Source organism: Manis javanica, chromosome 12, assembly GCF_040802235.1.
Source record: "Manis javanica isolate MJ-LG chromosome 12, MJ_LKY, whole genome shotgun sequence".
Taxonomy (NCBI): domain Eukaryota; kingdom Metazoa; phylum Chordata; class Mammalia; order Pholidota; family Manidae; genus Manis; species Manis javanica.
In genome coordinates, this window is record NC_133167.1 from 94,727,204 (window position 1) to 95,811,533 (window position 1,084,330).

At 35.9% G+C, this 1,084,330-nt stretch overlaps 1 protein-coding gene, 1 long non-coding RNA gene and 1 other non-coding gene across 6 annotated transcripts; 2 read left to right on the forward strand and 1 right to left on the reverse strand.

Annotated features, from left to right (window-relative positions):
- The first annotated feature begins 35,929 nt into the window (after positions 1–35,929).
- LOC140844818 (uncharacterized) lies at positions 35,930–39,460 on the forward strand. The gene is made up of 3 exons (XR_012123315.1): positions 35,930–36,206; positions 38,115–38,234; positions 39,302–39,460. It is a non-coding gene; the product is annotated as an uncharacterized lncRNA (long non-coding RNA).
- A 47,891-nt stretch (positions 39,461–87,351) lies between these two features.
- SGCZ (sarcoglycan zeta) lies at positions 87,352–937,326 on the reverse strand. 4 transcript variants are annotated; one of them, XM_073219082.1, is made up of 11 exons: positions 937,015–937,326; positions 936,877–936,918; positions 933,492–933,599; positions 669,320–669,413; positions 406,242–406,436; positions 225,547–225,648; positions 168,210–168,297; positions 133,940–134,062; positions 106,147–106,219; positions 93,481–93,604; positions 87,352–87,547 (listed from the first exon to the last, which is right to left on the reverse strand). In XM_073219082.1, exons 5-11 carry the CDS (start codon positions 406,434–406,436, stop codon positions 87,353–87,355), a joined length of 900 nt encoding a protein of 299 aa, XP_073075183.1. In that variant the 5' UTR covers positions 669,320–669,413; positions 933,492–933,599; positions 936,877–936,918; positions 937,015–937,326; the 3' UTR covers position 87,352. The 4 variants fall into 4 exon arrangements, with proteins under 4 accessions (XP_073075183.1, XP_073075184.1, XP_036853181.1 ...); XM_073219083.1 differs by lacking the exon at positions 225,547–225,648; XM_036997286.2 differs by lacking the exons at positions 933,492–933,599; positions 936,877–936,918; positions 937,015–937,326 and adding an exon at positions 916,289–916,392.
- On the forward strand, positions 89,670–89,860 carry LOC118968226 (U2 spliceosomal RNA). Its single transcript, XR_005055785.2, has one exon. It is a non-coding gene; the product is annotated as a U2 spliceosomal RNA (small nuclear RNA).
- Positions 937,327–1,084,330: the final 147,004 nt, after the last annotated feature.

The window sequence follows — 1,084,330 nt, forward strand, 5'->3', positions numbered from 1 at the left end:
AACCAGTAGCATGAAAGAAAATCACTAGCAAGAAAAATCCCACAAACAGAAACACCAATGAACTTTAACATAAATATTATCCTTGGAGAAATGAAAAGACACCACAATCCCAAATCACATAAGTGCTTCAGAAGCATCAAGGGACTTAACGTGTGGAAATGAAAGTGAACAAGAAGCAGATGACATGAAGACTAACAGAAATGAGTATAAAAACAGACTAAATAAGGAGCTGGAAGGAATTCTGAGTTTTCCTGAGTTGAAGCAGGACTTGAATCAACGGCCAAATCTTCCACCAATTGCCTCAGAGGAAAACAAACCTGGCCTAAACTGGACTGTGGCCACGTCATGAGAGGAAGATAATGACGAGAACTAGGAGAGCTCCTAAGAACTAGAGTCAAAGTCGTATGCAGCTTTTGTGTCTAACAGGCCTATTCTGCGTGTGTCTGGGAGGAGTTTTTGTAAAGAAGCCCCTCTGTTCCCCAGGGAGGCCAGGTATCTAAGCCACTGAGGGCCCGAGCGGAACGACAAGACTGAGTAAGGGGGAGTCCGCTCCCCGCCTGACTTTGGGCCGGGCCGTCGGTATTGTGCTTTTACCCTCAGACTGGCATGGACATCCCTGCTTCTCCTCATTCCCAGGACTTCAGGCTGGGACTGAAATCATTCCATTGGCTCTTCCAGGTTTCCAGCTTGCTGACCACAAATCCTGGGCCTTCTTCATCTACACAATTTTCTGAGCCAATGCCTAATGATAAATCTCCTTATGCATATGAATATATCTTCACGTAGAATTAAAAAAAATGTTAGGGAAAAATTATTTTAATACCTAGTCTTAAATAGGCCAATCTATATTCAACTTTGAGGGCAAAATATTTTTAGACATCCCAAAGGGCAGAACATTTACAAGGCAAATAGCTTTCTTCTGTCTTTCCTACAAGTACTTCAGACAAGATTAAAGCCTGAACATACTTCATCAGTGTTCGTGAGGTGCTGCTCACGGCCGACATTCCCTGGCACGCCCTATGCAGGACCCCCATCTTGGCTGTTGATTTACCGTCCTGATCTGTTCTGGATTTATGGATATTCTTTGCTGTCTCCCTTTCTGTATCTCAACTCAATGACTCATAGGACACCTGATGTCACAAGAGGACTGATGTCACCGGCGAGATTTCCAGCGAACCCAGTTCCAGCATAATCTCCACCCCGTGGCGTGTCCTGGTGGGTCAGCCTGCCAGTATGCACGCAGAGCAATGTTACTCTCAAGCGCCCACGTAGCACCCTTCCAGTGGGAGACAGAACGCCGAATGCACTTTGTTGCTCATTCTGGAGTTTAGGCAAGTGTCCTCGGTCAGAAATTATCTGACCACATGCCAGTCAGATCATTATTTTGGTGTCTCTGTACGTCTGTTTCCCCATCAGTAAACTTGGCTGACCACCCTGCGCTCCCTATTTCATGAAGTCTTTTGACAACTATAGAATTCACAAATAGGAATGTTCTCTGTAAACAGTTGTAAAAATGAAAGAAGTTTTTACTTGTTTGATAAAATATTGGCAATCAAAGAATGTAGAATAATTTAGTGAACTCCAAATGATTAATAAAATTAGATTTTAAGTGCAATGCAACCACTAACCAAGGTTAATACAGAACTGCAGCAGTCGCCATCACTGCTGGGGATGCTTTCACCGTCCATGTTTTTAAAGCATAATATTAATTCCCCTGGAGGAAATGAACCTGAGATAAACAATTACATGTTGTTTGTCAACTACTTCAAAAGGTACAGTAAAATTATAACACATCTTTCAATATAAGTTACTATAACATCTAAACACAGCCACAGAATTAAGGTATAAAAACTGAGATAGCATCTCCCTGCAGCATTCTACTTATCATGCAGTACCCTGATCTCATGAGAATTTAGGAAAAGCCCTTGCTGAGGCTTTGCTATAGTTCATGCTTTGACTTCAACACTTAATATGTTGTCCACCAAGATCCAGATTTCCTAAAAAACAAATCTGCTCTGGCCGTTGCCCATAAACCTTCTAATATCCTGTGCTTCATTTGACCTAAGACCTTAGATTTCCCGGTACCTGTTCAGCTCTCCTGCTTGAGAGAGAGAAGACTTTTGTGATGACACAGCCATACCTTTATTCTGCCCTGGGGTGGCCTGGTAGCGTTCCAGAGATTATTGGTTATCTTTCCTTCTCTGTATCTTCTATGTCCTCACAGGGCCTAGAATATAAAATGGAAGGAGCATTCCCTAAATATAAGGTCCCTTATGTTCATTTTGAATAGGAGACTTAGTTATAAAAAAAAGTTCTTTTCCTAAAAATAAATAACTTGTGAGCATTAATTATAAAGTGACTTTATTTTTAAAATTTTAAACCATCAAATAAATGTAAATTATAACCACTTTGTATAGACAAGCGTTCTGGTAATGGATTAATAAGGAGTCATAAAACGATAAAGATTTCTAACTTCTATGTGTGTGCTTCTTACACATCTGGCTTTGCCCCCACAGGAACGGATCTAGAGCCTTGAGGAACATTCGCATTTCCTTACTTCTTTGCTCCTGAGCTGGCATCAGTAAATCAAATTCCAAGTAAAGAAATTTAAAATCTCATTTTGGTATTTTTATTACATTTTAATGGCATGATTTTCCACGAAACGAATGAAGCATCAACTCTAGGGGCCCTCAGAGCCACAGAACCCTTTCCGAGTTGGCAGCGGCCTAAATGTATTCCTAAAGTCATATGCGCCCGAAAATTTGAAAAATTAAAATAATTTACAGCAATTCGTAGAAGTTGTGCGTGCTCTGTGCTGCTTTCCTGCCAGTACCATTGGAGGGGCCACGGGCACTTCCTGATAACCAGGCAGGAGGAAGTTAGCTGGGCATCTTCCCGCTTGGGTTCAGTGGGATACAGTGACGGGCTTCACAGTCATCTCCATGTGTACAGTTCAGTTGTTTTTAGCTGTTTCAGCACAGAAATCACTACCAAAGGGTGTGTTTCCCACTGTGCCAACTCACCTAGCATTGTGACAAAAAGGGGCAGAATCATGCACTATTTTGTGACTTAAATGTGTCCTAAGGTATGAATCACTGCAAGTGTGTGGATATGGAAGGAAAAATGACTAGAGTACATGGAGCTGGAAACTAGTCTATGGAAAATCTCCTGACCCTATTATAGGTACAACTGAATGTGGAGGATGTGGGTGTCATGGACACCTAATCAAAACAGAAGGTATCTCCCAATGGCGTATACTAAATAATATAGTGTATGCAATTAAAAATATGCCCTAAAAATAGAACTTCCAAGAAGGCTTTTATGTGTATGGTACAAATCTGTAGTAATACTACAAATAGTATTGTAAGCCTCAGGCATCTCAGCTTTCAATGAAAATAAACCAATTTAGATCAGACATACTAAATGAAACACTGATTCTCTAACTCATCCCATAGAGAATGAAATTATTGCCATATGAATAAATGAACATTACATTGCCCTAATACCAAAATACTGAACTTGCCTCACTTTCATGCCCAGTGACCCCACTTCAGTGGGAACTTGAGCTCTGTAAGGTCATTTGTTCTTGCCAGCTACGCTCGCCCTAAGTCGAGGGGGTTTACACATGACTGAGCCTACCTGCTGGAATGTTACAGAGGGTCTCTTTCTTCTCATTTGCTGTAAAGAATCCAACACAAAAGTGTCAGCTCACCCAAATTTCAAAATGAGGAGCTAAAGCATTATAAATGCTACAGAAGAAGCTCTAAAAATCAATTTTTGACACCTCTAGTTGACCATCTTCAGACAATATAAGGAAATGTTAAGAATTCAGCCATGGAGTTCAGAAATTAAGAAGAAACGCCTCTAACAATGCTACTAGAGCACTGTGGCACTTTCCCAACCCACCCTCTAGGAGAGTAGGAAGGGAATTCTTCTCCCTCACCTCTGTTCAAGCCAGAGAGTTTTGAATGGATAACACAAAAGGTATGCATGGATCCCAGAAGTTTGCGAAGCCCTGATTTCTCTTAGAGCCCATACCTATAAAATTTTAAAACACTGTGACTAGTATTGCGTATTTGGTGGAGAGCAAAGTAATAGTGGAATTTACTGGGAATATACAGGAAAAATTAAGACCCTGGTCAATTGATTCTGGCAAATGTAAGCACAATATTATTCCAATGGAAATTAGGAGACACCAGGGTTACAAAATGGATCACCTGTTAGCAACAATGCATGCTAATGCATATGTATCTTCTAACAACTATCATATACAATTAAGTTTATTACTGTCTCTTTAGGCCACTACAGCCCTCTAACATAATCCCAAGGAAAGGGTAACTGCAGGCAGCATTACTGAGGGGGAGGTGAGGAAATACGTATATATGTGTATATATATATACACACACAGAGGTATACATACACATATATGCCCCCATCTCTCTCCAAAAGCCACTCAGCATAAATGCTTAAGGTTGTGGCTATAGATACAAAGAAATGCTTAAGTTTTCTTTAGATCAGAGTTATAGGCGTATTCCTCACAACGGGTGAAGGGTCAGAGTCCACATAGCCATTAGCTTTTTCGGACTCTATTGCCAAGAGAAAGAATTACCTCTAGCCCGAAAAGCATTAAGGCAGGTTAGTTATTGGGGGAAAGACAAAACACATTCTGATTACATACAACTGGCAACAGGATGGTATATATTTTATTAGAGCTTTATAATTTTACATATGAAATACGGTGAGAAAATAAATAATTGGTCTCTTACTATCAGTCAGATTATTAAAGGTTATTTTTATGTGCTGTGGAGTTCAATCCATTACTGGCTCATGAAGTCAATTTCATGGTTAATTATCAATATTTTCCTAAATACTCATTTAAATGGTTAAGTATACTTTTGTGAAACATATTAATTTTATATATGTCTATGTTTTCTGTGTGTACTGGCTTGTGACAAATCAAAGTACTTTGTACCATGAGTAGCAGTCAGAAATCTTAAAAGTCAACGACCTAAGCTACTCAAAGACCAAAATTGTCTATTGAATTTCTGTAAGTAGTATTTTAATTTTTTCTTATAAAAGGCCTAGCCCAAGAAGCTAAAAGACCACAAAGGCTATTAACTCCAATTGATTCACGGGTCAGAGGGTAGACTTTGTAAGAAAAATATGAATAAATCACTAGCTTGATTCACGGGTCAGAGGGTAGACTTTGTAAGAAAAATATGAATAAATCACTAGCTCAAGAGTGGGAAAAGACGTTTATTACTTCACCTGTTTGGGGAAAATTAAGTGAAAAGCCACAGAATACTTCAAATTCAGTTCCTCAGTAATACCTGTAGATACCTGGGCAAATTTTCATTTAAGAGTATTAATTTGTGTCTTTTTCATTTAACTGCTGTCATGAAATTCAAATACTGTGTTTTAAGAAACTTTTAGGTTGCTTTCACTACCATACTTTTGAAGGCCACAAACCTCTTCTTAAAGTGATGGGGAGGTGGGTATTTCCACTGAAGTGTCTATAAAATACATAGCTGTAAGAGCTAGGGATTCAGAGAGGGGCATTCCCATTCTCCAAATCCTCTTGTTCTAATACACATATGTATATGTGAACACAGACACTTTCAATATTACGTGCTAAGCATCCCACAATAATAAGCACAAGCTGTCATATTTTGGCTCGTAAAGGAGTGTGTCCAGCAAAGACCCAAAAGGTGACATGTAGTTCTGTATGAAGGAAGCAAGTATAAAATTATTAACAAAGCAAGAAGCAGAGAAAAGAAGGATCGGCGTTTGGCAATGCTTGGAAGAAGGGCTTGGACCAGGTCCTCTAGGATATCAGACACTGTTTTAATATGTTTGAACTCCATTCCCAAAGCAAATGGGGAGAAAGTAAGGTCTTTAAACAGAGGCCTTTAAGGCCAATAAGGTCTTTTAAAGAATGATTTAATTAAATTTTATTTCACAAAGTCCATGTTGGCTACAAATTGAAGAATGGAGTCAAGGGGCTATGCCTAGCATTGGGGACATCTACTGGTTACCACTGCAGAAACTGCAGCACAATAATACAATTATCAGCAGTGACACTGACAATGGTAATGGGAAATTGATGAATAAATCCACACATTTTGAGGAGGGCATATGGACCAATCTTCATGACTAACTTGATGCTAGTTATTAGGGACATTTAAAAAAATATAAATTTCTAATTATTTTGGCTTGGATGACTGTGATCATGGTGGTTCTAACTATTAAGGATAAAGAAAAACGTAGGTTTCAGGTTGGAATAAAAACAATCAATTTAACTTTTTGACATTTTGAGGTGAAAGGTAGGATTGCACAATAGTCAGTTTACAAAATGGAGTTTAGGGAAAAAAAATATGTCCTAGGCAGAAAAGATGAGTTGCCAGTGCACTGGACAGCTCTCAGATAAAAGGAAGAATAGAAGTTCAGGAACAGGACAATGTGGAATATTTACATTAAAAAGTTATTGGAAGAAGAGTTCAAACTAGAGAATGTTAAAAGTGCTCAGAGAAATGCTTCCTTATGAAGGAAAAATCAGGGGAGCGTGGTATCACGGCTGTCAGTCCCTTCAAGAGTTTCAAAACTACAGGTTAATTTTTACCTCCAAGATCCCCGGAAAGAAAGCCAACAGTCCTTAAAAAGAGATACACCCAAAAAGTACAGTAACTCTTTCGTCCTTAAATTCATACAAAGAATATAAATCCTAGAGAAGAATTCTATTATCAGTCACAGGGAACATGGAAGAGAGAAGCAAGATCAGTGACCGCTAACATTTGATGGTTTATTTTTTAATTTATTTTTGCATCTGCATATTTGCAAGTATTTCATTAGTGCTGTAATTTTCATGTTGGGTCCCTCTTTTGTTTAGTCAAACTGTTTGCTATATTCACGTTTAACAACATTCTAACTCGGCTGACATAAGAAGGTAGGTCAGCATTGAGCTGCTTAGAGCCTTATTTTTTATCCAATGTGCCCCATACTTTGGGGCATTCGTATAATCATTCCCTGTTTTCAGTACTTTTAAACAATTCAGTCATGAGCTTCATCAGAGTAGACAAGCATGAAATGAATGTTCTATCGTGGTTTATCAATGCCAGGAGGGCTCAGAGCGCAGTGATGCTAGAAGGCACTGGTGCCTGCTGCTTCACTTTCCCTTTTATTTAAGCAGGCAAATCCCTTCAAGCACTATTTTGAAATCCCAAGGACAGTGGTTGTCCTAATTTTGGAATAATATATTTACTCTTAATAGCTGACTCTCCTATGTAGTGGTCTTTTCTATTAGAAATTTTAAACATGGGTTTTATGATTAGACTTAGCTTTATGCCATTTAGATTTATCTCAATAGTACATTGTTTAATTCAGTACCAATTTTGAAAACTATTTCATCATTTAATATTTGTAATACTGGTTAGATAACTAATGTAAAGGGTAATGCATCATTACATTGTTAATTTAAGAATATTAAAACAAGTTTCTTTATTAAAAAATCAAATATAGCAAGCAGATAAATATCTATAAACATTTTTCATTCTATTACACTTGCAAAAAAGTGTACCTGAATATGTAACTGGCCTACATCTCTCAAGTACTAACGTATAATAAGATTGTCAGATTGTATATCCTCAGAAGTTACACCCTTCTACATCTTTTACATTTATACACTCCCATTAAATATTCATGACTATTACTTACTGACTCAGGGATTTAAATTCAAATGATTTCTGGTAAATAGCTACAAAGAAAACAAATTTTGGTTTTAGTCCTCATTTTGATTTTTCAAGGACACTTGGGAAAATTTTGGGGCCTTGAAGGTGAAAAACATTCCTTTCTCAGGTCGCGGTAAGGGAGGGCAGACTGGGCACTGGGCATGATTATCTGAAGTGGGCTTACAAGTCTACTTCCTGCTCTAACTGGTCTGAGGGGTTGCAAAATGGACAGCAATAATAGAACTAGAAGTATATGCTCAGGAATTTTCTGTTATGGTTCAACATAGGCCCCTTCCCCACATGCAGCACTTTCCTTGGTGGCTTGAAGACAAAGATAATTGCTGCCAAGTCTGCAGAAGGGCAGCAAATTTTCTGTCTATCCAATTAAACTGCTCCTTCCTGGTAGGAAAAACGTTGTGCAGAGAAAAACCAAAGAGTTTAAGGTACATCTTCTGCCGAAGGGTTCTGTAGATGAAGCTGGAACCCGCCCTGTTGTTTCCTCAGCCTCCTGCAGCAACACGCTGCTACCCCAGGGCATCTGCTTCTTTTCCATTGCTTCTTACTCATCTGTCATGTTTCTAAAACAAGATATTGAAATCCACGGAGGATCACATCGTCTTATTTTGTGTCTACTCTGATTCTAGAGCAAAAAGTATGTGTGACAGAGGAGTCTTATGTGGAGAGTGATTATGCTGGTAGTCAGGTAAAATTCTCCCATTCTGTAGTTTAAACATTCTGCAGTTAGAATCCTTTTTTTGTACTTTTGAAAGGCGTATGTGTAGAAGCACTTGACACGGTCTCTCCTGACTTCCTAAGATGAAAACCAATGCCACAGTGCAAAACTAGGACAGAGAAATTTGAGGAGGGATTGGCAGAGAGTGCTTAGATAATTACTTGGGAAACAATGTTCAATGGAAGAAAATCAGTATCATTTTCCCTCAGGATATCCAGATTTTCTTCATGAAAGAGAAACCACTAGAAAAAATAAAATATGAAAGATGGAAAGGTACTGAATCTTTCTCAGGCCTCAGAAACTAGAGCTGACAGGAATTGGAATGCTTAACCTGTGTAACCCGTTTTTTGTGGTTTCCAAAGTAGTGATCTTTTTGTTCTTTCGCCCACCATCACCTTTGCAGAAACTGCCAGCAAACAACTACAATGGATATTGTGTGTACACAAGTATTGGCTGGGGCGGGGTGGATAGAAAGGGCCCTTTTTGGCTTCCTGAGAGATAATACCACCAAGAGTCAGAGCAGGGAGAAGAATCCTGGGAGCAGTGTATATCTGGAAGGGTTGGTTTTGTGAGATTTGTAAAATTAGACTATCACCAAAGGAGGTCAGAGGCTGTTATGGACTAAATTGTTTCTACCCCCATTTATGTGTTAAGGTCCTGACTTCCAATGTGACCGTACATGGAGATTGGGCCTTCACGGTAATTGAGGTTAAATGAAGCCATTAGAGGGTAGCCCTAATCTGACAGGACTAGTGTTCTTGTAAGAAGAAAGACACCAGAGATGTTTTCCACCAGTGTTTACACACAGAGCAAAGGCGATGGGACAACATGGACGTGTTCGCCTACAAGACATCTGCCCACTCTGCTGGCAGCTTGATCCTGGATTTTTAACCTCCAGAACTGTAAGAAAATAAATTTACGTTGTTGAAGCCACCCAGTCTGTGGTATATTTTTTTTAAATTTTATTTTGGTATCATTAATCTACAATTAGATGAAGGACATTATGTTTACTAGGCTCCCCCTTCACCAAGTCTCCCCCCATCCCCATTCACAGTCACTGCCCATCAACATAGTAAGATGCTGTAAAATCACTACTTGTCTTCTCTGTGTTGCACAGCCCTCCCCATGTGCCCCATGCACTATACATGCTAATCATAATGCCCTCTTTCTTTTTTTCCCACCCTATCCCTCACTTCCCACCCATCCTCCCCAGTCCCTTTCCCTTTGGTAACTGTTAGTCCATTCTTGGGTTCTGTGCTTCTGCTGCTGTTTTGTTCCTTCAGTTTTCTTTTGTTCTTATACTCCACATATGAGTGAAATCATTTGGTACTTGTCTTTCTCCGCCTGGCTTATTTCACTGAGCATAATACCCTCTAGTTTCATCCATGTTGTTGCAAATGGTAGGATCTGATTTTTTCTTATAGCTGAGTAATATACCATTGTGTATATGTACCACATCCTCTTTATCCATTCATCTACTGATGGACATTTAGGTTGCTTCCATATCTTGACTACTGTAAATAGTGCAGTGATAAACACAGGGGTGCATCTGTCTTTTTCAAACTGGAGTGATGCATTCGTGGGGTAAATTCCTAGAAGTGGAATTCCTGGGTCAAATGGTATTTCTATTTTGAGCATTTTGAGGAATCTCCATACTGCTTTCCACAATGGTTGAACTAATTTACGTTCCCACCAGTAGTGTAGGAGGGTTCCCCTTTCTCCACAACCTCACCAACATTTGTTGTTGTTTGTCTTTTGGATAGTAGCCATCTTTACTGGTGTGAGATGATATCTCATTGTGGTTCTAATTTGCATTTTTCTGATACAAGTGATGTGGAGCATCTTTTCATGTGTCTGTTGGCCACCTGAATTTCTTCTTTAGAGAACTGTCTATTCAGCTCCTCTGCCCATTTTTTAATTGGGTTATTTGTTTTTGTTTGTTGAGGTGTGTGAGCTCTTTATATATTTTGGATGTCAACCCTTTATCGCATCTCCCATTTACAAATATATTCTCCCATACTGTAGGATACCTTTTTGTTCTATTGATGGTGTCCTTTCCTGTACAGAAGCTTTTCAGCTTGATATAGTCCCTTTTGTTCATTTTTGCATTTGTTTCCCTTGCCCAGGGAGATATGTTCAAGAGGTCACTCATGTTTATGTCTAAGAAATTTTTGACCATGTTTTTTTCTAAGAGTTTTATGGTTTCATGACTTACATTCAAGTCTTGATCCATTTCGAATTTACTTTTGTGTATGGGGTTAGACAGTGATCCAGTTTCATTCTCTTACATGTAGCTGTCCAGTTTTGCCAGCACCATCTGTTGAAGAGACTGTCATTTCCCCATTGTATGTCCATGGCCCTTTTATCGAATATTAGTTGACCATATATGTTTGGGTTAATGTTTGGAGTCTCTATTGTGTTCCATTGGTCTGTGGCTCTGTTATTGTGCCAGTACCAAATTGTCTTGATTACTGTGGCTTTGTAGTAGAGCTTGAAGTTGGGGAGTGAGATCGCCCCCACTTCATTCTTCCTTCTCAGGATTGCTTTAGCTATTCAGAGCCTTTGGTGTTTCCATATGAATTTTTGAACTATTTGTTCCAGTTCATTGAAGAATGCTGTTGGTAGTTTGATAGGGATTGCATTGAATCCGTACATTGATTTGGGCAGGATGGCCATTTTGACGATATTAATTCTTCCTAGCCAGGAGGATGGGATGAGTTTCCATTTGTTAGTGACCTCTTTAATTTCTCTTAATGGTGTCTTGTAGTTTTCAGGGTATAGGTCTTTCACTTCCTTGGTTAGATTTATTCCTAGGTATTTAATTCTTTTGATGCTATTGTGAATGAAATTGTCTTCCTGATTTCTCTTTCTATTAGTTTATTGTTAGTGTATAGGAAAGCCACAGATTTCTGTGTGTTAATTTTGTATTCTGCAACTTTGCTGAATTCCAATATTAGCTCTACTAGTTTCAGAGTGGAGTCTTTAGGGTTTTTTATGTACAATATCATGTCATCTGCAAATAGTGACAGTTTGACTTCTTCTTTACCAATCCGGAGTCCTTGTATTTCTTTGTTTTGTCTAATTGCCATGGCTAGGACTTCCAGTACTATGTTGAATAAGACTGGGGAGAGTGGGCATCCCTGTCTTGTTCCCAATCGCAGAGGAAAACCTTTCAGCTTCTCGCTGTTCAGTATGATGTTGGCTGTGGGTTTATCATATATGGCCTTTATTATGTTGAGGTACTTGCCCTCTATACCCATTTTGTTGAGAGTTTTTATCATGAATGGATGTTGAATTTTGTTGAATGCTTTTTCAGCATCTATGGAGATGATCATGTGGTTTTTGTCTTTCTTTTTGTTGATGTGGTGGATGATGTTGATGGATTTTCGAATGTTGTACCATCCTTGCATCCCTGGGATGAATCCCACTTGGTCATGGTGTATGAACCTTTTGATGTATTTTTGAATTCAGTTTGCTAACATTTTGTTGAGTGTTTTTGCATCTACGTTCATCAGGGATATTGGTCTGTAATTTTCTTTTTTGGTGGGGTCTTTGCCTGGTTTTGGTATTAGGGTGATATTGGCTTCATAGAATGAGTTTGGGAGTATTCCCTCCTCTACTTTTTTTTGGAACACTTTAAGGAGAATGGGTATTATGTCTTCTCTGTGTGTCTGATAAAATTCCGAGGTAAATCCATCTGGCCCGGGGGTTTTGTTCTTCGATAGTTTTTTGATTATCGCTTCAATTTCGTTGTTGGTCGTTGGTCTGTTTAGATTTTCTGTTTCTTTCTGGGAGAGTCTTGGAAGGTTGTATTTTTCTAGGAAGTTGTCCATTTCTTCTAGGTTTTCTTCTAGGTTTCCCAGCTTGTTAGCATATAGGTTTTCATAGTACTCTCTAATAATTCTTTGTATTTCTGTGGGGTCTGTCGTGATTTTTCCTTTCTTATTTCTGATTCTGTTGATTTCTGTTGACTCTTTTACTCTTAATAAGTCTGGCTAGAGGCTTATCTATTTTGTTTATTTTGTCGAAGAACCAGCTCTTGGTTTCATTGATTTTTGCTATTGTTTTATTTTTCTCAATTTTATTTATTTCTTCTCTGACCTTTATTATGTCCCTCCTTCTGCTGACCTTAGGCCTCATTTGTTCTTCTTTTTTGAATTTTGATAATTGTTACATTAGACCATTCATTTGAGATTGTTCCTCCTTCTTTAAATATGCCTGGGTTGCTATATACTTTCCTCTTAAGACTGCTTTTGCTGTATCCCACAGTAGTTGGGGTTTTGTGTTGTTGTTGTCATTTGTTTCCATATATTGCTGGATCTCCATTTTGATTGGTCATTGATCCTTTGATTATTTAGGAGCATGTTGTTAGGCCTCCACGTGTTTGTGAGCCTTTTTGCTTTCTTTGTACAACTTATTTCTAGTTTTATGCCTTTGTCGTCTGAAAAATTGGTTGGTAGGATTTCAATCTTTTGGAATTTACTGAGGCTCTTTTTGTGGCCTAGTATGTGGTCTATTCTGGAGAATGTTCCATGTGCACTTGAGAAGAATGTGTATCCTATTGCTTTTGGATGTAGAGTTCTGTAGATGTCTATTAGGTCCATCTGTTCCAGTGTGTTGTTCAGTGCCTCTGTGTCCTTACTTATTTTCTGTCTGGTGGATCTGTCCTTTGGAGTGAGTGGTGTGTTGAAGTCTCCCAGAATGAATGCATTGCATTCTATTTCCTCCTTTAATTCTGTTAGTATTTGTTTCAGATATGTTGGTGCTCCTGTATTGGGTGCATATATATTTAGAATGGTTATATCCTCTTGTTGGACTGAGTCCTTTATCATTATGTAATGTCCTTCTTTATCTTTTGTTACTTTCTTTATTTTGAACTCTATTTTGTCTGATACTAGTATTGCAACACCTGATTTTTTCTCTCTGTTGTTTGCATGAAATATCTTTTTCCATCCCTTGACTTTAAGTCTGTGCATGTCTTTGGGTTTGAGGTGAGTCTCTTGTAAGCAGCATATGGATGGGTCTTGCTTTTTTATCCATTCTATTACTCTGTGTCTTTTGATTGGTGCATTCAGACCAATACATTTAGGGTGATTATTGAAAGGTATGTACTTACTGCCATTGCAGGCTTTAAGTTTGTGGTTACCAAGGTTCAAGGTTAACTTCCTCACTATCTTACTGTCTAACTTAACTCGCTTATTGAGCTATTATAAACACAGTCTGATGATTCTTTATTTCTCTCCCTTCTTATTCCTCCTCCTTCCTTCTTCATATGTTGGGCATTTTGTTCTGTACTCTTTTTAGGAGTGCTCCCATCTAGAGCAGTCCCTGTAGGATGCCCTGTAGAGGTGGTTTGTGGGAGGCAAATTCCCTCAACTTTTGCTTGTCTGGGAATTGTTTAATCCCTCCTTCATATTTAAGTGATATTCGTGTTGGATACAGTATCCTTGGTTCTAGGCCCTTCTGTTTCATTGCATTAAGTATATCATGCCATTCTCTTCTGGCCTGTAGGGTTTCTGTTGAGAAGTCTGATGTTAGCCTGATGGGTTTTCCTTTGTAGGTGACCTTTTTTTCTCTCTGGCTGCCTTTAATACTTTGTCCTTGTCTTTGATCTTTGCCATTTTAATTATTATGTGTCTTGGTGTTTTCCTCCTTGGATCCCTTGTCATGGGAGTTCTGTGTACCTCTGTGGTCTGAGAGGCCATTTTCTCCCCTAGTTTGGGGAAGTTTTCCACAATTATTTCTTCAAAGACACTTTCTATTCCTTTTTCTCTCTATTCTTCTTCTGGTGCCCCTATAATGTGGATATTGTTCCGTTTCGATTGGTCACACAATTCTCTTAAAATTCTTTCATTCCTGGAGATCCTTTTATCTCTCTCTGCCTCAGCTTCTCAGTATTCCTGTTCTCTGTTTTCTAGTCCATTAATGGTCTCTTGCATCTTGTCCATTCTGTTTTGAAGTCCTTCCAGAGCTTGTTTTACTTCTGTATTCTCCCTCCTTAGTTCTTGCATATTTCTCTGCAAGTCCATCAGCATGGTTATGACTTTTGTTTTGAATTCTTTTTCAGGAAGACTGGCTAAATCTGTCTCCCCAGGTTCCTTCTCAGGGGAAGATGTAGAAGATGTTGAATCTGTCTGGGTTAGTCTTGTCTGGATCAAATTTTTTTGCCTTTTCATGTTGATAGGTGCAGTGGAGTGCTATTGACACATCTATCAGCTGGAAGAGTCAAGCGTCTTTCCACTTCGCTCCTGGCCTTTCTTTACTGGGATAAGTGCGACCCCTACTGGCTTGTGTTGGGCAATCGCGTGTAGACTGGGTCTTTGTATCTTGCCGAGCCTGTATGGAGGAGGCTCCCTTGCTGAGAATGTGGCCAGCTTCAGGCCGCTGCTCTGCTATGGCGGGGCCCTGGAGGGGTAATGGACGGGGGGCTGTTTGGCTGTTTACCTCCGTGAGGGGTCTCAGAGCTGTTGCCCAGGGGGTTAGTGTGCCCAGAATTCCCTGGAATTTCCAGCTGCTCGACTGTGACCTGGGATGCTTCTGTCCAGCTATGGGGTCCCTGTCTCTTTAAGACTTTCAAAAAGCACTTGCTTTTCTTTGTCACATGGGCGCTGGCTTCGGGACCCACTCACAGGTCCTGCTTATGTAGTTTCCAGCACCCCATGCATGCACTGTGTCTGTGCTCTGGTGTGGATGGCTGGGGCTGGCTGTTTAGCAGTCCTGGGCTCCCTCTCCCTCTCCGCTCCGACTCCTCTCCTCCCACTGGGAGCTTGGATGAGGGGCCTTGGGTCCCACCAGGCTGTGGCTTGGATCTTACCCCTTTCACCAGGCACTGGGTTCTTGCAGGTGTGGATGTAGTCTGGCTGTTGTCCTGTGTCTTCTGGTCTCTCTTTTAGGATTAGTTGTATTTCTTGTATTTTCAAAAATATATATGTTTTTGGGAGGAGATTCCCATTGTCCTACTCATGCCGCCATCTTGGCTCCGCCCCCTGTAGTCTGTTGTATTTTTTATGGCAACTTCAACGACTAATGCAGAGGATAAAAGAAGATACTTCCTTATTCAAGAAGAATCACACTGTGGGTAAAATTGCAGTATCTCCAGATTCTCTCACCTGGCCTTAGTGCATCTCCGTATCAGTAGGTGTTTCCAAAGGGTGGAGAGAAGTTGTCCATCTCCATATTAATAGGTACACGGGGTGGGGGACAAGAGCATATCTAGACTTGAGAGGTTGGGTGGGGTCCCTATTTGCAGCCAGGTCATTAGAGACATGGGCGAGCACAAGGGGACAACTGCTTGTAAGCAAAAAATGATGAGTCCCACTTTATTTTTCCCTTTCAGTTATTAAGGTTTCAAAGGTAATTTGCCCTGCACTGGGAAATTATTCCCCCGCCCCCCAACCTCAGAATTACACACACTCTTTGAGAGGTTCCCACCTGCTGAGAACTAGCCGTGCACTGAATTCCCATTTTAGATTATAAGAGGAAATTTAAAGATGTCACCAGGAGACAGAGTGTGGGCAAGTGGAATCCCACCATGGTATCCACTGGCAAGTACTATATTTGGCTCATAATGCCTCATTTAAATTAAGATGGAAAAATCAACATGATTTATTAAAACATTTATAATAAAAGGATTTAAACATTATCTTGAACTTAAAATACACCTCTTCAAGTAAGTGCAACAGCATTTAAAAGAAAATGTCGAGTACCTATAGAATCCTTAACAATGTTAATACAAGGATCCACCATGAAAACATGAGCACAATGAAATTATGTAATAAAGAAACAGATGGAATGATGAAGAACTACAAATACATGTAATGTTCAATGCCAGAAATAGTCAACGATCGAAGTTCTTCATATTGTAGAAAACTGAATTAATGTTATAGATGACAAATGACAAATTTAAGAAGTTATTTCAGAGGAAGAGTTAAGAAACAATTATCTAAATAGAATTAAAATGAAAAGAACAACTACAAAGGACAAAGAATTTAGATTAGTATATAGATTAAAAGCAGATAAGAAGTTAGGGCCTAACTAAATGAAACAGATTTTTTTTTCAGTCACTTGAAAATGTCATAGATGATGTGAAATCAATGGAACGGGTGAGCCATATTACAGAGTCATAACTAGTTTAACTAAAACCAAGTTAATTCAACTATTATAGACATAACAAAGAGTATTGGTATAATTCCAATTGTAGAAACCAACAGGAGACTTTCACTCCCAGAAATATAAACTAAAAGAATACTTTCACATTTTCCTTCTAAAGACAAAAATCGTACACATTATATATGAAGTAAGCATAAAAAACCTCCGACAGATGGAGGAAAGGCAGCAGATTGGCTAGGAATCTCAGGTTTTCTTTAGCCTCCTTTATTAGAGAAGCCAGCAACCCAGAAACATCATCAGGCTAAAACAAAGAAACTCCAAGAACAGCCTCCTCCATCCCAAAGATGAGGCAAAAGTCAACCCAACTGATTTTAGACAATATCCACTCTAACGTAGCCACACACAGAAAAATAATTGCCTTACTCCCACCCCTGCCAACAGGTCATTGTAGACACTGGACTTCCACCCTTGCCAGGCTTTAATGAGGCACCAACTCCTTTCTGGAATGCTCTCAGAGAGGGTGGAGTAGAAATCGGCAAAAACTGGAAATAGCCAAATTATTGTAACTCAAAACTAGAATAACATACATATAAATGTTTAAACAAACAGTAGTACATCTGTACCATGGAATAGAACAGAGCAGTGAAAAGGAATGGATTATTAATACAGTAACTCAGATGGACCTTAAGGTCATTAGACTGAGTTCTTTAATTTTTTTTACAAAACCTTAAACAATGTCACCTACTGTGGGATTCCATTTATATAACACTCTCAAAATGACAAAACAATAGAGATGGAGAACGACTTAGTGGTTGTCAGGAATTATGGGTAGTCAAGGGGAGAAAGGTGAGTGTGCTTATAACGGGAGCATGAGGGAGGTCAGTGATGGGTGAAGAGGGATGCAGTAATTCAGTCTTAGCTGCAGCTGGCAGTTAGTTATATAGATATAAAATATAAAATGGCATAGAACCATATTCACCCATTATGCAAAAGAAAAAAAACAGCACAAAAACTTAAGCACTGTAAAATATTTTTCCATTATACACAACTTCATTTTTTGGTATGGCCACATTTTATTACAACTGTTGAAAATTTAACATCTCCATTAAGTTTTCCAATACAGTATTAAAATTAAGACTGTAAACTAAGCCCCTCTACCCCCAAAAAACTGAATGTGAATATGAGTACAAATTTTTCCTTGAGATAGAAACTATATGATGCCACTGTAACAATTTAAATCTCTAAGTCATTCATCAACTCAGATATATACATATATATATATAAACACATATCTACACATACCATATATATACAGATATATATACACATGTATATACAGATAGAGAGCCTGGAAAGGTAGCATATAACTGTTTTCATTGTTTTCTCCTTAGGTCTCCTCATTTATTCAATAAATATTAATTACTATTGAAATTAGAAAAAAACTTAGTGGAATGGGAAATTTGATTTTTTTGAAAATTTTACTAAGCATATAATAAAGTGAGTACATTATAGAATTTTGGCATATTTTCTTCTGTTCATGTATCACAAACATGTAAATATGTAAACTATAGTAAGAAATAATAGGGAGTAAATTTTTAGGTTCTTTCTTAAAAATTAAATACAGTCCAAGGAAGAGTTACATATTTTTGCACTGTATATTTAGCCTCAGGGAAATAATTTTACTTTCATACTAAAATTTTTGGTAGTAATTTACCTACTTATTTTAATAATGCAAGGGCATCGTTTTAAGAACACATAATATATATAAGAATATATATATTGGGGAATCAATTCAGCTTTATTTTAATTCACATGAAATTATATAAAACACAAAGATATCAAGAAACAGTTCCTTTCCTGAGAGCTTAGAATTTATGTATCAGGAGGAAATCATGATTGTTCATGCTTCTCATTAAAACTAGGGTCGTGGCACCTCCTTGCAGAGTCTTTAATTTTTGGAATGAAATTTGAGATTTTGAATCTGGGCCATCTTTTACCAGCTTTGATATGACATGACACCATGCTATTAAAATTTTTCTTTGTAGATTGCCTTTCCTTTTGCCAGGATAAATAGCATTACATACAAATAATTTGCTTTCATTTTTAAACTCAAGTTCTGCACATTTCTTTTTATTCTAAGTCCCAGGACTGCCTGCTAATGCCTTGAATGTATATATACAAATACTAGTCTAGTAGGCCACATCAGTAATAAGAAGAGTTATAGTATTTTAAAATATTAGTTCTATAATAAATATGTTTCTAGATCTATAAGAAGATACAAAAAAATATTGAACCAAACTAAACCAGAAACAAGACAGGAAGGAGTTTTGACATAAAAATGGAAATATTATAGAGTTTCCTTTCTGATACTGTGGAGCAACACTGTGGAGTTATCTAGTAAAGTACACTTACTATGGTTGGTTCAGTGTATTTCAATTTATTTGGCACAGAAACTCACTTTAAATTAGAAAATTGCAGCCTCAATAAAAAATATATTAGAAGGATATGGTCTAAAAGAATTATGATTATTTTCTAGGCATTGAAACTCTGATTGGTTTGCCTTCTTTTTGCGTATCTACATTTTAGCATATTCTGAGTATTCCTGAAGTTCTCTTGGGCTTGTATTAATGGAAAGTATCACAACTAAAAACAAGAAACAAAAAAATCAAATGTCTGCTAAGGAAAGCCAGTGCTGTGAACTGGTGTGTAGTCAATTATCGCAGATGGCGTTGGGATGTTTGAGTACTTGTGGATGTGGAGATTGGACGCTGTTTTCGTGCTAGCCCAGAGTAAGAGCTGTGAGAGGGAACTCGGCAACGTGGCTGGGTGGCAGGAGACAGCTTTGGAAGATAAGATGGAAAAATCTAGAGGTTCTCAAAAACTTGCATTTGCCACTAGGATGATTTAGTTCATTGCATATTCTTGAGATGAGGATTAATTAGGTGAAACTGATTTTTGAAGTAGGGCAGTGGAATTCACATGTGAGTAAGGAAATACACAATTTTACCTTGTTTATGCTTAAGACTGCCAGAGACTTGGTGTAAAAAAAAGATGAACAAATTAAATGTGATACATGCATTTTCTATATTCTTTCTGCCGGGGCATTAATTAGTCTCTTACTTACATATTGCTCTAATTCTATAAGACCAATGTAATTTGTACAAGTAAAATATTAAGTAAAAAGATGCCTTTTCTGATTAATTTAAAAATTTGCATGTCATTTTTAAATGTGTGCATTTTTGCTTTTTAATCCTTCTTTCTTGTTCTTGCATAGTATAGATTTATTTTGCACAAGTATGCAGTATGTAGTTTTATCAATGCTAAAGTCAAAAGAGGGACATTAATTAAAATGCCTTACCCAAGACTGTAATTCCTTGGATTGAAATTTTAGCATATTTAGGTTTGATTTCTATATTTCATATTCCACACCATATCTCACTTTAAAAGATTTCTACTGCTAAAAATTATAATTATGTTCAACAAAGGCTACTACTGTGAGATCTATAAGATAATTCATAAGCTCTGCACACATTAGTGCATACTCTAACATGACATATCTATGTATTAGCATGTACATTTACCATGAGGGTTCAGTTTTCCTGGGATCCCTTGATAAATTTAAATGTACTTAGATTTTTTTCCTCAGCATTTGCATTTATGTCCTTTTCTCCATTATTTCCCTATCTTCTCCTCTCTGTCTGCCTCTGGTTTTCACCATCACATGTTTTTTATACGTGCCTAATCTAACTGGTCAAAGAGCAAGCTAGCATGAATTTCTCTGGAAATGCATCTCCTAAATGTTACAAGAATGCTCAGTGGCTTCAATACTGGAAATGCCAGCAAATATCTATGTTCATCACAAACAAAGATGTAATAAGTCTTTTGCCAAACGCTATCGTCACTATCTTGACGTTTATAATTATTATAGTGTCCATCATTCTTTAGCAGCATGAAGTTATCCTGAACATCTCATACAATATAAAAAAATCAACATTTTATTTCATTTGATGCTTTAAAGGCTATCAGTTTAATTCTGTTTGTGACTATCAAAAAACAGGATGATTACTCTGTGTAAGTTTAGATAATACTTTTCAGAGGCCATTTGTTAAGTTTCACCTAAAAACAGGGATGCTCTCATGGCTTTGTCATAGTTACCTGAGATTTATGTAGTATTTTACATCTTGAGAAATAAACATTTTGTTCTTATAAGAAGCTAAAAGGGGTTGAAAATGTAAGCTTAATTCACATTAATGATCAGAAATATGTTTCTAAACAAAAACATATCTAGTGATAGAATTGAGATAAGATTTTTTCATTGGAGTTAGAATGCATTAAAAGAGTGTATGATGCCATTGAATCTCAAGGACCCTCTAAAATGATCAATTCTTATGAATATGACTTAAATATTGAATATATTTATGATGATATGCATATACAGATATCAATAGGCAAATGGTGGATTTCCTTTTGGCATATTAGAGTGAAAAGAATAATGTTAAATAAAAACAGAATACAAAGTGTTTCAAGAATAATAAATAATAAGTAAACAATAAGTAATATTCATGCTAGTGTTCCAAACTCAAATTTCTCCATATCTTTATTTTTAACTACAGATCATTGTCCATCATAGTTGAGATCAAAACCAGACTCTTACCATGGCTTTTAAAGGTTTTCAAAATGAGGTAGAATGACCAGTACTTAATTCTCACTCTAAATCACTTCCCAAAAGAGCTTCAGGCCAAATGGTAACGTTGGAAAGGCAGCACATGCTCATTGAAAAGCTGCTGTGCTCTGACCAAGTATTTCCTTCCACACACTTTATTCTGAATGTCTACATATATGTGCCCACTGTTTCACTTCTGTATTGATGCCTAAATTTTGACCAGAGAACAAAATGACTCATCCTTGTGGCTTCCTTCTCTTTTAATTTTATTCAGTTCTGTAACTTATTTACTTCTCTATTTTGGTTCATTAATTACATATTCAAGCAATTCACTGCACACACACAAGGTAAGTTTGTTTTTGAATAGGTAATATATGCACTTAGTAGAAAGATCAAAGTATGCCCCTCCTTTCATCTGCCATCTAAGGCCCAACTTCTTAAGGGATCTTTCATCGATTATTCCTACAAATCTACAGGCTTCTAGTATGTGCTCTGATCCCCCTGCTATACTGCAAAGCATGCCTATAACTCCTAGACTGCTTCATGTGTGTTAAAACCCAAATAAAATAAGAATCTTTTCTACATGATTTATATGTCTGAGTACAAAGAGTTCTCTGTAAGAAACACATTCATGTAGGAAAAAACCTAACAAAATACAGCAGTGGCTGACATCTTTAAAAATACTGACATACATACTCCCATGACTGAACTGCTTACTTAGCCATGTCTGTGCCTCATGTATTTCCTGTATTCCTGATGGTGACAGTTGATTAGTATCATGTGTACCTGGATAGCTTATAATATAAGCCCACTATAATTTTAAAAATTCTACAGGAAGGGAATGCAAATTTAGTATCTGTACGTGTTATGACAAATTAGGCCAAAAGAATAGAGAGAAATTCCTGCTAATGATGTCTATCCTTCTGGAGCCTTAAGCCTTCAAAATAACTAAGCCAAGAAAGATCTGGTTTTATTACTGCTGCGTGCTCAGCAGGGATCCATAAGGCCAAGGAGCAGAGTCCGGAATGCGGTTCTGGGTGCACGGGGGCCAGCCCAGCATCCAGCGGGCTAAAGCCTCCCAGCCCTTGCATTCCTTCTTTCCTGTCTAACCTGTCTGTCAGATGACAGGCTTTCCATGCAAGCCAAGCCGAGAGAAATGTATATAAGGCGCAAGACAAGACTGAAAGCAGGAAGAATGAACAGGGTGGCGGCAAACACAGGGTATATAAAGAAGACGGCAGCACGGCAACCGGTCTGAGCACATCATGGCGCAGGGCTGCGAGAGGGCGGCAGGCTTCACAGCAGTTCTGGCCTCTGAGAGGCACAGAGTTACTTTCACATCAGTATTCTTGATGAACAGCTTGGGGTACTTTTCTTCGCTGTGCTTTACACTGACTGTGATTTAAAAAAGCACTATATGTGATAATACATGTAAGATGCTTGGAATAGTGCATGGTATAAACCAAGCTTTCTGGGCATGTAACCTACTAGCAAGCATATAAATGCTAAAGGTATGGTGGGTAACATGGTTCAACAACTCCAGGGAAGAGAGATTCACTCCACAAAACAGTGCAGTGCTTCCCCCACCCCTTTCACCTCAGAGTGTGTGCATGTGTGCGCAAACACACACATATACAAATGATACCACTCTGCAGATACCACTCTACAGATACCTCTGCAGAGGCTCAGGGCTGCGGGCACGGTTGCTGGCGGATGCAAATAAATGACTGGTAGGTTCTGGCTGTGCCGAGCCTTGCATGGATGCCCTGAGGCCGAGGGGGTCGCTGTGAACACCCGCGAGCCGGGCACATGGTTTAGGCAGCTCCGCGGTAGCGGGCACGCTGACAAATGGAGCCGTTCAGCTTTCTGCTACCTGGAAGGGCATACAACTACCAGTTATAAAAACCCTTCGGCAGTACGGACTCCAGGGTGGGCAGTCCAGGTCCTGTCTGGCAGCTCAACGATGTCCTCAGACGCCTTCTTTCCCAGGAGTCCCAGCTCTCCTCGGCACTCACAGCCCTGCCATCCTGTCTCCAGTCACCATGGACGCCAGTGTGGATTTTTTCTGTCTCCGCCGGCTTCTCTCTGTGCCGCCCTTATCTCCCTATGGTCTGCGTCTACCAGCAGCCAGGCTGATCATTTTAAAACCAAGTCAGATCCTGTGCCCAAGTCTTTCTGGCCAAGAGGAACAGAGGCGTGCACGGTTAGCCCCTCTCAGAACTTATCCCCACCAGTGTGTTCCCAGCACAGGACACTGACCCTTCCTCCCTTTGGCTTGACTGCTTTTCCCCTGGAAAACCACATCTTCATCCAGAGGTCTAATTAGGGGCTTGGCACATTTTCTTATTTACAGTTTGTGATGGTTAGTTTTGTGTTAACCTGGCTGGGTGATGATGTCCAGTTGTTTGATCAAATAGAAGTCTAGATGCTGTGAAGGGACTTTTTAGATGTGAGCAACATTGAAATCAGCTGACTGAGGAAAGCCAATTATCTTCCTTCAGGTGGGTGGGCCTCACCCGATCAGTTGAGGGCCTTAAGGGAAAAGACTGGAGTCCCCCAAAGAGGAAGGGATTCTGCCTCAAAACTGTCTTGGGACTCAGGGCTGCTACATCAGCTTGTGCTGACATTTCCTGACTGCTGGTCTGCCATGCAAATGTCTGACTTGCCAGCTCCTTAGAGTAAAGCTCTCCCTCTCTGTCCCCACATACACACAGCCTGCTGCCTCTCTGGAGGACTTCAGCACACCTTTATTCTACATACCACTGGCGTACTCTCTCCCATTCTCTATTTTATTTTTCCCTGTATTTATTATTTGTCTTCTCCCACTAGAATGCAAGCCACATTCTGGTGAGATTTTCTCCCCTACAGCTTTAGAATAGTGCCTGGCACAGGGTATGTGTGTTGTAGAAAAATAAAAATAAATCATGATGTTCTTTCACTCCAAACCCTTCAATACTTTCCCCAAGTAAGGTAATTGAGAAGAATGAGATCGACAACGAAAAAACAGAAAGGAAAATGAGAGAAATCCAAGGAATGTACAGATGCAGAAACACCATTTAGGGGTAGGCAGGGGGTGAGCAGCCATTAGACTGAAAGAAAAAGGAGAATTTTCACATGTGACTTGGGAAGCAGGTGTTTGAGAAATGAAGGAAAAGAAAGGAATGTAAAGAAAATAAGAATGCTCAGTTGTAGAAGCTTTTCAGCAAATCCAGCAGAAAAATGATTAAAAATGGAGAAATTGCTTTGGAATTCGAAGAATGAATTTTTTTTTTGAGAGGAGTTTCATTTAAAAATGAAAAAGGATGTCTCTAGAAATAGCCTGAAAAAGCATGACTTTGAGAATACATAAACTGACGTGGCGAGAAGTTTTGTTAAGTATAAAACTAGGAGACCTGCTTCTGAGTTGTGTGAACAAACACAGTGCATCTGGCGTTTCAGTATTCCCCTCAGCTCCCAGAGGACAAGGAGGATCGTACTTTACTCCCTAGCATGCTTGCCCCCCCAAGACTGACTCAGATGACAGATATGAAAATCATGAAAAATCAAACTACAAGTTATTATTATAAGGATGATTACAAAAATAATGACAGGATGATGATTTTGACAGGGTATGCTTTATAAAACTCTTAAGTGTAAAATAACCAAAAAATAAAAATGAAAATATAAGTTGTCAAAGTAAAAGGTCAACATAGTGATGAAGTGGTAGAATATCGATATTGGCGCTTTTGTGCAGCATTTAATTTCTGGGAGAAAAACAGACAGAGAACTTTATTTGTGCCAAGCGTTTGGAGGAATTGATATTCTCTAGCACTCTGGAGAAGATTGGAAAGAAAACTACAGGTCTTTTCTTTTTCCTTTGTTCTTTCTGGTTCATATGAAAGTACAGTATTTAAGGTCATTGTGCAGCTGTTTCCCTAGAGAGGTGTTTAAAGTAAACCCAGTTTATCTTACATATTATCTTACATGTATTATTCTCTTTCCACAATTCTTGTGGTAAACTGGACCTGTAGGAGACTGTCCAGCATAGTATTATTATTCTCCTAAAAAAGCTAAATTATTCTTTACTTTTAAAGAATGAATATCGAAAATTTGACAAACTGCACACAATTTATAACTTGTTATTGAGTATAAACTCCATCATTCTTTTGTCCCCACAGATTTTATATAAGGGATTCAAAAGCATCAACAAATGTTAAAAATCACAGTAAGTGTCTGAAAGAAAAATACTGATCATTAAAATAGACAAAATAAGGGAGAGCACACACCTTGCTTATGGTTTTGAAGAAAAATGTATGTTGGTTTCAAGACAACATAAAATTCAGACTTTATTTCAGTTTGGTGTTTAAATAAACTAGTGACTAGTGACCATTAGCCAATTTGTTAGTAATGATTTTGCAAGTCAAATCTGCTCATCTATTTAGTATCAGCAACCTACACCTTAACTATAATTCAGAAACCTATCAGATATCATAAAATATCAAAGCTATCAATAAATACTACATTTTTCTTGTGTATTTAGAACTCCTAAAGATATTTGGTAAGCATATTACTATTATGGAGGTGAACTCATTTTATACAAATAAGCTTGGTCTGTCATGATGAAGTGCTTGTCCTAAATAGATGCACAATACAGTTGTAAGTGTAAGAGAATGTGAACCTGGGAATGAGTCCTATTTTACCCCACCTCCACCAGGACTGAGATCAAGTGAGGCTGTGTGTTTACACTGAAATTTGTGCCTTTGTGAGTCAAGGTCACTACAGTGACTGCAAATTTGGTTCAGAGCAGAATATTCCATTCATAGAATGCTTATGTTTGGGAAGGAAACTCGAAAGACAGAACAGGACTGGAACTTAGAAAATGCTTCTACATCTGTGATTAGACACTGGCATATGTACTGAAGAGGCCCGAAGTAACTCAGGAAGTTGGATTTTTACATTCACAATAGAAGAATAGACAACAGAAATGAAAGTATACAGTTGAGTAGGCATTTGCATTTAAAAATATATATTATATATATAAATGTATGTATGTATATATTTATTTTAATAATAACTCCTGTGATAGGATGATTTGGAAAGCGAATTTTTATGCCTGTCTTCCATTCTTCATGAGAACAGAATATTTAGATAGTGTTTAGAAAGTCCTTCCTGTAATACTGTATCCCAAATATCTGGAAGGATGCTAACCTCCGAAAATTGTATCATTAAAGGGAAGGCTGCCCCAAGGTTATGTTCATGGACAAAAGTACTCTAGGTGATTAAACTTGGGACTGAAAGAACAGAGCCACTGGGGAGAAGAGCAGGTGAAACAGATTGGATTTGGGGGAATGAAACTTGTGTGTAGACAGAACGGTAACCATTTAGGAGAGCAGCATATACAAGAGAGGAAAGGTCCAGCTCTTAGAGATAATTTTGTGGCTAAATTTGGCGGGGGAAGGGCCACATTTGGGAACAAAGTTTTAGGAAAGCCTCCCAGAGTATAAGAATTCACGAAGGGAACAATCATGGAAGATTCAGAGAGGACAGAGAATGTACTAGTTGGGTGTGTGAATATTTTCCCACTGGCGGGCTCAAAGGCAAGACTAAAGATGATTATTTTTTAATTAACTGCTGACTATATATATATGCACAAAAATTGTCAGTGTATGCATTTTTTATATTGTCACTGCATATATTTCTGCTTAAGAGAAAAAGCTAGTTTTAGAATGAGAGCTCTCTTAACTTCACTGGAGAGAGCATCCCCAGAGAGCCGTGACAGGTTTTCCCGCATGTTAGGAGTCTCTTGTGCTGCCCAGACCGCAGCCCTGTGCATTCAGAAGGGGATTACGTGGAACTGTAATTTCAGATCCAATGTGATGTTTAATTTCAGCACTGATGTCACAGTTCTCAAATACCTGGCCATCAGGGCCCTAAGGCTGCAGCGGCACCCTTAAAATGCTGCTGATTTTCTTCCTTTCCGTCAGGCTTCTGTGGAAACGTCTTTCAAGTGCGTTGGGTCAAACGTGATGAGGACGGCTGACCCCTGAGAACCAAACCAACACTGCAGTGAGCCCCAAAGACACAGAAGATATTTTTTAAGCTCTCTTAAGATGGCCTTAACATGTGATGGAACAAATACAGAATAAGGTCTAGAGCCATCGTGTAACTACTTTTGGAAAAATAGAACAGTGTTGGTTTTTATATTTTCAAGGGCAAAGGGAAGAAAAAATAGCCAGAATACATGATGAGTCATACTTAAAAATATGGCATCTGGGCTCAATTCATTATAGGAGACTTTTACTAAAGATTTTTCTGGAACTTCGGTTAGCTCACAGACCAACCTGAGTTTTGAAATGTGATTAAGTCTTATTACAGTAAGACTCAGACATCTGGTTTTCACAGAGAAGAAGAAATTTGGGTGCACATCCCGGGCATTGAATGTTTAAAATGAGAACAATGTAATCATGGCAGAAAGGGCCGCTGTGCCAACTCCCAAGCCCTCTTCCTTGGGACAGTGTTGTTGCTGAGCGATGGCTTCTCAACCAACGACTGAACATCCAGGTCTCCTCTGACAGAAGGTGTATTTGTCATTTGGTGTGATTCTAGCCTCGAGTGGTGACAAATTATATACTAGCCTTTTCCCTTTTACTTCTTGCCTAAGGGTGAACATGAGGTTTGGAGATTCAACAGCCACCTTAATGTTTATGAGGAAACTGTTGGGGAAGAAAGTTGGGTTTCATTGGCACAGAGTAGGGAGTTCAGTGACGAGTGGGTGAGGCCATCCCGGAGGGCGCACAGAAGGAAGGTAACAGAGGATCAGGGAGAGACTCGTGAGGCACAGGCGTGTGAGGAGTAACGGCGGTGTAAGGGCACCCACATAATTTACAAATAAATGGCAAAAGCTCTTCACAGAGAAAAGCTGGCCAGAGACCTGGAGAGAATGTGGCAGCGACAAGGTGGGTTTTGAGGGGACGATGAACCTTTTACGATGAGCACAAACCAATGTTATGTGGGCAAACATACACCTATTCATTTTGATACTCTGCAATGTTGGCAATGACTTGGGGAGAACACCTTCCAGTGGGCAGTGAGGGTAAAATCCTGACTGTATTTTCTGAATAAGAAAGAGAAGCAGGGAAGTGAACCATCACAAAGGAGACAGCTCTCGGGAAGGTGGGGTGGACAGGCAGAAGTGGGGCTTCTTTAGGTGGAAATACTGGGACAAAGGAGGGGCACATCCATCGATTAAGGAATGAATTCAGTAGAGGGAGCAAAACAGCAGGAATACAGGGCATCGGGCAGCTCTGCCTGGCCCTGGAGACAGGAGGAGGTGGGACCGAGAATGCTGCTGGAGGAACTGGATTTAAACCAATTTGTGTTTAAACACATTTAAATTTAAAACAAACACATTTGCATCCTGGGATGAAAGGAATGAAGGATGATTTTCCTTTAGAAAGAGTCATACGCTGAAGCATGTTCACACAGTCCTCCCCCAGCCGTACAATAAAAGGTGTGAGAGGCTGAGCACAGCGGAGGGCGTGCTGCTTGCATCAACTCTGGCCAATCATTTAATCACCTGTAACTCATCGACAAATATTAATCTAGCATTTACTATGTTATAGGAACTTCGAGGAATATAGTAGGAAATAAAACACATCTGTCAGTCTTCTCTCTCTTTATAGAGATTGTCAGTCATATAGTAGAAAATCTTACTAACTCTCAGTTGATTAAAATCAATTTCTTTAGACACTAAGATAGCAGGGGTTAATGGGGTTTCTCAGATTGTTTCTTACTAAATTGTTAAACAAATAGGAAAGATCTAACACCAGCAAGTGAGTAGAATAGTTTATAGTTTGTGGTTTATATTTATCATTATTTACTTCAAATTGACAGTAAACCTGAAAATTGATATGCCTGACAGAAGCAGCAATACTAGGACTTTGTTTATAATCACTGAAGTACACATTGTCAGGAATAAATATAATTGATGTACTCAGATGTTTCATAGAAGAATTGATACCAAGTAGAAGATCAATACTAAATGTCTTTTGGAACTTTTAAAGTGTGATAAAAATAAGAGTTCTTTTATTGTTCCGATAAAGTCAAATTTTCATTTGCATTCTCTCTCTCTCTCTCTCTCTCTCTCTCTCACTAGTCTATGGATCTAAATACATATTTACATATTCTTTGGCTATGTCAGAGAGGGTAAATTTGCTGCCTTAAATACAGTATTTATTCAACTGTCCCTACTTCAGAAATAAATTATCTAGAAGTGTCTCCATGTATCTGCCAGCTAATTTCTAGAAAATCTTAACTCTTTCTTTATACTCAAAGTAACATAACTTGGAAGGTGTTGAAAAATACACAGTATAAAGTTAGAATACCTTCTGATCATACTTTCCACTTTCCATTAGAGACATTCAATTACTACAAACACGGGAAAGAGTTAATTTTAACCACTTTCACAATCATTACACAAAATCTGTTTTATAGGACAAAATCTCACAAGCCAGTAAATGAAGATAATTATTGGATAAGAATCTCCCTCTCAGTGAAGGGTATTTTTGGCTTAGTTGGTGCTATAGGTGTGAGAAATGTTAATTCTAAAATGAGAATCATTCTGGCAGTAGTGTTCATGGCAGGATAGATGGAGCTCTTAATGTACCTTCTTTCCATGATCAAAATAACATTCATCTGGAATATTCACTTCTCTTGCAAATACTACAGCTGTCTGCTGAGTCCTTTAAGACCCATCCTTAACCAATTTGAAGATAGGTAATACAATCAGGTGTATGTTCCCAAGTGTCATTTGTAAGCTATTTTCTGTTTGTCCTGTCTTCCCCTAGAAGAGTGTTCTTTCATGGCAGAAAGTATGTCACCTAGTCCATTTTCCTCTTCTACAATGCCTGGCAGAAAATATGGGGTATTATTGTATATATTATGATATATTATATATGATATATACATGTATACATAAGTAAATATTTGTTTTTGAGTATGTCAAAGATTATGTCAAATAATCTGAGAGATTCATTCTAGAAAATCACTTTAGTGTTATTTTGATAATGATTTCAGTATATTTCTAATCATTGCTAAAATTGACTTATCACTGAATAATCATAATATTCATAGTATTTTATATTTGGTATAATTATATACTGGAATAATGATAATATTTCTGGTGTTTTTCTAATTTATTTTTCTAAATTGCTTCCCACCTTTATATGATGCAGTTAGACAAACTAAATATTACTGAATATCTCATTCTTAACAAGAAAAATGAAATACAGGTGGTAGTCACTTACATTATATATGACATCTAGGTGTCAATGTTTTCCAAGTTCAGAAGAGAGTTAGTTAGAATAATTAATATTATTTATAGAATGCTTTACAGTTTACAAAAATACTTTAATAAACTTAAAACATTCAAACTTAGTTTTGTTTATAGACAGGAGTTGCTAAACACCCAAGGATGCTTTTGATTCAGTGCAAGAGATATTCTGATAATACAACTCTGCTGCCCCAAATTTGCATTGACCAAAACACAAGCCAAGCTTTGCAGAAGATAGTCAGTGGTCTGATGCCTCTAAAAACAGGCTTACAGAGGAAGAATCTAGAGGGAGGGCTGGGGACTCTAGAGAAGGGAGTCTTCACTGATTTCAGGAGAATTAGAATCGAGCTATGATGGTCCTACAACAGAAACTGACTATTGAAAGCCTTTTATAAGTCAAAGACTTCCTGATAGCTAATGTTTTAATTACATTGTGATCATTTCAAAGAAAGAAAGAGTGAGTAACATCCCAAAATCTCCTTAAAAAATAATTGCTGATTTTTTCCTGATGTGTATATGAAAAACACTGAAAAATTTTAAATCACAGTGGAAGTTGAAGTTTTTATTATAGTATTCAGAGCTTGAGTAACCTAGTTAAACTTAAATGATATAATTACTGCAATTAAGTGTGGGACAGGCAGGACATGTCCTGCATGTCATGTGTCATATAGACAAATTAATAATCACCCAAGAAGCTGAAATGCTATATGTGTTGAATTTTAACTTATTTGAAATTGATGTCTAATGGGCTCATCAGCATTAAATCCTACCAAGTATAGTACAAATGGATACAATGGCTTTTCAAAAAAGAACCTCCAACCAGATCTAATGGGTAAAACAACTGGGAGAAGTGTTAAAAACATATAAAATCTGATGTAAAAAACGTGTATGACAATAATTGTTTTCTAAAGTCGGAAGAAAAAATTGCCTGCATTGTATTTCATAAAGGACATTGCCAAAGGTTTCTGTGTTCCAAAATTCCTTGACCACTGATTTAGAAATTTCTTTTATCCAAGGTTAAATTTGTCTCAATGAGTCTTGTGTTAAGGTACAAATAACCATTAAGAAGAGGTATTCAGTGTATGGAAGGCCTGGGAGGAAAAGGTAACCCAGGATACAAGGAAAGAAAAACTGGTTTTGGTGAGATGGTGGGAGTGGGGAGGAAGTGCTGCAAGTTTCTGTTTTGTTTTTCGAGATTTCTTTTCCTCTTAACAGTGAGCAAATTGGAATTTCTGGTTCATAGTCCATACCTGGAAAAGAATGCTCACTGCCCCTGTTAGGCAGGAAATTAGATAAAATCACGGTGGAAAGAGAATAAAGCCAGTAAAGCCCACTAGAAGGTACTCAAAGAGTTAACCAGTTAAAAATAGAAAGCTCAGAAGGCCAGGATCAACTTGACCTAGAATGCTGAATACTCCCCAGATAAAGAAAAGTATCTCAGCGTAGCCTATGTTTTCACTGTGTCAATTATGACATAACATTTTAAGATTTACTTAAGCCTGTTCAAAGGCCTAGCTTATTCAGCAAGAATTCTCTTAAAGCTAAGATAGCATTTTAATCAAATGTCAGAGAGAAGCTGGGAAAGGAATCAAAGCAGAAAATTTCTTGTGTTAAGTTAAAAGAAGAAACAATGTCTTATCAAACATGAACATTCTAGGACCCCTTTGTCATTTTCCCAAAAATCGTCAACTGCCTATAAAACCCCAGACCCTAAGCCTTTAGGTGCCCCTCTCTCTGAGGTCGCCCACACTTTCTAAGTGCGTGACATTAATAAAACTTTCCCAACCTGTCAGTGCTTCTTCTACAAGGTAGCTCACACTCCCCTTTCTCTGAGTGTGCATTTTCTCTATTTAAATAGAACTTAAACCTTTCAGGGTGACTCTCCTCCCTGAGGTCACCCACACTTTTTCTCTCTTTAAGTACATAACTGTAAATAAAATTTTACTCTCTTTCACTACTGTGTTTTTTGTCATGGTGGGGACAAAAACTAAGGAAAATACATAATGCTCCCCCAATATATTTGGTGCGTGACTCGGATAGATTTCACTACGGTATCTTTGCCCTTCAATTCTTTGTTGCGGTGGTGACAAGAACCAAGGAAAATACACAATGCTCCCCTAACACCCCTGAAAAAATCAGATCCTGTGGTTTTCCCACAGTCCAGTTGCTAACAAAACCCAGAGTCTTAATAAACAATGCCTCGCTGTCAAAGAGCATAACGAGAACATTGGTAAAATGACTAGAATCAGAACTGAAATCTATTAATAAAGGTGTTGCCTAAAAATTGTCACCATTTACTATCTTTATATGTAGAACAGGCAGGATGGTGTATTAAAAAGAGCAAAGATATTATTGTCAGAAGTTAGATTACGTCCCGACTGTATAACTTCCTAGTATGATTCAAAATAGTGAGTGTGTAATCTCACACTTGCCCAGAATTGCCTCCTCCGTGGCCCTCACATGGTCACCAGTTGTGTACCTGGCCCTGCCCTACAGTGGTGATTAGAACCAAACCGCTGCCTCCCTGAGTGGTCCAAGTGGACCTATTGGTCCTTCCTGGGATGGTTGCATAGGGTTTGAGGAAAGAGTAGTTGTCTTTGTAAGCTGAGAAGATAAGATGTTGGTAGCAATTTTGTCTCTTTGAGGAATAAAGCCAGGCAATAACAAGCAGAGCCGAGGAGCACCACAGAGGAGCCCTAAAGCAAGGATGAAACCTGGCAGGACTGAGAGAGGGGGAGAGGGGGAGGGGGAGATGGAGAGAGGGAAAGGGAGAAGGGGCAGAAGGGAAGGGGGGTGGAAGAGAGGGAGATGGGGAGAGGGAGGAGAGGGGGTAAAAGGGGGAGATGGGGAAGGGGAGAGGGGGAGGCAGAGAGGGCCACAATAAAGCCATTCATGCAATGCTAAGTCCAAAAGTGTGGGGTTTTCTAACACTAATAGTCAGGTCCAAGACAGCCCTGGATTTTGCCCCTTGTCCCTATTATTATAGCAGCGTGCCACCCACTCTCAAACATCACCTGGGTTTGGGATAATTTTCCCCAGTCATACAGCTTGGTATCTGTATCTTACCAATTGCAAAAATATTATTTTTTCTGCCCCTTTTGGGTTAAGCTTGAAGTAAATGACAACCAAAAAAATTATTAGGAAACTTACAGAAAGCACTGAGTGGTGTGAAGTCCGGGGTTCTCATTTAGAGTCATTCCTTTCCAAGTATTCAGCAGGGGGAAGCCAGTATAAACTGAGTAGAAACATTCTTTCAGTTTTTACACTTCCGAGCAGAATTAAGAAGAGAGAGAATATACCTAACATGTCCCAAACAAGGAGATAAATTGCACCCTTGATAGCCTCATGCAAATACCATCAGGTTTTAAGGGATGTGAGAAGCACTGCAAGTTGTTTCTGATAGTATTTAATATGCTGACATTTTCAAAGTACTTGCTTAAAAGTAAATTATGTACATTGTTGTGCTTAAAACAATGGCACCCTTCCTTCCCTGTGTGCTGGCCAGAGTAGGAAGGACTTGCTTACTTCAGAACCGCGTCTGGGAAGGGCACATCTGAATGCTGCAGCCCTGGGGGTTGCCTGGAAGAGTGTTAAAAACAACTCTCAATAAGTACCCTAAAAAGCCATCTTCCCGATAGAAAATTCACATTGGTTTTTCTATTTGTAGCTAAGTTCTACATATATTTTGGACTCCGACAATGGTAAATGAAGTGATATTTTATGTAAATGGTGTGGTTTTATAGGTGTAGATTATTGGAGGAGGGAAAATACATACTTTAATCTGGTCCTTCAAGAGATGACCGACCGCCTTATAAGGGTCAATCCAGCTGAGTAAGTGTACCCGCCGGCCTCAGCGAGTAAGCGCACTGGCTGCTCTTGAACCGCACAGCCACAGCCTCTGTGTGAGAGCATTTCAGAGGATATGTCTTCCAGACCAGGTTGGCCACTTCAAGTTTGGGGTGTTCTCCCTGCAGTTACAAAACTCAGCGACTGACAGGCCTCCCGGTATAACTAGCCAGCTTTCTTTTGAGGGTGACAATCTCTTCTGCTTCTTTTGCGGCCTTCCATCGCATGGCGCAAATACGCAGTGATCTTGCTTTAAGCAGAACCTTCTGTGGCAAATCTTCCTTGAAAATGAAGCTTAAAAATTCAAAGCAGAAAGCCAGACTTATCAGACTTATGCTCTGAGGCTTATTTGTCAGACACTTGGTCTCTGGCTTCCTGGTGCAGACGAACGAGGGTAAATGGCCCTGTCACACACTTCACTAGAGGCTGTCTCAGCTATGTTTGCATCAGTGTGTGACAGAGAAGGACACAAATCACAGGGCAATAAACATGAGTCGTTACGCCCATACTGGTCATATAAAAGCCACTGCCAGGCAGTGCACAGAGGGACAGATCATATGCCCCTGATTTCCTGTGACTCGTCTCCCTGTGTTATTGCTGTTCTCCTTACACAATTATCCAGCTATTTAGATGGTTGGCAATGAGATAAGTTAGCTATGAATTGAATATATTTAATTACTTTTTTTCTGTCATTGGAAAAACTGATTTCCATTAGGGGAAATCAGACTTTCAAGAGCAATAAAGGAGAAAGGAATGGAATGGCCTTCTTCAGAGTTTTCCTAAATAAACTTCTGAAAAATTGTCCTTGCTGTTACATAAATGTTAAATATTAAAAACCTTGGAGGTAGGATCATTATCTTTTAATTAAAGAAATTGCTGTATTAGTGTGTTTGACAGATGGTGTATTGAATTGACACGTGAGGCAATCTTACCCTCTAGCAGAGGTATGCACAATACATCCTGGGTTTTGACAGGCTTATTCCTAATCCTCATTTAATATGAGTCCCAGTGCACTCATTTCAGTACAAAGAACTCCCCTTGCTCTGACAAAACGTCACTGCAAACTATTTAATCTGCTCATTTCCCATATCCAAGTCAGTTTTCCAATCAGTAATACTTGACGATAGAGCAGGATGTGTTATGCTACCATACTGGCCGTCTCAGAATGATTTGGCAAGTTGGAAAAACAATTCAACCAAATAGACCTATCATTTTAATGAAAAAATTAACTGCAAGCAAATGAGAAGCACACCTATTTCACTCAGTGTTAGCTTTGATTTGCACTGAGATATGCACGGACGGAAAGGCTGACTGCACTCCCTCCCTCATGGAAGGTGGGACATACTCCCAAGTTAATAAATAGTGATCGTATACATTTCCTCCATGGTTAAATCCTGCACACATCTGCAAAGAGATACAACTGAGAAGTCTTAAATGCTGTTAAAAGATAAAGGAGGCATGTTAAAGATTTTATGAGCTTAGTTGAGCAAAAATCTATTGGAATCAGGCAGTGCCAAATGGAAAGTGGTTAGGGGCGCTCCACCAATAGGAGCCGGGAGACTGTTACGGAGAAAAGGCAGAGCACGGCGAGGACGTTATTTATTGGCTGTCGTTTAAAGCCCAGTTGCCTGGGACTGGGTGTCCTTAGCATTTTGATTTCACAACATTGAGGCATTTACAGGCTCTGGTTTACTTACGCAGGCTGCCCAGGGCATTACGGCCACCTCACTTTAAGGACATCCTCTCTTAATTAGTTTAACACAGCAAAGCTCAACTCAGCCATGCCTGCTAAGGGCCTTTCTGGAAAGTACTTTGAATCCTGTAAGTGGGTTATTTCCTTGGCAAGAAATACCTGTTCTGGGTTTCAGTCCACTCCCTTTCCAAGATCTGTGTCTAGGAGATAAGGCCTATCAGTAGGGCAGGGGGTGGGGGGTGTCTGTTTTGTTCCACTGTTCAGCTCTTTCTGCTTCATTTCTCATTCACTGCTTTCTTGGGAGGATTTTCTATTCCAGGTGGTGACTTTGAAAGGAACACCTCATCACACAGAGCCACCCTGGCCTTCCCTTCTTTCTCAGGGTGAGCTGTCCTCACAGAGAATGCATTAACCCGGGGGCCCCCCAGGGACTGGTGTGCAACTGGAAGGGTAAAGTCGCTGACATTGGCACCTACAGTACTGGCTGCCGGGTCTAGGCAGACTGTATTAGGAAGCCCAGCTCTCTGCAAATATAAACACTTTAATAGCTGCTTTGTCATAAGTTAAAGTGGTATTTTGGCTCCTCTGTATTTATGCCTTGAGTAGGAAATCAGGATATTATTTTCTGGGTGTGTCTTAAGATGCTGAATAAGGGCTATTGCATAGGCTCGAGCTTCTTTCCCTTCTGAGGGTAGTCAAATCATGTAGTTCCTCTTGCTAAAATAACAGACACAGAGGCCAGGGTTTGGGGCCAACAAGGGGCAGCTTGATTTGTCCCATTCTGGCTGACATCTATGTAAATACTGATTTTTTATTTTTTTAAATTTTTTGCTGATTCCCCTTGACTCAGCCCACCACAGAGAAAGAAGTCAGTTGCCACAGTCTCCAGTCCCATCCTGGGCAGCCAGCACCAGGTCTACATTTGTTCACTCATTCACATCCCAAGGTCTCACTGGACGGGTTGGATTTATTGAAAGAAAAGAATATTTACCTAACCTCCAAATGCCCAAGCTCATAATTTTCTCTATATTTTCATGATAAGTAGCTTTATCATCAGTGACAGTTCTGTGAGGGGACTTCCCTTCCCACATTTACTAACCCTTCATCCTAACACTCCTACACAAAAACCTATCTGCCCATAGCTTCTGTCCCTGTCGTAACAAGTCACATGCTGTTGCAATATTTTCAGGTCCACGTGACATGAATAGGTTTTCATGGCAGACTGGGAGTACCCAGACTTTAATAGCTTTTGTCTCTACATATAGGTTTTACTTAACTGTAATATATATAGGACAAAAAGATGTCCTTCCACAGAAATCAAATATTAGAGGCTCCGGTATCCTATAATGTCTAGCACTAGGTTCTGGAGCTCTCACTGCTTGAATCATTTGGTCCCCATCTTCCAGAATCTTGTATCCCTGTCACTGACAGGGTGGTTTCATTTCTGAAAAGGAGTAACTTAGCCAATGGTTAGAAAGCCTTGTAATCAAAGTCCTAGTATAAGCGCCCTACCCCTGGGAGATATGGTCTCCGAAGCATAGAACTGATATTGCCTTCTTCTTGCCTATAGAAAGGATTCTAATTTTATAAGAAACTGTATTCCCATGGAGGGGAAAAGAAAAATTGAATTCCACTTTATAATTTCAGGAAGGAATTTTGGTAAACTTTCAGAAGTTTGAAGAATCTAATTCTCAAGTTAAGTGTGTCTGCAGGATGTTTCTTTAACTTGGCTCTTGATTTCTGAAAATCATAATGGCTCTGATCTGATGTTCTTTTGTGCTCAACCTTTTATTCTTTCATGGTATTTTGGTATTTCATCCTCTAGTACTTATTATTTTAAATCATGCACCTAGTTTATGGTGATGTGATTAATGCTTGATCTTCCACTAGAGTTTCATGAAGTCTGGAAAGATCTGTTTCTTGGTTTTTCCTAATTCAGTGTATACCAAGTGCCTTGTATAGGGTATGGTTATATCATTTACTTGGCATATGTTCATTGTATAAATGTAGGTGTGAACATTTAACAATTGGTACAGGACATGCATCAACCAGCAAAGGGTAATGGAGCTCTCCTGCCACGCAAGACACTGACCTGTTGAAATGTGGGGAAGTTTGAGAGGCCTGAGAGATTGGCCAACACCTGTGGTAGCATGAAGGTGAGAACTTCTGTGACGGGATGGGCATTTAACAACCAGTAAAGAAATGAGTCCATATTTAAACCCCAAAAGAGCTATCCATACACAAGTTGAGTATCAGGACTAAAAGATGGATAAAGTGACTTCTTTCTTCATAGTTTATGATAACAAAGTTGAACAGATTCAACCATTCATGTCATGTCCAAATAAGCCTGAAGACAAAGTGCAAGACCAACTCTGTCTGAATTTAGATTCATTTTTACCATTCAATTGAAAAGAAATCCTGTTTTTTCACCAAAATATTGATCTTTACACCAGTGTAGATATCATATGTATGTAAATAACTTAATCTTGTTTAGAAAAACACATGATTTAAATATGTTTTATGCTTTTAATATTTCAGAATGGTGCCTGTTTCTGGCTCTTGAACTGTTTCAAAAATTCATATTGTTTTAAAAATATGATTCAAATAAAGCATCCTAAAATCTTTTATGATTATTGGAAACTTTTTTCTGTGCAAGACACCAGCTGTGGCCACATTCTTTGCCTATTCCTATAATGAGCAATGCCAATAGTTGTATATCGAATCAAGAACCTGGACATACACCAAAATAAGGGAAGGTAAAATTTTAGAAAAGTTTTCATAGACAAAGAACCCTACACATGTATTTCTCAAAATTTTTGGATACATTTTAATGTTTTGATAGTATTAAATAGCTTAATCTAATACTATAGCTTTGAAAAATTTGAGTAGTGTTCTTTGTCATACAGTTGCAACCTCTATTTTGTGACATTTGTGTCACTTTCCATTCTGGTAAAAGAAATCACTTTCGAGACTGATTATCTACCATTCTCTCCTTGCAAACAAATACTGCTCCAATTGCCATGAAGGCATCATATAATCTCTGCCTAGTATGTTTTGCTTGGAGTTATTTTTTAAGAATTTGTTTATATTTATCTTGTTAAACATTTCTGATTTCCCCAAGATAGTCATTTATCCTCTGGGTTCCAGGATCACAGTGAACTATTTTTTATCTTTGTATTTTTAAGTTCATAGGGTAACTGTTTTACATCTCTACCTTCTCTAGTAAACTGTGGATGCCTAAGGGTTGGATCTATTATTTAATCAACCACACAATCCCAGGGACCAACTTGTGCCTGAAATCTAGTGGATGTTGCAATGAAAATGTGTGGAAATGAAGTCTTCTAATTCCCTCATCACTACTCTTCGTTTGTCCTACAGATACCAAAGGTACATCATTTTTAAGACATAAATTGCCTTCTCTTAGACACACCTAGACTTTTTGTTATTGTTTCCTAATTGTCATTAGAGCCTTTTAAGTTCCCCTATTGTTCATTTTTCCTTGTCTGTTTTGAAATTCCCTTGCTTCTAGCTGAATGACAGAGAGGTAAAATGCAATTCAAGAAACAGCCTGGTTAGTAAATACACTGTCATAAACTTGTCACCTGGCACATTTGTTCTGTTTACCTTTATGCTGAGCATTATGATGCATTATTTATAATGCTTTTTCTAGCTCATCTATTAAAGGCAATTAAAACAAATGGAGGAATAATGTTCTGCAGCTGCTTTCACCCCTCGGACCTTCTAGGAAAAGGAACAAGATGAGCTTCGGTATTTATGAAGTTTGTTGCCTGGTAGGCCTCTTAACTGAGGCTAACACAACCTTTCACACAATCTGAATTAGATTTGATGTTTTATTTGTCTTCATTAGGAGGCAAATTAATTTTTAATTAAAAAAGAAAAGATTACTGCATCACTAGATTATTAAAAAACAACTTTCCATTCCTTAATTCTATAAGCAAGACATAATTATAAAGGACTAATGCTTCAGGGCAATAATCTAACTCATTAAGTAACTTTACTTCTGTGGGGACAAAGGAAAAAACACTCAAATAGCTTTCACTGAGATATTTTCTAGTTTTAGTTTCATGAATATTTTGTGTTAAAAACTACAACTCTTTAAAGAATTCTTAAAAGTGCAGGAAGCCTAGATTTCCTATTAGCACCTTCTAAAACAACTGGATTTAACTCACAAAGTATTTAGTAACATTGTGAATTTCTGGGAGTATTTTCTTTCCTTTTTTCACAATGACAACACTGCAGACATAGATATAAAAGAACTCTATTATAAGTAAACTATAAAATGACATGTTCAAGATATATAATGAATGCAAACACTGAAGCTTAATCTAGTAGCTCTGGGAAACTAGTAGCTCCCGCCTCAAAGCTGTATCACCCAACGCCTAAGGGAATGAGAGTGTTTATATTGGTTAAGAGCTGATCCTGAGACACATTCATTCTCTCATGAAACTGGCCTTTCAGGAACTGGAGCACCAGAAAAAGCCCTCAAGCAGAAAAATGCAGGACATAACAGCTGGCAGTATGGAAGACATATATACTGAGACACTAAGGGGGAGTGTGCGTGGGACACGGCATCTCCCAACCAACAAATTCCTCATATATATGAATGTGTGTTTGGTTTGTCACTGGTATTGACTGAGACAATTAAACTCTTGTCGTCATAGTTCTAAATCTTACCAAATATATTTAATATTTATAATGTTTCTGTGTCTTGAGTTCACTTAAGACACAGCTGAATGATTTCTGAGCCACAATTCATCCTGGCTTTGCTGAAGAACCTCAAATTAAATTTGTTTTATAAAAGCTACAAGACAGTATAATATTAGCCCTGTTATGATAAAGCAACTAAGTACATTTGATTATATTTTGATTGACTAATATTTCAAAAGAATAAAAGGTATTATATAGGAGTAAATACTTTACTAATGTTATTTATAGTAACCAGTAGCTTTCAGGATACAGAAAGTATGCTTGAAAATAAACTCCATTAATAAGTCTGAGTATTTCACAAGTTTTGATTTGTAATATTTAAAATAGGTAAGCAGATTCTAGTATTGTTATGTCCACAAAGAAATATGGGCCATTCTTAGAGTAAATACAAGCAGCATAAATGGCATATATTGAATATGGAGATATGTATTAACTAATTAAAATGTGTATGTGTGTGTTTGTATATATAAAAATACATACACATATCTTAATTACTTGAGCAATCTAACTATTGACCTATTTCTTATGATTTTATTTAATGAAAAAATACATTTGAAAGTGCTGGAGGGCAAAAATTAGAACTATGACCTTTTTATATTTCTGATTATCTTCCCTAATCAATATATTACTAACACTATTTAACTATAGACTTATAAACCAGTGTATTATCCATCAATATTATTACATACATTCTGTTACTTACACCTTTACCAAACATGCATAAAGAAGAAACATACTAGTATAGGAACGAATTCATAAACATTTCAAAATATACTTGTCCTGAGAGAAGCAGAAAAACTGGATTTTGAGCCAGTGATTATAATAGAATAGATCTTTGAAACCAAAAGCTGTCACTTCTATGTAGAATAAAAAAAAAAATTTGTAAACCTCTAGTTGCAGAGATTGAGAGAGAAAAGGCACAAACCACCAATATCAGGAATGACAGCGTTGACATCATTAGCTAACAAACAGATAGTTAAAGGATAATGGTGTAACTTTATGACCAACAATAGGCTAATCAATTTGACCATACAAATGCAAAGTATCAAAGTTTACCCAGGAAGAAATAAAAAGCCTGATAGCACCAAATCTATTGAGTAAAATTTATTTTTAAATTCTTTCCTACAGATAAAACTCCAACCTTGGTTGTTCACTATCAGAATTCCATCAAAAATTTAAGAACAATAACAAAAGATAGAACCAATTCTACACAATCTCTTGCAGGAGAGGAGGGAATACATCCCAACTAACTCTATGAGAGCACTATTACTGAGTCCAGAACCAAAGACATGCAAGAAAACTATAGATCAGTATCCCTTGTGAACACATAAAAACACTCTAAAAAATTTTGTCAAATTGAATATATTAAAAGCTAATGCATCAAGACCAAATAGGATTATCCCAGGAATGCAAAATTGGTTTACCTTCTTAATCAATGGACTTTACCACAATGACACAATAAAATTAAACATTAAAAAAAACATTACAGAGATTTGTAACCACAGATAAATCTTTGACAATATTCAATACTGACTTATGATAAAATACCTCAGCAAACTAGGATTATTACTAAATCTTTCAACCTGGTAAAAGTCTACAGTGAAATTTATAGCAAATGTAGTTAATGGTGGAAGATCAAGCATTTTCCCCTTAAGAGTAGGAACATGGTAAGGATGTCGATTTTCCACTTTTTTATTAAACACTGAACTGGAGATTCTAGCTAGTGGAGCAAGTCACAAGCAAGAAATGCCTAAAAGGTGCAGTGATGGGTACTCCATATATTTTCTGAACATTATTATAATCACAAAGTCTTCTAATATAAAAAACTACCAAAACCCCAAGACACGTTGCCTTCCAATCATCTCTCTCAGACAACTGAAAGTACATGTCACAGTGCTTGTATCTCTCCCATAATTAAAAGCTAATAATAATTAACAGCTGTATGAGATATAAGCATATTTGGACAGACAGTAAAGCAAATAAATGGCAGAAAGAAAGGAAGATAATGAAACAGTCTTTGCAGATGGCATGAAATGTTGGCTTCCTTGTATGGCAGATAATGTTCTCCCTGTGTTTTCACATCTTCATTCTTCTGTATATGTATATCTTTTTATAAGGATACCAGTTATATTGGAATTGGGCTCCCCTACACCTGTATGACATCTTTTAAACTTAACTAAATACATTTTCAATGATCCTATTTCCAAAAAAATTCACATTCTGAGGTAGGGGTTAGGAATTCAACATATGAATTTAATGGTGGTGATTATATAAAAACAAGTGTTTATATAATGGAATACTACTCAGCAATAAAAAGCTGCACTAAACTAATGATACATGCAACATAACAGATGAATCTCAAAATAATTTAGTGAGTGGAAAAAGCCAGAAAAAATATATTCATACCATATGATTCCATATAGAAAATTCTAAAAAATACAAACTAATCTACAGTGACATAAAGAAGATTATTTTACCTATAGATGGGGAGGGAGTCTTGTGCAGTTCAAAGAAGGTGTAGAGGGAGAAATTATAAGGGGCAGGAGGAAATTGTGGTGTGTAACGGATATGAATACCTTCTTTTTTTTGTAATGGTTTTACACGTATACATAGGTCAATTCTGATCACATTACAGAATTTAAATACATTCAGATTAATAGTATATGATTCTACATCAAAGGCTTTTCTAAAAATGTAAATATTTCTTTTCCAAAACCATCTTTTCAAAAGAAGTTTAAAAACTGACTGAATGAGGTGGCGAAAGACAAATACCAAATGATTTCGCTCATTTGTGGAATATAAAAACAAAGTAAAATGGAACAAAATAGCAGTAGACTCATAGACACTGAGAAGGGACTAGTAGTTACCAAAGGGGACGGGTTGAGGAGGGTAGGTGGGGAGGGAGGGAGAAGGGGACTAAGGGGCATTATAATTCTCACTCACAATATAGGTAAGTCACGGGGAAGGCAGTATAGCACGGAGTAGACAAGTGATGACTGTAGCATCTTACGACGCTGATGGACAGTGACCGCAATGGGGGTGGGGGTTGAGGACTTGATAATATGGGTGAATGTTGAACCATTGTGTTGTTCATGTGAAACCTTCATAAGATTGTATATAAATGATACTTTAATAAGAAAAATTGACTAAATGATAATAAATCTTGAAATCAAAAACTGCTATTTCTGGCAAAAAAAAAGAAGAAGAAAACAATATTGGTTACCAATGAGATTGACAAATGGTAAATAGTCAAAACAGATCAAAATTAGTTTTTAAATGTTTACTGACAAAAATTTGAAATAGTTTTAAATATGCATCATAGAGTCATAAAGACCTCATCCCTTGTTTTCTTCCAGATGACCTAAAAAAATGGGTAATTTATCAACTGACTTTTATTAAATAGAGAATGTTAACAGCATACTAAGTCTACCCAAATTAATTTTATAAATACGAAGAAATAAAATGAAAAAAAAAAAAGAAAGCCAAGAAATGAAAGCAACCTAAGTGTCCATCAGTAGATGAATGGGTAAAGAAGATGTGGTACATATACACAATGGAATACTATTCAGCCATAAGAAAAAAACAGATCCTACCATTTGCCACAACATGGATGGAGCTAGAGGGTATTATGCTCAGTGAAATAAGCCAGGTGGAGAAAGACATGTACCAAATGATTTCACTCATATGTGGAGAATAAGAACAAAGGAAAACTGAAGGAACAAAACAGCAGCAGAATCACAGAACCCAAGAATGGACTAACAGTTACCAAAGGGAAAGGGACTGGGGAGGATGGGTGGGAAGGGGGGGATAAGGGTGGGAAAAAAGAAAGGGGGCATTACAATTAGCATGTATAATGTGGGGGGGGCATGGGGAGGGCTGTGCAACACAGAGAAGACAAGCTGTGAGTCTACAACAGCTTGTTGTACATCACTATGCTGATGAACAGTGACGGTAATGGAGTTTTTGGGGGGTTCTTGGTGAATGGGGGAGCCTAGTAAACATAATGTTCTGCATGTAATTGTAGATTAATGATAACAAAATAAAAAAAAAGAAAGCCATTTTGACTATTCATCTAACCTAAGGCTTAGAATTTTTGCTGCAGGGTTCATAACCTCTAGACTCTACCAAGTCTGGTCACCATGTTAAAATGATAATTGAGAACAAAAAGACACCCTTTATAATAGATAAAGATTTGCTTTTCCACAGCACCATTTTTCAAGGTCAGTTCACAATCTATCTGGACCAGACATTTAACAGATAAAACCCTAAATTCCGAAGCTACTTTAGCAAGATGCTTTATTCACATAGTCATAAATATGGGTGGACTCTCAGAGAAACCCAGTCTGGATTCTTATTATCAGAGATGGACAAATTGGCACCTGGAAATAGTAAATGGCTTTCCTAGTGCCATCTGGCCATTTTCCAGTTTAGTCAGGATTAAGCCTGTGATCTCTTAATTTCTAGTAGAAATTCTTTATGCTATCACACTGCTACTTAGTTATTTTTGAGAAAAGTGACAAAGAATGGCTTCTATAAACTTCACTGCTATAATTCATGCAAAATTTAATCATTACCATTAAGAAAATATTAAACCAACCCCTTTGAGACTGAATTAATCATTGTTTATTATGAATGACTAATGAAATAATTATAGACATTTTGAATACAAATAGTTAAGTTCTAAAACATGAGATTCAATGTTTTAAATGTTTTATGTTTTAAACATGGAGTTCTGACTGCCTGCACTGGGGACACTGATAAATTAGCAATGGCTCCTGCCCTTGTAACCATAATCAGTAAATTTTTTCATCCATGTAGAGATTATGGCCATGAGACTAGTAACAAGAATGTGCGTTGAATAAATAAATGTGTGTTATGTGTTTATTATAGTTATGAATTCTCATGGTGTGATGAGGTGACATGGGGAAAAAATGAAGTGTGTAAGGGACTTAGCATTCACTGTAATCAGTGCTGCTGAACAGAGTTAATGAAGGTGTGAGCACCGCTACATCTTCAATGTAAAATGATGTCTAAGCATAGTGGGGTAGCTTATTCTCCAATGTCAAAATCTGGGGACGATTTACCTAATAAAAGGAGAGGCTGTTTTGCCCCACAGAAAAGAAGGGAAACAAGGCATTGAAATAAATCTCTTTGTAAACCTTAATTTTTTATGCATGAAATTGAAAATTAATTAGCTTTGTAACAGAATGTTAAACCTTTTTTTGATTGAGACTTTAAAAAGACACTTTACACTAAAAAGCATGGCTTTCTGTGGGGGAAAAGTGCTTTTATGGGCAATTTGTAAAATGATAAAAAGCAAAAACCAAACAACAGCCACCTTGGAGAACAGAAAGTCACTGTAGTTAGTGGATTCAGATACTTGTTAATGTTTCTACCAACTCAGTCCTATACCAAGTGACAGTAATAACAACATTATTATCTCAAAATCCTGTAAGTTTCTGTTTTGATATTGAAGTTCCACTAGGCGTGGCTGGTTTCTATGCTCTTATTCACAAGAAGCTGGACTTCAGGTTTCCGTCTGCCAGGAAAGAGACTGCTCATATTGGTTGTGCCCTCACTGGCTGTCGGGTGGAGCTCATTCTTCTAGAGGCTTCTAGAGGCTTCCTGCATATCCTGGCTCACTGTTGCCATAATCCTGAAAGCTAGCCGTTCTCCCGTTTTGAATCCCTCTGATCTGGTCACTGCCTCATTGCCCCACGTTTCCTTCTGCTATTCTGACCCCAGCAGGAGGAAGTTCTTGACTTTTAAGTGCTATTATGATTTGATTAGGCCCACTGGGATAATCTAAGATTATCTATTTTAAGGTCTGTAACCTTAATTACATTTGCCATGTAACCCAGGAATTAGAACCCAGGGATTTTTGGAGAAGGGAGGATTCTGTATAGCACATGTTTAAGAGGAGTTCCTTTTAAGTCTAACTTAGCCGAAAGCAGTCTGCACTCCATGAACTCAGCAATGAACTTTATTTCAAACTATTGCTAAATAGCTTATGCACAAATTGAGAAGTAACACAGCAACCCACTAGTATGGTTTTTACTTACATGAGGGCATATTGCTTCTTTAAATTTTCTTTACATCATCCATTAATTACCAACTACATGACTGTATTTGTATAATTAATCCTTTTAAGTACTATCATGCTAGCAGACTATTCAAGATTTCTCTGGCAAAATTTAGAATTTTAAGACTATATGAGACTAATGATGATACACTTGATTAAAAAATGACAATAGAACAGTATAACTAGAAAACACCTGGCTTTAAAAGCTCAGACAAAATATAATTCTGTGGAAAAATAATTGGCTTCAGTGTTTTTTAATTAACAACAGTAATAATTTTAAACTATGGTCTGAAATGCTGTAAGTGGCTTCTTATCTGCTGTGGAGCAGTGGTCTATTCAACACTGAAGAATGTAAACAGTATAACAAATGTAGTCCTGCCTGTGTAATATAATCCATCTTTCTAGAATGAATTCTTCACTGGGAGAACAAGTAGTGTACCTCTAGTGCAGAGGTCTTCACTGATGACAGAGTGGGATACAAATTATTTAATCCAACACTTATATCAAAATTTGTATTTACTCTCTGTGTCAGTCAGGATAGGGGAAAGAGACCTAGGTTAACAAATGGTAAAAGTGAGGATTAGACCAGTTCTGTCATTCCTTTGTTCGTGGAACATATTTTCTTAATGGTGAGTATAATTTATCCTCAGTGCACTGGAAGGCAGGAAAGAATAAAACACATGAAAATACAAGATTCCACTCAAATGCATGGAATTATGACATAAAATCATAATCACTGTGTAAAAAATGGATATTCTATTAAAACAGGCATTTGGTTTTGGAATTTGAAGGGAAAAATCTCTCTTATTTGGATAAGAAGAACTAAAACTTCTCAACAGTTTACTTTTGTCCTTTTATCAAGTCCACTATCAATAACGAAATAAACATTTATTGTTTTGGGCCAAATTGAAAACATCTCCAAGTAATAAAGAGTCTAGTGGTTTCTTAAAAATCTAAATATGCATTTAGCAACAATTCTACTCCTAGACATTTAGCCAAGAGATGTGAAAATATATGTCCATGCAAAGATAAGTGCACTCAAGTTCATAGTGACCTCTGAAAAGCCAAACAGTCTATAACATCAGCAGATGAAGTGAAGAATAAATTGTGGCAAATTGTGGTATATCTATATAATAAGAGAATTCTTCCGCAATTTAGAGGAACTACTGACACCCATAAGAACATGGATGAATCTCAAAAACATTATGTTGAATGAGAGAGGCCACATGCCCCAGAGTACATACTGTGTGATTCAATTTATTTGAAATCTTTAAACAAGCAAAAGCATAGTAAAAGATAGCACATCAGATGCCAACTAGGCCATGTTAGTGGAGAGGTAAATATTCTATAAAGTAACATAAGAGAATTTGGGGGATGATGAAAAAGTTCTATGTATTAATTTTCATGGTGGTTATGCAGTTCTATGTATTTGTAAAACTCCAAAATTTTAGACTTACAGTGGGTACGTCTCACTGTATGCATATTATACCTCAATACAGTTTAATTTTTTAAAAATATCAATGTCAGGGTTGATGACATGTTAAACAAGACAGTAGCTCACAGCAATGGAACAGATTAAAGAGACTAGAGCATCAAATGACTTAATCATTGCAACTCAAAACTGGATATGTTAGCATTTTAGACAGATACTTCTTAAACTCATTTGATAGTTTGTATGTAATAGTAGGCAAAATCGAGTGAATATTTATTAATATTTTTGAGGGCTCACAAAAACCTCAGGAAGGTTGGTTCTCTTACTGTCTATTTTATGAATGAAGAATCTGAGGGTTTAGAGAGATTAAAAATTGCAAAGCTAGCAAGTGACTGAGGCTCAACAACCAACTCGCATCTGCCTTTTACGGACACGTGAAGGAGACCTGGAAACACTGTGATTAAGGAAGCTTACTTCCTAGGGCAGATCTCTTCTTGACAGAGAACAAATGTTAGGTCTTTTTTATTATTTATTTAATTTTTAATTAAAGAAGACTGTACTGTGTCTTGCTAATCTTTGCATTGACCCAGGTGTCTCCATAGAGAATTGATGCCACTAATAACATGAATAAAGGAAATCACTAACATTTATAGATTGTTACAAGGTGCCAGCCTCTGTTCTAAAAGCTTTCCTTTCTAATTCATTTAAATCTCACACCAGCACAGGAGGAGGCACTATTATTACCCTTGTTTCACACATGAGTGAACTGAGGGGAAACAAGGGCATACCACCAGGTGATGAACACAGGGCTGAAAGTGAGAGTTTGGCTGCAGAATCTATAGCTTTAGACACCACACCAGGCAGGCAGCCCTGTTTGCACGGCACCATGTCCACAGATTCTCTCTACAGAGGGGAATCATCTGAGTGAGGCACTATCTCATAGGTTCATATTTCTGTTACTACCGTCCTGTGCAAAGTGAAGGGATTCTGTCTTTCTTAGGGAAAATTTGAAGAAGATAAACAATTTCAGTAGGATTCTACACTGGCTGTAACCCGTAGCATTTATTATCTTGCTGTATGTTATCTAGGGAAGTAATTCATTATAATAAATGTATTGGTATTTCCATTTTCAGCAGACATATTTTGATGCATATTCATTACCCATAAAAATGGGTTAGATATCCTTTAAATTACCTTATTCTTGAATTTGTAATTAAATTTTTCCTTATATAATTTTCAAAGTATTGTCTAATAACAGTTACATGGATTATACACAGTAGGACAATATTATCTATATTTAAAAGGAGAGGGATTTTGTAAGAGCTCTTTGGAAGGGAAAAATAGTTATATGTCAGAACACTTTAGTCTGGTCAGGTATTAAAATGAGTCACCCAGAGCAGAGAAAAGTCAGACATATTTTCTTTTGATTAAGTGAAATGCTGAAGACAGATATGATTAAAAACATACAGACAAGCTAGCAGGCTTCAATTACCCTCTATTTATAAGAGAAAATCCCTATATCTGAGGACAGTGGGGCTTAGATAATTAAATAAATCATTCAAGGGCTATCATTAGCGAGTGGCTGGGGTGAAATTTGAACCCAGATCTATCCCCGAAGCTCATTCTCCTTCCAGCAGGCCAACCTGTTTTATGCAGGCCACAGTTGTTGGCATGTTTGTTAATTGTGCTTCTCTAAATGTACTTTGTCAAGATTGGACAAAGCTATTGGATTTATCTCCAGTATGTGCTGGCTGTTTAATTGGGAGGATGTATTTTTTAAATTAACTGAGCTGAAGTTAACTAGATGCAGTGAACTCCACTCTCCAAATACTGAAGAGGAAAACGTTGTTTCAGTTCAGCTGTAAAAGTCTCCCTTCACAGTATTCTCAAGGACTGCTGTCCTTTCCACCATCTATTGAGACTATCCAAGCAACATGAAAGGCAAATTAGAAAAACATTATAAACTGACATACATTTCGAAGTCATATTGCAGAGTTTATGATATTTACTTGGTACTATCTTGTGATTCATTCATATAACAAACATCTGTTGAACACTTACAATGTGCCAGATTCTGAGCTAGGAATCAACGATACAACACATGAGAAAACGGAGACCGGTGCCCACGAACCTTCCATCCTAATGGGGGAAAACCAATTAATAAACAACTAAAGAAATGGATGTAACTGAGTAGGGAGTGCTGTGGAGAGCAGAGTATCCCATGCAAGGGAACAGGTGTGGGGTCGGAGAGCGTTAGCTCTGAGACTTAATGTTCTCGAAAGCAAAAAACCCCTGAGCAGAATCATGAGGAAGCAAGTGAGGAGGACATTGCAGGAAGAATACCCTGAAGCCATAAAGGTTCTACGGCAGAAGAACGCACGCGCTGGTTACCAGCAGGCAGGGAGGCGAGTGTGGCTGGGGCGCCAAGGGGCGGAGGGGAGAGGCTAGGGGGTGAGGCAGGGACGCAGCCAGGGCCCGGCCAGGCCGGGGTGCGTGGGCAGGCTTGCCTCTCCTGCAGCAGCCAGAGGGCTGCGGGGAGCTGACTCGGTCACGGGAGGCTCTGCGGGGCTTGGCCGCGGGGCAGTCCTGGGCGAAGGGGCAGGGGCCTGCTGGGTGGTCACGGGAATGGCCTGGGCTGGAGGTGTGTCCGGCTCTGCTCTGGGGGAATCCCTGGAGGGGAGGACACTGGGCACATGTGGGGACATCCTAAGTCCGTGATGCCGCTCATCATCCAAGGGGAGCAGGTCGGACCTTTCAGGGTGGGCTTCAGAGGGGACAGACATATAGAGATTGAAGGTGTGAGACTGGATGAGTTTCCCTACAGAAAACGAGGAGCCAGGGAGAGAGAGAGACGGGCCTCAGAAGGCAAGCACATAAGGTGGCTCAGGAGTGGAAAGAATGAGCAGCTGGGGGGCGGGCGGAGAAGACGAGGGCGGCAGCGGCCCGGCAGCCCAGGCCTAGAGGTGGCTGCGGGGGCGGGACCAGCTCCAGACGCCGCCCTTTTCAGCGAGGACTGCAAACGGCCCCATTATCAACGTGCAGGTCCAGTGGCCTTGAAAAGAAGTGCGGCTACGTGTTTGGAATGAAAGTGACTGAAATCAGCTCAGGCCTGAATGGGCAGAGAGGGGCAGGCGAACCCCCAAGTGGGCCGCTGCCAGTGGAAGCAGAGAAACGGCGTGACTGGCAGGCTGGGGCCGGGGCTCAACAGAGCTGGTGCCCACGAGCTTTTCCTTTTTTAATTGAAGACAGCAGAAGTAACATGTTTGAATGCTAAGGAAAAAGTTGGTAATTGAGAGGGTTGGGGGTGGGCCTTGCCAGCGTCCTGTCTTTGAGGCCTGCCAACCTGTGTGCCTTTGGGGAGGCGCTCGGACAGCTGGGTCACAGCGACAAGGGGCCCTGCAAAGCCAGGGCTGTGGCTGCCAGCAGGTTGCTGAGCACATGGGAGTGGTCCTTTCCCCACTTTTCCCTTATAATATAAATATAAATATAAATAAAATATAATATGAATAAATAATATTTATAATATAATATAAAAATATTTTATAATATAAATAAATATAATATAAATATAACATAATATAATTATATTTAATACAATATAAATAAAAATATGATATAATTTTTATTTATATTATAAATAATATAATATATAATATAATATAATATGTATAATATAATGTAAATAAATATATATTTATATAAATAAAAATAATATAAATAAAAAGCTCAGTGTAAAAGAATGATACTAGTATCTCCCAACTGGCACAGATGGCATTTTACTATCATGAATTAATTAAATGATTGCCAGGTATGATTAATGCATTGGAACTGGAAAGAGCTTTGAGATCTTCAAGTAAAATCCATTTAATTTATAAATGATAAACTGAGACCAAGAAATTTGCTAATCATCTTAAATCTGCTAATGGACTTAAATAAAATACACTTTACAATTAGCCTGGTGCCCCATCTACACATCATAGTCTAGTTCTTTACATCTTCAATTCTTCTCTTCCTCTTCAATTATATAGCAAATTATCCAATCATACAATTGCTCATATTTTTCAATTATGAATTCATATATTAAATCAATATGGGTCTAGTAGAGTCCTTTGTTCTATGGATGTTACTGTATGTGGTGGGTTAAATATATTGTGTGTCCCCAAAATTCATGTCCACCTAGAGCCTCAGAATATAACTTTAGTTGGAAATAGGATTTTTACTGCACGATTAAGGAAAGGATGAAGACAAGCTCATACTGGATTAGGGTGAGCCCTGAATCCACTGGGAGTATCTTTTTGAGAGACAGAGATAAAACCAAAATAAGGACACCCAGGCATCCAGAGAAGAAAGCAAGGGGCTGGCGGACACGGAGATTGGAAGGATATGTCTACAAATGCCAAAAGCTGCCAGCGACCACGGGAAACTGGGAGAAAGCCGTGGGACTTCCTCAGGGAATCCACAAGGGACTCACCTTGATGACGCCTTGAATTCGGACTTCCAACCCCTGGTGAGATGGTAATTCCGGCTGTCAGCCACCCAGTGCATGGTGACGTGTCACAGCACTTTCAGGAAACAGACCCATTGGGGGAAATACCCAAACCACGACCTGAGAAGCTGTAAATAAAAGGAAACAGAAAAACCAAGTCATCTGCTTATGACCATGACGGTATCACTCTGAAGCCTCCCTACTCAGTTGACTGTCATGCCCCCCTTGTAACTGAGCTGAAAAATTAGGTGTTTTTCATAATTTATAAAAGGACCACAATCTACATGACAAAGACTATGGATGCAGTGGATACCATGCCAAGCCCTCCAGAATTCAGCACAGTTACTTTTTTTCATGCCAATACTAGAGAATACTACTTTTCTCCTGTTTATTGTATACTGCTGGGAGACAGTAACATAAAATGATGTAAGAGCAATTACCTCATATGCAGCTGCTCTGCATTGGTCTCTGTACAGAGCCTTTCTGGGACACAGCTCCCTCAGTTAGCAGGCATCAGCCTTAGGTTTTCGTTTGCTCTATAAACAAGTCACCACAAGCTTAGTGGCTTAAAACAACACACACTGATTATCTCATTTCCACGGGTCAGGAGTCTGGGCCTGGCTTTGCCAGGTCCCCCACTCAGGGTCTGAAAGCTGCAGTCAGGGTGGTGTCCGGGCAGTTCTTATCTGAGGCTGGGGGATGCTTTCAAGCCCCTTCAGGCTGTTGGTGGCATTGAGTTCTCTGCAGCTGTAGAATCCATACCCTTGTGTTGCTTTTTGTTCTGGTCTGCCTGGCTGCTCCGTGAGGGTCACCCTCAGCCACCACAGGTCCCTCCTGGGCACCTGGCTCCCTCCAAACGCTGCTCACAAGATGGTGGCTTGTCTCCCTCCAGCCCAGCAGGAAAGCTTGTCTGTCTCTCTCATTTCAAGCTTCTGGCTGTATGGCCTCTGCCCCAGGTGTAAAGGGTTCCTGAGATTAGATCACGTCTAGTTAAAAGGCAACTACAATTGCATCTTTCCAGTAGGTGCATCCAATTGTGGGAATGAAACCCCATTAGGCCTATGGCCTGCTCACACTCTAGGGGCAGGCAGGGGGTGGGCAGGAAACAGGGAATGTGCTCCAGCGTCTGGGACCTTTGGGGACCCATTTGGAATTGTCTGCCGCAGTACCAGTACTAGTGAACACTTACTGATTCCTGGCACCTGCTTTCACAAATACTTCTAATTTTGGAACAGTAGTACCAGCAGGGGTCTCGGAACTCATCAGCCTAATGTGCTGTCTTCCCCCCTGCACCTCCTCCTTCCTTTGGTATTCCTCCTTATTTAAAGTGCTTTCAGAATTATAAACTTGCCAAAGGCGCCAGGGTCCTCACATCTTCTGTTCCCGCTGATCTGTAGTAGAGGTGGCTCTTTCTTCCTCAGCTTTCACACGAGAGCAGCGATAGTTAGAATAAAATGGAAGCTACTGTCTTGCCAGTGGGTCTCAGCCCCAGACAAGTATACTATGGACTCAATGTGACCAAAGAAATGACAGTAGAACGTTCTTGGGGTGAAAGGGTTTATACCCAACTTTATTTCCACGGTGGCAGGTCAATCACTAGAATTCCATCCACTCAGAGCGAGCCTGCGTGCAGCAAGCCGGTCTCTGCCTCTGGGCCTCTCTGCCCCCGCAGCTGTCTCAGTTCTGTCCTCAGCACTGCCACCACTCCAGTGTCGTCTCTGCTTTTGCAGCCCTGCCACCATGTTGTCCAGAGCACTGGGAGGAGCTCTTTATATACAGTCAATAACAATGTACTGCCTACACGTGCGCAGTGACCTAGCCGACCAGGGGCAGGTGAGAATCCTGGCCACAGGAACCTTCACTTTATCCACAGTTATATACATTATGAATGAAATGAAACAGTCAGAGTGGGGTAGTATGTTTTAGAGTTCTGGCAATATATGCACTTTTATCATTTTTTTTAAAAGGAGTTTGCTTAGTAGTTCCTAATATGACCTTTCATATCTACCTACTGAAATAGCTCCGGAACATTAAAGAATACAAATAAAAAGATCAAAATTCACAGCAATACTGGGACCGAGGCCTAGAATCAACCCAAGGGAGAGAGTGCACTCTGCAGGGCTGATGGGCCTGACGGGATTAGCAGATTCAGTCATTCATAAACTCCCTCCTCTTCTCTGAAATGCACAGTCTTGGCCACCTGAAGTATATGCATTTACAAAAGCAGCCCGTCTCTTTCCTACTGTTTGTTGTTTGACCTTTGTTTCAGCAATGCGATCTTGTCTGAAGATAAAAACTATGTGACTACCAATTTTTGTGTCACTCAGAGAGCTGTTTACTAACCATATCTCCAAAGGCAGTTTATCAAAGTATAGGAAAAAGTGGAAAGGGAGGGAATGAGGAATGGGTGGCAAGCAGGGGGAAGGGTGTGTGTGTGTGTGTGTGTGTGTGTGTGGCAAGCAGGGGGAAGGGTGTGTGTGTGTGTGTGTGTGTGTGTGTGTCTACGCACACACACAAGGAGGGCTGGTGGATGCAAGTCTCATCCTGGGAACATAATCCCCAGAAATCAAACATCACCCGCTATTAGGTGTGATGGATTCCAGCTGAGGCCTGGTCTACAACGCACAGCAAAAGAATGCAGAATCATAAACATGATAGTGGGCTAGAAATCGTACTTGATTTGTTCAGCAGAGCCACGTGTGAGATAGAATCCCAGCGTATCAAACTGCCACTGTTCAGAGTATCACATCAGAACTCAAGTGCTTGGAGAATGGGGTCAAGGACAATTCACACACTCTGCTTTTACTTTCAGTAAATAGTAGGAAGGAAATGATTTTCCGTCATCATCTAAACTGCAGCAACAAGATGAAAATCAACATGGAGCTTGTGAAAAGTCTTCCAGAAAAAAAAAAGTAAAGGCTTTGGGATCATTATTCAGAAACATGGAACCTTAGTTGGGGAATAAAATAAACAGCTAACAGATGTCAAAAGCAAAATCAACAGACAAACTAGATTGGAACCATTCTTAATACAGATAATGGGGGTCTAATACTTATTGTATATAAAGAATTGATCTACTAGATATTGATCAACCACACTTGTGGAAATAAGAACACAAAATTGACAAAAATGGGATAAACAGTGAACTTACAAGGCAACTTCCAGAAGAGGAAATCCTACTAACAGACTGATAAAAAATATGCTCACCTCACTGGCAAAGAAATTTAAATCCAAATGACAATCTATGATGACTTTACATCTATCAGGATGGCAGAGCGTACAGACAGGAGTCACACAATTGCTGGTACTGACGCACAGTCAAGGTGCATTACTGGCAAAATGGAAAAAGCTTAATCCTTTCTGAAAAGATACTGTTGAATGAAAAACACAAAATTCACAATAGACATGTCATCTGATAACCGAAAAAAAAGAAAAATAACTATACTTAAAGATGAAAATGAGTTCATACATATTATATCTGCATGGTTAGATGTGCACAGAGAGAAATATGCAGTAACTACTAAGTTTTTTTTCATTGTTTGCAAAGGGAAGAGGATGGAGAGAAGCGGATGTGGGAGGTGATTTGGCTAAACAGTGAAAGAAGCGAGGAGAAATGCAGTCTCTAGAAAAGGAAAGAAAAAAGAAAAAAATGAAATATCTTGGCTTCACTTTTTATTTGGTTATGACAACACAATGCCTTTGATGTCCCTTGCCAAACTTTTAAAAAATATCATTTTATATCTAGGACTAAGCATTTTCATGTAGCTATGCTGAAAGAGCAATAGAGGGCAAGGAAATATTCCCAAATCTTCAAAGTTGTTCTCTTTTGAGGGTGAAATTCAGAGTAGTTTTCATTTTCTTTTTGTACATTACACATTACATTTCTGTAGTCTCAATTTTTTTATAATGAGATTTTTATTAGAAAGGATGGACGTAACTAGTTCACTTGGTTTTATATGTAACACTACTAAAATTAGGTGAAACTTTTTTTCTAAAAATCCCATATTTTGTTTCAGGAAGTAAAGTCAACTTATTTAATATCAAGCAATGAATACTTAATACTGCTTTAGCAGTTAGGCAGAAAAATTCAAATGAGTGAATTGGGATTCCATTAAAATGAAGATGTTTTGTCTATTTTTAAACCTGTTTTATGTTCTTATTTTAATGATGGTTAGATTTCTCCAGCTGAAAGTTAATAATATCACTAGCTAAAAGAGACCCAAACTTTTGGGATTATTTGGAAATGTTTTCAGTTGAAACCCTAGAGACTGATCAACCACACTTGTGGAAATAAGAACACAAAAATGGCAAATTGATCACTTACCTCTCCATGCATGCCTGAAGAAATAAAGGGGATTAGCTACTAGTCACAAGTGGGAGACTACCGTGCCTTACTCCTTAGGACACTTGGCTTCCCCACCCACTCATTTTCAGAAATTGCTTTAGTATCCAAAGAAGCCACAGGACGCTTTTGACGATAGCAGCTATGAGAGACTGACAACTGAAGTTTTTTTAAAATAATATATGTATATATATTTAGAACAGGGCCAGGAAGAGTAAAGGAAGCAAAATAAGCATCTTAAATGATATTTAGATTAGACATGAAAAGAACAGTCCCAGTATTATCTGAGCAGGGCAGAAGGGAGTATAATATTGAGGGAAGAAACATAGAGGGTATTTTATGTTAACTGAAATTTTCACTCTTAGCATTTGTGGCATTTCTCTGGCATGTAGGTGAGATAACGTCGTGATTACTGCTTGGCCTGTATTGAGGGCACAGACTATCAAAGAGGTGCTTTTATAAAACACAGGCTTAACCTACAACCAGTCAAGTGTTTGCTCTGTTCTGTCATTTGTTTGGTCTGTTGGCATCTGAACCGTGTCCCTTCGGTTGGTCTTGAAGGTGTAACCTGGCCCCAGGACATCCAGTTGACTATGATTTTCATTACCCAAATCACCACTGTGCTTTATCTCAGAGCAAATTTATTTTTGGCGTATCGATTGGAAATGATGCAGAATAAGTCCTCTGCTGTATTTAAAATAAATTCCAAACACAGTTAAGATTCTCCAGTGAATTTATGTGCTAAGCATTATGATTGTGTTTACTGGATTAGCAGAATGGTCTTCCCTTTATAAACAGCTACAGACACAACAGCTACAGGACTATCACCACACTTCAAATGAAAACACTGAACTCTGCAGCAGTCTACACACACACACACACACACACACACACACACACACACACACGCAGAAATGAACAGAATGCAGAATTAAGACATCTGTTATGTAATTTTGATTAGTTCAGTGAACTGGAGAATTTATAATAAATTTTTGGGTTACAATCAAGAAAGATTAGAAGGCATTTCAGAACTGGGGGCTGGGGATAAAGCTGAGAGGCACTATTACTAGCCAAATTTGGGGGTTTCCTAATTTTATTTTGTTTGCTTTTTAAATAATTGACGATTAGTGATTTCTTATGGCTGTTTCTTGAGCTGGCTATGTAGGATATTAGTGTGTATTGTGGCTTTCTCTTCATTACCTAGACTTCATGTTTCTGTCCCCTTCACTTATTTTCTTCAGAGAACCCCATTTCTGAAATTTATCTTTTGCCAACTACAACCAAATATTTCATTACAAAATTGATTTTATTTTCTCCTCCATGGACACATCCCATAGATACTACCCACCCAGCATGACACCTGTTAAATAGTTCTATAAATCATTCTCCTATTCAGTTGCCTTGCCACAATTCAAGAGAAACCTGGGGTAATTGATCCTGATGCAGTCTTTCCAGAAGATCTATTTCACCAACCAACACGGACTTACAACTGTCCTATTAAATTCTCCCAACAGTTTTCAAGTGATATATGGTAACTTATGCTTTTCCAAGGGGAAAAATATTTTTGACAGTTTTAACTTCAGAAGAAAGAAATCTGTAACAAAGTAGCTGTAGCCTCTTCGGTTCTTCTCTTAAGTCCATCTCTGCAGCTCTTCAGCATCACTGATTTCTCTGTGAGCTCCCTGAAGAGGTTTTCATATTCTCTTGCCAGTCATTGATGATCTCCCAGTGCTTCATCAGGCCACTAACTGATCTCCCTCGGGTCTGGCTTTGGGAGTCTAGTCATAGAGGCAAGCACGTCATTTCATGGCTGTGCTAAAAATAATATTAGGCACATCTTCAGTTTTTTGTTTCTTTTTAACTTGAAAGCAAAATTGGTACCATTGACTTAGGGTCTGAGCTGTGGGATTCTCAATAAGCTCTTACATCGCTGACAACCAGATATAAGACTGGGAACATAATCCAGATGCTAAGAAAGGAGTGGCTGAGAGCTGCTAAACTCTGTGTTATCTGCTCTAATGCTCTGGTGGAAGATCATAAATACACTTGAGATCTTAGAACCTCAGAAAAGGTAAATCCTTATTATTCATCAAGCAGCAGCATAACTAGGGCACTTATTCATCCAGTCTGCTAATGTGTTCATTTTCATCTTGTAAATTGTGACATAAACCTAAAATTCTTAAGCATCCTTTCAAAAAAACCCACCCCTATCAGCATGCTATGTGAGAAACAAATCAAAGTCAGATCCTGGGGTTAAGAAAACAGTGTTAAAAGGCTTCTTAAGAATCTCTAATTGCCTCACTGATATCATACTGCTCTTTTAAAACAATTGAAGTAAACTAAGAATAATGATTAGAAACTTAAGCATTACGTTTTCCTAATGAAAAATAATTTTTAAAATAAAAGGCTTTCTTAGGGATAGATCCCAAAGTTAATTTCATCTAGGAGCTGAACATAAAATATATTTGGATTTTGAACTCTTTAATCTGAACTGTATAACGTATCACTTTAGGGGATCAAAACTTCTGGGTCTTCACAATGGAAACCTTAAGAATCTTTTTGAGTTGGATGATTTCTGCAGCCCTCGTTCAACAAATACCTGAGTTATCCTCAGCTTTAAGAGGATTTTCTTCAATCAGCAGTATATAATTGTATAATTAGAGCCACAGAAATTTATTTGAATATTTTGGTATTTTTACAAGCTAATAAAAGACAATTTGCTTTGAGTGTAGTATGAGTTTTGCTTATATGTCTAAATTTTGCATTATTATAGTGCAGGAGTTTTAAAACATATCTAGCAAATGCCATGAAATCATGATTTGATCTCCAAAGCATAGTCCTCTCTGCTGAGAAGATAACAGAGCTGAGTTCATTTCAGGCAAAGGGTACGTGTAAGAAATACTCTTCCTACACTGAGACGTGTTCTGTCCTCTGTGTAGAACTGTTAGGAAAATCTTGGTGCAGATGTAATGCAGTAACAAACAGGATCCAGGTCCCTTGAATGCAAGTGCTTTTAGAGCAAACGACAGCCCATGGGCCAAATCTGGTGCCATCTGTTTCCATATGGCTGAGAATATTGTTTACAGATGAACATTTGTAATGGATTTGATGTTTAAACCTCAATTAAATGGAATTGTTATCATCCTGCCACAAGTAAGGCTGTTTCTTCTCATCAACAGACCTGTATTATACAAGTTCTTATTTTAATTATATTTTGAATTTCATCAACACACATGTGTGAATATTATTTTATCTTTTGTTATAAGCAACTACATAATAGTTTCAATTTTGCTTGCTGGTCCCAAACTTAAAATATTTACTATCTAGCTTTTTACAGATACGGTACATCTACTTCTGTTTTAGAACAATATGAAAATCTATAGAGATGAAAAGGAAAGTTTGCAAAGTGCCTAAGAAGAGCAACTTTACATTCAGAGAGGGCTTGAGTCCAGAAATAGCCATTCGTTAGGTCTATGAGTCTGCACCAGTCGCCTGCACTCACAGAAGTTCAGGTAATTCATCTATAAACATGATGCACTGTGATGTTATAGTGGGGTTACTAATAAATGTCCCTATTTCATACAGTGGCTACAAAGATGAGCTTGCCAGGTTCATAGAAAGATCTAAATAATCATCCATTGCAGACAAACAAATATTCAGATTCTCAACCTGGTTTCATTTCGAAGTTCAACCCTTGGCAACCCCCATGAGCTCCGAAAACACATGAGTGACAATGTGCTTGGAGAAGGCAGACTAACCCCTGGATAGTTCAAGGAAATATCAGAAGAGTGAGCCTTCCCTGGTGAGAGTTTTCTTGTGCTTGTCTGTTTTGCTTTGCCCATGTTAAGAACTAGAGCTTAGACTGTGCAGGCCGTTATGGTCAATGACATTCTGTGATAAGCTGCAAATCTTGATGGCTGGGAACCTACCAAGCAAGAGGCTTACTGGAAGGGACCCCACGGGGCTTTTGGACCTGATTTTGAGCAACTGTTCTAGAAGCTTGCTCTCTTTACCCCACATACACAAGAAGTACCCGGTTTGCCCACTGGAGTAGGCCCAAAGTTCCAGGTGCTCAGTTAGAATGATCATAGTCCTCATTAGAATCCATGTGAAATGACCAAGAATCCTCCTCTCCTGTCTGCTGGACTGACCTGCTGTGGATCTTCCAGTCTGCATGACACAGGGTTTATGACACAGGGAAGTAACCGTGCACTGGGGCTGAATGGGGCAGCCTGCCCCGCAGGAGAGGCGCCCGGCCTTGTGCTACGAACTGACAAACACCATTCACAGCTACCTGGTGCGGATTCTTCTCCCACATGCCAAAGGACACGTTATGCCCACGGGGGCTGCTGGGGCCCTGAGAACTAGAAGGAGGACAGCCAGGGCTGAGGCCTGGTGTCCGAAGTAGCCCACTGGGTAGCCGCAGCTCCGGGAAACGGGAATGCTTCCTCGCACTTCAGAGTGCCAGGGGGTAGAAACAAGCGGCTTTCTCTCTTTGGCGCTGTCCAGTCGTGTACCCTGCAGCCCGGAGCGAGGATTTCTAAGCATCATATGCTTGGTCACAGAAAGAAGAAAATGGAGTATGTTACATAATAAACACTTCAGCCTTACGATTTGTTAGCGCCTAGGGACTCTCTCAGTCATAACACCTCTTGGAGAAAAGTTTCCATTTGTAATTGAACAACTTTGTTTCCTGTGGAATATAAAGTGAACTAAACAGCATAAATTATCTGTAGTATTTCACATCAGCCTTCTCTAACGTCACGAGGTACTGCACCTTCTTCAACATAAAGAAGATTGAAGATGGTTGATATGCTTTATGGTGCCTGTAGTTTCCTCAGATGAATAACCTGTCTTTTATGAATATTCCACAAGCAAATGAGAGATTTATTTGCATACCTCATTAATGATCTCTTTTTAGCAAGAGCATGTTCCAAATTTTTTATATCCATAAACATGTCTTCATCATCTGAATGAAAAATAATGTATTTTCTTCAGAATTTATACTTAGATACTATTGTTTGAAAAACACAAATTATGCTAAAGATTTTGATATTGGACAAGAAAAAATTGTAACAGTGATATTACCTGCAGTGTGTTCGTACTAGATTGAACTGTTATATTCTTGTCTGGGTCTTTACATTTCCATTGATTTGCTCACCATCCTCTTTTTAGCTTCATGTTACTCTTGCTTTCCCATGTGAATACAGGAAAAATGTGATGCTAAGAATTAATGTTTAATTTTCAGACATTTGAAAAAACCTTATTTTCTTCATAAATATATTTTACACTCATGGATAAAGTTTATCTTATAAGTGTTTTTCCTTACATACACTTTTCATTTTTATGATATAACATGTCACAATTGAGCAAAACCAAGACATACTAATTTGATTTTTGAGCTACTATCTCTGACTCACACACTTCTACTCAGAAAGACAGAATAGTAACTGCAAGTATTAGCAGACTTAGATGACATGTCATTCTGTTTCCAAAATAAGACTAATATAAGTTGCATGAAGAGAATGGGTCTGACTTCACTTTTCTCTATACATTCATTCAAAGGATATTTATTGAATGGTCACTGTGTGTTAGCAACTCTGCCAGGCACCAAAGATACAGATACAAATGTGGTAGCTCAAGCCTCCTGGATTCAAATGAGAGAAATTCAGTAACCAGGGGAATCGTAAGGTGTTACCTCAGAGTTAATGCAGGTTGGAGTATGGGAATACACAGAGGACCAATGAGCTCATGATCAAGGAAGGCTTCTCAGAAGAGGTGTCCTATGAAGTAGGCTTCCTCCTGTAAGCATGATTTAGCAGAAGAGAAGAGGAATGTCATTTCCTAAGCAGCATGTGTGGAAATATAGATAGCAAGACTACATTCGGGACTTCGTATGTTGAATAGCAATGAATCTGAAAGTGCAGACTGGAAACTAGAGTCTCCAGTATTTATCTTGGTATTCAGGAGAATTTTGAAGAAGTTTAACAAGGGAATGACTATAGTGAGATTTGTTTCAATTTCATATCCTCACTATTCTTTTATTCATTCTGGATATGTTTATAGAGTTCAATGTGTACAAGCTCCCCTGTCCCTGTTTTTCAAAAAATGACAATTGGGGATGTGGAATTATGTGATTAACCCATAGATCACCATTTGAGGTGGTTAATCAGCACTAGAAGCCAGGACTTTTCATTTTTTAGGTAAGTGTTCAGTGCAATTAAACATGAGATCTTCTATTGGACTACCTTTCAATTTCTAAGATAATTGTGAATAGTTTAATAAGATACTTGAATAAATTATCACGGTTACAAAATGCACATGTCCTAATTGGAATGATTAAGATATAATTGTGTTAAACATGTAGTCTAGGCCAAAAAAACACATTTTGTTTCAACTGCTCACAAAGAGCCCATGGACTCATTACAGGTGATCATCAATCAGACGATACGTCTGTTCCAAGTAGCAGCTATTCCTGTCTGGAGTGCAGAAAATCGCCACGAAAATGCCCTGTGGACCAGCGATCTCATTTGGCTGTGCTGTCAGGAGACATATTGTGAGTTTTCTTTAAGAATCTGTAATTTTAGATGCTGCTCAATAGCTACAATTTTTAATCGTTACAGATTCAGCAGACATTTTCTATCAGATAAATATAATGTCATTGAAGGAACGGATACTGAATACTGAGTCAATGCAATTAATTCTAATGTACAAAAATGCTTAGGTCCATATTTACTTACTAACAATTTGTGAAGTAGAATATTAAGCTGATTTTAAAACACTCTGCTCAACACTTAGCAATACACAAATGTATTATATTACTTTGGAAAAAAGAATCATAATACTGGACCACTGAGATATTTTTTGAGGGATAAAGACAAGCAACGTACATTATTCTGTTAATCTTAACTGGAGAAATTTAGTGACATTGAAGGGAAGGGGAATGGCATTTGTCTTCATTTACATCTTTTCAAGACCACTTCCCTGCCCTTCATTTCTTACTCTTTCTTTTGATGTTAGATTTTTTTGCATACTGAATTGAAGTATTACCGATAACCTCCAAGTCCCAGCCCTCCTGCTGCTTTTCCTTCTCTCCCACTCCTGACCCCCATCCTGAAGTTGATGTGTGTCTTTGGCATGTACTTCCTGTATGTGCTTTCACAACACATGCACATATCCAGAAAATGCATGTGCATTTATACCAATAAACCTATTACTGTTATGTGGACCCCTATTGTCCATACCATTTATGTCCATAAATGGTATGATGCTGTTTTATTATTCTGCATTTTTGTTTTTAACTCAACATTTAAAAAAATTGTTGTTGCCTAATAAAGAATTTGATTATACACACACAGACACACACACATACACAAACACACACACATGCACTAGGGAAAACTGAGCTTAGTCATTCTTTTCCTTACTGATGGACAGTGTGTAACTTACACATTTTTGTTATTAGTCATGTTGTTATGGTGGCTATGTTGTATCTGCCTTCTTGTGCACATGTGACAGTTTCTGCAGGGGGAAATCAGAGCTGGCGCTAGCTCATGGGACACTTTTGTGGAAATTAATAGGCATCCAACCTGGGGACATGGAGCCCCCCAGCAGGATGTATGACTTGGTGCACACAGCAAAAGGTGAGCTTTGCCCTCCACATTACTCCTTAGCTAAGCCATCTGATCCAGGACGCAATTTGATGGTTCTGGTAGAGCCTAGAAATAAAACCACTTGGTCATAGAGAATGAAATCTACAACTTTACTTGGTATTATTAAATTTCTCTCTCACGTGTTTCAATGAGTTGCACTCTCCTTGGTAGGGTTCAATAGTTCGTGATTTCTCACATTCTTTCCAAACCTTTGTATTGTCAGATGTTTTCCTTTCAGTCTATTTGGTAGATGTGAAGTGATATGTTATTCTTGCTGTAATAAATCACTTCCAAGACACCTGTGAAGGTGAGAATCTGTCCGTGTATATGCCCATGCTTTGGCTTGTCTTTTCTTTTTAATGGGAATTTGTTTCTCCCATATAGAACTTTTAAATTTTAGCATAGAAATGTTTTTCTGAACTTTTATTTATAGTTTATCCTGATTATATAGACTACCTGTCATAATCACTTGCTGCCTGGACAATGTAATAATTCTGGGAGTCTGCCTAAGAGTAATATCTACCTAGGAGTTGCTACATCATGTTAGTCACCAGTTTCAAGGCTGGTCTCTCACTGAAATTGTATGGAGTTCATATGAGTGTTATAGTCATGATAATGTTTATGGTATTCATTTTTGGTTGAAAATGACTGCATCAATAACACACCTCACTAGCTGCTCATGGAAAAATATAAACTAACCACGGCAAACCAAAGATAAGTAAGGGATGAATCAAATTTTAAATGTAAAATTTCAATCTTGAAGATGATAGAGGAAAATACAGGTGAATATTTGCATAATCTTCAGGGTTCAGAAAATTTTTAAATCAAATTTTATAGGTACCTTGGAGATCATAAGTAAACAATATTTAGATTTGAATTTATAAGCAAAACCTTTCATATGGTACAGCACCATAAAAATAAAAAAAAAACTAAAGAAAAAATGATACATTTTTGAGACAAATATGTCAAAGCATTTTTTCATTACATAAAAATATTTACAACTGAAATAAAATACTGTATCAATAGAAATATTAATAATGCATATGAACAAGCTGTTATTAGAGATGTATACAAGTTGTTGATATCCATTTACCTACTGTTCTTGAAATTCAAATAAAAGCTGAGGCATTAATGTTTTGCTTACCATATTAGAAAAAAATAAGGATTAACAAGACTGATTGTATAAGGTATAAAATTAACAAGGCAGCTTTACAGAGCTTTTAACACAATTCACAAGGTAAAGTGACACTTAATTTGCATTTGTTATTTACTGATAATGCTGGTTGAGGATATGGAGGAAATAGTACTCACATCCAATCCTGATGGGGATTTAAACTGGTATAATTTATGTTTTAAAAATATACTCTGACTGCTATATAGGATGGATTGTTAGGATTATGTATAAGGTGGAACATACTAACAACTTTCATCAAGCTAATGCTTATGCTAGCCCCAAAATGGAAAGAACTCAAATAGTTATGAATAGAGAATGCAGTTAAATTAATTGTTGTATGTCAAGATAATGGGATACTATGAGCCATTAGAAATGGTACTATATATAGCCAAGTTCTCCCCAATGCGTTTTGAGTGGGAAACACTGTTTATTGAAGAGTATGGGCTGTAACATACCATTTATAAAATAATTTAATAAAATTAAGTATTATTTAAACATTTTATAATTAATATATGTTTGTACATATGTTTTATATAATTCATATTAAATATAAAAACAAATTAAAATAAAATTATATCTCTATACATATAAAATTTTTGTCATTGAATTAGCTTAATGTAGTAAAATGCAAAAAAGAAAAATGTTGTTTTCCTCAGACTACTGCTTCAATCACAGTAATTTATATGGACATTCAATGTTTGGATGATATTTTTGCCAGATCCCATATGCAACGGTCTCGGTCACACCAGGAAACAGATGGACATGCAGCATTGAAATAAAAAGGAGCTTAATTAGGTGGTATTACAGAGATAAGGTAAGAGTAAGGAACTTGAGAGGGTGAAGCACTCAAGGACTCCCAGCAGTGGACACTAATGGAAGCTCTGTGCCTTCACAGGTAAGCTCAAGGCACTGTTACCTGAGCCCCTGAAGTGTGGAACTGTAGACATGGGGATGCCAGGAGTTATCACCCTGGGTAAGAAACATAGACATTTCTCAGCCATACCCAGTACAGAGGGTTAATTGAAATAAATACCTTCAATTCCCTTTCCTTCCTCTCTCTGAAGTCCTGCTGGTTTCCAATTGGGTAGATTCAGTCAGAAGCCAAAGGTCATAGGGGACAGGAAATGCAAAGTGCACGATCAGCCTCCTGGGCAAGGAGCAGAGCAGAAAAGAGCAAAGGATGGATCAGAAACAGAGTAACCAGCTTAACAGAGCTTCTGGTAAGTTTAGGGCAAAAAAAAAAAGCATGATTTTCAAGTTAAAAAAGTTAGTCCAGTTTCTACAAAAACTTGTATCTCCCATTTAATTTAAAGCTTCTTGATGGATAAATGCTCTTCATCATGGCAAGCATTCAAATTAATTATTAATCTATGGGCTATTCACAGAACAGTTGGGAACCTTCCCATCATGACCTGTGCCCTTTTGCCTGGACCCTGCACTTCTCTGCTGCTGTGTTGAGAAGCCCGTCAGCTGCTGCCCTTTGGTGCTGCCCTTCAGGAGCCCTCTACATAGGTCACTCATCTGCGTTATCTTTTCCTCTATTTTACAACTGCGAGTTGTAGCCAATTGATAGTAAGGCAAATGATTCATGTCCATAGAAATGGAAATTATGTCCAGTGAAATGTAGCTGGTTATTGTCTTGTGGACTGGTGCCAACTTTGCATCTATTAAGCCAATTAATTTCAACGTTCCTGATGGGCTTATATATTTGTCTGTTCTTTGGAATTTATTTTAAAAACCAGTTGTGACCACTTACTGACTCCCTCAAGGGCAAACGAGCTAACATCTTTGATGCATGTTTATTTTATATGAAAGTCATGATTGCACCTTTCTTTCTTTCAATATTGCTTAGCATGACACAGTCTTCACTTCCTAGGGTCTACTTGCTGCAGCAGGAAGCCCTTTGGGGAGAGGTCCTTTCCAGATAACTTCCGTAGCCACTTCTGACAGCTTCCGGCCCATGGGACTTCACACCCCTTGACCCACAAAAATGCGCAAGTACAGCAACCAGCACTGCTCCCATTCTGCTGTTCAGAAGGGCTACACACAGGTGTGAGGAGGAGGAAACGTTACTCCTGGGCTTTCCTTGAAGGCACACGCACTTTCCCAAGCTCTTTAGTCTGTTACCTTTTGTCCAGATTCCCTACTTTGGGCCCTTCTTGCTTGTCTTAAGGATATTAGGAAAAGAATGCTGCTTTCTTCTTGCATGGAGAGCAAACAGAGATACTGCAGTACTGTTTATACCTTAGAAATTCCTACACTGCCACCTCTGTCCCCTGTCCCAATCGTTTAGTCTTCCCTTTGACTGCTTTTCAGGAGTGGTTTGCAATGGTGGCAGACTGCATTCCCTGGGAAGCAGGCTCTGATAGGGAGAGCAACGTACATTTATTGGGGTTGCTTCCAACAGTGTCAGTGTAAAGGAAGCAGAATTTGGGACAGACAGAGGTTTAGCTATGATGCAATCACAGCCAAGGTCTCAATAGATCCTATTTAGAGTTCCAGTCTGAGGCTGGGAAGGCCACCTAGACGTGTCTCAATTTTATGCAAGAAGGTAGATCCTTTCAAATCCTTCATGGAGCAGTAATTGGATGTAGGTTGCCTCTGGGAAGGAGGAAGCAGCAGCTCTGTTTAGCCAAGAACAAGTCACGGACAGTCACTCAAGCTGCTGAAACAGAATTTGGGGGAATGAGCATTTTGGCCCTGGAATGGGGATCTGGTCCTGGAGTGGGGGATCATACCTTCTGATTAACCACATGCCTATAGGCTGGACACCTTGTTATGGGTTACAAGTAGTTTGGAGGCACTCGTTAGCTTTTGTTTTCAGCATGATTGTGACTTCGCCCCAGATGTAGAAGCTAACAGGGTCTGTTCTCTTTGAACACACAACTATGAGTAGTGTGCACACAGGGTTGTGGACATGTACAACATTTCAACTCACATGGGGATATTTTAAAAGATGGTCACTAAAATATTAAAGTGTGTGTAGGTGGTGGAATTTTAGGAGGGTTCTTTTTCTGCATTTTTTTTTTTTACATATTCTTGTGTTTCTCTAATTTTTCAAAATAAAATAATTCAGGAAATAAAGGCTATGAATTAAAAAACAAGCAAGTAGATGACCACACAAATAGGAAAAATAAACCCCGAGTCCACATTACTTTACAATGGAACTTATGAAAGGATATTCAATAGTTCTTGGCTTTAGCAAAGGCTTGCCCCTCACTGCTTCAGGGTGAGGACACCAGAGATTGCATTGCTGCCCCTGAGCACCGCTGTCATGACTTCTGTTAAAGACAGTATGTCTCCGCAGTCACGCTTACCTGAAAATGGATTCTACGTGGAAGCAAGCTTGCAAAGCAGTTCTGCATGGGTGTGTTTGATCCACGATGTTTTTTAGGTGTTCACTGTCAGAAAGCAGGATCTACAAGGTAGAGAAGTCTCCAAAATAGAACTTGAGACCAATGTAAGATTATATACCAACACGACTATCTTTCAAAGAAAAAAAGTTTAAAAAAAGATGCTTAGGAGCACAAATGACCATCATCATGTATACTTACAATATAACTAGAAAAAATTAAACAACCTTTCATTAGAAAAGACAAGTTATTAACATACATTTCTAGACTCCTAACTTCTACCTGTTTCTAAAGTGACTGTTTAAATTTGAAATATGATTAATAATACCAGCTCATGTTTACAGTTCTGCTTCTTGTTCTATGGCTGATTTTCTCGTATTTATAAAACAGGAGCAATGATATCTATTGTGAAACGTTGTTTGTATTCCAGAAAATGATTCTGAATTAGCTGGCATGTAGTAGTGATTGGAAAGCAAGTAACTGAGTATCACTAGTATTACTAGTGTCATTATTATCACTGTTCGGTTAGTATGAAGAGGGTGGGCATGGCGAGTTGTCAGGTTGATTCTCCTGGGAGTGTTTAATACAGAGGAAGAGAGTTGACGATCTTCCTATAGGTAACTAACTAGGTCTTCCTATCCTTGAGACACCGCCTACAGAATATATCCTGCTGTTCTCATACAGCACCCTGTTCTTTGCTTCTTGAGAACTGCTGTCACCTATATACATTGTCTCTGGCCTGGGCTCTTCTGTCCTTTGTTCGCCATGCACTTACTCAGTTATCCGTGTAGTTGCTGCAGGCTTTTTTTCCCTGAACAATAAGATCTCAATCACCAAGCACTTAGTTAACAGTTAGAAAGACGATGATGCACTTGAGCAAAATTTCCCTTCTAATTAAATATCATTGGTTTAAAGTCTTAGGACTAAAATTTCTGAAGCTCATATACTGCTAAAATATTCTAGGGTAGCTTTTGCAGGACAGAGTATTCCTCTATTACATTCGTAAAACATGTCTTAACCATGTTTCATTCAGAAATCCATATTCATAAGGTAATATTATAGCAATGATGACATATTTGAGATACATCTTTACCTAAAATCATTTATATTTAATTAATGCACATTTTGGCAGTAGTTAAAATGGAGAAAAGGGGGGGTTAAAAATTAGGAACTACATCTTGCTTTTCTTCTTTTGTGATTTAATACACTGTAATATAACCATGTGATTATTACTCTCTCTTCACTGTGCTGTAAGCTTCCGGAGGCCTAGTGCCTGCTCGCAGCTTACCCCAGTCTCCTACCACAGTTAAGAGCATATACTCGACTTTAAAGAGTGTTTGAAATGCTGCATTGGATTTGAAATTAATTATTTTTCAAGTCCATGGGAATACAAGCATTTTCAAATATTTCTTCACTCTCAGGCTCTAACGATCCTTTCTCAGCTGTAATTTGTGTCCAGATGGTAAAGAGGTATTGAAAGTACAGGTAAGGTGCTATTTTATGGATATTTTCTTCTTTGTTCTTCCCATTTCTTTGGGAATGTTGCATTATTCTCAGTGACAGCAAGTCACATTAGGATACCTCCGTGGGAAAATGAGCTCTGTTTTTTCCCAGGCTGGAGAATTTCCTTCTGTGTAATGAGACCACCAGGAGGTGGAATTAGTCAGTATGGGATCAAAACACATGGTTTACTTTCACTGCCTAAAACAGCAAAAGCAGAACATACAACAGGTTTACAATATGCCAAGAAGTATAATTTGCTGTCTTAGGATCAGCATGATTTATGTTTTGAGTTGGAGGCGATTCAAATATATACCTACGACATACTGAAATATTTTCCTTTTACTATGTTTAATTGAGTGGAAATAAAATGGGTAGAATTTCAGTTGGTACATAAGAAATTGAGCATATACCTGGGTTTGCCTTTCTTGTGTGTCATTTTGGGGAGCATGATGAATTCTGTGTCCTGGGGAAAAAACACTAACTCAAAATATCAGATGATAAGCAATATTTCCTCCACCATATCTTGCAAGAGTTTTAGCTAGGCAGTGGATGGCAACCTGATCAAAGCTGCATTTTCTGGAAAGAATTCTTATATTATGGGTTACTCATAACAGGAGTATCTATAATGTTTTAAATATTACAATAAATGTAGCAATATTAAAATTTTACTTTGAATATCAATCTTGACATATTTTACCCCTGATCAGAAGGACATGCCATACGTGCATTCATATAATGAAGGATACATGCCAGGATATGCTTGATAAGTCTATCTTTAATGAGGTTTTACCTCAGACTTGGTCATAACCACGGGAAATATCTTAATGAGGTCTTACCTCATAATTGGTCATAACCATAGGAAAGGCAACATTCCTTCACATAAACACACAGCAGCTAAACTGAAGCCTTCTCATATTAGAAAGACTCTAGCAAATGTCATGCTTAACACTAACGGATTATAACTTGGAAAAACAAAGCAAAACAAACTCTAATTTTACATGGTGCAAAAAAATGTGATAGTAAACATCACACTCTGTGATACTCAGACTATGCAAACTTGTGTTTTATCAATGGAAGAATGAACACAGTGCAATATGTGACAAATATATAGGGAAGTTTCAGTTATTAAACACTCAACCTGTTTTAAAGCTTATATACTGGAAGTAATTTTGGGTAATGTTTGTACTTTATTTATTTATTTATTTATTTTTTACTTGCTGTAATTGCAGCAATTCTTGAATACATTTACAGGACCCTACTGGCATTCAGCTGACAGAAGAAAAATCAGGAAAAACAAATCTCCTACAATGGTACCTTGCAGGAGACGTGAACCCATGAGCTGACTGACACGTGGGTGCGCTGCCAGAGTGGGTGCCCGGTGCACTGCAGTTACAGAGATGACTAAAGCTTGGGCTTTCTGTCATCTTCTGTTTGCTGTTTTTAAAGGTGATAAGGATTGAATCAGTGATACATTTTTTAAAAATTCCTTACCAATATTCTTTATTTTCCTAAAAATTAGGATTGCCTCTTTTTCAAATCCTGCTGTATCATTTTGTATCCTTTGATTGTCTCACTTACCTATTGATGTCTCAGTACTGATTTAGTGCTACATATTTTCTTCCAAAACACTGCACATGACAGCAAGTTTCTTGAGATCTCATAGTATGTTTTATCCCCATCACAAAGTGCAGTATCTGTTTTATGAGTGAGTGGTTGAAAACTTATAATTACTTAATATATTCATATGATCTAAATTTAATTATTTATAAAGTATTAATTACCTTTCTTGTCATTCATGCATTATATCATTTTACATTTATATAATCTGTCATCAAATTATTTATAATTATCATCATTTTAAAATATTTTAGATTTTACATAATTTATTTCAGTGAGTTCTCTACAAAAATTTAAGTTAATATAAGAGGAAAATTCACAATGCAACAGTTACATAGAACTCTTGATCTCTTAAAGGAAATTGATTAAAAATGAATTCTCTTGATTGGGTTGAACCACTGAAGAGCAACTTTGCACATGAGGTCATGTGACTGATGAGGGACCACAGAGAATTCAGGTGAAGGAGAAGCCGACTGCTGGGTTTTCTTCCGGGCGTCAGTGTTTGGGCCCAGGGTCATGGCCATCCAAGGCAGTAAGACACAAAGACTGTGATCAAAAAGTGCCTTGAAGTTATCTAGGCATAAGAGAAGACCAAAGATTTCATCTGTTCACTTTCAGTAAATGGGTTTTCTACATACCAGTGATTATTGAGTCTTCAAGAATATTTCAGATAGAGGTTTTTCAAGGCCTTCATCTATGATTGAACCCTCCACAAAAAAAAACGGGAAATACATTTGGCATGAAAGATCAGGGAAGAGGAATTAAGGAGAGCTCTAAAAGGAGAAAACATTAGTATCTGTACAGAAGAGGATATTCTGGAGGGGAATTTAGATCTCCACTGGGACATTGCTATCTATCAGCTGAACTAAGTTGCTTTGAAAGATTCTGTATTATGCAGATGGTTTTTTTACAAAGATAATCTACTTTTACATATTTCTGACTACAGCAGAAACGTATTTTTGACATCAGATACACAGTCTTCGGTTTTTGCCTACCGAACTAGTTCCTGTAGTAATAGTAAGATAATCCTGCTCTAGTTACACGTGTTGGAAGGACTTCGATACCTCTAACTTTAAATCAATCCATAATATATTACTGATTTGGTGTTATTTATAATACAGATTTTAAAATTCTTTCTCATCTATATTGCTCTATTTCCTACCAATATATATGGTAATGTGTTCACATATATATTGACAATATATCTTAGCTCTTTCTTGTATTAATGTAATTTGAAGGAGTATATATTTATAATAGTTTACAAAAATGAAGAATGAGAAAATTATTTAATAGGTACACTATATGAGCATGCTGGCTTCTCACAGTCTGGAAATATGGCTTTTCTTTGTGCATCTTTCCTTTAAAAATAGTACTTCTTGGATGTCATAATAATGAAAAAATTTGTTTTAAAGAATATTGGATAGTCTTTGTAAAATAAAACTGATATTGGTATCCTTTGCAAAGGCATCAGGCATTTCAGTTCATTAGGCATAGTATATTGTTATTAATTATATTATTAATACTTGCAAATAATGAAAAAAAGGAGACAATAGATTTGAAACAGTGAATAACAGATTATCTGACTCCGGGCTTTTCTTATCTTCAAAGTAGGGTTCATCTTCATTTACCTTTCAATAAGAGAGGATCTTTCTCAAAGACTGCATTTTTATTCTCATAAGTCTTTACAAAAGTCTTTAAAAAACCTAAATTAAAAATAAAATAAAACGTGCTTTGGGAACAGATTTTTAAAAAAGATACCATACAAAGAAAGTTTTATGAAATAACAATAGGATTATAGCCTTGTTAGTTCCATATGTCATTACTAAACATAGAAGAGTGCACCCTTCTCCAGATTCTCCCGTTCTGTATGTAGCCTTAGCCCAGGTGCAATCTGAACCCTTGGAAAAAGAGAAATGGCGATCCAAGTCTAAACCAATTTTTATGTAATATATGATTTTATACAGTTGTCATAAATTTCATGTCTGTCAAATATTTAGCAGCAGACATAAAAGCCTTCCTGATTATAAAATGTCAGCAAGGTGAAAGAATCAGAATTCGAGCTGGCAGGATAAGCATAACACATGGGAAATTCCGAGGGTGAATTAGAAAGCTTTCTATTTAAACAATATGAAGTTATCTAAGTACGCTATGGACAGGTGGCTGGAGAGCGTTTCTTTGCAGGACGTGGGTGATTTATGTAAGTGAAACCTCCGTCATCAGGATACTACCGGGGCTGAAAGCCTAGGGCAGTGTTTCCAAAGCTGTGCTTCAGTGTGAGAGGCCGGTAAAACAGGGTTCTCTGCGTAAATTACTGGGAGGCATTGCAAAATGCATCTCCATTCCTCAAGTTATTCAGTAGATACTAAAGACTGTAACAAGAGCAAATATTTACAGGACTCTAACTGAAGAATCTTCCCACGGTTTTTGTTGTTACTGCTTTTCAGTTTTTGTTGTTGTTCTGGTTGTTCACACAACTTTTTTTTTTCACATGCTTACTTATATTTTGGGGAACTAGTTGTTAATGAAACATACATGTAAATACTGATTCACTGTAATAAAAATCCGCATTAAGAGACTTGTATCCCAGTGTGGTTACAGGTGAATACTGCTTTCTTTTGCAGACTGGTCCTTCACAGAAAAATTAATTGAAGAAAATGCCTATTGGCAGAACATCCTCACTTATGAAAGGCATTTTATCAGAGAAAAAATAAAAGACCAGTTTGCCTTCTGAATGGCTAGTTTACTCTGGCATTCACTTTGGTAGATGTTTAGAGCCATTATTATTTATTTATCAAAAGCTCAGGGTATGTTTTTCTTCCTAAAATAAATGATGGCATGAAATGGCAAAAGTCTTGTGTCTGAGAGACATGATAATTTGTACTAAATTATTTTATTTATATTTTCTTGAAAAAATCTAATGTAATGTGCATTTAAAGTTTTTACAACTTACTACATTTATATTTTTTCTAATAAGCCCAATAAAAATGTATTTCTAAAAGGATATAATATACTACTTAGAAATTTTATTGGAATGTAAATACTTTAGTATAAAAATTTAACTAAAGTAACTTGTTGAAAATAAATGACAGTATTTTTTGGAGGAAGATATGCTTGTATATCTTAAAATTATATAAGGACATTAACCAAGCTGATATTTATTGTCACAGCAAGTGATTTGGTCAAAACTCATTTTTCTTTGTCATTCAACATACATGGCAATTATTTTTTATTTAGATTTTATAAAAATTTCAGCCCCTTACAAAGCATAAAATGTAGTCTATATGTGGAAAAAATTATAAATTCATCATGTTTAAAAGAACATGTAAAGTTTTGAAATAGGAAGTAAAAAACAAAGTTAAATAACTGAGAAAAAAATATGACATGATTCCTGCACTCTTATAGGGAATGTGTTTTCTTCAGACAAGGCTTTTAAACATGAAAAAATGTGGATTTCCACTGATCTTTGTGAAGAGTTAACATAAGCTCCTAGATTTCTCAAATGAAACTAAGGTCTTGTGTATTAGACTATATAAATTTTGGGTTAACAATTATATTCTAAAGAGTTTCCTATACATATTGAATAATTATAGTTATTTCTGTGAAAAGCCATATATTTGAGTTCTTTATCAGTTTAAGAATAAAAATAGAACGTCTTTATCAGTATAAGATGAAAATAAGATGCAACAAATTGAATATAGTATACTTAAGCAATTATTAAAGGAATTCTATTTAACATTTATTCCAAAAATGCTTTTATGATAGGAATAGTCAATGTTTTATTTTAGAAAGCAGCTTTGTCTTGTTGTAGTTGTTAGTGATTGTAAATAATAAATTTGGGTGTTTTTGGTCAAGATCATTATGTTGGATTCTCTGGGTAAAGAAAAGTGCCCACTTCTACCTTAATCTACTTGGTAAATGAATTTGAGGAAGAGTGGAGAGAATTAAATGAAAACTTTTAGGTACTAGATTATTAGGTTAAATAACGTCTTCTGATTTGGAAATGCCAACTTACTCAAACAGAGAATAATTAATACTTGTAATTATTTAAAGCCATGCACTTTTTCTTCTGTATGACTTTTGAGATGATTTCTTCTTTTCTGAGGTCATGAAAAACCAAACGCAAGCAGATGCCATGGACTGAGAAGCTCTGCAGCAATTGTGTCACTCGGAAGGTGTCATCTGCTGTTATTTCCTCTCTCTCTATAGTATTAAATTGGTTGAAGCCATCTTGAAAGAGATTATGTTTGCAAATAATGGCTTTGAATTTAAAGTATATTATGCATTTTAATGAGAAAAATTGCCTTTAATCTTTGACTATTTTTTGGCTGTTCATTTCCCTTTAATTTTCAAAATATAACATAGTTCCTATAATTTATTCCCATTTTTGAATACTGGTTGTGTCTTAACGGCAGTGATCACTGTTCTGAGGTAAGCCGACATCTGAATTCCTTGGCTATCCATTTACACACCACTACAGAACATACAGTCCTGGTAGGACAAAAGCTAAAATAATTCCTGGTAATTTCGGATCAAGTCTTGACTGTCACACAAAACAGACTAAATATATTTTCCCACCATAGCAGAACAATTTAATACAATGTTGCAGATAAAATGTTCTTTTTTTTTTTATATTTTCAGCGCATCATCTTAAATTAGAAAATACGTGACTAAACTACATAAAAAGAACTATACACTTTAGATAAAGTAGCCACTGTGTCCAATATGGCTCTAACTTTTCCCACATAGAGTTTTTTAGAGTTATTTCAACAACTTATATGTGGAAAAATTTTAACAGTTTTTGCATTTATCACATTAACTCAACTAGTTCAACCTTACTTCAACTCTTTAGAATATGAAAAGCAGAGCATAATCACATATAGGCATTTGCTAAATGTGGGCCAAGATTTTGATAATAAATCACACAAAACAAAAACAGAGAGTGAAAGATAAAGTTGAAGTAGAATAGGTCCAATTAGTTTCCATTCTTTGATGTTCAATAAGATACGTGATCTTGCAACCTCTGTGGTCATAATTTGAATATGGACAGGTGACTATCCTGGGCCTCCATTAACAAATAACTTTAACTTAAAACAAACTATTAAATAACACTTATGTATTGCTTTTTAGAAGAAATGTGTGTTTTTTGAAAGTCTGGAGGATATGTGTTGTTTATTTGGTTGTACCCATTCAGGGATGGTAAAAATATGGTAGGACAATTATTTTTAAAGCTGATGGATCAGTCAGAGCCTGGGAATCCACCTCTCATGCCACCGTTGACAAAAGGTGTAGCTCCAAACGGAACTGATTCATCTTTGAAAACCAGAGTATTCTTGTAATGCAAATAGTTCTTACCTCTAAGTTGCTATATTAGCAACATGTCCTCTGATTCAATTGTTTTTCTCTATTTTAATTATTCCAATTAACAAGTATTTATCACCAGACATTTTTCCATGGCAACTATGCTAAAATAACCATGCAGTAAAACACACTGTATTCAAGGAAATGACCTGGTCTGTGCACTTGTTAAAAAAAAAACCCCAAATCAAAAGTTTCTGAATTGGAAAATTATCTGGTCCAAATTTCTCCATATAAATTGTTGAATAATGTGAAAGTTGAATATTGGAGCTTCTAAATACTATCGCATTTTTAGGCTAATCAACACAGTTGGCCATGAAGATTTATCAGACTATAATACAGATTTATCAAATTATACCTTAACAGTACAAAACATTAGGATGCTCAATCTTAAAAGAATAATTTACCCAAAAACCTTCTTCACTTGTAAAAAAGATTCCACTTTCCCTTAGGGGCATATGACCAAGGTGTAATATAGTATATTCAATGAGAAATATTTTTTAAATGCCTTCAGAGCAATTCAAGATATTAAGACTGATAATGTTATGATTCAATCATTATAGAATTGCAAGGATAGAAAGAATTTTATTGAACCATCAGGAACATCTTGCAAATTAATGTTAGAATGACACCTAAAATGTTCCAGAATGTTGTAGGAATGCTGGATTCACCAGTTTCGTCCCAGAGGGAGACAAAACTGCTTTACCTTAGGATATATTTTGTGAAATAATACTCAGGTCAGTGTTACAGCTAACTTATTCTGACAGACACATCAAGAAGAAAAGCAGCTAATAATGGCATTTGCAATAACATGAGCTATACTGAGGTTTCAAGAATTTTCTAAGAGTCAGAATCCAGAGTAAATATGTCCTCCTTATAGAAGGTGCTTGGGCTATGAATTACGTCTTCTTTTCAGGACAGCAAGGCTCATATTATCTTACCATTAGAAGATCACGCTGAGATTTGCTTTCATGGGGAAGAGGTATATGTAATAAAAACTTTTTGCTAACAGTGGGCAAAGTATCACCCTCACACACAAAGCAACACAAGTTCCTGCAAGAAGCCACGAGGTAATATCCATAGGAACAATAGTCTGTGTTAAAACAAAGTGTGCCTGAGGCCAAAACGTGACCTGTGCAACCTCACAGGAGACTGTGACGGAAACAATGCTAAACAGTGCTATCAGTTTGACTTAGAATTCAACCGCAGATTTAAAGCTTGCAGTGAATGTTTATTCTTGCTTTGTATTTCTCAAGTTACAGCATTATGGGTATGTGTGTATGTGTGTGTGTGTGTGTATGTATCTATATACATATGAATTTTAATACAGTTTTCCTAGTTACTTCTCTCATGATTACTTTCCTAATTGATACCCTGGTATCCAAGTGGTTGGGTTGGCCTACATTCTACTGCATGACACCGGAAAATGGACTAAGGAAAACCTTTGCGACTTGAAAGTACAAGGTTCCTCTAAAAGTGCTCATTACAGTGACTGAGACTCACCTTACCACTATCTCCTTGCTTGTTTCCTTCATAGAACTTTTCACATTATATTACCTTGTTTATTTGTACCTTATTTGTGGTCTGCATTTCCCTGCCCGCCCTGAAGCTCCATGAGAGTCACGGCCTTCTCTATCTCTGGTTCACAACTGTGTACCTAAAATAGTAAAGCAGTGCCTGACATAAGGAGGTACTTGTTACCTTCTATTAAATATATGAGCAAAGGAATGCCTTCAAATATTTTTAAAAAATTATAACAGGTGATTTACTGAACCTCTCCGAAACAAAGCTTTCTTATCTATAAAACTGGGAGTAACTAAATTTAATCCAAAAGAGAGCTGAGATTATAATTAAAGAGGTAACATAAATTAAGTATCTTAATTCAGTGTAGAATAAATAATATATATATATACTTAACCCATTTAGCTCATTTGCTATCTTTGAACAGTAGACCATCATGTAAAATTATTATCCAGAACTCAGATAATTTACCTAACCCAGATAATTTCATGTGTACTTTGAATTACATAATGACTACCATTTATTAATGTTTGACAGTTTGCTGCCTCTATTCCTAATCTTTTTATTTCAGTACATTTCAGTATGTAACATCTATATACTTCCACATTAGAGTAAAAGTAAATCCTACATAATACATATTTAAACCCTTTAAAACTGTAAAGGATATTAAGGTAACAATGATGCATTTGAAAATATTTTATATTTAACCACCTTACTTTACAATTCAGGAAGCTGAGGCCTAATGTTGAGTTGAAAGACCTTGAGATCATCACATTGCTAAAAAAGAACAGATATACTGTAATTAATCAATCATTCCAGAGCTCTTTAAATTATGAATAGTCATACCACTCTTCTTGGAGAGATTGAACTTGGTTCTAGAATCATTCTGAACACAATGTTGCACATTGATGGCCCTTTTCAAGTGGACAGAGTCGGCATGCAAGGCAAAATGCACGTGTCATCAAAATGAAGTTCAAACCTCTTACCTAGATTAGGTTTATGCACATCATTCAGTGACATTCAAAGCAACAGAAGAATTAGAATTTCATTCTTTGACTTGTAGTTGGTTTAACAATGCCCCTTTTAAAAAATCAAATCCATTTACTCATAAGAATGGTTATGTTTCAATATGGATACTGGGTCATATTTATTAAAATAATAATTTATATACACAAAAGATGTAATAGAAAAGGAAATTTATATTAGTTCTCTCAATATTTAACTTTGAAATTTCAATTATAGTTAAAGAATTTAAATTTTTTATATTAGTGCCCTGCTTTGAAGCTATAACTTATTCTTATTAAGTTTATTTTTTCTGGATTTCCACACCATCTTTAAACAGTGACTTCTTATAATGTGCCATGCATTCAAAATATACTGGGATGTCATTAAGTCAACTATAAATTCAAAATGATCTTTCACATCTAACTGGGTAATGAGATTGGCCCAATGAAACAATGTATTATATCTTTCTGGAATTTTGACTATGTCTTTGTCTTGGGCTTTACATTTCCCTAATTAATTTTGAAAACGATAGACTTCTTTAGTGACATGCCAGTGCTCTCAAAACATTAATACAGTATGGCACTGGAATTACTGGCTTAATGAGCATCTCATGCTTCTACTCCCTAAGGACCCCGCTTAATAAAAGGAAAGGGTTTACCAAAACCCAGGCATTACAATGATTGTATGTGGTCTGAGAATCTGCTGAAAATACATATGGAAATGCCTGGTTGCTTACTAAATTTTGTTGGAGATTAAATAAAGTCATAGAATACATATGATTCCCCAAACTAAAAGCAGTCATTTATTTTTAGTTAGAATTAAAGGTTTTGTGAGAAGTGTAAAAGATTCTTTTTTTTTTTTCCCGTAATATCTGGACCAGTGTATAGAGATACTTAAGCAGCAAAGAAAAAAGCAAATAGTGACTTAAAAAAACTTTCAATGGAAATTGTTGCTTTTTTGGAAACTATGAGGCATAATGTCATTCTTAAAGCATGTAAGGTATTTGACTGGGATATAACTCTAAAAAGTAATAAAGTCCAGATTACTGTCTTGAACTGTGCTGGTTCTTGGTATTTTGAATGTAACAAGGAACTGAAGAAACACGACATCAAGTAACTAAATGCCAATTAATATGTGTTTATATTCATTACTGCACGTGTATGTGTATTTGTGTGTGGCGATATATGTCTGTGTAGGGGTGTGTGTTTGAGCAAAATAGCAATCTGTTTTGTCTTATCCCTAAAGCAGAATCATAGAGGTTCCAGAGTGGATAAACTATTAGCTAATCATCTCGTAAAATATAGCAACCATGACTTTCAAATCAATGCCATTTCTTGAATTTCATTAGTCATATGTTTAAGAGGAACAGTATAAGTTTTTCGTAAGAGATGCATCTTTATCAAGTATAAATATACACATTAAACTGCATTTTTAAAAGCGTGTATCTTAACAGAGTTGGTATTTAAAACACATAATTGAGAGGCTCTCCATTCACTACTAAAATCATATCCCTCCTTTTCGAACTAGTTTTCTCAAAGAATGAAATAATAGCATATACCTTTTCATCCTCTTTGATTTGACTATCACATTTAATCATGGTTACACAGTAGCACCAAAATGAGGACAAAATACAAGAATTACAGGAAAGATCTTAAATTATAGGAGCTAATTGCATGCTTCAAAGGTCTCATCTGTGGGGAAAAAAACATTTCCAACTGCCAAACTACGGCTTTTTTTTTCCCCAAAAGAAAAATAACCCAAATCACCCCAAATTAACCAAAAGATACAACAGACTGCTTTGGGGATAGATCTGTTATCTACAGTTTATGGGACAGATAGTCCATCTAAATAGAAAAAGACTGGTTTTACATAAAGCAAGATAGAGTACAAAAGCACAGCTTTTGTCATTTTGGTAATATTGCAATTTTACAAACATATTGCATAGTATGTGTAAGAAAATAGTTTCATTTTTTTCATATATCTCTATATACAAGAAAACATTTACATGAAAGTTACAAAACAAAATAAACGAGTAGTGGACCTGGTTTAAAGAATTGTATAAATAACGAGACACGCTAACTTGAAATTACATTACCTCCATTGTTCATGAATGTCCTTGCACAGCTTTAACCCTGTTTGGCTTTTATTTATCAATATTCAAACAAATGAGATACCGAGATGGCAAAAAACAAAAGAGTAGCAGTTCATTATACCTCATTTCCTTTAATGTATTTCCTTGACTTTCTCAAAGAGAGGAACTTTCTCAATCAGTACTTAAAAAATAGCCCTCTGTTTCTAGAAGTATCTTAGGTTAATGATGTTCTCCCAAGAATTTTTAGCAAGCAATGAAAGTTTAAACCTAGTTGAGTAAGTCCATCCTGGGCCCATTTTGGGATATAGTCTTTATATACCGGTTTCATGAATGTCAAGGAGTTTATTTGGCATGTATAAAAGGTGAGTGGCCTACACTAACAAAATTTTCCTTCTAAAACCAATTAATTAATGATCTACAGCTCAGAATCCTGCATGCAGGATGTTTACTGCCTCATGTTATAATTATTCAGCCCTCCTATTTGTTTGAATAAATGAGGAGAAGCAGCGGTATTGTAGAGTTAAATACAATAAAAATCCCAGTCTTTGGTCTTTGACATTTAAATTAAATGAACTGCAGTATGAAACAATATGAATAACAGTGTTCAATGAAATCATTCATTTACGATTGTTTTAAAAGAATAACAATATTATTTTACTTTGTGATAATGATATTTTGCAGTATTCATTACTATAATATACACCAGTACAAAGAGAAAAGAATTTCTCCAGGTGTCTTTAAATAGGGTCACATGAGGAATTCTAACTAGACCAAAGCTACAAGGAAGTGACAAACCCCACTCCTATGAAACTCAAATGTGAATTTAGCTTTGATGGCTATACAGAGAATTTGTCCATTAGATATCTTCAACTATTTTTATACTTTAACATTATGATATTGACGTTGTTACAAAATAGAGCACTTAAATGCATTAAACACTCTCCTGCTCTCTATCTATTGCTGCCTCAAACAGCAATACCAAGTTTGGAATGACACAGTTTTGTAGGAGTTATACTGTATCAAAATGCAAGTTTTATAAAATGAGGCACTGTCCAATTGAGTAATTTGGATAGCAGAATATGTAGGAATTTTGAATGGAACCTGTTATAAAAAATTCAGCTATTGGCCTTTGTGATCAAATGACCTTTTCTTCAAAAGACCAGTGCTTTTTAGTTTGATGGAGATAAGTAATAGAATGAGAAGCAGAGACTTAATATTTGGTAAATATTTCTATTAATTTCCTCAATAGTCCCTTTTAGTAAGACCCAAATACATTCTTTTCCTTTTTATTGTCAACCATATTACTAGAGCCTGTTTATGAAGTGTGATTTCCTGAAAGGGACATTAATGTTCAAATGGTAAGAGCAAGAAAGGAGGTATAGAAAAAGGAGCAGGGGGCAGGATGCTGGAAAGATCTGCATTTCAACACTTAGAAGCAACAGGTTAAGGTAAAGGAGATCAATAATGTTGGTTCAGACTAGGCTACAGAACTCAAGACTGTTCTTTTCTTAAGTGAATTAGCAAAATTTAAAGATGAAAGTAACCAATGAAAACCTCTAGCTCTGATGTAACCCTCTCACAGGTAAGTGAACTGTGACCAAGATAATTAAATATATTCCTTAGGGTCACATACAGGTGGGGATGGAACTAGAACCGGAACTCCCGGCTCCCTTTACAGAGATTTGGGGTATCGAAATCTCAGATCTCCTGGTTAATGTAAAATTTGAAGCATACAAATATCTTAGATGCATAATTATGTACAGATTGTAAAGCTATGGTTTGTATTAAAAAAGGGAAAAAATCAGATGAAGAGGTACATGTTAGAAATTTTGGAGATGTTGAACAAATGAAGTTTTTTTTTAGGTGTCTTCCTGAAATATTCTGAAAGAAAAAGGAATAATGAAGCCTCTTTGCATCTCTCCTTTTGACCTCAAAATACTGAACTCAAATACTTCTCAGATTCTTCATTCTCAGCTAAGAATTTAAATGCCAGGAATACTGTCATTCCCTCCTCCCTTCTAATTCTCCCTGCCGTCTCCTTTCTTTCCTTTGTGCCTTCTCCAGCTAAACTGAATACAAATGTAGGGTCTACATAGCACCCTTTAAAGGAATCATTTTTCTGATTTCGATTTAGGAAAAATGAAATTTGCATCTAAGTAAATTATATTTATATATGTTGTAACAGAAAAATGCTTCTGGAGAAAAACAGATACTAAAACGGTTTGAGTAGTCTGCAATTAAGAGAACTTTGTATTAATAGAGAACTAGTCTTTTATGAGGAAATTAAGCACTTTCAGGAGCAATCTTCTGTGCCTACAATAGAAGCTCGAAATCTGAGGCTGAGTCTGTCCTTAAGGTCCTGAGGAACTAAAACAGCCAGTCAAGTAATTTAAACCAACTCTTTAGTGTCGGATCAGAAAGCCATCTGTATCAATATTTTTCCCTACTACACTGAGCAGATATTTTATAGCATCTAATCTAGTCTAAATCTTATAACATAAATATATGTTATGAAGTGTTTCTATAACAATTCAGAATTTGAATTCAAAATTTGACAGCCTCTGTGCTGGAACTAGTTTTTACATGTGTTTGTCTCATCCTTTTTTTTCATCATTTCTCCTCATATATAATTTCAATTTCCGGTGGCCCCTTCCACCTCCGACAATATTTGCTCTTGGAACAAGAACACGGTACAGCTGGAAGGCACCTCAAGAGACCATTCGATTCAATACTCGTGCTGTGAAGGTGAGTGAACCGAAGTCTGGACATATTCCCAGAGCGTCTAAATGAGCTCGCTCGTTAGTGGAAGACAGAGCTGAGATTAGAAAATCGGGCTAATTACTATAACAATAAAAAGAATTGTTCCTGTTTGACGAAGACGATTTTAAATTGTTTTAATATAGGGATGTTTATAATTTGAATATGTCTCAAATTAATACATGTTTTCCTGAAAAGTCCACAAGACAGTGATTAGGACCCATAATTCCTCAGAATTTCTTGTTTTACATTTTGTGTATTTTAATGTGAGTTTTTTTATATTAAATTTTAATGTTTTACTTAAATAAATTGAACTCTTGTGTTATGGCATGCCTTTTTAAGCAACTGCATATCTTAATTCTTACTCCAATGTTGATTTCAAGTTTTACAGAATAATCCCAAGCACAAATTCTGATTTAAAAGGAATAAAACTGCACCAGCTTTCTGACTTTTCTGCTGAATACAGAATGCATTTAGTGAAATGGAGCTTTTCCAAGTATTCGATATATTAAGTTACCTAAACAAGATAATTCTAGCCATTGGCTCATTTGTTGCTGCGTTACCCAATTTTCCTACTTTCACTAAGCAACTTACTTCAACAAGTTGCAATTTCCCACTTCCCCCTGTGCTATAGGGGTCTGAACACCAAAGGTTCTATGGTCATGGACCCCCAAAATGAAGCCTCCATACACCTTAATGGTGTGCATGGGGGAAAAAGACTGACTGACATGTGAAAATTAAGGACTCACCTTAGTGCAACCAAGTCATCTTCCCATAATAGGAAATATTAAATTGAATTTTACATTCTTGGATTCTGTAAGTTTCAAGAATTCAAGTTAAGGAGCATTGTGATAAATGAACCTACAGTATTCTGCAGTTATTTATTAGGAGCTAATGTACAAAAATAAGCAGTGGGGAATGCAAGGAATGGCGATATCTAATGTTGGAGTAGCTTAACAGTCTAATAAAAGTAACTAAATGTTAAGAGCTGAAAGTAAGTGTGACTAAATTCCTTTAAATAGCAATCTAATGGAGTGAATACATTTTCAGTGTTTGTTAACAGTTGTGTTTTTACTGTTTAAGCAGGGATTTTTTTATTTAATTTCTACCATCCTTAAATCTTAACCTCTAATAAAAATACATAGATATAATTCTGAAGATGATATTCCAATGGAAAGTGAATCCATTCTGAGCATTAGGCATCACATTAGCATTTATTTATTTAGAGGATGTTTGAATTTTAGCAGAGTCAAGTATAAAGTGAGTGGAGCAAACAAAAATTGCACTCTCAGAACCTAGGTGTAAAGGATAGCCTGTGAATTAAAAACAAAAAAATCTATGGATTCCACACCATCCGTATGTCCCTCTTAATCCTATCTTATATTGTAATAAATTAGATGTTTTGTTAAAAGCAAATACGTCACATGCAATAGCCAAGTAAATACTATATAAGGCCATTCAGATCCAACAAATGACAGTATAATGGCGTTTTGTTAATTCTGTAAAGATTATATTGCTGAGTGCTTTCAAAATTATCTAACGTACAAAATTCTAGAGTTAGTAGACAAAGAGTAACAACACATAGAATTTAAAGAAACAAATAAAACTCAGGGTGGGATTCTGTCTTGTTTTGCTTTGTTTTGTTAAAAACTATGTATTGAATTTGATATTTAGTAAAGCAAGCATTACATAATGCTTTAAAATTTTAAAATTCGGGGACAAAAGTTTACATCCAAAAAGATGAATGGAAAATTGTGCTTTCAGACTGTAGAATTAGTTTTCTTACAGGGCTAACCATTTCATCTTGCCATTTGATACTGGGAATTTCATCTATGTAATGTATACATGTGCAGTTCACATCCAGGTCCTGCAAAAACCTAAAACTGTGTGCTTCACTTCACGTAGCAAAGGCACCTATGTTATTCTCCCTTTGAGCAAAAGTTATGATCCAGGTTTCCTGCTGAAGATGTTTCTACCGTTCCGCCACTCACTCTGTGTTGAGCAGGGCAGTGAGTCACCAGAGAAGGGGGCGGCCGTCCCTGCTTACACGGGAAGAAGTTGCTCTATGGACCATTTGAAGAAGCTCCGGACCGATCACAAGGGAAACCGAGCAGAACTGTGAAGCAGACGGACAGGAACAGAAGGCTATTCTGGTGTGAGGAGGATTCAGTCACTTCAGCTCCATAGGCAGATGGTGCTACTGGACTGACAAGTGGAACCTACTCCTGCTGGAGAAAGGTAAAGTTTACCACTGGGACAGACACACAGTTCGTACACTGTCTGTCGGGAATTTGAGGAGCTGGGTGATGAAGATGCAAAAGAGCCGGTCGGTAGATTTCCCAGCCGGATTGTATCCGCATTCAAAAATATCTACCGGGAGAAGAAATTGCATTTTAATTCATTTTAGCATTCTTCATTCCTCAGAGCTTACAACTTGGTCTAATAAGAAAGACCACACCACAAACGATTCCATTGGTTTAGCTGCTATGCTTTGTTGAACAAACAAACTACACTCCCCTGGTACAGCCTGAAAGCTCGGCAGCTCCGTTCCCCTTGGAGACCTGGTGCATTCGGACAGAAAGCCCTCCATCCGAGGAGCAACATCTTACAGTCTGCTCCAGGGGCCAACCCAGTTCCTCAAACAGCATGGAAAATTAATGATTTTAGCAGAGTCTCTCAGTTTAACTTCTTAATCATTGCCAGTCTAAAGACAGAGAAAGAAATAAGAATGGTCACGGATTCACTTAAAAAAACACTCTCCAGCCTAAATTTTAAAAATATTCATAAGATGTTGACAGATAGTCTAAAGGATATGCCGTGTAAATAATCTGTAACCCTAACAGTTAATTATATTAAATATAATCAGGTCTGAAGTCTCCATGAAACGAATACCCAGTTTGCTGTATCTTCTAACTTGGAAAACTTCTCTGCTGATTCTACCTCATGGACCTCACACTGTCGGGGACAGGCTCATGTGGTTTTGACAAGCGTGGGTAAAGTTCCAAAGAAAGAAAAATTGGATTGTGAATTTGAATGAGCAAAGAAATAACTCTCTGGCTGTTTCTTCATTTTATTGTTGTGTACCTAATTACTGCCTAAAGGCACCTGTAACCCGACAGGAGACTCAGACAATACTCCGGTTTCTGCAGATTTGCCCTCATCCAAGTCCTATTCATTTCATGCTAGGACCTCTGCAGTAGTTCCTAACTGGCCTCCCAGCCTCATTCTTGGCCTCTTATGGTCTAGTTGACATCCTACTACTGTGGACTTTAAAGAAATGCAAATCAAATCATGCCATCTCAGTGCTCAAACCTTTCTAACGGCCTCCCATGACACTTAAAGGTGAATCTTGACTCCTTTCCATGGCCCACAGCCCTATATGATCTGGCTTATCCCTCTAACACCATTTCCTATAATTCTTCTCCTCCAGCTTTTGCATTTTCTCAAATATATAAAAAGAACTTTGGCTTCAGGGCTTCTTTTACTCCCACTTCCTTAGCCTGAAATACTTTTCTCCAGATATTTCCAAGTTGGGGGAATATATTAACTGGGTGGTTAGAGAATAGGGAGAGGAGCCAGATTTCCACTGTTGGCCTTTTCATACATTTTTCTGAAACATAGGAATCTATTGCATACTACAAATGAGACGGGAAAAGAATCCATATATCGTAGACATGTATATTTTAGATTTATTCAGACATGAGTGTATTTGTTCAGATCTCTACTAAAAGATCACCTTCTAACAAAGTACTTCACTAACCACCTTGTTAAAATAACACTAATCCATTAACCTCTTTGAAAAATCTTACTTGTCTCTATAGTAACAATCCCTTCCTAACATTAAGGGTGTATTTTTCATTCATTGTTTCTCGTACTTGCAAGTACAGCCTGTGATGACAGGGCCCGTCTTTGGTTAGAATTGTGCCAGTGCACGCTGGGTGAAATAATACTCTTCCTTCACCTGGGACATGTCTCTCCCCTCCAGGCCACAAAAATGTCACCCTTTAGAGAAGCCTGGCTCGTCTGCTTCCTCCTCCATGGATGGTTCCCTGATGCTCCAAGATGGAGAGACTCTTACTTGGTTCTCCCACTGAAATTTACTATTACTAGTATTTTAGTTTGCTGATCATTTTATATATTATTTTGTAGTCCGATTTATATCTTCCTTTCTCTACTAAATTATGTCCTCCTTGGATGTAGAATCATGCCTGAATTTTTTACAAATTCACAGTGTTTGTCCCTGAACAGACAGCCTTCATATAATACAAAGAGTGATCAAATAAATAGATTGTAGAGCAAATGAATGATTGGATTAACCAAAGTTCAGAAAGTAAGATTAAAGTTTTTGTTTGTAGATGTCAAGTGTTGGAATTTATTATCCCATAATTATTTCTGGGTTAAGAGACAGGAGAATAAAGAGAAAGGGCTTTTGTTCCAATTTTCTCAAGAAGATTCTTTTTTCTGAGGTTAAAGTTTAAAATGCACAAAAACTATCACCTTTTGGCCTTTTGGTTAAGATCAAGTACAATATTTGTTCTTATTAGTTTACTATCTGATACATTGTCTATCCCAGGACACTATAGTAAGTGGGTTTTTGGAGGCAGAACATACAATAGGAGCTTGTGCCGTCCATTCCACCCATCAAACTGGTATCCCAGTACCAGCAGGAATAGGGCATAGGGTACCCCCCGGAGGAGGAAAATAACTAAATCAAAGTGCACAAAACTAAGCAAAAGAAAATGACAGTGCATTTTTGGGGCTATATGCTGGTCCTCATTTCTTCCAGCTCTATTTCCATGTGGAGGGACATCAGTGAGTGTAACTCATAATTATCACACACTTTGGGCTCTTTCACTCGCTCCTCCACAGGGGAGGAAGGGTGAGGGCTCCTACCAGTTGAGTGTAAGAGAGGAACTGGGTTTGCAGAGCTCATCCTCCTTTCTTTATGTCTTTTTATGAGCTAGCATGCTTGCAGAGAGCAGACATTCTCAGGCTTCCCAAATGCCAGCTGTATTTCAGGGGCCCACTCTGGGGCTGTGGGGGTTGGGTCTGCACATCTGGATGTGAGTTCACTGTGAAATGTTAGGTTCCAGCCAAGAACCTTTGAAACATAGGTAATAAAGAATGGCAACATGGACAGCTAAGATCACGTAGGCTAGGAGGCTCCTGTGGGACTGATCAGATGACTGCAAGATGTTATGAATGGTTCATTTACCAGTACGTTCAGAAATAAGTGATAAGTGTTACTGGCTAGCTTTGGTGACTGGCAGAGGTTTGCTGACACCTTGCCACACTGCTGGTTTTGATATCTGTGGAACTACTTTCTTTCCACTGGTGTGGCCTGAGTGGATAGCTGTGGAGAGTAGGTATTTTTATACAGGTAGGATGTGCGGGTGGAGGCCCTGGGAACCAAGCATAGCTGTGGAGCCCTCATTGGAGTTACCGCAGAGGACGTAGCCTCATGGCGTGTGGCCTGTTCAGCTTAGCAGAGCCTCTAGCTCTCCTTTTAGGGACTATTCTAGATACCGTTGAGCTGTGTGATAATACTTAACTCCATAAACTGAGATCCAAACTGTAGCCTCATCCATATAAGGGAAGTAGATTTCATGAATAGGTAAATTAAAATGAATGGGGCCTTTAAAAAAAGAACATGATGTTTTCTTGGCTTCAAAGAGAAAAATAAGTCATGAGGTAAAAAGTGGTATTCTATCTATACTGACCCTTTCCAACCCAGCACGGCTCAGATTCTCTAGGTTTCTGCGCATCTCTCTTTTGGTCCTGCCAAGGCAGTTGCTACAATACTGCTCACTTTCCAACCCTAAAATTGATACCTCTGTTGTACACAGTCCTATAAACTATGTAATCCATTTGTTCTGAAACTCTTCCTGGTACTTAGAATTATAACCTTGAGTTTTCAGTCACGGCCCATTGTCTTCTCCCCACCAAGAATTCGTTTATTCTGTTCTTACCTGTTGAAATCAGGCCTGTCGCTGTTGCAGAATATCTTTATCAATTTGCAAAATAAAAATGGTTTCCTCCTTCCTCTGTGAACTTGTACCATATATGTTATTACATTATTGCACTGCATATACTATTATAACACTTTCAAGGTTCTACCTACAGTTATGATGCACGCCTTCTTCAGAGCTGAATTTGAAACCTTTTGCAGCACAATGACTGGATCTTCAGCAGTGCAGAATTTTGTGTGCAATTTCATTCATAACACATTTCGTATGTTATTTTGGTTACCTTAACGTGTCTATTCTAATTTGAAGTAATCAGAAATTGAGCTAAGGGTAGGAGATTACAGCTTGCTATATTGTTTAGTAAATGATCAGTCTGCCTTTTTATAGAATAATTAGTGAAGCACAGACAGAGATTTTCTATCATCTGCCACTGCTTCCTAGGAAAATTACAATCTTTTATCCTAATAAAATTCTATGCTTTTATGTATCTTTATTTTATTAATGTAAGCAAATGACCACACAGGAAAACTTCTGGCTATAATTTATTTATAGCATAATACTCAGTTCATAATTTAATGCTAACCTGTAACTGAATCCAAGGATTCTGCTGATATATAGAATAAAAGAACATAAATAAAGTGCATAAATAGGAAGAGAACAGAGATTAATAACCACTAACATTTATTATGGGATGATTCACTATGAATAATTTGAAATTATTAGCATGATAAAAGCAACCCTTTAAAATGGATGGAAGATATTTAAGAAATATTTCTATTTTGCTGTGGAAAACAAATTATAGTAGTCTTTACTTGTGGTAAAAAAGATTTTGAAAGGTAATATTGATAATTTGAAAAGATACTATGAAGCATATTTTCTAGATAATTTAAGTTATAATATCCAGTAAGATGCTCTTATGATCTTTCCAGTAAGCTTGCTTATAAAAAAGAAGCAAATACATAATTAAAACTTATCTTGAGTCAAACAGCTGAGAAAAATAGCATAAAGGTAAGAAAGAAACATGCTCTTTTGATTCTAGGAATTTAGGCCCTCATCTTTACATCTGAAGAGGTATGATGCTCAGAACATTCTCTCAAATGACCCTTTATTCTCACCTTGATCTTTGTAAGCTCATAATAAAAAAATAAATAAGCATAAGAGGGAAGAAGACACTAAGGAACTCAAATGGTAAAACAGCAACACAACAGATTTAGCCTTTCAAGGGCTTTGGATATTGCTGTAAAAATATATAGAATAGGATATGTATCATGTATAGGGATTTGAAATAGTTAAGGTAGAATGAAAAACAAACAAGGAAACAAAATAGCAACTAAACAGATGTCCAGCGGAGTTGCAAAAACAACAAATGAGAATTCTAGAAGTGAACAACATAATTATGAAAATTAGAAGCTAAATGAAGGGATTAAAAGAGGTATTCGATACTGAAGAGGAATCTCTTCAGTGCAGATCTGAATAAATGTACAGAGTGAGGCCCTGGAGGACAAATAAATAGAAACTGGGAAGGAGAGGCTAAAAGATCTGGACTGAGGAGTATGACACGGTATTTCTTCACAATTTCAGGAAAAGTCCATAGAGAAAACAGGAGAGGAAATGCTGAAGACAGAACGCTGAGGAATATCCAGAAGTGACCAAAATATGATTCTGCAGACGCAGCAATCACACGGCATATAGCAAATATGGTGAGTGAAATAAATGTGTGTCTGTTGCGCTACAGTGACGAGGTAGAAGACAGAAGACAAAGGGTTCTTAGACCAGGGAGTGAGAAAAAGCGAGTGATCTTTAAAGGGATGACAACTGACTTACAGGAGATCCTTGAGGGAAACAGTCACATGGTAGAAAACTACCAGCTTGTGTCTCTTATCTAGGAACTGCAATTGGGCTATTTTAGTGAAATAAACTTTGTTTTGTGTTTCTTTTACAATAAATATAGGTACTATTTCTACAGAAACAAAGAAACATCCAAGGTACTTTTTGGAAGAACTCTTTCAAGACCAAAACAGAATAAAGAACACAGGCTGCCTTCATTTCTGATGCTCTCTTGATACTCACGATGCTTAGGGCCAGTTTTGAAACTACAGAAATTTAGATGCACCACTTTTAACTGATTTATGAATGAGTATCTTCAGTAAAAATAAGTGAGGCTTTGACTTAAGAAAATAACTTAGGTTAATCAAATTTCATATCAAGAAGTATTAATATTTTCATCGTGTAAGCTCTCAGCAGCGGTACTTCCGGTTTCATGTAGAGCCGTGGGCGTATCATTTAAGAGGTAGCACCCTCAGAAGCAACGGGCCTGCAGTGTCTCCCAGGACTCACCTCCCCCTCAGTAGACTGCAAATGGAGCTCCTTCCTGCAGGTGGCCCTGAAGTCGCCTGCAGCCGCACTCACCTGGACCCCTCGAGGGGCTCCCATGATCAAGGACCTGGTTGGTGATTCAAGCCTGAGGGAAGAGCAAAACAATCCTTAGTAGTAAAAAGAAAAATAACATAGGATAGACAGAAACATAACATTAGTCAACTAAAAACAAATGGGCAGGCATAAATAAAACTCCTTGCCATTTTCAAGAAAGCCAAAATGAGTTTTAGAATGATTTTTTGACTGCCTTATCTATTTTTTGATTCTTTATGAAACTCCTCATTTATTAACATCAATTATTTACTCTCATTTGTGTAATGATTTAGTAACAATCTCTTATGCTGTTTCCCTTCACATGCACATGAAAAGTAGCTTGTGAGTTTGTTCATTGAAATCTTTTTCTATATTTTCAGTATTAATGATGGAGTGCTGATGAATAAATTTCTACAAACTTAGCATGTAAGTATTCCTCAGTAACGAGTCTTGCAAAGAGGAGAGAGCTTTAATGTATATTGCTCATATTGTAAACGCTCAAGCATACTCAGGCAAAATTTTATAAATGTGAAAATTTTCAAACTGCTTATTACAATTGTAAAAATGCAGTAAAATGAAGAAATAAGACATTTCCTACATTGACGGGATATACTGGCCCAGGAAAATGGCCACATCATGAATGACATTAGCTTGAGAAAGAAAAATTAAACAAGTGGTGATACACAAGGAGAAATGTGATTAAAGATTGACTACATAAATTTTGAGGAGAAAAACAATTGTTTTAGATAGTTGTGACTACACAAAAGATCGCTAGAAGGCAGTTTCAAATTATGTCCAAATATAAAACTGGAGGAAAGAGCACATGAAGGCAGAAGCTCCGAAAACAGAAAACAGTCATAAAACGCACTTGGGTGAGACTGTGAGGCAAGATATAAGTGGGTGAAGGGAAAGTAAGGTCAGTGAAGCCACTATAAGGGACCCAAAGAGTTAACAAGGTAAAACCAGAGAGACAGAAAGGGCTCAAAGAGTTAATGAGTTAATTAGTCGAAGTTTCAAAGGCCAGGAGAGACTTGGAATGTCCAGATATTCCCCATATACAGAAAAGTATCAGAGCACAGCCCATGTCTTCATTGTACCAATTAGATCAAGCCATTGTAAAATCTATTTAGCCTGCGAAAAAGCACCCAGTTTATTCTTTAACTTAATCTACATGCTGTTCTTCCTCGTCTTCCAATCCCTTAATCAAGTAAGTATATAACCAGGGCAGGAGACAGACCTCCGAAGTGTAAATAACCTATGTAGCCAAAGGATGCTGAAGTGTGGAGCAACACAGTCACCTAGATAATCCTATTCTTAAGACAAAACTTCAAAGGAACAATGAATCACCTGCATACATCATGCCTTATGTTGATCCCTATCCAAAAAGCTGTATAAAACCCCAAACCCTAAATCCTTAGGGGTGCCTCCTGAGGTTGCCTGCACTCCTCTTTCTTCAAATGTGCACCTTTTTGCCTTAAATAAAGACCTCTCACTGCTCAACTTACTATGTTTTATCTTAGCACTCTTCCAGGGGTGTCTTTGTAATTTTGCTATTTCATTCTGTTCTCCAGACTTAAGCACACGTCTTCACTCTGTCTCTGTCCTACTTCAGATAAATAGGGAGGGGCTGCTGAGAGCTCTGATTTGGGCTTATACATTCCTGTCGCCTGGGTGGCCTGCACAGGACTGCAGCTGTACGACAGTGCTGTTTGGTAGCCTGCTTGAAAATCTATTTTTGCTTTGGGAAGTTCCCAGAACATAATCTCACTGCATCCAGTGCTCTGCAGCTCCCCCAAATCCTGGGGTGGTAGGGACGTAGTTCCCACGCCAAGCAGATTCACGCAGACCCTGGATGCCAGATGACCCTGCCTACAGGAGTTGGCAAGGAATTTTCCCTGTGCTGAGCAGGCGTTCAATGAGCTTCCCTTTCCTCCCTCTGTTCTTCCTCACCCTCTACTGCATGCAAGGCAGCTGTCATTCCCTGCTACTCTTGCTTTAATGAATTCCTTCCTCACCTTGTACTCTGACTTCCCTGTGTCCCAGAACTGAATTCCTCCCCAACAAGATGAGGTCACGCCCTGAGCTGGGCTTTTTGGATAAGCACTCGGCTCTGGGCTGCAGTGGGCCTGAGTTCCCCTTGACTGCAGGACTTTGGACGGAAGTGCCCCCTGGCTCACATTCACCATCATGCAGAAGCAACCCAAAAACAGAGCTGTTTTGCAGGGAGAACCACATCAAATAGTTTGATCTCTGAAGATCAGCTTGCTTTTAATAGTGAACTTGGACTTAAAGACTTGAAAGGGATACAGGAGGAGACCCAGCATTTAGAAGAAGTGATTTCCCAACACTTGCAATTTTTTTTTCACTCATCAAAGCCAACTCTGAAACTCTCATCTCTAAGGGCCACTTGGACATCTTCATAAAATTCCTAGATGGTTCAGGTTTTGAATATACATATTTTAAAAATAAATATCTATATTCTTTTTGTTTCTTTAAAAACAAAAATCACATTTTCAGAGAACATTTGAAAACTTGAAAAAAAACCACTCTAAATTACAAAATCTGAATGTTACAATGCATACTTTGTAATTGATTTCCCTTGATAAACCCCCATACATACACCATCTTGAGTAGTATATTTGTGACCAACGACTATTTCCATTTATTTTCCAAAATATTAGTTTTAATAATATAAGCTTGGATATGACTGAACCATTCACACAGAAGTCAGATAAGAACCTAATTAAAATGATTATTCTAAAACAGATTATGAATCTCACATTCAAGAAAACTCAGTAAAGTTATAAGGAGGAAAAACACATTTTTATCAAATAATTGACATGGCTTGATTTGTTTCCAAATATAAGGGGCTAGGATTATTACTGACATATTTCATAGTGAAATATCCACATTAAATATGTGCTATGTTTATACCCTGTTTGACATTTGGTACTAGAACATCAAAATAAGTTAAGTATTTCTGGGTTTTTGAGCTTCTCCACTCTCATCTGTATTAATTATTTAATCAGAAGTTAGGTATTATGTTCATCTTCATTTTGCACATCTGATAAAGCTATACAGCAGAAGGAGGTCCAGATGGACACTGAGCTCAGCAAAGCGAGACAGCAGCAGTAAGCCTCAGATGCATCTTCTCTAAATTGAAAATTATAAGGTTTCTTAAGGAATTATAAGAAACACAGTAAGAGAATTAAGGGTGATCAGTACGTTGTGGCCCAACAGCATTTTGAGATGTTAATGGCATTTCCTCCCTGTCTCATGGCCTTGCCCTGCTGAGCACCCCCACTCACTAAGAAGTGTCCTGTGCACCAGTGGTGGACCACAGAGCAGAGATGCCGACAAAGATCTTCTGAGTTTTCTAACCTTATAGACATTTTGAGTTGAAAGATAACCCTAGCCTTCTAGTGTGTTGAAATGATTCAGCACATAAACAAAAACATCAGAAGAAAACCAAAATCAGGAAGAGCTTGTTTACTCCCATCTGTTGGAGAATTGTTTTCTTGCCTCACAGGATGAAGATTTGGAGGAAAATCATCAGAAACTCAAGTGGTCCTTAGTGTTCTGCTACCTGAAGCCAGTTCCTAGGTGGTGGGCATTTGTGCTTTAGATGGTAGAGGTTTGGGGAGGGTGACGATGTCTCAGGATAACTGAGGATGACAAACCGAACTAGCCTCAAAGGAGAGAGGAACAGCAAGCTGTGGGGACACTAAGTGGACACGAATGAGAGCCTCCGCAGTGCCAGCTCGGATCTGAGGCTCCCCGGTGCCCAAACATCATGCCCAAATGCTTTGGCACAATTAAGCAATCCCAGGAAAAAAAGAACAGATTTTGCTGGGACTTCACTTCTGATATTCAGTGCAATGGAGGCTGAACATATAGGTAAAGTTTTATAAGAATAATTCCCATTTCTTGTGCAGATAATTTGGTGGTTTAAAACAACATATACCTGCATTACACAGGACTGTAATATATATTACATATCAAATGATAAATATAATCATTCCAAAAGGGAGAGCAAGTTCACAGTATTGCTAAATCCTTCAAATGCTGAGTGATTAGACTTCAAATTAAATAGGTTTTAATTATATACTTTACTAGTTCTGATGAAATTAAATGTAGTGATCATTAAGAAATAATATAAATCTTATCAAAGAAGGACTGTTTTGAATAGCATCCAATATTTGGATGAATAATATATACTAGGAATTTAAAATTAATTATGCAAAGTGTATGCAGTTAAAGAAAATGCAATAAAACTTTAGTAGCATATATGGAGGATTTCATAAATCTATTTTCAAATGCACATGCTGTACTAGTCAAATATTTCTTATGGCCATGAAAATTGAAGTAAACTTATGAACTAGTTTCTATAAGATTGGTGACTATTTAGCATAGCCAAATAAATTAACTCTTGTGGGCAAAAACTCATAAGAGGATGACAATATATATGGAGATCTTAAAAACTTAGGTCTGGGAAATGGAGGTATAAACTTACTGAAACTTAATTACTATGCTTGAGAGTTACATCACCTAATGACAGAATTAAACATAGGACTTTGAATAAGAAGCTCACAGGTTCCACATAAGTTCAACTTCAAATATTAAATCCAGCTAATCTCTCCAGGGTTCAGTTGCCTAATAAAATTAGAGTCACCATGCACTTTGAAAGTAGAATATTGTAGACATAACAGAACATCATCCCATGTGCCCATCTTTATTAGTGAGTTAGCCATATAATTATGATAATATAATAAAAACTAATGTTCCTAGTAGGAGCTTATTTCATACATAAAACTTCATATGGGTTATCTCTTAAACCCATCAGTACTGAAAAGTGGCACTCTATCCATATCTACTTTTTACCTAAGGAGATACTTGAACTGGGTATGAGGGGCATGAGGGAACTTTCTTGGGTGATAATGATGTTTTTTTATATCTTGAAAGGAATTTGGGCACATATATGTATGCATTTGTTAAAATTCAATAAATGCACACTTAAGCTTTGTGAATGACACTGCATAATTATTTTACAACTACAGAAAAGAAACTCTAAATCATCTTTGACACTATAATGATATACACACTGAAATGCTCAGAGTAAGTGTACAAATTTATACTATCTGTGGTCTCAGGAAGAAAGAGTCTCAGATTTTATAGGATTATCCAATTTTTCCTGCAAAATTTATAAAACATTTATGATATGGAAATCTAAAAAGGAAAACTGTTAATACGAATATGTGACAGTCATGGACTGTATTAAGATACAATAAATAATATTAATGACCTATAATGATTCCTGGTTCTAAATTACTATAGTAAGATAAGTGCTATATCACAATTATTTCAGGAAGAGGGATATCTAGAAAACTGATACTGTTTACCTGAAAACTAAGAATTTGAGATACTCCTCTCCTGGGTAAAAAGAAACTCATATTTATTTCCATATCACAAATTTCCACTGTTTCAAAAAATAATAAAATATGTAATGAAAGCCCAACAAGAATATTAATAGAGTCTCTTGAAACTTAAAACATTACATTAAAATATTTTGGGGAGAATAGTATGTGCCACCATTATCATATATTTTAAATGATAATAGTGGGAGATTTTCCTTTGAAAATTAGAAGTTAATATAAAGTTATTTTAATTAGAAAATGTCATTGGAATTAGAAATAGATATTTGGTCAATGCAACACAATACAATCTAAAATAAATTCAAAGTATTTATGAGAAATTAACATCTGACATATGTAGCAATCATTTTGGGGTGGAAAACACAAGGTTATTTAATAAGTGAGGCTTAATAAATTAACTATCCATACTGAGGAAAATAACATTAGATCCATAAAATGCTCGGCAAGAATTTCCAGCTTTATATATTCAAAATACACAATTAAGAAATAAATTACCTAGCGTACAAAATAAATAATTGAAAACTAGAAGAAAATACGGAAATATCGAAGACTTGTCAAATCTGCCTAGAATCCCTTTAGAATATCCTGGGCTCAGATCTTACAACTGAAATCAGACTCATTCTGGATTTCCTCTAGAACTATTTAATAAGGAGACCCTTGCTAGCATTTGATCAAGAGGTAAGTGAAGTCCTCCTTCTCTCCTACATAGAAATTGTCAAGCCTCCACTGAGGAGGGTTTACAAAATAGCAGTTTTACTTAAACTATTCATTTCATTACAGAACATATCCTAAAAGGGGCAGTTGAAAAATAAAACCCACATTTATTGGCAAAACTTGCAAATGTCTATGGAATTATTCACTGGCATTAGTGAAGTACAAAGGTGTTAATTTGAGAGCATTACTGCAATTTCAGCAATGGATTTCAGACTGGTTCTCACAGTGAGCACTCAGGGGCTCGAGCAGAGAGAACGACTGTTGAACTCAAGCCACTCGGCTGTCTGGTTTTTTCAAGCAATTTTGTTTCTATGGTGTTTACATACCAAAGATGCAAACAAGATAAGTGTTTTTAAGGTGTTGTCCAATTCTCTAATTTGCAAATGAGTGGACTATGTCTCTAGAGGAATTCTCAACACTCTGAGAAAAGAATTCAGACTTCTTTTAAGATAAGTTGCAGGATGCAATTGCTAAAATAAAACATAAAAACTTAAAGAGAATTTGAATATCATGTACCTTGGTCTTGATAGATACTTAACACAGTGCCAGCGACATAATAGGCTCTCATGAATTATTTGCAGTTTTAATTGTGCAAAGAATGGACAGTTGAACAGAAAAATGTTTTAAGGAAAAAAAAATCGATCTGTGATCCAAACAGACAGTAAATTTTATTGTCTTATTACTTCAGGACATGGTGAACTTCCTTCCACAGCAAATCACATTGTTGTTTTTTGTTTGTTTTCCATCACATTATTTTTGTTTCCTCCATGTTTACTGTTTTCTGCCTACTTGTACCTCCCATTTTGCCTACTTATTTAATTCATTTTACTGATTCCAAGTCCAGATTCTTTTCTTATTTTTGGAACACTTAATGGAACTCAGATCCAAACAATCTTTGGGCAATGGCCATTATGTAACGGATTTCATCACTTCTCACCAGAAAGTGCAGACTGCAATAATTTAGCTATATGTTAATTATAGAAATAAAAAAGGAAGGACATTCACACTTGGGCTATTCCAGGCAAATATACTAGTATGTCCTTAATGACTATTCCATATATAGTTTTTAGCCTTTTAACACATAGGTCTCAACTGAAAAAGTGTCACCTTACATAATAGCTCAAAGAAAATCTTTACATGTAGATTCAAAATGCACATGAAAACTAGAACAGAATCTGTCACATATGTAAGTATTCATCAAACATCTGTTGAATAAAGAAATTATAGAAATCTACTGCAAATGAAAATATTACCTGTATTCTATCATAAAATCTTTGAAATGTTCCTTTCCAAAAATCTTTTGTTCTTGACAAAAACAAAATTAGAGACAACATGGCTAATTACTCCCCAAATTACCATTTTATTTACCAGGCCAATCAATTTCACCTTGTTGATTAGAATTATTTGTCGACTAAGAATACTTCTTATTGCCCTGAAAGAAAAAAATGTCAGCAAGACTTGTAAAGATCTTCTCAGACACCCTGCTTTTAATCTTCAGAACCCAAATGAATAATTGAATAACCCCATAATTTCTGCACTTTGCTTCCATTTCTGTTCTGGAATTTAGATCACTAACATTCATCCTGGGGGTTGCCACTCTGCTTTTAATGCTAGCAGATTAGCTGAGCTTAGTACGTTTTAAAAATTGATACATAATTAGAAAATAAAAACCAGGACCACTATGTACAAATTATAATTTAATTCACATTCACACTTAGGAATTTTGAGACATGTTGCAAGGTAATTAAAATAGCAGTTAGTTCTTACTCCTCTTTTGGCAATAGACGTTCCATAATGAAAACTGTAAATGAGTACATAATCATTCAAATAGTAGAGGTAAAAAATTGTTTTTCTTGAAGTTAGTAATTTTTAAAAACACTATAGAATGAATCACTAAACTCTGGTATCTGCATTCAACTTCAGAAACGATTGGAATTAATGTTAGTCCCATGTGTCTCAGTAATACAGTAGCAGCTGCTGGCATGGTCCTCGTATTACATGTATTCAGTCACTGTCCTGATTATTCAATTTTGCTAAGTTTCAGTAATTCAAATAAACAACTATTTGTCAGACACTATTGCATGTGAGATACAGTGCTGGTCACTGCAGCATAAAGGCAAGCAGGGAAGTTGCAGATCCTGGCCTTATGGAACATGCAACCTTGTTACACGGAGAGGAATAAAACAATCACACAAAATGTTGAATTCCTAAATGAGAAAAGAGTCATGAATCAAGACTATCACACACTATAAGAAACTGTTTGTACATGTTCTTTAACTCTTCTAAGGCCTGGTGGCTTCAGCACAAAGGCAAAAAATTATTGTTTATGTTTTATAAAAAAATTCATTGACCACATGAAGAGGACCAACTTCTCCTGTTATTGTTAAGTAGCTTGTTTGAATCTGAGGTACTCACCCAACAAGAAACCGAGTTTCTCAGGAAACTATCATAGAACTATGAAGCTCTGCAAAATTTACTACTGTGGAAGTCCGGCTTTTGTTTGTTTGGCATTAAAATTTTTCAACTTAATTTTTCTATTTTTATTTATGCATTTTTCCACTCATCCAAATGGGAAGGGCTGAACCTGATCTTTATGAAATAAAATGTATTTTTTCTTAATATTTTTATTGTGTTTACCAAGACAAAGACTCTATCAGGTTCATACTTTGATTCAACTTTAAAAACGATTTTTAATAAGTGATTTTTTTTTGTTAATATTGCTATTCTTGGTTTTTAAAAATACCATAGCAAATGGATTTTGGAATGTCATTTACCTGTCAAGAAATTAAAATATAAAACACCTTATTTTACTGACATATAACACTGCATAGCTTAAGGTGTACAACATAATGATTTGATATATATATATGCATTGTTAAAGGATTGCCAAAATAAATCACATAAAAGACCTTTAATTCTTAAAGCTTAACTTATTTGTTGAATTAAATAGCCACTGATCAATTATCACACGTTAGTATTTCAACTTTTATCAAAAGTTGCCACGTTTATCCAGGAAAATTCCCTATCAGGTCATCTCATGACCTTCTGGGGAGTGAGGGCTTTAATATGAACTGTACCTCTTATGAACAAACACGGTGTCAGGAAGCAGCTTATTCCACTGGGAATATTAGACTGTGGAACAGATCGCATGTAATTAAGACCTGCCTTTCTTTGATTACTATTTACATCTGCTTCGGTATTTTCCTCTTTATTCTTCCTGAGCATTTACGGCTTCCTCTGCCTCTTTGCCTCCCCTTTCTTCATGCCTATGCACACCATATATATATTTACTTCAGTTTTTTCTTTGTTCTTATACCCCACATATGAGTGAAATCATTTGGTATTTGTCTTTCTCTGCCTGGCTTATTTCACTGAGCATAATACTCTGTAGCTCCATCCATGTTGTTGCAAACGGTAGGATTTGTTTTCTTCTTATGGCTGAGTAATATTCCATTGTGTATATGTACCACCAGTAAATGTATCCATTCATTTACTGATGGATGCTTAGGTTGTTTCCAATTCCTGGCTATTGTAAATAGTGCTGCATACGTCTTTCTCAAACTGGGCTGCTGCATTCTTAGGGTAAATTCCTAGGAGTGGAATTCCTGGGTCAAATGGTATTTCTATAAGTTTTTTGAGGAACCTCCATACTGCTTTCCACAATGGTTGAACTAGTTTCAACCACTGGTGGGAATGGTTGAACATCCCACCAGCAGTATAGGAGGGTTCCCCTTTCTCCACATCCTCACCAACATTTGTTGTTGTTTGTCTTTTGGATGTTGGCCATCTTAACTGGTGTGAGGTGATATTTCATTGTGGTTTTAATTTGCATTTCTCTGATGACAAGCGATGTGGAGCATCTTTTCATGTGTCTGTTGGCCACCTGAATTTCTTCTTTAGAGAACTGTCTATTCAGCTCCTCTGCCCATTTTTTAATTGGGTTATTTGTTTTTGTTTGTTGAGGTGTGTGAGCTCTTTATATATTTTGGATGTCAACCCTTTATCGGATCTCCCATTTACGAATATATTCTCCCATACTGTAGGATACCTTTTTGTTCTATTGATGGTGTCCTTTGCTGTACAGAAGCTTTTGCAGCTTCATATAGTCCCATTTGTTCATTTTTGCATTTGTTTCCCTTGCCCAGGGAGATATGTTCAGGAAGAGGTCACTCATGTTTATGTCTAAGAGATTTTTGCCTATGTTTTTTTCTAAGAGTTTTATGGTTTCATGACTTACATTCAAGTCCTGATCCATTTTGAGTTTACTTTTGTGTATGGGGTTAGAAAATAATTCAGCTTCATTCTCTTACATGTAGCTGTCCAGTTTTGCCAACACCATCTGTTGAAGAGGCTGTCATTTCCCATTGTATATCCATGGCTCCTTTATCATCTATTAATTGACCATATATGCTTAGGTTTCTATCTGGGCTGTCTATTCTCTTCCACTGGTCTATGGGTTTGTTCTTGTGCCAGTACCAAACTGTCTTGATTACTGTGGCTTTGTAGTAGAGCTTGAAGTCAGGGAGCGTAAATGCCCTGCTTTATTCGTCCTTCTCAGGATTGCTTTGGCTATTTGGGGTCTTTTGTTGTTCCATATGAATTTTAGGACTATTTTCTCTAGTTTATTGAAGAATGCTGTTGGTATTTTGATAGAGATTGCATTGAATCTGTAGATTGCTTTAGGCAGGATGACCATTTTGACAATATTAATTCTTCCTATTCATGAGCACGGGATGTGTTTCCATTTATTGGTTTCTTCTTTAATTTCTCTCAAGTGTGTCTTGTAGTTTTCAGGGTATAGGTCTTTCACTTCCTTGGTTAGGTTTATTCCTAGGTATTTTATTCTTTTTTATGCAGTTGTGAATGGAATTGTTTCCCTGATTTCTATTTCTGCTAGTTCTTTATTAGTGTATAGGAAAGCAACAGATTTCTGTGTATTAATTTTGTATCCCGCAACTTTGCTGAATTCAGATATTAGATATAGTAGTTTTGGAGTGGATTCTTTAGGGTTTTTTATGTACAATATCATGTCATCTGCAAACAGGGACGGTTTGACTCCTTCCTAGCCAATCTGGATGCCTTTTACTTCTTTGTGTTGTCTGATTGCTGTGGCTAGGACCTCCAGAACTATGTTGAATCAAAGTGGGGAGAGTGGGCATCCTTGTCTTGCTCCCGATCTTAAAGGAAAAGCTTTCAGCTTCTTGTTGTTAAATATAATGTTTGCTGTGGTTTTCTCACATATGGCCTTTATTATGTTGAGGTACTTGCCCTCTATACCCATTTTCTTGAGAGTTTTTATCATGAATGGATGTTGAATATTGTAGAATGCTTTTTCAGCATCTATGGAGATGATTATGTGGTTTTTGTCCTTCTTTCTGTTGATGTAGTGGATGATGTTGATGGATTTTCAAATGTTGCACCATCCTTGCATCCCTGGGATGAATCCCACTTGATCATGATGGATGATCTTTTTGATGTATTTTTGAATTCAGTTTGCTAATATTTTGTAGAGTATTTTTGCATCTATGTTCATCAGGGATATTGGTCTGTAATATTCTTTTTTTGTGGTCTCTTTGCTTGGTTTTGGTATTAGAGTGACGTTGGCCTCATAGAATGAATTTGGGAGAATTCCCTCCTCTTTTACTTTTTGGAAAACTTTAAGGAAGATGGGTATCAGGTCTTCACTAAATGTCTGATAAAATTCAGTAGTGAAACCATTTGGTCCAGGGATTTATTCCTCGGGAGTTTTTTGATTACAAGTTCAATTTCTTTGCCTATCATTTGTCTATTGAGGTTTTCTGTTTCTTCCTGGATCAGCCTTGAAAGGTTGTATTTTTCTAGAAAGTTGTCCATTTCTTCTAGGTTATCCATTTTGTTACCAAATAATTTTTCATAGTATTCTCTCATAATTCTTTGTATTTCTGTGGTGTTTGTAGTGATTTTTCCTTTCTCATTTCTGATTCTGTTTATGTGTGTAGACTCTCTTTTTTTCTTGATAAGTCTGGCTAGGGGTTTACCTATTTTGTTTATTTTCTTGAAGAATCAGCTCCTGCTTTCATTGATTCTTTCAATTGTTTTATTCTTTAATCTTTATTATGCATGTGATATATTTTACTGTCTATGCCAGATTTTCCTGGAATCCCTATTTTTATCAGTCTCCCTAAAAGTTGCTATAGATGTCTATTTTTTTTGTCCATACTTCTCCTGCCTGATACATTTTTGTTTATATTCAATGCATGTTCATTACAGGAAAAATACAGAAAGTTAGAATAACTCAGATTTGTTGCCCTCAACCAAAAATTTCTCTATTTGTTGATCATGTTGGCAGGGAATATCAATTATTTATTCAAGTATGTAGCCCATTTTCTCTTCTAGCTCTTTATATGTTAAGGACTATCATTTGTGATTAAAACTATGCCACAGCACAGGTTTAAGAGCCAGGACTTACCTGAGGTCTTGGGAAGGCTCTGCTCTGATGTGAGGTGTCTCCACAGAGTGCCCGAATACTGCTCCTTCAGTACCTGCAGGCAACATGAATCCAGTAATCAGTATAAGCAAGTGTACAGATATATCGGCATTCACTTCTGTTCTTATACATCATAAATTCTTCCCAAAATGGGACAACTGAAAACAGGAGTACAGAAAATGAGAGAGAAAAATTGGAAAATAAGTTTAAGTTAGTGAAAGGCCAGGAAGGGTAAATCTAATTGTCACTATGTTGATGCTTCTAAGGTGACTTTATTTATAAAAGTTGAGATTGAGTGAGAATTGTCACTCTCTGGTCAAAGAACAAAAATCCATCTCCTTTCTCCTTCTTATGTCTCAGATAAGTGAATCTGAGGGAGGGTAAATTATAATATTTAGTTCTGTCTTTCTAAAACAGTGAGCATGAATGAAAATGTGGAGAGTGAGCAACGCTGTAGTATATTTTTATTAATTATTTTGAGACATAGGTCTCATAGGGCATTTAGCAATTCTCCACATATAGCTCCAACTTTGATTAGAGTGATCACTTAATGGCAGAGAACAGCACACCTTCCATTGACCTTTTTGGATTTCAGGCTTTACCTAAAACTATGAACTGCTGGAATGTATCTCATTAGACTTGACTCCATCTGGGGTCCTAGTTATTTGAAGAGGTCATGCATTTGAACACTTTCCTCAGGCAGGTAAACGATTCTCTATTGACACTTTCACTCATTGACTCCATTTGATTTTCAAGGTTTTCCATAATTTAGTTGAGCAAAATGGAGTCATTTGCCTTTTCAAAAATCAAATGCAAAAAACATTTTTAAAGATGATGAGGACAAAGCCCCTTTTTCTCTTGTGTAATTTCACATGTGTTTTAGTTCATTCCCCTTGGAATAAACTTCATTTCCTTTTGGTTTAATCTTCTTCAAACATCTTAGTGTAAGAATGTCATGCCTGCTTCATCAATGGCCTCAACATTAGCTTAACAGTACAATGCAAATAAAAAGATAACAAATTTTGATCCTACAAAATGAGCTGCTTCTGCTTATTGTGAAGAACAACATGAAATATATTAATTCAATAAGCAATGAAGAAATTGCCACTAGGTAATTAGAGCTAATATTTATTCCTTTACAAAATATGTGGTTATATAAGGAAATACACTAAAATCACCAGACAGCCACTTTATATAAAACAGCAATGCAGACCTTGATCTTAAATCAGAGAGGAAGAAGTTTTTTCAGACTATGACATGGTTTCATCCATATTATGTTTCTAAGAGCCAATTTATAAGATTCTACTGTAGGAAATTCCGAAGATTACACATTATGATTTATAAACTAAAAGCTACTGGCCATTTGTTGACTGTTTATTGGGTTTTCATAGTTGTTGATAGTTTGTGTGTGAGTGTGAGCATGTGTGTGTGTGTGGGTGTGTGTGAGCATGTGTGTGTGTGTGTGTGAGTTGTGAGCATGTGTGTGTGTGTGTTTCTGAAGAGGCTCTGTATGGCACGTAGTATTATATGGGCAGATTAGAGCAATTATTTATTTAAGGAGTTTGCTGTTTTGATACTTTGTAAGATACTTAATTTCTGCCAGTGGAAAATTCTTGGAGATAGGTCTTTGAAAGCAAAGTATCAGTTTTAGATAAAACTCCAATTTTGGGTGGCATTTAAAACAACATTCCGAAGTGTAAATGTTCATATTCCAGTGAGAGAGCCCTTTGGAATTTTAAAAGCAGATACAACTTCCAGAAAGAATAGTTACCCATGTGTAAAGTTCAGAAATTAATTTCCACTATTCTCTGATTTGAAAACTTTCCAGACAAGATGATAGAAATATAATTAAACAGTAAGCAATATTTATTTGCAAACGCAGAGCGGCACACCTCATAGTTTCACACAGAATATATCGACAGAATATATGCAAGTTGAATGTTATTCAGAGTTTGATTCTCCAGTGAGGATTAAAAACTGGTAGAGGTCTCCATTCTAAACAGCAATATAGAAAATCATTGATCGATGATTTAGAAAAAAGTTCTTGGAGAAACCAATGTAATATTACACTACATAAGGGGCTAAATTGAAAACTGAATGAAATAGCATAAATAATTAACTAACTGCAGGCCTCCAGATAATAAGAAAACTACTCTCATCCTCTCCATTTTTGTCCCGGAATGGGTCAAAGGAGCAACAATAAGCAACAATAATCATAAAAGGAAATCAGTGAGGGAGGATGAAAGCCCTCTGAGCCAGGTTCATACTCTACAGTCTAAAAATCACAAGTAAAATTTGTATTTCCTGTGAGTTGGGAACTTTTACAAATGTCAGAACCATTAGTATGGTTTCCAGGCTTAGCAACTAAAAATACAGGATACTGACTTAATTTTGAATTTCATGTAAACATGAAATCATTCTTTAATACATGTATACAGTGTTTGTAGGAGATGTGCTGATATTAAAATTGATGTGCTGTTTATCTTAGACTCAAAATTACCTGGGCATCATGTATTTTGCCTGGTAACTGACCACTGGTCAACACTTATTTGGTAAAAAGAATAAGATCTGATTTATCCTCACTTCAGGAAAAGAAAGAAGTGCAATGAATTCTCACATTGAAAGCTTTAGGAACCATGGAACCTTTCTGTCCATGAAAGAGGACCAAAAGGAACATATCATAGACTTTTATTCATATATCTACTTAAATTTGTTGACAAAATAAGCATTTATTCATTGCTATTGTATGGGACTGTTCAAAGGGTATAGAATACTCAATTCTGCTTGATCGAATAGGTGTCAAAGGACATTTCACATAACTGAAAGTGATAATGTTGTGAGACATAAGGAAGCCATAGACTGGTGACTATTGTAATGGTCAGAAAAGATGAGGCAAATTAACTTCAGGGTAAAAAAATACCGGATCCCATTCATATGATCATTTCTGTTTTTCAAACAAAATAATAGGATGGTATATTCTGGTGTGTTGGAAAAAAGAGTACATATGAACTGTGGTCCTATTTTATATTTAAGGGTAGTTTAAGGCATAAGCTAGGATGCTACTCTTTACAAATGCCTAATATAAAATGTCACCTGCCAAGAAAATGAAAAAAAATCATTAAAATGAAATTTCCACATTCTTCCTCATGGGGCTATCAATACTGTACAAGCCATTTACCCTAGAAGAGGCAGGGCAAGAAATGGAAGCCAAAAACCTCTCATATTTCCAGGTTCTTACTCAACTTTACAGTAACCAAAAAAATTCTATGAAATATAGTATCTCTTCAGCCACCAGCTTCATAGACTCCACTGCAGTTAATTTCAGGTAAAATTTTTTGGGGTTACTGACTGTGTGTGGAAGGACTTGTGATTAGTAAGACACAAAAGGTAAAACAAAGATGCCTATATACTTTGAAATAATTAGTTTTATATAAATTATGTCATTTTTTTCTCACAATTTTATTATAAGTAGATAATATATTATTTACAGCTGAAAAATTAGAACACTCTAATCAGAGAAATTAAAGACCTCATTGATGAGGCTAAAATCTTCATCTTCAGGTTTTCTTATATATACATTATGTACTTTGAAGTTAGCAGACAGGAAGCAACCCCAGCTCATTCTTACCTAAGTGACCTTGAGTGAGTTATTTACCTTCTCCAAACTTTAATTTCCATAGATAGAAATAAAAAAAGGAATTTCAACCTTATAGTTTGGGTTAGGTTTCTCTTAAATAGGGCATAAATATACCTGTTTCATTGCAAGAATTCAGTATTCCTCAATTCCCTCTCTTCATCACTTTTCTTTGTGAAAATAAGCCACAGAAGATATATACATTGTGTCTGTAGCATAAATGGCCCAACATGGGTCTATTCATGAACTCATGAAATGTCTACTCCCAAAATGTCATAGCTTCAACTAACATAGTAATATGCTAATTTTTTAAATCTGAAATTTAGACACTGTAAAGATATTCTTAAATGTGAAATAGTAAATACATTTATTACCCAGAACTCTATTTAGTAAATCAAGGAATTTCCCAATGCTTCTGCTTGGGTACCAGATAAGACCCATCAGTGCTCAAAAAAACTCTGAGAAGGAAGTTTCTTTTAAATAAAAAAATTATGTCCAGCATGATCTCAGTTTTAATTGAATTTCATCCTAACTTAAGCATTATCCTAACATTTAAAAATCTGAGGAAAAATTAAAACAAAAATGCCTAGTAGACCCTTTACTAACTAAAATGGATGGCTGTGTATCTTCTGTGTTTATATTTATTAGATCTTTGTGCAGGATAAAATATCAATGTATCATTTGAGTAACTGAAGTAGGCAAAATAATCCTTAACTTTACAAGGGTTTTAGTTTCCTTTTAAAAACCAAAGGAAAAGTTAAGGAAAGAGTAATACAGGACACCATACCTTAGACTATTTCTCCTTATAATGTGAAATATTAGTCATTGAATTGGTAAGAATTTCCACCTAGCAATTAGCTCTGATAACTTAATGGGGAGGAATTTAAGTAATGACAGCCACACCACCTCTCCTATCCAATCCATGAGATTGTGAGGAGGCTTAAATAATCAAACACTTTAATTAACCTTAAACAGACAGAATTTTAAGTTTCTACACAGGATATAATATTGGACAACCTAGAGGAAAAGGAAAAAATTCCTAGAAAAATATAATCTTCCAAGATATACCCAGGAGGAGAAATAAATCTGAACAGACCAATTATCAGTAACAAAATTGAACTGATAATCAAAAAACTCCTAAAAAACAGAATTCCAGAACCAGATGGCTTCATAGCTGAATTCTATGAAACATTTAAAGGAGAGTTAATACCCATCCTTCTTAAAGTATTCCAAAAGGTAGAAGAGGAGGGAATACTTCCAAACTCATTCTATGAAACATCAATTTAATATCAAAACTAGACAAAACACTACAAAAAATTAAATTATAGATCATATCTCTGATGAACATAGAGGCAAAAATCCTCAATAAAATATTAGCAAACCAAATTCAAAAATACATCAAAAAGATCATCCATCACAACCAAGTGGGATTATTCCAGGAATGCAGGGAAGGTACAATATTCATAAGTCAATCAATGTCCTACACAACATTAACAAAAAGAAGGATAAAAACAATGATCATCTCAATAGAAGCTGTAAAAGGTTTTGACAAAATTCAACATCCATTCATAATAAAAACTCTCAACAAAATGGATAGAGAGGTTATTTACCTTAACATCTTAAAAGCCATATACAATAAACCCACAGCTAACATCATACTCAATGGTGAAAATCTGAAACCTTTTCCTCTAAGATCAGGAACAAGACAAGGATCCACTCTCCACTTTTATTCAACATAGTACTAGAGGTCTTAACCACAGAAGTCAGACAAGATAAAGAGATATAAAGCCTTCAAACTGGAAAGGAAGAAGTTAAACTATCACTATTTACAGATGACATACACAGAAAACCCTAAAGACTCCACCAAAAAACTATTAGAACTAATAACTGGATTAAGGAAAAGTTGCAGGATACAAAATTAATGCATAGAAATCTGTTGCACTCCTATATACTAACAACAAAGTAGCAGAAAGAGAAATCAGGAAAACAATTCCACTACAACTGCATCAAAAAGAACAAAATGCCAGGATTAAACCTACAAAGGAGGTGAAAGACCTGTACCCTGAAAACTGTTGAGACACTGATGAGAGAGATTAGAGAAGACACAAATAAATGGAAATCTATCCCATGCTCATGGAGAGGAAGAATAACATTGTCAAAATGGCCATCCTGCCCAAAGCAATTTACAGACTCAATGCAATCCCTATCAAAATACCAAAAGCATTTTTCAATGAACTTGTGCAAAAAATCCTAAAATTCCTATGGAAGAGCCTGAATATCCAAAACAATCCTGAGAAAGAACAAAGTTGGGGTATTATGCTCCCTGACTTCAAACTATACTACAAAGCAATAGTGCTCAGAACAGTATGTTACTGTTACTAGAACAGACCTATAAATCAATGGAACAGAATAGAGAGCCCAGATATAAACTCTCATATATATGGTCAATTAATATATGATAAAGGAGTCATGAATATACAGTGGAGAAAAGACAGACTTTTCAATAACTGGTGTTGGGAAAACTGGACAGCTACATGCAAGAGAATGAAACTGGAGTACTGTCTAACTCAATACGCAAAAGTAAATTTGAAATGGACTAAATACCTGAATGTAAGACATGGAACCATAAAGCTCTTGGAAGAAAACATAGGCAAAAATCCTTTGAACATAAGTATGAGCAGTTCTTTCCTGGCCACATCTCCTCAGACAAAGGAAACAAAATAAAAATTGATCAAGTGGGACTACATCAAACTAAAAAGATTCATTACAGCAAAAGACACCATCAGCAGAATATATTCATAATTGATTTATCCAATAAGAGGTTAACTTCTAAAATATATACAGAACTCATATGCCTCTACACCAAAATGTCAAATAATCCCTTTAAGAAATGGGTGGTGGTCCTGAACAGACATTTTTCCAAAGAAGAAATACAAATGGCCAACAGGTACACAAACAAATGATCCATATTGCTGATCAACAGGGAAATGCAAATCAAAATGACAATGAGATATTACCTCACACCAGTCAAGAGTGGCCACTATCCAGAAGACATCTTCGAAGTTCTATGCATTTTATACTTCAGTGATAATGTAACTCTTGCTGATTTTGAAATGTTTCTGGACTGTCATGAGTTCTACTTCTTCCCAACACATCCCTTTGATGGTATCTCTACAAATTCTTCAGCATCTGATTCTAGATTATTTTCTCTGTGAAACATTTTCTTTACTTTTATTGCTTTTTGTCTCTCTGCTCAGCTTCTCTAGATCCTTGTGAAAATTACTGGTAGAGCTATTATCAAACTGCTTTTCAATTTGTTTTAAACTCCTACCCAGTAACTTATGAGTTCTTTTAACTCAAAGACTTTGTTTAAATCAATTTTGTATTCTTAATACTGATCTTGGCTTCTGATATATAATGGAGACTAAGTATATGAAATAACGAATGGGAATGAAAGAATTAATAAAAGCATGAATAAATTAAAAATTATTCTATTTTATAATCGATATGCAAAACACACTAAGCTTGTTTCACAGCATATTTCTTTGTTTAATACTTCAGCACAAATCAGGTTATTAATATCCTGAGGTGATGATCTGAATTTATTGACAGTGTTACTATGGAGCTTAGCTAATGTTAATTTTTCTAGTAAAAAACAGGGAAACAATATTGTTAAATTGTCTTTCTTGTGGAAAGGAAAAAAACACCATGCTGTTGACTGGAAACTGGAGAATAAGCTGCCAAGATTTTTGAAATGTTTGAAATTATTTCAAAATCTGTTTTAACTTTCCAGTCAGCATTTTGTGTAATTAAAAAAATGAACATCTCAAGGCATTTACTCTGATACCAAGCTGTGTGTTTTCTTCCACCTCTAGAGGTTTTCAGAATCTAAAGAGACATTGGAAAAGATGCTTGGCGAGCAGGTGGAAAACACATTAGAATAAAACTATTTTCTTCAGGTTGAAGTATATTTCAAAAGTAATTGATTTGTCACTAATAAAGAACATTAGACATAAATATATCAGGACTAGAAATAATGCAGAGACCCTTTTGGTTCATATTTTATAACCTTTAAGTAGCTTGCACTTTACCAGCATTTATTTCTCTGATTATTTAGGGGGAGAAAACCTCCTCACTTCGTAGTTCTCTACAGTCCTTTTCATGAAACAGAAATAATTGAAATTTATAAGTGAATAGAACAGAGAAGAAAATAAATTATTTTCAAATTGGATAAATATGTGGTTTGATGGAAACTACATCTTGGAAAAAGATAGAGAAACAACCCCCTTTTCAAATTACCACCTCTAAAAAACAATATTAAAGTGGTCAAGCAGAGCTCTCCTCATTCATTCTTGGGACACATATTTTCAGGAAATAATAATTCCAAAATCTGTAATTACTAAGGTTGTCATCTTGCCCTTTATTTTAATAGTCTTTAAAGGAATGAGACATAATACACAGCTGAGGCCTAGATGAAAAAGTGTCACCAAGAATATATCTTTAGCAAACATAGTCATAAGATTCTATTGTTATGGATTTATTAGAATGTGGCAATGTATGAATTGATTTAACCTTATGCTGTAAATATTTTAGCAGAAATTGAAATATAAAAATGTGAAGTGACTTGATAACAAATGAACTATCTATATTGTTTATTCTTTCTTTACAGAAGATTTCATGAAAGATTAATTCATGATGAGATTTAGAAAATTAATGAGCCCAGATCTCTAGGTGAATCATCTTTTTGCCACATTTTAAAAGTGTTTGTATGCTTCGAAACACTTAATCTAGGAGGATATTCTGAGTGGCAGTTTGGGCATTTTACTGAATATTCAGATAGTATAGCTAATGCTACTTGGACTTCTTTAAGGTCACATTCATTTTTATGCATGGACACTTTGTGTATAACTGTTTCCTTTGAAACTTTATCACTATTCAATCCAAATTCAATTTAAGCTTTTCTGATCCTTGCAGAAATTCACTTATCTTAAAACGTACTGTCAGTTGTACCATAAATTCAGTTTCTTTGGGGGGGAAAAGTGACTACTTAAATACTATCTTTTTGTTTTATTTTATTCTTCAGTTCTTCACCCCTATTTAGATTACTTTCTGAAGAGAAGAGAGATGGGCTGCCTACCATGATTAGTCACAGGCAGTGATGGTGGGTCTAACTGGTACACTGTGCTGACCTTCGCCAGGTGGAATGCCCGAGAATAGACTCATTATCTCAGCAGCATTGTTATTTCTGAATGCTTACCCCCACCTTCCCTAGGGCTTTTGATACGTGGCCATTGAATGAATACAGGTCCACTGCTTTCTATGGAAAATAAAAATCGGTAGGGAAGCTTGTCCAATAGTACCTGATGGTCTTTAGTGGCTTCACACATTACATTTGCTTACACATTTATTTGAAACTTCCTATGATCACTTTTCATTCTGGAAAAAAAAATCTTGTATATTTAAAAGATGCTAATTCTGGAAGTAGCTTTATGGGACTGAACTACACAGTTAATCTATACAAACTGACAAGTGAAGGTAGTGAAGCATTTTAACATATCTCATTAAAAGCGAAAGTAGCTAGGCAAATTTTAACATATCTCATTAAAAGCCATTTACTTAGACTCTCCTTATTTCAAGATATTTAAATGATTCTAAAATACCAAAGTTTGGTCATCACTTTCTGAATGTCTCTGTGGATGCAGATAAAGACAGAATCTGGAGTCTCTGTGGAGGCAGCTTGCCTTCATATGTTTTCACTCATTTAGCACTAACTGAGTTTTACAAAAGTTTAGGTGGAAAGTGAGAGTCTCTAAAACCTGTTCTCTAATAACAGGATGGTGTGGTATATACAGATAGAGCCCAAATGGGAAATAGCAGGGTACACAGACATCACAAAGCACCTGTTAATACCAAAATGAATTCCCTTCATCCTTTAGTTTCTATGAGGTGTTTTTCCTTGACCTTTCATTGGTTCCGATTACTCCTGTGAATTTTGTTATCACATGCCATGTAATTCATCGTGTGCCAGTGGTGAACAAAGAGAGCTCCACTTATTTATGTTTGTTTTTTACCCACAAGAGGATTGGCAGTGTTACTTTTAATTCATGTAAAGAAATGGCAGCTTTTTCACCACAACTAACCCCATTTTCCTCTATAATGAAGTTTCTTCACCACAAACACTCATCACTGTTCCAGCTGGGATTGCCATGAACATTTTGCATTATCTTTAGAGCAATTTCAAGCAGATCCAGCCATTAAAGCTTCATGCAAATCACAACCAGTTTAAGTATCCACAGTTTTCAGGCAAATCCAGGGATCTTTAAATACTTGTGCTATCATGTCACCCTGTATTTTATGGGTGTGGTCTGTTTAGGTGTCACACCAAGTATCTTTAAAGATGACTGGCCTTCTGAGCTCCAAAAACAATGTGTTAGAGTTTGGCAGCCATCTTTTGATATCTGTTCTGGTAAATCAGAGAGAATTAACAACAGAATAACCTAGAATTGTGATTTTATATTTCTAGAAGCCCCTGATATACTCATCAAATATCTCACCATGAAATGTTTAAGCAAGCATGAATTTTTTCAGTATGAAATGCTTATTTTTTTTCTAGAAAGCATAAGTTGTGACAAAACACATATATCTGTGTGTGTGTGTGTGTGTGAGAAAATTGTGAATGTAGAACACAGAATCTTACTGGAAAGTACCACAGCCAGAGCCAGATATTTTTGTCTGTGACACCTGACAATATTCTGCAAAAAGAACTCCAATCTAATAGAAATTTTCTAGAAAATTGGAAAAGAGGAAAGATGACACCCTAATATATCTAGGATATATTCAATACCAAATCCACATGATGACTACACAGGAAATTTAAAGGTTCACTTTTGTTCATGAACATAGATAGCAAAATCCTACAGAAACTGTTATCATGCTAAACCAACAGTAACACAGGAAACATCGGGATCATTTCCTTAGTGTTTATAACAGGAATATAAACTTGGTTTAACAGTAGAAAATCAAGTAATAAAGCTCTCCATAGTAACTTTTAGATGGAGAACATTATATAAACATATCAAAAGATACAGACATATTCAACAAGTTCAACATTCTTTCATGATTAACAAGAGCAGCAGCAGTAATTACCACTTTTTAGGAAAACAGGAACGGAAGTGACCTTCGCCTACAGATTAGAGGCATCTAAAAAATCCTACAGCAACCTCAAACTTACGGTGACGTGGTAAAATATTTCACTTAAAACAGCAGCAGTACAAAGGTACACTGGGGTTTTTACCTTTTGGCTAGAATCACTACTTTCACTCTGTACTCCAGTTATTGTGTTACTACATGACAGTAAGGGAAGAAATGCAGATATGAAAAGCATATTGTTTGGGCAAATGGTAACCAAAACTCTCATTCTTTACATATAATATGACTTTCTACATAGAAAACCTAATAGAATGTACAGAAAATTTAATAAAATTAGTAAGCAAATTGCTTTGACTTAACATTTAATAAAAGTTCTATGAGGTTTGTATAGAATGAATTATTAAATTTAATCAAAATATATTAAAGCAGTTTTAAATATAAGGAGAGTATAATGTGATCATACATGAGGAGATCTTAACCTAAAATTGTTTATTTTCCCCAAAAGCTTGAGTAGATTTCATGCAGTCTCAGATAATCAGCAACGGTATCATGGACTGGACATGAAAACTGATTCTAAATCTATGTAGAAGAGTATTGGACCAGGAATAAGGTAATTCTGATTCACTCCAAAAAATCCAACTGGGCAGATTTTCCCTACCAGATAAGAAGACATACTGTAAAGACCTAGTTACTAAGTCAGCATGGCTGTCGGAGAGATAGAAACAAGACCAATGGAGTAAAAGAAGGCCCCAGAAACCGGCCAACAGATTCTTATCTATAGGGAATTTGATTTATGACAGTCAGTATTGAATATAAGTGGGGAAATCAGTAACTATTCAATAAATAATCCTAGGATGCTTGTTGACACATACAGGAAAATCGAATTGCATTTATTGCCAAATGCAAAAATGCATTAGAGCTGGATTAAAAAATAAGATGGGTAAAATTATTAAAAGTGTAGAAGACAAAAAAGGAGAATATATATTTTTACTTCAGATTAGAAAATTTCTCAGAATGAAAAAAAGTGATAAATTTGGTATACTGACATCAAGAATTTCTGCTTGACAAAGGACACCACCATAAAAAACTAAAAGGCAGAAACTGACCTTGGAACAAATACCTGCAATACATACAATTGACAAATATTGATTTCCACATATATAAAGAACTGAAACATCATAAAAATGATTTTAAAAGCCAATAAAAAATGACTAAGAACTTGGAGCGACACCTCATATAAGAAGGATCATGAATATCCAATAACCATCTGGAAAAAAAAGAACTCAACTTATTGGTAATCAAAATAAAGCAAATTAAAACTGCAATGTGGAATCAAGTTGAGCCCTCTGGTCTTGAAGAAACTTTGAAGTCAAAGCATACTTCTTATAGGAGGGCAACGTTAGATTCTTAAGACAATAAAACATACAAAACATAAAGAAAACAATTGATAAATTTGACTACATTAATATAAATTTTTTCTTGATAAAAATAAGTTTCTAAAAATAGTTTCTAAACACTATAAGAAAAGTTAAGGACAAAAAATAAATACAGATATCTACAGTACTATAACTGACAATTACCATACAGAAAATGTAAAAAGCTCCTGCACAGCAATAGGAAAACAATAAACTTAAAAAAAAAGATAAAAAATATGAATGGGAAATTCATATAAAAAGAAACCCAAACAGTTAAAACACTAGGAGAAAAAAACCCTCCACATTACTACTCATCAGGACATTATAAATGAAAACAGAAAAAAAGAGATGTAATTTTATTTGAATCTTTTCTAGTGACCAGGATATTAGAAAAGTTGTGGGTCATGCTGGTTTGTATTGCCGTCATGGCTGAGATAAACTGCTGTCCACTGTTTTTCACTTCAGGCTGACAGAGAACGGATGCCATTATGTCGGTGTTTGGAAAGTAATTTAAAGCTAGCTTATAGAAAAGGCGTGTTCCACTGAAAATAAGGCCTTTCTGTTTGAAGTAGGCAACTGTTCATTTCAGATAGCTGTTTTAAAATAACACATTGTGTATGTCTTACCAAATTTCCATGCTTGTTTCAAATTGCAAAGGTTTTGTTTTTTACTGCTGATAAAGAGACTAAAATCCTACATGACATAAGAAAATAGAAGTCAGTCTCAAAGTTAGGTTTACATTTTCTGTTCAGTTAGATTCTTGTGTGGCAATATTTATTTTGTCAGTTCACTCCACAAAGTATCAGAAAGTGTTTTGTTTTGCTTCTGGAGTAACATTGATCAGGGCCCATGATATAATAGGAAACTGAGTTTACTGTCAATTTGTTGTGTCACTAGTACAATGTGACAGTGAGTAAGTCATTTAAGTATTTGAAATCTTACTTTTCTTATATATAAAATAAAAACTCTGTGTCCTCTCTACCTCACAGTACTCTGCATATCACTTGAGATTAATAGCTCATGTCCAGAGCCATGATCAAAACCTATGTGTCTTGTTCTCTGGACAAAATGGTTAAGTGGCTCACATCTGATTTCAGCCACAGTCGCAGAGGACTGTCCCAGGCACGCCAGATGCACGCTCACTGCATCCCACACCCCAAGCATGTGCTGAGTGTCTCTCTGCCGCCCTGGACCCCACGAAGCTCAGCTGCCAGGCGGTCATACTCTGGGGGCAGCCTCTCCACTAATGTGGGGGACAGTAGCTGACTGGACCCACCCCTTTTGGGTCTTTCAGCTGGACAATTATGAGAGGCATGTTAGAAATTCTTTTCAGTTTAGCCTCATTTTGAAGAAGAAGATACTCTGACCTAATTTCAATAATTTCAAGTCATTTGGATAGCGTTTCCTCATACGTACTATTATTGGCCCTAGATTAGCCTTATGAAATCAGACATTAATAGATGAAGAAACTGATAACACTCCACTACTACCACCACCACGTGACTACCACCACCACTGCTTCTACTACTAGTGTTACTACTACTGCTACCAGCAATATGGATGACCATGGGTAGCAGTTATTGAACATTCAAACTACTTTGGTCATGTGCTAAGCACTGAACAAATATTAAGTCAAATAAAAGAATCCTTACAATAAAAATCTGAGATAAATTTTTAAAGTAATATCCTCATTTTACATCTGAAGAATTGAAGGCACTGAGAGGCTCAATAACTTGCCCAAAGGCATACAGCATTTAGTTGACTCAAAGTTAGAAAAAGTACAAACTAATTACTGCCTGAGCACAGATATGCTCATTCCTGGTTCAGTACATTTTTTTCATTACCAAGTCTGCATTTAAGGAAGCAAAAACCTATACCTATCATTCAGGAACTCTCTATTTAGTGAGTAAAAATATTGTTTGATGAAATAGATCAGTTATCAATTAGTGTGACAGCAGAATAATCCTCTTCCTGCCTCCTTCCCAAAGGGCCACATCCTATTCCCTGACACCTGTGAATATGTTACCTTAAAAGCAAAGGGGAACTTAGATGTCAGTGAAATTGAGAATTGCTTATCTGGTCACTTTAAAATAGGGAAATTATCTTGGATTATCGAGGAGGGTCCAAAATAGGTGTCTTTGTGTTGTCACAAAGATCACTAGAAAGGAAAGAGGTAATGAAATAAATGAATAAATGAATGAAATGAAATAGGTGAAGGGAAAAACAACTATTGAGAATGTTTGATATCTTGATCGAGGCAATGGTCATGTGAGTATATACACATGTCAAAATCCATCCAGCTGTATACTGAGATTTGTGCATTTCAATGTATGTACCTCAATATAAGATTAAAAAAAAGAAGAAGTTGTAGAAGGTCAGTCAGAGACATGGCAGCATGAAGACTTGGTCTGCTACTACTGGTTGTGAAGATGGAGGAAGGGGCCCAGAGCCAAGGAACGTCAAGGGCATCCAGTAGCTAGACAAGAAAAGGAAAGGGATTCTCCCAGAAAGGAGCACAGCCAGGCAAACACCTTGATTTTAGCCCAGTGAAGACCATTTCAGACTTCCAACATGCATAGATGAAGACAATAAATTTGCATTGTTTTAAGACACTAAGTGTGTGTAATTATTACAGCTGCAACAGGAATTCAATGCAACTAGTTAGTAATTGAAAAATGTAGGCAAACCATTCAAGCTCGTAACGTCTTTTTTCTTCCTCCTTCTCTCTGTCCCTTCTTCACTCTCTACATTTATAGTGAAATGAAAGATTTTTGTCTTGGTTATTACTTATATAAACATGGATATTTTATCCACTTATGCAAAGCACAGCAACACAAAACTTCACCGGTGAAATTAGGAATACAATTTATTTTGACACACTCTAGCAAGTTCCTTTTGAAGATAAAAGTCAGTCTGATTAATGAACATGTAGTTGACTTAAAACTAAAGTCAGTTTTCTCAAATCGCAATAGAACTTTCAAATTGCAGACCAGGATTATATTACTGTTTTTCCAAAGTAATTATAACATCAATCATTTATCTCAATCTCTTCCTTTGACATTGTTTGGCATATCCTAAGCTTTCAATTTACAGAGCTCCACAAAGATAGGGAGGTTATCCCAGGAGCTCTCAGTGATTTAGTTGAGAAAGTCAGATATATAGTATCTAAGTATGTTCATTCCTCCTCACCTCTATTGCCAGCCTATTAAATAAATCTGCTTGAAATAATGACCTAGCTATTAAATAAATCATATCCTAGAAGTTCTTCGTCTTGTTATAGGTGTTCTTATTTAGGAACTGAAGATATTATATACATTTGCACATATGGACATAGATAAAATCAAGTAGGAATGAGACTGGACTACAGTGAAGAAAAACAGATCTACCCCCTGGTTGGTCATTAATGGCTGTGTTTATTTTGTGCAAATCATGTAATCTGAGACTCAGTTTGTAGAATCAGGGTAATACACATCTCCCTAAATACTGAGGAGTAAATGAGTTAATGCAAATGATGATACTTTGTTAATACAAAGGTTATGCTAATGTTATTAATTTCATTATTTTGATTAGTTGTGATACTTTATTTACTTTGTTTTTAAATAAACATGTACATTAAATATAATAATACATTTCCTATATTTATTTTTCATTTTACTTTTCCTTCTTGGTGATCTCACATCATTTTCACTTAAATACCTCTGAAAGGCCTACTAAATCACTTTTATTACATTGAATTGAATATTGCTAGTATTACATAAAATGGTCAATACTACTCTGTGTGTACGAGAGAGATGAATGGTAAACAATTAAATTTAGAATATCTTTATAATAAATTCTACAAGAAGAAGAGTCTCATTTTATTAATACATAATTCTACAGGAATGCCATCATGTCTGTTACAATAACAATAATAATTGCTTACATTCATTAACTTACTATGTGTCAGGCATCATGCTTTACAGGGATCAGCTCATGTTAATTCAATGAAAATCCAATGAGGTATTATTATTTATTATCTTCATATTTTATAGATGAGGAACTGGTGACTTTGAAACCTACTAACTAAATTGCCCATGATTACTCTTCTAGAAAGCAGAATGTTAACACTAGAGGCAATGCTCTTAATTATTACACCTTAAATCCCTCAGTACTTCCTTCCTGCACTGTTCCTCTCTGACCCCTACTCCTCCTTCCCCTTCTGACCCTTCAAAACAGCTACATTATTATAAAACTGAATATATTTGTATTCAGTGACAGGTTATCATTGTCTATAACTTATTTTGTAGAATAAATCCCTGATAGCTAGTTTTTAGTAGGCCAAAGTTATAATTTTCTTTTAGTGTTTTCCATCACAACAGTAACAAAAAAATGACTAACAGTCATTGTCAAATTGTGGATGGAATCTGCAATAATGAAATAGTATTGGGATATAATTTACTTATTTGGCTTAGAATTTCAGTGTGTACAGTTTCCTCTATTTTTTAAAATTATTTTTTGAAATTATTTTTTAAACAGTTTGTGATTTAAAGAAAGGCACTTAGTAACATCATATCTGTAAGGTACAACCATTTTTATCACTTTGGACTAATAGTTTGTGTTCTTTCTTATATGAATTTTTATTTGATTCATGATGAGCAATGTAAGTATGGACTTATGTTCTGTAGAATGCTCATGATTTTGAAGACTGTCATATGGCTATCCAATCAGAAAACACATGTGATATAAGTAATGTTAAAAATTATTTACAAGAAGAATATATGCAATTTAATCTTGGGATAGACTGGTCAAGTCTCATAGACTCTGAGCATCTTCTTCTATATTTCTTTTTTTCAAACCAGTTGTTTGAGAAACAACTCTTTACACCATTGCAGTATTTGTATTCAAATCATAGTGGGATTTGCAGCCAATATAATGGGGCAAGAAAAAGAAATAAGGGGCACACAGACTAAAAAGGAAGAAATAAAACTATCTACAGACAACATGACTATCTATGTAGAAAATCCCCCAAATCTGAAAAAGTTCCCTGTAACTAGTGAGTTTATAAAGTCATGATGCAAGGACATAAGTGCAATACATGAAAATCAATGAAATTTTATGTATTAATAATAAATGTACAGAAACTAAAATTAAAAATGCTATGTAAATCAATTACTTTAAAGAAAATTTAGAAAGTTAACAAAATATGTACAGTATGTATATGCTGAAAAAAAACGATGTTCTTGAAAAATATCAATGAAAACCAAAATAAATGGAAAGACATAACATTTTCATGGACTGGGAGACTCAATATCATAAAGATGTCAATTCTCTTAAAATCTCTGTATAAGTTTAATGCAATTCCTATCAAAATATAAGCAAGTTTTTTTAGACATAGAAATACATATTTTGAAATTTATATGTAAAAGTATAAGCCCTAGTATAGCAAAAACAGTCCTGAATATGATGAATACATTTGGAGGATTCTCTTTACCATATTAAAGCCTCCTTTATAACTACAGTCATCAGGATAGTGTGATATTGTCAGAGGGATAGACACCCACTCAATGTAGCAGAATAGAGAATTTAGAAATAGACACACGTATACCCAAGTGATATTTAACAAAGCTGCAAAAGGAATTCAATAGAGGAAGGGAATGCACTGGAGTAATTGGAAATTCATAGGCAAAAAGAAATCCACACACACACACACAAAAACACCAGAAAGATAACTGACCTAAAATTAATATCTTACTCAAAAGTCAAATAAAAATATCACAGACTTAAATGTAAAATGAAAAAGTATGTAATTTTCAGGAAAAAAGTAGATAAAGTCTTTGGGATATAGAGTAAGGGAAAACGTTCTTAGTATTGATATCAACAGCATGATCCATGAAAGAAAAAAAAATTGATGGCACCTTATCAAAATTTAAAAATTTGTGTTATGAAAGACCCTGTAAAGAGAATGAAAAGAAAAGCTCCAGAGATGGAGAAATATTTGCAAATTGTATATCCAAAAAGGGACTAGCATCTAAAATACATAAAGAACTTTCAAAATAACAGTAAACAATCCAATTATAAAACAGACAACAGATTCCGTGTAGACATTTTACTGAAGTGGATATATGGCCGGAAAATAAACCCATGAAAATATGTTCAACATCATTAGGCACTTGGGAAACATAAATTAAAAGTATAGTGAAATAATTACTGCACAACTATCACTACATCACGAGACAGTTTTAGACTTAAAAAAAAATGACAGTACCAAAGCTGTAGATGACGCAGAATAACTGAATTACTCAACATTGCTGGAAAGACTCTAAAATGTTACAGCTTCTCTGTGAAACAGGTTGGCAGTTTCTTATGAAACAAAACAGACATCTGCCATATCACCCAGTAATCACACTCTTGGGACATTTTTCCAGATAAATGAAACTTGCATTTTAAATGTTCATAGTAGCTCCCTTCATAATAGCCAAAATCTAAACAATCCAGATGTTCTTTTGAATGGTTAAATAAACTGTGGTACGGTCATACCATGGAATACTACTCAGTCATGAAAAGGAATCAGCTACCAATATGTTCAACAACTTGAATGAATCTCCAGGGAATTATGCTGAATGGGGGGAAAAAAGTCCCCAGAGATCACCACTGAATGATTCTGCATGCAACATTCTTAATATGAGAAACTTCTAGAATTGCGGAACAGTAAGTGATTGCCAGGGTTTATTATGTTATTCAAACTTATACTTTTTTATTTGAAATGATTTTAAGCCTAAAGAAAAGTCAAGAGTATAACTTTAAAAACTCTTGTATATCATTTGCCAAGGGCCCCTTCAAGTTTTGCTAAATGTGACGGGCTTTAAAACATGCCTGAAAATTCTTTACTACTCCATTCATAAAATAGTGGAGGCTGTTTTAGAAAATTGAATAGTATCGTCCTGACCCTCTCTCTCATTCTCTGAGGGCTTACCCTTCAAACCCATGCATCATGAAGTGAGGAAACTGAGGTACGCGGGAGGGTCCCATGAAGGCGTTCTGGCAGGCAGCCCATCTCAGGTTTCGGATGGCAGCTATTACCAACGTCCAGGCGTGTGCGTGAGCGAGCATTCAGAGGACACCAGTTTGCAGCCTGAGCCACCTTCACTGCTGCCAGGTGGAGGGGCCAGAGTGGTTCTCACCAAGCCCTGCCCAAACCACAGGTCGGGAGCCAAGCATTTGCAATTGTTGTTTGAAAGCCATTGAGTTCTGGGGTAGATTTTTACACAAAATTAGATAGCTAGGACACCAGTTCATATTCGATAACTAGAACACCAAGTGTACCATATCTTGTAGACAAAGGACCCAATGTAGAGTCGCACAGTACACTGAGTAAGCAAATACCTCATTTCCTTCAAGAGGTCCTCAATATTTTATGACCTTAATATCTTGTAGAGTGCCTTTCAATCACTATATACCTTCTCATGATTCCTCTTGGGTGACATGCTTTTGTTTGGAGTAATACAGAAGAGGTCTTCCCTCTCTCCTTACTGCAGCCTGTCTAGGTATTACATTATGTCTATTTGTCCCATGACTAGTGATGTTAGCTTTTGCTATTCAGTAAGATGGTGACAGAGTACACTGTTGTAGAGTCATTTTTTCCATTTTAAAATTAATGTTTTTGTTCTAAATGTGCATGGCAGCTATCTAAAATTCAAGCTTCATCTCACTTTCTCCCACTAGTTTTACTATCCATTGATATTTTTTATTGGAAATAATGATAATTCCAATGGCTTTCAAATGGTGCTTTTCTAATCCCATAAGTGCTTCCACATTTTTAGTTGGCATTCCACTGTGAAGAAGACATTTATCCTTTCCTACTTATTTATTAATTCAATATGGGTTCACAGATTTCTATTTTATTCACTAAGGCAGATTTCTTATTTTATTAAAGGTATTGATGATCAAACTGTCTTCGGGATTCCCTTTATAATGGCTTCTTTTTGACATGTTTCCATCCTTAACTGAGCATTTCTTTACTTTTGGCACAAGAAAGGCACAGCTCACTTTATTTGCTTCTTGCTCCAGCTTTAGTATCAGGCATTTTTTTCAATAAGTCCTTAATTCTTTTTACTGGGGAATGGTATTTCTAAATAAAACCTGACAACTAGTTGTTTTAATGCTACTGGAGTCACTAACCCCCAATCATTCCTGTAGACAGTGCTAGGAAATGCATGTCTATATATGTAATGAATACATATTCACTCACATTTTTGTCTGTGTTTATTTCTCTACTTACCCTTATGTATTGAAAATCATGAGTTCACACCAGCACTTCCAATCCGACACCTCCCAGTTAATTCTAGTTTACCTTTTCCATATCTGTACCACCCCTCTTCATGAGTGAGAAACCTCTCTCTTCTAGATAAGAAGACATCAATATTTAATTACTGGCTCAAGCCACACACGGAGCCCATCTTATAAGCTGACAGGCCCTCCCCACCTCTGATGCCCTCCTCACTTGGGCTCATGTCCCCATCCCACTTCCTTCCCAAGCTACACTGACACCATTCTTGCATTACTGACAATGCCACTGGCCTGTCTTTTCGGCCTCCACCTGCTGGTTCCTGCTTCCACTGGCCTGTTTTGCTCTTGGCTGACTGCCTTCCAGGAGGAAAGGAGGGAGGGAAGAAAAGAAGCATCTGTTCTTCTACTATCAGCCTCTTGGGTCTTCTGTCTACATCTATAACTATAGGCCTTCGACATATAAATGGAGATGCAAATAGTCAAGTGTTTTCTACCCTGAATATCATGTAACACAATTACTTAATTTTAACTTATTTTCATACCGACTTTGTCTCTACCAGCTCTGAAATGTTGTTTCATTCTCCAAATTCACCTCAGCCTTTAATTTTCTGGACTTGATGTTTGTTTGGGATTTCTCCGGTATTTCAGTGTCAAATGCCTATATTAATTTTGGCTCGACTCCTTTCATTCAGCTATGGACATTCTAAGTTGCCCAAAAGTAAAATTTTCCAGTTTAACTCTCCGGAACTCGGTCCTTGACTTCAAGTATCTGGAGATGCAAAGGGATGAACAATTGAGTAAGCTGACTGATCGAACTCGTGTATGTTGCAAACAACTAAGACAAATGCCACGTTAAAGTTATTAAGAACCTTCTTAAGTGAAGTTTTCGTTTGATGAAGATGGTAACAGAGAGTGAAGATATGGTCGTGACTTACTGAATTACATGAATAGCAATGACTTTTAGAAAACAAGTATGCCAGAAATAAATGCATAGGAGTCCTCTGCAATAGGTGAGATGGAATAATGAGATTCTGTGGAGTATAAATTTAAGAAGAGTGTAAATTTAAGGTGTTGATATTGTCTAACAGACAATATATTAAAACTATGCCTTTTTTCTTTCTTTCCCACCAAAATGATATATTAGTATTCTATATTATTAAAACACTGCCTGTTGCAGAAATGGTTCATTTTCTCACTTAATCTGTTCTTTTATTAATAGGAGTCCCAACTCTAAGTTTTAACAAAGAACACAGCCACTCTTTAGAGCTAGCACTACTCAGTGAACCCTGTCAATTAGACAAAAGCACATGTCTACATTTTGGCCAATATATAAGTGATGAGTGTTATATTGAGGTTGTGATAGTCCAAGAACAAACGTTTTTTTCCCCCATCCCTCCTATTTTTCTGACTTCTCCCATGCTGGAATGTGAAGATGGTGATAGGGACAGCCTCAGATTTGTGGAGAAGGGTGACACCCTGGCCCAGAAGGTTTCAGGTTCGTAAGGTTAAGCGACCCAGGTCACTGGGTGCCTCACGGAGCCTGCCTATGTCTGCACTGTCAAACAAAAGGAAAATAAAACTCATACTGTTTGAGTTACTGTACTTGGGGGATATCACTAGTATTACTTATCCATTTTCTTCTCTCCTTTTTACATTTTCTCAAGAAGTCTTCAGATATCTCTAAATATCTCATAAAATGTACAATTTTTCATTTCTAACATTAAATATACAATTTCCACTTCATGTCATTTCAACTCTTGTGTTTTCTTCCTTCATCCACTATCCAATGTTTTTTAGTCTCCTTTACAAGCATATATTTTAAAAATATCAAGCAAGTTAGGAAAACAGTAAGGGCATTTTAGAAATCATTATATAAAAGTATTTATCAAATGCCAAATTTGTGCCAGGATTGGTCCTAAGTGATTTTCATATCTATCTTTTCCCTTCACCAAAATCATATGTGGTAGGTGTTTCTTATAATTGCCTTTTAAAGAAAACACAAATAGGCTTAGAGGGACTCAGTAATTTATACAGAATGGCTGGCAGAATGCTGACTCCCCTTACCAAGGTGCCCACGCCCTAAATCCTGTAGACTGTGGATATGTTACATGGCAGAAGGGGTTTTACAGCAATTAGAATTACTAATCAAGTGACCCTAAAATAGGGAGATTACCCTAGATTATCCAGATAGCTGGACAGTGAAATAAGGCAATGTAATCATATGAGCTATTAAAAGCAGGTAACCCTTTTCCAGCTGTTGGCAGAAAAGGAAATAAGTGAGAGGCAGCGGGAGGTGAATCTGGAGAGACATGAATCTTGAGAGGGGGCCTCAACCCTGTGTTCTTGGAGGCAAGACACCTGGGAAGCATGACGAGGAATATGGGGGGCCCGTAGGAGCAAAAGCCAGCTCCTGGCTGAGAGCCAGCAGGGAAACAAGGACTGCAAGCAATCCTAGCAGGCCTTATTCCATAAGGGATGCACTTCTTGAGTTTCCTTGATATATAAGAAAGTCATGATATAGAAGAAAGCAGACTATTCACTTACACAACGGCAGGATAAATTATATCTCTGAAATACTTCATGGATGTATGGCCCATAGCTATACAAAAATTTAAACATCAGTGGAAAATTTTAAAACCAATATACAGAGATGTTGATGCAACCTCATCCCCCCTTTTTAAAGGAGCTGTCTTCTTTTGCAAATTTCTCTACTTTTCTATTACACAATCATATTTTTGGGAAGTGTTAACAAAAGTAGGAAACATTTAAATGAGAGCTTGGAAAAATAACGTAAGTTACAGAGAGGACTGTTGGTAAGGTGCTCAGAGGAAACAGCGTATTTTTTGTAGATGGTATAGTTCCTTATTTACACATTTTGAAACCTGCAATCAGTGTTTCTCTGGATATTTGGCAGGAAGGTGGTATAGTTTCAAACTCTAGTATCTCTAAAAGCCTTATGGTCAGTAACTTTAGAAAACAACTAGGGAACGGAGTTGAGTGACTCCTCTGTATACAAACCTAAAATGCCACACCAGAGAAAATTAAGTGATTGAGCATGACTTTTTTAATCACACTTCTTCAAGTGCTATTCAGACCCAGCAGCTCTGCTCTGCTGGCTGAACACTGCCCCCGGGGCATTTGGACAGCTCAGAGGGGTAATGTCCGACCTCCTAGTTTGATTCCAAGGTTGACCCTGTTGCAGTGTACCCTTTTAACAAAGAACAAGGGTATAGAAGAATAGCTAATAAAAACAATCCAGAAAATATTGATTTCAGTCCAGAAGTATATTGTTTAATTTCAAAGACGGATTTTCAGAGAATCCTTTCTTCTGTTCTCAACCAAGCATAGGAACTTGCCTGTCTTTCCAATCATTCAGTTAGAAAAGAGACAAAGAGTGATACTGTTGGCCTCCAAGGAAACCCATGGGCAGTGCATGCATGCACAGCTGGGATCCACTGTTTTTTTCAGATTGCCAATTTTAATTTCTACTGCCTGAAACAAAGAGGTATCTTTCCGCCTCATACATTGAGCTATTTTATCTTTTCTCTCCTAGGTCAAACAGAGGTTTAAGTCCAACTAATTGCTTTTAATTTAACAAGAAGGTATTCTACAGGACTAAAGTCTTTCACTTCATAAAGTCAAGTGTCTTATACTTGCTCTTTGTTTTCTGAGTTAATATACTACTTGGAGCACAAATGAAAGAACAAATTGCAGCTCATGGATTCTGCCCCAAAACACTAAGTTTAAGAGTTGTCTGAGGGTCAAGGTTCATAGCTTTTATATGTTTACCTGGTCTCAAAAGATAATTGCACTGAGTAATTTCATTGGCCAATATTAGGAAATACAACATGAAAATAACATTTTCAAGGATGCATATGTAAGCTAACATGTAAACCTCCCAAATAGCCAGAGATACAGAGGGGGTATGGTAAAGTCAAATAAGCATATTCAAATTAACATTTAAACAAACTATCACTGAACAAATCAAATAATGTCAAGGGTAAAAAATTTTTAATTGTAAGCACATGATTGCTTAACACAGTGATGGGGTGCTGAGGGGTGGTGATGTTCAGGCAACTGCTTGCCATTTTGCTTCCACTGAACCCAAGGAGTATTTAAATGCAGGTAAATTCCTGCTACTTTCTAGGCAGAGTAAATATAAATATTCAGAGGTACACTAGATCTATGAATGATTTTAGTCATAAATGATTTTGCCTCAGGTGATTCTATACAGACACATTGTCTACATAAATTAACCCACCTCTGTCACCTTCAAAGAGAAATCCATGTACAAAATGCCATTCCTCATAAAGTATAATTTTAATTCCTATATATATATTGCTTAAATAGAAAAATTCTGTGCCACAAATTAAAAATTCTAGGATAAACTTCATAAAGATCTCTTGTCCATGTAACTTTGAAGTGTTGTCAGCACAGCTGCCTAATTTATAAGACGCACCCTGCAGTCAGTGTCTCTTTGTAGTGTTATTTGTCAAATGATTCAAGCACTGCTTTAAAGTATATATGTGAGGCTACTCATCAATCCCAGTGCCCTTAAACTGCATACTATGCTATGCACAATTTTCTCCTCTAAGCATGTGAAATTCTAAATTATATTTGCCTTTGATATATTTATTTTCCTTTATTTTAGAAGTATTGCAGGAAGGAATAAAGCTACTATAAAGTTAAAATATGCAATAGTCTTGTAAAGGAGTAAGGACCTAGTAGGAATTTAAGAGTGCATGCACAAGTGTGTGTGTGTGTGTTTAGGTATGTATGTGTCTGTGTGTGTCTATGTGTGGGGGGGGCTCTTCTGTGAGAAAAGGAAATGTGACTGGGCACTGAGGGGATTCTAGTCCAATTAAAATATTCCAGAAGAAAGCACTTATTTATTAACAATGTGGAACCTCTTATATAACCACATCAGGTTAAAATCAGGGTTATTTGTTATAGGCACTTCCTTCTTTCATCCTAACCAACCAGCAACTCAAATGTTAGTACCAAGTACTAAGTGTTATGGTTCAATCCCTCACAAAAATCTGCCAGGGTTCTGCAATTAGGGCCCCAATGTTGTATTATTTTATCATTTAAAATATTCTGGAAGCATATGATAAGTTTGATTAATTTTCTGAGATAACTGGAAAATATAAATCAATTCACAGCATTTTGAAGAACAAACTCACAGCTATGTGCATATGCTTGAGACAGAGCAAGAAATGGAAAAAGAGAGTCAGTATGAGACGTCTGTACTTGTCCCTCTATACAAACCTACACACCACGTGTACATCACACACCCAACCCACACTCACACACAGGGGCCGGCAGAATGCGTAGGTCAGCAGAGATGACTGCCTGAAGGCAGTTCATTAAAGAGCAGGACAATTTAAATTTTCAGGGAATACTTTCTCCCCTGATTAAACAGTTCATTGGCAGAAAATGAGGAAAATAAAGGTAAGTAGCCACCTATCTTAAAGTCAAACCTAAAAACTAGCTTATGGGTTTTTTTTGTGAGGACAGCATTTCACTGCAACCATTATGTGGCGAGTCAAGGTCATATGAAGGCCAGAGGAAGGTAGAATTCCATGAAGTCATTAAAGCTACCAAGAGCTCTTGAATTTCCTGTCACTTATGAAGACAAAGTACCCAGTGGGAATATCTGAAAATGGGTGAAATAATTTTTGGATAAGTGTATAATATTCTAAAAGCCATCTCAGGATTATATTGATATCAAAGCTGATAACCAGTAGGCATTACTAAGGTTCAAAGGGTATTAACAACTGAACTCCCATCTGGCCGGCTCCCTGAGTGCATTTCCACCTGGGTCCCCCACTTTCCTACCAACCAGCAACTCAAGTGTTAGTACCAAGTCAACTGGCATGCCATACCAACCAACGATCCCATTGTTTTTGTTTTGGCCCCTGTCCTCAAACTTAGAACCCAGAAAGGTCCGTTTTTGTCCTATGTGCCTGCTTCCTGTCCTGACCTTTCCAGGGAGTCTTCAGGGGGACAGGGAGAGGAGGCAGATGTACAGTCACAAGGACTGCCCCCACGCCCCACCTGTTGGCACAGGACGCCACGGAGGACAGTCCAGATGGTGGCAGTGGGCTGTGACTCAGCCCAGGGAGTCCAGGGTAGACCTGCAGTTACCAATCCCTGTTGAGTTTCATGGCCATTTAGCAGCACCCCTCTCCTGAAATCCACACAGGCCCTCTGGCCAGGGGGACGAGTAATAGTCATAGTATTTTTACTAATAAAAATAAAGAGCTAACCTTTATGATGTCTTCATTATGAACCAAAACCTTTCTAAACAACACACACGTGTGTAATTTGAGCACTGAAGTTATCATCTCACTGAAGTTATTGTTACTGTTTCAATTACTGAGATGAAGGAAAATCAGATGCATAGAGTTTATTAAACCACTGAGCGGTAGGGTCAAGCTTCCCCGTAACAGTACCAAGAGCAGAGGCGGAAACCACACTCACTGCTTTCCCACGGGCCACGGGACCCAGGGTGACTTAGCAGACATGGTAGACATTCCATGAGCTGTTCCACACATTTGGGAAACGCTAAATCAAACATGTTTGTTATGTGTTGTTTTGTTTTTAACATAGGCCTCTGGGTATTTTTAAAGTATTTTATTAAAATAATATTCATTATGGTTGTAAATCAAGTAATTCAAAAGAAATCGTATTTAAAATGGTCTTCAAAAAGTTCTTCCTCACTTCCATCCCTGCTTTTAACTTTGCTTTTTAATTTCAATTGGCAATTGGCTTTAATAGCCCTAAAGTTAGAATGAACACTTTAAGAAATAATATGCAATTGGCCCTGTATCTTGATTTATATACTTTTGAGGATAATATGAGCCCTAAAGAATGAGAATTTAGTTTACTTATATTTTAACCTATCCCTTGCTTCATTCTAAAGTTGATATTTACATTTTAGTTCTTTTACATATCTTTTAGCTCTCAAATAACACCTGGGGATTTTATTCGTCTCTCACCTTGGCTAGCTTCACTCAGTGTCTGCGCTCCCCTTTCTCGCCTGCCATCCACACCACTGTGCCCCACCTGCCCCTGCCTGAGACTCTGAGCTTCACCTTCCCATCACTAAGCACAGTATTTACATCTTCTTCCACAGCCGCAACCAGTACCTCCTATTTGAAGGCTATTGGAAAATCAAATGGTGTGATATCACAATACTACGTGAACTCAATTTTAGCCATGGGCTTCATACATCTTATAAAGCAGCTTCTCGTTCAGTTGCATATTCGTGAAAGAAGTACACGGTGTTCCGAGCCTCAATCTACAGTACCTGTAACTTTCAGCTTTTCGGCCCCAATGGTAATCTCATCTTCATCTGCCGAAAACAGCACCCTGCCATCTTCACTCGCTCTCACTTCAAATCTCTTACACTGAGCTTCCACAGCATCAGCTCCTAAGGTCAGAGGAAAGGTTTACAAATGAAACTGGTGTGCAGAAACCATTAACATGTATTTTCTTTAGTAAAAGAAGAGAAATCCATATATTATTTAATTTATCTCTGCAGTATGTTTTATACCCGAATTAATATTTATTTACTGTTATCCTTTTTAGGAGGCTGTCTAATTTGGTAGAAAATTTGCTGGGCAAAGATGGTTGGGAATATATCTAACCTCTAAATCCCTGACACGGTTTGTGCGTTTAGCCCGTTAAAAAAATCCTTGCATATATACAAGGAGCAATGATGTCTGCTGGGTTCTTAGTTGCAGCCTGAAGACTTGGAGTTACACCTGGCATGTGCCGGGTGCTCAGGAAGTACTTGTAGACTGAATGACTCTCCTGTCTTCTCTCTGCAAGCAGACAACAGCATTCATACTTGCTACATCGCAAGGTATTTGTAAAGCATCATTCAGTTATGAGCCTATAGTTACTATTTCATGTATTCTAATGTTGAAATCTATTCACCCTTTACTATCACTGAATTTGATAGTCAGTTTGGTAAATATGCATCTAATCTTGAAAATATTTCTATACCTGTATATGCTTGGTTTTTCAGAGCACTCCCATGTATCTTATAATCAATAGATATCTTGATTTATTAAAATATAGTATTAAATATAATTACATCATAGAATTGGAAATCTATTGCCAACTTATTAGACAATGTTGCATATTAGTCCATCCATCAACCACAAAGTCAGCTCTCATATTTGGAAAATATAATTAATTTGAAAGAAGGGCTTCAACAAGAACAAGAAATTAGTCAGGGGATGAGAATTTGCTATTTCCATAATATCAGTTTATTTCTTTTGGTATAACACATTTGTCATATAGATCTCTATCTTCACCTCTTGTTAAGATTTAGGACATCCCCCCAGATGTCATCTCTATCAGAAACTCTTGTCAGGTACAATTCAGTCCAGTCAGGAACCTGGGCATACCACACTTTGTGCACAGTTCTTTTCATTTTTCATTACATACGCTATGGACTGAAATATGTGTGTTCATGGAAATTCTTGTGTTGAAATCCTGACTCGCCCTGTGATGCTATTAGGAAGTCTGGCCTTGGGTGGTACTTGGGGAGTGATGGTGGAGCCCTCCTGAGTGGAGTTGGTGCCCTTCTTAGGAAGACACGGGTGAGTTTGTGCTTTCTCTCTCTCTGCCATCTGCAAGACACAGAGAGAAACTGGCTGGCTGCAAGCCGGGAAGCAGCCTCTCCCCAGACACTGGATATCTTGGTGTCTTGATGTTGGGCTTCCCAGACTCTAGAACTGGGAACAGTAACTGTGTGCTGTTTAAGCCACCTAGTGAATGGGATTTTGTTACAGCAGTGCAAACAGACTAAGAAAACTTACTACCATTATTTGTTAGATATATGACTCCCCCAACCCCCTGGAATTCAAAACAGGAGATCTTTCTATCTCAAAATATCCTCTAAATTTAGAATAGTGTCTGGTTTCTAGCAGGCACTAGGTAGAAGAAAGCTTAAGAGCTGAATGAATACTAGACATAAGCGTCCTTTTCCTTTCTTTGGTCCCCACCTCAGTCCTGCTCCTAATTCCAGCCCAAGGGCTTTTAATGTCTTACACCTTCTCACCATCATATAGCTTCTGAAGAGCACTTAACAAGATAAAAACATTGATTCCAAACCCTTGATAATATGTGGGATAATTTCTCTAAAAAGAAGATGTATATTTTCTTAGATTCTGAAACTACATAAATGTTTTCAGGGTCAATGTAGAAAATTTGAAAAGCTTTGAGTAGGACAGGGCTAAGTAATATAAAACTGATCTTAACCTTTCAGGGTGTCAGTTTCAAAACCTGAAAGTGAATTGTACTTTAGAGTCTGTTATCTTTATTTTTAAGCAAAGAACCTTCCTTATGGAAATTATTGACAGTATTGAAGAAATCATGGAAGACCTACAGTCCTTGGTCACAGTCATTGCATTTGATCTTGCAAACATTCCAGCAACCTCTATTCGGTCCAGCATGTTTTCCCCTAATCATAATCATTGTCTAACCTTCTTATATTGTGTTTTTAATCTTTGGACTATAGTAACCCAACTGAGTGATGTTCAAAAGCCATGCTTGAGCTGGATGTGTTGATAAATGTGATTTTTGAGTTTTGAGGCCTTTATGCTCCAATCTATATCTTCAAGGCACTCAGACATACATTACATCTGAACTGCCTGAAATACATTATGGATATTCTACACATAAAATCTTAATATGTACACTATGTTGCTTCCTTCAAATATACTTAATTGTTGGGTGAACTGAGCCACAAAATATATCACTGACTTTAATGACAGTAAAGTGCATTATATATAATGTATATGTGTAAGATATACACATATATACTACCAGGATTTTTCTTGGTGTAACACTTAGTATCATTATATGGGAGATACTTTAATAACATAAAATGCTCTATTATATGTCACACACACTATTAGAAATATAAGTATGGTCTCTGGAAATAGCAAAGTGAGTTGAAATTTTAATTCACTAAATTGACTGAGCAAAAGCAGAAAGTAAATAAGAAAATATTTATGTACCTGGGAAAGACGAAATGCATCTAGGCCATAAATGAATGCATGCAGACTTACCCAATTGAAAAATACATATATAAATTAATGCTGCAGACTACACTTTAACACATTAGTAAAATTTTAGAAGGCAAACTTACAATTAGCAATGAATTAATAATAAATATATTAAATCTGAAACCCAATTTGAATATATTGTGCTTTTCTGTTGTGCTTTTCTTTTCTGCAGGTGGAAGACAGTAACTATATGTAATTGGACATATATTGTATTGTGAATATTTAAATGTTTCAAGTAAATTTGTTATGTCTTACTTTAAATGTATAAAGTAAATGTTTACATTAAATGTTTAAAGTAAATATGTTAGGCTATATAAAACTGAACTTTTAATATCCAAACATACTTTATGTTGTTTTATTCTGTTTTTCCTGTTCCTGCAATCACATATTTTCTTGGCCAACTCAGGATCCAGTTCTTTAAAAGGGTAGTAATGCCCAGTTCTATTTGATCTCAAATAATGATGCTTCCAGAGTTGCAGGAAAGCAACATGCCTGAATGACTCAGGGTAGTGAGCTTCGATGCCTCAGCAAATGGATTATGGGAGGCAGGCTAGCCAGGCAGTTCTCTATTTTATTAGTCATCCTAAACTCCAGCTTGCTAACCGAAGTATCAAGACTAAATGCTTTCTTAGGAATATCTCTGAAGAAGTTCATGTCAGCAACTTCAAAATTAAACAAAGAACAGCCAGGGATATAACAAGCGAAGAGAACTGGCAGGAAAAAGAGAAATTATATGAGCAAAATAACAGGTTCCATAAAAGGACTGTGGTGTTCAGTACATATAGGAATACTTAAAGTTCATTTAATGCTCTGTATGTCTTCTTTAAAAGCAAAAACACACCACCACCAGCAAAGCTAGTTTCTAGCTCCCTTCAGACGTGGTTCTATTGCCTTTTGGAACATTCCCATTGCTTCTGTCACAGCCAGTCGTCAGAGGCGCGCTTTGTGGACAGACAGAGGCTCCAGCAGTGGATCGGCTATCTTTGCATTTTCTACATTAAATCAGTCAAACATGAATTGGAAAATTTCCTTCAATAATAATCTCTAAAGAGGCTCAAATGGTATATTTCCTCAGAGACTCCTGGTACTATTTATCCCTGATTTAAATAAAACAAGGCAAATTAAATTTCTATTTAGGCAATTTCAAAACTAGCCTTAATGATATAAATATAATCTTTTCCACTTATACTTTTGGATCTTTTGATGATTCTTAATAACAAATGTTATGTATGTTATTATAGTGTAAATATAATATATATGTATATTATAGTATACTATAAATATATAATATATAATAGATAATAAATAAAATACTACATATTACTATATAGTGTATTATTTTAATATGTATTATATATGATTATTTCATGTAATGTATATACAAACATATAATATATAATATACTATACTTCTATGCTTATATATTATACTTACAGCATATGTTAATATATAGTATATATTAAAGTATAGTATTATATATCTATATATTGTCATAAATAATATGTAATATAATAATTATTATTTAATATGTAATATTTAGGAATAATAACTATTATTATACTTGTATGACTACCTAGGCCACCCTTTCATAAGCTCCCATGGTGTATTCTCTTGGCCTTGGCCTTCATGACTCTTGGGAGGCTCAGGTAATATCTGTCCCTTAATCCCACTTCTATTGACCATGTTGTCTAAGAGAAGTGAGAACAGACATTGTTGACTTACTATTTTGTTTAAGGGGCCAATTGAACAATGTAAGTATAAAAATATCTGTGCTTTTGAGAGTCTATAAACATAGAAGTACAGCGTCTCAAAATTGTCAATGGGACATGGATGGTGGGTGAGATATTCTCTTAAGTTTTTTTATACTTTAGGCTGATTCATAGTCTTTCAATTCATAAAGGAAAAATAGAAAAAAAACTGCATATCACAGGCAGTGAAAAACTACTGACAGAATTATTAGGTAAGAGTAGAATAAATGGATGCTTAAGTAAAGGGAAGAGATTGCTTACGACTGCATTTTGCTAAGTGCTTTTCCTAGAGAGGAAAAAGAAGAAAATGCTTAGTGTCCTCTGGTAATTTCTCATTCCCTACCTTCTCAGCAGACACTGACATTTCAAGTGGTGCCATCTACATTGCGGGAGGTGTGGGGGAAGAGCACGAGAGTTGAAAACCCATTTCTTGATAACATTCAACTATAATTTTTCCATTGCAGCCTATTACCTCTACGTGTTTCATAAAGAGGAAAAAATGAGTAACTCTTCAGAGATTTTCTCTACTTCTTATTTATCAGCTTGCCTAGGTCTTCTGCTATATTCTGCTACATCATTCTAGGAACTTTTTAAAATAAGTCAATACATCTTTTCTGTAGGTACAATTAACATGTGTATCTGTGTTATGAATTAAACATAGGCATAAAAAATGGGTTAGTGCAGTTTGGTAATATATCCTTATGCAAATTTCTTATAAACATATGCAATATACTTCTTCAGTTGTGGTAGTATAATTTTGCACATGTATTCTACTAATAATGCATTCTCATGGTACCAATTACATGTTCCAAGCCAGATTTCAATATTTTTAATTTTTCTAAAACATACTATTTTGACAATTATCAGCTATGTATCATAGTGAAAGTTATCTTAATAGTACATGTGTCTACTTTTCTAACGTAAGAGAACTTGTACAGAAACCATTCTGGACAGAGAACTGCATTCTTGAAAATGTTATGAGAAAGCGACTATCTTCTTTACAGAGTAACTCCTAGCGTATTTATTTATATGACCCTTTCTACTTTTTAGTATGGATATTTGAGGTGTGCTTATGGACATTTAGTTTTTACATAAAAGTGTTTCATGGTTACTCTTAATATTAGTCAGCTTTAAAATCTTACCTCTGAGTTTCATGTAATGGGAACAAGTTTTTACTGTTACAAATCAAAATAATATAAACAAGAATAAACTTCAGGATAAACAATTAAGAAATCCTAGTATAAAGTATAGCATTTGAAAAACCAGGGAGTTAGGAAGTAAGATTCCTAACATATTTTATGGTAATCAGTTTATCATATTTTATGGTATCAATTTATTATTGGTAATAAATTGATAAAATGTGATATTGTCAGGCAACTATGTATTAGTTTTGAATTATAGCTAATGCTTATTTTTATGATTACATGAATTTCTTAGAATTGCTTACTTTGAAAAGCATATTTCTGATTCCCAAAGAAGCATCAAATAAACTTGTTTCTGGGAAAATGACCCAATAGGATACTGGGATCAAAGTTCTTATGTCAGAAAGGATGATCTAGTTCATGATGCAGTATATCAGTCCCTCAAATTAGAGCAGCTAAGCCCAGCCAAGGTTTGTTTCTCATTCACTCGTTCATGCTCATTTCCAGAATGACTCAGTAGGGTGCTCTGATCACAGTAACCACTCAGGACCCAAATGATAATGGTCCTTCTCAACACGTGGGTTCAGGGTTGTGGCAACAATGAAAAGAGATATGAACACTACCTTTTATCTTTCATTTAGAAATAACACCTCACCTCCATTACATCTCATTGGCTAGAACTCAGGCTCACCGAGCTGCACGGGAGGAATGTAGTTTTGAGCTAAGTAGTTACATGCCCAGCTAAAACTTGTGACTGTATTACTAAAAAAGGAGGGAATGAATGGCTACAGACAGGGGACAAGTAATAGTATCTGTAACATCATACAAGTGTTTATACTTCAGAAATTAATCTTGATCATTCCTCAGACTTCCAAAAATCTGAGTCAATGTTTACATGCATCTTTTTACTGTTCTTTTACTAGCAACGCCTTGATTCCACACACCATAGGATTCCTTATGTTAATTACAATTCTGCTTTTTTTAATCCAACATAATACTGACCTCTTTGTCTACAAATGAAGTAAAGAACGGCTAACAGAAGCACACACCACTTAGGTTTGAGTTATGCTTTATAAAAACACAGCATTCTGTAAACAAAAATAGTTTTATGACCTATAGAAAAATGTCATATAGTCACTGATTTTTAAAACACATCACATATATAAGAGGGTACTTGCTAAAAGCATCCTTATTCAGTAAAAATATTTCTTTTGAAATTCTAATTGGGTAGTGCTTAACAGTAGAACCGAAAAGAGATAATCTTATTGTTTTTACTTAGCAAATCATTATTTTGTCATTTAGTAAATGTTTGCATTTAAAGGAAGATCAATAATAAGGAGGAAAAGAATACTGCTGTATCTTTCCCAAATTGTGTTCTGCTTGATAATTATCACCAAATATTATTATCCAATCTGAACTTCTTCCTTAATAACATATAATTTGCATATTTTAAGCACTATTTTGTATAACTAAATCTCTAATATTTCTTTACATAATAGATATGTTTTGGCAAAGTAATCTTACAATCAGATATTAAAATGTTTGGTTATCTCTAAGCATTCTTTAATAAAAATTACCAGTAAAATAACTAAGAATAAATTATAGCTGATGTTTGAGCTTTTATTCCAGAATTCTACCTAAGCTTCTGTTTAACACTATTAGTTATTTCACCTGATTGCGCATTTCTTTTTCTTCCAAGACTTAATCTTCACTAATTAGATAAGAATGAACTTGATAGCAATAGTTTCCAATATTTTCTTTATCTTGCACAAAGTTAGCTATTGTTAAGATTTAAACTACTGTAAGGAAGAGTGGTAGATAGACTTCATGGAATACACATTTTAATTTAGAAAACAACTTTCATTTTTAAAGTTGAATTATGGAGAGCAACCTGGAAGGATTTAATACATATGAAAGAATCAATGATGTATTCCATTCAAGACTAATATATATATGATGGATATATATGTGTGTGTATGTGTATATATATGATGGACCTGTGTACCTGCATATACTGAAAGGAAAGATAATACTTAAAAACTGCCACAGTTACATATATGATGAGATAGCTTTTTAAATATACATAATTTGTGGTTACATTGGCAGAAGGAACACCTCTTTTCAAAGATCTCTCAATGGAAACTATACCCTATAGACTGTCAAAATATTTTATTCCACATTATTCTTCATAAATGAGATTTTCTTTTTTGACAAGGTAATGCATTTACACGATTCATAACTTAATGCATAAGGCACAGCAGAGTTCTCATTTCTACCCATGCCCTATAAAACCTTTTCCACCATTTCCTTTCAATAGAACAATTTTTGTTGTTTCTTGTGATGTTTTCATTTTTAGTAAATAGAAACACAGATAATTATATCTCTTTCCTAAATAAATGTAGATATTTTTACATTTGTCCATTGCTTTCTATCTAACAACTCTGCTCCACTTTTAAGTTTCTTTTCAATTGATGACAATCTAAATCAATGAGAGGATATAATAATACAGACATCCAAAGTTGTCTAGTTTTTGTCTGACTGAACATGTGCTTATTTTATATATGCACAAAATTATTCTGATACATTGTAACTGCTTGAAGCTTAATAAGAAAACTCCTATCTGAACATGTTTATTATCATTTTGATGAATACATTGCCATGTTAATTAGATTTTCACATGAATCCTTCCATTGAAACTGGATGGATGATTACATAACACAAGGAGAATTTCAAAGGATCTTGACAAGTTGGCCTGATGGGACAATACCTTTTTTTATACAATTTCTTTTTTATTTCTTTTATTTTTTTAAATTTTGTTATCATTAATCTACAATTACATGAAGAACATTATGTTTACTAGGCTCTCTCCTACCCCAAGTCCCCCTGACAAACCCCATTACCATCACTGTCCATCAGCATAGTAAGATGTTGTAGAATCACTACTTGTCTTCTCTGTGTTGCACAGCCCTCCCTTTTCCCCCACCACCCACATTATACATGCTAATCATAGTAACCCCTTTCTTCTTCCCTGACCTTATCCTTCCCTACCCTCCCATTCTCCCCAGTCTCTTTCCCTTTGGTAACTGTTAGTCCATTCTTGGGTTCTGTGATTCTGCTGCTGTTTTGTTCCTTCAGTTTTTCCTTTGTTCTTATACTCCACAGATGAGTGAAATCATTTGGTACTTGTCTGTCTCTGCTTGGCTTCTTTCACTGAGCATAATACCCTCTAGCTCCATCCATGTTGTTGCAAATGGTAGGATTTGTTTTCTTTTTATGGCTGAATAATATTCCATTGTGTATATGTACTACATCTTCTTTATCCATTCATCTACTGATGGACACTTAGGTTCCACTGGTCTGTGGCTCTGTTCTTGTGCCAGTACCAAATTGTCTTGATTACTATGGCTTTGTAGTAGAGCTTGAAGTTGGGGAGTGAGATCCCCCCCCCCACTTTATTCTTCTTTCTCAGGATTGCTTTGGCAATTCGGGTTCTTTGGTGTTTCCATATGAATTTTTGAACTATTTGTTCCAGTTCGTTGAAGAATGTTGTTGGTAATTTGATAGGGATTGCATTAAATCTGTATATTGCTTTGGGCAGGATGGCCATTTTGACTATATTAATTCTTCCTAGTCAAGAGTATGGGATGAGTTTCCATTTGTTAGTGTCCTCTTTAATTTCTCTTAAGAGTGTCTTATAGTTTTCAGGGTATAAGTCTTTCACTTCCTTGGTTAGGTTTATTCCTAGGTATTTTATTCTTTTTGATGCAATTGTGAATGGAATTATTTTCCTAATTTCTCTTTCTATTGGTTCATTGTTAGTATATAGGAAAGCCACAGATTTCTGTGTGTTAATTTTGTATTCTGCAACTTTGCTGTATCCCGATATCAGTTCTGGTAGTTTTGGAGTTGAGTCTTTAAGGTTTTTTATGTACAATATCATGTCATCTGCAAATAGTGACAGTTTAACTTCTTCTTTACCAATCTGGATTCCTTGTATTTCTTTGTTTTGTCTGATTGCCGTGGCTAGGACCTCCAGTACTATGTTAAATAACAGTAGGGAGAGTGGGCATCCCTGTCTAGTTACCGATCTCAGAGGAAAAGCTTTCAGCTTCTCGCTGTTCAGTATGATTTTGGCTGTGGGTTTATCATTTATTGCCTTTATTATGTTGAGGTACTTGCCCTCTATTCCCATTTTGCTGAGAGTTTTTATCATGAATGGATGTTGAATTTTGTCAAATGCTTTTTCAGCATCTATGGAGATGATCGTGTGGTTTTTGTCTTTCTTTTTGTTGATGTGGTGGATGATGTTGATGGATTTTCGAATGTTGTACCATCCTTGCATCCCTGGGATGAATCCCACTTGGTTGTGGTGTATGATCCTTTTGATATATTTTTGAATTCGCTTTGCTAATATTTTATTGAGTATTTTTGCATCTACATTCATCAGGGATATTGGTCTGTAATTTTCTCTTTTGGTGGGGTCTTTGCCTGGTTTTGGTATTAGGGTGATGTTGGCTTCATAGAATGAGTTTGGGAGTATTCCCTCCTCTTCTATTTTTTGGAAAACTTTAAGGAGAATGGGTATTATATCTTCTCTGTATGTCTGATAAAATTCTGAGGTAAATCCTTCTGGCCCGGGTTTTTTTTTCTTGGGTAGTTTTTGATTACTGCTTCAATTTCATTGCTGTTAATTGGTTTGTTTAGGTTTTGGTTTCTTCCTTGGTCAGTCTTGGAAGGTTGTATTTTTCTAGGAAGTTGTCCATTTCTTCTAGGTTTTCCAGCTTCTTAGCATATAGGTTTTCATAGTAGTCTCTAATAATTCTTTGTATTTCTCTTGGGTCCGTCCTGATGTTTCCTTTCTCGTTTCTGATTCTGTTGATGTGTGTTGATTCTCTTTTTCTCTTAATAAGTCTGGCTAGAGGCTTATCTATTTTGTTTATTTTCTTGAAGAACCAGCTCTTGGTTTCATTGATTTTTGCTATTGTTTTATTCTTCTCAATTTTATTTATTTCTTCTCTGATCTTTATTATGTCCCTCCTTCTGCTGACTTTAGGCCTCCTTTCTTCTTCTTTTTCCAATTTTGATAATTGTGATGTTAGACTATTTATTTGAGTTTGTTCTTCCTTCTTTAAATATGCCTGGATTGCTATATATTTTCCTCTTAAGACTGCTTTCGCTGCATCCCATAGAAGTTGGGGCTTTGTGTTGTTGTTGTCATTAATTTCCATATATGGCTAGATCTCCATTTTAATTTGGTCGTTGATCCATTGACTATTTAAAAGCATGTTGTTAAGCCTCCACGTGTTTGTGAGCCTTTTTGCTTTCTTTGTACCATTTATTTCTAGTTTTATACCTTTGTTGTCTGAAAAGTTGGTTGGTAGAATTTCAGTGTTTTTGAATTTACTGAGGCTCTTTTTGTGGCCTAGTATGTGGTCTATTCTGGAAATGTTCTATTTGCACTTGAGAACAATGTGTATCCTGTTGCTTTTGGGTGTAGAGTTCTATAGATGTCTATTAGATTATTAGATCCATCTGTTCTAGTGTGTTGTTCAGTACCTCTGTGACCTTACTTATTTTCTGTCTGGTGGATCTGTACTTTGGAGTAAATGGTGTGTTGAAGTCTCCTGAAATGAATGCATTGCACTCTATTTCCTCCTTTAATTCTGTTAGTATTTGTTTCACATATGCTGGTGCTCCTGTATTGGGTGCATATATATTTATATTGGTTATATCCTCTTGTTGGACTGAGCCCTTTATCATTATGTAGTGTCCTTCTTTACCTCTTGTTACTTTCTTTGTTTTGAAGTCTATTTTGTCTGATACTAGTACTGTAACACCTGCTTTTTTCTCTCTATCGTTTGCATGAAATATCTTTTTCCATCCCTTGACTTTTAGTCTGTGCATGTCTTTGGGTTTGAGGTGAGTCTCTTGTAAGCAGCATATAGATGGGTCTTGTTTTTTTATCCATTCAGTGACTCTATTATGTCTTTTGATTGGTGCATTCAGTCCATTTACATTTAGGGTGATTATCGATAGGTATGTACTTATTGCCATTTCAGGCTTTAGATTTGTGGTTATCAAAGGGTCCAGGTTACTTTCCTTACTATCTAACAGTATAACTTAACTCACCTAGTATGCTGTTACAAACACAATCTAAAGGTTCTTTTCTATTTCTCCTTTTTCTTCCTCCTTCATTCTTTATATATTAGGTATCAGATTCTATACCTTTCCTCTATCTCTTGATTGGCTTTGGGGATAGTCAATTTAATTTTGCATTTGCCTCACAATCAGCTGCTCCACCCTCCCTACCATGATTTTACTACCTCTGGTGACAGCTGTCCAACCCTCGGAACACTTCCATCTATAGCAGTCCCTCCAAAATAGACTGCAGAGATGGTTTGTGGGAGGTAAACTCTGTCAGCTTTTGCTTATCTGGAAATTGTTTAATCCCTCCTTCAAATTTAAATGATAATCTTGTTGGATAAAATAATCTTGGTTCCAGGCCCTTCTGCTTCATGGCATTTAATACATCATGCCACTCCCTTCTGGCCTGTAAGGTTTCTGCTGAGAAGTCTGATGTTAGTCTGATGGGCTTTCCTTTGTATGTGATCTTATTTCTGCCTCTGGCTGCTTTTAACAGTCTGTCCTTATCCTTGATCTTTCCCATTTTAATTACTATGTGTCTTGGTGTTGTCTTCCTTGGGTCCCTTGTGTAGGGGGATCTGTGGATCTCCATGGCCTGAGAGACTATCTCCTTCCCCAGATTGGGGAAGTTTTCAGCAACTACCTCCTCAAAGACACTTTCTATTCCTTTTTCTCTCTCTCTTCTTCTGGTATCCCTATAATGCAAATATTGTTTCACTTGGTTTGGTCACACAGTTCTCTCAATATTCTTTCATTTTTAGAGATTCTTTTTTCTCTCTGTGCCTCAGCTTTTTTGTATTCCTCTTCTCTAGTTTCTATTTCATTTATTGTCTCCTCCACCGTATCCAACCTGCTTTTAATACCCTCCATCATTCTCTTCAATGATTGGATCTCTGACCCGAATTCATTCCTGAGTTCTTGGATGTCTTTCCGTACCTCCATTAGGATGTTGATGATTTTTATTTTGAACTCCCTTTCAGGAAGAGTCACGAGGTCCATATCATTTAAATCTTTCTTGGGAGTTGTATTAATAATTTTACTCTGGACAAGGTTCCTTTGGTGTTTCATGTTTGTATATGGCACCCTCTAGTGTCCAGAAGCTCTATTCTGGAGCTGCTCAGCCCCTGAAGCAATGTCTGGGGTCATAGGGGAGCAGTACTGGTACCTGGGGGTAGGAAAGAGCTGTTCCCCACCTCCTGGCTGCTGTGCCTGTCTCCACTGCCTGAGCCAGTGGGCGGGTCACACAGGTATATTTCTGTCCCAGAGCAGCTGGATTTGCATCCCTGCTTTCCACAATAGGCTGGAATCCCAGTCTCCCCAGGAACTCTGCCTGTATTAACTTTCCAACCTGGTAATCATGTGAGTCTCACGAAAGCACCATGAAATGTAAGTTTGTGCTTCCAGCGCAGATCTCCGGAGCTAGGTATTCAGTAGTCCCAAGCCTCCCCTCCCTTCCTGCTCCGTTTCTCTTCCTCCTGACAGTGAGCTGGAGTGGGGGAGGGGCTTGGGTCTCACAGAGCCAGCTCTGGTATGTTACCCGGTTCGGTGAGGTCTGCTCTTTTCTCCAGGTGTGTGCAGTCTGATGCTGTCTTCTTTCCTGTTGCTCTCTTGGGATTGGTTGTGCCAATTAAATTTTCTAATTATATCCAGTTTTAGGAGGAAGCCTCTGTCTCTCCTCTCACACCACCATCTTTATTCCAATCTCCCAGGACAATAGCTTTTTAATAAATATTTAGAAAAATAAATATAGTTTGCATGAGACTAAAGAGACATCCTGTTGAGGTCGGGCAGGGACATGGGACAAGTATCATGACTAGTTTTTCCTGCCTATGATATAAATAGTATAGTAAGAACAGGAGGGACTCCATCTTAAGGCTAAGATTCCATTTGAAAAACCAAGGAGTTAGGAGGTAAGATTCCTAACATATTTTATGGTAATCATCCAATAATCTACCCTATCTTAAGGCAGGGCAAATAGTCTTAAATGATAATGTCCACTTGAGGGTAACCACTATTTTGGAGAAGAAAAGGATCAAAAAACTCCTTATGTTAAGTTTATCTTACAGAATAACTAGAGGACTGACTGTGGATAGTGATATAATGTTTCTCACTGGAGAGAGATGTCATGAGACCACATGTCAAGCCTACACCCCTCACCCCCACCTTTTGCCCGATTTCTGAAAGCCTTAAAAAACAGAATCCTAAATCCTTAAATGCACCCCTCTCTGAGGTTGCCTGCACTCCCCTTTCTTCAAGTGCGTACTTTTGCCTTAAATAAAGCCTCCAACTGCTCGACTTACTGTTGTGTCTCTGTGCTCTCCCAGTGGTAAGCACCCTTGTCACTTTGCTTTTTCATTCAGTTTTCTAGACTTAAGCACAAGTCTTCCCTCTTTCTGTCCTACTTCAGACAAGTAGGGAACGGGATACTGAGATCTCCGATTTGGGCTTTTAAGTTCCTGTCACCTGGGTAACAGGAACAGGACACATGCTCCTTAGTTGCCTTCCTGAAAATGTCTTTTCTTTGCCTTTGGGAAGTTCTCAGAACACAGTCTCATCCTATCTAGTGCTCTGTGGCTCCCCCATGTGATGGTAGGGGCTTAGTTCCCATTCCTTCAGATTCAAGCAGACACTGGATGCCAGGTGGCCCTGGATTCAGGAGTTGGAAGGGATGTGTCCTGTGCCAAGCAGGAGTTCAATGAGCTTCCCTTCCTCCCGTTGTTTTCCTTGCTCTCTGCTGCTTGCATGCCTGCTGACATTTGCTTCTACTCTTGCTTTACTAAATTCCTTCCTCACCTACACTAGTCTGAAGTGCTAGAGAACTGTTTCTCAGTCAGAGTAAAGAACCCTCCCCTATCCAGGTTGAGGTTTCACCTAGCACACAGGGAGAGACCTCCCCAGACACAATTGCCTGACAACACTTTGGAAAACCACACAAACACAGGATATGAGGGAGGAAAATTATCAACATTTGAGGGAAAAATATATCTTAATTGTGAGACAACTATGTCACATGGGTTTAAAGAGTAAATATTATCTTAGACTATATAAATAAAAATGTGATGCTGATAAGGAAGAAAAAGATCATGCTAAACTCGGGTTGATTAAGTCATATTTGTTTGGATTAATGGATTTTATTATAGGTATTCTTTGATGGCTGATTATTGACATAAATTACAAATGTGACCAGAGTAAGAGCTCCCCTGTCAGTGAGGTAATATGAAACAGAATAGTGAAACTGCTATCTGAAGTCTAGTGTAATCTTAGTTTGAATAAGTAAGGTGTCAAAATAGCAGAGAATCAATGTATCACACATGTTGGTCACACTTCACTGGAGTGTTCAGCTATGTTTTGAGATCTAAAATTTAAGAATGATGTTGATATATCTGGAAGGAAGGAATAATGGAAATCATAAAAATATAAATATATCTATTAACTAATGAATGAATAAACAAAATGTGGTGAAGTCATGCAATAGAATATATTCAGAAATAAAAGGATATTTATGTTCAAAGCCAGAAGAAAGGATGTTCCTTTTATTGCTCCTATGGGACATTATACAAGAGGTCCTAACCAGAACAATTAAAACAAGAAAAAGAAATAGCATGTAGTTTGGAAAAGAAGAAATGAAAGATTTCTATTTGCAGATGACTTGATTCTTGATATAGGAAATCTAAAAAAATTTAACTAAAACTACTCAAAATAATGTGATTTTAGCAAATATTCTACAATAGTCAAAATTACTTTTAAGAAGAACAATGTTGTACAACTCACACTAATTCAATTGTGTACTATAAAGAATCATGTAGAATGCTACAAGAATTACGGCAGAGTGGTATTTATGAAAGGATAGACCCAACTACCAATGGAACAAATAGAGAGCCCAGACATAGACCCTCACAAATGACTGTTGACATTGATTTCAGTGCTATTTATGACAGGGAAGACAGACTTTCCAACTCTTGGTACTGGAACATTTGGACCTTCATTAAAATAAAAAAAAACTACTATCCTTGATCCCTACCTCACAACATAAGTGAAAATGTTTTATAAACTATAAATTTTTTGAGTAGAACATAGAGGAAAATTTTTGTGACCATGGTAAGTCAATGATATTTTTTAGATAAGACTTTCAAAGTATTATCCACTTCTAAAAATGGAGGTATTCAAATCATCAAAATTAAAAGCATCTGTTCTTTCAAATACACTGTTAAGGAATGAAAACACAAGCCAAAGACTAGAAGAAAATATTTAAGAAATGCTCATCTGAAATAAACTTATATTCTTATATTCAACATACATAAAGAACTCTCAAGATTACAGAACTCAAGAAAACAACCCACAAAGAAAATGTGTAAAACATTTCAACAGACATTTCACCAAAGAAGATATACAAATGGAAAATAAGCACATGAGAAGAAAATCAGTATTATTAGGCATTAGGTAGTTAAAAATTAAAACCATTACATACACATTAGAAAGGCTAGAATCAAAAAACAAAACAAGGGTGGGTATGGATATGGAGCAAGTGGAAATGTCATATAGACAGATGGAAATGCAAAATGGTACTGCCACTGTGGGAAACAGTTTGAAATGTGTTTATAAAGTAAACCTACACTTGAGCATGAGCTTACAATCCCTCTCTTAGGTATTTACCCACCTTGAATAAAAATTTTACATTCATATAAAAACCTGTAAGTATATGCTTACCATGGCTTTACATTGACAATTAACAAAACTGGAAAAGATGTAAATCTTTAAATTTGAGTGGATAAACAAACTGTGGCACATCCAGACAGTGAAATACTTCTCAGCAATAAAAAAGGGCTGTGCCCCCTGAGCCCCCTGTAACTCATCCATTATAGCTCACACCCTTCTACCCCTGCCTGTGGTTCCCGCAGAGCTCTCAGCTCCTGGAGAAGTTCCATGAAGTTGTGCTTCTCTGTAACTGCCTTTCAGTCTCTCCAGTTTTGGGTGCAGCTGTCTGCCCTGTGATTTCCCTTCTCTTAGAGATCTAAGAAGAGTTGTTGCCTTTTCACTTTGTTTAGCTATTTGCTCATTGTGAGGGCAGAGTGGTGATGTTCCAAGCTTCTTATCTTCTCATTTGGTCTCTAGTTTTTTCATTCGTGTGTTTTTGTTTTGTTTTTAAATTTTAAAGTACGTTGTCTAGCACACTGCAAATACCTAGTATGTTCTCAGTATGTGTTGTCTGCTATCGACACATTTTTTTCTTCCATTATTTTCTGAGAATTCTCCCTTTACACACTTCTAAATCTGCATAACTGAAGTATGATTAAACCCTTTCAATTCACCAGGTTGAAACTCTAATGAAGAACACTGAAAGGCAATGTCATCTAATAAATTTTCAGAGAGGAAATGAGGGTTAAGGACCATCTGTTTATAAGCGTGTTAGCAGAGATGGGATTGAACATAATTTTGGTGACTGAGTCTCCAATTTACCATAAATACATCATTCCCTTATGTGAGCTAACATCTCCCTTTCCATAATTTAATTTAGATGGAATTTTTTCATATTTTTCAGACTTTAAATATTTTTCCAGCAAATAAAACTAGCTTTATATCTAAAATTCTTTCTCAATGCACCAGGACAAACTAATGATTTTCTCACCACAGAAAATTTCTTAAATGTTCATCCAAGTACATTTGTTTTGTTTCTTGCAATTTATTTTTTCCATTTATTAACATTTTTAAAAATGCTCAAGAGATTTTCCTTGCTGACTCATGTATTCAAGAAATATGTCTATGGAAATGAGGATCTTAAAGTCATCTGAAGTATGACCAGTGAGACCTTGTGAAAAGAAATAGTTAGGCCTGTTTTTTGAAAAAGGAATATTTTTCTCAGCATCAAAATACAAGTAATACACTGTGATGACCCCAACTGTTGTAGGCAGCATAATGTCACCCCAAACACATTCTTATCCTAATCTTCAGAAATTGTAGTTATATAACAACGAATTAAGGTTGTAGATGGAAGGAAGGTTACTCACCACTTGACCTTAAAATAGGAAGAATATCCTAGACGATCCTAATGGAGACGAACCAATGCTACAGCGATAGGATGTGAGAAAGCCTCAAGCGGCCATTGCGGGCTCCGAAGATGGGAAAGGCAATAGAATGCGTCTCTCTCGGGCCTGCAGGGTGGAGCCCCGCCCTGCCGACAGGTCCGCCCCGGCGCACAGAGATCCATTTTGGATTCTGCCCCCAAGAACTGCGCGGTAACAACTCAGTGCTGGTTTAAGCCTCTAATTTTGTGCTACTTTGTTGCAGCAGCCATAGGTAACTATCACTCTGGCCGATTTCTTACTGGGTTTCACAAAGGAAAAGAAAAATGAGAAAAAAAAGCCATACTAGGATAATCTTTTAATACCCTACAATGATGAAAGGCAGATGGATTTAAATTTTCTTCTAACATCATGTTGATGTGAGAATAAACGCAAATATTTGATTAAAGATTTTCAATGTTATCTCCTTGTAAGATATTTTGTGGAGGCTTGAAATACCCCTTGGGAATTTTGTAGCACCAATCTAGTACAGGAGTTACACGAGTGCCTTCTTTGTGTATATAAACCCATCTTACTCCTTCCCAGAGCTTACGGTTGTTTAGTGTTCTTCCCAATGATTTAATCATCTTCTCGAACACATTTTAAAAGAGAAGAAAAATGTATTTCTTTGAAGTCTTCATATTTGCATTGATATATTTATGTCTATTTGGCTTTTTATTAAAATCCAATCAGCAAATTGTATTAAATAGATACTATTTAACATAAAGCAAATTGGTAGATACTGTAAGAACAGAGAGTTGAGGGTAACTGCTTCTTCTTCCCACCACCCTGTTACCTGGACATGACTCTTGCTTTTCAGGCTCTTATTTCATTCTGAGGTGTTCTTTTTTTTTTTTTTTTTTGGTCTGTTACCTATATCTCCACTTGACACCAAATGCCAGTATCACTCAGAACGTGAAATTGTACATTCTGTCTACTGCCTTATTTAAAAGCCAGGCTATCTGAGAAGCTCAGATCTACCTTGGGTGAATCTGAGTTCTTCCTAAGCCTCTTCAACCCAGTGTTGACCTGCTCTGCAGCACTTCAGGTAGGAAAGTGATTTTTTTTTCATGTTTCACTATCTGGGCTCTAGTCATACAAATCCATTTGAAAAATCACATGTATCAGCCTTTAATCAACCATGTATAAAAGTAGCATCCTAGGAACTTTTTAAAGAGAATCACTCTATAAGCAGACTATAAAATGACACTTGTCAAAGATTCACTCAAGGCATCAATTGAAATAGACACCCCCTCAAGCATGCTAACTAGTCATTAGACAATGTTCTCTAGGCTGTTTTTTTTTTCTTTTTTGTATTGTCAAACCTTCAGAAATCAATGTACCCGAATCATATTTTCCTAGCAACCTGCTAAAATGCTTCTTAGAGTTAAAATGTAATGCTGTTCCTTGATTTTTATGCAGATGTTATATAAGAAATGCTCAACTGATGTTTAAGCACCCCCCTTGCCCCCACCCCCCTGAAAAAAGCTCAAAACGTGGCCCATAATATTATTTAGCCGACACCATAAAGATATGTCTTCTGATATTAAAGTCACAAATGGGAGTAAAAGACTCATTTGGTCTATCTAATACCAAAAAGAAAATTGGATTTCAAGGGGCAGCATAGGAAAGGAAACCCATAAAACAGAGATGGTAGGAGACTTGAAGGGAAAAAAGCATCAAAAAATGGAAATGTAAATCTCTTCTACAGACTCAAAATGTACAAAGTGTATAAACAATGTTTTGTGTACATGTGATGTGTGTGTGTGCGTAAAACCCAGAAAAGAGAATTCAGTCAACTTCTAGAAAAATGGTAGTTCTGAACCAGGAAAGTATACGCTGGAAGATAATCTATAATAAATGCTTTCTTTGTATTTATCATGTACCTACAAGTAGATGTGATGAAACCTGTAATTCCCACTAGAGTCAACTATGGCTGTTGCACACCACTGCATCTCCATTCCTGACATGGTGCCTGATACATGGTGACACCCAATAAACCCTTGTTAAATTAATAAAAACAGAGGACCACTGCAGTAAATAAAAATAACAGCAATAGCTAGCAGAGTGGTTTCTCCTTAGGAGGCATTGTGCATTACACATATTGATTGATTAAATTTGTATGACAGTTACGTAGATGTAGTCCTACAGTTAGTGTATCCAGTGTGGAATCCAATCAGAAATGGCAATGGGGACTCAAAACCAGAAGAAACTGGGGAATATGTACGCTGACAGCAGGAATCCTCAAAGACTGAGAGTGCTGACACCACTTACTGGAAGTCCGCTTTAGAAACTCAAACAAGAAGGTACTTCTGCTGGTACCTGCATTACTTCAGTTTTTGTTGATGGGAGTATTGGTCCTCAAAAGAATTTTAACAGTCAAGTATGTAAATTAATAAATCTTTTCTTGTGCAACTTCTGATGTAGAGGGTACGTTAGAAGACCTTCTCCATGCAAGATTGGATAGCTCTTCTAATATATTTTTCCACTATTTTAAGTTTAAAATAAAACCTTTACTCCATGATAAATTCATTGTTTTATTGTATAAAGACATAGAGATTTAGCTTTTGCCTCTAAACTGCCAACCTCATTTATTTGGTAATTCCCCCTCTCATATCCTCATTGATTTGAAATGAAACTTTTATCTTACAATGAATTATTGTAGTTACACAGCATCTTTCTTGGTTTTATATCATATTCTGTTCTTGATCTTTCTAATCCCAAGCTATGTTAATTGTGCTTATACTAGTAAATGTACACATAATAAAATTCTCTCAGCTTTTCATTTAAATGATACTATTTTGGAAATATTTCATCAAGTTGTAAAATATCCATCAGTGTTTCCATGTTTGAATTGCTTTAGATTTGTTAGTTAATTTTGGGGACAATTGATAATTTAAAAAATTAAGATATATATTATAGAGTTCAATTGTTTTTAATGTATATATGCCATAAATATTCATGTGAAATAATGCAATTAATAGAAGGCATTAAATTCACTATGCATTTTTTATGTTCATCTAAAACATTCACATCTGGAATAATATACTTTTACCAGAATTAATGAGCTGTTGGAATTTTAGAAAAGTAAGAGGAACAAATATAAAGCCCTAATGTCCTGACAGTGTCTGGTTAAAGGGCCAGATGCTATAATTTCACTGTGCACATCTCCCAAGCAGTGGTCTCATGAATGTCATGACTCATGCAAGCACCTGCCTACACCAATAAATCAAGTGATGACACTTAGTAAACTTAAGATGCTAGAATTAAATGTTACCTTGAGTGATCATCCACACCACCCAACATAAATTAGGGTAATTCTGAGTAAAGACCATGTGCTGCTTGCTCTCCCATTAAGAAATTACTACTACAAATCACTAAAAATGATAGCAGCTCACACTTCTATACATAATGCTTAAACTGTGCTAAGAACTTTATTTACATCAACTCAGTCATCACAATGACCCCAGGAGGCCAGGATTATCATTATGCCAGTTAAACAGTTAGGAAACAGGCGCAGAGAGGTTAACTAATTTGTAAACGGAAGCATGAGATTTAAACCAGGTAGTCTGGCTCCAGAGCCCATGCTCTTCACTTTGACGCCTTTCTGCTTCCAGAACTTTGAATAGATACTGAACTCCTGGGGGCACCAGGGTTCCCGCGATCCCCCTCTGGGTTCAGCCGAGGCCTCCACGGCAGGGCATTACGGGTCGGCCTCGCCCACACTGTCTGCCTGCCTTCCTCATTCTCGCGCAGGAGTCCACCTGGCAGGCCCTGGGCAGACACTTTCTGCACCCAACTGGCCATCCTCTTCCAGGAAGCCCAAATTAACACACATGTTAAATATACTTTCATCCTCTAGACACACTCTTCTTGTGCTTAGTCATCTGTTTGTTTGTTTTTTCTGGTTTACATTACAAAGCATACCTTTAATATTATTGTGCCACTCTGAACTCAAACTTTTAGAATGACTCTTCAAACAAATGCTACCTGGGGCTTTGGAACTTACATTGAAAATGATACAAATGGACCTAACTCGTTTTTCCACTTTAAACATAGGTCTTCCACAGGCAAACTACTTATCCTGACAAAGTAGGTCATTGCTTGTTACTTTAATACACCCAGACATAGAGTTTCTAGGGAGTGTCAATACCAAAGACAGAACAGACCACCGGTAACACGGCAATACATTCTAGTATTCTTGTCAGCAGAGAAGACAGCGCTGGGCACTGTGGGGGCAGATGCAGATCTCCAGCTCTGCGGGCAGAAGGATGCAGGCACAGTGAGTCAGAAGACGATTTAAACTTCCTGATTGTGCCTTCCATGGCTTTGGGCCAAAACCCAGCATCACTATTTAGCATATGTTGTGCAGCTTTGTGCTTCTTGAAATATAGCGACATGGGAAAGCTCAATTATGCTAAAATAACCCTCTTAAAATTTTGATTACTTTATGTTTGCTACACAGAAAGAAAGAAAAATATAAATTCAGGCAACACACAGTTCTTTGTTCTACATAGAAAAGGATTCATTACGTTACTATAAAAATTATAAAATGACTGGGGATGATAAGGAAAATGGAAGGAGGCCAGAAAGTCCATTTAAGATCAAAGTCATCATTAAATATTTCTAATGTCATATATTCTTTCTTTAAAACACTTAGCAGATTCTCTTTCAAAACTATTTATTCCTGTTTCTTACACTGTGGCCCTGCCAATATTTCCCTCAATCCGTTAAATATTTTGCATTTAAAGAAAATTCTTTGCTGTATTTCATAAAGGCACATTTGGTGTTCATCATTTTCTATGCTCAGTCACTGATCTCCTGAACTTCTATTTGACACAAAATCAGCTTTGCAGCATCTCTTCTTTTATATTCTAAACACAATTTCTACTGAAACTCCTTACTCCTAAGAACCATAACTTTATTCAGTGGAGGATGTTTAATTTTCAGTAGTTTTACATTGTTTGCATTCATCTTATTTCCTTTGTTATCACTGTGATTTCAACAAATGAATACCACACATCATTTCCGTTTTCACTGGGCATTGAGAAGGTTTTCCAAAAGCAGAGGTAACCTATCTAGTGTCACACTCAAAAAAGTTCTGGGCTACTTTTAAGTGAGTTGATTATGGGTGAGATTACAGAAACCAGAGCTGATTTTTGAAGAAAGCTGATTAGTTAGTTTCATTAAGTAAAAAAACTAAAGAACCTTTAGAAATGTAGAATATTAGAGTTGGAAGGAAACTTAGCTACCACTATCATTTAAATCAAACACCTCAGCAGATAGAGTTAATTTGTTAGCTTTTTGAGATCACCCTGTGGTAAATTCACATTTGAGCTGGAGATCAGCATAGTCAGCAGGGAGACAAGTTTATATTTGAGTCAGAGACGGGTATGCTGGCCGGCGGAAGCAACACAGTTCTTTGGATTCTAGTGCTTGAGAAAAAGAGGACAAGTTAAAGGGAGAGATTTGGGATTTACATACGTCTGGATATGTTAAAGGAACTTATCACACAGTCAGATAAAGGATATAGTTGACATTAAAACAGATGGGGCAAGCTTTAGTGAGGGTGGTACCAGATAAAACTTGTTTACAAATTCTTTTATCAATCTTAACTGAAAGGAAATGAGACTACTAAACTCACTCTTAATCAATAAGGACTCAGTTGTTTCAATAAAATTACTAAGGATGTTGGCAGCAATGACCATTACACATTTTGTGATACATGAGAAATAAATGTTAGATTATATACCAAAGGCTTCCTGAAGTGATTTAATAAGATCTGTGTGATCATTTGTAGGAAAGAGGCAGACTTTTTCAGAGAGGCTGTATTTTTTTGCATTTTCAAGAGCAGCAATGAATGACAGTTCAGTCCCTCTGCATTCATTCTAGCATTTAGTATGGTGTATACCTTTTATTTTAATAATTGTAATGTTTTGGTTGATGATTTCTCAGAGCTTTTAGTGTAAAAGTATGTATGATTAATATCTTAGTGCCTAATATGGAGGCTTTATTCCCAAGGTATATTTACCCATAATTTACCAGTGCGGTCTAAGATGTTGATACATTTATTGATTTAAAAGTGGCTTACAAATTGGGTGACTAATTGTAACTCTGGGGGGGTTGGGGGGGGGAATCCCAGGGCAAAATACCTCTAAAGCCAAAAACAATCAAAGGGAGAAATAAAGTTAAGAAACCCTTCTATTTTTTACAAGCAGTTGTCCCTGTCTCTCTCTTGACTCAACTGCAGCAGAAGAGAGCTCCACCCAACCTCTCTGGTCCAGGTAAACCCTTGTAATTACCTATTGATATGTAAATAGACCACCCTCTCCACCCCTTGAGACACCTATTGATATACAGAGGCACTAAAGCCAGGGGAGAGATTCTGGGAGTACTGCAGTTTTACCCACACTAATGAGCCTGTAGGTGAGGAGAATAAGGGGATGCAATCATGAGGACTCAAGAAGACAGTATGAGGAAGAAAGCTTATTCTTTTAGAACCATCTGCCCCATTCCATTTCCACCCCCCAAAATTTGCATGACTGGTCTGTGAATTATTTTCAGTAATCTTTGTAGATTGATACAGAATGGAAAAAGCAATGTTAAGATTAGAAATGAGAGATTTTTCTTCTAAATATCATGACATGAGAGAAGATGGGTCCCCCAAATTGAGTTATTAATGTTTTAATTCCTTGGGTATGGGGGAAAAGGGACATAGACTACTCAATACACCTTAGACTGATGTGTTTGTGAGCATTTAGAACACAAAGCAGCAGTTAATGTGACCTCACATGAAGATTCAAAATAAGCCACGCCAAAATTGGATAGATACATAAAGGGGACGGATAGGGTTATATATTCTTGATTTCAGACAAATATATGACAAAATATCTAAAGATAATACTGTGGAAAAATATTCAAGTAGATTCAGAGCTGAGGAAGTACTTTAACCAGAGAATGCTGATTAATGGATTGATGGCAAAATTAAGGTAGTCTTAAGAGATTTTGATAGTATTATTTGCTCATTATGAGGAGTATATTGTCAGGAGTCCAATAAATACTTGGAAACAAAAGAACTGCTCTGGCTCATTTTTCCTTCTTCCTCTACTCAATTTTCTATTCCCACTGTGCTTTATTTTTCTCACGTACGCATTATCTGACTTGGAACTTCTCCAAAACTGTGCAGGAGAACAGGCACATAATCCAAAGTGAAACTTACAAGCAAAAAAGCTAAAGTAGCTACTAGACCCGGGTCATCATAAGTAATCCCCCCCACACCTCCCCGCTCCGCTCCGCCACACCAGTTAATCTCCCCCTTTTCCATGAACAGCAGTTAGTGGTGTTCTCAGCAGTCTGGGCTTGGCTATGACTTCATCTAGGGCCCCTAACACTGAAGTAAATGATTGTATGTATACACAAGGATCCTAAATTTTATTTAGCTTCCTATTGCCAGATGTTTTGGGATAATTACCATAACCCTACATTTGTGAACAGTATGCCCCATTAACCAAATTTCCAAAGACAAGTTTCTTCTTATTAAGGCCAACACAAAACTGCATGTTCAATAAGTCAGTTATGTATGAAACTCAATGCACCTGCAGTTGAGGTCCCATAAACAGAGCCTCATTAAAACTAAAGCTGGGTTCAGTATATAAACTACAGACTCATTAATTTCAGATAAATCATATAGATATAGCACTAATTAAGTATCTAAAATATAGTCAGAAACCATTCTTTTGCTCTTTTGTTTATTCTATTTATCCTTTAATGAGCCCTGTAATATATCATTTTTATTTCATTTATATATTCTTAATACTGAATTGAAACAGGGAGCTGTAGTCATAGCATACTTTGAATAACTTTATGTAATCATAGAATTCATTAAATGGTTATTTATCTCCTTCCTGCTTTCCTCAGAATCATACAGTTGGTAATACTTAACAAGTTCTTGCATTATACTTACTGAGAAAAAGAATATGATCTCATTTCATTGCCCTATAAGGAGATGGACCAGCCAAGGTAGTGCTAAGATGGAGGAGTGCTGTTTCTTTTACAATATGTCTTAACAGAACCACCACTTCTCACTTTATCCTACTACCCTTTTTCATACACAAGACTAGATTTATTCCTTTGACAACTAAAGGCATAAATCTTGAAACATATATCTTGCATGGAAGGAGAGATGGTTCAAAGACGTTTTTCCATTGATGAAAGCATTTGTATCCACTGACAACTATAGCAGATTTGCTGTGCATGGTCTTGAGAAGCAGAGGCCAACACCTTGCAGGGATGGTCTTTAGGACCATGACACAGCGCGCTGTTCGGTGGAGCCGGCCTCCTAGAACTGCTTTGGTTAATCCAACTAGGGCAGGGACTACAGGGAAAGAGATGGTGAGCAGAGGCCACCAAAGGTTGGAAATGTCTAGCCAACCGTCTATTTCAGAATTTGGTCTAGCTCCTCAATGGAAAAATCTTTGTATTCCTTGGTTTTGACTCCTAATTCTACAAATACTTGAGAATTTAATACTTGAGACAATGTACTCTCTGTTTTTAAAGAAGAACAAACAGTAATTTATACCAAAAAGGTACTGTAATGATTCAGGATGTTAAAACAATGATATAAAATACCCTTGTGATATAACTTTCAAAACATGCATATCATTGTCTTTAGACATTGTAATTGTTGTTATACCTGAGTATGGTCCTAATTTCTAAGAGTGCCATACTGTTCCTAATAGCACAAATATCTGCTTCAACGTACTATTTTCCCAAGTTGATTAATTAAAATTAAACTAATGCATATCAGTTTAAGTAATATTAATTAATATCAACAACGAACTCTTAAAAATCAACAATATATTTAATCATTTAAAATATATGCATAATATTAAACCTAAGTGGTCTGTTGATCTGGTCTCCAAGATTTGCACAGACTACTTCACATAAAATATTCATTCTTATTAAGTTGTCCCAGACTATTACAGCAGTCTCTAAGTTAACAAAAAAAGGAGTCAATGACAAAAAACATAAATTTGCTACGTGGGAATAATTTGTAGCCTACTTTTTATATGTCCTACACCATCTGCAGTCAATTAAGCGATTCCCAGGTGTTCACAGTAATTGCTTTAATGCAAGATTACATGTTACTTTAGGGGTCTTTAAATATTTATTTTAAAACCCTCATCTACATTTTTTTCCATTCATTTAGGGACAAAACATGCTGATGCTTAGTAATGACAAAAATAAGCCGATTAGACTTGAATTATTTTGTAGATTAAATTTCAATAAAAAATTTTTATAAGCAAAAATTCAATGAAAAACAATGAGACCGATTTAGTTGTGCTTATTTATCTTCATCGTAAATGAAAAATGTGTACTTATAGTTTGTGTCTAAGATGTCAAAAAATCAAAGCAGATGCCATTTTGTCAGGACTACTGCAGAAAGGGGGAATTTAATGGACCAGAGGATTCATCAACTATATTCCTTCTCTAAAGGTAAAAAAATAGTTCTTCACTTTTATTTAGCCTTGGAACAGGAAAGCACCATGGAGACAATCTAGCATAAAACTCATTTCATAGATAAGGAGAGTAAGTCCCAGAGGCTTGGTCAAACGCACAGATTTACACAGACATCTAATAAAAATTACAATTACTAACATATGAATAATGCATACTGTACTCCAGGAAGTGTTCCAAATAATTCACCTCTGTTCACTTATTTAATCCTCACATCTCCTATATGAGATGATGGCGATACTCCTCATCCCCATGGGATCCGTGCATAAGGCCACCCAGCTGGGAAGCAACGAATCTAGGATTTCTTTGGCTCTGGAATCCATGGTATTAACTATTAAAGCATAAGCCCTTCCTAACCTTAGTTTCTCAGGAAATTATGATTTCTAGGTGAATACACTCTTTTAGCACAGTTTGAATTATTACATAAATCATATGATTATCTTCATATTACAGATAAGAGTAAAAAAATCCACATATTCCTAAATTTTAAAAATGATTTTCACTAGACTTAGGTTCTGATGTTTTTGGTTTTTCATAACATCTCTGAATAATTAGCCAGAATCAAAGTGCTTTTCTTGCACTCAGGATTTATGACTGATGTGAAATTTTCAGATATATGGATTAATTTAAATTTAGGGAACATTAACTTAAATTTGGGGAACATTAAACAATGCTCCATGGTTTAAACAATGTAATAAGCATTGCTGTATGCTAAATTCAATAATAACGTGCTTACTATTAATGTTATATGATTACTTAAATGATGAATCTGTACAACTATGTGATTTTACTCACTGTTTGCATACTGAGTTTTTACTTTTCCATGATGGATGACTAGTAAATATTTTTGCACAAGCTTCCAGACTCAAATTATCTTGCAGCAATTGCGTGGAATAAAATACTGATGTCTCAGTCAATCCTGCTGTGCAGTAGTAGACTCAGAAATATTTCTTTAAAATTGTGTTGGCTTAGCTTCTCAGTACTCTCCTTACACCCATTCTGTGGGGAATCCTGTGTGCTCTGTGTGTGTATGCACATATGTGTACATGTGCATGTGTGCATGTGTCTGTGCTGTCTGTCTTGGATGTTGGGGATGTATTTAAGTGGACAGAGGGGCACTGACACATTTAGAAGTCTTACTTAGGGTGTTTAGTATTTACTAAAGGTTATAAATTTTATTATGTATTCACTTTATTTCTAAAATGAAAAGATCCAGCTACACTCACTAAAGTTTTAGGTATTCACTTCATCTGACCAATGATAAATCTAGGTGAAAGTATGAATCGTTTAAGGAATATTCCAAATACATGTCATCTTTTACCCTGCAGAGAAGTCTAGATTTTTATCCCTGAATTAAGGTGAACTGGTAAACATGCTATTTTATGTTATATAAATACTTTACAACATGATTATTTTATCTAACTGCACTTTGTTGCTGTTTTAGTGTTCATTAATGCATTACGGCATGGTATTAGCAGACCCAATGCTTCTTTAAGTAGAGTTGCTAAAAATAGTATACACTACATCAGCCAGTTTTCCTTCTCTTACACAGTGGGTACATTTTTTTCAGTGTATGTAAGAAAAAAACTTTTCCACTAGAACTTCATGCTTTCTCTTTAAGTATAGTGGGCTCATGTCATAACACTTCTTTGTATACCTTTACTACCAGGAAGGTCAATGTAGTTTAATTAATCATTAAAGGATACAAATAGCTTTCATATTAGTAAACAATATACTAATTTTTATGTAATTTTGTACAATCGTACTTTTTTATCTCCTTATAAATGTACTATATTTTAAAACTGTTCTATCAAATGGGTTATGTGATTAGTGTATGTTGACTCAAAATTGTAAGAAAGCAAATCAAAGATAAATATTTTCATTACAGGATCCTAATGCCTAATTTTTCTTATCAAGGACATTTTCTCTGGTCATAAATAAAGAAAATTGTATTTTTATGCATACGGCTGATTGGCAGCCCCTAGGAGAGGTAAAGAACCAGGATTACATCTTCTTCATTCTGGCATATCGGCTGCTCATCACCCCACTCCCGCATGACCCCTGGGAACTGGCCAGCTCCCCAACAAGCCTTGGAAAATAAAGGCAAGCACCTCAGACCTCAGAGGAAATCAAAGAGTCAGCTCTGTGGCAGAAGCTGTGTGTAATTTTCATTATTATATGGTGTTTAATCTTCAAAATATGAAATATGAGAAGAAAACCGGTACTAAATACAAATATCACTTTGTTCAATTTCTCAAAAAGGACATTCTTCCTAATTATCATATAGTCAGACTTATATAAGGTAGCCATGACTCTAAGCATTGGAGAATTACTGAAGGAAGACAAAAAAAATGAGGAATTATAATTGAGATTGTAATTAAGGTTTTTATATAATTTGGTTATGTCACTGATTTTTGATAAATGGAAATGAGAATGTCAAAGATGAGTAAATGATTCTGACAATAATAGCTAGCATTTCCTAGGAGTTAATTCATACTCCCCAAATTGGGCATTAAACAAGAATTATGATGAAAAATGAGATTGTGATTATAAGCATATTTTCAAAGGACATTTCAGAGCAGTGACATCCCAATTATTTGATAGCCACTTAGCCTTAAGGCTTTCTGGGTAATGGTATAGACGTGGCATCAAGGAACAGCGCATCATGTCTGTAACACAGGCCTGCATAGCACCATTCTGGGTTTTTCAAAAGTCACTGTGACTAAAACTTAAGAGAGGGAAGCTGCTAAATATGATAATCAAAAACAAAACTCGCTCTACCAATTAATATTATACCTTGTTCACCTTTTGAGCTTAGCCCCCTCCTATTTTTATCCTCCAGCTATAGACTGATGACAAAAGGGTATGAGAGAGAAACAATCTTATTCCCATTTGGCCATTGCTTTATCAAAGGTAAAGTTCAATGTAACGTAAAGAAAAGCAACATATAAGTTAATATCTTAATCCAAGTGTGCTAAGAGCTACTGAAGATCAATCATTTTGCTGAAATCAGTATTTCTTTTTTTTTAACCTACTTATAAAAGTATTCTAAATCTCTTCTATTTAGATCAATGTAGTGCTGTGGTGAATAAAAGATAACTAATTATCTCCATGTGCTGGGGGAAAGGTCATGACATTTTTACAAACCCAATTACTACAACCTTAATTATTTCTATTTTCGCTGTTATGAGCAAAGTCTACATCAAAACTACATGACAATATTTCATTTACACTGTCCTAAAGAAATGATTTTTATTCTATAGATCATATTATAGAAGTCTTCTAAGAGAATATGATAAATTTCACAAAAGTGATGTATGACTGACATCTTTTATCCACATTACTTGATGGAAATGTCCTGAAAATTGCAAAACATCATGCTATCAACACAAATGAACATATAACACTTAAAGTCACACACCAGTCTTGTCACTTATGTAAAAAAAAGGAATGTTCTGCTACCATACTAATTATAGATTGAAAAATAGAAACTTTGACCTGGAGAATGGTTCTGAGACTTGTTTAAGAAAATTCTTGCTTTTTCTTCAAGGAGTCTGACCTCTTGGGATCTTGTACTTCTTTAACCACTTCCCAACTACAATATCTCTCCTCTCTTTCAGCTTTATTCTAAGAAGAGAAATTTGGAGGAAGAAATCTTGAGTTCATTAACTCCTCCTGTGTTATGATCACGAAATAGAGTCTTAGACTTCATGGGGAGATTCTGATATTAACAGAAATGTAACAAAATGCCTGGCACTTTATAAGTACCCCAAAATATTTGTTAAATTGATTTTTTTTTATCCTAAGTCTAGAAGTGTTTAGATTTAGTTTGGACTACATCTAAGTTGCATATCTATATAATATTTTCTTTGTACTTTTTAGGATTGGAAATAACCTGTTCCATATTCTTAGAATAAGTCTGGATTAGAATTAACACACCTGTCTGCCTTAGCCTTAGATTACACATATCTCTACAAATTCAATTGGAAGGAAGGTAGACTTGTAAAAAATAAATTTAAAAAAATGGAAGGGCAGAAATACAAAGGGTACAGATATTTGCTTTGCTGAACACTCTTACAGATAATTTTGGGCAAAAATGATAGACATAGTAGCTACTGATTAGGTAGACATTCTTTTCCCAATAAAATGTGGAAAAAAATTCAAAGTCTGTCACATTCGTAAATATTAACTGTAATTTTCTACAGTAATTTATAGATTTGGGGTAGAAACTAGAATTGTACTTGGAAAGTGAAGAATAACTGAATTTGTTTTTCATAAATATTAGTTCATTTTTCTGGTAGTATATTTTAAATAAGGCAAAATTTCTATATCTATACTATAATCAACACCATGCCCTTAAATAAAAACTGAAAGACAAAACAGAAACAGGAAAAGAGGGTTACACAGTTTTTAAACTGTTTGTCAGTTTTAAACTTACTTTATGTCAATACAATTAAAATTGAAGTCTTTAAATGTTAATGTTGATGGAATGCATTGCTTTAATTCATCTTATTATCTCTTTAAATTCAGCCTAAAGATAATTTTGTCTTGACATGATTCAAAAAGTTTTCACACATCAGATAACTTCCTATGATGTCGTCGCATCTTTGCAACACTATGGCCTTTGCAACAGTATTATAATCCAACATACATTCCTCAACTACACAAAAATACACTGGATAGAAAAACATCATGAGGTCTCACACAATAGCAATGTATTTGTAACTTAAGTGATACCAATAATCACAATTACCATCTAAAAATAGTAAATGATTCAAAATACAGTCGTCTACCACTTTCAGACACTGACATTGCCCTGATTCTTATAATTCAAAATTGGTGTCCTTGATTTTAGAGATGAGAAAACTGAGTCTTCAAGGGATTATTTTTTAGAATCTCACAGGGTTTCACTACAAATGTCAGTGCGTCATTCCCATCTACTCCGTTTTATACACGTCTTCCTGTGGTCTCAGATGTCTACCGAAAAATATGAAACAGTGAAAAGTTGGAGGTCACCAACATTACACCCAGAGAACAGCGATATTAAGCAGTTTTTAGTTTAAACTTCATTGGAATGAGTGCATTTTCATCCACAGAAATAAGCTGCTACATTAACTTATTGATTTGCTTCATTTAAAACTAAGTTTTCTCGTCCATCTCCCGCCTTTTCTTTCTTCCTCTTCATTCTTCTCTCTCTCTCTTCTCCCTCAGTTGGCAAATACTGATACTGCACCAAAACCAGTTTGGAACAGTGGGTGAAAATACAAATATAATACTATTATTCTTCATATTTTCTGTAGGAAACCGTGCAGCAAAATGAAAACGGTATTTGATTGCACTCCATGTAATCAAACAGCTGCTTTGTTCTACAGCACTAGTTACGCAGCTATTGTGTTACCGTGGACATTGGTATGTAGTCTCTGTGGGTTTAATTTACAGTATGGGATTCCCCCTAAGGACCCTAATTAATTTTTTTAAATCGAGAACAGAATGCAAAAGAAAGATCTACGTAGCTATAGAGTTCTCAATATTAAAAAAATTCTGGTATGGAAAATCTGCCCAGTGTAGGCCTCTTTCTGCAATTTTAACATAACCATAAAGATTGCCATGAAGATTTAACTTGAACCACTGTTGCTTCTGAGACAGTTCTATATCCATAGACAATTTCTTTTCTCTAATTTTTAATTCATTGGCATATAAGTTTCCTTCATAAATGATATATTTGGACATATAAAATTTGATAAATTTATATATATCTGTATAATCAGATAATACTATCCAATTATAGCAATTAACAGATATATGCTGACTAACTTTTATGATGCACAGATTATATGAAATAAAATTTAGTTATTATAAATAAAACAAACTATATTTTTTGAAAACACATATATGCCAAAATATAAGTTTTGCTTTTGGTTTCATTAAAGCAAATAGCATATCAAAAGGTGTTTCATTTCCTACAAAGGAAGTGAATAGAATCAAATTTATGGTTATAAATCTCACATTTTAAATGTCATATTCTTCTGAAATTTAATTAGAAAAACTGGAGCCAAGCTGGCATTAAAATGCTGCTTAATTTTTCATTGAGATAAGAGCACCTCAGTCCTCAAAACTGTAATTTACTATTTATAATATAATTCTACACACACACACAATATCAGTATTAGGCAATTTTCCCACAGGAAAATAGAGTATGCTAAAAATATTTTAGCCATTACACACAAATCAAATTTGTTTCATTATTTTACATAATTACAACAGACCTTTTATTTGCCTTTCATCTTATAAAAATTATCAAATAATATCACATAATACAAAACTCTAAACTTTTTGGACAATATGAGAAAACACTAATATTTTATCATTAACTTAATTATAACTTCTAAAGCCTATAAACCATAAAATATAGATAATTTCAACATCAAATTTATAAACAATGCATGTTAAGACTTGTCATATTCAATTATGTCATTTCTGATTTGCATAAGGCAGAAAATAATATTATTTGAAAATTATTGACCTAAAACAAAGGATTCATTGACCACAAGATGCTGTATCTCACATATTTAAGTCTGTAACGTAATTTAACATATACTTTGGAGATATTTGTTAGGAAAACGAGGTATTTCATAATTCAAGGATAATAGCAAAAATATGTAATTCAGTCTCATAGTGATACATTGGCAAGCATAATAACTACAAATACAGGAAACTATAATTAGACTTAGGACAAATCAAATCACGTGAAAGATAACTGAGTGGCAATAGGGTGTCTAGTTAGATCAGAGAAACAATATACTTTTGCTTACCCCAGTGTAAACAGTCAGTTGTAAGATGTGGGGTGGAGTAAGATGGTATAAGCAATCTTTACCCCAAAACACTCACCTACTGTCAGCTGTCCAGTTAACTGCCCCATGTGATTTCTTGCATTCACAGTTACATTCCTGTCAGACTGCAAGACCAGTGGACTATCCTGGGAAACACGTATAAAATAAAGAAATCAAATAAAAAATAGAAATATAGTCAAAACTTATTATATAAAATTATACTGCATTTGTTTGGATATTATCAAATTACATTTCTGTGTTTTATATTTAGCAGTTATTTTTAACAACCCAAATATTAGGTGAACAATAAAAATGTATATAGATGCCTCATAATAATGACTTGACAGAGTAGGAATGTTTCCACTTTGGTAAATGGCATTGACTATTTGATATAAGCATTTCCAACTCTACTGATTGTTTTACATCAAAGGTATGGCAACCCCTCTCCTGGTCATCTCTCAAAGGTATATATGAGAACCTGTGGAGATATTTTAGACCCTACCCAAATGAGGAAGTCCCCTTTTAAGTTGAACTTACAACTTTCAGTTCTCAGCTTAAATGTTATCTCCTCAAAATTGTCTCTCCTGATCATGTAACTACAGATTAATTCATTCCCCAAATTCCCAGTCTCCAATTATTTTGTTCAAAGTTCTTACTGAAAGACAAATTCATGTTGCTTTAATATGTGTTTAGTTGTCTTTTCTGTTTCTGTCATAAAGGCAGCCTCCATTGGACGGTGGCCATGGTAGTCATGGGTACACAATTCTATCTTTGCTACTTAGCATATTGCTGAAGGAAAGCATTTACTAAGTATTTATTAAGTGGGTAAATTAAACTCCATAATCAATTGGTATTACCTTTATCAATTACTTCATGTGGAAATGCTTTGTAAATCATAGAGTAGTTTATGTAAGGAGGTAATACTAGAATATAAGATGTTTCCCTGGAAATTCTCTTTTAGTATATAAGACATTGGTTTAATGTATATTTTTATCATCAATCTAGCATTTAACAGCAAAATAATTTATTAAAGGATAATATGACTGCCTTAGGAACCTGAATATTAGGTTTTTGTCACCACTGGCCTCAAACAAGTAACTTACAAGTGCTTACATTTTTATTTTTATGACCTAAAATTTAAACAGGATGATCACCTAAAAACTGTGTATTCATTCATTCAACATTTATTTATTAGTGCTCATTATGTATGATATGATATTCTAGAGGATTAGGACTTCAGTGACCAAGACATAGAATAAAATCTGCCCTCATGGAGCTTTTAATGTAGGTATTGAAATTCTGTAAAAATCTTTCCCAATACTATACTATCTAAATGATGCATGTGCCACTTCTATGTCAATGTAAATATGCAAGTACTTTCATATATAAGCCAAATCAAAACTCTTTTGATATTAGGATTTGAAATTTGTGATTTGGATATACATACAAGGGTTTTATAGGCTTTTTCCTAAAGCTATTTTGTGCCCCTTCTGATAAGATTCAAAGCTTTGAGCAAAGGTATACACATAAAGATAGACCACACACAGGAGTGCACACTAGTACACATATACACTGCATGCACACAAACACACACACAGTTTCTTTTAAAAGTGGGTTTTGCCATTGTGTCTAAGATTTGATTTTTAAAAACAGTTTTTTACATTTTGAAGAATGCATTTATTCTATAAAGTAAGAATTAGATGCACAAAAAGCATGTAGTTTTTATTCTCTGCCTGTCTCTTATCACAACTCGTACATTTGTGGTAAAAATCAAAGTGTTATTTCAGTACAAAAAAAAAAACTATTTCTGTAGGTATTTCTATGCTGCAGTCATTTATCTATGAAAATATCTGAGGTATTTTAAACTAACATCATCATTCTCTTTGATCGATATGTTCAAATTCTACTTACAATATAGGTTGTGGACTAAGGACTGTTTGCAAACAATTGCACCCCATAAGGATCTTGCACAAAAAGGATGGCTCATAAAAGCACACATACACATACACATGATTCTATTTCATGGTGGCAGAATTAAATACATGCAACCAGTGTATTTTAAAAACGATCTTTGAACTAAATACATAAGAAATAGCAGAAGCCTATAAAGCACCTTGCAGTTCAAAATATTATAAAAATACATTGATTAATTTTTCACTCACATTTGTTCAATACTTTATGATATAACATGATTGTTGAAATTTTAAAGAATTGATCACATAATATGCTTTCACTTGCATTACTGAACCTAAATTTCTGGTAGCTATAGCATCAAAAAAGCATAACCATTAGTATATATAATATAAGGACTATTACACACTAATTTGATTATAAGTATATTAAAATAATATTTTAGTATATTCTTTTAGTAAGTTTATTAAAAGAATTATTGCTTTATTAAATTTTTAAAGATGGGATAAAAGTCCATTTTAAAAGTCAGTAAGAATTTCTTCTGATTTAATAGAGAAACAGACAGGTTAGAATAGAAAGTTTATTATTTGTCCTTGTTTACAATATATCAATTAACTTTTCTCTTACTTTAACCATAGAGATCCTGTTGAGGTTCTCTCCTTGGCATTCTTCCCTTCTCTTCACATGATTTCACTAAACTTCCCCTGAGAATTAAATGTTTAGGTCTAGATTAAAATTATACTCTGATAAAAATGCAATCTTTTTACTGACTAAAACTATAAACATATTGCTATCAGAGGTAATGAACAATTCTCTATTCTGTATCCATATGGACATCAAATATTATTTATACTGATTTGTTAAAAATATGATTAGGTGAACTGAATAAAAACAAGAAACCAAATTTGGCAGACCAAATGTAATGGTTGTAAGAGCACTATTTTCATTGACGAATCACACTATCATTCCTGCATTATGTATCAGCTCGGTGACATCTTTCGGGGTTAGAACCATAGCTTACACATCGTGTGTTCAACACGTGACAACACAATATCCACTCTGTGCTAATAAATACATGTATGTGATAAAATTGATAACTCCTTCAATCATCCAAAGAGGACACAATCTGAAGCAATTTATAAATCTGATACCAATCACATTTTTAGGTGAAAACTCAGTATCAAGAAACTGCCTCTTACTGAAAGAGACTGAAATTTAAGAAGGTTTTATATTCTCCTTCCTGCGTTAATTTCTCCAAAAAATCTCTACATAAGAAAATAACCTCTTCTGATAGATCACTGCTTTCCTCCCTTCGTTTGTATATGCCCCTTTCTGGTTCCTTGGTATTATATTCTTGTGTTCCCAAACTTAGAAAGCTAGGTCTAATTTCACATATTAAAATAGACATAGCAGTGGTCTTCTATAGCTTATTCTTGCTGAGACTCTAAAAGGGAGGAAACTATTTGGTGGCATCATCTCATGGAGTAGGAATGAGACAAGTTTTGTAAGGGAAAGTAAGAAGGTGGCATATTATTCTGCATCATATACTAGTATAAATAGCTTTTCTCTTTTGGAGGAAGAAAAATCTCATCTTTGGACTCAAATATTTTTCCCCCCAAATCAAGAAATCTCCCCTTGCAGGTATTTCACAGCTGTCTGCAGCTGACCTGTATCCTCGCTGTAACCTTAGAAAACATATCTGCCTTCTTGCGCTATTCTTGAAACAAAGGAGGGAGGCGATCTGGGAGGAAGGCAAAGAAAGGTTAAGTGGGTCCCAAAGCTCCGGCTTATGAGTCTTCTGCACACACATTCTTTAAGGCTGTCTGCAACCTTGCTAGTGGTTATAGAAAAACTGTGCGGTATGTTCGTTTTCGATACTTCAGTGATTGGCAGTGTGAGTAACTCAGGCAAAGAAATGATGATTCCTTTCTTCTTACTTGTATTGTTTTTACCTTTGTTTATCATCAGTATTCACTGATTTCACTGATTATCTATTATGTGTCCAGCTCTTTGCTAGTCAATCTAGTAAGTGGGTATAGGACAGAAACAAGGGAGACAAACTTTCTTCTCTTAACGGAGTAGTTAATCTAGTAAGCCAGACAGACAATACACCAGAGTAAAAATAAAAGTGAAAAACCAAACTAGTAACAGGCTGCCATGGTGGAGACTTTCCTCATACAGTATTCACACTAGTGAGAAGTGTGCGGCGTGCATGTGTTTGCACATGCATGTGTGAGGCACTTCCACTTCAGATAGTCCTTCTCGCACGCTTAACCGGTAAGTTGTAGTAGAAACAGCAGCGGCAGGGGGCAGCAGCTATTTTTACCGGCACCTGGTCACTGGCAGATTCTAAGGTCTTTACATGTATGAGCTCATCCACTCATACAGCTGACAATACAGTCACCCATGGGAGAATCAAGTTGTAAGAATCAAGTTATAACACAGTTGTAAGACAGACAGTGGCCCACGGCTGTTTGAGTTCAAATAGTGAGTCTACCAAACACTTCTGCTTGACTGGGCGAGTCACTAAACCTCTCTGTTTCCATGATTTCATCTGTAAATAATACATACTATTACATGGTTTCACCTGTAAATAACACAATTTGTGGACATTTATATGCAATTAATGAGACAATATATACAAAATGCTTAGATTGGTGTTTAGCCTTTGCTGAGGACACTATTAGTGTTTTCTTTTATTATTCATTCCTTACTACAATTACAACATTCTCCTAATAATAGGACTGGTTACACTTCCTATACACAGGAAGAAACTTCAGCAAAGAGAGTACAAGTCACTGTTCTAAATCACACAGCTAATAAATGACAGAAGCAGTCCTTGAGCAGAGCAGTTTGGGTCTGGAATCTTCCTTGTCAACCACTATGAAGTCCTCTGGTGGATGACTGAATTCTAGCCTTTCTGAAATGTCAAATCAATGTCTGAAAATAAATTTAAATGTTAATTTAACAAAAGGTAATTTAAAATTATACATTCTAGTCTCTAGAAGAAATGCCTGACACAGAGTCTGTCAGAGAGTGTGACATACGGCCTCCCCATTGCCATCGGCCGAGTCTCAGGGACGGTCTGGTGCAATCCGGTTCATTTTGCTTTTTCAGATTCTAGAGAAGAGTGCACACTCCTGAACTGCCCTCCGCACACACATTTTAGAATGTGTCACCCACGAGAGGCTCCCTACTATCCTGAAAGATGATAATTATGATCTACATTGTTAAACAGAGATGGCATAAATTTGATGTCACTTCTTGAATTTATAGTTTTGCCTGAGTTTTACCAAGTATGTTTTCTTAACCTGACAGAAATTACATATTCTTGCAATGAAGTTACATTATTCCTAAATCCTGGATTTTCCTTTTCCTCAATATCCAATCAGAAATGTCTTTTAACTATACTTTTTCCTGTCTTTCCTGTGACTACGCCTATAATAGAATCGTAGCTTATATCGGGATAACCACTTCCTCCTTACACTGACTTTTCATAACCAGGGCTATTTTTCTAAAATACTACAAAAAGTATTGGTGTGCCTGAATTAAAACAAAACAAAGTATCTATTGATTTCTCATTCCCAGCTTGGAAAAAATTCACATTCATTATTTAAAAGGTACTTACTTATAATGCAATCCTAATCCTATTCGACTATGTCACACCATTTCGCAATACAAGAATTACCCAAATTCCTCATGTTTCTGGAAATTATGCCACTTCTGTGCATTCCCTACACCTGACATTCTTAACCACTTCTCTAAAACTGGTAAAATTATAGACATTTTTCAAGCTCCAGCTCACAGTTACGTCCTCTGTTATGCTTCTCCACTTCTCCAGAGTTCAGTTTCACCCACCCCCCTTCAGTTCTTCTTCAGTCAACCTTGATGTCTATCACAGCATTCGTAGCAGGATTTTTGCTTTGCTTTGTTTTGGTCATTCCTTTGTTTAAATCCCCCATTAGACTAGGTATCCTGAGAGCACAGTGCATTGTCATTTTCTTTCACACATACAGACTTTTCAAAGTATAGTTTGTGGCATGCTCGGCTCCTAGTTCACGTTCAGTCCGTATCTGTTGAGATAATGAATGGTACTGACAACGCTTACAACATAAAGCGCTCTGGCTACATAGTTTCACCTAGATTTGTGTTCAGGTCACACAGAACCTACCAAGCTCTTGCTACATTTTTAGTGTTTGGCCCAGAGCAAGGTTTCTAAAAAGCTTTTTAAGTGGAAAAAGTCATATCACATTATGATTTGTCTTATATTTATCTCTGCACAAGGCAGCCACTTCATTCCTTTCCTTAAGCATTTGACTCACTTATGCTGCAAAATAAGTAACTTTTTTATTCCTCGGTCGATAAAACAATTATATGAAATTTCATTTCCTTCAGAATGTAAATCATTTAATTATTGAAACTTGAATTTTAAAGACAGAAAACACTGATCATGAATAGGAATAAATCTAGGGCTGTTAAAGGGACTTCCTCAAATTTTCAGCATTTACATTTTAATTTGAATGTGGAGTAGTGCAGGGCAGGGAGAGCATTTACTCACTAATCAGACTGTGGGAGAATTCTCCACTTTTAGTAAGAATTCTCCACTTTTATTAATTTTCTATTATAGATTACCTAGTCATGGACGTTACTACAAGGAATATCTTCTGAGACGGTTCTGTGACATCGGCCGGCCCTTCTGCACCCCCACCCCCGCCTCTTTAAAGCTACCTAGCACAAAGAGCTACACACATTCCTCAGAGGTCCTCCTTATACCAGTTACTGATGAAAGTGTCTCCAGAAAAATGCTACAGGGAGCAGTTTAGCACATGACGGTCCATTTACAGGGAATCTCTTGTGATCTCCCACTTCCTGTGTCATTCAAAAGGCTCCAAATGAATCTTTTGCCGTGAACAGGCTTAGGAAATAAATGCTTCTTGAATTAGTATCCTAAAATGGAAAAATACTCTCTCTCTCTAAAGCAACCAAGGTCTGGATCAATAGAAGACTACTGCTGTGTCAATCAGATGACATTTCATTCCCAGAGAATAGTAAATAACTTGAAGTTAGAGAACAAATTAGTACCTGGAAATATATTATCCCGGTTCTTTTAAAAAATAAGTGTGTGTGCATGTGTGTGTGTGTGTGTGTGTGTGTGTGTGTGTGTGTGTGTGTGTGGAGGAGGGATGTTTGCAAATTCAGCCTTTTTAGTAAGTTGTCAGATCACAGGTGAAGTCATTAACGATTATGATACATTGCTATATGAAAATAGCATATCACTTACTTAGTTTGGTTACTGGTTAGTCAATCCTTCAAAATAGATTTTAATTATATTTCCTAGAAAGACTAGTGAATTTCATAGATGAATAATATAATCTTTATTTCTATTTCAAAACTGATCCATTATTCAAAAAAGTTTTTTTTAACCACAGAGAAAGTTAAAGTTGTTTTGCAAAATATGCTATCTATATTAAGACAGTAGAAACAGCTAGAAATTTCCAAAGGTCATGAAGTAATCAACTTAATATTAGTAAATATTTGATTTAAAAGAAATTTTCTATTAATGCACTGAAATAGTGATATATGAGAAATCAGCAAACCCTAGCTGAGACATTATCATAGGACCTTTGTTAAGTCTTTTCTTAACTGCTTTGTTTTCCATAAAAAATGAAAGACAGATGCCATCTGAAGAGCAAACACAACAGAGGAAGAAAACTTACAACATGCTTTTATTAAAATGGTACTTCTTCCTAAAAGATATAAAGTGTGTTATAAACTTAAACAAATGTTAAATTGGTCACTAAATTCTGAAGAACTAAGGGACTTTCAAACTATGAGAAATAAATGTGTCCAGACATGTATGTTGTTGCTCCGTGCAATGAGCTTGTTGCTAGAACTGAACCCCAAATCTTTTACTTTTCTATCAGTTAAGGCAAAATAAAAATGTATGTTATAAAATTTTCACTGCCTGATAAAAGCAAGCAAAGAAATATCAGGGAGAAATATTTTCTCCTAATAGTAGCATTTAATCTTCACTCTCTGAGAAGTTTAAATATGCTCACTTAAAGCATTTGTTTCCATATTCAGGCAATGTGCTGTCTGCCCCGAGGCCTGCCGGAAAATAATGCTATTGGGAACTAGATGTTGAATTCTAAGGAAGGTGTCAGAATTTCTACTTCTGTTAAAAAATAACTGAAGCAGTAAAAATGAATGAATGAATGAGTAGTGTTGAAAAAACAGCTTTGAAAAATTGAATATAACTATTAGGTTTCATTTCATCTTATTTATGTAAAAATAATATATTACTTTGGTACTCATTAGTGATTTACATTAACACAAGATAAAATTTTTCTATTTCATCCTTTCTGCAGAGCACACTTAGAATTTGAATGAGTGTGTACACTTACTGTTTTAGAAAGTGAAAGATAAAATTTAATCTTTAAATCTATAGGAAGAATTTGTAATGCTTGAAATTCATTATTTTAAATATGAGTAATTGATTTAATAAAGCTGTAAGCAGTGTAGGGAACTCATCTATATTCATATATATTCACCTTTTGCATTGCAAAATTCTTCACAATTAAGTAACTACGAATTTGCCGTTACAAATAACTTCCTCATCTATGAAGTGAAATACTGAACTAGAAAATGTCATGAGAACAATCATATATTGAGTTCCTGTTCTCTCTCCAATTATAGCTGGTTTTGCTCCCTCTTCCAAAGCGCATGGAAACGGACGAGGTGGTCTTACGTGTCTCGGAGCTGGGTCCAGAGAAGTCTGCCTTCCGATTCCCGCCTCGGTAATTTTTGAACCTTACATCATCACACTACATAATCCACACCCTTATTTGCCCTCATTCCTGGAAGATTTCATTCTGGGCTCACTCACTGTTATGCTCTCCAAGATTATTAGGGGTTTCAGTTACCACACAGAAGATTTTCTGATATTCTGAACCCTTGGATTCTTGCTCTATCTAGCTGTGATCCTGCCATACACCCTTCATCAGCCTCCCTCAAGGTCATACTAAGATTTTGTCATTACAAATAACTACCTCATCCATTAACTATACTTCAGCATACCACACCTGCCTTTTTGGTTTACTTTTTCTAGTACCTCACACCAGATCCAAAATAAAAATTCTTCTGGAGTGTGGTAAATTAAAATCAGTATTAATTGATAAAAAGACAGTTATAACTGTGCTTTATTACCATCAAATAGAAAAAAGTACAAATTTATCAGAAATGCTTACTGCAATTAAAAATTTAAAGAGATACTACAAAACCACGGCAAAAAATGATGAGAAGCTTCCCAGAAATGTTTCTCTTGAGGATTTAGATAGTTTTTCTGTCCCCACCTAGTTCACATCACTGTCGATGAATGTAACTTATTGCTTGAATGGAAAATGGTTCAGCATGAGATATATTCTGTCTTTCCTGTATAATGAATGGGTTGAGAAACTTGCTCACTTAAGTAGGAAGAGATCCAGTATATAAACGTTACTCTTTTAAAAAGACATTCTGAAGTATATCTGAAGACGTTACATCATACAGACTTATCAACAACATTATCATTCATAATGGTTCAATTAGGTACAACTTCAATTTTGCAGTAAGGAACTAATCAGAAACCAAGCAGCTTGCAAAATACTCTGTAAGAGAAGAGTTACTACAGTTCTCTTTTTAGGGAGCATGCCTAAAAAGCCATTCTAAAACTAACTAAATGCTTTTTATTTTATGTTTTACTCTTTCTTTAAGAGTTGCTCTAACCCTATATTGTTTAGAATGTGTTGGGGAAGTTGATGGATGGTTGAAGCATGTGATACAGAAGATACCTTTATTTTATCACATGCTTCACTTATGTTTTTACTATAACCCTGGAGCTAAAGATTTGCTTTACTCTATTCATGGAAATGTCTACCATATGCCCTACTTGTAAGAAAAAAAAAAGAGAGATACATAGATGAGACATGGATTTTTCCATGCAATCATTGGCTATATTAAACAAGAAGCCATAAATATTTCTTACTGTGACTCCCTTCACTTTTCTGTTATAGACTCTCCTTTAAAAGGATGCATTTGATAAAACTAGTCATGGGGTAGAAAACATTAAGATCCATAAATGGAACTTGTTAGCACTCCTGCCACACTATTCTATAAGATAACTGAACTCAGAATCTCTCTGCTTTCAAAATAACTCACTTCTGCCTAATATAACATGCCTCACATATCTGTTAAGTCCTACCATAAGTTTTTGATACCCAGTTTGTGAATCACTCTCTCTGTCTCTCTTTCATTTTTTACTGGAAATTTTTAAATCCTAAAACAATGCACTTTAGATAAAGATAAAATCCATACTTTTATACCAGGAAGACCTGGCTTTGCCTGCACCAATACCTCTCAAACTTGCCATCAGATAAGAACCCCCTAAATTTTCACACTATCATGTTAACACTGCATTCTGTCTGTCTCATTTCTTCATCATATGCACCCACCTACAGCAAGCGAATCTTAATGACCATCTTTCTAGGCTTACCTCAGAAGCTATGTCATCAGACTGTCTAATATTTACTCCTATTACAATCTCAGATGAGAGAAGTATTTATAGAAGATGTTTGAAATATATGTTCAATATATACATTCTTCTGGCTGCTTTAATTGTAGAGTTAAGACATATATAGATGTTCCTTTGTTAATCCCTCTTCAAAAACAATTTTATTTAACTCTATTTTAAAAGGATTCTCACAATTCAAAACCATATTAAACATGTTAATAATACAAAACCATAATAAACATGTTTCTGATTTTTTCTCTTAAACTATTTTCACAACACTATTTACTATTTGGCTCCATGATCACCTTATGAAATTCTATACAGCACATTTATTTGGCACTTTCTGCTAAGAGATTTGTTTTCTTTAATTAATTAACTGGTTATGTTCCTTTACTTCAGGAACTAAAATCATGTAACCATGTTTCTTTTCCCTTCTATTCTTCAAGTCAAAACTGAAGCTAAAGGCTAAAAGTTATACAAAGATGGGGTTTTATTTTTTTCTGATCTTGCCCTACTTTTATTCTAAGTTCTTTTCAGCCCAGGCTTTCCTAGTGTTCTTGTTTATGTTTTGCTACATTTTTTGTGCATTTCTGTTATTATAGTTTCTGGAGTAAGGTATAAATAGAAAACTAATGCATAATAGCATAAATTATGTTACTATGCCTATGCACATATTTCATATGAAATAATATTGTGACAATTTAAACTGATAACTAGTAATGCTTAGTCTAGATATAAATACAGATAAAGATATATAGATATATCTACCAAACAATTCAAGATTAATAAAAGGATGATTTGCTTTCATTTCTCTTAAACAATGAAATGGCAAGGGAATTTGGTAGTTGGTTGAAGTAAGAACCTTGTAGATATTCTGGCTGAAGCTAGACTTCTAATTATAAAACAACCAAAGTAGTGAGGTTGTATTATTCAAAAGAAGTACCATTAGTTACTAGATCACTTTATATTTTTGGAAAGATTATCTTATTTACTAGCAGAGATATGATATTACTCATTTGTACATCTTCAGATAATTTAAGTAAAGTACTGTTTTCTCATATGAAGATTAAAATGGAAATGACTGAAAAATAGATGTGCCATTGTGAAGGAGAAAAGGACTTTTATTCTTTCGATTCAGAATTTCTTTGGAAAACTTGATTGGCAAATTTCACTAAAAATATGGAATAGTGTACTAGTTGTATATACACTGAAAACTTTCACACATGCCCTAAGCAACACTAATCTACTGGGAATCTTCTAAATATGCATTAGAACGAAGTCAAAATTACACTGAAAAGACATCTCAGAATCTTAGGTTAGTTCTAGGAATCCACTTGACGTCCTGAATGAGCCCAGGTTACAGGCTCACAGGCTATAGGCACAGTAAGTTAATGGACAGAATAGAAAGAAATACAGCAGAAGATGTACAACTTCTCTAAATAAGTACTGAGATTATATCAACTAAAAAAAAAAGCATTTGAAATTCACCTGGATATTGTGATAGCTCTTATAGAGTACATTGGATATAACAGGTTATAATATAAAAATTTCACTGGATCAATGTGATATTCTTGTAATTAGTTTATCTGCAAACACAGAAAACAAGGATTAAACTACAGTTTCTACATCTTAAGGTATTTTTGACAAACTTTTATGATCAAGTGTGAGTATGTGCAGAGTGATAGAAATAAACAAGACATAGTTCAACATGTCCTTGCCTGTTTCATGTTGGCAACCTAACTGCCCAAATCCTCAGACATTCTCAGTAATGCGGCACAGCACAAGGCAGAGCGCAGGCCTTTAACCTTACAGATTTCTCGGTAAGCAGCTTAACCATTGGCAGTCCAGATACTTGGTCACGTTTGATCCCAGAGTGTGCTAAAACCCTACCTTCTATAGTTTAGCCATTTATGTTATGAAGAGACATTGGCCTACTAACCTCCCGATGTGGATTTGAAATACTGGATCATACAATACAAATGCAATTTTTAATTAGTCATGGGGTGTTCCAATTATACTATATATAAAATGTATACTGGGTTTATGAAAAAGGACACATGAATAGAACTGACCACACAGAAATGCTTAAGAAAAAGGCAAATTATATTCTTTAGGAAACAAAAACACACTTCACGATATGAAATATCACTACATACTTAAACTATCAGCCCCCAGATATCTGGCCCAAGGAAAATTATATTCCCTCACTCCACTGTAACACATAGACAACTGAGCTGGTATGGGAAACCAGTAGAATTATGCTTGCTAAATCTATAAAGATGTCCCTTCTCTAAATACCTATATCCAATATGTTTTAAGGCATAGAACTATTTTGAGAGCTTATACTCTTGTCATTGAAGAGTGGCTTTACTGTAAATATTTTTTAGGAGTTTTTGTCTAACTGAAGGTTTACAATGAGTTTGTTCCCTTAAGAGGTTTTACCAAACATGACATTTTAACAGTCTCTGTAGAAAAAACAATGTAAAGCCAAGCTGCCCAACTGGATCAATGTCAAGTGTAAGCTGACTGAGCTGACTAACTAGATGTTTTATAGTTATTCCTAAATTTATTTGTCAATATATTGACTAAAGTGTAATGCTGAGAATACCAATCTGGCAATTTAAGGCTGAAAAAAAATGATTAAAACATTGTCAGGTTGAGTATTCACTCTGAGACAGAGTAAGTCTCCACAAATTGTCCAATAAATTATTCTGTTTCATGGGGGTAAAGACTCTCTTTAGGGCATGCCAATGTTATATTAAAAATTAGCTGGGAATTTTAAGACAGTCAGAGGACCTATACCCCACAAGGATAGCACAAGTAGTATAAAAAAATAACTGAATTTTCAAGGTAAAAATATTCCCTAAAGATATGGCAATGTCAAACACATTGCAGGAAAAAGGAACAAATTAATTGTTACTTATTTCTTAATTAATTTAACCATGATGAAGGAGGCACTTAGAGGAGAGGACATATTTCTGAAAGTATTCAATCTCTGCATTAATCCTTGAATGATCTTATGGTTATCAACTAGTAAAAGACTGCACTAAATTCCATTTAATCAACCTTGAATTGAATGAACCTCAATTCTCTTGATAAAATCATTAATTAAAAAAATAGAGTAATAGGCTTAAAACTGAGAGCTTTATTATTAAGCTCATGTTATAAAAAGATACATGGTTTAATAGGTAAACAGCTTTGTTTCCTAACTGTTTGAGCTGCCTTACATAGTGAGAAAAGCTTACATGGTTTAGTACAGTATCCTCTAGCCATGGGTATCTATTTAGCACTTGAAATGAGGAATTAATTTTCAAAGTTTATTTAATATTAATTAGTTTAAAATCTCATATCCACATTTGGCTAGTAGCTATAGTACTAGAAAGAATAGGGATGATTAGAACTATCCAGTCCCCTCAAAGTACCCTCTATAAAAATTCATTCCCTCCAATTAATATATTTAACTTTAAAAAGATATATATATATATATTATCATTTTATATTGCTTAAAATAATTTCTTACATTCAGATTTTAAAACAAGAATCTTAAATAACATTATCATTAAAGACATATCATGATATATAACAATAAAACCTAACATTAAAAAGAAAATAGCACAAAACCCAATCAAAAAAAGTTTCAAATAATGCTTCAGAAACACCACCACACACTAACACATGCACATGGCTTTTTAAATTAATAAAATTTAGGTGAGAGAAGCACAACCCTATGTTCATAAGTACCTGCTGTGCAGATTAAACAAAACCGCAATTGAGAAATCCTTTATCAACTTTTTTTTACACTAACTTATCTGCAATTTTTTTACATCAATTTCTTTTTTTCCCCTTACATTGTAAACTAAATAAGCTTTTCCTGAAGAATAAAAAGATTTATTTTGGAATTGCTTCACATTAAAACACGAATACTTTTTTTGCTTTAGTTTTATTTTCACTGTTTGTTTTGTGTTCAGCGGAGGTAGTGGTGATCCTAAACACTACGTAGGAAAAATGAACATTTTGAAACTTTCCTTCAACCAACTGTAGAACACAAATAAAAGTATAGTAGTTCATGAGAGAAAAAACAAACAGAAGGGATGGTACTATGTTTCAAGCCTATGAAAAGACTTAAAAATCATTGAATTTTTTAAAAGTGGCATTGGTTCTTATCATCCTAAGCAAATAGAAAGAGTTGCTGAAACCCTTCCAGTTGTCTATGGTCAAAACAACTCAGAATGAAATCCATGCTGTCTGAGTAGATGAGGTAAAAATAAAATGAATCATGAGGAAACACCAGAAACATAGTTCTGACGTAGACTGGTCATCATGAAGAGCACACGGGGACCAGGGTTCCAAAGCCGCACAACGTGGAGGCAGGGGACACAGAGTGACACGTAGAGTGTGAGGAACTAGATGGGCTTTTGTTACTGAACATCTATACAACTTGTGCGCAGAGGGACAGCAAAAAAGAAGGAATTTGAGTTCTTAAAGCTTCAAGGCTTATGGGACATATCATTGTATGTTTAACTATGCCTGTTTTGTCTTACAGTATTTTTGTTTTCTTACTTAATTTGGAATTTAATGAATATATTAGATAATAATCCTTTATCTTTTCCCGCTTTTCAGGTAATTTTGGTATTTGTTAGTATATTATGGACCTAAGTGATACCTTCTACAATATGCATATTTGAGTACAAGTATCTGTCAAGTGACAGTCCCAGTGCTGAGCAAGCATTACATTTCCTAAGATGATAAAGGGCCTCAAAATGAATATAAGATCAGTGAGCAAGAACCCCATGGGAAAAGAGCATTAAACATGAGCAGTGTTACCATCTACATTCTATTTATTCAATCTGTTTAAAATTGCTACTGTTGTAGTTTGTAGGATGTGTGCTATGAGAATTATTTTTTTTTACTGAAGTATCCTTGATATACAATCTTATGTTGGTTTCAAATATATAACACAGTGATTCAACAGATACCCATATTATTAAATCCTCACCCCCTCTAGTGCGGTTACTATCTCTCAACACAGTAAGATGTAACAGAAGCTATGAGATTTTGATAGGAAAGGTAGATAATGAACAGGAAACATGATGTGCTAGACAGAGTTTAAGCTATATAAGCCAATTCCATTGTTTATTGCCCGAGCTTGTCCATTATTGGAATCAGCTTATCCTCATGATGCTGTGATGCATGATGTAGTTAACTTCTTCGGTATGTGTTGCTATGACAGATTCTTAGTGTCACTCTTTAACTCCTGCAGCTTCAAGGAGGCCATGATGATTAATGAGAATGATGGAATTATAAAGATAGAATATTTGTAAAAGTCCTTTATGGCCTCAGTTTACTCCTCTGTGAGTAAGGAGTTTGGGTTTATTGATCTAAAATGTTTCCAGGTTAATTGTTGCATACGCTTGACAGTCCCTCACAGCTTTTACTTACATATTTGTTCCATATTTATACTGTATTCTCTGCTCAAAAGGTTAAGTTTTCTCTTCATTTTTCTTATAACTATTGCTTAGGAAAACCAAATTTAGTCTACAATTAATTTATTGTTCTTATTTCTGCAGATGTACTAATTCCAGTGGTAGTATCTACTATGATGCTTTGAAAATTTTAGTGATGAAATACAATTACAAAAACAGAAACACTGAAAGTACAATACTGGGCTTGGCGTGGACAATACATGCAGAAATGAACTACATATAGTTCTACACTGCCTTTAACTTTGCTATGTATGCACCAGTGTTTTACTTGATTTTCCAGATTTCAAGTTAAAATGTGCTGGCTTCTGTGATCCAGTACAAAGTTAGTACATTCACTAACAACTTGTAGATTGTCTTTCATGAAGTATTTTTGACCTAAGAATCAAAGACAGGAATAGTGTTTTAAGAAGTACTGGTTATAGGGTATTTACAAAACTCATAAATGTTATCAATTATAACACAAATAAATGCATTTTTCTTTATGTTGGTATATGTGTGTCCTGAGAATATGAGGAAATTGTAAGAATAAAGATTATTAGATTAATACTGATACACATTTACATTTGTTACTCTTGTTCATTCATTACTCAGTAGTTCTGTAATTATCTTCAACACACTAAACATCCTTATTTAAATGCTTGAAGTATATTAAATAATGCATTAGAATGCAACATTTGACTACAACCTAATAAGAATGTGCATAATCAACTCATATATATGTCTATTTCAAATTATTAAGTATATATCTTATGTATAATTATAGGTTGCATAACTTACGCACTGTAAATAGAAAATAGGAAGGAAAGGGTAATAGAAAAGGGTATTAAAAACAATACAATATAGTTCAACTCTATATAATTAAACACAACTCTGAATATTTGATGCTTGTATATTTTCCATGAATATATGGGCAAAGATTTTGTGATTTCTTTTCTTAAATGGCATTAATCTATATTAGAAATAAGTTCAAGGTTTCACCATAGCATTACAAGTACTTTCACATTTCAGTTATTAGTTGAAAATATGATTTTAATAGCTCAAAAATATTTTATATGTTAATTTATTCAGTAATTCTACTGTTGATGGAAATTAAAGGGCTTCCACTTTTTGCTACTAGAAGTACTGGTATAAATATTCTTAAGCTGTGATTATTTGTAAATCTGTTTCTTTAGGATAAATTTCCAGCGGTAGAACCATAGTGGTTTACTTGTCTTCATACTATTTTTGGTTATTTTTAAATTACGTATTCCAGTACAAATATATGTGCATGTCAGAAGATAATCTGGAGCTACTATATATTCACATAGTTCACACGGCAATTCCGATAAACCTGAGCATAACTACACGTTCAGCTTCAACTTTCATATGATCTCCATTATGCAGATTCCCTTAGGGGCACTGATCTTCCTGACAGAGAAATTTCTGATGATACTGTAGAAAGTTCTTTAAATTCTTCAAGGAGGATAAGGCATTACAATCTGATGTTGTGCACTTCACTATCCCCAGTGAATGCACAGGTCAGGTCTAACAAGCAGGAGGTCATTTGACTGGGACAGTGCCCTGGAGTCAGTCAAGGTTTTACTAGGCCAGCAATCCTCAAACATTTTTGCTTGGGTATCCATTAAACAATTTTGAGAAAAAAACGTGCTGTTTCCTCAATTTAGCTGACATTTAAATATTTAATTGTATTTGAATAAGTCATCTTTGTTAATAGTAAATATTTTATAAGGTAAAATAAAATGAGGATTGGTTTGTAAATGGAATAAATATTTGATGATGTTTTCATAAAAGTCTTTTTCATTGAAATAAAAACTAAATCTGAAAGATAATGTAGAATTTTTATGAGTGGGTTTTTTCAATGTATCTTGAGAAATATGATAGTCTTGAGACATATTCCAGTTACACTTTAAACGTAACCTATATGTTTCAGATTTTTTGAATTTGGTATACCCCAACAGGGGCCAAGCTTCAGGCTAAATAGAAATAAGTACAAAAGAAAAGGCAGAAAGCCAAATGGATTTAAGGTGTCTCAGTTAACTAAAAATGTTTCTTAAAAACAGACATCCCTTGTAAGTCCCTAGGAGTGGGCTCTTGCACACTACTGTAGTAGTAGAACACCCTTTCAAACTTACTGATATCCTGGATAAAGAATAGATTACATTCATCCTAATTTTAAGATACTGGTTATTTCTGAAGCACTAGGAGAACTCTAATTATTTCCAAGTATCAGTATTTCATCCATAATATTGGTGAACAGCTTGTTATAACCTCAGCTTTGACCTGTATCTGACAGAAGAAACTGTGATAGAAATCCAATTTTACATTGCCTTATAACCTAAGGTCATATGCGGAAATTTTTCTTTCAGAAATCATTTGGATTAACTCTTAAAATGGAGAGGATGATGATATCCCTCTCCACATCAATTCAAATATATCAGTGCAAATGTGAAATTAAAAATAAATGAAGTTTACATTTAAGTAAAATAGATATATAAAACTTTCTAATTTATTTGTGCGTGTTTCCATCATATGACCAAGTCTCATAATGAAGAGACTTTCCTCAATGATAATAATTCACTAAAGTCTTCATTTTAAAAAGAGAAAAAATATTCATAAAGAAATTAGTAATAATTAAAATAAAAAATAGAAAATGGTTCCTTTTTTGTGTTATTTTTAGTTGTTTAGTCCTAGGTTTAGTGCTTATATTTTAATTACAACAAATTACATTGAACCTTGAAAATGACTTAATGTTTCCTTCCTTCATATTCCAGTAAAATGTCTCTGGTTTTGGACTGAGTCCGTTCTCTTACCTGGCCTGAAGTGACGTTCATACAGCACATGCCTGTCCCACACTAGGAGCCCTGACAAGGCACCCAGTTCAAGTCCTCAGACTTCCCCAGGGCCTTCCAGGAAATTTGTGTTCCTCTAATCTGGTGAGCTTCCCCAGTCCTTGTAAAGACTTAAAGTAAATTTTTTATATTTTCAATCAAAATGTGGAACTACACTACTACACTATTCCTAATCCTTATGTTTAAAGATTCAGAATATTTAGATATTCTTGCATCTTTAACCAATAAATTCCAAAATCATGGGGTAACATACATCATAGCTTATTACTATGTGTGTTGGGTAAATTATTTCAGTCTTGTCTTAACAAAGAAAAGAAACACAGGCAATATCAAATGCGATCTGCATACTAAGCGTAGACCTAATGAGCATTGTAATAGCCTCTCAAGGGGCATATAACAAAATATTCTATTTACTATTTTATCTCAGCTCAAAAATGTAGCAACTTCACTACCCTCTATCTTAGAAATCTGAAATTTGTTAAATTCTTTTTGTTGTTTTACAGGAGAGATGGGATTATTTTTAGCAAACATACCTGCAAGTTTCTAACAAATAAACACTCAGACAGACGGCCTTTCTCTCTCTTTATGCTCTTTGTTAGAAACAGGCTTCAGGGGAAAATCTTCAGGGTACCTTTCTTTCATTAAATCACCTCCAAAAATAATTTTAATATTTGATTTTCTTGAGACTATATTTGCATACATTGATACAGAATTTTTAGCACACAATTTCTTATACTACTGTTGTTTTAAACTGCAGTCAAGTAAATCTTATTCTAAACATTTGACAGAAAAAAAAGTTGAAATTAATACAAAGAGGAATTCACTAAAATTTCAAGTGAAAGCAACACCTTACTATCTCTTAGCATTCTTAAAGTTTATGATTAATTGTGCACAAGAAGGAAACAGTTTATATAACTATTTCATCTTACTAAATTATGCAGAAGCTATTTGTTTCACCTTCTGATGGGCTTTAACTAGAAACATTTGAAGAAACCAAACAGAAATTGATTTTAGAGGGCAAGCGTAAGTTACAAAAAAGTAAAACTTCTGTGCATTACTGCTGTTATTTTTTTTACTAGTGTTACTAAGATTTAATGTAGGTTTCTCTTGTGTTTCCAAATATGCTATTATATATAACGATCTCCTGCAAAATGTATTCTAAATACAATTGTATTTTAAGTGATTTGCAGACTTCCTGAAATATTTATTTCAACATCAAATATGTCTTTTCTCTCTTTTTTCACAAAAAAATACACTGCTTATATTTTTGTATTCATGCTTCCTTTCTTTTTACCCACAAAAACCACTATTTGTACTTTCGTATTCATGCTTCTTAGGCGTTCAAATAAGACAGACACTATTATATGAACTGGAATACTATAACAACAACAATAATAACACTGAAAATTGTGTAAATCACAGAATGTGACTCCAAATTCATTTGTTCCCTAGAATTTTGACAGACCTTTATCCTTATTTCAGGTTTTCCCATTCATCACCATCTTTTAGACAAGTGAAATACATCAGAGAAATATTATTTGTGTGAACTTGGAGTTCTAGAATTGAATATGAGACATCACAGAGATCAATTAGTTTAACTCCTTAATATACATACGTGAACACAGAACAGGGGGTGCTGTGAGCATACGTCCACAGTGACCTAGGTCAGAGCTAATACCTAAGTTTCCTGACTGAAGTCAAATTTCAGTTGACTAACTAAGGTAAAATATTCCGATATTATTAAACTGTAAGCTTTCTAATCATCATGGAAACCAAATCTAAGCCCACAGACTGGAATAATAACTTGGTCTTCCCGCATTGCCTAATCTAATCCCCTCAGCATGGCCACTTCTTCCCTGCCCATTTGGATGAAGTTTAGTCAAAGACCAGTGAGCTTTTTGCGTACTCTCAGAAATTAAAAGTCCTTTCTGTAATAAGGAATGTATTTAATACGCTATATTATTCAACAGCTCTGCCTTCACACTTAAAGGGGAAATACTATTTTTTCCTCTTTTTGACCATTCATATTTCTATTCTTTCTCCTTAGTACCAGAGCATGTGACAGGTGGAGGAAGAAATAAAGGGAAAGGAACATTCTCACCTCACTAACACCGCCCTGGGCTCAAGTCGGCACCTTATGCCCGCAGTGCCTAAGTGCACCTGTCTCTAATCCGTTTGAACCTCTGTTTCCTGGTTTCAGTGGAGACGCCCCCCAACTGCTGGGGATCCCTCCCCTGCAGGATTTTTTAGGAGGTGGAATGCTACTCCTCTACTGGTAGTTTAAGAGTGTTTCCTTATCCCTGAGGATGCTGGAGCCTCTCTACAAGCTACCTTGTCCCTGCTGACAGCCTGCTTCCATGAAGACAGCCCCAGGCCAGGCCCCACTCACAGAGTCCGACATCTGGTTCGGGGGTGTGTGTAGATGCTCCTGATCAACTACTCATAGTTACTGAGCAACTTACATCAGTTTTACCTCTTAAACGAGGATGGAAGATTGTGAAATAGCAATAGCAGAATCTTAGAGCTTTCTGAATTCTCTAGTTTACTATTTTCCAGGCAGCATGTTTTCTGCCAATGAGTTAGGTATCCAGATGTATAATTTTGTAGGTATAAAGCTAAACCTCCTTCTAAATACCAGACCAAATCTTTGGGTTATGAACAGTGGCAACATTCTGCCAAGGCATCTGAATAAAGAGGCTGGATGTTCTACTATGATCTACCCCCACATGGGACTTTATGATGTGTTCAAAATATGCCCGAAGCCCCTGAGAAATATCTTTAATAATCCACAAGGTAGTTTTAAATTCTCAGCTCACAAAAGCATGGCGATTGCTATCATAACCTCCTAGAATTCCATGCTGATTCTTTTTATTTTTTATACAATTTTTTATTAAGGTATTATTTATATACACTCTTAGGCTGTTTTAAGGAAGTGGTCCTGGTTCTCAGTCTAGGCATTTAATGGGGACATGTCTGTTTAAAAAGAAATAGTAGGGAGGTGTTGCTCCACTTTTGTTCTGGCTGTATAACTTAATCTTACTCACCCATCTTCAGTTGAATTCCTAGAAGTCAGAGCCTGAGGTAAAACCTTATATGCTAGCATTTGTTTTTTAAAGGAATTCCATCAGTTCCTGGGGAGAGAAGTTACCCAGGCAGCATGGATATCCATCCACTGTCAGAGAGGCCTTAGGAACAGTGATATCCGAGGACAATCATCTGTGGGAGGCAGTGATCACCCGGTTCCCCAGCCCCTACTGATCAAGGGCTTTGTCACAGTGTCTTGACTCCACTCCTGGGTTGTGACACCAGGTTTCTTAAGGCGGCTGTTAAGGAAGCCAGAAAACTCCCTTGGAAATTGGTGGGTTCAGCTCACAGCAATCTTTTCTCAGTCGATATCAAGCATGGGGCATCATGATTTCTTGTAGGAAAGGCTGCAGCAGCAGGGGTAGGGACTGGGTTTTACAACTGGAGACGCGCACCAGCAGCTGATGGTGTCTGTCCAGCCCGCAGCAAGAAAAATACATGCAGTCAGGGTGAAGCATTAAACAGAGCCCCCTGTGCCCCCTATATCTCATGCTTTTGCATGACACCAATATACTAAAGCTAGTGTTGCCTGAAGTCAATCTAACTACCTTACATCACTGGTTTAGCTACTGTTTTTGTTTGTTTGCATTTGAGGATTCAAATGTTCATCATCTTTAGTTGACCAATTGAGAGTAAGCCAGTGATCAGCTTCCAGTGTTACAAAAAAACTCTAGAAATTATTCAAACAAAGAAACAAGAAAAAGTAGTCACTAGAGTAAGAGATCATATGCAGGCATGCCGTCGTTCCCTCAGAACACTGGCTCTGAGGCACCTTTCTGACTCCAGGCGTGGATGGATTAGACTAACAGCGGCATGGCAGTAATGGCCAAAGGCGAATGGTGCAAAGCAGACTATGCTAACCTGATAAACCACTTCAGAATGACACCATGTTTCCTTATGTATTCACCTGCTACTAGTGACTTTTTAGTCAAAATAATAAATTTTCCTTTTTTAGTGATGAACAGTTGTGATTTGTAAGCATTTGCTTTTTGGAATAGAATCATAACTAGTATTTGTAGTGACCCACCTCGCATCCTGCTTGGTGATGTTTGGTTGGGAAGGGTGGTGATGTTGAAGATGTCACATTAGGGGTCACTAATGGAACTGAGACAGGGCAGAGAAATGGGACAAGGGTCATGCCACTGTAAAATCTACTTAGCCTGAGAAATAGGCCCAGTTTATTCTTTGACTTAATCTACATGCTATTTTTTTCTTTTCTTCCAGCCCCTTAATCAATTAAGTAACTTTATAAGCAGGACAAGAGATGGACCTCCCGAGTGTAAATGGACCTATGTGTATAAAGAATGCTGTGATCCAGACAAGCATAGTCACCTAAATCACATTATTCTTAAGATAAAACTTCAAAGAAATTATGAATCACTTGTATACATCATGCCTTATGCTGACCCCTACCCAAAAGGCCCTAAAAACCCCAAACTCTAAACCTTTAAGCACGCCTCCTCTCTGAGGTCACCTGGACTCCCATCTGAATGTGTATTGTCTTATCAAAAACACTTTCTTGCTGCATAAGCTGACTGCATCTGTCCCTGAACTCTTTTCCGGGATAAAGACAAGAACTCGCCGCCCTCCACCTCTGGTGGTAAACGTCTCTGTTTTGCATTTCATTCAGCTTTCTAGTCTTAACACAATCCTTTTCTCTTTCCCTGTTTTATTTCAGACCAGTAGGGAAGTGGAAGTTCTCAGAACATAGACTCACTCCATCCAGTGCTCTCCAGCTCCCCCGAATCCAGGGTGGTGGGTGCTCAGTTTCCATGCCACGCAGACTGGATGCCAGGTGACCCTGGCTTTAGCAGTTGGCAGGGATTTGCCCTATGCCAAGCAGGAGTTCAATGAACTTCACTTTCCTCCCTCTTCTCTTTCTTGCTCTCTACTGCAAGGAAGTCAATTTGCTTCTACTCTCACTTTAATGAATTCCTTCCTTACCCACACTAGTCCAACCTGGTCGAGAATTCTTGATCAGAGTCAAGAATGCTCCCTATCCAGGTTGAGATTTCGCCTGGTGCACAGAGGGAGACCTCCCAGATGCAATTGCCCAACAACAGAACTGTGAAATTTTCAGTATTCTGAGGTGTTAATCTGAAGAGGTACTTATATAGAGGTTACCACTAATTAAGCGGTAACACAATGTGTTTCTAGCTTCTGAGAGTCAAATCATAGCTACTCAATTCATTTTTGAAAATACAAATTCAAGGACCTGACTGTTTATAGAGTTTAAGAGAAAGAAAAAGATAATAGATAAAAAGAAATAAATAGAGATAAAAGAAGAAAAGCAGATGTGGGCATGTTGTATCCTTTAAAATGTATCACAGATGAGTCCTACATTATTGACACACTTTCGGGTTCGTGTTAGCAACTGCAAAGGAAACTCATAGCCTCATTAACATCCATTGTAATATTTAATAACTATGAAATTTCAGAAAATTCTGTTATTTCTAATCTAAATCTTCATGTGTCATACTCCATTTTTTTCTAAGTTATTATGCCCTAGAGAGAATAAATATCAATCAGTCCCCTGTGGAAATTCACTCTTTAACTCACTCTATTAAATAACATCTTTGATCTTGGTCTAAATGACCTGAATTCAAATATGAAATTAATTAGCTTTGGGGCTTTGCTCAGTTCCTTTTCATTCTTTTGATGCCTACCGAAATTGTGGAAGTAAAATATGGACTTCTTTTTGAGCCATATGATTTGAGATTTTGTTCAAATGGGATTAAACTTGAATTAGGAAGAAACTAATCTAATCTACCAGGCAAAACACCATATACCCAATGTTCCAACATGGTCAGTTATAATGGTGTAATGCCACAGGTGATAACTAGGATTGTTCTATTTTAAAGACTTTACAAATCCATATAAACAAATGGTCTGCGTGTTCTGGTATAACAAGAGATGGAGCGCCTTGTATTAGCAATCACACTTCCAAAAATAGTTAGGAATATAAACCTGCTTAGTGCACATATATATTACATATAGTACAATATATATTACAGAACAATAAGGGAGAATCAGGATGATTAAATGTTTCTGTGACCTCAAGGTAGGATTTTATTCTTTGATCTAACACTACTAAATTCTTCTCTTTAAAAGTAAGTAATATTGCTATCACTTCATTTTCTAAGGAAGTACACCAACTTCAATTTCATCATTAATATTATATTCATATAAAACATAACTCTAAGAAAAATATTGTTCTGACTTCTTTTAGTACTACTATTTCTGAGCCCTTAAATCTCAAATCTCTGATGGTGGTTTAATGACATTTAGATTAATTTAGATCATATATTGTTTTCTTAAATATCAGGAAAAATACCACCAAATGATGATTATTATTGTTGATTCTTTTGGGGTTGAAAATAAAATTTATGTGAAATTGACTTGGAACAGCTAACAAAGAAATTACATTCTCAGGCATCTGTTGCTATTAATTTGACTTTTTTTTCAGTACTGTTAATCCAAACATTTTGGCTCCCCTACCAAGCTTGTATCAGAGATGATTTGCTTGGTCAGTTGTCATACATATGGAGGCAGGAATGGGAAAATGAGACAGTGAGCAAGCATATAAGAAAGCCAATGACATCAATTAACACAGAATAAAAGTAGTCCTTATATTTTGATAATGATATCCCTCCTTAAATGAGGTTGATGCTATCCCAGATGAGACAAAGCTTTTTTTCCTCTGCTATTAAGTATTTTATCATAACTATAAATTTTGAGACCTTATATGGCTTTCTTTAATGGGACAAAAGATTCTGAAGTCATATTCTTGGGATAGAGTCCTAGCTTTATCATTGGATAAAATAGATACACATTAGATAGGGTTTTAAAGATGCCATGAGACTTAGTTTTCTACTTAGTATAATATGTACAGACATACATACCTCACTAGTTATTATAATTAAATAAATTTATATAATATTAATAAGAATTTATTTCATGAGTTCTTAGGCATCAGACCACACATCAGAGTACCTTACACATATTATATAAATTATCTAATATGCAATCTACCACTATTAGTTCCAGTCTCCCCCACTGTTATTATTTAATTTTTATTAAATAATACCTTTTTATTAATAAAAGTTCTGTTACTTTTAAGTTTATGTAATATTTTTATTCAATAAGGTAGATTTTTGACTGTTTATATCACAAATCATTGAGAATTAGATGAAAAGTATTGCTTCACTACCCAAAAAATTCAACTGAATTTTTAAAAGTGGAGACTCAAATGTATAGACCACTTAGAGACCCACAAAATCTAAACTAGGTGAATGGAAACAAGATAGCCGTGCTGAATTCTCTTAATGAAAATGCATGTTAAAAAGGCTCTCTTTTTAAATTGAAAATATAGAATCTGACAGAGAACCAAGGAATGTTGATGTCAATTCAAAACAAATAGAAGGGTCATGATACGACACTTTAATAAAAATTAAAGTACTTTCAACAAGTACATGTATTTATTTGGGAATCTTACACTCACACACACATTAAAGAAGCCTGTCCTCTGAACTATAAAATGATGTTCGTATCTCAAATTGAACGTGTCCTAAAACATATTTATTTTCTCGGCACTCTGTTTTGTATTTCTGAATGTCATCCACATCCACCTGCGAACACTAGACATTATTACATGTATTCAGCCTAGTCTCTGTCAAGTCAGCCTTCAAGCCGTGTTGGCTCTGGTTACAGGGAGTAAACTTAGCCTCCCTTTTATTCCTTCCATACTACCAAAGCAAAAACTTCAGTAAATGGTTATTGTGTATCAACTACATCAAAGATTAAAGAATTCTCATATGCCCTGAATACTATCCAGAGGATTTTTCTCTTTGTTTGCCTTAATGGAATTCTGATTAGCCCCTAAGGAACCGAGGCCCTGCATTCCTCTCTAATTTTCAGTCAGAAGGTTTGTTACCTATCTTCACTCCACATTTAGATTATCATTTCTCCTTCTCCTAAAAGTCCATATATTTTTGAGAATTCCGTCATCAATTTATTCCATTCCCTTTCTGTCCTCATTTATGCTATTTACCATCTCTTGATCATTCCTGCTGTGCCTTACACACACACACACACACACACACACACACACACACACACACACACATGCACACAAACACACACTCGCTAATTTTTATAAAACAGCTTTGTGTTAAATACTTGAGTGTGTATTTAAAACAACAGCATTCTCTCACATAATTATGATATAATCACCGAATTCAGGATTTTTAACTTTGCTGAGATACGATTTATCTAACACAAGTATCACAAACATTATTTGAAAGGGGCAGACAGTGGATGTTCAGGATCCGTTGGCCGCGGTCTCTGTCTCACCAGTTGGCTCTACCGCAGTAGCACAGAAGAAGCCACAGGAACGCTAAACCCACGGGCACCACTGCGCCCCTCCAGCCTTACATGCAAAACAGGTGGCAGGCCCTGAAATAAACTACAGGTCGGATTCCAAAATTATCAAAGACTTTAATAGAACTTTTTGTTGTTTATAACTTAGTGTTTTGCTTGTTTGAAGTTTTCCTTTTCTTTCTTTCAACTTCTGCTTTACACAATTGAAGCGTTATTAGACGTACATAAATTAAGGATTGTTGTATCTTCCTCTTGAATTGACAATTTTATCATTAAGACATGCCCTGCCTTATTTCTTGTGATACTATTCTTATGCTAAAGTGGACTTTGTCTGGCTGTAATACAGATACACTGATTGCTTCTAGTTATTATGCACATGACTTATCTTTTCCCTCTTTTTGCTTTCAAATTTTCCAAGTCTTAGATACAAAGTGTTTGTCCTATAAACATTTGGGCTTTTCTTCATTCTAACAGTTTCTGTCTTCCACTTGGAATTTATCCCATTTAAATTTAACGTTGGTGTTGATATAGTTGAATCTAAACCTATATTCTTACTACTTGATTTCAATTTATCCCATATTCTTTGATTTTCAATCTCAGTAAGATTGATCCTGTCAATTACTGAATCAATTTTTCTATTCAAAGCAAAATAATACTTTTTCATAATTTTGAATATTAAAATTTTTTCCTTCTGAATTTTTCAATGTATATTTGGTGCTAATTTTCTATTGAAATTTGTGTATGCATCTTCTCCTTTATTTTTCATTGACCTAACATTCATAATTTTATTAACAACCTTTTCTGCTTATTCTTATGTTGGAATCATCTATATGTCTTATCCTGCTATTTTTCTATTTTTTTGTTATTCCTGCCTCTTTGCATGTCCAGCAATATTTAATTCTATGCTGAGCATACTATACAAGGTATAGGAAAGGTACCTCCAGATGGTATCTTGCACCAGAAAAGATTTTCCCTTTTTTATATTAGACAGATGGAGTGAGAGACTTACTTCCTTTAAGAGGTTCATCTGGGCCAAGGCTGGGCTTCAGGCTTCCTACACCTCAAGTCTCCCTGGCTTATATCACTTTCTTGGTCATGGACCTCTTAGGTTTTTTATTGAGAGCCTGATAAATCTCTTGTTCTTACACAGAAAGTATATATGACATTCCACTCTTCCTTTTGGTGGCTTCTGAGCTTGGCTTTATCTTGTACCCTCCAAGGTGGAAAATTTGCCAGTTGTCTTAAGGAGGAAACAACCTGTGTGCTTATGACTCGCCACCACCTTCTAAAGGAATGTTGTATACTAATTGCCCAGAAAGGACTGGAGCATTTCCTCCATCTTTCAGATGCACTCATCCTAACATCTGAGCCCTCCCAACCTAGCTTCCTAGAAATCGGCAGATCTCCTGCAAGAGGATACTGTCCTCCATTTGGAATCAATATAGTCCCATCCATTCATGTCAGACCTGTGACACAAACAAACCTCAGTAGTTGATTGTTCTCCAGGGAAAGCCCGTCTGTGTGGGAGAAGCCCAACCCTTAGTTCATGCCTAGAATTTTCAGTATCTCCAAGGAAGAAGAAGGCTTGGGACCACCAGTCTACCTCTTACACCTTCCCTTGTGTAGAGCTCCAATTTACTTAGTCCTTTGTGCTTATAAAGCTCTTCTGTCTTTAACCATTTTGTTTGTTCATTTAATTAATCTATCCTGTTCTTTAGCTGGCTGAGGCCTCCTGTCTCTTTTAAAAGATGTTGAACATCACCACTTTTTATTATTTAATTAAAGAACAGAGGAATGCTATAAATGCATTATAATATCTGGCAGATGTTTGAGTAGCATGACAGTGTTTGCATGAGAGTGAGGTTTGAGCTGATAATAGTAAAGTGAGTCACTGTATTTTAGATACCATATTTAATATTCATACAATAACTTTAATGTCAACTTTAAGGGGGATTTCTCAAGGTATAACAAAAAGAGTTGCATTTTTAAAACTAAATTAAAATATAAATAAAGCAATGCATCCCAGTGACAAAAATTATGTATAGCAAATGGGAAAGACTTTGATTATCAGTACTGATGCAAAGATCTGAGTGTGTAATTGTCTGCAAGTAAATATGAACCAAGATTGTTGTGTCAAAAAATAAAACAATAATAGCCACATTAACAGAAACATATTGTTTGGAAATAGAGGCCATGTTCTACCTGTGGCTGTATCAGTATTACAAAATCTGAAGTACTGAGTCTAGCTGGAGAATTGTTTAGGTTTCTCCTACAGAATGAAGTTAGCCCAGATAAGAGCAAGCCCAGATATGTTAAAAACAAACTTGTCAAATGGAGAATAATTTAATGAAGTGGGTAAATTTAGCCTAAGATTACTACAGTCAGAATGTTGATAGAATATCAATTAGATCTATTCTGATGAACTTTTGAGAAAAAAACTCAACCACTTTAGTTATATGAGGAAGCTGTAATAACAGCAAAATTACCCAGAAAGGCTCTGGGAAGGCTGCCTTAGGGTGAAGGCTGCTCTATGACAGTGCAAATTTGGGCTCCATCACCTCTCAGGAACATTGGACAGAAGATTAAACCCTGAGTTTCTGAGGCCACATTTCATAGACTCACAATACTTACGGAAAACATCCACCTCCACATGCAGGGCTTGATATTAAGGTGTATTAAGAAGAAAAAGAAATGATTCTTGCCATTGAAGAGAAAACTAGAGAAACTTATATTTGGAAAAATAAAAAGGAGAAGCGGCCTGACAGTCCCACAGCGCTGGAAGGTGGTTTCTATGTCTCTGCACTTAAGGGCTCTAGATAGGTGATTTGCTAAGGCACAGGTTCTCTACCAATATAGATCTATAGGCAGAGATCAGAAAGAGGTTCACGCTGCAACTTTCAGGGGTTTATATTAGATACAGGTAAGAACTCCTACCATTGTTGATAATTTTATATAAAAAGGGAGACTGTCTTTCCACAACCAGATACAGCACCCTACTGAGGATGGTTCAGCTTATAAGTTTTCAACTTTACAAAGGTGTGAAAGTGATACACCTTCAGTAGAAACCATGCATCAAATTTTGCATTTTGATCTCTTCCCGGGCTAATGACACCTGCTAGGACCTGGTTTCCTAGTGAGGCAGGCAGCCGCAGCCATGTGGTCACAGGGTAAACAAACAACCAATGCATTTACAACCCTCGGCACCCCGACAACCATTCTGTTTTCACTTTCTGCAAAGTATTCAATAAATTACATGGATACCCAACACTTTGTTTTAAAATAGGTTTTGTGTTAGATGACTTTGCCCAACTATAGGCTAATAGAAGTGTTCTGAGTACCTGAGTAAGGTAAGCTAGGCTAAGCTGGGACGTTTGATAGGTTACATGTATTAAATGCATTTTTGACTTATCATATTTTCAATTTATGATGGGTTTATTAGCATGTAACCCCACTGTAAATCAAGGAAGATCTGAAGATGAAAACACTGCCTGTAGGAAAAACATACGATTTTTTAAATTTGTTTTTGCAAAGATCATTTATTACTTTATTGAAAAGGAAGATTGTGAGGATGGATTATTAGTAATAGAAATATTTATTCATTTATTTATTTAGCATTTGAGGTTTGGTTTTGTGCTAATGGAGTTAGTATATTTGGGGCTTTTTCTCTAGAGGCCTCAAATGGACCTCCTGTGTTAAAGCTTCTATGTAAGTGTTTAATTTTCTATGATGGGCACTCTACTTCCTTGCATGGTAGTCTCTCTACAGGACACCAAATGCCCTGTTAATTCTCAGAAATGGCCTTATCCCTAGCATACTGTCCCACTCACTTATCTACCTATTATAATTTTACCCATTTGGCCAGAACCCAATTAAAATTGCCTCTTTCAGGAAGTTTGATCCAACCAGGTTAGTTACAAAGGAATTCATCATTCTCTGATGTCCAATAATAGTTATAACTAGCAAACCTGTGCAGAGCGATGGACAATCAGGAAACAGGTTTCCTTATTTGACCGCCCTCATCTAAGCTGTGTTGATATTTAGAAGTGCACCCAAGTTTAACTGTCAGTAGTACTGTATGTGTACTGACATCACACCAGGCATTACAGAGTATTTCTACTTGGTATACCATGAGTGGTGTCCCACACTATTAGAATTTATCTCATCACTTCATCTTTAATGGAAGCACTAATATTATCTTACTGTAAGTTATTTGCAAATTTTGCATAGTATAATAATTATTCACTGTACTCAGAATATATTTCCAGACTAAATGCAGTCTTGGAATATTTTTAAAGCTGTTAAAGCATAGACAGACTTGCTCCCAGAAATCCTGAAGCATTTATATTACCATTAGCACTTCGTGAGTACCTGAATCACGATGATGACAAAGCATCCCTTCAATATTTCACTTGAAAAGTAAATTAATTTATATAATTACAGTTTTAAAATATGTATTTTCTTGACTACTACTGAGTTTAGGTTTTTCCTTGTATGTATTAGCCATGGTTTTGTTAACTTTTTTTTTTGAGAATATAGTATCAGTTTACTATCACTGGCAAAAAAGATTTATTAAAGTAGATACCAAACACTCATTTGCTCAAGTTTTAATACTGCTTTACATATTGCTTGTGAAACAATTCCTATTATAATACGTTTATACCAAAAATTTCAACTGATTGTAGGCTTTTCACTTGCCAAACACACAGTCGACAATCTTGAGAGGAAAACAGATCAAACGCACATATACACAGTTACAGAAGTTCTTATTAGACCTATGATTTCTTTGTAAATTTTTTAATTCCTCTAATAGAATATTTATGCTTTCCTTCAAATACATAGGTATTACATCAGAAGTGTGTAAACTTTTTTAGACAAAAAGCTCATAAAATTTTTGAAAAGTATGTAAGATTTTTTAGTTGCCACAAATTATTTCTCATTTGCCAACTGTCTTTATTTTTAATTACTTAATGTTTTTCAATGTGTTTGCAGATATTATACAGTGTTTAAAAATATTTAAATTGGGCAATAAGGCAAAAAGGTAGGCATCAGGTCCTTTCAATGTCATAGTGTCAGGCTTATGTGACAGGCTTAACCCAACATTATTTAATTATCTAGGGGAATTTACCTCTATTTGACTTTGCTATTTACTAGTAATTAAGGGCTTAAGAGTCTGTGAAGATACATATGAAATTGCAGATCTCTGCCCAGTAGCATAAAATAGCTCAAAAGGTTACAGTTTCATTGCTCTGTAAGATATTAATGGGTTTGGTCTCTAAGTCAGCAAAGTAATTTCAAAATATCTTTCTTCGTGCATTATTAAAAAGCCTGTTTTACAAAATGCTCTTTGAACTAGCATTGCCACCTAAATGGTCATAGTACTAATGAGATAATACATCTTTGACATGTTTATTTTTGTATTTGCATGAGTCATGTTTTTAAATGTTTTCTACTTTGAAAAGTTTCCTAGGTTCTACCAATATTCTCAATTAGATTCAGCTATCAGAGTCCTTTAGGCGACAATGCCCGAGAGCCCATTTCACTCAAGCAGGTCTGCTGGTTTGTGAGGCGATTCCTCCGAACACTACAGCTTTCCTTTGCCATCTCTTCCTTTGCAGTGATTGGGAATCTGGTCTTTTCATGGTCTGAGAATTTGGTGGTATCTTTTAAAGGGATGATTCTCTCTTTGGTGAATGGTAACTGGAAGTCTATTTTGTTAGTTTTTGTTGCTTTTTCTGCTACTTGTGAGAAGAAAATTTATATGCCCCTTGGAAAGCAGAACAACTCATTGAGATAAGTACTGAGTTTCTGTGTATTTGTGCACTTTTGGCCTAAGAAGGAGGTTGACAAATTGGAGATGCAGGATCTTTCTGTGTATATACGTGTGAAAATCCTTTTCCTCTCGTTATGTGAGTATGAAATGTTTTGTTATACCTGGAATTATTAAATTTAATTATAAACTCGAAGTAGCTCTATATTGGCTGACTTATATTCTTTGTGGTAAAATACACATAAAATTTACCCTCCTAAAAATGTTTAAATGTACATTTAAGTGCCATTTAGTACATCAACAATGTATGCAACCATCCTCATTATCCAGTTCCAGAATTTTCTCATCACCCTAAAAAGGGAATCCTGTACTTGTTAATCAGTCACTCCTGTTTCTCCCTACCCCTTGCCCCTGGTAACCTCTAATTTGCTTTAGGTCTCTATGGATTTGCCTATTTTGAATATGACATACAAATGGAATCATACAATATATGACATTTTGTGTCTAGCTTCTTCCACTTTTAGCATAATATTTTCAAGGTTATCCACTCTAGCATGTAGAATTTTATTTCTTATTACAGATGAATAGTGTCCCATTGTCTGGATTTAGCATATTTCATCCACTCATGCACTGATGGACATTTGGGTTGTTTTCCACATTTTGGTAATTATCAATTGTGCTAGTATGATCATTCATGTGCACGTTTTTGTTTGAGCGACTGTTTTCAACTCCTTAGGCATATACCTGGGAGTGGAATTGCTGGGTATATTCTGACTCTTTTTAACTTTTTGAGGAACTGCCGCACTGTTTTCCACAGTGGTTATATCATGTCATATTCCTGTCAGCAATGTAAGTGCTCCAATTTCTTTACAATCTCACCAAAGCTTCCTTTTGGCATCTGTCTTTTGATTATAGCCATTCTGGGGCTATGTGAAATATGAAATGGTATCACACTGTGGTTTTGTTTCACATTTCCCTGATGGCTAATAATTTTGAGCATCTCTTCATGTGATTATTAATTCTTATATCTTCTTTGGAGAAATGTCCATTCATGTCCTTTGTTCATTTTTTTATGTGGATTGTTGAATTTTTGTTGTTAAGTTGTAGGGATTCTTTATATATTCTTAATATCAGAGACTTAACAGATATATGATTTATAAATATTTGTCCTTTAGTGTGGAATTTTTATGAATTTTTAGTAGTGTCCTTTGGTACACTATTTATAAAAATTTTGATGAAGTCTCATGTATCTATTTTTTTCTTTTGTTGCTTTTTCTTTAAATTTCATAATAAGAAACCATTGCCAAAGCCAAGGTCATGACAATTTACATGTATGTTTTCTTTTAATAATTTGATAGTTTTAGCTCTTGTATTTAGGTTTCTATTCCTTTATGAGTTAAGCGTTGTATATGGTAGGGGTAAGGGTCCAAGTTAATCTGTTTGCATGCAGATATCCAGTTATCCCAGCCCCTTTTTGTTGAAAAGACTATCCTTTCTCCATTGAATGGTCTTGGCATTTGTGTCAAAATTTAACTGATCACAGATTTACAGGTTTAGTTCTGGACTTTCAGTTCAGTTCCATAGATCTGTGTGTCTTTCTGGGCCAGTACTGTACCCTCAGTTACTATAGCTTTGCAGTAAAATGTGAAATTGCAAATGTGAGTCATTCAAGTTGGGTCATCTTTTACAAGATAGTTTTCACTATTTGAGGTATTAATTAATTTGCTAATAAATTAGATTAAAATATCTATTCAACTGTAGGATATACAAAAACTAAACAAAAAGTTTTTGTCCAGGTTCTGAAAATAGTCTTTTATACTCAACATGCCTCTAACATAGATAACTGCGATATCGCCCTTTCTGTGAAATTCCAAAATGACTCAGTCTGAGTTTCCCCAATTCCTGCTCTATAAGATCAAAGAAACTTGGCTACATGAGAATTATTTATCTCAGGAATTTTCCTAAGAAAAAACTGAGTCAGCCCTATCTTTGCTAGGCTTTCCCCAAATACCAAGAATAGGAATTCTACTGTGTAATCTAGGCTCTCATTTTCTATGGAAAGGCCCCAACAACTTATCATATTCAAGCAGAAGAAAATATATAATATTAAGCTTTACCAATATTTTGTCAATTATCTTAAGAGAGAATGTATCATTTTTGTGGGCAATTCAATAGGTAAAAGAAGATTTTTAAGCTACAGGACTTATGATTTAGCAATAGATAAGACTTCCCAATTTCAGGTTTTATTTTGTGCAGCACCATTAACTGATGTATTAATTTTACAAAAATTCCAAGTGTAAAAGATAAATAAAAGTGATTATGGATTTTTCTTTAATTTTCCTACTCAGGAAATGGTAAAACAGGCAAACAATGATCACACATAACACAAATGTCATAAAGATTTGCATACACCTACAGGGGACAGACAGGCTGGCACCTCCAAGATCATGGACATGGGAAGCAGCTAAGGACGGTCTGCTGAAGGAACTAGCTTCTGAACTGATTAGTAATATAACAAATAATGATCGGTCAGGTGAAATTTAAGAGCATCAGGGGAAAAGAAGCAACAGATGCAAAGGCATTGATTCAAGAGACTAGGGCTCAACAGGGAACTGGGCAAAAGCTGAAGATAAACATCATAGCTGGCGAGAAGACATGCTTTTGTTGATGGAAGAGGACACTTTATGTGTGTTTGCTCCTAAAACATTGTGGGTTCATATGTTATCCCTACAACAATGTGACAAACTGATTTGTAATATGTCACTGGAGGCTATTGGGATTATAGATCACCTCTGTCTACCTGATCAAATCCCACCTCTTCCACTTATTTGGTATGTGGCTTTAGACAAGTTTCTTGTTTTCAGCCATACGAATTATATGAAACAGTTTTTAAATGTATGTATCATATTATATTATACACAGCAATTACCAAATAAATCTTAGGAGTCATTATTAGGATTTTGCTATTGCTATTATTTCCAGCATTAGGACCCAGGCACAAATAAATTAGAATGTATTAACATGTAAGATCTAAAAGAAATTCAAAAGCTTTTTCATGATTCTTTAGGTTTTACGGCATGAATAGAACAGAATTTTATGGCATGAAAATAACATCTCATGACATGATATTGAAATACTTCTGTGAAGATACTGGCTCTTGGGTATTTGAAATTTTTCTTTGACGTGATCAGTCATATTATCATGACTCACCCAGCAGGTGTATGGATTTCCTATTTATCATATCAGGTATATTTTACCCGCCTGGTATTTTTTTCAGAGACACCTCTATTATATACATAGTCTGGTGCATTTAATATATATATTTTTGTTTAAAACCTTAATTTTCCTATTTCTCTAATCACGGTTCCATACGGACATCTTTCTCCTCCCGCGAAAACATCTTTCCCCAAGCTCTGACCTGTGCCTGGTGTTTCTGTGTCTCTCCACTTTGACTCTGAGAGAGCCGCGCTCACCGCGTCATGGGCTGGCTCGGCTCCTGTATCTGTGTCTCCGGCTGTTTTACTGAACTAGTGATTTCCAAAGGCCTACTGCATTTTTCTAACAAGATTTCTCTCTGGGAACTTAAGATTCACCTGCCTCAAAGTAATGCCACTTTTTTGTAAACAATGCACCGAATGAACAAAACAGCAGTAGACTCACAGACCTGAGAAGTGATGGGTGTTACCATGGGGGAGGGGTTGGCTGGGGTGGTGGTGGTGGGTGATGGGGAGGGGGAGGGGGATAAAGGAGCACAAAATTCTGAATCAGAATATAAGTTGGTCACGGGGATAGTAGGACAGCATAGAGAATACAGTCAATGATTCTGTAACATCTTTCTGTGTTGGCAGTAACCACAGTAGTGGGCGTGAGGATTTAATAATATGAGTAACTGTTGAGCCACTGTGTTGTATGTTTGAAACCAGTAGAAGATTGTTCAATTAAACAATAGTTCAATTAAAAAAAAAAGGATGTGATGAAACACTGACCTTAATATTTCTCCCCCTGCCTCAAATTCACTGTATATAACTACCAGAATCCTATTCCTACTTAAAACTGACTTAGACTTAAATGCTTGAAAAGGCTATTTTTCAGTGAATAAAATCTAAATTCTTGATTCAAGTTCATAGGACAACTAACATGAACCCAAACTTTCTTTCCAGTTCCAGGCAGGTTTGTACTTTCTTGACTACTTGCTCAAGCTCTCCCTGTGATTGACATGCCCCTTCTACCTCTCATCTTACCAGACCCACATGACAGGCCTTAATCCTATGAGGTATTCGATGGCCAGTTTGTCTGAGATAATCTGGGAAATGAAAATATCTTACATAAAAAGTAAAACAAAACTATTTAAACCTCCACACATTTTGGAACCAGTTTCCATAAGGAATAATATACCTCAATGTCTTCTCAAATTAGTGAGAAAGCAAAGCCATCATAAGAAGCATTATATAAGTGAAACTGACCCTAGTTATAACATATATGAGAGGAATAGCATAAATAGTGAAGGCAGAGTTTTAAAATAATATACAACTTTTCACTTTTCCTGCAAAAAAGTGAAATAGCAAGATTAGAAATGCTAAATATTACAAAGGACATGGATTTGTTTAGAACTGTTATTACACACACATACACCCACACACACACTCAATATTTGGATGTTCATAGACTGCAGGTCCACTGATGATAAATTCTATATACTTGTATAGAAAACCAAACATACCTTCAGTGAGTAAGTCAGTGGATTCTTGGAGTGCCAAACTAAAATTATGTGCTCCAAATATATATTTTTGTTACAACTGTATGACTGAAAAGTTATCAGTGGAGCATAATACATCAACAATGCCAGCCTGAAACATCAGTCTTCTTGACTGTCAGTGGAAATAATGGATAACCAAATACATTAAGTAGGAAAATACAAATCAATATAATATTTTGTATTCTAAAAATGAAAAGTATTGCTTCATGTTCATTTCATTATTCGACTGAGTCAACTCTTTTTTAGTAATTATAATTAAGAGTCTTCAGTTTTTTATGACTGGAATAATAAATTGGTGTTGTGTTATAGCTCCATAGGTTTGATAGAAATTATTCCCTCAGTTGGCCAAAGACCTTTATAAAATAAATATATTTTCAAGACAGCAAAACCTCATTTCCACTTCAGTTGTCACTTATTCTCCTCCTAACTTATTCTTAGTATTTCTCTGAAATGCTATAATGAAAATGGCAGATCATGTAGTCCACTATAGTTTTAACATAGTTTTACATTTGTGAAAAATGGGATAATAAAAGAATAAGTTAATAGCAAATGATGCCACAATATCATCTTTTAATGAAATTAATGAGGGTATTTTTCTATCAGAAAATAATAACTTGCATCTATCTCATAATTATGTATCTCTATATCTCATTGCTATGGTAATACATGATGTTTCTTGGGATTTATTTCATTGCCATAAAAAGTAACTAAAATATTTAATAATTTTCACTATAGCTACAAGTTTAAGCTTTAAGGCTATTTTATGTAAAATGAAAATTGTATTTCTATTTCTGTGAAAAATGCCATTGTATTTTGATAGGAATTGCACTGAATCTATAGATTACCTTGAGTAATACAAACATTTAACAGTATTAATTCTTCCAGTTCATGAGCATGGAATATCTTCCCATTTATTTGTGTCATCTTCAATTTTATTCATCAGTGTCTTATAGTTTTCAGTGTGCAGGTCTTTCACCTCCTTGGTTAAATTTATTCTTAGGTATTTTTTTTCTTTATGATGTAATTGGAAAGGGGATTGTTTTCTTAGATTCTGACAGTTTATTGTTAGTATATAAAAACTATAGTCAATGACATTGTATTGTAACTTTTGAAGTTGCTAAGAAAGTAAATCTTAACAATTTCACATCACAAGAAAAAAATGTTCTAAGCTTTGTATGTGACAGATGGTAAACAGACTTAATGTGGTGATCATTCACACAGTATATACAAATGTCTAATCATTATGTTGTACACTTGAAACTAATGTAATGCTGTACGTCAATTAGACTTCAAAACTTAAAGGATGGAAAATTTAGCCATTCAATTATAATTCCAGAATACAACAGCTATGTCACACTAACTATAGATATAACTTGGTTATATTATAGCAGTTAACACATTGATATAGAAATGTAAGATAATCAGTTTCATGGGTTTGTAGCTTTAGTGAAAGTATCAAGTAATAACAATTTAGGGAAGACAAGCTGTGGTGATTCATCAAAACCTGCAATATTCCTTACACCAAGTATTGAGACAAGCACCAAATAGTAGGCATTATGATGAGGGTCACAGGTTAAATGCTTTATCACGTAAGGGTTCTGGATAAAACAGGCTGCCAAAATCTTCTCTTTGCTGGTGTTATTTTTTAATATAACATAAAGCCAAGCTACTAATCTTCATAGGGAAACCAATGTCAACAACTAATCTACCAATATTACTATTATAAGATCAACAGAATCACATAAGTTCAGCAAGATGAGTAACGATTAGCAGGCTAAATGCCATCTAAATCATAGTAATGCCACATAAATCACATTTGTTGATGTGATCACAACATCCAACACTTCTAATATTTACATTGCTTGTTTAAAAACAGTGGGGAAGATTCCATGTCCTAAAACCAAGAGTTTGAAAACAACTTGATAAACAAGTTTTCCATAACTTCTTTGAATGCCATTGAAATTTCCACCAACAGCCAAAAAATATAGGAACTGCATCTGATTTTAACTGAAAAAAAAATGCAATTTATTAAGTTTAATTTAAAATGCTCACTTTTTAAACAAATGCATAAGTACCTAACTCAGTCTTTCATAGAAAGAGTTACTGGTAAACTACAAAATAAAAGCATGCTATAAAATTATTAGAACTAGAAATAATGATAGCCTTTTGGATATCTTGCAAAGTAGCCACAAATTGTTCCCGTTGGTGTATGCCCTTTGTAAAGTAAGTTTACTGTTCTACTATCAGGACATAGAGTTAATTTCTCCACCCCTTGAATTTGGCTCAGTCTTGTGCCTTCTGTTGGATAGTAAGGTATGAACATACTCTCACAAACGGAGGTTTAAGAAGCATTTGTACATTGGGGCTGTCTTCTGTTACTGCTGGAAACCTTTTTGTCAACGTGATCAAGTTGGTATAAACTTCCTACACGAGGAAGACAGCATGGAATGCCCTCTCAGCCATTTTAGCCAACCAAGGAAATCCTATAAGGATGTCTAAATTATCCAGTGGTGGGCCAGTTAGCACAAAGTAGAAAACCTACCTGGCTAATGCACAAACCTGAGATGAATAACAAATACAGTTTTAAGCTTAAGCTTTGACAAAAGCTTTTTTTTTTCTTTTGCCAGGAAAACCTAGCTGAATCAGTCTTATATATTGCTTTTAGGCAATTAAACTATTTTTCATAACTGTCATAACAATGAAAATAGTCTACAAAACAACATGATTAAAGCAAAACAATTAAGTTGAATGTGATAACATTATAACATGATACAAAAGTCTTAAAATTCAAAAATAGTTTATATACTTTACCATTAAAACTATGTACCTGTCCATTCATTTCATGAATTTTGAAATAACATACAAAGCTAGATATCTGATTGTCTATTTAGCTAATTAAACATTTCAAATAAAATTTACAGTACCTGGGAGTATTAGAATTAATTTCTCTGCAAAACACTTTTACTATATTAGATGATCTCTGAAGTGCTCTCTTTGATAAATACTATTGCCTGGCATGATCAGGAATATTTAGATTTTATCTTTCTGATTTAATGGTTGATGTCAAAAGAAAAAGACAATATAGAGAAAGTGTAGTAAGTTAAGTGAAACACAACCTGAAGTGCTGATTGAAAATTACAGAAAGATGAAGAGGGCAACAAGGACATGGTGTTACATAGGCACTGTTTTTTTTTAAGCAGTAAATTCAGGTATTTACATAAAATATGCTAAATTTCTCTTTCCCTTTTTCAGGAAACAATGAAAATAATATGTAAAAATGGTAAAAATATAATTTTACTAATACCTCCTAGCAAGAAATGAAATGGTAGACAGTTACTAATTATACCTAAAATTTATTGAAATGTTTTATGCACTAATTTACATTTCAAGAAATAAGAAAAAGATAGAGGAAGAAAATGAATTTAACTTAAATATTGTATCAGGAGAAAAGGACAATGCTAAAGAAACTTTTATTAACTAATCATAATTGGAACAAAGGTAGGAATGAAGCAATATATATTGGACATACAAGAGGTATGACACATAATGAACTATTCCTCTTATTGTCTCCTTATTTCCCAGTCATTCAAATTTCTAAATTAATACTTTTATAAACTAGTTAAAGACTAGAACTATGTAATTCAGCTTCAGAGTGGTGTCAGGGTCAAAGAAACAGTTCAGCAACACACAAAGTAAATTTTAACAGTTCAGAACCTTAATTTGCATATCTTAAAGTTCATGAAAAGAATCTGAACACAATGATTTTTCTGCCCCATCCACATTTATAGAAGCTGACAAATGCTTCCAGTACTTCATAGCTTTTCTCTTCCTCTCTCCACCCTTTTTCTCCTTTCCTGAATTATGTAGGTTGAACTAGTCTTTAGCAAAAAAATGACTCTTTCTTCAGGTTTTTGAATAAGGAGCAAAAGAGGAAGTTACAAAATTCTCTTCAGTGTTTCCTTGAGGGACAAAATGGTGAAACTAGGGAGTGAACTTAACGTTTTTGTCCTGTGATAAATGGTTATAAAATTTAAAAACACCAAAATGTCTAAATTGAAAGTGTTTTCCATTCTCATATTTGATTCCATTATCTGACATAAATTCTCCAACAAATTGGTAGGCATTCTTCTATCATATTTTCCTTTTTTTAAATAAACAATATACAAAAATGTATTCACCCAGAAAAGAATTTTGTGGTTGTCCTTGAAAGGGGAGAAAGAAAAAAAGAGGATAGACAGAAGACCAAGTGTGATTCAGCGATATGGTGAAATGATTTTAAATAATAAGATGTCTAGGATTTCATTTAAAATTGTTTTCTGCAAATACTCCATCTCCTTAAAACTTCAATGGGGTCTTTATAGAACAAAAAAGTCGTATGTGTGCACTTTAGGGAGTTAAGAACACAGAGAAATCCAAGATGTGGCAGAGATCCATATTTGGGTAGATGTCACGGCAGACGTAAGAACTTTCATACGATTTAGGCGGAAAAAGCATTCAAGGGTGACAGACAAGTGGAGCCAGAGGACCTAAGTCCCTTGGAAATCCACAGAAATCTTGTGGACATAGTTGGATAATCCATAGTTTATAAAACAAGAGTTGAAGCTATGACCAGAAAATCCTAAAGACTCAACCAAAAAACTGTTGAAACTAATAAAAAAATTCAGTATAGTTGCAGGATATAAATTTCTTAAGTTTCTAAAAAGCAGGGTAATAAAAGGCAACATGGATATTTAAAAAATAAAAACATTACACTTAGCATTAATAAAATTAATAAAACCAAAATTACATCAAATTAAATTTTTCCTTACTTTTCTTAATCCCTGGAAATTTCAGGATCTTGATATGTCTTAGTAAATTTGTAATAAAGATTACTTATTTTGTCACAGATGTGCTTATTGAAAGCAAGCTCTGATATATAGAAAGTAGCTTATTACTACAAAAGAGATTTCAATTGCTATGGAGCTACAAAATTAAAAAAGAAGAGATTACACTTTAAATCTCAATTATTTTATTAATGCAAATCACAAGAAAATCAGAGAAATCTGGGGGAGTTATGTAAAAAGGCAAAATTATGAGTACAATAAATTATAAGTCTTTACAGTGATGAAGAAACACTATGATAAAATATAGGTAAAAAAGTAGTTAGTGTTTGTAATTGGATTTTACTTTGATACCTCTACTGAGTACAATGAGAAAAATGTGGGATGACACTAGAGCTATTGGTCAAAATTAGTGTTTTCCTCCCTATAATGTCAGAACATCTAAGGTCCAACCGAGTTCTACCATGGATGGGGCATATTTCTGTATGTTTGCTTTATCCTGCTTATGGTTTTTTATAATATTTTATTTGAAGGAATAATCTCACATCTAAAAATTGTTTATAAGTCATCAATCCTGTAAAAAACAAAATTTTAGTTTGTAAGAATTAAGAGTAATGGATTTTCATATTTAGATATGCTATTTCTAATTTTTAAAAGCTTATTTCTTTCTGGCTCAGTATAGTGCCTTTAATGAAATATCCAACAAACTATGTCTTAGAAATATTAAAAAGCATGATTATCTAACTCATTAAAATACAGTAATCCAAAATAATAGGTAAGGATGAAGAGCTTTTTGTTAATGAAATGTCCATTTATTTTTAAAGAAATGCATTTTATTTATTTGTAATATAGTAAACTAGGCAAATACTGGATTTTTAAAATATTTTTTACTATATTTGTAATATAGTAAACTAGGCAAATATTGATACTCTAAACACTTTAGAGTATCAATGCCTTGAGGATAAACTCCATATTCCTTAGACACTGAATGCTGCGTATAAGAAGCCCTGAGCTACATTCCAAACCAGTATTTCTTTTCCTTTCTATATGGGTTCATCGTGTATTTTTCTGTTCACTAATTACCTAAAATACATTTTTTTAACTACGTCCCCTCAAATATTTTTAAGTTGCTATCCGAAATATTTTTGGCTTCAAAATTTTAATGTTTGCAAGGGGTAAGCTATATGACGCCATGCACTGCACAGGAATTTGAAATGCATTTTCCGGAATGCTTCAGTTTTGTGGAGCTCTGCACTGAGCTTGTCTAAATGATGGAACATATCTGCCACATGACATAAATCTTCAGTAAACCAGCCTTACTTTCAATCGCCCAAAATTTTATTTGACTGTTTCATTTCAAGTAAATGTAGGAATATTTTCCCATGATAACTAATGTATTTTTATTTATGATTCTAAGAGAAAAAGACTTTGCCATGAATTTATGACCTGGATACATGTATATGCTGCCCCTTCAGTAGCTCTTACCTGGCACTGGTCCTTCCCGGTCTCTGCTATTTCACATTTATCTACTTATCAATGTATCTGTCTGTTTACTTAACTTTTTACTTTTTTTCAGGAGCAGTGTATCCTCAAGTTCCCTTTTTATTTCACCAACCCTTTCTCTTCCACTCTAAATGTCTTATGTTTTGAGCTATGTTTTTGAAATTGTAAAAAAAAGACTGACACAGTTACCCCTTTACTTTTGTAAAATAAGGGAAGGGTGGTAGTGGTAGAGTTAGAACAAGAGACGTAGCAACTACAGGGTCATTCTCAGGCGGTCACATTTAGGAAAGAACGCGTATGGAACCTGAGAGTCTGGAAATGAATATCCACAGCTCAGAACCCCCTGGGAAGTGTTCGAACACCCTTAGGGGTACGCTTGCCTGGGTTTGAGACTGTTGCCTTATAGGATTCCTGAAATTGAACCAACCTGTTCTAACCACTGTTTCCTAAACAATGTATTTTATCAATCATTTTCTTGCTCAGAAAATTATCTCATTTGGAATTCAAATTCCACTCTTCAAAGCCCAGCAGAAATTCCTTCATATGGAAGCATACCAGCTTGATCCATGGTTAATTATTTAGTACGGAAAACATAATTTAAAATAAAAATGCTTTTAATAATTGCTCCATGCCTGACTTTAAGGATAAAGAACTAATAAAATGAATAAATAAAAAGAAAATGTAAAATGTAAAAAAAAAAAATTAATCAAGCAACATCATAGTGATAAGAAACATCAGGTGGATCATTCTGTGGCTCATGTACCACTCTGGATTGCCCAGTCGGGGTTACTTTTTGTCCCTGAGTGACACGGGATGGACGTGGTAAGCCAATCACATTTATATAGGCAGGATCATACTAAATCCATAAATCTCTGAAAATTCTAAAAAGCTGGTTTGTTCAATTCTTCTTAGAGAACACAGGTGAGAACCACTGTGTCTATACCTATGAAATTAATGTGACACTATTTCTTATGCAATACAAGACCATTGTAGGCTCTTATTCATCAAATGTGTTTATATTGGTCAAAATTGTGAATACAAAATTGTGAATGCAAATACAAAAGATCAAGTGTAACAGGATCACCTATTCCATTTGCCTAATATGAATATGACTGAGAAATTTCATGTGTATATTTTTAATTTGTATTTTTAAAATATACTGACCAGTGAATCTCCCAATAAAGTAAACATTCACTGAGATATGTGTATTTTTCTGTATGTATGTATACTTTAATAAAAAGGTTTTAGAATTTCACTGGGCATTTAACCTATCAATCACAACTGTAGGAAGTGGTCCAAACATATGACAGCTTATTTCATGGAATACCTTTTAGGCTTTTTCTTAGAAATTCAAAGAAAGTGTTCCCAAATAAAGTATATTCCTCACTGCAGAATCTATTACATCTGTTACACCTGAGAGTAAAGAAAATATCTTGCTATATGTTTATTGAATATGTTACTTAAGTAGCTAATACCTAGGGCAGTGTTTTTCAAATCACACACATTACAGAGTCATTAAATCTATTTAGTGGGTTGCAGGAAAAGCTACATATATGAGGATATTTTCATTAAGTCCCTCTCTTCATCGTGACTAAGATGGTCCTAGATGGCCAGTCAGCCCACACACTCTCATGTAGACATGTAACTTGGTACAGTGAAGAAATCCACTAGTTCTACAATAATTTATTTTAATTCCATTATAAGAATGATGCTTATTTCTCATTAAATCATTCACTAGAGAGTGGCATTCAATAGAATGAGGGTCCATTTTTATTTCATGTGAGAAAAATTCTTAAAGAGCTTTAGTACCTATTTAAAAACTAATTTTATAGCATGGATTTCAGAAAAACTATTTCATCATAAGTACAGGATGTTTCATAGAACATGCATAGTAAGAGAATTCTGAAGACATTACTTCTCCCTTCTTCCAGACGGGACTTTGCTCATTTCATTCACTGACGTAGAGATTTCACAGTAGTTAAGGGCATGTGTGCAAGGGTCTGACAGAGGGGACTTGATCCCCACACTTTTATGCAGTGATACTTGGTAAGTTATGTAACTTTGAGCCACAGGCTTTTTCTCATGTGTAATATGAACATAATAATGTCCATTTTATATGGGTGCTGTGAGAATCAGAGAAGCACACACATCAGGCCCTTCACATAGCGGTTCACATTTGGAAAGCATATAATACTTGGCAGCAGGAGCTATTCAAGATGAATTAATGGGGTACCTGAGAATTATTTTTGCAGGGTAGATAATTTCTAACACTGAACTGTAGTTACATCTTATTGTAAGGCATTAAAATATGTGCAATATTTACTAGCATCCCAATTTTACTCTACATTTACTATATACTTCATAACCTAGGTTCATGGTAAGAGACTGCCAAAAAAATATTCTGATACTTTACAGAACAGCAACCCAAGCTAATGGATGCTTCCCTTTTGTTCTAGGTTTGCTGTCTCATTAACTCACATGTTTTCTGGGAAAGGAATAAGTGCAGGGCTGTGTGTGTGTGTGTGTGTGTGTGTGTGTGTGTGTGTGTGTGTGTGTGTGTGTGTGTGTTGGTAGAGAAAGAGAAAACTACAGGCCACTTGTTTTCACGTTTGCTTTTAAAGGCAATTAAATGTGAGGTAATGAGGGAATCTTCACTTGTCTGTAAGACTTCACTGGTGTCTGAGAAACACCACCAGGAATAGGACAATATATAATCTCTAGAAAAAATACACAGTAAGTAGAACTCTTTTAAAGACTCCCTGCATTTTTTGTTTGTTTTTAAGTCCATGGAATATTACACCTCTGCAAATAAATTTACTTACAGTATTTATTTAGCGACTTCAAACCGTTCCCTAGTTTCATGAGGATTTCCTACCATGGTATTTTTTTCCCTCTCATTCCTGAACAAGGTCCACTAAGCTCACACTAACCCCATACTTTCAACTCTGGGTCCAGCCCAGCATGCCACACACATAAATAGAAATATGATTTCCTAGAGTGCATGTAAAAAAGATTAATTTGGAGAGTCTGATGAATTGTTAAAAAACAGTGTAGGAAGATAAAGATTCTAGTCATAGTATTAAGATTTTTCAGTTGCATGATTTAAAGCAGCAGAAATGCCATATCAAATGAAGACACTATCTCCTCACGTGCAGCAGTGTGGATTAAGGAAGGCAGCATGTGTTACAGTGCTTTTCAGAGTGCAAATCTTTATGTTCAGGCTTGTTAAACTATGATCAGTAGTTACACAGGTGGCTTCAGTGTCTTCATCAGCGAACACTAGGTTGGTTCAGGGCCTCTGTAAACCATTTAAAAGAGCATATAACTATTTACTCAAGTTTCTTTTCACACATTTTCTTCAGCCTTGAATGGATACAACCAAAGATAAAGTTTACAAATACTGAAAAGCACTTTGTTGTGTAAATGAGTCCTATCTTATTTGTGTTCACTATTAATGTCCCTTAACCAGCAATGTACATGTCTACACATGATTATAGTGAATTATTTGTTGATGTTTGATAAATATAAAAAAGGAGGCCTAAGTTCATCAAAACTGAAAAACTGAAAGTCTGTTATTTCTAATGCTGTCAGAAAGAATGAAAATATTTACTATGGATTAATTAGAAGAGCTGGTCTCTAATTTTTAGGGTGGCACTTCAACACTTTTGGAAAGACAAAGTGGGTAGAGAGAGGAGCAGTAATTTGCGATGTGAGTTCTGCTTCACCTTTGAGCCCTGAGAATTTGGACACAATCTTGAAGTAACTCATCTGCAAAATGGCAATAAAATTATCTACATTCCCATACTAGTTTGTACTGAGAGTCAAATTAAATATCTTCGAATTAAAGCTTACTAAATCACATTATATAGAAATCATTAAGAACAACAAATACCAGTTTTTGATTTTCTGCTATAAGTTAGCTGCTACCTAAGAGTTTGGTGACTAAAACAGTTAAGGTTTCGGGGCTCATGGAACTTATGGTTATTTCTGTAGTTCAGTAATGATTGTCAAACGACAAACTAATGTTATTAAAAATGGTGAAGGGGGGTATGTGTGTGTGCAATTTAATTAGTAGTTTAAAACCTATACATGCTTAAGTTACTCTACAAGAAGGTATGTCAAAGAAATAATCAATCTTCCCATGTTTTCTTCCATCTGCTACCCCTATAGCTTTTCTTCTTCCTTCCTAATTACAACCCTTAAATAGAATTCGTGCCTCATACCGAATTCACGGAGTATCATAACTCCTCCAAGTGGTAAAGATACCTCAAGACAAATGCTGGGCATAGAAGCCACAGGGCATAAATCTGCAAAGAAGTAAAAAGCTAACCTTTTCAAACAATAATGCTTCTCTCTCACTTACCAACTTTACATTTCCCTGTATGGCCCCGGAAGATGACTGGTTAGCCAGAGATGGGTAAGATTCCTCAAGGGAGGAACAACCTAAGAGAGGCACAGTCGCAGGGGGCCATCAGGTGAGAAATTGGGGATCAACAGAAATGAGGCTTAGAACCTCACCCCCCCTGTTTTGAGAGAAATCTTCTGCATACGTGGATGTATTATTGCCCTTGTCTAGCTTGGATTAATACATAGTCTACAGGCACACACCTGATCATCTACATTTGCTCTCTTACAACACTAAACTATGTTTTCTACCTTTATCTTGCATCTACCTACCACTTCAGCATTTTATTAAAAAAAATAATAATAATAATAAAGGGAGAAATGTGGGATTCACATATAAATCAAGTATAAAAATCAAACGAATATTCATATTTGACCTGATTGTTTATAGTTCATAATGAGTGATCAAAATCGAAAGTTTCTGTGATGACTGCCCTTGTACTGTTCACCATGTAAGAACTTATTCACTATGTAAGAATTTGTTCACCATGTAAGAACTTGTTTGTTATGCTTCAGAAGATTGGAGACTGACGAGAATTAGGCTGGGGGTGGATTAATGATTGTGCATTGAGCATTGACTCCCCTATACAGAATTTTATTGTTGTTAACAACCATTTGATCAATAAATATGAGAGATGCCCTCTCAAAAAAAAAATAATGGTGAAGGGTGTTATTAACTGTGAAGTTAATGAAGAGTGTATGTACTGGCATAAGGTACATATACAAAGTAAAAATGTAATACTCCATACAAAATTTAAATAGTAAACTCTTTTGAGCAACTTTTGAATAAGAAATTCAAAATGAAAATTAGAAATTATATATAACTGAAAAATTTAGAGTGTATTACCAGACACCTGAGGTGTGGCTCAAACAGCTGATATCAATTTCATTGCCTTAAATGGATTCATTAAAAACAGAAAATATTGACTATAAGTAAATTGGGCATTCAATTCAATAAAACATGAAAATAATAACAGGTACTTATTTATTTTTTCAAGTAGAGAAAGGAATTTTAAAAGTAGAATAGAAATTGATAAAGATTTAATTAATTAAGCTCAGAAATTGTGCTAAGTGAAAAGTAGTAGGAAAATAATTTGCCATTCAGAATATTTAAGTAAAAAAGAAGGAAAAACACAAAGAAGTTATGTTAGAAATAAAAGGATATGAGTCTGTAAAAATGTAGAACTTGATATGAAAAATATAGTGTGTGTCATGTTGAGGTACATTGAGACCAATCTTTATAGAAATAATAGAAAATTAGTCCAAGATTTTGCCTCAGAAGATTCACAGTGACTCAACAGTTTCATGGTGGAAATCAGCTATGCCTTTAAGAACACAAAATCCTATGCTATTAAAATTGATACTGTGCATAGAAAAAAAATAGAGTTTTCCAATGGATTCTATGACTGTTAAAATATTAAAGTAAAATAGCACAGTAAACAAAATAAAATAAAATGTAGAAACAGTAAAATTGAACATTTCAAGTATATAAAATATCAGTAAACTTAACTCACTAGTTTATTAAAAGAAGACTAACTCATGAACAAGGAAAGATTGTCCATGTAGTTAAAAAAATGCTTTTATATTTGGATATTTTTTCATGTAATTTACTCAAAATATTAAGTAAGAAAAAAATATAAAAGTCATATTGGTAAATATCTAACAATGTGGAAAAAACACAATATTTATTTCTGACTAAAGTATAATCGAGATAATAATAGCAGGATGAAATTCCAGTCTCCACAGTACCTGTCCTACAGAAACAGTCCTTGCTCTGTGCACCTGGAAACACTTTATCCTCCCTGTACCCAGGACGCTGCGTTCTGTGGTTTTCTTCCTACCTCACTCACCCTTCCTTCGCCTCGTGGTTGGTTCTTACACTTCTTCCAAACTCTTCAACACTGCAGTACCAAAGGAGGCATTCAGTAGACTTCCTTATCCTTTCTACCCACACTCACTTATGTGATATTTTTGTTAAACCTTATATTTTTAAATTAGATAGATTATAGTTATATAGATAGATAATGTCTCTCATTTATGCCTCTGACTTGCACTTCCAACATAAAGTCCAGACTCATAGATCCACCTGCTGGATTTGAAATCTGTGCTTTGCTTTTCTTACAGACAAAATTAACAGTTCCAAAAATGTGCTCATAATCTTACCCTACTCCATGCTTTCCCCCATATTGGTTAATGCCAACTACTTAGATTAAAAAAACCTTGATACCATATCAGTTTCTTTTATTCTCACATCCTATTTATAATAAGTCAGCAAATCCTTAAACTCTATTTTCAAAATATAGTGTCTTGACAATAATATACATCACATAGTGAGGATTAAATGAACCAAAATATGCAAAGAATTTAGTATACTGTTTGGCTTTTATTAAAAATAATAAGCAATAATATTTCTTGGATTGCATACCACGGTAAGAATTTTAATTCTTTAATCTCATCTAACAACAATGATGTAAGTGCAGTCCTTAAAGTATTAAAGTCTTTGTTTTGCATATGATGAAATTAAGGCACACAGAGTTTTAGAAAGTTAGGTAGTTGCCACTGCTAACTGACAGCACCAGGATTTGAAACCAGAATTGCACTCTAGATACTAGTAAGCAAAATGTTAGCTATTATTATAAAAACTCATATCTGAACAGCCACAAAAATGATTTGAAATATAATAGAGGAATAACATTTCAAGAAAATGGTCAGATTATATTCACAACACCAAAAGGAACAGCTCTTCTACACAAGAATAAAGGCCAATGAGAAAAGTGAATGGAAAAACCATTCCCATATGCAATTGTATGATTGACAAAAATTGTGTAATGTTTATATGAAGATGAATGTTAAGAAATATTCCTGAGCAATGCAAAGGAAATTCTCAAAAAAAAAAAATCAAAAGAAAGAAGCCATGTTCCTAGATGGAAAACTCAACACTATAAAGATGTCCGCTCTCCACGGAATAAATGTAACCATAATTAAGTTTCCAACAGGAATTTTTGTGAGACTTGACAGCTGATTATTAAGTTCATTTGGAAGAGAAAGTTCACAGTAGGCAAAAAGCTTTTGAGAAAAAGCAATAAAAAAAGAACTTGCTCTAACAGTTATAAAATATATTCCTTAAAGTTTGGTTTCAGTCCAAACATGAATAGAACAGAATAGAGAGACTAGCAATAAATCTATGCACATTTAAGATGCAGTATGTAAGAAAAATCATATTTCATATCAGTGATGGGAAAACGGACTATTCAAAATATAGTATTGAGGGCTATTGGCAAAAGGAAGAGAGCTAGGAAGGAAGAACTACTTAATATTACACAGAAAAATAGAAAAGTTTTCAAAAATTGCTTCTGCATATTAAAAAAAATTAAACCACAATTCTTCTTTCAAAAATTGAAGCTTTCTTGGGAGAATCAACAATTTCTTGGTATAAGCTTATGCTCTAAACTTGAAAAAGTGGAAGCCAAGAAAAGGAAGAGGTTATTCACAGCAGCCTATGGTGTGTACCCCCTACCCTACTTTCACCCATATCCCCAAAGGAAAAAAAGGAGACTTAATGTAGGAGAAGCCAAAGCCAAACAAACAAATCTGCATAGAGGAAAACAGGGTGGTTAAGTAGATGGCAAAATCTACCAAGAATGGATGACAGTATATGCCGCGGGAAGAACTCTACACAGGCAGACAGGGCCACTGAGACCCATGGAATTAAAACAGTCCATACTTGGGTGGCATAAATCATTTATTAACACCTCAGGGGAAAACAAACATCACCACCTTCCCATCAACAATCTCTCCAGGGAAACAGTAGCTAGACAGTGATTCCCCCACTTGAAATTGTGATTCATTAGAGATAATTCAAACCAGGTAAGGCAAGTGCTTTAAAGTTTATAATAAAAAATTTAATTTTAATAAAAGTATAGCTCATAGACAATAAAACAACCTAAGATTTAACAGGAAACTGTCAACCTAAGGAACAATTATTATGTCTGAAACACTGTAATATATAAAACAGCACTGTAATATATAAAATGCATGGGTTACGAGAATAAGAGCAAAATTCGTATGGAGAGAAAAATAAACTAATGGCATTGAAGAGTCTAGATAATGAGTTACATGTATTAAGAGTGAAAGATACAGTTTTAAATAATTAAAAAAATTATGATGGCTGGGTAAGGCAAAGATGATCCAACATAAGAATGACTGCTTTCTCTGAACAAAAGATTTCAACATGAAACTGAAAGATACTGAATGAGGTAATAGAAAAAATGTCCCTGAAATGAAAGAAGGGAAATGGCAAAAATATATCCGGGATTCAGGCGGATCACTCATGTCATCAAAAGAGAAAAGCGCCGGCCTGCTGTCAGAAGTGTCCTGGCAATAGTCAAGCGACAGTCCATCAGAGCAATGAGCTACACAGGGAAGGTGGGGATGAGCCGTGAACGATACTCCCAGGAAAGAAAAAGGGCGACAATAGTCAGACACCTTTGCCATGAGATAGTTCAAGGATTAACAAATGAAATGAATTAGCAATGAAATACAATGAAGGAAAGACTCGGTGAATAATAAACCGAGTCACAGAGAATCCATAATACAGGGAGGAGTTTTTAAATGGTGAGTATTGCAGACATCTATATGTAGAATTAAGACCAAAATGCCAAAACAATTAAAGTTCCAATACAGAATGTAAATACTATGAGTTCTGACAAAGTTAAAATAATAAAATTATCAAAAAAAAAAGAAAGTGAAGAGGATGAAAACAAATTGGAGAGGAGCTAATCATCTCGAATTGCACTGCAGGGAGTTAACAAACATTGTGTGAAATTAAAATACGGAGCTAATGCATCTAGCTTAACGGTATTCGTGATCTTTTATTGTTAACCTTAAAGACACTTACAAAAGTTCTTGTGGTGAAGAAATATGTAAGCTCAACAATTCTATTTATTTCAGATCATTTTTCTTCTATTAAGTTACGTATAATGTATTAGTTATAAATAGCAGAATATGTCTCTATGCTTATCCTTCCATTTGTACAGATGTATAATTATATAATTGTGATTATGTTCATCATATGTTAATTTTTTCTGAGTGTAAAGAGTCAGGGATGATCTGTTTTTTAAACTTGAATAAGACAGTACAGTAACATAAATTTCACCTGAATTAACCATTAAATGTAAAATCATAATGATAATAATGATAATAAAGTGCTTATAGAAGCCTATCAATATGTTTGTATGAACTGGTTTGCATGGGATGAAGAAACCTGCATAACGGATATTTGTATAACCAGGAAAGAGGTTTCCTGTATTTGCTTGGCCCCATGGTTTTGTGTCTGACCTCTATAAAGAATTAAACACCCAAGGTCAAAAACTGGCAATAACCAAGAACTGAGCTAGTATCACAGCTTTGAAGCAAAGTGGAATAACCAGGCATGAAGGGGAAAGCAGAGCCTGACTCCCAGCTCTGCTAAACACAGGAGTCCTAAGAACTCAAGTACCTTTGCTTTGCAGTAGAATTATTGGAATTGGAATTGGGATTAATCTGGAAGCAGTTCTCCTGACACAGCTATCGGTCTGTCATGCAGAATGCTGGAATCAGAGACAGGGGTGAGGTACCACCCTCACTAAGGATCCCTGAATGGGAAAAAATGAACAAGAGAGCTGTTCTGCTAATATCAGATGAAGTCAGGTAATACTTAAAGTCCAGAGAACTGCATGATGCAAATATTCCTGTTAAGAATCAGGGAAATGTAGCTAATTTAACTACTTCAGGATTTTGGACTCAAGAAACTTTGGGAAACATATTCTAATTAATTTTAAAAAGCCTGATGATTATGTCCTAATTTCCTGATATTTCAAAAATTTTGACCTAATACTACAGCATGTACATTGTGGATCAATTCAGAATGTCAGCAATGCTATCATTTATGTAAAGGTAGTCCAAGTCCCATATACTTCATGTTTCCCCTCGAAAAAAACTATATATACTTAACCACACAAATGTTAGGTGAGTACTTATTCCCTGAAGATAATGTTGATGTTGAGGCATGCATTGCATTTTAAAATAATTCAAACATAGGATACAATGTTTTTCTGTGTACAGATAAGATGAACTACTTAGATTTTTTTTAAAGCATGAAGAAGAGAGTAAACTGTGCAGAATAATAATAGAACTTTAAAAATCTGTATTTAAATTTTATTTTAAATTTGCAAAAATGTGTGACGGAAGGGAATCAGTTAGCTTGTAGAACAGGAGCAGTCCATGGTTTATTAGGTTAGGAGACTAGATGTGTGTGTCTGTGGGCAACTGAATTTTTTGATCAACAGAAATCTATTACCCTTTCATGTGTAGGAATAATTACCTATGTAACCAGAGAATAACTTTAAGAAAATGCTGTATTTCAGAAGGAAATAACGGTTAAGTATAAAGAGGAAAATCCACTGGCACTAATGCAGGAAAACACACACACACACACACACACATCAAAATTGCAAGAAGAAAAATGAGCACAAGTATAAATTGCTGTACAGAGTAGTAGTATTTTTTTCAGCTTAATTGAGTCTTAAGAAATAACTTTGAATTTAATGGATTTCCTTATCTTAGACCTGTAGGAATTTCAATATTTTATTATGAAAATATTTGAACACAGGAAAATGTGTGGAAACATTGAAATGTATGACAGAATTTTTTAGATGTAATTTTTACTAGTATTACCAAAAAATTGTATTCTTTCTTAACTTAAGAATGAAGTATTTTGATAAATTTCTTACCAAATTCACTTTATTAATGAGAAAACTAAGGTTCAGGAAAACTGTGGCTGGGTTTTAAACCATGACTAGATTTATGACAGAGAGAAACAACTGCATGCCTTCATGAATAAAAGAATTCTAATGTGGGAACTACTTATAAAAGATAAATTTTTCTCTATTTTGAAAATTTATTGTAGTAGTATATGTGTAAAGAAATTTTTAAGGAATAAATGAATCTCCTTTTTCTCTCCTCAAACCAAGCCACCTGTCTAATTGCAGATGGAAATGCTCCATCTGCCTGTGCGGTCTCGTGCTCCACAGTTACTGGGACGTAAGTGCAAATGAGAGGAGAAGCGGCAAGGACAAGCAGCGGGACTGGGATGCAAACAGAACACATGGATTTCAATGGCTACAGTGTGTTTCGGAAATGCTGTGAACTTGAGGTTGCAGACCTTCCCAGGGGTAAGGGTTAGGAAGCCTGACTGCCACCACTTCATTAATGCTATAAAATCAGTGGACTCTTCATTATTTTGTCCATACATACATGGAATGAACATACACCCCAGTGGACATACATTCCAATTGCCCAGGAAAACCCTAGTTTATGCCTGTTGCTATAGTCTCAGAAATGTTCCAGCTGGAAGGTAAATTCTATGACTCACTTTCTAGCAAAGGACTTGGTCTCTCTTTAAGTTGTGTTTCCGGGCACCCACTCCAAATTCATCTAAGTGGCACAGAAGATAAATGACACTTGCCATCCTGGACTTAGTGATAGGATGTATTTTCCAAGAAGTTCCTGCCTATGATTATTTTCATCTTCTTCCTATGTTAAGTAATTTCTTGATTTCCACATATAAGTTTTCATTTCTTTAAATATTAAACTGCTTAATAAAGCCATACACAAGAACAAGTAAGTAAATGAGTGGTAGTGACTTCCACTCAGAGGGAAGACACTAATTTGTGTGTGTATGTTATTTTTTCAGTTTTCATAAACTTAGAAACATCAAACTTTTTATTTTAAGTTTAATCAGTGTTTATAGTTTAATCATGTCAACTCAGGTGTTCATGCATGTATCTATTATGTTATTCATCTGACCAAAATTCAGAAAATAATTTCTATATAAAATTTCTAGGACTAAAAAGAAACAGTCAATTTAGTATGTATTAGTGAAGCTCAGTAGGTCTAACAGAATAAAATTTAAAGTTAATGTAATGTAGCCTAACTAGAAGTTTTATGAAAAGGAATCCTCTTTCTGTTTTCACTCTGATATATAAGAGAAAAAATACCTTTGAAGCACGTTATCAAATTATGATTTATTAGGCAACCCATTCACTTATACATTGGTAATACTAAAAATGATTCTTCTCTAAAATAGAGTTACATGTTTATAAAATAAGGTTAACAATCTTTCCACATATTATATAGTAACAAACTTTGCATTCTTTCAATCTCAATAAATGTACTTCCACACATACACACATATCCCAGGAAAATACCTAACAGATTTGAAAGATTCTAGTTAGATTTTGATGTGCCTAAGAACTTAAGTGTGTTACTTAAGCCAAAATGAACCATGTCTAAGCTATACTCTTTACTTTTAGCATACTGATAAGTCGTAAAACACACATAGCACACACACATTTAAAAGGATAAATACTCTTAGTTATTTTAAATATCGTATATCCAGAAATAAATTTAACTTCTATACTAAGATGCTTTGTCAACTCTTATAGAAAGTGCATGTCCATTAAAGCTAAAAAGATTTATATTAAATTCAAATAATTTATTCAAATCACTGCTTCCTACAAAAATTACCCAAGATGTACCAAATGCCCCTTTTGGAATTACTATATGTATCTTTAACTTGATTGAAAGCAGAGAGGCACATTTTACAGACTAACACAAACAGCACTGCAGTTTAATTCTAAATAGTTCTCTAATGCATCAGTTTAAAACTAACCTCCTCCACCAGTTTTTCAAGTGTTTCAATTTTTTTCCCCTTTGGTTTCTTTACATAAGTCTTTATCGTAAGGAAACTGAATGCATATTGAAGAGGTAAGGGGCTTCTATCCCCCTAGTTCAAGCTAAAACATACCCTCTCGATTATCTTTCACAGTAAAGCCAAAGCCGGTATCACATACCTTTCGGGAATGAATTTCTTTCACATACAATGGAAGTAGAAACTCAGATATACCTTCAAGTCGGATTCCCTTCTTGGTGACTCTCAGATTTCCCATACCATCCTACAAGCAATGAAATATAGTTCACTTTTAGGTTAATTAAGGAATGAAAAATTGGCCATAATTTTCTAAGGCCTAACTTGAGAAAACAGTGAGTTAAAAGCAGTGATGATTTAAGGGAAATGGGAGATTGGATTTACTTAATGATTCACTGCAGCAGTTTGCATGCATATAGAGGGCTCTTTTTAAAATGAACAGGAAAAGAGGTGTGTAAAGGACCTCGTATCTTTTCTCAGCACTATCAGAGACTAGGATTTATCTCTGAATAAATCCTGTACTTCATGCATCAGCTGGCTGAACTATTTATTAGGTATAATGATACTTGCTACCTGACTTGTGATAGGAAGTTTTTTTGCAGAGATATAATAATATTTTTACATTACAGATATATGCATATTTCTACAATATTCAAATAGTCCCACTTGTACATTAATTCTAACAAGTACTTAATGATTGGCTATACAAGTAAGCATGGTGTTTCAGTATTCAAACCATGAGCAAACCTTATGTTCTCTCATTTAGAAAACAACCCTCTTTAAGGAGGGTAAATCAAGTTAAGTACACAAATAATGTTTATGAGACAGAATAAAACAAATAAAAAGGTAAGAGTATTAATGAGAATTAAAGAAAGATTTCAAATCTGGTAAGAGAGTAAACCATTTCTCATGGAAGAGATGGACTCTTACATAGGCCTAAAGAATACCAAGTTTCAACAGGACGTGTCCATAGAGGGAGCAACAAAATGAACATTCTGATAACACAGGGAGATGGCATGCCATCTAATCTGGCTAACAGAATATTGAGAGAGAGAAAAAGGGAGTATTTTGAGGCTAGGAAAAAGAAAGCTGTGAGTGCAGAATTATGGATCCTGTATTTAGGTAAACCTCCAAGAGAGCTCCATGAAAGTTCTTGAAGAGTTCAATGACTTGAAACGATCACAGTTAAAGATTAATATGGCAGACATTCCATGACAAGAATCTCAGTAATAATGGACAACATAGCAGTAAGTGTGAAGATAGTGAAAAGAGGGGCATTTACAATTAATCCAAGGTTTCACAACTATAACTAATAAGGAAATACAGTTATTTCTTATACTGGGATAGAGAAACTTGTAGGCTTGATGGCACCAATAAGTTCAGCTTTGGACTTTCTAACTTTGAGGTATCAATGATACTTTCAGACATTGATCTAACAACCAGCAAGTCTGTTGAAAGTGGTTTGAGCAGTGACAATTGCTTAAGGTAAGCTTGAATCTATCATGGTGGATGAGCAAGTCCTCTGCTAGGTATCTAAATAACTATCTAAAATAAATATCTAAAACCATGGAGAAACTCTTACATAACGATTAGGTCTGTGTTGGAAATAAGCATTTCATATGTTCTAGGAAGCTGTAATCAGTATGAGGAAAGCCAAGAAATTATGATGGCCTCAGCCTCTATCCCTGCCCTTCGAACCCATAAAGAAAGCCAACAGGGCAGTACAACCATAAACAGAATTCTGAGTATGAATTGAAGATCTTTTTTTTTCATGTCAGATAGAGAAAATGACTACTACTACAAGAGAGAAAGATTTTGAGGGGGTGAGGTCTCACTCTTCTTATGGAAAGAGAAAGTTACGGATTCTGGTTGATTAAATTTAGGATGAGATGAAGAAATTCAATTTGTGAGGCTCAGACTTAAAGCTGACCCCAGGCATGTTATATAGGAAATAAACTGAAATTAAAAAAATAAATATGAGAATTTCAAGCATCACTGAAAACTTACTCTCATGAGAAAATAGCTCTACTTTGTTGGGATGGTGACACACCATGGTTGTTTCCTTGATTTACAACAGTTTTATAATGCTCTCTTTCATTTGCAGAAGTGAAAAGTGTCTCTCATTTAGACATTCGTTATATGGGCACCCATCTACTGGCTCTAATCAATATGGTTTTGCAACATTATATCTAGGAACAGAAACAGGCAGACTTATCAGTGAAAGAGCCTCAAACGAGGATTTGCTAGGCAGGAATGGCAGAAGTCATGATGACGGGTTATTCAAAAGCAACAAAAGATGACGGGCCTCAAATGGCTTGCCACTATTTTTCTCATTGGGTAGAGACAAGTGAAACCATAACAGTAATGTGGGGCTGTAAAAATAGCCTCGAGTCAAAGAATGACAATTGATAATAAATTCATGATCAAGTTTACTGTAAGTTAAGAAACATGAGAAATATTACAACAGGCATTTTATCAGAAGATGGAACTTCCAATTTTGAGACCTCGAAGGTGAGAAAAATCTCAGACATGGTAAGGCCTGAAGAATAGCCAGGCAGCGTGCGAGAAGTAGCTCGGAGACTGAACTCCCTATGAAGAAAGCCAGGGTATTAGAACATGTAAAGTGACACGGGGCTTTAAAATATGGTTTTGTCTTAGAGGGATGTTCTTGACTAATTCTCACAGTGACTGCCCATATATATTCTCGAATGCCAGGGAAGGAAGAATTCTGATGTGTTCCCCCTGGAGTTGCTATGGAAACAGCTAATGCAACTGTTAGACTTAACTTAGTGCAATAGAAACTAATTCCATCACAGATGCAATTTCCAGTTCAATAGTAATCTTGAAGAATTTTTTCGTGAGATAAATTTAGAAATGAAAGAACTGCATATAGCTAAAGTTAAATATGCAAATTTAATTTTGGAAAGTTTTGATTCTTAAGCTTAGTTCTCTGCTTATATTTTCTATATGACACATACTTTGGGGCATATAAATAATTACATTTCATTTAAATTAGATGAAACAGAATCACCCTGTATTTTATACAGGGCTGTTATTACAGTACTATGTTTTGAATCTGACCTTTTTGTACCATGTCCATTTGATCCTTGTTTTATTTCTATTTTGTATTAAAAAATAAAATTGTAAGTTGTTCTATATTATCTACATGCAGTTAAAAAATACCTAAAGCATATATTCAACCTGATCCTCACATTCATGTACCAAGTCCACTAATAATTTATTAGATAATGAAATAATCTGGTTTCCCTTCTGCAAAAGCATTAAAAAGAGAATCTATTTCTACTGTCACTATACTTGCCTGATTTCACTCTACTCTTGTTCCTTTCAACATCTAAAAGGGGGAAAATAATTTCTGGATTTTCTGTTATGGATCACGTGGCCCAAACACGAAGAGAGTGACACAAACTAACCTGTCTGTGGTCCAGGCCCCCGTCTTGGCTCTGCCACCTTCTTTCTTGGACCACATAACAAATCTCTTTGTGTTTTAATTTTGTCATTTGTAAAAAGAGTAACAGGACTTACATATTTATTGAAATGATTACATGAGGCTGTAAAGAGCTTAAAATAATGCCTCACATGCAGAGTCCTCGACAGTTTCAAGCATTAACATTTTATTTAAAATAATTTAAAATTTTGTCTAATATTATTATAAAAATTCATTGTTTATTTTTGGAGGGATTGGCATTGCACTTCAGTAAACTCTACATCAAGCTCCATTATCATTACAGTTATGAAGCTTTTCATCAACTAGCAATCTCACAAATCTTTTACCTACTTTTGATGTCCAGCACATTGTCGTTTTAGAAGGGAATGTGGAGCCAGATAGCTTGGATTTGAAACTTGACTATTTACTAACTGTTGACTGTCACATCTTTCATTGATCTAAATCTAAACTCATTTTCTATGGACATTAGAAAATTATAGCATTCCTCAGAGGGATGTTGTAGTAACTTAATGACATAGTGAATGAATTTTTTTTTACCGAATCTGGCACATTTTTGGTAATTATTACTTGACTTGTACTTAAAATCAATACTTAAATATCAAATACAATTAATGTTTAATCAACACACATTTTTAAATCAAGCTCTCCCATTTTCATTCATCCTTTCCATTCCTAATGGATCTGTTGAAGTTCAAGACCCACTTCATCTCTAACTTGGCAAATTCTTCCTGTTCTTAGAGTATAAATTCATGTTTACAGTTACTTTACTGAATTACTGTTTATATTTGCTCAAAACCCCACAAACTCGGCCCTTGGATTATAGATTTATGTCATTTACTTTCAATATTTAGTGTGCTTTCTAAATTATCCATTATGAACATTATCATTTTCATGTTGACAAGAAATACAAGTCTTCTACTATAGCCCCACCTTCTTTAGAATGATTTACAAGACCCTGTAAGCATCCTCAAGCAATCCTTCGTTTTTCATATTTTTGCTCTTTTCTCATCACTCCACTTCATTTTCACTAAACTGCATTGCTAGCATTTCTCAGAAAACTTCTCTGTTTTACCATTTAAAATTATTGAGTCACATATTTTATCTGTACGAACTCATCTTCACACCCATGTCTCCTCAATACTCTTATTCATCATTCAAAGCCTAGTCTAAAAAAAGCCATAGTTGGTATCTCAGAAACAACATTTCTCTCTACTCTGTATTTCCCAAATGCTCTATTTGTATATTTCTATCTCATCTTAATAGTATCTGATCTTATTATCTATGCACTTATTCCCTCTTCTGACATAAGTCTTCCAACAGTGGTTTTTACAAAGTATGTAGTATTTAAGTGCCTGATTATTTAATTGGTCAGTAGAATTTAGGTCTTTACTTGATAAAAAATGAAGCAAAAAATTAAATTGAGACCCTTGGAAAAATCATGCTATCAACAAAATTTACAGAATTTGCCTTCAGAAACTGCAACAATCTCTGATCTTGGCTTACTCTGTCCTCACTGACAAGGTTCTTCATTATCTCTAGCTTTCTGGTATTAGAAGAGCTATTCAGATGGTGGCTACCCTCAGGATTTCAATTACCCCTTAACAGACAAATGTAATTGCGAAAGTAATGAGCATGTTGACATGGAACTGAAGACATATTTTAAATTTGATTTGCTTATTAGGTAATATAGAAAATCTGGTGCATGATTAATTACTACTGAAAATTAAAAGGAAATTGAAAGACTCCAGAAGCAAGAAGATACCGATTTCAGACATATTTTCTAGTTAAATTAAAACCAAAAATAAATTTCTTTCAAATTACCAGCATTATAGATTTCAAAAGAAATTGATCAGGAAGAAAAGTAAATACATATTTTTTATGGCTTTGATTATCTGATATTCATTCTATACTTTGATTTGCATGAGGAAATGACCTTAAAGAGGAAATTTAGAGAGAAATTGGAGCCTAGTAGGGTGGTATTTGAGAGACCTTGGGAATTAAATAAACATATTGGGAAATTGAAGTACCAGGTTTTTTAATTATACAATTAAAAATCACATTTTAAATGTCTTTGCTACATATTCTTTACTGTATACTAAAAGAATAAAAAATCCATTTAAATTTTCAACTCCTAATTGAAGAAGAGATAATTCTCTTTAAAATATCTACAGATTTTCTTTTTCTTATCTGTTTTATGCTTATGTTATTTATAACTTATAATGAACTGTTTTTCCCCAAGCATAAGAAAAAGAACAAACAAAACATAAGTTGACAGCCTGGTTTATATGTGTGCTTTTTACTACGTTGTTTGCTGTAAGTGTCTATTTTATTTTCATTTTTATTGGCCTTCCTTATTCCTGCTATTATTAGAAAATAAACTCTACCATGATAAAAATCAATAGACCTAGGAATTTGAACTCTAATTCAACTTGTATAGAAAAATATTTTGAGATTGTTGCTAATAGCTTTATCATCTGAAGCATGATTTGTTACCTTTGTTCTTAGCTACTGACTGTTTAAAGTTTCATAATTTATAGATCACTGATGGTCTGAGTTGTAAAAAGGTTTTAAATGTATTCATATATAAAATAAGACAATACATATTGCATTTTGTATCTCTCATTTGTATTTGTGTTCTTTTAACTATGTGAATGAGTTTTTAAAAGCATAATAAAATAAAATACAATTTGTTTTCAAAAATTTCCCTACTGATAATGCATTTACTTGACAAATATTTCCTTGTTTGTCTAACCATCCATACATTACTAGCCTCATAGAACAGAACATGTTTATGCTTAGTAACAAAATAATCAGAATGAAAATATGTTGAAACAAAATAAATCCAAAATATGTTAATCTGACATGGAGGATATGATGACAATCATCCATTAAGTAGAGGAAAAAAATGGATGTGTTTTATACATCCAGTAAGACCATATATATAAGGGACCATCAATACATTTTTAATAGATATATAAACACTTAAAACAATGGAGACTAGATTATAGTTATATTTACATGGAGAACAGATCATAGTAGGGACATTTGGGTCACATAAGGATCTTATGTTCAATATGCTTGACAAAAAATTGTTTTCCCATAGAACATCATCTATTTGAAACACTATTGGTGTGTCTCAATCAAATAATCTAATACTGATTGTATAACACAATTTAAAAAGTGCGTGGAAGCGCCAGCGTTGTTACACCTTAACTTGAAATTAAGGTTATGCCCTGATGGGATTGGCCGCTGTGGCTGGAGACAGATTGCTAGTGACGAATGCTGCTAGAAAACCAAGAGTGCTACTAAAAACAGATATTTCTCAGTGGTAAGTGGAGACAACTGCAAAGAACTTCTGGCATCTGACTGAAGGAACTTAATAAATAATGAACTAATAGTAATGTTATGTACCCTAGAGATTGTCATCTGTAGACAGGACACTGAGAAACGTCTATATTTTAATCTTTGTAACAAGGGTATAAAGCCTAAAGGTTCATTATTAGCATGCCTGCCTTTCCCAAACAGACTTAATAGAATACCAGAATTATAATAAACCCAGTGAAAAAATAATTCAGTTTTCAAATAGAATTAGGAAAGTGTTGCATGATATATTCCCATTCAGAGATTTATAATACATATTAACATACTAAACACTCTGAGACGTCTGGGGTAAAGAAACATTTTTATTTTGTTCAATACAGAATTCCCTAAACATTTTGTTCAGTGGGTCCCCCACTCACTCACTCACATTTTGGAATAGGTGGAATATGTTCCTTTGAACACACTTTGGAGATAGTGATCTAATCACATATATTTTATGAACTCTGAATGAAGAGCTATTAAAAATAAGGTGCCTTTTTAAGCATGAAGACTCAAAAAGAACTGATTGAAGAATTAAAACCTACTATGTCTCCATAAATATTTACTGAGAGCCTACGTACAGCACCACTAAATTCAGTTTATAATTCAACATCTCTGTTATTATTAAATACTAGAGAGAATATGCTGAACAGTCTAGGCGCCTGGTCTGCCTCACAGATGTTAACTTCTTATTGTTAATAAGACGTGAGAAAGAGAGGGAATATACACCTCTGGCTTGTACATTTATTTGTCAGCCACTTCTAAGCATAATGTAGTTCCTGAAAGGAAGATCACTTCTTGCCTGGAACAAAATCACAATTCTGAACCTGTAAATTAAGGATAAGGCTTTAGAGTATGGTAGCTCTGCACAGGTAGTCCTCATGGTAATGTCTTAGCTAAGAATTCCTTCCATATCCCAAGACAATGCCTTTATTTTCCAAGTTAATTATGAAATTAACCATAATAGCTTAGTTCAGAGAGCATTTTAGCAGACACTGAGTCAATACCATAACCATAACAACCCTGTAAAGTAGACACATTATTGTTCTCATTTTATTTCACACACACACACACACACACACACATGCACACAATGAAGTTAAGTGGGTTCTATGCAGCTAGTAAGTTAGCCTGAAGACTAGTCCTCTCACTTTTAATCAATTTAGGCAACTTATAGGGGTAGAAAATGTAAGTTAAATGTATTTTATTATGTAACTCCTGTAGAGATGTCCTAATATTTTTTCCCCATTATTTCTTCACTTAATTTGTATCTCTTCTTTCTTAAATTGTTTGCCATTTTTAGTTTTTAAGTTTCCTTTTCTAACCGACTTCATATACCAGCAAACATGTCTCTGACTCAGACATGCATCAAGGTATTCTGAAAAAGGAGCTCTGGTTCGACAAAGATCTAGTTTCAAATGATTGTAAAGTTCACCTTGAAAATGGAGCCCTTTGAACAAGTTGTTAATATCTGTACAGTCATTGGACGTCTTACACAACACTTCCTATAAATAAAAATTCACCATTTCACTTCTCTCCTAAGAACTTCTTTGTAATTACCCTTGTCCTATAAAACTAAGTTGTGTGTATGCAAAGATTCGTGTGTGTATTTTGAAGAGGAGAGTTGCATAGGAGGAGTAGGTAAAATTAATTTGTTGAACGTGTAGTTGTAGATATCCTACTCACACGAAACTGAGAGAATCTCAGACAGATATGAGTAGAGACAGGACAGAGGCCCCATGGAGACACAGATGAGCAAAGTGACTCTCTCCATGGCACTAGGCAGTGATACTCCTGAAGAGTTTTCTGATTTTGGATTACTCTATTGTTCGCACATCTTCTAATCCCCATGGCAGTCTGGCATACACAATATTGAGTTTGTAGAGCTATAGCATTTGGCCTCTTAAATTAAGGAAGTCTCTTAGGTTTTTAATACATGAAGATTCTTTTCACCATAAAGGAGAATCCTTCATGCAGAAATGCAATGGGTCATCTCAGCCAAATCTTAAAAGACTCTCTAAGCTTTCTTGAAGGACAATGTAGATTTCCATCTATTTCACCACTGAATTTTGAGGATGGGTCTTTTTTTCTAAAACATGTAGTCTAGGATCATATCTTTAATGTAAATTCCATTGTAGATACTAATAACAACCATCCACTTGGAAAATACTTACTGTGAATTCTTTTTTCTACATTTTACCTATTACATTTTATTATATATAGTTCCAAATGGCATCTTTTCCAAGTTGTTTTTGTCATATCACAGACAAGTGTCAGCCTGTAATAGAATCCTTCCCATGAAACTGCGTCCATTCCCCTTTACCAACCCCTACCCAAAAACTATTCCCACAGAAACTGTCATTTCCTTAATGGGTTCTGTAGAGAAAGCCAGAATAAGCCTAGGTTAAGAGAGGGCAGACAGCATGAGGGGGGCTAACTCCACTTGGCAAACACAGCCCTGCTTCTAGTTGTTCCTGAGACCCAGAAACATAATATGCTCCCCAGACTCTGGTGGTATTTTTCTGACACCTCCTTCAGTAGCATGATACCATAAAATCTCTTTCCCTTTCTCTCTCTCCTTTTGCTCCCTGTTTCTCTCTCTCCCCTTCTCTCCCTCCCCATCCCCAGCTCTCTCAGTTGCTTACTAGTTCAGCAAGAGAACAATTAAATCCCCTGCAACAGATTGCCTGCTCTGCACATGCACACTCCTTCTTGGTGGTCACATCTACTTCAGCAAAAATTCTTTTAGTTAAATCAAGCTTCAGCCCCTGAAATTTTGGATGTACTGTTACCTCTCCCAGTCCCTCTCTCCCCTCCATTTGGTTATATCTCTGTCTACTGTGTACAGCAGTTCAAACTTACTGTAGGTAATGGTTTTACTATCCATCCTCTTTCTACTTTTTAATACAAAATTCAGAGCCATGAATATTTCCTTTTTCTTGCACACAATGAATTGGTTGCCTTATGCCACTTTCATTGCCTTATGCCAATATGTTGGGGAATAGGCTTATGAAGCGTCCTTGAGCATGTGTGCATTTTGTGTATACATGTGTGTGGGAGACGGTGTTGGCATGAGGATAAAACCTAAGCATCCATCCCTGGAAATGCGGATGACTAAATAGAGTGCATACACACCACGTAGAATCTTGTGGCCATGTGTGGCAAATGAGTCAATGTACAACTAGCACCAGTACTTGGAAAATAAAAGAGTAAGAAATAGAAGAATATTTATATCAATTAAAAATGTGTACATAACCCAGATGAAATCTATATGTCAGAATGCATAGGAATAAAACAATCACTAAGAACAGAATGACTGACTACAAAGAGAGGGCAAGTGCTGACAATGGTGGTGGGAATGGAGATAAAAATCAAAGGAGTGAAAGAATAAGTAAGTGAATAAACAATAAATAGAAACTGCAAGTGAGAGATCTTACAGGGGCCAAAGATGTACTGATGACAATGTTCCATAAATTAATGGGCATAAGTATCTCAATCTTCTACACCTAAATTTAAAAACAAAATAAAATACACTAGACTGGTCACTTCTACCTATTCTCTGTCCGTCTTCACTAACATTCATTAACTTTTGTTTTTTTACTTTCTGCCTATACTGTGATAACTTTCATAAATGTTCTCATTGCCATTAACGCATCCAATTACAATTCTTTTTCATATTGTTGAGGCTCTTATCCTCTTATAAAGATAACCTTATTTTATAAGTGTCCAAGTATAAACTTAACCTGAAAATAGCTTTTATATTCTGAAATAAATTATAGTCCAATAACAGCTTTATTGTCTCACAAACATTACCATAATATATCCTATTTTTTCTTGTTTCTGTAGTAACTATTCTTTTATTCAAGTATTTATTGCAATACAGTATAATTCATTGTTTACTGGAAACTCTGAAACAGTTCAAAAGTATGTTTGCCATTTGAAATATAATAAGCATCTGCATGATTATCCATTCCCAGTATATTTTTCTCAGGTGTCCTAAGGAATCTGGGAAATCTGCTTTATCCTAAATATTGTTGAATAATGACATACAAATTCCACTGTAGCAAAAAGTCTCTCTGACAAGGTTACATACTATATGATTCCAACTATGTAACATTATTGAAAACACAAAACCGTGAAGACAGTAAAAAGATCAGTGGTGGCCGGGATTTCAGGGAAGGAAGGAAGGGGTGAGTATTTGCATCATGGAGATTTTTAGGGCACTAGAACTACCATGGGGAACACTGTAAATGGTGGATACATATTATACATTTGTCAGTACTCAGAATGCACAACACAAAGAGTTAACTAGGACTTTAGTTCATAATAATGTATTATTTTTCTCATCATTTGTAACAAGTGTACCAACTAATGCAAGATGTTAATAACAGGGCAAGCAGGGAGTAATTCCCTACCTAAAACTCCTTGAAAATTCAAACTATTAAAAAAATCCACTCTAGTATTTAATACATTTGACAGTGAAAAGAAAAATTAGCTTAGGAAATAAGGGTCCTACATATTTTTAAAAATTACTCATTTTGTGTTCTTTTACATTGGTTATTTATTGCAATACAGATTTGGTAAATTCTGAGTTAACACTGTAAAAAATTATGTTGAAAGAATTGACATTCATCAAAATTAAAAATTTATGCTCTGTGAAAGACATTGTCAAAAGAATGAGGAGACAGACTGGGAAAACATACTTGCAAAATATCTGCTACAGAACTCTGAAAACTCAACAGTAAAAAAAAACTAATTAAAAAATGGGCTAAAGACCTTAGCAGACACTTCACCTAAGAAGATATACAGATAATAAATAAGCATACCAAAAGATGCTCCACATCATATGACATTAGGGAAACAAATTAAAACAGTACTGAGTTAGCACTACATACCTGCAGAACGGGCAAATTCCAGAAGGCTATTAAACACCAAATGCTGGTGAAGATGCGAAGCAAAAGAACCCTCATTCATTACTTTTGGGAATGGAAAATACTACAACCAGTCCGGAAGACGGTTTAGCAGTGTCTTATAAAATGAGACCTATTCTAACCATAAGATCCAGCAATCATGATTCTTGGTATTTACCCAAAAGATGGACATTTATTTCTAAAACAAAAACTGCACACTGATGTTTACAGCAGCTTTATTTATAACTGCCAAAACTTGGAAGCAACCAGGATGTCCTTTAGTAGGTGAACATATTACAAAAAACTACGACATAAACACATAGTGAAATATTATTCATTAATAAAAAGAAATGAGCTATAAAGCCATTAAAAGATATGAAGGAACCTTAAATGCATATTACTAAGAAGTATCAGAAGTAAATCTGAAAAGGCTGCATCCTGTGTGATTCCAACTGTATGACGTTCTAGAAAAGGCAAAACTATAACAATAGTTAAATGACCAGTGGTTGCCAAGGGTTGGGTGAGTGAGATGAATAGGCAAAGCAGGGATTTTCAGGATTGTGAAGCCATTCTGTATACTATAATGATGGATATATGCTATCATACATTTTTCCAAATCCATAGAATGTACAACATTAAGAGTGAGCCTTAATGTAAACTGTGGACTTTGGGTGATAATGATGCCAATATGGGTTCTTTGATTTTAGCAAATACCATTTAGCAAGTACCATTCAGGAAGATGTTGATAACGGAGGAGACCACGTATGTGCTGGGACAGAGGATATATGGGGTTATCTCAGTACTATCTACTCAAATTTACTGTGAACCTACAAGTGCTTTTTAAAAGTAAAGTCCATTAAACAAAAGAAATATATGGAAGTAAAAAATGAAATTAGGCTATTAAAGGAGACTGGTCAGGTGAATACACTGATTATTTTAAGCCATTGAGTTATATCATTTATTTTGCATGAAATATTTTTTTAAATAGGCGTATGTCAAATGCATTAAATAATAAATCTGTCATTTATCTCAATATGAAGCATTATATTAGTACATGGGATATTATACAACTAAAAACAAGCTATTACAGATTACAAGGTAGGATTAATTTGAGTTTATAAAAAAAATATAAGGAACTGAGCACACTTTCACATGTTTAGTAATTTTTGTGCATAATGGTCTAGAGAAAATATTCTATTTTATTCTCATCTGCAATATATACATATGTATGTGTGTGTAATTTTTTTAAAACTAAGAATAAAGGTTAGGTTGTTTCCCTTTTTTCTTCCATTCTGTGAAAATTCTAATTAAAAGATATTGCTTAATACAGCAGTTTTTGATAATACCTCTGTAAATATGTCTTCTATTAAGTTTACTCCCTAAATTTTCATAAAATGTGTTAATTTCAACACCTGCTAAAGAAAATTAATGCATCTGTCCTTAATTGGCCATAGAGGATATTAACCCTACGTACTTGCTGGAGGCTGTAATTTCTCATCAGAATTCCAGCTGAGAGATACTACCTTATTTTAAAGAACATAGAAGAAAGGAAAAACTACTCATTTTTAATAGAAATCTACATTCCAGCATTTGATAGAGTCTGGCAGCAGAAAGATGCCATATTGGGAAAATGTGAGTGTAGCCACTGGCAGAATTCCTCTTCTGAAGTGAACTTGAATGCAATGTCTTGAATTTTTGTTGAGGATTCCTAAAATAACCAGCCTCTTGAATTCCACTTCTTAAATTGCCCTTAAACTTTATCCAGAGTGTTTTCCATTCTATCATTCATTGTTTTTCATATGTAAGAAGTTCCCTTGGGAATGTAATAATAGGAGACAAAATTATGTTTCTTAAGAAAATGGTGCACTGCTTCTTTTCTAATACTTGAGGTGTCACATTTTCCTCATCTTTAAGTTAACCACATTTAGGTTTTACGTTTAGTCATAAAAATTAGCATCTTCCTCATATCTCTTCCCTATGAATTTTACTTCTTATTTTACTAATCCAAATACAGATTCTTTATAAAATAAGACATTGTCAATTATTTTGCAAAAGAGAAAAAGGATACATACATGTAAGTGTAAATTTCAGGATTAAATGAAATCATTTTCATCAAATTGGTAAAGTATATTTCTAGATTTAAGATGTCTTCTATATGTCATACACGGAAATCTCTCTGTGGACTCATGGGAGAGCATGTCAATGCGAAAGCCAGTGACTATTATCCTCTTGAGTAGCTAACACTTAGGACAAGTTTTCACCAAATTTTCTTCGGAAAATAATTTACTCAGAGGTGGATTCTAGAGGGAAGGCAAAAATATCAATAAACCCTGACTCACAGGATTATATAAGTATTATTTAAAGTTTCTTTAGCTTTTAAATTACTTGGTCACAGGTAAGTAATATAGTGTCATCTTGAATTACTACCAATAACTTTATTTGAAGGACAATGGTAAAATAGATTCCAGACTATCTAATCTCTTTCAACATTTGAACTTATTAATATGTTGGAAATAATAGGAAATATGTCATAACCAACATGCATAGCCAAGTTCTAATGGGAAAATTAATTCACATTACCAAATGGGTTGCCTGGGCCTGTCTTTCCCAGATTTCAGAGAGGGAGAAGGCACTCCTCTCTCCCTCAGGTCCCTTCTCCTCACTCTCCAGGATACACTATGCAGTAGGATAAGAAACTCCTTTAACTCGGTGCAGAAGTGGGTGGTTACCCATCAAAATGTCTTGCCCTCCTTTTCATTATGTATGGCATGGCTTGGACACAGTCACCCAGATGGGGACTAGATTGCCCTAGGGCTTTCCTGTACATCAAAGTGTGATCTGGGGACTGGTTCTCACCAGGCATGTGAGCAGAAAAGTTTTGTGACAATCTCAGGATTTTATGAGGCAGATTTGCCTTTGTTACTTTCCTCCTTCTTCTAATATCTAGAAGTAAAGGACTCAGATCCTGGTGGGTGACAGTACCAAGGTGGAAAGAGCCTGCAACCCTGATTCACCATGTGGAAGGCAGCCACCCGCCAAATGGCAGCACATGCCCAGGACTTGTGAATGACTGAGCAATAAACATTGCTGTGTTAAACCTCTGCAATTGTAAGACTTGAACCTATGAATAGCTAATATGACTCTAATTCACCTAGTTTTTCTTAAAGTGTATCTTCTGGAATAATACTCCAATTGGATATGCCATAAAAAGTTCTTTAACCACTTATGTTGGAAATAATATATCTCTCCTAAATGTAAATTGGTATATGGGTATTATTGAAAACTGCAAAATTGTAACTTAAAAAAAGCTTGACTATGTTTAACTTAGCAATTCCCAAACTTACTGGTAAATTTATCTTATGGCAGCAGTAATATCATTGCCGTATATAAATACTATTAGTCAGAAAAAACTTTAGAAACTCTTTCTTAGCTTTAGACATTGACAAAGTTTCCTATAAGCTGGGAAAGAACTTTAAACAGAGCACTGGAATCTGATTGTTGGGCAAAGTCATCAGGGTAGAGGTGAAGGGTTGGGTGCATGGATTTAGTTACGAAGGAACTAGGGATTCTGAGAGGGAGATGGGATGCATAGGTAGTTGTTTCTGAGAAACTGATGTGGAGACAGAAACTTGGGTAGCCTCAAAGCAGAGAAAAGAGTGACAAGGCATCAAATGGGCAGGTGAGAGGAGAGGAGCAGTTCACCCAACAGACAGTACATGCGTGAATGAATACTTACAAGACCAATGAGAACTTCCTGCATGGTGCCCATTTATTCAAACTACATGCTCACTTTCCATGGGTGATACATATACTGTTGCCTGGCTCCACACAGTCCCTTCTAAGGATATTTCCTTGTCATAACCCCAGAAGGGGCGTTTCTGCACAGGGCGTGACAAAGTCTTCTGCTCCCCCTATCACCGTGGCTGACTGATCAGGGTACACAACAGAGCACAAGGATCCAAGCCACGGGGTGATCAGAAGTCTTTCAGATACTCTATCAAGATAGTTACCTGCATGAAGTAAAGACAAAGAGAGAGGAAGGGGTGGTGGGGAAGGGGGACAGGAGTGCTGGGGAGGGTGAGGGGTCGTGTGGCATGCGTGGAGAAAGGCAGTTGTTGTGGGTGCCGGGTAAGGTGAGGAAGTAAGTCAGGAGAGACACGCAGACGAGAGATTAGGTAACCCCTGGGTGTAGCTCAGTTTCTTGCACAAAGAAGTCTGGAAAAAGGATCTACCTCATAAATTAATAAATCAGGATATTTTGGCTATAGTTAAAGTTTGCAAAAAACATTTTGAAATGGTACACTTCAAACTGAAAATTTTCTTAATAAAACATTAGAAAATAATAAGTTTTATTGGACTTAGAAGTATTTAAATGATCATGAAGGTATGTTATGTTACAAAGAAATAGTCGTGGTGAGATCTGATCTCTGTTCATTTAGTAATAGACTTTGCATTTTTAATAATGTGTTAACACTAAGCCCTAAAAGCTTAATGTAAGCTTCTTACACTCAGATCAGTCCATTGTCCTCAAGTGTATCCATCTAATTAGGGTGCTTCTGTTTTATCACCATAAGGTACCAAGCAATATAGGGAAAAAATAAAAAGATAAGGCGCTGGTCCTATATCTAAGCAGCTGGAAATCTGAATGCAATTATAAAATCAGTATATTTGAAGTATTTAGCAAGCTAGTGTATAAAGGAATCATTAGAGTAGAGAATAATGGAGTTAAATTTTTATCAAATTGGCTAGAAGAGACCAAAGACATATAAATCTTTTTTTTTTTAACTATTTAAAAATACATTTTATAAATTTGTATTTTAGGTTTTGTTTTATAAATTTTTTTTGGTGTGTGAATCTTTATGAAAAAAAGTTTAAAGTTTGTGGCATCCTAAGATTGCCAATAAATTGTTTATAAACTTTACCTTTTCTCATTAAACCTTACAAGATCAACTAAAAAATAATCATTTTGCCCTGCCTTTGATGAGCATCACAAGCAACAGATAAAAGTAGGGTAAGTGGCAGGGAAAAAGAAAGGGGGCATTACGATTAGCATGTAAAATGTGGGGGGGGGTGGGTATGGGGAGGGCTGTGCAACACAGAGAAGACAAGTAGTGATTCTACAGCATCTTCCTACGCTGATGGACCGTGACTGTGAAGGGGTATGTGGGGGGGACTTGGTGAAGGGGGGAGCCTAGTAAACATAATGTTCTTCATGTAATTGTAGATTAATGATAACAACAACAACAAAAAAAGTAGGGTAAGTGGATTATTTTTGGTTGAATGATTTAAATTCCTGAACTAACGTGAAAAAGGGAAACTGGATAAAAAAATAAATATTACTACATAATAAAGGAGTTGAATTCAATAATGAAATTAAAACAATTTTCTACATACAAATGTACATTTCTGAAATCTCAAAATTTTTGGTCTGCCACTTTGGAAAATTCAGTTAATATCAAAGAAGAACAATCACTTGAAACCCAGCTAGAGCGCACTATTGCCATTATATTTCAAAATGGAAGGACCAGATAAGAAGGTTCATCACATTTAAGTGAGATAATTTCTTTCTGACTTTTCATAACCTTGAAGTAGAAGCACCAATTAAAAAGAAAACATTCTTTTGCACTGTGTGGAATTAACAGAAAAACAACCACCACCACAGCACAAAACCCCAGCAGAACTCCTGGGGGGCAGACCAGAATACTGGACGCCTGTAACAGCGTCGGGGGACATCTCTGTCAAGTGTAGGTGTCCCAGGGCCTCTCATTGAGATTAAAACTGCAGTTTGTATAGGGGAAGATAGCAATGACACTGATACACCAAAGGAAACAAATTATAAGAGAATCACTTAGGATTTTCGTTTCTAACCTTTGAAACAGGATCAGCAGATGATGATCTTCTGATACTGGCTACACAGTGGGCAGAGTTTACATCCACGCCCACCACAGCAGATAATGAATGCACGGGTTTGCCAGGTAGGTACGGAAGAGCCAAAAAAATACATTCTTTACTTCCAAAGAGAGACAAATGTGTGTGTTAAAAATGGAGGGACTCTAACAGAGAGGAGTTAGGCTGACTGACCTGGTCTTGGGTGGATGAGCAATAAACAGCAGACCCAATACAGCCCTATAGCTAATGACTACAGTGGGATTCCAGCCCCAGCACAGGAGATGCCGCCTGGTCCAGGGTGAGGCAGGGAGATGGAAGCGAGGACTCTAAATTCAGCTGGATCCCTGGAAACCATCCCTGTGAAAACAGCGCTAACAGATGAAATCACACCAGGCCCAGGGGAAGCTACAGGGAACTTTGTCTCCTGGGTGTGATTATATGCATATGTTTGGGGCAGGGAGTGCTTCTAAATGGAATCCCCAAATCCCAGGTAGTCCCTGGGTTTCCTATTATTATCTTATCCTTTTCTTTATCAAGGCAGATACACAGCACTTTTTCTTGTTATGAACTTGAAATGGTTAGATTTCTTTTTCCTACTCCAGGTTTTTTCACAAAGAAATGTAGCCCTCCAAGCACTCAGCCTGCACGGATGTCAGCTCCAACCTCCAGTGCTTGGAGACCCAAAGCCTCTTCTCCAGTTATCTGATGAGCATGAAAATGCCACCAAGGCAGCCCATGGGCTTTGACTCTGGTTTACGGTTTCCTCTTCTCTTCACTGAGGATTTCCATTCCTCACTTATGACTTAAAGATGCACTGAATGCTTAATTCTTTCCATATTATCCAACATCACCAGATGTTAAAAACAGAAGAATTTTTTCATCTTATTTTTATCTTGTTATCTTTCCAAAACTGAAATTCAGACACAAAATTTCCTTTATATCTTTTTATGAGGATGCTACTTTCAGTTGGCAGGAATACATATTCCTTCTCCTTGTCCATCAGTAGGGATTGAATACAAATATAACAGTTAATTTACCAAATAACAATGTAAAGACCATGAACCATAGATAGCATAAGAGCTCAACTCAGATTATGAATGCTAATAACCACAAGAAGAAATGCAGAGGATTATTTTAAATAAAAGCCATAACTTTTAGCTTATGGACAATAATCTTAGGTAGTATTTTTTTCTCAGACATGCTTTGTCAACCATTTTAGTTCTGAGTTGTGGTAAATACTGTGGAATGCCACCTTAATCATTCCTTTCAAACTGAAGCATTCATTTCCCATGCTGTTCAGAGGGTTGGTGGCTGGTGACGCTGAGATGAGTCCTTCTCCAGGAACTGCCCAAGCAGAAGCTGTGACAGAGCATCCCGTTGGAGAGTCTGGCGCTGTAGCCACTGGGAGGGCCACTCTGCAGGAGTCACCCAGCTCCAGGGCTCCCTCTGGAAGAGCTGAGGCCTTTGTGACAACTGCAGGGCACTTCTGTCCACTGCTACTTCCTTCTCTCTCCTGCAGGTATTGTGTTGAGTGCGCCATGTAATAATCCTCCAGTTCAGAAAAATTCATCTCAGAATCCATTTCCCAGGGTTGATGACTTTAGGTAAAATTATACCAGGAATTTTTATTATTAACTGCCACATACTTTAAAGGTCCTTTGTTGAGATTATTAATGACTAAGTAAGGTCATTTGGATATAGATGAGTTAAAAATATTCACTGCTAATATTTTAGGGAATTTATCTATGATGAATAAAACCCGAGGTTTTCATGGCTCATTTCTGTGTGCACGTAGTAGGGTTAGTCCCCTCAATTACCATTTGGTGTGAGTCTTGACTCTGCCTATTGACACTGTCATAATACTTCTGCAGTGGCCCTTTATTTAGGTATGTATCACTTTCTTTCTCCTAACTTTCACTAGTGGCTATTTCTCTGAAACCCTGCAAGTCTGACTATCAAAGTAAAAAGTTCTTTCCACCAGCTCTACAAAATAACTACATTCTTATTACAGGTATTGGAAATCAGGCCTTGCTGTCATTTCATAGTTACACAGATTCTGAGCAATTGGTTGATTTTACCTCATGGACATTGTGCTAAATGTAAAGGATCATGTTTCATTCTTTCCACTGGCTATCAGAAATCTAATGACAAATTCTTTGGCCTAGTCTAACCTGCATAGGAAATTTTTCCATATAGTTTAGCTATTAGGCTTAGTCTTGTCTTTATTTTCTCTATGTACTCTCATTTTCTCTCTCCAAATTAATTGCTTCACTATCAATTTTAAATGTTGTTTTATCTTGCTATATCATTTCACGTGGTGCTAGGACACCTTTCTGGAAAAAGGTGGCTTATAATCCATGTATGATTATGTAGGAAATGATAAAAAAAACCTCTCAACAATGTTTTATTTTATCAACCACCAGGCAGATACAAAAATAGAAAGATGACCACACAAGGATTTTAGATTATTTTTACATTGAGAAAGTCAGAAATTCCATGGAATACCAATGATTCATTTCTCCGTATCATTCTTTTAAATTCAACTGAATCACTTGTTCAAATATCTTCTTGATTGTGGGCCAAATAGATATCCTTTCTATTTTTGTTTTATTTTGAGAATATGTTTAAAAGTTAAGTATTTGGATTTCTAAGTAGATGCAGCGGGGATGAAATCCCAAACCCACTCATTACTTTGTGTATAACCTTAAGCAAGTGGATCAGCTTCATTTTTCACAAATACAAAATATGGTTAATGCCTTCAATGCACACTTACTGTTACTGTTATTTGAATACCATGAATATACTGCATTGCATGATGCCTGATTTCTGGTAAGATAGCTATAAACAGCATTGTGTATTTTTTAATGAAAGTTACTATTTTTTCATGGAAATTTATAAAACTTACATTTTTTCTTAACTTTTCTTTTTCTTTTTTTCTTAACTTTTTTTGAGTAGTTATAATTTTTCTAAGTGTCTGGATATATTCTGCTAGAGAATAAACAGAAATCTTCCTGTCTTTTCTAATGACAAGCAGCAAACCATTCAGGGAGGACCCAAAGCCTCTCATGCCATTTCCCTTGCTGGGTAAAGACATGATGTTTAGGAGAATGCTGGTTTTAAATAGCATTTAAAAAATATCAGAACTAAATTGTTTTTTATTTCCAATAAAATATTTACATGGCACCACTATCTGGAAAATCAGTCATAATGCCAGATGAGAGATTCTTTGTCTATATATTCTTAGTAAAGAACCTATTACTTGAAAAAAAGTTTCTGTAAGGAAACATCTAATGCTGTTGTTCATGATGCTCTAATTAACCTCTCGCTATATATAAACATATCCACCTACCTACCTATCTATACATCAATCTATATGCATTCAAACTTTCAATCTGCAGGTTTTGTTCTGCCAATAGGCAGCTGAGTTCATCTGGAATTCTGAAGAGTGCCTTTGGGAAAGTGGGTAGGTAATGCTTCTCTAGGATATAAGGTTTTGCTATGCAAACCTAAATTCACTTGCTTAATTAGAAAGCCGAGTCCAGGTAACTGTATTCGGTCTCCTTCTGTTTCTCTGGAATAAACTATTTTCAATCTCTTTGTTGACACTAAAATTTACTTATAAATTTGTTCTTAATTACATGTTACAGAGCGATATAGGAATGGTATTAAAATATTAATTAAAAATATGTTACTTTCTGAAAATACAAGTATAAATGAGCTAAAATTGAATTTGTTTTTTTATCTGAAATTCACTGTTACTTAAAGGCAGTCATCTTGAATTGTAACATTTATAACTTTTTTAAAGACATGATTTAAAAAATCTGTATATGCTACATACTTAATTAAACCTACAGAATTCTAACTACATGGGGGAGAGAAGGTGAGAGAGAAAAGGAGAGAGCTTTTTAAGAACTAGCTTGTAAAATTTATTTCTGGTAAGCATATTTACAATGTATTTTATTACATACATAATATATTCATATATTTAATGAATAAATGTCTATTAAAATTTTCCTCTAAAGTTCTCATTTTTATATCAAAGGTGAGCAAATAACTCTGATGCTTCCTAGTGAATCTTTCAACCAACTTAGAAAGTTATTCATGACTGACTTATACATATGGAATGAGAAAGAAAAGTGAAGCTTGAAATACATTTGAATTATTGTTATAAAAGGGATGGGTCTGCCTTTTATCTTTTGAACAGATATGGTGTAAACCAATAGTAATAACTTTAAGGCCACACTGGTTGACTTATTACAAATAACTTTTAAATTATCTTACAATATTTACTCTGTGGGTTCACTGATTCTGTAACACATTTATACTCTGCTTATGATTCTACCTGAAGTTGACCTACAAGAACAAAGAACAAAACAATATACTCTGAAACTTTGTGAAATGCAGATCCTTCAAAGAATTATGTTTCCATCTCTGCTATAGTAGGCTGTGCAGTACAGTGACAGAGGTGGAAGTGGGTAAAAATAATAATAAAGCCAAACAAGAAGAACATGAACAGAAATTCAAAGAAGCAGAAATATAAATGGCCAGCCAACTTAAAGACATACCATGCCTTTATTATTGAGGAAATGAACATATTTAATATAATAAATTAAAAAACCTTCTTATCTACTGGATTGGTGAACAGTTTAAAGGCCTTTTAGCATGAAGTGAGCTAGCAGTGCTGTGCTAGTGATTGCAGGGGGTAGCTCCTCATACATTTCTGATAACATGCATGTGGAATGGCTAGCTTGGAAAGCAAGTTGATGGCATCTATCAATAGGGAAAATGAGCCTACTCTATTTCAGGGAAATTCTAAAAATACTTAGAGAAACTATCACACAGTTACACAAGTAGATGTATTCAAGAATGTGTTTGAAAAGATGATTTATAATTGGGAAAAATTACAAACAACCCGACATACAGCAGTAAGGGAATGGATACCTCATATGTGGTATATGTGAAAACAGAATTTTAAGCTATGGTAAAATTCATAAAATTTATCTTTTTATCAACATAGTTAAAAGATAATATTAAATTAATAAAGCAGGTTGTAAAAAGGTAAACATAAGATATAATTCATACAAAAACACACATACTTAGAATTCTATGGTTAATGTAGCTTTAAAAGAGTTGGGGAGGCTGTCCACCACACTCACTACAACAATTCCACTTTGATTAGAAGGAGTAAAAAGCACAGGTTCACCAAGACCAAGATATAAACTGCCAAATTACTGTAGGCATGAATAAATGAGAAACTGGATTTGAGCTGATGTAGCAGAGATGGATAAAAACCAGACTTGAGATCTGCAAATGGATAGAGAATGAAGAGAAGTTATAGCTAGGCTAGCTGCTACAAAACTGAAGGGATGGCAAGTGAGGTATTGTGTTTATCTTCTCAAAGTTTGTAGAAATTTAGTAGAAGGAGGAGAGAATAGGGTACAAAAGGGAGGAGTATAAACGAAAATAATTTTACACACATTAAAGTTTTAGGGATAAAAATTAAACGTAAATTTGAAAGAAAATAGTCAAGAGGACTCAGGAATGAAGACCCAACTAAAAACAAGTTTGGGAACTTCCAGTGCAGAGCTAATTGTTTGATCTAGGAATCAGTATTGCTACTGGGTAAGGGATGTGCAGCAGAAGAGAAGAGCAGTGGTATACGAGGAAGGGGGGCACAGGATGATAAAAACTGGAGGGACAGTCTTATACTGGGGGGCAAGGAAGACAAGAGAGGTGATATTGGAAAAACAGAGAAAGGAAGGAAGACATAATGTTTGTGTGATGATACCAATGCCAAGAAAATCTGAAATAAGCAGAGATATCAAGAGACAGACCCAGAGTTCCCAGATACTCGTCTGTCCCAACTGACATCAAATTGAGTATTACCGGATGTTTAGTGCTCCTGGAAGCAATGGCGCCAATGAGCAAGAGGACAGATGTGAGGCTTCAGTATCTTCCGGCCAAGATGACAAATGGATCAAGCTTCAGAAACCAGGACATTTTCTTAATTAGGGCTAATTCTAAAAAACTTGGATTGCCACTCTCTCCTTGTCCCCATAAGAGCACCTCCACTATTTGCCCATAATCTCTTCCCATTTATTCCTCAGCCCTATCTGGCTTCCTTCCTTTAAATTATGCATGCTGTGCAATTTAATTTTAATACATTGGATAACTCAGCTCCTTACCCTAGTTGATCTCTGCATATAATTTGGCATTTGATCGTACCACCTTTTGAAATACTAGCTTCTATACCAAAACATTCTCTTGCTTTTCACATAACTTTTCTGGACTACTATCTGGGCATTCTGACCACTATGGACCCTCCACATTTAGTAAAGAATATAGTATTTAAGACTCACCTCTGCAGCTATATTGCCTGAGTTTGAAATATTATAATTAATACTTTTACTTCTGAGGAGATGAATAAACTACTCAGTTTCTCTGTGACTCAGTTTATCTGCAAAGTGCTACTAAACATATTTTTCATTTCATGGAATTGGTGAAAAGCTTGTATTATTATAATCAAACAATGTGGAAAATGTACTGACAGATAGATGCTCATATGTAAATAATAGCTAGTATTATTCTATTTCATGCCATCCTTAAAATGCATATTCCCGTGTGATTCTATTGTTGGCCCTATTCTCTGTGAATCCCATATACCTACTTAATGATTTTATCTTGGCCCATGACTTTATTTAAAAATGCTCTAAATCAGGGGGTGGAGCCAAGATGTCGGCATGAGTAGAACAGTGGAAATCTCCTCCCAAAACCACATTTATCTATGAAAATATAACAAAGACAACTCTTCCTAGAATAAAGACCAGAGGACACAGGACAACATCCAGACCACGTCCACACCTGCGAGAACCCAGAGACTCACAAAGGGGGAGAGGAAGGCCACAAGCCAACAAGAAGGGAAATTATTCCAGCCATCACTAGTCCCAGCTCTACAAACTATTCCTATCACCATGAAAAGACAAAATTAGAGGCAAACCAAGATCACAGAGACACCAGAGAAGGAGACAGACCTAACCAGTCTTCCTGAAAAAGAATTCAAAATAAAAATCATAAACATGCTGATGGAGATGCAGAGAAATATGCAAGAGAAATGGGAGGAAGTCTGGAGGGAGATCACAGATGCCAGAAAGGAGATCACAGAAATAAAACAAACTCTGGAAGGATTTATAAGCAGAATGGATAAGATGCAACAGGTCATTGATGGAATTGAAACCAGACAACAGGAATGCATAGAAGCTGACATAGAGAGAGATAAAAGGATCTCCAGGAATGAAACACTATTAAGAGAACTGTGTGATCAATCCAAAAGGAACAATATCCGTATTATAGGGGTACCAGAAGAAGAAGAGAGAGGAAAAGGGATGGAAAGTGTCTTTGACGAAATAATTGTTGAAAATTCCCCAAACTGGGGGAGGAAATAATCAAACAGACCACGGAAATACACAGAACACCCAACAGAAAGGATCCAAGGAGGACAACACCAAGACATATAATAATTAAAATGGCAAAGATCAATGACAAGGAAAGAGTTTTAAAGGCAGCTAGAGAGAAAAAGGTCACATATAAAGGAAAACCCATCAGGCTAACATCAGACTTATCAACAGAAACCCTACAGGCCAGAAGAGAATGGCATGATATATTTAATGCAATGAAACAGAAGGGCCTTGAACCAAGGATACTGTATCCAGCACGACTATCATTTAAATATGATGGTGGGATTAAACAATTCCCAGAGAAGCAAAAGCTGAGGGAATTTGCTTCCCACAAACCACCTCTACAGGGCATCTTACAGGGACGGCTCTAGATGGGAGCACTCCTGGAAAGAGCAAAGAAAAAAACACCCAACATATGAAGAATGGAGGAGGAGGAATAAGAAGGGAGAGAAGAAAAGAATCTCCAGACATTGTATATAACAGCTCAATAAGTGAGCTAACTTAGGAAGTAAGATACTAATGAGTCTAACTTTGAACTTTTGGTAACCATGAATTTAAACCTGCAATGGCAATAAGTACATACCTTTCAATAGTCACCCTAAATGCAAATGGACTTAATGCACCAATCAAAAGACACAGAGTAAAAGAACGGATAAAAAAGCAACACCCATTTATATGCTGCTTACAAGAAACTCACCTTAAACCCAAAGACAAGCACAGACTAAAAGTCAAAGGATGGAAAAACATATTTCAGGCAAACAACAGTGAGAAGAAAGCAGGGGTTGCAGTACTAATATCAGACAAAATAGACTTCAAAACAAAGAAAGTAACAAGAGATAAAGAAGGACACTACATAATGATAAGGGCACAGTCCAACAAGAGGATATAGCCATTCTAAATATATATGTGCCCAACACAGGAGCACCAGCATATGTGAAACAAACAGTAACAGAACTACAGGGGAAAATAGACTGCAATGCATTCATTTAAGGAGACTTCAACACACCACTCACCCCACATGATAGATCCACCGGGGAGAAAATAAGTAAGGACACGCAGGCACTGAACAACACAGTAGAACAGATGGACCTAATAGATATCTATAGAACTCTACATCCAAAAGCAACAGGATATACATTCTTCTCAAGTGCACATGGAACATTCTCCATAATAGACCACATACGAGCCCAAAAAAAGAGCCTCAGAAAAATTCAAAATATTCAAATTCTACAAAACAATTTTTCAGACCACAAAGGTATAAAACAAGAAATAAATTCTACAAAGAAAACAAAAAGGCTCACAAACACATGGAGGATTAACAACATGCTCCTAAATAATCAATGAATCAATGAACAAATTAAAATAGAGATCAAGGAATATATGGAAACAAATGACAACAACAACACAAAGCCCCAACTCTGTGGGACGCAGCAAAAGCAGTCCTAAGAGGAAAGTATATAGCGATCCAGGCACACTTGAAGAAGGAAGAACAATACCAAATGAATAGTCTAACATAACAATTATCGAAATTGGAAAAAGAAGAACAAATGAGGCCGAAAGTCAGCAGAAGGAGGAACATAATAAAGATCAGAGAAGAAATAAACAAAATTGAGAAGAAATAAAACAATAGCAAAAATCAACGAAACCAAGAGCTGGTTCTTTGATAACTAGCCAGACTTATTAAGAGAAAAAGAGAATCAACACACATCAACAAAATCAGAAACGAGAAAGGAAACATCAGGACGGACCCAAGAGAAATACAAAGAATTATTAGAGAGTACTATGAAAACCTATATGCTAAGAAGCAGGAAAACCTAGAAGAAATGGACAACTTCCTAGAAAAATACAACCTTCCAAGACTGACCAAGGAAGAAACACAAAAGTTAAACAAACCAATTAACAGCAATGAAATTGAAGCAGTAATCAAAAACTACCCAAGAAAAAAAACCCCGGGCCAGAAGGATTTACCTCAGAATTTTATCAGACATACAGAGAAGATATAATAACCATTCTCCTTAAAGTTTTCCAAAAAATAGAAGAGGAGGGAATACTCCCAAACTCATTCTATGAAGCCAACATCACCCTAATACCAAAACCAGGCGAAGACCCCACCAAGAAAGAAAATTACAGACCAATATCCCTGATGAATGTAGATGCAAAAATACTGAACAAAATATTAGCAAACCAAATTCAAAAGTATATGAAAAGGATCATACACCATGGCCAAGTGAGATTCATCCCAGGGATGCAAGGATGGTACAACATTCAAAAGTCCATCAATATCATCCACCACATCAACAAAAAGAAAGACAAAAACCACACGATCATCTCCATAGATGCTGAAAAAGCATTTGACAAAATTCAACATCCATTCATGATAAAAACTCTCAGCAAAATGCGAGCAGAGGGCAAGTACCTCAACATAATAAAGGCCATACATCATAAACCCACAGCCAACATTATACTGAACAGCGAGAAGCTGAAAGCTTTTCCTCTGAGATCGGGAACCAGACAGGGATGCCCACTCTCCCCACTGTTATTTAACATAGTACTGGAGGACCTAGCCATGGCAATCAGACAAAACAAAGAAATACAAGGAATCCAGATTGGGAAAGAAGAAGTTAAACTGTCACTATTTGCAGATGACATGATATTGTACATAAAAAACCCTAAAGACTCCACCCCAAAGCTACTAGAACTGATAGTGGAATACAGCAAAGTTGCAGGATACAAAATTAGCACACAGAAATCTGTAGCTTTCCTATACACTAACAATGAACTAATAGAAAGAGAAATCAGGAAAACAATTCCATTCACAGTTGCATCAAAAAGAATAAAATACCTAGGAATAAACCTAACCAAAGAAGTGAAAGACTTATACTCTGAAAACTACAAGTCACTCTTAAGAGAAACTAAAGGGGACACTAACAAATGGAAACTCATCCCCTGCTCATGGCTAGGAAGAATTAATATCGCCAAAATGGCCATCCTGCCTAAAGCAATATACAGATTTGATGCAATCCCTCTCAAATTACCAGCAACATTCTTCAATGAATTGGAACAAATAATTCAAAAATTCATATGGAAACACCAACGACCCCAAATAGCCAAAGCAATCCTGAAAAAGAAGAATAAAGTAGGGGGGATCTCGCTCCCCAACTTCAAGCTCTACTACAAAGCCATAGTAATCAAGACAATTTGGTACTGGCACAAGAACAGAGCCACAGACCAGTGGAACAGATTAGAGACCCCAGAAATTAACCCAAACATATATGGTCAATTAATATTTGATAAAGGAGCCATGGACATACAATGGCAAAATGACAGTCTCTTCAACAGATGGTGCTGGCAAAACTGGACAGCTACATGTAGGAGAATGAAACTGGACCTTTGTCTAACCCCATATACAAAGGTAAACTCAAAATGGATCAGAGACCTGAATGTAAGTCATGAAACCATTAAACTCTTGGAAAAAAACATAGGCAAAAACCTCTTAGACATAAATATGAGTGACCTCTTCTTGAACATATCTCCCTGGGCAAGGAAAACAACAGCAAAAATGTGCAAGTGGTACTATATTAAGCTGAAAACCTTCTGTACAGCAAAAGACACCATCAATAGAACAAAAAAGAAACCCTACAGTATGGGAGAATATATTTGTAAATGACAGATCCAATAAAGGCTTGATGTCCAAAATATATAAAGAGCTCACACACCTCAACAAACAAAAATCAAATAATCCAGTTAAAAAATGGGCAGAGGAACTGAACAGACAGTTCTCCAAAAAAGAAATACAGATGGCCAACAGACACATGAAAAGATGCTCCACATCACTAATCATCAGAGAAATGCATATTAAAACTACAATGAGGTATACCTCACACCAGTAAGGATGGCTGCCATCCGAAAGACAAACAACAACAAATGTCGGCGAGGCTGTGGAGAAAGGGGAACCCTCCTACACTGCTGGTGGGAATGTAAATTAGTTCAACCATTGTGGAAAGCAGTATGGAGGTTCATCAAAATGCTCAAAACAGACTTACCATTTGACCCAGGAATTCCACTCCTAGGAATTTACCCTAAGAATACAGTAATCAAGTTTGAGAAAGACAGATGCACCCCTATGTTTATCGCAGCACTATTTACAATAGCCAAGAATTGGAAGAACCTAAATGTCCATCGGTAGATGAATGGATAAAGAAGATGTGGTACATATACACAATGGAATACTACTCAGCCATAAGAAGAGGGCAAATCCTACCATTTGCAGCAACATGGATGGAGATGGAGGGTATTATTCTCAGTGAAATAAGCCAAGTGGAGAAAGAGAAGTACCAAATGATTTCAATCATCTGTGGAGTATAAGAACAAAGGAAAAACTGAAGGAACAAAACAGCAGCGGAATCACAGAACCCAAGAATGGACTAACAGGTACCAAAGGGAAAGGGACTGGGGAGGATGGGTGGGAAGGGAGGGATAAGTGGGGAGGGAAGAAGAAGGGGGGTATTAATATTAGTGTGCATGGGTGGGTGGGAGAAAGGGGAAGGCTGTACAACACAGAGAAGGCAAGTAGTAATTCTACAACATTTTGCTATGCTAATGGACAGTGACTGTAAAGGGGTTTATAGGGCGGACCTGGTATAGTGGAGAGCCTACTAAACATAATTTTCTTCATGTAAGTGTAGATTAAAGATAACAAAAAAAAAGAAAAAAAAGAAAGAGGAGGGCGATTACTCCCTGATAGGATGAAACTAACTGTAAGTCAATGATTAATGCATGCTTTAAATGTCCTTAATTTTGATCACTTAAAGGGTGTCAGATGATCGGCTATGGAGGTACACTTTTCTGATAATATTTCTTTCTCTTTAAAAAAAGAAAAGAGCAGTTCCTGTGTGGTGACCTCCAAGGAGTTCTACACAATGGTATGAAGGGCATATCAAAGTGTGGGTAAAGGGTCTGTTTGTATTTATACAGAGGATCAAAGCCGAATTTGGCTACCCAGAAAATGAACTAAGAACCTCCAACATCAGCACTCTCTGGAAGAGTCACACCAGAAGATGATCATCAAAAAACCTCAACAAAAATGTAGGCAATGTTGCAGTTGTAGCTGCATTCATCTCACCGGTTCCTGGACTTGCCATTGGAATGAATAAGGAGATATCTAAGCTGCCCTGTGCATACAGTAAAACAACAAATTTGACTGGATCTATACTGTTGGAACTCAACCAAGAGTTAGGAGAAGTGCAAGTTGTAGCGCTCCAAAATCTTACAACTACAGATGATCTACTGTTAAAAGAACATATGGGATGTGAACAGTTCTCAGGAATGGGTTGTTTTAATTTGTCTGATTTCTCTCAGACTCTTCAAGTACAGTTGGACCATATCCATTATATCAGAGACAAATGTTCTCAAATGCGTAGGGTCCCTAACTGCTTTTCTTGGCTTCACTGGAGATGGCTGGTAATTATAGATCTGCTTTGGTTATGTAAAAAAAAAAAAATGCTCTAAATGTTCTCTAAGCCCATCATTTCAGCAGGCATTTCTTTGGCTTCCCACGTCATAGTTTTGGGTCTCATCCTTAGCATCCCCCTTTCACCGCAGAGCTGTTCCTCTTGTGTTCTTAGTATCTGAATGTGTCTTTTTCTGCCCTAACTTTAAAAATCTTTTCTCACTGGAAGAGTCAGCAATAGCCTCTTAACTGGTTTCCCTGTGTCCCTTTTTATGAAATGTATTCTGTAACATTCAGTCAGAATTTTTTTCTTTTTATTGGAAGTCTGTTCATTGTTACCAGCCTGTTGAAAATCTTTCATTTAAAATTTAATATTGTGTTTGAAAATCTTTAGATTCAAATGTTCTCTAGTGACTTAATGATAACAAATACAATTTTTAAGATGAAAATAATCAACTCACTTTGATTTTTGTTTTTATTTCTAGCTTTTTTGAAAAAAAAATTAGACTTCTCCCTAGAATGTAATCATATTTCCATTCTTTGGGTTACCTTTTTGGACTAGTTAGACATTACTTGAAGCAGTCAGTCTTTTACCTGAATTACATTCTCATAAATACACTCTGAATAAAGTCACTTGCTGAACAATTTTATTATTTTTTAGCATATTCAGTTATTGGCTACCTCTACTAAATCTCCTTCTGTAATTTTAGGCAGAATAGCATAGTATTCTGCATCTGCTCACAAAATTCCATCTCTCTCAATGCATTTTAATTACTTTTTGTTTATATTTCCCCCAATAAACAAGTCAAACTTGTATCTTAATGCCTGTCAGTCCCTAGAGTAATGGAAATGATTAATATTTGTTGGATAACTCACTACACACTGTTGATTTTAAAAAAATAATTTGAACTTAATGTTATTTGAAAATTATTTTTATTTTTGCTATGAAAGTAATGTGTTAACCATAAAATATGGAAAATGTGGGAAGGCATTAAAAAGAAAATAATTCTTATAATGCCACCATTCATATGTGAACACAGTAAGATTCTTTTCTATTGGAAATTCGGTAAAATGTAACAAAAATGAGTGTGTCTTGCAAATTAAGAATAATAAAATCTTATTTTAGGAAAAAGATAATATTTAGACACAGTATTCTAATATTTATATTATGCTAATATTATAACACATTAAGGAGACATAAAGATACTATAGGAGTCAGGACAAAATATAAACCAAATGAGTAAAACATAATATTATAGTGTCTGTGTAGTATCAAATTCCCAAGCATATAAGCATTGTCATTAAATAAGTATGTACATATGTATTACATCATTTATATATCCCAAAGCACATATGCATAGCATATAAAATCTTATATTGATTTTTTAAAGTTTCTAAAAAAATTTATCATGAACTTCTGAAGCTAAATAATGCAATTTTAAATTTTCATGTAACTTCTATTTACTGAACAATTCTTAACACATGTTCAAATATTTTGGTAGCAAAGCAACATAAATACTATACAAAGTTATATCCAAATGTAAACTTCATTTTCTCAAAGGTTGATATGATTGAGCTGTAAGCATCTGGATTTATTTCTAAGCAATTTTCTGTAGTACAACTTTTATAACAAAAGTATTTGCTGAATATTTTCAAAGATTACAGGTATATTTCAATTTTAGTTTGGCAAGCTAGTACTCCGCTGCTACAAATAAGGCATTTTTCCTAACACTGTCCTTGAATCCAAATATGTTATTATATCTAACTTATGATGTCAATCTCTTCAATCTTTACTGCACATTTTATTCATTCCCAAAGTGTTTGTGTACTTTTGTTGGTTTATAAGCTACAAGCAGATGTTTTGCTATATAACCATGTCAGGAATGCAAGGTAATTTATATATTTGATCAGCAGTAAAACAGGACAATTTTTTATTCATACTAAAAAACTCAGAGTTTATTTTCTCTGTTTTCCTTTTCCAAATACATTTATAATGTAATTGCTAATCATGACAAGGTTAGTTGCCAGACATATTTCTCTTATTTGTGAAGGTAAAGTTCACAAACCTAACAAAACATTTATTTAATTTATTGTTCAACAAAAATGGAAATTTATTTGATTTATATGCAGATGCCTGAATCTGTAGATGCAGCATTTTAAGATTACGGTATTCATTTAACCTGAGGGTTAATTTATTGATTTATAAAATTAAATGGTCATATATGCCATTTCTACCAGACACATTTGATTAAAAAATAAAATCAGATAGTAAATCAAAGATCTCTGGAAACAACTGAACCCTGTAAAGGCTTGTGAAAATAATAAAATCACTAACAAGAGTTGTTAATTAAACACTTCCTTTGGAAGTTCTGGGCCAAACAGCCCATGTCCTCCACAGTCAGTGGAACCGGTTGAGGGAGTGTCCAGGGAGAGATGCATGCTAAATCTCAGGGTAAGAAACAGGAAACTGCTGACCCCAGGGTCAGATCTTCTCTATTTTGACACTTAAGAGAGGTGCCATGAAATGTGTACATCAGTTCTGCCAAATCCTCTAAAAGCTACTGGTATTTGTCAACAAAGGTATTTAAAAATATGAATGAGCTACCACCAAATTCCTAGCTAGATACTGCAGGAAAGCTGGCAGACTAAAAAGAAAGATCAAGATGAACAAATGGAAATACTGTACATTAAAGTAAAATAAATAATATAAGGAAGAGACAGTAAAATCAGAGGGCTAATTGCAAAGTCTTCAAGGAGAAATAGAATTTAACAAAATTCATGACACAAAAATCTGGATGTTCCTGATAATGACATTTGTTTTTTTTTTGGTTTTTTTTTTTTTTTTTTGCTCATGAGAACGAATATAATCTGTGACAAAAAAATAAACCTGGATAAAGAGATACAAACTTCCCAGGCACCTGAGACTGGCGCCTGAGAACAAAGAAAATCACGCATTTTTCCCTTTCTTTTTGGCGAGTGCTTCTTGGAAGCCTTGAAGGGACAGGGACCCCAATACCAGGGAAACAGGGCAGCAAGACCTGTGAGCGGGTGCCTGAGACCGGCACCTGAGGACAAAGAAAATCGCGCATTTTTCCCTTTTCTTTTTTCGACAAGTGCTTTTTGGAAGCCTTAAAGGGACAGGGACCCCAATACTAGGGAAACAGGGCAGCAAGACCGGTGAGTGGATACCTGAGACCGGCGCCTGAGGACAAAGAAAATCGTGTGTTTTTCCCTTTTTTTTTGGCGAGTGCTTTTTGGAAGCCTTAAAGGGGCAGAGACCCCACTAATAGGAAAACAGGGCAGCAAGACTGGGGAGTGGGTGCCTGAGACCAGTGCCTGAGGACAAAGAAAATCACGCATTTTTCCCTTTTTTTTTTTTGGCCATTGCTTTTTGGAAGCCTTCAAGGGACAGGGAAGCGAATACTAGAGAAACAAGGCAGCAAGACCAGTGAGCGGGTGCCTGAGACCAGCGCCTGAGAACAAAGAAAATCGCGCATTTTTTCCTTTCTTTTTTTTCCTCTTTCCTTGTTGCTGTTGTTGTTTTGGTTTGGAGAGTGCTTTCCGGAAGTCTTAAAGGGGCAGGACAGGACACTTAGCCCAGAGGCAGGGAATCTGGGGAACTCTGGGCACTCTAACCCCCAGGGCAACAGGGAGCACAGAGGCCCATTACGGAGATAAATAGCCTCCTGACCACTCCCCCTCCAACCGGGCTCCACCATTTTGGAGGAGGAGCCACAGCCAGGCCATGCCCACAGCAACAGCAGAGATAAACTCCATAGCAACCAGGCCAGTAGCAGACTCCCTGTCTGCACACAGCTGCCAAGCATAAGCCACTAGAGGTCGCTATTCTCCCAGGAGAAGGACACAAACCAACGAGAAGGAAAGCTCTTCCAGCTGTCACTCGTACCAGCTCTGCAAACTATCTCTATCACCATGAAAAAGCAAAACTACAGGCAGACAAAGACAACAGAGACAACACCTGAGAAGGAGACAGACCTAACTAGTCCTCCTGAAAAAGAATTCACAATAAAAATCATGAACATGCTGACAGAGATGCAGAGAAAAATGCAAGAGCAATGGAAGTCAGGAGGGAGATCACAGCTGTCAGGAAGGAAGCTGTGAAACAATCCCTGGATGGATTTAAAAGCAGAATGGATAAGATGCAAGAGGCCATTGAAGGAATTGAAACCAGAGAACAGGAACGTATAGAAGCTGACATAGAGAGAGATAAAAAGATCTACAGGAAAGAAACAAAACTAAGAGAACTATGTGACCAATCCAAAAGGAATAATATTCGTATTATAGGGGTACCAGAAGAAGAAGAAAAAGGAAAAGGGATAGAAAGTCTCTTTGAAGAAATAATTGCTGAAAACTTCCCCAAACTGGGGGAGGAAATAATCGAACAGATGATGGAAATACACAGAACCCCCAATAGAAAGGACCCAAGGAGGACAACACCAAGACACATAATAATTAAAATGGCAAGGATCAAGGACAAGGAAGAGCGTTAAAGGCAGTTAGAGAGAAAAAGGTCACCTATAAAGGAAAACCCATCAGACTAACATCAGACCACTCGACAAAAACCCTACAGGCCAGAAGAGAATGGCATGATATATTTAATGCAATGAAACAGAAGGGCCTTGAACCAAGGATACTATATCCAGCATGACTATCATTTAAATATGATGGCGGGATTAAACAATTCTCAGAGAAGCAAAAGCTGAGGGAATTTGCTTCCCACAAACCACCTCTACAGGGCATCTTACAGGGACTGCTCTAGATGGCAGCACTCCTAAAAAGAGCACAGAACAAAACACCCAACATATGAATAATGGAGGAGGAGGAATAAGAAGGGAGAGAAGAAAAGAATCTCCAGACAGTGTATATAACAGCTCAATAAGCGAGCTAAGTTAGGCAGTAAGATACTAAAGAAGCTAACCTTGAATCTTTGATAACCACGAATCTAAAGCCTGCAATGGCAATAAGTACATATCTCTCAATAGTCACCCTAAATGTAAATGGACTTAATACACCAATCAAAAGACACAGAGTAATAGAATGGATAAAAAAGCAAGACCCATCTATATGTTGCTTACAAGAAACTCACCTCAAACCCAAAGACAAGCACAAACTAAAAGTCAAAGGATAGAAAAACATATTTCAGGCAAACAACAGTGAGAAGAAAGCAGGGGTTGCAGTACTAATATCAAACAAAATAGACTTCAAAACAAAGAAAGTAACAAGAGATAAAGAAGGACACTACATAATGATAAAGGGCTCAGTCCAACAAGAGGATATAACCATTCTAAATATATATGCACTCAACACAGGAGCACCAGCTTTTGTGAAACAAATACTAACAGAACTAAAGAGGGAAATAGACTGCAATGCATTCATTTTAGGAGACTTCAACACACAACTCACCCCAAAGGATAGATCCACAGGGCAGAAAATAAGTAAGGACACGCAGGCACTGAACAACACAGTAGAACAGATGGACCTAATAGACATCTATAGAACTCTACATCCAAAAGCAACAGGATATACAGTCTTCTCAAGTGCACATGGAACATTCTCCAGAATACACCACATACTAGTTCACAAAAAGAGCCTCAGTAAATTCCAAAATATTGAAATTCTACCAACCAATTTTTCAGACCACAAAGGTATAAAACTAGAAATAAATTCTACAAAGAAAACAAAAAGGCTCACAAACACATGGAGGCTTAACAACATGCTTCTAAATAATCAATGAATCAACGAACAAATCAAAATAGAGATCAAGGAATATATAGAAACAAATGACAACAACAACACAAAGCCCCAACTTCTGTGGGATGCAGCGAAAGCAGTCTTAAGAGGAAGGTATATAGCAATCCAGGCACACCTGAAGAAGGAAGAAAAATCCCAAATGAATAGTCTAACTTCACAACTATCGAAATTGGAAAAAGAAGAACAAATAGGGACTAAAGTCAGCAGAAGGAGGGACATAATAAAGATCATAGAAGAAATAACAAAATTGAGAAGAATAAAACAATAGCAAAAATCAACGAAACCAAGAGTTGGTTCTTTGATAAAATAAACAAAATAGATAAGCTTCTGGCCAAACTTATTAAGAGAAAAAGAGAATCAACACAAATCAACAGAATCAGAAACGATAAAGGAAAAATCACGATGGGCCCCACAGAAATACAAAGAATTATTAAAGACTACTATGAAATCCTATATGCCAACAAGCTGCAAAATCTAGAAGAAATGGACAACTTCCTAGAAAAATACAACCTCCCAAGACTGACCAAGGAAGAAACACAAAAGTTAAACAAACCAAGTACGAGCAAAGAAATTGAAATGGTAATCAAAAAACTACCCATGAACAAAACCCTGGGGTGGGATGTATTTACCTCGGAATTTTATCAGACACACAGAGAAGGTATAATACCCATTCTCCTTAAAGTGTTCCAAAAAATAGAAGAGGAGGGAATACTCCCAAACTCATTCTATGAAGCCAACATCACCCTAATACCAAAACCAGGCGAAGACCCCACCAAGAAAGAAAATTAAAGACTAATATCCCTGATGAATGTAGATGCAAAAATACTGAACAAAATATTAGCAAACCAAATTCAAAAGTATATGAAAAGGATCATACACCATGGCCAAGTGAGATTCATCCCAGGGATGCAAGGATGGTACAACATTCGAAAATCCATCAATATCATCCACCACATCAACAAAAAGAAAGACAAAACCACACAATCATCTCCATAGATGCTGAAAAAGCATTTGACAAAATTCAACATCCATTCATGATAAAAACTCTCAGCAAAATGGGAGCAGAGGGCAAGTACCTCAACATAATAAAGGCCATACATCATAAACCCACAGCCAACATTATACTGAACAGCGAGAAGCTGAAAGCATTTCCTCTGAGATCGGGAACCAGACAGGGATGCCCACTCTCCCCACTGTTATTTAATATAGTACTGGAGGTTCTAGCCACGGCAATCAGACAAAACAAAGAAATACAAGGAATCCAGATTGGGAAAGAAGAAGTTAAAACTGTCACTATTTACAGATGATATGATACTGTACATAAAAAACCCTAAAGACTCCACTCCAAAACTACTACAACTGATATTGGAATACAGCAAAGTTGCAGGATACAAAATTAACACACAGAAATCTGTAGCTTTTCTATACACTAATAATGAACTAATAGAAAGAGAAATCAGGAAAACAATTCCATTCACAATTGCATCAAAAAGAATAAGATACCTAGGAATAAACTTAACCAAAGAAGTGAAAGACTTATACTCTGAAAACTACAAGTCACTCTTAAGAGAAACTAAAGGGGACACTAACAAATGGAAACTCATCCCCTGCTCATGGCTAGGAAGAATTAATATCGCCAAAATGGCCATCCTGCCTAAAGCAATATACAGATTTGATGCAATCCCTCTCAAATTACCAGCAACATTCTTCAATGAATTGGAACAAATAATTCAAAAATTCATATGGAAACACCAACGACCCCAAATAGCCAAAGCAATCCTGAAAAAGAAGAATGAAGTAGGGGGGATCTCACTCCCAAACTTCAAGCTCTACTACAAAGCCATAGTAATCAAGAAATTTGGTACTGGCACAAGAACAGAGCCACAGATCAGTGGAACAGATTAGAGACTCCAGAAATTAACCCAGACATATATGGTCAATTAATATTTGATAAAGGAACCATGGACATACAATGGCAAAATGACAGTCTCTTCAACAGATGGTGCTGGCAAAACTGGACAGCTACATGTAGGAGAATGAAACTGGACCTTTGTCTAACCCCACATACAAAGGTAAACGCAAAATGGATCAGAGACCTGAATGTAAATCATGAAACCATTAAACTCTTGGAAAAAAACATAGGCAAAAACCTCTTAGACATAAACATGAGTGACCTCTTCTTGAACATATCTCCCTGGGCAAGGAAAACAACAGCAAAAATGTACAAGTGGGACTACATTAAGCTGAAAACCTTCTGTACAGCGAAAGACACCATCAATAGAACAAAAGGGAACCCTACAGTATGGGAGAATATATTTGAAAATGACAGATCCAATAAAGGCTTGACATCCAGAATATATAAAGAGCTCACACGCCTCAACAAACAAAAAACAAATAACCCAATTAAAAAATGGGCAGAGGAACTGAACAGACAGTTCTCCAAAAAGGAAATACAGATGGCCAACAGACCCATGAAAAATGCTCCACATCGCTAATTATCAGAGAAATGCAAATTAAAACTACAATGAGGTATCACCTCACACCAGTAAGGATGGCTGCCATCCAAAAGACAAACAACAACAAGTGTTGGGGAGGCTGTGGAGAAAGGGGAACCCTCCTACACTGCTGGTGGGAATGTAAATTAGTTCAACCATTGTGGAAAGCAGTATGGAGGTGCATCAAAATGCTCAAAGCAGACCTACCATTTGCCCCAGGAATTCCACTCCTAGGAATTTACCCTAAGAATGCAGCAATCAAGTTTGAGAAAGACAGATGCACCCCTATGTTTATTGCAGCACTATTTATAATAGCCAAGAATTGGAAGAACCTAAATGTCCATCGGTAGATGAATGGATAAAGAAGATGTGGTACATATACACATGGAATACTACTCAGCCATAAGAAGAGGAAAAACCCTACCATTTGCAGGAACATGGATGGAGCTGGAGAGTATTATGCTCAGTGAAATAAGCCAAGCAGAGAAAGAGAAATACGAAATGATTTCACTCATCTGAGGAGTATAAGAGCAAAGGAAAAACTTAATGAACAAAACAGCAGCGGAATTACAGAACGCAAAAATGGACTAACAGGTACCGAAGGGAGAGGAACAGGGGAGGATGTGTGGGCAGGGAGGGATAATGTGGGGGAAGAAGAAGGGGGGTATTAAGATTAGCATACATAGCGGGGGTAGGGAGAAAGGGGAGGGTGGGCTGCACAACACAGAGAGGACAAGTAGTGATTCTATATTTTGCTAAGCTGATGGACAGTGACTGTAATGTGGTTTTTAGGGGGGACCTGATATAGGGGAGAGCATAGTAAACATAGTATTCTTCATGTAAGTGTAGATTAAAGATTAAAAAAAAAGAAAGAATAAAAAGGGGGATTACTCCTTGATAGGATAAAACAATTGGTAAATCAAAGATTAATGCATGCTTTAAATATCCTTAATGTTGATTACTTAAAGGGTGTCAGATGATCAGCTATGGAGGTACTCTTTTCTGATAATATTCCTTTCTCTTAATAAAAAAAAAAAGGCAGTTCCTGTGTGCTGACCTCCAATGAGTTCTACACAGTGGTATAGAGGGCATGTTAAAGTGTGGGCAAAGGGTCTATTTGTTTCTATGCAGAAGATCAAAGCCTAGCTTGGCTACCGAGGAAATGAACTAAGATACGATATGAGGAGGAGCTTCCGGCATCAGCACTCTCTGGAGGACTCGTGCCGGGGGATGAGCATCAAAAAGCCTCCACAGGGATCCGGGCGATGCTGCAGTTGTGGCTGCGTCCACCCCACCATTTCCTGGACTTGCCATAGGAATGAGGAGGGAGATGTCTAGGCTGGCATGTGCATACAGTGAGACAACGAATTTGACCGGATCTGCACTGTTGGAACTCAGTCAGGAGTTGGGAGGGGTCCAAGTTGTAGCGCTCTAAAATCTTATGACTATAGACTATCTACGGTTAAAAGAACATATGGGATGTGAACAGATCCCAGAAATGGGCTGCTTTAATTTGTCTGATTTCTCTCAGACTGATCAAGTACAGTTGGACAATATCCATCATATCATAGACAAATTTTCACAAATGCCTAGGGTGCCTAAATGGTTTTCTTGGCTTCACTGGAGATGGCTGGTAATTATAGATTTGCTTTGTTTATGTCACCGTATTCCTATTATGTTAATATGTGTGCGCAAGTTAGTTAGTAGTTTAAAACCTATACATACTTAAGGTACTCTACAAGAAGATATGTCAAAGAAATAATCAATCCTCCCATGTTTTCTTCCATATGCTACCTCTATAGCTTTTCTTCTTCCTTCCTAATTACAACCCTTAAATAGAATTCATGCCTCATATCGAATTTACCGAGTATCATAATTCCTCCAGGTGGTAAAGATACCTCGAGACAAGTGCCAGGCATAGAAGCCACAGGGCATAAATCTGCAAAGAGGTAAAAAGCTAACCTTTTCAAACAATATGGCTTCTCTCTCACTTACCAACTTTACATTTCCCTGTATGGCCCCGGAAGATGACTGGTTAGCCAGAGACGGGTAAGATTCCTCAAGGGAGGAACAACCTAAGACAGGCACAGTCACAGGGGGGCCATCAGGTGAGAAATCGGGGAACAACAGTGGTGAAGCTTAGAACCTCACGACCCCGTGTTGAGAGAAAGCTTCTGCATCCATGGAAGTTTTATTGCCCTTGTCTAGCTCGGATTAGCACATAGGCTACAGGCACACACCTGATCATCTACAATTCCTCTCTTACAGCACTAAACTATGTTTTCTACCTTTATCTTGCATCTACCTACCACTTCAGCAGTTTATTAAAAATAAAAATAATAATAATATTAGAGGGAGAAATGTGGGATCCACATATAAATCAAGTATAAAAATCAAACGAATATTCATATTTGACCTGATTGGTTATAGTTCATAATGCGTGATCAAAACCGAAAGTTTCTGTGATGAATGCCCTTGTACTGTTCACCATGTAAGAACTTATTCACTATGTAAGAATTTGTTCTCCATGTAAGAACTTGTTCGTTATGCTTCAGAAGATTGGAGACTGACGAGAACTAGGCTTGAGATGGATTAATGATTGTGCATTGAGCATTGACCCCCCTATACAGAATTTTATTGTTGTTCACAACCATTTGATCAATAAATATGAGAGATGCCCTCTCAAAAAAAAAAAAGAGATACAAACTTCCAATTATAAAATACATTAATCATGGGGATGCAAAGTACAGCATAGGAAATACAGTCAATATTGTAATATCTTGGTATGGGGACAGATGGTAACTACACTTATTGTGGTGAGCATTCCATAATGTATATAATTGTCAAATCACTAACTATGTGGTACACCTGAAACCTATATAAAATTGTATATAAAAAAATGTGTATCAACTGTACTTCAGAAAAAGAAAGGAAGATGATGAAAGTAAGAGTTTATAAAGTCATTAACTATAAATTAGTGTAATCACAGAGCCAACATAACCTAGCTTTCTCAAATCACTAGGGGTTTTGGATTTCTTCCACAAAGCCAGCTGGTTTTTGAAATAGCTGTATTTAAAATTTAAGAAATTTAGTAAGTAGCTCTTATTTCATGTGTTAGAGTGCTAGAGCATGTTTAATCATCACTTTCCATGCTACACTAATTTGTAAATTGATCAGAATAAGTTTATTCTATGACAAAATTGAATGGCTATACTAGCAATACCATTTAATAAATTTAACCAAGTAATCTCTATACTTGCAAAAATAGGAATATTCTAAATTAAAATTAACATAGTTTTGTATCATACTTGGGGACAGTGGCTTACCACTATTTTTTTCTCCTCAGTCTAAGAGTGATACTGATAGAAAGCAATAATAATAATGGATGTTTATGGCAATTCATATGAACCCGGACCCTATTACAAACTGTATTAACATGCATAACTTAATTTAATACTTGAAAGAAGCTTGAAAGTTAAATAAAGGCTCAGATACGTAAATAAAATTGCCTAAATAATAAAGCTAAACATTGTATAGGTAACATCTTAATCCTAGTCTGGTCTGAATACACAATCTGTGCTATGAACTATTATGCTGTATCGTATGAGGAAAAGTTATAAAAACAAAGATTAAATTCACAGGCAACTATCAGTTTGAATTAATCAAGAGCTCATTATTTCTTAAATTTATTGTGTTAGATTGTCTACATTAGGCATTTGAGAAACAAAAGGAGGATTTTACATATACAAACACTCTTATAAAAACACACACACACGGATATATCTATAGTCTTCTTTATTTAAGGGGAAAGTTAACATGAATAAGAAAGTGTTGGAAGACAGAGGATGGATTTTGTGCTTACATTGGACATAACGCTCTGAGAAAACTTCATAGCCATGGACCCCTTTGTACAAGTTGCCAAGGCAGTTCCTTACAAGTGATTCCATAGGAGGCATCATGTTCTCTTGCTATAATAGTTCGGTCAGAATAAACCAGGGATTTAACAGACTTAATGATAGAAATACATGGTTTTCCAGAGCCTGGTAGGTTAAACTGGCATAAAAACACTATTCACTAGTGGTAATTGATTTTTAATGATGATATGTTAATGCAGTAAAATAATTTCTAACGGGCAGTTAAAATGTAACGTATAAAGAGAGTTAACAGAAAATTAGACTGTAAAAGCAGAAAAACATGGAGACAGATGATAGGAAACTGAAACAACCTGGATTCCAAGAGGGACCTTGCATTTTGCTGATTCTGAGAGCTGGTTCAAGGGCCAAATTAAAGATTTTCCATCTACCTTCTCTAATCATTGCAACTAAAGATAACACCACACAGCTACAGACATTATTTCATTGACCCATTCTTTCTCAGCAAGAATTAACATTGTGTGCAACGAGTGTATTTCCTACCTTTATTATTTTGAATATCCCTGTCTGGACCTGCCCCTCATTCAGCTGAACTGTTCTTTATTTTGCCAAATCTCTGTTTTATTTCTATAGTTTATGTCCCTTTGCGGAAAACCTTTTGAGATCTAACCTTTTCTCCCATTGAATATTTGTTTACATTCTCTTATTTTAAAAAATAACAAGGGACATACACAGTTTATTAAATACACAAACACAAAATTTTATCCATGCATGTATACGAATTAATAATATTAAGAAAAATTTTGCTATAACTCAACATGGCAAAATAGGAGCTTTTGAGATGATTTTACGGTTCTTTGAATACATTTCTTACACAGATCAATATGTGGATGTTAATTTTACTTAGTATTTTCAAGGCCACTTACAAGGTAACAGTCTAGAGAAAGGAGACGATGTGATAAAATGTTCCTAATCTGGAGACTAAACACAAAAACATTGTTTATTACTTTTCTATCTCCATAGCACTGAAGATATGTAAAAACAGCAATGTGATTGACAGCTGACATATTATTCCTTTGATGTAGAGGTTCTTTTCTGACAATATGAAATACACGAGACCTCTTATACCACACAATTTTTCTCTCATTCTTTACTCACTGGCAGTCATACACACTGTGAGGGTTCATAGCCAGGCAATAATAAGGGAAAAATACTGACTTTCAGGCTGAGACTAAACTCCTATAGTTACAATCTAGAGATGACATGTTTCACATCCAGAAGCTATACTACAGCATTATTTAATTTTGGATTGATTGCAAGCAGTGCTTGGCATTTTGTTTCATACCCACAGGTAATGAGCACAAGCCAGGCAGTTAGAACAGAGGGTATTTGTGGCCTGATGCCATCATTCTTTTGCTTTTCTTCTTTTCTCCAATTAACAGTTTAGTTTCAACAGAAAAGAAGAGCTGATACGCTGATGCTTTTGCCAAATTTCACCTTACCAACTTGCTAACAATAGATAGAAAGCACTCTTCAGTTGAGAATTATTGCACAGTTGCTTCGTGGCCGCTGCTAGCCCAGACACTGAGGCCGCACAAGCCTCGTTTGCAAACGGCACCACCGACACTGCTCATTCTCCTCCTTGCAGCGTTCCCTGCCGGAAGACATTTCCGTGTGTCTGGCATTCTAATTTCACTCATGTCATTCTTACTGGACAGATACACTTCCTCTTTAATTATTGTGTATTTAGACGATGCTCATCTGTTTTCCATGTCACAATTCCTTTATTTGCCTTTTATTTTCCTGTTTTGGAATTCAGTGCAGAATCGAGATAACCCCACTCCTAAATTCATGGGGTACTATCATCAGCAATCATTATTTCCCCTTTTCTCTATTATTCCCAGTTATTTTTCTCTCTACCTCTATTTTCTTTAGGTCCTTTCAAAAATACAGTGTAGACTCTTGGGTTAATATGTTTTATATTTATAGACATTCCATTTTTCACATTTGCCTTGAAGATCATTCAACATATAACATCACAGTTTTGTGCACAAGTAACTTTGTGCTTTTAATGTTATATACATACTGCGATAAAAACCTAGCTCATTTTCTTTACATATTCCCCCAATGATGGGCTCTTAGGTTGTTTCTCACTGCCTCTAACACGGAAAATACTGAGTGCTTTGATGCATATCCTTCTGCAGTTTTTATCTGGCCTGTATACAAGAAGGGGTTATGGGTAGATGGCTGGAAATTCACGCATACTGTCTCACTGACTATGCTCTGCAGGATAGCTCTGCTGTTTTTAATTCGTAGGAGCAAAGTCTAAGGATTTTTTTACACTTTATCACCCTTCACTGATCCCCAATATAATTTTTTCTTTCTGTTTTTTGCCAAACTAAGTATGTAAATAGTCATCTCATTGCTTTTATTTAGCGATCTCTGACTACTTGATAGTTTGTATAACTCATCATGTTCCATTAGACTTTTAGGCATTCTTTATCTAAACAATTCTATCATTTGCCTATTATTCTATTAGATTTCCTTTTCTTGACACAAAGGAGTTATCTGCGTATTTCAGATTCTTATCCCTTGTCAGTTTTGATGTTTTTCCCTCTTCTCAACCATCTGTTAAATATCTCTGTGGTATTCCTCATGAAGAATGAAGAATAAAATTCATATGGGCAAACCTAACATACAAAACATGTGGCTTTTGGAATCTTGTTTAAGTTCTTCCCCACCCTAACTTTTCCTACATTTTCTTCTGTTAGCCCTGAGTTTTCATCTTTCAAATTTGTCTTATATCTATTTGAACTTCATCACTTTATAATGTAAAAAGCAGAGGTGTAATTAAATTCTTTTTTGTACTAAGCAATCTTCCTACCTTTATCTTCTTAATAACATACATGTCCTTTCTACTTTTATTTATAATATGTTATTATAATGTTGTTTCATACTCTAAATAACAGCATGCACACCTTCTGGAATTCTTATTTCAAGTGGTCTTAACCACACATAGATATTATACTGCCATATACATTTCAGAATTGCACTGAGTTTCTCAAAATCATGTGTTCCCTAAGATCCTTCTGTTCCATTTTGAGACACTTAACTAAAAATTTATTTTGTGAAATAATTTTATTGATATGCTTGGAATATGTAAACACTGGAATGATATAAGTGGTTATTTACTTGAAACAACTAAACCTCAAAGTCCATTATGGATGTTAATTCAAGGTACAAATAGTACACTAGAATTGTCTTTATAAACAAATATTTCTTGGAAAGATATAGATACTTATTATCTATAAATAGTAGACATTTTAAAAGTGAAGCTAAAATGATTTTCAAGACCTTTCAGAATGTACTTAATTAATTTTCTTCTTGTCACTAAGGCCAAAGCTGTTCTTCTTGAACAAGTTAATAAGTTATGGGATTTACCTTTTTATTTTCTTTTACTCCCTTAGCACATTGTTCACATTTCCATATACTTAGTATTTCTATTTTTCTCTGACTTTTATTATAATAAATTGTTTACCTGACTTAGTTCCTCACTGCTCAATTATACTGTGGAGAAGGAAACAATAAGCTAATTCTCATTATATTTTATATTTTCTAAGGTATAACAGACATTTATATTTGGTATTGAATCAATTTTGGTTGAGTTAAACTAAATTACACCTGATCGTCCACTTGACCTAAAGGATTTTGAACTGTTATGTCTATTGACAAGCTGTTACTTCTTATTTTTAAAGCTTAATTTGGAAATATTTACAGACTCAAAGAAAAATTGCAGGAATATCAAAGAACTCCCACATAACCCTCCACGCAAAATCTCTCAATTGTAAATATTTTAGTACATTTGCTTTATCACTTATTCTCTAGAGACTTATATGATTTTTTTTCTGAAAATAAGTTGATGACTATCCTTACTTAGTGTGTGCTTCCAAAAATAGCAGCATTTTCTTACTAAGTATAGTGCAATTATGAAAATTAGGAATTAATACTAACACAGCATTATTAGAAAATCTGCAAACCTCATTCATATTTCATCAACTGTCACACTAACGTCCTCTGTAACAAAAGCAAAAACAAAACCGGGTCCAAGATCCAATCCAACATAGGCTCACACATTGCATTAATTGTTATGTTTCTCTTTAGACTCTCAATATGAAATAGTTCTTCATTCTGTTTTGTCTTCATGACCTTGACATTTTTAAAGAGTAGAGATGAATTCTTCTACACAATGTTCTTTGAGTTTCTCTCATTTTATTTTGTTTAGTTCGTTCATTTTATTTTTCTTATGGTGTAAGTATGGGAGTGGTAACTTCCAAGCTCTTTACACATCAGAGCTGAACCAGAAGTATCTCCCCTCTGTTTTTAAGTAGGTTTTAGAAAATTTATATGTTCGTGTTACTAGTCCTTTAACTGTGATATCACAAATATTTTTATCATTTGTCTCATGAATGTTTTGTCTGATATTTTACAATGGTAGTCTGGTCATGTAATTTTTTTTAAAGTTAATCAAATTGATCAGTCTATCCTTTTATTCCATCTGGACTTTGTGTCACAGAAAATCTTTCTCTATATGAAGACTATATAAACATTTATGCAGTTTTTCTTGAACCTATGTATTTAAACATTTTTACAATTAGATTCCTTTTTCTTCTATCCATTTGAAATTTATCCTTGTGAAAGTCTTGAGCTATGGATCTAAATTTACCATTTTCAAAATTGCTATTCCTGTAATATTAATTAGCATCATTTATTATAGAAATCCTAATTTTCCCCAGAGATTTGATATGCTACTTCCATCCTATACTGAATTTTCATATATACTTATGTCTATGTCTCAACTTTCTATGTTATTCTACTGGTATATCTATCTATTCATACATCATTACTATAGATGAATGCTACATTTTAATATCGTGTAAGGAAATTCCCCTTGTAGACTTAGTTTTTCAATAAATTCTGAAGTGTTCTTACATGGTTATTATTACAAATTAACTTGAGTCTAAGTTTGTTCAGATCTATAGGAATGCCTGTTGGAATTTTTGTTTGGATTCCATTAAATTTATAATTTCAATCAGGGGGGTTATGCTATTCTATTGAAGAACAAGAACTGTCTTCCTACTAGTTCAAGTCTACTCCTTTGTCTTGAAGAAACATTTAAAATGTTTTCATGTAAATTTTGTGTATATCCTTTTTATTCCTAAGGACTGCATCTTTGTATAAATGGCGTTCATTCGTTTGTTAAAAGATGGCTACACCATCCCAATAGTCTTCCTACAGGAAGATGTTGATACTCCTTCACTGAGGGGGAGGGTTTGTGTTCTCTCCCTCTGAATCTAGATGTACCTATAACTATGTCAGAACTGAAGCCAAGTGTCTTCAATGATACAGATTCTGCCAGACACTCTCAGAACACAGAAATTTAGAGGACGGCACCGCTACATATCAGAAGTGCACTGGTTCTGATGGTACCGTGCTGGTCACTGAGAAATAGAGGAGCACTGGCTGTCTCACCCTTAGCGGTTTATGCCCTGCTATTAGGGCAAATACCTCTCTTATTGCCATACTGAATGATATGCTGGCTTTCGAATAAGCTATGTAGATAGAGATAAGACTTTGAGATAGAGAAAGATAAAATATATTCAGTCAACAACCATCTAATACCCATTTTGAGAAGATTTTTTTTCCTGACATCATTATATAATACGGCCAAATGTTTCATAGCCTCTTGAATATGGTATGTTAACAGCTTTCCCAGCAGTCAACCAGACCTGCACTCGTAGAAAAAGCTCTTCTTGATCATGGTGCGTTTTTTCTGTATGTGTTTTAGGAAACTGATTGCTAATATTTTTTGTCTTAATATTCATAACAACATACATCTGTACTTTTCAAAACTATTCTACTACCCTTAAAAGTATTTTGTAAACTATTATACTATATCTAGTATGGCTTGATTGCTTTTAAATATTAAAATTCTTTATCTTAGATAGTATAAGGTTCAGTGTTACTTAAATATGTATAACTCCAATGGATTGTAAAGCATAAAAACAAAGACATATCTTATCAAGTGGCTATTAAATATAAGAAACTGTCAGTTTGGCTATCTGATTTTCCTCACTGTAAAGCACCTGTAGCATATTACTTTAATTGGCTTTATTAATTTTTCATAAATATAATGACTATCAAAAATAAAAAATTCAGACAAGCACAGTGCAATAATTCATTTAAGTTCTTGAAATGAATAGGTTATATGGAATTGACTAAATTCTAAATGGGAAGAATAAAAACTTATGAGAATTTATATTATTTAATTAAGATAACATAGCTAGTAAGCAGATTTGAATAAATTTGAATACTTTTATTAAGTTCTCTTTTTATCACTACTATAAAGTATCTTCTACCTATATTCCTATTGAAAAAATGAGTGTTCATTTATTAAATTTATATGATTAATAAAGAGCATCTTGGAAATTTTTAGGCATACTAATTATAAAATAGCTTGATTTTTTCTGCTCAAGTAACAAATATCTACCTTGAGGATTTTCATACACAATCCACCGAGTAAGCATATATAAAATGGCTGCATTAATGAATAAAACTCATATGCATTAGTAGAAATTTAAATTAGCTAATAAAGTATGGTTTGCATTTGTCTTACTAGGCATGTAATACAAATGTTATATGGAAGCCCCACAGAATGAGGAATTTTTGAGTGCATGTCTTAGCATTTTGTCACTTGCCAGCATTAATATCTTTTCCACAGAGGTTATAAATGAAACATGTGGATGAATACCTTAGCACTGAAAAGGAGATGTATGACTTTTACACTGTGAAAGCCAGTAAAACTACTCTTATTGTTTTTCTGTTTCATATGAAACTGTTTGGAATATTCAAAGAAATATTAAGATTCCTCCCAGATGGTAAGCACCTTCAGGAAATCTCTGCCATTTATCAAACTTGGAATTTGAAGTAAACTCTGCCTTCAAAGAATCCAGATGTCCACAAAAGAGTATAATTCACTGTGACATATTCATGCGATAATTAGCCACTAAGTTACTAAGATATAGATCCTGAATAAGAGATCAGAACAAGTAATATTAGAATCATTCTACAATCATACATTCTACCCTTGGCCCAATCAATCAATCACTTAGTCAGTAGGCAGTCAGGAAATCAGTAACCTGTAAGTCACACAGTGCCAACTATATACCCATCAGAATGATAGATGTAAGTGATACGTAAAAATTATGAAAAGTCTTACCCTTATAGTCACCTGTGTAAATTAGGTTACATATAGATAAAAGAACAAAAGGTAAATTGATATGATAATCTTTACTTGCCTTTACTTTCAAAGGGAATAGAGATCAATATGGGCTGTAATATGTGGAAAACTAATGGAGGGGAAATTCAGTCCTTAAAAGGATTTTAGTATACATAACAACAAAAGGAATGAGACCTAATGAGCAGGGTAGAGACCCTAGAGACAGTATTTGTGTAAATACAAAGTAAATAGTTCAAGGATGAATATTAAGAATTTTATGAAGACTTTGAAATGTAAGAGTTTCAGTAATAACCTTGCTTTAAGTTGAAGATTATGTGGTGAATATATATATCACATCTATATGAATCTTAGATACCAGAAAACTAATTTCCTTATTTATCCTTTTGTTAAACAAATATTTACTGTCTATTCTGTGCGAGACAATCTTCTATGTCTTAGGAATAAAGGAGTGGACAAGACAGAAAACTGAGGCTTCACAGAGCTTTCACATTGGTGAGGTAAGACAGAAAACTCATAAAACAAGTTATATTTCCCAATGGCTGGTGAAAAGTGCTGTGTAGCAACATAACAAATGGAAGAGGACAGGAAGTCCCTGTGAGTTGAATGCCATTTTGAGCAGCTTGGCAGGAACAGCCTCACTGAATAAGTAGCATTTTGAGCAAATACCTGAAGGAGACTAAGGAGTGAGTGACTCTTATAAAATTTTGGGGACTAATGGGGGAAAAAAACAAAAACAAAAAACGTGGGTGCAGAGAGATGAGTCAAGAGGCTATTGCAGAATCTAGAGAAAAGAGAATAATGGCTTGTAAAAGGTGGTGGCAGTGGATTTGATAAGATATCACATTCTAGGGTTCTGTACCTTTTTGATATATTGCAAAAGGTAAAGAAGAAATAGAGGGATGACTCCTGGATTTTTAGCCTAAGCAACTGGAAAGACAGAGTTGGCATTTGCTACAATGGGTAGGATTTACTGGAACATGGAAGAAAGATTATGAGTTCCATTTGGGACATATTAAATTTGAAATTTATATGTGGCTACTAAGTGGTTATTTTGAGTCCAAGCTGAATATATAATTCCAGAATTCAGGAGAGTGGTCTGGGTTAGAGATTTCTGAGTATTCAAATTACATGAGAGTACTCAGCATATACATGGCATTTCAAGCACTCAGCCCCATGATATTCAGAGCAGCCTCAGGACTCTGCCTCAGGAGGTCACATCATTAGACCCAGTGAAGTAGAACCAACTACGGAAAACTGGACATAGACATAAGGCAAAAGAAAGGTGGTATTTTGGAAATCTAAGGAATGAACACTTTTCAAGGAAGGGATGAGTAATTCAAGACTAAAAACTGACTACTGAATTTTGCATAGTCCCTAAATGATTTGAAGGGACAAATTTTAGTGGAATGATATGGCTTAACTATAGAATGAATGAAAGGCATCAAAAAAGTGAGCTGAGAAGAATTATAAAAAGTGGGTTTAGACAACTCTCTCAAGGAGTTTTCATGTAAATGATAGCAGAGGACTGTATAGAAGTTGGAGGGGGCATTTGAAGATAGACAAATTGAGGACGCATAAGACAGGGTAGCGAATGCTAGGTTGAAGTTGTCAAGTAAGACAAGAAAGATGGGATTTAGTGCACGAGTGGGTCTCCTTTAGTGATCAGAGGAAGGCACAGAAACACATGTTCATCTATCTGGTAGGAAGAATTTTAATGAAATTCTTATTTAATGGCATTTATTATTTTTTTCACTGAAAACAGAATGGATATCTGCTGTGAGTGAGAATAAGAACAGATAAAAGATAGATGAGTAAAGAAGGAAAAGTATAAAACAATCATTGAGTTGAGAAGAAAATAAACTCACTGTACTGTTGGTACTAAGTGTAAATTTAGGATTAATGACCATCAATTGGATCAATGGAGAGACCAGACCACATATGGCTATGTGTTTCTTCAGACAAACTTATCTGTTTGGGAATAGAGATGCAGGAGCCAGAAAGTCAGAGGTCATACACAGGAGGACAAAGACGTGAGAGAAAAATCAAATCACTGAGGGTATGAATGGTTCCTGGAAGTTAAGCTGGAAAAGGATTGTAGACAAACATTATGGGTAATAGAAATTGGCAAGCTGGTGTCATAACTGGACCATAAATCCTAGTGAGGTCAACATATTGTGCGAGTTTTGGAACGAGAGAGAATGAGCACAACAGGAGGGGTAGGAATCAAAAAGGCGATCTGTAATGGAGATGGTGACACATTCCAGTTTTTGGCAATGACAATTCTAGACATGTTCATGAAAGTGACTTATTGAGGCTGGGCTGAAAAGAATAATCACTGGAGAAGAAAAAATAGAGGAATTGAGAGACCAAGAAAGGGAGACAATAATGTACATGGCTGCTTGGCATGGATTATGATAGGATTAAACAGAAGGATATTTAGTGCTAAAAGTTACAAATCACAATGTAGTTATAACAGTTGTACACAGAATAACACCGCAGACCCTTTGTAAAACAGGTAACTAGGATATAAAAGAGAAATAGGTGGAAACACACTACTTAGATATTTTAACACACCACTCTCAGCATAAGAAAGGTTAAGTAATCCAAAATGTAAGTGAGGGTAAAGAAGACTTACACCTCATAATGAATAACAACCATTGTTAAGGAGATTGTATTTATCTTTCTATCTATTGACCTACCTATCTGTATCTATATCAGTTTTCAAGAGGTTTTTTATAATACATCACTAGAAAGCATGAGTGTCATAAAGTAGAATTATTAAAAATTCAATATTGAGAAAGAAATTCAAATAAAAATTTGAATTTTTTGCATGTTCCTTCAACGTGGAAATGAAAAAAATAACTGCCTATTAATACCTGGGCTTCTGGCTGAAAGGGGTAGAAGGGGAATATAAACTAAATTTACAGTTGTGTAAATAATAACAATAAAAAGACATCATACCCAAACATATGGAAATATTTAAAGCAGTGATCAAGGGAATATTCATAGTCTTAATGTGTTTAGTAATTAAAAAGAATATAAATGAATAAACTAGGTTCCCAGCTGAAAATCAGACAGAAAATTAAAGAAGCCAGCAAAAACCAGAAGAAAGGAAATAACAAAGAAAAAAGGAGAAGTAAATGACATAGAGAACAGAAATACGAGAGCTTCAACTGTCATTTCAAAAATGTGGTCTTTCGTAAAGCTAAAACTATATACTAACCTCTACCTAATGTAATTAAGGGGGGGGGAAGCATAAATCATCACAAAGATACAAAATAACAAGAGACAGGGAAACATAACTATTGCAAAAACAACAAAATTATGAAGGAGCATATTTCCAAGATTTCTTCATAAATAAACTTGAAAAATTAGATGAAATGTAGTGTCCTATGAAAGCAGTTTAGAAATTTAATTCCCCCAGAGATAGACAAACAAGACCAATTTTCACAGAAGAAATAAAGATAAAATGTACCAGATCAAGACTATTTTACAAGGAATCTACCCAGCCTTCAAAACAAACAGTCCCTTATGCTACATATATTGTTCCAAACATGGGAATTGAGAAAAAAAAACAACAATCCAAATTGTTTTTAGTAAAAAAGTATGAATAACTAGAAAATGATATGTCACAAAAAATGAAAACTGCAAACCACTATTACCTATGAATATCAAGGTAAATATCCTAAGTACAATTTTAGCAAGCAGAACTCAGTATCACATTAAGAAAATAATAATTCATAACCATGTAGGAATTATTTAAGGAATATAATATTGGTTAAATATTGGAAAGCCCAGATATATTTTAATAAACCTAATAAACAAATGATTATTTTTAGTTTTTAAAAGCATTTGAAAAATCCATTCATTTCCTTAAAAAACACTTAAAAATAAGAGTTGATGGATGGTTTGTTAAGTTACATATTTACCTTGATCTTAAACCAGCACCTCAGTTAATGAAGAATAACTAAAGACCTTCCACTAATATAAAGAAAAAGGCAAGTATACTCACTATCTTCATTACCATTTAAAATTCTTTTGAAAGTATCAGCAAATGCAAGCAGAAAAACAATCAATAAGAATCTTAAGAACTGGAAAAGAAATACTAAACCTATTTCTATTTGCCAAAGATATGCCTGAAAAACCCTGGAGAATCAATTTTTTTTAAATCACCATTTTAAGTTAACAATAAAAGAATTTGGTAAGGTAGCAAAAGGTAAAATTACCTTAGAGAAATCAATAGCCTTCACAGATTACACAAACAGTACCTCGATAGGGAGTATGATATAGAACACCCCATGTGCAATAGCGACACACAAGATCAAATACTTAGCAATAAACTTAACACTTGTCAAAATCCTATAGTAGGAAGAAAGCTTTAAAGTACTTTTCTAAGTCACAAGCATAATCTTGAGCAAATGGAAAGACATTTCCTGTCTCAGAGAGGATAACTAAATACCATAAAGATGTCAAATTGTCTTACAATAATTTATAAAATTCATAAAATCCCAATAAAATATTAATACACTATTTTTGGAGCTACTCAATTTGATGCTAAGTTTATATGTAACAAATATGCATGGAATAATAGTTAGGCAAACACTGTAGGAGAAAAGCTGCAAGGGGAGGGGTGTCTTGCCCTACTAGATATTAAAATACTAAAAAGTTGTTTTAATTTTCACTTCTAATAATGAATACTTCTAATCTTAACAGCCATTTGCATTTTCTCTCCTGTAACTGTGTCACACTCTTTAATTGGGGCATGAAATTTTTTCCTTATTGATACATGCAAGCTTTATATATATATGTTAACATTTCATGTTTTTATTTATTTAATAAATAAATGCCAATTTACTGTGAATATTTTTCCCAGCTTGTGGTTGCAATTATTATGTTACTGAAATTGTCAAATACATTTGACCTTTATTTTCTTCCATTGCTTTAATGTTTTGTTAAAAGGCTTTCTTCAATATTAGATAATCACCTATATTTTTCTATGACATTTATATATCATAGTTTTAGCTTTAACTCTAGGTTTTTCTAGCTTTAACTCTAAAAGTTTTAGCTTTAACTATCTAGAGTTTATTTTGGAATATAATATGATGAACTATTATCAAAATATATTTTCCAAGTAGCTAGATAATTTTTCCAATTCACTGTATTAAATAATATGTAAACTATTTATTGACTTTGCTTGCACTTTACTTTAGGTAATACAGCTCTCAGAGTCCAAACAATAAAGATTGTATAATGTAAATGTCAACTACACTGCATGTTCTCAATCTCAGTCCCCATAGGTAACGATTTTAAACATTTTAGGGTATATTCCCCATGATTCTTGATACATTTTTTTCTTGCACATATGTTTCTTTCTTCTAATAACTGGAGTCAGTTTCTGATTCACATTATTTTTTTATCTGACCTGATGATGGTAAAAAGAGGTAAAAAATACACATCTTGTAATATATGATAAAAATATGAACTGGCATGAAGATTCCTAGGATTTAGATATATGAATGGCTGTGTTAATTATTAATAGGTATCAATTCTTTTTGGTCAGAGGCCATTACAAACCTTCTTGGCCTAATATGTAATTCAATCCTCAGAAAAAACTATAAAGATTCAGAGAGAGGAGACTTAGGAAGAGGTTCTGAGTCTAAAAATATGTGATCTTCTACATCAGAAATTGTTTAGGCTTAGGCTCCCTGACAGCGCTGATGGAGTCACGTTATGAAGAATAGCCCGTATTTCACCCCCATCTTGTTTCCTTGTTCCCACATGACTCCCTGTCCTCTAAGAGTGCTTCCTAAACATACTGAGGCTGCAGAGTTTACCCACACAAATGTGATGGCGCTACTAGTCAGTCATTTGCTGAAAGATGCTTCTGCCTCTCTGCTAAGTATTCAGTTTCTACTGACACTTCACTAGCCTTCTCAGCCCCTGGGAAGAACTGTTCTTATTCCTTCTTCGCACATCTGCTCACCGTACAGCTTTTCTAACCATGCTAACTCCTGGAGAAAAGTATCATCAAGTGTATTGAGTAAAAGTGACAGGAAAAATGAATACTCCCTCCAACCTTTCTTAGTACACACTGTTGAAAGGGACCACAGGGGATGTTTTGTTTGTGCAACAGATTTTTCCTGCTAAACCAGAGCTGAGCTTTTGCTAAACTGACAATGGCATCACTACCCCCTTGAGGTCTTTTATGTAGTTGGAGCAGAAAGTATCCTAACTTAACATCTGTCTTTTCATTCCAGAAGTTTCTGTCTGTACCAATATTGGTTATTTGCATGAAGACCAAGACCTGTAGAAAAGAACTAGACTCAAGACACAGGGCTCAGAAATATGAGACCTGTCTGACAGTGACCTGCTAAAGAGAAATACTGTGATGTCATAGCACGTAGACCATTGTCTGGCATAGGGCAGATAGAAGCTGAATGTGAGATGATTACACATGAGTCAGGTGCTCCTTCCGCTGGGACTCCTAATGCTCACAACAGCTCACGTAGGACCCTTAGAGCAATGAGAAATGTGTGACACAGACAATCATTATCAGGGCTGCTCAAGATAGTTTCTTGGAGGCCCCAGGAAAAAAAAAATCAAAGTTTTTGCTATGTGAAAAGATATATAGGCTCAAAGCACCAAGATTTATCAATGTGATATGTTAGTACTTAGCTGTGGGCAAAGTATTGAATACTTAAATGAGTTAAATGAACCGGATTTGTAATGTTTACTCACAGTGCTCTCATTTCTTGGAGCACACAAGAGTGTCCAGGGGTTTTTGTCAGAGACAAATTCTAATCAACCGGCTAGAACCCTGTACAAGAAAGTACTTCTGTCCCAATGACTGCTGTTTGATGCTGGGTATAACTCCTCATGCCTCGGCTCCTTCTTGTCTTAGGATCACGTCTCTCCCACAGAGCTGTTCGGTCCCCTGTGAGGAGACTTACATGGAATCATTCTTCCATTTTGTGTACCAGCTTACAGTCCAGCAGAGGTACAGCTGATGTTTAATACCCAAAATTTTCCCGACCTTATGAAGAATGATATCTAATGGATCTGGCCCAATCATCCTCCTAATATAAACCCTGCAGTATCAGAAGTCTGTAAATCAAGGTGAAATCTGTTATGTATGAAAAACTTCAAATCTAGTTTTATAAACCCAATGTGAGGAATTAATTACAATGTCAAAAGTAATTTTTAAAAAAAGCACTAATTTTGAAGAAAATTGGTATAATACGTGGCTTTTTTAAAAATCATCATTCAGTAAATATGTATGGACTCTCTATTCATTGATTTTGTCACAGTTTAAAGCAGGTTATGATCATGGGAAAGAGGCCTAAAGACAGAGTGACTGTCTGCCTTAATTTGCCCTGTACAGTGCCAGGTTACACAGAATGTTCTAGGCTAATTAGTATGAGCTGTCCCTTTTACCTTCAAACGGCCTCAAGATAATAAATTATGTGGTGTCGCCAGATAAAAAATATGTACATGAACCATACTATCAAGGGTAGATGTTAAACACCATAAAAAGGGGAATTATCTATGATGGGAATTCCTAGAGGGGAAGATCACTTCATGCTAACACATTAATTACCACTGGAACTCAATGCTCAGAGGTCAAGCATTGCCGTCAGAGAGACTGATAAGAACAAGCACTTCACTGGGAAAGAAAAAAGCACATTCTGGGAAAAATGGATTCTCTAGTATTAGAAATAATTTGGGGAGTTAGGCCCAGTACAGTTGGACTTGGGCCTGACCATTGAGGACTTTCAAAGCCAGGCTAGGAAGTTTGAAAATTATTTGGAAGGAAGAGTGGAGAGCTTAAAGAATTCAGAGGCATCATGTGATATGTGATGAATGTGTACTGAGCAATTTAAGTTGCAAGAAGGTTTTAGAATAGAATGGAAGATTACCAGATGTTATGGGGAAATATCTCATTTTAAAAATAACCTTTCAGACATGTCCAACTATTTGTATTATTTTTTATTTGGAATTCCTATTTATAAGTCCCAGTTGAACAAAATTAATTAAACTAGCTAATCATACCCTAGAATATCTTATGCAAGAGGACCTGTGCTAGAGAAGACACAATAAAGACTCCTGGGTCTTGCCAGGGGAGTGAAGAGGGCAAGAACAATGACATCCCTTAGGTCTCATGATGCAGAAACAATATGGTGTTAAAGTCAGCAGTGTGCTGATAATGGTTACCAATTGTCTGTCAGGCTGGGGAAACCCTAGGTGCATCATTTGCCAAATTCCATGTAAATAATTCCATCACAGACAATTTCAAGCTATCTGCATGGATTCACTGAATACATAATTGGAAGAGGTGAGCAGGACTAGACTCATGAACCAGTATGAGCCACCCGTAGCTCACCAGAGCAGAAATCCACTTAAGTGTATCAAGCATGCTCTGTCTGGCAATTTCTAGATGCAAGTTCTAAGCCTCTTTAGGAACGCACAGAGTGTGCGTGGATAAACCACAATGCTCTAGGACACATGTTGCTTGGTTCAACTAATTAAAACCATTCTTTTATGGGTAGTAGTGGGAAAAGTATATGACACTGTTGCCCTAGCTAGCCACTTGGCATATCAGATGTTTGGGCCATGGTCCACCTCACAGCCTTTAAGATGCACAGAGCTGCCAGGCCATCAGTGGAGGAGAAGTAGAAAATACCAGACATAAATACATGAGGGAAATGAAAGCTGAGTTGTCCTGATTGAGGATATAGAATAGTCTGGGTTCTTGCTAAGTGGTCTGTCACTTGAACCATGGAGTATATCAACTTTTTTCTTTTTTTGGTACATTATTCATTCTTCTGCAATAGGCTCTATAGAAGCAATATGATAAAAATGTGTTGGGGTGAAGAAAACCTAAAATACATGTTTAATGACAAATTAAGTGCTATGTTTCCATTTCTCAAGAAAGCAATGGAACTTTTATTGAAAATTAAACAGCTGATATAATCACAAGTTCTACTTCATTTTGGTTAAAAGCTTCTATATTAAAGATGAAAATATTTTTACTCCATCGTGCCGAAAAACAATATTCATATCAATTGTGAAACATGTGAAAGAGTAATGCACACAGAATTGGTATGGTCACACAAAATTAATGCCATTACTATTAAATAAAAATTCCATTCCCATCTATTTATTTAGGATTTAGGTAACACTTACAACAATAAAAACAAATTATGGTATAAGATTAAAATCTATTTTATCCTAGCAATAAAAATCATTAATCCTTGCATATATGGCACATTTGAGGGGCAATAATAAATCTCACTAAAATTTGTTTCTAATGGAATATTTTAATAATTAAAAATATATATGTTCTACATTTATATGCTTTTTGCAATTATTTTAATTATAATTGTAATAATAAATTAATCAAGAAGAAAATAATGTTTAGATTCTGATGGTAAAAAAGTACTGAAAATTTTTAAAGTAAATTTATTTTTGCAGAGATATATGAGACTTTTAAGCCTAATTATAGTATGCTAGAATAAAATTCCATGATGTAAATTAAAATACAAGTTCAAAGAGAATAAGAAACATTGAAAAAATTCTGACTGCTAAAAATCTTTATTTTTAAAATAGATAATGGAAAGCAATAAATCAGTATAGTATGTAGATTCCATTATATATATATATATATAAAATAGGTTTGTAGTCATTTTATGTTTACATAAAAATTTTGAAGCTATTTCAAATTATGTGAAAACATTTACTATGCCAGAAATATAATTGTTTAACAATTCACTTAGCAGTATATTGGCAAGAATTGCTGAACACTATTCTAAAGAGTCAATAGTTTTCTAGAAGATATATTCATTAACTAAATTTGTTAATGGTAACTATTAATAAAATAATGAAGAATCTAACTTCCAAACCACTAGTGAGAAATTAGAAGCATTAAGTGAATGTACTCAATACAGAGGGAAGAAAGGGCAGGGGGAATAAGCAGTGAAAGAGTTTGACAAGTAAGATCAACTTCTTACCTGCTTCCAGATGCACAGAACTAAATAAATCATTAAGTGTCTCCTATCTACAACACTGCTCAGTAACAAGTCTCCAGGGCTAGGAAACCCAAGTATATATGCCCTTAATTGAGGCTCTTGGGATAATGGGAATACGGACTGATATAATGCCTGGTTTGAGATTGGAAACCATAAGACTGACCAAACAAAATGATTTGTCCTCATTACTGGAAACATGTTTTCTCTAAGGTGGTCAGCCTCCTATTAGAGGATATATTTTTTTGTCTTTTTTTAAATTTAAACTTTTTTTCTTCTTATAAAAAATAGCATGCAGTAATTGCAGATATAAATCAATAACAAAAAGATAAAAATTCATGTATAACCCTGTAGAAAAACTCATTGTTAGACTTTGGTCTATGTCCTACACATATACACTAAGAGATTCCACATGTATCCACAAAGATTAATGTTGTATGCCAGATTTGTATTAGAGCCTATGAGGAAATACTGACATATTTCAAGCAGGGAGTGGCAATACTGGGAAGGGCGGATGGGGAAGAAGCCAGCCTACTGGACAAGGACCAGCTAGGAGACACTCTAGTTCTGCAGAGAGATGGGTAAGAATTAGTGCAGTAAGAGGCAGAGTGAACAATACTTGCTCATTCATTGCCTTTAAGACTATAGTAAGGAATAAGGGAGGGAAAGAAATTTTAAATGATTCCCAGTTTTCTGGCATTACTTAATCTCCTACATTTAATATTTTAGATAAATCACCAAACACAATTATCAGTTATTTTAATATAATAACACCTATTATTTAATGCATCATTTCTTGTGACTGATACTTCATTCTCTTGCTCATATAAGAGCCAATTTTCTATTCAGAGTTTACTTAGAATCTCTAATTCTAGCTTAACTAAAATAGCTAGCCTTCTAGCTTTCAGATGGTATGAAGAATTGATTTTCTAATCTAGTAAGATTCTCTTGATAGCCAACCAAGTTTTCATGACAACTGAACTATGAAAGTAGATGGTAATCACAATGATGTGGATTAAGTTAAGATCTGTTACTGCCAAAGTGGGGTAAGAGTAGAAATCAGATGTCTGCTGATTTGAACAACTGGAATGCCCAGAGTGCCCAAAGCAAAGTGGATTGTACTTATTTCAGATCTAAGAGTTCATGTTCTGAGAGTTAGATTTCAGTTCTAAGACTTTAGATTTTAGTTAATTTCAGTTCTAAGAGTTAGATTAATCTAAGAGTTAGGTATCAGATCTGTTTTATTAGTTTACTAACACAGGTAAACAGCATATGATTAACTAAATTACATAAAGAAATAAGAACTGTGAACATGTATTATTCTGAATCTAGGAAATTATAGTATAGTATATGTAACAGTATCATACATATTAATAATCAATTACTTTTTAGTAATGTATACATATTTATACATGCAGTCTTTAAAAAATCAAACTACAATACAAAAATGTTTGAGATTTATACATGCACTCTACGTTTGTAGATTATTTTCATGATTTAATTTAAATAAAAGGTTTCAGCTAGTACTTCTGCCCTTTAAATTAGAAAATTTACTTATTACTATATTTTTGATTATATATTATGGGCAATTGGTACAAATGAGCTCCCTGGGAGCAAATCTTCATTAACAAAGGCAAGAATTACCAGTTAGGCCTCAGACTTGGGAATATTTCTCAGTCTATTCCCTCAGCCTACCAACATAGTCACGTTTATTCATCCATTCAATATTCAGTGCATTCCTATTGAGAACTTCCTTTTTACTGGGATCTTTTCTTGGTACTAGGGTTATTGAAGAGGTCAGGATAGATGAGGCCCCCATTCTCAGGAGATATCCATCAATGGTAGTTGATAGCTAATATAATGACTGACATATACATCCTCTTTTCAAATCCCTTAGGGTTTTTCATGATCAGTGTGCTCAGAAGCTTATTTTTGAGATCAGGAAAGTGGAGTTACAAGATGGTGAGCGTTAGATTGTCTCTGATCATAAGGTCTTTTCCCTTTTGCTCGAGATAAATCACAACCTCTGAGGAACATCTGGAAGGGATTAAACAGCACAGTATGCTATTTGAAGGAAGCCAGAAGAGGAGACTGGTGCATTGCAAAGAGCTCATGCGTTAACCGAGATAAATTTGCTTTCTAAAGCAGTTCTTATTTGTAACATGGTCCCATGTGTGCCCTTTATCAGGTTGTTGAGAATTAATGACAAAATATGGAAGGGCCCAACAAAGTTAAATATATATATTAACAATGTGCTTTGAACTTTCTAAGACTCAATTTTCTCATCTTTAAAAATGAGAATAATGTTACCTATGCCTAGATTAAATCTCTGGGCTTTGGTGTTTTCTACTAATAGGAGATACAAAATTTTGACTGATTTCTCATGTCGCCCAAGAGATGTTTATTCCTCACTTCCTATTAAGATATATTATAGATGTAGGAGGCTATAATTTTTTTAGTTGGTAATAGTAGCTAGTAATATTAGAATATAATAACATTTCCTGTGAAACAGTAAGCATGAGAACCAAAAATAAAATTTATAATTAGGTCAAACTGTATAAATCACTTTCTGTATCTTATGTTTTATCCCCAATTAACTATTACTGCTTCTAATAGGCATTCAACATTGTAAGTGGTGGAAGTAATTGCTTGCAGAAATAATTTTTTTTCTTTTTTTTTTTCATTAACAAACAATTCTTCTAATCAAGCTGTGGTAGTACCTACCTTACACTTTATATAAAGAATGGACATAACTCCCTGTTTCATAGCATTCAAAAGCCTGCAGTATTATTGTGTATAATAAATATTATAGCAACATTATAAAATTCCAACATATAAAACATAACATTAATGCTATGATTCAGGTAGTCAGAGATAAGCATAACCCCATCTTTACTAAAAACGCTCATCTTCTTCCTGTGATTAAATATGGAGGATACACAAAATCATTTGGTATCCAAAGAAATCCTTCAAACATCTCAGGAGCATACCAGTGACCCCTTTCACCATCTGTCTGCAGCATTTTCAAATGAAATTCTGGCCTATCAAACGTCTTTCCCTGGGGTCCTTCATTTACAGTTGGCCGTCCCACCCCGACCCCAGCACTGCTTCCGACACTTCATTTCTCCTTCTTTTCCTCTGAACACCCTCCTTTGCATCTCATTCCCTGGAACCCTATTCTCTGACTACTGCAGACAACCTGATAAATTCTCTTGATCTATAAAATTCTCTCCTTCTAGGAATGTCTATTTAGGTTAATGGTTCAGACCATCATCGTAGGTGCGAGCTTCCTGTGACGCTCGATGGACATGGAGCAGTCAGGGTGTTTTCCAACTGGAGTAGTGTAGTCAGACAGAACTGCCTCTCGTGGCTGTGTGAAGGTGTGCAGGTCATTTGAAAGTTCTGAGACTCAAATCCTCATCGTTGAAATGAGAATAACATTAACTATCCTTCAGGATAGCATTCTGGATTACACAGCGTTCAATCTCTAAAGTGCCCTGATTGTTGATACTTCTCTGTCACCTCTTTTCCTTTTAGATGTGAATCTCATCCTTTTCACTCTTACCACCAAAGGTCTAGTTTAGGACCATTTAGTATATGCGGGCCTCTGGCCATCAGTTATGGAACTTCATTTCAACAAGTGTAAATGCTTATTGACATAACACATTTGATTAGTATATGTGAATATTTATTTCTATAAAACTTAAGTGTTTACTTGTTAGTATTAACTCCTTCTTCTAAAAGGAAAATCTTTTTTTCCAAGTTCCAAACCTCCAAGATTTGTTGGGTTCAGAAATTGGATTTGATCATTATTGTTTTGAGATATGGGAAGAATGTGGCACTCTCATTGCTTTTGGTACTTCAGAATTGAACATTTTGTTGACTATTAATGTTTCATTATATTATTTTCTAGTTATATGTCAGACTTCTTTATGTGCCTTTTGTTGAGACTTTCATATAATAGTTTATTAACAATGATCTGTGAATATAATTGCTTAGATGATTGGTAAATCACATTCCCTACCAGTTTTTTACTTAAGCGGTAGAATTCCATAAATCTGGGCCTCCACCTGCTTTTTAACAGTGCCTGCACTGTATTTGTCCAGTGATGATCCATCAAACTTAACAGGCTAGATACTTTTTTAACATCTCTCTCATGGGTTGGTTCATTTATGTTCTGGATATATGGGTTCTTTCCCACTTAACAGATGATTTACTCATATGAAGAAAAAATTTACTCTTTCTAAAAGGTTAGAATAACCTTTTAGAGAGAAACTTTTCAAAATGTTTTCCAGTACTTTCAGAATTCAAAATTACATATCTTTATTTCAACTGTATAATGAGCTACTGGAATGTAAGAGCATCTTAGTTGTATTTAACCTCTTCAAAAACCCATCACCATTCTTTGAGCTTAATCAATACTTTTCAATTAGTTGGTGATATGTTTTACATTTCTCAATCAGGCTATTTGAAGTACTAAAACCTAATAGCTGATAACAGTCATTTACAATTTAATTTTAACAGCTTTGCTGAGCTATAATTCTTAGGCCATAAAATTTACCTCTTGAAAGTATTCAATACTTTTCAGTATAATTAAAAAATTATACAACTGTCAACATAATCTGATTTTAGAACACTTCCATCACCCCAAAGAGAAACTCTCTGCCCATCAGCTAGTTTCCTTGTGCTTCCCAGATCCCTTCAACCAATCAGCCTTAAACAATCACTAATCTAGTTTCTGTCTCCATATATTCACCTATTCTGGACATTTCCTATAAACGGCATCCTATAATACTTGGTCATTTGTGACTAGCTTCTATCACTTAGCACCATGTTTAAGAGACATCAAATCCATGTAAAGGCTAGACTGTCAGTGACTATCTTTTAAAAGAAACCTATACATTTCCAGTTATTTAAAAAAAAAAACCTTTTCAGTGATCAATTGTGATCGTGATTTATTTATCTAGGTTCCTGTAGAAACACTTAGTTTTATAAGTCAGTGTTTCTTGAACTGGTATGCTTTTTTCCTTAAAAGAGGCCTGTGCATTACTCAAGTTTAAGAAAAATATATACACACAATATTCATATAAACTCTATGTTTAAAGACTGTTTTAGCTGGAGCTAAAAACCTATTAAACCTATTAATTAGAGACTTTTTAATCTTAAAAGCTTTTAAAATAATTAAGCATATCAGGATAGTCTAGGTTTCAGCTGGGAGAAGTATTTTGATAACATTTGAAGGAAGAGAAATGAGTATTCTGGCAACTCACTTATGAATGGATGTGTGCAAAGAGGAAAACACAAAAGGAGACAGAAAATGGATGGAGAGACTAATAAACTGTATGCCTGAGTACCATCAAGGAGAGAGAAGAGACAAGATGAGATCAGAGGCGGGATGATGCCAGATGCAGAGATGCATTACTCTGAGTTCAATTGTCACTTCCGTTCTCGTGTTATGACAATCACATATTTAGAGCTAGATGTAAACATCCATCTATCTAGTGCAATTTTTTTTCTTCATCATATACAACTTTCTTACTGCTCAGTGTATGTAAAACTATGTTAGAAAATCTCTGACAGTATACTATGCTACATAAATTACCTAGTAAGTGCTAAGAAAACACCCATTTTTATGAAAAATGAGCATCACTGTAGTAACAGCACATCCTCTGAAAGGAGACTTGTAACTACAGAGTACGTGGGTGTTTATGAACATTGGAAAAGTTCAGGGGGGTAGAGGGAGATTCAGATAATCTTAAAAGTTCTTTCATATTCAGAATTAATGATAAAGGACTAAAATGATATTTAGGTTTTCAAATTAAGTGAGGAAATTCAGATCTCAGGTTGGCATTTCAAAGTTAGACGTGCTATTTTTCTTTAATCATTAGAAAAGGTCTTTTCTGATTCAGTACTGCTGAGAATTCATGAGGTTCTCTGATTTTGATAAAGAAGAAAGTACAAATTTTCTGGTTAGTTATGTTCTGATCCTGCACTAAAGTCCTTACAATTGACATACACACCAGTCATTTATTGTCCTGTTTGCTCTCAGACCCACACCTTACATTTACCTTGTTCTGCTCATATCTCAAGGAGCTGAACCCTGGAAATGAGACAGCCTAGGTTTCTCTGTCCACAGCGTTTCGAGTTAGTTTTGGCCAAGGGGAGGCTCTGACGTGAGACTAGAGGGCAAGAGGGAAGGGATGTATTTGCTCCTTCTTCCACAGGGCCATACTGGCACTTCTGGCAGAGACTTTAAATCTCACAGGTGAGACTTTTATCTGGCCAGGTGGTCTCTTCTTCATGATTTAAGGCCAGCTTAATCATGTCTGGGTCCAGCTGCCAACACCGTCAGGTGTCCCCTTCCCCCTTTTTTCCCTGGATGGCACTGGCTCCTGCATGCTGGCCCTACCTTCTCTGTTCCTTCTCCCAGCTCTAGATTTAAAAAGGGCTGCTTGCAAGTCCCAACTCAGAGTGGCCTCATCTTCCCCTTACTCTGCAATTAGTTCCCCCGGCTAAATGCCCTCCATTGAAATACATTACAAGGTATATGTTTTCTGGCTGGAGGCTGACAGCTAAAATGCAGTTTGGCTGAATGTCTAAGCTTAATGTTATTTCACTATTTTAAGGCTAGGATGTGAGTTATTATCACTTTACGCATCCACCCCATGAAACTATTATTTTCTCAAACATATTCCATTAAGATTTAAACTAAAATGCACACATAAAATTCAATACCATCAAATAAAATATTTATTTTTGACTTGTAAACTGTTTTTGTCTGCCTCAAACTGAACATAATTCATTGGTTATTTAACTAATAGACTGTCTTCCACAGAATATCAAGTCTGCTAGGCAGACCAATTTGCTTTCCATATACCCTTAGGTTCATAATCATGCTGGCCTATGTTATGGCTGATTTGCACATTTAAAAATCAGATAAAGCATAGAATTAAATGGGATGGAAATATTGTAGTAATTCTGCTTTAAGGCTTTGTACGTGACCATAGCAAAGTCTTAAAATCACTGATTTTCAAGTCTGTGATTTCCAATATATTGTACCACACAGCTGTGATGTATTGAGTAATTTGCTGTTCTTAATGGCTAAGTTTTAAAGTTGGCAAATAATTTGCTTTTCGTACATTGGGACATTTTTGGTATTATTTTAAGAACAGTATCTCGGTCACCATCATTTCAGTAAGGCTTTCTCTTCAATGGGAGCTAAGGATATAACACTGAATAAGGGCACAAGCAAGTCTGCATTGTAAGCAGCCTATATTGTAAATCATTGCTTGGTTCAATTAAAATAATGCAGTTACTGGGTCAACCAATGGGTTTTGGTTTTTGCTTCTTCACATTTATTTTTTGAATTAGAAGTATTTTACTTAGAATATTTATTATGAGAGTATAAATATTTTACCCTTAGAAAAAGCTCTGTAATTCTTAAAAAGCATGAAGGACTCATTCTTAAAACATTCTATATTCTCTTAAAAAACTAAAAACTTAAAAATGTTGCATAAACATTGATATAGAAACCATTATTTTTAGCCATTAATGTTTAAAATACATTAGCATTCTGTTATTTAGGGAAATTCTTAAATTCATGTTCATTTCAATTTAAAAAACTGGTTCACTGCACACAATGCCTACTTATGCTGAAACCAATATCAAGACTCTAACCAAGGGAAGATGGAGAATGTAGTACTTCACTTTCTGCCTACAGTATATAAAGTACAAGCTAACATAAGAGTAATTATATATTTCTTAAATTAATTTCCTTGGACTCTAAACTTTCTGAAGGTAGGGGCCATATCTACTATTGTAAACAATTGACAATCCACCATCTAATACAATGTCTAGCACAAAGTTAATCTTTCTTCAATAGTTGTCTCACAAATAAATAGTATTTTAAAAGTAGTATTCTTGAATTACATGACCAAATATAAAAACACCTATTTTTAGTTATCAATGAGACACATTCATTCATCAGAGTCATGGAAGTGTGATCTCGTTCCCGTAGAAACACTCCCAAGCACTCGCATGTGACTTCAGAGGGGTGCCAGCAAGTACTGCCTCAATCAGCAGGGCTGAAGGAAAGCTGACCGAGGCCGACAGGGAGGCGCACCCATGGGAAGAGAATGAAGAGTGAGGGTACAGTGCCCTCCCCACAAAGGCAGGGGCATGCATCTCTGCCCACACCCACATTCACCTCTGTGCCACCAGGCTGGTGGTGAAGTTAGACTGACATTCACAGATCAGTTTGCAGCAAAGGACCTTGTATATTACATGGTATTAACAAATTCTAATTTACACTGAGGGCTAGTAAGGAAAGAATACATTGGGCTGCGGTCTTACAGACTTGGACTCAAATCCCAACACTTAATACTCAAAAACCGAACCTCAGTTTCCTCTTCTGTAAAATTCAAATAATTGCTCAGAGCCCCAGGCACGATTTTAGGGTTAAAGGCTGTATGTAAAGCAGCTAGTAGACAGTCTGGCCCATCATTTGTATCTAATAAACACCATCTATTATAATTATGTGTTTTTCCCTTTGGATCACTGCATATGTGTACAGATGAATGTCTAATTCATATGGATGCAAAACTGTGGTAAAATATTCAAATGAATTGTATTTCCAATTTAAATAGATAATCTCAGCATAAATGCTCCTGAGCCTTGCCTTTTGCAGCTGTTCCTTTAAATAATTTACCTAGTCATTAGGTAAAACCACACACTCTGCATTGACTTTAAAGAAATGAACAACAGTGAGCATCTTAATGAGTAACCTAACCTTTACTCAGCCGCATTTTCTTGAGCTATTCATTTTAATCAAATATTACAGCCAACCATGGTGGAATCCTTCACAGGGGCTAATGCATTCAATACACACCTGTGGTGAGTATCAAAAAGTGCAGTAAGAAAGCACATGATGGGGCAGCGAAATACTGGGCCCCAACTATAGGGATGGCATAATTTTAATTAATAGTTGAAGAGTATTTGAATAGTTGAAGAGTATTTGACATTCAGAAACTTGATGGACATTGACAACAAATAAGAAAATGTATTTTTTATTATGTGAGTATGATTTGGGTACCATCTAATGAGGCACATCATGTGAGAAAAGGAAACCAATAACAAATAAATAGCATTTACAACCTGTACATTAAGCTGTACTAGAAACTGTAAAGACAAACCTTACATCGGAATTTTAAGATGATTTTAGAATTATTATACTTTGCAAAAATCATTACATTAAAAAGGAACCCAATTCTTACTACTAATATTACATTCTTGCTGTTAATTACTTACTATTTTAAATTTAGCATTCTCATCAATAACCTTCCTTGAGATGATCAATAGCAGAGAAACAATAAGGTGAAACTGTGCTTCTATGATATTGCTGTGACAATCTCTTACATATTATTATTTCATAACAATCAAAGGGTGAATAATTCAAAGGAAGTCCCAAATACATTTTGCGTAGGTAAAGGGTAGCTCAACTCTTATATCTCAAACATACTCTTACTTTTTAATCTTAATGAGATATATTAGTTATCTATTCACTAAGTTCAAAAAATTTGTTGCTTTTATCTTTTCCTGCTATCTTTGTAAAAAAAAAAGAGAGAGAGAGTTATTCCCTATTATCTTTTAAAATCCCATCATAAGTGAATTGTCCTAATGGATCCTGTTGAATACAATAATCTTCTTCAAGCTAAAAGGCTACTTTGAGAGGAACTAAAATGTGTTAGATCTCTGGATACCATTATATTATGATTCTAGGTTAAGTATCTTTATAATTCATGCTAATAATGCTGATTCCCTAGATTTCATTGAGTTTTTAAATTTCTGAATGTCTAAAGATAATGCTCATCACACCTCTCTGCCCAATTCCTTTTTTTTACACAACACTAAAGTCACAATTCCTCTGTGACCACCTGCTTAATTGTCCTCTGCAACCCTATATAACAGTCCCCTGCTTATTAAACACAGGCTCTGCTTAGAAATCTACTTATATATATATCTTTTAGATAGATCATAAGCCCTTAGTCTTTGGTCTATTTTGTTCTCTGATGTATTTGGACTAACAAAACTTTGTAAATTTACAGTGAAAGTCTATTAAATAAGTGAACACATCATCTACTCTTCTCTAGAAAGACTATTGTTCTTTAGATACTTAATCTATTCTTTTCTTCTCGATTTATAGTTGTTAGGAATTAACATGATTTTAATTTACATGTTTAACAACAGTTGTCTCCCTAAGATAATTATTTTTCAATATCAGATAAGTGCAATCTTAGATATTTAAAGGAACTTGTACATGAATTTAAAGAGATTAAAAAGGAAGGGTTAGTAAAGCCAAAACACAGCATAGCACACAGAAATGAACACGCACACACACACAGACACACACAGAAATCTTTCAAACCAAAAATTGATTTTATATTCCTAACCTATTATAAGCTTCTTATTTTGCTATTATTATTATTATTATTATTATTATTATTTTTGAAAGGGCATGTCTCCTTTTTATTGATCAAATGGTTGTTAACAACAATAAAATTCTGTATAGGGGACTCAATGCACAATCATTAATCAACCCCAAGCCTAATTCTCAACAGCCTCCAATTTTGAAGCATAACGAACAAGTTCTTACATGGTGAACAAATTCTTACATAGTGAATAAGTTCTTACATGGTGAACAGTGCAAGGGCGGTCATCACAGAAACTTATGGTTTTGATCACGCATTATGAGCTATAAACAATCAGGTCAAATATGATTATTCATTTGATTTTTATACTTGATTTATATGTGGATACCACATTGCTCCCTTATAATTATAATTATTATTTTTTTTTAAATAAAATGCTGAAGTGGTAGGTAGATGCAAGATAAAGGTAGAAAACATAGTTTAGTGTTGTAAGAGAGCAAATGTAGATGATCAGGTGTGTGCCTATAGACTAAGTATTAATCCAAGCTAGACAAGGGCAACAAAACATCCACGAATGCAGAAGATTTCTCTCAAAACAGGGGCAGTGAGGTTCTAAGCCTCACCTCTGTTGATCCCCAATTTCTCACCTGATGGCCCCCCTGCGACTGTGCCTGTCTTAGGTTGTTCCTCCCTTGAGGAATCTTACCCATCTCTAGCTAACCAGTCATCTTCCGGGACCATACAGGGAAATGTAAAGTTGGTAAGTGAAAGGGAAGCAATATTGTTTGAAAAGGTTAGCTTTTTTCCTTCTTTGCAGATTTATGCCCTGTGGCTTCTATGCCCAGCACTTGTCTTGAGGTATCTTTACCACTTGGAAGAATTATGATACTCGGTAATTTCGATATGAGGCACAAATTCTACTTAAGGGTTGTAATTAGGAAGGAAGAAGGAAAGCTATACAAGTAGCAGATGGAAGAAAACATGAGAGGATTGATTATTTCTTTGACATATCTTCCTGTAGATAACATAAGCATGTATAGGTTTTAAACTATTAATTAAATTGTGTACACACATTAACATAATAGGAATACAGCTACATAATCAAAGCAGACCAACAATTACCAGCCATCTCCAGTGAAACCAAGAAAACCAGTTAGGTACGCTAGGCATTTGTGAAAACTTATCAATGATATGATGGATATTGTCTAACTGAATTTGAATAGTTTGAGAAAAATCAGACAAATTAAAACAACACATTCCTACACATTCCTGGGAACTGTTCACATCCCATATGTTCTTTTAACAGTAGATAGTTAGTAGTCGCAAGATTTTGGAGTGCTGCAACTTGCACTTCTCCTAATTCTTGGTTGAGTTCCAACAGTATAGATCCAGTCAAATTTGTTGTTTTACTGTATGCACAGGCCAGCTTAGATATCTCCTTCTTCATTCTAATGGTAAGTCCAGGAACTGGTGGGATGAATGCAGCTACAACTGCAACAGCACCAGGATCTTTGTTGAAGTTTTTTGATGATCGTCTTCTGGAATGACACTTCCAAAGAATGTTGATGTTGGAAGTTCTTCTTCATATCGTATCTCAGTTCATTTTCTGGGTAGCCAAATTAGGCTTTGATCCTCTGTTAGTCCATTCTTGGGTTCTGTGATTCTGCTGCTGTTTTGTTCCTTCAGTTTTTCCTTTGTTCGTATACTCCACAGAAGAGTGAAATCATTTGGTATTTCTCTTTCTCCGCTTGGCTTATTTCACTGAGCATAATACCCTCTAGCTCCATCCATGTTGTTGCAAATGGTAGGATTTGTTTTCTTCTTATGGCTGAGTAATATTACATTGGGTGTATGTACCACATCTTCTTTATCCATGCATCTACTGATGGACACTTAGGTTGCTTCCAATTCATGGCTATTGAAAATAGTGCTGCGATAAACATAGGGGTGCATCTGTCTTTTTCAAACTGGAGTGCTGCATCCTTAGGGTAAATTCCCAGAAGTGGAATTCCTGGGTCAAATGGTAAATCTGTTTTGAGCATTTTGAGGAACCTCCATAGTGCTTTCCACAATGGTTGAACTAATTTACATTCCCACCAGCAGTGTAGGAGGGTTCCCCTTTCTTCACAGCCTCGCCAACATTTGTTGTTGTTTGTCTTTTGGATGGCAGCTATCCTTACTGGTGTGAGGTGATACCTCATTGTAGTTTTAATTTGCATTTCTCTGATAATTAGCGATGTGGAGCATTTTTCATGGGTCTGTTGGCCATCTGTATTTCTTTTTTAGAGAACTGTCTGTTCAGTTCCTCTGCCCATTTTTTAATTGGGTTATTTGTTTTTTGTTTGTTGAGGCGTGTGAGCTCTTTATATATTTGGGACATCAAGCCTTTATCAGATCTGTCATTTTCAAATATATTCTCCCATATTGTAGGATTCCCTTTTGTTCTATGGATGGTGTCTTTCGCTGTACAGAAGCTTTTCAGCTTAATGTAGTCCCACTTGCCAATTTTTGCTGTTGTTTTCCTTGCCCGAGGAGATATGTTCAAGAAGAGGTCACTCATGTTTATGTCTAAGAGGTTTTTGCCTATGTTTTTTTCCAAGAGATTAATGGTTTCATAACTTACATTCAGGTCTCTGATCCATTTTGAGTTTACCTTTGTATATGGGGTTAGACAAAGGTCCAGTGTCATTCTCCTACATGTAGCTGTCCAGTTTTGCCAGCACCATCTGTTGAAGAGACTGTCATTTCGCCATTGTATGTCCATGGATCCTTTATCAAATATTAATTGACCATATATGTCTGGGACAATGTCTGGAGTCTCTAACCTGTTTCACTGGTCTGTGGCTCTGTTCTTGTGCCAGTACCAAATTGTCTTGATTACTATGGCTTTGTAGTAGAGCTTGAAGTTGGGGAGTGAGATCCCCGCCACTTCATTCTTCTTTCTCAGGATTCCTTTGGCTATTTGGGGTCTTTGGTGTTTCCATATGAATTTTTTAACTATTTGTTCCAGTTTGCTGAAGAATATTGCTGGTAATTTGATAGGGATTGCATCAAATCTGTATATTGCTTTGGGCAGGATGGCCATTTTGATGATATTAATTCTTCCTAGCCACGAGCATGGGATGAGATTCCATTTGTTACTGTCCCCTTTAATTTCTCTTAAGAGTGACTTGTAGTTTACAGAGTATAGGTCTTCCACTTCTTTGGTTAGGTTTATTCCTAGGTATTTTATTCTTTTTGATGCAATTGTGAATGGAGTTGTTTTCCTGATTTCTCTTTCTATTGGTTCATTGATAGTATATAGGAAAGCCACAGATTTCTGAGTGTTAATTTTGTATCCTGCAACTTTGCTGTATTCCGATATCAGTTCTAGTAGTTTTGGAGTGGAGTCTTTAGGTTTTTTTATGTACAATATCATATCATCTGCAAATAGTGACAGTTTGACTTCTTCTTTACCAATCTGGATTCCTTGTATTTCTTTGTTTTGTCTGATTGCCGTGGCTAGGACCTCCAGTACTATGTTAAATAACAGTGGGGAGAGTGGGCATCCCTGTTCTGTTCCTTATCTCAGAGGAAATGCTTTCAGCTTCTCGCTGTTCAGTATAATGTTGGCTGTGGGTTTATCATATATGGCCTTTATTATGTTGAGGTACTTGCCCTCTATACCCATTTTGCTGAGAGTTTTTATCATGAATGGATGTTGAATTTTGTCAAATGCTTTTTCAGCATCTATGGTGATGATCATGTGGTTTTTGTCTTTCTTTTTGTTGATGTGGTGGATGATGCTGATGGATTTTCGAATGTTGTACCATCCTTGCATCCCTAGGATGAATCCCATTTGGTCATGGTGTATGATCCTTTTTATATATTTTTGAATTCAGTTTGCTAATATTTTATTGAGTATTTTTGCATCTACATTTATCAGGGATATTGGTCTGTAATTTTCTTTTTTAGTGAGGTCTTTGCCTGGTTTTGGTATTAGCGTGATGTTGGCTTCATAGAATGAGTTTGGGAGTATTCCCTCCTCTTCTATTTTTTGGAACACTTTAAGGAGAATGGGTATTATGTGTTCTCTGTGTGTCTGATAAAATTCCGAGGTAAATCCGTCCAGGCCCGGGGTTTTGTTCTTGGGTAGTTTTTTGATTACCGTTTCAATTTCTTTGCTCGTAATTGGTTTGTTTAACTTTTGTGTTTCTTCTTTGGTCAGTCTTGGAAGGTTGTATTTTTCTAGGAAGTTGTCCATTTCTTTTAGGTTTTCCAGCTTGTTGGTATATAGGTTTTCATAGTATTCTCTAATAATTCTTTGTATTTCTGTGGGGTCCATCGTGATTTTTCCTTTATCGTTTCTGATTCTGTTGATTTGTGTTGATTCTCTTTTTCTCTTAATAATTTTGGCCAGAGGCATATCTATTTTGTTTATTTTCTCAAAGTACCAGCTCTTGGTTTCATTGATTTTTGCTATTTTTTATTCTTCTCAATTTTTTTTATTTCTTCTCTGATCTTTAGTATGTCCCTCCTTCTGCTGACTTTAGGCCTCCTTTGTTCTTCTTTTTCCAGTTTCGATAGTTGTGATGTTAGGCTATTCATTTGGGATTGTTCTTCCTTCTTCAGGTGTACCTGGGTCACTATATACTTTCCTCTTAAGACTGCTTTTGCTGTGTCCCACAGAAGTTGGGGCTTTGTGTTGTTGTTGTCATTTGTTTACATACATTCCTTGATCTCTATTTTAATTTGTTTGTTGATCCATTGATTATTTGGAGCATGTTGTTAAGCCTCCATGTGTTTGTGAGCCTTTTTGTTTTCTTTGTAGACTTTATTTCTACTTTTATACCTTTGTGGTCTGAAAAGTTGGTTGGTAGAATTTCAATATTTTGGAATTTACTGAGGCTCTTTTTGTGGCCTAGTATGTGGTCTATTCTGGAGAATGTTCCATGTGCACTTGAGAAGAATGTATATCCTGTTGCTTTTGGATGTAGAGTTCTATAGATGTCTATTAGGTCCATCTGTTCTACTGTGTTGTTCCATGCCTCCATGTCCTTACTTATTTTCTGCCCAGTGGATCTATCTTTTGGGGTGAGTGGTTTGTTGAAGTCTCATAAAATGAATGCATTGCAGTCTATTTCCCTCTTTAGTTCTGTTAGTATTTGTTTCACATATGCTGGTGCTCCTGTGTTGGGTGCATATATATTTAGAATGGTTATATCCTCTTGTTGGACTGAGCCCTTTATCTTTATGTAGTGTCCTTCTTTATCTCTTATTACTTTCTTTGTTTTGAAGTCTATTTTGTCTGATATTAGTACTGCAACACCTGCTTTCTTCTCTCTGTTGTTTGCCTGAATATGTTTTTCCATCCCTTGAGTTTTAGTCTGTGCATGTCTTTGGGTTTGAAGTGAGTTTCTTGTAAGCAGCATATAGATGGGTCTTGCTTTTTTATCCAATCTATTACTCTGTGTCTTTTGATTGGTGCATTAAGTCCATTTACATTTAGGGTGACTATGAAATGATATGTACTTATTGCCATTGCAGACTTTAAGTTTGTGGTTACCAAAGGTTCAGGGTTAGCTACTTTACTATCTTACTGTCTAACTTAACTCGCTTGTGGAGCTATTATAAATATGGTCTGATGATTCTTTATTTCTCTCCATTCTTATTCCTCCTACTCCCTTCATATGTTGCGTGTTTTGTTCTGTGCTCTTTTTAGGAGTGCTCCCATCTAGAGCAGTCCCTGTTAGATGCCCTGTAGAGGTGGCTTGTGGGAGGCAAATTCCATCAACTTTCACTTGTCTGGGAATTGTTTAATCCCTCCTTCATATTTAAATGATAATCGTGCTAGATACAGTAGTCTTGGTTCAAGGCCCTTCTGTTTCATTGCATTAAGTATATCATGCCATTCTCTTCTGGCCTGTAAGGTTTCTGTTGAGAAGTCTGTTGATAGCCTGATGGGTTTTCCTTTATAGGTGACCTTTTTCTCTCTAGCTGCCTTTAAAACTCTTTCCTTGTCCTTGATCTTTGCCATTTTAATTAGTATGTGTCTTGGTGTTGTCCTTGGGTCCTTTCTGTTGGGAGTTATGTGTATTTCTGTGGTCTGTTCGATTAATTGCTCCCACAGTTTGGGGAAATTTTCATCAATTATTTCTTCAAAGACACTTTCTATCTCTTTTTCTCTCTCTTCTTCTGGTACCCCTATAATATGGATATTGTTCCTTTTGGATTGGTCACACAGTTCTCTTAATAGTGTTTCATTCCTGGAGATCCTTTTATCTCTGTGTCAGCTTCTTTGCATTCCTGTTCTTTGGTTTCTATTCCATCAATGGCCTCTTGCATCTTATCTATTCTGATTATAAATCCTTCCAGAGTTTGTTTCACTGCTGTAATCTCCTTCCTGGCATCTTTGATCTCCCTCCAGACTTCAACCCTTCACTCTTGCATATTTCTCTGCATCTCCGTCAGCATGTTTATGATTTTTGTTTTGAATTATTTTTCAGGAAGACTGGTTAGGTCTGTCTCCTTCTCTGGTGTTGTCTCTGTGATGTTGGTTTGCCTGTTATTTTGCCTTTTCATGGTGATAGAAATAGTTTGCAGAGCTGGAACGAATAACAGCTGGAAGAAGTTCCCTTCTCATTGGTTTGTGGCCTTCCTCTACTGGGAGAACAGCGACCTCTAGTGGCTTGTGCTGGGCAGCTGCATGCAGACAGGGTTTCTGATTCCTGCCTGGCTGCTATGGAGTTTGTCTCTGCTTTTGTTGTGGGCATGAACTGCCTCGGGTTGCTGCTCCAAAATTGTGGAGCCGCATTGGAGGGGGAGCAGCCGGGAATCTATTTATCTCTGTGAGGGGGCTCTGTGCTCTCTGCTGCCCAGGGGGTTAGAGTGCCCAGAGATCCCCAGATTCCCTGCCTCTGGACTAAGTGTCCCGGGATGCTTCCATCTGGTTTTGGGGTCCCTGTCCCTTTAAGACTTCCAAAAAGCACCCCTTCGCAGGGTGGTGGGTTCTCACAGGTGTGGATGTGGTCTGGATATTGTCCTGTGTCCTCTGGTCTCTATTCTAGGAAGAGTTGTGTTTGTGATATTTTCATAAATATATGTGGTTTTGGGAGGAGATTTCCGCTGCTCTATTCATGCCACCATCTTGGCTCCACCTCCCTTATTTTGCTATTATTTAATTTAGATATGCCAGATATTTGTGACATTCTGGTTCTGATAACTTTTAATAAGTGCTTCTCACATTTAGTATCCCTAAGAAGTCCCTAGACTGCTCAAATTGGAATCATGGTTCCCATGCTCAGAGATTCTCTTGTAAGCCTGGGGTGGGGCCTTAGGTTTTTTTCAGTGTTATGCTTTGAAATTTGTCTGAGATAAATTTAGGAAAATTAAAAGGTCACCATAACTTCATATATTATATGATAAACTTATAAACCATCTCAAGTGTATTAATGAGTTATGGAATTCACAAAGGATTTAGTTTAAGAACAGCAGGAAAAAATGGGTGTATGCCACCTCAACCCAACATTATAGTCACAAGCATGAATCATAATTAATCTACTATAATAGCATAATGAAAAGTTTGGCTGATCACGTTCAAAGTTTTGTGTTAATAGGCATATTTTGGAAATGAAGGGAATGACTTCTAGCTAACATGTGAAGAGATAAGTAAATAAATACATACGTTAGAACTTGAAATACTTGCGAACAACTATTATAATAAAACTCTTATGAAACTGTGATCATAAAATTTGAATTGGAAGATATAATATGATAACTTACTTTGAAATTATTGTTTTGGGAAATGCTGATTAAAGTAGACACTTAAAATTAGGAACACACTTCAAGAAAATCACTGTTATTCATTTCTTAGCTCATTTAATAATATTTTGCAAAATTGTGTTTAATAAGGTGCTTGAAGATTTTACAAAATTATCCTACTACTTACATCACTTTTTTATTAATAGGAATGTTTTATCAATGCCTGAACTAGAAATTTTCTATAATTTCAGTGAATTTTAAAGACATATCACTTGATTCATTGGGTCCTTTGATATTAATCAAAAGGGGAACATTAAATAATGCTTCACAAGTGTTCATGATTCATTGAAATATAAATACAACTTTTTAACCATATAAGTATCAAAATTATGTTATAATGGATATGTCTTTAAATTAAAAAAAAGTATTAGAACAGAATATGAGTGTTTAAAAAAATAACATGAGTGTATTATACTTTCTAACTATAAAAAACATACAGGAATATTACTGAGAATAGGAATGGGTCAAGGAAGTAACTGTTTTCAAAATGAAATACTTTTGAATGCATATTTAATACAAAACTATACTTTCAAAACTTCTGAAACTAGCCAAAATTAGATAAAGCATTAGTGAGGCCAGAAAATGTTCATGTCATCATAGAAATCATAGTCCTCTACTGAACAAGAAAAGTAGTGTAAATAAATTACTTGATATCTACCATGGAATTTACTTCCTTCGATTCAGATCAAGGCTTAACACTTTTTTAAATAGTTCCTTAAGAAGTAAGTGCAGTTATTTAAGATGTATTTTGTTTGTTGAGATCCTGGGGAGAGTGTGTAAGAGCGTGTCGTGCAATTTAAACAAAGGCTCAGATAAACAACTTGCGATTTTTGACAGAAATGAAAGAGTGCATGAATTTGCTCACACTGCATTGCAAAGAGAATCTGATTTGCACAGACAGTGTGGACTGAATGAATAAAAACTGCCTGAGTGTGGCTCACAAGATTTGGAACTGCTTTGGTTGCCAAAAAAATGATACCCTTTCCCGACTTGCTGCAATATGAGAAAACCTGATCATTATAATAATTTCTTTGTAATAATTGCAACAGGCTCACTTATTTTGCAGTTTGCAAAGAACTTTCCAACATGCTATTTAATTTTATCACCAGGAAAGCCTGTGAGTTAGGGAAGGTAATTTCTGTTAATATTCTAATATTATTTGGGGAGATTACATAGCCTGTCTATATGGTAGTATAGATGCTGGCTTGAGACCAGATCTTCTAATTAAAACACGATCTTATACCAAAATGAGGAAACATTATTTCCATAAGTTCTTTTATGATGGATTACCTCCTATGAGAATTAACATATGTAGGAGTTGGATTAGAGATGAATGTATTTATGATTGAGCAATTCTTGTCCTATACAGAAAAATTATCTTTAGCTTCTATTTAGTGTTTCATTTCAACATAGAATTTCCATACTCTGAATAAATAACCTCATTATATCAGGAAGATAAACAAGAATATAGTAAAGACATGTCCTGGAGAATGGTCAGGTCTTGACATTGTCTAGAGCACAGAGTGGTACCCATGAAGCTGCCTTTGTGGTGAATCTGAGTAGCCTGGAGGCAGGGTGAAGGTTCCAGATGAAGGCAGAGAGAGAGGTTGAGACAAAAAGTAAAATTTCACTTCTGTAAAATTTGCCCATGGGTATTGGTCAAAAATGGTGGAATATTAAATGAATATTAATGACAATTGAAATGACACTATTTCAATTACACTACTGAAAATATAAAAAATGTACTTAACGTTAAGTCAGGTGCACTGGGATATACTTTTCTTTATTATTTCAGGGTCAATATTCCTAGTCCACTTAAAGGGAAAAGTTCCTAGCATTAAGACCAATCATTTTTTGTATTTTTTTAATGGCATCATTAATCTACAATCACATGAGCAACACTATGGTTACTAGATTCCCCCCATTATCAAGTCCCCACTACATACCCCATTACAGTCACTGACATTTTGTCTATTTATATAAGTCAAATAATTACTTAAAATTATGTCCCATTTTTTATTGTTCAGACCTGAACCACAAGTTTTAGCTTTTCTTAGAATTTTGAAATGGCATTTATAGTTTTATTTTTAGGTGTTTAGAATTTTATCACAGATTCAAATTTTTCTATCATACATTTAATATTGCTTATTGAATAAATGTATTTTCCTCCTAATCCTGTCAGGGTGTCCCCTGAGTCCCATCCTTTTGAACCAGTTGTCTTGTGGGCTACCCCTGCCACATGCTAGACACTTTTCTAGGTAGTGAGGGTTCAAGGGTGACTAAGAACACACATCCTGCCTTCATTGGACTTTTACTGCAGGGAAGGAAGGAATATAAATATTGAGAAAAGCAGTTTAAGGGGATGCATGTGGTTAAGGCATTTGCCATTATATTAAAAGTATTCAATCATGATTTGGAATATAAGGAGTCCTTCCTAATGGTCAGAGAACTGAGACTTAAGGTTTGACAATTGTGGTGAATAGAAAATTGGCTGGATCTAAGGAGTTGATTATGGAAGCACTAGTCCTGAGAGATCAAAGTTATGCAACAAAGGGACTCTTCATACATACCCAGAAAGTAGGATTACCCTGAGAAAGTCAGTGACTTCTTATCATGATTACATTAATCCTACCATCAGGAGGCATTCACACCTTCCTTCAAAAAGAGCTTTTGCAGAAAGGAAATTATTTTTATCACTTTTTGTTTATGAAGTGGTTTGCCTTACTGTTTTACCTAGTAGTACTCAAGTGTGGCTCAGTTTTCAAAGTCTGCAAACTATTAGTTAATGACAACAAGATAAATATATAGACATTAAGATAAAATAATTAGAATTTTTTTTTTTGGAAATTTGCCTCACCACAACCAAATCATTGCATTTTATAAAAGTGTTGATCTATATGGATTTGGAAATAAAAATTTAAGAAAACAATAAAAAGCATCATTCTCCACAGGTAGTTCAGGAAGCAGACCCACCTGCTGTATCTAACCAAGAACCTATTGAGATTGGACATGATACAATAAAAAGTTTTGTGGGTTCAAAACACTGTAAAAAGAAATCAGGAAGATACCTCCTGGATGTCTCAATTGCAGGTTTGAAATAAAGTCACCTGTATCTTAATGCTGACTATCTAATGGTACTTTTGATTCAACTGCATGGAAATGTCATCTGTATATTAATATTAAGTAGCTACTGGCATGTTTGCTTTCAACCACATGGCAGCCTGAGAAGCCCAGAACCAGACCAAATACTTCAAAGTTTGAGAAAAGTATAATAGAATTATTTAATATACTGTCAAGCTCATAAAAAGGATGATCTAAACTTTACTTAAATTAATTCAGAAGCTAAAAGGAAATGGAAAACCAGAAGTCTCAATGAGTAAGGTAAAGTGGCAATATCCACATGAGTTCTTAGACACAGAAAAATACCCTAATTCCTGGACAGTATGAAGTATGTAACTCATTTTATTCCACTTATAGCTTTGACTGCTAATAAATAATAAATATTCGGTTAAGTCCTCCCTCATTTAGAATAGTTGATATAATTTTCTCTCCACTTATCAATTTAAAAAAATTTATACCATATGAGTTTTTGGTCTTATGATGCTTTTGCTAAGCTCTTTCATCACCCTTATGAACCTAGTCAGCAAAAAAAAATAACATTTTCAATTTTTAATTCTCTTCCTTAAGTGATACAGAAATTGTCTATTTTTAATTATTTCTTTATATGATGGCAGCTCTAGTGCTTGATAAAAACAAAATCCGAAGCACTCATTTTTATATTACTCCAGTTTGCAACAAATAAGGTACACATGAGTAATGTGTGCTTAATTTCCACTTCAATTAAACTTCCAATTTAGACTTAATTATTATGTGCTATTACAAATTTATTAGAATTAAGAATATGGGATACTGAATTTACTGAATTCAAGGTCTAACTGTCGTGCTGAAATGACTAGCATTTGTTTCCATAGTGATAGAAAATGTGTACCTTTCTCAGCCTCAATATGATCACTGAACAATGGTTTATTTTTTGCTTCACAATTCATAAGACTGAGCATCAAATGTGGTTTTTTGGAAGTACATTTTCCTCATTTGCTATTGACAATCCTTTTTAGTATCACTACTGTACAGATCATATAAATGTTATTATATTTATTGCATTCACATTCTACATTATAATTCAGCCTATTAAACTCATTGAATAGTTTAAGATTTTGAACCTGTCATAATTCTATTTTTATCCTGTATTATCTACTAATTTGACTCTCTAATTTTCTCAGTCTTTATATTTGTGTTTTCAGAGTTCTCAAGGATGGCTAAATAATACAAAAGAAAAGAAAAATAAATCTTCATAGTGACATATCTGAGCACAAAATGACTAGTAACCATTATTAATTATAACTATCCACAATTACCCAATGTTATTTACAACAAAAACCTTTGCTTATATTGCAACTCTTATTATTTCAGCTTTATGTGTTGGTGTTTATTCATTTTTCTTATTTTGACTTTCTTTCTGCAGTTCAGTTTTGGATTCTATATTTACTATTTTTTAGGAGCTCTTTTTTGAAGATTTTTCATATCTTCCTGAATGTATTCCTTTTTCTTCCTTCAGCTGATGACAGATACCAACAAAACGAACAGCCCTTAAGTTCTGACCCAAGAAACCTGTTTGCCCAAGACAGGGCGGTCAGGCCCCAGTTGGCAGAAGAACCACAGAAAACACCCGTGACCGCACCGCCCACAGCAACAAGGGCAGAGTCCTGCCCAAGGCCTGCACCGGAGCATGTCTGTGCAGGGCCATTAAAGTTCCACCCCTTCCCCAGTGAACAAGCTTCTTTATTCTTCTCTGTGTTACAATATTTTGACCATTTTATTGTAACTCTATTGGAAAAAAGGACCAGTTGCTTTATATATGCAGTTCTTTCCAGATTTAATGAAGTGAACTGTAGATGCTACAGATAAGTTTTTTTACTTATAGTGTATCTTTTAGAGAATGATCATACTATTTCAAAAGATATTATATAGAACTTTGAAGTCTTTGTTAAAAAGATGCTTTAAAATTAATAAGATGACTTTGTTCTCAATTATTCTGAATTGTGGTTTTCTTTTCCATTCTTGCCTCATTAAGTGAATGAAAGACACAGCTTTAAAAAATGTGAGAGAATTTTGTCAGAACTCTTTCAGCAGACTAATCTAACTTTCTCATATTTGACATTGTATCATATATTCCGGAAGGCTGAGAAATCCTGATCTCGCTCTTCCTGTCTCCTGTCACACTGCTTCAGGTCGGCATTACATCACACACTCTTTTTAAATGATAATACTCTTCATTCTGTCTTCCTCCCTTTTTCCCTACAGAACAATACCAGGCAATTTGTAACATTTTATAAAATTTTCAAATTATCATATCAGAAGAGTCGCTGTTTTTTCTAAAGAATATGATTGATTCACTGAATCAAAGATGCAGACAGACCTGGTTTGGGGATCCCAGAACAAATACAACCATGCAGCCTCAGTGCCAACTTCAAGACATTTCTATTCTAATACCCAGATTTGAAATTCCTGGGTTTGTCATAGCCACCTAAGTCATCTACATGTTATCAGACAAGGATATAATGGATCTGTGATGGAATACCCAAAGAAATACAAAGTTTGGTCAAACAAGACCACAGATTTATTCTACTCTCCTCCAGTTACAAAATAAAGACTCCTAGAAGGGTTCCAGTAAAAGATGGTGACACAGGAGGAGCCTGAAATCACCTCCTAATGTGGACACACTGAGTCTACAGCTACAAAAGGAGCAATTCCCTCCAGAAAGATATCCATTTCAGGTGAATGAAAATATATCCACATTGAAGTAGGTTGGAAAGGCTAAGACACACTCTCAGCATAAATCCTCCTCTAGCACAGAAACACTCAACTGAGAGGTTACCAACAACTCCCACTTTATCCCTTAGGAAAGAAGGGTTGGGACCCAACATCTAGCACGCTAACTTTAAGACTTCCATCTGAGGGATGAGACCCCCAAAAATCTAGCTCTGAAAACATAAACTATAGTAAACAAAGAAACAGTTTTTAATGGGCTCCCAAAGACTGGCTCTGGCTATTTTCCCAAGGCTCAGCAAAGAGAGAGCAGACAGAAACGCACATCTCCTAGTTTTTCCTTGAAAGAAGCTTATTTGCCTACTCTAAAAGCTGCAGTTTGAGAGTCAAGCTTCTAATGTAGCATGCAGCTGGGGGCTGACAGTGACCCTTCCCTGAGAATGGGGAGGCAGGTGGGCACTGTCTCCACACTCTCCCTCTAGCCTGCTCAAGGTTGTCAGGGCCTCCTTCCTGCTGAAGAAGCTCCTGCACACATCTGGAGCCGTGGATTTTGTGGCTACCACCCAGGGGGCACACCCCTTGATCACGTGGCTCTGGTGGCCAGCAGGGCTTGTGCTTGTGAATCTTACAGGAGTTTAGCAAACACAGAAAGAATTCTTAATGGGCTATCCACTAGAGTGCAGCACAGAGGGGATAGACAAGAACAGGTGCCTCACAGTCTTTTCCTGAGACAGGTTTATTTACATACTTTAAAAACTGCTATCTGAGGGTTCAACTTCTAGTCAGCCTACAACTAGATGTTGACAGAGATCCTTCTCTTTGGGACATTGGTAGGTTGTGGAGTACAATTAACTGAGAGCCATTAGGAAAACAGCAGCTTAGACAGCCATGAAGGTTTGAGAAACAACAGAGAGCTTGGGCTGGGCTGAATGGTTAGTTTCTTCTCCCAGGAGATCACTCCATCAAGGCTGAAAGAGGTGGCTGTTGTATCTAAAGTGCAAAAACCAAGACAGAAGAGTCAAGGAAAATGAAGAAACAGTAGAATATGTGCCAAAAAAAGATAATATAAAAGAAACAGACATTAATGAAACAGATAGAAGTGATTTACCTGATACACAGAGATTATAAAATATGCTACTGAACAACCAATAGATCAAAGAAGAAATGAAAAAAGAAATCAAAAAATATCTTGGGACAAATGAAAATGGAAAGATAACACTAAATTTTGGGATGCAGCAGAAGGAAGTTCCTAGTGATACACGTACCTTAAGGAAAGAGAAGTGTCTTAAATAAACGACCTAATGTTACGTCTAAAGGAACTAGGAAAAGAAGAGCAAACTAAGCAGGAAGTTAGTAAAAAGAAGAGAATCACAAAGATCAGAGTGAAAATAAATGAAATAGAGTCTTAAAAGGCAACAGAAAAGATTAGTGAAAGAGTTGATTTTTTAAAAAAATTAACAAAATAAGTAAGTGTTTACCTGGACCTGTCTAGAAAAAATGAAAAAGGGCTAAAATAAATAAAACTAGAAATGAGGAGGAAGCATTTCAACTGATACCACACAAGTACAAAGAATCATGAGTTATACAGTAACAAATTACATGACCTAGTAGAAGTGGATAAATTCCTAGAAACACATGATCTACCAAGACTGAATCATGAAGAAACAGAAAAATCTTAACAGAACAATTACCCAAAGAAAAATGAATCAATAATTAAAAGCATCCCAACAAAGAAAATTCTAGGAAAAGATTGTTTCACTGGTGAATTCTACCAGAACTTTAAATAATTAATATTGAACCTTATCAAACTCTTTAAAAAAATAGAACAAGATGGAACACTTCCAATCTCATTTTTCAAGGACAGCAAGACTGACACAAAAGCCAGAAAAGGGTCCTACAAGAAAAGAAAATTACAGGCCAAGATCCCTGATAAATATAGATGCAGAAATCCTCAACAAAATATTAGCAAACCAAATTCAACAATACACTAAAAATATAAATTCAGCAATACATTACGATTCAACAATACATCAAGTGGGACTTATTCCATGAATGCAGGAATGATTCAACATCAACAAGTCAATGTAATTATTGCATTAACAACATAAAGGATAAAATTCATATGGTCATCTCAGAGGCACACAAAACCTTGGACAAAATTCAGCTTATCATAAATTCAACTTATCATAAAAACTCTCAACAAACTGGGTATAGAGGGAACATGTCTCAATATGATAAAGGTCATATATAACAAGCCTATAACTAACACCATAGGATCAGAAATTAGACAAGATGGCCACTTTCACAACTTCTATTCAACATAGTACTAGAAGTCCTGGTCAAAGCATTTAGGAAAGGAAAAGAATTACAAAGATATGTGTATGTACATATAAACACACACACACACGCACATATATTTAAACTCACTAAAACTTCGTTGATATACATAGAGCTACAGAGACTTAAAACCAACACAATTTTAATTGTAAGTTAATTTAAAATTTCAAAAAATATAAATCATGAATCTTTCTGAAATCTATCATTAGGAAATAATCCAAAGTATGGGAGAGTTACATGAGATTTATTTTTCATCTACAAATGCCAGATTAAATGAAACAAATATACATGAATTAAGTATTTAAACTCCAGCAATAAGATCAGTTTGTTTTTTTGTTTGATAATGAAATCTCTTAGACTATTTTTATGCTGATTATATATGCTAAACAAAAATATATAACATATGTATATATACTCTGTTGTCGATTTAACAGGCAAGGCTCATCTAGGCTATGTTACTTCCCTTAATGAAAATTGTCTTACAGGCAATTTCAGACTACTTAAACACTGAAAATCTCATTTCAAGTATCAGTTTCAAGGTGTCATAGATGCCTCAGGCACTCACTGGTGCAAAGCAAAGTGAAATACTTTAATTGAAAACTATAAGGAAAACTCACATTTATGTTGCTACTTTACTGTAAAATGGAAAATATTACTTATATAAAAAGAATGGTTTAAGAAAAGGAACACAGACTTACTGGATTTGCTCAATAGGAAAAGCCTGTGGTGAGATGTAGATGAGCTAGTATAGTTTCCTAGACCTGCAGACACAAACTCAGAAGCACATAGGATTGCTTTCCTAGTTCTTAAAACATAGAATCTTTCCAAATTCTTAGACTACTAATTTTCACCATTTGAGTTAGAAATCATCAATTTTTGTTTAGCATATTTAAACTCTTTCTTCTTGGCAGTCATCATGTGCTCCAGAATTTTTCTAGCTACAAATCGATCTTCCTGAATTTTCAAGAGATGCTGTTAATTTAAAAATGGTATTTCCGATAAATACATTGCTACATATAATATTCCAATTTGCTTCTCTTACCCTTCTTTCAGTCCTTCCTTCTCTCACTTCCTCTCTTCTCTCCCTTCCTTCCTGCTAAATATTAGATATATTCATAGTCAGGTAATTCATGAATAATTAAGGCATTAAAAATGCAAAATAGGTAACTTTAGATAATAAGAAGACAGTAAATACTATGAGTTAGTGTTGGTTTACAGAAGTAAAGGAACACATCAAGGGGAGAGATGTGAAACAATGCAACACATATATCTCTCAGAAAACTCCATATTCTAGAGTGTAAGTAGAGAAGAGGCTAATTAAAAGAGGGGAAGATAATATCATGAGCAGGTTTCTATACAATATTAGATATTAAAGTTTGTTTTTCTCATTATAATGAAGGACATACTTGTAATATCTTCAAACATTATGGTTTAAGAGAGATAATATATTCATAGCTTTTAAAGAGCTGATTGACACTCAGTAACACTCAGTAAATATTGGGTACTCTGACTATATGCTAATGAGAAAATGAAATTTCTTTCTAAAGAACTTCATCCTCCTAACCTCATTATAAAAACAGGTGGGTCTATGTTCTTCAGCACATTTCTGAATTGGGAAAAAAAGGCAGAGAATGAATAATTAATACAAAGTAGACTCTGGATGAAATGTGAGAAGATAGGATAAAGAGCATTATCCTCTACCAGGAGGAAACCAGAGATAATGAAATGTGTATGTGTAGAAAAGGGAGCAAGGTGATATCCTAAAATAAATAGAGTGGTAAAGATTAGGAATATATCCTAAAGAGAATGAATGCAGATGTGGAGAAAGGAAAAATTCTCTAAAAAATAAAGGAAGTTTCCAGTTGTCTTTAACACTGCATTTCATAATTATTCTTTCCTACTAAAGAAAATATTTTTTTATTCATAGTGGAAACAATGACTTAGTATGGTCTATTAACAGCCAGGCAATATTAAAATGAATGAATTAATGAATGAACCACAGTGTAATGTGCTCATTTAAGTAGAAGTCATGTGCACACTAAATCCTTTTTGCCAGTGACATTTTTCTAATGTAGTAATGGTCAGGTTTCTATCATGAGTGAAGATATTTTGGAACAGGTAAGTTATTTTAATACTTCACATTACATCACAGAGATTTTTCTCTTCTTCCTCAAGGATGTTAAGGTGTTTCCTGCTCTCCATCCATTGCCATGAGAAACCTCTTCCACCTTCTCCAGGAAGGTATTATGATTACCACCTTACTTGATTACGCACTTCCATCTCAAAAGGTCCCTCTTTCTCTGCCATCACTATTAGGGCTTCTTAGGTGCAAGGCAGTAATTTGTTGTTGCAGTTAGCTAGATAGACATCTGCTTTAAACTCTTTCTATTAGGAGAAAGACATCATAAGGTCTAGAATAAAGGGTAAATTCAAATAAGGCTGAATCTGAGCATAAATAAATAAATAAAATAGAGAATAATCAAACAATAGAAAATAATCAAAGAAATCAGGGGCTGGTCTTTGAGAAGATAAACAAAACAGACAAATCCTTATCCAGACTTATCAAGAAAAAAAGAGAGAAGATACAAACAGAATCAGAAATGAAAAAGGTTAAGTTACAAATGACACCACAGAAATACAAAAAATTATAAAAGAATTCTATAAGAAATTACACCAATAAATTGCAAAACCAAGAAGAAATGGACAAATTTTTAGAAAATTAAAACTTTTAAAGACATACTCAGGAAGAAACAAAAATCTGAATAGATCAATTACAAGAAAGAAAATTGAGTTGGTAATCAAATGACTCCCAACAAGCCAAAGTCTGGGAACAGATAGCTTCACAGTTGAATTCTACCAAACATTTAAAGAGCTAATACTCATCCTTCTTAAAGTATTCCAAAAAATAGAAGAGGAAGGAATACTCCCAAACTCATTCTATGAGGCCCACATCACCCTAATACAAAAATCAAAGACAATACAAAAAAATTAGACCAATATCCCTATGAACATAGAGGCAAAATTCTCAACAAAGTGTTAATAAACTGAATTTAAAAATTCATTAAAAGGATCATCCACTATGACCCACTTGGATTTATCCCAGGGATTCAAGAATGTACACTATTTGCAAATCAATCAGTGTGATACACATTAGGAAAAGGGATGATAAAAACCATATGATGATCTCAATAGATGCTGAAAAGGCATCTGACAAAATTCAATATCAATTCATGACAAAAACTCTCAACAACATGGGGACAGAGGGAACAGACCTCAACATAATAAAGGCCATATATGATAAACCCACAGCTAACATCATGCTCAATGGCAAAAAACCTTAAAACTTTTCCTCTAAGATCAGGAAGAAAACAAAGATGCCCACTCTCACCTCTTTTATTTAACATAGTACTGGAAAACCTTGCCATGACAATTAGACAAGAAAAAGTGATAAAAGGCATCCAATTTGGCAAGGAAGAAATAAAACTGTCACTATTTTCAAATGACATGATAACATATATAGAAAACACTAAATACTCCACTAAAAATATTAGAACTAGTAACTGGATTCAGCAAAGTTGCAGGATACAAAATTAATGCACAGAAATCTATTTTGTTCCTATATACTAACAAAAAGTAGCAGAAAGAGAAATCAGGGAAACAATTCTACTTACAATTGCATCACAAAGAATAAAATACCTAGGACTAAACCTAACCAAGGAGGTGAAAGAACTGTACTCTGAAAACTGTAAGACACTGATGAGAGAAATTAACAAAGACACAAATAAATGGAAATCTATCCCCTGCTCAAGGATAAGAAGAATTAAAATTGTCAAAATGGCTGTCCTGCTCAAAGCAATTTACACATTCAATGCATCCCTATCAAAATATCATCAGCATTTTTCAATGAACTAGAACAAATAGTTCTAAAATTCATATGGAACCACAAAATACCCCAAATAGCTAAAGCAATCCTGAGAAAGAAGAACAAAGCTGAGGGTATCACATGCCCTTACTTTTAGCTTTACCACAAAGCTACAGTAATCAAACAGTATGGTATGAGCACAAGAATAGACCCACATATCAATGGAACAGAATAGAAAGAGTTCAGAAATAAACCCATGAATATATCATCAATTAATATATGACCAAATAGCCATGAATATACAATGGCAAAAAGACAGTCTCTTCAATAAATGGTATTGGGAAAAATGGACAGCTTCAAGGCAAGAGAATGAAAATGAATTACTGTCTAACACCATACACAAAAGTAAACTTGAAATGGATTAAAAAGCTAAATATGAGATATGATACTATAGAACCCTTACAAGAGAATAGGCAAAAATCTCTTGAACATAAGCATGAGCAATTCTTTTCTGATCATGTCTCCCCAGGCTAGGGAAACAAAATAAAAAACAAACAAGTGGGACTACATGAAACTAAAAAGTTTCTGTACAGCAAAGGATACCAACAACAAAACAAAAATCCAACCTACACTATGGAACAATATATTCATAAATGATTTAGCCAGTTACAGGGTTAACATCCAAAATATATAAAGAACCCATGTGCTTCAACACCAAGAAAACAAATAACCTGATTTAAAAAATGGTCAGAACCCCGGAATCCCACTCCTTGGAATATACCCAAAGAATACAAATTCACAGATACAAAAAGACATATGCACCCCTATGTTCATCGCAGCACTTTTTACAATAGCCAGGATATGGAAGCAACCCAAGTGTCCATCTGTAGATGAATGGATAAGGAAGATGTGGTACATATATACAATGGAATACTATTCAGCCATAAGAAAGAAACAAATCCTACCATTTGCAACAACATGGATGGAGCTGGAGGACATTATGCTCAGTGAAATAAGCCAGGCAGAGAAAGACAAATGCCAAATGATTTCCCTCATTTGTGGAGTATAACAATGAGGCAAAACTGAAGGAACAAAATGGCAGCAGACTCAGAGACTCCAAGAAGGAACTAATGGTTACCAAAGGGGAGGGGTGGGGAAGGGTGGGTGGGGAGGGAGGGAGAAGAGGACTGAGGGGTATTATGTTTAGTACACATGGTGTGGGGGATCACGGGGAGAACAGTGTATCACAGAGAAGGGTCATAGTGGATCTCTGGCATCTTGCTGCACTGATGACAGTGACTGCATTGGGATATGGGTAGGGACTTGATAATAAGGGTGAATGTAGTAACCACAGTGTTTTTTCATGTGAAACCTTTATAAGAGTGTATATCAATCATACCTTAATAAAAAAATTTTTAAAAAATGGTCAGAAGACCTGAAGAGCCATTTTTCCAAAGAAGACATTCAGATGGCCAACAGTCACATGAAAAGATGCTCCATATTGCTAATCATCAGGGAAACACAAATCAAAATCACAATGAGATATCATCTCACACCAGTTAGAATAGCCACTATCACATTTTTCTCCCTCTTTAGTCATACAAAGGAGCAAAATATGCAGTATTTATCTTGGTGCATACTTTGGTAGTAGGTGATTCTTACATGTAGAAGGAATTGACCATACAATATGGTTTTGTGTGTTCTATCTGCAGTTAAAGAGTTTTATGTATGAAACTTAAATTTACAAAGCATTAGTTAAAACCATTATATCATTAGAAATTTGTTTAAAATGAGTTTCTTCTAATCTCTGATAATTTACTTTGTACTTTAGAAAACAGATTCCAAATGAAATCATGTATTCAGCTTTGAAATTGAACAAAAATAGAATAAGCTATTTGCACTACAATGATTTATGAAGATGAATGGTTGTTGTGTGCTTTATGTGGCTCTAGTAATTCAAAAATAGGAGAAATACTATTATGAAGTGACATGCAATGCTTTCACTTGTTGATTTTCTGCACTTAGAGATCAATTTACATCAAAATTTAAATATTCTACATTTTGTTTTAAAATAATTTGTTTAAGTTTACAACATATTTTCATAGTTTCAATAAATTATTTGTGAATTGGTGTAGAAAAACAACTTTTGTTTTATTTTTGGTTGGGAAATCAGCTTACAGAGGATGTATTTTATTTACAAAATAAAGATCCACTTATTTCACTATCAGCAATGAAAAAAAAAGCTTAGAACTGCTGTTCTCTTATGATAAACAAACTATTAGCCCATTACTGAATACTTAACTATGGATAAGGCACAAATTATTCAAGGTGCTGTGAACAAGTATAGGCAACAAATTGGACAATTTAGAAGAAATTGATAAATTCCTAGAATCATACAACCTACTAAGACAAAATCATGAAGAAATTAAAAGCCAGAACTAACCAATAATGAGTAAGAATACTGAACCAGTAATCAAAAACTTCCCAACAAAGAAAATCCCAGTACCAATCACATGGTTTCACTGGTGAATTCTATCAAACATTTAAAGAGGAATTAATATGAACACTTCTCAAACTCTTCCAAAACAGCAAAGAGAAAAGAAGACTTCCAAGCTCATTTTATAAGACCAGCATTACACTGATTCCAAAGCCAGATAAGGATGCTACAAGAAAAGAAAATTACAGGCCAATATCCCTGATGAAAACAGATGTATATATCTTCAATAACAGCAAACTAAATTTTATAGTACATTAAAAGGATCATATACCATGATCAAGTGGGATCCATCCCTGGGCTATAAGGAGGGTCCAACAAAGAAAAATGAGGAAGTGTGATACAGCATATTAATGGAATAGAGGATAAAAAATCACATGATTATCTCAATAGATGCAGAAAACCACTTGACAGAATTCAACATCCTTTCATGAAAAAATCTCAGAAATGAGGTATATAAGGAATGTTCCTCAACATGATAAAGGCCTCACATGACAAGCCCAGACTAACATTATACTCAATGGTGAAAAGCTGAAAGCTTTTATTCTAAGATCAGGAGAAAGACAAGGGTGTCCATTCCTACAACTTCTATTCAACATAATATTGGAAGTCCTAGCGAGAACAATTAGGAATGAGAAAGAAATCGAAGACATCCAAATCAGAAAGGAAGAAGGAAATTGTCTGTTTGCAGATTACATAGTATTATATATATAGAAAACTCTAAATACTACACCAAAAAAACCATCAGAACTAAAAAATTCAACAAAGTTCAGGAAACAAAAGAAACATGAAACAGTCAGTTTGCTACACACTAAGGATGAAATATCTCAAAAAAAGAAAAAAATCCCATTTACAATAGCATGAAAAAGGAATAAATTAAATAAATTTAAATAATAAAGATTTATTCATCAAATAATAAGTTTAAATCTTTGTTTTAATTTAATTTGTTAAATTTATCCAAGGAGGTGAAATATTTATACACTTTTCAGTATAATTTTCACTATAAAACATCAATGAGAGAAGTAAACAAATAAGTGGACAAATTTTCCATGTTTATTAATCAGAAGAATAAATACTATGAAAATGTCCATACCTCCCAAAGTCATGTATAGATTAAATATAATCCCTATTACAATGACAATGGCAACTCCACAGAAATAGAAAAAAAATCATAAAATTCAAGTGGAACAACAAGAAGTCCTGAATAGCCAAAGCAATCCTGAGAAAGAAGAACAAAGCTGGAGGCATCATGCTTCCTGATGTCAAATTATGTTCTGAAGCTATCATAATTAAAAGAGTTTGGTATTGAAATAAAAACAGACATGTAGACCAATGGAACAGAACTGAGGCCCAGAAATAGACCCATGTATATATGGTTAATTAATATTTGACAAAGGTGCCAAGAATGGGAGAAACAGTTTCCTCCAAGAATGGTGCTGGGAAAACTGGATATGCATATGCCTGTAAGTGAGACTCCTATCTCATACCACTTATAGAAATTAACTCAAAGTGGATTAAAGACTACATGTAAGATCTCAAAACATACAACTCCTAGAAGAAAACATCAGAAAAAAGCTCCTTTACATTGACCTTGGTAATAATTTTTGGATATGACAGCAAAGCCTGAACAACAAAAGAAAAATAAACAAGAAGGGCTGTATCAAACTAAAAACCTTCTGCACACTGAAGGAAGCAATCAAAATGAAAAGGCAACTTATGGAATGGGAGAAAATATTCTCAAACTTTATACCTGATAAGGGGTTAATGTCCATGTATTAAGGAACTCATACAATTCAATAACCAAAAAAAAATATATGGACAAATGACTTGAATAGCAATTTTCCCAAAGATGACATAAAAATGACCAATAGGTATATGTAAATGTGCTCAATATCACTAATTATCAAGGAAATACAAACCAAAACCATTAGCTGTCACCTCACACCTGCTACAGTGACTATCATCAAAAGGACAGGAGGTAACAAGTGCTGGCACAGATGCGGAAAGAAAAACCTATGCACTGTTGATGAGATTGCAAGTTGGGACAACAATTATGGGAAAGGGTATACAGGTTCCTCAAAAATATTAAAAAAACTAACTATCCCACTTCTCAGTATATATTAGAAGGAAATGAAACCCCAATTTTTAAAGAGATACCTGCATCCACTGGTCACTGCAGCATAATTTACAATAGTGAAGATGTGGAAACAGCCTATGTGTCTGTTGACAGATGAAGGGATAAATGTGATTACACACACACACACACACACACACACACACACACACACACACACACATATATATATATATATATATATATATATATATATAATAATGCTATTCAGTCATAAGAAAGAATAAAATCCTGCCATTTGCAATAGGGGTGAACCTAAGGGCATTATACTAAGATAAATCATTAAGAGGAAGGCAAATACTATATAATCTCACACATGGTAACAAAAAATATCAAATTCAGAAACAGTAGAGTGGTGGTTGTCAGGGGTTGTGGGGTTTGGGGTAAAGTGGAGATGCTGGTCAAGTGTACAGACTTTCAGTTATAAGATGAATAACTTCTGGAATCTAATGTATAAAATTTGACTATAATTAATAATACTGTATTGAAGACTTGAGATTTGCCAAGAAAGTTGAGTTAAATGTTCTCACCACACACAGACACAAAAGGTAACTATGTGAGATGATGGATGCATTAATTAACTTTATTGTGGCAATCATTTTACAGTATATAAAATCATCACATTGTGTGTCTTACATTTATACAACTGTATTTGTCAGTTATACCTTTAGAATTATAAAACTCTAGAAAAAATATAAACCATTATTCCATCAGAAATTTAAAAAGATTGAAATAAAACTTTTCATCAATACTTAATTTTATAAAAGTTAAAGAAATTCCTCTGAAATATACCCTAGAATATCACTGTAATACTAAATGAATAATTAGGAAACCATGATAACTTTCATTATACCTTAACACGGTATTCTCCATCATAAAACTCTGCCTATCATTTGTTAGAAAAGAAACTTTTATGACAGAGATGGTATTATAATGAGCTTCCAAAAGAGGTACTCCCTTTTCCTTCTTATATATCTTTATAATCCAAAGAGAATTTTTGTAAATCTCAGGAAACAAGAGATAATTAAGATAGAGGACCTATTACAAAGCATCCTCTGCAGAGGTTTATAGATGCCAAGGATTAACCCTGCCTAATGGAAGGACGAGCTGCTTGGTGACATCAAGGATGAAGGGATTTGAATTCTCCCTCCTCCCCATCACCAGAGACTATGGTTCTGAAAATTATATATTTATGAAAGGGAACAATTCTTCTTAATAAGAAGATGTATTTGAAAAATAATGACAAGAATTTTTATAAGCTCTCTCAGAGTTTCAGCCTGATATGATTGCTGTGAATTCATATATATATATATATATGTGTGTGTGTGTGTGTGTGTGTGTGTGTGTGTGTGTGTGTGTCTGTGTGTGTGTGTAGTGTATGTAATTTGTAACTCACATTATACATAGTTTTACATATGCAAGTTTTTAAATTATAAAATTATTACAATTTAGCAGACAAATTGATTTGCTGCTGTTAAAGGAATAGGTGTAGGAGTATTCTCTTTCACTGGTGTGTTGACAATTGCCATGTAAATCAAGAGGTGTCTCTAATTTAAAAATTATGGAACACATGGAGGAACTGTATGGGTCTACTTGGGTCTAGGTGAAATTGTTAGCTGGTTTACAGGAGAATTGCTGAAAATTACAAATGCTGCCTGAAATCCTGTAATAACATTTTGTAAAAGCATGAATCAAAGGGATAAAGCTGACCTTTAACATTGTAAGCTGACCATTCTATTCCCAATGACCTTGTGATTGCAAAGCTCTTCATTTTAAAATCCAAGACATTGCTTTAATATAAAATGTAGTACTTTCAAATATCACTAGTATAAACACTATCTTACCTCAAATATTCATTTTCCAGATCTTTCTAGTTCTTTAAAAATATTTCAATATTACTTGACTTTTCATATCTATGATATATATACAAACAATAGCTGCAGAACAAATAAAAAGTTCCCACAAAAGCTTCTTCTATATCCAAAGGGCCAGGAAAGGGACAGCCTAGCAAGATAGAAAACTTAGTCAATAATCTCTCTACTCTAGTCAGAACCACAAGAAACAAATAAATACTGTGGCACCCCTGACAACAAAGGCCAAATGGGAAGACCAAACTTCCACCCTTACCAGACAGTAACGACACAAATACCACCTCCTCCCATCCCTGCTGGGTGGTGTCAGAAAGGCCAACTAGAGAGCCAGGGCTCACCATAAGCAGAACAAGTCCCCATTGCCCATTCTCTCCCCTACCAAAACAGAATGTGCAGAGACTGTAGGGAGTGTAGACTTCCATCCCTATATAACAGTAATGAGGCCCATCCCTCCCCAGTGAGGCTGTATCAAAGAAGACTTAGGGTGAGTCATGACTTACACCATTACCCAGTAATAAGGTCACCCTTCAGGTGACCTTAGAGAGCTGAGTAAGGACCTTGGACATCTATTCCTAGTGGGAGATAGCAAATGGGCTCCCCATTCTTTCTCTGACAGGATGGTGTCAAAGAAGATAGCTAAAAAGAGAAAGTTTGAATAAGATCCACAGTTTTATAATGTTATTACCCTAAATTTCCAGGATTCAGCAGAAAGTATGCATCTCACCAAGAAAAAAAAAGATGTTAAATTGAATGAAAAACAACCATGCCAACACTGAGACGACAGAGATGTAAGCATTATATGGCACATATTTTAAAGGAGCAATCACAAAAGTGCTCAAAGGGCATATATGAACATGCTTGAAAGTTACCTTGGCAAGAGAAAATATTTTAGGCAATAACCCAGGAACATCAAAAAGAAGAAAAATAACAAGCAAAAGCATAGGTAAATATATACAATAGACTTTCTCCTTTCCAGGTTTCCAAATCATGTTTGACTGTTGAAGTAAAAATTATAATGCCATCTAACATAGTTTTAATATAAAGAGAGGAAATATTTAAGGCAGTTACATTATAAATGGGGGAAGCTAAAAGGAAGCAAAGAGAAGCAATGTTTCTATATTTTACTCTAATTGGTAAGACAATAACACAAGTATACTGTAACACCTAAAGTTTATATAATGTATTACCAAGTAAAATCCCTACTAAAATGTGCTACTCAGATATAGTCAGATATTACAGATAAATAAATGTGGAATTATAAAATAAATATTCAAGTAGCTCACAAATATGTATGAAGAAGAAAATAGGGAAACAAAGAGAACAAATAAATGTTAAATACACAGATGTAAGCACTAACATGTTCCTAATTACATTAAATATAAATTGGTTAAATATACCTTTTAAAAGACAAGAGATTACTTGAATAGATTAAAAACATTTAGTTAATTGTATGCTGTCTACAAGGAAGTCACTGAAATTACAATATGGGCTGTTTGAAAAAAAGGATGGAAAGACATGTCATACAAACATTACTCAGGAGAAAGCAGGGATGAGTATATTCATAAGAGCTAAAGTAAACTTAAAAGAAAATTACCAGAGGTAAGGGGAGAACTACATAATGATGAATGGGTCAACACAACCAAAAGACCATGCGATCTGAAATGTGTATGCAGAAAACAACAAAGAGGCAAAATATATGAAAATAAAACGGGGACCATTGAGAAGAGAAGTAGACAAATCCACAATTAATCTTGGAGACTTAATATCTTTCTCTCAACAACTGATAGAATAAACAGAAAATCAGCCAATATATAGAATTCAACACCACCACAAACCAAAGGGATCTATTTGACATTTATATGACACACCATCTCAAAACAACAAAATACATATTCTTTTCAAGTGCCCACAGAACTGATGCCCAATTAAACTATATTCTGGAACATAACACAAATTTTATTGAATTTAAAGGGATTGTGCTCTTATAAATACTGTTTTTCTAATACAGTCTGTGTTTTCTAATAATGGAATCTAATAGAAATCAATAGGTGAAAGATTATAGGAAAATTCTTAAATACTTGGAAGCAAAATAAACGATTTAAATAAACCACGGATCAAGGGGAATTCCCAAGGGAAATGTAAAAATGCATTGAGCCTAATAAAAATGAAAATATATCAAAATCTGTGGAACACCGCTAAACCAGGGCTGAAAGGGAATTTTGTAAGACTAAGTGCATCTATTAGGAAAGAGAAAAAATATCCAATCACAAGTTCCTAACTCAAGGACCTACACAAAGAAGAACAAAATAAATCTCATGAAACACAACAGAAATAATAAAGATGGGAGGAAATGAAGTTGAAAGTAGAAAAACAAAGAAGAAATCAACTGAAAAACATTTATTCTTTGAAAATATTCATACAATTGATAATCTTCTAGAAAAACTGATAGAGAAATAGAAAAGAGAAGATGCTAATAACTAATGCCAAGAATGAGAGAACATGTTGTAACTATCCTGACAGATATCAAAAGGGTAAGAAGACGCTACTATGAGTAACTTAATCATATTATAATATGATATGCTCTCACACACAATTATGAAAACTTAGTTAAAATGGACACCCACTGCATAGCTAACATGATGTGGATAGATAATTTGAATAGTGTTATAGTTATTAAGGAAATTGAATTCATGATTTAAAAATTCTCAAAAATATATTTAGGCCCAGTAGGTTCACTGGTAAATTTTACTAAACACATAAAGAAGAATTAACATAAATTTTACATAATTTCTATCATAAAAGAGAAGAGCAAACACGTCCCCATTTATTTCATGACTTTAATTTTTTCTTTTGCACTGTGCTGAGTTAGGCAGCATTTCAGTCAGCCTACCGATTGGTATAAATTAAGAGCTCATAAAAATTTATTGTAAAAACCAATACAAGTATGGGCCATTATAATATTATTTTCCCAAAAGCATAAAGAGAACAATATTTTAAAATATAACAAGAGATTAGAACAAATCAATCTTCATACATATAGCCCCAAGTGGAACAGAGTTTACTATTAGTTTAAAAGCAGTTCATGTCCAAAAGATCAAACAATTTTCATGCAAAAACTTTAGATCTTTGAAAGCAATGGAATTAAAGATAAAAATAGGAAAAAACATGCATAATTCACTGCAGCAATTTCCAAGAAATATTCCACATTTTTTCAGGAAATATATACTTCCAAAAAGTGAGCTCTCTTTAGGATATTAGAACATGACCTTAATCTTGCACAATAAGCGAAATACCATGAAAGTGCCCCCACATCGCAGCCAGGCTAAGGAGCAAAAACTGAGGCTAAGACATTTAAGTGACTTATTTTGGTTCAACATGTAACAGTTGAGGAAGCTTGCAGTCAAAAACAAGGTTCCCTGCCACTAAAATTATTGGGCTTTTATTATGCTTAAGGTATAGTTGTTTGGGATTCATAAGAGCAAAAGTACAAATCTTCAGTTGTTTTCATGTCTTCTGGGTAAAAATAGAATATAATATTTTCAAGTATCTAATGAAATCCCAGATACAGTAATTTGTTAAGATATAAAGTAAAATTTTAAGAGAAAATAAGTCACTAACAATGAAATGGGTTGATTTTTTCTAACTGCCACATGTAAAAGTAATCATTACAACTCTTAGGATGTCCTTTTAAATGTCCCAGAACCTAAACACATTCATCCATTTATTTATTCATCATTTATTCACTCACATGACCCTCAATGAAAGATGAGCTACAACATGCAAAGGGATTAATTAAAGGACTATCCTTGTACAGCATCAACAAGAAAAAAAGTATCTGGTAGAGTTACAAACTCCACCAGGCCTTATCTTAAGAACGTTTTGAAGCACATGTAATGAAAGAGTTTGCACTACTTCTTAATCACTGACAGCCACTTCTTTGAGAATCATCATTGACAAGGCCCATCATACAAAGTCATGTCAGGAAAGGTTAATTAGCTTATGTAACACATACAGAGGATGCACTTGTACGGACTTGCAGCATCTCAAGTTCCAGAAACTGTACATGCTCATAGAGGGGACTCTTCTTTTTGATGTTAGAACAGTTGCAAGCGGGGTGTAAAAAATGAAAAAGTAGCGGTAGCCTACAAATAACAATAATGCACATTCCGAATGAAAGTTAGAATCTCTGTGGAAACAGCAGCGGTTACAATGGGAGACAAGAGATGGAATATAGATGCTAAGAAGATGACAATGAGAACACAAGACTCCAGATGCTCTTGCTACTAAAAAGCAGATTCAAGGTTCACCATCTGTAGTACTCTGCTGCCAGTGACATCTTGTATATGGCCACTTGTACTGACGAAAATGGGAATCCATATTAAGAAAGCATCACAAAAGACCACATGGCAGACACTTTCAGGACAGTTAAACTCCACATATCTATAAGGTGCCAGTTTCCTTTGGAATAAAACTATGGCACTGGACCTCATGCATCAGTTAGTGAATTCAAGCCACCTTTTAGTTACTGCATAATCCACCTTAAAAGACTGGACCATGGAGACCTGGCTTTGCAGAACTGAGAGCAGAAATGTAATAAATAGGATAGTAATATTACTTTTGTCCATGGGAATTACTGAGGCTAATAACAGAAAAGAAAAAAAAAACATTTGGGAAAAATCAACTTTGATATCTAGGCACATAGCCAACTATGAATGAAGCAGTAACAGCTCAAACACTCTCAGCCCACAGAGGGTCTCAGAACTTTTTCTTAGTGTCTTTCTGGGTCAGAGACATTGCCACTAATGCCTCTAATCTTTCCTAGGATCTCTCTGCATTCTGCCTCTCTCACTCACTGCCAGCTCAGTCACTGCCACTGCCGAGTCACTGCTGGTCCACCAGCCTCAGCACTGGCCTGGTAAGAAGTCTGGTCTCCCCAGTGTCAGAGGTGACTCCCTGATCCCGGCTGATGAAGCAGCGCACCCCACGGTCTGTCTGACCCCCACTTCTTCCCTGTGCCACTACGTAAGCACTTGAGATCTAAGCTGACAGAGCTGAGCACTCTTCTTACTGATGAGAATATCTGCACCCCCTGAATCTCAGCCAGAACAAGAAGGTGAATCTGAATTCAATGATCAATTGCTTTTTATTTAAGGCTGATTTAATTTGCCTTGCTAGCAAACACACATTATATTCCAGGCTAACAGACACAAACAAGTGGACACATCCCCTGAGGCCTCCTTAGTTCTTCACAGGATGCAAAAAAATAGTCCCGCCTGCAGGTCGGTGCCATCCTAGCAGAGCCAGCCAGAGGCTGCAGGGAGGAAGAAGGCTGTGCAAAGGATTTACTGTCTTTATCCCACCAAGCAGCACTCAAGGACCTGCTTTCCACTGTGTAAGCAGATTCCATGCCATGACAGGGCCATGGGAAGGAACTGTCTTGTTCTATTTCTAGTCAAAATTTGAGGCTTAGTTGCAACTCTGTACAAGGTTTCTCATTTCAGTCCTATTTACTTCCCCAGCTTAGTCTCTTGAGAGTACAACCTGAAAGAGGGTGTGCAACACCGTGGTGGCCCTGCAACATCCCTTTTCTACATTCAGATGGCTTGTGTCCCAGTGTTTTATACATTTGTTATCTTTTGATGAAACCATTCTTTCCATTCTTACTTGTACCCTTCACCCCCAGCCCATTGCTGCACACTCAATGCCATATTTAAGTGACCACTTTGCCCTCAGAATCATGATTCCAAGCTAAAGAGAGAAGGCATAGTGTCTAGGTCAACTCATTGTGTCTTTGTCTCTCCCTGTACTACTTTCATAGGAAATACCCTCCTCAGGGGGTGTGTCAGTGGCCCTACAAACAGACCCGGCTCAAGTTTCCACCCAGGAAGCTCTTCATGAAAGTCAATTTGTTCTATTTTGGCAGTTGACCAAGTGCTAACTGCAGACATAGTCTAGCTTAAACTGACATCATCTCTACACTTTCAGGTTTGGAAAGCAGGTGCCACGTGTTAAGGTCTAACAAATGCAAAGGTAGGAAGAATTTAAGTTGCATTCTGCCTCTACCATTTACTACATGTGTTACCTTTGACAAATTTCTTAGCATTTCTTGAGTCATATTTTCCAAATCTGTAAAATGGGAACCATAGCTATCTCACAGGTGGATTTTGTTTGTTTTAGGATTTAATCGTACTTGTAGACAAAATGTCCAGCACAATAGCTGGCCTCTACTATATGTTCAATAAATCTCACTTGCTGCCACATCACCTTCGCTGCTATTTTACAACTATTTCTACTTATAATCTGATTAACGTTTTTCATGTATCACTGCAGATGCTATCATACTAGAAAGATTTTATCATTCCTTTGATGTCATTACTAGATGAGGATGAAATAACTTAAGAGGTCCTTTTATCCAAACATCAGCTTCTAGAGAAGGAAAGAAAAAAATGCACTCTTAGCTGATGGGGCTTATAAATTTAGGGTAAATTTCATACTCAGATTATAAACCTTTTGATGAAGGTTGAAATGTATCCTTCAAAAAGCGTGTTGAAATCCCAACTCCCAGTACCTCTTCATGTGACCTTATTTGGAAATAAAGTCTTTGGAGATGATCAAGACAAGATAAGGTCATTGCCTCAATCCAATATAACTGGAATCCTTATGAAAGGGGAAATTTGGACGGAGGGGCACATGTGCACAAAGGGAAGATGGTGTGAAGACACAGAACCACATTAGAAGGAACTCCAGAAGGAGAGAGGCATGGAGCAAGATTTCACAGCCTTTAGAAGGAACCATTTCTGCTAACATCTTGATTTCAGACTTTCAGCCTCCAAAGCCTGAGACACTGTGTTGCTCTTGTTTAAGCCACACTGTTGGTGGCACTTTGTCACAGCAATGTCGGTCAACTGACAGTCCCTTTTCTTGCCACTCTCCTTCCTCTCCCAGGTACCCACAGATGAGAACTCTTCTCTGAAAATATTTTGCTTAAGAAGATTTTACCAAATAGTTCTTTATGAAATTATTTTAAGGGAGCTTGCAATATCAATGCAGTCAATATATAAAATATAACCTAATTAGATTATCTGTGTTATTTTAGTGTCACAATGACAGAATACTCTGGCATTTATAAAATCTGTGGAAAAGAAAATACTGCCACATTTTCTCTAGGACTTTTCCACAAGAATAGGGATTTCATTCAAGATAATATTTCTGAATATATTATTCATATAGATTCATTTCTAAAATGGACAAAAAAAACTGCTAAAGCCAACATTTAAGATTCCCTTTGCTCTATTTTAGAGCATCAATAGCCTTTTTGCAAGTTGATGTCTCATCGACAGGGGGAAAAAAATTCATAAAAATATCTGTGTCATGTAGAAAAATGATTCCAGGAATAATCTATTTTATCCCAGAAAGACTTAAATTTTAACTTAAAAACCAACATCATTCTTAGTTTCTCAGACTCTTGAGCTTGCACAGTTAACTCCCCAGGGCTCAGTTCCTTCTGCAGAGACTGAGACAGTAACTTCAATGGACACTTAACAGTGAGGATCATAATCTGGACCTGGGATGGAAAACTCCTGAATTCACCCTGTGGTCCTTTCCTCATTATAGCACATAAAGCAAAAGTTTACAATATTCTGTACAAAAATGAACAGCACAATGTGAACACTGCAACATTATATATATTCTACAATGGTATATATAGATATAGCATAAATAACATAATAATATAGTCTAGGACTCCTTAGAGCAAAAAGATGAGAACGTGCAAGTGCAAAATGAAACTACATGTTCAATGTGTGCAGCAATGAAGCAGAAAGGAAACAAGAATTGCCAGGTATTGTGGGTATAGGTGCCACTGTGAATATGCAGTAAAACCATGGTTATGTGATGAAGCCAAAACACACAGAGCCTGGATCCCCAAGGATCTTTATTAACAACCTAATATGCTGTCATTGAGAGCAGTTCACAAGTGCCATCTATGGAGGCACTCTCAAAGATTCCTTAGCTTGCAAGTTATGTGGGCTATGCTTGTTTAATTACAGTCTCCACAGGGGAATAAAAATCAGGAAATGTAGAAATAGGCTTGAGAGTCAGCATAACCTGACATAAAGGGTCAGAAGGGTAATGAGCAGTATTGAATTACTTGAAAGCATAGTAGAAAATGTCTGTGTTGAAATATAATCACCTGCCTTATCAGGAGTGTCCTGGTATCTTTGGTAGTAATCTGAAAGCTGCTATAATTTTAGCTAAATATATCATCAGGAAATCGTAACCTCCAGTGACCAACGTACTTTAGAGAATCAGACCAGTTCTTTTCGTATGTGAGGGAGTGTGCCAGTCAGTAGAACTGTACCATGATGACCACTCAGATTTTAATTTAACCTATTTTCAGGTTCTCAGAAAGTTTAAACCTCTCATCTCTGTCATTACAATGGATTTCTGTGCCATTGCTATGGGGCAAAATCATTTGGAGGAGAGCTCTGAAGTACAGGCTAAGGACAGAATTACCTGGGCTCCAGCTCTCTTTTATCCTGATGTGTGTGTTCTCTTCAAGGATACTACAGAAGTGATATTTCAAATACCTCCAGTAGCATCCACTGGAATCATCTTGGGGCAGGCAGAATATGGTAGCTTTATGAATATTCATAGCAGCACATGGCCCATTATGATTCAGTGTGCTGTGCAAAATACAGCTGCTTTGCTCCAAGCCCACTAGGAGAGCAGAGGATACTTGTTTTAAGTGGTCCCCAAGGTCAAAAACTAGTTAGCAATTTCATAGTTAGAAAATTATCCATCTTGCTATAAATGGGTAAAAGCAGTCTCTTTTAAAGCATTCAGGGATCTATAAACCAGATTCTCTTTTTGCTACTAAAAGTGAACTATCTGAAGACTGATAAAAACAAAAATAGACTCTAGGAAATTCAGCTCCCTTCATCTTTGTTTTTCTGTTCTATGCTTATTTTAGATGAATATTTATATGATGACAGGTTCAGTGATTTTAGACTAGAGAAGATGCAATCTGTTAGGTATCTATTGTGAACAGTGAAATCCAATAATGTATCAGTACACAATGTGACCTAGAGGAAACATCACTGAACTAAGAAACAGATGGTTTCCCTGAGACAGTTTACCTTTTTGTTTATATTTGAGAAAGTTACTTACCACTTTTAATATGAGATGCAAAAATAATTACTCACAGCGAACTTTTAAAAAGAAACAGGATTCACAAAATGAGAAGATGAGCCATGGACTGCAAGAATATTTGGAAAAGGCATTTGATAAAGGACTGCTATCCAAAATAAACAAAGAAATCTGAAAACTCAACAGTAAGAAACCAACCTGCTTTTACTAAGCATAAAAAGCCAATCTATAAAGGCTACACACTGTGTGACTCCTACTACATGATATTCTGGAAAAGGCAAAACTGTGGAGACAATAAAAAGATCAGTGGTCACAGGAGTTGAGGGCAGGGGGTATCAACAGGTGGTGAACAGAGGATTTTTAGGGCAGTGGAACTGTTCCATATGATGCTACAATGGCAGGTATTTGTCAGTACACATTTATTAAAACCCACAGAATGTATGGCCCTAGAAAGGAACCCTAATGTAAGCCACGAACTTCAGGTGATAATAATGAGTCATTGCAGGTCCACCCACTGTAACATAACAAGGGTATAACTGTGCTGTACTATGTCTGTAGTCGGGGAGGTTGTGCACGTGTGGGAACAGAAGGGGGATGCAAACTCTACTTTCTGCACAATTTTGCTGTGAACCTTAAACTGCTCTAAAGATATAAAGTGTATTAAAAAAGAAGAAATAGGAGGTATGAAACATCCTGTAAATCTGAATATTTATATATTTTTTGTAAGTGATTTTCTCTTTAAAAGGGCTTATAAAAATGAAAGCAAATGAGATTCATAGAAGAACGGATGAGTGAATTCTTTGAGCTTGGTATGAAAAGTCTTCTTATGGACAATTCAAATTCTGATGCAATCAAAGAAAAGATTGGTATATTTGATTGCACAATTTTTTATACATGTATGCCAAAAAAAAATACCACAAGCAAAATCAAAATACAACTGAAAAACAGGGTAAGTATTTGTAGCCTAAACCATGTTCAAGGAGCTAAAATGCCCATTATTTATGGAATTCCTATAAAATAAAGAACAGTAATAAAATGCAGATAGAAAAACAGAAAAAATAAATGAACAATTCGTAAGTAAATATTTTAAAGTGGTCCTCATTCTAACTTGACCATAATTAGAGCAATGTAATTTAAAACAAGAAGATACCATTTTTTTATCTATAGACAGAAAAAAGTGAAAAGTGTGTCATTGGTGAATCTGAAGAAAAGTCTGTCTTATATATTGCGATAGAAAATGATCATCAGCCCTGAAAGTTTTGGAGAGGAGTTTGCCAATACCTACTGAAAAAAAAAAGCACACGTACACACACACTCACACTCTCACTCTCTCTCTCTCTCTCTCTCTCTCTCACCAGAAATTGCACTTCCAGAAATCTACTCTGAAGGAACACCTCCAACAAAATGAAAATTATACATATGGAAGATTACTTGCATATTATTTGTAATTGCAAAATTCGGGAAACAACCTACTTGCTCATACTTAGAAGAGCGACTAAACAAATGATGAAACATCCAAAGATTGGAGAGTGGGGATAAACTCAACAGGATATGCTAGGAAGTGAAAAAGCAAAGTGCATGGAAAGATTTATGGTATGGAACCTTTCAGGTAAGAGAGAAGAGGATCACATATGATATGATTCCATTTATGTGAAGTGTCCAAACCAGTTAATTATAAAAACAAAGAGTAGATAGGCAGTTGCCTACAGCTGGGGTGGAATAGATGCGGAGTGACTGCTAATGGGCACAAGGGGTCATTTGCAGGTGAGGGAAATATTCTTAAGTTAGATCATGGTAATGATTGCACATCTGTGTAAATACTCCAAAATCTACAGCAGTGTTCCCTTTGCAGACATAAACTTCATGACATGCAAATCATGTACCAATAGAGCTATTACATTTTTGAAAAAGAAGGAAAAGTACCCAAGAAGATGTATATCTGATTATCTATTTAAAAGAAACACAGGGAGGATAAGAGTTGTCTATGGGGGGACAGTTGCATTAGAAAGGGGAATAGAAACGGCGTCCTGGGAAACAGAAGGAAGTCACACTGTTCTGAATGTCTATTTGTATAGTTTTCAGTTTTTGAACTATAGTGATGGTTCATACACCCAAAAAGTGAATAAATAATTAAAGTCAATCACGATGAGTAGGCAACCCAAAATTAAATAAGGGCAGTAATAAGTTACCCAGTGTTACAAAGGAAAAGCATAACCACACTGAAAAATTTGGAGGAAGAATGAACTTCAGAAAGCAGTATTTTGACTTGCTACTGTAATGTTAAAGACAAAAAATTATTTTACATATATTTTGTACTCTATTGTTAATTTATACCTCATAGGGCTATGAACAGGCAATTCTGAAACTATTTGAATGTTATGATTAAACAAATACATAAAAATGTTTTAGACAATGAGAGCTAAGTATTTTACTAGTAAAGAAAGAAGTCACAAATAAAGAGGGACACATAGAAGAACCCCAGTACTGGTGGGCTGGAATCAGAAGTATCCGGATGAATTCTTTGTTTTTAAATATACAGATATGTGTATATAGAGAGGGATAAAAATATAATTGAGTAGCTATGTGTATATTAGTATCTGTACATACATTTCTTAGCTCCTCCCCAGGAACAATGAGCACATATGACATACAGATCTTAGTTTCTAAATATCATTCTCTGGTTAAAAAAATAAAAAGAAAGAACCAGGCTTCCAGGCTCCTTGGAGAAGTGGTGGATCTGGAGCTGCAGCAGAGGAAATACAAGACAAGCCTGGAACATCTTGTGCCAGAAATTAAGGAAATGCTCAGAAACGGGTGATGGAATGTCAAGAGGACACAAGGTCCAACCTGTCCCAAAGTGGAGAGGACACAGGAGACACAACTAAGTGCTACATGGGTTGTTGATTTATATCCTTGAGCAGAAAAAGACCTCAGTGAAAAACATGGTAAAATTCAAATAATGGTATATTGAGTAGGCTTAGTTTAATAGTATTATGCAAATATTAATTTCTTATATGGGTAAATATACCAAAGCTTATGTAAATTGTGAACATTACGAGAAAGAGCAAAGAGTATAGATGGACTCTTTGCAACTTTTCTGTATGTCTAAAATTGTCTCAATATAATACATTAAAAATAATATGAAACACTTGTTTATCCACATTAAAGATTTGGAAATTGAGCAAGGAAAGCTAATACAAATTGCCTAACATCAAATAGTCATGCATGCACAATTCAAAACCTAGAACTCTGAGTTGTGAAAAGTATGTTTTAAAACATCCATGCAATATTTAGACTATTATAGACTATCAATCAGTAGAAATAATCATAAATTAAAGAAGCATAAGCTACATAGACCTTCTGTACTAATAAATTACAGAATGGTTTTCAGTGTGCATCAGTGAGCACTCAGAGGGAAATCTGGGTGGCAGCAACATCTGTAGTTGCCCCCACATTACTGACTGTTAGTGAGAGGGGGCCAGGGATGCCAACAGCTCTGCAGTTTGTGTAGTTCTGCACAGTCACAACTGACCTTGGCTGTGGGATTCCCTGTCAGCTTGTATTCCCAGAAGTTCTCCTATTCTTTGTAGATGATTCTCTCAATGGTGGTACCTTGTCTCGGCAGCAGTACTCAACAGCTGTCCCTTAGGAAGTATCTTCTCCAATCTAATGACTTTTATTCAGAGCACCTCTGAGTTTTAGCATTCTGTCCTTTCTAGAGGAACATAGTTTTCTTTGGCCATCACTCATGGCAGCATTTGTAATATCCCCAGTGACTGTCCCCAGCTTACATGTGTCTGGTTCCCTCAGAGCTTGTTAGAAATGCAGAATCTCAGGCCCTCATCATATCTCCTGAATTAGAAGCTGCATTTTAAAAAGATCCCCAGGTGATTCATTTAGCATTAAAGCTGAAGATGTATTGACCTGGATACGTCAGGGTGGCAGTTTCAGTACCATATTTAAAGGACAACTCACACCAGGGCCCCTGAAGAATTTTCCATGACAGCTTCCTCAGAACTGATCCAGAAACTACATAAAGGCTTTGCAGTTGCTAGATATTCGATGTAAAGTTCTAATAAGCAAAGCCTATCTATGTCTTTTTCTAAATTGTTGAGGCTATTTTGAAAATATCTATGATTTTTTTCTCTTGAGAAAAATTTCTGAAAGATGCCCTAACAAAACATATCTTCTTCCACTAGATAATAAGTTCTTTCAGGGTCCATACATAGAAGTTACTGAGATAGATGATGGATTGTATTCCTTTGTATTTTTAACAATATCCTTGTATTTTGACTCTGAAAGAGCATTTGCAAGACTTTTCCATTTATTTCACCAAATTATCTATTATTTCACTTGTATAATACATTTATTTCAAGTTAGCCATAAGTTTACAAACTCTAAAAGATATTTTGATTTTTCCAGAACAATTCTCTCCCTTCTAAAGACATATTTTAAATACTTAACAGTATGACATTCATTTAAATTCTATCCAATTAGAGTAACACTTAGTGTTTGACCTCAAGGAATGTGCACATCTGTGAAGAAGAATTAAATAACTATACTAAACTGGAAAAAAAAAGAAGATACATATGTAATTAAGTAACCATGTTAAATGGAGAAAAAAAGAAGTGAGACCAAGACAATAGACAACAGTGCAGCTATAAAAATCCCCATGTGCTTTTTAATATGTAAACTCCTAGAGCAACTTAGATGATATAGTAAAAATATTTAAATGGACTTCTGATAACAATGACAACCCCTAAGTCAGATCCTATTGATGCAGTTATTCTCTGACTGAGCACATACTGGAGAAACACAATTTCCTTTTCCTGGACAATGGGAAGCACATTTAAATACTAGGTAAAAACTAGTTTAATATTGTCTATTTGGATCAAATTAATTTATCAATCTTAAACTAAAACCTATGGCAAAAAAACAAGCAGCTGAATTTGTGTAGTACCTCACACAAGAGTTCTGGTTTCAAGCCAACCTGCATAATTGTTGTGCTTTTGTGACTTTTGAGCCGTTACATTTCATGCATTTAATATATTTTTGCTTCAGTTCATCTGTACATTGAACACAGTATATTATGTATCTTAGAAGATTATAAAACTTAAATGAAGTATTTTATATAAGGTCCTTAGCCTAGAACTTGAACATAGGAGATACTAAATAAATGGCATTAGAAGCTGCTCTGCAGCCCTTGTTGCTGGTGGTCCCCTATACTGGTTTATAGGCATCAGAAGCAATCTGCATGATTCACCAGATCCTTGAAATACATTGAATAAAAAACACACTAAACTCACCACCCTTGTCTTTAAAACATAAAGCTTAGAGGAGCTAGAGGGTATTACGCCCAGTGAAGTAAGCCAAGTGGAGAAAGACAAGTACCAAATGATTTCACTCATCTGTGGAGTATAACAACAAAGCAAAAACTGTAGAAACAAAACAGCAGCAGACTCACAGAACCCAAGAGTGGACTGACAGTTACCAAAGGGAAAGGGACTGGGGAGGGTGGGGGGAAGGGAGGGATAGGGGATTAAGGGGAATTATAATTAGCACATATAGGGGGGGCACAGGGAAGGCAGTACAGCACAGAGAAGTCAAGTAGTGACTCTATAGCATCTTACTATGCCGATGGACAGTGACTGTAATGGGGTGTGGGGGGGACTTGATAATAAGGAGGAATGTAATAACCACAATGTTACATGTGAAACCTGAGCATAAGATTGTATATCAATGATACCTTAATAAAAATAAAAATAAAGTTATAAAAAAAAGCGTTAGGATGCAAAAAAAGCCCATAAAGCTTAAGGAAGTCAACTTACATGATGCATTTAATTATAGTTTATTTTATATCTTGCTCCAATAATAAGTAGATGTCACCTTTCAGAATTTTTTTATTCAATGTAACTTTCTAAAATTGACTGTAATTATTTTCATACATGTCTGATCTCACTTTCAAATTTATTATTCTTGTAAATAAAGGCAGTATCTCATCTAACCGCAATGTTGAGTGTGAAACAAATATCTGATTTAATGTCATTGAATTAAGCTAAATTAAAGTTTAAATAAGTACTTCACTGTTTTAATGCCATTGATAAATGAATTCTAGGCTATTAGAGCTTAAGTGATTTTTTCAAGTCCCTGCAGATCTTTAGAGAAAAATATAAAAATCAGGTCTTTCTAGATTTTCAATAACTTTCCATAAAATCAGTCTGTGTTCAAAATAAATTATTGTATGAATCTATAATTACCTCAATAAAATTAAGGTTTCCATCATACAACAATGTAGGAAGATGAAATAATAATTAATGTACTTAACACATGTTTAGACTATGTTTATGCACTGGCTTTGTATGCAACCCACTGCCACCCTAACCAAGTCTACCATTATCCGGGGTTGACTTCATTGCAAAAACCTACTCATGGGCTCCCTACATCTCTACAGCCCACCTTCTCCCATTTGGTTATCCCCAGCACAACCAGAGATCACTTCAACATGTTAACCTCATCAAGTCACCACCACTTTCCCTAACCCCTCCGTCTTTTTCTTAAAACCTGTCTGTCATTCCTAGGGAAAGATGCAGCTCTTTGTGCTGGCTCACAAAGCCCATCGCCTTGGCGTACCTACAGCAGGGTTTCACACCCTCAGCACTGCCCACACGCTGGACTGGACACCTCTTTCTTGTTGGAGGTTGTTGCCTTGCAGGATATTTAGCGGCATCCCCAGCACCTATCCATAAGAGGTCAATAACACAGAGCTGTGCCAGCTGAAAATGGCAGCCCACATCCCCACATACCCCATAGCAGGCACGACTGCCCCTGACTGAGAGCCACTGGCCAAGGTGATTTGTAGAGGGATTACATGTGAAGGTTTTGGAATTCAAATACTAAAGTTCAAATTTTCACTCCCTCCACCAACCATTGCTTTTTTTACTCTGCCATGTAATTCTTTCTTCTCCATTCGTCTGATGGATCGTGTCTTCCAGCATTTTCCTATTTACCTTTCACTCATTCTTCAGATCTGAGCTGAAGCACCGCTAACTCAGGAGTTCTTGTAGTTGAACTTCTCTCCAGTCTCTCTCCTTTAGTCATGGAAAATAACAGGAACCTGTCCTTCACAGCATTTATCACAACTGCAAGCCTATCTTTGCTTATGTGATTATTTGATGCATTACTATTTTCCTATAGTTTAGTTCATTGTTTCTTTTTGTCTTTCATTCACTAATTTATAAACTCCAGTGTTCAGCCAAGTAGATAGCACATAGTAAGTGCTCAGTTAATACATGTTGAGGGAATTAAGGGGTATAATTAATTTTTTCTGTGAGATAGATATTATTAATAATTTCACTTTAAATATAAGGGAACAAAGTCTTATATAGGTTATGGAAACTTGAAAAGTCACATCTGAAAAGTGCCAGAGCAAAAATTAGACTCATGCAATTCCAGATCCAACACTATTAGCTTCTGTTTTTTAGAGAATCACTTGGATAAACACTTTTAGAATCCTACTTCTGATACATTCATTTTCTTTATTTTCTGTCTGAGTGTATTTCTAAGCACATAATAAAGAATAAATATATGATGATTGGGGATAATCAGTAATTAAACTGAGAACCTTTCTGACACAGAAGAGAGATGAGCACATAAAGGTGTAAATGAAAAGGGACAGGGAGAAAAATCATCCCCTTTGAAAGAATTCAAAAGAAAGTCATTTAGACCAGTGCACGGAGAAGAGACGGGCTTTCTGTCGTACTCCGCTGATACCAGTCCTCCAGTGTATTTAGATGGTTGCACTAAACAGCATTAAGTAGTCTTAACAATTCCACTCATTTGCTGGATTTTTAGTGATGTAGTTTCAGGCACAGTGACAACTGCCAGCAAGAGAAACCACCCCAGGCTTTCTGATGAAGTACCTTCAGAAAAGACCTGCTTTCATTTCTTCAAATCCTTTGTAAAAATTATTCCCAGGCAGACACATGCATATATTTTAATTATTTTGTTTTTCTAAACCTTCTTTAAAGAAAACACATACATCTTATTTTAATGGAATACTCACTACCTTTAAGAATTCTATAAGCCTTTTATAATGTGTTTTCTTCAAAGACATAGTAGGCTAAAGTATGACAGATTAATATTTCCCAAAAAGATAAAATGATTCAAAATAAAGACTATCTGTGACATGTAGAATGCCATTACACTCAACTCATTTAGTGTACTTAGTATCACAGAATAGTGAATAATTTTCAGTGCTGATAAATATAGTAATTAGCATGTGTTCATGAATCATACTTTCAGCATAGAGGCTATATTATTAAAGATGCTTATCAAAACCTATTAAGATGTATGCTATTCTTCTGGCAGTAGCCACACATATCAGTCTGATCTAATATGAAATATTAAATACAATCTTCAATTATTTTGATGGCATATACAAGAAGGAACTAATTCCTGGACTGAGTATCTCAATAGCGATAATACTTCCCATACAAATTCCCTTGAATGAAGATCTCTTTTGCTAATAAATTATTCAACATGTCCTATAATTATCAACAACTCACTTGAAAATTTACTATGTCACATCAGCTATATAAGTTTGAAAGTCAATTTAAAATTTACTAAAATATAAAATAAGCTATTAAGTGAATAATAATAACCACCTCAGCGCCCATTTAACAGTGCCAAATTCAATACATTGTTCCACATATTAATTTAAGGATCAGAGAAAGACCTGTCAATAACTGGTGTTATGAAAACTCCAAATAAATGAATAATTTTACTTAATAGGTAAATAAATTTACAAAGGGCTCAAATGAATCATATTCATGTCAAAACTAATCATTTTTAATAAATACATCAGTATTTATTAATACCCATAAGTTTTCCCAAATAAAAGCTAACTCTCCATATGTGATGATTATTTACCTATTTGTGCTGAAGTTAAGAAAAACATACTGATATTCTTAATCACTGTAATGTATCAGGAATTCATTTGTATTAAGAATGCATAAAAGAGAGAAAGTAAAATGGGTATAGCCTTTGGAAGAATCTTGTACTAAATTTGAGTTATAGCAGTTCTCATAAATCATAGCAGTTATGCTCTCTAAAATGTCACTATGACACTGAATTTGCAAACACAGAAGCACAGTTCCTATGGGAAACTCAGAGTTACGTTCCTGAAAGCTTCTGGTCACATTTTCACTCATCTCACCACATAACCTTGTTTTACACATTTTTCTTTTTAACACACCGTATCTAACATGTATTTCCAATTCACTGACATTGAACCCATGACCAGCAGTGCTATAACTCATTCCTGACCCCAGCTCATGTAACACACACCTACTGAATCCATAAGGCACATCAACTGCCCACTGTCCTTAGGAACACTGGACAGCATCTCAGCATGAGGCCATTTAAACAGCTTCATCACCAACAAAAAGCACAGAAATTCAAGAACTCTGACACTAAAGAGATCATGAAAGGGATGTTTATTCACAGTATGAGAGCTGCAACACCAAGGCAGAGAGTCCCCTTGTTTGTTCCCAGCTAGGAGCATAACCATAGAGAGACTCAATCTTCACCATTCTGCACATGTCTACAAATGACTGCCAAGCACTGGGAATGTTGATTTGGGGGCTATAAATGATTTTTGCAAATAGACAAATTCACAGATATGGAATCTAAACAACAATGTAGATCGCCTATTCATTATTTGAGATTTGCAAAAAATTAACTATCTTTCCTTTTAATGACCCTATGCTTTCTCGGAGGGCCTACGATGATTCAGACTGAACTGAGAAGAGTGATCTTTTGCAATCCATTAAAGCAGAATGGAAACAATATGGAAGGAGGATCATCTGGATACTAGATTAACCTTGAATTCAGATATTTCAAGTAATTTTTACCAAACTAATGATTTTAAATTAAAATAATTATAGATCATTCCTTTTGAATGTAAACTCTTTGAGAAGAGAAGTTACCACATCTTTCACTTTTAATAGACCTAATCAATAACTTCTTTGGAAGTGCTCTCAATCATATGTGATAATAAAAATACAGTATAAACATTTATATTTGGTTTTAAATGTGTTACAGTTTATATTTAATTATTACACCAATTGCTCTATAATTCTAAGCACCTTCCACTTTCCTGTATATGTTTGGTCTTATTGTTTAGGAGTAGTCACAGTAGTGTTCCTTTAACTCCAAATAACTTAAAAATATCTACATAATTTATTATTATAAAGTTATAAAAAAGTATTGATAAGCTCCTGGGTAAATAAATATTCATTAAAACTGTGTTTAGTCTCAAACTAAAAAATAATCCTTATGCATGCAAAGTTTTCAAGTAAAATTTCAAGTGAAATTTTCAAGTAAAATTAGAAGACCATCTATGTAAGTACTTAATAAACATTTACATTATAAAAGAATAATAAGGATATGTTGAGCATATAGCATCTGAGGTTCAAAACTATAGGATCAACAACTACATTGATAAAGAGAAATATTCATAATTTTCTCATGTATTAGCATGTAGGTACACATAAACTTCACATTTTTAATCATAAAGACTACTGGATATCATCAACAATATAAAATAGATGAGAATAAAATCTACATAATATAAGATTTCTTGTTACCTAAAAATTATAACACTAATAGACTTGATAAACTATAAATGTACAATACTAACATTAAAAAATTGATTTATATAATGACTATGGCAGAAAAAGAAACAATAATTCATAATAGTGAAATAGTGATAACAAAAATTCACATGAAAATGTATTAGATTTGGTAAGAATGTTGATAAGAACAAAATAGTCTTAACAATTTTGATACAAACAAAAATTCTGTATATGAATATATTGCAGAATAATTCATATACAAGAATTAACCATGCTTTTTAAAAATGCCAGTATAAAACATGTAAACATGTTAATTGACAGGACATTATGAAAAATAATCAGGAAATCAAGATCTTAGTGGAATTTACTCTGAAAAACATTTTCTGGATGAACAAGTATTGGTATTAATATAAAGCCAATGGAAAATTTTTTGGTTCCATGAACACAAATCAAACTATAGTGAAGAAGATCAAAGTCAAACTATTAGATCAAAGCATCATTGTTAAAATATTCCTATAATTTTTACCTAACTTTTTAAAATTGCACTCTGAGTCAGGAAAGGTCAGTGTTTATTTCCCAAACTCATGTCATTTTTGTAATTTCCTAACTAACAGACTGGGTCATATAAAGGATACTATTTTTCACTCAAAACCTAACAGTAAGCTAATATTTAAATTTTACTAGACAGGGACCATGAACCTTCCCAAAAGGTACCTTGTTTTTCCAAAGATAACATAGTAGTAGAGTAGAATATAAAATCACCTTGGTTAAAAATCATTTGTCTTTGGGCTTCAAAGTACGTTTTTCCATGATCATATCATCAATCTCAAAATGAATTATAACCTAAAGTATGGTAAACAGTGTCAGTAATTCTGATATAAACACCAAGAAATCACAGAATTAAGTAGGTTTGTAAAAACTCTTGGTGTCATGTATCTTTTTCTGGAACGCTACCATAATTTTGCCCTTTCTGTAAGTAAAGTATTTCCCTTCATTTTTATCCATCTATACCTGTTTTGACCATATTTCTAATGTAAAAATACATCAAGTTTAGGTATCATTCACTGTAAATTTTAATTTTTAAGCATTTTTCCCTTGTTCACTGATAAGGACGACTTTATTATTTTCCCTTCTATTGATGGGCAAGGCTTTTTCCCAAACAGCATTTCTTGAATAATGAGAAAGTTGTCTTCCCAGCTTTTCAAAAAACCGTTTTCATTATGTGATCACAGGTATTAGAGTAATTCTAGGAGTTCCAATGGCAAGCAAACATACTGAACTTAGTTGGTGTATGGAGCTTCACTGTAGGTACAATTTCCACTAGGCTTTTTGAAATACTAGAAAAAAATACTATGAATTTCCACTAATATCTTAATTTAGTAAATCTGCTTGATCATGATTTAAATTGGGTTAAAAGCCAAATATAGAGATGTGCCCAATCACCAGTCCTCTCAGAGCCCTAAAGCATCACTGTCTCAGAGCTGCAGATATTTTATAGAATTCATATAATTGATGAGTTGAACTCAAGACCCAACAAATCACATATTCCCTTTGTAATTAGTCTGCCAAATCTAGGCTACATACAGAATAATCCAAACTTGTTTCATCATAATTGTTCCATCTACACACTAGGCTGTCATTTAATGATGAGAAAACTCAATAATCAGAATGTGGCAATACATATTTCTCCATATTAAAAGGATTCTCTTCCCTTATACTAATCTCATGATAAAATTACTATTGAACTAGGATAAAGTATATGTCAATTTGTAAATACTGTTCCTATACAAATTAAAATATTCTTCCTTTAAAAATATATCTTTGTGTTACAATTTAAAAACTACTATTGTTTCTGTAAATACATTTACAATAAAAACATATTTTTCATTTAAAATACAAAATAAAAGGTGATAACATCAATGCTAAATAATAACCCCTAAGGAAAATTTAGCAAATGGCTCACTCTAAACCACAAAAGTGTCCCATATTCCTATGGATTTTCAAGAACTATAAGACCCAGTTTTTGTTAACTGATGATGAAGTGGTAATCAATGAGTCTTTATAAAAAATAAACAGTATGTGTATTTCATGAATTGTACTAATTCTGAATGATAATCTAAGAGAACTTCTCAGTTAAATGACTAGGTAGTCACTGAACATTAAGGAGGTAATTTAGAATGAACTGAAATCTATAATAAAATTCACACCTGCTTCCATACATATTAAAATATATTACAATGGTTTATGAAGTACTCCCTTTATGTCTTATTACAGAAACAAAGTTCTATTTCAGTAAGATAATAGCTTAAAATTATAACTGTTTTCAAATTACATATTTATGTACAAGATAATTAAAAATGAAAAATCTTTCTCCTAATCTGCTATTGCCCTAATGTTAAACTACAGTTCTTTAATTGTATTATCACATTATACATATGAGATAACATCATTAAACACAACACTAATTTACTACTGCCAAATCTGAAATAAAGATTAGGAAAGGAACTATATAAAACTTGAAAATAATGAATTCATTATGTTAACAAATGCTTTTACCAAAAAATATTAATTTTCCACCAGTATTTCCAACTTCTTAAGTGTTAGTGAAAACACTTGATGGAAATTCATAAGTGAATAGAATTCACTATTCTCACTATATTCTTACTGGGATAAAAATAGCTTCTATGAAAAATAGTATCTTTAAGTTATTTCCCCATCTGTAATAGTATTCATTGCCAAATTATGAGTAAATTACTGTGTGGGGGAAAATTTATGGATGAAATAAAAATCCCTACAAAAATGGCAGAGGACATCCACTGCTGGGCAGTGTGACTTGTAACAGTGTAAGCTAACATTGCATAAATAAACCTACTTTGCACTCAAAACAGAAGTATTAAAAAAGATTCTTTGTAAAATTCATGAGTTAGATACTCAAATTCTTTTCAATTGAATCATTATAATCCTTAACCTACCTTCTGTACATGTACATATTCAAAGTTCCAAACTGTATGTTAAGACTTACAAATTTAGTATAAATGATTAAGATGTTCTTTTTCCTATGTGATCCTAAATCTACAGGCACACACATATACATGAATACACATATAAACTCATTTGTTCACATGAAAAGAGATGCTAGAAATTAGTTCTTAAACCAATTTGACTTCTATCGGATATACATCTTGGAGTAATAGTCATCATAATTCCTTTCCAATGTTTAGGCATATTTTTACAGAGACCTCTGTGAATTAATTTCAAAATGGAAAAGACAAATCATATTAGGTAGGCCTTCCTGTAAAATTAAAAAGTATCTGTCCTTTAGAAAAAAAAAACACTTTTCTAAATTATGTATTGCAGACATTCTCCTCCAAAGAACTTTGAAAGTATATACAGAGGATAAAATAGTTAAATTTACTGTTACATTTTGGTTCACACTGAAAAATCAATTACTTGCCCTTGATAAAACCTTTTATTGTATCCAAATGATTTTAGCCACCAAAGAGATATTGAATTTTTTTTTAATGTCACAGACAGCTTTCATATTGCAAGTGCATCGTTCCAAAACATGTGAGATAAATTTGAAAAGGCCAAATCTGCTATAATGAAAGTCTTTCTTTGGACCTCTTTACAGTTGGAGCTGCCAAAAATCTATGCTGAATGCCAGAAGAGTTAAATATTCAGATATATGTTCTTTCCTCACCGATCTGACACCATAATGTGGACTTCCTCAAGGAGTTATGTTGTTTCAGAAAATAGAATATGGAATATTCCATATCATCCAAGAACACTGTGGTATAGCTCTGTATTTTATATTACAAACTGCACATATTTAAACTTAATTTTGTGGTATTAATGAACAAAGGAATAATATTTTACTGTGATGCTAATGAAAATACATAGAATTATCTTCTTTTAAATTCTATACACATATCAATGTCTAAGCATTATTCTCTCTATTAATGGTATATTTTCTGATTCATGGTAAAATAATTGTTGGATTAGTTCCAGAGTATAATTAAGAAACAGATAGTAATTGCAAAAATAATAGAACTAAAATATAAGGTTAAAAATAGTAGCTGGGATTTCTAAATTAAAATTAAAAAAATAGAAATCCCCTTCTGTTGTCATTTGAACAGCAGCTGACATCTCTGTCAATCATTTCACATTAATAACAAGGATTGTTATTAAAATAGAAGAAAACACATCTGATTGAAAATGTATTACGATTAAAGTTTCATTGTTGGCTCACAATTAAGCTGATTTTTTAACTTATTTCACATCCTCATTGGTGGTTTCTATTTAGAAGAAAACTTCCTGCTAGAAATTGTTGGTACTACAATAAAACCGAAATCTCTATCCCAACCTTCAAGAATCTTACCGCCTTGAAATCAAGGTCTTACAGAGGATAAAGTAATTAGAAATAATTCCAATTTGAGGCATTAAATGACAAATTCCATATGGGTGATATATACACAATAAATATATAAGTTTAAATGGGAAAATATTGGATATATATATATATATCTATATGTATGTCTGTATCATAGTTTATTGAAATAAAAAATAACTTACTCTCTTAAATGAATGATTAAAAAAAAAGCCCACATGATACCAAATCTCTCATTCTAGTTTTTAAAGAATTTCCATTTATCTAGGTCAATGGTCAATCAGAGTTGTTAATAACTTTTAAGTGTTTTATGCTACCATTTATTATTTTCTATATTCCAAACCTTATACAAGTTCCATTACAAGATTCTTACAGCTTGGTGAAATAGGTATTAATATGCCCACTTTCAGATGATATGATGGAGTTGTAACACACTAAGTTACTTGCCAGAGTCTTGTACAGTTAAATGGCCAAGCCAGAATTAAAATCTAGTCCTGTTTGACTCCTACATTCATACCCTCTGTTTTGCGCCTCAATGTCTTAGAGAATCAGTCTCTAATCTCCATTACGAACTTCCAGAAAGAGGCAGAAAACACATCTACTTGCTAACCAATTATTATATCCCTCAGTTGTGCTTTACAAAATTTATACACACAGACTGTGACCGTACCTGAGAAGACACCCGTTCTGTTCCCCTCGGGAAACCCCTAGAAGCACTGCTACTGGTGGGCAGATGCTCTTCCTCTAGTTTATGATTTGGCTGTATTCACTTTATTCTACTTCACATAACTTCTCCTTCCTTCCAAGCTTACCCTTTCTTTCTTTTCATATCTGTAAATAATTTACAGTAATGAATTATAAACTTATTATTAATATTTAATGTCATAAAATGTCTCTCCATAAGATCGCTTGTATTACCATCTATGGGTGTCCTGCTTCTGCATTTCATGAATAAGAAAAGCCTAAACCTGCTGGTAAAAAAACCTTTAAAACAAAGTGAAATACTAAAGTACTTTGGTTTTAAGCATTTGATTTTATGAGCTTATTAATGAATGTTAATATTCTTCATTGAAATTTACTACCTATCTTTTTGTGCTTCTTTAGCTCCATGAGTTGTTTTACATACTGGTGATTTTTATTACCTTATTAGTATTCTAAATTGAGTTTGGGTAGTAGAAATGATACAATTATCTTATTTTTATTAGATACTTCCTTATAGTAGTTTTACACTATTTTATTTTTCTTTGTAGTTTATCATCTACTAAACATGTCTAAAACAATATGTACAATAAATAAATGGTTCTGTTTTGTTAAATCTATTGTGGCTTAATAACCATGAAGATGTTAGGTCTACATTTCCTAAATTTTTAAACATCATCAGCCATTTCTGAAGTGCTTTGATTTTCATCACAACACATAATGTTCCAGACTATCTTAAATTTAAAAAAGTAAAGGAGAAGAAAATGTAGAATATATATAATAAAATACCATTTTTCAGTTCTTGGAACATGCTAATGAAGTGCGAAATCATCACAGATTTAGTGCCATCCCCTAGCTTAACACAGGGTTAACACTTTGTTCTGTTTTTTTTTTTTTTTTCCTGGAGTATCTCCTTGGATTTCAAGAAACTAACTCGAGGTTGTTCATGAAAGAAGGTGAGGGGATGGGTTGAAGACATTCATTTTAAGAATATGTGTGGAGATACATATTGATGAAAATAAAGGGTAGGAAACATCAAATGCTGACCAGGATGTGGAGCAACAGAAATGATCGTCCATTGCTGCTGGGAATGCAAAATGGTACAGCCGCCTTGGGAGACAGCCTGAAAGTTTCTTACAAAACTAAACTAAACAATCCACCAGTCATTCCTGGGTATTTATGCAAAGGAGTTGAAAACTTATGTCCATACAAAAACCTGCACACATATGTTTATAGCAACCTTTTTTATAATTGCTAAAAATCAGAAGTAACTGAGAAGTCCTTCAGTGGAGAATGAATACATAAAATGTGGTACATTTAGATTATGGAATATTATTCATTGCTAAAAAGAAATGAGCATCAAGCCATGAAAAGATAGAGAGGAACCTTAAATGTATATTACTAAGGGAAAGAAGTCAATCTGAACAAGCTATGACTCTACCGGTATGACCTCTAGTAAAGGAAAACGGGAGAAAATGAAAAGACTAATGCTTGCCAGAAGTTATGGAAGAAGAAAGAATGAACAGGCAGTGCACAAAGCATTTTTAGGTCGGTGAAACTGTTTATGATAACAGCAGGTACATGTCACTATTCATTTATCCAAACAAATAGACCCTATGTAACACGAAGAGTGAAGCCCATTGTAAGCTATGGACTTGGAATGATGATGATGAGTCAATGTAGGTTTGCTGGTTGGTAACAAATGTGGGGCAGCTGGGCATGTGTGGGGGTTGAGGATACAGGCACGCCAGAGATATTGTGGGTTTGGCTCTGGACCACAGTAAAGTGAACAGCACAAGAAAGCAAGTCAAATGAAAATTCTGATTTCCCAGTGTCAATAAGCATTACAGTCTAATAAGTGTGCAATAGCATTATATCTAAAAGAACAATGTACAAACCATACTTTACTTTAAAAATACTTTGTTGCTAAAAAATGCTACCCATCATCTGAGTTGTCAGACATCGTTATCTTCTTTCTGGTGGAATCTTGCCTTGAAGTTGACAGTTACTACTGATCAGGGTGGTGGACATAGTGGCTGTGGCAACTTCTTAAAGACAGCAACAATAAAGTTTGCTGCATTGATTGACTCCCCCTTTCATGAATTATTTCTCTGCAGCATGCAATTTTGTTTGATAGCATTTACCCCACAGAACTTTTTTCAAAACTGGAGTCAGTTCTCTCAAAATGTGCCTCTTTAGCTATGAAAGTCCCAGGTGGCATCTTTTTCCAATATGAGGCTGTTTCATCTACATTGAAAATCTCCTGTTTCCGGGAGCCATCTTCATTAGTTCTGTCAGCTGGATCTTCTGACTAACTTGCTACAGCTTCTACATCAGCACTTGCTGCTTCACCTTGCACTTCTGTTACGGAGATGGTTTCTTTCCTTAGGAGTCAGGAGCCAACCTCTGCTCGCTTCCAGCTTCTTCCTCACCTCTCTCAGCCTTCACAGAACGGGAGAGTTAAGGGCTTGCTCTGGATAAGGCTTTGGCTGGTTTGATCCTCCAATCAGGCCATTATATCTTCCTTCATATCGGCAATAAGGCTGTTTCTCTTTCATCATCACTCATGTATTCTCTAGAGCAGCACTTTTAATTTCCTTCAAGAACTTTTCCTCTGCATTCCCAACTTGGCTACCTGTGCAGTGCAAGAGACCCAGCCTTCGGCCTGACTTGGCTCTCGACACGCCTTCCTCACTCAGCTTCATCATTCCTAGTTTTTAACATAAAGTGAGAGACATGAACTCTTCCTCTCACTTGAACATTTAGAGACCACTGTAGGGTTATTATTTGGCCTTATTTCAATATTATTGTGTTTCAGGGTATAGGAAGGCCCAAGGAGAGACAGAGAGATGGGTAACAGCCGGTCAGCAGAACAGACAGAACACAAACGACATTTATCTGTAAGTTCACCATCTCATATAGGCATAGTCTGTGGGGCTCCAAAATAATTACAAGAGTAACACCAAAGATCACTGATCACAGATCACCATAACAAATGTAATAATAATGAAAAAAATTAAAATATTGCGAGAATTACCAAAATGTGACACAAAGATACTATGTGAGCAAATGCTGCAGGAAAAATGGCACCAATAGACTTGCTCGATGCAGGGTTGCACAAACGTTCAATTCATAAAATATAAATATTTTTCACAATATCTGTGAAGCACAATAATGCAAAGCAAAATAAAAAGAGGTTGCCCTGCATCCAGAATTATTCACTTGAAATGTAAAAGTAACTCTGTTTTTGTAGCACGGTTGCAGGGAATTGAATCAATCATACTCTTTAGTTCGGGAGACGTCATCATCATCGCTTCCTGCAACTTGCCTTCTGGTTTTATTTATTTATTTCCGTTTATGCCCTATCTCCTGCTGTAGTGCCCGAACACTATTTATATCTGTCCTTGAATCTATTAGAATTTTACAAAATATGAAAAGTTGTTTTCTGAGCTAGTATGAACATAAACATGAGTATATGCATCTTTTTCATAAACATTGTAATAGAAACTTAATTCGATTTAATTTTTTTTTACCCACACAGCCTAGTGTTCTTAATATATTACCACATTGCTGTACATTATTTTAGGTTTATTTTTCCTCTCTTTAACTGTTGCATAGTTTCAAATAAAATAAATCCACACTTTACTTATCCAATCCCATAATATATTTGACACTAATACCCTTCTACCAAAAGATCTACTTACATAAAAAGCATCATTGTAAGTATATCTTTTTGATCAAGTGTCAGAATTGGGGATATAAATAATACACATATAAGTACAGAGTGAAATAGCTAGGTTGTTGTATGTATATATAACATTTTTAAATAAGTCCTATTAGACTATTCTCCACAATGTCTATAACCATTTAATTTTCCATCCACTCCATAAGTACTGGTTTTCTTTTTCTTTTTTCTTTAAGAATTATGTTTAGTACATATTACCTCAGCAATATTTGTGAATGACCAACCAATGCTGGAAAATCATGTATATTCTCTATAAATTTGGTGGTTATTTTCTATATTACAATGCCAATTATTTTAAGCTTAATTATTGTGATCTTCTATCAAATGATTTTAATTAATATGCACATCTTCTGCTATTTGCTTACATTGCTTGATGTATCAGTGCCTAAAATACGTCAAAATCTAATTTTAGTTGGTTGTCCTACTTGTGCTCAGAACTCCTTTAAATTTTACTTTGTAAACGTGAGTTTTAATTGTGAGTTAGGTACATTTCTATTCAAAATGATTGTATATTCTTCAAATATTAATCCTATGTATATTAATATACATATCTTCAGTTCTATTTTAACTGCAACAAGTTTCTTTTGCATCCTATGTGCTCATATTATTTTTTTCTCATTTCTTTTAGTTTTTCAGTTCTCATCATTTTATTGCTTATATGCAACATACTGCTGAATCTTACTTGTTGCTATATAATATGATCATCTCTTCTTGGCATTAATTAATGTACTTATTTGCATTTATTGTGATTAATATTACTGCAAGCTTAATTTGCTGCATTTATAGGTTATGATGCTCTTGTCCTTTCACTGCCTTCATTTAATAGGACAGAGCTTCTTCTGTTAGTTAATTTCATACTGTCTTCAATTTTTTAAATTCTGTATTTACATTTTACTAAAATTTTCAATGCCTGTATCTCCTCCTTATCAGTTTTATATTAATAGATAAAAACTGTCTTTCTTTGGCATTGCCTATCTATCCCTCTCCAAATTACTTTACAGCACCAAACACATATATTCAAGAACAGGTCTCTTTAAATAGGAGTATGCATACCTTTGGGAGATACATAAATATTTATCAAGGGGAATTTGGACATCTGTTTCCAAATCCTCGAATTGTATTTGTATTCCTTCCTCATACTCTTTGCCAACTACTGTTTTACAAAAGCCCTTTTAAAACAAAGGCACTTCTGTTTCTCCTTAACCTTCCTATTGCCTCTATTTTAAAACCCTTCAAAGCACCCAATAAAGGGACATGAATACAATTCTGTGTGGACACATCCTTTAATGTTCATCAGCATGCATTAAACATAGGAAGGTAGAACTGCTTGAGTTTACCTGTTTTATATATTAGAAAATATAAGTATAAAGAATCACTTTAGATGTGATATATCTTGACCTTTGTTGGAAGGTTCTGAAATCAGAAATAATGTAGAGTTTGGACATATTGAGTATCTCAGTTTTCTCTTGTAATCTCAGTTCTTTCATCAGTGACCATTGTTAGAATGCTCTTGAGGAAGAATCTGAGAGTGTGATGAGAGCAAAGCAAATAAGTAACAATGAGACCTTAAAAGGACTTTTTTCTCAAATGTAAAAGTGCTTCTTTCCAGCTATTATTCACTATTCATTCAAGGATGTCTCATTAGCAGTGAAAAAATATTTTCAATAGCCAATGCTATTCTGGAAATATCAAATATTTCAATATATTCTGGATGAAAGGAATAGAGTATCTTTGTGATATTTTTTGGTTTAGATTTGGTTATATCTTATTTAATAGGGTAAATGAGATTAAAAAAAAAAACAAAAATGTGTATCCTATTATTGTCAATTCTTATTTTATTTGGTATTATTAAATATATGTACTTATTTTCCCATGTAAAACATTTACTATTAGCTACCCAGAATTGAATTTTACTAATATATGCCTTTTTTACATTAAGTATATAGGAATTTTGATAACTAAATCCAACAAATATGTGAAGTTTTCCTGATTTTTATACATGGTTATTTTATCTTCTCAGAGACAAACACAATAGGTCAAGAAAAAAGTACACATAAAAAAATAAAAATAAATAGAAAACTATAGAAGCAAAAAGCCCCGCCCCCAAAAAAGTACACATATTTAACAAAAAGAAAACCATAGCTTTGACTGTTCACTTGTAATAGTTCACTATTGCAGCTGTAACAAATTACAACAAACTTAACGGCTTAAAACAATGCAGATTTATGTCACTTTTGAGATGAGAAGTCCAAAGAGGGTTTCTTTGGCCTAAATTCAAGGTGTTGGCAAGGCTGCATTCCTTCAGAAGGCTCTGCGGGAGAGTTGGTTTCTCTGCCTTTCCAGCTTCCAGAGGCTGCCTACATCCAATTGGCACATGGCCCTTTCCCCTGACTTCAAGGCCAGAAGTCTAGCAATTCCGTCTTAACCCTGTCTCTTCCACTTCCCTCTTCTGCTTATGGGATCCATGTAATTACATCAGGCCTTTCTGGATAATCTAGGAAAATCTCATCTTAAAACCAGTTGATTAGCAGCCTTCATTCTATGGTAACTTTAATTATCCTTTGTCATATATTCTAACATATTCATAGCTTCAGGGCACAGAGATTACGATTTTGCCTCCAACACCACATCTTCATAAATAACAAAATTTTAATGCCCATTAAATTTCCAGGAATTAAAATTAAATTAAATTTCCATAATTACAAACATTGAGGTATGCCATATGAATCCATTTTATATTTTATAGTTTACAAAAAAGGTGAATTAATCATATGAGAGATCTATATTATTTTCAACTTGATTGCTTTTAGTTTTGTAATCTGTTATTTTATAATCTATAAGGGTCATGGGGCTTTTTCACAATAGCTTTTTTATGTTGCTCAAAACAAATAACAGCATGTATCAGACACTTAGAAGAAATAAGATCTCTGTTGGATGTCAGAAATGTCTGGCTTTACTATTTTGGTTATACAGCAGAGATTTATTTTTAGACGAATGCTCTAAATTCAACTCCAAAATTTTGACCAAAATATACTTAAAATATGACCTTAAATAATACTTAAAATATACTTAATACTTAAAATACTTAAAATATATAACAGGGTAATATATTTTTATCAAAAGATTTTTTTGGCAAATGCGTGTTGAAATAAGATATGTTGAATTTTGGATTAAAAAAACATGCTTGTAGGTGAAAGTGAAAGATAACAGTATAATCAATAATTTTATTTGATTAGTTTTGGAACAGTTTTGTTAATAGTAACTAGAAACTGAGAAAGTGAATTAACTACTCTAATAAAGGGGTAATAAATTCTTTAGCTGGTGAGAGGGTTTACAGTTCTTTGCCTTCTACAGAATTGACAGAGAGAATCTATTAGAATTGTTAGCAAGTAAATCATTAACGATTATTTTTCATGATGGTGTCTTGTAATTCTTGTGATGTATTTCAGAAGAAATTAAAATAACTCAGGGACATTGCTATAAAAAAAAGACTTCCATTTCATTTCACTTACTCTTGAGACTAAGGTTTTCCTGAGCTTACATCCATAAAAATGAAAAATAGGAATATAATTGTTGCTGTATACCCTCTCACACTCATTAGTAAGTAATATTTATTCACGTGCACTTGAATTAGGATTATTTCCTTATCAAAAAGGAAAAACTCCATCAGCCCATTTGGGGTTGTATCTACAATATATTTTTACTTTTGTTACTCCCTTTTCAGAGTTTGGAATACAAGCAGTATGTTTATGTTTTTATGAACAATAACAATTTTAAAGTGTACTACCAGTAAGGGTAATAATTCAGAATAATTTTGTAAGATGTGTTCTTACTGGCAATTTTAAAATACAGTTATTTCATTTGCATATGTGTTTGAAGAGATTTATAACTCTTGACAATTCCACCTGTATGTCAAGGCACCTCAGAGTGAACACACCAACAACGAAACTTCCCTACCCACAAATTGTCTTTCCAATTGCTCAAGACCAAAACTGTGCATCCATCCTCGACTCCTCTCTTTCACCACATCTCACCAGCAAATCAAGTCAGCTCTGAATCCACAGCATGTCTAGTATGTGGTCCCTTCTCACCACCTCCACTGCGGCCAACCTGATGAAAGCCACTATCTCTCTTACGTCACTTTAGCTTTTTCCATGCACAGCATTCAAATATCTATGCAGAGAGTACAGTATTAAGGAAACTACCTTTACAGTTAAGTCCTACTCATTTGTCTCTTTATTTTCTCCTTTGTTCACTACAGCTCATTTAGGATAAAATAGTCACAGTGATTCCATGAAAACGTTACCCGTCTTCAAAAAATTCTCCAATGTCATTCCTGCTCAGTCAAAATAAAAGTGAAGATCCTTACAAAGGTTGAACGTGATCCGGCCCCTTTTGGTTCGCTGAGCCGGCACCTTAACCTTTACCATTCTTTCACTGTTTCGCCAGTACTTGCATCCATGTCCCTAGAACTGAGGTCCTTGCTAACGCTCCTTCTTCAGGGCATGCAGCTCCCATGCTTTCCCTAAGGCTCGGCCTTCAGCTCTCTTAGCTCTTAATTCATATGCTACTTTCTAGTGATAATTGTTCTTCAAACTGCAATCCATTCTCGTCTTCATTTTCCTAAGACCTTAGCAATACCTAGCATGCTACATATTTACATATTTCTCTTTTTACCTCTCTCTATTACTGAGTTTTTGAAGACCAAAGATACTTGATTCCTTTGCTTACTGCTTTGTCTCTAGCATGCAGAGCAGTGTCTGGCATATATTAGGGCCCACAAGGTGTTTGTTGAATGAATGGATGAATGAAAAAGAAAGTTTTTAATAAGAACTTTTAAAAATGATGAGTGACTAAAGCCATGTGAAACTGTCTTTTTAACAGAAATAATTTTAAAGCCAAAGAAGAGGAACCATCCACCCACCATCACTAAGGTCCCAAATACAGAACACAGGGAGCCTTCAGCATGCTAATCTTGTTTTTCATTCTACTACTTGAAGTATTCACACTGATTTTTATAAGAGCTATGAATTAATTCCTCCACATCTTTAGGAAAAATTTAAATTCCAGGGATATGCCATGGAGGGCCCACAGCTTTTCCCCTCGGTGACCCTCTATTGAATATCTGTTCGAGAAGAATGGCACTCAGCAAAGTATCTTTCTAGTTAAAACAAGTCATACTGAATGCCAGCCAAGTTGATTGTCAAGTGTTATTTTAAGTTCGTTTTAATAGTATCACTCTATTACAAAGTTATTTGAAGAATATTCCTTAGTTACTTTAAGAATACAATGAAAATGGGTTCATGTACAGTTTGAATAAATACATTTTTGCATGCTTAAAAGAATTAGGATTAACAAAATTAATATAAAACTACTGGATGTTTTAATTTGTCTCATGGAAATAAACTGTATAACATTTATTACAAAATGCCCCATTTAAATCCACATCTAAAGTATTTTACATGTGTTAATATAGGTTTTAATATAGCACATTCAAAACCTTGTGCACTATCACTAGGTTCTGAGATTAACATCACTGACAAAGACACATGGATTAATATATAGTAAAAAAAACTATACAGTAAATATGAATAGTCAACTGTTTCTTTTATACTTTTCTGAGTTTTCTTAAAGCTTTGAAGTTAATAGAATGATATGGAACTTATTATTTCCAATGATTAGTTTCATCACAATGTGAAACACACAATCAGATGAAATTGCTTGAGAGAATAAACATTACACTCAGAACATGAGGTATTTTAGATATACATATTAATAAATTTAAAATATCAATATGTAAAATAAAACAAAGAAACACAAATTACTTTCCTTTTGGCTAATAATCAAAATTAAATTCAGAGGAAAATAAGCCTCAAAGGGATAGCCATTTGGTTTCTAGCTTTTATTATCAATAGTGTTTATATGCTCTGATAGGTACTTTAGTGAATTATTTTTAAAGTAAATGAAACTTTGCTACATTCAGAAGATGTAAATGGGGAACTTTTAATCCAGTGAAGAGATGTTATAGCAACTGAGTAAAACAGGATATGAATTTTATATATTTTATGTCATAGATATAAACTGTAACAAGAGTAGAGACTTTAAAGTAATGGCAGTGCCAAATATGTCACCACTATTCAAAGGAGCTATGTCAACATTATCCTAAATCTGATGCTTTCTTATTTAATCAAAAATTTAGGCAATGCAAAAGAAACTAAATGAACAACTACAGAAAGAAAGCTATTATATAAGTGTGTCTAAAACTTCACATTTAAAACTTGGTATTAACTTGTATAGAAGAGGAGACATGTATCTTACTAGGGGCAATGTGTACTTATATTCTATGACTGCAATATTACAACTGTTCCTAAATAAGTAGATAAAAATTGTAACTTTCCAAGATACCAGATAACATTTTAACAGTTGTGACTAAATTATTTATTTCCACTTTGATATATTTATCAAATAAAATAGTTCCCAAAACAACCCTCCTACAATGCTGGTGGGAATGTAAATTAGTTCAACCATTGTGGAAAGCAGTATGGAGGTTCATCAAAATGCTCAAAACAGACCTACCATTTGACCCAGGAATTCCACTCCTAGGAATTTACCCTAAGAATGCAGCAATCAAGTCTGAGAAAGACAGATGCACCCCTATGTTTATCACAGCACTATTTACAATAGCCAAGAATTGGAAGAACCTAAATGTCCATTGATAGATGAATGGATAAAGGAGATGTGGTACATATACACAATGGAATACTACTCAGCCATAAGAAGAGGGCAAATCCTACCATTTGCAGCAACATGGATGGAGCTGGAGGGTATTATGCTCAGTGAAACAAGCCAAGCGGAGAAAGAGAAATACCAAATGATCTCACTCATCTGTGGAGTATAAGAACAAAGGAAAAACTGAAGGAACAAAACAGCAGCGGAATTACAGAACCCAAGAATGGACTAACAGGTACCAAAGGGAAAGGGACTGGGAAGGGTGGGTGGGTAGGGAGGGATAAGTGGGGGAGGAAGAAGAAGGAGGGTATTAAGATTAGCGTGCATGTGGGGGGGTGGGAGAAAGGGGAGGGTGGGCTGCACAACACAGAGAAGACAAGTAGTGATTCTACAACATTTTGCTATGCTGATGGACAGTGACTGTAAAGGGGTTTATAGGGGGGACCTGGTATAGGGGAGAGCCTAGTAAACATAATATTCTTCATGTAAGTGTAGATTAAAGATAATAAAAAAAAAGAAAGAAAAAGGGGATTACTCCCTGATAGGATAAACTAACTGTAAATCAACGATTAATGCATGCTTTAAATATCCTTAATTTTGATCACTTAAAGGGTGTCAGATGATCAGATATGGAGGTACACTTTTCTGATAATATTCCTTTCTCTTAAAAAAAAAAAAAGCAGTTCCTGTGTGGTGACCTCCAAGGAGTTCTACACAATGGTATGAAGGGCATATCAAAGTGTGGGCAAAGGGTCTGTTTGTGTTTATACAGAGGATCAAAGCCTAATTTGGCTACCCAGAAAATGAACTAAGATATGATATGAACAAGAACTTCCAACATCAGCACTCTCTGGAAGAGTCATACCAGAAGATGATCATCAAAAAACCTCAACAAAGATCCAGGTGATGCTGCATCCCACCGGTTCCTGGAATTGCCATTGGAATGAAGAAGGAGATATCTAAGCTGGCCTGTGCTTTCAGTAAAACAACAAATTTGACTGGATCTATACTGTTGGAACTCAACCAAGAATTAGGAGAAGTGCAAGTTGTAGTGCTCCAAAATCTTACAACTACAGACTATCTACTATTAAAAGAACATATGGGATGTGAACAGTTCCCAGAAATGGGTGGTTTCAATTTGTCTGATATCTCTCAGACTGTTCAAGTACAGTTGGACAATATCCATCATATCATAGACAAATTTTCACAAATGCCTAGAGTGCCTAACTGGTTTTCTTGGCTTCACTGGAGATGGCGGGTAATTATAGATCTGCTTTGGTTATGTAACTGTATTCCTATTATGCTAATGTGTGTGTGCATTTAATTAGTAGTTTAAAACCTATGCATGCTTAAGTTACTCTACAAGAAGATATGTCAAAGAAATAATCAATTTTCCCATGTTTTCTTCTGTCTGCTACCTCTATAGCTTTTCTTCTTCCTTTCTAATTACAACCCTTAAATAGAATTCGTGCTGCATATCGAATTTACCGAGTATCATAATTCCTCCAAGTGGTAAAGATTCCTCAAGATAAATGCTGGGCATAGAAGCCACAGGGCATAAATCTGCAAAGAGGTAAAAAGCTAACCTTTTCAAACAATATGGCTTCTCTCTCACTTACCAACTTTACATCTCCCTGTATGGCCCCGGAAGATGACTGGTTAGCCAGAGACGGGTAAGATTCCTCAAGAGAGGAACAACCTAAGACAGGCACAGTCGCAGGGGGGCCATCAGGTGAGAAATTGGGGATTAACAGAGGTGAGGCTTAGAACCTACCCCCCCCCTGTTTTGAGAGAAATCTTCTGTATCCATGGATGTTTTGTTGCCCTTGTCTAGCTTGGATTAACACTTAGTCTACAGGCACATACCTGATCATCTACATTTGCTCTCTTACAGCACTAAACTATGTTTTCTACCTTTATCTTGCATCTGCCTACCACTTCAGCGTTTTATTAAAAATAATAACAACAATAATAATAAAGGGAGAAATGTGGGATCCACATATAAATCAAGTATAAAAATCAAACAAATATTCATATTTGACCTGATTGTTTATAGTTCATAATGCATGATCAAAACCGAAAGTTTCTGTGATGAATGCCCTTGTACTGTTCACCATGTAAGAACTTATTCACTATGTAAGAATTTGTACACCATGTAAGAACTTGTTCGTTATGCTTTAGAAGATTGGAGACTGACAAGAATTAGGCTTGGGGTGGATTATTGATTGTGTATTGAGCATTGAGTCCCCTATACAGAATTTTATTGTTGTTAACAACCATTTGATCAATAAATATGAGAGAAGCCCTCTCAAAAAAAATAAAAATAAAAATAAAAAATTTCACAATGCAGTTAAGAATATAGGCCAAAGAATTTCAGACAGAGAAATTCCATTTGGACCACTTAAAAATATTATTTATATTTACAAAAGACTTATTAAGTTTTGAGATAACCATCATAAATATCTTCCTTTATATAAAACTATACTTCTATTATAGTAAAATAAGAGGCAGAAAGGTATAGTGACAAGTGAATTGATAATTAAAAGACAAATTCTCAAAAAAATAAGAATTGCAAATGTGCTAATCTATAAGGAAACCCAACAATTTTAATATTTACATGTTACTTTTTGTATGTGTGTATATAGAGCCACTACTTACAGAATGCACTTAGTACACATGGAATGAAAACTGTCCTGTAGATGAAAAAGCTTATTAACTAAGGTTTTGTTTTAACACAGCAAATATTAAAATATGATACAGTAGCAGATTACAGAATTTGGAAATTTCAGTGAATACCTTGTTACTTATTGTGGAATAAAACACAACTATTTCTAAAATTTCTCATTGTGTTCAAACTGAAACACCACCTCACCCAGAAATTCACAAAGCATTTATTTTTCAACATGGGCTTCCCTTTGGAATCTCAGTCATGTGGCACATGTAAGAAAGTAGAATTGTGGGATTAGGTACAATTATTTGCAGTGAAGCGAAAGAAATGCTGACTCACTCTTCAACTCATAATTATATAGTAATATGTTAGTTTTTTCCTCATTATTTTAGTTCTTATAATTAACTAGATTAAATGAGCCCCAAAGTGAAAACATTTTTTAAATTACCTAAGTATTCATAGAATGTTTTTTGATTCTTGTTGTTCAGGAAGTTTTTCTTTATTCTTAAACCTGATAACCATTACCTACTAGTTGCCAGAGTTATGCTGTAGTAACAAAATGGATCTCTTTCTTAGATCTATTTTCAGCACAGCAGAAGGTGCAAAACAGATGGCATAGCAGAAACCAAAATAAAACTTCATGATTAAAAAAACATGGAAAGGTTTTCTTAGTGTGAATAAAATCAAATAATAAAATGAGTCATTAATATATTTCTAATTAGTCTTATAATAGGGTAAACTATCATCCAATGTATATTATGAAAATCAAGAGTCTATATATATATTGTAATTCTCATGTTAGAAAGTATTTTATGTTATATTTTAATACACATTAATTTTCTGTTAAAACTTATCTATGCTATTAGAGAATACTGGTGACTACTATGCTAAGAATCAGTGAAGAACCAAAGAACACCTCTGCATTACCTTCATGCATTTTTGTATATTGAAAATTCAGGTTTTGTCGTTCCTACCTAAGCAATAATCTCTCTTCCACACTTCTACTCATTTTTCAAGACTTGCCTTAGAATATATTGGTTTTAATTTTGATTACTATTAGCATAGCCACATTTCATTAACTATGCTTAAAATGTTTTAGACTATGCCATACTATTGATGTTTTGTGCTTACACTAAACTTATATAAACTTGTTGTATTTATTTATAATATATAAGTACTGTGTATATATACTATATAAATTACACATTATTATAATATATAAGCACTACAGATATATACTTACATAGGTACTTGTATATAGTATGTAAAATATATAATTTTTACACTCAGATTATTATATATTTTTATAATATATATTTAATTTTATAATAAATACTACCTAATAAAATAAAATATATAATATATATTTAAACTGTATTCAAAATACTATATTTTCAATACATAAATTTTATGTCTTGTACCCCTAATTGTTAGCTTCTTATACAGTAAATATATACATTATATATAGTATATATATAGTTGTTATATATTTTTAATAAATAAATAGATATAGATATACATACTTATTTTATGTTTCTTGAACCCTTAAACATTAGCTTCTTGTGTTTTCTTGTGTAGTGGTTACATCTTAGTATGATCAACATACATCACAGTGTTTAAAGTAATGCATTCAGTCAAGAACTGCTGACTGACAATGTTGAATTTGTCTTTTAAGAAACTATAAAACAAAGGATTGATGAGAAATTTATCATGAGGAAGAATATGTCCTAACAAATATTTAAATAACAATAATTGCGCAATGACAAGTTACACCCAATGAGGTGTATAGTACAAGCTGCAAAATTCTTTAAGGGATATTAGCAAGGCATAACTTGGCTCACATTATTTAATAATGCATTGGAAGTACAAAAATAATGTATGACTTCATCTCAGTGACTACACAACATTGGGAAACTGACATACTGAAGTCCTCCCTGGCAGTCATATGGTTTCTAGGGACAGTCTCCCTGCAGGGATCTTCTACTCATGAAAGTAGGTATTGCTATTCACAGTTGTAGCTCATGCACGCTCAGCGAAACTTGAAAATGTGATCAATGGCAATTGAAACTGATAATAAGAGTAAAATTTAAAATGGACCAAGGTGTCAGACACCATGGCTTTAGATATATTTCTTGGCACATTGCTCGCACATACTAAACACCCAAGTATGTTAATAAGTGAATGCTTAATCATGTAAATAACTCAGCAAGGAAACTAGTATGAAACACATCAATTTCCTCCCTAGATGTAATAGTACTGAAACAAAACTTGTCATGTAACAGTCACCTAAGAGAATGAATCAATCAGGGATGAGGACATAATACACATCTATGTGAAAATGAAATAGAGTAGACAAGTGATTAAAAAGAATTGGGATCATGCAAAATATATATTAAAATGAATTCTTTTCAGTCTGGCATTCAAAAGGAATCTTATGCTAATTTTAACCTTCTTCAGACCTTATCATTTACTGTATTTTAAAATATTATAAATTCTCATTCTCTTGCTCTCATTCTCCCTGTCTCTGTCTCCGTTTTTCTCTCCTTATAATAACAGCATACATTTTCAGGTTCTACTTTTCTAAAATCTGTATTATGCAATAAGCATGTTTGCATTTGCTATAAACATAACTTAGTGACAGTAAGCATGAAATCAAGAAGATATTCTCTCTAGCACATAATTAACTTACTTAAAATTTTGAGGTAAATGTAGATTCACATGCAGTTTGTACAAAACAATAGAGTTGCTGTGTACACTATACTCAGCTTGCCCCAATGATAACATCTTACAAAGCCATAAAAAAAATCATAACCAGGATGAATGGTAAATATGCAAAACACTTCCATCATATTTATACTGTGTATGTTTACCTACTGAACTCCTTCCCCGTCATCATCCATAGTAAGCATATTTTAAGCATTTCTACAATTTGTCAATTCAGGAATCTTATATAACCAGAATCATGAAGAATTCAAATTTGGGGAGTTGTCTTTATTTCATTCAGCATAATTTTCTGGAATTTTTCCAGGTTTTGTGTGTGTCAGTAATTTATTCCTTATATTGCTGAGTATTATTTCACAGAATGGCTGTACCCTGGTTTCTCTAATCACTGAAAGATATTTAGGCTGCTTCCAAAATTTGGCCATTATAAATGAAACTACTTAAATCTTTATGTAAGGTTTTGTGTAAGTATATGTCTTCATTTCTCAAGGATACATGCCCAGGAGTGCAACCACTGAGCTTTTAGGTAATAAGATGCCTAGTTTAATTCAGAAAATTATTAGATTAATAATCCAGAATAACTGTCCCATTTTACATTCACAGCAACAATGTATGAGTGATCCACCTTCACTATATCTTGTAAATATTTGGTAGTGACTCTATTTTTTTATATTAGCCATTCTGATAGGTACGTAGTGATACCTAACTGCAGATTTACTTTACATTTCTCCTTGATAGCTAATAATATTGAACATCTTTTCCTGTGTTGTACAAAACAATACAGAGAGTTGCTGTGTACACTGTACTCAGCTTTCCCCAGTGATAACATCTTATAAAGCCATAATAAAATAATCATAACCAGGATGAATGGTACATATATACAATAGAATACTATTCAGCCACAAAAAGAAAAGAAATATTGCCATTTGCAAAAACTTGGGTGGATCTAGAGGGTACTATGCTAGGCGAAAAAAGTCACACAGAGAAAGATAAATACTGTATGATTTCACTTATTTTTAACATAAAAACAAAGCAAAACAGCTGTAACAATACAGCAGTAGATGCATAGACACTGAGAAGGGACCAGTGGTTACCATGGGGGAGGAGTTGGTGTAGGTGGGAGCGAAGAGTGAGGGGAATAAAGGGGCACAAAAATTCTCATTCAGAATATAGGTTGGGTACAGGGAGAGTAGGACAGCATGGAGAACACAGTTAATGAATCTAGAATATCTTTCTATGTTGGCAGAGGGAGGCTGTACTGGTGGGGTGAATATTTGGTAATATGGGTGGCTGTTGAACCACTGTGTTGTATACTTGAAACTAAAATAAGACTGTATTTAAATTTTAAAAAACTAAGAGAAAAAAGAATCCTACAAAAATAAAAACTATTATCAGAGGGAGACAATTTAGGGGAGCACTCCAAAATGTGGTAGTCAATAAACGAAAGCATCTATTATTGAAGAGTGTAAAAATATTCTGCAAGTTCCTGATAGTTTACATGTGATAGTATTTTTTGAGTTCACCTGCTTCACTAAACTTTTGACTTCATGAACAAAAAAATAAAATAAAAGATTATGCTATTAGTGGCACGTCTAAAAACTACTTGCCTAGCCCTTAAATCTTCAATGTTCTCTCCTTTTTCTTTTTTTAGAGTTTTATAGTTCTATGTCCTATATTCAAGACTGTGGTATGTTTGAGTTCATTTTTATAAGGTTTCAGTCAAGGTTCTTTTTTTTTTTTTATCTATGACTGTCCAATTACACCAGTTATCTATTGTATATTGACTTGCCTTTTACATTCTTGTCAAAATAATTTGGATGTGTTTGTGGAGGTCTATTTATGGGTTCTTTTTATCATTCTTTTGATCTATATATCTATCTCTATGCAAATACCACCCAGACCTGATTATTGTAGCTACATAAGTCTTGAAATTGGGTAGACTAAGTCCTCTCACTTTTCTTTCTTTGAAAATATTGTAGCTATTCTAGTTCCTTTGTTTTCTATATAAAATTTAGAAGAATATTAACTACATCTTCAAAAATCTTTGAGATCTTGACAGCAATTTTGTTAAAATATATATTAATTTGTGGAGAATTGACATATTAATATGTTGAATATTCCAGTACATGCACAAGGCACATCTCTTTATTTAGATATCTTTAATTTCTTTCATTATCACTGTATTTGTGGAATATAAAAACAAAACAGAATGAACAAAGCAGTAGTAAACTCACAGACACTGAGAAGTGACTAGTGGTTACCATGGAGGAGGGGTTGGGTAGGTTGGTGGGGAAGGTGAGGGGGATAAAGAGACACAAAAATTCTCAATCATAATATAAGTTGGTCACAGGGATGGTAGACAGCATGGAGCATATAGCCAATGATTCTGTAACACCTTCCTATGCTGACAGATAGTAACCTGCACTAGCGAGGATGAGGATTTAATAATATGGGTAACTGTTGAGCCACTGTTTTGCTTTGAAAGCAATATAAGATTGTATATCAGCAATACTTCACTAAAAAATGAGTATTAAAAAATGCTGTACAAAAATATGTATACCTAGTTATTTCATTTTTGAACCATTATAACTGATATTATACCTTAAGTTTTGGTGTAAATATGCCCACTGCTGGCTTACAAAAACTACCGATTTACAGTGTTTATCAAAAATGGGGTAGTTTTATGACTTCTTTTGCAATCTGTACCTTTTATTTCTTTTTCTTGCCTAATTGTACCAGCTAAAACTTTTTACACTGTGTTAGATCAGACTGTTAAGATATAAATTATTGCCGTGTTCCTGACTTTAGGGAGAAAGCATTAAGTTGCAGCATGAAGTACAGCATTAGCTATGCTTTCTTACAGAGGCTCTATAGGTTGAGGAGCCTCCTCACTACTACTATCTTTCTGAGAGGTTTAATCATGCAAATGTGTTGAATTTGTCTCAAATGTTTTTATCAAGCTTTCTCCTCAGTTAGTTTAAGAAACCAATTATTACTGTGAGTTTATGTTTTATACACCATCATTCAGCCTGGAGTTTTTAATCCTTTTTTTTCCCTCTTAACAGATGGAAGGATAGATTGATCTAACTCCCCATTTCCTGTCTGTTTCATGATTCTTGAGGTAGTTGTTCCTGTCATTTTGCATCCCTGAATTACATGGACTAAAATTAATGTCCTCTTCTGGAAAAGATCGTAGTCTCCCTCTGTCTTACTAAAAACTGAGTCCAAGATTTCCGAAGTTTGACTAGGAACATTTTCTATTAAAAAGGTATCCCTATTTTGTACTTGTTTTCATCTTTCTAGCTCACTCATACTATATAACTATTTACTGAGCAGAATAAAAGTAATTTTGCTAACATGTAATTACCATGTTTTATGCAAAAGACTATATATTTCTTTAAATTGTTTTAGGTCCATTCTCTATAATTTTATTTGCACATAACTCCATTCATATATGTTTATTTATATGCTTACCTGGTTACTAACACAAGGAAAAAACATTCACAAATACATTAAAAATGTAAATTTAACCCAAATTAATGGACCTTAGCAAGGAAAAAAGTAGTGTTCCTTAATTATGAATCCTAAATTGTTCAATCACTGGTGATTAACAATCAACTGTAAGAAAGGTACAAGTTTACCCACAAGCAGACAGGCACTAAGTGTAGAACAGTATGAAGTACCCCAGAAATCCTGGACATCTAGGTCTGGGACATTATTTTACATAGAAGGAAAACAGGATGCAGAGTATTTCACTAGTCTCTAACTCTTAGTATACTAAATAGAAATGTGCCAAAGTTAGAGGAGGCCAGCTAAAGTCTAAGGAGGCCAACCCACAAAACATTATTATTAGAGTTTTATGATGTTTAATTAAAAATTTGTTGTGGGATATTTTTCCTGAACATATTAAAGAACAAATACATGACAGAGAAACTTTGATGGGAGAGTACCATGAGATAATGCTTCTTATGCTATAAAACTTAGATGCATTAGTTGTTTTTGATGTGTGTAAAACTGACTATTCTGATTTCTCAGGCCTAGAACTAATATCACACAAGTATGTTAATATTTAGTAGTAATTTTATCAGAAATCTTAAAGTTTTCATATAATCTTGAGATGTTTTGTCTCTTTATTTCTAGATCTCTTCGTATATATATATATGGTAAAATTTTAGTAGTACAGGTAACAATAGTTGAAATTATTTTCTCTTTGTGAAAATGTGTCATAAAATTCAGAACTGTAGAATAAAGAAACTAATAAACCTACTGTTGCAAAGAGCTCAGGTACATGAAAAAAAGTATAAACCTTAATTTTAAAATATCATTTATACCGATGATACTTTTGAATTACAGAATTTGCAGACTTCAAACACATATTGACTCTTCTTTGTCAGATTATAGTTATTTCCACACAATTTATAAATTATTTTCTTTTGAGTAAAAGATACATATCTATTTTTTTAAGCTAGTTACTGCCTGTCTTGATGTATTACATCTTTTTGTTACCCAGGGAATGCTTTAGTGAAGGTGTTGACTGTTCCTGGTAGTTTTGCTGTTCTGATCTTGTGAAATGCATATCACACCAATTCCTAGCCTATGAACTCTTTCTTCTCAAGAGATTTATATTCTCTCTCCTTAGAGAAAATTTCTCTCTGACAGATTCATACCACATACTGAACTTCTTAGCAACTTCGATTATGTGTGATCATCTTTAACTTGAAAGATGTTTTGGGGCTACAGGAACTTTTGTGAAGATTGTGAACCAATTATTTGCTGAGCACTGATTGTCAACCAATTAATTGTTAACCAATTATTGTTAACTACAGCCAAATGCCCACTTGCACCCATGAATATCTTTTAACTTTGTTACTTTTTCTGATGCATTTTATCGTTGCCTTCTTAATATGAAATGGTCATTGTACTCACTATTGTGTGTATAAATTTCACATGAAACTAGAAGTTACTGAAATTCTTGGTATATACTTTCTAGGTAGTTAGCCTTTCTTTTCGCAGAATATGCAACTTTGGATTAGAAAAGAAAGTAAATTAGTATGAAGCAGGGTTTGGTAAACACGGAATTGTTAATAGGTCTTTTGGATGTATATTTTCCATGATGCATATTCTGTTTTAAGCATTTAAATTACCCACCTGCTTTAATATCAACAGGCCTTAATAATGATATATCATTATCTATAATGATGCTGTCAGACCGAGTAGCCACAGTCACACGTGGTTATTTAAGCTTAAAGTTTCATGAAATAAAATCAAATAAGAATTAAAAAATTCAGTTACTCCATACTCCAAGTGTTCAAGAGACAGAGTGCTCGTGAGCACTGCAATTCACGGCAAAAGATGGAGCAGGTCCATCATTTCAGGAAGTCTTACTGTGTGGCCCATATCTATACCAGTTTTAGGCTATTAAAATACATTTATATTGCCAAAGTGATCCTTGTTGAGATTCTTATAAAAAAGACTCTATGAATTGGTAAATTGGAAAAAAGAAAAAAGGGAGAAGCCACTCAAAAAATATGCTATGAGCATCAACACTCACAAGGCTACTGATCACATTTGTGAACTTACATATTTCAAAAATGACAAAGTATAGATGAAAGGGGACTCCTCACTCATCTCATAAATTAAGAGAAAGCAGAGTGGAAGACAGGCCTTCAGTGACAATGTTCCGCTAAGATAACAGTGTGTGTGTGTGTTAACTCCACTCCAAACTCTGCCTTCTCTTAAGTCACGATCAAGCAACATATACCAAATTAATACAAACTCTCAATTTGTTATCATCTAGGTTTGCGGCAGTCATTCTGGCCCTTAATTTCCTCTTATTTAAAACAAACTCTCCATGGTTTTCAGTTTTATTTTCCCAACCCCACACTCTGACACAACCAAACTGCATAATAGACTTCCATTAGGAACTATATGAGAAAACTGGCATTTGTAGTGGAAAGAAGCTGAGGACACCTTCCTTCTCCGGCTCATATTCTCTTTTAATGCTCACTCCTTCCTACAAGTTCATAAGCACTATGTTAATTGTACCCCATCATATGTAACAACACAGCAACCAGCAAACAAAGAAACAAACAAAAATAATAAAAAACAAAAACTAATAAACTACAATGTTGAGACCTATACTACAGGCAGGTTTTTCATCTGTGGGAAGGATCTTACGTATCATCCAGCCTAACCTAAGTATATAGATGAATAAATTGAAACCGAAAAACCACAACCATCTGAACCCATGATGGCTCATAATCATAATTGAATTATTTGCCCTCAACATGTTTTCCTGTTTTATACTGATGTATCTTCATGAATGATCATCAGATTTTTAAAGATACATTAAAATAAAGTGCATCATATGTTTAGTCTAACATGTATGTATATTTCATATTCAACATGTACAAAGTCCTAACTGGTTACATTATTTGGACTGAATTGTTTGAGCACAGCCACATGCTGAAGGACAAGTCAGACCCACCTGGAGGAAGCCCACATCTAACTCATTTCAGCACACCTGCTTGGCTCCTTCTACTTACACACCCTGTATTCCTGCTGCCTGCAATTTTACTAATCCTCTGACCTCATAAAGACTGCCAGGGGCTGGCATGCGTGAGCAGCATGAAATCAAATGTGCCATATTGTTTAGCATCTGTTCCTAACTCCCCATGAAGGTTTCTTTGCAAACAGCACAGGCTGTCAGCTTCAATCAGCTCCGTAGAGAACTCCACTAAGATGCATTAGCCTTCATATAGGACTGCTCTTTGCATGATTAGACCTACACATGAGGCACTTAGGTACACAATGGAGAGGTTTAATGTTAACATACCCATCTCACCAAAAGAGAAATTTCCTAGCTTTTCCCTAATATTTCTGTGTTTCATGAGATCTGAATGTTAAGTATATCTCCTGGAACAAACAGCACAATTTTAGCAAATATTGTACGTCCACCTTTCTTCTTGAGATGCTTTGCTGGACACTTTGATAAACTCTTTTGACTAACTCCTCAAGCACTCCCTTAATCTCATCTTCATTGCAGACAGTAATAAAATTTAAATGTATTTTGCCTCTTTGTAGGAACACATTTCTAGAGTTTGTAATGCACTTTGAAATTGGACCTATTTGGGTGTCCTATTAGGAATGGTAATTAAAGAAAAATTCTTTTTTAAATTAGGAATCACAAGAGTAAGGCATGATAAGCAACGCCTGATTTCAGGCTTTCTATGCATAAACACATTTAAATATTTAAACACCCTTAATCTGCCAAAAGATTAATCTGAAAGAAACTCAATAAATATCTGCACATTTCCCACTATTCAAAAACATTCATTTGTATATTACGCTATTATAGATAATCATCTGAATTCCATAAAAATTGCATGGGGGTTCTTACAATATCTAATGAAAAAATAATTGTGAAGATAAAATGTTCTAATAACTTAAAACACAGTGATACCTTTTCTTCCTCTAATCAGTCCCAACATATCAATAGTCTAATATGTACTGTTTATTTAAAACTATGACTTATTCACAAACATTCAACAAATGAATTGTAACAATATTATTTCTAATTAAAAGTTTCATCTATTCTCTTTTTATTAAGAAGAATCATCTGTTTTGGCCATGTTTTTATTAATAGTTTAAGTAGAAGTGATCAAACATTTTCTGGGCATTCATAATAACATTTCAAAGCATTCTTGCATGTCTGGCATTTAGTAGTAACTTAAGCATATCAAATAAAGTGCTCTTCTGACTTCCTTGAAGGGACATTGAGTTTGACATATAACTCTAATACTGTATGGTTCACACTGAATATTTAATAATGAAAATGTATCATCAAAAAGTAACTACTTTGAAACTCTGTAAGTTAAAATATTTTTACCAAAAATGATTTTTAATTAGCCTTGAGTGGTCACAACACTATTAAGAAAATTCATTTATGTGGGAAAATCAGTTGCTTGACCTTAAAGGGTAAGTTCTACTACACGTGTATAGCTGAGACCTGAAATTCCACAATAGCTGACAGTCTAGAGCACCTGAGATTACAAGAACCCTGAAATAATCCCAGTAGTTATTAAGGGGATGCCACTGGGCATAAAGATAATGAGAACAAATCTAATGTATGTCAGTTAAAAGATTCTCCTCTTTTTGTTCTACTTCCCAATCCCAAATAGTCTCCTTTCCTGCTAGTTTATTTTCTCTCCTACTTAACTCTAGTCAGACCAAAATCTTCTAAAAACCATAACTTATAGCTACTAGATAATAATTTCATTAATGCAATTGACATTATTGTATGTGAAGAAGCTAATGTAAAATAATCTTAAGAGATATCTGGATCCTTATGAAAGAACTTGGCCCTATGAAACCAGTCTTAAGTGAGTAAATATCACAATTAAAACACAATTAAAATCTCAGATATAAAACTTGATTTAAAACAGATGGAATTTTATTACATAAACAAATACAGAAGCAATTACTTTAAGGATTTCAACAGAGAATCTTCTTCCTCTAGCAAACAGTGTATGTTACAAATCTTGCTAGGTAATTGTTTTAGTCAAAATTTAAATAATACATTGAAACTATTGTGGAAATATCTGAATGGCATAGTCCTGATTCACTAGCAATAATTTGAACAATATGTCTCTCCTTCTTTAGCCTTAGCTTACCTGAAATATCAGATTATATCATTTCATAAATAGTTCAATTTACAATTTTCAAGGTTTGCCATTCCCAGAGCAATAGCCCAAATAATTTTTTCTTCATATGATAAAGCTGCAAAATAGTATTTGTGTATGTACAATATATTCTTGTAAAATTTGAGATCCAAATGATTAATACTACATTTTTGTTATTAACCACACTCAAAAGTGAGTCATACTTATTCTGGATTAATTGAAATATGTAGACCCAGTGAGGATTTTTCTTAAAGAGTTTATTAAATAACACAGAAGCTTGCTATTTATTATTGATTCAGATTGATCAATGAATTTTTTTTAAATTTCTGTACTACTAGTTAATGGGGAGGAGAAATTTACACTTAAAAAATCCTCAGATAACCAATAGCTTGTTTAGAAATATGGAATGAATTTAGTTACTTCTGTAGAGAAACTCATGATGAGATATTTGTATCACTAACTGCAAAAATTAAAGGAATATGTGTAGAGAGGATTCCCATGTAGGGGTCAATCAAACTCATTTCAGGTATGTAAGTGTATTGTTTTATTGAACAACACATTGTTTCTCACTTTACATTATAATTTTTATATTTCATAACAGATAGTTTTAGCACATAAATCAAAACCAGCTATATCTTCTCTATGGATAATTAATTGAATTGATTTGAATAGGTCTCAGAAAATTTCAAGAAGAATTTCTGCATAAGATATGGCTGCATTACCCTTGATTTTCATGTTCTCATGGTGACTGAATGCCATCAAAAGGGTAGCATGTTAGCAAAGTTCATGAAAACAAAAATAGTAGCAAGTACAAAGGAGAAAATGCAGCTGAAAAATAAGAGGACTTTAATGGTATAAACAAGGCTGGTGAGATGACATTCACTCCATCAGGGGTAGGTATTCAACAAAGACAGGCAACCTGTGAACACTGCAGTAGCAGACGGAGTCACACAGAAAAATAAATGCGAGGGGCTACACAGCCCCAAACGTATGATGTACGAATCAATCCCCTTAAGGTTGGGAGCTGCACCTGAGATGCTGAGACCAGAGAAATCTTGATGTGCCAGGTGAAAGCTAAAGTTAACAGGTGGCAGATACTATGAAAAAGCAGAAAAAGACTGTTGTAGGAACCAGATGCATAGATGAGAAGCAGGGCTATTCGAGACCCATGAAAAAGATGGGAGAAGCTATTTTCTAGAGCTGTTTCATTCCTGACAGCCTGAGTGCTCTTGAATTTTTAATATTTTAGATGAGTGACATTTTTTACTTTCATTTAAAATTTCTAAGTAGAGCAACCATGCATTCAGTTGTCATCTTGAATTATTTGCCTTCCATCCTTCCTTGGTCCAGTCAGTAACTAAATATGTACTGATCGTCTCATATATGAAGGCCACTTTGCAGTAATGGGGGAATAAAAAGTTTGATTTCTGGGGTGCTCATTCTTTTAGTACAGGAGACTGCTAAGCAAAGAGCTTATAACCTCACATGAGACGTTAGAAATGTTAATCTAAAACTGACCACCTGCCTTAGTGGTAGGGGAGAGGGCATAGGGTCAATGTATGCAATTCTGGTGTTTTCAAACTTGAGTATAAGCTCACTGAAAGAAAGTACAACTTTGATGTCTTTTCCAGTATCTGGTACATATCCCAAAACATTAAATATGTTAGGCTGATAGTACGGGCAGTCACTGTAATTTTGAAATGTTTTTCTCTGGCTATCTACTACTGTCCTCTCTTATGAATAAACATAGGGAAGGAATTTAGCTTCTAAATCAAAATAACTATTTTGTTATTTTACATTAAAAGGTAAATCAATAAAGTGAGAACAGCATATTTCTTCATTAAAGTCTCTGTAAAAAACCAGATTAGCTCAGCAATAATCTGTGATTTCTGTTAGCATCTAGAATCTAAACTTCATTTAATAATTTTAAATGAAGAAGGAATAATTTTATTTATAGCTCTTGGTAGATGGAATAATTCCATCTGACCTTAGGCATCTCTAGGTATTAACTGTGATGTTGGTGACTATAAACTGAAAGAACTGATCGCCACCCAAACATTATAAAACAACTTGTTTAAGGCTCAAGTGATACCATTAAAATAATAGATTACTAAACTGGTCACTTAAGTTTTGTTACGATTTACTATGATACATTTCAAACAAAGAGGAAACTAATGTATTTAAATTTTTCAATTTTAAGCAATCTATGTGGGTTGAAAGTTTAATTTACTTCAATGAGTAAAAAAATATATTTCCTTTCTCCTAAAAAATAACATGTAATTAAGTTCACATATATTTAATAATCATTTTAGTAAGTTAATACAGTAGGTCATAATAGACAAAAATAATACATCTGGTAGAAAATCAGATCATGGTTATCAGTTGATTGGCAATAGCACTCTCTACTATATTCCCTCTCCACAAGAGCTATAAATAAAAGTATTCCATCTACCAAAAAATAGTACTTAAACATGAAGGAATGATATCCTGCCATAAAAAAGCTATTTTTGCAATTTTAAGTAATAATCATTTATTTTTTCTGAATAAGGAAATACAATCTATTAGAGTTATATAACTATTTTTTCATTTATAACTATCATTGGACCATTCAGTACTTTTAGATTGTTCTACATTCTTTAAAATGAGTCTACAGTGACAATGAAATTTCAAGATACTCTGGGGACATTTTAGGGAAGGGTCTAGGGATATAAGAAACTTAATGTAATAGATTAGATAACATTATAATAATCTAGGGGAGAGAAAAATTCATACTAAGATTAAGCAGTAAGGTGGTTATGAAATATTATCTTTGGGGGAAGGTGTATGAACAGCATATGGGGATTCTGTATATTAATTTTTACACATTTTTGAGAGTCATACTAGTTCAACATAAAAAAGTTATAAGATTTGAACTGACGATTCTTTTCTTTGGGTAAACTATTATTATGGGAAATAGAAGCATTTAAACATCATTGTTTTGACCCTAGTTTACATTCAAAGCATTGTGTTTGTGTGTGTGTGTGTGTGTGTGTGTGTGTGTAGAAGACCATATGAACATTTTAACAAATCAAGGACTTTCAGTACTTTTTCCTTTCTATCTTAATTTCATTGTGGGTTTATATATAGATACAAATGACACAAGAAAATAGGATCAACCCTTTTTACTGCTCCTCAGTGATCATCACAGAGCAGAGTAGTAACTCTTAAAAAGCATTTCAGTTATTGGGAAGCTATAAAAAAATTATGTAGGTCATAAGACAAAATCCTATAAAAGGAGTTTCAAAATATCCCTTTACAACTGTGAAGGTGAGCAATGACCTTCCTAAAACAGTAGAAGCATTAATTGGGAAATGGTTAAAAATTTTCCTATGTGTCTATTCACTAGGTATCCATAACTACAGCTTATTGGGCCTCTGCTATTTGCCAAACCCTTTCAAGCAATAGTTCATGGAGTATCCACAATTTTATTAGGTGGTTATAATTGCTTGCATTTAACAAAAGAGGTAACTGGCACTCACGAAGGCTAACCAGGTTAGAGCTACATTTATAATTTGCTATCAAAATAAAATTTGAACTCAGGTCTCTTTCTTACAGGCCCAAACTCTAAAGCAGTTACCAAGTAAAACATCTGGAAGTAGAGGGTGCCTTAAAGAAGATATCCTGGCCAAACTATTATACTATTATATCTGAAAACCAAAAATGCTCATATTCATCATCTAAACATTATGAGAATTTATATTGTTGAGAGTGTGGAAAATTTCAGCTCTCAGGTTGTAGGTAAAACTCTGTCATTACTCTAAGAGTCTTCCTTCTTTAGTATTTGGTTACTGGCTTTCTTTTTTAATCACCCATTTCGCTACAAAATGCTATACCCTGAGAGTATGCCCATTGCTTATCTACTCACTAAAAATGGAAAAAATATACACATTTAAAGAAAGGGAAGAAGTGAATGAAAAAGTTACAGAAGAGCAGGAGACCATTCATTCAATACACATATATTCCAGCTTCTACTATGATTAGCCTAAATAAAATAGTTTTACTTAACAGCAATCCACTCTCACTGATTATTAAAAATAAATGCTCTTTGTTTCATACACTTGGTCAAGAATTGAATATTTACTTATGTTTTTAAAAAAGAATGAAACCCATGCAACTATGAAATAAAAAAATGTGCAAATACTCACAAAATGGAGAGTATTTTTTAAGCATGATTCCATAGAAAATATTTTTTTGAAATGATCTATATATATATGTACAAAATTTTAGTAATTTGCTACTTATTGTGGTTTAATAAGAGTAATATTTTGTATCTTCTAGACAATTGGTTTAATTGACTTTTAAGTTGATCTTTATCACAGTAATGTTGATAGTTCATTTGTCATCAAAATTTGCTTTCCCTGGGCTGCCCTTTGGATTGTCCACAATCTACTAATAAATTAAGGAGTATAAAAACCAATTGGAAACAATTTGAGAGATTCAAGATGGCCAGTGAGAGGTTAGACAGAGAACTCCTCCCAAAACCACAGATTGTGCAAAAATACAGTTAATACAACTAACCCTAAAACAGCAACAGGAAAGAGGCTGCACCACCTGCACACAGACCTCATGAACAGGCAGACCTCACGAAACAGGGTAATGTACCAAAGCCTTGATCCAGCGGGACCCAGGACCTTCCCCCACCCCAGCTTATGAGCAGGAGGAAGAGAAATGGAGCAGGGAGCAGGTGAAAGCCTGGGATTGCTGAACACCCAGCCCTGGAGATCTTCATTGTGAGCAGAAACGTATATTGTGTAGTGCTCTGGACGTTTGGAGAGCTCAGACAGGCGGAGTGCTTGAGAAACAGATTGCGGCCGTTTGTGGAGGGCGAGATCCACACCCGGCTGCTCTGGGACAAGGTAAAGGCAGGCAATCTGAGAAGCTTCCTAGCAGTGAGAGGGCTGCTTAAGGGGCAGGGTTTGCACAGAGCTTGCTGCACGGGAGAATGGAGAGGTAGACAAGGTTGTCTGGGCACGCCCTGCCCAGCAGATTGGGAACTTTGAGGAGTTTCAGGTGCTCCATCCCCCTGGCTGGCTGCTCAGCTCTGAGGGCCCCCACTGTGACACTCAGCCTGCCGAGCCTTCCACCTGGCTTGATGGCACTGGCTCTCAAGCCAGCAGTCACTGCACTGGCATCAGGCCAGTCAGAGGGAGGCCCCGCCTACAATAGCTAGAGATACAAAGCACAGAGGCCTATACCTGTGTGCTTGGCCCATTAGCTCTGACATGGGAGGCAGGCAATGCAGGCGGGAATCGGGAAACAGATCTTTCTTCCCCCCAGGCACCAGCTCCACTTCCCTACAACACCCAACCTCACACTAGGACCTGAGCAGCTCCAGAGACTGGAGCTTCTGTGCACTAGAGGGCACAACACAGAAATAGAAACATCAAAAGAACATGGTCCAGACCAAAATCTCACAAACCCCAGAAAAAGGGGCAAATGAAACTGAACTCACTACTTCTTGAAAGAGAGTTCAAAATAAAACTCATAAACCTGCTTATGGAGGTACAGAAAACTATTCAAGAACTCAGGAATGACTTTGAGTCAGAGATTCAATCATTAAGAAATTTCATATCTGAAATGAAACATATAATGGTGGGATTTAAAAACAGATTAGATGTAGCAGAAGAGATGGTAAATGGAATAGAAATTAGAGAAGAGGAATACAAAGAAGCTAAGGCACAGAGAATGAAAGAATATTGAGAGAACTGTGTGACTAATCCAAACAGAACAATATTTGCATAATAGGGGTACCAGAAGAAGACAAGAGAGAAAAAGGGATAGAAAGTAACATTGAGGAGGTAATTGCTGAAAACTTCCCCAATCTCTCAAGCCATGTAGATGCACAGATCTCCCAACACAAGGGACCCAAGGAAGACAACATCAAGACATATAATATTGAAATGACAAAGATCAAGGATAAAGATAGACTTTTAAAAGCAGCTAGAGAGAGGAAAAAGATCACATAGAATGGAAAACCCAAGAGGCTATCATCAGACTTCTCAACAGAAACCTTACAGGCCAGAAGGGAGTGACATGATATATTTAAAGCAATGAAGCAGAGGGGCCTTGAACCAAGAATACTTAACAGGCAAGGTTATCATTTAAATTTGAATGAGGGATTAAACAATTTTCAGATAAGCAAAAGTTGAGAGAATTTACCTCCCACAAACCACCTCTACAGTGCATTTTGGAGAGACTCTTACAGATGGAAGTATTCCTAAGACTAAATAGCTGTCACCCAAGGGACAGACAAAGAGTACAGAATATGATTCATAACATACAAAGAATGGAGGAGGAAGAAAAAGGAGGGAAAAAAAAGAATCTTTAGGTTGTGTTTGTAATAGCATACAAAGTGAGTTAAATTAGACTGTTAGATCGTAAGGGAATTGCCCTTGAAACTTTGGTAACCATGAATCTAAAGCCTGCAATGGCAATAAAGGCATACCTATTGATAATCACCCTAAATGTAAGTGGTCTGAATGCACCAATCAAAAGACGCAGAGTCATTGAATGGATATAAAAAACAAGACCCATCTATATGCTGCCTATAGGAGACTCACTTCAAACCCAAAGACATACAGACACTGAAAGTAAAGGGATGGAAAAAGATATTTCATGTAACTCAGGGAGAAAAAAGCAGGAGTTGCAGTACTTGTATTAGACAAAATAGATTTCAAAACAAAGAAAGTAACAAGAGACAAAGAAGGACATTACAAAATGATTAAGGGGTCAGTCCAAAAAGAGGAAATAACTATTATAAATATCTATGCACCCAATACAGGATCACCTACATATGTGAAACAAATACTAACAGAATTAAAGGGGGAAATAGAATGCAATGCATTCACTTTAGAAGACTTCAACACACCACTCACTCCAAAGAACAGACCAACCAGACAGAAAATAAGTAAAGAGACAGACGCACTGAACAACATATTATAACAGATGGACCTAATGGACATCTACAGCAAACTCCATCCAAAAGCAACAGGATAAACATTCTTCTCCAGTGCACATGGAACATTATCAAGAATAAGTAATATACTAGGCCACAAGAAGAAACTCAGTAAATTCAAAAAGATTGAAATTGTACCAACCAGCTTATCAGATTACAAAGATATGAAACTAGAAATAAATTACACAAAGAAAATAAAAAAGGCCACAAACACATGGAGGCTTCACAACATGCTCCTAAATGACCAGTGGATCAATGACCAAATAAAAACAGAGATCAAGCAATATATGGAGACAAATGACAACAATAATTCAACATACAAAATCTGTGGGACACAGAGAAGGCCGTGCTGAGGGAAACATTGCAATACAGGCCTACCTGAGGAAAGAAGAAGAATCCCAAATGAACAGTCTAAACTCACAATTAATGAAACTAGAAAAGGAAGAACAAATCAGGCCCACAGTTAGTAGAAGGAGGGACATAATAAAGATTAAAGGAGAAATAAATAAAATTGAGAAGAACAAAACAATAGAAAGGATCAATGAAAGCAGGAGTTGGTTCTTTGAGAAAATAAACAAAATAGATAAACCCCTAGGCAGACTTATCAAGAAAAAAAGAGAGTCTACACACATAAACAGAATTAGAAATGAGAAAGGAAAAATCACTACATACACCACAGAAATACAAAGAATTATGAGAAAATACTAAGAAAAATTATATGCTAACAAACTGGATAACCTAGAAGAAATGGACAACTTTGTAGAAAAATAGAACCTTCCAAGGCTGACCAAGGAAGAAACAGAAAATCTGAATAGACCAATTACCAGCAAAGAAATTGAATTGGTAATCAAAAAACTACCTAAGAACAAAACTCCTGGGTGACATGGTTTCACTGCTGAATTTTATAAAACATTTAGTGAAGACTTAATACGCATCCTCCCTAAGGTTTTCCAAAAAGTAGAAGAGGAGGGAATACTCCAAAACTCATTCTATGAGGCCAACATAACACTAATACCAAAACCAGGCAAAGACACCACAAAGAAAAGAAAATTACAGACCAATATCCCTGATGAACATGGATACAAAAATACTCAACAAAATACTAGCAAACTGAATTAAAAAATGCATCAAAAAGATCATTCATCATGATCAAGTGGGATTCATTCCAGGGATGCAAGGATGGTACAACATTTGAAAATCCATCATCATCATCTACTACATCAACAAAAAAAAGGATAAAAACCACACAATCATCTCCATAGATGCTGAAAAATCATTCAACAAAATCCAACAACATCCATTCATGATAAAAATTCTCAACAAAATGGCTATAGAGGGCACATACCTCAACATAATAAAGGCCATGTATGACAAACCCACAGCCTACATTATACCTAACAGTGAAAAGCTGAAAGCTTTTCCTTTAAGATCGGGGACAAGACAAGAATATCCACTCTCCCCACTTTTACTCAACATAGTTCTAGAGGTCCTAGCCGAGGCAATCAGACAACACAAAGAAATAAAAGCATCCAGATTGGGAAGGAAGTCAAACTGTCCCTGTTTGCAGATGACATGATATTGTACATAAAAAAAACTAAAGAATCCACTCTAAAACTACTAAATCCAATATCTGAATTCGGTAAAGTTGTAGGACACAAAATTATTACACAGAACACTGTTGCATTCCTATACTCTAACCATGAACAAGCAGAAAGAGAAATCAGGAAAACAATTCTATTCACAATTGCATCAAAAAGAATAAAATACCTAGCAATAAACCTAACCAAGGAAGTAAAAGACTTATACTCTGAAAACTACAAGACACTCATGAGAGAAATTAAAGAAGAAACCAATAAATGGAAACACATCCCATGCTCATGGATAGGAAGAATTAATATTGTCAAAATGGCCATCCTCCTAAAGCAATCTAGATTCGATGCAATCCCTACCAAAATACCAACAGCATTCTTCAGTGAACTAGAGCAAATAGTTCTAAAATTCATATGGAACCACAAAAGACCCTGAACAGCCAAAGCAATCCTGAGAAGGAAGAATAAGGTGGGGGGAATTACACTTTCTGACTTCAAGCTATACTACAAAGACACAGTCAGTAATCAAGACAATTTGGTACTGGCACAAGAACAGACCCATAGACCAATGGAGCAGACTAGAGAGCCCAGATATAAACCCAAGCATATATTGTCAAGTAATATATGATAAAGGAGCCATGGATATACAATGGGGAAATGACAGCCTCTTCAACAGCTGGTGTTGGCAAAACTGGACAGCTACATGTAGGAGAATGAAACTGAAACTGGATTATTGTCTAACCCCATACACAAAAGTAAACTCAAAATGGATCAAAGACCTGAATGTAAGTCATGAAACCATAAAACTCTTAGAAAAAAATATAGGCAAAAATCTCTTGGACATACACATGAGCAACTTTTTCATGAACTTATCTCCCTGGGCAAGCGAAACAAAAGCAAAAATGAACAAGTGGGACTATGTCAAACTAAAAAGCTTCTGTACAGCAAAGGACACCATCAGTAGAACAAAAAAGACATCCTACAGTATGGGAGATATATTCATAAACGACATATCTGATAAGGGGTTGACATCCAAATTATATAAAGAACACACATCACAACAAACAAAAAGCAAATAATCCAATTAAAACATGGGCAGAGGAGCTAAAAAGGCACTTCTCCAAAGAAGAAATCCAGATGGCCAACAGGCACATGGAAAGATGCTCCACATCATTAATCATCAGAGAAATGAAAATTAAAACCACAATGAGATATCACCTCACACTTGTTAGAATGGCCAACATCCAAAAGACAAACAACAACACATGTTGGCAAGGATGTGGAGAAAGGGGAACCCTCCTACACTGCTGGTAGGCATGTAAATTAGTTCAACCATTGTGGAAAGCAGTATGGAGGGTTCCTCAAAAAACTAAAAATAGAAATACCATTTGACCCACGAATTCCACTCCTACAAATTTACCCTAAAAATGCAGGAGCCCAATTTGAAAAAGACATATGCACACCTATGTTCATTGCAGCACTATTTACAATAGCTGAGAAATGGAAGCAACCTAAGTGTCCATCAGTAGATGAATGGATAAAGAAGATGTGGTACATATACACAATGGAATATTATTCAGCCATAAGGAGAAAACAAATTCTACCATTTGCAACAACATGGATGGAGCTGGAGGGTATTATCCTCAGTGAAATAAGGCAGGAGGATAAAGACTAGTACCAAATGATTTCACTCACCTGTGGAGTATAAGAACAAAGAAAAAACTGAAGGAAGGAAACAGCAGTACACTCACAGAACCCAAGAATGGACTAACAGTTACCAAAGGGAAATGGACTGGAGAAGATGGGTGGGAAGGAAGGGATGAGGGGCAAAAGCAGTATTGCAATTAGCACACATAATGTAGTGGGGTGGGGATACTGGAAAGGCGGTATAACACAGAGAAGACAAGTAGTGATTCTATAGCATCTTACTACATTACTCTTGAAGGATCAGATATATTTCAAAAGTTACTCCTATTGTTCCTCTACCCCAGATTTGGGCCATTTTTGATGAAGTATATCGACGGGTATTTTTGAGATTGATGCATGTGTGTGCACACATGTGGCTGCACTTTATTGCAGCTTAATATGCAAAAAACAATGATTCAAAATGTTATGTGAGGCCATTTAATGGAATGTTAGTTTACTTCAAATTAAAAACACAATACTATGTTTTTTAAAATATTAATAATAATATTTTATTACAGATCAACACTTCGATTGGTCTTTATGGATGTTCTTTCCTGTGATGATGTATATGAACATTATCATGTTCATAAACTCTGATTTTTGTAAATACTGAGAAACTGGATAATGGGGTAGAAATGATTATTGGTATAAATGCTAAAACATCTTTATTTGTAATTATGAAAACTTTAATTCAAAATACAGCAATATTTTAAATTATAATTATAAATGAATATATTGATCTTACATATAATATATAATAGTATCTACTCATTGTATACATACAGGTATATACATTAGTGTTTGTATTCATTCTTGGGAAGCATAAAAACAATCCTTAGGAAAATATTTGCCACTCATTTTTGGCAAAGGAGGCACTGATACAATCTAAACCACTAAAAAAATATCAGAAGTGCATAAAGCTTAAATAGTTTGTCACAAACCCTCCATGTAGATAATGTAGCTACATATGTGCACAACTACTTAGAGATTTATTAAAAGCAAAATATTTGGGTTTACCATCAAAGACATATATATTCTAAACAAGTTCTATTGTTACCTATCTATTGATCTAACTATCTAAAATTGTTAAGTGGCTTTCGAAAGAGGTAACAGTTTTTCAGGAAAGGTTTAGTAATAATCTATGTAAGACAATGTACTATTTTTCTTGCAGTCCTTTTTTAGAATCATAGAAATATTAGAGACACTTTCTTTGATTTGGGTGAAGGAGTGGATAGTAATTTAGTGACCCCAAATTCTTTCACTGCAGTGAAGTCCTTTGATAAATGTATCCTGCTCCCTGCTCCCTAGAGCATTTGCCTCTAGCCACTTAATACTGCTGGTATTGTTAGCATCTCAGTTTACAGGAAATGAAACTGACTCAAAGATTTAGTATTGTTTCAGATATCTGAGAAATGTCAAGGCCACTTAATGACTCTGCACATCTGACTCCAAAACTGCTGCTTTCAGCCAGTTGGCAGTACTGCCCAGAGAAATTTCTAGGCATTCGAAATTAACAAATTACCAGATTAAACATATTAATTTATTTAAAAGAAGACTGGGTCATTCAGACACTACTGTGCCCTGCTATGGAAACACAGAGAAAAGAAAGCCCAAAGGTAACTGTTGGCAGGGCCAATCCACTTGGGGGAGCATTAGCCTTGGTCAGCACAGCTTTCAGGTAATTACCCCGGATGATCTTAAGCAGTAAATTAACTATACCCTCCTAGAGCTCTGTGGTCATTATATAACTTTCTGAGCATGATTTATATATTTGCCTACTGGACAAAAATAATAGCAGACATTCAGTGTTCTGTACCAAAGACAATTATATTTCTCATCCATTAAAAAGTTTGCATTCTAAGTTTCGGGGTCCTAAGATAGAGAATGTGCTTTTAATATTGAGTAATGAAGCTCCCCTGGGTGTGATAATAAAATCAGTTTTCTAAGCTTGCAAGGCTGAAGCCTATAGTTGAGACTAAATTCAAAAAATAAAAAATACTATTTTGTATAACACACACACACACAAACACAGACAGACATCAAACTTACAAAGGATATAAATGACATAGGGCAGAGACAGGAGACAAGCACCATGATTAGTTTTCAAAAAAAGCTGGGATACAAATAGCATAGTAAGAGCAGAAAAGATTCCATCTTAAGGTTAAGATTCCATTTTAAAAGCCAGGAAGTTAGGAAGTAAGATTCCTAACAACATATTCTTTAGCAAACAGACAATAACAACCCACTTTGAGAGCAGAGTGGGTGGTCTTGATTGATATGTTCCTACAGGGAAGCCACTATCCTGGGGAGGAACTGGATCAGTAAATTTCTTGTGTTATTTATTCTGCAGAATTAGCTGGAGGACTGATAATAAAGGAGAGAAGACATGGTGTCTCCCACCAGATATAAGCATCTTGAGACCACTTGACAAGCCTACACCCCCTGGCCCTTTGTCACTTTCCTGAAAAATACTTAAAAGACAGAAACCCCAACCTTTTAGTGTACTTCTCTAAGGACACCTGCACTTTTTCTCTCTGTAAATGCATACGCTTAAATAAAGCTTTCTCACTGCTCAACTGAATGAGTTTTGTCTTTTTGCTATTTCATTCTATTTCTAAGTCTCCATTCCCCGCCCCCCCCATAAGTAGGGAGGGGCTGCTAAAAGCTCTGATTTGGGTCTGCAAGCTCCTGTCCCCTGGGTAACCCTAGGAAGCCAGCTTCCTCTCCCTCCCTCTGCACCTCTGCAGTTGCCTGCTCTTGCTGCCCCAGAAGGCCACTGCCATTCATTTCTACTCTCGCTTTAATGAATTCCTTCCTTACCTACTACACTCATCCAACCTGCTCAGGAATTCTTTCTTGTTCAGAGTCAAGAACCCTCTGCCATCCAGTTTGAGGTTTCGCCTGGTGTGCAGGGAGAGACCTCCCCAGATGCAGCTGTCTGGCAAAATACAGAGGTCTGGGATATTTTTCCACATAAATGTTCTACTGCAGTAATGCACAGAGCCTAGTGCCTCAGCACCTGTGTTTATAATCAATGCTAATAGTTAAATGCATATTTGCAGGCAATGTCCAAATAATAAAAGACATATACTGCAGCAATTCATAAGTTAAATGTTTTTCAAAACCTCTAAACTCATGAACTTCACATCAAAATACATAACAATCTGTCACTTTTAGCTGGAAAAATCAGATTTCTTAGTTAAAAAGTGATTTAAATGTTACATTATTGTTATTAATTTTACATTATTAAGTGTAATGTTATTTGATGTCTACACAATTTGCCAACAAAGTATACATGAGAGCAATTATAATAATACAGTGTTAGTGTTATCAATAAGCAGTAATAAATGCTCTTCATTGTCACCCTCAGTTCATTTTGGGACAGATATTATAATCAACAAGCATTATATTTAGTATCAAGAGAGTTGGTTTTCTTATCAACTCTAAGGAAAACATGGTCTCTGAATTCATGTTGAAAAGGACCCATTTAAGATACCTTAAGGAAAAAAAAACATTTACCAAAGTTGCCTTGGTAATACATTAAAAGTGATTTAAATGTTACATTATTGTTATTAATTTTACATTATTAAGTGTAATGTTACACTGAAGTATTAAAATATGTTATAATGAGAAAAGTTATGCATATAAATTGCCTTTCCAGTTAAATATGATCATTACTAATTACCTCCCTATTCTGCTACTCTTTTTTTTTTTTTGGACCTTCAGCTTATGTTTTCTAAATTGAGAGATTTTGATTATGTGGCACCTCATTAATTATATAGGTTGTATATCAAATATGAACCACTTGCAACCTTCAGGCTTCTTTATATTTCTGAATAAACTTTGTGGCTTATTTTATCTAAAAGGACTATAAACCTAGTAAAATTCATTAAAGTACAGAGATGATATTGGAATTTCAGTTTATGAAAGGGAATATATCTAAAAACAATATTAGAATCTGCAAAGTTAAACATTGAAAAAATTTTCCAATTACTTAATTTGAAACTTTCTTTTCCACCAACAATTTGAAAGTGTATCTTGTCCCTCCCGCCTACAAATAGCCTTAGGAGTGTGTGTCAAACACCTCAGACACTGAATGGTTCTGAGTGAAGAGTGGCTAAGCAGAATTATTCCATAACTACTGATCTTTCACATAGAAATGTAAATGTAGGCATGGATATACGCTTCTTATTCGTGCAGTCTGTTTTCTGTTTGTTTTTTTTAAATAATCATAAAAATGTGCAAGTGCCTCTATTTCTCAGAGCATTGTAATCAGACATCATTCAAATTAATACACTCTTCCAATGCATTTGAGCCATTAAGCAGTGAGAAAGTCACATGCCAGTTTGTAAACTGATACCTTACTGATTCATTAAATATAATTTACCATACTTGCTTTTTGTGAGGAACTATCACAAAAGTCTAGACTTTCTCTGGTTTTTGGTTTTAGATTTGGGTTTATGTATTTAAGAGATAGCTCTTTCTCTACACCTGCCTTCTACACAAAGTATGTGTTGCGGACATTACAGTGTGTGAAGTGGGAAAAAAACTGAAAAGGAGCAGAGCAGTCTGGAGAATGGCCCATCCTTTTGTTTTCTAAAAAAAAAAAATTCCTTTACAACAAAAAAGCTTTGTGAAGCTGTAGACACAGGATAGTTTATATGAATACATTTTTGGAAATGCAAATTTAAAATATGTATCCAAGTATGCATTAAAATGATTGAAAATAATAAAAACAATGGATAAATGGTAATGGACCAAATAAGGGTGTGTGTATGTGTATGAAAGAGAAAAAGAGAGTTTGAAAGGAAGGAGATGCTTTGTGAAAGGACAGATAATTATAGATAAAAATAGCAGAACATCACCAAATAAATGAAGAGAACAAATGTGGAATACATACCCTTGTCTGAGGTCTGATTGTTTAAATATTCTGGATATGGAATAAGAGAAACAGAACAAACAACTCAGAGTTTCAACTTCAACTTGCCTGCATCTCATTCCAAAGACATTTTTTAAGTGTAACAGCATAAAAAATGTAGACATTAAAATGTAGGTATGAAAAAAATGTTTTCTGTACTTTCCATAACCAGCTGAAACTTCTTTATAAGTGACAATTTCTACTGATGACACTAACATGGCAGATGCTGAGAAAGGGCAAATAACCGGTATTTTTCAAAGTAAGTTATTTCAGTTTTCCAGTTTAAACAGTCTAATGAGATTAGGACAATATTCAGCCAATTCGTAGCTCAGCTTTATACCAGGGCCCTTTCTTGTAGTGCCGTGTAGGCTTAAGTGGCCACACAGTTTGGGATGGGGGCCTGTCATGCACATGTTTATCATTTCATTACCTTTTAGACCCGTTCTGGCCCACCATGATTACAGCCACTGTCCTGCCATGTTTCTGCACATCCTGATGGCGTCAGGTACCATATTTCACTGTTGGTGAATTGTGTGATCTGTGATCTTGGCACAAGGCAGGACACGTGGCTACTCCTGCTGCTGACACAGTCCTGTCATGCTTTTGCAGAACTGAGTCCCCAGCAATATTCATCATCTACCTCCTGGCCAAGGATGTTGACTCTGAAAGCTCTGCAGTAGGGTTACTTCACCCAGTGCCCCAGAAGTCCGGTGGGAGGCATGCGGACTCTCATCACACTAATTTCCATTCTTTTGCAAGCTTATAAGAATCACTGGATTTCTTCAGTATCACAGTTGTTGAGTGGGATTCAGGACAGCATCTTTAAATATCCCTGCCTAAACATGCCAGTCACATTTTCACTCTGGTTAGGCTTTCCAAGGCACTTTGCAACCAAAGATCCAAACAAGAGGTAGAAAAGTATCACTGGTTATAAGCTATTTCCTCCATCTAGATGGGGTTTCAGAAGTCTGTGCTCCTCATCCAGTGTATTGACCCAAAGATGAAGGTCAGGAAAGAGAATCTTTTTTTTTTTGAGAGTTTAAGTTCTAAATCTCATCTACTTATCACTTTAAAAAACCCAGTTTAATCAGGTTATTTGTTTTTTGGGTGTTGAGACATGTGAGCTCTTTATGTATTTTGGCTGTTAACCCCTTGTCAGATGAGTCGTTTATGAAAATATTCTCCCATACTGTAGGATGCTTTTTGTTCTGCTGATGGTGTCCTTTGCTGTACAGAGCTTTTTAGTTTGAGTAGTTCCATTTGTTCATTTTTGCTTTTTTTCCCTTGCCTGAGGAGATGTGTTCTGGAAAAAGTTGCTCATGTTTATATTTTTGCCTATGTTTACATCTAAGAGTTTAATGGATTCATGACATTCATTCAGGTCTTTGATCCATTTTGACTTTACTTTTGTGTATGGGGTTAGACAGTAATCCAGTTTCATTCTCTTATATGTAGCTGTCCAGTTTTGCCAACACCAGTTTTGTTGAAGAGGCTGTCATTTACCCATTGTATATCCATGGCACATTTATTGTATATTAATTGACCATATATGTGTGGGTTTAAAAAATGGGTGGAGGATCAGAACAGACACTTCTCCAAAGAAGAAATTCAGATGGCAATAGGCACATGAAAAGATGCTCCACATGGCTAATTATCAGGGAAATGCAAATTAAAACCACAATCGGATATCATCTCATATCACTTAGGATGGCTAACATCCAAAAGACAAACAACAACAAATGCTGGTGAGAATGTGGAGGAAGGGGAACCCTCCTACATTCCTGGTGGGAATGTAAATTAGTTCAACCATTGTGGAAAGCAATATGGAGGTTCCTCAAAAAACTCAAAATGGAAATACCATTTTCCCTAGGAATTCCACTCCTAGGAATTTACCCAAAGAAAACAACCTCTCAGATTCAAAAATACATATGTACCCCTATGTTTATTGCAGCACTATTTATAATAGCCAAGAAATGGAAGCAACCTAAGTGCCCATCAGTAGATGAATGGATAAAGAAGATGTGGTACATATACACAATGGAATATTATTCAGCCATAAGAAGAAAACAAATCCTACCATTTGCAACAACATGGATGCTGCTAGAGGGTTATACCCAGTGAAGTAAGCCTTGTGGAGAAAGACAAGTACCAAATGATTTCACTAATTTGTGGAGTATAACAACAAAGCAAAACTGAAGAAACGAAACAGCAGCAGACTCACAACCTCTAAGAAGGGACTAGCATTTACCAAAGGAAAGGGGTTGGGGAGGCAGGGGGATGGGGATTAAGGGGCATTATGATTAGCACACATAATGTAGGTGGCCCACAGGGAAGGCAGTATAGCACAGAGAAGACAAGTAGTGACTCTATAGCATCTTACTGCACTGATGGACAGTGACTGCAATGGGGTGTGTGGTGGGGATTTGATAATATGGTTGAATGTAGTAACCACAATGTTGCTCACATGAAATCTTCATAAGATTGTACAACAGTGATACCTTCAAAAAAAAAGAAGAAAACAAAAACTCAGTTTAAGTTAAAGCAAAATAAAATGTTTAGAATTTTGCTTGGGCCAGTAAGTGTTGGTGCAAATAGTCATGTGTATTTGTATAGGAAGGTGAAAAGAACACTTGCTAAAGAGGAAGTCAAATTGGATCTGTGGATATTTGAAACTCAAGCTATCTGGGTCCTTTTTCTTATTTTTTAATGAATAAAACAATAGCTGCTTTAGGAAAATTTAGAGTTTTTATCCATTGTCGTATCAAATTCATTCATCTGGAAAAGAGATGAAACAGTGTTTGTATACAAACTTAAGTCCAAAAACGGAGTTCTTACATATCATGCTATTTTGACTGGTATTGCTTTAACATGTGTATTCTGCCTATAGATTTTATCTTAAAACATTTGTGATATATCACAATTATTCTGGATTAAAAATAAAATTTCCTTAGTATTGCCTGTAGTCCTATACTTACTCTGATAAGACATTTTGCTTTGTTTGATACTTGCAATATTCAAACTCTTAGAAATTTGTTCAGATACTCTTCCTAATCTTTTCTTTTTCTTAATTTATTTCGGTATCATTAATCTATAATTACATCAGTAACATTATGTTTACTAGACTCCCCTCATCATCAAGTCCCCCCCACATACCCCATTACAGTCATTGTCCATCAGCATAGTAAGGTGCTATAGAATCACTAACTTGTCTTCTGCGTTGTACAACCCTCCCCATACCCACCCCTACATTATGTCTGCTAATCGTAATGCCCCTTTTTTTCCCCCTTATCCCTCCCTGCCAACACATCCCCACCAGGTCCCTTTTCCTTTGGTAACTGTTAGTCCATTCTAGGGTTCTGTGAGTCTGCTGCTATTTTGTTCCTTCATTTTTTTTCTTTGTTCTTATACTTCATGGGTGAGTGAAATCATTTGATACTTGTCTTTTATGACTATCAAATTGTGATCCAGATAATTTCAGTCTATACATTCTTAGTACCTATTTGCTTCTGCTGAGTTCTTAAAATGTACTCCATCCTCCACTAAAGTAATTACTTAATGAAAAGAGTAAAATAGGGTCTATATCATTATCCTGGAAACATAATTAAAAATAGTTTACATTCAAGCTGGAACAGCATGAAAAGTATTGTGTAATGACACCAAATCTACATCTCCACTTGTCCTTGTTGTGATAGCCTCTTAATATAAATTCCTCAAGGACATCTTTAGGTTTGATCATGACACTACTCACTGGCAGTAAGTGAGGAATCACAGAACATATTTAGCCTTTTATCTAGGAATATACTAAGATGCAAAGTCCAAAATAATTCAGAAATTATGAAAATATGGTAAATCATTCTCTCATCATCTATTTTTTCAATTTATACTAGAAATCAATGCTCAAAAAATGTATATCATATCAACTAGCATGATCCTTTTCTGTAATTATCTTTTATTAATATCCATCATTTTTCTACAAGTTCTGTGTTCTCTAATATTCCCCAACATTCCATTTAAATGCTTTATTATTTAATTCTTTCATAAACCTGTGGCCACAATGTCTCCCAGTTACCATGTCATTGTATATGCCTCATGCCCTCCTTTTTGGCCCATGTCTAAGAGGGCCTGTTCCCAGTAGCTGTGCATAGTTGGCAAATAAGATTTCTGTTTATCTCTAAAGGCAGCTGTCCATTTATATTCAGTCTTTAAATGCTATATTATTCATAAATAGGTAAATCATTTTAATCAAATCGATGTAATATTGTTATACTAAATATTTCCACAGTATATATCATAATGACAATTTTTAACCTATTCACTACTGATCCTATTAAAAAAACTCAAAAAGACACATTCTCTGTTATGTGTTTAGAGAACTATATTCTTCAGCAATTAGGATTTCAAAAGTCTAATTATTTGTAAGTAGTGTATGTTGCACTCTTGTAAGCAAGGTTAAAATATCATTCAAGCACAGAATCTTAAGGAGGAGATTATTGTAAACAGAATTAAATCTTTAGCTTAATCACTGAGATAGAAATAATACATTTTAAATCAGGAGGCTTGGATAATTTCCCAGATTATTTCTGTGGGAAATATGATTAGTTTTACATCTAAATTAATAAGAAGTGTCAACTAATAAGTGAAGTTATAACTTCATTACATAAAGAAAGAAGATATCATTTCATATTTGATTTTCAAGATACCTTATATTTTCAAATTTAATTTAATGATCTTTAGGAAATATGTTAGTGTCATTATTATAATTCAACTTTTCCATTAATTTTGCAGATTCAGAAAAATCTGCCATAAATAACTTTAATGTTGTTTACAAAAAATTTAAATTATCAATACATGACTACATCAGATTCATGAAATATCAGATATTTCCTTGATTATTGATTATTAATATTTAATGATATAAAAATTTATCTTTATATAGTATTATTTCCATTGATTTTAGGTAGATTCATTTTTGCTATTGAATTAATGAATCCATGGGTAGGAATGGAATGAAATGAAAATGAATTTTTAAAATAGAATTGTATGAAGACAGAGGCCACAAAAAGTAAATATCTTTAAAATATTAACTATAAATGTAAAATAACAATGGCACTTTCCATTCCCAATTCTGCTAATTGAATGGATATGTTTTGCATTCAACACTTATCTGACCTAATTTTATTAACACTCAGCTTTAACTGAGGCCTGATTCTTCATTCAGGTTTGACTTACATAGAATATGCAGAAAAAGCAATAAAATTTGGCAAAGATTTAAGGCACCTAGAGTTTAGAATGCATTCATTATGTACTAATATTTCTCTTCCTTCCTCCTGAGCACAAACACTGGCTAATTAGTTCCTGTGTTTTGTTTGAGAGACCAAATAAGAACAAAGGTCAGGAGAAGTCCTGATTGCTGACACTTAAATTTTGCTTGGAGTTTCAGAATTTAGACTAAGTTTACATTTGGAATCTAGCAAGACTGCCTGAAAACCTTAATTTTACATCAAATTGGGAGTTGTTTTTCCTGCCTTTATGTATTTATTTAGGTCTGTAAGTGTGACTGAGTACTGCTGTGTACTATCCGGAAGCCCCCACAACTGTGTTGGAGTTCAAGGATAGATAATTTACAATTACAGTTTTGCTGCCCACATACCAAAACCTTCTGTGATAAAATGAGTATTCTGAAACTAAAGTTTGATATATCATCACCAATACTCTGCAGAAGTGCTGAAAAGACTCCAAGTTTTAGATTTGATTTCCATGTTTGCTTATACTTTCTTTAATACAACAAGCTTTATAAAACAAAGTTTATCAACAAAGCTTTTAAAACAAATTATTAAGATAAAATGACCTTGATACAATACCCTATTAGATATCCACTAAATTATACGACTTCTTTGAGAATCTACAACAATCTAAACAACTAAAAACCTCAAAGCCTTGTGCAGATAAGCTAGTATGGTTGACCCTAAGATAATTAGAGTGCCAGCAGCTGTTGGGGGAACGTCGCAATGAAAGCAGTTATTTTGATTCTAGGAAAAGCAAAGCAAAATGAGTGTTAGCATACTGGCTACAGGGAAAAAAAAAAGACAACTTAAATGAATCACAAATTAATTTCTTTTGATAGGCCACAGGGTCAGCAAAATTTAGGGCCACATTATTACAGTTTATATCTCAAAGTAGTCCTCTACATGTAGAGACTTATATCACAAAAACTTGAACTAGAAGGGGCAGAGGAAAGTTTGGGGGACAATATTCAATATGGAGAATGATGACAAATATAGATTTAACTTTTTCATTATCATTTGTTTAAGGTGGCCTCCCAATATCTAAACTGTCATAGATCACTAGAAAATACTCAGAATACATTTTCTTTAATTAAAGAACAGAGAGTTTAGCCAGTTACACTCTACATCATCTCCAAGAAACAATACAAATAGTTGCATTGAATTGAAATGAATAATATTAATGTCCTTGGAAAAACTCAAGACTCATAATTTAAAGAACAAATCAAGAGAACTTATTTATTCTTTACTGCAGATGTGACTAAGCAAGACATTCTGCACTGGATGTTCTCAAAAGAAGCCAGAACTCTCTTATGCAGAGGTATTTGATTTTAGTATATTATAGATATAGATATTTAAATACAATTATATACACATACACACATAAATGTAAAATGTTAAAAGACTTAATTTTCATAGAAATTTTAGGTTCACAGTAAAACTTAATGTAAGGTACAGAAAGTTCCATCCATATACACCAGCCCCACACATACACACCCTTCCCATTATCAACATCCCAACCTGGAGTGGCACATTTATTAAAATTGATGAACTGACATTAACATATCATTATCACCTAAAGTCCATATTTGGTTGATTTTTTGATACAAAATTGTAAGAAATGAGCACTTTTTGTCTGCCTCCAACTTCAGAATTTCTCCTTTTGGGGTACACTTAGAAATATTAGACCAAATTATTATGGAACTACAAAAGTATTATGAGAATTAGCAGTAGGAAATTTTATAGACCTTGAGATACATGTTACCCAGGAAGAATTCTTATGCCACAATTTTAACGAAATATACCACAGCTGTTTATTTTTTTAGAAGGAAGAAAATCCAAATAAAAGTTCTTAGTTAATGAATAATTTATCTTTCACTAATTTTACTATTTCAGTGTAATAGTACATTGCATTTGCTACTTTAAATATGATCTTTAGGAAGAAATGAACTGAATATATATTAATCAGCCTCATGAAGATAGCTCTTCAGGCAGAACACAGATTCACAGACTGAATTCTAAATAGGAATCTTGACTGGGTAGAATACACCAGAAAAGGAACGGAAGGAGGTAGGTACTTATAGTGGTTGCGGCAGAACTACATGAGTTTTGCTATTTTATGAAATTTATAAATAGTCACAAGAAAATCAAGTCAAGTTAATAAAATGAAACTACCAATTGAGAAAGTGATGCCCTGTTTTAAAATATCGGTGCTATCACTGTAGGTACAGGAATTAGCCCTGGTTAATCAAAGGGAGAGTCAAGTACTTTAAGCATGAAGAAAACATAACCAGGGTAGTCAAGTTTGGCTTCTTCCCATCCAGTGGGAAAATAGAGGTCATAAGTCTCTAATGACTAAGCTTAGCTTGTTTCCTAGGGACTACATTCACTTTAACATAAAACTCATTGCTAAGGAAAACTAAAATATTCATTGATCTAATATTGATCTAATATTCAGTGGCTCATAACTAAAGATTAGATTCCCATATAGGTTCTTCCAGGTTAGTTAAGGTTTTTCTGATGCATTTGGTATTATTTTTAGCTAGTATACATCACAACATGACTGTATTGCTGATCTAAGATCAAGTGTGTCTTTTGTAAAACATGGATTCATCCCATCTTGGCTGGCTTGAAAGTCTCATGTCATCCTAAAGCAAATATCCGTTGGCTTTGAAAATTGAATATTTATTTCTGCACTTTCTTAAGTAAAACAGAACACTGGCATAGTTCTATTTTAAGTACTCATTAAGTATTATTTCATCAGGTATTTAAACATTTAAATTTTTACTGATAACTGATATTTTTCTATTCAATTCCAGAAAAACAATCAGTCATTTTATACTGAGGGCAGTGAATTCACATAGATTTCCGCTGATTATAAAGTGCATACTCAATGAATGAAGATTCAAAAAAGTACGGGAAGATAATTTAAAAAAAACATAAGAGCACTACTGAAAGAAAATCACTATTTAATATTTTGCTTTTTCACTTGCTCTATTTTCCTATAAAATTCTTTTTAGAGACTTGATATAACATTGTATACATTATTTTAAATGTACCTTTTTCACTTGATGCTGTATGATAGACACATTCAAAATCATTAATGTTTTTTGAAAAATTAATTTTAATGCTTAATAATATGCAATAAATACATTATCATAGCATTAATTGCTCTTATTTAGGTCATTATGTTGCTGCATATGAACAGAATGCATATTTTTTTTGGACATAAAGTTTTCTCCACAGTTTTGGGTTTTTTTTATGTATTTGTTTTTTAGGATACATGCCTAATTTAAAATTACTCTAAAAGACTTAGATTCTAGGCAATGATAAAATTTCAAATTATTCTTTAGAAAGGAAAGGAAAATCTATTTGTATTGAAAAGTATGCCTACACAATAATTTTATGTTGTCATTACTTTTAACAAAATTTTAGAATAGTTATCTTTAAGTGGAAGGATATCAGGTGATTAAAGAAGCAAGCATACTATATATATGTGTTTGAGTATAAATACATACACATGCATGTGTATACATATATACACATATATTTAGGATAGATATATTGCACTGTTTATTAATTATGTAATGAAAACTAGTATTAAAGGAGAAAGGAGAAATTACATGCTAATTTGGTAGGTTTAAAAATGTTATTTAAGACAATGACAACACCAAATGCTTGTGAATTGTTAACAACAAGAAGTCTCATTCATTGCTGGTGTGGATATAAAATGGCACAGCCTCTTTGGAAAACCATTTGGCAGTTTCTTACAAAGCTCAACATACTTTTACCATATGATTTTGCAATCATGTTCCTTAGTATTTACCCAAAGGTACTGAAAACTTATATCCACAGAAAAACCTCCCATGGATACTTACAGCAGCTTTATTCATGATTGCCAAATCCTGAAAGCAATCAAGATGCCCTTCAGTATGTGAATGTAAAAATGAATCATCTTTTAACCAGACACCACTAAAAAGAAATGAGCTATGAAGCCATGAAAATACATGGAGGAACTTTACGTGTAATTCTAACTATATCACATTCTAGAAAAGGCAAAACTCTGGTGAGAGTAAAAGAATCAGGTTTTGCCAGGTGTTGTGGGGAAAGGGAATGAATAAGTGGAGCACAGAGGATTTCTATGGCAGTCAAAGTGCCCTTCATGACAGTGTGATGGTGGATACATGCCATCATACATTTGTTCAAAACCACAGAAGGTACAGCACCAAGGGTGGATCCTAATGTAAACTACGAACTTTGGATGACAGTGATATGTGAGTGCAGGCTTATCAATTATAACAAATGTGCCACAAGAGGCAACGTGGATGGTGAAGCATATGCATGTGCATGCACAGGAGGTTATGGGAATTCTGTACTTGTGGTGAACCTAAAACTGCTCTAAAATATAAAGCCTATTTAAAATCCTAAAAGAAAAGTATTATACTGTTATTTTAATTGCATTTCTTAACATACTAGTGAAGTAGAGTCTATTCATCCTATGAATCTTGACAGCACTTGTCATTTTCTTTGGCTAATAGAATGCTCTGATGAGAGAGAAGATGGCCAACCAGTTTTGAGTCTTAGGCGTCTAGAGGTCTTGCGTATGTCTACTCTCTCCCTTGGAAATTCTAACCTGTTTAACAATGCTAGCATACTGGAGGGTGAAAGACATGTGATCCAGTCACCCCAGCCCACAATGACATGACTGCCAAATACGGGAATGAGGCATGCTAAACCAGCCAGCTACACGATGCTTAGACAGCTGCCTGCAGGTCTGTGAGGAGCCCTGCCAACATCAGGATATGGGGCTGCCCAGTCAATCCAGGGATTCCTGAGGTAATGTGCATTTCTTAAACTCAGAAATACAGAACATTCCTGTGGCACTCATATATTTTACCTGTTTAAAATGTGTGTTTGTCTGTAAAAAGTTGAGCATGTCCATAATTTCTTAAAAGAGACCACTTTTTATTGAACAAATGACAAAGTTATAGGAAGTACCATTATTCTATAGTTTTGTTATAATTCATATGTTAGGAATACGTAATCGAAAGAAAAAAATACCAGCAGAAAAAAAATTAACAGACATTTCACTAGAAACCTCACCCCATTTCAAAATTAAGTAGAAAATATTCAATTCTATGCTGCTCTTATAAAAATATCTGAGGATTTATATGTGAATTTACTGAATTATTATCAAATAATAGAATATTGCCCAGGTAGAAAAATTATCCTTTTGCTAGACTGATTTGTGAATAATATCAAGAGAATGATTTCTAAGTAGATGGAGCTAATTTGTCCTGCTGTGTCAAGTAAACAAGTATTCAAATACAAACTTAATCACTATTTAACTATATGAAATTGAACATTTTATTTTAAAAATAGAGGTAGTATGTATTACATATGAATGTCATATTACAAATAAAATAAAATATGTAACATACTTAAACTACTATTGAATGAATTCTTATTTCCTTTTCCTTCTAACATCAATTTCTATGTTTAAGTACATAAGTATTCATGAATGCTTTAAATAAATTAGTAAGAGCTTTTCTAGTGTAAATCTGGTTATTTTGTGTTTCTTGTGCATTTTTTCAGCTTACTGAAAAATGAAGCAAATAAGAAAAAAATAAACAAGGCTACTTGAAAAACAGAATTCAACTTATACAACTGCTATTTACCATGAGCTAGAGTAAAGTGATTATAATGATATATAGAGATATATACATGTTTAAACATTTAAAAACTTGAATTGCCTTGTAATAGTCACATATTTTGGACACTGATAAACACTGAAAATAAATACATCTTTTAGTTATGCACATACACACAGACACACACACACACACACACACACATATATGTTGATGACATTTGTATTTAGATTTTATACTTCATTCCTCTAACAAAAACTATCATCATGAGATAAACTTGGTCACTTTATATGAATATATGAATTTTAACAAATGCCCAATGCCTTTATAATTTAAATCAAATCTTAGATCAAGAAGTAATAAAAGGAATATCAGAGCTAACAGGGCTTAGCATATTTCAAAATTTCTTAAACTCAGAAATACAGAACATGTTGGATAGAAAATCATGTGAATTGAAAGAAAACAGGTTTATAATTTGTAGTAACATTACTCAGTTACCAAATTCATAAGCCGGGGTGAAGTACAAATGAACACTCTTGGAGATGTGCTGTGGGCCATCGACCATGCTTCCGGAGGGCAGTGGTTGGCTACCTCTTCGCTGATAGGAATCAGCTCATAGAAATAGCTCCTAACACAAAATTATTGGCAAGGGTGATTTAATGTTGGATTTCCAGAAATATTTAAAACCAAATATTAAACTATTTAGCACACTAAATCTGTTTATAATTAATAATATAATATGTTATATTGGTACTTTTAATTTATGGAGCAGATATATATTTGGTCAGGGGATAAATTTACAAACTAACAAGATCTATTGTGATATTATTTAAATTGGACAATTAATATGAATTTCTGCCCAATACAATGATTTTTATTAAGATAATATTATCTTTTCTTCGAAACATCAAAATGGACTTTCAATGATGCTTCTGAAGAGCAATGGTTACTTTTTTTTAAATAGGAAAATGTAACCCTTAATGATAATTACCATTATTGCATTTTAAAACTTACAATACCCTCCAAATTTCATACTAAAATAGTCATTATGTAAGACATACATTATGTTATTATTTGTGAGAATAAGCATTTATGAACATATTACCTTAACTTCAATATGACCTAACATATGGGTGAGGAATTTTATCTTTCTGGACTTTTATCTTTCTCTATGTACAAGGATGGCCTTGAATTAACATCCTTTCCAGCTCTCTGTGTTACCATTTCTCTAACATATGCACTAATAAGTCTACACTTTGATTTTTTATTTTTATTTTTTATATGGTTTATGGTTTATTAAGTAAAATTCTTTACAAAAGATACAGGAAATTGTGTTTTCTCTTTTAAGGTCATTTATGCCAAAGTGGACTCAACTAGGTGTGATCAAAACTCATGGCTCTTTGGTGAGGCCTGTTTGGTGGCTTCCTGTGCAAGAAAAGAACCAGTGTTCACTGTTCAGTTTCCCCTAGGAAGGGATCTGCATTCCAAGGCCTGAGACCCAAACTGGCACCTGTACTTACAGTATTAGCAAGAGACCAGAAATTACATCAGTGGGAGAGTGAACTAAATTTTTATTCCAACAGGTTGATGTTCTATCATGGTTGGGGTAGAATAAGATTGCAAAATAACATTTCACAATATTTCTACTTAGAATTTCAAGAAACACTCACTCAAAAGAAATTAAATTTGAAAGACTTCAAATTTAATTATAGTTTAACATATTAAAAATTATGAGTATATACTTTTTTATTTTGGTATCATTAATATAAAATCACATGGGCAACACTGTAGTTACTAGATTCCCCCCATTATCGTTCCCACCACAGACCCCATTACAGTCACTGTCTATCAGCGTAGTAAGATATTATAGAGTCACTGTCTTCTCTGTGCTATACTGCCTTCCCCGTGCCCCCCACTCCCACGTTTTGTGTGCTAATTGTAATGCCCCTTATTCCCCTTATCCCTCCCTTCCCACCCATCCTCCCCAGTCCCTTTCCCTTTGGCAACTGTTAGTCCATTCTTGGGTTCTGTGAGTCTGCTGTTGTTTTGTTCCTTCAGTTTTTGCTTTGTTCTTATGCTCCACAGATGAGTGAAATCATTTGGTACTTGCCTTTCTCTGCCTGGCTTATTTCACAGAGCCTAATACCCTCTAGCTCAATCCATATTGTTGCAAATGGTAGGATTTATTTTCTTCTTAAGGATGAATACTATTCTATTGTGTATATGTACCACATCTTCTTTATCCATTCATATACTGATGGACACTTAGGTTGTAATAAGTCTACACTTTGTATAACTTTTTATTCAATGGCTAGTTTTCTTAATCCTTCATTTCTTCTGAAAAATACAGTTCTCTAATGTACTTCCCTGTGCACATGCTATGTACAGTTCATGATTTATGTTATGCCACCACTTCTGTAGTTTAGTTCAGTAAAAAGAACTACTGCTTGGTACTTGTTTGAACTTGTATAAAAATGACTAAATTTTTCTTTATAAAGACAAGGCAAGGAAATGTACTGCTGGGCTAAGACTAAGCATGAAAGATTTCATCTAAGAGGGACAATTTGTCAGAAAATTATAAGGAGGTACAAACAGAGGGTTATAATGGAAGCAGTCTTGCAACATTAACTATACCATCAACTCTCATAAGTTCTGTAATAAATCCATATGCACCACACTGAGGGGCGGTGCAGGCTGGATGGTTCTCCAGCAGAAGGTAGTGTCCCACCTCAGCTAAGGTTGGGTGTCATGATTCATTCACTGAGGAATTAATTGGAAAAATGGAAATGGAAGGCCAGAAAGGTGGACAAAAACTACGATCCTAAATCACCTTCAGAGTGGACTCTATTATGGTCAATTAGTTACTCCTCAGCAAAACTTTGTTGAACCTGGGCAAAGACTAGATTGGAGTCATGGGGATAAAATAGCCTTTATGAAAACCACTGCCCCTTTTATAAAGGTGCCATTAATAAGCACCATTGCTCTATCCAGAAATTAAATTTAATACCAGCTCTGCAGAACTCAAAAGTGTAGTCATGTTTGGAACTTATGGAAGAGTTTTCACTATTCAAATTACTCATTGACTGTGAGAGTTAACATAACATTTCTTGATTAAACTAACAATAGTTGAGAGGATTGAGGACTCTTTTGTATAACAAACTCGAAAAATGTAATAGCAGTGATGTCATAGTTATATTTTTAATGCTGTTGTGTGAACACACTGAGGTAGGGATGCAAATCCCTTAATGAAGAATATTGAACTAATTTCATTTTAATTTTCACAACATTAATGCAATGAAATGTGGAGGAAAGGGCATGAACTTTAAAAGTGTAGAGTGCATGCTTCTAAAGTTGCTCTTCAGCGTGCCCTTGGGAAGTTGGCTTCATTTCCCTAAGCCTCTGTGTCTTCACCTCCTGAAGGGGATATGTATTTACTTTTCAGTGTTGTTGTGAAATTCAATAAAGTCCATTCTACAAAATACATAATCTCTAGTGGAGGAGGAGATTTCAGCTAAACACAAAAAAGGCCACAACATAAAAACAGCAATGACTAGAATCTGAACCAGTTCTACAGTGAAAATGAGTGCAAAAATTAAGACATTAAGTTTTAGACTCTCTACTGAAAGTGAACTCAGACCTTTAAAAATTATATGTAGTCCACCAAAAATAATGCAACACCTACTATATGCTTGGTCAAAACACTAAGATGAATAAGATGATAAGACCACTTTATGCTCCTTGAGGAATCTGCACATTAATGGAACTGGGGGAAAATTGTGGAGAAGAATATATATTTAGATGAACCATAAATATACATCTAATATAACAGAGTGAGTCCTATCACAGAGATAAGATATATGAATAAAAATATATTAGGGATGTATCTGTCAGAAAGGGACACCTAAATAAACAAACAAACCAATAAATAAGGAGAATCTTCAGGAGATAGCTATAAGCAGACTGCTATCTTAAAAGGGTGAACAGTCTTGTAAACATATAAATGTAACTATGCATCATAGATGATAAGTGAAATGAAGAAATGCAACTGACAACTGAAGAAACCAAAGTAACTGTATAAGAATCCCTTACATATTTTGATTTTTAGACATTAAAAGAAAATATGACCAATGGTACATATCTATTATGAAAATTAATTAAGGGAAACTTCACTGACTTGACATCAGGAGGTCTGCATGGAAAACAGTCCTCATAAACCTCAGATCTTGTTGGAAGGGATGGTTGTCTTAACTGTTTGAGCTGTTTTGCCATCCATCAATCCAGCAGGAAGAAGGCTTCACCTTCCTTCTGCCCCCCACTACAGCCCAGCCACTGAGAGACTGTCACAACGCAGCCAGTGAGAAGCCATGGCACGTGGGACTCCCAGTTTACTCCCGTGGACTTTTTGCTTGACCAGCCTCCTAACTCTGCCTCTTCCTGTACAAAAGAGTGTTTCTTTCCTTCATTCTCATGACTTGCCTATGGTTATGCTGTAGCTTGCATGTCCCAGATTGTAATTCTCTGCTATTCCTGAATAAACCTGTTAATTTTGGTAAAATAACCATTTTAATTTTAAAGTTAACATTACATATATAGAACCTTGACGTGTATATATGTATATGTAAGTGTATGTTGTAAAAGTGTATGCATACCTATATATGTATGCATGTGCGTGTGTGTGTGTGCACGCACACACACACATTAGGACACATTGTGGTCTTGATAATTTAACTCATAAATTCATGTCAGATTGAAAGAATGGAACTGGGAGCCTATGATTGGAGTGATATACAGGAAGACAACAAAACATCAGTGTATTAGTACCAGTAAAACTACCTGGTGATTTAATCAGGTGGTTTGCTTCTCATCCAACGAAGGGGCTAAGCAGATGCTGGGTGACTAATGGGGGGAATATTGCAGCGTGGCCTCAAGCAATATACGGGTGGTTGAACTAAAAACTTCCTGGTTCTTGCTCAATCCTGAAAGCTTATGACATTCAGTTCTACTTCTTGTGGCTTGTCCTTTCAGCCAACATTCATCCCACTGATCATACAAGGCTCTAAATTTTTTTTCCAATTTGTTAAATTAATTGTTTCATTTATTATCCACATCTGGGTATTCTTCACAATACCCATAACTTTCCTTTCCTCTTTGCTTAATAAATGACACTTATGTTTCCATTCTTTCTTTTGCGGGCTAGTTAACATACATAATTGAATTAAGTTGCAGTTGGATGTCACCAATTTTTACTTGGTACTCTTGTGATTAACAGTATTACTTTATTATTATGTTAATTTTCAATTTTCAAACATAGAACTAATTTACTTAAAATGAACCTTGAACCAAGAAAAGAATATTGCCTTAGCAAAGTGCCTGGATTTGGCAGATCTGCTGGAATAGTCCATTGATACTGAATCACAAATATTATACCCACCAAATATAAAAAAAAAAAAAACAGCAGCAATGTGTAATTGGGTCATACTGACCTCGGGAGAATAAAGTTCACAGTGTCTTTCTTTAATTCATTTCATACATTTATCAACTCTGCCAGCCAGGAAATCATTGTTATATCTGTCCTAAGTCTTTCACCCTGTAGTATAAACTCATTTCCTTTTTCCTGATTCTCTGCAGCTGGGTATCGCAATAGCAGCATGATTTTACTTTCCACAAAATGAGAAACTGAATAAGGCCATATCAACCACACAGATCATGAATAATACTAGTTATAATGATGGACTCCTTGAAGCATCACAAAGTAGGTAGGCGGCTATCCTTGCTGTGCTGAAAACACAGTATTTTGATAATAATAACATGTCCAGTTAGCTCAAATATAAGATGTTAACAGCCACACATTTCCACATATTGGATGACAACAGTTATAATGAAAAGAGAAATACATTTTTTTGCAGATCTATAATACCCCCCCCAAACAACTTATACATCATTTACTACTTCTTTCTGTAGTATGGCAAGTGGTTTTGGTATTTACTCTAGAGATGGATACCATCATAATGTGCTAGTAAAAACATAAAATTGATTTTTTTTTACTGCTCTAATGTAAGAGGATTACAAATTATTTCATGTTTTTCATGTACATACAACTGAATGTGATATGTAGTGTCCATGACTGCTGATGTCTCCAACTATTTAAGTAATTCAGAATTTATCTGAAAAATTATGAACTACTGCATTGAGATAGAGTATATTACCTTATAATGCTTATCTTGATATAATAATTTCATCTTTCAATTTCTTTCAGCTATAAAAGAATAGCAGAGTCTTCTGTTTTGATTATAAAAAATAAAACTGTGATTTAAAAAAAAGGATATACCCAAAACATAAACGAAGAAATAAATCCCAAGACACCTATGGATATAAATGCCTTTCATTATCTCTAGGAATATGTTGACACATATTTTGGCCAGCTGAGGTTCAAATTAGATGGCTCTGTAGGTGACAGAAACCTAGAGGCCTGTGTGGATCATGAAGACAAAGGTGACTGCTTCAATTACTTCCCTTCAATGGCTTATCCAGCCTTGGCCTCAGCATGGTGCAAGGTATCAGGAGCCTGATGCATGCAGTCATGTAATTCTGCATTTAAGTCTATTTTCTTAATTAATTTAAGTATGCTTGAGAAGCTTACTTGGCTTCAATTTAAAAATCCCCATGGCCATGGTCACTGGACAGATTTAGGGCTCCCTGAAGTGATAGTGTTCATCATACTTTCCATGAGCTTTTGAAAGGTGCTTTTTGGTAGGGGAACTTGAATTCTTGAAATTTCAAAACTGGAGAAAATTTTACTCTTTCTCTCTTTTAAAAGGTCTGTTTTTTAGTTAAGAAAAATGAGGTTGATAAAGTTGCTGTCATCAACTACTGGTTTGGCTGGTAACTGCAATATAAAAGAATCTGTAGAGGCATAAACATTGCATATATGTACAGCCCTACTAAGTGAAAAATGAACCATTAATGAAGCATAGACATAGGAAGGGGAGGTTGGAGCAGAACTCAAATGAACAAAAAGACAAGGAGCAGAATTAGTGACATGTGAGCCACAACATTCCCAATTGTGTGTTGGGGAAGGAAGGGCTGAACCAACTCTTCAGATAAAGGAATGGCTCCAATGTAATACCAGAGAGTCACATAAAGCAATCATTTGCCTAGTAGCTCCCAACTCACTTCTAGACACCTATGCTCAGTGACTTTTAATGTAGTATAGTAAGAAGTCGTAAATGATGTGCAAACTGTTTGGCGAGTATTATTTCATCTCTAGGATTCGGCTATTTCCTCTAATCCTGAAACTTACTGAGTTCTGCTCATCTTTTCTTTGCCCTTTGTTTCTTTTCTGATGAATACCCTTCAAAATGTGCACTGTATTGTAAAAAGTGGAACCGTTGTAAAAAAAAAAAAAAGTGAACCGTTGTTCAGCTCGTTTTTCACCGTGAGCATATGCTGTTCTATCATGATTTGCACAGTGCTAGTTTTCCTCTATGGAAGGTTAGGCCACCAGCCTTCGCAGGCTCCTTCTGCACACAACTGCGGTGCCATACATTATGGACAAATGCTAGGCTCATTTTCCCTTTGAGATTCTGTGGTTGAGTTAGAATTAGAAGCTAGTGAAGTCAGAAACTACTCTTGCTGAATCAATACCCAGCAGAGTTAAAAAGGGAAAAAAGAAGCCCAATATAGAAAGATCACTGAAGTCAAACAGCCAGCTTTATACGTGCCCCTGCGGATGCACGAGTCTAAAGAAAAACAGCAGTCTGGTCAGCAAGTGAAAGACAACTGCTTCATGTGAAGATAGCTGAGGTCTCTAAGCAGAGGCAGAATGGTTTTAGAGGCAGAGTAAAGAAATTTAAGAATTTAGCCAGAAAAAAATTAAACCAGACTTTGCTAAAGCAGCTAGTTTTTCCCAAATAAGTCATGCTCATGGGTTTACTAAACACATTCAGTAAACTGAAGCAAAATTCATCAATTAAGTATACAATAATGTTGTTAATAATTTTCATAGCAGAGTGATTTCATTTCTAGTTTATCTTCTATTTACCATATCTGTGCTACAGAAGAATGAGATTGTGTCTGATAACAATTGTAGACATTGGCTCATGCAGCCCAGAGAAAATTTCAGTGTTTAGATTTGATCATGCAGTATGTTTCATAGAAAACAGATATAGAGAAGTAAATATTCCATACAAAGTATTGCAAACATACTTGTGATTTCTAATATTAATTTAATGTGAAATATCATCTCTAAAAGCAGACTCATTTCTTAGATTCCCAGATTTAGCAAGCAATTGTTTATGCTTATTGGTTAAAGTTTTCTTAACGTTCTAATGAGTCAGTATTCTGGACTGTCTCATGATCTAAATGTCTCAGACTTAATGACAGGAAGATAATATGTGTGTCCTGAATATATACTGGATGCAATCTTAAAATACTATATGGCAGTCTTTGGAATGTCAAGACACATACTTGTAAAAATTAAGATGAGTAACTTTCAATTAAAAATATTAAAATAACAGAGTTGCATCATTTTTAGAGCAAAAGTAATTAGATGTGAAATCATGGTGGTACTTACCACTGTGAAATTCATGACTTTCAGTATCCATATTGTCATGGCTAAGTTAACTATCATGGTGACCAACAGCAGAAGGACAAAGAAGTATAAGCACCTCTTTCGCCATCCATAGATGCCCACTGGGTAAAGCTGTGCATTCTCAGCCCTCGGTAGGTTATTCTGTTGTGTTGCCAGTATGTATTGTTCTCGTGTCATCTGAAAAAAGGAGAAGAGAAAAAAAAAAGAAAGAAAAGAAGCATTCAAAAATAAAACCGATAATTTGTTTTAAAAGTCAAAAGCCACAACATACCTAAGAATAATGGGTAGCGAGTGTTCAGATAATTACAGCTGTGTAATTAAAATTAAGTCATTCAATAAAATTAATTGAAATATTAAAAAAACCATCAAATCATTATCATCTATGTTGCTTTTTACAGCTGTTTCATTAACTGTTTTATCTACAAGATGTGTAGTATTTTTAGTCAGGTTTGTCCAATCCTAATGTAGCCCTTTTTCCCAGGAGTCTCTGAAGATTCAACTCTGTCTCTGGTTGTCTATACTCCAGTAACTACGCATATCCAAGATGCTCATAGAATAAGCTTTACCTGTGCTGGGGTAGACAGAGAGCAAATGTGTCACAGCATTTCTGGGTCTTTATCTAAAAATGTAACATATAAGTATCTCAGTGCATATGCTTTAATAAAATGTCAATGTATTTGTAAAAACCTATGCAAAAAACACATTTTTATTTAGAATTATATAGATTCAGCTATTTAACTAAAACTTTTATTTGGAACTTTGTTGGTTATTTATTTTATTTGTATTTCAATAAGTTATCAGGTTAAAATTGATCTCTGGAAAGAACACAACAGTACAGCATACCATCCTATAATATAAAGACATAAGCAGAAGTTAGTTTTACAAAAGGGGAGATGATATGCCTTGGTAATATATAAACTAGGTTTTAAATTCATTCTTTCGAAAAGTAAATACATTACTTACTGTCTGTTATGACTTGGAAATATGCATAAGAAAAGTCAAAGAATATGTACTGGGTATAGAGTTTTCAGAATACCAATTATTACCTGAAGGACAGGAACTTAATTTTTATGAAATATGATTTTCTATATGAGAATAATTATTCAGTTTTTTTCTCTATAGGTTCTTCTAAGATTTCTTGTGTACCTTCATTAAATAATACAACAGAGATAATACTGAATAAATTATACCAAAATAAAAACATTAGTAAAGAATTAAAATGACCTGTCAAGTAATATAAAGTATATCAAACATAAAATACATAGTCGAAGAATATTCAGTTATGGTGTTTGTTGACAAAATCCTATGCTAAATAAAATATTAAACTATATATTGATAAATGCAAAAAGGCCTAAGTTCTAGTTGACTTTTTCCCATTTTTGTTTTAAATTTAGAGCTATAACTTCAAATTGCACTAATGTAATATTAAAATTTTCCAATTTTTTTATGATTGAATTTTATTATACTTCATACAATAAACTGTTGTGTATACTAGATCATAAATTTAAATGGTTTAAAAGTGTTACTAATATTACCTAATCAAGAGCAAATTCTTTCATAATATAATAAACTATGTCATCATTACTACTTAAGTTAACATTTAATATTTCCTTGAAACTAGCCAACAACCTTTAATCCTAATTAGATTCCAGTTTGGAGGGGTGATGTGTAACCTAGTAACTGCTACATACCATCTAACGTGAGTGTTACGACAGGTCACAACACGCTGAGGAAACGTGCTTTGCCTAAGGATTTCGGTGAGGATTTTATAGGTATGACAATGGTTATGATGACAAAGTAGAAAATGTTTATAAGATGAGGACAAAAGGAACTCCTTGGCCTGCCACAATGGAAGTAAAGAACAAAAAGAACAAGAAAGAACCTAAGAAAAGGAAGACCGTGGGAGCAGGGGGAGAGCAGGGGAGCGCAGGGGCCTGGACACGCCCCGCTGGCTGGTCTCTGCGAAGTCACAAGTCAGATGCTGTGACTATTCTGGTCATGCATTGCCTCTAATCTCATATTGAAGCAAACTTTTTAAATAATATTATGTATCTACAAATTCTAGTTAGACATGAAGTTGAGATTAGTGTGACTTTTAGGAAAAAAATAAGAACTTAGAAGGTCCCTAAAATAAAACAAACATGAATTACCAAGAAAATGATATTTCAGCAGTAAGATGGAATTTTATTTTTGGTAAAAAAACAGATATTCGTTAAATACATCAAATGTCTCTAACAATTCTGAAAAGCAAATGGGATAACAAAAGTTGGACAGAAAAGGTTTTGAAGAAACATAAAAAATATAATTAAAGCTATATTTAACACCTCAAGAAATTCAATGATGTTTACTTAAATAAAGATAAGTTTAACATTATTCCTTTATATGCCTTCTTCACCACAAAATACTTGGGAGCATCCAAGCTGCAAAAAGACAAGGTTAGAGTGTTCTTTTAAGAGTTTGGTTTTTTTTGTTTTTTTTTAAATCTCACAGATCTGAGTGTTTTTCAAGAGCACAAAAGCTCTGAATAGTTGTCCCTGTGCAGTGGCAGTATTAGCAAGAGAAAGAATGACAACATACAACTCTAGGATTAAACAAACCATCCTAAATTTGAAACATTACAACCTTTGCCTAAAATGTTAAATGTTGATCCATTTTCAAGTATTAAACAGATTGTGAAATATTGTGACTCCCTTGGCATTATGAGAATTCTGTAATAAGATGGAAATTGTTCCCCTAAGTGCTTATTGTCCTTCTAAAAGAATCTATCAAAGAAATGGATACTTGCAGAAATTCTTACTTTCTCAGAACAGCTAAGTAGATTTCCTGAAAGAGAGATGGTCATGATTCCCTGAGAGAAAATATCCCTGTGCTGAGACGTTTCTCTGGCTTTGTCCTCTCTGTCTTCCAGTGAAATATTTAATTCAACATCCTCAAAATCCTTTCTATTCAAGTGTTTCAGTGTTCAAGGTTGATTTAACCTCCTGTCTACTTGAAGTTATTAGGATCCTCTTCATCTTAATTTTGAAATTCTATTTCACTTAGTATTTCCTGTCTACAAAGCATTCCTTAGAATCAAGTAACTTTTAAAACCTGGTCTATCTTAGTTAATACCAGCAAAGTCTGCAGCCCTTTTGGATCCAGATGCTTGTCAGCATTCACATTAAGGTGAATGTATGCACTTGTATCCCCCTGTAATTCAGGGATGGGCTGATCTAAATCTGGCTTTTGCACTTTCTTTAAGAAGAAACATACTTTCAATATCCTAATAATGTGAATAAAATTTCCAGCAAGATGTTATGAGGTTAAATGATAGATGCATGGGCACATCGAATGAGATTCAGTGAATTTTTTAACATTTTTCTCCAGAGGTGTGGAAAATCTGCCTTTCAGACAGTTACTTTATTCAGTGAATTTAGTAACAGTGTATCAAGCCTAGAAGGGAATGGGTTAATCTAGAATGACTTAAACATGGTTTATCACTTAAAATCTAGGGAATTCTGGAGAAGTCTGCTGAGCTGGATGGAATGGATAGAAATGAACCATAGAAGCAGAGACCATTTGCTGTCATTCCCTTGCCTCATATTAAGGGACAACAGTACAAAATACTATGGACAAAGGAATGTACTTATTATCTCAACCTAGCTGGCATCAAGTTTTTTTTTTATTATAAAAATACTCAGAGCAGGTCATAGAAGCTCAGACTTTAGGCAGAAGTGGGTCTTTATTTGATAAACTAGGTATTTAGTGACAACTATGTGCAGGTAGAATTTAAGATCACTGCACTAATGAATTTCACATATTTGGGGAAAATGCAGTAAACAAACAGAAAAATTGCATATCAAACAGTAATGTGCTCTGAAGATGATAAACACTATAATAAACAAATACATTATATAAGGAGTATAATAATAAACAGTGATAGATGCCATGAGATATGAAGACAGCAGCCATGGCAGTATAATGGGAGAGGTCAATTTAACAGTGGCAGAACGAGAGTGCCTCTCAAAGGAAGTGATACCTGAGATGAGACGAAAATGATGAAAATCTTCTATGAAGAGTTAAAGAAATCTTTGAAGTATTTGAAGGCCTGAGTGGGCTAATAATAAAATGAAAATGAGGAGTTAGAAAAAGTGAGTTTAGACAACTTTTTGAAGGATAAATAAAAGCAAAGAAATGGGATTTCCAATGAAGTGTGGACTCTGGTTTTACAGTGTTACACTACAAAACACTACATATAGCCTTGCCTGTGCAAGTCTGTATGAAGGAGATGAGATGGAAAATGGAGAAGAAAGGTGGGCACTCAGTATGAGGCTGATAACTGAGGTGGTGAGGCTGGGGCCCTGAGATGAGTTATGCATTCTCAGCCATGCACTGACAGAAGAACTAGTGACAATGACTGAAGATCAGCCAGACAGCTGTGTTCCACCAAGTACAGGTACATAGAAAGGTTACAATGATCAAAACTGAACAAGACTGGTTTTGGTCTTATGCACTAGTAATAACTACCAGTAATTATTACTAGTAATAGTTATCTAATGCATATCCGTATATGCAAAATTGAAAGAAGTTGCACTATAGTTAACGTGTGCAGATACCTGGCTGTAGGAGCTGTGGCACTGAGACCCCCTCATTCCCAGCACAGTACAGAAGCCCCATTACCATGAACTTGCTCCATGTGGATTTCTGTGAGACCTTGATGCTGGTGTGTACAAGGACCATCTTCTCCTGCCCAACCCTAACTATCTCTGTCCTCTTTCAGAGAGGGTTCATTTTATCTAAATTGGGAGTGGAGATAGGAGGGCATATGTGACAGTAATTAGACATGGCTTCTTTCTGGAAAGACATGAAAAGGTTAAAAATATTTGACCTTTTCTAATATGTGTAAGAACACAGAAAGAAGAAGTTAAAGGAGATCATGATGCATAAAATCATTGTTTTAAATTGTCATTAGCTAAATTAAGGTCAAAAACAAACTTGTTAATGGAATGCCCTGTTTTATGTTTTGTAGGGGAGAAGCATTGCCTAGAAGGACCAAATGATTCCACCACATATTTGTATCCTCATTACTCCAATAGGGAGGGGATTTGAGCAACTTAAAAATGGGAGTAACAACTAAGAAGCCTGGAGGTGAGTGGTGGGACATAGCTGTTTAAGATCTGAGTTTTACCAGGAATAGAGAAAGGACTCTCAAGTTTTGCATAAAAGTTTGAGGGCATTGGAAAGTTAGTCCAAGTCTAGGTATTGAGAATCTATTATGTCCAATCCAGATTTCAACTAAATTGTCAATTTTATGACCAAGCTGTAAAGAAAACCCAATTTTATATTGGAAATGATATAATTTTTTAAAGGCATTCCACAGTTTTATAATACTATTTACATAAACACTCGATATAATGCAGAGATGCTTGCACAAAGACTGGAATGAAATAGCAAACTATTTGTTTATCACACTCACTAAATTGACTCCTTATAATTAAAATATAAATAGAGCATCTCATATTTTATCAGACCTGCTCCCTGTGTTCCATGTTACAGGAAATGTGAATATAAAAGAGAAGTATGCATCTCCTGGAAAGCAAGCTAGATAATTTAGGAAATTGCTTTTAATTTCTGATTATAGAACTAGCAGTTGGCACACTCAAGTAACAATATGTAACATCCCTGTGATCATAAAAACTGAAGCTGGATTCCAAAATCCCTTGAACCTCTCACTGGGAGTAGCTTGTATTCTAGGAGAAGTGGTAAATCATGTTGCTGTCACTGTTCATTAAGTGTTGCTCATGTTAGATTTAATGCTACAATTGTCTGTTATTTGTTCAAACAAGGAACAGAACACAATCAACTAAATGCCATCTTGGATTTATGTACCGAGTTGCAGTCCCAGCCAGGCCATTCTGTTCTGCGTGTCCTGGGGCAGGTTTCTTAGCCTTTCTCTGCCCCGGTTTCCTCAACTTTCAAATGGTTATTACACTGACTTATATAAGAGCAATACGGGGGTAGAAAAGAATGTTAAAGTGCTCTTTTCATCTTATATGATACAAATACTCATTTTAAAAATTTACCTTCTCCTTTCACTAGTGGTCCCTACTTAAGTGCTATATAAATATTTATATTAGAATGAATTTTAAAGACATGATTGAAATACCATTTTAAAAACAACATGCTTAAAGGTTCCAAATAATATGGTGTGAACTTTTACAAAGCAAAAAGGCATTTGTTTTCTGTTCCCAGAAATTGAGTCTCTAAACGGCTACTAATGTTAAGAGAGACTGAAAACAATACAGTGAAGTCCACTTATCATGGCAATTTAAACTTCTCCCTATCTATGATACTTAATTCTCCAAGCCACAATCCAACATGATGGTATTTAAAATTTGCTATTTAAGAAAAACATCCATTTGGAATGGATTTTTTTTCTAGTTGATTTATGGAAAATGCTGTAGTCAGGTTTTATTGCCTGGAAAGGAGGCAGTCTAGCAACTGAATTTCAAGGATGATGAAAGATATCTGAGTCAAATGGGCTGCCTCTTGAGGTAGGAAATAGAAGAGGATTCTAGCCAAGCCTGACAGCGAACAGCAGCCTGAATAGGAATTAAAAGGGAAATACATTCTCAGATGAATGAAAGTTTTATAAAAATGTGGACATTTAAAGAGAGATTTTTCAGTGACCCAGTCATCATTCTTAGCTTATTTAACATATTTTATACACTCTAAAATGCAGCATTTTTATATAGGAAGGACTTCAGTATTTAATTGGACAAAAACTCGATCACAGTTTTATTACTCACAAATTTATTACTCACAGACTTGGATTTAAGTTCCTAACATTGATGTAAACCAATTCTCAGATCCCCCCAGGTGACATTAATAGAAAAACTTTGCCATTAAAGCAATTTTGAAGGAGGCTGAGAAATCTTTTGCCTACTCAAAGGTACATCAACCTAGATAAAACAACACAGACCCATGTGTGGGCACCACTTACACTAAGTCCGTAGGCAGGAGAAGCCCGTTGGCTGGCACTGTGACGCATACCGAGCCTGAGGAAAAGGAAACATCTCTGAGGGAATGCAAATTTGCCAGAAATGCAACTGGGGGGCTTAGCTGGACAAGAGGAAAGTCCATGCCATTTAAATCAATAAGGACCAAGAAGAAAACATGTTTAGAGACCAAAAGTAAGAAACGGAATTGGTGAAAGAGTAAGATAAGGGTCACTGGGTTTCATTCCAACAGCAAGTTGAAAGGCCTAATGAGAACAAGGAAGAGCGGGAGTGTGGTCTCCGGAGCCTTGATAGCTAATGGGAAAGCATCGCTGGTCATGAAAAATCTTGCAAACTTCAAAATTTTCTATTGAAAGTTATGTTTCTCCACTTTGACAACCTTAGTTACATATTACCAGATTAATTTAAATTATTTAGAGTGTGATCAACTTTGTTTTGATGTAAAATTTTCTAATGTGTAATGAACTATTAAGCGATATGTTCTCTTTGGGTTACCTCCCCTTTTGAAGATGAGGAGGAGGAGATTCATAAAGAATGTTTTAATTTAGAATGTTCTGTTTTAAATGACTTAAACAAAGATGACCTTTTAAAGACCAACCTAATCTAGCCAAAACAATTTTTTATTTCTGGCATAACTAAATATTGACTACCTGGATGAAGACAAAGCACTTGGGCCAATAATTAGACATTACATCTCTTGAACTATTTCGGTTTTAAAACAGGGGGAAAAGGTAAGGCCCACTTTTGATTTAACAAGTTAGAGGCAGAGAGGAAATGCAGACCAGTTTAGTGTCCTATGGCATGAAGGAAGGATGGGAAGGAAACCCGAACAGTCACCACGAGTTAGGGCCGGTGCGGTGAAGGATCTCCGTCAGCACTGGAGAGCTGCTCACCGAGGCCCTGACCCTCCGACTCTCTCCCTGCTGGAACTCCGCAAAGGCCATGCAGGAGTGCGTGGCCAGGAGAGAGGCGAATGCTTCATCCGGCAGTACTCCAACTAAGCTGGGCAGGCACACCTGGATCATCTGTATAACCTGCCTCTCCACCAGGTGGAAAGTACAAAAAGAACTGTTGACATTTTCTCTTTTTGTTTTACATGTCACAGATCAGCCTCTTTCAGTGTTGGTGTTAACAGACTAAGACTGACTGGTGGTGGTGGTGGTGGTTGTTAGCTGAAGAGCCTTTTGGAGGACATTTTTGTTGTACTTTTTTTCTTTTATTTTATTTTCTGTTGTCTTATTGTCTTTTCTTGTCCAAGTTCATGAAGGACAGCAGACTATGACACCCTAAAATATGCTGCTTGGGTAAACTGATTGCTTTTAAGCTGTAGGCACCTGACAAACAGCCAATGGAGGGAGAGGCTGTCTCTGAGCTCCCTTATCTGCCTGTAGTTTCATAACCCAGACAGCACTGACTCATCACAGGAGAGGAGACTAGAAGTGGACTCCATACCTCCACACACTTCGTCACAAACTATCACATCGCCATGTATTCCTCCAAAGGCCATGCAGCATTCCTAAGAATGATTTTTCCTCCCCTCAAAGGTCTGCATCACTCTGCCCTTTCCCTACGAAGACAGTATTTAAGCCTGAAACCTGAGTCACCTCCTTAGGTACTCATTTTCCAGTGGGTATCTCCAACATGTGCATGAGGTACACACATTAATAAACTTGTTTGTTTTTGTTTTGTTAATCTGTTTTTTATTACAGGATTCTTAGCCAAGAACTCATAAGGGTACAGGGAGAATTATTTTCCCATAGTAAGATTATAAACTCCTTTGTTTAGAATTCTTTTATAATCAGGCCAGCACCAAACCCAGCTAGGGATGCTATAAATGATAAACAGAGATTAATACCCACGTTTATTGAATAACTGCTCCATGCTAGGCATTTTGCTAGTGGCTTTATTACTGATTCAACTGAAATAACATTGATGTTTATTTTAAATCAGAAAAGGGGGATCACTGGAGACCATAATAGTGCCATTTAGTACATTACTGTTACATCCATGGGCTTCATTAAGTAAATCAATACATATTTGTTGACTGTACAGATGGGTGAATATATGTAGAAAGCATATAATTCAGGCAACTGGAAACATATTTAGAGAACACAGTGGGAGTGAATGGAATTATATTTGATTCAAAAGAATATTATATAATTGTAGACATGCTTTTCCCTATTGTGAATCACAAAAGCTGTAGATGTTTTGTATCTTTTATTGGACTGGATGATATTTTGGGGATGGTGGGAGAGACAGTGATTTTCAAAAGCATTTCTTTAGTTCTAACATTAAATATAATCCCATGTTCTAGTCTGTAGCACTCTGAATAAGAAACCTTCTGAATCATATTAAATATAATATACAAAATTGAGTTATTTAATCATCATGGCACCCCTGATTTTATTAATAATGGCATAATATTTGAAGTCATTGTGTCTATAAACTAACCATTTTATTGATGCTTAGATCTTATGTCTCTTTTGGGGGACAGGCACAGCTCTTTCTTTGTCTCATATTTTTCACATACATCTATTGTTATCAATCTTCGTTGCTAGTATTTTTCTTCAGGATTTATCATATCATACCAAGATTGTTTTAAATGTTTCCAACTTCTCCCTTGTTTCTTGTCTCTTTTGCTTAGTCTCAAGAAACATATTCCCAAAGCACAAATATTGTGTTTATTCATATAGTAAAGAACAGTTAGTTTAGCACTTTCTACTCACAAGGCACCTTTCTAGAAGCTATCAATGACGCAGTAGAGACAAAAATCTCTGCCTTCATGGGATTTACATCCTTGTGGTGAGCACAGACAAGGAGCAAGAAAATAAATAAAACATATAATATGTGAGACAGTAATTAGGAGCTAAATAATGCAAAGAAAGACAATAAAGAAAGTATGTGTTGCCATGTAGACAAGTAGCCTATTAAAGCCTCACTGGAACAACCCACCTCTCCCGTAAATGCCCGTAAGGACATGAAGGGGACAGCTAGGCATCCATCAGGTGAGAGCACAGCAGACTGAGAGGAAAGGACCCGACTCATATTCTGGGTCTAGCAGGGAGGCAGGTGCAGGACTGAAGGTCCGAGTGAGGTCAGAGTAATAAGAAAGGCAGGGTCGCGCGGAGCCGTGGGTTCTCCGCTGCTATTTGTTTCTTCAGCCAGGAGATCCAAAACTGCGCCGTGTAAAACAGCATAGCACCCTCTGTCCTGCATCACTTCCCTCCCCCCGATTCATTTCTCTTAATAGAACTTATTTCCACCTAGCATTAAAGTAAATATTCATCTGTTTGTTTACTGTCACTTCCTCTGGCACAGAAGCCAAACGAGGACAGGGAGTTTGGGTTGTTTATTGCTGTAACTCCCTCAAGTAGAACTCCCTCAAGGTAGGTGCTCAAAACATTTAATAAATAAACAAATATTTTGAAGCCACCATTTGTGCAATGATAATACTACGCATACAGCAGGGGGTTTGGTAAGATTTGATCACATGAACTTGTCTTTCTTTCTTCATTTCTGAGTGTGTGTTCTTCAATGACAAGGTTAAAGGACAGAATCTATGAATTTTCATATTTCAACATAGTTCCTATCACTTGCTATTTATATTATCCTGAGCATTTATTTGTTCCTTCTGAGTCACTTCCTTAATTGGAAAGTTGAGAGTAAGTTCACCTACCTTAGAAACTTAAGATTAAATGAGGTAATGTATAACAACCTCTCTAAAATATAAATAAGTACTGATTCTTAGAGCTTTCCTTCTTTATGCCATTATAGATCAGTGAATATATTTTCTATGGAAAATTATATAATTTTAGAATTTCTGAAGAAAACTGATACTTTTTGCTTTTACTTATTTTTAAAAGATTTAAATCAGGGAATAATGTGCTGAAAAATGAATACCTACCAAATTAAGAAATATAACTAAATGTCCTATTATTTGTAGATAACATATGAAAAAAAAATGCAATTTGAGAAACCTAAGAAGCTATGTTATAGAAGCCAGTTTCAGCATTGATCTGCTTCTTAGCTGTTTCTATCAGCATTTGCAGAGTTGCTTTTTATTTTTATTTAGTAATTTGGAATTGAAAAGAACTTTTAATTGATTAATATATTTGAAACAGATAGAAGTGAAAGGAAGTAATGGGTAAAATGGTTGCAGAAACAACATAATTTTACAAAGTCTAATGGAAACGAACTCATTTAAATACTTCCCTCACACAGTGAGATTGATCATTACCTTCACAGTTACAAAAAAGTGTAGATTACCCATTGTATTAATTTTGTTGTAAACAAATCAAGAAACAAGTTTTTCTACTGAAGGGTAGCAGAATATGCTATGCCACAATATGCCCTTTGTATACTGGTTACTTTGAGAGGTAGGCACTTAAAAAACAAAAATGTGGGAGAAGTTTTCTCTGACACCCCTTACCTGTCTAAAGACAGATCCTCCAAAAGGAACTCATTTGTCACAAATCCCCTCCTCAGGAGTGTCGTCAATGAGGAAAGATTAACTCTTGTCACAGGAGAGGATATGAAAAGTGGGCAACACACCCAGACACACTTTGTCACAAACTGCCCCTCTGCCCTCTGTTCTTCCAAGATCCCATTGGGCATGCCTAAATACTATGTCCTCTCCCCTAAGAGGCCTACATCTCCCTTCCCTTTCCCTGTGAAGATGACATTTCAACCTGAATTCTATGCCACCTCTTAGGGTTACTCATTTTTTCCCAGTTTTCTCCTATACATGTTAATAAACTTTCATTATTTTTCTCTTGTTAATCTGTCCTTTATTGCAGGAACTTCAGCAAAGAACTCACAAGGGTAGAGAGAAAATTATTTTTCCTTCCCTACACTATGAATACCAATCCATAGGGCTAGCTGCACATAGCTTGCTCTGTGTTCCCATCTGACCATCTTTGTGCCTCCTCTGTGTGGTGACCAAGTATCTTTTCCAAAGTTTGATTCTAGATTCTCACAGTGTAGAAATTGGTCACTGACTGCATTTTATACAATTTTTATTTTTTTAAGTGCATTTTCTCCAGAGATCTGGGGAGCTATATTCTAGGCCACAATACTTAATTTAGCTTTGTACCTGACGATCTGAAAAGGCCTCAGACATATTATAAATTAGTAACCTTTGTGGACTGCATTTAACTGGTTTAGAAGTACCCAACTTACAATCAAGAAATAGCACAGATGGGGAATTTGACTAGATGAACATAAAACAAAATTATATCAAAGCACATCAATTGCTGGTTCTACAAATCACTGAAAATATTAATAGCCACATTTATCCTTGGTATCTTATGTATTTATGTTATTTAGCCATTGTATGTAGTCCTTTAGAAAACATAGGTTTGATTGAATAGGAAACAATAATAAAAATTACTTAATTGTTAGAAACACTGTAAAAAATTTTATCTGAATGAGCAAAAGTACACATATTAAAATTCATTTGAAACATTATGCAGATTCAATGATGAACAACAAAGTGCTTTTTTCACTAGATTATTTCTGTGATACAGTATCAAGGTGAAATTATATTAATCCATGTTCTAGGGCCATATGCATAATTTTACATTTTAATGGTACTTTAGTGTTCCCCTACCAGATATGTTTTTGCCCAGTTTATGTTTGGTTATATTCCTAAACTAAAAGGCTAAGTGTTCTCATTTAATCTGAAAATGAAGCAAAATGAATGTATTTTTATTCATATCCACCCAAATTACTTTCTACAACAAAATGAAAAAGACACCTTTTTAGTTAACAACAAAAAAAAACCCTGCATATTTTAACACTGAATGATGACTCATTAGGAAAGGAATTCATAAAAATAACAAAAAGATCAAAATAATTGCATGAGATTACCATGTGCCAGACACTAATGCCCAACAAGTGTTCACTCATTTAATATTAATCACAACACAGAGAGGAACACTGTTACTATTATCCATTTTTATAAGATAAGCAAAATGAGGCCCCAAAAATTACAAGTTTCTCCAAGAGCTAATAGGGGCAAGAACTAGTAGGGGCAAAAATTTTAAGAGGCACCTTATGACCCCTGAACTCACTTTCTCATCCAGACCTTAATACTGCCTATGGGCCAAGCAATGATCCAGCCCCTTGTATATTTTACCTTGTTAATTCATTAACATCACTCTATAAAAATGAGTCTTACAGGTCCCATTTTAATAATTAACAATCTGAAGCTCCAAGAAGTCACCACACTCAAAATCTCACAAATGTGTAAAAAACTGATTTTTGGATTATGGTCTGTAGATTGATATGGATTGTTTGGTGTTCTCATTTCCTTAATTATGTCACACTCTTTCCCCAAAAAATAACTACTAAATACCTACTGTATGCAAAGCATCTTAAATGCATCTAAATATATAGTACACTGTCTCTAGTATCCATAAACAAATAGACAGATGAATGTAATATGTGCTTCTCCCAGTGTGAGGTCTGTACTACTAGTGACAGGGAAATTGTCTTAAGTGGCAAGTATAATAATTTCAGATATTGGATAAACATGACATTAAGCATTTTTGATTCACATAAAGATATATCTATTCTCTTTGATATATGCTTCCAAGATTTCTTAGCACATGACATAGAAGGTCTCCTTTATGCTAGTAAGGACATTGCTAGTTTCTAGCCACAAATCTACTCTCCCCCACCCCACCCCACCCCTCACACAGAAAGCTATTAGAGAAGTTTTCAGCCAAACAGTATCTCTCTAGTTGGGATGTAATGATGTTTTATTTTCATAGTATTTCCCTTTCCCGACACCTTTTGGTAGGTGAAACTGGCTATATGTTTCCTGTTATCTTTTGACAACTGAGATTCATTTCCAATTTACTATGTCAGTTTAAAATTTCCTTTCAAACAGGTTTATTTAAGTAGCGGTAGTGAGTCAATTTAAATAATTATATTCGACATTTAGTATACATGGTATATGAATATGCAGAAAACCATTAAGGTTGTAGGAAGTGTCTATGTTTAGAAAATACCATATATAAGAAAAGGAAGCATTTTTGTACTAGGCTTTCTGTAAATTAAACGGATTAACTTAGCAAGGGTGAGTTCCCTTGAACTGTAGGAACTGAGCAGGTATAGGATGCCAGGAAGGAAATGGCACAGAAGAGCTATGCATCCACTGCAGGCAGGACCAGGGAGGTGCTTAGGACTTGGAGCTCTGGGAGCTCTGGGTCCTACAGCAGTAATCCTCTAGGAATTTGATAGAGGGAAGGATCACCCTCTGAACAGGAGGGCTTTGAAGAAGCATTTGATGTAGATTTCAATTAACTTTTAAGACTTTAGTAAATGAAAAAGAAACCGGGATGGCGGCATTTCCGGCAATTGACAAATGAGGGGTAGAGTATAAAAATGTTTGAAAGAGGAAGACAGTGTTTACCTTAGCAGATATCAAGATTTATTATAAAGCTATATTCAACCTGGGTGGTGCTGATTCAAGGGCAGAAAAATAGGCCACTAGATTATAACAGAAATTCTAGAAATATACCCACACATATGGTTAATTTGAAGTTATTGAGAATACCAACTGTTGGGAAAATATGGTGAAACAGGAATTCTCAAAAATTGCTAGTGGAGGTATAAATTGGTACTTCACTTTGTAGAGCAATTAAGAAAATATCTGTTAGGCTGAAGATATGCATGTTCAGTATCCCAGCATTTCCCTATATAAACTACAGAAGCCCCAGGATTAATAAAGAATAAATGATGTTTAAAAGATATTTTTGTAATACTAAAATACTGGAAAAATTTCAATGTCCATTAATAGATAAATGCATATATAAAATTGGTATTTTTACAGAATAGAATAACACAGAACAATTAAAATGGTTTAAACTAGATTAAGATGGTATAAACTAGATCTGCCTGTACTAACATTCATAGATCACAAAAAAACATACTGTTAAATGATGAAAACAAATAATAATCTACCAATATATACATATACACATATACATGCATACATTACACTCACAGGACTAATCATAAAAAATATAAAAGCTTGCCAAAGAAGCACATAAAGCTATTTCAGGGCAGGTATTCCTCCTCTCTGTGTGTGAACTTAGACATGAGATTTGTGCTGTAGATACGTTTCCTGTAAAATGACAGTGAAGAAAGTCTTCTTAGGATTTGTTTAAAGCCATGTATGTCTATATATTGAAAATGTGCAAACAAATAAAAAGGGAAACAGAGGATGAGAGAAAAAACAATAAGAGGCCAGATTGGCCCATGAAGAAAGTCTATCCTGACCTTCTAAAAGGAAATGAGAATTGAATTTTTTAATCAAGGCAAGAAGAAGAGGGAGAACCCAGGAACTGCATTAGAAGGGGGGCTATGTAACCTAATGAAGGGGCATAGAGGAGAGGTAAGACCTGAGGATAAGGTGGATAATTTTTAGGAATGGAACATTTATTATTCATCTACACATGAGAAAAATGGCAAAAGAGAACTTGAATTAAATTCTTCTAAGAATTTATTTTATGTTCCTGAGATGGATTCCAACAGGCAGTCTCTTTGAAGCAACGACCTGAAAAACACTTACTTAAAGCCATAGGCAATTCTCAGGCACCTGCTCTCTACAATCTCCTTTTTAATTTAACAGATTAGAGAGCAATAGGACACACATCGACACAGTTTTCTTGGATAGAATGTGACTTTGGTGGAAGAAGTTTTCTCTTCTAAACAGGACCACATGCACACACCAGGAGTGTGGTGGCTACTCAACACCTAGTGCATTGCTCCCTAGTTCTGAATTTAGTGATACAAATAAGTGAGCAGGGCAATCCTCACAATGTAAGAAGGAAATGTGAAGGATGAAAATGATGAATCATTCATGCTCACCAGATTGCCCGTGAGAGCACTAAGGACTCATCATCGAAAAAGCACTCCATGAAACTAAGTAATAAGGATTAACGCACTTTAGATTCACTACATGAAAAATACTAAGCAATGCTTAAAAAAATAAAGCTTTAATCTAAATGGTACATTATTTCTTGACTAAGATTTCAAATTACCAAAAAAGATATTTAAATGACTGGGTTACCAAATAAATACTAAAAACCTGTAAACCATGCTAAGTGCATTGGAGAAACAGTCAATTGAACAAATAAGCCCATTGTGCTATATGGACTTAATAGCCACACAATAAAAAATAGGTACATTTACTAAAAACAACTTACCACTATGTATTTCAATTTTTGCCTCATCTTATTTTCGACATTATCAGATTAACTCCACAACTAATTATTTGATGTACATTAAAATAAGGAAGAAATCAAATAAACATACCATTCTGAGTAATAAATTGGAATGCTATTCAACATTTAATCTTCCAATCTGCCCCAATAAGGTACAACATACATGGTTTTATCAGAATTTCATGAATGGGTAAAATCCTATGTGCCCTTTACAGGCCACATGTTACTGATTAACTGTATTCTATACACATTCATTTCCATGGCCAAGCTATGCCTGACTTACATAAATACTTAAAACTAATCGAATAAAAGGAAATGAATGAAACTGGTTTTTAAAAATTGTCAGCTTTACTGAAGTATAATTATATAAAATTATAAGATTATTTAAAGTATTCATAGTAATGAATTGATAAATGTATACATTGTGAAAGGATCTCCTCCCATCTGGTTAATTAAGACATCCACATATCATCTCATACATTTTTTTTTTGTAAGGAAATTTAAATTGTACTCTCAGCAAATTTTAACTATACAATACAGTGTTATCAACTATAGTCACCATGTTATACATTAGATCCTCAGACCTTATTCATCTTACAAATGAAAGTGTTTGCCCTTTTCCCATCTTCTCCCTATTTGTCCAACTCTCATACTCTGGCAAGCACTTTCCTACTCTCTCTTTTTATGAATTAATGGTGTTTATTTTTCTGTTTCACTTTTCAGCAGAATGACCTTGATATACACTGCAATAAACGCTACAGTACAGAGGGAAGAGGGAAATTTATTAATAGACTTTCACAATCCTACGCTTCTCCTTCCCTATACTCCACCTTGAACACTCATACTTATTTTATTAACTTTGAGTGGGATTTGGGGGACCAATATACATTTTGGAAATACATATGCAGATTTGGCAATAGAAAGCAAGATGGCAAAGGATTGATGACAAATAAAACTCAGTCACAGTCACCAGGTAGCTCAACCAGGTGCCGAGTTTCACACAGCCACTGCCTGTGAGCACCTTTTCCCCAGGCCACACCTAGACCTCCATGGCCCACCCACAGAAGGAAGAAGGGGATTCCAGGGCCCAACAGTTATCAACGGACCAACCAGGCCCAGGGCATGGCCTCTCCTTTGCTTTATCCCTTTGCCAGTGACCCCCAAGCTTAGGGCTCTGGCTATAATGTGCTATCATATTTTCACTAACCTCTCAACTAAATAACAAAAAAGAATTATCTTTTAGGATATAAGTGCAACAGAGACTATACATTATTACTCCATTCAAAAGTAGTTTGGGAGACATAGAAAAGTGCATATAACTTTATTAGAATTAATATTCATATGTATAAGTGTTAAAATGGTTGATGAATTCTAAGACACGGTAAGTTCCTTTTTAGTTAGTTCAGCAAAAAAATGAGGAGGTAGATGACTTCTCATCTTAGCAAATTTCTTCAAAAGGATTCATGAATAAAGTTACTCATGAATAAAATTTGGATTCATTGCCCCATAAAAGAAAAATTCTAGTTTATAAGGGTTGAGTATATTCATTAAGACTTTTTCTCTCTGTATAAAAATAGGATATGCAAAACTTAATCCTTACTAAATAATATGCCATTTGTGAATTTAATGCCAATTAATTTTTATTGTTGAAAATCTATGCTGTTGTTTTTCATGTATCACCTTTTCTTACTCTACCATTTACATTAGAATCTGGAAGGATACACTTTCCATGTTTTGAAAAAGCTATCTAGATTTAATATCCACAATTAATAATCTTTGCCTTTATTCCTACCTCTAGCAATATCATTATTTACACTTTGCAAGCTCCCAGAAAATGTTTAAATAATTAATTTTGGTTTGCTCCCCAGAAACAAGAAAAGCAATGAAAGTATTGAGAACTTAAGCTAACTCATCATTTTTTATTCATACACTATTAGTTAAAATGTCAACAACCAATGTTACCAAAGTCAGCTCAAGTGCGGACTCTTTTGCTAAATGAGCCACCCCATTAAAATATAAAGAAGTGAAGGTGTTTAAATCTTTTAAGTAGCAAATAAAAACTAAAATGGTACGTGCATATAAATTAGCAGATGTATAAAACAAAGAGTCTTTTCCAAAGTGCCTGTTCTCATTCCTCCTTTCCTACCTCTGTAGGCTGAGCCAAGGATGCACACACCCTATTCTCCTCTCACGCATTGTGTCTTGTGCTTTTTTTCCACAAGAGTGACATAGTGTGAAGCTTTTGCACTGGGTATATACTGAATTAATAATATACTGCTTCTTCACATTATTAAAGTTAGTGAAACTTTTGAGGAATCATATCAAATACGGCACTACAAGAAAACACAGTTTTCCAAGAACAATGGATTTCTAACACTTATTTACTATCTCTATACCCTAAGCACTGTTTTGTTAAATTGCCCCAATATTCCCTGTTTCTGACAGTTTGATTTATGAGGATTCTGGGCAAAGAAAGTTAGTTGAGACTTAGGGAGTGGCTAAGGAGTGGCATGTGGTAATATAATAAATTCATGGATTTTACTTTTTTTGTCTTGGTGTCCTTTTGTGTATCTAGTTTAGTTACAGTTCTCTATCGAGACAGACAAATAGGCTAAAAAATCCTTACAGGCTCCTGTGACTATAAACAAATGTTACATATGCCAGACAGTGATACAGCTTAAGATGAGCCTTTTGTTCCCCGGAGCACCGTGGTTGTCCATTGAAGTGGTTTTAAAGTACAGTTAGCATGAGTGGTTCTGAAGCACTGCAGAGCTGTTCAGATGAAGATTTACTCATGCAGAGCCTGTTTTACTACTACCCAATACAAAGACAATCTGAAGGAAAGGTTCTGGAGAGCAGACCTAATAAAATAAAATCACAAATACAGAATGTTCAGTAAACTGTAGAAGAAAAAGGCAAGAGCAGTCAAACAGTAAGATGGGCAAAGAGGAGGCAAAGAACATCCAGGGCAATACCTCCCAAAATATAAATCTTATCTAATTCATCAAATACTTCTGAATGTCAATACTGAAAACGATTTTTCACTTACTTGAACCAGTTTCAAGTAAGACAGTTTGCAAGTTTAAAAAACATTGATAATACTTCACATGGAAGGTCCTCGTTATAGAAACCTTCTACAGCACTAAATGTTAATCTATACATAGGAGATTATAAGCCTACTCTGTGCATTAAAATAATTCCTGTACTAGTTATCTTAAGAAAGACTTATAATGGAAATATTTAGAGGGTAAGGTTAGAATAAATAAATATATAAATAAAATTACCAAAAAACAGACAGTAGAAATAAAGCCATATTTACACACGATATTTATATAAACTAAGTAGTACAACTTATTTCTCAGAAATCAGAGCTACCTTTATCAATAAATGGGTTAGAATAAAGTAAGGAGAAGTTTAAAAATTGTGGGAAAATGTCCTGGTAAATAATTATCTTTAAAATTTACCAAGATAAAAAAAACTTCAAACTAGGTTGAAGGAGGTATTTAACACAGGGAGGGCAAATGGGTTACATCACCGGTGCCCAGCTGAGCAGTCTGCAGTAGCTGCTGGAGACAGGGATGAAGGGAGTTTCTCCCAGACTCTGGGGAAAGGAATACAGTGACTAATTACGGTGCAGGAAGCAGGCTCATTCAAGCACAGTTTGCTCACATTTACCATCTTTTCTTTCTTTCAGAGAAGAAGGAAATTGAATATTAATCGTGTTATTTCAAAAGTAAATGTATTTATTGAGAATCACATCCACTGTGCCATGCAGATACTTCTTGTGAGATACTCTCCTCCAAAACAGTAAAATTCCAAGACCAGGGCATGAGTTGGTTCATAGGATTGTTACTAATTCTGTTTTTGTACAGCGCTCAGGGTGCATTACTGACCAAATACATCAGAGTCCAAGGACGCAGTGCACCTCTAAAGCTCACAGCGTGAGGCAATAGACTCATGGGTAAAGCGTCACAGGAACTACACCAGTTTTTCCCAAAACAAAACAGCAGCACTCATGTTTTGCAAAAAGTACCTTCAGAGTCTGGATAGCTTCATCAAGAGTTCCTGCTTTCATTAAAGATAAAAATAAAAGCAAAGCCCATCCTGTAACTCTCCAAAGTGTCAATTATGTCAGGAAACTCTGAAGAGTTGAGGATATGCATAAGGAAACGAAGCAATGAACAAAACCAAAAATAACATGTACTACTTCAAAAAAACTTCAACTAGGTTGTATATGCTTTTCATACATATTACAAATGAATTGATATATACATTTACATGTATATATACACACACAGATATATGTACATATGTAACAATATAGTTATATATTTTGGTGCCTATCATTCAGATAAAACTCTTCTGAAAGTCACCACACTCTTTAATAATTCTAGAAGAGATGAAAAACCTCTGTGCTTTATTTATCTTTTCAGAGAGGAAGAATCTCAGCTATTCAGCAAGTAAGTGTGCCTATCATCTCCATTCAACTATCATCTCCATATTCTATAGCTTTCTTTCCAAATAATTTACACCCAAAATAATTATATAATAATTTATATTCCAAATAATTTAAATTATAATTTACATCAATAAACAATTTAGTTATTAATTTATCTAGGCCTCTTTTTCTTCTCTTTAAAAACTTTTATTTCCCCATTTGAGGTATATATGTTTAAGATTTCATAATGTTTCTGTACAAAGGCAGAGTATTAAATATAATACTGTACTTTTTTTCTTCTGAGCATGACTCTAGAGATGCAGGACTATAAGGTCCTGTCCTTTTCGGTGAGGAGTTCACAATCTATTTGAATATTTAAGTGCTAATATGAGTTGTAGATTTAGGCATTCAATCAAGGCTACAGACTACATGTATTTAAGAGGCAAAGTGGGAAGGATTATTAGGTGGTAGACTTGGGGAAGGAGACAGGTTAGAAATGGATATTAAAACACAAGTAGAATTTGAATAGACCATCAGAAGGAAAGAATATATGATTTGCACTAAGTCAAAAGCTCAGAAAACATTAGAAAGTCATGGAAGCTGGAAGGTACCAGTGATGTTTGTGTGGGAAGTGGAATGAAAATAAGTACGAATGTATTTTTGTGATGTGGTTTAGTGCTACATCTTGGAGGGCTTATTTTTTAGGCAAAGAACTGTGTATAAGGGGAATATGAGCCAGTGACTGGATAGATATGTTACATGTTCTGAACATTAATATAAGGAAAGGGAACAGAAATTAAAGAAGATACCAATAAATGGAAATACATCCCATGCTCATGGATAGGAAGAATTGATATTGCCAAAACGGCCTTCTTGCCTAAAGCAATCTACAGATACATTGCAATCCCTATCAAAATACCAATAGCATTCCTCAACAAATGAGAGCAAATAGTTCTAAAATTCATATGGAACCAAAAAAGACCCAGAATAGCCAAAGCAACCCTGAGAAGGAAGAATAAAGCTGGGGGATCTCAGTTCTCAACTTCAAGCTCTACTACAATGCCACAGTAATCAAGACAATTTGGTACTGGCATAAGACAGACCCAAGACCAGCAGAACAGAATACAGAGTCCAGATATAAACCCAAGAATGCATGGTCAATTAATATATGATAAAGGAGCCTTGGACATAAAATGGGGAAATGACAGCCTCTTCAACAACTGGTGTTGGCAAAACTGGACAACTACATGTAACAGAATGAAACTGGATTATAGTCTACCCTCATATACAAAAGTAAATTCAAAATGGATCAAAGACCTGAATGTAAGTCATGAAACGATAAAACTCTTAGAAGATGACATAGGCAAAAATCTCCTGAATATAGGCACAAGCAACTTTTTCCTGAATGCATCTCTTCGGGTAAGGGAAACAAAAGCAGAAATGAACAAATGGGACTGTATCAAGTGAAAAAGCTTCTGTACAACAAAGGACACCATCAGCAGAATAAAAAGGCATCCTACAGTATGGGAGAACATATTTGTAAATGACATATCCAACAAGGGGTTAACATCCAAAATATATAAATAACTCACATGTCTCAATACCCAAAAAGCAAATAACCCAATTAAAAATGGGTGGAGGATAGGAACAGACAATTCTCCAAAGAAGAAATTCAGATGGCCAGCAGGCACATGGACAGATGCTCCACATTGCTAATTATCAGGAAAATGCAAATTAAAACCACAATTGAGATATCATCTCACACCAGTTAGGATGGCAAATATCAAAAAGACTAGAAACAACAAATGCTGGTGAGGGTGCGGAGAAAGAGGACCCCTCTTACACTGCTGGTGGGAATGTAAGCTAGTTCAACCATTGTGGAAATAGCATTTGACCTCAGAATTCCACTACTAGGAATTTACCCAAAGAAAACAACTTCTCAGATTCAAAAAGACAGATGCACCCCTATGTTTATTGCAGCACTATTTACAATAGCCAAGATATGGAAGCAACCTCAGTGTCCATCAGTAGCTGAATGGATAAAGAAGAGGTGGTACATATACACAATGGAATACTATTCGGCTATAAGTAAGAAATGATCCCTACCATTTGCAACAACATGGGTGGAGCTAGAGGGTATTATGCTCAGTGAAATAAGTCAGGTGGAGAAAGACAAGTACCAAATGAGTTTCCTCATTTGTGGGGCACAACAATGAAGTAAAACTGAAGGAACAAAACAGTAGCAGAATCACAGACTCCAAGAAGGGACTAGTGGTTACCAAAGGGGAGGTGTGGGGGAGGGTGAGTGGAGAGGGAGGGAGGAGGGGATTGAGGGGCACTATGATTAGTACACATGGTGTGTGGGGGATCATGGGTAAGACAGTGTAGCACAGATAAGACAAGTAGTGACTCTGTAGCATCTTACTACACTGATGGACAGTGACCTCAGTGGGGTATGGGGCGGACTTGATAATATGGATGAATGTAGTAACCACATTGTTTTTCATGGGAAACCTTAAGAGTGTATATCAATGATACCTCAATTAAAAAAAAGAAAAAAAAGAAGGAAAGGGAACAGGAAGACAGGTGAGAAATGGTAACATAGGGAAAGAAGACAACTACAAAAATTTGTTTATGAAGCAAATTAATTTTGAGAAAAACCATGCTAAATTTAACTTTTAACAGTACCTAGAACAGTATCTAGATGATAGTAGACTTCTATAATATAAAAAAGGAGAGGAAAAAGTTATTAGACACATTCTGTGTTAGGCATTGGGTTAGGCAGCTTCATACAGCCTATTCATTCTATGATCATAATAACATGTAACTACTGTTATGTCCATTTTCATATAAAGAAACAAATAAATGAGGTTAGGAAATTTACTCATAGTCACAAGGAAATTATAATACTTAAATTCAGAACTAAGTTTGTATAAATCTTGAGCCAGGAAATAGGAAAATCTCTAACTCATTCAAGGTAAAGATGCTTAAAGGTCACAGAATAAATATGAAAATATTCCAAAAAAGTCAATATTTAAGTGATCCCCTGAATTTGGAAAAACTTTCCCAGTAAACATTAGTTCTAGTTATGATGGTAACAAGAAACCTGTGGTAAAATTAATTTCAGCATTGAATGTACATTTCAAATAAAAAAACATGTTCTTCTCTATATATATTTTCTCCACTCAAATATAAAAACCCCAAAGAGCATTTGTGTTTGTATTTGTATTATTATTAATCTTCAAACATCAGCTAGCTGTAGCTACATAAAACAGTTAACAAAATTTTTGAATGAATAAAACTTTCTGGTATCTAATTTTTCTACCTTGGTAGTTCTGAAAATGATGAGAAAATGATGATTATTCCTAGACTCGTTACTTTTTCATGTTTTTACTGTAGGCTTAACTCTTCTATTTTAGCAAATTCTGATTCTCATATTATGCAAATTCTATTTCCCCAAAGATTGCAATATTCTTAATTGTTAAGAGAGTTGACATGGAACCAAAGAAAAAACAAACTTTTAGAATATTTTATTAGTTTGTACTGTTTTCCTCTTCCCCTAGAAAGGTTATTTTTCTATGACGATATATAAGATGCATTCTCTAACTTAAAAATATAATTACCACTTAAATTATTTATAAAAGAGTAGTTCAATAGTTAAAGAAATGTACTTAACATACTTGACACTTAACGATTAATTAAATGTTTACTGACTAAAAATGTGTAAGAGGATTCCATAGGGAAAACAAAACGATTCATGTGATTGTCAGTTCTATACATGAGCAAACTATGAGTATCCTGAGAAAAAGAATTTAAATAAACCTCAGCCAATCTTGCAATAGTGAAACTGACTACATGGTTGCTTTTATTTCAATTTGCTGAAAGAACAAAGTCCAAGCACATCTTCATAAATGCAAAGTGATGTGTCCTTAAGTAAAACAAAACTATTCAATGAAGCACCTCAGAAAGTGTAATTATTGTGATCAATAATGCATATCCTATATATAAGTGGACACTACAGTTGTATTAGAAAAACACTCTATCACTGCACTTTCTTTGAAAACTATCTCTATTCTAAGTATCAGATATGCATAAATGATTATAATTTGATGTTTTTCAAATTTTCTTAGAGATCAAATTCCCTCAAATGTTATCCAGGAAGGAGTTAATGAAAAATAAAATTTTGGCAGACAAAGTTGATGATGGTGACCACTTGCTTAAATTAAAAATGATGTGAGGCCGTGTCTTTACCATGTAGAACAAATTCATTAAAATATAAAGTTTAGTTCATCAAATCACCTGAAAATTATCCTTACCTAATTCTTACATGAATAAAACAAACTTCCATTTTTATTACTAATGTATGTTAAAATTGAGACAGCAACTCTTAAAGTTAGGCATATAAATTAAAAACTTAATACAAGCAATCTGTAATAAATATTTCATTTCTGTCATACAAAATGTTCTCATTTCATAATGAGATTTACTAGACTGCTAAATGAAAATGGAGTTCAAATCAAACTTTAACAGAGGGTATAACAAGATTTTCTCTGAAATGTCATGGCCTTTAAAAACAATATTTCTTAATAGAAGAACAGAAAATGTAAAAAACGTGCAACAGATATGATAAAATGAATTACCTACACTTGCATTTAGAATAAAAAACAAACAGAAAAAGCAACAAAAAGCTAAGCAGGGAAGAAAAAGTAAAATCCATGCTCAGCTTGGAAGCCCAGAAGACTCAAAATATCAAACAGGCAATCCATTGGTTATTCCTGGACAACAATCACTAGAGCAGGCCTCTAAGTGACTTAACATTTCAGACAACTCCATTTTAAGTTACAGGCATTTTAAGTCATGCCTGTAACTTGTTTACATTTTTTTTTTATTGAATTCTAACTGTCCATGCCATTTTAATTAGCCACACATTGACGGTTTTGTGACCTTAGATCCTGTAGCCCACCCACAGAGTAGATGTGCCCAATCTAACAGGAAGCAGATTGTGTACTTCATCTTTACCGGTCTGGTTATGTCTTAGGTCACTGATTTTTAAGTGATGCTGGATCCTAAGTGCAGTCAATAAATCAATAAAATTGAAATGACAAAAAGAAGACTTTTTTACCTGCCCAAACAACAAGTGTTAGAAAAATTAAGCAAGTAATTTTGTTATGTGTGTTTGCCATAGTTAATGCGTTAGAAAAAGATTATTGGCCAAGTTTGTCAGATTCACAATGGTGTCTACTGCTCCGTTGTCAACTCTATAGAATACTTCATGGACCACATCTTTCTCAGTGGCTCCTGACTTTAAACAAAAATGTTTAGTAAAATGAAAAATAATACTGTCAATTTATATATAGGATTAATACATATTAACATATATTTTAATATATACTAATGTATAATTATATACTGAATTAACAGATCATATATATTTATATATTTATAAGATTAAATAATAATCAGAAGATAAAACCATAAAACAGGTCGGAATCAGACAAAACTGAGCTTCAGACAAGACTAGCCTGGTCAGTGTTTCACAGGGAAATTCAACAAATCACTTGACCTCTTTAAACTTCAAACTTCTTATTTGTAAAATTGAGGAAAAAGTACAACTACTCTCAAAATCTAAATAAATGTTACTGTTACACCCAGTATCATTATTTAATTTTAGTTTTAAAGGGCACAGGTAGAATTTCTTCTAATAAAATGTAACTAAATATTTATGAGAAGAGATTAGAAGAAAAAAATACAGCACAGTCTATGCTACTAGGAAGATGTATATGGATACATTTTGAAATAAATTATCCATCTCTTCATTTTACATATGTGGAAATAGATGCCAAGAAGACATCTTCCCCCAGTTGGCCTGACTGGATTTGGCCCTTACAGAATCCAGTAGTCTAGTCCAGTATTCTTTTTTGCTGCTGGTTATCTTTTACCTAGATGTAAGAGCAATTGGATGGTTACAGTGGCCATCATCTTGACCACTGGACTTGGCATAAATTCCTGTGTGTACTGCAGGAAGAAATGACTTCCCAAATACACAAGGGGAGTTCTTTGGTAAAAATACAGTACCACAAAACAGGGACTGAGTGTTGAGTATTTTTACTTCATTCAATGAGGACCCTGTGTTTTGCATTCCTTGAATCCAAGAGTAATTAATCAGTATATTAAATTATTTAAGATCTAGTAGGACACAGAAGATGAATAAATGAGCAAGAATAATGTAGGCTGTGAAGTAATAATTTCCTTAACATATAAACAGGAGCAAGAAAAAAAATGATATAGGAGTTTAAGAGGAATCAATTGTTAACTCAGGCAAGGTTTCCTAAAAGATGTATGGAATAAATTTTAATTTGTCAGGAAACATTTTTTTCTTTGTTCCACTGTATGTACAGCACTGCAGTATGCATTATGAAGAATTACTAAAATCAAGGTATTATTTTATGCAAATGTATCATCACATTTATCCTTTAAAATTACACTTTTTGATTCTTGCTTTGAAATTATAATTTTAATTATTTTTTCTTTTATTCAATATTACATTTATTCTTTTTCTATTATTTTAATAATTCAAATAGTGCACCCAAGTTTGTTTTAAAGTTTATTTTATGAAAATGGAACACATGGTAAAACCATTAAAGTCTATGGAGTTGTGTTCTCTTTGCAGATTAATTCCCTACACATAACACACACACACACACACACACACACACACACACACACACACACACACAATGCCTTATGTAACACTATTTTATTTCTCATAAATATTGTGACATCATTGTTTCCAAACTGAGATTCCAAGAGATTTGTTGAATGTTATGCAATAGTAAATAAGCAATAGGAACCACAGACAAGTCATCTGATAAATCTTATATACTTTTCAATGCTTTCTAGTTTTCTCTTCAGTAATGACTAAATAATTGAAAGGAATACAGTTATTTAATAAAATCAAATAATGTGATATCAAATTGGAGACTTTTCTTTTTTTACTTTTTTTTTCTAACACTTTAGCTATTTCTCTAACTTTTCTGGGGATTGCAAACCAGGTCTATTTATAAACTAAACAAAACATTATGTTTTACTGAAATTCCTAACTTTAATAATCCAGGTCCCCTCTAAGTAAATCACTTATTGTGTTACTCTCCTTATATCTCACATCATAATGCCAATATCCAAGTTTTGGTATATTCTAGCCTATTAATTGAGGTATGTAAACTTAATTCAAAAAGTGCAAGAAATAGAAATATATAGACTATGTACTCAGAAATACAATTTCCCCAGGGGAAAGAATATATAACACAGAACGAGAATCTGTGATGCAAGCATTTCAATAAATATTTTTATTCTTGAACTCATTACTTACAGATTTTATAAGATGTTAGCAAAAATGGGTATTGATAAAATCCATCAACATTTCTCTAAATCATTTCACTATGGAAGTGCAGCAGTGAGTAATAAAATTCCAAGTTTTAACTCAAAATATTAAGTTTCCTGCATAATTCTAATGTTTTAAAGCTGAGTAATTTAGAGAAAGCAAACTTTAGCCATCAAAAAAGTACCTCTGACATTCATGTCAATGGGGCTTAAGTCAGCATGTCTCTTCTGATAGTGCAATTTGCTTGGCTTTATATTGTCAATTATAATTCCACTTTCTTGCTAAGTCGATACAATTAGATTACTACAGGGACATCATTACAGACACAGTGAGGACAGCAGCTGAGGTATACAAATTGTGTCCTATGATGCCAGTACTGATAAACAGTTATTGGAACAATGGTCTGCAAAGGGGCAATAAAAGCTGCGGTCTTAAATATTGTTATGCCATTATATCATTTGACAAAAGATAGCTAAAACCTAAAATAATGTTAATGCAATGGAAATTCTGCTTTTACCATTAGTCTGACTTGGGAAGATTACTAGAAATCAGTTGTTTCTCACTTAATCATTCAAACATAATTCAGATTACATGTTAACTCCAAAGCCCTGGATTACTAGCATGAAATTTGAGGAAGTTAGAATTTCTGGATACCTGATACGCCTCTAAATAAATATGTGACAATGAAGAACAGTGAAATATTTATCTTCATTAGATTGCTGTTTGCTCATAACAATACCAATTCCAAAACTGAAGCTTCTGTTTTATGCTGATACAGTCCAGTGTTCTTTATTACCACCATAGCTTTAAACTCTATATGTTAAGATTCATATTCAGAATTCTACTTTCAATTGGCATACAAACTGATTCCTTTCTAATTATGCAAGTTTATCTCTTCTGAGTTTTATGCTCTGTTTTCTGCCATCTGCCTTGGTATAGCTCATCACATTACTGAATCTTCAAAACCTGGCATATTTCACTAGTTTCCTTATTCTAAAAAGCAAAAAGTCTGTAAAAAAAAACATATATAACACTTTCAAACAAACAAATCAAACAGTAATAGTCATGAGATTTCTCTTACCAAAAATTTCAAGACTCTTTTACTGGAAAAATTTCATTTTATATTACAATGATATTCAAACTTAATTTGACTGAGTGCTTACTATATATCAGGCACTGAGATGGGCTCAGAGATTGCAAAATTATTGGAATTACTGGAAGGAAATGGGGTTGCCTTTTAGAGTTTAGCAAGAAAGATTAGTAGAAAAATAATGACAGTACAGTTCAATAAGTCCTTCTGTACTCCCAACCCAATGATGTGAATACACTTACTACATAATTCAATGATCAAATTAACCCAAGTGTTAGGTTTATAATGCAAAGCCTACTGCATTTTTGGGTTGTATGTTTCTCTTGTCACTGACTTAGTGCCTTCAGGTAAGCAGTGAATTAACTTTGTTGAGTAAATACTATCAACTACATCTGCCCTGGTGTATAGACTGAGTAATTTACCCTCTTCCCAAATATGTCCATGTCCCAATCCCTGGAAACCATGAATATAGTACTTTGTATGGTAAAGAGACTTTGCAGAGCGGATTAAATTAAGACTCTTGAGGTGGAGAGATTATTCACATTATCACAAAGGTCCTTATAAAAGGGAAGCAGGGGGATCAGAGTTAGTGGTAGGAAGCATGATATACATAATGACCGAAGCAAGAGATTGAGTGATCTGAGGAAAAGACCACTAACCAAGGAATGCAGGCAGATTTTGAAGTTGGAAAAGGCCTAGAAATTGATGCTCCCCTTCCCCCTCTAGTAGGAACACAGAGCTGTTGTCATCTTGATTTTAGACCTGAAACTCTAAAGACTGTAAGAGAATAAAACCTGTGCTGTTTAAACCACTAAGAGTGTGGTAACTTGTTACAGAAGTAATAAGACACTGATAGATCTGCTTTCCAAGAACCTGTATTGGAACATACTGCACTTGGGAACCCATTACATATGGAAATATTTTACATTGGGTTGGATTTCATCTCGAGAATAGAAGTCTGCTCCTTCAAAGAAATATGCTGAATTTGAAGACAAGGTTAATTATTTGATAAGGACAGCAGTTTTCAGATTTGAGTGTATCAGAATCAATTACAGAGCTTTTAAAAATACAGATGGCTGGACCCCACCCCACCATCAGAGTTTGGGGTGAGAGTCCAAGAATTTGCATTTTTAACAGTTTTTGCATGTTGATTCTGCTGGTCCAGAGACTAGACCTTAAGTAACCCTAATTAGTGGGAAAAACATGAAACACAGAAGATCTAGGTTCATATATTTGTCTCTTTCTAGCTATTCAACCCCTTAAATCCAGTGGCTTTCAGCTTCCATTCTGTCCAAACAATCTCATGGGTCTGTGGAATGATCAAACAATATATTTATAAAAATTCAAGTAGAATATAAGGTCATATAAAAACACAGTGATGGTAACTAATAAAAGTCAGCAGTTTATACCTATGATAATGTTATTTAATACTGTATTTAGCTTTCTCTGAATGATCTGGTAAGCATTTATTTGCCATTTTAAAGCTCTCTGCATGTATCTTGGTTACTTTTTCAAAATAAAAAGAAAATACATGTGAATATGAATGTTTCTGTTTGTGCATATCTACATGCATACATGTACAGAGATTATGATTATGTGAAGTCCAATAATTCAATGTTTCCTGATTTGAGAAACAGTATTCTGATTTAAGATTTTTGTGTATATCTACTTATATTAGACATATTGATATATCTATATTGTTATAGCTAATTGTTAAAACTCAGTTGATAGCATGGAGAAAAGGAGATTTTTAATCCCAATTAGTAATACATTAATTTTCTTATTTTAGGCTTTTTCTAAAATACTTCATCTAATTTTAATGTTTTGCATCATAAAAATGGCTTTATTTGTGTCTGCTTTGCTGCCTAATATATTATCACCTGAAAATTTTACTAACATCAATAATGATGATAAATGAAACTGGGATTAGTTCCACTCTTTCATGTGCCCCACTAGGCTATTTTCTCCTAGACAACCACTGTCATTCATTACCCTTTATTTAAAGACCTTCAGGCAAGATTAAATACAAGTCATTTAAAAATAACAGTGATTTTTTTTTTAGAAAATATACTTAATATTTCCTCAAAGTCAAAGTACATCTACACCTGACAAGGTATCAAAACCAGTATATATGTATCTGTGTCTATATGTATGTGTGTTCTCACACTTAAAAAATACATTATGTGCACTTGGTGAGTACACACACACACACACACACACACACACACACACCATATATTGACAGACCTCTGGCAAGGGAAAAGGAATTGATCCACAGGTAGAACTATGAGGACACAGCATGTCTGACAGATAGCACAGTGGACGGAGAGTCTGGTGGCTGCTCTGAGAAACCACAGAACTCCGTCAATGAAGAGCTGACTTGTCTGGGCAAAGCCCTCTGTTGCAGCCTCAGCTCTCTTATGTAAGAGTGAAGGCATCCAAACACCGGACTTCTCAAACCCCTTCTACCTAAAATTTCTGTGGCTTGGCCTTGGCAGAAAGCCTTCATGAGAAAACCAATAAGACAATGAGTTCTTTCAATAACAGCTTGTGGAGAAAGCAGATGTGGAGTCTCAATAAGCAGAAAAATAAGGTGTTTCATCATTTCCTTATTTGCAAAAATGCAACTCTGCCCTGTTCACAAAGCAGATGACCTGAACTCTGTATCAATTTAGCCGAAGAAAAAATTTTAGGTCATCTAGGACATAGGAAAAATAACAGACCTACTCAAAATAAATGGAAAATGCATGTTCAAGAAGACACCACAGAAACGAGCAGCTTTTGGCAGCTGTGTTAAATAATGAGAGGAATAAAACCTGCCACCTTCAGACAGATGGACTTTGAATCCTTGAGACAGGTTGTGGTTTTTATCTCATTTAGCATCTGTCATAATGATGGGTGAAAATATACTCGGCAGTATTTGTAAGACTTTCATTTTAATGGATTGATAGCCCCAGATGTGGCCTTTTATGACTAGCTTCCAGCAAAATATTTTATAGTGCCTCCCCAATTAGACCAGGAACTCTTGGCAGAAGGGAAAGCTTTGCATTAACCTCTCTCTGCCCAGCACATGGATATTTCTACCACAGAAGTGGTCTGGAGCAAATGCCAACGAAGGGATACACTGATTTGCATCTATGTACATTTGGTGAAAGATCATTTTATCATTCAGGAACAACAATAATTCAAACTTTGAATTAGAATTATTAGCATTTTGATGTTCCAGGTAAAAATTTTAATTTTGCAAGAATAGATGGTTCCAAATGGCTTAAATGACAATAAAAGATTATAGAAATTTTTCAGCAGTAAAATACCTATTGCTTATTTTTTTCTTTCTTGCAAATTGAACCAGAGTTTCTTTGGACTCTAATAACTGCAGTGACTACAGAAACACTATGATCAGTGTAGAATATCCTTGATGTGCTTGACTTAAAAATAAGTAGTCTGAGAAAAACTGTCATCAACTGCTTGAAAACCCTAAAACTGCAGTCGCAGTAATAAATCAGAGAATTCAAAACACCTCAGTTGCCTCTAAATGCCGAGGTAGTGTAGTATTTTCCAATATTACAACATTTTCAAAAGATAAGCATAAGCAGCCATGAATTGCTTTTAGACATTCTAAGTTTCAACTACATATTTTAGAGTGTGTTAAAAGGTTTTAAGTTGAACAAGCTGCAAATGCCCTTTCAATCCAAAGCCTGGCCTTAGAGAGAGCTGCCAGTTTATGTCCTCAACAAGGGAGTTCGTGAGCATTTTTGGAGGCCTGGTGTATGGCACTGGAGGGCACCCTGGGTGAGGACACAAAAAAAGTTTGAAGATTTTAAAGTAAGATCAGGAGACTAATTACAGGTATGAATAATTCAATCAATAGATTATACAGATGCCCAGTCTCTTCCCAGGAAAATAGGCTGGGAAAATGAGATTGACATTTCCCTTCATTTCATTTTCTCCTCAAGGGTGACTCAACAATGAGTAACTCACTGTATGAGAGTAAAACTGTACAGGGTTGGTTCTTTCTCTAATGTTAGTGGCCTAAAGAGTAAATAGACAAAACAAGAAGTCCTTCTGGCACAACCATGTCTGAGCATTTATATTATTTCCAATTACTGCTCATTGTGAATAATCATTTGAAGAATACACACGAACATAAATCTTCATCTGAACCCCTGATTTTTAGGAGATACTATTGCAGAAAGTACAAAAGTCAGAAGCCTACTTAAGCTTTTTGCTATACACTACAAAGTTGACATTCCAGTATGTTATACAATGGCCCGCCTCAGGTAACAGGGCCCATTTCATCATGCTTGGAAAAATGTTGCAAATTATCATTTTAAATGTTTGGTTACTTTTATAGGTAATGATGTTTATTTTATCTGATTTCAAGTGAGGCATTTTCTCATTATATTTATCAGCAACTTACATTGCATCTTTGAATCATTTGTTTAAATCTGCTCATTTTACTAATTCAATGTTTTCTGGCCAGTTTGCATATGTCCTTTACATATTGTTTATTAAGATTTTTGTCATATTTGTTACAAATATTTTCCTAATTGCTAGTATCCTAATTTTGCATCCTTTTATTTATGTTTTTTGAAAGAAATTTTTTGAAAGACTTTGAACTGTGATCATCTAGGGAACTCCAAGGCACCCTCTTACCCCAGCATAACGACTTAAAGATTTTAGTATTAGGTTTACTTTCTGTCTCTCTCCACCACTATCCTGTATGAATGCTTGATGACTTCAATATCCCCATAGGTAATTGTTACAATACTACGGCCTCTCAGCCTCTAGACTTCTTCTCCCCAATGATTGTGTTTTCTACCCAAACTCATGCAATCAGTACGATGATCATATGCAAAATCTTGTCATGGAGAAAATCTTCATCCTCTCTCTAATTCAATTTCCAACGTCCTTCCCTTTGACCACTTCCTCTTATCTCTGAAACTACTTATCAATGGTTCTTCTCTTTGGGCCTCCAATCTAACGATCAAACAATCAGCCCACTCTTTCCTCATATCCGTCTTCATCTATTTTAGATGCACTGCCTATAGCTATAATCACTCTCCCATATATTCTCAAATCCCTGTTTCGCTCTTGCTTTTTCCTACACACTTGTCAAAACCACCCCTGTATTTAACCCCAACACCCTGCCTCTTCAGCCCAGGCATTCTCACAGGTACGTGTGGTGGTAGAAAGACACACAACTGTCCCGTTGGTTGCATTCACATTAATTCCATGACTGTAAATCTCATGGAGGCTTTTTGTGGCCCGTTACTTTTTTCTTGTTCAGCCAAGTGAGGCTCTCACCCTGGTTTTCCCCCTCCTCTAATCTCTATCTTCTTGAGAGAAAGTTGAATAAGGCAGGAGACAGTTCCTCAGTCCTCCCTGCACTGAATCTGGAGTGGTACTTCCGTTTGCACCCATGAACTCTGCCCTTCCTCCTTTCACTGAAGAACCGCTTGGTCCTTTCAAAGACAAATCGCCTACTGTTACTAAAGCTCCAGCAACATTCCCCTTTAATGAATCATCAGCTCCTCCCCTTCTGCTGAATCCTATAACGTTATAAACATGCTGAATTTTTCCATCTTATAATATAAAGATCCTTGACTCCACACTCCTCATATTCCCCTCCAACTACTGCCTCAATTCCTGGCTTCACTCACAAATCAAAAACTCTAGAGACCAAGATATCTCTGAAATAAAAAGGTTTATTGAGACTTTCCAGATGCTAGCCATATAAACACTGAGTCCTGGGATAGGAAGTTTCTGCTTCATCAGCAACAAGGCCAGTTAAGAGAAACAACTTGTCCAGCAGATTCAAGAAACGGCATATTTATGAGTGGTCTCGAGAGAGGACAGCGTCCATAGCGGAGGCTCATGGATGTGGCTGTGATGGTCAGACACAGGTCATGCACAAGCGGGATGTGGTGGTCCTGGAACCTTCTAGATGATTGCTGAAATGACTTCAGCCAGGAATGTGGAGTTTCTGGTTAGCTACAACCTGCAGCTATTGACTGATGACCTTCCCTAGTCTCTCTCCCTCATCTCTGGCCCTTAGGTCATTCAATTTAGGACATTTCAGAATTTTTGCCTTGTCAGCTTCATAGGGAGAAAAGAATAAGATAAACAAGCATACAAATTAAATCAAAAAACCTCACAACAGAATTATTTTGTAGTCTTCACATTTTCTTTTAACCCTCACTCCTATCAAGCTTTCACCCTCAACATTGAACAAAACTATTCAAAAGTCACCAGCGATTAATCACAAGATCTCTCTTTTGGTCCACACAGTAGCAACATTTAACTCCGCTCATCATTTATTCTTTCTTCAAGTTTCCTTCCTTGGCCCTCTGGGCACCATCTCTCTTGGCTCTCATTCTGCCCCACTGCCTCATCTTCTCACTGCTTGTATTGGATTTTCCTCATTCACCCAGCCTCCAACCCCTTGAGTGGTCTGGGGCTCAGTCATGTTTGCTTCTTCTCCAGCCATTTGCTTTATTTGCATCTACATACTGGTGACTCACACAGGTAAATCTCCTCACAGTTCCCTGAAATCTGGGATCTCTCATCCTTATGTGGAAGAACTGCCTACCAAACATCCTTACTAGGATCTCCTTCCACAGAGACTGCTCCACCTGGAAATGAGGACGCTAGAATTTTACACTCTATGACAGCAGTCATTAGTTAAGGCCTTTTCAATGAGGGTGACTCAAATTTTGCAGGCATTTCCAATAAGTAAGGTTCTCACCAGCCATCTTCAAGTCTCCAGAGAAGGAGTAAGTGTAGTCCATTAGCAGTCAGCATCCACAGCCCACTGGGAGGGAACGAGGCAGCTGGTAAAGGGCATCACAGCAGGACAACAGTACCACATACACTCTGAAAAACCATGTGACGGCTATGTTATAAATGTAACTGGAAAACGATGTGTATATATGCTTACACATTAAAGGTGATATGCTGTATTATTTTTGAGTATGAACTTCAAAAAATAATCAAATTAATTCAATTGTATTTAGGTGTAAATATCACATCAAGCATATACAAGATTAAATAATAGCATAACCCATCATTTTGCTTAGAAAACAAAACTTTAAAATAGAGTTTAAGCCTTCTGATAATCTTTTTCTAATCATTTCAACTTCAAAGAAATTGCAACCATGAATTGAGTATGAACTTATCCATGAATTGCCTTATACTTTCATGATATATGTATGTATGTTCATTAAAATATATGCTTTTATACTTCCATTTTTACAATATTGTTTTTCCTCATTATTGGTGAGATTCATTCATATTTTAGGGGCAGATATAATTTATTTATTTCACTACTAATACTACTTACGACTATATCACAATTTATAAATTCTATTATTTTGATGAACAGGGAGATTTTATTTCTTACATTTAAAAATGGCTAAACATTCTAGGCCATATTTCCTTGTGTACACATGCAAGGTTTTCTCTAAAGTTTATACGTAGAGAGTATAATTAAATTAAGAAGAGAAGAATGGGTTAAAATGCTATAAAATAAAATAAGTGAAACTATGCACTTAGTTTATTACATTTGGTTCCCTTTGTCCAGTATAATGAAAATAAATATTTATAGGTATGTCTGTCAAGGTGACTTTTTGAACAATTTCATGTGGCTTTTATGCATGAAGGCAGGAGCTGTTATTCTTCCCTGAATTCACTCCAATATGTGAAGTGTACTAGATGGTGCCTGCTATTTGATTATCTAGAAGAGCTGTTCACAAGCATCACTGGGATTATCTTTTCTTCTTGGTAAAAGAATTTTTTTCTTAATATGACACATCTGAGGAAATCTATAAGAACATACTGCAGTACTGCACTACAGAGAAATGTGGAGAAAATGGCATTCATGTTCTAGGTCCTATGCCAACAGAGCTATGTATATCCCCTTAATTAATCATTAAATCCTATAAAATAATATATAACAACTGATTTTATGCTTTGGGAAAATTATTGAAAATCACACAACTGATATTTGGGGGATGGGGAGGCACCTGGATTCTAATTCAAATTTACTTCATAATGTGGTATGCAGGTGACTTGTACAGACAGATAACTATTCATTACACTTGTGTCATTAAACTTGGTTTAGTTAATAGTGCATATTGCAGTGCACAGCCTAAATAATACAGATTTTGTGTACTAAAATCGTAACAATTTCAAGAGTCAAACACATTTCAATTCCTCTTGGAAACCAGTCTCTATATGTAGACAGAGATTTTCTTACCCTATGCTTCTATGTCATCATTTTCTATCCTATTGCACTATTCTATAGTTGTTCATTAAAACTATAGATACAATACCCCTCCCCTCACTGGAATTTAAGCTTCTTCACAGCTATTACCTCAACTGTGTATCTATGGTGTCTCCTGGTCACCATCTATGAGCTAATGGTCCACTGCTTAGAAAGTGTACCTAGGCAATTATAGTGTAAGGGAACTAAGACCATTACCTAAAGACAGGTGAATAAGCAATATGGCAATGGGAAATCATATACTAGGGATGCAGAAGTAGAATCAGTAGGGAAAGGAAACAGTGCATAGACCAAGAAAAAAGTCAGTCATGACTTTAGAGACATAAGGAGGATTTTAGGAGGGGCCCAACATATCTCGGGGGAAGTACACAGGCCAAATTCTTATGGAGCATCAAGTTAAGGCCACTCTTACACAGGTGACCTGAGAGTATATCCTCAGGCTGAGAGATTCTGCTACGCTTGGAACAATCCCAAATCTTCATTCTTAAAGACATTTATCTTTGGGGATAAACAGTGGGCTTTTGGGTCCAGAAAAATGTCTTGAAAATAATAGACACCCAGCAAAGACAGCCATAGAAATTCAGACATAATGCAAGGTAAACCCTCATTTTACAGTCAGGAATACTCTACGGACCTGGTAAGTTACATTATTTGCACATGTTCACACAAGAAATTAATCCAAGGAATACCTGTCATCTATAGAAATACTTTAGTTGTGTTCATTCAAAAACAACTTTTATATTTATTTAAAAAATACTACTAAAGAAGGTTAAGCACATAAAAATTTTTTTTTAAATGGCTTCTGCCTTTAGCTAGCACTAAAGTTAGTATCTTTAAACTAACAGTATTTTAACAACAATATGATTTTAAACAAGGTCATCATGAAGACAATACGCAGTTTTTTTTAGGTAAAATTTAAATCTTCGTTAAGTTTACACCATGAGATAGAAGGTCCACATACAGAATTTAGACAGAATTGATTAATTTTTCTTGCCACTGACATGAACTTGAGTTTTGCCAGCTATAAGGTACGATTTACCCTTCTTCCATGATAGCAGGTTTTTAATTTTTACAGGCTTTTGAATGAAAAGAGATGGCTGTTTTCTCCTGAGGAATTTCACTCTATTTGGTGATTAAGCTCCTTGAGGTCAGGACTCCAGTCCTGTCTTTGTTCTGTGCTTCTCAGAATACTATGCAATTTTTTACTACATTGTAAGTATTCAAAAACTATATGATGAAATTACTTGTATTTGACCTGTTGATCTTACTGTCAAAGTAAGATTGTACAGCAATGTATCTCACATGATTACCATGATTAAGAAAATAAAAGGACACTATCCTAAAAGTAGCTCAATTCCTTAACAATGCAGCCCAATTAAAGCTCAGAAATCATATTGCTTTTCCCTGAAAAACTGTCTATTATTGTTTCCTTAAAATATACTACTCTCATTTGTTGTTCTTTTTTTTTTTGACCTACATAACATATTATCAAGAATGTTAATATGTTAGGATGTCATTTTCTAGATTAAGCAAGGAACAAATTGAGTCCTAGAGAAGAGGAATGACCAAACACTGATGCCACAGCCACCTTCAATTGATTGTCAGTGGCTGCCTGGAGTGCTCCTGGTGTAGGCTCAGTGGGAAAGCAAGCCAAGATCAATTACTGATGTCAGCCATGAGCATACATGAGAGTGGGTGACAAAACATAAATCATCAGGGCAGCAAGACCGGTGAGTGGGTACCAGAGGCCAGTGCCAGAGAACAAAAGAAAAGCGAGTGGCCTTTTTTGTTTGTTTGTTTGTTTTTGTTTTTGTTTTAGAGGGTGCTTTTTGGAAGTCTTAAAGGGGCAGGGTGGGACACTTAGTCCAGAGGTAGGGAATCCGGGGATCTCTGGGCACTCTAACCCCGTGGGCAGAACGGAGCATGGAGGCCCTTTACGGAGATAAATAGCCTCCCGGCTGCTGCCCCTCCAACGCAACTCCACGATTTTGGAGCAGCAGCCCGAGCTAGGCCACGCCCACTGCAACAGTGGAGATAAACTCCATGGCAGCCAGGCAGGAAGCAGAAGCACTGTCTGTGTGCAGCTGCCCAGCACAAGCCACAAGAGGACACTGCTCTCCCAGGAGAGGAAGGCCACAAACCAACAAGAAGGGAAGTCCATCGAGCTGTCACTCGTCCCAGCTCTGCAAACTATTACTATCACCATGAAAAGACAAAATTACAGGCAAACCAAGATGACAGAGGCAATACCAGAGAAGGAGACAGACCTAACCAGTCTTCCTGACAAAGAATCCAAAATAAAAATCATAAACAGGCTGACAGAGATGCAGAGAAATATGCAAGAGCAATGGGATGAAGTCTGGAGGGAGAGCACAGATGCCAGAAAGGAGATAACAGAAATGAAACAAACTCTGGAAGGATTTATAAGCAGAATGGATAAGATGCAAGAGGCCATTGAAGGAATAGAAACCAGAGAACAGGAACGCACAGAAGCTGACATAGAGAGAGATAAAAGGATCTCCAGGAATGAAACACTATTAAGAGAACTGTGTGACCAATCCAAAAGGAAAAATATCTGTATTATAGGGGTACCAGAAGAAGAAGACAGAGGAAAAGGGATGGAAAGTATCTTTGAAGAAATAATTGCTGAAAACTGGGGGAGGAAATAATCGAACAGACCACGGAAATACACACAACCTCCAACAGAAAGGATCCAAGAAGGCCAACACCAAGACACATAATAATTAAAATGGCAAAGATCAAGAACAAGGAAAGAGTTTTAAAGGCAGCTAGAGAGAAAAAGGTCACCTATAAAGGAAAACCCATCAGGCTAACATCAGACATCTCGACAAAATCCCTACAGGCCAGAAGAGAATGGCATGATATATTTAATGCAATGAAACAGAAGGGCCTTGAACCAAGGATACTGTATCCAGCATGACTATCATTTAAATATGATGGCGGGATTAAACAATTCCCAGACAAGCAAAAGCTGAGGCAATTTGCTTCCCACAAACCACCTCTACAGGGCATCTTACAGGGACTGCTCTAGATGGGAGCACTCCTAGAAAGAGCACAGAACAAAACACACAATATATGAAGAATGGAGGAGGAGGAATAAGAAGGGAGAGAAGAAAAGAATCTCCAGACAGTGTATATAACAGCTCAATAAGCGAGCTAAGTTAGGCAGTAAGATACCAAAGAGGCTAACCTTGAACCTTTGGTAACCACAAATTTAAAGCCTGCAATGGCAATAAGTACATATCTCTCAATAGTCACCCTAAATGTAAATGGACTGAATTCACCAATCAAAAGACACAGAGTAATAGAATGGATAAAGAAGCAAGGCCCATCTATATGCTGCTTACAAGAAAATCACCTCAAACCCAAAGACATACACAGATTAAAAGTAAAGGGATGGAAAAACATATTTCAGCAAACAACAGTGAGAAGAAAACAGGGGTTGAAGTACTAATATGAGACAAAATAGACTTCAAAACAAAGAAACTAACAAGTGATAAAGAAGGATACTACATAATGATAAAGGGCTCAGTCCAACAAGAGGATATAACCATTCTAAATATATATGCACACAACACAGGAGCACCAGCATATGTGAAACAAATACTAAGAGAACTAAAGTGGGAAATAGACTGCAATGCATTCATTTTAGAAGACTTCAATACACCACTCACCCCAAAGGATAGAACCACCAGGCAGAAAATAAGTAAGGACACAGAGGCGCTGAACAACACACTAGAACAGATGGACCTAATAGACATCTATAGAACTCTACATCCAAAAGCAACAGGATATACATTCTTCTCCAGTGCACATGGAACATTCTCCAGAATAGACCACATACTAGCTCACAAAAAGAGCCTCAGTAAATTCCAAAATATTGAAATTCTACCAACCAATTTTTCAGACGACAAAGGTATAAAACTAGAAATAAATATTACAAAGAAACAAAAAGGCTCACAAACACATGGAGGCTTAACAACATGCTCCTAAATAATCAATGGATCAATGAATAAATTAAAATAGAGATCAAGGAGTATATAGGAACAAATGACAACAACAACACAAAGCCCCAACTTCTGTGGGACGCAGCAAAAGCAGTCTTAAGAGGAAAGTATATAGCGATCCAGGCACACTTGAAGAAGGAAGAACAATCTCAAATGAATAGTCTAACATCACAATTATTGAAATTGGAAAAAAAAGAACAAATGAGGCCTAAAGTCAGCAGGAGGGACATAATAAAGATCAGAGAAGAAATAAACAAAATTGAAAAGAATAAAACAATAGCAAAAATCAATGAAACCAATGGCTGGTTCTTTGAGAAAATAAACAAAATAGATAAAGCTTCTAGCCAAACTTATTAAGAGAAAAAGAGAATCAACACAAATCAACAGAATCAGAAATGATAAAGGAAAAATCACGACAGACTCCACAGAAATACAAAGAATTATTAAAGATTACTATGAAAACCTATATGCTAACAAGCTAGAAAACGTAGAAGAAATGGACAACTTCATAGAAAAATAAAACCTTCCAAGACTGACCAAGGAAGAAACACAAAAGTTAAACAAACCAATTACGAGCAAAGAAATTGAAATTGTAATAAAAAAACTACCCAAGAACAAAACCCCCGGGCCGGACGGACTTACCTCGGAATTTTATCAGACACACAGAGAAGACATAATACCTATTCTCCTTAAAGTATTCCAAAAAATAGAAGAGGAGGGAATACTCCCAAACACATTCTATGAAGCCCAAATACCAAAACCAGGCAAAGACCCCACCAAAAAAGAAAATTACAGATCAAAATCCCTGATGAATGTAGATGCAAAAATAGTCAATAAAATATTAGCAAACCGAATTCAAAAGTATATCAAAAGGATCATACACCATGACCAAGTGGGATTCATCCCAGGGATGCAAGGATGGTACAACATTTGAAAATCCATCAACATCATCCACCACATCAACAAAAAGAAAGACAAAAACCACATGATCATCACCATAGATGCTGAAAAAGCATTTGACAAAATTCAACATCCATTCATGATAAAAACTCTTAGCAAAATGGGAATAGAGGGCAAGTACCTCAACATAATAAAGGCCATATATGATAAACCCACAGCCAACATCATACTGAACAGAGAGAAGCTGAAAGCTTTTCCTCTGAGATTGAGAACAAGACAGGGATGCCCACTCTCCCCACTGTTATTTAACATAGTACTGGCGGTTCCAGACATGGCAAACAGAGAAAACAAAGAAATACAAGGAATCCAGATTGGTAAAGGGCAAGTTAAACTGTCACTATTTGCAGACAACATGATATTGTACATAAAATACCCTAAAGACTTCACTCCAAACTACTAGAACTGATATTGGAATACAGCAAAGATGCAGGTTACAAAATTAACACACAGAAATCTGTAGCTTTCCTATACACTAACAATGAACCAAGAGAAAGAGAAATCAGGAAAACAATTCCATTCACAATTGCATCAGAAAGAATAAAATACCTAGGAATAACCCTAACCAAAGAAGTGAAAGACCTATACCCTGAAAACTACAAGTCACTCTTAAGAGAAATTAAAGGGGACACTAACAAATGGAAACTCATCCCATGCTCATGGCTAGGAAGAATTGACATCATCAAAATGGCCATCCTGCCCAAAGCAATATACAGATTTGACGCAATCCCTATCAAACTAACAGCAACACTCTTCAATGAACTGGAACAAATAATTCAAAAATTCATATGGAAACACCAAAGACCCGAATAGCCAAAGCAATCCTGAGAAAAAAGAATAAGGTAGGGGAGATCTCACTCCCCAACTTCAAGCTCTACTACAAAGCCATAGTAATCAAGACAATTTGGTACTGGCACAAGAAAAGAGCCACAGACCAGTGGAACAGACTAGAGACTCCAGACATTAAGCCAAACATATATGGCCAATTAATATTTGATAAAGGAGCCATGGACATACAATGGCAAAATAACAGTCTCTTCAACAGATGGTGCTGGCAAAACTGGACAGCTACATGTAGGAGAATGAAACTGGACCATTGTCTAACCCCATACACAAAAGTAAATTCAAAATGGATCAAAGACTTGAATGTAAGTCATGAAACCATTAAACTACTGGAAAAAAACTTAAGCAAAAACCTCTTAGATATAAACATGAGTGACCTCTTCTTGAACATATCTCCTCAGGCAAGGAAAACAACAGCAAAAATGAACAATTGGGACTATATTAAGCTGAAAAGCTTCTCTACAGCAAAAGACACCATCAATAGAACAGAAAGGAACCCTACAGTATGGGAGAGTATATTTGTAAATGACAGATCCGATAAAGGCTTGATGTCCAAAATATATAAAGAGCTCACATGCCTCAACAAACAAAAAACAAGTAATCCAATTAAAAAATGGGCAGAGGAACTGAACAGACAGTTCTCCAAAAAAGAAATACAGATGGCTAACAGACACATGAAAAGAAGCTCCACATCGCTAATTATCAGAGAAATGCAAATTAAAACTACAATGAGGTATCACCTCACACTAGTAAGGATGGCTGCCATCCTAAAGACAAACAACAACAAATGTTGGCAAGGCTATGGAGAAAGCGGAACCCTCCTACACTGCTGGTGGGAATGTAAATTAGTTCAACCATTGTGGAAAGCAGTATGGAGGTTCATCAAAATGCTTACCATTTGACCCAGGAATTCCACTCCTAGGAATTTACACTAAGAACACAGCAATCAAGTTTGAGAAAGACAGATGCACCCCTATGTTTATCGCAGCACTGCTTACAATAGTCAAGAATTGGAAGCAACCTAAATGTCCATCGGTAGATGAATGGATAAAGAAGATGTGGTACATATACACAATGGAATACTACTCAGCCATAAGAAGAGGGAAAATCCTACTATTTGCAGCAACATGGATGGAGCTGGAGAGTATTATGCTCAGTGAAATAAGCCAAGAGGAGAAAGAGAAATTCCAAATGATTTCACTCATCTGAGGAGTATAGGAACAAAGGAAAAACTGAAGGAACAAAACAGCAGCGGAATCACAGAACCCAATAATGGACTAACAGGTACCAAAGGGAAAGGGACTGGGGAGGATGGGTGGGTAGGGAGGGATAAGGGGGGGTAAGAAGAAGGGGAGTATTAAGATTAGCATGAATGGGGGTGGGAGAAAGGGGAGGGCTGTACAACACAGAGAAGATAAGTAGTGATTCTATATTTTGCTATGCTGACGGACAGTGACCGTAAAGTGGTTTATAGGGGGGACCTGGTATAGGGGAGAGCCTAGTAAACATAATATTCTTCATGTAAGTGTAGATTAATGATAACAAAAAAAAAAGTAATAAAGAAAAGGGGGATTACTCCCTGATAGGATGAAACTAATTGTAAATCAATGATTAACGCATACTTTAAATATCCTTAATTTTGATCACTGAAAAGGTGTCAGATGATCGGCTTTGCAGGTACACTTCTCTGATAATATTCTTTTCTCATAAAAAAAAATAAAAAGCAGTTGCTGTGTGGTGACCGCCAATGAGTTCTACACAATGGTATAAAGGGCATATCAAAGTGTGAGCAAAGGGTCTGTTTGTGTTTATACAGAGGATAAAGGCCTAATTTGGCTACCCAGAAAATGAACTAAGATATGATATGAAGAAGAACTTCCAACATCAGCACTCTCTGGTAGAGTCATACCAGATGATGATCATCAAAAAACCTCAACAAAGATCCACGCGATGCTGCAGTTGTAGCTGCATTCATCCCACCGGTTCTTGGAATTGCCATTGGAATGAAGAAGGAGATATCTAAGCTGGACTGTGCATACAGTAAAACAACAAATTTGACTGGATCTATACTGTTGGAACTCAACCAAGAATTAGGAGAAGTGCAAGTTGTTGCGCTCCAAAATCTTACAACTACAGACTATCTACTGTTAAAAGAACATATGGGATGTGAACAGTCCCCAGGAATGGGTTGTTTTAATTTGTCTGATTTCTCTCAGACTGTTCAAGTTCAGTTGGACAATATCCACCATATCACAGATAAGTTTTCACAAATGCCTAGGGTGCCTAACTGGTTTTCTTGGTTTCACTGTAGATGGCTGGTAATTATAGGTCTGCTTTGGTTATGTAACTGTATTCCTATTATGTTAATGTGTGTGCGCAATTTAATTAGTAGTTTAAAACCTATACATGCTTAAGTTACTCTACAAGAAGATATGTCAAAGAAATAATCAATTTTCCCATGTTTTCTTCCGTCTGCTACTCCTATAGCTTTTCTTCTTTCTTCCTAATTATAACTCTTAAATAGAGTTCGTGCCTCATATCGAATTTACCGAGTATCATAATTCTTCCAAGTGGTAAAGATACCTCAAGACAAATACTGGGCATAAAAGCCACAGGGCATAAATTTGCAAAGAAGTAAAAAGCTAACCTTTTCAAACAATATTGCCTCTCTCTCACTTACCAACTTTACATTTCCCTGTATGGCCCCAGAAGATGACTGGTTAGCCAGAGATGGGTAAGATTCCTCAAGGGAGGAACAACCTAAGACAGGCACAGTCACAGGGGGGCCATCAGGTGATAAATTGGGCATCAACAGAGGTGAGGCTTAGAACCTCACCCCCCTGTTTTGAGAGAAATCTTCTGCAACCGTGGATGTTTAATTGCCCTTGTCTAGCTTGGATTAACACTTAGTCTACAGGCACACACCTGATCATCTACATTTGCTTTTTTACGGCACTACAGTATGTTTTCTACCTTCACCCTGCATCTACCTACCACTTCAGTATTTTATTTAAAAAATAAAAATAATAATAATAATAAAGGGAGAAATGTGGGATTCACATATAAGTCAAGTATAAAAATCAATCGAATATTCGTATTTGACCTGATTGTTTATAGTTCATAATGCGTGATCAAAAACGAAAGTTTCTGTTATGACTTCCCTTGTACTGTTCACCATGTAAGAACTTATTCACTATGTAAGAACTTGTTCACCATGTAAGAACTTGTTCGTTATGCTTCAGAAGATAGGAGACTGACGAGAATTAGGCTTGGGGTGGATTAATGATTGTGCATTGAGCATTGAGTCCCCTATACAGAATTTTATTGTTGTTAACAACCATTTGATCAATAAATATGAGAGATGCCCTCTCAAAAAAAAATCATGAATTTTCTTATCTGTGCACTAGAGCTGGAAATATGTAGTCATTGTAATTATTAAGAGATAGGCATATTCTTGCCAGATGAGTTATGACAAGTACAGTAAACTCTAAGAATGTACACTGACTTTTAGAAGCCTTGTTTACAACATGTTCCAACAAAGATAACAGACTTCTAAAAGGATCATCATTCTTCCAGGACACTTTTGTCAAAGTAATAGAATATTACAGTTCATACTATTGTACCCAGTATGAAGCTATTCTAAGGGTAGACTGTTATACCAGTCTTCCAGAAAATAGTTTAAAAAGAATAGTCAACAGAATTATTTGTTTCTTTTACTTAAATGTATTCTGATGTGTCTCTTGTTGTCAAAAAGGAAATTTTACATGAGAAGAAATGGAAATTCAGAAAGGTATCTGTTTAACTCCACAGTCTTTTCTGTCTCCTTATTTCAGAAGAATTTATTCTGTCTTTGATATCCAAACAGATACCACTCAGTAGCCATCACTACAGGGATCAAATTAATAATACATGTCAACTGCTTTTTCTATACCAGAGGAATATTAATTAATACTAATGTTACTATCTACTGTCTGCTTTTATCCCCCATCTTGCTCTCTAATTTTGAACCTAATCTTCATAATCTTAGAGTCCAGTTCTTGTTTCTTACTTCCCTGATGCCTTGTTTTAATCTCTTGATTTTGGACTATACACTGGCTCCAGTTAATTTGCCAAAAAGATTCAGCAGAATGTTCATTCATCCCCTTACTTGAAATGATACATAACAAACAAATGCCAATGGAAACAATAAACGGTAACATCTAGAATGTCATGCTGCCTTCAAAAAGGAATAGTCAAAGAGATAGCTGAATTTAAAAATTCTTATCTGCAGGTACAGGGAATGTTCCTTTAAGAATGATGCAATGCAGTCATTTTAAGGAATAGGAGTCAAAACAGTATCTTCAAATCAGAATATTATACTGGAATTTCATGTTGCAATTAAAAAAGCATGAATAAGATGGATCTTTGAGCTGAAATAGAAAGATGAAATAAACGTTGCCTCCTCATTCTATATTGTTTTACTCTTTTATAAATAAACATTCGTTTCTGTGAACCTTCTTACAACATTCCATAAAACTGAGACTCATTCTTTATACCTCTTTCTATATCAACACATCCAGTTTATCAACAAGTTCCCACTACCTGCTACATTCTTGTCCCGCTCAGCATGCAGCTCTCATTTTCCTAAGTCTTCAGGTATCAACTTACCTGCTTACATGTTATGTAATTGCATCACCTAAATTACCCCCATTCTCTCTCATAGCAATTCATTTAACTTGTTAGTTGTTTCAGCTATTACAATTAAAATCTGTTTCTTTACAATTTCTCTCCATTAAACTAATTTTCTGAATAGAAAAGTTGCAGATATTTTATTCACCACAGTACGTGCAACATTTAGCAAAATGTAGTAAGTGCTATATACATATTTTTGGGAAGAGTGAATAAAAAGAAATGCTATGATGTGGTTACTCTTATGGGTGGTGGTGGTGGTGGTGGTGGTGTTATTAGTGGCAGTGATGGGTCACTCGCTGACTTGTGGTAGTTTTCACAGGTGACATTATTAGGTATTAGAGATATTAAATGACCCAATAAATGGAGAAGCCAGGATAATTCAGTATCTGTTGCTAATATCATTGCATCTAATAGTACATGATACTATTTTCATATTCATCAGATGGTGCGGAAGCATACTGAAATGGAAAACCTATTAGTCTGTAGTCTAACCACCCTTGACTTAAACTCTAGTTTCTCTATTCATTGACTGTATCTAATCCTAGTTCTTCTTATCTTTAAACTGGGTCTGATAACTTCTATCTGATGGACCTCTTTTGCATATTAACCAAAATTATAAATATGTCTATATATATAAAGGAAAGGGCATATAACAAGCACTAAATGAAATTAGATTTTGCCTCTTTCTGTCATCATCAGCATACATTTGGTCTCTTTTGGGTGCCAAAGTGTAATTGTCCTTCAAATGACAAATTTCTAGGATTGGTATTTCTGCTTCTGCACCAAGATAATCAGTGCTTAAATATAACTTTGATGAAGTCTCTTTTTTTTCAAGGTTTAGGATAGACTACTTCTATACTATTCATTAAATTTGATTATTCAATAATAGTTTATGTCCTGAATTAGAATAACCCATTTTCAGACAGATATCATTTCCCTCCCAGTGTGGTTCATTGATTCTTCATAACATTTATGCAAGAAAATTTGGCAGAAGTTTTAAGCCACATGACATGCATTCTTGAATACTGCCCAAATTGACAGCAATTTCAATTAACTACCCAAACTGTGAGCCCCAGTGAAATGTACAGGATAGAGATGACATCAAATAGCTAGAAAGTATCATTGATCTCAACTTGTGGGATCTACAGGTAAAGAAAAGAGAAACGGGCAATGATCACTGTGAAAAAGAATGAATTTTTCAGAACTATCTTGCTTGTTATGTTAACAGTGACAGAAACATGTACACAAACTATACATATGTGCTTTGTGTAATCTCATAAGTATAGTCACACAATATTAGCAAAAATATTTCATAATATTACTGTACAACATTTTTTTAGTTATGGCTAAAAATCTGATGAGACACTTCTAAAAGAATAATTGTTACTGCTGTAAGGGACAAAACTAGCTTTCTGAAAGTTTCCTATGAATGAAAAGAAAGTTTATATGATCCTAAGAATGAGGACAGACATTACAGATCCACTGCCCATCGTCAGCAGGAAAAGCACATACTTGTCTGTCATGTGATTACCAAGCACAACAAAACGATAATTACAATACAAAGGCTCTAAAGGACTGCTTTTTAAAAATGAAGTGCCAAAACTCTCCACACGGTGTAATAAAAATAACCTATAAATACAGCTTTCTACAAATTCATTTCAACTTCTGGTGCTTCATTTAAAGGTTATTTTTAAAAGTGTGGCAGATACAAGCATATCATTTTAAAGTTTAGACTTAAAAATATAGCAAAAAGAAGATCCAACCTCTCACAAGATCTTTAATGTTCCAAGATAATAATAGAATTCTTTCCTTATAATTCTATTTAGATGACATTGGATTCAGGTGACTGAATAATAGAAAAAAAAAAACTTCATCCATCCTGCCTTTAAAATTCATTATTGATGATGGAAGGATTCTTTATTGGTGTTGTTTCAGTTGTTTTTCATAATGAAGTGATCAAATATGTTTGTTTCTATTGTGAACTATTTTTAAACCTTTAATTATGTATCATTTTATTTTCTAGGAACAACAATTTGAAAATTGCAGTAGTTGCCTATAGCTAAATATAGGTTCTATTTGAGATTGTAATAATATGGAAATAAGCTTATTAATATTTAAGAGTAAACATGATTTTTGCCTGTGGTGATATCTATTTCATTTTTTTTTTTTTTACTTATTTACTCTCTTATTTTAATATTATATAATGTCAGCGCTGGGATTATAATAAAATGAATTAGTTTCCTGGTTGAAAATTACCTTGGAACAGTACCAAATTATGTGAACAGAAGTTTACAAGTGATAATATTGGCCACCAGATGTCTATAAGTCACTTCGAGATCCCTGGAAGGAAGTTGTTAGGTAAATAGTAGTCTAATTTTCTTTGAAATGTCTTAATTAGGCCCCCTGGCATAATGAGAAGTACTGTGTGAAAAAGTAAAATTTAATTGAAGATATTGAGATAAGTTTCATCCATTAATCAAGTAATATGAGATTTAGAGATGGAAAAATGATGCCAGGTTCTTCAGCATTTTAAAAACCAGCATTTCTGATACATCATTCTTAAACCTGGTATCCAGAACTGACGCCAGTGCTAATTTTTTTTCCTAAGGGGCAATAAAGTGTACTTTCCCAAAGAGCAGTGGTTCATACATAGTTTTATTCCTCTTTAAGTAGTGCACTACGTGAAATGATCAGAAGGGAATGACAGCAGGAATGTGGTGAAGCAGAGTTATCAGGTACCTTCTTACTCTTTTATACATAAGGAGTATGAGAGCTTTGAGCAGCGTGATTTGTTTAATGTCCCCAAGAAAACATGTTAAATTAAAATATTGGCTTATTGGGGGTTTATTGGGGGTTAGAGGTCTGCCCACAGCGGGGATTTCAATCGCTAAAATTGATCAATATTTATTGAGGAGCTACTAGGCGTAAGTCACTGATCCAGTCCTGCTAGAAATCCAGAATGAGCAAGACCAGTTTCTGGCGGCACAGAAAGAACCAGTCTTGTAAGGAGGGATCTAGGGTGCACAGTGATCATCATAATATGAAGCAAAAAATGTGTTTATTTTTGGAAGATAAGATATATCTGTTAAAAGACCCCATAAAATACAGGCATTACTTGAGGGAAGGAAGATTCAAATGTGAAGCAATTAGTGAGAGAGGTAAGTAAGTGCTCACAGGTGCACACACAGGAACACACAGATGTGCTTCTGGATATTAAACTGTGAAGCTGAAGAACAGAAAGCAGGGAAGTCATAATCAAATATTCAGATAATATTAGTGGGATTGTAACCCAATGGTTTTTACTATACATATCTAAAACTCAAATTAGTTTATTTTTTTAAGATACTAAACGTGCTGCTTTGATACTCTCAGCCACAAAAGACTTTAAAGTATTTTTAATAAATAAATAAGCATATATCAGAGAAAGGATTATTTGTTTCAAAATAGTCCAATAATCATCATCAGTTTGATAGATCCAAGGATCATAATAATATCTATTTTCCTTATTCTATTTTTGTATTAATTTCTCATTTAAAAATCTCAGATTACAAAATGATACTGTGGAATATTTAAAAACGGATCCTTCCCCCCATTAACAGTTCTTTTTATTGTTGTTGTTTTTTCTTGCTTTGTGAAATAATCTTCACTACTTCAAGTACATATGTTAAGGGAGGGTGTGGGCGGATTGGTGTCCATGAGCAAGTATGAGATGGACTGGGGACTCTGAAAAAAAAAAGCCACTTGCAGGAATAACTGTATTTTAAAACTCATTTCTGGGAATAAGGGTAGTTCGGAGTTGTTTTAAATTCCATATTTATTGGTCTCTATTCTAAAATTTACATAAATTAATGATGAATCATAAATTAATAAAATCAACATGAAGAGCCGCACATTAATTCAAGGTAATTTAGTTTGTCCTTTGCTAAAAAAACATATTTTCAGCTTAAAACTCCTTCAAATGCTAGTGAGAAAATAATTTTCATAGTAGAGCCTCTAATCTAGAAAAAAAAACAGTGAAATTCTTTGGTGTATACACCATTCACAAAGAGATATTTCAATATGTAGCTAAAGTTCTAAAATTACTTATGCTACCAAAAGATCAGAAACAATTCCAATCACTGTGAGGAGAATGGTTTAACAAGATCGGGTATATCAATTCAATAGGTTATTAAGTAGCCTTTAAATACCCAGAAAAAAAGGTTTTGATGCAAAGGTATTTCACTTATGAGACAATTTGTTAAATACAGCTAGTATATGCACTATGCAAAATACATGTAAGTATGACATATAAATATGAATAAGTAAAAGTCATTTGGGTTTTGGGTGTTTTATTTTATTTATTTTATTTTTATTTTTAGTAATATTTACTGCTCTAGGCCAAAAGATTTATTTCTTCAAAGGTGGGAAGGAATAAGCAATTAAAAACAATGACAAACAGAATAGTGAATTGGGCCTCTAATTAGGATTTCAGAAATATTGGCATGAAAATATGTGTTTTCATATGCAAGATAAAGTTTTTTTTTTCTGTTAGGGAAAAAGGATTTAAGATATATAGCCACAAAGCCTGGATTAGCCAGAACTTAGTGTTTTTTTATCAAAGATCATAGAATTAGATGAGTTGAGAGTTCTCATGACAGGAATTAAAAATAAATAACTTTTTTTAAAGATTAAAAATAAATACATAAAAAGCTTCACGATCTGGAGAAATAAGTCTATGCACCAAGTCAGGTATGCACAAGCAGAGAGGGCCGGGACCTTGGGCTTGCCTGCCACCCAGAAGTGACCCTACCCGGGGGGGGGGCGCACACTGCATGTCCTCAACACAGTCCCAGAGGACTTTATTAAGAGGTCACAGTGGAGATTTTGTAATGTTGCAACTAGAATGTAAATTGATAATTTAATGTGCATTGTTAGTTTCTTCTGCACATTTTTTTCATAAATATATAATCTGTCATTTCTATTTTATTGAATTGAATGAAACAAGTAAGTTTACGAGTTTGTGATTGGAACCATACCTCAGTATAAATTAATAAAATAAATGGTAAAATACCATGTCATAACAGAGTCTCTTTCTATAAAGTTGAGCAAGGCTGCTCCTATGGGACTATGAAATTTAGGTAGTTTGAACTGAAATGTACTGAATAACAATTTTAAAATGATATATACTCTTGTAAATATTGTTTTGTTTGTCACTTGTGCAACAGGAGTTGATGAGTTATTTCTTACTTCCACTAATCATTAAAAGCAAATCCTTATATCTCACTATGTGCAGAATTTCCAATGTATACTCCATTAGGTAGCATAAATAATATGAAAAACACACTTCAAATAATTACATTCCAAGGCAAAGATAAAGTTTGAATGTGTAAGAGTAATTACTAAAAAGAGAGTGTAACAGTTTTAATTAACTTTTAAATTACCCATTTAAAACCTAACTTTAATTATGAAACTTGGCTTAGGAAGAAAAAATAGTCATTCTCCCTAATACAAAGGAATAAAAGAGCTAATAATAAACACCTAGTAAATATATACAGAAAACCAGCATTTTCCAAAACGGTCAAGGCTAGGGAGAGATTGGGGAGGCGACAGCCGTCATTGACTGTGCACTCGACTGGGAGGAAAGAGTAACTATCGCATACTGATGGTAAAATCGAACCACGTCTGCTGGAATCACTGTGCAATTTACAAAGATTTGGAGGCCGATATTTTGGAAAGGGTTTGGGTTAAGATGTGGGGGTTGAGCAGGAGTCTAATGAAGGGGGTCATCCACAGTTAGGAAGAAAAAATCTAAACAGAAATGGCTCATTTCACATTTGTTCCATGGTACCCACTGATGCTACCGAGAGTAAAAGAAATCCCAATCAGGCACATATTCTTTTGCCACCAAACAACGGACTTACTGACTTGTTAGCAACATGGACGGACTGGTATTTTTAAACTAAAACCGTTGACAGTCGCAACTATGTCAGTGCACACACTGCCTTCCGTGAGTGCAGGTAACTCACTGAACCGCCTCTAAAAACACAGAGTTACGTGATTGGTAATAGACAGGATGGTCCACGTTAAACTACACTAAATTATGTCACCTAGTACAACTTTTGTGACATTGGCATCTGGATTAAATGTGCTGGCAAAACAGCCTGTTGCCTCTAGTGGGAGGAATGGCTCAGGAAGATGCTCAGTGATGAGTCAGGCAGGAAACCCGGACAGTCTAGAACAAGACTCCACTCCATTTAATGAACAAAGGCTTTTGGAACACTGCAGGCATGCCTCACACTATGTCAGGACTGGGCCGTACAGGCTAAGTTCCTGCTTTTAGGGAGTTCAATGTCAATAAGAATAGACAGGTGGGAGGACAAATAAGTAACAACAAAAATGTTCAATAGTAGAGGCAAGTAGGAGGAACACGAAGGGGAGCACATGCTCTGTCCCTTCGCTTGGATGCAGACTTCATAAATGGGGTTACCGGTAAGGGGAGCCTTAAAGAAATTCAGGATGGTCAAAAGAACATTCAGATTGAATCAATGTCATAAACGTCTGAAAAAGCTTGATGCACTTGGAATGGTTTGAAGTCTTGTGGAGAACTAAGTGTTTTTATGGGGGCATTTCTTATTTCTTTCTCTGTCTTTAGTGAAGTTTCTTAACAGGCACTAGCAGATTCAGACTCAATCATGTTGTTAAATCAAGAAGTCCTTGAAACAGACCAAACAGGTCAAATGTCCAATAAACTAACTGAAAAGAGAAAAGTGTGTACAACGTATGGTGAACTGCCCAGTGAAATACAGAGTACTGAAAAGTAGAATGAATATTGAGGCTTTGTTTCATAAGGCTTTCTTTTAAGTTAGTCGCTAAATATTGTAAATAATTAGATAACACCATTTGAAGAACATGATAAACGTATTATTGACCTTGGGACATTCCTGTGCTCTTCCACTATTGCTCCAACCTCTCCCCAAAGCCCCATAAAAGAGTTTGCATACAAACGGTGAGTAGTGAGCAGGTGTTAAGGAATAAGTAGTTAATGGATGAATCTATAGCTACAGACACTGCTTATTTCTCAGAACAAAATGATTGAATATAGAACAGACAAGAATTTAAGGAACATGCCTCAATTAGGTAATAAATGTCTAAGTGAAAGTAAAGTAGCACACAAAGTTATAGCTAACTTTTAAACGGAAAATGAATTATATGTCCTAAAACAGTCTTGGAAACCTAATGCATAATCTTATTCTCTTCTACCCAACACAGAAGAAAAGGCAAGCAAACTAAAATTCCTAACATGGACAAAGATCAGTATGTAAACTGACATAAGAAGCATGGTTATATTTTTTATTTGTCTAAGTATCAGTATATTCAGAAATATATTTGTGGCTTACTGTTTTCCAATATATATGAACAGAGAATATGTTAAATACCCTTTGTGTGTTTGCATGAATGGAAGATCGACTTAATACAACTCAACTTTCAAACTTTCTTCAAACATCTTTGATTCTACTTCATTTTTGAGTTGGTACTACAGGTAGTTTATAGTTGGAAAATGCTTGCAGAAAATATAGAAAGATTTAACTACAGAAAGGCAAGTGGGTAGATACAAAGGGAAAAAGACTAGTAAGCATTTGATAAGAGAAGAGGATTAAGCAAATGGGTATGTGGGCACATTTGGAACTTACAGCACCTAATAAATGAACAAAAAATGTATAGTAAAATATGTGATGAAATAAACAGGCCCCGTATTAATTGTTTGTACTGCTGTTGAACATGTTTATGTTAAATGACCCCATCATTAGACTTTTTATCATATCATATGTATAAGGAAAGCTTATTATAAAATTTCAGTGTTACAATTACATTAAACATAATGAAAATTATATTTAACACAATACAAAAATTGTCTAAGGTAGAACTTGGATGATCCATGCAAATTCTCTAAACATGTCTGCCAAAGTGTTGTCTAGCCTCTCTTTTTAAATAACCTCAATGAGAGGGAACTGACTACTATAAAAGTCAACTGGTTTGCAAGGCACCTTTAAATTTATACCAGATATAACCATATTCTACTTTAGATCCTTAAGATTGAGGATTTAAATTTGTCATATGTTGTGTGAATATTGAGAGTTTGCAACACAATGCATTTTAAATATTTTATTGTCAGTAATGAGCATCAAAAGGCTTGACTCTTATACCAATAGTGAAAAGTAATTCTACAATCATCCAATAAGTAATAAGTAAGTAGAATAGCAATATGCCTCATTCTATATGAGGCACAGGGAACTGATAAGTGGATGGAGGGAATATAAATTAAATAAAAGAAATGACCTCAGCCCTGTCCTCCAGGAAATTAAAAATTTAATTGGAGAGGCACCACACAATTACATTTGGTTGGACTTTTCTATCCATCAACTACATTAAAAAGCCATTTATTTCCCTTTTTTCCTACTTTTCACATTCCTTCAATAGAATTTCATGTACTATCACACCTCTTAATAACAAGAAAAGGGCAATCCAGATATTTGAAAAGAAAGGGTTTCAAGAAGGAACAGTTTTAAGAAAGAAAGAGTAACTTTGATTAATAAAAATTGTGAGGAAAAAGTTTAAGCTCCCCTTGCTAGCTTTTTTGTTCCCCCAAAGCCTTTCTGAATACTAAAAAAAGTGTTAATTGTACATTTAACAAATATGTTCATACTTATTGTTTTATTTCAAATTTATGATCAAGAAAGATGAGTTTATATGTGTTACTTGTAAGCATAAAAAAAAGTGGGGACTTTCGAAAAAGGAAAATGTACACTTTTATACCACTTTAGAATAACTGGAGCATCATTTTATTGTTCTAAATTATCATCCCTTTCACCTGGACTTTTATGATGTCTCATTATTTATATTTATGATTTATTCAAGCTATATCCTTGGTCAGACAAGTCTATCTTTGGATTTTAAGCTTTAACATGATGAATTTAATGATGTAGTTTCCAGAAATGTGTTGTGGCAAAAAGCCAGGGCTGCTTGTTTCTAACCTTTGTAGTCTGAACCATGAAAGCACTTGAAGTTCAGAGAACAGAAAAATTAATGATGTGGATTATTCAGGGAAGACTTCCAGTTTGAGAAATGGCTTAGCTGAACCTTCAAGAAAAGGTAGTAGTTAGTCAAGTTGAGAAAGGAAGGGTCACCAGGCAAGAAAGAAGACAGAGAGATGGGAATAAGAACGGCAGAAAAGAAATACCGTAAACTCCTTCCTGATGGGAAAAGAAAACTTGTATTGAACAATGTAGGCCAGTTAAGTTTGGGTAATTCTTTTTTTGTGTGTATAGAAATTTTGCTTCCACAAACACAAAATTACTTCACCATCACAAAACTTTAGAAGTAGAAAATGTAGCTATCATTTCCCTTTTACAAATAAAAAATGTGCAGTCCAGAGATATCCTTAAGATTACATTTTTCTCAGTAAATGGAAATAATCTCTTAAATAACTGGTCAAAAACTAACTTCATGCCCTTTCATATATCCAACAAATATTTATAACAGCTACTATGTGTCAGGCACTGTTCTTGGTACTTAGAATATTTTAGCAGTAAAACAGGTAAAAATGTTTGCCCTTGCACAGATTACACTTTATAATGGAAGAGGGGTAATGAACTAAAAAAAAGTGAATTACATGGTGGGTTATACAAGTGCTTCAGAGGAAAGAAGCAACAGGAAAAAGGACATCAACTGGAGGGACAGGTTGAATAGGGCCCATTAAGCGGGCTCGCAAAGGTAAGCCTTACTGAGGGGTCCACCGAGGCATCTGAAGGAAGGTGACCCCGCAGCAGAAGGGTCAGCAGAGAGGCCCTAAATGATACATTCTCCTGGGATAGTCGAAGGATGACAAGCCCAGGGGGGCTGTGGTGAAGGCTGGGGTGGGGTATAACTGGGGAAGATGGAAGGATAAGAGGATGGGGATGACTCAGGCAGCTCATGCAATGATTTCTGGTCATTGAAAGACTATCTTGTACTCAGGAAAACAGTAAAAACCATTGGAAGATTTTGAACAGAGGGACAATGTGGTCTAACTTAGGAAGCCTCAGCCAAGAGATGATAGAGGGTCATCCAGATTAATAGCCACAGAGGTCATGAGAACTGGATAGATCATGACATACCATCATTTAAAGATACATCCAAAGGATTTTTTAACCAATTGAATGGGAAGTATGAATGAAAAACAGGAGTCAAATATAATGCCAACACATGGACTGAGTAAATGTAATAATGGGGTGAAGATAAACTGAGGTGGAGAAGAATGGGTTAGAACATGTTTTGTGGAAAATAAAAGAAATCCAGGTTTGGTTTTTAGATGTCCAAGTGGATATCTGAATCTAGAGCTCAAAAGAGCAATACGGTTTGGAGTTACAAATTTTGAACAATAAATCATCATACAGGTGGTGTTTGGAGACTAAAAGTGGATAAGGTCATCAGAGGTGTTTATATAGAAAGAGAAGAGGCCCAAGCACACAGCCATGGGGCCCTCGAAAGAGAAAAACGGTCAGGTTTTGAAATCAAGCAGAGTTTGAAAAGTCCTAGTGCAGTGTTTCTTTCCCTCATAATAACTGATTCTCTAGGTAAATCAGAATACAGAGAGTTGCAATTAGCTAGACTGTACAAAGTTTAAATAAAAATAAACAATAAACAGGTGTGCCCTGAAAGTGTGTTGTCATTTATGATTCTTTTTCTTATTTTTTAAATAAAATATTTATTCATTCAGTTAGGTTAGAAGCCAGTGAAAAAGTGATGAGCAAATAATTCAGGGGACTGTTCCAAACTGGCAAGTGTCTGGGGTGACACTTTAAGGAGGAGCAATGATGTTACGAGAGAATAGTGTAAAAGACACACATTAGGAAACCGGTAGTGTAATTAATGGTGCCAGTAATGAATTGGAATCAGTTATGCTAATGTTCCTAATGGCTTCAAGTTACTTTTAAATTCTAAATAAAGTTAGTTAAATAAAGAAGACTTTCCACATTTTTTATTAGTCACCTAAATGGAGAACTGAAATAAAAACAGATAGGCTCCAATGTTCTTCTGAGCCCAGGCAGAACGCCACACTACGCCCTGCCTCCTCAGCAGCAGAGATCAAAGAACATGTGTGCACTAAAAAGCTCCTGGCTTTTCAAAGACCTCAGAGGACAGAATTCTCCCCCCAGAAACCACCACCACAAGAACCATCCTCATGAGTCTTATAAGAACTCTATTCATTCACTTTGAACTTAACAATGTCTTACCATAAAGCATCATTTAAAAGTAAAGGAGTTCAGATACAAGAGGACAAAATAACAATAATAACCAGCCACAAAGATAATGTTATTGCAAAGAAAAACTGGAAACTCAAATCAAGCTTGAAAAACAAACTGAGTAGTTGGAAGGCAACATCCACACCACATTAGTTTGCACCAAAGCATAATTAACGAAGAGAAAGTTTATAAATGGTACTTGAATATTTTTGTAATTAAAAAGAACATCTCTTTGCATGAGATAAAATATCCCAAGAAGCATGCAACCATCCGACCACTGAGCGCATCACAAGCAGAGAAGAAAGATTCCTCTGGCCTCTCTCTCTCTCCCAAGACAACAGGAATAATTAATATTCCTCATGAGAATGACAGGAGAGGAAAACGTCACCTCATGTGTCCTCACACAGAGATTTCAAAAATTTTCTTAAAATGTATGCTTCTCTTTTCCATTTAATAGGATCTCAACTAGAGATTACATTTTCCAAGCTTCTCTGCACCTTCATGGAGCCAATAGGTTAAGGAAAGATGTTTACAATTTTTAGCCCTTTTCTGCAGAGAAGCTGATTGCCTTTCCCTCTTTCTCCCCTCCCCTGGGGTTGAGGTGAAGTCCTATTGCTGGGAGCCAGCTTCCACATGCAGGACAGGTCACAGTTTAAAGAACCCGAGTTCCTAATGGTCTTGGGGAAAAGAACTGCTTCCCCTGCCTTTGAGTGTGTAACACCCACTTCTGGACTTTTCTACGAGGAAGAAATAAACTGTTATATTTGGTCACTGAATTGAATTTTTTTTTAGTAGTTCAGAATTCCGTGGCTTTGTTAAAGCTTGCCTTCAAAACTACATTTGAATTAAAGTCCTGGGACTACTCTAAATACTCTTGCAGAGTCATATTGGTACAGTGTCCACTGCATTTTTAGTCCCTTTGTTACTGTAACTCAGTGTATACCTTAACTAATTCACATATAAGGTGCTAGCATAGTTTCTAGCATGTAAAGTGTATTCCTCTTTTCCATTTTATTTAATATATGTTCAACAAATATTCACTGTGTACTAGAATACTGCTTGACCGTATCAGTCCTTAATTTTTAAACAGTTTTTATATATGCATATTTAATTTCTGAAAGGGCCAATGAAGGCACATGAATAACAATATTTTCTCAAATAGCCTATGCTATCAGATTTCACAAAGGAAATAAATAAACCTCAACTGAATATTCATCTCTGTTGAAAGCCTTAGGAAATCCCCAATAAGAAATGTTTTTAATGCCATGAAAGTGACTTTTGGGGGGTTCAAATGTTTCTTGTGTCAGCTTAGTTGCAAACAAATCAAATTATTTGTCAGTGTAGACAGTAAAATTACTGGATTTGCAAATAATGTTAATAATAGATTTGACTAAGGATAAATAATAGTGTTCATTGCAAACACATATTAATGAGGCCCATAGTTTTTCCTGTGCAAATCCATGATAAAAGGCACTGGAAAGAAACATCAATAACTATCATAAGCAAATTCCGAAATCATTTCTAAAAATGAGGTTCCACAAAAAGCACACCCCCCTCCCTTTGTATCTAAAATTCTTCCTTCGGTATTTTCATTCATTGTACATGTGTCTTCTACCTATTAGTCAACTTTTTAAATGTGTAAAACTATTTTGTTTTGTGCTATGGTTTGAAAAACATGCACAGTGTTCCTGTCGTCACCTTATCTGGCATTTACGCCCATAGTACTGTTGCGGCACCATAACGCTTTGCTATTGAAGTTGGCTCACTTTGTGAAGAGCTCCACAATTTAAGGGTTGTTCTTTCAGTAGCACTGAAATGTTTTTTAACATACTACAATATATCTTGATTACATGGCATATTTTGAATTTTTTATAACTGATTACTGTTTTCATTTCTTGGCTCATCCTGTGACATTTCACAGGAACAGCTTGTCTTGGTGCGTGGCCACTGGATTCTGAGGACAGGCTTTTCAGAAGGAAAGCAGACAATCCCTGCTCTGCTGCCATGTGTGGTCAAGCCCAGAGCATGTTCAGGATGATGCTCTGCTCATGTGACTGCCAGCGTTCTCATCCTGTGAGCATGACAGGCCCAGAGTACATGCAGGTGGGAGGCTTCACACCCAGACGATCTTGTAATTATCAAAAAATGACCATTACTCAAAGGCAAACAGTGTTAGAAAAGTTCCCCAAGTTTCAATTCTGAGACTCATAATATAGAGCCTCTGCATTAATGACAGAGATGAACTGCAAGGTGTTCATTAAATTGAATGTGACATTAAAGGCAGCAGAATTACCATTAGCTTGAAAGGTCAAACCAGAAATCACAGCATTCTGAATTACTTGGAGAAATATGGTGAGGTCTTCTAAAGAAATGAATTTAAACTGCAACATTTCATCCAAAGCCAAAGTCCATTTACAAAGAAAAAGGGTCAGGAACATACTATTGTTATAATTGACTTTTGCTAAATAGTGGCTTTCGTTCTAAAGGGCTAAATGTACGTCTGCAAAATGTCAAATGATTAACACAACCCAGGAGCATAACTTCTTTGCTATCTTCCTCTCTTCCCTACAGCCCCTAAAAATCAAAAGCTCCTCATAATATATTCTCCTCCTAGCTTTAGGTAACACTGGCTTATTAGAAGTACCGTCTTTTCCCGGCTGTCAGGGGTTGAATTGTTCCTCCCTTTCCCTAGCTCATCTCCTCAAGTACTAATACCCAGTACTTACTCTAAACTTATCCAATAATACAGTTGTCACAGAAATAATTAGTTAAGTTTAAAATGAGATCATATTGGAGTATAGTGGGCCCCTAACCCAATATGACTGCTGTCCTTACTACAAAGGAGAACTTCAGACATAGAACTAGAGAAACAGGGAGAATGCCATGTGAAGACTGGAGTTCATGCTACCACCAGCCAAGGAACACCAAAACTGCCGGCAAGCCACTAGGAGAGAGGCATGGAACCATCTCTCTCGCATCCCTCAGAAGGAATCAATTCTGCTGATACCTTAATATTTGGACATCTAGTCTCCAGAACTGTGAAGCAGTAAAATTCGGTTGTTTAACCCACCGGGCTGTGGTACTTTGTTATGGCAGCCCTAACAATCTAATACAGTAGCTCAAATTCTTTATCTGTAAGTTGGAACAGTGGGGCTCACTGCTTCAGGTTCCTGTAAAGAGTAAATGAGAAAGTGTTTATAAAGCATGTAGCATGGTTGCTCTCCAAATCACAGTGCTCGATCTCTTGGCCACTTTTCTAATGTTGAACATTTAGAAAATCATCTAATAACATTTGTAAAATAACTGATTCACATTAAAATATAAATTCTGAATGTCTTACTAGGAAAAATCTGTGTTACTTGAAAATTACTCCTGGATTATTTAGAAAACTGTCCTTATATTGAAAACCTCTCTGAACCTTCATTTAGCATGTCTTCTGGAGTGAAATCAACAGGGTGTCTTCTCTGGCTGTCTCTGCCCACAAACACAAAAATTATCTTCAGTTCAGACCCATCTCATCAACTGCCCAAACCCACTTATAGACTGCAAATTAAGAATATCTAATATATAAATTTCAAGACTACATCATTTTTAATACGTTCTGATCTCTCTTTCAACACACACTTTGGCAGAGTTTCCCTTTTATTAGTCTAAATGAAAACTTGGTTTGCTTTTAAATATAACAGCTTCTTTCTATATTTGCTTAAAAGTAAAACTAAATGGGTCATCCTGTAGGATAAGAAGTTATACAAAACTCTACAAAGAGGAAATAGAAATATGATAAGTGAATAAAAAAGTAAATAAAATACATCGATGAAGTTCCTTAAACTATATAAAAAGAGCCAATTAGCAAATAGTAATTCAACAGAAAGCAAACATAAAAACTGCTCTTACATTTGTTTTAAATTGTCAATAGGTGCATTATATATATTATTTCAGAAGAAATTTTGCTTAAGAATTTAGTTCCATAAGAAATGAGAAGTAGCCAAGTCACACAGATCCCTCACTATACTTGTCCTATAACTGTCTTAACAATGATGCCTGCAAAATGTTTGCAACATAATGAATGTTGAATCGATGCATTAGTGTTTCATGAGTGAATGCACCTTTAACATTTATGATCTACATTATTTATCTGACATTCTACTTATCTTGCTCTCCTTTTTATATAAAAAGAATCTTTTTTATTGGATAAGAAATTAATTTTTGGAATGGGACGTACCTAAGGGTTGAATTCTAGAACTCTCTATAGTAGTTCTGTAACCTCGGGCAACTTACTTGCTACCCTTCCAGGCTTTAAAGTTTTCTATCATTTAAAATAGACATCATAACTTCTAAGATGTTGTTTTGATTAAATGAAATATTGCTTAACACATAAGCATGACACAAAGCATAATGCATAAGCATTATGACAAAATTAATACACTGCTAAGCAAAACCATTCACTATTATCACTCTTACTTTCCTAACTAAAAAAAAAAAGTTGGAAAATGATTATAAGAACCATGTCATACACATCTGTGTAGGAGCAGGACAATGCATTGCTTACAATACGCAGCTGTTTTTATCTACTTCGGACCATCATTCTAAATCTTAAGACTTACTCATATATCTTTGATTTCTGTTTAACTCTATTTTAGTTTTGATATTTGGATTCAGCAGTAAATTTGGTCCCAAGAGAAGTAGAGCTTGCAAAAATATGCAACTTTGTATTTTTAAAAACAGTTTTGATGCTATAAACTAAATCTGAAAGTAGAATTCTTAATTCTAGTTTATGAGCATTCATCTAACTTCACAGAAAACAAGTTTTCCTTTCTCCTTATTTTACCATTAAACAACAAAAGTTACTAGTTTTTAACTGTAAGAGTCACTTTTGGCATTCTAAAAGTGAATATTAACATTTCTTTTGCTTTTGGTTGAGATCCAAGACTATCAGCATAAAATATTTTAGTATATTTTCCAGAAATTTTGACAAAAAGTACACAATTTAAGTAAATCAAGATGATACAAAGTTTAGTATTTTATATATTTTTTCAATAAAGAAAAGCTACTCTACTGAGATTTTCCATCTCAGTTTTTTGAAAGCCTTGAGTAAATTTTTATTTCCCACCTCTGATTTCTATCAACTGACATAGCAATATTTTATGAGTTATAATAATTGCATTTGTGTCTATACTATTGAACTAAATTATTAGTTGAAGAATAAATAATATTCCTTCTTTATTTAAGAAAACAAAAGATGATAGTCAATTTTCTGTTTGTTTTATATTTCTTGTAACCACCTAGACTCAATACCACACATTTAGAATACTAGGCAACTTACAAATAAAATTACGAATTCCCCAGATCCATAGTGTAGCAATTATTGCAGAAAAAAAATAAGAAGGAAACATTCATCTCTTACAGTATTAGCGGAAGCCCTTTAAGTAAATCAGATTGAGTCCTTACTTGAGTAGAACTAAGAAATTTATGCAAGAAACTGTGAGAGAAAGATGATATGAAGGAGTAAAACTACTGAAGTCTTCAATTCCTCTAGGAAACCCCACAGATATTGAAAGGAACCTAACAGGAATGAATGACTTTCAGATACATGTGGAAAAAAATAAAAATAAAAAATTTTCCTGGCATCACGAAGAAGACATTAATATCCAGGTCTAAATGAAGAAAGAATTATTTGATAATTCAGAAAGAAATCAAGTGCTGATAAAGGGCATCAGGAAAGTATCACATTTCTTTTATGGTTATGAATGGAGATTACCTGAATTTAATAAAACTCATTTAATTAAAAAGTATTTACAAAAGGAAATGATGATAAATTTGTTAAATGTTTTAATTGAAGCATTATGATATTTTAATAATTCCATAGTGGGAAGAGTAACTATTATAACCTTGTTTTTATATAAATGTTTTAATTAAAGCATTATGATATTTTAATGATTCCATAGTGGGAAGAGTAACTATTATACCCTTGGTATATTTTATGTATTGAATTAGTTGAAATATTGAACATATTTCAATATATTCTCATCTACTCTATTCAATATACTCAATTGAATCCTATATTGAATGCATTCAACATATACTCTATATTGATCTGGCTGAAATATTGTTCTTACAATGAAAATTTAGGTAGAAATTTTATGTTTAAGGCTCAAGCGTTGTGTGTATATTCACATCAAACATTTCACATATTAAACTGTGTTATTGCAGTTGTTAGGAAATCCTGTGAAGTAAATTAGATATTTGTTATGAACTAACTTGAATCATTCTGTTCCATCCCAGAAACTAAATTTTATATCTTAACTTACATTTATTTATTCATTTTTTCCCCTTTATTATTTAAAAGGGCACTTTTTCAGCCTTTAAAAATACTTCAAACTAGACTTCAGAGGGAAGCTGAGATCTTGTTTCATCTATTATTCTTCATTTTATATAATAAAAATATCCCCCTAGCTTATATAATATATTCATAAAATACAGAGAGACCACATATTACTTTCCAACTCCTATAATGGATTCTGGGGATAAAATAGAGGGGAAATAGACACATTTCCTACTTTCTAGGAATTATATTTTATATGGGATTGTATACAAGAAAACAGGGAATTATAACACTTGTTATGTACACTGCGAGTTGACATAATGGATGCTATGGTGACACCAATAAGTGGCACCCAAAAGAGACGTGGGTAGCCAAAGGCGGCTTGTAGAAAAATTTAAAAAAAGATGCCCCAAAGAGGCCTGAAATTTAACAAGTGAAAGGATTGGAACATTGAGTAACTGAAACAGCATATATGAAGATCTAGAGGCGAGTAAAAGATTGAGATGTTTGAGGACCTTAAAGAAGTTCAGTGTGGTTGGACAGCAGAGGTGAAAGGAAGCATACAGTCTGTGGACATAAGCTGAACCTGATTATAGAGAGCCTTGTAGCGATCTTAAGAATTAAGTATATATTCCACAAGAAAAATTAGGAGATAGTGAAGAGTTTTAAGCAGGAAGGTAATATGATTCTATTTTTCCTTTTACTTTAAGTACAATATAAAAATAGAATCAGTAGATTAAAACTAGTTGGATGTTTACTGAACTGTAAAGGCAATGGGATGTTAGTGAACTGACAAAGAAGTAGCAACGTGGACGAAGAGAAGTGAACAAATTCAAGACTGTTACAAAACAGACCTGAGTGAAAAAGGGATAGAAAAGTCTATGACACCAGATTTCTTCTTTGAATAAATGGGTCAGCAGTAGGAAGAGCCTGTTTGTTTGGGGGAGGGGAGTAATGGGGGACAGGTCAATTTAGGACATTTTGACTCTCAGGTGTGATTAAGACACCCAAGTGGGAATGTCTACTTGATAGCTAGTGTAGGTATCAGAAGCTCCTAACAGAAGGTCCAAAGAGAGAGCTCCTAATTTATGTTTTTGGACATGTCTTTGGATTTCCTACTTTAGGAAAAGTAAAGTAAGCCTTGAGACTGGATGAGATTGAATACATGGATGGCTATAAATGCTAAGGAGAGTTCCAACTGAGATGGTCTAAGTAGTTTTATCTATCTAACAAAAATAACAACCTTAAAACAAATACAAAAATGTGTCATTATGAAAAACCAGAAGATTAAAAGACTTAGGAAATGATTTATTACTAAAATCACTGGACAATTTTCAATCCTTCTGTTTCTCAACCATGGCAGAATTACACATTTTAGATGGTTCTGCTTTACTGGTTTCTAAAAAACACACTCTCACCTTACTTTTCATTAGACTTGGCTTCACTGCAGACTCCTATTTCTTTGATTATTTATCCTCAGGGTTTTATGTTTGACACTCTCCATCCATTATTTATGTTCCTTTCCTTTAAGTATTTCTCATAGCTTTAACTTTACTTATCACCTATATGGTAAAAAAAAAAAAAAAAACTCCATATTTTGCATCTCTATTCCAAATCTCTCTATAGAGCAAGATCTGTTCGGTCTAATAGCCTACTGAATGGTCATTATGTATTTCAGTTCATGACACTGTCCCAACATGCTCTCCTTTTCTATTTCCTATTTCCATTAATATGATCTCTACTTACCTAATCAAGTTAAACTAGTCATAATTCTAAGGTAGAGCCTAAGCTTCTTATTTTCTCCCCTTTCTCTTATCCAGTTGGTCAAAAAATCCTGTTGATTCTTGTCAATATCTTGAAGTCTACTACATTGCTTCCATCAGTTACCATAGTTTTAGATAAGCAGATGTTTAGTAAATGTTTTTTGAATTAATTAATTAATTTCTCTTCCCTCTACCCCTTTTTGAGCTTGTGTTTCTCATTACTCTTTGATTCCATATACTGGAATGCATTCTCAAAAAGCCACCCAGTATAAATCATTTTTCTTCCTCTGACTTGTCTTTTAAATTAAAAATAAAGTAGTATTTTTAAGTTTAAATTTAATTGATTCAATCAAGCTCTTAAAGTTAACCAATATCTTCCTCCCTCCTATAATATACATTATACACTCTAGTATATTATTAGCTTTACCTACTTGGAAACCTTATTTGCTACTTTCCCAATACATCCTTCTAACCTCTTCCTTGAATAGGAATCTCCTCATATCCATCCAGTGAACTATTTCTCCCCAGGCTCAGCTGTTGTCATCTACCCCAAAAGACATCCCACTTAAAGAGGTGAACATGCCCTCTTTTGTGATTCCAGACATTGCAATGGTTAGTTAACCTGTGAGTCTCTCTCAGGTACATTGTGAGTTTCATGCAAATACTTTTTCTTAAGTTTATTTTTCCCATCGCGCACATTTAGAACAGTTACAAAGTCATGTTTGGCACTCAACCTATTTTCGTATAGTGAAAGAATAAATATATTACACAAATATCATAATTCACTGTACCAACAATAACATACCATAAGCAAGACAACAATATTAGAATACAGAAGTATCTTTAAGAATACTACTTCAAAAAAGTGGGATGAAAGCTTGGAATTAACTCATCAGAAGAATTCTGCTCAAAGGTAGAATAGCAGTCCACTTGTGTTATGGCTCACCACTAATACAATCTTCCTAAAAGCCATCTGGAAACTGCCATTAAGAATGACTTTTCCCCAAGCTCCCTCCATTAGTAATGAGCTCATGAAATCAAAGAGCAAAAGCTTTTAAGGGCCATATTCTTTAACAAGGGAACAGAGTACTTTGTAAAGATATTAGGAATTACCAAGTGGGTAAATCAAATCACTTGTACTGTAATTTTCTTTCTCAGAAAAATCAGCAGATTTTAATATATGACACAGAAAGCTAATGACCCAGTAGTAATGGAGTTAATATAGTATTGGATAATTTTGAAGCTCTTCTTATCACAAACATATTCACCTATGTATAGTTTTTACATGTTTTAAAATTATTCATTATTCAATATATTTAATTCAAAATTATGAAAACAATCCTGAATACTATTCTTTAAACATGTCCAGAACTGTATCAAATTAAAATGAATAAAGATTTTACACTGAGATAAAAAATTATCTTTGTGTAAAGCTATTTTCTTTCTTGAAGTAGGGAAAATTCCAAGGAAAGTGAGTTCAGGTTATTTATGTAATTCTAGAAGGCCCAACTGGATACAGCTATTCTTCTTAGAGATCCTGGACCAGAAATTCAAATACTTTTAAAAGATGACACAGAATACTTAACTTGGAACAGAAAAATAAATGTCCCAGGTCTATTGAAGTCTTTATTCAAACTGAGAATAAACCATAAATACTCTTGTATTACATTGAATATTTCTTATTAAATGCTTTCTATTACAATAGTTATTTTACATTATGGACGCCCCTCAGGGACCTCCCTATTCCCCAGGACCACTTATTTATACTAAACTTCCCTGTTGTCAAAAAAATTATTAAAATAAAGTAGTAATATAACTTATAAGTACATATAACCTATATTTGATACCTGTCAAGGGACGCCAACTGGGACACACCATATCTAGGTTAATACCTGGAGACATGGGGCTAGGAATCATTATCATATGCTTTTCATCACTGACAGCAAAGGGGTAATACTAGTATGAAATCTTGTTCTATGCAATGCAGACAATATGAATTTGAGAAGTCCTTTAGGAAATTATAAACAGGCAAGTACACTCTGTTCCTGTCTTCTCCCACAGTTCAAACAGAACCAACACTTCCAAAATAATAGGAGGAAGTAGGAATCCAAGGATACATCCCAAGTCTCTAAATCTGACCAGTATTAAATTGGGTTTGATTGCTTTGCCAACTAGGCTGTCAATTATATATTGGTTCCAGGCTTACACTACTGGAGCATTACTTCAAATCAGATGACAGCAACCACACCACCATCCCCCAAACAATAAATATACACAAATCAGTGTACATATACACAGACACACACATCTCCATATAATACACATTTATACACATGTAATGTCTTAAGATTTCAAAATGGCTCCATCATTCAATCTGCTTCAGACATAGATGGTATTTTTTAAGTATTTTAACATTATTTTTGTAAAGAAAACCATAATTTAAAATAACAGAGTATACCAAATAGTTTGAAATAAGTCACAATAATTTCCTCAAAAGCAATTCTAGGACCCTACAGTTCTCCCAAATGCAATACTATGGTTAAAATGCATTACAGTTTTCAAGTCAGCAGTCTTTCCTTTTGCTTTTTCCTTTGTTTAGAGACACAGAAAGAAACAATGCGTTTTGCATGAGGTAATACTCAAATATTACTCAGGATCATTAAATTACAGTCCTCAAAACATAACACATCTCATTTAAAAAGACATAATTTTCTATTTATCCTGAAGGATATAGGAATTACTTCTACAATAACCTATGCTATGAAATTCAAATTTCAAGAAATTATAAGTCTGCTTTCTAGACTATAGCTAGTGAAAATCTGGAGTTCTTTCCCATTTCTATATTACTTATCATTACGGGAATAAAAATAATACAAAGAGTCAGTTTTAGTATAATTCTACTGTTTGCACTTATTGTAAATGAAAGTAAGCAAAGTAACATATGCTAAGATATTAATGACAAAAGAGTTACTTTGAAACAAAAGCTACCTACTTCCTGAAGGTGTATCTCTCCAGGGATAAAGTACCTTGGAAAATTACCTAGATAATCCATTTACTGCTATACAATAAATCCATGTACCAGTTATTTATAACTACTTACAAATTGAAATAATCATCATAGTTTGTTGGTACTATTCACCTGGGAGTACTTTCATAATAGAAAAACACTGGGAATCTCAGAGCATGGCCATTCAGCCCAGTTAAAATATTCAAGTCATGGCCAATGAGGAAGCTCAAATGCAAATATGTCTTTGTTCTCTGTTAGTATGGGAGTGTATTGAACAAATCATCACATGAGATAAAATCACTTAAAAAATGGGTGAAATAATTGCAACGCATCACTTTTAATTACATTAGTTGTGTTTATACAACTGGTATGAAATTACAGAGAAAACATACCACATGCTTGATAAATCAGAATAACTTATTTCCCTATTCTTATTGAAGAAATGTGAAACCTGAAAGTCATATCCATTTTTACTGTCTGTATGCACAGCCCTTTCCATTTTGATGATTAGGAAAGACTCTTCCAAAAAAATTGTCAGTTACTAGTTATATCACATGTGCTTCTTCCAACACGTTAGCTTATCTCTCAACCAGATGAAAATACTATTGGCTATTTATAGCTAAATGGCAAATATTCTGTTCCAATTGTTATGCTAATTTTCACAAATAGCTTCTTTCTTCTTTTCAGTGCTGCTACCCTTTAAAATCAATGTAGAAATCACAGAACTGCTCTGTTTATTTTTTATGTGGATTGTTAATTTCCTTGGCTAGATTTAGAAATTTATCAGTTATAAGTAGATAAATAACTTAGCACATCTAAAGAAACACAACATGACTTTCCAATAAAACACAGAATGATTTATATTCTCTTTAAAGTATAGAGCAATAAATTTCTTGGGCTTGTATTATTTACTATACATGAGAATGTAAGTCTATAAAAGGATAGAAATTACTGTTTAATTTATTGATATATTCCAAGCTGTGAAAAAGGCTAAATGACCCACACATAGGAGGTGCTTGGTCATATTTGTTCATTAAATATATTTGGACTTCAGATTTCTTCTCTATAAAGCAAAGATGCTGTTCTAATGTTTCCAATGGAATCCTTTCTTCTCCTTTCATCCTATACACTTCTTCCAAAAGAACAGAAAATAAAATGAGTAGCAAAATAGACTAAAGAAAAAAACTGTTCCTTAATTAGCAAAACTGAACGTATTAGCTTTACCATTAGACCGTTTCATTTCAGGCTTGGCAATTCTTCTTAAGTTTTGTATTACCAATATAAAATAAATGTGTTCTTACTTTATGAATTACAGTGTTACTTTGGGAACATTAGAATTTAAAGTGGCAGATCAGTATTGAATCAAATGCATTGTAATTAAACTTTACAACTATTTTACAGTACAAATGTAAGATGGAACCTATCTGAAGTAATCAAAGCACAGTAAATAATTTCAAATTTATATTGAGTACAACAGATTTAGTGAGTAAGACAATTAGAAAGAGTAGAGCTTTATAAACAGAAAGCATATGCAATGAGCAGATGGGAAGAAGAGCAGAGAGAGATGAAAATATTATGCAGAAAAAGATAAGCTTAATCCATTGCATTACGATAATTGTGTGCTAATGACACTGCCTCCAATTTTTCCCTTCATAAAAAATACTGACAGATAAATTGTATGTAATAGGAAAATTACTAATGAGTGTTGATAACCAAATCATTTCAAGGCACTGAAAATTCAAAGCATGGAAATAGCTGAAAGAAAAACCAGAGCTGTCTTGCATCAGAGTAAGCTTTTATTTGCTTCTGCTTCAAACAAGTCATCTCCTGAAACTGAAGGATGCCTCTATCATGAGCCATAGAAACCTGCTAACAGTATAACCTGATGAATAAGTTAGGAGAGAACAGTACGTAATCAATGGCTAATAATTTAAAATTCACTTTACAAAGGAAAAAAGAAAAACAGATTCATAGTGTGAATGAAGAAAGACCGATATTTTACAATTCTTAAAAATAGACTTGATTTTTGGAAGTATTCCCACATGCAAGATCTAACAAAGGTGACTTGAAATACAAGTTCCCTTTAGGAGTTATCACTGAACAATATCATCTTCATTATTGTGATGGTTAATGTTATATATCACCTTGACTAGGTTATGGTACCCAGTTGCTTGGTCAAACAGTAGTCTAGATGTTATGAAGGTCTTTTTTTAGATAAGAATTAACATTTAAACCAGTTGACTTTAAATAAAAGCAGATTACTTTTTACAATGTGGGTAGGTCTTATCCAATCACTTGAAGGCCTTAGGAACAATCTGGAGTTCCCCCAGAAAGAAGGAATTTTGTATCAAGACTGCAAGATAGAAAGCCTGTTGCCTTGCACAATTCAAACTCAAGACTGCAACATAAGCTCTTTATCTGAGTTTTCAGTTGGCTGAGCTGCCCCACAAATAGTCACACATACCAGTCCCCACAATCATGGGAGCCAATTTCACAAAATGAATCAATCATTGTCTCTGTCTATATACACACACACACAGTCTAATTTATTGCATTGAATATATACATTTCATTACATATCTTATATATTACATGTATTTTTACATACTATATATTTATGTTATAATACATTATATAATATAAATGAACATATTTAAATGCATATTTGTCTATTTTATTATTAGGATATACACATAACAAGATATATAATACATAATAAGATATATATGCTATATATATATATGATAGATTAAATAAAGTCCTATATTATAGTGTGTGTGTGTGTATATATATATATATATATATATATAAGCTATTATTGGCTCATTATCTTGGGGGAGCTCTGACTAGTGCAGTTATAAAATTTAGAAGCACTTGAATTCTTTTATTTTGGATGATGTGCCCTTTTTGGTTACTCACTCTATGCATATGTTTCACAAATCCTAACAGACTAGCCAAAAACCAAGGCAAATCAATATTAAGACAAATTACATATTCAAAATGTGCTTCTTAGGTAGCTAACAGAACTAGTGATACTTGTTGAGTGAACCTGACAACTCATTCGAATAATTGGTTGATTTATGTATGGGAGAAATTAATCTAGTAAATTGATGACCAAGAAAACCATTTATTTCTTTCCACAGATTTAAAGGTCAACATCTTCACATACATATGAAGTTATTATATGGTTATTAAAGAAAAAAAATCTCAAACATTGTTTCTTAGACTATAGCCTACCATCTAGATATATTATCCATATCAAGAATCACCTGGGGAATTTACCTCTTAAAATGCAGATTCTCGGTCCCATCTGAGCTTTACTGAATCAAATATTTTAGAAGGGATTTAGGAATTTATGTATTTGACAAGCATCTCAGGGCATTTTTATGCTGACTGAAGTCTGAAAACCACTATTCTTTAAATAGTTCTTAAAACACAGCTGAAATTTCAATGTAAGCTAAGAAATAAGAAAAAATAGATACATCTAAATGATTTTTGAATTTATACAAAAATTTGGCTGTGAAAAATGTTTTTATAATAACCACAAGTTGTTTCCAATGTAGTAAAATATCTTTCTCATTGTGAACTATATCTTATACTGTAGAAATTGTCATGTAACTTTTTTTGGTAGTTTAAAATACAATTGGAGACATTTTTCATTTATCTTTCTAACACATGCTGACAATCCCCAAGATGTTTTAGATAAAATTTTGGTTGAAGATATTTGTATATTTCTGTATGACCACTTAGAAAACTATCATTGATTAGGTACATGAGCCTATTATGAGTAAACATAAATTCCTGACGTCTCCCAAACTTTGCTAAACAGTGTTGGCCAAAAATGATCCATGTCTGTCTTGAGATCCTTGCAGCATCTTTGTATCTCATCTTTCCAAGTGATTTAACTACCTTTCTTATATCCTACCTACTGACCTACGCACACACATGCACACACACACACACTTAAACTCTTTTAATATCAGTATTGTGAATTTCTATGTAGCAGGTACACAAATAATACCTGTTGATTAACTGATATACTGATTGACAATGCAGGCAAATTAGACATTGAGAACAAATTTCATTTTCTCTGCATTAAGGAAACATTGTCTTAATGAATTAGACTAAATTGAGATATTTTATAAAGTATTTCATGTAATTATCTTGCTTTCTTCAAACTGTTATCTTAGTACACATAATTTTATTCCACCAAAATGAGGTAAATGGAAATTCATAATCTTTGAATTCTGAACAAATTAAAATGTCAGTCTCCCATATATTCACATATAGTTTTATAATGCTATAAAATACACATGTTTTGTCTAAAAGGACTTTTTCAGTTGCAATGAGAATAATATTTCATGAATCAAGAATATTTATTATTCCTTAGGATTGTAAATACAGCTGTCTCCAGGCTCACATTTTAGAAATCAAGCTCAGGAAATTCAAATCAAGCACTTTGTCCAGGCATACTACTTTAGGCAATCTTGGTGGATTATGGACAAACCTTGTCATGCCATGACTTATACTCCCACATTCACCAGTCTTTCCAACATCTCCTTTCAGAAGTAGGGAAGCAAGGAAAAAAGAGAGGAAGGAAAAAAGGGAGGAGGAGAGGTTGGAAGGTTGAGAGGGAGGGAAGAAAGGGAAGGAAAAGAGGAAGGAAGGAAGAGAGAAATTCACAAATACAGACAAAATTCATGAATACAGACACATTTCTGATAATTTTATCCAATATATAGTTAGCAAATACTTTCTCCCAAACTGCAGATTGCCTTTCATTTTATTTATTGTTTCTTTGGCTCTGCAGAATTTTTTATTGGTTTGATGTAATCCCACTTTTTACTTTTGCTTTTGTGGGCTGTGATTTTGGTGTCATATCCAAAACATCACTGCCAATTCTAACATCAAGGAGCATTTTCCTGTTTTCTTCTAAGAGTTTCTGGTCCTACATTTAAGTCTTTTATTTATTGTGAGTTGGTTTTTGTGTTTAATGTAGAGATAAAGGATACAGTTTCATTATTTTGAGAGTAGACACCCAGTTTTCTTAACACCACTTATTATTAATTCTTCCTGTCTGGAATGCAGGCCTAATGCCTGGAGCTGCAGCAGTCATCACATGGTCCTGAAGCCAAAAAGCATATGATAAAGATCAAAGAACAAGAGAATGGTAGGAATTTATATCTGATAGAGAATCCTTGAGCAACAGCACCAGACTGTGGACTGCCTTCTTCTAGACTTACAGGATATGAGAAATATTGACCTTTAAACTGCTCAGTTCTTTAGTTTTCTATTACTCTATGTAAATGAATACAAAGCTGATTCCTAAACATAGGAATTTCCAATTCTCATTATAGCAAGAAATAGTGACACTATATCTATTCCAATAGAAAATTTCATATGAAGTATTTACTCTATTTGTCAGTTCTCCTTGAAAAATAGACTGGCCATCATTTCAATTCATAGAGAAAAAAATGAAGATATTTTTGTCTTCATTCAGACTATGTGAAATATAATTAAAATACAATCTTAAACAGTATGTCATAGCACATAAATATTTTAAATGAAGTTAACAATATTGTTTGAAGATCTTCTGGTAGAAATACACGCTTTTTAATAATTCTGAGAAATTATCTTTGTAAAAGCTACTTAAATTAGATTCATTTTTGATACCAGTGCAGAATGCTAAGGGAAGTCTTTTAAACAAAAGGTTTGACCAAAAAACCAGTACGAAATAGAAGAAAAGACTAAAGATCTAATAACTAAAGAATGAGATTTAAATTCCACTTGGTATTTTGTATCTAAAGAATAAAAACATTTTATATTAGTTGTTTAAATCTTCTAACCTTGGAATGGGAAAGTAATTAACATCGATAAAGTATCTGGAATCAGGTATTTTACTTCCTATAATAAGGTATACTTTTAAAATTAAAATTATTAAAAGATCATAGTAATGTCACATATGGACCAGACATTTTTTTTCATTGACCATGAAGAGTTTTAAATTATGACAGTGGAAATTTTTTCCAAAATATAAGAAATATTGCTTCTGTGGAACTTCAAAAGTTAAATACAAAATGATTGACATATAAAAGGCATATGGCAGATCAAAATTTAGTTCAATGATTATAAATTATGGTCAAGAACAACTCTGCATTGAAATAATATCTAGAGAAAGAGGAATTAAACCTAGATTAATTTAATTTAGGTGCCCCACACAATGATGTAAATCAATTTTCAGGATGTATTTTCATAAATTTTGGTTGATTGTTTTTACACTAGAAACCAAGAAAAACTGTATAATTCTCCTTCAGTTAGTTATAGTAAAGTACCAAGATATTAAGGCATTTCAAATTGTCTCAGTTCTATGTGTGGTCCCACATGAAGAGAGGGAGTGCTGAGGCACTGACTGTCCACATTTCCTAATAAGACGTGCTTATCTGTGCCTCAGTACGGTGTTGCTAAGGACTGACTCCACAAATGCTTCAGCCACTTTCAGCCCATCACCACCCATACAGCTCTCAAAATTTTGGAAGAGGAAGCTTTAAAATTGATGAGTTGAGACTTGAGTTGGACAGTTTATTTGAAGATAGTGTCAGAGTTCTATAGCATTTCCTTTCAGCCAGGTGCTTCCTGCCCCCCAGTACTTGTGTATAGGGTGGGAGGCAAGTGCTGGCACTTCACTAGAGCCATGGACAAGCTTCTCTGTATTTTGTTGGACCTGATACAATGCAGGCTCTGGATCCAGAGTCTCATCTCAAACAACTCACAGTGAGAGGCTGGCTAGCACTCCTGAGGGCAGAGTGAGGAGAGATGTCCAGTTACAGGCAAAGGCACATGTGCCCAGTGGGATGGATTTGGGCCTGCCTGGCAGAGAAGCCAGCCTAGACACAGCTTGACACAGGACAGTGAGTGAACCCCATCAGAGAAAATTTGTCTGGTTTAGGGCTATTGGAAGAAGCAGGTTGAGGATTATAAATGGTCACAGAGTGACACCCTGGCCAGGAAGTTACAGTTAGAAATCCCTGGTTGGAGAGACATTTCTCAAAAAGCCCCCAGAGGTGCCTCACAAGAGATTTGGCTAGACAGAAAACAGTTTAGAGCTGTTCCAACCCTTGTGACTATGTGTTCTTTCAAGTCCCCCAATATCACTCTAGTTGACAAACGCTGCAGCTAGAAAAAGGGTCAGGAAGTGGAATGATGATGCAAAAAGCAGCTGACGCCCCTCCCATTATCACGGCAGCTTCTGGCTTATGCTATGATCAGAGAATAGTTTTAAATAGAATGAGATTAATTTTAATATTAAACAGGAGTGGAGTTTTTATTATGTGAAAAGGGAGCTCTTGCTATCACCCAAGAGTGATTAGTAAGGCTATAGTGTCTGCCTGAAATATTACCAGGCAAAAGAGAGGTGTTAGAGCAAGGGAAAAAGAACAACATGCGGAAGAATGAGCTTGATTATGGTTTATGCCCTAAAGAGTCTGCTCATTCATTATTCTAGTTATTATTAGCATTAAGATAAATGATTATATTGTAAAAATTAACAAAGAGAGTGATATTACATGTATGTAAATGATTAAGTCTTATTTTGCAATGTATACGTGCTGAAGATGAAAAACATCTATAAGGAAGACAACTTACAATGACTAAACATGGCGAGTTCCATATTCTTTCCTGAAATGTGAATTATAACCAAATGTATTTGATAAATACAGACTTACATAATGGGTACAATTACATTTATGCTTAGGCAATTTCAGGAATCTGAGTAATTAGCAGCTATTTATCAGTTCTTCCTAGCCAGAAGTAATCACATGTGTTTAAGAATGCTCCTGGAATTAATATTGTCCTGCTTTTACATTTAAATAAGCTATGTATGAGGTGAACAAAATATCATACAAAAAAAGAAACAGTGTTCCCCTAAAAATGTAATTCTTATGAAGAGAACAGACTGAATTTGTGAAACATTAAGAGGACATTTTTAGGCGATGATTTTAACATGTTATTTCTGTCTAATTTGGAGGCATTTCCAAAAACCTATTTCACTGCTGGTGGAGGAGGAACTTAATATGAGCCTCCTAAATGACTGCAGATTGAAGGAAATTTTAATTCATGTTATTCTTAGAATATTTTTTGTTGCTGCCTCCCAAAACAATAGGGAGTAGTGTACAGGTAAGGCCTTCTAAGCCTCCATGCATTGGCTGATCATCCTTTTTTTTTTTTTTACTACTACAGACACACACATACCCCGAATCTAGCTTATCAAGAATAATTAACACAATTCTGAAACCACACATACACAGTTTTTATGTACAGATTTTGTATTCACTCTCTCCCTGCATGGTTGTTCTCCTCTTCCTGATCCCTAAAATTAGGTAAATACGTTTGCCTTTCATTTTAGCCACCCTTGCTCTAGAACCTTGAAGACTCTGTTGCTATCATATAACTGACGCCCAGTTTTCTAACTGGTAATACATGCCCACCCATTGTTCTGCAAACATCTTTGAATATTTATCTCAAGTACATTTTCAGAAAATTGAGTCAGCATATTGTTCTGGAAAAAAAGCACCTTTATCTTAAAGATAGAAAATTTCTATAAAAGCCCAAGCTCTCCCTGTTTCCTGTAAACCTGGGTAAGTCAATGAAATTCTCTGTGTCAATTTCTCCATCTCTATACTGGGAACGTGGTAACACAAAAGATGTTCCTCTGAGTGAATGCTGAGGTATAATAGTGAGCAAAAGACTAATTAAAGTATGATAAAACAATTTGAAATGATGCATATACACAATAATATTTTCAAACAATACCTATGAAGACAATGTCTTACATAAAGTATTTGGTATTTCCTATTCAATTATATAAATAATTTCTAGTAACTGGAGCTGTAGGAGTAATGAGTAAGTTATATGCATGTAGAGCAATAATTTGTTCAATGAACTCTGAAGGAAGAATTTAGCCCTATAAGCATATAAAGGTTCTGCTAAAATATGTTTACCACAAAGGAAACAACCCCTCTGACATATTGGAAGTTCAAAATTTGAGGGCAGTTTTACTTTGCTACAAATTAATTAGGTGTAGTAATAATTAATGGGGAACTTTAATGGGGAAGTGAGCACAATGTGTTGATATTTTATGGCATATTCATTATTTCCAAAAAAACCAACACATTCACAGTGACTATACGCATAGAGATTTCTTGTTTAGATATCAAAGAGGTATCTGGGATAGGAGGAGAAAAATGTAAATTAAGTTTGGGTGCCCATTGTATAGCACAGCAAATTCCTTATTAATCTGTGCCTTAATTTCTTTAACCATCAACTGGAAAACATCTTCATAATACATCATGGAGGAGATTTTTTGAAATATGGATAATGTACATAAGACATTTTCAAATCAATTCATATGCAATCAGTTATTACAAATTACAACAGAACAGCAGTTTGACAGCAAGAAGAGAGTTAGAAAGTATAAAACCTACTATGTCTTTAATCTCAAGTTAATATTTTAAAATATTCTTTTCACCCATGTGGTAGATGCAGTCAGTAATTACTCAAATATCTGCTATTTTTCTCAGCCTTCTTTGCAATTAGTTTGGGGTCATGAGATTAGTTCTGGCCAAACAAACGTAAATGGAAGTGACATGTGTCAATTCTGGTTTGAGGCAGTAATGAGCCAGTCTGAATCATCACCTGTCGGTCTTCCCTCCAGGGATAAAGAGGGAGTCCATGTGTTCCAGACGGTATAGCTCGACAATGAGGGAGAGAAATGCCCAAACAAACAGAGACTTCGTGTGAACATAAACTGAACCTTTATTCTAGTTTGAGGTTGCCCTGATTTTGTGAGTTTCTCTAGTTCTGCAACATAGCCTAGCTTGTCCTTACCAATACATACAAGTTCTCAAAATTATTCATTGGCACTCTTATTTTAAATAATGCTTATATTTAAAAAGAACCAAACCTTTTAATCTTTGAGTATCTAATATTCTAGCCAACATATTCCTTGTTCAGCATTATTCTCCCATATAAACTTCCAGAGAGTCATGCATTTCCATTTGCAGACACTCTACCTTGGCTCCGAGCAGCATGATTACATTGTCTTTGCCCCCCGGAGTGACAGTTCTCCATCTCTGTGGACCCAAAGCAAACCAGCCTTCAAATGCAATGCCATTTGTAAATCAGGCTACACAACTTCCATTCAATGTGTATGGTTTGTCTCTAGTCTCACTGAATTGCTGATTTGAAAAACATTCTGTTAGTTATTGGTATCACGTTGCATTAGTAATTTGGAGTCTATGAACATAAAATGCAATGAATAATATGGTGCTCTGAGAAACATGTTCAAATAAAAGAAAACAGCTTCTTGCTGCTAAATATCCAGTATTGTTCCAAAGCTCTAACACATGGATTGTGGTTAGGAGAGCTGGCTCTGCAACCAGGTTGCCTAGATTGGGAACCTAACTCTGTGACTATGGGACCCTGGTCAAGTTATCTGTAAAAAGCCATTTACATTTTTAGCAGGTAAATCAAGGAGACAAGGCATGTAAAGCTCATAACTTCACCTGCCATAGAGTAAGTGTTCCATAAACATTAAAGGTATTTGCATTATTAATTTTGAAAAAGCAATGTTTTCCTTGTAAATTTTACTAAACCATCTTTGCTTGGAAATGTCCATATCCCATTAATCATCTTTACAGTATTTAACATAACCAACCAAGGAAAAGAGATGGTATATGGGTATTTCCTTCTTTCATTGCTTAACTGCCTATGTACAAATCTTTAACAGCTGCTACTAAAAGATGACAAATGTCCCACGTATTCTAAAATTAAAAAAGAGGAATTCAAGAGTTAATATTGTGTGTAGATTATCTGAATTATTTGAAACTTTCCGTTTTCTTTTTTTAATGAATTTAAACTTAAGAAAATATAAAGAAGAAATTCAGATGGCCAACAGGCACATGAAAAGATGCTCCACATCACTAATCATGAGAGAAATGCAAATTAAAACCACAATGAAATATCACATCACACCAGTAAGGATGACCACCATCCAAAAGACAAACAACAACAAATGTTGGCGAGGATGTGGAGGAAGGGGAACCCTCCTACACTGCTGGTGGGAATGCAAATTAGTTCAACCACTGTGGAAAGAAGTATGGAGGTTCCTCAAAAAACTCAAAATAGAAATACCATTTGACCCAGGAATTCCACTCCTAGGAATTTACCCTAAGAATACAGCAGCCCAGTTTGAAAAACACATATGTACCCCTATGTTTACTGCAGCACTATTTACAATAGCCAAGAAATGGAAGCAACCTAAGTGTCCATCAGTAGATGAATGGATAAAGAAAATGTGGTACATATACATACACAATGGAATATTATTCAGCCATAAGAAGAAAACAAATCCTACCATTTGCAACAACATGGATAGAGCTAGAGGGTATTATGCTCAGTGAAATAAGCCAGGCAGAGAAAGACAAGTACCAAATAATTTCACTCACCTGTGGAGTACAATAACTAAGCGAACACTGAAGGAACAGAACAGCAGCAGACTCACAGAACCCAAGAATGGACTAACAGTTACCAAAGGTCTGGGGAGGATGGGTGGGAAGGGAGGGATAAGGGGGAAATAAAGGGGCATTACTATTAGCAGACATAATGTAGGGAGGGGCACGGGGAGGGCTGTACAACACAGAGAAGACAAGTAGTGTTTCTATAGCATCTTACTATGATGATGGACAATGTAATGGGGTCTGTGGGGGGGTCTTGGTGATGGGGGGAGTCTAGTAAACATAATGTTCCTCATGTAATTGTATCCACAGGTTTTGGGGGATAGGGTAGAAACGCTTCAGCCTTATTAAATTTCCATCTGAGTAAATACATATTCTACAAAAGAAACTCTACAAAGTAGATAGGCAAGTATTATAGTCTTTAATATTCAATTTGCCTAAAAGCAGGTATGATACAATGAAACTTAAAAGGTTGCAATACTTATTTTGAAACTGTTCTTCTGAATGGAAGAACAGAGTAATTCAAAATGTTTGTATGGCCCACCAGTTCCTTAGCTGACCTCACAAGATCCCTGTGGCATGTATGATTTATGAATAAGTCTATTATACAAAATTAGAAATGTCATTCAGATACCACAGATGTGGACTGACAAATGCATTCATAAGGGGTCTTCATAACATACCTTCCAAAGCATCTTCTCATGATACATCATAAGGCACATTAGGGAACCAGCTATACACAGTGTGGGAGATCACAGCCACCACAGTACCTGGCCTTGGGTTGTCATGAAAGCCCTTCTGTCCAGACCATATGAAGTTTCAGAGAAATTTTTAAATTTCTCTATTTAAATTTTTAAATTTAAAATTTCTCTGAACTGCTATTTTTAAAAAGAGATAAAATAAAAGAGTTTCATAGTCTTCCTCTATGTTTTGAAGTACTGAACATTAGCAAAAATTTCTAAGTATTCCTTTCTGACACTGCATTGAATATCATGCTCCTGTACATAGTTCAGTCCACAATGACACACAGAAACCTATTACTCTAAAACATTAATATTTCAATATTTTGAATTATCCTAATTATTGAACATTTCCTGATTTTCATTATGCTTAGGATATCCTGTTGTCATTTCAGAATGAATAAAATGTGGCCTCTAGAATCAAAAGGCTAGTGATTAAGAAAGGTCATTAAAAAAAAAAGAGCTGGTAGTGGAAAATAATGAAAGGATAATTGTTAAATATTTTTCCTATATATGAGGACTTCAGTTATCTTGAGAATACCTAAGAATAGAGTTTACATACACTTTAAGTAGAATTTGAAATGTGATCAATTAAGCAGCCTGGATTCATTTTCAAATAACTTCAATTCAGACTCCTAGGCAGAAATTTTTGTTATGATCATATCCAGCAGTTGAATATATAATTTTTTTGTCTTATCTAATGACCCTGACTTACCACCATCTTTGTTTTGATTGCTTAAAAAAATAAGACCTCAGGTTGTTTCAATATGTCAGATTTAAAAAAAAATGGCGTGATAAATTGGACAGTTGCCTCTCTAGATAAAATTTAAAACCTGAAATTCCAACCAGATATATAATCAGGAATTTACTCTTAGCTCTGTTTTGAACTTCATATTATTTTAAAATAAAGTTTCTACTACTCTTTCCTTTATATGTCTTATAAAAAATGGCCTTAATCCAAAAGCGATAAATTCTGGTATGACCCCAAGCTGAAGTTGTGAGGAAATATGGAGGCACTGTTTTGTCGTGGAATAGCAAAGAGGCTACCCTGGAAGGATTATGAAGGGTGCGAGTGAAAATGCCAACATCATGCAGTCTCATCATCACTGTTCTTTCTTAAATCACAGCGAAACTAAGGCAACAAAGAACAGGAGATCCAGGTATGGGTACACAATCCTCCCCTTGTGTCTCATTAAACAAACATACGATGATATTTTAGAAGCAGTAATAAAGTTTATGTCTTTGTTAGATAATATAGTTTGTCAAACAAAGTCAAATTCTTAATCTGATCCACTCCAGCACGAATTTAAATAGTTCTTCACTTTGGTAGTTTTGTTAAAGCAATCACAATGTGTTTCTGCATCTTTAAGAATGGTCCAGCATATATTCCACGTTTTAGAATTAGGGAAATGAAGGGTTGTGTTTCCAAATATACTGAAAATGTAGGTTTCTACTGTAGCTATAATGCATACATTTTTTTGGCAATTTAAATATATTAATTAGTAGAGAAATAATTACTGACAATTCCCCCCCCAAAAACAGAATACTCTATACTACAATTTACATCTAATACTGTTTCAGCTGTATTGCATGCTATTACTATCAGTTCATCATTAGTCCCTCAAATTGGTATTTTTTAATAAACCTGGAAAAGTAAATAATTGATGTAATGATAGAGTTAAATATCCTTATATATCTTTTATTTTTTAATGTGCTGAAAACCTCCAATGAAATAGCAATGACTGGTTAGACTTGAGAGCAACAAAGTATCAACAGATGTAAATGACGAAAGTGCTCATACAGAAATGACTACACTAATATACTTGAATTGTATACTGAATTGGGACACATTCTGTAATAATGAGAGCAGTAACAGCAAAAACAGTACCTGGCGCTCTTAATGTTCCGAGCCCTGTTCTAAGGTCTTTGCATATTTTCACTCATGCACTCTTTAAATAACCCATGTGGTACATGCTATTCTTACATTTCATTTAAAAATGAGGAAACTGACCAAAGGGGTTCAACAACTTGCCTAAGTTTACACAGCCAGTAAGTGGCAAAGCTCACATTCAAACTCAAGCCACTTGTCTGCACAGTCCACACTCAGTCTACTGCACTGAAATGCTAGTGACAGTGCACAGGGAAGAGCCAAAAGTGAGAATGGCTGAAGAGAAAGAACTAGCTCGTTTGCATGTGTGCAGAGAAGCCATGTGTTTAGCCCTTGGGTTTCCACAGTCCTGGCTGGGGCTTTGGAAAGCAGCAGAACAGTGTGCATTACTCTTCTTCAGCTCATCTGGGTTTACACAGGTCATAGGTCCTCGGCACTTCAGATTCAGAGACTTGAAAGACTGAGTCATCCATCTATAGAACTAATTTCTTCTGTGACCTTTCAAAATATTGAACATGTGTAGGTGAGGGCATCTGACGGGGCCCATGACGGTGAAACATGGCTGTGGATGTTGCAAGACCTCTTTTGCCTGTCTCTGTTCTGGCATTGCTTAATTGGGCTTCAACTTTGAGGACCTAATTTGCTTAATAAGAATTCCTTGTCTGGTGTTAAAGTAAAATGCTTTTATTAAAATATGGGATGACATCACTTGATTTTAAATTTTTAACGAGGAAAGGAGAAAGCCAAGGTTTCATACATTCAGCACTGCCTATTTTAACTGATGGTGATGTGATTCTTTGGTAAGACATACTTATAGGCTAGCATAAACACAATTAAATTTCCTCAAGAAGGACTTATTGTGTAACTTTCTATTACACACTTCACTTCAGAGTGTCCAACTGAGATAAGGGCAAGGATTAGAAAGACTCTGATTAAGAAAGTAAAAAAAAGAAAACTCAAAAAATAAGCATGAGTAGTTTATATTCTTAGTACTCAGACCTTTCATTTTCACCTCTATGCCATATTGCTACTGATAAATACTTGTATGTAACAGTAGGCATAAAAATATGAATAATTCCAAAAGCAAATCACAAAAAAATTTCCCTAAATAAATACTTTAATTCTCTATTAATTATAATTATATACTGAAGGCTTTTCTGCAGCCAAGTCCTTGAATATATCTTTTCTCAATATAAACACACTAATGAATTATTAATCACCCTAACATTTTTTGTCAGTCTTTCTTCTTAACGTCATAAGATGGCATTTCTAAAACCTGAAAACACAGCTACATTGAAAACAAAAACTTTTTCCAGTTTTTCAATAAATATCACCAATTTCACCTACAAACTCAGAAGTTGACTCCTTTCCTTTTGGAAATAGGGAAAGAGTACTGAGAATAGAAAATGCAATAGGAATTTTAAAGTCTCCACGTGTTTTCTGTGTGTCTTCTAAATCCTTTGAACAGGTATTTATTGTACTGAATATACCATTCACTTGGTAATTAATTTTAACACCCATTCTGAAAGCTATTTCACTTAATTTATTAAAATATGGAACTATTAAACTTTTCAGTAGATAAATTACTAGAAATGTGTGATTTCCTAAGCATTTAATACCATATGTCTATTTTCCATACTTGATAAAACAGCTACAAGTATATGTTAATTGATTAAATGTGCTATTTAAACAACATTATTGCAAGAAACTTAAAAAGGCATTTAAATTACAAGGTGGTTAAAACATTTTGTAACTCATCCATGTATATATTCAATAATCATCACCAAAAAACTACTATATGATATAATTACTAATAAAGAATGGTTCCTGGGCTATAAAAAACACCTTATAATAAATTCAGAAGAATAGAAATTACATGGAGTAAAGTTGGCAAAACGTCGGTATAGGAATTTCTAACACCACTCCCCAGAGAAACATGAATTTTGAACAACTATCCACACTTGAAAATATCCTCACAAGAGTTAGGGATTCCAGGTGAGGGGTTACAGCACCTGGCTAAAGCACAGAAATAAGAAAAGGTGAATTTAGGAGGGCAGGAAAGACAGAATCATTTTATCCCTATAAACCTTCTCCCAAGCCCAGGCAGCCCAGTGTGGGGAGAGATATCCTGTACATTGGAGAACAAGGGTGAAGTGCATGCCCAACCTCACTGCTGACCCAGAACCACCTGCCTCATCAGAAGGACAACTCCTATAGCCTATAATATAATGATGAACTAATCACAACTCTAACAAAAGGTTAAAGGACAAACATATTAAAAATAATATAATATTTTACTAATGGATACACAACATAAAAAGATCTAAATTGTGACATCAAAATCTTAACATATGGGGGAAGAGTAAAAGGGTAGAATATTTGTATATAATCAAAGTTAAGTTATTACCAGCTTGAAATAGACTGTTGTATCTATAGGTGTTTTCTGTAAGCCTATGGTTACCACAGAGCAAAAATCTTCAGTAAATTCACAAGAGATAAAGAGAAGGGAATTAAAACTTATAACTAAAGATAATCACCATTTCATAAAGACAGCTAAAAAAGGAAGAAAGGAACAAGGGAACTACAAAGAGCAAGAAATCAAATATTGAGGTCGCACTAGTTAATATCACCCTACCAATAATTAATGTAAATGTACATGGATTAAATTCTCCAACCAAAAGATACAGAATGGATAAATGGATTTAAAAACAGGACCCAAGTGTATACTGCATAAAAAAGACACTTCAGAAGTAAGGACACACACAGACTCAAAGTGAAGGGATGGAAAAAATTATTCCATGCATATAGAAACCGAAAGAGAATAGCGATAGCTATACTCATGTGAACCAAAATAAAACAAGTAAAGACTATAAAAAGGAACAAAGAAGGTGATTATGTAATGAAAATGGTTCAATTCATCAGGAAGACATACCACCAAATATATATGCACTCAACATCAGAGCACCTAACTATATTAAGAAAAAATAACAGATCTGAAGGGGGAAATAGATAACGATGCAATAGTAGAGAACTTTAATACCCTACTTTCAATAATGCATAGACCATCCAGGAAGAATATCAGTAAAGAAACATTGGACTTGAACTATATGTTAGAGTAATTGAGGGATTTTAAAATGTTTAGAACTCAATGAAAATGAAAACACAACTTATCAAAATATATGTGACACAGTGAAAACAGTGTTTAGATGGAAATTTATATCAATGAATGCATATATTAGGAAAGAAGAAATATCTAAAATCGAGAATCTAAGCTTCTGTCTTAGGAAAGTAGAAACAAAAGAGAATATTAAATCCACAGTAAGCAGAAGAAAAGAAACAATAAGAGCAGAAATCAATAAAATTGAAAACAGGAAATCAATAGAGAAAATCAACAAAACTAAAAGATGGTTTTTTGAAAAGATCAACAAAATTGATAAGCCTCTGGTTAGGATAACTAAGTAAAATGAAGAGAAGACAAATTACTAATAAAAGAAATTAAAAAGGGGACATTATTACAGCTCCCACGGACTTTAAAACGATAATCAAGGAATACAATGAACAACTCTCTGCCCACACATTTGATAACCTAGATGAAATGAACCCATTCCTTGAAAAACACAGTCTGCCATAACTCACACAAGGAAAAAACTCACAACCTGAATAGGCCCCTATTTACTAAGGAAATTGAATCAACAATTAATAACATTCCCAAATAGGAAATGCCAGGCTTAGATGAGTTCACTGGTGAATTCTACCAAACGTATCAATCCTCTACAGTCTCTTTCAGAATATAGATGTAGAAGGAATACTTATCAACTAACTTTATGAGGACAGTATCAGACTAATAGCAAAATCAGACAGAGATTTTAAGAAAACAAAATTACAGATAAAGATCCCTAGTGAACACAGATGCTAAATTCTGAATAAAACACTAGAAAATTGAATATAACAACATAAAAAAATTATATACCATAACCAAGTGGGATTTACATAGGTATGCAAGTCTGGGTCAACATTTGAAAAACAATGTAATCTATCACATCAATGGGCTAACAAAGAAATATAACATGATATTAATAGATGCAGAAAAAGCATTCAATAAAATCCAACACTCACTCATCATTAGAAAAAAACAGAAAACCTCTTAGTCAACTAGGAATAGAGGGGAATTTCCTCAACTAGATAAAGAATATTGACCAAAAATCTATACCTTTCATGGCATTTAATGGTCAGAAACTCAAAGTTTTCCTTCTAAGATCAGGGATAATGCAAGGATCTCCTTTCTTACCAGTCCTTTTAAACACTGTACTGCAATTTCTTGCTAATGTAGTAAGGCAAGAAAAAGAAATAAAAGATTAAATAAAATAAGAGATGGGGAGGGGAGACATAAAACTTTGTTACCAGATTACATGATTGATTATGCAAAAAATCCAAAAGATTCAACAAAAATATTCCTGGAATAAATGATTATAGCAAGGTTGAAGAATACAAAGTTTATATACAAAAGTCAATTGCTTCCCTATCTACCAAGAATGAAAAAGTGCAATGTGAATTAAAACACAATACCATTTTATATTTGCATCCCCAAAAATTAAATGCTTAGATATAAAGGTAATAACATATTTACAAGTTCTAATGAGGACAACTACAAAATTCTGATGAATGAAATCAAAGAAAAACTAAATAAATGGAGAGATAATTCACGCTCATGGATAGTAAGGCTCAATATTGTCAAGATGTAAGTTCTCCCCAACTTGATCTATATATCAAAATGCAGTTCCAATCAGGACCCAGGCAAGTTATTTAAAGGATACTGACAAAGTTTACACAGAGAAGCAGATATCCCTGAAAAGCTAATACAATGCTGAAGGAGAAGAACAAGGTTGGAGGACTGATGCTACCAAATTCAAGGTTTATTTTAAACCTATGGTAAGCAAGACAGTGTGATTAGCTAAAAAACAGAAAATAGATCTATGAAATAGCCCAGTAATAGACCTTGATAAATACAATCAAATGCAATTTGACACAGGAGCAAAGAAAATACAGCGGAGCAAAGATAGTCTCTTCAACAAACTGCTTTATTACAATTGTATATAAACATGAAAAAAAAAACAAGTCTAGACATAGATCTTCCATCCTTTACAGTAAACAACTCAAAATGGATCATAGTCCTAAATGTAAAATGAAAAACTAGAAGATAAATTAGGAGAAAAACTGGATGACCTTGGATACGGTGATGCTCTTTTAGGTAAAATACCAAAGACATGAACTAAGAAAGAAACAACTGATAGGCTGGACTTCACAAAAATTAAAAGCTATGTTCTGTGAAAGACAGTATCAAGAGTAATAGAAGACAAGCCACTGTGAGTAAATATTTGCAAAGATACATCTTATGGTAAATATTTGCTATCCAAAATGTACAAACAACTCCTAAAACTCAACAATAAGAAAACAAACAACCTGATTGAAAAACAGGCTAAAGACCTTAATAGACACTTCACCCAAAAATGATCTATAGATAGCAAATGAAATGAGGCTGAACATCATATGTTATCAGGAATGTGCAGAATAAAAAACAGCAAAGAGATAACAATGAGACACAAAACCCATATAAGAATGACCAAACCAGAACACTGACAAGACACACTGGCAATGACGATGAGCTTAAACATGTTTTTCTTGAAAGAAACAAAAACAAATAAAACTTCTAAATTAGCTTTATCTCACAAATGATAAAGAAATTTGGTTCTGAGACTATTTGTTCAATGCATCATTACTTTCAGTTCTATGTCCATTTTTCATATAATTTAAATAGAAACTTAAAAATTCTTAATGCCAGAACCTCACCCCCACTGTTTTGAGAGAAATCTGCATCTGTGGATGTTTTATTGCCCTTGTCTAGCTTGGATTAACACATAGTCTACAGGCACACACCTGATCATCTACATTCGCTCTCTTACAACACTAAACTATGTTTTCTACCTTTATCTTGCATCTACCTACCACTTCAGCATTTTATTTTAAAAAATAATAACAATAATAATAAAGGGAGAAATGTGGGATTAACATATAAATCAAGTATAAAAATCAAACGAATATTCATATTTGACCTGATTGTTTATAGTTCATAATGAGTGATCAAAACTGAAAGTTTCTGTGATGACTGCCCTTGTACTGTTCACCATGTAAGAACTTATTCACTATGTAAGAATTTGTTCATGTAAGAACTTGTTCGTTGTGCTTCAGAAGATTGGAGACTGATGAGAATTAGGCTGGGGGTGGATTAATGATTGTGCATTGAGCATTGACTCCCCTATACAGAATTTTATTGTTGTTTACAACCATTTGATCAATAAATATGAGAGATGCCCTCTCAAAAAAATAAATTCTTAATGCCAAACAAATTTAGCTGTCATATAAAAATTAGGAACATTATATTATTATCAGCACACCAATTTCCTTACTTATGAATATCTTTTTAAATTATTTAAAAGCTATTCAAATTTGTATTTGTATCTTTTATTTTCATGACTCGGTAGTTGATTTATTGAATTCTATTTCTTATTTAGAAGACTAACCTTTTCTGGTGAATTAAAAAATATCTATAAAATATCCCAATGAATAAAAGGGTATAAAATAAAATACTTTTAAGATTTAATGTGAGCAATATTAACTGTAGATTTTAAGTTTTTTCAGAAATTTTTTTTCAGAAACCACATCATATATGCAGTATATTGCAAAGAAGTATTTCCTTTAAAAATAACAAAAATTCTATAGTGCTTCATACTCTGTTGGCAGCTAGTTGCTAGTGCTTGTTATTTCAATAGACATCACCACCTTCAATGAAACACATGTGTGGAGGAGGGTGTTCTGGTATCTGTGCAGGCTGTAATGCCTGGTCATCTGTTTAAATATGCAGTGGCATTTCCAATGAAATTAAATTTCTAATTGTTCATCCAAACCTTATGTATTGGTATGTATAATGAATTATGATTTATAATTGTTAAGAGCCATTAATTTGAAATCTGTGGGGCAAGGCATCAGCATCTTGACTCTATCATAAGACTCATTCCTTTTAGAAATTATTAGAACAATATTAATTTGAAATCTAATAGATTTCAAATTAATAGATTTTAAGTTTCAACATTACAAAATTAATACTGCTAGAGAAGGAAAATTTAATCTTCAAATTACATTTATGCTAGGCTGTTTCTATATTCTCTGAAAAAGTAATTTGTACTAAGAATAATTAAAATAATAAATGGATATGAATAAAATGAAAGCTTCTGACTGTTATGCAGTGTTTTAGGAGGACATTTCTAATTATGAAAACAGAATGATAAAAAACATTTCTTAATTAGTATTGAGAATTGGACACAGTTGAAAGTTTAGCCTGAGCTGTTAAGGCATGTTTGAAGTACATCTAAAAATGAAAAGACAGTTAATTTTTCTAAATTAATAACTTTTAAACATTTCAGTCCCATAACTTACAGTACTAGCAGAATCCTGTTTATTGAAAATCTGAACTTAACAACATACTTTGGGTGATCCAATTCATATTTAGTGAATGGCACTGATGGTCACTGTAATGCTCCAGTGAGCCACACCATATTTAAGGGCTGACATTGTTTGATGGCTGTGGTATTACTCTAATGAATCATTTCCTATATCATGAGTTATTAAATATTTTGGAAATATTCTATATACTTATTTTAGTATGGAGGTCTATTGCATTTATGGATAGATTCTGAAACTTAAAATTAATTATTTAATGTATAGAAAATTCTATTTAATGCTATTTAATTCTATTTAAATATTACAGATTAAGATTATCAGCCAGATTTTTTAAAACTGGCCAAGTTAACAAAGCAATACTTCCAATGAATATTCATTAGACAATGAGCAGAGCATTCATTAAAGCAAAAAGTATTCACCTAGTTTATTGCCCAAAACTAATGTACCTGAATTCAGAAGAGCAAGCCTTGGGTTGTGCTGCTATACTAACTAACTTTGTAGATATTCAGCCTCAATATGGTGGTCTAAAAGAGAAATTACAGACACTCATATTTCCATTAATGATTAAGGAACTAATAACTTCTTATAAACTGAATGGTTCTTCTCAACCAAGACTTTAATATCAACACAAAACTTCAGTTCCTTCCTCTCTCCTACCTAGCTACTCTGTATACAAATTCATCTGGGTAATTGATATGGAAAGTGATTTTTGTCCTCCAAACACTTTATTTCCTATTATTTATATTACATATTTAAAATTGATTAAGTCTTAGATCCAGTCTTATAATGAGCCTTTCTTTTAGGCTGTAGGAAGGATATCCAAGTGAACAGTTACTTTAAAATATTATAAGCACTATCATAGACATGAATACAATGCATAACATATCAACAAGTCAAAGAAAAATGAACTCTATGGAGCACTGAAGAAAAGGTTTACAAGAAACAGAGAGAAGCTGCAGGGCTCTCTGACAGAGAGAACAGTTAGGAGGTTATTTCAAGGGTTTAAGTGAGAAATAATGAAACCAGAAATTAAATCAGGAGCAACAGGGTGAGAGAGAAGGAAGGTGATAGGGAAGGTGTCACCCCAGCGGGATGGATGAAATGTGGTCACTGTGGGGTGTCTGTGTATCATGTTACGGAAGGAGTGTGGGGAAGAGAGCCACCATGACACTGAGCTCCAGGTTCTGGAGACTCTTTTTTTTAAAAAAGCAACCAGAATCAATTTTCTTGTTTGAATTATTAAGATGATTACAACAGTTCATTTTAATGCATAAAAGATAATGTTTGACTACTATTGAGGAGATAATCGATATAAATTTTCTGCAGAGCAATTTTGAAATGGATATCAAAAGAGAAATATTTGTTCTACTAATTTTGCTCTGAGTCCATGTTTATTAAAAATTTCTACAAAGATGTTTCTGGAAGAATGAAAACTTTTTACCAACATAAATTATAGCAGTCGTAAAAAGGCTACAAGATACAAACAAGATAATTGGAGAGGGAAAAGCAAAATTAAAACATTTCTTCTACAGTTGGCAGCTCTGAAAAAGAAATGGTGAATCTACATAGTTAACTATATCTTATAATTTTAAGTGAAAACTTCTTTACTTATCACAAATTTACTTTCAATATATAATCACATTACAAATTGGGAATATGACTTAAAAATTTTTTAATATATTCTACTTCTAATAGGTAATGAAAGATTCTAAATGCAAGACTTCTAAAAAAAATCTCCAAATGTTTTTTTACTTTATTTAGAAGCTTTAGTATAATTAAGAACAGTATTGAAAAATACAAATTACAGGCTAAGATTAAAAGTTACTTTTATTTCTCATTCCATTGACCCTGACCCAATACACATAATCTCCAGAAATAGGACTATAAGATATAATTTACAATTTTGCCCCATAAGGAACATTTCTAATAATAATTCATTGTACAGTAGTTATTTTGATAGCAGGGCCAATATATTTGGGACTTTTTTTTGGCACACCAAGGGTTTTGTTATTGCTACCATAATTAAATTTTAGATCTAGTGAATTATATACAAAAGTACACATCCTTACCAGTGGGAGTAATTTGCCCTACAGAAATCTGTTCTAATACTTAAATGAAATTGTTAATCAGGGACTATTTACAGCTGCACCTGCTCTTATTTGCAGCATGAAACTGTGTAATCACTGTCAGCTCTTCCAGATCTAGGCAGAAGATAACTATTAATACAACAGAAGCATAAATAAAGAAAAGCCCCATTTGCTGTATTATCCTGGCTTTGTCAAAGAGTGAGCGGCATGGGTGTAGAAGACACCAAGAACAATGAGAGGAGACTATGTGTTTATGACAATGGAATCTATTTCCTACACAGGAAACACGGAATTACCCAAGAAAGTTCAGTGATAAACTGATTAAAAATATAGTCAGCAAAAAGATTAATAAACTAAAGTATGGTGACTCCTCTTGTTTTTAAAGGAAGATTTTAGAATAAAAAAGCAGTTTTAGAGTGAAACAAAAACCCCATAAACATGTCGAGGTCATTCATGTTATCTTTAAACAAAAATCCTATGAATTTCTATAAAGGTTATTTTTTAGTACTTAATATGTACATAAGATACGGCAGAAAGTGTATTAAATGCTTTCAGAGGATGGAATATATTATAATCTGAAAATCATTCATGTATCTTATCTTGAGGTAAGTAACCTCTCCGTCTTTTCAAGTAGTTCCACAATTTTAAAAGGCACTGCAAATGGTTATTATATTCATAGAATATGGATTTGTGCATTCATGCAAGTACATATGATGTGCAAGGCACTGTTAGTGTTGCAAGGTTTTAAGTTATGCACGTGCTGTAAGCACTCAAAGTATCTCAGGCTATGAAGGTCTTATGAACAATATGCTTAGGCAACCAGAAGCTTCATATTCATGAGAAGATGCATGCAAAACAATCAAGAAGTTAATATGAGCCTTATTTTACATATTACTTAATAAAATATAAATTTATTTATTATTTTTATTGTCTGTCTAAGCTCCTCCATACAAAAATGTCTTTTACTTCAGTGATGGATTATTAACCTATCTGAATGGATATATAATATTGGGTGTGACACAATATTTGTTACATGAATGAATGATCCTGATCTGAAATACACAGAAAAAACAAATACTCATGTAGTTGTTTGCATTTTAAATAGACTATTAAAGTATTCATTTTACCTAGTTTTTTTTAAGCTAAAACTTTATAAATACATTTAAGAGGCAGAAAGTCTGTAAAATATATGTCAACCAATAAATGACCAAACAAATTGTGAAAGAAAAAGAGAAGTAAAACACAAAGGAAACACAGAAGGAAGATCCAGTTTGGACAACTGGAAGAGTTCATTAATTTCTATGTTTAGTAATCCCATTTACATGATGGCAGAAAATAGGTAATTCCACATAGAGCCAAAATATTGATACATTTATAAGCACAAGTACCTCTTGGAAAGGATGAGCTAATCCTAAACATCACTGGTATAAATAATGTCATTTCTAAAAAGGGAATGTTTAACTCTTACAGCAAAAAGTTCTATAAATAAAGAATATCATAGATATAAGCATATGATCTATGTTGGTCAAATTTAAACACCATTCTTACTAATCATATCTACACATAGGACAAAATAGCAAGAGTGGACAGGTCAAAATGTGGTTGTTAATAATTTTAATTGAAATAAGGAGTAAAACTTGAAGTCCAAATTAATGTAAGAAAATAAAGCAATATTGTTATCTTAAGATATGTCTTTAAAATTTGTGAGAAAACAATGATTAATTTCTGTATGTCTTTGTTTTGCAAATGAATATTTTGTTCACTAAATTTCCATAATTTAAATATAAATGTTAGTATATATTTCACCCATCATTTTATCAATCAGTAGAAAATTTAATTTTTAACCTTATTTTACAATCTCTTTAGAATAACAATATATCCTATTATTTTAGTCAGGCATATCTGTGACAAAGTATAATTAAGAATAATGAAATCCTGGTTCCATCTGTCCATTGATATTTTTCATAAATTACATAGTTAAATTAATGTTATAGCACAATGATAAAGTTTTATGAGTGTCAAAAGCTTAAACCATTAAGATTAATGATATATCTTAGAATAAAGCCATGGATGGGAAATGAGCAAATGAGCCAGGAGGGAAGCATAATTACAGATATTGCTTAGGAAGCATCCTGAGAAAAAGGTGACTTACAATTAACGTATCGGTTAAGATGGTCCCATTGGTATGACTAGGACTACTGTCAAGGAAATGTATTTTATAGGCACATCACAATCAATCAATAGCAGCTACCTTGGAATTTTTTTTATTTATGCTTTTTAATATTAAAAATTCTTTTCACATATACTCAGCATATTTTTCAGGTATATTTTCATCTGATCCTTACCTAGTATCTTTATGGTATATCTGAATAGAGCAATTGTTTTGGGAAAACACATACTTTGCTATCTAATACAGAGAATTTGAACTTTTGTTTATTGCTATTTGGGACAAACTGCATAGCTTGTTTTAAAACTTGCCTAAATTACTGGAAATCTTTTAACTTATCTTGAAAAAAGTCACCTAAATTCTTTCTTTCAGAGTTTAAAGTCACTAAATTATGGCAAGTGTTTCCTTCCTTAACAGAAAACATCTGGATAGGAAGTCTTAAATTTTCTAATCTCACTGGATGTGATGTCTCAGATGCAGAGACAAAGAACCAATTAACAACCCGGGTGGAAGGACATTTGTTGTGATTGGCTTTCACCCAGGAGTGACCATGGATTATTCAAAGTATTCCGAGAGCTAACTGCATAATTTTAAAGAAAAGCAGTTGTAATTGTGGCTCCAAAACCAATTTTTTCCATTTATACAGTGCAGGTACAGTGAAATGGATTATAAATAACTAAGCAGACACAGGTATTGTGGTAATTGTTACCAAAACTGAGTAAATGTTTAGTTCCATGTTACACGTGTAAATAAATATTCTTCAAATATGTTAACTTAAACAATAACTGAAATATCCACTGGTATTTATAATACGTTAAAATGCCAATGATGATTTCATTCCTTAGTAATTCTACTTTCATTATAACAAAAATGATTAATTATCTTAATATTTTGGAGAATAAATACTGTCACTATATAGGAGTCTAAGTGGGGTGTTCCCTAGGTACTTGTAAAAGATGTGGGGTGATTATCCACTAAGAAGAAGAAAATGTGCAGCAAGCACTGAACACCACCCTAAATGATTCCTTGTAAACAGTAGACTTAAGGAAGATGTCTGTGGTCACAGTCACTGTACAGCTATAGGTCAGTGGCAATTAACTTTGAGAATCTTTTGAGAGCTCTGCTCACCCATCTCATAGCACATGTGCACATATATGCAAAAGGTTTATTTCCATTTTCAGAGATTTCAAGAAATCCTTCCTTCTTGTCTCAGTCCTAACACCTACTCTTTGCAAAGCCAGGCTGCACAACATGTGAAGCCGTGAGGTTCTTCATCCAGCCTTAGCCAGCAGTGACTGTCAACTCATGACATTATTTTCTGTCTCACTGAGAAGGCAAAAATGCAACCACTTCATCACTGACACATTACTTTCTAATTGCTTTGAACCTTTATTTTCTACTTGTTGAAAGAGCTCTTTAAGGCAAATTAATGTATTTGGATGCTGATTTTTATCTTATCATGCTGCTCTATTTTTTTGCATTTCTATATACACAATACATTTTTGTTTTAATGTTAAATCACAGTATTACTCTTTTAAAATATATTTTAAATAGCAATTGATTTCCATTCTCATAACACCATTAACACATATCATGCAACTGAAGAGTTCTGACCAAATTTGCACACTTGTAGGCAATGACAACTGTGTTGTGACTGCTGCCAGGCTGATAGCAGTTATAGGATGCCACTGATTACAAAACATAGACCAAATCCACCAATAATAGTATTTGGAGAAAGCATGTCATAAAACGGATGCAATATGATACACAGGAGAAATAGGCAGAGGGCAAGTATAACCTTTAAGGCACATAAAGCACAGTGAGGGCAAAAGGGAACCTCGTTCAACATCAATGACCTTGGTTCCCGGGCAAGGCTATCTTGATGGACCTATTTTAACTGGAAAACTTACTATGAAAGAGTGTAGATTAATTTTTTGTTATTATATTCTTACAAAAGTGCTCATTGAAATGTTGACTGTCCTTTAATACAGAGGAAGAATTTATTGATCTGGGATATTTGCATATTCAGAGTTGTTACAATTAATTCTAGTTGGAAATTAATTAATTAGCATTCTAGAGCTTAGTTTTTGCCCACTGTAACTGTCATGAAACAATCCCTCAGGATTTAATGACCCTTTAATCCTAATAAGTATAGGTATCTGGGTCTTCAGAATTGAAAATCTGATTCTAGAACTCAACAAACTAGCTGAAAATTTGCCTACCTCCAGCCTGCCTTGATAGATTCTAATTTCCATGGGGACAGGAGCTGTGATTTTCTTGTTCACACTTAACACCCCAGCATTTAGCAGAATGTCAGGTTCAATAAATTTTAGTTGAATAAACCTTACTGCCATTTAGATATGGAAATTCATACAGAGTCATGGTTACTTAAATGAAAGATCTCAAACTGATTCTTATAAATTGTTCTTTTGCACCTAAAAGACTCTTTTAAAAAGATTGCTAGGTTAGCAATCTATTTGTTCAATACCTTCCCAGAAAAAAATCATTAGTTTGCTTCTCCAAAGTTATTCCTAAATTTAGATTCAAAATTACAATATTTAGTGTAAAGGGAAATTTGTTTAAAAAGTTACCTTACAGGACTTTATCATACATATCAACATGAACCAGGACAAGGAAAAAAAGGGAACTTCTAGTTATTAAGTAAGACTTTTAAAATATTTAATTTTAAAAAAGGACTTTCAGTACTTTGAAGACAAATTATTCGTCTTGCCTGAAAAACAAGAGAGGCTAATGTCAAAGGAAAGTTGATAACCACAGATGGTTTCAGAAAAGGAAATAGTCAGTCAGAGTTGGTTTAGGCATTAAAATAGGTGATAGCAAAAGACTAGAGATGTTTTTGATGGTGGTAGTACTGGTATTAATGATATATTGCATTAGAGCATATGTATAACTGTCTTATGAAGAGCTTTTTCACAGAGCAATGACCTAGAACAATAAAGTCAGAAAAAAAACCCTTAAAGGAATTCACAATTTATCACAACTATGTGAAAGAGTAGAAAAAATAATAGTAATCATTAGCAATATTCCATATATTTCATGTTCAAAAGTGGCAGTAAGGTGGTAACACATCATGACACTTTTTGTGACAGCATGGAGTAGGTTGCAAACTGGGTGTCATCACTGGGGAGGGGAGGGGAGGGGAGGTTAAATAAGAATGTGGTACATCACTGGATAGCATCCTATGCAGAGATCAGATTTAATGAAAATAACTGCATATAGCAACATCGGCAGGTATACTTATTATAAAGGATAAAGTAGAAACAGTCTGAAATCTACATAAAAATATCATTTGCACAAATTAGACACACACCTACATGAATCAATGCTAACTAGTTTCAAAAAGTTTCCATGCATATCCAAGGACATAAATTAAATCACTGGCATGGTAATCTGCCAAGGTGATGGAAATGGGGGGGGGACCTGGAAATGATGGGAACATATAAAACGAGGCAATGGCATTACCAGATCAACGACAAAAAGAGTTAATGAACATAGGAGCATGAGTATTTCAAATCTGTGCAACCAAGATAAAAAAATAATTTTTAAATAAAAATTAGAACTTTCCAATTTGTCTCCTATGGCAATACCATATGAGATGAATTTTATAAGGTACCAGTTTCCTTATTCATTCATCCTGATTCTCCAGAGGGCTCATGTGACAAATAAGAGTAGTTTTATGGAAATATCTGAGCATACCATTGTATTTTGGTTGCAGTTTTCAGGTTTTAAGAAAATTCAATTTTCTTAAAATCGATTTTCCATTAATTCCTTCTTTTGTACACAGGTTGACACTATCACATTTATTAAAGTGAATCAGACGTTTAATATTCCTTTAATCTGAAAGCCCTCTAAACTGTGATTTAATTAACAGATAATTAAATACCAAATATGAGAACCTTAGGGACTAACACATGGAGGCTGTATCAGGATGAAAGATGTTTACACCTGACGCAAAGATTCTTCCCTGACTGAAGGAGGATGGGAATTGCAAGCAAGACAGAGCAAGAAACTAGCTGATAACAAGCTGTTCATTAAAGCATCAGCCTCCCTGAGCTTAAAGAATGTCTAAGCTGCGGCTTCTCACACATCCATGGAAAAATAATTGCAAAGCAAAAAATGCTGCTTTGCATTTGTGATAAGAGGCTAAAATGTAACTGTATATTAGATTCAAAATCATTTCTAAAAATACTCATATCCAGCAGTTTGTTTTCTGATGGTCTTTTATTTGTAAGATTTATCAGTATGAACCTCTCAATTCAACTTCTTTTCCACTCTTCTGCCTTTCCTCTTCTGCACTGTGAACTTGCTTTACTGAGTTGCCATGCGGTCCCATTTCATCTTGCATATTATATATTGGGTTTAACACAAATAGCACATGGAATTCAGAAGTGTTTGTTTGCAAAAAGGAGGACATGTCCTAGAAGATAATATTAAGGTCCAGAAAACAAGAAAGACATATTTTTTCCAAATAGTTACAGTACAAAATAATGTGGAAATTTAATAATGGCAAAGTAAAAAAAAAAAAATCTTAGGACATTAGTTGGAAATGAGCTTAGTATAGTCTTACATTAGGTATGGGAAAACAAAGACCCATAATTTAGGAGAACTGTCCAATGTTCTACAGCAATTATTAGAGATTAAAATCCAGAAAAACACCCTTTATCCATTTATCTGGTTTAACTTACAGGTGTGGATTCATTCCATTCAGGTTTTAGAGTGACCAGGGCACTGTCATTAGGAGAAATGAGTCTGAGTGCTTGGATTCAAATTCTGGCTCTACTGCCCACTGGAAATGGCTTCTGCCAAATCTCTCTAAGCTTAAGCTTCAGTTTCCCTATAGGCACCACAGTAAAGATAATCATGCCCATGTCACAGGATTGTTCAGAGGATTAAATGTGACTATCCATGTAAAGAAATCAATTCAGTGCCAGGCACATAATAATACTTCCTAATGTATTATTTATCTTAAGAATACATTAATTCCTCCATTCATGAAACATTTGAAGACCAATCCCCATGCTCAACAATGCTGCCATACATACTAGGTGCAATCCCTGCAGGTAAACATATAGCCTGCTTCTGTAGGTTATGTGATTTTTTAGCAAACTTAATAATTAGCTCACATCTTTCTTTTCATATTATTAAATTCATAATAAATCCACCAATAAGCCCTTCTAAAATGTGCTTGACAATCTCTTTACCTTCTCATTGTCAATTATTCCCTTCTTCCCACAAACCATCCACTAAAAATCCAATACTCTGGATATGATATCTTAAATAGCTTTCTTTTGACACCTCATTTCTAAAATCTGATTTTACATTCAAAACAAGTCTCTCCAGCCATCTTTTTTCCCTTGCTCCTCAAAATCTGCTCTTTTTCATCACTGACTTTGGAATATGACTGATTTTTATCATCTTCCATTGTCAGCCTTCCCTCTTTGTATATTAGAACCCACAGTTAGAAGAGCCAAACATGTCTGAACCACTCTGCTTTGCTATTTGTTGAATGTTCAGTCTGCTTCTGAGTATTATCTTCATTTTAAAAGGCCAGCATTTCAGAATTAGCCCTTTTAAGCTTCTGAGGACTAAAATGGATCACTTCCTATTTAATAACTGCTCATCATTACAATAACCACCTTTCTAGAGGTCAGACAAAATACAGACATGTTCCCTTTCTTATAAGAATGAAATGTTATACTTCCTTCATTATTTTTGGCACCAATAACCTAATAAAATGTGCCTCTATGTGAAATTATTACTGAAGACCATCAAAAAGTACATCATGGTTCCCAACAGACTGATCCCATTAAGTGCTGGTCTTGGAAACATGAAATATATATTGCAGATTGCTGGACAAAGATTTTTCTGGTGCCTAAAGTTGCTATATTTTAAGTTCAAATTGAACTTTTGAACTTAGCCAGTCACAATATTATATCGACAGTCAAGGGGTAATGAAAATATATAGGTCATAAATTTTAGTAAAGGTCACTTGTCATCAAAACTGTAAAATATACAAGCATAATTTCCAATTATAATTCAAACCCTATAATTATAGAAATTTGGGAGTAAACATATTTTCCAGAAAAGTAGCTAGTTACTGAGCTAACCTGCTATTAACAAATGGCATGTTTTCTGCATTCAGCATATATATATGTGTGTGTATGTGTATGTGTATATATATATATATCACATGCACACACACATAATTTCCTACATAACATTTTATAGCCTAAATTTTAAATACAGCCAGATAATCCTCAGCTTCAGAAACCCACTGCTCGCAGGGTGAGTGCTGTGCCCTAAGGCTGAGCCAGAGGACACTCACTAAGCCACTCAGAGAGCTGATGATGACATGTGACTGTCATCCTGTATTTGAATAAAATGAGATAGAGGGACGAATTGAGTTACCCTTCTAGAAGTGAGAGTAGCATGATCAATATAAGCATGTGTGTCTTTACCCATTATGGGTTAGACAGGTAAATCAGGGGCAGATCCAATACCAGGGCAATCCTGAAAACCTTAAAGGAGTGGGCTTTTAACCAGAGCCTGATGCTAAGTATATACAAGGAGGTGAAATAAAAAGGTAATAAAGTATGACAAAAAGTTAGGAAATTATTAAATAAGTGAAAATAAACCAATGTTATGAGAGTCACTTAAGCACTTAGAGCTTCACTTTATACGAACAGAGATGAGAGATTCCTCCCAGCTTCATTATCTGAAACTGAAAGAATATTGAAAAATTACCACAAATACAAGAAGGATCTATATTTTTCCATTACTTTGACCATATCCTCTGTTAGAAAATACTACTGCATATTTATAAATTTCCCATCCATATTTTACATTTTCTCATGTTAAGTATACATGTACCGCTCACATTCTCACGTTATCTTCTATCACAGAAAGGAGCACAAACTAGTGTGGTGTGAAAGAACACTGACGGTTTGCAATCCAAGCCTTGCACTATAGTCTCTGGGAACCCACAAGCTAGTTACTTAGTTTCTATTAGCCTCAGTTTTTTCTTATGCAAACCGGAGCCACGTCATTCATAAACATCAATAGAAGGTTAAATATATACCATATATATATATACATGTCCATACATACACACATAAAAGCATGTGTATGTTTGTATAAATATATATATATATATATATGCTGAATGCAGAAAACATGAGATTTGCTAATAAGTTAGCTCAGTAATTATATGTGTATTTATTTATATAGGACATATATTCATTATTTTTGTATATTGATTATATATTATACATATTTCCTATATATAATGTGTTTATATATATATATAAATAATGCCTTGATACTAAGTGAACAATAAATAGAAACTGTTACTGTATTTGGCAATGTCACTTCATAAATGAAATTCTACTCCTTAGTGCAAAACACGGTGATAATTATCAACCTCATAGTTCCATCACATGTTTACAAGTATAGGAAAATGTTTAGGAAATCTCTTCTTTAAGCAATACAAAATACCTAACACATTTTGAATGTTAACATTTTGTGAATATGATAAGATACATGAAAAAAGTTAATTCTTAAACAACTTGTACTTCTTTTTAATAAAAAGTTAATTCCTTTACAGGAGTAAGTAGTAGGAGGAGGAAGGTCAAAAAATTAATGCTACAGGAGAAGGAATGGGTAAGAATAATAGGTAAGTAAAATGACGGCAAGTGAAGAGGTTCACAATATCATGAAGTTAATTCCTAGATTTAAATATTGTAATTTCATTGGGTTGCAAAATTTTAGGGAAAGAAAAGAACTGAAAATATGTAAACAGATAAGGCAGAGGCAAACAATATGCAGAACAAGATTTCTTATGTTTTGTTGCCAAAGAAAAGAATACATTGAAAAATTGAATCTAAATCAAACGTTAAAAAACATATATTACTAAAGGTAACTGCAACATAGGATTGTCCAAATAGCCATCTTTTGCAGGACCCTAAATGTTTAACTCTATCATATAGAGTATATTTTTCATATAAACTATTTGGCAAGAAATTACCAAATTATTATAAAAAGGGAACAATACTTTTATTTAAGTAAGTACCTCTCCTTTTAAATGGTGAAAATCCTGTGACCTCTGAACATATCATCCACTTCACTTTTTTTTTCCTTCCTGTACTCATTTAACACGATGCCTCAAGCCTGTTTCAACCCAAGTCTATTCTCAGCACCTACTTGGCGGATCAGCGTGGAGAGAGGGAAACAGCTATTGAGGCTTCCTAGTTTCATCACTTTAAATTTAGTACCATGGATTCTACAGCCCCTCAGCGCTACCCAATAATGCTGGGACATTTCCTTCAGCAATGAACTCTCCCACTCTCCAAGACAACTAATCTATACATTCCCCTCACTTTTCCAACTTTCTCTTCCTTTCTCATGGTCAGTTAACTATCTTTCTTCATATTGCACTGATAAAATAAATGCAATCATAAGAGGAGTTCTTTTTACAAATTCCTTCTCTTACCGCCATCCAATCTGCCACCCTGCTGACCTCCTCGTGCCATCCATGGCCTCGTTACTGCTAATAGCATGACTTTCTGCTGCCTCTACCAAACATGAGCTCCCCTCCTGTGCACTGAACCCATACACTGTCATCTACCCATCCACTAGCTCTTCAATAAGCTCCATTATCAGATGTTTTTCCTCTTGATCATTCTCATGGTTCCAAATTGGTGGAAAGCTCTCTTGAAAATAAATCTCTAATGTACATTCGCCTCTAGCTGTGTCCTGTTTACTCTCCCCAAGGGCTCGCCGCTTCTACTCTCTCTAGTTCCATTCCTTCAAGATTCTCCAATCAAGCTCTTGCTCTTCCTATTCAGCCGAACTGTTCCTGACAAGTTCACTATCACTTGCACTTTGTCAAATCCAGGGATGAATTCTCAGTCATCATATTATTCAACTTCTTAGAAGCAATGAGACAATCACTTCCTTTTTGTTCAATCACTCTCAACTTGGCTTCCACGTTTCCATGTAGAAATCTCTCTTTCATGATTTTACTCTTCCATAAACTCCTGCTTCTTCTCTTTGTGCCCTTCCTTTGCTGTGCTTTCTCTAACTCCCTGACATTTAATGTTACAGTGCTCAAGGGCTCTGCTTTCTGTCTGTGCATCCTTCTTCGGTGATTCAGTGTAGCCCTGCTGACTCCTCTACAGCAGAGCATATAAATAGATTCATTACCCTGCTGACTATGAAGCATACCCACCAAGACCTGCTCTGTACCGGTCCTGATCTCCGCACTGTTACATCCAGATTCCTATGGGACAATCTTAGATGAATAACTAAGAGACAACTCAGACTTATGCTCAAAATACAAAATTATTGATTAAAACCCCCACAACCAATCTCCCTTCAGTGTTCTTTATCTCCATAAAGGACACCACTAGCCAGTTGCTCAAGTCAAACACCTTGGAGTCACTGATGACTTTATGTTAAACAGCACACTTCATATGTATTAGTCAATTTTGCTGGTTCCAGAATTTATGTATATCTAAACTGTCCTACCTTCTCTTTCATCACTACAACCCTGGAGCAAGCTTCCATCAGTTCTCTTCTGGATGATGCTATAGCCTATGACTTGTCTCCAACAGTATATTTTACAAACAACCAATGTATTCCCTTAACTCTGATCATGGCACCACTCTAATCAGAACATTCCATGGCTTCCCAACACCATCAGAACTCAATTCAAGACATTTACTTTGTTCTCTGAGGTTCTTCATAAATCTGGCTCCGGATTTTTCTTTTTTCATCTCTTCACACCCACCCTGTGTTGACTCTCCTTGCCCACAGTGGCCTGCTGATCCTTGAAAACAGTGAACAAAGTCTTGTCTTAGGGCCTTTGCATTTGTTCCTCTCTTTGCCTAGGTAGTCTTATTCCAGATATTTGCATGACTTACTACTTTCATTACGACTTCTGCTCAATTATGCCAGCTGAGAGGTTCCCCTGTTATGAAATCAATGTATCAACCTCAAAATTCTCCATCTCCATATGCTGTTTTTTATTTCTTACAGTAGCTAATACTACCTTATATCATTTTACGTAAGCTCCATGAAGACAGAAACTGTTCTGGTCTGATATACAGAAAACACTCAATGATGTTGAATGATATGTTGAATAAGCAAATAAATCATACGGCATTCCTTGCAGCCATACATTCATACCCAGTTTTGAAAGGTTTGTGGACAGGAGCTGGGAAACAATGTTTCCTGAGATACGCTGTTCTTCATTTGATTGTATAAAATAGCTTTAGTGGCTGCAGCCTCTTAATAACACTAAGTTTGATTGAAGAGCCATGTCAAACAATTTGGGCTTTTAGTTATTAATCTGAACACTAAGAATGAAAGCAGAGTTGATGAATCATACCAGTTATAGAAAATTGCTAATTTAATAAGCAACTCATTAGAATTTGCTATGGTGGCTCTGAAGTTTAATGAGCAGAAATTTTCTCTCTAATTTTTCTGAAGCAGTGAGATGCCAGTGAACTGAATTGATGCTTTAATAATAATAATTTCTCATGTACTTTCTTCTTCATGAGAAATTAGCCCACATATCCTCTAACTCATCTTACATACATCAGTTGTACCAGTGTGAGAAATCAGAAGTCATATAATGTTACAGTATTAAAGTACATTACACAGCATGTACCTAAATGTCTGATTAAGCCTTTTGGTAACTTTCTTGGTTATACAGCAACACACATGCATAGATTTTTCTAACATGTTTGTCTAAGTAAAATAATAATAGCAGTAACTATTGCCAAAACCTTAATGAACACTCTAAATACTTTCTTCAATTGTCTTTCTTTAACATAGCCGTTTATTATCACCTACAGGGAAGTCCATATCCATTCAACCATTTAAGTTTAAAATTAATTTACACATATATGTTAATTTAACAGTGTTCTCTTAAAATCATGCTCCTTTTACTCCCCAAATTAAACGTTAATAGACTATTTTAAAGAAAAAACTCTTCTTTCTTCCACATAGAGTCAAATTTCACAGACCTTTTAGGAAGTCACCTTTGTGATGATTATAGTAAAGTGTGTTTCTCAATATCATGTACTTTGAAGTCAAATAGAACTGAATTTAATACCACATCAGTCATTTAGTAACTGTGACCTTGGGCAGTTAGCTTACTTTCTCAAAGGCTAAATTTCTCCATTCTTAAAATAAGGGGAAGTCTGTTAGAGAGCTGATGCAAGGCTTAACTGCACACACTTGTATAAAATGCTAACTCACAGTAGGTATTAGTAAGTGTTCTTTCCTACTCCACTACCCTTCCTGAAATACTGACCCATCCTTTCTACCATACTTTTAAAAATTATTTTTTGGGTATAAAACTAAATGACAGACATTGCAAATATAGTGACAAGAAAGCCAAACTCCGTGAATTCAAAGACACTGTTAGAACTGAGACAACTCATAATATTTTGTTCTTTGCTTCTGGCGTACACACACACACAGTCCCCCCAGAGCCTGATTACCTTCAGGTATCTGAAATTCACAGTTAGTAGAAAATTTTGATATGGTTTAATGACCACTGAGCCAGTCATCTCATTGAAAAAGCTGGTCTTTCAGTTTCTGAGATTTAAAACAGTGCAAATGGAGACAAGCAACATCCACATAAGCATTTCAGGAATAAAAACAGTGCAAATGGAGACAAGCAACATTCAAATAAGCATTTCCAGAATAAAGTCAATGTTAACTTACTCAAAAGCTTTTTAAAAATTTCATGGCCCTCATGACAAGAACAGAATTCATTTCATGACAAGAATATTATTCATGATTCAGTTGAATAATATTGTGAGGCAGTAAGTACTTGGGTGGAAAGTACGGGATACATGGTTTTTAAGATCAATTATCACAGGCAAAGGGTTTTCCTTTTTTTTTTCTTTTGGCCTATTTATTAATAGCATTGTGAAGAACTTGAAAGCAATCATGATTTATGATCCCTGCCTATCATATCAGAACCGATACATGGACTGTCTATATTAATCAAAACACCTCATCTCTATGCACTCCAGTTTCCTCATTTGGAAACTATGTCTTTACTATTTGTAAGTGATAAAAAGCAAGATGCCTCCTATATATTAAAGAGAGTATTAATGCTTCCAAAACCTTGTCTCCAATTACTTCCTCAATTTATTTCATTACAGTTTTTAAATACCTTAATGGAAGGAAAGGCTTTTATTTTCCTTGAAAATTATTATGCATTTGTTTCCCAAATGAATGCAGACAGTGTTTTAAAGCCCTAGTTGCTTATGAGGGCATTAAAGAGTCACTGATGTTTTTAAATTACATGGAATTCTGTGAAGCAGAGGTTCTGAAATATAGGACAGTAAAAGTAGCTTGGGAAAACAATCTTTCTAAATGATTAACCTTGTATCAGGTGAATCTCTTACTTCTTTTTCAGTCCATAGAACTTTTGAACAAATTGTATATCTATCATGGCTTTCTGAACACTGCATTACTAATATTTTAGACTAAGTCTCTCTTTGCCACCAGAATGAGTTCTTAAAGGATATGGGTTCACCTCTTTATATTCCATAATTTGTTGAATGAATATCTTAGAATCAGAAAAGAAAGAAAGATAGCCTGGGTATATAAGATAATAAAGGGAATTCATTCCCTTTTAAATAGCACCCTGATCCTCTATTCAAGAATCCTTTTCTTCAGAATCTATTTTCTTTTTCATGACCTAATGTCGTTCTAGTCTTTATCAGAATCTTATCTATAAATTAGGAGTATTATCATTTGTCCTAAATGGGTTTCTGTATTTAAAAAATTAGATGAACCCATGTCACATGCGATTTTTTTAAACCAGAATAAAATAAAGTCTCATTCACTTTCATTACAGCAAGTAAAATTCTAACTCACTATGATTCTTTTGTGACAAGTATATTTATCTCTGAGATGTTTATAAAAGCTAAAATTTTATTACCAGATGCCATCATTTCACCTAAGAATATTCTTAAGTTTTGTAGGAATTAAATTATATTCAGAGCCTCTATTCATTTGCTTTCATGACTAAAAATATATCTTTAAATCTTTCCCAAGTATTTCAGAAGTGGGTCCATTTCTTATTCTTAATAACCAAGGCTGACCAAGATCTCAGTTCATCAAGTCTAGCAATTTCACATTTGAATTTAAAACTCTAATTTTCTATATCCCTAGTCTGAGTCAACTTATGGACCTACTCTTCTAAAAATCAGGCTGTAGCTAGCAATGATAAAAGCAAACCTGGTGATTTAGTTTTTTGTTTTTGGGTTTTTTTGGCTCTATAACTCCACAATCTTTTGACTCAAATTTTTCCCATTTGGGGTATACTAACTGCTTAATAACCTGTTGGACAAATTTCTAAAAAGAAGAAATTTTATTCCCAAAACTATGAATTTTAAGATTCTAAATTTTCTACTTAAAAAGACTCATTCAGAATTTTTAGCAATTGAGAGATAATTTTTAAAACATATTCAAAATGAAGGCCAATATATATTTAAAATAGCTTAATAACCCAAGCAACAATTTCTACAACTAACTGTTAGCTTAATGAGTAAACAGTAAAGAAGTAAATATTATGTGCAAATATAACATGATTGTGGAAATTAATTTTCCTTAAATTTTATTTTTCCATCTTAATTCATTCCAACATTTAATTCCTCTCATAAATTAGTACATGTATCATACGTCAAGTGCTAGTGGAAAACAATGGAAATGCATACAGTGACTAATATTTACCATGTAACATTCACGTTACATTGATCTCATTTACTAATTCAGTAAATTGTACACTCTAACACTAGTCCATCTTATCTGGTATGTTATGATGGCACATGGACAAGAAACTAAACATTTATGAGGACATTTCTATTAAATTCTTTCATTTAAATCTCACAGCAACCTTTCTTATCCAGGCATCATTAGGGCCATTTTGTTTATTTTGCAGCTGTTTACAAAGGCACGAAGGCAGCAGGTGAGGCTGTGAAGGGCTGCGAGTTCACAGGGAGCCAATGTACTTATTTTTCAGTGCCTTGTTAGGACACATCTATTAGAAAAATGTCCTCCTTCTTGGGGACAAATGGCACCTTGAAACCCAGGCAAGCCTATGACCTGGTGAGGAAAGCACCTTCGGGATTCCAAACCCCACTCATCCTCTTAGTTGGAGCCTTTGAGCAGTGGATACACTGTGCAACTGCATGAGGTGGGGTAGCCCTGTGAAAACTTTTATTGATAGGAATATTTCACTACTTAGCATGCCTTTTTGTGTGTGTTTTGTATTTTACAAATATTCTAAACTCAGATTCAACATTTTTTCCTACAACTCTGGAAACCGTATTTAAACAGGACTTTTGAAATGAGAATTTCAATAAAACATATATAAAAATGGTGGTTCCAAATTATGACCTAGTTCTCTCAAAGTAAGCCAGTTAGGAGACTGACCAGCACTGCCAAGACCTAAAACATTTTCTCTTCAAGACTCGGACATCTGAGTGACAAATGTGTTCATTTGCTAAACTATTGTGTGAGCCCCTAGTTGATCATTATTCTACAAATTAATTAACTAAGTACAATATAATAGTCCAATCCTATTAAGAAAGTTTCTTGGGAATTTAAATAAATTAGGTAAGATTAGAATTAATGAATCTCCAAAAGCATCAGATTTAATTGTAAAAGTTGTCCAGATAAATACCTAATAATTTGTATAAGAAATCTGAAGGAAGTTAAATAAATGTCCAAGTATATCAAAGTCAGGCTTAAAATTCTACAAACATCAACATTGCAAACTGATGTGAATTTTCAAAAATTTGACTCATCGTTTAACATATTACAATGTCACACAATGTCACTACTGTTGTAAAAGATGCCACAGACAAAAGAAGAAGGGCAGTAAGTGTGAAATCAGAAGGGAAAAACAATAAATTGTTGAGATTGAACAACTCTAAATGTGAAAATGCTGGGATAAAGTTCAACTGACACACTTTAAAGTACATCTAGGGTCTAAAGGCAAGTGAGAATCAAATGAATCTGCTGGCATAAGATTTCTGTTATTGCTCTTATTACAAAGAACTATAGCCATTTATGATCAATGACTGGAGTTTCGAGAAGACAAAATATGGAAAAAGTGATGTTACTTATGTTAATGTTTATAGTCACCAACGCTTTATATGTAAATTTTGGAGTCCTTTATGTATACATTTTTTTAACTGTGATATTTGTTTATACTGAATGCCTATTTTTATGGTACAAGTAAAACAACTGAAATTTTCTTTACTTTTGCCAAAATTAAATGAAAAACACTTAAAAGTTTGTGAAAGTTAAAGGAGACACTGCCATAGTGTAGCTGAAGTATAATATTCATTTCAAGCTCATAATGACTGAGTCAAAAATTTAATAACATGTTTTATTCTCATAACAACATAGATATTAAAAACTAAGTGTATCTCTAAAAGAGCAATATAACATGTATTTTGTGCAATGAAACAAATATCTTATATACAGAAAGATTTTCTAAAATATTTTCCTATTAAACTATTCCATTTGTCTTGGTCAATAATAACTTCAATTTCTCCTGGCATACATATTTTTTTATTTTATTTTACACTGTGTTTTAATCTGCATGTGATTAAAGATTAAAAATGAAAATTTCCAAAATAAAATTATGATTAAAAAATAAAGCATTACTATCAGGAAACTGAATCCAGAATTAAAAAGGAAACACTAGAAAAAAGATAAAGAAATGAGCACATCTTAGGACCTATATATATTTAAGAACAGTTGAATTCCAAATGGAATTGAGCTTTCTAGCGAGCAAAATAGGCAGTTTTACAATCCTCACTGTCAGAAATTGGAAAACTCAACAGGGAACACAGAGGATTTTCTTAGGGCTAAATTTTAAAAGTAAATCAGTGTGAAGTTTATATTAGAAATGTGAGAGACAGACGAGTGGCAGTATCCTTAGTGACAGTACTGTGTCAAATGTAGTAGTTTAATGTGGCTGAACCTTATAGCTTCCTGCCATAAAGCCAAGGATAAAAATAAAGCTATTATTTTTCAAGGGGCCATTGTAATGTGCTCCTAGCTTGAGGCTTTCTAATAGTCTGGTGTGGCCTAGGGTGAACATTTGAGAATGTTGACATTGTTTTTTATTCATATGCTACATTATAATGCTTCAGGCAGTTTGTTGGAAAAAAGAAAGAACACTTCTTTGTGTTATATATTCAATAAACCTGGAAAATGAATAGTTTGAGAGTTTAAAAGTGCAAAAAAACTTTTGAGATTTTGGTTGAGGGCAAATGCATAAGCCTAAAAAATCAAATCAACACATATGGTTTGATCCATTTAAAAGTGTTCAAGAACACCTAACAGAAATGTGTGCCAAAAAAAGAAAAGAAAAAAGAATTGGAAAAAACACTCACACTCATCTTCGGCTGCATGCATCAGCTGAAGAAACAGTAAGGTAACTCCTCAGAGGCCAGAATGAAGGAGAAGGAGCTTACTAAGCAAGGATAGCAGTATGTAAATTCATGAAGGTTCCTGCTCATTTCCAAGCTCCAAGGCCGGGATTATAAGAAACTAACAGAAACTAGGACCTAAGCATGGAAAAAGTTAGAAAGATATCTTCTACCACCAAAAAAAATAACCAACCAGGACTATGTAGAAGAATATGACAAACAGTTGGTATGGGGGGAAAAATGTCAAAATTCTTTCCTGAAATTCCTGAAGACAGCCTGCTACTCCTGTACTCCCTATGTGGCTGTTACAGGGAGTGGAGATAACTGGGGAAATGTTGTCTAAGGGCATTTCTAGTTACAAACTTGTAACTAGAAGATAAATAAGTTCTGGAGAGGTAATGTACAATATAGTGATTACAGTAAAATATATTATAAGTGTCAAAGATGCTAAGAGAACAGATCTTAACTCAGACTCAAGCCAAAAAAGAAATGGTAAGTATGGGCATGATAAAGCTGTTAGCTAACACTACTGTAGTTAAGTATATTGCAAAATATAAATGTATCAAATCAACACATTTGATTTAATAAAAATCAAACTTACATAAACTACACAATGTTATATGTCAATTATATGTCTATTTTTTTTTAAATTACATAAGCAGAAAATTCAGATCAATGTCATCTTGTTTTGATAGTGCCCATGGGTATTTGGCAAAAGCATATATAAATCTAAACTAAAGTGTATTGCATTTCAAAAATGCTAAACACAGAATCAACTCCGAATTAATCTCAGAATAATCAAAGCACCGATTCAATAGGGGGCGGGGCCAAAATTCAACCTTTGTATATGTCTATTTTACCTGCTGGGTTCCTAAGTAATATTAATTCAAAAACAGTATCTATTCCCCAGAATGAAGCATGGTTTCTCTGAAGATGTATGTTTACATTATCACTTTGTTTAAACAATCTAATTCCAAGCTGATATAATAAAGAAAGAAATATTATTGAATCTCCTTAGTCATTCTATCAGCAAGTTTTGAAAAAAAAATAGTAGAAGGAAAAAAAAGAGAGATTCCCTAGTTTTCTCTTCCTCTCCATTCTAAAACTGCTTCTGCACAAAGTGTGTCACATTCTTAAACATCCACTTTACTGAAGGAAAAACTAACGATATCGCGAGGGCTGTAAGAAGGTTCGAGGTGTACTAGTGTAATGGTGATGACGGTGGTCTTGCAGAAAAATGACAGATTCAGAACCAGCTGATGGAGGTTTAAAAAGGGACAGGTGATCACTGATCCTACTTCTAACAGAATGTGTTTTTAAAAGAGCTTGACTGCAAATGTGAATACACATAACTAAAACAATTAATCTTGTTAGTCAACAAAGATAAATTCTTTATACCTATTAAAACAAGGCATAGAACTAGAGATTAAAAACTAGACTCCATTTCACTCAACTATATGAAATGATTTAGAACAGGAAACAAGATTAATTTCTGACATATTATTTATATGTGTGTATGTGTGTGTATATATATATATATAAACATTGTATTTATCTCAGTATGTATATAACATATATTAATTAATGAATGTATATATTAAGTGTATGCACACCTGTATGTGTATTATACATACATATGTATGTATGCAATATTTACTTTTATAAATGCAACACAAATTATTCAATAAAAAGGCTGTCCAAAACATTACACTAATAAGTTTTAGTGATCCCTTCTTTCTCACTTTAAGAAAGGTTTTGACTGTCTTTATAATAACATACAGGGCAATGAAACAATATGATAAGGATGAGTTCTGACTGTATTAATGGACCAAGGCTTAAGAAAATAAATAGCCTAGTGCAATCAATATTTTATTCATTGTCTTAGTGATAAAGAACAACTGCTTTAAGTCTGTGGAATCTCAAAATAACTATATATCAATTAAATTATGTTATAAAGTGAGAGATTGAGAAATATGTACCTCATCTTCAGTAATCATTCTAAGCTTAAATTTGTAGATGGCAGAAGCTTTCCAGTGTTTGACCCTGAATATTTTCTCTTACTCTGTACTACTTAGATATAAGAGATAGGAAATAGTGCTGAAGAAAAGGCAGTTTGGAAATATACACATACTTAATGTAATTTACTCTATTGTCCTTTTCCACTATAAAATCTTTCAAATAGAAAAATTCAGAGCTATGTAACAAAAACACATGCACATATAATAAAAACTTAATAAAGGCAAATAATTCCTTTTATTTACTAAAAATATTTCTAATAAAGCATAAGCTAAAGATGAAATCCATACTTTGCTCCTCAAAAAATTGCATTTCCATAATAGTGTCTGAGAAGTGACCACTATTCTGACATCAGTTTGTATCTTCTTAATACGCCGGTCATATATTATGTGTAAATTCAGAGGGAAGATGAAATAAAGACTGAGAGCTTCTTTCATATCTACATACCCTGAGAGAAAGCACTGCAACTAAATGATGTAATTTCATAAAAAGCAAGATGAATCCAAAGAATATAGATGCTAGAGTCCAGGAAGGAGCACAAATTGGTAAAAATGTGAATGTGAATTTAATATACATTTTTCTAAGATCAATATTAATACTTATTTCTGTATTAAATTAAAAAGTAGACAATAATTTCTAGACTAAAAGAGCATTAGAATTCTACTCCTTTTATACTTTGCTTATCAAAAAGTTATTGATTATTTCAAAAAGGAGTAAGACTGAAAATGGTATCATAATAGAGATGTTTTGCAACAGTTGATCAAGAAAATACAATTATGTAACATATACTGTACATTTCAAATTGATATTATATATCAACTGTATTTCAATTTTAAAAAAGTAGATGATTGGGCTTCTATTACCATTTACTGATACAGTGGTTCTGACAAGTTACTTAACCTCTTTAAACATGTCTCTTCTTTATAATGGGGAAAACCATACATGCAGGATTGTGGGCAAGACAAAATACTTGGTGAAGAAGTGTTTATAAACTAACTCTCAACTATAATTGTCTTTCTTTTTTCTTTTTAGGCACAAGAAATTAATCACTATATTGTTCATTTTTCTGGTAGCATAATTAATAGTCTACCAACAATGTCTTGGGAATCATGGTCTAAAACACATTTTTAAATTCTTATCTACAGACAAGATTTCCATCAATTGTATATGGGTTTACCATTTAAGACACAGTACTAACCATTGTCTCTGTGCTGTGATATCTGAGGCCTTGCAGGCCTTGGAGAGAGTGCCCCTCCCAAGGCTAGTCATTCCTAGAGAGAGTAAACAACTCACCTGCCAGAATGTCTTTGATACATAAACCAATCAATCCAGAGACCACACCCTCAACAGATCCCTAGTCTGGCTCTCACAGGGCTCACACTCTGGACTACCGTATATTTGCCCTGGTCATCCCAGGGATGGAGATCAGCCAACAAGGGATACCCTTTAGGGCCCAGAGCATGCCAAGATCATTCACCTCTCCAGTCCTAAGCCTGCTTGGCCAACTCCCTTGCCTTGTCCGTTCCTTCCCCTGGTAACTGCACAGAAGCTCTCACCCGTGTTTCCCCCCTCACACTCCGCCTCCCCAGTGACCCCGGCACTCCTCTGCGTGGCGCTGTACCTCATGCTCTGCCTCCTGAATCAGCGAATACAAAATCTCCTTTCATAACAGTTATTTCCATGTTTCATCATACCTGTTTCCAATCAAATGTGGGCACCCTTTAACTTAAAATAAATTTGCCAGTATTAAATTTAAATAAACAATTATCCTGCATGAACAATTTCTCTCAAATACTTTGTTTTATAAGATTTAATTCTTAAAATAGGTAATATTGATCACTCCTTTTGTAATGACAACTTGTTCACAAAAACATTTTAGATGTTTCTTCACTTTTTTTAATGAAAAATGAGTTTATTTGAATATAGGTCTCATTTGTATTTTTTTCTTTTCTGCTATGTAAATGCTATTATTTGGACTAGTTAACAGCAGCAATTGGTAGTAATTAACAGGACTAATTAAATAAATATGTTTAAGAAAAATATAGTAATATTAAATGTTTTTTAAATGCAGATAGGCTAATATGAGAAAATGGTGGAATATTTAAAAAGGAATCATACTTTTAAAATATTTCTGTAAGAAGCCACGGACCACAGGGTTAATTTTAACTCCGCTGTAAAAACTTGCTATGAATAGAAAAAATTAAAAGCAATTTCAAGCCTTTGGAGTCACATTTGATAATCATATATTTGTGAATCTCTTATTTTTCTCCTCCTTGACTAGATACTTGTCTGAATAGTCAATCAAAGTAGGGAATAAAACCCATGTTAAAAAGACATTTTTTCCTCTCCTATCTTCAGTCCATAAACCACATAATGGAGAAGCTGAACTACTTTTTTAAACCATTGTGTTTAGCATTTATGTACCTTGAAAGGGCTTTGACATAATAACAGAAACAGCAATCATGGAAGCTGTTACTGATCAAGAAGTCAGAGGAGAGTATCACAAGGCCCTGACATAAATTTATGGAATAAAACAGCAAATGTCAAAATGCACTGTGAATGTAGTAGCTGGCTATAAAAGGGATATGACAAGATTATGTAGTGTTATCATGACTGAATTCCAAAGAATGTGAATTGAGGCAGGAAATGAAAGAAACCAAAAACAACATATCTATAAAAATAAAACAAAATAATAGGAATCAACCATGTAATGACAAGTGGTAAGAAAACTTCAGCTACAAGAACTCACAAGAGTATTTGAAAAAGAGTACGAAGAAATGTCACAATAATAGAATGCATGGGCATTTGCACCAAAACTTTTACGCCAAAGTGTATTATTTGATATATTCCAAGAGGCATAATAAGGGCCTAACCACCCAGGGAACTTTATATCGTTGCCATATTCTATATATATTTGTGCAATATTCTTTTTCTAAATACCTTATATATGGATAGAATATTGAAAAAATATTGAAGGAGCAATAATCACATACACTTACACTGATAAAGCAAAGTAAAGAGACAATTCAAATGTATCTACTTCTCCACCTCCTCCAAACATGATCCTCCACAATGTAAACTGTTCTGGAATACATAGTGTTCAATAAGAAAAACTGTATATTATTCTACTTAATGGTAATAAATGGTTCTACTCAAAGTATGGTATTTTCTCATTACTCACTATGAGATCAAAAACATATTTGGCATTGATTAAAACTATTAAAACATGAAATAATTAAATAAAATGTTGAAAAAGTTACTTTTATCTTGTTTAACTTGGAAGTGGTACAGGTTCATCAAGTATTTAATAATATCATGTTCTGTATACAATAAACAGAGTATCAACCTCAGAATAATAAGACTACAATAAAAACCTTAGTTTATCCAAATAATCATTAGGTATAGGAGACATAAAGACTGAGGGCAGGGATAAACATTTCCCACCCTGAAGGAAATCAAAGATTTGAGAAGAAATGAAGGTGAAACTTATTTTTATGCTTTCCCAGAAGTAAACTAGTTTTTAACACAGTGCCTGATGCAAAGTAGACAATCCAAAATTCTCCTGAATTATTGAATATTAGTATAAATATTAGCATAACGCATCATGGAAACATAAATGATGGAAATTTTTACTTTGTGCTGTTAAAGGGGCCTAAAGAATTGATGACAATCAACTTGAGTAGTAGTTTATCAGCAGTGGGGGTAACAAGAATGAGTGAAGTCATTCCAGAATGAGTGAGCATCATAAGCAAAGGCACCATGCATGCATGAAGCCCATCATATATTCTGAACTTCTGATAAATGTAGATAAATATGGAGACTGAAAGCACACTGAGCTTTGAAGAATATCCCATCTCAGGATATGATTTCTACTGTGCATTTAAACCTTCATCCAAGTATTTCCACATCACAGATAATAACTTTAAGTACCTTCATCTAACATTTTCAAATCATGACCCCTACTGCTTGAATACACCTCATGCCAGAGATAAGAAAATATGGACCATATTGTGTGGGAATGCAACTAAACCACTGCTTATTTTTCTGGCTTCAAGAGCTTAGAAAATGCAGAGCAAATTTATGTAACTAGATCATCACTATAACTAGAAGATATAAATTATCCTTAAGTAGGCTCTGTTACATTTTTCTTAGTGCTTAGTTGTTGTATTCTGAATTAAATGAAACAAAGTAACTTGCCTCAAAATATTCCAAAAATAAAATAGCTGTAAAAGGAAAATGAATGAGGGGTATATTTTTTGATGGTGGAAGCTTTCTCAGAGTCCTATAGTGTGCAATAGAGGTACAGAGTAATACTAGTTTGCACAGTTATTCCTAGAGGTTCTAAAAAATCCCAGAGCTTCAGAATTATAGGTGGTCACTTGGAAGCAAGCTCATGTGAGCCCTTTTAACAGAAGGTTATTTAAGCTGTTCATTTTCCATGGTCTTTGAGAATCCAAGTTTCCAACTTGAGACAGCTAGTATCATATTGTGCTCACTGATTCAAGTACTATATTCGTTTGCTAGGACTTCCACAATACATTAACACAGACTGGGTGGCTTCAACAACAGAAACTTATTTTCTATTTAATTTAGAGTTCCAAGATTAAAATATTAGCAGAATTGGTTTCTTCAGAGGCCTTTCTCCTTGGCTAATAAATGGCTGTCTTCCCCTGTGTCTTTATGGGGTCTTCCCTCTGAAGCTCTCTGTGTCTAAATTTACTCTTTCTATAAGGACATCTTTAAGTCATATTGAATTAGGGTCCATCTTAATAACTCATTTTAAATTATATACCTCTTTACAGACCCTATCTCCAACTACAATCATATTGTGAGGTACTGGGGGTTAGGATCCTAACATGAAACCTAGGGGACACAATTCAATCCATAACAGATACTGTTGTGAATACTTTATATACATGATTTGGTTTGATCTTATACAGCAGATTCTGAGACACTATTTTTATGCACATTTGACAGATGAGGAAATTAAGCAAAAGAATGGTTAAGAACTAGCCCAAGTTCACACAGGCAGTAAGTGAGGAAGCTCTTACATATAAATCCTGGCATTGCTTCTCCAGTATCCATGCTATTAACCACCACCCGATACTGCTGTTGAGGTTAGCTTACCTTCCAGAGGAAAACTCTCCTATATGAATTTCTTCATTATCCTTCCTGTACATCTCAAAAAATCTCTCTGTACTCTAAACATTATTTTCAAACATGTGGTGCCTTTCTGTAGTGGAAGGGTCTTAACTTACTGGCAATATTTTAATTTTGTGCTACAATTTCCCCTTTTATACAGCTTTCATATTTTCCTTTCCACCAGATATTCATGATCTCCTTTGCCCTTCTAGTGTATGATATACACCACTCTCAAAGATTCTCTTTCCCATTCCATTTGCTATTAAATTCCTTTAAAAAAAATAAGTAATGTCAGCTACTCAGTTATACCCAACTGAAATAACATTTTCTTTTCCTTCAACAGTGAAACTTAGACTATTTAACTAATAGCCTTTTTCTCAGGCCTTCCTCATTAGGAGCAACACATATAATTCATAAAATTTCCTCTGTATTTACTATGCTGATACACCACACTTTACTGTCCTCTGACACCTCTGATAGTTTGCAGAGAGCACATGACTTTCTAAATCCCATCAGAGTTTAATAGGCTGAGAGTATTTCATTCATTTAGATTCCTTTCTTCCATGGACAGATGAAATGGACAGAAGTGAAGGCATCCTAAGGACACAATGGTAACAAAAGTTGATTGTTAAACTTTCTCAGGAAGATGTATTAATTAAAGAAAAAAAGACTTTTTTTTTTCTTTTTTGCCAAAGTCAGTCTGAAAGAGAAAATTGGGGTGGGGGACAAGCAAAAGCTAGGCTGGGCTGAATGGCTTTGACTAATATATACAAGATAGTCAACCAGGTAGACTCTACCTGGGAGGAAAAAACCTAGAGATGTAAATGTCAGCAACTACTAGAACCACGACAGTGACGGCTAAGGGTTTGGCAAGGAACCTTGAGAAATACACATGTTTTGGGAAGGCTTTTAAATTTGTTAGTTGTGATTATAGAATGTATCTAATCTTTGTTTCCCTAACAAGTCTTCACTAACTATATGCTGTCCCCTATTGTTTTTGTGCAAGTAGATTCTTTAAGGAAATTCAGAGATTCTAATTTTGAAGATGGGAAATGGGATTTAAGAGCCATGAAGACAAGGGGTGACCTAATAGTTAATAGTATAGCATTGCCACAGAAAGTTACAGGGTGAGAAAGAAAATAATCACAAAGAAACAAATGATTTTTAGTATACTATCCAATGATGATAAATTATTAATCATACTTATCCAAATTCAGTAAGTTTATCTACATAGGAAAATAAAATTGGAGTCTGTTACTTATCAGAGATTTTATGTTTTTAAAAGCAACTTTAGATAATACACACACACTAGAAGATTAATTATCTAGATTACCATTAAGAAAAGCAAATATATCATATTTGGTTTCTTGCTGTTAGTGAACTCAAAAATTACCCCAAAGCTAGATGCTATATACCACAGAATTCATTAAATACTGATTTATTCTCTAAAACTGACCGGTCATATTCCTTTTTAATATCAATGCTCCTTTTCTTTGTATTAATTTTCATTTTAGAAAACTGTTCTACTTCTATGGGCCATGAATATAATGAGTAATAAAATCCTCAGAGATGACAGTGACATTACTTAAATTAATCTTAACGAAGAGTCTCAACATAAAAAGGGAAGAGGAAAGGGGCACTCTCAGATGTGAACTATATGCACATTCTAGAGGGAATGCATATCATTCTACATCATTAAAGACTCCCACTTTTTTTCAGCTACCACAATTTCACATTTAACTGTACTACATTATTTTCTGTACAATGGAAAACACACAGTATATCCAAGTTCACATATAATAAGAAGCATCTATCTGTATATGGAAATTGTCTCCCTGGTTCCTTTTACAGCCACATTTTTTTGGCCCCATTGCAAAGTAAATCCTTTCTATACCCTTGGCCTGTAGGGTTAAGATTGGCAATATAAAACTATTTGAAAAGCATACAGTTAAAAAGGACAAGTGTACAGTTGTCCTTTAATCAAGCATCCACAGCTTCTAGAGGTTACTCTCAGCTTTCTTGTCCTTGATTCTAGAGGCACTGACTTTAAAGAATATTCTGGAAGACACTGTACAATCATTCCAAATCAAATATTTGGGTATATTAAAATGCTTACCTTTCAACCAGGGTAGCTAGAATTCTTCAAATTGCTAAGTGCAGAGAAGGATGCTTAAGTGCCTTAACATTGGTTTGCCTCAGGTCAGGTTTTTCAACAAACACAGATCCATCAATGGGCAGGAGAGTGTGGTTTTTCCCTCCTCTTCCCTTTATAACCTCATCCCTGTGCCCAAATTGTACTTCACAGGCTACCAAAGGAGCTAAGAAATTGCTTTCTTTTTTAATAGGACCCTGTGGATGGCTCGTAAACAGACATTTGGTAGGTTGGCAAAATATTGTACCATCACTGTCCACTAATGATGTCCCATTGTTTTTAAATCTCCTTCTCAGTGTGGAGCTACACTAATTGAGAGCTGACATAGGCACAACTCTGATTCCTGAGGTGTTACACAGTTAATATTAGTCAACTCTGTGCTTTCTCAGTCATTCTGGGGTTAGTGGAGTGCTTACACCATACTCTGGATTACACAGGGGAATAAAATTATATATTTCATTTGAGCATTATTATCTCCCCATTTTCCTGAGTAAATGAGAGGTCCTTCTCAATAGAAATAAAAAAAAATCACCTTGCCAAAAGTAACAGGAAGGTGTGAGGGATGCACTAAGTTGGGGTTCCATCCACCTTCTGATTTTATACTGCTTGTTTTGACATAATCCACAGGTGACATGGGTGACAGAATAAAGCATGAAAACTAATGCCACAAACTATACTATCCATCACTAAAATCTGTCATAAAAGTTGTTGACATCTTTAATAATGCACTTATTATTTTGCCTTAAAACATTTGACCTTAAAAACAGATGAGGAAACAAAAATGTTTCCTTGGAAACTTATAGTAACTAGCAAATGAAAAGTAAAGCCTAGGTCTGTATAACTCTCAAGCTTGTGTGTATAGCTATTAGACGGCACTAACGCATAATTGTTTTCTTGCTTTCCAGGGAGAAGTGTGGACATATTTATTCTGTATCCTACCCTTCCTTTGACTCACACTGTTATTTTGTAAAATAATCAGTGTTACATAATGGCATTTACTAAAATTAAGCCCATCCTTTAGGCTTTAACCCAAGAGACAAGAACTAAGAGATAAGCAAGTGATCTAAGTGTAATTATTTGTATTTATAGTAGTCCCTTATGAGAGAAACATTGAACGCCCCTTGCATATATCGCTCCATTGTATTCTATTTCTCTTCCAAATATAAGATACTATAATAATTTTATATTTTGTAATGGACAAGCATTTAAAATTTTACAAATATTTTAAGCATTGTAGCTTCTCCATAATATAAAATTTTATGGGGGTTTTATCTAATAAACATTTACATTAAAAACATTAACATGCTGTCATTTCAGATCTGAGAAAATTGTACTAACTTAAATAAATGCTTTTTATAATATTGCCAGAACTGGTTGGCAATAAACAGCCATTGTGTGCAGATATAAAATAAAGATATTTTCCTAAACTGCTTTTTCAAAAGCATGTCTAAAAAGAAAATTAAATGTGTTCTTTGGGCAACATGAATTATTAAATATTCAAAGCACTGAAAAAGATATAGAAAGATTTAATTACATTGGTACAGTTTAATTAAATGGCCTTAGATATGGAATAGCATGGATATCCACTTCTCTTTTAACTCAGTTTTTCAAAAGAACTTTTTCTAAAGCTGTTCCAACTACTGTATACATGTGTTTCAAAACGTAAAGTAGTAAGATACTCCCATTTGCTTAGTCTTACATATACAGAATACATAAAGCACAACTTTTTATTGATATATGATTGCAACAGTATTAAATGATAACTGGAGTACTGAATTTAGAAGGAAGAACTAGATTTAACTTTATAAATATTCATATATTTTAGAGGAGAAACACCAGCCTAAAGCTTATACAGCACACTAACTATCTAAACATGCAATTCAAATAAACCATCTGTAGCCTTCCTGACGATCCATCTGTGGGGATGTTTAAACACTGACAGCACAGGTGAACAGCCACAATAAATCTACTGAATTAAAATACACATGCACCTCCACACACATAACTGACAATAGTTTTACAAAATTATCCAACTTTAAAACTCAACAATGACAGTCGAATTGTGCAGGTTGCTTGCTCTTGGGTTCACCTATGCGTATGAAGAGGAAAATTTAAGCAGCTATGACGACCATTTAGTGAACAAGAACAATCTGGAAAAAATCAACACACACCCCTTGTTTACATAATAGGAAACTCAGGGGAATGAAAGGTAGGCAAGCTAAGTTATCTATTTAATTTACTTGAACCTCCATTTTAATAATATCTTGCCATAAACATGCATCCCCTGGATACTTTGATTCATCCTTAGCAAAAATTAGAGTCCATAAATTGCAAGTTGGTTAATGAGAATGGAAACGACACAAATCCTCCTGAAAATGCATAGCACTAGTAAGCCATTATCTTTAGCTTAGAAAGCAAGAAGGCGAGAAAACAGTTACATTTCAGTTACCAAATAATGTAAAGTAAATGTATATTTACTCTTTACCTTTTCATCACAAGGTTGAATTTGAGCCTAAGTCTGCTTAATAATAAGGGTAAGTATTTAAAGGTTATTAACTTCAAAGAATTAATTACCTAAAATCTTGAGATTATACATGCTTTTAGTAGGAAGCTACGTTTGCTAGAATATTTGTGCCATGAAAGCTTGAATTTGTTCACTAATCTGCTATAACCACACTGATCTCAATATTATAAAAGACAATGGATTTTCTTGAAGTTAGTAAGTACAGGATATATCAGCATTTTTTAAGAATAAATATTTCTAAACAAAATAATGTTTATTAATATGTTTATTTCAATGCAAACTCCTAAATCTCATTCTTTCAAGCTCTGTAGAAGAATCTCTATTTTAAAGACAGTATCAAATGTTATCATTTGGAATAATCCCATTAAACATAGCTTGCCATTAATTTAGTACTGAACTAAACATGAGAGGTACAACTATTTCAAAGTTTTATTTACAAATATTCATATCCCTTAAGAATTCTCATAAGTATATTTTGAACACTTTTAAATTTTAAATCCTTAATGGAGTATTATTTTGATAAGAAACTACATTTTGTTCCCTGTACAAAAAACATCTAAATGACTCAGATTTATTTTCTCTGTTCATGGATTGAGAATATGTAGTAAGATTCTTCATTTTGTGAAGTTATTTGTAAAGTATGAGGAAGAATAAAATTTACAACCTCACTTCAGAATCTATTCATAAAAGTATGCAACAAAATTGACAATGTTTTAGAAAAACGGAATATTCCCTTTAATTTATCCTATTCTCCCCCCACATGCACCAAGTTTATTCAGTCATTATGTTGGGCAAATCTTATTATTCTTTTTCCTTCTTGCAAAAAAACAAAGCTAAAGAACAAGGGTCCTTTAGAAGGGAAAAAGAAAAACCAAAGTCATCTTGCTCTGATTTAAAAGTGAGAGCTATGAGGATAAGAAGTAGTTATACAATGAAATTCAGTGACTGACAAATCCGGCCAAGAGGCCCCTGTGTCCTGTGTATGGGGATCAGGACAGCTTTCCTTTGCCTATTGTTTCATATCTTTCCTCCAGCCAGTTTTGCCTCTTGAAGTCTCTCCTACAGGACGTGCATGCCTAGAGAAGGGGCTGAGCCCACAGTCACAGGCTGTTGATAGCCACAGGCTTAGATTATTGGCTAGGGTTTCATTCTTTTTAGTCTCTTCAAAAAGAAGATAAAAGTAATTCACAAAAAACACCATAAGGAGAGTAAGAAAACGGAAAGGAGCACAGATGAAGAGAGAGAAGCACTGCTCTCCTGCAGAAAAGCCTGCAGAGCTATATGCACAACAAAATCTTCTGTGCACTGCTTCAGGTTGAAAATGCCAAATGTGCTTATTTACTCTCATGAGCATAGCTGGTCTGTTTAGGCCAACAAGTCTAGATGCCCAAACACACTGCAAAGCTTCTTCCCTGAAGCTGTCTGCCCAGACCCAGATATTACCTTCTCTTGGTGGGACCTGGTCTGCCATTGTGACTGTCATGCAAAAGAATTTATTTATATTAAATTTTACTCTGTATTCCTCTCCAGTTCCCTGTTCTGGAGGAGTAACTGGATTCCTTAGGACTAAAACCAGTACACTTTGTGGAAGTCCTATTGCACTAGGGAAAACAAATAGAACACTCAATCTATATAGAGGGATGGCCTATTTGTCTCCATTGGATTAAAAAATATATATTGACTTGGAGATATTGGTTCACGGATAGCCTTATGGCAATAATTGAAAAGTGAATAAATAAGGGAAACTGATTCTCTTTCCCTGGTGTTCAATAAGAGATTATTGCTAAAGAATTACAACCTCTATATATATTCATTTAATTACTCACACATCAATTATATACGAGCCTATTATTATGCATTAGCAGGGTAGTGGAAAAAGATGCAATAGAATAGACCTCTTGGGAAAATACAATTTCCATCTGGTTTTTCCTTTTATCATAGCATTTATCAGACTGTATTAAGAAATCATGTTTGTATCTGTCATTGTCACTAGACTGAAATCTCCATGAAGACAGTCTTTCCTTTTGCTATTCCTCTGACCTAAAACTTAGTTCTAAACTATGACTTTCAAGACTGGAGGCTTACTACTCTGTGAATGGAGGATCTCATCAACAATCTTTCACACTTTCTTTCCATGTTTCTCTGACCACTGCACAGGCTTAGATTTCACTGCACTGTGACCATTTCTCTTTCCCTTTGTAACATCATTCCATTTCACTTCAATGATTTTGACACCATGTGTGTGTGTCATCAGGAAATCAGTCCCCCCCTTCATAGATATGCACTGTGAGATGTATCCGACATGCAAAATGCATGGCTGTCACTGATCAGGACTAGGTGGGTTGGTCTGATGTTTCTGGACTGTTGTATAGAGCAGATATTGAATCTGTTGACAGCAGCCTTGGTGGGGGGCATCCCATGGAGATGTTATCAAATATTTTCCTTTGTGTGACATAAACCAGAGGAGAGCAAGTCAAAGGTCAGTCCTCAATTGGTGTCACAATTTGACCACCAGAATGAACGTAATTAGCATGTTGAGCATCTTTTCATACATCTATTAGACATTTGTATGCATGTCTTGTTTGAAAAAACAGTTTTAGTTTCTCTGCCCATTTTTTAATTGGTTTGTCTGCTGCTGTTTTTACTGAGTTGCATGAGTTCCTCGAATATTTTGCACACTAATATCTTATCATATTTATGGTTTGTTTAAGTATTTTCTCCTGTAGATTGCCTTTTTGTTTTGTTGATTGTTCGTTTGCTGTGCAGAGTCAAAATAATGATGTATCACCTCCCATCTGTTAGGATGGCTGTCATCAAAAAGACAAAGGGCAGAAAAGATGGCGGCGTGAGACGACGGACAGAGGCTTCCTCCTAAAACTGGATACAATCAGAAAATTTAATTGGTGCACCTAATCCTGAGAGAGCAACAGGAAAGAGGATGCGTCAGACTGCGCACACCTGGAGAAAAGTGCAGACCTCAACGAACGGGGTAACGTACCAGAGCTGTGGCTCCGCAGGACCCGAGCTCCTCCCCCACCCCAGCTCCCACAAGTGGGAGGAAGACAAACGGAGCAGGGAGGGAATAGAAGGCTTGGGACTGCTGAGATCTATGCTGGGAGCACAAACCTACATTTCATGGTGCTTTCATGAGACTCGCATGACTACCGGGTTGGAAAGTTAATACAGGCAGAGTTCCTGGGGATACCAGGATTCCGGCCACTTGTGGAAAGCAGGGATCCATATCCGGCTGCTCTGGGACAAAAACTTATACCTGTGTGCCCAGCCCACTGGCTCAGGCAGTGGAGACAGGCACAGGAGCCAGAAGGCGGAGAACAGCTCTTTCCTACCCCCAGTACCGCTCCCCTGCGACCCCCGATATTGCTTCAGGGGCTCAGCAGCTCCAGAATAGAGCTTCTGGACACTAGAGGGTGTCATATACAAACATGAAACGTCAAAGGAACCTTGTCCAGAGTAAAATTGTTAATACAACTCCCAAGAAAGATTTAAATGATATGGATCTCGTGATTCTTCCTGAAAGGGAGCTCAAAATAAAAATAATCAACATCCTAATGGAGGTATGGAAAGACATCCAAGAACTCAGGAATGAATTTAGGTCAGAGATCCAATCATTAAAGAACACGATGGATGGTATTAAAAGCAGGTTGGATACGGTGGAGGAGACAATACATGAAATAGAAACTAGAGAAGAGGAATACAAAGAAGCTGAGGCACAGGGAGAAAAAGGGATCTCTAAAAATGAAAGAATATTGAGAGAACTGTGTGACCAATCCAATCAGAACAATATTCACATTACAGGGATACCAGAAGAAGAGAGAGAAAAAGGGATAGAAAGTGTCTTTGAGGAGGTAGTTGCTGAAAACTTCCTGAATCTGGGGAAGGAGATAGTCTCTCAGGCCATGGAGATCCACAGATCCCCCTACACAAGGGACCCAAGGAAGACAACAGCAAGACACATAGTAATTAAAATGGGAAAGATCAAGGATAAGGACAGACTGTTAAAAGCAGCCAGAGGCAGAAATAAGATCACATACAAAGGAAAGCCCATCAGACTAACATCAGACTTCTCAGCAGAAACCTTACAGGCCAGAAGGGAGTGGCATGATTTATTAAATGCCATGAAGCAGAAGGGCCTGGAACCAAGATTATTTTATCCAACAAGATTATCATTAAAATTTGAAGGAGGGATTAAACAATTTCCAGATAAGCAAAAGCTGACAGTTTACCTCCCACAAACCATCTCTGCAGTCTATTTTGGAGGGACTGCTATAGATGGAAGTGTTCCGAAGGTTGGACAGCTGTCACCAGAGGTAGTAAAATCATGGTAGGGAGGGTGGAGCAGCTGATTGCTAGGCAAATGCAAAATTAAATTGACTATCCCCAAAGCCAATCAAGAGATAGAGGAAAGGTATAGAATCTGATACCTAATATATAAAGAATGAAGGAGGAAGAAAAAGGAGAAATAGAAAAGAACCTTTAGATTGTGTTTGTAACAGAATACTAAGTGAGTTAAGTTATACTGTTAGATAGTAAGGAAAGTAACCTGGAACCTTTGGTAACCACAAATCTAAAGCCTGAAATGGCAATAAGTACATACCTATTGATAATCACCCTAAATGTAAATGGACTGAATGCACAAATCAGAAGACATAGAGTCACTGAATGGATAAAAAAAATAAGACCCATCTATATGCTGCTTACAAGAGACTCACCTCAAACCCAAAGACATGCACAAACTAAAAGTCAAGGGATGGAAAAAGATATTTCATGCAAACAATAGGAAGAAAAAAGCCGGAGTTGCAGTACTAGTATCAGACAAAGTAGACTTCAAAACGAAGAAAGTAACAAGAGATAAAGAAGGACATTACATAATGATAAAGGGCTCAGTCCAACAAGAGGATATAACCATTACAAATATATATGCACCCAACACAGGAGCACCAGCATATGTGAAACAAATACTAACAGAACTAAAGGAGGAATTATACTGCAATGCATTCATTTTAGGAGACTTCAACACACCATTCACTCCAAAGGACAGATCCACCAGACAGAAAATAAGTAAGGACACAGAGGCACTGAACAACACACTAGAACAGATGGACCTAATAGACTCTATGGAACTCTAACACACAAAAGCAACAGGATACACATTCTTCTCAAGTGCACATGGAACATTCTCCAGAATAGACCACATACTAGGCCACAAAAAGAGCCTCAGTGAATTCAAAAAGTTTAAAATCCAAGAACATATGGGATGTGAACAGTTCCCAGGAATGGGTTGTTTTAATTTGTCTGATTTCTCCCAGACTGTACATGTACAGTTGGACAACATCCATTATATCATAGACAAATTTTCACAAATGCCTAGGGTGCCTAACTGGTTTTCTTGACTTCACTGGAGATGGCTGGTAATTGTAGGTCTGCTTTGGTTATGTAACTGTATTCCTATTATGTTAATGTGTGTGCACAATTTAATTAGCAGTTTAAAACCTATACATGCTTAAGTTCTCTACAAGAAGATATGTCAAAGAAATAATCAATATTCCCATGTTTTCTTCCATATGCTACCTCTATAGCTTTTCTTCTTCCTTCCTAATTACAACCCTTAAATAGAATTCGTGCCTCATATCGAATTTACCAAGTATCATAATTCCTCCAAGTGGTAAAGATACCTCAAGACAAATGCTGGGTATACAAGCCACAGGGCATAAATCTGCAAAGAGGGAAAAAGCTAACCTTTTCAAACAATATGGCTTCTCTCTCACTTACCAACTTTACATTTCCGTGTATGGCCTCGGAAGATGACTGGTTAGCCAGAGACAGGTAAGATTCCTCAAGGGAGGAACAACCTAAAACAGGCACAGTCACAGGGGGGCCATCAGGTGAGAAATTGGGGATCAACAGAGGTGAGGCTTAGAACCTCACCACCCCTGTTTTGAGAGAAATCTTCTGCATCCGTGGATGTTTTATTGCCCTTGTCTAGCTTGGATTAACACATAGTCTACAGGCACACACGTGATCATCTACATTTGCTCTCTTACAACACTAAACTATGTTTTCAACCTTTATCTTGCATCTACCTACCACTTCAGCATTTTATTTAAAAAATAATAACAATAATAATAAAGGGAGAAATGTGGGATTCACATATAAATTAAGTATAAAAATCAAATGAATATTCATATTTGACCTGATTGTTTATAGTTTATAATGCGTGATCAAAACGGAAAGTTTCTGTGATGACTGCCCTTGTACTGTTCACCATGTAAGAACTTATTCACTATGTAAGAATTTGTTCATGTAAGAACTTGTTCGTTTTGCTTCAGAAGATTGGAAACTGACGAGAATTAGGGTGGGCATGAATTAATGATTGTGCATTGAGCATTGACTCCCCTATACAGAATTTTATTGTTGTTAACAACCATTTGATCAATAAATATGAGAGATGCCCTCTCAAAAAAAAAAAAAAAAGATTGAAATCCTACCAACTAACTTTTCAGACCACAAAGGTATAAAACTAGATATAAATTGTACCAAGAAAGCAAAAAGGCTCACAAACACACGGAGGTTTAATAACACACTTCTAAATATTCAATGGATCAATGACCAAATTAAAATGGAGATCCAACAATATATGGAAATAAATGACAACAACAACACAAAGCCCCAACTTCTGTGGGATGCAGCAAAAGCAGTGTTAAAAGGAAAGTATATAGTGATCCAGGCATATTTAAAGGGGGAAGAACAAACCCAATTGAATAGCCCAACGTCACAGTTATCAAAATTGGAAAAAGAAGAACAAATGAGGCCTAAAGTCAGCATAAGGAGGGACATAATAAAGATCAGAGAAGAAATAAACAAAATTGAGAATAAAACAATAGCAAAAATCAATGAAACCAAGAGCTGGTTCTTTGAGAAAATAAACAAAATAGATAAGTCTCTAGTCAGACTTATTAAGAGAAAAAGAGAATCAACACACATCAACAGAATCAGAAATGAGAAAGGAAACATCACGACAGACACAACAGAAATACAAAGAATTATTAGATACTGCTATGAAAACCTATATGCTAAGAAGCTGGAAAACCTAGAAGAAATGGACAACTTCCTAGAAAAATACAACCTTCCAAGACCGACCAAGGAAGAAACACAAAATCTAAACAAACCAATTACCAGCAAAGAAATTGAAGTGGTAATCAAAAAACTACCCAAGAAAAAAACACCCGGGCCAGATGGATTTACCTCAGAATTTTATCAGACATACAGAGAAGACATAATACCCATTCACCTTAAAGTTTTCCAAAAAATAGAAGAGGAGGGGATACTCCCAAACTCATTCTATGAAGCCAACATCACCCTAATACCAAAACCAGGCAAAGACCCCACCAAAAGAGAAAATTACAAACCAATATCCCTGATGAACGTAGATACAAAAATACTCAATAAAATATTAGCAAACCGAATTCAAAAACATATCAAAAGGATCATACACCACGACCAAGTGGGATTCATCCCAGGGATGCAAGGATGGTACAACATTGGAAAATCCATCAACATCATCCACCACATCAACAAAAAGAAAGACAAAAACCACATGATCATCTCCATAGATGCTGAAAAAGCATTTGACAAAATTCAACATCCATTCATGATAAAAACTCTCAGCAAAATGGGAAGAGAAGGCAAGTACCTCAACATAATAAAGGCCATATACGATAAACCCACAGCCAACATCATACTGAAAAGCGAGAAGCTGAAAGCTTTTCCTCTGAGATCGGGAACAAGACAGGGATGCCCACTCTCCCCACTGTTATTTAACATAGTGTTGGAGGTCCTAGCCATGGCAATTAGACAAAACAAAGAAATACAAGGAATCCAGATTGGTAAAGAAGAAGTTAAACTGTCACTATTTGCAGATGACATAATATTGTACATAAAAAACCCTAAAGACTCCACTACAAAACTACAGAATTGATATAGGAATACAGCAAAGTTGCAGGGTACAAAATTAACACACAGAAATCTGTGGCTTTCCTATACACTAGACAATAGAAAGAGAAATCAGGAACACAATTCCATTCACAATTGCATCAAAAAGAACAAAATACCTAGGAATAAACCTAACCAAAGAAGTGAAAGATCTATACCCTGACAACTATAAGACACTCTTAAGAGAAGTTAAAGAGGACACTAACAAATGGAAACTCATCCCATGCTCTTGGTTAGGAAGAATTAATATCATCAAAATGGCCATCCTACCCAAAGCAATATACAGATTTGATGCAATCCCTATCAAATTACCAATGGCATTCCTCAACGAACTGGAACAAATAGTTCAAAAATTCATATGGAAACACCAAAGACCCCGAATAGCCAAAGCAATCCTGAGAAAGAAGAATAAAGTGGTGGGATCTCACTCCCCAACTTCAAGCTCTACTACAAAGCCATAGTAATCAAGACAATTTGGTACTGGCACAAGAACAGAGCCACAGACCAGTGGAACAGATTAGAGACTCCAGACATTAACCCAAACATATATGGTCAAGTAATATTCAATAATGAAGCCATGGACATACAATGGGGAAATGACAGTCTCTTCAACAGATGGTGCTGGCAGAACTGGACAGCTACATGTAAGAGAATGAAACTGGATCACTGTCTAACCCCATACACAAAAGAAAATTCAAAATGGATCAAAGACCTGAATATAAGTCATGAAACCATAAAACTCTTAGAAAAAAAATTAGGCAAAAATCTCTTGGATGTGATCACTAGCGACTTCTTCATGAATATATCTCCCCGGGCAAGGAAAACAAAAGCAAAAATGAACAAGTGGGACTATATCAAGCTGAAAAGCCTCTGTACAGCAAAGGAAACCATCAATAGAACAAAAAGGTAAAATGACAGATCTGATAAAGGCTTGACATCCAAAATATATAAAGAGCTCATACTTCTCAACAAACAGAAAGCAAATAATCCAATTAAAAAATGGGCAGAGCAGCTGAACAGACAGTTCTCCAAAGAAGAAATTTACAGATGGCCAACAGACACATGAAAAGATGCTCCACATCGCTAGTTATCAGAGAAATGCAAATTAAAACCACAATGAGATATCACCTCACACCAGTAAGGATGGCCACCATCCAAAAGACAAACAACAACAAATGTTGGTGAGGTTGCAGAGAAAGGGGAACCCTCCTACACTGTTGGTGTGAAAGTAAATTAGTTCAACCATTGTAGAAAGCAGTACGGAGGTTCCTTGAAATGCTCAAAATAGACTTACCATTTGACCCAGGAATTCCACTTCTGGGAATTTACCCTAAGGATGCAGCACTCCAGTTTGAAAAAGACAGATGCACCCCTGTGTTCATCACAGCACTATTTACAATAGTCAAGAAATGGAAGCAACCTAAGTGTCCATCAGTAGATGAATGGATAAAGAAGATGTGGTACATATATATAATGGAATATTATTCAGCCATAAGAAGAAAACAAATCCTAACATTTGCAATGACATGGATGGAGCTAGAGGGTATTATGCTCAGTGAAATAAGCCAAGCGGAGAAAAACAAATACCAAATGATTTCACTCATTTGTGGAGTATAAGAACAAAAGAAAAACTGAAGGAACAAAACAGCAGCAGAATCACAGAACCCAAGAATGGACTAATAGTTACCAAAGGGAAAGAGACTGGGGAGAATGGGAGGGTAGGGAGGGATAAGGGTGGGGAAGAAGAAAGGAGGTATTATGATTAGCATGTATAATGTGGGGGGTGGGGGAAAGGGGAGGGATTTGCAACACAGAGAAGACAAGTAGTGATTCTACAACATCTTACTATGCTGATGGACAGTGACTGTAATGGGGTTTGTGGGGGGGACTTGGGGTAGGGGAGAGTCTAGTAAACATAATGTTCTTCAAAAAAATAAAAATTAATTAATTAATTATTTTAAAAAAAGACAAATGGTAAGAAATGTTGGTGAGAATGTGTAGAAAAAGGAACCCTTGTCCACTGTTGGTGGGGATGTAAATTGGTGCAGCCACTGTGAAAAACAGTGTGGAGTTTCCTCAAAAAGATTAAAAATAGACCTACCATCTGACCTGGCAATCTCACTTCTGGGTATATATCCAACGAAAATGAAAACAATATTTCAAAGAGATATCCTCCCTCCCATGTTCATTACACCATAACTTACAAGGTCAAGATATGGAAACAACCCGTGAGTCTGTCAATGGATAAATGGACAAAAAGATGTGAGATTACATATGACACAATATTTTTCATCCATGAGAAATAAGGAAATCTTGCCATTTGTGACAACATGGGTGGATCTTAAGAGCATTATACTAAAGTACAATAAGACAGACAAGTATTTTATGATCTCATATATGGAATCTAAAAAAACCCCAGAACTTATAGAAACAGAGGAGAAGGGGTTTACCAGGGGCTTATGAAGGTGGGGGAAATGGGGAGATATTCATCAAAGAGTACTACCTCCCAGCTATAAGTTCTCGGAAATCAAAGGTACACAAAGTGATATTAATAATACTAGATTATATACTTGAAAGTTGCTAAGAAAGTAATTCTTAAATGTTCTCATCACAAAAATGAAATGGCAGTTGTGTGATATAATACCAGTGTTAGCTAACTATGGTGGTAATCATTTTGCAATATAGAAGTATATGAAATCAACAGGCATATGCCAATTTTATGTCAGTAAAGCTGCAAAATAAGTAATGGCTCAGAAGAGGGGTAAAAGAACAATCTGTTCACTTTATAGTTTTCCTGGACACTGAAATCTCAAGTGGGGAATTTAAAATCCTTTTTATGTAACAAGCGGTAGCTTCCCAAATATTTAGAGGTTTGAAAACTACTTCAGAAAATAATGCAATCAGATTTTTAAAAAATTACTTTACATTTAAAATTTTAATTTCATCATTTTCAGTTACTTCCTACAGCCATAATTAATATATAAAGCTAAGAGAAATCATTCTCATTTTCTGATGTATAAATAATTGAAAGTATAGAGCAAAGCATTACTACATATTTAGAATTACTTATATTTGAATTTGTAACAATTTTCTGTATATGTATCTTGTCCATAAGATTGTATCAAACCCCAAAATGTCATCAGCATAATAGAGATTAAGGGCAAAACTGGAATTTGGAGATTTTATAAGTAATGGGAATCTAGTTACAGTGGAATTTTGAGCATCTTCCTATACTTATCTTTGATTCCTCAAAAATTTTATACAAATTTTTTTTTCTGTCAAAGATTTATTTTAATAGAGTATATGGAGATGGAAAAATTCTACATTTTAATCGATATTTAGAAATGCTATCAAAACCAACAACATAATTTTTATGATTGGAATTCTGCAGCCTTTTTTATGGAACTAGGCAGATGACAAGAACCAGTTGTCTGATTAAGCATAGTACCAGAATCCCTTAATATCCACCCTCCCCACATCTCCAAACCTGTATTTCAAGTATATTTTAAAGATACACAACAATTTTAAAGTTCCACAAAAGGTAAGCAGATGTATCACTTTTCCTTAAAAATATCTCTTACTTATGCCTAACTTTCATGACGTGAATAAAATTAAAAATAGCTAAATAAGCTTAACCAGTAATAATAGACAAGTATAGTATTACATTAGTAGAAAATAACAATATAGTGTCCAGTAAGTTACTTACTACCTACGTTAAACACTGAGACAAAATCAATACATGCATATTATCTCATTCATTCTCTCCCCTCCTTGCTTCTAGCTACCCGATATTCTTTATATGTAATATAAATACATTAAATCAGCATACCTTTGAAAATGGGAATAGAAAGTATAGAAACACTTCTAGCATGAAGGACAGACACTCATCGCACAGTAAAGGGAACAGGTGTTACACGTGCCAAACAATCCCAGTGTCAGTTATCACAAAATGCATCACCATTATGTGGTAAATTCTAACTCTTCAAACATAATCCACTTAAACTTAAAATTGTACATAGCATTTTTGTATATTTCAAGCAAATTTTTAAAAGATAAGCAGCCTGTTTTGAAATGAAGATAAGATACATCTAGACATAATTTTCTAAATGTCAGTATCCTTCAACTGGACATCCTAAACTATCAATTCCAATGTTCAGCTGTGATTTCACTACAGAAATATTCATGGAATGAAATCAACGATTTGAGGAATTCATACCAGATATAGTTAATTCCCTACAGTAACAGGCAGTTTTCCTGAAAATAAGCTATGCACTGAATTTGACTAATGCTCACTTTTACTTTTAATGTATTTCTTTCATGAGTGCTGTTTCAATAAGGGTAAGACCATATGCTTGGTTTCTTTTTCACAGTTTTTACAGTATTTTCTGATTACTTGGAGATAATTCCATGTGGGAACCACTTTCCCCACCAGTATGGTCATGGGCCAGAGCTGCTTGTCCCATGGTGAGAATCTGCCTCCTGCCCCCAGGATGCCTGAACTTGGGACCCAGAAGGCTCATCCAGCCAGCCACAGCACAGCAGCTAAAACTCTTTAGGATTTATAACTCTGGAGCTATTCATAGCCTTGGCCATGTTTTCTGCTATGACAGACTACGTTCTACAACAATACAGCTGACAAAGTCAATACAGCAGACAAAACCAGGAAGAGGCAAAACACAGACACACACAAATTCTAACAATATATCCACTTCCCTGAGTACGTCATTGCTATTTGTCTAAGGTGTGTAGTTTTGTAACAACAAGAAAAACCCAATTTCGAGGTATTTCTGCATTCATGTATTTGTTACAAGTTTTCTCAATTAGAACTGCATCCCTTGCATGTTTTCCATGACAGAGGAAGACAGTACATGTTCAAATATTTTTGATGTTCAAATATTTTAAACATGTTTGGAAAGATAGAAAACAATGACGAACACCTATCCAGGACTTTGGTCTCCAAACAGTACATGGCATGGGACAGCTGCATGAATTTCTCAGGTGCTTCTCGTATGCCCAAGCTTTCTGAATAGCAAGTAATGTGTATTAAGATCTTTTAACACTTCACTGTGCTAATATCAATCTCTACACTTCATTTATTCCTCACAACAGCTTTTTGAGATAGTAATAATTACGTTTCTCTTATCAGTTGAGGAATTTGAATTTTAAATGGAAGGGACAGAGGCAAAATTCAAATGCAGGTTTGACTGAATTCAATGCCCAAGCTTCTAAATATTATAACATACAAGCTGAAAATTCTTTATCCAGTAAGGCAATATGGTGGCTTGTACTGGCAAGCAAACAGATTGGTGGTTTCATCCTGACTCTTAACCTATGGGCTGTGGTAAGTTGGCTAAGAAACATCTTAAATGTAAATGGCAGAGTGAGAATGTCAGCTCAGCGGTGTCACAAGTTTATTCCTTCGGAAAATATGTCTCAGCTTTTCCTATACAACTCCCAGAAATACATTAGAATGTTTATGCATGTTTCTTTGTCTGCAAAGTAAGAGAGACTTCCAAGAGAGATCTTTAGCAAAAGCTAAAAGGGGGAAAGGGATGCTTGTTTCATAGAATCAGCTATAAATAATAAATCTAAACAAAATTAAGTGATTATAATTTAAAATGGCACATGTTCATCCTCATGGATAAAATAGATTATATTCATTCCATTATTTACTGAATATTTATGTCTCAAACTATGTTATGATCCTAATGTGCTTTATTTTACATAATCTTCACAGCAGTTTATAAGGTAGGTAGTGTTACTTTCCCCATTTTACAAATAATTTAATAGAAATTGTTTAGATTAACATAATTTTCCTGAGCTCCAGGAAACTTATATATATATATATATATATATATATGTATATGTATATATATGTATATGTATAAATGAGAACTTTTGGTAGGACTTAACACACGATAATTAGGTTGACTCATCCAATTACTATTTAATTTATTATAATACTTCAGCTCATTAAATGAATTTGTCTTGTATTTATAATATTAAATTATATTTAATTTGCCAATAAACCTATACTCTGTAAAACGTAGATTATATTTATAACTACAAAATAATCAAGCTAAGCCTGCCTGATTTTTTTTTATTATTGTGTGATTTGCTTTACCACCCAACTGATGATACTAAAACCAAAATGAACCATACTGTAATTCAGGTTAGAATGATTACAGTGTTCTCTGCTGTGTTTCCTCTGCAGTGAATGTTCAAAACAATAAAGCAGGGGAATGGGACAAGGGTCATGCCATTGTAAAATCTACTTGGCCTGGGAAAAAGGCCCAGCTTATTGTTTAATTTAACGTTTCTGGTGTTCCTCCCCCTTTCCCACTCACTTTCATCAATTAAGTAATGTTTTAACCAGGACAAGAAACAAACCTCCCAAATGTAAAAGAACCTAGGAACCTATGTGGATAAAAAAAAGTCAAGATCCCGGACAACACAGTCACCTAAATCACCTTATTTGAAATACAAAACTTCAAAGGAATTCTTAAGTCTTATACCAACTCCTACCCCAAAGATCCCATACCCCAAACCTTAAATCCTTAAAGTGCACCTCCTAAGGTTGCCTGCACTCCCACCTCAGTGTGTACTGGCCCTTTAAATAGAACTTTCTTGCTGCTTAAGCCCCACTCTCAATTCCTTTGTATGGCAAAGACAAAACTCACCAACAACCAGCATGGGTGCTAAGTGTCTTTGTCACTGTTACTTCATTCAACCTTCTAGTCTTTAGCTCAAGGCTTTTCTCCCTCCCCATTTTATTTCTGACAAGTAGGGAAGCAACTGCAGGAACTTCTGAGTAGGAGAGGCTTGAATGGACATCTCCTGGGTGACCAAGAGGGAACCACAGCGCTTCAGTCACATTCTTTAGCAGTCTGCTCTACAGTCTTTCCTTGCTTTGGTAAGTTCTAAGAACATAAACTTACTCCATTCAGTGCTCTGTGCCTCCCCCAAATCCTGGGTTGGTCAGGATATAATTACCATGCTGTGCAGATCACGTGGAGGACATTAGTTGCCAGGTGACCCCAGGTTTTAGGAGTTGGCAAGGGAATTGCCCTACACAAGGCAATAATTCAATGAAATTTCATTTTCTCCCTCTCTTCTTCCTTGTTTTCTATTTGCGTGGCTGCACAAATGAAAGGCTTACTTTTCCTGGCACTATGCAATCTGACACTCACTACTTCTCTAGCATTAATGAAGTCCTTTCTTGCATGCACTCATTTGACCTGTTAGCAAATTCTTTCTCATCAGAGTCAAGAGCCCTCACTCCCCTGTCCAGGTTGACCAGCAGGAAAGACCTCTCCAGATACACAGCACAGCAACAGTACTACGCATTCCTCACCGTTTGTTGTTGATGAGAGCACAAGTTTCATTAAGTTAAAGAAAATAAATGTTCTATTTAGATGTTAATTAAAAAATAACATTATAATGTTACTTTTACTATTATAATATCCAATATATTGCCTAACAGTAAGAGAAGTCACTTTTTAAATTGCAGATGCAAGTACTCCCAAATTCACTACTACAAGGTTCTAGGATGGCACTTCAGTGTGTGTGTATGTGTGTGTGTGTGTGTGTAGCTTTTGATCAAAGTACATCATGTAATATAACCAACGTAGTGTTCCCACCAGCAGAGAGGTATCATGGTGGAAGCTTCATTTGGAATTCAGTACTGTGTTACTGCAGTACCAAAAACAATTTGAATTTTGTACATGAGTATGGTCTTATTGTAGGACATATTTTAAAAGCCTTTTTGTCTGTGTTCAGATAATTTACTAGATAAATAACTCACCCATGCTTAGAATTGTTACCATAGCATAGGAATATACAGAAAAAAAAACCTCAAAAACAAGTGTAATTTTTTAAAAATTTGAATCAAATTTAGAATGAAAAAAACTAAGATTATTAGTTTCTTGCGCAGTCTTTGATTCTGCCTCCATTGGAAGAAAGAACTCTTTAAATATTATCTATGCACATTTTTAGAGTTGAAACCTCAACATGAGTAACATTACCTAAATACAGAATGGCAAACTGAATGAAAATCACTGTGTACACAAATCCAAAGATACACATTACATGGTTGAATCAATGTATTTATGACATTTAAATATGACAAATGATATTGTAGTTCATCATTCAAATTGTCAGAAATTAGTTTAAAATAATAGATCAGTAGAATCACTATATGAGGACAAAAAAAATGTTTCTTAATCTCAGTAGTTGAATTATTAATCCAAGTAAATTAATTTGAATAAAGTAAATTGAATAATTGAGTAAAGTAAATTGATATATATAATGTATTTTGAAGTATGATTGGAGGACATTTCACATATGAGAAAAAGAAGGGTACACAGAAGTAAGGTAATATAATTACTCAGTAAGACTAAATAATTTGCTTTAAAAGATTGCTTCCCTGTTTTCTGTCTTCAAACTCAGGACCCAATCAGTGCTGCTTCTAGGTCCAAATGAAAAAGCTATTTTAATATTATGATGCCATTTAAAAATTTTTACCTTTTGAAAATACACAGAACTATTTTCTTTAATAGAGAATACAAGGCAATTCCATTTAGAATCAAGTAAAGAAGAGACCTGAGTAAGTCACTTTGCTGGAGCTTTCATGGGACAATATTCCTCCCATTTCTGCCCCCATAGGAAAGAAATGTAAGAGCCCTAGCTCTAAGTACCTAAGGAGACCACTGTCGCTGTCATTTTATTGATCACTCTCCTTATCATGGAAGATCTCGGACATTTTCTTACCATCATAGAGTATTTCTAAACATGTACGTTTCAAGAATATTCTGTTTTCTTTGTAAGCCTTTAGAATTTATGAAACATGCAAGACAACAGGCAATTCAATAGCTCTATGATGCAACATGAGTTGAAGTGCATCTGGTTAGAAAGTAGAATATTTAAAGCTCAGTAAGATGCTATCTCCATGTACACACCTTCAATCAAGTTAGCTACATTTATTTACATCTAAAAAAATTACTTCCATACAAAGCAAAATAGCTTTGCAATATGTGTATTACTCTCAGTGCCTTTTGAAGTATGTGATTTAGGAGCTGAATTCTTTTCTCTTTACCTCCCCTTTGTATGAATAGAACAGATTATGTCTAATTGAAATCTGCAGTCAAAAGCAATCAGGCTGACATGGTTAATAACAGGCATTTCTACTGAATTATCATCATCAACTCCATATTACATTCCTTTGCTAAATATGAAGTCTACTGGTGTTATTAAATGTACAAGTCTCCTTTCAAAATTGTAAAAGTAAGAAAAACCACAGATTTTAAGATACCTTTCTTGGTGTGAGCCTATCTTTAAGAAAATACGTTTTCAATTTATTGTTCTTAATATCTTTTGTGCAAATTACTAAAGGGAAACCTCATTGAAATGGCGTCAGAGACCTGCAGGGGAAGCTCTCACGCCCACCACTCCTCATAAATCTCAGACCCCACCAATAAAACTGACCACATATTGTTCCAGCTATTTTACTCCCCAGCAGGTGAAAGAAAGGTTTCTGCCAACCCTCTCCCCAAACCAGCCCAGCCAATAAGAGACTGTCCTAACTGAGCCAATGAAAAGCCAGAACATGTGGGACTCCACACTTACTCCAGTGGATTTATTGCTTAGAACAGCCCTCCCAATTCAGCAATGTTCCTCTATAAAAGAGTATTTCTCTCCTTTGTTCTTATGACTTGCCTATGGTTTTGCCACAGCTTGCTTGTCCTGGGTTACAATACTCTGCTACTCCCATTTTTGCTGGTAAAATAACTTTTATTTTTAAGGCAAACATTTTTTAATTCTTGTTTTAAATCATTCATGAACATTAACTTTTAACAGATTAGTGATGGAGAGGGAAACTTTTTCTTTCTCTAGGGAATTCAGTGAATTAACAAATTACATGTGTTTTATAGATCAAGTTAAGCATCAGTGACTTCTTAAAGCAGCCACAGTGCACTTAAAAGAATGAAATCCACAGTAAGATTCATTAGAAAAAAACAGTGATTGAGTCCACTGTCTATTGAGATCTAGAGTATTTTTCTTGTGTGACATTCACATTCTAGTTAAAAAGGAGAGCCCATTATTTAATATATATTAAACATAATGGTGTTAAAAAGAAAAAAAAAACAGGACAACAAACCAAGATTTAATTATAACTTCAACCTATTCCAGGAATATGATCTTTAAACAATCAATCTGAAATTTCCTGGTCAACACTAGAGAGTTAATCTACATGATAAAAACCCTGTCTTTTCCTCACCTTCCCAGCAACAACAAAATTTATATATATATATTCTAGCCTAAAACAAACCCTTTCTTTTCTTTTGCTAATAACATCCTTCCCCACCCTTCTTCCTATAAAAACCTTCCATGTGTACCACTCCTTGGAGTATCTCTCTTGGCGAGATGGGTTGCTGTCCCATTCTTGGACTGCTTAGTAAAGCCACAGAGATCTTGAACGTTGTTTTTTAACAACAGTAATAATCCTAAGATTACAATAAGCATTGCAATCTAATGGATATAAGTATCCCACATAACAGTTGCACATCACATATGTTAGGATGAGACTACTCTGTTTCTCCTAACTACAAAGATGGACAGTGCGGTTGACAGTTAGCTTTCCCCTAATTTCTTCCACCCACTTTCCCATTTAATAGCAGTTGAACAGTCTGGGGAGGTCTGACTGACCTGAGGAATTCAGGGTGTGGTGACAAGACAGACTGGTTCTGAGGTGGGCCAAGGGTTTAACCTTTTAGGGGATTTTAGAACACAGTGGAACTATTTGCTAACATTATGCTATGACAAGAGGAGCCAAAGTGAAGAAAATAATTCAAACAGGAGAATGAAGATGAAAGGACTATTTAACAAGAAAACCACAATTCTGAGTAACAAAACCCAAATCCCCTTCCTCTGGACTTTTTGTTGTATCTCATGTTAAGAAGAAAGACACAGGCCCATCACAGTGTCATTTCGGCTGGGCCAAAGCACCAAATCAAGGCTTACTACCTAATCTGATCACAGTTTCAAGCTCCACCAGAAGTGTAGTCAGTCAGGAATTTTTCAATGAACGTCCATAAGGTAATGTCACATGTGTACTCTCCATCCCCCAAAGGAATCCACCTAATAAGATCCTTTTATCCCCAGGTGAAGACGACCTCACTCAAAATAATCCTTTTTTTCCATTTATGACTTTCTTGTACTACCTTTAAAAACCTCTCCCTTTCTGTTGCCCTCACAAGCATCTACTTGCTGCAGGAGATGCTGCCCAACTCAGTAATCGCTTAATAAAGTCAATTAGATTTTCTCCTATTTGCAGCTGAAAGTTTCCAATGCTGGTCATTAAACTGCATTTACTGAGTGGTACTTCTAACAGTTACTTAGTATGTTTATAAAGGCAACTGGTAACATCTCTTAAGCTACTTATTCAAATCACCAATTTATAACTTCTTAAATTTAGACATCTCATAAATATCTTTTTATGTTTGCTCAAGGCAATTTGAGTTGGATTTACTCTATTCCATTATTCTTTTTTTTCTTTAAATATTTTATCACCATCTGAACTTACTGTAATAATATATTAATTGTCAAGCCCCCTGGACTGCAAACCTCATGAAAGCAGGGACTCTCTGGTGTGTCTCTCTACTACCAGAAGCTAAATGCTGCCTAGCATATAGGATTTACTCAATAAATAACTGAGGAGTGAGTGAATTAGTGGAATAAACCAAAGCTTTAGAAATGTGCCAGAGGGCAAAATGAATTATAGAAATGTATATAGGAATTTGAAAAGAAAACAAAAGAAAAAAGAAAATATTACTATGAGGTAGTTTAGCTGAGCCTCAGATGAGTTTAATTTCACTAGGGAGATGAGGACTTAAGTATAGTGTAAAGGTATTTTATGCCAAAGAATAAGACACATAAAATCATTAAAGCCTATTTTATATTTAAGGGAAATGATAGTCTGGGTGGCCTATGTAAGAGATAAGTATGAAATAGCAGACACATATTACTGTTTCTTATAATAGTCCCACCTGCCAGCAATTTCCTGTTTTCATATTATGGAAACTCAATTGTGTAATGGGACAGTTTCCCTTTCCACACAAACTACCATCAATCTTGGGGACAAATTTATGGGCTACTTTAGTGTGAATTTATCTGGTAATGGACTGTATCCTTAACCTTGTATTTGGCCTGCTTTCTGCCACTGTATCCTCCTTTACTCTATTTATCATCTTATTTTAAGGGGACTGAACTAGGTCTTCTTTTCATAAAATTTTGGGTTTATGAATTTCTCCCTTATCAAGTAATATGCTTCAAGTGATCCATGACCATCATCCCTGCCCCACAGGTCCAAACTTATGAAAAACAATACATTTATGTGGGAATGCACCTATTTTCATAGAAATGTCTCTTATCTTAGATCAGTTTTTATAAACAAGATAATCATAGTGAGATAAAGAGACTGACTAACTATGTATTGTCTGTAGAGATGTGTTGCAACAATATTCAGGAAGAAACGTTTTCAAATATGCAAACACTCCATACATGGTTGATATATCCTCACTTTTGAAAAGTCTCGAGTCCCTCTCTCCTTTCCATCCACCTTTAAAACAACTCCAGTCCCTGGATATGATGTTCTACTCCCTCAGTCTACTTCCTAGTCTGGCTGATAAAATTACAGACTCTCATAGTGAGTCACAGTCCTGGTTAGTGGAGCACTGGAATGGGGTACCATGTTTGTGACTTCCTTCTCAAGGGCCTACGTGGCCAAGCAGAGAAGACTCAGAGGACGAGTCTTTTGCTCTCCTGCTCCAATGGGAGGGCAAAACCTGGAACTGTGGACCTGCAGGGACAGACCCAAGGCAGACAATTGCTACCAGCTACAAAGGGGCCATCACCTGTCCCAGGACTTGTGTTTCTCAGACTCTGAAAGGCATATACATGACTACACTGCCCTTGCACATAAGTGGTCAGCTCTAGGACTCTAGCTGAGTCTTCAAAATAGAAACAGATGAAGCACACTTCATCTGCTGTTCCCATTCAGGATAACCTAACACAGGAAAAAAGTGGGTTTTTTGTCGTTTGGTTTTGTTTTCCCTTTTTAAGATCAGACAATGTCTATAGAGTCTGTATTGAATTTTGGAATCAAAGTTCTAGCTAATAGGACTGACATTTTGTCCTTGATTATATTTAGGGGACCACAAAGACAAAGGGGTAGATGAGGCCAATAGCTAAATTTGATTATTCTTATATCCTCTTGAAAAATACATTACTTTAAGATCACTGTGAGTAAAATTGCAGTATTTCCAGGACTTCTCTCCTGGCCTTAGTGCATCTCCATATCCATAGTGGTTACAAGGGGAAGCAAGGGCATGTTTGGACTGGAGAGGTTGGGTGAGGTCCCTTTTTGCAGCTGTGTCAGGAGAGACATGTGCGAGCCGACGTATATGACTGACTGAAAGCAATAAATTGGTTTCTCCCACTTTATTTCTCCCTTTGACTGATTTCACCTTCAAAGGTAATTTGTGCCAAACTGGGAACATATTCCTCACCCCATCCCCGAGTTACAATCACCCTCATGCACTTCTAATACTTGGAATAACAGATCCCAAGGAGGACTATAGTGATCACCCCACTTAGAATTGCAAATTTCCCTTTCTCTCCAATGTCATTCCTGGTCCCTTTAACCTACTCTACATTTTTCTTCTTGTCTATCACAGATACTACATTCAGACATGCTCTATTATATTGCTTTATAATATTTATTGCTTAATTTCTAACCATATTTCCCTCCATTAAATCTAAGCTCTAGGTGGGAAAGTTTGTTTTATTTACAGATGTATTCCAGAGTCTAGAATAGTGTCTGGCATTTCATAAGTAGCCAATAAATATTTGTAGAAGGCATTATTGAACAATAGTTTTTGAGCTACATTTTTAGATTTGCAAAATACATAAAGGTTGCAAATAAATTTGCATTTATAAACCTTAATATTATGTTGCACCTCACAGTGAGATTTAATATTCCAATGTCTTATTCACACTGTTTATTCAAAATTCACTTGTGAATATATTTATTTCCTATAAATTTTTTTTGTCTCATCTTGTACTATTGACTTATTTTTCTATTTTTTACTTTTTTAGTCTTGGGATGGCTTTGGTATAACTGAATTCAAACTGTTTGAACTGATTTAAAGAAAAAAAGCACTGCTTTGCTGTTTGTGGCTATGGTTTTGATCTTTACTGAGTATTGATTTTTACATAAAACTGCACTTTGCACTTGTTGTTATTGAAAACATTAGCAAACATACTGACTTAGAGGGACAGAAATCCAAAATGAACAACTAATTAGCTCTACCAATTCACTTTTTTAAGTGTCAACTGTTCTTTCATAAAATTCTAGAAAAGACTGGCTTGTCTCCTCACAAAGTGCAAAGGAAAAGTATTTTATAATTGCCTATAATGGTCTTTTCATAAGCTCTTAATAACAATTTTTAAGCCCTCAATTTCTGTGGGTAATGACTCTTGATAAACCACTATTAATGAGCAAGTGATATGACCATGCAGGTAAATATGTACAAAGAGATACTTTTGAACAGAGTGAGACACATAAACATTTATCTAGTCCATTATCTCTATTGGTAAAATTTACCCACAATAAGGCCCTGCCTAATGCCCTGACTACTCATAACTGGAACGAATGCTTAACAAACAAATAATTACAAATAAAATTACATACACAGCTTGTAACTTCTACAGTCATGTAAAACAGATACTCTACAATGTATAGGACATAGATAAGAGAGAAAAAAGAAAATGAAATATAAATTTGGGGTAAATTCAGGATAACTCCACTTTAGTGCACTACTCAAATGCATAAATAAGTAGCTCAAAGGAAATTGTCACATAAATTCTAAGGCACTTTAAAATTAAAGTCTGATGTAACTACTCAGGAGGGAGTTTCTCATGGTCAGATTTCAGTATGTATTTCTGGGAACACGTGAGAGACATACAGGCTGGGCTAAATTGTGACAGGTATGTAGGGCTCTCTTAGAAATTATTTCATTGGAAGAAACAACTTCTAAAGGCCCTCCGTGTGCTGCATTCTCTCTTCTCTCCCCATGATACTCTACCTATGACTCTATGCCAGTGTTTATCAAACTGTATCATCACTATGTTTACATTTCTATCTCTTGCATTAGAATGTAAACTTCAAGGTAAATGTGATGTACAACTCATGTTCTTTATTCTGAGAGCTTACCTCATCTACATATACGATGTCATCAGTAAGTGGCGATAGAAATATTCTTTGTATTAAAAAATAATAAACCTAGTGATTCAAATGGATGAAGATATAACTCATACATTTGTCAAACCTTCAGGGGATATATCTGAGATTGTTCTGATGTTAATACTATTTCACGAAATTTTGCAAGCTGTGAAAAGCCAAGAATAGAGACTATCAGGCTAAGTATAATACTCCACCAAATGTCATTACTTCAGACTTGTAAAATTACAGAATATTTATTTTCTTTTTTTGAGATGACACTGGAATTGCTTCTGGAAATATCCACATGTCCAAAACATGTATCTTTGTTTCTGGCTATGCTTACCTCATATCCAATTCATTGTATCATCTGTTTCCTCAACTACGGCTCTTTCCAGCCATATGTCACTATCTTTAAGGGCTACTGCACAGGCTTCCTGGCCTACTGAACTAGAGGTATGGATGAAAACCAATACAGACACCCTTTCTTCCTCCCCACTTACCCCTGAGGGTTCTTAGAATATAAACTGCAAAGAAGTCTGGACTCCTACAATATAAATCTTACTTTAGAGCCAAACAATAATTACCTATTACATTAAAAAAGGCAGAAATGACTTGCCAGAAGACTTCAGTTTTGAATACAGGATAATACAACAGAGAATGAAGAGCTCTTTTGATTCCATAAAAACATTAACCAATCACATTACAAAGAACTGTCCATCAAAATGTCATGAGAATCTAAAGATCATGTCACATTGTTAATAAATCTTAATATTCTTAACAAGTGGTTACAGATTGATTGTATTATTTTACAAAAATATGTGCTCATATTTTCATAATCTTTCAACTTATGGGTAACTACAAGGTATAACCCATAATTCACAAACAACTACAGTTTAAACTCTCTATACTAATTGTTTCAAATATGTTTAATATAGACTTAAATTTGTTGAAAATGCTTTAAACCTACCAATTCTCCCAGCAACTCTAGGAGAGTTGTACAGGAATGCATTCACTGCTCACACTCTCTTTATATATGCAAAATGTTCATTATGCCCATTTCCAATACATTTTTTTGTTGTTTTCATATATTGTTTTAAATTCTTTACTATAGTATAGGTATTCTGAATTGAATTGTTTTTATACATACTGAACACTCAGCTGTTTTTTTTTTTAACTAGGAGTAATATGATACTAGTAGTATTTTCAGTTACTAACAGGGATCTAAATACAATGGCAAAATTTTTCATAAATCATTTATATGTTCCATTTGAAGATTTAAATTTTAAATTCAGTAAGTTTAACTTTTTTCCTATATGACTATTTATTATTGCTATATTTTTACTTGCATAGCTGATAAAAAGTAGAATGATAAAGCATCTCTCTCCCTATACACACATTTAGACATACAAGTTGTCTGGAAACACATACAGTCACTCAAAAGCTTGTGTAGAATTCATGTCAGGTCTTGTAGTAAGTTCTCCGTGGACGGGGCTTACTAGGTGGACAACCCTGGTGCTTCATCTCAGGAATTCTTCGGCAGTCCTCAAAGCCTCTCCCCCTGCACTTGTGGTTGAAGATATTTCTCAGTTCAGTTGTTATGCTGAAATTCCTTGTAGCCAAGTCAGCTTCCTATCTGATCAATTTATAATTTCATCATTCTCCCCTCTCTTCCAATAATTCCCTAACATAGGAGAATTACTACTAAGGACAGAAACCACACATACATGTTCTCAAGTGGTGTCCAATTAGAAGTTTAATAATTCCTGAAAAATCTAAGACACCAATCAAAGTCTGAAATTTCATATTAAAAACTTGGTGCCTTGGATACTGGGCAATGCTACAGTTGTTAAGCTCTGCCTTACACATTAAACTATGTGACAGGTGCACAGATGAATAATTTTTCAAAGAGTAACCCTAACATTAAATACTTTACTTCTCATTGGTTTTTCTCAGAAAAAGAATTTAATTGAAATGCAATTAATAGTTAAGCAAATTAAAATTTATTTATATGGGGAATATTATGCAGCTATTAGGATGTAATACATTTATACTAACACCAAATGCTTCCTAAGAAAAATATATTATAATCCCATTTATATTAAAAATGTATGTCTACTTACATATGTGTGTCTATGTAAAACTCTATTTGTAAATTATTAGTATATGTCCTGGAAAGATTTTATACCAAAGAAATCAAGTTATGTTTGGGAAGAAAATTGGAGATTTTTTTTTCTGATAATATAAACCTTTACCAAAGGAGAAAAAAAAAAAGAAATGTAAGAAAGGTCTTAGAAAAAAACTATTTTACTTTTAATTTTCAGTTTGAGGTTGTTTCCTCAAGCTTAAGTTCTGGAAGCTTCATCTTCCTTTGTAGTTAGTCTCAAAACAACCAGAACTATGTGACATTTTAGTACAGTTTTGAAAAAGGAAGTCTATCCCACAAAATATCAAATGATATTTAACTAAAAGTACAAACTATGCTCTTCCATATGACATCAAGTAACAGCCTCTAATGATTTCCTGCTTAGGTAAGCTATTAACATTCATGGAGAGTCTATTACTGGACTTGATTACCTTGTGTATCAAACTGACAGATCTACAGCAGCTATGACAGTATTTCAGCTCACAAGCACCCATGGCCAATTAATCCCTTATGAATCAGATCAGAGTTAGCCAGTTGTGACAGCTTTGGAAGTGTGTCAGCTCTCCTTGATAAAGGACACTACAGTATTTAGACCTGCATTAGTATCAGCAAACTAGCCTTAACACAACTGCTTCAGGGCTATTTTAAAAGAAGAAAAGGTAAGGACTCCACAGGGTGGCCCAGGTACCAGAGTCAAAAGAGCTAAGTGGTCATTAAGATCTGACTCGGGGACAAATATCCTTTCTATTTAAAAATATATAAACATTTTTCTAAGAGTATCATTGGCTCTTGAGTGGTGGTTTAAAGTTAGCAATAGAGCCTTAAGTGTACTGTGATGGCACAATGCATCTAAGTTAACTTCTCTCTTTATGACAAGCATGACTTTCAAATTGAGCAGGAGCAGCACAGTTTCAAGATGTGAAATTCTGTTATGTAAATGAATTGTTAGCCCAAAAAGAATCATATTACTTATGGCTCTTTTACTTTCACCAAATAACCAAAGCATAACAGGAATGAGGTAATTCCTGAATATTCTTGTGTACCCAGCAAATAATGAAATCATTACACATCACTATTTGCTATTTCATGGACATTGTCAATTAACAATATGATAGAAGAACTGTTATTTGGTGAAGAATTGTGGGAATTTAAATTTAAATTATTAATCAATAAAAATCATAAACTTATCTGCCCTTCTTCTAAAACTAGACTGGGGGAAAATATTTATCCTTAACTTCACTTGCCTGTCAATAATAGATTCACTGGAATATAAATATCATTTAACAGAATATTTTATGCATACATTTTATAACTAAAGAATAGCATGCAACCTGTATTTAACTCTTCAAGTGTGCAATTGGCAACTTATTTTTACAGTTAAACATTAAAAATTTACCTCTGAGGCTAATTTGAATTTCTGTAGAATTCCTACAACTTTTTCTATATTCTGTGGGAATACTGGATAGAATACAGGTTATGTGTCCTCTAAGAACATCCAACTAATGGTTACTGAGTGTATTGCTTTATGGGAATCATCTCTAATATTTGGGACTAATACTAAAAAAACTTCTTCACTGTTCATCTGATACTCAAATTTAACTGAGGGCTCTGTATTCTAATTTGCTAAAACTGGCAACCTGAATCATCTCAGTCAATTCAAAAAAGCATAGCGACTCAGGGTATATATGGGGGAGTTCGAGTTCCAAATTTTCTTAAACTTTTAGATGTCAAGTGTAGGTCAGAAGAGGTAAGGGGGATGGTGAAGGTAGGTCAGAAAAAGATCCAGTCATTAATATAAAGCAATTATTTTCACAGACTAATGCCCTAATCATCAGTTTTTATCCATTTATGTACTTAGTATAATTAAAGATAATTATTCTGTCACAGTGCTTTCATGGTCTTTATTAATTCAAATATATAACTGCATGAATTTTGGTCAGCTGGAAAAGGAGATTTAGGAATTTATACACACACCACAAAAGAAAAACCACTCTAACAAAGTTCTGACAAATATTTGAGATACACTGAAATATCATATTAAATAGTTCTAGTTGATAAATCATATTGATATTTAAAATAATGCTGACCCACTCACTAAAGATACAAATATTTAATAAACTCTAGAAACAAACTTTATTTTGTTGAAAAAAAGTTCTTTGAAAACACCCATAGGATGCTCCTATGTCCTGCTCCGATTTACCTGCAGTGTCTAACTCATGAATGAATTGTAGCTGTTTCTAATGGAGACACACTTGGAACTCACGAGGGCCAGAATGTCCATCAGCAGGTCGCCCTGAAGAGACCGCTCTGCAGCCACACAGAATCCAAACTGCACTGACTTCTCTGACCTGTGAGATGAAGTTCATGCCGGCACATTTTTCAGTAGACTGAACTACATGATGGGAAGTTTCTCTCAGGTAAAAGCTGATGATGTGGATGAATGCCAAATAGATGTGGATGTCACATTGACGTGAAATTCTGAAAGCCATTGTTTTTCAGCATGAAAGAGTTCTAGCTACTTATGCTAGAAATTGCATAGATATTATTCACATACTGATTATTGGATTTTTTTTATTGAAAACATCTGGGATTAAATCCTGGCACTGAAATTTATTAACTACGGAATACTGAGTCGTAAATATATCTCTGTGAACCTCACCTTCCTCATCTAAAAGTTAGACATACTATGATCAAGCTCATTATATATATGATTTAAATATGTGTTTCACCCCTATATGCAATATACAGAAGGAATTATTTTCTTAATTATAGTTCATTTTCCAGTCATGATATATACTGGTATCACAGAGTAGAAGATATTGGAAGATAATTCAGTTTGGATCTGTGGATCTCTCACATTTCCGCTCATTTTATGAACAGAGATACTGAGGTCCTCTGTTGAGTACTAAGTAAACAATGGCATCTGCAAAGCAATCAGCCGTGGAGGGCAAGGGCAGTATCACCCTCCAGGGCAGGAGTTGTTTGTTGTCCAGTAAAATAACGAAAGCATTTCCCTCTGGAGCAAGGGTGCTTGCAATCTCTTATAGGAGATTGAGTTGTCTGAACTCCAGATTCCTCTGCAAGTCCATGACGTATGCAGAGCTCTTCAGCCCTCTTCCATATTGCCCCTGTGGGACTTGGGGAGCACAGGGCACAGACGTGAACATGAAGGTCACACAGGGTCATGCTGCTTGCTCTATGTGAGTAATCAAGCACCTTGTCTCTGACCGAGGAGTCTTGATCTTCCGCCAACATGTGTGAATCATGCCAGGATAATGCTTGCGAGAAGGTAAAAATTTCAGACTTTTTATAATTTTTGGTAGGGCAGTATTCAAGACACCTTGAATATAGTGATAGGAAATATTGTCAGAGCTTATCAGTATATTTCAAGGGATGTTAGCTCCTTATAAAAATTGTATTTTTTTCTAATTAATGTAAATAACTTAAAATTATAAATAGAGTCTCTTTAAAGATCTGTTGTTTAAGTTCTCTGGGTAATACTAAATAGCCTATAAAGCTCCACCCCAAACCCATCTAAGGTCTAAATTACATTTCTTGAATCTCCAAGGTTCTTGTTTATAGATGAGTGTTACACAAATACTAGAGGGTCAGCTCCACGAGGGAAGGTGCTTTGTTTGCTTTCTTCCTTCCTCTCTGCCAAGGATCTGCAGCAGTGCCAGGCCCAGAAGAGACACACTGGGAGTATCTGTTGACAGGACAGTGCGGTGAGGCAGTAGAAGAGTATGTCACAAACCAATGTCTGACTTAAACATTTTTCCAAAAAAAAAAAAAAGAAATGATTTTGCCTCTTACATATTTCCAAATTAATTCCAATATTTTGTTTTAGATCACACCTAAGAGTTAATATTTGAAAATAAGTACATATTTGAAAATAAGTACTTTGAACTTTTTATCTAACTATAAAATGCACCCTCACATTTGTAAAGCAATTTTTAAAAACATATTAGTCATAAAACAGTAAAACCTCAGAGGATATACTATAAAAAGAGATGTAAAGAGCACAGGATCAGATATTCTGCTACTGGACAGCAGTAGGTGTTTGGCAAGTCATTTAATTCACCAAGCCTCAGTTTTCTCATATGTAAAATGGAAACTGGGAAGCAAGACTGAAACACAATTCCAAAGTATTACCCAAGAGGTGAATTCCTAATTGCAGGTGGAAATGCATGTCCTCAAAATGAAGAAATCGAATGGCTAACATATTAACCAAATGATCACACATAGTTCCTCAATAATGGAATAAGTAGACATAATATCCCCTGACGTGAGGCCAAAATAAGTTTAGACCAGCACCAATGTAGTATTCTTGCCAAAATGAATCTAAAATGAAGAAACTGTAAGATACTTCCAAATATGGGATATTTTACAAAACAATTGGCTTGGACTCATTGAAAACATCAATGTCAAGAAAGACAAACATCATAGGAGTAGGATAACTGTCTGGATTAAAGGAGACTAAAGAAACATAAATAATGGACAGCTTACCCCTTAATTAGATGAGACCAAATCAAGAAAAAATTAGAACAATTAGAAAAATGTAACTATGGACTAAAATTAGATAACACTGAGCAATGTTACATATTGAAGACTGATAATCATGTTGCTATTATATGCAAGAACATCCCTTTTCCAAAGAAATACATAGTAAGATATTTAGGGAAGAAGAATCATGATGTATGTAGTTTGATTTTAAATTTTTCAGTAACAGAAATGTGGTAAAAAAACGTTGTCAAGTGGTAAAAGGTGGCCATTGTATTATATTTTTTGCTTTCCTAGCAATTTCAATTCTTTCCAAAATAAGGTGAAAATAAAAACAATATGTAAAATACCTAACAAAGACCAAATAGTGGAATCCCAATTCTAGGTACTATATGCAGAGTAAACTCTTCATTTTATGTTCAGAGTAGAAATAAGATTTTAGTCCAACAGACAGCATACTTTATTAAGCACTAAAGCCTATCTGACAAAAAAGAGCAGGCAAAGAGAGGGTATATGACATTGAACTACGTATACCTATGTGTTTTAAGGGTTTATGCCATATGTGTGACACTTCTGATTGTATATAACACTTTGACATGTGATATTCTAACGTTCTGTGAAGGAAAACACTGAATGAACAAGAAGCTGTGTTCTTCCAATGATTGAGCTATTGACCAATTTTATTTAGCAACCTTACAGAGGGAAATGAGTTTTTCTACTGATTGAGCTTCCGTATACTGCCCTATAGTGATAATGAACTGAAATAGATTTCCCTTCCATCGCTTGCCTTAGCACTGAGGAACGGCATGACCATTGTGGGGAACGGAAAGAGAAAACCAAAATCTCATCAACAGTCATCAGAACTTCCAATTAAAATTATGCAGTTTCTTAACTAGGACCTTGTTTCACCCAGCATCCCTTTCCCATCAGGATGCAGAACCAAGCTGCGGGCAGTCACCCCCTCTACCTAACACACAACCTCCCAACATCAAGAGATTCCTGAGAATGATTTACTGATTTTATAATATGGAACCACAGAACACTTGGGGGAGCAGGAAAGGAACAGAACTGTGCTGATTATTCACCAAACTCCCATTTGAAATGAATCTCTGCTTGTCCCATTTTGGCCACTGTTAATGGTACCAGTCAATCAATCACTGACAGAGTATTAACAAAAGAACAAAACCAAAATTTTCCTCAAAAATTAGATGAACATCCAGAAGCTTAATTGGCATCCTGATGGATCTTAAGTCCTGACATCATTTTATATGCAAATGTTGATACCAGCTGAATTTTTTAACATAGTTGGACCCTCTCTGATACATGAGTGCACGTCATCAGGCAGGTGGAAATAAGGCAATAAGAAAGTAATGAAGATAAATCTACTGAATAAAACAGACTCCTAATAAGAAATGAAGAGTAGCAGAAAGACCTTAGGGATCAACAGGAAAACAGATGGAGCAAGACAAATGATGATAGTGATGACAATGACAATGATGGGAATTAAAAAAATGAGGATAACAATGAACACTCCTTTGAATGACATATGAAAATTAGATTGCAGATAAACAATGCATCATGTAGGGAAACTTTGTGGATAATGAGAAGAAACACAGCTTATAGGACAGAAAGATGAGAAGAAAGGAAGAACTTTAAAAAAAAAGTAGAAAACCAGTATGAGTTTGAAAGCAAAATCTACATTTATCCATCAGGGCTTAGAAAAAGGAAGGATTGGTGGCACACTAAAACAGTTTAATACTTGCCACTTCCTGCTGAAAAAAAAAATCAAATTCCCTTTCATAAGCTGCAACTCAATTGGTAGGTACAATTAGCCATACTCAATTACCTGTGGTCTCCTAAACAAACCACACTCCTTCCGGTCATCATACCTCTGTGTTCATTCATACTTCTGCCCCCAGAGTTCACTTGCAAATAACCACTCTCCAGATGAGAATCAACACAACTTTTCTGTAGAGGACCAGAAAGTGAATATTTCAGGCCTTATAGGCCATGGGATTTCTGATGCAACCACTTAACTTTGTTATAGCAGGGACGCAGCTGTCTGCAACATATCAGCAAATGAGTATGGCTGTATTCCAAACAAACTTCCTTATGGACATGCAGATCTAAATTTTATCTAATTTCACAAATCAAAAACTAGGGTTTTTCATTTTGTTTTTCTAATAACCATTTGGAAAATGTAAAAAAAAAAATTCTGAGATAGCAGGTAGTACAAAAATAGACTGTGGACAAGATTTGGCCTGTGGGTTGTAGTTTGCTGATCCCTGATCTTAATAAACATCACTGCTTTGTGAAAATATCCCTAATACATTCCATAGCCAGGTACTCCTTTGTCTTATTTCATAATACTTTTGTTTGTAATATGTCATTGTTTATATTATTTTCTCAAAATCTACCATCTCTTTCAAGCTATGAACTCATTTAAAACATCAACTATTGCAAATATGTAGTGGTTGAGAACATAGATTCTAGGCAGACTTACCAGGTTTGAATCCAAGTTCCAAAACTGTATTATGACCTTTTAAAATCATTTAAGCTCTTGTGCCTTATTTTTTTAATTTGTTAAAAACAAAATGAGAAAGATAAGTGTGCATATAGCATCTGTTTTGAAGCATGTTTAAAATATAGTATATATAGTTCATGATAACCTAGATTTGATAAGAGTTCTAACAAATTGGTAGTGGTAAGTGAGAAGCTTTTGAAAAATTATAGTAGGCAAATTTTCATCTTCAGTTTGTCTAACATAAAAGCTAATGTATAATTGGCGCTCAATGAGTACTTTTTGTATTGAATGAATGTTGTTTAAATTTAACTATTTTATATCCTTTACCCCAATGGTCAGTATATTTGGGGGGAAACAGAAAGCTAATAACATGTGCAATTTATATACTAAAAGTTAAATATTATAGTCTTTTCATATATGTATGGTATTTTATGTTCTCACAATTTGAATGAGCACAGATGTCACTTTGAGCACAGATAGCCATTATTTGCTCAATCATTCAGGAAAAATCAACTGAACCTATCTTCTATGGCAGGATGTATGGTTGGATATGTTGTTAAAATGAAGGATAAGACGTGATATCTGCCACCAAAATGTTCACAGTTCTGCAGGTGAAACAGACTCATAAACTAATGACACCAATAAAATGTTTAAAATGCCATATTTAAGGCAGAAGGAAGTGAGCATGTGCATGATGTGCCCAGGTATCAAGGAAAATTAATCAACTGAATGAAGTACTGAAGATAAACAGACTTTCTCAGACTGACAGATGAATTTCCTGGGAAGAGAAATGACTTTTACTGGAACACAAGTGCATTGCATAGCTAGCTTTTTTAGAAAACACAAAAACAAAAAACAGAGTATGGGGAAAAGATCAAGATAAAGCTGAAAGTTTGAATTTCTGATCATGGAATGCATGACATGGCATGATAAGGATTTTGACTTTGATTCCTGTTGGCAAATGGAAATCATAAGGGTTTTCAGAAGGAGAACAGACTTAAGTACCCAAGGTGGACGACTCTAAGCAAAAAGAGAGGAGGTAGGCATGTCTAAACCACAAATAGATGGTCAACCTGCAAAGGAACAACATCTCTTCCCTGCAACTAGCAAAAGGCAAGGGAAAAATGGGAAAAGAAGTTAATGAATGGAAAGGGGAAAGATAGTCAACAAAATCGGGTTAAATTTTAAGTGACTTCTGGACATCCCAAAACATATACAGCTAGTGAATAATTTAGATGTAACGTACTTTATGCCCATGATAGCATAGATGCAGTATGCCCTTTATTTCATACTGATTGAATAATTACTTCTAAATGAAGTTGAATCACGAACAAGTCATTCAAGTAGCGTACATGAAAAAGGAGCACACTTTGGACCCAGTGAGACCAGTGTGTGACTTAGAGAAGGTATGACCCTCCCTGGCTGTTTCTTAGAACTTAAGTATTATCTTTAATCTCCTCAACTATAAAATAAAGATTCTACCTATTTCATAGAACCACTGTAAAGTAAATTAAGCGAGATGATATCTATAAATTGCCTTTCAGAGAAAAACTTCCCAATTTCTATCATTCTCTTTGTCCATCTCTGTGCTGTAGGAGTCACAGAAATAAAGCTGAAGTATGATTTGCACCTACATAGAGTTCATAGTCATGTTGGAATGAGAAATATTACAATATAAAACTAGTAATTCAAGACAGTGTCTACACAATTTGAAAATTCATAGAAAAGACTAAAATTGAAATGGAAAGTGATCTGCAAAGGAAAATATGATAACTAAAAAGTTATAGATATAAAAGTCTATAAATTTTTTGTGTATTTTTATAGGAAACCAAGAAGGAATGTGGGCAATATTAATAGCTGTCATAGCTCATTCATGGATTACAGAATATTTTCATTTCCCTCTTCACAAGTTTCTGTATTTTCTAATGCTTCTACATCAAAACTGTAGGAATTTTACAATAAAAAATGCTATTAACTACAATGTTTTTTTCAGTAAAAAGAACAAAAAATCTAAATGGAACTATCTACTGATTATCATTACCAATATTTCATATATCTTTATATTATATATAATTACATTAAATATATTTAATATTTTTAAATATCTAATAGTATATCATCTAATATATACATAGTAAAATCAAATGTTAATATTTATGTACATACTATACATACATAGTAATATTCAATGTTGATATATAACATGTTAAATATAATACATGAATAGTACATAGAATATATTTTATATACTATATAATTTCTATATGTAATGTATAATATATAAATTATGTGTATGTATTTTATGTTTTATATATATGTGTGTATATGTATGTATGTGTACACACACACACACACATATACATGGAAGGGGTGGATTGAGATGTTTCTTATAAAACTTAGAATAATGGGTTTAATAATATCACATAGTTAGAAAATTTGAAAATTAAGCCAGGCAAGTTTATATTCATGAAGTAAATTTCACATTGCTGAAAATACCTCTCTTATGTAAACAGCCAATTAAATATAGCAAAAATATGACTTTCGCTTTTCTAGAATTATCATGTTTCAATTTTTCATGTCAAGTGAATGTGTCAACTCAATCTGAGTTAAACCTAAATATTTTTACTTCTGTAGAACATAACAGAAAATAAATTCATTATCAGTATATATATTTTGAATGAAGCATTGGAAAATATAATTAGTAATAATATATCATTATTTAAATTTCTAATCAAGTTGTCTAAATATGTTTGCAATCAAATGTATTTAAGAAGCAGTGACATGTTCTATTCTTTTACAAAGACCACAGACTCAAGAAAAACATAAATATTCCATTACTTAGGGAGGAGAAGATTCCCACTATTTCAAAGCAAAGATATATTAATGAGGTATTTGTATTAGAACACTACATAGAGAAGTTATTTTTTCTAGGGAAATTTTCATGCAAGCGGTTTCAACCTTAATCAACATATTACTGTCATAACAGCACAGATTTTAGCATCTTAGAAATACCACAGTTTTATTTCATAAATATTGTTTAAAAAGTTTTATGGAATATAAATATTTTCCTAAGTGTTTTTATCCATTCTTACTAAAAACAATATGACTCCTGATAATTCAGAGAACATGATGGACTTTAAAATGTACCCTAAATTTTTTTCAGGACCTTAACTACTTGAACATTTTCCCTTGCAAGTTTTCAAATGTAATACTGACTCATATTTACCTTTAATGCTCAGCCATTAAAATAAAACAAACAAGGAAAAAATCAAAATCCCTTTGCTCCTGTGCTTGGGTTTTCTATCAAGATTAACGATACCAACACATATCCAGATGGGAGAAGCTAAGCTGTAAGATCAACATTTCAAACTCTTCTGGCTGCTTATTTCCTTCCATTCAGGGGACAGAGTGCATGTTATTCTTAGAAGGGGTTATGCCCTTCCACTGTAACACAAATATTTTTTTTAAATAAACATAATGGTAAAAGTCAAATTACTTGTAATCTTTCTTTATATAATAGCCAACACTACAATGCTTCCTTCAAGCCTCTGAGCAAAGGGGCTAAAACAACACACCAAAGCTGTAAGACTGACAGGGTAAGTGAGGGTCCATAAGACTGGAGGAGCAGAGCGCCTTAAACAAGGAAGGAAGAAAACACTCCACACCCAAGTGCCTCAATTCCTTAAAAATTGGAAAATGACAAGAAGGGAAGTAGGGAAGAAAAGTGGGATTTAATAATAATTTTAAATAACTGACAGCATTAACTGACACAGGCAACCGAAGGCTGATCTCACTCTCTCCTAGATGACCGCCTCTCTAATCACAGCCAAAGTTAAAATAGCATGGGCATGGTGAGCCTATCATCTTCACAGTTGTCTACCGAGATAAGAAGTTTCCACCAACTAGTTTACAGAAACAATTATATTTTACATAAATAACATAAAGAGGTGGCTCAATGTTTACTCAGCTGAATCAGTGCTTTGTTATGATAGTTGTTTATTTTTCTTTAGTTTTAATTTCTATATATTTTGCACAAATTGAAATGAAGAACTAATTGCAAATCACTTCTTATTTGCAACCAGGGATACAAGATCCTAGCATAGGATTTCCTTTTACTTCATCAGGACATCTCCACGTTCCAACCAAGTCTAGAGCTGTCTATTACTACCTCCTTCTTATGTCCTTGCTGTCTTCCATCTCTTGGGTTATTGTTCTTGCTGAGATCCTCACTTCCTTTTACCTCCCTATCCCCATTGTATCCTAACTTGTCAGTTTCCCTCCCCTTCCTCGTGCACTTCAAGCTCTACCCCTCACAAAGTAGTCAGACTGATTCTTCTGTAAGTCAGGTAGGATCACTCCCTTTCCCATTCTCTTCAGCACGACTTTTTACAGACCCTTGTAATCAGGCTCCAAAGGTGGCTCTAGGTTTATTTCCTAATGCATTTCTTTCCCAACTTCTTGCTCCAGTCAACTTACATCCTACCATCCCACAAACAGTTCCCTGATTCTGTGCTTTTATTAGTCAGGTAGCATCTCTCAACACAGAAGGCCTCCATCATTGTTTCCTAACCCTTCTCATTATTAAAATACGGAATGCCATAACCTCATGAAGTTATCTATAATCTTGTCCAAAGAGAGTAGACCTTCATCTCTATCCACCAGTGTTAGTTTAATATTATGTGTCAACTTGGCTGGACCATGGTGCACAGATATGTGGTCAAAAGCTATTCTGGATGTTTCTGTGAGGGTGTTTTTGGATGGATTAGTATTTAAATCACTGAACACTGAGTAAGCAGATTGTTCTCTAATAATATGGGTGGTTCTTAACCAATCACCTGAAGGCCTTAGTAGAACAAATGTCTGACCTACCCTAAGCAAGAGTGTGTGTTACAATCTGATGGCCTTCAGACTTGAACTCCAGCATTGGCTTTTCTCTGGGCTTCCAGGCTGCTGGACCAATCTGTAGATTTCAAATTTGCCAGCATCCATAATGGTATAAGCCAATTCCTTAAAACAAATCTCTTTATATACATATGTAAATATATATCTTATTCTTTTTCACCCCCTCTGGAGAACCCTACAACATGGTATCACCATCAAGAACTTAGCTCATGCTTCCTTCAGTCGAGGTTAAGGTTGTCCATACCTCCCTCTCCTATTAGATGATAAATCCAGTGGGATAGGAACCACATTTTATTGCCTTTATTAAAGAGCAGTATAATTGTCCAGCACATGGTAGGAACTCAGTAAGCATTTAATTTACTTAATCAATTCACATCATTTTTGAACAACTTTAAAAGGATACCTGCATGAAAATGAATACTATGACCATTTTCCCTTGTCTTTGAAGCCATTGTCAGCTCCATGTGTTTGCAGTAACTCTGGTTATGACTTGTGTGAAGTATTAAAAAATCACTAGCTTGAAAGTCATTGATTGAACCAGTGATCCTTGTTAGCACAAAAGCAATGTGACAGCCAACATGAATCAGCATCACTATCCTTTCGAAAAGTTCCCCTAGTCTCTGATTATGCTTGCTGCTTTGTTCCCTAATTACTTCTTTAATCAACTGATTATCTATTAAGTGCTCATTTAATTATCTTACATGTAGGTACTGCTTATACTAAGGGCCTTTGAAGGTTTTATTCTGAGAGTCTAAGAAATCATTGTAGTGACTTTGATTCAAACAACACATGACGGAAAAAAATGTTTATTAGGAAAATATTCAAAAATGTACACAAATATATGTTTACAATTATACTAGATTGTGAAGACAAATACACCACACAGACATGCAAAAAGGGTAAGCCCCAAACTTGTTACAACTTCCGAAAGGTCCAGTGCTTTTCAAGCATGACTGTGTATATGAATTGCCTGGAGATCTTGTTAAAATGAGATTCTGACTGAGATTTGCCTTTCTAACAAGCTCCCTGGTGATATTTTGCACTTTTTCTAGACCACACTGAATAGTAGGGTTGAGACTGTGGAGTCCAGAACAAAAATCATCTAGTAAGTTGGCTTCTGCTTCTAGGTAGTAATGTGGAGCAATTAGAGATGTCTAGTTCCACACGATTTTATTCATTGAAAACATTTCCCACTGCCTATCACACAGAATTATTCACTTACCCATTTATTTTCCTATGTCTTTCCTCTGTGTATGACACCAGGTAGTGGGTCTGACTGTGTGTGTGTGTGTGTGTGTGTGTGTGTGTGTGCGCGCGCGTAGCAGAGGGAAGAATAAAGATCATGAGGAAGGGTATACAGAAGATACTGGCTCTGCCTTCCTATTGATTGTAATCAATCAAGTGTTATCAAGCAACTAAATCATACAATGAAGCACACAGAAAATATGAGTACCTACACATGTGTTAGGCAAAGAAGTATGTGTGGAGTGGGTTTAATTAATTCTATGCAAAACTCCAGGTGAAAAAACTCAAGATATTTTTAAAAGAAACTGAAGACAACAGATTAAAAGAGGCAGAACTTTTACAATCAGAAGTAGTTACTGAGTATTAGTGGAAGTGACATAGGTAAAAATCAAAGAACATGGGTGAGTACAGAATATCTTCATTTTGGTGTAGAAGAAATTAGGGGCAAATATAATTTTAACATGTAAAAAAGATAGATGGACTGAGTGGTGACAGAAAAGACAGATGGACTTTCTTACATACGGACTTTCCTCAGCTAAATGAGTCCATTGCAGGAAAATAAAAACATTATCATGTACACAGCAATGGCATCAAGGAACGCATATTGAAAATGGAAGCATTTAAAAGTTGACAGATGGTGGACTGGAGACAGAAAAACGGAACTTTGAATTCTTACTTTGCAGGATTTTTATTGTGGTAGATTAAGGTCTATTTTGTGCTTTTTACCTTATTTTTCAAACAAATATCTAAAAAGCAAAAATTGCTGTACTCTTCATTTTGCTAAAACTGCAATAAATTGAATACCAAGTTGTAGAGTAACTAGTAGATTAACCTCTGAGGAGTTGATAACAATTATTTGATGAGCACACTGGAGAAAAGATAGTAGAATATAATACAATTTCCACTTTACTAAATGGTACCCAAATGTTTAAGTAGCTTGGGACAGAGCCAGATGCTTTCCAGCACCATTGCAAGCCTGTGAGGAGGGAGTTACGAGTCCCAAGTGGGGTGAATCTCTACGGGGAACATCAATTGTATCAGATTATACCATCAGGACTTAAATTTAGCAAATGCTTAAGGATGTAGCATTTGAAATACACAGAAGTTTATCTGGAATTATTTCACCCTAAGAGAATCTAGAGAACTTCACTAAACCTTTCATTACTAAAACAAGAATTAAATCAGTAAAATAATAAATATGGTCTAAATTATTTCAGAAGCCATGATACATAGCAATCTTATAATTATAGATAGAAGATGATCATATTAATGACATATTTAATTTTTAAAAGAGACACTGGGATAACAAACTATGCAGGATTTTCTTCAAAGTTCAAGGAGAAAAACAGTGCTTTGATTTTAAATGACTAATACAAACAATTTAACAAATTGCCACAGCTTAATGTAAGATACTAAAATTCCTCTCCTTAATACCTTTAATATAATTTTTTTCCTCTTTTAGTTGAAAATTTAATCAAAGAATGCACTGTGTTTAGTCTTTACTTATCTTTAATGTCATATATTCTGAAAGGCTTCATTAGCCTTTTAATGATTGCAATGTGGAACTTAAAACACATGTATATCCATGTTCACAGGAAATGCACACTAAACTATTTACAGGGCATAATGTCTGCAACTTACTTTCAAATGGATCATGGGAAAAAATGTGTGTGTCAGTGTGTGTGTCTGTGTGTGTGTGTGTGTGTGTGACTATGAGAGAAAATAGAGCCAATGTGGCAAAATGTTGATTGAATGTGAGTGAAGGATTTACAGAAGTTCTTTGTAGTCATCTTACAACTTTTCTTTCGTTTGAAATGACTTCAAAATGAAAATTTAAAAGGAGAACAAGAATGTTGTTTACAAATCTTTGCAAATCATATTAGATGGTATGAGCTCTTGTTTACCGACATCAGAATCAAACTTGAGAAACTATCTAGATTCTACAGCAAGATTTCTCAAGGAAGGATGCTGGTCACTCAAAGACCTTCTGAATAGGTTTGATTGAGTTCACGGACTACTTAAAATTATACGCACACATTTGTGAATGCCCTTTTTTCTCAGAGGACAGGCCATAGTTTTCTTCAAACATTCGAAGAAATCTATGGCCTTAAAAAGTTTGGGAATTATTGCATAATTTCTGTTCATCAGAAGATACCTAATTAAAAAATGAACAGAAGATATTAACCAATATTTTTAAAAAGAAGAAATGAGCAATAAACATTTGAAGAGCTGTTTTGCCTCATTAGTAATCAGGAAGTGCAGATCAAGACCACTGTGAGAAAACATTTATGCAAATTTGATTAGCATCAAGACAAGAAAAAACACCAAAAAAAGCAAGTGTCAAAGAGGACATGGATTAACAGTATTCTAGGGAATGCTAGGAGCATAAAGTTGTATAACCATTTCTGAAAACATACTAGCATTATCTTAGAGTCACAGACTTCCATGTTCCAGTAACAATATTCCTAAGCATATATAGAAGAGAAATCCTTACGTGCATATATACAAGAAAACATGCACAAGACGTCCATACCAATGCTCTCAACAACACCACTGAATACAACTCAAGTGCCACGTAAAATAATAGAAAATACATATATTGGTCTTGACCCCCACCTCCTCACACAGAGCTCCTAAATCCTTTGGAATTTTGAGGGTGATGGGAGTGTCTTTTGCTCTAGTGAGGGGATTCTTCTTGGCTCCAGAAGGGGGCTAGTCACCAGAAAGACCAGGCCATAATTAGAAGTTTGGTACTTTCAGTCCCGTTCCCCTCTACAGAGAACAGGAGAAGGGCTGGGGGCTGAATCGATGACTGACCATGCCTACATAATGAAGCCTCCATAAAAATCCCAAAAGTATGGGATTCTAAAAGTTTCAGGATTGGTGAACACATGGTAGTGCTGGGAGAGTGGTGCCTGGAGAGGGCATGGGTGCTCCACACCCCTTCCCACGTACCTGCCCTGCACATTTCTTCCATCGGCCTGTTCCTGAGTTATATCCTTTTTATAATAAACTGGTAACCTGGTAAGCAAACTGTTTTCCTGACTTCCATGGCTGTTCTAGCAAATTAATCAAATCTAAGGAGGTGGCTGTAGAATTTTCAATTTACAGCAAATTGGTCAGAAGCGCATACAATAACCTGGAATTGCAGTTGGCATCTCAAGTGTGTGTGGTGGGGGTGTCTTATGGCACTGAGCCCTTAAATGTGGGATCTGATACAATCCCCATGTAGGTAGTGTCAGAATTGAGTTAAATTGAAAGACACCCAGCTGCAGAATTGCTTGGTGTATGGAAAACCCACATATTTGGTGCCAGAAGTGAAGTGAAGTGTAGTATTGAGACAGTAAATAAAACACAGGAGTGTGTTTTCTTCTTATACTTGCCAATATTCAAGAGAATTGTAATATCCACTTTCTAAAATGGCCCCCCTGATCCTTGCTTCATAGTATCCATGCCTCTGAGTAGCCCTCTCACAAAGGGAATCACAGCCACCTCTATGACCAACAGACTACCGCTGAAGCGAAAATACGTGACTTCATGGTTAGGGCATTAGACACATCACAACTTCTGCCCTGACCTTAGATAGCCTGCTCCTGGGGAAATCAGCTGCCCTGTGAGAACACTCAAGTATCTCCATTTAGAGGCCTGTGTGGAGAGGAGCCAGTTGCCTGCACTTACCAAACAAGTGACGTGGATCATCCAGTCCTGGTCAAGCCCTTAGGTGGTTACAACCCAGCTGACATCCAACTCTAAGCTCACGAGAGACCCTGTTTAGCTTTGCAACTGGGTTGCTTCCAAATTCTTGACCCACAGAAACCGAGGGAAGATAAATGATTGTTTTAATCCACTAAATTTTAGAAGTACTTGATAAGCAGAAGTAAGTACCTAATGCAAGTTAAGTGGTAAGATTTTATAAAATTCAGAATTAACTGAAATTAAGTAAAATATTGCTAAATGTATATACATATTCTATACTAAAACCAAAAGAATTAGAATAGTGTTTACTTTGTGTGGGCATATGAGAAGGGACTAAATAGAAAAGAAGCACATAAATAGATGAAAATCATTAGCAATCTTATAATGGTGTTTCCTTAGATGATCATTAATTATTAATTATTACATTTAATGTTAAAAACCTATGCATGAACCAAAGATTACAGTGTTTCCTCATTTAGGGATTATGATTAATTAAATTCTGTGCACTAAAACTCCATTGAGTTTTTGAGGGACACAGCAGGGAGAAAAGCCATTGCTCTAAAGCCGGACTACCTTCTCAGTTTCCATGAGATAATCTTCCAGAAGTTGGCTATTCAAAAAGAGAAAGAGAACATAGAAAAATATAATACCTTAGTTTTCCCTGAGACAGAGCATACTAAGTTATGAGAATTTAATATGACCCATCATTCAGCATCTACTTTTACCCTTCTCTAGAACCCGTCAGACTTGTACCAAAGAAAATGGAAATACTCCCTGGTGAAAAAAAAAGACGGCCCCACTCTTGACAAAGGGGGATGGTGGTGAAAGGATGGGAAGAATAATGAGATTTGCCTTGCTGAAAGAACTTTCTAGACCCAAGATGCTGCCACTCCTGCCAGAGTGCCATGTCAGCAAACAAAAACTTAGAGATCTATCTTTCGTGCCCTGGAAAATGCTCTACTTGACCAGAAATGTAGTATATAATAATTTACTTTGGTGCTTTTGCAAAAGGGAGGTTCACGGAAAGGATCTTACCAAATACTCTTGACCGCTGACACCACTGTCAAATTACAAGGTGTGGAAACTTGGGTGCATACTTCACATCTGAAGAAGTTTCCACCAGACACCTGGTCCTATGTAAACTTCAAAATCAAATCGATTAGGAAGAGAAGTTGGCTTAAGTGTTTGCTGAGGATCCTGTCAGAACAAAATTTTCTGCTACAAGCTATGCTAATACTTGTTGAACACTTCTTTACTGTAAAGTAATATTCTGGCATTTTAAATCTACCATTTTAATGAAGAAAGTCAGATTTCATGAGGATTGGTTTTGTGTATGGGTGGAAAATGAAAATTCCTGCTCATCCAACTCAACCTTGAATATGCTGAATTGTAAGGTAAGTATCTGAGACCTTCTTTTTTCTTTTGCTGTTTTGTTTGTTTTCATGTGTTTGTTTTTGATCTAATATCTCTCTAAGGTCTAATACCTCTTTCCTCCACATTTCAGAACTCAAACTCAGAAAAAATACAACTCACAGAATTGTCACAACATTTTGAAGAAATAAAGGAATTAACCATCTGGAACCACCCAAACAAGAGTCATTCCAGCATTGACAATCTGCTATAAACATAAATAAAGAATTCAATTGTGGCCCAAACTGAGAAAAGAGAAGAATTTGTGAACAAAATACTGAGATGTTTATAGAAGGAAATTCTTATCAGATGTAGTAACAATGAACAGAAACTAGTACTAAGAAACATTTCATTCCAAAGAATACTGCCTATAAATCCTCCCCTATATTTGTTAGTGTTTATTATGAACTTAATATGATGCATTTTTTGGACACAGGCATATTGCAGGTCTGAGCATCTATACCATTAATCAAAAATTGTTCATATGATTCATTAGCTAAAATGTATCTGTGTTGTTAGGATTCTCCAGAGAAACAGAAGCAATAGGATACACATAGATGTATAACAGATTTATTATGGGAATTGGTTAAATTAATTGAGGAGTCTGAGATATGCCATGATCTGCTGTCTGCAAATGGGAGAACCAGGAAAGCTGGTGGGATAATTCAGTCTGAGTCTGAACGCTGAGAACATGGGGGCAGGGTGGGATGTTTCTGATATAAGTCCGGGTGTCCAAAGGCCTAAGAACAAACAGCTGTGATGTCCAAGGGTAGGAGGAGATGAAAGTCTCAGCTCAAGAGGACCAAGCGATTTAACCCTTCTTCCGCTTTTTTGTTTTACGCAGGCCCTCAACAGCCTGCTTCATGCCCCCCAACACTGGCGAGGGCATCTTCTTTACTCAGTCTACTGATCAATGCTAGTCCCTTCCAGAAACACTCTCCTGGATATGCCAAGAAAGAACGATTCACAAGCTACCTGACATCCCCCAGCTCAGTGAGGTAGACACACAAAACTAACCATCACAGCACCTTCTGTAGTCTAGAAATAAGATAAGTAGAAATTTTTGTGTTTTTTAATACTTGATATTTAGATGCTTACAATGCAGGCAATAGATTAATATATATGATAAAGTTAAATGTTTCTACAGAAAATTTAATCACTTAGATTTTTATAATTTTAAACTTAAATATTTTACAAATTCATTCTTAACACATGAAATGTGGGAGCTTGTAGTCAAAGATAATTAACAATAAAATACATTAGTGAATTTAGAAGTGATACTGAGAAAGTAGCCCAGTACAGAAGGAAAAATCAAAACACTAAAAACTCAGCCTTCAAGAATTTCTGAAAATGAAAGTGTGTGAATGTAAAGTTTAAATATGGCTATATTTAGAGTTATGTTGGTATTTTCTTGAGACACTAACAGTTGTGATTCTTACTCATTTTCTTTGAGATGAAGAATATTTGATATAGACTAGTGCATTTTTTTGCTTAAATGACTAAATTGCAGTTCTGAGTTTAGATTTTTTTCTTTTTAGGATAATAAAGGTCTCAATCATTTGAAAGTAACTGGCAATCTGACAGGTTGCTTTTCCTTTTTTAATTGCGACTTTATTCAGTATCTCAACTTCATTCAGAAGTCATTCTTTATATAGCAATAAAACGACAGAACACAGATCAAATGGGAAGCTTCGAGTTTACCTCTAAACTTAGGTTGTAATAAATTGGAATATTTGAAGGATCATTCTCATTTTTCATATTTATTGGTCAGTTTCACACATAGGAATCTTAAAATAATTCACTTATAAATTCTGTATTCAGACACTTTATAAATTAATTTGATATCGTGTATGTCAGAAAAAATCTGTCACTTTTGTCAGGCTTTTTTGTCACACTTAAAAAGTAGTTTAGGATCTTGAGTAAAATAGATCTGGAGTCAAATATAACCCATCCCAGTCACTGAGTAACTAACTTGAACAGCATTTATAAGAAGAGTTACTTTAAGATTTAATGTATCAAAAAATTTAGACAAATGAGGATAAGATGTAAATATTGCTTTTGAGGCAGAAAACAGCCTGATTTAAAATTATTTTTAGAGAGGACAGAGGAAATTAATCTAGAAAGCCTTCACAAATACATAATTTAAAAGACTATCAAGAAGTAAGATTTTTTAAATAGCCCATGAAGTCAACTAATAGAAAATAGGTATTCAACACTTTTAAGGCGTTACTTTTGTGATTTTACTCACAGTGGCATCTTCTTTTAAAAGTTTTCAAAACATATTAAAAATACATATTCTAAATATGATAAACTTAACAAGATAAACATTATAAATAGAATGGATTATGATGTTAAGTAACAAATCATATCTTACCACTCATTCACCCATTCCTGAATTAGCATTTATCTCTTTATTAAAATGATTTTAATTAAATTCAATTGGGGAGCTTCCTTCGCCTACAGAAAATCAAAATTAAACACATTCTTCATGAACTCTCATTCTAGAAAAAAATCAAAATTGCTTAATATTTAATAAATAATAACATTGGTAGCTTAAATATTCAAGCCCAGTACTTTCTGAATATATACATATTCAGAAAGGAATATATTGCCAATAAATCATTAAATGAGTTGCCAATTATGCTGAATATTACTTAGACTTAAAAAACTAATCTAGTAGTGATTGGGTGAAAACAGATTATGTTGTTATTTGTTTTATGTAATTTTAAAATGTATTATATTACTGTATAGGTAAAATGATTTTTAAGGACAGTAATTCAGATCATGTAAACAAATAGATGAACTAACTATTAGCAAATCCCTGCATAACTTGTGCCAAGAATGCAAAGACGGTACAGGTGGGTGGATGGGAGAAATACAGACAGCAAGAGGAAAAGGCGACAGGAGCCTTTCAAGAAGTGACACTATGGGTTTCAAGTTGAACAGGCTGTAAGGATCTTTCTATAAGTAAAGATATGTCCATAAGAAACTATGTTAAAATTTGAAAAAACATTATTCATAACAGAGCGGTTTGACTCAAAACAACTGTATACATCCATGGTGCTCTAGTCACCTGACAATAGTTTCCAGAAAATGATATAATCATTTTGTGTGTAAATCTCCATATAACTTCAGAAAAGGACCATATTTCATCATGGTTCAGTTTTATGCAGCATGTTATAATGTATATATCTAAAAAGATATATACCCTAGACCCTCTTACCATGTTCCCTATAGCCCAGTGTGACCTGGGAGCATGAACTTGTTTAATGTGGAATGGCATGGAAATAGAAAAAATGGAAATAAATGGAAATAGATTTTGACAGCCCATAACTTTGCTTGGAGCAGTATGCCACAGAAGCAGCATCCCCATGGGCCTAAGCTCTGAGAGAAGGCCAGGCCTTACAAGCCCATGACCTGCAGTGGTGATTAACAAACTAGAATAAACCAGAAATGCTGGGGGGATATCAGCATAAGTGTAGGACACTGAGATGCCAGTGAATCCCAAAACACAGTAACTGGGAACTTTGTAAACATCCAGTATTTATACATGATGTTGAAGATAAAGGTGAACCAAAAATGTACTGAAACTGATTTTGTCATGTAGTGGAATAGGGGCTCTTAACATATTAAATTAAGAAAATAGAAGGTAATACTTATTAAATAGTTGAATTTGTATCCTGAGATTGTTGACTGTACTTGGCATCAAAAATGCAAATTGTATAATCTGCAAGTTAATTATTTCATTGGAATCATTCTTTTGTAAAAATAGTAGTAATTAAATTTTATTCTAATTTAAAGGGAATATTCCCATTCTCTATAATGGGGAAATGTAGCCAGATATCTCAACATCCAAGTAAACTTTTGTTGGAGACCATTCAGGCAATTCCTAATGACAATTTATTAAAGAGATATCAAATATATCAGAGGAATTTAAGTTTACGTAATAATTTGTAGTTCCAGTTAAGCCCTTCACTTTTTACTCCAGAAATGTTGATAGATTTGGGATAAAAATGCACCATATTTACCAAAACGGAAATTATTGTGCATGGAAGAAAGAACTTTATGACACTAACTTTTGCCTAAACAATGGATACATCTTAACCAAAAACTTCTTTCTTTTTCTTTTCCCTTGGGAGGCGGAGCATTCCCTTTTTTAAGGTCCTTCTCTTAAGGCCTCCAGGATAAAGCATCTGATGCAGAACCTGTGTGTGTCCCATGCCAATCAGATCTTTGCTCCAGGAAATGTGGACAGTGAGTGAAGAGCTGCCCAGGAGGTATTGGCAGTAGGACCTGGGCGATTAAATTCTCCAAACATGGGCTTCCTCCCTAGTCAATGAGGAGGAAGAGATGTGCCCTGTCAGCTCAGAGGAGTGTAGGAATCAAATGGCATTAATAAAAGGGATGACATTCTGTAACTGGGGAAGTTTCCTGTGGCAGTTGCTGCCATTACCATTCTTGGACAGTGTCTAATCCAACACCTTACCTCCGAAGTTTCTTCATTTGAAAGCCGGGCAGGGAGGGTGTGGTAAAAATATTAACACTAACCTCATATGCTGGGGGTGGGGGTGGGGGTAAAGGAGTTAATACATGTACAAGCACAATAAATGCTAGCTATTCCTGTTATTTTTAATAAAGTGTCTCTTTTTTTATTAGCAATACTTAAATTCTATAAAGTTGCCATAAACACTGAATTAAAGAATACTGAATCATTGCTAAGGGAAATAATGGGTTAGTTGCCTGTGAGCCTATCTTATTTTCATCACCCAGTCAATATATAACTGTTTTTTGTTTCTGTTTAAAGATATCTTATTTATTATATATTGTTGACTGACTAACAGTGAACTCATAGCTAACAACACTATACCTCATGCCTGAACAAAGCGTAGCTAATACATACACTTTCTCTGGAAGGAATGCCACAGCCTTCTTGTGCTTAGGAATATCGGCAGTGCTTCAGTACTAAACTAGGAGATCGTTTTAAAACAAGAAATCCCCAAAAGAAAGCCCCAAAACATTGCAAACGATGTCACACTAAATAAATAATGAAAAGGACACCTGATACTTTGAGAGCTGAAACAACAAGATGGACTGTCACATGGCTCAACCTCAGCAGGAAACATGCATGTGGGCAATTCAAAATTTTCCCTGCTTTACATACACATGCATCTGAGAACGACAGCAAAAGAACCCCAAGTATTGATTTTGGAGTTACCTATCCATTTAACTGATAGGTTAATTTACAAACACAAAATTCATGAATAATGAAGATCAACTATTATTTTTATGGTATGACTTCCAAATATATGTCTAGTTCAAAATTCCATCAATGACTACTTAGCAGCCCCTTCCTGATCCAGGCCCTTTCTTTCCTTCTCCTTGTGGCATTCCCTCACCGCTCCTCAGATGTGCCACGCTCCTCTCGGGCGCAGGACTCCTGCACATGCAGCTTGTGCTCTCTAAACACTGCCTTCCTCCTGCATCACCAGGGAGCCCCTTTCTCCAGCTCTCAACTTGAGCATCTCTCCTTCTTTTATCTCCATGACTAGACTAGTTCACCCACATGTATTTATATTCTTAACAGAACAAACCTCATAAACCTCTCTTCTTCATACCGCTTATCATGGTGAAATTTTACATTTATTTCTATGTATGTGCATACCATTAATTCTTTTCTTCAATAAAATGCACACTCCACGAAGAAAGAAAGTGTTTCTGGTTTTTCTCACAGTTTAGCAAATGCTTGATATTCAATAAATGCACATCAAATAAATGTAAATTAATGTAAATTGGATATAAATTATAATAAGTTTAAATTGAATAAATATTGAAATATTCTGCAGCCAAAAATTAAACCTTGGAAGAATGCTAATTTATTTACATAATCAAAGCAATTTTTGACCACTGAATGCAAATATTTGTTCATTAAAAATAGGAAATACATAATACAGACTTTCTGAGGGCCAGGGCCAATCTTTTCAAATTGATTTCAAAGCTGTCCTTAAGTATTTTATATGGTAAATATACCTAAGATCAATAAGTAATTTTGCTAGAAAGTACTCAATTCTCTTTTAATCAAATGTATGCAAATCAAAGTCACAAATATACCATTTTACACTTATAATTAGCAATAAGAAAAGCAATAATCCTCATTGCCAGTGAAGTTTTGATGAAATAGCATCTCCATATATGACTGATGAAAACTGTACATTGTAAATCACTTTTGGTATATAATTTGGCAATATGTATCAAAATATTCAAAAGGTTAAGTCTTGATCGAGCATTCTAATTTCTAGGGGAAAGCTCTCATCAAAGAGAGTACTTACATAATTATTTACTATAATTAAAAGTGAGAAAACAAACACAATGTCTGAAAATATGAAAATGTTCAATAATTAAAATATATTCCATTTGATAAACTAAAATAATTTAAAATAACTATATTAACACTGGAAATGATTATATTGTAGCTAAAAATAGGATATACTATTATATAGTATATGACTGTTGTAGCTGAAAAAGAGGATATACTATATAAAAATAGGATATACTATGATCATCCTTATTGTTATAGCAAAAGAAAAATGTCTTTGAGTGGTAAGATCATGGATATTTCTTTCATTCTAATATTCTGCATTTTCTATGAAGTGCATATATAAATTCTTTAATTGGAACAAATGATTATTTGTATAATACCTTTTAATTTAAAAATTGTGCATTATTTCTTTTATTTTTGCAGAGACTACTTCTCTGTTGAGTTAAACAGTTTGTGATCAAATTCCTTCAGACACTGACACATGGCACACATGCATCAGGTGTGTGCAGCATAGCATGAGAAGGTCCCACTCACCTCATGATATGAGTGCTGCCCTAAAGGTATCCTGTGAGACAGTTGACCAGGTATAAAGTAGCTTTCTGGAACAGAACTAGTTCAAAGGTAAAATATCTCCCTACTTCCCTTGTGAAAACCTGAAACTCATATCTCTCCAAAGTTATCTATTTAAAACCATTTACCTAACACATGTTTCTGAGGTTAGACCATCACCTAGGACCCAATCCCTCCCTCTTTTATACTTTAGAATATAACCTATTGTACAGCTCAAGGCAAATGTTCTATGTTTCAATAATCATTCACATAAGCAGTAGCCTTTGCAACTCACAGCAACCCAGAAGAATTGTATGTGCATTTACTCTGTACCTTTGATCCAACCTTCAGTAATTCCTGTGAAGCAATAACAATAGGTTCCAATGAGCATTCGTGAACCACCAGCAAATTAGATGTCTTCAGAACTTTCAGTTTTAAAAATTAGGCAATAATAAACCAGTGGTCTGTTTGCATTATAATGATGTAGAAGGGTTGCCTAAATCAATTCCAGCCACACTGTTAAAATGCAAACCACAACTTCATTATTTTGTAAAATGGAAGTGAAATGATAGGATGTAAATAATGATGTAATCCATTTAAAAAAATAAGGCAGTCCAGCAGATAGATGCTCAGGAGTGTACTGAAAAAAGAGATGCCAATAAATAGAAAGAAACATTGCATTAACCCAGGATTTCATAGATTCTGCTTTTTCACCTATTATAAAAATAGCAACTATGCACAGAAATACATAATCAACATATTTCATATAATATTTAATGTTACTGTTTCCATAAAATGCTATAACTATAAAGCATAAGATTATATGGTTATAACATATATGGATATAAACATATTTTCTTAATGATTACATTGATTTCAGTATCTCTGAAGACATATTAATCAATATCTTTAAAAAATAAACATCATTTGATTCCACATACTGCTCTTTCAACTCTTTCTAGTTCCCTTTTATAGAAAAGAGATGTCTGCATTAAGTTTTCTGTTATAATCACCATTCAGTACAACACCTTCCAGTTAAGCTTCTGTCATCTACACTATGCTGATCAAGGGTAACAGTAATTTTCAAGTTACAAAATCCAGTAATCATGTTTTGCCCTCACTTGACTTGGCCTGTCAGCATATTTCAACAGAATCCACATCCCCTCCCTCTTCAAGCGTTTCCTCCTTTGGTTTCCATGGTTTTCTTTTTTTGTCACTAACCATTTTCCTATCCCTTTTGTGTACTTCTCATCTTCTTCCTTACATTTAAAGTTTGGAGGTCTAAGACCTTGATTCTAGACCTTTTATTCGGCTGCCACTCTTTACAGGTGTTCTCAAGAAGCTTGATAGTTTTAAATACGCTTGACATGATAATGAGAATCAAATATATATTTCCAGCTCTGAGCTCTCAATCTTGAACTACTGACTCTGATAAGCATTTGACATCACCATTGAATCTCTAACAGGACACCACAATAGAAAATATTTAAAATCAACCTTTTGATTTGCACACTTAACATGTTATTACATTCTTTTCCATTTTAGAAAAATAATACACAGTTGATAAAGTTAAAAACTCTCAGAATCTCTTTCTGTTCCAGTATTCATTAGCAAGTTGTATAATATCTCTAAAATGTACCTGGAACTATTCATTTGCTCTGTCATCGCTACCACCTTACCCAAGGCATTATCATCTATTGCACTGACTGCAAAATAACCCACAACTGATGCCCTGCTTCTACTTCCATCTCCTCATAACCCCATTTTCACATAGTGACCAGTGCTAACTTAGTAAAATACAATCTGTGAATCTCTGGATAAAAATGGTGGGCCAGATACTACTATATTTGTTCTCTTTTTAAAAAACTACATAAAGTACATCAAATAAATGATTTTAAAAATGCACAAACTACAAATATGGGAGGGCAGAAAAGGGGACACAGCAACAAAATTTCGTGAACTTGAAAGCAGGTGGAAAGCATATCTGAGAAAGCAGCTTCGTGAACTGGCTGTGGGAAAAACTGAGGAACAACCGAACACAGATGAAAGATTTCTCAGGAGTCCTAGGAAGTCACAGGCTCAGGAATCTTAGGGACTTGGGGTAAAGAGGATGACAGATGGAGGGACATGGGTGAAAGGTATTTGAGACTCACTTTGATGACTAACCCTCCAACCTACTGGCTACCTCTATTTCACCTTGGCAGAAGTCTGGAGATTTTTTCTTTGGAGAAGGTAAAATAGAGGATCTTCAGACTGGAGGACCTGAGATATCATAACAAAACATGGGAAATAAAGGATATATACTTGAGGAAGGCAAACTTTTAAAACCTTAGGTCCAGTTCTCCTACCTGGCTTCTCAAACTGTGCCAGTCATATCTGATCCTACAGGAAAAGGATTAAAGTATTCCACTCTGGGATAGCTGACCATTCCAAGAATGAGGAATGCAAATTAATAGCAACTATGCTTCCCCAATAAATAGCCCACCAACTTCATCCTCAGAAAAGTAAATATCAGCATACTCAACTCATATGATTTGAGCTTTCTACCAGTTTTTGAGTCTTCCACTCAATCCTGACTAGAAAACTGTGAAAAAAAATTAATACCAAAGGAAAGTTCATGAAGGAAACAAACAATGGACACAAACAGAACCAAAGAAAACAACAAAAGCCACAGGGGCAAACAAGAATATTCAGGGGGAGGTAATTTTTCTTAAATTATATTATGAATATTGAGATAGAATGAATATATTGCAGGAAACTATAAAAGAAGAAACAAAAGTAGCTATTGGAAATTATACATATTTTACCAAAACAGAAAATTCAGTAGGAATGGAAAATAAATTAGGAAATTTGCCAAAATTTACAATACCCACAAAGATATAAAAGAAAAATATACACAAAATTAGTCCAGCTTCCAGATAAAATAATCCCATAAAAATAAACTTAGAAAATATAGAAGAGAACATCATCATGAAAATATTTAATGAAGTTTCCCAGAGCTGAAAGATATGAGATCCAAATTGAAAGGTTCCAAAAATTCCCAGCACAGAGATTAAAACAGACTCACAGAAATTTACATCATTGTGAATTTTCAGAACACTGGGAAAAGGAAATATAAGTATCATAATGGAGTAAAACAGATCACATCCAAAAAAACAATAATGAAATGGCTTCAGTTTTCTCAACAGTTAACACTGGAAATGATATAACATTAGAGAAAGCCCTGAAAATTCTAAAGAGAAGTTATTTTTAATGACAAATTCTGTATCTAGATCAACTACCAGCCAAGATAAGGAGCAAGATGCTATCATTTTCAGACAAATGCCATTTTAGATGCCCCAGTCAAGAATCTAATCAATAACTTGGCTTACAAATATAAGTAAATAAACCAAGAAAGACAAATTCAACAGGTAAGAGAAACAGTTGCTCCAACATAGAGGAAAGGTAAGTAGAAACCCCCAAAATCAGAATGCATGATTGAATGGTTAATCAAAATGTTGATTAGAATAGAATACAAGAATATGATGTATCTAATCTTAAAACATTTTATTCAATTGTGTAGATATACATTTATTTGAACATTTTTTTGATGCATAACTAAGATTATACTTTGAATAGGAAAAAATCAATTGGAAAGGCAGGTAGTATTTCTCACATAAATTACATCCAACACATAAAATTTCTGGCTTCAATGTCTTCTAATTTCTTCTACCAGTTGCTTCTGAGAACTACTTTCTTATGCGAGAACTGCATGAGATGTTTTTTTATATTTTTATTTCCAGTTATTTTTTAATTGTCTTACAATTTATTTAGAGATTTGCCTTTATGGAATAATTCTAAAACATTCAATTTAACACAGTATTTGTATTTATGTACAGACAAGTAAACATAGATACAAATACTGTATTATGATTTAATAGAAATCATAAAATCGCAGCTCATTTCATGAATAAAAAATCTCTTACTAAAAATACAATGCAACACAGCAGAGGTAAGAGAAATAAAAGACATATTAGCCATGAATATTTGTTGATCCAAGGACATATTTTTACTAAAAAGTAGGGACCATCCAGGCAGCGTAATAATTGGACGCTGGTTAAGAGAACTCATCCTGCTGTGCATCTGTGCAGCATTGTTGAAATTATGTATTTAAACTTTTCAGTATACTGCCCCAAATATCTTAACAAATAAATGTTATCGCTGCTCTCAGTATCCTCATAATATTGTTGGTTGACCATTTACTTTTAGAAAACTTTATTATGTATAGAAATTTTTAAAAAATCATACCCAGTTGATCTAATAATATCTGAAACAATGAAGAAAGTATACAAATCATTTTTAAACAGGAAACCTCTTTAGTATGGGAGGCAATAATACTCTCTCTGAAGGCATGACTTCTCTTTCTCTTACTCTAGGATTCATGTTCTGTGTTTTAAAATTAATTATTACAAGGTTGGCAAAGGATTTAACTTTATAGATGCCATCCTCTGGAGGTACCCTAATTTATCAATGTTCCCATTACCTAAAAAATATATTAGAGAAGTAAAAGAAGCAAACAAATTAAGTGTATGAAGATGCTTATTAGCAACATTATTTCTGAAAGCAAGAGAGTAAGAGTTTTAGGATGATCTTAATACCAGACACTATGAAAATGGTTTAGCATCTACTCCTCACCACTAAAACCATTATGAAGTCTATGATAACATAAAAATGCTTAAAGATTTTAAGTGAAAAAGAGGAGTTTAAGATAAATCTACCTGGAGAGGAGGAAAAAGATGGTGACATGAGAAATGAGGCAGAAATCTCCTTCCAAAAACACATATAACATGAAAATATGAGGGCAGAGCCAAGATGGTGGCATGAGTAGGACAGTGGGCATCTCCTCCTAAAACCATTTATATTTTTGAAAATACAACAAATACAACTAATCCTAAAAGAAAGACCAGAAGACACAGGACAACAGCCAGACTACATCCACACGTGCGAGAGTCCAGCGCCTGGTGAAAGGGGTAAGATACAAGCTGCAGCCTGGTGGGACCCGAGGCCCCTCACCCCAGCTCCTGGTGGGAGGAGAGGAGTCAGAGCAGGGAGGGAGAGGGAGTCCAGTACTGGTAAACACCCAGCCCCAGCCATCCACACCAGAGCACAGACATACAGTGCATGTGTGGGATGCTGGAAACTAGGGAAACAGGACAGTAAGACCTCTGAGCAGGTCCTGAAGCCGGCACCCCTGTGACAAAGAAAAGCGAGTGCTTTCTGAAAGTCTTAAAGGGACAGGGACCCCATTGCTGGACGGAAGCATCCTAGGTCACAGTCCAGTAGCTGGAAATTCCAGGGAAGTCCAGGCACACTAACACCCTGGGCAACAGCTCTGAGAACCCTCACAGAGGTAAACAGCCAAACAGCCCCCCATCCATTACCCCTCCGGGGCCCTGCCATAGCACAGCAGGAGCCTGAGGCTGACCACGCCCACAGCAAGGGAGCTTCCTCCATACCAGCCGGACAAGATAAGGAGATACAGTCCACACGCAACTGCCCAACACAAGCCACTAGGGGTCGCAGCTGTCCCAGTAAAGAAAGGCCAGGAGCCAAGTAGAAAGAGGCTTGACTCTCCAAGCTGATAGACACCTCAATAGCACTCCAATGCAACTATCAACATGAAAAGGCAAAAAAAATTTGATCCAGACAAAACTAATCCAGACAGCTTCGACATCTTCTGCATCTTCCCCTGAGAAGGAACCTGGGGAGACACATTTAACCAGTCTTACTGAAAAAGAATTCAAAACAAAAGTCATAAACATGCTGATGGACTTGCAGAGAAATATGCAAGAACTAAGGAGGGAGAATACAGAAATAAAACAAGCTCTGGAAGGACTTGAAAACAGAATGGATGAGATGCAAGAGACCATTAATGGACTAGAAAACAGAGAACAGGAATGCAGAGAAGCTGATGCAGAGAGAGATAAAAGGATCTCCAGGAATGAAAGAATTTTAAGAGAACTGTGTGACCAATCGAAACAGAACAATATCTGCATTTCTGCATTAAAGGGGTACCAGAAGAAGAAGAGAGAAAAAAAGGGATAGAAAGTGTCTTTGAAGAAATAATTGCTGAAAACTTCCCCAAATTGGAGGGGGAAATGGCCTCTCAGACCAGAGAGGTATACAGAACTCCCATGACAAGGGATCCAAGGAGGGCAACACCAAGACACATAATAATTAAAATGGCAAGGACAAAGTATTAAAGGTAGCCAGAGAGAAAAAAAAGGTCACCTACAAAGGAAAACCCATCAGGCTATCATCAGACTTCTCAACAGAAACCCTACAGGCCAGAATAGAATAGCACGATATACTTAATGCAATGAAACAGAAGGGCCTCAAACCAAGAATACTGTATCCAGCAAGATTATCCTTTAAATGTGAAGGAGGGATTAAACAATTTCCAAACAAGCAAAAGTTGAGGGAATTTGCCTCCCACAAACCACCTCTACAGGGCATCTTACAGGGACTGCTCTAGATGGGAGCACTCCTAAAAAGAGTACAGAACAAAACGCCCAACATATGAAGAAGGAAGGAGGAGGAATAAGAAGGGAGAGAAATAAAGAATTATCAGACCGTGTTTATAATAGCTCAATTAGTGAGTTAAGTTAGATAGTAAGATAGTAAAGAAGTTAACCTCGAACCTTTGGTAATCACAAACTTAAAGCCTGCAATGGCAGTAAGTACATACCTTTCAATAATCACCCTAAATGTAAATGGACTGAATGCACCAATCAAAAGACACAGAGTAATAGAATGGATAAAAAAGCAAGACCCATCCATATGCTGCTTACCAGAGACTCATCTCAAACCCAAAGACATGCACAGACTTAAAGTCAATGGATGGAAAAAGATATTTCATGCAAACAACAGAGAGAAAAAAGCAGGTGTTGCAATACTAGTATCATACAAAAGACTTCAAAATAAAGAAAGTAACAAAAGATAAAGAAGGACATTATATAATGATAAAGGGCTCAGTCCAACAAGAGGATATAACCATTATAAATATATATGCACCCAATATAGGAGCACCAGCATATGTGAAACAAATACTAACAGAATTAAAGGAGGAAATAGAATGCAATGCATTCATTCTGGGAGACTTCAACACACCACTCACTCCAAAGGACAGATCCACCAGACAGAAGATAAGTAAGGACACAGAGGCACTGAACAACACACTAGAATAGATGGACCTAATAAATATCTACAGAATTCTACATCCAAAAGCAACAGGATACACATTCTTCTCAAGTGCACATAGAACATTCTCCAGAATAGACCACATACTAGGCCACAAAAAGAGCCTCGGTAAATTCCAATAGATTAAAATCCTACCAACCAACTCTTTAGACCACAAAGGCATAAAACTAGAAATAAATTGTACAAAGAAAGCAAAATGGCTCACAAACACATGGAGACTTAACAACATGCTCCTAAATAATCAAAGGATCAATGACCAAATCAAAATGGAGATCCAGCAATATATGGAAACAAATGAAAACAATAACACAAAGCCCCAACTACTGTGGGATACAGCAAAAGCAGTCTTAAGAGGAAAGTATTTAGCAATCCAGGCATATTTAAAGAAGGAAGAACAAACCCAAATGAATGGTCTAATGTCACAATTATCAAAATTGGAAAAAGAAAAACAAATGAGGCCTAAGGTCAGCAGAAGGAGGGACATAATAAAGATCAGAGAAGAAATAAACAAAATTGAGAAGAATAAAACAATAGCAAAAATCAATGAAACCAAGAGCTGGTTCTTCGAGAAAATAAACAAAATAGATAAGTCACTAGTCAGACTTATTAAGAGAAAAAGAGAATCAACACACATCAACAGAATCAGAAATGAGAAAGGAAACATCACGACAGACGCAACAGAAATACAAAGAATTACTAGATAATACTATGAAAACCTATATGCTAAGAAGCGGGAAAACCTAGAAGAAATGGACAGCTTCCTAGAAAAATACAATCTCCCAAACTGACCAAGGAAGAAACACAAAAGTTAAACAAACCAATTACGAGCAAAGAAATTGAAACGGTAATCAAAAAACTACCCAAGAAAAAAACACCCGGGCGAGATGGATTTACCTCAGAATTTTATCAGACATACAGAGAAGATATAATATCCATTCTCCTTAAAGTTTTCCAAAAAATAGAAGAGGAGGGGATACTCCCAAACTCATTCTATGAAGCCAACATCACCCTAATACCAAAACCATGCAAACACCTCACCAAAAAAGAAAATTACAGACCAAAATCCCTGATGAATGTAGATGCAAAAATACTCAATAAAATATTAGCAAACCGAATTCAACAGTATATCAAAAGGATCATACACCATGACCAAGTGGGATTCATCCCAGGGATGCAAGGATGGTACAACATTCGAAAATCCATCAACGTCATCCACCACATCAACAAAAAGAAAGACAAAAACCACATGATCATCTCCATAGATGCTGAAAAAGCATTTGAGAAAATTCAACATCCATTCATGATAAAAACTCTCAACAAAATGGGTATAGAGAGCAAGTACCTCAACATAATAAAGGCCATGTATGATAAACCCACAGCCAACATCATACTGAACAGCGAGAAGCTGAAAGCTTTTCCTCTGAGATCAGGAACAAGACAGGGATGCCCACTCTCCCCACTGTTATTTAACATAGTACTGGACGTCCTAGCCATGGCAATTAGACAAAACAAAGAAATACAAGGAATCCAGATTGGTAAAGAAGAAGTTAAACTGTCACTATTTGCAGATGAGATGATATTGTACATAAAAACCCTAAAGACTCCACTCGAAACTTCTAGAGCTGATATCGGAATACAGTAAAGTTGCAGGATACAAAACTAACACACAGAAATCTGTAGTTTTCCTATACACTAACAGTGAGCCAATAGAAAGAGAAATCAGGAACACAATTCCATTCACAATAGCATCAAAAAGAATAAAATACCCAGGAATAAATCTAACCAAGGAAGTGAAAGACCTATACCCTGAAAACTACAAGACACTCTTAAGAGAAATTAAAGAGGTAACTAACAAATGGAAACTCATGCCATGCTCCTGGCTAGGAAGAATTAATATCATCAAAATGGCCATCCTGCCCAAAGCAATATACAGATTTGATGCAATCCCTATCAAATTACCAGCAATATTCTTCAGCAAACTGGAACAAATAGTTAAAAAATTCATATGGAAACACCAAAGACCCCAAATAGCCAAAGGAATCCTGAGAAAGAAGAATGAAGTGGCGGGGATCTCACTCCCCAACTTCAAGCTCTACTACAAAGCCATAGTAATCAAGACAATTTGGTACTGGCACAAGAACAGAGCCACAGACCAGTGAAACAGGTTAGAGACTCCAGACATTGTCCCAGACATATATGGTCAATTAATATTTGATAAAGGACCCATGGACATACAATGGCGAAATGACAGTCTCTTCAACAGATGGTGCTGGCAAAACTGGACAGCTACATGTAGGAGAATGAAACTGGACCTTTGTCTAACCCCATATACAAAGGTAAACTCAAAATGGATCAGAGACCTGAATGTAAGTTATGAAACCATTAATCTCTTGGAAAAAAACATAGGCAAAAACCTCTTAGACATAAACATGAGTGACCTCTTCTTGAACATATCTCCCCAGGCAAGGAAAACAACAGCAAAAATGAACAAGTGGGACTATATCAAGCTGAAAAGCTTCTGTACAGCAAAGGACACCATCAATAGAACAAAAAGGTATCCTACAGTATGGGAGAATATATTTGAAAATGACAGATCCGATAAAGGGTTGACATCCAAAATATATAAAGAGCTCACACACCTCAACAAACAAAAAGCAAATAACCCAGTTAAAAAATGGGCAGAGGAGCTGAATAGACAGTTCTCTACAGAAGAAATTCAGATTGCCAAAAGACACATGAAAAGATGCTCCACATCGCTTGTCATCAGAGAAATGCAAATTAAAACCACAATGAGATATCATCTCACACCAGTAAGGATGGCTGCCATCCAAAAGACAAACAACAACAAATGTTGGCAAGATTGTGGAGAAAGGGGAACCCTCCTACACTGCTGGTGGTAATGTAAATTAGTTCAACCATTGTGGAAAGCAGTATGGAGGTTCCTCAATATGCTCAAAATAGAAATACCATTTGACCCAGGAATTCCACTTCTAGGAATTTACCCCAAGAATGTAGCACTCCCGTTTGAAAAAGACAGATGCACCCCTATGTTTATCACTGCACTATTTACAATAGCCAAGATATGGAAACAACCTAAATGTCCATTGGTAGATGAATGGATAAAGAAGATGTGGTACATACACACAATGGAATACTACTCAGCCATAAGAAGAAAACAAATCCTACCATTTGCCACAACATGGATGGAGCTAGAGGATATTATGCTCAGTGAAATAAGCCAGGCGGAGAAAGACAAGTACCAAATGATTTCACTCATCTGTGGAGTATAAGAACAAAAGAAAATTGAAGGAACAAAACAGCAGCAGAAGCACAGAACCCAAGAATGGACTAATAGTTACCAAAGGGAAAGGGACTGGGGAGGATGGGTAGGAAGGGAGGGATAAGGGCGGGGAAAAAAGAAACGGGGCATTACGATTAGCATGTATAGTGCGGGGGCAAGCGGCACGGGGAGGGCTGTGCAACACAGAGAAGACAAGTAGTGATTTTACAGCATCTTACTATGTTGATGGACAGTGACTATGAACGGGGATGTTGGGGGGTCTTGGTGAAGGGGGGAGCCTAGTAAACATAATGTCCTTCATGTGACTGTATATTAATGATACCAAAATAAAATTTAAAAAAAAGATAACATGAAAATACAACAAATACAACTAATCCAGAAAGAGTAACCTGAAGACTGCAGAACGTACTGCCTACATCTGACAAAAGGTGAAGACCTCACAAGAAAGGGTAAAGTAGCAAAGCCACAATCCAGTGGGTCCCAAGCCCTCCCTCCACCCCAGCTCACAGATGGGAGTAAGAGTAATGGAGAGGGAAGGGAGTAGAAGCCCAGGAATGCTAAACACCCCGTCCTGGAAATCTTCTCTGGTAGCACAAACCCACATTACATGGTGCTCTGAAGATTAGTTTGGTTGGAAGAGAGACTGAGATTCTGGCTGCTTGTGCAGAACAGGCACTCCCAACTGGCCCCTCCAAGACAAAAGAAAGGCTGGCACTTTAAAAGACTTCCCAATAGCAAGAGAGGTGCTAAAGGGGCAAAGATTGCACAGAACTTGCTGCTCAGGAGAAAAGGCAGGTGGACAAAATTGTCCTGGGATGTCAGCCCAGCAGGATGGGAACTTTTAGGAGCTCCGACTGCAATACACAGTCTGCAGCTCCTTCCTTCCAGCAGGCACCAGTTCGAACACCTGATGACCTACCTGGCCATGGCGCCAGGCCAGCCGGAGGGTGGCACACCTACAGCAGCTACAGGGACATGATGCAGAGGCTCCTCCCTGTGTGCTCAGCCCACTGGCCCTGGCAGTGGAGGCAGGCACTATAGTCAGGAAGCAGGAAAGAGCTCTTCCCTCCTGGCAGGCAACGGTGTCCCACACCTGTGACCCCCACCATTGCTTCAGGCACTGGGCAGCTCCAGAGAGTAGAGCTTCTGCGCACTAGAGGGCACCACCTAAACAAATTTACTATTTCATAGAAATCTCTAGAAATATGAAACAGTAAAAAATTTCACAAAAACAAAAATTCAGCAGACAGCAGAAAGAGGGCTAAGTGAAACTTAAATCACCAATCTTCTTCATGAAGATTTCAAACTAAAAATCATAAACATGCTCATGAAGCTACAGAAAAATATTCAAGATTTCAGGGAGGACTTCAACAAAGAGATAGAAACTTTGAAAGACACAGTATCTGAAGTGAAACATACAATGGAGGGATTTAAAAGTAGATTTCATGAGGTAGAGGAGATGGTAAATGAAATAGAAATTAGAGAACAGTTAATCAAAGAAACTGAGGCACAGAAAGAAAAAAGGATCTCTAGGAATGAAAGAATAATATGAGAACTGTGCAACCAATCCAAACAGAACAATATTCACTTTATAGGGGTACCAGAAGAAGAAGAGACAGAAAAAGGGATAGAAAGTGTCTCTGAGGAAATAATTACTGAAAACTTCCCCAATCTGGGGAAGGAAATAGTCTCTCAGGTCATGGAAGTGCAGAGTTCCAACACAAGGGACCCTAGGAAGACAACACCAAGACTTCACTAATCATTAGGGAAATGCAAATTAAAACCACCATGAGGTATCACCCCACAACAGTTAGGACGGCCAACATCCAAAAGACAAGAAACCACAAATGCTGGAGAGATTGCGAAGAAAGGGAAACCTTCCTACACTATTGGTGGGAATGCAAATTAGTTCAACCATTGTAGAAAGCAATATGGAGGTTCCTCAAAAACTAAAAGACTAAAAACAGAAATATCATTTGACCCAGGAATTCCACTTCTAGGAATTTACCTGATGAAAACAAGATCCCTGATTCAAAAAGACATATGCACCCCTATGTTTATTGCAGCACTATTTATAATAATCAAGATATAGAAGCAACCTAAGTGTCCAACAGTAGATGAATGGATAAAGAAGATGTGGTTCATATACACAATGGAGTATTATTCAGCCATAAAGAGAAAAGAAATCCTACCATTTGCAACAACATGAATGGAGCTGGAGGGTATTATGCTCAGTGGAATAAGGCAGGCAGAGAAAGACAAGCACCAAATGATTTCATCCATTTGTGGAGTGTAAGAACAAAGCAAAACTGAAGGAACAAAATAGCACCAGACTCACAGACTCTTAGAAGGGATGGGTGGTTACCAAAATAAAAGGGGTTGGAGGGGAGGGGCTGAGCGAGAAGGGGATTAAGGGGCATAATTAGCACACACAATATAGGCAGGTCATGGGGAAGGCGGCATAGCATGGAAAAGAGAGAGAATCACTCTACAGCGTCTTAGTACGCTGACGGACAGTGATTGCAATGGAGCAGGGTGAGGACTTGATAATACCGGTGAACGTTGAAACCACAATGTTGTGCATGTGAAACCTTCATAAGATTGTATGTCATGATACCTTAAAAAAAGAAAAAAAGGTAAATCTATCCTATGATTATCTTAAGTTTTTATATTAGATTATATAATTTCATCAAAATAAAATAAATGATCTGTCTGAAAATCTGTTCCTTTACAAAGTTAAAACCTATGCTAATTTTCAACAATGACTTTATTATTAAAGTCATCTGAATCTTGCAATTAAAACACAGGAATAAAATGCTTTTCATTGCTATACTACACAAATGAGGGAAATCATTTGGTACTTGTCTTTCTCTGCCTAACTTATTTCACTGAGCATAATACCCTCTAACTCCATCCATGTTGTTGCAAATGGTAGGGTTTGTTTCTTCCTTATGGCTGAATAAACTGAAGGAACAAAATAGCAGCAGACTCACAGACTCCAAGAAGGGACTAGTGGTTACCAAAGCGGACGGTGGGTGGGGGAGGAAGGGGAGGGAAGGAGAAGAGGATTGTGGGGTATCATGATTGGTGCACACCGTGTGTGGGGGGTCACGGGGAAGACAGTGTAGCTAAGAGAAGACAAATAGGGATTCTGTGGCATCTTACTACACTGATGGACAGTGACTGCAATTGGGTATGAGGGAGACTTGATAATAAGGTAATAACCACATTGTTTTTCTTGTGAAACCTTCATAAGAGTGTATATCAATGATACCATAATAAAATAAAATAAAATAATTTTTTAAATGCTTTTCAATGTGTTAAATATTTCCTTTAAAAAACTCTTTGTTTAGATGTAAGTTTAATATCTATCCTCATATTTCAAATCTTGTGTTGTATATGGAACAATGGTTGCTCCTAAAAAAACAAAACTATACCCCATTTTTTTATCTCAAAGGTAGCATTATAGAAGTATACCAAATTATCTTTGATGCAGACATAGAATATTTAAAAAGCAATCTTTTCTTTTTTAGAATTAAGTAATACATTTTACTTAGAAAAAACTCTACCAATTTTGGGAAAATAATTTAGTGATCAAGACACTGAATTTATAAGGTGTATGCCAACCTATTTCACTAAATAGAATAAAGGCACTTAAAACCCAGAAAAAAACAATATATTTATGTTTTAACAAATAGTTATTAAGTACTTCCTACATGCCATGCCCATAATAATAATGGCTACTCTTTGAGATCAAACATGATTTGATGAATGTAAAAATGTAAATCCATTTACCACCATTAAGTCAATTTTAAAAAGTATTTTGGGACTTAATGAGATTAAGCTTTAATGACACTTTGAAACTTTTGTTTTTACTAGTTACATACTCTTTAGCAAAATGTTGCATTTATTTTGTAAAACTAAACAGTGCAAATCAGGACTGGCTGAGACCAGCCAATCCTTGGTTCCACATTCCAGGCACAGTGGATAAGGAGGGAGAGACAAAGGCCAAAAAATGCACAGGCCTTCCAGCTAACTCAGCTCTTCTGAAACTATCTTCTCTGAAATCTCATACTCTTCTGCTTACTTCTCATTAGTTTGAAGTTATTAGTCACATGACCATATCCAGCCCTAAACTGGCAAATGTAGTCTTTTAGCGACTGAGCTCATGTTTCTTTGACTAGAGAAGGGAAAATGAAGGTTTGGTATCCAACAAGCAGTCTCTGAAATATATGCTTTGATTCTTATTATGCATTTCTTCACAGAAACTTTAGAGTGCTAATATCCTTGCACAGAGTCCTATTCTGAGATTCCCTCATACAAAGCTTAGACCTGTTCATTCGTGTTCCATGATCCATGTCATTTTTGCCCAGCCAATGAAAGTTGATTGTCCCAGGTTTATTCCTTCAAGCTGAGTGATTTTAGTTAGCTGTGATTGGAAAGTTATTTTGGAATACTTAATTCACCTAAGATGTTAATAAAAAACAGTGAATTACTATCCCTTAGGGTTTTCATTTTAGAGGAAACTTTAAAAAACATTGAAACACTATATTAACAGAATCACTCCACAGACATGGAAAACCAGATATTTTAACAATTGGAAATGACAGCTGAGGCTCAAGATTGTTTCAATCATCTCCAGATCATCCTTCAATAATAGTTTCTAAAAATACTCTAGGTGGTTCTACAATACCAGACTGAGTGATAGGTTATAAGGACTGATGCATTTCAATAAAAAGAAATAAAGCATTTTTTAAAAAATCATAAATCTTTAAAATGGAAGATTATGGTAAACCACTATTTTACTTCTAGTCTAGTTAGGCCAGATCTGTTGCCACCCTAATGATAAGAAATGCTCTTCAGGACTGAATTTCATTGTTGAATCAACATTTATGTTTTTCAAGATATAAGTTTTACATACGCCTCTCCTTTTCTTCATAAGCACACTGTAAATTTTAGATAAGGATTTAGCAATAGGTAATGTGTCATATATGTTTAGAAAACATTTGGTGGGTGAACTTTAAACACCAAAAAGACATTAAAATATCACTCTACTGAGTGTTTCTAACTTATTTTTGATACTTGATGTGTTATACTGCAAACAGAGTAGAAAGGAACAGGGTAGAGATTAATCCTGGCCCATATGTTTATGGGTGGCATACACAAAGATGGAAAGAGACTTTTGGGTTACATCACTATGAATTTCATTACTTTGTTCACCATTAAATAATTCTAAATACAAAGGCAAAATTCTGGTGTTATCCATACAACAAACAAGCAAATAAAAAAGATAACCAGGATGGCCCTATCCTCTGCTTCTCTTAGTGTATTAAACTCAAAAGCACATAAAGAATAAAGGAAACAAGGTCTACATACTAGACCAAACTTTTTTCAGATAATTCTAATTATGAATGTCTCTTAATGGCATTGAAAGACTGATAAGTTAGAAGGTAAGGGAAGAAAAGCTGTCATTCTCTCCAGCAAACCTTCAAAAGATTTATGAATATGGAACAATGAAGATCTCAGAGTGGTGTGTGTCTGGGCACATGCGTGACCCGACCCAGTATATTAAAACAGAGATGATGAAAAAATAATTATGTGGACTGGCCATTACATCAGTGAATATATATAAATATAAATATAAATATAAATATAAATATAAATATAAATATAAATATAAATATAAATATAAATATAGGCATTTCAGTGATCATTGGAATATATAATTTTTCTTGTTTATTAAGGAAAGACACTGAATCATTTTATATGAGCCACAATTTCTGGGGAATGTGATAAAATGGTAGAGTTATTGTAAGACATTCATAAAACAAATAATAAAGTCTGCCAGCTGGCATTAAGCACTAAATAATCTAACAATAATTTCTCTGTTAAGAATGAAATGCTTAACCTCCCGAATGTAAAACTATATATAGGTAAACATTGGTGATTTCCATCTCTTTTGTTTCCAGGGAAAGAAAAAAATGATGAAAGTAGTGGCCAAGATACAAACAGAGAGATCAAGGAGACATCATATAAAACAGCAAAAATAAACACTAGGAAACAAATAGTGATTCTATTTGGAGATGGAGAAAAATCAGGGAGAGGCTAAAGGATAGAGAACTATTATTGATAGAAGGAAAAAGATGGTGTCCTCAGCAAAGTAAGAACTGACACAAATGATTCACTGACAAAAAGACAAAACATTGAGATAAGGGGACAGAGTAGTGAACTTGTACATCTTCCACCCCTAAAAAAATCACAAGAGGGAACTTAGGACAACATAACATAAGAGCAGCCCAAAATGTGGGGAGCCCTGTAAGTTATATACCTAGGAGAGGACCTGCAGACTGCAAACCCAATCCCGCCCGAAGCACTTTCGGGCAGTCCGCAGCCGAAAGAAGTGTGTTCTCTAGCAAAGCTCAGTCGGAGGCAGCGCCAGTTTTGAGAATTTTGGAGAATTTTGGAGAAATGACAGACAGGCTCAAGAGGAAATGAAAGACAGTGATGTTACAGTAGGAAAAAAATCATTCCCTCAAGTAAAGAGGATGTTGGAAATGACGGCCTGGTTAGTCATGTTTCAGACAGAAGGTTAAACATCTTGAGATCAATTCAGCCCCTGGCGTCCGTGTACCAGAAAGGCTGAAGTCCGGAACTGCTGCCCGCCCCTTCCTCGTGCTTCACCAGGAGGGAACACAAGGCAAATGTTTAACCTCCTTAGGGGTGTTCAGAAGGTGCTACTCGATGAATAAACCACTAAGCGTCAATGCCTCAGCCGTGATTAAATAAAAACCAACAGTCTTGACAAAACAAACACTAAAAAATAAAAATAATAGGATCTTTAAAAATAAAGAATAGCTGTCTGGATAGATCCAGTATTTTAGAGATATCACTTTTATATTCAGCAGTTTAAAAATAATTTTAAACAGGATACACTCCCATAGAGTTACCTACACTTCATGAGCTTCCTTTAATAGACAGGAAAATAAGCAGTCCAGTGATTCAAAAACACCATTTTATTAAAATTATTAATGATCACCTGCTGGGGGCTTTTGTATACATAAAATAGGTTGCATTTCATGTTTTTTTTCCACCATGAATAAATTCTACTGTATCTTTTTCCTTCCCAGAAGAGAATGCACAAACATTGGTTCCTGAAATGCTTTAGAGTGTTCTAGCACTCGTAAATTTGGGGTGGTTCTTGTATAATATACAAAATAATGTGCATGAGTTATTTATTTCTAGAGAATCTGAAATAACAACCCTTGAAAAAATAAACTAGCTAGAAAGAATAAATGGATTAAAGTTCCTAATGAATGTAAAATACGTCAGGCTCAAGAGGAAATGAAAAATACTAGCACCAAACGGTTAACTAATGCTGAGCTATTGATAGAAGGATATAAAATTTGTTTTGTGTCAAAAACAATGTCACCTAAAGAGAAATTTATGAAGACTATGTATATATATAGTACATATTTATATATAGTTTATATATAGGGTATACACCCACACACATATAGAAAAATAATTTATCAGAGATTCTGCTTTCTATAGTAAAAATTATCAGCCCTTGGTTTATTTGTTAAATGAAAAAGTTTTGACAGTATTTCAGTGGTTGCCATCAAATAATATCATCATTTTGAAGTAGGGTTGAGCAAAGCATAAATATGACACTGTTCTCTGCAGCTTAAAGTGAACAGCTTTAACATTTTCAAAAAAATTAACGCTTACAAAATTTAAATATGAAACAGAAATGCAGATTAAAATGAGTGTCCATAGCAAACATGAGGAAGAATTACCAGAGAAAAACATTCTCAATTCTATGCTATTGATACTGCAACAAATATGTTAACATTAATAAGATACCACAAAAGCATGATGATGTTGTTTAAACAGGCCATAGTAATTGTTTTGATTAGTTAAAAGACTAACGTTTGAGAAGGTGGAAATAATTGATTTGGTGAAGTATTCAGACATGCAGAATCTATTTTCCTATGGTTGGTTGGTTGGTTTCAAGGAATTGATGCAGACATATAAATGAAATGCATGTCAAGACCAATCAGGACAAAGTACATCTTTTAGATCAGTTTTTAACTGACCCTCATAGTTTAGGAAAATATGTGGAATTTCATTGCTGACAATACAAAAGTAATGGCAAGAAAATTTCAGGCATGGTAAATAAAAATCAACATGGCATGTTGTCTTGATAAGCACTAGTGTTCAGGAGATGCTAGCCTCTTTCAAAACAGTGCAAAATACATTATGAAGTTTGGTAAATAAATTGTGAACTTTAGAACAAACTTTTCAGTTACTATAACCAAAAGGGCATGAAGTTCCAGAATTAAATTTTACTTAAATTTTATGTGCTATTCTAAAACACAGTACTACTGGTAAATATTTGAAATGGTGATAAAGACTATTTTTCTTTTGTAGTATTTTTTTAAGTATAGCACATCAGTGTGTGTATTTAGCTGATACTACTTTAACAGACTAAAATTTTCAGTCCACTAACACCATGTTATTATACCTAAAAGGTAATGATGTCAGGAATAAGATTCATGTTTCGAGTTTAGTTCCAGCAAGCACAAAAGAAAAGTCTGTTTCAAAACCTTTATTCAATATCAAATCAAGAGATTCCAGGTGTCTGAAATTTAAAAAAATATATATGCTTGAATAATAATTCACCTTGCATTATGCCTGAGCGAGCTGGAATCAGCACTGGAGAGACAACTGGGGACATTTTCTCAGCTTCTAGTTCAGTGACTTCCCTGAGAATCTTGAGATCACCTACACCAGAGTCTTTACACCACAAAAACTGGCAAACACTACAAATATGGGCTTTGTTTGTTTATTTGGCCAGTTAGTAATAAATATTTACCAGTCACTGACTATAATAAAAATATTTTAAGTTATTTTCTGCGTAACTTGGAGAATTAAACCTGCCTAAAAGTTGCCATTAATCCCTCCACTTGGAAAAATTTTAAGAGGAATGTGGGCAGTTTATAGATATTGTGATGAAACTTCAACATAAAAACTTCCTAGCACTTTCTTTATAAAATTTCTAGATTAATTTAATTAGGGTAACCTAAAACAGGAAACCAACCTTTAAGAAAAAGGTTTTTAAAAACTGGCAGCATTTTCTGTAAATAGAATATAGAAATAAACTGGAATCAACGTTAACGGACTTTTTGTGTTTAGAATGAGTTCAATGTTCCATTTAGTGTCTTTGTAATAAACCAACATGATGAACTGGAACTTGTAAGAAAATTTTACTTCAATAAATTTCATTTGTAACGAATCACACTAAAGACTTTCTTTGAACAAAGGAGTTATAGTGTTTAAATAAGTTTGAAAAGCATTGGTTTAATCTAATTGTCTTGCTTATATAAATACACATAAACAAAAAACTGGATGTCAGAGATCTGAAGTGACCTGTCTACAACAGTAATTTCACAGATACAGTATCTCATTTTCCCTGCGCCCACTTCAAGTCTCCTACCTACTCACGCTGTCTGCATCCTACTTCTACAGTACACTGCCACGGAGAAACTTTTACTTGAATAAATCTTTTTTTTTACCAAATAAATTGCATAGAAGAGATTAGGGAAAAACCAGGAGAAATTACCCATTGTCTCCTCCGCCCCAAAGCACAGCTCCAGACTTAGATCCCATGATCTAAAATAAGTAATTACAGACGTGAGAAATTACATATGAAACTATTCACTAGACTCACTTTCAAAGCTGTTATCTTAATTCTCTTTAGCATGAAATAACTTGTAAGTAAGCTTTGGCTTTTGAAATATTTCTCTCTTTGAGAAACTTCCATTGTTCAAATGATCTAGTTGAACACAGCAGCAGAGGCTTTAGTCAGATCTATATTCAAATACATAGGTGGCTTCCTTTTATTACTTGTTTTTAATACTACTTCAGTCCAAGAGGACTTTAATTCTAATTCTGCTTCACTCTAAGAGGACTTCTCTGTAGGTTGTGCACCTCTAGGTTTACGTTTCCTGACTTGTAGTCCCTATTGTACCTTGATAGTGATGACAAGATACTCAGAAGTAGTTATGGGGGTGAACTGAGAATGTAGTTATAGGGTCCAGGCTTATATATGGAATCAGGAAATATTAATTTTCTTAAACCCAAATAAAACAGTACAAATTTTGAAAGCAAACTGCAACATTTGTGGTGTGAAAACATTTACTTTTAAAAACTATTTATTTTTCACCACACTGATTGACATCTAACTTTTAACCTGTGTCTGGAGAAGACAGGCTCTGCCCTGATAAGAGTAACAGGAGTATAAACAATTGGCAATACATTTAAAATTCAAATGTATATGCATTGTAACATAAATCTTGCAGTTGCTTCAGGCATTTAAATATATTTATTACCATGTACTTGTTTGTCAGCAACGTGAAAGGGCAGGCCTGGAATATAACCCAGTGAAATGACTCAGGAAAGTATTTCATTTGAATGTTTATGCTACTCAAAGACTTAGTTCATTTAAATTCTTCTCATAATTTGAGATTGAATCTCTTATTTGATAATGCCATAACCTAAAAGGCTTCCATGTATTATATAATATATACAACACAAAACTATGCAAGTGAGCTGAAATACCATCTGATTCATGTACATTACAATTAGTGAATAACTAAGATGATTCCGGAGACAATTAGATAGTTTAAATCACTATTCCACATTCATTCACTCTCATCTTCTTTCTATCTTCTAGGAGATTTAACTTAGCAGTTTTTTTTATAGTTATTGCTGAGAATCTCATTATTTAATGTATGAACTTCCACAACTATCAGGCATGCTTATTGAACTTTGAAAAAAGCATTACATTTTGCAAACTCTCCACTGCTAACACTCAAAAAACTCCTTTGAGGATATTTCCTAATACCTTTAAGTAATATGTCAGAACTGTATAATTACAAAACATAAGAAATGTCTGCCCAAGGCCCTGTATGCTATGTCTCAGTATATCTGAAGAGAACCTAAAATGTATTGGGTTAATTGAAATATTAAATGTTCTTTAGGTCCCCAAATATAAAATGTTGAGGTTTTTTGTTGGCTGTGGGAACTTGGTGCATTGCAGATACTGGGAGAGAGCCATTATGAGCTATCTGACACGTCCAGGAGTTCAAATATGGCAAAGACTTGCTATTAGTGCATAAAAGCACCCTGAGATACTGAGGACTTATCAGTCATCTGGAGTTTTCCATTCTAATGTACATTGCACTGATGTCATTGAAATTTCATTGGTCTCTTATACAAGTTCTATTTTAAGAGTAAGGAAAATAATTCTTAATTACCCCACTCCCCATTCAGAGAGGAAAGAGAAAATGCAGTGGAAGGTATATAGAAGGCAAAGCAGGCAGGCTAACCCTTAATAGGGATGCACAACTGAAATTCTTAGCTGTGTAGTGCTTCTTTTCATGTTTGAGGAAACACTTACTTGTTTAATAATAATGAAGGTAAGTAAGTAAAAGGGGAAATCTAGCATCATAATAAAATGCCTTGGATTGAGAAAGTCTTCCTCTGAAAGTCCAGCTGTATAGTGCACTGAGGTTAGCCAACCACATTGAACGTCTGCCTCATCTGTGAGATTAAAATAACATTGAATAACCAAAGGTATTGGGATAAAAAAGCAGGTAATGTCTGTGGAGCCCCTGGCACAGTATCCAGTACTGTGTCTTCCTGAAGACACACTTTAAGTAATCTGAGACAGTAATGAGAACAGAATATAGGGAAGAGAATTTCACTTTGAAATTTAACTCATTTAGAAGTTACACAAAGGGTATTAAGAAAGAAGTGACTGCTGTTAACATCTCGTATCTAAGAACAAAAAAGTCACATTTGCTTTATTTTTAAAGTCTTAGTGAACCAGACTGCCCTCCATCTCCGCAAACAGTAAATTCAAAGGGGGGACGAGGAGGGGGTTCAGGCTCTAGAACAAAGACCATGTTGGGGTTTCTCTGGGCTTGGGGAGCAGGTAGAAGAGGGAAAGGCTGAGACTGAGAAAGGCCCATTCCCGCCTGCACAGAGCCAGAGGAGGGAGAAGCAGATGGGACCACACAGCCAGGAGTGAGTGAGACAGACCCTGAGAGGCCCTCTTGGAGGCCCTCAAAGTGCCCCAGAATTAAAGGGCGTATCCAGACTTGACAGCAGCATCTTGTTGCCAAAGAAATAACTGACCGGATGCCTATCCTGTTATCTGGCCTTGCTAAGGGATAAGATGCTTGGAAATGTCAGAGAACATAGGGTAAAAGCTAGCATTGTATTTCTTGCCACCCTTTTGTCCATTACTATTCACAGACACTACACACAGGTAGCAGAGCAGCTTGAATATTCGGGAGGCAACAGGAAGACACTGTTCCCTGAGAGTGAAGAACAGAGGTTTCCAAGAAAATAGAGAAATCCTGGAAAGAGAGATCTGATAGCTCTTCTCAAAAAATTCCTGACCTTATCACTTCGCCCAGGCTAAGCCTGTCACTCTATCCACACCAAAGTTCCCATGTCCTAGCAGAGGTCAGTTAAGGTTTCACTTTTTTTTTATTTGAGCAAGGGATTATGACTTTGAAATAGCATTCTTTTACCAAACCCCAGTAATTCTATACAAATAGCAATATGTAAATGTAATACATTAAAAAGTTATCATTTTATTAAATAAATACAGTTGTTACCTTATCCTAATTAGTGTATATTGTTTTAGTAGTAGATCATTGCAAAAATCATAACTGCTCCCAATTTGGTTACTTCCTCCTCCTCCATCATTTTTTAGTTTCTGATGTGTCTGATTTTAAAGCTGAGATCCTCTGATGTGTGGTACTTAACTTTATTAATTGGAGCATTTTGTCCCAACATGACATCCTGTCAAAAGCCAGTTCTGTTTATGCTTCAGTTACTCAGTGTATATTGTAAAGAAGTGATCAGTATGTTGGTAGGTTACTTGGATTTTTCAAGTGGAATCCTTCACTTATTGAATAGATTCTCAGTTTTCTTTTTTCTGATTTTTTTTTAAATTTTTGAAGCAAATAAAAGAAAAATTGGAAAGCAGAAATCCATTTTATAACCCTTGTCTTTAGTGGAAAATACTAAAAATACAATTGCCAGTTTGTTATTACATTTGCCAAATCCTCATACAACTTGCATGATACGTCTTGCATATGGTTCCTAACTACCTACTTAAAAACAAAGACAGGAGTAGATGTATTCAGAGATGGGGAGGTGAGAATAAGAACAAGACTTTGTGGAGAGTTTTCTCCTGGCAGTGCATCTGGCAGGAATAAATCGCTCCAGATTCTCCAGACATTGTTGCAGTGAGGCTAATGCTTCACGTTTAAGTGTCATAGTTAGATTAGATGCCAATAAGGCATTCCTCAGTTACGCTACCCGGGCAACAGTTACTGCTAGCACCACAGCGGGGTACACAGGAAGCTGAGTATCTTATCCCATTCAAGCTATTTTATCAGTAATAGTGTGACAGATTCCATTCAGTATGAAGCTCCCAGACAGATGGGGCAGTTAGAAAGGTGAACAAGCCCTTACAATTGAAGGTGATCTAGGCTACTGAAAAAGATAATGTGATATTCTGTGTGATATTACAGAAGACAATTTGTATTATATGTGAGAGTATATAGGAAATTCTCAAGACTTCACTTGGAGCAGTTGTATGCCTAAATTGTATTCCCATCAAAGGAAAGGACACTATCCACTTAATATATTTGGCTTTCATTCGCCCTCTCTAGCAGCACTATTGAACAAAAATACAGTATTAGTCACATATGTAATTTTATATTTGCTAGTAGTAACATTTAAAAATTGAAAATCTGGTGAAATTAATTTTAACAATATACTTTACTTGATGTAATATGTCAAATATATTTTGATCATTCCAATGTGTACTATTTTAGAAATTACTAGTGAGATATTTTATATCCTCTTTTTCATATTAAGTCTTCCAAAACCAGTGTAAATATTACACTATTAGCATATCTCAATTCAGTCCAACCACATTTAAAATGCTCAATATCCACACCTTACATATGGCTACTAGATTGGACAGCATGGCTCAACATCATCTGTTCAAAAATCTCTCAGTTCCTGTGCTCCCATGAAGGTAGGGAACACATAATCAAAAAGCGTTTAAAATACTTCAAAAATTAGTTAAAAGTGTGTTTCAGGTACCTAAAATAGGGCACCTCAGACTTTGCTGATTAATCAGAAGTTTGATGTGTTATAATCACTGGGTTCAGTTTGCCAATTTTCTCTTACATATGTGGACCTATGGCTAATTATGAAACCCAATTTTTTATCAATGTAATTAAATATGTAAGTAATATATCACAAAAGGCACACAATGGAATGAATTTGGATGAACAAATTTTTCAAGATTTACTAATTTCTCAGTCTCCTAAGTTACACTATTTCAGCTCATGGCTGTTAGACCATGGGGTGAATAAATATACTACAACATTATTTATGGCTGAATACAATATTCCATTTATTCAAGGATACTTTTGAATTAACACAACATTCTATAATGTCTAAGTAGCCTTTGACAACATGAGATGAATAACCTGATCAGATATAAATGTGGGGCATGCACAACTGCTTCCCATCACTATATCTATGTACTGGGCAGCATTATTTTTTAAAAGAGGAATCTTTGCCTTCTATATAACTTTATAATTTAATATAGGAAAAGCTAAGATATATGCTTTATAGAATTCAAGTGAATACAATAATTTTATTTTAAGATGGCTGAGATTCTGCTAATGTTCTGTTCTGGGCCTGGAGTATATGGATGTGTTGACTTTAGGAAAATGCATTAAGCTGTAAGATTATGATTTGTATACTTTACAATGAATATTATGCTTCAATAAAATATTATAATATACATTACAAAATAAAAATTCATTAATACAACCCTTCAAATACAAAGTTTTTCTAATAAACATGATACCCGAAAAGTAGTTCCTTTCAACTTACAAATCTCTAAAGTGAAAGGAAAATACTCTTTTGTATATGCGTAATTCAAATACTGTGTAATTTTTTTAAGTTTCTATTTGTTTTCCTTAAATACTTCGACTCTAAAATTTATTTTCATTGTATTCCTATGTTGGAATGCCTCATCTTTGTCAGCTGATCTTCTTTTTACATCTGGAAATATGGCAGAACCTGAAACATGAATGAGTAAATATAGCCTAATTTATGAAAAGAAAACACATTTTTTTCCATTTGAGAAAATTACATAATGTTACGGTATTTAAGTTTTGAAAAGTAAATTAATAGAGAAAAGTATAATGAATTCACATCAATGATCACTAAATAAAAAAATGCAACTGTATGGATGTGGGTGGAGATCAGAAATTCAAGTACCTACAGGGTGTCACTTAGGTGTGAAACAGATGCAGGCAGGGTGAAATTTAGCAGTGAAGGCTAAAGTCACAAGGGAAGGAAAACCCCGTCTCACACTTTATTAAACCCTGAAAGGGCCAAACAATACAAATCTATGGCTGCAGCTCTCCTGGGCTTAAACATAGTTCAGGTGACTGTTTCTGACCATCTGGCACAGGTATATGAAACATAAGCACTTCTGTGAATTGACATCCTTGCCAAGACTGATCTTAATTAACATTTTAGTACATGATTTGAAAGGGAGAATAACCTGAACAGCTCAGGTTTTCAGTTGATTCTCAGCTAATATGGATATATTAGACAGGGCACATACCCTTATGAAAGGAGAAGAAGGAAGCAGCTCCCCCAGGTAGGTGCACTCCATCCTTGTGGAATAGGGAGAAGTGTCAAAGGGGGCAGAAGAAGTGGAATAAACTCCAAAGAGGAAAGATGTGTAGGAGTGCCAGAGTCCTGGAAGAAGGGAGACATAATGGAGCTTGGGATGGTTCTGAAAAAAGTGCATAAAACGAAATAAATGAAATGAGTGAATTCTCTCCTCCAAAAATGCCTACAGAAAATTAAAAATTTTCTTGGAAAAAAAGAGGTGACGAAAGTATGTTTGTAGCCTCACCTAAAAATATTGTAAAGGCTACTTTGAAAACACACAACCTTATTCAGTAATTCCCAAAATAATAAAGTCGTGTCATTTGGAACTAGGACAAAGGAATGATACCATTGCAGTAAAACTGAAAATATAAGTTGAGAAAGGCTTTATTTTCATGTCTCATGACATCAGTAAATAAATAATCTTTACCTGGATTCCATGGATTTAAGTGGTACAAAATCTTTATAATTTTTGAGCTTACCCCTTTTATTTATATCATTAAGGGCTACCTTACTTCCTTCTTTGTAAAAATTATGAATATTCATATGGTGTCAAACAGGCTATATAAGACAGTATTAAAATCAATCTCTAAGAACAACAAAGGTTTGGTTTCATTCATGCTTCAGGTTCATCACACAATAAACAAGGTCCCACCTGCACAGAGTTGCTCGGGGATTCAGGCTGTCAAGAATTCTCCATCTGGAAAGATGCTATTCCACACAGCAAGGGGAAGACAGAAACTGGAGACTGGCTTATGAGCCTTTCAAGGTCTTAGTCTAGAAATGAAGTACATCGTTCCTGCTCAAATTTTACTGACCCGACTTGGTCGCATGGCCCCAACTAACTGTGAAAGAACCAGGGAACACAGGGAAGCAGAGTACGTGCTTCCTTGCTAAAGTTGAAAGACCAGAAAGCTATGTGGTCAAGAGACCCAGATTCTGAGTTTATCTCTGCCAGTCACTATGTTCAGGAGCCTGGGAGAGTCATTTTGCCTCCCAAGACCTGAAACTGGATCGTCTGCAAATGAACATTCTCTTTTTTATCTTAAGGGCTTTCTGCTTTTAGCAACATCTTTAGAAGAATTATAATAATAAAACAGATAAAAATAAATTATCTTCCTTAACCTGTCTTCACAGTTGATCTCTGACATTGGAGGCACCTCGGCAGATGACCTGAAATAACTTTTTTTTCTAAAATTAGTATAAATTTCAAGGGCTCAAGACTTTGTCTTTCCTTCTAAATAGCTGTATTGCAATACCTAATCAAAGAAATATGTCTGCTAAGATACTTGCTAAAAACTGGGTTTTCCTTAGGGCACCCCAGCATTTTTCCTTGAATGGGTTACAGGTGTGGGAGAAGTTTAGCCCCTCAGGGCTTGGGCAACTCGACATAACCCATGGCAGCTGAAACCTGTTTCTTTCTAAGTTGACTCCTCCTTTTAAACTAGGGTTCCAAATACTACTATTTCTTCATAGCTTATGTATTAAAAAATAGGAAAATAATAATCCAAATGATGACCTGTATATTTTGTTGTTTAGTACCCAGTTATATAAATCTAATTAAATATAGCTCTAAATTACATAACTGTTATCTCCCTATTCACTTTAAACTAGGTTGTGTTTTGGAATTCAAGGTGTTGGCAGATTACTGCCTTCCTCTTCGCTTTTTTACAGCAACTCTCCAAGCTTTAGATACTGCTTACCAGCTTTTCCAGATCATTAATGAGAGTGTTAAATAAGGCTGGGCCCAGTACCAATCCTTGAGGCCTCCTGCTAGACACCTGCTCTAATTTGATATCCTACCATTTATCATTACTTATGGTTGCTGTTCTTCATCCAGTGTGTGCTTGGCCTCACAAGAGAAGCTCCGTGATTCTTGGTAAAGCCGACTGTGTGTAAGTATTTACAATGCTGAGGCCAAAAAACACAGATTCACAGTCCTGTGGGAGAGATTTTTATGTGTCCATTGCTGGGACTTGTTTCTGCGAAATATTAATTACAAAGTCTTAGAAACACTAATTTATAAAAATGGGACTTGCAAAATAAAAGCTATTAACTAATGCATATCTGTAAATTAATCATTAAAATCTAGTTTCCAACAATTTGCTACATATTAACAGAAAATAAGTAAGTTACCCAGCTCTGGAGGCCCAAAGCAGGGCAGCTGAAACCATCTCCACCTCCCTTGGCAACCTGCTCTTCCTCTTAGGTCCTCTATCCTGGTAAATGCTATCAAGTGACATTCTCTCATCACCCCATCTTTTTCACTGACTCCCCACATGCTGCCTCTTACCCACCATCAGCTGACACTATAACCAGGCCCCCTTAATCTTGGGGGGATCAACTGCACTTCTTACTGTGATATCCTACACACAGAAGTTCAATTTGTTGGCACACAAATCGATTCAAGCCAATTAACCTTATAATCTTAAGCAAGTTACTTATCTTTTGAAATTTGTTATTGTCATCTGTGAAATAAAAATATTTGTCACAAGATTATTTTGAGACAATTTTAAGATAGAGACCATTATTAACTCCTCAGTAGTTTGCAATATTTAGGTGGTACCTTTCATTTACCTTTCCCATACAATTCCCTGCTCTGTTCCAGTCTCTCTCCCTTTTTTGCATTCAAACCACACTCACAAGTACCTTTTTTAATAAAAATTAAATGTCATTTCCTGTTTAAACTATTTTGTGGCTGCTATTTGCATGGAAAATAATACCCAGTCTACAACTGTACCTTGCATGAACCTACTTGTACAGCCTGAGACTGAATATCCTTTCCCACTTTCTAAGACTATCAGCCCTTGAATATTTGCACAAAGAGCTGATACTCCTTTCCTATTTGGAAATAATCTAATTTCCAAGGCCCTGAATGAAATAGATTTAGCTCCTAGAATTTACCAGACACCGTTACTGGCACTGAGGATACAACAGGAAATAAAAGGGGCCATCTCTGAATTCAGGAAAATCCAATAGAACTAATATAGTGATCTATCTCAAATGATAGTAGCTTAGATGAATATGGTAATATTTAGCTTGTGGAGAAGTGATATGCAGTGATATTTTGAAAGTGGAGACATAATATGTATTTCTAGGTCTCCAAAGAAATCGTTTTCCACCTTTTCTTACTTTTCCACGTTATCTCTGTTTGCCCTCATCATTGACAACTGCCCCACTTATCTATTTTCTCTTCAAATCAATTCTATGGTAACCTCAAGCATTAGAGTGATTTTGAAAATCCCTTTTCAATCTATAATTAGTGTCATGAATATTCTTAATACCTGTAATCTTCCTATTCCAAGACTCAAGGCAGCTAACCCAATAGGGAGCCCTGATTACTTTAGTGAAAAATAGGGTAAAGCCCAGTTAGTACTAAGGAAAAGCAGCTTCTTCCTCCATCCCATTGACTCTGTCACTGAATCAGTGCCAAGCAATCTGCCACAGGCCAGTGACAGCTTCCAAAGCAAAGGGCACAGTATGATTACTTGGATTTTTCATATCTGAAGATTCATGTGCCTTGTGCTGTAGCACTAAAGCAGAAGAACCAAACAATACACACAAACTTGCACTGCTGACATTTTGTAAAGATCAAAATTGATGAAATACATCATCACAACCAGGCAAGTCTTGAAGTACATGTTCAATAAAAATTATTAATGTAATTTGAATATAATTATTTGCTTGAAAGTGAAGATTAGTTATGCTTAAAGAATTTTAAACACAAGAGAATTGAGTATTGATCAGAATGATCAGGAAAGTTTCTTGACAACTAGTATATTTTGTTGGATGGGTAAGAGCTATATAAAAATACAAAAAGGAAATATGTTTTCATATGAGACATTAAAGACCTTATTTAATTTCAATTAATGTTTCAGTAGTAATAACAAACAAATTAAAAAATAATATATCAATGTTCTTTTTTGTTGTTTGTTATTTTTAATGTTGTTTAAACAAATTAAAAAATAATATATCAATTTATATATATCAACATATAAATAGCAAGTAAAAACCATGATACACAGTATTTTATGAAATTCTAGAAAATATTTATGATGTTACCCATTAAAATTCTGTATCCAGGTAATTGGAGTTAATGGCAAAGAAAATCAAAATCAATGTCAAAGCAACCTAATGTCATTTCTGTAAAATGAGCTTGTCTCCTGTTCTGGGAACCATCTTCAGGCTACTTAGAAGTAGAGCATGAAAATGGATCAAAGACCTGAATGTAAGTCATGTAACCATAAAACTCTTAGAAAAAAATATAGGCAAAAATCTCTTGGACATAAACATGAGCAACTTCTTCATGAACATATCTTCCTGGGCAAGGGAAACAAAGCAAAAATGAACAAGTGGGACTATATCAAACTAAAAAGCTTCTGTACAGCAAAGGACACCATCAGTAAAAAAGACATCCTACAGTATGGGAGAATATATTCATAAATGACAGATCCGTTAAAGGGTTGACATCCAAAATATATAAAGAGCTCACACACCTCAACAAACAAAAAGCAAATAATCCATTTAAAAAATGGGCACAGGATCTGAACAGACACTTCTCCAAAGAAGAAATTCAGATGGCCAACAGACACATGAAAAGATGCTCCACATCACTAATCATCAGGGAAATGCAAATTAAAACCACAATGAGATATCACCTCACACCAGTTAGGATGACCAACATCCAAAAGACAAACAATAACAAATATTGGTGAGGATGTGGAGAAAGGCGAACCCTCCCACACTACTGGTGGGAATGTAAACTAGTTCAACCATTGTGGAAAGCAGTATGGAGGTTCCTCAAAAAACTCAAAATAAAAATACCATTTGACTCAGGAATTCCACTCCTAGGAATTTACCCTAAGAATGCAGCAGCCCAGTTTGAAAAAGACAGAGGCACTCCTATTTTTATCACAGGACTATTTACAATAGCCAAGAAATGGAAGCAACTAAGTGTCCATCAGTAGATGAATGGATAAAGAAGATGTGGTAAATATACACAATGGAAAATTGTTCAGCCATAAGAAGAAAACAAATCCTCCCATTTGCAACAACATGGATGGAACTAGAGGGCATTATGCTCAGTGAAATAAGCCAGGTGGAGAAAGACAAGTATCAAATGGTTTCACTTATCTATGGAGTATAACAACAAAGCAAAAACTGAAGGAACAAAGCAGCAGCAGAATCACAGAATCCAGGAAAGGACTAACAGTTACCAAAGGGAAAGGACTGGGGAGGGTGGGTGGGAAGGGAGAGATAAGGGGGAAAATGGGGCATTATGATTAGCATACATAACGTAGGGCAGGAGGGACATGGGAAAGGCAGTGTATACAGAGAAGACAAGTAGTGATTCTACAGCATCTTACTACGCTTATGGACAGTGACTGTAATGGGGTATGTGGGGGGGACTTGATAATGGGGGAGTCTAGTAACCATAATGTTCAAGTAATTGTACATTAACGATATCAAAATAAACAAACAAACAAACAAATAAATAAATAAAGAGGTCGAGCATGGCATGTAAACTGAGGAGACCTATTAGAGTGCCTCATCAGGAACTATCTTCTATAAGCCATTCAATCCCCACAGGACTTAGATTTATCTTTAAAAGGAAAGTATTTAATTAGAAACATCTTAAATTTATTTTTACTTTAGTCCTATGAGACTCTAAAACAATGCCAGACTTGTTGAGAAGCTGCTTTTGTGTGTCCTCAGTAGCAGGGTATCAATTCCTGTAGTAATAGTTACTGCAATTTTGGTATCTAGTATATGTTAAGTATTATATAAAGAAAGTTATTTTAATTGTCCCATTATTTCTATGAAGTTAGTCTAACTATTTCCATCTCACAAGTGAATAAATTTTGTTAGAGAATATGAATGTTTGCCTGAGGTCCCATAGCAATAAAATGGAGAATTTAATCCATTCTAACACTATAAGAACAGGATGTGAGAAGAACAAAAGGAAAACCAGGTTAGAAAACTGTGCCCCTTCAGGTTAAATATTGGAAACCCAAAACATCAAACCTGTAAGACAATAAAGATAGACTAAACACTATATGCTTTGTCTCAATCATCAAATGTAAACTAAAGAGCTATGCAAATAATTCTCTTCTGCTGCATTTACAAGCACAAGCTCAAAAGAAACTTACATGCTAACTTCAGGAAAGAGACAAACAGGACCAGAACTGGAATTTTCACCATCAGCCCTCCTGGCTGTTGGACTCAAACTCGGGTAGGAATTTATATCATCAGCTCTGTGGGTCTGGACAGTCTCCATAATACCATTAGCCAATGAGTTATAATAAATTTTTTTATATACATATAGATGCAGACACACACACACATATGCAAGCACACACACCTTTTTTATTGTTTCTCTGGACAACCCTAATATACCTATTTAAGAACTTTTTTTATCTTTATGGAAAGAGATGAGAAATTTTTAAAATGTTTAAGTCCTAGAAGTAACATGATCAAATTTGCATTTTGAAAAGACCATATGCTTGCAATTTATACAGCTGATTTGAAAAATCAGAATTATCAAAAAAAGATAAATGCAGGCCTTTCAAGTAGGTAAGACTATTTTAACATTCAGGTTAATGATGGCTGTTTGGAAGAGGGAGGTTCCCAGAGAAATTCAGGTTCATCTGGGGCCATACATTTTTGTCATCTACCAATGATAGCCATTTCTTCTAAGTTATCAGAATAGTTATTTCCTATGTACATAGATATTTGCAACAGGAAAATAAGTTTAAGACTTTTTATTTATTCAGAAGGTTTTAAACACGAATGACAAATACATTTTGAAAACAATCACTAGATTGCTTCTAACTTAGCGTCTTATAAATGATGAAATCAAGACAGACTGATTGGAGTTCTATGTATCTGTTATGTGAAAATGACTGAGTCACTACAAATATTCCATGTAAGTGTCTGGTACATGGTTCAGTGCTCACTAAATGCCCTTCTGTCATTGTCTACACATGCATTCATGGTAAGCAAACACTAAATTAATATTCTTGTTTCCTCTATAGTGGATTTTTTAAATTATTTCAGTTATAACAATGAAAAGATGTATGTGTAAGTAATGAATGTGTCTGTGCTTAGAGATAAATAGACACTTGATTACAACACATACACACAGCACAACCAAAATATAAGATATAATTCCATAAAACACACTGAAAATCAAATGCTACAGAGAGATGAATACGTTACTTATGAAACACTTCTAAGAATTTAAGAAATATTCATAGATAGTACATTTAGCTCATTATTGTCATATTGCTTTATTAACCTTTAGGTCCACTCAAAATCAACATTACTTGTGTTCCTTGTGTAACCTTAGCTCTGTTCAACTGAAGGCTGCCAAATATCATGTTTCCCCATAACAGTTTTATTATGCCCAAAATGGGATAAATTTTATAAAGTGAAAAATGTTTGATATTGGGGAAGTTTCTTTGTATCCTAGGGGAATATAAATTATATAAATGACATATATTTGTAAGTAATTTATATCACTTATACAATATATATTCTCTAAATTATTTTTACATATTATACATATTATTTATAAATACTTTAGAGTAGAGTAAGATATCTCATAAAATTACTTTACTTTGTAATAATGAGAAAATATGTGTGAAGGATTTTTGTGGTAGGCACTAAGTGTGTCGAATGTATTAACTCCTTACTATTCACATTTACCCTATGAAGCAGATACTATTACACACATGAGGAGGGAACAGCCTTGGGTAAGTTAATGGCTTGCCTAAGCTTTCCCAGCTGCTAAGTAGAAGAATGAAAATCTAAATTCAGAAGTTTGGCAGTAGAATCAGCCTTGATGGACTGCTTCTCTAGGTCAAGACTGCAGTATAGTTTTAACCAACGCAATTCTGCTTTTAATTTCCTATTCTTGGAATGTTTGATGAATTTTTATTTAACATATACCTCTCGTATTTCTCTTTGGATAATTTTTTAAATGTGTCTGTTGGACAGATAAGTATGAAATAAAAAAAGTATTCCATGTTGTTACCATTGTAAGCATTTAAAGTGCTCCACAGGAAAACAACCCTATTGGTATTTATTGTATTTCTTCTGTATGCTTTTAGGGAACAGATATATGAATAGGGTAGATTTTGTTATTGATACTAATGTTTCACTTTCCCTTCCCTGTACAAGAATGACGCACCCTTTTGTATTGCTATGTAATTTGCAAGGCCCCGACATGGGAGGACTGTATTTCTACTGGGACCAGTTTTCAAATGAGATATGACACACATTGCTCCAAAAATAGGAAGTTTCAAATGCCATGGTTTCATGGTTTTGCTGCCTCATTTTTTTTCCTTCTTCATGAAAAATGTTTGTAATGTTACAGGGCTCCTTCCACCTAGATGTTGGAATGAAAAACACATATGCAACAGAGATCCTCAGTTGACATGGAATATAATAAAAAATAAATTGTTGTTTTAAGATGAGGAGATTTGGGGCCTGTTTTGTCATGTGGAGATGAAGGGAGGGAATACCAGAGCCCATCAGATTCTCTAAATTGAGAACATGGAGCTGAGAATCCAAGGTAAAAAAGGTAGCTAGGCTTCACAGTACAAAGTCTGAGGAAAGAGAGAGCTGCAGAGAGCTCTTGAAATCCTCAGATTCCCACTTGAGTGTTCACCTCATTAATGCAGGAAACTAGCCACAGCTAGGGAAACAACATCTAAAAGAGTGAGAGGTTATGCTGCTCAGCACTCACACTGGACTGGGAACACTGCCTGTTCGCACCAGACAGACTGCAAACATTGATGACTCACGGGCATTGGGTAGAACACACAAGTGTCTTGCCCCTATAGTGGGGAATAAATAGTCCTAAACTGAGTACTGTTTTACATATGCCAAACAACTTTTAAAAGATTGGAAGGATGAAACCATTTCCAAATGCATACTAAACAAGGTCAGCAATATTTATGAGACTACACAAAATGCACAAGTTAATAAAAAAATTACTGGGCATGCAAAAAAAAAAAGAAAATATGACTTTATAATGAGGAAAAAATTAATGGAAACTTGCCTAAAATTGACAAAGATGTTAAAATTAGCAATGACATTAAAACAGCAATTTTAACTATATTCCGTATGTTCTAAAGTTTACATACAGACATGGGAGATGTAAAAAAAATACCCAAATTGAATTTTTAGAGATGAAAGCCATAATATCTGAGATGAAAAATTGACAGCATGAAATTTGTACAGATTAGATATTGAGAAAAAAGATTAACGAACTGAAGGATGGCAGTAAAAACTATCCTAAGTAAAACAGAGAGACAAAAGAATTTGTCATACTGGATTTTAAAAAACCAAAAGATGCAACTATGTGCTTCCTACAAAGAATGCACTTTAAATGCAAAGATACAGTGGTAAAAGGGTAAAAAAGACCTAATAAGACAATGTAAATAAAAGCAAGCAGGAATGGCTATATTAATGTCACACAAAGTAGACTGCTGAATAAAGACTATCATCAGAGATAAAAAGGCCATTTCATATGAATAAAAAGGTCAGTTCTTCTGGAGACATCACAACCTTAAATACCAAGCAACTAATCACAGAGATTCAAAATACATGAAGCAAAAATTGATGGTACTACAAGAAGAAATAGATAAATTCACAATTACAGTCAAAGATTTCAGTACTCCTCTCTCAATAACTGATTAAACAAGAAGACAGAAATTCAGTTAGTATGTAGCAAACTACAATAATACTATCAACCCACTTGCCCAATTTACATTTTTTGGAATAATTTACTCTCTAAATACAAACCTATGATGGGAAAGAAGAAAGGTTGTAAATCACTTATCTCAAGATACAAGAAATATACAGAAATTCAAAGTACATATAAAAAGACACATAAAACTCAGAGTAAAAGTGAATGAAACAGAGTATAAATCATCAACATAAGAAAAAAATTTTAAACTGGATCTCTGAGGATATGAATAAATTAATATATCCAGGTCAGACTGATCAGGAACAGAAAGAATGAAGATATAAATGATTAATATTAGGAATGAGATGGATCATGTAACTACAGATTCTATAGACAGTAAACAGAAAATAAAGAATATTATGTATAACCTTATGCCAATGAATTTGACATCCTGGAAGAAATGGGGAAGTTTCTTTAAAACAAAAATCACAAACTGCTAAAAATCCGCCAAAAAAAAAAAGACTTAAATAGCCTTACTTCAAAATTTGAACTTGTAGCTAAAACTCCTTCCACGGGGGTAGGGGTGGGGGAGAAAAAAACTTCAGACCTATATGGCTTCACTGGTAAATTCTACCAAACATTTAAGAAAGAAAAAAAAAAATTCTGAATGATGAGGATGTACTACTTCTCAATTCATTCTGTGAGGCTGAATTACTCTAATTCCCAAACTTGGTAAAGGCATTCCAATAATGAAGATTACAGACCAATATCCCTCATGAACACAGATAAAAAAACCTTTAAAACTTTTTAGCAAATGCAATATACCTAAAAACACACCAAAAGGAAAACACAATATGACCAAGTCAGCTTCATCACAAGAATGCAAGGTCGACTTAAAATTTTTAAATTAATCTATATAATCACCATATTAGCAATGGAAAAAAAAGAAAAAATCATGATATCATCTCAGTAGATATAGAAAAAGCACAAAAGTACAGAATGCAGATCCATTTTTTATAAAAATTATCATCAAACTAGGAATAAAAAGGAAATTCTTCAACTTGATAAAAGGCATTTATGAAAAACAAAAATAAAAACCCTAGAGCTAATATCATACCTAACAGTAAAAAGGACTGAGCTTTCTCCCTAAAATCTGAGTAAGTCCAGGATGTCTGCTGAGTAAGTCCAGATGTATATGCCAATAAAACTACCTCTGTACTAATTTTCTTAGCAGGTTTATTTGTAAATAAATCAAAGCCTGGAAACATGGCTAAACACATACACAAGCTGTAGTACATCTACACAACAGAATACTACTCATTAATAAACATAAACTAGTGATAGACATATAACATACATTAATTTCAGAATAGTTATGCTAAGTGAAAGAAGCCAGACAATAAGTAGTACACACTGTATAATTCCTATTACATAAAATTCCAGAAAACGTAAGCTAATCTGTCATGGCAGGAAACAGATTAGCAATTGCCTAGTAAGATACAGGTCAGGGAGAGGCAGGGCACAGGGGTGTTTCTGGATGATAGACAGGTTCTAGTTTGAAAATGGTGATGATCTCATAGATGTATACTTAAGTGAAACTTACCAATTTTCACATTTTAAATATACGCAAGTATGCTGGAATAAAGTTGTTAAGAGGAGAAACAAAGCAAAGTTGAAACTGGAAATTTATACAGCTTCTAGTACCATCTAGGAGAGAAGCATTTTTAATTAACCACATGAAAAACCAGCAAAGTGTCTCCTATTTTATCATTTTCAAATCACCTCAACATAGAAAGTAAAAGGTTTGTTTTTTGTTTTTTACTTTTTTCATATAGGCATTGAGAAGAATATATTCTACTGAACAGTCTATTTTGACTTTGAAAATTGATACCCATTTGCTCTTTTCTACATACCAACTAAAATATATCTCCCTTTGCATTGAGAAACAATCTGTTTGTGACACCCTTACACAATTAGATATCTGATGTTTGCTTTATTTTAAGAATGTCATATTTCCTCACTGCTAAGTTTTATATATACTATTCATTTAAGCCTTTCATTCAAATATTCATACAATAACTATTCAGTGAATAGTCCAAAATATGAAGGCACTGTACTGGGTCCTGATATGACAAGAAAGGCAAATGACATGATCCTTGCTCTCAAGAAATGAGTCATTTAAAGGAGAGAGTCACGTAAATAGTAATTAACATACTGTATTACCCATATGATAATTGAGAATTATAAAGAAAGAATTGTGAGAAACAAAATGAATGACAGCTTTGATTCGGGAGTCAGTAGAATGCCGGCAATTGAAAAGGTGTGCTTCAGGAAGGCTTCCCGGAATAAGAACCAAATGAGCTGAGTTTGGAAGGGAAAGAGTGAGGAGGCAGACAAGCAGCAGGAAAAGGACGCCACATATAAGACATAAAAATGCCTCAGAGAACTGAAAGTAAAATAATTCTGATGATAATGTTTTATTCTGATGATAATGTTTTATACATAAATATGCCATTGATACAGAGTCTGAACTTTATCCTGAAAGTAGAGGAAGCTTTTAAAGAATTTATGCAAGATAGTGATATGATCACATCTATTTGGAGAAGGAATTTACACACTGATACTTAACCTTGGATTGTTAAAATACAGCGGCACCTTTATGAAAATAACAACAGCTTCTCAAAATCTCCTAAAGTAATGATTGATGAAACCCAAATGCTTTCATAATATTATTGTCCTGTCAAAACACATTACCAACTAAAGAGATGGTCATAATATTATACATAGGAAATATACTTTGATACTTTTCGCATCTTCAAGGTAATCCATGTGTAGAGTATCGTCTTTCACATATCTTTCCTCTGTGTCATTATCTTAGCCTATTGCTGGACACCTCTGGGCTTTAGAGGAAACACTTTCTTAGGAATCTAAGTTGATTGAAAAAGGAAATTGTGTCCATCTCCTCTAATTTCATGACTTTTCTTTACCCCCAAGAATAAAAGCAGGATTATGTCCAGGATAACAAGCTTTATAAAAGGAAAAAAGTGTTAGCTGTGATCTTTGAAAATACACATAAGAAAAGTTTCTGACAAAGCCAAGTTTATTAGACCCATCTTTGGCATTACTTTTCCCAAGGATGTAAATTTCAGCAATCTACTTGTCCCCTCAGATTAAAGGTTCCTTTATCTTAGCTTTTTTAGCTAAGAGTATTGTTGATCTTGAAACTACCATAATCAGATTTTTCTAAAAAGACCATACCTTAAAACTTCTCTGGCCAAGTCATCTTGGGAAACAAAAGCACAAAACTCCAGTGCACTGTTTCTCAGAGTGGTGCACAATAATATCCCTAACTATTTGGAACATGCACTGCATAGTCTTCAGCTTCAAGTTCGAAGAATATGGAAATACTGCATCAAGGTAAAAAATGTTTTCAATAGTCTTGATACTTTGAAAATAGTTCATAGAATATAACATATTTGAAGAAATCTCTAGTTGGTATAGGCCTCTAGGAGATTCTGATTTTTCTAAATCTTAGGACAAGATTAAGAAAGGAAGGCCTAATTCTGTATATATGATTGAGTAAAAATCTATCAAAATAAATACTTGGTTCAATACAGAGTTATTACTGGGCACACATGCTCCTGAAGAAACATCTTGCCAATAATTGCCTGAAAACATTTCTAGAATTACCTATTTTTCATATCAATTGAACATTTTATTGACTTTTTCTTATCACCACACACCTGTAATCTTCCTACAAACATCTTGTCTTCACCCTTTTTTGTTCATATTTAGACTTTGGCAACTGCTGCTTATACAATTATGTTGGAGTAGGACCAAATTTAGGAAAAACTGTCAAGTACAAAATTTTTCTTTGGCTCGCATCCCTCCTATAGTGTTTCATGTAGTAATAGCATTTCTCTCCATCAGTGTATGTCCTGGATTCCTGGAGTACTGTTCTCAGATTCTCTTTGACTAGATTCCACTGAGGTGTTAGCTCCTAAACACATATGTTAATATTTCTTTGGGGCTTTTGCCTTCCTGATAATGAGAGCCACTGTGGAGAAGATCAGATATGCACTGCTTGTAATGGCAGCCACATTCATCATCAAAAAGCCATCTCTGCCAAAAAAAAAAAAAAAAGCCATCTCTGCTTCTGAGGGTACAAAGAAAGTGTCTTCCAATAATAATCTGGTATTCATGAATTAAACCAGCATTCATGTTTGAAGGAAGTAAAATGAAAGCATGCATATGTAAATTTATGCTATTTGCAGTTCAAAAAATTTTGCCTATGAATTTCTAACTCTTGCATATATTCTCAAGTTATTTTCTCTTAGTATTATAAAATGTTTAAAAAGTGGGGAAAAGAGAATAACAGTAAGTGTTCATGTGAGTAACAACTTAGGTATTTCTATGAGAAAGAGAGGCGTCTATACACAGGTCGAACATTGTACTTCGCATCTCACCTGAGGCATGTCCGGTCACTCCATCCACCAAATGCAGTTCCCCTGGGACCTGCGCTGGACGGACATGCAAGGTCTCATGTGGTAAAAGGCTAGGACACTTGCTCTTTCTGACCAGGCAGTGCTGTGGCTGATTAATATCCACTCAAAGCCACAATCACCTTCTGATCTGAGGAGCAGGTGACGTGGAGATTCTGAAGTGCCTTGATAAATTATGCAGACATATCACACAATACACACAGCAGGTTTAAGAAACGCAGTCACTAAAGCAGTTTGCTTTGTCCTTTAAGAACTGACTAACTAGGCTGTTCACCATCAATCACTGATGACTCCTAGTGTGACAACACTGAAAGCTCACTATGACATGGGTACCATAAAAAGCTGTTTTCTTTCCCAAAGAAATGTCTGGGAAAGGAGAGAGGAAGAGATAAAAATTAACAAGATAATTTTAAAAGTCTTCGAAATTGGGCTTTTTTCATTACTTTTTAGGGGGTGAACCAGACCAATTTATTCGTAATACCCGATGCCTTTCCATTGTATCTTACCCTAAGTCTTCCCCCCTCCTTGCCAACACAAATTACATCCAACGTGCAAGCATCTTTACAGACCCGTATCAAAAACCAAATGTTATCTGCTCCATATTCATCTACTTTGCAACTAATTTCCATGTGATACCTCTCACAACTGCACATATGCTGTCTGAATTTCAGCATCTCTGCTAGTACAGTCACAAAATAATTGAAATACATAATTGTTATTTTGCTTTTTTGTGTTTACTTCATTTTCTCAACTATTTAGTAATCCTTCAGCATAGGAATTCGTCTCCTGCATATGTTAGGCTTTTAACAAGGAGTTAGTGTTTAAAGAAATACAGGGAAAATGATTCACCATACCACTTCATTCAAAATTCACAAATCAGAAAGTTAATTTTCATTACATAAAATATGCTGATACATGGGAATTTTATAAATTATATACCTTACAGGTTGCTAGACTCCACATTGTTTAACAAGTAATTTTGAGCAGTAAGAAAACATAAACATGCACACATTTATTTTGGTGAGAATAAAAAAATGAAACCAAGGTGCTTCTTAAACCAGTATGTTAAATTCAATAGTCTTTCATTTTGCCTTCATCTTGGGAAATTGTTGTTTGGACTGGTTGTCAACAATTCTTCTAACTAACATGATTATGGCAAATATAAAATATATTTTAAAATATGTAGGTGTCTATGTTATCCAGGAGAAAGGGGACAGACTCACTGGTCCTTCGGAGCTCAGACACATCACCAGGAATTTTGTTTGCCTTTATAATTTTTGTTTAGAAGAATGTAGGGAGAGAGTTGGCCAAGTGATGTCACACCCCTTCCTGGTGCATAAGCCCTCCAGAGAGTGGCCTTCTTGAGCCTCCCCACCCCAGCCTTCCAAGGCCTGCCTCCACTGTGCACACAGACATGCAGCATGTTCACTGAGGTCTGAGCACTGTGGGGTCAGGAAGTCCCTACCTTCACTTTATTTGTCTAACCCACTCTTACTCCAGGATCCAGCTTTGATATAATGTCCTAGTAGTTTCCATTCTTAATATCCCCAGTTTGGGTACTAAATGTCTGTATTTGTGCTCTCACTACACCAAACCCAATTCCAGCTAACGCTCCATATTCCCATATAAAGAGTACTCCATTTTACTCTCAACAGCTTCCAGCTTGGATTACAGATTATAGTCATGGGTTCAGCTTAAAATGAGCCTTTACTGGAAAGTCAACTCTTAGTTTCTCATCTCAGGGCACACCCGCCAGCTACCAAGTAGCTTTTATCAATACTGATTAACTGAACCCAATTCTGAAAAGTTATCAAAAATACTGAAAGGAAACATATGGTTGACCATGGATGAATTACTGCAAACCTTAGGAAATTTTCCCAGAAATACTCCCCTTTTGGTTTTTATGAGCTTGAAAACAGAACATGCCCAGTAACATAATACTAATGTCAAATCCAAAAAGTGGCCTCCTGATAGCTTTGCCAGCATATTCACTTGGTAGAATTCTAAGGCTTTCATTTCTCATGACTCACACAGTTGGTGACTTAGTTATGAGGTCACAAAAAGAACAGACCCAACTTCTCATTAAGGGTATACCTGAATTTTGCAAGACATTTTCCAGCGATAACAAACAATGACATAATATAGTTACTGACAATTCAATTCCTATTTGAAGCACAGAATTTATCCAATATTTTTACTTGAAGTGTTCAAATCTATGACTAGCACTTTTCGAGTTAATCAAAATAAAACATTGTTAAATATTTAAGTTGAAGGCAGAGATAAGAAAGGTAGGTAGGTTCACGATATAAGTTCAATTCTTAACATACCTCTAAAGAGTGTTTAAATTCAGTGACAAGATGACATAAGACTGCTAAATAATTATTCAGTGAAACAAACAGAACACTCACCATACTGGTGCATCGATAGTTCATACTGCCATGCATTCTGTACCTGGCAGTGCCTCTAGGGGGACATTTAGGTAAGTTCATACGAATACTGTTTAATACCAACCTCCAAAGGTTCAGGTTGAGTTGAAGAGGCCATTCAAAGAAAAAGAAATACAGATGGAAAAATAAATAAAAAATATATTCAGCCCTATCTAGTACTGCAAAATAATATACATGGGCAACATTTTCCACAATCAACTTGTTAAAGATTTTTAAAAGATGGCAGTATCCACTGTTGATGATATCCACATTCTCTACTGTTGAGACTGTTAATAAATAGAGTATTTCTGAAGAACAATTTGGCAAAATATTAAAGATCTCTCAAAAATAAAGACTGTAAAACCTTTGACTTCACACTTTCTGCTGATTATTCCAAAAGAAAATAATTTGAAAATGAAATCAGAATCTATGGACATGAGGCCCAGGCAGCAGTATTTCTAAACTACCTCACCTCAGGTAATGCTATAACAATAACCAGGTCTGGGAACTACAGGCTTATGCAGACAGTTAAGGTCAGGAAAAGATGTTCATTAAATGTTGACAAATGATCAAATCAAGCAACATCTTGTTATTTTTGAAAATGCACAAAAGCACACACACACACACATATCCAACTGAAACTACAGTCAGATGTTAATAGTTATTTCTAGGTAATGGGAATATAGAAAAGGAATTTATATGTGTTTTTTATTATTATTCTTTTGGTTAATTTGTGTTTTCCAAATGTTATATAATATGTTGCTTTTGAATTAATAAAACTATTTTTATAAGACTAGTATTAAAACATCCATTATTTCATAATAATATTTCACAGGAACTTAAGCTTTGAGTAGCACAGAATTATATCAAGTGTGTTCTTAAAATGGTAGATTTCTGTTCCCTACCCAACATTAATAGTCCTGAAATCTTAGGAGGGGTAAAGTCCCAAATTATGTGTTTTGAACAAAATCATTGTGTGATTCAGATACAGAAAATAGTTTCAGAACACTGCAGTCTGCAATAGGTATTTTATAGTTATTATATTCCTTAATAGGGGATTAACTTAACTTACACTCTCTATAACATATCCCAGTGGTTCTCAAACTTTTTGGTCTTAGGAACCCTTTACATTCTTAGAATTATTAAAGACCCCAAAGTGCTCTTATTTATGCATGTTTATCTATCGATACATACCAAATTAGAATTGAACTATGAAATTGTCTAAATATTAATTTACTTATTTGTTTAAACAATAAACTCATTACATGTTTGCAAAAACATATTTTATGGAAAATGAGTCACATTGTTTTACATATTTACAAATCACTTTAAGTTCTACCTTAACAGAACACAGCTATAGTAATATATCTGCCTCTGCTTTCAATCTGTCCCAGTGTGTTATTTTTGTTGACATATAAGGAAAATCTGACCCATACAGATGTGAGTTGGATGTAGCAGCAAAAGGGAAGACTATTTTTGCCTTTTCAACTTTGGATATTCAATTTTCAACTTTGGATATTTTAATTCAATTTTGGATATTCTTCTCTGATACTACAGCAAAACTCAACAAGTGGCATTTTCTTTAAAAGTTACTTTCAATGTGAGATCTGAAACCTAGCAATAAACTTTTCCCACTCTGCCACAGGAAAACCTTTGGTTTATATTGCATTATGAATGAATTTTTTACCCATGTCTGATTTTATAATATAATAGACTGGTCATCAGAAAAATACTGATTCACTAGAATATGTCAGTAATCTAAATGCTGACACATTTTATCACACACAATATTAAAATATTAATTTGCTACATCTCTACTCGTCTCTTCAAGAAAGTCAAAGTATGAGACAGCTGTCGAGCATATGATGGTGGATGCAAGTTTTCCAAATTAATAATTTTCATATGAAAGTTTATCTCTGCTAACAAATACTGTCAGTTCTTCTTGAAGTGACAGACTTACTTTCTTCATTTTTGAAAATAATGGCCCAATATCCATGTCTGAATAAATTCTCTATTCATGCTCTTTTAAGTAAAACTGTATTCCACAAAAAAGCAGCAAGCTTACTGAGAGGCCAGAGAATCCTATACGTCCTTTTTTGAAAGACAGCGGTCGTACTTTGGTACGCAGCACAATTTTATATACATACTTTCCACTTCATCACACAGACGATTAAAAGCCTTTAATAAAAATTAATCAGTGTAACTTCTAAGTCCAAGATTTTTAAGGGAGAGTGTATAGTGGTAGAAAATATAATGACCACCAGTACAATTTAGTGCCATTCCCTTGATTTATGTCGAGATGCCAAAAGTTTTATATGCCTTTATGTTTGCACACATGATGCAAGTGTCAATACAGTAAAAAAGGCAAATAATATCTTATTACTATTACAAAGATGAATTTAACCCTGAAGACCTTGAAGGAGTCTCAGGGACACACTAGGGTACAGAGACTATACTTCCCAGCCCTGATCCACTGACAAAATTAACAGGCAGAAGCTCTCCCTCCGTACATCTTACAACCTCACTGTGATGAACTTTCATCATTAATATGCTCTAATGCTTCTGATTCCAACATTCAGATCTGTGCTGACCCCATGTGTCCTGGGTAAATTCCCCAATTTATGTGTGCATATTACATACCTATTGTCATTATTCTACAAATTAATGAAATACTACAGAAGTCAGTGAAATATGGAGTGCAAAGGAGAGGGAATTGATACCGTAATCTAATTTCCACAAAGAGAGGGATTTTTATTTTTAAATTTACTACTGTATTCCTACCACACTGAGCAGTGCCTGGCACACAGAAGACATTTGCTAAATGTTTGTTAAATAATTCATTTATTATTTCTGTAGAAATGAGGTGAACCTTTGGAATGCTCCCACATTTTTTAAAAGCCAATTATGTGCTGACAAGACAAGAATAAAAGATAAGAACTGATAGAAATCTAGAAGTCTGTACTCTCAGCTGGTATGTATTCACTCTCTGAAAAATGCAAATTAGAAATAAAGGATACCTTAAGGTACGATTTGTGTATAAAAGTTAAGGAGAAATTACTCCCATCGATAAGAAATTTCAAAAAATTTCTATCAAAAGTCTCATTTACAGTTTGATGATCCACCTCATTTAAAAACATTATAAATATTGCTAGTAGTTCTACAGGTCTTTACATTCGTGATCCAAGGGCAAATAGGGGCTAGCAATGCTTCAACCTTCTGATGCACCACCACCATCTAGTGTCAAGACATGGTAACTGCAGAGTTTACTCAACGGACCTTTGACCTTGGGTCTATTTAAAAGGAGAGGAAAGGGGAGGTGACTGGGAAGAAGAAAAGAGAAAGAGAACTGAGTTGAAAATCAAATGCTTCTGGAACTTCTGAATTTTTACCTTGATTTTAATTTAAAATCTCATATTCGCATTATAATAATTTGAGATTGAACACACAAAGCTTTGTTTAGGCTATCTATATTACCATTTTAAAAATTTTGCCCTATTCTCCTTCAGTATTTAGCTTTTCAGAGTTAAGATTCACTCTGTGACCTTTCTCTTCATATTTGCTCTTTAGTTATGGGAAAATGAGGGTGGATGACAAGGTTGACCTAATTTGTTACATTTTAGCTGAAACTGCTGAGTATAAAAGCATAGGGTAGAAATTAGAATAGGCTGTAACTCCACTAATAATGGGGTAATAAAAGGCAAAAATCACAGAGCTGCAAACAAGTGTTCTGCAGCAAAAAAATTTAAAAATACCAGTAACACCCACTGAGCATGGCATCCCCTGGGCAGGAAACGCAGATTACCATTTACCCACCCAACTAAGGAAAGTAAAGGGATCCTAACAATACTTTCTTAATGAAAGGACCTTTTCTAGTAGTCTCTCTCAGAACTGTGAAATTCTACCTTTAGAAGTAATTTTACATTTATAGTGGCAATCTCTCCTAGAAAGGATATTCCTAAGGAAGAACTCTCTCAGCTAGTATTAGTTCTTAACAACCTCCTCAAATATGCTTTCCTGTTTGGTCTCAATACAAAATGACTACTGCAGAAATATTTCAATTGGAAGAAGTAGCGTAGTGATTATAATAAAGAACAAAGTGACCTATCTTTTCGTTTGTGTATTAATGACAGCAGGAAATGTATGAACGCAGAGAATCCTGATTTCCCCTCTTGGCATTATTCTCTCCTCCAGAGTGAGTACAACCGCAGGGGACAACAGCCATCAACCTAAGAAGCTTCCCTGAGGAAATGTGCTTTAACTTTCAAAGTGTGTACAGCTTCTGCTTTCTCAAGAAGCAGCTCATTCGCTTTGCTAACGAGCAGACATGCGTCACAGTTGACTTTTAACTTGTATCTCTACCAGTCAAAGGGAAGTAAAGACAAAAAAAAATTAATTGATTTTTGAAAATCACATTGATCACTGAGAGTATTGAAAAACTATAATATGAATTCATCAGAGGGCTCTATCGCATACATTTTAGAGATCAGAAATGGTACCTGCCTAGGCTACACAGCTAGGAATGGTCAGAAGCAGGAGTTGCAGCCTGGTCTTATGACAGGACAGTCTTCCTACTTCTCTATGCAGCTGCTCATGTGGATATCCTTGCTGCTGCTCTGCAATGGGGATGTGATTCTCATGGGTAAAGCATTTGTATAAGCCCCTAAAACATAAATATTAAGTTTCCAATTACATTAATTCCAAATATGTGACTGAGTTACCTAGAAAGAAAATCAAATTTGCAGTGGTAGTTCTATCAATTGTTAACAATTTTACTGCTTTAGTCAACAGTACTGTATTATAAACTTCAAAGTAGCTAAGACTAGATCTTTAATGTTCTCCCCACAAAAAAGAAATGATAATTACATGATGTGACAGAAGTGTTAACCAACACTATGGTGGTGATCATATTGCATGCGTCACTGTATCAAATTAACATGTTGTACACCTTAAATTTACATAATGTTAAATGACAATTATATCTCCATTTAAAAAAAGTCACAGGAAAGTCAATTCTCTATGAAGAAAGATTATTTTCTCTATTTAGAGAATCTTAAGCTCAGATGTTATTATTGTTTTCTTTGATTATAAAGGTTGTTGCTACTGAAAGCATGGGGGACATCTCAAGAACAGAGATGCTCAATTTCTAGGCCAATCCCTATTACAAATGCAATTTATTTTATATACTCCCCCCCTCTCTTTCTCCCTCCTTCCTCTTTCTTTTTCTCTTGGAAAAGAAAAATACATTTCTAAAATTTGTGAATAAATTTACATGTTAAAAAAAATTAAGTTGAAATGGCTGAGAAAGTAACATATGATAAAAATCTTTGTAAGAAAAGCCTATATAATATATAAAACTCCCTATATTTGAGCCCCTGTCTTCTCTTTAGCATTATCTTTATATTTTAGACATAATTGGCTAATTTCAGCTTCAAGATTCCATCAGACTGTTTCACACTTTCGTGTCTTTGCATTTGCCATTTTCATTGCCTGGAAATCATATATTCATTGAACATTTTTACCAGAATCTACTCTGCATGGAAAATGGTTCCAGGTGCTGGAAACACAGCAATGAAAAAGATATTCACAGTTAATGCCAACATACGACCTGGAATCCCTCCTCCCTGGCAAACTCTGCGCTCACCTCGCATCTTCTGTGCTTCTTGCTCTGGGACATGTTCCCTGACTTATCAGTCATTCCTTTGAGACATGGTACATACAGCTTGGATGTATTTCTGTTATAGTCCTGACCAAAAAGCTTTTAATATAGTTATTTACCTACCCATTCCCTTATGAAACAGTGAACCTTCATTTTTCACATTATTAGTACAATGCTTAGCACTGAATGAATTAATCAATAGAATGACTAAACCGAGTAATAACTGGTTTTTCTGGAGAGAGTAAAGTGAATTCTAATCTGAATACTGTTTTACATATATTAATTTAAGCCTTTACAAAGGAGATATTGATATGAAAGACACAATTAGCATAAAATTTTAAAACATTAATGTACAGAAACTGCAATGAATACTCTTACATGAACATGATACCTTTTATAATAAACCTCACAATCTGTCAACTTTGCTACTTGAAATATAAGAATTATGATGCTCTTCTATTGTTCTCCAAAGTAATCACAATTACTATGTGGTTCTGTCTGTATATGTTGATATTTTTATTACAAAGGTGGTTACTATAAATATCTAGAGCAGTTGAACTCTTCAGAGAAAATATGCTATTTAATTGGAAATTCACAATGGTAACAGAATTAGTATCTTTTATGAAAGCTGAAAAAATTGGCCCTGGGGAAAGAACTCTCCTAATTCTTTTTCAACAGAATGCACTTGAGAAATTTGTAGGCAGCTCTGTAAACCACCCAATGTCTGTATACACACTAGACCTCAATGGAAAGTAAGGGCACCATAAACCATTCCAGGCTTTAGTCATCAGCTAAACTTTCTTGCCGTTTTGGAAATTTATTTTTATGTAACAGACTATGGATAACTATAGAATATTTTACTGAATTAACTGTAAGTTTCTTGAATATGGCTATACTATTTTATTTATTTTCTTATGTATCCCATCTACAGTAGGTTCCCAATAAATATCAATTTTATTTGAGTTTACTGCTATTAAAAGAAATCTGGATAAATTTTTCACTGATTTTGGGACTAAAAGGAGAATGTTTAATATGCTAGTATTTTGCAATCATTTGACAGATTTAATTATATGTGATTTCAGAAAGCCATGTAGATCTATGCCATAAATTAGAAGGAGTCAAATTTTGGTTAAATTTAATAGAATCCATTTTAATAACATCAGTTCTCTACTAACAGAATAGATTTCATTTAAGGTAAGATATTTCCCACTGGGGAACATTATCAAACAGAATGCCTGGATGATAGCGGAGGACTATCTTTGGCTGAGAAGCTGAAATACAACACCTGAAATCCTGAGACCATAGCTATTCTTTAAGTGCTATAAAAGAGAAAAGGGCATAGATGATCATATTCAATGTTGGTTTATCCAATTATCTTAATAGAGTGATACCATATGCTTCTATAGTCTGTAATAAATGTCCTTAATGCTATTGAGTTGTAGATTGCTTTTGGACAACCTCTGAAACTCTAGAGTCCTACAGACCTCAGGAGTCATCAAAAAATACCCTAGTGATTCTCTATGTCCTAGGAAACTGGAGTCCTGAAAATGGGGTTTCTGGAGTCCTGTAAAAATTGCTCAAATTGGAATACACAGATAAAAATCAAGGAGACTTTACAGGATTATATGTTTTCAGACATAACAAACTTAGGCAAGTTCATAGACCTAACTCATTAACAGAAGAGAATTTCTGCAAGCAACCAAGGTTGAGTAGAGTCCCTACAAGGATAAAGATGAGAAGAGGTTTATTTTCACTGGACTTCTACAAGGAACCCAGCACTTGGTCAACCAGTATTTAGATACTGTTTGAGGAATAACACCCTTTTACTCTTAAAACCCTTGGCCAGATGCTTATCTAATTAAGAAAAGCAACCTTTAAAGTTGCAAAGTAAATTTCAGAAGGGTGTTGTCTGTAATGTTATTTGGTTACTATCATTCTGTTAGTATACTTCTTGGAAGCAGCAGGAATTTATAATTTATGGAAAGAAAAAATATGAAATGCAAATATCTGTCCTTGATTTTACTATAGTCATAAGATTAAGCAACATTAGAGAGTAGAAATAATTATAGCAAATGCTGAAATCAAAGAAAAATTGTGATTGACTTTTGGAACTTCTGAAGAAAAATTAGAGTATATGCATGTCAGGAAGATACTCTTCAACTGAAAGTAGTATTCAGCAGTTTGAGAACTTCTAACTTCATGATACAAAAAAAATGTCCTCTGTAACATGACTTTTTAGTTCTCCCTGGAAATAATTCAAGAATTTTTGAAGAGAAAATGGTCTTTTTACAGCCAACCTGACTACTGTGCTGCATTATTTAATTAAACATAATAGTATACCTTGGATTGCTTGAAAGTCAATTGTCCACAACTTCTGTGGTAAATGTTACTTGGGTCATAATTATTACCTGGCTGCTTCTGCAAGAACATCTTTGTAGACTATTTTTAATTGTAATTTCATGAAGAAATTTGTTATAAAATATAAACTATTGGGTGGCAGATAAAGTTTTGATTTACTTTTCAACTAGTATTTAACAAACCAATGTAAACTATTAGCTTAAATTTGAATAGATTTTATTAAAGTGGAGAAAATATAATATACACAATACTATACATACTATGTATGATTCATATTTTATATTTTAGACCTATGGGCCCTTACCAGTTCTACTGTCCTATGCAGATTCTCTTCTGTCTACTAATATCAAACCCAGACTGAATGTTAAGCTTCCTTTCTTAAATTCAGGAACAGCTAGGCAGAGTGAATTCCGAGGTGTGAATCAGGTGATATACTATCTTCAGTGAATGGATATGGGCCTAGGTATTGTTCTCTTGTTCTCTGAAAGCAGATTCATACTGATCTACAAGAAAAGAAGGCATATCTTTTGTGCTCGAAATCTAAGATGGCTCCTAAGGTTTTTGCTTTTTTGGGTATGCTCATTTTCTCTGAGTTACCTAGTTAGGCAGTAACCTACATGCTGTTATGAAGAGATTTTACATATGTCATAAAGGTCCCAAATGAACTGATTTTAGAAAAGATATTATCCTGGGTGAGCCTGACCTAAGCAGGTGATCCCATGGTAAAAGGGACTCAGCTCTTCTTGGAGAGATTTAAAGAATAAGAGCGATTCAATGGGAAGGAGATTCTTCACTGATGGCTTTGGGACAAGGAGAAAGAACAGCTGCAGGGAGCTGAGAGCAGTCTGCAACTGAAAGCCAGCAAGAGAATAGGGGCTTCATTCCCAAAATGCCAAGGAATTAAATTCTGCCAACAACCTGAGTGAGCGTGGAGGAGTACTCCATGCTACTGATGAGAATGCATGATTTCAACACTTTGATTTTAGCCATGCCAGATTCTGGGAAAATAACCCATTATGCCATGCCCCTTTTTCTGACTACAGAATTGTGAGCTAATAATTGGGTATTGCTTTAAGTTGCTAAATTTGTGATAATTTACTAAACAGCAACAGAAAATACATCTATGATGATGTAGCTAAATAGAACACCACCACTTAAGATAATTGAAATTTGTGGGGCTGTGCTGAGATTCAAATCAGAATAAATAATTGATTTGAGGGTAATAACTGTCCCCTTATGCCCATAACAAACTTCTTAATTAACTCACCATTCAGTTGGGGTCAGTAGATGTAAAGTACAAAGAGCATGTGTTACAGTGGCCAGCAATAAAATCATGAGCAAGACACTTTACTACTTTGGACTTCATCTGTAAGATAAGAGGTTAAACCTTGCCTATGAGATTCCCTCTAGGTCAAGGCACCTAAGATTTAATTAACTGGTAATAAAGTAAATGAGCTATGATATATATGGTGGAAGAATATAGTACTGGGGTAAGGAGAAAAAAGCTTGTGTTAAATTCTATGTTATAAACAAACCATATCATCTTGAACAGACCATTTCATCTCTGGAACATGATTCACTTGGTTATAAATGGGGATAACACTCCAAACTTAAACCTCTATGTGAAGATTAAAAGAGTTATTCAGGATGTCACTGAGGGACTTGATGAACTCATTTTCTCTGTGAAACAATGGATATATGGGCAAAACTCTGATGATTAACAACATCCACAGAACAAATGAAAAATCACTATTCAGAAGAAATTACTGAACCTATGCAGGACAGCAGATCTGTGACATTTTAAACTTGGGACTATTCCCTTCTCCCATCTCAGTGGTGTGATGGTCAAAAACTATCAGCTTGCAGACAGTGAAGAGATCAAACCACTTTGCAACTCTGTTAAAAGCACCACCTCCCAGAGCACACTCAATACTTTGTCCAAATTCTTAAATATCTTTGAAATATGCAAGTATGGAGAAATTAAAATCTCCTCAATAACCAGTGGGTTAAAGAAGAAATCACTGGAAAAGAGCATATACTTTGAGATCAATGAAAACAAAAAAACATTCCAAAACTTATGGGATACAGATAAAACTGTGTACAAAGGGAGATTTATAGAAGGAAATGCCCACATTTAGGAAGAAAAAAAGCTCAAATCAGTAACCTAAACTTGGACCTAACCTTACACCTTAAGAAACTAGAAAAAGAACAACAAACTTAATACAAGCAAGCAGATGAAAGGAAATAATGAAGGTTAGATTAGAAATAAATGAAATCAAGAATAGAAAAACAATAGAGAGAATCAGCAAAACCAAAGTTGGTTCTTCGGGAAACTAAAAACTTTCTGTATGCTAACAATGAGCAATTTGAATATGAAATATGCAGACTCTTTAATAAGAACAAAAAGAATATAATAAATTTATAAAAGAAGTGCAAGCCTTTTAAAAGTACAAATCTTTCAGCACATTAAAAACTGAAAACATTATATTAAAAATTTATATTATCTAAATAAATAGAATTACAACAAACACAACATGATCATGGATCATAAGATTTAACATTATTAAGATGCCAATACTTGCCACATTGATCTACAGAGTCATGACAATTACACTCAGAATCCAGGAGTTTTTTTAGCAGAAATTTACAGGCTGAGATAAAATGCATGTGAAAATACAAGGGACCAAAATAGCCAAAACATTCTTGAATAAGAACAGTGTTGGAGGACTCACATTTCCCAACTTAAAAACCCAGGACAAAACTATAGTAATTAAGACATTATTTATGGTACTAGCCTAAGAACAGACAGACATATATGTCAATTAAATAGTATTGGGACTTCAGAGATAAATTCTTATATTTATGTTAAATTGATCTGGGCAAGGATGCCAGGATAATTCAAAAGGAAAAGGATAGTCATTCAGCAAATGCTGCTGGAACAATTGGATAACCACATGTAAAAGAATTAATTTGAAGTCCTACCTCATGCCACACACAAAAAAATAATTCTAATGGATCTTATGTTTAATTGTAAGAGCTAAAATTATACTGTATAGCTCCCAGAAGAAACCATAGGAGCAAATTTTCATAATCTTGGGTTAGGCAATGATTTCTGGTTATGATATACAAAATAGAAGCAATAAAATAAAAAATAAATTGACTTCATGAGAAAAAAATTGGGGTGCCAAAGGACACCACCAAAAAGTGGGAAGACAACCCACATAGTAAAATACTTGCAAATCATATATATGACAAAGGACGTTTGTAGAGATTATTAAGAAACTTGCCACTCAACAAAAATACAACTAATCCAATTAAAAACTGCACCAAATATTTGGGCAGTTCTCCAAAGAAAATATGCAGTTAATAAACACATAAAAACATCAGTAGTCACTAGGGAAATGCAAATAAAAGAGATATTAATTCATGCTTAAAGTATGGCTAAAAGACAAAAGAGAGAAATAATAAGCATTACAGAGAATGGGGAGAAACTGGAACCTTCCTACATTGCTTGCAGCAATGTAAAATGGTGCAACCACTTTGAGAAACAGTGTGGCAGCTCCCAGTAGTTCCTCAAAATGGTAAATACAGAGTTGCCTTGTGAACCAGTAGTTTCACTCTTAAAATATATATCCAAGGGAACTGAACTGTATATATAAATGGATGAAGTCTATGGTATATGAAATACATCTCAAAAAGTGTATTCCAACAAAGCTGTAAGAAAAGTAGTATTTGTTCTGGGCATTTAAAAACATTTTTTGAATGACTTATACAATGTGGCAGTAACGTTATTGACACAAATATTGAGTAGCTTTTATCTGCTCTGAAATAGCTGGCTGAAACAGAATTAATAGGGAGGCAAAGGAAATATCAAGAATTAGGGAAGAGAAATTGTATATAACAAAGGGAAATAAGAAAAGCTAGGAAGTGACATTCAATAACTTCTGTTCCTCAGGGCACTTCCCAGACAGATATCCTTCCCCTACAATGGAGTTTTAACCAAGCGGAGAGCAATAGAGAGGTTTTGCTGATGTTTCTCTGAGACCAGAAGTGGACAGGGGACCTACCAAGTCCACTGAAGAGCCTATGTCTGTGGTCCTACTTGAGTAGGCTAAAGACTTGGCCACCCCATGGCCAATGCTACTACAAAGAAATACACTTTCAAAATGATATAATAGTTATATTTTAGTGTCTATAATGTGTTTTTAATGTGCTAGCATGATCTAAGTACTTATTAAAAATCAAATTGCTTCTAAGTCCTGATAATTGCATAGACTTTATTTCCATGTAGACATTTGACCTGTATTCCATCATACATTACATGTTTTGAGTAAATTTCTGCCATTCATTACCTAAACAAAAACATTTATTTAAAATAACAAAGAGTTAAGATTTTAAAGATATACAAATTGTTTATCATGTTGATCTTGGAGAACTCTCCCTTTTGCACAGATACACAGATTCTCTAATTAACTAATCCATGTAAGTTTTTAAGACAAAGCCAAATTAGGTTCATAACTGAAGTTTCTGAGACATTCAATTTCTTCTAAAATAATCAGATTTATTATGGAATCAATTGTAAAGAAAAACTGATAATTTGCAATGATTCTGATGGATCTATGTCTCTTTCTGTTACTCTTACACTTAGGTGCACTTTTTTTCCAATATAAATGTGTAATTCTGAATATTATTTTATCAAAATCTAAGAGACCAAGGACAAGGATGGTTTTTCTTCCCAGGGAAGGACTTGGGTGTCCCATGTCTGAAGTAGAAGAGCTACAGCTGCAGTTCCCTCATCACTTGAAATTATCTGAAAAGTAAAAACTTAAGAGCTCTTAGGAATCAGACACAGGTTTTCCCTTGAAAGCCAAAGCAGGCAGTTTTCTCTTTTTATTTTTTTTTGTTTTTCCTTTTTTTTATTACTAACATGAGAACACATAAATCAGTGCTGAATATTCAAACTCTTTTTGACTATTCAGAAGCTTCCTATTTTAAAAACCTGCCACATTTTAGACATGTGCCTATAATTTTCCCATGTTCTGCATATATATTATTCAAGTTAAAAATATAATTAACTGTGACTTAAAAAAGGATTCATTTGGAGAAAAAGAGAATCATTTGGAAAAAAAGAGATAGTATATATATTTTATTACCTATAGGGGAAAAATTAGTAGCATGTGGTTCTGATAGAGTTTGTCTTCGGCCTGCATTTCTCTGATGTTGATGGGCTGGGAAGGAGATCAGGTGACCTATATACATTTAGGTTGAACGTTCATATCTTCTAAAATGATGCAGCAGTGTTACGGATACTGTTGGCTTAAGAAATGTACGCATATGGAACAACTTCCAAAACAGCTTATATCGAGAACTCTAAGAGGTTCCAGAACAGCTTATGTGGAGAACTCCAAGAGGAACAGTGCAAGCAAAGTCCATAATGAGAATGATTCCAGTGGTGTCAGAGCAAGCACTAAACAAAGAACAGCAAAGGCAAGGAAACACAAATCAGCCCAGCTTCAGGAGAGAAGAGCAGGAACAAGAAGAGGAGTGTGATTCCTACTGCAGTGAAAGGGAAAATAGCTTCAAGAATCAGTTTCGAGAGCTAATACGAAGTGAGCCGCATTAGAGAAGGTCCACTGAGTTCTTACAGCTGTTGTGTGTATTTCCACAAAGGTAACAGGTTAGATTCTTTAATTCTATCCCTACATGGAAAAGTAAAAGAACTTGAAGGCTAAAAATGAACGTATTTTCTAAAAACTAATCACAGAATTGGAAAACAAGGAACAATGGAGATCAATGTCAAAATGTACGTAACTGGCTAAGCTCTGTCATATTCTAAAAATGAGACATGCTCTTGGAAGACCTTTTTTGATTACAACCTATTACTCCATTCTAAGAGTTTCTGAAGTATCACATACTGATATGACAATATGGAGATAGATATAAATCTATATTTACTATATATTACTATTTAAATAGTTGCTAGTTGTTTCATTAGTTGTACTCCCATGAAAACTCTCTTTCCAGTTTCCTTAGCTGCTCCCTAAGGGCCCGTGATGCTGTGTCCATGGGGTGCCCCTCCCTGCTGACCGCTAGGTAGATTCTGACTTAAGCTTGTGGATGTATTGATACAGATTCCAGAAAACCCATTGGCCTCAGCCATTAAATTGTATTTCTATGGTATTCCTTCCCTATTTATTGGTTTATGGGACTGCCTCACAGAGAGTTTAGGTAAAAGCACACAATAATGGAGTCAGAGTCTTAGTTCAAATTCTATTATTTACTGTGTGACTTTGGCATATCACTTAATCTCTGTGAATCTCAGTTTCATTATCTCTAATGGAAATAAGAGTACCTTCAACTTACTTTATATAAAGAAACTGAAAATAAGATTTTCATGGTGATATTATCATGCACATATTATTTCATGAGCCTTTAAGTGGATTAATCATAATCATTATTTAGTAGCATAGTATCAGCTAGTGCACAGAGCCTCTTTTATTTGTATTGATTTTAAATAGATGTCACAATTCTGTGATTAAATAGATGTCATTCTCTCTTTCCTCCTCCATACACTCTGTCACTGGTTGAATTCTCTGGGAAACAGACTCTGAGGCAGAATCGAATGGATGGGATGTTTACTAAGGAGTATTATCTCATGGAAGAGTGGAAGGAAACAGGTTTGAGCAGAAGGAGAATTCCAAATGAGCTGCAGGCCATGCGAGCTGAAGCTGATGTCAAGAGGAGCCCTGGGGTTTGTAATGGCCGCTCAAGAGGTGTCCTGCACAGGCCAAGTGGCCAGAACTCTATGCCCCAATCTCAGTGTGTCACTGGATATGGGACCTTGGCCAATGTGGCTTTCTGCAGCTGACGCAGTCCCTGAAGGGACTGACAGATGCAGACCTCTGCTCACAGCATGCCCAGAAGCTGGAGCAGAAGTCCTTCCTTGGGGAAACGTTTGGGCAGCACACCACAGTGTCTAACACAGGCTCCACATTTTCTGTATTTAATATATAAAATATCTTGTGTTGGATATTTTGTTCTTTTTCTATTTTACCTTCAATATATGTCTGTCCAATTTACCCATGCTGACAGGCTAGTAGATCTGGCTAATATTCAATTCTTTTCCATGTAATAGAATATACATTCCATTCTATGTAATAGAATGAACACTGTTGGTGCTCAATCAGTAGACACAATCCCCACAAATGTATCACTGGTGTGTAGAAGAGGTATTATTAAAATGAAATAGATTAGTCTGTTGCACACATACTGGTTGGGTTTTTGGTTTGCTCAGAAGGGCAATTCTGCCACCCCGGGTTATTCTGAGTATTGCTCACTCTCTGTACTCCTTACCCTGAGCCTCACTGTGGGGTTAGACCTGCTTGGTTCCTGACAAGAGTACAGCTCCTCCCAACGCCTTCATCAGTCCCTCTCATGTTTCATATTTCCAGTACCACTCTGCTTTGGCTTTTTCTCCTTTCCTATCTGCCTTCACCACGGCACTTTCAGCACACATGCAGCCTGGTCCTCGTTTATAAATTCTCTTCCCCAGAATGTAAAAAAATATATCATACAGAGCAAGTGCACAATAATACTGGGTTTTTATCATTTTATTATTTCTTATTAATTGTATCTCTTTTAATATCTGCATAAGTTATATGTACTTTTAAATGAATGGGATCATGACATAAAAAAAATTTTTTAATGATGTTTATCACTTTTGGGAAGAAACTGCAAAAAGATTAAAGCTTACACCATCTCTTGTTCTTGTTGCTGATTTTCTAATTCAGGAGTGAACTCCTCGTTTTATACATTATCTTTCAAATAACTTCATCTCCTGACCCGGAGTAGGGAGCCTATGAGCTGCCCTCATATCAGTGCCGGTGTATCTGTAAGTCCCAGAGCACAAGGTGAGAACCAGAGGAACCTCCTCCTGGGTTTCTCATCCATGTTCCTTGGAACCGGGTCTGATAATGGTTCTTCAGCAGCCACTGTGGGGTAAGAGGCTGCAGAAGGAAGAATTCTGGGTTTCCCTGGACTTATGTACCAACCATATTAAATATCATTCATTAAATATGTATATTTACTCTTAAAAACTGGGTTTTCCTTCTGAATCTAAGTCTGGCTGGGGGAGGAGAGGAAAGAGTTGAGAATTACTAATCTAAACATTACCTTATATATGCCCAGAATAGAATTCACTTGTCCAAGATCCAGCAGTATTCTCCTACTTTATATTTTCCTCTCTTTACTCTTTTAGAGTCTGTTATTAACAGCTGTTTGGACATTGGCGTCAGTAGCCCTGGGTTTCCTGTATCTTACACGCACCCAGTTTCTAGGCTCCAGCTCCTGCGAAGCAGAACTGTGGCGTGACCCGGCCGGAGCTCATAGGCCTCGTAGCTACCTGTACTGGCATCCTAGTTTTGGTTTCTGTTTTTTCTAATAATAGTCCCTTCCTTTTTTGTTTCTGTCCTACCTTCAAATGTCACAGGCCTTGACAATAGCATTACAGGCTCTCTTTACGTTTAGGGAAGTATTTTAAAGCAACTTGAGGTAGGTATGGTAACAGAAGCATTATCTTCTTATATACTTAGTACAGCAATCAAGTAATAACAAATTGAATTGTAATGATGCCAACCATTTATTTTGTCATCCTTAAATTTCATATGGGGAATTTAGCATAAACTAATTACTCTTGATGATTATTTGACAGATTGGTTTCAAAGACTATGGAAAGAGGTAATTTGAAGCATCAGGTTGAACAAACAATTTCTATGTTTCTCTATGAGTCTGATTAATTCTAAATATAAATGTCTTATTTAGGATGTACTGCACTAGATATATGCAATGCACATTCTCCCCAAAATGCTTTCCAAACCTGTCATGCTTTTGAAGTACCTCACTGAGCTGAATCCACTGTAAGGTTTATTAAGACATTAAGAGCCACTGTCACATAATCTGTATTAACACATTTAGAAATAATTATTTCAGTATTAGTAAAACGTATATGAACTGACTTTATTTCTTTACATAATAAGTTATAAATAAATAGGATCTTCATCCCTATGCACTTTCCTTCTTAGTGGGTGAATGGAAAAGAATAACATGTATTGGGTGTCTATTTAGACAAGATATTTTGCATATATTACGCTAAAGTCTCCTATAAAGTAAACTTAAATCAAAATTAGAAAACATGATTTTTAATAGCCCCCTGGTTGCAGAAAATGAATCATGGTGATTCCCTATGTGTATATAATACCAAAGCATATACATGTAGAATTCACTTACTCTAAAAAAGTTTAGCAGATATTTAGTATGTTGCAAAAGAATTCATCCATTTTAGTAAATATTTCTACAATATATATTATGTTACAAATTGTCAGTATGTTACATTATGTACAACATCACAATACTTCCAGTATTAAAAGAAAGCACCGGAGTTCTCTCTCCCTGCTTGTCCTCTTCTTAATCTTCCAGTCCCCTTGGTCTCAAGGGCTCTAAGGTTCTGATGCCCCAGGCACACACCCTCTCAACCACCTGCTCCTTGTGCCTGATCTCTCCTCTTTCAGTAAAGTCTACCATGACTTCTTCCCATCTCAGTAAATTCCTAACTGTATTTTACTTTTCTATTCAAGTACCACCTTCTCTAGAAAACCTTCCCTGACACCGTCACTGAAAATCACATCCCAGGCTGGGTTACGTGCTGCTCTGGTGGACTTCCATAACCAAAACTTCCCTATTTATCCCTACTTCATACCACTTAACACTCTATTTAATATGCCACGTGTCTATATATTACCAAATCAGTTTAGTCATCCCCTGGAAGAAAGGGACTGTGTCTTTCCCAGCACTGCATTCTCGACACCCAGCACAGGGCTTGATTAACCATGGGAACTTAGTGTGGGATTAATGAATTCCTGTATAGAGCTGTGGATAGAGTATTATATTACCTATTTGTTATACCTATGCACTAATACTTTTACTTGTAAATTCAGGGCTCGTTTACTATGATTATTGAGTAGAATACATCAAACACATGCTGTCATGCAAAATGTGTAATTACTTGGGTTGGACCCCTTTTGATTGAAGAATGTTCAAAATAAGATCTCATCCTCAATAACTCAACTGGATAGGATCACTGTCTCTCCTGCCCTGATACTTGTTTAAACCTCTATCACAACCTGCTTTATGAGCCTTTGTGGTTGATGAGATGGACAAGTTAGGCCTTGAAGGCAGGAGGCGGCCTTTTTTACCCTGATTTTCCTCACAGTGCCTGGCACACAGAAGTGCAGTAACTAAGTAATTACAAGACTGAACTCATACGTGATTAAATATACCAAACCAATGTCAGGTTTTTACTTTAATCAGTCTTTTTAAAATATCTGTATCTCTTGAGAGTTTTGTTGTTTTATTCTGATTAAAAAGTAATGCAATTCATTGTAAAAATCTTGGAAAGAACAAAAACATACAGTGAAGCCAAATAAAATTCACCCAGACAACCGTGTTATGTCAGAATTCTGTTAGAATTGTAGCACATTTCCATCCAGTCTGTCTTCTTCAACCACAGGTGATCTTAGAGCATATGACTAATGTTACACTTAGCCTTCTTACCTAATGTAATAGCATGGTACCTTCTGTCATGACATATTTTTTGACCACATAATATTCTACTCCATGTCCATAGCTTTTAAAGCCAATTGCTTAGTACTAACTACTGTTTGCTGAAGACTGTTTATATATTTTTTTACAACTCTCAGTAATTTTATATTTCCATAAATAACTACTGAGGGCTTTCTATGTAGCCTGGAATTGTATTACATGCTGAGATATGGCAGAGAAAAAACTGACAAAAATCTCTACCCTCATAGAACTTATATACCATCTGAAGCAACAAAAACTACATATGCTCAAATAGTGTGGTGCATTAGATAAAAGTGAATAATGAAAGGATAAAACACAGCAGAGAAGCAGAAAAGAAAGTGTCAGAGGGCAGTCATGCCTTAGGTTGAGGTGGTCAGAGAAGGCCTCATGAGAAGAAGTTTGAGTAAAGACCTTAAGGAGGTAGAGAACAAAATCATCCTGAAATGATGTTAGGTTGGAGGGGAGGAAGATAACTGCAGAGAAAAGCATATATCAAGACCCCAAGAACAACATGCCTGACATGTTTAAGGAGCAGCAGAAGGTCACACTGATTGAGAAGGAGTGAAATAAAACATAAAATCAGAGATACCCCAGGAGGATCAATTCCATAGGCCATTCAGGCCATTGATAAGACGTAGCTTCTACTCAGTGTGAGCTGGGAAAGCCCTGGAAGTTTTTGAGCAGAGGAGAAACATGATACAACCGGTGTTTGATAAGATCACTCTGACTTCTGGTTTGAAATAGACTGAAATGGGCAAGTCAGAGGCAGGAGTGCAGCCTGAGAAGCTACTGAAGATAATGGAAATTTAGCCCTATTAAATACTTAGTCTTACTTAGAGGCAAAATAAAAAAATTAGTATAATACTGGCCTCCAAAATAGACAAATTTGCAGAGAAGCCACTTTGGTTATTTAAATTAATATATGAAAAACTGAGAGAACACAGGAGATAGTCAAGTTATAATGAATTAATTATTATTCTATTTTTTTCAAAAACAGTTTAGCTCTCTGCCACCTGCTGAATGCAACATAAAATGAATACAAAATTAATATAATTATGTAAAAATCTTGATAGTTTTATAAACTGTAAGACATTTGGAGAATAGTTATAATTTCTAATTAGGAAGACAAATATCCAATCTTAAATGGAAGAAATTTCAAAAATAAAAAACGTTCTACATGTATGTAAACAATATTAAATGATCAACAACAAATGGAAAAATAGTTTGACATGACAGGAAAGAGTTAATGATCTTAATAATTAAAGCTCAGATAAATTCACTAGAAAAGCATTCAGGCCCTTAAAAGGAATATAAAAAGTATATGCACTGGGGATCATATTTTTTTTAAGTGACTGACCAATACACACAATAGTGACCTTTATCCTTAAATGACAAAAGATATTAATTGATTAGACTGCAAGGCATGGTCTTGCAGGTGAGGTGAATGACTAAGCTGACTAATACAAGTGCAGATCTGAACAGTACTCTTTTGCCAAACATGATTTCATCACAATACCTAGCTCTCATGTTAACCCCATATCAGAACCTCACCATCTTTCATTAACCCTATTAACACTTCAGTGACTGGTTTTAAATGGTTGTTTGATCAGATTAAAAGGATGAAGGAACACAAGTGGAAGAAAGAATATAGAAAGACAGTATTCATGATCACTTTCTGAACAAAAAAACAAGCAAACCAACAAGATTCCTTATTGTGATCCTGAAAGATAAAGAAAATTTGAGAAAAGTCCATAAAAATTATTAAGAGCCAAATAAAAGATTGATTCCTCTCACGGTAATTATTTAGTGCATACTAAATTGCCTCATTATTTGTATGAAGCAAAAGAATATTAAAATATCAATTCTATTCCATTTTATAAGGCTTGATACTTCTGATCTGCTACTGAAACTGACTGTCTACATCCTTACATTGGTTTTTCTCAAAACTCTACAAGTTTAATGTGATGCCTCAAGCAACAGGAAAGTAAAAATCATTTTCCCATATAGATTTTTTTAATATGTTGTGATGGATATGGCTTAAAATATTACTTTAAATAATATGGCACATTGATACATGACCTTTCCCCTGTAATAAAGTTTAGTGCACATTTCAAATAGGAATCAAGGCAAAGTCCACTTGCCTTGCACCTATGTTCAAAGTATCCTCAAATCAGCATGACTTTCTGGCTGTCCCCAATCTTCTTGCCTCACCACCAACAATTTTCCTTAAAATGCTCCTAATATGCATGACACTCTTAGAATCTACTGTAGATTCTTTGGCTTCAATTTAAGCCATTTAACTTCATATCCTCTCTTACTCAAAGGAAAAAAAAATAATGCTAACAGTATAATATATCATCATAAGAGGAATCTGTGGTATTTTTAACAAGAAACTATTTTTGATTTCCACCCCTTCAGCTTTCTTTCTCCAAGCTCATCTCCTCTTTATCTAGGAAGGACTGTAAAAAAAAATATATATAGACAGATGAAAATCCTGTAAAAATTACTTCGCTACTACCTGACTTTTTAAAAAATAAGTTTAATATTTTACTATTAATTTTGTATAAGGAAAAAAACAATCAGGAAATTCTAAAACATGTTGTCAAATCATGTTATTTCTTTCAAATTAATTTATTATGTTGATATTACCACATGTGCATCAACTAATCTGCTAAACAAGGTGGGAAAGCGGTTAAGGGGTGGGCAATGGGCAAGTAACTTCACTTGGGTTCGAATTATGACCTATAAAATGAGAATAACATTTCCCTCTAGATGACATATTCCTGAAGTATGTATGAACCAAGAAAAATCTGTGAAAATGCTCTCAAGATATATGTTAATAGATAGTATTGATATATGCATTTCAAATAAACATAGTATTTCCAATCAGAATTTATCTCAAATTTAACTTATATCCAAACTTAAGTGAAAGTTTTGAATTATGGCTTGCAATTTCAAAATTTTCAAAAGATTACATCACTGTCTACTTCCCTCCTTTCCTAGGCCACATTTCCAGTCTTTGGGTCTTTCAAGTAATGTAACATGTGTCATGAGGATGCATCACCTGAGTGTGGCATAGATCACATCTGCCTCATTTTCCCCTTTGACATTTCTCTCATTCAAAAGCATGACACACAGACGTAAATACAAGTGAACACATTGCAATGAAATAGGAGCTGTCTATTTTTCTGAGTAACAGATTTCTCTGAGATGTGACTGTAAAACGGGACTCGGTGATACTAAAAGAGGCAGTCTGAAAATCCTGGCAACGATGAAAAATTTATAATATTACTCTTCTCTGGAAAAAGACAAAATCTGTTCTCATTTCTTCTAAAATCCAAGTTAAATGTATGTTTTCTTACTAGTTTATCATTCAAAATATCACTGATATATGCATGTCATTAGATTTTAAACACTTGTTAAGGAACATTATACTGTAGAAGAAAAAAATAAAGCTTGTTTCCACACAAAATTGCCTTGGAACTTATAATAAATTATTTTTGAAATATGATACATTTTTTTAAACAGTTTATTATCAAAAGAGGACACCTAGCCATCACCATTAAATAACGAATGCTCTGACAGCACCAAATGCTGACAAGGATGAGAAGTAGCAGGAATTGGTAGGAATTCTCATTCATTGCTGGTAGGAAAATATTAAAGCCACTTTGGAAGACAGTTTTGGAAGTTTCTTACAGAACTAAACATACTCTTACCATATGATTCAGCAAGCACACTCCTTGGTATTTACCTAAAGGAGTTGAAATCTATGTCCACACAAAAACCTGCATGCAGATGTTTTTAGCAGCTTATTTATAACTGCAAAACTTAGAAGCAGCCAAGATGTCCTTTGGTAGGTACTAAAGACTGAAAGTTTGTGTTCTCTCACAATTCAAATGTTGAAATCTAATCTGAAATGTGCCAGTATTAGGAGGTAGGGCCTTTGGGAGGGATTAGGTCTTGAGGTCAGAGCCCTCATGCATGAGATTAATGCCCTACATAAGAGACCCCAGAGAGGCCCTTGCACCTCCTGCTATGTCAGGACACAGGAAAAAGACAGCCATCTATGAACAAAGAAATAGATTCTCACCAGACACTGAATTTGCCTGTGACTTGGTCTTAGACTTCTCAACCTTCAGGATAATGACAAATAAATTTCTGTTGTTTATAGGTCCCCTAGTCTGTGGTATTGTTATAGCAGCCTGAACGGAATAAGACAGTTATGTGAATAAATAAACTGTTAAACGTTCATACAATGGAATATTACTCAGTGCTAAAATGAAATGAGTTATGAAGCCATGAAAAAACATGAAGGAAAACAAATGCATAACACCAAGTGAAAGAAGCCAATCTGAAAAGGCTGTACACTGTGTGATTCCAACTATACGACATTCTGGAAAAGGCAAAACTATGGAGAGATTAAAAATACCAGTAGCAGCAGGAACTGGGGATAAGGAAAGATGAATAGGTGAAGCACAGAGGATTTTTAGGGCAGTGAAACCATCTGTATGACACTGTAATTGTGGATATACGTAATTATATATTTGTCCAAACTCACAGAATATGCAACACTGAGAGTGAGCCCTAATGTTAAGACTTTGAGTAATCATGTGTCAATACAGGCTTATTTATTAGAGGAAAAGTGGCATTCTGGTAGGAGATGTTGATCATGAGTGAAGCTATGTAAGTGTTGGGGGCATAGGGTATATGGAAAATCTGTGTACCTTCCACTCAGTTTTGCTGTGAACCTAAAACTGCTCTAAAATATAGTCTATTTTAAACAATTAATGACCACTTAAGTTTGCTGGTGGGTTTTATTTATCTTACTCTTAAAATAGGAAGTTTTAACTAGATGATCTTTATGTTTCCCTTCCAAATATAATATTCTGTGATTCTAAAATCAGTGACTAGAGAAAGAAGTATCCACACAACAAACAAAATCTGCTAAACCAATGACTAGCCACAATGGAGTCATTCATCCACCTAGTCCACGTGTTTGGCAGAATAATGGCAGGGTCTACATCCTAACCCTTTTGAATATGTACCTTACAAAGGGGACTTTGCATATGTGATCGAGTTAAAGACCGTGAGATGGGGAGGTTTTCCTGGATTATCCAGATGGACCCAATCAAATCACATGAGTCTATAAAAGTGGAAAACCATTTAAGCCCATGGTCAGAGAAAGAGAAGGCAGGAAGATGGAAGGAGGAGGCTAAAAGCCAAGGAATCTGAGTGGATTCTAGAAACTGGAAAAAACAAGGAAATTGATTCTTTCCTGATGCTTCAAGAAAAGAAAGGGCCCTGCCAACAGACTGGATTTAACCTAGAGAGAGCCTGTCAAACTGTTGATATGTAAAATAGTAAGATGATAAATTTATGTTGTTTTAAACCACAAAATATGGCAGTTTATTTACAGCAGTAATAGAAATTAATAGTCTAAAAATGACAAAAGTATGTTTCTTTTAGAAGAGATGGAATTGTGTTTTAATTGTATTTATGCTAGATCGCAAATAATTAGCTACTAGCTTTCATCTGATCTCCATAATATTAGGAATTTTTCATAAAGCTTTATAAACATTGCCATCATTTATCAGGGCTACAAACTGAGTCTCAGGCCAGAGATATTATGAACTATGCTGATAAGTGCCCCTGATCTTCTTTAGCTGTAACACATATAACTTACCTACCATTGTCACATGGCATTTTAAACAAAATGTTATATAATTTAATGTCCTAACTTTGCTAATTTGGAGAAAACATCTCTAATAATCATCCCTCCACAGGATTTCAATATTTTTATAAGTCTAAGTGCCAATATTCCTTAGTAACTTTGGCTTTATTCAGGCTTTTTTATTCAGCTTTAATACTCTGGCATGTGACAGTTCCCCAATTCTTATGTCTATGCTCTTTGCAACACGGTTATGCCCAGGGAGGAACTGATAACTTTATCAAAAGGAGCTGCTGATTGCCTTGAGTTTTCCTTTAAGACACAAACGCTCTTACCAAAAATATGGGAAGCATTTAACTTAATAAACATAGATGTATGAAGCTTAACTTATGCATCTGAGTCTTAAGATAATGAAATAAAATTCAAGTACAAAACATTCAGCAACTATTAGATGTACCACTGTCCTATATTACTTGGACTTTATTCTTTTCTTAATTCAATATTAGTCTTCAAATATAAAACTGCTTTGAGAAATTAAGTTAAGCAAGTACAATTAATGAAATTAATGTCTGTCTCATAACTGCTCTGTTGTCTTCTGAAGAGCACACTTCACAAGTATATGCATCCATCATTAGAGAATCCATTTCCATCTGGCAAAGGTTACTGAGCATCACTGTGTGCATTTAAAGTGAAGGATGGACTTTGTCAATGCTTTGAAGAAAACCTCCAGCTTACCCCTGGCAGTGACTTCAGACAGACAGGATTCTTCAAACTGGCTCCCATGAGCCTTTCCTTCAGGTCAAAATTAACAGGAGCTTGCCTTCTCTGTTTCCAATATTTGCTGGGCCTCTTGTATTGGTGGTACAGTTTTTATATTCCCCAAGGGAGAAGTCATTGATCTCACTGGGGAACCATTTAAATTCCCAGATGAGCTGAAACAAGTTTCTCATATAAGGCAAAAGAGACAGTTTTGTTGCTTTTTGGAAACTACTTCAGATAAACACAGTTTGTCATCTTTTTACTAAAAACATAAGTAAATTATATCCTCTCTCTCTTTTAAAATCACAAACACAAACATTTCATTACCCTCTAGAGGTTCTTGACAATTCAAAGTCTACAGAATGATGGAAAGGTTTATAAAAACATAGTTTGTAAAACTGGGAGACTGAAAAGCAAATAGTAAATAAACATTAAATCCAAATAAATCTTTATCTTTTATACATAATGCTGAAATTTGGGGGATCAGGGTAGTACCAAAAGGGGCATATTACATACCTTAAGTCAAATTGCATTAGGAATAGCAATAATTTATAATGTAGATTCTAATACAACAGTTGCAACACAGAATTTAAATATCACTATAATCATCAATATTCATTATTAATTTTATATAATAATTTAGTAACTGTTTTATTGATAATATTTATGCCTCGGAAATTGTCATTTGATGATAGTTAATGACAGGAATGATACCCCAAAATGACACTTGCTGGGTCCAAATCCTACCTCTACCCTGTAATCTTGGGTAAATTACTTAACTGAGGTTAAAACTGAATAGTGTGAGATTGAATGAGATACATAAAGTAACAGAACAGTTCCTAACACACAATTGGCAACATATTTACATGTGTTATGTGTGTTTGTTGGGGGTTCATACATGATGTTTTCAGTTTTGTGGAAATTCAGAGAGATGAAAAGCTTCAGAGTAAAACTTTTCTTAAAAAGTAATATATCTAAACCCTATCTATCTATCTATCTACTATCTAACTATCTATCTATCTATCTATCTATCTATCTATCTATCTATCTATCTATCTATCTGTCTGTCTGTAAAGGCTACTGGAAAATGTTACGTTGAACACCAGGTTTTAAGGGGAAGACTCAAGAGGTGTTGCATCTTTATTCCAGAAAAAGTACCAAGAATAAAGGTATAGCCTAGATCATTATTAATCCCCCACTGAAAGATTACTTTGTGCCAGGCACTTTGTTGTGAGCTTTTCAAATGTATGATAATATGTCTCAAATTGTCAACTTAAAGTGGCAGAAGGCAGTGGGCCTCAACCCAGGATGCACACTGGTGTCCCCATGTCAGCTTTTTAAAATATCTAAGCCTGAGTCACACAACTGCAGGTTCTAATTGATCTATCTGGTGTGAAAACTAGGCATTTGCATTTACTATAACTCCTCTGATATTTATAGTGTGTATGCAGGGCTGAGAATCATCTTGTTAACATGCTTAGGTTTTTTTTTTTTTTCTTTAAATCCAGGGTAAAGGTAGACAGGAAAACAAACCATTCTCCCAATAAAGCACCCACTTAGGTTTTTAGACCATCTGTGCTAACAAGTCAATGGCAAGTAAACAAAAATCCACTATTTTAATTCATTCCCAAAATGGAAAGTAAGTGTATGGGTAGGTGAGCTGAACTATGGTTCATCTGCTATTATTTTGGTTCTGTTATAGGTTCCCTTCTCTTACACTGGAATGCTGACTTTGAAGAAAGAAAACGTAATCCCTTGACTCCTGTCACCCCAAGTTAAGGTGATGTGCAGAGAAAAAAAGAGTACCTGGTTCCCAAAATATGTGGAAGTTGTAACATAACGGTTAATGGGACCAACTGTGATGTTTGGGAGTTATTTGTGAAAATATTGATTCTACATTTCATGTTGACTGATCATGGAAAACCTTCTTAACTTCCCTAGACCTTGCTTTTCTCACCCGCAACGAAGGAATACTAGTACTAGTTTGACAGTATTGTTCAGAGAAATAAATGAGACAGTCATGTAAATATTTTAATTAATATAGCTATCACAACTTAAGTAGTCAGTGAATATTACAGATAACTATATACATAAAGTACTATTAATGATACAATAAATGGTGTTTCCTAGGAAGCTCTTGATTGGCATCAGGCAAACAGGAGAAGCAGAGTTTCAGAAGCAACACTTACAGACAACCTGTTACTCAGAGTCCCCCTAGGACTGACTTGTGACATTCAGCCCTCCCTTTTAACTCTAAACAGGGTTTCCTAGTGAGGCAGTTTCTAAATTGTGCCCTCAGCCTGATCACCATACAGGTCTAATTAGAATTCAGGGCTATTTCTATTTCTAACCATTAATCAGTCACAGAGTATAGACCATAATGAAGCCCCTGGAGACTACAAAACATAATGCATGTGTGTCTGCATAGACCATACTGCCATGATACTTTACTTTGCTGCAACTTTGTCTTAGCAACACTGCCTTAATCACAGGTTTTCAAAAATCCTTATGTAATGCCAACCGGTTGCAATGAACATATATTTTAGGAGAAATTATGGGTTAAAATGTTTTGTAATTCTCCTAACCGCTCTATCAACTTGAAGCTTAAGCATTTCCTGCCTGCAGTCCTCCCCTCCTCCCTCCCTTACTTTCCACTTCCCTCCCTCTCTTCCTGCTTCCATCCATCAAATACTTAAACGACAGTGATGACACTTTGAAGATATATAAAATGAATAAAGAGTTTCCTGCCCTTAAAGACTTTATAGTCTAGTTAAAAGAGATTTGTAAATTGCTATAATATAGGAGCACAGAATATGACTTAAAGATGGCTCTACAAAGATGCTGATCTTTGCAAATAAGTAGTCATTTCCTCAGCAGAAAAGGGAGGCACACTGGACAGGACAGGCAAAGCCTGCCATTCGTACTGACCCTGCAGAGAAAGGAGCTGTGCACTCTTAGGCTTCCTGTGGTAAATGGCTATGCTAGGGTCCGTATCTGAGCCAGAGGGCCTACTGGATTAAGCCACACAATCAGGTTTTTTACACCGGGGAGGGTGAATAGGAAGGAGAGATGCAGAAGGGTTAAGCTACAGCTACACCAGCTTATAACTCAGAATAAGGAAGGGAGGGAGGAAGAGGAAGAGAAAAAGGATGATGAGGATAAAAGGAAGATGTTTAAACACTTAATAAAAGCAAGGAGATAAAGTGACCCTGGCACCCTGCCAGCATACAGGGTGTGTACTGGTACAAATGTATGACATAGAGTATCTTCCTCATTATCTGAGAGGAGACCCTTCAATGAACCAGATTTTTACAGTTATCCAGTAACTCTCTAGAAGTTGGATATTGTTTATGAATACCATAAATTCTTCCAAGCTCGCAAAGTAATTTTCAAAACATTTTCCATAAAAAATTTAACAGTGTGAGTAATATCTATTGATCCTAGGTAGTAGTTTTTTAAAAAAATCAAAATAAAGAACATTGATAACTACAAACACTGAGCATATCTTAGGGGAAATAAGTCACGAACAGAAAGTAAAATCTAAATATGTGGTTATTTACTTTTTCTAACTAATGATTTGATATTATCTCCAATGGCTTTAGTTTCTACCATTCCTTCTTTCATCTGGCAAGTGAGTGATGCTGAAGGGGAGGCTATAGGCAATAACACTGAGCAGGCACCTTGCACCTAATAGTGATATTCAGTAACTATATGGAAAGGAAACAGACAGTCTAAATCAACACAGTAACGGTGCAAAGGACCTGGCTCACAAACAACCGACTCAACTACACTGCTGAGTCCCGGCTGACTGGCAGCCCTCGTTGTGCCTATCAGCCCCATTATCCGTGACGAAATCATGGAAGGCCTGTCATTTTAGGCTGAATATTGGCTTTGATCTCACTTCAAACATCAGTGAAACTCACGTTGCTTCTCATTTATAGATTACAACAGAAAATCTGGGAAGTATTTTATCAGTGAAGTCAAATAAAGATGAAATAGAACTGAATTCATTAATATTCATGAACATCACTGACTACTGTCTATATATTTCCAAGAGTGACCTAAGCCAAAATTCAGAATCCCTTAAAAGGCACTTGCCATATTGACACATTATAGGAATGTTGAAAATTAAAATACTTTTTATTAATTTGTACTTTATTGAGTTGTACCTTTACTGAAAATTCTGTCTATCAAATATGTTTTTTGTTTCTTGTGGGCTGGTTTAACCTAATAGTTACTGAGATTTGATAGTCAAATTTACTAATACCAAGATTTTTAAAAATAATATGTAACTTATGTTGCACAAGAATGCTTACTCAGAAGAAGAGTTTCAATTCCTGTTACTCCTAAACTTGGCACATTCCCAGTATAAATGTTAGTCCAGTTATATATATGGACTATAAAATCTTGCATCAAGTTACAACTTCTAGCTGGGAGACTCTTGTATCATCATCCTTAATGAACTCTAAATTAGATAAGCATACTTAAGAAATAATTGCCCAATAAAATCCTCCCGTGATGACTCACTGGTGGCAGCCGTGTTATGATGAGTTGCATGAACAAATAAGAACCTATCCATAATCCATGGCTGCACCTCAAAAACATGTCTAGTGAGTCACCACACACAAGGTCATTGGTCAATTTGTATCTGAATATTTTCCTGTTGTGGTAAGACAATAAATACACTAAAAGAATAAAATTCAGAGGTATAAAATGTTTTTTTCCATGACAGTAGGGCATTTTTAGTTATTATGAAGAGTTTCTGGTTTGAGACTGAAAAATTACTAAGCCAAAATTTTCATTCAAAGGAGATTGCACATATACAATGTGTGAAGGACTGCAGTTATTTGGGAAAATATGCACAACACTGTGCCAAGCAATGTACCAGACATACATGCAAATGAGAAAACAGATTGTACAAACTGGAGATAGAATATATACTTCTCCCTTTTTGCATGGGCAGAAATGTCACATTAATGTAAAACAGCTATGCAAGAGAGTGAAGTAATCTTAGCTAAAAGAAGTGAAAATAGGCATGAAACAAATCATGGTAAAATGATTCTTGTGTACATCTAATAGCAGAAATAAACGAAAACAGCCAATCTATTTGGAGGAGGGAAAATATCACTCTTAGTTGGTAAAATCTAACAATATGATAATTAACCATTTAATATCTAAATCAATAAAAATACTGACAGAGTTATCTTATTTAAACTATTTTTCTCAGTAAAAGGCATTAGCCAGTAGGATAGATAAAAATTAGGAAAACTTCAATCAATTCTACCAAATAGGAAAATTATATTGAGGAAGTCAAGATTTGGAAGGACAGCTAGCATGGGAATAGTTGGAGCCTCTAATAATGGTGTAGAGGGCAGTTGGGGTACAATACATAGTAGGCAAGTATCAGTGATTATTCCAGCAGTCCACGAAATTACTTAGAAATGTTAAAAAGAAAGGAGACATATTGCTGGACTTAGATAAAAATGACAAGGATTTAGATAGACAAACAGGAACAAATGTAGGGAAGAGAAACTATGGGAAATATTTACATTAAGAGGATTAAAATACAAACTCTAGTCACATTCTTTCTTGGATTAGTAATATTTTATACCAGAAAATTCTGAACCTCTTTTGTTCAACATTATTAGGTGGGGTATTTGGTGGTTATTTGGGAGCTGAAATAATTGAAAAAGTCAACTAAAGGAAATAAGTTATTAACCTGTAAGTAAAATTATTCGAATTCTTCCTCAATTTATAATCTTAATTATTCACCTCAGAGTATTTTATAAAATGTGTTTATCCTAAAATTGATTAAGATGTATGTACGGGGAAAAAAAATGCCACTTTAACTGTTGCCCTCGGCTTTTCCTGCAAATTCTTTCCCCTGACCTTTATTCTTTGGGAAAATACACTTTATTTGTCTATCCCTTGTGGTCCTCCCTGAAAACAACATTGCTTCCAAGTACAGAAAGTAAAGCATAATGTTTTGGTATAAGTGAAATGTTATTCCGAAGTACCTTAATCCTTTACAACAAAAGATTAGATATGGCTCAAAAAGCAACATCTCATTATTAAACAATATACACATGTCCCCATTCTAAGATCCAGAATTTTACTTATATTCTAAACTCACTGAAACATTATTTCTACAGAGAAGTTTTTAAATTTTTCTGTAAAATAGTGTATTTATATCAGAATAAAATTCCTGATGAGTTATCTAGAAAGTAGCACAATTTGTTGTGGTTTTAGTAAAAGAGATTCTCTCCTCTATAAGATTAATTCATATAAAACATTATATTTAATTAGATAACATTCTATATTTTATTTTCTTTTGTTATTTTTGTTAATATCTTTCTAATTTTGTTAATGAATTTTGTTATTCTTTCTAAGTATATGTTTTTATATTTTATAGTCTGTCAATAATTCTTTCTTCTTCAAACTGCCTTAGTATCTCTTTAGTAATTTCATTCCTTTATGATTTTTCATTGAACATTGTTTCTCCCTTAGATAACCATTCTTTTCATTTTAACCTTGCTTCTATTTTTAAATAAATTTATCATTATTAGTGTAATACATCTTTATTATTGAAAATGTAAGTCTTGCCTAAATCTAAAATTAAACCATAAAACTAATAAAAGAATATATGGAATAATACCCTTATGACCCCAAGAATTGGGAACTATTTCTTAATACCAGTCCCAGTTCTACCCACAAGTCAAAAATTATAAGAAGAAAAGTTGATAGATTTTATTTCTTCAAAATTAAATATTTCTTTTTATCAAATAATGACATCATAGATAAAGTTAACAGGTAAGAGTTTACTATGTAGAAGACACCAGGCACTTCTTTAATCAAGAAAAAATCTGGAATCCCAACAGGAAAATTGTCAAGTTTATAGAAGAAATTTGCTCAAAGGAAAATCTGATCAAGATGATAACAGTTCATGGTAAAGAGATGCTCCACCTTGTTAATAGACTAATGAATATTTGAAAAACACAAAATGACATGAGACTCATTATTGGAAAATGATAATAAAGTTCAATAATAGTCAAATAACATAAGATAATAAATAATTAATAACATCAAATCCTAGGTGGGACTGGGGACCCGCAGCCACTGTTGTCTGGAGGTGAAACAGGAGCAGCCAGTTTGGAGCACAATCTTTAGTATTTGATGAACCGGAGTATGCACATAATCTATCACCTAGAAATTTCTCAAAATACGCCAGAGAAACACATACATACACACACAGACACACATAATATTAAGTAGTATATGATTAATCACAATGCTAATCATGGCATTCAAATAATTGGAACCAACCCAGGAATCCATCTAGGGAAATGCCTAAGTATATATAAGTGAAGAAGTCAGAAGCTACAGACCAGACAGATGGCAATATCAACAGGTACTCAACTGAGTGGAAAAAAACAAGGAAAAACAAAAAAAGAATGAAACTTAAAGTGTAAAGTCACTTATATAAATAAGCTAAACATACAGAAAATAATATATATTTACACATATATATTGCCTATACTTAGATATATAGCCATATTGAAAAAGATTTAAATATACCTTAGTAAATACAAGAAAAGTACCTTGGAAGCCCATTTATAAATATAATAGGGGCTATACCTATATAGGAGAGATAGTATTGGGGTTTGGTTGAGATATTAAAATAAAAAATTTAAAGCCCTAAGAAAAGAAAAGCTTTCCAAAGACTGATGGTGATACTACATCATTCACTGACATCAATGAAATCTGTGTTTGAGATATTAAAAAGAAAACAAAGAAAGTGCTAATTATATATAGAGTATTATGCCATTTCATATACTGTATGAGCTACAGTTTCTTACACTACTTTTAAGATGTCTCCTATTTTATAAAAAGAACTGTGGAAACTACAAAGATCATAATATATGTACATATTTAAATAACAGTTGAGATCATTTGAATGTTTTATGTTACTCTTTGAATACTCTTAAAAACAGAATACTTTTCATAAATGCCTACAAAGTTTACATAGAAGCAAAAATCCAGGAAGACACTACATATCTACTAAAGCAACAGTTCTTAAACCATGCTCTGGAAAGCTCTTAACTTCTACAAAGACATATTAGGCTATCTACAATAAAAAAAGCTGAAGTTTTTCATTTCTATCAATGAATATTTACATTGCTACTAAATAAAATTTAATTTAAAGATAGTCTTTAGCTTCTAAAATGTTTGAAAGTTATTCTAGAAAGACTTACTCACTCGAGTACATGTGTGTCCTAAATCTGGAGTCATTTCACATCGTCATCAATACTGAGGTCAACTAAGTAGGATCTATAAGAATGAAGGTTAAACCACAGAACTCTGTGTGACACACATGCATTTCTGTGAAATCAACTGAAGACCATCCATGAGGTACGTGCAGTTCTGTTTAGCTTTAGAAATTATCTTTGGCATAACTTAGGTCCTAGGGGAGAAAGCATTTCCCTGTGGATAGTACATGCCACAGTTACAGTGACTAAGGGGATAAATTAGACTATGCCATTATTATGGAGTCAGAGACTTTACAGATATATACACTTTAAAGAAAAAGGTGGCATTTCTGCCACTGTCAGAAAATTTATAACAATTCAATAACCTTAAATTATGTCTCATAAACAATTAAGTTACCATAAGACCTTACTTTTATTCTGCCTGCAAGCATGCTACTAGTTTTATACATGCTAGCAGATCACTGAAATATAAACAATTTGTGTAAAAAATAATGTCTCAGGGACCTACAAGATACAGGGCCTACTATTTCCCAAAGGGCTTTTAGTGGCTTCCAGTTATTTATTAAAAATTTCTGCTTCACCTATGAACTAGAGGTCTCCAGTAACTAACTTGTAGTTATTCGTAATTTTGTTCTTAATGAAGTATGAAAACTGATTAACCATATCAGAGTTACATCTCCCATCCCTTCTTCTGCACTGGGGTGGTTATAAGCTATTGGGTAGAAAACCACAATTTACTAACATTTCTGGAAGAAGATGATTAATTCGACTTAACCCGATACCTGTTATCAAAATACACCAAATAATATTGACATTAACATTAATTATGTATACAACTGGAGCAAGTAACAACAATTTGGGGGGTAAGAAGAGCTTACTAATAAAATATAATTAATTAATGGCTTTTGGACAGGAAAATGTAAACTAGGGAAAGTTACATATAAATTTGAACCATGTGAAATCGGTATTTTTTTTAATAGGTCAAACCAGACAAGTAAGGACCATTAGAAAGGAAAATTTCTAGTGTGGTACTTGTCGCTACACACCGTGTCTGAAGTTAGGTCAAAGGAGATTGTTAATAGAATTTTTCATTTCTCTTTGATTAGCTGATAAGAATAGGAACAAGTATACAATGTATTTATATATCATGGCAACTGTATTTAAATGATTTCTATCTGTTACCTAATCAGTACTCAAAATACTCAATAAGTTCGGAAAGACAGATATGGTCCTTATTTGGAAAATGAAGTGAGAAAAGGTTCATTTATTCAAATATTTCCCTAGTGGCCATTGTACGATATGTAATGACTAAGGCCATGGCAAAGTCCAATGAGCCCCACACCCTATTAGGGAACATGTAAACAAGTGAACACATAAATATACAAGTTACAGGTGTTTATAAAGGTTCAGAGAACCTAACATAAATTGCTAGCAAATATAAATATAAGTCAAGAATACAAAGTTTCTGATATTTTGAATTCCTAGAATTCTCATTACATTTACATGAGACCAATAATTGGTTGTTTAATTTCAGGCTGCATTGGTTTTACGTCTCCAAATATATTCTCTCAAGTCATATTTATCTTCTAATTATTCTATAAGATTCTGATGACATGGGCAACACACTGTACGTCATTTTTCTCAGAGCATGTGAGACAATGCTTGGCATGAAATAGGAGCTCTAGTGACATGGATCAATTTTTCCAAAATTATTAAGGAGAGGTTTGAAAATCACTTGTATCAAGTTGATTAAGTATCTTAACTTGTTTACATTATTAACACATTCAATTAATCATTTCACTTTGCCTTCCAGCCTACTCCTTATGTCAATTACTCTAATTTTCAATTAGCAGAGCCCAAATTAAAGAAGGCTTATTATGTGTAGCCACCTATCCCAGAGTCATGAGCTGTTAGATTCTGAAGCCAAGAATTTAATTGAATCCAACCATCAACTTGCCAAAATAAATCCCATTTAGATAATTCCTTTAAAAAATGTTTAATATTTTCCTTGATGGGCATCTCACTATGTATGTAGCAAATGAGCAATTCCATGTGTTAATGTTGCAATGACTTTCTTTTACTAAGAATCTGTATCATTAAAATTTTGCTTGTTTTTTCTTTCAAAAGTCAAAGAAATTAACTTCCCCATAGCTGGTTATCCATGCTAAACAACTGCAAGGCTTAGTTTTATGTAATATATTTCAGTAAATTTGATAAATGTTTTAATTGTTAGGCTTTTAAAACTTTTCACATAAATAATTTGTTCGGGGAATTCTTTATGGATAACATGTTAAATTTCAAGTTGGGGAAATATAACAATTTTCATTATAAGGCATGGTTTTAACTACTGAGGCAGTCTGATCAGTCACCTTCCCTTAGGAACTCTGATGTGTCCATCTAGTGCTTAAAAACATCCCTCAATTCTATCACCTAGAAATTAACAATCCTCCATGTGTTCTTTGATCAGTGTAGATATACAGTGATGCTTCCTATTTTGGTAAGCTTATTTCTATCAACAGCCAACAATTCAATCACTTTTAAAGCCATTTAGCTCTATTAGCCATAATAGTGCTTATACTCAGTTTATCTCTCTACTTAAAATACAGGAACTTCTATCAGGTCAACTATATCCCACTCTGTGCTTTAATAATCAGATGTCTTACCTAAGTATAAAATGTTATGTTACTAGAATTACTTTTTAGGTTACAGCAATCATTAAATTATGGCCCTATTTAATCTTTCCAAGCTTATATCACCTTCAAAAACCAATAAAATATCTTCTGCATGCTCATTTAATCAATGACAAACATTGAGAAGGGTAACTCTCCCATGGTTAAGATGGAATCTCTCCAAGTTACAATAATTTTTCATCAACATACACTGGGGTCTAGTCATCCAACTACTTATCCATGATACATTCTTCACATCACCATTTTATGCATAAGCGTATCATCAGGGAACAACTTGCTAAATGACTTGTTTGAATCAGTATTTGTGGCATTTCCTCAAAACTTGTTTTTATTAGTTTATAATTTTATTGCTCTCTTTTTCAATGCACATAAACCTTTAATAGTTTTTTTCAAAATTTTGACTTAGATTAATAAATATTTTTTCCTAATAGCTAAATCTAGAGATTTGGTCTATATTGTGTGTCTATTGATACATATTTTATAATAGATATTAACAGAAAGCACTACTAATGGGAACTCTAACTTATTTCTCATAACAAAATCTCATCAAAAAAGTAGTTTGTTACAAAGAGAATATATCTTGAAATAGGCACACACATAGGACCATAAAGTAGTAACATATGAAGTTTTTTAAACATGTATAAAAACCATGTTTAACTCAATTTTTCAATCTATCTCTTTCATTTATTTCCTAAAGAACTAGTCAGGTTCAGAAACAGTGTATCTTATATCCCACATGGAAATTTAAATAAAGCTTCAAAAATATAATAACAAAAATCAAATTATCTCCATATGTAATGATAAAAGAATTCTTCACTTGTCAAAGGATTTTAAGATAACCATGGATTCTAATAAACTATCGTTTAAGCTATTTCTGTTTCTTCATGTCCATACCCAAGGTGAAGAGTAGCTGCACTGACCCGAGGTAAGCTGTTCACATCTATTTTGTCTTTTTATTCTGGTTTATAAATATTTAAGTACAGAAAATAATGAAAAGGATAAAACAGTGTTTTGAGTAATAAGTTAAATAATAAGCTAGAGATACAAAAGGACAATATTTCCTTTCAAAGTCCCTCTCTGAAGATTACACACTTCAGACATGCCTACCTTGCTGTTGTTCCACTTAATGAGCAACTTAAACGCAAAGTTATGGTTTGGAGGTTTTTAGGTTTCTTATACATATAAGATATACCAAAAGTGACACAAGCTCCAAAATGGGAAATTTCCCAGATGGACACAATTCATAAAATGTTCCTTTTTAAGAAAATAAAATCCATTTTACTTCAGCATAGTAATGATTAAATATTACTGTATACTGTATGTTTAGAACTATATCTACTTAGAACTATTTAGAATACAGATATGTTCTAATGTTTCACTTCATTTCAATAAAAACATTGTAAGTAATTGTACATTTCAAATGAAGACAAAATTACATGGAATTCAGTAATGATGTTTCCAAGTTATCATGTCAAATACTGGTTCTAACTCATGCACCGTATCTGTTAGCAATAGAACAACACAGCAAAATTCTCAAAGTCACCATTCACCTGAGAAGGCCAACATAAAATGTCAAAAATGATGGCATATACAGATCTTGGCTGCAATTTGAAACACTACTTCTTTGCCAGAACCCAAAAGCTCCCAGAATTAATGAAAAATGAAATTTTGCGTTGAGTATGATCTCAACAGGAAACGAAATACATTCTTCTATCTCTTTGGAGAACTACCAACAATGGTTCCTTGCATCAGATCTGCTTCCAAATCTCAAGTCAATTCCAAAAAGGAAAAAGACTAATACTTCATAATGAGAGAATAAATTGTGTAGCTACCCACCTATTTAATCATTACTGTTTGGTTTAGATTAGCCATTTATTTTGTTTGCTCTACTTAATAAAAATATTATGATAAATTCTAATAGCATATAAGCTATCATAAGTATGTCTGATGCAGTAGAGCAAATAGAAACAAAAATAATGTTGGAAGGTATATTTATTGGCAAATATCTTTGTAACTCATTTTCATTTAATTAAAAACAGAAAAATTTCATTCTAATTGTTTAGCGTAGCCTTTAAAATTAAGATTTTGCTATTGAGAAAAAGTTCAAATACATATTTGCATAACTCTAACAACAAAATATAATTATTAAATATATGCAATGTGTAGAAAAATAAATGTTTATGTACCTTACATAATTCTAAATACCCAGACATATTTCTTAAATCATATATACTAAAAACAATTTGTTATTTGAAAAGAGAATCTTGAGTTACATAAAACTGGAAAAACTATGCTCATGAAGATTCACGATTCATCTCTGTGTGTATAGGTTTTGAAATGTTTCAGTAAAATATAACAATATTAATTTAACTTCATTTCATACCCAACTTCCATCATATAGGGCTGAATAGCTTACTGTTTCCTGAGACGAATATGCTAAGATGTCTCTGCCAAAAACGTATGGAACAAGTCTGTCTTTCAGACAGATTTTCTTCCGCCACTGGGCTGCAACTTATTTTTGTCGTGAAACTTGAGTCAAATCTATGTATGCAACCATTGTGGTAAATTTTGTTTGTGACATATTTAATAAATGATGACTAATGCTCATTAAAAAATATTTGTATACAAACACAGGTCTCAGAAAAATAACAGTCACATATCAATGTGGGAAAATGGCAGCAGGCAGGAAAGGCAACAAAGATTTCTTTAGCAAAAGGTTTTTCCAAATGAAGTTTCTTAAGAGAAAAATCAATATAGCTCTCTGGTCATTAGAATGATAAAATAAAAGTTATCTTATCTCAGAGCAATCAATCCCTAGGACAGTTGATTTTAATAAATGTGCAAAGAGAAAAAGAATCAAGTTTGTAAAAGAATAAACAAAAATGTTCTAGCTTACAGCATACTCATGAAATTCATATTTTCCATAATTTATAGAAGTATAATTTAAAAAAAGTCTTTACTTAAGGCATACCACTTGATGATTTGATATACGTATACATTGTAAAATAATAGCCACAACCAAGCTAATTAACATACCCATCGCCTCACATAATAACCATCTTCTTTTACACATTTTTAATAGTGAGTGTAATAAGTAGAAAAATATATGGTTAATCACTATTACATTTATAAGAATGCATAATTTTTAAAGGGCATGAAAGGTTATTCAGAAATAAGCACATCTAAATGATAAAATGTGTTCAGAGAAATTCTGTAATTAAAATCATCCATACATACATGCAAACATATATATGTAATGTATATACACAAATACACAACTGTGTATACATTTACATGTAACGTGAATACACTGATGTCACAGAGTTAAATAAGGGTGTATTAGGGCCATGTATATCTTACTTCCCATTTCTGTATCTATGGTAGTCTTTACATCCCTCAGCTTTAATCCTAATTCCTTCTCACACTGGCAACTGTAGTTTCTTTCAATCATCCTATATCCATGCTTCTTATTACATGTGAAATGTCTACACAGGGAAATTTTCTCTGCTTACCAGCATTTCCTGGCCAACAAGAAATCTATTTGGCAAAAGGCTGTTTGGAAATAGGTAAGAAAGAGGGAAAAATACCTACAGTAGGGGTATACCAAGAGAGTTCTTTTAGTCGTAATACATGAATTCTGAGAATACCTACCAGGATGGTACTTTAAAATCTAAATGAGGAAACATACAAAATAAAGAAGATATTTAAATAATTTTTAAAACACCCTTTTAAATGTTCCAAATATCTTATTCCCATAGGAAAATGTATGGGCAGATAAGATTTTCCACAAGTATTAGTAATTTCTTCGTATACTTTTGGAAAACTCATTATTCCTTTTAGCACACTGGGGAGCTATTTTGGGAAATATTGTTATACATGCAATTCAAAAGGTCTCACAGAGGAATCTGCTACTTCGCTGGGAGACAGCCCAACGCCCACCTCGACCACCACCCCAGATTATTTCTATTAGGTTGCTAACACTGCACAACAAGGTAAAGATTAGGAGATGTCATCATTTGGAATTGAGCATGACGTATATTTTAAAAAGTTTTTTCAGCCAGTGAAAGCTTTTTCATATCCATCTTATTTTTCTTTCCATCCCCTTTTTGAAGAGAGTTCAGAGAATTAAAAAATAAAGGTATGGATATCTCCCATAGTTTTAAAGGTATACGAAGTTTACAAAGTTTTCACACATCTAGATAAGTAGCACCATACAAAAATAACTGTAAATTCAATACAAGACAATTTTGGGGAAAATAACCTATTTAGTTGTGTACATCAGTTGTTATGGTGATTTAACTTTAGAATCTTGGTACTCTAGAAGTAAAATATATCTAGTTTTATATTTCTAATAAACAGCCATTTTAATGGCTAATTATTTTTGGCTAATATTTATTTAATGGCTAATTACGAATATTTATTATTTTACAATAGGCTGATAAATGAGATTTTTTAAAAAATCACAATTAGATTTTGTATTTAAAGTACAAGCTAGTTGTGATTTTTTAAAAACAAATGTAATACGGCACTAACTATATATAAGCATTAAAATGCTTTTTGCATGGTAAATTTAAAAAATAAGTTTTTAAAAGTATATCCTATGAGCAATTGGTAAATAATGAAATAATATAAATAACATATTAGATTTCCACTAAATCTCTTTGATTTCTTATCTACTGCCTTAAGATTACAAAATATTTATAACTAGAAATAGAGCAATATTCATGCTGTTTAGTTGATATAGGTGTGGCTTCGAGAAACAAAACAAGATTCCATACTGAAGCAAGCCAAAAGTTTTGACACCCCAAATAACAAACAAATGATATAAGTCCTACCAGGATATAGATATCACAGAAGAAAGCAAGGAAAGAAATCAAGAATAAGGTGCAGAAGTAATATGATGTTTTTCTCAATCATATGTATTAGCAGAAATGTGGAACTGTAACTGTGTCAGGCTATTTTTTCAAGGATCTCCCAAATTTACCAGTGACCTTACCACACTGTGAACCATATCTGGTATAAGGCAGTGCATGGTTATAGAAGATCATATTTTGTAACCTGTATATAAAGATAAACAAATCTTTAAAGAGAAACAAGCAATTTGAATTTATTTTTCATAGTTCTATAACTAAGATCCCATTTCTTGGTTTTACTTTGTCCATCTAGACATGAGCAAAGTTCCCCTTTTTGTACAGAATAGAAAACTGTTACAGAACTAGTCTTTTACATGTAAATGGCATTAATCTATATTCACAAGTATGTAGGTACATCACAGAGCTTGGATAGGTGTGCATATAATAACTGAGGTATAACTTTTTAAAAGAACAATTCTTAGTCCTTCGGTTACTCAAGAACTTTGTTTTCTATTTTAACACACTGCTAGGGTTGTGCATGATATCCTTACTTATTTTTGAAAAAAGAAGTCATACTCAAAGCCTAACAGGAGTATGACTTTACAGAAGGCAGTATAATTTTGTAAGTAGTGACATCTTTTTAAATGGACAGTTTGATTATATATAAGATTCATAGATAAAATATGTCCTGATGTACTCAGCAGGTACAGCTATTAGCTAATCAAGACACACACTGCCAAATAAATCTCTGCCTGAATTACCAGTCATATTTTATCAACTCTACTGCAACCTTATCATTATAGTTAATTTTATACAATGCTTTATTGACAAAAATAATATAAAATTAATAACAACAAGGTAGCCCATTTAAGCATGAGGGGGTTTCTTTGGCAGACCTATGATTATTCCTTTTTTTCTTTTACCATTATAACTTTACTGGTATAAGCAGCAGAATTCCTCCAAATCAAAGGAAAATATATTGAGGGATCCTGAATAACAATTTTATTCCTAACTAAAAGTTTCTTACAAAGTTTAATCAATAAAACTACTGAGCAAGTGACTGTCCAAATCACTCCTATATATCATCCCTTAATATAACACTAAGGCTAGATTGTTTATTTGAATTTTCAATTATTCCATTGGTTTAGACATTTCATGGTGATCTATTTAATCCATGGCAAACTTCTCGCTATAAATTGTACTCTGTCAGTTCTGGACTATGTGTTAATAGATAACTAACCTTGCATCCTAATTCCATCCAAACATTTATGTTCCCAGAGCACTCACAATGGGGCTGAGCTGAAAGTCAAGGGCAGATTAAGCATTTGTAGGGGTGTATTCTTCTCCATGCATATGCATTCTGAATGCATTTGAAAAAAACAAACTAAATGATTTTTGTTACATTTTTCCTATTTTGTACCATCAGTATCTTTGTCAGATCATAAGAGTCATTACAGGTAAGTATAAAATTTGAATTCATAATGTGTCATATTTGTTTGGCTCTTAACCTGGGGTGCACTTAGGTTTATTATGTCACATTACCCTTAGTACATTCCTGCAGAATATCAGGGTGGTTATTATTACACGTGTTATTCGTTCATTTGAGTAAGAAAAACATATCCATAGCAAGAAGCCAAAAAGGCTCTGCCCTCTTGGGAAGTCATCTAGACAGTAGCAAAGCCAAGGCTTCTGTTAAAAATGGCTGTCTAATTTTATAATTGAGGTTCAAAAAGACACTATGCAGTCTTCTTAAAGGACAGATGAAGTGAACATCTTCCTCTTTCCAATTTTCTTTCCTCATCCTTTTCAGGGAGAATGTAAGTGATCAGACTGCCACACCTGACATGGGGCAGCAGAGTATCTGCATCACCACGGTTCTCTTCACCTCTTGGCTTCATTCCACTAGCTCTCGGAACTAAGTCCACAGTGTTGATGGTGCAAGGTAAGAAAACTATTTTATTCCTGAAAGGTTAAACACACTTCTCTGGGTAATATTTCTGGAGACTCTTACAACACCATTTTTAAATAAATGTATCATTCTCTTTCAAACAAATTTGAAATAACTGTTTCATAAACTTCATCTTCATAAACTCAAGAATCTTCTAATAAAAATGATATTCCTATTCCTTAGAAATGTGCATCGCTCATCTGAAGCCTAGAGATATTCATGTATACACAAAACAGATGACAATAATGTGACCGCTCAATTAAATGGAATAATTTGTTGTAATGAAAGCAACATTTTAACATTGCATTGTACATTCTCACTGAAACTTTCCATAATATATTATTTCCTCTGACTAAAGATTGAATAATTTTGATTCTTAATATATTTGGGGAAGGTTTCATTACTGTCTGGAGAGAGCATGCAATCCAAAGGTGTCAGATGGCGTTCCCGCTCCACCCAGTACTTTGTGGGACGGTATCACCAGAGAATCAGTCTTTGTCATGATAACAACAATTGCACTGGCCAGCCTACAATGCAGGGTTGCTGCCAAGAACCAGCTAACGAATTTTATGAAAATATTTTGAAAACTGTAAATTTGTACATAAATATGATTAATTGATCTGGAGGCAGCATGTTTTTGTTAACGGCATAGACTCCACCTGAATGGTTTCAAATCCTCATCCCTGGTGTCTAGCTCCACGACCTTGTGCAAGATTTTCACTGTCTTCTTGTCAGTGGGGCAATAGTAATACTTAGCTTTTACACTGTTAGGATAATTCAATGAGTTAATAGTTTTTAATTATTTAGAATAGCTTACCTTATATATTAAGTAATATTTAACTTACATGTTAATATTTAGCTTACATATTGGTAATAGTTTTGTTTGTCAAAGAAAATTAAAATATCCCAGATATCAATTTTATACTTATTATCCCTTGTATTCATTTTAGAAGCACACAAATAGAATTAGAAAGATGATAAAAAATGAAATAGAGATTATGTTTGAAGAGCCCAACTAATACTAATGTTATCTCCACAGTAATTTTTAACAGTAACAATATCTAAAATACATTAAACATCTATCATTAATATTTATTATACTCTTCACACATCTTTTTGTTTACACACACCATAATTCTTTACTTAGTGCTTATTTTTCCATTTTAAACATGCAGAAACTAATGCCAGGTAGAGGTAAGACTAACTGCCACTTCCTGGACTGCTTCGGATAAATTACTTATTGTCCGAAAGGTGAATGAACTAAATAATAACTTGAGTGTGTTCTAGCTTATGACTTAGTGTAGGGCTGGGATTGCTCTCTATTGAACCAGGCCGTCAGACACTCAGGAGCAGAGCCTGAGAAGATCATACTAGTCCAAATCTGAAGTGGTGCTCTAAAGTGGCTCTTAATGATTCCTGGATCTCATGCCAGCCAAGTCAGTCCCTGCAGATACCATTATCTGCACTACAAAGAAAGCTGAACAACCTTGCTGAAATGCACTGCTGTTACCAAGAAGTTCTGAACCACCTAAGAAGACTGTACTTAAAGGAGGAAATGTTCAGTGGAGGCAGGACAATGAATAAATTGGAGTCAAAAAATATACCTCCAATTTTTAAAACAATAATTTATAGAAAAGGAATAGAAAGAATTTCAGTATGGAGGATGGGCCAAAGACACTCTGAAGGGAAGAGAAGACGATGATGGATTAAGAGGACATCTCCTGGACAAACAACTCCTAACAGCCATTAGCATGCTCAAAATTTAAGAAGTAGTAGCCAGAATTTGCTTCCAAAGGAATTGCACAACTCCCTAACATCATTTTACAGAGGAAATGTTAACAGTAATCAACAAACTGAACAGTTGCTGTGATGACTCTATCTATGCTCTCCTTTCCACACATTTTGTTGCAATTTAATAAAAGGTCAATTTTTACAGGGCTCCAAATATTTTTAACCAATGAAAGCCCTTTAGAAATGTAAGGAACAGGCTGAACAATGGAAACACAACATTAGAAAATAAAAATGAAAATGGCACTAAGCAATTTGCATTTTTTTTATATTAAGCAGTAGTTATCCATGAAAACATACTTTATAAAACACTATAGTATAAGAAAATGCTTTTGGTTGTTTAATAGCATTCAAATCACTTTTCATTTATTTGAATACCCTGGATTGCATTTTCCTTACCCCCGAGATGTTGATGGAACTTGAAGTCACGCCATATTGTGCTCATCCCTGCTTTGGCTCCTCTATTTCAAATATCCCTGAGTCAGCTTCACACCTTAAGGAACCAGATGAGCAAGAGATGAAGTAGCAGCAGCTAGAGAAATACCACAAGCATGAAAGGACTGCTTACAACTATCCTTTGTAAAGACATTGTTACTGGGCTACGCAGTTAGTCTTCTACTCACCAGGCCTTAAAAAGTATATTTGATATAGAAGGATTAAATAGTCTTTAATGAATAAGGCCTTCAATTTTAAAATATCGTTATTTATTCCACAAAGTATACTTTCAGAACACAAGTTATTTTTTGATAAATTTATGCTATTGGAGAAAACAGTGATTCAAGTAAGTATAGGTTATCTAATCCACACTGACATCCCCAGATTCCCAAAATCAGTGTTTACAACCTCATCTTCAGAATCATGATGACAAAAATATTTATACATGGAAAACTTGAAGTACTTCACTGGACATTAGGGACATAAAATGCATGATGGTCATCTTGAAAAGCATAAAGCGTTTTCACATAATTTAAGACAAAATAACTTAAGGCAACATGTATGTGCTAAACATGAAGAACAAGAAATAAAAGTTACCATTAAAGGAAATAAATACTTAATTGTATCAAGGAAGATCCTTGAAGGAAAGTGTCTTCTTACATAGATTTACGTTATTTTAAACTCAACCACAGAGGAAGAACTGATATGCCTATCATCAATTTTTAATATTGATTGAATTTTTACAGTTGTCAATTTGACTTCTGCACAGTAAGCTGTATCTTTGTCTTTCAAATGGATTTGAATCCTTTAAAAAATGAAATAACGTACCTTTTTTGGAACTAGAATTTAAACATTTGTATGTGTTTGAAAGGTTATTTTCCACAGAAAACTGAGCTCAAGTAAAATTGCTCTGTAAACTTCAGAGCAGGGGTTTGGGTAAAGTCTGTTTTCATGGCAAAGTATGGCTCCTAGGAAACTGTGACTAATCTATGTGTCCTTTAATTCTGCTTTGACTTGATGGAATGGTTGCTATTATCTTCTGATATTTTTAATAGAAAATAGAAAATGTCTCCATTCAGTGTATTTGTACTGAAAATGAGTAAATTTAGCATCCTTAATTTTCAGAGAAAGAGATGAACCTCCCTGGATTGATGCCCAGAACCACAGAAATAACAGAATTGGATGTGCCGAGACAAAAGTATAGATGTGGTAACAGTTAACAAAAATTGGTCCCATAGCGTTTGCTCTTCACATGGAATTTTCCTACAGCTACACAGTGGTAGGTCATAAACTGAGTACAAGAAGCTATTTCTTTATGATACTGTGCAAACTCCCAGGAGGCCATGTATTAATTGTGCACCTATCTGTGCAATTTATTAAATATCACTTCAAGATGCTCTCTCTACTTCACTGTACATGGATTGGAATTCAAAGGCAATGGACAATCTCAAATCCATTGGAATTGGAAACATGTGCTGCATGGTAAATTACATCACAAGAGAACAACTGGGGCTGCTTGAGCAAAAAACTCATCTCTGTCCTATGGTTACAGGCTATTGCAGTTTCTTTTTTTTAATAATGCTTTGAAATTTTATTTTATAATCATCAGTATAACACACGGTTTTCTGCAAGGACATCTAAAATGGAATTCGACTTCCTACTGTGGGGACCCACTCAGAACCCAAGAGTTAGAATGACAATTGTTTTAAGCTGACAATGTTTTTGAGATTCAGCAGATGCAGAAAGAAGCCTTCTCAGAGTTTCCCTTATCTGACAAAAAGCAACGATTTCCAGAAAACGAGGCTGCAATAAATTACTCTCAGGAGAGATACCAAGAGTCAATCTACCATAAATCTCCCCTTGGGGGGAAGACCAGTCACACCTACATAAACAAACATCGCCACAAACCTTTTTATCTCCCATGTGTTCTCCTAAGACCTCAGTAGCATTTCCTAGAGAAACTTCATTCTTCTCGGGGTTTTTTTTCCCCTCTGTCCTTTCTCCTCCTAGGTTAGGTATCTAAGCTAAGCCTTTACCTGTAACCATTTAGCAAGCTAGCTGCTGCTCTTATTAGCTCCCTCATGCATAGCAATGGTTTTTTTTCTCCTGTTAATCTGTCTTTATTCAGTTTAATTCGAGACACACAGTCACTAGCCTAAGAAAAGGATTTTTCCTCCTAGACCATAGAGATCAAAGCACCTGAATAGCCTTTCAGATATGAGATATGATCAATTGAAACGTGTATCATGACCCACAAAATTGAGGCCTGGCCCAAGGTACAAATCGCAACTTCAGTCACCCTGCCCTGTCCCGGGAACCTAACCCGCCCCGAACCTGACCCTCCACCCCAGGGGCGCCTCCCTTGCCCAGGGAAGGGGGTCCCGCCGGCCTCAGAGGGGAGTTCAAGACCCCCCACGGCCCGTGTCCGTGGTGCCCACGGCAACCTCTGCAACATTTGGGAGCCCCCAGGTCCCCCGGGGGCCGAGCCGCGCTGCCCGTCCTCCCCCGGTCCGTGGGGTGTTCTCCCCTGAAGAGAGGACATCAACCGTGCTACTAACTTGTGTTCGTTCTGTCGCCGGCCCCGACAAGGGCCCTGGGGCAGCGGAGGTTCCTGACGGGACCCGGCAGGCGCCTCGGAGCCTCGCGGTCGCCGCGCCCGGGATCTCGGGCAAAGTCCCGGATGTTGCTCCGCTCCTGTGTTTTTTTTGTTTTTGTTTTTTTGGAGGGTCTGAGCGCCTGGAGTTTGTCCTCATCTTTCCGGGTGGAAACTTAGGTGGGAGAGGTTCCAGGCATTTCCCGGAGAGATGAGTGGGCCGCAGCCCGTAGGATGGTGTCGGACCCCAAGTACCAGGTGGCGCCTCCAGGAGCTTCCGGCAGCCCCAGTCCATCTGGTTGAGTAGGGGGGTTATCTCAACGGGGAGTCTGGTGAGCGCCTCTCAGTCTAAGAAAGCAAGGGGACAGCCTGTAGGAGGCTCACAAAGCCTCGAATTAAGTCCCTGGCATAAACCACTGGGGCACTTGGGAAAATAAAAAGGCAGGAAATTCGTATTATTTGGACCAGTGGCACATCAAGATCCAAGTAGGCACGAGTGAGACTATTAAAAGCCACTGCGGCCCACTGGAAAGAAATCTGGAATAATAGACCTGTTGCTAATGAGAAATCTGGGAAACCAAAGCCGCAAAATTGGTGGGCACAGATTGAGCACTTAAAAGCTCTTAGTGCACTCATTTTGTCATTTGACAGATACAAAGGATATTAGAAAAATTAACTTAGCTTAATTACAAGAAAAAGCCTATAATGAGTTTCATATACGTGGGTATTCTTTAAGGAACATAATTCAAATAATCAGGACTAGGTACAAAATGAAAGATGATGCCTTCCAGTTTACATGAAAGAAAGGCTTACCCAGTAATTGAGATTTTTTTAAAGAAGAAAAATAATGTGGATGTGTTTGTTAGTGACCATTATTTAGTGTTTATTTTTTATATAAATAAACTTCAGAAAGATAATAGAATAAGTTCCTCAAGGCCCTTTCAACATTGAAAATTAAATTTGAAGCTAAAAAAGCCAATGTTAAAAGTTTTATTATTTTTATATTATGCTTATTTCAAGAATATTCTCTTACATATTTAGGAATTAAAGACATTTTCTGTACTGCAGCACTTAAATGTAAAGCTTAATTATCTTATGTATGTAAATACATACATGCAATATTAACATGGTCTCTGATTATCATTATCAAAGACAAAATTCTAATTCACATGGCATTTCTTTGTGTTTTAGTTTCTTATTATCAGTAATTCACCACACTCAGAGCATGAGAACCTACCTTTAAAAAAGGGAAAATTGCATGTTAAGAGGTTTGTCCTTTACTTTCATATACCAAGAGTGAAAATGTTTTAAGAACTGAACTATCGAACAGAGCAATTTATAAAAAGATGACTCTCAGAAGATAAGTAGTGATTCTACAGCATCTTACTATGCTGTGGACAGTGACTGTAATGGGGTATGTGGAGGGGGAACTTGGTAGTGGGGGGAGTCTAGTGACCATAACGTTGTTCAAGTAATTGTACATTAATGATATAAAAATAAAAGAATTAAAAAAAAAAAGATGGCTCTCAAAGGCTACCTTTTCCTTCCCAAGAAAATGCATGCCTGTAATTAAATGGGCAGAAATGGGTGAGACTGAGAGCTTGCCAGAGGTGGCTTGAAAAGGCAAGCAACTCCTAAGGAGCCCTGGTATTCCTGATCAAGGTGGAAAATTCCTGGTCCACGTACGGCAAAGCTGCTAGTTTTGAAGAGCTTTGTTTGGCCTCCCTTTTCCACACCTGTCCCAGGTAGACCGGAAAAGCACAGACCAGTATCATGGTCTTGTTTTCTGTGAGCACAAGAGAAGGAATGTGAGGTCCAATAATGGGAGATACCTTAGGAATTTAGTGAAAAATGAATAAAGGGAAGCATACCCATTCTGCACATATATTATGGACAGGATAATTACAACAGAGCAGAATAGTATTTTTAGAGTATTGAACAGCAAGGATATTTGCAAGTACAGAGCTGAAATGCAGATGATCTCTATGGGTCTAAAATAAATTATGTGAAAAATGTAGATGAATTCAAAAAAAGGAATATAAATCATGATTGGTGTATAGGACAATCACTCAGATGAACACCGGTCATTAAGTTCAAACTGATTTCAATGAAAACATTGTGGAATTCAGCACTATGGATAGTAGTGAAAGCTTTTTAACAGCATTACATGTTCTTTTACTAATTTTAAAGTCAAATTTCAGCCAATTTTACAGAAAATAAGCATATAATAAAGGGCTATAGGAAAGGATTTTATCATTGTGTTTCATTTATACAAATAGTTATACCTAATTCAGGTTTTAAACTAAATTATGTTGACAAAGTGAATATATATAGAAGCATTAATGTTAAAAACTTTATTCTTTGACTTTGCTAAGTTTGGGGTTTTCTGTTTTGTTTTATTTTTTTAACTTATGGGAGCATACAGTTATCATCTAGGCATCTCAAACGCACTGAGTTGTTAAATTCTAAACAAATGTTGGAATGATATTGTATTTTGTTTTCCTGGTTTGCTGGGACTGCTAGGTGAACTCAGTTGATACTGTGATTTTGAAAGAACTGACCATCAGAACAATTTCCTTAAATTTCCAGATTATGCACAGTCCAAAGGACACACCATATAGTCTCTCAGAATCAACTGCATGTTTTATAGAAACTTTAAATTTAGCACATACTGTATTAAAGTATCTGATTCCTAAACTCAAAAAGAAAAAAAAACACTAAAGTTGGCTTTTATTAAAAGTATATAAATGTAAGGGAGAGAGAGAGAAGGAAAGAAGAATAACATGAGAGAAAGAAGGTAGTATAGAAAAAAGACAGGAGAGAGAGAGAGAGGTATAAAGAAGACGGAGACATAGTTGGAAGGGAAAGATATGAATTTATTTGAAGAAAGAGTTGAAATTTTTGCTAGGATTTTTCTTCATCTTTTCAATACATAAGCATATTGAGAAAAGGGAAAAATCTATTTAAGACTTAAAATAAAATGAGGTAAGTTAGCGTGGCCCTGTTTCCCTAAGAGGTTAGATTCTACTCTGACTCTATGTTCCTTTTGTCTACAATTAATATAAATAATCCCAGGATCCCCACACAAAACAGAATAGAGAGAAACAGCTGCCATGGACTTCAAGTATCCTCATTAGTACACATTTACGGACTTTGGAACATCTCAAGAACCTGGACATCATTGACTAATGTAACATGGAAAATGATGGTCAACTCCTTCTAGACCTAGCTGACCTCTAGAGACCTGACTGCTTGTCCAGCATCCGCCAGATGTCTGCCTCACGTAGTTTCAGGCCCTGGTCCCTCCTTACTAGCTTGTTACACCACCATCCATGCCATGTGAAAATATTTTATGAAAGCCAAGATGTTTCAGATAAATTTATCTCTTGGCAGGATTTTTCAAGTAATAACAAAATTAGTATCAATGACATCATTCAGGATTGAAGATTGGCTACATCAAATTTAAAATGAATATTGGCATATGAGTTATAGTTATGATGAGCATGTCCTAGAATTTCTAATTCATTCTCAAGTCAAATTCTGTTCCTATAAATATGCCCATGCACAATGAGAAGAATGTGGTAACTTCTTATATCCTACAGAGCCCTAAACTAATTGATGACATAAAGGTGAAAAGTAATGTAAAATGAGACAAAAGGAGATAAAACAGAAAACTACCTAAAGGAAATAGAGGAAATACATATTACCAGACATAAAAGATTTGCTGATTATTCTAATTTTATCTCTGAATTCGACTTTAAGTGTGCTGCTAATAAGGTTCGAAAGTGAAAACTAATTTGTTTATAGTTTTCATTTTATTAAATTTCTGTGGAAAATCATATTGTTTGGGTCCTCACTGGCAGAAAAACATTTTACTGTAGCTTTATTAAAAACTGAATTGTTATCCAAGTGGACACTTAAAAAATACAGAATTGTCATAAATGCTAAAGGCATAACAACTTGGAAAGTATTTCTGCATGTAGGACTTATGACAGCTTAGTCTACATGTGTTTCTTCTTTCTGACAATCTAATTTAATATAATGACTAAATGTGTTGTATTAACATAGAGAATGTACAGCTAACAAGAAACTGCAGGCTCGTTGTCTCCCATGCCACGCCCACATCCACTCATCACCCAACACATAAGGAAATACTGCCAGGCACAGTTACACTTTGTGTTGCTCTTCTAGATGCACCATGGCCAATCTGAGCAGCACGTTTTCTGTGCACATTAGTGTGTACTTCTGTGAGTGCACCTAAGGGATTTCTACTTGTGTAACTGGGTTCTCCATCAAGGTTACAAAATACCATGCAGGATCAAATGTTCATCTTTCAAACTGTGCTGAGTGACTGGCATAATCCTTGTGTACACAGCCAGTGTTCAAACATGCTACTGAACAGCAAGGGGGAGTCCACGTCATACTCAAATCAGAGGATTTGTTAGAAATCTTAATTTTTGCTGCTTTCTATATTTAGAGTTCAAAACCATAAAATCAGTTTTGAGCAAGCTTAATAAAACAGAAACCTCCCCACAGAGAAAGTACCCTTGGCTACATGAATAGAGTTGAATCCAGCTTTGCACAGAAATACCCCCATCTGTCATGAGAGTGATGGTGGGTGTGAGTGTTCAGGGAAAGGCAAGTTGATCCCACCACCAGAAATAGGAATGAAAGCAGGCACAAAAGAAAAATATCCTGGAAGCAGTTCAAGTTCCGTAATGGACCATTAGCAAACTCTCTGTGAGGTAGAGCTCCAGGTTGGGGTGATGGTACTGTTTTGATCAGCGGCTGAAATCAAACAGTGATATCGATTCAGGCATTACACAGCCCCACAGCAAATTGATTGGACCTTTTTTAATTTATCTTTTCCTTTATAACTGCTTCTTTGTCCTGATGCAAACAGCCTCTGTAATATTTGACAATTCCCAGATCTGTAATCATTAAAAGAAAAAAAAAGTTTTTCTGCTGGAAAACTGGAGAGTGGGGAGGGGCCATGAGAGTCCACATGGCTTTATAACTGCCCTGAATATCAGGTTTTCATGCTTATGTTAGTAAAGACAAAGTACCTCCTTCGTGCAGTTTTGCGAGGTGAGCAAGAACAAAAATCATTGTGTTTCACTCACTGTGTTTAATCCCTTATAGATGATCCCTGGAAGGAAAGCATTAAATACGATGCCACCTCGTAAAGGATACTGTAATCTTAATGTCTAAGACATGAGGGCATCTCATTCAGCGTAAGTTTGACTGCAAGCAGAGCATTAATGTTTTAATAAGAACATTTGATTGGCCTTATAGGGGGCTACTGAAGAACAAGAATTTCTTTGTAAAACGTGTCAGATTGAATTTTAAAATCTGATGAGTTGATCAAATTATTATTTTCTACTTCTCTCCACCAAAGCTGTATTGAATGAGAGCGAAGGCTTTTTAAAAGGCACTTTTGCACTGTTTGAAGAAGGCAGGGCTTCTGAGAACCTCCCCTGCGGGAGGGGCAGAGGGAGGAGCTGCCCTAGGAGGCGACAGGCTAACAGAGGGAAGACACCGATACTGCTAGCTTCTCTCTAAGCAGAATGCATATGTTTATTCTCCCACTAGGAATAATCTTTGGGCTGACCAAGATTCAAATTACTGAGTGAAGGAGATATGTGACAAAATAATCATGTTTAATAGTTCCTTATCGGTTGAGATAGCGACTGAAAGAGGACTTTGAATCATGATAAAATGAGAGAAATTAATTATCCTTCCCTCCTAATATACCAGCTACGGGAAATCTAAAATTAAAAAGATCACTTGAATCCTCAAAATCATTCACAGCACTAAGAAAGATCTAGAGAGATTAACTCTGTCTAAATGGAAAGATATTTTGGAAAAACTGTCCTCAAGTTCCTCTCTCTCATTGTAATAAACTAAAATAAAAAGAGCTATCACCCAGCTCTAGCTATTGCTATTCTTCTTCCCTTCACAGACAAGCTTTTCAGAAGCGGAACCTACTCTGCTGGTAGTCTTGATTTTCTTACGCATGTCTTCATTTCATTTCTCCTTGGTAATGTATCTGCTCCCTCCAAGGTCACGAACAACTTCCTGTTCTGCCAACTCTGTGGATGCATTCGATTCTAACATTTCTTGCATAGTCTGCACCATTTCTCATAGCTAACCGTTCTTTCTTACTTGAGCTCCTTCCTCTTCTGACTCCACATTGAGACTCACTACCGGCATTTTGTTTTTTTACTGCTATCTTCTCATTCATTCCCTGTCTCTGATTTTAGTTGTCCCTTTCTCCAGCGTACCCTTCAAAGCTGGGATTTCTCAGCTTTTATTCTCATTTGTGTCTCTTCTGTTCTCTTTCCCATCTCATTTCCCCTGGGTGGCCTTATGAACAGACATATCCAAAAAGATTCCCCACACATACTTCCAACTTGCCATATCCAGAATACATCCAGCATAATTCCTGTGCAACTTGCACAGCTCTAGAATTTGATGGCTCTAGTTTCTAACCAGAAACCCATGAATCAACCTGGAAAGACAACAAAAATATATAGATTATGTCTTTTAGGATGGAAGCTTTGTTTTCACATTCCTCTTTAAATGTGAGAGGGATGGTAGTCCATATAGTAAACAAACTAATAGAAACTTCAAATGAAGATAGTAACAATGGTGACAGTTTCACCTTATAAGGAAGAAGATACTAACCCTATTCCACTGAGAAAAGTAATTTTGCTTTACTTTTGACCTTAGAGTAGTATACGTGAATTGACTAAAAAAAGACAGATGTTTAGGGTTGAAAAGAAAAGCCTTCAATGTACCAACCAAAAAGTTACTGTGCAAAAAAAAGATTGATTTCACCACACATGACTGATTTGTCTGGAGTATGAAGATTTATTATCATAAGAAGTTATTATTTCAGGAAACGGAAGAAAAAATCAATACTTTGGAGATCATTAAATCTTGGCATGAATTGAGAACTGAAGGCAACATATTTTATTGGGGCATGTAGGCAATTTATATTTTGGGAGCTCTGGAGGTCATTTTGCTGACATTCTTCTTTTCATTTCAGTCTAAACAAAGGAAAACAAATTATCTTTTTGGATTATCTCTGCTGAATGTTTTAACAATGTGTGCTACTCTGCATTTGATTACAAAGTTGTGTTCTGTTGTATAGCTGTGATCAATAAAACCAAGGCAGATGAGAAATGAAGTAATAAAGGTTTATAGTCAATGTAATAATTCCAGAACAAAAACATCTCATCCAAAAGGAGCAGAAAAAGAGTTTGGCAAAAGATAGAAATGTAAGGGAATTCATGTTTAAAACTAATGTTTTTAATGTAAATAAAAATGAGCTATTTTATCTTTCAGTGTAACAGTAAATGAGAGTGCCATATTTTTTCTTTCCTATTTTTTAATCCTTCTCAAACATTTTTTCCCATTAAAAGCTTTCAGAAGAGATTTCAACAAATCAGGATCCAAATGATTCTAAACCATTCCTAAAACATTGGTACTATCGTCTCTCCAGGAACAGTCTGTTCTCTTTTGCAAGATGAATTCTACCTTCTGGAACATTCACAAAATGAATGGCCACTCTCAGAATTTTTCAGAGAAGATGAAAAATGGGTCAGAAGATCTTTATGGGAAATGACAAGTACAGACAGACCAAACGAAAGAGTTCTGTATGGCCGAAAATACGTATGACATCCTTCCTTACTTCTTCCTTCTCTTCTTAGCCCTGTTCACCCTTCCTATCCTGGGTTCAGAAGTACTAAGAAGGCCAAGAGTTAAATTTCTTTAATTTGTAACAATTTCCATTAATTTATTTTTATTAGCCGTCATCACTGATGAAAACAACATTGAATACGTGTAAGTGGGTTTGGAGTTTTCAACTTGATAGTACAAACAACATTTTTAAATGAGGCTGTCGGCAATGAAGTTATACTTCAGCAAAAATTCCTACAGACCCAGTTACAGACACAGGTACTCATGTAGGGGTATTACTTGAGAAATGTGGATGTGATGAGCAAAAATAAAACAACAAATGAGAGTTGAATTCATGAGGATACATAGTCCAAGACTAAATTAAATATGTATTATTAATGATATTATCCATAATGAAACTGGGTTAGAAGTCTAATAAAAACATGTAAAAGAAAGGTTAAAAACTTGATAATAAGCTAATTAAGTCTTAAATTTAAATAGAAAGGCAAAAATTAATGAATACTCTGAGCTAAAATTAAAATATTCAGGTATAAATGAAAAGAAGTCAAAATTTGAGAGTAAGAAATTAGAGCCCAAATATAAATGGACATTGTTTTCCTTAGCATCAATTTTGTGGAGAAAATCAGATGAAGGACTGACATTCCCACCCACTGCCCACTCCCCACTCTGGGTATTTTTATATTGGAGAATTAATTTCTAAACAAATAGTCCTAATATAATCTTAAAGAATAACGTTTTTAACAGAAGTTGAACTAAATACTTTTCTTTTTATAGTTATGCTTCAATCTATTTGTTGTGCTGAATTAAATCATAGAAATTATTAATTTTATATAGAAAACTCATAGAAAGCAGTTTAAGAAACTGTAAATGTTTATCCATAGCAACACTTTTTAAAAATATTCTATTTTCTTGTACTCTTCATATCCCATAAACTCCCTAAATCAAGAGATCTAGGGAGTGAATATAAATACCTACAATGCATGTCAAATTCAATGTCTTTAGAAAGAGAAAGAAAAGAGGAGGATATTTTTTACATGGTGACCACCATAAATCACTCTTAAATACTGCTATGAAATTATATGGTGAGATATTAGATACATTTACCACAAACTAATTATTTTTTTGAAGTATACTTGATATACAATCTTAAATTAGTTACAAGTATACAACCCAGTGGTTCACCAGTTACCGCATTAGTAAATCCTCACCCTAACTAGTGCAGTTACCATCTGTCATCATAGGAAGATGTTACAGAATCCTTGGCTACATTCTCCAGGCTGTACTACTGTCCCCGTGACAACTTCTGACTGAGAATTTCTGTGCCCTTTTATCCCCCATCCCTCCCCACCTACCCACCCCAACCCCTTCTTCATGGTGATGACCCGCCACTTCTCCGTGTCTGTGAGTCTACTGAAAGTTTGTTCATTCTGTTTTAGTTTTTAGATTTCACAAGTAAGTGAAATCGTACAGTATTTGTTTTCTCTGCCTGGCTTTTTCATTGAGCATAATATCCTCTAGGTCAAAACAGTAAAAATAGAATACTGAATGACCCAGTAATTCCACTCATAGGAATTTACCCAAAGAAGACAAAAGCCCTGATTTGAAAAGATATATGCACCCCTTTGTTTATTACTGCATTATTTACAATAGCCAAGATAGGGAAGCAACCAAAGTGTCCATCAACAGATGAATGGATAAGGAAGAGGTGGTACATATACACAAATTATTAAATGTGGCTGTAACATGTCAAATTTTATGTGAATTTACAGTAAAGTGAATTTACATAAGTTTAAATATTGTTAAGCCAACGTTACAGCTGGTGCAACATAAAAAATTACAATTAATCATCATTGTAATTGCTACAACTCAGTGATAAGGTACAATATGGAATGGTCAAATGGTTAAGGTCATAACCACATGCTTTAAAAATTAGCAGCACCTCCAAATTTCTAGGTTATTTCAAGAATATGGGATTTCAGTTTCTGTATACCTATATAAAAAAAACTTTTCATAGGTTGCCTGCATGTTGGCAAACCTATAAATTGGACATGTACAGCAAATGAAGAAAAGCCATCTTCCTTTTTAGATGAACATATTCAAATCAGTTCTAAAATGATAGTTATTTTTATGTTGAACAAGGAACTTTTGCTTGCCTAGTGGGCATTCTTAAACATCTGATGGACCCACCAAGATCATAAGAATTACAGGCACAGCTTGGCTTGTAGGTCAGATTCATCTCTCTGGCTTTGTTTATTTTAAAAGCACTTTGAAGTTGTATCTGTATTTGAATCTCTTAGTTCTTTCAGTTCTATCTAGGTGATGCTGATTCAGTAATGCTGAATTTTTTATGCTTAAGTTAAGTTCTAGATCCATCATTATAAAGGTGAGTATAAAAAGTTGATCTTCATTTGATAGTGTTGATGAATTTGCTTTACAGTTTTCTGACTTGTTCATCCTCATCTTCTGATAACTAATAGAACGATTTTGCAGTAAACATGGCTAATAGAACTCTGACCAGGATGAAGGGAATTTTATAGGCATCCATGACTTTGGCTTTATTAAAAAGAGGTTCTAAGCAAGTACAAAAATAGAACAAGGATACTGATTTGCCCCGAACTCTAAATTTCCAAAGTACTTAATTTTACCAAGGGGGTTAAAGACAGAGGCTTTAGGAGACGGGGATTCTTTAGAGAAAAGATTTCATGCTTACCGTATGCTCAAAACCCTCCTGGAGAAAAGATAGTTTTTTGAATATAGCTATCATTGAAATCAACATTGCAAAAATCTACACCAGCTCTCAAGCAGAAATAAATATGGCAATTTTTATATTTGCATACGTAGAGAATATCTTGTCAAGAGACAAAGAAAAGCTTTTATAACACAAGGCAAACCTCCAGTAGAAAACTATTTTCAATGATGAAGTTACAGATAATTGGCTAATGTAAAAGTCATCAGGCAACTAAATTCACATTTCATTGATTTTCAGATTTTTACTGTAAAATATTTCCAGAATCTATGCTCAGAGTATAATGGTCAGATTTTTTTTGCATGTTGTTACATGATTAAGAGGATAATTATATATTTTTCCTATTCCACTTTTTAGGAAGGGTAATGAAATCGTCAGTTTTGATGAATTGCCAGTCCTTTTTAAATACTGATACCATAGTTTTCCTCAAAAAAAGAAAAAAATTAATTCTGCATACCTACATAATCACACACACACAGACATATATGTGCCCTAATATGAAGGAAAACAAAAACACCTGGAAATGTATTCATATAATGTAAAAGCAGACTATGCTAAATTTTATGAACATTTATGGTTAAATTAATTTGAAGAACTTGGGGGAAATTACTTCTTAGGCTCCAAGAAAAGTTATTTCCACATAAAAGTGAACTTGATTACAATTATTATCATTAAATAAAATCTGTAAATATGTATAATTTTGTTTTATCTTTCTTATGCAAATAACCATGTAAATATGGAAACAGATGGTGATATTATTCAGTAGAATGAATATATATTAACATATGCATCCAAATTTATTTGGCAAATAGAAATTTTCATTTTCTTTTTAAATTTAATGGTTAACATAAAACTTTAGTGATAAAGTAAATATATTTGGAAGAGCTGCAATATGTATGTGGAAAGTTTATTTAAATTACGCAGATGTCTTTTCATGGAATCTATACAAAATACATTAAATTTCCCATTTCTAATCACTTGGTTTTATTGTTGATTTTCAAAAAAAGACTTATTTTGACACTGACATACATATAATATGTAAAATACATGTTTGGTTCCCAAAATTGCTTTACAAATCATTCACATAATTTGCAATGAGATAAAATTACCTTATTTTTTCCTTGAGGTAAACTTGCCATATTTTCCTTGAGGTAAACAGTTAAATTTTCTTATATACATGGCATCCAGAAACATTTTTAAAATCTATTTTGGGATCTATAGTGTTCAGAGTAATTATTTCAGTTCCTTATTTTTAATGGTAACTTCATATATTGCAAAATTCAATTTAATATAATGTGTGTATGTATGTGTGTATATGCATATATACTATTTTGTACTGTGAATTCAAGTTCTCATTTACTTGCTGAAACTGGAAATACACATAAATCAAAAATCACTAAATGCTAGCTTTTGCTACCCTGAAAGGCTAAGAAGTCTTATATAATGCATGTTCATTCACTTAGTAATAGATATAACAGGACTCTCAGAAAAAAACTTACGCAAGAGTCTGAGAGTCTTTAATCAAAATTAATCAAAATATTTTAAAGTACTGATGGAATCCTACAGTCTCTTCAGGAAATACAGAATAACAGATTTAAAAGTCATCATCTTGTCTTAACAGCATTGGATGAGTTTGTTTTAAAAAATACAAAAGAGTAGAATAAATGATTTAAAAATACCAGATGCAAAATGACTATTAAAAAAACCCTGATATCCGTATATGAGCTTTGGGGCTCTTCTGTTCAATATCTACCCACAGCAGCACAGAGCGCTGTCCTCCAACACTTGTGTTCATTGTCTTGTGTATGCTCCAGAACAAAACAGGGGTCCATTCAGAACAAACTGCTCTTACATTACATTGTAAAGATTCTACATAATTATCCACTTTTTAATTCTACAGGTTGGTGTATCTTCTCTTCATCATCTACCTGTCTGTCTTTGAAGAATATCTTAACTTCACGTAAGGACAGAAGAGTCACTACCCTGTTTTTAGAAAAGGAGAGTAGAGACAAAAAGCAGAGAGCAGGTAATTAACTTTTCCTGCTCTAACAGCATGCCCTGAAGGGAACGCCAGTTTTAACTGATTTCTATGGGCCTAAACAACCGATCAAGAGTTTTCCAAAAGGTTTTCATTGCAGAGCTCATGCTGCCATTTCAATTCTCTTCAGTATTACTTTTCTATCAAATCATTCACATAACAACCACGAAGCAAAGTGATTGTACAGATTATTAAGGTGAATGAAATGCATGTGTACAACCAGAATATGCTAAAAATCTTTCCATAGTTCTTTTTAGGATATCAATTTACTATCCATAAATATCAATTTTTACCAAAGCTTTTTAAGAGGGAACACTTTTTTTTAAGGATGCTACAATATAGACTTTCTAATTATTATGAAGCATGGATCAATTGCTATTACAATAAAATACCATGATCTGTTCAGCTTGATCATTTTGTTTTTAGCTATGGGTTAAGATATCATGGAACACAAATTGCTTCCCTCACTTTTCTTTGATGGCATTGGGAAGTGTACCTAAGGAGCACCTCTGAGAGGAGGACCTAACATCTAAGATGCAATGATTCTAAGAAAATGCTGGTAGTCAGATTTTTATATACTAGACTTTCCACAAAGCATGAATCTCTCTTTAACTCCACTACAAGCAATTGAAGAATACAATCTCCATTTACATCTTGAACAGCTTCATTTTTTCATGAACAGCTGCAATAGTCACATTTCTGAGCTAGGGACTGTGCAGCAGTTCCAGAAGTGTGAGGAAAACTAATCCATCCCTGTCTTGGAAGTTTGAACCTTGCTGAGACACCAGAGTGAATGAGTCAAGTTGTAACACAATACACTTGTGTGATTAATCAATGCCCATAAATACTGAGCCATGTCTGAGCTGTAAATGAAATAGCCGAAGAAGCCTATTTACATAGCATCGGTTAATAGTTGTCTACCATGTCAATTAATGCAATTGATAAGAATAGAATTTCACACATCCTGCTGGTAGTGAGGGCTACACATACGGAACTAGGTAACCATTGAACGTAGAATAGTATCCACTCAGAAGACAACAAAGAATATCATCTTTCTATTTCAAAGAGATGGTGGACACACACACACAGACACACACACAGACACACACACAAAAATTCAAGCAGGAATTGCAAAGCCAATTTTAAATTTGTTAAAGAAGAGAGTGTATTACTGTCTATCTGCGGATGTCCTTTCACCTGCTTACCATTTTATCTGTAAGCTGCTTGTCAGCAGGGCCTGAATCAATGGCTCAGTGGTACCTGAAGTGCACTGAATTATGTCTTTTAATATGTGGACACTTTTGTCTGCTAATGAGCTTAAACAATCCGCTGATCTTTCCCATTCCATCATTTTCCTTTCATCCGTATTTGTTATCGGTTGGTGGATCTCTCAGCATCTGGGAGGCACCAACTCAGATTCAAGCGGACTACCATTCACCAGTTATTGACTGTAGGAACAGTGAACATCGGTGGAGCGTTCTGGAAAACACATTGGCTTCTAGATTCAAATGAGGAACGTCACAGGGTGACTTCCGAGGAATGGAATGTATGTTACAACTGTCATCACAGGAGGAGCAAGAACACAGAGAAAAGAACCTCACAAGCAGCAAAGGCGTTGGGAAGCAGAAGATGGCCCAGTGCTGAACACAGAAGCTGGCCTCCAGTGTGTACGTCAGCCAAGGCCCAAACTACTCCCTGGTCACAAGGAAGGAAGCCCGACTATCTCATAATTTAGATGAGTTTTCAAATACTTTTCTTATCCCTTCTTGTACGGCATTTATTATACCATCTTTGAATTATATTATTGTATATTTCTCTCTCCAATTAGTTTGCACATTGTCAGGACAAGATAACAAGCATTCGATAAATCTAGGACAGAAAGAAGGACAGGAAAAGGGCAGGGAAGGAAGAAGGTTTATCTATTGCTTCCTTCAACATAGAGTGTCACTGAATTCCCTAAGTGGTGTATGAATTATTATATCTATCAGTTTCTGATTTATTTCCCCCAGTCTCTTTCCCTCATGGGATAAGGACATCTTATATAGACAATAGTTTATGTATTTTATTCTTTAACAAATTGTTCCATGAGATTAAAAAAGACATACTGCCTCAGATGTTAATAGGCATCCACCCTTTTTCCTAACAAGGAATATTAAAAAAGACAAAAGAATCAGATCAAGGTCATCACATATATGTTTGTACAATTTATGATCTACCATGCATACAAAGTATTCTATTTTTATCTCAAGAGAGCATAGATACGCTAAATATCATGAAAGAAATTTTTCAAATACTAATTTCAAAAATACACAGCATTATCCAGCTTGAGTATTTGTGGGTTTCTCTGTACTTAGTAAAATATGAAAATATTTTCCCATTTGAAAATATGGAAAATTCAGTTTGGTCTATTTTACTTAATAGCTGAGTAAGAACAGCAACACAACCAGTACACGTTTAAGTAAATGCTGGATCAGCTGGATTTTATGTGAAAGGTTGGCACAAAGATAATTGTTTCAACAATGTGTTTAACATAACAGAGGTACTACGTCAAAAATGAAGTCTGTACTTGGGCAAGCATCTTACCTAAGGAAATCCGTCAGAGATAAGATGTGCATAGCAAGAGAGCTTGAATAATTTCTACCATACACTGTGAGAACAGTTTGTTCTTTTCCATTGCAGACATGTAAAAAAGAAAATCCATATAAAATGTCACTGGCAATAGGGGATTAAACCTGTTCTAGTGAAAAGTAGGTCTCTTCAGGGTTTGCTCTGGCAAAACTGTGAAAGAGGAGGAGAAACAAGTTAAAAGAATGAGAGAATTCTTGGACTGAAAGTTTGATGTCTGCATTTCATTCAATTTCTGAACTAAATGGGCAACTTGTTAATTTATTTGTATCTTACTTTGACTATCTGTAAAAATAAGTATCTCTGAATCCCCTTCTAGTTACCAAAGCCTACAGTGATAAGTCTGCCTGAGTCCCACCACACCCACATAGCCTTTCTCCTTGCGTGCAAGCAGATCCCCTTCCCTAATTCCCAGTTACCAGCCTCCCTGGTCTTTTGCTGCCCAATGGCTGCTCAGAATCACTCATAATTCCAGAGACATCTCCCACTCTGGCATTACTTTGTAAGCAATATTTCCTTATATGTCTTCACTGAAGCTAGAGCTCACAAGTTTAACTAATTTAAATCAGAGTTACTACTTCAAAGAAAATAGGAAAGTCAGCAAATATACTAGATATACTATCACAGTGTAAGGCATGCACTAGGTACTCAGTAATTATGTATTGAATGAATGAATACATAAACATCTACCTAATCAAAGTGGTGGTAGATTGGTAAACTAGTTAACAGTTCCAAACAGTGAGAGCTTCTCAGTAAGATACAAATTAATTTTCTAATTTTTAAAACAGTATTCTTTGGAATTCAAGCTGGCTCAAGGAAACACATTGTTAAAATTTAAGAAAATGAAGGAAAAATACTTTCTGACAACTCATCCTTTGCAGCCTTTTTCAAAGTCCAGTATTTAAAACACCATTTGCTCCTCTATGGCAGGGATCACTCATTGTTCTCTTAGAGTTTCTTACTTTCCTTCAAATTCATTTTTTTCTTTCCAATGCTTGCTGAAGTCAAAATTCTCACTTATCATTCCTTATATCACAGAATAAACATTTCTCTAAGGTGCTCAGTACAATCCCTGAGAAGACAGAGAGCAGACGGATCCTATAGGTTTACAAGAGTAAATAAAACCTTTCACTTTTAAATCTTATGCAAAATTTATAGGAGTAAATAAATTTATCTTGTAAGTCATGCATTGAAGGAAAAGAATAAGCCACACATATCTGTAAACTGAAAAGTTTGGTTTAATTGAAGTCCTCCCCTCACTTCCTCCATTCTGTGATTCTGTCACCATAGTAACTGCTCTGTCCTCTAATCTTATCTTTCTTCCCTGGTTTAGCCTGATTGTGCAAGATTGCAGCACAAAACACATTAACGCATCACAGTGGACACAGATAAAATCATAATATCGTGAGATGGGTAACCAAGACAGAGACTTGCCATACACTTGGTGGTGGTCATTTTTCACTCCCCATTGAGATGACTCAACATTGAAGAGTACTTTCCCACCATTGGAAATCAGAAAGATGCCCTGCCTGGACCTTTTTAGACTCATATTTCTGTGGAGATGGTGCTGCTACTTAGGTTCCCTGAAAAACAACCTCTGAGATAGAGATTTGCATGTGGGAATTTCACTGGGGTAAATTCTTAGGATCAGTTCTTTCAAGGAGTACCAGAAAGCAGGACTGCACAGAGGTGGAATCAAACACAACCAATCTCAGGGGAGCCCTAGAGACAGGACAGCCCTGAACCATTGCCACAAATTGAAGCAAGGAGCATGGCATTTAAAACCCTGCTTTGAGTAGTGGCTTTCCCCAGCGAGCAGCTCCCTTTGTCCAGAGTAATTCTCAGGAAAGAGCTGCCACCATCCAACACTCCTAGACCTGGAGGAATGACCTGGGGGTGGACCACAGCACCCACTACTGATTATCATGGGGATGTGAATTGCAAGCTGTGCCAGGCCTTGTACTTCACCACTATTCAGTGTCCCTCAGCTGAATGAAGCTTGTGAATGCCAAGGCCTCTCAACCCCCTGGTGGTTGCTCAGGGGATGGATCTGCTTAGCTCTAATCCATTCGGGAGGAGATTCACCTCTGTTCCCTGATCCTGGGGTAATTCTTCTATATGCTAACACTCACAAAATTTGTTTATGGAGAGTGGGGAATAACAGCCTCTCAGGTTGATCTGTAAACTCAGAAGGGATGCGTGTGTCATGCCAACTATCCGTGCCATGGTTTCCTTATTTCAAGACAAAGCCAGTTCATATCACTAGATAATTTAGTTACAACTCTAACTTATTTGGTAGCTCCTTCTCAATAGCACCTCTCAAACCTGGCCCACCAAAGTGGTAGGAAAAACTTCAGCCACTCGCTTTATACAGAGTACTGTCCCCAGAGCTACATGCCACTTTTGATGGAGGTTAGAGGGGCTCATTTCTGAAAAGAAAATGACAAGGAAGTTTGAAAATGAAGGAGTGACTGAACTTAGAAAATACCAGCAAAAGAAAACATGCATAGGGATACATAATTCTTACTTGAACATGTGGAATTTTAGGCCAGAATATTAAATAGATGTGAGCAGGATATTATGTGAAAATCATAAGCCTTTATGCACCTAAATGCACTACAAAATAAAAGGAAGGAACAGTTGCTAGCAAAACCAGGAGGAATTTAAAGCTCAACTGTCTTAATCAAAGATAATAATACACCATTTTAATAAATCAATGATTATGGAGAGAAGAAATGATATGGAGAGTTTGAATACGACAATCAACAATTTTGATAATCTGTACTAATGCCAAGATCTCTATTTATAATACTTTAAAAATAGCAAAAGAATATAATCATCTCATGCTCACAGAATAGCTACATCAAAATTCATCATATGCTAAGTCATAATTTAAGTCTCGATAAATTCTAAAAGTAGACACCTTTCAGGATATGAGCTCAAGTGACATAGAAAATCTAATAATAAACACTGAATTAAAAATTTGGAATTAAGAGAAAAAAAGGAAGACACTTTTCCATAATTCATGGGTCCACGTGGAAACCAAAATTAATATGGCCAACTGTTTATGAAACCTACAGAATGCTGCCCCATGAGCACTAACTAAAAAAATCTTAAGTTATTGTATTATGTAAGTTACTAAAATAATGAATTTATCTCAAGAAGATAAGGAAAAAAATGAACAAGAAGAGACACCTAAAATACTCTAAGGAAACCTTTGTAATGTAAAATAGATAAATAAATTGGAAAGCAAAAATATATTGAAAGACATAACTGAAAATATAGACAAACCTAGGACAAGAATGGATTCTAAAAACAAGAATGAGGAGAAGAGACATTCATGTTATCAGAGTTAAGAAGAGGGAGATCAATAATCAAATCAAGAGGAAAGGAGAGCCAATCAAGTTAAAGAAAACAATTCATAATGAATAGCTTATATTCAATGGTATATTGTTATGGTATTTTGTAACAAAGATTCTATCCATAACATCTCACCATACAATTGCATGTATTTATTAGAAAGCTAGAAATATATATACAAATTGTTAACAAGTATTAATTCCAGGGGAATATAAAAATATAAAGACCATATTTTCCAAATATTTGCAAAGTGCAACTATTAATTATACAATATCAAAAAAGCATATTATAATATCACAGGAAAATAAGAAAATATTCACAAGCCTAATTTTATTAACACCGTATTTACTAGTTTCTACTTAGGAATGCAATACATGATATTATCACTGATTAGCTCCTGTAAAGTTGCCAAATTGTTTTAAAAGATGAAATGTAATACGATATTAATGTGTATGCACCTGCTCTAAATATGTTTGGAATCATTTGTTTGTTGAAAGTAACTAGTGTAGAAGAGATGTGTTATCCAACATAGAACAGTGTAGGGAACTCAGCAGTCCATCAATAGAATATTTGAGGGAAAGGGAATGAATGACAAAGAGATAGGAAAGCTCTGGTTTTAAAGTACTGCCAAGATCAAAGTTGAATGAATGTGTATTTGAATTTTAAGAGAGGAGTACAGTGGTACAAAGAAAAAGATGTTCTTACCTCCTACTCTCTTTCAATTTTGTATTTATTCAATGCAATCAAGACTTTAGTATATGTCAGATGCTGTGCTCAACTCCAGAAATACAAAGTTTAAAGTCAGTCTCTTAAGCAGCTCATGGTCTTGTAGTGGGTAGAAGAAGTAAACTGCAAATTCTTTACTCTATTGCATAGGCTGTTACAGTGCAGCACTTCTCAAACTTTAATATGCACTCACCTGGGGATTTATTAAAATGCAGGTCTCTTGTGGTACCTGAGATGCAGAATTCCTCATCAATATCACCAGTTCAAAGTTACAGTCTCTAACCTGTGCCCTGTCTCCAGCCTACCTGCCCAAGGTGTGCACACAGTCTCTTTTTCCATCAAAACTTTGTCCTATTTTCATCCTCATCTTACTTCACCCATTCTTTATGTTCTCTTTAGGTGAGCTTATCCATAACTGTCTTAAATTATGACTTAAATAAAGAAAGTTCACAACTATCTCTAGCTCTCCTTTGAATGCCAGATTCTCCTATGCATTTATCTGACATCAATTTTTGTATCTACAACAGTGTCTCAAATTCAACATATCAGAAGATGACCTCACTGTACTCCTCCAGTTGCCAAAACTCAGAAAATACTGGCCACCGTGAGGACTTCATATGTCAGTGAAGAAAGCATTGTTTACCTAGTTGTACCAACCCCAAATTTTGTAGACCCTCACCTGATCCAATTCACTATCCAGTCCACTTGACCTCCTAAATTTATTTCTAATTCATTCACTCTCTCCCCCTCTACTACCAGGCTGGTTCAAAATTAAATCATCTCTCATCTAGATAAAAACAGTGAATTCATATCTGATCATTAACTTTCACTTCATGCCACTTAACCCACTGTCTATACTTCAGCAACATCCTCGTCAAAGTCTTGCCTTGTTTTCACAATAAGGAGTGAGCCTTGTTCTTTATTTTTGGGCAGACCTATTACCACCGATTTCCTGTTGCAGCTCCACAGACATGTTGGCCTGTTTTGATCACCCTTACTCCCCAGGCTCCCTCCTGACACACTTGGGCACCTCCTGTTTCTTTTGCCTGGAATGCTCTTCTCTCCTCTTTTCCTAGTTAAATACTGTTTTTTTTCTCATCTCAGCTTAATCGTGGCTTTGCAGTAAAGCCTTTTGTTACTTCCCCAGTTAGAACAAATGCTTCTGTTCCTTCGAGTAGGCTTGCCTCTTCTTTGGGGAACTTGCTACAACTGTGTTTTTTCCTCCTACTTTATATGATTACCTAGTTGCAATCTGTAAACTCCATAAGGAAAGGAATAGTGCCTGATTTTGCCATTTATTACCAGGCACTGGAACAGCATTTGAACAAAGTAAATACTTAAGAGATGTTTGTACTCTTGTTTAAGATGCTTGATTAAAAAAGATCTGTGCCTAATAGCCAAGATATGGAAGCACCGCATCCTAAGTGTCCATCAGTAGATGAATGGATAAAGATGTGGCACATATACACAATGGAATACTATTCAGCCATATGAAAGAAACAAATCCTACCATTTGCAACAACATGGATGGAGCTGGAAGACATTATGCTCAGTAAAATAAGCCAGGCAGAGAAAGACAAGCACCAAATGATTTCCCTCATTTGTGGAGTGTAACAACAAAGCAAAACTGAAGGAAAAAAACAGCAGCAGACTCATAAACTCCAAAAAGGGATTAGCAGTTACCAAAGGGGAGGGTTGGGGAAGGGAGGGAAAAGGGGATTGAGAAAGTATTATGATTAATACACATGGTGTGGGGGGAATTATGGAGAAGACAGTGTAGCCCAGAGAAGACAAGTAGTGACTCTGTGGCATCTCACTACACTGATGGACAGTGACTGCAGTGGGGTATGGGGGGGGGGTACTTGATAATATGGGTGAATGTAGTAACTACATTGTTTTTCATGTGAAACCTTCATAAGAGTGTGTCAATAATACGTTAATAAAAAATTGTAATGAAAAAGATTATCTGTGCCTAAATCTGCATGTTCACAGGCAGATAACTGAGCAGCTCAGGGGAGCTCTGCAACCCCACTCCAGAGCCAGTCATTCCTATTTCACAGCTCTCCACTGGGAAATTATTTCCAAATACAAAGTGTCCCGTAAGCATTTGTTTAAATTAAACTAATAGGCGATGCAATGTACCCATCTTGTACAGAATTTAATTCCACTAGAATTTATTGAGCCCAAATTGGGCATGGCTGTATAACAAGTATAAGAATAAAATGTAACAATTTTGGTGTCTCATCACATTGGTTAAAATGCATGTGTGACTCTAGTTTAGTGATTGAATTACTATCAGAATCCACACTCCATATGGCTCTTTCATTTGATTGATTCAAGCAATTTGTGGTATCTCATCTTGATACTATCAAACATATAGTATACGACATAATTGTGGTTTCTATTATGATTTCTGGAACAGATTGATTAAAATCACTTGACTAGATCAGCTGGGAACATTTAGAACCTCAGCATTTTACATAAGTTTACTAACTTAGATTTATAGGGCAGACATAGTGGGAATGTGGGAAAGAAGATGTGGAAAAAGAGGGGATTTATCAGTATTTGCTATCAAATGGGGATGTACCTCCCAAACTGATCACATTAGTTAACATTTTATTAAATATCAAATAGCAGATCCTAGATTAGGATGCTGTGAAAATATTACATTATGTTTATTAGGTATTAAAAGCCTAAGGGGTAAGATAGACCAGTCAATGGATAATTGAAATAGAGAAACTCAATGGGCAGAAGACATTTGTACAGATGATGGCACAAACACACTAATAAGGGGGAACTTAAACAAATAAGGAATATGATATTGGTATGGGCAGGAGGTTTAAATAAGGCTGCCTTGAGAAAATAACTTCTAATATGAGTGTTCAAAGGCTAAAAGTAAAAAATCTACTTAGCCATGGTATTTGGGAAGGCTATCTGGAGAGAGGAAACATTTTGTGATTTACTTGTGTATATACTGTTGGTGAGAACTGAAGGCTAAGGCGTTCCAATTTTATGAAGCTCTGAATCAATTCTTTTAATGACCTAGACGCCTTTCATTTTGGCTCTATTTGTCTCACAAAAAATATTTTCCCTGACAATTTAAAGATGAAATTGTGAAGAGGAGCTATTTCCTTTAACCATACAGTGCCCATTAGCCTTATGAGAATATTTAAGTCCTTGTGCTCCTAAAACGATTGTATTTTTGGTAAGTGTGACTGGACTGAGAAAGATACAAAGCTACTGCAAAATCATGACCCAATTAATGCAGTGCTCTTAGAACCAGTACAATTAGATTTCTTGCTTCTTTCAAAGAAAAACACTGGATCATAGGGTGGTTTTAAAATTCAGTTTTTCCCACAATTTCCAATGTATGTTTATTAAGACACATATTTGCATGTCTTTGAGATATTAAGTTTCTAGGTCACTGATGTTATTGTCTTGTGACACCGAACCCTGTTTGGCTCCACAACTGCACACTTAAACATTTACTCTTACCGTTTTTTCAAAGCTTTATGGAGCTGTAATTGACATAAACAATGCATGTCTAAAGTGTATAATTTGAGGTTTAGACATATGTGTATAACTGAAACTAACATCACGAACTAGACAATGAATATTCATCACCCCAAATATTTTCTCTAGTCCCTCCATAATACCTCTATCTCCTCGCCAGACCCTAACCCTTATCTCCAGGCAACCTCTGATCTATTTATGATACTGTAGATTCATTTACTTTTCTTTTAGGTTTTTTTTTTTTGATATCATTAATGTACACCTACTTGAAGAACATTATGGTTACTAGACTCCCCCCATTATCAAGTCCTCCCACATACCCCATTACATTCACTGTCCATCAGCGTAGTAAGATGCTATAGAATCATTACTTGTCTTCTCTGTGCTATACTGCCCTTCCCGTGACCACCCCCTCACATTATGTGTACTAATCATAATGCCCCAATTTCCCCTTTATTCCTCCCTTCCCACCCGCCCTCCCCAGTCCCTTTCCCTTTGGTAACTGTTAGTCCATTCTTGAGTTCTGTGAGTCTGCTGCTGTTTTGTTCTTTCAGTTTTTCCTTTGTTCTTATACTCCACAGATAAGTAAAATCATTTGATACTTGTCTTTCTCTGCCTGGCTTATTTCACTGAGCATATTCTCCTCTAGCTCCATCCATGTTGTTGCAAATGATAGGATTTGTTTTCTTCTTATGGCTGAATAATATTCCATTGTGTATATGTACCACATCTTCTTTATCCATTCATCTACTGATGGACACTTAGTTGCTTCCATTTCTTGGCTATTGTAAATAGTGCTGCAATAAACATAGGAGTGCATATGTTTTTTTCAATTTGGGCTGCTGCATTCTTAGGGTAAATTCCTAGGAGTGTTATTCCTGGGTCAAATAGTATTTCTATTTCTAGCTTTTTGAGGAACCTCCATACTGCTTTCCACAATGGTTGAACTAGTTTACATTCCCACCAGCAGTGTAGGAGGGTTCCCCTTTCTCCACATCCTTGCCAACATTTGTTGTTGTTTGTCTTTTGGATGTTAGCCATCCTAACTGCTTTAAGTTGATATCTCATTGTGGTATTAATTTGCATTTCTCTGATGATTAGTGATGTGGAGCATCTTCTCATGTGCCTGTTGGCCATCTGAATTTCTTCTTTGGAGAACTGCCTGGTCAGCTCCTCTGCCCATTTTTTAATTGGCTTATTTGCTTTTTGTTTGTTGAGGTGCATAAGCTCTTTATATAATTAGGATGTCAATCCCTTATCAAATATGTCATATATGAATATATTCTCCCATACTGTAGGATGTCCTTTTTTTCTACTAATGGTATCATTTGCTGTACAGAAGCTTCTTAGTTTGAATTAATCCCACTTGTTCATTTTTGCTTTTGTTTCCTTTGCCCTTGGAAATATGTTCATAAAGGAGTTGCTTATGTTTATGTCCAAGAGATTTTTACCTATGTTTTTTTGTAAGAGTTTTATGGTTTCATGACTTACATTCAGGTCTTTGATCAATTTTGAGTTCACTTCTGTGTATGGGGTTAGACAATAATCCAGTTTCATTCTCTTATATGTAGCTGTCCAGTTTTGCCAACACCAGCTGTTGAAGCGGCTCTCATTTCCCCATTGTATATCATGGCTCCTTTATTGTATATTAATTGACCATATATGCTTGAGTTTATATCTGGACTTTCTATTCTGTTCTACTGGTCTACGGGTCTGTTCTTGTGCCAGTACCAATTTGTCTTGATTACTGTGGCTTTGTAGTAGAGCTTGAAGTCAGGGAGCGTAATTCCGCCTGCTTTATTCTTCTTTCTCAGGATTGCTTTGGGTATTTGGGGCCTTCTGTCATTCCATATGAATTTTAGAACTATTTTCTCTAGTTCATTGAAGAATGCTGTAGGTATTGTGATAGGGATTGCATTGAATCTGTAGAATTCTTTAGGCAGGGTGGCCTTTTAGTTTTATATAAATGGAATCACAGAGAATGTACTTTTATTAAATCTGCCTTCTTTCACTCAGCATGATTATTTTGAAATTCATTCATGTCATAGCAATTATCAGTTGTTTGTTTATTTATTACTGAGTAGTATTCCATTGTATGATACAGATTTTTTGTTCATTTGATTTTTTTTTTTTTGGTCCATTCCCCTACTGATGGACATATGGGTTATTTCCAGTTTGGTGCAACTATAAATAAATAAATAAAGCTAATATGGACACACATATACAAGTCTTTATATGAACATATACTTTTCATATATATTGGTTAAATACTCATGACAGAAATGGTAGGTGTATGTTTCAACTTTTAGAAACAGACTATATTCCAACGTGGTAGTATTCTTTTATTTTCCCTGTTGTAGGAGAGTTACTGTTCTTCCACACCCTCTCCAATACTTGAAAAGATCAGTCATTTCAATTTTATCCAACCTAAAAAGTGTGTAGTGGTATATCCTTGCAGTTTTCATTTATATTTTCCTAATAACTAATGATGTTTAGAATATTTTCATGAGTTTGTTTCACATCCCCATAGTTTCTTTGGTGAAATGATTGTTCAAATCATTTCCTCTAGGTTGTTTGTTATTATTGAGTTCTCAGAATTCCTTCTATACTTTAATACAATTCCTTTAATATATATAATTTGCAAACATTTTCACCTGCTCTGGCTTGTTTTTTCATCCTTCTTAACATTGTCCTTGAAAGAGCAGAATTTTTTCAAACTTCATGAAGTTCAATTTATTAATTTGTTCTTTGATGGGTATTGTGCTTTTGGTGTCAAAACAAAAACTTTGCATAAGGCAAAAAAGGCTTGATTCTTTTCTTCTATATATTTTTTAGAAGCTTTTTGGTTTTGGACTTTACAGTTAGGTCTATGTTAAATTCTGAGTTTTATATAATACATATATATATTATATTGTGAAAGGTACAGATTGAAATTTCCATATTTACATATGTCTATCTGATAGCTCTAACACCATTCCTTGAAAAGACTTGCCTTCTTCATAGAATTACCTTTGTATCTATATTGAAAGTCCGTTGTTCACATATGCATGACCTATTTCTAGACTCTATATTCTGTTTCACTGATAAATTTCTCTTTGTGCCAGTACTACAGCAGCTTGATTACTGTAGTTTTACAATTTTGGAAATCAGGTAGTATTAGTCTTCCAATTTGGTTTGTATTTTTTCAGTGTAATTTTTTGCTACTTTAATTCCTTTCCTTTCACACTAAATTTTTTGTCAATTTTCACTTAAAAAAATGTTGACACATTATTTGCATTGCATGAAATACATATAGGATAGATAAATAGATAGATAGATAGATAGATAGATAGATAGATAGATAGATAGATAGATAGATAATAGATAGATAGATAGATAGATAGATAGATAGATAGATAGATAGATAATAGTCAGACAGATAGATCCATTTAGGGAGAACTGGCATATCTAAAATACTCACGAATAGAGCATGCATCTTAATTTACATAAATACTTCTCATTTCTCAACAGTATTTTACATTTTTCAGTGTTTGACATCTTTTCTAAGATTAATCCCAAAGAACTTCATATATTTGAGGCTCTTGTAAAGGGTATTATTTTTATTTGCAATTTTTTGTTGCTAGTTAATTCAAAATACAGTTGAGTTTTGTCTATTTGTCTTTTATCTTACAACCTTGCTGGTATTAATTTTGATAGCCTCTTTAAAGATTTTGATTGTCCACTTGGATGACCATGTTCTTTCAATAAAGATAGTTTAAAGTCTTTTTCACAAAAAGACTTCTCAATGTTTTCTTGTTTTTGTTTTTAATTATTTCACTGGCCAACATTGCTGGTATAATATTGAGTAACATACTCAGAGCAAGCATCCTTGTGTTTTTTACTCATTTTAATGGAAAAGCATGAAGTCCTTCATCATTAAGCATGATGCTAGCTGAAAGATTTTCATAGGTGTCTTCTATCATTTTGAAAACAGTTCACTTCTATTCCTAGTTTGCTGGGAAGTTTTATCAGGAGTTAATGTTGGATTTTGTCAAGGACTTCTTCTAAGATGACTTAACAGTCTCTTCTTTATTATGTTAATGTAGTAAATTATAATGATTTACAAATATTAAACTCTTGCATGACTGAGACAAATGCTACTTGGTCATGAAACCTTATCAATTTTATATGTTGTTGGGTGTTACTTGCTTAAATTTTGTTTAGAAGTTCTGTATCTATGTCCATGATATATATTGGTCTATAGTTTTCTTTTCTCCAAACACCCTTGCCTGCATTCAGTTTCAGTTTATTGTTGGCCTCATAGAACAAGTTGTAAAGTGGAACTCTAAACTCCGCCTCCTTAATCCAGAGAGTGGACCAGGTCCGTTGACTCCCACTCCCCAACCTCATAGCCTGGAAAGTCTCCCAAGGACCTTAGCTGGATTAACCATAAAGCTTACCTCTTTGGTCTTACATCTCTCAGGAATCTTTGTCCTTTCAATGAAGGAAACCATTGTTCACGTTTTGTCCACAATCCTTGTTGTCTCAAGTGACATGATAAATCAGGTTCATTTTACTCCATCTTGGCCATAAGTTGAAGATGGAGTCATTATTGTAAATTTTATAGACATATTTTATACTTTATGAAGGCACATAATCTAAAAAGCCCAATAGTTTGGAACACTGGAGAAATCAACACTGTATTAATACTGCTACATCTTCTGACCTTGGAAAAGTTGCTGATACCTTTGATAAAGTTAAAGATGTTTCCTTTGCAAGATGAGATGATTGGGTAAGGCAACCTTTTAATGCGCCTTTGAATTTTGAACCTCCTTCATTCTATCCTAGCTGGAGCTCTGTTGATTATTTAGGCTAACCCAGTGCATCCATGTTTCTAATCAGGTAATTCACATCAACTTTATATACATGACATAAAAGACTGTTTTTTTTTAAGCCTAATGAACATTTTCACATTTACAACAGGAAATGAATTAAACACAGATATTCCCCGAGAGTGAAAATGAGGTATAATTTTCCTGCATCTAAAGACCAGCTGGTAACACTGTTTGCTGACTTGAAGATCATTCCTGAATGCCTCAGCACATCTTTTTTACTTATTGACATTGTGCAAAGTCAGCTCTTGAACTGACCATAATTGTTGGACTCGTGATTTGCTTTTATTTCCACATAGAAAAAGATGTGATTAGTACTGGAACTTGCACAATACATTTTTATGGTACTTTTAAAAAAAGCATACATTGTAATATAAGTTCTTAGCTCAAACTCAAAAATGCTGTTTTATTAGGCATCTGCTGTAATACTGACTGTACATCAGGGAAATTAAAATCAGCATGTGATGCCTGTAATGTCATAACTTTCATCAAAGTATACCTGGAAAAAGGAATAGCTAAGCTGAGAAGCATTTACTAGGTGCTAAGTCAGTGATTCCAGTATTCCTGTGCACTTTAGAATTACTTAGAGGCCTTGAAAACCTCAGGCCTCACCCAGACCAATTAAATCACAGTCTCTGGAGGTAAAATGCAGCCTCAGCCTTTCAAAACTCCCCAAGTATTCCAAAATACAGACAAAAGCCCACTGTACTGGACTCTGGGCTGAGTATTTTTCATGCATGATTTCACAGTAATTCTTGCAGAGACCCTATGAGGTACAAATCCTGTTATGAACCTCAGTCCATGCTTTACCTACAGTTAAGGTATTTGGAAACAAAATTATTTTTGGCTAATTAGGATGGGTGAAAAAAATATGATCGACAAGGAATTGAATGGCATCACTTCTGCTTCCTGGGTGGCCCAGTGTCTGAACATTTGAAATTCCCAGCCATCGACCTGGAGAAGGACCTTCAGGCTCTCTGTTCTATCTCCAAAATCTAGGACATGGCAGTGTTCCCCAAGAGACAGCACCGAAGGACCCCAGCTTCATCTGAAGGGGAATTATATCACAATGGTCTGTCAAGTCATTCCCAAGGTAAGATCAGGGCCTAGTTCTTATCAAAAAGCTGGATGCATAAAATAATATTCACAGACACTCATCTGAAGGGCATGTAGGCTTCCATGCTAAGAGAGCTGGGCCCCTAGTACCCAGTTTATTTGCCCTATTCAGCTATTTTCACTGAATTGTATTTCTAACATGGAATGTTCGCCTTCTATTGAGAGATGCTGTAAGAAATACATGTAGTACTTCTGTTGTCTAAGATGGAACTCAGGAATGTTCCAGGGATAATCCACTGGAGCTATTTCTACCCACCGCACCCCCCTGCCCACCTGGTTCTGGGGTCAGGAAATGCCATGCTTTCCCGTAGAAAATGGTCTGTTTTCACCTTATTGACAGTATAATTTTTGTAACTCTACTTTTCCCCTATGTGATTTGAGCAGAGAGTTTGGACCCAGATTCTTGTCTGATTAATAATAAAATACTCTAAATGTACAAATTTTTATGTATTGATATTTTTTCTGAAATAATACTGCTGCCTTCAATAACCATTACCATCACGAGTTTTGTATTTTTAAGTGGAATATTATATGTGCTTTCTAAGTGACCTTGTATCTCATAATATATTTATAGATGTTTATTCTCATAATAGGGTCCTAAGAATGTCTACCTCTAGCTGTGAAATTTCTGACAACACATAAGTTCAAAACACATTTTCACTTAGAGTGGTATTACTCTCAAGCGAGCAAGAGATTATGTACAGCACTCAGCGAAAGGTATGGAATAGATATGCAGTGCAAAATTATGACAGAGTAAGATGAAGAGCTTATGCCATCACATACCAGTGTTAATCTTGGATAACTGTTAATCCTACCAGAAACCTCATGAATTAGAACATTTACAATGCTTCCGTTTGTATGAATCCGGGTGCTAAGAATCAAGAGTGTAGATAGGCCAAGTTTGGCACCTGACCTAACATATGTAGTGTTTCAGGTTCTGAAGAAGAATTTGCTTTAAAATGCTTTAACTTCTAAAAGTTATTTTACATAATTGTATCTGCTTGCCTTTCATTTTTTCACTCTAGAGTGGCTTTTACTTAATTTTATATAGCAATTTATATTTAATTTCAGGTCACAATTTAGCCTTAGCTGGGTTTTGTTACTGCATCCTGACTTCTAGTAGACCTAAAATATGTCTCCTGACCTCAGGTTTCTATGCATTCTATGCCATTAAACACTTTTCTTCAATAAAGAGAGGCATTGTGGAGCACCTATTATTTCCCTAACAGGAGAGCAATGGATTGGTTAGTCATGTTCTGCTGTCAAAAGGTTTAGTATTTTTTTTGTAGACACAAGACTTAAATACAAAACAAAGGAAAAATATTCAACTTACATATAATTAAATGTGTTGTCCCAGGAAATTTCAAATATAAATTTTAATGATGGCTTATTATTATTGTAAAAATAAGTAAATTGATATGACTATAACATTCACACACACACACACTCATGCTCTTAATTCCAATAGATAGATTATAATTGCTTAATTTCATTTTCAAAGTATTTATATTCAGTTATCTGCATTTATAATTCAAAAAGCAGAATCTAGAAAAATTTGCAGCCATTAAAAATGAAACTATCTACAAAAATGGGAAAGGAATGCAAGATGCTTACACAATCCCTTTTGGAATTTCAAATGGATATGCCTTTTTTATGTCCTTTCTGCTACAGTTGCTCAGTATTGCTTCTTAATGTTAACGGCTACCTCATTATCTCCCCTGAGAAAACTTTACTTAAAGAATTGAATGAGGCAGACCTTGGGCACAGCCTGCATTTTAGAAGTTTACTAAGTGCCTCTGAATCAAAGCGCTGTTATTAATACCAGTCCCTAAAATTCAACACCATGCCTTTGAAATCAACTAACATTCTGCACTGAAAAATTTTTCCGTTTACTTTTTATCCTAAAAGTACTTGACCGACGATTAGGATATAAACAGGTAGTGACAGCTTTGGGCAGGTGATAATCTTTACAGTGAAATCCTTCAAATGAAAGAAGTGATCGGAAAGGCAATTTTCCTTTTGCCTCGTTCCCACTAATTTGCTGCTTTATATGATGTTTTTTTCACTGTATGTTCAACACTAGCAGTAACTTTCAAAACATTTAATAGTCATCTTTAAAATAATTAGCTGAAATTCCCCTCATAGCAAACGGGAAATGGGCACACACAGGTCTCCCGACAGACACTGAAGCCTTAGAGAAAATGATGGAGGTCACATAATGCAAAGAGGCCAAGGGTTCGGCAGGCTGGCAGCTTGGTCTGGCCATGCGAGAGCATCTCATCTGTGGGCTGTGGGGGACGTAATTCAGGACACTGTACCGCTGCTAAAAAGGATACTTCTGAGCCTTGTCTTGCTCTTTCCTTGCTACTAAGGAGAGAAAGTAGATTTAATCACAGGCAGGACACTATTTCTCACTGAGCAGAGAGCCCAGGAAGCCCAGAGAATTGACATACAAACATTAGTGTTCTACTTTGTTATGCCACTATATTTTAAGGGGTTAAATTATTTTTTACAGAATCTTTATGTTTGCTTTAACTGGTATAGAAACTATTTATCTGTCCACCCACCCATCTACTCATCTGTGCATTCATTCTCTATTCATTCTCATCATTTGTGTATTTTCTGTTTGTTCGGGGTTTTTTTGGCTTTATTATTTTAACTTTAATTTTATAGTGAGGTACATACAAGAAAATGCACAAACCTTAGTGTACAGCTTGATGAATTTTGACAAAGGTATACACTCATGTAATCATCGCCCAGATCAAGATATCAAACATTTTCACTGCTTTATTGGTCTATTTTCCTTCTCAATTCTACCACCTCCTCCACACCGTACCTCATTCCTTGATGTGTGGATGGCTACAATAGCATTTCCCTTGCTCATAAACCCTCCTTAATACAATTCACTAAACATAAGACTGCCATAGTAAATCTTACTTAAATATGGCTTGTATAAACTTGTTTCTCTTGCTCAGGAGCCTACTATTTGCTCGGGAATAAAGCACATTCTCTTAGCCTTACACTGAAAGCCCTTCTACTCTGTTCTCACCATGACTTCATTACTGAAATTACCCCTTAGCCACTCAGTTCAAATCCCGTCTCTTCTATCAAACCTTGCCCAACTAAATTAGCTCCAAGTTAATTGGTTTCTTAATCTTCCATACTCCTTTATCACCTTATCATCAGAATATATTTTACAACTTTATTTTTATCTTTCCACATGTATTAAGATGTTGCCAAAATGAAGGAAACACGATTTAGATTCCCTTTAAGCTCATTCCTCTGATTCACTGAGGGAGGAAGCACCTGGTAAAAGTTTGATACCTACTGAATAAACTAAGTTAATTATGCAGGCTTCCTATATGCAAATCAAGGAGGGGTGTGAGGTTGGGGCACATTTCTTCATAAAAATCATCTTCATCATTAAATTATTTAATTATTACTTATTTAAGCATTTAAGCATTAAATACTCGATTGGAATAATGTCCCTTTACACTTTCTTCTATCCCAACTCAAAGCCTGGTGGTTTCTTGTTTGTATGGTCAAAAAACTTGAAGATTACCATTTACTACAGTCAATAAATATGATTCCATGAACAGCATATCCATAATATCCATAAGAGATGCAAGCGTGAAGCTGAGTTTTACACCTTAGTGAATAGTATCTACCACATATTTTTAATCACAGTGCATTTTCTGCTTGGAAATTGTACAGCCAGATAAACTGCATTCCCTATTCAAGAAACTAGCATGTCAAAAGGGCATAACATTATATGAAAATACAAATAAGACTGAAATGAATCATTTTTTTCTGGATACTAGGGTCGCTGGTTATTGTCACAAATGACTGAATGCAGCAACCGCCAGTATTGGATAGACTGCCAAGCAAACATAGAGCCCAAGCTGAGCTTAAATACCTGCTTCATTTACTGCTTGTGTGATTTGGAGCAAATTATTTAATTTCATGGAGCCACAGTTTCGCCATATAGAAAAATAAGATACTAACACCTTTCTCAGAAGATTGTAATGACAGCATAGTTAATACTATTGTTAAGAATTTTAGTACAATAGGTGCAAATTAACTACTAGAGTCTGATCCCTTCTCGAAATACTTGGGTAGTAAAATTGTCTTTAGAGTAAGCTCTACCGCATTTCATAAATAAATACTTTCCATCGTTTACAAGCTGTGTGACATCTGGCATGTCTTTGTTCACCAGCTTCTGACTTCACTTTCCTCATCTGTTCGATAGAGCATCATTTCCTACCTTATCTGATGGTTGTGACTGCTGCAAACATCAACTAAGTTGATACATGGAGTGTCACGTACAGTGATAGTTAAATTATAAAAATTGAGTTTAACAGTTTGCTAAGGAGACACTAAATTACATAACATTTTTTAAGCTTAATTTTTCAAATTCAAGATACAATTTTGGGAGGTGGGGTCACATTAATGCCATATAAAAAGTAACTTCTTTGATGCATGTCCTGCCACTAAAAGCAGCGACTGCTACTTATTCTTAAGCCATTTTTTATGCATATACTATGTGTCATTTTGCCACATGTCATTTATATGGTTAAAAAGCACAGATTCTGGAGACTAACAGCATGGTTTGTATCACAACCAAGCCCCCTGCTAGCTGTTTGTCCTTGAACGATTCACTTAATTCCTGTGCCTTTCTTTCATCACCTGTAATACCTGATGATAAAAACACTTACCTCAAGGTTGTTATGAGGATTAAATGAGTCAATAAATGTTAAGAACAGAGCAAGTGTTACTTAAGTACCAGGGCTTATTTCTCGGTATTAGGAGCTTTCAGAAGTGGTTAAATGCCCATGATACTCTTTTCAGGGAAGTACACTTATTACCATTTTTACAGAATTGAAGTTGAGTCAAAAGATTCAATGGCATTCCTAACTAGACAAATAGGAAAAGACACATCAGACCCTGGTTTTTCTGTCTCCTCAACTCATCTATATTGTACATTATCAGAATAAAGCCCCAACTATATTCCATATCAATTACACCTTTAAATCTTGGGATTCTTCATATAATCAACTGTATAAAATTATATTTTATTATACATGTACTACAAAATATTATCTCAGGTTCTTTCAACCAATGGTCCCTTTTAATTCAGACTCACACCAGATCAGTACCAAACATCAAAAAGAGGTACCAGACTTGAGTGATATTTGAGTATTTAGCCTAATGGCAATGCTATTCTTATAAAACTTAGTTTCAAGAACCTCTTTTTACTTTTTTATTACAAAAGTTCAACCATCTACAGAAATAGAGAGCATAGTCTAATGGACTCCTACGTATAATGATCAATTCCTGGCTGATACTATTTCATTCATGCCTCCCTTTCTCTCAAATTATTTTGAAGCAGTTTCTAGATAGCCAAGTATTTAGTCTGTAACCATTTCGGTATGAAATAGTGGCACTTGGACACAACATAACTGTGATCCCATTATTATCCATTAACCAATAAAAATTGCATGGTATAAGCAAATCACAAGTCTGTATCCATGTTTCTCTGGTTGTCTTATGATTTTCAAAACCATTTATTTGTTTGAACCCAAATACAAGTAAAGTCCACAATTAGAGATTATTTTTCATGTCTTAATCTTTTAATTTGTAGATTCCTCTCCCTTCGTTTCTTTTTATCTGGGACTTTATTTAAAACAAGAAAACAGGCTTTGTTTTTTGCTCAAAATCCTTCGTCTGGAGTTTTGACAATCCGTTGTTGACAGGACCCCATTGTATTTTTTCACTTGTTTTTCCAGTTATTGTGTATCCCAGAAGTCTGACATTTGATCTAGATGCTTAGTCATATTCAAGTTTGGTTTTTGGCATAAATATCCTTTAAATAATGTAATATTATAAATTTGATAGATCTTGCTTACTTGTCTAATGCCCTTCCAGGGCACTTTTGAATCAGTAAAGTAAAGTTAAATTACTTTTGGCAGGGCATATTTATATTTTCAGTGCCCTCTTTAGTGTAGTTTAGCATTCTTGATTTCCGGTTGGTTTATTAACTTAAGACAGGAAGTTTTGATATTTTGGATATTTGTGTCACGTTCATGATCAAATTATGAATTTTTCTGTTTAGAGTACGTATGGATTCCGGTAAGATCACTATTAATCTCCCTTTCCTTTTAAAATGTCAGAACCCTTTATTAAACTGATGTAATTACTCTCCATTCTTCAGTGCCAAGCCATTTTTATTTGAAGGCAAATAAATACCCAATGCTCAAATATGTGCATGAGATAAATATTCTTGAAGGATTTGAAATTAGAAACAAATGTATGTGGATTCTTATTGTTGCTTCTTGCCCCACTAACACACCAAGAACACTAAAACTGAGGAAAACTACGTCAAGGTACCTTTTCTCTACATTTTTCTGTGGAATGGAATGAATAAAGCACCAGCGATCATGAACTTGCCCTGAAGCTGGTTGCAGCACTGGCAGGCTCTCACGTCCTGCTCTTTGCCTGTGAGAAGTCATATTGTCATGTCTCTCTGAGGAGGGACAAAGGAAAGCGTTGTTCCTTCTTTACCTACACCCAAATAACACTCATGAAGTCACCTTATCTCAGGCCATTTTCTCCCATAGGACCAAGCCAAAGGGACTAAAAATTTATGAAAACTAGGGACTAAACTGTCCGTAGATTTAGAGCCTGACCTCTATGCCTTGAATTACAATTCAAAGTAAACAGAAAGCAGTTCAGAATGCAGGCTGTGTGCTTAATGTATTCTATTCAGGTCACTGCCAGAAATGAATTGTTGCATTGTGTGCCAGTCAAAGCATCCAGGAGGATGCAAGGATGGGCTCAAGTAGAGGGCATCTCAGTTGCCCACTCAGGGCATCAGAAAATAACAGAGGCTGTATCTGAAAGGACAGGTGGCTGAAGAACATCCCGTGAAACAACAGTGACAGTCTAAAAGTGCTTGTTGAATATTTAGAAGTCTTTTAGGACTAGGATTTTATGGAACAATAAAGCTTTAAGTCAAATAGAAAATGTCTTGTGTTCAAAGGTAGTAAATATAGAAGAAAACAAGTGAAAACTTTCTTTGGAAGGAGACCTCAATTGTTATTAAATTCTGAAATAAACACATGGGGTTACTGAATTAGAAACCACTTGTGTTAAATAGAAGCAATATATTAAATTATATAATGTGTTAATATTCTATATATCATAAATTGTGGTAGATTGATAACTATTAGTGTAGTTACTTAACAAGTTAGTATTCTTGATGTTCTTATGGCAAATTACAGAAAAGATATTTTACTGTCATACACAAAATATCTCTAAAAATACAATTAATGATGAGACCCTATCTAGTGATATGTGCGATGTTGTCAACCCTGATTGTGGTGGGATAAATACAAGTAAAGTCCACAATTGATATTTTGGTTATTACTTTCAAATTCTTAGCAGTAATTGGACAACTCTGAAAGTGATTTGCCCTGATGGAGCACTCGATTTTAGGTAAATTTTATTTTCCTGCTGAATATGTAGAAATTTAGAAGAGTACTTCATTGATTAATTTGTATATATTTGCCAGTTATAGATTTAGGCCAAGTGCTATGTTATCTGGCATTTTAACATTTTACACAACACTTTTTTTAATTGACTGTTAGCTTGAACACTAGTTGGAGAAAATGTTTTAAATGCAACACACTCTGTCCGACCTGCTGCTTCTCCAAGTATGATTGGGCTACAGAAGCCTAAGGAACACTTCCATGACCTGTCAATTTAATATTAAAAGTTTAAGTCATCTATTTGAGTTTTTCATAAATTGACACATTATTGTTGTATGTGAGATCATGGATTAAATCCTATGACTAGTATTCAATACAAGGTGAGGAGTAAAAGATTTTCAAAAATATAACTGTGAAAATATCAAAACAGGAGACTGTAAGTTATCAATTTTTACATTTTAATTGATCCATAGTGAAATAATTTTTCTAAAATGACTTTAAAAGATTTTTTAAATTAAATATTACATGTCTTAATATATATTGGCCAAATTTAAGTCTGTTCCTCACAGACAATATACTAAAGAACAATTATTGAAAGGGAGTGTGATTACAAAGCTGTGAATCAATGTTTCTTTAATTTGGTCAGTTATCCCTTTTGGTACTTAAAGATTATTAGCTAATAGCAAGAAAATCTTCATGATAGCTAAGAATGAGATATACTTTTTAAAAGAAGAGATACTAGCTCAGAAACACTAAAACTTTAAACTAAACTTCCTCAAGAAAGGAAATGTTCAAAAGAGAAATGCAAACATTTCAAACATCAAAACACCTCTTTTACAGACAGGAAAATAATATGTGTCCTTCACATGTCTCACTTATTGTGAGTGTATATTTATAGAGTCATTTTTTCAACATTTCTGCCAGTCATTGACATGCACAGGATAACTTGGTAATCTTCCAGTTACTAAATCTTGTTCTCATTGTATTAAGCAAATATTCTAATGGTTGTTAATTTTTCTAATTCTGATTCTGTGTAGGAATCCCACTAGTAACTTTTCTTATTAATACTCTTTAATCTTCTACTTACATACCCAGGCTTCCCTCTCCAAAACATAGTAAAGATATTCAAGAATCTTTCGGGAAAATATTCTTCGATCATAGGTATCTTAAGTGGAAGAAACTTACCTACATTATTAATGTTCACAGTGTAATTAAATCAAAACCATTTACACTTTTAATTTGAAGTTGTATTGCTTCATAATTAACCCAAATGGAGGATAAGGTAATTAATTTTTCAGCTAACAATTTCACTGCATAAAGTTAAATATCAATTAATATATGTATTAAATTGCCAGTAGTGTTTTGAAAAATTAATTCATTCCCAAACTTTCAGAGCAGCAGAAATTTCATCAGTGTCATCTCAATGTCAAGTAATTCACTAGTAAAACACAGAGTGAATTTAATTACAATAATCACTAAGAATATAATTATAGTTCCATTTAATTTTTCTTATTTGGGCCTGCTGTACTAATTTTTATGGTAAAACCCAATAGACCCTCTGTATACCACCTAATTTTTCTAGGTAGGATATAATGATTTTAAATGTATTATTTTTAGAGATACATAAAATATCTCATTCTTTAGAAAAATACAGATCTGTTGTATCTGAGGACTGTAACTACTGACTACAAGGTAGAAGATTACATTTCAAATTATCCAACAGTTTTTATTTAAGTGATGAACCTATGTTTTTTTATCATTTTTAACACAACATGACAAAAGCAAAAAAGCTATTATTCTAATTTTTGGCATAGAATTACATAGAAATATTTACTACAGATGTTAAAGCACATCTTAATAGAAATGTTTCATTGTGAAAATAATACATTCTGGGCTAGGGAAGAAAGCTATTTCTATTTTTTTTCTTAAGAAGTATAGAAAAAAGTGTTTTAGGAAGACAAAGTATCATTATAGAATAAAGTATCATTAACAGATCATTTTTTAACATTTATTTAACATTTGTGCTACATGGCCCTCTACTAACTGAATCCATGAAAAGGGGGACAGGGGAGCTTATGCAGGGTAGAAAAGTTAGTAATTGCTCAATCAAGAGTTTCAAAACACAATTCTGTTATTTCATAGGCACTTAAGAGAAAAACACTCTTTCGTGGGAGTCTAAAAGCATGGATTTGCACTGAGAATTCAGGGCACAGAATTTGTGCTCTGAACCCTAGATAGGAGAGTGGAACTCTCCTGGGTTTATTCCCCAGGGAATGGCCAGGGCAGTGGAAATCCCACTTAAGTCTGGGGGATTCCCAGTGTAGAAGGGTCTACAGCCTGATTTGGGAATGATAACTTGAGATACAAAGCTAGCAGGGAAAACATATCCCAAATGGTGTTTGAGCAGTACTGCGGTGATCACCGAGGAAGCTACAGAGGAGGATGTCCTATGTCCCCCACTAAGGTGTAAGGAAGGAGATAAGATCTTCCTGTGTCCCCAGAGGAGTGTGAGACAGGTAAGCTGAGTCTGCTGAGCAGACTTGGGGATTCTGTCCATGAAGGAAGCACAGATCATGTGAAAATCTAAAATTGACCGAGGAAATCCTAAACTGCTCATGTGTCAAGCCAGAAGTAACTTAATTACCCTCAGCTGCCAAAGTTATGTTTTCTGTCATTAGAGAAGCAAGCCATCCTTAGTTAAACAGACAGAGACAGAGAGGAAATGAGAGATGTGGAATTTCATTTTTGCCTTACTTCATGTTTGTTAGAAAAATAGACATGCCCATGACAGAACTAGATAGTCATCTGGGAGTCTGGCTGAACAGCCGAAGGGGAGAGACATGGAGGCTGGGTAGCACAGGGGTGCGGTGGTGGAAGGGTGCTTGTGGGTAGGAATGGCGGGTGGCAAGTCCTGGATGGGAGACCGGAATGAAGGCTGTTTTAACAGCAGGATGACGGCTCAGACTTTGGCATCCCAGAGAGTGATGTGAAGGCAGTGAGAACTGACTTAGTTAAAGCTGTCATGGAGAAGCTCTGTATCTGTCTGCTCTTTTCTCAAAGTTACAGCTCTGGTTAGAAAAACTCCAGAGTCTTCCAGATCTCATTTCAAGGTCCTGGTTGTCCACGGCCACAATGCGATGCTCAGGCTTAGAAAAGCTCTTTGCACAGGTGCCACTGCCTGAGCAGAGTTAGCTATTCAAAACTTAGCTCTTTGGTGCATTTGAGAGACAGTGAGACTTCTGCCCTGGCTTCTAAATTTCAGCCACTTGACAGGATTAAACATTATGAAGGTTCCACAGGGAGATGCTTGGTTAATGGACAGCCCACCATTACTGCTCCACCTCCAATCTGACTAATGAAAATAATAACAATCTCCCAATGTTGCTATCAACAAGGGCATGATAGGGAGTTTGCTGCTTTGTGTTAAAATAAAATGGATACGATCTTGGGAGACTTAAGAGTGCTAGCATCTTTCTTAGCTTTCTTTTAAAATTGAACCTGTCTTTCTTTAAACTGATGACCTTTGAGGCTAAGCATTTATTTCTTGATCCTATTTTTCCTTTTCTTTTCCCTCCCCACAGACACATGGCTAACAAGTTTCTCCTCCTTAGTCGTATATTTCCTTGTTTAATCGGCTAATAGTATCTAATTCAAGGAGGTACCTTTAAAATTATTAGGATTTTGATCAATGATAAATCATTTTTCTATTACTATATATTCTTTTGTGGATTATTCCAGAAAATGACTGAGAATATTATCTGTCATATACCTTTATGAGTAAACATGCATTATCCAGTCTGAAAAAAAATACTACTGATTCATACAGGAAAATCTTATTGATACAGTCTCTGTAAATAAGCAGCATATTTCTGTAAATGAATTAATTACTAATAAAGGTCAAAGAAAGTTATGTTAGCATGCAGCTCCTTTTTATTACAGCAAATGTTATTCAAAGATCATATAATCCAGCTATAATGCTTCAACGGAAAGTTAATTAGCTATTATTCATATGTGATGATCTTAATCAGGAATATCAGCTTTCCGTTACATTTGGCACCACTAAAATGTAGGCTTCATAATACTTAAAATCTGTGCTATTAGAAATAGTATTAGTCATTTCACTGCTTTCAACATAGGAAGTTGAAAGAAATGGGACTTCTCAATTTGTTTCTCTCTTTGGTCAGAAACATTACGCAGATTCAGCTAAGGATTAAAACAGGCACTGAAGTACTGTACCCTTTCCAAACACAACAGGAAAATAGGGTAGCTATCGCAAAATCATCAATACTTGAAGGCCCAGAAACACTAATTGACAAAAAGAAGGGAAAATCTGTACCTTAACATTTTCTTCCCGGTTCCTCAGCAAAGACGGTGAAAAAACTGTTCAGAATAGAACAGGCCTGTTTAATTCAGACTAAGGAATCTTTCTTATGTAAAAATACAAACACTCCTTGGTGGACAGTAACCTCTGAATAAATTTCAGGGTTACAGTTATAAGCTTTCCAGTGAGAAAATGATGTGATCTATTTTATACATAGAGTCAGTGCCTCAGTGGCATGCTTTCAAGGGCAAAATGTGTGGTATGGCAGTGTGGCATCACTAATAAACTATATTTAGTACTTTGGAGTATAAATTCCAGTTAAATCCTTTAAAAAGTTATCTTTTGCATTATGGGTCGACTTTACTTACTTACCTTGACTTCTCTCATTGCCTTTAAAGGAGCCCTAAATCTGTCACTACAAGTTTCAACAGCAATAGCCAGGAATTTTATTTGATATAAATCTCTATCTGAAGGTAACTGTTAATATCCGAATCTTGTATAGATTTTCAATTCTTATATAAAAGAGGGACATAGATGCAACAGCAGGTTGGATGTGCTTTTATGCTCCCATTCTTGTCAATTTAGGTATACATATATAACTACTGATTTTTGAGAATTTTGCTAAAAACTATTCTGGATGTCTTCCTATCATAATAGCCATTGATATTGGCTATTGAGCCAAGGAGTTTCATTATAGAACTCAAACAATTTATTGAATTTATACTCTACGATTAGTAGCAGATATTCAGTCACTCCTGTAATCTTAGGTACAGTTAGATTTAATGTCAAGTAAATGGTTTTATCTATACCTGAGGGTGTTTTAGCCTGGATGATGGTTGATTGAAGCATTTAGGTGGATAATAGCACTTTTGGGTTATCTCTTACAGATTCAGATTGGTTAGGGTATCTCTTATGAATTCTGATTGGTTCCCTGTTACAAAAAATAATGTGTGAATATTACCATGTGACCACACATATGTGTGAAACAGTTCAAGTCAGTCACTTATCAAATGCATAGGGTTTCTGTTGAGTGTAAACCATTTGGCTTGAATAAAATAAGCTCAGACCTCTTTTGGAGATACAGATACATAAGCTAACAGTTGTAATGAGTGCTAATACTTGCTGAGATAGATGGTAATCCCTGCACAAGAGAAGAGGGCCAGTAAAAGAAACCAGGAAAGCTACTGAGAAAAGATGAAATAGGAGTTCAAGTTTGAAAGTGAGGAGATAGTAGGGATACATAAAAGAAAAAAAAAGGCACTCCACAACACACAGGAGAAGCCAGAGACAAACCCATACGCAAGACGCTCAAGTACATAGTAGGGTCAGAGGAAAAGGTAGGAGTAAGAAAGCGGTCGCAGTATCAGACGGAAGCCAGAAGAGGGTCAGCAAATGCAAAGCACCCTAAACAGTAGGCTTCACTCCTGCCCCCTGCTGCCCTCATCTTAGTCCTTTTGAGGTCCTCTAACAAAATACCACAACGTGAGGCGCTTAAACAACGTGCATTTCTCTCTCATGGTGCTGAAGCCTAGGGGGTTCAAGATCGAGGCACCTGTGGGTTCAATGTCTGGTGAGGATGCAAGGTTCAGAGAAGGCTGTCATCTCGCTATTTCCCTGCATGTTGGAAGGGTAAGGGTGCTCTCTGAGGTCTCTAGCATACAAGCCCTTAATCGTGTTCATGAGGGCGGAGCTTTCATGGTCTAAGCACCTTCCACACCCTCATTTCGAGGATTAGGCTTCAGCATGCGAATGCTGGAAGCACACAAATTCACATGACAGCAGTGCCCTTTCTCATGAGGCTCCGCACAGCCTAATAGGTCTCAGTACAACATCCCAGGCAATCTCGATTAATCGATTAAAAGAGGCTACCAGTGCCAGCTCATATATGCTGTATAAAGTAGTGTGGATTTATCTGGAAGACAAGAGAGAAAGAATGAAAGGTTCAAATTAGGTGGTTAACAAGATCCACTCCTTGTTTTAGAAAGATTATTGGAAGTGTGAACAAGGTATTGGAAGCTTGTTATGGGCAGAATGCTCCTCCTGCGTGGGATGTTGAAGCCCTGAAGAACATCAGAATGTGACTTTTAAAGGGCATTTTAAAAGGTAAGTAAGGTTAGGTGAGGTCTGATGGGTTGGCCCTAATCTAATTTGACTGGTGTCCTGGAAGGGGAAATTTGAGCACACAAAGGGGCACCAGGGACCCCCATGCACAGAGGGAAGCCACATGCAGAGGCAGCAGAAGGGCGGCCATCTGCAAGCCAAGGAGAGAGGTCTCAGGAGAAACCCATCCTGAGGGTGCCTTGATCTTAGACTTCCAGCCTCCAGAACTGTGAGAAAGTAAGTTTCTACTGTGTAAGCCACTCAGGCTGTGGTAAGTTGCCAAGGGACCTGCAGAAAACTAATATAAAAAGAGTAACACCGGCATTAATCTGCAAAGAGGTAAAAAGCTAACCTTTTCAAACAATATGGCTTCTCTCTCACTTACCAACTTTACATCTCCCTGTATGGCCCTGGAAGATGACTGGTTAGCCAGAGACGGGTAAGATTCCTCAAGGGAGGAACAACCTAAGACAGGCACAGTCGCAGGGGGGCCATCAGGTGAGAAATTGGGGATCAACAGAGGTGAGGCTTAGAACCTCACCCCCCCCTGTGTTGAGAGAAAGCTTCTGCATCCGTGGATGTTTTATTGCCCTTGTCTAGCTTGGATTAACACATAGTCTACAGGCACACACCTGATCATCTACAATTGCTCTCTTACAACACTAAACTATGTTTTCTACCTTTATCTTGCATCTACCTACCACTTCAGCATTTTATTTAAAAAAAATAATAATAATAATAAAGGGAGAAATGTGGGATCCACATATAAATCATGTATAAAAATCAAACGAATATTCATATTTGACCTGACTGTTTATAGTTCATGATGCGTGATCCAAACTGAAAGTTTCTGTGATGCCCTCTCAAAAAAAAAATAAATAAATGAATGAATAAATAAATTCAAAATGGATCAAAGACTTGAATGTAAGTCATGAAACCATAAAACTCTTAGAAGAAAACATAGACAAAAATCTTTTGAATATAAAAATAAGCAACCTTTCCCCAAACACATCTCCTCGGTAAGGGAAACAAAAGCAAAAATGAACAAATGGGAATACACCAAACTAAAAAGCTTCTGTACAGCAAAGGACACCATCAGCAGAACAAAAAGGCATCCTACAGTATGGGAGAATATATTCATAAAGGACATATCCAATAAGGGGTTAACATCCAAAATATATAAAGAACTCACACACCTGAACACCCAAAAAGCAAATAACCAATTTAAAAATGAGCAGAGGATTTGAACAGACACTTCGCCAAAGAAGAAATCCAGATGGCTAAAGGCACATGAGAAGATGCTCCACACTGCTAGTCATAAAGGAAATGCAAATTGAAATCACGATGATACCACCTCACCACCAGTGAGGACAGCCAACATCCAAAAAACAAGGATGTAGGTTGCTATTCATAGATTATTCTGTTTTTATGAGAACTGATTGCCTTCCTTGGGATTTGTGCTGCGTGCTGCAGCTCACTAAATCTTAACCGAGATCTGTTTCTTATCTCTATCCCCTCATTGCCTGGCACCAGGGACTTCTTGCCCCGGTGACCTGGAGGCAATTACATTCCTGGAGCAAAGCATGTTAATCATTGTGTCTAGACACTTGTTAACTCACTCAAGAATGTGATTCCTGATCAATAAATATGAGGGGTGCCCTCTCAGCACCACTCTTGCACTGTTAAAAAAAAAAAAAGAGTAACACCATTTGGGAATGGACCAGTTTGGAGGCTCTTCCAGGGTGACATGTGAGAAGAAATGAAGAGCAAACTGAGACTCTGGCCAGAGAGGCTAAAGGAGCCCCTCAGTGACAGAGAGCAGCTTACTTCTTAGTGTTTAATGTCACCACCAAAGATTGGGGAAATTAAATGGCTCTCTGAGTTTCAAAATGGAATCAAGTCATGAATAATTCATTGCCATTTGACAAGATGAAGAGAGAGGGTTGCTAATATAAGGGTGAACTGCATCATCACATTTCTCAGGTGTGATTTTAGAGATTTAGAACACCAAGCCTCATCCTCCAAACTCATCTTTCTGCTTATGGTTAATGCTTCAAATATTGCCTTTGAAGGGTTGTACTTTGAAGAAAAATTGTGCAAACTTACCAGGATATTTATCACAAAGTATCTGAATCAGTCATGTACATGCTAGTATGAATTACCGAGCTGATGGTTTTAATAATAATTGATATTATCAAGCATTTCTATGGAATTCATACCATTATTATCTTCACTTTGGATATGTAGAAATTAAGACACAGAAAAGTTCAGATCCTGTTCTTGGCTGCACAGTTAGTAAGTGGTTGGGGTGGCTTTCCCAGCCAGGCAGTTTGGTCCCTAAAAATGCCACTTTTGAAAAGTTCAGTAAAGAGTGAAGGCTGCTAGGGAACACTGAGGGACTGTGGAGGACATGCAGTAAAGAGAAAACCCAGAAGCAAGTTCCACCCTTCTGAAAAATTGTTGCATAGAGTTGCCCTGCACATGGTAGTCAAATATGCTTAGAAATGAATAGCAAGACATGTAAGATAGAAATCACGGAATTACAATAAACATGTACATTATTGACAATGTACTACTTAGCTATACAAAAGTCACCATAGTCAATAAAAAATTCAATGCATTGCTATTGAATTTTACAAAAAGAAAGCTGAAAGTTAATTAATTTAATTATTTAAGTTAACACTTTAAAAAGACATAGTACTAAAGGAATTTGTAGCAGACAAACTGCATGTTTGCTATTCTCTGAGGAGAAAGGGCATAGTAAGAATTTAATAGGATAGTACCTTTTATTTATAAGGATTACAGGACCTCTTAAAACTATATAAAGGAGACGCATTTTCAGACTAATTTCTGGGTATGTGCATGGCTATGTCATTACACTATATATGGGAACCTGGCAGCCTTACCTCTGAAGTTGACAAGTTATTGCAGGGAGCATGAAAATGAAACACAATAAAAATTGAAGTGGCAAGAAAGAGTGATAGTGTGGACTCATACACACTGATAAGTGACGGGCGGTTGCCATAGAGGAAGGATTTGGGTGGGTGGTTGGGGAGGGTGAGAGGGATAATAGGGCACAAAAATCAAAATATCAGATGGTCATGGGGATAGTAGTACAGCATGGAGAATATGGCCAGTGATTCTGTAACATCTTCTTATGATGACAGATCGTAACTGCACTAGTGGGGGTGAGGGATTAATAATGTGGGTAACTGTTGAACCAATGTGTTGCATCCTGGAACCCAATATAAGATTGTACACAACTATACTTCAAAAAAATAAAGACTGAGTACAGCTGCAAAGGAAAAGCCACATGAGGATACATGTGCTCATTGCATGGTCAGCTTTCTTCAGAAGATTCTTGGCTTCCCATTTGCCATCTTCAATGAACCTGGATTTTTAAAGGACAGCCACCACCACAGCCAGAAGCTGTTCTCTCCTGCATCTACAGATACTCTTCTGTATTTCAGCGTGATTACCATGCAAAACCAGCTGTGCACCACCCCTTTCCTCCTTAGCATTGACAACCTTGACTGATGGCTAGACAGGGCATTTTACAAGTGCACTGTAAGTTATATTGATACAAAATTGACATGTTGCTGTGATAAATTATTTCCTTGCAACACTGCAAAATAAGGTAGCAAAACCAGACAATAAAAATATGGAAAATGGAATGGTTAACCTTGAACAAATAAAGCAAACTGCACAAATAGAATATCAAATAAAACTGTGAAAAAAATAACATGTTTTTATATCACTTTTTAGCTTTCGGAAAGCTTGGCTATGGTTTTACTGACCTATACCTATCTAGATGTCATATTTATATATATGTATATATGCATGTGTATATTATATATATATATATATATACATGTATATAAATATAAGGATTACATACATATTTACATATTAAAAAAACATTTACGTATTAAAACATTTTCAACGCATTTACATATTAAAACACATTTTCAACACTGAAGTGTTGAAAAGCAAATAATAAAGCTGAATCCCAAAACAGGGTGTCTGACTCCAAACACTGCTGTACAACAGGGCTTCCCAAGTGATTCTCAGAAGGAACTGAAGAATTCTTGAGATGTATTTTTGCAGAGAGTTAAATGCAGATTCTTTCCACTAGCCCACCTCACCCCCAGGTTCTGACAGCAGATGTGAGGTATATCTGTGAATATGTGCTTTGAAATAAGCTCCCACGCTGCTCCTGATGAAGGTGGTCAGGTTGAGCGCTGCTGCTCTGTCCTGTGCTTTTCTCTCTAGATCACTCTAGAGATCTAGACACCTTTTTCCAAGTAAAAGAGAAAGACCTCTTCTTAATTTCACAACCTTTCAATTCACTCTAAATCCATGTCATCACACACTATAGGAATCTCTGCATACACCACTAAAATCTCTGCATGAATTAATTTCTTAAAGCCCTGAGTTATCACCTTGTGAGTTAAAGTGCAACCAGCAAATTTTGATTAATATGTGTAATTTACTTTTCCTACTTTTAAGGAACTGGCCATGCATTATATAGAGCTGCCAGGCACAATTTATAGCTAACAAAAGGCAAGAAACTTGGGTAAGACCAAGAGAAGGCTAAAGAAAAAAGACAATGTTTCCTGGAACAGTCCATAAATTTGCAGTATGATAGCAGTAACAGGCAGTCAAGAGTTTATTCAAAGAGGGACACAGCTTAGAAGAGCTTCAAATGAATAACTGGAGGCTTGTATAGACAATGACAGCCACCGCTCTACTGTTCTAGAGACAGAAGGGTACTTATCATGGAGATGTTCAAAGTTATTTTTAGGGTGCTCTGCCAGATTGTAGAATTCCTAAAAAGACATTAAAACTCATTTCATCTGCATCCCCCCCAACTTTTTCCCACACTACATAAATAGAAAAATAAGAAAATATAATAATATATAGGGTGATACCCTTCTGGAAGTCAAGTAAGTTGTGCTAATAGTGTGAAGTACCATCAGTTTCAATTACCACACCAATAAAACAGAACCAAATATTTAAAATTCCAAGATTCATTGTCAAAGGAGTATCTGATAGTTCAAAGTTGATGGAAGAATTCCCCATTCCATTGTATGTTGCATTTGGCAATTAAAATAAAATAGCACAGCAACTATTCCCAGGATTCTGAAATATCATATTACAGTGGAACACTGAAACCTTATAAGGTCAGAACTATTTCATTTTTAGGAGACTGGTGTCAGCATAATAAGGACTGGTTAAGTCTTTTGCTAATAAGATTAAATATCAGCTGAGGTTCAATCTGCTTCTTATGAAGTTTTTAAACTAATAATGCAGAAAATGAAGTCACATTCTTGGGCTAAATCATTTAGAGAAGCTACGGTGAAAAATGTGGGCTCTGAGGACAGACTGGGTTTTAGGCCTGGATACTCTACTTACTAGTTGTGTGACCTCAGGAAAGTGACTTAATTCAACCACATATGGTTGTAGATAATTAAATAAGATAATAACACAAGTAATTAGGAGCACTGTCTGGCATGTATTAAGACCTCAATTAATACTAACTTTTATCATTGTTATGGTTGATAATATTTCCCAGCATTAGGCAATACTGGCAAAAATGGATTGGTGCTAAAGCAGAGCAAGAAATGATAAAAATTCTGTTCCCCAGTGGTATGATTTAGAGAAAGGTAAATAATGATTTGGCATCCAACATTGAAGAACATAAGTCAAGAAGCTTAGAATGTCCAATTTTGTTTTGAAAATTATGAGGTCATTGATGTTAAAGGAAAGCCCAATTAGTAGCCCTTGTTTGACCCATGAAAAAAAGGTCATCAGCAACTAACCAATTTTTTGTTGTACAAAAGTCATGAGTGAATTTATATTCAAGAATATAGGAAATCATAGAACCTGTGATGTGATTTATACTGCTAGTGACCCACCTACGGTGGGAGGGCTCAGAAAATCAGACACTTAACAATAATTCTCTGGTGGGATTGTATGTTAACCCAGTGATATTTTCAAAGATGTTAAAAAATCTCTCCTGAAATTTTCAATCTGCATTTAACAAGACTGTTAATATTTGAGGTTATAACATCAGGGAATTTTATATGTGACTCTTCAGACATTTCTGTGATGCAAAGAGAGCTGGCAAAAATGTTGACTTTTGCATATTAAAACATCAAGGAGCAAAGTGCTGTGTCATACATTTGAAGGAACAAATTACGAGTTATTTTTCAAAGAAAGTAAATAACTCTTGAAAATAACGGAAGAGGGAAGTATAGAATGCTAAGTTAGCACTCTGGCTGATACATTTAATTGTTGCACCAACATTAGTACCAAAATTCAAGGGCTGACTGAAAACATTCTGCCCTCCACAGACAAACAATTAGCTTTTCCAAGAGAAAAAAATATACCTGCAAAAGACAATGGAAGAAAACCAAAATACAAATGTTCTATTCGATAGTTAATTGGAATATCTAAATGCTCTTACTGTGAGCATTTCCCAACCTCAAATACAAAAGTACATTTAGGTATGCAATCAATTTTCTCCAGTTTAGTATACCGTATTTTGATATTATGTTACCAAAAGACTACAGCATTAAAGTGAAATCTTTAATTACGGCTTTTGAAAAAGTCTGTTTTGATTAGATTATCTCGCTATGAATTTATACCTTAAATTCAGCAGTATAATTCTTTTTTTTTTAATGTATTCAAGGTAGTAAGAATCATGTAAAGATAGACATTTTGCTTAAATATTTAGAAAAAAACATTGCATTATTCTGATTTATTCAAACCAGTTGAACTCTGATTATACATTTTTTTGTACCTGGATAAGGGCTACTAAAGCTCATCCAGAATCTCCCAGGAGTTGTAAGCCTGTTCACCAGACTCTGTGTTTTTGAACTTGAAATTCCAGAGTCCATCTGGAAGTACCCTCATGGTTCGCATGTTTATTAAAGCATTTCAGGTGCTGCTTTTCTAAGCACTCAAGTGAAAAAAAATCTAAATAAAAGAGTTAAGTTTGGTTTTCTCCAATGATTTCATGGATAGTTTAATAAGATTTAAATAATATAAACTTGTTCACATAAATATTTACCATGACCTCATTTGGAAGAGCACTTTGAGGTCCACCAATTGCAAGATATTTTTCATTATAAGAGCTGATATTCTATATATCCGATTTTAACACTTAAATTCCAAACTGTCTCAACTTTGAAATGAATTCTCCTATCATATCTTAGTAACTTCTAACTGGTACTAATAGTTTTCCCCACAAAAATTGTATTGTTGTCAAACTCTGTTTCAAATACAGTTTAATTGTATTTCTCCAAAATATTTATTGGTGCATGAAATTATTACTCTGAACGTACACTGTACATGAAAAGCGGTACATTAATTATAGTGATGTTGATAAAGAAAAATCACAAAATTACAAGTACATGTACACTATAAATTCATTCTTTTCTCATTTTTCATGTTTAGCTATAGTGATTAATAGCAGAAATGCATTATCTAGTCTTGGCATAATTTACCAAGCAATTATATCAAAATAATATATCAAAAGAGGGATATCTATATTGGTAAGTCATGTTGGCATCTAATTTTGAACCTACATATGTAATTCTCTGTGTGTCTACCCTACTGCATTATTAAAGAGGCTTTTAAAACCCATCCTTTTCTGTATTAACAGTTAATTGGATAAGTAGAGAATTTTTTTCCAATTATACCCTGCATGCACATTATATTTTCTGCTTACTTATTAATCCAACAGGTGACAGTTTACTTTTTCTGCATCACTGCTCAGCATTTGCTTCTTAGTGATTTTTTTTTCTACTCATTTTTAAGCCCAGATGATAGTATTTGGTATTATTTTCTCATATACTGTTAAGTGACCAAACCATATCTAAAATGTTAAAAGTTACTTCAATCTTAGTTTTATATTTTGAAAAGCTGTTTTGCAGAAATGGTGTCTGGTGCCAACTTCTTAATGGTAAATAAGTGGATTTTCAAGAAATGGAGTTATGGTAACATTTTAAAAATGAAACCTAGCATGCAATAGAGAAAAATGCATGCATCACCTGGTGACTCATTAAGTGAAAATATAGACTTATCTCCTTTATTTGATTATTTTGTGCATGGAAGTATACCCCTTTTTTAAAATGAAATCTAGATGGATTGGATTATCTCAATACATTTCTCTTTGGTTGCACAGAAGTAAAATTCTAAGCTCTGAAACTTTATGAATAAGCCTATGGATTAAAAATAAAATGATCTGAATAACGGAATCACAAAGTTGTTATGAATGGAAAGAGCATCTTTGAGCATGTATTTCATTCCCATGAATTCAAGCAGGGATGTATTTAATCTTTCCCTTATCACCTATAATACAAAGGAATATATGACCTCAAATAGTTTTTTCAAAAGTACTTCAATCACTTAAGTAATGCCTATTTCTTCTTAATAAACTCCTTCATCCCTTCTTTCTTTCATTCCTTCCTGCCTTATTTATTTCCTTTCTGATCCGTTGATTCCTCTATGGCAATCTTTTGAGACCATTAGTGACTTGGCAGGAGGAAAGAGCTAAGAATGAAAGGCAGGCTGATACTGTGGAGAGAACTCACAGAACAGCCAAACGGCTTCAGATTTTGACTCCAGTGCTCACCAACTCTAGGCCAATTATATGACTTTTATGATTCTGTTTTCTTAATTGCAAGGTTGTTTTGAGGATCAGAAATCATATGCAAAGAGAGGTATGTCATATGTTATATGCTTGGTAAATGGTAATTACTATGATTATGTAGAAACATATACATTTGAAAAGTTTAAACTGATAAATCATAAGGAAAATAGTAACGAAGGTAAGCTTGCAGGGTACATGGAGAAGAAAAAGCTTGCTTCTGTGGAGAGTAGACAGGCGCACTCTTCCCCAGTTAAACGCTGTTCATGTTACTGATGCTTTTTATCCACAATCAAGACAGAATGACCAGTAGCAAAACCTAAAATGTAGCCACATTTGGGAGCTGGATCCACAACAGGTCAAAATCAACTTAGTTTCTCAGGGCTAGCGAGTTAATAAAAGCTATTTGTTTGCTCAAACATCTTCCTTCTGAAATGAGAGAGGGTAAATAGGCCAAGGGTGAGCGGGCTTAAGAAACTCTTCAAGGATGTACGGAGAACAAGCCTGAGGCGCCGCAGCATTTATGCAGACAGCTGGGAAGTCACCACAGTTGACAGGACCTGCTGGCTTGCAGCTGTCAATAAAGAAATGATCCAACCATTCTGTAAACAAATCAATTCCATGGAAGCTAAAGGATGTGCTGGGTATGGGGTCAGGTCCCCAAGGCATCCACAGGGGTTGAAGGGGGTGGGGAGGGGCGTGTTAATGCTGGTTTTGTGTGTGGGCACAGCTACAGGTCCACAAAGATTTTATCTACTTCCCCAACGATAGTGGCTCCATTTTCTGTGTTTCTTTGTGGGTGAAGACTGCTTGTTATTAATCTCTCCCCTAGCCCTTAAATAAATCGTTACTTTATATCTGTGCTAATTGCTGGGAAAAGTTTCAAAGGTGCTGTTCTTCTTGGCCTTAAGCCCCAACATATTCCTACTGGAGAAGCATTAGACCGTAGTCACCAGGTACCTGTACCTATGGTCAGGTGGTCATCACATTTGGTCACTAAACACAGACATGTGGCTCTCTTCCCTGACATACCCCATCTGATATGAGCAGTATAGGGATTGCCTTTAAGTTCAGACTCATCACTCAAACCAGAGGTGGTGCTACAGCCAATAGTCCATCTTGATGTTATAAAAGGAATCATTCAGAGTAGGCATAAGCATTATGAGCCTCACATCCCAACAGGATATTAGTACAGAGCTAAACAAGTGAGCAGGTTATGATTTCTCAGTTACTCCTGCACTGCCAGTATCTTCAGGCAGAAACAAGCCAGCCCCAGCAGCCCTCTGTAAGAACTGCTCCGTTCGTTATGGACCTCAACATTCCTTAAGACCGGAGAGAGGCTATTGGGGTAAAATGTTTATAGTAAAACTTAGAAACGTTCTTTAAGACAGGTGACAAACAGGTGGATAGATGGGCTGTTCATGACTATCTGAATGAACACTGTAAACAGTACAGTTTATTTTATGCTACCTAAAATACAAGTATATAGAATATGCATGAGTGATAAATAATGTGGATCTGATATCAATTTCCAATCCCTTCAGTCTTAGTCCTTTTGGGCTGCTATACCAAAATACCAAAGACTGGGTGAGTTATGAATAATAGAAACTTATTACAAACAATTCTGAAGGGCACAAGTCTGAGATGAGGGGACCCATATGGCTGGGTGAGGGTCCTTTTCCAGGCGGCAAACTGCTCATTGTACCCTCACGTGGTGGAATGGGTAGGGAGCTCTGTGGGGTCTCTTTAAGGGGCACTAATTTCATTCCTGAGAGCTCTATTCTCCTGACTTAGTGTCATCACACTGCACGTTAGAACCCCAGCTCATGAATTTTGGAGGGACATAAACAGTCAGACGATAGAACCTCCCTCCTAGTAATTTATTAAAATTTCTGTTTATTTATAACCTATTGATCTTGTTTTATGGTCTCATCCTGAGTTTATGCTGCTTCGGGATCTCTCCTTTCTTGTTATTTCCATTTCCCTGGTATATGGGAACTAATCTTATTTGCAAAAATTCTTATTCCCTGTATCTCCAGCTTAGGAGTTTACATTCAATTCACAGCTTTTACTACTTAAAAAAAAATTGACTTCCCTCTATTATATTTGCAAATGCACTGTAAAAACTAAATCTATGGGTCTCATTATCAGCAGCAGTTAATCCACGCCCTCTGTCCTTGTGCAAAGTTTACCCCAAATATTTCTGAGATTCCTCTGGTAGTACTTTACACGGGCTCATGCTCCCCATTCTGCTGCACTCACGGCTTGTTCGTGGCTGCTACACTCAGAGCAGCTCCTGCCAGTGGTCGCTGCTGGCGTTAACAGTCAAGTATGTGGATGATAAACCACTAGCCTGACTGCTCCACCAGGAGAATCACGTGGTTGTGGCGGCACGTGGGTTGGGAGGTGCTGGGAAATGGCTTGCTCCCCCTTTGTATCACCTGTCAGTAAGATCAAGAAGTAACATGTCTCGGGTGAAAGACAAAAGACAGGGAGAGAGAATGAGAATAGGTTCCTTCCTTCAGAGTTAGACCAAGGATGTGCCCTTACAATAGACGCCCATTCCACACACGGAATCCCCCAGGGCTCTTCACTGGGTCAAAACACAGTGCCTCATAAGCTGCCTCAGAGAACCTCTTCTAGCACCCTTGAGAATTATCTGGGGAAATAATATTTAAAAAATCAAGTTTGGGATGCAAGCCTAGATTTGAATCCTGGCCTGGAAACATTAGTTACATGTAAGTTTTTTAACTGAAGGCTCAGTGGCTTCATGGGTGAACGGGAGTAATACGTGTACTGCATCGGAGGATTTCTGTGTGAGATCCAATAGGACAGTATGTGCAAAGAGCCTAGCAGGGCGCCAGGCTCACAATCAAGAAAAGAGGTGGCCTTGATCATCACACGTACGCACCACTTCACCAGATGTGCCTACCTATGCCATCAGCTTTGAACGTGGATTAAGCTTTTTCTCACTACATCCTCATTTGCAAGTAAATTTTTGAAATTTACTAAACTTCCTGTATTTTTCTAAATTTACTATTGTTCTGGTCCATAGACACATCCAAATTTCAGAGACTGATGCAAAATTCAAACTGATATTCATACCACATTATAAAATGTCATCCCTGTCCAGAGGCTCGGAGCAGCCACTTGGGCTCCATTAACTTACCTAAAAACCAAACTTATTTCTCATAAATGCTGGCATCCCTAGGAAACTCAAAACTTTATGCAAAAGAATTCCATTTAAGAAACTGATACTGAAATGCTACCAGACACTTGAGCAAAGCACAGTTTGATTATATCCATTTTACTCAATTAAATCTCCCAAATCAATTAAAGCTCCCAGCACAAAGGCAACATCTTTCAGAAGTATTTTATCCTGTACGCACATACTCAACACTGTTATCAAACTTTCATTATAATATGGACATGTTCTAGGCTCAGAGATATCTTCAGGATAATAAATAAACAAGACAGTTTGTTTTTAGGTGGGAAAAGAGAAAATAATCAATGCATAAATGGGGTGAAAGCAATGAATGAAAACAAATGAACACAAGAATACCAGGAAAAATAAGTATTAGGGTGACTGGAAATGACCAAACAGCTCAATAGAGGAATGTCCCAATAAAGTGAGTAAATGAATATGGTTTCTCAGTGCATAAATGACCTAACAGCTTCAAGTTGATAGTTAGGAAATGCCTCTCTAAGGAGATATTTAAACTGAGATATGAATAATAAAAGGGAATCCCCTACAGAAAGCTGCAGAAGATGTCTAGGCAGAGGGGCGAGCTTTTGCAAAGGCCCTAGCTCGAGAGCATTTTGCTGTGCTTGAGGAATTCCAGAAGACGACAAACATACCTTGGTTCAGTTCCAGACCACCACAATAGAGGAATGCCCCAATAAAGTGAGTAAATGAATCTGTTTTCTCAGTGCATAAATATAAAAGATGTGTCTACACCATACTGTAGTCTATGAAGTGTGTGCCATAGTGTTATGTCTTAGAAAACAAGATACATACTTTAATTAAAAAGTACTTTACTGCCAGAATACACTAACTAACCTTCATCTGAGCTTTCAACAAGTTGGTATCTTTTTGCTGGTGGAGGGTCTTGCCTTGATGTTGATGGCTGCTGACTGACAGGGTGGTGGTTGTTGAACGTTGGGTGGCTGTGACTATTTCTTAAAATAAAACAACATGGTTCATTGCACTGACGGACTCTTCCTTTTGCAAACGTTTTCTCTGTAGTATGTGATGCTGTTTGATAACATTTACCCCACGGCAGAATTTTTTTCAAAATTGGAGTTAATCCTCTCAAAACCTGCTGTTACTGTATCAACTAGTTTCACGGAATATTCAAAATCTCTGGTTGTCATGTCTTCACAGCATCTTCACCATCTCAAGAAACCACTTTCTTTGCTCATCCTAAGAAGCAACTCCTCATCCATTAGAACCTTATCATGAGATTGCATCAATTCCTTCATATTTTCAGGTTCTTGTAATTTTAGTTTTCTTGCTATTTCTACCACAGATGCAATGACTTCTTCCACTGAAGTCTTGAACCCCTTGAAGTCAGCCATGAGGGTTGTAATGAACTTATTCCAAACTCTTGTTAATGTTGATATTTTGACTTCTTGCCATGAATCACAAATGTTCTAACTGGCTTCTAGAATGATGAGTCATTTATTTACATTTATTTACATCTAGAATGGTGAGGTTTTCAATTTACTTTGTCCTGCTCCATCAAAGGAATCCCTATCTATGGTAGCTGTAGCTTTAAAAATGTATTTCCTGAAAATGTGTAACTTGAATCAAACTTACACCTTGATCCATGGGCTGCAGTATGGATGTTGTGTTAGCAGGCATGAGAACAGCATAAATCTCATTGTCCATCTCCAGCAGTGCTCTTGGGTGACCAGGTGCATTGTCAATGAACAGTAATATTTTGAGAGAAATCTTTCTGTTAAGCAGATGGTGTTAGTCTGTTAAGCAGAGATTGTAAGTCTCAGTGGTTATTACAATATTCAATAAACTATGTTGTAAACAGTTGTGCTGTCATCCAGGCTTTGTTTTTCCATGCATAGAACACAGAAAAAATAGAGGGAGCACAATTCTTAAGAGACTTAGGATTTTTGGAAAGCTAACAAGCATTGACTCCAACTTAAAGACATGAGCTACATTAGCTTCTAACAAGAGTCAGCATTCAAAAGCCCTTCGAAGCTCTAAAGGTAGGCACTGACTTCTCCTCCTTAGCTATGAGAGTTCTAGATGGCATTCTATTCCAATACGAAGTAGTTTTTTCTACATTGGAACTCTGTTGTTTAGTGCAGCCACCTTCCTTAATGATCTGAGCTAGAGCTTCTGGATAATTTACTGTAGCTTCTACATCAACACTTGCTGCTTCATCTTGCACTTTTATATTACAGAGATGGCTTCTTTTCTTAAACTTCATGAACCAACCTCTGCTAGCTTCCAACTTTTCTTCTGCAGCTTCCTCATCAGTGCACTCAGCCTTCGTGGAATTGAAGAGAGTCAGGGCCTTGCTCTGGATGAAGCTTTGGCTTAAGGGAATGTTGTGCCTGGTTTGGTCTTCTAACTGGAATAATAAATTTTTTTTCCATATCAGCAATAAGCCTGCATTGGTTTTTTAATCCTTGGTGTTTTCCCTGGAGTGGCAGTTTTAATTTCCTTCAAGAACTTTCCTTTGCATTTGCAACTTGGTTGTTTGGCACAAGAAGCCCAGCTTTTGGCCTATCTCATATTTGATGTATCTTCCTCACCAAGCTTAATCATTTCCAAATTTTGATTCACAGTGAGAGATGTGTCATCCTTCTTTTCACTTGAACAATCAGACATCATTGGAGGGTTATTAATTAGCCTATTTTAATACAGCTGTGTCCCAGGGAATAGGGAGACTGAAGGAGAGGGAGAGAAATGGGGGAATGGCCGGTTGGCAGGGCAATCAGAGCACAACACTTAACAAGTTTTCCATCTTATAGGGGCATGGTTCCTTGTATCCCTAAACAGTTACAATAGTAACATCAAAGATCACTGATCACCATGATGAATGTAATCATAAGGGAAAAGTCTGAAATATTGTGAGAATTACCAAAATGAAGCACAGAGATATGAAGGGAACAAATGTGGTTAGAAAAACGATGCCAATAGATTGACTCAACAGGGTTGTCACAGACCTTCAATTTTTAAAGAATGCATTATTGCAATCAGACAAAAAAATATAAAAGGCATCCAAATTGGTAAGGAAGAAGTTAAACTGTCACTTTTTTGCAGATGACATGATATTATAGATAGAAAACCTTAAAGACCCCACAAAAAACTAAAACTAATAATTGGATTCAGCAAAGTTGCAGCATACAAAATTAATACACAGAAATCTATTGTGTTCCTGTATACTAACAATGAACTAGCAGAAATAGAAATTGGGAAAATACACTCCCACTTGTCATTGCATCAAAAAGATTAAAAACGTAGGAATAAATCTAACTAAGGAGTTGAAAGACTGCACTCTGAAAACTATAGGAGGCTCATGAGAGAAATTAAAGAAGACATAAATAAATGGAAATCTATCCCATGCTAATGGATAGGAAGAATTAATATTGTCAAAATGGCCATCCTGCTCAAATCAGTTGCAGCCCCTATCAAAATACTAATAGCACTTTTCAATGAACTAGAACAAATAATTCTAAAATTCATATGGAACCACAAAAGATCCTGAACAACCAAAGAAATCCTGAGAAAGAGGAACAAATCTGAGGGGGAATTATAGTCCCTGACTTTAAACTATACTGTAAAGCTATAGTAATCAAATCAGTATGGTATGGGCACAAGACCAGACCCATAGATCAATGGAACAGAATAGAGAGCCCAGATATAAAGTCAAACATAAATGGTCAACTAATATATGATAAAGGAGCCATGAATACACAATGGCAAAAGACAGCCTTTTCAATAACTGGAGTTGGGAAAACTAGATAGTTAACATACAAGAGAATGAAACTGGATTTATTATCTAACTCCAAACTCAAAAGTAAGCTCAAAATGAATAATGTAAGACATGAAACCATAAAACTCTTAGAAGAAAACATAGGCAAAAATCTCTTTAACACAAGCATGAGCAATTTTTTTCCTGGATACATCTCCTCAGGCCAGGGAAATAAAATAAAAAATGAACAAGTGGGATTACATCAAATTAAAATGTGTACAGAAAAGGACATGATCAGCAGAACAAAAAGGCACCTAGAGTATGAGAGAATATATTCATAAGTAATTCATCCAATAAGGAGTTCACATCCAAAATATATAAAAGGTTCATATGCCTCTTCACCAAAAAAACAAATAACTCCATTAAAAAATGGGCAGAGGATCTGAAGAGACATTTCTCCAAAGAAGAAATACAAATAGGCAACAGGCACATGAAAAGATGCTCCACATTGCTTATCATCAGGAAAATGCAAATCAAAACCACAATGAGATCAGCTCACACCAGTAAGGATCGCCACCATCCAAAAGATAAACAACAACAAATGTTGGCAAGGATGTAGAGGAAGGGGAATCCTCCTACACTGCTGATGGGAATGTAAACTGGTACAAGCATTGTAGAAAACAATATGTTGGTTTTTCAAAAACCTAAAAATGGACATACCATACCACCCAGTAATTCCACTTCGAAGAATTTGCCTGAAGAAAACAAAATCCCTGATTCAAGAGACCTATGCACCCCTATATTTATTGCTGCATTTTTTACAATAGCCAAGATTTGGAAGTAACCTAAGTGTCCATCAGTAGATTAATAGATAAAAAAGATGCAGTACATATACACAATAGAATATTATTCAGCCATAAAAAGAAAATAAATTCTTCCATTTGCAACAACATGGATAGAGCTAGAGGGTATTATGCTCAGTGAAATAAGTGAGGCAGAGAAATACAAATACCACATGATTTCACTTATTTGTGGAGTATAAGAACAAAGCAAAACAGAATGAATAAAACTGCAGTACACTCATAGACACTGAGAAGTGACTAGTGGTTACCAGGGGGGAAGGTTCAGGGTTGGTGGAGGGGATAAAGGGGCAAAAAATTCTCAATGATGATATAAGTTTGTCATGGGGGTGGTAGTACATCATGGAGAATATAGTCAGTGATTCTGTAACATCTTCCTATATTGACAGATAGTAACTGTATTATGGGGATGAGGATTTGATAATATGGGTAATTGTTGAACCACTGTGCTATATACTTGAAAACAATGTAAGAGTGTTTATCAATGATACTTCAATAAAATAAAGAATGCATTATCTGAGAAGCACAGTAAAATGACATCTTTCTATAGTGTGCTGCAATTTAGGGACAGAAGGGGAGAAGGTCCAAGAGGAAGACCAGGGTGTGGGTTTATAGAGGTTATTGAGTCAGCCTAAGGAGTTCAGATTAAGTCAGAATGTGATTTACTATGATAAACAATGCTGAGAACAGATTGCTGAGGTGAAAGAGTGGAAATCGGGTCAGTATGAGGCTCTTGCAGTTTCCAAGTGCAAAGAAGTTGTGAAATTCTGATACGTTTTGAAGATAAGGAGACTAGAATTTGATGTGGGCAGATCAGGAAATAAAAGGATAAAATGAGAACTGACTATCTGTGGCTTATGCACCTGAGCAGAGTTCAGAGGCACTTACTATGACAGGGTATGTTGGAGGGACCTGCTTTCTCAGGGATTCACGTTTCCAAAGTGAGGACCTTCTACGAAAGCAGCCCTCCCACAGCCCCACCACCCCTGCAGTGGAGGTAGTTTGCCTTCCATGACTGGTGTATTTTGGAGAAGAAGCTAAGCATGAGGAGTTAGCCTTTCCTTTCTGTGTGGCTTCTGAGCAAACACATCCTCTGCTCCTCCAGCCTGTGTACTTCATGGAGGTGGGTACGTGGTGGGGGTGGGGGTCACAGCTCAGCCTGGGAGTGGGTGTTGTCATCGGAATCTCACTGTGACTCCACAGCTAAGCATAACCTCCAATCAGGATTTGATCCCTAATAAACCTGGCATTTGTCTCTCCATCTGTCTGACTCAAGCATCTCTGTTAAGTGATTTAGGTTTCAGGACTCTCTGAGGAAATATGGGGGAGAAGCATATCTGGGGGAATCAGGAAGTGAGAGTTCGACTTGGGACTTACTAGGGTTAAGAGACTGACAGCTAGATAGTTCCAACAGATTCATTCACATTAACTTTGAATTCAGGGCAGAGGCCAGAGATAGAGATGGAGACTTCTGAGTCACTGGTTTATGGATTATAAAAATGTATATGTGATTTTCTTGGCAAGTCATGGTTAAATAAATATTTTACAAGTGGGTACCAGGAGCCAAATGGATTACAGCAGCAGCCATCGATATCACTGTGCTTTTTAGGAGAGATCAGACGCTTCATACCAGCTTGGTCCCACCAAGCCAGATGCCTGAGAACATCATCTCCGCTGAATCACACTACCTTGGGAGCCTTGCAGACATGCTTCTTACATATCGACCATCAGCAATTTATCCTTGGCTTGCTCAGTGTAAATGATTTGATTCAAATAAAATTCAATTAAAAATCCCGCACACTTCACCTCTGACTCATCCACAGTGCACATTGCCATAGTAATTGGAGACATCTGTCCCCCTGAACAGCACAGGAACACACGCGTGCAGCTGCAATGCCCCATGCTGATTAAGAGACTATCTCATGTAGAACTGAGATGGGGATAAAGTCTTAGGACAGAGGAATGTATACATATGAGATATCCTCATGCACCCTGTCAATGTTTCTGGCTCTTTTTGTTATTCTTGGTTAAAATACATCCTTTTAGTTCAACCCCAGAAAATATGACCTTTAACTTTTGAAGTTGCCTCGCTTGAATACACAATGCTACTATTGTGCAGGAATGGATTATAGTATATGATATGATTGGCATCACTGGGAATCAACAGAATAGTTTATAATTTGTCTTAATTACAAAATGTTTCTTTTTATTATGGTCAGCATTCCACCTGTCAAGTTTCTAGCTAATATGTCTTAATAAACAATGAAAAGCAATTAACATAACAGTGCTTGTTTAAAATTTCCATTCTTGTTGTCTCTTTCCATAAATACAGGCTTTCTCTCTGATAGTCTTACTATAGAGGAAGAAAACCTCACTATTTACATCATTTTGGGGGTAAAATGTTATAATTCAGTTAGAAGTGCTATAGATTTGTGAAAAGGATCTTCATTTTAAAAATGCTTTGTTTCTTGAAATCAAATCATACATAGTCTAAAAATTTAGAATTCTTGCTTTTTTCTTCTTAAACATAGTTTTAAAAATATTTAAATCAATCAATATTTCAGGATTTGGCTAAAAGGATACAATACAGGCAAGAACCTTTGACAGTGTTTCAACCCAGCAAGCTCATGTAGCTAAAATGCTTTAGATTTAAATGTCAGAAGGTTAATAAAAGTAGTCCAATGTTAGGAGCTATTTTCTTCCAAATATTAGCCATATTAAAAATGGTATTAAGTTAAAATACGGTTGTGCTTCCAACTCTGACAGATTTAGAGTTGATATCAGCTCCCTTAAGCAGTGGGACAAAGCCTGAGAACTGCAAGCCATGTTTTGCTGCAAATTAATCTGATTATATCTGAAGAGGATGATGAATTCAAACCTCTTGGCAATATCTACAATTGGATAAAATATTGCCTTGAATCTCCAACAAGCTTGTAGATATGTGGGAAAAGACCTGTTCAGGCTTGTTGTCAAGAACCTCAATCATTGCACATAGATCAGAATCTCCTGCTTATCTCAAGTTGTAGAGCCTTCTAAGACTTCCAATTTGTAAGTCAAGAAGTGAGTTAACAAGGCTTATGCACTGCAGAGCAAGGGGCTAGAAACAGATCTCTCAACCAACGTACTGGGAAGCTCTTACACGGGGCCTTAAGAAGGAAAAGAAACTAATAATGGATCACAGGGAATATAACAATGTGATGGGAATTGTTGATCTGCATCTAGTTTCCTCCCACAAAGACTCACTTCTCCACTGTCTTCCACTGATTAACATTTGTCACCATTCACTCTCTTTCGTGCCTGATGAAGGCTGGTGCCTTCTAACCTGATGATCTCTGCATTTTTGTGGTGGCTGTTCCCGGAACTCGCGAATGAGCATTACCACTTCTAACCCATTTATCCACACCTATCCCTCTGCCTGGAAAGTCCTCTGTGTTTCTCTGGAATTACTAAATTACTTTTCTCTCTTTTTTAGGCCCAGTTTACATGTTTTCCAAGAAACATCTGGACAGCCCCAGTTTAGAGAAATAAAGTAATAAAATAAAAACATACCCTTGCATGTAAAGTACCTTTCATATTCTGGTCTTTGCAATAACACCATGACCAAACCCTGAAGGTACTATACATACATTCATAGTTAGACACGTTCAAAAATGTTAAGGTGACCGGATCAGGGTTACATTGGCAATTTCAAATTCTACCATCTGTCATTGCCAGGGAATGATACATTCCATAAAGGGGAATTACTAGCACTTATTCATTTATATTTTCATTCTGTTCAAAAATACATATAATAAAAATTATTATATTAGATGTATTCAATAAGAGAATGTTTCAATGCATAAAATCTGCTGCTTTAAGACTGTTAAGAAATCGAGATTGAACTACTTCTAAAATGAAGTAGTATCTTAAAGACAACAGAATTTAAACTATTTTGATGATACAGGATCAGTACACTCAATAATACAATTCTGCTAGGCAGAAATATAGAAATAATAACTTTCACTGATACATTTATTCCAGCTATTGCAAAGCAGTATGTATTATATAAATTGACATTCTAACAGTCTTGTGAGAGAGATATGGTCTGTATTTCATAGATGAAGGTGAGACTTAGAATTTAAGTAGCTTAAGGGTCACAAAAAGTGCACAGAAAAACCATATGTTTGCACAGTAAACCATGGACAGATGAATAGGAACTGTCTGCCCTACACTAAGTGGCCCTAGACTACTGTGTGTATTTTCTTCACCTTTTGTCTGATTATTCAGTCAGTTATCAACCCTTCTGGTTGCCAGAGATCAGTAACAGTTACTTCTTCTTGCTGCCAGCTGTCATCATGTTTCTAGTCTGTGAGCTGGAAAATCAGATCATCAAGCTTGCTGAAAATTGGACATGAAACTGATTAAATAGCATCTGACAGAGAGCTCCTTCGGTGGAGTTGATCGAATTCATGGCTTGGGTGCACCAGTTGCAAACCGACTACCACGGTGGCTTACAAGCATTCTCTCCAGCAGCCTCTTGGTTTGAAACTAGGTTTTAGAAGGGTGGGTCTATTGTTAAACACTCCCACTGGGCACATGAAGTGTGACTATGTTTACATTTTACCCTCCAGCGGGGGCAATAACTTCCAACAGGTTTGCCGTCTCTTCTCCACACCAACCTCATCTGCCTTGTGTCCCTCTCTGCTCCGGTGTTCTAAAACGGGTCATTAATGGACGCATGGATGACTTCTCAGTGTGAGGTTGCCTGTGTACAACTAGAGGGTGGGCCTCAGGCCAGGGCTGGGGCATGGACTCTTTGATACCATGCAAATGAGGTAAATATAGAAATTAAAGTAAGCATTTAGAGATATTTATAGCAGTTTGACACTAAAATGTGACACTTTAATCTTTTTTTTAAAACATTGGCAGGCGACAGATTAAAAAAAATTTAATGCCCCATGCCATAGAGAATCTGAGAAGCATAAACTTTGGTATTTCTACAAGTAGAGTACTTAATAGCAGACAAAAATGTTGTGTGAGAACCTCATCTGTGGAGACTACCAGAATATGAAACACTAACTTATTTCCCCTTTTTTCAAATATTGACTGACTTGCTTTCCCTACTTACTCTGTTTAGTTCTCTAGCATTAGTAGCAAAACTTTCCCCATCTGCCACGATGAGGTCATTCACCTCCATATTAAATAGAGGCTTATAGAGTCTGAAATACAGGATCAGGGACACATCACCTTTAAGCTATTACATAAGAATTAGAAAGAGAACAGTGAAAATGTACTTGCATAGCACCCTTGAATTTCTGGATAGTTGCACACATAATTCACAGAGGCCTTTTGTTTGTATACTAGTGTATCTTGGATGTGTCTACACTCCTGCAAGAGAGACAATAGTAGAGAGACAATAAACAAGAGATGTATTAAATAAGTGATTTACGTAATTTGTACAAAGTGGTAAGTGCTTCCCATAAAAGACAGGAAGACCCGGATAAGCAGGACCAGGATCCCAGGACCAGAAGCAGTAAGAACAGTATGATCTGGGCAGGTCTCTAAAATGTGACTTTCAAGCGAAATCCTTGGCAATGATTTGAACAAGAAGTTGGAACTGGACAGTGACCAATAATAATACTATCCAGATTTAATGGAGTAGTTGTCTAAGAGACGCTCACATTTTAATGACTCTACTTAGCACGGTCTTAGTAAACCTAAGCTAATTTATTAGCATGAAATGGAATTCATGGTCTGCTCTAAGAAGTTTGAGTTTCAAAACCAAGAATAGTATAAGCAAGTTAAACAAAACAATGCAAGCTTCATGTGTGCTCGTAGTTGAGGGATTCGATCATATCTACAAATTTCGCTCCCTCCTTTAAGAGAGAAATGCTCTTTGTCTTCTGAGACAAGAGAGATGCATGAGTTTCAGGCTGCCGTCTTGAAGACACATAAGATCTTTGCCTCTTTCTTCCTGCTGCTGTGTTTTAAAGGGCAGAAAAACCTGGAAAATAAAGCCATTCTCTTCAGGCAGTTTTCCTTGGACTCACTGAGAGGTGGAGAGGCTGAAAAGATGATAAAAGAAAGTTCTAGGCAACCACAAGTTGAGAAAGAAAGCAGACAGTGATCAAAGGTTTCTTAGTTTGAAATCTCATTCTTCTGAGGATGTACCAGGGATTTGATGACAACCTAAAACTTGGAATTCCAGAGCTGTTAATAGCCCATGTAGGATCTTATATCCAAGCAAGGACTGCAATAATATAACAACATTCTCATTTCATATGGAGAGAAAATTAATCTTGGAGACATTTTTTATATTTGAGATTAGAACTCAGTGAGAAAAATACCTTAAGCATGTAAGTATTGTACATAAGTATCCACTTCTTTTAATCTTGCTCCATGTGTATCATCTGTATAAATGAAGTAATTCTAAGCTGTGATGTTTACATAAAATTTAATACACGCTTTTATCTACTAGTCTAATTTTTGTTTGGTGTATGTAGACTTTACCTGGTGCCTTAGACCATGCTAAGCATATTACATGTTGATACAGAATCTGCTCTACCTAACTTCAAAATTTGTCTCCTCAAAGGTAATCCTGAACACTTAAATATAAAAAATAAAAAATTCAAAGGTCATATTCTATGAGCTTGCTCTATGCATTATCTTATAAAATAGCATTTTCCTTTACTATAACAGTATTCCAATAGGGTTCATATAAAGAATTTGGACTTTTAATGTTTATATCAAAGTCTAATTTGAATGCCCAAAAGTTTCCTTTAGGTTCAGCCAAAGAAGGGGAACATTTTCATATTACTTGATTTTTTTCCTTTCAACTTTTCAAAAATGTGTTTCATCTCTTTTCTGAAAGAAATACCTAAGATGGTAGAAAGAACATGACTTCTGAATGTTCTACACTTTCTTCTTTGTTTTCAATCACTGACATTTTTGGGGTGAAGGAAGAGTACTAATTTTTTAATAATCACCAAGGGATTTTGTCATGCCTGTGAAGTAGATTTTTTTGAGGAAAAAAAGGACCATAAATCACAGATTATGATAGAAAAACTGTAGACAAAAAGTTTACTGTTTTAAACAGCAGCAGAATCACAGAACCCACAAATGGACTAACAGTTACCAAAGGGAAAGGGACTGGGAAGGATGGGTGGGAAGGGAGGGATAAGGGTGGGGAAAAAGAAAGGGGGCCTTACAATTAGCATGTATAATGTTGGGGGGTACAGGGCGGGCTCTACAACACAGAGAAGACAAGTAGTGATTCTACAGCATCTTACTATGCTGATGGACAGTGACTGTGAAGGGGTATGTTGGGGGGACTTGGTGAAGGGAGGAGCCTAGTAAACATAATGTTCTTCATGTAATTGTAGATTAATGATACCAAAAAAAAAAGTTTACTGTTTTGCCTCAAAGTAAGGCATGAAGAAGTTCAAACAAAAGTGCAGTAATTCCCATTTATATATATTGTCAGATCCCAGCTGTGCTCAGATACCACTGGAGCCTGATGCACAGCTGTGACATTCTGAAAGGGACCCAACTGCCAATCAGAGCTTGGCTTGAGAGATTCATTGTCCAAGCCATCCCCTAATAAAGCCTCTGGAACTCTGCTTGCTTCAGTTATTGTCTCCACGAACAACCCTGTGTTATGCAACTAAGGACACTGCAGAATTCCTCTTATGCTTAGTTTATTGTAAGGAACTCTAGCTTTGAAATAAAGTTCAACAGTGGATTTTCTCTTATCACTCTCCAATTCTTTTTTTGAGGAGACACGTGAGTATCAGAGAGCAAAACATAAGACCTTTGTGTTTACTCAGCAATCAGTGGGTTTATTGACGGTTAGTATCTTTTAACCCCCTTTGAAAATGATTCCGAAGGACAAAGGTGGCACCACTGACAATTTTTCACAAAGGAAAATGATGGCGTTGTCACTACTTTGCCCTTGAAATGAAGTCTCAGTTGCCGACTATATAATGTGTAGTTGGTTCAAATATGGCAAGTTTCCCGAACTACTGTGTCTCTGTGATTCCGAGCCCTTTGAGATGTGTTGTTTTTGTTTTGCCTCTCACTAAAATAACGTATATATATAAGTATCTTTGGTCAAATAAATTTTTGATCCTCCTGTTACAGAGTGACAATTGTCCTGACTTTTTAAAGACTCAGGAAATCCTGGAATTAAAAAACATACTTGTCTCTGTTCAATATAAAATGTTTCTCTGTAAAATCCTTCTCCCTATGTGAACCAACCTCCCAGTGCTTTATGTAACAGAAATAAGAAAGTTCTTTTAGGGTTGTTAATTTAAAAGGAATTATGTGCTGTAGTCAAAATTTTTCTTTGATCAAATAAAAAATGGAGGAATAATTTTTGAGAAGCTACCAGGTACATGACACCATGCGACCAGGACATTTTCGTCTTTCAATGGCATAAGTTGTATTGAACTTAACATATTCTGAGTAAAATTCTCCCCTTCTAGAATACTTACAGGCAGATAGAGTGTCTTCTGACTTTATGCAATAATATTTATACTAAAGATGCAGAGGAGTTATGTAACAGGAAGCAGAATCCCATTAATAAATCTGAAGATATTGCAAGATATAAAGCTGTAACTTCAGACTTTCTGAATATCAGATGGTATCTTCTGATTCAAAAACATATTATGTCCCTTGTCCTTATCAAGTCAGCATTGCTTATTTTGTATACTAGTTTCGATTTGTGACCATAATTTGTAAAGAAAGAGAAGGGGAAGGGGATAATGCTGCCTCATATTTTAATTTAAAATGTAAGGTTTAGCATAAATATTTATTTAGCTTGCTCTGTGTCTGGCACTGTTCTAAGCATGTAATATCTCAACACATTTGTTCTTCACAACAAACTTATGAGGCATGAATCCTTCTCACCTCCAATGTTAAGGGGAAATGACAGAGGCACAGATAGGTTAAGTATCTTGAACAAGGACACACAGCTGGTAAATAAAGGGTGAAGGTGCTCTTACATTTAACCACTACGCAATGCTTCCTACCAGCTTCTCTCTAAGTCTACTAAGTAGATAAGGTGCTAATACAGCTGCCCCTTGATGTGTCAAATAATAAGAATTTGAATCATAGTTAAAAGAAAAATTTTAATTCCATCAGAATGTAGAATAAGTTTGACCTAAATAAGGGTTTGCTTTTCATCTTTTGGACTATAGCAATACTGTAGCTTTAATAGAGGTTAAAAAGTCCTGGTGTGCTTTGTTTTTTTCTGAAATCTCTCTTAGTATAAGTCAGTTTCATAAGAAACACATTTTCCAAATACACTTGCTTATTGCTTCCTAGGTTCCTTCAGTCACGTTAATTCGAGGGGATAAAATATAAACCCTGAAAATGATGGTATAAATACTAAATACATCAGTTTCAGAGGTGACTCTTCTACAAATAGCTTCGATTTTTCCTTTGCTGGATAGAAGGAACAGATACTTTTATTTACGAGATTAGGATTTGCCTGTTTAATCCAAAGACTGCATTGTTCATCCTCACACATCACTAAAATAAAATCATGTATTTTCATGGTGTTTAAAGGTCTGTATATCCTCCAAATTCTATTTATTTAGAAAAAATTTAAGAATATGTAAAGGCCAGGTTGCAAACATGTTCATATTTCAAGTTTTCTGAATGGGTATAAGTGTGCCAACAGAGAAAAATATTGTCCTACATTTTCATGGACTAAAAGCCACCATCCACATGTGACACATGTGCCTATTAGAAAACCAGCGCCTAAGCAGAGATGATAGGGAGACACAGGGAAGAGCATCCTAAATTAGGTATTTTTATAGAACACACTCCGATTTCTACATGTCATGTATAAACTAACAAAACCAAACAGCAAAGAATATATAATACAAAAGAGGAAAATCCAATGTGCTTTGGTGTCCTAATTTAATGATTTTAAAGATTCTAATAACCTTGCTTTGGAATATTAGAGTTTGACCATCTCCAAATTAGCACTTAAACACTGGGATTTTGTTTATGGAAACAAAACTATGTCCATAGGTGCATGTGTTTAGGACAATATTGTATAATATTGCATTTAGGGCATATTTCAAATGTATTTGAAGTTTTTACTGGATATTGTGTGTGTGGCCATGTGTGTGCATATGTGTGTAAAAGCTTGAAGATAAGTTAGAGTTGGCTTTTAAAATTGGATCAAAGAATATTAGCATGGCAAGTGCAATTTTAAAACAATTCCCCATGAAAAGTTAAAAGAATACATATATATATTTATTTTCTTTCTTTTACTCATAGATGAAATGTTATTGAAGAACTTAAAGGCCAATCCAGAAATCCCTTGTCCATTGTTGAATAAGAAAAAACACAGAATCCCATTTCATTTCCCTACAAGTTTATCAATTTTTGATTATGCTTTCACTGTTCTGAGTAACAGAGTTTCAAGCCAAAGCCTTTATAATCTATTTGAACAGAGCAGAGCTATCATCATGCTTTCTGAAAATAACGGCTTCCATGAGATGGTTATAATAGATCACCCTGAATTAGAAATCCTTTATGTGGTCCCTTTCAAAGCAGGCAAGTGTCTGAAATGGAATGTGTGCCTCTTTATTCCATTCACTGTGCCACACATTTTCAATTCAACAAAACTTTTCCAAGTACCTACTTTGTGCCAAGCACTGTTCTCGGTGCAAGGGACAAAAAGTTGAAAGCTGTCCTCCCAGAGCTCGTGCTGTTGTTAGGAGATGGATGTGAAAAAGAATTACCCCCGCACAAAAACCTGCATGTGGATGTTTACAGCGGCTCATTCATAATCATCAACACCTGGAAGCACATAAGACGTCCTTCAGTAGGTGAGCGTATAAATAGCCTGTGGTTCGTCCAGATGATGGAATATTATTCAGGGCCAAAGAGAAGTTTGCTATAAAGCCATGAAAGGTGTGTAGGGACCTTAGATGTATATTATTAAGTAAAAGAAGCCAATCTGGAAAAGCAACATCATGTATAATTCCAACTATCACATTCTGGGAAAGGAACAACTATGGAGATATTACAAAGATCAGCGATTGCCAGGAGTTGAGGGGAAGCAGCAGTAAATCGGTGGTGCATGAGGATTTTCAAGGCAGTGAAACGAATTATAATGGTGGATGCATGTTATTACACATGTGTCCAAACCCCCAGACAACACCCAGAGTGAACCTAAGGTGAACTGTGGACTTCAGGTGATCATGATGTATCAATGTAGATTCATCAATTGTAATAAATGTATCGTTGTGCAGGGGGGTGTTGATAATGGGGGAGACTAGGGGCAGGGGCAAATGGGGAATCTCAATTTTTCTGTGAACCTAAAACATCTCTAAAATTATAAAATCTTTTTAAAAATATTAATTACAGTATAGAGTGGTGCACACAATAATAACAATGGGCACAAGATTTGGAAGCAGCACAAATATTAGAAAGAATCCCCATGGAAGGAACAAACCAGAAATGGTGCATAAAATGATATCTAAGATGGGTTTGTGAAGGATGAATAAGGGTGTTTCTCAAGCCAAAGATATTCTTTTTGTAGCTAAGATTTAATATCCTAATAAAATGTACCTATCCTAGAGGGCAAAAATAAGGTTTATATTCACAATAGTTTTAGGGTAGTAAAATAAGGATTTATTAAACAATGATAATATGAAACTCACTTAAGTATTTAAATTTTCAGGGTAATGGCTGATGAAACTTTAGGGATTTGTGCCTAAAACAGTAGATGTTAGCTGTTCAAAGCATTTAGAGAGCAGAAAGAAAGACTGAGAAGGGATGTGAAGTCTGAGCAAAAAAATGTGAAGGATCTAGATCATCTGACTTAGGAGCAGTCACCAGAACTTCACTAAGTGACATATTTATTGAACTGCACACAAGGGAACCTTCCAACCTCGCAGAAGATGGAGACTAACGCATTTGAGACTAACGCATTTATTAATTTTTTCATTAAAGAGTCCATATTACAGTTAGGGAAAAAATTTTCAAAGTAATGACTTCATGGGTAAAGACTATGGTGAGGTAATCCACACAGCCACATGGAGGGACCCTAGCAAAGGAAAGGTGGAGAAAGATTGAGTGAACTACTTGAAAGAAACTGAAAAATGCAGTTTAAGCAAAGGAAACAGAACCTATTGGTCCGGCCATGCAGGAGATCAGACCTATTGCAATTTTGGAGAATATAATATGTATAGACACATTTCCTGAGAGATCATTCAGGAAAGAAATTCGTATTTCATTTTAGACCATTCTACTACATTTTATTTGTATGGACGTGAATTATCTCATTTAAAGCTAACTGTTCAAAAGGTCTATCATATTGGAGTGACTTTATTCTAGCTAGGATGCTATGGATCCTATTCTAGTGCATGAAGTTACTCATTAAGGACAAAAAAATGTCTCATTGCTCAGTATGGCAAAATAAGTTCAGTACTACATGCCATACCCAATTACTTCTCAGATGTTGGATTGAAGCATTTTGTGCAAAGATCCTAAGGTCTTGTCTAGGCCGGAGGTAAGTAAGGAATTGCATGTTTGAATCGTGGTGTCTGCCACTCACCAGGAACTAAGAGTGTTAAATTCAACTAATCCCTTACAAAGCTATTTATTTTTCATTAGGATAAGAACTGTGGAAACAAAACCCATAATATCAATGATGGCTAGCATTAATTAAGCACTCACAAAGTGCTTTCTACCATGGAAGGACTTCACATGCATTAATTCATTGAATTCTTACAACAACCTTATAAGGTGGAAACTAAGGTGCAAGAAAGTCAAGGAAGGGGTTCAAGGTTGGCAACTAGTGAGGCTCCCAACTCTGGCACTAGACTCTAGGGAGTGTTCTTGCCAGCTGTATGCTAGAGCCATCCTGTCAACCGTCTATGCTAAATTATTCATAGGACCACCTCAGCTTTCTCAGTAATGCCTGCAAGTGTAGTCATATGTATTCAAATGCTATTGAAGTAAGCAGCCAGTGGGAACCATGCAGGCATGGCAGGCTCTCTTAGCACCTCTACTTTGGAGCCAGCCAGAGGCGTTTTGCATTCTGCAGCCTTCTAACTAGCTTCATTTTAGAGTTTGCCAAATGCGGGACAGGGAAAAGAGTGCGGTTGTGAAGTTTCACAGACTCCAACCCCAGGGTCTGTGATTTTGCACAAATAACTTCTCTGAGCTTCAGGGTCCTCAAAGCTAAAATGAGAAAGTGGAAAATAGCATATATTTGCCAGAGAAAGGTAACACGAGCTAATGTATTACCGTGTAAATGCCTGTCATTAAGACTTTTGACTATAACGTGCCTGCCGCGGAGCTTTTGATCACCAAGGTTTTTAAAGAAATCCATCTTGAAGACACATTGTCCGCTGTAGGATGCACCCTTAGACAAACAATTGGATAAATAAGCAGACCAGCCCCACCCGTGAAGGTCCCCTTTTAGAAACTCCTGGGTAAGCTAGATAACTCACCTCTTGAGTGGCCTGGCTTTTCCCTTCCCACTCTTAAACTTTTAGTCAATAAAAAGTGAACCTGGGAAACCCTAGACACCCCAGCATCCACCCCAGGTTCACACTTTCTCCCTCTGTATCTCGTTGGATGGCCCTCAGGCATGCTACAGACCCTCTAGGACTTGTGAGTTATAAATCTTCTTCAAAGTTCCCTAATGGTTTCGCTGAGGCACGTCCTGCATCATCAAGAGGACCCCAGAGGCCACCCCAGTCATATGAGGGGTAAATGTGGGGCTCATGGAAGTTAAAGCAATCCAGGGAGAGCCTTAGCCATTCCTAGCCAAGAACATCACCGTCAGTATTCTGGGACCAACACAACATACACCCGAACACCTAGCACAATGCCTCATATACAGCGTACCTTCCAAAATGCTATTTTATATTGCTTCTTCTAAGATGTTATTGTATACATGCATTAACAAGTTAAGGTACTAATTTAAACACAAAACTTCTGTTTTTAATTATTTGAACCTATGTATGTTGCATGTGTATTTTTATTTTTAATTATTTTAATATAAAAAAGGGGAATTCATTTGTGATTATTACATTCCAGTGAAATAGGTAGAGTTTCCATTTTCACTTCATTCCTTTGAAATGATATTTTGCAGGAAATGGATAGTTTGGGTGAACAGAAATAAGAAAAGATACTGAATATGTGTGGTATTTTCAGAAGAAGGCCATATGAATCCTCAGCTCTCTAACATTGTCTTTGAGGTTAAAATGTACTTAACTTAAATATCGTAACTCTTTTCCATTTCTAAGTGTATACCTACACTGCTCAATACCAAATTGAGTTGACATGTGAGGGAGAAAAATATTATTCATTTGAATATTCTTGAATGGTAATTTTTAAGGTCATTTTTGAACCACGTGAGAAACTTTGGCAAAATATACATACATCTGAGCTTATGGAGTTTTTAAAGAATGATAAAGGCATTCCTTGGAATATTATATAAGAATCATTTAAGAAGATAAAATACAAAAATAAATAACATGGCTCTTTTAATGAAATTATTACTCATTCCTGTGAGTAAAAATGCAGGGAAATCATTAAGTGCAAAACACCTTCTCTTTCTTTAAAAACTCTCAGACTAAATAGGTGCTTGCATTCTGTATAAATCCTTGACATATTAAGTAACAGTGAGATTTAGGCTGTTCTCTAAAATGTGTTTATTCAAAATCATTTCTATAAAAAAGGATTGATTAATAGAGATAGCCCTCCTGTATAATTTCACTTGAGCATGCTTCTTGATTACAGAAACTATTTGAAGATATTAGATTTGTGTTTTTGATATGATTCTTTAATCATCATTATAATCACAAGCTATGCTCACTAACATTAGTTTCTTCATCGGTGGCAAGTAATTAAGAGAATAAGTGGGCTGTAGGAATCTGAAAGCCTGTGTCTAAGGTGGCTTACCACCTATGTGACTTGCTAGTACCCTACTTTGATCGCAAGAGGGTTTTCATGCTATTTAGAATCCAGTGTTTTAGCAAAAGGAAGCCATGATATGTTGCTCAAAGCATGATTTTCAATGGCTTCACAATGTTTTTCATCATTTGTACATACTATAAATTGTTTTCTAAAAAATGAATGGAAGACATTTAAGGTTTTTTTCCCCATTTTCCTATATAAAATTAATATATATTCTTTATAAGAACCCGATTCTTTCTTCAGAATATATCATTCGAATTGGAAATTTCCAGCCAATGTCTGTAACATTTTTTATAATATTGATGTATCTTACCACACTGCCTCAAGAAAAGTATAGCAAAAGGTGTTTTCACAAGCACTACAGTGGAACCTAGTTCATTAATGTCTCACTGACACTGGCCGTGACCATATTTTTAAAAAATTATCAACTTTATGTAGAAAACATATTTTTTAATAGTTTATATGTCTTTGAGTACCAGGAATTTGAGTAGTCTTATATGCTTGATTTCCACTTTGCATGCATCTGTGTATTGTATGTTATAGTTCGATGTTACACCTAATGTGCCACTCAAGGTAAAATATATGAACCAGGCATCTGACATCCACAAATACAGAACACGTTAACTTACTATGCAAAAACTGCCAAAGCACTAATCAGTTTGTAATAGATTTTGTTAAGTCACTAGATCTGGTCCAACTCCTATCTTCTTTTCAGTCATGAAACTAATTCTGAAACACAATGTAATGCTGAACTTAAGAATGTGGGAAAGGCTAAAGAAAAGAAAGGAAAATAATTGCCATGTATGTTCTCTCCTAGTTTATTTTTGATGGCATTCTTCTTACCAGTTTTTATGAGAAATGCTCATTTTGTGGGAAAAGTCACTTGCGTTCCTAACAGGATGATAAAGATGCTGTCTTTACTAGCACATTTGGGCACTGAGTTAAGATGATGAGAAACTTTTTAAAAACAAATCTAAATTTGCCTAGAGAAGAGTCACACATACTTAAACCAACACTTGGTTCTCTAATCAACCCCACCGATGGATCAGAACACAGCTGAGACCCAGCTGATGGTCAGTGCCCTTGGCGCTGATGCATCTCTGCCGGGGTCCGCAGCCTTCTGTGTCAGCCCCCCTCCTTGGCCATCTAGCTGCGCATTTCTTACAGGGTAAGGCAAGGTTTTAAGTCAGACCACAGCTTGGAAACTGGCATGTCGGCTACAGTGCTACACGGTAACATACCCCACGGTGTCACAGAATAATTCATTTTGGAATAGCTCATTATATTTCCTCTAAGTTAGCAAGATTTAAAGGTGACCTAAGGCAAACTAACAAATACATCCATTAGAAATAGTATACCTAATTCACAGTCAGATTATTACCCACTGTGGGTTAACATACTGCCACTTTTAAACAGTTTTCTTACTTCCTGAAAGTCCATATGCTTCTATTGTCTAATACAACAGTTATTTGGGGTGAAACTCTTTAGGTACATGTCCAAATAAAAACTTAGGATTAATAAACTTTTGAGAAATACTACATATCACACAATAAAATGCTTTTTTGTATTACAACACTTTCTCCACCACCATCACCACATCAAACAGGAACATAGGTTTTGCTTGGAGAAACGGAGCTCTGCCCTTTGAGAGGACAGGAGGGAATGTGACTTGGGTTTACACCGGGCCATCTGTGTTCATTTTTCTTTCTTCAAATGCAGGGCCCACTACTTCAATAATGGAAGTCACTAGCGTTGTCAAAAGGCATGTTAGAACTTCCTGACTAGATGCTGTGTTATTTTTGCCCCCTCCCTTAATCATTTAACCCTTCGCCTCGGAGCCCGCTGTCATGGCAACACATTCTGACTAGAACGAGTGAACAAAAATGTTTTACTGTAGCTTCAACAACTGCTGGTTGGGAGTCATAAGAATTGATTACATTAAAAAAGACAAAGGTATTGTTTTGATTTCTTGTTAAAAACCAGTAAATAAAACAAACATTTTTTTTTCTCTTTCAGCAGAACAGTGTGAAAACTTCTATATGCAACTCAAGGAGATCAGGAAACCCAATCACCCACCACCACTGACCAACTTGGTGATTTTGACCCTGATGTAATTTTGAACTATTTTTCTTATTAGTTAATTTGTGATTAAAATGGCGTAAGTTAATGCTGGTCCATTTTAGATAGGCCTCTCCACACAGTGGGTTGTTTTTAAATATACATTTAAATAAATCAGGCTTTTCTTACATAATTAACCTGAGGTAAGTGAAATAGCACATTACTTGCTAGAAACAAGTAAATGCAGAGAAATATTTTTCTTAATATTTTTAAAAACTTATTAAAAATAGTATATGTAGTGTAAGGTGAAATTAAAATGCTAATTAAAATAATCTTTCCTACATTTTAGAATAATTTCCTAGGAAAAGCTAATTTCTTAAGCATATCATTTATAAACATAAGTAAATTGTTTTGTAAGTCTTTAGAATAATCATGAGATTCTGTTTTACAGTAAAGTAAGTGTGTGAATCAGAAAGATTAGAAAATGCTTGTTTCAATATATTGTGGTTCTCAGAACTTCTGTGTGGTCGGTGGCACAGCTCCCTTTGAAAGTCAAACATATTAAGTAACGATTTTAGCCAAAGGTATTAAGGATTTAAATAGAAATGGAAGCCTTCTACTGGGCTCTGACATCCTTCCCCACTTGTTTCCAGGGTGCTCAGTGGAAAACAGTTTGAAAACCATTGGTGCCCTCCCTCCCCTTCAGTGCAGAGCTCTCCAGACACCCCTGTGCACACACCCATCCATGCTTCCCTACAAAATGAAGCTTGACAGCCAGTCCTGCACTTGTATATTATTTGATTGCTGATTTATTTATGGATCACGCTTTGGTTCTACATGAACTTATCCTTCATCCTTCTATTCTGTATATAAATATATATAATCTATATATATATAAAATATATGTTTTATACATACATGTAAACATATGTATGTATAGTGTCCATGCTGCATTGAATAAACCTAAATATGATGGGCTACAAAAACACTGTACTTAAAATTCTGTTTTGCTTGCCACATACCCATTTGGCAGGGTGCACTGCTAAACCTGGGGCTCCATCAATTAGACCCTTCCAGCTCTGCCCACTCTTATTAAGTCAATTAGAAAAATTCACTTTGCATTTGGGTTCATTAGCTTATTAATGGCCCCACTGGGAAAAGTAAAATTCATTGGCAGGCGTCTAACAGGCATCCTGTGTATAGTTTTCTGCAGTATTCTTGGTAGAATCTTCTTTTATGTTTTGGTGAAAATATTTCACTTTAGAATAGATGAAATGACGTTTTTCTAAAAAATACATACAGACTCAGGAATGATTACTAAAAAAATAGTAAAACAGAGATTTTTGTAAAGGTATGGGGGGTAAAAGACTTTCTTATTAAGACTGAGTTTAAGACATTAATGACATCCATAACTGTGTTCAACTTGAAAAGTATTCATTGAGAACTTGCCCGATGAAAATTTATTTAGCTCAGTGCTAGAAGAATTGCAAAAATCATTAGGATTAGTAGTAATTAGAGTTAATTAGTCATCATGTGGTCTGGTGAGGGTTAGATAGACTTAGGAAGGCTTACCTTCTATCAAGAGTACAGTTAGAGTGGCCACAATAAATGTTATAGGTGGTTTTGTAAAGGTAATTTTATATTATCTCATTAGAGCAAATAATACTGGGCATACTAGTATGAATATAGAATGCATAGAAATTATAATGATTATGTGTGTTTATATATGCTTAGGCTACAGGAAATAAAGCTTGACAATAACTTGCTGGCTCGTGGTTGTTGAGTTTATATAGGACATTTGAGATATAAGATTTAGAATTTGTATACACAGGAAATGCCATATGTTTTTTATATTTATTATTGATATAATTAACAAACATTGTACTTGAGTTAATAAGTATTGTAAAATACATAACTAGTAGAAGAAATACACATACAAAGAAATTATTGTCATTCAAGGCCGAACATATGTTAAATATTATTTTAGGAAGACAAACAATAGAAGAGACATGGTATAATATAGATAGTTTAGGGATTCAGAGACCCTTTGCAGACTTAATAGCAATTGAGCTGGGCCTTATACAATAGGTGGATTTAGGAAGAGTAAAAATGATTTTGTCTTGTGTGTATCTCCTGTGGGAAAGAAATGAAAATAATGTTCTATAGACAGGTACAAGGACAAATGTATATGGCTTCATAGATCTTTAGATTTTTAGACATACGTTAAAAAGTGTTTGTATATGTATAAGTTAAATTGGTAACATCCAGTTCCTTTCCCTTGGGGCTGAGCCATAACAATTTGGGTATAAGATTGAGATTGCTTTAGGGGGCCATGCTACAGTAAATCTGAGATGTCAGGCTTATCACTTGTATTAATTATTTATGCTTGCAAAGCACATTTGTTTATGTTTACATCCTTCTTTTATAGATATGGAACAAGTGTGACTGCATCGACCTGCATCCCCACACTCTGCTCCTCTGACTAAACAGACATTGTGATCAGGGTTGAAGGCTCCTTCCATCAGCCAAATTGATTGCAAGTGACATTTGACAAAGTGGCTAATCAGAGCAGTAGTCAGTTTCCTTCAGTGCAGACGCTACCCAATCAGACAGAACCTCCCTGGCCCAGAGGAGACCAAATTAGGAGAACAGCACCAGGAACACTCTCCACCACACTATTTAACGAAATGAACTAACATCTGAGATAGTCAATAGATTTTTCCATTCAAACATGTGTCCCAGTATGAATGCAGAAGACGGCCATCGTCTTTAACATCCATGCCTACATTTATACAAAATACATTCTATTAAATTAACGCTGTTAGTACACTTACTCACATTAAACAATTGCTATTTGGCCACTTGCTTTCATACTGATTTTCATTCTGTAGAGAAGAACACTTTTAAGACAACACAGTACACATTTCAAAAAGCTAAAGCAGTGGAATATTTGTTTCTCTATTAAAAAAAAAATCTAACATTTTGCATGCTTAATACTTTTCACACATACCTCTTACCAAAAATGTATATGTGCTGGGTAAACAAATATTTGCGATATTAGTAAAATAAATATATTACTTGAAAAACAAACATCAAACTAATGGGCATTCAAGTTAACTTCAAAAAATTTTTTTCCATTTATTTGTTTAGTTAGTTGTATCAATATCTTAGGGATTCTTACCTTATTCAATGGGTTATCATCTATTATAAGTATTATTTGTTTTAATACTAAAATTGTCCCAGATTCGACCCATGAAGCCTTTTCAAATTTGTTCCACCTCTTTAAATATCTACGACTTTCTGTGATTAAGGGCCATTTGTAATGTGTTGCAATAACTCATTGAAATTTAGGGAAGAGTTTCTCATTCTTGGCAGTCTAATAGGTTTCATAGTCTTCTAGATGATTTATTCTGAGACCAGACTGCTGGCAGCTGTTTTTTTCTCCTTTTAACCCTCCTTTACCTGCAGGGACTCAAAGACCCATCAGATGCAACCAAGCGAAAAGTGAACTATTCACCACCGAGGTTAAAGTGTGCAAAACGAGGCAGAGACGAGGTGGGGAAAGCGGCATGGGCAGAAGCTCAAGAGGAAAAGAACATTTTTTCTTAATACAGTTGGCTTCTTTCACTCAACATAAGGTCTTGAGATTTATCCTTGTTTCTGTTTATCTGTAGTTTGTTACTTTTGATTGTTGTGTAGTGTGAATACCACAATTTGTTACTGGCTATCTGCCACTGATAGACACGTAGGTTTATTTAAATTTGGAGGTTGCTACAAATAAGATGTTATGGATAGTTTTACATGCATTTGTGGTGTACATATACATTTATTTCTGTTGAGTACATACCTAGGATTGTTGGACTTTAGAGTAGGTGTTTTAATCTTTAGGAGATACTGATAAATAGTTTTCCAAAGTAATGGTACCAATTCTAGTGATACGTGAGGCAATTGCTGCTCCACAGTCTAATAAACACTTGGTTTTGGCATTCTTTATGATTTTAGCCATCATGATAAATGTGAGCAGTATCTCATTGTGTTTTTAATGTCTCTATCTTTTTTGGAATTCGTGTTTTTTAAAAAGCCCCCTGGGTGACTACAAGGTGCATCTGGGTTTGCACCACTGTCTTGGCCAATGCACCTTGCAAATGAAGAATCGTATCTGGAGGTACAGTCAGGCCTGCAAGCTGGAAGGAGAGGAAGCGAAGTCTAGTTTAGCTTTTTCTCAAGACTGGAATGCTGCAGTAGAAAAGAGGAGGGGCTTATTAGAGACGAAGTTGTCAAGAAACAGAGTCCAGAACCCATATGAACCTGGAAGTCACTAATGGTAATGTCAAAATACGGATGGTGAGAGGAAGAATCCGAGCCATCAGGTAGAGTGAGAGGGACGGTTTGAGCTGTTTATCTCCAGGACTTAATCAAGATTTCATCATAATGAGAGAAAAAGGAACAAGAGCAACAGGCTTTTAAAAAATAGAGGAGAAATGATCATTTGCTGTAGGGACAGTTTAACCTTCTTTTACTCGGGCATGAGAGGAGCTGAAGCCGAGTCCTCCATTCAGGAGGGCTTCACGGAGAGCGATTTCCTAAGTATACACAGAAATTTCAGCGATTCAAAATTTCAGTGAAATTGACTGTGAAAGAGGTCACAGGGTCGTTCGCTGAAAACAGGTTAGAAACCCGACAGGGCAGTGGGAAGCTGGCCCGAAAGGGGGTGTGTGGCCCGAGTCATACCGAGGGTGCACAGGCGCCTGGGTCTGGCTGTCCTGGCTGAGGGGGAGGACAGGCAGGCGGCGTGCCGCAGGCAAGAGGACGCGCCGCCTTGGGATTTGCTCTGACGGTCCTTCCTTGGGATTCGTATCTGGCTCCAGTGTTCTGCCCCGAGCCTGTCCTCCTCATGGGGAGCAGCTCCCTGAGGCTTCTGGGAGATATGATGGAGATTTGGGGCAGGGGGTCCTTGGAAGAGAAACACATTCTCTGATCAAATAAATTTTGGAAATGATACACACCTACTAAATTTCACTCAGTCTTTGATAAGTCACGTGGCTAAAAAAAATAGCCAATTTAAATTTTAACTCAGTGTTTTCCAAGATATTTGATTGTGAAACATGTGGAAGGATAATGGCGTCCACTGAATTATTAATGGAAAACACTGTCTAACGTATTTATTCTTGGTGTTAATAAATTGTCTACCTGGTGCACTTCTCCCCATTGCTCTGAACCACGTGGCTACATTCCCTTGGCCCCCTAATGGGGCTCAGTCCCCACAGCTCCAACAGAGGACGTCTAAGGAATGCTACTTCAAAATCCAATCTACCTCGGCAGGAACTAAATCTGTATTCTAACCCAACTTCAGTAGCTGAGCGCTTACCTGGTGATTGTGATTGTGTCTAATTCATAAAATTACAACTGTTCTCTCCTCTCTGTTTGAACCTTTGACAGCAGAGCTCATATTCCAGCCAGTCTAAGCCTAAAACCTGTCTCGTTCATGCCAGCCCTGCTGGAAACTGAAGCCACAGGCTCCATGAGCATGATAGGAGCTTTGTCTTTCTCTAACAGTTGTGAATTTTCCTAGGTTCTTGTTGGCTTTTTTCTGATACATAGTCACTTATCTTTTGCAGGACAGAGAATCTCCCTCCTCCTCATACAGCCTTTTGTGCCTGGCTGGTTTCCTCTCATTCCCTGTAGCTGATTTCACATGGAAGTACTTGCTTCCATGGTGTATATGTCTGGTCTATACTGTCTCCTGTGCTGGCCGGAACCCCTGCCCTGAGCACCCAATTAGAAAGGCAGCTTACCACCTTTTCCCATCATCAGTGACACAAAGACCAGGTCCATCAGAGTAACTAAGGGGAAGAATGGTTTAATGCCATTTGAGTTTAATGAAATTTACTAACCATAGAAAAGAAAGTTGAGAGGGCAACTTGGGGTTTACTTTTTGACTTTGATTTTTTTTTTTAATCAGTGAAAATGTCAGAGAACTCATCTCTTAAGAGGGGTTTTGCTGTCATATATGTTTCTCTTCTCATTGATATTTACCAGGATCACCTTCATTCAGTTTGGATATTTCTGAGCAGAGATTCTGAAGAAAGCATTTTTGTTTTACCATTTATACATACACTTATTACGAGTTTGACATACACTGGCATATCGTGCTGCTCCGTGCATGTCAGAATTCTGACACCCACACCCCAAATTCACGTTCTTAGATGGTGACTGCCTAATCTCCCTTGACGAAACTGAAAGCAAGAAACAAATCTTGCTTCTAAAGTATGAAATAAACACGACATATTTGACCTTTGCCAAGTAGGGGTGAGAAGACACTACGACTTAGCAATGCTTCGGAATCTAGTACCTTGACAATAACTATGCAAAGTGATATTGGCCATCCATTCTCCAGAAACGAAGATGTATCGTCTACAAGTGAATATTTAACTCTCGCTCATAATGAAGCCAGATGCAAATACCAAATCATAGTAACCCTTTATTTTCAAACCCATCTCAACATTAATCAAAATATTTTTTAAAATAATCACCAGACTAATTCTCCTAGCTTGTTTATTATCTTGATTCAAATTAATCAGTTTGATTCAATCCCAACCTTGCCCACATGGTCCTCCATTTCCATTTAAATATGTGCTGGGCCCCACTTCTCAGGAGAAATGCAGCTTAGAGACTATCAACAGCTTTTTGTCAGTGTTCGTCCTATGCTCACCTCTATACACTCACACATGAAGGACCCAGAAATTGCTTCGGGTGGAAAGACGCAGTAGGATAAAATCATTTAATGTATGGACATTATGTACATACTTGGATACGTTAGCTCTGCTATTTCTTAGGTGTGTAACCTTTGAAAATTTATTTAAATTCTCTAAGATTCCATTTTGCAAAGGCTTGAAACCCAGTTTGCATATGACCATGTCACCTCTCTGCTATTATCCCCAAGTAGCTCCCCATTACCTGCAGGGCAGAGTCCATCCTTTAATGGAGAGCATGCAGGGCTCTTCATAATGTGGTTCTCACCCCACACTTGTGCTCCTGTTAGGTCCTGTCACTACCAAAGATTTGCTGCACAATCTTAGGTAAATCTCTGGCCTCTCTGTGCTCCAGTTCCCATACCCATAAAACAGATATTCTAGTAATACTTATGCATATGGATATTACACTCAAAATAATGTCAGACATATAAATTCTCGAGAAATGTTAGTTACGATCTTTTTATTATTGCTACCCTTTCCTATTGTGGTAAGGCTTGTCTAAAACATTCCTCTGGGTGTATGGAAATGGAAAATTTCCAGGTCCTGCAAGGTAGGAGTAGAGAACACATGATTATACAGGAGTTTCAGAAGAAACGTGAAAATCAGGACTGAGGACACGGCAGGATGGTAGCGGCATTTCTGGTTTACATGAAAACATGAGCCACTTCCAGGTGACGATATGGCCCTGGTGGGACTGGAAAAGTCAGGGCCTGGGAAAGCCTCTCCCCAGGGCTCCTTGGACCTCAGATGGCTCACTCGCCTAGGGCTGTCGGATGCCACTGCTGACAGGAAGGGTCAGGAGGGAGACCTTGAGAAGCAGTGCTTGCTCAGCTTTCCAAGCTCAGTCGCATCCTTCGGTGCCCAATAAAGCCACTGAGCAGAACGGAGCACTGCCCTTGAGTTACACTTACAACCACATAGGCAGCCTGACACCTTGGAAATACATCTTCAAGGTTGTGCTGCTCCATCTGCCTGTCCCCCTTGACCCGTCCTTTTCACCTAAATCCCTCTCTGCCTTTATTGTCCAAAAGCAAAATACTAACTTTGGTGAAATATACCATCAGTAAAACTGGAAAAAGATACGTACTGATAAGATGCCTTGCACAGTTCCTTTTTAAACTTGTTTACAAAATGCACTTTTTAAACAGTTCTTAAGAGATCATTCCTCTCTGAAGTCTTTGGTTCATGATGTCTTTCCTGTGAAATAGTCCTCTTGGTCCCTTGACCCCCACCCTAGGTCAAGGACTGGTGCTTATAACATTAATTATAAGGAGCTTTCCTTTCAGACCTTTGCATCAAAGTATCCTTTGGAGTTTCAAGCTGTGGACACAGAACTCTGCCAGTTCTTCTGTTTGCTTACACAGAAAATATGAACAGATCTGAGAGGAATGTGTTTTCCTTTATATTGTGAACATTAATTAGAAGAAAAGAGGCATCTTTTCCCTTGTGCCTCCTATTATATTTTCTGTGACTTGAAAATAAGAACTCTATTTTGGCATGCAAATACAATGTCAGGTCCATTGTAATATGAATGATAAACTCATTATTTAATGAGTAAATAGATGAATAAGTTAATGAGTGGATGCTGTTTTTCTTGCCTTTCTTTGCCCTACTGGCTATAAAAAATGAAAACATTTAAAATATAATGTCTAAATCCAGATATGATATGCCTACATTTCATCCTTTGCAATTATATCTTGGTTAAAATATTTTTTTCTCTCCTAAATAAACTTCTCTGTCATATTCAAAGCTGTCTAAAGGAGATTTTGCAAAACACAGTGTATATGCAGGTTTCTTATGAGATAAAATGTCAATATTCATACTGCTCCACTTCATTAAACCCACCTTCCTTAGTAATTTAGGCTATAGAAATGTATTTTTTTAAAGTCCCCAAATTGTGTCTATGTCAGCAACACAGCACCTGTTAGTCATCATGGACCCAGTTCACCTCCTGAAGCTATTGCTCAGCACCCTGACAGGCAAGGTTTATGACAGGCAAGCTGAAGGTGAAGGGGAGGGATGTGTAAACTGGAATGCAGCCGAGCGCTCATGTCTGCGAGATTGTGCATGCCAGGCTCTGCGTGTGAGGTCACGCTGCCAACAGCCAGGATGGGAGAGCGGGCTGCAGTGCCCTGAATGGGGTATGCATACTATGGCATTGCTGTGCCCTGACTAGCACCGTGTGGGCCGACTGGCATTCGCTGGAGCACAGCACATTCAGGGGACAGGCATATGGGAAGGGCAGATGTTCAGAGTGGCTCTGTCCCACGTGCAGGCAGCAACCCTCACTGCGGAATTGTCATATCCTGTCTTGAGGGTGCAGATCCACAGAAGAGTGCTGTCTGAGAGTCACATAATCTCCTGTCCAGAGACTGCTCACTCGGTCCTCCTACCAGGCACATGGCTTTAAAATATGTGTCCTGGAAGCACGCAAACATTTTCCCCTCGTTCTATGAGTGAAAGAGAAGATAACAATAGCATAAACTGGAGATAATCGGAGGTTCTCCCATGGCAAGTAGAACAGAAGCAATCCAAATGCTACCAGGTCATATAGCTTGTCAATACACCATATTACAGTACTCATTATTTATTCCTATATTAACTAAACAAGTATATGAAGCACCTACACTATACAAGAAACACTAATGGGATAATAGACCCAGGCATGCAGAAAAATGAAGGTCAAACAAAGGATTTCATTTATGTATAAAGGACACACTGTGGCATGGTGAAGTGTAAATGAGGGGACAGGTGGCCATTAGTTTCAATTCTTCCAATAATTATCTGTGCTCCTGGGGACTCAGTTTTCTCACTCAGAGCTGATCATGTTTAACTAAATGATTACAAATGTCCCTTCCAGGCCTATAATGGTATGAATTTATATCCTTCATCTTCTTTATATGTCATTAGTTTATTCCTTAATTCATTCATCTATTCAAGAATCTGAGTGCCTAACCTGTTCCAGGTACAGTTTTCAGGAGTGGAGACGCTTTGGCCACGAGGCATCTAAGCTTACCTTCTGGTATGGCAAGACAAATTCGCACACACAAGTGAGCACATTAACCACGTGCTATCAAGGAGTCATCGACACTGCCAAGAAAAGGAAAACAAGGGAACAGAGAGCAGCACGTACTTAACTGAGTCAGGAAGGCGGAAGTAGGTGTTTCTATCACACTTTGGTGGGAAGATACCAACAATAAGCATGCACAGTCATAAATTAACAGACTGCTTTTAGATAGTGATAATTTCTCCGGAAGGAAGGAAGGAAGGAAGGAAGGGAGGGAGGGGGATGGGGGAGGGAAGAAAGAAATATGATAGCCAGTGAGAACAGTGGGGTCGAAGGTCATGCTGGACTTCAAGACCATCTTGGGGGTTTAGGATTATCATTTCAAGGTTAATGGGAATGTTTTACATCAGGGGTTGCCACGACAACTTCACACTATAGGAAGAGTCCCCTGGCTGTGGTGCATAGAGAATGGATTGTAAGAGATAAGAGCTAAGGAAGACTATGGGTGGTTCTGCAGAAGGCCACGAAGGAGAGAGACAGCCGTGGTTTGCAGTAGGGCCCAAGCGGTGGACATGAAGTAAAATGAGTAAATTCAAGATAATACGGGATAGGAAGGCAGAGGAAAAGAGAGAATTTAAGGATAACTCCTAATTTTCAGTTGAGCAGCAGAGTGGATTGTGAACGATTTGCGGAGGTTGAACCCACGTGGAGGACATCCAGAGGCAGGGCGCGGACTGCGGAGGGCGCCCAGGCGGGCCCGGCGGCGGCGGCACTGGACCGGTCCTGCGGCGGCGCTGGGGCATCACAGACCGCAGACCCTCCAGTCGGCCTGTGGGCTTTGGTCGGGACTCTGTGTGCTACCAAAAATCCTTTGAAAAATTCCTTTTCTGTGGAAGCTAATGGTTTCTGGCCGATTCACGGATGATACAGTTCCCGGCAAGCAATGAGCGTCGGTGAGAAGGTGCAGGGGATGGCGGAGACGAGGCGAGCAAGAAGCGGAAAGACCGAGATAATTGAGTTCGTTGAAAACTTGATAAATTACTCACTGGGGATGTCTGTAATGCTTGATACCAAAGTAAGATGGACATCTGGTATCCAATTAAAAATTGGTGAAGAACCCCCGTGCGTCACTAGCCCAGCATATGTATCATTCGGCAAACCCGCCCGCAGGAAGGATGTTGGAGGCCTGGTATAGATGCTTGGGAGGCAGGGGCTCAAAGTACGCCCACGTGTTCCAGTCCTTTCTAGCCCAGGGTTTCTAAACACAGCATTTACACATAGTAGATGTACAAAATGTCATGGCTGATCCATTATCACCTTAGTTAAGAGCCTTATCATTTTCTACGTGGATTGTTTAACAGTCTTCCTTCCAAGTTTGCCAGTCATCTTGCTTATAGAAGCTACTTCGTCTCTTCATTTTTGAAGAATATCACATAACACTTCTTTTTTCTAACTATACCAAGGCCTGCAGAACAGCTAGAACTTCCCTCTCTTCTCACTGTTGAATCTTAGTTCCTGTTGACGTAGACTGCGTGACCCAATGGAAAAGACATGGTTTTACCCTGACACATCTCGGGTTCTTACTTGGTTACTATGTGACCTTAAGCAAACCTTAGTTTTCTGCTATATATAAAAAAGGATAGTAATGTTTAATTTTTACTCTGGTGAATTAATCCTTTGCTGTATGATTTAGAACAAATCCTTGTCCAGTTTCTCTCTGAGAGTAACTAGTGTATGTTCTGGGGAACAAAAAACGTTGACTTTGGAAATCATGTTTTTTAATCAATGCTCCACTGTAGGCAAGTCACTTAATATTCAATTGTGGACAAAATGGAGATAGTAATATCTAGTTGAAGGATTGTATGAGGGTTAGACATGCACATAAAGCACCAAGCACAGTGCTTGGTACATAAGCATGCACTAAATTATTCTAGTTATATTTCTGAAGAACTAGTTAAGAGTTAGAATAAACAAGTTGGTAGTAAGTTAGCAAGAGACACACATATGTATCTGCACACATGTGCATTAATAATTGATAATGGAAATTTCACCTAATGCTATCCCCTTCCTCCAAGGGTCAGCTCCTATACAGTACCTGCCTGTTTTTCTCATCATTTGTGTGTGTGTGTGTGTGTGTGTGTGTGGCGGTGAGGGGTGGGGGGCTCTCCAATGCATTAATACTCATTTGCATTATTTTGTCTAGAATTTATTATCTATAAAAGGATCAGACCAATAGGAGATACATTTTAAGACATGTTACTTATTTTTTAAAGTAATACTGCAAGTTGACACCATTTAATCCCCTGGGAGATACTTAAAATTATTCTTATAATCTCCCATAAAACTAAAACAAAAAACCACTACCTATGATCGATTTGGTCAATATAATCTCCCGTATAAAAAAAACCACTACGTATGATCGATTTGGTCAATTTGAGTTTGTAAAGATATAGAACTAGGCAATGTATCCAAAGATTGCAGTTACAATTTTTTCAAGAGTACTCAATATATAGATCTAAGGTCTACTAAGAGCCCTCAAGGAGCATGCTAGATAGAATATCCATTGTTTAAAATGGCACTTTCAACATACTTGAGAATGATTTGGAAGCATTTAATATCTTTCCTATATCTCCTATACCTCTTAGGTTTGTCTAGAAAATCCTTTCTTTAGAGAATAAATTAAAAGTAAGCTTTTCTATGGGCCAATATTAATGTAATTCCATGGTACTATGCATGTTTTCCCACTAATTTAACAACATTCATTTTCTTTGGAATTTCCTAGGGAAAAAAAAAGGAGTCCAGCAAAAATAACTATAATACATAAACAATCAAAATTGTGATAGGCTAACTATCATAGGCACATTCAATATATAATAGTGGTCCCCATTCAGAAATGTGATTGGTATTTGATTGCTTTTATTGTCTCTCTTCTAGTGAGATAATTTTTCATAGCTTTTAAAATAAAGTGGCCTACATAGTATTTTTTACATGTAGAAAAAGTTACATTAGAAAGAAAGCAACAATCTTAACTTTGACAAAATTCAGAAACTCTACTGACAAATCATTGGGCAGTAATTTAAGTTTTAGTACAATGAAAAAGTAGCCTAATTTATTCTTTCATGACCATCAATGATCTTTAGACTCTCTTCCAAAGTGCAGATCCTTTAATGCATTTCAACTTTTGCCACAGCTGTACTATTGTCATTATTCTTAAGTGACTTTGGATATTGCTTTTCCAAAGATTTAAATTATTTTTACACACACAGTGCTCCACAGAAGCCCGATGAATCGGTATGCATGACTGGTTTTTATTGTCATAATTTGAAAGACATCCGGAACAAAACTTAAGTGAGGTCACGGGACATTTCTACCTGAAATTGAGTCATTAATATTACTTAAATTTAACTTACTATATTTTCTTTCTAAGAAGAATTTTCACTGCTTCATCTTTATTTCATTTCATGACTAAGGCTTACAGTTGAGATTACCTTGATTGAAGGTTTGTACTTCTCTCTACATTGGACAAAATACTTGATTCCCTGAAATTATTTTATTTCTCATTATTGTAATACTTTATTCTGGTCTTTATATAATAACTTAGGCCTTCAACTAAGCCTACACTTTTCCACATTTGGAGACACCTCTTTGATGTAGTTCTGTTGTGCTATGTAGGATTTCCTACTTAACAAAATTCATTTTCTATGGAACTTCTTGGGAGAAAAACAGAGTCCAGTGAAAATTACTATAATAAATGAACAATCAAAATGGTGATGTGCCAACTAATACAAGCACATTTACATACAGTACTAGTCCCCATTCAGGAAGGTTATTGGTTATTTCTCCCTACCTACATTTCAAATGTTAGTGTTCTCCAAGATATCCCACTCTGGAAATTCTTCTCTCTTTCTTCATTTTATGCCTGTGTGATGCTGTTCATGACCAGAGCATCACCCATTCTGTGTTTCTGTGCTCCAGACTCATGTGCTCAAATGCTTACTTGATGTATGTTTCCGTATGTCTGCTTTACAAATACCTGAAGGAGATTTCGCAACTGACTACCTCAGGCCTATAGCATTCCATGGCTCTAGGGATGGTGCCATGGTTCCCTGCCACTTTACCCCAAATCCTAGTCATCCCTATTTTTTTCTGGCTCCCCTGTCCCACATATATACTGCGAAATCACATCCCGTGGTTCTCTGGAGTCTATTTTCATCACTGTCCACTCAACTAAAATCTCAGTTTACAGTATCCTCATTTTTACCATTCTGTTCCAAGTAACTTCATCATCTTCCTGTCTTCAGGCTTAATTTTACTAAATTTGTTTCACACACCACCAGCAAAAGAGAACTTCTTAGCTCAGAAATCTGATCATGTCAGCCCTTCAAAATCTGGACCCTGGCCATCTTCCCTTGGTCTCACCTCTTGCCTGCCTACACCCAGTATCTTCCAACCACACAGACATACTTGCTCCCATTGACACCTACCCTCTCTGTCTTGTTACTGGCTCTGGCCTCTGTTTCAAATTCCATTTTCCTTCATCTCTTCCTTTACTCACATATACCTTGGTATTCCTTCCTCATTCAAGGCAACATGCAAACATTCTGTCCTGGAAACATTTCTTCCCTCTGACCCAAGAGGCCTCCTTTGGACTCAATGCTTACTGCCATTATTTTTATGGATTACCTACCATCTGGTATTGGAATTGTTGAATTATGGATCCAATTCTCTGAACAAGCCATACATTCCTTGAGGTCACAGTGTCTATTTCTATAAGCTTGAAACTTCACAGCATGTGCTGGGCATATGGTAGAACCTTCATTTGAAGTACACAAATGCATTTTTGAATGATTAGATTCTTGTTTCACATTTTTCTGTTCTCATACTAATATTACCTTGACTCAATTATTGTAACATTATTCTAGCATTTGTATTAGTGGACCTGGGAGTCCATTTTACTTTTTCATTCTTCTGTCATTTCTGGGTTATTTTTAGACTCCCATTTCCCCTCTGTGGTATTAATACATGTGGTAACTGTTCTAGCAGTATAAACACAAAGCTTTATTTTCATATCTCTGAAGATAATGCTCTTCATGACTAAGCTTTATTTTGGATCATTATTTTCTCATTTATCTTTCCCTTACTATTTTTAAGATCTTCATAATCAACTGTTATGATTTTTTTCTCTATTTTGTACCTTCAAACATGTTTGCTTCAATGCAAAATGTTCTAGCAGTGTATTCAATTACTTCCATTTCTTTCATTTTTTTAGTAATCCCTGTACATTGCATATATTGCTTTCCTCTTTCTTTCTGTTGAGAATGTGCCTCAGTGGGCTTTTAGACCAGCTTATGTCCATTCCATAACTCTCATGTTCTGCCACGTAGGCTCTCACTATGTGATTCTCTATTCACAGAAAATTTTTCACATCAAGCTTGATACACTATCATGGAAGAATATTATAGTTGGGAAGAAGGAAGATTTCCCTGTCGATGAAAAATGGCCTGATCTGACAAGCAAATACAATCCTTCTCAAAAGTAATGTCTTGATACAAATCATCTGTATTCACTCAGGTTTTTATAAGAGATGAATAATCAATAAGGAGGGAGATAAAACTTTCTTATAATACTGAAATGACCATATCTGAATATGTGGTTGTACATGCAATAGTATTTATCTTTTAAATACAGATTGTATGCAAATAGTGATAATTTTTAAATTGAAATGATTATGTCTATTTAAAATTCCTAGCTTTGTGGAATTTTAAGTCATGTATTTCCATATATGATCTTATTTCATTGCAAAAATCATATGCTCCTTCTTAAGTGTACAGCACAGTTTTCATAATGATTATCTTTAAAATATGCATACTGAAATTTTTGTATCACAAAATCTAGTTGTCTTGAATATCACAATTGATCTAAAGAGTTATGTGTCTTAGTACTAATTGATCCCTCAAGGAATTACTCAACCTCTTACATTTAGGTATAGAAATCTTATTCTCCCTACTCTATAGATAAGCTCACATGGCCAAAATGTTGAACGACTTTACAAAGGTCATCCAGTGAGTAGTAAGACTAGGCCCATCATCTCATTCCCTAGTACCTCGGCAATGCTTAGGTAAGTATCTCTAATTGTTATCCATCTACTTTGCCAAGCCTTCTCGAAACATTTTATACTTAGCATCAATCAGTTTTCTGAACTTCATGAAAGGATTTCATATGAGTTTCTCTGATGCACTTACATTTACCACTATCAATGTCAGAATTCATTCATCCTTTCTTTCATCCACAAATATTTATTGGCTTCCTATTCTAGGCCATGCCATGTGCAAGGTAAAGAAGGCAAACATAAGCCATCATCACAGAGCTCACAGTCTACTGGAAGATGCCATTAAGCATTGCAGTTTGAAAAGTGTCCCCATGCCTACTATGCTATGTTATGCTATTACATTAGAGCACCTTAGAGAGATATCTAATGGAAATAAGGATGGGGGAGGGGAAAATGACCAAATTAAGACCTGAAGATGAGTTGGAATAGCTAGTTGACCCGAAAAATCACTTTATAAGCATGGAAAGCACCATGCACAAAGGTGGTGGCATATCTTGGTGACTAAAACTAGTTCAAGATATCTGGTTCATAGATTATAAAAGCACAGTCATAAAGATGTAACTGGAGATGTGACAGGGCTCAAATCAACATGAGCATAAAAATCCTTATAAGAGAAGTTAAACTTTATCCTGAAGGCAACTAGGAGCATAGAGTTAACCTCTCATTTTAATGTCCTGCGATGTTCTGAGTAAACCATCCATCATCATGGCGATATTTACTCTTGGGTTCTGATCTCCATTCTAAAGAAACTTACCTTCAGGGTCATCACCCTGCTCACAAGGTGTCCAATGTCATACCTATCTATAGGTCGGTCCACTTTGTGGCCCAGGGGTAACAATTTACTCTTTAGTGTTAGAACATGTCATAATTACCACGATTTATTGAGTACCCAAAAGTAAGAGACTGTGCTCGGTGTTTTGCATTTGTTATCTTGATTTATTGCCATAAAAACCTATGAAAGAGTCCTTTTTATCTCCAAATTAGAGGTGAAAATATTGATATTCAGAGAAGTTAAATAATCTGTCACAAATCACTTAGCTGATACAGTTGTGGTGTCATCTTGAGATCATGATCTTCTTATTCCCACACTTCTTTTATACAATGTATTCTTGCAAAGACTATTGGAACTCTAATACATAAAACTTGAAAATAATAGGTACCTTTTTTAAAGAAAGTCTCTCTTTGTTAAACCTTCAAAGATATAGTAATACCATTTGAGATATTTCCCTAATATAATAAACATTTTTAAAAAACTTTTCTTCATCATTGTACACATGGTCAACCCAATTAAACCTAGCAAGCCACTGACTGAGTTTAAATATTTGTTGATTTCTGTGAGTCTTACTTTTCTCTACCATATTAGGTTTACAGGTTCTGCACTTCTCACATACAATTGTATAGGTTTTATTCCATAATTTATGACAGTACAATTTCGACAGCATATTGTTCAAAAGTCTAGAATCGTTTGTTTATAAGATTGTGATGAATATCATAGAAATTCATGTAATTGTTAGTATTTTCCATGTGTGTATACCTCAAGATTTTATACAAGAATAGAACTTGCCTTCATAGTTTAGAAGTTTCTCCTGCTGGAAGCTGCAAAATAATACATTAGTCCAATATGTTTGGGACAGCAACCTACAGGTTCTTGCCCATATTCCATTAATTAATTTAATTAAATTAATTTCACTTCTGATATCCTATTAGCCCAGTTCTAATCATTGTCCCCTAGATGTACTGCCTTACTTTTGCTCACAGCAGAATTCATGTATTACTATATTTCACACTCATGGTCTTCTCTAACATCTGTCATTTATTTTGGTCATCTTGGCATATCATTAACCTGAAGAACTTAATATCATCTGCAAAGTCAGAGAATGCATTTCCCAAATCCTTTTCCAGATCACTTATACGACATTAAACAACGCATCTTGAAATTTTCAACTTTCCTTATTTCTTATCTTTCAAACCTGTGTACTGTTCTTTATAAGACATAGGTGTGTGCGCACGTATATTCCATCTTGTGTGTTTGTTAGTCCTAGAAACGTGTGCATGTGCATGAATACACACACAGATACACACACCTGCAGAAGAGACTAAAAGAGGATGTAGTTGGGTCAAACTGGATGTGAATTTGGAGTTAAGACTCTCTGCCTCTCATCACTGAGCAAAATTATCTAGTCCAATAAAAATTCATGTGAACTATATTTCCTTCCTCTGCTACATGTCATTTCTATGCTAATTGGCCAAAAGGAAGACACCTAAAATTTTGAAGATTTTATTAGTTACTCTCAGCAAGCTTCAAAGTATTCCTCTGATCACCATAATTACAATTTTGGAGGATTGCAGTACATAAATAATTGCATTCAGAAAATTGTAAACACTAAATCTATTTGCATATTATCATGAGGGCTCAGTTTTAAGGGTCATCTTCTCTGAAGGCTTTCCTGCATAGAAGGGTAAATGGAAAATCTCCCTGTATCTACATGTTTTGCTTCATTATTCTGCAACCAATAATATGCAGCTGCTACTTTCTGTATGTAAAGCTTTTTGTTTTGTAACAGTAATACATTTATACACATAAAATGAAAATGAATGTGTAGTAATTGACTGGGACTTGACTTTAAAGTAATAGACTAAACCCCTCTAACAATGAATTTCTAAGCACTCAGAGGAAAGACTATAAGGAGTACAAATTGCAGAGGGCCCATGGGCTTTCAGAAAGACTTTCAAATCCTTTAGCTTGCATATGAAAATTTATTGCAAATGGATTTTTATAGCACAGGGATGTTACTTGAAGAGTAATTCAAGGCTCAATGTGATATTTAGATTTAATATTTTACAAGTTTTATAGTTAACTTCCTTTAACTATTCGGAAATCCAAACATGATGTAGTCTTCTAGCTAAATGCGTGTATTAACCTTTTCATCTTTATGAGTTCAGACACCAGTCCAGTACAATGTAGCAGAAAAAACACAAGATTTCTTGTCAAACCGCTGACATTTCCATGCTAGATCTGCCATTCAGCTAAGGGTCTTCAGACAAGCTACCAAAATGCTCAATAAAATGGGAGGATACTAATGTATTTTTCTTAGAAGAGCTGAGATAATATGTACATTGTAGGTGCTCAATCAGTGTTAGAGAACTTGCATCCTAGGAAATACCTAAGAGAGTTCTAACTTCCTATGAATGTGTCTTCATTTATTAAGGGAGGGAAAAACAATTCTTCAGAAAAACCTGATTTTTTAAAGTAATAATCATTTACTTAAGGGAAGTCGCTTCTTTAATTCATAGTCTTTAGTAATGAAGTTTATTATTTACAATTTTTAAGTACTTGAAGAGGAATCTTGATAAAATGAGTTAGCATAAAATGAGAGATGAGCATAATTCTTCCTACTAGGTTTGTCAGGGTTTTTCAATTTGTTTGCTTAATTTGAAGAACCAGCAGAGAATCGCATGAATTCTTTTGAAGGGCAGCTAAATTTCTTGGAGAAATCCTTGAAGGTGAATGAGAGAGAGATGATAGGAGCAAGATTGAACTTCAGAAAACCTAAGCTCTAGTCACAACTTCCTATTTATCATCCATGTGATCTTAAGTAAGATATTTAACATGTTTGTATCATTGGATCAAAATACATGTCATGACTACTTCACAGGGATACTAGGATCAAATAAAATAATTTAAGTATACTTTATAGAAGTCTGAAAGGGCTTTGCAACTATTTCATTTTACATATTCATGCAATTTCCTCAAATTTTAGCACTTCCTTGACTCCTTTAAAATTCTTCGAAATGCTTATAAGTTTCTTTGAAAATCAGCATCGAAAAAGTCAAAATACGTACACAACTTCTAAAATGTGATTTGTATTGAGTCCCAACCTTGACGTCTTAACAAAGACCAGCTTTAGGATTTTCTATGGGTTGCACATTGGATGGGTAGTTTGTTATCTGATCTATGCTTCACAGGGGAGGAGCTTAGGGAGATGGCTTGAAAAGTGACTATGAAGAAGGAACAATGAATGAACAGAGGTGAGCCCGCTGAACGCTGTCTACCTCCCCTGGGCCTCCTGTGGGGGCACACTGATAACCTAGAATGGTCAGAAGTACACAACTTTTCAGCAAATGCTCAGAACTGCTTTCAGTGACCAGGAACCGACTTGGATGGTCTCCACAGATCTCCAGTCCCTTGTCACAAACTCCAGTATGTAAGTCAGCTTCTCCCTCCTCAGGTCTGTAATCCACTGAAAGTCTCCTCTCTGTTCCCTAGCAACCGATGTAGCTTTTAGTGCTACCCTCGCTCCATCTCCCTGGACCTTATTTTCCAGGCAATTTCTCCATGCTACACGTGCCTCATTCCCAGGTACAGGAAGAGAATTCAGAGTAAATCTAGACATTGGCCATCTCAGAAGTGTGCCTTTATCTAAGAAACCCTTCTGTGTGAAATTCACTTCTTATCATGGTGGGGATGAACCTTAAAGAAATTAAAATTTATGGTTGAAATTATGTATGTGCTCACAGGGTAGTTTGAAATGTACTGAACACAATAATAGCAACAAGAAAAAAATATCCACAGGCCCCATCAGATTTCTCTGAAATTCCAAGTTCCTTCCACTAATGTCACCTCAGTGATTAAAGCATTTTCTCTACAAAGAGATCCTGTTAAACAACTTGCAGCACTGATGGACAATGACTGCATTGGGGTATGTGTGGGGACTTGATAATATGGGTAAATGTAGTAACCACACTGTTTTTTCATGTAAAACCTTCATAAGAGTGTTTATCAATCATACCTTAATAAAAAATTTTAAAAAAAGAGAGCCTGTTAAAATGTTTACACACTGCCTTAAATATTAAACACATCAAGTCATTTTGACCTACCTCGTAACCTATTGTTTCTAATTAATTTGTTTTTTTTTTAGCTCAGGTGTGCAGAAATTGGATATAGAGCATTATATTGGGATGAAGGCTAGCAGTTTGGGATGGGGATGTAACCAGGAAGGTTAAGGCAGAGTAAGGGATCACAGTGGGGAGGTTTTAAGAGAGAAAATGCAGACCTCCAAAGGGAAGACTGTGGAGTCTTTACAACACACTTCCTACACTTAATAATCTTCCTCAACTCATTTCATCTATTAAGTGATGTCCTTTTAGTCCAATCACACACATTCTGCCCTCAAATAGTAAACTCATTTCTACAGAGCAACACATGCCTCCTAGAAGCATGCTCCAGAAAGAGTCTTACACCTAAGGTGGCAAAGACTGTACACAAAGCTGTGACATTTCTGCTGTTGGAACTGATTTTCTAAGTCTCTGAAGAGTTACATGAATTAGGTTAAGAGCTGCCGTGGAGAAGACTCATTATAACAGCAGAGACACGTTCAGTCTCCTGTAAATCAGCTGTCCCCTTCGCAGGGCTTCATGTAGAGATCACAGACACTAAAGGCCAGCACTGCTGAGCCAACAAGGTGGCAGGGGAAAGTGGCTGCCACCATGTGCTGTCATCCTTGTTAGTGCTTTTCATTCACAGGAGTGGCTTTTTTCACTGTTTTAATAGTCAGACAGGCTTCACAACTACTGATAACAACCTGTGAACATAAGGCTTGGCTCTAATTTCATTTTGCATTTTCTAGAGCTATCCTAATTTTGTTTTCTGAATTAATATGAAGGAGGAATATGGATATAGAGAGAAGAGAGAGGAAGAGAGAGAGAAAAATAATCACACCATCTGTAAATCCTCAGTAGTGATTCACCATGAAATGAATCTACAAGATTAATGAAAACAACAAGTTGTGATGGTGAGTCTTATATGTCAACTAAGCACATAAGGGTTTGGTGCTTAGTTTGATCAAACATAAGTTTAGCTGTTGCTGTGAAGATATCTTTAGGTATGATTAACGTTTAAGTCAGTTGACTCTGAGTAAGGCATATTACCCTCCATGATGTGGGTGGGCCTCATCCAATCAGTTGAAGGCCTTAAGCACAAAGGCTGATGTTTCCTGAAGAAGATGGGATTTGACCTCAAGACTGTAACCTGAAACCCTGCCTGAGTCCTCCGCCTACCAGGCCTACCCTATAGATTTCAGGCACAAGACTACATGGTCAACTTTTAGGTAATTTCTGGCCTGTTGGCTTGCTCTGTGAATTTCAGACTTGCCAGTCCCCACCATCTCATATATGTTGTCTGTTTCTCTGGAGACCCTAATAATCAAGGGACAGGTCATCATTTTTCAAAGAGATTTTTGCAATGGCCTCCTGACTGGTGCCCCTGTCTCTTGGCTCCATCCCACTCATTTACTCAGCTTACTACTTTAAAGTAATGTTTCTACCAGGGACCCCATTCATCAATTTCATTTTTCAATTCCTTGCTGCATAAAGAGAAATGCTAAATTCCCTAATCCAGTACACAAAGCATTAGACTTGTGCCCCATTGGTTGCTTCCTTCCCTCCTGTTTGGCCACTGAAACTTTCTCCAACTCTTAGTCTCCAGCCATACATAGAGTATGTTTCTCCAAACTCATGATACTGCCTTCACCAGGACCTTTGCCCATGCTCTGTCATCTGCCTATCCTGACCTTTCCTCTGGCCCTAGTCCTCTCGCCTCCCTAGAATACATTGTCTCATCTTTCCCAGCTGAACTGAGACATCAGCTTAGGTAATCACAGTTCAGCCTGACACATTAACTCTACTTTCTATGCAACCCTTGAATCTGAATATCCGATTGCACATCACTTGATCTCGACATCTCAGTCTCCTTGGGTAGACATTGAAACTGCCTCTTTCTTCTCTGGTTCCTTAGCACCACACCCACCAGTTGTCACTGCAAATGCCCTAAATGAGACTATGTGGAATGGCCCATAGCCCTACTTTTTTTTGGTTCAGTTATTTTGCATTGAAATTTCAGAATATTATGTAAGTGATCTTTCTTGAGATACCACTTATACTCAGAGTTCAAGCTATGCAAAGATATCATTTTTTGTATTTGTTTTAGAAAACATAAACAGTTACAATAGGTAATATTCAGGCAAAACTATGGCATAGCATTCCTACTTTAGGGATAGGTATTTCTAGACTAAGAAATACACTTCCCAGATTTGGATCGTATCTAAATAATTTAGACATAGAACAAATTTAAATTCTAAGATGGTATTTATTTTTAAAATGCCCTGACATTTTGTGGGATCATTTTCTTTTAAAAGCAGACTGAACTTCCAGAAGGAAATGATCATGATAACTTTTAAAGTATCATTTTATAAAGGGGCATGGTGTTGCCCAGCTAAAAAGGGGCATTTGGTTCCAGCACAGCACACTCAGTTTATTTGCAAATGAAGACACCGAAGCCCAGGGACTTTGAGTGACATGACAAAAGACACAAAACTGGTTAGTGGCAGAGCCCAGACTACAACCCTCCCATGGAGACTGTCACATAGTTACCTCTCCTTTACTCCAGGCACTGTCATAAGTTATGTATATTTAAAGGTACAATTATATAAAATGCTTTTAGTATTTCATGCAAAGGCTGCAAATGCTTCTAATTTTTTGCATGCATTGCTATTTTGAGACAATATTTTCCTGCTGTAAAATCTAATTCACTAATGTGTGCTTGCCTCTTGGTTTCATTTTTAAAGTAGCTTAAGCATTGGTGGTGAATTACTGATAAATAGTGGGTACAAATTCAAATCATTTGACAAATATCAGGCCCCTTCTGCAAAACACTCAGCCTCTTATGAACATACTAAGTATTGACTTCTCATGGAACTAATATGGAACATAGATAAAATGTGGCTTTTTTTGCTGTAACAGGACTTATAGAAGAGACTTAAACATGAAAGCAGAACACAAAATGAGTGTACCTTTTCCCTCCCACCCAAAGTCTAAGAAGATAATGGAAACTTATGCAGATGTACATGTATTTCACTATTTTGTAAGGGTTTGTCACTCTTTTTGGCTTTTCTCTAAAAATATTCAGGACTTTTGAGAAAGGGAAGTTTATATAAAGCATGTTATTTATTATAATCTTATTATGAGAAAGGAAGAGGAAAGTATGCGTGTCAGAGGTGATATGGCTGACTGTGGAGGCCAGGGGGACAACTGGAGAGAGAGGGAGAGAGGGAGGGGGGAAAGGAAAGGGAGAGAGGCAGAGAAGGGGAGACTGTGATTACGTAAAGGAGGTAGAGCTTAGTATGAAAGGTGATAAGGAAAAAGGGGGACAAGAGACAGAAGTTGCACACACCACTCAGAATGTACTTGCATTGCAAAATCCCACTTCACTGGGCACATGCCTTCAATTCCTTACAGCAATGCAATAAAGTATTAGTTTTCATTTCAGCACCCCTCTCCTTTGCTACACTGTCACTGTTTCCTAGGACCATGGCTGCCCCCTTTGTCTCCTGCTACCCACAATGGTTCCCCAGTCCCAAGCAGCCAGAAGGTAGAGGTTGCTTCATGGGCATCCTCCCAATAATATTTGAGTACAGCAAAGAAGTCATATGGGTGTCTTTTCTTCTTCCTTCTCTCCTGCCTTTCTGTGCACAGATCCAGCCACCTCCCCTCACATCACTTCTTTTACTCTTTTTCTGTTTCAAAGAGAAAAGAATGGGATGTTTCCTTAGAGTGCCACTTCTCAATAAGGAACATCATCTGGGCAGAGGCTTTCATGGAATGTGCCTCTTCTCCACGGATTGGGAGTTTAAAATCTATGCTATTTGACAAGTCGTGTGTTCCTATGTAATTACAGCATGTGTTGGGTAGCGCTTTCAGTTATGAAGCCAAAAAGCAAAGTGATTTTAACAACTTGAAATGTTAAATTTCTTGTGTGGAATGCTCCTTATGGAGACTCGCTGCTGTAAAATGGATTTTTTATTTTTTTGTTATAAATAATAGGGAAAGTGAATAGTTTTGAGGAATGGATGTGACTTAATTCTATTGTATCATTAATAGGCCATACAATGGCTTTAGTGTTAAGAACCATTACAAAATCATTTTCCAAATATGAATATAAGAAATAAATTAGAGAAATTGAGCTATTAACATTACAGAAACCCATGTAGTAGAAGAGAAGTACATTCCATGTATTTACACCAGTAATTACAATAATTTGAAGTCCTGTGCTTGGCAGGTTTTCTACTGTAAAAATAATAGAAATAAGATCTTGCTGTGAGAATTAGATTATCATTAGCATTAGAAAGTTCTTATTAGCATCTTTAGAAAAATGTAGGTACTAAAATATGGCAACCAATCAAAGAAACTAATTTCTTCCATATGAGGAAAAAGAATGGGGTTTGTTTCCCCCTGATTTGTAATCTCCATTAACATATTGCCTCCCTAAGGTGAACTCCAGGAACAGTCTTAAATGTCCTTCTGTCTTTAACATGATTCACAGACTAGGCATCAACTTTCCTCTAATCCCTCTACCGGGAATTGTTCCAAGTCAGTATCTTCATCCTAGACCTGTGCACTGAGATTTAGATGGACATAGATACTATATGCCCAGCACATCTGCTTCAACAGCCCACCCAATATAAAAGGTGTAAGATAAACGGACCATCTTTCTTTTCAAAACCCTCATCTCTACAATATTCTCTGTCTCAGTGGATGATAATGAGAAACCTAGAAGACACCCACCCAGTGAATATCAAATTCTTCTGCTTTCTGGTTCTCCTGATCCCTGAAATCCATTCTCTGTCTCAAAAAATCTCCACCATCTCTCCTGTGAAAAACTCTGGTACTTTTGGCCTGAACTCTGCTTTTCCAGATGTGGCTCTTTCAAATCCAATTGCCACAAAGCCATCAGAAGGATCTGATATCTCTTGTCCACAGCATATGATGGATTTCGCGTCTTGATCCAATTGGTTTAACAGAATGTTGGGTCCATCTACATTTATTGATGTGACACAGATGTTTGATCTTAGTTCTATCATCAAAGGTTATGTTCTCTGAGATATATACGTATGCACATGTATGTGCATGTATGTATAAAAATATATATATGTATATTAATTGTATAGCTTTTGCTTTCTTGGCATTTCTTCTGATAATTTAGATATATTTTTGGTCTCATGGTTATATTTATACCATGACTTTGTATAATTTCCCAATCCTCTTTTTTCTCTCTTGTTTCTCTTCTATAAGCAAGAATTTAAGTAATCTATCTTCTGTTCTCTCTCACTTTTATTGAGTACTATTTATTAATGTTTACCTTTATGCTATTTAAGTGTACTAAAAATTTAAAATTCACAAATTGGATAACGTATCCGTGCTGCCCCTCAGCTTTATAAACCCACATCCTTGAAGAGTTTCCCAATTTTTTTCCTCTTCTCTTTTCCTTTGTTCAGCCCTTTAAAGATACATAATTTTTCCATTGCATGGGTTTATAACTTTCAAATTCTGTTTTGAAAACATAATTCTCACACTTATTTTAGTCTTTTATCCTCTATTTAATGGGATTCAATGCTCATTCCCAGTCTTTATTAAATGTATTATTGGCTGGATTTTATCATGATTTCATCAAAGACCATGGAAAATATGGTCTGTAGACACATATACAGACTCATTGATTTCTTACATATTCAAAAAATATTTTTTGATGACTTCATAGACATTATGCTTGCTTTGGTCAAACACTTTGACTTAGTTTTTTTTGTTTTTAGCACTTTGTAGTGTGTGACTATAAAACTAAATTAATTATATTGCCATATAGATGACTTGAATTTTACATGTCGTCTGAGGCAAATATCTGCTTTTAGAACTTAGTAATTTAACTAGGCTGTGTCTCAATTGTAATTATTCTCTGTCACTTCTTGTGAATATGTTTGGTCCATTTATTCTGTAGATTCAAGCCTTCTCTTTTTCTGGAAATGTTTCTTCAATTGTTTTGTTCAAAGGTTTTTTGTTCCTTATTTTAGTTCTTTTATTCAGAGGTACCAATAAAGTCCATCTCAGATACCTTGCCACTTGCTAACCCTCTTTAACTCTTCATTTCTGTTCTGCCCCTTTCTTCTCTAGCCTGTCCTCCAGTGACTTATTTTTTCTGTCTTTCCTGTTGTTTCCCTTGTCCTTTTTCTAATTTTTAGTTTTTGTGGCATGTCTGTAGAGATTCCATGGTAGTTCCTGTATAATTATTTCTCATATTTGAGTTTTGGACTAGCTATTTATTGGGGGGGTGTCAGGCTGATTTCAGTGGAGTCCTACGACACAGGACTTCCATTATGAATGTGGTTTTCAGCCTTTATTTTTCTTCAGCAGTTTATCAGAGGCAACAGTTTACTGTTCGTAATGCCTAGTCCCTGTCCTCCACACACACTGCCCACTGAAGGCCTCGGCACGTGCATTCATCCCATGCATCCTTAGCAACATGTACTCAGTGTCAAACAGGGCTCAGGAAAGTTCCCAGCACCAGCCTGGCATCCTGCCTTCCTTCTCCAAAGAGTTGCTGATGGTACGTGTCATAGGCTGAATTGTGTCCCCACCAAATTTATCTATTATAGGTCTAACCCCCCAGTACCTCAGAATATGATTGCATTTGTAAGGAATTCATTTTAACAAAGAAAAAGGAAACAAGTTGAATGAGGAAAACATAAACCCCGAAGTTGCCTGATGGATTGAGGCACTGTGCCATCTTTAAGCGTGTTACTTTTATGACTCTTGGTGCTTAATGAGAATGTGATTTTCTTAAGAGCCAGGTGTCATGCATTACATATATTTGATAGAGAGAAACTGGTTTAGTTTGACTTCTTTTGAATCCCTACCTCCTACCCACCCCCCTGCCACATGGTGTTTAGTCTATATTAAATCGCCAGTAAACACATGTTGGGTAATTAACAGACACGTAGACACATATACAGAGTAACCAAGACAGATGGAGACAGAGTAAGAGGGGATTGGGAAATGGGAGGTGGGAGGTAATTTCCAAAGCACTGTGTGATTTACAGAAATTACTAAATCCATGTGAAAATTAGAAAGAGTAAGACCCCTGTCATCATTCTTGCAAACTGGGACATAGGGCAAAAAATATGTAAATATCCAGTGCAAAATTATCACCAAGTGATCTAGAAGTAGGAGTGAGGTTAGGGTGATACTTATTTGTCTACAATTTACATCTATTATCTCTGAGGGGACCTTTGCTGCTTTGGGGTTGTTTCCCTTTGCACCTTCTTATCAAGTCCATGTAACTGAAAGAGCCATTGATGGGTCTCTAATTGAATAATGCAACCATTCTTTCATTATTGCTTTGTTGACTTTCTGTCATTTCTGAAAATGACCTTACTTGGAAAGATTGTCTTTGAAGACTGTTAATGTACAAAAGGTTTATTCAAACAGTACTTAACTCTTTGACTTCTTCTTTTTTTCTCTAAATGGCAGATCAAAGCTGGGTTTCACAGTAGGAATTACTTTATTTATTAATCTGATTTACTTCTACAGACAAATTACTTGAGAACAGGAATGCTCTCTTATATCTGCTGCTTATGAATGAATAGTTAAATTCAGATGAAATATTTACCCTTAAAAGTAGATAAATAGATCTTAACACAAACAGTGCCAACTGGATCACAGAGATGCTCAGACAAATGGAAATAGTACCATGAAAGAAAAGAAACCACACACCACAAACATTCCTATCAATTTCCCACTTTTCTTTGGAAATCAATTAATTTCCCATAGTTATCAAAGCTAAATCAAATGAGAAACCTTGTGACCACTGAAGAGTCAGCATGTAACTGATCATCTTTTCTTAGAAATAAGAATGCCACTAGATTTTACATGTATAATTCATACAACCTAAACTTTCCTCATTATAAATAAATAAATATCTTAGGTAAATTATGTGGCATATTAAAATTCTCCTTTACTTCTCATTCTACTAAAACGGCCTTTCAAAACAAGGGTTTCTTGTCAAATGGACTTACTACTTCATGAAGTCCACAATAACTTTCTGTCATCTCTATGAGAAGTGGATTTTTTTAAGAATTGAATTCTTTCTTGTTTCATGGTCCTTGACTTTTAAATTAATATGTTATAAGCCTTTATATTCAGTGATCAACTTGCAAAAAAAAAAATCAGTGAAACTATCACAAAATATTCTCATGGCCATGAGAACATAGGTGAAAATATCTGCCATGTCATTTGAATTTCTTTAAGAAGTAGTTGCCCGGCATGGTGACTAATTTCCAAATGAGCAAATCTGTTTTCAAGAAAAATGTGGAATTTTGGTTGGCACATGGCCATTAATGTTCTTTATATCAATAGTGTCCATAGCTATTTTTCTATGTTCTTTAGAGATGTCAAAGGTATCTTCCTTGATATCTTCTTTCAATAAGTACATCTATGATGCTTTTAAAGACAAAGTTCAGTCTATATTTATATATTAAACCATTGTATGTTCACTAAGAATTAATTGTAAGACACCCCGAAGATTATTGATTACATGTCATTGCTTATTCAGATGAGCAAAATAAATACATGAAGACATTAAATAAGTTGTCCAGTGCAGTGAAGCTGGTAATAGAAGATTGTCCAAAGAAATCAGGGTCTTATCATATCCTGATATCTAATATAATATGTTTTTCATTATTAATCCTTAATATGATGTTTCTCTTAGCAATACAGCAAAGATTTTTTACAAGACTATTTTAAAAATCCAAATATATTTCCCCTATCTCTTAGCTCCATTAGCAATGATCAGTATAATTCAGTGACAATAATTATGATTATGTGCTCAATCTACTATGTGCCAAGTGACCGAGTAATTTGATAAATGCACATTATCTAATTTTATACTCACAATCCCCCCAGGAGACCTTTGCAATCAGTTATCCTGGTTTTGATGAAGGAAATGAGGCTTCAGAACGTTAAGTAATACACACAAAATGTAGACGGCCAAAGTGAGGTGGGACTTACTTGACCCATGTCTATTTAACTCCAATATCCAAGCTCTACCTGTGATTATTTAACTTTCATGACCATAAGTCTTATATTCCCATTTAAACTTTGAGTTCCCTGAGGATATAAATCTTGGCTGTACCTCCTTTTTGTTACCCATAATAACTAGAGCCTTAAATGAGTAAATTACAACTTTGATATACCAAAAAATAATGATCAATCAAGGTGGAATTATATGTAGGCCACTTGATGTAAGGCTGAAACCTAAGACTACAAATGCATGATGGCTCCATTTACTGGGGAAACAAAGGCCAGAAAAAAAACCTTGTTTTCAGTTCTAACAAAAGAGAAATTAATTACTCAGGAGTGGCATTATCAATTTCTCTATAATGGAAGGATGTAGAATGTGACATGTGTCAATGCTCAGTTTAATCCAGCACTTTTGCGTAAACTGGTATCTTGGCCATGGTAAAAAGATAACACCTGAGACATAATCCCCAGTTACAAATTACTTCCAGTACAGCCAGTGGCAACATGAACATTGTATTTTGTTTTCATGTCTCACTGCTTCCTAGTCACCAACTTTGCTTTCCTTTTTTCACTCTTGTCTATATACCTCCTCTAATTATGACTTAACCATTCTTCTAGAATTCCTCTCTACATCTGCCAACAAGTCAACACAGTTTCTTGTGGTTTTTCTCCCCCTCAATCAGAATCAGCTCTCTTGTTTCCATGCTCCTGTGGATACACCTCCCACCCAACCACAACCTGACTTCCCCTCCCTGCAGGACCCATAAATGGTCCAAAGCGGTGAGTTTTGATGTTCCATTCACATCAAGTCCTGGAATGAGATTTTATTCTTCTGTGGTTAAGATGATACAATGCATGTAAGTCTGTTTCTTGATATGGAACCTGGCAATTTTTGTAAAATGTGATTCCATTTCCATGGATGTTAAAAAACAAAAATCTAAGCTTAAAAAGCATTCTTCAGAAGAGCACTCTCTAACACTACTTTAAAAGGGCACATTCTAATAAACAAAATATGAAAATCCTAGGGGATCAATGTTTGAATGATCTACCAATTTCTTCTTTCATCTCTATTCTGAGAAATCAGGAAAACTTTTCCCATAATCCTAAAAGTACACTGTGGTTACTAAAGACACATACAAGCTTAGGTTTGGAAAAAATTGTTCATATTCTTTATTCCAGTCATCTCCTCTTAGATATTTATGCAGTTCTGCCCTTAAGTAAATTCAGCATCTATTGAAAAATATTTAGTTATCTGAACATATGCATTACAGAATTCTAATATTAATCCTTTCTTTACTTTCTTATCTACAACCCAAATAATTCTGGGATTTTTTAAAAAATGTCATCCTTCCCCGCAAATCTTTCCTTTTTTCTCAGCTAGCTTTGTAGACTTTGAGTATTTCCAAATGTAAGGATTCTTTATAAATCACTGAAACAATTTTTTGCCTCTACATTTTCTTCCTTGAGTAACTTTGACCCATTTTTCCAGGCAGATGGAAACTTTAGTCATGGAGGATTTCAACTATGTCAGTGAATTTTGAATTTCTTTCCTTGCATATGTCTTAGTAAGAAGGACTCTGATTGAGGGCAAATTTTGGTGAAGTCATAAAAAATTAGCTTATCTTAGCAGAAGACAACATGACATAAAAAGACATGAGATTTCTACTTGCACGTGGGATGGCGTTCATATTTGTACTGAGCTTTCCACTGTGACTGTAGCATAGAATAAGCACTTACTGTCTCTGTCCTTTTGTTTCCCGTAGGTAAAATGAGGGTTTAAAAGAAAACTCACTTCATGGAACTGTTGTAGGGATAAAAAGAATCCAATGCAGAGTCAGTGCTCCAAAATTGTTAACTCATGATATATTTCTGGATGTCATAAATTTTGGCCAGAATCTACTATATACCTCAAGAGGCCTGAAGGCATTCTAGTCTCAGGGAGGATTTGTCTTCTCTTTTGCAGTCCTTCCTGTATGCATCTCAGCATTGTCCCGTGCATGTGTTGGGACATCTACACCTGTGATGTCATTGTCAACATCCCTGCTGTAGCGACAGAAACAATATGGATTCAACAACTCAAAGACTGGTTTTACTCCCCATATTGTTTTTGGCAGATTTGAGTTTGAGTGGCTTATTGCTTTTCTGCCAATAGACAAGAGTCTGGGTGATTTCAAGGTTTTTGCAAATGCCATTGTGATCAGTGAATTGTCATTTGAAATACATCTTATACCCACGGCTATACTAAATAACTGGCCGGAAAAGTTGACCGTGTTTATCTAATGAGATTGATGTTAATTTTGAATGCTGTAATTAATTCTTTGTTGGTGTAAATCTCTCCTTTATTTGTGGGATCAGCTAAGTTAGTATTAACATGTTAAAATTTCAAGGGCTTAGAGAAAAAAAGTAAGGAGGAGGGTCGAAACCTTAAATTTATTCAGAGTATTAAGTCATTTTCTGCAAATATGCTAGTGTACCTAACACAGCATTCAGCTAAGAAAATATAAGGCGCAGGTTGCTTTTATCAACCTATCTTTCTCACTCCTGGTCACGTAAATTAAAATGATGCTTTATTTTTATTTATAATTATGACATTCAACTGAAAGGTGTTTTTCAGTTACCATTTTATGCATCACGTGTCATTTCTTTCCTGTCCCGTGGTGTTAACATAGCACCAGGGAAATAAAATAAATGTCCAGCAACCAAACTATGTGTCAAACCACCTATCTTACTAAATAGAAAAAGAACCTGAAAGTATAAAACTACCACTTTCTGAGGATCTGCATGCTGTGCAATATATACAGTACTTTATATATGTTGGTGTTTGATCAAATTATTAATCATCCATGTTTTATATGAGGCAACTGTGATTCAAGATGGCTAAGTTCACATATGCAGTAACTGTTGGAGCCAGGATTCAAGCTATCTCCTGGGCCCATGCTTTGTCATCCATTGTATGGGGATCTGTCTTTTAAAGGAAGCTTGCAATTACTTTTCTGCTATACAGTTATATTAATTTTGTATTTTTAAAGTATCAGTACGTTTCTCTGTAACCACTTCAGGAAAATCACTCTATTTCTCTACTATAAAAATGTCTTTGCCTTACTTACCCTTTTCAAATAAGCACAGTGAAATGCATTTATGTTTCATAACGGAGGTGTCAATGATCGGTGTAAACTACAGAGTCTAAACTTCTTTAGATACAATGACTCTTGCTTTCATGGACTAGGCACGTAAGACTAAAACTAGGGAAAAGGTGAGTTCCTCTCTCTGAAGGCCAGCAGACGCCAGGTAAGCGTTCTACCTCGCTGGTAGAGCAGCCTTCCCCCTTCCCCGCACAGAAGCCTCTTTGACTTGCAGGCCATCAAACACAGATCTCAGCCTTACAAATGCCAGGCCCCAGAACCATCAATGTACCATAAAATGTACACTGTCCACCAGGAAAGAATCAGAAATAAGCCCAACTCACATGAGTTTATTTTACTTTTCACTTTCCTTCTGGAAATTATAAACAAAGGAAAACCAGTATTTTAATTTCTGTTTTTGCTTAGAATTTAACAATGGCTTTAACTTTTCTTAGAATTTCACAATGGCCATGGGTGCTCCTAATTTTCATGAGACAAGTACTCTCCTTTGTCTAAACTTATTTGCATGTAAGATATTCTTGTAATACATTTCATTTCCATTAACAGGAAAAAATGCCTTAAGCCTATTGAAAATTTGACACTGAAATGTTGGTTTATCCCCATAGTTATATAATTGTCTCATCTAATTTTACAAACAACCACACATGACTGATCCAGATATACTGAAGTCTATTAATTTAGTATAAAATCATATAGCAAGCTGTGACTGGGCATTCATTTCTTTAATTTCAGTTGTTATTTCATTAAATTGGCTAGAAAATGAGTAGATTTTAACATGTTCAAATGAGCATGCTACTAATTTCAACATTTCTCCTGCCTTTCTGGGATCCAGACAGCTAAAATATCTCTTGAATTTAAGTTAAAGTGAATTTCTTAAAACATGCATTTCTAAACTTTCAAAGACTGACTTTAGAGTTATAGGTACTCTTCTGCTATTTTTTGAGACTTCTTAAAAACTTAATATTCACAGTATAGTATGCTCCTTGTCTAAAGAATCTGGATGGATAACTAACTTTCTGCAGGGTTATATTTAAGATTAATAAGTAAAATGCATTTAATCAAGACTTCTGGCTCCAAGCCAGTCACAGACTGGGCCCTGCCACTTCTTACCTATGTGACCTTGATTGTGTTAACCTCTGTGGGCCACAGTCACACTATCAGTACTCGTACGTGTATTGCAGGGACTGAGGACACAGAAAGTGCTCACAACAGCATCAAGCACACCCTAAGTACTCAATAAATCTTAGCTATGGTTGAGGATTATATTTTGTCAATAGAGCTGTCAAAATGTAATAATGTAATTTTAATTTATGGGTAAAATTATTGCTGAGTGGGTTAATGGTTGTGTTCAGAAGATGAATGAGAAAAGAATAACAATCTAGTATGTAGGACATTGTTCCACAAAACGTGGGTCAAACATACTGTATGAGATTATGTAGTAGTCAGCCCATCTAAGTCTGTGGCCTAAACAGAACAGAAAAAAATGTTGGAAACTTTGAGTATAGAGTTGTTCTCTGTAATTTGTCAAAATGTTTTTTGCCAAGTTTTCAGTTATAGAGTGCAGAAAAAAAGGAAATTTGATTTACTCAGAGAAAAAAAAAAATTTGAATTTTATGGTTTGCAGACAAAGGCCATATCCTTAACCACTAAATATAATCAATATTATTTGCCATGTACTTACATACTGACCTAAAAGTTCAAGCCCCAATGTTGTAAGAAGTATAGTAAAGGTAAAAAAAAAACAAACATAGATTGGTCAAACCATGCTGCTGAATCTTTAAAATTAGTACTTGAGGTCTGACTTATACACTCCAGAATATGACTCCCAAGACCAATATCTATGCATTTAGCTATGTTTGAGCATCATGTTGATATACAACAATATTGCTAGGCATGGAAGCTCAGAGAACACTAGAGAAAAAATTGCTGAAAGTTACTTCCAGTGAAGCTGCTTGGGGGCAGTACACAGATGGTACTAAAGTGAAATAAACCAGGACCCATCTCCAGAAGTACAATTCACACCTAAGCATATTCCTGAAAGAAGAAATATGTTCTCATTTTAGGAATTTAGTGGAAGATTAAGAGGTAGAGAAACTGATTAATCAGGACTTTGTGTCCAAGAGTTCCACCAGGTAGGAAGTAGGGAGATATAGTCAGGGGTTGACAGGTAACAAACAGTTGGTTAATGACTTGTAGGTCAATAAAAGGGCTGGTTTGGTACTATACCATTTCTACACCATTTCTTCTAACACTTTTTGTCTACATGCCAAACAGGTATGTGGAAATCTGAGTAGTGAAATGTCGAACAGTTAATTTAGGAGGCTGGAAAATTTAAATAGTGAATTAACATGGAAATGCTAAATAACCAAAATAAAATCTGGACATCTTTCTTCATCTAGGTTGATAGGTGACCTGAATTTTCCTTGAACAATCAAGGCTGATTACTTTGATTCTGTGCATTAATTTTGTGTCATCTATTTGACTGACAGTTATATACATATTTAGAACAGATAATGGAGTCATTTAGTAATATGTTTTCATATTAAAATGAATGTTTTAATTTTGTACCATAGGTATATTTGAATTGATAGGGTAATTACTCTTCTCAGATAGACATATTTCTTCACCTATTTTGGTTAGGATGGATGGTAACTGTCCATGTGCTCTCAACAAATTTTTGACTGTAATAATCTGATTAAACTAAACTCATTCTGAATCTTAAAAATAAAGGTTTTTTTCAATACTTTTTACATTCATTTATTTCTTCAAAAATACTCATCATTCTGGAAGACTTAATAATCCTATTTCACATAGAGATGCTATACTTCCTACATACATGTTTCAGATTATATTCCACAGACATACATTATGCTTGAGTATAAAGATTATAATAAACAAATATGTTTACCAAATAAATCACAATTACCAGACAACCTTGTTAAACTTGCACATCCAAATTCTACCACAGATTATCCTGCAGACCTGTTGGAGATGGAACCCAAACCTTTATTTTAAATAAGCATCTAATAATGTTTTATGCACACCTTTAAAGTCTGAGACTCATTGTTATAGATATTATAGCCAAGACTCACTAAGAGGACTCTGAAGGTTAAAATCACTGCTGGTATAAACACTACTTTAGGAATGTCTATATGAAAATCACATCATGTGGTGAGACTAGGGGACTTAGAATCAGAGAACATAAGTCCTGTGACATCATAGCTCTGTAACCTTTGACAAGTCTTCTAACTTCTTTAAACTTTAGTTTAACTATCTGTCTCATTAAATGGTTAAGGACTGTTCTTTTCAGTCTTAATATTCCATAATTCCAGAATTGGTATTATATTGCTGAATTGGTACCATAAATCCTTAGAACTCAATAATTAATGCTGGATTCAGATAATATTATGTTTCAATTTTTAATAGTTACATGTAAATGTTTATTTATTGCTACCATTAAACTACTTTGTGTTTACAATAATTTGGAAGTGGGAAAGAAAATTTTTAACAAAATACATCTAGTCTGAGTATTAAATCAGAAAAATGAAAGGAAAAAAATTCTCATTTACATATATTAAATGAATATTCATTGCTTTGTACTCAGAGAAAAGAAATAAATTCTTAAAAAGCTATTTTGTATATTAACATCTAGATATCTAAGACAAAAAAGAAACCTGCCTATTGTAAAATATCCTTGGTCATCTTAATATACTGTTTAAAATTTTACATTTCAAAAGAATCAGAAAAAACATAATTTAATATGTATTTCCTGTTGATCAAGCCCTATAAAATTCATCCCGGTAGAAAGGACTTGAGATCATTGTTACATGTGTTTCTCAAGAATGGAAAAGCTTTCAAATATGTAAAGTAGACCTGCTGAAAGCTATTGCTAATACTGCTAACTGGAGAGCGAATACATAGGCATCCAAAATAGAGCTTGGATATGCAGAATGGCGTTTGGAAATTTTCTGCAGATTGCTCTTGGCCATAGAGGACAACTACAGGCTCTTAGTAGCACATTCCCCGGGGTATTGTTAGAATTTTTCTGAAGGTGACTTGGCCATGACTGTGAAAACACAAAGTTCAGTCCTGGCTCTGCTCTTCAGCACTTCATCAGCCTAAATAATAATAACCCAATGAAATAATTTCTCTGTGAAAAAGGTAATGCTAAGTTTTCATAGACATAAGTAATGAGATAAAGAATGAGAACAGCTGGACGCCTGGCTGACTCTCATGGAAGGTCCCAAACACAGGCATACTTACTAGCCATTCCACCGACTTCTCTGAGTAGTTCAAATTCCTCATCAGGAATTGAGGCTGAGTTATGCTAACTCAACACAGGAGTATCTTGATATACAGATTCAAAGTTATTCTTTCATATTCTGTCCACCATGATAACTGTGTGCTTCATTTCCAACATTTTTGCAGTATAATCAGTGCAATAATTGCTTAGAAATGTACTCCAGATATTTCCTCCATGAATAAGATTCATTAGGAAAAAGTGGTCTATATTGTGTGAGTTGAGGTATAAAATTTCCCAGTTTTGCATCTGGTTTAAATAGTGGATTGGTGTACCTCGTCATTAAGGAATGTTAGAATATCAGCACTTGCTTATTATGCCTCATAGTGAGAAGTTGTGTTTTATTGTATTGTTTTGCCTTCAAGGTCAATTGGTTGGTGGTGATTTGATGTGTTTGGCACAATTTAAGTTAGGAACTTAAGACCAGAAGTTCTAACAATCTATGAATCCGTTCACTAAATAATCTTAGCGCTTAGTAATTTTATGTGAGTATCAATTTAGAGAAACAGAGCAGTATTATTTGTTCATAGATATTTGAGTAAGTTCTGCACGTCAGGTCCTTTTACGAGCCCTTAGGACATAGCAGTGCACAAGAGAAGCAAGATCTCTGTCCTGTGGACCTTTCCTGCTTAAGGGGCTGGGGGAAAACTACATAAATTGAAAAAAGAAACTGTAGGCCTGTGGCTGAAATGAAGCAGGACAATGGGGTAGAAAATGATGGAGCAACACATTTAGACTGGATAGTTTCTGAAAAGACGTTTGAGCTAGGAATTAAATGACAAAAAGGAGCTTTCCTTGTAAGCACCCCCAAAGTGAAGAACAGCGATTCAAAAACCCTGAGTGATTGGGACACCAGCATATTAGGGGAACAGGGAGATGGCATTGTGACTGGGATACAGTGAATGAGATGGAGAGGGGCTTAGATGAGCCACAATAGTACTTCCATTTTACCCAAAACCAATGCGCTCTATATTCCAGAGGCAGGGAAATTTTAATACCTCTATTTTAATTATATTTTGTAAAAGCATCTTAATTATATGATTAATATATGAGCTATTCATTTCATTTATGTGAATTCTGTTTGTCCCTTACTAGGTTTTCATTTTTATATTTTCTTCCTCATGATAAAATATCCCCTAGTCATTTGCATGCAGTTGACTTGGCAGTTTCCTTTTAAATTAAAATGAAATTAGGTTCCCAAAAAGCACAAGGACTTCAGGTTTTTGGAAAAGAAATAAATACTCTGCATGCTCTCCCAAATGTTTTCTGTTACCAAGCATAATTCATTCAGCTATAAAGCCCCACTTTGTCAAAGAAATTAGAGTTTCTCTCGCACACTCACCTGATGGAAGCAAACAGTAAGCTAAGCAGGACAACTGCAGTCATAGCTCCTAGTTTCTAAACTTTTTGATTTTCAATGAATTGAAGAGTTGACAAATCAAACAAAACGTGTCTTTATTTTTGCAAATTCAATAATTTTATGTTTCCAAGAAAACCCAGCTGAAATTTCCTCTACTCCCTAAGTCAGACTGATTCTCAACAAGGATCAAGCCTTTTCAAGAAGCAGGTCACTTTGTCAACTAAATCAAAAACTGATGAACTGGTTCACAAAAGTGAGCAATTCAATATTTTGAATCAAAAAGGTCTCATAATATGCTGAGGAAACAGAGAGGGCTCAGTGCTGCCTCTCAGCAATGTTGACTCACCAGCAGAGCCTTGGCTGGGAGGAGAAAAACCGAACTGTGCCTTATCTCAGGCACACAAGAAATCGCTCCTTTGGTTTCATGCTGGTCTGTGAACAGAGGGACCATATAATTTATCTTCCCAACTGGGACACTTTCAAGATTAAAAGGAGACTCTAATAGCAACTGTGAAGTGACTGTAGGCATTAACTGGAACTGTCCCAGGCAAACAGGGACGCATGGCCTCCCTATCTATGAGACCCAGGCCCAGGAACCTTTAGAAAATTATACCTTACCTCTTCACAGAGAAATATGAAGCATAACAAATTGTAAACATTTTTGATGAAGGAAAGGACTGTTTGGACCACTATGATCTGACAGCCCTAAGGCTTAGAGCTTCCCGTTCGTTATGTGTGTACACCCGCTTCATAATGTGTGCAAAGAGGAAGCACACTGACAAGAAGAAACTCTGAGCTTCTTGGAGAAAAGCACCACACTCCTCTGCTGCAGCAGTTTGGGCATGGGAGCCTCATCACGGTAACAGAGGCTGGCCTATGCAACTTCAGGTACTGTGCACCCCAACTTAACCCGTTTACCACCACGTTTGAAAATATTCCCATTGCTGGAAGAACAGGCACTGGGTATTTTTCTAGAAATAGAGACATCTCCTTTCTGTACCCAGCTACCCTTGGAAATTGTACTGGCATTGGCCTCACTAACACTAAGCTTAGAAACCTATCCAGCCTTGACTATTACCTGCTGATTCTATACGAGTAATTAACTTTCCCACATCATAAGCAGTGCAGGATGGAGAAGGGTGGTAAGAAAAGGGGTGTTGTAGAAGGAAATTAGAGGTAGAAGGAGGAAGAAGAGTTTGAGAAAGAGGAGTAAGAGAAAATGAGTAACAGAAAATTGAAACAAGATGGAAGCCAAAACAGTACATACTCTTCCTCACATATTTCTATTGTTTTCTTTTAAACCTGTTTGGTAGTGGAGTGTTTTAGATGCAATCAGAGTCTCAGAGAACTGAAAGTAAACCATACAGATTATCTGGAGAACCTCAGACCCAAGCAAAGTGTGACCCGCCCAGTATCAAAAAGCTGCTCATCAACAAAGATGACCCAAAAACCATATCTCCTGTCTCTTGATTCCAGTGTGTTATTCACAAAAGTGCTTTGCTTTTTAATGTGCTAAGTTTATCTTAGAAAACATCACCTTAGTTTTTCTATTCAATTCTTGCCTCCTTACTTTAGAAATGATGTACTTGTTTTGACGATGGCCAAGCATATCTGTTTCTGAAGTATTCACTCATTTCTCATTTTCCCCCAGCTTTTAATTTTAAGCTATATTTTACTTCTGTATACAGAAATAATATAAATTTGGGTATGCAATAAAGTTTGATTGAATAAATGAATAAATAAAAGGCATACCCCCATAGGCTTTTTTCAACTATGATTTCCCAAATAAAAATTACATGGAGAAAACACAAAGTCCCAGTCACAACAGATAATGCAAAGTAGGAAAGGAATGAATTGTATAGCCTGTGTGATTTGCCTTGTATCCTCAATATAGTCACAGTAGTTGGCAATAGCCTGAAAATCCTTACTCTCTCATTGTATGCCTAGTACACTGAATACTTCTAAATGAAATGGAATGACCTAAATGTCTGTATTCCAAACGTGTCTGGATAGACTCTGTGGAACCAAAATGCTAATAAGTACATAATTAAAAAGTCTTTCTATGTGTGATTGCTTATATCTGAATAATCCTCTTTAATTAGAAATAAACCTAATATCTGTAATGTTATCTGTTTGCTTTTTTTAATATGCTTTTGAATGTGTAATGCACCACATATTTGTTCACTTAGAGAGCTAGACCATATGTATCATACATGAATTGCCTATGGTAAATTCTATTCTAAGTCTTCTTCATAGTCTATTGAGATAGCCAGACATAAATATAAAGCAATCAAATATGAATGTAAATAATCCTAATATGCAAATTACTGAAGTCAGAAATTAAAGAGGGGCAATCACTATTGATCCCATGGCATTCAAAATATTATAAAGAAATATTCTGAACAACTCTATGCAATACAAATTTGAAATGAAGAACCAATTCCTTGAAAAACAACATTTATCATAACTCACACATGAAGAAATAATTTGAATAAATAAATAGACTAATTACTCATTTTCCAAAACAGCACCAAATCCAGCTGGTTTCACCTGGGAATTCTACTAAACATTTAAGGAAGATCTGAAAACAATTATCCAGTCTGACAAAAAATAATAAAAATATGCCAAAAATAAGCAAATAAAGAGGGAGGGATGCTTAACTCATGCTATGAAGCCACCATCACTCTAATACCAGAACCACAGAAAGACATTATAAGAAAGGAAAATTATAGACCACTCTTTCTCTAAAACTTATCAACAAAATATTAGCAAATTCAATCCAACTATATATAAAAATTATATACCATAACCAAGTGAGATTTACTCCAGGTATGCAAGGTGGTTAGACATTCAAAAATCAGTTCATGTAATCTATCATATGAACAGGCTACAGAGGAAAATTCACATGATTATGTTCATAGATGCAGGAAAAGCACTTGAGAAAATTCAATAACCATTCATGATAAAAATTCCCAGCAAACCAGGAATAGAGAACTTTCTCAACATGAAAAAAAAAATGTATAATAAATCTAGAGCAAACATCATACTTAATATTAAAAAACTAGGTGTTTCCTCCTTAAAATCAGAAGACAAAGATATCCCCTCTCACTATTACTATTCAACATTGTATCAAAGTTCTAGCTAATGCAATAAGACAAGAAAAGGAAGTCAAAGCTATACAGATTGAGAAGCAAGAAATAAAACTGTGTTTGCAGATTACAAGATTGTCTGTATAAAAAATCTCAGAGAATTGACAACCTAACTTCTTGACACTATTAAATGACTATTACAAGTTTGCAGGTTACAAGATTTATATACAAAAGTCAGTTTCTTTTCTATATTCCAACAACAAATGATTCTATATTTCAAATGATTGGAATATGAAATTAAAAACATAGTACTATTTACATTAGCACCAAAAATATACTTAGGTACAAATCTAACAAAATAAGTATAGGATCTATATGAGGAAAACTACAAAATGCTGATGAAAGCAATCAAAACATATCAAATAAATGGAGTGCTAGTACATGTTTATGGGTAGGAAGACACAATATCGTTAAGATGTCAGTTATTTCCCTTTTTGATCTATAGATTCAATACAATCCCTATCAAAATCCCACCAACTTATTTTATAAGATGTCAACAACTGATTCTAATGTTTATATGGAAAGGCAAACAAACAAACAAGCAAACAAAAAAAAGAATAATACTAAAGAACAAAATTGGTGACCTAACACTGACTTCAAGACTTACTATAAAGCTTCTGTAATCAAGAAAGTGTAGTCATGGATGAATAGGTAAATAGACTATTTTATCCAAATAGAGAGCTCAGAAACAGAACCACAAATACAGGCAATTCATATTTGACAAAGAAGTAAAGGTAATGTGTTGGAAAAGAAGTCACTTCAACAAATGGTGCTGAAACAATGGGAGATCCACATGCTAAAAATCTGAACTGGATGCAGACCTTATATTTTTCACAAAAACTAAATCAAAGTGCATCATAGATCTTAATGTAAAACTCAAGACTGCAAAATATCTACAAGATAACATAGGATAAATTCTGCATCTTTGACTTTGGTGATGGCTTCCTAGACACAATACCAAAAGCATGATCCAAGAAAGAAAAGAAAAAAAAGTAAAGAACTTCTACTCTGTAAAAGGCACTGGTGAGAGAGTAAAAAGACAAACCACAGAGGGAGAGAAAACATGTCAAAACACCCATGTGATAAAGGACTCCAAAATGTACAGATCAACTCAAAATGTTAGAAGTCACCAATAAGAAAACAGCCCAAATAAATATGGGCAGAAGATAGTGAACAGACACATCACCACAGGAGATGTTGTCATAGGACAACTGTTTGACATCTGCATATATGTCACATTAGCATATGAAAAATGCTGTATATCATATGTCATTAGGGAATTGAAAATTAAAACCAAAATGAGATACCGTTAAACATTTGTTTCAATGGCTGAAGACCAAGAGTGACAACACCAAATGATGGTGAAGATGTGAAGGAACAGAAACTTCCATTCAATGTTGCAGTGAATGGAAAGTGGTGCAGCCATTTTGGAATATTATTTGAGTTTCTTAACAAAACTAAACATGGTTTACCACCCACTCCAGCCATCATGCTCCGAGGTATTTACCAAAATGAGTTGAAAGCTATGTTCACATAAAAATCTGCATGAGGATGTTTATACTAGTTTTATTAACAAGTGCCAAAACTTGGAAGCAACCGAGATTTCCTTCAAGAGGTATGGATAAACAAATTGTGGTACATCCATGCAACTGAATAATATTTTTTAAAAAATGACCTATCTAGCCACAAAAAGTCATGGAGGAAACTTAAATGAATATCACTAAATGAAAGAAGCCAGTATGAAAAGGCTACATACTGATAATTACAACTATCTGACATTTTGGAAAAGGCAAAATTATTGAGCAAATAAATTGTTGAGCTCCATGGTTGACAGTTTCGGGGTGGAGAGATGGATGAATAGGGGAGCACAGGGCATTATTAGAGTAGAGAAACATATCTGTATGATACTGTAATGTTGGATACATGACAGTACAGATTAGTCAAAGCCTGTAAAAATGTGCAACATAAAGAGTAAATCATAATGTAAACTATGGACTTTATAAAAATCTAGCAATATTGGCTCATCAGTTATAACAATCACACCACACTAATATAAGATACTAGTGCTAGAAGAAACTTTGGGAACTGGGGACAAGGAGGATATATGAGAACTCTCCATACTTCCTGCACAATTTCCCTATAAATCTAATAATGCTCTAAAAAAACCTATTATAAAAAGAAAACCCCAAAATAGAGTGACAGGACCAATTTGTGGATGGAGGTTTTAAAACTTTTGTTAAAGTGAACATAATTTATAGAATACCATTGTATAGAAGCTCTTCTTTTTCTCAAATTGTGTATTCCCAATGGATCTTATCTCACTTAAGCCACTATTAATGTACTATTGCTCTTTGAGGATGTCTTTTGTCCAGGACATAAGTGTACATAAGTGCGGCTAACACAAAAAAATATAAATGTTGCCCCTTTCCTCCCAGGAATGTATTGTCTTTCCGTGCAAATAGAACACAAATACATTACATAACAATACAATTTGGCATAAATCCAACACATAGTGTATTAAATAGCAATACAAGGTAGTAGATACCAAATGTCAAATGAAAAGATAGATGAGTCCATAGTGGAAAAATGAAAATCAACTTTCACAACAACTGAATGTAAGGAAGAAGAGAATTGAAGGGGCCATATTCAAAGGAACATGAAAAACAGGCTTCAGTGAAATCTCTCCCAGAAAATGAGGCAGAGATCAAGTTAGGAGGATAACTGAGGTCGTATAGGGAGACACTAAGGAGTCTGGATCTCCATTTGGGTTTTATTTCTTAAGTAATAAAAGCTAATAAAGAAATCTAAACCAAGAAGTACAAGAGGAAATTATTCTGATTTGGGTATGAATATAAGGTTACAACATGGGTAGTTGAGTTGAATTTAAGAAACAGTAATGACAAACAGGATCAAAGGTCAAAATGCATGAAATCGGAAGCTAATGAAGAGATGAAATAAAAAAAAGTTAGGTACGATTAAATGCCAGTAAATTCCTAGCATAATAGGAAGAAATAAAAATAAGGAAAGGAAAATGCTTCCCACAAGAAAATATTCAATCTAATTGGGCTATAAAACATAAAAATATGAAGCAAATAGGAAAAGTGTCACAACTGGGCAAGAACAGTGTTAGATACCAGGAACTCTACATGATAAAGCAACACACACAATAAAAATTCTTTGCAAGGGCAGTTCTCTGGGTAAGAGACAGAGACTTTCATGTTCGTGATCCCCAAGCTCACGGACAACCTTATTTCAGGTCCTAATTGATCTTTCTCTTGTTTCTCCAACACAGACTTAACTATTTTCGCTTCCCAATTAGGAAAGCATCAGGGGTGAAATTTGGGTCTGCCCCAACTGGTCCAACCCTTCACGTCAAAGCTCTAGTTCTTGAGGTCATCTTCAGAACAAACCCTCCCCAAGGACTCAGAGCTTTTGCGTCTAAGCCACCCAGAGGCCAGCTCCATAATATATCCTCTAATACCAAGGTCAGTATCGGGTGGACATTTGGATGGGAAAGGATGGATGCAAACATGAGCTTAATGCTCTAAAGGAGGGTCTAAAGTCACTCATACATTGTAGCATCAGAAAAGGGAGCCCACGCAGGGAAATGTATTTCTTTATTTACATGCATGCGTACCTAAGGTTTATTTTAAACTTATTAAAACTAAAGTAATAATTCAGATAATACAAAAAATTTGCGAAGTGAAATTATCTTTCTTGCCTCACATAGCATGCAGTTTCCTATCTGTTCTTGCAAAAATGTTTCTAGGTGTAAACTATTATATCAGCGTATATATATATATACACGCTGATATAATATATATAACATCTTAATTTTTACACCAATTGTATGATCATATGTAAAACCTGCTTTCCTCTTGGGCATGTTTGAATATGAGATCACATAGCTTGCCATGGCTGAACATCTGTGCGTCCCGTGCTGTACAGTAATTATGGGAACCTGCGTTTTACTGATACACTGCAAGTTATTTAACAAGTACCTGCTTAGAATGTTTCATTTTCTTTCTTACAAATGACACCTAATAAACATTTTTTAATCCTTTGACAGTTTGTCTTAAAATTTGTGCATCACAAGGCATGAGCAATTTTGATGCCATCGCTGCTCTCACTGAAATACTGCCACCACATCACCACCCTAAGGCTTTATCTACATCTCTCCTCCAGGCCCCAACAATATGGGAAATTCTATTCCACTCCACTATTGCTTATTGAATCCTGTCATTTTAAAAAATCTTCCCAATCTGAAAAATTTTTACTTGCTACTTTTTTTTTAGAGCTGTTGGCAATAGCTTTATTCATTTTTATCTATTTGTTTATTATTAAAGTGTCAATAATATACAATCTTTTCCTATTGTTGAATTATTTATTTGTTTATTTATTTATTATTAAGGTATTATTGATAATACACTCTTGGGAAGGTTTCACATGAAAAACACTGTGGTTACTACATTCACCCATGTCATGGAATTCCCCCATGCCCCGTTGAACTCATCATCCGTCAGTGTAGTAACATGTCACAGAGTCATGACTTGTCTTCTCTGTGCTACACTGTCTTCCCCATGACCACCCCCCACACCATTGAGTGTACTAATCACTCAAATGTACATCACAGTGGTTCCACGTTCCAGTGATCAATAATTTTGTGATTGCGAATTATGGTGCCCATTTATGCCCCTCACCCTCCCACCTGCACCCGTCCCGACCTTTCCCCCTTGGTAACCACTAGTCCCTTCTCAGTGTCTATGAATCTACTGCTATTTTGTTCCTCCTGTTTTGCTTTGTTTTTATATTCCACAAATAAGTGAAATCACATTGTACTTGTCTGTCTCCATTGGGCTTATTTCACTGAGCATAATACACTCTAGCTCCATTCATGTTGTTGCAAATGGGAGGATTTCTTCTTGTTTTATGGCTGAATAATATTCCATTGTGTATATGTACCCATGTGAAATTAAACCTTTCTAAAGTTATTGGATACTTGAATTCCTTTCATAATACACCATCCATTCATGACCTTGTGTGGTTTTCCATTATTTTTTAACTACTTGCCTAAGTGTTCTTTGTATATTAAGAAAATCAAGTATGTTGCCACTTTTATTTTCACATTTTTTACTATGTTCATGATTTTTCCCCCATACAGATGTTTCTAATTATAGTCAGATTCACCAATCTTTAATTATGGAATCTCAATGTATTTTGATACATGGGAAGGCTTACAGCACTCACATATACCAAATTTCACCTAAGTTATTTTGTTGTAATTCAGTGGTATCATTTTTTCCCAGTCCCTTTATGTATAATTTAGTGGGAAGCAATGAAAGACATCAGCTTAACATTTGCCAAAAGAGTTAGCCAATTCTTCCTCAAAAATTATTGAATATTCTACCTTAAATTCCACTGAATTAACCTGTGGAATTCGGCATTTAATCAAATTGATTTCTCAACTATTTCAAATAATTCCAGTCCCACTTACCTGCTTATACCAATCCCAAACTATTAAATTATTATGATTTTGCAATGTGCTTTAATATCAGCATGGACCTCCCTTGTACTACATTTTTTTAGATATTCTTAGCAAATCTCATATATCTTGTCTTTCCACATCAACATTAGTAGCATTTGTCAGTTTTACAAGAATTCTTGTTTTTTCAAACATGCTACATGCATACAAATTGGTTTACGGAGAACTGACATAATAACAGTACTGAGCATTTCTACACATGGATAAGATGTGCCTTCCCATTGATTCAAATCTCATCTCTATAGTTTAATTTTAAACCTCTCTCTTGTAAGCCTTCTTCCACATTTATGTTTAAGTAGGCTAAATATTGATGCCTAGATGGTCTAAATGTTTTCTATTGTAAATAAAACCTTTCTATAGTTTATAGCCTATTATTGCACACAGACTAATTTTTGTGTTTTCACCCTTTGTAAGCACCCCTTAATTGAAAACTCTATTTCCATTTATAGTTGTATTTCTTGGACTTTCTACACATAACATGTCACATGCAAATAACACCAATAGTTTCTCTTAATTCCTAGTTCGACCTCTTATTTCCTTCTCTTATCTAATTACGGTTTTAACAGTTCCCAGCAGTGTTAAACAGTGATGGTGATAGTAGTCATCATTTCTGTTTCGACTTTACTGAAAAACCTACTATTTCACAATTAATCATGAGTTTGTTTTGAGGTCCATACCAGAGGAAGGAAACTTCTCAATTCCTAGTAAGTTCATTTTTTTTTTTTTATTTCAGAGTTTGGTGTCAAACTTTGCCAGATTAGTATATACATGTACTTAAAGGCCAACTTTATCTCTTTTTACCTATTAATATGGTAAATTGTATTGAGAAATTACATCGCCCAGATCTACACATGCGTTCCTAACATGGACCCTCCTTCATCACATGATCGGGGTCAATGCACAGCTAATCCTGATTTGTATCCTTATGATTTTATAGATATAAATGGGATTAGTTTACTTAATTTTATGTGCAGTGTTTAGAGTGTTACGCTGATTTGTAAAACTACTTTAGAACTTTTATACTCTTGCCCAGAACAATTTAAATAGCATTGAAATTATCTTTGCCTCAAAGTTTTTAATGTGTTTCTGAAACTATTGGGCTATTATTTTTTGGAGGTTTACCCTTCAAAAATATTCTTTATTTCTTCCATGGTCATGGATCCCTTCTGAGATCAATTCTGGAGATTTGTATTTTCTTAGAAGTCATCTATTTCATTCAGCTTTTACATTTATTTGGATAGATTTAGGCAAATTATTCTTATAAACCCTTTAATCTTCTCTATACCTGTGATTATTATACCATTATCATTCCCAATTTACATAGTCTTTTTCATTAGATTTATTAGTATTTTTTTCTCTTCTTCTTACCCCCACAAAAGAGCTTTTGATGTATCAACTCAATTACTTTCCTGTATAATAATTCACCTTTCTTTTCTTTTGTCTTCATTAACATATCCTCCTGCATTCCATGGGTTCATTTTCTTTCAATGACTTCTAAATTGGGATTTTAATCAACTCCATTAAATTCTTTCTTAATTAGTAATAGGCATCTTAAACATGGTTCTCAATTCTTTTCATGGTATGGCACATTCAGAAAATGATAATATTTTTATAGCACAGAGGAATAAAAGCAAAGCTGCTCACCACTTGCCACTCTGCTTCCTGCTGGAGGTCCCAGGACTAAAGGGAGGAAAGACCTGCTGTGCCTGTAGCCCTTTTGGATGGGACACCACCTGCAAAGCTCTGTGAATAAAACTAAGTGGGTCTTGAACGCCATGTTGCCTGCATTCGTATATTCAGTAACCAATCAGCAGCTGTGCCAGGAGCTCAGAATACAAAATGGGTCAGAAAAGGTTTCCAGTAACTTTGATACTTCAATTAATAAGTGCGTCATCTCACCAATTTTTAGAAATGCACAGGTTTGGTCAGGCAGCTTAGCCTCTAGACCCAAAGCTGCATATCATGCATGTGTGAAACACATCTATGCCTCCATTTCCTCAACCTTCACTGTAAATATAGATGATATCTGAAAATTATGATGAGGAAACCCAATTAGCACGATCAACTAGTAGGGAAGGGCCTCTGGTAATGGTATGAACATTTCTTTGCTCTCTGGAAAATAAATAAATACTTAATGGAATACATTTCCTATCTTGCTAGAACAAAAAATAAGCCAACTGATTATCATTGTTATGTGGTCACAGGTTTAGGCTGTCCTAAATTTTAGTGAAAGAATCATAAATGATTAGGTCGAGAATACTATTATAACAAAAAATGAAATTGGGCTTAGATTTTCTCCATTTGGAGGTTTGACTGCCTACAGCAAATTTTTAACAAGAAAATTAAGAAAACCTGCCTAAGTTTGTTCAAAATTGCAAAGGATAAAACGTTGTTTTAAAAAAGAACCCAGCAAGATAATAGAGGTCTTAAACACGTGACTGGCAAAATACTGGTTTTTCTCAGTGTGGATGGTCAAGCAGGAAGTGCTGCAAAGAGGATGAGTTCCCTGCTGTATTTAGAAAAAAATCTATTGTGTTTAGAATTTCTTTGTATTCCCTGCTAACAAGTCATTAGATACAATTCACAACCAGCTTAGAAAACAGTTAAAATTTGTTTTGTGTATGAAAACTGGAATGTTTCTAAAATTTGAGAAGGACTATATGTCAAATAGAGAACTAGTACTTATTTCAAGTATCAATGAGGATAAAGAGAAAAATCCTCATGCTTGAACTGATCACAGAGCAGTAAGATGTTTGCGAGCACCGTTATTCATTTAGAATGAAGTACAGAACACTTGGTAGCAAATTTGAATAATATTGCAAGATGTTTATATCTTAAGCAGTTTTATGATGTAATCAAGTGAGGAAAATGTAAGTTAGTGTAAGCTGATTGAGAATATTACAGTAATAGTTGGGTAAAATGCCCACCATTTATCATATATCACCCATCTATGGACTCACAAAGTTGTGGGGTTAGATTAAGTGAGTAAATATATGTAAACCTTTGGGGCACATAGCAAGTGGTGTGAACATGTTGGCCATTACTATTCATGTTGTTGTTAAAATCCTAAGTAACATTTTGGGAATAGTTATGATTATTTTTATAATAGCATCATAATGTAAATGGCTCAGATAAACAATAAAGAAATCTCTTTGTGGGCACATTTCTGTTATAATGTAATCAAGGTAATAAAACTTTCTCAAAAACTATTTCTATTATTAAGTGTTATCCAGTGAAATAATCCTGAAGACAGAGATTATAGGTTTACATAGGGCATTTTACAAATACTTGAAGTGTCTCATGAGCACTCTTTCTTCTTTCTGAATCTCTTCACCCCTCTTGAGGCCACAGTGACATTTTCATCCGTTAAGTACTTAGAATCTTTTTATGGTTTTAAAAATCTAGCAAGAGCTGAGCAATCTAGCATGAATTTGTAAAGCAAATGCTCCATAAGTGAGAATACTGGACGGAGTTAAATTACTACTTTGACATGCAAGAGTGTGTTCTTGTGTTTGTGGTCTTTGGGGAGAGAGATAAGAGACAGGCCAATGATCCTGGAGTTTTCTTGGACTCGAGAGTTGCTTCAAAAAGACTTGTACAGTGTCAGTATTATCCAAAGATTATTAAGGAGATATATTAGGCCCTAGAGATCCTAGGAAAAATTGCAGGCCCACACAATTACGTTCAAGATGATCATCTGGTAATTTCTGTAAGGTTTGTGGATACGGCTGACCCTGCTGAATGCTGCATGAGAATCATTATTTAAAATGCATGGTTTTCTAGCAAGATAGCTAGAAAGGCTTCAATTCCTGTCCATCACAGTTATGGGCCTCCAGTATGCACAGGGTAGGCAATAGGCTTCACCAAAGTGAAATCAAAGCAGGGGTGCATATCGCACCCCCAGGGACACCTGAGTCGGCTGCCTCCTCTGTCCCTAGGACAAATAAGTGGAGCAGCATGTCACCAGCTATCACTTTAAACCCCCATCTTAAGTCTCACAGTAGTTATTAAAATAACTTGTCCTATGATCTCTTTTCTTTTCTCTCCTTTTTTCCTAGTTAGTGAGATTAGATTTGGGCACTAAAGAGACAAAAAATTCACACTTACTTTGCATTATTAATTATACAAAATGGCTTAGATCTTGACACAGAGAATGTAGCTGAAACATAAAACCAACAAAAACCTAGATAAGAAGAAAATAGCACATCACAACCACTGCCTGATACCTTCTCAGAACCAAACAGTATTCCTTCATTTTTTTTTTACCACTTTTGATTTTCTGCTGTAACACATTAAACGCAGATACAATGATGTTTTGTTTTGGACCATCTGCTCTTTCCTTGAGCCGCACCCTCTAGAGAGTCACCCATTCCTTTGCTTCAGATCTGGTCTCTAGAGCAATAATCTTCCCAAATTAACTTTCTTATGCTTGAATTCCAGTTGATGGTGGTTTAAAAACATAGTCCCAGAATTACTTGATACTATCCCTATTGATATGTAAACATCCCCTCACCATGAATCTGGGCTCTGTGAGTGCTTGACAAATAAAATCAGTGGAAAAATCACATGCTAGTTTGGGGTCTCAGGCTTTAATAGGCAGGCAGTTTGAATTCTATCTCTTGTGAGTCTTGCTGGTGAAACCAAGCCCATGTCATGAGGAAAACCAAGCTCCCTGTTGAGGAGGAAATAAGGCTCCCAGGTCACAGTCTCAACTGAGCTCTCAGGGTACAGCCAGTACCCACTTACCAGCCATGGGAAATTGTTACCTTGACAATGAACACTCCAGCTGACGTGGTGTGGAGCAGAAATGAGTTGTCCCTGACTAGTCCTGCCTTATTGCAGATTCACAAAGTAAGTAATTGTTCTTATTTAATGCTGTAAGTTTTGGGCTGTTTGTTAGATAGCAAAACATAAATGAGATGAGTTCTTACAAATGAAAGCCCTAATTTAACTCCATCTCCAAATGCTTAGCAATGTTCTTATTAATCTATATAGTCCTTTGCATCTTCTCCCAAACATGCAAGCTATGTGCCCTCAAATCCTCAATTCAACTAATGGTAACACCTGGTCTGCCTTTACACTCGGCTCTCCACTTCCCCATGTCCTCCTCCCCTCACTCCTGCCCCGGGCCAAACCAACAACCAGCACGACAGCCCCTCCGCAAAACACCTCTGACTTCGGTATCTTCCCTCTCATTGCTATCTTGATCACCTAAGTCCTGTTTGTTTCACTTGAACTAGTACTGCGAGATGTAAGTGGTCCTCACCCAACCTGCCTAAGAGTCAACTTCCAAAGTCATGGCTGAAAAGTACACAAAGGTTCCCACCAGTCGCTTATGCAGGGGCAGCCTTGTTAGCCTGACCCTTTGCAATCCACCTCCGTCCTCCTTTTTCCACCACGTTCTCCCCTGATTTCACACACTTTCCTGTAAAGCACTGTTTTCTTGCTCCAAATGGAACCCACGCTGCTTTAGCATGCCTCTGTCAGACGGCCCTGCTTCGTCTTTCTAGGCTTGTCCCCTCAATCATTGCGTTTGAGCACCAGATCCCTCTAATTCTCAATGAGGAAACGACTTCCTTCCTTTTATCCCTCCTGGTTAGAGAAATAAAGTATTTTCTGTAAATTTAAGATTTAATTTACTTATTTTTAAATTAACCTTCATAAAATATGATCCTAAAATATTATGTACACATATATATGTGTGTTTGTGTGTGTGTGTGTGTGTGTGTGTGTGTGTGTGTGTGTGTGTGTGTGTATGTATCCTATTATTTCTAGCTCTAGGTAATCGAATCTCTGATTGAAATGCATATGACTAGGCTATGTCAGTTCTGTGGTTAAAAGTAGAAAGAACTCTGTCCAGTCTGGATATCTAGATGTTTGAACTCTTATAATTGTTTTCTCTCTCACTGGCTGCATGGCCTGAAATCATTTTCCTTCCATGATCTTTAGTTTGGTTTGTAGTAAAATAAACTTGTTGTATTAAATGGCTTCAGATTTTTTTTCCCCAGTCTTTGATTAGTGATACCAAAATTCAAGTAAACAATTAGATGGTATTCTCTTTCCAAATGTATTTTGATGTATAAAATGATTCAGAAAGAAACTTCTTTAATAGCAAGTCTTCCCAATATATTTATATCATTACTTGAGGATGACAACAAAAAAATGGATGACTTTTCAAAGACCTGCCTGTAGAATGCTGTGCCTATTGCTGTAAGTACAAAATAATCTTGGCCTGACACTTGCACTAAGAATAATTAATTGGGCTACACAGACAGAGATCCAGATTTGAGCTACATGTTTATACACGGTGTCACATTCCTGACTCTCAATTCTGGAATAAGGATGCCTGCTGTTCTAGTTCTCAACTACCTCAGTTCAACTTGGTGCAAACAGTAAAGACAGCCTAGTCACAAGGGTCAGAGAATAAACTTAAACACTGATCTTTTGATTCTAAGTCCAGTGAGTGTTCTTCTCAACTCAGCACTAAAAAGGGAAGAAATCTTAATTCAAAACCATCAATAGAGACAATCTATGGATATTAATAAATGATGGCAAGCAAGGCTATACAATATGATGGTGCATTACTTATTTTTTTTTGTAACAATGTACTATAATAATATGAGACACTAATAAGACAGGGAAAATGTGGGCTGATGTGAAATCCTGTAATATCTTTACGAATTTTCTATAAATCTGAATATAGTGTGCATTAGTAATGATAACATTGGTTATGTTGAATAACCAATACACTCCCAAAACTAAATGTCTGACATGCTTGGAAGAGAAAAAAGAAAAAGGGTTTATTTCTGAACCACGCTAAGTCAGATGGTTCAGCAGGGCCTCTCCTTCATCTAGTGATTCATGGACCAGGGCCGTTTCCATCCTGTATGGCTGCCGTTTCTCCCCATGGCTTCCGAGGCAGCAGAGGCAGGGCTAATCAGAACGTGGGAAAAGCACATGGCTTTTAAATGCTCTGACAGCAAGTAACACACACGTGACTTCTGGCACACTTAATTGGCTAGAACTACACACATAGCCCCACCTAACTACAAAGGGTCTCAGAAGTGGGGTCCTCCTGTTTGATTACGACTAGTAGAAAACAATTTTGCAACACTATAGATCTCTACTGGAAGAGGTAAACTCTTTAGTCTGGGATTTTAGGACAAGCATGTTCACTGAGACTGTCTTTACACATTGTTAATCATAGGTCGCAGATTACACTTTAGCAACAGATAACAATTTATTAACATATGCCAAAGACTTTCCTCTCATAACAGAAAGGAGCTATATTATCAGGATTCACAGAAAGAAATATTTTCAGAGTTTATCACTAGATATCTATGAAATATTACTTTGCATAAAATAACTGAGTCTTTATTTTTCTGGATTCAGATATTCTATTGACATTGATTTTTTTAAGAATGTAAGAGATTTAAAAACACAGAGCTTCCCTATGTATTTTTAAAACATGTAAGAATGCTAATGCACAGATGAAGAGGCATTTTTCTGCTGAAAGTAGTAGTCATATTTTCAAAGGTAGAAAATATTGAAGATAATTAAGTAAGAAAATGGATGTTGAAAATGGTACCAAGTTAGACTACAAATTGGAATCTCTATAAAGGGATTAGCAAACACTTTTTGCAATAGTCCATGTAGTAAACATTTTAGGCTTTGTGGAACATATGGTCTTTGTTGCAACTACTCAATCTGGCCCTTAAAGGGTGAAAGCAGCCCTAAATAACATGAATATAAATGAGAATTTCTATGTTCCAATAAAACTTTATTAACATAAAATGGCATAGCCAGATTGAGTCTGCAGGCAAAAATTAGCTAACTCCTAACTACAATCCTGAAATAGTGCTATATTCTATGCTTCTAATCATTTTTAAATTTTCTAAGCAAAAAATTGGAATGTAAATTGATTGGAACCATAATATACACTTTCTTATGATCAGCAATATTTGGCTATATTTAACATGAAAATTAATTGAGATAAAATGGATTATTATATACTTTTTGTCCCAAATTTTACTCATGAAATAGTCCAGTGATACGTTTTGGAAAAAGAATTCTTTAAGTTATTACTTTAAATTCAAACAAATTTACTGTGCATACAATAGGAAATGGGTAAATATCTTATTATATTTGGTAAATATGGCTTTTAATCAACTTAAAAATGTAGAATAGATTTGGTTAAGGGTGTTTTGGCTGAGTATGAGTCCTGTTTCATTAAAGCACATTCAACTATTGCTTGTCAATAATACTAGTATCACAGAAGGCTGTGATGGTAAGAAAAAGGATCTATCACAAGAGTTGAAATACAAATAATAAAGTATATTAAAAAGTGAAGGGTAAAGGAAAAGTAATAAAGTTTAGTCAAACGTCAGTGAAAACAGCTTGCTTACTAGTAGTCCTCAACATATATTGTTTGACATTTTATCATTTTTCTCATTCCTAAAGTGTCAACAACTCATTATGTAGTAGTTTTAAAACTGCAAGCAACTGAGTAGTATATAAACTCTGTGCTTAAGTAATGTTAGAACTCATCATTCTAGAAATGCAGCTGCAATCATAATACATGCTCACTATGCAAGCATAATTTTAGGGGTATAAATTGTATGCTTTTTCTTCTAGATCAGTAGTTCTAAGACAGCCATGCTCGAGAATTTTTATGCCATCGATCACTCTGTCCAGTACAATAACAGTTATGTCACTACTAAAATGCTGTTTCTTCAAATTATAGCTCTGTAACAATTCATTTAAATAGTTTCATTTGCAAGAGTAAGTGAATTTGTTTCAAATCTGTTTCAATGTCCCAAAATGGACATTGATTATTTCTTATGGCAAATATTGTTTCCATTCAAATGTTATTAATTTATAAATTAATCATAGCACAGTGGAGAGACCAGAAGACAGAATTCAGATGGTAAGACTTCAACCCTTGGATCTCAGACTTAGTGTGTGATGTTGATCAGGTCATAGCTTCTGTGAACCCTGACTTATCATCTATAAAATATAGAAAGAACACTTGCTTTACCAATTTTTCATTACATTGTGAGGCTCTCACAAGATAATATACTTGTAAGTAACTTACGTCCTGCAAAATGCTGAACAAATTGTGATTGTTATTATCTCCCTGATCCTCCTTTTGGATAAGAAAAGCCATTTATTAAATTGACAATCTAACCACTTAGGAAATAAATGTTTCATCACAGTTGTAAGTAATACATGTAACCCAGTCACTGTGTCAAAGGCCAGGATTTCCATATGTTAGAATAAATGTAAGTTCTATATATTAGAACACATGAAAAAACTCAACCCAGACAATGCCTTAGGGATTAATTGCTCTGTTCAATATAATAAATGTGGATTTTACCCCTGGAAAAATATTTGTTTATACTTAGTAAGCATATAGCTAAAATGGAATTACTATGACCATGTAGAATTATCATAAAAAATAAGAATTTCCCTGTAGTTTGTCTCTCTGCTTCAGTGGATTTTCATGGAGCACTTTGCTATTTAGAGGGAGGGAATTCTTCAAATCTCTTTGTGCTCTTAAGTTTTATAAATCACATGCCAGGCTTTATTTATAGAACTTAACAACTAAATCAGAGTGGCACTTAAGTTTGATATTCAATCATTAGAATCAGTCTTTTTTAGGGATTTCCTGTATTTCTGAATAATTCAAAGAAACTGGTAAAACGTCTCCAAGAGACTATTTTTCTCTGTTAATACCAAAATGTCTTGAGGCTTCAAGTTCAGCCTTGCATTAGTTGGGTCTCAGTGTGGCTTCCAGAGAGCAAAGGAAGAAAAAGGTTAGAAAAAGGGGCAGAAGGCATATTGGGTCCCCCAGAACTGCCTTCCTGGCCTCTGCTGAGAAAGTCCTCCAGGGCTGAGCAATCCCCTTGTCCAGACATTTCTTTTCTCCATCCCTCTAGGTAACAGGTATATGTAAACATCTCTTTGTGCTTGTGTATGTGTGAGCGATGTCAAATATTAGCCATTTGAAGGGGTGACTTAAAGGGTCTTTATCTCACTAATGCAATAAGTAGGTCAATCAAAAATAGGGCTGAGAACCCCTGATCGGGAGTAGCTCAGACTGTGGTGGGAATAAAATCTCTACTCTGTCCAATATGAGATATATTAAAATATTTCAGGAAGGGACCCTCGGAAACCAAGCTTACTGTATTATGACAGGTTATTATCTCCAAGTGACGACACTGCAGATCAGCCTCAAATAGTTGGAAATACGTGCCTTTAAGTAATAAGATTCTGCTGATGCGATACTGGCTTTTTAAAGAAGTGTAGATATGTTTCAGATGAAATCATGTACAGTATACAGAGAGAATGTCTGAGAGTTTACTGTTTAGGCGGGCTTTCTAACTTACAAACTGGACATTTTCTTCCAGTTCACCACTATTAGAGTACTAGGCATCTGCTAGAAAATTACACTAGGCAATCAATTACGATTTGCTATTTTTTTTCAGAAGTACATTTTCTTATTTATGCTTTAGCACTTACCCTCTTAAGAATGTAATGAACCATTCAACACTCTAAATTTAGCTCAACTGATGGAAAAAGCAATGAACATTAAAAATATTTATATGGTAGCAAACAGCTTAAAATAGCAAATAATTCCTTTGAAAGTCCTTTATTTTTCTATTGTAAAATGGCCATGCATGATAAAATTGGGTCAGAATATTTTTAGCTCAGACAATAGCTCAATTTTCCATCTCAACTAGGTCTGTCTTTAGTAATAAGGTTCCTTCTGCATTTTGATAACACACATTCTGCTCTGTGCAGAATTTTCTTCCTTCCTAATGGTTCCTTCACTCCCTATCACTGCTGCAATCATGTATTCTCTGCACCTAGCCGTAACCACCTCTCAATTCTGTTTTTGCATTTTTTTTAACAATGCTTCACTGATTCTGAGGAAGAATTTTCAAATAAATAAATAAATGGAGTAAGCAAGCAAACTTGTAAACTGAAAAAAAAATTCCTATGGTTTTGCTCGGGGGCATCACATTTGGAAAAGGTTTATTTAAGCATATTTAAATAGTGAGAAAATTCACTTAGCTGTAACAGAGCTTTCTTTTATAAGACTTTATTCAGATGTTTTCTATCAAAACCTTCTATATACAGTTTTTAACCCCAGCATTATCAGATATATCTCAATTCAAGGCTAAACTATCCTCACTATTCCAACTAGATTTATTGATTGATTTAAGTGGTTTAATACCTACTGTTATCAAAGATATTTCTGTTAAAGTGGCACTAATGTTCAGATTAAAAAAAAAAAAGCTTATCTTTCCTTTTCAGTTTACCAGATGCTAAAGTCACTACAGTGATAATGTTAGCAATCTGGTATTAAGGTTTAAAAAATCTCATCTTGTGATGTAATAGATAGGGACTTTTATAAAGACTCCATTATACCCCCTGAGAAAATAAATTGACATGCTGGGTCCGTCACTTTTGGTCTACCTCACAAAACTGTTATCTCTTTCATTTCACCTAGATAGTAGCAAAATTTTCAAAGAACGGTTTTGTTGATTTTCCCAATTCTCTCAAACTTTGCAATATTAAATCACTGTCCCATTAGCATATGAATGCCTTGTAACAGTATTTCTTTTTTAAGATACTGTGGTAGCTCTCGGCCCTGGGAACTGATCCAGATTGCAGCTCTGAGGATGGCCTTCTTTGCTATCTAATCAAAGGCATCGATGCCGTGACAGCAGCCCTGCTGGGAATCCTGTCCGATTCCATTTTTCTGAACACATTGGATAAGTAAGCCAATGGCTAAGTGGTTTCATATAACCACTTCCTCTGCTTTTTCATTGGATGTGGCAATGATTTTCTAATGAGAATATAAAAACCAGGTAGCATGTCCATTGAATGCATGATGCAATTTCACTTTATCCTTATTTGGTTCACATGAGTCCTCTTCTCAAAGAACTATTTGAAGTTATATGTCATATCTTTACAAACCAGAGTTGTCCAGAAAAAGATCTCCATTCATTCAAATAACACTGACTGATACCATAGCACTCTGCCTCCCAGGTCTTCCCAATTTCTTCTAATAAACTACAACAAATGATATTTCTTTTAGACCCACATGGTTTATCAGCTCTAGGCACAGGACCTTCCGGATAACTTCTTATCTGAACCTGAAAGTCTACAAAATGTGGCAAATAGCAAATTATTCTCCCCACTACCAAGAAGATCCTTTGAGCAATACTTGAACACACACCAGGCAACAGCACTAGAAAAGAAGTTAAACCCATAACATGATCAGATTAATCCAGGTGTCGGAGTACGGCATACATGCATGAAACAACCAATGAGCAAATCTATACATACACAACAAGGAAGGAATTTATGATACAGGAAATAAGTGCATAAAGAGCTAGAGAAGAGTTTGTGCTGGAATAAATCAGAAAGCTTCACTAAAGCCAGTCTTAAGCAGGGCTTCAGGCCTTAAACAATAGGGAGGCTGGTGGATAAATGGAAATCATTTCAATCAAGAAGATGAAGTCCAATAAGCACCATTTCAAAAACTGGTACTAATATGTGGGCAGAAGAAAGTATATTCCGGAAAAATAAAAACAAAGACTCCTGACCTGAACAGAAGTTTCTTTTGAACAGTTGCAGAAAATAAAAGTCAGTGAGATATGTAAGAATTTAGAGAGCCTTTTGAACCAGACAGAGTTATTGAAAGTAGCAGATATACTGATGTGCAAGGATATGTCTGATAAAAAAATGTGAGAAACTTTATATAATAATAGACAATAACTAGTTTATTAACCTCTCTGGCATTGTTTCTTCATCTTTGAAATGTGGAGATTGGATGAAATACGCCCAAATTCCCTTCTTGCTCTAACATTTTACATAATAGAAGGACTTAACCAAGTAACTCAGCTATCGATGGACAGGCAATCTTCAATGGTCGTGCAAAGACAAAAACAAAAGCATTTCTTCTAGGTGAGGAGCCCATGGAAAACTGCATGAGAGCCGTGGCACATTGAAAAGGATCTCAAAGTGTGAGAGAAATTTAGAAAAGTGAAATGGAAAACAAGAACCTTCCAGACTAAGAAACAGCGAAACCTTGATAAATAAGAGGATTTTTCATTTCCCCTCTATTCTAGAAAATCATCTTCTAGTTACACATGTTAGAAAATGATTCAAATACCTTATTTCCTAGGAGCTGAAATATTTTGCATCTTGTAGGACATCGTTTTGGATAGAGAAGTCGTGGACGGGAAGGGATAAATACCAAGAATTAAGAGTTGAAGATACATATATTTTATTGGCCCAGCATGGTAACAAAGAAGGCAGAAAACAGGAAGTGATGAAACATTAATTGAGTCTGTAGCATAGGCTTCTCTCCATCTGGGGTACTTTATTTCATCTCTTTTTAACAATTCAGGCTGATTATCACCCAGATTTCCTGTCTGGATCCCATATACTACTAAAAAAATTAAACTCCTATAAATAATCAGTCTGTAACAGTTCCTGTTAAGTGTTTCCTCTAAAGATATCACAGGATCCAGGTAGTCTGGAAAAACTAAGTTTGTCCACTGAAGACAGGGAAAACCAAAAATCACAGATTGGGCAAATTGTCCTTAATGGCATGTCAAGGAAAGGATTTTTAATATTACTTGGAAATTTGGAGCTTTCAATGTCAGTAGTATTGAGTCAATATCTATGAGCTACAGGCCAAGTAAACTGACCCCAAATTGTTTGCTGAAAAACCTACTTGCAGATATTTGTCACCCAGTAGCACTCTGGTACTGCTCTATAACTAGAAAATCCCATTTTGTGGAGCTTTAATGCTCTTCTACTGTTATAAAGGGCTCACAGCCATGACACTGATACCATTTTTCACACCATCTTCTCACTGTAATGTATTTTCTAACTTTATGTAGCATCCTAAGTTTTTTCCAAGAACATTTCTCAAAATAAAATGAACCAAAGCTACCATTTTGGGGGCTTCCTTTCTGTGGCAGATTTATAGACTGACATATTTTATAACATTTATGCCTTTTATTCTTGTTCCATATTCAGGCCTGTTTCTCCAACTAGATTATTAGTTTCTTTCACATCTTTGCAATGCACCTTGCATATAAATACTCTGCTGGGAAAACATAGTACTGAGTAACTTTTGGCCTAATGACAAAACAGAATCACAGAGTTGTAGGCCAAATAGGATATAGAATTTATGTAGTCCAGACACCCTATTTTATAGATGAAGAAATGCAGATGGGCTCAGAGAAGTTCAGATTATTTGATCAAGACTTGTCAGCTCATTGATGACAAGAACTTTGGTGTCTTATCTGTCTTGTGCTTTTCACATTTCTTATCTTACCCATTGGATAAGTATAAGTATTTGATCCAGGATCAAAGGAGACTTTCTGGGGAAAAATATGAGTCATATAGGAACAGAATAGTGAGTTAAGAAATTAGAAGTTCAGAAAGAAGTCCACAGGAAAGGAAGGCGGGTGGAATGGGTGAGGGGAAGAAAGAAAGCTGGCTGGACAGGCAGGTGGGGACAGATTATGAATGACCTTGAAGGCTTTACTAATAAGTTTACAATTTTTATTCTGAAATCTAGTACCAGATTTTATGTAGGAAGCTACTTCATCAAGTTTGTCCTTTAGAATGCTAACCTTGTGCCTGTGATGTAGGGAATGAATGGGGCAGAAGCTGCTAAGGTAGAAAATCAGAAAATTACCTAGGAAACTCTCGTCATAACCCATGCAACAGACAGCAATAGCTTTGATTTCAATTTGAAAAAGAAACAAGGTTGCTCTCATATTCTGAAAGTGGGCCTTCCTTATCTCATCCATATTACCAGGGTGGAAAGAAAAAAGAGAATGTGTTTATCTTTGAAAAGAAAATAAACTTTGGCCAGGAAGACTTTAATACTGAGGGAATTAACACTATGAACCTTAATTATGGAAATAGTTCATTGCAAACCTCTCATGGGGCAGAACTGGTTCAGTCCAGAAGACATTAGTCCTAAACTGGATAGATCACATTCTCCATGCCAGGGCACCTCTTCCAGCCATAGAGAGACATGGCTTAATTAAAAATAAAAAAGAATTTTAAAATAAGCATTCTTGAAACCCAAAATACTGGAATCATCTGTTTACTTGAATTCCCCTTCAGTTGCAAAAGCAAGTGCCAGAATACCATCCAAGCTCTTGATTCTTCTGCCAATTCTGACTAGTTCTGTGGTTGTGAAGCCGCTCCTGTGCCAACCTAATTTTTAAAAAATTGTTATGAGGTCTCAACACTGGAAATGCCAAAGGGGAAAATATGATCAAACAATGTGACTGTATTTTATTTAGTTCAGGTTTGACCACTACCTAGGCAAGAGAATGCAATTATGATCTTCACAAAAAAGGAAGAAAAAATACAGAGACATATGCATTTCCATGAAAGAAATTCATAAATGCTGCTTTTAAAATAAATCAATACAACATGTAGTTCATGCCATCATACATTATGCCAATGAATTCTGAAAAAATAAAAAATAAAAAAGGTCTAAAAATAAAAGAAAATATGTAAGTATTATATATAGCAATAGTTGCTTTAAAGAAGTACACTCCAACTTGTATTTCATGCAAATCATGAAAAATGATTACAATGTAAAGCTAAGAAGCAGCAGCGGAGATTTATATTATTCATTCTATGGATGTTGGTCCTTTATTTTAACATCTTCCTTGTTTGGCAAGTACTTTCTATTTTGTCACTTGATTATTTATTTAGAAACTCCCATCAGTAAAATGAAGGAGGTGGTCTAATTACAAAAGAAAAATAACATTAACTTTAGACTAAATTTTAAAAAGGGTATCTGCATAAACATGATTGCTCTATTTTTTGTTGTAAGATTTTCCAACACCCAGTTTCTCTGTCTTTCCACACTCACCTTCCCTTATCTGCACTGGGGCCATGGCCCCTCTAACCTAAGCTCTAGAGTTCCAGACACACCCAGAATGTTCAGACCATTTTTCTGTTGCTTGTGCTAATTTTGGGGGTAGAATCGTGCTTTCTATGTGAAAACGTCTTAGTCATCATCAAAGATCTAGATGAAAAATTATGTACTTTATGCAAACTGCTCTTATCTTTCCAAGAAGAGTTGGTTATTCACTTTATGCTTTCATACCATACTTTTGATTTACAAGATTCACAAATAGATAAATGTAAAACACCACTAATTTACCATAATTTTTATATTCTCCAATATACTCTTCAAGCTCACAATTAAATAAATGATTGATAGAGAAAGAATAGGGATACAGATATATACATGAATAAATAATATTGATATAAATACACACATATAAACTTACATTTAATTCAGATGATTATTGTTTATCATGATGTGCCATGTCCATGTTCATAATGCTAATAACTACAATCTGTTATTCAAAAAATATGTGATGATTGGCTAAAGTAGATGAATGAACATAGTGCTAGTAATATCAAATGTATAGATTTTTTCTCATACATAGATCCAATAATATTTAGGAATAATTTCCAAGTGCATTGATTTACTAAAATCTACCCCTATTTAAAATTATTGAAAAACAAAATTTATATTAATTACTTTAGTAAGCACTTATTGATCATCTATCAGCTTGCACTGTTCAAGGCAGAGCACTGGGAATGCAAACAGGAATAAGATCGGAAACCTTGTCCCCAGAGAGACCCTGGTGCAATGAGGTAGACAGGAACAAGATCAGATAAACATCATATCAAAAAATTCACGTTAAAATGGAGGTAAGTGCAAGGAATAGGAGAGGGTGCAAAGTTTGCATGATGGCAAACTCCACCTGGAAGTCAGAGAAAATGCCCAGTGTTGTGTGGAAGTGCACAAGGAAAATGAGATGAAGATGTGAGAGGAAGAGGGAACGGTGTGCACAAAGTCAGAGAGACTTGAAAATCACAGCGCATGCAGGAACCTGTCCACTGCTACGGGTGGGTGACGCACAAGGCACAAGTGGGAGGAAATCAGCAGATGACGTTAGAGAGGCAGACAGAGGTCAGATGTCTACAGGGCTCCCGTTCTAGGAAGACTCTGTGGCCTGTGTCTTGTAGAAAGGAAGTGAGGGCTCAGATAAGGAGCAGAGACCAGAGGGTGGGCTGTGATCTGAAACTAAGTGAGAGCGCCCTTCACATTTTCTTGACATCCCGTACATATCTCTACACACTTCTAATACTATGATGGATTCACGAGTCTAAGACATGTCATATTAGAGATGGATCAGAATGCATAGCGTTAAAAGGATAACACTCCATTTTAAGATTCACTTTTTTAAGTCCCCACTTATACAGAATGCTATTCATGAATGAGATACCATTTTAAGAATTATAAGGTTGTCAAAGATGTACAAAGTACAACTATCCCTTAAAACTTCTTACATCTGGGGTAGAGACAACATGGCGGCATGAGTAGGACAGTGGGAATCTCCTCCCAAAAACATACGTATTTTTGAAAATACAACAAATACAACTAATCCTAAAACAGAAACCAGAAGACACAGGACAACAGCCAGACTACATCCGCACGTGGGAGAGCCCAGCGCCTGGTGAAAGGGGTAAGATACAACACCCTGCACGGCGGGACCCGAGCACACCTCCCCCCAGCTCCCGGCGGGAGGGAGAGGGAGCCCAGGACTGCTAAACACCAAGCCCCAGCCACCCACAACAAGAGCGCAGACACAGTGCATGCGTGGAGGACTGGAAACTAGGGATATAGGGCAGCAAGACCTCTGAGCGGGTTCCGAAGCTGATGCCCCTGTGACAAAGAAAAGGGAGTGCTTTTTGAAAGGCTTAAAGGGACAGGGACATAACAGCTGGATGGATACAACACAGGTCACAGCCCAGTGGCTGGAAATTACAGGGAAAACTGGGCACACTAATCCACTGGGCAACAGCTCTGAGACCCCTCATGGAGGTAAACAGCCAAACAGCTCCCCCCAGTCCATTACCCCTCTGGGTGCTGCGAAAGCAGAGAAACAGCCTAAGGAAGACCACACCCACAGAAAGGGAGATTCCTCTATATCGGCCAGGCAAGACACAAAGACCCAGTCTACACACAATTACCTAACACAAGCCACTGGGGGTTGCAGTTGTCTCAGTAATGAAAGGCCAGTAGCAAGTGAAAAGTTTGGACCTCCCAGCTGACAGTCAATAGCACCTATCAACATGAAAAGGCAAAAAAATACGATCCAGACAAGACTAACCCAGACAGCTTCAGCATCTGCTACATCTTTCCCTGAGAAGAAACCTCACGAGATAGATTTAACCAGTCTTCCTGAAAAAGAATTCAAAACAAAAGTCATAACCACGCTGATGGACTTGCAGAGAAATATGCAAGAACTAAGGAAGGAGAATACAGAAATAAAACAAGCTCTGGAAGGACTTCAAAACAGAATGGACGAGATGCAAGAGACCATTAATGGACTAGAAAATAGAGAACAGGAACACAGAGAAGCTGATGCAGAGGGAGATAAAAGCATCTCTAGGAATGAAAGAATTCTAAGAGAGCTGAGTGACCAATCGAGAAGGAACAATATACACATTATAGGGGTACAGAAGAAGAAGAGAGAGAAAAAGGGGTAGAAAGTGTCTTTGAAGAAATAATTGCCGAAAACTTCCCCAAACTAGGGGAAGAAATGGCCTCTCAGACCACACAGGTACACAGAATTCCCATGACAAGGGATCCAAGGAGGGCAAAACCAAGACACATAATAATTAAAATAGCAAAGATCAAAGACAAGGACAAAGTATTAAAGGCAGCCAGAGAGATAAAAAAGGTTACCTACAAAGGAAAACCCATCAGGCTATCATCAGACTTCTCAACAGAAACCCTACAGGCCAGAAGAGAATGGCATGATATACTTAATGCAATGAAACAGAAGGGCCTCGAACCAAGACTACTGTATCCAGCATGAATATCATTTAAATATGAAGGAGGGATTAAACAATTCCCAGATAAGCAAAAGCTGAGGGAATTTCCCTCCCACAAACCACCTCTATAGGGCATCCTACAGGGACTGCTCTAGATGGGAGCACTCCTAAAAAGAGCACAAAACAGAACACTCAACATATGAAGAAGGGAGGAGGAAGAATAAGAAGGGAGAGAAATAAAGAATCATCAGACCACGTTTATAATAGCTCAACAAGCGAGTTAGGTTAGACAGTAAGATAGTAAAGAAACTAACACTGAACCTTTGGTAACCACAAACTTAAAGCCTGCAGTGGCAATAAGTTCATACCTTCACAATAATCACCCTAAATGTAAATGGACTGAATGCACCAATCAAAAGACACAGAGTAATAGAATGGATAGAAAAGCAAGATCCATCCATATGCTGCTTACAAGAGACTCACCTAAAACCCAAAGACATGCACAGACTTAAAGTCAAGGGATGGAAAAAGATATTTCATGCAAACAACAGAGAGAAGAAAGCAGGTGTTGCAATTCTGGTATAAGACAAAACAGACTTCAAAATAAAGAAACTAAAAAAGACAAAGAAGGACATTATATATTGATAAAGGGCTCAGTCCAACAAGAGGATATAACCATTATAAATATATATGCACCCAATACAGGAGCACCAACATACCTGAAACAAATACTAACAGAACTAAAGGAGGAAATAGAATGCAATGCATTCATTCTGGGAGACTTCAACACACCACTCACTCCAAAGGACAGATCCACCAGACAGAAAATTAGTAAGGACACAGAGGCACTGAACAACACACTAGAACAGATGGACCTAATAGACATCTACAGAACTCTACATCCAAAAGTAACAGGATACACATTCTTCTCAAGTGCACATGGAACATTCTTCAGAATAGACCACATACTAGGCCACAAAAAGAGCCTCAGTAAATTCCAAAAGATTGAAATCCTACCAACCAACTTTTCAGACAAAAAAGGCATAAAACTAGAAATAAACTGTACAAAGAAAGCAAAAAGGCTCACAAACACATGGAGGCTTAACAACACGCTCCTAAATAATAAATGGATCAATGACCAAATCAAAATGGAGATCCAGCAATATATGGAAACAAATGACAACAACAACACTAAGCCCCAACTTCTGTGGGACACAGCAAAAGCAGTCTTAAGAGGAAAGTATTTAGCAATCAAGGCATATTTAAAAAAAGAAGAACAATCCCAAATAAATGGTCTAATGTCACAATTATCAAAATTGGAAAAAGAAGAACAAATGAGGCCTAAGATCAGCAGAAGGTGGGACATAATAAAGATCACAGAAGAAATGGATAAAATAGAGAAGAATACAACAATAGCAAAAATCAACGAAACCAAGAGGTGGTTTTTCGAGAAAATAAACAAAATAGATAAGCCTCTAGCCAGACTTATTAAGAGGAAAAGAGAGTCAACACAAATCAACAGAATCAGAAACAAGAAAGGAACAATCACGATGGACCCCACAGAAATACAAAGAATTATTAGCGAGTACTATGAAAACCTATATGCTAACAAGCTTGGAAACCAAGGAGAAATGGACAACTTCCTAGAAAAATACAACCTTCCAAGAGTGACCCAGAAAGAAACAGAAAATCTAAACAGACCAAATACCAGCAACGAAATTGAAGTGGTAATCAAAAAACTACCAAAGAACAAAACCCCCGGGCCGGATGGATTCACCTCGGAATTTTATCACACATACAGGGAAGACATAATACCCATTCTCCTTAAAGTTTTCCAAAAAATAGAAGAGGAGGGGATACTCCCAAACTCATTCTATGAAGCTAACATCACCCTAATACCAAAACCAGGCAAAGACCCCACCAAAAAAGAAAACTACAGACCAATATCCCTGATGAATGTAGATGTAAAAATACTCAACAAAATATTACCAAACCGAATTCAAAAATACATCAAAAGGATTGTACACCATGACCAAGTGGGATTCATCCCAGGGATGCAAGGACAGTACAACATTCGAAAGTCCATCAACATCATCCACTACATCAACAAAAAGAAAGACAAAAACCACATGATCATCTCCATAGATGCTGAAAAAGCATTTGACAAACTTCAACATCCATTCTTGATAAAAACTCTCAGCAAAATGGGAACAGAGGGCAAGTACCTCAACATACTAAAGGCCATTTTTGATAAACCCACAGCCAACATTATATTGAATGGCAAGAAGCTGAAAGCTTTTCCTCTGAGATCAGGAACTAGACAGGGATGCCCACTCTCCCCACTGTTATTTAACATAGTACTGGAGGTCCTAGCCACAGCAATTAGACAAAACAAAGAAATACAAGGAATCCAGATTGGTAAAGAACTATTTGTGGAAGGATACTAATGAAAAGATATTGACACTTTGTGCGTGTGACACAGTTTAAAATGCAACCAGAAAACCAGGTGAGACTGACAAATGAATTCTGGTGCTGGTGTATTACTTTTTGTCTGGATGAGTATTTGCTGTTTTCCAACCAGGTATCAGGTAAGGCTATATTTGCAGATGACATTATACTATAAATAAAAAACCCTAAAGACTCCACTACAAAACTACTACAACTGATATCGGTATACAGTAAAGTTGCAGGATACAAAATTAACACACAGAAATCTGTGGCTTTCCTATACACTAACAATGAACCAACAGAAAGAGAAAACAGGAAAACAACTCCATTCACAATTGCATCAAAAAGAATAAAATACCTAGGAATAAACCTAACCAAAGAAGTGAAAGACTTATACTCTGAAAACTACAAGTCACTCTTAAGAGAAATTAAAGGGGACACTAACAGATGGAAACTCATCCCATGCTTGTGGCTAGGAAGAATTAATATCGTCAAAATGGCCATCCTGCCCAAAGCAATATACAGATTTGATGTAATCCCTATCAAACTACCAACAACATTCTTCAATGAACTGGAACAAATAATTCAAAAATTCATATGGAAACACCAAAGACCCCGAATAGCCAAAGCAATCCTGAGAAAGAAGAATAAAGTAGGGGGGATCTCACTCCCCAACTTAAAGCTCTGCTATAAAGCCACAGTAATCAAGACAATTTGGTACTCGCACAAGAACAGAGCCACAGACCAGTGGAACAGACTAGAGAATCCAGACATTAACCCAGACATATATGGTCAATTAATATTTGATAAAGGAGCCACGGACATACAATGGGGAAATGAAAGTCTCTTCAACAGATGGTGCTGGCAAAACTGGACAGCTACATGTAGGAGAATGAAACTGGACCATTGCCTAACCCCATATACAAAAGTAAACTCAAAATGGATCAAAGACCTGAATGTAAGTCATGAAACCATTAAACTCTTGGAAAAAAACATAGGCGAAAACCTCTTAGACATAAACATGAGTGACCTCTTCTTGAACATATCTCTCCGGGCAAGGAAAACAACAGCAATGATGAACAAGTGGGACTATATTAAGCTGAAAAGCTTCTGTACAGTAAAAGACACCATCAATAGAACAAAAAGGAATCCTACAGTATGGGAGAATAAATTTGAAAATGACAGATTCAATAAAGGCTTGATGCCCAGAATATATAAAGAGCTCACATGCCTCAACAAACAAAAAACAAATAACCCAATTAAAAAATGGACAGAGGAACTGAACAGACAGTTCTCTAAAAAAGAAATACATATGGCCAACAGACACATGAAAAGATGTTCCACATTGCTAATTATCAGAGAAATGCAAATTAAAACTACAATGAGGTATCACCTCACACCAGTAAGGATGACTGCCATCCAAAAGACAAACAACAACAAATGTTGGTGAGGCTGTGGAGAAAGGGGAACCCTCCTACACTGCTGGTGGGAATGTAAATTAGTTCAACCATTGTGGAAAGCAGTATGGAGGTTCCTCAAAATGCTCAAAATAGACTTACCATTTGACCCAGGAATTCCACTCCTAGGAATTTACCCTAAGAATGCAGCAATCAAGTTTGAGAAAGACAGATACACTCCTATGTTTATCGCAGCACTATTTACAATAGCCAAGAATTGGACACAACCTAAATGTCCATCAATAGAAGAATGGATAAAGAAGATGTGGTACATATACACAATGGAATACTACTCAGCCATAAGAAAAGGGCAAATCCTACCATTTGCAGCAACATGGATGGAGCTGGAGGGTATTATGCTCAGCGAAATAAGCCAAGCGGAGAAAAAGAAATACCAAATGATTTCACTCATCTGTGGAGTATAAGAACAAAGGAAACACTGAAGGAACAAAACAGCAGCAGAATCACAGAACTCAAGAATGGACTAACAGGTACCAAAGGGAAAGGGACTGAGGAGAATGGGTGGGTAGGGAGGGATAAGGGGGTGGGGGGAGAAGAAGGGGGGTATTAAGATTAGCATGCATGGGGGGGTGGGAGAAAGGGGAGGGCTGTACAACACAGAGAAGACAAGTAGTGATTCTACAACATTTTGCTACGCTGATGGACAGTGACTGTAAAGGGGTTTATTGGGGAGACCTGGTATAGGGGAGATCCTAGTAAACATAATATTCATCATGTAAGTGTAGATTAATGATAACCAAAAAAAAAAAAAAAAGCAGTTCCTGTGTGGTGACCTCCAAGGATTTCTACACAATGGTATAAAGGGCATATAAAAGTGTAGGCAAAGGGTCTGTTTGTGTTTATACAGAGGATCAAAGCCTAATTTGGCTACCCAGAAAATGAACTAAGATATGATATGAAAAAGACTTCCAACATCAGCACTCTCTAGAAGACTCATGCCAGAAGATGATCATCAAAAAACCCCAACAAAGATCCACGTGCTGCTACAGGTGTAGATGCACTCATCCCACCGGTTCCTGGACTTGGCATGGGAATGAAGAAGGAGATATCTAAGCTGTCCTGTGCATACAGTAAAACAACAAATTTGACTGGATCTATACTGTTGGAACTCAACCAAGAATTAGGAGACGTGCGAATTGTAGCGCTCCAAAATCTTACAACTACAGACTATTTACTGTTAAAAGAACATATGGGATGTGAACAGTTCCCAGGAATGGGTTGTTTTAATTTGTCTGATTTCTCTCAGACTGTTCAAGTTCAGTTGGACAATATCCACCATATCATAGCTAATTTTTCACAAATGCCTAAGGTGCCTAACTGGTTTTCTTGGTTTCACTGGAGATGGCTGGTAATTATAGGTATGCTTTGGTTATGTAACTGTACTCCTATTATGTTAATGTGTGCATGCAATTTAATTAGTAGTTTAAAACCTATACATGCTTACGTTACTCTACAAGAAGATAATGTCAAAGAAATAACCAATCTTCCCATGTTTTCTTCCGCCTGCTACTTCTATAGCTTTTCTTCTTCCTTCCTAATTACAACCCTTAAATAGAATTCGTGCCTTATATCGAATTTACCATGTATCATAAAGACACCTCAAGACAAATGCTGGGCATAGAAGCCACAGGGCATAAATATGCAAAGAAGTAAAAAACTAACCTTTTCAAACAATAAGGCTTCTCTCTCACTTACCAACTTTACATTTCCTTGTAAGGCCCCAGAAGATGACTGGTTAGCCAGAGACATGTAAGATTCCTCAAGGGAGGAACAACCTAAGACAGGCACAGTCACAGGGGGGCCATCAGGTGAGAAATTGGAGATCAACAGAGGTGAGGCTTAGAACCTCTCTCCCACTGTTCTGAGAGAAATCTTCTGCATGCGTGGATGTTTTATTGCCCTTGTCTAGCTTGGATTAACACATAGTCTACAGGCACACACCTGATCATCTACATTTGCCCTCTTATAGCACTAAACTATGTTTTCTACCTTTATCTTGCATCTACCTACCACTTCAGCATTTTATTAAAAATAATAATAATAAAGAGAGCAATGTGGTATCCACATATAAATCAAGTATAAAAATCAAACGATATTTATATTTGAACTGATTGTTTATAGTTCATAATGCATGATCAAAACCAGAAGTTTCTGTGATGACTGCCCTTGTACTGTTCACCATGTAACTTATTCACTATGTAAGAATTTGTTCTCCATGTAAGAACTTGTTCGTTATGCTTCAGAATATTGGAGACTGATGAAAATTAGGCTTGGGGTGGATTAATGATTGTGCATTGAGCATTGACTCCCCTATACAGAATTTTACTGTTGTTAACAATCATTTGATCAATAAATAGGAGAGATGCCCTCACAAAAAAAAACAAAAACAAAAACAAAGTAGACACTTCCAATTGTAAAGTAAATAAGTAACTGGGATGTAATGTATAGCATAAGGAATATAGTCAAAATATTGTAACAACTTGGTATGGTGATAGCTGGTACCTAGAATTATCATGTATATAAATGTTGAATCACTGTGTTGTAGACCTGAAACTTATGTAATACTGTGTGTCAACTACCCTTCGATAAAAAAATAATTATATAAAAAAAACTACTTATATCTGACATGATATGAAAAGGAAAAACACACACTTGTATTTATATATGTATATATATATATTTGTATTTTATATGTATTAAAATACAGTTTATATTTATATGTTGCATATAAATATTTATGCATTTTAACTTGCTATATATGTATAAAATTTAAAAGTAAGGCATCTCAAGATACATCTTACAGCATAGTTACAATTAAGTGGCATGAGACAGCACTGAGCAGAGAGATTCTGTTAAGTACCACTCTGTATCCTGAATAAACATTTGGAATTTGAATAAATAATCCAGGGCTTTCTAGACCAGATTATGGAGAGCAGTTCTGAAAAGATTGCTATATTTGAATTCATCCTTGGGAATTGTGTTATCGGGGTCAGGAAAATGATCTGTTTTCTTCCCATACATAAAACTTCCACAAATATTCTTATGAATAAAATAAAATAGCCTTCTTTGTCATATAAGATTTATATTTATATATTATCTGCACTTCTTGGACATTTAAATAAATTTTAGATAACCTAAGGAAAGTAAGTGGTAAACTACATGCAATTCATTTATAAAATTCACTCCTACTGCATATATAAGCTGTACTTAATATTTGGACTAAAAATAATCCAATATTCAATATTAATGTTTTCAACAGAGGGAAAATAAAAATGTATAAATGGAGAAACCCAAAAAATCCTAACTTCTACATTTTTCAATTTTGACATGTAATTTTTCAAACCTTACAATCCCTTAATATACCTATTTATATTCTATTTCCTTCCTAAATTTAACTCTGCTTTTCCCATATGAGACTCAGGATGCTGACCTATAAAACAAAAAGAAATTCCTAAGTATGTAGTGTGGAAATGATAGAGGTTCATGATGCAGGAAGCTGTCATTCAGGCTGAGAAGAAACCGGTTTTCTTTAAGAAGAAGCCCTTTTTCAAGATACTGTGTGCCAAGTCTGCCTGCCCTCTTCCCCCACCATCCCATAAAAGCCAGACTGATTTCCAGTTTGCAATCACTTTCATCCACTGGTGGAAGAAGTTATTGTCAATCATCTCCAACCTTCCTCTGATTTGGTTCTGCTCTGCTGATGTCTGGTTCCTCTAAATGGAACAGGTTTCCTATTCCAGAAGCCAGAAGCCACCTGACATACTTGGAGACCTGGGGCCCCATTTTACTCTCACCATCTTGCCTCAGGAATGAAATTTGGCCTCTGATCTCCAGCCCCGTGCCTGAGACCTGCTGAGGGATACACATGCCTTGCACAGACTTTCCCTATGCCTGCCTAGCCTTCTGGATGTCAGCAGGCCATCTGTTCTGGGGTTCCCCATCCCCACGCTCTGCCCAGCTGTCCAGACACTCTCATTAGTCCTTGCAGCTCCGACTCCAACTGCACTGACTCACTGCTGGCAACCACACCGAATTGTAGCTGAGCCCTGTGGTCCCGGAAAACGGTGACGCCTAACCACCCTTTGTGTTCTGAGAAAGGCTCCCTGAAAAGGAGCAGCCTTACCAGTGTACCTGTAGTATAAGGCTCACCAATGCCCTTGTTTACCTATGACACGGCCAGATGTACACCCTCCAAATATCCATTCTTGCCCTCGTGAATGACTAGCTGATCAATCAGAACAAAATGCCTCTTTGCCAAAGTTCTGCTCAGAGCCTCTCTTCCCCTAAACCCCTGAACTTTGGGCAGCCACAGGCTGAGCCGGCACAGAACCGTCCTTAACAGCCCCTCTGCAGAGCACGCCTGACCCCAGACTAAATCATCCTCTGATCTACCTCCCCATGACCCACCACCACCTCCCACCCACTGTCCCAAACCTTGACCTTTAGAGCCTTGCTTACACTTCCCTGTAAAAGAGCACTGCCTGGGACCTAACCCCTGGGACACTTGATCTCATGGTGGCAGCTATCTCCCTCCTGCACTAATGCCTTCCCCTCTCCAGCAATATTTCTTCCAAAGAAAGTATCTTCTTAGTTAAGTCCAAACTCTTTTTATTCGATGTGGGCCGGCATGCTTTCTGCTTGCATAACTCAAATGGTCGGACTTCTCCCTCTTGCCTAGTTTGCGGCCCCCCTCCCACCCCCTGTACCCACTTGGGTGCACAGCCTCACAACCACACCCAGAGACAATCCCGAGACCCTTCCAATCTTTTTTCAAAGCTTACAGAGTCTTTGCACCACAAGTCATTACATTGACTTTCTTATCTTAAAATTCATTCAATTCATATTGTCTTTGAGTTGCCAGACCCTGAAAGCGGCATCCAAATCATTTGCTACCTAATATTCTTCCAAGATGCCCAAATCTCACCGCTACCAAATATCCTGTTATCTCATACATCCAGGGTGGGAGGCTTAAAGATTTAAAGAATTTGTCCCATACTCACGAGTAAGAAAGAAATAGTATTATAAAACAGGGTTTCTTTTTCCTTAAGAAAGGTGCTTTGGTCATAAGCCCTGCATAGGGACAAAATCATTTAATGTAAGGTTGTAACAGCACCGTGGACACAACTTTTAGGTAAACTCAGATATGTGTTTTTTTAGGAAAAATCATTCCTTGCTTCAGTTTCATGGCACAAAAACACATAGATCAAGTGTCCCTTCCTTTGCAGGGAGCTGTGATGCATCAGGGCCAGAGGAAACAGCCTGGAGGACACTGAGTACCCTTCTATTTTGTGTCCTTAGTGTCCTCAGGCAGCCACAATGTGTCCTCTTTTATGAAGTCAAATAAATACACTCTGCTTAAACATATCCTCATGTTTGGTATACTTGGTAATCTCAGGAAGTTTTGATTAGCACTGTCGCTGCACCCTGTATGACTACGCAGGCTGAGGACACAAGTGGCTGCTGCCTTTCCTTCTAATCATTATGAGACGTCGTAGTCTGGTCAGTCTGGGTGTTGCCCAAAATCATATTGAGGCCATTCTTCACCAGGATGTTCTGGCAATTCCTGAAGGGCTGTGTTGGATCTACCCCTAGCCTTTGTTCTTCCTGCTCTAAAGACCCCTGGAAGGTAAGCAGGCAAAGGCTCAGCTATGGTGTGGTGGTGGAGCAGCTGTGCAGCACTGCATCACCATAAAGGTATCAATTTGGAGCAAGCAGCTTGACTGCAAGGACCCCTGGCCATATGAACCCGCAGCTCAGCACTTTGCACCCACCCAGAGTGCTCAGATCTGAGCAAAGGATATGAATGTAACTAACAGGAATGGGAAAGACTAATAAACACATGATTACTAAGAGTGCTGCGATTCTGTGGCTAATGCAGAGAGGAAATACTCTGCATCACAGTAAATTCACACAAGTTAAGCTAAACTGCATGACGCTGAACAGTTTTGGAAAGTTTCCTTGATCTCAGCAGGTTGACATTCACCTTTTAAACAAAATATTTACCTGCTGTTCAATGATACCACTGGTTAATTTACTTCAATCCCCTTCAATGTCTGTTACTTTAAGGATAAACGATGTAGGTTATGACAACTCTAATTAAAATATTTTCCACCACCAGTTATTGCAAATAATTCTAAGCATTATAAGCAATGGTTGCATTCCAAAATTATGCATATTGCTTAAGATTACATTCTTATGTTTTCTGAATATTCATCATCTGGCTCTACAGAAGAGTTCTGAATGACAAAATTATTGCTAAACCTATCAAGTTGAAGGTATTGTGGTATTGTTTTATTACTTTCTGTTTCTTTATACACCCCATTGTTTTACAATCATATATTGAACACTCACTAGCTAAATATGTGCAAGACACTTTAACTGAAAGCAAAGTTTTCATCAATGAATGGCATCATTCTAAAGAACAGTTACGGAGCCTTTCAATTGGAATCACCCCTATTCATCATACATAGCAGCAAAGGCCAAATACCTGCTTATCCCAGAACGTCAGCCATTAACCTGGTGTAGTGAAAGTCTAAAAACATCTTGAGAAGAATAAAAAGAGATTTGCTGGGGATGAAAGATATTCCTCAGTACAAAGGAGTGCTAGCATTCATTTTTTCCATTTTGATCCTACCAATTTTATGACATACCATTAACTAATACCTTGCATCAATGCACTGGCAGACGTACATAAAGGCCCCTGGAAATTGTTCATTTTGCTTACATGAAGTTGTTAACTCAGTTAATTTCAAGTCATTGTCTTGCTATTATTTTTTTCAGACTGTTTCTTTCAATGCAGCCATAATATTTAGCAAGAAGCCTGCACACTTGGATGCAGATGAAGATAGGAAGAGACCCAAGAGTAACTGTGGCTGGGAAGGGGCACACCAGAGGCCCCAGGGGCCTCGCACCCAGAGCAGCATCAGTTTTTACTTGCCTGTAGACATTGTATGTAATATGTGCCTGCCCGGTGCACTGCTGTGCACTGCCTAAAAAGACAGACACCATCAGTCTACGGGGTCCTGCACCTCAATCTCCTCTCCTACCAAGTCTTCCTGTTTTACAGCCCATATCACATGCCACATGACAAAGTAATAGGAACTGAGTACATGAATGAATGAAAACCAAATGAAGAATTTACATAAATGAGAGATAAGACAGATGAATTGGATTTTTAAATGATCATTTTAATCCAATTGTGCTAATGTACGGGAATATGTGCGTCTCTTCCCCTTTGGTGGCTCAGACTAATAGTCTAACCATAATAGTCTTTTGCTGATGAGTTTATTCAGAGACTTTGTACATATGACGTAAGTGGTATATTTGATAGGTTATCAGAACCAATTATAAAATATTCATGAATTTTGGAAGCCAGTTGTTAAAGTATCAGTAGTTTGAAAACAATCATGGTGGATATTTATACCACGGAAATAAGCAAATGCTAATGATCAAGGCTGGCTATCTATCTATCTATCTATCTATCTATCTATCTATCTATCTATCTATCTATCTATCTGCCTATAGACCCGGTTTGCCAGAACACTACTGCAAAGCCCTTCATAAACTTCAGACACAAAAACCATTTGTAGCAAGTGATCTACTCATGGTATGCTATTCACATTTTCTTTCCAAACTCTTTTCGTATATATATTTTTATCAGGTCTACTTCTTAGGCTTATAAGTTTAACAGACTATTAGCCATTTTGTAAATAAGTCCTTCTTTGAATAAGTTGAAAAATGATTCTCTGAAAAGATCAGTGATTTAGCCAACAAGCCATGTCCTATCTCTATCCTCCATAATTTTATAGCCCTTGGTGAAATCTCTTCTCAGCCCTGGTCTTTTTTGGGCTGAAAATGTCTATTTATTTTAGACTCTCCTTCTAATGTTGCTCTTCCTCTCTCCTTGTTTTAAGGCACCCTTCTCTGGTCCTATGCCAGTACTGTATTTTCTCTAATGCTGCAATCAGAACTGTTTGCAATATCTCATATGTAGGATAAAGAAATTGGCAACAAAGCCACAGCAGAATGAAGTCTTGCACTCTACTTTCCTTACTTATGAGTAACGTCCATTCATCTGAGCAACAGCAACAGCAAAACAAACCATCAGGCTTCACAACAAAGGTAATGAAATCAGGCCATATCCAAAGAGATTAGTGGTTGAAGTGTACGTTTGTCCCAAGCAGGAAAAGAATCTAGATTCTTAATTTCAGATTTATAGAAAAACAAGTATTAATATGAAAGTCTGAAAACCACCTAATACTTCTCCTTTTCTAATTTTCCAGGGAAGTTTATTTTTCCTAGTAAGTCTACTATTAGATATCTGTTTGATTTCCTGTTATTTAACACTGCCAATGAAAATAAAAACATTCTAGAAAATTAATAATACTAACAATATCAGGTGTATCAGCTTCATCTTTTAAGTATGTACTGATCAATATCTATAATACACTTTATTAAGGCAGATTTCTGAGGCCAATTAATTATATATTTTGCCTTTCTAAGACTGTTCCATAAATATTTAAGCATCTTTTTTGAATCAAGCCTTATTATCTGTTTATACAAGCTTTCCCTTCACAGTTAAAAAAAAAAGAAACCTTTCTGTTATCATTAGAAAATCTTCACTTGCATGGTAAACTCATAAACATGCTCACGGTGTTTAAAGACAGCTGTGCTGTAACAATACTGGGTTCTGTTTTTCTTAACCTTCCAATAATTTGTTCATTTTAAGCCTTCAAACAGAAACTAAATTACATGGTCAAGAAACTACCTGAAAATCTAATTTAAGCTGTATATCTTCAGGTATATTCATGAATAATCACAAACCCCAAGCAGAACATCTTTCCTAAAAAAGTCTGTATTGAACATCAGGGATTTTTTGTGCATAAATAAATCCTTTCAATTTTAGAATAAGACCGTAAGTAAAGAAACATCTGAATCCAAGCTTTGAAGAATTCTCAACGTAGCATATACTCCTTGTATAAATGTGCAAGATTTAAGCACATGCAGCTAATTCTACATAGTATAGGTAGAGTCACCTTAAAGTACAATTCAGTTTTCAAGTAAGTTTCCTTGAAACTCTTATGTTTGACAAAATGTTACAGATGATATTCCAAAAAGGATAGAACGAGCAGATTTAGACAACTCTTTGTCCAGAAATCAGGAATCTTACAGCTTTTATTATATGAATATCCTTTTTGAATTTTTAAGGGGGAACATAGTATGCAGTGTTTCCAAAACACATTTGAATTCAAAACAGTTGGTCCTGAGCATCTACGTTTTTGAAAACCTTAACATTTTCCAAGGCATGTTGTTTTGAAATGTGGTTATTGTAAGAGTTTGCAATTGGTTTGCTGGCAGTTTTGCTCTTTGGTTGCTAACTTTGAGTGACTTGGTTTCATTTAGAGAGCCTAATAAACAATATGCTGTCCTCCATGTCATTCTCCACAACTTGCAGGCAGAGAAAAAAATGATGTACAATTTATTTCTTGATTTTTGACCCTTTCCAAATTGTAGACAAGTTACGGTGTTGAACTTTCAATTTAGCATTTTTTGTGTGTGCTATTAAGTGGGTCGATGTATTTCCCTAAAGGCAGATTCTATTTCTGATAATATTTGCCACCTAAAATACTGTTGAATGCTTTAAGCTAAAATAAACAAGTCAAAAAAGCAGAGTTGTTTACATTGGATCATGTCAGCCAAGCTTGTATTTTAATCTAGATTTTCATCTGAAAAGAGAGCCACAGAATGATATTAAATGAAAATTGACATTTTCTAATTATTTCATTCACAATTTCCCAGTCCATGAAAGGAACAAAGTCACCTTGTCAAAAAGATTCAATATTGTATTAAAATTTGTAGAAATCTTTATACACTGTTTTCTAAATTTTTACCAACTTGAATAGGTCAAGTTAAATTGGGGGAAAGAAATTATTTTTCTTTTTCTTTACAGTGTAGCTGGTGGACTTCTACAAATTCTGGTGGCTCTTACATACTGTGGCTCTGTATCTCCCTTAGGGTGGGTGAAGTTTAGTTTAGTTTAGTTTAGTTTAGTTTAGTTTAGTTTAGTTTAGTTTAGTTTAGTTTAGTTTAGGTTAGTTTAGTCTGTGTTTAGTTTATGTACACTATCTTGCTCAGGACCACTAGGCATGGCCATGATTATGTGAACATCATTGCGTCAGTTGACTGCTTCTAACCAACGAGTTGATTGCATGGTTCAGTGCCTTAAGCCATTTGAGACAGAATCACAGTGACTGGGGAAGTGGGACTCCAGGTCCCCTCCTCTGAATATCAGCAGCCACTTTAAGATATCTGGTAACAAGTGCCATCTTACGCATGACTTACTTGTGATGTGGGGTAGGGTTGGGGGGTGATTAGAGAAGAGTGACCAGGTTAGAAATGTTTACACCTGTGTCTCAGGAGGCAGAACCAAAATGAAGACTTGCTGAAGTGAGATCATAGAGGATGGAGCTCAAATAGAAAAGGAAAGTGTAAGTCATGGCAGGAGAAAATGTCAGTTAGATGGGCCGAGTAGTTCTGGATCAGCTCTATTGATTCGTTTATTTTCACACAGATGTACTCTTAAGGCTGAATTTAAGGATGACCTAGGTTAAGCATTTTGCTTTATCTCTATATTTTTTTCTCTACATTTTCTTTTCCTCCCTGATAAATAGGGTAGATTAATATAAACAGGCCAGAACACGAAGGTTTTGGCTGAGAGCTTGGAGGGTCTCCATTCCTGTTGCTAAATATTATCAGCTCATAAGCATCAAAACCAAATTCTTCTAGCAATTTCAGTAACAAGATTTCCTGAATATAGTTCCTGTCCTTAATGCTTGCAAGATTCTCTAAAGAAAGGGCTATAGACAACAGCATTTATCAAATATGGAAGAGGGTGGGGTATACCTAGGGGACTGTTTTTAAAGCTATGGTTATGCTTCAGGGACCCTATTTCTCTAGATAGTATGTTAGGGGATTGATAAACATTGTAAAGTTTCCTAAAGATGTTATTATTCATACTTTTTATAAGGTCAATTGTTTCTATCAAAATTATCATTATTATTGTGGTATCTATTGTTTTTTATATATTATGAGAGCCTAACAATGACAGTGTGGAGGTCAGTGAAGTTCCCCCATGCCATGTCACATCTTGAGAGTCCCTGTCAAAGTTATTACAATTTTATACCTAATTCCACGCCAGATCAGGTTATATTGTCAAGTATCCATGCCTCTACTCAATGTATTAAACCCTGCTGGGCAGACCCTGGTGGCAGAGCATATTTAGGATTCGTAAATAATTTAAATAGTATAATGGTTAAGAGGTGCTTTACAGCCAGTCTTGGGCTTGAATCCTGTGTTATCATGGGCAGATTTAACGTCAATACCCTCATCTATCAGAAGATAAGAAATGTCTTTGCCCTCGATGATAGAGATCACACCTATTGAGTGCTTATCTCATTAATAACTCAACAAAAATTAGTTTCCAATTAATAATATTGGTAAGACAAAAACCATCCATATTGTTTACTGCTTAATGACTCCTTCCTCCCCTACAATGATTTTGTGAATATTTACATTTTTGTACAAGCAGTCACATAATTTATTTCTCCATCTATTTTGTTTCCTTCTATACTGGGTTCAGAGAGCTTTTCCGATTCAGACTGCGCTTTATCTATTATCCCCCAAGCCAGCCCACTCATCCTGCTCAGTCCATCCTTATTTCAAAATCCATTCATTCTTTATTCTCCTAACATCAGTAGAAATGGAAACTGAGTACAAACTGGAAACAAACATCTTTGCAGTCTTTGCAGTGACAAATGGAATACCTGCAATAACGATAATGACCGTATCATTAATGGGAAACTATTCTAAGTCAGGAACTCACAGGTCCACTTGAGCAGTGGGGACACTGTGATGATGTATACTTTGCACACTAAAATCAACCCTGGCTGCCTCTCAAGTTTCTGTTCAAATTTCTCTTTTGCCCTTATTTATTGATTTATTCAATTTTCACCCCGTTGTATAATCTTACATCTAAAATGTTTTCCTTATATGTCATTTCTGTCAAACTTGGAGGAATTAATTATCAGCAAACAAATCTGGGACTCAACATAATTGAGTAATCTGTCTTTTCCACAGTGCCAGGGACTACAGTGGGGGGATTTAAACCCAATTCTGTCTGATTTCTCGGCTCATGTCTTTCTTGGTAGAGCCTGTTGCTTCCACACTACCTTTGTATTACAATGAGTCATGTCGACTTAGACATAAATTCTTAGGACTTGGGCTAGGTTACGTGGATGGCCTGGGGTTTGGGAAACACAGAGCCCTTAGAGCTGTTTCCCATCTGAGAAAGATGTCTATCAGGTCAGCTGAAGTTCCCTGGAGTTGCAGAACAAGGACAGCTTTTAGCAAGTAACTGTACCCCCAGTGATGGCAGATGAAAAGTGGGTGATTTGGGTGCTTATCTCTTAAACGGTCCTGTCCAAGAAGGTTTGCTCCCAGGAGAACAGCCATAGAAAGAGCTGTGGGATGCAGAGCGAGGGGCTTGCCGAGGGGACAGCCCTGAGAGAGGGAAGCTCGGTTGCAGGCACCCAGCCCCGGAGCTTCTCAGCAGCTCAGACATGCTCCCACCAGAACAAAAGTCAGCCTTGGGTCTCTGCCAAATCTGCAGGAAGAAAGAACTTCCTACAGGGACGACTTGCGTTGAACATGACAATGGAATGGACATATTTATTACAATTACCTGAGATAAGTCTTTGACAAAATAACGAGAGGACTTTTGACCATCTAAGAGTAAGCAGATAAGTTCTGGGCTCTAAGATTTTATCCATGAGTTTGGAGAGAATTTGCCCCATAGTGTTGAGAAAGGTAATGGGATGAGAGGGGGTTGGTTCTGATTGCGCACTGTGAACTTCTGCTCTCTCAATGTAATGCTTGAGCCATTTTTGTTAAAGTAAACATGGGATGTGGGGTATTATATATTTGCTATATTACAGGGTGAAGCCTCTCAAACTGGGAGCAGTTAGAGCCTGGAGAATTTTCCTTTCAAATCATTTTAAATCAGAACATGACATGAGAGTAGCAGACCTTGAATCTAGAAACCGGCCCTAACCCTGCACTGTTCACAGTGCCCCCCACACCCTGGGCAGAGACTTCAGGTAAACCATCCCATCTAGTCCTATTTAGGCAACAATGGTCACATCCAACAGTAAGAAATCACTAGAAAAAAATGTTAGCTGTGTTTTTTTAGCTGAAATTTTTCTCACAGCCCGCCAAAAAATGTTGCATTGCAGGTTAACCTACAGTTTTTGATAAGGTCTTGCTGTCTTAGAGTATTTCATGTCCATTTCTTTGCCTTTTCAAGGTAGGTTTGCAGTTGCTAAGGAACCACATTTCACAGCCACGGCTATCTAGCAATGCCATATGTGTATAATGTCAAAATAATTATGATGCCTATTGTGAAAACCATAAATCATGGACATTAGGAATAAGACAAAAATGCAGTTTGAATGCCTGCTACAAATATAATAGAAAGCCTAGTTTTCCAGTGAAATGAGTGCTCCATCCTGACAGGGATGTTCGCCTTGTTTCAGCCTTCTGCCCCCAGCCTAGCCCAACTCTAGCACTGAGAAGAACCCCAAAAATGTCTGTTGAAGAATAAAGGTGTTTCATCTCATGAGTACTCAAGCACAGAATAACTTCTATAAGGTCAAGCAAGGTATTTCTTTTCAGTAAAGAAATCAATGCCTTTAAGAGAATTATAAATGAAAATGCTGTATTTGTAATATTCTCATTCTCCAGTTTTCCAAAGTGCTATTGGTAATAGCCAAATCTTCAGAAATGAGATGAAAGTGCCATTTTCAACTTGTTTCTGGTACAGTGCTCTTTTCTGAAAAACATACCTTATTTAAAAAGAGTACACGGAAAAACTATGGATTTATTTAAGAACTTAACTACTATACTGAGATTAGAAGAATTAACCTACCTCCTTTTGGGCTTGGTTTTTCATCTCTAAAATATGATAGTATTTCTTTATAACCTGGTTATTGTAATTGTTTATGTATCTGTGGTTATTACCTAGATGTACCAAAATAACTGTTTAATTTCTGCTTGCTGAATGGGGTGAGGCATTTTAAAGTCAGTGTAAAAAATGGTGATATATAATCAGACAAATTGAACTCCAACAATATTGACACCATGCTTCGGTGCAAAGGTTTAGACTCAAAACATGCATTTTTATGTATTTGATCCCATATCTTTGTTATATACTGTGCATTTTCAACCAAACTCTAAAGCTTGTTTTGTTATTTTTACATCTAAGTGTTATGTATTATTGTTTCATGTTCTTAAATATTATGTTTTAGTTTGATGAGGGTGCTCAGTGCAGCATGCTTAAAAATGGCACTACCATTTGTTTTTGGAAATTTCTTAATTTCAACAGGTTGAAATTCATCTTCCAAAAGATATATTTGTCTTCGGTTTTTAGTGAAAGCAACAATGGTTAGAGAAACACAAATTTTAATTTTAATTTCTTACCTAACATCCTCTGGTGTACTATATCAAGTGGTATATTAAAGCCCTGATACATTCCATCTGCCACTTACATGGTCTTCATCCACTATGTAATTTTATAGAAAAAAAAAATCAAGTTTGTCCAGCGTAATAATAAACTTCTGGGGCTTTAGGCCCATAAATCATTCTTCTTGGAGCACTTGAATATTTCTTTTTCCTTTCATTTTCAATCGATTGCACAGGGTCACTAGACATCTTTCGAGCATAGGACACTCTTCTCTATGAACTGCTGTATTCGGGCTTCTCTGTGAACATTTTCACTACTTCTTTAATATTCTGACATTCAGACGTGCTCATTATCTATTCTCGTTTCTGCCCATAGCCAATCAACTATTAAGTTAGGTGGATCAGTAATAAAACTAATGTAAAACATCACAAAAATCAAAATATTATTTTGAAAAGAGCCTTTCCAGGGAGCTCAAGGGCTACCAGTAGCCGCTCACCAGAGAGGTTCTGTGACGGTAGAGTGCGCTTCGGAGGCCCCTGACCGCTTTGAACTCTCAGATATACCTCGTGATCAAATTTGATTAAGCCACTCCCTGTTTCAGAACTCATGTCTTCTTACATATCGAATGGGGGATAGTAACACCAACCTTTCAGACTGAAGTTGCCTTCCAGTACTTAAGCTAAGCTAGCATAAACCATTAAAATAAACATATATTGTTAAGCAAAGCACTATATCTAGTACATTAATACTGTTGGTAGGTAGTGTAAAATCTGATTTATCTAAAACCCCTGAGAACCAGATTTCACCATGCAACCTACCCCATCTTTCACTAAAAAATAAAAATAGAAACGGAGATTGTTGCATTGTGTTAAGTTTGTGATAGTCCACTTGAGATAAAAGCTTCAAGGAGGGCGCCTGAGGAAATGCTTCCATGGGAAGCTGGCAGCTGCCAGACTAGGCTGCATGGAGCAGGAGAGTTGGGCCCAGAGTGGCATCCCTGGGGCAGGAAGGTTGTTTGAAGGGACAGAGCCCATCCTCTCGGGGAGGCACCTTGGTGTAGGAGGCAGAGATGCTAAGGAAAGATATTTATTATTTTGTTTCAGTTAATATGCTTGTAAACACTTGTCTCTGAATCCTCTGGACAACTTTATAAAATGTACATGGGTCATTTGCCTTTCCGGGCTGTGGTGAAGCATTCAGCGTAGGCTCGTAAGGAGGAGCACAGGAGTTCCCGCTGTGGTCCAGAGGTCCAGATGCCACCCGCTGCCCTGGGGTCAGTGTGGACTCAGTACAGAAAGGGCTGCTTCTCATCCTCAGAAGGGCACAAAGTGGCTGATATAGCAGAAAGTCATTTACTCCAAGACCTCTGCTAAGGCAGAGAGGTAAAAAACCTGTAAAAGACTACATAGGAAAAAAAAGTATTCTATACTTAGGTAACTTCTTTACAATAAGAACTGTTCTAGAACATAATATATACATTGATACCTTTTTAATAGGGTGAATAAAACAACTCACCCTATCCTTGATGACTTAATTATGGAGGTGACAACTACCAAGAAGTGATGAGGATTTGATGAGCATCAAGTTGATACAGGGCAGGGGGCTGAAGAGCTCACTGATGCTTAATGAAATTCATTTGAAAAAAAAAAAAGCTGCCTCAGTGTCAGCTTGATTTTGTTCATTTGCTTCCTTCGCATTAAAGTGAGTTAGGTGTGTAGCTGTGTGACCTCCTGGGTATTTGAGCATGACTGCATTTCTCCATAATTAATTAGCAAATCGAAGGTTCAAACAGTCTTCTCCAGAGTATCACGAATTGCAAGGAGGCACGTGCTCTGTTGTTCTCACTATCCTCTGTCTAGTAACTATCAATTATTTTTGCTCGATTAATACAACCCCAGAATTTACTGTATTCTGGAGTTTTCCTTACACTGTGGTTAATAGGTGTGAAGGTGGAAGATGCTTCCCCATTTCAAGAGTTTAGCAGGTGACACTGACACTCTTCTCCGAGCAAGCCTGGATACTGGACTTATAGCCGAATTTCAGGCACGAACTAATACAAAAATTGGATGTTGGATGCCATAAGACGACTTAGTTCCAACATGTTAACTTTCAGGAGAGAATGCTCAGAGGATCGTATCACTCCTTGTTCCATGCTGTCCAAGTCATCAAAAAGCTCACCGAGAGGCCAAAGAGAGGCAAGAACAGCCCCCGCACTGAAACCAGGAGTACCGAGCATGTACAATAGACACCCAGCTGTGTGAACCCAAGCCAAGCAAATCCCAGGACACTGCCCAGAATTCACCTTCCTGAGAAAGCGGGCACTTTCTGGAACAGCAATCAGAGAAAACTCTGGAAGTGCCTTCAAATTCTCTTTTGAAGAAGCGAGTGCTGGTGATATGGACCCTTCTCTGAGGGGCAGGCTTGAGACCCTGGAGGCCAGACCACAATCAGAACAAACAATTATTTCTTGCTTTTCATTGTTAACTAAACAGCAAATTAATTGTGGCGATGTTTGAAGGATAATCTCTGCTCAGGAGTCTGGAAAAGAAAGTGGATCCCAGAGACAGAACCCAAATTCACCAACTATCCAGTCGCCAATATAGTGCAAATTAAGAGTGGAGGGTAGGTTCGAGATACAAACAGCATACCTGCAAACAGATGACACAGACCAGCTAACCTGACTTCTCACCAACATGCCCACCAGCCAGAGCAAGAGTCAATGCAGTTTTACGGATGTAGTATCAGTGCAGTGGCTGCAAATTACTTGGATTAAAATGCACAAAAATATTCTCTAATAACCCTGCTTTTCACACTTTCCCAGGCCCTGGAGATTCTAACAACTCGATAGGCACCGGCCAGCCCTCTTGCTATAAGGATGAGATTTTACATGCAAATGAGAACAACAGTGAAATTTCACTTTTCACTTAAATCATTGCAAAGATTAAAGACATTGATGATAGCCACCTTTAATGAGGTTGAGGGATGCAGGCACCCTTAAAGACGACTGTAGAACTATCAATTGCCAAAACAATTCTTCCTGGAGGGTAATCTGGCAAACTGCTTCAAAATTCAAATGTATATTCCCAGACCCAGCAATTCCACTTCTAAAAATACATGTTAATAATGAGACCAGTGTTCAAAGATATAGTACAAGGATATTCTATTGATAATAGAGAATAATTGGAAACCAAAATAAATGTACATCAATAGGGATCTGGAGACATTATGGGACACCATTCAAAGGCATACAGTGTGGTCATTAAAAATAATTGTGTATGCCTATATTTAGTTATATGGGAAAAATGTGCCATGTCTTGGCCAAGTGAAAAAAAACAAGATATAGAACAGCTGCCTGTGGAAAATATTCATTGAGAAAGAAATCTGTAAGGCTCTACACCAAAGTGGATGAGGTAGTTATTCTGGCTTGAGGATTTACGAGTGATTTTCATTTCCTTCTTTACAAAATTATATATCGTCTGGATATTTTATAAGGAAGGTATGTTGCTTTTATAATGAAAAGATATTGATAATATTCACATTTCATGAAGAGCTTTTAAACAATCTGCACTTTTCTTCACTGGGCTTGGACACACCCCAAACAGCTTTTGTACATTCAAAGCTCATTTTTATACACCATCTGAGAAGCAAATATTTTGAAAATCCAACTGACTGGCAAGAGTTCTGTTTAAAGCATCATGTGATCTGTCTGAACAATGGTAATTAATGATTTGTTTGCATTTTCTGTGCTACTTTCTACAACTTGGTGGCATCGGAAAATGAACATAATAATAAAGTTGATAATATGCATAATTGTTACAATGTTATTACAGTTAAGAAAAAAACAAAAATTGTTAGCTATGCTGAACATACAGAAGTTAAAGTCTCAGACCTGCATTGGGCTTCAGTCAGCCACTTAATTTATTTTTTGGTATCACTAATCTACAATTACATGAAGAACATAATGTTTACTAGGCTCCCCACTTCACCAAGTCCCCCCCCCACATACCCCTTCACAGTCCCTGTCCATCAGTGTAGTAAGATGCTGTAAAATCACTACTTGTATTCTCTGTCTTGTAGAGCCCACCCCATACCCCTGCCACATTATACATGCTAATTGTAATGCCCCCCTTTTTTCCCCACCCTATACTTCCCTTCCCACCCATTCTCCCCAGTCCCTTTCCCTTTAGTCCATTCGTGGGTTCTTTGATCCTGCTGCTGTTTTGTTCCTTCAGTTTTTCTTTCCTGCTGTTGTTTTGTTTCTTCAGTTTTTCTTTGCTCTTACACTCCACATATGAGTGAAAATATTTGGTACTTGTCTTTCCTGGCCTGGCTTATTTCACTGAGCATTAATACCCTCTAGCTCCATCCATGTTGTTGCAGATGGTAGGATTTATTTTCTTCTTATGGCTATGTAGTATTCCATTGTGTATATGTACCACATCTTCTTTATCCATTCATCTACTGATGGACATTTAGGTTGCTTCCATTTCTTGGCTATTGTAAATAGTGCTGTGATAAACATGATGGTGCATCTGTCTTTTACAAACTGGGCGGCTGCATTCTTACGGTAAATTCCTAGAAGTGGAATTCCTGGGTCAAATGGTATTTCTATTTTAAGCATTTTGAGGAACCTCCATACTGCTTTCCACAATGGTTGAACTAATTTACATTCCCACCAGCAGTGTAGGAGGGTTCCCCTTTCTCCACAACCTCACCAACATTTGTTGTTGTTTGTCTTTTGGATGGTGGTGATCCTTACTGATGTGAGGTGATATCTCATTGTGGTTTTAATTGGCATTTCTCTGATGACAAGCGATGTGGAGCATCTTTTCATGTGTCTTTTGGCCATTTGAATTTCTTCTTTAGAGAACTGTCTATTCAGCTCCTCTGCCCATTTTTTAATTGGATTGTTAACTTTTTGTTTGTTGAGGTGTGTGAGCTCTTTATATATTTTGGATGTCAACCCTTTATAGGATCTGTCATTTATGAATATATTCTCCCATACTGTAGGAGGCCTTTTTGTTCTACTGATGATGTCCTTTGCTGTACAGAAGCTTTTCAGCTTGATAAAGTCCCACCTGTTAATTTTTGCTTTTGTTTTCCTTGCTCGGGGAGATACGTTCATGAAGAACACACTCATGTATATGTCCACGAGATTTTTGCCTATGTTTTCTTCTAAGAGTTTTATGGTTTCATGACTTACATTCAGGTCTTTGATCCATTTGGAGTTTACTTTTGTGTATGGGGTTAGACAGTGATCGAGTTTCATTCTCTTACATGTAGCTGTCCAGTTTTGCCAGCACCATCTGTTGAAGAGACTGTCATCTGTCATTTCGCCATTGTATGTCCATGGCTCCTTTATTGTACATTAATTGGCCATATATGTTTGTGTTAATGTATGGAGTCTCTATTCTGTTCCACTGGTCTGTGGCTTTGTTCTTGTGCCAGTACCAAATTGTCTTGATTACTGTGGCTTTGTAGTAGAGCTTGAAGTTGGGGGGTGAGATCCCCCCTACTTTATTCTTCTTTCTCAGGATTGCTTTGGCTAATCAGGGTCTTTTGCAGTTCCATATGAATTTTTGAACTATTTGTTCCAGTTCATTGAAGAATGCTGTTGGCAATTTGATAGGGATTGCATCGAATCTGTATATTGCTTTGGGCAGGATGGCCATTTTGACAATATTAATTCTTCCTAGCCAGGAGCATGGGATGAGTTTCCATTTGTTAGTGTCCTCTTTAATTTCTCTTAAGAGTGTCTTGTAGTTTTCAGGGTATAGGTCTTTCACTTCCTTGGTTAGGTTTATTCCTAGGTATTTTATTCTTTTTTGATGCTATTGTGAATAGAATTGTCTTTCTGATTTCTCTTTCTATTAGTTCATTGTTAGTGTATTGGAAAGCCACAGATTTCTGTGTGTTAATTTTGTATCCTGCAACTTTGCTGAATTCTGATATTAGTTCTAGTAGTTTTGTAGTGGAGTCTTAAGGGTTTTTTATGTACAATATCATGTCATCTGCAAATAGTGACAGTTTGACTTCTTTACCAATCTGGATTCCTTGTATTTCTTTGTTTTGTCTAATTGCCATGGCTAGGACCTCCAGTATTATGTTGAATAACAGTGGGGAGAGTGGGCATCCCTGTCTTGTTCCAGATCTCAGAGGAAAAGCTTTCAGCTTCTCGCTGTTCAGTATGATGTTAGCTGTGGGTTTATCATATATACCCTTTATTATGTTGGGATACTTGCCCTCTATGCCCATTTTGCTGAGAGTTTTTATCATGAATGGATGTTGAATTTTGTCGAATGCTTTTTCAGCATCTATGGAGATGATCATGTGGTTTTTGTCCTTCTCTTTGTTTATGTGGTGGATGATGTTGATGGGTTTTCGAATGTTGTACCATCCTTGCATCCCTGGGATCATGGGGTATGATCCTTTTGATGTATTTTTGAATTCGGTTTGCTAATACTTTGTTGAGTATTTTTGCATCTACGTTCATCAGGGATATTGGTCTGTAGTTTTCTTTTTTGGTGGGGTCTTTGCCTGGTTTTGGTTTTAGGGTGATGTTGGCTTCATAGAATGAGTTTGAGATTATTCCTTCCTCTTCTATTTTTTGGAAAACTTTAAGGAGAATGCATATTATGTCTTCTCTGTAAATCTGATAAAATTCCGAGGTGAATCCATCTGGCCCGGGGGTTTTGTTCTTTGGTAGTCTTCTGATTACCACTTCAATTTCATTGCTGGTAATTGGTCTGTTTAGATTTTCTGTTTCTTTCTGGGTCAGTCTTGGAAGGTTGTATTTTTCTAGAAAGTTGCCCATTTCTCCTAGGTTTTCCAGCTTGTTAGCATATAGGTTTTCATAGTATTCTCTAATAATTCTTTGTATTTCTGTGGGGTCCATCGTGATGTTTCCTTTCTCGTTTCTGATTCTGTTGATGTGTGTTGACTCTCTTTTTCTCTTAATAAGTCTGGCTAGAGGTTTATCTATTCTGTTTATTTTCTTGAATTTGGTTTCATTGATTTTTTCTATTGTTTTATTCTTCTCAGTTTTGTTTATTTCTTCTCTGCTCTTTATTATGTCACTCCATCTGCTGACCTTAGGCTTCATTTGTTCTTCTTTTTCCAATTTTGATAATTGTGACATTAGACTATTCATTTGGGATTGTTATTACTTCTTTAAATATGCGTGGATTGCTATATACTTTCCTCTTAAGACTGCTTTTGCTGCGTCCCACAGAAGTTGGGGCTTTGTGTTGTTCTCATTTGTTTCCATATATTGTTGGATCTCCATTTTAATTTGGTCATTGATCCATTGATTATTTAGGAGGATGTTGTTAAGCCTCCATGTGTTTGTGAGCCTTTTTGCTTTCTTTGTACAATTTATTTCTAGTTTTATACCTTTTTGGTCTGAAAAGTTGGTTGGTAGGATTTCAATCTTTTGGAATTTACTGAGGCTCTTTTTGTGGCCTAGTATGTGGCATATTCTGGAGAATGTTCCATGTGGACTTCAGAAGAATGTGTATCCTGTTGCTTTTGGATGTAGAGTTCTATAGATGTCTATTAGGTCCATCTGTTCTAGCGTGTTGTTCAGTGCCTCTGTGTCCTTACTTATTTTCTGTCTGGTGGATCTGTCATTTGGAGTGACATTGGTGTGTTAAAGTCTCCAAAAATGAATGCATTGCATTATATTTCCTCCCTTAATTCTGTTAGTATTTGTTTCACATATATTGGTGCTCCTGTATTGGGTGCATATATGTTTATAATGGTTATATCTTCTTGTTGGACTGAGCCCTTTATCATTATTTAATGTCCTTCTTTATCTCTTGTTACTTTCTTTGTTTTGAAGTCTATTTTGTCTGATACTAGTATTGTAACACCTGCTTTTTTCTCCCTGTTGTTTGCATGAAATACCTTTTTCCATACCTTGACTTTTAATCTGTGCATGTCTTTGGGTTTGAGGTGAGTCTCTTGTAAGCAGCATATAGATGGGTCTTGCTTTTTTATCCATTCTATTACTCTGTGTCTTTTGATTGGTGCATTCAGTCCATTTACATTTAGGGTGATTATTGAAAGGTATGTACTTATTGCCATTGTAGGCTTTAGATTCGTGGTTATCAAAGGTTCAACGTTAACTTCTTTACTACTTTACTGTCTAACTTAACTTGCTTATTGCGCTATTATAAACACAGTCTGATGATTATTTCTCTCCCTTCTTATTCCTCCTCCTCCATTCCTCATATGTTGGGTGTTTTGTTCTGTGCTCTTTTTAGGAGTGCTCCCATCTAGAGCAGTCCCTGTAAGATGCCCTGTAGAGGTGGTTTGTGGGAGGAAAATTCCTTCAACTTTTGCTTGTGTGGGAATTGTTTAATCCCTCCTTCATATTTAAATGATAGTCGTGCTGGATACAGTATCCCTGGTTCAAGTCCCTTCTGTTTCATTGCATTAAATATATCATGTCATTCTCTTCTGGCCTGTAAGGTTTCTGGTGAGAAGTCTGATGATAGCCTGATGGGTTTTCCTTTTAGGTGACCTTTTTTCTCTCTCTCTGGCTGCTTTTAATACTCTGTCCTTGTCCTTGATCTGTGCCATTTTAATTATTATGTGTCTTGGTTGTCCTCTTTGGGTCCCTTCTGTTGGGAGTTCTGTGTGCTTCCGTAGTCTGAGCAACTATTTCCTCCCCTAGTTTGGGGAAGTTCTCAGCATCTATTTCTTCAAAGACACTTTCTCTCCCTTTTTCTCCCCCTTCTTTTTCTGGTACCCCTATATTGCGGATATTATTCCTTTTGGATTGGTCACACAGTTCTCTTAATATTGTTTCATTCCTGGAGATCCTTTCATCTCTCTCTGCATCAGCTTCTATGTGTTCCTGTTCTCTGGTTTCAATTCCATCAATGGCCTCTTGTATCTTATCCATTCTGCTTTTCCTTCCAGAGATTGTTTCACTTCTGTAGTCTCCCTCCGGACATCATCCCTTAGCCCTTGTATATTTCTCTGCAGCTCTGTCAGCATGTTTATAATTTTTAATTTGAATTCTTTTTCAGGGAGACCGGTTAGGTCTATCTCTGCAGATCCTCTCTCAGGTGTTGTCTGAACTATCTTGGACTGGACTAAATATTTTTGCCTTTTCATGGTGATAGTGGTGGTTGTACGCAGGTTGCAGGTGTGTCAGCTGGGAGAAGAAAGTCCTTTCCTGCTTGCTGGATGCCTTGCCCTTCTCCACTGGCTGTGTTGGTTACCCACACTCCTGGAGCAGCCACCAGGTTAGTCCCCTAAGCTGCTGTGGGCAGGGTCTCCATCAGAGCAGTGCAGAGCTCTGCGGGGAGTGGCAGGCACACCAGGTGCACTCCTCTACAATAGTGGCACCCCTGCTGGGCAGCTGTGTGCCAGCAGCAGCCTTTGGGTATTGCCTGGATGGCTGTGCATCAGGCTGGGATTCTGGTCGGCTGCTGGGAGTGTGGCTGCTCCCTCTGGCACCACTGCAGGTGTGCGCGGGCCTCTCCCACGTGGACCTCTCCCGGGCTACTCTGGCACCCTGCCACCGGTATGCACAGGCCACTCCCAGGCTGTTCGGTCACCGCCATAGGAGGCTAACACCAGCCGCTCCTGGTCCCCTCTGGCACCACCGGTGCACCCAGGCCTCTCCCGATCCCCTCCGGCGCTGCCGCCCTCGGCACGCACTGCCACTCTCCCACTACTGGGCCGGTGTGTCGGGGTCTGCACCAGTTGGGGGAATGACGTGCCATGAGGGGCTTCAGAGCTTTGCTGCCACCCAGGGGTTTAGGGCACCTAAAGTTCCCCAGAATTCCCAGCTGCTGTCTAAGTGTGCCTGGACGACTTCGTCCAGCTGTGGGGTCCCTGTCTCTAAAAGACTTGCAGAAAGCACTCGCTTTTCTTTTGTCTCAGTGGCGCCGGTTGTGGGGACCTGCCCACAGGTTTTGCTTTTCCGTTTCTCTAATATTCAGCACCCCATGCACCTTGTGTCTGCGCTCCAGGTGAGGATTTCTAGAGCTGTTTAGCAGTTCTGGGTTTTCACTCCCTCCCCGTTCCAACCCCTTTCTTCCCGCCATGTTCTGGGGTGGGGGAGTGTTAGGGTCCCGCCTGGCTGCGGCTTGTATCTTACCCCGTTCATGTGATTTTGAGTTCTCACAGATGTAGATGTATCCTGGCTGTTGTACTGCATCCACTGGTGTCTCTTTTAGGAATAGTTGTATTTATTGTATTTTCATAAATACATATGTTTTTGGGAGGAGATTTCCACTGAACTACTCATGCCGCCATCTTTCCATGATCCTCAGTCAGCCAGTTATTTTAAGGAGTGAATTAATTAACCAGGACTTCCCTTCTGAGAAGGCCCTTTCTCATATGCTTGGGTCCATAACCCCTGTGCATAGGGAATGTCATGTGACCCCATTCCCACCTTCCCCACACATATTTGATAGGAACAAGATTTAGTCGGACTAATGAAGTGTCTCTTTACCAAGGACTGGGATCAGAACAAAGCAATTGAAGTTTGTTGCTGTCAGTGTTTAAGCTGAAAAACTGTTGGAATTTTGGAGGCCCATTTAAATACCAAAACAGAAGCAGAGGTAAAGATAATTTTATACACAGAAAGAGAGCCTTAACTTATTTTGTTTTTACAGGCTCTCCACCAGGCTTAAGTGTACCCCCTGCTTGGCTTCTGGAAGATACTATAAATTCTCCCTTTGTTTTGAGCTCCATTTGTTCGGCTTTTCTACTGTTTACAACTGACTAATCTCTGGTGGGCAGCCAGATGCCAAATCGGGCCCCAGGGATCCTTGCCTGTGGTTTTCACGCCTGCAGGGTCCATTCTCCGGGGTATGTCCTGGTGGACCAGGCTTCATTCTCACTAGCAGAACACGGCAGATGTGAGGGGCCCTCAGGGGTGGGCTGTACTGTCCTCTGTCTTAGATTCTTTCTTTCTCTCTCTGCCTTCATCTCAGTCTCTCCATCTCTCTGCTGCTCTCATGGAGTCCACCCATCTTGTAGAGACATCCATGACATCCTACCGAAGGGGCCTTGGAGGCTGAGAGGCCATATGGAAAAGTATGGAGCCATCTCAGCCAGAAGTCAACACCACTACATTGCGGGGTCATTTGACATGCTGCAATAAATGACAAATACAGAATGTCTTCTTGAAATAACTCTCTGTTCTAGTGTGGGAGAAATACGTAAGATTAAATAACATCAGTGAAAAGCTGGAAATATAATCCTGAAAATGATGCGGCAAATGTAAGGTCTAAAGAGGAATTTTGCCATTTTTAGCTCCCTGGGAATAAAGTATCTATGTATGTACCCATATACCTATGCACACTATCCATGTACAATACACACACATCATGAGCCAACTATATTGCAGAAATGCTTTTTTTAATAATACTGCAGATGAAGGAACAATTGGTCCATAGGCAGCATCACGGGGATCTAGGCACTGAACAAATATCTGAAATATCAGCAAATTCATAAATTCTCCACCAATTACTGCCTTTTCATGAATAGACAAGCTTTTCACTGTGCTCAGGGAACCCCTGGTTATAAAGCAGTCTTTGGGGCTCACGTGTGTGCAGACCACCTGCATTAACAGGGGAAAGATCTGAGAGACGAAAAGCCCGAAGTGACATTGAACTGATGTTAGCACCTCTGGTTCTGGGCTTGAGGAAAGCTTTCAAATAAAAACAAAAAAGCACCATGAAGTCACAAAGCTTGCTTTGTTTTCATTGGCTTCTTCTGAGGGAATCTCTTTTCTAGGCTTTTTGTTGCTAAAAAGTGAGGTGTCCCAAAGTGACTTAAAAGTCACTAGCCTTCCCCAAATGGAGAGTGTTAAGCTGATTGGAAGGTCGTTCAGAATTGCAGGATGCTGTGAAATATTTTGATTTGAAAGAATAGAAAAATAAAACAAAGAATACTTAGCAGCAAGCTAAGCTTGCCAGAACTCTTTCTTATGTAAAGAGAATCTTTTCTCACAAAAAGGAAGAATAAGTGGGAATTTCGTCCTTAGAATATCAGCAGCGGTGATACTGGACCCCAGGATGTGGTCCGCGGAGGGCTACCGACAGGAATGTCCTGGAGAAAGAGTCCGAGGAGCCGACGCCTGCTGGAAGAATATCCAGACACAGTAGGAGCAGATCTCTGCAAGCTCCAAGCCACAGATGTCAAAACAGATGATAGCAACAGATACGAAACATGACAGAAGAGTAATGAAAAGTGATCTTATCATCAATTTGACAAAATGAGAAGGCATTGAGGGGAATGGAGAGGATATAAATCACACTCTTTTGGGATGACCTTAGTTTTTAAAAATAGAGTTGACTCACCAGTGCAAGTATTCTACTGAGGCTAGGTCATGGTATATATATTTTGTTTACCAAAAAAACCCATAAAAACTGTTTTTTGTTTAATGTCTAAGTTAAGAACACTAGTGTGTAGTCTGGAACAAAAGTGCCTGAAGTCCTGACTCATCTCCTGACAGCTACAGGGATTCCCAGGCAAAGGCCACTTGGGGGGAGGTGATGCCAGCCCCATGATCCCCAGCCTACCTGACAGAGGACAGGGGTTGTATGGCTTTACAGGCCTTCCTTGTGCTCTCTAGGCCTCAAGCACATGAAACAGATATGAAACGGTGGATGCCTGCAGTAGTTTTGTTCTGTGGCCACCAATAACTTACCCAAGGTTTTTCATCTGAACCAAAGAATCTGGAAAATTATTTGAGAGACTATTTTCTCATTACTCCCAGGGATCGTATAATATAACTTGCCCCATTCTAGATGTATAGATGGATGAATGATATAGACAATAGATGAATAATGGGACATACAATGGATATATCAGGCCATCAGGGGTTAATTCTCTCACAAACCCAGCTGAATGGTTGGACTGAAAATAAATGTTTAACTTCTGAGCTGCTGTGACTAAAATAAATGTCTACTATATTTCTAAGAAATATGTTGAAAGCTATGTTGTAGCCCAAGTGGAATTTGCAACTCATATTTAAAACTAATACATTAAGAAACTAACTCCATCCCCTCAGTGATGGGAGAATACCAACGTGGCTGGCCAGAGGCAGATACAGCTCCGGGTCTGTATTAGTCAGCTTTCACTAGTATCGCTAAGAAAATCCCAAGGGCTCGAGACAACAAAGGTGTATTTGTCTTCACACCCCCAGTTGGCTGAAGGTTCAGATGCTTCTTGGTTGCACATGTCTCTTCACCAGGAGAGACTTGCTAAAGAGTGAGCCCCAACTGGCATAAGCCATTCTCTGCAGACAAGAGGCAAAGATGAGACCATGCATCTTTTTGCTCTTTTCAGCAGGCACTGGCCAGGGTGTCACATGCACGAGGCTCACGTGAAGGGATGGGGGGACTCTACACCTCCCACAGCAATGGCCACCAGAGAGGGGACACATAGGGACATGCCCAGTACAGGGGCAGGAAATAAGCTGACCGAATAATGCAATCCATATAGAGTTAGAAAGAGCAGGATACTGCAGCATCAGTCCCTGCCTGAGTTAAAGTAAAAGGTGATCAACCATTTGTAAAGAAAATTGGAGAAGCCACCATCCGTCAAGAACTATGGAATAAAGCTTTGCATTTAGTACTGAACTTCAAGCAGTTACAAATGCTTGAATGGGGATTGTGTGTAATTCAACTGAAACCTCAGTTAAGACTCTGGGGCCCATTCACACCCTGCCAGCATTTGAATAAATACATCTTTTGAGGAAAATCTGGTTTCTCAAAAACCATAAATGTATTCTTATTTTGATGCAGAAATTCCAATTTTTGGAATGTACCCTCATGCAACAATCCTAAATTAGCAGCTAAAGATGGATTCACAAGTGTGTTTAATACAGTGATATACATAAAACCAACCAACTGGAAACAGGGTCATAATTGAGCCATAAGATCGATTTGAAAAATTATGCTGCATTCACACGAGAATGTCCCACAGGCATAAAGGCAAACATAAGTAACATAACATTATGTACAATACAGATGTAATGCCTTTTTAATATATTTATGATAAAAGATTAATTGATGATTCAACAATGAATATACAGTATAAACCTGGTTTGGGGGAAAATGTGTATATTTTTATGTATAAAGAAAACCTTGTGAAGAGGAATAGAAAAGTACTAATAATGACTGTTTCTACATGGCATGTTTACAGGTAAGTATGGTTTTCTTCTACAGGTTTTACTCTATTTTTCAGGAAAAATAAATTAATCACTTTAAAATGGTTAGTCTAAAAATGTGGGCTCTAACAGCCCTGAAAGACAGAGGCCTTCTCTCTGGATGTGGGCTTTACACTGACACCTAGGAAAGCGATCACCTTAACCATGGAAGATCTGATTGCCTGTCCCTGTCCTACGAGAATTCAGCAAGTGAGACAGAAGCAGACTTGTTGCATCTGCAAAGCAAAGTTGTTCTTGATACAGAATCTACTCAGAAAGAACAGAGCTCAAAAGCTACAAAACTCCTGATTGTCCTGGTTTGCTATTTTTCACTAACTTTCCATCACCTTCCCAGCATGATAAGACAAAAGCATAATTTTGAAAATGTCCCTTTCTTAGTGAAAGGCATTTTTCTCAAAACTCCTTAACTTTACAGTAAGTACACCTCCAAAGAAAGGAACTCTCAAATATTTTCTTTTCTCTGAAAATCATTCATAAAGACCATGAGTAGAGGGCCTAAAATTTAAGGGGGCATATGCACCTGCTGGTGATTTATCTTTTGAGATACTAAGCAGAAAAGGAAGTGAAGAGCTCCGCCCACTGAGGCCTCATGCACTACAGCTGGATGATTTCATTTTATATCCAGGAATATTTTTTCCTCTGCTCACAATGTGACTTTTTCTGGTAAGAGTAACACAGCATTTTCTTTCCTTTGCTTTTCACAAAGAAAATTAAAAACAAGAAAGACCTTGGGGGTTGATGCAATTGTGTGGATTCTACATTTGTAGAATTTATACCTATGTCTTCTTGGCTTATAATACACAGGCACAAGAGGCTGCCACCTCAGTCTGATGCCCTCTTTTCTGGGCTTATGACCCTGGAGCACATGACTATTTCTTGTCTCCTCTTCCAAAGCAACACACACACACACATATACATACACACACATACACACACACACTCCCCCAATGAAACTTTCAAAGTGTTAGATTACAGTGGTTCTCATACTTTATTGAGAGTGATTTAGTCCTCCATTGTGGTAGCCATGCCAGAGAGGCACCCTCCATCTGGAATATTCCATTTAGTCCAGCCCTCTATCTATGAGCAGATCTACAAACAGTGCAAGATAACCACTTGCTCTACAAAGGGACACTGAGACCAGTGACCTGCCTGCTCCTTCTCAGGGCTGTGGTCTCCCCACCTCCATCCAGGTCTGCTCCTGTCTAGTAACTCACAGAGCTGTCCTGACTTCGATTTCTTTGCTGCTGGTTTTCTTTCCTTTGTGTTTGCATCTACTGCATGTCACTTCAAGACTGGTGCTTAGAGAAAGGCAGGAAGCCAAGGGCAGGAGTTAACTTCAACTTCTGTGTCAGACCTCACTGGTCCCCCCAAATGGTCTACCAGTACCTAACACAGACTGATCACAGCCCTCCTTGGGCTCAGACTGCATATCACCTTTATAGGGTCTTTCTCCCTCCCTAGATCTTTGTTCTCATCTGGAATCCCTGCCACTTTCTTTTTCCTCTTCTCTCAATATCGATTATAGTTACTCCTCTTCTCCATCTCTTATCACAACTTTCCTACTTTCCTACCTTTCTCACAGGACCTAAAGGCCAAAACCTCCACCACCAGTCTTTCTTTTTTTGCCAGCTATTTATGGAATTTGAGACCCCAAGAAGGTTGTTCTCCACCTCATTGATGCATTCATGCATTTTCCTACATAAGTGTAGCAATAAATATAAAATTACAGCTACAGCATTTGATATATACTTGGGTTAAAAAGACTTCCTCCATATTTAATCTACAGGACACATAGGGTGATTTAGTATTTTCCTTGACTAGTATGAAGGAAAAATATTACTATTTTATGCTACTAAAGCATATTCAGAATACTAAGGAAGGGTGATCATTCTTCTCATTTAGAAATTTATTTGGAACTTATAATTCATTTGGAATTCAAATTCATGTGGAAAATACCTAATAGGCTCTTAGAATATAAAGGTGAGGCCTCCAGGGCACAGTCTCTGAAGTAAATGTAGAGAAACTTAAAATTTCCCAAGGACAGCTTGGTTTTGGAGATGGAAGGTGAGGGTCATAGAGATAGAGAGGCCAAGGGTGATGAACGAAGTCACAGGGAGGGAGAAATGCCCTAGAAATGTGATGTACAGTCTGAGCACAATGAGGGCTGGGTTCAGTCTGTGTTAGGTAGCAGCAAATCATTCTGGGGGACCAGTGATGTCTGACATTGAACTTGAGGTTGACTGCTGCCCTTGGATTCCTGCTTTTCTCTAACCACAGATCTTGCAGTCTAAAAACTGTAAGTCTGCTACAATCTTATGCTGATGGGGACTTAGAATGATAAAGGGGAAAGGGTCTCAGTTTGGACCAGTTAGAGAGAAGAGCAGCAGCAGGATATAAGGTGCTTTTTTTAATTGTGGTAAAATACACATACCATAAATTTACTGCCTTAACCCTTTTAAAGCATATAGGTCAGTAGTCTCAAGCACATTCATGCACCCAATCTCAAGAACTCTTCATTTTGCAAAACTGAAACTCTACACCCATTAAATGTTTTGTCAGCTTGAGTCTGACTACCCTAGGTACCTCATATAAATGGGATCAAATAGTATTGCCTTTTTATGACTGGCTTATTTCACTTAGCGTAATGTCCACCAGTTCATCCATACTACAGCATAGATCAGAACTTCTTTCCTTTTTTATGGCTCAGTAATATTCCATAGTCTGCATGTACCTCATTTTGTATTCCTTCCATCTGTTGATGGACACTGGGTTGTTTCCACATGTTGGCTGCTGTGAACAACACCCCTATGAGCATATACATGAGATGAGAGTTTAAAATAAGAGTCAGTCCATTAGTATAGATTGACCCAGTAAGATAACCCTGTTTCCCAAGAGAGTCAACTCTGAAAGAGGGAAAAGCAGGCATGTGAGTTATACATGCAGATCTTTTTATGTTACATATGTCTACCACCAAACTTGTAAAAGACGTTTTCATATGAAAACTATATATTAAAGCCAGCTTCTCCATTTAAATGTCCAATAGCCATCTCAAACATAACATGTCAAAACCAACCTGATCGCCCCCTCACATCCGGCTCCTAATGGTGCTCTTCTCCTCTCAGTTAAGGGCAACCACCTCCTTCCAGATGCTCAGGCCAAAAGGTATAATGTCACCTTTGATTCCTCTCTTTATTTCTTTGTTGCCAAATCCTATGTGTTGCACCTTAAGTCATACGCTCATCTGAGCCATTCCCGCCCCCTCCAGTTGAAGCCACCATCATCTGTTAATTGGACCACTGCAGTGGCCTCCTAACGGCCTGCCTGTCGTTGCTCTTGCTCTTACTCTGCCTATTCTCCAAAGAACAGGTAGAGAGATCCTTTTAAGACTGCCCGTGATACTCCCCAGCTCAAGCTTTCCACAGCCCCCCTGTGAGATCCAAACACCTTGCAATGTCCTGCCAGTCCTGCCAGGAGATGGTGCCCTGTTCCCTCTCTGCATCGCCTCCTACCACTCCTCACTCTCTTTGTGGGGCTCCAGACTAGCCGAGCTCTGTTACCTCTCCAACATGTCAGCCTCCCCCAGCCTTACTACATTCACCTTCCGTGCTCCTGCCCCCCAGTGGCTCCCTTTCTCACCTCCCTGAAAGGTCACATTTCCTGTGAGACCTTTCCCAGACAATCGTATTTAAAATTGCACTTTCTCCATTCCCCACAGCACTCCCCATTCCCTCTTTCCTGCTTTATTTTTTTCCCATAGCACTTACCATCTCTCAATATACCATGCATTTTTCTGTTGTTTTATCACTTTTACTAGTCATATATCCAGGATCATTATATAAAATTTTCAAAATAACTAGATATTACAAGAATAGTTTAGAATTCAGCTCTGATTGCACAAATACTTGACACAGGAAAACATTTTTACAGATACATTTTTTCTTATAAGAATACTTTAATAAAGAAAAAAAGTCTCTATACGTCTTATAGCAAATTTTATGCAGTTTTTTTCCCATTCAACTATCATTTTCAGGTTTTCTATCACAGCGTGTCCATCACATCCAATAAAACAAATTACAATTTGCTGCTGCTTCTCTTTTCAACTAAAAGATTCATACTGTTAAGAGTTTTTAGGCATCTTTTTCTATTCTTTCCTGATCTGAAGGAATTCACATACTTAAGCCAGAAGGGTTCATTTAAACAACATTTCTTCTAATTGCATCAGGTTAATCATGGTGCTTGGTGAATGGTCTTTTCACTTCTCATTTAGGCAGGAACAGCTAGTTGTTTTGCCCCCACTGTATCAAGCAAAAGGGATGAGTCCTTACATTCCTAATAGTTTCTAAACTTCAGAAATGAAACCCTAAAAACAAGAGTTAAATACAAATATTAAGAAGGCTAAAATATTTGCTAATGATTAGGATAAAGTACACTTTTAAATTCAAGGTCTCCCCTAGGTTGAAGACATCAATGAAGTAAAGTGAAGAATGTGGCAGTAGTTTTACAAAATACTGAAAAACTGAAAAGGCTTTCAGTGGTGTATCATTTCCAAGCACCAGAAGGTAAGAGAATCTTTTTATGCTCTGTGACTAGTGGACTTAATATGTGACACTCTTCTTATGCTGGGGCTTTGAAATAGCCTAATACTCACTTGCCCAGAGCAAGTGATTATTTAGGCCAGGGGAACTTTCTAGAATACTGACCCCATTTACCTGAAGAGGCAGGATCCACCAAGGAAAACATCTGGTATTCATTCCATTCCTTCACTGTTAATGGAAAGTGTGTTTGCTTGGCAAAGCATATCTTACTTTTCTGACAGCATGGATTAAAACCAAAAGACCAGCAGTGTTCTACAGTGTGGTTCCTGAGCATGCAGCTCCAATTATCCAGTATTCCCAAAAGCATTGTTTAATTAGGCCCTCATCCAGTAAGAGATTCAACAGTACTTGGAGCCTACAGTATGTTCCATTTCTTTCCTATTTCTCTTCATTTCCTTTTCCCACCCCAGTATAACAAACTACTACAGGTTTTAATCAAAATACTGTAGCAGTAGTTGTAAATGAGTTATTTTGCATTACCGAAAGCATTCAGTCACATTATAACAGGTCACCTTGTATATACCTAGGACATAGCCAAATAATGTCTATTGCAGTGACTTTGCAAATTCAGCATAGTCGATGAATATGCTATGCATTTTATTTATTTTTCTTAGACATTGTCTATCTCCCACCCAAATGTATGCTTTGTGAGGGTCAAAATTTTATCTGTTTGCCTGTTGCTGTATTCTCAGCAGCAAGCAGTGCCTGGCACCTAGTGAGTGCTTCATGGGTTTTTGTTGAAATAATTCAATATGTAAGAATCAGTGAATCAGTGAATCAATGAACAACAGCAAAGAGTGAAGTTTTAGGAAAGGAGAAACATCACCAGAAATGCTGTAAATAGTGGAAACCAACAAATGTCTGCTAATATTCTTGTATTCTATTTAATAGGCAACATATAAAAATGGCATGCCAAGTAGCTGGCGATTGAGAAATTATGATGAAAGCAAAGAGACAAACAGCTTTTACTTTATGATTTTAGAGATTCACTGTAACAGAATCAGTTTATATTACATTATTTTAATCCTACACTCTGACAAAACTTCTGTAGAGTGAAGACATCAATGACATTTCAAGTGTCTCATTTTATCAACTCATAAGAGCACAAGTTTTCTGAGACAACTTTTCTAAGACGGTGGACAAACAGCTCAAGACATGCTCATAGCTTTACATTATTCAACAGACAAAAGAGGACAAATAATCCAGACTTTTTTCAAACGAACCAAAAGTCTTCAAGTCAGCACCTGTCTTAGCCCTTACCAAAAAGAACAGTTTAAATGGGATCATGGGAGGAAAATGGCATTCCAGTTTTACTAAATTGATCCTTTTCTTTGCCTCAAGTGACATGTAAATTACTTTCAGGGATAGCCATATATCCTTCGGCTTCAAGGCATGGGGACGTATATTCTTTTAAGACTCAGTTCTGTGTTTCCAAAGTGTTTTGATACTCAGACAATATAAATGCACGAAAAGAGCTATGCCTGCAGCATTTCATAAGCCATATCTTAAAAGCACTGGCCTTTGAAATCACACTCAGTCTAGAATTACATTGCATTTTTTATGAGAGTTAGGCAAATCCTGGCTCTTGGAAATAGATTCTGTGCAGGACTCCTTATTGTCATCCTCTAAGCATATCACTTCTATATATTTCTCCTCTTACTGTCTCTGTAATCTTTTAATTATTTGTTAGGTTTTTATAACAGCTTACCTCAAAAGAGTTCAAATACTACCTGGAGAGTTTTTGGCTGGACAGTTTTAGAAACATCTCCTATGCATTATGCTACTGTAGTAAAGAGGAAACCATGGAAAGAGCCTGGGTAACTGAGATGGGGAAATAAAGATGAAAGCTAAGAAGAAGGTAGAGCAAGGGGCAGTGGGTTTGCATAATAAACCCAACTGCTTTACAGCACTGTTCTAAAATCACTTCATGCTCACCTACATCTCCTAGGCCTGCTGTGACTGGGCTGCAGAAAGGTGACCAAGGAACATACGCTGTGGCTACATCCCCTTCTAAACAGACCAGGTCTTACTCAGAGTCGTCTTTGAAAAGCCACATGCACATTATTTATGTGCTATGGCCTTATACTTACATAGCATTTACCATAGGCTAGCTCCTATTCTAAACACTTGATAAGCACAAACACAGTTGATCTTACAGTGTCCTAGAGGGTAAATGCTATCATTAACCTTGTTTCAGGGAGAGGAAACTTATGACCCAGCCACTGAGTAGCAAATTCAAGATGTGGCTTCCAGGATGTCTCCATCAGAAGCTGTGCTGGTCACCATGACCCTAAGCTGCATTTACAGATGCTCTTAGGCTAGTAAACATTAATGCTGGAGCCGTCTTCTTTAATTTTCTTTCATTCTGTTTTCATTAACTTCCTGGGGTTTTTTTTGTCCTTCATAAAATATTTAATGATTTCACTTATATTGATTCTTAAAAAAAAATGTCTACTTCCCCTTGGCTAACTAGGGATCCTAGAGTAAATTACTATTCAATGTAATGTTGATTTATTTGCTTAGTTATCTTTAGCTGTCTACTTTTGTTATATCGATCTTGATGCCTCTTTTACCCCTTGATCACTATTTCTTAGGGCAATTTGCCCTTTAATAAGCCTAATGAGTAAAATGTGGCAAGCAAAAGTTAAGAGAAATAATAAACTAGGGTCATTGTCCAGGGAAAAATTTAACTTCCCGTGCCGTCGTTCACCATTACTATGACTGAAATATCTTGAGTGTTGTCTTAGTAAAGAATAAGCATTTAACTCAATCACAGATCATGATTTCCAATAAAAATTACTTTTCTTTTGTATGGAAATATAATTGTTATATAATATTCTATTAGCTTCAGGAGTATGTTATATATAAAAAAAATATTGCATCAAACTATTTAAACTGTGTGGTCAGAAAAAACAGGAAAAGGATACAGTTCAGTTAGATGACTGAGAGGTTAATCATTCAATGCAAGTTTTAGATGGCAACTAAAAACTTTTTCTCAATACAAGTGATTGAAGACCAGTAATGAAATTTCTCTGCATGTAAACTGAAATCATTTGCCATAAGCAATATTACATATCTGCTCTCCGACCCACCTTGTCTGTGCCTTCTCAACATCTGAAGTTTGCCAGTCATTGAGACTTCCATACATGTATAGAAATCATAAAATCATGATTGGCCCACTCCTGCGCAACGACGACCTTGATCTTGAGTGTCAGTGTCTTTATTCATTCAGTCCGTCAACCATTTTACAACAAATAATTATTGACCACCTCCTGTTCCCCAAAGATATAGAAACAAAAGGGAAAAGTAGGGCTTTTGGCTTTGAGGAAGTCACACCTAATAGAAAAATGGATAAATAAATGGACAATTGTCCACACCCACTTAGTCAAGTCACCTCTTAGAGGCCATGCTACTAAAGCTAAATTCTCTTTTTGTCAAACAGATATTCGATAGCTCCTAAATTTGAACTACATAGTGTTTAAATATCTCAGTATGTGGTCTTACAGAGTGTCCATGTAACATTTTTAAGTTCTCCATAAAAAAAGTTACCTGGAGGGATAAGGGGGGGGAAGAAGAAGGGGGGTATTAAGATTAGCATGCATCGGGGGGAGGGAGAAAGGGGAGGGTGGGCTGCACAACACAGAGAGGACAAGTAGTGACTCTACAACATTTTGCTAAGCTGATGGACAGTAACCGTAATGTGGTTGTTAGGGGGGACCTGATATAGGGGAGAGCATAGTAAACATAGTATTCTTCAGGTAAGTGTAGATTAAAAATTTAAAAAAAAAAAAAAAGAAAGAAAGAAAGAAAAGGGGGATTACTCCTTAACAGGATAAAACTATTGGTAAATCAAAGATCAACGCATGCTTTAAATATCCTTAATGTTGATCACTTAAAGGGTGTCAGATGATCAGCTATGGAGGTACTCTTTTCTGATAATATTCCTTTCTCTTAATTAAAAAAAAAAAAAAAAAAAAAGCAGTTACTGTGTGCTGACCTCCAATGAGTTCTGCACAGTGGTATAGAGGGCATGTCAAAGTGTGGGCAAAGGGTCTGTTTGTTTCTACGCAGAAGATCAAGGCCTAGCTTGGATACCCAGAAAATGAACTAAGATACGATATGAGGAGGAGCTTCCGGCATCAGCACTCTCTGGAGGACTCGTGCCGGGGGATGATCATCAAAAAGCCTCCACAGGGATCCGGACGATGCTGCGGTTGTGGCTGCATCCAGCCCACCATCTCCTGGACTTGCCATAAGAAGGAGGAGGGAGATGTCTAGGCTGGCATGTGCATACAGTGAGACAACGAATTTGACTGGATCTGTACTGTTGGAACTCAACCAGGAGTTGGGAGGGGTGCAAGTTGTAGCACCCCAAAATCTCATGACTATAGACTATCTATGGTTAAAAGAACATATGGGATGTGAACAGATCCCAGAAATGGGCTGCTTTAATTTGTCTGATGGTTCAAGTACAGTTGGAAAATATCCATCATATCATAGATAAATTTTCACAAATGCCTAGGGTGCCTAAATGGTTTTCTTGGCTTCACTGGAGATGGCTGGTAATTATAGATTTGCTTTGTTTATGTCACCGTATTCCTATTATGTCAATGTGTGTGTGCAAATTAGTTAGTAGTTTAAAACCTATACATACTTAAGGTACTATACAAGAAGATATGTCAAAGAAATAATCAATCCTCCCAAGTTTCCTTCATATGCTACATCTATAGCTTTTCTTCTTCCTTCCTAATTACAAACTTTAAATAGAATTCGTGCCTCATATCGAATTTACCGAGTATCATAATTCCTCCAGGTGGTAAAGATACCTCGAGACAAGTGCTGGGCATAGAAGCCACAGGGCATAAATCTGCAAAGAAGTAAAAAGCTAACCTTTGCAAACAATATGGCTTCTCTCTCACTTACCAACTTTACATTTCCCTGTATGGCCCCGGAAGATGACTGGTTAGCCAGAGACGGGTAAGATTCCTCAAGGGAGGAACAACCTAAGACAGGCACAGTCGCAGGGGGGCCATCAGGTGAGAATTTGGGGATCAACAGAGGTGAGGCTCAGAACCTCACCCCCCCTGCTTTGAGAGAAATCTTCTGCATCCGTGGATGTCTTGCTGCCCTTGTCTAGCCTGGATTAATACTTAGTCCATAGGCACACACCTGATCATCTGATCATCTACATTTGCCTTCTTACAGCACTAAACTATGTTTTCTACCTTTATCTTGCATCTACCTACCACTTCAGCATTTTATTAAAAATAAAAATAATAATAATAATAGGAGAAATGTGGGATCAACATATAAATCAAGTACAAAAATCAAATGAATATTCATATTTGACCTGATGGTTTATAGGTCATATTGCATGATCAAAACCGAAAGTTTCTGTGATGACTGCCCTTGTACTGTTCACCATGTAAGAATTTATTCACTCTGTAAGAATTCGTTCACCATGTAAGAACTTGTTCGTTATGCTTCAGAAGATTGGAGACTGACGAGAATTAGGCTTGAGATGGATTAATGATTGTACATTGAGCATTGACCCCCCTATACTGAATTTTATTGTTGTTAACAACCATTTGATCAATAAATATGAGAGATGCCCTCTCAAAAAAAAAAAAAAAAAAAAAAAAAAAAATGTAATCTGTGCTTAACATTCAAAAGCAAAAAAAAAAAAAAAAAAAAAAAAAAAAGTTACCTGGAGTTTTGATATAGACTTTACAAAACGAAGAAGGGGGTAAGAAATTGAAAAACATTTATGAATCATTTGATCCACAGAAAGAGCTATTATTCTATTACATAATTGTATGAAATGCTTTGAAGAAATGAAAATGACAACATTTAGATTATTTGGAGTTCTCTGTATGGGAAGTGTTGAATTGATTATACAGCTGATATTCAGACTAACAAAATACTGTAAGGTTCTCTGAAATAGAAAAAAAGTAAGAACAAAAATTTAAAAAAAACAGTATCAGCAGCAGAACCACTTCTACCCAGGAGAAAGATAAGGAAAATGACTGGATACAGATATTATCGGCTACCTACTCTTTTAATTGAAAAAAGATAAAGTAGTCTTTGAGGTAATTAGTTTTCCTGGATTATAATAATCAAAGAAGTATATTTTAAAAGCTTAAAGGGAAAAAGATTTTGCAGGGTAACAGAACCTAGTATGAATTCCCAGCAGAGTTGCTCAGCCTTAGGAAAAAGTACCTTACGGTTGGGTAGCTGAAAATGGATCTGGAAACAAACTTTTAAATATTTTTTTGCATTGCGCCTTATTGTATTGGACACATGAGAAAATGGGTTGATCTCCTTATTATGGAGGAAGTGCCAACCGGAAGGACACTGGACCTTCAGGGCTTCCTGCTCTGATCATCATTCAGCCTGAAAGCTGTTTCTCTTTAACTGGAGATCCAAGTGGCTGTCATGTCAAGGCTTTAAGCTCAGATTTCTCAGTGGCGATAAACTTATTTCTACCTGTCAGAAGTTCTTTGGGTTTCAGTTCTATACTTTTTTCTTTGTTAATCTCGTTAGTGTGCGTGTGAGTCCTCGACCATCTATGAATAAGGCAAATACCAAAGCTGTAGGCAGTTTATTTGCAACCTGAGATTTTTGGGTGGATCAAATATCATACCTTGGTCTGAGCTCTAAGGGCTGATTGTAAAACCTTATTCAATTCCTTCTAAAACCATGAGCAATTTGTATAGTCATTTGCCATCTAGTTTTCCTCACATGGCTTGAAACCTAGGTTCAGAGAGGTCAGTGGCAGCCAAATCAATTGAATGCTGTGCTTTCTTCCTCCATCGAAATGTAAAAAGAGATCTGAGTCTCTTGCAGATTCTTTGTGCCAGCAAAGAGAACTAATATCTTTATAAGGAGGTTTCTGTTAGAAAAGCCAAATGTATGCAACATTTGCAAGAGCTGGTTAGCCAAAATAGAATTGTATAACTTTATCTTTTGCTTGGTGTGAAGGGAAAAATCCTTTCTTACTGTAATATTTTCTTATAAAACAGAAAGCCAATGTTCCAGGAGACTGAGGAAAGCATTTAACCACTCTAAGTCTCAGAATATTAATTTATAAAATACTAAAATAAAATCTAGTTTTCTCCCCCAATTTGTGTGCACAACCCATTTGTATATGTGGCTAATGAAACACTAAAGAACTCCTACCAAATCTCAAAAATGAGTGCCCATCCCTGACAAATACACTCAATCTTGAAGTTCTATTTTAAAAACTTCCTAGAATAAAATGTTATCTTTACTGAAATGTGGTGAAGCATTTTCAGTATGTGCTTTATCTCTTCAGAACATTTGGCAAACGTAGGTACTTTTTAAAAATCATTCAATACCACAGAACTGGATTTTACTTGAATTCTTTACACTGATAAATAGAGGGAAAGTTCTATTGTTAAGGTGTATATATAAAAAAAATAGAGGAATTACTTATTACTTAAAACACTGTTCTCAGTCAAAATCAAAGAAGTCATTATTTTATTCTCATTTTTGGAGTGGATAAATATATTGCAATGATTTACCCAATACAACATTAAGAAACAGAAATGGTCAACTAATTCCTTCTCATTCAGTGTAAGAGGTTGTATGCAGCCTCAAGAAGGAGGCAGTAAATCCAGGACTTAAAAGCTCAGACTTCCTACCATAAGCCTGACTTAGTATTTGTGTGACCTTGAGCAAATTTTTTTAATGTCTCAATTTTCTTATGTATGAACTAGAGGATATAGCACCATTTACCATTTCTGTGGCAACTAAATAAGTCAATGTCTATCAAGCACATAACACAGCACCTGGTACATACCAAGGACCTTCTAAGTATCCACTAAGCATCAGGAATTAATTGAATGAATCTCTTTCATTGCATGATAAATAGAGACGTGTGTTGTGTATTACACCATGTAGTATGTCTTCACAAAGTGGTATGACTAAGCCAAAGCTCTTAAAATGCAATGGACAGAATAGAGAGCCCAAAATAAACCCACACATTTATGTCAACTAATCCTCAACAAAGGCGTCAAGAATACACAGTGGGAAAGGATGGTCTCAACAAGTGGTATTACGAAAACTGGATTACCACATGCAAAAGAATGAAATTGGACCTTGATCTTACAACTCAAAAAGGTTTAAAGACTTAAGCAGTAAGATCAGAAACCTGAAAACTAAAAGAAAACATAGGGGGAAACCTTCTTGACATTGGTCTTGGCAAGGATTTTTTTTTTAATTTGACCCCAAAAGTATAGGCCAGCAAAAGCAAAAATAAACAAATGGGACTATATAAAACTAAGTTTCTGTGCAGCAAAGGAGATCATCAACAAGCTGAAAAGGCAAACTACAGAATGGGAGAAAATATTTGTAAGCCATCTTTCTGATAAAGGGTTAATACCCAAAATGCGTAAGGAACTCACAACTCAATAGCAAAAAATCCAATAAACTGATTTTAAAAATGGTCAAAGTATTTAAACAGACATGCTTCCAATGAAGCCATATAACTGTTCAACAGTTACATGGAAAGATACACAGCATCACCAATCAGCAGGGAAATGCAAATCAAAACCACAGTAAGATATCATACCTGTTAGGACGGGTTTTACCAAAAAGTCAAAAGACAGCAAATACCGTCAAGGATGTGAAGAAATGGAACCCTTATATGCTGTTGGTGGGAATGTAAGTTGGTACAGCCATTATGGAAAATAGTATGGAGGTTCTCCCCCAAATTAAAAATAGATCTTACTATATGATCCAGCAACTCCACTTCTGTGTATATACTGAAAGGAAATAAAACCACTGTGTTCAAGAGACACCTGCGCTTCCATGTTAACTGTAGCATTATTCTCAGTAGCCAAGATATTGAAACAAACTAAGTGTTCATCGACAGGTGAATGGATAAAGAAAATGCAATATATAGGTAGAGACAGTTACAGACAGAGTGATTGGTAGATATGACTGAATATTATTCAGCCTTAAAAAAAAAGAAAATTCTGCCTTTCACAGCACATGTGTGAACCTAGAGGCCATTATATTATGTGAAATAAGTCAGATACATAAAGATATGAAATTCCAGTTACAAGATGAAAAACTTTCAGAGATCCAATGTGCATAATGGAGACTATAGTTAATAATAATGAACTCTATACTTGAAATTTGCTAAAAGAGTAGATCTCAAGTGTTCTCAATACACACAAAAAATGGTAACTATGTGAGGTAACAAATGCGCTAACTAGTGTGATTGTGGTGATCTTATATATGTGTGTGTGTGTGTATGTATGTGTGTGTGTGTGTGTGTGTATATATATATATATATATATATATATATATATATATATATACATATATATATATATATATCCTTGACCATATACATCTTAAATATATAGAATTTTTTTGGTCAATCACACCTCAGTAAAGCTGGAAGGAAATAAAATCTTAAGATACACTTAAAAAAAAAAGCTCATTTGTTTCTGGTACTCTTGGAGATTCATTTGAAAATAATCCTGGGTCAGACACAGAGCATTACCACATTTTCCTCTCTTGTAATTTCAAATGGTGACTAGACGATTATTAAGCAGCACTTATGGTTTTTCTCAGACGCACCATCTTCATGAGTAAACATTTTATTTAAATATTCTGTTCAGGTTGTGCTTTACTTACGGGTCATGATTCATCATGCTGTGTATTCTACAAACAGATCTAATTCATTGCACAAAAGCACAACACACTGTGTGAGCGCCTTGCTCGCCCCAGTTGAGTAAGACATTGTCCCCCTCCCGAAGTTTCTAGCAGAAAGATTTGCGAAGCTCATCCAGAAGTAAACAGCCAGGTTGAGCAGCGCAGGTGAGCTGGGAGAATACAAAGAAAGTTAACATTACATCTAGATGGGGCTTCAAGGTGTAGACAGCCTATTACATAAGGCTGAAACACAGACAGAATTTAGATTAATGGAGAAAGAAAAAGGTTTTGGGTGAGGAGGATTGCAAAATCAAGGGATGAAGTTAAGAAGGAAAAGAGCCCCATCAAGAACAGAACGTGGAGTTTGTAGGAAGATGAGCTGATTTGCCAGTGAGAATAGAGAGCTCATTTGAGGGCTTTTTGTAGACAGTTGAACATGGACAGCATTCAATACCATGATGAACAGTTTAAACTTATTAAAATGTACCATCCATATGAACTGTGAAAACAATTTTAAATGCATAATGAAAAGAATGACATTATATAAACACAGATTAAACATTTTCTTACCATTCACATTATTATTAATATGCTATCGAATTTTTAGTTAAGTGGAAATTCCTACACACCAAACTCAAAGCTTAATTTAAAAGGTCTGATAAGTTAAAACAGAGAAGCTTTATGCTGGCGCCCCTTCTAACCTGTAGAGTGAACGTTACTATGAGAGACGGAACCCAGAACTGTGAGTTATGTCTTCTTTTTAGCCATAGAATTTTATCTTTCTTGTTATTTCAGATACAAAATGTTATATTTTCAGTTTTAAAGGCATTGATTCCTTATGTATTTCGTATCTCTAAATACTTAGTGGCAAAACAGTATACAGTTAACACTGGAACAATGTGGGGGTCCTGATCCCCCACCCATCAAAAATCCACATAGAACTTTTGACTCCCCCAAACCTTAGCTACTAATGCCCTAGTATTGATGAGAAGGCCTTATGATAACATAAACAGATGACTGACATGCATTTTATATGTTACTATGTTTTATAAATTGTATTAAAATAAAGTAAGCTTGCTCAAGAAAGGAACATATACAGTTTTTTTAATTTATGAAAAATCTCCCCTAAACCTTCCAATATAGTATTGAAAAATAAAACCCATGTATAAGTGGACCCATTCAATTCAAACCCATGGTATTCAAGGGTCAACTGTAATTCAGACTTCTCAAAGAATACCCATGTTTAAAAAACACAATATATATATGAATTACCAAGTTTTAAACATAGTCACTTTAAGCCACAAGCACCACAGAAATTCTCAAGTAATATTTCATTGAGCAATCATTATGTGAGATAGTTAAACTATTAGTGGACACTTAAGGCAAATAGTTGAAAAATATTCTTTGAAAATTTTACAAATACAAAATGGTTTTCTCTTCAGAGGGAGTAGACTAGTTTCTTCAGGCAAATAAACTTTATCAAAAGAAACTATATGCTCACAGCTCTTTACAATTTGTGAGACTTACCCTAGGGAATGACTTACAGGTAATTATGCCTTTCCACAGATGGAAAATTCAAAGTTTTTAAGAAAATTTTATTAAATTAAATATGAGCCATAATTGAAATCAAATAACAATTTAGAATCATGAGCATACCTGTAGAATAAAGGAATCCCAACGTGCAAATAAGGGGTACGTCCATGTGACCTAATCATAACATTATGCCATGAGGGGACACGTGGGGGGTGTCCCTTGCACAGCAGCTGATGGCAGCAGCAAGGCAGCTACAACTTGTTCTAGAAAGAGCAGCTGCAGCCTGTCCTCACTCAAAATGGCTGAGACTATTATCAAGCAATCCAGCAATTTTCTAGAACCAACCATTCCTGATTAGGAGGCTTTGCTCTGTTTTAGCCATAAAAGTTGACAATATTGACTACTTGATGAGGAAAATTAAACATTTAATTTTATAATGGGAGGCATTATAAATAATCATTCTTTAACAGAAAAGGATAGAAGAAATTTGCAAAATTTTGACAGATCCAGAAGCCAATTGACATTTAAAGAAAGAAACTGATGAAGCAGCGAAGTTCAATATTCACAAAAAATAAAGATTTAAAGTGTATAAATGGCAAAAACCAATGATGCAAGTTTAAAGTACGGTCGGGGAGAATCCATCACTTTGTTCAATGGCCTTAAATCAAGGAGAGGAGGGCTTTCCATGTTTGTCTTTAGCCTGTCCTGCACATTCCCTGAGACGTCCTAGTACCAGTCTTTGGGGATGCTTCAGGAGTGCAGACACACTCTGGAAGCTGAGAACCTCCTCTCTAGCCTAAGGTTCAGCCACCCCAGGCGCCCCGCACAGCCACTGCCCTCTGGGTGCCGCTACTTCCCAAGATTTCTGCCTGCCGAGCCCTTTGCTTGGGCCCCAGTCTTGCTGGTGGCAACCGTAGCATTTTGCATTCCTTGCCATGTTACCAGGACACTCCCCCTCCTCAGCCTAGGGTGATCTCCTGCTGCCAAGGAATTTCTCCAACACACTTTCCTTTTGTCCTACACCTGCTACAAATACATCAAGTACTGGAGTTTCAACCAAAGAGGAAATGCATTGATTTCAGAAATCCTTGTGGTTCTATCCATCACAAACCCCTGTGACAATGATCACAAAGCCTGGCCTAGGGTATGAAAGGCAGGGAAGGTAAATATAGAGACTGGCAAACAAATTTTCCACAACATTTACTCTTGAATATAAAGACATCTCTATCCAATAAATATTATTTACTTTGAATCAGCAGATAGCATGTCACTACTAAACACAGTGAAGTCAATTTAGAAATGATATGATAAAATATTTTTGATATTGCTTTCCCATTTGCATACATTTTGAGACTTTCTTCTTGCTGTGAATTTTATGTCCTAAAGAACTACACATTATATCCATAGGCATAAAATAATAGAGTCATTTTGTTTTGTGAGAACAAACACACAAACAAAATAATCCTGAAAGAGTAAATTTCAAAAATACCTAGGGTTAGCATTTAAATAATAATCAACCTGCTTAAGGGAAGGTAGTGATTCCATCAATAATAATCTAAAGATAACAAAATCATAAAATGACAAAAAGCAGTCTCAGTTGATAATTTTTTTTTCAGGTGCAGATGAAAAATGTGGGTAAATAGTGAATTGCCAATTTCTTTGCCCTAACTCATTTGCTTTATTGAAAAAAAATACGGATTTTATATCATCTCATATTATTTCCTATTAGTGCACAGTTTAGACAAAATAGTATATATGATGTGTGATAAGCAATCACCTCAAAGCAAAGCATTAATGGGTTCTCATGAGGCCAAGGTGTTCTGACAACTGTAAGCCAGGAAACCAAAACTGACAAGTAATTTCCATTGTTTCAGTAACGTGAGCAGTTTGCACTTTTTGCTGGGAAATAAATACACTGTGCTACTCCACATTCTACATGGGTGTGAAGTGTGTGCACACTCATTGCTTGGGGAAGTAATTATGACTGACAAAAGAGTATGAGTGGTGTTACGGTGTCACCCTAGGAAAAGCAAAAAAAGTGACAGCCTGAACAACATAATTCCACCAATTTAATCAAAGGAGAATGACAAGAAATCAAGGACAAGTGGCAAAATAAAAGCTGGCTTGGGACGCGACGCACATGGTCTGATCATTTGCGGGAGCAAGTGAAGGCACCTTCCACAAACAGACTGAAATAAGGTAGGAAAGGCGTGAGCATAACTGTGCCTTACACAACAGCCAAGGCCTGTAAGACAACTGGATATTTTCATATTAGAATCTAGATCAAAATGCTCAATATAAAAGGCTGGTTATATTAGATACACATTTTTTTCCTACATGGTATAAAATAATGAAAAGTGATTACAGAAGATCAATTTTCCAGATCTGCTCATCATTCCTACATTTTTTAATGCAAGTTTATACAAGTCAGTTCAAGAAAAACAACCCTGGTTATGATATCAAGGAAAAAACATTAGCCTCTAGTCCAACAGAACTAAAATTATGATGTCACTAAAAACAGGGAGGTATTTCATACCTTTTCCCCACGAGCTTATCTTACTTTCAAAGCTGCTAAGAAAGCTATTGTATTATGCATATATATAAATAATTTTTTATTTGTCTTTCTCACTGGCTATTTTAAAACTCTGATATAAAGCTATTGGAAATGCTTCAGTGAGACTAACATGTTGATTAACTGACTTGATAAGACTCTTTCATGAAATAATATTTGCAATATTACATGCTTTGGGGCTCAGAGATATGTCCTGAAATTATGACAGTCCAGAATTTACTCATCTGCTTTTGTTTTGTTTTATGTACATATTATCTTTTATCCAAAATATTTGATCTTCTCTACCTATAAATGTGGTTACAAATTTAGCAAAGATGCAAAAGACAACTTGACAAAGAGAGAGCAAATCAGAAGACTGGAACATGCACCAGGGTCATCTCTCTCCTGAATAGCAATACTCATTTATTCTGAAAATCATGCCACATAATAAGAAGTTGTTAAATGGGAGAAAAAATCTTCCCACTAATTTAAGGAGGAAAAGTTATGATGTGTTTCATTTCAACCCAAAATATGCAAACAGTTTTCAGAGGGAAAAAAAACCATGTCCACTAAATAATGAAAACAAGTTAAGGAAGTAGTAAATAGCAGTTTTAAAGTAAATAGATAGTTTTTACATAAAATGATGTGGCTTTAGTTATATTTATTATCTTTTATTTTCTGCATCCTTTTTCTTAAACAATTTTCAACCCTTTCAGAGTTCATAATTATTTTATATTCAAACTGAACTTAAGAATAAAGATGTAACAGAGAAAAAGACCAAGAGGCTCAAATGAAGACTAAATATGAAAATGCTTAGATACCCACAGAAAATAGTGCATACGCCCATCAGAATGAGAAGTCTTGTTGAGATTCACATGGCAAAGCAAAATGCTTTTGTTCATGCAAACATAATATGAAATCCAGATTTGTTTCATCTGACAATTTTCTGATTAGAATCCGTAGTGTTGAGTAAATTGGTGACTGTATCTTTAACTACAACCAAAATGTTGAAATATAAATTTTTAAGATATATTTATTTAATGTATACTGCATTGGAAATTTTAATATACTGGAAACAAAATGTCATGCACAAGCAGAAGATGATTCTTCAAGAATTGTTAGGACAAAAAGGTCAGAACCAAACAGCTGTTATATGAAGTTATCTATAAAGATATATGTGTGTCTGTGTGTATGATTCATAACTGCATTGAGGATAGACAAAAATCTGTAAGATTAAAAAACTGTATTTGGATCCAGAAGAAAAAATGAGATTACTGGAGAGTTCTATTTTATTTCTTTGCTCTCCTGATAAATACTAACACTTCTAATTTTTTTAACTTTTCAGTTGGACCTCTGGCAGTGGAATAAGTCCTCAAAGGATAGTAGGTAAGTCAAAGCACAGTACACTTCTCATCTGTTCTCCATTTTGAGTACACTCTTGCAGAAATAATGAGGAAACCATTTTCCATGTTATTCATTCCAAGTGATGGAACAGCGAAAATCTCAAAGGATACCCCTCTACTACAAAATGCCAATTATTCATCAAATAAAACTAGATAGGTGCATCTGATATTTCATAAATGTCTACTCATAGATGGATAATATCTTAATTTAATTTTTAGATCAGCTGACAAAGAATGATACCAAATCTACATCAGACTATAAAAGAACACACTGTAACAGAAATGAATATTATACTAAACATAATTCACCATACCTTTGAAAACTCAGAGGTGCCACATGGCCTTGGACTGTCTGTGGGTAATTTTGTGGGTTAGTGTCTAAAGGGTTCTGACTGAGACAAGAAAGTCTCAGGGGACTGGGTTTAATCTAAAATGTTTCTATGACACATTCTTTAAATGGCCACTTATGGAAGAAAAATCACTAATGCCTGCTTGTTTACTTGTCATCTATATTTCTTTTGAAAATATAGGGTAAAATATGCCAGGAGGTTTCCCAATTATTTATATTTACCAGTGATTTTGATTTAAAGGAGAGTTTGCTTTAATGGATGTTATGATGATACTTAATTTATAAAATACAGCCTCTTCTCACAAAATCTACCCATGTTTCACAAAAATTAACTTTATTCATTAGAATTTATGACTGACAAGATATTTTCTGGGATCAGGTAAATTATTATATACTACACAGAGTAATAAAGATCCATGTGAAGCAAATAGAAGTATTATGATAAGAAAAAATTATGAACAAAATCTACTTAGATGCTTAAATACGAAGTGGATCTACAGGTAGCTGCTTCTATAGTACTGAAAATATATGTATATTTATTTTCATCCTCTATGTCAATGACATATTCCAATTACACATTTTGTGTATTTTCTTAGAGACAGTTACACTCAAAATGTTTAATTCTCCTTAGCATGATTGCTCATAAACAGGAATTATAATTATGGTAAATTCTTCATTATGTCAAGTAAAATGATACGCTAAGTTGTTTTATATGCCTTCCTCTGGAGGACTTTTGGTAGGAAACCCAACCCATTTCATGATGGAGATTGCCTGACATGTTTTAAAACTTCAATCATATTTAAAACTAAGATAGAAACAAAGAAAGTATGTGTCGTTTCTCATTAGGCCACGAACGTGTATGATAGACAAACTCACAGAGTCGAAAAGCTAAAACTGGTGCATCTACATCCCCTCGAAGTAGGAAAGGCCACCTAATTTAAAAAATACTTGGTTCTCAGTGGCAGGATCAAAGCTGGGGTGTTGTGCTGGGAATCGGGGGTATTTATTCTTCACTTGCCACCATGCATCCATTTTCTGCCTCTCTGTGCCCTGCTCCAGTTCTCAGGATTTCAGCATCCTAGCTCCCGGACAGTCTGACTTCCCCAGGCTCAGGCAGGGGTATCACTGTAAGAGCCTGGGGGGTGGGAGGAGAGAGGGTGGGCTGTTTCTTCACCCTCTTCGCAGCCTTCCTGCCTTGGGATTCCAGAAAGAGCAGCCATGGGTCCTGCCTTGGCTGGGATTTGATCATATTGGATCTTCCTCTAGGACCCAGGCCTTGCAAATGGGTTTTCAGCCGCTGCTAATCCCCTGAATGCCTCAACATCCCTTCGTGCTTCCCTTTAAATAGTCTTTTTATTAAGTTCTCATCAAAAGCCCAGATAACAGTGTCTTCTGTTTCCTGCCTGGCCCTTGATGGACAAATGGAGACTAAAAATTGGGGATTCTAAGGACAACCAGGTCTGAGATGACTCTGTACTGGCAAGATTCCCTTTATCTCCCAAGGTGCTTTTTAGGTCCAGATGCAAACGTCATTCTACTACCTAGAAAGTGGAAAACTGAACTCAGAATATAGCAATATTCTTTGAAATATAATCATAATGCAATGTTAATTAGGGACTAGATAAACCTCAGAGTACACTCTCTGAAAAAAGTTATGTATTTGAAAAAGCAGAGCTAGGAGAAAGAAAATGAGGTAAGGGCAGGACTTGAGTTCAGCCTTCCACGAGGCACCCCCACAGCCTTCCGCTGAAGGATTTTTTTTTTTTTGAGAGGGCATCTCTCATATTTATTGATCAAATGGTTGTTAACAACAATAAAATTCTCTATAGGGGGGTCAATGCTCAATGCACAATCATTAACCAATCTCAAGCCTAATTCTCATCAGTCTCCAGTCTTCTGAAGCATAACGAACAAGTTCTTACATGGTGAACGAATTCTTACATAGTGAATAAGTTCTTACATGGTGAACAGTACAAGGGCAGTCATCACAGAAACTTTCGGTTTTGATAAAGCATTATGACCTATAAACAATCAGGTCAAATATGAATATTCGTTTGATTTTTATACTTGATTTATATGTGGATCCTACATTTCTCCCTTTATTATTATTATTATTTTTATTTTTAATAAAATGCTGAAGTAGTAGGTAGATGCACCACCGAAGGATTTGTAATGGCAGTAGACTTCATATGCTAAAGAGCCCAACACAACTCCCGGGTTTCACTATAAATGCATGAGAACCACATCACATGTTTGTTTTTAAGATAAAATGATTTGTTCCATTGAAATAATTAAGGGAATCGCTGTTTCAGAACAATGCTCTGAGTTTTTGTCATAGCGTTAAATACTCAATGGGCTACAACCACATATCCAAGTTGATAGACTTAGATGTTCCTACTTGTGTAAAGTAGTCTTTTGAGAATTTACTCAACTTGAAAGGCAAGGAAATTGCCTATTATGTACAGCTCTAACTACAGCTGTCTATCTAATCATCTAGGCCTTAAAACATGACAAAAGAAAAAGAACAAAACAGAGACAGAAGGTAAGTGGTGTGGCACAAGGCAGAGAAAGGGCCGAAACTAAGCTGCTTCTGGTGTTCACAGACCTTCTCAGGACACCTGCAAGACTGAGAATCTTCTATTGTCTCTACCTGTGCTGCCCTGTGTGGTAGCTGCTACCTATATGTGGTTATTAAAATGTAAACTGATTAAAGTTAAATAAAATTTAAAATCCAGTTCCTCAGTCACATTAGCCAGATTTCAAGGGCTAGGGGCTTTCGTATTGGAAAGCACAGACTTGATCCCTTTACGTTATCACAAAATTTCTTTGGGCTCCACTACTTGACGCATTCTCATGAATGAACATCTCACAAAAAAAGGACAATTGCACCTTCACACATATTATGGAGATTTGGAGGTATTTATGATCAAATGAAAGAATCTAAATCCTTACGATCTGAAACGTGGTTAATGATCATTTCTGGTTACACTTCACTTCATATGTAAATATGCATGCTTTATAAATAAATTTAAAGCATTTTTTAGCTTTTCTTTCAGTTAAAATGAAACAAAGAGCAAAATGATACCAATCTATGCAGCACAAATGTTAATTTATCTCACATAAAATAGCCCAAACAGAAATAGTCTCCAAGGGCTGATAGAGTAGCTCCAATGGTGGATGAAGTACCTGCCTTTTTCAAATGAGGCTTCTACTCATGATCTAAGTAGGATTGTGGGTGGGATCTTAACCAGGGTACTGGCTGCTCCAACAAGAAGGAAGAAGAGAAAGAGAAGGGGTATGCACACTCTAGTCACATTTATCAGTTCAGTTACTATCCTGTTGTTCAGAACCAAATTGTATTGCCAAACAAGGATGCCAGGAAGACCGAGTTATTTATTCTTAATTGGTTGGCCATGGACCCAACACTTGCCCCCTAATACAAGACGAGAAGGTGCTGGGGAGACACCTGCGAGTGTCACCCCACTGCTCAGTCCATATTGATGCATTTTCCACTCGTACTTTCCTTCCCACAAATCCCTGTTCCCCAGCTCTTAGCTAGAACAGGAGACCACTGACTTCATGCTGGCTTTTCAATGAACAGATAGAATTAGAACAACGATGGTCTCCTTTGTATCAGTGGATTTTCCTTCTGTACATGTTCCTGATTCACTCCTGAATGTCAGAGAGCTGCTTAAGGATGCATCATGGATCAAGGGAAACCAGTGAAAATAATTGATTGTCTTGTTTATTATGTTTTCAAGAAACAAGTAGAAAAATCTCCAAAGTCAGGGGCATACCATGTTTTCTTAAGTATATAGCCTCCAGCACAGGTGCTATTGGTATTTACTGAAGTTCTTTTAAAGGACAGTCTTTTATCTCATCATCTATAGTGAGATATTTGTCAGTTGAGTGAGGGAAACGTTGACTATTCACTTGAAAATTAAAACATCTGCTTTAAAAACAGTATGTTTATAGATACTTGGTTTGGGTTGGAAAGTATGAAAAAAAGTAAGTGATATATTCAATAAGTTGATAGAAATACTGTAAAATAATGTACTTCATTATTCCTCAAATGTACTTTTCTACTTCCTAATGGATTATTCTTTATGTTGCATTTAGTTACCTCCTTATTTTTTATGAGGCTTTTCTTAATATTAGAAGTAAAACTATTCAGTGTTCTTCTCTTTTCCTTAAAGAAAGATGGAATTTTTCATTTTTAGGTGAAAATGAAAATTTGCAGGTTATAAATCATCAATACATGTGAAGTTTTATTTTGGAGTTTTGGGATAATATTGTTAATTTGTAATTATAGTTTATAATTTATCTTCAAAAGAAAGATAGTAAAATTCCATTCCAAGTATAAACCTGTACTTCTTAAAGTTACACCTATTAGATAATCAATAAATATTTATTGAGTGAATGAAAGATATTTGACTTTATTACATTGGAATATTACATGATTCCAATCAGCAGTTAACACCTGTATAAAGACTTTGTCTTTAGTTGATGAAACAGAAAAGTCTACAACATTGATTTTGCCCAAAATACTAACATTGAAAACATTGTTTAGCTGTTTGGATTTTTAAACATTGCCCAGTACGCTGCTACCCATGACTTCAAATTCAAACAGATAGATTGCATATTGGAGAAATTTTGGAGACAGTTTGAGGGAAGCTGTGATTACGTCTACCACAACGGTTTAAGAAGGGGCCTAATTTATCTGAAGAACCATAGCCATATAAGGTCAATGAGATGTGTTTTCTTATTTTTACAGTCCTTTTCAAGTGGAAAGAAAAGAAATCCTGTGTTTAAATATAAGAGAACTAGACAAAAATCACTTAAAATATGTTTTTAAATTTTATTCATGGTATTTTCTTAAGCAACTTTTATTTCACTAGTTTGCTTACTAATCACTGTAAAATTACCTCAAGTAATCTCAGTTCCTCTTCTGTGCAATTATCTGTGCACAAGTATTACTCAAAAAGCATTTTGTAAGCCCCTTGTTATTCAATTTTATAGCCATTCTTACATTTATGAAACAGCAAGTAAATGTAAAATGAAGTATTTTCACTGAACTATTAAAGATATGCTTCTGTCTTTTTTTTTTAATTGTTTTAAGAATCATGTAGCAGATACTCTTCATTGCCTAAGAAACAGCCATTTTCATTTCTCCCTTTTTCCTACATGGTAGAATCTTAATTTTATTCAATATAATCAAAAATGCATCCTGATAGGTGTCTGATATAGCAAGAAAGGCACATGTGACTTTATACTGAAAAACAAGGCTTGAGGGAAGGTTTGTGTCAGGGAGGATTTGTGGGTGAAGTTTACTCTCTCTTAAAAAGAGACAGAAGAAAGGAAGACCTTCTTCATCCAATGGATACATAGAGCCTGGAAAGAATAACTGTAGCCTTTTTGTAACCATGAGGCATGAGGCAGGGAGAAGGCTGGTGGGGTAGGGGTGGGGGCAGGGGTGCAAGGGTAACCAGACATCTGCGAACTTGATCACATTGTCAAACCACTGAATTAACTGACCCTGGAACAGCTTTGCCTGAGACTATTTTTTATATGAGATAATCACTTTTTTCATGGTTTAATTTACATTAAGTGGAGATTTTTCTATTGCTTATAGCTGAAATTATCCTAACAAGTGTAAAACAGTATGAATAATAATTTCCAGGAAGTGGCATACATCAACAACAAAAGTTTAAATTCATGCAAAAAAAAAGAAAACATGATTTCATTGAGCTCTAATAAGCTGATTTTTAAATTAAACCCAATTACTTTTTATTATTCATTTAAGTTAATGAAACTACTTATTTATGTTCACTGCACAAAATTTCCTTTTAGCTCTTTTCTCCTATTTCAAGCTTATATTCCAAATCAATTCTATATTCATGTTTAAGATAATGATTCTAATATGAAATCATTGTTATCCAAACAATGAAACTCATGGCTTTTCTTTAAGAATTCGTATTTCTTCATCTATTTCCTAAAAATTTGTATATATGTGTGTGTGTGTGTATATATATATATATATATATATATATATATATATATATATAGTGTGTGTGTGTGTGTATATATATAGTGTGTGTGTGTGTGTATATATGTATATATGTGGTAATACACATTTTAGAAGAGGAGACATATTTTCAGAACATCATATTTATAAAAAGAAGGATCTCAATATAAATGGTTATAATGAAAAATTAAATTTACTGTGATTTTAGGATCTTATTTTTAGTGAAGTATTTATCTTTCACTATATGAATTAATTTCTTACAAACAATATTTATTACAGTACTTCACAGTAGGAAAGAGAATCAACATCAGCTAGAGAATTTAATATCATACTAATTTTCAGGCAAAATCTGTCTTGTCCCTAGCTCCCTTCCCTCAAGTTAAGAGCAAATAATTTACTTAATTTAAAGCAAAACTATTGTTTCTATCTCTCAACACCAAGATAACTATAGCCAAAAAGTTATATATGTATATATATATATATGCCACCAGTGAGTTCAGTCACAGCATTTTATTTTTAAATTTTTTTCAAATTCAAATGACATCTCCAAATGCAGAATTTCAACTCTAAGAAAGCTATGTGAATTCAGTTGTGTTATATGAAACAAAAATAAACTCACCAAATATTAGTCATGAAAATGATTAAGGGTCAGGAGAAAACATCTGTTTGTGTGTGTGTCTCCTGCAATTGTATATGATACATAATAATACATCATGCAAAATTTTATACATCATATATTCTACTTACAAATATATATATACAACATATATTAGTGTATGCCTATGTAATTTGAATCATAGCTACATAATCTTTTCATTTTCCATGTATTAAATATGCTTTAGAAAATTTGACAGCACATTTCATTAATATGAGTGTTAAATAAAGAGGGAATTCTACAAGTCAAATAAAATAAATTATAAGAATGGGCCCAAGAAAATTTGTGTGATACAGTAGGTTATATGCTCTCTTTTCTGTCTCTATGGGCTTTTAAATTGAATTAGCTCTCAGAGCATCTGTTAGCAGAGGAATTGTCCCATACAGACATATTTTCTAGTATATTTTAAACTGTCCTTCTAAGTGTATCTATAGATCTAAATTAGCTGAAGATGTAAACATACAATTGGCATATGCCAGTATAAGAAATCAATTCACTGGGGAAAATAACTGTCTTTGTCTTTCTACTTGGTAGTCATGAAAGTGTGTTGGGATTGTTTTGTTTTCACTCATTGCCATGACTCATTTCCTACAAAGAACAGCTCTAAATAGTAAAAACGTTTTCCAAGTGAAAGTCCTGTTGTGCTTGTTTCAATAAACAGATAAGGATCATTTGTACTTAGCAGAATTTATTTGCATATAAACAATTATCAGGTTGAAATTTTTCTATCTGCCATTTTCCCATGAAGAATAATAAAATATACATTCTGAAATTTGATTGTCACTATTATTTGTTTCCTTTAAGACACTCTTTGTCATATTGTATCAGGAGATGTTACACTGAAAACGAAGGAAGAGGAGAGAGGAAGGAAGGAATGAGGAAGCAGACAGTAGGGTAAGAGCTTCCTTTCTGCTTTGCAATGGTATCATTTTGATGCTTACTCTCTGTTCACTTAAACACTCTTTAAATATCCAGAAAATAGCATGAATATGCTCTTAGAGATGGAAGAAACTATAAAATTGTTAAGAGTGTAGCACAAAACAGGCCATAAATGCACATTGGTTAACTGAAAGAAGTTCAGGAAATTGGTCTTCCTTTCATTAAAAAATAGTTTTTGTTTCAATAGAAGATCAATGTGCACTTCCTTCAGTTTAGAAGAATTCTGAAAGGAAAATGCTGTAGGATACTTTTTTTTTAAGGAAATAAATGTGGAAGGTCAATTTTGTGAGGGGTACAAAAAAGAGCAACAAATTTGACCTAGGCTACGTGATAACTTTTCTCCTTTGTGTTAACACGCTCCTACAAAAGCACGTGAAGACAGTTCAGCAATGGATTCGTGACCTCCTGAGGGAATGTTTTCTTGAAATGCCTACTTCAAATGGTCATTCTCAGTTTCGGTAAGGAGAGCTCTCCATCCCAAAGTGTATCAACAGCTGTAACAACAGTCTTGGCAGTCAGACCTGTGAGCACCTGCTTAACAAACAACCCACCTCCATTTCCTGCCACTCGCCCCAAATCTGCCTGTGAGCCAACCCAGCTGACTTTTCTCACCCAACTCTGCCTGTGCCAAGCCTTTCACAATCCCATGACTGAGTGCCTGCGCTTCCTGAAATTCTCCTCTGTCTGCTCAGTCCCTACTCCCTACTGTCACATCACCAGGGACAAGATCCTTGGCTCATTTATTTTTGTATCCCTCGTGCTATAGCTTGTTCAGGCTTTAAGTAACTCTGAGCACAGTGTCCTCACCTTCACAGAGCAGCCTGTGCATAGTATTCCTGAGCAAAGCAGGAAGGGAGAGATGAAAAGGAAATTCACTTATTCAGGCATGCATCTGTTCAAGATGTAGTAGATACCTACCATGTACCAGACATGAGTAGGCTCAGAGAAGACCGTGGTAAATGAGATGCGGCCCTGCCCTCAACAGGCAGTCTCATCAAAGAAAGAGACAAGGAATCCAAAGATTAGAAACCAGACACCTGGTCATAAGGCTGTCTTCAAAGAGCGTCCCAGCTGGCATCAGAAGTCAGAGCTCTCCCAACAGGAAGCATGATATGAATACACAGGTTGGCACTATTCAGATTCTTTTCAGATTGTTTCAAAACCATCACGTGCTTGCCTAAACTCTTACTTCAAAGTGTGTGTGTATGTGTTTTGGTTTAAACGAAGATTGACATTTTTATAAAAAGTCTTCTGCAGTAACAATGGCATAACAAATAGTGTTTCCAAAATAGGTTTATAGCAGCTAAATGACTACTACTTGTTTAGCTCAATTGCAGTTGGAAAAAGAGTGCAATTTGTTTCAAATTTTCAGTGGTTGAAAAATAATTTATTTTCCCAATATGGATTTAGGCATGCAGTGACCTAATCTGAGCTCTCTCTTTGTTCTTTTATAACTTTGTATTATAAATATCAAGAATACAGTGTCACAAAAATGAAAACTTCCAAATACACTTTAATTACAATAATAACCATATTGAAATCAACTTAAAAGCTCCATAATTATGCAATATATGCAAACAATCTAATTAAAAGCCTTCATGTTTATTTTTCCAGGATTATTACTGGCATAGAATTCATCTGATGAATTAAAAGGGGTCTAAACTTAAATATATGCAATGTTCAAGACTGAAAAATTGTAAATTTTCTCATGATCTAGTCTATATCCATTTCATTCATTCTCTAAAAATGAATTTTGTATTCATTTCATATTTGTAAATATACCTAGCCAGGCAGGTAAACTTATCATTACAAATGATGGGGAAAGTATGTTTGACTAAGTTGAATGTCACTGCTTAAGAGATTTAAACTATAAATTTGAGAACGTGAATCATATTTAACCTTGAAAACAACTTGAGTTAAGGTTTTAAAGTGTTTTTAAAAAATGCTTAGTATTTTTAAGCCAGACATGTTAGGATCTTAAGCTTTCCTAAATAAAATGTCTCCATTTATTTGTATTGTTCTCAAACATATTTATTTAAATCCCTACCAGATATGAAAGTGAGGAACGTATGATTTAGAAAAAAACAGACAAGGATATAAAAATAACTGATACTTAGTAAATGTCTCACATGAGCTTTATCTCATGTAATAAATAATAATGAATATGTACAAATAATAGAGGAATAAAAAGAGTTGAGAAAGTATATCTAAATTTCAGAAGAGTATTGAAGTCTTTGTTTAAATATTTCAGCAGCAATGAGTCCTACTGAACTAGACAAAATGATCTTGAAATATTAAAAGTAAAATAACCCAGGAGAAAATATTACACTCCCATCTTCCCACACTCTTTGGCAGGATCTTGAAGGGGCCAGATTGCTGGCTTCAGAAACGAGCTCTAGGTATACAATCTGGGGCAAAATCGTGTCTCTGTTTTGTCATCTGAAAAATGGCATGGAAAGAGTAACTACAGCAAAGGATTGTAAAGATTCAATAAGCATATATAAAGCACTTATAACTTTATGCAATTTAGAAGCTCATTTATCAGAGCTGTTCGAGTTGAGTGCTTTTAACTCTGCCATGATAACCCCTTGTCCCAGTAACAACAGTATTCCTACACCAAAATGCTATTGTTTTTTGTACTATTTCTTCATCAGTATAAAATTCTGTTCCTGAATCCCCTGCCTGTATAGCTAATTACCCTGGTGACACCCTTTTATTCTTTTCAATGGCCAAAATCCCTGGAGATGATGTAAACATAGCCTTAGCTACTTGAGAACATCCTTTTAATGAGCAATGTGGGAAGAAATTTGAAGCATGAACACCAGTATCTCTTAATACACACCTGAATTGCAAAATCTGTTTGAAAAAGGCTGGAATTTAACAGTTTATTTAGTTTACAGTAAATCAGACATGCTAGAAAATATTTTGAAAGAAGAATCACATCATTTCATTTAAATATCTTCTGGTTATTGTGACTAAGCAACAATTGAAAATATTCCTTCTTTACTCTCTTCTATAGCTTTGAAATGTGGATTTCCAAATCTCTGCTTTTCAGATAGCAAGCCGCTAACAACCAATGTACAGTCTCAGAATCAATGTTCACTGGTTGGCTTAGCACCAAGGTCAAACACATCAAGAGAACTTCACAACCATGAAGGTCTATGATGTTTTCTTATTCTGGAGCTGTACACCTCTCAAAGTCATCATTTCCACTCAAGTTTTCTGCTCCCTAGTGGTTACCTTCAGAGAGAATTTTGAGCCGCTTTGAGGAAATTGTCCTGGGTTCTGTATCCTCGTAACTTTTCATTTCAAAAAAGCAAAACAGCCTGAACAAGGTATATTTTAAGCTAGATGTGCAGAGGAAAGATGACTTTCCAAAATAATAGATTGAATAAGAATTGCCAAAGGAACAGATTCATGCCACAAAGCGTTTTAAAGTGGCATTCCACCCAGCGCATTTTGCTCATTTAGTGGGCTTTATTTAACGTCTGCCCTTCAAGTTTTGTCACTTTAAATGGTGACTACTAGGAGTGGACATGGAAATGGGCGTATGGTGGTCTGGAACCTAAATGAAACAAGTAAGCCCGACAGAAGCTCTTGCTGGGAAAGGCTATATCCTTCAGATAATTCTCCCCAAGTCCAGTGATACATGTATTTTTCTCTGAAGTTTCCAATGTGATTGAGAGGAGAAATCATAACAGCATTCATGGGAAATATTCAGAAGGAAGATAATTATCAGAATATGGAATATTCTTAAAATGTATTGTTGAGTGTAATTTTATGCTTAGCCAAGCATGCTGCTATCTTCGTGTCTGCAACACATTAGTTTTTTGACAAATTTGGACTTACTGCTTATTTTATCATCTTTTAGATATTTTCTGTGTGTTATGCACTGTTTCATGCACCTTCCATATATTCTTGAAACAATCTGCTATAGGGGATATGATCAAGTGGTACTTTGCAAATAAAAACAAAATGAAATGGATACTCTGAGCTGTGAAATTACTTGCCCAATACTTACAACCAAAAAAATGGTAGAGTGAAGAATGTGAACACAGGAAGTGTATATATATATGGTGCTTAAATTCTCAAGCATTATTCTTTTGTAATTGTAATTTTTAGGATTGTCTGTAATCTCATCTCAGGCTAAAATACTAATAGCTAGTGCAGACTTGTGGTAAATCTAAAGTAGAAGACTTCTGTGTAAAAATGTAATTTTGACCTGGACATATATAGCCAACGATATACCTAAAGCAGAGAAAAACAAACCAAGGCCTAGTTAGCTTTGACACTTATAACCATGGACTTTAAGACAAAATATAAGTAATTACTTTAAAATTGCTACTGCTCAAACATGTTCCTATGTTAATATTTTAGTAGCTGCAAAGTCAGACCAAAATTCCCATTGGCATTTTTCTACTCTATAACTAGGCAATATAACTTGTTAGAGTATAAAGTCTTCCACTTACAGCTTTGAGAAAGCTATTTTTTCACATTGCCCAAAATAAAATCAGGCCTGTTAATGGGTAATGTTTTCTCAGTTGACCCTATTCAAAAACATTTTTCCCCTTTGCTTAAATAGAATTTTTTCTTATCTCAGTCTTAGGACTTTTTCTTATCCAGAAAGTTTTTGACCTGATATATTGCCCACAACCCTAAACACACACACACTGCCCTCCCTGTGGTACAACTCACCCAGAATGAAGGCAGCCTTGTTAGTAAAGCATTCTCTAAGACCTAGTGCCTACCTCAATCTCATGGTGGGCATGAGAAACTAATCTTAAAGGTTAGATAGGTTTTAACTTCAAATAGACACCAGTATATAATTTAGTGTGGTAGGCACAATAATTCATCTCCTGACCCCCAAAGATGTCCAGATCCTAATCCTGGGAATGTGTGAATATGTCGCTTTACTTGGCAAAAGGGGCACTGCAGGTATCCTTCAGTGAGTGGCACTGAAATGGTCAGATTATCCTAGATTACCAGAGTTGGCCCAGTGTAATCACAAAGTTCCTATAAGATGCAGGAGGGTCAGTCAGAGGAGATGCTGTAAGCATGGAAGCAGGAGAAAGAGAGAGGAGAGAGACAGAGTTAAGGATGCTACATTTCTGACTCTGAAGAGGGAAGGGGTCACAAGGCAAGGAAAACAGGGAGCCTTTAGACGCTGAAAAAAGAGAGGACAGGATACAGCCCCACTGACAACTCTCTCTTAGCTAAGTGAATTAAATCCATTTTGAACTTTACATGTAAGAAAATAAATCTGTGTTGTTTTAAGCACTAAGGTGGTGATGATCTGTTATAGTAGCAATAAAAAACTAAAAGATTTGGAAAGTATCCATAACCAGGACAGTTTTTAAAAAGAATACAAAAGGAAATGCAAAAGGAAATGTTAAAAATGACTGACCGTTTCCTTTAGAATAAAATTTTATCTTAAGCATCTGTGTCTACCCAATAAACTATAAATACTACATAGTGAGCAGTGTGCAGAGCAACATTCAACTTTTCCTGATGAGAAGACTTTAAAAAATGTTTTTCCTATGAAAACATTTACACGATGAAAAATGGAGTACATTGGTTTACCCTATGAAATCTACACTATGAACAATGGAATACAGTCTTGAAGCGAGTCTGAGGTGGATTCCCCTTCTTCTGCTGTCTTCCTGACCATGTTCTGAGTGCCCCGTAGTTTCCCTGCCCCAGGGCATCCTGGACTAGGGGAGTCACGTCCTCCTGCCAGAGCCCTTATTAACCTTTGAAGATTAGGCCCAGGATCCCTCGAAGTGATTACTCATTCAGAATGTCTGACAAGTGATTTCTCGGAAGGCTCCCCTTCTCGATGCCAAGTGCTGGCTGCGGGCTCTGTCTGTTGACACAAGGCTGACTTCTGTTTGTGCTCCTGGCCCTGGGCATGCTCACTCTCACACCCAGCCCATGGCTCTCTCTAACCTGTCCATCTTTTTGTCTCCTGTATCTTTGTTTCTTGCTGTCATCAGCCTCCTCTCTGGCAATGCAAAAACAATGAGAAAGGTTATATTTTTATTCCTTTGGTGAGAAGAGTCCATGCCTGATTGGAGAGCGGATGCCATCAGTGTGCCAACCCAGTGAAATTCTGCTGTAGGGAAGTCAAACAACTCTGCAAAATTGCCCTGGAATGTTGTGTTTAGTGTGCTCATGGACAATACTGTCACACTACGGCTGCAATCCATTCTTCATCCCCCAAATTTTACCTCCCACATTTCAGCGTGAATTTATAATAAACAAACTGTATGTTTATTTTAAATGTGCCTTAACACAAACTAATAACTATCTTTTTATATATTAATAGGGGAGTTTATATATTTACACCTTCTTAGACTTGGATTTTTTCTTATGCAGGACCTCTCCCCAAATGCCACATAATAAGCCAGATGCCTCTTCTCTAAATATGAAGGTCCAGATATTTTCTTATTGCAATATTTGTTTAGTTCAAAACAGGGTTTGAAAATACCTTGTTGTCTCCATTTAGCTCTACAGATGTTACTAAATACTTAGAGAAAAAAAGTTATGAACTGTTTTAAATATTAAATTATTTAACACTACATCATTTAAAATACTTTTAGTATTTTAAATATTTGAAACACTTTAAAATATTTTGGATCCTTTCAAATATATTGATCATACATCATTATTAAGAGTTAGTGAGTTAAGTAAGCAACATATCAAAAGAGGCCAGTGGAAATGTACAGGTATCAAAAGTCTAATAAGTTTAGAATCATTGTAGAAAGGCCAGAATACCTGAGAGGCTATCATCACAAATGAATGATGAATGTGATAATCTAGAGTCATTCATTTTCCCCATTGTTTTATGTTATTTTTAGTTTTACTAAGGTATGATTGACAAAAGTTATACATATTCAGGTTGTACAATGTGACCTTTTCTAAGGTGTACAGTGTGATTTGATGTATTACATATACATTGTGAAATGATTACCCCATTATTTTAGAACCAAAATTTATGTATTTGGGGTGCCACGATTTGACAAAGTTTTTCAGTTTCCTATTTCTATATAAAAAAACGTTCTAAAATTTAGTGACTACAAACCACTGAAATTTCTCATTTCTCCTAATGCTGTGGGCTGTGGGGTGGTTGCTCCGCAGGGGTTGCCTGGGCTCCTAGCATTGCTCCGTTGAGCTGTAAGGTCGGATGGCCTGGAAGTTCCATGCTTGGCAGATTTGTTTTTCCTCCATGTCTTTCTCGTCTCCTCCTCTGGTAAGACACATTGGTTTCCTTACGCGGTGGTCTGAGGGTGCTGCCCCAGAAGGGCAAAGGGACAGACTGCAAGGTCTTTTAAGGCCAAGATTTAGAATGGGTACATTGCCATTCTTACCATGTTCTGTTGGTCAGATCAAGTCACAGGTTCAGCCCGGATCCAAAGAGTGGGGAAATAGATGCCACCTCTTTAAGGGGGGTGACTGCAAAATATTATGACTGCGCTGTTCCATCTACCCACACAGTGCCACCCTCCTGAGCTGGCATTATGCTATAAAAACCCTTTTACTATTTTAAGCACCTAAGAAAAGATAAACCTCAAATTAAGCACTTAAGTTTTGGTTTACATTTAACCATTGTTTTTTTTGTTTCTGTTCTGAAGAACAGGTAAGACCCATTCTGAAGAAAAGAAAATAGTATCCTCACATAAAAAGTTTCATGTCAGAATGTGGCAGGGAAATATGAAGACGTTAACATTTGTTTAAAACACAAATGCAAAGTATAATTTCATGCAAACGCAAGGACAGAGAACGATGCATTACGGTATCTTCCCAAATAGAATTCTCAGTTGAAAATACCAGAGACTGAAGCAGAAGTGGAATTTACTAGAGGGAATTAGTTAGCTCACAGAAAATGCTGATGAACCAAGGTTGAAAACCAGTCATGAACTAAGAAATGATAGGCAGCTAAGATCACACTAGAGCCGGCCACTTAGGACCCAGTGGGGCTCACCGCACTGCTAGACTCAGAGGCCCCTGTCTCAAAAAGAAAGAGTGGCCTGAAAACAACAATTGATTATTACAGTACCCTCTGATATAAATATAATACCTCAGGCAAATTTGTCAATTCTCAGTTATTTCATCTGACCCTTTACATAGGAGATTTTCTCTCTCTCGTATACATATATATAGATAGAAGAGAAAGAGATGTGTATGTGGATAAAATGTATAATATATATATTGATATATATAAATAGTGATATACATGTATATGTAGAGAAAGAGAATGAGAAAGACTATACATATCAAACCATAAACATGTTTACATGGTTAAGTAGGCTAATTTAAAATGTAAAACAATTTTCATTTTTTACACTAAAATATGATTTCATTTTTGTATCCAGTCTGCTTAGGCTGCTATAACAAAATGCCATAGAGTGGATGGCTTATGCAACAGACATTTATTTCTCACATTTCTGGAAGCTAGGAAGTCCATGATTAAGCTGCCAGCAGATTCAGTTCCAGCTGAGGGACCTCTTCCTGGCTCCCAGACAGCTGCCTTCTGCCTGTGTCTTTCCATGGTGGAGAGAGCGAGCTCTGGGTTCTTGCCTTCCTTACAAGGACCCTATTTCTATCCCGACCTCATCTAAACCTGCTTACCTCCCAATGGTCCCATCTCTAAAAACTATTACAAAAGGGGCTAGGGCTTCACCATACGAATTTGGTAGGATTGCAGGTGGGGAAGGGGGACATAAACATTCAATCTATAACAATATTGGACTATGAAATAGGTGGTATATATTTTTCATTGGACTCATATTTTATATCTCAGAAAACAGAACACTTCAAATTTGGAGGATTTTCTCATAATTCTCCTACATAATAAATATAGATATCAAACTTCACTGGCTCTTTTCGGGTATCTGTTCTATTATATTCTACTCACTCTGATGGAAAGCTATTGAAAACTTAAGTTAGGAAATGAAAGTTTTTAAAGATATATTAATCTGGGGTTGTTTATACACGTAAAAAGCTTATGAAAAGATTTGTTATGCTTTCAAATAAAAGGAATTCATATGAATGCATAACAAAGACAAATAACTCCGATTTCACCTTAGTTGTTAAACTTATGCCCTAGAAGGAATTATTATAATACATTCCTTAACAGTAACAACCACCACCACAATAATGGTTACTGTTTACTAAGAAGTTAATATGCTCCAGTCTCTTCGCCAATTAGACAAAGCTAAACACACAATACTGAACACTAGAGAAGCATCTAGCTCAGTGTTGGCCATGCTAATTTAGAGTCTCAAACCCAGTGTGTCTGCAACTCCCATTCCTTCCCACCACTGTGTTTCCTTCTCAAGGAAATCCATCTAGAGTCGGATTTGGGTATCAAGGAAAAGCACAGGTTAGCAGGCTAATAGAATATCTACACAATGTGCTGTTTACATATAATTTTTAACACCTACAGTAATTTCAGTCTTTTTTTATAATACAATGATTTGTTTAAAACCCACTTCATGACCTTTCTCTGCCCACACTAGCTACCAAAGCTTGTAAATTTTTAGAAATTTTAACTTTTGGACAGAAATGATGCCCGGGATTTTGGAATTTTCACAGAATTTGGGACGGCATTCCATATTCATTCATTCATTCATTTACTCTCTTAACAAACAGTTCTTGAATGACAGCCATGTGTAACCACAATGTTAGTCTTTTCAAAATGTGCGTATCAGTGATAGCCAAAAACAATGACAATCTGAAGCTCACATTCAGTTTAGATCACAGAGGCAATTCTCTCAACGATTAATGTAATTTAATCCCTATTAAACAAATAATTTATTTCTGCTAATGTTCAATTTTTTAATCTTTCAAATTCATGTGATAAAATTGAGCCATACTGCTGTTACTTATGAGATTGGAACGACCCATGTGTCCTCAAAACCACTGTCAGTCTGCAGTACTCTGGAATCACTAATTATGACTTTGAACCAGGAAGAAAGAAAGCATGAAGGAAATCATGGCTTCTATTTAGGATTAGAAAGAAAATTAATAGGTCATCTTTATAAATAAGAAATAAACAGCTGATACCCTTCTATAGGCAATAACATAAATCCAAGTTTGCTAATATCTGCCAATAATATTAATGTAGAAATTAGCAATTGCCATAAACATTATCTCTCAGGATAACAAAGGATACACTTTTTTAGCTTCAGAAAAAAAACCCTCAATTAAGAAATAAATGATGGTTACAAAATCTTTGCTGCAAAGTATCAAGCCTGCGGGGAAAATATATTTCTCTTATTTTCAATTGGGTGGAATTGGGCAAGTACTTTTTAAGTGCAGTACTTCCTTTTTCTCTACCCAACCAGTCACAACATGATGAAATCTAAGTGCCCACTACGAAAATAAATGGGAGGATTTGTAAAGAAGAATGACAGTACATTCAGATTATATGGCATATTTGCTGTGGTCTATACTTCCCTTTTTCTTGGTTTTAAAGGACCCAACTCAAGTTTTCAAATTTTACTTGGGAAAATTATTTATCCAGAAGGGCCAACTCTCTAAAAATTCATTTCTCTTTATCCAAGGTAAGCCATCTGGATGGGTGCTAGGGGGGTTTTCACAAGCTCCTGTACCAAATCTTCACATCTAGAGTCGGTGCTGAAGGCATCAATGCTAATCTCTCTTTGTGGCTTCAAACTGGTTGAAGTTCCCAGAATTTAAATAAGTTAGCTCTTGCTACAAGATCTAAAACTGTGTGAATTCAGTAAGAGCTTCCCATGTATCCTCCTGCTACGTCGTCAGCCCCGGGCTCCCCCTGCTGCCCCTGGCGATCACTGGTACCTCCTACAAGGTACAGAATACAATCTGACTGCTCTGCCGTGGATATAATGAGATAGACAAGGTCTGAATTCTAAGAGCATCTTGAGCTGCCTGGAGAGGGCTCAGGGGCCTTGCGGATGGCTTCATGGTGTGACGCGTGAGAAGGAGCCATGAATCCCAGCTTGCATGGCTGTCTCTCTTCAGTCTTACCACAGTTCCGTGTAGTCTCATCGCAGTCACAAGCAAAGAACAAGAGCAAAAGAGTGTATATCAGAAACGGAAGTTCTCTCAACAAAATACCTAACTTGTAGGGACTATCAGTATCATTAGAGATAAGAGAAATGAAAAGAACTGCAGCGGGGTCCCAGAGCTACTGAAAAGCTAGGCTGAGACGCAAACCCATGTCTTTGTGACCCCAAAGTCGCTCCCACCTTAGGACCCTTTCTGGAATTTCGCATTCCATTCCATTCTCAGAAATAATATGTATTATAAGAGTTATAATGAAGATTCAAATATAAATGAACATTCAGAAAGTTCCTAAACATTTTCCCCTTGTGTCTGCACTGTCGCCGGGGATAGCAAGCTCTCTCCCCTGACCCACCCCCGTATCTGATCCACAGTGAAACGAACTCCAGACACAAGCCAGGGACTATGAGTTTTCTCCATAGTTAATCATCTTTGATCGCACTGACTCTTCACACGATCCAGCAAGACACAGCAAATATTCTCACTTCACTTCCTCACTTCTCACATGAAGGGATGCTGTTGGAGGAATTACATTGCCAGAGGATTTACAATTAATAAATGTTAGTTCAAGGCCAAGCCTGGGCCTCTGTTAGCACTGGAAGGGCCCAAATCATCTGAGCTGATTGTCATCAATTCCCCACCTGGCCCTGCTGATGGGCACAATTCAAGGGTCTGGGAGGCCGCAGCGCTGCTGCCCTCAGCCTGCTATGAAAATTATCTCCACCACTGCAATTACACATCTGAAAAGAAACACACGCACTGCAATCTATAAAATTGGGGCCCCTTTTCTTTCCTTTTGGTAACATCCTTGAAAAAGCAGGATACAGACAGGTGGAACATTTTTCACAGAAGCACGTCTCTATTTTTCCAGACATCTCTCTTACTTTCCCAGCAAGAAATATGATAACCTATACTGTAACTTGATAAACTCTAACTCCTGCAGTATACTATGTCATAGTGTACAATGTACTATATTGTAACCACCAATATATCAAGGCTAGTAGGTCAATATGACAAAGTGCACTTTACTTATCCACTTGTGCTTCTAAAGGGTTTAACCATTAATGTATTTTCATTTTTCATTTTTTCTGCCTGATTAAAATAGTGAGGGACATATACTCCTCTTGTTCTACAAACAGCCATTCCTGATGCCAATGGGTCCATGGCAGGATTAAGACAACATTCTAATATGAAAGTGTCATATAATGAACCAGCTAACCATTTCACAACCCAAGATCCTGGGTCAAAATCCCAAAGCAAAGGATATTTCCAAAAGTAATATTTTACCGCTGTTAATATTTGCCTGAGTAATAGCATCTAATAGGAATTTTCTTTGTTATCTTCTATAGCCAGATATTACATATATTCCTAAATTGTAGGAGCTAGCAATATCATTTAAAGATGAGAAAAACTGAGTAGAACCTGGGTAGGGTCACAGAACTAGGAAAAGACCAGACTGAAACACAAGACTATGTATGTCTGACTCTAAAGCCTCTCTCGCTTATGTTGCACTTTGCCTTGGACCCTCTTTAGGAAGTTTCTACTCTCAGAAATACTATGTGCTTATTGCAATTGTTTTACTCAGATCCAAACATAAACGCATTTTATGAAAGTTCCTAAACATTGTTTGCCTTTTATTTCTATTGTCATGAGGCTAACAAAATCAATGGCGGTTGGACTTTCATTTGGCCTCTTAATTACAACAATATCAAGCTGGATTGTACAAACCCCTTGATAAAATGTCAGTTTCATTGTATATATTTTTATCTGGCTCAGCTCAAATAGAATACACAGAACTTAGTAAAACATGATCTTGACTATGTGGGTTTAACTAGATAGCAAGAAATGCATTGAATTTCCATGCAAATGTCATAGGCTATTTAAAACCTAAATTGTTCTTAGTTTGGGAGACTAAATTTTTTTTCTAAATAGAGAAGTGCAGCATTCTTATATATAAGATAGTTATTGTAGCAAGTTTATTTGGACTCTATATTGGCTATACAGTTCAAATAAAAGGGAGAAGAAATAAACTGTGAAGACCTGGTAAGACCAACCATCAGGAAAGTCATTGAAAACAGACATGTGATTTAGGTAAATCAGCCCATGCAATGCAGCCAGTGCTTCAGAATCAGTTATTTCCTTCTCTTTTTCTTATCCAGGAAATGATAATGATTGTGAAATATATAGAATAAATAATTTTGCTGATTTATTTACTTTTATTTACTCCATGTGTTTATATAGCTTTTGCTACAAAACTTAAGTTCTCCTTACTTAATAAAATCCTTTCTGGACTACAATTAGATGACTCACAATAAAAATACTTCTCATTTTCTTGTTGCTTTATCTTTAGATCTACTGTGTGTGTGTATGTGTGTGTGTGTAGAGAGAGAGAGAGACATTTGTATGACCAGAATTATTAACTTTTCAAATCATGACCAATCAGAGCAGCTGACTGCTCCTGCCTACAGACATTACTACTTCTGGTCATCCTACAGTTCTTCTGCTTATTAAATAGTGTTAAAGAGAACTTTTTTATGTCCAGTGTAATAAGAAGACAATTAGTCACCTTAAGATCATTTCACAATAATTATATGGAGTTGAAGCCACCAGCTGGAGTTGGCAATCTATGAATTTTAAAAACTCAGTCAAATAATGTTTTCTCATAAAAAGTCAAACAACATACATAAGGGTTTTATCTTAATAGTTGTTCATAGAAAGACAGTCCTATCTAAAGAAATTTAGATAGGAAAAAGAAAATTACATGACATATATCCACATTGCCTATACTTATGTTACTTTTTGCTTTAATTTTTATCACCAATAAGACACCTATACTTCTGCCAAACTGGACAGCTTACTATGTTCTTAGAAATGACCTCAATTTTTCACATATTGTAACATAACATAATATGCACATATCAAGGGTTAGCATTCTTGAGATGCATTTTTTCACCCACCTGGGATCCTCCTTTCCTTTGGAAACCTCAGAGCATTTTATAAGAATGGAACATAACTAAAAGAAGAACTAATCTTAAGTACTACCCTCCATAAAGCCTTTCCAGGCTCATCTATCGCATCTCAATAGAAGCTGAAAAAGCATTTGACAAAATTCAACATCCATTCATGATAAAAACTCTCAACAAAATGGCTACAAAGTGGGATTCAACATAAAGGTCATATATAACAAAGCTCCAGCCATGATCTTTCCTCATGGAGTTGATCATCTGTCTTTTTTATCCCAACTATACCCCATACATACTTCTATTATAACATTGAAAACAACCTCCAGCAATATTTGTTTATCTACTAGTCTGTCCCACCAGAGGGCCACTATTCATAGAAAGGATCATGTTTGATTCAGTTCCACATCTCTAAAAATGTCACAGAAAACAATAAAAGTTGAGTGAGCCACCATGGTCATTGTCTTTAATACCTTTCATTCTCATTAAGTGAGTAGAAGCACATTTGCAGTACAAGTTAAAATAGATTTAGTTACTGGAAATACATTTCAAAAGCAGCTCAAGGTAGAGATGAAATAGATTGTCATGCCAATGCACGACTCTCTGCAAACATGAACTGATCATTACATAAATGCTATCGAAGTTTACGGAAGCAGAGATTACTTCGTGCCAGCATGGCCAAGGAAGGCTTGCAGAAGAGGGGAGAACTGAGCTCTGTATTACAGGCTGAGCTTGTGAAAAAGGCTTTTGGGAAGGATGCCAATAAGAGCATTAGCATTTCATGAAAGTGGTGACTGCTCCAATTGGCTGGATCACAAGGTCTTTTGAGAAGAGAGAATAGAATAGGAAGATCAGTTAGTTTTACATTGAGAAGTGTCTTAATGAGTGACTAAAGAGATTGTTTTCCCAGTAGAGGAGTCATCTATGATTTTTCTTGTAATGGCATAATCAGAGTTGTACTTCAGAAAGATGGGTCTCCCTTTAGAATGCAGAAGGGATAAGAATTGGGGTGAAAGATGGAATGGAGGATAGGAACTGTAAGGTTGCCACAATAAGACAAATATTACCTAATAAAGACCTATGGTAGAACAGTATGAGGAGAATAAATGAGGTATATCCAAAAGAGAGCATCAAGAAAAGCTAGGCTAGGCTTGAAACTGATGGACTATCCATGTCTGATAGACAGGAGGGGTGGAAGAATGAGCAGACAGCAGAAGGACAGGGGAATGGATGATAGAAATCAGGAATGGAAGAGGGTTCAGGCAGAGGGGCCGGGGAGCAGAGAGCCCAGGGGTGCCCACAGGACAGGGCAAAGTAGGACCCAGGAGAAGTCATCGTCCTCAGCACTCAGGCGAGGAAGCCTGGAGGAGGCAGGTTCCAGCAGGAATCACAAGGGGTCTGGGGAGAAAGGACTGTTGAGAAAGTAAAAGAAGAGGTTCTCCCCATCATTCAGCTAGAAAGTTTGGAAGCGAAAAGAAGAAAGAGGAACTTCCTAGAGAGAACAGGAAGATGTAGAGGAGGAGCTTCAGAGAAACCATAACATCTTTATACAAAGAGGGGAGGTAGAAAGTAAAGGAGATCCCAAAACATTCTGCATATGTTTAAATGGGAGTTTGACATACAAAGCACACTTGTTCTAAGAAAAAAAATTATATTTAGTAGTTTGGCAATATTAATATAACTTTCTCCAAACTCTACAATCTTTAACACATTATAGATGGATGAGAGCCTTGGACTTACTTCAGTCGCCTAACATACTTCTAGATTTCACCAAAATCCTAGGAAACTTTAGCTTTCATTTCTTAATCTCTTATGTCTACTAAATAGTGTTTGCCTCTGTTGTTTAGAGAAGAGACAGAAATCAGGAAAGCCACATAGAAAATAGATATAGTGAAAAATAATTCCTTTCAAGTCAGGAAGGAGTTCCTTGGAAGAATATGTAAGTAGGTCAAAGGAAATGACCCCTGTGGTCTTCAGGAAAAGGGGCCCATTAGAGCCAGGCCAGTGACATCATCGATTATTTCCTACATAAGTTATGACACAAGCTTACAGCAAGAAAATCAATTATCACCAGTGATAGCTATGGTTTAAGACATAATTCTAACTAACCCATCCAAATAATTTGCTTGTAATCTATTCTGAAGTTTGTTTTATGTTTAATTATTAGCAATTTCCATCTCATAAATAGTGTTTTCCAGAAATGAGTTTATAAATCAGTTGTCAGAAACTCAGATGTATTTTTCACAGATTTTTTTCCCCAAAGATAATACAGAATATGGTGAGTCAGGTAACACAGTAACCTGACCTACAAAAGCCAATTTATTTCATAGAGTATCTGAAATAAGATGTGTTTTTAGTGATAGGTACCTCACTGAAAGCTCTCAAGAATTCTGTAAGGTAAGGATTATTTATTAGTATCTTACATTTGCAATGAATCAACTGAGGTATTAGAGGTCCAGTAACTTGCTCAAGGTCCTACATAACAGTATACAAGTACATATATATATAAAGATTATATTTATATATATATACACATACATATGTAATATATGGTATATACTATATTCTAACACAATATAATATACATGGAGGAGATTGTTTTTAGTCCCTAAAGAGATGCAACTGTTTTCCATAAAATACTGCATTTTAATGACAAAATATGAGTCTTTCAAAGTGCTGTGGTAAAGGGAAAAGGAGACTGGACTTGGAGTTTTAAGGAACTACTTGAAGTCCCAATCTTCACACTCACTCAAGACTTTGAGTATATCACAAATATCTTTAGATTCTCCATCTGAAAATAAATAGTTTAGATTAAATGACTTCCGAAGCACATTTTAGAACCAAAGTCATGTTTCTCTAACCAGTTCATGTTGCATTATTTTATGTTCTTCGCTAGATTTGTAAGGAAAATTAAATCTCCTTCTATCAACCTCTACAGTTCTGTGACTTTCAGCTTTTTGAATAAATCAAGTCATAGTTCTGCGGATGAGGAGACTGTCACTGCTAAAGGCCATGCAGTTATCAACAGACAAAAAAATGATACAAACTTAAATGCTTCAAACTCTCATATCCTTGGCCAAGACTAGTGATACAGGCATCACTGCCTAGCAAAGCCACAGCTCTTCCTCCTTCACAAGAGCCTGGCCCTCTCCCAGCCTCACTAGGCAAGGATTTACTGTTCACAGCCGACCATGGTGGTCTCTTTAACCTTGCCAGGTCACGAGTTCAGTAATGGGCATAAGATGTCCTTTTGGCCAATTGTATTTTAGGAGGTGCCGGCAAATAGAGTTTCTGGGAGGGTTTTATTCACCCTTGGAAAAAAAGCCACTTCTCACACTTTCCCACTGAGTGTTATGCTTTGAACATGTAATGCTTGTTTCCCTTTATTTTATGATCAGGGACATATTTTGTTATCAGGAAAAGCCTGAAAAAAACAAAAATCCAAGATGGAACAGATTGCTGCACAGGAAGATGGGAAGAATCTGAATCCTGCCGTTACTGAGCTGCAGGAACAGAACGAAGTCTGAATGTCTGTGCATAGTAAATAGTCACGTTGCTATGACCACTTTTCGGGGGGGAGGTGTTGATGTTACTGTTCAGCCAGAGTACCACAGCTGACACTCAGTGCATAGTATGAAGTCATTTACAATCTCTCCTCTCCCAACATATTATCCCATAGGAATTCTCGTGATTTCTGTTCTCTAACCAGTTTCCCACAGTGTTCTTCCCCCTAAACCCCTCCTACTCGGTCATTTGTAACTCTACGCCATAACAGACTACCCTGGAGTCACAGTTTGTTCATCAAACTGGCCCTTTGCCTCCACCTTACTTGAAACCTGGCCTTTGGCTCTCTGCTGAGGGATTACTTCCCTGACAGCCAACTCTGTAACCGATCGCTTTCACTCTGTCTTCTAGACCCCAGGTCATTGTGCTAGAAAAGGTGGGCAGCCAGGTACCAGCAAGAAGGGGAGTGGGGGCTTCCCCAGCTGCTGCCTACATTCTATACATTCCACGTATATGTTCTCCCAGGTGTGTGGAGGGAGAATCACAACTAGCCGACACCAGCTGGTTCCAGAATGGAGGAGAAGTTGCCCCAAATATATTATATACTCATTAGCATATTAAAAATCACAACTCTCCACTATTAACTTAGTAAAAGTCACACTTCTCCATGCCATGACAGTTCTGGGGAGAACCAAATACAGCCAAAATCTCCCCTGCCAGGTGTGAGGTGGGATAAGCCCAAACTCCCAGGAGACTCTGCTTGTTCCCTTTGAAACAAACCTGTCCCCACTTAGTCAGTATTCATCTCCCTTTAAATAAAAGAGCTCCCTATCGTGTCCTGGGGCGACTCACCTCAAGTCTGCCTGTGCTCAACTATGAAGTATATAATTTCTCTTTTCTTTAAACTATTATTTTCCAATAAACTCCTAAAATGCAACCACTTTTGTGTTGTGTCCTTTGATTCTTTCTCATGACAAGATCAATAACCAACCCATCTCTGGCAGCATTTCCCTAATAATTCAGATACCTACACAAAGAACACGCAATCCACTGCTCTCTCACCTCCTGGCTCTCCTTATCTGTGGTCACCTTATCACCAACCCCCTTGAGATATGCAGTTTCCTGCCCAAACTCAGCCAGAACGCCTCTAGCTCCTAAACTACAAACTTGAGCCTCCCTCCCATTCTCTGCCAAGAACTCTCTCTCTGTCACTCACCCAGTTACTCCCACTAAATCTTTCTTTCCTTTCTCCCCAACCAGCTTAGACTCTATTATCCTTTCAAAGACTTTAACTCTCTTCTGCCCCCAGTCCTCCATTGCCTCTGTCTAGAAATCTTGGATCAATCAAACTGCCCACCTTTCCCACCACCACATCTAAGCCTCTGACTATGTGTATAAAACCTGCAGAACCCGTGCATTGATTCAAAGTCCTCAGGAGATATCAGGCCCACTTTTCTGACCCATATACCATCTGTCCTAACTTTATTCTTTCTCCAATTATCCATACAACTTTTTCTCCTCATCTGTAAGCTCCACTGAACCTCCTCCCTCACTATTGTACTCCTACCCCATTCCCAGGAAAAGACTTGCTTCCAATGTAGCAGCCAAAAGAGAAGCTCACAGGTAGAAAACCTGTTTGCAGCCATCATACCTACTGCAACTTCAGCTTCACCTCTACTGTTTCTTCCTCCTCCTTGGAAAACAATATCCTGGTCTCTGCTATAGTGATAATCACCCTACTTGTCCTCTAAATCCCAGCCTCTTCCACCTACTGAAGGGACTGGCTCTACTAATTATTTCCTGATTTTTCTCATACCTTCAACCTTTCCCCTCTACTGGCCCCTTTTTAATCAGCACAATAAGCATGTTCAAGTTCTGTCTTCTTAAAAGGTAAAAGGTGGAATCATCTGAATCATCTGTGGTAGGCTGGGTAATGCCTCCCGGATAACCCGGTCCTAGATCTGACCCCTGTGACTGTTACCTTATACGGCAAAAAGGGCATTGCGTGTGTGATTAAACTAAATTCTTGAAATGGAAAAATTCTCACAGATTATCAGAAGGAGCCTAAATTTAATCAAAAGAGGAAGGTAGAGGGAGTTTGATGGCAATGTGAGGACAGAAGCAGGGGGAGAAAAGGTGACTGGATGTGAGAAAAGGGTCACAAGCCACAATGCAGGGGGCCTCCCAAAGCTAGAAAAGGATGGGAAAAAGGTTCTCCTAAAGCCTCTAGGAGAAACCAGTCCAGCTGACACATTCATTTTAACACCTTAACACCCGTGTCGGACTTCTGGCCTCCAGAACTGTAAGACAATGAGGCTCTTTCTGCTTTAAACCACTGTTTGTATTTATGGGAAACAGACACACCAGCCCTCTTCCCCACATTCCCCTCCAGCTACCTGTGTATAGAAGTCTACTTGTATAGAGGTGACCACCTTCTCGAGGTCAGATATCTTATGACCACAATAACACTAATAATATTAGTAATTAGCAGATTACATTAAAGCAGCTTAGGGGACCTAAATATTTGCATTTTCTTCATGTCACATTCCAGGAAAAATATTAGTAATTGAAAAATGTGCATTAAGACACTCTGGGGACATACAATTGTCAGGTAAGCCATTGGGGAAATTATGTGGTTTTTTTCTCATAGTTTTTTAAACTGCTATCACCACCCAAGTCTGAACCAAGCAATCATAACACAGCCTAACTGCTGAGAATGATGGCATATATAAGCATTCAGATTCTATTTCCGTATATCACCAGGACTGTTGTCTTTAAATGGAGCTATTTTTGATTAGATACTGCTTTTGGGATAAGGTTTGATGTGCATATTCAAGCTTTAACCTGAGTACTAAGCAGAGGCACTGATTAAGAAAACAAACAAATGGAAATGTTATCAAAGGGGTTTTGAGTATGTAAATTAGTCAGGTAGTCAAGTTTCTTCTGATAGTCACATGTCTATACATAGGAAAGGTTCAAAAGACCTTTAAAGTTTCTCCTCTGCTAATTACTGGATCTGAAGAAATCACTCTGTGGGCAGCTAAATAATAATATGTTCAAGATTAGTTCTAGGTTTACTGTTCTCAAGGGGCTTCTGAATCTCCTAAGATTCATCGTTCTTAATTAGACTTGTTTCTATACTGACTTAGCTACTCTACCCTGACATCCATACTCCCTAACTTAGTTCAAGAAGAGACACCCTATAGCACTGTACATGAGGAAAACCCCTTTGAAGCCACATCTTCATGGATTAACTGTATTTAATCGTTTTTATTTTGTAATTAAGCCAACATAGAATGTATCCTAAGACTTAAGCTCCAGCTTCATATGCAATCCCTCTCAGTCTTCCAGAATGTTTTCGGGCCATTTGGCTATTTAGCTATCTATTGTTTGTTTGATTTTACTGAACTTGGAGTGGAATTTCACTGACCTGGTCTTCCTGGGTTGTGACTTTCCAGCTTCTCACCATTTTACTACAACAGGTGAACTAATTGAGAACATTGGTCAATGCTTGAAAAATATGTTATTTGTTAATGTATGTAAATACATAGACTTCCCATAGGAAGAACCCACAGACCTATGTTTAAAATTATCATTTCTTAGTGGTAATGCAGAGATTTTGCTGGTAAACGTACTAAGATGTTAAAGGTGGGAATTTTAGATTTCCCCAGGGGAACAAAGACCTACCTATGGCTGGAAAGAAAGAAATATTATAATAGGCTAAAATAGCTTCAACATTATTACCTAAAAAAATAGATGTAATTCAGTTTCCCTCTTTGGGGCAATAGATTATAGCTGACCACAGATCTATCGTAATGAAAGAGCATGGAAACTCAGTTAAGCTATTTGCCTCTCTATGTTTATTCTCAACATAATAAAATTAGAATTTCAAGAATGGATTCCAGTAAAATTAACAATTTAAATATACAAAAGCATTTAATACTTCTTTTTCCACCTTTGAGACATAACATACAGCGAAGCTGGAGAATAGATTCTATCAGGGAGGCATAATTTTATGCTAAATGTATTTAAAAATAACTCCTTTTCAATTGGAGATAAGTTCATATAAAAGGTAAGGGAAATATATGCTTATTAGTTCTTAAAGTTTTCACCATATAATTGCAATAAGAGTGACTTCACTAAAAACACATTTTAAGTATCTTCTAGGGGTTTTGTTTTTTTTTTAAATGTTGCATCATGAAACTTAAAATACACACAAAAGTAAAATATACATATACTTTTTTCCTTTGTGAAATCATAAGAAATAAACATAAACTTATTGTGGAAGGAAAATTCAATGTTTCCACATATAAAACTTTGAAAGACCCAAAGATTTATATTTGTGAAAAAATTATCTTTTTCTAATACAAACTTATTAGTAACAATAATAATTGTTAAAAATCAGTCAAAATTCTCTCTAGTATTTTTCCATTTGCTATACAGTATCAGTCTATACATAAAATGTTATGAATCCTAAATGCCCTATTACTACATGGACTTATAAATGTCCTGGATATACAGAAATCTCTGTACACTTGAAAAATAATTTTCAGAGTATTCCTGTAGCGAAGAAAAAACCAAAAACCAAACCCATCAACTTCCCATTCTACAAAAAAAAAATGACATATGTCTTGAGAAAATGATAAACTCAAAATATTATAATTAGTGGAATACTCTTTCACAAAAGGAGGAGAATGTGTCCTACCTTCCCTAAGGGATGAAATTTCTCTGGAAAAAAGAAAAAGAACAATTACAAGCATAGCAGCTATGAAGGCTTATTAACAGTATAAGATTATACATTTTGTTGTTGTTCAGCTGTATTCTGTGACCTTTAAGAATACAGATAGTTTTTCATTTGCATAAATTACCACCATTTTGTTTTAAAGCATGCCCCTGTTTAATTCCATAGACTAAGGGAAGACTTGGCCTGTTCGCTTTAGACCTTTCATAATTTTAATTCTGGCATGAGATAATGGCAACTGATGTTCAGCAAAATAAAAGAGAGTCTATTTTTGTATATAATAAAAGTTAGGCACCAAGAGTGACATTAGAAAAACATCTATTATATTATTAATGATCCATAATATAAATCTACTTATTTTCCTTTTTTGGATTATAAAATATTGACCATATAAATAAGGAGAAATTTTGATTTTCTTTTTGCTTTTACCATAGAGAAATAGAAAAATTAATACTCTAAAAGCATATTTTAGCAAACTCTTCACTGTTTAAAACATTTACTTTGTGGAAAAACCAGAATTGTTACTTTTATTTAGTGTTTGAAAATTAACACTCATTGATATTTACTTGGTTGTGATCAATTTTACTCAGCAGCTTTGATGTCTAGATGGTGATTTACATGATATCTAGTTTACTAGCTAATCAAATCTGGTTTGAAATCCAAAACCTCTGTACAGTTCCTAATTTGCTGCCTGGGTTTTGTTAGGATGTTTTGCATGCTAGACATGTGCATCTGCCTATGCAATCTCAGGCCAGTCTCCTGAATAGTGGGAGCCCACATTATAACTTATCTTCCTTAAAAAAAAAAGGCATGTTTTTTTTTTTAACAGAGGTCATCTTGAAGAAACCTCAGACACAAATTCTGAACACTTTATCGTAGCTTCCCTTTTCCAAAATAATTGCCTATCCAGACTGCTGAAGGAGCAATTTGAAGGATATAATCTGGGCAACTGGTCTTTAGAGATGTTACTAAGAGCAAATGAGAACAGCCAACTCAAGAAGAAATGAAGAGCAGGTGTTCTTTTAATTAAAAAGAAGAAATTTCTGATAATGAGACTATGATGAAAACTAGTGGAGAATACACACACAAAACACAATGTTAAGGTTAATATTCTTCTCACACGTTCATCTGCATGCGTCCTTAATTAAATGAGCATGTTAGTTTGCATCTTTTAACATTTAATCTTGAAACAACTCCCTCTTTTCATCTTTAAATAATGACAATGTGGATTGCTGAATATGTAAAACATTGTAAGAAATTAGTCTTATAAGTCTCTTCATTGACTGAAGTAGATTGTAGCATCTGTGGCATTAAACTAGATACATCAGAATTACGATTAAGACAATCCTTGCTCTTCAAGATATTAATATGTGAATACTTTGCATCTGAATAAAGCTTTCTACTTTATAAAAAGAGTTCTATGCAGATTGCCTATAAAATACTTTTCCTGAAATTTACCGTAGTTGGTATCCACAAGAAGAAACTTATTGCAAGTTTCTGGAAGATTCCATTATCTGAATATAACACAAACAATCGAAATCTTGCTGAACTTGTTATTTTTACTGGCACTGTTTTACTTGCTTCAGGGAAAGTCTAGATTTCAGATTTCTGTCTCAAGCACACATACACCCACACCTCTCTATCTAGCAATGCCTATAGATATTTACAGTTTACAGTTACATTCAGCCACTTAACAGTTACTTGGAATGATTAGGGCCAACTGAATGTGACACTCTAATAAAGGCTGTCCTGGGTCTGTTTTAGCACACAGGATCAGTAAATGTCAGCTTTCTTGGTCTAAATTGCAAACGTTCATCACCAAAACAAGCTAAACCAAATGATGACCTGTAGCAGTCAGACCCTGCCAAACTCTGATCAGTTTTGGTGAGCTCTGCAGGAGTAATAAGCCACTAATGGCCCCCAATCGAAAGGACCATATGCATGTCCATGGGTAGTAAGCTGATTAAATAACATTAAAAAAATACTTTGAGTGCCAAGTAAGATAATGATGAAGCAATACAAACTGTAATCCAAAGACAGAATTTGTGTTCCCAAGACTGTAATTTTTCCTTCATTATAGTTGAATTTTGGAAGTACATGTTTGCCTGGCCTGAGCCTCCCCTCACCAACAGGGTACCTCTAAAGTCCCCTTGTAGTTTAGGAGAAAATTGAGCTAATACAGCACAGCACAGTCCAGAATGCCTGGTGCATGGCCCCATCTTCTCCGATACCCATTACTACTAACATCTTCCCAGAACCAGTGGTTTCATTCCCTGGGGATATAACTGAAAGCAAAGGCATTTCCAGTTTCAAGAAAAAGGAAGCCTGTATGTACTATTTCACTGGATTCCAAAAATTGTCTATTAAAGACCTGTACAAGTTCTGTATCCATATACAGAACTACAGAAAACTATTAAAAGGCCTGTAGTGATATCACTGTTGATGTCAACTCACTATTGGAGAAAATACAGAAAATATCTTGTTAGCTTAGATTCCTGGAATTATATCTTCTAAATGTCAAATATTTGAAGAAATAATAGGATAAAATATGGTTATAAGAGTTGCAGTGTAGTAGAAATAGAGTTACCAACAATAGAATGCTAGAATTGGTAGAGAAAAAACTCATCTTTTCCTAAACTATTTCCTTTTATAACAGGCTGCAAGAAAATTGTGGAAAGATTTCTGGCCACAAGAGAAGACCAAAGGGTAAAGAATTGCACTCATTCTGAAGGTGATTGGCTGGAAGGAATGATATTCTCTCGTTAACCTTTCAAGCATCCTGCTTATGTGCTTGTATTCTTTTCTGCAATCAGTAGGATCAACAAAGTGACTATTGTAACAGCTAATATTAACCTCACAAAGTCAAGAATTCAACTCACTGAACTCACTTGATGGAAATTTCAGTGGTAGTTTCAGTTCGCATCCCATTGTGAGAAGGCTGTACTCTTAGTGATGACAAGTTACACCGGCCCAGGCAGGACTACTATGACCAAGCTCTGGGCCCCACTGCCCCAAGCCCCACCCTGAATAATATGGAGAGGAACATGTCCAACAAGGCTCTATTCTTTTCATATGTGCAGGAATTTATTTTTCCACTTAGCATTTCCAAAATATCAGTATACACAAATAAACTAGCTGTCTACTTACACAAATTAAAAACTGAAATTCTCCTATATAAAGGCTTTGAGCAAAACAAGAGCAATAAGGCTTATAAAGCAAGGGCTCTGCATACTAAAGCGCTCTGCATATCAAAACAAATAAATACGTCATTTTAATTTTACTTTGGGAAACATGCATGCGATAAATTCTATGTAAAATACTGATGATTTATTATGTAATATAAGTGTATTTTAATAAAATCTTGCTTTTCCATTCTCTTAGAGGTTGCTTTCCCCAATGGGTTGAGAGAGAATTTATTTATAGTATGTAAGTTTCCTTAAGTTTCTGATGAAATTCTTTATACTTTAGACTCTCAAGCAACATTGCTGAAAGCATGGGTACAAATAGGCAATATCGTGATTTAATGCAGGCCTGTGTAAGTTAAGCAACCTAGTGCTCTATTATAAATAAATAAAATACTCAGAATCTGAGACTAGTTGAGCCAACAATAGTTAAACTTGGGGAGATGTGAAATGAGATTTTAATGCATGCAAAACACATCCCGATGTATATTTTTAGGTATAGGCTGATTGACTTTTCTCAGTGTTTAAAATTAAAAGCTGCCTTTAGGCAGTTAAGAACCTTTGGAGAGCTTTTGATATTATTAAACTCAAGCACTTAGATTTAGTTGTACCATGGAGTAAGGCAAAGACCAACACTTACATCTCATCTGAGGACAAGTTTTTACATGGCCATCTGTCAATGCTGCCCCACACAGCAAACCCATGGCCTTCTCCTAGGGCGAACCTGTCTCCCTACACAGGAGAGCATACTCATTTTTTTGTTTTTTACATCCCAGCTCGCATGATTATCCCATTAACAATGATAATGACATAATAATTGATACATAGCTGGACAGTTCAGTGTCTCACACCCGTACCTGTACCCACATACCTATCTCACTATAGTCTCACAACCCACATGCAGTAGATACAATTACTAATCCAACTTCACTTTTTGAGAAAATTGACATTTAGGAAAGTACAGCTTGGCCAAGCTCACACGGCTCACAAGTGGAGCTGGAAATGAATCCATGTCTACATGGCTCCAAACTGGCTTCTCAAAGACTGTTTGATGCAGTTCGTTTTCTCCTTCAGTGAGCAGGCTGCAGCCTATTTTATTCCATGTTTCTCATGATGAGTTAAAGTAAGATCTTTTGCTCTCCTACTCTGCTCAATAGCTATGCAATGAGTATTGTGCACAAGATACTTGGCTAAGTGGATGGCTAGCACCATAATATATTTGTTTTAGTCATTATTTGAGTTCATTTCTTTCCAGGGCTTAATATTCTTTGGATTTCACTTTCTCAGAGATGACATGTGTAGGTCAGTGTCATGATACTGTTTTCCTTAACTTTCTCTTAGTAATTCTCCAAATACTTCTGCTTGAATAAGTTCATACAGACATTTATGTACACAAACTAACAATGTTGACTTGTCTGCGCTGAGTTAAAATATGTTCCTGATTCAATATAATCCATAAACTCTAATAAATCAGGTGCAAATCTTCCACTGCAGGTTCTACTTTCCTGTACCATCATTTATTTCTTATTACTCAGGGCTAACATAGAATATCAAATTCAATAGAAAGGTCATTTGGGAAAGACATGCTTTTTTCTTATTCAGACGGTGATGAGAATCGTACCCCCGAATGCAGTGTGACACTTCTCATATCCCAATAATTGTATTACACAATAGTGTGAGTGTCTCAGGAGCCTGAACAGATGACATATTTACCTGAATGCACTATTATCCACCTCATGTAAATGAGTATTGAATGAAACAGGTGCTTTAACTGAGAAATCTGTCCTGAGCACATAGATCATTTCTCATCACATATTTCTTGTGTCTCCTAATGAATTTGGAAGAGGGAAAGCAGTAAGATCAGTATTACAAAACAACTTTCATTAAAAGGGTAATTAATTAAACACATATTAAGTGCCTATTAAAGGCAATACAGTTGTCTAGATGTTGGGAATAAAATAAAAATTTTTTAAAAACATAAAAATTATTTGATGATAATTGTAAAAAGACATACAGATACAAAGGGTACTCATTTCATTAAGCATACGTCTATGGCTTTAACAGTGGCTTTGAAATGTATATATCTGCAATATAAATGTATAACTGACAAATATGGATCTTAAAATTATTTCAAGAATATAAAACATCAATGCCTACCAATATGCTTAGCAATTGGAATAATAGAGGAAGAATCACTTTTTTCAGTGAAGTCTAAAGTATATATTAAAACCAGAAGTTTTTGAGGTCATTAATATATGTGGAATTGGTATTTGAAAAGTCATTTTTAAAGCTCTCACTGGATAAATTGATATGAAGTCCTATTCTGAACTTCTGTTATCTAGTTTTATTCCACTGAGTGTGAGAATCATAGATACAGTAGCAAGCATGTTTCCTTAATATCAGTTATCTACAGCAGAGGCTAATGGGGTTTTAAATGAGAACGTGGAAAGAAGGGCCCAGGAAATGACTTGGCCCCACCGCTAACAGTCTGGGCAATTCTGCTTACTATCAGAGACAAGTGGGGTCCTAAGTTTCCAGTTCCTGGTCCATTTAGACTCAACAAGGGTATAAGCTTTTAGAAAATTGCATACACTATAGTACTTTGAAATAATGTTATTTGTTCTATGAAGTAGAAGTCAATATAAGCAATCCCAACGTTCCCCTGGATTTGATAAGACAGGAATAGTATGACAACAGATTATTTTAATTGTAAATAAGAGAAATGAAACTAAGCTAATATGTCAGTGAGGAGGAGGGCAGATCGAAGGGGAGTAAGCAGCAGCATTTATTTTCTGGGGAATACAAGAGGATTCTAGAAAGAATGCAACTCTTTCTCTCCTCTCTGCTCAGCTTCTTTCTTTTTCAGCAGCATGACTCCACAGCTGTGCACCATGCTTCATACACTAAATGCTTACTTTCCAACCTTTTAAAATTCTAGTAACACTAATAAATAGGTACTCTATCATCTGCTAATCCAGTAAACTCTAATAGGGCCAATACTGCCCCTAAGATGAATATTTGAAAAGTGTTGACATTTTTGGGTTTCATAGAGATCTGGGGAGCCAATAATTCCAGCAATGTGTGGAAGAATTGTGTACCATTGCATCTTGAACTGAAGTCCATTTCACAGATTTTTAGATAAAAATTAGTGAATTTTTTCACAATTAGTCAATTGTCCAGGAATACAACATCCATGTAAATGGAAAGAAATGCTGCATTTTATTTGGTTCAGAATTCACAGAGAGATGCTCACTACTTCAAGAAATGGCATGTCACCACCGGGAACACCACTCATGGAATTTGAGTGGCATGCACAACACATCTCCGTCAATCCTCAGCTGCTGCTTTCGCATTCATTATGTCCTAGGATTTACATTTTGAAATACATAGAATCTCACCATAAACTGCTTTCCTCCTATTTCTTTTTATTTCTCCTTTGTTATGCAATCACCCTGTGATATTTTCAAAATTTTGTGCAAATAGGTTATTTTTATCAAAGCATTTATAAGAGAATTGTAAAAGGGGCTTTGTAAAAATTCTTTGCTATAAAAAGTGGATGGAAATCAGGTTATTTCATCTATATACCAGGGAGAGAGAATCTAATTGGCCCAACTCAAGTCAGATGTCTCACCATGTCCCAACTAGTTATGATAAAGTAGCCAGATTCAAGAAGTCGAAGCCAGGTTGCCAGAAGTCCACAGTTAATGGCACTGCAGGCCATCCCCAGAAATGCAGCACAGACAGGCTGTTATAGAGTTTACCTATAATGATACAGGTCTGGCATAGGAATAACCATAGAGGATATCATTAATCAGGTCACTTCCCCTAATTAGCACTTCACCCCCTTCCAACATTCTATTTTTTTATCTTCCCCATTCCTCTCTCTATACTACAGTTAGGAGGTCCTTTTCTGTTCTCTGGCTAGGTAGGACCTCATTCCAGATTGCCCTACACAGCCTTCTCATTCACTCAATTACTCATTCAATACCATTTTTAAGCATTTACATGCCAGGCATCAATCTAGATTCCGGGAATATAATCATCAAAGAAGATCACTGCCTTCAAGGAGCTTATGCTTTATAGGGAAAAAAAACAAATCTTTTTAAAAACTTATTTTGGAATGTAAAACTATCACCTTGAAAGAATGAGATATAATGATATGACAAGGACTAATGGGAGGTCCATCTTCCTTTTCTGTCATGAAAAACATCCTATCTTATGAAAAAAATGCCCTTTGACAGGCCTGCTTTTGCCTAGCAAATTCTTACAAATAAGGTTGTACTAAGAGATTAATGCTCATGAATGGTTTAATAAATTGCCTTTCACCATTAGAATTAGAAGGGATTTTGTGAATATTTACTTTATACTGGCATTTAAGCAATTTTAGACTGGTATCATACAGACCATTTTCTCTAGCACATGCAATTTAGTTAAAAATGCATAATGGAGTTAAATGTACAGCATATAGGAACACAAAAGAAGAAACAACCATCTCTTCCTGGGACTAGATACTAGTCAACAAGTGGGAGTTCTCTCAGCATAGCAGCAGAGATATATTGCAGACAAGTACATATGAAATATTACAAAGGAAAGAAAGGAACTGGAATGATCAAGAAGTAAGTTATTTAATGAAGTCACAGTAGAATGTGTGTGCGCATGGGTGTATATGTACACGGGCACATATGTGTGCAAATGTGCTGAAAGGTAGGTAGGACAGTGGTCATAGATAGCCTGGAAATGAGCAACCTCTAAGTTACATTGTATCATATTGAGGAGTAGGGATTATAAAATAAGCAACAAAGAATGGAGACTTTGAAGAATGTGCGGGACCTTCTTGAGGGGCCAAGTGTTATTTTATTCTAAAAGGGAAATCTGGAAGTGTGGAATGTGGATTGCTGGTCAAAGAGGCTAGACAGCAGTACACCAGTTACACATTGTCAGGAAGCTGGCTCCTTAACAAGGAAGAAACTCCTTTTGAAGATCCATGAACAGATCTTGCTTCCTAGGAGCACCCCTCCTCCATTCTTGCAAATCACATTTTCTTAGGAGATCCCTTGCTAGTCCTTGTCATCACCAGGCATCTTCAGTTGGATTTGGGTCCCCATTCCTACTTTGATCCATGTATATCTATATTACTTTACTTTTATTAGTCCACATACGTAAGCCCCATAGAACTAAAACAGAGTTTTGATGATTAAGTAACTTTTACTGAAAGAATAAGGATAATAAGGATAAAATAATTACAAAGCCATTTAACCAACAGCTAAGATTAGCTGTTCACCAACAAACCAAGTTCATTGGTTCTAATGTGCATTTCAGAACTCACTTTGGCTGATCTTTCCTATGATTCCTTTAGGCCTGCCTCTCTGCTTAGTCAGATGACTTATTCTGTTAGCATAAGGTGTTTGGGCCACCTCATGGAGACAGAACTGTCAAAGTCCTAGAGGCAGATAAGATTTTTGACTATAAGAAATTTGATCAAGCTGTCAAAAATATACATCAGCTAAGGAAATTGTTAAACATAATTCATCATTCTAGGACAGTATAATGCAAAAATTTCATCGGGCATAAAAACAAAATGTATTAATACCTCCAAATAATCTGTGGCTCCCTTTCCCTCAACCTGAGCCTTTTAGCCATAGTTCATCAGTGGATACTATTAGGTCTAGTTTCCAGAAGCCATCTTGTGTGCATTTTTTAGGGTAACCTTAGGCATTTGTAGAAATCTCTAAATCCCTCTCCATCCAGCATCAGGCCCAGACTTGGTGCCCCAGTTTCCAGAATTTCCCAACTTACTCTAAGATGACTTACTAAGAAAGAGAATGTATAGATCCCTTTAGAATTAGAATGGACTACAGTACAGCCAACACTGCTAAAGAAATACACGTATACTTCTTGGAAGAAGACATAAGACATGTGATAAAAATTCAGATTTGAGAATATGAGAACTTGATCTAGGGTTTTAACAAAGGTGTGGAGGGGAGAATTCAGGCTACGTGGTATGACGGACTTGCTGGTTCAATTAGACAAGTCAATGGGAGAGGTAGAAAGGGTTCCAGGAGGTTCACCTGGGGTGTCTAAAAAAATTGTGACACACTAAACAGAGAATAAGTTTTATTAGGTTGAAGTGACTGTGAAATATCCAGATAAAGATTTCTAGTGGATTGTTGATAATTGGAGATGTAGCTTAAGTGAGAGTGAAAGGTAGATGTGTGTATCTATGCATCATCACCTTGTAAGAAAAAGTGGAAGCTAAGAGTAGATAGGACTATCTAGGTGTATGCGCAAAGAAGAGATTAAAATGTATCATGGGCAAAATCCCAGGCAACAGAAACTTTGGAGAAGGCATGCACAGTGGAGCAATTAAAAGATTCTGGGAGGGAATGATCAAACAGGTAAGAGTTTTTATATTGCATTTACATTGAAAACATAAAAATGTCAAATTCTTGGCAAGAATTCAATAACTGTATGCCAAAAAGCCATAATGTTTACATCTACTAAAACCATAGTGAATCACAGATCTTGAAATGAAAAATTTAGATACTGGATTATTTAAATCAAAGGACACAATATCATCTAAGTCAAATCTTCTTTGGGGAATGGGAGCATGTTTATTCTGTTTAATTTTGTGTTTACTTGGAGTCATCCTTTCTTTTGCAGTTAAGCTTTAAACTGTTGTTAATGTTCCCACATTTGAGTTGCTGACTCTTGTCTTTATTTGTTTGTACTCCAAACTATTCATCATAAAACAAGTAGTGGATAAAATGAAAGTTCAATCTTTGGAATTTTGATTGCATTGTGCATGCTAGGAAATACTAAAGTATAGTTCTACAACTTTGAATGAGCACAGGGTTTAAAATAAGATGTGTAGTGCATCTCACTAAATATCAGAACCTGAGACAGAGACAAAAAATTACACGCTAAGCACATTGGCAGATAATTTTTATAATTATGCCAGTCTATGTAGTCAAGTTAAGGTATAGCATTAACTATTTATTTATTTGAGATAGCATATTATCACATATAATATTAAATATTTAGTATGTTTGAATCATATTTTTTTTAAGTTTCTGAAATCCACTTCAGGTATATGTAAATATGAGACAGATACTGAAACAAACAGAAAATATTACTAGCTACAAATGTTAAACATTTAAAGAATTAAATATTTAGAGTTAGTATGTTTTTATTATGTATTAAGAGCTATTCTTGTTTTAGGAAATAAGTGAAGCAAATACATATGTAACACCATATTAGTATTTATAAAATGAAAGGTGTGTATAGTAACTGAACTCAGAAGAAAATTAAATGCCTAATGCCAAAAATATGTTTAACCTAATCCAGCTGTGTATTTCACAGCCATAGTTACTAAATGCTTATAAATTTTTCCAGGAATCCTTTAATAACAGGACCTTTATATTTAAGACACAGCACCATACATGGACCTGCTTACTCTTTAAACTAAGACCCAAGCATGAATTTTCAGAAACTCGATAAGATGAAATATTTAAAAGTCCAACTGTCGCTGCTGCCTACAGCTATCAACTGATGAAAGCACTTTTACAAAGTAGATGTGAAAGAAAATTAAAAATGTTTATTAAGATGAACTCACTCACTCCAACTTTTCTTTAATTCCCCACACCAGACAAAAGTAATAGGCATTATCTATGCAGAGATTTAGACACGCAGGTGACCATTCTCCAGAAAAGCCAAATTTGGAAACAATAAAAAAAAATACTGACTTCCAACAGATGTCTTAGAAAAAGTAGTGATTCAGATAACACAAGTGCTAACTAACTAGCATTCTAACTATCTTTCATTTTGTGGCAAGCAGGTTCGCAACTTCCACTGCTGTGATATGCAATGGAAGTCTTGCACACAGCATGAAAATTCACATACTCGTAACCTCTGACAAATTAAAGTGAGTGCATCGCGAGAGGTCTGCCATTCCTGAGAGATGTGAAATATTGCAGAATGTCCACTGAAATATTATAGAAATAATTGTTTCTGCAAAGGGTCTTAATAATTTTTAAGTATATATGTATGTATAACCATTAATTCTTCAAGAATATAACAATCGTGAAGAAAGCATTATAAAGCCAGGAATTAGGTTAAGACACAACCGTATTTGTAGAGATGGGTTACAAATCTGCCTCTAAGTTTTTTAGCTACTAAGCAAAGGAGGAAACACAATCAGTTTTATGATGAAAAGGACTCACAAGATTAAATACCAACTAGTTTCACAGAAGTATAACTTATTCTGATACTCTGACCAGATAGAATTTCTCTTACATGTCTCATTTTGAGAGGAAGATGCAAAACTAGAATATAATTAAACAAGTCTTTATGTAAGCAGTTTCTGTCCTTGAATTAGTTAGCTTCTCCTTCTGATTTGGGTTTTTTAAACCCTGAAATACCCTAAATAGATAGGCTTGAGGAACTGCAATGATAATGGTATTTTCTCATCCATGACATTGATTTATTATACTGTGTTTCGCAAAAATGCTCTTGCTCATGGCGCTGAATTGGTTATTTCTACCCAAGAAAGAATCGAAGTCTGCTTTATGTCAGGTAGATAATATTTAATTTTTTCACCCATTCTAAATAAAAAGAGGAGTTTAAAACCCAATGTGAAAAAAAATTAGATAATGATAATGTGTGGGTTAGTAACTGAAGCATTGCATGCCTCTAACAAAGGAGAATATAGTAGACTCTGGGTTCTTGTATATTTAAGGTTTACATTTTTAACTGTTTAGAAGTAACCAGAGTATTTGTAGCTTACAGCTATTAATAATTCAGCTGAGACACTGAAAAGCAGGTTTAGGTGTACAAGGCACTACTGGTGTGAGTCAGCCTGATCTGTCACTCAAAAGCCAAACCTCCAATTGGCTCGGCTGTGTCCTCTTTACCATGTCACTAAGCAGTCCCTCTGGTGAACAGGGGAAATTACGTTCAAAGAAAGTGGTTTCCAGAAGAATTCCAAAATCTAGGTCTGACGATGAAAGGGAAGAGATCTAAGAAAATGATCTTCTTGGGCAGAAAATATGCATTATCGGATCAATCACACTGTCTAGTTAGACCTTTGAAAGTTGATACTTGCAAAGCCTTGAAAAAGCAAGATGTGATTCAATATTGTCCCCCTTACAAATATAAAAGAGGTCCCTCCACAATAATGTTGGGTTATCTGTGCATTTTATTTTGTGATTCCAGTTATAAAATTTAGAAAAAGATAATATGAAAAAATCACATCAAGATTCAAAACCAAGTTTATATTGCAGTCACATTTCATTCTGTTAAATCTCAGACTGCCATTAGAAGCTTTAGCTTTATTATGGATTAAATCATCTGGTATTTACTTCCAAATTTCTGGGGTATCATAAAATCTAAGGACTTACTGATTTTAGTGTCAGTATAATCACTCAGATCGATGTTTTAAATTTCAAAATTAATACTAAGTATACATCAAGCCAGAATGCCAAAGCTATGCTAGAGGTTAAATCTAATTTATGGCCCTAACAAAATGAAAATTATTTGCAGTGATCCAAGAGGCAGAATAATGAAGAAGAGAAGGGTTTAGACAAAACAGATAAGGTTTGTTTTTTTTTAAGTGTTACGTGATTATGAAACTGTTATCTGGTGGCCTAAATATCTATCACTTTCTTGTAGATTTTATTCACAAGTATCAACAGTAAGTTGGCCCAAAGTAACTGATTAGGAATGAGATACTTATAAAAATAAATATGAACAATTATTCTGCAACAAGAGGAAATACTATGAGTATAGGCAACATACTATCATTTTTTTTTAAACAAGAATATTTGAGGATTCAGTGAGAAACTTCTGCCATCACATGTTCTATGAACTTTCTGGAAATTTGGCCAATATAAGAACATAAGATTTAGAAATAGAGAGGATAGACTTGAATTCTAGTCCATTATTTATTAACTTGTGATCCCAGGCACTTCACTTAATTTTCTGTGTCTCCATTTTGGTAATGATACAATGAAGATAGAATACTCAGCAGGCAAACCTATTATGATGTTCAAACAAGGAAATATTTGGGGAATAAAACGAGCTCTATTAATGTATCAATGATGTTCTTCCCAGAGGGCACACATATGTCATTCTCAAGAAACTACTCAGAGCCCTAACCTTCTCAGCCCTGGAAGAGAGAGATCAACTGGTCCTGAGGTTTCTACCCACTGTTTCTCAGTCCACAGTTCTAGGCAGTGTCCCTGGGTCAATTGCAGGCACCAAGGGGGAGACTGGATAAGCTCCTCAACCTCTTTTGATCCAGAGTGGCTTCCCTTCCATTGGGCTCACACATTGCAAAGTTGTTGTTTGAATAAATTTTTCAGCTGTGGTTCAAAATGATTACGACAATAACTACTAATGAGATTCAGTTCCCACCTTACCACCCCACCATCACTTGAGACACCTGAGGCAAAGAAAGATTGTGACACACCCACAGTGCCTTCTCTGGTGGACAGCAAAGCCAGGGTTTGAACAAGATCTTCGAAGTACGAATTCAACCAGATCAATGCCCTTTCCACCCCACAAATCGATCCTGTTAAACGTGACAAGCTCTGATTTGCAGGGAGAGCATTAGCACTTTGGATGCCCCTGACTTCTAACTGCTGACGAACTCCATTTAGCATCTAAGGCTGAAGCTTCAGCTCTTGTTTCGCAGATGGACATTGCCATAGCAATTAAAGCCTTCCTGGCTGGATAAAGAAATCCTTTATTTTTAAAGGTTTCTGATGTCAACTTGGTGTAGAACATTCTAGATAATCTGTTTAAGACCAACAAAGCAGTATAAATGTTCTAAAATCTGATCAGGGCTTACAGTATTTTCCAAAATGAATCCATAAAAATATTGTTTAGGAGCATCAAGAAAGGTCTCAAAGCAGTTGATATGGATTACTGTTGAACCACTGTGTTGTGTATTTGAAACCAATGTAAGATTGTATATCAATAATACTTCAATAAAAAAAAGAATAAATTTAAAAAATGTAAGTCTTTTCAGTTCTCTTGGAGGGATGGTAATCCTGTCATTTGCTCATTCTCTGGTTGGCCTAGAAGTCTTGAATAAGTTCCACTGAGGATGTAAGTTCACCTCATGTTTTCAACATTTGGTATGAAAAACAAAAGAGAGTAAAATAAAAACTTAGAGGTTAGTAGATAAAAATCTATATTTACATAAAAAAAGGTAACTGACTCTAAGTCAGGTAGAAATTTAGAAGCTAAGAATTTTATCACAGATCAAGCAAAACTGTCAACAACGAAATACATAAACTTTTCTTCTGATGCGTAAAGATTCATTTATACAATGATCCATTAAAATGTATATGCACAAAACCTGCAGAGATGTGAACAAAGTACATGGTCATTTTCCTTACTAACTTGAAGTTGTAATCTCTGCTAAATCACAGTTGAGCTGAAATTCCAATACACTATGAGAAACACCTCCCTAAATATCATATAAAAGGAATGACTCAGAGATACATGCTGATTTGCTGTCTTCCAGCATTAAACCATCTTGTGTAGCCATGATTTTGAGTCTGTAAATCTTAAAATATCCTTTTTTACTGGACCTTCAAAAATTGATGTATTTTCAACTGGCAAAGTCTGGAGTTCAGCAAAGCTGTAATAGCCAGTAATAGCCAGTACTGAGATTGGAATATATGCTTAGTGATGACAGCAGGCCACTGACTATTTCTAAAATAGTCATTTGTGTCATTTGTATAACTTCCCTGAAATACATTTTTCTTTCCACTCATACCAAAAAAGGTTCCCTCATCCCCTCTATTATAAAAAAAAGAATGTTTCACTATTGTTAGTTGAAGTTTGCTTCCATGTCAATGAAACAAGTCCATATTCTGAACATAAAGATGCCAAGGTTAATGAACTGTTTTCCAGTCTTCATGACTGGTTCCTGTTATTAAAAGAGGATTGTAACTAGATCTGGATGGAGAGAAGGTCTCCACATATAATTCCTTCCACCGTGAAAGAAGTCAAATGAATCATTATTCACAAAAATGTTTTCATATTCTAAGCTGAGAAATGAATATATAAAGCAGGTTGCTAAAAATATGACATTTGTTAGAGAGTACTATTTTTCACTATGGAATGACTAACATAAAAAAAAATGCCACCTACTTACACTCATCACAAAGCCTCCTACATGCAGCAAGCCTGACTTTCCTGGGGCTCAGTGTCTTATTGATAAAACAAAAAAACATTTTTAGAATTCTTCTAAGCAGCAGCTTTCGTATTTGACTGAAATTGTAGAAGAAGGTACTATGAGACTTGGTTTAAGATCTCAGCATCTTTGAATCAACAACTTGCTTACTATGCACTTTTTTTTTTTTTCTAGATTATCATTTTTCGGCCATGCAATACTTCCTTAATGACCTAATTGTATTATTCAGGGAAGCTTTTTCCTTGCCTATCTAGGGCAAGTTTCAAGGTCCTAGTAGATGAAATTTTATTTAAATTAAAGAGATAAAATTGAGCAACAGTGACTGGACTATATTTAATTAACTCAAACAAGTACAGTCATATCTGTTGAAAAGTTGTTTTCTGCAGTTCAGGATTAACTATGAAGTTTATAAGTTTTGTACCTTACAAAATGAGGAAAATAGTCCAGAAGCATATTGTTTATGTTCTGCTGGTAACAGAAGAATTCCATTTTAACTTCAATGCAGTCATCCCATTAAAGGAATAATCCTGACAAATAAATAAAGCTGGGATTGAATAAGACTACAAAAATTAGATTATACTCCTGATATATTTTATTTTTTGATCTCAAAGCAACTTACAGTTATCCACAAATATATGATTGGCATCTGAAAGCATATTTTGGTTGCCAAATTAGTACAAAGGAATTAAAACATATTTCAAAAGCTATATAAAAGAATCACCAAATTACTAAATTACTAAAACATAAGCATTTATTCAGGCTAATATATCTTATAAATAAATGCTACAAAAAGCAAATTTATAAGTGTCAGCTCTAAATATCAGTGGCATTCTCTGTTCTAATGCTTAAGATATGTTGTTTAAAAGAGGGTACTTACAGAGCTAAAATAAATACTGAAGTTATTATTTTAAACATCAGCTCCTAAAAGTCTTCTATAACTCAGAGATATTCCAGGATAGAGGGTGCTTCCTTTAACCTCAAAATTCATTAACACTCACATTTCCAAAGCAGTAACCCATATTTTCAGTTGTTTGATGTTGTTTTTTCCTTAAAACAAACACCAGGACAAAATCCAGAGGAAAGTTTATGCAATTTTTGGAGAAAGAAACAGATAAAGATCAAAGAGAAAAGAACAGACCAAAATTCTTTGCAGGAGAACTCTCTCCCGTTTTAACGCTGATCTATTTTATCCGGAGATGGTGTGCAGAGGAGAAGATCAAACATATTCTTCTTCATTAGCAAGTTTTATACACATAACAGTATTTCAGGTTTTTACCAGTAAATATTTTAATATTGCACATGTTTGGTTTTATGAGAATGACAGCAATGGCTTAGTACTTAATTACTGAAGCTTATCTTTACTTTTAAAACTTGCAAAAGATAATAGTATTCACTGAACAACATATGAAAGCAATCAGTGTCCATCTACCATGACAAAAACAAACTTTTTTTGTTAAAAACCTCATAGAGAAAATAGTTCACCACAAAGGTAAAGAACTAGCAGAATCTTCCTATTCTAAAACCTGAGGCAAGTAGCTTCACTTAACAATGACACAAATGATCTAAAACTAAACCAAACAATATTCTTGCAATATTATGCACATACATTTATCAAATCTCAGTGAACACAGCTTTTCTTTGCATGTATTTAAAGCATTACAGTAAGTGAAGTGTTTCTATGGATGTGTCTTGATGGAAACATCCCTGGGTCACAGGAAGAAAAATCAACATACAAATAGTCAAAAGTAAGTATTCCCAGCTTTTCTCTCCCTTTTCTACACTGACCACCACGGGGGCCTCATCGACAAGGAGCTACCAGAAAATAACTTCAACTGGACTTGTCTAGAAAACCTAAGCCAATGGAGTTGCTGATACAAGCAAATGCAGACAAGTTACATGTAGTAGTACACCCATCTCTATCTACAAAGCATATATATTCCAGAGTGTGTTTCAAAGCCTTCATGTTCCAGCAGTGTAGTCAAACCAACACAAATTTATTTCCCAAATGGGAGGATCTCAAACGTTTTCTAATAAGCCTTGACTACATTTCCTCTCTTGCCAGTTTTGACTCTTAACATGGCTTGTCCCTGATATAATTTTTCAGTACCTTCCACAGATCTTTGCCTCTAACATCCTTCATTTACTCCCATTCACTGCCCGTATACTTGCTCAACTCCCAAGCCCTTCCAGTTTCTACTCTGCTGCTCATCAACAAAGTCTAGCACACTCTAGTTGTGAGAATTCTCTGAGTTCATGTGTGTAGTAGCTTGGAGGTTAAGCTGGGATCTTCTCCTAAACTACACAGAAGTCTCCACAGTGAGTTAGCTCTTTTGCTGGTTTCAACAAATTAGTGATGCCAGGAATCAGTGAGGGATACGCTTGTAGGCAACTAATGGGATATCAGAGGAAATGATCACCCGGAATCATTAACCCCTTCCATTTCTCAAAAGAAAATGCTTTCTTCTGTGCCATACCCTAAATTTAACAGCAACAACAAATCTGGATACTCTGCCTTTGCATGAAATATGCATCAGAAACGTGGTTCACGTTCTCTCTTCGACATCCCAAATAAAACCTACGCCTCTCTCAAGAGACTGGGAGGCAGGGAAATGGCAGCAAGGGATCCTTTCAAACACAGAGGCAGTAGGTTCTATCTTAGTAGAGGAGAGATGGTCAGAGAACCTCTCTTCCAACCAAGGTCTAAGGTCTACTGACTGTGACCTTGGCCTTAACGAAGAAACTTGTTTTGAAACTTTAACTAGACCAGCAAATACGCCTCCTCCTTACTTCCCTTTTTACTACAAAGCCAGAATTTAGACATGCAGCATGAGTGGTACCTAAATTTTCATCACCCCATCCACCCCCACCCCACTGCGTCTACAGGGCCATGCACAGGCGCCCCCTTTCTGTCCCTTCTTCCTTGTCCCTCTTGCTCTTCGGAGCGCTGGGGGACGTGCCCGCGTTCCAGGAGACCGGGGCTCCGGGGCTGGGCACGCTCCGCTGCAGACAGCCTTTCGCCCTCCACAGGGGCTTTCTCCAGCCCTCTCGGCTTCCCGGGCAAATCGGGTTTACTGACTTCCCAGCTAACCTCTACTAGTCAGGGTTCCCACGTCGGTTGGGCTGTCCCAAAGTCCCCTCTCGCACAGAGTCCATTTGAACTTAATCTCAGTAAAAAATAATAATGATCCTCTGAAGCAAGAGTGTGTGAAAGGCCTCGGTGATAAAGAAGGGTGGAGATTTAGAAAGCATGCTCGCAGCTTCGTCCCCTTTCCTGCTTTCTCATTTACAGTGAGCGGGACATTTAAAAGATTTCGTAGTTTGGTGGTTTGGAAGGGTCTTTATTTTTTTCTGTTCTTTTAAACAGGCACTGCAGGCAGCAGTGCCCACAGGCAGAGAGGGGCAAAGTGCAGCCTGGAGGCTCCGGACCGCCGCGGGGCCAAGGAGGGGGAAGGGGCTCGGAGGGAGCGCGGGGCCCCGCGGGTGGGACAGCACCGCCCGCAGGGGGCGGGACGCGGAGCCCGGCCGGGGCCGCCCCTCGGCGCCCGCCCCCCGCCGCCCGGCCTCGTCCGCTCTTGGGGCTGCGGGGACCCCTCCAGTCCCTTCTCGGGCGCGGTTGCCCCGCCGCCCGCGAGTTCGCGCCCGGGGCAGCGCCCGCGCAGGCGAGACCGAGCCGGGGTCCGCGTCCGCGCGGGGCCGCGAGCGGCTGTGGCCGCGGCGCCTCTGCCCCCAGGCCCGCAGCGCGAGCAGGCTGCCCGGGCCGCGAGGGCGGCGCGGAGGCAAAGCGGCGGCGTCGCTCGGGCAACTTTGCCGAGTGGCCGGCCGCCCCGGGCCAGGTGAGCGTCGCTCGCGCGGTCGGCACCCCGAGCGCCGCGGCCACTGACCACAGGACGGGGCGATGCCGCCCGAGGCGGCGCGGGGAGGCGGCCGGGGTGCGACCCCGCTCCCGGAAGCCGCCTGGGTCCTGGGCCCTGGGGGGCGCCCGCTGCACCCCGAATGCCCGCCCGCCGCCCTCGGGGCCCCCAGCGACTGCAGAGGCGCCGGGACCAGGCGGTGGAAAAGCGGGAAAGGAACGCCGCGCGGAGCATCACGTACCTTGAGCTCCACGATGTCCAGGTTTGTCGATCTGTCCATGGAGCGAAACTAAAGGAAGTGGAGAGGAACCGGGCAAGTTGGGCCAAAAAACAATCTAGTCTTTTAGTTTCCAGCCTAAACTCAGCTTTATCCTCCTCCAAGCCCTGGCAGCCTCTCTCAGTCTCATTCTCCGTGATCACGCCGCCTCCACCGGTTAAAAATAATACAAATAAATAAATAATAAATACGATTCAGTTTGTTGTACTTCCTCAAAGCTTTGGTGACAGGTGATCTTTACCAAGGTGCCACACAGCGCTGTCGAATCAAGCAGGGGTCGGGGTGAGATCCACTCTATACGTAAGATTATTTCTGCTTCTGCAATAAGCTTAGAAACCAGCGATTTGCTGCATCCCAATAAGAAAAGCTGCTTCCCTGGACAGCATCATGCGGCAAATTTCAAGCAAATGTGTTCAAACTGAAGAGAAGAGGGTATGATGAAAGCCTTCCTCCGCCGGGCTTAGACTGAGTCCCAGGCATTAGCGATGATCAATTTCCCTGGCAAGATAACCAAATCCTCAAAGTCCTGCACAGATTTAAAAAACGTCTTGCAGCTAAGAGGTGTTCTCTCAGTGGGGAAAAGAAGATTAGATAAAGTCTGAAGGGAACGTTCCCCTTTGAAGGTTATGCTAGAGTTGAGAGAATAGGAGGTGGATCCTACAGAGGAGGAAACGAGGCAGAGAGAGAGAGAGAGAGAGAGAAAGCCAGAGAGGGAGAGAAAAATTTTCCTCCTGCTCTGCTGTTTTACTGGCCTTCACCACCAGGTGACTGACTTCACTTCTCGCTTCCCACAGCCGGCACTGAGGGGATTTCTCTCATCTGTCAAAAAGCAACATTTCCTCTCCAGACAAATAGTACGCTGCTGGGTCTTAAAGACTGCCCTCTGCCCGACATCCACTAGGTGACGAGCATCTTAATGCAGTGCCCATGTCGCCTCATCTGGTTCCTGTACGTCTGGCAGGAGCATTGCATGTGTGTGTCATACTCATGCATTCATGTGTATTCACTTTACATATCTGCTGTTGGTGCCAGGGATTTTTTTTATATATATATAACTTAAGAAAGACTTTCAAAGAAAGTGACAAATAGAAATGTTAAGGGAGATGTCTCGCACTGATGCTCTTAATGATAAAGCAGTCTTATATTGGAAAATTAGTCTTTGCTAGATCCTGACAGGTCAGCACAGTTAACTTGCAGGAGGTACATGTGGGAAAAGGGCTCGTTTTCTTCATTTAAATGTCTTCACATGAAAGCTTGATCTTTGGAGAGAAAAGAGTTTTTTATTACAGCACATAAACTAGAGAGGCTTAAAAATGTTTTCAGGCTCAGAAGAAAAGCTAAATAATTACTTCTATTTCTAACAAAAAACTTTCTGGTTTTAAAAGAACCCCACCTAATCCCCTGGCCCAACTTCATCCTTGTCTTCCTCCCTCCCTGTGCTCCAGCCATGTGGTCTACCAGTCCACCTGCCATCTCTCCTGCCACAGGCTCTTAGCACGGGCTCTTGTCCCTCAATCAGGACAATTCTTTCTCCCTCTTTGCACGTATAACCCTTATGCTTCATACTAAAGCCACTTGCTCAGAGAGGACTGCCTCAGGTGACTCCCTCAGACATCCTCCTTCTCTGTCCTCTCTTCAGAGCAGTCATTTCAATCCATCATTATTTAATATGTGTGTTTGTTATCTGGTTTGGTTGTCTGACTCCTCCAGTAGATGGTAAGTTCTTGAAGGCGAGTACTGTATCTTTTTCTCCAGTATATCCCAAGAGCCTAGCACATAATAAGCACACAAATGTGCCTGGAACACACAAATGTGTATGGGAGAATCTTTTAAAGCTATTTTAATGTCTAAAAACCTTTGTGACTTCCTCCCCTGACAACCCACAAATACCAGTTTTTCCCCACCTGTTCTGCAGCTAAGCCTGTTGAGATCAATTTTATGACCAAGCATGTAGAGTTCTTCAGTTTAAGGCTTCCATTTATGCCTGTTCCATTCCATATACTTATCAAAGCTAGTTCTTTTTCACATTTAGGCTTGTGCCTACGGCTTTCAAGGTTAACATCAAGCAGCCAATAGTCCATAATTAGGGAGAATTTTTAAAATCTTAAATGTTCATTTATATAGCATAGGATGAAAAATGATAAGGCTTCTGGTTGAGTGTAAATGAAGTTATGTAAAATGTGTAACTCTTAAAAACTTTTCTAGAAATTATCAATAATTCAACATGAATAACATACTTTTATAAAAGTCAGGTCTTTCCATGTAAGTTTATATTCCCAATCAACTTGTTATTGCTTAAATTTAGAAAACAGAATAAGAAAACTTATTTTATACATATTAACAAAGTGATAATATCTCTTAGATAACTAAAATTTTCAGTTGTGAGAACAATCCAAGAAAGACCTCTGTAAACAACATTAATGTTTAAACACTATTTAGAAAGGTCAGATGCCAGATGGTTTCTAAGAATGGGAAAAAAATTACAGCTAGAAGAAAAGGTGATATTCTACTTAATAATAAAGCCTAAGCTTAACCATATTTTTTTAAGTTATATATATATTCATATATAAAAAGACTTCAATTCACTCTTAATAACATGAAATTATATTCAACATTTGATGTTGACCTGGCTGGCATTGTATGAGCTACAGAAACTTTGGTGATTTCCAAATCAATTCCAAATTTGGGTCATAGCACTAGACTTCCAAGTGTTTTACTATTTTATGAATTTCCATGTAAATTCATTAAGCTAAATATTCCTAAATCAAAAAAAATGAAATTTGATCACAAAAAAAATGATATGCTAAAACATCAGGCATTTCAAAGCAATCAGGACTCAGTTCCCCTTCAACTGACATGTGACTAAATGAGATGATTGTCAGAAAATGAAATGACTTTAAATAAATTTGAAATAGGACAATGGAAGGGTGGAGACATCAAGCAAGGAAAGGAATATTATCTAGATGTCCCGAACCACAGTTTCAAGAAGAAGACAGCTACCCAGGGCTGCTCTAGCAGATCATGCTGGCACATAGCAGGTTATGTGAAAGGACCAAGATTCAATTTTAGCAAAGATGTATAATTCACAGGAAAACCTCAGATAGCAATTACATCCCCCAAGCAGGGGTAAGGTGGTATGGAAAGACCTACAGGTCATGAGATGTTACATTTCAGGATCACTTGCCCATGGAGACATTCATCAATGTCACCTTCCCCCAAAAGGTATTAAAGCAAATGCACACATGCCATTATGAGCTTATTTTAACTGATCTACAGAAGTGGAAAACTTATATTCTTTTTCCCTAGTACACGTAATTTTTATTCAATATATGGCTTGAAAACACAAGTTTTCCATTTTCAAGGCCTCTGTACTCCCCTCTCCCAATTCTCTAGCCAAACTTAGAATTTTATGCTTTAATTTTTATTTTTTTAGTGTTCTATATAGTAAGGTCTTACTTCATTTCAATTTCCTGGAATTATTAGAGAAATATGTCTTCTGACTCATTCAAATGGAAGAATAATTTACACACTTGTCCCATTTCTAGTGATTAGCATTTGTATGCATATGACCTAAACACTTGCCTCAGAAAAAGCTTTGTTTCTCAAAAATGTTATTTTTCATACCATGACATTTTAAAAATACATACTAGAAAATATGGAAATACAAAACACTGGGTTGTTTTCATTTTTATATGAAGAAGAGCTATGCAGTTGTTTGTACATGAGTAGATATTTTGATTTAACAAAATCAATGTTGAAACTAAGTTAAAATTATTTCTGCTCACTTTCAACCTAGATCAGGTTCCTATGCCTATTTTTCTTCGGAGAAAAAAAAAGAAAGAAAGAAAAATAGGATGAGTACTTCAGACAACAGAGAAAGTGGGGGTTAAAAAGAATGAGGGGGGCACTGACCTGACTGCTTCTAGCTAAAAATGAAGCCAGAATACAGAATTAAAGCAAGGAAAAATCTCTCTTCCCTTTTAGATTTAATGGAGGAAAAATATTGGCAAATGTGTATTTTTAGTTAAATTATGATTATTTAACTGCATATGATTTAGAAAGTAGGTTGGTTAGTCATGAGAATACATACGCTCTATATAGCAGGGAGAATAGTCTCTAAGATAATGGGGATTTTCTTTGCAGACCTTAGAGATTTATGACTAATACTAACAGTTTTAAAAGTCTCCCTCCCCAAACCACTTTTTTATGCAGCTCAAGTCATGAACATTGACAATTATAGTTTGAAGTTTTTAAACCAATCCACCTCGTAATGCTAAACTTCCTGTGGAATATAAGAAATGGAAACATAACAAATATACAAGAAAAATAGCCTGACTGAAGCTTGAATTAAAGCTCACAACAAAGGCATAGGAGTTAATGTTATAACACAAACAATTAAAGAGAAGTGTGCCAGCACAGGAAGAGCACGACATTGTGAAATGCGCATGTGCAAATAAATGGGGAAGGAACAAACATTTTCAATCAAACGTGCTGTTGGTCCTCAGTGGACTTTCCCATCCAAAATGATTATCAATTGATTTCAAAGCTTTAAAGGGCCAGAAACAGTGAAACCTAAAATTATAACCATACATCAAATAAAATACAACTGAAGAATGTTTTAAATTACAGCCTTCCCCCACAGACCAATGATCTTCCACTATAAATTTAAAAAAAAAGAAAGAAAGCCTTTGGTCATTATTCATATTAACATATAAGTTGGTTCATTTAAGTTCAAGACCTCAATGCTTTACCAAACTAGTCTCATAGCAAAATAGTCTCACAAACAGGTTTAACATCAATTTTTTTAAACCTTTTGGAAGAAAAGTGACACTCCTGGAATATGTTTCATTCCAGTGGAAGAACCTTAGACTGTTCTGCTAGCCCCTATGCACACAGAGTGATAGACCAATATAATATCAGCAACAATAAAGCCTTTATGAACTACCAGTCTTTCAATGTATTAAACTGGCATCATCTTAACAAGATATGGAGACATATAAGGGACAGGACCACAGATGTGGAGGGCGATGAGTGAAACAGCAATTGATTCTAAAAGAAAAGTTTGAATAGGCAGGAAGAACTGCAAGTAGTATTGGCCTTGGACTGAGTATTTTTGGAGCCAGAAAAAAAAAAAGACCCAATGTGAAAGAAAATACTGTGATTAAATTCTAAAACAGGTCACTTACTTTCAATTAACTTCTACTTTGGAAATTTCCTTATTCTGAGAATGACAAAGAAAAACACAGAACATGATTGTTTTTCTGGTCTGTTCATTGGCATATAATTGTTGGTTGAAACTTGTTTTTAGGAAATTAGTTAATGTGAAATTTCTTCTCTTTTCAGTTCCATGCCTGCACTAAATAACATAAGAACAAAGATGAAATGAATGAAGTTACATTTAATAAGCTAATCTCTTGCAATTTATCTTAAATAATCACTTAGATCTAAAATAGAGTTCTAAAGAATATGCAATACCTACATAATAATGAAATTTTGATTTTCTTTTTCAATTCTTTCCTATTTTGAGGATTCACAGACTCTTTCCAAACTTAAATTTTACTGGTATCTGTTGGCAGTCAGTTTCCTATCATCATCAATATATACTGTTGTATTGAATCTTTAAGAGTCTCATGCTCTACCGACTGAGCTAGCCGGGCGACGTGTATCGAATCTTTAAAATGTTAATAGGCTCTAAGATAATTTTGTTGTTTTGGTCATTGTTAAATATTCTTGTTTTATATGAAGTTCCTGAAAGTGTTCCTATAACATAGAATGAAAACTTAAAAGAACACAGAAGATGCATTATTGTAGCATTTAAGACTATCATTGCCATGGTGAAAAAAAAAAGAAAGAAAAAGTAGGAAGGCAAAGGGAGGCTTTATGGAGCGGTGAGTTGGAATCATCTTGCATGACAAACTATGTTTACACCCTGTGGTCACAAATTGCTTAATCAACTGTAGCAATGTTGGAGCCCCTGCCGCAGAATTCCTCCTGGGCTCATTTCATAGTCTACCCACTTGTGACTATTCAGAGGATGGAGTTAGGGACCATGCATCTCTATCTTTAAAAGGCAAATAATGTGCAACAATTTTGTTACATAAACTGACACACTCTTGATATTGAACAGAGAGTACATTCCCCATCATTTGCAGCCTGGCTAATGCCATATGTCAGCATAACAAGAGGTTTCCTAAAAAGCCCAGGAAGATCTTTCTTTGCCCTAATTACAAATCAAACTTCATGTGTTTGGCAATAACTTTCAGACTTCCTGAAATGGGTGTGGCTTCCTACATGTGGGATCCTTGGCTTCTTCCCTTTTTACTAGTGAACTTCCTGCTATGAATACAGCCGCCTCCATCCTCATACACTTCAAGATCTGGCTTGTTTTACTGGTGCTCCTCAGAATGTAACTATAATAGTGACTGTTCAGGCCTCTTCTTTTTCAAAGGTGATCCATTTGGAAATATGTCTGAGAGGGTGAAATTGCTTAAAAATATAATTGGACATGTGAATTTCTTTGATCAAGAGAATAGACTTAATTTATCTGTGATTAAGTAATTTTGTTTTGATTTGTAATGCACATATGGTTAAAATGCATGTTTATTAGAGGTCTGAATATTAAGGACAGAATGAAACATGTTTATAGGTTTTTCTTCCAATAATCCATTTTAGATGCCATCTCAGTATACAGTAAATTGTAGCTCATGTTGTAAAATTGCCTTCGTAATTCTTTGTTACTGTACTGTTCTTTTTCACATGGTAATATCATAAACTTAATTTTCTACCTGTTTTTATTTTTCTGATCTGGAGGCAAAAGAATGAGAATGAATTTTCTGTATTTTCATTAAAAACTGATTTCACAAAATACATTTTCTAAACAATTCTATGAATGTTTATGAACTGATTACCCTTGAGACCGAAAAACTAAAATGTCTTTCACTTCTGCTTAAATTCGACATAGCCTTGAACTACAAAAAACGACCATGTATCCATTAAATATATGCCAATTAGTCTTCACTGCTGTATACCATATGCCATTGACTCAAAGATAAAATTCCCAGAGTTCTGATAAATAAAAATTACTTTTTCTTTTATGATAAAAAGAAGAAAATGCCTTCTTAATTTTATTCAACTTATTTAATCTTCCCTAAAAAAGGAAGAAGGTCAAATGTTGCCTCTGTGACAGTATAAATGTTAGGATCACTAATTGAACATAGTCTTTATGAGAGCTATGTAATGTAATTAATATTTATTGAATATTGCATACTAAAATTTAGTATACTTGAAATCACACAGTGTTAAGAAGGGAGATCCAGAGCACACAGACTTTACAGCATCACCAACAGCGTATAATGCAAATGCAAATTCGAAGATGTGGTCTTGACAGTCATAAAGGACACACATCTAAGGGAATCCATGATCCTGTTCTAAGTTTATAGTCAGGACTTGACAAGATCTCAACCTGTCTTAGCATTTCAGGTATAGAAAAAATTGTTTATATTTTTACTCCCTAAAAGTCTTTGTATGTGTTAGGAAGAGAATTAATCAGGAAAAATGAATTATAGCCTTGACTTCTCTGCTCTTTCACCTGTGACCTTATGACTAGTCTTTTGTCTCTTCAGGCCTCAAGTCTCCATAAAATAATGAACTCCTATTAGAAGAGTTATAATGACTTTACATCATAATGTTGTTTTTAAGACACTGAGTTAAGTAAAACAACCCATGTAAAGAGCATAACCACAAAGACTAACTCAAAAGATGTCATGCATTTCCTAAAAATCTGTGAAATACTTCCATGTCTTCCCAGAACCTTACTAAATAAAAACACACCAACTACAAAAAGTTGCTCTCTTTATTGTTAGGATCATAAGTGATATTTATTTTCCAAATTTCCTATAATCTGCACCTATTAAACAGTGAATTAAGTGTTAATGGACTGAACACAGATACTATAAAGAAGATACCTGTCAACTGGAAGAAGATATTCACAGACATATAGCTGACATTAGTTATTTATAGTTGTATATATAACGCTGTACAAACACACACACACACACATATGTGAAAAATACAAAGGACTCAATAGAAAAATGGGTAAAAGCCTTGAACAGGTACTTCATGGAAGTAGTTAACCAAAGAGTCATTAGTACTCAGGAAAATTCAAAATAAATCCATAATAGATATTATTTTATACTACTATATTGGGAAAAAAAATTGTATCTGACAATAGAATGTGCTGGGGAGGATATGGAACCACTAGAATACTATAAAAGTTATAGGATTATAAATTACTTCAATGATACTGGGGAAATTGGTATTTTCTAGCAAACTTGAACATGTACATAGCCCATGATCCAGAAAATCTATTCACAAGCATATTTCTGTATCAGGCATTGATAATATAGTTATCAAATCTCAGTGGCTTACTATCCTGGCTCATATCACATACTGATATGGGTCAGTGTGGTGAGAAGTATACATTTCACTATTACTCAATCTAGTGGATCTTCCAAATTTTAGAGCCATCAGTCCTCTATTGGAATACCTTCAACCAGCCAGGAGACAAGAGGAGAAAAAAGATGTAGAATCATTTTTATGGGATAGAGTTGGAAGTGTATACATCTACTAAACCATTCTATCAACTTAAACTCAATCACATAGCCTGACCTTCCCGCAGGGGATGCTGGGTAATGTGGTTTTGTGGAATGGAAAAGATGATACGGATACCGATGAGGACAAACAATTTCTGTCACATGTATTCCTTTGCTCACCAAGTCTCTCTTTGCTCCCTTATTACTGCACATAAAATTCATCCACTTATTCCCAAGGAGACTGACCCATACAAACATGTTATCCAGCTGTCTGGGGTCTCTGGGGTATGTGCAGTCTTCTCCAGATGTGGCTTCTCATTGCCAGCCTCCTATGAGTTAAAAATAATCAGCTTTCTCCAAAACTCCCATATGCCAATAAGCAACACGGACAAGATTAGCATAAGAAATCATGTCCATTCAGAAAGAGGAAGAGCTGGAGATACCCAAGATTCACTGATCTCTAGCAATCGTGAAGAATCCCTGACAGATACTGCACACATACCTGATCCTAGGAGTGGTTCCTTGATTAGACCCTGATAATACTGCAAGGGACTCCCTGGCTCTATGCTTTCTTACTTCCACACTACAGAATTTTGTTCTGTGTCTATCTTCCTCCTGTGTGCATCAGATATGGGTGCTGAGAGAGAGGTCTAAGGCTGTCCTTAGGGGCTGGAATACTTTTGCAAGCCACTTTCTGCTAGAGTTACTTTGGGAACAATGCTGGTTTGCTAGGGTTCCCATACCAAGCTATCACGGCTTAAACAACACAATTTATTTTCTCACAGTACTGGAGGCTAGAAGTCTGAAATAAGTGGGCTGGCATGCTCGGTTTCTTGTGAGAGACATGAGAAAAGGATCTGTTCCACACGTCTCTCCTTGACTTGCAAATGGCCACCTTCTCACTGCATCTTTTTATGGCCTCTCCTCTGTATGTGTGTATCCCTAATGTCTTGCGGGTGTCCAAATTTCCTCTTCTTAGAGAGCTCCAGTCAGATTGGATTAGGGTCCAGTGTAACTGTGACCTCCAAAGGTATTTTGCAGTTGGGACAGCCAATTTTAAAGACAGTTTCTTTGGCAATGAAGTTCCTTCAAAAGATATTCATAATGTATTTCCTTCCCTTGGATTTCACGTCAGTCAGTGACCACACCCAAACACCTTGCTTGAGTAAGATTCTCAGGTGGGCTGTATTTCTCTGCTTCCTTCTCCACACCCCCTTTGTTAAACTAATGGGTGACTCGATGAAGACATAGGGGCAGTAGGCTGAGTAGAAGGCCCCCTTAATCACAAGTCTGACTGGCTTTATTAAAAGGAAGAATTTCACTGACCCTTTGTAACACAAAGCATCTTAAAAATGTTATCTTCTACTTTATGGGACCAGAAGTATGTAAGATGTACATGATTTGGGTGCCCCAAATTTCTTAACTATCTCTATTCTCTTTTATTTTCCCTTGCTTTTCTTTCTCATGGTACCTTACCAAAGGCAGCTAATTTTAGTGAATCACATGACAAGCTTTTTTTTTTTCCTAATATTACTCTTGGGCTGAAAGCTCGGGAGGTGGGTGATCTGCCTCCCAAGTCATCACTGGCAACAGTTTTGCCAGAGCTTTGCCATGCTGTACTCCAACCTTTTAATCTGATTTCACATGGTTGGCAGATAAGCCAATGCCACATTTTGGGTGTTTCTGGCTAGGAGATAAGGAAAAGGGATAGATGTGGGGAACTTTCTGGAAGGAAGCCAGGAAATGGCATACACCACTTCTGTTCACATTGCACTGAGCAGGAGGTGGTCACACAGCTCCACCTCTTTGCAGAGGAGCCTGGGAAATCCAGCATGTATGGCAGAAAAGGACAGAAGAACTATCAACATGTCCTCTAACACAAGAACCTGAGAATTTTTTGCACATGTGTTGGTTGTAACAAAAAAATACAAAATTCAAAATTATGTTAACAGTAGACTAGATATGTATATACATACATACAGTCTGGTTTCATACACTCAAGTGTAGATACATGTTAAACTGAACAAAATATTAATCTGATTAATATTTTAGTTATATAATAAACTTTATAAAAATATGAAGAAATTCAAAAGCTTTGGAAATCAGCGCAGATGGATCTTCAATGCAGCCCTGTGCTTATCACGTTTCATCATTCTACCCACCTACCAGGACAGTCATGTACAAACACTCATTGTGAACCTTCTACATCTCATGGCCTGAGCTCTTTATTTTCTAGGCTCTAGTAAAAAGCCCTGTGACTATTAACAAAAGCCAGCCCTTTGCTAAAGTAAAAGCCTCTGATGGGAGCGTCTCCTAAACAGTTAAACAACCCATTCTGTCAGACACAGAATGGTCAAGACAAGCAGAACAAATTGTTCCAAACATTCATTTTGACACTGTGTGTTCCAGTAAATATGAGAGGAGTATTTATAGGAAAGCACAGAAGGAATAGCTACACCTTTGACTTTCATGCAAACTGTCTCATGGAATCAGAGAGTTTGTTAATACTGGGAAGAGATCGTAACGATAATGGAGGCCAACCTTCATTTTACAGAATTTAAAAAGATGCCTACATACTACATAAATAGAATTGTCTGAAATAGATAGTGTTGGAGCCAAGGATACTCTCCAAGAATAGAATAAAAAATATTAAAATGGGGAGCTATCTTGAAAGATACCAATGTGTTTAAGTGCTAGCAACAAAATAAAACAACTTATAGAATATCTCAAATGTTATTTAGTGTAATAATCCATCACTATGGAATTCCTCATAGGCAAGAATATGCTTATACCATCTATAAGACGATAGCCTTTTCATGTTTTTTTCTTCACCATTGTTTGGATATATATAGCTTTTATTTAGAATGTTCCTTATTTACTTGACAGTTACACCATTTTCTTGGTCCAACTCTTAAGTTGAATATTGTTCCATTTTAGTACTGCTAATACTTCATCATTGATAGATTCTCTATCCAGTTTTTAAAGGTAGTAATGGCAGTATTTTCTTCTGTTATGGAATAAATACTGTTAAAAGATATTGCATAAGCACACCCTCTCCAGCCATACTAGAATTAATACATCCCTCTGCTAAGCTTCACGAACAGCATTTTATGGGTACTCCTCTCTCTGCCAAGATCTTAAACTTTTTAATCGGTCCCCATTTATTTGTCTAGCATAGCGCCTGCAGAGAATTAAAGTCCCATAGCTATTTGTAGAATAAGTGAATCTTTACATACACACATGCCAGTAAGTGCAATTCTGCTTATTGGCTGATTATTCACTTAAATTCTTTAAGGCTTATGTTTCCTGTGTTTGGCTTTCTTTGGTCGGACTTATCTTTTGGAGACAAATATGAGGAAATTATTGCTCCGATGTTTACTATTATTTCCCACCATGAGATTTCCTGGTGGAAGGGGGTCATCTCGCTTTCACAGATTATATGTAATAACTTAAAAGTAAACATGGTCAACTCATACTGCATTTTGAGGGGCTGGCATGGAAGGAGTAGTGTGATTGTCCAATCTGTTAGTTTAATATACTGGCCTCTGAGGTGGGAAGGGGGAATGAGGGGGGTTGTTCCAGGCACGTCAACTACTGACAGCTCAATAGAAGCCTATGGAGAGAACAGCCAGAGACAGGAACCTGAGGCCAAGTCAGAAAGGAGCAGACAAGAACCCAGAGGGGACACATGACATATTGATCAGACATTTGGGCTCTAGATCCCAGGGCCTCCACCATGAGCTATGTTCTTTGGGCAAGTTACTTAACCTCTCTCTGGCACAGTTTACTAATCTATAAATTGAGGAGGGGGCTGTGAATGTCACATCAGATAATAAACCCCAAATGCTTAGGATAATGGCTGGTACCCAGGAAGCAGGAGGTAAATGTAAGCCATTGTTTTTATTGTTATCACTGTTGGGAGCCCATACACTGCATGCCCAGAAGTTATGGATAAAGTTATGGGAGACCACACTGCTGGGTGAAGAGCTGAGTCCTAAATGGAACCGAAGCAGAGGATACAGGGTATACATGTGGAAGTCATGCTCATTGGACAAGATACCAGGACAAGTAGGCAAGGTTCAAATTGCTGCTGTGCACGTGTGTGTTTGCGATTTGCTATAGAAGCAGTGCCATAAGTTTCCAGACATAAGATATAATTCAAACAGATTTGTGTTCTCTTGCTGACCCTGCCATAAGGATTTCTAATATACAAACTAGTTCATTCTTTTGTTGATGCATCTCTGTTGGCCAAACCAATCCCTCCTTGCGATGTCTGGGTAATTTATGGAGTGTGAGTAAGATACTATTTTGTTCATTTTGTTTATCAGAGATTAATTGCTTTCAAAGGAAATCATATTACTATTTTCCAGTTTCAAAGTTTTAATAGTAGTGAGAACATTTGCGTTTTAAGAGCACTACTGGAGAAGACAGTGTTTATGATGTGTACACAACTTATTAAATGGGAAATCCAGAGGATAGTACTTCCAGTGGCTCTGTGATTTTAGGTAATTCTTATTAAAAAAATGTATAATGCAAAATGTAATATTAAAAAAGTAATTTTTAAATTAAGTGAAATCAAGACATTTTCTTTCCTTTGTTAATTACATTACTATCCCTTAAATTTGTATAAGTAACCAGCCTTATCTCTTACCGCTAATAATGAAGAACTAATACAAAGGGAACAGCTTTTTCTAAGACAAAGTTGTGGAAAGTTATCAAAAATGAAAATTTATCATATTAAGAACAAGAAGTATATTTAGGAAAGAGTAAGTCTTCAATTTAATATGAGGATGATAATGTTATAACTATTACAGATAAAACCAAAACTATTACTATGTAAGAGTTGGGGTTATTTTAATCACAAAGAAGTGTAACAATCTTAAAAGAATAGATGGCTTAAGTATAATGATATATTCAAGTCCAAAGTCACCAGACATCCAATAGCCTATGGCTGTGTAACTACCTTCTGCTATAATCACACTAGTTGGTACATCATATTTGATTATCAGCTTACAGTACAATGTGTTCCTATTTAAACAGGCTGAACAAATTTACTTATTCAAAGGCAAATTTTTTAAAAAAGGAAGCTTCTCTGCTCACATGGGACTCTCCTTGTCACTGTCCCTTGTAAGTTTGCGACACACAAGAATAAGGAACATCTTGAGTTCTAAGGTCCCAGAACTAAGAGTGTGTATCCCGCCTCCACGTGCTGAGGATGTGAATGTGACTACTGATAATCTGCTCCTTAAATTAGCAATATCCTCAGCCTGTAAAATAAGGATGTTAGCTATCTTGTGAGTTTATTTTTTTCAGGATGAAATAAGGCAATTCAGATAAAACTGATGCAATACTAGCACAGATGTACACATGCTACAAAATGTTGGTACTATAACCTACGGCATGCTATAAAAATGTTGCTATCATTGTTTCTATCATTTTAGTTATACTAGTATTAGTAGTAATAGCAGCAGTATTAAATGGTGGTAAGGCCTCAGGAGAAGCAGAGAGGGAAAAGAGAATTTAAGGCCTGTAAGTAGGAAACCCTTGTTTTCCTGGTCATCCCACCTGGGGACTAAAATGAGGATCTCAATATCAGCTCTGGCACAGTATGTATCTGTCCTTGCTTTTTGAATACCCTCAATCTTTCATTTCAATCTCTCTCCAGTGCTTCCAGGAATGCTACAGACATGACTCAATGATCTCCACAGAAGAGTTCCCTGATAGTGTGGTACTGGCCATTCCCCCTCTGTAGCACCCCTAAGGGCTTGTTATGCCAGCCTCAGGAGCTTGGCCTCCAATGCCCTCTGACAGGATCACCCGAGCCTCCCCGAGGTGCTGCCACTGTTCACAGCCCTGGCAATGCTGAGGCTGCTCCTGCCAACACCTACTAATGTCTGTGCTGAGCTGGCAGTGCCCTCTTCCAGGACTGCTGATGCATCAAGGGCACAGCCCAAAGTCACAGAGGCATACAACTGTGCCAGAGAATGGGTCTTAATGTGGCCTGGCCTCCAAAAAATATTTAGATTCTCCAAATGTTTGAATGACTGCTATGTGGAACATTTTTCTAGACATTTTTTATATTACATCATGCTATAGTAGTGGGGTTTTTTTTTTGTACTTCATAATCATAGACTGGCAACTACAAGATAATACATTAGATGGTTTTAAAAATGCATGAAGTATGCAGTCCTGTCCCTTCTAAAAGGCCATAATAATAGTAATGCATTACTGTAAGGTAATTGCAAATGATAATTTTGGGAATGATAATATGAAGTACACTTTTGAGAAGACAGAAATGGCCAAAGAGCTGTAGACATAAATTAAGCTTTTTATTGGTTAATCTTCAAGAAAACAAAATGCTCTGTAAGTAATCTTCTTGCCCAGCAGGTATTATTTTAATAAGTAAAATGCCAGTCAGAGTCAACAGTCAAGGAGTGAATAGCAGCATTAGTTTATAAATCTGCCTTTAGTCCGACTCCTAGTATGGGGCTCAGTGGTACTTTTTAGTCCAATTTAAACAATAAACTGTTGACCATTCAGTAGTTAAAAATAGCTTAATGAGTTTTACTAGTGCATTTCTGCATTTTTAGCCAATGACCACCCTTCTGTCTCAGTAGTCTAACTCCATCTACAGATTAATTTACCTCTGTGACCACTCCACTGCCTTTCCCCCCAGGGTAATTAGGTCTCCTGTTATCTAGGTTAGTTAACCCTCCACCTAGGTTTGGCTCCTTGTCCTTTTCCGAACAGTATTTGCTTACATGCTTATGCTTTAAATTTCTTTCTCTCCATTGGTTATGTAAAGACACCAAGCCTTTGTTCCTTTGAGTGTAGGAGAAACATTTCTGTAATTTCTCTGTGTCCAACTTCCCTTCCCAGCCAAACTCTTAAAAATAACTTTGTAAACTTACCTTCTCCATTTGCTCATTTCTCATTTATTCTTTCATCCTTTATAATCTGGTGTAAACTCTCCAAAGAGAGAGCAAAGACAACAATAGTGGAGTGACTATACGTTGGGGGGCTACATTTTGTTTCTTACTTACCATTTCTGCACCTTTTAACTGAATCTTTCTCTTGCATTGGCTCCCATAACATTTCATTTGCTTCCTCAGCCCCACTTACCTTTGTAGGTTCATCTAGTTCTGTCTTTTCCCTTAAATGTTGATCCATTCAGGTCACCACCAGAACCCTTTTTCCAAAATGCAAATCTAATGCAACTCTGTTTTAAATCTGAAGTGGTCTCCCATTTCCAGCAGGGCTTAATTTTTTCAGCTTATTATCTACTCAACAAAACCAACTCTATTCTCCATCTGAACCATTAGCTTTCAACCCACGTGCCATAAATTTTCATGCTTCAGCATTTGCACACATCTCTTCTGCCTGAGATACTCCTGAGATAAGTCTACAACATTTGTTTCAGTCAGCAACTATTTATGAAGCACCTACATATAAGAAAATACACTGGGCTTCAGGGATGCAGTGAGGATGCTATGTGTTCCATTTAGCATATTGCCCATCTAATGGCCATAGCTAGAGCCTTTTATTGCATGCTGTAACTTCAGTTGTTATTAACAATTCCCTTAAAGCTTTCTGATGGCTTCCCATTACATTTTATCTCGCACAACTTCTCTTGTCCTTTCTGCCTGTTCATCTACTCCACCTGCAGCTAATATATGTTCAAAAACGTCTAGAGATAATACTATTTTTTAATGATGTATCACATGGAGAGAGGTAAATATAAAATGCATTGATTCAGATACTCAACAAGCCAAAAGATGCAAAATTAGGTATTCCTGCTGCAATGATCTCAACCAGTAATAAAGGTAGAGAAAATAGCCACAAGAATGCAGACGCCAGATGTAAAAGGCATTTTATACAGCCTCCACATAGTTTAAGGTATACACACTGACACTCATAATCATATACATCATCATTTTCAGTAAAAGAATTCTTTATTTCTCCATGAAAAACTTAAAATACCTAAGAAAATGGAGACAATCAACATTTCTCATTCACACTAAATATTTAGAGCAATATGCCTCATTATTAGCACCTGAAAATTCATCCAAGAAACTAATATCATATTGTATTTAATCACAATAACTAAATCACCTTGTCATTCATTTCACTGCTATGTGTAGCTAGAAGACCTGTAAATTTGCATTTATTTAGATAAAGTACTTATAAAGAGCGTAAGTGTTTTCTGTCAAATACAAATACACTTTCTTCACCCTTAAGTCCATCAATGGACCTTTCATGAAAACACATCCTTTCTAGAGTCTTCCCAAATTAAATAGAAATAGCTGATGTTTCAACATAGCAAAGAATATGGAACTTCTATGACTGAACTACTCCCAATCATATTTCTCACTCAAAATCTTTGCTTCCCAAATCATAGGCATACATGTCTTTCAGACACATCTCTTTTTAAACTGGAATATTTAAATTCTAAATTGCTGTTAAAGATATTTTATCATCTTACTTTACCTCTACGGGTGTGTGCATGTCTCTGCAACCTTTGTCACTGTTGTCTACTCCTTTCCTGAGCTTTTGTTGACATCTGATTTTTTTCTTACCTTTCCAAAGTCACCTTCTTATTCTCCTTTGTAGGTCTTTCTTTTCCCCTTTTCAAATCATTGTTCTCAATGTTCTCTCTGCTCAAGCGGGTGCACTCTACTTTTCTCCTGAAAATACCATCCAAAGCCCAACTTCAGTGATCACCTGAACAGTCCTGACACTCCTATTTCTATCTGCAGCTCAGATCTCTCTCTTGCTCTTTATTTATGTCTTCTTCTTTAACATCTGTCCCTGAACACACCAACATTATCTTATATTTAACACATAGATACATGAATCTATATATTTACTCCCCTAATTTGCTTATTTCCCTGCACACCTAATCTCAATTTAGAAATGTTAGGGTTGCTTTTATGTTTATTCTTCATGCTCCACCATCCAAATCAAATGTTGATTTTTTTCTATGACTTTATCTCCAAATTTTATCCTTAAAACATTTCCACTGCCATAGCTCTAGTTCAGCTATGCATCATTTCTTGCTCAACATCCTTTAATCCATGTTCTTTTCCACTAGCAGTTATATATCTCATTTATCTGTTTATAAAATGCAAGATTTACATCTTCTTCATCATCATTTTCCCTAGCTCAGTCCCTGGGACATTGAAGTACCACAGTATAAAAGCTGTACAATGTAGCTAGGTCTTATTATGTTCTAAACACTATTCTAGATGCTCTGGATACATGGTGGAACAAAACTGGGAAAGATCCCACCTTCCTGATGCTTACATTTTAGCAGGGGACAGACAATGAATAAAGATAATAAGTTAATTACCAGCATGTTCCCATGGAAAATGACTTCGAGGTGGGGTGGCGGGGGTGGGGAGACTAGATTGGAAATTAAATAAGGTGGCCTTAGTAGGATGACAATGACATTGTAGTAGAAACTTGAAAGAGATATGGAAGTTACACATGCATTTATTAGGAATAAAAACATTTTCAGGCAGAAGGAACAGCCAGTACAGAAGCCCTAAAATGAGAACACGCATCCTGTGCTCAAAAAGCATAAGAATGTCATGGCTAGAAGGAAGTGGCGAGGGGAACAGAAGCAGGAAATAATGTCAGGCAGCTACTAGGCATTTAGGGTCATTATTAGGGCTTAGGCTTCAGTTCTGGGTCATAATATTGGGTAAAATCCAATAAAGCTCCCTATGAGAGTAGTAATGATGGTTTCATAAACTGTCGGCTATCTCAGTATCTCCAATAAAATATCTTCATTTAAAAATATTGCTGTACATAACACTTGATTCTTTTAGTAAGTCTTCTACATCTGAAGTAGTCAAATAAAACCAACCTTGTTGACTGCACTGACTGGAAAGCTGGCCCTGGGTGTTTCTGACACTACAGCACACTGAGCACAGTTGCTCAAGCCGCCATGAGCAACAGGGTTTTGAAAATGTTCCTAATGGTCTGAGAGGAAAAGTGGCATCAAGCCCTGGTTAACCTCCGTAAGAAGCACGAATCCCAGCATCCTGCACATTTGTAACATGGCTGCTGCAGATCATGTATGAATGGAGAAGGTAGATTCTTGAAAGGAAGCAACCATCCACAGGTAATGAATGAGAAATGATACATTATTTTGAATCTACCTTTGAAGGCTGCTTTTGCTAGGAGGTCCTAAAGCTCCACGTTTATTTCCTTGGCCTAAAGAATTTTGATATTGATGGAAAGCCCTCTACAGTGCCATCAGTGACCCAGTGCACTGGGAAAACACCTTATTTAGGGCAGTGGTTCCATCAAACCCCCTAGGAAGACCTCAGGTGACTTCCTTTGCTTTAGACAGGCATCCAAGGAGGTGGTATTCCTTCCAATCTCGCCCCCTTATTCTTCCTGCCTCACCTAAAGGGGAAAAACTACAGTAGTGGAGAAATATTTTGATGATCACAACCCAGGGAAACAGGCCCACTAAAGAATATTTAATCAAAAGACTATACAGTGCCTCCCCTATTTCACCACCAAACACAGGGTTCCAAGGTGACAACAGTGGATCACAGCGGACAGAGCTACAAGACTCACTGTCTCTAAGGAAATTAGGGAAGCTCAGAGTCAAGAGGGGAGGCAGAAACAAGCCCTTTAAAGGAAATTTAAGGCTCTCTCACCTATAACTATAGCAAACACAGCTCAGCTCCTGGCCACATTAACATAAATCCTCACAAAAAAGAACTATTTACCTTAGTTCTCATTAGCCCATGAGATGTGTCTACCTACCAACAAAATTACAATGAATGCAGAAAAGCAAACGAGAAAAACAAAACAAACCCTGAGGAGACAAATCATCAGACTGACATGGATATGTTGCAGATGTGGGAATTAAAAGACAGAGAAGTTAAAATAACCGTGATTAAACATGCCAAGAGCTCTAATGGCCAGGGCAGTGAAATATTTTAAATGTTGAAAGAAAAAAAAAACCTAGAATTCTATATCCAGCAACATTTTCCTCAAATGTGGTAGAGAAAGCAAGACATCTTTGGCAAAGTCAGAGGAATTCATTGCTATCAGACCTTCCTTACAAGAAATGTTAAAGGAAGTTCTTTAGGTAGAAAGAAAGAAGAAGAAGGGGGTGGAAAAAGGGTTTAGAAATGCAGCTCTACACAAAGAGCTATGGAAAAGCAATAAGGTTAAAAAAATCATTTTTCTTATTAGCTCTTTGGCAATTGGGTGCCATGCTTCAACATATCCACTGTGCTGTGACTTTAGTAAAGTCATCTTGCTGGTTAAAGACGTTGAGTGTAGCATATGAAGCAGCACATAAATGGCAGAAATACTCTAAGATACTGGAAAGAGAAATTGGGAATACTCATGAGATAACTACACTACCAGGAAGCAGGATAGTTTTAACTAAAAATGGATTTGGATTGGTTTAAAAAGTATAATAGAAACTCCAGGATAACCAGTAAAAAAATGTTTCAAGAGGATAATATGCTAAGAGAGGTGATAAAATCAAGTATCAAGGTAAAAAACAGTTCACAATTAGAAAGCAATCAGAAACAACCTGGGACAGGATTGCTGCAAGGTAGAGAAGCTGATCATGTCTGGTCAAGCAGGAAAAAAGTTTATTCGGTAAATATTAAGCGAGAGGGCTGGAGGAGCAGGTTTAAGCCTCAGCTTCCACAAGCAACGCTCTGAACCACGCCACGGAAAGGGCAATGAGTAAAACCACCGATTCTCGCACTTGTAATAAACGGGAAGTACCACAGGTTTTTCTAATTTGTTTCAAAGAACCTGATTTTACTGCAGCTGCGCCGGGTCTAGCTCTGGGACGCAGGCAGGACGCGCCCCGCCGCCCCGCAGGCCCGGGGGACCGGCCGTCGTCCTCCGCGAAGGCGGAGGCTGCGCGGCCCGTCCTTCCGCGCTCTGCTCCCTTGCGGACCGGCCTCTCCTGCTCACCTTCCTCGTTGGCGGCGAGAAGGCAGCGCGTCTGGGCTCCAGCTGCAAAGGAAGAGAGGAAGCAAGTTTTCTGGCTTCTCCCAGGAAGGTAAGACTCACAAGGGAGGGTTTCCATACCTGCGGAACTTTCGGACTTACCTTCTAAAGTTCTAGGCAGCAAAAACCATGAGCCTCAAAGATACTGAGAACCTTTCCAGTTTACATCGCTGCCTGTTGGCTCAAAACTTGGAGAGCTTCCGGAGGAATTTAAAATCTGAAACTGACCCCGCGAGCCTGGAGGGCGTGGAGACACTGAAGGCAGGTCCTCCAGGTCGGCAGGTGGCAGGTATAGTGGGTAAGGGGCTCACCTACGAAGCTTGCCCTGGGCGGCCCCCGGGCGAGAACCCCACGCCCGCCAGAATCTTAGGAGCGTGTGCAGCAGCTTTGGCGGGTTGGGTCCGGGATCCGGACCAGGTGATCTCAATAAGACGGCGCTTTCCCGAGCCCCGCCCCGCGGGGGCGCCAGCTGTGGGATGACAGGCAGCACGCGCACAGCTCACAGGTCAAACTGAAGCCACGTCCTCTCCATGACCCCCCTCCAACCCTGGCAGAAATTCTCAAACATGCCGATTCCATTCATTGAAGGAAAAAAATTTATGTTAATACTCAAGATTACATAAGGAATGAAAAAGCATTTGCATTCATACAAAAACCTCATGAGGATTTCTGCTTTAAGAAAAAACATCTCTAGGCTGCCTTTTACCAGTAAGATGACTTAAAGTCGCAGCACAGTGTAGGTATGTTGAAGCACGACACCCAGATGCCATGCTTCAAATTACCCAAAACTTTTGGTTACCTACAAGTTTCAGAAAATTCTGTGAAAAATCCATAAGAATCAGAAAGATGTTCAAATAAAATAATTCTTAGTTCAACTTTCTAGCACCAAACTTTTCATTGTGTGTAAATCGATATGCATTGAACTTTTTACTTGTAAAAAATATTTTAAGAATCAACAAATAACAAGCTAAGAGTCAATGAATGCACAAGAAGACATTATAGCTAACTCATAAAAAATGAGCATTAGTTACTTCTTAATCACACAGCCCAAACTGCTATTTTTGTGTCTTAAATAGAAATATCTTGGTTTGAAAAATTTCATGCAGTTTTGAATGGGGCTTAATTTATAATCAGGTTTTCTTTTCTCGTTTGGAAGAATCTGTTTTAAAAATAAAAGCATCAGAGCTTGGCATGAAGTATAAGGTTAATTGAGGTATTTCTGTGTAAGTTGTTAACTAGTTGAAGAACCTGTAACCTGAGTAATAATAGATATTTCTCTAAATGCATATTATATTGTCCTTATGTAGGCAAAATCTAGTGATCCTTCATGTTATTGCAACATGTCACAGTACAGCATATATATTCTCATACTTTCTGATGAAAATACAGCAGGAAACAAAGCATAAAATGAAAAACTACGAATTTAAAGTCCATTGTTTCTTGAAAATTTGTTAGTTTACTGTAATATGTTTTAATTTATTGGTCTATTATAGTTCCATAATCCAAAGATAAATGGGTCCTAATTTTATAAATGTACCAGATGTATAGGTCAAGATTAATGTACATTTTTTTGATACAAACTAGCCTGCTTATCTCTATATCTATAACATCATTTAAATTTCTGGGCTAGCAGAAGTGCCAATTTAACCAAGCTATGTTCACAGAGTGGTCTATACTGTTCCCAAATTGACAATTCTTAAAAGCTCCAAAAACGATAATTTTTGCACTACACTAACTTGATGTGTGAGCAATGGAAAAGTAAACAATTATGGAAGTAAACTAAAGAAAGGAAAAAAGATTTTTTTATGCTTGATACTGTTAACAAAGGGTCTTGTATTACAGTGAGCCAAATTCTCTAAGTGCATAAAACAGTCCCTGGAAATAAATTAGGTGGAAGCTGCATGAACTTTTTCTGTGCACTAGAGTCCTGTTTGCTGCCAGGAGACATCCATACAGGATGACCTGCCCCCGGAAGTGCTATGAGACATATAGATTGTTACCACTAACTGCTAACTTCCTGCATTTCTCTGGAGCAGATTTCCAATTGGCCGTGTTGACAGTCTTTTATGTGTTATATTTTGTCTGATTCTATAATAAAGACTTGGTTACCTACAAGTTTCATGAAATTCCATAGTGATTGGAAAGACATAAATAAAATTCTGGAAACACTGATTAATTTATTCAAATGACACCAAGGTAGAAGGCAAGTTTTAAACAGCCCTAAATTACCTGAGGATTGTAATGTACAGGTGATAGCACAAAAAAAATAGCAATTAGCTGTTCTATGTCTCAACTGAGGATAGAAAAAGAAAAAAAAGTCTTGACAGGTAACATGAAAGGCTTGGTTTAAAAAATAGGGAAAAATTTCCTGACAGTGTTTTGTAAAATTGTTGTTTTTCTCTCATTACAAAAGAAATACATATATATAGTCTGTGCAGAAAGGTTTTTAAAGTACAAAAATAAAATCAAGGAATAACAATCAGACATAATCCTATTACCCAACAATAACCAATAACAAAATGAAATGTTGGTGTATGTATTTTCAGATATATACATATGTATACACACATGTTTATAGTATTTCAGACATAATTTTTTTCATGGGACATATCTTCAAATCAGTAAATATTCATCCGCAACACGTTTTTTAATTTAACAATTCTATCTATGGATGTGCCATTAATTATCATAAAATAATATATCTCACATTTTGACTATAATTTGGCTACTATTTTATTCCTATGATGAATAATCTTGTACAATATATAATTTCTGTGCACACATTTGAATTTTGTCTTAGTGTACACTTCCAGAATATACAGATTTGAAGAATTGTAAATATTTTGTTTTATGTTGTAAAATAACCCTTCAGAATGTTTCTTCCAATTTAGCTTCTACCAGCAAATGTGTGAGCATTCGTGGTCTACATTGGCTTCTATTTCTTTTATCTTTGTTTTACTGTGCATTATTTTCATCACTGTCTTAATGCTCTTTAATGAAATGCCTGACTCTCATTCCTTTGGATGCATTGGTCTCAGGATTTTGTAAGTGTTCTCCATGTATTTAGAGTTTCCTAATTTATAGTTTACTTTTGCCTGTCATTTTAACATGTCTTTTTTCTCCTTGTGGCTCCCCTGCTCTTTTCTATTCCTTTAAAAAAAAAAAAAACTCTAAGCATGTCTCTAAGCTCTAATTAATATTCAACTATATTTTCTTCAAATAGTTTTATTCTTTTAAATGTTTAACTATGATTGTGGTGAGAGGCATGAAGTGGAGCTTGAATTTCTTCTCTCCAAATAGTTAACCAAATACATTCACTTACTGATCAGCCCATATTTTGTTCTACTAACTTTAAGTGCAATCCAAGAATATCTCCTAGATACATCCATGGACATGAGTCTATTTCTGAACTTTGTATTTCATTCTATTTGTCTTTCTGGCAGTACCATATTATTTATTTATTCATGTATTAGTTTAATAACTAGGTTTTGGAATACATTTACCATCTAGCCATTTATGTTAGTTCTATTCTTTTGTTGTTTTTATGTTCCCAAAGTTACTCTGATTCTATGTGCTTTAAAATAAAGCATGATTCATCTACGAATCTTACTGCTGTTGAACAAGGAATATGCATCGATTTGGGTATTATTCATACTTCAACATATCTTCTTTACACCCAACATATAATAATGATATAAATAAAGATAAAAATTTGGAAGACAGCTGAAGATAAGTAACATGAATAGGCGAAGCCAAGGATTTGCCCTACTTTGGGCCCAGCGTCAGCTCCTGTGAGTCAGCCAGCCAATGCCCCATGAAGAGGAGGGTCTGAAGCTAGGTTTGTAGCTTTAAGGCAGTTAAAAAAAGACAAAAGAGAGGATGCCTTCAAGGAGATTTCCTATAACTATGCATTACTAATTGTGTCCTCCCAAAATTCATATGTTGAAGCCCTAGCCCCTGGTATCTCAGAATGTGACTTAACTTTGAGATAGACTCAACAGAACACAAGGAAGGAGAGAGAAGAAAACAAAGAAAAAAAGATTATAGACCAGTGAATATGTTGGAAGAAATAGATACAGACATATCAATAATCGCAAGTGTAATTTAATTCTTCTCATCTTTTAATAGCCAGAGATGATCAAGATGGAAGAGAAAATAAATCCAGCTTGTTGTGTTTTGCTTTCAAGAAGAAAATCTACAAAAAAAAAAAAAAATGATGTAAAAGGTAAGATATAATGGAATGGGAAAAAGACCAGTTATGCAGATGCTGATCAAGGGAAACATGCTATCGTAATATTAATATAGGACGAGTTAGACTTTAAGGTCAAAGTCATTAGAAGTGAAGTGAGTAATAGTGTGGAAGTAGGGTGCTATGATAGAAGGTGATGGACAGCTGTTTCCCACTGGGGCCACTGTCATGTGGAGATATTTTAGCTGAGGACTGAACTGTGAGAGGAGGCCAGTTATACAAAGATCTGGGAACTGAGCGCCCCAGGCACACGGAACAGAGATCACAAGGGCCCCAGACCAGATGAACTCCGTGTGTTGGAGGGTCAGCCAGAGGCAGTGGGACTGGGCCACCAGGAAAGGAAGGGTGGCAGTGATGACTTTGGAGGTAGCCACCCATCGATCACATCGACCTTCACGGCCAAGGTAAGAAGTGCACTTTTTGCCCAAAGGTTATGGAAACCATTGGCTTTTAAGCCAGAATGTGACATGTTCTAATTTGTAATTTTTTTAAAAAGATCACTACAACTGAGGTTTGGAGCATGGTTTGGAGCCTGGGGAAAGAGTGTAGGTACGCAGGACAAACATTTAGGGAGCTATCTGATAATCTAGAAGAGATGGGTGACAGCAAGCTTTATCTCCTTCAACCCCAACAATTGTATACATTCCACTACGGTTCTGTCCTAGGCCCTTATTTTTCTCTCTCTCTCTCTTCTATAATTTACCACCTTTAAATAGATGAGTCCTGAATATTTATCTATAACCTTACCCTTTCCCAAGAAACAATCCTTTAGTTCCCTAGTTCCCTACTGGACATTAGTAGCAAGATAACCTATAAGCACCTCAAGCTCTAAACTGATCCGCTTCCCCATAACTAACCAGCATCAAACCCAGTATCACTGCCCTCACTAGTCTTCCCACCAGCCAGTGTTGAACCCTGAGCATCACTTCTGAGCTTCCTGTCTACTTGTTCTTTAAATCCAGTCAGATCACAATCCCTCGTTGTCCACTTCTACAATGTCTCTTTCCCCGCCTACTTCATGCTTCCATGGCCACCATTCATTTAGATGCTTATTTCCTCTCTGTTGTGTGCAGGATTGTGGGTGTATAATCTCCACCCCCTGGTGTCACATCCTTTACATTTTGTGGCAAAATACACTTTGCCCGTGGACATGGGGTGGCTAATATGCTGATCCTAAATTAGAGAGGTGATCGATTATCCGAATGGGACTCACATAATCACATGGGCTCTAGCGAGCAGGAAGCTGTTAGGGACCAAAAGAAGGGTGCACACAATGTGGCAGGGCTGACAGATACCATTTCAGGGTCGTTTGCAAAGGTAAAATAATAGAAATAATTAAATGCCCACTATCATTGTAGATTAATTAAACAGACTGTGACAGATCTATTAAATAGAAAACCAGGTATCATTCATAAGAGAAGCTAGACTCTCTGTGTCTCATAGAAACATTTTCCAAAATACATGGAAAAGTTAAAAAACATAAAGAAGATTATGTTTACTAGTCCACCCACTTGTGTAAAAAATATATTTTATGTCCTTGCATGTTAAATATATTAAAGTATTCAAAATACGTTCTTACTTGTGACCACCTCTGCCAAGTGGAATTGTGGGTTCGGGACAGTAGATCTTTTCTTTCCTACCTTTCTGTTTTGGTTTTGAATGATGAACATGCCTTTTTTTTTTTTTAAGCCTTAGTCATTTTACAATTTTACTTTGTTACACTAGCCTTTCAATTTCCATTTTACTCATGTATCGTGTATTTGACTAATCTGCCTGTCAAAAATCCCCAGGTGAATTCTGTGGCAGCCAGGATGAAAACAAATGACTTAAGCATAATCTTATTTTACCTCTAACTTGCCTGTAATGATAGAAATAAAAGGTGTGGAACTTGTTAATACTGTACATTTAAGATTAAAATCTTTCAGACAGAAATCTTTATAATTCCTTTAAGTAGGTCCTTTCTAAGTCTTATGAAAGTATTTGTTTTGACAGGTAATTTTTCTGTTCACGTTTAAAACTGACTCCATTTTGAACGTTTTTTCTCTGACATTATGGAAAATGACTCATTAAAAAAAGTTCACCCAATATTTCCCACTTGAACAAATTGAAAGATTAATAATTTTCATTTTAAAAAAAAGACTCAATTTAATGTAGATAACCTGGGGTTATATTTCTTTCTATGGAATAAATAGGCCAAATGATTTATAATTACAATTAGAATGCCTTCTGTATTTACTAATACATGTCTTCATGATTAAAACTTACTTTCAGGAAAACAAAGCATGTACAGTTACTCGAGGGTTTTATCTGAACCCAATGGTAAATTTCTGAGGACGCCATTGGTGAGGACAAAAGAATTCATCTTTTATTATGGTTGTTATGCATTTTACAACTTTTACCCTTACTTTTCATTCTCTGATATTGCTAGTAAGAAATTAGATTTTATTAATAAAATTGAGTGATTACTGCATGAACAAATTAGCAGTAAGTCTTAATAGTAGAGACTGGTCAACAGTACAAATGTATAGTAAATATTAAACATCTCTTCTTGAATGATTGTCAGTGTAAGAGAGTAAAAAGAAATGGAACAAGTATTGAGTAGCTACGTGAAACCAGCATTCTATTTAGCTTTCAGAAAATTTTATTATAGGTCAGTGTAATAAGTATCTTAGATTACCTTACAAGTGATGACAGGAGGCAGAAAGCGACTTACTCTTAGCAGTATGAGGTTACCTAAACTATAGAGCACTTTTTCTCAACGAATGTTCTGTAGAAGCTATTTTTTTGTGAAGTTCAGGGAAAGAAATGTCTAAAATCAATGTTGTATATAGTGAACATGACAAGTTCATTTCCAGTTTTGCTCTTCCTACTTTCCCCTTTTCTGAAATTCTATATCAGAACTTTGTAGAACTTTCCTTCTCAGAGAAGCTTCCAGATCACTGCATCTAAAGTAGCCTTTTTCTACCAGTTGATCTCTATCGTATCATTGTATTCTATTTTCTCCTTAAAAATTAGCATTATCTCAAAGTTTCTTGTTTATACATTTGTTTACATATTTATTTTCTGCCCCCTTCTCTCCACCACAAGCCTTACTACTGGACTGTCAGCCGCATAAGAGGACCGATCTTATCTGTCTTATTCAGCACTTTATCATCAGCACCTATTGAACAGTGCCTAAGGTGCTCAGAAAATAGTAGTTGAATGAATGACTTTGCATTATCCAGTATCTGCTCTACACAATGCATGTTGCTGTAATATTACAATAAATGAGTCTCTTTAATTTTATTTAACCTCGTGTCTCCACAGTGTATTTGACCATTTTTCCCTAGTTAGATAAACATCTCTCATAATTGTATCCAGTTTGAAGAATCCTTTGATAAATGTGGCCACAGTGAAACCAAAGAAGACCCATTTCCCAAAATGCTGCCCACTTCATCTGCCCAAATACATGCTCAAATGCAAATGTCACCCAGAAGGTTTACCAGGGAAGCCATCATCAGCCATTAAGGTAATGCCAAAAGTGAGTTTGTCAGCTTAACTAACAGAGCCTAATGTGGAGGGAATGGATCCTGGGAGATTACAGAAGGGGCCTCAGGAGGCAGAGAAGACAAGGGAAGCCTCCAGCCATGGAGAGGGCACCATGAGGGTAGAGGACTGGGGGAAGCCCCAGAGGAGATGTTACACTGGTGCAAGGAGCTTGCACACATTTTCTTCTTGGGCCAGAGAGTGGCTAATGGATGTATTAGATGGTTTTTTTTAACTCCTCCAAGTGCATGCAACTGAGCAAACAGATATTAGGGTTCTCACTGGCTGGCTTAGTGGTTTATTTGAATTCAGATTTTATTTTTGTTAGTTCCATGTTGGAGCTACACAATCACCCACTTACCCATTTCGCCTCACTAAGGAGAGAGGAAAGAGGACTTGCAGAGGCCAGCCATGCTCTTCCTAATAGCGACAACGCCGACTTCCTCTCCGGCTGGCTGTTCATTTATATGATTTCCTATGATGCTCATGAGAGCATCACTAAGGTATAACATGAACAGCTACTAAGGCGCAGGGAAGTTAAGAGACTTGGCCAAGTTCAAAGTAATTGGTGGAGTAATTAGGACCCAGGCCTACCACTGACTGGCCCCAAAGCACATTGACTTTCTGTTCTGCCAAGATCCCAGGCCATTTTTCTTTAATTAGTGAGAAATGGAAAGGGGAAGGATCATTGCTCCACCTGCAGACCTGTCCACCTGGCCCTGCAGTGTCATTTCCCATTGGTCCGTTGCATTTTATACAGCTTGGAAATGGGGCATGTCCTTGAGGATGAGCCCGTGTGAAGGACCAGAGGAGCATCGTGCTGGAGTTAAAATCCACTGCATTACCCTGATGTCCCTTTCTTGATGCTTCAGGAAAAAAAATAAAGTCACAACATATATTTTTATCTAAATGGGTATTACATGAGGAAAAAAGAAAATAATCTGGTTCCTTTGTAAGCTCAAGCAGTCTTGGGGAATGTCTGGAGCTTGAATTTATCAGCTGTGCACAAAGGGCATTACATAGAGTTAATGCCAATTTCTTTGTTCCCTTGTTTTTAAGTTAGAATTTATGTATGTCTGCTTATTTTTGAGGCCCCTTGTAAGATGTGACAGTGCATTATGCAGGGCAATAACATAACATTGAGCATAGAGCAAAAACCTCAGCAAGTGGTAAATATGTAGATGTTCATGGGAAATCAGAGTAAGATGCTACAGTCAGTCAAGACTATCAAAAGGAAAAAACAGATGGTAATATTTCAAATTATACAGAACTCACGATCAATCCGAGAAAATAAACAAGTTTATCTGCAAGGGCAAACTTTTTACTTAAATTGAATTTCAAGGAGGCATGAATATTTTAAATAGGTCCCTTATATAAAAGGTTCTTAGCAAATTAATTAACAGACTTTCCACTAGGAGTGAAGCCTAGAGCACAACAGATTCCAAATTCTTTCTTCTTAATAGAACCTAGAATGCTAGTCATGCATTGATTACCAGAGGTTATTTTGGGCAACATTTGGGAGGCAAAGCAATCAACAGATCTGGTCAATTCTCTTCTAAAGACCCTCTGAGAATAATCGCTACCTGAGCCATTTATTGGCTTTAATAATGAGAAAAGTGAGTTGGGAAATACCAGATGTTAATGAAAACCTGTTCAAAGCTCTGCCTTGAATGGGAGGTTGCTCAGTTTATTCAAGTCTAACTTAGACTAGAGGCATGTTTTTAATAATTATTCAGTGTGCTTCCCTACAAAATGTGCTACAGAAATACTCTGAAGAACCTGCTCATTTTCGGCAGTTATATATGGACAACTTTGTGATAGTCTGTCCCCAGCCTCCATGATTTCTCTGAGGAACATGGATTACATAGGAAATTTCAAAAGTCATGGACATTTTTTTTGTCTGAGAGAAATTAAATTGTACTAGATAATATTACAATAACACTTGGAATTTGTGTAATATTAACTAGGTACAAAGTACTTTTTCATGTATTATATCATTTGGTATTTATGATTTAAATACACTCTAAACTCTGGTTCTTTGACATTTTGAAATGTGTCTTTATTATTAATAAAACTTGAACCTTTGGGATTACCAACTGGTTTCATTACTTATTTTTTGTATGTACATATTGCACAAATATTTATTGGACACTTGTAAGTTCTAGGAATACAAAGGTAAGCAAGACAAAATTTTAGAACAAACAGTAAATATGAATTGCAAAATTAATCATTTCATGATGACTGTAATAAGGACTCTGAACAAAGAAATATAGGAAGTTATGTTCATGATTAACAGGGAGATTTGTCTCAATTTTGTAGATTAAAGAAAACATCCCTGGGAAAATTGTACTTTACAAGAGTCCTGAAATGTAGGACTTAAGGAATTAAGAAATGGAAAACTATTCCAAGTAGATGCGGAAGCAAGTTGAATGCCTTAAGACTGAATAAAGTAGTCCAAGTTCCATGATCCAAGAATTTAATGAGAGCAGGCATGGCTGGACTAAAGGAGTGTATGGAGATAGAGTTTGGAAGGTAGGGTTTATAGAAAAGCCGAGATTAAGTAAATGATGGCCAAATCATGCAAAATCTTGCTATAGATTTTCATCCATGTCCATGTCACAGCAATAAATGCTTGCCAAACACTTGCTGTGTGCCCGGTAGTGTTTATGTACTTCACATGCTTTAAATTGAACAATTCTATGAAATAATCCTAGTATCACCCTCATCTTAGCAGCTGAACAGAGTGTGGAGAATTTAAACTCACTTGTCCAAGATCACACAACGAAGATAAGAGCAAGTTGTGATCTGACCCAGATGGTCTTGTTCCAGAGCTTTCTCTCCTAACTCCAGACTGAGCGTTAGGAAGACCAGTGCAGGCTGGGAGCAGGGAATGGACACGTCTACCCATCTACCCTTGCCCGGGGTTGGTGGGGTCCTGTCAGTGAACATTTATTGGATTCAAGTGATGTAAAGAGCAAAGTATTGCATGTGATAACTATAATAAGGCATTTATAAATGCTTCCCATAAACTAAAGGAAACGAGCGAAAACAGTGTTATAATACTTCATTGTCTCTTCTAGTAGATATGCTTAAGCTCTCTGTCACAGAATTACTGTCGTGGCACCTAACTGAAATTCTACTCTTACAAATGCACGTTGTGCTTTTTATACTTCCTGACACATGCAAGTATTAGGAGATTATTGGGGATTATTACAAAGGAGTGATACTTTTTAAAATGGAAAGCTAAAGAAATTAATTGAGTTGGTAAATGCAATTAGTCGCCGCTGCTTGTTTTCATTTTTTTTCCATATAGAAGTGAGAGTGTCAAGAAAAATTGTGTGGTTTTTCCCCAATGCCTTTTTTTCCTACCATGACTCATATTATAAAAGGAAAGTATAATCAGTCTTCAAGCGTAATTCTTGAGCCAATATGCTGGTGAAAGACAGGAAGTTGGCTGCTCCTAGACGAGGCCAATGTCACTGTCAAGAAATTACTTTTTTTGTGTGTGTGTGTAATTTATTTTGCACCTGGGTTTCTGATGTACAGAGAGCCCAAGGTGACACCTTTGCTGTGGACCTGGCAAAGTGTGATTTTGGACACAGGCTCTGATACCTCAGGGTTGTGAAGCCTATGAATAAAATCAGTTAAAGGACATACTGTTGCCCCTTTTGAATTATTGTTCATTTTGGCCCACCTTCTTTTCCTTCATTAGCCTCAGGCAGAAAGCCAGCCTGAGATTTATTTCTCATTCATGGCCTTTCTTTTCTAGATTGTCATTCCGTTATTTATGGGCAGTAAAACTGATGCCTGAACAAATGTCGAATTCCACTTAAACCTTTATTCCCCTCGAATAACGGATGATCGAGTTATCTGACAGCTTCAGCACACATTTCAAATGAGATTATGACAACTTACTTGAGGTGGAATAACTTCCTAGGCCCGTGACTGAGCTGCTCTTTCTGGTGCCACACCAGCAAACCGAAACTTAGCTTTCCTGTCCTCGTAAATGCTCTGCTTGACCAGAAAGGCAGTTTATCCAGTCAGCCAGCCCCTGAATGCCAAGCCAGCTCTGGGTCTTCTCACACCAGCAAGGGCAACTACTTGGCCCCAGGCAATCAGCTATTTCCTGGCTCTTTTCTTCCTTGTTCTTTCCTCTTTTCCGTATAAAAGCTTCCTGCCTTCTGCCCCATTTTGCAGTTCTTAACAGGAGACTGTCCACTTCATGAAGTATTAAATAAAGGTTGTTCGACTCACCTAAATTATTTCCATTAATCATTGTTTAACAGTTATTGGTGACAGAGTATGGGAATAGAAGCTGACCACTAATGGCCTGTGGATGAGACACACAGGCAAGGCGCTCGCTGACCTTGGAGTTCACTGTCCCTCCGATCATTCCTGACAGCCACGGGTAAGTCACTCTCGGATTTGAGCTCTGCTCCCCTGTGTGCAGCTCTCCGAGCCACACTTTATGTTTTTAAATACACATATTCAATATTTAATACATATATGTTAAATATACATATATAGTCAAATATATATAATATATGTATAGTTCCTGGAAGGGTTCTAATATGGTTATATTAGGAGTTCACAAGCCCAGCTGGCAGCTATACAGAGACTCACAAAGCCTCAAGGTAAGTCCACAGCAAAACCACTGGGATCCTTGGGAAAAATCAATTAAGACAAGAAATTCAGACCGTTTAAACCATGAAAATAAAAATATCAGTAGGCACGAGTCAGGCTATTAAAAGCCATCAGGACATCTGCTACTAGGAGGAAATCTCATGAAAGCAATAATAGATCTCCTGGTAGTGGGAATCTGAGAAGCCAAAGCCACAAACCTGGCTGGCACAAGTTGAGCACTTAAAGCTGCTACGAGTACTTCCCACTTACCTCTGAGACTCCTGTGCCAGGCTGCAGAATGAGTTAGCTTGATGCTAGGTCGCCTTCAGCCTCATGAAAGCTTCCATGCACTGAGGTATACTGTGCCTCACAAAACACGAAACAGCACCACAACGTCTCCAGCCTAGCAGCCCGTTCCTCTTAGATTAATTTGCCTCCAAGAGACCGAAAGCTTAGCTAAAAGAATGGGATCCCAGAAGTTCAAAGAATTGAATGCACCTCCTTCTAGCAAACCTGCTTATTTTCTGTCTAAGAAGTGTGGTCCTGGAAGCTCTGGATACCTACAAAAATAGCGAACTCTTACTAAGACAACCTAAAATTACAATGGCTGTGATGGGGAATGTCCCAGTTAGACAATAGCGTTCACTTAGAATGTGCTCATGAAAGCAGTTTCCCAAGTCAAACCAACAGAAGGGGATGACTATTTTAATTGGCATGCAGGAGCCTCCAGAAGGCTTCCAAATTCCAAAATAGTCTCATTGAAAGATTCACTGTGAAAGGCTAATTCACTGTGAAAAATTATAGATGCAGAAGACACCTAAAATAAACGACTGTGAAACTGCTGACTCCTACGACTGCCTCTATCCCGCTTAACCTGACCACTCAGATGGCTAATCCTCTGTGAGCTGTCTTTCCACCCAGAAGACTGAGGGACCACAAGACCATAAACAGAAGCCCACCGAGTCAGTAGCTGTGCACCTGTAATAACTCTAAAGCCAGAAACCTGAAACCCTTGGGCCTCCCCCACGCACCCTCCCTGGACCCGTGGTGCCAACCCTGGCCCAGGAATCGGTGTCTCTGGAAAAATACTGTCTTTGAAGGTTTTGTCAAATCCCTGTGTACCAGCTGGAACACCCCCATAGCTGCCTTTGAAGGAGGCTCCCCTGTGGCTTCTCCCAGGGTTGAGGGGACCTGCTCTGGGAGATTTGCCAGCAACCTGATGCTAATTATTCCCTTAAACAGCCAAGGGAAACTAGAATTAATATTAATGGAAAATCTTACCAGATGCTGGTCGATATTAGAGCTACACTCTCTACTTTAAGCCCCGTTCACTCTGGAGCCTGCAGATGGGTTCTGGGAAAACTGGCAGAAGCTGGTGAAGGGGGAGAATTTGTACCCGAGTCAGCTCCCCCAAATCTCTGCAGTGTCTGATGGAGAAAAGAGGGTCAAATCTCATGTTGTCCCTTCCTTGCCACATGCACGCTTTTGAGAACTTTGGGGTGCCCTTTGTCTCCAGGCAACAGCTTTGCTGTTTTGTGACCTAAGTTTTGGCTTGATTTTTCTCTGCCTGGGGCACATGGGGTATCAATCAGTTCTTACAGATGCAGGCAGCCCAACTTTCTGGGAGCCCCCAAAAAAGGTCAAGCAGACACGTGTGTCAATGCTCCATTTGTGGCCGGGGTCCTACCAACTGTTCTACAGTCTCAGGGGAATTATCCTTCCAGTCGGCTGTCTTTGGGAGTGGCTGTGGATCTTGGGAGGGTAGCATCTTTTGGGATTGTTTCGTCTTCTGAAACTTGAGAAGTTGTGGTTAGATGTGGGCCAGATTGGAAGGTGATATTCAGTTCAGAGGCTGAAAAGTCTATTGCTTACTACAGTTCTCAGAGTCTTTGGTATATGGTTTATGATTAGATCCATGCACACAGAACTCTGGGCTGAGCACAGGAGTTCATTAACAACTTTATTAGGTCACCTTTTCAAGCTCTGTGGTCTCCTTGGTACTTTATTTCCCAGAGACACCCCTTTCTGGTCCTTTGGCCACAAAGCTGGAGCTTTATTTGCCTTGCTCTGCTTTGTACACCCTCAGAGGTACTCATGTCTGGAGCAAAGGGGCAAGGACAGAGAAAGGGGAAAAAAGAACAGTTTCACCCCGCCACCTTCTTAGACCACAGCTCCTCTTCAGAATTTTAGATGACTGCCCACTACCATCCCTGCCAGAGAACCCCTTTCCTACTCCTCAGTTCCAAATTAGAGGATGTTTGGAACCCCTCTGTCCACCCAGAAGTCCCCTGTGAGTTACGGATGCCTTGAAGCCAGGCCAGTAGACACAACTGGAGGGAATATGGTAAACTCACAGCTGTTTCAGTGGTACTCATCGCCATTTTAAAAAGTTCTCTAAGACGTCCCACAACAGACCACTTTAACATTTTTAACCCATGTTTTCTCAAACGTATTTATCCTCAGAACCCGATTTTTACCTAGGGCTTCTAACAGCCTATGGAACTATTATTTCTCAGGGATACATTTACAAAAATAGTGTTCTAAAATAAAACCAAAATATTTCATTTTAATTCTGAAACTATTGGTAGTCTTCTTTTACTTGACTGCTGTGAAATAAACCGCGTTGATCATATGACATTATTAACATATTCCGTTAAGTCTGTGTTTAGGGAAATAATGCCTTCAGATAGAGGGTATACTTAAGCATCCCAGCAGTGCATGTAGATTTGTCTATGATCTACTTGATATTATTCTTGGTAGCTTTTTGGATGTTCTAATTTTCAGACCACTTTTGTAATAACAGTTCTGCTTTTGTTTTACACCTGAGGTTTTTTTATTTTTGACTACATTTTGTGTTCCTGTGTCTTTAAGGAATACCTATTCCCAGTTTATTTGTCCCTCTTCTTGGAATTCTAACAATGCAAAATATATAATTTGCACATGTACATGTACATGGTATGTGTGTGCATGAGAGTACCAGTTCTGCAGTGACGCATTTTATTTAAAATATTCAAAGCAAAGTGGTGTGTAGACTATAGCTAGAGAATTGTTTACATAGGAAAGCTTCCTCATTGGTGGACAACAGGACATCTCCTGTTAACCCTAATTTTACTACATCTATCTCTAAGCACAAAAATAGCAAAAGAAGAGATAAACTGTTACACTTATTCACAACATTTAATCAAATATTACAGTGTGATTAGAATATATTTTCTGTGTGATGACATAAGTCTTCGGATGTAGCCACATCTATACCTGTATCTATTCTGCCACTAATTTTTCAGTTTTAACTAACAGTATTTTCCTCGCAAAATCAGTGATATATTAGAGATAAAGTGTATAAAGCATTTGGGAGCATTAATAATCCATTAACACAGGGAAGGCAGTGTACTAAGAAAGTGCCTAGTACAGAGTTGTGTCTTAATAGTTACTATAAAGCCCTTTCAGCATTACTCTTTAACATGTGTCTAAACTGATATTAGAAATAAATATGAAATTTCACTTGTCAAGAGGGACTTTTTAAAATACATCTTAGACTTGCTACAAGTTCATAGATATTTTTATTAATATTTCATTTAAAATACATCACTTACACTAAGCCCCTTTTACAATTTTCCCTAAGTGAAATCTTGACTGAGGTATTTTGTCAAATCTATCATTTGTCTCTTAACAAAATAATCTATATGGTGCACGTTTCCCTGTAATTAGAATTTTAAGCCATCAGTTATACTCATTCATATTTTCTTCTCTTCCTTCTTTAAGGTCTCATTATATTCACAGAAAAAAAAGTAATTTTAAGATTAGAAGATTCTGGGGTCCAGAGTAAAACTATATTCCATTGCCAATGATTAAAATTATGATTCAGGCTTCAGTATTCTAGTAAGACAGTAGAATCAGATATTTTTGTTAAATAATTCTCAGAATGAAGTATGAAATCATACTATCTGCCCTCAAGTTTTATAAATGCAGAGGATCTTACATTCTATTCAAGTAGGAAAAATTACCCTAGCTCTGTAATTAAAGAAACTGTGTGGAAATTTTTTTTAATCCAAATTTCCTCTTCATTTAATCATAACAGAGATCTATTTAGTCTCCACTATGTCCCATGCACTATATTAAATGATCTGGGAGATATTCTAATGAGTAATACCCAGCATCTGCCTTCGAAAAGTTGATCATTTGCTGTAGAAGATAATGTGCACTAGTGAGTATCCTGGTGAGGGAGGAAAGTTGAGTGTGGCAGTGGTGGTTCATGATCTGGGAGGTGTTTTTTTTTTTACTTACACATGAATGACACCTCCACTAAGATTTGAATATGTTCCCTACAGTGAAGATGCTACTGACCCATTCCTGTCTCAACCAGTGAGAATCCTGCCACAATGCGTCACTACATGGACAGAGATATCAGAACTTCAGTTTGTGAATATTAAAAAAAAGAACAAAAAAATAGGGAGAAAAATACAGATTAAGCAGAATTGAAGACAGAGCATCAACTCTTCTCCCTATTTAGTTTATTGTTTACTCATATTTGCTCGCACTACTGTAGAATTACCTGCCCTCATTTAGTGTTTGGTATCTGTGTTTAAGAGACCCAGGAATTGACCCTGACTTTTCCATTTCTCCTTCTAAATCAGATGATCACCATTTCACCTGTTTGCCTATCTCTAGTTTCTGCCCGGCTTTTAATAAGGAAGTGACTTTTGGTGTTGTTATATTTTTTTATTGAAGTATAGTTGATATACAATATTATATTGGTTTCAGGTGTACAACATAGTGATTCAACAGTTATGTGCATTATTAAATGCTCACCCCAGCTAGTGTAGCTACTACCTGTCAATACAGGGAGATGTTACAAAACTAAGGACTCTATTCTCTATGTGATACTTTCATCCCTGTGTCTAATTTATATTATGATTTAGATTTTGTGCCCCTTTATCCCCATCACCCTACCCACCCACCCCCTAACCCCTCCCCCATGGTAACACCAGTCAATTCTCAGTGTCTGAGGCTATTGCTATTTTGTTTATTTTGTTTTGTTTTGTTTTGTTTTAGATTCCACACATAAGTAAATGATATGGTATTTGTATTTCTCTGCCTGTGTTTTTTCTCTTAGCATAACACTGTAAGTTCATCCATGTTGTTGCAAATGGCAAGATTTCTTTCTTTCTTATGGCTGGGTATTATTCGTTTGTGTATCTGAACCACCTCTTCCTTATCCATTCATCTGTTGATGGGCACTTTGGTTGCTTCAGTATCTTGGCTATTGCTAATAATGCGGCAATAAACATAGGGGTGCATATATCCTTTTGAATCAGCAATGTTGTTTTCTTTTTTTTTTTTCAGGTAAATTCCTAAAAGTGGAGTCACTGGATCATTTGGTATTTCTATTTTTCATTTTTTGGGCAACCTCCATACTGCTTTCCATAGTGGCTGTACTAATTTACACTCCCACCAACAGTGCAGGAGGGCTCCCTTCTCTCCACATCCTTATCAATACTTGTTATTTCTTGTCTTTTGGATAGTGGCCATTATGACTGGCATGAGGTGATATCTCATGTAGTTTTGATTTGCATTTTCCTGACGAGTAGCAGTGTGGAGCACTTCATGTGCCTGTTGGCCATCACTATGTCTTCTTTGGAAAAATGTCTATTTAGGTCCTCTGCCCATTTTTAAATTGAATTATGTGTTTTTCTTTTAGTGTTGAGGCATATAAGTCCTTTATTTTGCATGTTAACCCCTTATTGGATGAATCATTTACAGATGTATTCTATACTGTAGGAAGCCTTTCGGTTTTGTTCATGGTGTCCTTTGCTGTGCAGAAGCCTTTTAGTTTGATGTAGTCCCACTTGTTCATTTTTGCTTTTGTTTCCCTTGCCTGGAGAGATGTGTCCAGAAAAAAATTACTCATGCTTACCATTATTTTTTCCGGTTTTTTTCCCAAGAGTTTTATGGTTTCATATCTTATGTTTAGGTCTTTAGGGAGTATGGTGCTAGGGAGTAACCCAGTTTCATTCCCTTGCATGTAGCTGTCCCTTTTTCCCAATACCATTTATTCAAGAGGTTGTCTATATTCCTAGCTCCTTTGTCAGATATTAATTGACAATATGTGTGTGGACTTTTTCAAGGTAGGCAATCACATTCAGTTTCAGAAGTCAAGAAAAATCAGGAAAGGGCTCACAGAGAAGGATAAATTTTAAATTTCAGTGAGTAGAGACAAAGAATAAAATATGCCAAGTACTAGTAAGATAAATTAATAAATAATTTTGAAAAAAATGAAAGGAGTATTCAGTGTTTGATAAATACTGTAAGGTGATTGGAAATAGAAATTGTAAGCATTCTTTGGGTTGGACACATATGAGTTAATTTACTAGGCAACGGAGAAACGTTTAGCATTAGCAAATTATGTGACTGAATCTGTGCTTAGGGAAGATGAATGTGGAAGTAACTTGTAGAAAACTGGGATGATTCATAACTTACATTTACCACAACATAGGAATATCAAATAACCTAGGAAGCAGTGTTCAAGTTCAACCTACAGGAATTAGCAATCAACAAAAAGGATAAACCAGGAAAGACAAAATCTGGGGGTAAAAATGAAAGGATTTTGGATCAAGAAATGTGGCTACGTGTTGATGAAATGACTGGGAAGTGTGAACAACAGCAGAAAACCACAGCTGTTTCTTTGACAGGTTCTGGTCTGAGTGACTGAAAGACTGATGCTATCATAAATCCAAATTTCAGACTTGGGAGAAAACACTGGGGAAAATAGAATGAGTTCACTTTATATCTGTTAAGTTTAAGGGACTTAGTAAAACACCCAGCAGAATATAGAAATAGATCTGACAGCTGGAAATGCAAGATAAGCATGCTGTAGAGAACACGCTTGGAAAGGGGAGACCTTGAGGGTGAACAGAGTGTGGAAAGAGACATCAGGAGATGATGACCGTAATGGCGACGATAATGATGTGGCAGTAACAGTAAAAACTAAACAAACGTAAGGGAAACAAAACACATAGAAGGTAGTAGAAAGAAGGGTAAGCACACCCAAAAAGTTAAAAATAAGTGGGAAAAATAGGATAATGTTCTGGAAACAAGGGAAGCCCGCAAAGGAAGGTGGTCACCATATGCCGAGATGAAAGAGGAGGAGAAACTGGGAAAGTTAGAATCGAATCAGTGATTCGGGAGTCGTTAAAGGGGGGGGCTAAGGACTTAAACGGCAAGAGATGGAACGGTGGCAGTGAGATGCCAGCAGCAAGTTGTGTGGAAGGGAAGAAAAGAGAAAGAATGGTAACTTGAGGGAGACACTGTTTTAAGAAAGAGGAGACCTAAACACTCATGTTTAAAGCAAAGGGTAGCAATACCCAGACAAAAATAAATATAGAATTATGAGAAAAGAGCTCTGGGAGAGTCACTCATAATGGAAATTACAGAGAAAATAAAGAAGTGGGGATATAGAGGCCATGACTTAGGAGTGATCTGAAGGAGGGCAGAGCAAAAGAATGGAAGGATTTGAATAGAAGATATGTGAAGTTGTGAGGTTTCAGGAAAGGTGTTGCCATGATCAGAGAAAAGAAGAAGTGACATCTTCTGAGAGTGAGAGGACAGATAATTGAGATGGAGCTTAAAAACAGTGGGGCACTTTTGTGGCAAGTGACTGTGGTTGGCAGGGCTGATGGTCAATAAGGGGTAAATTAAAAACTTCCTGCGAATGGAAGGAGCTCCTGTTTCAAGTCCATCAAATTGTGTTCAGATACCAGGCATTTGCAGTGGATGCTCCAAGGTGCTTTTGTGATTTACTGCAAGAATGTTCATCAGTTTAGGACAAGGCACAGTGAAATCTGTGATTAACTCATCCAGAGCTGGGAGCTCTAGGGCTGCACAAGAGGAATTCAGGAGTGAGCAGTTCTACCTGCTGACTATCTGATAAAAATGTGGTTGGGATGGTGACCAGAGGAGGTAGGGAAACACAAACAAGCCAGAAGAAAATAGGACAAACTTTGATACTGGGGAAGAAGGGCTTGAAAGTTATGGTAATGGTGGAAAATTCAGCAGGAGTGACATGCAAGTGAGCTTAAAGAAGAAGTTATGACTAGAAGTGGGATCTTCTGACTCATGGGCCAAGATCTAAGGTAATGTCATGATGCAGTTGGACCCAAAGTGAAGAGAGAAGAGGTGGCTTTTCTCATCTCCTTTGCTGGCTGCATACACTTCTGCTTAACCGTTAAATATTGAGATGACCCAAGGTAAGCGCCGTGCCGCTTGTTTCCTGTATGTCACATCCACTTTGGATCACGTCCATTGCCAGGGCTTTGCCTCTCACCTCTCTGCATATGACTCTCAGAGCTATTTCTCCAGCTCTCTCATCACCTCCTAGCTTTGTTTTTTATGCAACCAGCCACACATGACGCCTCCTGCTGGGTGTCATTTCAAAACCAAACCCCAAAGCCTGCTTTTTCCCAGCATTTCCATTGCACTGAGTAGCCAGCCCCAAGCTGCCTAAGCCAAGAGCCTGAGGACTGTCCTTGACACTTGCCCTCTACTCCCTGTCACCCACAGCAACTCCGCAGATCTTGGCTACTCCCTTTTTAGCGCCTATTCTGAGTCTGAGAACTATTCTCCCTCCACTCCACTGTCCCTTTCCGGTTGGGCAGAATCCCTCTTTATCTGTCTCCATTTTCACCCCCCAATGAACTGCTCTTCACACAGCAGTCACACAATCTTTTGAAAAATCCAAAACAGAGTTTGTTTCTTTTTGGATGCATTGAATCCTTTGAACTTACAATAAAATCCAAACACCTTACCATGCCCTACACCATCCTTGGTGACAGTCCCCCTGGTGACACACTTAGCCCCATTTGTAACTGTTCTCTCCTTGCCCGCTCCGTACAAGTCACATTGCCCATCTTCCTGTCACAAGGCTCATCAGCATTTTCTCACCTTACAGTCTTTATGCTGCCCATTCCCTCTGCCAGAAGGGCCCTTTCACAGCGGTGCCTCTGATGATTCAGGTCTCGGTTTACGTGTACTTCAGTGACATCACACCTAGGTCAGAGCTGCCTCCCAATCACGATTTACTTCATTGCTCTCGGGTATTTCTCTGCAGAGCTCTTATTAGTGCCTGACATTTTTTTTTTTATTTACTTACTTTTCTATGTCATATACTGGATTTTATTTTTAGTCTGCCTATCAATCTCTATATTCTGTGTACCTAATATAGTGGCTGATATATAAAAGTTGCTCAGTACCTTTTTCCCAAATAAATGAACAGGTGATTGAAATCATTGTTTGAATTTGTCACTAGATGTCCTCTACATTCAGTACATGGTAACATAACAACATTAAAAATGTATCTTATTCAGAGCAATCCTTATTTTGTCTCTCAAATGTGGCATCAGAGGAGGATGCACTTGTTTTCTTCCAGAGCAACTTGAGCTAACAGGGCAGCCTGTACACAAGCCTTACCCTCCAATCCTTTTTCCTAATCTCCGATCCACTTGCTCACATTGCTTTGTGGATGATCCAGCACCTTGAAGGAATGGCTGCCACGTTTGCTGTTCAGTACAATGGCTTTCGTAACCATCTTCATAGTGAGGTTTACTACTCATTTCATAATCAGTAGTCATTTATTTGTCCCCAAATTATCTCTGGCTTCTATAGTGCTTTCTGAAAGATAAGGAGCCATAATTATTAATAAGATATATAGTTTTGTTAGAGGAAACATAACATTTTATTGCTCACTGTTTCTTGATAAATGTTTGAAATCTATTTACCAGGGAAAAAGTCCTTGGATAAAAATCTCAGATGTACAACTAGCAGTGAGGCCATTCTTGACTCTATACACTTAAAAGTTGGAAGAAATAAGAATAAGACTAGACCAAAATTTCAGAAGAAGGAATTTCCTTTGGTTTAGGAAAGCATTGTCTCTGTACACTAGATCGTTTTGCCTTTTTCCTAACAATATCTCCTGCTTCCTGGGGTTTCCAAGGAGTAGAAGGCTCATAAAGTGGCTAGAGCAGAACTCTAAGTATTTACGTCAGTAAAAGGAACAAACTGCATGAAATTTGATTTTGGATTATATGTTTAGAAATTTATTTTTGAACCAACTTTTTTCTTCTGAGGGTTTCCACTTACAAAGGAAATATTTCTATTTTCAATTGGAAAAATTGTGCCCATGATATAGCTTATATGATATATATATCATATATAAGCTTATATGATAAAGTTCTGAGAACAGCTTTGGAGACATTTCCAATTAACTATGTTCACTAAGGTGGTTAAAATTCTCTGAATTATCTACTGTTGAAATTTATCATCACTTAAATTTTATTTGAACGCTTCGTATTAGGAACATTTAGTCTATAAAATTCACAGGTATGTACCTCATTTACATCACCTGTACTATCCATTATCCACTATGTTACCTTTGCTATGATTGCAATCAAGTTACCATTGCAAGAAGGAGGATGGCACCTGCAGAGGGTATGGTCAACAGACAGAGTGTGACAGAGATCACACACTGTGTCATAATTTCAAATTTGCCAAGTCATGAACCCTACAAGTAACAGAGCTGTAAGTGGCAATGGTCATGACATATCACACCACTTATTTTGCCGGATAAGTTCTTGTCAGGGTGCATATAAGTGGTTTATAGTATCTATGGACGTGTCTTCTGCAAAATGAGAGCACAGAGCGCAATATTTTGACAAGTTCATTAATCAGAATCAGTCATTATCGATATCTCTCAGGCCCCCCAAGGTTGGCTTGCCAAACATTTTCACTAATATTGTGAAGGTATGACAGTTAAACTATATCATTGTCTTCTGATCCTGCTCTGTTCACCAAAAGGGTAATATGAAAGTCTCATTTTATTTAGGATTTTCACTCCCTTTCCTTCAAAAGTGTAACAAGAAATTCCAAAATGGTTTTTCCCCACATGAAGGAAAGTTATTTTATACTCTGGAAGTTTTGACTTTGATCAGAGGTCTTTTGATGGACATTCAGGAACTCTTAATGCTGCTGTTTCTGAACTTGAAACTTTGAAAGTGTTCTATGTCTTCATCTTCTCATAGTAACTGATGATATTTCTTAAGACATCTATCATGTACAAGTCAGGGTCAGAGAAACCTTGAATGAAACCCAAGATTTTCTTCAGAAATACACTGAGTAAAGTAGTTCCTGATTTTTTCTAACTGAACTGTGCAAGTTATCAAATGAATTGAAAAACAAAGTCCTGAAGACTCTGTCATTTAAAAGGTTGGCACAGACCAGGTCTCCAGCAGACCTAGTTTATAAAAAGCTCTAAACACATATATAATATACTCATATGTAACTACATAATCCTGTTACCTTATCACTGAAATATGAGTGAAAATGTTACTTATAAATCTTTTTAAATAGGACAATATCCTCATAAATAGTTTCCTTAAGTAACAACTTAGGAAAACACTAATGTTATTTTCTTATACATTCTATATCTGGATTCCAAATCTGGAGTGTGAGGTAGGAAACATTTCAACCAGGAAAATTCTTTCCTAGAGAAAGGGCAGAAAACTCAGATGTCAGAATTTCCAGGCTATTAGAGACACAAATGCCATTTTAATACTTGAGGGAAATAAGAGCAGCAAGTCTTGGGGTCTTAGCCCTGCATTTAGTCAAACTTACCAGGAAAGGTACTATGTGAGATTAACAAAAGCCACACAATCGCAACCTAACCAACCATGATGGAGAAGTAATTTAACAGTTTGACATTCAGCTGAGACACTTCAAAGAATAACGTTTCTGTAATTCTAACCATTTGAATGTGGTTGAAGATTTTAGTAGCTCTAACACGAAGACCCATTTCTCGGAATTATGGAAAATATTGTTTCATGATACATTTGTGAAAGTAAGCCTGTTAGTAACAGGCTAATACAAATGTTTCACTGTATTTTGTTTGGAGGTAACGTTATAACTAATAGCTCTCCTTGCATGCAGGTGCTTCTGGGAAATAAAAATAGTCTGTAAACACTCTGTACATATAAAAATTCTTTGTTTGGGATAGTATGCTCAATTGTAATATTTTTCCAAAATGATCAGGGAACTTGTTGGAAGTGCCTAAAGAATGCTCACCAAATATTGGGCACAGAATAAATATTTATTGAACAAACAATAAATGAGCAAATAAGTGAAGACTCTGATATACTAAGTATTAACTGCCTTCAGAAAGAAAATGAGTTTCATGACTTTATGGCCATACCCCTCATTCATTTTATTTTCCACCAAAGATGCCCTTATTCCATTTAATCATCTATTTTATCCAGAATTGACTTCGAATTTCTTGTGGCCAATTCAAAAGGGGAAAAAAAGCTATACACTGTTAAATATCAAGGAATGTATTTCAGGGTCTGAACACAATTTCAAAGCAGGATATTCAAAAATATTTTTCAACAATGGCACTATCAATTTTCACATATGGTATGGCAAGCAAGAACACACCCAGGTCTCTTCTTCCATCACAAAGTCCTAGAAATAATTGAAAGATGGTTCTTTTTTGAAAAAGTAGTTACAGTGCCTAATTTCTGAGGACCAGAAGTCATAAGGAAAATCCACAAAATTAAATGCAGAGAGGGATAAATTAGAAAGGAAATGAGCAGCCCAGAATATAAGCAAGAGGCCAGGAAGTACAACAGACAAGGTAGTCATTCCAGGGAGGCCACAGAAACAGTGAACAAAGAAACAGCAAGGGGCCAGTATAGGGGGACACAGTTCAGTCCCTGGGCAAGAGCACCCAAGGTGGCGGGTTCCTCTGTCCACTGCTCCCTCTCCCAGTACAGGCAGCCACCACACGTCTGTGTGGCTCTGAGAGCAGTGCCCTATTGTTTGCTCAAATCCTGCTTCATGGGAACCAAGGACATGTGTTGGCAAATGTATTGAATGAGTGAATAAAGTAAAGCATGTTTAAGCCAGAAAAAGATTGGAGCTTTCTGGTCATGTGAATGCCAGCTCAACAGGTCACCTGTCTCCTCCACATTAGGTCCCAGAAGCACACCACTTGGCTGATAAGCCTTTCTGCATCAGGCTCTCACGGGCCTGCCGCCATTCCCTAGGGGCACTGACTTCCCGTGCATCATGCTTCTGGACCCCCTCCATGTTATCTGTGTAGATGAGTCCAGTCTAACCACACTGGTGATGCCTTCAGGTGTATGCCTTTGATTTTTGCCAAACTATATTTCAATCCCATGAGCTGTCAGAAAAAGTGGTAATGATATCTGCTTGTGTATCTTCCACAGAGTTAGAAGCAGCATTAATAGCCTATAAAGAAATAATCTTTTCACATTAGAGAGGTAATAGGTCATAGCTGTGAAGAGTGTCAACCCTGGGACAAGGCTACCTAAGTAGCTCCAGGTGCAATCTCAGGCAAGACACAGAATTTCACTTCACTCGGTTTCCTCATCTATAAAGTGGGAGGAAATGATAATGCTTACCTCGAGGAGTTTATGGAAACTGCGTGAGATAATATGGGTAAAGCTCTTAAAATAGTTGCTGTCACTTAATGTTTAATGAACAGTAGCTATTAGCTGTTAAAATGAATTCCAGTAAAAATAGGAAAAACTTTCTAAATAGGATTTCACTCATTCTATTTTGAGACTTGTTCAAACTCCTTCCTTTCTTTTAATTTTTCCTGTTTTCATTAATCTTGGCAGACTTCTTCAAGGTTCAGTTATCTGTCTTCCCCTCATGTGAGATGCTTTTCAAAAGGACTAGGGGTCCAGGGAGAAAGCCATCTAATTTCTGAGCTTCAGTTATTCAATCTCTAAAATAAGTCTAAATACGAGTTTTGCTGAAAATAGACAACTTGCCAGTTGCCCATCTATACTGCCCATTGATAAAGTCCTTTTTTATTGTTAAGTGTCATCTATAAATTCTAGATGCTAACAATCTGGAAGAGGAAAGAGTTTCATAGAGACAGAGGAAATCATGCAAATAACATTTCCTTTTCTGGACTGACCTACATCTTGTGTTATTGTTTGTTTCTCCCGATTCCCAGAGACCTTTAAAACAGACCGGCGATTGCACCAGGTGACTCATTCAGATGGCAGAGCAGGTTGAGTTATGTTAATTGAGAGTGGCCACGCCAATTGTCTGAGGTTGTATAAGCAGTTTTTCTTTGCTGCTTTGCCTCACATTCTTGCACTTTTAGGAGAATAATATCAGTAGCATAGTTCACTGGGATTTTCAGAAAATTAATGAGATTATGTAACCGTTTAAAAAAAGTAGTGGAGCATCTCAGGAGAAAGGCAACCAGCTAACGTTAAGTCCTGACATTCCAATAAATGCAGGGAAGGAGCCCCCCGCCCCACAAAATTCATCAGATACAGTGTTTTGCCACTTTCTTCACTTAAAAAAGATTGTATGTCTAGGAGAGTTATGAAGACTTAGAAACCCTTCTAAATTCTTTCTACCCAAAAATGTTTTGGGTGATTCTTAATCAGAGAGGAGAAAAATCATTGAAAACAATGACAGGAAACTGTGTTCTTGTCATTTTTGTAAATAAAAGAACCTTACAAGAAGTGACAACTGGGGGTGAAAAAGTATTGTAGGTCATTTAGTTATCCACTAACACATACGTCTGATGCTACATTCTATTTTCAGATCCTTTATCAAAATACGTGAACTTTTTCTGATGTATTTTCCTGATTCAACTGGTAGGTTGCTTATCTTCGATATATTTTCTGACTGTTTTAATAACACAAAAGCATATTCTCTCCTGTAGTCCTTTCAATGCACTTCTGAAGAGTTTCTTTCGAAGGGTGACACCATTCTGATGTTTACAGAACAATGCTTGTTTATATGTGAGTTCAACTTCCAGTGTGCCAGTTACCTTAAGTCTCAGTTGGGAAATCAATGCTATTCTGTACCTGATGCGATAATAAACAAACCTTTTAAAACACTTCCAACTTAGATTTTCCACCTTCCTTAAAGTCACCATGGTAGCTGCGCTGAGACAAGGTGGCTTTATTTAATGTCCAATGAGAACTCTGTAGGATTTAAATGAAAATAACAGTCCTGACCTTGATGTCTGATAGGGATGAAGCAAACTGTGGTACAGTCCCAAAAAATAAATGAACCCAAGAAGTGCGAACATTTCTATTAAGCAAGGATGCTTTCCCATAACTCTGGGTTCTTTTCACAGACTATTTGATGATATCCACTCCACCACTTAATAACTTGTGCTGTATTCATTCCTTCTACTTCAGAAAGGGAGATTTCCACAGGCACCAAACAACTGCTCTTGGCTACACAGAAAGTAAATATTTTTTTCTGCATGGAACAAAGCCTAAAATGAAAATGCAGTTTTAGAGAATTTTTTTCAGTATTTACATACAAGTTTTCTTATCATTTTGACACTCCTTTTTAACTCATTTTTTAAAAATAATGCGATATTTAATCACAAGAGAAAGTATTACCAGAATTTCTTAAAATACAAAAACCCCTGCAGAAAAAAATATACAGTCAGCTAAAATCCCAAACCTACGTTAATTTGTGGTGAATTCAAGACTTTAAAAAAATATCTTCTTCTGGGGCACAGTGAGGCCTTACAATACAATTGAAAAAGTTATTCTTCTGTTACATTTGTTATCATTGTGGCTATTTTCTCTGGTCTGTTTTTCATACACACAAACTCTTCCGGTATTGGATCTTTTACCTGGCTGTACCTGTCATCTCTATTTTTGTACCTTTGTGTTTTTTCCATCTAAAAAGGCATCATGACTGCATTCCACATTGCTGAATTATTTTGTTATTCAGTTTTCCAATTTACCAACTCCAGTGTAGATTTTATTTGCTTTTACATTTAGGGCTTCCTTGTAATTTTCCCCTTTTTGTCTAATAGAGGCCTTGTCTTGGTGCATATTAAGATGTCCCATGTTTTTTGGTGTTTTCCCATTGAATAACTACAATGCTTATTTTCCAAATGGTATCCATCCTCTCACTACAGGGGTTTATATGTTCTCTTTTCACTAGGCCTTTTCTGCATGTGATTTATTTTCCCCCTCATTCTTTTGTGCTATGGCCAGATGCATCCAGAGTAAGTTTTAGCCAATAAAACAGGATGCCTTGATTCCTAAGACTCCACCTGAGTGATGACCCGCCTCTCAGGTCACTCTTCCTAGTCATCCACGTCCCGTGTGCCTGAGTTTAGGAGGCCACGGATAGCGCTCTCTTCTTCCCATTTTTCCTCCCATTACTTTTCTACCATCATGGAAAAATTGTGCTCTTTTCAAAGCCACCCCATCTCATTCTACCACAGTCGTCCATTCTTCATTCATGACCAGCTGCTCAACACCTAGAGTTCCACTTCGTTGGCTGAAGATTTGGTACCTGGGCCTCTGGTTTTCTTTTCTGCCCAAAGTACTAGCTAAGGCCCTGGGTGCTTTCAGCCTTTCTGGGGATGACCTACTCTACCCTCTGCCGTCAGCCTCTTTGACAGCCCCTCTCCATGCCGCCCTGGCCTTCCCGGCCACACTCCAGGTCATGCGGTGACACAGAAATGCAGGAACTCTGAAATGCTGAGTTAAAATATTCCATATTATGTTCCTAGATTCCTAATCTTCTAGATCTCTAAACTGTGTATCCATTCCTATTCCTTCATCACCTCAAAATCTATAGTTCTTTGACTCCCTTAAATCTCTTGTCATTCATTTGCCATTTCCACTCACTCCCTTCCCTATGTAATATAAATTTAATAGCCCATCATTCAATTGGAAAAATGTATACTGTCATTTTTCATGACTCTCTCCTTGATGCCCATATCAGAAAAGAGGAGAACTCCTTGAGAACATACAAAAACTGAGTCTCATGAAACTATACATTGGTGGTCATTAATATTAGCAAGACCCTTGCAATTTTTCAGTGAATATTGGTATCACTTTAAATATCTGACATACTGCTTATGACCTTATTCACACTAGATAAATAACTTCTTATTTCACACAAAAGAAGCAGCCATCAGATGGGGACTTCCTCACCTTATTTATACCCCCCAAAAAATACTGACCTGTACTGACAGAGCTAAGAAGTTCAGCAAATACTAAGCAAAAGAAATGAAGAAAACTAGACCAAGGTACATCACAATCCATTGCTCAAAAGCAAGAAGTCTCAAAAGTATCCAGAAGGAAAGGACACATTGTGTACATAAACACAAAGACAATGATAGCAAAGATTTCTTGTTGGGAAAAAAAATACCAGCAGGAAAAGAACAAAGTGACATCTTTCAAGTATTGAAAGAAAAAAAAAATTCAACTTAGAATTTTAAACTCAGTGAAAGCAGAGTCCTAAAATAAAACAGTAGTAAGATAATACAGAAGCTGAAAGGGTTCATCAGCTGCAGACGGCACTCTTAGACATGTTTAAGGAAGTCCTTCAGGTGCGTGTGAGCTGATATCAGACAGAGCGATGGATCTAGAAGAATGAGCAACACTGGAATTACAGTCCCACAGAAATTATGGGGGAATTTTTTAAATATAAAGTACTAGAAAATTGGGAAGAGTTTCATTTGGAAACTGACAAATTTCTGTAAGAGAGAAGCCTGTGGAATCATTAAGTGCTTCGTAGCCTTGAACCCAAAATAGGTGAAGAAAAGAACCACCTCAGCAGAATTCCAGTTCACTCGAGATAAGGGGGAGCTGAGGCTCAGAGTGGCAGTGGACCAGGTGGGTTGGTAACATGATCAAACGTTTAGGAGCTCCTACAACCAGTGCTGTCGGGCCCAGCATTTGTCTTGAAGCTAAATTGCTTATTGGGAAATCTCAGCAGTCTCAGGGACTATACTGACATGCAAAGAGGAACCTTAAGTAATTCCTAGTCTCTGCGATGCATCACCATGCAAGGTCACTATGAACTCTTGAGCATTTGACACTGCTGAGCACACTGTCCTCCAGGAAACCATCTCTCCATTTACACACATGATGCTCCTTCCCCTACTTTTCTTCCTTCCTAATTTACTTCATTCCAGATAACAGAATAGCCATATCCTTTTCCAGCAATTCACTAAAAAATATGTAATTCTTTGGGTATCTTCAGCAAATGAAATTATTATGAACTACTGGTAAACAACAGACATTTTTTTTTAGCAAACTGAGTTTGACAAATCAGCAGTATAGACAATCAATGAATGCGACGTGCTGTTGTGAGAAGTGGTATTTGATAAATTGAGTTTAGGTAAATTTGATAAATTATTGTTGGCAAATACCTGTCAGTGAACACGGATTCTACCTGCTCTGTCTACCCTTAAATGTTGGCTTCCCTTGGAATCCCATCCCTTCTTCACTCTAGAACAGTCTGAACAGATGCCTGTGGGCTGAATTTGTCCCCACACAGTTTTAGCTAATGAGCACAGTAATTAGAATTTTCTGCATGTAACATTAAACTCATTTTTTAAGCCCCATACATTTCTAGCTAATACTCCTTCTGTTCACTAAGAGAAGGTCACATCTCCAACTAGCCTATAGCCCTGATGTCATTATCATTTACCCCTAAACTTTATACCCTCACATTTTATCATTAAGCATGTATTTCATCATTTATGTGCAGATTTCTCTCTATCTGACCTCCTGTATCTACTAGTAATTCCTTGAGCTCAGTTCACCATAATATGTCATCCAGATCCCTGCCAAACCTTCAAAATTGGTCTCCTTTCCTTTGGGCTTTTCCCTGACCTGTAAACACAATGTGCTTTTCTAAAATGAAAATATGGTTGTGCCACTCCTTTGATCACAACTGATACATGGCTCCAAACTGTTTTTACATATAACAGAAACATTTAATTTTGATACATAAAAGCTCTCGTGATCTCTTACCTATTGACCTGCATTTGACTCAGGACATTTTCTCCCAGTCACAAAGGGGCTTTACAAATGAGTAATTAGGATCGGGTCTTTTTTCCCAAGTCCATTCTGCCCTTCATCTACAGTAAACAGATTTAGCCAGGCACAGGGCCATCCTGCTAGAGACTACGCATTCTAGCCTCCCTTGCAGCTATGTTAATACCAAGGGAATATAAGTGGCAGTGATATATTAAACCCCTGAATCACTTCCCCAAAAGAAAATTTTTGGTACAGTGTTCATCTCTCTTTCTTCCCATGGGCTAGAAAGTAGACAAGGAGATGAGTCAGTGGTAAAGAGGCAAATGAGGACAATATGCTGGAACTATAATATGGAAGAAACTAGACCTAGATCTTCCTGAAATCAGAGCTGCTTTCTTGCCTTAAACCACCCCCAAACTCCAGCCTATTACATATCAGAAAATACATTTTTATCTCTTTCAGCTACCATATTTTGGAGTCTTTTTGTTACATTTAGCATAGCCTGCAAGTTAACCAATACAGTAGCTGAAGCAAAAAGGTTTATACATGTCCAGTATACAAAATATAGTAAGAAGAACTTGTAAATGTAGTTGCAAAAAAAAATAAAAGAATGAATATTTCTATGTCTTGAATACTTAACTCTTAAATAAGTCTGTACAAATTCCAGTTAGCTAAAAGACCACTGGAGTCACTCATTGCTGGACCCAGGTACATTTATCTCCTATTACTGGGACACATTTCCAATCTTCTCATAGAAGAAAAATCCTACTAATCTTTCAAATTTTAACATAAATGTCACTTCATAAAGAAAGGTTTTGCTAGGTTCCATTCCATATCCAAATTTGGGGAACATTACTATTGCTTCTCATGTGCACAGACCCCAGTGCACAAATCTGTTTAGTTGCCTGCTCATGACTAGACTGTGTGCTTCATGAAGGTAGGAGCAGCGTCTGTCATGTCATTGTGATGTCTTAAATCCAAAGTCTGGCTCAATGCTTGATACGTAGTAGACTCTCAAAAAAAATAAAGTTTGTTGAATCGAAGTTATATAGCTTCGGTAATGAATCCCCTATTATAACCTCTGCCTGTCAACAATTGTGTAAGTTTCAACTAAACAAGAGTATGTCAAAGTCCAAGAAGCTATACTCATGGCCCCCAGTCATAACTCCCTTCCTTTCTAAAGTCAACCATTATCTTGAGTTCTAACATCATTATCTTTAGTTCACACACTAGGTTTGTTTCTTTTTGAGGTTTAATAATTGGAATAATTCAGTATGAAAATAAGTCTAATTGATTTGGGCCTGCTACAACAAAATACCACAAACTGGCTTATGAACAGCAGACATTGACTTCTCACAGTTCGGAGGCTGGATGTCTGAGATCAGGTCACACGGTCAGCGTCAGGGGAAAGCCCCCTTCAGGACTGCAGACTGTGACTTCTCGTTGTATGCTCATGGGGCAGAAAGAAATGAGCTAGCAATCTGGGGCCTCTTTTATAAGGGCTTCGTTGTCATGACCGAATCACCACCCAAAGCCCCTGCTTGGCTTGGAGGACTTGATACATCGAGGTTAGGATTTCGATGTATGGTTTTTTGGGGAACACAAATATTCAGTCTATAACAAATTATAAATTATGAACAGAAGGAAGGAAGGAAAGAATAGAAGAAAAGAAGCATCAAGTAATACAACTGTGGTAAAGTTTTGGCAATTTCAGTTAGAAGCTCATTTATATGGTAATTATTAAGGTAAAAATAGCATCTGTTCACATATGATTTTTATTCTTTTCCAATTCCTATTTTTATCATTATTACTCACTATTTAAAATACATGACTTCTGGCTCATAGTGAGAAATATAAAGCAAAAACAATCTCTGAATGGTTTTTAATTGTGGAATTAACAGATTAAATGAACAAATCTTGAAAATTAAGGCTTATCAATGTTCTCTCTCACAAAAATCTTTTAAGTGAATTTTCTTCAAAAATCACTTTCCACCATTTGAAATCTAATAGCTGATGCCACAAACTTAATAAAAATTAAGATTGTAAGTTATATTCAACTAGTGTGCAGCACCATAAACATTTTTTCTTTCTTTATCACACGTTATTTACCAGCATAAGAGACCGATTTACACAAGTGATTTCCTTGAATAGTTTCCTAGGAATAGGCTTTCTCTCTGTCAGGTCTTTTACTTCCAAGCCTAAGCCTGAATAATAGGGTTCACATAATGCTTTACTATTGATATATTTACACACTATTTCAGAATCCCATTAGGATTGTAATTGACACTATCTGAATGATATCATCTTCTTTTAAATATAAAGATATCTATTTTCCTTGAAGTAAGAAGAAAACACACAGGTATTTAAAAAATGGAGTGTAGTTCCAAATATCTTTCTTCTGCCTTTAACTGTCTCATTAACTCAGCAGGTAATATTCAGGCATCTTTTGTTAATTCAGTACTCAAAAGTGGATTTTTACTTATACTGAATTCTATGTATCTCCACACTCTTGGTGTTTGACTTTAAAAGAGTATGAATAGATTTGAATACATTTTTCATAAACTTGACTGGAAAGATACATTTTATATTATTCTATTTTCTTTCTACCTTTATAGACATGCATATGTACACATTTACACATACATAAAAAACTATATATATGTATTCAAATAAAATGTATATAGCCATATATATAGACATAGATACAGGTATAGATATAAATAGCTCTTTTCTTACTTATTTTTCCTTAACTCATTTTTGAACAGAGGAAAAAACCTGTATTATTAAAAATTACTATTATAATGATAATTAAGTTCCAAAACTTGTCCTTTGAACCTATTGACTTGGTATAACTTGAGACACTCTTCATCCATCTTACAAAAGTTAAGGAGTGAAATAATTCTGAAACCTGAAAATTTGTATATTGGTATTTTTAAAGTGATGGAATTTGACCTCAATATTGTTAATCTTAATTTTAAAGTAAGATGAGTGAAGAACTAAACTTCAACCAGCATCTGAAAACACTGGGCTAAGTGAAATTAGGCAGAGAAAGACAAATATCATATAATTTCACTTATTTGTAGAATCCAAAAATAAAAAACAAAGAAAACTGAAAAAACAGCAGTAGACTCAGACACTGAGAAGGGATTAGAGGTTACCATTGGAGGAGGTTGGGGTGTGGGAAGGGAGAGGGGGATAAAGGGGCACAAAAATTCTCCTTCATAATATGAGTTGGTCACAGGGATGGCCATACAGCATGGAGAATACAGGCAATGATTCTGTAACATCTTTCTGTGTTGACAGATAGTAACCACACTAGTGGGGGTGAGGATTTAATAATACAGGTAATTGTTGAACCACTGTGTTGTATACTTGATACCCATGTAAGATTGTATATCAATGATACTTCAATAGAAAAAAATTTTACAGATGAAATGTATAGACTTCCACTTATTCACCGGACCAAAATGAGGAAATGGAAATAATCCAGGTTCCACTTTCTGATTAAGGCGATCAAATCATTCCCCAGCCTTCTTTCTTCAGACCAAGCCACTCCAATTTCCTTCTTTCTTTTATTAGTTGAATTTTAATCACCTTTTTGGCACTCGACAGCAAAGTTATAAAATGTAGCCTCTGAGAAAACTAGAGTGGAAAGATAAGAAGTTAATCCAAACTGTAGGTGGATGAAATCCAAACTGTAACAAGCTTTTCACGGTCCCTATTCATTGTAAAATCCGAGACATAATAAAAAAGTTCACCACATTATATTTAAATTCAATACTGCTATTTTACTGTACTCAACTCTCATGCTAGTTTTCTTAACTGTGCTTTTTCACTAAAGCTTTTTGCTATCCAGTTTGCAACTCTTAAGTTTTTGTATTGTATCTGTCATTATCATAATTGTAGTGTTTAGTGTCATTTTCATCCTAAATTATAGTTCTATATCTATTTAAATTTCTCTTTTGACCACCTAGCACATTCACCATGGTTAAGTCTGATCATTCATTTAACTACATTTGTGTAGCCTTATTCTGTCCGTGAGTAACTCCTCCATATTCTAATTATCTCTCAACTCATTCACCTTTATAAGAATGGCCAACATTAACCACAAAAGCCAGAGAATCAGTGGGAGGAGCCCTCATCCAGACCAAGTCAGAAAAACCAACTCAATCAAACAGTTCAGAGCTGGTAATGAGGGTAATCAGTTTAATACCAACTTCCCGGTTGTCAAAAGCTGCAGTCAAATCAGAACTTTCCCCACTGAACCTGCAGGTACCTTAGAATCCATCTCAACACGAACACTGGGGAGCCACTGAATCTTTAAGGAATCAATTTGCTGTCTTTCAGATTGATGCATAAATTCAATTGGCAGATGCAAAAATAGCAAAAAAACAAATATATATTGAATGAACATAATATTTTATATATATTGGGGAAAATATAAATATGGATTTTTTTTCTTAGAGCAAAATTTTTTATTAAAAGTTCTTGACCATATATCTAAAAATCCTGAAATGAACTTAAGTAAGACCATTAACTCCCCAAATTTTATGCACCATTTTGTATATAAATGTGAATGTACATATGTGTATTATGCTAAGGAGGAAGTTATGGTTTTCCTGGTATTTTAAAAGTTATCTATGACTTCGTCTGTTCTAGACCCACTCTTCTAATTGAGTATAATTTAGGATAAATATCTCACAGTAATAATGGTGAAACTATACATTTTCAACAAAATGTAGGCTGCTAATTAAACAAAATATTGGCCTCTATAGTGTTCAGACTATAGTTCTTTGGAAATGACCATCAGGCCACACTCATAAGAACAGCTCTGGCTCCTAGATAGCTTGGTATTTGCCTCAGTGAAATATACAGTAGGATCTGCATCTATCTTGATTTATTCTTCCCTTCTCAATGGCTAATACAGTGATGGGAATATAATACAGCTCAGCTAAGTTGTGGTGAGTGACTGAATAAAGGAATGCACGCTATCGATGAAGTTTTAATGCCATGTGGATAAAGAATGAATAACTGTTTTAGTTCAGGGTCTTAAAAGTTAGGACTTGGCCAGGTTTAAAATTAAATTTCTTATAAAACAAATAAATGTGATACTTTTCAGCACATGTAGTGATGCAGAGATATGACGATCAACTCAAAAAATAAAGTTGAATTAGTTTATAATAAGATCATATAATGTGTACATAAATATATACTTTAGTGTCAAATAGAAAACTTAATGTTGTAAAGCCAGGTTCCACATTCCTTCCCAAAAAAGGACTCAAATTATACTATATGTAATTTTATTTAAAGAATAAAATTGTATTTAAACAATAATCTTAAGACAAAAATATATATAAAATATATGAAAAAGGTGCAACATTTAAATAGTGATTTTGCATAATTATTTCTGTGGCCTTGTAATTTTTTTTTTTTGGCATTTCCCAAATTTTGTAATTTTTACTTCATCCATGTTCTACAGGCCTCTCTGCCTGTATACGAGTCCCCTAGACTCTATTATCAGCACAGCAGCTTGAAAGATTCTTCTGAAATATAACTTAGATCCTGTCACAGCTCTGCTTGAACTGTGATGGCTCACAAGGTCTTCACATAGACTACAAGGCCTTGTCTGACCTGTCCCCCAGCTTCATCTCCTACTGCTACAGCCCCTTGCTTTGGCTCCCCACCCACATGAGGCTGTTGCTCTTCCCCTAGATCATGTCCAGAACATTCTAACTCAGAGCACTTGACCCGGTTGTTTCCTCCACCTGGTGTATTCTTCCCTTGGATATCTGCTCAGTCAGTTTCTTCTCCTCAAGTCTGTTCAGCTCTCCCCTCTCAATGAGGCCTTTATTCTGACCACCCTACTTACTACCACCTGCCCAGCAAGTCACCCACAAGCACCTACTTGCTTTATTGACTGTTTTTACCCTGGTCAACTTTTTTCTTATATCGAAAGCATTTATCATTTATCACCAAATGTATGTAATAATTTGCCACTTTATTAAGCTTAAGTGTGTGTCTTCCCTCTCCTACCTCTAAATATAAGAACCACCGGATGTTTGTCTTGTTCATTCATTGTTATATCCGAAATTCCTTGTAGAGTTCTGGGCCCATAGCATGTGCTGAACAAACATTGGTTGAATAAAATAAAAATTTATTGAAACATTAAATGTTTTAAAGCTTAATGACAAAAAAAATATTCTTCGTATTCTACTCCATTATTGAAAGCAGAGAGGAAAGTAGGAAGCTGTAATGGTTTATAACAATACAAGGGAAGAGAGAGAGGATGAGATTAAAGGGGATTTGCATTCTTTATAAAATGACCTAATTATAGCTGCCTTTCCATGTCATCCTTCCAAACAGCACATACATGACTGTCCTCATTCCCCTCTCCATCTGAGACTTAGGACTTGACTTTTTTTTTCTAGTCATCAGTGTTTGAAAGTCATAATAAGTTACAGTAATATGACTGCATTCTGATAACCTTATTAACTTATTAATGTGGATGTGGATAAAGAAAATGCTGTCAACTATTGGTCTCCATCCTCCTTTTCATTAATAGCATATGTACAAGATAATCCACAAGGCTTAAACTTCACAAAAGCACAGATCCTTGGAGTTTGAATAAATGTTAAAGACATCCTATTCCCTGTCTGATTCTTAAATCCCTTCAATTCACTGTCTCTGAAAGCAGCCTATTCTATTTTCAGATATTTTGACTCTTCTTGTTGGGACACTCCATCAGCCATACTGGTGGCTTCACACACTGTTCCAATTCTGCCCTTGAGGCAGAATAGATAAAGTGTCCTTTGTTTTACCAAAGACCAGCCCTTGTATTTGAAGACAGCTCCCATTTGGCTTTAAGTCTTTTTTTGGTATGGTTTTTTTAGAAGGCTTTATATAATTCAAAGCTTCCTCAGCTTTCTAGAAGAGCCCTACCAACTCTAATTTGCCAAGTCTTCCTGAACAGCTGAGTATTACCACCTCTCTTCTTCTCAATATTTTACTTCCTTCAGGAATATAAAACAATTATTTTAACATAAATTGCACTAACACCATTTAGCCATTTGGTTATTCAGTAAAACACTTCAATCAGAAAGTTATAATCATGAGAGTGATCCAAATTTCAGTTATTCCTTGGATTAAAATCTGTAAGAATACTGTGGTCCTAAAGAGACATATGTATAAAAAAAGAAAGAATTCAGGGTTACATCAGGTAATAGTTGAGCAGAATTAGATGGACTAGAATAGAAACCTGAGAAATAGACTCTCATAAGTAAAGTCAATAGACTTTTGACAAAGGAACAAAGGCAATATGATGGAGCAAAGATAGTGTTTTCAGTAAATGGTCTTGGAACAACTGGACATCCACATGCAAAAGGTGAATCTAGACACAGATCCTAGAGCCTTCACAAAAAGCAACTTAAAATGTGCTCCATGAAGGAGGAGTGGTCAAATGCCAAAGAGAGGTCGAGTTAGGTGAGAGCTCATAATTGAACCTCCCATCTGGCAATACGAAGTCCTTTCGTAAATTCAACCCAGAGATGGGTGAAGAAAAGCTTAAACTGAGTAGGTTCAAGGGGAGGGAGAGGGGAGAGGGGAAAAGGGAGAGGGATGGGGAAATATTGAGGATGTGGAAACAGATAATATGGACAACTTTTGAGAGAGAGATTTTTGCAAAGAGAAGCAGAAAACAAAGTAGCTGGAGCAGGGAATATAATTAAAAGAAGGGGTGTTTTCTTAAGGCTGAAAATATTTCATTGTATGTTGACTGGAATAACCCATTTGGAAGTAAAATTTGATGATTCCAGGGAGAAAAAAGATATGATAGGAGCAAAGACCTTAAATAGAAGGCAGGACATGGGATCCAGTGTTGAAGGGAAAAGTTTGGCCATAATGGTGAACCATTATGATGGATGCGGAAACAACGTCTTCGGACATAACTGCTCATAACACACAAGGCTTGACATCCATGGTGGAAAGAAAAGAGGGTCTCTTCTGATAGCTTCTAAAAAGGATACACATTGGGGTGAAGGGAATGTACATAATAGTTGACTGAGCAATGGGAGAATGAATTAGCTGAAGAAGCACGGTTAAGCTTGCTAAGGTGGGGCTGAGTGGCCACCTAAGATGGGTTTAAAGATATTTAACTAAGATACTTTTAAAGTAAGCACAGTCCTGGTGGTTGTGTTCTTTCCAATCACATTCTGCACATGCAGAGCAGATGATTATGTACTAAACCAAGGTTGGGGTTTTTCCCAGGCCAGAGGGATGGAGGCAAAGAGAAGTTCAAAGTTACTTTTTAAATAATGGTGCAGTCTCTATATTTTAATACAGAAACATATCCTCAATATATTAAGGTAATTTAAAGCTAATTTAGCAAACAGTGTACATCATTTTGTCCTCTGTTTCTGTCCATCTGTAAGTGCGTAGGTGTGAGTATATACGGTGTAGAGAATTAAAAAGTAAAAGAACATACACCAAATCGTTAATAATTACTTGTTTTGTCTCTGCGCATTTTAGGGTGTTTCTTTACAATCAGTCTATATAGTTTGCTATATGATTCCCAGAACTGTCTGGGGAAAGTATGCTCTGCTCTGAGTCCATAGCACCAAGCTGGGAAATGGACTCAGATCAGGCTAAATTGGCCTGAATCACCACTTTGATTGCTCTTAATGTATTATGCACCGCATTCTGCCATCACATGGTGCATTGATAAATACCAATTTTTATCAGGTACTCATAGCCTGGGTAGTGTTGTCCAGCACCTCATCATGCAAGGCCATGCGCAGGATTGCTCCAACTTCATGAGTTTAAGGTGTATGTATATAAGACTGAACCCAGAAGTAGAAAGTGCTGCTTCCAGAAGATTTGATAGGACTCTTCTTCCATCCAAAGTTGCTGTCCAAAGACCTGGATTCACTAAGGAGATCTTTTTTGAGACAGGGAACTTGCATTTCCTTCAGCCCTGGAAAGAGTTGCCCTCTTAGCTGAGTCCTGACCAACAGGGTGTGATTCTGTATGCTTCGGATAAGAACATGACTGAGTCACTATATCATAGCCTGTGTATAATTTTCCAATTGACCAATAATCACTTGATATTCATCACTACATATAGTTCATGTAGAAATGGTCTAGAATATAACATTTCTATTTCTGCCTCCTACAAGCATAACAGATACCCAGCTTCACCACTCATTATTCTTATATGATCTGTACTTTTCTAATCAGGTGAGAAATTAAGCCATTTCCAAACTGAAAACCCAAAACATCAGAACGTTTTTAATTCATCCAGATGGTAGGATTTCTAAGTTTCCCTATGATTATCCAAATTCTACCAATCATTTGAGGGTCAGTTCAAGGTCAATCTCAACCATAAATACCTCCCTCACTAATTCGAGCCTCATCAGTCTTTCAGGTCTTTGACCTACCGCATTATCATCACCACGGCAGTCACCATCATCTGATCGAAATCAACATATAAAAAGGCATTAAAACCTCCTTCCTACTCAGTGTGTGGTAAATAACAACAATAATAATGTAATGATAATTTTAAAGGTCTACACTGCCATGAGTTGCTTTTATTCCAATCTTTCTATATTTCATCTTGAATACAAATGAAACTTAAGCTCCTACATGAGAAAGACTTCATTTTGCATTTATTTTTAGTGGATTATTAATGTTGGATAAATTATTGCTTCATTATACCAAACCTGATATGGTAACACCTTCTAATACAGCCTTACACAAATCAGTTTTTAGAAAGTGATGTCTAACAGATGCCTAGGTGTTATATAAACAGAACTATATATGTGTGCATAAAAGTAATAAATATAAAAGCTTTATATACATACACATAATTGTATATGCCAGCACAAATGGATGGATTGTATGAATTAGAATCATCCTAGAATCATATTTAACTGAAAGTGTGATTATTTTCATTTTATTTATTGACACTTTGTTATACTGGAATCTAAGCATTAAATTCATGAAACTGATGGTCTAAATGTAGCCTGCTGTGAATCATATAAGTCTAGGATACATCTTTTGTTATCTTTATTTTTCTGTGCAGTGCCTCATGTGTTCCTGTGCACTTGGTTAACTTTAAATGATATTTCTCAAGCAATTAAGGCAATTGCATTACCCTAGTGTTCCTAAGACCAATTTCCTCTTGCCAGATAAAGGAGTCACCCAGCTCCTTGTTAACTCTCATTACAAGTTTGCATAATTTTTGCTGGGTTCATGAAGGTCCTGACAGGATGGCTAATTGGATCCTACCAAGCAGTTCAACACAATAACACTTTCTTAAATTGCACAATTCCGAATTGGAATGGTTGAGCGAGGTCATCTGGTCTAACCTTCCACACAAAGATAAATTGCTTCTTCAACATCCAAACATTTAAACGTGGATTTTCTTTTTAGCTTGAGCTTATTTTTCTTTAATTCATAAAATGCATTTAATTCTTCCATCTTCTCACGGCATATATATAAAGCTGAAAAAAAATAACTGGAGGGATATAAAAAATAAATCTGTGGTGTGTGAGGATGATTTCTTCAAAAATGCTTTTAGCTATCAAAGATAAGATGGTGTTAAAATACTTGGTCTCCTTAGTATGTTAATTTAGGCAAAAATTTAAAATTTATTTTCTAAAAAATCAAATCATCTGTGGTTGACTTTGTTCATTATTTCAAGTGATGGCTGTTTTGATTTTTGTTTATTTTGTGACATGCAATGATGTAAGGAAAGTATTTCCTCAACTGTTCACTGTTTGACACCCTTCAGTCTACACACCCAGCTGTCCAAGGTCCTGTGAAGAGGGTGTCATGATAAAATATTGAAACAGTGATGGTAGGGGCTCAGTAACAACAATTAAGTCAAGTCATTTTATGCATCAAAATCTATGAAGTTATTTGTTGGTCTTATTATCAGAGGCATCTGATAATTTTTGTTCAAGTGTGTTTAATCAAAGACAAGGATTTTTTTCCATGTGTGTGTATATATTCAGTGTGATTTGTTTCTAAAATACATTCTTCATCCTCATCCCACCCACAGATTACATTTTCTGGCAAATGTCAACTGGAAAAGACATTATTATCCAAGGTCGAGTCATCTGGTCGTTTCTCAGACACGAGGTGGTGCCTGTCTCTGTTGGTACTATTCCTCCAATAGTGTCTTCTGGAAATCAGTGCCTCAATTTTTTTCTTCCTTAATAAATCTAGACAAATCTAAAAAAGGAGTTCTCAACCAGAACATATCAAGACTACATCAACTTCATTTTAAGCATCCTAAAATTCTCTTTTACAAATGAACTATAAAGTTTAAGACTTTGGAAATTTTTAAAATTAAATGATTGTATCCACACAACTACCATCACACTCAATGGTAAGAGATCTTTTAGAACAAGGCAGGGACATCACTTCTGCCACTCATATTCAACATAATGTCGGAGGTTCTAGCTGGAGAAGGCAGGCATGAAAAAGAACTAAAACACAACCAGACTGGACAGGAAGAAGCAGAACCATGTCTGTCTGTAGATGACATAATCGTCTATGTAGAAATCCCAAGATTCCACAAAAATACAATCAGAGCAACATTGCAGAACATAAAGACACACAAAAAAGGTGTGCTGCTATATACAGTAGCATGAACAATTCAAAAAGAAAAGGAAGAAAATTCCATTTACAGTAGTACCCCAAAAGTATATATACTTAGAATAAATTTAACTCAGAAGGCAAAAACTTGTACAGTGAAAACTACAAAACTCTGCTGAAATAAATTAGACATAAGTGGGTGAAAAGACATCCTCTGTTCATGAATTTGAACACCTAACATTGTTTAAAATACAGTATTACCCGAAGCAATGCACAGATCCCATGCAATCCCTCTCTGAATCCCATTGGCAGTTTTTGCAGAAATAGAGAAACCCATCCTAATTTTTATATGCAACCACTTAGGATCCTGATAGTCAAACAATCTTGAAAAAGAACAAAGTTGGATGTCCTGATTTCAAAATATACAACAAAGCTATAAAAGAATACAAAAGTAATCAGAACAGTGCGGTACTAGCATAAGGAGAAACATATAGACCAACAGAATTGAGTAGAGGCCCAGAAATAAACCTCCTATATAAGGCCGAATGATTTTCACCAGGGTGTCAAGGCCATTCAATGGGGGAAGGATAATCTTTTCAACAAACGGATTCTTTCTTTTTAAATCTATATATACATATAGATGTGCATCACATTTTCTTTATTCTCCTGTTGATGGACACTTAGGTTGTCTTAGTTACTGTGAGCAATGTTGCAGTGAACATGGGAGTACAGATACTGCCATGAGTTGCTTCAAGATCCCAATTTCATTTCTTTCAATATGATTGCTGGATCATATGGTAGTTATACTTCCAATTTTGGAAGGAATCTCCTACCATTTTCCATAACAGCTGTACCAAGTTACATTCCTGCCAACAGTATACAAGGGTTCCCTTTTCTCCACATCCTTGCCAACACTTTTCTTGACTTTTTGATAATCATCCTAATAGATCTGAGGTGACACCTCACTGTGATTTTGATTTGCATTTCTGTGATGATTAGTGATATTGAACATCTTTTCCTGTACTTTTTGGCCATCAATATATCTTCTTTGGAAAAAATGTCTATTTTAGGTCCTCTGCCCATTTTTAATTGAGTTATTTTATACTACTGAGTTTGATGAATTCCTTACATATTTTAGATTTTGACCCCTTATCAGATATATGGTTTGCAATATTTTTGTGCATGGAGTGCTTAACTTAAGATAAGTGTACTGTGATGTCAGCCCAAGATCTAATTACTTGTAATTGAAGACTCTCGTATGTGGTACATAGTTAACCTTTTCAATTACTACATATAGAATAACTAAACAATTTACTGTTTAAACCCTAGATATTTTTATGAGAAAGAGAGCACTATTAATTATTATGCCAAGACAACTGGTATCTAGTCACTTAGTCATATAGAAGAGCAGTATTTCTTTGAGTTATCAAGACTTCCAGTATGATGCCATCCTAGGAAAATGGTGAGGACAAATGAAAATTTCAATGCAGAAATTTGCTTGCTTCTATCACATATAATATTCCTTAAATGCAAATATTTTACTGACTGGCATAATAGATGCCTATGCTCCTGCAACACTTTACTAAGAAAATATTTACAGAGGAGTTCTAAGGGCACAATTTGCAATTAAAATCACAGAGCAAATCCATTATTACTTACTAGGAAGGTTTGCAAATGAGTAGGATTTACTGTATGTCATTAATGTTTTAGTAAGTGCAACTCCTGCAAGCTAAGCAATTTAGGGGCTATCCAAATGGATTATGAGAGCTTTTTGGTAAAGCACATTTTTTTTTTTAAGGACAGAGTTGTTTTTCTTAAATGGCTATTTCCAATGAAGCACTGATTTCTATTATAATACCTAGCAGGGCCATTTTTAAGGTAATTATCCCAGAAAAAAGAATTTTGAAAAATACATAGTTACAGGTACCGAATCACCCCCATAATAGGGTGAGAATGGGAGTTTTTAGAAAGATATAAACAAGCAGAGAGTCAACAAGAATTCGTAAACACAACGTGTCCAAGAAATCCTCTGCAGTTGTGGAATGGAAATCTGGAGCAGGACAGAAGACAGACGGTGCTGAGGAGAGTTGTTTGTTCACTACTCCTGAGGACATGCCTCCTGCGTGGAGAGCTGTGACGTCACCTCCGTGCCTTTTCACATCCTCATCCTCAGGAGCAGCCCTAGGCTCAGCCTTGCCACGTGCTTCTCCCACCATGGAGAGCTCTACCAGATCAGCTACGTCTGGGGCAGCTGGGTACCTGTGCAGCTCTGGGATTCTGGGTTTGGAAGTCTCCGGTTCTACACCAACTTAAAGCCTCAGCCAGCAACTGTGGGGATGTTCTGATGCCCCTCTTTCTGCTCCTTAGTTTAATTGCTCAAGTGGCTCAGAACAAATGTGATAAAGAGGTGTGCTATCCATGGAGACCTTAGGAGACTGCAACACTTGAATGAGGGTGATTTTTCATCTCACAGCTGAGATTTGTGATGATTGCCAGGTGAGAAGATAGGCATGACTGGAGAGGAGCCCGTCTCATCATGCTTTTCCTCATTCTGCAAGTGTTTATATGTTCTCCTTCTAATCAAAATTGTTCCCATATCTGTCAACATCTTAGGCATTGGAGTCTAGGTGATAAGGGGAAAAGTAATTGAAAGAAGGAAAGGAGGAGAAAAAAATAAGAAGCATTTACATTGGCCAGTTAAGTCAGTATAAAAATCTCAAATTCTTACAATAACATTAGTAACTAGTTAAAATTATCTCCAGTCCATAGATGAAGACTGTTTCCTTTACCTATTGCTATCTAATAAACCACCCAAAAGTTGGGGGCTTCAAAGATTAATGATATATTCATTCTCATAATTCTATATTGTCGGGGCTCAGCCCAGAGGTTCCTCTGCTCTATTTGGAGATGGCTGGGTTCACTCATATGGCTCCATGCCAGAGAGTTTCATTCATGTATCTGGTTTCTCAAGTGGAATGGCTGAGGTCAATAGAGGCAGGGTGAGCCTCTGTTTCCAGCAGGGTGGTTGGACTTCTTACCTGATGGCTCAGAGCTCCAAGAACACAAAAGCAAACACTGCCTGAACTCTTAAGAGCTCATCCCAGAGCTTGCACAGCATCCATTCTCCATATTCTATCGATCTAGCAAGTTGCAAATCTGGCTCAGATTTGAAGGGAAGTAAAACAGACTCTGCTTCTTGGTAGGATGAGTAGCATGTATGTAAAGAGATGGTTGGAAGCCCTTATTGAAAACTTACAAAGAAATAAAATGTCAAAGAAGTTAAACAATCTGTTCAAGATCATCTTGTTACAAAGTGGCATGTCTGGTATTAAACTATCATGTTTGTCTGATTCTAAAGCAAGGTCTCTCAGTTATACCAGTAGTTTCCAAATTGTGCTTCACCCTAATTACAACCCCTACAGGCATCCATGAGCCCCGGAGGCCCCTGACTGGAGTAGATGCCCCCCACTTAGCTGTATGATAATATGTTCTTTATTTCTTTGAAGGGAAGCTTCAGAAGCTAAACAAATTTGAAAATTAGCACCCTACACTTCATTTGCTTGCCTTGAGAAATGAAAGTGGTAGTTATATTCTCAAGCACTTTGCAGTCACCAAAAAATGGGGTAGCAGAATTTTGGTCATAAAAGACACTGGAAAGTTCCTCCAGTCTTAAGAATCTTTGTTGCCATGTCTACAAGTATAAATATACAAGTTCCTTCAATATTTCACCGTAAAAAGGTCTTAAACAACTCTTCAGATAACTTTTTCAGCAAAATTTACCATCTAAAAACCTTGCTCTTAAAACCACAGTGTAAAATAACTTTCTTTGAAATTTAGCAATTTTCTTCACCAGTTTCATTTGGCACCTTATATGCTTCTGTATTATTTTCATCTTCTGTCAGTTGATGGATGGATGTTAAGAAAATAGTCTGTGAAAATTACATGGTCCTTAAATAAAAGAAAATAATTTGGCTGAAAAGAAATAATATTTTATTACATTTTAAAATCAAATAGATACTTGTTTGAATAAGTTCTTATTCTAGTAATCCCTGCTACTGTTCTACTCTTCATACAGAAATATTCAAGAGATGCATAAGATTACCTCAAATATAATTTTTATTGGAAGAAATGAAAATATTTTTTGATGGATCTGATGTGTTTACTAATAACCCAGATTAAATCAATTGTGAATAAGAGCATGAAATTCATTTAAGTCAAGTTAAATGAATATGAACAGGATATTCTCATTTTACTTATTTGTGTTCTCCACTCATTAGAATAAAAATAACCAAGAGAAGATCAACAAATGAGGTCTTTTCCCTTCCTTTTCACAAAATCTGTAGACTATGCATCCCTGTAGAGCTTATAGAAAAGCAAATATTTTTGAAATTTTGAGTAGATGACATTTACATTTGGGAAAGGGATTTTATTATAGACACTAGATTTGGATATTAGAATAGCAAAACTGGGAAGAACATTAAAGTGATCTGGTTTATCTTTAATTTTAGTTTTATTCCCAAAGACTTCTCTGCTTCAAATATCTGGTCTAAGTTAGACGTAATCCTAGAGAAAATAGCAGGTCACCTCTGTGCTCCACCATATGCTGCAGTGCACCTTGCTTTTCTCTCTTGTGTTTCTCTTGTCACTTCATATAAAGCTTCAACTTTCATATCACAGTGGAGAGGAAGTTGAAACACAACATAAAATAATTCAGGTGTGTGGGGAGGCATACTTATCATAAATCAATCTTTAATAACCGACTTAACATATCCAAGCCCAAGCTTAAGTGGGGAACTGTGTCATTTAACTAAATGCTGTCATGTTTTGGCATTTTTTTTCCTGTTCTCTAAGAAATGATAGAACACCATAATTTTTCCCTCTAAACCTGTCAATGCATCTAAATTCTGATTTGAAGACTTTAAAAATAACAAATGAATTGAATTGTGAAGAGGTTTGAAATAATGTTCTTTTATTTGATTGCATTAGAGTGTGCCCAGCAACCTGTATGAAGAACATTAGCCAAGTAAATTCTGCTCAGAACAATGTCTTAGATTTATTTTCACATACATTATTCTCATCAGCTTAGATGTTAGATATTCCTACTTATTACTGAAGTGCACACAGCAAGATTGTATTCAAGAAAGTTTACCTATCTACATAAAGTTATGTATTAATGCAGCCAAATGTTTAAGAAAATTCTCTTTCCTTCTGTAACTGCATGCTTAATGAAATCAGGATGTGAAATAAGTAAATACCTGACGTAATTTGAAATTTAAAAATAATTTTCATTCCTAAGAAGAGAAAAATATTTCCTGTTAATAGCATATCATTTGTGATGTAACTGACCACATCAAATGCAAATTTTCTAATCGTCCATTTATCAAATGTTTTCCTGATTCTTTTTATTTCATAATAAAAAGGAAGACATTTGCTCTTCATGGGGATCATTTCAAAGACAGTCAAATGACCTCCAACTCCCTGTGCGCTGGAACTCTTTAAAATGCTATTTCAATGGTGCACTCATTATCTAACACTAGCTCATTTTTTTTTCATTTATTCATTCAACAACTACTTACTATATGACTAATATGTAAAACAAATGATTAAGTTACAACCCTTGCCCTTGATAAACTTGCCACTGATCTAGCAGGAAGAAAAAATAAATGGTTACTCTGTTAGCCACAAACAACAGACTAGTTCTTGCTGCTTCCTGTGAGGATGGCATAATTTATATCAGTGGAAAAAAAATAAAGCTCTACATTTTTCCCTTCCACTTAGATGGACTTAAATGTGATCAAGAAAAACATGAAGTATTAAAGCTGTTAAAGACTGAGATCTGAAATGAATGTTTTTTCTCCTATTTTAAAATAATCACATTAATCAATTTTTAGAAATGCAAAGTGAAACACCTAGCCAAGGAGGTGATAGAAGCAAAATTACTTTGTATGAAAATGAAAAGACAAGAGACTCATTTGAAGCATTTAGAAGATGAGATGGTTTATATGAACATTCCAGTTGAGAGAAACTCAAAAACCATGACAAACTGTACAATATATTTTGAAAACATCAGGCAGGAGAAAAGATGACCCAGCATTAGAGTGAAGTTAACCCAGAAGTTGAGGCTGCCTTTCCTGCAGATGTTTTTACTGAATCTGAAGCAGATACTAAGTGACTGAAAAGATGACCATAGGTTTCAAAAGACTCATGAAACTATAAGGAGATAAGAAGTGGATTTTCCAACCATCAATAAAGAATAATTTTGATCAACTCAACAAGGTAAACAATTAAGAAAGGATGGTCTGGAAAAATTCAATTAAAAAAAACTAAAAGCCAGTGTTGAATCATCTGAAGTATTGATTGCATCAAGATCAACTAATACTACAATTGTTCCTCAGGCAATAGCCAGCCAGAAACAGGCATCACACATCTCTGGAGAAAGATACCATCATCCAGAGCTTCAGATTATCTCTAATTCCTTTTCCCATGCTATATTCAGCAGGCAATCAAAAGTATCAGGCATATGGGAAAAGAATACTGTTAGTGAAAAGCCAAAGAAACAACCTGACATTTAAATGTATCTACAGGGGATCCAGATAAAGGAGATAGCACACAGAGTTTGAAACACATTTTCTTAATATGCTCAAGGAATTAAAATATGTGATTAAAAATTTTGACAGAATCCTGAAAATTATAAAGCTATAAAAAGAAGTTAAGTGTAAACTCAAAACTGAAAAGTGTAAAAACTAACTTAAAAACTCATGGATGGTTTTGGTTCAAGATAGTGACATAGGGATATCCTGAACTTACCTCCTCCAAGGACGTGCTGCGGCTACAAATACATATGGAACCATTGCCTCTAAAAGAAAACCTTAAGGCTGACTGAGTGATGACTACACACCAGGCAAATAAGAAGAAATGAACATCAAAGCTAGTAGGAGAGGCTGCTGCTCAATCTCACCATAAACCCCACCCCTGCTATGACAACCCACAGAATGCTTAAAAATACAATAGGCTGCTTAGACAAGTACAGAAGTTTGAAATATGGCCAAGAGCTATGACAGGGATGAACAAAAAGTTTATTCTCCTCCATGAGGCCACTCCTTTGAGACTGGGAGAGATGGATCTATCTACTGTATAGAAACCAACACAGAGAATCAGTAAAAATGAAGGGGCAGAGGAATATGTTCCAACGAAAAACAAGATAAAACTCTGGGGGTGGGGGGAACCTTAGTGAAGTAGAGATAAGTAACTTACCTGATAAAAAATTCAAAGGAATGGTCGTAAAGATGTTCACTAAATTGAGGAAAAGAATGGATGAAAGCAGAACTTCACCAAAGAGATGGAAAATGTAACAAAGTACCAAATGGAAGTCACAGAGCTGAAAATATAGTTACAGAAATGAAGAATATAATAACTAAACTGCAAAATACACTAGAGGGGCTCAACAGCAGAGGATATGAAACAGAGGAAAGGCTCATTCAGCCTGAAGACAAGGCAGTGGGACACATCCAGTCAGAACAGAAACAAGGAAAAAGAATGAAAACAGCATGAAAATAACTCAAGGGACTATGGAACAACATGAAATGAATGAACATTCAAGTTACAGAACTCCCAGACAGAAAAGAGAGAAAGGAGCAGAAATCTAATTTGGAGAAAAAGTGGCTTAAATCTTCTCTAATATGGGGAAGGAAATAGGCATCCAAATCCAGGAAGCTCAAAGAGTCTCAAAGAAGACAAACCCAAAAAGACTCACAGCAAGACACATACTTAAAATGTCAAAAGAAGAGAATATTAAAAGCAGTAAGAGAAAATCAGCTTACATATAAGGGAACCACTGTAAGACTATCAGAATATTTTTTGGCACAAATTTGTGGGCCAGAAAGGAGTGGCACAATATATTCCAGGTGCATAAAGGAAATTTTCCAAACAAGAATACTGTACCTGGCAAAGTTTTCATTCAGAATTGAAGGAGAGATTAAGAGTTTTCCAGACAGGCCCGAGCAAAAAGAATTCATCACCACTCAAACAGCCTTACAAGAAATGTTAAAGGGGCTTACTTAAGGTGAAAGAAAGGCTGCTAATTAGGAACAAGAAAACGTGAAAGAATAAGTCTTACTGGAAAAGAAAATGTATAGGAAACATGGAGGATTAATTTATCATAAAGAATAGCATGAAATTTAAAACACAAAAGTAGTAAAAATAAGTATGATTAAAATAATTACAGGATACACGAGGATAAACAAGGGTTGTAAGAAAGGAAATGACATTTTCTGATTTGCATTTTTAATAAAATGCTCTATTGACTTTTTTTGTGTTTGGTTTGAGGCTGAAGACTGGAGTCAGACCAAACAGGAAGCTATTACCCTTACACTAGATGAAATAAGATAAAAATCTATTTAGCAGAGTAAAGATAGGGATGCGAAGGAAAATAGGAGTCAAAAACATACTGAGGAGATAAACATATATCAAGTTTACCTGTTCAAATGTGAGAGAATGTGGGAGGACTGTGGGATGATTTCTATTTTCTAAGTTGGCTGCAATAATCAGCTTCTTAGACCCTCAGTTTCCCAGTTTGTAAGATCATGTAATAATATAGATGCATCAAAGGATAAAGTGAGATTGCATAAGGAAATCCCTTGGGGATAGCCTGACTCAGATAAAGTCCTTGTGCTGCTGCTTCCTGCAGATATATATAAAGAAACCATAAGGAAGAATTTCTGAACTTTCCAGTTTTCCTTTTGGTTTCTGTCTTATTGAATAAAGAAAATGAATCACGGACCTACTGCTGGTTAGATTCAATCCACTAATGTATTGCATTGAATGAAATATCTCATTAATAAGTTGATACATACAGCCATAGTTATCATTTGTGTAAAAAAAATATTTAAGTTGTTGGGCATTCTTATTAAATGCTAAAATATAAGGTTTATGCTGGTGAGAGAAAAAGGAATTGAGCCAAATTACTTTCCAATGAGCCTACGAAAGAATTCCCAGATGCGTAATTCCATGCAGTGCCTTTTTGTTGTATCTCTGCACTTGGTTACCACTGTGGTTAATATGTTAGGATTTAATTGCCAATTACTTCATAGAATTTTATACAGCGCAGCTTTTGTTCTGAGGCTATTGTGACTTTATAGTAAACAATTTTTAAACATACAACTTGAAGTGCAAATACATCTCAAAGAAATAAAATGGTAAGCTTATTGATAGCTTTGCAGAAATTCTTAAAATCGGCACTGTTTCATCAACAACAGAAAGTAACATCTCTAAATTGTCACTACTGAAGATACATGAGCATCTACAAGTTTCAGTTTCTCTTCAGATTATTCATTGATGCTATCTTGGATGCTTATATTCTGAAATCATATTACATGTTGGTAATATGGTTATAGATGCCTATGATAACAACCTCTTTGTAGTTTATACACAAATGTCCTTTTAGATGTGCCTACTGAGAATGTGTTACTGTGTATTAAACATATGGTGCCTTAAGTAAGTCAAAGAACAAATTTCATGCTCTAGAAATAAGTGCCTCATAAAACTTCCACTTATCTGTCCTTTAAAATGGTTTGGATTTTGTCTTCATTTGCTCAAGATCTGAAGTTTCAGCACACTTCAGCTTGCTTTCTAGTGTTGCTCTTTTTTTCCAATGAAAAGGAGTTTCCAAACTTCATAGAATTACATAGTTTTGTTTTTTATTCTATGTTGGTATATAAACATACAAGGAACATACTATAAATACTTAAAAATATAGAGCCAGTATCACCTAGCTGTAGTAAATAATCAGTAGCTATTGAATTTAATCTCGTCTGCGTGGGCATTTCTCTCACTAAGAGTCAATCAAGAGTCTGCTTTTTAAAGAAAGAAAGCACAGATATGCAACAAGAAAAAAATTTATGCCATTTTTAAAAAAGGGTTTACTGAAGTTTTTTCTTAAGATAGAAACAAGTTTTACAACATTAAAGACAATTCTTGAGGTGATGTACTGAGAACAGACTTCTTAATTCTTTCAATTCTATCTCAAATCCCAATAAAAGGTTAAAAAGAAGATGGATTGGAATTGCAACCTAAGGATGGGTAGCCCTCATGTGCCCTACATTCAGAACATTTACTGCTAGAAATGTGGTACAAATAAAAAAAATTAAATTAGGAGGTACACACGAGTCAACATTATCAAAAAGCAGGGTCCATCCCTAAGAAGTGATAATATGAGATTTTTGTTTGATACAGTTCTAAGGAAAAATGTTGGAGTGGAAAGGAGATGATGGTATGGGACATCCTTCTAGAGCATGTTAAGCCACAGCATATCATCAGACCTCAACACTTTTTGAAGTTAAAGGTTCTGAACAGGTGTAAGAAGCAGAAAATCAGGCGGATGGCAGGACTTCTCTAAGAACAGCCAACACAAGATGGAACAGTTAAAGGTCGTAGGAAGGAGTACAGAGAAAGCAAAGTCGTGTATTGGGGGTGTAGATCAGACTCCTGTTGGAAGACAGTTCTCCGTGGATTTCTTGTGTTCCTGCGTGCTCAGGGCCTTCTGGGCAAAAGCCATGTTAAGTAACAATCTTGGAAGATACAGCGTTTCCCTCTGGAGAGATTTACGATGTGTTTTCCTGACACATTCTACAGTAGTAATGATAGAACCTTCCCTCTTTGCCCAGAGACATTTCCTTATATCCCAGGGTAATAAATATAGAGCTGCCTCTGCTCCCACTCCCTTAGAGGGTTTTTTCTTACATTCCAAAGTACCGAGTATGTCTTCCTCCAGGAGTCCCTCTGTATCCCAATTTTAGGGTTTCTCACCTAAACCTGCTATATCATCCAGTCCTCATTACGTCTTCCAAATGGGTATTGTGACATGGGAATTTAATGCAAGATGCTTCTTCAGCTGCCATTTTTTTACTTTTTTTTTTGTTTGGTATCATTAATCTACAATTAAATGAGTAACATTATGGTTACTAGATTACCCCCATCATCAAGTCCCCACCACATACCCCATTACAGTCACTGTCCATCAGTGTAGGAAAATACTATAGAATCACTACTTGTCTTCTCTGTGTTGCACAGCCCTCCCCATGCCCCCCACCCTACATTATGTGTGCTAATCGTAATGCTCCTTTTTCTCCCTTACCCCTCCCTTCCCACCCATCCTCCCCAGTCCCTTTCCCTTTGGTAACTGTTAGTCCATTCTTGGGTTCTGTGAGTCTGCTGCTGTTTTGTTCCTTCAGTTTTTTTCTTTGTTCTTATACTCCACAGATGAGTGAAATCATTTGGTACTTGTCTTTTTCTGCCTCGCTTATTTCACTGAGCATAATACCCTCTGGCTCCATCCATGTTGTTGCAAATGGTAGGATTTGTTTTCTTCTTATGGCTGATAATATTGCATATTGCATTGTGTATATGTACCACATCCTCTTTATCCATTCATCTACTGATGGACACTTAGGTTACCTCCATTTCTTGGCTATTGTACATAGTGCTGTGATAAACATAGGGGTGCATCTGTCTTTTTCAAACTGGGCTGCTGCATTCTTAGGGTAAATTCCTAGAAGTGGAATTTCTGGGTCAAATGGTATTTCTGTTATGAGTTTTTTGAGGAACCTCCATACTGCTTTCCACAATGGCTGAACTAATTTACATTCCCACCAGCAGTGTAGGAGGGTTCCCCTTTCTCCACAACCTTGCCAACATTTGTTGTTGTTTGTCTTTTTGATGATGGCGATCCTTACTGGTGTGATGTGATATCTCATTGTGGTTTTAATTTGCATTTCTCTGATGATTAGCGATGTGGAGCATCTTTTCATGTGTCTGTTGGCCATCTGAATTTCTTCTTTGGAGAAGTGTCTGTTCAAATCCTCTGCCCATTTTTTAATTGGATTGTTTGCTTTTTGTTTGTTGAGGTGTGTGAACTCCTTATATATTTTGGATGTCAATCCTTTTTCGGATATGTCATTTATGAATATATTCTCCCATACTGTAGGATGTCTTTTTGTTCTATTGATGATGTCCTTTTCTGTACAGAAGCTTTTCAGCTTCATACCTCAGCTGCCATTTTTACTGTGATTAATTATAGTCTCTTTCTGTGGCCCAGGGGTGGTCAGTAGATTAGAGACAGAAACCAAGAGATAAAGAGCTGTATATACATACATATACATATACATACATATCTATAGAACTGTGGCAGTCTAACTTGTTAGCTTGCATGTAGGATAAAATCACAGTCCATTCACACGCTTTCTGACTTAACAACCCCAAAAGAAAACTGCCTTCTACTAGAACAATTTTGTCAAACACAGAGACATTAGAAAAAGCTGAAATTTCTACTGGGATCAGTTACAAGTCTGGGATCAATCTTTGTTCTGTCTGGTTTCTGAATCACTAAGCTAATAATATAAATTTCTCAAAGGAAAACTGTAAAACCATGCAGGTACATATTTTGAAAATCCATAGTAAACCCATGTTCTCTGCTCTACATAAAATACTAAACCTAAATAGGCCCCACAATAAACAGACACGTCACCCACCAAAAGTTTCTCAAAAATAAAAGCTACAATGGAGCATATTTTCATAAGAAATGTATGAGAGGGAATAAATTATGTACATCTATGCAAAATTCTATAGAAAATGAAATTTGTGAACAGAATATAATAAACAGGAGATGATATGACAAAATATCGAAATAAAAGGATAACCAAAGTTAAGCAGAAATTAAAAGAAAGATTATGAGATAAAGACAGAATGACAGAGAGCAGTGGGGTGAATGTACACTGTGGTAAGTTTGAAAGAAAAGTGGGTTATTGTAAGTGAGATATTCCCCCCAAGAATGCAGAGAGAAAAGATTAAAATGTGAAAAAGAGGACAAGAGAACTGCAGAGTGAAAATAGCTGTTTGACAACATGGGTCATAGAAATTCCTAAGGAAAGGGTAATAAAAATTGGAACAGAAGAAAATATGACTTAATAGAAGACAGTGTTTCTGAGCTGAAGAAAGCCCCATTTTTACAGATAAGGGGAATCACCACGACAGTGACTATGTCCAGGTCTGCCTGAAAGGTGCTGGGTTTTGCTTGTTGATGGTGCCCCAAGAACGGGGAGGCAGCTGCCCTTCTTGTGTCAGACATTTTCAAATAAAGGCTATGCTAATGATTTCTCTGGTTGGTTGATTCTCTTTTATAGCCTTTAAAATTAAAATTTCTTCTTTATTAATTGGTAATTTTTCATCTTAAAACTAAAGAACATTCCGTTTTGTTTTTAGATTCATTTGTCTTTCTCTGCCTGGCTTATTTCACTGAGTAGAATACCCTCTAGATCCATCCATGTTGTTGGAAATGGCAAGATTTCTTTTCCTTCTATGGTGGAATAATATTCCGTTGTATATATGTACTACTTCCTCTTTATCCATTCATCAATTGATGGACACTTAGGTTGCTTCCATGTCTTGGCTATTGCAAGTAACATCTTTCTATGTTGACAGATAGTAACCGTAATAGAGGGGGTGAGGATTTAATAATATGGGTAACTGTTGAACCACTGTGTCATATATTTGAAACCAGCATAAGATTGTGTATCAATAATATTTCAATTAAAAAAAGAAAAGGAGAGAGATGGCTTTTGAGTTCCAGTAATGAAACCATTGGTTCAATGGCCAAACACTACCCTTCCCTTGACTGTCCCCAAGGTTATATGGTCTAGATGAGGGTTATGAAATTGTTACCCAAATAAATCTGGGGTCCACATGACCCCCTCAAAAAAACTAATCTAAAGAACAAATTAGCAAAGCAAAGTGTTGCATCAAATATACCATGTATTAATTACACATACTGTGCCTTTTGCACAATTTACATTATGTAAGACTATTGGTCTTATATTCCCTATGCTGAATGGGCAAAGTTTAAATTGTTAGCCACAAAAATTATTGAATAAATACATAGTTGTGCTTTTTGTTCTGCAGGAACTTGAATTTTGCACTCTGTTGTATGCGCAATTCATACTTAATTCGAAACAAATTTCTTGATAAAAATTTGAAGCTGGATACGTATGCCAACGTGAAATGATACTGACCAGAACCAGTGTAGAACTCAACAAAGAAGTATTTTTATAAAACGAAAAAGGATGTGATTGAAGTGATATGTAAGTATGCTCAGATCTATTTAGAAACATGTTATATCTTCAGCATCATATATAGTTAAGAAAAATGGCAAAGAAATGCAACTAGCACATCAAGAGTATATTCCTAGAAATGAAACAAGATTCCAAAGACACAGGGCTGAAAGATGACAAGAAATCACCTTCTTTATATAAGCTTTCACATGATAAAGGGGTAAAGAGATTTTAGCATGATTCACTACCAACAGCATTAAAAATAATAGAGGAGAAGAAAGGGTAGGTTATATTTTTCTTAACTATTTTATACCTGTTGCATTGTATTTTAGAAAACTTCTCAAAATTAACTTAATAAGTATTCTTCAAACTAAACTAAGATGAACAAATATGACTGTACTGTAGATGGAACATAAATATACAAATAAGGTGATACAATTTTTAAAAAATTATTTGCAGAAGTCTCAAATCCAGATATCACAATGTACCACTACTGTGACAGGCCATATAGGGATATAATTTATTCCCTTTTCAGAAAAAAATGCCTTAATATAATGTAGAAAAATTCTTACTTCATTCCTATTTTTAATATACTACTTTATTTTTCAATTTTTTAATTTTTGTTTGAAACTGACATGATTATCTATGCAAGTTCAAAATTAGAAAATATTCCCCTAAAAAGAAAATTTCCTTCTGTCTGTTATTTCTTGTTTTATGTCATTATTACTAAAAATAATTTTGTCAGCTGTAAGACAAGTATCCATAGTTATTTATTGCTGCATAACAGAAGACCCCATAAGTTAGCAGCTTGAAAACAATTAGAAGGCATTATATCTTAACATTTCTGAGAGTCAGGAATCCATCTAGGCCCAGCTTAGCCAGATGGTTGTGCTAAAGCATAAATGGTCTCTCATGAGATGGCAGTGAACCCAGTGGGCTGGGATGCAGTTCCTGGTAACTGGATGGGCTCTGGAAAATCTGACTCCAAGCTCGTTTGCACAGCTATTGGCAGGAGACTCCGGTTTCTTGCTATGTGGCCCTCTTTGAGTGCTTGTTGCCCACTTCTTTGAGTGCTTTCCCCAAAGCAAGTGATCTAGAGTGGAGAGAGTGACCAAATCAGAAGCCATGTTTTTTGTTTTTGTTTTTTGTTAGTAATCTAAACTTGAAGGTCCACAGCATCCCTTCTGCCACATTATACTGGTTACTCATACTGACCCTGGCACAGTATGGAAGGAGACTCTACAGTGGTATGAATACCAAGAGGCAGGGGTCCTTGGGTGCCATCTCAGGGGCTTCCTGTCACATGGAAGTTATTGACAAATCTGCTCTGGGTTTCAAAGATCCTGGCTCCACCACTCATTCCTGTTAATATTACTGATACTCATCAATTTCACTCTCCACTTCCCATTCCACATTCCATCTGTCTTCAGTCAGCATCTTAGCTGATCAGTGTGCTTTTGCAGGACAACTGAAAATTTATTTTCCAAGGATGTGAGCTTTTAGTCGACCTGCTGGCTTGTGGTTATTGTAGTTTCTCATTCCCTGCGCATGGCAAAGTGGGAAGGTGCCCCAGAGAAAGCACTGGAATGGGCCACACTTCTTTCTTCTCCTATTAAATGTAAGCAAGCCTATTCTCCCTGCTAATTAAGATTCTACTGTAACCCTCTTTGTAATTGGTATATGAAATAGCCCCGTGGAAGTATTCCTTTGTTGGGGATAGGCATATGTAAAACAGAAAAATGCAGGGTTACAGGGAGAGAAAACAAAACATTTCCAGTTAGGTGATTTCTCATGAAGTGAAAAATGCCATTTGCATTTCTATCCCATGTAAGCTGCTGCAGTTAACATGTCCACCTTCCAAATTTGACACTTTCAAAAGCTGGTTGAAGAGAAAAGGTCAGTGTGAGCTAGAGTAGTACTCAAGAGAGCTCCTCTTGACAACCAAAAAGCAAAAACAGAAAAATGAATCTTCTGAACTCTCTAAAGCAGAGCCACAAGTGCATTGTATGGCTCTACAGAGAAACTGCCTATTGCATAGGTCATAATTAATTTTCTAATTTAGATACACATGAAAAATATGAGTATGTGTCCTGTTCTAAAAGAAAATTATTCCTGTGGGTCAAAAATAAGTCAAGAGTACTAACCCCTTTTTCCATTATCATTTTTTTAGGTTATTGAGGACAAGGAAGGATTACCTTAAATATCCTTTCTTTAATTCTTCTGTTTGGTTCTCCAATATAGAATAAGCTAAAGAGTGATTTTTTTCTCTCTTCCCACCTCTTTTCCTTCAACATGTAGAATAATTCCAGAAATATGGCGAGAGTAAAAAGGCACTCTAAAACTCTCACACCTCCAGAGTGAACCCTGAGTAGCTGTTACATTATCAATATCAGATAGTCTTGGCTTTATTATATATTTTCCATATCGGTTCAATAATTATACTTTTAAGGAATTTTATATCTCCTTTCTTCAGCCATCTTTTTTCTTTTTACATGATTTTTCCTTAATGAACCCACAGCATATAACCTGGATTAATAACAATAACTACAGCTTGATCAGGGATAAAACCCTATAAAATATATTGATAAGATCACAGTTCTGTTTCCTTTCCTGTTCTCCTGTAAGGACTGCATTAATTTTAAAGTCTAAATCACTGTTAAAAACCAGTTACAGAAGGTGAAATCTCTAGTTAATTGTTTGTAGAGAATTTTGGCAGATAGCAAAACAGGCTGTTACTTCTAACAGTAGACACGAACCTCCAGAAAACAGAAATAAGTAGGGTGCTTGGAAATAGTAATTACTCAAATGTACTTGTTGACTGAATGAATTATTTATCTGATTAAGTCACCTCGTCCCAGATAAAATAAAATAGCCTCCCCTTACCTGAAAGTCTAAACATTGGACAAATATCTTGAGGTGCAATGCTGATCCTGCCCAACATCTGCTCCCACCATCCCTCACTGCCTACAGGACAATAAGTAAGGTCAGGGCTCAGCATGGCCCGAGCAGGAAAATAAGCCATACTTAGAGAGGAGGAAATATTTTTATAAAATTAAGAGAAAAGAAGACCTTCCTTACATATGGACCTGCAGGATCCTTGGGAATGTATGTGAGATGGGTTTGGACTGGGGTGGGTGTAGAGGATGATTAAGGGAGAATTATTGAAATTATGCAACATTTAATATTCTGGTAAGAATACTACATTGTAATGTAGCTTCATATACTGCTGGTGTGGATTTTTGACATGACAGGTGTAGCTCAAGGGGGATGTGTGTTCTTAGCCCAGGGCAAATAAACCTGTGAAGCCGAAATCAGTCAAAGGGAGAAGATTAAGTGGGAGAAACCTGCTTATTGCTTGAAAGAAGCCTGGCTCCGTTCATCCCTTCCCTGCAGCCGCTCCCGCTCGCCTGTTTCTCTTCTCTCCCGACCAGTGTGCACGTACCTCTCCACCTGCCCCTTGTAAACACCTACTAATATGGATATGGACTAAGGAGAGAACAGCTTTTCTCCACCCTTGTCAATACCTAATTGATAAGGAGGTGGACTAAGGCCAGGCGAGAGATTCTGGAAATATTGCCATTTTACCCACACATGGGCTATAGTAAGTGAGGTAGAAATTAGAGAACTCCAGTAATAGAATACTAAGAAACAGGTCAACAGTTTCAGGGAGGTGGGATTGTGAGAACGGATTTATTATATGAGAATGGTGGATTCTCCCCTTCCCTTTCTATGTTCTGTATGAATGACCTAGTGGGCGCTTGGGCAAATAAGGGTGTCCCTGTGAAGTGGGCAGTAGCACCTCTGAGAAGTTTGATAATGGTAGCTTTCTGTAATTGCCAATGGGACATATTCTAATGACACTGCACCCCCTTGAGTCATTGGGGAGATTAAACTCTGGAATGGCAAAGCCAAGGGGTAGCACTGAAAGTCAGAAACAGTTTCTTTACCATTTATAAAAGATAATCTTATACTGACAAATTCCAGAAGTGGCACAGTGATCTTTTCAACAAATGACATTCGGGCAACTGGATATCCACAGGCAAAAGAATGAAATTAAACCCCTACTTTACACCATACACAAAAATTAACTCAAAATGCAACACTGTTCTACATGAACAGTAAAACTATAAAACATTTAGAAGAAAACATAACTAAACTGCATGACTTTGGATTAAGCAATGGTTTGTTTCTTAGATATGATACTAAAATCTTAAGTAAGAAAAGAAAGAAATTGTCAGTATCAAAATTACAAAGTTTTGCATGTCAAAGGACATCAAGCAAATGAAAATATAACTCACAGGAAAGAAAGTATTTGCACATCATAGATAAGAGAGTTGTGCCTTGAATATGTAAAGAATCTTTACAACTCAAAAATGGAAAAATAATCCAATTTAAAATTGGGCAAAGGATTTGAATAACCGTTACTCCAAAAAAGATATGTGAATGGCTAACAGGCACATGAACATATGCACAACAACATCAGCCATTAGGGAAATACAAGTCAAATCCACAATGAGCTATCAACGCCCACTAGGATGGCTAAAATTAAGAAGACACACAACAGCAAGTGTTTGGGAGGATATGTGGAAACTGGAACCCCCATATTGCTGGTGGAAATATAACGTGCAATCATTTTGGAAGTGTTTGACATTTCTTAAAGTATTAAACACAGAGTTACCATAAGAACCTCCAATTCCACTTTTACATATATACCCAAAAGAATGGAAAACATATCTCCACACAAAAACATTCACATGAATATTCATAGTAGCATTATTGACCATAACTAAAAAATGGAAACAGCCTAATGCCTATAAGTTGATGAATGGAAAAATAAATGATGTTATCCATATAATGGAGGATTATTCACCCAAAAAAAGAGTGTGATGTAGTATTTCTCTTTTGGATAGTGGACATGTTCTGAAATTAGATAGTAGTGATAGTTGATGATAGTAGTGATGAACAGAGCTTCAGTGAGCTAATGATCAATACTGTCAACCAACCTGACCTACTCTCTGTCCACAAATTTAATAACCTAGATGAAACTGACCAATTCCTTGAAAGATACAATCTGCAAAAACTCAAACAAGTAGAAATAGATGCTCTGAGTAGGCTTATATCAATTAAAGAGGTTTAGTCAATAATAAACTTCCCAAACACAAAGCACCAGGCCCTGGTGGGTTCACTGTAAATTCTATCAAACATTTAGGAGAGAAATTATACCAATTCTCTACTCCTCTTTCAGAGAATAGAAACAGAGGGAAAACTTCCTAACTCATTTTTTGAGGCCAGCATAATACCACCTAATACCAAAACAAAACAAGGGCAATATAAGAAAACTACAAACAATATTGCTCATGAGCATATATGCAAAAATCTTTAACAAAATATGAACAAATCAAATCCAAGAAAGTGTAAAAAGAAGTATATACCAAGAACATGTGATTTATCCCAAGTATGCAATGGTAGTTCAACACTCAAAAATCAACTAATGTTATCCGTAACATCAATCAGACTCAAAAGAAAAATCGCATCAGTAGATGCAGAGAAAGCATTTGACAAGTATATAAACAAAAGCTAAATAAATGAATGAATAACAAAGGAGCAGTTTGCTAATAGAGTAGATCTTAAAAGTTCTCATCAAAAGAAAAAAGCAGTAACTCTGTGGTGATAGATATTAAATAAGCTTATTGTGGTAATCACTTTGCAATATCAAATCATTGTTGTACACCTGAAACTAATATAATGTTATATGTCAATATTATATTAAAAAAAACATCAGTGGTTGCCCAGGGACTTGGTAGAGGGGAGAGCAGGAAGGGATGAATAGAAAGAATAGGTGGAGCATTGTACACCTAAAAGAAATGCCCTGAAAGTGTGGTGGAGGACACAGATATTTTGCATTTAAAACTCAATTCACCAACTTGACGGTGCAAGATAATACAGCATTTCTTAACTTTCTTTAATCAGCTTAAATCTGTTTCAGAGTTCTCAGTTTATCAGTCTAGCAAGAAGCTCAGTATCTGTTATTACTCATGTCCAGCTCCCCACCCCATCTCCAGAGGTATTCCTCTTGTCTTTATCTGTCCACATGCATTAGGTCCCATGTGGACCTAATGGCTTGTACCATTTGATCTCCCACCTCATGTCATCCACTCTGATGCATCTGTTTCTATAAACCTTTTGGTCTAGAATTTTACATTAGGCTGGGGGCCCCTGGCTCTAGGAAGCAGCTTCCCTACCTGTAAAAGTGCAAGCCTCTGAAATCTTGACACTTTTCTTGGATGCTTTCAGAGAATATGGAAAAAGTCTCCACTTCTTGCAACATCCACAGAGGGAAGTATCCTTAATTTCTAAGCCTATCCTGAAGCCATTTTTATCTTTTTATCTGAATCTCTTCAGTGAGTTTAGGTTTTGCAAAAATAAGCTTTTTTTTTAGGCCTGTAAAAATGCCCAAGGCAAAGACTATGCAAAGAATCTAGCTTCTTACTGGGAGAAGGGAAATGAAGCCAAAAATTACAAATCATAGTAATAAATATACAACTTACTCTATTTCACAGACTGATAGGCAATTCAGACAAAGTAAATATTGGTTGGAGAATTAATCAAATGTGATAGAAGAGGTGTCTTCAACATGGACATGGGGAGGTCAGGGGAATCTCATGGAAGAGCTAAAACCTGAGAAGTGAATGAGAGTTAGCCAGGGAACGGAGCGTGGGGTGGGAAGCTACTGCGCATCATCTCTGAGGAAAGAGAGAAAAAGGCATACAGGAAATGGGAGTTATGCATAGGTGAGACTGAGCAGAAGCTTGTCAGCCATCAGAAGGAATATGGTTTTTACTCCGAGAACAACCAAAAGCCATTCAAATGTGGTAAGCCTGGGGAAGGCAGAAATCAGAATTGCACTTTAAAAAATCATTTTAGTTTCAAAATAGACAGGTGGGAGTGGAGGAGAAGACTGGCGGCTAGTGAACAATACCAGGAGTGGAAGGAACCATTCATTATAAGAGTCTTACAGTAATCCTCAGAAGAACCGATAATACTGTGGCCTTCAGAAGTGGCAGAGGAAATGGAGAAAAGTGGTCGTATTTCAAAGATATGGGATCGTACAATCTACTAGATATGACATTATGATATTTTGTAGAATCTAAAACTCCATTGATTTAAAATATATCATTTTATATAGCACTGGGAAGGGAAAACCTGCCAGTTAGTAAAATATGATACACCATTGATTGTTAGAAACACCACAATTTCAGAGATGTAAATTGTTGGGGGGAAATGTACATTGTGGAGTTGATGAAACACGGTAGATTAGATGTAGAAAGAGAGGAAGGAGTCAAAAGTGTGAATGGGCACCTGGATAGGAATCTGTGCGTGGACAGCTGAGACAGAAATCTGTAGCTGGGCAGGAGAGGCATGAGAAATAACGAACTAAATTTTGAATATGTTTCATCTGGAAGGTCTGTGTCATCTGGTAGTCAATTTATTATGTGTGTCTGGCATTTAAGTAGAGGTCTGAACTAGAGATAAAGAGATTTGGGAAAATTTCAGAATATGTATGAAAAATGAAGCTAATATAAGGGATGAGGGAGTGGTCAGCAAAGTCAATAGTATAAATGGTTAGATAAAATAGAAACTTTCATTTCAACTGCATTTCTTTTTAATGGGCGGGCACTGGTTTTAGAGTCTGGGGATGAGTTCGATCCTCAATAGGGAAGCAAGATAGCTGGGCCTGTGAACAAACAAGGAATTGGCAGATGAACAAGTTTACTACAGAGACCAATGTTGAAAGAAGGTACGAAGATGAATGAAGAGAAGAACATTAGAGACAAACTTTACCTGATTCACAACTTAGCCAAGATGAGCCTACATAATCTAGGATGTTGATTTTTTCTTCCTCAGTAAGAATTCTGTTCCATTTACTTCTTCAGTTGTGTAATTTGCCAAAGATTATATAGTCATAAGGGAATAGAAAACCTTAGCAATGAAATCCTCTTGACATACATGTTATGGACTTAATTAATTTCCTCCAAAAATTCATATACTAAAGCCCTAACCTCTAGTGTGACTGTATATGGAGATGGGGCCTTCAAAAAGGTAATTAAGGTTAAGTGAAGTCATAGGATGAAGCCTAATACAATAGGACTGATACCTTATGAGAAGAAAAAGAGACTCAGAAATGCATGTGTGCAGAGAAAAGGCCAGGCGAGGATACAGCAAGAGGCCATCTTCAAGCCAAGTAGAGAGACTTCAGAACTGCCACCTCTGCTAGCATCTTGATCCTGGACTTCCAGCCTCCCAAACTATGAGCAAATGAATCTCTGTTATTTAAGCCTCAGAGGAAGTGGTGAGAAAGAGAGAGTATGGGATCGAGTGAAGAAAGGAGGAAAATTAAAGTTGCTAAATTTCCATTCATAGATCACAGTAATGGTCAGACTTCACTAGCTCTTTCCCCTTAAGTTAGAATTTAATATTTAATTTAACACTTGAGTTTCAAAAATGTTCTCTTATGAATTTCACTTAAAAAGCTTTTATTAATATTTTAAAATTTGGTGTTTAAGCCAAGGATATTCTAACTACAATTATTCTATTAAGGATGCCCCCAAAATATTTAGCTTCTTGCTGGGAATGCTTAGCTTAGGTATTGCTAGACATAACTTTTGGCAGAAAACTGGGATTGTTTCCCAAAGTATCAAATGACAGTAATATATTTCTATGATTGTATTGATATGAACTTTTCTTGCCCTGACATTCCTAAAACTAACCTGTCATGGTGCTCAGGAGACATCGAGCCATGGATTTTAGGGTTTGGTTTCCACTGTGTCAACACTTCTAGTTGGTGTAACCTATTAACTCAAAACCAGTTTCTACTTTACCTTTCCAAGCTTCAAATTAATGAGTCTCTACAAACATACAGAATAAGTCAAAAAAATCCACTTAGAATCATTAAGAATTTGATGCTGCATTTAGAGGCATTCACTTTGTATGTGACACACAATAATTATGCTATAAGTGGATCAGTTTTAAATGCATATATTGCTGATTGGATCAGTTGTACTGTGAAAGGGTATTTTGTGTACAGCATAAATATGAAGCATTTACACTGGGATATCTCACAAATCTGAAATTTATGCCATCTTCGCTCTAAATTTCCATATTATGTAGTTACATAATAGAATTCTATTTTTGACTGTTTGCTATAAGCATTGATCCTAATCTTTGTCTTAAAAATAGCAACCATTTTAGAAAGAAATCTGTGAATATAAAGTAGATGATATTTTTGTTGGATACCCAGATACCTACAGAAAGATTTATAGCTCTTTCCCCCCCGCAAACTGCAATGTTGAGAATTTTAACAAAAATATTAATGTTGCTAGTTCTGCAGCTTCAGCTTTCATTCCTGCTTTAATGTGAACCAAAATATACTGAAAGAACTGTTACTGTCTGAGGTTATGGAAGTAATACAAGGAGTGTCTGGGTAATAGAAAGCTTGAAATAACAAATTCATCGGATCAAACCCTATCAGGGCGGGAATGTCAAAAGGATATCAGAAGCTTAGAGACACTGGCCTCTCTGGAGGAAAGACGGGGTAATGCTCACGACAAATGATTCTAAGCTGGTGCAAAGGTCATTTGAAAAAAGATCTGGGAAGGTAAATGGTCCTGGCCTTAATCTCTCCCTCTTTCAGATTGTTTTTACTTCGGTGTGAGGACTATTCATCTTCAGAAAACTGGGGAGGCATGCAAACGGTGGAATGCCTGAAACACATACAGGACAGATGTACACTTGACCCTGGAACAACATGGAAGTTAGGGGTACCATCCCCCCATGCAGTTGAAAATCCCCATAGAACTTTTGACTCCCCCCAAAACCTAACTCCTCATAGCCTACTGTTGACCTGAATCCCTACTGATAACAGAAATGATTGGCTCATATGTATGTTGTATATACTGTATACTTTATGCTTACAATAAAGTTAGAGAAAATAAATTGTTTTTTTCATATTGTCACAAATCTCCAAATATGTTTCCAATATATTTATTAAAAACAACCCTCATATATGTGGGTCCATGCAGTTCAAATCCATGTTGTTCAAAGGTCAACTGTATTCAGAAAACATCATAGAAACCAGTTTAGTTCTTGGAGAGTTGTAAGAACTAAGGTGGGGTCTTGGTCTGGCTACCCTGTGAAAGCAGACCCTGCAGCAAGGCCTGCCTCGGGGTTTGTTTGGAAAGTGATTTTATGGAGCAGTAGTAGAAGTCAGGTGAATGAAACAGGCAAAAATGTATCTATGCACTGGCTGCAACTACTGGGGACTCATGCTCAATCCTGAGAGAGCTGAGGAGCTTTATGGCGTCTACCTCCTAAGGGAAATGAAAGGGAAGCACATTAACCCCTCAGTTTCCACCCCCCGCTGGTTGAGTGGCTTCAGGAGCACTGAGTCTCTTGCTCTTCTAGCTGATGCATCACAAGGGAAGTGTAGGTTGCTATGGCATGCTAAGCTATGGCATCAAAGAAGCCCCAGGTTGTGTCATGTTGCCCTTGCATGAAGCTAGGTAATGCCAGTCTCCACCAGGGTGGTGGATGCAAGAGAAGGGCTAAGAGGATTTGATGGGCTGCCCAAGAATGATCTCTTTCACGTCTCAGAGCCACTTGCACCCATTGTTAAGTCCAACCCTTCAGGTGGTGGCCGGCCACAGTACCTGAAAGGAGCTGGTCACAAGCTTTCTTGCCCTAACGAGTCATGGATGCTGAATTGCCCATTCACAGTGACCTCTGGCCACAGAAGAATGCCTTCCAGTCCTGTGCCCTCCACCTCTCCTATCTCTAAGACCCCCTTTTCTTTATGCCAACACCTAGCTTTCCCTCTTAAATGTTCTCAAGAAGTTGTTTAGCTTCTGTTCAGCAAGTTTCAGAGACAAGCTTCTCACTTGTAAGATAACCTATCTCTCAAAAGCTCTGTTAGAAATTGTCTCCTGATAGTATTCCAAACTCTGTCTTCCTGTAACTTTAACCTATTCCTACTTTGATCTGTCTGTAGCAATGTAACATAAGTCTAGTCCTTTATCAAAATAGCTCTGAAAAACATGCACATAGATTTCATGCCCTCCCTTCAAGCTAAAGTTACCTCTCGTCTCATCACGTAATATTAGGGCTCCTAGTTCTCTCATCTCCCATTTGATTTCCTTTCACTCAGGCCATTGTGTCCATGGTCCTTTAAACAGTGTCGCTCTGAAAGTATCACATGACTCACGGGACTATAGTCTGATCAGGGCAGACTGAAGAGGAACTATTCTTGTGTCTAAAGAATTCTGTACCGCTATGATCATCTCTGTGTGGGACTCACCTATTTGTGTATCACCCTCTGACAATTCCCCTTCCTGCATATAAGCATCCTCATTGTCACTATACGTCCTACTCAGATAGAAATTTATCTAAAAATATTTTGGTCCTCAGTCCCATCTAGTAATGATAAACTCTGGTCCCATGGCTGGGGTATCTCCTCCCAAATTCCTAGCAGTAATTCGAGGACATAGAATATCAATTGATATGAATTTGAAAAGTTGTAGCATATTTCAACTATTCTCCACGTAAGTACAAAAAATTCCATAGACAAGTAAGAAAACTGGCTTTGGTCCCCCTGGCTGAATATTTTTATTCGGAGGCTTTGGGGCCTATAAACATATTTACTTCCACCCAATATTGCTGAGCCAATGAAGAGACTCTAAACCTTATTTCTCACAACCCCTGTATCACAGGCAAGCCCTCTGAGTCAGCCAGTTCCCCTCTCAGAATAGGTATGACATAATAAATCCCATGTTATCAACCCCCTTTGACCACGATTTGACTGAACTAAACTATTTAATTTTGCTTACAAAGATCAATAAATATTCTGCCCATGGTGTTAAAATGAAGTTTCAATTGGGCTTCACCACAGCCGATCAAATATGTCATAAATAAGGTCAGGGATCCTCCCTCCTTTGAAAAAAATATCCAATTATGGGCAATGCTCTCCCTGTACCACCTCCAAAAGGGAGAAGTAGTAATTTGTTCAGATATTTGGGAGAGAGAAAAACAAAAAAGGCCATACAGAGATTTGTTTCGTTTTAATTAACTCTTTTTTTTAAAACAGTTTTAGGTGTACAGGAAAATTGCAAAGGTAATACAGAGGGTTGATAGAAACTGTGCGCCCATACTTCCCCATTAAGACACTAACGTTAGTAGGGGACGTTTGTCACAATCAATAAACTCACCGTAATACATTATCATTAACTAATAATCCACATTCATTCATGTTGCATTCCCTTTCCCTGGTGTCCTTCCTCTAGTCCAGGATCTCACTCCGGACTGCACTTTCCATTTAGTTGTCCTCTCTTACGGGCTTCTCGTGGCTGTGACAGCTTCTCGGGCTTTCGTATTTCTCATAACTTGACAGTTCGGGGCAGTAGTACTAATACAGTGTTTTGTAGATCCCCTCAATTGAAATGTATCTGATGTGCTTTCTTACAGTGAGACTGGGCTCATGGGTTTGGGGAAGGAAGAATGCAGGAATCAAGTGCCATTCCCACCCCTTCTTAGAATCCATGACTCATCACTGTTGATGGAGACCTTGATTATCAGTCTGAGGGATCAAATTCATTGCTGGTTGGAAAGAACCAACCTTAGGACCACCTCTGATTCAAACCATGTCTTCAAACACAAAACACGTAATCACCAGGAGACCTTCTATTATAGTGTGGCCTGTCGATTACTCCTGCCTACAGAGAGAAAATTATATGATCCATTACAAGTATCCCAGTTTTCTGTGACAGTTGGACTTTTCGTTGTGAGTGAAATAAGTTGGCAGTATGTTTTCATATGTCTGTCTCAGGGGTTTGGTTAATGAGTCCATCTCAAAGAACTGGATCTCCTTTAAGTATGTTGATAAAATCAGGTAATAAGTTCCAATTCAGGAGACCTCTTGAGGGGCATGCAGGCAGCCTCCTGCGGACAGGTGTGTACCCTTGTCCTTCAGATGTGAGCATGATCAAGACAGAGTCTAACTCCGTACTTGAACTTGTACAGTATCTAACTCCTATGTTCCCAACTGTGGGCAAATTGAATCAGACAATTCAACAAAAATCCCACCAAAAATTTATTAATATTTCTTAATTATAAGGGTATTAATAATAGACCTTTCAAGTAATCATAACTTATTCATTCTCTCTTACCTGTCCTAATTATATACTGTTGTCTATGACAGAGCTTTTTTAAGAGCATAGAAATCAAAATAGAGCATTTTAAGAAAACTATATTAAAGATTTTAAAGAAAAAAATAGATGACTGCATTTCTGAAAGTGCTGTATGTGTTCAAAATACCTTCAGGGGGTTGCATTTAACTCAGAGGAAAGTAGGCCAAGCCTTCTAAGATCAATTTCTAATCAAATATCTACTCTGTATTCTTACAATATTTATTTTACAGCTCTTTCATTAGTGTTATTCTGTATTTCTCTCCCAAACAAAATTATATGACTTTGATGTTAAACATCATAATATTTTCCATTTCTTCTACAGATTGTGTTAAGGGAAAAGAAAAAAAGCAAAAAGAATTTACCTTTAAAATAAATTGTACAGGAGGCTTTCATTTTAATTCTCCCTAAATTAACTTTATTTTTATCATCAATTCTGGGAAATGAAAAAGTAGAAATCTATTTTTTTAGTTTCCCTTTCTCATAACATACTTCAAATTCATGGAACTTACAGATGTAAGCAAAGATTTATGAACCCTATCAGAAAAATTCAATATACCTCAAGTGTTTAGTCAGTGTTTGGGACAATTGTACAGTCTGGTTAGAAAGCATCCAAGTTGGAATGAAGGCTGAGAAATGGGATGACTGGGCTCCCGTGCAGCTGCCATGCACCACATATCGCCATCTGCTGGAAAGATTGGGCACTGCAACGTGTACACACATGAACAAATAGCTTAGTGTAGATTGAAGGGAAAAGTAACAAAAAAATAAAAAATGAAAAAGCAAGGTTAAAGTATTTGGAAAATACCAAAATTACTGAATTAATTCCATAATTAGAATTATTTATGCTAAATTATTAAATATTTCAATAATTACATTCAATGGTCATTTAAAAACAAAGCAAAAAAGATAATTGAACTTTACAGGAAAGGAGCTACCATTCCCTACTGTGCCTACATTCTGTTATCCGAAGGGGATGCCTAGTTTGCAGTTTTCAATAAATAGTAAGTATTCAAAAATTGAATGAATGAGTGGTAGCCACTAGATCCGAGAAGTCACTTGTTGACATATTTCCTACAGCAGAAAATGATGTCTGTAAAGTGCACTCTGAATGGAAGGTGCTAACTAATTGAAAGCACTTTTATTTCTATTATAATGCTCCATAGACTAATTTTGGAGAAAATCCACATAAAATAAATATTACCCAGAAATGCAATGGGATTTTAAAAATAAGGTATCTTAACACCAGGAAATACTTTGAAATGATTAAGAGATTTTCATGAAATGATGCAAATTTGTGAAATTATGTGATTGATTGAAGTGTCACTCTGAATTACATCCATGCCCAAAGACCTTTCAACAGACTCCGAATATTATTAATGACTCATCTACAAGTTTGTAACTTGGAGACTATAGACTTGGGTATAAAAAGAGAATAAACTATCTGGCATCTATGAGTTTAGATATTTTTTTCTTGTAATGCTAGTGCTTTGCATAAAAGCAAGGTCAGTAATTCTCTCCAAGTGTCATAATCTTTGTAACCTGGCTCCTAACATAGGCCTAGTATAGGGAAGATGCTCAAATATTTTTGAGTTATTTCTATTTCATTTAGATACTTATATGTAAGTGTTCAATGCTAGTAACATGTGGAAAACTACTTATATGCCCTTTCCATCAACAGAATATACAAACGTCTTGAGAACAGAAAATGCGTGTTCAATTGCCTTATAAGCCAAGAGTCTGCTGAGTACTGGTAAACATCAAACACTGAGTGAGTGCTTGTAACTCACAGTTAATGAAGGGAAATAACAAAATACTTTAGGAAGTAAATACAGAGCATCGTTAAAATGGGGCTAGGTGAAATCATGAGCTCTCTTCTGTGTATAGAACACGATTTTTCTAGAAATGCATCATTTCTCACATTGGTATGATTTAATGAAGACTGAAACCTAGTTTGGTCAAAGTCATGTAACCAGGGAGATTTAAGACCATGGACCAAGACTGCCCCCACTCTCCCTTCCCCTCCCCATCTCATCCCCACCACTTCACAGTGCCCAGGCACCACGGTTACCCAGTGGTTTTCACATGAGCTTAATTCCACAAATTCTCCTTCTCAGCCAAATACTTCTTTCTATCTTTATAGTTCCTCCCCTTAGAAAGCAAGCACATGATAAAAATACCAGTAAACATTTGGATAGGTGTTGTGTAGGCAAGTCTTATAACCACAATGGACTTTCCTCTTCTTCAGAAATGGAAAACCCAATCTCTTTTTATGCAAAGCATTTGCAACCCACTAGAGAAGGAGGACGTGCATTTCCAGGCAGTCACTCGGTTCCCTTTGCAGTTCAGCCTGGTTTCAGTGACACGCACAATGTCATGGATGACATCATGTTTGGAACTGCTTAAAAGAATTAACTATCTACTGGACAGTTCAAATCACCACTGTCAGGCCCTGAATCGTGTCCCCCCAAATGCATATGTTGAAGCTCTAACCCCTAGTGCCTCAGAATATGGTATTTGAAGATGAGAACTTCAAAATAGTAGTTAAAAGCCAAGGGTGTCCTGGTGCTGGGGCCTCATGAAGAGGACGGTGTCACCCGTAAGCAGAGGACACACCAGGGATGCACTCCCTTAGGGGAAAGGTGTTGCAAGGACACAGGAAGAACCCAAACCTGCCAACACCTTGATCTTGGACTTCCAACCTTCAGAACCATGAGAAAAAATATTTTCTGTGGTATTTTGTTACTGTAACCCTAGCAAACTAGTACAACCAGGGAGGTTCTCACTTCAGCAGAATCTGTGGCCTTTGCTTATACAGATGATGCAAAACGTGTGTGTGTGTGTGTGTGTGTGTGTGTGTGTGTGTCAGAGGGTCAGAGTGGGTGGTGGCTGATTCTATTTCTACTGAAGCTCTAGAAAAATACTAATATGATGAGGATTCATTTCCATGATTTATGTGCCCTTTATTTATTAAATATCTGAGAATAGCTCATTAATTTTATTATAGCTCGCTATAAATGAAACCCTTAAAGACTCAGGAATGTTTTTACAAAACTGTCATCACCCGTGGGAACTCTGATGGTCTCATAAAATGTGCCTGCCAGCGATTTGTCGATCTGTTTCTTGGCAACTGAATAGCTTCTGGAGTGTCAGATGATTAGGTGGAGGAAAAATAAGACTTCATTAAGCAAGGAAAGCAGAACCTGTATTGTTGGAAAAAATGCATTTGTAATTTGTCAGTGATTTAGAAAATCTGGATAGAATTTTGTCCGACTAGGCCAAAATTCACCTCTTTCTTATCAGTACAGCTTTTGGAATGCTACAATCAAAGTTGTATGTTTTGTTAGTGTTTTCCCTGCCTTTTCTTTTATTTCAATATGCCTGTGGTGAGCTCCAGGTCTCTAGGCAAAGGTAAGGATTTTCTCTTTTCCAAATAAAACACACACACACACACCCTCATGCACTAGTATACATATAATTCTGTGCATCCTGAAGGCACTCAATAATGTTAGAAGAATTAATATGACACAGGTGTTTTGATATTGAGCTCCAGCTACCTAGACAAGTCCTATGAATGAAGATAAAGTGAATTGAAAAAAGTAAGCAATTTTGAAATAACATGATAAAGTGTGGCAGGGAACAGCAGGTGGAGAGGAATCAAGTTTTCTAGGAAAAATAGAGTCTTGGAGTTTCAATTACCTAAACTGAAGTAAAGGCATGTCCTCTAAATCCCAGTGCACACCCAAAGCTTGAAACTACGGACATCTACACTAAATGGATGATTTTCTTTTTTGTATCCAGGCAGAAATGTGTTCATTCCTCTATTGCTATTGGTGTGAAATGCTAAATCATAACTGTTGTCATTGGTTGGGAGAGAAATCTGATTAAAATGACCCATGAGCAATGCCCCAGCATTAACCAAAAGGGGGTAAAGAATTGTTTTTTAGCTTGAGCCCCAAGTAAAAAAACAAAAACAAAACAATCTTCTGTCTCAAAAGGAGCTAAATTAAACCTCCTCTTTTAAGATTTAAGAAAGAAAAAAAAGCTCAAATGAACAGTGAACTGTCAGGGTAGCTGACACAGAATAGAAACAGGATTGAGGACTCAGATTAGGAAAAGTGCCACAGAGCCAAATGAAAACAAAGGCGTACTGAAGAGCAACAGGTGGGACAGGCAGCAAGCGTTCTGCTGGGCGTACTGGAGGGAAACTGGCTGTTTGGAATCAGAACCCATTTTGCCCTGCATCCCTGGATGGTGGTTATATTCCCAGAATAAATCACACACACACACACCCAAAAAAGTGCCTTATTAAGAGTCTCACAAGCTGAAATACCATTAAAGTAAAGGTGCTCTGGCAAAATATTGTGCAGACTCTGACTTGAGGCACATCTCCTGTTGGGACATTATCTTTATTGTCTTTTTACGCCGGGCATTCTCAGATGAAGGACTGCCTGCCCTGGCTTTGCGACTTGTCTTGGAACAGTTACGCTCAAGCACTCACCAACGGCTGGCTTTTAATAATACCTCCTGGAGGGCTCTGGGTTCCTGGTCCTTCCTCCTCACCGCGGTGCTTAGCAGTGCCCTTGGTCAAGTTCTACACTGCCATTTCGTTATAGCCAGGCTCTTCTTTCCTTTTCTTTTTTCTGGGAGCAGACTGAAGTTGCCACACTTCTGAAGCAAGTCCCGATCATGTGCTTTGCCCTTTTGAAGTAGACCTTTCTCTGAGATCTCTCTGATATTCGTCTCTGTAGTCCGAGTCTGCTTGGCTTTTGATCCGCTAAGACTGGTGAGAGAGAGCAAATTATTCTCCAGGCTGCCCTTTATTCTAGCAGAGAGAACCTCTGGTGAGTTCATGCTGCCAGGTTGGTGTCAAATCAGCTATTCATACAACCAATATTTGAGAGCTTACTATCTGCTAAACATCATATCAGACATGCACAGAGGCTGGGGTTCCCAGAGAATGAACCCAGAATTTGAAATTTTACATTCAGAATTTAGAGATACATCAACAGGTGTAAAGCGAAGTGCTTCGTTCTGCCTGAGAGAGCCAGGCAATGCTTTACAGAGGGCTTGGCTCGAATTCTGGGTCTTAAAGGATGAAAGAGATTTTTTTTTAAAGATAATTTCTGGCATTTAAACTAATGAACAGGATAAAGCAAGGTGAGGGATAAAAATGGCATAAGGGAGAGCAATAGGCTCACAGGATATCAATTAGAATCAGACTTAATTCCGAGTAACATGCATCCACACACAGTAGCTGAAGCAACTGTACAAAGGTGAGCCGTCTGGGTCATCTGGTTAACATATTCTGTCCCTGGAAGTCCTCAGGGGCTTACGCGCCTTCTGTGGGGTGGCTTTGCTATACATGGATGCAACTACCAAGCTCATCTCAAGGTCCAACCAATGTGAAGATTTCAGACAATATGTTCTCCTTCCAGCCAGAATAAGGAGCAGGTTCCATGCATGCCACACACTTTCTCGAACTCTCCTTTGCTGATCACTTCTCTGGTTCTTCCCCCAGGCACCCACTCACATTCTGACGGTCCTATTCAAGGTCTCGTCATTACAAATGCCTGTAACCACTCTGTACTCCCTGCTGGGCCCCCCTTCCTGGCCTCCACTACCCCGCTTTGCCATGTACCGCTCTGGTTCTCTAATTTTAACAATTACCCTGTATTCCCTCAAGCCCCCAGAACCTCCTTTCTCAACTCTAAATTCACTGTCAGACATTATAATCACCCTTTGCATAAGCGCACCCCTCCAGCTTAGTTACCTCTCTGTCAGCTCGTCTCGTTCCCTTAGCAAAACCACAACCCCGGTGGAATCCTACTTGCCGCCTTTTCCGGGCCGGCACCTGTACTGCTGAGTATGGCTGGAGACGAACATCCACTGCGCTCACTTCCAGAGAATAGCTATAGGCAGGTCCTTGCAGTGCCCAGCCGTGACACTGGGTTTTACACCTGTCCTGTGTCCCCAAACCTCCGACACTTCCTCCTCCATCCGGTCAGCTGATGACCTCTGTTTCCCACTGCATCCTCCTACCGGTCTGCTCTCACCCACTCTGTTTTCTGGACCATTCCATCTCCTCCCCAAGGCCGAACTTTCCTGTACTGACTAGGGTAAGCAACTCTGTTTTTTCCCCTTTCTGCTGTATTATCAGTGTTTCCTTCTATCTTGGTTCATTCCCAAAAGTATTTTCTTTTTTATTTTCCTTTATTTACATCAAGGTACATATGATGAAATGCACAAATCTTGCTGCACAGCTCAATGAATTTTGGCATGCATATATACTCATGTAACCGTCACCCAGATCAAGACTTCAAAATTCACTAATTTTTAGCCCTTCACCTATTTAAATTCCCTCCACCCTGCATGGCAACCACCAGTGTATTCTTTTGTGTTTATGAGTCTGTTTGTTTTGTTTTGTTTGTTCATTTGTTTTATTTTTTAGTTTCTACATATAAGTGAAATCATATGGCATTTGCCTTTCTCTATCAGAGTTATTTCACTTAGCATAAAATCCTCTGGGTCCATCCATGTTGTTGCAAAGAGCAAGATTTCATTCTTTTTTATGGCTGAATAATGTTCCATCCAAAACTATTTTCTTGATTCTAATTTTCCTATGAGCTACTGATCCCGTCTCTCTGCCACTCTTTTTATGGAAACCTGCCTCCCCACTTCTTGGATATAGAAGATATGATTCTGTAGTGACATTGGTTTTTTGCTTTGCTAGAATTATCTTCCCCTAGATATATATCTTCCTGCCTAACTGCTACCCCCCCATTTCAAGGCTTTGTTTAATCACCCTCTCAATGGGACTCATTCAAACTACCCTACTTTAAACTGATACCAGAGCTCATCCCCCCTTCTGCCTCCTGGGGCTCCTTATTTACTGATCCAGCTCAAACTTTGTTCCATAGAATTTATCATCTTCTAAGATACATTAGAATTAATTAATTTATTAATTTCTTGTGACTCTGTTTTATTGGCTATCTCTCCCAACTAAAATGTAGGTTGGAAAAAGACAGTTTTTTAAATTTTTTAAATCCCATGTGCCTAGAATAGTTCCTAGAGCTTATTTGAAACTGAATACATATTTGTTAAACCCACTGGATTTACTGTGAATTTCCAGGCCTTGGGGTTCAGAAAGAATAATGCATTTCTTTCAAGTGGGACTCCTGATATCAAGTGACATAGCCTAACTCCAACCAACACAGGTAACAGCAGTTTTTCATCCACTCCATTGTTTCATTTTCGGTTTGACTTGGTTCATGTAACAAGATGGTCCAGACATCAGTCTCAGCTCAATCCAGGTCCTCAGAGAAGGTCAACCAGGTCTAATCTCTATCTTTTAACTCTGTTCTCCTGCTTTTTGCCTCATTGTCCAGGAAGATCCCTCCCTTAGTGGGTCAGTGGGCAACAAGCAGCTTTGGGTGTGTGATCTTTGTGTCCTAGAGATCCCAGCAGTACCTAGAAAGTCCCACGTGGGACACTGTCAGCATCAATTAAGGAGCCGGTCACGCTCCAGCAATGATCTGTGGGGCCCGACCTGGATCACAGGCTCCTCCCTACAAGCCTGGGCAGGGGTGAAACACTATCAGAGTGAGCACATCAGTAAATACATGTGGATGGCACAGGTGATCTCTGCAAAGGGAAGAGTGATTTCTCTTAAGTAGAACACTGGGTGGGCAATTTTATATCTATTCTAGAACTAAAGAAGACCCAAGAGAAAATTATTATTAGTTTCTTTGCTACTTTTTTAACATGAAATTCACTCCCTAGAAAATCTAGCACAAATTTTTTAGAAAAACTGTATTTAAAACAAAATGAACAGAACAGCAGTAGACTCAGCCATTGAGAAGTGACTGGTGGTTGCTAAGGGGGAGGGGTTGGAATAGTAGATGGGTGAGTGAAATAGGTGAAGGGGATATAGAGGCACAAATTTCAGTCATAATATAAATTAGTCACAGGATGAAAGTACAGCATAGAAAATATAGTCAATAGTTCTGTAACATCTTTCTATGTTGATGGATAGCAATGGTACTAATTAGGGTATATACTAACTATACTACTAATAATGCAAATAAATGTCAAATCACTATGCTGTATACTTGAAACCAATGTAATATTGTATATCAACTATACTTCAATAAAACAATTTTTTAATAAAATAAAAACTATAGTTATTTGAGTAATAATACCATTTTTTAATTGGCAACATGCCCTATTAAAAATCTTTTCAAACTTCTTAAACCAAAAATCTCAATATTTTGAATAAAATGTTTGCAATTTCAGAAAAAAGGCTAAGCATAGCAATACTTTAAATAGAAGATGTAGCTTTTTTTCTTACAAAAAATTTTAACAAATTACTTTTCAAATTTTAATTAAAATTCAGCTACTATAAAATGTACTTAGGTTATACAGGACTTAGTTTAATATCAAGTCTTACATACTTTAGAGTTATCTTTCACTTTTATGTGTCTTTCTGCTTACTTGTACATAGATGAAATTTAGATAATCACATTAATAAAGAAAAAAGTTTTTCAAAGCTCAAAAGGTAGCAATTAGATTTAAAATTACTTTAAGGAAATGTGTCTGAATTTCAACAAATTTTAAAGTAATTATTCTTTGTATTTAACCATTATATAATGCAGAAAATACCACTATTAATTTACTAAAATGGCATGTAATCTAATTTATTATTAGGAATCATTAATATATGTAAGAGAATTATTTATGATTAGTATCACTTTATTAGCAGTCTCTGATTTACAAAAACACACTGTTGCATTAGAAGGCATTAATTTACTACTCCATACATGAATATTTTATCTCTAATCAGGGTATTTATTTAAAAATACTCTTAAATTAGTTCTTCTGTAAAATATGTAACCATTATAATATACTAAAGATGATAATTTAGACTGCATAGGATTATCCCATTAATTAAAATTCTGTCTATGGCACAAAATAATTATAACTTGAAAATAGTCAAAGTAAGTTTCTGTGCCCTAAAAGCCAAATATAAATTATAATTGAATATATGTAAAATGATTATGGGAGAAAATAAAATACTATGTTGATGTACTGTACTCTAAGTAAGAAATACTTTCTTAGAAAGTTGTGTGTAAATTGAACTACAGTAGACCTTTGAACAACAGAGGTTTGAACTTCATGGATCCAGTTATACACAGATTGTTTTCAATAAATATGTTGGAAAATTTTTGCAGATATTTGCAACGATTTGGAACATTTTTTTCTCTAGTTTATTGTAATAATACAGTATATAATATATACATATATTACTACAAAATATGTTCTAATCAACTGTTACTGGTAAGGCTTCTGGTTGACAGAAAGCTATTAGTAGTTAAGTTTTGGGGGGGGTAAAGTTTATACAGAGATTTTCTACTGTGTGGGTGTTTGATATCGTAACCCCCGCCTCATTCAAGGGTCAGTAGTATATTTGAAAGATGTATAAGGAAAAGTTGCAATTGGTAGCTCTGTAAAGTAACTTTTCTTAATGTTTGCAATCTTTGTAAAATGACAGTCTTATTTTCTTTATAAAAACTTTTAAGTCTGAATTTTCTTAAGACATGTGCAAAGCACTATCCCCTCTAAATCACTGGGCATAAGGACTGATTGAAATTACTAAGTTAAATCCAGGAAGAGTCTGGTCTACTGTAGTCCTAAAGTAGTAAAAATAAGACCATAAATAATGACTGTTCTGACGACTTTCAATTTCCCAATAACTGGTGACTGACTGACTTCGATATTCAGCCATAGAGGAAGAAATGTGCGTTACCCAGCAGAACAGCAAGTCAGCCCAGACCAAGGAGAGGAGCAGGGCTCTCGGGACAAGCAGCTTTCATCACTGTCAGCAGCTACTAACCACACTAATTAATCATTAAAATATGTTTAAAGAATTCTCATTCCTATACTTAGATGAATAACAATATTCATATACTTTGTGCTTTAAATTTAAATACAATTACATATTATGTTAATTAAACTTGCAAACTAGAGTAGTGTCCACTGTTCAATATACATGGTGCTAGTGAGAATTACTACTCACAGGTTCTAGGTCTGTGTCTTCTTGTCAATCAAACCGTAAGTCTATTCTCCAACTACCGAATTGCCTTCTATTTTCTAACCACATGGTCTTGATCTCTTGGTCCTAAGGTATTTCCAAGCTGCCGCCTCAGTCTTTTCTGTCCCTTCTGCTATCCGCAGCTGTATGCTTCTCCCACTCAAGATGGCATGATCAAGTTTGACAGCCATCCTTGGGGAAGGGTCCTGACTTGAGGAGTGGCTTAGGATTGTAGAGTTGCCTGATTTAGGTGGTGTAATTTGGCTGATTTCCAGCTCCCAGCATAGTATCAAGTAGCTCACTGAATTTTTGGGGATTTAACAATCCTTAAATTCCTGGAAATGTAACAATCCTCTCACCAGCTCTGCCGTTCCATTGATAAAGGGCAAAACTAGACTTTCCCCCGTTTCTTCTAGCAGAAATGACTTAGAAACTGAAGAGTTCTAGAGGCAGTCTTAGAACTAGAAGCGTCCTTGAAGGTTATCATTCCACTTCCCTTATTTTACAGTTGAAGAAATTGCCCCCCGGAGAGGTTAATTGTTACTGTTGCTTACACTGTATCTTGATAAGTACTGTCTTAGGCTATTGTGGTTGAGTTGACAGATGTGTGCTCAAGTGCTTTTTCTTCACAATACTGGATTAAAGATCAGTCGTTGATTTGCAGCCGGATACTGGTTGTTGAGTTTTTGCTATATATCACTAGAAATAAAATTATGTAATCTTTAAGTTCTGTGTGAGTCCAGAGGTTTTCTCTTGTAGAGTACAGTCTTTTCTATACCCTCTCAGGCATATAGTCATCCCTCTCTTATTTAAAGTATTCTACCTTTTCATTACTGGTCAGCCCTAACTGTAAGAAGTTCTTTTGAAATACAAGAGAGGTAGTAATAACCCCAAATGACAAATGAGAGAGCAGAGGAGAATCCAATAAGCGTTTGTCCAAAAGAAAGCCATAATAATATAATTGGAATAAGGCCCCTGAATATAAATCTAAGCCTGTAATTTTTCTCCTGTACCACATAATACCTCCCTTCTTCCTGCATATGATTTGGTGGAGAGGGTAAGGCAAGGTTTGTGCTGTGTAGATCGATTACATAAATTTTTCAAAACTTTTTCAGAATACAAGGCAGTTTTCTATCCACATATATTTGTTTGGTTAACTACAGTATGCCCCAAACTTAGCTAGATGCCATACAACTTGCAAGCAAATATAGAAGTGGCGTTTCCTTTAAAAAACTTACAATCTAGTTGAAGAAATGACAAATATATATGAAAAGATAACTGATGGCCAAAGGCTATAAATAATAAATCTTTATGAATAATACAGATACAGCATGTTGCTAGAGGTCAAAGAAAAAGGTGATTTTTAACTTGGTGGATACAAAATGCCCAGAAGATTTAGAAGTAGATTCTCTGCAATCTGATCTCAACCTAATTTTCTGGATTCGTTATTTTTTACTTTCCTATACAAATAGCTCCAAGCAAACTTACCATCATATTGAAGTGCTTGGCATTTTCCTTCCCTGGGTGTGTTTACTCTGTTTCTGACTCTAGGAATGCATTCCCTACTCTCCAATTTTCAAAGCTCGGATCTAATAGTATCTTCTTACATTTACCATCCTCAGTTAACCAGAGGAAGTCATCTCCAGACATCTGATATGCTATGGCACGTCTCCATAACCTTTTTAGAATAATTTTCCTTTAAACAAAACATCACATTTGCATAATGCAACTGGATACTTTTTCTTCAGAGTAAAACCTAGGGAGGGTCTACACATGTATTTCAGTGAGGCTACCACTGCTTAAAACATTTTTTAAAAATGCTCTTCTTTGGAAATACCATCAGAGCTCATTTTTAAAACCAAAAGAAATTATGTTTATTTTATTACCAAATGTCAGCTCATGGTTGTTTCTTTCTTAATTTCTCATTATTTCTAGTTATATCATTGCTTTAGGACTACTGTAGACCGTAGTCTTCCTGGATTTAACTTTATAATTTCAATGATATAATTGATGCAGTGAAGTTATGATTCATATAACATGCACTTTTTCTAAAGCAAAAAGTCAGAAGTATATGGCCTACCATTGCCCTGCAGAAATGAACTACATAGCTAATGAGCAAATTTACCTAAATGCTCAGCATCCATATCTCAATGCAGGTTGAGAGCACCCCATATTTCTCAATTCCTGTGAGGTGAGCCTCTTAAAATTATTCTGACAATGGAGCCAATTTAGAGGGTTACTTTAACCATAGTATAGATCTTTGGATTGAAAAAAAAAATGAAATATTGACATTGATAGTGAATCAAATCAGTGATGTGAATGAGTATATCATGGACTCTGTATGAAAACAGAGAGATTTGTGAAATTGTTACAGTGAATGTTCCAACCAGCAAAACAAATATACAATAAGATAAAATTTGAAAGACAGTAGAGTCTGTGAGTTATATTACTTTGACAGAAGTATTCTACAGGAAATGGTGAGATTTGTTATTTAAATTACTTTAGATTCATATTTACATATTCATTAAGGTTATGGAGGAGCCATTTCCTGAATTTTATGAAATAAATTATATATATAGTTCAGTAATTCTCAACTCTTTGAGGTTAAGAAAACCTTGAAGAATTAATGAAAGAGTACTCATCTAAGAAAAATATTTCTATATACAAATAAAATTTTGCACCCAATTTTAGGTATTTTATGGATCCCTGAGGAACACCCATGGACCCCAAGATAACACCAGTTATCACTAAATTTGAAGTTTTTCTAGGGCACAGAGTAAATACCTAAAAAATCCCAAGGAGTTTGCTTTATTTATATATTCTTATTCTTAGCTTTTAATAGTCTATGGCCAGAAATATGGTAAAAATTTTCAACTGCAGCATCTTTTGTGCCTAATCAAGAGAGGTACACAGGCAATTTCCAATAAATTTTATTCCTTTTATTTAGTTAATATGCAAAGTATGATCCTATTAAATTTGATGATTGTCTATATAGTTACAAGCGGGTAACCTATTATTTCATTCACTTTCAAATGCTGAGGACCTTCAATATGAATTCATGACTACAAGACTAAGTGAGACAGAGGTCTGAAGACATGATTAACAGCATGCTATTTTATATTAAGTGGTCTTCCCAATTTTTTTTATCACTTGACATGCAGTGACAACACATTAAAGTTATTAAGATTAATGCCCTAATGATTAATGCTACAATGCACATTTGTAATCAGCCTGTGAGGAGGATGGCAGTGAAGCAGATGGAAAATATCTGGAACATAAATTCACTGTGGAGCATTTGCACCTTGCACTTAATGTACAAATGAGATTATGTATGTGAGAGTGGTTTACACTGTAATGTGAAATGTAAAATAAGGGATCTTTGATCATCATTGCTGTCTCATCCGTTTAGGGGTTTGTACCTTCTGAAATGCAGAAGTAGCAAAATGAAATTCAGAAAAACTTAAGTAAATTCTTTAAATATGCAATGGTGCAGACTACCTTAGGAGCTGATCTCGACAATGTTACTCTAATACACAAAAAGGAGGGTGATTCTTTTACAAGTCCATGACTATAAACGTTGAACTATCTGATTTTATACAGTGAACTCTAGGTCTTCGTCAGTAAATAGCTTTCCCATTGCAGTTAGTAGGTAAAGATGTCATCTGAGAACGGATATGTAACACTTGCTCCACTGGTGAAAGTTTTTAGAAAGTCTTTCATTGGCTTATTCAGAGAAATTCTCAGATAGAAAGCACCCAGCTCTTAAAATCCACAGTACTTTGTTTCAATCGACTAATCAAAATGTTAGCAATCATGTCCCGTGATCATACGAAATAGCATTAAGTTTTAGCAGCATGGCACGCCTAGGTCAGAAAGCCCTAATTTGGATGGAAATACATTGGTAGAAACCCCTTTTTGAAACATGGAGACCATGAAACAGATTTTCATTTCTCTCAAAATAGCCTGGAAAAGAATAATTGGAATTCACTAGAGAAGATTTTTATCACTAGCAAACCCACAGTACCAATGTGTCTTGGTGCTGTAAATATCTCCCTGGCTTGAGAATGGAGTAAGCTTCCCTCTGGGAGTGGGGCTGGGGGCACTAAGACAGCAGTGAAAGTCTTTGCTATAACTGCTTGTTCTAAGCCCCATAATCAGTAATGAGATCCTGGCAGCATTCTGTTATCATTTTCAATCTGTATAGGATAGATGTTTTAACTTGGCAGCAGGACGAATATGATTTTTTAAAAAAGGACATTAGAAGTGGGTAAAACTGTACTTATATTCTTATATAAATCCACTCCAAAGACCTGTACCTGCATAAGCCTCTCAACCGTTTCTTTCATTTGAAACAGGAAATCATTTGAGGTTTTATCCCTGTAGGTTTGAGGATAACTTTTGCCTTGAAGAATTCATCTAAACTCACAGATCTTTTTGAAGATGTTTGTTCAGTTGCTGCTGTTGATGGAATACAAAAGCTAAGCAAGAACTTTTGAGTTACAGCCTTTCTATATAAAAACAAGAAATGAATCACCTCCAAAAATATTACACACATAGTCTTGATGAATTCTTATTTTAAGAATTGAAAGGAGATGAAAAGGAAACAAATTTTCTAAAGTTGTAAATAGCAGTGTCCTCTGATATACCCAGGAAGTCCCTGGCTACTCTATAGTAACTGATGGTAATTTCAGTTTCTCATCCCAAAACAGTGCCCGGCTGAGGGCTGAGGCCAACTCATCCTGTAGTTAAACCTTACATCTGGGAATCACAGTTCAGTCTCTTCGGGGTCCCACTGAATATTCATTACCTTGAATATCCCACTATCACTGCAATGTCATTATTTCCAAAAGTAAATGCAGCCACTCCCCAACCCCTTAAATCAGTCTCCTTAGCAATTACTCTTAACTCCAACTTCTTTCCGAATCTGGCTTGAAATATTAATTTTATCTTTCATCTCCTTCATCAACCATCTCTGACACATCACAAAATTCTGTCAGTTCTTCTTTTGAAATATTTCTGACATTTGGCTGCCTTTCTGCTGTTTATTACAATGGTTATGTCCATCACCTCGCTGATAATCCAAGCAGCCGACAAACTGTTCTCCTGACTTCGGTCTCTCCCTTCTACAGTCCAGCAAATCACAGGGCTTAATCTGTGTTATCATTTAAGTGCTGGTAGCAACTAATTCTGCCCCATACAGACCATGAGCACAGCTAGGTTGTAAACAATGACTGTTGACTCCAAGCACATATACATGGGCAGTAAGGATAAGTGGAAATATTCTCTCCTTCCGGAACCACTGTATCAACCCATTTTGAGACCTTAGAAGTGAAGCAAAACTCCTGTCTATCCCCTTATCTTAAATCAATTCCCAACCCTTTCTCTGTCTCTCAAATTCACCTCTTCTTTTTAAACCCTCTCAATTACTTGAAAAACCTTTCTTTTTTTCTCATTGAATAATTGAAATAGATTTCCATCTTTTCCTGTAACTTTGACTTCATTGCCGTCCTCTCCCCATCTATCTCCCACATTGCTATCAGACTTACTATTCTAAGATATAAATCTGATTATGTGGTTCTCATATTGAAGTTCCTTCAGTAGCTCACTGTCACCTAATCAGTTTCTCAAAGAATAGCCAAAGATCTACATCTCAAGAATCTGGGGTGCTTGTTTAAAACAGATTTCCAGATCTTACTTTAGACTACTGAACCCCAAATTTCTAAGGTAATTTCAACAAGAATCCCACTGGCCTTCAGGTTAATGTCTGACTCACATGCTACCATGATCTTGTTCCTATCTACTTTTTAACCTTATATCCTCCAGCACCGACAACTTATAGCTGTACCGTAGTCCTTAAGAATTGATTGTGCCTCCTTAAGCTCTGTGTTCTTTCTTACATCTGGATTTTCAAGTATAGTTGTTCTGTTTCGGTTACCCTCGGCCACCACACCTGCATAATAAATACTAGTCACCCTTCAAGATCCACTGGAAGCCACAACTTATCTGAAAAGTTTTTTACTGTCCTCAACTCCCTGGTTTTATTTGATAAGACACTTCCTATTTATCCAATAATGCCTGTGACGCCACCTTTGCCATTATCTGCTTACATGCTTGTTTCTTATAGGTGACCATGAACTTCTTAAGAACTGCTAATGTATCTTCAAAAAAAGGCAGAAGATTTATGCGATCTGAAGAGAAACCAGAGCATTGCTAATATAACTTAAACCTATCATAGTACTCACCAAACACTTGTTAAAGGGATGAATTAAGTAAATCAATGAGGGAGTGAGGGAGGAAATAAAGATGAGAGTGAGTACTTGAGCAACCTAACAGTATTTGAAATAGTGTCTTACCAAAATATTGACTGCAGATTTAATTATATGGTATTTAAATAGAGCAATAAATATCCATTTAATTCAGGACTGTCAGACTCATAATTCTTTTTTTATTCTCTCCCCAGTTTCTTTCTTCCCGTCTGCCAGTCTGGAATAATTACAATTCCTACCTCAGGGTAGTGAAAATTAATTGGCTTGTAAATAATGATAAATTAGTCAGCGTTCATAGAATGCTCTCAAGATGAAAAGCACTCTAACCATCACCTCTAAGCATTTTTATTTATTGGAAAATGAATTGATGTCTTATCAATATCTAGACCATGCCTGAGATTTATGCCCAAAGTACAATTAAGCTTGTCCCCTATCTAGTTCTGAAGTCCAGTCTGCCTTTCATTCTGGTATGTGGTGGCTTACAGCACTGTCACTGTGGGAAGACGGGATGAAATTAGATGCTGTATACAGAGGCTAAAACAATGATTTGCATTTTAAAAGGTAAGAGCAGTCAGCATTTTCAGAATCTCATTGTGACTATGACACTCTGGTTTAAATTTACCCCCACTCTTGGAAAGCCTCGGGCTGGTTGAGATGCAATGAATTATTTGGGGCTAGTTTCTTCAGTGTTCACACTAACGTTGCTTTAAAGCTACCATGGGCTCCAAGATGAGATAAGAGGAGAGGAGGAAATGCCCAATGCTGTGGCAAAGCCAAGAGGACTTTTCTTTTTTTTTCCACAAAGTACATGTGAGCTATTCCTGGAAAACCCAGGAAAACAGAAACAGAAGAATTCTTTTGGAGACAAATATTCTTATAAAAATTAAATCCTGCCTGGGCTAGAAAAAAACATTATGACAGTTGAATCATGACTGTCTTTTACTCAAACTATTCTAGTTTTTATTATTTTGAAAGTTCCTTTTAGCTCTAACATTCTATAATTTTGTAGATATTTTATTTTATTGGCACCTCCCACTCAAAAAAATCATGTGAACTTAGAATAACTAAGCCACAAAAAGTAGACACCAGAGCAGTACTAGACTAAGCATTCAAAGGATGAATAAATCATCACATTTGAATTTTCCTTAAGTAAAAACACTGAGCAATCAAATGAAAATTACCAGTAGGGTTTTTTCCCTCTGCTCTGAAAGACTAGGAATGATCAGTCATGTTTGTGATATTAATGAAAAGTTTTGGAACAAGTTATACAGTTTCATGTCTCAAATCTTTCCTACATGAAATCTGTGAAGGTCCAGAAAAGGTACTGAAACCGTTTGCTGACCCAGCCGGCCCATGATATTTTCATGTTAACTGTTTCTTTTGCTCTATGGAAACTTTAGTTTGATGTAGTCCAACTTGTTGGTTTTTGCTTTTGTTGCTTGCACTTTTGATGTTATCCAAAAGATTGTTACCTAGATCAAAGTCAAGGAACTTTTTCCCTGTGTTTTCCTTTAGGAGTTTTATGGTCCCAGGTATTACATTAAGTATTTAATTCACTCTGAGTTAGTTTTTGTGGGTGGTGAAAGATTGGGATCCGGTTTCATTCTTTTGCATGTGACTATCCAGTTTTCTGACACCATTTATTGAAGAGACTATCCTTTTCCCATTGCATATTCTTGGTTGCCTCGTCAGATGTGAGTTGACTATACATGCTTGGGCTTATTTCTGGGCTCTTGATTCTGTTCCTTTGGTCTTGGTCTCTGTTTTCATTCCAGTGACGTACTGCTTTGGTGTCTATAGCTTTGTAATAGAGTTTGAATTTGGCAAGTATGATGCCTCCAGCTTTGCTCTTCTTTCTCAGGATTGCTTTGGTACTTGGAGTGTTCTGTTTTTCCATACAAATTTTAGGATTTTTTTTTTCTATTTTGGTGAAAAAAATATCATTATAATTTTGATAAAAATTGCATTGGATGTATAGATGGTTTGGGGTATTATGGATATTTTAACAATATTAATTCTTCTGATCCATGAACATGGGATACTTCCCATCTATTTGTGCCTTCTCCAGTTTCTTTCATCAACGTCTTACAGTTTTGAGTTTACAGATCTTTCACCTCCTTGGTTAAATTTATTCCTAAGTGTTTGACTACTTAGTAATGGACCTAACAGGCATATACAAAACATTCCACCCAACAGCAGCAGACTATATATTCTTCTCAAGTACAGGTGGAACACTGTACAGAATCATCTCTATTATACAAAAAAAAAAAAAGAATTTGACAGAATTCAACAGTAATGCTATTGTAAATGGTATTGTTTTTAAATTTTTTTCTGATAGTTCATATATAATATAGTATAGTACAGAAATACAACTTAGGTTCTCATGTTGTTTTTGTATCCTGCAATTTTACTGAATTTATTCTAACTTTTTTTGGTGCAGTGTTTAGGATTTTCTATATATAATATCATAACATCTGCAAACGCAATTTTATTTCTTCCTCTCCTATTTGAATGCCTTTTGTTTTCCTTTTTCTTGCTAAATTGCTCTGGCTGGGAATTCCATTACTATGTTGAATAGAAGTGGTAAGACTTGGAAGCCCTCTTTTGCTCATGATGATGAAGTGAAAAATTTCACCCTTTCACTGTTGAGTATGGTATTTATTATCTGTTTGTTTGCCATATATGGTCTTTATTTTACTGAGGTTCATTCCTTCTATACCTAATTTGTTGAAAGAATTTATCATGAAGGATGTTGAATTTTGTCAAATTCTTTTTTTTTTGTTTTGTTTTGTTTTGTATAATAGAGATGATTCTGGACAGTGTTCCACATATACTTGAAAAAATATATAGTCTGCTGCTGTTGGGTGGACTGTTTTGTATATGTCTGTTAGGTTCATTTAGTCTAAGGTATATTTCAAGTCCAATATTTGCTTATGATGTAACCACTGTGAAATTGGGGTAATAAAACCCTCTGCTATTATTGTTTTGCTGTCTGTTTCTCCATTCAGATCTATTAGTTACTTGCTTACTATAGTTAGGTGCTCTAAACTCAAATGCATATATATATTTATAATTTTTATATCTTAGTGAACTGACTCCTTTATCATTATATAATAACCCTTTTTAAAAATCTCTTCTTATGTTTAGTTGACTTCAGGTCTATTTTGTCTGATGTAAATACAGCTACCTTTACTCTCTTTTGGTTCTCACTTGCAAGGAATATTTTTTTCCCAACCCTTCATTTTGAATTTATGTGTGTCCTTAAAGCTGAAGTGAGTGTTTTATAGGCAACATATAGTTGGGTCTAATTTTTTAATCTACTCTATGCCTTCCGATTGGAGAACTTAATCTATCAACATTTAAAATAATTATTCGTAGGTAAGTACTTGCTGATGCCATCTTGCTGTTTTCTGGCTGTTTTGCAGTTCCCTTGTTCCTTTCTTCTCCCCTTGCTGTCTTTCTTTGTGAATGGATGATTTTTTCATAGTGGTATACTTGCCTCTTGCAGGTTTTAATGGGGCTGATCATCTGTCACTTTATTTAGTTTACCTGTCCCTATTTTAGGTTTTGCTCAAATACCACCTTTCATAAAGAGACTCCCTGACCACCCCATGCAAAGGAACTCCAAGCTCAGCCAGCTCTTCAACCACAACTCTGTCCTTTTATCATGAGACTTTCTTCTTCCCAGCCCCGTCTCCTCACCATAGCACTTCCAATTGGTGTTCATAGAACATAATAAATATAGTAAATATTTATTAAATGAATGAAGTCACTCATTAACTAAATTTATCAACTACTCTGTGTGTGGTGCAGTGTTATTTGCTGGGTGTACAATGAGGAGCACAACAGCCATGGCCCCTGACCTTGTGTCGCTTGTAGTTCCATAAGTGAAACAAATTTTAATCATGAAATCACACAAATAATAAATAAAGCCTATACTGTATTTCTGAAATTGCAGTTAGCATCTAGGTGATGATTCAGTGCACCTGTGAACAATTCAGACACTTGGCCATAAACAGAATCCAACTCCAGTGGTTCAAGAGATGTTAAAGAAAAGAACACTTGGCTTCACAGTGCCAAGGGCAGGGACAAAGAACTTGAGGTGCTCAGAGACCACCAAGAGCAAAAAGCCACTGCTACTTTAGGGGGAAGGGGAGGAAGTGATATTATTGGAAGCCAGTGAGTACTGAAACCATGGAAAGGGCTACACAGCATGTGCAGTAATCAAGAGGAGATTGCAGCCACTGCCAGAAACACAGGCAAATGAGGGTCAGGATAAGGAAGGTGAACTCCAGCATTCCTCCTTTCCTCTCTTCTGAACTCCTGCACATGCATCCCACAAACCCAACTATCTGCAATCCAGGTGGCAAGAGAGGATGGGTGAGGAAGTCCCCAGGTGTCAGCCTTTTGGGGCACAGAGCAAGACAGAGAAAAGATGGAGACTGGATTTTGAGTGTGTTGTTAGAGATGGTGAGTAGGAAGGCTTTGGGAGCAGGGAATGACCCAGAGAACTTGGGAGGACTGAACAGCACAGTAACGGAGATGGATCTGCCCCCCTCCCCTTCCTGTCACAGGGGAGTTCCGTGCTGGCACCAAATACCTGATAAAGGGAAGCCTTCAGTCACAGGCTTTGCAGTTGTAATGTTTAATTTTATATTTTTATTCTCATAATTTAAGCCTTTGTACATAATCCTGAAATGTTCTGATGATAACTTTTTACTGACCAGAAGAAAGTTTTATTTTAAATAACAGAAACATTCCTTCCCCAGAGGATCTCAAGATGAGATAATTTACTAATTATGATTCTGAAGAAAGAGTGAAAAAATAGTCCCCAAATAATCATTATGTGGCATGGTCTATTCCAAACCCAGCTAATAAAAAGGTCATTTTTCAAACCCTGATTTATCATTTAAACAAGGATGACTATGTTGCATGTATTTTGCCAAATATCCATGTCCTCTTGGCAGTTTATTGTTCCAGGAGGCTTCATTCTGCCCCTTCCCCCTGTGCCAGTTATGAAGCTATTGTCTCCCTGCTCTAAACCTCTCCACCCAGCCTCTGCTCCGTGGTGCTGGAGCTGAGGCTCTTCAGAAGATACTTTTGCTCTTTCAGCCGGTAGGTCCTGCCATGGAGAGATGACAGGAAGACAGGAGAGGGACCCAGGCCTGCTTCCTGGCCCTCTCCTCATCGCCCCAGCAATGGCAGGCTGCTCGGTAGCAGCTGGTTCCAGTTTCCAGCCTTTTTCTCACCCCCAGAACTGCCCTCTGAGGCACCAGCGCCAGGTGATTCAGCACAGCCTCCCCAGGGATCGCTGACGCCACAGAGTGCCTCCTCCAAGCTCCAGCCACTCTCTGTTTCCAACTCTGTGGGTGCTGGTTGCCTGTGTTTACCATCTCTGGGCTCTGGGTGTCCTCTTTTCATTTTTTTCAGCTCGCTCCTGCCTGTTTGACCAATTCCCTGTATTAAATTATTTGTTAAAATAACTGGAATGGCTTACATTTTTCTGACTGGACCTGACTGTGCCGTTATACCGCATCTGCCTTCCCCCACCCAACCCAACACATTTTTTTTTAAATGGAGTAGTCATCCCCATAGCCATAAATGTGTTACTTCGAAGGGCTTGAAATAGGATCTTAATGAATCCATAAATCGATCATTTTTATGTAGGCACCTTCCATGTCTCGGTGCTATGCTTAGTTGGAAATACCACTGTGTGTCGTCATAAACCTACAATCTGGTAGGGAAGACACATTTTACAGGTGTGGGGAACACTACCATAAAATATAAGGCTGTGTATATCCATGATAAGTGACATTTGGAAAAAGAAGGAATTAGGTGAGTATTTAATAGTTAAAAATTACTTCATGAAGTGATTGGGACTTGACCACCTTCAAATGATGGGAAGAAGGTAATCAAAGGATTAAATAACCATACAACATAATAAGCAGAAGAGCAATTTGAGACAAAGGGCGCATGCAATTTTTGTGGGGTATATGTTCATTCATTCATTCACTCCGATAGTCATCTGTTCATTTAATCCACACGTTTCACAGACCTTCTCTCTGACAAGCCTTCCAAGGTCAGTGGGAGACTTTGATCTGTAAGTGGACCAAAGCAGACACACCTCTGTCCCTGTGAGACTCGTCTTTAATAGGAGAGGTGGAGTTAGTCAAATAATCAGACTACAAATAAATTGTCGTTGTGCTATGTCTATAAAAGAGGTTCACGGGTCTATGGGAAGATGTAATAGGGGTAGCTAAGCAAAGTGGATGATGAATAGTCTTCCAGGTCAAGCAACTGGCATGTGCAAAGATGTCCATGGAGCAGGAACAAAGTGGGTCCAAGTGCCTGGAAGGTCTATGTGCCTGATGGATGAGGGATTCAGGAAGCGTGGGCTCCATGGAATGCCATCCATTGCTATCTCACCAGATCAAGAGACCTGTAAGAAACAGGAAGGAAACCACAAAGCTACCTTCTATTTATGTAAACCAGCAGCCTTTGGTCAGAGTTTCAACCCAGAAAATAACATTCCAGGCCACAGGCTGAGAAAATGGAAGAGCTGAGTCCCAGCCCCAGTGTGCTGTAGAGGAATCTTGCTCACTAATGACTCCACAGGGGAGAAAGAAACAGGAGCGGTATCCACTGTAGAAACGAAGGACTAGTTCTCTGGTGCAGAGCATTTTAATTTCACATGCACAAAACAGAGCATGCTAGAATCCTCTGCTAACATACCCTGTTGGTCTCCAAAAGACATGAATTTATTAAGAGTGCAGATGACTTGGTTATAGAAAACAGTTTCAGCATTTGGCATAATCAATGTAAATATTGCATGCAATAGAAAAATTATCTAACACCTTCTTTATTTAAAACAGGATTAATTAATGTCAAGTGCTGTAACAAGTGGTAATCTCCCCTTGCTTGCCTCTCTCCTTACGCTGTGTACAAATGCTCCCCGCTGCCTTGTTTACCTGCTGACTATAGCATCTAAATGCACAGAAGGAAGTTCACGCTTTATTTCCAGAGCTTTCTCTTTTCTTTCCTTCTGAGATAGCTTCTTTCTTTCAGTAAGGGATACTATTCCCAAAGCCTCTTGAAATTCTTTTCTGTGTCTTGTGCTCCTTGCAATGACGTACAGGGACCCACTCCAGGTTTTGAGACCTAACTGTTGGGAGCAGGAATATAGGTCACCTTTACCGGCCACTGCCTAACCACTGGACTCCATTCTCCTCTCATTTTGCCTTCAGATTGGCTCTGCAGGGATCCTAAACAAGACAAGAAACCGGTTGGAGTGTTAAAAGCAAATGTCAAGAAAACAGAGAGAATTGTATTAGGCTTACAGATAGCCAGGAGGGATTCTTCTGGTGAGCTACTATCCTTAGGAGTGAAATGCCATGGCTGCTTAGCAAAAGCAGGTTAATATTGGCAAAGGAGATGAAGTCACTGAATAAATATGACTCTCTGCATATTAAGCATTTACATCACATTTAATCATTTCTAAAGCAAGGTACATTAATTTTCTTAGTGGTCTCCAATATGTTTAGACTTAAACTATTGAAAAAGTCTAAGAGTTGGATTTTTTTCTTAGAATTATAACTGACATGCAGTATTGTATAGTTTCAGGCATACATGCATACATCATAGTGATCTGATATTTTTATACCACACAAAATGATACCCATGATAAGTCTGCTTACCATCTTTTACCTTATAAGGTTATTAAAATATCATTAACTATATTCCCTATGTTGTATATTATATCCCATAACTTCTTATTTTGTTACTGGATGTTTGTATCTCTTAATCCCCTTCAACTATTTCACCCATTCCCCCAGTCATGCTCCACTCTGGTCATCAGCAATTTGTTTCCTGTTTCTATGAGTTTGTTTCTCTTCTGTTTTGTTTGTTCATTTGTTTTGTTTTTTAGAGTCCATGTACAATGGAAAGCAAATCATGTATTTTTCTTTCTCTGATGTTTCACTTAGCCTAATGCCTTCTAGGATTATCCATGTTGTCACAAATGGCAATATTTTACTCTTTTCCATGGCTGCATAATATTCCATTGTGTAGCCATACCACATTTTCTGTATCCATTCATCTATCCATGGATATCAAGGTTGCTTCCACTATTTTGAACTGTTTATCAGGTAGATTACTTACCTCCATTTCACTAGAGTTCCTCCCCCTCCCAGGATTTTTTTATCTTAGTCTTTCATTTGGAAGATATTCTTCCATCCCCTCCTTTAGTTTGACTTTTCATGTATTTGTTTCTGTGATATAGGCAGAACAGCTAGCTTGCCCAGTCTTGAAGAAGTAGCCTTGTTTCGGAGCACCTCCCTGTGGAGACTGCATGTGCCTAGTGGCTTTGGCTGACCATTGGAGCTGGAGTGGGCACAGCTGGGGGGTCCTAGGGTACCACACTGGGACCACCATCACACGATGTTTGCAGTTGAGTTGAAGCAGATGTGCTGAAGGTATCCCATTATGCACTGTGCCAGGGTCACTCTGGTAGGACAGCTGGAGATGGAGACGGTGCAGGTGAGGTAGGGGATGGGGTATGGTAAGCAGGGTTTAAGTAATTTTCTTCGAGACACAGTTTCCATAAAACAAAGAGATTTAGGCAAACACTAAAATCCCTTTAGGTAAGACGCCTTGAATTTCTTAACCTCATGAGATTATTTCTGAACAATCTAAATCTGAATGATTGGATGTTTTCCTTGTCAAGGAGACTTAGTACTTCAAGGGTTACCTATTTCAAAGATCTAATTTGCCTTCATAGTTAAACATGTAGAGAAACATTGGCACCAGAAAGTATTTTTCTTATAAAAGTTTCATGTTGGTATAAAAATACTTGGATGTGCTTAAGAGGCATTTAATAATTCTAAATCAAAATATATTCATAATTTATAGGGTTGTGGTTTTTTAACATAAAAAAATGAAGCTAATCCTGATTTATCCTAAATATAATTTGAGGGCTCTTAGACTTTAAAATGTGTATTTGTGATTATGAAATGTGCTTGCTATTTTTACAGAGGACTCAAGCGTCTGATTTAAAACCAAAATATTGCAAAAGAGTGAATCAAAATTGAAGATATTTTTAATTGCTTCTGTGAAAAGCTCCCTGGGGTCTTTAAAAAAATGTATTCGCACTATATTTTCTGTAATGTAAAAGGTTTTCATAAATGAAGCAAGAATCCAGACATACCCCCCGTCAGAAATACTAAAAACCACTGCAGGGAAGAAAATTGCCCTCATAATGAATGTCCCAATTCTCCCACCATGGATCAGCCTTTAGAAATTGGCAAAATTTCTTCTCCCACATCTAATTCCACCTTCTGACCTTGGATGTCTTCCTCATGATTAACGTCCTTTCTCCCCTGCGGCTCCTAAACTTCGTCCTGGCATTCCAAGCCCCCTTCTGGGGTCAGGGGAGACTCTTCTTCAGACATCCACTTCTCCATGATCGAGACCTCTCTCCCCCGCTTTTACTCCCTCTGGGCTCTATGGAGCCAAGTTTTAATACTTATAGATAGTGTGACTCCCGTATCAGCCTCCCAGTGTGTTAGATCTCCCATTTTCCAGCTAGAATTCGGTGTCTCTGAAAAATCAATGGGAAGTGACTAACAGTAATCATTCCAGGCTTGTGGGTCAACGGCTGGGACAGACAGCTGCTTGGAGCATAGAGGCGGCTGCCAGCTGCCCTGCCAGCTCTGGGTAATGCTTTCTTTCCTTTCACTCAACCCCCCTTGCCCCATGACCAATAATCTGCAAGGAATTTTCTCCATGGGTTCATGACAACTACTTCCCTAATGAGAAAAGAATCAGGAAGTGAACAGCATCAGCATGTTCCTTCCAGTGTGCTAGGCGTCTTGGAAATACAAGGAGCAGTGAAAGTGTACTGCGGTTGGAAGACAAGAATCCTAATCCCCAGTGATAATTAGAGGAAAGATAGGCCAGCAGGCTCTTCTGGAGGAACTTGCAATAAAGACTGGAGGAGTTAGAGAAGAGAAGCTTTCTATAGAGTCTCTAGAGCTTGAGATAACATAGGACATAGGACTTGCTCAAAGCCTGAAAAGGTAAAATTATTTGGATGGCTAGTTAGCAAGCAGCTCTACCAGGGTGTTCAGAGATGAAATTGTGATTTTTGAAGCCAGAATGGTAAGCAAAAATGTCACAGTAAAAATAGGATGAGTCAGTCACCCTAGAATCACTTGGATGGGCACACTGAGTAGCTCCAATAGCCTTGGGAAAATGGTCTAAATAAGATGTGAGTCTGGAGAATTCTAGAAGCCAAACTGTACCTAGAGAATAGGTCACAGAGAAAGAGCAAATGGTGGTTCTAGTCTAGAATTTCAGACCCTGGTACCTTACTCATGCCAGCTCTCCTGGGACTAGTCCTACCCATTTCCCAATTCCAAACACACTTCCACAGACTCAAGGGCTTACAATAGCAGAAATGTGTTTCTTCCACAATTCTGTAGACTAGAAATCTAAAATCAGTGTGTCAGCAGGTTTGTTCCTTCTGAGGGCTCTGAGGGAGAACTGTTCATGGTTCTGCCTTAGCCTCTGGTGGTCACTGGCCATTCTTGGCCTTTCTTCACGTTGTACAGGTACTCCTCCAACCTCTGCCCCATCATCTCACGGGCGTCTTCTCTCTGTATCTCTGTGTCTTCACATGGTATCCTCTTCTCTGCACTTCTCTCTTCTCTTCTCTTAAGGACACCAAGCTTGTTGAAGCAAGGATCTTCCCTACGTCAGGATGACCTCATTTTCACCCATCTGTAATGACCCTATCTCCAATTAGGCTACATCCTGGAGTACTGAGGGTTAGAGCTTCCACATACCATTTTGGAAGACCTAGTTCAATCACAACAGGATGTCGTTTGGAACATGTCAATAACTCAGGCCTTCTAGGCATGTTGGCCCTTCAACCAAGTGGGATAATGGGAAATCAACTTTCCAAAAGGAACCATACAAAACAGCAGTGGGAGCAGAGAAATATTGCAGCTGGAGGTAGACATGAGCTTTGGGTGTAGCTCTGTGGTATAGGTATGTTCTTCACATTCCAATAGGTTCCATCTTTGCCTAGAAAGGCCCGCTTGTTCCAGGGATGCTCATATTCAGTGATTCTGTGGTCATGTCCTTCATATCATCATCTGTTTAATCAGAATCAGCCCAACCTTCCCTACATCCTGCATTTGAAATGGCAAAGGATTGAAGTCTTTGACATGAGAGTTCCATGCCCTTTGGCTTGGAATTAACCTCTCAGTGATCAGCTTCATAGTGTGGTAGACTGCTTGTATCAGTGGCTGAATTCGTCATGTCTTTCTGTCTCTGTGCCCTCTAGTGTATGCTCTGACTCTGAGCTTAGCCAAATCAATTGCTTCGGTCAATGCAACAGTAGTAAATGTGATTCAAGTAAAGGTTTGAAAAAAGCCTTAACACATTCCTGCTGTTTCTCTGCCCATTCTGTGCCTCTGTCTTTACCTTGATAACATGCCAACAGGCCCAGGCTACTGGAGGATGAGAAGTGGTTAGCAAAGCCAAATAAGTTATCTCAGGTGAGACCCTAGACAAGTGAGAGAGCCTCACCAATACCAGCAAAGTCACCTAGCCAACCTACAGATGACCAAAGGTACATTAGGACGTGCCACTAAGCCCAACTCAGCAGAATCAACTTACCTGTAAATTTGAAAGAAAGAAAAAATGGTTGCTGATTTATTCTACTCAGTTTGGGAGGATGTGTGTTATACAGTCGTAATGTGGCGACAGATAACTGATACATGCAACCATCAGTGCTGCTTTAACACCCATGACTTTTGTAGCTACATAATATGGTCAGCATCCATGCTTCAAACAAAATTCATGACACTTTGGTGCAAATGTTCATAATAGGAAAGCAGTATTTGGGGAGAGGATGGTCTCAATTTTGCATTTCTTGCAGAGATCAAGTCTTCTTCCTGTAACTGCAGTCTCTTGCTTAGTCCCTAGAACAAATCAGATTCTCAGGAAATACATTTGGATTAATGAATGAATGAGTTTTCCATGGAGCATCTCATGAGGAAAGGGAACATGTAAAAGGACCATCATAAAGTCTTATACATCTTGTATTTCCCAATTTTGCAATTATGGCAATGACCATGTAGCAAGAACTCAATAAAAAGTACTTGCTGGTTTGTTAATTGATTGATGAGACTCAGCCACTGTCAATTACCCTTGAGGAATGAACCAAGAAACAGAATTAAACTGCATGACAGAAGATTTCATTTGGCCTAAAGAAGACTTCTGTGACTTTCAAGGTTCCTAATCACTAGTAAAGGATATTGTATTGCTTCTCAAGAGAACTGATGCCTCTTATGTGACTTGCAGAGAATACACTTTTATGTGGGATATGTAACATAATCCACAGTCGTGGAATGGGCTAATTATTGCTCACCATCCCTCCTCTTTTTTTCTTTGATTCTTTGTTCACATGTCAACTTCAAGTTCTTAAGACAAAAATGCATCCCAAATTACGTTATTTTATTTAATAAAATATTTTCACAAAAACTTCCCAGATAGAAGGGAGTAGTGTTTTATGAAATAATAACAAAATAAAAATATTGACAAGAGCCATCATTCATTAATCATTGAGAAGCCTTCACAGCTGCAGGCACAGTACCTGGGGATTGACAAAAGTGTAAGCTCTGATTTCCACGCCTGAAGAGGGGAAAACAGGTAAATAAGTAATTATGATAAGGTGATGCTCCAAGGGACATATATATGTTGACAGAAAAGAGGGAGTGACTAATTCTGCATGGAGAGGAAGGAAACACTTCATAATGGTGTCAACATTTGAGCTGAAAATAAGCAAAAAGTCACCAGATAGAGAAGGAGAGGATGACCATCTAGGCAAAGAGAACAGACTGCAAAGACACAGGGAGTGACTTGGCCGGATGCTACATGTACTAACTGAGGTCAAGTGTCAGGAGACAAGGCCAGAACACAGACTTGGATCCTTACCTGCAAAATCAAGTGTGTCTGGCTAAGAAGTCCTGTGGTGGCAATTCACTGCAGGATTTTTCTTTAACTAGAATGTACAATGCTTGCACCAGGGAATAACATAAAGAATCAGTTCAAGTACATTTGCACTAGAGAGAAAATACACATTTGCACAGAAACATGCTCAGCAGCCATCATCAGGGGGCCATACTCCACATCTTAAAAGAGATGATGTGCCCAGCTGGTGAGATATTCTATTAGGTAGCCAGCTGTAATATATTACAGTTAATATTTCTGATTAGTGTTGGCTTATGGTTAAGTTGTGCTGTTAAATAAGACTAATCTCTCTCTTCCACTCTCAGTATGGAGCAATCTTAATTAAGTCAAGGAAAGGAAGAAGGTGTAGAAAACTTCCCATAGTAATGAGCCATAGGAAAGTGCTTAGCAACATTATAGAGCCAAAGATTAAAATTCTGTGAGCCTGGGAAACTGACATTTTATAACACTTGACAAAAAAAGCTTTCTAGGTATTTTGTTACATTAGCTCAACAGTTACGAAAATTTCATAATCAATAAAAAAGGGAGAAAGCCATATACTATTTCATGTTGATGAAAAATAAACAGAGGATCAGTAACAGATAAACATAATAAGCCAGCTAGTCCACAGCAGTCATTGAGCACCTATTATGAAATTCATCATTAAGTGCTTTGGGGACTCCTGGGGTCTGGTCAGCTCCTGGGGTAGCTTATTGGCAGTAGGCACATAGCTTGTCTCTCCTGTTGTAAAGACAGATGGTATTCATATCTGAACAGGCCGAGGAATGTCAACAGAAAGTCCTGTTTGAAAATACGTTTTCCATCCTAGATTATACAAGTTTCCAAACAAAATCATGTTCATCTCCCAGAAGTCGTTGAGAGGTTTAGGTCTTTACAAGTGTTTACTTCAAGCAGTATTTCTCAAATTACTGCTGCATGTGAAACGTTTATTTTACAAAGCTGTCATTAATCCCACAGGGCTGTCAAGAAACACTATTAATATATAGGGAAGGGGAAAAATTAGGAGTCAGAAGATTTATGTCAGAAAATAAAAATTAATAAAAATGGCACCAAAAGGCGGTAAGAAAGAATGTGCACTAGCAGGAAAGGAGTGGATATAAGGAGAGTGAATTCAACAAGGTTAGGAGTTAAGAGCTCAGCCCTGTTTTCTTGTCAATACCTAAGAGTTAAAAATTCAGAACTAACTGTTAAATGTATCTCACAGCTAAATTTCACGTGGGCATGATGAGACAAAATGATGGTACATTTCCCTTTTTCTAAATAATCCCTTTGTCATCTTTGTGTAAAGAAGTCTATTTTGTCTCATCCTACTGAACAAAGATTCTAAAGGTAACTGTGAGACTAGAGAAAATGCTTTCTATCCCATGATAAAAGATACGGCATAAAAAGATTACAGATACTTTCAACAGCTGTCAAGTGCCACAGGGTTTTAATTAGAACAGAAAGAAAAACAACTGCTAGAGAAGATTGAGAATATCTTAGCTGTTTGCCTAACTTTAAGTGTACTAAATGTTTAGAAAGACAGTTTGAGTTTTGTATATCTTATAACCAAAGTCAGTGATCTTCTGATTTTTGGTCTTTGCTTTAATGAGGACATATCAGTCATAATATTTCAGAATGTTTATTCATACATTTACCAAAGATCTGTTGAACCCAGATGGTGGCAAATTTGGGGTGGTCAACATATGAGAAAGAAGTAGCAATATAATTTCTCTTCTCAAAAAGTTTCCAGTCTATGGGAAATGTGCATGAAAGAACAAAAGCAGAGAATGCAATGAGTTAATGTAAACACAAATGCCAAAGGCGTTCTTCCCTTACATTTAGAATTTAGAGTATCAGAAGACGGGAGCATCTGTACAATCTTTGACAAATTGACTTTTGTATATGCTAAGCATCAGTTTCCTCATTTACAAAATGAAGATGTGTGTTTAATGTTATATATTTCTCAGCCCATTTTGGTTAAAGTGCAATGGAGGAAAAGATCATTTAGTACAATGCATTATAAGTACATTGAAAACATTTATATTTTATGGAATATTTGTACTTTTATAAATCCATATAACTGGATCTCTCAAAGTGTACCATGTACTCAATTAAAATCGCCAGATAAAGGTCAATATATTTCAAAGGATTCATCCAAAATATACACTTTAAGTATTAGGGTTTTTTCTATCAAACAATAAAATATAGCTGCAGGTAAGATGTAATCAATATATTAATTTTTTAATGTAATGTTGCAAAAGAGAACATTTTAACCAAGCATCTATGCACTTGTTAGAGTATTGTGCTGACCTTTGAAGATTCACCTTCAGAAAGTTATGTTTTTGTGATAAATCTTTGACTTTTATTAAGGTCACATTAAGCAAAAGTCATGTGGATTCTGCATCTTTATCAAGCAAAATCTCCTCTGACCTCATTTTCCCTACCAGCTACCACCCTATTTGTCTGCTCCCCTATTGTACAAAACTCCTCAAAACATTATAACTTATCTCTTTTCTTCATTTCTTCCCATTTCTTTCAAACCTTGTCCACTTAGGCTTCTCTTCTCCGCTTCTGAACAGGGCCTCTGCCAAGGTCACCAGTGACCTCATCACTCCAAGTGCAAGTCCTGCCAAGGGCTGCCTGATGACCGTCCTAAGGGATAGGGCAGGCCCACTCCGAATGGAAAGATAAGTCACAGGCTTTCCTTTAAACTCTTGTTTTATGAAGTATACCTGACATAAATAAACGAGTATTTTTTCTGAGCTGCACTGTCCTATAGCTTGACACCTAAACAACTCTCAAGAAATAGTTGTTGGATTAATGTGTCAAATCACAGCCAGTAGTGTATAGCTATTTGTCTATGTATCATATGGTCATTCCTGAATTATCAAGGGCTTAAAGCTTGGATCTATGCTGTTTCATTCTTGTGTCAATTTAATGAGACTTCAATCCATAAGCAGAACCATAAGCCTGGCTGACATTAGTTACTCCATATCTGCTCTGTTGACATACACACTCTAGTTAAATAGACTCCAGTTTCATCTCAAGCAATTAATAATCTTGGTAATCAGTAAACCATATTGATCAAATTTACTATAATCCAGTTGACTGTATATACTAATGTCTTGATTAATTCTTTGAGGCTTTTAGAGTACAGTTTGATAGACTCTCCCTAAATAACATCTTATAGGAACTTCAGAAATCTTTTGCACAAGTCTAACAGCTGCTTCATCCCTAATACTGTACTCAAGAAATGCTACTTAAATGCACAAGTGCACTAGAGATCAAACATGCGAGTAGAGCTTGATGGGAAGGAAATAATAGAAACTGACATGTGTGGTTCTGAAAAGACGTGATGTCATAGCAACCTCTGGGGTACTCATAAGTGAGTATAAGTTACGTCATTATAGCAGCATAAGCAACATGGTTTTGAGAAACTATAAACTGATAACCATCTCTGACATCTGACAGCAAACCATTATATTTTCCCTTTATATTTTCTTTAATGCAGTGAGTTTTCCCTTCATATGCTTTTAAAAACAGGTGAATGAAAATGGTAATTTAATGGTGCTTTGCAGCACTAATTATTTGGTAATAATTGGAAGGTTTCATGATCTGTAAAAAGGTGTTTCAGTACAGCCCGTTAAACAATAGAGCTATTATTCTATCCTGTTCCCTCTCTGCCACTCAGGTGTTCATTTGCCAGATGCTTTCTAATTAAGAGCATATAAAAGGAGAATAATAGGAATTGAACAACCAGGTGAGCTTATTCAGTCCAATAATAAATATTTTATTATAATTTTGACCAAGGCAATATTTTCTTAATGTTTAAATTGACACTATTCTAAGTCACTGGAAAAAAGCTCCTTTGAGCCCAGTTTATTATGTGAGTCATAAAGATGAATGATGTCTCTAACTTCAGAGCAGCTAAAATAATAGCATATATTGTTATCTTACCTATATACAGGGTTATTTAAAATTCATGCTAGGTTATTTGTAGTAACCCAATCTCCTGATGAAAATTTTTATTCAGTGTATTCCATAATTACTCATTTGCAATTCTTATATGTTAGCACATCATAAGAGTAGTCACTTAAAAAGATCTGTAAACCAGAGACAGGGGGGACAGGGGTGAAGGAAAGGAAAAAAAGAGAAAAAAAATGTTAATAGAAAAGAAGTCATTGCCCAAAGACAGTCTTTTTTTGTCTCCCTTTACCACCCCTTTTCAATTGAGAAATTGATTTTGGACTTGTCCCACACTTGCTAGAAAAATAAATAAATTCTCTTTCCCTTAGCTTTCCTGATCCAGGGAGTTGGTGAGTCAGAATTACTGTTAGGAGAACAGCATCCCTTCTGCTCATTGTTGGATTGTGTTTTTGAAGCCAGAGCTTTAACAGATTTGTACAGGTGCAGAGGTAATTTGTCAGGCAGGGAAATTGATACCAGGACCACCAATGCCAGGACAACGGACTAAGTTTTAAGTATTAAATGCCTCTAAACCAACTTTTGCCATGTCTGTTAAAAAGAAAAGGAGAAACCATCTGGGTTTAAATACAGTGTTGGCTTCTATTCAAAGTAATGCCGTTTGTGAAGGCAATCATACTTAGATTCTTCTGGAGAAACATCCTGATTTCTGAAAGTGGATTTAATAACTTAAAGGAAACAGCTTCAGCAGGTTGTCATCATGTATAGGGTATGATCCAGTTTACATACATTCAAATCCTTCCTCTGTCTCCATCAGCAATCTCTTTGGCCTCTGTGTGCCTCAGTTCCTTCAGCTATAAGATGAGATCATAAATTGGTCATTTGTATATATTCTTTGAAGAACTGTCTACTCAAATCCTTTGCCCAATTCTCAGAGTTGTCTTTTTATTAGTGACCTGTAATTGTTATTTATCTATTTTAGATAAAAGTCACTTACCGGATACATAATTTGCAAAGAATTTTCTGCCTCAGAATTGTTGTAAGGATTAAACAATTTTAGACACATGAAGTGTGTAGAATCGGCCCTGACATATGGTATTCACTAAATAAGGTATTATCACAAGCTTGGGCCAGGTTCTCTTAGTAACCTCAAAGCCACTGAATGCTTCCCTCCTGACCTGAAATACTTCTCATCAGACACATCCATTGATATGTCATAGAACACAAAGACCCTATAAGACAACTTGCTCAGAAGAAAGTAAAGAAAGAAAAAAAATTATGGCCAAAACATTGATATCTATTCCATCACCTGTAGCAATGTTCATCACCCGTCAGCTATTCATTCACTTTTCATCTTTATGACTTCACTTGATGACTTCCAAATTCCCATACTATATTTTCATAAGATTTTTCTTTAAACTAAGTAAACTTATTTTAAAATGAAATCTTACATAAATATAATCTTGTAATTGAACATATATGCAGACCTATTTTTTGCAACTTTTAATTTAACATAATACAAATGTCTACATTAATTAATAGTTTTAAGTTTCTTTAGCTCCCAGTTGAGCATATTGGCAGTCATCAAAACCAACAAAATAAATATCTGCAGCAGTCATCAGCACCACATTAGAACTGAAGAACTTGCACAACCAGAAAGTCAACATCATAATTGGATGCAAACTACTATTAATTCAGCCAGGAGTCTGTTGATAGCTTAGGCTCAGCATGATGAATATCACACTGATGAAACTTTTGTCATAGCAGGAATTTTTCCAGAGCTGTTTTCAAATCTGCAAAACATAAAACTGAATGATAAGGCTAAGAGTGCAGATACTCAAGGCATTATCTGATCTGAACATTTGGAAAGATCATAAAAGAGAATTAGCTACGTCAACAGGCATTAAATAAAAATTAACCTGACCTACTTGGTGAAAAGATTCAAATCAAATTTATATCAGGAAAGGCAAAAATAAGCCTCACTTTAGCACTTCCCAAGACTCCCTCACAAGCTTAAACCATTTTAGTGTCCTTGGGCTTAGAGAACTAGCGGAGTCAGAATAGCCTTTCAGAAATAGAGGAGTTTATATAGTAATACTTTGTCATCTGCAAAGCTAAAGTCAAAGATATCTTTAAAATATTACTTAGAAGAAACTGGCCTTTTGTCCTAGCAAATATAAACTGACGATTCTTCCCTACCAAAGATTAGTTTTCAGTCCTGAAAGTTATTTCAGGCCATGGAAGTTATTTAATCATCCTGAATTCAATAGAAAATTTGTTCTTTTTATTTGAAAAGTTGCAAGGAAGGCTATGCACTCTAACTTTTTTTAATTGGACCTCAGCTGCAAGAATTGGGTTGTAGATTCATCTTAATCATAGGTACATGACACACTCATCATTGGTCCATATATGGCTTGATTTTATTTAACTGGTTCCTTGTAATAATTAAATAAGCACCTATGAGCAGATCAACCCAAATACAAGTGACAGCCTTGGCTTTTAGCCCACATTTTGCCATATGATTCAACCCCTTCCCTGTGTCCTGCTTCCCCCAGCTAGAGGTAACCATCACCCATTATCCTCATCCCGTTGCTTCCCCTTTTATATAGTGTTAATGCAACTAGGTCTGTTCCTAAAAAGTATGTTGTTAAACATTAAGGTTTTTTGAAACTTCATAGAAAATGTTTCAGGCTATACATTTTCATCTGGGACGGTTTTTTTCCTTAATATTATATAGTTAATATTCATCTATAACTTGAGTGCTATTAATTATTTCAGTTTGTATATATAATTCTGTTTGTTTATTCACTTTCCTATTAAGGACTTTTGAATTGTTTCTAGACTTTTGCTCTTTTGCTCTTGTGAACAACACTGCTGGGAACATTTCTGTACATCTCTGTTGTTGGGTATATGCAAAATTTCTATTAGTTGCATAAATTCTGGGCCATGGTATATGTAAATGCAAATCTCTGTTCTCTCCGAAACTTGGTATTGTGCAATTTTGAAGTTTTTATTATGAAAGAGGTATAAAGGAATACTTTGTCATGGTCTTGATTTGCATATTACTGATCAAGTATGATTACTGGCCATATATTTTTCTCTTCAGGGAGGTCCGGTTTTATATTTGTGCTTTTCTTAACAGTTTATCATATTCTTTATATATTCTTGATATTTATCCTTTGCTGGTTGCCTGTATCACGAATATCTTCTACTGACTAGTAATTATCTTTTCACTTTCATAAAGGTGACTTTTAGTGAAGAAATATACTTGATTTTAATATAATTAAATGTGTCCATCTTTTCTGGCCTGAAACAATACCTTTTGATCTTATTTAAGAAATATTTCTCTGTAGATATAAAAGATTCACAATGAAAAATTTCTTCTAAGAGTTTTTTAGATGTTGAGTTTCTCTCTTCCTCATCCTTTTTCTTCTTCTCTTCATTTTGGTTTGTTTTTCCTAATCCCATCTGTGAAATAGGAATGAATTTTTGTCTGTATCCATATGGACAACTGTTTTATTCCAGTGTTATTTATTGTAAAGTTCCTCTTCTCCCTATCTCTACTTCGAACTTCCATAGGTAAGTGAAACTATCTCTAGGCTCTCTATTCTATCCCATGGATAACTGTGTGTTCTACTCAAATAACACTTTTTCTTAATCAAGTTCATAATATGTTCTGATAGCTGATTGGGCAAGTCTTCTCTCTGCTGTCCTTCTGTAATATCCTGGCTATTCTTCTTTTTCTACGTGTCCTTATATGTTTAGAATGCTCTTTTATATTTTTATTCAGTTTGATTTTCTTCTTCTAGTTGAAGTGGACAGAAAACTAGCAGTCAGATTGTTCTGCAGCCTGTTTTTGTATGGCCAAAGACTAAGAATGTTTTTTTTTACATTTTTAAAGAATTTTAAAAAATTATTTCTATGATAGAGACCATCTACAGCTAGCCCTGTGAAGTAAAAATTTCCCAACTCCTAGAAGTTTTCCTCAATCTAGATTTCCAATGTATAAATTCATTCTTCAATTTTATGTTGTTATTTTGTCCATATATTTTGTTAATTCTTTCAAAAAAAATCATGCCTGCTATTTATTCTTGATTGTTCATGTTTTCTTGTTCATGGACGTATTGCTAATCTCTTCCTAATAACTTCTGTACACTTCATTAAACTACTTTTATATTCCTGGGTCTTGGGCTGGAGTGGCGACGGTGCTGGGGCTAGTGTCTGGCTCCCTGCCTGCAGGGTCAGCGAACAAGCCGTCTCATCCCCAGACCTCAGCTATGTCCTCACAAGGAATGTTTCAGGCATTTCTTCTGGCTGTGGAGGCTCTAAGCCTGCTTCCCAGCCCCCAAGAGGTTCTATGAGCTACCCAGTATCTTCCTAATAAATTTCTTTTCTGCTTAGAACAGAGTTAATTTCTGTTTAAGGATTATTAACATCTGTGACTAATAGAATTCAGCATTACTGAAGCTCTCTCTGTAAGAAGTATTCATTGTGTGCTTAAAAAAGATCATCTCTTAAGTGGAAAAAGAGTCAGCCCCTAGTACTCAATTCTCCGAATGAAGTATGCATCAAGTACTATAAGGCAGCAGTTTTCTAAATCATATTTTAATAATAATTTTTAAGCATGTGAAACAAGTAAAACCTGATCCTTGTTTAAAAGAGAGAAATATCCAGGAATGAAACAACACTAAGAGAACTATGTGACCAAGCCAAAAAAAAAAAAAAAAAAAAAAAAGAGAAATGATAAACAGATAAACACACACACATGCACACCCACACTTTAAAATTCCATTGCCCAGAGATATCAATAATTAAGAGTAAATCCTCTCAAACTGTTCTATATGAGTTGTGCGTATAAATATACATATGTCAAAGTAGGTCATATATCCATTTTAGCTACTACTTTTTCTTTCTGACAATGCAACATAAGTATCTTTCCACTTCAGTTAAAAAGTCTTAATCTAAATCAAATCTTAATCCTTGCCTAATGGTGTTAGCGTTTAACCAACACTAATATTACTGGTCAAAGCACTGTCTCTAATATATCAATATTGTAAATAACACTACAATGAACCCTTCTCTACCTGTACTTTTTTCACATCTGCCCTACTATTTTCTTCAAATAGAACATCTGAAGACAGAATGGGTGCATCTGTGAAATAGGAAAAGGCTCCAAACGTGATTCTGATGTGTGCATTTTACCTTCTACCAGTACTAATTCACTTTTCAGAACAGTACCGTGCAACAGAATTTTCTGCCATGATGGAAATAGTCTTTATCTATACTTCGTACAACAGAAGAGCCGCGCAACATGCATGCTTACTGATCACCTGAAGTGTTTCTTGTGCTATGTAGGAATTGCATTTTTAATTCTAATTAATTTAAATAATTCTACATTTAAATACCCACACGTGTCTGGGGTTGGGCTGCCATGTTAAGCAATGCAGGTCTGCATCCTTTATGACTTTTTTTTGTACTAGACATTATGTTATACAAACCTTATGAGGCTTTCTCTGTTTTTGTATGCATGATACCCCTTACTACCCCTTGTTTCATTTATTGGCAATGATTTTTTGACATCTTACATAATACACACTTGATTTCCTACAGAGAGGTGGATATTTTTTAGGTGGCAACTCCCCTAAATAAGAAAAATGAGAAGTGAACGAGTGACATAATTACCTTTATGTTTTCAAAGGTAATCATTAGCCTATATTTCTGAAGCTTGTTAATATCAAGAGTGTCAAAAGTGACAGAGAATCTTTGTGTCATATCTATTTTTAACAAAGCATTTGGTACACTTTCACTTTTTTACATTGCTCCTTAGCCACCAACTTTTCAGTCTTTAAGCATTTCAGTTTAGCAATATTTTGTTACACTCTAAATTTCTTCCTAGAAAATGGTTTAATATTTATTTTTAGTTTATAATGAAGTATATAATAATAATTTTAATTTAATTTGACTATTTAATTTCCATTAGTGTTATATCTTTCTCATTCGTATGCTTTTATTTTTAATTTTTATCTCTCTTTTTCTAATATCTGTAGTACTAACATGTATGTAAATTAATTGAGTTACAGTATTTCCCCATTAAAACTCAGACCTTGCTCTATCTAATGAATTTTAAGGTTTCCTTGAACTATGATACCAGTTATTTTGGGGTTTTTTGAAACCTGATTTTTCCTGAATGGATGTTGATATGGATTGAATTGTATCCCCTACATAGTTCACATGTTGGCGCTCTAATCCCCAGTGTGAGCATGTTTGGAGAGAAGGCCTTTATGGAGGTTAACTTAGGTTAAGGGAGGTCACAAGGGTGAGGCCCTAATCCAGTAGGACTGGTGTCCCTGTAATAAGACAAAGAGAGTCCAGAGGCTCTCAGAGGACAGAGGCCACATGAGCACACAGCAGACAGGGGACTGTCCGCGACCAGGAAGAGATGCCTCACCTGACACCAATCCTGACGGTCCTAGTGGACCAACACAGATCCTCTAGAGCTTTCTCTTTATACTTTGTCCTGAACTAAATAAATTTAGGAACATCTGTTATGCATATGAACAGTCTACATTCTCCTGTCTCATTGTTTTAATTTTGTTTCTTCCTCTGCATTTAGGAAACACTATTGAAGTTGCTCTCCACCTCACTATCTGATTTTTCTTCAGAAACATTTCCATTCTTTGTTGCCAGTATGAATCTCCATTTTAATATTGTACTTTTACTTATTTGAGACCCTTATTTTACTTCATTTACCTCCTTTTTGTTGACCTATTCTGTTACTTACACTTCCATTCTGTTCGCTTCTCACCTCAGTTCTCTCCACGTGACCTGTTGCCTCTTTGCCAAGGAGGACCTGTATTTATTTATTCTGTGCATTGTCCCAGATACTTTTCTGGTATTTTTTCTTTCTAGGTATCATTAATATATACTTACATGAGCAACATTGTGGTTACTAGATTCCCCCCATTATCAAGTCCCCCCCGCATACCCCGTTATACCCCATTACAGTTACTGTCCATCAGCGTAGTAAGATGCTGTAGAATCACTGCTTGTCTTCTCTGTGCTATACTGCCTTCCTTGATTTTTCTGGAATTTTTGATAGATTCCAGAATACATCACTTTTGGAGTTTTGCTTTTCCAGAGTCCCAGAAGAGGGTTTTTTTCCCTCCTTATTCTGCAATGATTTTAATAGCCTACCCTTAGTTTCTATCCTTACCCACTCCTGAGCTAAGGAGAACTATACAGACAAAAATCATTTCATTCTCTGCAATCCTTGCTCCTGCTCACTGTCCTCATATATGCAGCTGAAAGATGGTTGATGTGATCTAAGAACCTTTCTCCTAGTTAATCTGCTTCTTTCCTTTACTGCCCAGTTCTTTGGTACCTAAACTGACAAAAGGTTGGAAAAAAATAAGTTTCTCAGCTTGTCCTTCTCCTGGGTCTGATGTTCCAGAATATTCTCTCCCCACACTCCATTCCTACTTCCTTTCCAGGGGTTTGCTGGGAGTTTTGCACTTCTCACAAGATGGAGAAAATCAACCAGTGGAGAGATGAGGGGCAGGAAAAACGGTATTTCCCTGTCTCACTGGATTACAACAAAAGAATATAGAAAAACATTCACCTTTCTGTCTACATGTAATAATTCTCAATTTCTGAATCAAATGTATTTGGGAGGTATGGACAGAGATTCTCTCCTTGACCAAACTCGACTGAGGCCCCTCTGTACTGTCCTCTTGACTGGGCCCTAACTTCCAGGCTTTCCTACTCATCTCAGCATTGTCCACTTTTAAATCCTGCTAAGTCAGTTTAGCCAGAGGCCCCACCCTGGATACCTGATCAAATTCTGAGTGCGCCACCACCCTCCAGGGGATGTCTGACCACACTGCTTGCCTACAGTAAAACTTCTTGTTAGGTCAGTGTAACCAGAATCTCTCCTTCCCCCTCATGTTCCCTCTTAGCAGTTTTCCATCCCTCGACCCCATGCATACACCCTGCTGCTTGACTACACATTTCTCCTGTTCCTTGTCTTCGGTGTTGAAGCCAGTCTCTCTTCCCTACTGCACAACCCCATGAAGCAGTCCCTAGATCTATTGCACGTGGTGCTCCCGAGTAAAGTCAGCCCCACCATTCCTTAACAAGTTTCATGAATAATTTTTTCTTTACCATCCCAGACCCTCTTCTTACTTTTCAGGTGGTCAGTTTTATGAAGTCAAGGTGGGCTGGGTCGTATGCTGTACCTAAATAGTGTGCGTGCACGTGCGTGTCATTGTGTCGATTCATTGCTTACTAATGTAAAGAAACATTTTACACCAGAAACTTGTTACTAATGATAGAGGAGATTTTATTTGAATTACTGTAGTAGAGGAGAGAGACTTCAGTCCAGTTGAGTTCAAATGAGAACTGAGCTCAATTCTGAATACAGCAAAGACAGCTGGGGATTTACTGCCTAAGAGCAAGAATAAAGGGGTCCGTGGAAAAAAATTACTAGGTGGAGACATCAAGGGTAGCAGGACTTTTGCTAAGTGGGTTTGATAGGTTTCTTGCTAAAGGCAGACAAGTACTCAGGATATCAAAGGTGGGGGGGCAGGGGTGAGGATCTTGATCACATATCAAGGATTAGGGGATTCTCATTAAAACCAGGCTCAGCAAGGCCTCACCATGAATAGGGTTCAGAGGAATCTGACTCAGGTTTGGTCAAGGAGGGGGTATTTGTCATAAATTGCATTAATTCCTTCTAGATGGCATCATCAAGCTATATATTAGTCTTATTTTTAATGTTGTGTATGTTCCTCCTGTGCTATATTCTCGTGGATATGCTAATAAGAATATAAATACTGAAAACAGATAATCAGATATCCTTTCCCAGAACTTTACAAGCTTTATTAGAAGGCAACAAATGTGCCATCAGTCCCATATTTCTTTCACTGGAATTTAAAATAAAAAGAGGAATAGGAGCTCAAAGTTCAATAACACATTCAGGATGTTAAATCAACCCTTCTAGTAATTTTATTCCTTTTTCTGCTTTTAGCTCTTCCCTGTAATTAATCAAATAAATAATTACCTTTTACAATGCTTCATCAAGTCACTTTTAATTATTTTCTTCCAGAAATAATTCACAAACTTGAAACTGTAAATAAAAAACATGATGGCATAAATAGTATAGATATTATAGATTTAGATAGATAGTTGAGAAGAACCATATATATGTGTGCATGTGAATATACCAGTGTGTGTATACAAATGTTTCTTTTTTCAAAGCACATATCTCAATTTGCAGTTATGTATACATCAGTGCAGGCATTTAATGGAAGGCTATTTTACAATGTCATAAGAGCAGGGATCATATCTGCTTTTACTAATCCCTGTGCCTGGTATATAGTAGGCACTCACTACATAGCTGTTAAATGAATGAACAATTGAATGGATGAATGAATGAATGAATTCAACTAGTATCTATTGTATCATTTCTAATGAGCAAAGTAATACAATGATTAAAAAGCAAGCTCTGTTATTACTAATGAACTGATAGACTGGCTGGATGTGTTGGGATTAGACAGAGCTGAATAGTGACAGGATAGCATAAATTAATAAATTATATGCATATGTATAAATTAATATTTAACAAATATATATACTGAGAAAGCATAAATTAATAAAGAAAAGGAATATAGGAGGGAATACTTACTAAAGAGAGATAACATGATGTGCTAAAAAAAAAACCTAGCTTTAATTCGAAGTCCTGTCTAGTTCTCACTCCCAAATTTGTGTAACATCAGTCTGAAGCACCTGACCTTCTCGAAATGCAGTGTTCTGGCAAAGTTCCATTTGCCCTTTCAGATCCACTGGTCCTTCACCACCCTGCGCTGTAACTTAATGGGGTGGCTATTATGGGGTACATTGCTGGGCTTGCTTGTTCTGGCTCCCAAATGAGTTTGGCTTATGAAGCAATGGTGGTAGATCAAAGGCAGAGAGGATGGGTACGTATTTATTCCACTGGCTTCATCCCAGTTGAATCTATATGGCCTGGCTGCATCCCTGAACCAGGTGACAGTCCCGTAAGGCAGCCTTCGCTCTCTGGTTCAGGTAACCCCCTCTCGCTGCTCTTTGCTCCTTCAGGCTAGAAGGGACCAGTGACTTCTGCAGTTGCTGGCTCTGGGGTAGAGCTCTGTCCTGTGGGGTTTCCTTGCATAGAGACCACACACCTGTAAGCAAAGTATCGAATGAGCCACGTACTTCCTGCCAGGACTCTGACCGCCATACCCAACCTTATTAAATTGAAATGGGGATAATAAAATCTGCTCTGCCTAATTTCTGGTATTGTCAGGGGGAAAACCCACATAATGTGATGTTTTTAATGTAACTGGAGGATGATAAAACCATACACGGAAGTCAAGGACTGTCATTATAAAGAAGATCAGGCTAGGCATGTGGTAAGTATTCAATTTGCTGAGAGCATTAACAATGTAATGTAATTCATGGTCTCATGAATAGTATGAGTAGACTGGCCTTTAAGTATTTTTTTAAGTGCACCAAAAATAACTCATCCACTACCTACTTCAGATTGCTGAGATCATTAACAGAAACAGTAGCCTGCAGTTACCAGTTCCCTAGGACTCTCCCAGGCCCTGCGCTGCAGTGTCTCCAGTAAACACAACAACCCCATTTCTCAGATAAGAGAAATAATATTCAGAAACATTGAACAGCTTGCTAGTAATGGACAGAAAGAGTTTAAAGCAAAGATCAAGCTAGTTGCAAAGCCATCATTCTGACTATTTCTCATACTACCATTTTGGCATTACTTATTCAAGTTGGAATTATCCTGTTATCTGAAGAGTGTGCATTCGTTTTATTTATCAGCAGATGTGAGTTAAATAGATTAGTATTCAGAGGAGCTGTTCTCTCCTGAGTTCTTGAAAATATGACGTTAGGAGATAATGTGAAGCTGGAGCTATGGATACTGGTTTACCATAAGGATTATGGGATTATGAAGGGCATGGCTGGAATGATGCAGAGACAAGATTTTGCCTCTTCGTTATCTCAAAGCCAGTCTTGCTTTTAGCTATGTATATGCTTTTTAATATCCAGGTAGAGCTTTCAATCTTAATATAAGATGATCGTCCTAATGCATTTCATCTGCATCACATTTTCTTCATGCTTTCAGAATTCTAAAATACAGCAAGGCAAATTTTAAAATCCTTATCACTGCTTTATCCTTCAAACTCCAACTAAATAGTTGAGCTCAAAGCACTTATAACAGTCACAGAATAAACTCACAAATCTCTTTCAGGATGACATTAGCCATAAAAAATTAAGAAACATACCAGATACATTGGAAAAATAAAAGCTGCTTAGAAATGTAGTGAAAAGAAGCATGTGCTGACCAGACCGAATGGCCTCAAACTTTCATCCTCTTTTGTTTTTATCTGATGCAATAAGTGGTACATGCCAGCTGCTAGACAAGTTTTACCCTTTCTGAACTTTGTAATGATCTACTATTCTTTGTTCGTGTAACATAATTAATACAATTACAACGACACTACTAATAATTAGTGTGATGTTTTAAAGCCAACACAGAACTTTTCGGGACTCTACAACTTTAGAGATTACTTTAATATTTCATCTCAAAAGGCTAATTTGATTTTCTTCAAGCTTTTAAACAATGGCAAACATATTCTTTTTAATTTGCCTGTTTTCCATGTTCCTTCCTCAATTGCAAGTGGCAAATTGTTTAGTAATATCAAAATTGCAACCAGCTTAAATTTGCTGAATAGAAAAAGATAGCAAGAATTAACAGCAAGATGAAAAATACTGTAAGAAAATATATATTACCCCAGAAGTCCAAACACTTGGTTTGTACTTCAGACTGTGCCACTTCCTAGAAGGGGACATATCACTTAACCTTACTCGGATTGCCATTAATAAGATGATCTTACAGCTGTGAATGAAGGGAATGTAACTTGCCAACTGTGAAGCATGATAGTGATTCATTTTATTATTAAAAAAATATGTATTTTTCCAAAAAGTCCAGGGGTTTTGCAGCTAACTGTCCCTTCTGCTTTCCGTCACAGAGCAAATAAGGAATGGAATCAGAATTTGAGCACATCTTTAACCTAAATCATCATGCTCTGTTCTTCCTATTGCTTATGTGAAGAACCCAAACAATTAACTAAGTTTTCTTAACCTCAATTTTCTGTGCATAAAATGGGGGGAAAAAAATAATAGCTCACAACGTTATTTTGAAGATCAAGTTAGCCAAAAAACAAAAACAAAAACAAGCAAAAACCAGCAAAGCAGAGGCCTGGAACATGGTGGATGCTCACCGCTGGTTGCATCTGAAATTCAGAAGGGTAGCAGATTGTGTTTAACAAAGATGGATGAACCAATATCCACCCCATCGCACGTGCTCTCTGGGATTATAATCTGACACTGGCATCATCCCATCCAGTAGTGATCTCTGTCCCTTCACTTTCATCTCAACCAATAGCGTGCAGCAGAAGTGACCGGAGTGGCTTCTGACACTGGGTGGTAAATGGCAGAGTGGTTCCTACTTGCTTCCCTCTGTCTCGGACCACTCCTGAGAAGTAAAAACGTGTCCACAGAAAGACATGTACAAAATAGTCACAGTTGCTTTATTTTTAATAGCCCTGAATGGGAAAACTTCCAAAGATCCATCAATAGGTGAATGCATTTTGGTGTATCTGTTAAATGCAATTCTACTTTGCAATAAAAAGGAATGAATTCCTAAAACACAACATGAGCAAATACCCAAACCCCGTTTTGAGCAAACAAAGTCAGGTAAAGTGAGGATATCCTGTATGATTCTATTTCATGAAATTCTAGAAGTGGCAAAAATTAACTGAGAATGCAAAAGTGTGGATCAGAGGATTTCCGGGTTGTGGCATTTGTGTGTGTGTGTGTGTGTGTACATGTGTGTGTGTGTGCATGTGTGTATGTGCATGGGTTGGGTTGGGGAGTTGACTGAAAAGAGACATAAAAAGAAATTTGGGGGATAATAGAAATATTCTCTATTTTGATTGTTGTGTTGTGGTGGTGGTTACACATAGTGTACACTTGGCAAAGCTCAAACCATGTAATTAAAGTGCCTGGGTTCTAGCCTATTTAAATATCCCTTAGCAAAGTTGTTTAAATTTTTTTTTAAATGAGCTGACATGTTAGCCCCCAATCACACTGAAGTTAACTCAATTGGTGTGGCCACATTCCAACCCACATATGACCTATGTTGTTTATAGACAGAGAGATAGATGTAGGAATATATAGGTATATATATATATAGGAATATGAATTTATGTAGGAATACATCTCCTGAATGGAATCAACTTGTTCTCTGTAATGAGAAAAGTTACTCCAGTACCAAGGCATCATTTTCTTTTCATTTTATACTAAAAATATGGATGTGTTGGAAAAGGAGGCCTGGTGCACTGTTAGTGGGAATATCAGCTGGTGCAGCCACTGTGGGAAACATTATGGAGGTTCCTCAAAAAATTAAAAATAGAACTATATATGGTCTTGCAATTTCACTTTGGGGTATTTATCTAAAGAAAATGAAAACACTAACTCAAAGATATATGTACCCCCATGTTCATTGCAGTATTATTTGCAATAGCCAAGGGAGGCAAGTATGGGGGGGGGCGGGTGTACACAAGGCACTTTTGCTTGCCCATAAAAAAGATTAAAATCCTACCATTGCAACAACAGGATGGACCTCAAGGATATTGCACTAAGTGAAATAAGTCAGACAGAGAGAGACAAATACTATATGATCTCTCTTATATGTGGAATGTGAAAAAGAACTGCAGATGTCTATTAAATGTTAGTTCAGCTGCATTAAGTTGTATGTTTTATAATAAATGCCAAAGAAGATTATCTCACCTATGATGTGCTGCATTAAGTGTAGCAAGATATATACAGATAGTTTATAAACTTCTGATTGTGATGATGCCTTAAGAAAAGGAAAAATTAAAACATCTTTATCTCTGATATGAATCATATGTTTCCATCTTTGATTACAAAATAATGACATGCACTTGTCTGTCACACACAAAAAATGAAATACTATGAAATCTCTTGAAATACTTCACAAGAAGTGGCAATTTCACACTGAGATCTTTATATGACAGCTGATGTCATTTCATATCTAAAGTGCATACTCAAAAAAAGAAAAAAGTACAGAGAGTAACAAAGGACTAATTACCCATACGAGAATAAAATTCACATACTTCACTATTTTCACTTAGGCATTTTTACAGCAGTAGTGACACAGTTATCTTTTTTTGTGTGTGTGAGGGCATCTCTCATATTTATTGATCAAATGGTTGTTAACAACAATAAAATTCTCTATAGGGGGTTCAATGCTCAATGCACAATCATTAATCCATCTCAAGCCTAATTCTCGTCAGTCTCCAATCTTCTGAAGCATAACGAACAAGCTCTTACATGGTGAACGAATTCTTACATAGTGAATAAGTTCTTACATGGTGAACAGTACAAGGGCATTCATCACAGAAACTTTCGGTTTTGATCATGCATTATGAACTATAAACAATCAGGTCAAATATGAATATTCGTTTGATTTTTATACTTGATTTATATGTGGATCCCACATTTCTCCCTTTATTATTATTATTATTTTTATTTTTAATAAAATGCTGAAGTGGTAGATAGATGCAAGATAAAGGTAGAAAACATAGTTTAGTGCTGTAAGAGAGCAATTGTAGATGATCAGGTGTGTGCCTGTAGACTATGTGCTAATCCAAGCTAGACAAGGGCAACAAAACATCCACGGATGCAGAAGATTTCTCTCAAAGCAGGGGGGGTGAGGTTCTGAGCCTCACCTCTGTTGATCCCCAATTTCTCACCTGATGGCCCCCCTGCGACTGTGCCTGTCTTAGGTTGTTCCTCCCTTGAGGAATCTTACCCGTCTCTGGCTAACCAGTCATCTTCCGGGGCCATACAGGGAGATGTAAAGTTGGTAAGTGAGAGAGAAGCAATATTGTTTGAAAAGGTGAGCTTTTTACTTCTTTGCAGATTTATGCCCTGTGACTTCTATGCCCAGCACTTGTCTCGAGGTATCTTTATGACACAGGTATCTTTGAAGCCCCCGCATCATGTGTTTGCACAATCCTAATTCTTTTCCTGGAGAAATAAAGGAAGGAGGGAAGCAGAGTAGGGAGGAAGGAAGCAAGAAGGAAGAAAAAAATCTAGAGCAACCACATAGCCCTATGGGAAAAAAAACCAGCCTGGGACATCATTTCACACTACCCATAAAGGTTAACTTCAAATTGATCATAGACCTAAACACAAGGCCAAACTATAGATTTTTTTAGAATGAAACCTGAAAGAAAATGTTTGTAATCATGGGGTAGGCAAAGATTTCTTACAAAAGACACAAAAACATGAACTATAAAAGAAAAACATATTGGACTTTTTCTTTGAAAGACGCTTTTGAGAAAATTAAAAGGCAAGCTACAGACTGGGAGAAAATAATAATAAAAAGAAGAGAAAATGGCATGGAATATAAAAGACTTAACAGACAAGAGAAGCAATGATGAAATGTTTTTGTTTTTAAAGCTTACTTCTGACAGAGCTAAGGTAAGACACTGCAGCTCTGTAAAGACGTCCTCAGGGAGGGGATGGGACTGATTGGGTAAAAACAGGGTGAATTCCAAGAGGCTATATTTTTAAGAAGCATGACACATTTTGACAAATACTAAATCATCAGACAAAATAAGAATTGGTGACATTAGAATCTTGTACTGTCCAATGTGATAACTCCAGCTATTTAAATTTAAATTAAAAAATCAAAACTTTAATTCCTCAGTTACATTACTTATGTTTCAAGTATTCAGTAGTCATAGGTTGCTACCAGTTAATATAGTGGACAGTGCAGAAATAATTCCATCATCTCAGAAAGTTCTACTGGACAGCTGTGGCTTAGATATTCATCTTTAGACAGGGAAGATACTCAAAGACAATCTCTATATGTAGGATGAGCTAGGTAGGTGGAGGGTCTAACATTTGGAAAAGGGGGTGCAGGATCAGGAGCAAATTCCTGAGTGTTCCCTGTCATCTTCCTGTGTCAGTTCAACAAGCATTTATTGTCTACCTGTGTAATAGCTACTGTGTAACTGCTCAAGAGAATATCTAACAAATATATTTCTCAGTCTGCACCCTTGAGGATCTTACACTCCTGTATGTGTTTAGACTTATAACTAAAATCCAACAGAGAAAAGAATTGGAGAAAGCAAACTAAACCCAAAAGCTAGTAGAAAGCAGGAAATAACAAAAATTAGAGTAGGGAAAAAAATGAAACTATAAAAATGCAAAAGGATTAACACCATGCTCAGATATTGAATAAGAAATTCAAGGATAGAGTAAAAGTATTTATTTGAGGATTGAGTCATGAGCCCCAGTTAACTAAGGAAATCGGAACCATTTTAGGGGCACTTACTAGGCAAGGTGCTATAGAAACATCTCAAATAATCCATTTACTCTTCACAACAACGAAATTAGATAAATATTTTAATTATTCCCATTTTACACAGAGCACAGTCAAGACCTAGCAAGCTAAGGATCTCCAGTTAGGTGATGCTAGGGAATGGCGTAGCTAGGATTGGAACTCAAGATTATATTGCTCCTAAAGTATATTCTTTCCACCATATCACATGGCTTCTCACGTGTAGTGTTGTCTGGCTTATAGAGAAATGAATATAAAATAATTTGCATGAAATTTTCTTGCCAATGATTTTTTTCATTATAGCAAGTGTTCTTATTTGCATTTTTCAGCTATTTCCAAACTGAAAAACACTATCCTGAAAGAATGTACCATTGTTCTTGGAAGAAGACATTTTCTATTTATTAACATTAAAAATTGTTCTTCACCTCTGAGATCAAATATATTAAATTTACTCAAATTTTTAGGGAGGAAGTGAACATTCACATGAATGAACCATAGTGTTATGAATTTATATCTGTGAAATTTATTTTCAGTTCCTCTGATTTCATATCATAATTTGATAACAATTCACAAATTTCAGTGTTTCTTCTGGCTATGTGCAGAAGGAAAATATTAATTAAAATAGGCTACCCTGTTCCACCAGCTTATAATCATAGCAAACAAATATTTAATTATTCAGTAATATATGTGAAACATGTAAGATAATCCTTAGCTTTGAGAAAATTTGTATATTTCTAGTGAGAATATATCTGGTAGGAATTTTCAAGCTGGAATTAGCCTGTTTCCAGTTTCATATGGAAAAAGCAAAGTAAAAGTTTCTCTAACGTATGCCTAAAACTTGATTTGCCTTTCCGTGGTGAACTTCCAAAATGTTTGCCTCAAATGATTTCTGCATTTTAAAGCCTAAGAGATGGCAAAAGGTTTTCAAACCACAAATAAATAACTGGCCACAAAAATAAATTTTAAAAACTTTGTCATCCACGACGTTGAACTAAAGGTTCCATATCATACTTACATCAGTTTATGATATTGCTGTGAATAAATCATTTATGCAAGTGACTTCTGGAGGTGTGAATTTTGTCTCTGACCATTCCTTCCATTATGGACAAAGGTATGTTCAAAGTAGTCCAAACCTCTTTTGTTATCTCAGTTTCTTTCCTAAGTATTTGCCAAGCCCAAGCTTTCTGTTTAGAGTGGAACATCAAAATAAACCTTTTTTTTTTCCTGAAATAAAGCTCACCTCAGTGATGTCCGGGCTGGACTAAGGATCTCTGCAAGAAAGTAATGAGCCTAGGACCCTCCAGTTGTAGACTGAAAATAATGTCAATTTAAGATTTTTACCTTCATGTGATGTCAGTTACCTTTCTGCCTCTAAAAATCAAGGTCAACTTTATTATGCTGTAAAAGTCTGTTCAGATATTGTTATGCAATGAAATGGCAAATGCATTACAAATAGGCAGAATGCACATGTTTACAGAAATATGTTCACTGATCAGACACAAACATTAGTTTATAATATTTGAAGTTGTATCTGAAATTGCACATGAACTGTATATCACTACCTAAAGCAAAACCTGAAATAAGTCCCTGAATTTTCACCTTAATGTTATTTACATAAACTACCTGACACAGACACTGTTTCATTCTTTCATTCCTTCAGCCAGATCTGGAATCTAATCTCAGCCATGACCCTCACCAAGGATGTCAGCTTGAGTAAATTTCATCTGTTGAGTCTCAGGTTCTTGTGAGAAATAATGTTTCATTCTACAAATTGTTCAGATACAGAAAAATGTGTCTAGAGATAAAAGAAAAAATTATTGAGCCTTTTCTTGGCCATGGCATCAATAAACAGCTTCCCAAACAAACTATTAAGAACTAATCTATACAGTTTGTTTTCTGAAATATTTGCCTGAACATGTCTATCAACCAGGGATGAGAAAAGGTAATCCACTTCCACTATAGTTTAAATTTGCAAAGGAAGAAACCGAAAAGTTATATTCTCTTAATAAGCAGATTTTGTTAAGGGCTCTGGAAAGCAAAGAGCTGCAAACTGAAAATGTCCTGATTTTTGATGACCTTCAAAAAAGAGTAAGATTAATTGAAGTCTTTGTTGCGCCTATCTCAATAAACACCCACTTTCATATACTTTGCTCTTAATATGACAGAAATGATGCTCAGTGGATTAAAATGTTACTCTCTCCAGGAATATTTGCATCGACATGAGGCTTAAATAGTGGTATCTTAAGTCTGAGCCAATGAATTGAGTCATAAGGGTGCTCCCTGTACATCCGAAATGTTACGACAATTGGCCAAACGATTAGCTATTATTAGAGAAAGCACCTGTGGTGAAGTTCTGCCACTTTTCTTTAAAGGTTTACATTGTTTTGTAGCACCCTATATAGATTGAAGTAGGAATCCAATATATTTTTCTTTTTTTCATGCAATACCAGCTGTTTTAGGGTAGCTTTTTTATCCTAGTGACTTACGGTGTCCATTCCACGATATTTAGAATTTCTTAATGTTGTATGCACTTATTTGGAAGAGCTCTGTTCTATTATACTGATCAGTATGAGCCGTGGTCTCATTGTCTGGATTAGTGTGGCTTTTTATTATGCCTTGCTATCCTCAGGGAAGTTCCTCTGCCTTTCTTCATCTTTTTTCAAAAGTGTTAAGCCTCTCATATCTTTAATCTACCATATAGGCTTATGATCATACTGTAAATTAGAAAAATTCTGTTGGAATTGGAAGGGAATTGTACTGACTCTTTATATCAATCTGGAGAATAGCTCTTTTCAGTATACAGTATAATTTCACAATTGATGTTATCTCTAAAAATAGTCAGATTTTCCCCTGGTGGATAATGATGTATGTTATCAGGTGTTCTGATGTACAGAGGCAGACCCATAAAGCCAGTAGTGGGACTCTTTAGATTTTAATAGCTTGCTCCACCTGTTAGTAATCAGGAAAATGCAAATCCAGACCTTAGTGAAGTGCTGTTTCATCCCTCATCAAGGGCTGAAATTTTAAAATTGGATAATATGAAGCTTACTGAGAATATAATCCAGCAGGAAAGTTTATACAACACTAGTGGCAACGTAAATTATTACAAACATTTTGGAAAATAATTTGGCACTATCTTACAAAGTTGAACACATGAAACCCCTACAACCTAACAATTCCAATCCCAGCTATAAACTCTAAAGAACCTTTCACATGTGAGCACCTGAATGAGATACACAAGGATATTCAGAAGAGCATCAGTAGGAGAATAGAGGAATACAGTGGTGGTATATGTGCTCATTGAAATATAATACAGTGGTGAAAACAAATAAATACAATTACAGGTAACAGTATGGATGAACATTAGAAAAATAATATTGAATTTTAAAAGTGGGTCACAGAAAACTGCATATACTCATATCATTTTATAGAACCTGAAAATAAGCACTAAATAATGTAATATTTAGAAGGCATATGCATACAATAAAACCACTTTTTAAAAGTAAGAGACTGATAAACAATAATAAACACACAATTTACTTCTGGGAGGTAACAGGAAGATGGGATATGAAAGGAAACATTGATAATATTCTCTTCATTTGAGTGATGTGTTCATAATTATGTATGTTCTGCTCATAACATACATATACTATCTATATTTTGTCTTTATTATTTACTAAAAATATTATAAATTATTGACAGAATAAGTGTGTGTTGGTTCAGGGTATATTTCTGTGAAGTGACTTCCTAAAACCAATCAGCCACACCTTTGGAAAAATAAATCAATGTTACGATTATGTGAAATTAATATTTGTTAGAGCGTAGGTGCTGGATGGTGAGCCAGGTAGTTCAACAAAAGACCGCAGGAGAAACTGAAGTGGAGAAGTTTATTACTGAGAAGTCCTGGACAAAATATGTAGCATACCTCGTGGGGCCACATGGGGAGGTCAAGGCAGGATACAGGCAGAGGGTGGGGCAGGATGTGGGCACAGTCCGTTATGTTAGGGTACGTGGGTGGAGTCCTCTGGGGTTCCAAAGCTAAGGCTGGCTTGGTCAATTCAAACCAAAAAGAGTGGGATTTTGGTAAGCTCCACAGGGGACTCATCCAAGGAGCCCCGAGCGGAAGGCCCTGGGAGGCCGTGGAGACCCGTTGAGGACAATGGCTCTCAGGGAAGGCGTGTCAGGAACTTGCATTTACCTGTAACTCTACAGGCTGTGATCTAGGACGTGTGCTTGCTTGAGGGGGTGGTGTCAGATTAAGGCCTGGCAGGCTGTTTGGCCAAGCAAAATGGATGCCAGGATGACAAAATCGTGCAGTGACTCAGCTAAACTTTCAACAGTCAGTGCTCTTTGAAGAAAAATTTATATCTTTAGTTTTTAATGTACATTAAGTAAAACTCACTATGTTGGTACATAATCCTATGCGTTGTGACAGTGCATAGCAGTGTGTGACCACCTCTACAATGAATATACTGATAAATTTTAGGAGGAGCTTCTTCTCCCCCTAAAATTTCCTGTCCCACTGTCCTTCTTCACCCCCAGTCCTTGACAGCCACGCCTATGTTTTCCATATCTATATTTTTCTTTATCCAGAATGTCATGAGAATGGAATCATAATATATACAACCTTTTGCATCTGACGTTTTTCATTTAGCATATGGAGTTGAGATTCATCAATAGTTTGTTCCTTTTTTATCCTGAATAATATCCCATCACATAGATGTGCCATTTTAGTTATATTTCCCCAACTGAATGCATTTGGGGGTTTCTCCACTTTTGGCAATTATGAAAAAAATGCCATAAATATTCATATACAGGTCCTTGTGTGAATTTAATTTTTAACTTCTTGGATAAATCCCTAAGAGAGGTATTGTTGGGTCCTGTGGCCCAATATATTTAACTTTATAAGATCTGCCAACAGAAATTGTTTTCCAAGTAGTTCCGTTCTGCATTCTACATCTGCATGATGTCATAGAGGTCCAGTTGCCCTGCATCCTTGCCAAGACTTGGTTTTCTCAGGGGGTTTATTATTGTTGTTTGGTTGGGTGGTCTTACTATTCCAATAGGTATGAAGTTATATTTCATTATTATTTTAATTTGCATTTCCCTAGTGACTAATGGTATTAAGCCTCTTTGCCCATCTGTATATCTTCTCCGGTGGAGTGTCTAGTCAAATCTTTCACCCTTATTTTTAATTTGGTTGTTTCTTATTATTGATATTTGTGAGTTCTTTATATATGCTGTATACAAGTACTCTGCCAAATATGTGATTTGTAAATATCTTCTCTCTGTGGCTTGTCTTGTATTTTCTTGACTGTGACTCTCACATATAAAAATCTTGCAGTTTGATGAAGTGTAATTTAGTGATTAAGTAATTGGGTGGAGAATCCTATTGGTGTCAAATAGGTGAAACTGGTTGATAGTGTTGAGTCTCCTGTTTTTTCTATCTGCTTATTCTATTGACTACTGAAAAAACAGAAGCGTTAAAGTCACCAAGAATAACTGTATTAACTGCCTCTTGGTTCCGTGATTTCTAGCATCAAATTTAGAGCCATTCAAGTCATTGTCTCCTTATAAATAATGTGTTATTTTTCTATTGTTACTACCAAACATTTTTCTTTGGTTTTTAGCAGTTTGGCTGTGATGTGTCTGAGCTTAGGTTTCCTTGAGTTTATACTGTTTGGCATTCATTTTTGCTTCTTGAACCAATCAATTTATGACTTTTACCAAATTTGGGGATTTTTTAACCATTATTTCTCCTAATAATTTACCTCACCCATCTCTCCTTTGTGATTCCAATGACATTAATTTAGGACATCTTTGTATTGTTCAGTTCTTTCTTTACCTCTCCGTTCCTCAGATTGGATGGGATCTATTGATTTTTCTTCCATTAACTTCTTCCTCTCTGATCTCCATTCTGTTATTCATCTAATTCAGTGATTTTTTAAGAAAATTCACAGTATTTTTTTGGTTAAATTGTCCATTTGGTTATTTTCATAGTTTCTATTTACTTGCTAAAAAGTTCCATCTTTGCCTTCACTTTATGTGCCTTTATCTCACTGGAACATACATTCTACTCAAATCATGGTCTGATAAGGCAACATCTAGGTCATCTCAGGGTTAATATGACTGTCTCTGTTCTCCAGAATTGGTCACTTTTTCTTGGTTCTATGTTGAGTAATTTTGGACTGTATCCTATGCCTTTTGAATAGTATGTTTTAAGACTCTGTTAAAATCCTCTGCAAAATTCTGATGTTTCTATTTTAGCAGGGTTCAAGATGGTTCAGAACGTAAGTCTTGCCTTCTATGGCAACAATCATAATGTCAGTTCAGCTTTCAAAACCTTTCCTACACAGCTTTGTGTTCTAATTATGTGCACTAAGGCAGTAGTCTGGAACTTTTATTATAGTTCATGTCTCAACCCCTTTGCTGTGTCTCTTTGGGTTTGTCCCAGGCATGTGCAGTCTGACATTTGTGCTCATTTATACTCAGAATTAGAACATTCGTTTCTCCATCTCCAAGATTTTGTCCACATCCTTGGATCGCAGTAGGCTCTTTCCCCAGACCTTTGGCCTTCACTCAGAAAGATGACCCTTCGCTCAGAATTGTAGCTGCCCGTGCTGCCAACGTACAGCTCACAGTGCCTGTGGCCACTCCTAGGGCAAAGCGAGAAACATAAAAGGTGAAGGAAAAATAACCCCCCCTCCCCCCACCAACATGCACTCTTCAGATCACAGGGATCTTTTTCTGGTTTCTCTGGTCAGAAAGACGAGGTTTCTCCCAGTGTTGAGCTGCCTTCCCCGCTGCTGTGCAGGCCCATTACTGGGACTACCTTCAAGCGGGCCATGAGAGAAACAGAGGAAAAGTGCCCATTACCCACACTCTTTGCTTGCAGTGGCCCTCTGCCTGGCCCTTTCCCCAGAAAAACAAAACATGTGGAGTTTTGGCTGTCGGTGCCCATTGCACTGTTCTGCAACTCGGACTACCACCCACTCAGCACTGGGTGAGGAAAGAGGAAAAGGCAAAGCAAAACCACTTTCCTACAATTGTTTCTTCAAGTGTTGACTCTCCTCCTTGCCGTGCCTACCCTTCCGTATTTCTCAGCGTTTTCAGGTAGTTTCTTATTTTGTCCCAAGTTTTAGTTGTGACTAGCTGGAGACAGAGGTTGTAGAAGGCGTACTTGGCACTGACTTCTTATTTGAGTCCCTTGCCCAGGCAGTTCCCACAGGGCAACACAATGAAGGCCAGACGTTTACCTGTGCTTCTGGTGGACATACCACAGGAGGACACTCACATTAAAGGAGACTCTGATCTTTGTAGGTCGCTGCACATCTTCCCCTCCAGAGATTTGCAGAGAGAGGTAGATTGATTACTCACGAGCCTGAAATGTAAGCAAAAGTCCCCAGGAAGCAGAGGGAAATTTTACTATCTTTGAATCTCTACCTTTTGGGAGACAAAATCTTTAGCTCCTAAGGCATGTTTGCTGTTCAAACATGCCCTTTATTTAGAAGTCCCAAATCATGCAGAAATGTAAAAAAATTTGGGTAGATTTGTCTCCCAACACCAGGAAGAAAGGAAGGGAGGGAGGGATGAAAGCAGAAAAGGAAGAAAAGGCGGAGGAGGAGGGGGGGGGGAGAAGAAAAACAATGTAGAAAGTGGGCAGGTCCAAGAAGAATTAGGCTGTTTTCAGAACCACAGGCAAAACTGCATCACGCAAATCCATCCCAGTGAGGACACTGAAGATGCCAATAAATCCGGACCTCATATCATGTCTCCTGTTGGTTCTGGAAACCAGTTGCTAGAATGCTAGAAGTGATGAAACCACGGAAAGTCCTGGTCCTGGAAATATGATATTGCTGCCACTTTTGCCAGCGACTGTCCCAGACACATACGCTGCTAGCTCTGCATCTTTGCACCAAAAACTCTAGATTCAAAATCTGGGGGTAGTGCACCTGAGAAGAGGAAGATGGGGCAGGTGCGCCTCCCCAGCCTGAGAAAGGGAGTCTGTCATCTTCAGGTTCCGGAGCCAGCGGAGGGCGCTGTGTTATGCCAAGAAGAAAGATGCCCAAGTTAGAGCAACTCCCCGGACGTAAGAAATGCAGCAGCAAAGTGCCAAATAGCCACTACAGACATTTTCTTATTACTCAAATTGCTCAAACATAGGTTAAAACCAAAATATTACTATCATTTCCCACATGTAAGAGTAAAAATACTTATTTTGGCAGGTTGAGTAGGTTATTAGAGAAGCAAAAACATTTACTGACACAGTCAAAACAAGTTAGATGTTAAAATATACTTGTCTTAGTTGGGCTTATGTATTTTGCTATATCAATGGCTCTTGACAAACGGAAATGATAGTCAAATGATATTTTACGGCAGCATCACTGAAATAAAAAGTAAATATAAGTGCAAAAAACATATGCTCTTTTGGATATTTTATCATGAAACAATTATGCATAAAAATAAAAATAAATGCATATAATATACATATATGCATATATGTACCTATCTTTCTATATATACACATAGCAAATCATACTTGTTCTAAGCAGGTCAGTAAGACCCTTTTAAAAAATGTTTCTAAGTAAATGCTTTTCTTGAGTTGAAGTCCAGTACAAAAAGCCTTTCCTCCCACAGCTATTCCCGAATAGTTTTGATTTAATTATTGAAATAACAGTCTTAAAGCTATGGATGCTTAATTTTTGCCTGGCGTTTTAAATTCTCTGCCTTTCTTTCGGAGTAGGAGAGAGACAAGAGACAAAGAAATTGTGTCAAAAGTATCAGCTAAGTAAAGAGAGAAGTTTAGTACTTGACTATTTGAACCAAACAGAATAGAGGTTCCCATTTTATATGCCATGTTCTATTGAATCTAAGATCTGCCATGATCCTTTAACAATGTTCCCTTCAGAATTCTATATTTCATGTATTTCGATGTATTATATGTATATATATATATATATACATATTTCATATTTCTTTTTCAAAATGGTAGGGATCTAATCCATAACTACAAAAACTCTTATCCTTGAGTCATGCAGCATTTAAACACCTTTTTAAATATTCTTGATGAGAAATAAACACAAGTCTGAAAAGTCTGTTTTCCTGGAATAGAATTTTATGTTTCTTTTCTTTTTTATTTCCTTTTCTTGTGGGGAACGGAAGGCCAGGTAAAATCATTAGTACGCTCTCGAACAGCTCACCTCGGAGACTCAAAAGGAGGGAAATGACTTTAAACTAGCCGCTCAGAAGGGGGCCACCCCAGTGAAGTGGGGGGAGGTGATCTGGATGACAATGATCAGGAACTACAATAGGTGCCTTAAAAACAAGTCATGAAAGAACCCCTCCTATAGAGGGATGAGAAAAAACTCTGATATTGATAAGTGACTTTTGCCTATAAGCATTGCACATGTGACACGTCCTAAAATCGTTTCAAGAGTCTGCATGAAGAATGGATATAGTTTTGTCATCTTACAGATAAGTAGAGTTTCAGCCTTCCTAATGTTATCTATCCAGCAAATGACAAAAGTCAGTTCCAAACCCATGACTATTTGGGGACAAGGCCAAATGAAAGGTCTTTGTAGCATCTGCTGCCTTCATGCAATTGGATGGAAAGAATCCCAAGTTGGGCCTATGTTCCTCATTCTTTTTACTTTATCCCATATAAACTCTCACCTCTGAGCTCACATCCATTTTCAGCATGGTGAACTGTTAATATTATATTTGGAAGATGTGGCATTCCCAGGCAACTTGTAACTCTTTGATCAAAACAAATGCTGAGGAGGATGAGGGGTACAACCTTGACCCTTTAAACAGTTAGAAAAATAATTTCTGCTCAGTTTATCTGAAAAGAAATATTCCAGCCCACATTCTGTCCTTGCGAGTAGAATAAATGCCACTTTCATGTGAAAATATTACAGAAAAAAGCTGGCTTCATCTGCACCTGCTCTTCAAGGAGAAGTCCTGTTGACAGTGTCACTCAAAGCATTGCTTTGGAGTTCTGGGCTCATAGGACAAGCAAAAATCTCCATTTTTACTCTGCAGAGACCTAATTTCACTGACACAATAATTGAATTTCACTAGGAGTAGCAATTGGAACAAGTTGAGAGAATGCAGCATGCTTCCTAGAACTTAACTCAAATTTAATGCACATTTTACAGCTGGGGGACTTTGGGGAGTGCGGGGTGACACTTATTAACAAGTAAATGTAGGTATTTATATTTTCATAGTACAAAAACTTAAATTGAGTGTTCAAAGAAAGAACAGAATATGATAAAAAAAAAGAAGTAAGTGATGCAACAGGAAATGTAGACAGTTTAGAATTTGGGATTGGTTTCCTCATCTCACTTTATTCCTCCTTTGTACTCATACATGCACACCCATTCTCATCCCACTCCCACCCTAGGGATCCCTGCCAGCTCTCTACAACCTTCATTAGCAGAGTGTTAAGTCACCCTACTAGGGAAGGAATTCTTCATCGACTTTCAAGCCACCCCTCTTCTGTGACACTTGTTGATACCAAGGTTCATTTACTCCATTTTGCTATTACCTGCTTAAATGTTTTGGTAATTGTCAACTGCTACAATCCAATGACTGCATGTATGGGTGCCCCTTTATACATGATATGTGTTACATTATAATGATAGCTAATTGTCCTGAGCAGTCATTACATTGTCAGGCACTGCTCTAAGCCTTGAAGCCTTACACTATCCTATTTACCCTATGAGGCTCATATGATCACTAGGTCCATTTTATAGATGAGGGTAGAGATGTGAAGAAAGTTGCCTAACATTATAGAGCTGGTAAAGGACAGAACTAAGACCAGAGTCCAGAGCAATTTACCATCAGAGATAGAGCTATTATTCTACCCTTGTTTCCCTGCCCTTTGTATAGAGATGACAGTTAAGGAAGCATTTGAAATAATTTTTAGGTAGTATCTTTGGATTCAGTTAATTAGTACCAACATAATTCTTTCCATCTGTCAGCTCTCTGTGCATCTCTCAGCCTCTTAGCCAAATCCCCAAAGCAATTTTGAAATTCCCCTAGATAAACTTTGAGATCAGAAACTGTTTAACCCTGTAGATACTTCCATTTTTACAGAGTTGTAATGGAAATATAAATAAATAAACTGGAAAATTGGTACTTTAGAGTACTCTGGGAGACATACCATTACAATAGCTATTTTTTAAAAATAAACTCATCATTTTTGTTTTATATGACAATTACCTTAAGTGTGTTTTTGTTGTCATTTAAATTGTGCACATTAACATAAATACACAGAGCAAAGAGAAGTAAGTAATTTCCATTTTGTAAATGTAATTAGCATTAATAGCATGTATGCGCTCTGAAATTCTAGATGATATAGTTACATTAATTCTCTTCCCCTGATAGATTTAAGTGATTCTGGAATATATTCCTTTCTAATTAGATTGTTCTAACAAGGATAACTCAGTTTGATGAACATTTAGAGCTCAATAGAACAGAACTTCTGGAACTTTAACAACATAATGAGATATTTTTTAGCTTTCTGTACATCAAGCTTTTAAAGATAGCTTTAAAATTATTCGTATAATACTTGTTTGCTCCTGCTTAGAAATTTCATTCTGAATAAAGTGAATTTTTTTAACATACCAAAGAGCAGCATGTACCCAAGGAATGACTAAGTAATTGTGTGATTTTTCAAATAGGTTTTATGCTCTTATGTAAGAAAAGAATCCATTTAAGGAATGAAAAAAAGCCCAGTTAGTAAAATTCGATGTGAACACTAAGCATAATATAATTTTTTTAAGATCTTCAATAATTCCCAAGAAATACATTTAATCACCAAAATGTGTGTCTTATTTATTAATATGCTGTGTTCTTTTCTGTTCTATTATACTTCATCCTTTTTGTATAGTTCAGAAGTTAATAGAGTATTTGACTTTAACACACTATAACCTTTTTATTTATTAATTAAAGTGATTCTTAACTGCATCACCAAAGCTAGTAAATCCTCAGATCTTAAGATTTAAGATTAAGATCTAACTTATATTTTAGATATGTTACTTACAAGGGACTTAATTCTATATTGTGCTCAAAAATTGGAATTTTCTAATTCCACTGACCAAAAGGCACATGTGCCCCCATCTGATTGTCTATGAGGTTTTATCTCCTCAACCCCTTTTCCCTTTTTAAAATTTTTCTAGGATGGTCACTGAAGAAACTTTGCCCACAACCTAGCATGAAATTTTCATCGTAAAGACAGTTTACTTCTGCAAATAATGATATGCAATCAATTAACTAACTTGGAAAACTGACCCCACTTTTCACATTGGACAACTTACAAGAAATAAATACAGGGAGAAACATATTTGTGTATATGCAGATGGTGTTTTCACATAAATTGTCAAAGGATTCTAGATCATAAATGATGTTGGCTAAACTTTTTCCTTGTTTTCCTACCTTATTTATGTTTTATTTTCCTCTTCCTTGTCTATTTCCCAATTAAGTTTGATAATGCTACACAAATCAGTAAAATATCCATGGAAAGTTTTTGAAGAGATGCTGTATTTCACTTGTCTTAGTCTCATAGAGCTATTATAATGTTACGGCTTAAATAACAGGAATTTATTTTTTCACAGACCGAAGTCCAAGATCAAGGTGTTGGCTGGTTTGATATCTTCTGTGGCCTCTCTCCTTGGCTTGCAGATGGCCACCCCCTGGGCCCCCCTTGCTCCTTCATGACATGACTGCCCCTCTGAGCACATGCTCCTGGTACTTCTTGGTATTTTAATCTCGTCTCATAATGACACTTGTCAGATTGTATTATGACCTTATTTACCCTGAATTACTTCTTTGAAGGCCCTGGGTCCAAATGCAGTCACATTCTACGCTACTAGGTTCAGGACTTCAACATGTAACTGTGTGTGTATGTGTGTGCGCGCTCGTGTGTGTGTTGGCAGAGAGGGGAGTGATGACGTTCAGCCCACAATGTGACTAATTATTTTTGTGCTGAAGAATGCACTTTCCCTCACACTAGTACCCTTCCTGATGGGGAGATTATCATTATACATTCCTGCCTCTTGGTCCTTGAAATGGTCAACAATATGTAAGCAGAACTTTTAAAGGCCACCTTGTGGCTCACATTACCTTTTCCTTGGGCAAATTACGGATTAAGGCTGTTGTATTTGTCTGGTTCCTACAGTAAAGATGATGTAGACCAATCAGCCACTCACCTTCAACAGATTTCTAGGGTGAGCAAGAAACACATTTTTGTTGATGTAAGCAACTGGTATTTGGGGGATCATTTGTTTGCGTAACCTACAGCTCTTTCTGATTAAAGTGCATGTGCATATACGTCATTGATAGGTTATTAAATCCTGCCTGGTTCTTTATACACTAACAGTGAAAACTGAGTCCCTGGTCCCTCATTTTGTTTGCACTGTTTTTTTAAACAGGTAATCAAATTTTTTTATTGATTGATGAAATGAGCTTATAATGTTTTATAATTAGATGTTTCACTTTAAATCCAAAATCCTGTGCATTCAGCCGCCTTCTCCAAGGCTTCATTTTTCAAGACATGTAAAGAAAACAAGTTACAGCTTCTACTAGTGATTTCATGGTTAAAAGTGAATATAAGCAAGAAAAAAATTGAGTATCAGCGTGCCTATCACTGTTCCTTTAACCTATCTTTGAACCACTACAGAATATTCAAGGCTATTTCTGTAACTGTGTGTGTTTGAGATGTATATGTATGAGATGTTCTGTAATTTCAAGTGTATAAGTTGTTCAATCTAAATTATGGTACATATACTTTTATTTTGGTATATATAAATTGTGGCATATATAATTATATGCAATGAAATATGTAGTGATTAAAATGATATTTGTAGTTTCTATGACAGGGAAGATTAATGCTGTTTTAGAGTAAGACATGATTATACCAAATAATGACAAATTTGTCTATTCAAAAATTCTTAGGAATAGGAAAACAATTGGAAAAATCTAGGAAACCCAATTTTGATTGCAGCATCTTTGTGTAATAGGACGAGTGACTTTTTTCTTCTTTTCCAACTTTCTTATGTGTTTCCAATTTTCACATTGAGCACACATTACTTTTAAAAATAACTTTAAGTAAAAGTAATACTTGTGCAAAACACAGATATTCAAATCATACAAAAAATTTTTTTAGAAGTCACTAGCTATAAGCAAAGATTGAAAACTACTCTAAACATTTGCAAAACATACAAAATATTTATCTGCTCATATATATTGAACAGGAGAAAAGGGAGAGGAAAAGAGAATGTGTTAGTACAATGTGTTTCTTTTAAAGTTAAATCCTATTAAAATATATTAACTGTATTTTAATTGTATTTCCAAAAAAAAGAAACTATACTAAAATTGAATGTGTTTCTAAATTTCAGATAAATATTTTTAAATGACATGAGTTAACTAGCTTCTTTAAAAAATGCCCCTGAGGGCATTACGATTAGCACACATAATGTAGTGGGTGGGGGGCATGGGGAAGGCAATATAACACAGAGAAGACAAGTAGTGATTCTATAGCATCTTACTACGCTGATGGACAGTGACTGTAATGGAGTATGTGGGGGTAGACTTGATAATAGGGGGAGTCTAGTAACCATAATGTTCAAGTAATTGTACATTAATGATATAAAAATAAAAATTAAAAATGCCCCTGAGAATAAGAATAGAGAAAAACCATTGTGAGTTTTCATCATGTGTCGTTTCTCTACTCTAAAAGAATGCTGCTTTTGCTGTATGTTCCCCTTCTTTCTTCTCCCACCATCCTATCATGTATATTATGTCTACTTGAGTGAGATTTTTAATGCTTACATTTGGTTACACAACCCAAAATTTTCAAATTAAATTTGCTTTTGATCCAAATGGATTCCGTGTTCCCCACCAGCCCTTTGTCACACACTTTCCATTTCTAAACTCTTTTAGTTGGCTGGGAGTTTTGCCATCAAACAGTTTTTTTTTTTAAGGGAGGGGTTTGTCCAGGATCTGTTATCTGAGATTTTTCATGTACAAGGAAATTTGCCTTTTGGATAGAGATACTTACTCTTGGGTCAGGCTTTCTTTCTTAGGAGAATTTGAAGTGCATGTTGCTGTGAAAAAAATTGAAAGCCAGTCTGATTTTCATTGCTTGGAGGTGACTTGTTTTAATTTCCTAGAATCCTGAGGAAGTTTTTCATTATCACAGGTGTTCAATTCCTTAATAGGATATTCAGCGGTGACAATTTTTCTTGGTATAAATGATGCCCTTTAGAACTGTAGAATCAGTTTTTCTGAGTTTTTGAATATCATGCCATATTATATCGGATAACTTTTTTGTATTAAAGTATCCTTGATAAACAATCTTATGAAGATTTCACATGAGCAACATTGTGGTTTCAACATTTACCCATATTATCAAGTCCCTCCCAGACCCCACTGTAGTCACCATCCATCAGAGAAGTGAGTTGCTATAGAGTCATTACTTGTCTTTGTGCTGTACTGCCTTCCCCTTGACTTACCGATATTGTGATTGCGAATTGTAATGTCCCTTAATCCCCTTCACCCTCCAGCTCCACCCACCCTCCCAGCCCTTCCCCTTTGGTAACCGCTAGTCCCTTCTAAGGATCTGTGAGTCTGCTGCTGTTTTGTTCCTCCTGTATCTGATAACTTTTTATGTTATCATAAATGTTATCCATCAAAAATGGAGTCAATACATCAGGAACCCCATGTTTCTTTATTTCCAGCCATCTTTTATCTGTTGTCATAAGCTTTTGTTTTGTGGGATTCCTATTCTTTAAAGATTTTCTGCTTACTATGTGGAACATTGTAGGATTTGTCTCTATTCCTTGATCTATCGTTCACAACATACTCCTTTTTATTCTTTTTTTTCTTTCTCATTGTTGTGTCTGTAGTATGTTCACATAGTTACCATGTTATCTGATACATTTTCATGGTAAAATAAAGGCAGCTCTGTGCAGACCAGCTTTTTTCTCAAATACACTAGATGAACTGTCTTTGACACGCTTCCCATTAATTAGAAAACTATGTATCATCTCCTATGAGCTGTCATTTGAAGATTAGTTATTATTCCACCCCCTTTTCCAAATTTCTTTTCTGACCCCTCTGCTCAGGCTCCGTCAATAGCTGTCTTTACTCCCTTATCCACACCCCCATGTAAGTGCACCAGTGCAATGCTGCCACCTTCAGGCTCCAGGTTACATACAACTGGAAATTATAAATAGATGCCTTCCTTGAAAGGAATTACGTTATTTCCCAATAAAGTGTAAATTAAGTTAGGTTCAAAAACAGTATTCCTAGGGTTCATGCTCTCCTTCTAATTTCTAACTGTTTTTCTAGCCTTTTGAGTTTAGCATATGTTTTGCATGGTCCTCGGTAAGCAGTCAGTGCACCCTTGGTGTTCTCACATCTGTCTGATTCCTCCCTTGTTATGACTTAGGGACTGGCCTTTGGAAGGTTATGCATTTGGCTCCAGGTGACCTATGCTCTCTTGTCTGTGGACTCCCAAATATTTACTTGCATATTCTGGAAAACTCTTTCGCTACCCGGTGCCCTAGGAATATCAGCTATAGGGACAGAGACAATCACGATTCAGGATTTTATGCTGATGCAGTGTGTCTCCTTTCTAGAATATACTTCTCTTCACTTTTCCACATCCTCCTCATGATTCTCATCTTAAATCCCCACTCTGCTCTAAGCCCAATTCCCCAGGAAGCCTATCATCACATTAATCTCTCCTTCTCAGAAATGAGTATAATTGAACGCTTAATTGTTTTCTGGTTGCTTCAGTTGTGCTCATTTAGATTTATGATTATTTTTAAAGCTATTGAAGCAAACACTTCTTTCATTTTCTCCAAATTTTCTAGCGCAATAGAGGACACCGAGTAAGTACTCAAGAACTCCATTAGTGTTCTTTATGTTAGGTGCATCTAAGCATTTGGTAAAAATGAGAACTAACATAGTTATCCCTTTCTCATTCCTTAGAAGGACATAGAGGAAAAGTAATATTAATCTTGAGCACTAACTCTTCATAAAAATAACCTGGCAATATGCTATATTATTCTTAGTACATACAAATGTAGGTAGCTTTTGCTTTACACAGTAGTGCATAGTTGTAAAAATGTACAAATTGAAACCATGCAAAACAATCTTAATAACTGGAAAAATTATGCTTGTCCAATGACCTTTAATGTTTTTATCAAAATAAACACTCTTACTATCGGTTATAATATACAGGGAAATAAAAAATTTAAAAAAACAGTAAAATGTGTGCATTTTGTATATTGTAATTTAAAAGAGAAAATCAAGAAGTGAAGTATTTTATTTCTTTGCAAAAAAAGAAACCTTAAGAGTAGTTTGAACAGTGCTTACTTTCTTCTCACTGTATAGTTCATGATATGGAACAAGCATCTTTGCTGTGCCTTGGAGAACTATAATACTCCATTCCAAGTTTGGACCACCTTATTTATTTATCTGTTACACACTCAGTGTTACAAAATATCTCCAAGAGTTCCTTGAAAGTGAAGTTATTTGTCAGCATCACTTCCTCTAGGGCACTTTCATCCCTTTTCTCACAACCACATTCCTCATTTGTGTCTGTAAATTCACCTTTCACAGACTTCCTCTGCCTCCATCTCCAGTCTTTGGAGTAGCAAAAATGTCAGCATTCCTGTTACCAGCTAGTTTTTCTGTGACCCCACTTTTGTTTGGTGTGAATCTCACTTCCTGTGTTACCACATCTTGTGTCTTTGCTGCACTCTTATCTTTATAGGTGAAATCTCTCTTCCAATGACCTTTTTGCAAAATATAATACGGGTTTATCACTGGGAGACACACTTTGCTGTCCATGCAGGAACTGACTAACGTGCACAGTGATCAATTACCCACAGATTTCAGAAGTGATGTTATTGGTCACTGATTAGGATGTGAATCTTCAATATAAGTAGAGATTGGTGGACTGAAGGACGAGCAGCTAAGTGTGTACTTTATGCAATTCTTCATGGTTAACATAAAGCAGTAACAGACTTGAACAGTGGTGCTGGGGGACTTAACGAAAAAGCGGTAACTGAAATGTGTGTACATCTGGACTATGCAAAATGAGATTGCTTGTCCTTGGTTGCAATACTTTTTAGATTGGTCATTCTGTAATTTCCAGGAATAAGCTTCTTTCTCTTCTACAAATTCTAAGATAATTGATCACCTCGTTTTATTTAAATATCTACTTTTTCCTGGTGAACTTCTATTTACTGAAATGCTTAACATTTAAAGAAAATGCATAGCATGCAAAGAAAACACCAGTTCTCTTTTTACTTTCTCAATATTTATTTTAGCTCAGCACATAAACTGGGTGCCATGCCACCTATTCTGTTATTCCAATATCGGCACAACTTTCTTCATAAGCTGAAGCACCTGTTTACTTAAATAAATTCTAACTTCCCACATTTGCATAAAAAATCCAGTTATCCTGTTATTTCTATCTAAATTGTATCTCTCATGTTAAGTGTTTCCAAGAATCACCTGATTTGGGGGACAATTGTCTTAAAATTTCAAAGCAAATGTCACCTAATTTATTTTCCAGTCTTAGTTTATTGTTCTCATCACGAGACTCGTCAATATGTTGGCAAGGACATTTTCCTTGCTAAAATGAAGAGTAGCGGTATGGAGTCGTTGCAGGCATGGTCATCTGGAATTCGGGTGATCTGAATTCTACTCCTAGCTCTTTCTGAGCAGAAACTCAATTTTCCTGAGCATCTGCTTCCTTATCTGTAAAATGATGTTCATTTGGGAAGGGAAGGAGTCTATAAAGTAGACAAGTTCTATATTTCATTGACTCTGTATCCTATCCTGATTGAAGTTACCTTTTCCTGTGATACCTAAAATTTTTCTTTAGTATCAATCTTGAAAACATGTGCTTATCTCTAAAATATCTCTAGTAGCCTCTTCATCTCAACGAGGAATATGAACATGTTGACTTTGAGATGTATGCCCGGCCCCCACAATAATCTCAATTATTCTAAGCACTCCTCACATTCAAAATATAGCATATAAGATAATAATCCAGTCTGTTCCCAAAAAATGAATCATATAAGTTAAGATTAATTCTGATATAACCAGACAATCACATATTGTTAAGTTGTGTGGCCCCGTTGATTCTGACACAATCAATAGAAAACACACATTTTTTCTTTTGTTTCACTTAGGACATTGTATCAGAGGCTATAATCAGAAAGACAGATTCCTCAACAAATATTTACAACAGAAGGAATTTATTGCAGAGATTTCATTTTACATGGACGAGGAGGGCTAGGAAGGTAATGGTGAGTAATCCCGGATATTAGGACCAGCACGAAGCCATCACCACTCGGAAGCAGGAAAACACAGAAAAGGTAACTGTTACCACAGGGCAAGGGCCAGAGCCACATCCAAATGCAGCTGAATCATGGCAGGACTGTCCCCGGGGAGCTGGAACCGCAGAGAAGGAACGGCCCCACCATGTTGACGCTGGAGGAGGGGGGGAGGAAAACACCCTTGCTTTCTCCTCTCTGGCTGCACCCCTCAAGCCCTGTGATCCTACGATTTCTAGCAGTTCCTTAAATCAGCTCGTACTTCCTAGAAAAATGATCAGATTCTACAATGAGTTCCTCAAAAGGACTCTTTACATTTCCGTTCATGCTGCACCTTACACAGTTGCTGAACGTCACATTCAACAATGGCTAAGCATGAGCTATGTCATGTATGTTTCATCTTCAATCATGTATTTCCATATTTTGTGCTTGTTTTTTTTTCCTGAGACATAATTGACAGATGTCCACCAATGTTGTTGATACATAGTGAATGTATGTCATCATGAAATAAGAGTGATACAGTTTTACTGTTTTAAATTTCATTTTTATACAAATGTATATATGTTCATTTATACAATTCACATATAATAAAATTTGTCTTTCTAAGGTATATAATTCAGTGAGTTTTGTTACCATCACCACTATCCAATCCCAAAACATTGTCATGACTCCCCACAGAAAACCTGTATGCATTAGCTGTCATTCCCGACCCTCCCTTCTACCCAGTCTCTGGGACCCACTCACTTGTTTTCGGACTTCAGAATTGACCTATTCTGTAGAATTCACATACATGGAATCATACAATATATGGCCTCTTGTGTCTAATTTCTTTCAATTAGCATAATGTTTGGTTTATCTCTGGAAATCTCCTTTTCTAGTTTTATGATTTGATCTTTATAATTATTGTCTTTTATCATTTAAAAGAAAGCCTTTTATACAATAACATGGGCTTTTAATTTGATGGCTCTTATAATAACCTCAAATTATACCTATATGATTTTATCCTGATAGTATGTGCTGTGATACGGAGATTAAAAAATTGAAAATTAAATTGAAAATAGAACAATAAGAGAAATATTTAAAAAATTATAAATATTAACAGGCCTCTTTCAAATCTTTATCTGTTCTCTGTAATGGAGGGAAGATATATATATTGATATAATAATACATTATAATATGTTAATATGTAGAATATATAAACATTGTTATTATATAGAGTAATTTTCTTTTTAATTAGTTGAATCAGATTAATATATCAAATTACTTCTTATCAAAAGATACCCTGAGTTTCCATATTTTTTTTTCATAAATTGTAAAATGGCATTAAATAAGCTATATATTTATAGGAATGGTTACCAGGCATGGTAGTAAATTTGAACTTTGAGGGGAAAATGTAGGGTTAAAACAGCATTATGTCACTAAACATTTATTCAGGAGTTCTTTTAACACACACTTCAAAGAGTCCTTAAAGTTATCAATGATAACAATTCCTCATCTTTTCATAAAACTTAACATAAGTTTTATGCTCAAATTTGCATCCAAATATGAAGAAATAATTCTATAAAAAGTAAAAAATACAATCAATCTAAATTACATTGTTCTCTCTTCTCTGTTTGAAAATGTTTATTGAACTATGGCCATGACATTACAAGATTATCCTAAAATTGAATCAATAAATGAAATCTCTGTATGCAAATAAGTCACAAAATAGCATTTGCTTATACAACAAAACATTATTACAACAGTGTTATGTAGTCCCGTATTTTGGCTCATTGATTTGGTTCCCTGCTCACTTTCATATGCACATCTGCTGACATAAGATTTATCATCCATCTTTTAATTAAATTGTTGAAGCATGATGGAGGAGTCATGATTGCAAGAATAATGATTGCATTTTATTCTCTTATTGGGCTAATTTTAGGACAGTTTGAAAACTTTCTTGGAGATAAAAGCCTAATTGAAACTTACTAAAGTTTGCAAAGATGTTAATATTTTTTTATATTAATCCCAGGAGTATATTTTATATAACTGGCATTTTTCATATTTCCTGTGTTATAGCTTATAAAATTTCAACTAGTTTATTACTCATAAATTATAAAACCTCAAAGCCATAATAGACTCAGTGGTCATATAGTTGTAGAAAGATCTATACCTACCATCAAAGGCAACTGGATGCTTGTTCTTTGTAAAATATTTTTATGCATAAAAATTCTCTAGTTCTTTGACCAGTCTTTTCAATATAGATGATAGTTTTGGCATATTATTATATCCACTATAACACTCAATATGCATAAATGGTGAAGCTGGAGGCACCTATGGATAAAAGAATTAGGTGCCTCTCTGCTCTCTGGGGGCTCAAAAATTGCCGTTTTACTGATATCATTCTTGCAGCCACAACCCCACCTTATACCTAACTGGAATCAGATGGATTCTGAGATTTTATCCAGTTTATCTCTTCATCCTGCTATCCTAATTTTTTTCTAGTCACATGGTATCTTTGTTGATCATGCTTTAGATGAATTCAGATTCAACAAATTCTTTCTGCACAGCATAATGGAAACAGACAGGCAATGTTGGGGGGAATGACGCGTGGTCTCTTGTCAATAAGGATTCCTGATTTTCTAGGTAAATAGACATGTTTAAAAGTATCTTTAACATTATGAAGACTGAAATTAGTGCTACGGTAAAATTGGATTTTACTTCCAACTGTACCATTTAACATTATGACCTTGAGTAAGATAGTAAATCTCTGAAAGCCTTCATCTCCTGATTTGTAAATGAGATAACCTATGCAAACCACTTGATCTGGTGTCTGTCACACTTCTGGAAAAAAAAAAAGCCACTCTTAGCTACTTGTTATTTAAATATTAATCTGTATTACTATGAAATCGAGAATACTATAGGATGGTATGAAAAATTCCTTCCTCTGTATTGTATGAAATGTCTGTATTTTATAAGTAACCAAATTTTTATTGTGTGTATTAGAAACACATAGATATAGAAATGATAGGGGAGATTCATGGGTTTATCATGATTTTTCACATGCATTCATATTTCTCTCTACCTATCCAATACCAGCCTGCCACCTGTTATTGCCTTTACCCATAGGAAATCTCCACCAATGCTGTCATTTATTCAACAAAAACACAGTACAATTTTACTATGTGCTAGGACTAGATATAGAAATGGATGAGTCTAAATTTGTGTCCTTATAGTCTTGGTGGGAGAGTAATAAAAATGTAAACCAAACACTGGTCATGCACATGTGCTGGTTCTGGGAACCTTTCAGGTGATTGTTGAAATAACTGCCTCCAAGTGCTTGGAGTTTCTGGTTGACTAATGACTTTCCCTTGTCTCCTTCCCTCATTCTCCAGCCATTCTGCCAATACAGGACAGTTCAGAATTTTTCCTTATCAAAGCTATTTCCTCCTAAGCAGGGGTTATTTCCTACTTCATGCTATGCTGAGATCTGATCCAGGGTATAGGGCTGGAGACAATGAGGATGAAAATACCATCTTCAAAGCATTTGCTCCAGGTAGAGTTTTGCAGTGTCTCCAGGCAATGGGCAACTGCTGTCCTCCAGCAAGGGGATTGCTTATGCCAACCTCGAGAGTTCTGATGGTTAAAAATTCTCAGGCTTGTTCATACAATGCCATATTTCAAGGCTTATGTGCAGATAGTTTACTTGGAAAGTGATTTCAGGTAGCAAGAGACAGGGGGCAGTGGAAGTGAAAGAGGGAAAGGATGAAAGACAACACAAAGATGTATCATCAAGGAAGCCATGGCTGGAGGAGACTGATGCTCAATCCTGTAAGGCCACGTGGCTTTTATGAAAGACTCAGAATGATCTTCCAGGATGACAAAACGGAAGCATCTCTCCATCGGCTCTCATCTCCCAGTCGTCAAGGGTCTCCCGTTGTGTTCATGTATCTGAGGGTATCTCATACCCTGGCGTGAGGCACGCCCAGAGACACTAAGTGAGAACTACGTGGGACAGTCTGAGCTGAGGCTTTGCCCAATGCGCCAGTGTAAAGCTTGGAGGGATTGATCATTAAATGTGTGGCTGAAGGGCTGTGTGTGTGGAGATTTGGGTTGAACAGAGAGAGGTGTCTGAGTGTGCTATATAATGAAGGGGTGTGGTCCTATTCACCATTTCCCACTATATGATACATATTCCCTAGTATCACTTGTATTCTTACTCCTTATACAACTTTCATGAGTACTTGTTTTGTCTTACAAAAAATATATAAGCTCTTCCAAGGCCAAGATTTATTTTTTTTACATATTTAAATTCTAGTTCACCTGGCAATATGCTATGTTCCCTATAGTAGCATGTTAATTAAATATATAACTATATATGATATATAGGTTCATATAAATGTTATATAATGTATACAGAAGCATGCTGATTAAATGTGCAATTAATATATTTCCAACAGCTCAGATATTTTACTTCCCAAATAATTCACTTTAAGAAACTTTTTAAAAATATATATTTCCTGTTCAACTAGGCCATAATCCTAACACTTTAATAGAAACACTTTTTTCTTTGCATATGTTAACTGTTGTGATCATACTGTTACTGGAGACAGGTTCTTGGTCTCCTTACAGGAAAGAATTCAAGAACGAATACAAAAGTGTTTAAGCTTTAGGAGTTTATTGAAAAATCAGAGTTTGAAGAAAAGCAAAAACACACACTTGAGTTGCACGTGGGCAGATTCAAGAGGGAGATGCCCGATGATACAATATGGAGCTTTCTTATGTAAAGGGAGATGAATATTTACTAAGAGGAAATAGAGTTCAAAGGGAACAGGCAGTCCTCTCTGAGTTCTGGCTTACTCCACTCTCACGCAGGATGGGGGAATTTTTGGCTGTATTTGTTTTGTTTTTCTCTGGAACTGTTGGGGCAGCCGTCCCCTGACAAGGGGTGTCAAATTCACAATGCCAGTGTCATGGTGATGACAGAATAATGCATTTTCAGTTGATATTTGAGTCAACCTCTCCATATTGGAGCCAGCCAGCCCCAGCCCGTTTGTTACCTGCATTCTCCACATTCCGCTTAAGCCGTTCAAGTACCCATTTCCCACTCTGGCTGACTACCTACTCTAACAAAGCCACATACTTAACTTTGTGTTCTTGAAAGTAGAAATATTAAATAGGAATTAATTAGCACTTTTAAAAAATAGTAAGCATATTTACCATAACATTTTAATCTGCAAGCATCCGAACATAATAATAGTGAACAGTTAGGATAATTAATACACTAAATAATTAGTTACCATGTCAAATGGAAGAGAGTTGTGACTTAAGTAATCTCTAAAATCATTTATCTTTGACTTTGAAATATATTAAAAAACAGTGTCTTGCATTTAGGTAAATTCAAGGGCTTTTGCTTAAACTGATATTAAAATATGTTTTTTCTTAAATTAAGAATAGACCTTGTAAAAGTGATATCCATTATTACTGTTGAAAGGAATTTAAGATTCAAAGCCACACTGAGGGTAATCCATGCTTAAATAATTGTGGCCATATGTAATTTCCCTGTTTCTTTCATTTTTTTTTTGCAAGTAGATAGAGATGTAGACAGACCTAATAACGAACTCATTTTTAGATACCCAAACTTATGGTTTAATCTACAGTAAAAATCTTTCCACTATCATTCTGTCATGAGTGTAAGGTTGAATTTTTCAGAAGTTATATGATGTGTGATGTCACAACAGATTAAATGCACAAACAGTATGAGAATAAGGCTGTCTTCTATTAAGCCAGACATTAAGAAGACAGGCAAAAATGTAAAACAATGTCACTCTTTCACTAATATTTTTAAAACATCTTAATCTTTAAATATTCCATATATGTCCCCCTTTTTCTACCCTTTATGCATTCATTTAGATATAATTCTAATGAGTAAGATGATTTTTGTTAGTAATAAAATCAATGTAGATTAAACAGCATTAACTAATAAATTAGGGTACTTAAATTTAGAGCTTTCTGGTAAGTCCTGGTTTTAGCCCAGAGAAATATCCTCTGACATGTTTCTTATTAATTTAGTTCCTGGAATATATGATGAACTCTTGCAGGAAGCCAACTGACTTTGTCACAATATTCTACCAATATAACTTAACGAATGATTATAATTCTAGTTAAAGACTTATTTTTGTTAATATGATAAAAACTCACACTTAGCTCAGAACTTGTGTTTTCTTTTTTTAAACTATCCATTCTTTCCTTGGAAACAACAAAAATGAACATTTAATGAAATACAATTACTGGTATGTGAATACAAGCATCTAAGTTTGCTTTTGATGAGTTTAAGAAATAAATTGGGAAGTAAGTTGTGCACCTGGAGATTCAGTATATAATTTACTCATTAATTTTAAAAGTTCAATTCAACCTTTTACATATAAATTCAAAGGAAAAGATAATTGAAACAAAGAAAAAGATAAGTTAAATTGGTCACTTGTATCCCAATAAAGTGCAGCATTTTTAAGCCATGAGAGCCACAAATAAAAATAGCATTGTTAAGTAAGTATTCTGCAACTAATTTACCTCTGTCTAAGCTCAGACAGTTTGTTTGGCATAACAAAGATAGTGAAATTATCTCTTCTGCTCACCTGGCTTCATGGATTCCGTTCCGGTGTTTTTCTGGCTCTGTGGAACACATCTTCAATTATTTGAGAATCTCAGACATACTCTCTACACACTTCTCTGACCCTTTTGGATTCTTTTTCCTTTAAAAAAAAATGTCTACAAATGGCTTGAATTAAATAGCTTTGGTAATTTGCCATTATTCCTACCTTTCTTTTATATCATTCCATTAAGATCAATTGCATTTTCTTAGTGAGTCTAGGAACCCTGGAAGCATTTTGCCAAAAAATCAGCCAGACTTTGGAGTTTAACCTCAGAGCATCTGAGATACAAGAATTCAAGAAAAAAGTGCCCTCCTCCCTTCCTACCCACAGTGGCCCCCCACTTACTCACAGTGAACAGGTCTTTGAAGCCACGTGTCTGGCCTTGACATATGCTCCGCTGGCCTCTCCAGAGGAACTCTCCTTTCCTACTTGGAACATGCTGAACAAATAAGCAAGATGCTGTTTGCGACAGCCAAATGTTCAACATACAATCAAACCATATGCTGGAGGTTGTTTCTGAAAACATCCCAAACACAAACATAGGTTCTAAAATGTAATTGCTCAGGTGCCTAATCTTTAGTACTATAATTCCATTTGGTGAATCTTATACTAGACTATTTGCTAACACTGTATTTCAAATATTAATTTATATTGACTTCAGTAGAAATTCTAGGGAAGAAATCAAACAATAATGACAAGATCATATGCAAAGGGTTTTTATAAACACCACCAAATTATATGAATAAGTTACATGAATAAGTGTTTTAATACTATGGGAAGTGATATTAGGTTGAGGTTTAACAATATTTCATAAAAATAATCTAATTCCTGCTGATTACACATAGTACTTCCAATATTTTAGTTATTAAGATACAGATTTAAAATAATTGAATGTAATTTCTCATAATATACAAAATCACTTTTATTCTGGATTATTTCTAGGACCCTGTGGGTAAAATTGCAATATTTCCAGAATCTCTCACCAGGCCTTAGTGCATCTCCAAATCAATAGGTGTTTTCAAGGGGGAACGAGGGCATATCAGGACCAGAGAGCTTGGGTGGGACCCCGTTTTTTGCAGCCAGGTCACAAGAGACACAGGTGAGCAGAAGTGGACAACTGCTTGTATGCAATAAATGGGTTTCTCCCACTTTAGTTCTCTCTTTGTCTTATTTTGGTTTCAAAGGTAATTTGCCCCAGGCTGGGAGATAAATTTTCCCCCTGGAGTTATAGACTCATAAAAAACTTATTTTAAATAGGCAATGGTTTGAAAAATACTAAAATTACTTATATATACTAACAAATGAATTTGTTTAGGAAAATGAAAAAGGGCAGCTGGGATTAAATACCAGGGCCTAATATTTCCAATCATTGGATTTTAAACTGTGTTTCTTGAAGCTCTAGGGGTTTTCCCTTTACACTTTCCTCTGCATGATCCATATGGGCATCTGTGTAATAGTTTGGGGCAAAAAATGTTGTTATGTGCCTGTATTACAT

Coding starts and splice junctions, on each gene's coding strand:
- SGCZ (XM_073219082.1), bottom strand. CDS start 406,436: ATGACACGAGAACAATACATACTGGCAACACAACAGAATAACCTACCG. Junction 168,298..225,546: donor AAGAAATTCATTCCCGAAAG/GTATGTGATACC, acceptor CGTGTTTCCCAG/GATAGTCCACTGGTCTTGCA. Junction 106,220..133,939: donor CGAAAAGCTGAAAGTTACAG/GTACTGTAGATT, acceptor TGTTGCCTGCAG/GTACTGAAGGAGCAGTATTC.